At 44.7% G+C, this 1,153,433-nt stretch overlaps 1 protein-coding gene across 2 annotated transcripts; it reads right to left on the bottom strand.

The window, feature by feature from the left end:
• Positions 1-46,608: 46,608 nt before the first annotated feature.
• Positions 46,609-939,571, bottom strand: MMP16 (matrix metallopeptidase 16). 2 transcript variants are annotated; one of them, XM_069621309.1, is made up of 11 exons: positions 939,151-939,532; positions 584,107-584,255; positions 505,538-505,660; positions 458,391-458,695; positions 401,105-401,182; positions 332,982-333,143; positions 291,215-291,432; positions 179,698-179,836; positions 127,094-127,244; positions 60,121-60,236; positions 46,609-48,085 (listed from the first exon to the last, which is right to left on the bottom strand). In XM_069621309.1, exons 1-11 carry the CDS (start codon positions 939,274-939,276, stop codon positions 47,751-47,753), a joined length of 1,902 nt encoding a protein of 633 aa, XP_069477410.1. In that variant the 5' UTR covers positions 939,277-939,532; the 3' UTR covers positions 46,609-47,750. The 2 variants fall into 2 exon arrangements, with proteins under 2 accessions (XP_069477410.1, XP_069477411.1); XM_069621310.1 differs by lacking the exon at positions 401,105-401,182 and having other exon boundaries at positions 939,151-939,571.
• Between the last annotated feature and the right edge of the window lie 213,862 nt (positions 939,572-1,153,433).

Raw genomic sequence — 1,153,433 nt, forward strand, 5'->3', positions numbered from 1 at the left:
CACAGAACTATCAGGTCCATTCAAATTTTCAAATATAACTGGTCTAAATTGCTATGCAAATGTAGCAATAAATATTCTATTCCAATTGCCACCAATTATTGACAACATTTACTTACACATACGGACCAATTGTGTTTGCAAATGTTAGTCCTTCATAGAAATGCAATCAACAATCCTGACAACACCTACAGTGTTCATGGAATAAGATAAGAACTGGACTACTGTGCTGGAATGGTCAAATTCACTATAAACTCACAAGAAGATCCACAAGATTTTCTAAGGTCTTTAATACAATTACTGGAAAACAAAAGCATGCCTATAAATGAAATCTTTCATATTTCATACATGTGGAAACATACATGCACTCTCTGCAACCATATAGCACAGGAACAAATCTGAATGAACGCTTTGTGAATGTATCAGTACCTAACTGTGAATCCATTCCATTTCAGCAACTTGTACAAAATGCAATCCATGGCAGATTATGTACTACCTACAATTCAGATAATAGCTCCACCTTACAAATACAGACACATAGTAAATACGTAATACTAATGCTTTTACGTTACAATGCAGATGGTACCAAAAACAATTGCAAGCTGACTGGATTCACACATGGTCAAGTATCACTTGGTAAGAAAACCTTCACAACAATAGGTATAATCTACCACGCAGGAGCCATAACCAATGCAGGTCACTACACTGCATACATAAAAAAGAATTGCGGATGGTTTCAATGTAATGATAGTACCATTACTTTAAAGCAGAGATTACCAGAAAATCTTATAAACGCTGATTTAATATTCTTAAAACCAAAATGTAATAAATAATTTGTGCATAAACATTAACAAAACTTCAATTAGAAAACTATAAACAGTCAGAATATGCCAACTGGTATCTAACTGTCCCAAAATTCTGCAACAACCAAACAGATAAATCAATACCACTAAAATATAACAATAAATAAACAGGTAGAATACACCAACAGATATCTAACTGCCTCAAAAATCTGCACCAAACTAACAAATAGATGAATAACTTCAAAGTATGAATAAAAAACTATAACCAGTTAGAATACACTAACAGGTATCTAACTGCCCCCAATAAAATCGGCAACAAGCCAACAGATAAAAGATTAGCCAGAAACAACAAATAAGGAGTGAAAACAAAGAAAGAAATATATTGTACCATAACAAACAAAGATTTTTCTTTAAATCCAGCATGGAGTTTTTTTTACACAGACCCAATGATTTAGAAAACAAACACAGAAACTAGGCAAATTGCACAGTACAAAAATATATCTAATCACAAAAAGTCAAACAGTAAGTATATAATAATTAAAGTCACAAATACTGCTGCATAACACCATTCGAGAAAACATCTAACCATACACCAAAATCCAAATATGTTTACTTTCATGGATATGTTATGCTGCTGTGCTTGTTACCAAACTCTACAATCTTAATTGCATGACTTAGCCAGAAAAAATCACATACAAATTCTACAAATCAAACAGCACCCAAACTTTTGATTTGTGGATATTTGAATGATGTTCGATTGTATGGGTGTGTTATGCTGCAGTGGTTGTGGCCAGGGCCTAGAGTCTTGGGTGCATGGCCAAAGGCTACAGCCTGTACTCCTGTAAGCACCATGCCCGTCCCTCCAACATGCACATGGCAATGCACAGGACCCAAAATGTACAGACATCAATTATGTAGGATGTACCTTCCCCCATGACTCATGCCCTGTCTCTCCATCTCCCACAGGCACAGGATCAGACAGCGATTCGGGCCCACCACAAAAACCAAGGCAACAACAGCACGTAGGAGCAGAGGGGATGACGATGACACCAGGCCATCCACATCAAGGGCTGGCCCGAGGTGAACCACCACTCCCAAGCCGCAGCAGCCCGGCAAACAGGTCCAACAGGCCGCAGGACCTGAGGAGCAGCCAGCTCCAACACCTGGCAATGTGCCCCAGACAGGGAAAACTGGTGCCATCATGGCACACATGCCACAAGGCACAATGGCCCAAAAGGTCACAGACAGCACAACCCCTGCCCCACTGCTGCCACCTCATGTGGACGATGAGGGTTCAACAGCAGGCAGCGATGCCGAGCGGCCACAGTCATTGGCCACAAGTGACCTAGTGGAGGTGGCACAATCCGCCCTACATAGCGCAGAGGAGGATGGCCAACATGACAAGGCTGACACAGCAGGCCAATGCATGTCAGAGGACATTGAGCAAACACCATTCCTGCCGCCCACACCACAGCAATCCCTGAGACATGGGTCTGGTGGTTACAGCTCCGGTCAGGAGATGCCTGGAGAAGTATTCAACCCTCAAAGTAGTCCGACTCCACCACCTGTGCAACCACCAGCTGGTAACAACATACGAGACCTAAAGGGCTGCATGACCCGCATGTAGGAGCGGCAGCAGGCCATTCAGGATATGGTGCGACAATACCTGGCAGAAGGGGAGGCCACACACCAGGCCCACCGTGACAACAACCAGGCACTCACCCATGCTATGTACCGCGTGGCCGGTAGGGTGCACAAGGACATGGAATCTGTGACGCAGGTGCTAACACAGTTGGCAGCCACCATGGACCAACGTCATGCTGCACTGGCTAGCCACAACCCCCACCATCGGCGAGCACAATCCTGGCAAGCTCGACTCAGATTAGCCCAGTGCATAGGTCGCTATGCAGCACCCGCCCGCCAGAGGAGAAACAGCCTCCATCCAAAAGGGGCTGTCAGTTGCCGGACATACATGCAGGAGGGAGTCTGGCCTGATGTTCCTGTGTCCTTTCAGGTGCATTGTATGGCATGGTGGTGTGCAGTGTACTTGTCGGGCAGGGGCAGTGACAGGGGATTCCCTGAAAGGCACTTGGATTAGGCTTAGTCATGTCTATATGACCTGCACTGTAGTTTGCTGCACTCATGTGAAAAATGCATTGTGACTGCAGGTTGGTCCATTGTGATAGCTGTGGTTGAGGTCTGGTGGTCTACCTTAGGCATGTGTAGGGGTGGATGCTGTGTTCGTAGCTCCCATTTAGACATGGCTGTGCAGTCATGGCATGTCTGCATCCATTGTCAGTCTCACGCATCCCGTCATATTCATTGGGGTCACAGTGGTTGGCACCCAGGATGGCGCCCCACCCCCCAACAACAACCCTCATGGCCCAGCCAGCAGACAGGTTACGTATGCTTGTGGTTCCCCCCAACAACAACCCCCATCGCCATGTGGTTGGATTTACCCAGAAGCCAGGCACCTCATGCAGCGTGACGTTCCATGTAGCGGGAAGCGTGGAGTTGCGCAGAACCATTGCAAGGAAGTGGAGCACAGACACTACCTTCAGAAGAGGGGGAATGGCGGCATGGATGTTGATCAGACTGACCTGGTCATCGTGAATGAGATCCACAATTGAGCGCATTGTGTCCTTGTCCAGGCGGTACAGGGTGTGGTTCGGTGCAGGGTTTAAGTCAAATGGACTGGCAATTATGCAAGGGATTGGTGGCTGCCTGCGGGGTACCACTGCCTGCACTGGTGACATGTGCTAGCCCAGTCTCACCATTCTTCTCCTCCTGCGCTTCCCCTGCATCCCCTAGTTTAGTGCCTACTGGAGTAGTGGCAGTGTAGACATGTCCTCCAGCCCCTGTATGGCAACTGCTAGTGGTATCATTTTGGACTTGGAAGGGGTATGGTGCGTGGGTGTGCTCCATGTGTGCTGTGTCTGACTCTGTTGCCTCCACCTGTGCTGATTGTGTGCACCTGTGGCAGTTGGTAACACAGCAGTTTGCTGTTAACTGGTGATCCGCGATGCCAATGTTGCCGGCATCATGGTGGCCCTTCTTACCGGCATCTGGATGCCGGTATGTGCATGTCCGTGGGACTCGTAATGTCCCCTTCCTTGTGGCATGCCGGTGTAACTGGTACGGTGCCCGCGCTCACGCCGGTTTGGTGGTGCATGGCCACAGAGAGTCCCTGTAAATGCCGGTGGCACCGGCATCTAGGGTCGTAATACAATGGTCCAGTAATGGATGCCGGTATTGCCTTACCGGTATCGTTATTACCAGAGCGCCAACCTTGTAATGAGGCTCATTGTGTCTGCACTCAGCGGTGTGACGGAAATTATCAAGTGGTCGCCTGCCAGTTGAACATTTGAAGAAAACATGTAAGTGCAGATGGGACAGTTTGTACTTAGTGTGCAAAATGGCAAAGCTGCTGCACCTTCCTCACGCACATACTAGTGCATGTAAAAGCAAGTAAGTAAACAGAAAAATATGCAGAGCGCAAACAACTATAGTGCCCGATATAAAAGCGCTGTAGCTGCATGGGTCGCACAAAATAAATGGCTTCCTGCTGCATGTAATGAAGCTGTGTTTCCCGTCCTTGTAAACATTCTTGTATTCCAAAATGTATGTATATCCCTGAATACTACCCCCACCAGTAATGGTGTAGCATAAACTGTTTATACTGCATATGATGACAACTGAAAACAAAGCAAAAGGGGCCATTGGGCAAGATACCCTTCCAGCAATTACGTAGGGTACTTTCATGTACAGCATTTTGCTGGCGGCAACAAGAGTGGCACTCCTATAGGGCAGCAGAGCTGTAAATCAACCTTTGCAGACCATATGCCATGCTACAGACACTTACCTGACAAAGGGCATTGCATTGTGCATGTATTCCAACACGCTACTGTACAAAGGGAAGGTACTTGGAAGGGCGTGGTAATGATCCTTAAAGAAGCATTACAATTTCTGGCGCCTATGTAGTTAAGGAACACCCAATAATTTTGTCTCCCGGCACATCCCCTATAGTATCCAGACAGGTGCTGCCCCTTCTGTATCGGGCCTTTCCTGCCGTTCCTTCTGTGGCACGCGTAACAACACCATAATGAATACAAATGAACTGTGAAAGGGAAAAGGTAAATGAAGAAAGCATCTTTTACAGATCAACAACAGAATTGCCAATGCAGGCATGCAGGGCGGGAGGCGTGGCAGTGTGGTAAACACTGTAGTTCAATTGGTTACAAAGGGTATCGCTGTACAAAGAGGTTTTTGTAGGTGTTCCAGAGAGTTTTCAAGAGTGCCACAATGCAATACAAAGTACAAAAGAAATGTCACTACTTTCAAGAATGGCACCAAGTCAATTTAGTCAATTTAGATGTGTTGTGCAAAAATACAGATGGCTGGCATAGTAAGAAAAACGTTATAGCTGGGGAAAAGTATTCGTGCTGTGAAAGGTCATAGTCCCATGGGTGAAGGATGCCATTGGCACATGTCGACAAAGCCACAAATACTCTTCTTTGCAATGTACCGCGCTTTCTCCAATCACAGACTAAATAGGAAATGATGCTGCCATATCAGTGGCTGCATAATGCGCTACAAACGTCTGCAAGAGATCTGAAACAAATACATGAACTGGACCAGTGCCTCCTTCATCGCAAATGGCACTTAAGGTTGTGTAACGTGCTGTGCCATTTTCCCTGCGCAATGAACACCAATAATATCGGCATGATTGCGTGTCACCAACGTTTTACACAGAAAAACAAAAATCTGGCACTTCCTTGTAGCTACTCCATTGCACTACACATGCACATGATAAATTGCAAAATCAGTAGCCACTGCACATTGTTTTCTATTCACTTTCACTCAATGTATGTCGGAATCCCCTAAAATCTGCACGCTGTGCCTCATGAAACACTCAACAATAACTGCACTCTCTGCATTTATGCCGACAAATACACTGTGTACCACAGTCTGTCTGTACACACCACACCCACACACTTTATTGCCTAATCTCGTAGCCTCTGCAGGCCCATTTCTATGGCCATCATCTGCAAAAGGGGCGTATGTAACGTGTGCCACCCTGCAATTATTGCAATATTTGCAGACTTTTTCTGCTGGGTGAGCACGGGAGTGGGGCTGTAACTGTCAGCCAGGGGAGCGGGCATCGTTAGGTGTGGTGGCTCTTAAAAGAACCCTTTTTTTGTGTAAAGGTGCTTACGTGGAAACCCTTTTGTTGCGGTCTTCATACGTAAATGTGTGTTGTGAATATCAGCTGACATTCTTATAATAGGGTCTTCACTGCAGTGTGTAGACTGGGAAACATTTAATTGCCACTGTACGACAAAGACATGCCATTTGCCTTGAAAAGGTGTATGTATGACAAACCAATGTTCTCATTCTGACAGTGGAACATCCCAGCAGCACTCACCAAGTCACACATGCTTCTCTTGATGAGACCTCTTCTGACCCCTGGCTGGTGACAGGAATCCTTGGAATACTATTCTCGGGGGTATACGTGAGAAAAGCACCTTGGCTGTAGGAAAAATGCGCTGCACTGCTTTCATCATAATCTTCAGTTGACTAAACACACAGGAACAAGGCATGCAACCCAAAAAGAAGGCTCAAAAGTGCACGATCACAAAATGTACAGTTGCCGAAAGGGCCACGCATCAACATTCTAGAAGCATTCCGCCGAAACAGCACCATTCGACACTACACCACAAAGCACCCACTCCCTCCAAACCGAATTTGCCAGACAAGTCTTCTTGGAGGGCATACACAAAATGTACAGTTGCCGAAAGGGCCACGCATCAACATTCTAGAAGGAATCCGCCGAAACAGCACCATTCGACACTACACCAAAAAGCACCCACCCCCTCCAAACCAAATTTGCCAGACAAGTCTTCTTGGAGGGCATACACACACAAATCTTCCACAAAGCCATTGTTAGGGAGAATTCTCTGTTTAGGCTGAATTTCCTAACCTAGTGAGTCCCCCAGCAGCTTTGCTGGAATTCTGGAGTTTGTTTTTTTCATCCTGCCAAGAGTGAGACTCTTTTCCTCCCACTCTTGGACATGATTGTGGTTGATTTATTTGAATGTTGATGTGTTCTATGGGGTCTTTTACTCCATAGGGTCTCATGTGTTTTGCTATGTGCGTTACACAGCACCCTCTGTGCCATAACACTGGGGTGTCCTAGGTGACCCCCACCATAGACTCCATACCCTGGGACTGACTACTGTCTCCCAGGGCATGTAAAGTCACCAGTGGCTTTACTAGACCTAAATTTACTAACAGAACCAGTACAAACCATCCTATTGTGGATGTACTGGTAGGGGTAATTCGATTACCCCTGGGTCTGTTGTTCGAGGGGGCACTGTCCCGTCCCCCCTCGTCGAGTTTTGGCTGGTGGCAGTGGATACTAATTTTTATATTCGACCGCGAATATATTCCTATGGGATTCTTTCCATTGTTCGAGGCTAATCCTTTTTCACATTAATCTCTAACATACCGCTGGTTTGTTTGTTTTAAATAAATTCACCAGTTGGTATTTTCTGCCAGAACTTGGATTTTAAAATGGCGTATGTGTTCACCTCTGTAACTCCGAACCAAAGGTTGAGCCCTTTGTTTCACTTTTGGCGGGCTTCTGCACAGAAGCCCTCCAGAGTGGTGCCATTCTGACTGGGTACCACAGGGGGTGTGGGAGGGGGTTTAGGCACCCTGGACTGAGTTGCCTTGCCAACTCAAGTCACAGTCTGGTGTGATTGGCCCAAGTGGTGAGCCGCCCCTCTCACCACTTAGCATGTTTGATTGACAGCTAGGCTGAATGAATGGGGGTTTTCTGCATAAAAGCAGGGCTTTTGGGACTGGAACTTGAGAAGTCGCCACAGGACCTAAGAATCCGACGAGGGTAAAGCTGAGCTGACCTGCAACGACGACACCTCCGGTGGAGTCCTGCTGAACCGACTCACCACTTCCCAACGACAGAGGAGATCTCCCTGCTGGACAGTCTTCTTTCCCTGACTGGTGGGAACAACCCGTCCCTTGCTTTTTCTTCGCTTCCAGGACATCTAGTGGTTGAATTGCCTGTGCTGTGCACCCCGGCAACCGGATAGCCACTAACCACTGTACCGCGACCAAAAGGTGGTGCCTTGTGACTGAGCACTCCACGGCTGGTATCTTCCCTGGTGGTGCAACGATCTTCAACTTTCCTCTACGACGAGATCATCTCTTCTTTTGCCAAAGCCCCGACTTGCATCCACCACCAGGAACAACTGCCCCCGCCGGAGCTGTCTCTTCACTTATAAGGTACTGTGTCCGCCTGGCTTCCCTTGTGACGGTTAGCGTGAGGTGTCTTAAATCCTTACCTTTCCACTGGGTTGCCTCCAGACCTCCTTAACTTTTGTTCTAAAACTGGTCCAACCTTTCTATGACATTTTGCTACAAAGACTTGAAGTGCATTTCCACTGTGGTATTTTTGGGACATACCGTCTTGCCTCTCTCTGAGTGGGCCTGGCCTCTGAACTTTGTGATCTACAGTAGACCCTGCCTTGCTTGCCTTGCATTTGTTTCGTAAAAGTGTTGGTACTGAGTTGGTTTCATACCCTGCCTTTTTCTCTTCCTTTCTAAACGAATACTAGAGTGCCATCTAGGTTCAAGCATTCACCTCTGTCTGCAAATAAGTGGTATCTTTGAACCTAGACTTGTCGAAACATTGTTATGGGATTGATAAATACTTATAGTAACTGGGATTGAAGTTGTTTGCCATATTAGTGCCAGTGTGTTTTTCATAGATGTGTTTTTAAATAAATAATTATATATCTTTACACCCAAGCTCTGATCCGTATCTGCTTGTTCTACTGTGTAAATTGCCCTATCTTGTATACTCCAAATACTGCCTAACTCGTCTTGAGAGAAGTCTGACTGCTCAGCCACAGCTACCAGGTAAATCTGGGTGGTGCAGACTGCTACGAATTGGGTTTACTGCTAACTCCTGTAGTCTTAAACTTTTTGCAGTGGTCCCAGAGGGATCTGCACAGGTTTCTGCCTAACACTGGTGGCAGCGGTGGGATTTGTATCGAGTATACAGTTTAGAGTGCTTTTCAACACTTTAGGATAACTAACCACAAAGATTAGGACTAAAAAGCAACTTTCAAAAAACATGTCTACTATGGAAGTTTACAGTCAAGAGTCCTTGTCAGGTAAAAATACTGAGAGTTTGAGAGCTCTCTGTAGACAAGAGAATCTTTCTGTAAGAGACAAGAAAATAGAAGTGATAGCGAGATTGCTGGAAAACCAAAGTCTGGGTACTGGTTCATAGGAACTGAATTCTCCAGCAAACATAGATAACAGTAATGGTGTTGATCAAAATCAAAGTTCTGATGATAGTGATGAAGAGGCTGAAGAGGAAAGAGAGGCTAATGAAACTGTCTCCCCTACCCTTCTGTCTGCCTTACCAGCTGTACCTACTGGGCCTATAGCAGGTCCCACACTAAGTCCTCAAGTCCTTGAACTAGAAAAAATGAAAATAGACTTGTAATTCAGAAGGATTACTGCTCAAACTGAACAGAAACACCAAGAAATGCAACAAATTCTTAGGCTCAGATAAATGGAGCTCAAGCATGAGTTAGAAATGAAAAAGTTGTCTGTTGAAACTGCTTCTGTCTCTCGCTCCTCTAGAAGTTCCAGTCCCAAAAGACCCTGGATGTCTAAGGAATTAATTGGTATGTATGAACCAAAGTTGGATGTGTTGGAATTGCTGAGTTTGTTTGAGTACAATCATGGGCTCCAGAACATCACAGGTAATGAGCTACTTAACTGGTTGTTCTCTAGGCTCCCCCCTGTTGCGACTGATGTGGTAATGGAGTTGGGGGAGGAGTATAGGAAAGAGTATGAAAGTGTGAAACTAGCTCTGATAGCTAGATTTGGGAAGACCCCTTCCCAGTATCTTAAGAGGTTTAGATCCCTCAAAAAGCATGGTGGTACCCCTTGGGCTACCTGGGTGAGTGAAGGGTTGAAAAACTTAGAGGGATGGATTAAGGGTTACAAGGTGAACACTTATGAGGGTATGAAGAATCTTTTTATGTTGGAGTCTATTTATGATGCCTGTTCTCCTGAGCTCAGACAGCACTTGGCTGATTCAAAGGAATTGGATTCCAGGACGCTAGCTAAGGCTGCTGACTTGTGGGTTGCCAACAGGGCTACTCATAAGGATTCTGGGGAAACTCAGAAAAAGGATGAGGGAAAACAGCCTAAAAAAGACTCAAAAGAGAATTCTAATAACTCAAATTCCAAAGAGGGCCCCAAACAAAACCATAAGGGTAAGCCACAAGGAAAACCACAGCAGAATAGTGTACCTTCTGGTGCCACACCAGAGGGAGGCCAGAACAAGCCACCATTCCAGAAAGCATTTGGTAAATGCTTTGTTTGTGGCTCTACTGACCATGTGAAAGGAGATCCCAAATGCAAGGGTAAATCTTCAGGGGTCCAGCTTGTCTCCTTAGCCTTCGCTCCAGAGGAGGAAGTCCAAATGGCAAGTGGAAACTTTCTACTGCTGGCTGATGAACCCATTGGAGTCTCAGCCAGTGTTTCTTTAGTGTCTCTGGGTTTGTGGGAACAACAGAATTTAGATGTCTATAATTCTATCCCAGATAATACTAAAGAGTATTATAAGGACAGTGTCCAGGTGAATGGTCAGGAGACTCCTGCCATTAGGGACACTGGGGCCAGCATAACTGTGGTGGATAAATCTTGTTTTCAGGCTGAGGATGTTGCTAAGGCACCCAAACACCTCACCAAGTTAGCTGGAGGGCCTGTGCAGATGCTTCCCCAATTACCAGATCTCATCCAGTGTAATGACATGACTGTGAAGATACCTGTCAGCATACAGAGTGAGGTACCAGGACGAGTTCTGTTGGGTAACGATTTAAAAACTCTTGGAGTTGTGTCTCATACCCCCAGACCTCCTAGTAAACGGTTACAGGAGCTAACCAGACCTGCAAGGGAGAGAACTATGAGAGGTACTCCCGAGGAGATGATGAAGAAGGATATCACTCCTGCGCCACTGGATTTGTCAGCTGCTGTCTCAAATAAATCAGAAGCGAAAGGGAAACCTAAAACTTCTATACAGAAACCAGCAGCCAGCACTTCACTGCAGCCAACAAGGACTTCCCCTCGGTTGTCCAAAGTTACACCAGTAACTCCCCCTCCAGCTGAGGCTGAGAGGGTGGTACAACCCTGTGTGGTAGAATTAGACTCTGAGGAAGAGCTAATGGAAGGCCAGGAACTCATTGGAGATCTGGATCCTGTTGACCATCCTGAGCTGCAGTCGTTACTGGCAGAAGGTGGACCCAACAGGGCAGACTTCAGTAAGGGACAGAGAGAATGTCCAACTCTGGAAAGTCTTCGCCACCAGGCAGAAGCTCAGGCTGAAGGGCAAGAGCATGGGAAATACAGGTTACACTGGGAAGATGGCCTCTTCTACAGTGAACCGACCGAGTCTGAACCTGGAGACTACAAACGACTTGTAGTACCCCAAGAGAACAGACAACAGTTCTTGCAGTTAGCCCACGAGATTCCTTTGGCTGGTCACTTGAGTTTCAAGAATACTAAGGAAAGGCTCTCTCTCTACTTTTATTGGCCAAAGATGGGGGCTGAAATAGAAAAACACTGCAGGAGCTGCCACACCTGCCAGACCTCTGGTAAGGTTGGTTCCAAGAATGTGGCACCTTTAGTGCCTCTCCCCATTGTGTGAGTCCCATTTGAGAGAGTAGGGATTGACATTGTTGGTCCCCTTGATCCTCCAACCTCCTCAGGCAACAGGTTTATACTTGTTGTAGTAGACCATGCTACTAGGTATCCTGAGGCAATTCCTATGAGGACTGTTACAGCTCCGGCTGTGGCTAAGGCCCTCCTTGGTATTTTTACCAGGGTCGGGTTTCCTAAGGAAGTAATCTCTGACAGGGGGTCAAACTTTATGTCCCACTACATGAAAGCCATGTGGAAAACCTGTGGAGTTACTTACATGTTCTCAACATCTAACCACCCACAAACCAATGGGTTGGTAGAAAGGTTCAACCGAACCATGAAGAGCATGATAGGTGCTTTAGAGGACCCTCTTAAACGAAAGTGGGATCTTCTACTGCCATGCCTTCTATTTGCTTATAGAGAAGTCCCTCAGGAGGGAGTAGGTTATTCTCCCTTTGAGCTTCTCTATGGTCATCCCGTCAGAGGTCCATTGGCCCTGATTAAGGAGGGTTTGGAGACTGCTCCTTCCCCCAAGCTAGTCAGAGTGACTGACTACGTGAAAGGTCTCCAGAGGAGAATGTCACACATGATGGCAGAAGCAAGTGATAACATGAAAGCTGGACAAGCATTGGTCAAGCACTGGCATGATCAAAAGGCTAACATGGTTGAGTTCACTCAAGACCAGCTAGTTCTCGTTATGATCCCAACAATGCAGAGGGCCTTGCAAGACAAATGAATGGGACGCTTCAGAGTTGTGGGTAAACTTGGAGAGGTCAACTATCTGGTGGACTTGGGCAATTCCAAGGAGGCTCCAACAGTCTTCCATACCAACAGACTCAAAGAGTATGTCTCGAGACCTGATGTAGGAACGTTGCTTCTAGCATCATCAGTGGAAGAAGAAGAGAGTGAAGCTCTTCCGGATCTCCTCAGAGGCTTACTTTTAGACGAAAAGATTGAAGGAGTAAATCTCTCTTCAAATCTGACACCTGGGCAACAAGAAAAGTGCAAATCTATGTTGAATCAGTTTGCCTCTCTGTTCTCACTTTCACCAGGCTTGACCCCTTGGGGCCGGCATGACATACTCACTGGTGACTGTCTGCCAGTCAAAAGCAGAGGATACAGAATGGAATGTCAGAAAATGTAAGAACCCACATCAAAGGTGAGGTCAGCAAGATGCTTGATCTCGGGGTAATAGAGCCCTCTACTAGTCCATGGTCTAGCCCATTTGTGTTAGTACCCAAGGCAGGATCTAAAGAACTTAGATTCTGTGTGGACTATAGAGCTCCTAATGCAGTCACCAAGACTGATGCCCACCCTTTGCCAAGAAAAGATGAGTTGGTGGATAGACTTGGTTCAGCCAAGTTCCTCAGCACATTTGACTTGACGTCAGGCTATTGGCAAATTGCCCTGACAGACCATGCCAAGGAGAAAACTGCATTTTCTACCCCAGCTGGCTTATACGAGTTTAAGGTAATGCCTTTTGGATTGAAAAATGCACCTGCTAAATTTCAACGGATGGTAAACGAGGTTCTGAATGGGATGGAGGACTTCTGCATGGCATACTTGGATGACATAGCAGTGTTAAGCAATTCCTGGGAAGAACATGTAACCACCTAAGAGATGTTTTGCAGGCTCTTGGATGAGCCAATCTGACCATAAAGGCGAGTAAATGCCAATTTGGACAGAGTAAGGTAGTCTATCTTGGACATGAGGTAAGAGGTGGAGAAATAAGGACTTTGCTCAGTAAGATTGAAGCTGTGCAAAATTGGACACCTACTACTCAGACCCAGGTGAGAGCCTTCTTAGGTCTCACTGGGTATTATAGGAATTCCATTGAGAACTATGGGACCATAGCTTCTCATCTGAATGTCATCTCCTCTCCAAAATTCCCTAAGAAGGTTAGATGGATTGAGGAGTGCAATCAGGCCTTTGAAAACCTGAAAAAGGCTCTTTGCCAAGCCCCAGTACTCAGAGCTCCTGATTACCACCAAACTTTCATTGTGCAGACAGATGCTTCAAATGTAGGAATAGGTGCAGTACTCAGTCAACTGGATGGGAAAGGTAGGGAGCACCCCGTTTGCTTCATCAGCCGCAAGCTAAAGGATCCTGAAACAAGGTGGGCAACAATCGAAAGAGAGTGCTTTGCTATCGTGTGGGCTCTGAAGAAGTTTAGGCCATACTTGTATGGTTCTACTTTTGTCATTCAGACTGACCACCAATCCTTGAGATGGTTAATGCAAATGAAAGGGGAAAACCCAAAACTACTGAGATCGTCAATCTGCCTGCAAGGGTTTGATTTCACCATTGAGCACAGGTCAGGGTGTCACCACCAAAATGCTGATGGTCTCTATAGGATGTATGTCATCGACTAGAGGTATGAGATCCATCCAGGAGTGGATTAAATCCTCCTGCCCCTTAGTTTGGGGAGGGGGGAGTGTTAGGGAGAATTCTCTGTTTAGGCTGAATTTCCTAACCTAGTGAGTCCCCCAGCAGCTTTGCGGGATTTCTGGATTTTTTTTTTTCATCCTGCCAAGAGTGAGACTCTTTTCCTCCCACTCTTGGACATGATTGTGGTTGATTTCTTTGAATGTTGATGTGTTCTATGGGCTATGGGGTCTTTTACTCCATAGGGTCTCATGTGTTTTGCTATGTGTGTTACACAGCACCCTCTGTGCCGTAACACTGGGGTGTCCTAGGTGACCCCCACCATAGACTCCGTACCCTGGGACTGACTACTGTCTCCCAGGGCATGTAAAGTCACCATTGGCTTTACTAGACCGAAATTTACTAACAGACCAGTACAAACCATCCTCTTGTGGACGTACTGGTAAGGGTAATTCGATTACCCCTGGGTCTGTTGTTCGAGGGGGCACTGTCCCGTCCCCCTCGTCGAGTTTTGGCTGGTGGCAGTGGATACTAATTTTTATATTCGACCGCGGATATATTCCTATGGCATTCTTCCCATTGTTCGAGGCTAATACTTTTTCACATTAGTCTCTAACATATCGCCGGTTTGTTTGTTTTAAATAAAGTCACCGGTTGGTATTTTCTGCCAGAACTCGGTTTTTAAAATGGCGTATGTGTTCGCCTCTGTAACTCCGAACCAAAGGTTGCGCCCTTTGTTCCACTTTTGGCGGGCTTCCGCACAGAAGCCCTCCAGAGTGGTGCCATTCTGTCTGGGTACCACAGGGGGTGTGGGAGGGGGTTTAGGCACCCTGGACTGAGTTGCCTTGCCAACTCAAGTCGCACTCTGGTGTGATTGGCCCAAGTGGTGAGCCGCCCCGCTCACCACTTAGCATGTTTGATTGACAGCTAGGCTGAATGAATGGGGGTTTTCTGCATAAAGCAGGGGTTTTGGGACTGGAACTTGAGAAGTCGCCACAGGACCTAAGAATCCGACGAGGGTAAAGCTGAGCCGACCTGCAATGACGACACCTCCGGTGGAGCCCTGCTGAACCGACTCACCACTTCCCAACGACAGAGGAGATCTCCCTGCTGGAGAGTCTTCTTCCCCTGACTGGTGGGAACAACCAGTCAACCAGTCCCTTGCTTTTTCTTCACTTCCAGGACGTCTAGTGGTCGAATTGCCCGTGCTGTGCACCCCGGCAACCGGATAGCCACTAACCACTGTACCGCAACCAAAAGGTGGTGCCTTGTGACTGAGCACTCCGCGGCTGGTCTCTTCCCTGATGGTGCAACGATCTTCAACTTTCCTCTACGACGAAATCATCTCTTCTTCTGGCAAAGCCCCGACTTGCATCCACCACCAGGAACAACTGCCCCCGCCGAAGCTGTCTCTTCACTTACAAGGTACTGCGTCCGCCTGGCTTCCCTTGTGATGGTTAGCGTGAGGTGTCTTAAATCCTTACCTTTCCACTGGGTCGCCTCCAGACCTTCTTAACTTTTGTTCTAAAACTGGTCCAACCTTTCTGTGACATTTTGCTACAAAGACTTGAAGTGCAATTCCAATGTGGTATTTTTGGGACATACCGCCTTGCCTCTCTCCGAGTGGGCCTGGCCTCTGAACTTTGTGATCTACAGTAGACCCTGCCTTGCTTGCCTTGCATTTGTTTCGTAAAAGTGTTGGTACTGAGTTGGTTTCATACCCTGCCCTTTTCTCTCCCTTTCTAAACCAATACTAGAGTGCCATCTAGGTTAAAGCACTCACCTCTGTCTGCAAATAAGTGGTGTCTTTGAACCTAGACTTGTCGAAACACTGTTATAGAATTGATATATACTTATAGTAACTGTGATTGAAGTTGTTTGCCATATTAGTGCCAGTGTGTTTTTCATAGATGTGTTTTTAAATAAAGAATTATATATATTTACACCCAAGCTCTGATCCATGTCTGCTTGTTCTACTGTGTAAATTTCCCTATCTTGTATACTCCAAATACTGCCTAACTCGTCTTGAGAGGGGTCTGACTGCTCAGCCACAGCTACCAGGTAAATCTGGGTGGTGCAGACTGCTACCAATTGGGTTTACTGCTAACTCCTGTAGTCTTAAACTTTTTGCAGTGGTCCCAGAGGGAACTGCACAGGTTTTTGCCTAACAGCCATCACTCATGATGGAAACCGTATGTATTTCCGTGTTTGCCAGCCCCAGTACACAAAGTAATTGTGAAAGTGAATGCCGCCCTTTCCTGTGACGCAGAAACCAGAGCACCTGATTGACCAAAATCCATAGTGTCATTTCCATTGGCCACCATGGTGAGATGCGCAAAATGTGCCATGTGACGTTCCCCAATGAGCCCAAGGCCTGCGCCATGGTGAGGCAGGAGGATTCCTTCTCTCTATTGGTGCTCTTTCCTGCACGTACACCCTGAGCACCTTATTGGCCAAAGGCCTTAGTCCCATTTCCATTGGCCAGCATACTAAGAAGTGCAGAATTTGGCACGTGCCGTTTTGCAAGGACCGTGCGGGCCATGCCCCAGTACAGCAGGAGGAGTCCTTCTTCGTATTGGTGCACTTTCCTGTGATGCACACCCTGAGCACCACCTGATAGGACAATCGCTGCAGTCCCCTTTCCATAGGCCAGCATGGTGAGAAGTGCCGAATGTGGCACGTGCAGGTCCCCAAGTATGTCGAGGGCCGGGCCCGAGTGAAGCAGGAGTCCCTCTTCCTATTGGCTCATACCCTAATCATGTGATTTGACAATCCCATCAGTTCCATTTCCGTGGCCGCCACTCACAAAATCTCCAGATGTAGCTTTCGCACTGTGTGCGGGGCGTGTGGAATAACTGGCAACCATGGTAGGGGTAGTTAGTGGTAAGGGGCCGATTGTTTTTTTTTTGTTTAGATGCTTCTACGGAAACACCTTTTTTTTGGTGTTCATTGGCTTTTGTGACTTCTTCTGCTCACAGTAGTGCAGTAAACTCTTCACGCAACCTGTAGACCAGCAAACAAAACTGCATTGCCAATGGGTAACAAGAAAATACCCTTTTCTTGGAAACACTCCGCATTTCCACAACTAATGCGGTCATTGTTGCAGAAAAACATTCCACGAGTGGACAAAAAAGTATACATGCTTCTGTTGATAAGACACCTCCCTCCTTCTGGCTTAGAACAACAACCATGAGCAGTAGGCCATACTCTCCGTGGTATTATGGATGAGAAAAGCAACTTGGCGGTGGGAAAAAGCGTCCTCAAGACATTCATCAATCTCCTCAGTCTATGGAAGAAATCTAAGCAAGGCAGGTAACCCATATGCATGCCACCGTAATGGATGACGATGACATCTACTACTGGAAAAGTGACAAGGTCTTTGCAAAGTGCATGGATATTGGCAACATTGCTCTCATACACAGCATTCCACAATGCGTCCACTCCTTCCAAAGGAAAATTGCTGTCAAAGTGTCTTTGCAGGGCATAGTTGTTCAGATCTATGACAAAGGGATCACCTACAGTCAACGCAAAGCATTTCGCTATGTCAGCCACCCTCAGTATGCAGAATGTAATGTATGTTCTCTTGATATGCGTTTTTGTTTACCTCTCGTCACATTTTTACCACATTCTGGTCAATGCTTCTTGCACAGTGTAAAAGAAAACAGCATTGCCAATGGCGCTCAAATAAATGCCATTTCTACGGAACCACTGCGTATTTGGTGACCTTATGATCTCATACTGGGTGGAGAACATGCCAGCAGTCTGCATAAACTCACACATAATTCTGTTCATAGCATACCTTCCGACCTCTGGCTGTGGACAAATTACTCCTTCATGGACCCAAATTCTTCTTGGTGTTATTCTTGAATAAATAACCTTCGCAGAAGGAAAAATACACATCACTACGGTCAGCAACCTCTTCAGGTGACAGATTAATCGTCCACATGACATGTAACCCAAATGTAGACTTCCATAGTCCAGCATGACAAAGTCAACATTTGTGACAGACACCACATATCTGCAATGGCGACCCATCCCGCCAAAACTGCAGTTACCCTGACAGCCCCATAGAGAGTCCACTCCTTCCAGCCCAAAATTACCAGCAACGCCACTTTGCACACAACACCTGTGCAAGTGGTGCACAAAGGTATCACTGACGATAAGCACTATGCGTCTCTCCATCTTGACTACCTTCACGACACAGTATTGGGAGGAAATAGTACCGCCCCTTCCTGTGAACCACACCCTAAACTCCTACTTGCCTATTTCCCACAATTCTAATTCCCTTTCCACCCTGTTCATAATGGCGCTTTCCCATATACAGTGAGCCCATGACCCAGTGAGACAATACTTCTTCCCTATACACGGGCGCTTTTTGAAGCACTCCCCTATTGGGCGCCTTTCAAATGTTCAAACAAGCATGCAGCAATGACATACAAAGGCTCTGCATTGCACACTGTTGTTTCTCTACAGCACTCATTATTTACTGGTCACCATTTTCAGTACATGTTCCGTTTCATTGCAAAGCCCCTCCACCAGAAACGTCTGCTAAATAATGCACAATTGCATATCCCACAAAGATCCTCAGACGCACCCAGCACACCTTTGGCCATGCACACAACATTGCAGCCCTTCCACACCTACCAGCACACTATACATCCAAGCAAGCGACCAAGTGGGCACCTACTATTATGCACAAATGTAACATACATAGCAGCACTTCCACCCAACTCCCCGACACCATAAAACACCTTAGAAGAATCCACAAACATACCACAGGCTGCATCACCCCTACACACTGCCATTCACAAAGTATTGTGTCACTGGCAACCTATGCACAACAGCTGCACAATATTGGGCCTACTTCTATAATTCTGCACACAGCACAGTAACCAACCACATATAACCTTCACTTCAACCACACCCACTTCCATACTCACATTACGTACAAACAGCACCCTGTGGCCACACTGCACAACTTCTTACTGCACCATCTCCTGCTGCACACCAAATACTGTAGCACGTTGCAACTATCACCACAACCATGGAATGAACAATACACGCTTCGCAACTCACTTGTAGTGTTATAGTACGTCCACAATGTGTTCCACACCCATTCTCCAAAGATCACCACCCTGTGCCTTATGCACTGTCAAACCTACATTGATCCAGCGTGTGTGCTCCTTGCACACATTCCCTACACCGTAATGCAATCACGCATGTCAGCATGTCACCAACTACCACTGTGCACATTCACACCACTGGCACCAGCACTCCTAACCAACATCCACACCGCAATGCACATGCACAACGTTACATGCAACAGTTACCATACTTTATGCACATTGCACTGTTTCCGGCACCCCTACAACCTTCCTTTAATTCACATACTATTGTCTTACCGAACTCCATTCAGAAGGTATTGTGTCACTGCCAACGTAACCACTAAATGTTTACAACATTGCCCATACTCCAGGCATTGTGCACACAGCAACCTATGCAGGCACATATAAGCTTCACCCATACCCTCTACCATACCGTATGCAAACACTTTGCCCAGAGCCCACATTGCGTGACTTTTCACTGCAGCATCTCGAAGCACAGCGCACCGCCATGGAGCTATGCAGCAACAAAATGCAACAGTTACCATAATGTACAAACAAAACAATCTCTCCTGCATCCCTGTGCACTTTCAATCACATACTATGGGCGTACCCATTTCCGTTCACAAAGTATTGTGCCACTTCCAACCTACCCACAATCTGTTTGCAACACTGGGCTATAACAGCTGAAATGGCTCCACAACCAATTCTTACATGTCACCACCCTGTAACTGATGCACATTCAAAAATGCGTTACTGCCATGGGTGTCCTCAAGGCCTAGGCTCTTGAGTGCATGGCCTATGACATACAGCATTCGGCCATGCACGTAATAGTCTAAGCCTTGAACACACCCACAGCAATGTTATACCACCATGCATGTCACCATGTCAGCAAATACGACAATCCACATACACACCACTGTCACCAGCACTCCTACCCAATCTGTACAGCACCATGGCGCTAAGCAACACCAAATTGCACCACTTCACAGAATGTGGGCAGCTAACATTAAGCACAAACGAAACACCTATGCATGAAAACAGGTTGCAATTACCAGAATCCACAAACACACCACAGCCTCTGCCACCACTACCACAGCCATTCACAAAGTGTTGTGTCACTTACCACAACATTTTCACAACATTGGGCCTACTTGAAGAAATCTGCACACAGCATAGGCCATGAACACACCCACAGCAAGGTAATGCCACCATACATGTCACCATGACACCCACTACCACCATCCACATACACACCACTGCCACCAGCACTCCTACCCAACCTGTGTACCGCCACGCAGCTATGCAGCAACAAATTGCAACAGTGGAAATAATGTCCAAAGAAAACACTCTCTCCTGCATGCGTGCACTTTTATTCACTTACTACGCTCACCCCCACTTCCATTGTCAAAGTACTGTCACTGCCAACCCACCCACATTCGGGTCGCAACACTAGCCCTATTGCAACCAATCTGCACATACCACACTATACAAGCAGCTCCCTGTACCAAAGGCAGAGAGAAAACTTGTGTTCCTGTGGTGGGTATGTTGCTGCCCTACGCTCTTGAGTGCATGCCCTACACCCTATGGCCTATGGCCTTTGCCCATGCACCCATTAGTCCAATCCTTCCACAGACCCACCACACCTTCATTCACCCATGCATGCCACCAAGTCGCCAACTAACACATTCCATCCGCAGCGCACAGGCACCCACGCTCCCACCCGCCCTATGTCATGTGGAAATCACTCCCCTTCTGCAATTCACCTGCCACCATGAAAAGAGGTCACTGCAAACTGGTTGTGGCAGAAGCTATTGGGCTGTTACGACAGCTGCCTCCAATCACCACACACAGTACTCGCCTATATATGTCACATTAGCACTTCTCACTCCCCCACCTGTCCCCTCCCTTATTGCAGCCAACGCATTCCGCACGCTACATTTTCCAGAGCCTTCCGCCGCTGCACTGTCCTCCAATACACCATGGCGTCTTTCCGAAAAAATGTTCACGTACACCACCCTTCCCTCCAGCCAACCACTGGCCGCATCCAAACTTCTCCGACAGCACACCATAACGCGAGCCAATGACACTTCTGTCCACGGAGCGAACAGGGAAATGGGTCTGCGGAGCGGACCCAGATATCACACATTTTTTGGGATGTACATTTTCATTATTTTCAATAAAACTACTGGTCTGATTTCCACCAAACACACAAAAGCAAATTTTCGGACCCAAGCCCCCGCTCATGCTGCAAATTTGGTAACAATCTGTCCAGCCGTTCGGCCTGTAGCCAAGCGCTAAGCTTTTCCCCATTCAGTCTATGGGGAAAAAACATATTTAGGACCCCCTATAACTTTTACCCCCACACGAAACCTCCCCCAACTTGGCAAAAAAATTCAGACCCGACCATATACTTTTTTTGCAAAGTTTGGTGAGGATTTGTCAAGGGGCAGCAAAGTATAAACTGTCGAAAAAGTGCTCTTCCTATGAGTTTAGCAACTTAACCATAACTACTCGGCCGCTACCATGGGCCGTGCATAATATATATATATATATATATATATATATATATATATATATATATATATATATATATATATATATATATATACTCTGAATGTTAATTGATGTAATGTACTGGAGTAAAATGAGTATTCTGAAAAGTGGTTTGAAATCATTGGAATCAATGAATGCATATAGTTGCCTTATGTTGACATGTTATCAGTTAAGTAATGTGATTTAGACTGAAGCCAATGGAGAATAAAAATATTTAGAATGCTTAGTATCTTTTAGAATACAATATATTTATGAAAACACTGTTTGACTCAAGAATAGATACTAGTATGGACTGAAAATGATGGTATTCATACAGACATGTAATTTAGTTAATTTTGTTTATTATTGGCTTGGTTTTCCTATAGCTTGGTGCTAATCTTGAAGATGTAAAGCTGGAGACCATGTTGGTTGAAGTTGCATTTATTCTTTTAAATAAGTGTCAATATATGGCCACCTCACTGTCTGTTCTTTGCCCTGAATTGTGGGGTGGGATTGTATAAATGGGAATGCTAGATTGGCTTGACACATCTGCATGACCCAATATTAAATCCCACAAATATTTCTACTGCATCAATTTCAACTCTATTGGCCAACCTTAGAACAAATAAATATCTACTCAGGTATTTCTGATACGTTACTGACTCTACCACAGCTTTTCCAGCTTTTCACAGGTGCTGACTTTCTATGAAGACTCCAAAAGTTCAATAATATCCAACATATCCCCTTAACTAGGTTCAGCCATCTTCCATCCTCCGTTTCTCTGCACTGTGCTACACCTATTTATTTCAGTGGCATTGTACACTCCAGCTGCAGTATAAACATCAGCTAGTGCTTAATTAAAATGTGCGTTATTAAAGAATCCCTTTGACATAACAAGATATATGTACGCAAACAGATTTATGAGTGGAGGCACTGATAGATTACACAAGGGGCAACATTAAAGATTACACTCATGCATGTACTACCTTGCATGTTAATATTACTCAATCAAAGTTGCCTCTCTGGAATATGTATTATTTTAATAAATGTTTGCATAAGAGCCATGTTTGCTCTAGTGCAAATATAACATGGCGTCTTTGCATTAGGGCAACCATTACTTGTATCAAAAATGTATTGACATTTCTTTTTCTTTATACATGAAGGTAATGCTTGCCTTGGTCAGTGTGACTTCCATTCACAATTGCAATTTTACACAATACAATATGGATAAGATGACCACCATGAAAATGCAGGATGGGAACTGTGTGGAGCACCTCCTACATTTCCATAGCAAACAAGGGAGGAGGCAAGATGGAGCTGGGCTATGAAGCTGGGCCAGGTAGAAGAAGCGGGAATCAGGAGCTGTATGGCAGTGGGAGTAGAGGGTGGAGGGGGCTGGAGGCATGGGAGGAGAGTGATAAATGAAGTGGCAGGCAATGAGTGAGGCAGGAGAAAGAATGTAGGCATGAGCAGTGTGCAGCTTGCTCAGAACACTATTGGCCATTTACCTCAGATACATTTCCTCACCAGGCAGCCTTCACATATGTGGCGAGTGGACCAGGAAGTGGTGACCAACTGTATGAGGTAAGGAACAAGTTACTTACCTGTAACTGTTGTTCTCCAGCATGTCTCTGGCATGGATTTACATGCTCATGAATATTCCCTGCCATCAGGCCTGGAATCCTCAGTAAGAAAAAGAAAGCAGCCTTGCTTTAAAAGCTTGAAAACTGCCTTTCTCCCATTATCCAATCACTGGAGACTGGTTCATACTGCACCCATCCAATCATGACCATCTCCCTGAGCCTCGCCCCTGGTGGCCATCTTTAGATTCAAAGCATGTGAGGTGCCAGAATGAACCCAAAAGAGCACAGCAGGGAAGTATGGATGGTGTGCATGCGAATCCATGACAGACCTGTGCTGGAGAACAACAATAACAGGTAAGCAACTTGTTCCTTCTCCACCATGGGGTCTGGCATGTATTCACATAATACATATGAATATGATTATACAGCAATACACATATACACAACCATGGGAGTTGGCAAGACTAAACAGAAGTACAAACACTTAGCCCTGGAACAGACTCACCTCAAGCAAACACGTTGCGTAGAAACGCTTGGCCGACTCTGGACTCCTCGCTGGAATCTTGGTTGACACACAAGAAACTCGTGAAGGTGTGCACAGACCTCGACGTAGCAGCCCTGTAAATGTCCAGAAGAAATGCTGTCATTGCAGCAATGGCTCTAGGCCGGCCCAGGAGTGATCTGTTGGCCAGACAATGACAGTGCATGATGCAGGTGGAGAGCCACCTCGATATAAAAGCCTTTGACAGCGCATTTCCCTGATTCACAGGACCAAAGTTCACAAAAAGTTAAGAAGTCTTCTGAAAATCATTTGTGCGGGCCACATAGAACTTCAAGGCCCGAGCAACATCCAGCATATCCAGTGACCATCAGCAGCTGAAACAGGATTCGGAAGAAGACTGGAAGCACAAAGGTTTATTAAGGTGGAAGGCAGATGGAATCTTAGGCATGAAGGAAGGGTGGGTCCAAAGCACCACACTCGCAGCATGAAATGACAGGGATGGGCATTTGCAGGAGAGAGCTTGAATATCCCCGACCCACCTAGCCAAAGTGACAGCCACCAGGAACACCGTTTTCCAAGAAACAATCTTCAGGGGGGCCTGATGCAATGGCTCAAATGTTGGCCCCATGAGCCTGGTGAGGATGACATTGCACTCCCATGCTGTAGCAGAGGTCTTCACTGGAGGGAAGGATCTGAAGAGGCCCTTCATGAATTATTTTACAAGTCTGTGGGAACACAAGAATGGTATGCCTGGTGAGCAGGTGTATTGTGCAATAGCTGCCAGATGCACCCTGATGGAGGTATGGGCCAATTCAGCCTTGGCTAGTGACAGTTGGTACAGCAGGAGCTGTGGGGCTGTGATAAACTGGGACCTGAACCACACTTGAAGAATTTCACTTGTGCCTGTAGCATGATAGTGTAGATGACAGTATCCAGTGATATTATCAAATAAATATGATGAAAATCTTTTGAAATTAAAACAAACCAGTGAAAAAACACAGATTTAAAAACATATATATGTATGGGGTGTGGGGTAAGGCATTAAAACAGGTGGGGGGATTGGGATGGGGTTATGGCGTGCTTGGGGGGACTGGGGTGCTTGGGGGACCCCCAAAATAATTGTATTTTTAAAAATCTATATTTTTTGCTGTTTTGTTTTCATTAAAAATTATTTCGTTAAAACATATTTTCGATAAAATCACAGATCAGTAGATGACGGCCTGGCCTCGGCAAGAACCATTTTACATTCCATAGGAAGATCATGGTGGCCAAACTCTAGGGCGGCAAGAACAAAACCGTGAGGTTCAATGACGCTGGGTCGTGATGTAGAATGGTACCCTTTTTTCTGGAGAGTAGGTCAGGAAGAGGCGGCAGATAGATTGCTGGAGCCACCGACAGGCAGAGCAGGTCCGGGTACCAGATCTTGTGGGGTCCACGGTGGGGCGATGAGTATCATCTTGCAGTGACAGAGTTTGAGTGTGTTGATGACACACAGTAGATGTGGATTTGGGCAGAAAGCATACAGAAACCGCCCTTCCCATCTGAGCGAGAAGGTGTCCCCTAGGCTCCGTAGCTGGGGAACCGTACTGGCAAACTCCTTGCATCTGGAATTTGCTGCTGTGGCAAAGAGGTCAATCTGGAGTTGGCCCCATTTGCTGGAGAGGAACGACACCTCATGTTGAACATCCCGTTCGTGTCAGGACTGCAGCTACCTGCTGAGGGTATCCACTATGGTGCTCTTGATGCCATCCAGGTAAAACGGGATGAGGAACATGCCTTGAAGAAGTGCCCAGTGCCACAGGCCCTGAGCCTCTAGCGAAAGAGCAGGGGATCGGGTCCCACACTGTTTCCTGATGTAAAACATCTACCTACCCCATCAGAAGAGGCAGGAATGATTTGAGAGCCCATAATTCTGCCCAGAATTCCAGCACATTGATGTGCAGATTCTTCTCTTCCATCATCGATAGACCCCTGGCATGGGACTGTCCAGTGTGAGCCCACCATCCATCCAGTGATGCATATGTGGTGACCATAGCCCGGAAAGGTGGGACTTGAAATGGGGAACCCTGAGTGAGGTGTGCACACGCTCCCCACCATTGTATGGACTGTCTGAATTCCAGGTTGAGGGTCATCTAGTCTGTCTATCTCCCTGTGACTTGGTGCCACCTGGCGTCCATGAACTCTTGCAGAGGCCTCATCTGCAGCCCGCAGAATGGGACCAGATGGATGCAAGAGGTCATCATGCCTAGTAGTGACTTGATTGTCAGGATAGTTGTAGATTGCATGTTGGACAGCTGATGTACCTTTCCCAGGATGGCAACCCACCTCTCCTCTGAGGGGTACACCAAGGATGCCACTGTGTTGAGGTGGGAACCTAGAAACAGAGCAGCCAGTGATGGCTCCATGCATGCAGGATTTTGCATAATTGATGGAGAACCCCAGTTCTCTCAGCAGGCTTTTGATCTCTGTGTGCTGCATTGCCAAGTCCTGAGAACATGACCGGATGAGCCAGTCATCCAGGTAAGGGTATACATTTATGCCTTTGAGGCATATATGAGCTGCCATTGGGCCAAGCATTTTGTGAAAACCTTTGGCGCTGACTGGAGGCTGAAGGGCAGAGCATTGAACAGATAGTGCCATGGCATAACTAGGAAGAGCAAGAACCTTCGATGCTTCAGATGTATGGGGACGTGAAAATAGGAATCCTCCAGGTCCAGTGCCATCATGTCACCCTTCCTCCAATTGACCAAGCACTTGCTGCAAAGTCACCTTCCTGAACTTTTGGGATTTTAGGTATTTGTTGAGGGGTCACAAATCCAAGATCGGACGACACCCTCCCCATTTCCTTCAGACCAAAAGGTATCTAGAGTACACTCTGGAGTCCCAGAGGTGTGGAGGGACAGGTTCTATTGCCTCTTTTGCCAGCATGGCTTGCACTTCTTGGAGCAGCTGGGCCATGTGTAGCTCCTTCCTTGCTACAGGGGGAATATGAGGGCACCTGTGTTCGAACTCCAGGGTGTATCCCTGAAGAAGTATGTCCAACACCCATTCATCAGTGATGATGTCCTTCCACACAGGGGTGCAAAATGATAGACAACCTCTCCACCGGGGTGCAAAATTGGGTGACCCGGTCTGGGGCTGATTCAGGCATGCTTGGGTGTTTGCCTTGCCTTGTGTTCGTCAGCGACACTGTGACACTCCTCTGAAGGCATGTGACTGGCCGCTGTATGCTTCCTGTGCCATGGAGTGGTAAGACTGACAGTAGGGGGTAGAGGCATATCCTCTGGAAGATCTGCTTAACTTTCCCCTTGAAGCTCGAAAGACAGAGGACCAATGCTGATGCAGAGATCTTGCCGTCTCTGTGTCCATTTTAATTGCCTGCAGCGAATAATCCACTACCTTTCTGAAGAGGTTTCCCAGTCAAAGGGCATATCAACCACCTTGGCCTGGATGTCAGTTCTAAAGTTGGTGGCTTTCAGCCAGTCTTGGCACCTGAGCGCCACACCATTAACCATGTGGTGAAAACCTGAATCTGCAACATCAATGGCAACTGTGATGGCATAGTCGGAGGCCACCTCTCCTTTCTGAAAAAGGACGAGAGCTTCTGTCTTCTTTTTGTCATCCAGCAAGAAATCTAGGAGTGGTCCCAGCTTCAACCATAACTCCCTATCATACTGGGCTAAAATGGCCAGAGCATTAGCACCGTTGACGGTTGATGCTGCAGTGTACATGACCCGCTTCCCCATTGCATCCAGCTTCTTTCCTTCTGGTGGAACCATAGACTTGGAGGACGGGTTTGTAGACCGTTTGCTTGCTGAGACTGACACCATGGATTCTGGTGATGGCTGTGATCTAAGGCACTTGGAGGCTGAGTTTGGCACCCTGTATTTCTTCTCAAGCCTGTCCTGTTTTGCTGGTGCAGAGCTTGGTGTCTTCATTAGCACAAGGCCTTCCTCCCACACCTCGTCAAGTAAAGGGACTGACAATATCGTCTTCCTGGCTGATGTGCTCCTCTGGTAGAGGAAACCCTCCCTCTTCTTTTCCTCCGGGTGGTCGCCTCAGGGTAGCCGACAAGGCTAGTGCAGAGGTCTTTGAGGGCAGTACCTGGGGTTGCCCCCCAACGGGGCTTCTATTGGGGGCAATCGCTCTTGTATCTCCAAGACCAGAGAACTCAGCACAGTGAAAATATCCGGAGACATGTCTCTAGAGGCCTGTGGAGGGGTCACAGGAGAGGGCACTGATGGAGTGCTAATGCTAGTATGCCTTGGTGACCCTATACCTATTGGGCTGTTGCCACTCGTGTCCAGGCATTCCTGTAATGTTTCCTCCTCAAAACCTGTGTAGACTGTTATCACTGGGCCTCTTGCAAACTCCTTCCAACCCCCCTCAGTCTGGGAAGAAAATCTGTTGGTGGTAAAAGATCCTTTCGTCTTGCAACCTCCTTCAAAGAAGAAGATACCATTGGTGCCTTTACTGACTGAGTAGTGGTAGTTGAGGAGGCAGTAGTTCTGGTCGTGGGCCTTGGAGGCAGTGATACCTTGCATTTTCCCAGGTCGTCGAAGGGGTCGTAGGCATAGTTGTTGATGGAGATCCATTGCCCACAATCATCGACGGGGCAACCATGGACGGGGGCCTGGTCATTGAAACCATGTCCGAGGGCATCATCGATGGGGACCTCTGCTTGTGCGGCATCGCCGCCAATGAAATCGTGGATGTAGACGTACATGAGGATCTTGACATGGCCTCCTTACTAGAATGCTTTTTTGGTTTATCCTTTCACAAAGGGCTATGTTTTGAAGGTCTCACAGACGATACCCCACCCACCGGCAAGCTAACCGTGGACGGGCAAGGTGATGGAGAACACGAGTCAGAATTTGTTCATCAAAAAACGAGGATTATGAAAAATAGCTTGACTCACAAGGACTCCCTGCACCGAAGCGTGCAGTAAAAATCTGAAGATGGCCGCAGGGGGCGGGACTTAGGGATATGGTCGTCATTGGATGGCTGCACTATGGCCCAGTCTGCAGTGATTCGATAAGAGAAAGGCAGTTTTCAAGTTTTTAAAGCAAGGCTGCTTTCTTTTTCTTACAGAGGATTCCCGGCCTGATGGTGGGGAATATTGTTGAGCATGTGACTCCATGCCAGACCACATGCTGGAGAAGAAAGGCAAGTGAGGGATGAGAGGGTGCGTGTATATGTATGTGTGTGTGCGTGTGCGTGTGAATGTGTTACATGTGGAAAATAGAAGGGAACAGGGCAGGCAGTATTGTGGGGTTTGTGGGGGGGTCCACCACAGAACACAGGGCAGGGCATGGGGAGGAGAGCAGGGGAGACCATGGAGGTTGCAGATGGTGCCCCATACATTGTGAGAAGGCAGGAAAGGGGCGCTCAGAGAAAATTATGTTTCCCAGCAGTGCTGAAACTGGGCTTGGGTAACTGGGCTTTGGGGAAAATGGCCAGAGGGGGTAACATCTTAGACCCCTCTGAACACAGGCTTTTTTATTGATAGATTAAGCCCTGGATGTGAGGAACATGATGGCTGCCCCACTACCAGGGTGTTAATATGTATGCCACATAATTTATTTTCATTAGTACTCTCACATTGATCACCTTTAATTTGTTTTCCCAATAAATTCTGCACATATGAGTCTCACATGCATATATGTACTATTTCTCTGGGCATTCACTTCAGTGTTTCAATATTTGCATGGACTGCAATGCGTGATGTTAATCGTGCGTGTTGCAACTTGATGGTCAGCCACGCATATGATATTAAATCACAGAACAACTAGCTAAGCTCGACAAAATAAGAGTGACTGTGGTCATTTTTTTGGTTTATTTATTGACATTTTTTTAAATAATTACAACAATAATAAAACAATGGTAACAACATAAGATTCTCATGTATAAAAAATGTTAATTAACCCTGCCCATACTTAAGACACTTACAGCAGACAATAGCTGCCCCACCCAATCCCTTCTAATCAAAATAAATATAAATTAACACATATAAAATAAATCACCAGACAGCTTTTAACTGTTTGACAGATAGAACAGAAGTAATGGATTTGATTCTACGTGGGGACATCCGAGTCATGTAAGATTTTTTTTTTGGAGCAGTCGAAGGGTTATTGTGGTGTAAACATACCTCTGTACCAGGACATGTTTAACAATGGGCACCTTGATCTTTAAAAATGCAACATTCTCCTCAAATATAGAGATACAAATAAAACAATGTGGTGAGCAGTTATAGCAACTTCCTACCCATTCCTCTTAACCACTGTATTGACTTAGTGAAGAGACTTAACACCAAATCAGGGGAACAGAGAATCAATGTGTCCCAAGCACAGATATACATGTCCTGAATAAAACAAATGATAATATAGAGTAGCACCATGTATTCAATCTTGCACACAAACGAGATTTGTGTTTGTCCAAAGGAAGCATAACATACATTTTCATACAAATAAAATACAGTATACAACTTTGCAAAGCCAGAAGGCATTGCAAAAACAGGCAAATGTTAAGAACAACTAAATATCAGTGATACCAACATTGTATACAAAGGAATTAATATATATTCCCATTGGCTTTAAACAGCAAATAACCTCATGGTGACATTGTACTTACTTTAGACAGTATTGCCCTTATATCAATTTGCTAGTACATAAGATGTCATCATTTGTGAAAGAATTTGGTTTGCCTGATGCCACTTGTACTACAGTAAATGCTGTCAAAACCAATATTAGGACGTCATTGGCAAGGCATGTGTTTAATACAGTCAGAAATGGATGCTCATATTACACAGCATCTAATAAACACACATCAAATAAAATCAGTGATAAGCAAATTCTTACTAGAGTCACTCACAAATTGAACATCATATCATTTCACACACTCAAAAGAGTTCATTTGCATTCATGAGTCATTTAGAATACAGGTCTTAAAAATACAAGGATGGGGTTCTTGCTAGGTGAAGATAACAATTTTATTGGTTTGGGATCAGTTAAAAGGTGAAACTAGGAACGATCTAACATTTGGTTTTAGAATTCAATTGATGCAAAATCAAGCTATCTAAAGTGTAAAATTAGCTTTATTATGGAAAAGAAAATAACCATCTTTTATATTTGAATCACATATGTTAATAGTCAAGATTTTGGAAACAAGATATTAACTATTGTTGATAGTGATTATATCAGAAACCCACAGCTCGGACGAGCCACATTATACCAATTGCATGTGGCTATATGAGTCAGTAAAAAATAACAGAATAATGTAATAATTGAACAGGCAGGGAGGGGTATTCTGGACCATGCAACTATGCCCAGTTTGAGTTTTTAAACATCCAAACAAGAAATGTTAAACAGGTATTACAAAATGTGCAGGATAAAGAAACGTTCACATAAGCAAGAGACGGGTGGGTAGCTGTTTGTGATATTTGATACAGAGAGTTTAATTTTGGTCAGTGAGTAGTGAGTTCAGTGATGGTACACAAGGCTGAGCGATGCCTGCTGTTAAGGTGTGCTTTGTGCAGTATTGGAAGATGGGTTATTGCATAACACATGGGAGGCTTAAAAAGGTTTATAAAAAAAAGAATGGTGAGGTAAATGAAAGGGATTACGGGTAAAATGAGATTTAAAATACGTATTAGTGTGCCATATTTCGAGATAAAGGGACTTCCAGTGAACATCGAATGTAATTTCACTTTTTTTTTAGACATTTACAAGGATTTGGGTATTATGCTTCCATCTGGAGGTATAATAATAACTACAAAAATTCCATCCACATGTGCCATAGTTGAAATCAGGAATGCCTAAACAAAATTCTGGTCTCCAGAAATGCATTATATTTTAGCATTCTCAACAAAACTTCATACTATAAAAGCAGTGCCTTGACAGGGGATTTTTGTCAAAATTTCAATACAAAACATGTATGATTTATATGTGTCTCCTGGTTGAAAGTTGAAGTTACTCAGGCTTGGGGATGCCAAATCTGCCTCTGCTATCCACCAGCGACGGATCTTTTGCCCCATATTATTTAAACTGTAAGATGAGCCATAAGGAAAGCTACTTGTTTGGTGTAGCATTTACAGTTACATCCATCAGTATGCAGACAAAACTCAGCAACTTCATCAGGTAATGTGGGGCCTGGCCCAGCTTGTGCTTAAAGACGCAGCAGATAATTTTAAATTGAACACTCTGCTGGACTGGGAGCCAGTGAATTATTTGCTGGTGGATGTGGGTGGCTTTATCAATTTTAAAGATGAAGCACACTGTTGCATTTGGAATCTTTTGGAGTCTTGCAAATTCATAATTTGGGAGACCAGCATGTAAAGTGTAACCGTAATCAATATTCAAATTGAAAAGGGAACCAGTAAACAATTGTCAATATTCGTTGGGAATAAAAGACATAGGGCCTCATTACACGGTAGGCGGTAAGGGTTTACCGGTACTGGTAAGGGCACTGGTACCGGTAAACCCTTACCGCCTTACTACGAGTTCCCTTTGCGGGACCCGACCTTAACGGCTGTTTTTACCAGCCGTTAAAGTAGGGTGCCTGCAAAGGCACCTCAGTGCTAATTACGGTACCGCAAATTGCAGTACCGTAATTTCCACCTTCCCATTCCCATTATGCCCTATAGGGGCTTAAATGGGAATGGGGAAGGGCCCTGGTGAATGGGGAATTACCGGCCCGCTCACCTTAGAGTAGGCCGGTAATTCCGCCATCCGCCAAGGCGGACACGTTAAAATACCGGCGCCATGGTTACCGCACAACGTGTAATGAGGCCCATAGATTTTTCAAAAGCTGAAGGCGAAACAGGGTGGCTCTAGAGACTTCATTGATCTGTTTTGAAAAAGATAGGCCCAATCCCATATGATCCCTACATTCCTCATTGTAGATGCATATAAAGGTGAGAGCCCAAATATCAAAATAAGGATGAGGAGACTTCTAAAAACACTTTTTGAGCCCAACTAGAGCTCAGTTCTGCTCGGGTTGAGTTGCAAGCTGTTAGTCAATGATGCTGAGCCTTAGCTAGACTGTCATTTAAGGCTTAAAAGTGTCAGAGAGGCCAGAAACCATGACAGAGATTTGTGTATAATCTGCATAAGAGTGATACGTTTAACTGAAACCTTTGTAAAATCTTCATCAAGGGTTGCAAAGACAAGTGAAACAATAAAGGTGAAAGAAGGCAGCCATGGGGCACATCACATCCTAATTTAATGGGTTCCAACATATAGGGACAATTAACAATTGTTCTCGATCAGCGAGAAAACTCTATACCAATTAAGGGTCAGGTTATGGAGACGGATAAGATAATATTGTGATTCACGGTATTGAAGGCCACACTAAGTTCCATCATAATCAACAGAGACATATGACCACCATCGGCTTGGACCAGAATGTCATCCCAAACCACCAAGAGGGCCTACTCAGTGCCATACTTGGGACGAAAGCCTGATTGATAAAGATCAAGAATTTCACTTTTCTCTATGTAGTCCTGTAATTGCACTGCCTTCTCCATGCCATTGCTATCCACAAAGAAAAACCGAGGCACAAAAGATATTGTTAAGCAGCGCTTACCGACTACAACGCACAGTGAGACTCACCAAACGCCCAACTTGGCAAATAGTTTTGCGTCAGCATTTGCTAATAATAATCCCTTAATGTTTTAAGGGAAAGTCATTGCAATATCTTGTCAATAGTTTTCATTGTGACAAATATTATACAAATTAACCAAGGACCAATCTTTAAGCGACAGAGCTGTGTTTCTCAGATGTTCCAGGCTCAAGCACAGCAATGAAATGTTTAGAGATAGTGGGCCTCATTACGACCCTGGCGGTAGAGTGATAACAGCGCCAGTAGTGCTGCCGGCGCCGTTATCACTCTACTGACACATTACGAGTTCTGCTCGCGGGGCCGCTCTGTACGCCTGGTCAGACCAGATGTGCAGAGCGGCACCCGCTAGCAGAACAGGATGGTAGCAATGGTCCAGTTATTAAAGGGACCTTTGTTACCATTCTCCCGATTTCCATTGAGCCCTATGGGGGCTCAAATGGGAATGGGGACGTACCGCGTCCGGGTCCCGCGAATGGGAATTACTGGGCCTGCAAGGGTCGGAATGGCCCGGTAATTCCCATTTTTCAGGACCCGGACCCGAGTTTGGGGGTAGCCATGCCAGTAAAAACAGCATGGCTACCTCCAAAATCATAATGAGGCCCAATGTATCATGTAGTCTGGCTTGATTCTTGGATTGGATTCTTGCAAGAGTTTTACGACATCAAATCGATTGCCTCACAAGGATTTAGTGGCTCGTTCATGGGCCTAATGTGTTTCAATCAAGATATCACAAACTGTGAAAGTTTAGACTTACAAGATTACAACATATCTGATCTGTGCACAGTGACTAACGTTTAAGGTTACAGCAGTTCCCCATGACAATAATATGTGATACTCATTTGCCTGTTCAACAGCAACTGGTTAAAGGGAACCTCTGACTCAAACCTATTTTGAATTGGGTCTGTCCGGTCCATCACTGCCCAACTGGACTTTCTTTGGACCCAGGCGGATTAAAACAAGCAGGAAAGTTCTAAACTTGAAAGTGGAACCTTCTGGCATTGTAATCCACATCCCATAAGGTAGGCAGTAGAATGACGTTGGCACCAACCCAGACCAATCAATCTAAGGAAGGAGGTGGGCTTATTCACTATACACTCATAAAGAGAATAGAGGGCCTCATCACGAGTTGGGCGGTAACGCCAGCGCTAATAGTGCTGGCGTTATCTGCCCTACCGCCAAACCCACGGCGCTATAAGCGCTGGATAACGGGTTAGGCGGAATGGGAAATCCCCATTCCCCAATTGGCTCAATGGGGAAATTTCGCACTCAGCAGATTTCACCCGAGCTAAGAGCTGGGGGGAAATCAGCCGAAGCCATGATTTGGCGGACCCTTAAATCCGGCGGTAACAGCGCTACCGCCGGATTTAAGGGTTACCGCCAAACTCATAATGATGCCCTAAGTTGTGTATTCCTGTTGTGTATTTCTGTTAGCCCATAGATCTCTAGTTAGATTTCTTTTTAATTGCATTTTTTCAAAGAGGTCACAAGAAAAGCACCAATGAGTGGTGGAACGGAGGAGACAAAGGGCCTCATTAGGACCCAGGCGGTAAGGGGTTTACGCCGGCGTAAACCATGGCGCCCCTTACCGCCTGAGTACGAGTTCCCGTAGCGCCATGGTGATTTTTACGCCTGCTTTTTGCAGGCGGAAAAATCCATGGCGCTAAGGGACTTGTTGTTAATTACGCCACCGTAATTTACGGTGGCGTAATTAACGCCTTCCCCACTCCCATTATGCCCTATGGGGCAAAAATGGGAATGGGGAAGGGTAAATGGGGATTGGGGACTTACCGCCCCGCCAAGGTCGGAATGGGGCGGTAAGTGCGCCAACCCCCATGGCGGAGTTGGCAGCTTAGCGCCATGGACCATGGTGCTAATAGCGCCATGGTCCTCCGCCAAGGTCCTAATGAGGGCCAAAGTCATCTATGCTTTAGTTTCACTTACATTTTGCAACAAGTAGGTTGAAATATGTTGCCATCTACCCTACAACTTAGATCTTTACAATGTGAACTTTTGTGTATGAAGACTTGCCAAGGTTCCTAGCGCCAATTCTTTTTTCAGAGAGAGATAATATTATCAAATGTTTTAATACAATTCCACAGCTAACTTGTATCTTCTAATCCAGTGCAAGAGATCATGCAACAGATGAAAGTATACTTTTTTTCTAGAGTAGAAAACTGAAACAAAGTAATGGCATCATGTGCATGCAATGGATATATTCAAAGTTTGGGGTTAGTCTTGCATGCAGACTTCTTAATACTTTCCAAAGCTCAAAGTCATATTGGTACACATTGATGGGCTATAAATAAACAAGAAACTCATTTCATATATAGAGGAAAATGATATGCCAAGCACACACTTCTCTATCTCCTCTTCCTCTTCCCTGCCGAAATGTATATCTGTATCCTCCAGCCCTATTCATTGTACTGTGCTCCAAATGCTTGCCAACTAGGCAATATGTAAATAACACTTAGGCTATGCCTCCTTTGAACTGTATGATAGCCTTGCTAGTGGACATTTTGTAGGAATAGGTCTGCTTTCAGTACATTCACATGTTTGCTGTAGTTAACCATGTGTTCAACTATGGATGGGTTAACCTCTCACAATATAATTTGGGAGTGTTTTGGTATATGTATCCATGGAGGTACAAATGTGTAGGTTTGTATCTCACAACATAAAGCTAGGGAATGCAAAATCTATCTATGCTTGCCAGTAATTGGTACGCAGAGAACAACCTCACACTTCAAGTGCTTTGTTCAGCATTTGGGTTACACAGTTTTAAACTTATAGGTTTCCAGATTTACTATACATAGTCACAGTTGATGACATTCTCACTCCATCTCGTCCTCCAAGCCCCATTCAAGGACTCTTGAGTTAAGTTCAGAAATGTGAAGCACGGAACACACTTGTCCCTAGGGTGGATTCACTTTTTGAGAAGGAAGTGGCTCTTTAATGTTCACTGGGCCGGCCCAGTTCTGGGCACCAAATAAACGGAACCTAAGGCAAAAAGTAATCATGTTATTCTCGACATGGGATCCTTACATACCAAAGGCTTGTCGCTAGGCCCTTGCAGGCTGCTGGACCTTGTAAGGAAGCAAAGGCAGCTAAACAATACAATAAATAAATCTGTGATCTGGGGCGCTGCATTTAAGGATCTGTTTTTTGCTGTATCAACTGCATACACATATTAGGAGCCATTAAAGGAAAGTGACGGTATATCTCAGGCCAGTGCCCGCCCTAACTGAGTCTCTTCCACTAATCACTTTAAGAGGACAAGAGCAATGTCTGCCTACTTGCACTTCCTGGGCCATGTGCAGTGGTCCTACATGTGCATTTTGGGTTCTGTGCAGGATCTGGAGACTGCCTATGTGACAGAGACAAGCCAGACTCTTGGTCAAATTGCCATTTAACTTCATTAAAACACTAAGTTTGAATGTGGGATAGTATGTAAGACAACTAAGCGGGTTAACACCTTGCTTTGAGATCTTCCTTTAATCCGTTGCTCCAATTTTGAATTCTTCCAGAGGTGCCGCAGTCCTTCATTCATCTTACATTGATAAACTGAGTATCAATACACAAGGTAGTGATACCTACCATTAAGGCTGTGCCATCAAAACAGGAAGAATACTGCCCTTCAGTGAGGTAAGCCCTGAGAGCTTTCCAAACAAGAATCAATCTGAGGTGGTGGCTAGCCTGGTATCTGACATCTACTTGAAAATGCCGTCTTATTTCTGAACATATGAATGTGTTCCTATGTAGTTTTGATGAACATGATCATTTCTTATCCAAATAATAATCATTTAATATTGTGCAGGCTAAATTATAACATTTTCTAACTGTGGGAACTTTAAGCGTAAAAGAAATATAACTAACTGAACTTTCCATAAATGCATTTAAATGCCATTGTCAATTGTATGTTTAACCCTACTACACTTTTCTCCAAGGGGATAGAAGCCTTTGCTTGGTATATTGCTAGAACTGTGTGCATTGGAATAAACATGGTTCTTCAGATACAGATCTTGATAGGATCAAATGTAGTAAGTGGAGTGGAGTTGGGTCACAGAGGGAAGCTTGCAATAGCAAAGTAGTAGACTAAAGTGGAGTGGGTGGGCACACGTTCAGTAAACATTGATAGATGGACAATGAACCTCCATCCTTCTCAACGTGTTTGCCTTCCAAAACCTAAACAACTCCAGAACTGAACCCCCAGCCTTCATTGAATGTAAGAAGCCAATAATTGAGGAAAACATGCATCCATGAGAAGGTGATAGATCTTCAAACCTGGATACCCTGGAATTGTGTAACGTGTGCACCCAGAAAGAATGAGGTGAGAGGAACCAGCTACCATATTCCCTAATTCCTAGGTGTGCATGTGCTCAAGCAAATTACCTATGTGTGCATATTCTGTAAGGAGTGATCACTTTTGAGTTAACTTTTACACTTCACTTGACTCCTTTTGCCCATTTGGGGCTGGCTCCTGGTCCAAAACATGTTGCCCTGAAGATCAGAAAGAAGGTATTTTCTAACTGGACAAGGAGGGAGATGTGTAAGCTTGTAGGATATCTGCTCTGCTCTGCTATTTTGTGACATCCCCAGCCAATGTTAAGATATGTGCAATTAAGGGTTAATGATAGATGATCAAACTGTATAGCTGAAGATGTTAGCAATCTAAAAGAAATAGCCAAATGCATATTTTAGTGAAAAAGGGAAGATTTCTTTGGAGATGGCTTTTGTAAATGGCTGCTTGGCTGGCTTTTTTAACACCCGAACAAGCAATTGTCATAGTCTATGATCGCAAATCTAGTAAAGTCAATTGAAAGGGTGACTCATATAAATGCCCCATCAAAATGAGAGAGGTTGCAATCGTGAATAATGAGGACATGAGTTATGGGAGCGGGTGTGTGCTTCAGAAAAGAAGCATTGGTAGTCTAATCCCCGAGGTGGGAACCAGAGGTTATTTTGTCAGAAGGGGATATCTACCTCTTTCAGTTAGAACAGATCGAGAACCCTCTATTGAATCTAACAGGCAGGTTGCACACAGCAGGCAATTTTCAACCTATTGCAGTAAACCTACTTTTGACATAACTATACTGGGTTTACATTTTACAACTGTCACAAGGGGAAAATGATGAAGTGGTGAATGCCTGGATTTTGGTGAGAAGTGGCCTTGTGAAATAGCTAATGAGCACACGAACAGCATCATATTTCTGCAGGTCATTGTACTGAATGGGACTTAGGTAAATGCCATAAGAGAAACTGGGACTAGCAGTACTATACTGAACCCCATGCTAGTTAAGTCTGAATTGCAAAGAGAATAAACAAGGCTTGATTCCAGGGATCCTGTGGATCATTTGACAGTTGAGTTACATGTGGAATTGAAGATAGTTGCCACATTTATTATGATAATAATTGTATGCGGGCAATTCAAAGAATATTGAGGAATAACATTATCAATGCAGAAATGGCAACAAACTTGAAAAGGGTACAGGATACTAATCATGTTAGATCGCAGAAAGCAAAGCTCAAATCTGTGGACAAGAATTTTCAAAAGTAGGAAGTGTTAGAAGGCAAGTTGAAGAACCCTGACTTCAAAATGGATTAGCCTTGAAGTGCCCTAATGGGCTGGGGTGTTGGCTTAATCAATAGACATTATGTTTGGGCTTCAAGCAGAGGGGCATGGGACATATCTGTGTCATGAAAATATATTATTGACTTCCAACACCATGTCCCCATTGGTAAAGTCTAATCAGGAAATAAAAATAAAAAAACGGTGTTTTTAACACTATAATGGAGCATGGAATGCTGTACAGTTAGTACAAGGGTCCCATTTGTGATGCCGCCTTGGAGGTGAGGGTGCCACAATGACACTTAATGTTTTCATAATTGTCATCATCCATAGGTCATTGATATGGCTGATATAGTTATTGCAATATTGAAACAAACAATTGCAGGGCTTGATGGACCAGCAAGAAGAAGAATACTGACAAGTGGTTGACTTTAGATGATTCAGTTCATGTGGGTCACAGAAGCGTTGTCTTTTTTCTAATGAGTGAGGGCAGGGAAGGTAACACTGCAATCTCTACTCATGGGAATGAGGACACAGAATTGGACCTGAGGATAAATTAGTAAATTAAATGAAAATGTATTAGAAACATTTTCAAGATATCAAGGAGTTGGTGAAGTTACAATATGACTGAAAAGCGACATAAACTGATAAAATCTTGTGCTGGAATGTATCACTCAAGTAAAACCTATCTACTATAGGAACTTTAAATGTAAAGAAAAAAAGTCGATGATCATGAAGGGAACAACCTGAAGATATCCAGGGAAGGCCACAATCATTTCCATGTGAAGTCACTTACAATCCACTACAACCAGGCTGAGGTGGAATGGATCATCTTAGTTTCTAAAAGATGAGTATTGTCAGCTATTTATTTCAGTTGCTAAGAGGGGAATCGAAATAATAACTTGTTCTTAACTTTGTTAAGTATGTAGGGAGATATTGGGCAACAATGGAGTGCTGTAAAAGAGAAAGAGAAGTAGCAGGATACACAACTGGCTTGCAATTAGGGGATTAGGAGTGGGAAGTGTAAAAGGAGGGTAGATTGACCATCAGCTAGCGATCATCTATTGATGAGTTGTTCCTCATGGAGAAGTTTCTTTAATTAATTCCTATGTAACATGAAAGAAGGAAACTTACAGATGTGTGTTGGCATGATCTTCCATATTAGTGGTGTGTACCATGAACATGGATTAGCCTTGTAAGACGGGTAGTTTCTCTACCAGTTAGAAGGGTGTCTTTGTTGTCACTGTCTTGAACCATGCTGTGCTGAAGACCACTGAATACCTTAGGCCAGGACCCCCATATTTGCTATATAAAATATATGCAGATTAGGTGAAGGACAAAAATAAATGTGAAATGTCAAATAGCTCAATTTAAATATCGCTGTGGAATCCCCAATCCACTGTAGTAGAAAGTCTTTAGATGTTTGAGAATCATGAGTAGTATAACTTTGATGTTGATTGGATCATAGCATAAATGTATCCATTAGAAAGCAACTGACCTAATCAGTCAAGTTTTCTGTGATGCCCTTTCATCTAAAGAATTCCCTGAAACATTTTCATATGTGTGAAATGTACAGGTGTTTAAAAGGCAATACGTAATAATTGTATCTGTACAACATTGATGTGTTTACTGCAAATTGGGAAAGACCACACCCTGAATGTTTTACTTCGCTGGACTTTGAAGCCAAGAAGACCCATCAAGAGTAATGTTGTAAATTGACAAAGAAAGCTAGAAATATCATTTCTATCGGGTGGGCTGTGGAATGAACCATTCATTGCTTAATCGGCAAGACACAGGCCATCACAGAAAGTGCTGCTCTAAATGTCCAATGCCTGGACAGGGCTGTTGGAGACGTTAATGGGTATTCCATTGTAAATGTTTGTGTCACTGTTTCACTTATGAAGGCACCCATCATTGTGTATGTCACTAATGCTGGATCACTCTTCCAATTGACTTTAAAAACATACAGTGATCCATTGTGCTGATAGGAATGTAAGCCTGCCAAAAGTGTTTTGAATATTATACTAAGACTGCAGATTCTGCTAATAACATCACGTCACCTGTCACCTGACTCTGGTAACGAATTACTGATTCAAAATGATTTATCCAGGAGTTTGATTTGAACTGTATTTTTCAGCAGAATGTAAAATGGCATGAATCACAATTGGCCTTTGTCAGCAAAAGGGTGCTAGGCAGAGCAGACGTTGTGCTTCTAGTGAGTGAACATGTTATTGCATGTGAGTTCTGAAGAAGCTTAGGCTATAGCTATGTAGCACCCCCTTCACTGTCCAGAGGCAAAGCATCATCTCCTTAATGTTTAATCAACATTAAGATGAAAAAGCAAAAAGTCTAACATTATAATATTACTTGTGTGAATTCCTTCGTTGCAGAAAGTGTTGGGTTTTAAGTGATGCAATAGCGGGTGTTAATATTACGAAACGTTCTTGTTCTCAATGCATTCTCCTGGAAAGGGTGATGGGCAATGTCAGCCTTTCTAGGTTTCCGGCATGTATATAGATAGCCCAGGGCATGCAATGGAGTAGCTCCTTTTCTTAGAACATTGTATGTGCTTGTCGTGTGTCAACGATCAGTTTGTAATCTGAGAAATGTTCACGTTCAAGTTCCAGTGTTTCCAATGGCAAACCTCATTATGAAGAGAGATATGTTTTACTGTTACACTGTCAGAATTTGAGCAGGCATGCTGGATATCTCATCAATTCAATAAAAATGTCATACAGACGACGACACCCGTTTAAAGAGGTCTATCTATTACAAAACACACTAGCTTGCATTTTAGAAAGAAGAAATTAATCAGAGCACTGGAGTAACGCTCGGCTTCTCCTGGACTTATTTTAGCCAAGCTCATGGCTTAACTCTGTTAGAGCTGGTGAGCTACTGAAAACAGCACCATGTAAAAGAGTCATGAAATAGAAAATGTAAGGTAGACATAGAAATAGTAACACATTATCAACTAAATATCAATAATTCTTTGGGATTGGAAATAGGAGATATTATTTATAGTAAGAGTCCAATTAGAGTCCAATTAGAATTAAATATAGGGCCTTGCATATAATTCTTATTATAAGGTTCCATTGAAGTCGATGCTAGTCGTAATTAGTTTGAATATTCCCCTAAATGTCTTTATATGTCTCTTTTTGGCCGGTATGGCATTAACAGGCTGGGCAGTGAATCAACCTGGCTAGCCTGTGGTGATGTAGAGTCTGAAGAATCTGTTGGGCAGAGCTGGATGCTAGCTGACAGCTAGAGTCTGAAGAGAGAACTAGCACCTGCACAGCACATTGATGGTATCTCACTTTGGAGTCAACTAGAAGTGATGCAGCACATTAGATAATAGCAGGTGCTGCTGAACAAAGGACCACGGCAGGAGGTGATGTCCTGAGACTAGATTTCTAATCATATTTTTAATCATAGTTGCTCAGTTCTTTCTATGGAGAACTTTCAAATCAAAGTTTTAATGAAGGGCAACTGGATGCAGTTGGCTTTGATTCAGGCTCCAAGTTTCTGAATTGACTTAATTAGAAACTTCGTTGAAAAACTTGGAAGAACCAAACAAAACATTTTAACAAAACTTGCCACTACGGTGAAACCTCTACTTAATGCTTAAAGTAAGCTCACATTTGTTCATTAGCTTGAAGGATCTGAATATTCATGGTCAGTTCTTGGGTTTGTGACAAGCAACTTGGAGATATCTTACGGCACTCCTCTGTTCAAAGCACAAGGAACTGAGTCTGTTCTTTATGTTATTTTAGAGATAATCTGTGCTCTAAGGAATTGAAAGGTTAGAAGCTGAAGTGAACAATTACTGCTCCTTTCAAGACTAAAGAGGTTTGCACACCAGAGCTACCAAGGAATGCTTGTTAGGAGTTCAAATTACTTGGCTTTCATACAAGAAAGAATCTAAACAAAAACAGTGAAGCATCAACATTCATCAGGCTCTTGGGATTAGTCAGGGAACAGGCTATACAACGGAGCCACTGTTCCACTTTTACTAGTCTCTGCTGTAGTAAAATTTCAAAAGAATTGCGGTACTGCATTCCAGAGTGAAATTGCATACATGTCCAGCTAGCTGATCTTCACATTTTGCTGTTTGTAAACAAATGTGTGGCAACATTATTGAACAGCTGGAACTTGCTGGTGGTGGCCCTTGAGTCAGTGGACATCTGTGTGGCAAAGTCTGAGTTAAGCGCACTGTAAGGCAGGCTCCGAGACTTACGAGGATCAGTGAGGGATGTGTCCATATACAAAGACAACCCCATTTCCTATGAAAATGTTGCCGTTACCTCTGCTCTGGGCAAGACCTAGGAAGGGTCCTTTGGAAATGTAATCATGATTTAGAAATACTATGAAGACATGTATGGGTTCCGTTTTCACACTGCTCCATGAGTTGTCTCTTAAAACAGGAATTACTTAAAACTGTGTAATTAAGGTTTTGCAATCTGATTTAATATAACAGACTATGCGACTCGTGCATACATTATCTCTCATACCTTGCACCTCTTATTAAAATAAAAAGAGATTACAAGTGCCTCGTCTTGAAGCTTTTGAGGTTCACCCTGAAATATCTTAAGAGTCAGGTAAAAAGGCACAGGGCCTGCATTCTTGCTGAGTATCATCAGTGAGGTAAATGCAAGCACGAAGGGGGCCTCAGCAGATGACAGATGAGAATCCTGCAACCATAAATGGACATTGTTTCAGAGTGCACTGTGTTTCTGTCCTTGCTGGGATCCGAATGCTTTCAGTTTAGGCTGCAGATCTAAAAACGTACTTCACTCTAATGAATTCAGCTATCACCATGTCATCTTCTGCCTACCATGTTGTTTCCCAGGTCCTGATCCAGCCACAGGGACCAATTGTATTAACCTGAAGGACTTCAGGTATATCCTACCCTGTCATACTTTTCTTTCGAATAACAAAATGTAGGCATCCAGTTGGAAATCTTGGGGATGCTTGGAGAACTTCATTCAAAGCATTGCATGTGTTAAGCTCTCAGTGGAGAAAAATCTGCCTCAAAACCTTAAAGTCACAGTCCTGTTGGTGTATTCGCCAAACTCTTCTAGAAAAACGAGAGAATTGCGTGTAGCCAAGATGGCACAACGCTAAGAACAGTGTGGGCATATTTCCAAAGGGTAACCATCTTGATTTTAACACTGTTGATCAGTATAAGGAAATGTGAACATTGTCAGAATATTGTTGTTTGGAGGTGCACCTTGATAATCAACTCCATACCGCTGCTGGATGCAACATAGGGCAATTTCTGAGACTCACCCGATTGTAGGTTAATGTGCCTGGCTTGTGATTCGGAAATCCATCCTGAACAATATGTGACAAAATGCGGCTTAGCCACACAGGATGGATGCTCACCTTCCAAGATGGTTCTGGGAGCAGGAGACACCTTGTAGATGCCAAGTGCTAGATGCCCTTGCTGAGGAGTCTTTGCAAAAATTCTGGAAGCTGAGTGTTTGACTTCTGTGAGTGAACCCAATTTGGCAGGCCAATGAAGTTAGGATATGACATTGGAAAATTCCACTTTTGATCTCATCCATATTTGTATGGCCTCTGCAATGTGGTAACAGACAACTTAATTCTAATCGGTACTTTGAAATCCATTCTTGCATCCTGAAAATCATGCTGAGCATCCATTTTCTGGGTGATATTATTTGAATGCTGGGTAAAGTAATTACATTTTTTGATTTTATGAATGTTTAGCTGGATACATCCCTAATAAGAACAATCTATCATTGTCTTGAAATACAACGTCCAATAGTAATGTCTAAGCATCTGGCACACATCTCTTCGTAAGAAGACCAAAGCCATGGTTCTTGTTATTGTAAAGAGGCAATTGTACTTTTTGTCTGGGTTTCCAGAATGTTCTGATGAAGCATTTAAGGGGAGGACATAATGGCCAGTAATGACTCAGCAGGTGGTTATGGCCTGATTGCAATGACTGCCATTATTGAGGGCTGTGGGCCATTATTGGTTGGCCAGCTCATCCACAATGTGTTAATGACCATAAGCACCCAGGAAAAACATCCAGAAAGCGAATGTTGATTTAAAAAGTTTTTATTTGAAATAACAATGTGCACAGGTGAGCCCCATTGTCTTCTTATACGGCAGCCACTAGGTACGAAAGAGGGGACAGGGCAAAAGATAAGTATGAAAAATATAGATGAGAGGGTGGAGCCCTGCAGAAGGCTCAGCGCATTTTACCTGGTGCTTGCAGGTGTGGGTACCCTAGTTGTGCAAGTGAGGAAACACACTTCATGGTTCAAGGTGCATCAGCTTTTTTGCATGGGAACGTTAGCTGGTATAAATGCAAATGTTAGCACTGATGGATATTTGACTTGCATGTGTTGTCCGTTTTGATCCAATAGCACCATTTTACAAAAAGTTTTTGAAATTTCCAAACAGGGAATCCTTAATGTGAATTTGAAACGCATACTAGAATTAAGTTTTTTAAAAAAAAGGAGGGGGTGATATTTTTCATGTATAGGCATTGTTTGTCTTCGTTTGATGTGTACCACTCACTTAAACTAGAGTGCAATTATCGGAACAGGAAAGTATTTTACTCAATACAGTCATTACAGTATTACGACTATATTCTCCAAAGCCTTAATATTCCAGAATGTATTCCAGGCGTGCACATGCGCCTTTGTGCACACACACACACACACACCCACACACACTCGAGCGCGCACACACACCTATGCATGCACAGCCAACTAAAACCTGCCTAGCAATAAAGGGGGAAACAAAAGAATGAGCATCTGAGAATTTAGTTGAATACTCAACATATATGTAGTAATAAAACCATTATTTAAAAAAAAAGTTACTTTTGTATATTTCCCAATGTGAAAGCTATCCTTACATTTCAGGTATTTTGCTGAGCTGTGACTACAACATCAATCCATGGGATATACGTCAGGTATGTGGTACAGGTATGCTTTATAGCTTTCACAGCATGTCCATTGGAAGAAGCAGCTGATGTTCATGTGAGATTATTTTGTTTCCTGTTCTCGCCACCAACAGTGACAGCGGTTTCGGGATATTTTCCTTAATAGAGTCCCAGCTCCTTGGATGTCCCAGTTGGGCATTATAGCTTGGTGAAGGTCGAAGGCAGAGGACAGCACTCAGACGGCATGGGCCATGTTTAACCTAATAATGACAGTCAACAGATCAATGAGTTCAAGGCAATCTCTTCATTTGTTTCAAAAGCTACACAGTACATTCCCAAGACCTGGTCTCATAAAGGCTCGGCTCACAGAGCGCGATTCACCTGCCCATCTTTAATAGGTTTGCAGCTCGGTGACTCCGAGTCTATTGCTCCATGAAGCAGTTGCTAAAATCAATAGGAAGGTCGGCATGTATCTGGCTCTCATCCTGGAAAAAAAGACATGATAGAAACCTGCTCTGCAGGTCTTTGCAAAATACAAATACTGCTGTCAGCAGACATGATGCACACAACTGAACTGCTTAGGGGGTTGCCTTTGCACTTACACGTGTCAGTGGTTTGACAGACACTTTTAGAAGTATTGTAAACATGCAGCATGGTACAAATGCACTGGAGAATTTCCATGCAACCCTCAAACTTGCTTTATGCGTCGCTGGCAGTGCAGTTCTGTCTCTGGGTACTCTTGCAATTTACCAAGGCAACTCATGTTTCGATGCAAGTTGCAACAGAAATGCACCTGCCTGCAACCCGAGTCACTTATTAAAACACAGCCAACCATAACACACAACGCCACATCCTTAGCCCGAATTTGTGAAAATAATACACTCTTTATTTAACAGGAGAGTAACTGACACAGTGCAAACCTCATAAATGCTTGCTGTGAATACCTTTAAGCGATGTTACTCGTATAAAATAAAATAAAAATTAAAAAAACATCTTTTTGCTAGCATATAGTTGAGTGGCTAGTTGTTTACCTGTATCTTCCAATTCAGCCCACTCGCCCTCCATTTTGTGGCTTTGAAAACGCATACCACAGTTCTCAAAGATTTTCTCCAAATGAACACTATTGCCAGTCGAGCTCCTGTCGAGGCTGCTATCCTCTCTGCAGGCGCTCTAGTTCCAGGGAAGTGGTCTCGTGACTTTTTGATGCAACAGGACAAGGTGCCTGGCACAAGACCGAGTAGAGCAAGCTAAGAAATGGCGTTTGCAAGGAAACAAACAAAAGGGTCTGTTTAAGTACAATAAGGGTATACATGTTTTAAACATAAAGAACGTAGCTCGGAAACAGCTGTATAAAACACACCGATGAATGTCTCTTTAAGGCTGTTACTATATTGCAGATATTTTGGCCCCTTGTTTCTGAAAAACGGCTGTCCGAACAGTCCGAGGTCCCGCCTGTCACTCAGGACTCCCACGTGACCAAACCGAAGGTAGGAGTTCAAACATAGCAGACAGGAAGCAATTCTCTTTGGAGACGGAGCTGTTTTGGGGTCTTCACACTTGCTTGAAAGTTCAACTGTGTTTCCCATCGGAATGTCCGTGTCGGTGTATTTTCTTTTCTTTTTTAGCTTTTATTAAAGCAACATATTTGATTTCAAATAGGAAACGTCCATGTTTTAAACAGACAAATTATGATTTTCATTGAACACGATTTCTGTGCTCCTCTTCTGTTTTAAATCCTGATAGTTAATTGGGCATTGAGCGTGCAGAGTAAAGGCTTGGAACCAAATGACAAAGAAATACATACTGCAGGACTGAAGAGACGGCAGATACCATGTATCATGGAAGCGTCCCAGTGGAGTGGGTTCCCACTCATGCGTAGGATAGACAACCCCCTTGGGTTTAAATATCAGCCTGATCCAGACTGACAGATTCCCGTTCCCAGCTAGGGAATGGCCTCACAGCTCTCAAGTTACCCCAAACTGCCGGGCAAACCAAATAACCCTACATCACACCCACTCTTGCATAGAGCGCTTGCAGTACAGTATGTGGCGGGGTGTGCCTTTCCGCTTGAATTGAAACACAGTGTAAACCAAGACAAGGAGGCACAGGGCCAAAATGCAAGGAATAACTATGGCTATGGCTTTCACAGTGCCGGCTGTGTTGTCCAGTTTGATGACAATGTCTACGTCATCCTCGGGGTTGTGTCGCTCTTTGTCCCTATCTGTCGTTCCATCGCATCCCATGAAATCGATCAAGATGGACCTGGGATATCCAGCTTCTACTTTCAACTTCTGGTTGTTGAATTTCCAGTACTCCTTCCCCTTGTAGAAATAAGTAAAACCTGCATAAAAATACAAAATGTCTCTATTATTTTCAAATAAGTAAATATGAGGGATGTGGTAAAAAAAATGTATTCTACATGCAAGACTATTACAATAATCAAGTATTTGATGGCTTTTAATTCATAATGCTGGGAAATGAAGATTTCCAATAACTTATGCAGAGATCTCACAATATTGTAAACATGTTTCCTCAAGATGAATGCATATTATCTGTTGCTGTAAAAGACCTACATATTGATAGAATTAAAAAGATTGGTTAGATGTGAAAACAAGTTCTAAATGTTATTTTTTAATCAATAATGCACCTCAATTCAAAACTCCTTCCCACACCGGCCTAATGTGCTTCTGCTTCTGAATATTTGCAGCCAGAGGGTCAGCGATGTGATCCTGGAGGGTCTACAAACTGTTTTATCCTTTTGATTTCTTTAAAGGGACTCCCACTGGGTTGTAGAGCAGCAATATATGATACTTTTGGTGCCCGCCTGTAAATAATTATATTAAAGATTTTATTTAGTGATGATGGTAACATGTGTTAGCTGAATGGCAGTGGGAAGGCTCATGCTATTTGTTAATGAACTGTATACTATGTGCTATTGTATGCAATTTTACTATGGCCCACTTAAAGAGGAATGATTTAAGTCCTCTGTGTATACCATGGAAGGTAAAGTAGCAATTAAATCTGCCTGGGTAAAATAGAGATTGGGCAACCAAGGAGAAGAATCTAAATCGATACAGCCAACTTTGCCCAATGAGCCTTGGACGCCTTTCGTATTGACCTCTGTCCTATCCTGGAACACAAGGGTATTCAGGTCATTTACCACAAAACCAATTGGCTATGCTGCTCGGGCCACGACTGACATATTTATGCTACAAGAACCCTGCTTGATGTCAACTTTTTCAACGGATGGTTTTTAAATATGTGTACAATCAGTTATCAGAGCTTGGATGGGAAGATCTAAGGAGGGTTTATGCATAGCCCTCAGACAAGATTACAATATAGTGGGGCATAATATTGGTGCAGCTTGTGACAAAGCTGTGGCAGGTGAAATTAAGAATGTTCTTGATTGGATTGGCCGCACCTTAATACTTAATTTATGCAATCACAAAGATGGAACTCACACTGATTCATTGTTCAAATGAGTGGCAGAGCTCTTTTTAACATGGAAGTTAAAGAACCCCAGGGGAAGTAAAATGATAGCTAGTGACTTTAACGCGCAATGTATTCATTTGGTAAGTGGCGTAATTTTGGATGATCAATGAGGCAGCTCTCGGAACATTCCCGAGCACTAATAAAGAAGGGCTGGAAGTGGTCTGAAGTACTTTTGGAATTTAATCTCCTATCATTGCTGCCAAGCATGAACAAAACTCTGTTGGAGGTTGTTACATGGACTAACCAGCACAGTACTTCATGTTTGGACAGTATATTTGTCACAGATGTGTTACACTGTTAGACACTGAAGTATGAAGTCGTATTAACTCCAGTCAGTGACAACGCAATGATGAAAGTTACTTTTAAAGTATATTTCCAGAATAATAGGAAGGTAGAATTGGTCAAGGCATCAGTCATCACCGAAGGTAATATGGTCTGAGGCCAATTTAAAAAGGGCTAATGAGTATATAGTGCAGATCTGCATTTTAATTGTCCTGCTACAAAGGCAGAGGAGCAATTTGTTGAGGTAAGGAGGGATGTGGGTTTGAGCCAGTTTGTGTCTGCCAGAACCATGTAGCCGGTAATACTTTGGATCTTATCTTTACCAGAGATACTTTAGCGACTGTGTTCTCTCCTTTTTCTTTTCTGTGGTCTGACAATTTAGTTGTGCCGTTTGTGATTCAGGCGCAGATTGCTCACACCGCGGTGGTTGGCAAGTACCAACTTTGCCATAATTAAGAAGAAGAAGAAGGGAGGGCGGAGGCTGATGGGAGTTCATGTATACGTTTCATCCAAAGGACATTGGTGGCAACTGGCAAGGCAGCATTTCTGTTCCTTCCTCTCTTTTATAAATAGCAGTTAATTGGTGAGCCCAACGTTCCTTGCTGCAGGAGCAGCTCACACCATGATCTTGTTGAGCCTGAGCGGGATTGAGCAGTCGCCCGTAGCTGTGTGGCCTGCTGTGAGGCTGCCCTCCAGGCCCCGTTGGGCCTTCAGTAAGTGAATTCAGGCACTTTTGTTTGTTGTAGGCGCTCTGAGCGTGTTGTGCTGCCCCCTTCCCCCTCCCTCCACCGCACTTCCTGGTCCTCCTCTCCCCGCTCCCTTCCCGCCTCCCTGCCCGCCCACACCCTCCCTCCCCTTCCTCTCCTCCTGCCTTAAATTCCCACCCCCCTGGGCAGCCCCCCTGTCCGTCAGCCCTCTCGGCTAAGGGCCCCCCCTTAGGCAAAGGGCGGCTCCTAAGGCTGCGGCTCCCTGTGTCTGCAGGTGTTCGCAGGGGACGCCAGGCGCCGGTCCCGCATTCTTTCTGGTTAGCTCCACCTACTACCCAGCCCAACATCCTACACCTTCCTTTCCTTTTCACTCACATGGTTTCTACACTTCAGTGTGTACCGCTAATTGTGGTTAACTAGGGCTTTTTCTTCCCTCGCAGGACTCTCAAACTTAAGTGGCCTCTACACTGGGTACCTACTTCGTATTTACTGTGCTACTGTTGCTCTGTAATTGTGGTAAAGTAGGGCTTTTTCTCCCCTCGCAGGACTCTCAAACTTAGGTGGCCTCTACACTGGGTACCTAATTCGTATTTACTGTGTTACTGTTGCTCTGTAATTGGGGTAAACTAGGGCTTGCCGCTTTCACTCCTGTCTGCTTGCTCTCGTCTGTCTCCCCTCCCCCACTCCCTCCTTATTCCATGGTGCGCTCTATCTCTCCTATCTTCTCGAACTGCTTCTCCATTGACTATCCTGCTTTCCTCACTAAATCTGGTAGGAAAAAGTTTAAAAAGGATATCCTGGTCTCCAACCCAGGCCTCCCTATCGCTGACACCTATACCAGTGCCTCCTCCAAGGAAACTCTTACTGACATCCTCTTTTTCATCCCTTCCCCTGACCAATGGACCCTTCATATGGTCTATGTGCTCTCTCCCTTCTCCTCTTCTTCCATTAATGGTGGCACCCATTGGGATGTCCTCTTGGCCCCCTTCCGCTCCTCTAAGGCCATCATTAATGTCTGGGACCATCTTGGCCCAAGGCCCTCAGGCCAACCTCCACCTCTTTGATAGACACTTCCCGCGCCTCATCAACTTCCTTTCCTCTCCTGCTGTCCCCTCTTCTCTGTCTTCGGCTACCTTGCCTCCACCCTCTCACCCTGCCCTCTCTCTTGCTCCTTCCTCTTCACCTCGACAGGGCATACCTCTGATCTGTACCCCTCCCCGGAAGTCTTTTAAGGATGGCAACCTTCTCCTCATTGCCACTCTCAACTCTCGCTCTGCCGTCAAACATTCCCCTGATATCTGTCACCTTCTTGAGGAACTGGACCTTGATATCCTCGGTCTCACCGAGACATGGTTCACAGCCAGCTCTGTCACCAGCTTTGACACACTCCTACCTGATGGTTACAAGATCCTCTCCGTGCCCAGGCCCAACCGTGCTGGGGGGGGGTGTGGCCCTTATCTTCCCTGAGTGGATTCCTGCCACTGTCACCCCTAGGCAGACCTACTCCTCCTTTGAATGCCTTGTCTGCCGACTCTCTCTCTCTCTCCTAGCCATTCCCTTACCGTGGCTACTATCTATCGGCCACCTGGTCAAATTTCCTCCTTCCTCTCTGAGTGGGCTGACCTCGCCTCCTCACTCCTGTCCTCAACCACTCAACTCCTCTTTCTTGGAGACTTCAATATCCACCTTGATGCCTCCTGCCTCTCCTCTGGACTCTTTCGCAACCTCTGCGACTCTCTCTCACTCTCTATTCTCCCGTCTGGGCCGACCCATTCTGCAGGGCACACTCTTGATGCTCTGATCTCTTCTGACCTTCCCCTCTCTGTCCCTCTCTCCACTCCTCTCTCCTGGAGTGATCACTTTCTCCTATCCTCCCACCTCACCTTCCCTACCCCACAGGCAAAGCCACCCTCATCACTTCCACCCACCTTCGCGGTCATCCGACCCATGAAGCGTGTGTCAGTTGAGGCTTTCGCTTTCGCCTTCTTGCCCCCCCTCCCTCTTCGGCTGACTCCCACCCTGACACAGCCCTCTCCACTCTCCACTCTGCTATATCTGATACCCTTGATATCCTTGCCCCTGTCATGAGAATCCGCCTGAAGCCCAAAGCCAAATGTAACTCCTGGTACGACTCGGATCTCGTCACCCTTAAACGCAAGTGCAGGTAGGCAGAGAGGAAATGGCGTGCTTCTTGTTCATCCTCTGACAAACTGGCCTGCCGCCTGCTCCAAAGGCAATACCGGCTCTCTGTTCTCACTAAGAAGAGAGCCCTTATCCAAGCCCGCATCTCTGCGGCATCTAACAATTCGGCCGAACTCTTTGAAATCTGCAAGGAGCTGGCCAACCCTGCTGCAGTCTCCACCTCTCCTGTTCCCTCCCAGGCCCTCTGCACAGCACTGGCCTCTCACTTCATTTAAAAAACTCAGGACATCCTGTCCTCACTCTCCTCCTATCACCTCCCCTCCTCTATTCCCTGCTCTCCCTGTGGCCCCTCTGCAGCCACCCCTCCTCCCTCCTTCTCTGTCTTTCCCCTTTTTTCTGCTGGCGAGGTTTCGAGACAAGTCCGATCTAAGAAAGTCTTGTCAAAACAGGTCCACCCCTGTTCCTCCAAAACTATCAAGTACCACATCGACTCGCTGGCGCCTGCCCTGGCTGACTTCTGCAATCACTCCTTCGCCTCTGGAGTCTTCCCATCCCCCCTCAAGCACTCCCTTGTGCACTCCCTTCTTAAGAAACCCTCCTCCGACCCCTCCTTCCTAGCTAACTATCGCCCAATCTCTATCACTCCCTTCCTGGGCAAGCTCCTGGATAAACTGGCCATCTCCCAGCTTAATCTCCATGCTGAATCTGTTGGTAATCTTCATGACCATCAGTCTGGCTTCAGAGCTGCCAGAAGCACGGAAACTGTTCTCCTGAACATCTGTGAGGACCTGCTCTCAAACCTTGACTCTAACACCCCTTGTGTTCTCATTTTGCTCGACCTCTCTTCTGCCTTTGACACTGTCAACCACACCATCCTGCTCAACCGTCTCCGTGATAAGCTGGGTATCACTGGTCAGGCTCTGGTGTGGCTGACCTCCTTCCTCTCCAATCGACCCTCCCAGGTCCAACTGGGTTCCTTCCTCTCTGACATCTTTTTCTCTACCTGTGGTGTCTCCCAGGGATCTAACCTCTCCCCCTGGCTGTTCAACCAGTACCTGGCACTTCTTGGCCACCGCATCGCTGCTCTCTGTCCCAACTTTCAGTGCTATGCGGATGATACCCAGCTCATTTTCAGGCTACCCTCGGCCTCCTCTTCCCCTTCCCTCATCTCCAACTGTCTTTCTGCTATCTAGGAATGGTGTGCCGCCAACGACCTCTGCCTTAATGCCAGTAAGACTGAGATTCTACTTATCGGCACACCCACTCCCTCCTTCCCTGCAGCTCTCTGGCCGGCCTCCCTTGGCCCTCTTCCTGCTCCTACATGCAAGGCAAAAAACCTCGGGGTCATCTTCAACTCCACACTCTCTTTCTCTCCTCACATATCTGACGTCTCTAAGAAGTCACACTACCAGTTACACCTCCTCAGAGGTATTCTTCCTTTCCTCTCCTTCCCCCAGAAGCTGACTGTCTCCAGAGCCCTGGTTCTCCCGAAGCTGGGCTACTGTAACAGCCTCTATCTAAATTTTCCTGCCTCTACTCTCCGCCCTTTGCAACTCATCCAGAACAGGACTGCGAGACTTGTCCTTGGCCTCAAGCTCAGGGACCGTATCTCTCCAGGACTGAAATCGCTACACTGGCTCCCAGTGGCTGCGAGGATTAAGTTCAAAACGCTCTGCATTGTCCACAAGGCCTTCTGGGGCCTTGGGCCAAAATACCTTCAACTCTCTCTTCCTAAATATCTTCCTTCTCGAGCTCTTCGCTCATCCACCTCCAACCACCTCCGGGTCAGCCGCTTCTCCAAGCAACAAGCTGGGGGTAGATCTCTCTCCGCAGCAGGGGCGTCCATCTGGAACAGCCTTTCTGCCTCCCTGAAACTTGAGGAGAACCATCTCCGGTTCCGGAAGCACCTCAAAACCTTCCTCTTTGCCTCCGCTTTTTCTCCCTCTCTCCCCTGCTAAAATCACTGAACATGCACTGAATCTGCAAATGGTCACTCATCGATCTCGGTACTTGGGCCAGCCACTCTTGCCTGCACTGCCTACCTGCACTACGGGACTGTCTCTGTATCCTACAGCCCCTTCTCCCGGCATTTACCTTGCACTTGCCACCAGCTGGCCCTATTATTTATCTTGTATTCTACTAACCATGTACTGCACTCTCCTTGCACTTGCCACCAGCTGGCCCTATTACTTATCTTGTATTCTACTAAACATGTACTGCACTTCACCTCTCCCCTTGCCCTTGCACTTTTCCCAGTCCCCCTACCCTTGCACTTGTGCGATCTGAATGACACCTGGCCTAGTAGGATCGTTGTCTGTTCTCCCCTTGTTCCCCCCCTGCCTCGTCGCGCCTTGAAACACTTGTGTATATGCGTGTTACAAATGCCATATCATATCATATCATATCATAGTTGGTTAAAAACTACCAATAAGGATTGTTGTTTCCAATGTTCAGGTGCAATTAACTTCTCCACACTAACAAACATTTTTGTTAAGGTGGCTGAGGATCTCGCCCCGCTTTTCCATTGTAAGCTTAGGGGGCGCCCCTCTCAGCCCTGGTTCACGGATGAGCTAAAGGCTTTGCAAGCACAAACGTGACATGCTGAACAGCAGTGGCGGAGAACCTATTCGGCCTGTGCCGACTTTGATTTTTCTCTGGCCTCTACTACTTACTATCTTGCTATCCAGACGGCAAAAAGTGTCTTTATTACTAGCAAGATCGAAAATGCCCAAAATCAACCTCAAGAACTATTTTCTGTTGTTCGAGCTCTCTCTACTCCCTTGGATTCCACCACTTAGATGCCCACTCACTAGCTCTTTGTGATGATTTGGCAGTTTTTTTCTATAATAAAGTCAATATGATAAGGGAAGAGATTTGTCTCGCTGAGTTTCCTATTGCGGAATCACAGCTTTCTCACAGCTCATCTGAGCAGTGTTGGTCTGTGTTTCCACTTTTTTCAACTTAGGCGGTGGAGGCTATTAGCAAATTAAAATCGGCATCAACCTCTGATGCCATTCCTTTAAGAATTTTGAAGGTGATCACCCTGGAGATTTCTATGTGGCGTATAGAGGTGGTAAACAACTCTTGTCAAAATGGCTCTATTCCAGTTAAGCTTAAACGGAAGGTTGTTATTCTGCTTCTGAAGAAGCCTTCCTTGAACCCAGGGATTCCACCTAGTTTCTGACCTATTTCTTTGCTTCCTTGCTTCATGAAATTGTTGGAATCTCTGGTTTCTCATTTACCCACTTCTTTCTTGGGTGCTTTTAGTCGGGGTTCCATCCGGGTCGAGAATCTCGATACCGTTGACCATCTGGTACTATTGGATCACCTGGCTGCAGCTGGCGTGTCTGGTCAGGTTTTGGCCTGGTTTGCTTCCTTTTTGGCCAATCGTAGCCAAACATTGACACTGGCCACTTTTTTCTCTGTCGTCTCAGCCCTGTTGTGTGGGGTGCCCCAGGGATTGGCCTTGTCCCGGCTCTTCCCAGCCAGGACTCTCATCTAATTTTAGGAGTTGCCTGTTGGCCGTGAGTGAGTGGATAGGCAGCAATTGGCTGAAATTGAATGGGGGCAAGACCGACATCCTGGTGGTGTCCCCCTGTGCGGCCCTTGGGCAGCTATTTCTGTACCTGCTGCTTTGTGGTCTCCGATCTTTTGGTGTATGTAACTTGGCCCATGCCCCTCTGCAGTTTCGAAGGTTAAAAATCTGAGAGTAATCTTTTCTTCCTCCTTATCAATGGAGAGACAAGTCGGAGCCATTTGCAAGACAGGTTTTTTTCAGTTTGGTGTTCTTCAGAAGGTTTTGTCATTTCTCCCTGCCCCTGCTCAACCTCTGTACCTCCTCTATCGCTTACACCTTCTTCAGAACTTTGCTGCTTGTATTTGCACTGGCACCCCTTATGGTGCTCATATTTATCCTGTCCTCCATTCTCTACATTGGCTCCCCGTTCTTCAGTGGGTCCAATTCAAATCCATGGTGATAGTACATAGGGATTTCTATGGTTCCGGTGCAGAGTATCTCGAGGAGAACCTTTGTTCTTATGTGCCAGCCTGCGACCTGCGATCTTCTGGTGCTTGCTTGCTGGTGATTCCTCGCTATCAGCGTGAACGAGTGGGTGGTCGTGCTTTTTCTGTGGCGACAGCAAAGTTCTTGAACTCCCAGCCTGCTCCTCTCAGAGCTACAGAGAATCTTCTTTAATTCCGATGGTTGCTAAAAACCCATCTGTTCTGAATTTCCGATTCACTTTTGTGCTGGTATAATTTGCCTGCCTCTGGTTCCTCCCAGCACCAGGATGCTTCAGCGTATGTGCGCTTTACAAAATTCATTAACATAGCTTGCCCTGCTGAAGAAGTATTAAACTGCTGTAAAGGTGATTAGGTAATTTGGGTAAACTATGTGCATTAATTAAGCCTTGGTGTTATATTGCGGGGATGATGTCGGTCCAAGGCAGAGATAACACTATAATCTGTTATTACAAGAATCACTTTGAAAAGTGGTTGCTATGTAAGAAAGTGAGAGCTGTTAAGAAAAATAAGAACTTGAACTTCCAAGAACAAAAAATTAAGATTGGGTCTTTATTGTATAAATATAAGAGTTGGTTAAATAGCCAGAATTCCAGTCTTGAATGGTGAAGTTAAGCGCGACACAGATTTAGCGGTACCGTGGTCCACTTATACTGACGATACAGTCTTACTTGACCGCACCCCACTTGGCCTACAAAGAGCAAAGATTGGGGGTTTATTATATAAATATAACAGTTGGTTACGTAGCCAGAAGTCCAGTGTTGAAGGGTGAAGTTAAGCACGACACAGACTTAGCAGTAGCGTAGACTACTTATACTGACGATACAGTCTTACTTGACCGCACGTCACCTGGCCTACAAAGAGCTATTGCTATCCTTGCCTAATTTGCGTACGCTAACCGCTTGAAGAGTAACTATGCAAAGACTAAGGTTAATCACATTCGGCTTAAAGGTCGTCATGCTACTAGGTTTAGCTGGCATATCAGCCGTACTAAAATGGAGCTGGTTAAAACTTATGTTTATCTTGAGTTACTGTTTTACTATCTCTGTTCGTTTCTTACTGGGCTCAAAAGTAAAGTTCCTGCAATGTAGCCGCATTTGAAGTAGGTGCAGCACTAGCACTGACCCTGCTACTGTTAAGGAATTAAAAGAAAAGTACTGTTAGTTCCAACGAGCAACCAGCTCGTACCCAAAACGGACTGGAACAGACCGGCCTATGTCACGCATCGGCGCTCACACGCCTGGTTGCAGTATAAATGAGGGAAATAACTACATGGAAGATGGGAAATGTAGTTCGGTTGACAAACGATCAACACGACATTTTGAAAAAGTTAAACACAGAAACTCCCTAAATAACAAACCTAGATGCAATAAGAACATAAGCTAAAAGGTTTCTAAGCAGCTACAAAAGTAAAAAGCTAAAATTACTCTTTATAGAAAACATTTAAAATAGTTTAAACCACCAGAGTAACATTTCTGGACTTTGAAGCCACAAGAAGCCTTTTCCTGGAATCCTGCTTGCTGTTGCTTAACTGAAACCTGGCTCATCTTGCTCTTTTACCTGTATGCTGTTACCAGAGTTGAGGAAGACAATTCCCCAATTTAGGGCACTGTCAGACGTTGTCTCTGTGCCTTGTAGTGTTAGCGCAGGAGTGGTGAAAGTTTGGAAAAATGTGGAAGAACATGCCACCCATTGTTATAAAGCACCAAATGGAGACTGGCACAATCTGCCCACTCCTGCAATTGAAGACATGACCTCAGTGGCTTTACCAAACACCTTGAACCATCTGGGCCTTTCTTTGGTAGAAAGGTTGCAGAGGACCGGTACTTATCAGAAGAGGTATTGTAACCTTGTGGAGCCTAGACCAGCAATAACAGCAGTGGTGTTCTGCTGTGTTCTCGTATCAGACTTTGTTGAAGTTGAGGGAGACTGGAACCAACCAGGATAGGTATCTGAATTGTCTTAGTCCGGTCACAACAACCAAAAGGTTCTGCTGGCATGCCTGGGATTTCTTTCATTTTTCAATTTGCAGAAGTCTGCAACCTACCAGAAGAGGTATCCAACATCGTTGCGCCCTCAGCCAGCGAATCTGTACGTTGCTGATGAGCACTGACACTTGTAGGGTATTTTTAAAAAAATGTGTTTGCACAAGGGGATCCACCAACATAACCATTTACTTTTTTTAGGTCCCCTGCATGCAATTTTAAAGCTTCCCAAGGCAGATGGGAAAAGGAAAGAGTAAAGCTAGGCAAACTCACTTTTAATCTTTTTTCCGTCTTGTGAAAAGGTAATTGACACCTGAACATTTCAAATTACATATGGTGCTTTCTAATGGATTCATATGTATTCCAACTGCCCTTAAGCAGGAACACATTTCATATGGATTCAAAAGGAATCAATTTCGTTTACACCTGCATGGAAAAGTCATGCAGGAGTAAAACCCAATTTACTGACAAGACGTGGGAGGTGAGAACAGCGGAGATCGCTCTGTGCCTAAGAAAAATGGGTCACAGCAGGAAATGTATGCATGAAAACATTACGCCATGCATTTACATCTCCTTTTCATGATCGCTTATTTAAAATGTGGGTGATTGACTTAATTTTTTTCACTTAGCCATTTTTTCAACTCTATTTTACTCCTTGGCAGGTGGAACAGCAAGAGCTATCTGAATATCCAGGGCCCATTTCTGCAGTAGCCTCTCGGTCTGCCATGCTGTTGATGGTGGGCTTCATATTATTTTAGGTGTGAAATTAACATTTTTGGCGGTCTACTTTGTGGCTCTTGATAGGACTGTGTGTGCTTGAGGCTTTGACACTTTTTGGCATAGCTCCCATTGAAGACATCCAGAGCTTCAGTAGGTGTTGTTTCCTATGTTGTCCTGATTTTTATTTTCCTCATTGATTAACTTTGCTTCCGCATTATGCTTCCTCGGCCCACTCTGAATCTTTTCTTTTGGACGAGGCACTGAAGTGCACATTTGATTTTGCTTGGGTTTTTCAAAGATCAACTATGTTTATGCACCTGCGTCTATGCTAGCATTTGCAGGACTAAGTACATTTAACCTCACTCTACTGACACACCAATTCAAAATGTTAATGGAAAATCTTAAGGCACCTACTGCACCACTTAGTTTATACATTTCCTAAAGGTTTGCAATAAAGTGCAAGTTTACAAAACTACAATGAAATACACATAACATGTAATAACAAAAACCCAATGGGAATACCAATTTGATGATTGTTAATGCATTTGCTACTGTCACTACCTGGCATAGTATACGTTTTATTTTAATTAACATAATTCATCCTTTATTCATCATATTCATCCTGTAAATAGACTGCATGTATTTTGTGAACATGTTATTGCTAGACTGAAAAGTTAATTTTGCTCATTAGTGTGTGGATAAAAAAGGCTGTTGTCTATTATCTGCCTGACAATGCAATTAGGCTCATGCTTGCCTCTATAATAATTGCTAGAGGAAGAGGACTATGTGGTCTTCAAATCTAGCAGTCACAACTAACAGTAGATTAATAAGAGTATACTCTCTGGAAGATCTCCTGCTGCTTTGTTTTTATTTGTTTTTAGGACAACAACCTGTAAATACAATACGGGCAAGTTGAGGCTATAGCTTCTTTTGTAATTTGTGATGCATACTCGATGATATACCCCTCACTTAAAACATGCACACAGTTGCACAGATGCATCGCCTAGATACTGTAAACTCAAACATACCATTCTCTTTGTCCACAAAGGCTCCCTGAGGTGATTCTGGAATTCCTTTCCATATGGTGATATGTTTAGGATAACCTGGATCCATTGATCTCATTTCTTCGCTGTACCTCCAATACCTAAATGCACAATAAAGAAGGAATAAGAAAAGGAAGCTGGAGTACACATGCAATTGTCATTGGCACACTGATTTTTAGGAGTTGCCATTAAATATCTGTGCACATTTCCCTCATGAGTTCATATATTGTGATTAACTAGTTTCATGTATAGGCCTCGGAGATTGGAAAATAAATTGCATATACAAATGTTGGGTGCATGGCCACACAAATAAGCATCAACTGGTCTTTACATTCCATGTTCCTATACAAGATATTATAGACATAGATGTTTCCATTGCTGATAGCATTGGATACCATGATTGCAAATAGGAGTTGTTTTTTAATGAGACATGTATTGACAACATGGTTTTAAAGAGTGTTGGTTAATTGCACCATTCCTGAACGTTTTTACATATTAATTGATCTGGAGAAGGACTATCATGTATATAAGGGCAAAAAGCACAGTGTTCGCAATCCCAACGATTACCTGTGTTGAAAAGTCTTCCCTAGATAACAGATTTAATCACATCATATATTTTAGAAACAATAGCTTGACTTTGAGTATTGAGACCTGTTCTACTTTTACTTTGAGCAATAAGATTCAATGTATTATTCATTCTTCACACATACATTGGCCCGCAGGGTAGTATACATTCCATTTCTAATCTTTTAAATTAACATGTTCTATGTGTGTGATTCGTTAAATGCAGGCATAACTTAAAGCACACATGTCAGAGAGAAAGAAAATGGGTCACTAGAAAGCCAACACATTGCCAGGAGTTTCCACATGGATCCTTAATGGCTCAAACCTATCATCAAGACAACACCATCTAGGAGGGTTGAGCTATTATAGGATGATTTCATCAATAAAGATATTCAATAATATCACCTCAGTGGGAGTGCAACCACTAAAATATGTAGTATTTGAGGACCAATTCCTGCTCAATTCATCATAAACCGGAATCAGATAATTATATGTTTCCCTTCATCAGGTCAGCAATTGTTCAGACAATGCTAGCCTAACAGTCTAAATAGGAGTACATGGAACCTTGGACTGTGTTAGCAAATATACTGTCACTATAAGAGTTGAGAAATGTCTGATAACACCTCTCTTTGCTCCAACTCATGTATGCCTTCAACCTCAATGACTTATTTGCTCCTTTAATAAATGGAGCTTTCCTTAACATGGTCTTCCTTCCTTCCATAGTTATGCAGAGTTTGATAATATCCAGACTTAATCTGAATGTTGCAGTGTTAATGGATGTGAATACAGTTTTTCAGATTGTTGGGCATGACTTTCAAATTGAATCTAATATGTGTCTTGTGAAAATTATCAATGCCAAAATATTTTTTTCTCACAAAATGCAGTCCAATTGTACCTGGAACAGTTCTATAAAGGAATACATCTGAGCCCAGGATCTTTAATCAACCGAGCAGTAGTAAAATCATCTTTCACTCCAATCAGGCATATGCATGGCAGGAAGAAATATTGTGGAATTTCTCTAGGGAACTGGGATATTACACCTAAATATATGTCATGTTCTTCTAATACTACTTAAGGTATGATCTAACCATAGAATATGGCCTTATTTCCCCCTGGGGAACACAGTATCTTTCTTGAATATATGCCCCTCTTGCGAATGGCTCATTTGGTTTGTGCATAGGTTCCAGTTAATTCTGGTGTGAAGTTCAGAACCTGTAGTAGTCTTTTTGTTGTCTCAGTGCTGGGTACAGTGTAAACTATGCTTCCAAGCCCTTAACTTTAGAGCGGGTTCAAAGAGGATATGAGCAGTGCCCAAATTTGATAGTGCATGTTCTAGCACTTGATCGGATGCAAAAGCTGAATGGATGAGCCATGGTGTAATGCCTGCATAACAACCATCTTCTCCCATGTACCAGCCCATTGAAATTGCAATGGTAAATTCACCACTCGTCGAGCATGCATGGTAAAAGGTGACATGTGTTGAGCCACACACTATTGCGCTTTAGGTACATCTGCACATACACAGGCCTCAAGAAACGGTGGAGTTGTTCTGTCGATTGTGGAAAAAAAAGGTTCTGAATTATCATTACCAGGCTTTTGCCACCAAATATTGTGATGTCATAATCATGCTTCACAATGCCGAAAGACATGACTTATTTTTACTTGGATCATTTGGGCATTGATGTCAATATGCTAATTTGGGGATTGATGTCAATATGCTATCTTGGAGGTGATTTTTTGTTATATTGGCAATTGCACCTCTAAGAACAGAGGCACGGACCCTCTGTGGCAAAGCCCTTGCAGGACAAGGCCAAAGTGTTGAGTGATGCAGGTGTTTGGTGGCAAAGGGTATGCAGTGTAGACAGTGAGTGCGGACAACTCACCCTCCTGTCTGTGGCCACCAGGTAAAACGTTGCAGGGAGAATTTTAGCTTGCTTATTCCACCTAACCCCTCTGACCTGGTGCCCCTTCTCACTCTTGCACTCACGTTTTTGTGGCTCCTTGATGGGTACTTGCCCTTCTAGCTCCCTGCCCCCTGCCCGCTTCACACCCTCGCAATCCCTGATCATGTGTACTCACTCGCACCCTAGACCGCACTTGTTGCCCCTCATCTTAGGCCGCGTGTGCTCCCTTGCAATCATAGCCTGCATTGCCCTCTCACGACCACAGGCCGTGTGCGTGCCCTCACATTCCTTGATCATGTGCGCTCCCTAGCATCCTGGGCCACATGCATTTCCTCGCAATCTTGATTACGTGCACTCCCGCGCAATTCCTAGGCTATTCTCCACTCGGCCGTGCACCCTCTGCATCCCATGCGGGCCCTCTCATTTCCCCTTTCTTTCCACTCCCTCTCCTTCCTCCTTCCTTACCCCTTCTCCTGACCTACTGCATACTTCTGTGATTTTGTTCTCCATGGTTGCTGCATTCCTTTAATCTAGGTTCCGTTGGTAGTTTGTCCAGTCTTGTGTTGTTTAACATCCATGGTTGCTTGCTTACACTGTACTGCCTGCATCCCTGATTTTCATTCTTTTCCTATGTACCCTGGTTGATTACTCTCTCGTTGGCGTTTTTGTCTCGCCCGGTTGTTTGCGTCACTGTATTGCCTTCATCCCTTCTGTTCATTCCTTCTTCTAGGTTCCCTGGTTGATAATTCTGTTATTCTATTGGCATTTTGTTTCTCCTGTTTGTTTTTAATACATTGGGCCTCATTACATGGAAGGCGGTAATCCAGGGTGCTATTAGCACCCTGGACCATGCCGGTAAATTACCGGCACCGCCGTGGTGGAAAGGGGAATTACCGCCCTATTCCAAGGTTGGCGGGGCGCTAATTCCCCCTTCCACCATTGCCCTTCCCCATTCCCATTTTTGCCCCATAGGGCATAATGGGAATGGGGAAGGAGCTAATTACGGCACCGCAATTTTGCGTTGGCGTAATTAGCACCAAGGTCCCTTAGCGGGTTGGTTTTTAACGCCTGCAAAAAGCAGGCGTTAAAGCACCAACCCGCTAAGGGGCCTCGTAGTAAGGCGGTAATGGTTAACGGTCACCGTTACCATTAACGGTGGCCGTTAACCATTACCGCCTTCCGTGTAATGAGGCCCATTGTATTGCCGGCCTCCATGCTGTGTCCTTTCCTTACCCCGAGGTTCCTTTGGCAACTGACTTGTCTATATTCTGCATCTGAGTTTTGTTCATTGTTCTGTCTGCTGTGTTGCCCTCCTCCTTCTGTGTCCCCCCGTCCTGGTGTTTCTCCTCACCTCCTGCCTGCCCACTAGCTCACCCCCCTCCACTTTCCACTCCCCCTTTCCCCCACTCTGCACTCCACCGCCCTATATGGCGCTCTCTGTCTCTCATATCTTCTCTAACTGTTTCTCTATCGACAATCCTATCCTTCTCACTATGTCGGGTAGGAAGAAGTTTAAAAGGGATATCCTGGTCACCAACCCAGGACTCCCTATCACTGATACGTACACCAGTGCTTCCTCCAGACAGACCCTTACTGACATCTTCTTTGTCGTTCCCTCTCCATGCCAATGGACCCTGCATATGATCTCTGTTCTTTCTCCTTTTTCCTCTTCACCCATTAATGGTGGCACCCGATGGGAGGCTCTCCTGGCCTCCTTCCACTCCTCCAAGACCATCATTAATGTTTACCTACACAGCGCCATTTTGGTCCAAGGCCCTCAGGCCAACTTCCTCCTTTTTGATAGACACTTCATTTCTTCTTCTGCTGTCCCTTCTCTTCCCTCTCTGGATCCTCTGCCCCTTCTTCCTCTGCCACCTATACGGCTGTCTCTGCCCCTTCTCTGGCCACCCTGTTGCCTCTATCCTCTGCAACACCTCTGCCCTCTCCTCCTTCTTCCTCTGCCCTTCCTCGAGTGCCTTCAACACTTCCTCAGGCCATGCCTCTGACCTGTACCCCTCCACGGAAGTCTTTCAAAGGTGACAACCTGCCTCATATTGCCACTCTCAACACTCGCTCAGCTGTCAAACTGTCCTCTAACATCTGCCATCTCCTGAAAGAACTCAATCAAAGTCTTCAGTCAGACAGAGACGTGGTTCATGGCCAGCTCTGTCACAAGTTTTGACACTCTCCTTCCTGATGGCTACAAGATCCTCTCTGTGCCTAGGACCAACCGTCATGGTGGGGGTGTAGCCTTGAGCTTCCTGGGGTGGATCCCTGCTTCTATCATTCCTATGCAGGACTACTCCTCCTTTCAATGCCTGGTCTTCAGGCTTTCTCTCTCTCCTGGCCTCTCTCTCACTGTGGCCACTATCTACCGGCCGGCCAGCCAGGTAGCCTCCTTCCTCTGAGTGGTCACATCTCTCCTCCTCCCTCATCAGCTCTACCTCTCAACCACTCATCGTTGGAGACCTTAACATCCACTTGGATTCTTCTTGTCCTTCTGCAGGACTCTTCTGAAACCTCTGTGACTCCCTCTGTCTCACTATTCTTCCCTCTGGCCCAAATTACTCTGCATGGCACACCTTGGATGTTCTGATCCCCACAGACCTCCCCCCTCCAACCCTCTCACCACTCCTCTCTCCTGGAGTGACCACTTTCTCCTTTCCTCCCATCTCTCTCTCTCTCTCTCTCTCTCTCTCTCTCTCTCTCTCTCTCTCTCTCTCTCTCACTCTCTTTCTTGCTCTCTCTCTCTCTCTCTACCCCTCAGACCAAGCCTACTCCAGCACTGCCACCTACCTTCTCGGTCATCCGACCCATGAGCGTGTGTCAGTGCAGGATTTCGCTGATACTTTCTCTCCTCCTTCTGCTCCTTCTGCACCTCTGGCTGACTCACATCCTGATACAGGCCTTTCTAACCTTCATATTTCTATCTCTGATACTCTTGACGTACTTGCTCCTGTCATGAGGATCCGCTTGAAGCCCAAATCCAAGTGCAGCTCTTGTTACGACTTTGACTTCGTCACCCTCAAACACAGTGCAGGGTGGCTGAGAGGAAGTGGAGGGCTACAGGTGCACCCTTGGACAAACTGGTCTGCCACCAGCTCCAAAGGCAGTACAGACTCTCTGCCCTCGCAAAGAACAGAGCACACATCAAAGCCCACAACTCTGCGGTATATAACAACATGGCCAAAATCTTCAAAATCTGCAAGGAGCTGGCAACCCCTGCTGCAGTCTCTATCTCTCCTGTTCCCTTCAGGCCCACTGCATGGACTTGGCCTCTCATTTCATCACTAAAACTCAGGACATTCTATCCACCTGTGGGATGTATTGACCCATTCAACTATGCTATGCGGCATCACGCTGATAGTATGGTGCAAGGAACTGCTGCAACAATGGCAGCAAAACTCTTGTGCGGGCCAAAATTCTACCAAAAAACCTACAAAAACAGTGTTCTGCAACACACAAAAAGATGGATGCACAACCAGCCACCTGTGGTGCATGCGTGGTGGAATAGAGCACACCCTGTGGAAAATGTTCCAGTGGGCTACATGACCAGCAAACAGAGTGCAGAGAGAGAAGCAGCGCTTTGTAACTAAAACTCCAAAATGTTCCTACAAATTACATTTGCTTTGGTGCTAAACACTCCAAATTGCCTATAACCCAACACTTCTCAACATCCAGAATCTTGCTTGGCGCTAAAATTCATGCAATCTTATGAAGCATTGCGAACATACAAAGTCCTAAATGTGAAGAGCAAAACATCTCTTCAGAAAAACCAGATTGTTTGTAAACTGACAGCCCCTGTCAGAATCTGGGTGCAGTACCCTGGGCTACCTGAATGACAGCTGTCAGATGAGTTACTGATGGAACTTTAAAGTGATCTAAACTAAAAAGTCTGCCGGATCAGCAAACATAAAAAGGATTGTGGCAAACAAATATAGATCTCAGTTGCTTGTTATCCCACAGAGTTAAAGCTAAGAAAAAATGTATTTATGTTTGATGCAACAAGTTTGGTTTTTCCTGGATTTTTAATTAAGAATACATTAGCTTGGCTGAACTGCAACCCTTTGAAAGTTGACAAACAGGTTTCTCCCAGGGGGAGGGATATCCTCTTAGCAGAAACTCACGGGGAGGTGCTAATGGTGGGGTAACCCAGACTCTTGTCTACAGAAAGGGAGTGAACAATAGCAGGCCCTTCAGCCCAGGAAACGGAGGTGTGAGAGGGTCATAAAAGGCTCCTGGAAGGAACAAACAGGGAGGGGGATGCTCCTGGACTCCAAGGAGAGAAAAAGGGGCATACCATTTGCTGTTAAGCATGAACAAAGAACAATTTTTAAAGACTCATAACTTGTGATTCAAAATGGTGAAAAATATACCAACGTCATATCTGTTAGTCTAATTTTTGGCTGCACGTTTTAAGAGGCGGCAGAACCGTGTAACATGTTCTGGACAGGAATGGCAATATATGTGGTTTTATGTGAAATGTATTAATCCTGGAATTGTGAAAATGTACACACACATTACTATGTTAAATACACACATTTGGAGAAATTTGCATAAAGTTTGGAAATTGTGCTCATACCAAAAGGGACAGAATTCTGTAGAAAGTTGAGACAAGACCGCACAGCTACGGGATTTTGAGGAACCGATGCTTCATAAAATATGGCATCTTTGTGTGTGATTTGTGTAAAAGTGACCAATGTAGAAATGTGTCTTTAGTATAAAATCCGATTTTGAGACCAGTAGCTAAAGGGAGGTTTCTAAGAACTGTAAAGCAAGCCATGTGACATCATCCGACCTTGATCCAATCACTCAAATGCAAGGCGGAGATGAAGTTTTGATCCAATCCCAGCTCACAGGGGCAAGCTTAGTTAAGCCGGCCCATACACACATTTTGTGATGTCATTTTAAAGGATAAATAGAGACAGCTGACAACACATAGGGACTCACTGATTCATTCACTTTCCTTATTCAGGTGAAGCACTCTGATCCAGCATTCTACATCCAGCTTTAAAATCCTTCAAGATCCAGATGCCAAGACTCTTGCAATCAGTAGAGAACCATTGACTTTCTACAAGGCCTAATGTTCAAAATTATTCTTGCAACCCAGTGAAGCGCTGTGGTGTAAGAAGGCCTTTTGAACTAGTATCTTGAAATTCTCTGGCTTGCTACCACTAGGCTTGCCTGAGGAACCCGCTATCCAGCTGATTGAACTACCCACTACCCAGGAGGGCTGACCCTGTGCAAATCTGGTGACCGGCCCAGCTGATCCGATCCCATGCCTGATGTGCTCTTCTTCCTAGACCAGATCCAATCCATGACCAGAACTGACGGTCCAATTTAATATTTTATCCTATGAGTATTAATAGGACAAACTGTGACCCATAGTATATTTGCATTGTCTTATCCCTATCTCAAACCCATCCCATCTGAATTCAGAAACATAGTGTTGCTAGAACTATCTTTGCGCTGACTCTTTTCTCATCTGAAGAAGTAGAGTATCCACAACAGACGGGTTACACTGATCACATGACTGTAAGATCCATCTGTGGCACTCGCTTTTTCATAGTCATAATCTATTGCAATCAACCCATCTGTCATTTTCAAAGTGCATTTCTGTTTTTCATTCTCGTGCCTATTTTACAAAAACGACCTTTACTAAAACCTTGATAACTTAGTTTTTGTGATAGAAACGATATTTCAACTCCTACTTGTACTTAACATCCTTAGCTATTCAACTCAAAACCGCATTGCAAAACAGTGTGATTCTCTAGTTATAGCAAATATCACGTAAGGAAAAGTTTGCCGCAATTTTACATTCTGAGAAATTTTACACGTGTGAAATAGCTTTCAATTGATTCCGACTTGGACTTTGATATTTCCATTGTTTTCTTCTGACTAAATCATTGCTTGTGATTGTTTGCAACTGTTCAGAGCAGCTCCCATAAGAATGTATAATAATTTAAGTATTTTTTACCACATTTGGTGTTTTTGCTCAGTCAATTCCAAAGACAATCTCAAAGCCATGCTGACAGTTGAAAAGTCATTTCGTTTTTCTCTTGTGTTTGAAGGGGGAAGGTGGGACTGATATTCTGCTTGCTTTGTGCTGTTCCTGAATACCTGCTCTCTCCTCACATCTATTTAATTGCCTATTGGGGGGTTGAGGGGTGTTGCAGGGGGAACTTTTAACCATAGTGCCATCTGTTCTGCACCCATTCAAAAGTATTATTTTCTGTGCTGCATGTGTTTTTGTGCTCATTCCTTGATTCATAGTATATTAAAGATACTATTCAGTGTTCCGTCACCCCATTGGTGATTGTTGTTTACCTATTAAAATATATACATTTTAAATACATAAATAAATATTTACCTTTGCACCTGATTCCTGGTTCATTGTGACCGGGGGTTTTCAGGAGAAGGGTGTGATATGAGTGCTATATCGTTCAGAACATTGAATTTATAGATAAAAATAAATAAGGGTTTCAATTGCGCACTACACACTGGGCTTGACTTGGGTGTATGCCGGATTGAAATCACTTACACACCCTCTCTTCCTCCTCCTCCACCTGCACCTACACTACTGGCTTGCCTGTGGCCTCTTCTCCTCCTCCCTTCTCTTCCTTGCCCTTGTTCACCCCTGACAGTGTTTCTAGACAAGTCCAATCTATGAAAGTCTCGTCAAATCCATCAAGGACCAGATCGACACCCTTGCTCCAGCCCTGGCCAATATCTGCAACCACTCTTTTGCCACTGGAACTTCCCCCTCCCTTGTGCACCCCTCCTTAAAAAGCCCTCTGCTGATCCTTACTCTCTAACTATCGCCCAATCTCTATTACTCCTTTTCTGGGCACACTCTTGGAAAAACTGGCCATCTTCCAGCGTATCCTTCATGCTGAATCTGTTGACTGTCTCCGTGACCATCAGTCTAGTTTCAGAGCAGCCAGAAGCACAGAAAACTGCTCTTCTGAACATCCGTGAAGAGCTGCTCTCCAATCTTTACTCTAACCTTCCTTCTGTCCTCATTCTCCTCGATCTTTCTTCTGCTTTCGACACGGTCAACCATGCCATCTTTCTCAAGGGCCTCTGTGATAACCTGGGTATCACTGATCAAGCCCTGGCCTGGCTGAGCTCCTTTCTCACTGACCAACCCTGTCAGGTCCAATTGGGGTCCGTCCTTGCTTCTATTCCTCTCTCTCTCTACCTGTGGTGTTCCCCTGGGTCTAACCTCTCTATCTAGTTGTTCAAACAAGATCTGGCACCTTTCGCCCACTGCTTCCCTGCTCTCTGCTCCAAATTTCAGTGTTATGCGGATGACATAGAGCTCTCTTTCAGGCTTCCCTCGGCCTCCTCTACTCCTTCTCTCATTCCTGACTGTCGGTCTGCAATCCAGGAATGGTGTGCCGCTAATGATCTCTGCCTTAATGCCAGTAAGATGGAGATCTTCCTCATTGGAACATCAGCTCCCTCCTTTCCTCTCTCTCTCTCTGACCATCCACTCTGGGTCCACTTCCTTCTCCTACCTGTGAGACTAAGAACCTTGGGGTCATCTTCGATTTCACTCTCTCCTTCATTCCTCACATTTCCAATGTCACTAAGAGGTCAAACTATCAGCTGCACCTCCTCAAAGGTATTTTTCCTTTCCTCATTTCCCCCAGAAGCTCACTGTCTCCAGGCCTCTGGTCCTCTCAAGGCTGTCCGACTTCAACAGCCTCATTCTAAATCTTCCTGCCTCTACTCTATGCCCTCTACTACTCATCCAGAACAGGACCACAAGACTTTGGCTCGGACATTCGTCTGGAACAGCCTCCCTGCCTCTTTCAAACTTGAGCCGAACCTTCCTCTTTGCTTCCGCTTTCTCACCTCCTCTCCCGTGCTGAGACCCTTCTGTTCCACACACTGGCCATCTGGCCACCCTCTATATTGGGGCCCAGGTCCCTGCCTGTCCAGTTGCACCTCAGACTGCCTCTTGGATCTCCCAGCACTTGTGGTCTGTATCTGTGTGTCGGAGTGATGGGTTGGTTAGGGCCCCCCTCATACATTCTGCACAATATGGACCACTTGCTCACGCATTAACGGGGGACGCCTCCATTGCCCTTATGCTAACATTAGTATGACCCTGCTGTACAGCCCACCCCAGAGTGCCCCCACTAAATCCAGACCTCTGCAGGTCTATTTATATTATATATATATGTATATAATATATTCAGTGAAAAAACTTTGTTAAAGGGACGTTATGGTTCAAAGTAAAACCGAAAAACCCCTGAAATTCGGCAGTTATGGTAAGATAAGCAACCATAACTCGTGCCGCCACCGTGCACTGCTAACACTAACACCCAGGACATCAAAGATGACATCACAATTGTCATTGATGACATCACTGATGACATCACGTGGCTGGCTCTCCCTTTTTTTACTTTCCTGACATATCTAGGCCACATGATTTTCTTCAGTAACAGTCAGGAACTAAAAATTGTAAATTACTACATGTCCACGAACAGCCGCGGTGTCCGCGGACGGCGTCCACTTTACTCTCTGTGCCATTCCCTCATTGCATACAGCTAAGCAATCACACAATACGAATAACGTCCTCAGAACACCCCCATTCAGGACAATTATCATTTCATTATTCAACATATTAACATTACAAATATTATACTTTCATCTTGTACTCTGCACACAATGCTGTTTCTCCATTAGTAGCTCAGTATACTAGATAGAATCCCATAATACAATGCTATTTATATCAATGCATCGTTCAAAGCACTAATAACGGTATGATATTTATTGCAATATCCTTGACACTTTTTTCGCAACATTATAATAAAAATCCCTAGTAGACAAATTCCTTGAAAAGTACATACACATGTGATGTCATCAGTGATTTCATCAATGACATTTGCGATGTCATCTTTGATGTCCTGGGTGTTAGTCTTAGCAGTGCACGGTGGTGGCGCGAGTTATTTTTCATAGCTTACCATAACTTGCGATTTTCAGGTGTCTTTCGGCTGTACTTAAAACCATAACGTACTTTAAACAAACTTTTTTTAATATCACGCAAACAATATACAAACATGGCGTGCAAAAACCAACTTCTACAGATGGCTTTACACAGAATGTTGCAAAGTAAGAATTTATGCTCGTTCACAGTGAAGGTCAGCTGCTTCCATTTTTTTCTCAGGCCCCGGAGAGGCTCACGAAGCGGACTATAAGGTTGTATTGTGTTTTGACCTTGACAGACAGAGATTGTGATGAAAGACTTCTCTTGAAGGAGTGTTGCTAAAACGTAAGAGAAGATAAGGATGAAATTTATGAAACGAAACCACTTTTATATATTATATCACTATGCGAAAGAGTCGTATTTTGGGACTGCACCACTCGTAGACAATGGAAATTGCAATTGTACTGTAAGTAACCCTTTAGATTATTTTATACCAAATATAATTACAATAGCGTAGCATTAAAGACCGCTCAAGTTGAACTTGTTCGTTGAAAGTGGCATAATGTTTTCTACCGCACACTATCACTGCCGAATTGATCCCCTGTTGTTTAGACGGCTCTGAAAAAGGCAGACGACACAGGGTGGATTAATATAAATAATTTAACCAGTCTATAGGCGGTCAAGCGCTCTACTCGCTGTGCCACTTCACTGTAGCGTGTCAAGTGGCACAACGAGTACAACGCTCGCTTTGACATTCGTGCACAGCTTGCTAACGCAAGATCGAATCCCGGCAAGGCCAAACTCAGCCTTTCATCCTTCCGTGGTCGATAAATGAGCACCACACACGTGGTTAATAATAAGCGCTGCTTAGATACCTCACGGTTCTTAGCGCTATATGAATGGGAAAATATTATTATTTTATTATTAACATACTTCGTTGCACTATCTTCGATAGCAAATAGTTTCACGCTCTAATAAATAAAATGATGATTTTTAATAAAGATCGGCTGGTAAGACTAATTTATGTTTTTTAAAACAGGTATGTGGCCCCATTTTGCCTATGTCACGATTTACAGACTCCAGCGGATGGGGTCTTCAACTGCCAGGTGCAGGTCCAAATATGCAACTTCATGACCCTCACCATTTTATGGGACAATCGCCAAGGACCAGTATGCCCTTACACAGTACTAGCGGCTACAAACAACATACCAACCAATAGGGAGGTCTAATGGCTCGTTTTTGGAGCAAACTTCCAATTATCAGAGCGACCATTTACTGCTTTTATCATAAACCAACAGCCTATCTACCGCAAAGGAACAACGCGTGGCTCCGAATAAACTTTTGCTGATCGACATCAGAGACAATAGCAAATCGCTGAATATTCACTAAACATTTCATGTGAAATAAATGTACTTTACCAAATGTAAAATCCTGCTGTTTACTTTTAAACCACAGTTTCATATTCCGAATTGTGGCGCACTGAGTTGTAAGCTGATCTAACACCCTCTGTACCGCAAAGGAACATCGCGTGCCTCAACATGAACTTTTGCGGATCGACAACAAAGACAAATGCAAATTGCTGAATATTCTCTAAACATTTGATGTCAAATAAATGTACTTTACAAAATTTACAATCTTGCTGTTTGCTTTTAAATCACTGTTTCATATTCCGAATTGTGGCGCGCTGTGTTGTGACATAATATGTGTTGTCTTCCGGGTTCTGTGTAAAGTCACTTAGGACTGAAGAGGACTGGCCGCGTTTGATGACGCACCCTGTAACATCACGGAGAGAGGCGGGGAATATGAATGCTTTGATAATATCAGGTTTAGGGGCGGGAGATATGATGTAGTGTCGCAAAAGCAAGTCAGCCAGGTCAATAGCGCCAGTCACAGGATTATCGCATAATGTCGGGACACACCAGCCGGATTTATCGTTTCTTTAGTGGACAAAAAGTCGGTTGTCGCCCATAGGAAATTGTTCTATTAGCGGACAAAAGAAGTGGTCTTAAAACACTTTCACCCTGACAATGAACAATACAAACAACGTTCTCAGAACACCCCCATTTTGTGTAATTGCAACCATTTCGGGACACCGCTAGTGTTCTTAGAACACATTCAACTAGACAGATTACAATACGGACAGCGCCCTGAGGACACCCCCAGTTTGTGTATTTACGAACAATTAAGTACACCGCGAGTGTTCATAGCTCATTTTTACCTTCCTTGCGAACAAAAATGACACATGCTCCGTCCTCTAAACACCCCACCATTTAGTTTATTTACAAAATGTCAGAACAGCCGTGTTCTCCGCGGACAAATCGAACGCAACAAAAACGTCTAGCACATAAAAAAAAAAAAAACATTGAACCTATCTCATACTCCCCCACCCTCCCCAAACACTCTCACACACCAACACAGGGCACTAAATACAATTTTTTATCCACATTTCACCGCGCTGTACGCGGTCGACAGCGAATACAAGAAGGCGGGCACCACAGAAAATCTGGCGCGCTCCACGTCCCTCGCTGTCCAATCAGCAAACACATCACATGTCCGCGGACATGACGCAAGGCCATGGGCCAATCGGGGTGCTGTCCACGGAGTGAACAGGGAAGTCTGTCCGCGAAGCGAACACAGATATCACTAATTCTTTTGCCTTACATTTTGGTCATTTTTTAAAAAACTACTGGACGGATTTACACCAAATTTACAAAATCACACTTTCGGGACCAGGCCGCCGCTCCTGCCGCAAATTTGGTGTAAATCCGTCCAGCGGTTCGGGCTGTAGCCGTGCGCAAAGTTTTTTCCCATTCAGTCTATGGGAAAAAAAAAGTTTTGGGACCCCCCTATAACTTTTCCCCCCCTGGACGAATCCTCACCAAACTTTGCAAAATAATTCATAGTGGGCCATATACTTTGTTTCCTAAGTTTGGTGAGGATTCGTCCAGGGAGAGCGAAGTTATAAGCCACCCAAAAAGTGCTCTTCCTATGGAAACACCAACTTAACCATAACTACATGGCCACTACAGTGGCCATGTAATATAGTATAGTGTGTCCTAAAACTACCATATGTCATCATACTCCCCACTCGCCTTAATGTGCTAAGAACCGCCCAGTCGCCCAGGTTATCACGGAGGACAAGCCTCCTAAGCCCTGTACCCCATAGAGGATGTAATCACGTGTATGCAATTTATAGGTTTTAAGATTTACTCAAAGGTACACTAATGATTGTTGTTTATTACATGTCTAGTGGTAGTTTCTCATGCCAGTTTAGTTAGTGTCTACTCTACCTCGCCGTGATCTAACCTTCACCCCTCCCGTACACAGGCTGCTGGACCTCGTGCTGCTCACCCTCCTGCCAACTGGGAAGCCCATCCAGAGAAAGCAGCACCTAAAGCTACATATGTAACATCTCTCCCCAACCAATCCCGTACTATTGTAATACCTTATGTTAATGACGTTATCGATGATGCTGTTTTGCTTTATATTTCCATGTAAGTGTTTGCCAGAGTTCTCTGGATGCCAACTTTATATAAAGACTTATTTAATCTTGCAACTGGTTCTCCCAGTCTCATTCCCTACCGGGATGTGTTATATTTTATAAGTTTGCATTGGTAAGATGGGGAGTGAGCCTTTACATCTGTAACCCCACAGTCCCCTCTCTCTGAACCTATGAGCCATTTGTTGGCTGCACTTTCTGATTACCTGCGCTGAGCCACACGCTGGCTGCACTTTTGACTACCTGCACCCCCCTCCTTTTTTGCACTTCCCCTTCCCTGCGTTTGCACGATCTGAATAACACAAGACTTATAAGATCATTGTTTTGTCCTCGTTCTGTTTCCTCCCTCTTTGTCTTGGCACACCTAGAAACACTTGTATAAAGGCGCGTTATAAATGGTTCATTACATCATATCAATTTGTGCAAGGAATGCAGTTTAGGTTTTACTTGTGTTAACCTTTTAAGGCTTGTGACTAATTTCACTACACAGTTTTATACCAGTTGAAGTAGTTTCATGTGCTCTGTCTAGGTGCTGATGCACATATCATTACAGTACACCATAGAAAGATAAATTAGAGCAGACGCTGAGCATGAGTGTTACTTTACTGACGCCTGCTATTTTTAATTTGTGGGTTGAAGTGTGCTTAAGTATCAAACTTTGGTGGAATTGCAGACCAAACTTCACTAAAGGAATGGGCTAGCTCTGCCAAAAGTCCTTTGAGGGACAAGCTTTTATCTCTCCTCATTCCTGTACCTGGTGGTGAAACAGGAAGGTTTGCCCTGTGACCCTGCAGAGCTTTATTTGAGTAACATACATGCATATCCGAATATATCGGAATAGACATGTTTTATCAGTTGATGTTGCTGGCCCAGAGGGACATGGTCAGAGTGATGCCTACCCACAGGGGCTTTCACAGGGCTTTGCAAAGCAGTAAGGTGGTCATTCTAGGGCTTTATTCATTGTGTACGAAATGTATAGCGTGTCTCTGATTAAGTACACTTTTGGATTTTGGATTTGGTTTGCTCCTGTTTTGGATGCTATTCGGGGATACTAAATTAAAGTAGTACTGAACAAAGGTGTTCAACCGTGCCACTATTTAAACAAAAATAGGGATGTAGCGGGACATAAAGCTGCAGCCTCCTGTGAAATACGAACGGTAATCCCCCGAAAATAACGGGGCAACAATGCTGAATGTGTGTTTATTGCCCATCCGGCATGGACGAAAATCCTGAATCACACAATGCCAAACAAGGGGAGCAGGAGTTGGGGAAGGGTCCCCTGCTGCCCTTGTTCAGCATTATGGGTTCAGGGTGTTGCGTGGGTGCACCCCACTGCCATTACATTGAAAGCAGGGGACAATTGTCAGTTCAGTGCAGTCGATATTTTTAAAATACAAAGATTTCAGCTTCGGCATATACGGATGCGTTGTTCTAGGCTACAAAAAACCGGTTTGAACAATAATACATCTGCAACTTAGAGGCAGTGGTCTCCGGGACCGGACCCCAAATCCTGATAGGCTGGACATACTGTGGTGTGTCAGAACAGGCAGTCTGAAACAGTCATGAACGGCCTGCCCTAAGGTGGTACAGGAACTATTCACACTAGAAGAATGATGCGAAACAATATATACTTTCAATGTAGATCAAACGTAATGAACAGCCATGTCTTTGAATGGACTGTACCATTTTTAGATGGACCTTTCTGGAACTTTCCCCAGCTCAGACCTCTGGAAAACTTTGGAGCCACCAAACCTCCTTGGGCCCTGCCTTTGATATGTGTTTTCTTGTTTTTCTGCTCAGATGAAACGCTCATTTTGCAGAATAGTATTCCTCCCATCTGTTGTTCTACAATACTTTACACTGAGTTGTTTTTCAGAATTCCTGGCTCTTATTTCTGCACTCAGTTGTGTGCTGAGCTAGACGCCTCTGCGATGACTTGTCGCTGGGTGTTGTGTCCCTGTGTGCTTTTCTATTCTGCATGCAGGTTTGATTGCTGTTGGAGGTACTCATCTGTGATAGCTGTGTCCCCGGGTCATCAGCAGACCACCTTAGACTGTGAGAGAGTTGATCCAACTCCATCTCCTTGACACTGCTGAAACCACGGTGTCCAAAGGCCAGAGGAGAAAAGGGGTCTCAAAAAAGTTGGAGTCATGATAAGTTCACTCCCACCTCTGCACGAAGGACCTGAAGCACAGTTCAGCTCCCGTCTCCCCGACACACCTTAAGTTAACCCCTAGCTAAACTTGCTCCAAGCACCTTTGCCCGAGATCCAACAAGTATTCCCGCTTCCGTACTGTTGAGATAATTCCAATATGTCTGTAAATGTAAATATGTGAAAATATTGTCTCCTTATTGGCGTTAAAATGTATAATACATCATGAGAACGTTTTGAGTCGCCTCTTTAAACAGAATATCCTCTATGTATTTTGAACTGTCTGCATGTACTCTGCCTGTGTAATATTAAACCCGATTTAATGTTTTCCCCATTAAACTGTGTAAATACTACTTTCATATCATACTACCATTGTCTGAGTTAGCTCCTGTTATTCTTCCTTGGTGTCATTTGCACCTACCTTGAACCTTGTTATTCAGCCATGCTGTATATTACTTGCATTTTAATCTGCCAATCCATTTTCACTAAAATGTATTGTGCCCATGCCCAACATCCCTGGTTTCAGTAATCATTTCCTTTGGTCTGCAGGTATTCTTGTGCATAAGTCTCTCATTACCTTGTTTCGTGGTGAACATGTTTAATCGACTACAGTTATTTCACATTGTTTCTTCATTGCCCACTGTATTATTGATTGTACACCATGGTCTATAGCCCTCTGACCTCCAGTCCAATTATTTACTTCCCCCTGGCATTCCTATAGGTGAGGGTTGAACAGTATTAATCCACTCTGCACTATTGATTTGAACTCAGGAGTATGTATAAGGTTATCCCTTTTTCATTCAGCATTTATTTCTGGAAGGCACCCCCAAGAAAAAACAGTCTCTGTTGATATATTTTATCATTGTTTTACAGACTTTCTGAAATCTAGAAATGTAAAAAAAAAACTAGTAAAAACTAGTAAGAACAAGACCTCTGATTAGTCCAGGCTCTTACCCATTAAGGAACCTTCAGGTTACATGTACCATTTGCATAAATATATAAGAATCCAGCAGAAGAGGGAAAGAAAAAACTTGATAGACATAGGGATGAAAACAAAGAGAGTCAGCATTGCAAATGAAATATTTGTGCAGCAAGACAATACAAGGAAAGTGAAAGTGAGCTATAGAGACAGTATACTAATATAGACAAAATAGAGCCAGTGAGAGATGTTGCAAAAGAAAATTGAAATACTTAGAGAATGGAATGACTGAGTGACCGAATGTGCGTGTTTGAGTGTGCATCTTTTTGTATGCATGCTTTGTGTGTATGGTTGTGTGCATGCACTCTGTTTCTTTTAGATAAAAATGAGAGTGTCACTGAAATTGGCATGTATTCCATATTTTCTGTACAACACATCAAGGGAGCCCAAACAAGGTAGCTGGTACATAAAGAACTGCTTAGGAAGCATCACTGACCCAGTGTATGAACATTATAATTAACTGGATGTAAGGGAAAGTGATTAATGCTGAGATGTGTAAAGCGTGTGTGTAACTATGCATACCTGAACTTGATCGAGTGTCTCTAGTACAGACGGGAGGCTGTTTAAAGTAAAGACCATTTGACCATTGTCAGTATGGCTTTCAGGTATGATTCTAGTTAAAAATTCAAATGGAGACATGGAGGGAACAGGTTGTTAGATTGGGGAAAATACAGTGGCATGAAATGATAGTGTTCCACTCTTGGGAAATGATTCTTCTTTTCTGTTTGTATTTGATTTCACTGTCTTCAACTCATTTTTGAGGGAGGCGGCGGGCCGGATCTTATATGAGGCCTTTAGGATATATGCTGCCCTTAGGCAGCTGTGTGAAAAATGAATTGGAGTCAGCTCCTTTCATTTAGCCAAATTTTGTATTGGGTATAGAGATGGACTTTATAGTCCTCTCCCCGAGTTTGGACTTTTGTTATTCAAAGAGAGCAACTGAGTGAATGAAGGTAATTAGGTATTTTTAACCATATTTTAATTGTACAATTTATTTACCAAGAAGCCTGTTTGATAAAGAAGATTTATTTGCATGGGCACTAATAGTCGATAATATTTTTTGTCTGGAGTGAACTACTATCATCAAAATATTGGAAGTGTATCTGCATTTACTGTACATAGGAATTGTACTTGCATTCATTCATCGTTTACAGAAAAAATCTAAATTGAATGCTTTGATAATAATAATTGTCTTTTGGAATGAACAACTTTTATTTAAACAATGGAATTGTTGTTGCACTTTCTTACATTTCCACTAAAAAAACTTAAATGAACTGTTTTAGGAATTGTATTAGCTGAATGAATGTATGAATGCCAGCTATATAGGATTTGTGTGTTTTTTATAAAAATGAATTAATTAAAGACGTTCATGATGATTTTTTATCATTTTTTAATCACAATTTAAATACAATAAATGGATGATTTGATCTAATACCTCTTGCCTTGTCCTTCAGTTGCTCTCCTCATCTTGGCACCACCACATGTTTCTTATATATTGCTTTACCTCGAGGTGTCAGATTTTTGAGGTTCCCACCATTTTTGTTGGTTTTTTTGCCCAAATACTGAATCGCCTGAAAAAGCCCTGGCAGGAGAGTGAACCAGGCATTGAAGAAAAAGGGGAAAAGGCCCCTGCATGTGCATTATTGAACTGAATGTAAAAAGCCCTGGCCGGAGAGTGAACTAGGCATTTAAGGAAAAGGGGAAGAGTCCCGCGCATGTGAACTGAAGGTAAACATCTCAACAGAAAGATCCATACCCCTTTGGAGAGTAAATCCTTGCCTTGAATTGTGGAAATAGAGCAAATCTCAAAGGCAAGAATCATATCCCTTTGGAGTATGAACATTATTGAACTGTGAAACTGAAGGAAACTCAGGGGAAGGGTCGTCCCCCATGAGTGTGTGGAGTTTATTATAGTGACATTAAAATGCCAGGTAAACCTTGTGGAAAGGAAGGACCCTTTCTGGTGGAACTTTATTGGTTTTCTTTTCGGCACTTTGAGAATTTATATTGTGTTTAGTGTGTGAGGGTCAGCTTACGATTTTGGACACAGGACAGAGAACTCTTTTGATTTGGACATCCTGACACAGACGTTCCTTAGTTTTGTTGAGGCAGGGAAACCCCTCCTAGAGTTAAGCATAGGCAGGATTTCCCCAAACCCCTCTTTTTATTTTAGTAATATAAGTCTTTAACCTACACCGGAAATGCCACTGTGTTCAAATCGTATTCTATTATTATTATTACTATTATAAGTATTTCATTATTATTATTATTATTATTATTATTATTATCATTAGTATTGTTATTATTTTTATTGTATGTATTGAGCACAGACATAGCTTCGAAAAGCAAAGGAATGCTTTACAGAGGTATACAACATTACAGATGCATAACAGAGTGCTTTTCACAAGTAACAGAAAGATATACAGCGGGGTTTAGGATACAGAGGGGAACAGAGTAGGGGTAATGCTGTACCAGATGGCGGAGAGGAGATGGTCGGGTGGTGTCTTGTGAGTCAGGTGGTGTGAGGGGCGACGTGATGGCCTAGGTGTTGAGGAGGAGAGACTCCTTGAAGAGGTGGGTCTTGAGTTATTTTCTGAATTGTTGGATCGTGGGGTGAGTCTGATGTCAACGGGGAGGAGGTTCCATAGTCTTAGCGTGTAGGCACAGACAGCTTGTTTTCTGGTAATTTCCTTTTTGCATATGTATCAGGATTGGGATCCAGCTCAGCTGATACACACTGGGGGACCCTCAAATTTGGAAAACTTAGTGAGTGAGCTACTAGTCCATCTATAGCCACTAAGGAGTCCATTGGCTTTAACTTAGCTGGCAGGTGAGAGGAAATATTACAGCCACGATAACAGTTGTTGCTCCCCACAGATCTGGTCCTAATACCTCCAAAGCAAATCTATATGAGGCTAACATTAAGTCTAGATTAGCTTGGAGGCATGGCTTAGATGTCAGGGGAGGGGTAGTGGACCCCCACTATAGGGGTGACCTTAAACATCTGCTTCAGAACAACAGTTAGAATCCCCCTATACTATCAAAGTGGCAGAAAAAATAGCATAGGTAATTTTGGAGCAGGCCCTGTTCGCTAAAATTGTGGAAAGTTCCCGAGCTAATGAAACTGAAAGAGGTGAGAAAGGATTTGGGGAGGCAGATGAAGACCCTAAGAACATCCTGTGATGTGTTAAAACCCAACCCCTAGGGTGATGAGCTAGAGATTATCCCGGACATAGCGTTTGTCCAATGCAACAACCCTACATTAGCTAAGGCCTTCCTACAATACCATCTCAGAGGCAGAGGGGAGCCATTCTTCTTCATTAGGCAGGGCCTACTTTATAGAGGTGATACTAGTCCAGAAAGCTCACCCAAGTCTCAAATTGTAGTTCCCAAAACTCATCAAAGAATGCTACTAGAGATCGCCCATTCACTCCTGACAGGCAGACATTTGGGAACAGCCAAGACTCAAGGACAGCAACAGGCTCTTTTGGCCTGGTCTGCATGATATTCTGAAGACCTTTGTTCTTATCTGTGCCTTGTGTCAGAAAACCAGTGCTCACACCCAGCCCCAGCTCCACTTCAACCTTTATCCCTTATCAACCTCCCCTTTTCCCGTATTGATATGTATATTGTGGGACTGCTAGAACCCTGCTGGCTAAGAAATCAATTTATTCTAGTAATTTTAGATTATGTTACAAGATATCCTGAGGCATTCCCAACACAACACAACAGATATTAAAACATCAGAAACCTTTTTTTTCTCAAGTTGGTTTCCCTAAGGAGATCCTCAAGAATCAAGGGACCACCTTCATGAGAAGGTTAATGGGCAAAAAAAAACAGATCCTTCAAATTAAAATGCTCCAAACCTCAGAATGCCACCCACAGACAAAAAGACTGGTTGAGCATTTTAACAAGATGTTAAAAAGTGTCCTTAAAAATTGGTAGAAGCAGATGGGAGGAATGTGGGATGCAATGATACCTTGGGCCCTCTTTACCATCCAGAAGACCTCCCCAATCCTCTCTAGGTTTCACACCCTTTGAGCTCTTATATGGTTGAGAGCTCCGAGACCTGTTAGACATGTTGAGGGAGACATGGGGAGAGAGGGAAAAAGCTTTGTTATCCCATCTCCGACCGCCCAACGTCTGAAAGAGCACATGACCACAGCCTGAGCTATAGTTCATTCCCATGTAACGAAAGCTCAAGAACAACAAAATTCCCTCAATGATAAGAAATCTATCCTTACATCATTCTCCATTGGGAAAAAGGTTCTTGTTTTGATATGTTTTGATACCCACCTCTGAAAATAAATAAATATGATATATTAGAGCAAACAGGTCTCTATAATTATCGGGTTTCTCAGCCAGACAGATGCTTGAAAACTCAAATATATCAAATGAACCTTCTGAAAGGTTGGAGAGAAGACCCAGTCCATTCTAAGTTTGTAGTCATGGCTAATCATTTAATAGAAGATCCAAGTGAGAACAACTTGATTCCCTCAGATCATTCTCCTAGCCAAAAACAGGATCAAGACCGGCTGCAACAATTTCCAGATGTCTTTTGTAACGAGCCAGGAAGGGTAAAGGTTTTTTTCATTATATTTGCTTTTCCCCAGGGAAGGTGGTCAATCTGAAACCGTAGTGAATCCCTGAGGCTAAAAGATATGTGATCATACAAGAGTCTGAGGAAATTATAGCCTCAGGCATAATAGAACCTTCCCAAAGCCCATGGCCCTAAACAGAGGTTCTTGTTGCAAGCATGACAACACCTAGAGGTTTTCTATAGATCTCTGAAAGGTTAACACCATTTCAAAATTCAACATTAATCCCATGTCACAGACTGTCAATTTGATCAATCGATTGGGTGCTGATTTTTACGTTTCCACCATCGACTTAACAAAAGGCTATTGGCAAGTGGCAGTAAATCCTAAAGATAAGGAAGAAACTGTTTTTTTTTACACTCTTGTAGGATTGTACAAATTGAAGTACCTTTCTCTCTCCCTGGGGCCCCTGCCACATTCCAGAAACTTATGGATCATATACTTCATCCATTACCAGCATTTTTTATTTATTTTTTATTTTTTATTTATTGTCTATTAGTCATGTTCACAAACAGAAAAAAAATGTATGACTTTTAACACATATAAAACATGAAAATCTCTATACTTGAAAGAGAGATACAAAAAGAGAGAAAGGAAAACCAAAACACTCTTTAAAAGCAATGCAAACGGTACAAATCAAAATTAAACTACATCGGCTGTCAGGAAGGTTTCATTTCCTGAGGATAGTCTATCCCAAAAGAAGTGGGAGTTGAACCACCTAACATCATGGACACATCTTTGGAATCTCACCACTCTCAAGACCCAGGTACCTAGGCAATGCGATGGTAGATGATAAAGCGACTGCCTTTCTTTGTCATCGCATTTATCACAAATGGCAGTGGGATAGTCCTCCTTGTTTCTGATAGGATTTCCAAGGTTGGGAACAGATTTAGTCTGAATCTTAGAAATTCTGCTCTGACAGATGGATCAGGCTATTTGTTTAAGTAAGGGGGCAATAATGAGCTTGGTTTGTCAGTGCATCTATGTGATGGTGATATTTTAGCCAACCTCATTTTGTCAATGGTTCATATCCAATCCATTTGCTTCATTGCCAGGTGTATCGACCCACGTTCAAGTTATTATGCTGCAACATTTGGTGCTGTGGGCTTAGAAAATCCAAGATGGTCGTAAAGCCCACATTTGTGCCAGAATCCAGGAAAACCGCACAGTTTTTGCGCACACCAAAATGGTCGCCAGACCTGCCACCCACCAGTGCGAGCGTGATGGGCCAGAAGCGCCATGAGTGAAACGTGGTACCAAAGGAAAAACAGCAGTGCCTGTTAGCTCAAAAGCGCTTTGAAATCACCTTTGTTTCTCTGAAATGCAAGCTCAAAATGCCTATTTCAAACATTGCAAGATATTCAAAAATCTTACTGAACACCAGCAGACGTCTGGTAGAATGAAGTCTTGTGTGCATACCAAATCTGGAAAGACGAAGAGCCTAAAATAATGTTCATAACAAAACTGGGTGAGCTGCGGATGTCAGCAGCTTAAGGGAAATTGGAATTAAAGCCACTAAAATCGAAACGTTTAAAATAAATGAGTGATTTACTTTGAGTGTCACATCTGTTGCAACTGTTTAAATGTCATAGTTTTGAACTTAGAATCAGTGTTCTAGCTGCATGTGTCAAAATTGTAAGTTTGATTTGAATGAAGAAAAATGGGAACAAAAGTGACATTTGGCTGAAGCCTGGCTTGAAGAGATTGAATTCTGCCCGGCAACTACCCCGACAGGAGTTGAAACTTGCCCAGCAACTGCATTCCCAGGCCTGGCCTGTCTTCTCCTGCCCCCACCAAAAGGAGATGACACCTTTCTGATTGAATTAGGGGAGGGGTATCTGGGGCTGCAGGAAAACAGAACAATGAACTTTCCTTGTCTCAGGCAAATGCTAATCATAAATGGCTTCCTTTTGGAAGGAAATGGGAGGGGCACTGTCTCTGGGAGCCACCTGAGCTGGAGGCGAGGACAGACAGAAATTCCCCCATGTGCTTTGGACCCTAAACCACACCCATCTGGGCCAGAGCATAATTTTAAAAAGATGGATAATTCATAGTACAGAAGTGTCAAACTTATGTAAATAATATCTTTATTCCTGTGACTTTTCTGTGCACATTTTAAGAGGTGTTAGGACTCTGTGGTATGTTCTGGGGAGTAGTAGCGGATAATAGGGTGTTACTCCAAGTGTCTGTATGTTAAAAATCTGACACTTCATCATCTGATGCCCATATTCCTTGCACAAATTTGTGTAAATTCTGGAAAAGTTTAGAGGTTGTGTTCTGGATGAAAAGGGCAGCATTCTGTCAGAAGTGGACACAACATCTTACAAAGACAGGGATCGGATGGTTTGCTGCTACAGAAAATAGCTTAACTAGACATATAATATTAGAAAAATTGTACATAGATAAATACGCATTTGGATCAAAAATAGATTTGTGTGCAAAGTGACAAGGGGAGTGATCTTTCTGTATGCCATAAAAATGACACCGGATGACTCACAACTTTGTTCTCCAGTGAGAGCACAGAAATCCGCTAACCTATCAGGATCTTCAGAGGGTTGGGCATAGAAAGTCAGCCTCCCACCCACTTTCGAAAGACATAAAAAGGACCACTGAAACCCAGGTAGGGACATTCACTTTCCACATTCAAACTGATTTCTTGCGAAGCGCTTTGCCAGAAGACTCCAGAACCAGAACTTAGAATCCAGACTTCAGAACTTGCAGCAGAGAGGCCTAGTCCAAAAGCTGAATCCTTCTCCACAGGCCTCAGAATCCAGCAACCTAACCAAACCATTCAACATCTGGGCGAGCTGTTTGATTCTGGCTAGAACCCTGTGCCAGTACCCAGAAAGCAGAGCTGTATCCAGACCGCCGTGCAGTGCCGAGACCAGAATCAGAGATCCAGAACCGCCAACCAGACTGCTGTGCAGTGCCAGAACTTTTGCCAAAACCAGAGACCCAGACCAGATCGCTGTGAGCAGAACCGGTACCAGAGACCGTCCGTGGCGAGTGAAGCCCAAACATGACCAGATCTTGACGGCCTATTTCAAATGTATGGTGTGAGTACCCACAGAACTGTGCATAGTCATCTCTTAGTTTAAAATAATCTAATTCAAACCATTTCCACCTATTTAAAACTGCATCATAGAAATCGTGTGTCCATTCTATGATTTCAAACCTGTGAAAGTGTCATTTGTCCTTCTGAGCTTTACTTTATTTTTGAGAATCTACCTCCACTATATTGTCCATATCTGTTGAACCGAGGGTGCTAGGAACAAGATTTAACTTTCATTTTAAAGCTAAGATCCTCAGCTTATAGTACTCGGCGTACAGGGAAAAAGTGCTGCGAATTGCAATTTGAATCAAATCTCTCCACCTGTCAAAAATCGCTGTCTTTTGCTTGCAACTGCTGAAATCCGTTTTCAACCTGATAGTCCCTCATGAATCACTGATAGTGTTGACCTGAACCAATCTTAAGTAGCTATCACCTACCCTGAATCTCCTATAGGGAATTAAAATCATTTTTTGCATATTTTCACTTCATTGTAAATCACATTAAAAGTATTTCGGCATGTTTTAAAAGCATACCGGTTGCTCCAAGCTTGCTAGGGGGGAACTGAATTGGTATTGCATTTGATTGAATACCTGAAAATTGTGTGCTCTCCTTCCATCTCCTTATATTGCATAGGGGGAGTGAATTGTCAAATTTAAAAGTGATCATATCATCTCTTGTGGAAACCATCTCAGTTATTTCTGTTCTGCATTCTTTTCCATCATTGCATCATTGCATTTCCTTGAAACCATAAAAGCATTCTCAGCTACTTTATCCTCTCTATACCAACTCCTAAGTAATTAAAAAAGTGTGCTAGTGTAATATTATCCATTGTTGATCACTGTCATATTCATAAGTGTGCTATAAAATATTAATTTATTTATAAAAGTGTGATATATATCTTGTTTAATTTTTCAAATAAATATTTTAATTTGCAAAACCAACCTACTTCTTGGCTCAGTGAGGTCAGGGGGATTCAAAGGGAGGGGTGTTATACAAGGGTTTATCATCCAGATCTATGAACTTGTCATAAAAATATATAAATATGGGCTTCATTGGGCATCCCAGACTAGACACTGGGCCTCATTACGACCCTGGCGGAAGACCATGGTGCTATTAGCACCATGGTCCATGCCGGCAAGTTACTGACTCCGCTGTGGAGAAATGGGGAATTACCACCCCATTACAAGGTTGGCAGGGCATTAATTCCCCCTTCCTCCATGGCCCTTCCCCATTCCCATTTTTGCCCCATAGGGCTCAATGGGAATGGGGAAGGCGCTAAGTACGGTGCCGCAAATTGCAGTACCGTAATTAGCACCAAGGTCCCTTTGCGGGTCCCTACTTTAACGGCTGGTCTACACCAGCCATTAAGGTCGGGTCCCGCAAAGGGACCTCGTAATTAGGCGCTAATAGGTTAACGGCGCTGCAGCCTTTTACGGCGCCGTTAACCCATTAGCGCCTGGGTCGTAATGAGGCCCACTGACTTAGTTGGAGTACTGAATTGAAGTCTCTTAACATCATACATGCTTTAACTTTCTCAGGATTTTGGATAAGGAACTCCTTTGAGCAGTAAGAGTTGACCAAGATGTCATGACACTTTGAACCAAGATTATTCAGAAAAACATTGTCAGATTTTCACAAATGACAGTGCCACATCCTCATACAAGGAATCTTTTGGCAGATCAAGAATTGACCTAAATATGGATATCCATGTCCACTCTATCATGGCAGTAAGGGAGCTCAAACTCAATTTGTACCTTAAACATACAATGGATACGCAATTTGGCTGGTTCAAGGACCTCTTCCAAAGCTTAGCCTCGATTTTATCCCAATCTATGTTGGTAGAAAGCGGGTTTGAGTCTAGGCCGAAGAAGATGACAGGGACCACTTTTCTTATATAAAACCTCACCAGGGGTAGCATGGAAAATTTGACGAATTGTAGACAAATTCTTTTTATCTGTGCCCCCAGATTGATGACCTTGAGGCCAATGTTTGCAAGAAGATGGCACATAGTTGGAAAGGCTTTAATAACTGCCCCCAGATAAATTATCTCAGTGAGTGTATCAACTACGCCCAAATGTAAGGCTTAAGTACCTTGTTGGGGTGTTTGAAAATCATCACCTTAGATTTCTCTGGGTTAATAGTTAGGTAATTGTTTTGGGCATAGACCACCAATGCAACAATAGACGTTGTAGCCCAACTTGAGAGTGGTCTAAAACCACTACATCATCGGCATAGGTCAACCAGTTTGTTTTAGCATCACAGATTTTTGGGGTGATTAATCCTATCCCCTGCAAACAATGACACAGGTCAGACACAAAAAGAACAAAGAGAAAAGGGGAAATCAGGCAACCCTGACACACTCCTCTTTCAATCTTAATTGGGCCCAACAGTGCACCAGATCTTGATATCCTTACTCGCATTATTGAGTTCTGGTGCATTTCAATCAGGATAGCCAACAGATTAGGGGGATCCCCCAGGCGTTCAATTTCTTCCATAGAAGATTTCTATTAATAGTGTTGAACGCCTGGAACAGGCTCCAAAAATGGGGGTACCAACCTTTATTAGGGAATGGGCACTGAGGCAGCTTAAGGATAGCCCATTGAGAGATGTTGATAAACCCCTTCTAAAGCCTGTTTGCTGTTTCTGTATAATACCTTTAGATTTGGCCCAGGTCTCCATCTCACCCAATATCAAACCCACAAAGATTTTACTGTCGGCATCTAAAAGGTAGATGTGATAGTCTGTCCTCCCTTTTATAGATGGGAATAACAACTGACGATCTTCAGGACTCAGGTATTTTCTTTGAGAGCATGATGTTATCGGAAAGGGATTTTAACACCCTTGCCCATAGAACCGGGTTCATTTTTAGGATTAAATTACTCAAACCATTAGGTCCAACCGCCCTGGGTGTATATCAGCATTTTGAAGAGCTTATATTGATGACATAGTCATCCACAGTAAGACCTGGAACAAACACAGTTATCAGCAGTGAAATACCTGGGAGGCTTTGTGGGAAATGGTGTTGTGTAACCCCAAACAGAAAAAGTAAAATCTGTTCAGGAAACACCAACACCAAAAACAAAGAGGGATCCATGTGTTAGTAGGGTATTATATAAGATGTATGCCCAACTATTCTTCTATAACAGTATGCTTTACCGACAAACTTAAAAAATGCAGAGCCCCAAAAATTCAAATGGACTGAAGAAGACCAAAGGTTGTTTTACTGCCCTCAAGCAATTTATTTGGAATGAACCAATCTTGAAGGTAGCTTTATCCTGCAAACTGATGCACCAGAGGGTTGGGTTGGGTTTGGGGGCAGTTTTCTCCCAGGAATACGATGGCAATGAACACCCAATTCTGTACAACAGTCAGAAATGTTTTCCTAGGGTGAGAAATTATGCCAGAATTGAACTTGAAGCATTAGCTAAGAAATGGGCTGTATCTTATGTATGGTATTATCTCATGGGAGAAAGTTCTGACTGGTCACTGATCATTCTCGTCTAACCTGGATCAGTCTCTGGAAGGATACTAATGCCTGAGCAATGTGCTGGTTTCTAGATTAATAACCCCATTGATTCGCTATAGAACACAGGAAAGGAAAAGACCAAGGGAACGTAGACTCTTTCTCGTTTTCCAATAAACGTAGAAGAAACCAGCAACACTAGGGCAATGGCATGTGACAATCTAGCAAAGCTGTCAATACCTCATCCAAGGAAATGGTCCCTCAAATGGCCAGGGAAAGGCAGAAGCTACCTAACTCTGACCATGGGGTTGGCTATGTGTGGGACGACCACATGAGGGAGGTCATCCCTTGGGGAGGTCAGGTGAATTTGCTGGTCCAAAGTAGACCTGTCCCTGTTTTTCTGGGGAACCCCCACTTGCCTTTTCTGCATATTTATATGGCATATTGTAATGTGGGAAGAGAATCTCCAACTATCCCTATTCACCAACCTTACTTGCATCCCCCTCTACTTAATAATACTGACATGAGGAAGAGGGTTGGAGGAATGAATATCATTAGAAGTAAGAAGCCAACACTGTGCTCTAGTGGTTGGAGAAGATTAGCAGTTGCCGGGACATTCAAATATGGCTCACCTGAACAGAACAAGAGACTCGCCTATCCCGACACTGGTTGGAACACCAGAGGAAAGCAAGCTGCAGACTGGCGTGGATAAACTGTCCAGATAGTGTTGTCCAGGGAAGTCAGGCAAAGGAGGGTTTACCGCACTGGTGCCACAGGCAGTAGGATCTGACAAATGAGGATGCAGATTAGACGGGAACCAAGGAGATGAGGGGACATGCTCCCAGACAGTGAGCAGGCTGCAGTGAGAATGGTGAGGCACAAGTGATGCCGAAGCCACCAACAGAGACCGGTAAGCCCAGAGAAGGAGATTTGAGACACTGGGTGCTTCAGGACGAATGCTGCGTAACATTAACACATCAAGGGAGACCAAACAAGTGAGCTGGGACATTAAGAGCTGCTGAGAAAGGTTAATTGACCCAGTAGATGAAAATTATAATTAACTGGAGCAAATTATGTGGTTGGGTAAAGTGCGCTAAACACCAATAGTATGTCAATCAATATGTCAGCCGCAAGCCTAGTATGATGGTATTACGCAATACTATGCAGAATCAACTAACACATACTAGTAACAAGAGTAATGCAAAATAATAATTTAGTTGTTTGATCTGAATTATTGGAATGTCTTAGAACAGTCAGTTAGACATGGCAATCTTGAAACAGCCATTGGATTTTATTAGAACAGTCAGTTTGACATGACTATCTTGAAACAGCCTACATGTGTTTTGACATATCGTCTTTATCAAGGCCACAAAGAAAGCCAATAAGAGTCCCATGCTCTGAATGGTTCCAATAAAGGGGAATGGGTGGTCGCAGACTATTTAGTAATAGTCTTGTAACCAAATATATATCGCAATCTGTATAACAGAATGTCCTTTCAAAATGTATTCTGATGCTGAGTCCGCCCACATCAATGAGTATCAAAAAATTCAGAGTAAATCTCCTGTTAGAACTACAAAAATGCAGATGTCCGGACAGGAATCATCTGAAATGTAATTCTAACAGGAGCTTTACTCAGAATGTTTTGATACATTTTGAAAGGACATTCTGTTATACAGATTGCGAGATATACTTGGTTACAAGACTACCCGTTCTCCATTATTGGAACCATTCAGAGAATGGGACTCTTATTGGCTTTGTTTGTGGACTTGATAGAGACGATGTGTCGAAACACGTGTAGGCTGTTTCAAGATTGTCATTTTTTTTGTTTACAATTAACTAGGTGCAAGAGAAAGTGATTAATGATGAAAAGTGTACATGTGGGATATGTAGCCCAAATACTGAATTGCCTGAAAAAACACTGGCAGGAGAGTAAACCAGGCATTGGAGAAAAAGGGGAAAAGTGCCCCACCTGTGCATTATTGAATTGAATGTAAAATCCCTGGCAGGAGAGTAACCCAGGCATTGGAGAAAAGGGGAAGAGTTCTTAGTGCATAATGCAGTATAATTATTGCATGTGTTCCTTTCTATGGGTGAAATTTAGCTGGAATGAATTGTATAACATTTATTTGTGTCATGTTTTTATTGTATGATATCGCCCGACATAAGTACATTTCTGATCGGATCTGTAAGCTATTTGCACAACATTACACTCTTCTGTGGTAACTGATACTTAGAGGAAACATTCAGGAACACACATTCAGTAAAAAGAAATGGAATCAAAGAACAAACTGAGCATGCAATATAATGACTAATGTAACAGTTTGCATCAGTTCAGCAGGCACAGCAGTGAACTTTCGACAGCAGCACATCAAGAGAGGCAGAGATGGATAGTGGCACTCCTTGTGGCTCACAATTTATGTTAAATCCTGCTCTAAATCCCATCAGAAATCTGTGGGGCCTCTTCCACCAACTGTTCTGTTCAAGAAAAGCTCTGTGGTAAATCGAAGTTGTCCTCGATTCAAACGAAATGCAGCAGGTAGGCAAGGGTTTCTTCACTTGTCTCAAGCTTAGGTGACAATTGTTAAGTGAAAAGCATGTTAATGTTAAGAAGACAGTTGCACATTGTGCATGCTTAATATTCAAGTTTAGTAGAGAGCCTTTGTTCTACCGTCACAGTTATAAGAGAGCTATTTTCATTAATTTTAAAAATCACTTTTCAATGTTGTGCCAACAATAACACAACAACCTCAACTTCGATAAAAAATATACATTGTGACATGCTGCATTGCAGAAATGATAACGTGAACCACATATTGCTTCATTATTACTATTTTTGTTATATTTATAAACAGTGAACCTTCCAGCTCGAAAAGCAGTGGTGTGCTGTACAGCAGGATTAGGGTAAACCTGTTAAGTGCATACAGTAAAGCATACTGGGTGTACAAAAAAATGATTAACATGGTAGCACTGTGTTGAGTTGCAAATAATAGCTCACAAACCGCTGGAGGTGTTCACCTCAGTCTCCAGGTAAAATGGTGTGCTGGGCGAGCTAGCTTTGTCAGTGATACAGGTATTTAACAGGATCTTAGCTTGCAAGGGTAACACGTGCAGTTTGTTTAGAATGGGGATACATGGTTGAACTTGGGTGCCCTGGTGTTAAGTGTGACACTGCTTGAAATGTCATCTTTAATGAATTATTAATCACTTATAGCGTGCTTAATACCGAGACCAGTCTCTAAGAACAGGACCAGGATTAAAACCTGTGTTGCTGGGCGTTGTCTTGTTTGCAAGACAAACTCGCTGCCCCGGCTAGCTAGCCTCATGGCTCGGCCATAAGGTCGGCCAACAGTGTAGCTGGGAGCACTGTTTCTACAGTGTTTTCCGAATGTAAATTATTTGAGGATGTTATTTGAGGATGTTCACTGGGATAATGACATCTGAGTAGGCAGCGGGCTTTAGGGAAGGAAGAGTTTTTGAAAGGTCCTCATGTGAAGAGAGAGAGGTCAGTACATGGTTGTATGGATTGTGGGGGATTGTGAATGGTAGGGTCTATTTGCCTAGATGGCTTAATGTATGACCAGTTGATGTTGATTTGATAGCCTCCCATTTTTCCCTCATCGAACCGCATGTTCAATGCTATAATCTGGTTCTACGAGGAAATCAAAGGTGGGAGGAGGTTGACATGAGCCAGGTTTCAGTTTGTTAGAACATGTCAGGTTCGAGGTAGGTGATGAGGTTTGAAATGCCAGGTGTGTGTGCAACAGCTGATTGGATGTTGATCAGCATGAGGGCGTGTGAGCACAGACTGGGTGCAGCCTGTGGGGTGAGAAGAGGTATTTTGAGGAGGCTAACCAGGCTGGGTAACCATGGGGGGCACGAGAGTTTGACTGAGTGGTACATGAAGAGCCTAGGGATGGGCTGGGGTGTTAGGAGACACATGGTCATGACTTCCAAAGTAGAACAACAAGGTGCCTGGACTTTGTCCCTCCCAGGTCTCATTTGGAACAAACATGTGGCATACTTGTCTTCTTACATCTTTGTTGAGGACCCTAGGAGAGATTGTAGTTTAAACCGAGCTGGTGATGGCCAAGGAGGCTCAGGGACTGGTGACGGTAGGCAAAAGGAGGCGGGGCACAAGGTCAAGTGACCTGCACCTTACTCCTGCTGTGATGGGTAGAAGTTGTGACAAGGGGAGTCTGATGGTGAAGAGCAGAAGCCGATGGAAGACATTGAGGCAGATAAGGGAAAAGACAAGGAGGAGATTTAGGTGCTGGAGCTGGCACACAAGTTGGCAGAGATTAAACATCTTCAACTAATTCTGTTATTGTGTCCTCCCTACAATTAGCTGACAAGAAATGTCAGGTACATGCATGCCATAGAGGTGGCCACTGGGATTCTCTCCTGCCAGGTATTTGTAGACAGTTGCAGCCACTGAATGTTATCTCCTGTCTCAAACCAAGCCTATCATTTGTTCTCCATACTAGTCACTGGCAAATAGGAACACATGAAAATATGTCATGAGGGATGGCCAATAGTATTTTCTCCTTCCTAGTACTAGTAACCACAAGATGATGGTGCAAGTAGTACACACCCAGTAAAAGCATATTACTGAAATCGCCTGACTCTGTCCAATTCAGCACATTTCCATTTGCTCGCATTCATTCTAGTCAAAAAACGATAGCACACTCCATTGCAGTCAAAGAATGTAATTCCCTCCTCCTTCAACCCTTTCTAATATTTTCTTCTACTTATTTCCCAGATAAGCAATATCACATGTCTGCATGACATTCAAGGAGGCCAATGGGATTCATTCCCCTCTAATAGAAAAACATTATGGCATGTCTTCTTTTAGTTTTGTATCACTCTGTTAACTAAATGTTGTTTTAACACATTCCTATTTCAGTTTTTCGATTTCCCTCTAGGTTAAATTCAACTTCATTTTGCAAGCTCTCCCTCACATATTCCAGCAACCTCCTGCCTTTGCGTACCCAAGTGTTAATTAACTGAAACTATGTTTGTGTCATTTAATGCTTGAGGCCAAACTCACCCAAACCACCTTTTCCACCCAAATGAAGTTTGAAAAAGTCTAGTTCAGTGGTTCAGAATGTGCACAAATAATTTTAACCAAACCTTTTAGTGACCATAAAACTAAATATACAGGAAGAACATCATACCAGACTAGTTATGAACAAAACAATTCATATATAGGATGTTTATGACCAGGTAACAAACATGGGACGTCAGCAACCTTTAAACTAAGTGGCTAGGTTACTGCCAAACAATTAATACACATGTGAACCAATATTCTTGTAGTAACCAACCCCATAATACTATAGATCGGTAGCAACCTTCATATTGGTATATAAGTCTGTACCTCTCCAGGTTAGTGATATGAGGGATGGATCATTATGTTTTTTGATAATTAATTAAAATTCAGAGTAACTACATGGTGTGACAGACATTTTGAGGAGGTGGAAGGAGGTTGACATAGGGCAAAAAAAAAGAAAAAAATGTCCCCAACCTTCAAGCATGAACATCACAAACCCTTGATATGCTGGCTCCATAGTCTCCAAATGGGTTACACCCACACTCCGTGAGCTCAAGAAAGTAAACAGGAGGCTTGAGCAAGCATGCAATGAAATCTAATCACCAACAGAAAAAAGTATGTGTCACTGTCAACTCTCGATAAACAGAGCAGAAACATTAAAGGCAACACAAATGAAATCAATATGCTCACCTCAGAGTTTGCTTACCACAGCCAGAAGGAAATGTCTAGCCTGCAACACATCACTGACCCCTTCATAGCAACTCTGTGACTCCATCTCAGCAAACTTCAGGTACCAAATTCAACTGTTCATAGACCACTGACACAAGAAAGTCCTGACTAAACTTAACACAGCTTTGGAAGCAGCATCAATAAAAACCTAATACTGCCACTGGGATTCCTCTGCCCCTTCCTGATGCTAGGATTCTTACACAGTCAACAACATCAACCCAGCATGATTGCCCAAAGGCACCACACCTCATCTTCCCTCTCCCCATGCTTGTCTCCTCCAGACTTACTCCAATGCCTGACTAGTTAAACCTGCAGGGTCACATGGTCTAGAAGCTCTGACAGGGCTTGACCAAAACCATTACTTTTCACATAGTGTGCACTCTAGGTGGACTGCTAGTAAAGCAAGTGTAAGTGAATCCACCGCACTGCAGCATTACTTCAGAGTGATACTAGTCAATACATTGTACACCTACATGAATTAATTGTCCTACTAGTGAATTGATTGCAAAGCTAGATTCATTATTTGTTTATTTGTTCTATTCATTGTGCTACCAGTGAGTCTGTTTCATATCTGGATACATTATTTGTGCCAGATTAATCCATTCCCGATTCATTGTGCTTCTAGTGAATCCATTGCACAGCTAAGTAACTCATTGTGTCAGATTAATGAATTGTCCCATTTGTTGGGCTACCGGTGATTCTTTGCATAGATAGATTAACCCAGAAAATAATCTAACTATTTAGATATGTACAATTTCTTATTAAGGAACCTCTATAACTACCTCACAACTCAACTTCAAGGAGAGTGTTCTAGTATGCTGATCATAGGCAAGACAATCTAACCAAACATGAAGGCTAGCATCATCACTCCTACCACTCTCATTTTCCCTGCACCTCCTACCCCCACTCCTTTGAATTTATCATCAAATACTGTGGTCCACAAATATGTGCAAGAAACAAGTGGCGGTGCCAAGATGAGGAGAGCAACTGAAGGACAAGGCAAGATGTATTAGATCAAATCATCCATTTATTTTAATTAAATTGTGATAAAAAATGATAAAAAATCATCATGAACGTCTTTAATTAATTCATTTTTATAAAAAACACACAAATCCTATATAGCTGGCATTCATACATTCATTCAGCTAATACAATTCCTAAAACAGTTAATTTAAGTTTTTTTAGTGGAAATGTAAGAAAGTGCAACAACAATTCCATTGTTTAAATAAAAGTTGTTCATTCCAAAAGACAATTATTATTATCAAAGCATTCAATTTAGATTTTTTCTGTAAACGATGAATGAATGCAAGTACAATTCCTATGTAGAGAAAATGCAAATACACATCTAATATTTTGATGATAGTAGTTCACTCCAGACAAAAAATATTATCGACTATTAGTGCCCATGCAAATAAATCTTCTTTATCAAACAGGCTTCTTGGTAAATAGTTTCGACTTGGTTGGTTATCTATGTCTTCATCAGGATTGGCTTGAACCTAAAAACATTTCTGAAAGCCATACTGACAATGGTCAAATGGTCTTTACTTTAAACAGCCTCCCGTCTGTACTAGAGACACTGGATCAAGTTCAGCAAAGATGTGCAGCAATATGCTAGAAACTCCAAAGACAGTAGACTCATAATGGAAGAAAGGAGAAGGAACGTGACAGAAAAACCGCTAAGAAGGTCTTCACATTGATCGATCACAGATGCTAGTGGAATCCCACTTCCAAAGCTCTGATAGCATTCATATCCCAAAACCTCCTGAAGTGCCCACTGCTCACTCCCAAACTAAACAACATGAAAAAAGAAAATCTGAGATTGGAGAACATCTGGATGAAATCAACTTTGGATAAAGTTAGCCTACTTTTATTAGCTTCATTCCTACAGGACTGAAATCAGCAAAGTTAAGAAAGTGCTTTTCCCCCTGTGCATAGTATCAACACATCCAAAAGGAATTGTTTAAGATCAGCTAAGAATTCAACAAACTGGCACCTTACAACATAATCCCAACACAAATTCAAGAACTCTACGATCAGATTGATGTACACATAGGCAAACAGATCTAACACATCCTAGTTCACATGATACTAAAGGACCAGCACTTTCCAACCTCACTAAGCAGACATCACTTCAACACTCCCCACTCCCACACCCACCACACCCACTCCTACTCCTCTATGAAAAGGACCTATTCACAACCATGAACACCTGCAAACTAACAAGATCTCCAGGAGATCCATGCCCCCCAATGTACAGAAAATAAATCAGAAATATCCAGAAATTACAAACAATATCATCTTTTCCTTCATTGATAAGGGGGTCAATGCAAGCACTGAGGCCATTCTTCAAAAAGCCCAATGCTGACACTAATGATCCTCCATGCTACCACTTGATCCCAAACATTCCTTTAATTGGAAAAATACTGGGAAAATATACACATATTTAACTCCAAGAATTCATTTAGGTAGATAACCTTCTTCATGAGGCACATCATAGACCAATAAGGGATACAGAATCAGCTCTTTGCGGAATTCGTGATCCTGAGAAAATACAGACAAAAAGAGTGTGTGTTCATCCTATTTGGCATCTGGGCAGCTTAATATATCATCAGCCTTGAGAGTCCTCTAAGGCAACTGGGATGCATTGGAATAAAACAAGATACTTTAAGCTGAAACATCTCCTTCTTCACCAATGCAAACAACACTGCCATCATGATCCCATTCAGATCCCAGCCATACCCTGTGACCTTTGGTGTACTGCTAGGATGCACACTAACACCTCTTCTTTTCAACATTCAACTGACACCCCCACTGGACCTCATCAGTGTGTTGGTCCTCGCCTGCTACAACTAGATGACACACAATTAATATTCAATAAACTCAACATAGTTAACAACATACCTTAAAATGTGGACTCTTGGATGAAAGCAAACAGACTAAAACCTAACCCTACCAAACCAGAACTCATGCTCTGCAGTAGGGTTTCTTCAAACACCAACTCAAACCCTTGACCCGATGATACAGGGCCTTTGCAAGTACAATTGTCCAAGGAAAGGGACCTCAGGAGAACTATGAAAAGTAGACTCAGCCTCGAACTGCACGTGAGAACCATTATCAGAAGGAGGTTTTCCAAGCTTTGTGTGAAAGGACCATGGTCATGATATCAGTAGTCCTAAGAAGAACGGACTACACAAACAGCCCTCCTTTTTTTGTACCTAGGAATACCTCAGGTCATTGGTGATTAGACTGCTCCTCAGGATTGAACATTTGAAACACATATCTCCAGCATTATTCATGATTCTGTGGCTCTCTGCAGGAGAAACAAATGTTTTAAGATCCTCTGCATCTCCTACCGCATTCACCATGGAAAGTGTCCACCTTCTTTCACAAGGAAATTGCAGCATTACACACTGTTGTGGATCTTAGTCTCAGCACTACTACTCTATTTCTAATTCCTAACCTAAATTGGACATGACATTCTCCCTACGGACTACTAAACTTGGGATCTCCCTACCAAAGCATCTCTACATGGAAAAGAATCACCTGACATTCAGAAAACAGCACACTTCATCACTCTTTAACTAACTGAAACTGGATATACTCCATTGAACCAAGACCAACCAAATAAAATCACCCTATCCTTGTGCCTCGCCTCCTACTAGGATCAGTCCCTGAGTCAAAACCACAATCCCATGTACCCATGCAACTACAATATCTCCCCTTCCCTTCACAGCAACAGGGTTAACAGGCACCAAAACCAACAAATCAAAACCTTAAAAAGAAATATTTTTTGCTACATTTCTCATGAAAGGCTGCAGGACAACATTTGTCCAATGCTCATCTCCCCACTTGTGACACTCCAAAATGGATCACAATCTCTCAAACCAAGAAAGGACTCTACCACTAGTCATTGATCCCTCAACCCAACTTCTCCTCCCCTCTATGCTCCTCCTAGCTAACTCCTCATTAGTTAATATCTTGCAATGTTGTAACACACTCATTCTCATTTCATGACCCACACGTTCAAGCACACTAAAACACAAACTCCTTCCCTGTCCACTTTCAATTAACAACACCCTCACGGCACCCATCACTGCTTTGATTTTTAAACTGTGGGCCACTCTTATGGTTATCCTGCCCGAGCATAACCCTCCCCTAAACACAGAGAATTACTACATGCACACATACATGCACACACGTAATGGGTGCTTCCAACCTGCACTCATCAACAACATTGGTTATTCCACAAGTGCATTTCCTTCTATATCACTTACCCATGCCAAGTCTCTTATTTTACACAACTATATAAGAAGTCCAAAAGTATTGGCAGAATTAATTTGCACCCATAACCCAGTGCCTCCTCGATTCATCTTTAAAACAAGGCATCGACAGCAGGCCTTCAAACTTACCTTCTTTTGGTGTCTGCTCAAAATTATTGCAGCTAGCCTCAGTGACCCAGAAAGCTATCACCCCGCCCCTAGCACACCCTTCACCACAATAATTAAATAGATTGATCAACATATTGGAGGTTACATGGTACCCTAAAACCATTACGCAAATCACAAAATCGATTCAAACTAATGGGGAATGTAATCTAATCTAATCTCTCTTCCATGTGGGGTTGTGCAAAATGCAACACAAATGCAAAACATGAACTTGTGTGCTGGTTACCGCTGCAGCATTCATAACCTTTAGTCACAGAATCTTGCTACAAAGACTTGGTGACATCTGATTATAAAGAACTGTACTATGTTGGGTGATTGTTGGATGATCTAATTCTTACCAAACAGGAGAAAGACCACACACATCCCCTTTTAAGTCATGTCGATGAAACATCACCTGTGAAGCACTCATAGGATCCAGTTGCTTACCACTTTCTTTATCATCTGTAGTCTCTCCACTCCCCCACTTAGAACTCATTAACAACTTCAACTACCCAGAATATGTAGAAACCTACAAATGCTTCTAATTCAAATAAATAGGATCTGAGTAGCACGCTCACACAGGTGAACACATGGATGGCAAGAAATCGGCACAATCACAACCTAACCAAAATGGAAATAATGGAACTTGGGGGAGACAACTCGGCAAATTAAAATATTAAATCGAGTTTATTGGTGTCCTGTCAAATACAGATGAATGTTGGTGCTGTGTGCAAGAGGTTGGCTCGTTGGAACACATGTTGTGGAGTTGTGGGCGAGTTTCCGGATTCTGGGCAGAAATATGTGAAGCATGTATAAACATATTGGGCCTCATTACGAGTCCGGCGGTAACCGAGGCGGTAAAACCACCTGGTTACCGCCAGACTCGTATTACCATCCCGCCTCCGTGATTCCCAGAATTACCAGGGCATTACAACCCCGGTTTCCCGGGAATCACGGAGGCGGAATGGTGTTAATCCCCATTCCCATTGAGTCCTATGGGACTCAATGGGAATGGGGATCATGGAAACACCGCCAGCATCTCATAATGCTGCCAGTGTTTCCTCGTCCGCCTGCAGGCAGGCGGTGTTAAACCCGCCAGGTCAGACCTGGCGGGAACATCACCTCCCGCCTGCAGGAGTCGGGATCAGGCGGTCCGCAAACAACGGTGGTGGCGGATTTACCGCCACCGTTATTTCCAGACCGCCTGATTTGTAATGAGGCCCATTGAGTGTGAATCTGGACCTAGATTTCAAAACATTGATATTAGGAGCTGATATTGAGTTAAATGAACTGTTTTCGGCTGAAAAGAAATGGCTGTTCAGGGGGCCTATAGTGGGCAAGCGTCTGGTTCTACGAGGATGGAAAAGTAAAACAGCGCCTTCAATATACGATTGGATTGAGGAGATGTTCAAACTTGCTAAGGTTGAAAGGGTGATCTATATGCGGAAAAACAAACTGACCTCTTTTGACAAGATCTGGGGAAAATGTAAATATTTTTACTGACTTCACCATCTTATCTTTGGTTTGGGTTTTGTTTTTTTATTATTTTGGTTTGTATGGTTTGTGCTTTGTATATATTTGCTGTTTCTTGTGTTAATGCACATTATTTCTGTGATCTAATTTATTGCAGAATGTTTTTGGAAATGTTTTGCTTTTGTATATAAACTGTAAATAAAGAATTAAAAAAACTAAATGGAAATAATGATTTGTGAGACAACAGCAACTGACCACATATCAATCCCCCGGCCTGAAGAAACTGTGAACCTGCCCACAGCCGACCACAATTATTATAACCCTCACACTCTTCGTGGAAGGGGTCCTCATGTTAGACCTGCAGGTAAAAGCCATCGCAAGAAGTTATTTCTCTCAACTCCAAACTAACCGACCCATCATGCCATACCTGAACGTCCTACATAGAACCCTGGCAGTTATTACAAGGTGGGAGCACAACATGACACCCTTTGAATGCTACACTGGCTTCTTGTCAAACGTAGGGTGCACATCAAAACTGCCTTTCATCTCTTCCGAAAGGACCAGCTCCCCCTACACACCAGGGAAATGGGGAGTCAATACATACAACACAGAGAGGGTATGGTAACATGTTTTAACATTGATCGTTTGATTTAAATAATGGAATAACCTATATTTAAGTATTATACAATGGGAACAAACCATCTCTGTGTTATATATAAAATGCCTTCCATGGCAGGGACCTAAAATTCATCAAGAAGAAATGTGTACACTACAGACCGACCACAATGCTTGATCCAGTAACATATCCTTAGTCGCAGTGCCAAGCTGCAGCCAGAAATATTTTAGGGGATCTTCCTTCTCAGTGTTGTGGGCCAAGTTTTTGAATTGAGTTCCAAGATTTTTTTGCACGTAGGAACACTGCCCTATTCTTCAGAAAAACCTGAAAACCTAGCTATTTGTAAGAGCCTAAGTGATATACTAACATAGCACTGTTAAAGCTAGGTCCCTTTAATTGGTTCATGCTGTGGCGGGTACTGCCGCGAGTGTGCATGTGGATTTCATGCGCTGTTTCCAGGGCTTTAGTCGACCCATGGGGCTATTCGAGTTCTTGGCCCTCATTACAACACCGGCGCTAAACCATGGCGCTATTAGCACCATGGTTGGTGCCGGTGTTGTAACGGGTCCGCCATGGTTCAATGGGGAATTACCACCCCAGGTTGGCGGGGCGGTAATTCTCCATCGAACCATGGCCCTTCCCCATTCCCATTTTCGCCCCATAGGGCTCTATGGGAATGGGGAAGGCGCTAATTACGGCACCGCAAATTGCGGTACCGTACTTAGCACCAAGGTCCCTTTGCAGGTCCCTACTTTAACGCCTGGTGTAGACCAGCTGTTAAGGTCGGGTCCCGCAAAGGGACCTCGTAGTAAAGCGCTAAGTGTTTAACGGCGCCGCAGCCTTTTACGGCGCTGTTAAACACTTAGCGCCAGGGTCCTAATGATGCCCCTTGTGTTTTGCGACTTCCATGGGACCTGGAAATGTATGCCCCCCCTCCCACGTCTCTAGGAATTAGTTAAGCCAGCGGGTCATGGGGGTTGGCGAGTTAATCCTGGGAATTTTTCTGCATAGTCCATGAAGGGGCCCCATTTGTTGTGGAATTTATTGATGTTCTCCAGGCGGATGGCCATGTTTTTTTCAGCCACTACTTAGTCCCAATATGTTACCCACCACATGGGGAGAGCAAGGCCATCAGGGTGTTTCCACAAGTGGGCCAAGGTGATTTTGGCCATGGTGATTTTGACCATGGTAAGTAGTTGGGTGCATAAGTTTGCCATATACCTCGTGAGTGGAATGGCCCTTCCTCCGGTGTCCCCTAATAGTATTATGCCCTGGTCCCATGGAATGCACAGGCATGTGATCAGACAGATTTGCTCCAGCACTTCTCGCCAGAATTGAGCAGATTCTAGACAAGACCATAGCAAATGGAACAAGGAACAAGTAGCTGAACATCCTCTCCAGCAACTTGGACATTTTTTTACATCGTTTACATCGAAGATAACCACCATGGAACTGACTCAAAGGGACATACCCGATGAAATACTGACCAGAATACCAACTTCGTAAACCATGATGAAACAGAGTGGTTACAGTCTAGCATTCAACTCAGATTCTAGGGCCTCATTACGAGGTGGGCAGTAAGGGGTTAACAGTGCCGGTAAAGGTACCGGAGCCGTTAATCCCTTATCGCCCTATTAGGAGGTCCACTCGCGGGACCCGCTCTGGATGCCTGGTTTTACCAGGCGTCCTTTGCGGGTCCCGCGAGCGGCCCAGCATGCTAACAACAGTCCCATCATTAATCGGCCCATTGTTAGCATGCTCCCCATTCCCATTGAGCTCTATGGGGGCTCAAATGGGAATGGGGATGGTCCGAATCCGGGTTCCCCGAATGGGGAAATACTGGGCCCTCCAAGGTCGGAATGGCCCGGTATTTCCCCATTCAGGGAACCCGAACCCGAGTTTGGAGGTAGCCATGCCCTTGTTAAGTGCATGGCTACCTCCAAACTCGTAATGAGGCACATACCCAAGTATTACCACCATATAGAACTATACCAGCACTCTGGACTTAGGGACTTCTGACCTGCACTCTTTAACAGCTAAAGTTTTGCATCAACCGTTCCCTCCGCTCAATTAATACTCAAACCACGCCTCTGTTAAGTATGTACGTTTATTGTACATTCCATGAGGGTAGCCAGTCTTTTTGCCACAGAAAGGTTGTAGCAGAATTAACGTATCGCTCCGTATTAACAGAAATAATGCCACAAAAAGCTCTGGGCGGCTTGGGATGGGGAGAGGTCACAGAATGTGTGGGGAATAGAGGCTGGGGTGAAACCCCACATTTTGAAGCAGGAACAATCAGGAAAAATATGTGGTAACACAATGCAGCAAAGATGTGTGGTAAAAACACATGAAACCATCATTAAATTACATTACATTGCACAGTGTTGCCATTGCTACTTTGTGCCATTTCTATAAGCACTTATGTAAGCCAGATTACAAAAAGCATAGCATTCTTGCTGTACACAGCGCAATGGGAAAAGTACGATGGGCCTCATTATAAGTCTGGTGTTACAGTGACAACGGTGCCGGTAATGCACTGGCGCCATTGTCACCGTAACACCAAACTACGTGTTTTGCTCACGGGTGCCTGACAGCCCGCCAGGTTTGACTTGGCAGGCTGTGTGGCACCTGCAAGCACAACTCGCGGATGCACCAGCACCATTATGAACGGTGCCGGTTTATCCATGCTCCCCATACCCATTCAACCCTATGGGGCAGAATGGGGATGGGGAGTGCGGCATTACCGGAACCCGCGAATGGGCAATTACCGGGCTGCAACACTCGTAATGGGCCGGTAATTGCCCATTCGCCGGTGCCGGTCCCGGAGGCGCGTTTGGCGGTAGCCGTGCCTGTAATACAGGCACGGCTACCGCCAAACTCATAATGAGGCCCAATGAATGATATGTTAATAGTGATAGCATGCATTGTGTTGTGGGATGATTGATAGCTTAACAATTAAAGAAATAAAGTCTGTGAGTGTCATTTGGGTTTAATTTGCAAAGGTGATTGATATTCTGTTACAGCCCAATCATCTTGTAAGCGGTGTGTTGTTCGATTCACGTTTCAATTCTGTATTTCTTTCATAGCTTGTTGTTAATCCTTACGCTATCTTCCCTATCAGCATGTTACCCTTAACAGTTCCCTCTGTTTGTTGTTACAAATGATTGTATTTTCCAGGAAGGCATTGCTCTGAAGAACTGCTCAGCGTTGGGATGCCTCATTACCCTCTTCCAGGGCTGAAATGTATCCCCAACACACATTTTCTTTCTGAATACCGGTAACCATTAACTGAAAAGGCATTCTTCAAAAACAATAAACCTTTACGACCACACAAGGCTACATTATGGGTCTGGATGTGTTCCCAGTAGATGCAGATCTTTAAAAACCCATTCAGCCACAAACATGTACTAAGCACCCAGATGGACTATTCTGTTTTGCTAATTATTGTGCTTTATGATGTGCAATGGCATATCTTTTAGTTCAGCTACACACCACTGTATGAGAACTGCACTGAGAAACGGGGAGCTTTCCTATACTCCCTTTTCTGCAAGAAGATACCTTTCATAATAAACAAAAGAGGTATCTGACGTGTTTCTGATTTTCACTTAAGCAGTAAAAGGATTTGTTCTTGGGCATCCCGTACTAAAAAAGTGTTCCATGACTCCCAGTGCAATGCAGCAACACTACTTTTCACCCACCCCAGGTCAGTAAGTAGACCCCTCAAACCTTTAACTACGCATTAGGAAATGTTTACTTTTTAAAGTCCATTTGATGCATATTCTTTGTGTATTTTATAGCGACAGATAGTGGGGTTTCTATACCAGAATACACAAGACAATTTTTTATTTGTCACTGACAAAAAGAAACAAAAACAAATTCAATTTATGGTATTGTGATATTCTTCATGTAATTACTCCAAATGGTAGCAAAAAATTAGTATGTGGGGCATGGCCCAGAGTGCATTCAGTTGACACCTGGGTGGATAGTAGGTGTCTATTTTAAATAAGCACTCTTTGCAGATTGTTTTAATTGGCACGCCCAGTCAGGAACAATAATTCTGTGCACATTACAAGTGCTTTACCAGACGTCCTTAGCGGGACCCGCGAGCAGACCTCGTAATGAGGCGGTAGAGGGTTAACGGCATCGGCATCTCTACCGGCGCCATTAACCCTCTGCCACCTGGGTCGTAATGAGGCCCAATGTGTTGTGTGCTCCTCCTGTTGTTTTTTTAGTTAGATGGCTGCAGATAAATACAAACTACAGTTTGCAGCAAAGTAGTGATGACTCTGCCTCGCAAACGTCTATAGTGTATTAATGAAGCACACTTGAGGAACATAGCATTAAAGCAGTTGTATGTTATGCTACATGACCAAGGTGAGCCTTTGTACCAGTTCCCAATTTTGTTGGCATTCAGATGGACTTTGAAATTTGGGGGCCTTGCCAAGGGCCACAATCTTCAGAGCACACCTGAGCTGATCCTATTTGCAGCCATTTTGCACTGCCAAATTTCTTTATACCTATTTTTTAAAAGTACCCCGGATATGAATCTTGAATGCCAAATTTGACCAAGCCTAAAGGAAGAAATACAGTTTGGAAAAGTGCTACTGGTGCATTTAGAATGTGGTCAGATGTGTTAGGCTTATATTGAAGTCATCGTGGGGAAATAATAAAAGGAAGATGGGTGTTTAAGTGAAATTTAGGGACAATGTAAAAAAAAAAATAAGCATTTGTTTTCTTTTTTAGGTACATTGTCTTTGCCAAAATGTAATTGTCCAGAAAGGAATCCATCAATTTCTGATATGCATTGCCAGTGAGACTAAAATGGAGTAGGTGAATTGGATGGTACAACTTGCACTTTGGAGTCTTTAGGATTCATAAAATCATGACTACAACAGGCCAACAAGAGCATTATGAACAGTGTCTGCAAGAACAGTATGGTTACAAATGATTTGACTATAGTGGAACATTTTCACAAACTATCAAAATCTGACATGATGGGTTTCGACACGCACAAACAAACATAATTTGCTACAGATGTGAACAACTGTTAAAGTAATGGCCCTTCCACCTCATGAGACTTTTTGCAACAGCGGTATTACCAGCAACAGCTGGCATTTAAAACATAGCATTCTCAAAGGAATGTAGTTAGTATATGCATTTTGAATGAAGACAAAAGGAAACGTGTTGGTTTGTGTCAACCTAGACGCAAACCAATCCCAGATTGCGCAATCCATTGGTGAAAACCGGTGTGCAGTAAACATAGAACACCATGACCTTGAGTGATGGTGGGAAGGGCAGAGCATGTTCTGGCAGCGTGTCTGACACCGTGGAATATTGTACGAAATTGCTCTGCATAATCACTCAACTGATCCCTGGGCTCTCTAAATCTTTCCGTACTCTGACTTGATTTAAATAAGCAGTGCACTGATGTCTTGGAACTGAGATTCTGCCTGCAGAATGCCATCATGAGAACACAAATGCATAGACGTGATTGAATATGCCTGCAGCAAAACAAGAGTGCAAGTTGGTAAAGTAATGCAGTGACAGAATATGACTCAAATTCATATGGCACATGCACAGCTGAGAAAGGATGTAGGGCAGCCAGGTGAAATATAACAAGCCGATATTAGAAATCGCATTAGAATGTCCAGGTGGTGTGGACATGTGCACAATTCCTTACATTTGGATTCCTCATTAAATTGTTATGAGATGGGACTATCGTAAGATGCTAAACGATTGTTGTGACGTATGTATGGATCTGGAAGGCTTCAAGAAATTACAAACCAAATAAAACTGAAAGCCATCCATACTGGGAACAATCACGAAAAAGACAAATCAAACACCGTCTTGGAACTCCATACAGCTGGCTCTGTCCTTATCCCAAGCACAGGTAACAAGAAGCTACATTTGGAGACATGTGAAATGTTCCTTGTGATACTGCTCACATAAGTTTCCTTGCTTTCTTTATAATGGTGCGTTTCTATGACTTCCCCAGCATTGTTGCCGTAGTCCAATTGCAGCATTTCTGTTGCTACACTTCAGGAGCTGCTGCAAATTCACACACCCGATGTACTCGCACCTTGGGTAAAATCATGCCTGGCCCTTGTTCAGAAGAGGTCCCTCCCCTTTCTACTAATGTTCTCGCACTTCTTAACATCTTCCCATTGACAAAAACTATGCAGCCCACAGGGACATCATTTGACCAAAATGCCAGGGGACGCGGAAGTGACATCACGCCACCCTTGACCTCTGATATTTGACCACACCCCAAAGTGATAACGCGGGAAGCAATGGAACACAACATTTCACCCCTTGACAAAAGACAGGAAGTAGCATCACGTAGGATTGTTCACTACGAAACATTTGGTTACAATATCACTATAATGTGATGTACATTTCATACAAGAATGGATCACCATATGTATCGTTAAGATCAGTGTGTATAGGCCCATATTACCAAACTGCTGTAAATGCAAGCAGACGTCCATGGCCATATGATAATAATGTTTTTTTATATAGCATGTATGCTTAAGCGCTTTATATAGAAAACATATACATACAATATCAGCCAACCTGTGTTGGTACTCATTTATCGACCTCAGAAGGATGAAAGGCTGAGTTGAGGTGTTTAAGAACAGTCTAAATCAGTGACTGAAAACTACCGGCAAATTACAAGTTCTACTAGCGAGTGCCATTGTGGCCGCTAGGTCTGACTTGACGGCCGTACTGGCACCCGCGAGCAGAGCTTGTCGGATGCACCGGCTCTGTTGTTAACGGTGCTGGTGCATCCGGCTTCCCCATTCCCATTGAACCCTACAGGGCTCAAATGGGAATGGGGAAGAATATTTTCTGGCACCCAGAAATGGGCAATTACCGGGTCCGGCAAGGCTGTAATGACCTGGCAATTGCCCAATCCTGGGTGCCGGAAAAAAAAATACTGCGGCAGCCGTGCCTGTCTTACAGGCACCGCCAGCCTCGTAATGAGGCCCATGGTCATGTAGAACCGATGTATGAGAAAGTATGTATTTTCATATAGATTATCCGGCCGATTCATGGAATTAATGTGCACCGAAAATGGCAGCGCAAGCCTGAAAAATCGCAGCGCAAGCGTGCCAAAGCCACGCACATCGATTCATGGAAGTCAGTGTGCGTGTAAATCCTGGGATGTGCGCTAAAATCGTGGGTGGCGCACGCAGGTACACACGTCATTAAATGGCATGCGCTACATGCACAGCGAAAGCGCACATAGCGCAGTGCACACAACAAAAGTGGGCTGAACACGGGGCGTAACACGCGGAATGGGGAACAACGCGTGAAAATGTGGGCATTGTGGAGGAAGTACATGACGTAAATGCAAGCAATGCCCACACACGCACCTACAACATATATTCATGAAATTGAACAGGGGAAAGGCGTGCGCCAAAAAAGACGCACTAATCCGGAAACATGTACGCCAGCAGGAAGCAGGCGTACACGGCACCGCGCAGCATAAGAGTGTGCACAAACAACAAACAAGCTCAGACGCTACGATGAATATACCGTTCCTCGCAGCAGTGGTCGTGGGACACCTCAGGAAGAGGAGGATAGCCAGGCCCCGCATTATTTCACCCAGGACCAGCCTTTTTGGGATGCCCGATGACCAGGTGTATGGGAGGTACAGGTTTCCAACACACATAATACTCGACCTGGTGAGTGAGTGGGAGGATGACCTCACATCACCCACCCTGTGCTCCCAAGCACTGAGCCCCTTTGAAAAGGTGCTCAATGTACTGCACGTCTTGGCTACTGGTTAATTTCAGCAGACAAGTGCCATAGTGGTGGGGGGGTGTCACAGGCCACGCAGTCACGCTGCCTACACCAGGTGTTGGCCATCATGACTGCATGCCCCTCAGTTCGCAGGCACATATACATGCCCAGAACACCTGCAGAAAGGCAGGCTGCTGTCCAGGACTTTTACGGGGTGGCACACTTCCCCAAAGTGCTAGGTGCCATTGATTGCAACCATGTGGGTCTACGTCCTCCCAGGGCAAATGAGCACATCTATAGAAACCGCAAGCACTGGCATTCCATCAACGTGCAGGTAGTATGTGATGCCAAGGGAATCATCACCTCAGTATATGCCAACTATCCAGGGTCCACCCATGATCGTTCCATTTTCAGAATGTCACCCCTAAACCGGGACCTAGAAGCTGGGCGGCATGGCGATACATGGCTGATTGGGAGTATAAATGCCTCTGCACATGCATGCATGTCAGATACTGAGTAATGTGATAACCCCACTAATGATACCCATCATCACCTCCCCAGGGGACAGTGCCTACCCTCTGAGCACCCACATGATGACGCCTATTCGGAACCCCACCACACCACCTGAGGTAAGATACAACACAGCCCATATTGCAACCCGGGGCAAAGTGGATCGCACATTCGGAGTGCTCAAGTCACGCTTTCGCTCCCTTGACTGTTCTGGTGGGCAGCTGCTATATGCGCCACAAGTAGTGTGCAGGATCATAGTGGCAGCATGTGTCCTGCACAATGTTGCAACCCGCCGGGGCCTACGGGTGGATATGGTGGTGCCCCCACATCCCAAACTACATGCACGGCCACTGCGCATGGAGGTGAAAGGGCACGTGGTGGGGCAGCCCGTACCTAGCTGGTGGCTAATTACTTCACCTAAAATCCTACCCCTGTGGAGTGCACACAGCCCTGGCACATACCAGCTGACAATCAATGATAATGACAATAAGGGACAGTCAACTGTCACAACCATACCAGCCTGAGATAGGTCACCTGGAAGTGTTACATTGTGTGCATCCCTACCTACCTAAAGACAACCAATGCTGTGTCACAAAACGACACACATTCATGCAGCATGAATTACTACCCGCTTGCAAAATACCACATGAAAATAGTGCCATGTCACCCAACCCCTCCCCATCTCCGCTACCCAACACACCATAGCATGTCATGCAATGTGAAAGAAACCAAATGAATGCACAACACATGACACAAGTGTCAGAAAGTGCACTGTCCCAAATGTAAACGGGCCACAGACAATATGTTCCCAGTAATCAATAAGAAACAGCACACATGAACAAATACTTACCAGCAACACAAAACAGCAACACAGGATGAAACACTGGCAATATATGACAGTCCAAAATCAAAGTAGTGCAAGTCTCACAAACTGACTAAGCCAGCACATTCACCCCCTCTCCCCCAACTGCAGAGTGTTGCTGTCAGGCAAATGTGTCAGTGTACTGCATACAACATGAACTGTATCTGCAAAGAAGATGGCCTTGTGAAGACATGAAGAAGGTACATGTGAATAAGTAGAAAGACATGGATGCACAAGCACATATCAATACACCATGCAGTGTTCAATCCAACAACAATCCCCACTAGGGATGTACACACAGTTTTGACTACAGACTGCCCACACAGCTCATGGAAGCCCAATGTCACTGTGTAAGTTATTGTCACTTGGTCACACCCTTTGCAAGCCCATGGAAAGAGGAAGCAGGAGGGGTGTGTGTGTCAGGAACCCAAGCATCTAACACAAAGACAGGACAAGCCTTCATGTGCCCAGCTGGAATACACAGTGGATGCCCACGGGAGCCACACAAGGCAACACATGTAATTTTTTTTTAATAATAATCAAAAATGGACATGTGTGGACCGGGGGGGGCTACCCAGGAGGTTCGAGGACAGGGTGCACCCCAACACCCACATTTGTGGATGTTGAGAAAAAAATACCTCCATGGGCTCATGGCCTGCACAGTTACGCTACTGTGGGAGAACTACTGTCACTCTCGTCACTCTCTGCTGCTACATCAGGAGGTGGCCGTGCTATGGGAGGCAGCCCACGCAAAGCCCTGGTATGGTCCTCCATGGCAGCAAGCATGCGGGTGTGGAAGGTTTCGTTCTGGAGGATGATGGTACGGAGATCCCCATGCATCACCTCACAGGCAGCCCTCATTTCTACCTGAATGGCCTGGCGTGATGCCCGGATATCCGCACGGGTTGCCCGGAGCTCTGCTGAGAGTGAACGTGTGAGCTGCTCCAGCTGCTGTTCTGTCCTAAAATTTCAGGAAGCCTCAAGTTCACCCAGAGTATCCCTGAGGAACTGGTGTTCTAACCTCAGAGCTTCCCTGTGGGCCTGTGGCTTTACAGATATGGCTTCGCGCAGAGTCTCCAGTGCCGCCCGTCAGTCCCTGTTGGACGCACACATGTCCTCCCTGTGTGAGTGGCAAATGGAGTCTGTTGCCTGCTGCTGGAGCTCCATCTGCCTTTCAGGGGGGAGAATGGAAGTGGCTAACCTATCCATTGCCTGAGCCATCATTTCACACGATGCTCCCTGTTGTGCTGCTATACCGTACATGGAGGTTTCCCATACGGTATTGCCTGGTGGCGCTCGGCCACCGCATCGGCGGGCACCACACCTGTTTGGGGCAAATCGATCTGCACCTTGCTGTGCTGGCACTGCCTAAGGCTGTAGGACTGCATTCCCCCTTTGATCTGCTGGCCCAGGAGCAAATGTTGTGGAGTGTGACCCTGCATCCGTAACCGCCAAAGGTGGAGTTACCAACACTGACATCCCCATAGAGGGGTCTACCCCCGGTGCAGGTGGGTTGGACACAACAGCATCCCTGCCAGAAACACTCACCTGCGACGGCACATATGTCTCACTGTCCGATTCAGCACCTGAATCATAGAGGTCTGCGGAGGTGTACTCAGAGACACCCATGGACAGTATGGTCTGCAGGAGGATTGGGTTTTCAGCCACCACCACACCACGTCCTCCACAGGTGCCCGGTTGTGGCTGAGATTCACCCTGGGTCTGCATCATCTCCTCCACCTCAACAGCATCAAGTGCCTCATCACCTGCAAAAACATGAAAGACAACAAATGGAAACAGGCATGAGCACCATAGCACACACACAGGCCTGACAAGCCAGAGATCCAGTACATGAATTACACATGTCCCACATGACTATAACCCTGGCATGCATGCACTGTCAATGAGTTGGAAGGGGAGGCAAAAAGCAGACACTGAGGACACTAAGATGAGAAAGCAACACATTTGCTGCATGCTGGATAGCACTGGCATCACACATTAGCCTGTGAGTGGCATGGCCAATACACATACATGACAAATGCCAGCACACAGATGGCACGTAGCATAGCCATGGTACATTTGACAACTACAGCCACATGTTAGTGAATGAGTACTGTCACCCATTCATGTGAGATGGACATGATGAGATGAAAAATGCAAAATAGTGTGAAAAAATATGCATGTGCCACACACTGCAAAACATCCAGTGTTCAATTATCTAATGATGGCAGGCAGATGGATACATCAATGGTTGGTCTCTTCAACATGACAGGAGACAACAGTCATGTCCCGCATTCATACAGGGCCCAGAAATGTATGTGAGAAGGCCATTACTCAATCAGCCTGAATGGTGAAATCATTCCCATAACAAGGTAATAAATGTGGGCCATTGTGGGGTGTAATCTATGACAGAAGCATGTCACATATGTGGCATTAGGGCAGAAAAATGTGTCGTAAAAATGCGAGGATTGAAACAATCAGGCTGAATGAACACTGAACATTTTTAACAATGCTGTTGCAAGATGACAGTTCAAGGGCAACTGTAGTAATGTGGTGCTAATTGGCTACTGTGGTTAGAAGGGATACTGTCATACCCAAATCCAAGGCCGGTGAATGGTTGGAGGAAGCACAAGGGTGACCCATGCCACTCATGAGTACACACCCTTATCAGAACACATCACCCTAGCAACATACACATGGATTACACACATGCATGGGCACTCACCGGACAATGCTTCATAATCTGGTAGGTCTCCCACACCTTGGATCTGTTCCTCTGTGACAAAGGTTCCAGCACAGACTCATGTTCAGTGAGTTGGTCGTCCTCTGGTGGAGACCCACCGCCAGTCACCAGAGTAGAGACATGATTGGAAGCCAGCTTGTTCTTTGCTCTGCGTTTCAGGTCATTCCACCGCTCGTAGCAATCATCAGATGTGCGCCTCACAAATCCAAGGCCACGAATGTGGTCCGTGATGGTCTGCCAGTGGGCCCTACGCTGAGCAGGTGTAGTCTTGCACCCTGCAGTCACCAACATTTCGCGGCTATGTGCCAACACATAGGCCACAAGTGCATCAAGTTCGGCATCATTGAAGCTAGGCTTCCTTGATGTGCCGGAGTGTGTAGCCGTGTCTGGGGTTCCAGCCTGTAGTGCAAGAGCTTACGCCACTCTGGTCAGTAGGGGCAGAAGCGCAGGTGGACTGGGTACTTGAAGCCTGTAAAGGCACAATGACCAAAGGTCTTGGTGCAGGCCTTGGCTGCAGGGTGATGTTGGCAGGGCCAACGTCGGTGTGATGGACCTGGACCGACACTGTCCTGGCTGGGAGACTCGGAGCTGGGGTGATTGAGCTGCAGCTGCCCCTGCAGCCTCCTCACCCTGGCTACTTGGGGCAGCAGATGACATTGCCACCCCAGATCCACGTGGCCTGGTGACAGCAACTTTCACCGCCACACGTGGCTTAGACTTGGTGACCTGGAAGTCAGCCTGGAGTCATCCTGTGCCAGTTCAGTTCACAAAATGGGCTGGTTCAACAAGGGTTGAGCTGGGATGTTCTCAGCTACATTTCCCACAACCATTGGGGGGGCATAGGTGGCCCCGATTGGTCCTCCGCACACTGGCTCTAGGGGCACCCTGCAAATCCTGGCCACGTCCCCTACCGCGCCCACCACGCCCACCTCTTTGAGCTCGGCCACCTTTGCCTCCCTTACTGCTTGGTCACCTCCCAACCATGGCACTGATGTTGTTGTGCATATGGGAGTTGCAGTAAACAATTGTCCTGGGCAATCGGGTGAAAGGGGTAGGGTACTAGATGGAATTCGTACCTTAGTGCTCTATCAAGGCTGTCTGTGACACCTGGGGGAAGATGACGGGTCACGCAATGCACAGGCACCCCAAAAACAAAAGTACACATGCACGCAACCCTTGGTAGAATCAGTGCGCAGAAAAATGAACCCGCACTATGCTGTGGCACCCAGAAACACAAAAATAAGAGTACGCGTGTTGCACGCAGCCTACAATGACCTCTGAAGGGGTACGCGACACACAGGGGCAACCACAGTTGGAAAATACGTGCGCGATTCCCCGTCTGCCTTGAAAAAGAACGTGAAAAAGACACGCATGTGCGCATTGGCAACACCCCCGCCAAAAAAAGAAAAGAACGCAGTCGGAGGAAACAGGGATTAAGAACTGGAAACGTTGTGAAGTAATCGCGTGTGAATCGACAAGAAGTACAAGAATCACCCGCTCGCTCTCCACAAAAAGCACATACAAGAAAATAGCGTCATACTCGTACCTTTTAAGCCAGCCCGCACGCGTAACGTCACACACGCGCTTACGCGCTAAGGGCCTTTCCTCGAATTTCATGCTGACGTGCACTTTTTTCACGTGCCAAATCACTCCGTATCAAGCTGGCCACGCAACAACACACGGAAGACCACGCTCCTGCCCAGAAGGCCATATTCCTGCCCCCCAGAGCCCCGAGCACGCTCCCACCTGCCATCTGCTGCTGCCTGCCTGCTGCCCACGTGCCCTGCTATTTGGTGCCTGCACGTCAGCCAGGGGTGCAGTTGCTGTGACCACCCCTGCTGGAACTGAAGACTCCCGACTGGGATACCATCGCTCCACAGCCCAGCCCCAGGACCCAGATGCCCACCCACACCTGCCTCTGGGGTTGCCATGTTGGACACTACACCATCTGGCACCACTGGCAACCCCCAGGCAGAGAAGCAGAGGGCCACCAGCTTCAGTGCCAGTGAAGTTGGTATCCTGGTGGATCACATCCTGGGGCAGTATGATGCCCTCTTTGGAAGTTCACGTGCCAACAATGAAGGACGGAAGAGGATCTGGATGGACATCGTGACTGCCATCAACGAGGAGGGTGTAGCAGTCCGCGACATTCCACACATCCAGAAGCGCTGGGAGGACTTCAGGTCCAGGACTCTCAACAAGGCCTAGCGCCTCGTGAAGCAGCGGATGCCAAGGGGTGCCGGGTCTGCCTATCCACCTTCCAAATGAGGGTCCTGGAACGTATAAGCCCAGTGCTCCACGTCCAGGTCCTTGAGAGGCAGACCTGTCTGGAGTCGAGCAGTAAGTGTACATGCCTACTGATTGGACACTGTGCGTGTTATGGTGTGCAAGGAGTGTGCAGGTTGAACATGTGTCTATGTAGGGCCATGTAGGGATGCATATGTACAGGGACGTGAACCAGCCACATGTGATTCCTCTCATGTGTGAGGCACATCGATGGTGTATGTGTTGGCAAGCAAGCAGGGCAAATGCATGTGTGGGTGCACACATGTGAATATTATATGCATGTACTGTGACATGGTCGTGGTGTCACACATGGATGCTGGTTCCTGCTGCATGTATCTGCACTATGTACATGTGCATGTGTGTGTATTTGACAAGTGTGCAACTGTGATGCAACATGGATGCGTGCGACACTGACATGTAGGTGGCTGATTGCCAGTTGTGACATGGATGGTGACATTGTCACTGCAGTGGTGCAGATGTACAGATGCATGCTAGTCTGGTAGCGTGTGTGCATGTGTTATGCACTCCCCGTGTTGCATGTGACGTCAGGCTCACCTTCGGCTGCTCATGCTGTTGTTTGTGTATGGTGCTGCCTGGTGCAACATTCCTGTTGATTTGCTCATGTGTGTGAGTTAAAATGACATGTGTGTTGGGGAGTGCGATGCCGTGTCTGAAGTTTGACACTGTCACTCATGTACAACTGTCATGTGTGTATCAGTCCATTGTATAGTGCCCTGATGCCTGTGTTCTATCTCTCCCTGTCTGCAGCGTCAACTGATGAAGAGAGCCGAGAGGGTGCTGTGGAGCAAAGCGGCAGGGATCGCACCACCAGCCGGAGACGCAAGGCCTGGCTCCCCTCCCAGGTTGTCATCTTGTCGGGGAGTGAGGAGTCTGGTGCTGCGTCCCAGGCCGCAGCTGCCAAGGGTAGGTCCAAGAGGCGGAGGTCGGAGGTGGACTCCTCGGCAGCAGAAGGGGCAGCTGAGACCCCAGAGGGTCCAATGGAGGAAGATGGCATGGAGTCATCCAGGTTGTTGGGGGGTTTGGTGGAGGAGGAGGCCGTGGAAGGGACACACACGGGGTCTGGAGGTGGGGATTCCACTGGTGCTAGTGGTGCAGTGCAGGGGCAGGGACAGACAGAGGTGCCTGTGTGTAATCCTGTCCCCGATCCTGTGACTGCATCATCCTGCACCAGCAGGGATGCCTATGTCCAGACCCGTTTTCAGGGAGGGGATGAGCACACAACAACTGGCGTTCCTCTCCCTGCGGACGTGGCAATCTGGGACCTTGTTGAGCCTGTCCTGGTTGGGATAGCGTTGCGTCAACGGGGCATGCAAGCTGACCTGCAGTGTTTTCGTGAAGACACTGCACGTCATCTCGGATGCCTCTTTGACTGCGTTGACCTGCTGGAATGGGTCACCAGTGCTGGACTCCTCCATGTGCTGGACCTTCTTCCAACCCCCTCCTCGCCCCCTATGTGCCAGTCGTCCTCCATGACATCTTCCCACCCATGTATCACCTGGGTACCCTGTGGAGCTGCCTCTGACCCAGCGGCCAGGCTGGTGGAGGACACATCCCTGCCACAGTCGGGAGTCGGATGTCCAGCAGGGGTGGCCACCACAAGAACTGCACCCCAGCCAGAGGAGGAAGTGCAGGCAGCAGAAGGCAGGGCACAGGCACAGCGGCAGCAGCATCAAGGTGGGAGCGACGATGGCTCAGAGCCATCAACATCCGAGGGGCAGGCATCGGCCAGAGAGCAGGAGGACCCAGGATTGGGAGTGTCTTCCATGTGGCAGCGGTTGGGCCAGGCCATAGGTGCGGAGCGGCAGCGGGCGGAAGAGGCACGGCTCACAATGGTCAGGGCGGAGAACTCCATGCGGAGGGCACTGAGGGGGGCCGGGTGCATCGAGGCTATTCGCAGGGAGTTGGAGTCCAACATGGCGTTGTCCCTGCGAACCCTCTGGGCCATGGAAGAGGACTGCCTCCAGGACATTGAGCAGGAGTTTGATGATGCCCTGGCCGAGGACATCGGAAAGTGAGCCGTCGGACTAGCCCGCCGCCATTGTAAATAGTTTTTAGTGTTAGGTTTCATTTTCGTTTTCCTTTATTTTGTGCTGATTGGACTATGCCCCACACTTTTGTATATAGTTATTCCTTAGGTAGTTTCTTTGATAGGTTTCATTTCTTTTGTTGGGCTCATGGACCCTTTGAAAATTACTTGTACATAGTTGGACATTGGATTCATGTGTACATTTTCTTTGGATTTCACCATGGAGCAATGGATTTTAATTTTACATTTCCTTTGGATTTGTTGGACCATTTTTCTTTAGATTTCATATTTTTGGACATGATTTCATTTCATGTTTGTAATTTCTTTTTATGCGTTCATTTCATTACATTGATTTTGTTCATAATACATTTTAATATTTTACTTTCATGTGTGGGATTCGTTCATTGGGTTCATGCATGTCAAAATGTGGGTTTACACAATCTATGGCAACCGGTGTGTGTGTGTGACGGACATGTGTTGATGTACATGGTTGACTTTTGATTTGTGTCATGACATAGTCATGTCAGTGTGTGGTGGATTGGGAAAATCATTGCATGTCAAGGCTGGGGTGGCGTGCTGTGGTATTTTGGTGCACATGAGGCCCATGATTGTGCATCTTCATGTCGTGTTGCAGGGGGTCATGAGTGGGGGCCTGCTGGCAGGTGCCCCTCACTGCTGGGGGGGTGGGGGTACAGGGGGCATGAGTCAGGGTCTGCTGGCAGGTGCCCGTCACTGCTGGGGGGGTGGGGGTGCAGGGGGACATGAGTCGGGGCCTGCTGGCAGGTGCTCGTCAATGCTGGGTGGATGGGGGTGCTGGGAGACATGAGTCGGGCCTGACTCTCAATGCTGGGTGGATGGGGGTGCTGGGGGACATGAGTCGGGGCCTGACCCTCAATTCTGGGTGGATGGGGGTGCTGGGGAACATGAGTCGGGGCCTGCTGGCAGGTGCCCGTCAATGCTGAGTGGATGGGGATGCTGGAGGACATGAGTCAGGCCTGACCCTCAATGCTGGGTGGATGCGGGTGCTGGGGGACATGAGTCGGGGCCTGACCCTCAATGCTGGGTGGATGGGGGTGCTGGGGGACATGTGTCGGTGGTCACTTGTGCGTGGTGACATGTGGGCTGGCTAGGGGGCTTCGCCAGGGTGGAAGGGCTGCCTGTGGGGCATGGCCAGGGGTTCAGTGTGTTCCCGTGTTGTGGTCTGCATGCAGGCCCTGGGGAGGGGGGAGAGGGCACACCTGGGAGGACACACATTAACAATTTGTTGGGGCACCCCCCGAAATACACGTACCCTGCTCGCACAGGGCCAATTGCGTGTGATTCTCCCTGCGCACCCTCGAAATACACGTACCCCGCTCGCACAGGGGCAAACGCGTGTGATTCTCCCCGCGCACCCCCAAAATACACGTACCCTGCTCGTACAAGGCCAATCGCGGGTAAAAGTTCCCGCGCACCGCCGAAATACATGTACCACGCTCGCACAGGGCCAATCGCGGATGAAACTTCCCGCGCACCCCCGAAATACACGTACCCTGCTCCCACAGGGCCAATTGCGTGTGATACTTCCAGCGCACCCCTGAAATACACGTACCCCGCTCGCACAGGGCCAATTGCGTGTAAAACTTCCTGCGCACCCCCGAAATACCCGGGCCCCACTCGCACAGGGCCAACCGCATGTGATTCTCACTGTGCACCCCCGTAATACACGTACCCCGCTCGCACAAGGCCAATCGCGGGTAAAACTTCCCGCGCACCCCCGAAATACACATACCCCGCTCGCACAGGACCAATCGCGTGCGATTCTCCCTGCGCACCTCCATGATACACGTACCCCGCTCGCACAAGGCCAATCGCGGGTAAAACTTCCTGCGCACCACCGAAATACACGTACCCCACTCGCACAAGGCCAATCGCGGGTAAAACTTCGCGCGCACCCCCGAAATACACGTACCCCGCTCGCACAGGGCCAATCGCGTGTGATTCTCCCCGTGCACCCCCGAAATACACGTACCCCGCTCGCACAGGGCCAATCGCATGTGATTCTCCCCGCGCAGCCGGGTATGTGTATTCGGAGGGGTGCGCAGGGAGTTTTACAGGCGTATTCGTGGTTGGGGGGCTGTATGCTGGTCCACTGGCCTGTGCGCCATGTATGGGATTTGTGCGCTGTTCATGGCAAACGGGGAGGGGTTGGGGGCCGTAACTGGCGCTGCTGCTGGGTCGCTGCGTCACTCTGCACCACGGCTGGTTATCGATGTTTAAATCCATGAATACGCTGTGCACGGAAATGTATTTTGGCGCACGCTGAATTCTATGACTTACCCCATATATTGTTTGCTATAAAATAACAGGGAAAGGGTAAGAATGAAATAAGCGCATTGCCCTATTATTTTACAGGGTTATATAATCATGTTTATGGTGGAATGCTTTAGTGAATGAGGACGTACATGTTTTCTTTGCTTATAGTGACTATTTGCAGTGATTGATTTACAAATATGGTAGCATTCTCAATATTTCCCAGAACCACATGATTTAAACCTTGCACTTTTAATCTCAGAGTTTATTTCATATACGCATTGTCCAATCCCTGTGACATCAGATTTAATTTAACAAGCACAATGTGAGAGCTATTTAGTTCTCTGCAGGATTTTACATGTACTTTATCAATCATATATTTCAACACATACGGCTGAATGCAGGTATTTTCGGACAGGATTGTATCCCAGAGAAGAAACTTATCGACAAAATGAAGCTGCAATGTTGCTGTCAACCTCATTCGTTTCAGGTGTGTTGTATTCGTTATGAACAAAGAAGAAATCTGAAAAACCTCCTTGCAAGTTCAATTGATTCTTAATTAAACTCGTCACCCTATATAACACATGTAACATTAAAAGATTTACATGAAACAATAATGTGTAAAATGAATACAGATACAAACAGCCGACAGGAATGTAATAATTATTTGAAACAAATAACAGACATATATTTACAAATGTACATCGACAAGTAATAGGAAAACACATACATGAATTTCATGTTCATAGCACTTATTCGCTTAAGGACATTCAGTATTGTCATTAACCTGATTACTGAATGAAGGTACACAGCTCCCAAGCCTTACTTTTTGAAGATGTCATACTAATAATCGATCACTATGTTGCCACTTTGGTATTTAAAGCTACTTTGATTATATCTCATGATCCCAGTTTCTGTCATGGATCGCCTGGTCGCGGCAGGATAGCTCAGGGGTAACGTGCTTACCTTGAAAGCAGAACCATACGGAGCAACACAGGTTCGATCCACGGGTCCGCGCTTAGAAACCTCAGGTTATTTATAATGCCCTTAATACCCAATCATATCATATCATTTGATCTCTCCCTTCTCTCCTAACATCTGGTGTTATGCGGACGACACGTAGCTCTCCGGCAAGCGTGCCTCCTCTTTCATTCCTGACTGTCTGTCTGCTATTATGGCATGGTGCACTGCCAACGATCTCGGCCTTAATGCCAGTAAGACTGAGTTCCTTCTCATTGGGACCCTAGATCACTCTTTTCCACCTACTCTCTGGCTGCCCTCCATGGGCCCTCTCCAATCACCCTCCTGTGGGGCAAAAAACCTTGGTATCCTCTTCGACTCCTCCTCTCCTTCTCTCTTCACACCACTGACCTCGCCAAGAAGGCCCACTTTCAGATACACCCCCTCAGAGGCATTCTCCCTTTCATCACCTTCCCCCAGAAACTCAATGGGCCTCATTAGGAGTGTTGCGGTAAGGCAACAATGGCGCTGGTAGTGCTCCTGGCGCCATTGTTACCTTGCCGCAACATTCACAGTATGCTCGCGGGTGCCGCTCTGGATGCCTGGTCAGACCAGGCATGCAGAATGGCACCCGTGAGCAGTACTGGACGGTGGCAACGGCCTCGTTATTAACAGGGCCGTTGTTACCATCCTCCCCATTCCCATTGAGTCCTATGGGGGCTCAAATGGGAATGGGGACATACCGTGTCCGGGTCCCACAAATGGGAATTACAGGGCCCGCAAAGGTCAGAATGGCCCGGTAATTCCTATTTTGCGGGACCCGGACCGGAGTTTGGGGGTAGCCATGCCGGTAAAACAGCATGGCTACCTCCAAACTCGTTATGAGGCCCATGTCTCCAGAGATCTGGTCCTCTCCAAGCTAAACTAATGCAACAGCCTCTTCATCCATCTACCTGATTTGTCCCTTCGCCACCTTCAACTAATCCAGAATAGGACTGAAAGACATCCTTGTCCTCAAGCCCAGGGACTGCATCTCTCCAGTCCTAAAATCTCTTCACTTGCTCTCGGTGGCTGCGAGGATCGAGTTCAAAACCCTGTGCATAATCCACAAGGCCTGGGATCCTACTACATCCAACTCCCTCTCCCTAAATACCTCCCTGCTAGAGTCCTTTGGTCTTCTAGCTCCAACTCTCTGCAGATCAGATGTTTTTCCAAGCAGAGAGTGGGGGGCAGAACTCTCTCCTCCGCAGGTGCCTCCCTCTGGAATGGCCTCCCTGCTCCTCTCAGACTTGAGCCGGACCTCATTAAGTTCCAGAAACTTCTCAGGACCCTACTTTTCTCTTCATCCTTCCCTCTCCCCTCCCCTGATAATGTCCCCTATGGTATCTTTTTGACTGGCTGTCTGTATAACGGTCAATTTAACATGTGCAATTCCTTGATCTGATAAAGGGAAAGATATGTATACCGACTGGTTCCTAGGAAGTGAGGAGGAATACACACATGCGTTGTGAACACATGTATGATATGATATGATATGGGATTTATAACGCGCCTATACACAAGTGTTTCAAGACACGACGCAGCAAGGGAGGGGAAAGAGAGGGAGGACAAAGACAACGATCTTACTAGGCCTAGTGACATTGAGATCGTGCAAGTGCAGGGGAGAGGGGAGGGGTAAAAGTGCTGGGGTGGAGGGGAGTGTGGGCATGTGCCAGTCATGGGATTGAAACATAAGTCACGCGGCCAACAGGTGGCAAGTGCAAGCGTTAAAAGTGCAGACAACATGTGTCTGAAAAGTGCAGGTAAGGGGACTGTAGGGTTGCAGATATAGACCCCAAGTGCAGGGGTTGCCAGGAGGCAGTGCAGAAGTGCAAATGGATGGGCAGGGACCTGGGCCTGAATTCAGAGGGTAACCAGTTGACCAGTGCAGTATCAGACTGGAGATCAGCAGGGGAGTGGAAGAGAGAAGGCAAAAACAAATTGGAAGGTCTTGAGGTGCTTCCGGAAATGGAGATGGTTCTGCTCAAGTTTCAGAGAAGCAGGGAGCCTGTTCCAGAGGGAGGCACCAATCAAATAAAGATCTGCCCCCAATTTGATGCTTGGAGAAGTGATTGACCGCCAAGGAGTTGGAGGTAGAGGAGCAAAGAGCTAGAGTAGGAAGATATTTCCGAAGAGAGAGTTGGAGGTATTTCGGTCCCAGGCCCCAGAAGGCTTTGTGGACAATGCAGAGGGTATAGAACTTGGTCCTTGCAGCCACTGGGAGCCAATGGAGAGATGTCAGGGCTGGAGAGATACGATCCCTGGGCTTAGGCCAAGTACAAGTCTTGAAGTACTGTTCTGGATGAGCTGTAAAGGACAGAGAGTAGAGGCAGGCACATTTAAAAAGAGACTGTTGCAGTAGTCCAGCCTAGAGAGAACCAAAGTTCCGGAGACAGTGAGCTTCTGGCGGAAAAGAAGAATACCTCTCAGGAGGTGCAGCTGGTAGTTTGACTTCCTAGAGATGTCAGAGATGTGAGGAGAGAAGGAACATGTAGATTTGAAGATGACCCAGAGGTTCTTAGCCTCACAGGTGGGAGCAGGAAGAGGGCCAAGAGTGGCCGGCCAGAGAGTGACAAGAAAGGAAGGTGCAGGCATGCCGATGAGGAGGATCTCCGTCTTACTGGCCTTAAGGCAGAGATCATTGGCGGCACAGCACTCCTGGATTGCAGACAGGCAATTCCGGATGAGAGAGGGAGGAGAGGTGGCAGAGGGGAGCCTGAAAGCTAGCTGAGTGTCATCCACATAGCAGTGAAAGTTGGAGCAGAGAGCAGCAATGCAGTGGGCGAGAGGTGCCAGGTATTGGTTGAACAGCCAGGGAGAGAAGTTAGAACCCTGGGGAACACCACGGGTAGAGAGTGAGATTGAGGAGAGGAAGGACCCAAGTTGCATCTGGGAGGGTCGGTCTGAGCGGAAAGAGGTCAGTCAGGCCAGGGCCTGATCAGTGATACCCAAGTTATCACGGAGCCAGTTGAGCAGGATGGTATGGTTGAATGTGTCAAAAGCAGAAGAGAGATCGAGTAGGATGAGGACAGAGGGTTGATTAGCATCAAGGTAAGAGAGTAGGTCTTTGTGGATGTTCAGGAGAGAAGTTTAGATTAAGCTGAAAGATGGACAGCTTTTCCAAGAGTTTGCCCAGGAAAGGAGGAATGGAGATCGGGCGATAGCCGGACAGGAGGGGTCGTCTGAGGGTTTCTTGAGAAGGGGGTGCACCAGAGAGTGCTTCAGAGGGGAAGGGAAGGTTCCAGTGGCAAAAGAGTGATTGCAGAAGTAGGCCAAGGCAGGAGTGAAGTTGTCAATGTGGTCCTTGATGGTTTTGGAAGAACAGGGAAGAACCTGTTTTAACAAGACTTTCATAGATCGGACATGTCTAGAAACCTTGTCTGGGGTGAACAGAGGAAAGTCAGAGAAAGGAGGAGGAGTGGTATGTCACACATCACCACAGAGTGATACTAGATGATTCTAGATGTGTGCTTGACATCCTTATTTAACACATTATAGCTGGAATTTAGGAAATAATCAATATAAAACCACATCAGCGGGTGGAAAATGTACATGCGCATTTGGTACAGTTATAATTTCAAAGGTTTAAAGAATGAAATAAATAATCCTTGTACATCATTATCTTTAAACACAAATTTGTATTGTTCTGCACAAACTCAGAATTTGTCAGGTCATACAGAAAGAAGCAGCAAGACTCATCTTGAATCTACTCAAACACTCACACATCAACCCCCCATTTTCTTGTAGCTCTACTAGTTCCATGTTCCTCAGACAATTGCTGTCAATTGTATAGAAAGCCATCCATCTAAAAGCCCCATCCTCCCTTCACAACACACTGAAACCCATTACACACACAAACACACGACAAGCCAAACAATATATCCTACATATTCCACTCTGCAAACTAACCTGCTCACAAAAACCAGCATTCACTCAGTGGCACCCACAATTTGTAACCTCCTAACACTCCACCTATGCACCGCACCCTCATCACCACTTTCTGAAAAAGCCTCAAAACATACATCTTTCCCCACATCATATCCAAGCAGACCACTTCCTTTTCCTATCCTGTCCTGATAATGTTCACCTCCCCTATTTTGAAATGTGTAAGGCACTGCAAGACCTTCCGGGTTGGACCAATAAGGGATACCAATTCAAATAAAATAAACAATTAAGTTAAAAGGTTTGCTTTTAATTAATTGATATTATAAAATCCCAACACACAAATGTGCATATGTATCTGCATTCATTATGGTATGTTATGGTCACCGGAGGATAGCTCAGCGGCAACATGCTTGCCTTGGAAGCAAGACGATGCGGAGCAACACGGGTTTGATCCCTGTGTCTTCACTTAGAAACCTCTGGGTATTAAGCGTGTAATAAATAACCTTTCATATCATATGTACAATAAATCTTAAACTGAAACAGATTTAAACTTGTGACATAAATTAACAACTGAATTACTTTTCAGTAACTTTCGTGGCTTGATACACTTGTGTATAGGCCCGTTATAAATGCCATATCATATCATAACCTAATGCTAAAATATACCTATGTTTTCCAATCAAAACATTCAGAATGTGTCATTATAATGTATAAGTATGGCAGCCCTGTGTAAATATGGAATATATTTGCTGTGGTTGCTATAATGACCATGTACAAAAGTGTGAGAGCAGTTTTCATTCATTATTAGCATCTGGCAGGTGGGAGCAAGCCAATCAGGAGGCTGGAAACACGGGCTGATACTCTTGATCTAACCCGTGTTCCAAGCCACCTCATGGCCAGCTGCAAGCCTGCCATATTCCCCCCACTCTCCTTTGCCTTTTTTTCCTTCTTTCAAATCCCAACCCACCCTCCCCCCGCACAACCACACTAACCTGATTTTAGTGGTGGCGCCAACTGCCGCATGAGCTTTGCTTTTCCGGATGCCATGGTGATTCTACAACCATGGCAGCCATCTTGAAAAATTATTTTCATTCAATGAATGGGATACACGGTTTACTGCTTTGGTAACCAGGGTTGCCAATAGCATTACTAACGCATTCCATTGGCTATACCAGGAGTAAACGTTGCGGTGCCCTCTTGGGTTGCTAGGACATTTACCCCTGGTATAGCCCTTGGAATGCATTACTAACATATTATTAGAATCTCCAAATGTGTCACATCAAGGTTGTCTGCTGTCTCCCCCATTGTTTGATATTGTAACAGGGTCAGTGGCTCAACTTGTAAGGAAACACTCTGCCTTCCAAAGGCTCAGACAGAAGGAAACGGTGTTGAAAGTAAAACTTTACACAGATTAGATCATACTATATTCTTCACAAGGATATTTTGTGAGTCTAAGATATCCACTTTTACAAAACATTGGTAGTTTGTCAGGCTAAAATGATAACAGAAGCAAATCTAAGCTCATGACATTGGATAGTGAAAGCTTTACATGACACCAAACGGAATTATGCATGCACTTAAAGTATTAGGCAGGTTGTATCAATACTATAGATTAAGTCACTGTTAAGGTTGAATTTGTAGTTGTATGGAATGAGTGTTAATACTTTCAATTTCATAGTTGAATTTGCAGTGGTATAGACTGAGTGTTTGCACCTTAACAATGTTACTCCCACTCTTTGAAGACTTAACTTTGTGTTAGATTATCCTGAACTCTTTATAAATATAACAATTTCTTTATAGTCAAATGAGTAACTTGCTATTCTCTGCATGGATCTGAAAACAAAATTTTAATCAGTTCAAATATACCTCATATGCTGACATATGCTAAAAAAAAAATCTGTGATTCGCTTCCCACAAATTCGTGGAGCCCATCTAAAGTGACAGAACTAGCATGCTTGAACAGGTTATCAGCAGGTGTTGAGCTGTCTCTGAGAAGCAAGCTGTGCTTCTGACTGATATAAACATTAGCAAATACTTTTAAAATTGATTTTGAGGAATGTGTTCGGTAGATGGCTACATAATTGAATCCTACATTACGGGGGGTATATATTGCTGCAAATCTTACTTTTATTCATGGAACCAATACTAACCTCTCCCCCTTGAAGAAATAGGTTTTTCCAACATCTTCCCACCATACAGCTGTATCGATCCCATGGGGGGGAATTCCACTTCCAAGGGTGATCAAGTCATGAGGGTAACCTGGCTGGAGTGTAGTGTCCTTAAAGACCCAGAACTTGTTTCCTGAAAAGAAAGAAACATTAGTTATCACCATAAGATAATATCCAGAGTGCAGTATTAAAAACAAGGTCAAATTCAATAATGGCTTGAAATGACATGGCTGGTGCAAAATAGCTGAATAATATAGCCTCGAAATTAATTCATGAGCAATACTTTTCTGAATTTGCAAGAGCATTCATCACTCAACCCTTGGTGCTGTCTCCTCAGGATTTGTGCTCTGCATCCCGGAATAGCTCTTTCTTTTGTAAAAGGATTAAGAAGGCAAGCAGTTGAAAAGATGCCCGCATGCCACTCTCCAGCATTTGCGTTTCTCTCAACAATGTGTCATGTGAATTAGATATTTGCGCAAGCATTGATGGGACTGTAACCGGACTTCTCTCTGATAATTCCTGTCACTTTACTAGAACTGAAAGTGTGTACATATTTTTTATACAAGCAACATTTAATAGGATGTACTCAGGTCCACCAATGAATAAGGGTTTGTAGAGTGTAGACCCACTTCATTATTTACCCCCCCTTTATGTGCAGCTCATGCCGCATAATATCACATTTGGAATCCTTGAATAATGCTTAGTTCGCAATCCTTATGTCATACAATAATAGTAACATTCCTTATAAGGCAAGGCTGGTGGTGACAGTCAGATGAGTTAAAGGGACCGATCATAGTGAACACCCTTAACAAGGCCGGCTGACCTTTACAATCCCAGAAAGGCAGGCCGCTGAAGGAATCATTGTCATTAGCACCCAGGGATAAAGTCCAGGGTGCAAATGCTTTATGGTGTATAGGGGAAAAAAGTATGGCATTAAGAGCATAAACCGCTTTTTATGCACACAAAAAAAGAAATACTACAGAAAAGACTGCTGCCTTGAAAAAGGCAAATTAAGGTTTCTGAGGTGTTCCCTTTCAATATCCACAATCTGCCTCAGACAGGAAACTAGGAGCAGGTCCTTCAGAGGTGGCAAGTATGTGAACAATACACTTTTGGGGTAAAGAAGGTGGAACGTTGAAGGGGAGGGAAAAGTGGGGCAAGGGAAAACTGCAACGGGAAGTGGGGCAGGCGCCAGATAGGCTGTAGAGTGCTCAGAAGGCAACTCTGTATCAGAGGATTCACCCTGCCTTCTAAAGAACGTGAGTGCCAGCTCCTGGGCACTGTGTGTGAATATTCGGAGTATTGTGTTTTATTATATTTGGCTTAGTATAACTTAATGCCCTGCCTGGCACAATGCTCGACAACCCAGCAAAGGGAACATCAAACCGTTTTAAGAATAAACAATAAAAAATATGAACGTATTATTAGAATACATCGCCAATAAATCATTTCCTTAAAGAGTTTAATCATCAGTTAGACTCTTTAATTCACATTATGAATGTACGTTATGGAAAGCTATGGAATAACGTATAACGCTTTTAATATTCTCAGTTTGTATTCACCTAACAGAAAGTGTTGTATAATTATACTATTTCATTTAATTGCGGTTTCAATCACGTGATACAGTCCATCAGAAATGTTCTGCACAGGATGCGTGCTGGGGAAGGGGAGCTGGTAGAGAAGCGCATGATGAGAGATAGGGAGCACAGAATGAGTGGCAACCCAGAATGTGTTTTGTCTCGCGAGATGACCCAGGCTGATCAGAACAAGAGTGCTACTCAGGATGGACTGCACCTTAAAGGAACGGTGACTTGGCAGAGTGATATCGCACGTCTTGAGAAAATTGTTTTACTCCAGATATAAGCAGACTAGATTGTGTTGTAATGACACACAAAGATCCATGGTCTACACTGGTAAGTCCCTGTGAATTTGTGTTTACTGTACTTTAGTGGCTCTCGATATGAAATGGTTCACTGCTAGGGGACATGAATCAGGTGTATCAACTCTCTGCAATGCAGTGTGCAGTACAGAGTGACTAGCTATTCCTCTGCTCGACAGTTGGGTTGCAAAGGATGTCCACTGTCCTTCAAACTGCTCATATAAAAAACAGAATTAAGTGGAAAAATAATCCTCCAGATGGGAATTTTTACTGGTGGGGGCTGAGTTTAGATCACTTCAGATACATTCTCTTCATGACATTTTCTCATCCTCCACTTAAAACATTTTCAGCATGTCCATGTTTAAGTGTATGGAACCATTTTGTCCCCAACTAATCTTCCTAAGAACGAAGGTTAAAAAAATGATTGCAAAACAGTCTCATATTAAAGAACTGATAAACATAATCAGACCCTTGTTGCTACAACACCAACCCTACATCCTTTTTCAATGAAATCCAAGAGGGACTAATTGACCTCCGAAAAATATCAGTGCAAGCAACATAATGCTACTTCATCCTGACACATGGTGAAAAAAGAGTACTTAGGAATTAATTGCAGGGCCAAGTATCAAGCTACTAAACCAAACGATTTAGTAAAACATGGATCAGATTATCTCATACTTGCAACAGTGCTACACATTGATCACATGCACTTATCTTGAGATATCCCTATTGCCTACTGATATTTGATTGAGGAAGAGGATATAGCTACAAATATGGAGCATGTTATGGCGTTACTAGAGGAGTATGTGCAGAGGTAGATCAGTACTTTGAAATTGGAGTTTGTAGATAGGAAAATATGCTCTAGGATAAGAGAAAAGTAGCAGGGGTGCAGCAGGATAAAGGGCAGATGGGTGCTGTTGGTGACCGAAGAACACCAGGCAAAGCAGTTAGCGATGGTCCCCTCAGATAACTCAGGAGGAGTGTAGATTGGGGCCAATGCATCATTGCATGTCCATGTGGGTGGCTTATGACTTTCCTCAAGAGGGTGAAGTCAGGCCAGCAGATATCGCCGCCCATGACACTTCAGTTTGCCAGAAAAAGTGACTGGGGAGAGGCAAGCATTGGAATATGCAAACACTTCCATTCAATAATATTATTAGGGTAGGATATTTACTGAGCACAGGATTAGCTTTGGGAAGCAACATAGTGCCTTACAATCATATGGGAAGAATAAGGTTAGGGAGCATAGAAACAAGGGAGTGGGGATCTAACAGCATGGGAGTGAAGGAGGGCAATAGTCAGCAACGGATCGACAAGTAACCAGAGGATGAAACAGTGGGGATCAGATACACTCAGTCTCAGGTCGGGTGGGGAGTGGATGGTGGATGGACATGGGTGTTAGAGTGGAGCCATTCCTTGAAGAGGAGGTTCTTGAGCTCCTTCCTGAACTGTAAACGCGAGGGGCACGTTGGATGCTGACAGGGAGGAGGTTACAGACTCATGGGGCAAATACAGAGAAAGCCTGTCTTCTGTTTTTTTTCCTTCCTCCACCGGCAGAGTTCAAGTCTTTACATGTCTTTACTTCTGGTGGAGTGTAGGTCTCTGCAGAGGATGGGTTTCTCAGTGGGACTTTAGGATGGCTGCCTTGTAGATGATGTAGCAGGATTTGAAAATGATACAGGCTTGCATTGGATGCCAGTGCAGTTTGAGGAGGGCTGAAGTGATGTGGTTGAATTTGCAGAGTCCTTTGATGAACCATGCTGAGGCATGCATGACACATCTCAGGGGAGCTAGGGAAGTTGCCGGAAGGCATTCCAAAAGGGCATTTCTACCATCCAAGTGTCTGAATTTGTTTAGTGCGAAGAAGGGCTGTATTGTTCACAAGAGAGAAAGTTGGAACCATGTTGTTTGTGTCTTCCTTGCTATACGCTTGTTGAAGGAGAGGTGTCAGTCGATGTCGAACCCAAGGCACTTGGCGCAGGTGGCCAGCTGGGGTGTGAAGCTCTCGACTTGCATAGTAGAGAGCCAGGTCTGAATGTCAGGGTGTTCAGTGTTGTTGGCCAGCAGTATGAATTCAGTCTTGCTGGGGTGAGCTTCATGTAAGCACTGGACATCCACAACTGGATCAATGAGAGTCAGGCATTGAGCCTGTGGATGTGTTTGATGGAGGATACCTTGAGGTAGAGCTGCGTGTCATCTGCATATTGGTGGATGTGGATGTTGTATAGAGCATGTAGTTCCATGTAAAGATGAAAGATCACAGGGGAGAGGATGGATCCTTGTGGGACTCAACAGGAGATGGGTAAAATTCCCCCTCTGACTCTGGGCCAGGAAACCATCTTCCTTGCACCCCCATTTCTGGCCAAGCATGGCCCGTCCCAGTAGCAACCTCAACTTGCAGGGTCACTTTATCTCCTCTAGCAGAAGTGGTAGAATTCAGGGTGTGGAGTCGTGTGGTCAGAACTAGCAAGACAAAGGAATACAGGTGCATACCTTGTGCATTTCTTGAACCCTGTCAGTTACTGTGAACTGAATGACGACCTAGTGTAGAATGCCATGAAGACGCAGCATATGTTCCTGCATCACCCTACATTCGTCTATTTGCCTGGGCAAGAGGTTAGTAACAGTGCATGGGAAAGTGCAGAAAAAAGGATGTATATAGTCTAATGAATAGTAGAGCTAAATACATTGGGGCAGATAGAACAATGTGTGAGCACATTACTAGGACTCAGAGAGTGCCTCTGGTGGTGGTAATGCCAAATACATTGTTGATAAAGAAACAATCTAAAGATTAACGTTTGCAATGCTCTCAACCACTACTGTCAGTGTGAAGATATGCACACATTTCACCATGCCATGTTATCTGCTTTGCTGCAGCCGGCTGGTATCTTCATCACTTGCAGAATTTCTGGTATGTTCTTCCACGAGATGGACCTGCTGCTTCCTCCCTCCAAACAAAATATTCTGACAAGGTGTATGAAAATCTATGCATCAGGAATAATCTATGGTGTAATGGTTCAGGATGGTGTTGAACATGTGCCCATTGCCTGCATTTGAAGGGTATGAGGATAACATTTACCCCTTTCCTTTTTCCAGACAGGTTTATGATGTCATCACGTGTGTGTCAGCTCAACTGGCCCCTGGTGCAAGAAACATGTTTGCATAAGTGGCAGGTGGCAAAATGTCTGTGTTGCTTTTCTGATGATTTTTGGGGAGGGTTCTAACCTCTCCTGTATCTTGAAGTCTTCTCGGGATACAGTGGAGTGGATGCTGTGTGGGAACTGTTCACTGCTGACCCAGTGTTGTTGACATGAAACACTGCATAGTTGTATTACCACTAGCGTGTGCTTTTTCATACTGTTTTTGGAAAAGACCGTACACTAGTGCATGGGGAACATCTGAAGACTGCTTCCTGTGTACAGTGCTTGTGCTTGACAATGCAATGCATTCTCCATTGCCTGCACCTCTTCATCTGTATCTTAGTCTCCCTCCCTATCTGTAGTATTATGAAAGTATAGGTGTTTGTTTGTTTGTTTGTTTATTTATTTATATAGCGCTCTTGACCCGGGGGTATATATGCGCTTTGAACATCAGGTTACAGGTAAAAGACAATAGTACAGTATTGATAGGGCATAGATAATAGTATTCAAACAGTATACATAAAATTGGACATTCGGAGTGCATACATAAGTGGTAGGACAGTTATTTGTTGGTTAACCAGGAAATGACCTTGGTTCTGAAGGGTTGGAAAGTAGGTGTGGATTTAATATCCAGTGGGATGGAATTCCAGAGTTGTGATGCCAAGGTTGGGAAGCTGGATCCTCCAGCTCTTTTGAGGGAGTATTTGGGAACTGTTAGTTGTAATGAGTTGGACGATCTGGTGGTTCTAGTGTTCTGTCTTAGTGTAAATTTGTTCGAGAGGTAGGGTGGGGCAAGATGATTGAGGGCTTTGTAAGTAAGGCATATGGTTTTCAAATCAATTTTCTGTTGGATGGACAACCATTTGCAGGCAGTTCTGGTGGCGGAGATGTGTTCCCTTCTAGGAATATTGAGGGCGGCACGGAGTGCGTTATTTTGTAAAACTTGCAATTTATTGATTACTGTTTTGTTGGCACCTACATAGAGGCTATTACAGTAATCCAGTTTAGATTGAATGAGTGCTCTGGCTAGGATGAGACAGTTGCTAGGGGAGATCAGTGGTCTGCAGGCCCTGATAAGTTTACCGGTGTAGGCAGTGGCTGAGGCGGTCATGTTGATTTGTTTAGCTAGGTTGATGTTCGTGTCTAGGTAGAAACCGAGGGTTTTTACGCTCTTGGCAATGGGTATGGTATTACCGTCAATAGTGAAGCTAGTGTAGCCGGGACAGAGTTTACTGATAGTGTTCGGTGAGCCGACAAGAAGCAATTCAGTCTTGTCATCATTCAGGCATAGGCCATGTGTGGCCATCCATGCCTGAATGATGGAAAAGACTTCATTGATCCATTTGGCGTCCTTGTTGTAGTTGCCTGATAAGGTGAGGAGTATCTGGGTGTCATCTGCGTAGTTAGTATAGGTGACACCCAGATTGTCCAGCTTGTCGAATAAGGGCTTAGTGAAAATATTGTAAAGGGTAGGTGAGACACAGGATCCTTGTGGGACACCGCAGGTGATGGGGATGGGGTCAGCCGCTGCTAGGGGGGAGAAGACCCGCATGGTTCTGTTGTCCAGGAAAGATTGGATCCATGTGACTGCAGAGTGGGAGAAGTGTGCTGCCAGAGATAAATGGTTGCACAGGATTTTATGGTCGACCAGGTCAAAGGCAGCGGAGAGGTCAAGGAGTAGAAGGACGGCAGCCTTGTTTTTGTCTTTGAGTTCGTCTATCTGGCATTTGAGATCAACAAGGGCCGTTTCTGTCCCGTGTTGAGGTCGAAAGCCAGATTGGCGAGTTCCTAGTAGGTGATTGGCCTCAAGGTAGTCCTGGATTTGTAAATAAGCCACTCTATCCAAGATTTTTAGTAGGAATGGGACGGTGGTAATGGGTCTGTAATTCGTGGGGATGTCAGGGTTGAGAGTAGTTTTTTTTAGTAGCGGTAGGACCCAGGACTGTTTCAGATTGCTGGGGACCATGTTGTTGGCGAAGGACAGGTTTATTAATTTGGTGATAAATGGGGAGAGATCCCTAGCTGCATCTTTTATGATCTGTGCGGGGCAGCTGTCCCCCTTGCAATTCGATGGTTTAAGGGATGCTATAATTTTCTGAACCTCCAATATGGATACCTTTTTGAAGGTGAAGCCTGAATTAGTGGCAGTAGGTGGAGGGGGCGTGGGGAAGGAGGTGGGATCGAGAGTGAGTTGTTGTCGTTTGTTGTTGATTTTAGTTTGGAGCCCTGAGATTTTGTTAGCTAGGGCATTCTGGATCCCTGTGCACCAGGGTTTATCCTTAGTGCAAGAGTCAGTGGGGGTAATGGGGTTTTCTAATTCCTTTAGTATGTTAAAGAGCTCCTTAGTACTGGAGCTTGCCTGGGAGATCCTAGTGTTGAGAGATTCTTTCTTGGCCCGTATAATCTCATTTTTGTAGAGGGTGGAGATGTTGGTGAGATTGGTTCTGTTATTTATAGAAGGCACTAATTTCCAGAGTGCTTCAAGTTTGTTTTTTTGTTGACGCAGGGTTTTGAGCTCCGGGGTGAACCATGTGTGAGCTTTAATCAGGCTGGAGCATAATCCTGGTTATGTTCTTCAGTTCAGTTCAGAAAAGCTTTTTTTTCGACAAATGAAGTTATAAAAACCCACATTCCATAAAAACATCACACAATACATAAAAATAGCCTCACATAACATTAAAATTGCAAGAACAGTGGCTTTAAAAACGTGTTCTCAGTGGCAATGTAACAGGACACAGCATAACAACAGATTCAAATCCTCGTCCATGTTATTACACAAAGGGCACACAGGAGAGACACCATTATGCCACTCAGGTTTCAAGACTGGCACAGGCAAGATCCCAAAACAAAACGTTATATACATTGACCTTTCAAATTTGGGACTGACATAATCAAGATACTCCTCATAAACTTCCTGTATTTTGATAGTAGCCTAACATGCCAGGGACAGGGAACCAGCATATTTTACAGAAATATCACGCTGTACCTTAGCAAGAGCGGCAGTTTTACCCACAGCTTTAGGGGTGAGTTGAAATTATACTCAAATTCCACCAGTAATCGCCAAGATCCATGTCCCCTAAGCATCTCTTAACGTGGGCAGCCCACTTCAAAGAGATGCTCCCTGACTTTGATAAAACATCCACCAGTGCTTCTCTATATTTAGCAAGGTTCTCGTTGGTCCATATCCGAATCCAGAAAAACCCTGGGCAAAGCTGGCAGAATCCCCTTCATACAGGTCTCTAATAATACTGGAAGATTTGGCGTGCAGGAAGGTAATCCCAGTATATTTTTTAAATTCTTATTCTCAGCAATCACCAGTGGAGAAATGGTCATCTGCCCCCACAGCTCCGCCACGTAAATTGCAGTTTGTCTGCCTGAGCCTTATATGCTTCAAGTGAGACAGGCATTGCCCCATTTCCATGCTCTAGAGTGAACCTAGCGAGGGTGCCAACTTATTTGGCCAAAGTAGTCCTTGCTTTCTCCAACTGCATAGACCAGCCACAGGATGCCATCAATCTGACCAACAAATAATCATAAAACATTACTTTTTCTGTTTCACCTTCTTCCAGGGCTAACTTAAACCCTTTGCATTTCCTCCTAGTGTTGGTGCTAAAAATCGTGTATTTTGTCTTGCTTACATTGAGTGCCAGATCTTTTCTCTTACAAAAAGCAACACGTATGTCAAACTGCTTGCGTGCGCCAGTGGGTGTTAATGATAGTAAAACTGTGTCATCCACAAACAGTTGGACTGGTATCCAGCTAGCATTGATGCGTCAGTCTGGGAGGACAACAGCTCCTCAATAACACCATTAACGAAAATACAAAATATTTTGGGAACCAATACGCACACCCGGCGAATGCCCTTTTCAATTGTAATACTACTGAGGGTCCTGCAAACAATTCCCCACTGAACCACTACTGTAATAACCGTGTACAAGCTCTGAATGGTGGTCAAGCCGGCAGCCGGAATGGTATGCCCCCTGAGATTCTCCCAGAGGCGATGCCTGGGTACAGTGTCAAATGCAGTACGCTTATGTACATGGACTGCGTAAACGCTGACCTTCCTAAGAACTGCATATGTATCACACACCAACCGCAGCTGCAAGCTTTGATTGACTGTACTTAAGCTCTTGCAGAAGCCTGCTTGGCAGTAGTTTATGACGTGACTACTGTTCCCCAGGCCTCAAGATGGGATAATAAAACCCTGCATGGGTTTTCCCCCCTACATCTAATAGCAAGATTGATCTGTAGTTAGAAGGCTGATTTCTGGGGCCTTTTTTGTGGATCAGGACCAACTCTGCACTTGTCCAGGACACAGGTACCATGTTATGACTCCGGATTGCATTATATAATTTTGTTAAATACGGGACCAAAACAACAGGCTCATTCGCATACAAATCTATTGGTACCCTGTCTGGTCCTGGTGCCTTTCCCAACTTTTAGCACAATAACACTCTTCCAACCTCTTCACAGCTCAATACCAATGAGCAATAGTTAAGCCCATCTCCATTCGTAGCACAAACCCCTTCAGAGGGAGTCGTACAGCTTTCGTCCCCATCGTCACCGTAGAGTGCACTATAATATTCTACCCAGGGTTGTTCTGTGATGCAGCCCTGCAACGTGTTTGATCCCACTCTGTGCCCAGTGCCAATCACACCCCAAAAGACCCTCGAATCCCCTTTGCTGCTAACATTCAACAGGGCCCTCCAGGTATTCTCATACCATGCCCTCTTTTACTGCCTTAATGACCTTCGGTATTCAGCTTTAGCCATCCTTAACCCATGGCCATTTGACAATGTTTGAATCCTAGCTTCACTAATCAATCTTCCTTTTGCCTGTCTAAACTCATTATCATACCATGTGGTGGAAACCTCGGTCGATTTGCGTTTTAGTTGTGAGGATTTACAAAACCGAGACCGCACGTTCACAATCACACTCTCAAGCCTTCTTCTACACCTACAAAATGCATGTGGTACGCAATTCCTTTAGCTTCATCTTCCATTTACTAAATGCATGTGCGATTTTCACTGCTTTACCTTCTCCACCACCTACAAAATGCACATGGGGATTCTAAATGTTGGCCTTCACCACCGGCCAGCTAATGCATTTGGGGTTCTTGCTGCTCCGGCCTTCAGTTCCTCCTAGTGAATGAACATACAATTCTCATTCATTTGACCTTCAACATTCATGTGTGTGGTACTGCCCCTCCTCCACATTTCACACCCCCACCTACCCACAATCTGTGTTCTCCAGCTTCCCAAAATAACCCCACCATAACCCCACCATTAGCACACATTGTAACTACGTGTGTCCACTTGTACTCCTGTATATACTGTATATATTGCCGGTTCTCCTTATTTGCTTGTATATATCCCCATTGTCTACTTGTGTTATTTGTATCTGTAACTAAGCTTCGTATATTCTTGGAAATGCTGCGCCCTGATACCCTTGGGTGCATCTGCGCATTATAAATAATAAAACAAACAAACAAACAAACAAACAAACTACCTAGGCCCTACTATCAATTTAAGTTTACTCTATACAGTGAATCCTATCACTCCCTTACCTAACACTCCTAAACATTCTTGCCTCTCCAAATGCCAAGAATCGACTGTCCTATTACTATTACTCTAAAATTGCTGTGAGGTACAAATCAGTAGAACCTCATATCTGGAACCTAGGGCAACATCTGGAAAGTATGACCCTGGTGAACCCATGGACATTTTATGGGTTTGAGTTGTGCCCAAACTGTCCTGCTCATGCTTATCTTACATATAAAAAAAAGTCAAATGTTGTGTGTGGGTTTGTACAAAAGTATTGTTTCTTATACAATTCCACACTGGTTCACCAATCTGCACCAAAGTTTGCATAGTTACCTGTTAAGACAGTTCCGGACATTACAACCTACATGACATTTGGACACCCCACCCATTTCCCTGGATTTTAGCACCTTCAGACATGAGACGTTCGCTTAAAATCGGCAAAACATCAATGTGGTCGTAGAAGGACTGGTCCCTACATAAGAAACAAAACTCGAGGTCCAAGCCATAGGATGCACGGTTTTCAAGTTATTTGCACCGAAATGCACCTCAACAATGTGCACCAGGCCAGGGCGAGGTGACAGGTGGTCAGAGAGCACAGAAGGTCCCAATATGCAGCAGCACACCAATTCTCGCCTCCCCCCGTCTGTCAGCGAGACACACGCGCCCTTTCTCAGTGCAGTTTACTTCAGGGTGCAAAGCACATCAAGTGATAAGTGAATCAGAACGGTGACCTACAGCATCTGTGTTGTAATGTTTGTCTACCGAACCCGTTCAGAGAACGGGTACTTCTGCTAATTATCTATAAAATAAGCATTTCATCTATTGCAGCAATTCTTGGGAATTGCTGATTGTGCAAAACCGTGTTACTCAATTCTGTATTGCAAAAGCATCAAACCGTGTGCTAAGGGCATTTGCAAAATGTTTGAACTGGTGCAAACATTATATAATCAGGCCCTTTATTTCTTAAATCGCAGGAGCTGTAAAGGAGTCCACAGAGGGAACACACAGTAACAGATTAGCCATGACAACAGTTCCTAGCAACTACCAAATGACACTCCTGCAAAAACAGCTGTACTGAAAGAACTATATTTTTGCAACTGACTTTAAGTGTTTAGCATTTCCAATTGTGATATTTCATCCATGCAGCAGGTTAAACACTCAACGGCAATGTGTGTTAAAGTGATTACAAGACGAGAACCTATTTTTCTTTTTTACTGGATTTCCTCCGCTTCAAATGTGTTGTTTTATTTAAATTGCGTTGTGTTATTCACAAATCATTTTGTCAAATAAAACCAACGTATCTCGGTGAAACACATTTTAAAGCTATTATTAAAGATACACCTCCATCTAAATTAATACCACGTTCAGGGAGACATGTCTCCACTCTATGCAAATTATATATGTTGCCTCAATATTACAGCCTTTCTCAACACCTCTCCTCGTAACTCACACTCACAAGAAAATATACAAAATTGGAAGGAATTAAATAATGTGTTTAAGGATATAATCATAGCATGGTAGGATTAGATGAGTTGTCATATGATCTTTGGGAAAGGGGAATGATGGAATCCTGCACATTGAAGGAAATCTATAATATCTCAACTTCCCCAGCATTGTTCTAATTGACCTGTTCTTCAGCTTGCTGTATGATTACTTGCTATTGTCAAATATGTCCTTCAGGTTCTTTCAATTAAGAATGTAAACACAGCACATGTTAATGTTAATGTTAAAGGTATTTGAACCATGCACCACCACTACCAGCTTCGTCCCCAGTCTCTCTGGTGGATCTGAAAGGGGGCAGGGATTAGTAGGGTGTAGTGGGAATAGGAGCGTCAGAGTTGTGATGTCTTGTTGGCAGCTTCAGCTCGGTTTGCTCCGTCCGCTAAGCTTGAGTGCAGTTATTGGGTCGGTGCGAGGTCCCATGTGCTGTTGACATGGTTATGTGTTTTTTGTCTGTTGTTGCAGTGCGGTGAAGTACGTGCGGATTGCTGTGGGGAGAAGTGGTTGTGTGGTTTCTGTATGAGCAGTGTAGGGCAAAGTCGAGGTTTTATAGTTGGGTTAGTGGATTTATTCTTATCTCTTAGTCTTTGCATTTCTTTGCTCTACATCTATGGTTATCCTGTGAGTTTGGTACTGTAGTTTGTCCACCTAGTTGGCAGGTATGATGGGGGTGGCAGTTGTCTTCTGTGCTACATTAGTGGTGTGTGTACCGGGCTGAAACAAGTGTGTTCCCCAACCCTGGTGTTGGTGATGTTTAGTTTAGAGGATTCTGGTCCCTTTCCGCCCATTCCCTTGTGGGTGGTCCTTATCTGCCTATGTTTCCTCTGTGGACTAGTGGTATGTGGATATAGCATCCCCCCCTGTCCTCCTGGTCCCTCCTTGCCCATTCCCAAGCGAGGTCCTAACCTACCTATGTTTCCTCTGTGGGCTAGCGGTATGTAGTAATGGTCTTCTCACCTCACAGTCCAGTTAGGGAAGATTAAGCTAGGGATAATGGGTTCCCTCTCTGGGATTCTTTTTTCCCACATGCAGATGCTTCTGAGTCATTTCCTTCTGTTTCTGGAGCAATGAGCCAAGGGTTGGATAGTTTTCTGAGTTAAAGATGATCCCTTGTGTTACAATGTTTTTGGTAGCTCATTCCAGGTTATTGGTGCCAGGTGAGAGAAAGGTCATCATCGAAATGTTCTTTTGTTGTATAGTTTTGCTTTTAGGCAGATGTTGTTGCTTGTTCTGAGTGGTCTTGTTGGGTAGTAGACGTTTATTTTCTCTTTTACAGGCTCTGTTCCCTGTGCGTTATGAACATTGATTTGAACTTTATTTGCTGTTTTATTGGTAGCCAGAGTAACATTTTCAGTGCTGGGCTAATGAACAGTGATTTGAACTTTATTCACAGTTTTATTGGTAGCCAGAGTAGCATTTTCAGTTCTGGGGTAATGTGTTCTCTTCGTGGTAGTTTGAGCAGGAGTCTGGCCTCAGCGTTTTGGATGCGCTGGAGTTTCTTTAACAGTCGTTCTGACATTCCTAGGTATAGGCGTAGTATACTCTGGACACGAGTGTGATGATGGTGACTGTTTTGTGGGTGAAAGAAAGGAATGGTAGGTTCCTTTTTACTGCATGTAGGAAGAAGAAACAATTCTTGATTATAGTGAGGTGGATTTGAAAGGTTTGCTTGATATGGTTTCTGTTCTGTTTGTTAGGAAAGACTTAACCCATACTAAGGCTAGGTCAGTGATTCCTATTTCTTCCAATCTCCCGGTGAGGATGTCGTGGTTGACAGTGTCAAATGAGGCAGAGAGATCCAGAAATATTAGAGCTGTGATTTTGTCTGAGTCTGCATTCGACTTTAGATCGTCCCAGATTGAAAGCAGTGTCATTTCTGTTCCTCTCATCGGTCTGAAGCCTACTTGTGCCTGATCCAGCAGTAGATGTTCTTCTATGAATTCTTGTGTTATTCTACAGATGTATGTTTAGAGTAGTTTTTGCTGTGTATGGGATGTTGGAGATGGGTTATCCATGTTGCCTGATGTGTCCTTGGGGAGCGGCTTGATGTATGCTGATTTGAAAGATTGTGATACTTTCCATATAGAAATTGATTGGTTGAATAGGTTTCTGTGGTATTCCATGGGTGTTCCTTGTGTGAGGACTGATTTGTTGCTATTGTTTACCAGTTTGACAAATGTCTCGGCTGATATTTGGGGTAAGTTTTGGAGTTCGTTTTGGTGATCCCCGGATGGGTGGGGGGTTATTGCATGAGGAGGTTGCATGGTCTGCTTTGTATGATCTGTTGGATGGTGCTGATTTTGTTTTTGAAGTGGTCTGCAAGGTTGTTGCATAGTTTCAGAAAAGGTATTGGTGTGTTGTTGCAGCTAGGGGTGTTTCTTATTTTGTTTATGATTTTAAACACTGTTTTGGGTATTGGAAGCTTTGGTGATTCTGTTGTCAAAGTATTTCTTTTTGTCCTTTTGGATTTCCTTTTTGTATGAGTAGATTTGTTGTTTTTATTCCTCCATTCTAGTTCAAAGCTTTGTTTTTTTTTCATGAGGCTGAGTAGCGGGGTAAACCATTTTGCTGTCGCTCTTTTGTCAATGGGGTAAAATGTTTTTCCTTAGAGATCTTGTGTATTGTTGTGGTGGTGATCCACTTGTGAAGTAGTTCTGTTTTTCTGTCAAGGTCAGGTTCATCCGTTGTTGCCGGTGGTTTGTTGATTTCCAGTAGTTCAATCAGGTTGCTATGTTTGATGGTCCTTCCATTTCTTTTCATGATAGTTGGCAGTTTGTAGGGTTGTTTGGTTGTTGGTGTAGTCAGCTTGATGATGAAGGGGATGATGAGGTGGTCTCTCCAGAGGATTTATATTGGTGGTGCCGTGGTAATCAGGTTTTTGATGGTAAAGATTGTGTCTAGTGCATGTCCTGCATGAGTTGCCCCTTTGACTAGATGATGTAGTTTCATTGTCTTGAGTTATTTGGCTAGTGATTTTTGTGTCTTTGTGGTTTCCAACCAGATGTTGAAGTCATCAAGGATTATCAGGTGTTCCTGTTTGATGGCTAGGTTGGTGATTGCTTCCGTGAAGGCATCCACAAATATTGCATTGTATGTCAGTGGTCTGTATGACAGAATTAATTTAAGTTTGTTTTGGGGTTTGTTGATGGGTGAAGGATTAGGTGTTAGCAGTTTTCGATGCTTCCATTTTAATTTTCAGGTGTTCCTTATATGCTATTGCCAGTCCTCCTCCTCTTTTGTTTTCCGTTTTGCTTGTGTGCACTTGAAGTTGGCAGGGAGGCAGTTATACATAGCTGTTGCTTCTCCCCAATTGTGTATTTCCTTTTTGTTGCACATATGCACATTTGGAAAATGACTGCTGCCTACATCTAAGGACAATTTGTGTACTTGGGTGTACTATATTACAATTAGTTATTAATTGACAACAGTGCCTATTGCTGCTTTTAGAATGTGTTATGTATGAATGTGTGGAGAGACAGAGAGAGGGGAAAGAAAGAGCCAGGTAATCAAAGGGGGGAGGAAAAGAGGAAGTCCAATTAGGGGGCCAATGGGTAACATAAAGTATAAATTGAAGAGCAAAGTCTTTTTTATCCCTGGGTAGATCTGATTTTGGTGTATGTGTTGGCACTATAGCTCCACCTTGTGGACAAACCTTTTCTACAGACAGGGGAGATGAGAAAGGGTGTTAAGCAGACTTTTGGTTGGAATTAAACTGTCAATCTGATTGGTATGCATTGGCTGCATCACATATATTTTGTGTCCTTCCATTCACCATACTTTTTTCTAGTTTATTTTAATAGTCTTGCACATTTGCCAGGGCCTTTTCATCCCTAATCTTCCACCTTTTTCTAAGGTAATGACATGTGTCCTCCTTCCTCACAGTCCTTCTCTTTGCCTTTCATAAACGTTCACTTTTATCAGAATCATTTGTCATAGTCCTTCTCCTTAGTCAAAGTCTTTCTCACATGTAATGGTCTTTCCTTGAAGTCCTACTCATTCTTCATGGTCCTTTGTCCTATTCTTTCTCCTTTGTCATAGCCCCACATCTTTTTTCTCATCCTTCATCAAGGTTATTTTTTGTTGATCTTCTTCTTCATCATAGTTCTTCATTAAAGAACTCCATTACAGTATTTTTCGACAGTAATTTACCTTCATCATGGTCATTCATAAGTGTCCCATCTATGATTCAGTTATCCCTCATTATAGTACTTCATAATATCACTTCTCTGTCCTTATTTTCCTCTATCATAGTCATTCTACTTTGTTTTAGTCCTTTAACATAGTCCTTCTCCTTCGTCAGTGGCCTTCATCATAGTGCTATTCCTTCATCATAGCCCTTCATCCTAGTCTGTCTCCTTCATCATAGACATACATGATAGTCCTTTCCTGTGGTCCTTCACGTTCATCTCATTCCAGCATATTCTGTCTTCTTTGAGATAGACTTTCATCATTGTCCATCAGCATAATCCATTCTCCTTGTCCAAATCATTCTTCTTCATCCTAGTCCTGCTCCTCTGTTGTTTTATTCCTAATTTTTCATACAATCTCCTCCAAGTCCTTACCCTTCATCCTAGTCCTTCCCATTTGTCCTCAACCATTGTCCTCATTCTTCATCCAATCACTGTGTCCTTCATTCTAGTCCTTCTTTCTTCATCCTAGCCCTTAGTCCAGGTTAGACACCACCCTAGTCTCTATTTTATTTATTCTCCTTCATCCTAATCCTTAGTCCCTGGAACCCATGCTGGTTGTTCATCTTCATCCTCATACTTAGTCCTAATGCTTAGTCCTAGTGCTTCATGCTAGTTCTTTGCCACTGTCGTTGTCCTTAGACTCAGTCTTTCTTCTTCCTTCTAGTCCTTCTCCTTCATTCAAGTTCTTAGTCCTAGTCCTTCTCTTTCCTCCCAGTGCTTCAACCTAGTTCTTCTCCTTAGTCATAGTCCTTCTCCTTTATCCCATTACATGACTGTACTGTTTCTCCTTTATCCTAGTTCAAATTTTTTACAGCGAACAACAGTCACAGTCTCCCTCTCTCTTGCTCTCCTTTGTATGGTTTTCTCTGTCCTTTCCGACTATGTGTGTCTGCCTTTCTCACTCTTTCACGCTGTCTCTCATTCTCACTTCATTTATCTTTCTTTCTTTTCCTTTCTCTCCCTGGAAAAATGTGCTGGCAGCCAGGGTGGAAATGGTGCAATAGAAGGTGAGGAAAGATTTAAAGTATCTGCTGAAACAACAATCCTCTAAACTCAACTATCGATGTGTGTATGGTATTTCAAAATTTCACAACTGCCTTGGTTGGAGGGTTTGAGGCATGCACGGAACTTAAGCTTTGTCATTAAGTAGGTACATGGTAAGGTGTGAATTCTGCTCAAATTGTTCTCAGCCATAAATGCTCATATGGCCTGCACGTTATTAGGTCTGTTTTACCTGGTTCATAACTAGCAAGTAGAATGTTGGTGTCCTCTGTGTGGGCCTGGGTGGCAAAAGGATGCTAGTTCTTAGGTACTGCACAATAGTCTCCTGTTGTATTTTTTGTTGTATAAGCATTTTTACAGTGTTGCCATCACCCCCAAAGGGGAATCTTGCCACTAGGACTGATAGTCAGAGTTGGGGGGGTTTCTAAACACTAGACCGTGCAGGTACTATCTAGGAAAAGGCTTTTTTTGAAGGAAAAAAAAACTCTACGTAGATGCTGATCATCTGCAATAGTTTTCAGCTTTGCCTGCAAGAAGTTCTATAATGTTCATGTTCATGTCAGTGTGGAAACGAATCTGCCACCCATGTGACATATTGAAATGTAGAGGAACTTCAACTTTACACGCGTAGAGACACTTCATTGATCGCCTGTGTGTATAAAATGCAAACTGTCCTAAAGAGATGTTGCTCCCTGCTTATAAAAATATTTATGGACCAAGCCTCATTACGAGACCCGCTGAATTACCTGTAAACTTGTTTACCATTAGCGCCACTTGGTCACGTTGAGTTACCACAGGATTACAAATTGCGGCAGGGTAGGGTAATTCCCCATTAGGACTCAATTCTTGGTGGATTTACTGACAGCTGAGCTACTGCGCTCTAAATTCGCAGAGTTTTGGAGGTAAAGTGGAAGATTTAATACCAGCAAAACGCTGGAGGCGAATCTGCCATTTTTCTTCGAGAAAGCGCCTGTTGTATTGCACATAATACCGCCCTATAATTTAGCGATGTAGGAAAAACTGTGGTAATTCATTTACAGCTCAAAAAAGTGGCGCTAACCGAATTACTGGCACTTTTTTTCTGCACCACCAAACTTGTAATGAGGCCAAAATCCCTTAAATTTGACTCTCTCACTAACTGGCAACCAATGTAAGGAAATCAGGTCTGGGGAAATATGTCTAGTGGGTCCTACTCTTGAAAGGAGTCCAGCAGCCAGATTCTGTGTGATCTGCCACAGAAACATAGCTGAAAGGCCTAGATAAAAAGAATTGCAGAAATTAAGGTGACTTAATATAAACCCAATAATCAGCTGCAGCCTACGAGTAAATGTGAAGAAATCTAGGAGGCACTGAACGGTTCACAGTGAGAAAAAACAAGAACAAGAGATCTTTTTAGCACACTGGTCTAAGGTCAGTCCAGAGTCAATAATCCCCCCCTCCTGATTTCGCACTGAGGCTACATCTGATGGACAAACGCCAAGTGTCAAGGCAGACCTTACAGTTGTTCATCAGCTGAGCGTTAGGTTTTGAATTGCCACAAATAGCATTTGACTTTTGTGGCATTCCATTTTAGATCATTCTGATTCATCCAAAGGTTCTCCTTGTCTGTACATGTGAAACAATGGCCCAAGTCAAACCCAGGCTGTCATACAGCAAAGGATGATCTGATTATCATCCATGTACATGTAAAAACTGAAACCAACTGAATGTGTCAGATTGTCTAGGAGCCTCAAATATAGGTTGACAATCAACAAACTAAGCGAAGAACCCTTTGGCACGCCGTAATTTACAGGTAGTGGGGTTGATTCAAAGGGGTGAATAGGCACAGCTTAAACATCGTCCAGATAAAAAAGACGGGAGACATGACCATTCTTAATCCCTAAGGTCCTTTCTGAATAAACATCCCAACCGAGTCAGATGATCGATGGTGCAGAATGCTGCAGACAGATCTAATAGCATTAAAACCCTGACAACACCACCATCTTGATGCGAACAATAGATACCAAGCATAATATGCTCTCCTACAAGTGAAAATATATATCATTTATATATGTGTTTTATTTAAACAGTCCACTTTTTGGCCCAATAAAAAGTGAGTTGGGAGCTACATCTTCCTGTTGGAAATCATTTACAGCTCTGGGTAAATGAGGCTTCAATGTATGCTTTAACATTATTGATGGGGCCAACAGAGAATTAAAGCATTTCATTACACTAGACAGCCGGCTATATAAGATGCAGGCTTTTTGGCGCATCTGCTGATTTATTAAAATGTCATCATTATGTCATCAGTAAACAGTGGGCAAAATAATATTCACATGGTGAGTGGCCCTTTTGTTTCCATATTCTTTGAGCTGGGCCCATTCTCTCTGGAGCCAACACAAAGATATGCCTGTACACTTAAAATGCAATAAACAATTATAAATGCCTAAACTATTGGCTTTTAGAATAATTGTTTTCATTCTTCTGAACTTTTTGATTTCACTATGTTCAAATGTGTACAAATGTGCCTCTTGTAACAATTTTGAATAAATAACTACATATTGTGGAGGTATTTATGTTTCACATAGCACTGAATCCATCACCATGCATTTGTTCTGTCTTTATTTGATCCTTTATATCACACTTATCAGACTCCTCCAGCTTCTAAGTACAGTCACCAGGTCTCAAACCACTGTTGCATGCATTGGCCCACATTACAAGTCTGCCCGTAATCCGACGGTAGGAGACTCACCATACCGTTACTGGTGCCGATATTCTGGTGTTACTGGGATATTATGGGTACCGGCAACGGCGGTAAGTTCCCATTCCATGGAGTCCTGTTCGACTCCATGGAATGGGCTTGTCCCTACCAGTAGTAGCAGTGCCGGTGATAGGGGCAACTCTTTGCTGGTAGGGGCCTGAACTGCCGGCAGGTCAGGCCTGCTGGTAGTTCACTGCCCCGACCGGCAAAGTTGGAGTGTGCCAGACTGGCACAAATGCTGGATCCGGTATTACTGGCCATTTTACCAGCACGGCACACTCGTAATGAGGGCCATTGCCTCGTTCCCAAGGTGAGCACATTTTTCCTCTGACGTATCCTCCAAGGTCATGAACCTACTTACACAACATTTGTCCCTTCCTGTAGCCTACTTTTGCATGTTTTCCAGCTTCTGAATCATTTGTAAAAGACGAGAATCAGCAGAAGCATAATTTGTAATGTAAATCACGAGTATAGAGAATCACAAAGCATGCTGTGTCAACCTAATGTAGGCAAGGCCATTTCATGCAAACCATTACGTATGCAATGTATGAATGGCTTCTGAATGCACAAGATGTTGCTAGTCATTGTCCTTTAGGTCAGCCAGTAAACCTTTTCAGAAGAGAAGATTGTTCTACTTCAGACTATGGCCTTCCAATACCAGCCTAGCCCTAGCATGACGATTGAGTGATGCCGTCCAGTATGACAGATGGTAATCAATTTCAGGTGATTTGCTATCTGCAGCAAATTACTCAAATAGCTATTGTTTCCGCTAGCCCTCTGACACTGCCAGGTTCCACGACCAGTTTGCAGGTACCAGTAAATGCACCTGCTTTATAAATATTCATATTAATTGCATCAAAGTGCAGTAGAGTGCTACTAGTAAATCTGTTTCCGTAATCTGTCTTGAGGTATTCAAGTGCTTATAAAGTATGTATAGAAACAGTTTTTGTAAATTCATCATCATATTCATTTGCTATGATACCTCCAGCAAAACTGCAAGTACTATGCCTTTGGTTGTAAGATAAAACTTTATTAGGAATGCTTGCATTTTAAACAATTCTACGAACTGACTGTTGAGGCTCCACACATCAGTCTGTTGACGAGGTGACAGAAACCATTGGTGGCTGGTGTTTATTTTTCAATAGAGCTTCCGATTATTTTAAATAATGGATTCAAATGGTGAATTTTACATCACAATTGTTTCCTAACATTGGGTAAAAAGCTACATAATTTACAATTAGTGTTGTAGAGAAACACATTAAATAAATTCAACATACATTTTCTGTATGCCTTTATAAACAGTAAATATGCCAATATTCTGTGATTGTAAGAAGACAACCTGTTGGCTCTGACCATAATGCTAGCAATATGTCCATGTTGGCTGAACCAATATAGGCCATTTTCTCAAGTAAGAACACCTAAATTGGCTTTATCCATAATGCCAGTGAAATTGCAATGCCAGTGTATGAATTTGTTTCCATGCTGGCTGTACCACTAAAGACAAATATCCCAGTGTCACTTAACTGTATACAAATGTGCATGTGCTACTATTGTCCATTTTCCCAATTAGAACACTTATGTTGGCTTTGCCTGTAATGGCAGTATTAATGGTCAGCCATTTTATACAAATATGCTTATTGTGACTAAATGATTACTTGAAGAATTCTATACCAACAGGAGGGTTGTAAACTGATAACAGAAGCAACCCAAACAGCTTTACAACAATGGATCCAAAATAAGAGACTGGCCAATCAAGATTCTAGAAAAAAGAGGAATTAAATAAAACAAGCAATGCAAAAAAAGATTCAAAAACTGTAAAAATACACCGCTGTAGAAGAAGAGAATGCAGAACTTTGATTAGAAAGAGTAGTCTGGGTTGATAAGCAGGGGTGAGCAGGCTAAAAACTTAGCAACAACATCAATCGTTCAAGGATATGTCTTTGGAAGGTATAGAAAGGGATTTAAAAGTCGTTATTGTCCTTTGGGATGGACCAGGCACACAGTGCTTCTTCAAAATACCTCATACCATTGCTAGAATATGTTGGGAAGGCAAAAGAGCGAGATTTCTAAATTGACACCTTTACCTTTCAGTGGTATTAAGTAGGTGCGTGATTTCACATGGATTAGCTTGTTTTAGATTCGAGTTAGTTCTCTGTAGTTTTAGGGGGATTGTTTGAACAAGCAAAAAAGAATAACAGGTTTGACCTCTCCAGGTGTCCTCCCTCCTGACCTACTCCACCGCGATTTGTGGAATGCTTTTTTCTATGACATTTTAATTAGGAAAAGGGGACAGCGTTTCAATCCCTCCCATGCTGGCTTTGGAGACTAAATCTTTTATCAGCTTCTGTCAGCTGCCTGCCGACCGTTTTCAGCAGAGACACTTCACTGCACAATACTGCTATTTCCTCTCTCAGGACAAGGTCCGGATCTTAAACTACTTCCCTTTGTGTTGAGCTTATTCCGTATATATACAGATCCCCAGGCTTTCTGAATTGCATGCTACTCCACCCGCTGTTCTCAAAAGCTTAGCACAGCAGAATTTTCCATAATGTCAGCAGGAAGGTGAATGTATTAACAACTTAGTTCTAAATTTCCTTTAGGAAACAGTACAGCCCACAAATCACCGTGCAGTCTTTATCTACACCGCCAGCATCACCTTCTAAACGCCTGGTTTGTTTCTCTGTTCATTAGGGTGGGATTCTCGAGTGGAAAACCACAACTCCCTTCCTTTCCTCTAATGGCCGCAGCTATCGCGCAGTTCACGTCTGGAGGCAATTCTTCTTGCTTGTCTTTTTTATGCTGAATGTCTGTCTATGTGCACTTCAAAGGTTTAGCTAACACGCAGTTTTATTTCCATGCTAGAGGCGTTACCGCGCACTTACTTCGATGACTGCTGCGCTGTGACTGAATCAGAAGTCACTCCTGCTGAATTGTGCATGAAAACCTAGGAATATGTTCTGGAATGTTATTTTGAAGTTCCAGTTGGCAATATTCACACAAATGGTGAAAAACAATAAAAACAGTACACAGCTTCATCATCAAAGAGGCTTTCAGAAGAATACATGAACGCACGATCTACAAGTATAGAGTTTTCATTGGCAGGAAATGGGAGACCGGGCACTGAGCCGGATGTCTGCAGATTCTACAATTGCCATGCTGCTGAAGCAGCCTTTGTCTGCTGCAGCATGGGTAATACGTGAGTGAGGGTGATATGTTGACTTGAAGTTAAGCAATGAGACATGAGTGATTGTAAGATGAGCGTCCTTCCACCAGGAGGGTTTATGGCTGAGCACCAGCTCTCAAAATATGGCTCTGCTAAATTAATCTTTGTCACTATGTGTCCACGCTCAACCACCGTAGGATAGCACAACCGCCCATCTGAAGCCCAACGGCAACCTGCTGGATCCATTGAGGCTCACAGCGTATGCAATACCATACACGAAAATCAATCCCACCCTGATGTATGCCCCCACCCCCACACTCACATATTCAGGTGTCCAGGAGCAGCATGGTTAACGGCATATGAACACAGTGAAACATGTTAGGCTGTTTGCCAGCTTCACCCTCTGCCCACACATCCCAACTTCACAAAGAGGGTTTTGTAAGCGATATTCAATCAACACTACAGCCAAGTCAATGCCTAGTCTGGGATGCTGAGGAAAACCCTTATTGATGTATTTTTATGTCCAGTTCAGTACTCTGGATGACAACCCTTGTATAACACTCCCCTCTTAGAATCCCCCTGACCGCACTGAGCCAAGAAGTAGGTTTGTTTTGCAAATTAAAAGGTTTATTTGAAAATTTAAACAATATATATATATATATATATATATATATCACACTTCTATAAATAAATTAATATCTGATAGTACACTTAGACATATGATGTTGATCAACAATGGGTAATCTGGCACTAGCACACTTCTTTACAATCAATGAGGAGTTAGTATAGGATGGGTAAAGTAGCAAAAATACTTTTATGGTTTCAAGGGAAAAGCAATGAGGAATAAAATGCAGTACAGAAATACTTGATATGATTTTAGCAAAAGATAAGATAATCACTTTTTCTCTGGCAATTCACCCCCTCCCCTATGCAATGTAAGAAATGGAAGGAGATGGAAAGAGGAGCACACAGTTCTCAGGAATGCAATCAAATACAATACGAAATTCAGTTCCCCCCCAGCAAACTTAGAGGAAACAGGTAGGAGTTTGAAACACAGGCCCAAAATGCTTTTTAAATGTGATGGCAATGGACGGGAAAATGTGCCAACTGATTTTAATTCCCTCTAGAGATTCAGGGTGAGGGAGAGATACTTTATATTAGTTCAAGCTCACTTTAGCAATGCTCTATGAGTTATTACCAGGTTGCAAATGGATTTTAACAAAGGAAAGAATGGAGCTGCTATTTTGGCAAGTGGAGAAATTGAGCCAAATCGCAAATCGCGGTAAATTTCGTGAGTGCGTGAATCGCGATTGCGGAAAAAGTATAAGGAGTAGGAAGTTGGTTCTAGGTTCGTTGGAAAGCCTAGAATCACAGCTTTAAACGGTTTCAAGAGATACGGACGATTTAATAAAGGTAGATTTTCGGATTTAAAGTAAAACTCAAAATGACAGGTGACAGTTGGCAGCGTTAGGATGACAGATGACAGCTCGCAGCTTTAGAATGACAGATGACAGGATTACTAGGAGGCAGTTCTACTTAGGTTAAAATAGTTTGGATTAGATTATTTTAACTAAGAGATTGGGTTCTGCACAGTTCTGGCGGATACTCACTCCTAATTTTGAAATGAATGGGCCTCGTCACGGATCTGGTCAACCGGACTGGACTTCGGTTCTCTCTGCTCGGCGGGTCAATCAGGCACCGGTTCTGCTCACAACGGTATGGTTTGTGGTTCTCTCGGGTTCTGGATACAGCACTGCTTTAGGTTCTTGCAAACATTCTTGGCAAAAATTCAAACAGCTCGCCCGGCTGTTGAATAGTTTGGTTGGTTTTGAGGCCTGCTGAAGAGGATTCAGCTGGTGGATTCAGGCCTCTCTGCTACAAATTCTGGAGTTAATTTCTGCTACAGGTTCTGGAGATTGATGGATTTGAAGTCTGGATCTCTGGATGTGAAGTCGTCGGTCAGCATGCTCCGCAGGAAATGGAATTAAATGTCTCTACCTGTCCCAGCAGTCTCTTTTTATGTGTTTTGAAAATGGGTGTGTGCCTGGGCCTAGCTAAGCCTGCCCCTCTCTACTTGTCATTGGCCCAATTCTCCCCTCTCCCATGATTGGGGGAAGGAAATGGATTGTCATCATGATGAGGTCTGTTTATGGGTCAGAGGATCCTCCCCTGGTCAATTTGCACACAAATCTATTTCTGACCCAAATACATATTTATCTATGTACCCTTTTTCTAATATTATGGGTCCAGTTAACATATTTTCTGTAGCACCAAACCATCCGATCCCTGTCTTTGTACGATGTTGTGTCCACTGATGACAGAATTCTCCCCTTTTCATCCAGATAACGACCTCTAAACATTTCCAGATTTTACACAAATGTGCACCAGGGATATGGGTTACAGATGATAAAGTGTCAGATTTTTAACATGCATACATTTGGAGTAACAAACTTTTTTCCGCTACTATCCCCAGGAACATACCACAGGGTCCTAACACCTCTTAAAATGTGCACAGAAAAATCACAAGAATAATGATATTATTTATATAATTTTGACAGGTCCGTACTATGAATTATCCATCTTTTTAAAAGTATGCCCTTGTCAAAAAGGGGTGTGGCTTCCTACATCACATGTTAGAATAACTGGTTTATCCACTTCCCCCAAGCTCAGCTGGCTTGCAGAGGCACTGCCCCTCCCAGTTTCCCCTAAGAGGAAGCCACTTTACGGCCCCCCAATATAACATTTGCCTGAGTCCAGGACAGGCCTTTGTTCAACTTTCTGCAGTCCCCAGGTCCCCTACCTTAATTCAATCAGAGAGGTGTCAACTCCTTTTGGCAAGGGGCAGCAGGATGCAGCTAGGCCTGGGAAGAGTGGCTGAGCAGGTTTCAACTCCTGTCGGGGGTAGTTGTCAGGCAGAATCCAGTTTCATTAAGCCAGGTTTCAGCTAAATGTCACTTTTTGTTCCCAGTTTAAATCAAACTTACAATTTTTACATATACATTAAATAATTACTTCCTTCAAGTCATTTCAGAATATAGTTTTACATTGTATCCACCTCTTAGCAAGTCTTTCCTTGGCCTGGTTTTGTTTCATTTGTTCAGTTTTACTCAAAAGTCTGGTGGTTTTAAAACGCTGGCTTTCGGATAGTGGTGAGTACCGATATTGCAACCATTTTTGGGATTACGAAAATGAATTCCCCACAGTTCTGAGTTGCTTTTTGGCAATCACCATTGCCATTCCCAATGGTTTCAGGCTACTGTGTGTGTAGCCCAATGGTGGTTTTAGGCAGTGCCCTCCTGTGCTCACAACATAGGCAAAAATGGGTGACAGCCTATTCTTCATGTTTTCCCTGTGCACTCTCTGGGGAGTTCTGGCCATCATGATGTTTTCCATGCCAGTACTGCACAGTTTTATGGTAGGGCTTGGATGCATGGGTAAAAACATCCCACAAGCCCCCCCTCTTGCGATGGCCATTCTGTCCTTTCACTGATGGAACTCGCAAGATCTGGGATGTTCGCCTCCTCTTCTTCCAATTCCATAGATGGCACAGTTCAGCATCTTTTCCTCCCTCCAGTCGATCAATCAGTTCTCCTTGCTGGTCCTGATGGGAGGATTGGGTGGTACCCTGCGGCAATACACATTCCTAGACATTTCGTCCCCACCATTGATATGGTGGGGTGGCATATACATTTTATAGTCAAAACATTTGCGTTCTTATTTTAACCAAAACAAGATACAATTATAAGACATTTTTTTTCCAAATCATAATATTTTAGAGACTGTGGGCCTCATTACACGTTGTGCGGTAATGGAATACCTTTACCGGTAATGATTTACCGGTACCGTTAATTCCCTAAGCAAATCACGACCCGGACCCATCGCTATCTGCGCACCCGTTAATTACGGTGCCACTAATAGCGGCAAGGCCGCGGGCGTGCGACCCACATGCCAGAATTAGCGCCATGGCGCTAATACCAGGCCATCACAAGCCATGCGGACATGGTATTAGCGGCATGTAAAACACCCAAAAACCCCTTACCGGCATGGCGCTAATAACGGCATCGAAAAGCACCCGTTAAGAGACCTGAGCAGTGTACCCATCAACTACAGGTGGACACAATCAGCACAGGTGCATGCTATGGGGACAGGCAGCACAAAAGAGCACACCACACCCCTACCCACACCCCTTCCCACACCAAGATGGTCCCAATAGCAGCAGCATGACATGACAGCCTTGACTACATGATAGCAGTGCAGCACCTACAACAACAGCCAGCACCACAGGTGAGCCGTAACAGGCACCCATTACCCACACCATACAGGCGAAGACAGCCATCCACTGAGGAGGTGGCTCCTAACCCCTGTACGGAACCCACAGAACCATCAGGAAGAGGACAACAATATAGTACATCCTTCCAATGACAGTGCTCCGCTGCATAAGCGGCCTGGGTGTGGCACTCCTGTACGGCCGTGTCAAAGTGGCAAAGACAACCATGGCATGTGTAGAGCATCACAAAATGTGCATATGATGGAATGTGCCTATGCCACTTGAAATCGACATGCAACCACCAGAAGAGTATGATGTGGCTGGGGATGAGTGCGGGTGGAATGCCCCAGCAGGACATGAAACAGGCAGTGCCAAGGAGGCACACGATGTGCATCAGCATCTGATTCTGTAATCTCATCATGCACCAAGGTGAAATAGCATGGACGTAGATGGGAATTGTTGCCCTGGTGCATGTTTCGAGGCCCACAAAGGACCCTGTCCACAATGAATGACACATACACAATAATGGAGACCACGCTTGGGTTTCAATCTCTGAACAGTGTATAATGAACATATCGTGGTACTAAAGTGCATAACCCAAACTCCCAAAATACACCCTTACCCCCCCTCAACACACCCAAACACCCCCTTACCCCCCTCCCCCCTCAACACACCCAAATACACCCTTACCCCCCCTCAACACACCCAAACACACCCTTACCCCCCTCCCCCCTCAACACTCCCATGTGAGTCTCATGACGTGAATGTGTCCATTGCCACATGTGGCACACGAATCCTGGTGGCCCTATTTGCCAGTGCCTGCATCGTCATCTGGTGGCTGTGAAGCCGTGCGCCGCAGGTTCCGCATAGACCGGCGCAGGGGACTAGTCTGGCAAGAACTCCCAGACGAGGAGGGGCCTGGTTCTTCCTGGGCCGGGAGTGGGCACCGACGCTCAATAGCGTCTGCTATGCGGTTCATGGCCTGCCGCAGTTGGGCCATTTCACTGCAGATTCGGCTGGTGCATGCCTCCATGCCCTCCCTTATCTGCTGTGCAAGTGTAGCAATGTCCTCCCTCAGGCGGGCTGTCTCTGCCACATGTTGACCTACTAGGCCACTCATCTCGGTCTGCCTCTGGTAGATGGACGAGAGGTCATGTTGCATGTTGGGTGCTGGTGGGATGGCTGATGCACCTGGTCCCATTGCACTTGCATCAGGAGAGGATATCTGGGGGCTCCATATCCCTTCAGGGGTGGGTGAATCTCCATGACTACCCGAACCTGAGGAGTACCTCGGGCTTGCCAGTAAGGGGCTTGTTGGTCTGGGGCTCTGGCTATCAGCATCAATGGCAGGTGTGTCCTCCTCATCTGAAGGTGGGGCCGTGGCTGCTGCTTCACCCGTTGAGCTGGTGGCAGCAGAGTGCATCCCCTCGATGCTGCCCTCACCTACTGGGAGACACACTTCCGTGGGTGCCACGACGGGAGCAGCCATGGCCTGTGGATGCGTGCAACTGGTGTTCCGGCTGCTTTTGTCCCTGTGGTCATGGACACTCGTCCTGGCTGCCTTTGTGGATGTGGCGGTGTCCCCTGTGGCATCCCTCCTTGCTTTTTTGCTGGATGTGAGAGCAGGTGTGGAAGTGCGTGCCTCCTCAGTGTCAGTGTGTGAACCTGCAAGGGTGAGAAATGTTGACAACCATCAGTAATAGGTCGACCTGCCTTGAGCAAAATGAATACCTCATGCCGTTCTATGCATTCCGGGCTCTTTAGTGTGGATGCAGGTAATGGGGATGTTGGGTGGGTCATGCATGAATGGGTCTGTGTTGTACGGGCATGTGGTGATGCATGCATGTCTGTTTGTGGCTGGAGCCACGGCATTCATATGGACACATGATTGGGGGGAACATCACACTTCACTGTGCATTGTTTGATGCATACACTCACCTCCATCGGACGAAACGGCCACGCCATGCTCCATTTGTCCAACTCCCTCAATGCATTCCACTCCGATGGTTGATGCACATGTCTCCTCCCACTCAGTGAGCTTGATTGGCGATTCACTGCCTCCTCCTGTGCCCGTAGCCATGTTGCGGTTCACGGATAGAATGTTCCGCACACAGAGCCGGAGGTCATCCCACCTCTTTCGGCAGTCTTTGACTGTGCGGGTTGTGGTGCCTACCGCGCTGACCCTGTGGGCTACCTCTTCCCAGATGGCCTTCTTCTTCACAATGGTCTCCCGACGCATGTCGTTGTTGAAGACAACATGAGCATTGTCTGCTAGTGTCTGCGTTAGCATGAGGAGCTCCTCCTTGCAAAATTTCTCCTTGCGTTGCCGCTCAGACGATTTCTTAACGGCCTTGGGCATCTTCACGGTGTCCTTGGTGTTTTTCCCAACGTGGTTCCTGGTAAGGTGTCCTGGATAAGGAGGATGGCAATGGATTGTGTTTTTAAAGATGGCCGCCGTGCTCTTTCCCGTTCCGGTGCGATGATGCTATTTCCGGTTCCGCAATATTACGGAAACCGCTATTAGCGGTCACCGCTAATGGCGGTCACCGCTATTTGCGGAAACCGCTATTTGCATGTGGCGGCAGGTCGGAAGTGCTAACAGCGCTTTCGAGGTTGCCGTTAAGGGACTTTTTGGGGAGTTTAGCGGCATGGCGGTAGACTCATTACCGGCATGGCGGTAGGCTCGTGCTCGCGATCTCGTAATGGCATGCAATTTGCGGCCTCTTGTGAGGGCGGACACGCTAATTACGCCATGCCGGTAATTGCCGATTTTTACCGCCTACCGTGTAATGAGGCCCTATATGTGGGATATTTTAGGGTTGGAATTGAATTACTCTGGAGCGGTCCCCTCTGGTATTGCAGAGGACTCCTCCAGTTGTTGCAGAGTGTGTCTGGGAGGGCAACACTTTAGCTGATTTATATGGACCCACTTGTCTTCCCCCTCTGCAAACCGCCTTTGGGGATGCAGATCTTGTAGGCCACAGGGGAGATTTTGTCTATAATTTCAAACGGTCCCTTCCATGTAGGCAAAACTTTTCGCTGTTTGGCCTGGTTCCTTTGGAAATTGTATAGATAGACCCGGTCCCCCACAGTATATTCCTTCCTGGTGGTCTTCAGGTCGTAGTGGGTTTTCATGCTATCAGCTGATCTTTATAGATTTCGCTGAGCATAGGCAAAAGCATGCTGAAGGTGTTTCCTTAAATTCTCCACATACTCATGAGTTGTGGAGGCATTTATCAGTGTCTGCTCTTGAGTCCTGTAGAGCAAATGCTGGGGAAGCACCATTTTGCGTCCAGTCATCAACTCAAATGGTGACATTCTAGTTGCAGATGAAGGGGTAGATCTGATGGCCATTAGGACCAGAGGTAATCAGATATCCCAACTTGGCCCAGAATCTGCCACAAACTTTTTTAATATGCTCACAATGGTTCGGTTGTATCTCTCCACTGCTCCAGAAGAAGCTGGCCTGTAAGCAATGTGTAGCTTCCTTTTAACCCCCAGTATCTCCCACATCTTTGTCATTACTTCACTGGTGAAGTGGCTACCTCTGTCTGACTCAATCCTTTGAGGTAGACCAAAACGGGAAAAGATGTGGTTAATCATCAGGGCAGCTGCTGTTTCTGCCTTGCAGTTTGGGGCTGGGAGACATTCCACCCACTTGGTAAGCAAGCATGTAACGGTCAACATGTACTTTTTTCCTCTAGACGAGCGAATTACAGGGCCTACAAAGTCGATTTGCAAATCTGACCATGGCAGTGTCATCCCCCTCTTTTGGAGAGGTGCACGGTGCGTGAGGGATAATGGCTGAAATTGTGCACACACAAGACACCCCTTTAAGTATTGGTCGAGGTCCTGCCCCATGTGTGGCCAGTAGGCAACCTCTCTTAAGATTTCCAGTGTTGTGTGAAACCTCCTATGACCGGCGGTGGCCGCATCATGGGCGTGACTTAACATCAGGCTTCGGAATGAGGTAGGAACCACCCACTGATCGTGGCCAGCTTTGGATTTCCTTACCAGCAAACCGTCTTGGATTCGGAACATTTTTGGACATTTCATCAACACTCTTAGGTCCTCTTTCCCAATGTAATCGGTATCCGTCAGGGGAAAGTTCTCAGGGTCCTCAAGGTGTTGGTAAAACTTACCAATAATTGGATCCCCCTTCTGAGCTGTAATTAAATCAGCATCAGGGGTCTCCTTACTCCACTGGGCAGTTGAAAGATCATTGTGAACATTTGTCTGGGACCTAGTGATAGCAGTGACCTGGATTTCCCCCAACAGGGACTTTTATTTCGATTAGATCCCCTTGGATGGCCCCGGTTTTGGCCAGCTGATCAGCTAAGTCATTTCCAGTTTTGTCTGGCCCTCTACTTTGGAATGACCCTTGATCTTCTTCCAGTAGATGGTCATCCCATTCGAGGTGACCAGATCATCAATGTTTTGGATTAACTTCCCATGTTTCAGGGGTTTGTTATTTGCACATAACATGCCTCTGGTTTTCCAATTAACCAGGTGCTCCACGAACCCGTTCCGTACATAATCCGAACCGGTGATTATGACCAGTTCGTGGAGTTGATGTCGGACAGCAGTGAGGATGGCCTGATGCACAGCCATCAACTCTGCCACCTGACTACTTCGGGGACCAATTTTGTATCCAGCGGAGGGTTCTGGAAACTCCTTCACCCAGGCATTCCCTACGCCGGCCACCAGTTCTTTCTCCCCGTTGTTGTCAACATGGTACGAGCATCCATCCACATAGACAGTGGGCATTCCCTCACACTTGTCTTCTTCAAAGACTTTGTGTGGGGAATTAAGGTATGCCTCCATGTTGTCCTTGCTTTTTAGACTTTCGTCCTTGAGACAGTTTTCTCTGGCACAATCATGCAAGTCAGCCAGACCTTGCGCGAGGGGACTCTCCTTGTTTTGGCCATATCCGACCTCCACAGGAAAGCCTTGCATTGACAGAATCCAGGAAGTAATTCGGGAATTACTCACATTTCCGGCCCGGATTCTGTCACTTTGGAGATATTGCAGAGGCTGGTGTGGAGTCTCCACTATGATGTGTTCCCCCTGGATAAACGGGCGGTAATTCTTCAATGCCCACACCGTTGCCAAGACTGCCTTCTCACAATCGTTGAATTTTTCCTCCACAGAGGATAAAGTTTTGCTCGCATAGGAGATTACTTTATTGACCTTATCATGCTTTTGGTATAATACTGCCGTCAAACACGTATTAGAGAACCCTGTCTCCAGGAAGAACTCCTTGTTTCTGACAGGGTAAGCTAGGCAAGGCGCTTGTGAGAGGCTTCTTTTGAGTTGTCTTACTGCCTCGGATTGTTCTGGACCCCATTCCCACTTGACCCCCCCACCTTCAAGAGATGAATCAGGGGTCTAGTGATCTCTGCGTAGCCTTCAATTAACTTTCTGCTGTAATTAGTCAGTCCAAGGAGGCTCCTTAGTTCCCACAGAGTTGTGGGGTCTTTCAGTTTCTGAAGTGCTTCCACTTTCTTTTCCTGGGGACAGAGACCCTGAGGAGTAATCTCATGCCCCAAGAAATTAACACGGGTTCTACACCACTGTGCTTTCTGGAAGGAAAGTTTTGCTCCGGCGGCCCTCAACTGCGTCAGAACATAACGGATCTCAGCTATGTGTTCTTCCACAGATGAACTTTTGATGAGGACATCATCTACATAAGCCAGGTTACCCCTCGCAATCAGGTCGGGCATGGCCTTATGTAGGAAAATGTTGAATTCATTGCCGGAGTTGAGGTATCCGAAGGGAGTCCGGGTCCATGTGTACTGCTGGCCCCCAAAGGTAAAAGCCAGTTTGTATTGGTCCTCCCTACTGACAGGCACGGTCCAGTATCCATTGGTCAGGTCTATTGCTGTGAATACCTGTGACCCCTGGATCTGGGCCAGCCCTTGGTCAATGTAGGGCAGAGGCCATCGGGAAGTATGGACCCATTTGTTGAGCTCCCTAAGGTCGGCGCAGAGTCTCCACTGGCCGTTTGGCTTCAATATTCCCAGCACCGGATTATTGAAAGTGCTGTGGACTGGATGGATTATTCCCCGGGACTCAAGCTTCTTAATTATTTCAGTAAGGGATTCCATGGATGCCAGAGGCAAGCGATATTGCTTCACAAACACTGGAGTCATTCCAGGGTCAGTGGGAATTGTTGTGGTGTGGATGTCGGTGCGACCACAGTCATATGAGTCTACCGCAAAGAGATCTTGGAAATCCAAGAAAACTTGTTTCAACTTTTGCTTCTGTTCCAGAGTCACGCAGGCGTCAGCTAGGTTGACCCTCTCTTCCACCATCTGCCTGAAGCCGGGAAAGACTTCTGGTTTGGCTATCTCAGCGGCCTCCTCCAGCTGGGTGGAGAAGTCCCTGGTCAGAGTGCTGATTTGGACTGGAGGCTTCAGGTGGGGAAAGGCAGCCCTCATGGACCTGGAAAATCACCTCATCCCTCCTGAAGTCACAAGTCACATCTTCCTTACCATAAGGGCAAGAAGTGTACACCAGGAAGTTCGCCCATGCCGGGTGAAAATCCTGTCTGGTGTTGTATTGTCATCACTGTCACTGTCAAAACAGTCCTTGGGGATTGGTCCTAACAGTTCATTTCCTAGATCAATGGAAAAATGTCGCTCATCAACCGCCATCTCAATGATGGTGCCTGCGGCTAGAGTAATAGTCTGTAAGTCGCTGTTATCCACCTCTATTGGAATGGTGTCATGTTCTATGTTGACTAATGGTGTTGGGTTTACCCCTAACCCTTGCTGTTGGAGAGAAGCATTTAGATGAATATAAGCATCAGGGTTTTTCAATTTTTGTCCTCTTTTAACTTTCACTTCCAGGGAGAATTGTCGGGTCCTTTCTGGGATGGTGACTTCCTCTTTAATCTGAATTCCAACTGCATAAGGTAGCAATTGAGCTGACCTAAATGCTTTTTCCGGATCATCAAAGCCCATGGGATTATCCGCTAATCGGGACCAAGCTTTGAAGTTTATTAGGTCCAAACTAATGGCAAAGCGATTGAGAATGTAAAAGGCAGCAGTGACGTCTCGCACGACCCAACAATTATGGACTATGCTCTTGTTGCCAATGGAGATTTTGAGCATACACCTGCTTGGCAGGAAATGTTTTGAATTGGGTGCTTCCAAGTCCATTTCCCATTTGTCTAACAGTTTGAATGTGGGAATGGCTGGATCTTTTGGGAGTTGGCGGATCATGGCTTCGCTGATGAAGCTCTTACCGTTGTTCACACATACTCGGGTGAGAACAGAGTCCTTCCCATCATTTAACTGAACAGGGATGAACAACTGCTCTCCAATTTGCTGAATATCAGCCAGGCTCTGAGCTGATTTCACATCTTTCTGAACTATAGGATGGGAGTTTCTGATTGTGGATTAGTAAAGAATTTCAGGGTGTTTCCTTCCAGTGTGGAATACCACCTTAAACTGGAAGGAAGGTTGATTTTCAGAAATAGAGAGGACCCCCCATCACCAGTCTGTTGTCCTACTGCTATTACTGTCACGTCTGGAATTTGGTTGTTCTGGAAGTGAAATTCTATTTGGTCAGATTTTTGTTCAACCATGTGGCAGGTGCCATTTAAACTAACATGGATGACACTCTGTTTTAATTTTATTGATCGACTAGTCTGGGTCCAGAGGACCTTGTTTACGCAATCTATTAGGGGTGACAATCTTCTCAGGAGGTCATTCCCTAGTAAACAAGGGGTGCCCTCTGGAGTCACTACTATGACCGGGTGTTTCACCTTGTGTCGCCCAATTTTGATGTCCAAATCTGCAGTAGCCTCGACAGGACTTTCCTTCCCGTCAAAGTTCTGCAGTTGTCCAGGAAGAGAGGTGAGAGGAATATGGTAATTCTCCCCCTTTCCTGCATTTAGTTCATCAAAGGCCCTTTTGGACAGAAGGGTAGCTTGGGATCCAGTGTCCACCAGTGCCGAAATTGTACCCTGCCCCTGTACTTCTACCGGGGCATAATATCTTCCCTCCTTCTCCTCAAGGGGGCACAGATAATGCACATTTTTGGACAACAGGTGGGCTAACTTTCTGGTTTTGGACATTGCTAGCGCAGAGATTTGGGCAGAATTCTGTGAAGAGCCTGGGGAATCTGAAAGAAAAAGTTGGCAACTGGAGATCAGAGCCATTGTGGGTTGCCCTGGTTCCGGTCCTGGGCCGCCCCCCCCTTTTTGGAGGCAGTCACCAGGATGGGTTTGAACCATTCTTGGTATTGTTGGTTCTGGGATGAGATGGTGGGCGGCGGTAGCTCAGTCTCCACATCTGTCATGATGCCTGCTCCCGAGGAGCCAGGTCAGGCCCAGCGTCCCCGGAAGCAGACTTCATACTCACCAAGCAAGACCCAGCAAACCCCTATAGGGGCTCTTTGGACTTTGTCCTGGCGCCTTTGGCGCCAGGCTCATAAAAGGCATCTGTCCTGGCGCCATAGGCGCCAGGCTCATCATGGCGGAACATATGGTAATGCTTGGGTGAACTCACCTGAGGCAGACCATGCTGCATACTCACCCGAGGCAGACCAGGCTGTCTGAAGCTCCAAGCCAACTAAGGCTGGGGAGGAACTATTTTCTTTCAGGAACTCTTTTCTTACTCGGGTGGGGCCAGTGGAAGAACACTCACCTGAAGCTCTTCCAAGGCTATTTAAACCACTCCGGAATGGCCACACGTGCTTCGCGTTATTCTGCATCTGCTGCAGGACGCTCACCGAGTCGGCTCCTGCATCCTGGCTCCTGCCACGCCCGCCAGCACCTGGAACACCTGCAAGGAGAGAAAGGCAAGCATTAGGACATTACCTACCTTCATCTAGCATCCGGATTCTTCACTCCGTCGATCCTGCAAAAGAAAGTCAAGGGTTAGAAACGCATCTCATCGCTCGCTGCAGCGCCGCTTCCACTTACCTTCACGTGGCGCTGTCTAGCTCTTCAGCGGTCATAGGCAACATCGGCCGCATCCCAGCACCTACGGAAAAGAAAGACAATAGTTAGAAGCGCTCCGCTTCTCACGCTGCCGCGCCGCTTCCACTTACCTTCACGTGCCGCCAGCAACCTTTTCAGCGCCCATAGGCGACATCGGTCGCATTCAAGACCTACGGAGAAAAAGGACAAAACAAGGTGAGCAACGAACTAATTGCAAAAGGACAGATTACTCACCTTAAGTCTTACCTGAATTTTGTTGGGACCTCAGTTCCCTTTTCGGGTCGGAGCGGCTTTTCTGGCTTTTCCGTACCCCGGCCCCTATGGGGAAATAAGACACACTCATTAAGGTGTCGGAGCAAACCACTACGGCACACCTTCATTAAAAGTACTCACCTGAGCTTACCTCGGCGAATCCATTCCTCCACACGGATTCCTCACCTAGTCCCTGAAAATTAAACAAAGGCCCAGGGACAAATAAGACTTGATCTTTTGAACTATATACTTACGGCAGCATTTTGGTAAAGGCAAGCAGACATCGAACCCTCGCCAAATCCGAGGTCCAGTGAAGTAACTGGAAATCTACGCACCCCTGTGTCAGAAGCAGGATGGAGAGATCGTCCATACAGAAATTAAGGTGAGAGTCTGCGGAAGGCACAGCTAGGGTTCGAGGAGGGTGAGAAGGGAAAAAAGGGGGGAATCTCACACACAATCTAGCAGACAGTTAACTCCCTTTTCCCATCTACAGAAGGATTATTCTACGGGCCAGACAGACGAGGTATGGGGGTCCAGTCCAGTCCATCTTCCAAGCACTACGCTTTACCGTGGAAGAAGTTGTAGCAGTCCAGAACGGGTCGGCGCCTCCGTGGGAATCAGGTGAGCGTTACACATCTCCCCAGTCTGAATCGGCATCCCTTGGGACCCATTTTTCCTTGGGAGGAGTTCCCCCATCCCTGAAGGAGAAGATCCTTTTCCCAGGATCTTCTGAGGATCCCTCTCCCTCAAATTGGAAGACCTGTACCTCCTCCACAAAGTGGGTCTGTTTGGGTCCTTTGTTTCTCCTACCCCCCCTCTGCTCCTTGGGAGGCAGGCTTTCAGGGGCAGGAGATTTTGTTTCCGGTTCCTGGTTTTCCAGGGGCTGTTTACAAGTTGGGAAGGAAGCTTCCTCCAAGGCTTTACACCCCCCTTCCCCTTGTGCCTCCTCCCTGGGAACCGGTGGGTTATCGGGGTGCTGCCTCCGTCATTGTTCTGGAGCACCAGGTCCAGAGTTTCTGCGGTGGCATGCTCATCTGAGGGTTCTGTTGAGCCCTCAGTATGGAACCCAGATCCCGTGCCATATTTTGGACTTGGCGCTCAAGTTGTGAAACCCGCTCAGGCTGATACGGGGCTCTATTTTCTCCCCTGGGTTGATCCCAGGAAGGGTAGCTATCCCTTCTCTGGTAATACCCCGGATTGGGAAGATTTGGGTACCCCTCCACCCTTGGCCTCCCCTCTACCGGATTAGGTTGTCTGGGCTCAGGGAATTGGGGAAAGAAGGATGGATGGTTTTGGGGTTGGAAATTGGGTGGATACCTGGGGAAAAAGTTCTGCCCAGGATTTGGAGAATTTCTGCCCTCCTGTGGGAAGTTGGGAGGGAAGTTCCCTGGGTTAGGTGCTTGGCTGGATCCCCCCCCCCCTTGGGCTGGAGGAGTCCACACATAACCCAGGATGGGTCGGTTTCCCTTGTAGCGGGGAGTGACATAATCAGGGGAGCGAGGGACCACATTTGTGGGACTACCTCCTCGACTCCCTCTCTGTGACTGGCCCGAGGGCCTTCTGGGCTGTGAATTATTTTGTGCAGGCAGGTTTTTAGGCCCCCCCATCTCTAAAGCTAAAACAGGGGCAACCTTTACCTCGGCCACCTTGGCAGCAGCAGGGGTGCTATTGGTTTTGGGGTTTTTCGGCACATTATTTTTATTTTCGATGGGCTTCTGCACCTCATAGATCCGGGTAGCCTGTTCAACGACCCAGTCTAAAGATCTTTTCTCATGAAAATCTATCACAAGCTGGGTCATTATGTATTTGGGTAAGGCATGGAAAAATGTATTGATAAATTCTCTGCTATCCGTGCGCACCCTTCTGGTGGTCTGCGCAAAAGCACGCTTTAATTCTTGCACAAACTATTGTGGGGCCTGATCCTCCCCACATTGCAAATTGTAGGCTGCCTTGCGAGCCTCTTGAGGATTTCTGTGCACAGAAAAATGTTTCAAGATGGCTGCCCTGTATGTGGACCACCTTGAATGGTTTTGATCCTCCAGCCCTGCAAAGAAACTGGAGTATTCTGGTGAGAAGGTCCATTTTACGTACTGGATGCAGCTACTGCTGTCCTTCAAATGGAAAGTCTCCATCATTTGTTCATAGAGCTCCAAGTGTTCCCAAACAGAATACTTGGCGTTCTTATGATAAGGCGTGATGACACTCCTTATTATCTTTATTTTTTTCAATGGGTCCTTAAGCAAGGCCCTTTTTGCCTTATTGGCCTTTTTGGTTCGGGTAACCCTGGTCCATTCATCCTCTGACTCAGAAGCACTGCTCCCAGAGGTGCCCGTCTGATCTTCCAGGTTTTCCCAGATTCTGCGAGCCTGGGAATGGCTGGCAGAATATGGGGACCTGGTCTCCTGTGTCCTGTAATGCTCAGAGGAGTCTTCGGATCCCTCCTTGCTGCCAGGATTGGATGGGTACCCCCCCCCACTGACCTAACTGGGCAGAGGTTTTCAGGATGCCCTTAATGGGCCTACTCTCCTGGGGTTCCCCACTAAATTGCACTGTGCTTGGATGCCCATACCCGGATGCCCGCCCATCCATTCCTGGGAGGTACTGGGCTATGAGCCCCATACTTCTAGCTGGATAGTAATCTGCCATCCCCGTGGCCCTGGGCTCATGTGCGCGAGGGGACATGGGGGTGGCAGGGTCCAGGGGCTGGGAGAGATGAAGGCCTCTGGTACTAGAGCTCCTGAGGTTATGCTCAGCAGTTTCTCTTTCCCAGCGAACCTCATCTCTATCCGCCCCTGTTCCCTGTTGCAATGCAAGAGCCTGCGCTTTCAGTTCCTCAGTTAAGGCCTTACTAGACCCTATCAGTCTCTCCTGCATGGCTACCTGTTGCTGGAGCCTATCATTGTGCTGACAGAGAGCCTCATTTTCTCTCTGTGCCTCCTGATTGGTCCTGGAGTACTGGGCCAGTCTCTGCTGCAGGAGGGTTACCTCCTCAGTCCCATCCCTACTGGCCTGCTCCTTTCTTGCCAGAGCCTCCTCCACCCTCCTGGCGTGGTCTAGCAAGCCCTGATGCTCTTTTTGGAGGTCACCCAGGCCCTGGAGGGCCAAGTGATTTTCTTCAATTTTTCTTTTTAAATGGCAGACTTCCTGGCCTAAGGTATCCCTTTCCTGACCAAGAGCCTGCATTTGTGACGCCAGGTCGTCCCTCTGCCTTTGAAAGGCACCAGCTTTCTGGCGTTCTTCATCAAACTCTGCCTGGGTATCCAGGTCCTTCAAAATCAATTTATTGCTTTCCTCTTTCTCTCTGTCTAGTTGGATTTGCAGGGTGGCTACCTGCTCTGTACATGTACTGTTGAAATTGATCTGTTGCTCCAGCTTTTTCTGGCTCTGCAGTAAGGAGTCCAAACTGTCTTGGTGCTCCTTCTGCAAAGCCAGAATTCTGGTATCCTGGTCTGTCTTTTCCTGTTGCAGTATATCCATGTCCTCTTTTATTTTAATGATATACTGCCTACTATCATTTTCTGACTCCTGGTTCCTCTGCAGCCTCTGCTCAGAAGAGACCAGGTCGGATTGGGCCTTTTCTAACGCCATCTGTTGCCTACTTGCCAGATCTTGGCCTTCAGCACATTTGTCCTGCATGGCTCCCATATATAGATACAAATATGCCGCTATCCTAACCATCTTGTCGTGTTGATCTTTAGCTTTAGGAGCCATGTATAATTCACTCAGGGCCACATGTAATGGACCCTGATCTCTCCATGTATCTGACCCTGTTTCAGTGACCTGTTGCATGATTGCCTGCAACCAGACCGTATGGTCCTGATGAGTCCACTCACCTCTCACAAATAGCTTATGTAAGAAGTGCTCTCTGGCTATTTTCATATCTACCAAGGTCGTCATTCTGGAATTTGAGTTCCTTCCTGACTTACAGAAGTTTGTATTTTATTTTGCAAAACAGACCGTTTCGTTAGAGCGTTCCTTTGAGGGATGCTTTCACAGTGTAAAACAGCGTGGTGATCTAACCGGATATGTGTATCTGGTCAGTTGGCACACTGTATTAATCTGCACAAGTGGTAAATCTAACCCAGAATTCCCGGCTCCGAGCCCCCACTTCTGTAAGCGATATTCAATCAACACTACAGCCAAGTCAATGCCTAGTCTGGGATGCTGAGGGAAACCCTTATTGATGCATTTTTATGTCCAGTTCAGTAATCTGGATGACAACCCTTGTATAACACCCCCCTCTTAGAATCCCCCTGACCCCACTGAGCCAAGAAGTAGGTTTGTTTTGCAAATTAAAAGGTTTATTTGAAAATGTAAACAATATATATATATATATATATCACACTTCTATAAATAAATTAATATCTGATAGTACACTTAGACATATGATGTTGATCAACAATGGGTAATCTGGCACTAGCACACTTCTTTACAATCAATGAGGAGTTAGTATGGGATGGATAAAGTAGCAAAAATACTTTTATGGTTTCAAGGGAAAAGCAATGAGGAATAAAATGCAGTACAGAAATAGTTGATATGATTTTAGCAAAAGATAAGATAATCACTTTTTCTCTGGCAATTCACCCCCTCCCTCCCTATGCAATGTAAGAAATGGAAGGAGATGGAAAGAGGAGCACACAGTTCTCAGGAATGCAATCAAATACAATACAAAATTCAGTTCCCCCCCAGCAAGCTTAGAGGAAACAGGTAGGAGTTTGAAACACAGGCCCAAAATGCTTTTTAAATGTGATGGCAATGGACGGGAAAATGTGCCAACTGATTTTAATTCCCTCTAGAGATTCAGGGTGAGGGAGAGATACTTTATATTAGTTCAGGCTCCCTTTAGCAATGCTCTATGAGTTATTACCAGGTTGCAAATGGATTTTAACAAAGGAAAGAATGGAGCTGCTATTTTGACAAGTGGTAAATTTCGCGAGTACGTGAATCACGATTGTGGTTCTAGGTTCCTTGGAAAGCCTAGAATCACAGCTTTAAAATGAAAGTTAAATTTCGTTCCTAGCCCAAACGGTTCAAGAGATACGGACGATTTAATAAAGGTAGATTTTCGGATTTAAAGTAAAACTCAAAGTGACAGGTGACAGTTGGCAGCATTAGGATGACAGATGACAGCTCACAGCTTTAGAATGACAGATGACAGGATTACTAGGAGGCAGTTCTACTTAGGTTAAAATAGTTTGGATTAGATTATTTTAACTAAGAGATTGGGTTCTGCACAGTTCTGGCGGATACTCACTCCTAATTTTGAAATGAATGGGCCTCGTCACGGATCTGGTCAACTGGACTGGACTTCGGTTCTCTCTGCTCGGCGGGTCAATCAGGCACCGGTTCTGCTCACAACGGTCTGGTTTGTGGTTCTCTCGGGTTCCGGATACAGCACTGCTTTCTGGATACTGCTACAGGTTCTTGCAAAAATTCTTGGCAAAAATTCAAACAGCTCGCCCGGCTGTTGAATAGTTTGGTTGGTTTTGAGGCCTGCTGAAGAGGATTCAGCTGGTGGATTCAGGCCTCTCTGCTACAAATTCTGGAGTTAATTTCTGCTACAGGTTCTGGAGATTGATGGATTTGAAGTCTGGATCTCTGGATGTGAAGTCGTCGGTCAGCATGCTCCGCAGCAAATGGAATTGAATGTCTCTACCTGTCCCAGCAGTCTCTTTTTATGTGTTTTGAAAATGGGTGTGTGCCTGGGCCTAGCTAAGCCTGCCCCTCTCTACTTGTCATTGGCCCAATTCTCCCCTCTCCCATGATTGGGGGAAGGAAATGGATTGTCATCATGATGAGGTCTGTTTATGGGTCAGAGGATCGTCCCCTGCTCAATTTGCACACAAATCTATTTCTGACCCAAATACATATTTATCTATGTACCATTTTTCTCATATTATAGGTCCAGTTAACATATTTTCTGTAGCACCAAACCATCCGATCCCTGTCTTTGTACGATGTTGTGTCCACTGATGACAGAATTCTCCCCTTTTCATCCAGATAACAACCTCTAAACCTTTCCAGATTTTACACAAATGTGCACCAGGGATATGGGTTACAGATGATAAAGTGCCAGATTTTTAACATGTATACATTTAGAGTAACAACCTTTTTTCCGCTACTATCCCCCGGAACATACCACAGGGTCCTAACACCTCTTAAAATGTGCCCAGAAAAATCACAAGAATAATGATATTATTTATATAATTTTGACAGGTCCGTACTATGAATTATCCATCTTTTTAAAAGTATGCCCTGGTCAAAAAGGGGTGTGGCTTCCCACATCACATGGTGGAATAACTGGTTTATCCACTCCCCCCAAGCGCAGCTGGCTTGCAGAGGCACTGCCCCTCCCAGTTTCCCCTAAGAGGAAGCCACTTTACGGCCCCCCCAATATAACATTTGCTTGAGTCCAGGACAGGCCTTTGTTCAACTTTCTGCAGTCCCCAGGTCCCCTCCCTTAATTCAATCAGAGAAGTGTCAACTCCTTTTGGCAAGGGGCAGCAGGATGCAGCTAGGCCTGGGAAGAGTGGCTGAGCAGGTTTCAACTCCTGTCGGGGGTAGTTGTCAGGCAGAATCCAGTTTCATTAAGCCAGGTTTCAGCTAAATGTCACTTTTTGTTCCCAGTTTAAATCAAACTTAAATTTTTACATATACATTAAACAATTACTTCCTTCAAGTCATTTCAGAATATAGTTTTACATTGTATCCACCTCTTAGCAAGTCTTTCCTCGGCCTGGTTTTGTTTCATTTGTTCAGTTTTACACAAAAGTCTGGTGGTTTTAAAACGCCGGCTTTCTGATAGTGGTGAGTACCGGTATTGCAACCATTTTTGGGATTACGAAAATGAATTCCCCACAGTTCTGAGTTGCTTTTTGGCAATCAGCATTGCCATTCCCAATGGTTTCAGGCTACTGTGTGTGTAGGCCAATGGTGGTTTTAGGCAGTGCCCTCCTGTGCTCACAACATAGGCAAAAATGGGTGGCAGTCTATTCTTCATGTTTTCCCTGTGCACTCTCTGGGGAGTTCTGGCCATCATGATGTTTTCCATGCCAGTACTGCACAGTTTTATGGTAGGGCTTGGATGCATGGGTAAAAACATCCCACAGTTTCCACCAAAAACATGCAGGCCCTGGCACTCCCTTACTATTCAAATGGGTGTTCATTTATAGAGCTCTACTGATTCACCGTTCACCTGGAGGTAAGCAAACTTTATGCCACCCCGGCCCATCAAAATCCCACAGCAGATACTTGATACAAATGACCCAACACCATGACTAAAACATTCCCTCTAATGCTCAACAGGAACACATCTCTCATCCATCCTCATTCTGCTTGATCTCTCTCATACCTTTGACACGTTTCATCGCCCTGCCCTTTTATTACACTTCCTGAGCTTTGTTTCACAGGGACCACCCTTCAATGGCTTGCCCCTTACTTTGGCACCAACTCTATCACCCACATGCAGTGGATGTCTCTTGTGGATCTGTCCCGTGCCTTCCCTTTACATTCTATGCCACTTTGCTCCACATAATCATATCTGCTTTTGGCTTATCATATCACCTTTATGATGACAGCATATCAATCCTTTTCTCATCCTACAACCGTGAAATTGCACTATCCATTTGTAACACCATCTGACACAGTGTTATCTGATACTTAACCTTTTGTAAGATCATACTGATCCCAGCATCTAACTACATACACACCCCAACTGTCTCCACCCTCTTTTACCCCGATCTCCTCACTCCATCCCCCAAGAGTGATCTATGACCTTTGGAGATCCTATTTAGCAATGGCCTCCAACCTTACCTCTACTGTTTTGGATTCTAGAGTCAATACCCTTAATCCCCATCACTGCATTACCTGCTATTCAACTAGCCTCAAGTCCTTTGCCGATCTTATCAAACTATACAATGTTGTCCCTTGCACACTCAACAAACTTCCATGATACTCCTTCACCTGCTCACTCATCCTCTATGCATGCATTTGGTACCCAGTCAGTTTACCGAAGCAAATTTCACAGTGGTACATTTCAGTGCAAACATAATAGCAAAAAATACTGAAAATATTAAATAAATATGTATAGGGTAGTGGGGTAAGGGGTTAAAATGGGTCGGGATGGGGTTGGGGTGGGGTTATAAGGATAGAAAAACAGGGAGTTGGGGGACGCACACCCAAATAAAAAAAAAAGAAAATTCAGTATTTTTTCGGTATTTTGGTTGCAGTGAAATGCACCACTCTGAAATTTGCTTCAGTCATATCACATATAAGCATGCATTTCTATGCAAAATTGCTCCCTCTTTAAATTATGTTTGATGTTGTTTTTAAAAGAAATCTTCCTATTTACATCTCCTATCTCCTTCTCCCATCTGGTTTACTCCCTCTCTTACTACTATCCTGAAAGCCACATTTGATCCACACCTCCCAATCCATCCTGTGCCACCTCCCACAAAGGCCAATTTGCCCTCCTGGACCCGTACTCTGGAATAGCTAAATCTCTGAATACTAGATTGAGCCCATATTGGTGCGGTTCAAATAAGCCCTAGAATGACACCTCTGTATCATTAGGAGGATGCCTGAGCTATATACAATGGCATGACCCATCCTCTCCAGTTCCCTACCAAGTATTTTCTTGTATCATCTATTATGTTATCATGTACCTATTGTAAAGCATCCATCAAATGAAATGTACCAAACAACCGAAGACGTATTGGAGCACAATGTTCTCTCACAAAAACGTACCTACAAATAACACATGCAATCAATGATTACATCAAGCTGTTGGGGAAACAAGTGTAATGAAGATGCAACATGCCTGGCTTAAGGCTGTCCATTTTTTTGATGTGTTCCACAGCACGTTGGCACAGAAAGGGATTTAATGCTGAATTATATGTTATTGTATGAGCCATTTGCTCGAATTTCTCTAGGTTTTCTGGGATTACATCAGAATATAGTGTGAACATACTTGAAAAACAGTCCGTTAAGTACAGAAGGATACTACATAATACTGTACATTTATGATTGCAGGCAAAATGGCAATTATTGGCAGAGGTGACAACCACTGCAATGCTCTATTTTATCAGTTGTGTGCAGTTGTGCTGGAACAATTTTCAGAGTGTGGGTGCTAGCGAATAGCATCCCTTCACCAAAATCGTGGGGGTTGGGAACAAGCTTGGGGTTACCAAACTGGCAAGTATAGAGGACATCTTTGAGCCGTTTTTAGAATTATGGGGGCAATTGGTACATCATATGCTAGCAATAATTGGAGAGTGTCTTTCATAAAGGAAGATACCATTCTCAGGGGGTTATTATGAGTACGGCGGTAGGGGGTTAACGGCACCGGTAAGGATGCCGGGGCCATTAACCCCCTACTGCCGCATTCCGAGGTCCCTTAGCGGGAGCCGCTAAGGGACCAGGGAGCTAATAACGGGCCTGTAATTTACGGGCCCATTATTAGCTCCCTCCCCATTCCCATTCGAGCCCTATGGGGGCTCGAATGGGAATGGGGAATGGTTTTCTGAATGGGGACTTAGAGGGTCCTCCAAGGTTGGAATGACCCGGTAAGTCCCCATTCTGAGAACCCGGACACGACTTTGGAGGCAGCCATGGTGCTAATAGCACCATGGCTACCTCCAAACTCATAATGATCCTCTCAGTCTCTTAACACCTTGCAACTGTCTGAATAAAACAATGATCGTATAGGGACTTTGTTAAACCTTATAATTCTCCCACTGTTATTCAAATGGTTTAGCCCACTGAGGCACAAAAATGTTAGCATTCGTCATGTCATCGGGCCTCATTACAACCCTGGCGTTGGCCCATGGTGCTATTAGCACCATGGTCCATGCCGGATTCTGCCATGGTGGATGGCGGATTTACCGTCCCATTCCAAGGTTGGCGGGGCGGTAAATCCCCATTCACCATGGCCCCTTCCCCATTCCCATTTTTGGCCCATAGGGCTCAATGGGAATGGGGAAGGCGCTAATTACGGCACCGTAAATTACGGTGCCGTAATTAGCACCAAGGTCCCTTAGCGGGTTGGACTTTAACGCCTGCAAAAAGCAGGCGTTAAAGTGTGAATCGGGCGTTAAGGGTTTAACGGCGCCGCAGCCTTTTACGGCGCCATTAACCCCTTAACGCCAGGGTTGTAATGAGGCCCATCATGTGTTTTTGGTACCGGTGACCGTTAACCCTTACCGCCTTACTACGAGGTCCCTTTGCGGGTTGGTACTTTAACGCCTGCTTTTTAGCAGGCGTTAAAAACCAACCCGCAAAGGGACCAGGTTGCTAATTCTGGTACCGCAATTTGCGGTACCATAATTAGCACCTTCCCCATTCCCATTATGCCCTATGGGGCAAAAATGGGAATGGGGAAGGGCAATGGGGGAAGGGGGAATTACCGCTCCGCAAAACCTTGGAATAGGGCAGTAATTCCCCTTTCCTCCAAGGCGGTGCTGGTATTTTACCGGCATGGACCAAGGTGCTAATAGCACCTTGGTCCACCGCCTACCGTGTAATGAGGTCCATAGTGTACAGATGATTGAGAGTGTTTTAAATGTGTGTGTATGTGTGTCAATGCCCATGGGCGGATGTGTTAGTATATTTGGGTGTGTTAATGCGCATGATTATGAGGGGATGAAGTGTTAGGACTTGTTGCGGGGGGGGGGGGGACTAGCCCAATTGCTCACAGGCCCATTGTTCAAGGCCCATTTACTCGAGTTTTCATTTGCACATTTCACTGCAAACGTAGATGGGGGTTAGGTTTAGGTATATACTAAGGTGGGGGAGATGAGCAGGGTTTGAAGCAGGTCACCCCTCGCTTTTTTTCTGTAGTAAAATGTGCAAAAGAAAAATTTGAGCAAAAGTGTGTCAAACTGATTTTCTCGAGCAAACATCATAGACCCTTCCAGTGATGGCAAAATCTAGGAAACAGTTGCAATTCCTTACCTATTACGAGAATACAAGAACATATTTTTCCAATAACTTTATTGGTAATCCCATAGTCTATGATGGCGCTAGTAAGCATAGACTAAGAGAAAATAGGCATTGAATGCCAATTCTTAACATGCTGTGTTGGTACTTTGCCATTTGAGGAACGCATCAGTTGGCAGTACTTGGGCCTTGTGGCAACACCAGGGCTAAAATGGCAATAAGTCAGCATATAACAACACTACATGGCACGTTGTGTGAGTTACCTGGCACACTTTGTGAGTAACTGGACATATACCAATAACTGGCATGCTATGACAGGGCCTGGGCATTTGATGGCTCCTGCTGGGCATTTGGGGACATTACCTGGGTCCATGTTGACTATTCATGGCCATATGAGAATCGATCTAGGCCTATGATGCTCGAAGCTCGACTTTGTGTGATGTTGTGTTATGTTATGTTACTGGGACCTGGTAAAGCACAGCTTTCACCATTTCACTGCTCTCCTGACACCACGTAAAAAGCTGTACATCGACTGAGTTTGACCAGAAGATATGTTTTGTTTCATGGAGAAGCATGCGCTTTGTGTTCAGTGTGTGTTTGAGATTTTATGTCATGCTGGTATTCAGCAGAACAGAACCCATCACTTCTGTGAGGGTTAGTGTAGAGCTATAGAAATGTAGAATGCATCAGTGATGCCTGGAGAAGTAGTGAGTGCTTGATGTTTATGATGCAAGCCAGGTGGGGACATAAGGACATGTGGAGGGTGCTAGTGCTGTGTAGATGTCACAGTTGGAGGTTGAGGGTTAGATGTCATGCACATTTAAGTTGAATTGTGTCTCATCTAGTTATGTAATGCCAGTATGTGGCCATATGAAGCCGCTCTTAGTTGTCTGAATCCATCCTTCGACAAGATGTCCTCTCCTGTGTAGTTGAATGAAGATGTTCTCACTGCAACTGCTCACGTGTGCCTTTCAAGCCGGGACTTCATGCTCCTTTCCCTTGTTCATTCAGTGTGCTTCTTCACCCTATGCTCCTTACCTCATCAACTCTTACTCCTGTACCCCTGTGTAACAGAGGACAATGCACCACAAAAAAATGGGCAACTCTTTTTCATGCGCAGTACTTTTTGCAAGCAAGGAAAACACTGCAGAGCTTCAAGCATAGCTAGGTAACATGGAGACTGCATAAGTTAAACCTTAGAGCAGATTTCTGTAGTGCCAAATTGTATAACAGCCAGGTAGCCTTAGCTGAGCTGATGCAATGGAATCACTAAGGGCCTCATTACACGGAAGGCGGTAAGGGTTAACGGTCACCGGTAAGGGTACCGGTGACTGCTAACCCTTACCGCCTTACTACGAGGTCCCTTTGCGGGACCCGACCTTAACGGCTGGTGTAGACCAGCCGTTAAAGTTGGGACCCGCAAAGGGACCATGGTGCTAATTACGGTATTGCAATTTGCGGTACCGTATTTACCGCCTTCCCCATTCCCATTATGCCCTATGGGGCAAACATGGGAATGGAGAAGGGCCATGGAGAAAGGGGAATTACCGCCCCGCCAACCTTGGAATGGGGTGGTAATTCCCCTTTCCTCCATGGTGGTACTGGTATGCTACCGGCGGCAACCATGGTGCTAATAGCACCATGGTTTACCACCTTCCGTGTAATGAGGCCCTAAAACTCCCTGCTGCTATATGGAGGATGCAACACACTTTTTTAGACTGTGATTAAATTACAAACTAACCCATTTCCCAATTATAAGTCAATGAAAAGTTTTTTTTTTCGTTTTGAGAATGTCCTGTGCTGTGGCTTTCCTTTACAAATAATATTACTATGCAACATCTGATGTAGAGGTATGTGGGACTTCGTTTTGTTCCATTTCTGCAGAGAATTTTCAGTTAATCCAATAAAAGTTATCAAAATCTGCAACTTTTGTTATTTAAAAACTGGACAGAGTCTAACTTTTCTTTGCACAAAGAAAAGTATAAACATGCCATATGTTGTACAATAGTGAACACACAAACTGTGCATACTACAGTGAACACACAATGCATTACAGAATTAATGGCAGAATCACTTGATCAATTGAGACCTTAGTTATCGACAATAGCCAGACAGCACACTCAGTGGTTCAGCAGGGCACCTCACAATATCAAATAGTGTATTTATAATTGTTAATACATGTCCACTGACTTCTTTGTATAAGGCAACCAGTTGAGATTCCCTCCAAGGGTTTTAAGTGTGTTCACTTTGCGCAGTGGTCAGAATTCCAGTTAACTCAAGAGCAGCTGCAGTTTCCCACTCCATACTCGTCTCTTCCTTGTTTTGAATGCGACTAGCTGGGCTAAGGCAGTGGTCCAGATAAGATTTAGAAGTGGGAGTAGTTTAGTCCCTATGTTTTAAAGTTGAGAGTAAAATGTTTTTTTAGGAAGTACAAAAGTAATTGCAATTCCAAGTGGGAGTATTATCTAAGTGAGTAAAAATATGTTTTAACTAGAAAAACAAAAATGTTTTTGTAATAATATTGTTTGCACCTATGTATTGATGCAGATTAAAAGAAACAAATTTGCTTCTTCCGATCAGGCAGTACTAATAGCAATGTATTCCTGTGCTAGTTTGTGCACTACTGATCCATACATATCCATGGAGCTGTGTTGGTGAACTCAGGGGCACAAGGTTCTACAGGTCAATTTCCCATTTTTTGTTAGGAGTATTTTTTTTCCCTATTTTTATTTTTGAGTATTTGCCTATTTCTAGGGAGTAAAAGTGGCCAATACAGCCCTTATCTGTATGGCTAGGCCCAGGGGAACTCAGGGTGGGCCTTGCCCCACCTGTCACAGCGTGGCTACACCACAGAAAACCAACAGGTGTGATTGTGATGACTTTCGACTAATAAGAGCAGCAAATCCTAATTTTTCGAAGGAAGATCCAGTGTGTGTAAGCAGAAAACACAACTAGTCAGACTGCACAAAAATATCAATATTAGACCGGAAAGAAGTTGAGACCATGTAAGCCACACAATCCCTGCTGTGAGCCAGAAAAGACCATTGGCAAATGTGTTATATTAATGACATATGATGCTGGGAACCGCCTCCAGTCCCACTCACGAATAATGAGGCACAGTCAATTTGTGAAGGGATTGCATAAATAACTCAAGATCTGGCACTAGTTTAAGGTAAAGCTGAGACTGTAGACCACTTCATCAGCTAAATCTGCCTTTCATTAAGAATTTAAACATACATGGGTCGTTGTTTCATTTGTAAATGAGACATGCAATGGGCCATTCAGAGATAGGCATGCCCATGGAGTGGCATGGGGTGGCACGTGCTACCCCAGGAATCTGAATGGCTATCCCAGGAACCCCATTATCTTTAAAATTAAACTTCAAACACAGGAACGTAAGACACTGTAATGTTAATGATAACACTTTAAACACGGGAATGTAACGGCACTAATGTTAGTAATTAAAGTAGATATGGGTAGTGGAGACAAATAGTACATTAATGCTATTCAGACCTGCTTGTGTGTGTGCGCTTGTACTTCATGCCACCTCTGCATAAGTCGGTGTCCCACTTGGGCCACCTCAGTCAAAAGAGTCTGGACATGCCACTGCCTGCAGAGAACCATGTGCCCCATTAGAAAGAGACTTTTATTTAAGAGGTCTGTGACAGGAGGGGCTATCCCACTCTGATTGGAACGGGTTATGTTCATGTTCTGAGGTTTATGTTTTTCTTTGCCAGCTGGGGGTTCTGACTGAAACGGTCGATGAATAGGGAACTGGAGAATGTTAGATAAGGTGATCTGGATCAAACATGTTGCATTAAAAATCAGGCTCTAAAAGTCTTTAATAAATGTAACTTTGACAAATTGACTCTTAATTTAAATGTCAGTGTTGAATAATGTTCAATCTATGGACCTCATTTTGAGTCTAGTGGTAATGGTAAGCAGGCCTTATCTCAAATATTTATAGTGACTACCTAATGACTGGTCATAAGTAGGGAGCTGTTCCAAAAGCTACAGAAGATTGGAATTGACTCCCTGAATTCCTTTTTAACCACAATCATATTCAAGTTGTCAATCCAAAGGGCTGTTGAAGCGCTGATTGAATCCCAACTATGACCATTCTTCAAAACAAGAATCAGCCCTATTGCTTGCTTCAAGGAACTTTAGAGGCTACATCAAGTTGTTTTCTGACACTTCGATCACCTCTAAACTCAGTTTAAATGACATAATATTATTACAAGAAACATGTGCCTTGAAACCTTTGGCCTGGGATGGATACCAGACATGTTCTCAGCAGGCAACAAACCTCTGGGGAGATAAGCCTTTGGAAAGTCTTCTGACTGTGACCCCGCTAGTTATACATGAGAAGTTTGGACTACATATATTACTTACAGGAATTGAGAATCCAATTTGCCATAGATTATGTGTATCAGGAGCGTTTTGGCAACACACCTGCTTTCTGTGAACATATTTGGTTACCTATCTAATTAAGTTGAAACTGATACATTTTAGGATTCTTTTTCTTTCAGTGGAAGGAATGAATATTGTTATTGATCTCTGTATTAATTGATATGTTTTCTTTTCTTTTGATTAGACTATGAAATGTGGATTTTAAATGTGATGCTGTTAACGTTTACGAGTTTGAAATAGGTGCGTTGAATTATTTATGTATCATGTATAAGGTTTGAAAAAAACAATACAATAAACCATGTGATATTATTATTAATAATTCAATGGTATATGTACAATAATTGTTCAAAATATAAGAGTGCATTGCTCAATCAGCACTTGAATAGACACACATATAAATGGGTGGGAGGTTTCTCTTAAAAAGAGCCAACTTGTTCCCCTTCTAATTAGCGAGATACCGCAAATGTACCTTAAAAACTATTTTTAAAGCACTTCCAATGCACTGATGAGCAATCAATATATGATTCATGCTCCGTTTCTTCGTTATACCAATGATAATGAGCAGGATGATATATAGAAGGTCTAAACAACAAGTGCGTTATGCCCGTCTCTTACCTTTGAAGAACACAAAGTTCCCCTCGCTGTTTTCATACACTGCATCAATGCTTGGAAGCAAGCCCCTCCAGAAATAGGTGATCTGCATGGGGTATCCATCCATTACTCGGTTATTTCGGACCCGCCAAAACCATTGATCCTAAAATCCAAAGAAAGCATCTTTTAGAAGATATTGAGACCTCGGGAAGAACTTATGGGAAGAGGACAGTCAGGATCTGCTAAATAGCAACCAATGCATCTAAATGTTCTTATAGTAAAAATGGGGGGTTTAGCTAACATGCACTATATTACAGAGCTGATGAAATGACCAAAATAGCTGGTTTGTATTTGTAGTATATATTTATTGAACATTAGGTATGGTATTTCAAACCGAGATATGTACATAGGCGACAGTACAGATCAGGGCCAATCGCTGTGTCAGGTGCCTTTACAATGGGGAATGGGGGTAGGAATCCGTTTGGGACATAATTCAAGTTTCATAATTGTATACACTGAACACTAAAAGGTATACATTACATACTGAGATGTATATGTCATGTATTCAGATGCATACATTAGATACTGAAATATACACACTGCACACTAAAATACATTATTTATTCAGGGGTATGTACTGTATATTGAGATGCATGCATTATCTATTGAAGTATATTCACTGTATACTGAGATGTGATCATTATATACTATGTGGGACAAGACATCTCTTAGCCAGGTTTCATGTGCTCATCCAATGTATCCTTCTGAGCCAGTTATGGCAGCTGGTCCCCCATGGGTACTTGAATGGTCCATTCATCTACACTATCGTATGAAGGGCATCATACAGGGTCTAGAACCGATTAGGAATAAAGGCATCATTGCATGAAGGGTTGTATTTCTGATAGACACAGTTTGCCCCAGGAAAGCTTTAGTGGCTCCCATAAGACTCCTGTAGGATAGTGAATTCTAAATATTGTATAGGGCATGGGACTTGGAACCCATGCAATTGGTGGTATAGGAACACCACTGAGCTCATACACCACTGAGCTCTGATCCATGGCAGTATCAACCGCCATACATTGATGGGCCCGTGCCAGTACTACCACATATGCAAATGAGGATAATGTACACACAATAGAAACAGACTGTCACCAATAGTAGCACTGCTGCAGATATTGCACAGTGAATGAAGGAATACATTAATGTTGTGCGCATTTGCCAAATATAGACCTCTTTGAGTTGAGAAGATTTGATCAAGAAAGACATCGTAAAAATGATAAAAATCAAGGTAACACACATAACAAATAAGAAATAATAAGGACAGAGCCAGCGTGAAAGGTCCAAGCTGGCAAAACACCTTGTGCCTGGTAGGAGTCTATTACATGAATGTGTGGCATGGTGGGGTGCAAAAGAAGGACTTCCATGGAACAAAACGTGCCACTCGGATGAGTCTGGGATATTGAGAGAATGAGTAATGGATTTGGCACAAACGGAGCACTAACGGTGCCACTGAAGGAGAGGAGGGGCTGTCAGCAATGCCAGGATGTTCACTGCTGCCCTTTACCTGATGGATAGGAGAGCCTGCCAGAGATATCAGAATCTTCACTGTCACCCTTTACCTGAGAGATAGGAGGGACGACTAGAAATGTCTAGCTATTCACTGCTGCCCTATACATAGATCAGACATCCCTGAAGTCAGAGGGTCCAAGGTCCATGGTGTGTAGATGGCACATAGACAAGAGTTGCCACCCTATCAGGCCCGGCTCAGGAATTTTCATCTGGGTGGGCCAGGTTTGTGACCAGGGGGGCCCACATTTCATTGGGTGTGGGTGTAGGAGTACCCTAATCAAAGTGCTGACGCTGATCCAGATTTCCCAGATCTGTGATCAAGCACATTTCTTTCCGTGATCTGCAAAAATACATTTGCACCCCTCCATAAAAAACAGTACATAGCAAAAGAGAAGCAAGGAAAATGGTGTTGCAACATCAATCTACCTATTTTCCCTTCCCATCTGCTCTCCCCTTTCTGTTATATCTGATCCTCCTTCACCTTTCACCATCCATACACCTTCCTTAATCTGCCCTAACCACTGTTCCCATGTACCTCCCCTCCCACCTATTCACACCAGCACCCAGCATGCCTTTCCTGGCCTGGCTTGGGAGAATTGAGGGTGATGCCTCCTCCCCTTCCTCTGAGAGGGCTGAGCAGTGAGGCCCCCAGTCTTTGTACCATCTCAGATGGTGTCTGCCCAACAATACCTCCCTGAGCACTGTGGCTACTCCCAGCAGGCCGCGGAGGAGATTCTTGTGCTACCTCCATCTTGTTGTGAAAGATAGACCCCCACCCAGAATACTGAAGCAAGGAATAGGAGATTTTGTTTCCTACTAAATTACATTTTTTTTCAAACTTCTTTTTATTTCAAGAACAGAACATTCTATGCCCAATCAATACTGGTAGTCTTGTTGATCTTAACAATATTTAGAGCACAACAACATATCCTCCAATGACATACACATGTATACAATCCTCCCTTCACCCTACATTCCACAACCTCCCCCTTTTCCAACTGAACCCCTACAGTAGTCCCGTTCTGAATGTCTCCCATCAATGGTTCATGTCCAAAATTACATTTTAAACACATGTTATTTTTTGTTGCATTTTTGCTGCACAATTTAAGTGAGTTGAGAGTGCAAGGCGGTACTAGGGCTGTAAGGGCTGCATCAGGAGGCAGACAGTGCTGGTTGAGGGCTTTCCGGCCTCCTGGTATCGCTCCTGGTGGGGCATAGCATGAAGGAGAGGGCTATGGTCCCCTACCATGCCCCTGTACATCATTGTCTGGTACATACTGTTTACATACTTGTTTTAATATGCAATTGTCCACAATGACTTTTTGTCTGATGTGTTTACTTTGATTTGGTATTGAATGACACAATTTTGTTCAATAAATGTGACCCGGAAATGTTCGAAGTTAGATGTGTGTGTGTGTGTCCTAATGCCTGTGCTGCCCATCTATTAAACCATGAGTGAGGCTTTTTAGTATAGCTTATAATGCTTACTGAATCACTTATAGTGGCACCTAATTTTAACAGGAAAGGCATAGTGAAATTCAAAAATATGCTCAGGATCACACACTTTATTTAAGAGGAAAACCCATAATTCAAACCTACCCTGAAATGTAGATACTTGACCACACATCTGAGCTCAAGTTGGTACAAATATGTGTTGAAGTTTGTCTTTGAATACCTAAACTAATACTCAATTTTATACAGATGACTTTAAGAAATGCACAAGTCACATGATAAACCAACCTGACAATGTATTTTGTTTTGAATCCTAAACTGCATAGAACAGAATTCTCCTGTTTGCACCTTTTGCAAAAGGAGCCATTCATTAATTTTCATTGCTTCCACCAAGCACTGTAAAAGTAAGGAGTAAAACACAGGCGAAAATTGCCTTTGCTCTTTACTTTACCACGTGTCTGGAAAAGTGTAAATCACTTCCACCATTAACGATTGTGGGAGCCATCCACAATGGATTTCTTTTGACTCTGCCCACTTTTACCAGGTTTAAAAGTCAGGCAGATCCCATAGGAATCCATTGGTTTTCCACCAATGTAAAAACACTTGCTGGTGGAATACCAACCGGATTTGGCAGGGGGACCTTGTTAAGTCTGATCTGATCTGCTCTCCAACTTCTCCTGTGTAATCATACAAAATCCTGCAGCTCACAAAAAGCAGAGCTAAATGAATTTAGCACCACTTCTTCCACTCCGCTTGACCTGGAAAATAATCCCCTATGACTGTAGCTTTATTTTCCCCATCCTGAATGGAACTCTAGAAGCTCGAGCATAGCAATTAATGAGAATTTACAAAAAATCCCATACAGCCACAAAGTGAAATGAAATGATTGACATGGTCATTGTTTCACACAGCTTGTTCTGTATCCCCTTAATTACTAATCACCAAACAAGCACACTTAAACAGCTTCTTAAAACTCTCTGTATTGTTTTTTAAAGTGCCACAGCAATGATCGCTGCCTTGTTACCTTTTCTCATCTCTAATGTATTTATTTATTTAATTTATTTCTAAAGCACTAGGACAGTGGCCCGGAGGCATAAGAGCACTGACATGACATACAATATAAAACATAAAGCCCAGAGAGGCCTAAGAAGAACTAGTGGAGGCCAAGGATCCATTTACTCAAAAAGAAAGGTTTTCAGGACTTGTTTGAACCTGGGAAAACTGGCACACCGCCTCAAATCAGGTGGACGAGTATTCCGTAAGTGAGAACTTGTGGCTGCGAAGTATTCATTTTGCATCTGTACCAGTTTGGCCTTTGGGGTGAAAAGCAACCCTGTGTTATCAGATCTTAGATTACATCTGTGCTGCCATATAAGAAGGGTGTATTCCATACATGCAAGCATGTACAATGCAAAGGGTACGAAACTTGATTCTCTTTGTAATGGGGATCCAATGTAATGCTCTGCGTGCTGTTGAGATGATCTGTTTTACACATACCCATAACGACCCTCACTGCGTTGTTCTGGAAAACTTGCAGACGATTGAGTTCTCCTTTGCCAACCCCAAGCAGACTGCTGGCACGGTAGTCCAGGAGGCTCCCAATGATCGCCCTAGCTAGGGTGCCACAACTGGAGGCCTCAGGGAATGGTCTGATTTGTGCCAAAGGTTGAATGTAGTATGTTGAGTTAGACAATAGGCAACTGATAGGGGACCTCATAGAGAGCTCTTGGTCAATAGGGAGTCACAAGGTTTTTACTTTTTTCGAAGTGGGGAGTAGACATTCTGCGATTTAAAAGAATTAATAGGACTGATCAAGCTGGCGCAACTTGGGGCTCGTGCCCAGTATAATAATCTTAGTTTTTGTGTTATTCGGGCTAGGCCATTATACCGAATCCAGAGCTGGATTTGGTTGCATGTGGCATTAATGACATCGGTGTCTTTGGAGGGGTCACCAATAAAGGGGAAAGACACTGAGTATCATCAGCATAGTTGGCATAGCACTTCCTGTTGTAAATAATCTGTCTATGAAACACGTTAAAAAGATACAGTCTCAATGGTAGGGCCTGTTTAGCCCTGCTCTATGTATTTGAAGGGAGAGGGAAGAGCAGGGGGGCATTGGCATTTGTCCCTTTTCCAAATGTTAAATCCACCTCTGATTGCACTCTTTATAACATATTTAAATGCTGTGTTTTTTTAGTTATGAAAGATGTACACCTTTTATAATTTGCCCGCAACATTATAGAAAACGCTCTTCTTTTTTGTGATTTTACGGCTGTTCATGTTTAATTTCCAGCACTGCCTAAACACCCAACACCCAGGATTTACATCATACTTTCCAAACAAATCCCACAACACGCATGACATATTCTGTTTGCATACAAACTCTGTAAAGCTACTCAAACAGAATGAGGTTATGAAGTCAGTACTTATCAGTTGGAATCATGAAACGTTCTGGCGGAGTAGACTAGGCTTCCAAACAAAGATACATTCTATTTCGGTCGGAGCCCCAATAGTAAGTATGCATGAGAAGATCTGAAACTGGTCAATACTTGCAAACCTAGCCTTATCATTTTCAGGTAGGGCTTTGTTGGACCTGCTCAGTGAGGTGCAGCTTGATTCCCTGGGTGTAGCAAACAAGACACCCACATCTGGGCATATACACATTCACTTAGGGAGACAAATGGAAGCCAACATGCATTGGCAAAGCCAACAGCTCAGGCTTTTGATTAGGCATGGATATGCATTTGCCAGGCACTGCCATAAGGGTACCAAATAAGGGTACCACCTGGCCATAAAATGGGAACAGCTGGAAAATGGTGCCAGTAACAGGGCATATGATGGAATTGCCTGGCAAATGTCTGGTAACACCTATTTGCAAGCCAAAACTGATGGCGTTGTGATTGCTTGTTTAAGACAGGACTTCAGTGCAAGTCACAGAGGCATTGACAAATATATAGCTTATAAAATCAACTGGCTGAAGACACACATTAAGAGAATTTTATTTTTAATTTTATTTATTTATATTTTATTTATATCGCGCTCATACACAGGTGAATCAGAGCGCGACCAGGCAAAGAGAGGGGAACAGTGGAGAGGAACAAACACAACGATATTACTAGGCCCAGTGACATTGAGAACGAATTAAACCAGGAGCTCATTTACAGAGGTAATTAAGTAATTAAACACTCAAAATAATGCTTAGATACAACACTGGCAGGCCCTATACAGCAACAGGTTTGGTGTTACTTTGTGACAGAGCTTGCTCAAAGAGTTTGAGAAAGCTTAGGTTTTGGTGGTGAGGCATTAACATAGCCATGGCTAGTCATTAGGTGGGTAGATGACCAGACACACCCATAGGATGTGTGTTTCTCCTCACATTCTATCACCATCCTATCTGTGTTCCACTGTGTGCATTCTGGTTGTACCTAATACGTAAAAAGTCTCTGAATCAATTAGAACCACTGTCATTGCTCTGGCCAGCCTTCCCTGCCATTGTTTGCATATCCGCCTTGGCCCTGTCACTAATATCAAAGCCCGTCCCAAACTGCTAGACCACAGGGCCTAAAAATCCATGCGGTTACTTGTGTTACAGTGAAGATGGAACACAGCCTTGCAATTGAGATTGAACTGCACCTTACACCAAAAGTCATTTGCTAATGGCTTGTCCCTTTCTCTAATGGCACAGATATACTACAGAATTATGGCATGGAATGTGGCACGGAGCAATGGTAGTGGTAATGTTTAATTCAAAGCCTTGCATCTATCACTTTTTGATTTTTCTACACTCTCCTCTCCAGAATTACATTTTTGTTAATACCAACCTTGTGTTTTCACTTATACTCAAGTAGTTAATGTAGCAGAATATATACTTAGAATGTAATTTGTAAGGGCCCCCAGTCAGTTGACACACCTTCTGCAGAAACTAGTGTTCAATCAACTTTACCTGTCATTTATATTGTTTGATATAGTTAACCATTGTATTAAGCATGATGTGAAAAACCACTATGTTCCTACACAAAATAAACATACTTTAAATTACCGAAACCAAATTGTGATTTAGGTTTGAGAAAATAGTAGTAGGCAGCCTGCTTGTATACGTGTGCTACCTCACTTAGAGGTGTGAATGGCCCTCCATCTCCCTGGTCATTTGAACTTTCATGGATCTGGGGGGGATACATCATTGTCTAGAGCAAGAAAACAAATCCTGGCAAGGCCTCCTGCAGTTCAGCCTCTCAGAGTGATGTCTCTGATGTTGCTGATGAATGTTTAGAGTGACATCCACCCCCTCACTCCCTTGGTTACCACTGACATGGCCTCCTGTCTAGGGGGGGGCAGGGGCTGTCTCTGGGGGTGCCTGGCCCCCCAGCCCCCCTGCTGGAGCCGGGCCTGCACCCTATGGAGTTCACACAGCTGCCACTGCACGCCCACCTCCCAAGTAGCATTCAGGAATGGGAAAGAGCATGCCTCCTATGCCAACAGATCCTCAAAGACTTCAGAGCAGGTCTACAAACACCCAGCAATGCCAGCCTATTGCCAGTGGCTTAGGAGGCAAATGTGTGCAATGTCAAATAGGGGTTTGGTTTAAGGAGCGGGAGGACATAGCAAACCTTACAACCACATGACTGTAACCGCAATTCCATAACGACTCTCCCTCTCCATCCTACTAATGCATATACATATTTTAATAACTCATTTTTTAAAGAAGTTAAGCATGTATGTAGAAAAAAATGAATGACTAGAAAACAGCCATTTACTATCCAGCACAAATAGCCTAACTGCAATGAACACAAACCACAATTTATATCAGTATTATGCTACAAATACGCTACACTACCCCTAGGCAATGCAATGCTCTTAAACAGAAATGCTGTAGGGCCATCAGTTAGTCAGATATTTTAATATCCCTGCCTGCAGTACAGTATTAATGAAATACTAACTGGGACTAAAGTTACTTATTCAGACCATGGACTAAAGCAGAAACTCTTGATAGCACAAGGCATTACATGTTTCAAACGAGAGAGCCAAAGCCGTAGGGTGAGACCAGCTGGCCATGTCATCTATGCAGCCAGAAATCTAACTTCATTTGCTCAAGCAAAAATCAGATACAACTGGCATGTCCACCACATGATGAGACCGGTGCACGTGGAAGATAAGGCTAGGGAAGGAGCCAGCGGGCACTGTGCCATTAAACAATTTCTCCTTAAAGCTAAATCCTAACAAGGATAGATTTATTAGGCAGGGGAATTAACCAAAACACACTGGCGGGCGGGCGATTGGCAGCCACAGTAAATGGCACCATATATATATCCATAATCCCCAGTGCATAACAAGAATGCATTGCTGTATTGTGTCACATCTCGTGAGAAAAACAGCACCCCTGGAAAAGTAAATAAAGACATGTTCAGAATGCATACACTACAGAAATGTAATATATATAGTAAGCTACAAATCTTTAAACAATACCTGCCAAGATGGTGTCACAGGCAAAATAGGTTTGAGTACCTTCATCTCATAATTTCGCATTGTATGTAATGTGTGGACTACCTGGATTGAGATTAGTATTATATATGTATGTATTGATTTAAAAGCGATCCGGTGGATTGGGCTTCTTTTTTATTGAAATGTCTTACTGAGATCAATGCATGTAATTCAACAGCACGAGGTTGGAAAGGGGCTATTATCGTGCCTAGGTACAAAAAAGGCAATTGAGGCGAACGTCAGTGGCCAAAATTATACTGCAAGAATATCCTTTCAAGGCTAGAAACATGGTGTTTGACGGGTCCCAAGTGAAAGACCACTCCGTGACTGCACCGATTGGTCTTTCTAAATCCAACTGTCATGCCCCTGCCGCACATGAGTGCGTGCAGGGGCTGACAGGCAGGTCGGGATCCAGAAGCGCAGGACTAGGGAATGGGTAAGTGTGTGGGTGCGTGTGTGTTGGTGTGTGTGATGTGTCTATGTATGTGTTTTGTGTATGTATGTAGGTGTTTTGGTTTGGGGACCTAGAGGGGCGCAGGGAGGAACAATGGGTGGCTCAAGGGGTGGAACCCACCAAATATTTAAAAAGAATGTTTAAAAAAGAAAAACGCATTTTAAAGGTCTCAAGAGAAAATCGCTCAATGTAAATCGGTCTTTTTCTCTTGCGACCTTTAAAAAAGGTCTTTTCACAAAGAACCGTTTGATGAACCATATAATATCTGATCCCTAAGCGGCCTTTAGAAATACAATGTCAACCATTGACCAATCATTTAGAGTATACTTAATCTACAAAAAATGTATATGCCTAAAGAAGCAGTCAATTTATGTTTTTTTTTTTTAACTTGCAAACCACTTTTGATCTGGTCCCATGACACTACCTTTGGCAGACCCTCCTGGGTGCATTGGTTCCACTTTGCTTAATCAAAACAATGGCCCTCATTCCGAGTAGGGCGGTAAGGGATTAAAGCATTCCTTGGACACATTTTCCACCAAATTCTGTGAGAAAGGCTTAAACATTAATATTGGAAAAACAAAAACAATGGTATCCTCATTGCCTAGAACCTATCTGGCCCGTCGTGTGACTTTGAGTGAATGATACCACCTTGCAGCAAGTGGAATCCTTTCATTATTTAGGTATAAGATTTCATAGTTCATAGTTCATCTAACTGGTCTGCCAGAAATGAGAAAAGTGATGCCAGTTCAGCAAGCCGGGGAGCGGTTAATAACTTCTAAAAATGTTTTGGGGGGAAGACCCTTTCTCACGTCATAGAAGTGTACAGAGAGCAAGTTTTCTTTGCCTATGGCCACATATGGAGCAGAGATATGGGGCTTTACCTTTCCAAAAACACTAAGGCCAAGAGAAAATAAGATCTTGAAGTGGTTATTGGGATTACCATGTAGGGATTAGCATGTAAGGTGCCCTCGACAACCTCCAGCTTGATTTGATGTTCATCAGTATTACAATTATATTAAAATACCACTGGCATTGGTGGAAGTTGTTGAACACACCCAAACTTAAAATATTTTTCAATGTATTACGCGATGTCTGAGAGTCTCAAGGCACCATAAGATTGAATTGTCCCAACACAATAAATGCACACTAAAAATGGTGGGTTTATTTAAACATGAACTGATCTTGACTTCTGCATTTAATGAATGGTTCTGGAGTATGGGCAATCCACCAGCATCCTTAGTGCCACAATTGGGTTGAGGATGTACCCCATTTTGTGTTCTTCTTCCCTTTCTGTGATGACCAAGGAATAAATCGACAAACCAAATTCGAAAGAGATTGGAATAATTAGCATGGGAGATGTATTGAAGCTATTTTTAATGAAACATTCGGATTATATATTACATGCTATCTTATTTTTTTTAATCGTAATCGTGGATATTTAGACCGAGTTTTTATCTAATATGTAAGCATTGATCAATTATGCTAGTTTTTAATTCATGATGTATATCTTCATTGATGTTTTGACACAATTGTAGGTTCTTTTTCTTACTATGGATGTGATTTCACAAAATATATGGCTTTTATGGCATAGGTCGAAATAGAGTTACAACTGATTGATATTGACCTGTGCCCCAAACTGGTCATTTTAGAGGTGATAGGTTTTCCTTTTTTTCTTTCTTCTCCTTCCACCCACAGTGCATAATTACGTTGTCGGTCACCTGTCACGCTAATTAAGTGTTCCTGGGGACATCCCGGTCTTTGTGAATGAACATAAGGTCACACAGGATGGAGTTGAGTCAGAAATTTGCTACACTTTGTGGGAGCCGCCAGTCCAAGTCCTGGAGCAGATTGACACAGTGCACAACATGTAGAGCGGCAGTTGCGTAGCTGTATGTCCTTCACCAGTATTTGCTCTCCACCCTTGTGGGTGTGCAGTTTGTGATGGCATTTCCTTGAAGAGAACATGGGGGGATAGTTCTAAGCCCATGGAATGAACTGACAGAACGAGTCCAGAGGGGGGGCAGTGGCACATTTAGTGAGCAATCAAGTAAGCACAAATGGAAGATTAAATTTGCATGTGTTTCAAACACATCGAGGCCATCTTGCGTGGTTCTGCGCTACTGAAATGAGACTAATACAGCATACAATACTATACCACACTCCACTCTACCATATCACATTTTATCGATTATTATTAAAGCAGTACCTACTGTGTCACTTTTGTGGCAATGCACTTTTTTGAACTGCGGTCATGTTACACATTATGCCAAATAATGCAAGACAAACTCGTGAAATCTATTCAGGCAGATATTCACAAAATGCTGTAAACACATATTTACAATGATGTTGTAGGGAGATATATTAGGTCAATGTAATGGGCTTGTTCCCCGTGCTCAGCGGGTCAATGCTTTTCATTTCAGAGGCAGAGACTGTCTTTGTGACTTGCATAGAAAAACATAATTCTCTTGAGAAAATCAACACCACTTATTTTCAAGAGACTAGACGCAACTCAGATTTCGCCGGAGATCTACACACATATGTATAATGCTCTTAACAGGGGAATGTCCGGGGAGTGGCCTGTGGTGGCACGTGATTCCCCTGGAATCTGATTGGCGTGTACTGGCTCCAAAGAGTCGGACACGCCGCTGGATTATAAAATGTTTTAATAAAGAATAAGCACGTAGGTGCAACAATATGGAATTAAACATATTGATTTTAATAATATTACCGCTAATAAAATATGCAAAATAGTATTGAATATATTATCTGTGTGCGCCTTTTTTGAAGTAGTTTCTGTGTAAATTTAATTTCTATTCTTTTGAAAAACAACTGCCTTTGTTCTGCAGTTTTCAGTTTAAACAAGGCATTCGCAAAGCAAGCAAATAATTGCTGTACTGACTGAAAACAATAGTTCAAGCCACAACAACTCTGGTGGGCCTAAAATAAAAGGGTTGCCGTCTTCCTTATAATACTGTCAAAAGAAAGGATGAAACATTGCTGTAGTGATTGACTGTTGTATTTCAGTTCACAACTGAACGGAGGGTAGCACATAATTGAGACAAATCAGCTGCACCGATTGAAAGGCTCTTTGAATCTACCCAGGGTCGGCTCCTCCATAATGGGCAATGGGGTGCCCACCCACACGTGGCCCCTATGGACAAGCCAAAGCCAGCCCAGGTAAAGTGCTACCAAGTGCTTCTAGCTCCACTTGAACTTTCAAAAGGTACACATGGTTTCCCTTCGACAGTTAAAATTCGTCAGCGCACATGACCAATGACCCGTGCAAGGCAATGGTGCTTTGCTTCCATAGCCTTGCATGGAGCACTGGGGATTCAGGTAGGGGAACTGCAGACCTCAATGTGCCCACAGGATTCCCATGTGCCCGCTTCACATTTAGGCCTTCTTTGGTGGTGTTTAGGAGGCGCTTCAGCTCCACTCCGCATGCCCTTAGGAACCAGAAAGCACTCCCAGTTTCCTTATTCTTGTTAATGCTGCACAGGCGCCATTGGGCCTCCATGGAAGACAGCTTCTGGAGCAGGGCTGCAGGTAAGGAATATGTTATTTTAAAAAAAAATGTATTGTATGCATGTGTGCATGAGTGTATGCGAGTGTTTGCATGCACAAATTAATGCGTGTCTTTTGAATGTGTGCACAGGTGAATGGAGAAATAAATAGATGCAGGTGAATGAGAAAATGTAATTAGTGAATGATGGTGAACGAATGCGTGCATGTGTGCCAGGGACTGGGCCTACTTCTAATTGTGCGCATAGAAGGGATGCGGGGGTGGGGGCTGCAAGGGTGTTGGGGTGTATGCCATTAATGTTTGCATTGCCCTCTTTATACCCTATACCAATATGTTTGGCTCACTTGGTGATGATGCATCATGAACTATGAGCAAAACTAAAAACAATAAATCAGTTCAATTCATGTGACAGCATTGAAGGCTGTTATTTTAATTGTGCTTGGTATATAGCATTGAGAACTACGTTGAATGCTGCTGTTCATCAGCTGCCCTTTATCTGACATGTATAAATGGGATTTATAGAACTCATATCTAGCTGTAAGGTAGCAGAGCACTGTGCATAGGGGGCTCAACTAAGGGAGTTCCAGGTAGGGTTCTGGATTAAGCACTCTAAATGTATATTGGCGGTTGTCAAAGATTTCTAATAATGCCTCTCCTTTTCACATGCTAGAACATTCCCTAAATGCCGCCTTGTGCTACCTGCTATTAATGCAAGTCTCAAAAACTCTTTTATGGAGAAGACCTGATTTAAGTTTTAAAAAAGAGCACAATAAAGGGATTGTGAACAGGGGCGAAGCTAAAGTGTAAAGCCTTCCATGTTCATAATATACGATAAGACTTTGGGGCTGCTCTTTTTTTCAAGCTGCCTTTCACTGGAAGGTTCAGCTAAGAAGCTCTGAGGCTGCTTACATTATCCGCTGCACATCCTAACGACCTTAGCTTTTGACACCAAGTTCCCCTGCAGCATTTTTATCATTAGCCGATAATGGTCTCATCGAGTCTCGTTCAGTGGTTCTTTGGTGCTGGAGCAAGCATGAAATTCCAATATTATACAGAACCAATACATAATATGGGACTATAAATTCCATTATCTCAAATATGTTGGTTGTAAGTAACAAGGACTGTAAGGTGCTTCTTACAGATATAATTTTCAGCATTACATATTGCCTTTCATATCTTTCATCATTTGTTAGTCATAAAGGAGGAAAGATAGCTCAGGGGCAACACGTGTGTCTTAGAAGCAAAACAACGCAGTGTGCAGCACAGGTTCGAATCCACTTGCTGGTATTAAGCACATTATAAATTATCAATACAATAAACAAAAATAGTGTGTTGTGGTCGAGACAAGCCTTTTGTTCAGTTAGGTAGGAATAGAATTCATGTTTCATTCTTTGTCATACTCTAAAATGAAAGATGACCAGCCACATTTTAGGCACTAATCACAGTGAGGAATCCCTTCAGCCCTGTCTACAATTTACTTCAGAACTATGCCTCCACTGGGATCACTTGAAAAGCGTGGGACGGTTTCTAACAAATGTCAAGCCTTTTGATCAATAGTCTGTTCTGTATCCTTGGTGGCCTCCTTTCCCTGGGTTAAATACATGAAGCATATGAATTAATAGGCCTATTCCTCGCTTTTATGCTCCTGGCCTATTCCTCGCTTTTATGCTCCCGGCTCCAACGTATTTTTGAATAATCTAAAATGTGCATTCATGGGAGGAATTGACTTCTGTTTAACATAAGAGCATATAATGAAATATTCTGTAATACAGTTAATGCTAAGGCCCACCTTAGAATAGAATTCTTATATTAATATTGCAGAGAGATAGTTATAAAAAGCTGAACACAGTTTTAAGAAAGCACGATGACAGTGAAATCAAATGAAAGTATATAAAACCAAAAAGGTAATTTATATGGGAGTACAACAAGTAAAACGTTTATATGACATTATGGCATCAAGCTATTTTAAAAATCAGCAATCATGCAAAAAAATTCCTTTATGCGTAAAATTAGAGGAAAATAAAAAAAATAATAATAAACTATATTGCATGCAAGTTGGCCAAGGCGAAACAGCTGCCTTGTATGCCATTGTCTTTCGTATTTGAGCATTTACTCCATGCTGAATTGATATAAATGACCTTGGGTAAAGTAAGCCTAGCGGAATCTCCCCTAACCCGTCCCCAAATTCATGTGGGTTTAATTGCCAGATCCGGGTGAGTCCGCAGGAGTCCACTGAAGAATTGCAAGATCCAAAACCATCTTGGGAATTCAGAAGAGGTTGGGAAGCACGCACATGGATTCAGGCATTGCACAGATTGATTTGAACGCGACCATCATAGTGATGTCCGATTCTGGTATTGCTGAGTAGATTTGGGCGAGTTCTTAGGTAGAAAACGACTACAGCAGCCTACATAAAGAACCAGCCAGCAATGTCGTGTTTCCTTTGTGGGTTTTGGTTGGCTGCAGAAAGGCAAGGCGGGGTTGATTCACACTAGGAGTCAGGGAAAGAAAGGGATCTTTAAGGGGTTAGCTGTGATTTATTTTGTGGACTTTATGTGTTATTGGTAAAGTGAAAATATGTTGGTTTTAGCTGGGAACCCTTATTATTTAAATTTGTTTGCTTTGTTTGCCAAGCACTCAGTCAGATTATTTGGGAAGCCATTACTTTTGTTCAGTAGGTCATCATTTTCTTTAGTATTGTGATTTGCATTTGAAAACATTGTTACCTACATTGGGGAAACCTTTTTTTTTCTTACTTTGGAAGCCAGCTTAATTGAGAAGCCAGTTTTTCTTTGTTAGGCAAGTTTTTATATCGTAATTGAGAAACCTCCACTGTTATCTTTTCCTACAGAGGAATCTGATGTGGTACAGTCTGTGCAGGAGAAGTACAGTGATCTGGATCCAGAGGATGCCAATCTCTAATTGTCCTGCTTGGACTTGATCTCTAATTCGCCTACTTGATATCAGAAGAGGGGGAGGTACAATTTGTGAGAGTTCTCTGGGTACTACTCCAGCAGATATTAATGGTGCAGAAGTAGTTAGTTTGATCAGTGGTGATGAGAATGCTATTTAGTGTTATTTTGGGAATGGTGGTGACACTGACACAGAAGTGGGGTAGAAGACTGAGTGAGTAGCACAGACAATACCACAGTGATCAGAAGGAAATGCAGTACTGCGAGGGTTAGGAGGAGAGCTAGTACCGCAGGTTTTAGGAGGAGGCACAAAAACTAGGGCGGTTTCCAAGAAGGCCCATAAGTTACTCCAAGAGTATAGGGAGGGCAGGAAGACCGACATCTGCGTAATACAAAATGTGTGCCCCCCACTGAAAACCATGCTGAGCCCACCTCCCCCACTCCAAACTCCTCAACAAAGCCCTGATCATGCCACACTCCGGGTCACCCTAGATCACCATGCATGCTCAATGCCTATGCTGATCCTGTTGCTGCAGGGGCACGCTGCACATTGCACTAGGTGAAAAATGTCAGTTTTTTAATCAAATCTTTAATCTTTAACCTTGCATAGAAACAAAGATCTGGTCCCTGGAACCCATATTTTGGAGCCGCCTCAGTGCATGACCAGTAGCTCCAAAAATAATCCCAACAAAAAATTAGAAACAGACACGTAGAACCATATGCCCTTGCTCCTACCCACACAGCTCCATAGATATGTTTGGCTAGTAGTGCACGTAGTAGCACCAGAGGAAACTACTATTATGACTGCCAGCTCGGAAGACGTAAACACATATCTTTTAATGTGCATGTATATCTAGCTGGAAAGAAATAATGATTACAAAAATATTTCTGTTTTTCCAGTTAAAACATATTTTTACTCCCTTATAAAATACTCCCATTGGAAATTGTACTTACTCATTTTACTCTGTAAAAAAATGATTTTACTCCAAAATATGGATTAAAATACTCTCACTTCCAAATCTTATGATGTGGAGCACTGATGACCAGTAATATTATATGCAGTAATGGTACCATAAGTAAACAGGTTCATGCTAGCTTTCTGAAAATTTTCTAGAGTCCCCATTTGAAAACATACTTCTGTTGGCCGTATAAATATCAGTAAACATATCATGCCACAGGAAGATCACATGTAATTTCTAACTGAACACATGCTTCCCAACCCACCATGTAGGAACACTCTTCATGTTCACTTTTCCGCCAACACCAGTAAAACATGCAATGTCACAGTATGGATGCATCTCCTTACTGCCTGCTCAACTGCCCCTTACCCATGTAACAATACTCATGTTGACTTTGCCCTCAACACCAAAAAAAGCACCATATAAGAAAAGGCATCATGTTGTCTTTGCCCTGAACACCAGCAAAAAAGTCATGCCTCAGTGATACAATATAATCGCTGTGCTGGATAGATAAAATATTTCTCAACACCAACTACAATATAGTTGAGCAAAAAATGCAATGCCACAATAAGTAAACATTGTCTGGCTGTACAAATGCCTGCGCCTCATGTAAGAACACACATCATATCAGCCTTGCCTTGGCCTTAATGCAAGTGCCACTGTATCAACATCTCCAGTCTGTTTGCACCATTGAAACCCTCACTGAACCCCAACATATTGGTGCTCATAAATTTGACTTTGCCCAAAAATTCCAGCAAATATACATGCTGTGTCACTGTAGGAAAATGTCAATCCCCCAGTGCCCCTGTGCCCAGCCTCACACACACACATTCATAAACATTCACCCACCAGTGACCCACCCATACAGGTTCTCTCTCTTCTACATGCTCACAGAATATTCACACTGCATACTCCACATGTACACCCAGAACATGTATACAGTATGCTCATGAACATGCCCACTCACACACCTATACATGCACAACATTCACATTGAACTCATACATGCACTTAGACACACCCTCACACCTTGGCATGCATTTGCTAATGCATGCATACATACATACATACCTACATACATACATACATACATATATACATACACACATAAACATTCAACCCTCTGACATGCAAACACATACTACACATTAGGAAAGATCTCTCTTTTTGCAACTGTCCCATCCACAGTCCCCAGGGACCCCTAATCTTTGTGCTCTATTTTTGAACCTTTGAGGAGAAGTAAAGAATTCAGCTTCACTTCCCCTGCCTTTTGCTCATTTGTTATGGGGAAACTGATCAGTCCTTTAGACTATCACTACTGTGAAACTATGTTTCCCTTTTACTTTTTGAGAGTTTTTAACATTGCACACAGCATCTTAAAATGGGATTTTTGTCTACTTGTATATATGCCTTAAGACAAACTGGTGCAAGCAGATACATTTTTGCCATTTTAGCATTGCTTTTAGTGTTCACATTTGCAATTACCATATATATAGCTGTTAAACGTGGCTAGTGCCCTAGTGTTTGAATGTTCTTTGGGCATTTTGTATTTTGGCCTTCCTCCTGACAGGTCAGGAAATCTCTTGTACGGTCATGCACTTGTCTGGGAAAGCTGCTACTTTTGCCGGATAATGATGTCTGTGTGTGTTTATTTGTGTGTGTATGTGTGTGGTCCAGGAAGAGGGTGAGACTGCCTAGTGCCATTACACATTCATGGAGCTAGAGAGTCTATGTGTGGGGCATGAGCGAAACCAATAATTGTCCCTAATTGAACAACTACTGGCTGCTTGAATGGTGCAGATCATTACCATTGGTGGGCTTGGTCTTGTTTCCAGCCTGGATTTTGGAAGAACCCCTGCAGCCATTTCTTCAGATCAGTGTTGGAACCAAGAATCCCTTGTAGAAGAACAGCCAACTGAAGATCTGAAGAACAGTGCTGAAGAGGCCTGGAATCCCCTCCTGCGTCTGGCCCGGTGAAGCTGTGTTGAACTGCCTGACCTCTGAAGACCCTGAGCAGTGATTCAGCCTTTGGACTAGTGGGACCAACTTGTCTTCATGCCGTCTCGAGGATCCAGCTGTCCTGAGCCTTTGAAAGTGTGCCTTGACCACCCGCTCTCTCTCATGGGCTTCCTTGCCAGAAGCGTTGCTGTTCAGTGGTTGCAGCCAGAACTTGGGTTGTCAACAGAGTTTTTGGTACACGTCGCCTTACCTCTAAATTTCAGTGAAGAAGACCCAAACCAATGATTGACTGTGACCTTAACTATAGTTACTCCCAGCATCGCTTTGTTAATACAGCAGGACAAACATAGTCAATGTTTAATTCCAGCGGGTTGGAACTGGCATTTTGATATGGTTATGAGGGGTGTGTGCTGCATCTGCAACACTCTACCCATTTCTGCAAGCATATCATTGACAGTGCAGCAATCCCTAATAAAGCAAGTCACTGGAAGGTGGAGAACATGTGCAAAGCATGGTACATGAATTGAGTTCTCGAGCCTTAGTGCAGTAATGTCATTAGAACCATTATGTGCTGACACAAATCCCAATGCAACTTTCCATGTAGTTAGCCCTTTGGCTGTCACCTGTTCCACGTTAGCCCAGAAGTCTTCTTCTCCTGTGTGGCTTGGACCATCAAAATATTTCATACACAAAGTGTCTTGTTGGTGGACAGCATGCATCTGCTCAGATGGCTTCTTTGCCCCCCACTAGAGCAAACACTAAACTGTTACAGCCATGTAATCAGTGCTTTGCCCACTTGTCCGTGTATCCATAGTGAAGTGGCCTTACCCACCCACCTTCTGACCTGTCCTATGGTTTTCTCACTGCAATAAATACTGCATCATACAATGAATCCACAGCCTTCTGTGAAAAGTAAGCCTAGCTGCGAATTTGCCACTAGGATTCAGCTCTTTGAAAGATTTGTTTTCAACAAAGTTGTATGGCAGAAGGTCTATTGCCCGTATTATCAACAATTTAGAAATTAGCAGCTGTACACATGGATGGATAGAATGATGTCCCTTACTGTGCTCAAATGACTTGCTGAAGCAGGCTTGGCACACAGGCCTTGCTACAATACCACTACTTTGTGGGTTGAGTGGTGATGGTAGACCAGGCAGATACACTACTTAGCTGCAGTTCTGGGTTCAACATGCAGTGGGTGTTGGCTCCTGGAGTTATGCTTTCTAATATGCTGCTCCCACCCTTGTGCATGATGTCATTCAATACACCACAGTCCTGATGACATACCCAGATTTGTCCCTGCATCCTAATAGGGAACATCGTTTCTGCACAGTGTGCAGGTGGCAAGACACTGCTCTTGACAGTGTACAATGACATTTAATATCATAGATATGTGCTGTGGATTTATGCCAGGCGTCACTGGCTGTTGAGGTGCGGCAGATGAAAAGGGAACATGGTGCTCCACAGGACACTCGATACAAGAGGGGGTACTGATTGCTGAAATGGTCGACTAGGTGCAGTAGTTGATTGGTGTGCACCACTTCTAACTTGTATGTTCTGAGGCATCACAAGAAGGGTGTAGAAACCTACAACTAGCCATTCATTTTACACCTTACTGGGTCCGCCGCCCCGGCGATGTTCCTCCCAAAAGAGTATTCACAGACTTGATCCCAAAGTAGACAAATTCTGAATGAATTAGCAAGTGCCTGAGAACTTTTCATACTTACCCAGATATTACTCTTTGATTGTGTTCCTAATTCTGGGCAAATGTAAATGAAATCACTGGACAGATTTGCACCCAATTTGCAAAAACATGCTTTCGGGACCAGGTGATTTTGATTATTTGACACGAATCCACCTAGCGGAATAGGCTGTAGTAAGTATCCTTGAAAGCTCTGTCCTAGGTTGATAACGCTATGGATACAATAGTGCTACACTCTAACACAATGGCAATTCTCGGAAACAGAAATACAAGCTTTTCAGAAGGCATACTTGCAATGCGTTGCTAAGTGGTCCGAACTGGAGGTGAATTTCCAGAGAAGGCTCCTGGATGGCAGTGTGGCATGTGTAGCTGAAATTGCCTATTCAACTCTCACATTTCAGCTAGGTGTTTTTCATGCATTATTTAAACCCAATATAATTTTGATGTTATGTATCAGCTTGCAATATTATTATAAAATCATGTAAATAGTTCCCTGATTAGAGTTAGTAGTGGCACTGTTATTTAACTGTAATAAGAAAATAACATCACTATTCCAACTGTATTAACTTATTTCCGTAGAGTTGTGCCATCATAATGAGTCCTTCTTGCGCCAGCACAGAAGAGACGTACAGCAGGCACTGGAGCACTACATTAAAGTCATTAAAGCTATGAGTATCTTCCAGATTCCTGTCTTCAGAAATACCTTGCTATGACACTTTACAGCCATTAGTTGATAAGTATCTGTTTATTGAAGAAGGTTTGTGTGTTGCACTGCTGCCATTCAAGAGTTCATAGGACTCCATGGGGGGAATGCCGGTAATACTGGTGCCGGTAATACCGGCTGCTTTTTTCCAGAGTAGTGTGTGAGTTACCTCAAGCTCTTGGCTGTAGGTAAATCAGGCCACTCCACCAGCAAACTTGGAGTAGGCCATTCCAGAAGCATGACGGTAAACGGAATTACTGGCACATTAATTCCGGACCAGCATCCTCCTAATGAGGCCCAATGGCTTTTGCAATTGTGCATGATTACAAGTCTCAAAATCTGAATTAATGCGTTTTTGTGGTTCCCGAGAGGCACTCATCAAGCAAATAAAAAGAGAGGGCATAAACTGACTTGGAAATTCATGTTGTGCATCGTACATCAAGCTCTGTCAGTAGCTACTCTTGCTCTACACATTGTTGCAAACTCCAAACTTCACTCAGGACACTCACCAACCAGATCTGGGAAAATAAAGCCCTCTCTGGACATTGATGACACCTGCTCTCGCTAGAGGGTCATGCTCTGGATACCAATCAAAGTAGTTGAACAAAGAAACACATTTTGTGGAGATGACATTTGTGTAATCGATTTCACAATCGGGCATGTTTTTAAATGCTGTGAGTTTGTGTTTCACTTTAAGACGGCCTCATTAAGAGCTCCTTCCGTTGAGCATATTTGAGAGAGAGAACCCAGCAGCTGAAGTTGCTGTTTAAAAACGCCCATTCTCTGGTAATGAACTGAGCTCCACACATGCTTGAATATCTGATACTTCCTTTGCCTATGGATGAGGCACGGGATGTCACTTTGTAAATGTGAAACAATAAATATATTTGTAATACATACACATGGTTGCTGTCGTTTGTATTATGTTTGTTCCTATTTTCATCTGCAACCATTTCTTGAAATTAATGTATGACATTTTTACAGTGATCATATTAACTTTTGATTGTTTTGCAAAGTGCTTGTTTTCTGGCATAACCATCAGTCTTCGACGGGATAAGCCTCATGTTCAAACACAAAACTTTAAGAAGGAGAGTCAAGGGTACCCCAAGAACACTTATTGTACCTCTTTATTTGCATGTAGATAGCTAGGGAACACTGTTGGAGGCGTGCATGGTGTATGTTACACTTCTATCTTTTCTTCAACTTCCCTCCCTTGGTAGCATCCTCCTAATAGTTTCCCATTGTGTAGAACCAGTGCCTCCAGTCTCTACCTATAGACCCTTGCAGTTTAATACGTCAAAGGTACGAGTCATAACATGTAAGAAACGTACAAGAAATGACACCTTCATTACCCAATCAATTCAAGAGACTATCGAGCGAAATGCAGTTACCTATCTGTCCTACATGACTTGTTCCACTTTTTTAGGTGATTCAGGACACTGTGGATGCATGTATTCTGCACATCCGCTAAAGCAAGTCCATTACCGCCGACAGAAAGTCCTTTCACTGCCTTTGACACTAGACTTTGTGCTTCGTCAATACATTGTCATATAACGTAGACCCTAGTACCTTGCCAACCTGCAAATAGCAGTGAACTCGTAGATATACCTAAGATTGTAGGATCGTGACAGACTCCACCAACTCAAGCCTGAATAAACTCAACCAGTGATACAGCACTCAAAGGAGGGTTTTAACGTTTTCATGAGGTCCATAAAGAAAATTTAAAAGCAACTTGCACAAGCAAGTTCATGTTACTTTTTTCATGTCTCTGTGGCAGTAGTTCTTTATTTCTCTAAAAAGAACCCATTTTAAAGTTGGTTGAAGGTAGCAGTAACCTTTCAAAGAGGGCGACAAGAATCTAAACAGATTGGGGTAAACGTGTATTAATAGCCACGAATTTAGGGCTCCCATGAACCAACGGACAATCTAAAGAGAACATGTAGCTTGAATAGCGAGCGTCTGCGTGCCTGCTGAAACACAGTGTGCCCTAGCTGAGTACGAAATAGTTGTCAGTTTCATTTTACACCAAATTAAAGGAAGGCTGTGCCATAGACAGCCAATGGTAGGTTGGCAACAGAATACCAAGGATAATCACTTGAGTGGGGGGCACGCGCAATAACGCATGCATGGTTTGTTTGCATGGCACATATAAGGAAATGTCTTGGAGTTGACCTTAACGAGTCAATTTAAAAAGAATACTCAAAAGAAGATGGACAGGTATGAAAAACGGTCTGAAAACTGCATCTGCCACATAGGTGTCAAGAGTTTTTTGAATAATTATAAAGTGTCAGGTACAGCGAAAACAGTAGCACTCGTGGCCACACAAAATAAAAAATGTTGGAACCTGCCCGTGTCCAATATTGTTCAGTCGGAGGATTTACTTTAAATTGTATCAGCAATTACAAATGCACAGAAAAGGCGACATTGGCAGGTATAAACATGTTGCCCTCCTGTACATTTTCCAATCACATAATACAGAAGTTTTTGACTGGCTGAAATAAAAAAAAATGCTATAAAATATGAAGTTATAAAACTGCATATTATTCGTGCAAAAGACCTGCAGTGTTAAGGGACGTTGTCAAGTGATAGAGATTGAAAGTGTTAAATGAACTTTGAAACTGATTATATTCCATATTCAAGAGAAGTAAATCATTACCACTGAGATTGGGTAAAATATGTATATTATTAAAAGACTTAGGGCCTCATTACGTGTTGGCTGTGAACACAGTGGTAATTCCGCTGGGTGGAATTACAGTTACCACGGCGGAGTTTGGTGGAATTACCGTCATATCGCATCGCAAATAGAACAGAGCGCATACATACCATTGACAGTAAAGAGTAATTCTGTCTGGCAATTCCGATGGCTCATGGAGAAATTACTGTTGCCGACGGGCAAATCATCACTAATTCTACCGGCAGAATAATTCCACTGATGCAAATAACGTCATTGCATGAACGAGAAGCTTGCTGGCGGCCATCTTTAGAGATCCAATCCGCCCTGATTCCTCCATTTCCTATTGCCATCCAAACACAGGAGTACCTGAAAGAATGTCAGACAAGAAAGGCAAAGTCAAGGTGCCGACATGAGGCTGCGCAAGCAGAACATTAGTGAGGGTGAGCTGCAGGTCCTCACAGATGAGTTTGTGGCTCATATCGATGAGTTATATGGGTCAAGGCACAGAAGTACATCTGGGCAGAGGAAGACTGCCATCTGGGACAGCAGTAGGGACAAGTTTGCAGCAGTGGGCACAGTCCCACGGGACAGTGAGAACTGACACAAGTGCTGTAACAACCTCAAGGTCAGGGTTTGCAACCTCCTGCCAAAAGACCAATGTGAGGCATCTGCCACAGGAGTTGGCAGAGTGAAGCCCCTTGTCCTGACCCCATTGGAGGAGACAGCAAGAAGCATCCTCCATAAGAAAGACATTGAAGGTGGTGGGAGTGCCAATGTCAGAGCCAGCAGCCAAGGCGAAGATGATGAGTCTGAATGCTTTCTACCCCATGATAATGCACCGGCCAATAATTGGCATGTCTTCACATGCAGGAGCTGTGGTGACAGTTGCAACTGGCATCACTGGTACCCAGACATGTATAGCTGAGGTCCTTCATAAGACTAATAAACTAGGAAGAACCCAACTATGTAAGGTTAAAGGCTCATTATTTCTGACATTTATTTGGTGATGAGTGCAGAGTGAAGTACCTCAGCATAATCCTGGCTGAGTTATATACTGGGCAGAGAGCCGTCATCTGAGAAAGGCACACACAAGGAAGTAGAGGTGGCATTGGACAATTGCAGCTCGACCGTAGAGTGTGGCAGAATACAGTTGCTGGTTGGGTAGTGGCCGAGGTGCTGACAGGCAGCACAGTTTATGGCTGACAGGCAGCTTGATGACTTGAAACCATTAAAGTTTGAGCTCAGCAAAATAAGTGTGCTAGTAGCACCGGGAACACTCATGTACAGCACCTAACATTATCAGCCGTGGAGTACTGTAGACATGGTTGCTTGCTGTGTGATGCCTGCAGCGATTACTGGTGGCACAACTAAATGCTAATAGGCTGCATAGCTGCACAGAGCCATGGGAGCTCTGGGCGTATGCAGCGAAGTATTTAGCTAAGGGTGCCCAGAACAGTTAGCCATACATTGAGGTCTAACGATCATATGGGTGTGATTGGAGGAGGCGGCCAACTGTTTTGGTAGTGTTCCCATACAGGAGCATGCACACCTTCATCTGAGGATCTGGCTACAGTCAGATGCAGCGGCCATCTTGAAATCAGATATTATTCAATGAACTTGGAGGCTATCTTTTAAGAGCATTGGCATATAAGTATACAGTCATTTAAAAGATCCCCTTTAAAACAAAGGTACTCATTGGATAACAGCATTTATCATTGGGCACATATTTCATGCAGCAGGATCTTCTATACGCACAGACCCGAGCATCTCCTGCACTGGATTATTGAGTGGCATAATAACAGAAATCAATTGTAGTGGGGGAGTAGTGGTCACAGAAGTGATAATCACTCCCTTAACTATATCTTTTTGGGAATTGCTGTGCAAGAACAATACTTGAGGTGGCTAGAAGGAATGGCAGAATGCACAATTTGGATCCGCTCCAAAGATTTTGGCCACTCCAGGAGAGCCTACTATTCCATGGGAGTACTGGAAATACTTGTTTAAGTTTTATTTCCTAGTGTCTGGTGGTGATTCTCTGATGAAAAGAAACATTCAACATTTGTGTTGTTTGGGGGCAGAAGCAGTCAGAATCATAAAGCAATTGCAAGGTGTGGAGGAAGGGGTTTGAAGGGGGATTGTGATGCTGGAAATGCATTGGAGGGACATGGCCTCCATATCCTTGTCCGTTATTGCTTTATCATGTTTGTTCTGACTTGTTTTCCATGCAGGAGTTCATGTGGGACCCCTGGCGGCGCAGCTCTTCTCTTTTTGGTTTGGTGAACAGACCCTTGGGATACCCTTATGTCACCCATGGAAGGGAGTAAAACCCTGTCCCCCTAGTGTATGTTTTTGGGCACCTGTGTGTGGCCCACAGAGCAGGTTAGGGGCTCTTGGCAGCTCCATGCTGAATTTGACAAGGGCTCTGAGTGGAATCAGTTGATTCGTGATAGGAAACAAGATGGCCCCTGTGGCCTCCTGCTTTCTATTGCCTGTTACCTTACTTTTCCCGAAGTCCCGGGAAGCCTTGACTCTGTCCCTTCCCCCTGACTGGCTGCTGGTTGGAACCATATATGGTAGTGTGGAGAAGTCCAGGCCAGACTGGCTGGAGCCTTCCCAATGACTGTATGTTGTGGGTACGCCCGTAGGGTGGGACCTGGGTGAATGGAGTGTGTGACGAATACGCATTTCATGTTGTGGGTGTCTAGTATCTGGTGGTTAACACAATGACTGAGACAGCCCTGTTCGAAACTGGTATGAAAGCATTGTGGAGTGTTGAATGGCGCAAAACTTGTCTGAATCCAACTCCCCTGTTGTGAGTGTCTGGATGGAGAAGAATGGCCTGAATGTACTGTGATTCTGATTGGCTGCCTGACTGCCTGAATGCCCTTCTGAATGATTGGTTGCCTGAGTGTGACCCAAAAGAGTGAATGGGAGATCAACCGTATATCTGGGGGCCTCTCACTGCTAGAAATCATTGAGAAGCTGAAGTTGATACTTGATGCTTACCCTGAAGCCCACTGGAAGAAGAAGAATTTCTGCTGCTATCGTTCGCTAATCTGAAGGCTGCATGACTGTCAAGGAACTGATCCAAGAGAGGACCTGGCTAGGAGACCTCTTCCTGAGCTACGAGGGACCACTTGATCTCTTCCATTACGAAACGAAGCACCCGGACATTGAAGTCCATCACCTTCGACGACCGCCGTCACCAACCAGAGCAGCAGTGCTCCTTTGCCTAAGACATTTGATCCAAGGACTCCCTTGCTCATCACCGTCAACAGCTATCGTCCTGCCGGAGAAAGTCAAGGCCCCCGACGGCCGAGGAGAATCCGCTGTTGGGTTTCCCACCACCCGAAGACCGCAGAGAGGCTGACGACTCAACGCCCATGCTGGGCCAAAGTTCTTCATTGACTCCTTGCAGCAATGACCACTCATTGCCACGGTGCACCGCGCGCCTCAGCTTGCAGGACGTTTTGACCGATCGTCAATGAGCACTGCAAGAACCGAAGCTGCTGCTGCCGCAACAACAGTGTTCACCTGTTTTCTTCACCGACTCTCGAACCCGTGGCTCCTGCCTTAAAGGGAGTGCACTCAAGAAGGGCCCATCGACGACTCACCGAAGAACTCTACTAAACCAGGTACTTTGGGGTCGTGGAACCTTTTAGAAGGACTCGGGACTATATTGAGCATAATTGGACTGGGCTTGTCAATACACTTTATTTACAGGTTGCCCAGGTGGGGGGAACCTCGCACAGAACTGTCTCTAGGTAGACGGGGGACTGTTCTGCAATTGCTTGATTTAACTTGCTTCCTTTCTGTGTCTATCATTGATTCATCTTACAAACCGATTTGTATGCTATTGTGGGGCTGTTAGCCGTGGACGCATTTTAAAGGAATCGCTAGAAAGAGTGGTACCACGTAGATTTGTAGATATTTGACATTATAGTATTGCCAGAGTACAAAGTGTGTTATTGTGATTGTGTATATAATGTGAACCTTATTTATATAAAGACTGTGTTTTCACTAACATAGTGTGTGGACATTCCTTTGTGGGTGCTTGGGGACTACACTGTACTTAAGAACCAGCCCGCATCACCTCCTGAGAGCTTAATCCTTGATTGCTCAACCATAGCTACTGCATAGAGAATCTTGGCTGGGTTGCTCTGTGCCCCTCCTCTGCCATATAGAGGGCAGGAGTACAGACGCCCCCCTCCGGTGCTTTACAGGGATGATGGAAGAGGCGAGGTGGTAGGATCATATAGAAAGGTGATGAGAACGTTAGATGCTCAGTATGGTAAACAGATAAATGTGGCCTTAGAAAGATATCAAATCTTCTCAAGAAAACGGAATGGGGGTCATTATGACTCTGGCAGGAGCCGTGCCAATAAATACGGGCATTGGGGACTTAGCGGGGCGGGGGATGTCCCGGTAAATCCCCATTGCCGGGTGCCGGTAATTATTATTCCCTATTCCCATTTGAGTCCGACTGGACTCAATGGGAATGGGGAGGACAGATGCACCGGCCCAATTCATGAATGGTGCCGGGGAATCCGTCAAGTTCTGCGAGCGGGCTGAAGGGCACCCGCTCGCAGAACTCGTACTTTGATGGTCAGGAAACAACAGTACCAGCAAGCTTACCAGTACCGTTGTTTCCAGAACGGCAAACTAGTAATGAGGCCCAATGTGTGTGAATCCGTGGATGCATTCATAGCTGATTTAGGAGGGTTGCAGGCTTTGTGTGAATTCACAGCGAGGGAGGATGAATACATGTGTTAGCAATTGATGATGCACACATCAAACCCTAAAATACAAGAGAGATTGTGGCAAGCTAAAATTCTGCCATTACAAGAGGCATTAGTGATTGTCAAATGTATGGAATTAACAAGCACATGCTTGAAGGAAGTTGAGGCTAAGGGCAGTAAGACAAATGTGCAAGTTGTGAAGCATGTGGAGTGTGATAAAGAGTTTGAAGAAGTGTTTTAAATAAAAACAAATAAAACAAGACAGCAGATAATGGTGGCCAGGCGCCGTACCAAGAGGTGCACAAAGGGCAGTGCATGAAATGTGGATTCGATAAGCACACCATGAATACTAAAGAATGTTCTGCCATGAGGATCAAGTGTAGGAAATGTGGAATAATAAGCCATTTGCTAGGTTGTGCAAAACCAATAAAAGAATGGAAAATGTCAAAGGAATAAAATATGTGGGAGAGGAGAAAGTGGTATGGTCAAACAAAGTAGTTCACACCATTGGGGAAGTGGGGGTGGATGAGGATGGTGAATATGTACCCTGAGAGGTGGAGATAATTGTTTGAGGGTGTACTATGAAAGCTCTGGCTGATTCAGGTTCACCTTATAATATTGTACCAAAGGAGAAATATAAAGTGATCTGGAGAGAGAAGAAACATACATTGCACAATAGTGACATAAAACCAAAGGTTTATGGCAGTGGTAAGATTGATGTGATTGGTTTTGTGTGGGCCACAATAACGTATGGGATGACGCAGATTCATGCAATGGTGTATGTGACATCCAAGGGTGATGTTTCCTGCTTTGGTGGAAACATCAGGGCAAGTTATGGTAGGAGCTACATCCAGGAAAGGAGTTGCAAGTGATAACTGTGGGTGTGATAGAAGAGAATCGCTTGTGCAAGAAATAGCTGTAAGATTCTGTGGTGTTTTTCAGAAGGGAATTGGGAAGTTGAGAGCTTATTGTCATAAAATCCAATTGTCAGAGAAAGCTGTTCAGTGTGTGCATAAGGTTAGGAATCTACATTTAGGAGTGAGAGAGAAAGTGAAACAAGAATTGAGAGGATTATATATAGAGGGGATAAATGAACCAAAAGAGATCAGTGAGTGGTTATTGCCTATTGTGGTGACACAGTGACCTGATTGTATGTGTGGACTTGAAACACAATATTTGGGTAAACAGGTACCCATTACCCAAGGAGAATGAAATGCTATCTACAATGGAGGAGGGAGGGTACTACAGCATTTTAGATGTCTCATCAGCTTACCATCAGGTGGAGCTACATTCCTTGTCCCGGCCTTTGGCGGAACTTATCACGCCTATGGGGACATACCAATTCAAGAGTATGGGGTTTGGTTTGGTATCAGCATCTGCCATGTTCTATTGGGTAACATTCCTGGAGTAAAATGCTTCGAGGAGGACATTTTAGTGGGCGCAAATACTGAATCTGAGGATGATGCTAGAGTGTATGATCGTGTAAATGGCATAATTAAGGAAACGATTCAACTAGCTCATGCAAATGGGATGGAATGGAGGGAGTGTGTGCGAGAGATGATAATGGCATAATGAGTAATGCCTCATGTGGTGACAGGTGTGTCGCCTTTTGTGAAGATGAGGGGACGGTAGATGCAATATGGGGTTTATCCATATTGGCTGGAAAAAGGCACATCGAGGAAGGTTTCAAGAAGTGAGGCTAATGAGTCTGCAGTTAAAGTGGTGATATCATAAGAATGATGAAACCTTTTGGTATGTACAAGTGGTGCTCAAGGTACTATGAGCCCATCTGAATAGTAAGAGTAGGTAAGAGACAGGTGGTGACAAGTGATGGCAGGAAGTGGAGAATGGATCAGGTGGCTAGTTTGAGGAACCTGGACGTTATCAAACAAACCCCAGCAGATGGTGCAAACAATATGTCAGAGGGTGGAGATGATTGGTATAAGAAGGTCTGTGTGGTAGGTAGAAATATGTGTAATAGCAAAAGGGCTAGTACCAGCAAACAAGTAAATCAAGAGGTTGGTGGAAGTCAGTCCACGGGGTCTGAGATGAGGCATGAGAAAGAAAGCAGTTGTAAGGAAGGGTTTTTAGATGAGGAGTGATGTTGATGATCGGTGCAGAGAGGAAATTCTGTCTCGGGTAGAAGAAGACCTGTGAAGTATGATGACTATGAAGACATATGACTATGACACATTTTCCTGCAGAAGTTACATTGTACCATACCTTTATGTTTAGAGGTTTTAGATATGTATTAGAGCTTCATTTTATTTATTCTTCAGTTACAAGAGCACCTGGAGAAATCTCAAGTTTTTCATCCCAGACAATCTGGGTTCAGGTATCACCATGGTACGGAAAGTGCCTTGTTGGACCTACAGAGTGAAATGCTCAAGATTATGGACAACAGCAAGGTCAGACTATTACACACTTTTCTACCTACCACACAGCCCTTCTTGTACCAATCATCATCTCCACCCACAGACATATTGTTCGCACCATATGCTGAGGTTTGTTTCATAATGCCCTGGTTCCTCAAAATAGCTAATAGCTAATTATTCTTAGGAAAAAACATCGAATTGTAATCTGAAAGAGACGTGAGTCCCACATTAAAATGTGATGTATTTCCTAAGGAAAATAGTGCTTTAGAAAATATGCAATAATATGAAATGATTCTATATTTGCTTGCTTTTGCTTTCACTGTGAAAACTATATTTTCTTTACCTATATCAAAAACTGAAAAACTATCCTTTGAAACCCAAAGAGAAAAAATACAGATAAACGCAATGTGACTTTCAAGAAATTACACAATTTGGTAATGACAGGCTCTCCTTAATTGCAGTGGGATGACCTACTTAAACCAAATAAATACAATATATTACATTCAAATACTTGCTAAAAGGAAATGAAGAGAATAAAAGAAGGTTAGCCACCAGCTTGAATCATGGTCACTGGAGAGTGTTTGAACTTGGAAAGGATTTTACTCTTTTTAACAATGTGAAACGTTCTGTCAGCAGTAAAAGAGAAAAGTGCACCATTGACATAAAATAAATACAGAGCAACACAACAAGGAATAGTGTAATATTAGATTGCATGTTTTATAACTCCTCCAACTGCAATGTGGTAATATTATTAACTGTGCATTTTAATTGGGCCGCACCTAATGGGACCAAAGGGAAGCGTCTTTGAAGCATTGCGAGCACATGGTTCATTAAGAATGCCTGACACACAAATTGGAAGGCTTTTATCTACTTTTGGTAACCATTTTTCAACAACATGCTATTAGTTAATTCAAAAAGAAAAGAAAAAATGTACTGCATCTGGATGATAATACATTTGAGGTAGGATGTGTATTTAAGTGATAAGCTAGTAGAGTTCGGACTTTTTGTTTTGTTTGTTGGCTCTATTACTCCTCATTTTAAGCTGTATGATTTCTTAAAGTGACTTATTGTAATTCTAATTATGGAATTGCTATGTATATTGTATAATTGTGTGAGTTATTTTATATATATTTATATTTTTATAATATGTGTAAAGTTTGAGTTTTCTCTGACTAAATCACATTAAATAAATAAATAAAAATAAATGTATACTCTTCATTGTTTGAAAGATGATGATGATTTTTGTTCATGGTGTATTGCTGTGAACCCATGTTATGTGCAGCTCTGAATGGGTAGCGCTTGCAGAGACAGAGGAAATCATTGCATGGGTGTTCTGTAGCTCCATCGCACACAGGCGGAACAGCAACTCTTCCATCTAGTGCCACTGCAGATGAACTTATGTCTGTGGCCTAGAATCAGTCATCATGACAGCAGGACCATCAAGACAATGGGAGGGGAAGGCGCAATGAGTCACGACTGTTTCGTACAGAATCATGGCATAACTGGCACATTTAATAGGCGTCAAAATATAGAGGATTGCAAGTCAGTCAGGGTCCATGTTGGTTCAAGCCAATGGGATGGCTCTAGATCATCAGATGTTTGAAGCACTGCATTCTCACGCTGCAAATCATTAAGATGCACATAAATCTTCTTTGGCAAGGAGCGCAGTTCATCTTCCTTACCTCTGGTTTTGTCCCCATCGCACATTGTCATAAATAAGGAGCCCTCGGCCATACATAGTTGGGTTCTTCCTAGTTTATTAGTATTATAAAGGACCTCAGCTATGCACGTCTAGGTACCAGTGACGCCGGTCCCAGCTGTCACCGGAGCTCCTGCACGTGTTGACATTCCATAATGGAATGTTAAGAAAGCCATCAGGCGCTCTGCTGGAATGCAACATATGTTTTTCCTTATGCTGTGAATAATACATTAAATAATGAAACATAAATAGTGTGAAGTATATACATAGGTTAGTTTTTTGAGTTTTTGATATCGGTAAAGAAAATATAGCTTTCACAGTGAAAGCAAAAGCAAACAAATAAGGAATAATTTCACATTATTGCATGTTTTCTAAAGCACCATTTTTCTTAGGCAATAAAGCACATTTTAATCTGAAAAGAGAAGTGAGTCTTCCTTTAGATACAGCCCAAGTTACCCTATTTATGAAAACTGTTATGTACCACGCATTATCCGGGTGTTCAAATATTAAGGAGTGTATTTGGGTTACAGTAAGAGCCCTATGGAGGCTGCCGAACATTTAAGTCGTGGGGTGTATTTGGTGTCCCGGAGTTGGTGAGAAAGAAGAGATCCAACTCACTCCCGAAGAGATTGGGGCTGTTCTCTCACATCAACAATATCTTTTCAAATTATGGGTAGAAATGGAGCAATCTGAAGCATAATTTCTGTAAAATGATATCAATGAAAAATTCCAGTACTTTAGTTGGCAGCACACACGCAGCACCCAAGAGCATTTTGGAGCTAAGTAACATCTATATGCAGATTTGCATTTATCTAATTGTGCATTTAGATATATGATAACATTTGATTTACTTTTTGTAGTTACTTCATGATTGTGTGTCTTCCATATTTTCTCACAGAAAAGAGGATTTGCACACAGTAAAACACATTTCAACAAACGTAAGTTAACACAGATTTCATTTTTCCACTTGGTGCCAGGGCAGACACAACAAAAGTTGTCCCAATACTTCTTCACTAGGTATGTGTGGTGTGCATTTAGTGTGTGCTGCTGTCTGCAACATTGTTCTGCAGGCCAGAATAACCAGAATGGCAAGAGCGAGAGGCAAAGGTTTGGAAAAGTACAGTTGTTTATGGGCATCTTGGCACCAATGTGTTATGTTAAAGATCTTTTTATACTGTGCCAAATCACTATAGTGGTCTCAAGGTTGTGAGGCTTCTCTGGGTCGGATTTGTATGCCTGCACCCAGAGTAGCCAGACTTTGGTCTGCAGAGGAACACAAACGGGAAGGACCTAGACAAAGGCGAAACCCAGTACAGATTTAGACAAACATTAGGTGTTGGGAAACAGAAAAGGCAGGATGTAAGCGAGGGGTGGTGTTTTTTTGGATGCATGTTGATCTGGAACAGATGTAGGAGAGAGTAATGCAAGATTTTGGGGTGTAATTCTTTGAGTGTGGAGCAGAGGACAATGGGTTTCATTACAAGTATAGCAGAATGGGAACAAATTGACGGTAACAAAATTACTGCCAATGTTCCCGCTCCACCATACTATGTGTATGGCCCTGGAGTGGAGGATTTACCTCCAGCATCATGGTATAGGTTTTCTTCAGATGAATGGGGCATGGGTCAGAATCCCTGAACATGTCTCTAATAAGTCTAGCCTGATGTACCCAAAATATTTCAAACCCCTCTTACTCCAAAAGTTGATAATATTAACAGACATTGGATTGGTATTCAGTCATCGAACCATGTAAGTAGAAAGACCCCACACTTGCCCACCAATGTTACGTGTTACAATTTTTTTACGCACATGAACACCATTGGCTGACTTTGGCCTAAATACTCCTTCATTATTTAAATATACATAAGTCAGTATCAACATAATTGGGCCAATATGATGGGCAAGCAAAGGCCTTGCAACAAGGACCACGACTGCTGCTCCCTATTTACCTGCCAGGATTGCTGAAGACAGCCAAAATCTTCAGCAAGCATACCACTTCAGCAGAAAGCACATTTAAGAAGGCTAACCATTCTATAACAGACATAGCTTGTTAAAATGGTAATGCAATTCAGTATGTGAGCCTTTATATACAACATTGTAATACGATGGCCACCAACTTAGGCAAGCCAAGGAGCTGTACGATTGGTTCTTCTTTTTCTAACACCGCCAGGAAATATCACTTTATTCTCCACTAAACGGCTAGGTTATATCGCTTATGCACAGAGAGAAGCTGAATACCCCACAGAAGGTAGATATATTGTTTCTCACGTGATGTGATCAAACCTTCTTCCTGTACCTCCCGCCCCTTACCCCTGTCCTTGTTTACAGCAGATATCAACACAGAATGGGTACTACTGACCGCTGTGGGACATAAAATGCAATCAGCATGGTTATTTAATCTGAGCCTTGGTACGAGCAGCAAATTAAGATGCATAACAAGTTAGCTTTTCTCTCTACTTCCTAAAAGCTCTTATTGCTACATTATATTTTCTTGCAGTTTTCAATAATAGCAGAGACTTCATACTGAAACCTGTGGCCAACACGCCAAGACTAATGGAGTACCTTCCAATGAGTAGCAGCACCAATAAGTAGTAATTCATGTACCTATATTACCGATATTAATGTTTTTATTTAAATGCTATTTTCTACTCAATGTTTTTCTTTGGTTTGGTAGTAACTGGCAAAACATAATTTTGAGGGTTCCTAAATATTAGTGATTTCCATATAATCCTGTGGGGGTGAAATAGCCCCGGATTGCCATAATGAAGGGTCAGAGTCAGTTGTGAGGGCTCCCCAAAAATGAAAGGCCTGCCCTGAAATAATGTGGAAATGAGGTCCTGCACTTTCAAAGCAATAAGGTGGGAATTTGAACCTCAGAACATGGAGATGCAGAAAAATGCCAATTGCCTGGCATAAGGGAAAGACACATTGCAAGGTTTGCCAAATTATTGGAAAGCTGAAGTAACATCCTCAGAAACTACAGACCACAGAACCCTCAAAGGGATGTCCCCATTGTGTTCAGAAATTGCAGTGAAGCAGATTGCTGTCTGTCCTGAACCTTAAATAAAATGAATAATTCTGTTTTTCCCTTTAAACTCAATTAAAGGGCATCAAAATATGTGCAAGACTGTACGATATGAACTTGGTTTCTGTCCATCATGAGCCCATCACAGTGGAGACAACAGTGTACAGAATCTATAATGGGATGTTGAACTGCAGTAAAATGAAGGCCATTACACGGATGAAAGCAACACAATGGGCCTCATTATGAGTACGGAGGTAGCCATGCCGCTAAAAGCAGCATGGCTACCTCCATACCGGGTTCCAGGTGCGGGTCCCACGAAAGGGGATTTACCGGGCCATTCTGACCTTGGAGGGCCCTGTAAATCCCTTTCGCTGGACCCGGACCCGGTAAATCCCCATTCCCATGTGAGCCCCCAGAGGGCTCAATGGGAATGGGGACGGTGCTAACAACGGGCCGTTAATTACATGCCCTTTGTTAGCATCCTGGACTGCTAGCGGGTCACGCTAAGGACGCCTGATCTGACCAGGCGTTCCTTAGCGGGACCCATAGCAGTCCTCGTAATAGGGCGGCCTGTAATGAACGTGCCGGTCCCTTACCGGCACCGTTCATTACGTGGCCGCCTGGCTCGTAATGAGGCCCAATGCAATTTCTATTTTGGCTCTAAAGTGACACTCTGCACAGCTAGATGTGCATCAAAGCCTCTAAAAGTGTAATTATGTTGCGCTCCTTTAACTACTGTATTCAGGGAACAACTTTGCAGTGATTTTTCAACATATTAAGTGTGTGCCTTTCAAGAGTTCATGTCAATTTCAAATGCGAGTTAAAAAGTCAAATTCAACTGAGGGGGAAAGGCTTTGGTTTTGTTTCTCTCTGTTTGTGGGTTCCTCAGATGTGAAACTAAATTCTTTCCATGGTTATCATGGGGATTTATGCCTGGCCCTTCATCCCTTCAGTGCCTTCTCTTAAATATACAACCTTAAATTCCAGTAGAGATCTCATTTGCGGTGTGTCGAGATAAGGAGAGTTCTGCTATCCAATTTTATGACCCTAGGCCCCACAAGCTGCCATAAAAGCTTGCATCAGCTGGCAATTAGTGCTTGGAATGTGTAATCTAATCTCAACACAGGACCCCTCTTGATGTTACAGCCAGAAACAGGGAAGGCAAGGGAGGGGGCCTGAAGTTAAGGAGGGAGACTGCCAATTGTGTCAAATGGGAGACATGGCTTTTATCATATAAAATTAAGAATATTCATCCCACAATGGTCATTTTGAGGTTTCTGGAAAGGTGTCAGCTAGCCGCTTCTGGTCACCCCAAAACGATTTTTGTGGGACGTACACAACTCAAGTTATTTATGAAAATATCATGGGGCCCTCTGTGTGTAGTTTAGATTTGAGAAAGCCTGCAAAATGTGACTCAAATTCTGCCCATCGAGCATCATATTTTTCACGGATATAGTTCAGGAGTAAATTAGGAAGAACTGTAGCTCTGCATCGGAATAACATATAAGCTTCTAAGTAGTGTCATTTGACTGGCAATAAAATATAGTATTGGAAAAATGCCTTCATATGTGTCAAAGTATGAAAATTAAGGGCACTTGTCAGGCAGTGAGATTTCTATGTCCCCGAACCAGACCAAGCCCCCCTGTCTAAGGAAGATGATGGATAGGTCTCCTGCCCTGATTCCCCAAAACACTCCTACATTTTCTGGACCTATCAGCTCACAGATGGGAGTGACTAGTGACACACAACCAATCCCTTCTGCAAGAACCATGTAATTTGCCCTATAACTAGGTAACCTCTCCTCAAATTAGGCCTTTTCTGCCCTCTAAAATCTGAGATGAGCTCCTGCCGAACTCTGATCAACCCGAGCACTAGCAGTGGGGCCTAAATCTTGCAGAGGAGGCAGGACACAAAGTAGCTGACTTGGGACCCCTTGGAGGAGAGAGGAAATCCTTGGCTGACCCCATTGGCTGTTCCAGCAGTGGTGCTCTGATGCTCCCTGACGTTCAGTCCAGACCTCTCCTGTAAGTAAACTAAACCCCAGAAACCATACATTGCGTAAGCCCTGTATTGTTGTAGCATTGCATTCAATATTTCCCCCATTGAAAATTCCCTATTGAAAAACCTCAATTGCCTGTGAATTTTAGTCATCTCCCCATTGAAGAAACCCCCCTGTTTGCCTGTGTGTGTTAGCAAATCCTCATTCAAAAAAATAAAACATTTGTCTGTGTAAATCCTTAGTGTATTTTGTAAGCAAATTAATTAATTTCCCCATTTATTTCATGGGATTTGTATGGTTGGAATTTGAAAACCAACCATCTTTACCCAGTGTTTGGTAACTGGTATAGTCATAAAGTGTGGCCCAAATATTTAATCCCATTGTGATCTGAGAATTAAGTGTGTTTAAATTGTGCTCTGCTAAACGAATTTCCATCTGCGGCTGTATTTTCCCATTGCATCTGCAATATCCAAAAAACGGTTTACCTTTTGTGATCTACCCCCTGTTTGCCTATGTGCGGAAATATTCAAAAAACGATTTTCCCCTTGTGTGCTGACTAGTATTCACTAAAAGCTTTGCCTGTCATTCTAAGTATATGCAAGTGAATTCCTGTCTTTCTATTTCTTTTTCCACAGCAGTTGTGGTAAAATATTAAAAACCCCATTCTTCCATTTTGCTCTAAAAACTAATTTTCCCCTTCTTTGCTGGCTCCCCATATTGTTTCTGTGGGCACCACCTCAAAACCGATTTTCACCCTGTGTTCCTACTCCCTGCCTCTGCCTTCAATTCAAAGGAATCAAATCTAGTTGATGTTTGGGGGTTGCGTGTTGCAGGGGGAATGCTTACCTATTGTGCCATTATTGTGTTGAATTGTTCTTCTTCTGTTTCGTCACTAAAAAATAAATATTTTTGATGGTATATCTTAACCTGGTCACTTATAGAAGTCATTGAATTCTTGTGTTGCCACAACATTGGTGGCTGTTGTAATTGGTTGATTCTAATTTAACATTAAATAATAAATTCATACATATGTTATTGATACACACCGGCCTGGTTCCTAGTACATTGTGACACAGGATGTTTGTGGAGGGTGCGTGCGAGACGGGTTGGATGCCTTCTCCAACAAATCCAAGACATCAAAAAATGTAAGCGTTTTATTGTGCGCCACATTCATTGTAGTGGAAGGAAATTGTGACAATCCAACATTGGTCACCTGGACACAATACATTTCTGTTTTTGTGCAATAAACCACAGATTTCTAGTCCTGAAGAAAGCATCCATTTTAATCAGTTTTATGAATGTCAAAACAACTGCTGTATGAGTCATTCTTTATTTGTTTTACATGATGAAATGAAGCCGTTAGATATGGGGCTATTTGTTTATACCATCTAATGCTTGATACCTTTGGAATTGAGTCATTGATCAAGACACATCATTTTATCAGACGCATTGTTTCTATATTGCCTTTTATATACATTGTCATTATGCTGTCACACACAGTAATGATGTTTTGTAGCTTGTACATTGTTTCTAGTATGACATATACACAGTATTGTTGTCTTATAACCGTTGATGAGTTATATTGCGTGCATGCTGCCATGCTGCAATTCATATTTTGTTGAGTCCTTTTTACCTTATTGACTAATCATCTCCTTGAGTGTATGTGTTTGCTTTAGGCTTCAATGGACTACCAAATACCCTATATAAAAATATATTACAGGGCCTTCGGTAGCGGCCATGTAGTTATGGTTAAGATGCCAAATCATAGGAAGAACACTTTTTGGGTGGCTTATAACTTTGCCCACAGCAGGCCAAACTCTCACAAAACTTTGCAAAAAAAGTATATGGCCCCGTCAGATCAATTCAGCAAAGTTTAGTGAGGTTTGCGGGAGGGGGGTCAAAGTTATAGGGTGGGTTCCAAAATGGGTATTTTTTCCCATAGACGCAATGGAACAAGATTTTTGCTCACGCCTACAGCCCAAACCACTGTAGGGATTTTCACCAAATTTGTGGCAGGAGCTGCGGCTTGGTCCCGAAAGCATGCCTTTATAAATTTGGTGTAAATCCATCGAGTAGTTTTTTTAAACCATGAAAAAGTAGGTAAAAAACATATGTGATATCTATTCGGTTCGCGGACGGGCCTCCAACTGGCCCAGCGGGTGGTCTGATGTCCACGGGCTTCGGACGCGCCTGCTGTTTGGATGGTGAAATGCGTGATGTGCGTCCGATATTTTTGGAAACAACTACCATGTTGGATTTGCAGACGGCGCCCGTTGTCCGCGAACATTGCAGTAAAAACATTAAAAATGCAACATTGCACTTGACAAACTTATCAAACAATCTCTGGAGAGATGAGGGGCGATGAGGATGGGATGGGATATTACCCCAATGTCTGAGAACAGTCCATGACATTCCTGTGATGTCGCCGAACATCTTAGATGTTCGGTGGCATCTATGCTTATTTGTGCATTATACGGTTGGTGAAAAACTGTTTTTGGATGGCTTATAACTTTGGCACCACTCAATGAAACTACATAAGATTTGGAATTATATTCTAGACCTGATTCTGAATGTTTTTGGAAAGTTTGGTGGGATTCTGCCAAGACGAGGCAAAATTAGAGGGGGGGGGCAAAATATTCTAAAGGCTTATAAATATGGTACCATTTTATGAATCTGCACAAAAGTTTGGAAAATGTTTTTAGATCTAGATATAAATGTTTTTGCAAAGTTTGGTGGGATTTTGACAAGAGGGGGCTAAATTAGAGGGGGTCTGAACATGTTTAGATGGCTTATAACTTTGTAGCCATTTGACAAAGGTGGTTTCAGAAAGATTATAGACCAATCCTTGAATGTTTGTGTAAAGTCTGAATGGATTTTGTCAAGTGGGGGCTAAGTTATATGACTATTGTATGTAAATACATGTTGACACTTTTGAAAAAATAAAACATGGGTGGATTTCCAGCAAACTTGTGTAAGGGGCATTAGCATGGACCTTAAAGCATGGTTTTGCCAATGTGCCTGTGTTTTATTTTTTACAAGTGTAATCATGTAGGTACAAAAATAGTGATATACCTTTAGTGACTGAGGTATTGCCTGTGGCCATGGGCAGTGGCCAGATTGTCCGGGCCATGGCATAAGGTCATGACCCAGACAATCTGCCTACTGGCCATGACCACGAAGGACAACAAATGTTGTTAAACCGGCCATGTCCATCTGGGACTGGCTATGTGGTAAAGTTATTAGAAAGTGGTATAAGTTTGAAAGGGAAAAAAATGTGCTAGTGGTAATATAGTCATAGGGTTCTCTCTTCAACTTCTGCAGGCTGCCATGGAAAGGAAAGAGGAATTATTAAAAACATATACATTATGAAACATTTTCATTTATAAAAACCTATTCAATGTAATAGAAAAAACGTTGTTAAAGGGACTCCTGTGCCCCAGCAGTTAGCTAGTGGCATCCCACCTTGGCATCCCTTGGCACTTTCCTCCTGTGCTCCCATGAGCACTTGTCCATCTGTAGTGCCCCTTTTATTTATGGAGTTCTCTCACTGCACAATGCATATGTGCATTTATAGGAGCACTATGTATAACGTGTTGGTATAAGTATGGGAAATGCCGATGCAAAGGATTTGTAGAATATTTTAAGTGGCAGTTGGTGGGTGGAAGTTTAATATGTTGATAGGCTATATGTAGAGTTTTTTTAAGTGATTGGTGGATATTCGTGTGGATGGTTTACAGCATGTGTGGGATACATTTACCCACTCAGCAGAATGCTCCTCCATCTCCAAGCTGCATTTCAGCAGTTACCAGCAGAATGGCTGCGCTGGCTCCTTTGAGCACCATGGCCTTGCATCAAAACTGTGTTTTGCAGCTACACAATGATGGCTGCACTGTCCTGCCAAACACCTATTGGGAAAGGTGGAACAGGGAGCACATTGAGAAAGGCTGCCAGAATGCTGTATTACATGCACCAAGGAAGAAAATGGAAAAGCAGCACTGCTTTGCTGCTTGCTCAAAATTTCCCATTGGAAAAGGAAATATTTTACATTTAAAATGATGCCAGTTCATATGCTCTTTTCATTTGTTCCACATTGCACTGCTTTTATCAGTGAGACCCTTCTATGCCCATCCATATTCAGATTGTGCTCCAGCAAAAGAGAGCATTATCACTGAATGACAGGCTGTGGTAGGCAAGATCTGGGAAATTACCAGAAACTTTACTATCAGCCGTACAGAAAAACACTTGACTTTTGCTGTACAGTGTCAAAAATAAACCCTTCAAAAGAAACCCTAGCTCTCTGTGCACATGTCAATTTCAGTGGACATTTGTCTTGAACATACTGCTGTGTAAGAGAAACTGACTAGGGCTGCAAACAATGTTTGGAATCCAGATGGGAGAGAAAACCGAATTTGAAGGGGACATCCCAGCAGAATTCACCACTTGACAAAATGTGCTTTTGCAAAAGACAAAAATGCCTGTTTTAAAAGTACAATGTGGTTAAGGCCCTGTCCTTGCTTAGAAGTGTAAGGGGGGTTTGGGGTAAAAGCTAGATAATGTTTTATTTTAACAGACTTGCTTCTGATTCAGAACAAAATAAAATAAAATAAATAATTAAATGCATTGGCTGTACTGGGGAACCAGTCAATACAGGTTTCCTGCTCAGTTTACTTGGGCATGTGTGTGCAGACAACAGGAGTGACCTCCCCCCAAAAGGAGCCACAAAGAGATTCTGGGACACATATGTGTTAATTGCTGCCCTTGAAAACTTTGAATGGCCAAGAGGAAGAATATCACACCCCCATCAGACTTCTGTCTGGGCTTCAGCTTGAGACAATAGATTCTGGGACACATACATAATACTTTGGAAGTGACACCTACCAGTCACTCAAACTGAGAAACTCCATGGCATCCCTGGACTAAACTAACGTTTGGTGGTAGCCTGGAAATAAAATTGTTCCAGTTGGAGGACAAAGGCCATCCCATTTTGGCTCAAAGACTATTTAATGAATTCACTTTGAAACTGTTAATTCTATAACCGGAAAAATCAGTAATGTAAAAGTTTTACAGTTTAAAGGTCATTTTCATGTCTTTCAAACAAGATATTGTGGCTGTCCATAGCATGTATGGGACATACATGCCAGGCGTATGTTAATCATGGGAAAAGTACATATAATGGAACATTAAACATTTATGGAAATATGCTCTGTGGTGATATGTACACATACCTAAAACAAAAACAAAAAAAACTATTAGAAGGGCGAAATAATGTTGAACAGACCTAGGAGTGGGAACAGCATGCTCTGTAGGAAATATGTAATCTGCCTATATACTTTGCAACTGTGCCACAACTGTATAAATGTGGGAGTTATGTCATAATTGATTTTGTACAAAGATGACTGTGGGATGGCTTGCACCTCATAAAACACAACCCCATAAACTGAGTCTCCTCCTGTAGGAGGCGACCAACATAGGCTGACCTATTCCATTCTTCGGGGTAGGTCTAGCTTAGTCCTGCCCAACAATAAATCCTGTGAGTAACCCGCCTTATAAAAAGGTGAAGCTCACAGAGACAGGGGCAACTTTCTTCTGAATTTTCCAGTGCCTGCGTATCCAGACATTCTATATCACCCTGCAGATTCCAGACTCCGCTGGCAGAAAAGGGATAGTTGGTTCAGGCCCTCCTATCCAGGCAGAACCACCCTTCATAACTAAACCCCATAACAAAATCCCACTAACTTAGAGAGAAGGGAGAAAAGCTGTGGCAACCTTTTGGGAGTATCCTGTGACCAGACCGGCTTTTTGCCCACTGCCTGAATGCCAGCTGTACCGTTGTGATCCAGTGACCAGACAGGCCCAGCTGTTGTTCTGCTAGGAGAGTCCGCCGTCTTGCTGTGACCAGAGCCTTTGACTCCAGAACCCCGTTGACTGTCCCAAATCCCAAACTCAAGTGTGGATTGTGAGTATTTCCCCATCCCCTAGCACAACATAGCCTATCCCATCTTGATGCTTCGTCTTTGTTCCACACTCTGAGTAATCCTATCCATACCCTGATAACTTGTTTAAAAATGTCAGAATTCTTTGTGCATCCTGTCCTTGATTTCTAAGCGTTAGCGCCATTCATCCATTCACTCCTGTTTTGTAGGTCCTTAGCAATATTTTGATTAAATAAATTAATTCTCCCTAAAGAAAAGGGGCACACTGCATGAAGTGTTACAACTGCAGCATAACTTTTCTATTCACCAGTGGCATTCCTCTTTTCTAGCCGTTAAATTTAGTGTAAGTGAATTTTGTCTTTTTCTTTCCAAGCCAATTTTCTTTCCTAACTGCTTTATTTTAACAACACCGAATCTCTTTCCATTTTGAAAATCTCATCCAGGTAATCAGCTATAGTCACTCTTTCACTTCCCTATTGTCCCTGTGATGTGCATCTATCACCCACCCTAAAAACCACATTCCGATTCTGTCTATTGCACCTGTTTAAAAAAAAAAAACCTTTTGACATTTAAAACTGAAAAAGTGTAAAATGCAACTTTTCAACATGTGATTTGGCTGCACTGTGGTTTTACTTTCCAGTTGCTTCCTGAACTGTATGCCCTTTTTTATACATTGCCTTGTAATTGCTAGTGCTATTATATCCTTGATACTGTGATAAATTATATTTACCTTATTTATTCAACTGCACTTTAATTTAAATATTACCAATTCTGAGTTTCATTTTATGCCATTGCAAAGGGTTTTTGCCTCTTATTTTGTGAGGGAAAGTTGGGTTTTAATTCTGTTTCCTGCATAGTATCCCTGACTCCTTGCTGCTCCTTTCTATCCACTCAAAATTCAGTTAATTGGGGTTTGAGGGAACATTGCAGGGGGAAATCTTAACTCGGGTGCTATCAAACTGAATAGAAAAAGTGCTCCTATTCATTTGTGCTTTGGATATGTTCTTGAAGGAGGTCAACCAAGTGTATTGCATTAGTTGACACTGTAATTATCACCCCATTGGTCATTGCTGCCCAATATTCAAACTGTGTGATTTTCTTTGAACTTAAAATAAATAAATATTGTATTCCCACCAACCGGCCTGGTTCATGGTCGATTGTGACCCGGGGTATTTGTAAAAGGGAGTGTGATACGGGTTGAGTGCCAGCTCAATTCGAATTTGTTGAAAATAAAGAAAAAGTAATCTAATTGACCTCTACATCTTAGGCTAAGGGCAAGAGTCCTGGTCCGGTGTGACGCCCGATTGACTCCTTTACACAGACAATGAGGGAGTGTTACAAACATAATAGTAATAAGAGTAGAGGGGATGTTTTGTGTAATGCTGTGCATGTTAAATCTGGGTTTTCTAATAAGTCATGGGCTAGACAGAGGAATGATGATGATGGTATTTATTGTGTACTAGAGAGAAGAACATTGTTTCTGTGCTTTTTTTCTCTAGTATACAATTGTCCATTATGTTAATGTTAATGTTAATGTTAATGTTAATGTTAAAGGAGATTTGTACCGTGCACTATTACCACCGGAATGGTCCCCTGGCGCTCTGGAGGCTCTGAAAGAGGAAGGGGGGTGAGTTAGTGGGAGGAAGCTCTTAAAGTTCAAGAGCGCAGTGATGTGCTGTTGGCAGCCTCAGCCCGGTGGATCCGTTGGCTGGGCCTGGGGTGTTTGCGGCCGGTAGTCATTGTGTGCTGTTGTGCAAGTCTATGTGTGTTTTTTGTTTTGTTGTTGCAATGTAGTGAAGTTTGTGCGGTTTGTTGTGCTGTAGGTCTGTGGTTGTGTTTGGTTTGGAGTTCGAGGGGTGTATGCAGAAGGGGGAAATTGTTAGTGTAATCGTTTAGTTGACCTCTCTATCCTCAATTGAGGCGCTGGGCTTGTGTAGTCTCCCCAGGTGATGTGTGGGGGCAACTCTGCACCTCTGTCCTGATCTGTGCCCATTTGGCATTCAAGGTCCCTTTCACATCTGGCCACAACCTCCACCAGCCTCCCTCACAACCCCATCTGTCCTCCCTTCCCACTCATAAGGCCAGTGGACCTGCCCATGTCCACTACTCCGCTAGTGTGGTCAATGCCGATATCCCAACAATTCCACAACACTGTGGTACCTACTATCACCTAGGGGCGAGTGAGGATGTTGGGTGGGATTGGCAGAGTTTATTGGCTCTGTTTCTATGGATGCTGCCTGTGTTCCACTCTACCTGGCGTCACCGGTCCAGATGCCGTGAGGGCTTTCCTGTTGGTACTGGGGATGTCAGTGTCCTCTCCAGTTTAGTCATTTTTGTTTCGGTTTGTTTGTTTCGGTTTTCAGTTTGAGTCTGTGGTGTTGAAGAGCCAGGTTTTTAGTAATTTACTGAAGATTACTAGGTGATCTTTGTTGTTTCTTATTTCTTTTGGGATGTTGTTCCAGGTTTTTGCTGCTAAGTAGTAGAACGAGGTGCCTCGAGGTTTTTTCTTATGGTATGGTTTTAGTTCCAGGCGGATTTCCTTGCTTGACCTGAGGAGTCTTGTTGGCTTGTAGATTGTTATTTTCTTTTGTAGGAATTCTGCTCCTTGTCCACTGATTGCCCTGTACGTTATGCACATTGTTTTGAAGGTGATGCAATGTTTTACTGGTAGCCAGTGTAGTGTTTTTAGGGCAGGAGTGATAGGGTCTCTTCTGGATAGTAGAACATGCTAATGGGAATGTTGCCGAAACGTATTGAATCTAAATACTTCACTGAAAAATGTAAAGTAGATGGAGAAGGAACCTTTTTATGTTTTATTTTTATTTTTATGTTTTATTTTCTTTGCAGCAGATGCCAGAAAGTAAGGTGGGGAGGGAAATGAGGGAAGGGGCACCAACCACAAATATGGAGGGACAGATGGACAGGGGAAGATGTTCTGTGTGTGTTACATCTAAGGTAGGGGTAGTGCTTCCCATGCTCCTTGATTACAGCTTCAAAATCACTTCAAAATGGTTTCCTCCTGCAGAGTGGTGTGTTGCAGTATATACACAGGACTGTTGGCTTCAAAAGATATGGATCAACAGTCTGTTTTATTTCTTGCAAGGTAGCTGGTGGGATTTTGTGCCCCACAGAAGTAGGCTGTGAGGTTACAGTATTGATTGAGGAAGTTGAGGTGGAGAGCCAGCCTACTACTTGCTAAGAAAGGAACACCTTTTCTGAGAGCATTGCAGTGGTTGGATTTGGTGTGGTGGCGGATGGAGGTGGTCCCGTAGGAGTACTATCCAGGTAGTCCACGAGTGAGTACAAAGCTGCATCAGTGCTTTTCACTTTGGTAGCTTTTGCCTTTGGTACATTCCCGACAGTGGTAAATAACTGACACACCCATGTATCTCTCTGGGTGCTAGAGGTAGGCACTTCCTCTACCTCATCTTCTTGGTCCTCTTCATTGTCTTTGGAAGTACTGAGCTTTTTATGTTGTGTAGGTCCTCCAGCTGTTAGTGATGGTGGCTTTTTCGAGATAAATAGCCGTTTTGCTAGTATTCTTCCAAGTAGGCGCTTTGTACTAGATTGTTAATGTATACTGAGTAAGAATAGGTGTGGGAGCTGTGCAAGGGTACATTTTGAGCTTCAAAGTTCCTCAATCAGTAGAAAATGCAGTTCTGAACTGTCCTCAAAGCACGGACCCGATTGAGAAGTGCGGACGCGTTCGCGGACGCGTCATCATGCCGGGCTCAAGCGCATGTTCACGTGGCACTGTCCGGAAAGGTCCGCGAGCACGACAGATGTTTGCGGATGTTGACAGACGCAAAAACAGTGGAAAAAGTTGCAAAAAGTGTATAGAATTGTAAAAAATCATGCTAGAAGTTGGGAAATCTTCATGTCTACAAATGAACATATGATAAGGTTAACGTCTGGATATATAGCACCTTTTGAATTTTAATATTTTGACTGTCAGTGAACAAAATCACGTGGCCCAGCTATGTCAGTGAACAAAAACAAGTGACCCAGATAGGTGATGTCATCAGTGATGTCATCAATGACAATAGTGAAGTTATCTTTGATGTCCTGGGTGTTAGTATTAGCAGTGCACAGTGTTGGCGTGAGTTATGGTTGCTTAGCTTACCACAGCTGGTGAATTTCTGAGGTTTTTTGGTTTTACTTGTAACCATTAACAGGGTAATTCATAGAAATTCGCACAAAAGTGGCGCACGCGACTGGCGCACAGCATGCCCGTGCGAATGTCTGCGCCAGCCGCGTGCACTAAAATCGATTTCCGCGCACAGCGTATTCATGGATTTTCGCATCCAAAACCAGCCGTGGCGCAGCGTGGCACAGCGACCCTGCAGCAGCGCCAGTTACGCCCCCAAAAACGCCCTCGCGCAAGGAAAAGCCTTCAAAATCCCCAAATAATCGCAAAGGGCTGCGCTATCCCTGGACCAGTTCACAGGGCTGGCAAACAGCAAACGCCAAGCGGGGAACGTGTATTTCAGTGGTTCGCGGGAAGTTCCACACGCGATTGTCCTGTGTACGTGTGCATCAGGGGTGTGCGGGAATTTCCACACGCAAAATCAGCAGGGTACGTGTATTTCAGGGGTGCGCGGGAAGTTCCACACGCGATTTCAGCAGGGTAAGTGTATTTCAGGGGTGCACGGGAAGTTCCACATGCGATTGGGCCCGTGCGAGCAGGGTACGTGTAATTCAGGGGTGCGCGGGAAGTTCCACACGCGATTTCAGCAGGGTACATGTATTTCAGGGGGGCGTGTGAAGTTCCACACGCGATTCCATCAGGGTACGTGTATTTCAGGGGTGCGCGGGAAGTTCCACACGCGATTCCATCAGGGTACGTGTATTTCAGGGGTGCACGGGAAGTTCCACATGCGATTGGCCCCGTGCGAGCAGGGTACGTGTATTCCAGGGGTGCGCGGGAAGTTCCACACGCGATTTCAGCAGGGTATGTGTATTTCAGGGGTGCGCGTGAAGTTCCACACGCGATTTCAGCAGGGTACGTGTATTTCAGGGGTGCGCGGGAAGTTCCACACGCGATTCCATCAGGGTACGTGTATTTCAGGGGTGCGTGGGAAGTTTCACATGCGATTGGCCCCTGCGAGCAGGGTACGTGTATTCCAGGGGTGCGCGGGAAGTTCCACACGCGATTTCAGCAGGGTACGTGTATTGCAGGGGTGCACGGGAAGTTCCACACGTGAATGGGCCCGTGCGAGCAGGGTACGTGTAATTCAGGGGTGCGCGGGAAGTTCCACACGCGATTTCAGCAGGGTACGTGTATTTCAGGGGTGCGTGTGAAGTTCCACACGCGATTTCAGCAGGGTACGTGTATTTCAGGGGTGCGCGGGAAGTTCCACATGGGATTGGCCCCGTGCGAGCAGGGTACGTGTATTCCAGGGGTGCGTGGGAAGTTCCACACGCGATTTCAGCAGGGTACGTGTATTGCAGGGGTGCACGGAAAGTTCCACACCCGATTCCATCAGGGTACGTGTATTTCAGGGGTGCGCGGGAAGTTCCACATGCGATTGGCCCCGTGCGAGCAGGGTACGTGTATTCCAGGGGTGCGCGGGAAGTTCCAAACGCGATTTCAGCAGGGTACGTGTATTGCAGGGGTGCACGGGAAGTTCCACACGCAATTCCATCAGGGTACGTGTATTTCAGGGGTGCGCGGGAAGTTCCACACGCGATTGACCCCGTGTGAGCAGGGTACGTGTATTCCAGGGGTGCGCGGGAAGTTCCATATGCGATTTCAGCAGGGTACGTGTATTGCAGGGGTGCGTGGGAAGTTCCACACGCGATTTCAGCAGGGTACGTGTATTTCAGGGGTTCTGGGGAGTACTACACGTGAATTGGCCGTGTGGGTCCTCCCAGGTGTTCACTCTACAACCTCCACGGCCCCTGCAGGCAGCCCACATCACGGGGGACTACCCTGCACCCCTGCTCATGTCCCGCAGGCAACCCATCCACCATGTGCATGCCCCCCAGCCAACCCTCATGTCACCTTGCACTACTGATCAACAATGCATGTCTGCCACCACCCCCACCCCCCAGCAGTGCAGGGGCAGCCTCCACCAGGCCCCCACCCATGTCTACCACCACCCCCACCCCCCAGCCACCAGGGGCAGCCTCCACCAGGACCCCACCCATGTCTACCACCAACCCCACCCCCCAGCCGCCAGGGGCAGCCTCCACCAGGCCCCCACTCATGTCTCCCACCACCCCCACCCCCCAGCAGTGCAGGGGCAGCCTCCACCAGGCCCCCACTCATGTCCCCCTGCACCCCCACGCCCAGCAGTGCAGGGGCAGCCTCCACCAGGCCCCCACTCATGTCTACCACCACCCCCACCCCCCAGCACTGTGGGGCACCTGCCAGCAGGCCCCCACTCATGTCCAACTCATGTCTCCCTGCACCCCCACCCCCCAGCAGTGCAGGGGCAGCCTCCACCAGGCCCCCACTCATGTCTACCACCATACGGAGGAATCCGGCCTGGGTGACCTGTCCCTGCAGGCTGACGTGGTCAACGAGCCATTCGAGATGACGTGCAGTCTCCTCATGAAAAGACTGCAGGTCACCTCGCATGGCCCGTTGACGCAACGCCACACCACTCAGAACAGGCTCAACCCGGACCCGGATAGCCACGTTCGCAGGCAGAGGAAAGCCAGTTGTCGTGAGCTCATCCCCTGCCTGAAAACGGGTCTGGACGTAGGCATCCCTGCTGGTGCAAGATGATGCAGGGACAGGATCAGGGACAGGATTGCACACAGGCACCTCCGCGGCGGCCTGTGCTGCCTCCTGTCCCTGGTCCTGCACTGCACCACTAGCACCAGTGGGATCCCCACCTCCAGACCCCGTCTCTGTTGCTTGCACGGCCTCCTCCTCCACCAAACCCCCCACCAACCTGGATGACTCCGTGCCATCTTCCCCCGTTGGGCCCTGTGGGGTCCCAGCTGCCCCTTCTGCTGCCGAGGAGTCCAACTCCAACCTCCGCCTCTTGGACCTCCAGCTGCGGCCTGGGACGCGGCACCAGACTCCTCACCCCCCGACGAGATGACAACACGGGAGGGGAGCCGGGCCTTGCGTCTCCGGCTGGCGGTGGGATCCCCGCCGCTGTGCTCCACAGCACCTTCTCCGCCCTCTTCATCAGTTGACGCTGCAGACAGGGAGAAATAAAACACAGGCATCAGGGCACTGTACAATGGACACATACACACATGGCAGTTGTACATGAGTGGCATTGGCAAACCTCAGACATGTCATCACAATCCCCAACACACATGTCATTTCAACTCGCACACATGAGCCATACCACAGCCATATCGCAACTGCCAGCACCATCCATACACATACAACAGCATGAGCAGGCAAAGGTGAGCCAGACATCACATGCAACACAGGAAGTGCACCACACATGTACACACACCACCACACTTGCATGCATGAGTACACCTCTGCCAAGTGTCGCAGTGTTCAGATGGGCATCCATGTCACATCTGCCCATCAGCCTTCCATATACCGCTGTCACATGCATCCATGTTGCATCACTGTTGCACCCTTGTCAAATACACACACATGCACATGTACACAGTGCTGATACATGCAGCTGAAAACAACATTCATGCGTGACATCACGGACATGTCTACTTACATACACATTCATCCAAACATGTGTGCCCACACAACTGCATTTGGCATGCAAGCCTACACACACAAGCACCATCCATGTCTCACACATTCCAGCCCTCGCATGTGTTAGCCCCACGGCCCTGTACACCCCCACCCATACTCAACCCCATACAAACAGATGTGCAACCTGCACACTACTGAAAAATCACCACACGCACAGCTCACAATCAGGATGCATGTACACTTACCGCTCGACTCCAGACGGGTCTGCCTCTCAAGGACCTGGACGTGGAGCGCTGGGGATATGCATTCCAGGACCCTCATCTGTTCTTCCGACAAGTGGCCCCGGCGCCCCCTGGCATCCGCTGCCTTCAAGAGGTGCCAGGCCTTGTTCAGGGTCCTGGACCTGAAGTCCTCCCAGCGCTTCTTGACATGTTGGAAGTCGCGGACTGCCACCCCCTCCGCGTTGATGGTAGTCACGATGTCAGTCCAGATCCGAGTCTGTCCTTCCTTGTCGGCGCGGGAACTTCCGAAGAGGGCATCATACTGCCCCAGGACTTGCACCACCAGGACACCAACTTCGGTGGCACTGAAGCTGGTGCCCCTCTGCCTCTCTGGCCGGGGGTTGTCAGTGGTCTCAGATGGTGTTTGCCCCGACATGACAACCCCAGAGGCAGGAGTGGGTGGGCAACTGGGTCCTGGGGCTGGGCTGTGGAGCGATGGAATCCCAGTTGGGAGTCTTCGGTTCCAGCAGGGGTGGTCACAGCAACAGCACCCCTGGCTGATGTGCAGGCAGCAAATGGCAGGGCACGTGGGCAGCAGGTAGTCAGGCAGCAGCAGATGGCAGGTGGGAGCGTGCTCGGGGCTCTGGGGGGCAGTAGTTCGGCCTTCTGGGCAGGAGCGTGGTCTTCCGTGTGCTTACGCGTGGCCAGCTTGATACGGAGTGATTTGGCACGTGAAAATCCTGCACGTCTGCGTGTAAATCGAGGAAAGGCCCTTAGCGCATATGCACGTCAGCACGCATATGCGATTCCATTGGACCAAAGGCCCTTAGCGCGTGAGCGCGTCTGTGACGTGAGGCGCGCGGGTGTTTCCCTCATTACACGTGATGACAGAGCACACGTGGATTTCCACCAATCGCGTGTGGAACTTCCTGCGCACTGTGAAAGGGGTTGTAGATGCACACACCTGTATAAAGAATATTATGAAAAGAGACTATAAATAGTTTTAAGTAACCTTTTAAGGTGCGGGGGAGGAAACGTAATCCTGGCACAGGATCACAAGTACCTATCCGTACTGAGAAGAAAAAGAGGATCCATAGGTAGGAGCCCTCCCGTCCCCTGCACACTATTAGTATCCCGTGTATTAACGGTTAATATTAAATCTAAAGTCAAGCATAGGTATACAGTAATGTAAATAATTAGTAATATAATTCCAAAGCTACAAGGCGTTTCAAATTGAAGAATTTAATGGTGAAAAACCGTTTTCTTGAAAAAATAATATACATCAATAAATCTTCTGATGCTGAGACCAAAAATAAATGTCAAATGGTATACAATATATTGATTTGTTTAGAACAATGTAAATCAAGTATATATACAATTACAACTAAAGAATGGCTGACGCGTTTCGGGATCCTGTCCCTTCTTCTAGAGCCAAGTGAATTGCAAACTGTAAGAGAAATAAAATGAACAAAACGTATGTCAGGTATTTTGACTAGTAAATACTCATAGATTAAAACGTTCACAAAGCATGTACTAGGGTAACGGCACGATCCATTCATTATATTAAAATACATGAAATCCTTTGGTTTATAAAGAACCACAATATACATTGTATGTACTGGGTCGATTACATATTTACCAAGAAGCACCTCTCCCAAAGAGGGAGTTGACAGTGTGACCAATAAACAATCTTTGCAGTCAATTTAACTAGATTCTAGCAAAGCTGAGGTAATCTGACACCTTAATTGTATATGTGAGTACTTCACAGGGGGTACCCCAGTGTAGTTGCAAAAAATAAAAAGAAGAGGTAGATACTAACCTACTTCACGAAGTGTACTTGAAAAGGCAAAGTAACTGTTTCACGAACGTGATGTGTGGGGAACAGACTTCGAGCTTCAAACTGAATAAACAACTTCCCTGTCAAGACGGTAATCTAAATGTATACAAAGCAAACTTATGCTGTATTAATAACATATGAACTAATGGAAACAGAACGTCATTTACAGAGTGTAATCAATAAGTAAAGGCTCTAAAATATATTGATAACGCACTGTAAAGTTGAAACGAAGGAAAAAAAGGTGTAATCGAACTCGGAAAGTTAAACTCAGGTAGAAGGCATACCTCTCCTTACACGTGTTGTAAGGTACAAGATCGTTACAAGATCGTTACAATGCTCTTGAATATGTTGTGGGCTGAAGGTGGTGCCCTGTGGTACCAAAGTCCTCCAGACACATGGGAATATCCAGTGCTATAGTGAGCACAGCCTAAAATGAGATAAATTATCACGTTCATTATAGTGAACTGTGCTAATGAGTGTGGTATTAAGGGAAACTTCCTGCGCACCCCAGAAATACACGTACCCAGGCCAATCGCGTGTACGCTCACTTCCCTCCGATTACACGCGATGACACTCGGATGTGCAGTTTTACCACGTGTGCTCGCATATGCGATTTCATTGGCCCAAAGGCCACCATGCGCAGCTGTGACGTCACGTGCATGGCCGTAGAGAATGGCGCGTGTAAAAATGAAGAGTTACACGTCCGAGTGTCAAAGCGTGCAATTGGTGGAAATGGCCTCATTGCGTATGCGCGTCTGTGACGTGTGTATAAAAGGTACGTGTAGAACGCCATTTCCTTGTACGTGCTTTTCGTGGAGAGCGAGTGGGTGAAATCTGTACTTCTTGTCGGTTCACACGCGATTTACTTCACAGCGTTTCCAGTTCGTACTCCCTGTTACCTCTGATAGCTTTTTCTCTTTTTCTCTTTTTCCTGGGCCTGTTTCCTCAAACAGCTTCCCTACTACTGTTGTCCTGTCTCCTCAGACAGCGTACAATTCTTCTTTTGGCGGGGGGTTGCCAACGCGCACACGCGCATATTTTTCACGCTTTTGTTCCTGGCGGATGGTGAGTCGCGCACGTATCTAACATCTGTGCTTGCCCCGTGTGTCGCGTACCCCTTCAGAGGTCATTCTAGGCTGCGTGTGACACGCATACGGTCATTCTTGTGTTCCTGGGTGCCACACCGTAGTGCAGGTTTATTTTTCCACGCACGTGGTCTAGGAGGGGTTGCGTGGACCTTACTTCGCTTTTTTGGGGTGCCTGTGCATTGCGTGACCCGTCATCTTTCCCCAGGGGTGACATATAGCCTTGCTAGAGCACTAGGGTATGATTACCATCTGGTACCCAACCCCTTTGACCCCCAATTGCCCAGGACAATATTTCACATCGACTCCCAACGCACAATAACATCAGTGCCATGGCTGGGAGGCGAACAAGCCGTAAGGGTGGCAAAGGTGGCCGAGCCCCAAGTGGTGGCCATGGTGGATCCGGTAGGGGACGTGGCCGTGACTTGCACAGGGTGACTCCATGGCTGACTTCCAGGACAGCAGGTCTAGGCCACGTGCGCCGGTGAACGTTGGTGTCATCAGGCCACGTGGATCAGGGGCAGCTAGGTCATCTGCTGCCCCGCGTAGGAAGGCTGGGGAGGCTGCAGGGGCAGCTGCGGCTCCATCCACCCCACCGCTCACACACCCTTCCAGGACAGTGTCGGTCCAAGTCCATCATGCTGACATTCCCCCTGACACCATCACACTTGAGATAATGCCTGCACCAACTCCCATGCTGAGTGTGCAATCCCACGCTCCTGCCCCTAGTGTCCAGAGCGGCGCAGGACACTCCGGATCCCCACCACCTTCCAAGCGGAAGAGGAAGAGTGCTCGTCCAGTAGAGGCTGATGCCCCAGACACGGCTACACAGTCCGGCCCGTCAAGGAAGCCCAGCTTCAATGAGGCCGAACTGAATGCACTTGTAGAGTTTGTGTCCGCACATGACCGCAAAATGGTAATTGTTGCAGGATCCAAGACCACACCTGCACAACGTCAGGCACACTGGCAGACCATTGCGGACATCATAAGTGCCCTTGGAATCATGAGGCGCACAGCTAATGAATGCTACAAGCGCTGGAATGACCTGAAGCGCAGGGCAAAGAATAAGCTGGCCTCAAGTCATGCCGCAACTCTAGTGACTGGAGGTGGGTCTCCAGCAGACGACATAGACTCACTCCACATGAGCAGGTTGCTGGGACCTACGTCACGGAGGAACAGATCCAAGACGTGGGAGAAGTGGCAGATTACAAGGCATTGTCCGGTGAGTGCACATGCATGTGTGTGTCATCCATGTGCATGGTGTGTGTGGGAGGGCTTCTGTTTGGGTGCCAGGGGAGGGTGTGTGTGCCTGAGTGGTTCGGCTCACCCATGTGCCTCTTCCTAAACATTCTTGGCAACAGCATTTGGGTATAGCAGCATCCCTTAGGCCAACATTAGACATCCAGCCCAACACCACGCCAGTTGCCCTTGGAGTGTCATCTTGCCACTATACTGTTGCTTATTTACCTCTGTTTATTCAGGCAGATTGTTTGCATACCACCACTTTTACTCAGGATTTCTCAGTCCTATTGTCACATGTCTGACATGGCTATGGTACAGTGGACTGGCTCAGTTTCGTGGACATGATTAGTTTGGACATGTCCCTGTGCTATAGGACCATTTTTGACTGGCAGCTGCATGTTAAACATTTGAACCATTACAATGAAAATAATCAATCATATGAACAAACTGGACTGAATGAGCAATTGGTGACCTCCTCACCCTCTTCACTTCATGGCTAGGGTACATGCCATCTGTGTGATGGCATGTGTATTTGACCTGCCAATCACTGGCCAATGTGTGATGCCACTGCTAGGCAGCATGCAGCAAATGTGTTCATCTTCCATCTTGGTGTCATCAATGTGTGCCATCTGCCTCCCCATCACACGCAGTGACGGTGCATGCATGGGAGTGTTTTAGTCATGTGGGACAAGTCAATCAAGTACTGTTTCTGTAGCCTCTCAGCCCTCATTGTGTGCCATAGTGCTAATGCCTGTTTCCATTTGTTTTCTTTTATGTCTTTGCAGGGGAAGATGCACCTGATACTGCTGGGGTTGTGGAGATGGTGCAGACCCAGGAGGGGTCTGAGGGCCGACCGACCACCAGTGAGGGACGTGGTGTGGTGGTGGGTGGGAACCCACAACTGCTGCAGGTCGTGCTCTCAAGGAGTGTCTCTGGCTGCACCTCCCCCGAGCTGTACTCAGATGTTGATTCGGATGATGAGACCTATGTGCCGTCGCAGGTGAGTGTTCCTGGGAGGGATTCTGTTCTGTCCGACCCACCTGCACCAGGGTTAGAACCCTCAATGGGGATGTCAGTGTTGGCAGGTACGCCTTTGGTGGTTACGGATGCAGGGTCACACTCCGCGACATCTGATCCTGTTCCTGGGCCAGCAGATCAGAGGGGGAATGCAGTCCTGCAGCCTCAGGCAGTGCCGGCACAGCAAGGCGCAGTTCGCCTTGCCCCAGACAGGTGTGGTGCCCGCCGACGTGGTGGCCGTACGCCACCTGGCAATACCGCATGGGAGCAATCCATTTACGGTATGGCAACCCAACAGGCAGCATCATCAGAGATGATGGCTCAGGCCATGGATAGGGTGGCCACTTCCATTGTCCCCCCCGAAAGGCTGATGGAGCGATTACAGCAGGCAACCGACTCCATCTGCCAGTCACACAGGGAGGACATGTTGGCGTCCGACAGGGACAGGCGGGCGGCACTGGCGACTCTGCAGGAAGCCATCTCCATAGAGTCCCAGGGCCACAGGGAAGCCCTGAGACTGGAACTCCTTCACCTCAGGACAACTCTTGTTGAGCTTGAGGCTTCAACAAACCGAAGGACAGAACAGCAGCTGGAGCGTCTCACCCGTACGCTCTCAGCTGAGATGCAGGCAACTAGGGCGGAGGTCCGGGCATCCCGTGAGTTGTTGCATGGGGACCTCCGCACACTCATCCTCCAGAACGAGACCTACCACACCCGCATGCTTGCAGCCATGGAGGAACATACTAGGGCTTTGCGTGGGCTGCCTCCCATAGTGCCACCACCTCCGGCTGCAGAGGGTGAGGATAGCGACAGCAGTGATACTCCAACAATAGGGTAGCCGTGTAGGCCATGAGCCCATGGAGGTGTTTTTTTTTTCTGAGTGGATCTTTTTTTTTTCGCAAGATCCACACAGGTGGGTTTTGGTGTGCACCCTGTCCTCGGACCTCCTTTTTTTTTCTTTTTTTTTTGGGACAGTGTGTTGCTTTGTGTGGCTTCCGTGGGCATACGCTGCATTGTGGCTGGGCACATGCAGGCTTGTCATGGATTTGGTTCAGATGCTTGGGTTTTTGTCACACACACCCCTCCTGCTTCCCGTTTCCATGGGCTTGCAAAGGTGTGCCCAAGTGACATTGACGAACATGGTGACGTTGGACTCCCATGAGCTGTGTGGGCAGTCTGTAGTCAATACTGTGTATACATTCATAGTGCATATTGTTGTTGTATTGTACACTGCGTGGTGTATTAATATGTGCCTCTGCATCCATCTCATCCTCCATATTTGCAGGTCCATTCCTCATGTCTTCACAATGCGGTCCACCTTGGAACTGGAGTCCATGTTGTAAGCAGTGCACCTACACTCTTGCGTGGCGCTAACACTGTATACTTGCAAGTGTTCGGAGGGCTGTCATCATCAGGTGGTGAGGCTAGCTAATATTTAAGTCTGTAATGTCATGTTTAAGGTAGGTTGGAGGTTGTGTAGGTGATTGGTATTCTTGGTAAGTATTTGGTAATGTGGGTTGTAGGTCCTGCATTACTGTGAGCATTTCATGTGTGGACATGTTTCCATTAGGGACACTGTAGCTGCTGACACTTGGGGCATGTTGTGGGGATTCATTTCTTTCCTCTCACATTGCATGACATGACATGGTGTGTTGTGTGGCCGTGCCGGGGAGGGGGTGGGTGACATGGCACTGTTTTCATGTAGTATTTTGCAAGTGGGTATTCATTTCTGCAGCGTGGAAGTGTCTTTTCATGACACTGCATTGGTGGTGTTTGTGTAGGTAGGGATGCACACATTGTGACACTTCCACATGAACAATCTCAGGCTGCTATGGTTCTGACAGTTGACAGTCCCTTTGTTCGTCTTAATTGTCAGGTCGAGTCATCATTGCTTATCAGATGGTATGTGCCAGGCCTGTGTGCACTCCACTGGGGTGTGATTTCTATGTGAAGTAATTAGCCACCAGCCGCGTACGGGCTGCCTCACCCCGTGCCCTCTCCCCTCCCATGCGCAGCGGGCGTGCATGTGGTTGGAGATGTGGCGGCACCACCATGTCCACGGCCAGGCCCCGGCGTGTTGCAACATTGTGCAGGACACATGCTGCCACTATGATCCTGCACACTACTGGGGGCGCATATAACAGCTGCCCGCCAGAACGGTCAAGGGAGCGAAAGCGTGACTTGAGCACTCCGAATGTGCGCTCCACTATGCCCCGGGTTGCAATATGGGCTGTGTTGTATCTTACCTCTGGAGGCGTGATGGGGTTCCGAATTGGCGTCATCATGTGGGTGCTCAGAGGGTAGGCACTGTCCCCTGGTGAGGAGGTGATGGGTATCATTAGTGGTGTAGTGACATAACTCTGCATCTGACATGCATGCATGTGCAGTGGCATTCATACTCACCAAGCAGCCATGTATCGCCATGCCGCCCAGCTTCTAGGTCCCGGCTTAGGGTAGACATTCGGTAAATGAAGCTGTCATGGGTGGACCCTGGATAGTTGGCATATACTGAGGTGATGATTCCCTTAGCATTACATACTACCTGCACGTTGATGGAATGCCAGTGCTTGCGGTTCCTATAGATGTGCTCAGATGCCCTGGGGGGACGTAGTGCCACATGGGTGCAGTCAATGGCACCTAGCACTTTTGGAAATTGTGCCACACCGTAGAAATCGAGGGTGGCAGCCTGCCTTTCTGCAGGTGTCCTGGGCAGGTATATGTGCCTACGGACTGATGGGTTGCAGTGATGATGTTCAAGACCTGGTGTAGGCAGCGTGACTGTGTGGCCTGTGACACCCCACCCACTATGGCACTTGTCCGCTGAAATGATCCTGTGGCCAAGAAGTGCAGTACATTGAGGACCTTCTCCAGGGGGCTGAGTGCTTGGGAGCACAGGGTGGGTGATGTGAGGTCATCCTCCCACTCACTGACCAGGTCCAGTATTATGTGTGGGGGAAACCTGTACCTCCCATACACCTGGTCATCAGGCATCCCAAAAAGGCTGGTTCTGGGAGTGAAAATTCGGGCCCTCACTATCCTCCTCCTCCTTTGGTAACCCACGCCACTGCTGCTAGGAATGGTATATTCATCCTGGCGTTTGAGCTTGTTTGTTGTTTGCGCGCACTTTTATGCTGCGCGAGTCGACGTACGCCTGCTTCATGCTGGCGTACGTGTCTCAGGATTGGACCATTTTTCTGCACGTCGTAGGCGAACGTGTGAATCTTCCCGCCCACCCCAGGAATACACGTAGCACGCTCTCACAGGCACAGTCGTATTCCCGCCCATCCCTGGAATACATGTAACCCACTCTCACAGGCCCAATCGCGTGTGGGACTTCCCGCGCACCCCGAAGTACACGTACAATCGCGTGTGGAACTTCCCGCGCACCCCGTAGTACACGTACCCAGGCAAATCGTGTGTGGAAGTTCACGCGCACCCCGAAGTACACGTACCCAGGCTAATCGCGTGTGGAACTTCCCGCGCACCCCGAGGTACACATACCCAGGCCAATCGTGTGTGGAACTTCCCGCGCACCCCGAAGTACACATACCCTGGCAAATCGCACGGCTGGGGAGTGGGGGTGGTGGGAGACATGAGTGGGGGCCTGGTGGAGGCTGCCCCTGGTGGCTGTGGGATGGGGGTAGTGGGATACATGAGTGGGGGCCTGGTGGAGGCTGCCCCTGCACTGCTGGGGGGTGGGGGTGGTGGGAGACATGAGTGGGGGCCTGGTGGAGGCTGCCCCTGGTGGCTGGGGGGTGGGGGTGTTGGGAGACATGAGTTAGGGCCTGGTGGAGGCTGCCCCTGCACTGCTGGGGGGTGGGGGTGGTGGGAGACATGAGTGGGGGCCTGGTGGAGGCTGCCCCTGCACTGCGGGGGGGGTGGGGGTAATAGGGGACATGAGTGGGGGCCTGGTGGAGGCTGCCCCTGCACTGCTGGGGGGTGGGGGTGGTGGGAGACATGAGTGGGGGCCTGGTGGAGGCTGCCCCTGGTGGCTGTGGGATGGGGGTGGTGGGAGACATGAGTGGGGCCTGGAGGAGGCTGCCCCTGCACTGCTGGGGGGTGGGGGTGGTGGGAGACATGAGTGGGGGCCTGGTGGAGGCTGCCCCTGGTGGCTGGGGGGTGGGGGTGGTGGGAGACATGAGTGGGGGCCTGGAGGAGGCTGCCCCTGGTGGCTGGGGGGTGGGGGTGGTGGGAGACATGAGTGGGGGCCTGGTGGAGGCTGCCCCTGCACTGCTGGGGGGTGGGGGTGGTGGGAGACATGAGTGGGGGCCTGGTGGAGGCTGCCCCTGGTGGCTGGGGGGTGGGGGTGGTGGTAGACATGAGTGGGGGCCTGGTGGAGGCTGCCCCTGCACTGCTGGGGGGTGGGGGTGGTGGGAGACATGAGTGGGGGCCTGGTAGAGGCTGCACCTGGTGGCTGTGGGATGGGGGTGGTGGGAGACATGAGTGGGGGCCTGGTGGAGGCTGCCCCTGCACTGCTGGGGGGTGGGGGTATTAGGGGACATGAGTGGGGGCCTGGTGGAGGCTGCCCCTGGTGGATGGGGTGTGGGGGTGGTGGTAGACATGAGTGGGGGCCTGGTGGAGGCTGCCCCTGCACTGCTGGGGGGTGGGGGTGGTGGGAGACATGAGTGGGGGCCTGGTGGAGGCTGCCCCTGGTGGCTGTGGGATGGGGTGGTGGGAGACATGAGTGGGGGCCTGGTGGAGGCTGCCCCTGCACTGCTGGGGGGTGGGGGGGGTGGGAGACATGAGTGGGGGCCTGGTGGAGGCTGCCCCTGGTGGCTGTGGGATGGGGGTGGTGGGAGACATGAGTGGGGGCCTGGTGGAGGCTGCCCCTGGTGGCTGGAGGGTGGGGGTGGTGGTTGACATGTGTTGGTGATCACTAGTGCAAGGTGACATGTGGGTTGGCTGGTGGGCATGGCCATGGTGGATGGGTTGCCTGTGAGACATGAGCAGGGGTGCAGGGTAGTACCCTGTGGTGTGGGCTGCCTGCAGGGGCCGTGGAGGGTGTAGAGGGAACACCTGGGGGGACCCACATGGCCAAATCACGTGTAGCATTCCCCGGCACCACCGAAATACACGTACCCTGCAGAAATCGCGTGTGAATCTTCCGCGCACATCGGAATACACGTACCCAGGCCAATCGCGTTTGGAACTTCCCGCGCACCCCACCTAGCCAGGCCAATCGCGTGTGGAACTTCCCGCGCACCCCGTAGTACACGTACCCAGGCCAATCGCATGTGGAACTTCCCACGCACCCCCACCTACCCAGGCCAATCGTGTGTGGAACTTCCCGCGCACCCCGAAGTACACGTACCCAGGCTAATCGCGTGTGGAACTTCCCGCGCACCCAGGAACACGCGCACACGCTATTTTTCACACAGCGGGTGTCCGTGTTTGTCGGGGCCCCTTTGCACCTCATTTGTCCTAGAGGGCCACTGTATGGGCCATTCATCATGGCTGTATATGGGTGCTTTTTGTTAGCGCACATTTTGGCGCACATTTTTTTCAGTCGCAGGGGCGCTACCGCCTGCTTTCTTGTGGCGTACTTGTTTGGCCCTGTGCGCGTCTTTGACCGAGCGCTGGTTTGCCCTATTCGATTCCATGAATACGGGTTGTAGGCGAGCGTGTGGCCGTTCCGCGCACTTGCCTCCTGTACTTCCCTCGTGACGCCCATATTTTCACGCGTTGTTCCCCATTCCGTGTGTTACGCCCCGTGTTCCGCCTACTTTTGTGATGTGCTCCGTGCTATGTGTGATTTCGCAGTGGCCGTGGCGCACGCTGTTGGATGACCTGTGCGCCGGCGTGCGCGGCGCACATTTTTAGCGCACATCCAATGTTTTTCTCGCGCACAGACTTCCATGAATCGCTGTGCGCTGGTTTTCCTGCGATTTTCGCACTTGCACTGCGATTCGCACGTTTTGGCACCTCTGCGTGGGAATTTTCTGCGCACATTAATTCCATGAATCGACCCCTATGTCTCTTTAATAAAGTTATTTCATTGAATTTCATAGGTTTTATTAGTGCAACTTAACCATAATGTCCCTTTTTTCAGTGAATATTATATATATATATAATATATATATATATATGTTTATATATATATATATATATATATACACTACAAAAAAACCTGGTTAAGGGGACGTTATGGTCAAGTTGCCTTACCAAAAACCTGTGCACTTCACTACAAAAAAACGTTCAACCTCCCCATTATGCTTCAAGGTAAAACCGAAAACCCCCTGAAATTAGCCAGTTATGGTAGAGTAAGCCACCATACCTGCCATCACCACTATGCACTGCTAACACTAACACCCAGAACATGAAAGATGGTATCTCAAGTGTCATTGCTGACATCACTGACGACATCACATGTTTAGGCCCTTTGTTTACGTTCACTGCCATTTTGATATAAGTACATTCAGTAAAAAAACTTTGTTAAAGGGATGTTACAAATCACAGTGAAATCAAAAACACTGCACATTCTCTAATTATGGTAAGCTAAGCAACCATAACTCACACCACCTACGTGCATTGCTAACAATAACACCCAGGACATCAAAGATGACATCACAAATGTCATTGATGCACAGAGGCCTACATCGGTCACTTGATAGTTCTATTGTTAAACTGAGAAAGGCGGCTCTGAAAAGAGCCATATTTTTTTATTTTTGTTGTTTTCCACTTTCCTGCTTTTGGCCACACAACACACTAGGAGAGGAGGACAAAGGAGGGTAAGGAAGGGACACCAACCACAGGGATAAGAAATTGCAAGTGCACAGAGAAAGATATAGGGTGAGCTTCACGTAGGTAAGAAGCAGATCTTCTGGTGCTCCGTGACCGTAGCCTCAAAAGCACTTCGAAAACTCTCCCCCCTGCAGAGTACTGTGTCACAATACATACACACTATTGTCACCTTTGAAAGGTCAACAGCATTGTGAATGGCTTGTGAAGCAGCTGGAGGGAGCCGCTCGCCCACAGGAGTGTCTCTTCTGTTGAGAGGATCGAACACGAAGGATGCTGTGGAGGAACTCAATTGACTACGCTCTTCACATGGTACCACCTTGCGAATGCCCGCACTGTGGAACGAAGTGAGGTGACGCTTCATGCTTGTCGTACCAAAGCTGTACGCACCAGGTCTCCCACGACTCAGCACCACCTGGCACTGGTTACAGCTCACCAGGTTCGCACGTGCTTTTGGTACATTCCCATAAACGGAAAACAACCGACACACCCATGACTCCCGGCGAGTGCTTGTAGTGCGGAGTTCCTCCACTTCATTCTCTTCCTCCTCTTCTTCCTTGATCTCTACATCGTCACTCATATATCTCTCTGCAGGCGCTTGGGGAGGTGGTGGTGGTGGTAGTGGTGGTGGTTTTGGGGGTGGTGCAGAGGCTAATGAAGCAACAGCAGCCATGAATGCCATACCGATTACTTTCCTTTTGGTCCCTACAGCAGTAAAGGCAGTACACCTCAATCTGCTATAGCTAGAAGGACAATAAAGATGCGCTAGGGGGTGTGGTCACTTATAGGGGTGGAGGGGTGCGCCTCGTGACCTTTTTCATAATTGAAAAGTGTTCCGAAAACTTTACACAACATGTCCACAGGTAAACCTTTGTCTCAGATATGTGAAATGATATTTTTAGACTGTACAATAATTTGCCTTGTGTGCATAAGTTCCTTTTGTACTGTTGCAGAAGCAAACAAACTGCGCAAATTAGTTCTCACGCTCAGTGTGGGTGCGGTCACATGATGACGTCCTGAACACATCCACGCCAGAAATGGGTGTCCCCTGGACAGCAAATGCAGACTAACAAACATGCGCATGCGCGCAAGTGTCCTAAGGACAGTGTTTGGGTTCTCAAACGAATTCAAAGTGCGACACAAGTGAGACGGACAGTTAAGGTCAGGCGCGATGTTCACTGTACTTATGGTTGCACGTGCTCACTGTACAGACAGGTCCATTGTCCTTAGGACACCTCCATTTTGTTTGACTACGAACTTGTCGGCCACCGCGCCTGTCCTACGGACGCCACCATCTTGCCTGCAGAGCATACGGGCAGGTATACTGTCATTAACACACTCCGATTTTGCTCATTCACTTCCATCCCGGACACTTGGTGTGTTCTACGAACATGTTTTATCTCGTTTGTCAGCAGTACGGCGAGGTATAACGTCCTTAGGACGCCCCTTTCTGTTTATGTACGCACAACTTGCACAGATGGTGCCGTCAAACATCAACTCCATCGCACTTGACATTAGTAAGGGTAGGTGTACTGCCTTGACAACATCCACATTCCATTCCTTACGGATAGGTCGAACAGGCGCGCTGTTCGCGAACATTTTAAGTCTTTTTAAAAATAAAATATTCCTCACCTTTTTTCACTACAACTACTATACAAAAACATTCCAAACACACAGACACCTTTCATTCCAAAGAAATACCGGGGGAAGCAGATACTGACCCAAATATAGGGGAATTAGGATTCAACACGGGCAGGTTATGAGGGGGAGATTTGTGTGGAGAAGAAGGGATGGAATTTTCGTTGAAACGTGTATTTTCTTCTTGAAGGTTTGTGAATGGTTCATTAGGGAATGGAGAAGGGGGGCAGGTACAGGTGGGACAGTGGTAACGTGCTTTTCCTCTCACACATCCTCCACAAACTCCCTTAAACTTTTAAAATTCTCATTCAACGTGTCCATTTTCCGCTCAATCCTTTTCATCCTGTCTTCTTCTGTCTCGTTTGTTGGCCTTTCTTCTTTTCTTTCCTGGTCTGTAAAAAATAAATATATATCTATTAAATGCCCATAAAATACTGCCCATTATTTTGCATACACAGTTTGCTGTGTACCATTGCTATCGCTCTCTTCTGACATTTCCCCATGTGGAAAGTACTGTTCCAACCACTCCAAAGTACTCGCATCTGCGCGGAGCGAACCCAGTGAAGTGGACACTGGGAGTAAGTGGTGGCTCTGAAAAGGGCCTTTCGTTGGTGTGTTGTGTGGGTCAAAAACTGTGGATTGGAGAAAACGGATTGTCACATAGGTTATTGTGAATGCAAAAGAGGTCGCAATGCATTTTGTGCACCGCGAAGAAAAATCTGATTGCCAGCATATGTTAGATGGACTCCATCTCTGCGGAAAATGAAAGAGCTGCGAAACAAAATGTTTTCATTGTGGAATGAGGACATGCCAACATCTCTTAGAAAGGCACAAACAGCCTTATTCACATTGCATCTCGCTATCTCTATTTGTGGACCAAATGCAGAAGAACGCAGCCATATTTTTCTTTGTGCAAACAGGAAAAAAGTATTTGACGATTTGGAAACATGTCCATGACCTTCGCAAGTCCTTCCTTCATTGCAAATTGCAAAGAAATTCCAGAGACATGGCCTAAACTGTTGCCTCTGCAATGAATGCTAAGTATATCTGGAGAACGCTCTGTCAGTAAAGTAACACAGAGAGGTACCAAGTCCAGCCACCTCATTCCACACACGCCATGCCAGTGCACTTCCACATGAGGAAATCCGAGATCTGCAGATAGACGTCAGCTTTCTGCATGCACCTTCAACCAATGTATCCATGAGTCTCCCAAAATACAGATTATCTGTTTTTGAGTACGCGGAGCCATGGCTGTGTGATTTCCTGTCAGGGAGAAGACGGTTTTACTGAATCTCGCCGTTCAGAACACACCATCTGAACTTTATTGACCAATCCCTAGCTCCGCTCATTCTCATTTGCATGCGTCTCCACCCCAGAATCCCCGTTGGTGAAAACTACCACCATATCCACGGACATGTATGGGATCAGAGCGTGACGACGGTACATTAAAGTATTATTCCCCTTTTTCCCCTTTAAGGCGGGCTCTGAAAAGATCTGTTTTTTTGTTTGTTTTTGGGCAGATGCCTTACAGACATCTGTTATTTTGTTTATTTTTTTGTATTTTTTGTGCTTACTGTACTCCGACAACCATTACAGAACCTTCTCTAAAGCAAGCCTTACATTCCAAAAGAACATGGCATTTCCCAATGAAGATAGCGCAACACCATACATTACATTACATTACATTGTCCACATTACTTGGAACAATGTTATTGTGACTGCAGAAAAACATACCAGCTCGTACCATGAAAGCACGCATGCCGCGATTGATGATACACCTCCCAATACTTTGATCTGGACAGAAAACAGAATTGTTGTCCCATTTTACTCTAGGGAGTACACCAGAAAAAATTACTTTCATTGTTGGGAAGATGTTCATGAGTGCTTCAACCAACTGTCCCAAATCTGCCAACAAAGTACCTGAATTCACGTAGCCCAAATGGCAAGCACCGTAGTGCAAAATTACCACATGAGGAGTGGTCATCGTACACATGTCTCTGCAAACTTGCAGAATTGCCGCAGCATTGGCATCAGTGTCAGCGCTCCACACCACCTCCACTCCTCTCACATCGAAATGGTGTGCCACATGCCTACTCTCGGCATAGTGTTATAAGCCATGGACAAAAATGTCTCCAAGCATCAAAACCCTGACCCTCTCCACCTCTGCCATCTTCAGTATAACCCGTATATGATACGCCCTACCCGCAGACAAGCGTTGCCTACGTGCGGCACGTAGCTCTTACCCAGTCATTCTACCCTTTCCACATCGGTAGCAAATTGAGTCGCTCCTTGGGCACAACTAAGCAGTCACACAACCATCCACCAATCACATTCAACATTGCTAAATCTAACTCCGTCATCAACATTGCGCACTTCAAATGTACTGTCGATGACTCTGACTGGAAATCGGATATCATTGCAAAGCACCTACTTCACAAACTACTGTACAAGTGTTGCGGATTTCTATGTGCAGCTCCATGCATGCCCACATGCATGAGTATAGAGTACAGGTACGCATATTTTAATCAGAGAACATGTGCAACCCTTATTATGTGCAAGATGTCCTATTTATCATTGACAAACCGCACAACTTCTTACTGTCTTCCGCATAACCTATACATACGTTACAAGCATGCCTATTAAGGGCGAAACTGAATTTTGCATTCGAAAATGTCGGAGTTGTGTACTGTGTACGGCCTACAGTAATGGTACTTGCAATGCGATGGTATGCGAAAAATAAGTGCTCCCGATTGCTGTGGTGACATCTCCCTCTGAGGGTCTTCAGATGTGTCAGCATCGTGCTTATAATTTGGAAGTAGAACATTTTTTCACATCTACTATTATGCCCTATCGCAAACAAACCTCTCTCCTATAGATAGTATACCTTTTAAAAAACAAAGCATTACCATAACCTTAAAATTGTTCTCAATTCAGAAGGACTTGCAAGTAACATATTGCAAGTAACATACAAAAGCTGCACAGAGTGAAGTGAAGTGCACACGTGCACTGGGTTGAAATATGAAAGGAGAATGCTCTGACGAAATATGCACAATTAATGTGTGCAGTATCATCACTGCTGTAAACACACAAAGTAATTAATGGGTTTTTTTTCAATCAAAGTGAAGACTACTCTCCTGAGAATCAACAGCATCTACACTGCAAACGACATATCCGAATAACCTGGTCATTTAGCAAAAAAAAGTAAGCACAGTACTAACTTTATATTGTAACTATTCCTCAAAGAGGCTGTGTGAGTTATTTATTTAATTTGTAAACCAAAGCAAACATTGATTTCTGAACCATTCTACCTACAAATACCCATTTATTAAACCGAGAATAACAGGTAGAATGGCTCACAAATCCCTGTGTGTTTGGAACTCAAATAACATACAGAATCATTAGAATGTTAGTTCTAGAAAAGAAGTTGCTGTTTCAAGTTTATGGCATTTTGTTTACTAATAATGCTTCTCATCATCACTGGGCCACTTTGTACTTTCATCTGAAGCACATTGTAATAGTATACAAATAGTAAAATAGCCTTCCCAAATCATTGTAAGAGGCCAATGCACATTCACACACCATGACAAAGAGCTTCCCCGTGAGACTCATTCACGCACACACACAGCACACATACATTGAACAACAGACCAAAGCATGCCTTCTTTTTTCAATAGACACCAAAGAATGCCTACCAAAAAGCAACTTCATAGAAAGGAACGCAGAACTAGAGCAAATAAAAATAAAAGTGTTCAATGTAAGCGTCCATCTGTAGCAGAGCTTGTAGAGAACGTTAGAACAAACCAGCTAATGCAGTTGTTTAACAAAACAAAGGAAGCTTCAACTACCTCAATCAAAAGGGAAAGACAAAAGTAAAATGAAAGTGCTGCAAAATATGGATATTTGTCCAGTGCGCAAATATACAGGACTACATGGACATTCATTAGCCTGCATTTCTGGGCCTATTTGCAAAAGCACCTTCCATGATATCAAAAGGATATCAGTACATCATTCAAATGTTAGAAATCTAGTGTATAAAATATACTATGCAAAAAGTCCAGCTTCAGAATTTGGCAATTTAAATAACACTCTTCTGCATGGTACACCCAAATACTTACAAGAAGAAATTGACTGTATTCAGAGAAAGTATTTTGGAGGTGAAAGCCACTTACAAAATGCAATAGTTTTACAGCATAGTAGCAACAAATCTGCACATAGCAACCTTCTATTACATACATACAGAAAAGAAATACTAAAATGTAAAAGGGCATCGGCTGAAGTACCAAACCATGTGTGTGTTTGTTGCCGCAGAACGTTTTACAAAAGGAACACAAAAAATGTGGACATAGCATACAAAATAGAAGACAATGAAGATTCCAAACGGTTTTAGAAGAAAACAAATATGAACTAACTGAACACCTAATATGTTGCAGTTACTGTACTACAAAATTAGACAACAACCACACTCCTTCACGTGCTATTACCAATAATTTTGAATTGTTCCCACTACCAAAAATCCTGCAACAACTCAATTTGTATGAGAGCATCATAATTCAAACAGTTCACCCATTTCAAGCAATTATACGCCTTCATCCAAAAACAGCAAAATTACCACCCTCTGAATTTGTGAAAGGCATTCGTGGCAAAGTAGTTTATTTGCCATTAGATCTAACTGAAAATGTACACACTCTAGGAGTGCAAAGTTCAATAGAGCATTCTTTAATAGTCTTGGTAAATGGTGTACCAACAAAAGACAAAAAAAATTGACAGCAACTGGTGGACTTACATAAAGTTAGACAAGCATTGCAATATCTAAAAGACAATAACGAGTACTACAAGGAAATACATATTGAAGAAAGCTTAAGGGAAACAATGGAAATAATTCAAGAGCCATCAGAAACTGGACAATTCGAACTTCTGGATCCAGCTACAGTATCCACTCGTTTGGACCAGTGCACAATTCATCCATTGCATTCCAATGAAAGCATGGATGATGCACTAGAAACTTACCAAATGCGGCAAACCAAAGGTTCACCAATGAGTATATGGGAAAAAAGTATAGAAGCACATGCTTTTCCACTGCTATTTCCTACTGGCAAAGGTGGACGATATGATGATAGACCCACTCAGATTGGGGCATCAGAGTACCGCTCATTACGAATGTATTCACAATATCCCAGATTAAGATAAAATGTGGAATACATATTCCACCTTCTCTATGAAAGTGAATTAGCAACACTATGTTACGGAGTTGCACACATTTTGAAATCTGGAACCCACTTTCAAAATATGTCAGCTACGCAGTTAATACAAAAAGTACAGGAAAAAGATGAGGTTTTACAATCAAGTATAACAAATTTGTTTGCAAACATGCGTGGTACAAAGGAATACTGGTTCCGATGGCACGCAGAAGTGCCTTGTATGATCAGAAACCTTGGACCACCGACTTGGTTTGTTACACTAAATTGTGCAGAATATGCATGGGAAGATTTACATGAGTTCCTACGCATAGCAAACAGCAACAAAAGCAACATAGATATATTAACACCTGGAGAACTTTGCTCTCTAGATCCAGTTAATGTGTCAATATATTTCCATCATCGTTTCATTGCCATGCTACACTTTATTTGCAATAAAACTGTTCCTCCCCTTGGAGAAGTGCAACACTTCTTTTGGAGAAAAGAATATCAAGCGAAAGGAGCACCACATATTCACATGCTGTTATGGATCAAAGGTGCACCTAAATTTGGTCACGACAGTGATAGCACTGTTTTGCAGTTAACCCAAAAATATGTCACTTGTGAAATCCCTTCACAAGAGACACATAGGGCCTCATCACGACTTTGGTGGTAACCCTTAAATCCGGCAGTCGCACTATTACCGCCGGATTTAATGGTCCACCAAATCAGGACTTCAGCGGATTTCACCCCAGCTCTTGGCTGGGGGGAAATCCGCCGAAAATTCGCACTATTACCGCCGGCGGGAAATCCGCTGGCGGTAAGAGTGCGAATTTTCCCCATTGAGCCCAATGGGGAATGGGGCATTCCCAAATGGGCTCAATGGGGAATTACATTACCGCTGAACTCGTGATCCGGCACTATTAGCGCCGGGGAGTTCGGCAGTAGGGCTAATACTGCCGGCGGTAATACCACCGCGTTACCGCCAAAGTCGTGATCAGGCCCATAGTGAGCTGCATGGGCAGATTTTTCAATTTCAAAGACACAAATGTGGCAAATATTGTCGCCGCAAATACAAAAACAAAGGTAAATACTACACCAAATGCTGCTTTTGTTTCCCTAGACCAATTACAGAAAAACAACTTCATGTCTTTAGTTCAACATAGTGTTAAAGGTAAATCACCTAAGAACACATATTACATAAAAAGAACAGAAGAATCAAAATATATCAATGATTACAATGCAAACATTGCCCTCTATGGAATGCAAACATAGATGTGTAGTACATTGCAGACAATTCTACTGCTGTTGCACGATATGTTACAGCCTACTTAACAAAAGCAGAAAAAACAGAGCTTCAAGACCTCTGGGATGACCTGGCATCAGACAAAACACAATCACAGAAATTGTACAGCCTAGGCATAAAAATGCACTCTCATAGAGAATGTAGCGCCTATGAAGCAGCAGATTGTTTAACCGGTACTGCTTTGTATGGAAAATCAGACAACATAGTATAGCTAAGTCTTGGTTCTGCTAAATCTAGAAAAAGAGTTCTGAAATCATATGAGGACATATAAACAATTGGCAGAAATGATCCCAACAGCCAAGACATTCTAAAAAACAATTTACTGGACACATACTATCCGAAGAGGAGAAGCACTTTGGAAAGCATGTGCCTATACGACATAGCTCAAAACTTTGCATACAAAAATAATATAAAACCCGATGAAAGCAAAGGTAGATATAGAGTGACTGATTGTGAAGGGAGCTTGGTGAAACTTGCCAAACAAAGCTTAATTAATCATGTAAAATTATCATTAAAAACTCCTCAACAGAGAAAACTATATTACATGTCTCTGCTACAACTTTTTAAACCATGGAGAAAAGAGGAAGACATACTAGATAACTATGACTGCTATGAAGATGCGTTTAAAGCAAATGAACGCTATCACCGATCTGAACTTTACGCAGTACAAAACAATGTTACACAATGAGCAGCAACAGGAAGACGAACTTCAGGCCCAACTAGATAAGGACTCCTCCGACAGTAGTCAACCTTCTGTAACAGGAAGTCAAGAACCACTATGACAACCACTAATAGCAAATGAGGCAGAAGTAGCTATGGCAGAAGTAGAAAACACCATGTATCAGTATCAAGAAGATACAGAAGACTTAACTGTACAACAAGCAAAACTTAACAAAGATCAGCGCACCATTTTTGAAGATGTAACAAAAGAAATTGTACATGGTGTTCAACACGGAAATAAAGAACGTACCTGCCAAAATTACAAACCTATACTTCTGTATGTGAGTGGTGAAGCTGGATCAGGAAAAACATTCTTAATCAAAATCATCAGCAAGTTCCTTCAACAATTGACAAACAACAAACTGTCAGCTGTTGTAACGGCCCCCACAGGTTTAGCTGCCTACAACATAGGCGGTGTCACTTTACACCGATTACTACTGCTTCCAGTAGAGCATCAAAATAAATTAGACTATTACAAACTTCCTGCAAAAGCTGCAATGGAAGCACGCAAAGTATTAAAACAAATGAAAATGCTACTAATAGATGAAGTGAGCATGGTCTCCAACCTAATGTTGGCTTTAATTCACCTCAGATTGCAAGAAGTACTTAAAAGTAACAACGAAGAACTCTTTGCAGGTAAAAACACATTATCATTTTTGGAGATCTTCTACAATTGACACCAGTGAAAGGTGAACCTATTTTTAAAACCTTAGGCCACAAACTCTGCCGTAAAACTGTTGGCAGCATAGGAAATGTCAACCTTTGGCAACATTTCCAATACAGGGAATTAATAGAGAACATGCGGCAATCTGCAGATCTCACTTATGCCAACATCTTAAAAAGTGGTAGAGTTGGTTTACTATCGCAAGAAGCACAAGCAGTATTGAACATCCGGCACATTCATGAACTTTATGGTGATAATGCATGTGCAACTGATGTTATGGAACATACTGCGCACAAAATTGTCAATTGTATGGCCTTAATGCCAACTCTTGCAAGCTGTTTCAAATTTAATGAAACAATGTTAAATAAGGAAATGCAACCAAGAATTTAAATTAGCACCACAGACAAACTAGACGTACATGGTATGACAGTACCCATGTGTGAGCAAGCCACAACAAGACTAACAGGGTAATTCATAGAATTTCGCAGAAAAGTGTCGCAAGCGGCTGGCGCAGAGTGTCCGCGTGCGATTGACTGCGCCAGGCACGTGCGCTAAAACCGATTTCCGCGCACAGCGTATTCATGGATTTCAGGCTCCCAAACCAGCCGTGGCGCAGAGTATCGCAGCGACCCAGCAGCAGCGCCAGTAACGCCCCCAAGAACGCCCTCGCGCAAGGAAAAGCCATCAAAATCGCAAAATCATCGCAAAGGGCTGCGCTAACCCTGGACCAGTTTACAGGGCTGCCAAACAAGGAACGCAAAGCGGGTAACGTGCATATCAGGGGTACGCGTGAAGTTATACACGCGATTAGCCAGGGTACGTGTATTACAGGGGTACGCGGGAAGTTTAACACGCGATTGGCCAGGGTAGTGTATTACAGGGGTATGCGGGAAGTTTTACATGCGATTAGCCAGGGTACGTGTATTACAGGGGTACGCGGGAAGTTTAACACGCGATTGGCCAGGGTACGTGTATCACAGGGGTATGCGATTTGGCTGTGTACGTGTATTACAGGGGTACACGGGAAGTTTTACACGCGATTCGGCTGGGTACGTGTATTACAGGGATGAGATTTGGCCAGGTACGTGTATTACAGGGGTGCGCAGGAATTATCACACGCGATTTGGCTGGGTACGTGTATTACAGGGGTGCGTGGGAATCATCACACGCGATTTGGCTGGGTACGTGTATTACAGGGGTGCGTGGGAAGTCACACGCGATTAGGCTGGGTGGGTCCTCACAGGTGTTCCCTGTACACCCTCCACGGCCCCTGCAGGCAGCCTACAAAACAGGGGACTACCCTGCACACCTGCTCATGTCCCCCTGCACCCCCACCCCCCAGCAGTGCAGGGGCAGCCTCCACCAGGCCCCCACCCATGTCTCCCAACACCCCCACCCCCCCGCCACCAGGGGCAGCCTCCACCAGGCCCCCACCCATGCCTCCCACCACCCCCAACCCCCAGCAGTGCAGGGGCAGCCTCCACCAGGCCCCCACCCATGCCTCCCACCACCCCCAACCCCCAGCAGTGCAGGGGCAGCCTCCACCAGGCCCCCACCCATGCCTCCCACCACCCCCAACCGCCAGCAGTGCAGGGGCAGCCTCCACCAGGCCCCCACCCATGTCTCCCACCACCCCCACCCTCCCGCCACCAGGGGCAGCCTCCACCAGGCCCCCACCCATGTCTCCCACCACCCCCACCCCCCCGCCACCAGGGGCAGCCTCCACCAGGCCCCCACCCATGCCTCCCACCACCCCCAACCCCCAGCAGTGCAGGGGCAGCCTCCACCAGGCCCCCACCCATGCCTCCCACCACCCCCAACCCCCAGCAGTGCAGGGGCAGCCTCCACCAGGCCCCCACCCATGCCTCCCACCACCCCCAACCCCCAGCAGTGCAGGGGCAGCCTCCACCAGGCCCCCACCCATGTCTCCCACCACCCCCACCCCCCCGCCACCAGGGGCAGCCTCCACCAGGCCCCCACCCATGCCTCCCACCACCCCCAACCCCCAGCAGTGCAGGGGCAGCCTCCACCAGGCCCCCACCCATGTCTCCCACCACCCCCACCCCCCCGCCACCAGGGGCACCCTCCACCAGGCCCCCACCCATGTCTCCCACCACCCCCACCCCCCCGCCACCAGGGGCAGCCTCCACCAGGCCCCCACCCATGTCTCCCACCACCCCCACCCCCCCGCCACCAGGGGCAGCCTCCACCAGGCCCCCACCCATGCCTCCCACCACCCCCAACCCCCAGCAGTGCAGGGGCAGCCTCCACCAGGCCCCCACCCATGTCTCCCACCACCCCCACCCCCCCGCCACCAGGGGCACCCTCCACCAGGCCCCCACCCATGTCTCCCACCACCCCCACCCCCCCGCCACCAGGGGCAGCCTCCACCAGGCCCCCACCCATGTCTCCCACCACCCCACCCCGCCGCCACCAGGGGCAGCCTCCACCAGGCCCCCACCCATGCCTCCCACCACCCCCAACCCCCAGCAGTGCAGGGGCAGCCTCCACCAGGCCCCCACCCATGCCTCCCACCACCCCCAACCCCCAGCAGTGCAGGGGCAGCCTCCACCAGGGCCCCACCCATGTCTCCCACCACCCCCACCCTCCCGCCACCAGGGGCAGCCTCCACCAGGCCCCCACCCATGTCTCCCACCACCCCCACCCCCCGCCACCAGGGGCAGCCTCCACCAGGCCCCCACCCATGCCTCCCACCACCCCCAACCCCCAGCAGTGCAGGGGCAGCCTCCACCAGGCCCCCACCCATGCCTCCCACCACCCCCAACCCCCAGCAGTGCAGGGGCAGCCTCCACCAGGCCCCCACCCATGCCTCCCACCACCCCCAACCCCCAGCAGTGCAGGGGCAGCCTCCACCAGGCCTCCACCCATGTCTCCCACCACCCCCACCCCCCCGCCACCAGGGGCAGCCTCCACCAGGCCCCCACCCATGCCTCCCACCACCCCCAACCCCCAGCAGTGCAGGGGCAGCCTCCACCAGGCCCCCACCCATGTCTCCCACCACCCCCTCCCCCCCGCCACCAGGGGCACCCTCCACCAGGCCCCCACCCATGTCTCCCACCACCCCCACCCCCCCCGCCACCAGGGGCAGCCTCCACCAGGCCACCACCCATGTCTACCACCACCCCCACCCCCCCGCCACCAGGGGCAGCCTCCACCAGGCCCCCACCCATGCCTCCCACCACCCCCAACCCCCAGCAGTGCAGGGGCAGCCTCCACCAGGCCCCCACCCATGTCTCCCACCACCCCCACCCCCCTGCCACCAGGGGCACCCTCCACCAGGCCCCCACCCATGTCTCCCACCACCCCCACCCCCCCGCCACCAGGGGCAGCCTCCACCAGGCCCCCACCCATGTCTCCCACCACCCCCACCCCCCCGCCACCAGGGGCAGCCTCCACCAGGCCCCCACCCATGCCTCCCACCACCCCCAACCCCCAGCAGTGCAGGGGCAGCCTCCACCAGGCCCCCACCCATGCCTCCCACCACCCCCAACCCCCAGCAGTGCAGGGGCAGCCTCCACCAGGCCCCCACCCATGTCTCCCACCACCCCCACCCTCCCGCCACCAGGGGCAGCCTCCACCAGGCCCCCACCCATGTCTCCCACCACCCCCACCCCCCCGCCACCAGAGGCAGCCTCCACAAGGCCCCCACCCATGCCTCCCACCACCCCCAACCCCCAGCAGTGCAGGGGCAGCCTCCACCAGGCCCCCACCCATGCCTCCCACCACCCCCAACCCCCAGCAGTGCAGGGGCAGCCTCCACCAGGCCCCCACCCATGCCTCCCACCACCCCCAACCCCCAGCAGTGCAGGGGCAGCCTCCACCAGGCCCCCACCCATGTCTCCCACCACCCCCACCCCCCCGCCACCAGGGGCAGCCTCCACCAGGCCCCCACCCATGCCCCCCACCACCCCCACCCCCCCGCCACCAGGGGCAGCCTCCACCAGGCCCCCACCCATGTCTCCCAACACCCCCACCCACCAGCACTGTGGGGCACGTGGCCAGCAGGCAGTCAGGCAGCAGCAGATGGCAGGTGGGAGCGTGCTCAGGGCTCTGGGGGGCAGTAATTTGGCCTCCTGGCCAGGAGCGTGGTCTCTCGTGTGTGAACCCGTGGACAGCCTGATAGGGAGTGAAATCCCACACGTCAGCGTGTGAATCGAGGAAAGGCCCTTAGCGCGTAAACCCGTCAACAGCATATGCGCGCCTATAATCACCTGCACGTGCAGGAAATTGTTGCGTGACACGTCCCAGTGTCAAAGCGTGTGACTGGTGAAAATGGATCTACACGCAGAAGAGACAAAGCGTGTGATTGGTGAAAATGGATCTACACGCAGAAGTGACAAAGCGTGTGATTGGTGAAAATGGATCTACACGCAGAAGTGACAAAGCGTGTGATTGGTGAAAATGGATCTACACGCAGGAGTGACAAAGCGTGTGATTGGTGAACGTACACGCCGCGTAAGTGACGCTGTACGTGTGGGCCTGTATATAAGGTACATGTAGAACACCATTTCCTTGTAAGTGCTTTTCGTGGAGAGCGAGTGGGTGAATTCTGTACTTCTTGTCGTTTCACACGCGATTTACTTCACGGCGTTTCCAGTTCGTACTCCCTGTTACCTCTGACAGCTTTTTCTCTATTTTTCCTCTTGTACTGGTTTACCTGGGCCTGTTCCCTCAAACAGTGTCCCCTTCTACTGTTGTCCTGTATTCTCAGACAGCGTACACATCTTCTTTTGGCGGGGGTTTAGCCAGCCAAACGCGCTCATTTTTCACGCTCTTTTACCTGGCAGACGGTGAGTCACGCACGTATCCAACTTCTGTGCTTGCCCCGTGTGTAGCCTACCCCTTCAGAGGTCATTCTAGGCTGTGTGTGACACGCATACGTTCATTCTTGTGTTACTGGGTGCCACAGCGTAGTGCAGGTTTTTCTTTCTGCACACGTGGTCTAGGAGGGGTTGCGTGCACGTCATCTCCCTTTTTTGGGCCTCCTGTGCGTTGCGTGACCCGTCATCTTTCCCCAGGGGTTACAATCAGCCGTGCTAGAGCACTAGGGTACAATTACCATCTGGTACCCAACCCCTTTGACCCCCAATTGCCCAGGACAATTGTCTACAGCCACTCCCATACGCACATTAATATCAGTGCCATGGCTGGGAGGCGAGGATTCCGTAAGGGTGGCAAAGGTGGAAGAGCCACAAGTGGTGGCCGTGGTGGATCCGGTAGGGGACGTGGTCGTAACTTGCAGGGTGAGCCTGTCCCCCCATGTGTGGAGGACCAGTCAAGGGCACCCATCATCCCCCCCCTCCCCCCCTCCCCCCCTCCCGTTGAGGCTGAAGTGGCTGACACCATCCATGCTCAGCCCTTGTTGGACCAGCCCATTGTGGCACCAGACCTGGCTGACTCCATGGCTGACTTCCAGGTCAGCAGGGCTACGACACGTGCGCTGGTGCACGTTGATGCTATCATGCCACGTGGATCTGGGGCAGCAAGGTCATCTGCTGCCCCAAGTAGGCAGGGCGGAGAGGCTGCAGGGGCAGCTGCAGCTCCATCCACCCCAGCTCTCACACACCCAGCCAGGACAGTGTCCGTCCTAGTCCATTCTGCTGACATTCCCCATGACACCATTACACTTGAGCCAATGCCTGCACCAACTCCCATGCTGAGTGTGCAATCCCACACACCTGATACAGAGCCCACCAGGGCTCCTGCCCCTAGTGTCCAGAGCGGCGCAGGACACTCAGGATCACCACCACCTTCCAAGCGGAAGAGGAAGAGTGCTCGTCCGGCACAGGCTGATGCCCCCGACACGGCTACACAGTCCGGTCCGTCGAGGAAGCCCAACTTCACGGATGTGGAACTGAATGCACTTGTCGAGTATGTGTCCGGACATGATAACGAGATGTCATTGTTGCAGGATCCAAGACCACACCTGCACAACGCCAGGCACACTGGCAGACCATTGCGGACATCGTAAGTGCCCTTGGAATCGTGAGGCGCACAGCCAATGATTGCTACAAGCGCTGGAATGACCTAAAGCGCAGGGCAAAGAAGAAGCTGGCCTCAAGTCATGCCGCAACTCTAGTGACTGGAGGTGGGTCTCCAGTAGAAGACATGGAACTCACTCCACATGAGTCAGTCGCTGGGACCTACGTCACGGAGGAACAGATCCAAGGCGTGGGAGATCTGCCTGATTACGAGGCATTGTCCGGTGAGTGCACATGCATGTGTGTGTCATCCATGTGCATGGTGTGTGTGTGAGGGCATCTGTTTGTGTGCCAGGTGAGAGTGTGTGCGCCTGAGTCGAATGGGTCAGCCATGTGCTTCATGCAAGACATCCTGGGCAGCTGCATTTCGCCATTGCAGTATCCCTTCTGCCAATAGTAGACATCTAGCCCAACAGCACCCAAGTTGGCCTTGAAGTGTCACCTTGCCACTACATTGTTGATTATTTTCCTATGTTCAATCAGACAGATTGTATGCATTCCACCACTCATACTAGGCATTCCTCAGTCCTCTAGTCACATGTATGGCATGGCCATGGTAAAGTGGAGTTACTTTGTTACCTGGATATCATATGTTCACACATGTCCCTGTGCAATTGGACCATATTGGACTGGCAGCTCCAGGTGATAAAGCAGACCTGTCAGAATTAGAAAAGCTATTGCATGTGGGAACTGGACAGAATGAATAAGTGCTGCCCTCCTCTCCATCTACACTCAATAGCAATGGCACATGCCATCTGTGTGATGGCATGTGTGTGTCACCTGGCAATCACAGGGCAATGTGTGATGCCACTGCCAGGCAGCATGCATGAAATGTGTTCATCTTCCATCTTTGTGTAATGAGTGTGTGCCATTTGCCTGCCCTTCATACGCAGTGAGGGTGCATGCATGGGAGGGTCTTAGTCATGTGGGACATGTGTCAATCAAGTACTGGTTCTCTTGTTTCACAGCCCTCATTGTGTGCCATGGTGCTAATGCGGGTTTCCATTTCTTTGTCATTATGTCATTGCAGGGGAAGATGCACCTGATACTGCTGGGGTTGTGGAGATGGTGCAGAGCCAGGAGGGGTCCGAGGGCCGACCAACCACCAGTGAGGGACGTGGTGTGCTGGTGGGTGAAAACCCACAAGTGCTGCAGGTCGTGCTCTCAAGGGGTGTCTCTTGCTGCACCTCCCCCGAGCTGTACTCAGCTGTTGACTCGGATGATGAGACCTACGTGCCGTCGCAGGTGAGTGTTCCAGGGAGGGAATCTGTTCTGTTCCACCCACCTGCACCAGGGTCAGAACCCTCAATGGGGATGTCAGTGTTGGCAGCTAGGCCTTTGGTGGTTACGGATGCAGGGTCACACTCCGCGACATCTGATCCTGTTCCTGGGCCAGCAGATCAGAGGGGGAATGCAGTCCTGCAGCCTCAGGCAGTGCCGGCACAGCAAGGCGCAGTCCGCCTTGCCCCAGACAGGTGTGGTGCCCGCCGACGTGGTGGCCGTACGCCACCTGGCAATACCATATGGGAGCAATCCATTTACGGTATGGCTACCCAACAGGCAGCATCATCCGAGATGATGGCTCAGGCCATGGATAGGGTGGCCACTTCCATTGTCCCCCCTGAAAGGCTGATGGAGCGACTAGAGCAGGCAACCGACTCCATCTGCCAGTCACACAGGGAGGACATGTTGGCGTCCAACAGGGACAGGCGGGCGGCACTGGCGACTCTGCAGGAGGCCATCTCCATAGAGTCCCAGGGCCACAGGGAAGCCCTGAGGCAGGAGCTACATCAACTCAGGACGACTCTTGTTGAGCTAGAGGCTTCAACACACCAAAGGACAGAACAGCAGCTGGAGCGTCTCACCCGTACGCTCTCAGCTGAGATGCAAGCAACGAGGGCGGAGGTCCGGGCATCCCGTGAGTTGTTGCATGGGGACCTCCGCACCCTCATCCTCCAGAACGAGACCTACCACACCCGCATGCTTGCAGCCATGGAGGAACAGAGTAGGGCCTTGCGTGGGCTGCCTCCCATAGTGCAACCACCTCCGGATGCAGCTGCACAGGGTGATAATAGCGACAGCAGTGATACTCCCACAATAGGGTAGCCGTGTGGGCCATGAGCCCATGAAGGTGTTTTTTTTTCCCAGGATCCACACAGGTGGTTTCTGGTGTGCACCCTGACCTCGGACCTCCTGGGTGGCCTCCCCAACCCCCCCGGGCCCTTTAATGGCCATTTTTGATTTTCTTTTGATTTTTATATTTTTTAAATTTTAATTTTTAATTTTATATTTTACCCAATTTTTTGGGGACACATTGTAGGCTTCCGTGGTTCCTGTGGGCATACGCTGCATTGTGGCTGGGCACATGCAGGCTTGTCATGTATTAGGTTCAGATGCCTGGGTTTGAGTCACACACACCCCTCCAGCTTCCCGTTTCCATGGGCTTGCAAAGGGTGTGCCCAAGTGACATTGAAGTACATGGTGACATTGGACTCCCACTACATGTGTGGGAAGTCTAGTCAATACTGTGTATACATTCCTAGTGCATATTGCTGTTGTGTTGTACACTGCATGTTGCATTGATGTGTAACTCATCATCTGTGTCTGCCTCCCAATTTGCAGGTCCCTTCCTCATGTCTACACAAGGCCCTCTAGTCTGGAGATGGGGTCCTTGTTGGCAGCAGTGCACCTACAACTCTACATGGCACCAACACTGTTCAGTTGGAAGTGGTGGGAGTGCAGGCATATCCAGGTGGTGAGACAACTGATTTATTACATTACTGAAGTCATGTTTATGGTAGTACATGCTCAAGTATGTTGTTTGTCCTGCATTACAGTGAGCATTTCAGGTGTAGGAAGTTTCAATTGGGGACACTGTACATCGCAACACTTGTCACGTTGTGGGGATTACTTTGTTTACCTGCACATAGCATGACATGGCACGGTGTGTTGTGTGGCGGTGCTGGGGATGGGTTGGGTGACATGGCACTGTCCTCTTGTTGCATTTAGCAAGTGGGTATTAATTTTGGCTGCTTGAATGTGTTCCTTCACAAAACTGCATTGGTGTTGTGTGTGGGTAGGGATGCACACATTGTAACACTTCCAGGTGAACAATCTCAGGCTGATATGCTTTTCACGGTTGAATCTCCAGACATTCAGGATCAGTGTCAGGTTGAGTCATCATTGATTGTCAGATGGAATGTGCCAGGCCAGTGTGCACTCCACAGGGGAGTGAATACTATGTGAAGTAATTAGCCACTAGCTGTGTACGGGCTGCCTCCCCTCGTGCCCTTTCCCCTCCCATGCGCAGCGGCTGTGCATGTGGTTGGGGATGTGGGGCCACCACCATGTCCACGGGCAGGCCCCGGCGTGTTGCAACGTTGTGCAGGACACATGCTGCCACTATGATCCTGCACACTACTGGGGGAGCGTATAACAGCTGCCCGCCAGAACGGTCAAGGGAGCGAAAGCGTGACTTTAGCACTCCGAATGTGCGCTCCACTATGCCCCGGGTTGTAATGTGGGCTGTGTTATATCTTACCTCGGGTGGCGTGGTGGGGTTCCGAATTGGCGTCATCATGTGGGGGCTGAGAGGGTAGGCACTGTCCCCTGTGGAGGTGGTGATTGGTATCATTGGTGGGGTTGTGACCTTGCTCAGTATCCAACATGCATGCATGTGCAGTGGCATACATACTCACCGAGAAGCCATGTATCGCCATGCCGCCCAGCATCTATGTCCCGGCATAGGGTGGACATTCGGTAAATGAAGCTGTCGTGGGTGGACCCGGGATAGTTGGCATATACTGAGGTGATGATTCCCTTGGCATTACATACTACCTGCACGTTGATGGAATGTCAGTGCTTGCGGTTCCTATAGATGTGCTCTGATGCCCTGGGGGGACGTAGAGCCACATGGGTGCAATCGATGGCACCTAGCACTTTGGGGAATCGTGCCACTCCGTAAAAATCCAGGGCGGCAGCATGCCTTTCAGCAGGTGTTCTGGGCAGGTATATGTGCCTGCGGACTGATGGGCGTGCAGTGATGATGTCCAAGACCTGGTGTAGGCAGCGTGACTGGGTGGCCTGTGACACCCCACCCACTATGGCACTTGTCCGCTGAAATGATCCAGTGGCTAAGAAGTGCAGTACATTGAGGACCTTCTCCAGGGGGCTGAGTGCTTGAGAGCACAGGGTGGGTGATGTGAGGTCATCCTCCCACTCACTCACCAGGTCCAGTATTATGTGTGGTGGAAACCTGTACCTTCCATACACCTGGTCATCAGGCATCCCGAAAAGGCTGGTTCTGGGTGTGAATATTCTGGCCCTGACTCTCCTCCTCCTCCTCCTTTGGTAGCCCACTGCCACTGCTGCTAGGAACAGTATGTTCATCCTGGCATCTGGCTTGTTATTTGAAAAGTGCGCAAATTAATGCTTTGCGAGTGTTCTAGGCGAGCGTGTGACCCGCGCACCCCTGGAATCTAGTTCCCACTCCAATAGCGTGTGGAAATTCCCACGCAGAAGCCATACAGGTGCGCTGACGTACTTGCGTGTGTAAGTGCCCGCGCACCCCTGAAATACACGTACATAGGCCAATCGCGTGTACGCGCACTTTTGTCCAATTACACGCAATGAAATACACGTACATAGGCCAATCACGCGATGACACTCTGACGTGCAGTATTTCCACGTGTGTTCCGTCATCACGTGCTGAGTGGGGAACGCCCGTGCGGGTCACGTCAGACGCGCTTACGCGCTGAGGGACTCTGGTCCAATAGAATCGCGTATGTGTGCTGACGCGCTTACGCGCTAAGGGCCTTTCCTCGGATTTCACGCTGACGTGCAGGATTTTCACGTGCCAAATCACTCCGTATCAAGCTGGCCACCCGAAAACACACGGAACACCACGCTCCTGCCCAGAAGGCCGAGTTACTGCCCCCCAGTGCCCCGAGCAGCCTCCCACGTGCTATCTGCTGCTGCCTGCCTGCCTGCCTGCCTGCTGCCACCGTGCCCTGCCATTTGGTGCCTGCACATCAGCCATCTGCAGGGGTCCAGTTGCTGTGTCCACCCCTGCTGGAACTGAAGACTCCCAACTGGGATTACATCGCTCCACAGCCCAGCCCCAGGACCCAGTTGCCCACCCACACCTGCCTCTGGGGTTGCCATGTCGGGCACTTCCACATCTGGCACCAGTGGCAACCCCAGACCAGAGGGGCAGAGGGGCACCAGCTTCACTGCCACCGAAGTTGGTGTCCTGGTGGAGCATTTCCTGGGGCAGTATGATGCCCTCTTTGGATCGTCCCGCGCCAGCAAGGAAGGACGGGAGAGGATCTGGGCCGACTGTGTGGTTGCCATCAACGCGGAGGGGGTGGCAACCCGCAACGTCCAGAAGATCAAGAAGCGCTGGGAGGACTTGAGGTCCAGGACCCTTGTGAAGGCCCGGCGCCTCGTGGAGGGGGGCCGGGGCCGCATGAGTTCCATCCAGAAGAGGGTCCTGGAACGCGTACGCCCAGCGCTCCACGCCCAGGTCCTTGAGAGGGAGGCCCGTCTGGAGTTGAGCGGTATGTGTCCAAGCATTACTGTGTGAGACAGGGCATGTTGCGGTGTGCTGGTTCTATGATACTTGCCTGTATGTGTGCCATGGGCCATGTATGCATGTATGTGTGCAGGGACATCATGGTAATGCATGTGCGACCAGTGATGTGTGACCCACATGGTTGTTGCATGTGTTGAAATGCGGCATGGGGAGCCCTATGCAGATTTTGGACATGAGAGCATGCCAGTCTCTGTACCTGGACATGGATGGGGGTGAAGGATGGGTGCTGATGCCAGGTACATATATGGTAGCCATGTCTGTGTGCCTGACCTGCGTGTCTGTGACTTGTGCATGCCATGGATGCATGACACATGTGTGTGACAATGCACAGATTCAGTGACGCACCCAACTTACCCTTGTTTCGCCTGTGTTCGGTGTGTTTGGGGCCAGATGGATGTGACTGAGGTGAAGTGTGTGCATGTGATATGCATGAGCCATGATGCATGTGAGTTACATATCATTGAATGTTTCTAGAGTCCATTGGACATGCATGGAAATGTCCATGGCATGCACCATGCCTGTTACTGTGTGTGTTTTGCCTGGACTGACCCATGTGTTGTGGAGGGACATGATGGAAGTGTACTTTGACAGTGGTGCTCATCTGCTATTGCTTCCTGTCTAGGGGACCATTGTACAGTTGCCTGATGCTTGTGTCCTTTGTCTCCCTCTACGCAGCGGCTAGTGAAGAAGAGGGCGGAGACGGCGCTGTGGAGCAAGGTGGCGGGGATGCCCCCACGGCTGCAGCGGAAGGGGTGGGTGAGCCCCCACAGGGGCCTGCTACGGCGGGAGACGGTGAGGAGCCATCCAGGTTGGTGGTTTGCACAGAGGAGGAGGAGGCCGACACTGGTGCACACATGGGGCCTGGTGGGAGCATCCCTGCTGGTGCAAGTGGTGCAGTCCAGGGCCAGGGGCAGGAGGCAGCACAGGTCACCGTGGTGGGGCCTGTGCATGTCACTGTCCCTGACCCTGTGAGTGCACCACCATGCACCAGCAGGGATGCCCCGTCCCAGGCCCGTCCGCAGGTAGAGGGGATGTCCATGTCACCTGACTCCCCTCCACCTGCGGACGTGGTAACCCCTGGCCGCGTGGAGAAGGTCCTGATTGGGGTCGCGATGCGCACGGCTGTGATTCGTGATGACGTGCGTGCTTCCCGGGAGGAGCACGCACGTCATCACGAAGTGCACCGTGCCGACGTGGCCCAATTGGGATCGGCCATGTTCGGGGGTTTCCTGCATGTGTTGGCCAATCTGACGGCCCTCTCCTCCTCTGTGCAGGCTATCCACCGGTCGTTCTCCTTGCCGTCTTCCAGCCCAGATGCCACCAGGGCCCCCTGTGGACCTGCCCCGACCAATGCAGCCAGCTCGGTGGGGATCCCATCCCTGCCACAGTTGGGAGTCGGAGGTCCAGCAGGGGTGGACAACACAGCAAGTGGACCCCAGCAGATGGAAGATGTGACGGCATCATCGGGCAGGGCACGTGCACGACGGCGTCGGTGGTTTCCATCAGCCTGGATGCCGTCGTGCTGGCAGAGGCAGTGGCGTCGGAGGCAGCAGCGGGCTCGACGTGGGAGGCATCATGGCTCGGGGCCATCAAGATCAGAGGGGCAGGCATCGGCCGGAGGGCAGGGCAACCCTGGGATGGTGGTGTGTTCCGTGTGGGAGGAGTTTGGCCAGCGGATAGGTGCGGAGCGGCAGCGGGCGGAAGAGGAGCGGCTTGCTATGGTCAGGGCGGAGTTCTCCATGCGTCGGGCATTGAGGCGGGCTGAGTGCCTCGAGGAAGCTCGCAGGGAGTTTGAGGTGGACATGGGGTTGTCCCTGCGAGACCTCGGGGCCAGGACGGAGTCCCGCCTCCAGGACATCGACATGGAGTTCGATGATGCCCTGGCCAGCAACATCACCAAGTGAGCCGCAGGACTTGCCCGCTGCCTTTGTATATAGTTATTTAGTTAGTTAGTGCTAGGTTTCCTTTATTTATTTTTATTATTTTGGACCGCTCGGACAATGGCCACTTTTTTGTACATATATTTTACATTAGTTAGTGGTAGGTTTCATTTTTGGTGTTGGGCTCATGGACCCTGGAACATTCCTGTATATAGTTTGTTTTTTTGGGAGATACATTTTTTTAATTTCTTATTGTTTTCACCATGACGTAATGGTTTTTCATTAATTTCCTATGACATGATATTGCTTTGGACAAATTCATTTTAATTTTTTATTCCTTTGTTTTTTTGTTTATCACTTTTGTTCTCGGACATGGACCATTTATTTACTTAGCCACATCGTTGTATGTTTGAAAAGTTCACTTATTTTTGGTATTTAATACATTTTTTATATTTTCTTACACTTGTGTTATTTTCTCATTGGTTTGTTACATGTCATGATATGGGTTTTGACATTCACTTGCACCCATTGTGTATGTGTGTGTGACGGACATGTGTTCTTTTGCATACTTGGCATTGGGGTTGTGTCATGTGATTGCATTCACTATGTGGGTGGATGCAATCCTTGCCTGGGTGTTTGTGCTGGGTATGCTGGCCATTACTGCCATGATTGTGTATCGTCAGGACCTGGGGCCAGGGGGACATGTGTGGGGGCCTGCTGGCAGGTTCCCCACAGTGCTGGGGGGTGGGGGTGGTGGGAGACATGAGTGGGGGCCTGGTGGAGGGTGCCCCTGGTGACTGGGGGGGTGGGGGTGGTGGGTGACATGAGTGGGGGCCTGGTGGAGGGTGCCCCTGCACTGCTGGGGGGTGGGGGTGATAGGGGACATGGGTGGGGGCCTGGTGGAGGCTGCCCCTGCACTGCTGGGGGGTGGGGGTGGTGGGAGACATGAGTGGGGGCCTGGTGGAGGGTGCCCCTGGTGGCGGGAGGGTGGGGGTGGTGGGAGACATGGGTGGGGGCCTGGTGGAGGCTGCCCCTGCACTGCTGGGGGGTGGGGGTGATAGGGGACATGAGTGGGGGCCTGGTGGAGGGTGCCCCTGGTGACTGGGGGGGTGGGGGTGGTGGGTGACATGAGTGGGGGCCTGGTGGAGGGTGCCCCTGCACTGCTGGGGGGTGGGGGTGGTGGGAGACATGGGTGGGGGCCTGGTGGAGGCTGCCCCTGGTGACTGGGGGGGTGGGGGTGGTGGGTGACATGAGTGGGGGCCTGGTGGAGGGTGCCCCTGGTGACTGGGGGGGTGGGGGTGGTGGGTGACATGAGTGGGGGCCTGGTGGAGGGTGCCCCTGGTGACTGGGGGGGTGGGGGTGGTGGGTGACATGAGTGGGGGCCTGGTGGAGGGTGCCCCTGCACTGCTGGGGGGTGGGGGTGATAGGGGACATGAGTGGGGGCCTGGTGGAGGGTGCCCCTGGTGGCGGGAGGGTGGGGGTGGTGGGAGACATGGGTGGGGGCCTGGTGGAGGCTGCCCCTGCACTGCTGGGGGGTGGGGGTGATAGGGGACATGAGTGGGGGCCTGGTGGAGGGTGCCCCTGGTGACTGGGGGGGTGGGGGTGGTGGGTGACATGAGTGGGGGCCTGGTGGAGGGTGCCCCTGCACTGCTGGGGGGTGGGGGTGATAGGGGACATGGGTGGGGGCCTGGTGGAGGCTGCCCCTGCACTGCTGGGGGGTGGGGGTGGTGGGAGACATGAGTGGGGGCCTGGTGGAGGGTGCCCCTGGTGGCGGGAGGGTGGGGGTGGTGGGAGACATGGGTGGGGGCCTGGTGGAGGCTGCCCCTGCACTGCTGGGGGGTGGGGGTGATAGGGGACATGAGTGGGGGCCTGGTGGAGGGTGCCCCTGGTGACTGGGGGGGTGGGGGTGGTGGGTGACATGAGTGGGGGCCTGGTGGAGGGTGCCCCTGCACTGCTGGGGGGTGGGGGTGATAGGGGACATGGGTGGGGGCCTGGTGGAGGCTGCCCCTGCACTGCTGGGGGGTGGGGGTGGTGGGAGACATGAGTGGGGGCCTGATGGAGGGTGCCCCTGGTGGCGGGAGGGTGGGGGTGGTGGGAGACATGGGTGGGGGCCTGGTGGAGGCTGCCCCTGCACTGCTGGGGGGTGGGGGTGATAGGGGACATGAGTGGGGGCCTGGTGGAGGGTGCCCCTGGTGATTGGGGGGGTGGGGGTGGTGGGTGACATGAGTGGGGGCCTGGTGGAGGGTGCCCCTGCACTGCCTGGGGGTGGGGGTGGTGGGAGACATGGGTGGGGGCCTGGTGGAGGCTGCCCCTGGTGACTGGGGGGGTGGGGGTGGTGGGTGACATGAGTGGGGGCCTGGTGGAGGGTGCCCCTGGTGACTGGGGGGGTGGGGGTGGTGGGTGACATGAGTGGGGGCCTGGTGGAGGGTGCCCCTGGTGGCGGGGGGGTGGGGGTGGTGGGTGACATGAGTGGGGGCCTGGTGGAGGGTGCCCCTGGTGGCGGGGGGGTGGGGGTGGTGGGAGGCATGGGTGGGGGCCTGGTGGAGGGTGCCCCTGGTGACTGGGGGGGTGGGGGTGGTGGGAGACATGGGTGGGGGCCTGGTGGAGGCTGCCCCTGCACTGCTGGGGGGTGGGGGTGATAGGGGACATGAGTGGGGGCCTGGTGGAGGGTGCCCCTGGTGTCTGGGGTGTGGGGGTGGTGGGTGACATGAGTGGGGGCCTGGTGGAGGGTGCCCCTGGATGGTGGGGGGTGGGGGTGGTGGGAGACATGAGTGGGGGCCTGGTGGAGGCTGCCCCTGCACTGCTGGGGGGTGGGGGTGGTGGGAGACATGGGTGGGGGCCTGGTGGAGGCTGCCCCTGGTGACTGGGGGGGTGGGGGTGGTGGGAGACATGAGTGGGGGGGCCTGGTGGAGGGTACCCCTGGTGACTGGGGGGGTGGGGGTGGTGGGAGACATGAGCAGGTTTGCAGGGTAGTCCCCTGTTTTGTGGGCTGCCTGCAGGGGCCGTCGAGGGTGACAGGACCCACCCAGCCTAATCGCGTGTGTAACTTTGCACGCACCCCTGTAATACACGTACCAAGCCAAATCGCGTGTGGAACTTCCCGCGCACCCCTGAAATACACGTACCCTGCTGTAATCGCGCGTGGGACTTCCCGCGCACCCCTGTAATACACGTGCCCAGCCTATTCGCGTGTGAAAATTCCCGCGCACCCCTGAAATACACGCGCCCAGGCTATTCGCGTGTGGAACTTCCCGCGCACCCCTGAAATACACGCGGCCAGGCTATTGGCGTGTGGAACTTCCCGCGCACCCCTGAAATACACGTACCCTGCTGTAATCGCGTGTGGGACTTCCCGCGCACCCCTGTAATACACGCGCCCAGCCTATTCGCGTGTGGAAATTCCCGCGCACCCCTGAAATACACGCGCCCAGGCTATTCGCGTGTGGAACTTCCCGCGCACCCCTGAAATACACGCGGCCAGGCTATTCGCGTGTGGAACTTCCCGCGCACCCCTGAAATACACGTACCCTGCTGTAATCGCGTGTGGGACTTCCCGCGCACCCCTGTAATACACGCGCCCAGCCTATTCGCGTGTGGAAATTCCAGCGCACCCCTGAAATACACGCGCCCAGGCTATTCGCGTGTGGAACTTCCCGCGCACCCCTGAAATACACGCGGCCAGGCTATTCGCGTGTGGAACTTCCCGCGCACCCCTGAAATACACGTACCCTGCTGTAATCGCGTGTGGGACTTCCCGCGCACCCCTGAAATACACGCGGCCAGGCTATTCGCGTGTGGAACTTCCCGCGCACCCCTGAAATACACGTACCCTGCTGTAATCGCGTGTGGGACTTCCCGCGCACCCCTGAAATACACGCGGCCAGGCTATTCGCGTGTGGAAATTCCCGCGCACCCCTGAAATACACGTACCCTGCTGTAATCGCGTGTGGAACTTCCCGCGCACCCCTGAAATACACGCGGCCAGGCTATTCGCGTGTGGAAATTCCCGCGCACCCCTGAAATGCACGTACCCTGCTGTAATCGCGTGTGGACCTTCCCGCGCACCCCTGAAATACACGCGGCCAGGCTATTCGCGTGTGGAAATTCCCGCGCACCCCTGAAATACACGTACCCTGCTGTAATCGCGTGTGGAACTTCCCGCGCACCCCTGAAATACACGCGGCCAGGCTATTCGCGTGTGGAAATTCCCGCGCACCCCTGAAATGCACGTACCCTGCTGTAATCGCGTGTGGACCTTCCCGCGCAACCCTGAAATCCACGTACCCGGCCAAATCACGTGTGAGACTTCCCGCGCACACGTATTTTTTGTCAGCGTGTCCGTGTTTGTGGGTACCCCTTTGCACCTCATTTGTCCTGGAGGGCCACAGTATAGGACATTCATCATGGCAGTATATGGGTGCTATTTGTTGGCGCACCTTTTGGCGCACATTTCTTACAGCCGCTGAGACGCTACCGCCTGCTTTCTTGTGGCGGTCGTGTTTGTGCCTGTGCGCTGGTTTGAGCGTGCGCTTTTTTGACCTATTCTATACCATGAATACGTGTTGTAGGCGAGCGTGTGGGCGTTCTGCACACTTTTACCCTGTGCTTCCCCCGTGACGCCCACATTTTGGCAAGTTGTTCCCCATTCCGAGTGTTACGCCCCGTGTTCCGCCTACTTTTGTTGCGTGCGCCGCGCTATGTGCGATTTTCGCTGTGGACTGTGCGATTTTCGCTGTGACCTGGCGCATGCCGTTAGATGGCCTGTGCGTCAACGTGCGCCGCGCACTTTCTTATCGCACGTCCGATGGTTTTCTCGCGCACGGCCTTCCATGAATCGATGTGCGCTGCTTTTCGTGCGATTTTCGCTATTCCACTGCGATTTTCGCTATTCCACTGCGAATCGCACGTTTTTGGCCACTTGCACCGCGCTAATTATTCCATGAATCGGCCTGTAAATAGTTTAGAAAATTCAATCTCCAACACAGCTGGGTTGGAAAAAATATTAAAATTATCCTTAAATTGTAGAGTAATGCTTAAACGTAACCTTGACGTCGAGCAAGGACTAGTTAATGGAGTACTGAGTACAGTTGTTGGGTTTAAATCATACCCACGTGACAGCAACATTCAGTTTGGCTATATTAGCTTTGATAAACTTTCAGAAGTGAAAAGGATAGGACACTCAATTGCTCGATTCCTTCTCTTCAAAGACATGTATGTATGTAGAGAGCAATTTTCTCTAACTCTTGCATATGCAGTTACCATTCCTAAATCCCAAGGTCTTACCCTAGACAAAGCATTGATAGATATAGGAAACACAGTCTTTGAAGAAGGCATGAGCTATGTAGCATTATCACGCTTACGTACACTTGACAGTCTATTGCTAATTAACTTTGATGCAATTAAAGTCAAAGCTGATATTCCTTGCATTCTAGAGTACAATAGACTGTGGTCATTGTACACACCCCATCTGAAACAATATCCTGTTCCAGATAAAGTGAAACGTGGTAAAAGAAAACTAAATTAAACAGAAATGCAACAGAATCCAACATCAAATCCCTCAAAGAAAACGAAAGAAGCTAAAGCTTCATCAATTACCACAAACAAAGAAGAACCTATTAGGGAATGTAAACCAGGTACGTCTTCAAAGAAGGAACACAAACTCCGAAAAATGCACTCACATACAGAACTAGCTGGTCCATTCAAATTTGCAAATGAAACTGGGGTAAGTTGCTATGCAAATGTAGCAATGAATATTCTATTTCAATTGCCACCAATTGTTATCAATATTTACTTACACAGTACAGACCAATTGTGTTTGCAAATGTTAGTGCTTCATAGAAATGCAACAAACAATCCTGACAACACATAGTGTTCATGGAATAAGGCAAGAATTGGACTACTGTGCTGGAATGGTGAGATTCACTATGAATTCACAAGAAGATCCACAAGAATGTCTAATGTACTTATTACTAGTAATGGGAAACAAAAGCATACCTGTCAATGAAATCTTCCAGATATCATATATGTGGAAACATACATGCACTCTCTGTAAAAACGTGATACAGGAACAAATCCCAAATGAGGGATTTGTGTATGTTTCCATACCTAATTGTGAATCAATTCCATTTCAGCAACTTGTACAGAATGCAAACCATGGCAGATTGTGTACTATTTGCAATTCAGACACTCGCTCCACCTTACTGATACAATTGCATAGTGCCTACATAATACTTATGCTTCTACGTTATAATGCAGATGGTACCAAAAACAACTGCAAACTGACTGGATTCACACACGGTCTAGTGTCACTTGGAAAGAAAACCTTTACAACAGTAGGTATAATCTACCATGCAGGAGCTACAACCAATGCAGGTCACTACACTGCATACATTAAAAAGAAATGTGGATGGTTTGAATGTAATGATAGCACCATTACTCTAAAGCAGAGATTGCCAGCTAATCTTACAAATGCGTATTTGATCTTCTTAAAGCCAAAATGTAATAAATAATGTGTACTTCAAGACTACCAAAAAATTATGGAAAAGACTACAAACAGTTATAATACGCCAACCGGTATCTAACTACCCAAGAGGATATAACAACAACACAAATACATGAATATCACAAAACTGTAAGAACAAATGCACAGTTAGAATACGCCTACAGGTATCTAACTGTTGTTACAAATCGCCAGCAAGGCAACAAACATAACATTATTCAGAAAGATGAAGGAAACACTCAAAGGAAACAAGGAAGTAGTTAGTATCATAGCAAATGAAGGTTTGTTTTTAATCCGACATGGATCCGACATGGATCCCAGACCCAAGGATTAGAAAAGCAAACACAGAAACTGAGCAGAATGCACAGTACACTGGTTTGTAAACTAAATATGAGGGTAAAAAAAAGGTAAACTGTCTATTATGCAATATAGTAAGTTTTCATAAAATGCAAAGACTAACATACGTTTTCCTTTTATCACAGAAATTAAAAAAGGATACTTCCGCCAAGTACTAAAGTCATTTAACACATATATGGATTCTGAACAAAGTAAGGAGTAAGTATTTTGGCAGTCATTTTGTGCACATGTGAACCTACACGTCTAATCTATGGTACTAATATGCTGCAGTGGCTGTAGACTGGCCCTTGCATCTTGGTTGTGTACCCTACCACCTACGCCTTATGACCAAGGTACAAAGAGTATAGTTCCTACCCACAACCATCGCTGCATATCAAAACCATGGTCCTTGTAAATTAACTACTTATTAGTTCACTTTTGGGACTATCGTCTGCAGCCATGCAGCCAAGATGCTAGGACGTGCACACAACTACCGCATTACACCACACCCATATTCACTTTTAACCCCACTGCTTATGACGCAAGACTCTGGGTCCTGGGCAGAAACACCACAGCATATTGGAACCATTCTGCGTTGTAATTTCACTACATACAAACTCCCACAACCATCTTAATGATGTTGCATAGTACAAGTGTACCTATAGCTGTGCTATGCTGCAGGTGTTTGTAGCCACAGGCTACAGACGTGAGTGTGAGGCCACAGATTTAGCAATGTATGGGTATACAGCATATAAAATCCATAGTTGCTTAAAACTTCAGTGCTTATTGTTTTGTTCAAATACCTGCCCACTACTACCACACCATATGACATCCATTTGGGGCATATAACTACAAATGTGCTTTTGGGGGCATGGCCTTCGACCATGCACCCAAGACTGCACACACTCCCCACAACCAGGCAATCGATATGCATTACTACGGGTGTATCAAGGGGTTTGACATGCTGCGGTGGTTGTGGCCAGGGCCTACAGTCTTGGAAGTAAGGCCTTCGGCCGACGGCCATGCATCCAAAACTCTAGGGCCTGGCCACAATCACTGTAGCATGTCACACCCATGGCGGCATACTAATGAATACAATAATGAATACAATACCCGTAGGAAAAAGTAATGCAATTATGGCATGTTGTCAATTTGTCCTTACAACAGTTACAAGTTCCCTGTGCACTGCACGGACTGAAATGCTACCCTTATGACACCCCTCATTTTCTGTGTGTACAAGGTGGCCATAGAAAATACATCATGAAGAGGTTATAACTTTGTTGTTGGGTGCATGGTATCCCCACAACCACCTCAGTTATGTGTGGTAGTTGGGGTTTTTCTATAGGTGAGGTATCCGTCAGTGCTTCTGGCCAGAGGCTGCACTCCGAGCTGTATGTCCATAGATATTACATTTGATGGGTGTGCAGTTGCTTGGATGTCCAGTGCTCATAACTTATAACCAAGACGGTACACACTCCCCACAACCAGCCAATCAATATGCAATAGTACAGGTGTATCCATGGGTGTGACATGCTGCGGTGGTTGTGGCCAGGGCCTACAGTCTTGGAAGTAAGGCCTTCGCCCAATGGCCATGCATCCACGACTCTAGGCCCTGGCCACAACCACCGTAGCATGTCACACCCATGGCGGCCTACTAATGAATTCAATATCCGTAGGAAAAAGTAATGCAATTACGGAATGTTGTCAATTTCAATGTTCGCAAACACCACGCGTGTCCGTACAACATTTACAACTTCCCTGTGCACTGCATGGACTGAAATACTACCGTCATTAGACCCCTCATTCTGTGCGTACAAGGTGGCCATGGAAAATACATCATGGCGTACTAATGAATGCAATATCTGTAGGAAAAAGTAATGCAATTGCAGCATGTTGTCAATTTCAATGTTCGCTAACACCACACGTGTCCATACAACTGTTACAAGTTCTCTGTGCACTGCATGGACTGAAATACTACCGTTATTAGAACCCTCACTTTCTGTGCGTACAAGGTGGCCATAGAAAATACATCATGAAGACTGACCGCCAGAACAAATGCATTCATCACCCAAGTCTTACTGTCTGAACGCTCTATGACACAGCAAAAGAGTTTTTATAAATATAGCATGTTTCCGCTGGTTGCCTCTATCGGCGGATCCAAGATGTCGGGCGCATCCAAACAATCTGACGCAGAACACGTCTCGCTGCAGCCAATCGGCAGAGACGTTGCGTGCCCGCGGTCATGATGCCAGCCCCTTAGCCAATCAGTGTCTTGTCCATGGACTGAACAGGGAAGTGTGACCGCGAAGCGGACATAGATATCACTAATTCTTTCACACCTACTTTTTGGTAATTTTAATGAAAAGTACTGCACGGAAGGACACCAAATTTACAAAAGCACGCTTTTTAGATGAAGCCCCTGCACCTGCCGCAAATTTGGTGAAAATCTGTCCAGCGGTTTGACCTGTAGCCGTGCACAAAGGTTTCCCCCATTCAGTCTATGGGAAAAAAGACGTTTTGAGACCCCCCTATAACTTTTCCCCCCTTGGACCAAACCTCACCATTCTTTTTTTGCAAAGTTTGGTGAGGATTCGTCCAGGCGCAGCAGAGTTATTAGCCGCTCAAAAAGTGCTCTTGCTATGGAAACAGTAACTTAACCATAACTACACGGCCACTTCCGTGGCTGTGTAATATATGTATATATATATATATATATATATATATATATATATATATATATATATATATATATATATATTTTGCATTTGGTATTAACTGGTTTTACCAGAAGTGTTCTTGAAATGTCTATTTCTTCTTTACACTGTATTGTATGTCCTTGTTTTAAAGTTTATGAATTGCACAAATTGCCTGAAACAAAACATTGATTAAAATCAGACAAGGTGTATAAGAGGAAGTTATTCCATACTTTTTATTATAAATTGGGCTGCCTTTAAACTATGACTAACGAATTGTACTATGACATGTTTTAAAGACATGTGAATCATGTTTTCTCCAGAGCAAACACCTCTTTTGGTTTGGATATATCTTTATATAACCGGGCCGACCTAGAAGCATTAGAGTGTTGGAGCTAGACTGTAGACATTATTTGATCAAAGGTAATGTGTTTCATTAAACAAGCTACATTTTGAATGACTTTACATCATGTTTTCTTTATTTAAAAAACAAAATTAGCTAAAGTAAAACAGTTTCTCTATGTATGCAGCCATGTTGCAGCGCAAACATGTAGACGTATACAAATTAGATTTTAGTATTGTACAATGGAAAGATAGGCATAATGTGTATTACAAGTTGTTGGATAGATTAACTTACATTTGTTCATAGCCCTACACTTTATTAGACTGGCAATACAAGTAAACACTACATCGTATTTTGCTTTTACGTATAGCCTAAAAATTGACAACTTAGTTTGAACTCTGGTTAAAAAAAATAAAATTGTATATTTATGTAGCACTGTCTTCAGACCAGTAATGCAAGTGTAAGTTTTCTTGAAAACAGGGCCTATTATTAATCACTGTGACTATGCCATTATAAGATTGTGTGTACCAAGCAAAAAATGCTTCCAAATTCAAGGCTTCCATGGGCCTATATGTTTAGGTTTAACTGGGTGGCCTCCGTAAAATGGCTTTCATGGATGAAAGGCCAGCAAGCAATGGTAACTTTAGAGGAACAGACGTATTAAGTAATATGTGTATCTGTCCATCCCAGGGCCTATTAAAAGGATATTTTGTTTTGGAGGAAGTGTAGGTATTTTTTGATACAGGAACCCTAGCAACACACACAATTCAAAATGAATTGCACATTAACGTGCATTTAAAGTGACAAAAATGAAATACAGCATGAGCTCTAGTTTTTGAACCTCAGGTTATATTTGAAAACACAACATATATTCAAATTCAGCTTAGCAGCCCCAGTCACATGCATGTAAAAAGAATATACACAGGTCTATACATTATTGAAAAATTCACATATCTTAATAACTCTGTTTTGCATGAAGCAGCACAAACTAGAAGGATGTCTTGCGATTCTGAATATATAATTCTTATTTAAGTCACAGATCTATAATGAAAATTATAGGAAAATAAATATTTCAGTCCAATTTGATCATAACTCTAGAAGGGAGGGCTTTCACACAGCTAAATGCATCCCGTTATGACATGTTAAAATATATTGGGCCAAGTGAAGCAAATAGGAGGATTCTTGTTGGTTAAGTGAAAGGAACCTATCACTCTGGCCAAAAGAAAATTGACACATTTAAAGATGCTGCATGGGTGGAGTTTGCTGGGAATTTAAATTCAAACACATAGGAACAGGGGAAAACATTTCTGAGAAAGCAGCTGAGGAAGAGGGATGACAAATATGAGTAACATGATTAGGGTTCCAACTGGAAAGAGCTGATAGAAAATACTCCAACAATGTGCCTTTTACAGAATGAGCAGAATGTAGAAGCATTCCAAGACTAACCCATATTACCCGAGGGGGACTTGAGAACAGGCTACACTGAAAGGAATAGTCTATTATGTGGTGTCCCTTGCAGCTAATGTCTCTAACTGTCCCTATCTGTTCCAGGCCTCTAAGCGTTTAACCAAAAGTTGTTACAAAACCCCTGTCACATTTAGATAAACTCATGACATCTTAGGTAGCACATTACAGTATTTTAGGACCCATATTTACAAGCTATGTCACTAAAACCTGACTGGGCATATAAATGAAACTTTATGGAATCATATTTAAAATAGATTGTCATAGAATCCAAAATTGTGCAGGGCACATTTGCCTGTGGCAGTAATTAATTATTCATTACTTCCCAGGGTTTTCACAGGAGCACATTAGATATGTGGTTGACACAGTCAAGTAATATCAGTCCATGCAACCATAAAGCTCTGAGGTGCTTTATTTCCAACAGGTGCATTAAAGCAGAGACACCCACAACCCCAATCCCATACTAGTAACAACTATCCTGCACAGATGCAAAACACTCCCAGTGAGTAAAGCATAGAGGGAGGGATTATAGCTCATTGAAAGCAATGGTAACTTTAGCTGTTTTGTAGGTGTTAGGAGATGATGAGAGAGACGTGACGATTACGAAGGAACAAAAGCAGAAGAGGTGAGGTGAAGAGAGTTGGTTGTGGTGGAGTGGAATGGGAAAATGAGAAGATTGTGGAAGGAGAAGATTGGGGAGAAACATTGAGAGGAAAAGGCAGTATTTGAAAAAAGGGTTGGAAGGAGTTTCAGAAGGTGGTTGGAAGTGGTTTGAAGGAAGGATATGGAAAGACATCAGAAAAGGAGGTTGAAGGACACTTCAGGATGGAACTAGAAAGAAGCATTAATGAGGAGGCTGGAGGAAATCACAAGGAGAGAGTTGGAGTGCTTACCATGGAAGAGGTTTAGAGAATTACCAGAGGAGAGGTTGGAGATGGTACTGAGGAAGAAAGGGCAGAACAGAGTTAAACGAAATTGGAGGCAGGAGAATCAAGCGTGTGATAGACAGCAGTGAGGTGCGGAATCAGAAGAAGGCTAGATCAGGTGGGGCGGAGTTTTGAGCATGTGGTGTCACATTGAGAAGGCACAGGAGTTTGGACAGGAGGGTGAAAAGGACAGGAGAGGAGGAGTAGAAGAGTCCCAATGTCATTACAAGACAATTGCAAATCATCAAGAAGGAAGACAAGAACAGGGGCGGGGGTGGGACAGAGCCAGGCCCACCAGAAAGGGAGGTTGCAAGGAAAATAAAGTAGAGGAGGACAGGTGACAGATTTCCTGGTGAAACCTCTGGGGTTTTACTAATCTTTACCAAGCCCCATCTTCTTTCTATTACAATAGCTTACGTGCAGATTAATGAGGGACCCAAAGAGATGCTTCCCTCTTTTGCTTAGGGAAAGAAACATAGGACCAGAGCCTTTAGGAACAGGCAACACAAAAGGAGTGTGCAAGTCAAAACCAAAACTCTGAGTTACTTTGAAGTGATCACCTTCTGTGGAAGGACACAGAGATTGAGCCATGCAAAACTAAAAATGGGTTAACTCAAGGAGGAGCCATCCGGATGTTATTGAATCTTTTATACTGTTGTATTAATTTGTTTATTTTGGCTCAGACCTCTAAATATACCCAATAAATATGTATTTTACTACACTTCTCTATATCTGCCTGGTGTTGATTCTACGTGGCTATGTTCTGTATAATTCTTGCATTCAAATAGCCTGGAGTATGCAGGTGAGAATTTAACAGTGATTTGTGTTTGTACTGGAAGCATTTGTATTTCATGTAGTACTGGTATTATGCGGGAGAATGGTGGTCGATTAACTGCTCTTCTAGCAACTTGATTTTACAAGACTTACAGCTTTATAATTCACTGTTTGGTTCCACCCACACATGGATCCTTACCGTCAGCAAGTTGCACTCCTGTGATTTGTAACATGCATGTTCACCTGTTTTATAGGGTGCTTGTTGCTGCCCTATAGGCTGAAGCATGTTTAGAAAGACTTTCCACAAAATTCGGTTGCTAACAAGTGCTGGATTTGGATGACCTTTTTAATAAAAACAAATTGTCCTGGACCCTTCCAAATTGGACATCTTGAGAAAAATATATTTAAAAGTGAAAAAGTTAAAGTGTTGCAAATGTTCCTTTTGCTGGTTTATGGTAAATCCATCCAGAGGTTTTGAATGTATTAGATGTAGAAGGGGAACTGCTTGTTCCCAAAAAATCGTTTATAGATCTCCCATGGTGCTTTGTAGCAGAGAGGCCTATCAGAAATAAAAGGCTACCATTTTTTGTTGCTTCATGAGAGTGATTCGTGTGGTAATACTGAGGGAAGCAGAACATAAAAAGTGGTAACAATGCCATTTGGAGAAGGGAGAAGGGTGCATTCTAGAGGTGGGGAAGTGGAATGAGGACAATATGCGAAGTGGGGGATTTGTGGGTGGGGAGCACAATTAGCGGTAGAAGAATTTCAGCTTATTGGGGGAATCCTGGAGGAAGTTTGCAGGATTAATGTGTTCAGAAAAGAAATTGCGTCACACAAACCAAAGAGTGAAAGGGTGTAATGGGAGAGGGCCAGGAAGGGATAACACAATGGAGGGGAGTGGGGGATCAAGACAGATGGAGGGAGACACATGGTGAGTGCCAGTGAGGACAGGGAAGACGTTTACATTTTAGAGCGTTTTTCGGTTACTGCAGGAATCAACAAATGCTACGTCACAGCAGGAACGATAACCATGACATTATCACAGAGATATAAAGAGGGGAAGGGGGACGCCACTAGGGCAGCCTTTTAAGCTTGCCCAGACTATATTTACCAGGCTTGGGTCTTTGGGAATCAATTGTGCAACTTGTAGATTGGAATCAGCCCAGGCTGCTGGGTCATTGGAAAGGGCTGAAGGGCAGCAGATTCTGAAGTTGCTAGAGGGTTATGTGCCTTGGTCATGGCCATGGTTAGTGGACCCCAAGTAAAAAAGAGTATAACAAAAGCCTTGAATTCAGTTACACATTTTTAGTAAAGAGAGAGTGTTAAAGTGATCGGATTCATCACAACAAAACTCTTGAAATTCAGCTGATTTTGGAAGTGATGCCCATCTTAACTCAGCTCTCCCCGTACCCTCATCCCACACCATTGCAAAGCACATGAGCACTTACATAATATCACAGAAGTACATCCTGGGGGGCATCAACACTTAAGATGGCCATCACTTCCCACATCAGCTGAATTTCAAGACTTTTGTTGCAATACATCTGATCACCTTGACTCTCTCTTAACTAAAGTGTATTCTCACTATCAATATTTCAATATTCCTCTGTATACCCACTATCCATCTATCTATCGATCTCAAACATCATTATTGTGCGCTTAGTTCACTAAGCTACCTTACCAGCAGAATAAAAGCTGTTGCTTGGCATACTATGTTGTTCTTATTTAAATACTGTGAAATGCTTAAATACTGTGAAAAGCTGTAAAGTGTAGTTACTAGTACTGTACAGGAGTCAACCCTATTTTCTTGATACACTGAAGGCCAGTTTAATAGATTAGTTACTGCCCACACTCCCCAGGAGGAAAGTCCAGTCTGAGAGGGATGTCATGTAAAAATGGATCTTCTCCCAGGTGACTGCTAAACCGGCCTTCTAACTTGTTTCCCACTTGATGCTACCATTGTTTGTTGCTACTTCACAGAGGCCCCCGGCCGACAAGTAACAATACCCGGGATTTCGTCCCCAGGCAAGCACTATGCCCCCAGGGCTCAACCACACTTTGAGAGATGTCGACACTGCAAAGCCAACATGATTTACAGCACAAGCGATAACATGAGGTGCACTATGTGTGCATGGGGATACCATGCAAATGCAGCCTCCTCTTTGCGACTGACCGTAGTGTCATGCTCTAATAGCATAGGATTCCCTCTTGAAAAGCACACCACTGCCATACAATCTGTAACTGGTGGTGCATTTCAATGCACAGAAACTATGGCTAGCACAGGGTTGGCGTGCTATGTAATGGGGGCCTATGAGTTGAATAGTTCAATTTATGGGATTAAACCTCAGAACTGGCCATTAAATTCTAATTGAAGATATTGCTCATTGAAATCAGTTTTGCAGGATCGTACCTTTCACACTTTCAGCTATGAGGCATTTTCAGAACGGCCCTCTTTGAAGATAATGCATTCAATGATTGCAAGTCGTGACTGCTTTACATGTTTACATATATAAGGTTTTTCATGCGTGCTATAGCAAAGTACAAGTGCAGTACCACTCAAAAGCTTCCTTAAAACTATAATATTCATATTGGGAACAAATACTTGTTTTAAATTGGCCAAAGTGAGACTCGTGTTATTTTCAAGACTGCCACTCAAACACACCAGTGTGAATGCACCCATTGATCGGATTCTCCTGGAATTTCTGCAGTTGATCAGGCCATGTACACAGGCCCATTAATTCAGATGCAAGGAAGCTCTGTTTCAGGAAATGAAAACATGTCGTTTGTAACCGTCTGTGGTAAAGGGCTACGACTGTGCGCAAAGGCAAGCCTGTTTCTGGTGTCACTGTTAACTCTGTCCTTTACCCAAGCAAATGTAGTGTAAACAGTGTTTCTTCCGGTGGGAAATGCAGCAGTAAGTCATGTTGCTGCTTCTCGCTCTCCAATGCTCGAAAGGTTGCCAGGGAAAAGCGGTGCAAGCTCAGGCCGAAAATGACTGGATAATGCATGACAATATTAGTATTTGGCAAGAGACACCCCCATTGACTATAGAGAGGGCCCATAATAGGAGAGCCTTGTTTAAACCTAGTCGGTATCTTTGTCTGAAAGGCAATGCTGGCCAGAAAGGAAATGTAGAAATGTTTAAACAAAAATAAAGCTAATTTAGGACCTGTGATTCATTTTTTACAAGTTTAGGTGATTGCTTAAAGAATCATGATGAAGGACAAAAGCCAATATATGAAATGGGAAACATATAAGAATGCTTTTCAAGAAGATTCTTGTCAGACAAGGCAACCTTAGCATAATTCGTCAGCGCTTTCTCACATTAGGTAGCCCAACCAGTTGAATATTTGAAATGTAGAGGATTTACAATAGGGAACAAAGAAATTCCTGGGTGATAGCAATGTCTGATAAATGTTATGTTGTGGTATATTGTCTCGATTGCCAATTTTCATAATTAACTGCAGAGTCTGCCCCTTGAGTTCAGAATTTGGTTCAGATTGGCTTGTCTTGTACAGGGGTGGTTCCTCCATAAAGGGCAACAACAGTTGCCCATTATGGAGGAGCCAAAGCCAGTGCAGTTTGATGAGGGATGGGGTGATGTGGGAGCATTTGCGGAGTCCTTTGGTGAGTCGTGCTGCAGCATTCAGGACACATCTCCCGGTGGGGTATTCATTTTGTGGTCATTTCAGCAGATTCAGTGGACCTGGCTGGTAGTGATAAGTAGGCAGGGTCGCTGTTCTCCGAGCAAGTCATCGGCCTTGAAAATGTTATGTTATTGGGCATCTGTGAGGTTGGCATACACTACTCACAGAGTTTCTGGGGCAGGGAAGCATACATCCAAAATCAGCACTATCTTGGAATTTACCATATTCTGGGAAAGCGCCAATCGGGATTCTGTCCAGGCCATGGAACAGAATCTGCATTACTTGACCTAAAAGAATCAGGTTGACGACATCAGGGATGAGGGAAAGCTGGCACTTCTCCTTCTCCTAGATGTGCCTGCTGCCTTTGATTTTGTTGACCATAAGAGCCTCTGCCGCCACCTCTCTTTGGCAGCCAACTTTTCTTCTGAGGCCAATGCCTGGATTCCCTCTTTTCTGGATGAAAGATCTGTCAAAGTCTTCGCTGACAATACCTGTGTTCCACCGGCACCTATGTTCTGTGGTGTGTCCAGAGGTCCCTGTGTCTCCCACACCCTCTATAGCATTTTCACCACACCTCTGTTTCTCCTTCTAGACTCTATCGGCATATTGTACACCCATTATGCTGATGATACTCAAATCCCCCTCCCATTCACAGGTAACTACCAAGAAGACTATAACACTCTAAACACTGTCTATCCGACTATCCACACCTGGATGGCTACTGACTGCTTGTGTTTCAATGACGAAAGAACTCAGCTCCTTCTCATAGGACTTGCAGCGGTACTCAGAAAGCTCAACCCATGCTTCACCTCCTTCAACATTGATGGCATCTCAATCCGTGTTTCCCACTCTTTGAACACACTGGGAGTCCACCTAGATGCCACCCTATCCCTTACCCGACAAGTTAACTCCATTGCCTCCTCCGCTGCCTACTCAACTACGCTGATTAATGCCTCCAGACCCTTTCTCTCGGCGGGTAGCTGTCTGACTATTGCGCAAGCAGTCATTGGATTTGACTATTGCAATGCACTGAATGCAGGCACCTCAACCGCCAACATTCACAAAATGCAAATCATACAGAATAACGCTCTCCCTGCAGCACTCAACATTCCCAGAAGGGATCACATTTCCACGGCTAGAAGAAATGCACACTGGCTCCCGATAAAGAACAGATTATTCAAAGCTTTATCTATTGTGCACCGATGCCTGTCAAACACTGATCCTTCCTACCTCTCTCAGAGAATCAGGAAAGCCCACTTGACCAGACCTACTAGAGTATCCCATGCACACCGTCTTACCCTGCCCAAATTCAAACCAGCCAAAGCTGGCAGCTTGTTTCCTTTCCATGGTAGCTAAACACTGGAACTCTTTGGTGCCAGCTCTATGACTGAGCCCTCCTATTGGGTTTTACAGAAAGCCCTTAAAACCTGGTTGTTTGGATAAATCTGCTTCTGATGTCCACCTTCCACCACTTCATGTCCATGGTTCAATGAACGTATTGCAAGTAACATGTATGTTTCAGCACCTTGATGCCTTTGGGTTTAGTCCGCTCAATAAATGTGAAAATAAATAAATAATAAATAAAATACCTGAGAGTTAGGGCCTTCTACATATGCCACAGCAACATTGGACCTCAGTGGGTCATGATTGGATCAGCTCATTGGCCATATAAGTGGATTGTTTTATGGAATGCTTAATGTGTAGTTGCAAACAAGCTTTCTAAGAGGTGATCTGTGTGTCCATGATATATGTAGAGGTGGCCCGTCTGCTTCAGACAGGTCCTTGAGTCATCTTGATTGATAGATTGAGCGGGTATAAATTGGCTGTTCATTTTAGGTCCAGTAAAGTTTTGGGTGTATGTTGGCAGCAGCAGGTTGTGCCCTCGGTAATGTGTAGCCTCTGTTGTGATCTAGCACATTAATAGGTGAGGAAGATGCTCTGAGTTCTAATGAGCCTCATCCTCCCCAATGGTGAGGACAAAGGGAACTGCTGACCCTCGTTGAGTACCTATCTTCTGCCTGCTGAAGAAATGTGGCCTGTTCTCTGTACTGTTGTAGTGTGTCTCGTTTGGACGATTGGAATATGGTTGAGAGGGATCTTCCTGTCGGAAGTGGCATGTCCAAGGAGTGGCAACCCCTGGAATATTATTGCCACCTCATTATCCTAAACTATGATCATTATGTGTGTGCGCGCTCGCACTTCATTTCACGCTGACATAAGTCAGTGCCCCACTTGGTCCATCCCAGTCAAAGGAGTGTGGACACGCCCCTGCCTGTCAATCCTCTGACACTATTTTATTAGTTGTGGAGGGAGGCCAATCCCACACTTTGTGTGGTGATTGCCTTGTCCTGTCTGCCGATTTGTCCAGCATTGGATTCTGGTTTCAATCATTATGCTGGCATGCTTTTTTGATTTGTACTAAGCCTACTGCATCGGTCCTTGTTTTATACAATTCTAGATGCAATTGTGTGCTTGCTACTGACCAGTTTCAGCTGCCCATCTCGATTGCAGGGAGAGCTGGTTGAAGAGATCATGGGTTCCTGTTCTGAATTAGCCTACATCCTCCTTTTCCTCCAAACCACGGATCATATGGGTTCTGTGATAACGAACAACATCTACTTGGGCGACATTTTAGAAGTTGTGGGTCTGAATCTGGGCACGTTAGAGACCTGGATCCTTCTGTTTTAGGAATGTTCTTCAGCCCACTTGGAATGTGGCTCTAGGGGCTGTGGCTTTCAGGCAAGATTGCATGCTGTTAATTTTTAATGCACAAATGCCTCAATAGGAGGTCTTAGATACAGGCCCATCACCGGGGAGGCTCCCTCTGCCCATGAACATTGTTCCCTTTGTGAGGGTCAGGGTCTTAGAAGCCCCATCCTTATTTTCCAGCCTCTTAGAGGGGTGTCTGCCCTGTTGCTCATTTGACACCTAAGGTCCATGGCATCATTTTGTAAGCTCTTTGGTTCCCCTTTTCCAAAGGGTGTATGTACCCATGCAAGGATTATTGTGGGCCAGTAGTTAGTGGGGGGATCTCAGATGAGGGGCCTTCTCAGCAGTGCTTCCTGATCATCTGGACTTCAGAAAAGAGTTGTGGCTGTTGACCTTTTCTGATGAAGGGGTTATTGGGCTCACACCTTGCTCTGTTATGCTCATTGGGGATTCTTGGATTTATAAATTATCTTCTCAGTTATTTTTGTCTGGGATTTCTGAGATTACTTTCCACAGAAGAGGTACTTGGGTTTGGACTGTCCAGTGCAGGGGCCCTAGGCTCACCTGAAGTAGGCCTGTTGAGCGGGCTGGATATGTGTCTGTCCAGAATGGCTGGGTTGTGTACCCCTCTACAGATGGTCTGTGGGAGCGATGTCCTACACACACTGCTTTTTCTCCTTAGGGGGTGCTCGTGAATCTCCATGTGATGGCTGCTGCTCTGCAGGGGGGAGTTTATTCCATGTGGGTCCATGTATGTGCAAAGCCGATCTTGGGATCTTTAGTATACTTCATGACACGGGTCATGTCTATTACTGTTGTGGAAGCTGGCAATGCTCACCTTCAAACATATTTAGTTGCACTGATAGATCGAAAGGGGCCAATTGGCTCATCCTCAATAAGTACAAAGCTATAAGTCATCTGAACCATACATGCTGCACCTAACAACAATAAGCTATCCCCGCATTTCTCTGCACCTGTAATTCCCATATGCACAGAGAATAAGATTGAGCTCCCTGAATGAACATATGGACACTCCTTTGTATATTGATGAGCAGATAATTTTTTATCTTGAACTCTACATATTAATGTATTACAGCGATTAGGAAATCGGACTGGTAACTATAATGCTCTCTCAAATGGTGCCTCACAGCAACCTAAACAGTGGCTTCAGGTACTGAGGGATGCTGCTGCTAAAAATGTAATGTTTCTGTTTTAACTGGGTAGGTCTCCTCTCCTCTCCGGTGTTTTTTTTCCCAGCGCCTTGATGCCTTTTTGGTCTATGCCACGCTTTATAAATCCTTATACAATACAATACCTCCAAGCAAGAACATACATTTGCTGCCTATAAATGCCAGGGTCTCATTTACAATCCTAACTATTGATTACAATTACAAGAGTCTTTAAATAACTACTCAACGGTACCTCAGGAAGAACCTTTCTGGGTACTCCCCTGGGACTCAGAGTATTGGCAAGTGTAAAATGGTAAGTCTTTCAACGGGCTTGCAGATAATGATTCATTTATTTTATTTATTGTGCATTTGTAAGGCACTTATACATCAAGTAAATTGTGTTTCAAAGTGCCTACATGGCAACAGTGAGGGAACATGGGAAAGAAAAGCGAATATGACAACGAAAGATAGAGTCAGCCATACTAGGCCTTGTGAGCATTCAGAACGTGCAAGTGCAGAGAAAGAGAATGGGTGCGGAATTGAGGGGTAAGTGATAGGTGTACCAAAGAGGGAAGTACTAGGGAGTAAGCAGCTGTTAAGTGAATTGTTAACAATGGACAGCTAGCTAGTAAGCAGCTGTTAAGTGACTTGGTGAGAGTGGGCAGCTGCCAATAAATAAGTGCAGGTCTATGGTGGCATATGCCAGTCGGTGCCAAGGCAAGTGTCAGAAGTGGGCTGAGGCTTAAGGCGACTGGGGGTCGGAGGCTAAGACCCAGCAGGACACATAAGACCCCTGGTCACCAATCTCAGCAACTGTGGGGTTTAGCAGAGGAGGGAGGGAGGAAGGGAAGGAGGAGGATAAAAGGAAGGTCTTGAGGAGCTTCCAGAATTTGAGGAGATCTGACTTAAGACAAAGAGGAAGGGGGAGGCTGTTCCACAGGAGGGAGCCTGCCAAGGAAAGAGATCGGTCACCAGCTCGCTGTTTGGCAAAGTGCTTGACACACAGAGAGTTGGTTCCAGAGCAAAGTACAGATCTGGAGCATTTAGTGAGAACCGGTTGTAGTTAGCATGGTCCCTGGCCTCAGACATCTTTATGGAAGATGCAGAGGGATTTGAATTTGATCCTTGCAGCAACCGGGAGGCAGTGGAGAGATTTTAGGGCTGGAGAGATGCGGTCCATGCGCTTGAGGCCAAGTGGATGAAATATATTGGATCAATGTCCTGAGGACTCTTAATCTCCCTGGACATCCCATGTTAGATATATTGCTTTACTTTGATACCTTTCGGGTCGCTAGTCCATCACCAAAAGACAGAAATCAAACTCATGTTTTATCTGCAGCTTCTGCAAACAAGTCCTTATGCATGTATGCAAGCAATTGTTACCCCCGACGTAAGAAGTGTGGGATGTTTTTACCCATGCATCCAAGCCCTACCATAAAACTGTGCGTTACTGGCATTGAAAACATCATGATGGCCAGAACTCCCCAGAGAGTGCACAGGGAAAACATGAAGAATAGGCTGCCACCCATTTTTGCCTATGTTGTGAACACAGGAGGGCACCGCCTAAAACCACCATTGGGCTACACACACAGTAGCCTGAAACCATTGGGAATGGCAATGCTGATTGCCAAAAGCAACCCAGAACTGTGGGGAATTCATTTTCTTAATGTCAAAAATGGATGCAGTACCGGTGCTCACCACTATCAGAAAGGCGGCGTTTTAAAACCACCAGACTTTTGTGTAAAACTGAACAAATGAACCGAAACCAGGCCAAGGAAAGACTTGCTAAGAGGTGGATACAATGTAAAACTATATTCTGAAATGACTTGAAGGAAGTATTTATTTAATGTATATATAAAAAATAGCTGCATGTAAGTTGGATTTGAATGTAGAAAACTGGGAAATAAAGTGACATTTAGCTGAATTCTGCCTGACAACTACCCCCGACAGGAGAAACCTGCTCAGCCACTCTTCCCAGGCCTAGCTGCATCCTGCTTCCCCACCAAAAGGAGATGACACCTCTCTGATTAGATTAGGGGAGGGGCACCTACGGAACTTTGGGCAGGGACACAGAACAATGCACTGTCCTGGGCTCAGGCAAATGTTATATTGGGGGGGTCGTAAAATAGCTTTCTCTTGGGAGAAACTGGGAGGGGCAGTGCCTCTGCTAGCAGATGAGCTTGGGGGAAGTGGATAAACCAGTTATTCCACCCTGTGATGTGGGAAGCCACACCCCTTTTTGACCAGGGCATAATTTTAAAAAGATAGATAACTCATAGTGCGGACTGGTCAAAATTATATAATTAATACCATTATTCTTGTGATTTTTCCGTGCACATTTTAAGAGGTGTTAGGACCCTGTGGTGTATTCCAGGGGTTGCTAGCGGAAAATAGGGTCTTACTCCAAATGTCTGCATGTTAGAAATCTGACACTTCATCAATTAATGTCCATACTCCTTGCGCACATTTGTGTAATTTTTGGTAAATGTCCGATATTGGTATACCGACCGAAAAGCACAAAATGTTGTGGACCATAAGGAATATATAATGTGTACATGTAATTTCAACAAATTGTGTTTCGGGGAAATATGTATTTGAATCAAATATAGATTTGTGGGCAAATTGACCAGGGGAGGATCCTCTGACCCATAAACAGACCTCATCATGACGACAATCCATTTCCTTCCCCCAATCATGGGAGAGGGGAGAATTGGGCCAATGACAAGTAGAGAGGTGCAGGCTTAGCTAGGCCCAGGCACACACCCATTTTCAAAACACATAAAAAGGGCCACTGAAACCCAGGTAGGACATTCACTTTCCACTTTCTTGCGGGACGCTTTGCCGGGAGACTCCAGACTTCAAATCCATCAACCTCCAGAGACCAGAGATCCAGAGAGACCAGAGATCCAGAGAGACCAGAGATCCAGAGAGACCAGAGATCCAGAGAAACCAGAACTGTGCAGTGCTGAGAGCAGAACCAGAGACCAGACCGCTGTTCAGAACCACCCGCCGGAAGTCCCGTCCAACCTGACCAGACCTTGACGGCTTATTTCAAAAATATAGTGTGAGTACTCATTGTGCCAAAACCAATCTCTTAGTTTAAAATAATCTAATCCAAACTATTTTACCCTATTAGAACTGCCTCCTAGAATCGTGTCATTCTGTCATCTTTAAAACTGAAAACTGTCATCTGTCATTCTGAGCTTTAAAATTTCAAATCTGCTAGGAACGAGATTTAACTTTCATTTTAAAGCTAAGATTCTAGGCTTTCCAACGAACCTAGAACCGACTTCCAACTCCTTATAGTGCCTCTGTAATTACGCTCGACGCGTGCAAGTAAATTTGCCGCGATTTGACATTTTGCACAATTTCAGCCACGTGTAAAAATCAACAGCTTCTTGCTTTCCTTTGCTAAAATTCGTTTTAACCTGCTGGTTACACATAGAGCATTGCTAAAGTGAGCCTGAACTAATATAAACTAGATATCACCCACCCTGAACCTCTAGAGGGAATTAAAAGCATTTTAATCACATTTCTCACTTCATTGTCATCACATTCAAAGCATTTTGGGCCTGTGTTTCAAACCTCTACCTGTTTTCCTCTAAGCTTGCTGGGGGGAACTGCATTTCGTATTGCATTTTGTTGGGATTCTTGAAGACTGTGTGCTCACCTTCCATTTCTTACATTGCATAGGGGAGGGGGGGTGAATTGTCAAGGAAAAGTGATTACATTGTCTTTTGTTGAAGCCATATCAAGTTATTTTCTGTACTGCATTTCATTCATCATTGCGTTTCCTTGAACCATATAAAGCATTCTTTCCCACCTTATTCTTCTGTTCCTATTCATAAGTTACCTCTTGCTGATTACTCATATTCAAAAGTGTAATATCCATTATCAATTTATTTATAGAAGTGTGATATATATATATATATATATATATATATATATATTTTGTTTACATTTTCAAACAAGCCTTTTAATTTGCAAAACAAACCTACTTCTTGGCTCAGTGGGGTCAGGGGGATTCTAAGAGGGGGGTGTTATACAAGGGTTGCCATCCAGAGTACTGAACTGGACATAAAAACACATCAATAAGGGTTTTCCTCAGCATCCCAGACTAGGCATTGACTTAGCTGTAGTGTTGATTGAATATCGCTTACAGAAGTACTAACCGACAGGTCAGGCATGCATTTTCTGTGCAAAGGCAACTGCTGTTCAAAATAAAATGCACAACACTGGGAAATGCACATGCTTATCACACAGACACACAAAAACAAGGTCTTGTTTAGCTGTGGGCCTGCAAAACATCCCTCCACACTACCGCCCATGTGATCTGTTAGGCTTGTTAAGTAACAAATGATTATATTACATTCTGTTTGTCACTTGAAAGAAGGGGAAGATTTAGGTTCCCGAATCAATGCCCCAACCTCCATTCTGTATGTATAGGATTGCAAAAGCATAATGTAAAACTTCAAGATGATGGATTTGCTGGGTGCATCGCAGCCAGCCAGTCTAGGAGATTCCATTATATGTCTTGCTGCATAAGATGACATATCGGGAAACAATTCTTACAAAATTACAAACTTCTCATGGAGAACTTCACCCTCCCTCTTAAGGTTCAGCAAATGCCATAGATCTCACAAAACGAACTGGGTCAACAATAATAAGGTTCCCCCACCCCCTTTACCCGCTTACTCTGTGTCTACATTTCACGACTCAGAATGTCATTTGTTAAACTCTAGGTGCCGTAAAGTAGCTGCCCCCACCCCTTTAAAAAATGCACTGTGTCTGCATTTCAGGACTCAGAATGACAATTGCTACATTCTGGGTGCCTTAATGAGGTTTTACAGAATATGTGACATAAATGTATACCCAAAGTAGAAAATTGCACAGACACTCATCCAGACATGCAATCAAGCCACTGCTTTGTGGTCACTGTGATGCCTTTCTGGATTTTTCTTTTTTTTTTTTAACTTGGATTCTGCTGGGAAAGCAGAGCTACAATGAACGTGAGTACTTCTTGTGCTCAGTATTAAGACAGACACTTGAGATCATATCATGACATCCACAACCTCCTACCTTGAAAACAAACATCTCCCGTCGGAGAATAGCCAGCGTGTTAAAGTTCCCATCACAGATGTTGGGTTTGACTCCAGGGTAGGATGGCTTGTCTCCAGTGGGCGGTCGTGGTGGCTTGGGCTGTCGGTCGGTCTTCCGTGGATCTACCGGAGGGAGGGAGCGGTGTGGGGGAACCGTGGGCAGTGGCTTTGTAGGGGGTGGAATCTTGTCTGGTGGACCTGTAAAAGGAAAGCAGGATATTTACGTAAGTGCTACATGGGAACAATTTACAATATCTGCTGATACGAAACCTGCCGAAGCGATGTACAAATGCATCAAATACGATCTGCCCCATTGTTTGATATGTGCACTGCTTCCAAGATCCTGCACATCTGCAATGCCTGTCCTTGTCGGTTTCAGTCTACTTGCTGGTTCCCCTGTACTTACCTTGCATGGCCCTCCCTCCCCTTGACCTCTATGTCTTTCTTCCACGTGTAGCGACTTTCTCTCTGTGTGGTCTGGAGTATTTTCTATATATATATATATGATGCCTTATAACAAACCCAATACATAGATATATGTGAAACTGGTGGGACTACATAGAACAAGTTGCCTGTAACTATAAAAACAATTCCATTCAGAATGCCCTGAAAAGATGTGTTCTCATTTCAGTTAGCCTTCTGATAGGTGGCCAACACTAAACTGGATGGCTTTGTGTTTCTAATATATAAACACACACAAGCACTCACGCACACACTCTGAAACGCCCCATGCCCACCCAGACCTGCTGTGATACAACTCCAATAACCAATGAGATAGAAGTACTCATTTGAATACAGTGGTGTATATTTTCACAGTAGTTACAATACTGTGGGTTGGTCCATATGCTGGAAACGCTTTCACTACTTGTATGTTGTAAAAAAATATAGGGGGGCGCCAGGCGGAGTCCTGATTTACCCAGGTGGGTACATGTACAAGAAGAAAATAATCAGGATGAAAAGATCCTACACGCCATAAAGTTGTTCTGTGTGTGTATGTTTATTTCACAATGACACAGAGCATTTTGTGTTGATTTTACAATTTACTTTACAGTACTTTCGATAAGCACAAAGTTTTGAGAAAACAAACGGACAAGAGTGATTGTGAATGATGGTAACACGGGTAAGTGTCGACCTCAGAGGTATTGAGGTCAAAACTCCACAGGGAGGCACATTCCAAAGACAGATGAGGTAGAAAAAACCTACTATGCAAGGGAAGTGCGCCTGAGACTTAAAATGGTCCCAGGATTGGTTCACACAAGGTGTACACAACAGTCTTTACAAAACATACACGAGAGGGGGATGGTACAGTTGTGTCACGGGGATTGACACAGGTGTGTTTCGGACAAAATAGGGCTTGATTGAAGCCTGTCTATATGCTGGCCTTCGTCAGGAGGGACACCAATTGTGGTGCTGTCCGTAGAATCTGTAGGTTTAAAAGAAGCTGTCAGGATCTCAGAGAATAATTGACTGGTTCATAATAGTATTCAATACTGGCCGAGTGGTGCCGTGGTGATACTTCACCTGCAATAGCAGTAGGATGCTTTGGACAATCCTCATATAATTGCTGGATTGCTAGTGCGAAGTTGCACTTTAAGAGTAGGCCGAAGTGTCCTGAAGGCCGACGTCTCTCAGGGTCCCGCAGACTGGAATGGCCCAGGGTGGGTCCCAAATCTGAGAGGAAAACAAGTGAGGATCATGACCAAATGATCCTCAAAGAGGTCCACTAGTGGTGGATACGGTAGTGGTGAGGGAATCCTGCAGGGGTCTGTACCCCCTATTTGCCATGGTAGTAGTCCATACGTGCCCATAGAGTGAAGAATTATTCTATGTGGAACTCAGCGAATAGTTCCGGTTGGTCGTGGAGTATCCATGGAGGTAAGTGGAGTGATGTGGTTCCACAATTGGGTATGGCTCCAGGTGTAGTGTATCCTCTCTGGTGCGTAGATCGTGACTTGAGATGTGCAACAGTGATGCAGGCCTGTGCAGAATGCCTGGTAGTCCACCAGGTGTGAAATGGTGACGCATGAGTGAAACAGTGTGGTCCATGTTAAAATATCTGGTTCTGAAAGCGTCCGGTCATATGCTTGGTGCAACGTGAAAACTGTGCGTACTGGTCTATGGAACAAAATAAATGCACGCTGCATGTGCACAATTTTGGTGCTGGAGGCGGGGTCTACAAACAACTTTAGAGGTGCCTTGGAGTAGGAGTGGAGTAGGAGTGCCATAAAATGCTAATTCTTCTTGTACTACTTGTATGTTGACAGTAAATTGCCAACAGATCAGGTCCCCGATGTGGTAATGAAGGACTCGAAAACAAAATGTCAGTAACAAACGAATGCGTGTCCCTGTGTAGCCTTTCCCCTGAGGAAAGGCAGCCATGGTTTCCTGTTTTGTGATTAATTATTCTTTTCGCCATCTGCATGAAGTAGGCTGGTGCTCAGCATCTACCAGAGTGTGAAGGTGTCATATTCACTCTTAAAATGACCAGCTGAACTAAGGTTCAGCCGGAGTCACCTGCGTACAGGTGCGTTATAAATGCCACATCATATCAAATCAGTTCCGTTTGACACTCATCAACACCTCAACCCTTTCTCCCTCCGAACAAAGGGTCAAGGCGACCCCTGAAGCCCAGTCATTCAGCGAGTCTCAGTGTAGGTGATTAGTACTCGGGTCTATTTATACATCAGAGATGTCAGCAGATTTGTGCACCATTTTCCAATGTTTTATATCAGCCTTTTTATATTAATTTTAAACATTTCTAGTCTGCATCATGTTGCTTTGAAATACAAACCACTGTCAGGTTTATGAGTCTGTATCTATGTACCAAATGTATGCCAGTTAGATAGCTCAGCGGGTGGAGTGCTCGCTGCTGATCTACAGGTTGCAGGTTCGAATCCCAGCAAGGCCAACTCAGCCTTTCATCTTTCCGATGTCGATAAATGAATACCAATTTCGGTTGGGTGATATTGTATGTAAATATGTGCTCTGTAAAGCGCTTTGGATTAAGGCGCTATATAAATAACATTATGTTGCTGTTAGGAAAGATTTAATAATTGTAGGTAATGTTCCTTCCATGTGGCAACCCCCAAACCTTTTGCTGTTGTTTTACACCCTGATCTAGACTTTGCCAGAAAAGCCGGGCTTCCGCCGCACTCCTCTGGGCTTTCATTCATTCTTACGGGGAAACTGACATGCCCTTAAGACAGTCAGTACCGGAAGACTTAATTTCCCATAGTCCTTCCCTCATATTGCAGCTTTTGAGCAACATGAAACAAGAGTGCACTGTAACTTACATTACTGCGCTCTTGGGTCTCTAGTCATTCCAATGGCCCTAGAAACTCTCACTGGACTTATCATGAAATGTGCAAGTGTGACCAGTCCCGTCACGGACGGGACTGGTGGCAGCTATCGTTTCTTTGTGTTTTGAACCCCTTTTTGCCATGTTAACCGCGCTTCCCGCGTTTGGCCCAAAAGGGTGGCCTGGCCTCCAAAATGGCCATGCCACGAGGTTCTTTGTCCTGTCCGCTGACCGTCTTGCCCCTTCACCTTCCCCCAGGTCGAGCCGACCCGGGGCAGTCCTTATTTGGTCATGCACTTTCCCGCGAAACACAACGCTTTCACAGGCTTCTGCATGCCTTGTGTGTGCCTTCAGGATGTGGGCTGGGATGTCTGTTCCCAATACACATCCTGGGTGCCAGAGAGTCTAGAGTGTCCTGAATGCCTAGGACCACCGTGGTCCATCATAGGTCCACGTATGGTGTGAGTGTTTGTGAGCGGATCTCCCATTGGGCCCTCTCCGTTTTGGCGCGAAGGTAACTCTGGATAAGAAGAGGCTGAAAACCCTACTACCAGGTTGATCTCCTGAGTTCTCACGAACAAAGGATAAGGAGCCAAGTATCCTGCAACTAAGAAGCTGAGTCGAGGAATCGCTGCTGACTCGCTGAAGGTTTGGCACCCTGCACTGCTGTCGTCCTGCGAGACCACTCGGCCTCTGATCGAACGAGAAGGTCTGCAAAGGTGCTTCGACCCTTTAGAATAGTGGGAACAACTATTCTTGGTATCTTCACCAAATCCTGTATGTAAGCCTTCAGAAGCATCCTTGGGCCATCCAGTGGTCTGACCAGCCTACACAGGAACCTTGCTCTGTCACCACCGTCTGGCTTACTGCTAATCCTGTGTCCTCGGCACTCTCACACGATTCGTACACTTGCCGTTCCCAGGTCTGAAGTGAGACGTGTGCTTTGGGACCGGAATACACACGGTTGCCGAGTTGCCCTGCTGTGGTAACAAACCTGTGCGTGTTCGCTGCATTTGGGACACCCTCGACCCTGACTCCTGCTGTCGCGGAATCTACACAGCGTCGAGACATCCTGCTGATCGCATCTGAACCTGCCAGTACCGAAATGGAACCGGAGAAGCCTGGGTCTGCCTGCATCGGGGACCGGTGACTAGTCAATACCCAAACTGGTCGCCCTCCAGCAGGAGCCTGTGGCTTTCCATCGCTGTCATAAACAGCAACCCTTTTCCGCACTCGCGCCCTGCTTCTGCCCACAAGTGGAGGCCGTGCTTGAGTAGCAGGGATCTGTTCATCATAGTTTTGTTCACCTCACAGAACTGCCTGATTTCCCTGAAGAGACTCCCCTTTGCCTGTTGGCACCCGTGTGTGCAGGTACTTTTGAGCACAAGGCTCCACTCTTCGTAGGGCTCAGACTTCCTTCTAGTTAGGTGGCCTCTGATGTCGAACTGGGTCTAACGATTACTTGCACTGCCTGTTTTCCTCCCCATCTAGGTGGTCTGCATATTTTTTTCGTGCTTCTCATTCCTTAGACCCCTTTGTCTTGTATATATATATTGTATTGCTTGTGATGTTTTGGTTTATTTGAGTTTTACCGTGATTCTTTACTATGGTCAATGTTACAAAGGCCTTGTAATAAATGTGTCTATTTTTTAATATAACACCTGTCTGGTGTAATTTTTAAGCGTCATTGCTTTATGTGCTCATTGCAGGCTTTCAGTCACCCTCACCCCTCTTGAGACCTAGTCTTGACCGCCGCCATCGCTACCCTGATTGGTCTGGCTTGTCCAAAGGTTACCCTGTTCCAAGAAACTAGGCTGGCCTTCTGAACCTCTGCCCCTCCAGGACAGAGTTCAGAAATCCATCTTAAGAGTTGCTTCTATAGGAAGACAAACAGTGATCCAACGAGATCTTTTTTCTTTACTCAAATATGCAAATATATTCCCATTTAGAGCACTGCTGGGGGTGATTTAAATAATTAATCAAATGTTCTAATGCAGGGATGTAAAACCTCTGACTATACTGACACAACAGGTCCCTATGCTCCACACAGCCCAACCACCTGATAACTCCAAACAATATACCATATCATATATCATATCAGAAGTATTGGCAATGCCAATCGGTTTGGCGTTTTCTGTTATTTTTTGCATTTTGCATTTATAGACACCAGGGTGCAAGGAGGAGAGTGCAAAGTTTAAAAGGAGGATGTGATAAGGGGTGCAAGTCTGCAATGGAATGAGAAGGGAACAGAACAACGGAGGAAGCCATTAATAGAGGGTGCCGATGATGAAGGTGAGAGAGTAAGTGAAAACGTGAGTGTGAGAGGAAGGATGAGAGAAAAAGTAAGGGCTGAGAGCAAAAGGTGAGAGTTGGAGAAGAGGGAATAAGGGGATATCTTCAAGAGTAAGCTTCTTCTCAAGATGTCAAAAGCCTCTACACGAGGCTGATTAAAAGCATCAAAGAAATCACTCCGCAACTGTACTGAAAGTCTGAAGAAGTCATTAAAGCAGGAATGGCAGAAGCACATGGTTAAAAAACCAGGCCAAGCAAATGGAGAAAAAAAAACCAAGGCCCAGCTGGTGCTTCGGCCTTTTCATCATCAAGAATTGGCAAGTTGCCATGCCAATCCCATACACTGCTCCCAAACTCCCTTTTCTCTTTTCTCTTCTACAGTACCAATGTTTTGGCGATGTTGTGGCTTGTGCGACAAAGTGCCAAAACCAAAAACAGCAAGCAAGATACCAGTGGGAAAATGATTCAATATAAACATGCCCACCTCTGGAATAGTTTACCAGAAGACAAAAGATCCCCCAACCAATGAGAAGACACAATATGTGGGATGTATTGACCCACTCTGCTATATGATGCAGCATCACTCTGCTATTTATGGTGCCAGAAACAGCAAAAATGGCGGCAAAACTCTTGTGCATGCTAAAACCTCCAAAACTGCATTCTTCAACACACAAAAAGGCAGATGCACAACCTGGCACCCATGGTGCATGTGTGGTGGAATAGAGCACCCACTGCAGAAAATGTGCCAGTGGGCTCCATGACAAGCAAACAGAGTGCAGAGGGAAAAGCAGCACTTTGCAAGTGAAACTCCAAAAAATGTGCCTGTAAATGACATTTACTTTGTTGTTAAAAACTGCAAAATGCCTGTACACAACACTTCTCAACACTCAAAATCAGTTAAATTCATTTAACCTAATGAAGCACTGTGAATGTACTAAGTCCTGAAATGTGAAGAGCAAAACATGCTCTCAGAAAAACTGGATTGCCTGTGAAATGACAGCCGCCGTCAAAATCTGTGTGCAGCACACTGGGCTACCTGTGAACGACAGCCCTGTTAGATGGGCTTTCCTGATGAAACTTCAAAGTTATCTAAACTAAAAGTCTGCCGGATTAGCAAACATAATAGGATTGGTGCTAAAAGGAATACAGATCTCAGTTGTTTTTGATTCCATAGGTTTAAAGCTAAGAATGTAATTTATTTATGTCATTTGATCCAACAAGTTTGGTTTCTGATGGATTTTAAGTAAAGCAATTAAGAATAAATTAGCCTGGCTGGGCCTGCAAGGAGTGGAAAAACAGGTTTCTCCCAAGGGGAGGGAAATCCTCTCAGCAGAAACTCACTGACATATGATAATCGTGGGTTAGGCCAGACTTTTTTCCACTGCCAGGGACTGAACAATGGCAGATCCCCAGGCCAGGAAATGGACGTGTGAAAAGGTCGTAAACTGGTCCTTTAAGGAATTCCCCAAAGGAGCGGGCTACTCCTTGAGCTCCAGGGAGAGACAAAAGGCGGGCCATTTGCTGCTAAGAATAAATAATGAAAAATTTTTAGAGACTCATAACTGGTTATCCAAAGTGGTGAGAAATATAAAAAGGACAGATTTGTTAGTCTAATTTGTGGCTTTAAGTTTCAAGAGGCGGTCGAACTGTGTAACATATTCTGGACAGGAATGGCAATATATACGTGGTTTTATGTGAACTGTATTAATGCTCGAATTGTGAAACTTTACACACACATCCCTATGGTAAACACACACATTTGTGGAAATATGCAGAAAGTTTGGAAAATGTGTTCATGGCGAAATTGATAAAACTCTGCAGAAAGGTGAAACAAGGTCTCACAACGGTGGGATTTTGATGAACAGATAATACATAAAATATGGAATCTGTGTGTGTGATTTTTGTAGAGGTTACCAATGTATAAATCTGTATTTAGGACAAAATTCGATTTTGTTACCAGTGGCTAGGGGAGGTTTCGAAGGACTGTAAAAGCCAAACCATAAATGTGGCATCATCCGTCCTTGATCCAATCACTCAGATGCAAGGCGGAGATGAGGTCCTGATCCATTTCCAGTTCACAGCGGCAAGCTTAGTTAAGCCGGCCCATACACCTATTTTGTGATGTCATTTGAAAGGATAAATAGAGACAGCTGACAACACATAGGGACTGACTGACTCTTCTGATTCCAGCGGAGCACTTTGTTCCAGCATTCAACATCCAGCCTTTAACATCCTGCCAGATCCAGATGCCAAGAATCTTGCCAAGCAGTAGCTGAACCATTTTCAGCAAGGCCTCAATCCTCAAACTTATTCTCACAACCCTGTGGAGCGCTGTGGTGTGGGAAAGCATCCTGAAACTAGCATCTTGAAACTATCTGGCTTGCTACCATAAGGCTTTCCTGATGAACTCGCTATCCCGCTGATTTGAAATACCCAGAAACAAGAAGGGCAGATCCTGTGCAGTCCGGTGACCGGCCTAGACGATCCAATCCCGCGCCAGATGTGCTGTCCTTCCTTGATAGACCCAATCCATTGACCAGAACCGTGAGTGTCCAAAAATCTTAGATCCCTTTGGATTGAGAGTATTAATAGGATGCTAGATAACTATTGTATACCTTGCTTATCTTGTTATACACTAATCTCTGAATTATCCCTACTTTCATAACCTGTAACAGTGTCAAAATCTTTAGTGCTATCTTCTTCTGCCTAGTTGCTAAAGCACCATTTCATAGTCATCTTTATTGTGTAACTGTGATCCATAAGTCCCACTTTGAGTCTTTAGACTGGTGCCGCTGAGGAAGGTGATGGGGATCTGTAAATGAAGTCATGAATCAGTCTCAGAGCTTACTGTGTCCCGATTTGGTTGCCTACCTAAATGCTCTAGCCTTGAGTAAAAGCATAAGCCATATTTTCCGATTCTAAACTGAAGTCCTTGTCCAAATTTGTGTCTTTATTTTCGAAAAACACCTCTCACTAAAACCTGTATAACTCCCTCAGTTTTTAAGATAGAAGCGAAATGTCAACTCCCACTTGTACCTAACATCCTTAGCTATCTCTAGAACTCAAAACCCATTATATCAGAAATCGCATAAGGAAAAGTGTGCTGCGAATTGACATTTTTCAAAGTTTTACACGTGTGAATTAGCTTTAATTTATTTCCCACTTTGACTTTGAGATTTCAAATGTTTTGTTTTGATTAAATCATTGCTTTTGTTTGCTTGCATCTGTTCAAAGCGGCCCCCATAGAAATTGATAACAATAATTAAAGCATTTTTGACCACATTTGGTGTTTTTGCTCTGCCAATTTCAAAGCCACCTGACAGTTGAAAAGTCAATTTCGTTTTTCTCTTGTGTTTAAAGGGGGAAGGGGGGAGATATTCTGTTTGATCTGTGTTATTCCTGAGTACCTGCTCTCTCCTCTTATCTATTTAAATTGTCTATTGGTGGGTTGAGGGGTGTTGCAGGGGCAACCCCTAACCATAGTGCTATCTGTTTCAAACCAACCCAACCGTATCCTTTTCTGTGCTGCATTTGTTTTTGTGCTCATTACTTGATTCCTTGTGCATTAAAGAAATTATTCAGTGTTCTGTTACCCCATTGGTGATTTTTGTTACCTATTAAAATATATTCTGATTTAAATTCTAAATACATGAATAAATATTTACCTTTATAAACTAGCCTGATTCCTTGTTCAGTGTGACGGGGGGGGGGGGTCTCAGGAGAAGGGTGTGATATGAGTGGTATATCATTCGGAATATTGAACTCATAGATACAAATAAATAAGGGTTTCATTTGCGCACTACATGCTGGGCGAGACTTGGGTGTGTGCAAGATTGAAATCGCTTACAAATATCCCCACCCACCACGAGACACCAGGGGAGGCACATCTATGGAATCTGCAGAAAGCATCAAGTAGCATTTACGTCATGAAGTGAAGACTTTACAAATAGATAGACATAATCTAATAAGCATCAAAACCATTGGCTGACATTGGCAGGTAAAGCATAGTGTAACCCCAGGTGAGCCTAAGGTGTGATACAATAGAATCAGGTTTTGCTTAACAGGGCAATGTCTGGAGAGGGGGTGTTCTAATGTGAGAAAAACTCCATCTTCCATATTGGTTTTCTGGATTTCCATCACCTAGAGATGACAAAGGAGGTAATTATCCTCCAAAGAGTAAATTGCATGAAGGGAACATGCAGCTTTTGCACTTAGGAGTAAACTGTTCCCCTGTGCGCAATTTTGGTCATTCACATTACGAAGTGCAAAATGTTGGCGTACACCTTCTTTTTGCACTTTGCAGTGCAAATTGTGTAAATGCCACCTGATGTTTTTACATGGCGGGCATCATTTACAATGGATTCTTCTGGGACCATCCGTCTTTTTCATGCTGTAAAAAGCAATTTGCACCAGCATGAAAATATAATGCTTACGTAAACGCTTGTTTATTTGTATGGCAGAAAGTATGAGAGTATCACAAATGTAATATCGTTCCATGTCCCCTCTCCACCGTACAAATGAATGAAAACGTGAAGTAGAATCAATATCTAAAACCCATCTTGAACAAAATCATCTCAGTATATCTTACCTGAGCTCATGGAATCTGAGTGAAACAGCCCGACCGCTGCTGCATCTACAGAATGGGTGATTTCATCTATGTTCTGACGATTGACTCCTTGAAGTGGTGAAAGGCATGGGATCCAGCGTGGATCCTGCATTACCATACCTTTCACTATGGCACAGTCAGCGATTTGACTGGGCACGCATATGCATAGTGGAGAGCTAAATATTGCTGATTGATTTATGAGGATTACTCTTCCCTCCTACAGGAAAACAGGCAATGTCACAGAAGAATTTGCTCGGCGGGATCAGAATGCTCAACCCTGCAGACCAGCCTTAGGATTCTCCACACTTCGCTTGAATCCTGTGGATAGACACAAACATCAGAGTTTCCACTTGGATCCCCACACTGTGCAGAGAATATCAGAATGGGAGGACATGGCAAACTGTATGGAATGCTTTCTTTTGTGCTTTTCTTCCACCTGCACTGCATTGGGAATGAGCTTGTATGTATCTGGTTTGTGACGGGCTGATGTTGGATTTGGTGGTGGTTGATCTTGGATGTTAATGGCATACGGCGAAATCCACGTTCAATATTGCCTAGCAACAGTTTCCTTGTGAACAATGAATTGCCTAACCTATTAATGCCATATCTTTAACAAGAGATCATTCCACCTAAAACATTACCATCTAAAGCAAGGGGTTGAATACGGCATCTAGGTGTCATAAGGTGACAGAGGGGGGGATTCAAAGTATCATGTCCATAGCTTCAATAGGAGATGGAGCTAGCTATGAGTGTGGTTGCATAAAGGAGCATGCAGAGTTTGGTGAGGGTTAGGGGATAACACGGCTATGGTGAGCACAGATTGAGAATAGGATGGGGAGAACATTTAATGATGTTGGGAATCTACCTCCCACTACCTTTCCAGTGTTTGAATATGAAATAACTTACATTGATTTTAAATGTACATGATCTAACATGTAATGACATTAATATTTAAACATATTTTACAAAGAACAGACACACAGGAATGTCTACTTTGATTTACCGAAGACAATATTCAGATGAAAGCACTTAAACACTATTACGGTGGCCTCACCCACCAACAGGAACCATCATAAATATTAGGCATTGATAGGCACACATTCAGTGGCAAGCTTCACCAAAGTGCCATGTTAAGCGAACAAGTTTAGAAAACCCTGCATATTAATGGCTTAAGTCACACTACACAGACCTACAGGGGAGGGCATCACATTGCTGGCCCTGATGTACAAGTATGTACTTTTATGTGCATTTATGCGCCACATTTATGTTATGCAATTGCCAAGTTATGGGGGACCTTGGATTTGGATTCAAATCTCATGTCTCATAAAATTCTTAAAATTACAGAGATAAATAAACAAAAACAACAACAAAGTAAACTAAAGGAAATTATATTATTTATTACATGTATATTTAATTTCGGAGCCATCCAAAAGCCTCCACCAGCATTCAAATGGATTCTGTATACATATTGTTGAGATGTGCTGATGTAATCCCTGGGACACATAAGAGCCTGTAGCTGCTTGCTTTGGAATCTTAAGCAGAGTGCAGCCTTCTTACTTGCCTCTTGACAGCTGGGCTATCAGAGGCTGAGGTTCACATGTGCGGCATTACTCTGGAAGAAGATACGGACGCTGAGCTAAATAGTGCACATCCTGTGGACGCCAGATGAAAGCTTAATAGGCCTCAGCTCTGCGCTTGGATAAGCTTGAATCCCAGTCAAGTTTCACACGATCGCAGTTTGGTAATGATGTCAAGAATGCACTTCCTGAGGGACCCGGGGACTTGAAGTGAAGCGCACATCTGCTAGCACTTGCTGTGCGCGATGGGAGCAAGCTCCCCACATCCCACTCTCTAGTTTAGACGGCACACTTATGAGTTCATGAGAAACAACCTTCTAACGTATACAAAAAAAAACAAGCTGCATTGTTGCCCCTGAGGAGCTTCCGTGAATAATAAGGCTTGCTGCCAATTAACATATTCTAAAGTAGATGGTCTGTGTCTGGGTTGCAGTCAGCAGTCATTTGCCATGTCATTTCATCACAGTGCATTTCACTGAATGTTCAGTTCGGTGCCATGCTTGCAGTGAAACCATTTCCAATGCAAAATGCAGATTTGGCTTTGTAGCCCTTCACGTTCAAATGTTACATTCTTTGGTTGAACTTGTTTTCACTGAACATGGCATTGATTTTCCGGGAATACACTCCCTTTCTTCTTCCATGATAATTTAATAATTGCCTTCTAAACATATTTTAATAAAAGTATACATACTTTAAATTAACACACCATATGTTGTAACAACTAAACAGAAAAACACTACAAAAACCCACCCCTGTGGAATGAACACAGAGCCTGCAAGGATAGAAAGATGCAGTGCTCTGGGTAGTGAAACAGGAGTGGAAGGCAATCAAAACCCACAATGTTTGTAAAAGGTATGGAAAAAAAAAGGATCAGAGGTGACCTAACAAGTCTCTATGGCCCAAGGTTGGCCATGGGGAGAAGTTAGGTGTCAATTACACTGTCTTGCTGGTTCAACACTATTGAATCAGGCTCCTGTTTCCCTCGACAGCTCCTGCTAAGAGCTTGCAGGGCTGGGGAGAGGAGTTACCCGACCTCACAAAGGATCAAAAGAGAGGCAGAGTCTTTCAGTCCCTTGTCCTGCTGGGTGGACTTGCAGTTTTGAAGAATGTATGATGCCGATCTGGTGCACTCTTAATAATTATATAAAGCCTCAATCACCAGAACACGCAGGGCAAGGCATATTTTTTCAGATTACCCTGCAACCAGGTGGGAGAGTTTATCATCACCTAGGAATTTGGAAAAAGAGGTGCAAACTTAAATGCAATCTCTACACTCCAACAATATTTTAAAGGGGAAGACCCAGGAGCCTTTTTTAGGAGGTTTGTGCTGGTGGACAAGAGAGCAGACGTTAGATACGGAAATATTTTGTGGCCCTCCTGATAATAAGGGAGCTTCAAAATGCCTATCATGTCCTGACCTTGATGATACCTCCCCCTATGAAAAAATATAAAGGCAATTCAGAATGGATGGTTTGGGAGCCTGAATATTTTCAACATAAACTAAATGTATTTCAAACTGATATAAGGGGTTAATAATTTTACTAATAAGTGGTGGAGGAAAGGTTCTTGGAGGAAGTGAACGCTTCTAATGTAGAGTAATCAGCAAGCAGTGTTCCCTCAATCATCAGATAGCAGTATCACATTTGTACATTCCAACCCTTGCAGAAGACATCAAGAGCACCAATGGCCATTGGAGGCCCAACCTTCCTAGATCTCTACCATGAGACCACTCACTCCTAAATTCGACCTGAGTGGGTCAAAGAAGGAACATACCCCATATCCTGTTTCAGAACCACAACCATGTTCCGCCCTGGAGTTTGGGTGAGTCCCTTCTGTAGAAACCAACAATTCATTGCATCCCAAGCAGTAGAAAAACAAATAAATCAGGGAATTATATCCCATACATCACTAAAATAGTAGCTCCTAAATGGTATTCTTGTAGAGTATTTGGGTATATTGCTTGAAACAACTTTCCAACTAAGATGCAATAAATGCAAGCAAAATGTGTACCATTGAACAGCCTAAAGATGATCATGATTATTGGCAGGAATAGCCACGGGACGAAGAAGGACCAGTGGGGGAAACTAAGGTAGAGATGTTGACTCAGGTGCTCAATGTGATTACAAGATCCCAGTGAAATATAGGACCAACCAACCAAAACCAAATCTTTAGTAGGCTCTGAGAGGTAACCAAACACCATATGGGTGGACTCAGTCTTCTGGCACAACATGATCCCGGGAGAAAAAGTGCAGATCACCAATCTGCCCTAAAGTCTCCTTTTACCTATCCCTTTAGAATAAGCTGTAATGACATGTCTCCTGAAACCATAAACCTGGGCACGGACCGTGCTAGTGGGAAAGACCCAGAGTTTTTGGAAAATATATTTTGGAAGTTCTAGTAAATGGATTTTGCCATGAAAGTCAGATGTGCTCAACACTCTCACTTTCAGACAATGCTCGATGTTTAGAAAATTGGGGGTAATGGGTTTGTTTATAGATGTGCGGTTTGTTTATAGATGTGCCTGCTAGTCATAGGGTTTCTAATTAAAGTTTCCAACAACCATATATAAGGCACTCCATATATATTTACTTTTGGGCATCTGTACTTGGCATTCCAGCAGCATGTTAGAAGCAATGGGGCTACATTTTTAGAAAGTACAGCAGCTGAACTACCATGCGGAAGTGTGAAGGGTTTTGACCCATGCTGAATCAATAGACTGGGTAGATGTGGGGATGAGCTGTCGCCGCCCATCATTCCATCCCAGTGTCCAGGAGAACCGCGCAGTTGTGCGCATACCAAAAGCGCCAGGTGTGAAAGGTGGTGCCAAAGGAAAAATAGCAGCACCTGTCAGAGCAAAAGCGCTTTTAAATCACCTCTGTTTCTTTGAGGGCAAGCTCCAAATGTCAAGTTCAAACATTGCAAGATAGCTAATACCGGAGACCTTTGTTCAAAAATCCGTTTTACTGATGTCAAAAAGTTGCTGAAATCATGGGCACAAGACCACTCTAAAGATTCAACCTTCTTGTGGGGGGGTTCCACATAACCACTCTAATGTCAGGATGCCTATCAGAACAATAGCAAAAATCTCCTGTCAAATTCAAGACAACTCCTAAATGGATGCAGTACCGACAAATTCCACAAGGCGGTGCTAGCGGTCTAAACTCTGACAGGGAAACTGTATTTAGGAGTTGCAAGAGGGGCAGGGACTTCAAAGCCTGTTGGTTAATTGAAAATTTTAGCCACCTGCTGTTCCCAGAGGCCAAGAGGCTGAGAACTCTTAACACCTCAGAGACTCACAACAGGAGGCAGGATATCACATGGCCCTTCTGAGTGAGAGGGAGGGGGTTTCCCCTTCAGCCTGGAGGAGAGAGACAATAGCCCCTTTCAGTTGAATGGGGTATGTTAATTTTGAGTGTTTCCTGTCAACAGCCCTCTGCCAGCAAGGAGAGACATGTGATCACTGACCCACCCAGCCTTCTGGAGGTGGACCCAAACACTTTGGGGAGTTGAATTGCAACAAATATATATTTTATAGAAACATTTATAACTTATTGTAACCAAATGACAGGAATGTACAACCTTGAGATTCTTAGTATGAAAAATGCCCTCACGATTTGAGTCCAAACTCCAATTTGTACCATGTTCTGGGGCAAAACCCTGCTAATTATGAATATTGTAGACACTGTATTTAAGCTAGAGACCTGGACATTTACTGGGATATTTGGAGAAGGGGGGTGTACCTTTGTATAATTTTTGATGAAAAGCCAATGTTGCAAAACCCACTAAAATCGAAAATAAGTTGCCATTTTTTAATGCAAGCTCCTAGAAACGCCAGAGTCGGAACAGAGACTACCTGAAGCAATGTGTAATATGTACATGTAATGTCAACCACTTGTGTACCTGGGAAATATGTATTTGGATCAGAAATAGATTTGTGTGCACATTGACCAGGGCAGTGTCATTTCGGTAGGTCATAAAAATGACATCACTCTGACACACCATCCCTTCCCAAATCAGGGACCAAAGAATCTATTGACCTATCAAATCAAGAGAGGGGCAGGCTTAGTGATGCTACGCACACAACCACTTTCAAAACACATAAAAGGAACATTGAAATCCAGGTAGAGACATCATTTTCCATTTCTGCGGAGCATTTTGACGGCCGACATCCCATCCAGACAGAGACCAGAACCAGGGACCCATAGACTACAGAACTTTGAACCTAGAAGGCCCACTGCAAGCAAAAGTATTCTCAGCAGGCCTTCAGAATCCAGCAAACCTAACCAAACTATTCAGCAGCCGGGCGAGCTGTTTGAATTCTTTGCCAAGAACTTTTGCCAGAACCGGTAGCAGTATCCAGGAGCCGTGCTGTGTCCAGAGAAAGCAGAACCCGATCCAGAGAACTTTGGTGAGTACCAGAGGCCAGACCAGAGATCCAGAGAACCACAAGCAGCTGTATCCAGAGAGCTGATCCAGATCGCTGTGAAGTGCCGAGACCAGAACCGGAGTCCAGTCCAAAACCTGACCAGATCCGTGGCGAGGCCCATTCCTGTCCAAAATATATTGTGAGTACCGCCAGAACTGTGCAAAACCCAATCTATTAGTTTAAAATAATCTAATTCAAACTATTTTAACTTAATTAGAACTGCCTCCTAGAAAACTGTCACCTGTCATTTTAAAGCTGAAAGCTGTCAACTGTCATTCTGAAACTGTGATTCATTTCTGAAAAACTACCTTCACAAAATCGTCTGTATCTCCGGAACCGTTGGTCCTAGGAACGTGGTTTAACTTTCATTTTAAAGCTGTGATTCTAGGCTTTCCAACGCAATCCCCTATACTTTACGCACTCGCGGAATTTACCGCGATTTGGCTCAATTTCTCCACTTGTCAAAATAGCAGCTCCATTCTTTCCTTTGTTAAAATCCGTTTGCAACCTGGTAATAACTCATAGAGCATTGCTAAAGTGAGCCTGAACTAATACCAACAAGCATCTCTCACTCACCCTGAATCTCTAGAGGGAATTAAAATCAGTTAGCACATTTTCCCATCCATTGCCATCACATTTAAAAGCATTTTGGGCCTGTGTTTCAAACGTCTACCTGTTTCCTCTAAGCTTGCTGGGGGGGAACTGAATTTCGTATTGTATTTGACTGCATTCCTGAGAACTGTGTGCTCTTCCTTTCCATCTCCTTATATTGCATAAAGGGGGGGAGTGAATTGCCAGAGAAAAAGTGATTATCTTATCTTTTCCTAAAATCATATCAAGTTATTTCTGTACTGCATTTTACTCCTCATTGCTTTTCCCTTGAAACCATAAAAGTATTTTCGCTGCCTTATCCATCCCATACCAACTCCTCATTGATTGTAAAGAGGTGTGCTAGTGTCAGATTACCCATTGTTGATCAACATCACATTCATAAGTGTGATATCAATTATTAATTTATTATAAAAGTGTGCTATATATCTTGTTCATTTTTGAAATAAACCTTTTAATTTGCAAAACAAACCTACTTCTTGGCTCAGTGGGGTCAGGGGGATTCTAAGAGGGGGGTGTTATACAAGGGTTGTCATCCAGAGTACTGAACTGGACATAAAATACATCAAAAAGGGTTTTCCTCAGCATCCCAGACTAGGCATTGACTTAGCTGTAGTGTTGATTGAAAATCGCTTACAAAGGTCACACAGGGGGTCAAGTGTTTGATTTTGCCAAGTGTGGTGATCAGTAGCCAGGTCATTTGGGCTTACTTGGCTATGTGTTTTTGGGAGGAAAGGCTGCTGTTGATAATAACGTCTAGGGATTTGGCTGATTCTGACAGCTGTTGGGTCAATCCTTGCACTTGCACATCATCTAGCCACCTTTGGGTGTGCAGTTGAGGAAGATGAATTAATTCTTGGTGGGGTTAAGCTTTAGATAGGCTTTCAACATCTCTGTGTGAATGATACCACAAACTCCCAAAGGTGGGTGATGTCCTCAGGCTATTGGCATTGAGGTTCAGCCAGGGTTCATTGGCATATATATTAATGGCCTTATTGGGGTGTTTTAGGAACAAATAGACATTAAAATGATTAGGCAGAGGTTAGGGCATTGGGGGACGCCACATGATATGATATTTTATTTAAATTGCGCTTGTACACAAGTGTTTCAGAGCATGACCAGGCAAAGGGAGAGGAACAAGGGAGAACAAAAAACAACAATTTTACTAGGCCCAGTGACATTGAGAATGCGCAAGTGCATGGGGAAGATAAAAGGGGAAAGTGCATGGAAGGGGGAGAATTGGAAAGTGCGGAACAGAGGAGAGAGCAGAATAAATAATAATAAGTGAAATAAATAAATAAATAAAGGTGATAAACAGTGGGAGTGCAGCCGGCAAGTGGCAGAGTGCTAGGTTAGTCAGATAGGGTGTATCTGATAAGTGCAGAAGAAGGGTTGGTGGGGGACTGTATGGGTACAGATACATGCCCCAGTGCAAAGGATGACCCGAAGGCAGTGCAGGAAGGTGGCAGGGTGAGCAGGTACCTGGGCCCGAAGGACAGAGGGTGGCCAGGTGCCCATTGACGAGAGAGAAAGAAGATCAGCAGGGGAGAAGAGGGGCAAATGCCCCTCATAGAACCGAGAGTTATTTGGAGCTGAATGGATTTATATCTACCACTTGGTGTCTGCTGGATAAGAAGGAAGTGAGCAATTTTAGCAAAGTTGCAGCAGAGACCATCCTGTCAGCAAAGAGGGTGAGGAGTGCCAGATGGTCAACGGTGTTGGATTCAACTGTGAGATATAAGAGGACTAGGATGCATGAATCACCCATGCCAATGAGTTGCAATACATGGTCTACCACTTGAATTGTGGCCGTCTCTGTACTGCATTTTGGGCCAATAGTTTTTCACCCAATACTATTAGGTTGCATATTCTTAGGTGTGACACCAGGCATGGAATCATTAGTCACCTGTTTTAAATTCCAAAACATGAACACCCCTATTTTGGATCTGTTGTAAGACCAATGTTTTCACCCTGGACTGTAATTGTTTATATTTTTGCGCAGTTTCCCAACACTGTTTAAGTGTCAACCAGAAAACTCCAACAGATAAAAAACAGTAAGGATATGAGCTATGATAATGGATCAATGGAAAACGGAATTGGATGGTTTTGCAAATAAGAGTGGGGATATTGTGGAACAAAACGGTACATTGTTTGACATGTATGCTTAATTACAATAGCGATGGGCAATCTCACATGGATGTCAATGAGGGGTAGTCATGGCTATCAGCTGTACCCCTGGCACCGCCTCTGTCACCCTGGCCTACTTGTCCTTGCACCTAAAAGTCACCATTGATTGATTGCTAAATGATAAATAAAGGCGGTTAGCCTGAAATACATTGTTTTGGTTCTGACACTGTAAGTATGCGTGTTCCCATTAAGTGTAGTCCCATGGGGTTTTCGAATTTACAACAACTGTTACAGTGGGGGCCAACACCACAAGCAATTCCTGCAAGAGTGCAAACTGAATCCATTGCCATAACGAAACTAAAAATGAAACTTTCCATAATAGCACTTTCCAAAGAATCTTCAGAAATATTATACTCTAGGTACCTGCGTGCGTTGTGTAATTGTGTGTTTTTGTCTTATGTGGATCTCAATGTACTTTTGTTCATTTTGTTCATTTCAAAATGACACTACTTTTATGCAGTAATTTTATGCAGTGTGTTGAAAGGGTTGGAGAACATTCAGTGAGTTGAGTGCTTGCCACTTGTAACCCTGTAAATATTGGGGCTAACTTCAACTTGCATACGTCCAACATTGATAAATTGAATACAATACCTACAGAGTATGGCAGATGTTAAGATATGTTATGTACAGCATTACAAAATGGAAAACATGCTGTATAGAAAACATGAGAATACATTGTAGTCGTTTCACACAACACAATTACTTTTATATATTCATTGTAATCCACATTTGGTGCTTAACAAATATAACATCTGGTTCTGTTCATGAAAGAAAACAATCCAGAAATGTTACTAAGATGCTCTAGAACCAAACATGGGATGGACAGAGGTTTACTTGGTAAGTACCAGAACACCGGGACAAAAATCCCTGCTTCCCTTCTGTGCGATCCAGGTAAAATCCCTTTACCTCATAAGGAATACCCTGAAGTGATTCGCTTTAGTGTGCTCTATAAAACCAATAACAAAGTGTACTCATTTGCATAGTATCTGCAGGAAAGCACACATGGGTGCCTGGCCTTTTAGCGATTCAGCACCAAGGACATGAAACGCAATTCCTCTAGATGTAAAGAAAAAACATCTCATTTTCTGACCTGCAAAAAGAAGCTGAAAACGTGTTTTCTCTTATTATGAAACCTAGAGCTTTACTCTACCGATGCTAATTGTGACTAGAAACAATGCCAAAAGGTCACTTGTGGTGGTACCATGATTAACAAAACCTAGCACATAAAAGCTGCATACACATAGCATGCCTGACTTTATATGGTGTAAGGTGGAGGTACTTGTAGAGTGTCTTTTATGCATTTATTTCAGTTGTTGACAGTGCCCAGACCAGGAGGTAACACAGCGCTGGTACATAATTATTAAACACAGGCAAATCCAGAAACAGGAAAGTCGAACAGCAGAGTTTTCTGTTTTTTTCTGAAGGTAAGGTATGAGGGTTCATCTTGGATGCAGGGTGGTAAGGCATTCCACAAGATGGGTGCAATGACAGGGAAGCTAGCTCCTCCAGCTCTCTTCCTTGTGAATCCAGATGTAGCTACGGCCAGAGCGGCAGAGGATCTACGGCCAGAGAGGCAGAGGATCGCATGCAGCGTGGTATCGATTTTTCAGAGATGTGCTGTTTGAGGAAGGCTGGTGCAGCATTCTAGATGCATCTGTAGGTTATTGATAAGATCTTGAACTCAAAGCAAGCTTTGTTGGGCAACCAGTGGGCCTCCCTCTTCGCTTGAGAGATATAGTCATGGTCCATTCACTTGATGCACCAGGCCACCCAAAGGGCCTTGTTTTGAATCAAGTGGAGCTTGGTTATGTTTTTGGATGAGGTGCCAGCGAGGATGGCATTACAGTAATCCGGTTTGCTACCAATGATTGCCCTAGCTAAAGTAAAGCAGTTGATAGGGGACAGACATTTTCTGCTGAGGTTCGATGAGCTTAGTAGAGCCTTAACATGTTTGCGTATAAAGAGTACAGCATCTAGTTGGACACCCAAGTGAAGTGGGAGAATGGAAAACCAGACTCCCGTCCTTCACCTCTCGCGCTTGGCCTAGAGGGTCGCGGCCCAGACACCCGCCACGAGAAGAGTTTGCCCATTTACCAGATGACCAAATACCCTGGTACAGAAACATACGGATGTGTCCATCTGCCTGCCCAACAGCCCGCACTGGCCATGCCGACACCTGCGGCACGGACCAACTAGACTGAAATCTACACATCGTTAGAGATGCCATGACGACCTAGATAACGGGAAGCACCGCTGAACTATTATACACGCTGAACATTTCCACACCAATCTACACGAAGAACATACTCAGTGCTCTGACGTAGGCGACAGGCTTATTCACGGACGTGCATCTTTATTATTTTTACATAGGCTTTCAGAATGCAGAAACGCAAGACGCACCATGAGCTCATTTATAACGCTTGCTCACGCTTCTCTTGAAACCCGTTACCATCATGAGAGATATAATGGAAACACGATACTGGCCATGAAACTGTATGCCACTATAACCTAAAGCATCCATGCACTAAATGGATTACTCGTGCACCAGGCCCAAGTAGGCCTCAAGCAAGAGTTCCCGTGGACATTAACAAAGCAAAAGTCAGGTTGCTGAGCCTGCAGAAAGAACCCAGTGGAGCAACCAGCCAAGGTCGTAATGTTGCAAACCCACAGTCAAGAAACAAATCTTCAAAGGCACGATGTTGCAACCTCGCACTCCACGTACCAATGTTAAAATCATATCTGCAAATTAAACCAGACATACAGTGGAAAAACAATATTAATTGTGCAGAATTATGCCTCAAACACGGTCCCTCCCCACGTGACCAAGCCGAACCTGACGAGATGCCAAAACCCAGGAGAGAAAAGGCGTCTGGGTACCTCGCTACGAGACGCAGGCCGACACACTTGAAAGGCTCAATGGACACCTGCTACAGTGGGAACGGTCAGTCTCCCACCTATGAATAAATCCTCACATTGCCTGCACGTACCCATATTGAAACACTGTTGCAACCACAGGTGCACCGTGTGCTGGGAACAACGGTGGTCCCAGGCTGGGGAGCTCACGGATGCACCAATCAGAACATGAGGTTCTTATCTCAGACGTCAGTAACGTTAGCCAATCCTCAGGGGTCTTCATGTAACAATTCTTATGTATCTAATTGTAGGGACAACCCAGATATACCACCTGACTACATCTTAACCACTAATATCATTCTCTATATGCGTACTATACTAACCCCACCACTCGAGCAACCAATCAAGAGTGGCGATAGGTTCTTTTGGTAACTTTTTGGAATGACGCAAGTAGCGCGTCATAATGTAGTAAAAAGGGCCTGCGAGCCCCACTATTGTGTGTGTGTCAGGACGAACGCGTACGCTCCTTGACCCATCCCTGCCGTTTGCATAATAAACGACAGAAGTTGCCTTGCTCCTTGTGTGTGCCTCATACTCTGTCTCGATCCGAGATATACACGGGAGGAGTTGGGGCCTCCCTGCCCGGAGGTCTGCGGACGGCCCGGCCGACCCCGGCAGAATCCCCCCCGACAAGTTGGAGGCACTGCTGAGATCTGTTTAAGATCGACTTTTATTTTTTATTTTTCCAGGCACTCCCGTTGCGGGGAGGCCCGGCGGCGCGGCCCCCTCTGCCGTTGCCCCCTTCTGAGGACTACAGGACCATCGCGGAGCTGCGAGAGGACCGGACAGCGCAATCCGGATATTGGCCCTCGGGAGCCGGTTGAGAAGTATCCCGCCCGCGGTCGGCGAGTGTCCAGACGTGGTCCAGACGAGGGGAGGTGGCGAGCCGCTTGGAGGGGTGCACGCAGTCGAGCGGCCCTGCATCGAGGGAACTTGGTGAGCATGACACGCACAACAAGCAATGCGAAATTGTGAGGGAGGGGGCGGAAGTAAATAAGGGAGGAGGGAGGTATTGTAAAAAGGTGGGGTGAAGGTTTAATTGAGTGATGATAATGGAATGAATGGTAGTGAATTGAGTGCGAGAGAAGGCGGCTAACGTTACGCGAAAGAGGGGGGCAGGGCACGAGAACAACACGTGCAGACGCTCGCAACAAAAAGCTAACGTTACGCGAAAGAGGGGGGCGGGGCACGAAAACATCACGTGCAGCCGCTCGAAAGACACTGATTGGCCTAAATCGCGACTACGTGTGAGGGTGGGTGTGTGTGGTTTCCTACGATTTGACATTTATCATTCAATGAGTAGATGAGGTTCCCTATTGTTCGAGCAAGAAACTCGATAGGTAGATGAGGTTCCCTATTGTTCGAGCAAGAAACTCGATAGGTAGATGACGTTTCCCTGTGGGCGGTGGCTAGTTACGTAGTTGCCCAAAACGGAAGATAATTGGCTGGTTAAGCCCTCCTGTTGAGGGGCGTATCACACGCGAGGCGACGCAGCGTGCGCAGTCCGGTTATAGTATTGATGAGATTACCTTGTTCCAGGAGAGACAGGAAGACAGCTGTAGGGTTAGCGGGGTAGATTGCAAGTGTATTTTGAATTTAAAGAACATAACACGAATATACCAGTAGTTCGAAGAAATAGGTGACGTCACCAGTAGGGATTTAGTAAGATATCGTGAACACAAGAAGCTTTGGGTTTGACATTGGTGGGGAAGAGAAACATGATAAAGGAGCGGACACGGAGATAAACGATAAACGAGTGGATCAAAGAGGAGAAGGGGAAGGGGGCGTGGCTGCGCACGGAGAACGCCGGCCACGGCAAGTGTAAAGGTGGGAGGAGAACGGGGAAAAAGGACGACTGTGTAAGATCGTCGTAAGGGGTACGCAGCTGCAGGGGGCTGCGTGCGCTTCGGCCGCAGGGGGCCGTAGGGGAAGGAATGTAATATAACATCATAAATATATTTGTTTTATATTTTTTTTTTTTTTTTTTTTTTTTGTGATTATTATCATTGCATAATTTGTCAAAGGATTGTCGTAAGTCCCCACACTTGCGGGGCAAGGTAAGCAATAAAAGGTTGTATGTTGCAAACTGGTAGCAAGGGGAAGGGTAAGAAAGGGTGCGCTAGTATGTCATACGGGAGAGGGTTGGGAGGATGGGGGAATACCCTCACTACCCCACTACAACATATATGCACCACACTGCCACCACATAGGGAGAAGTTAATTAAGTACAGCATAGAGTGGACCCAGGGGACGGACAACAAAATGTTGACACCATGGCCGCCTAATGGTAGCTTTGACCCATATGCCCAACATTCACTATTAAACCATCTGCACAATACATACAAGGGGAAGAAGTTGGCAAACCATGTGGAGGTGTTTAACTTATGGAGGATGTTCCAGGGGTCTAGACCAGGACCAAATGGAATGTTCACTATGGGGGAAACACCGGAAGAAAAGGAGATTAAGAAAGAAGGAACGGATGGGGAAAAGGAGAGTGAAGGAACAAAGAATATGGGGAATGAAAAACTGGGTGGAGGAAAGGTTGATAAATTAGCTGACATAAAACAGGAACCGAGCAATGAGATACCCTTAACACCGGGAGTGAAAACAGAGGGAGGAGGGTTGTACCCTTTAAGAGAATTAGGAGAAATAAAAGGACAGTTAAGGGCGGCTGAAGGATACTCAAACCCGGCATACAGCCCTCCACCATATGTGGCTCATGGAAAGATACCAATGGGGGACGGGAGGAGAGAAGAGCAGACTGTAGAGATAGGAAACGATGAGTGGGTAGCTGCACAGATATTGTTGAAATTACGAGGATCACTAACTGGAGAGGAAAGGGAGGCGGTAAAGAGAACAAACGAGGATAGTGAAAGAGAGAGTGAAATGAGGGGAGAGGAGCTGCTACGGCAGAAGGAAGAGATTTTGGAGGAAAGATTAGCTAAACTAAGGGATGAGCAGAATGAACTGATAAAACAACTTGAGGGGGAGGAAAGAGAGAGAGTGAGGAAAAGGAAAGAAGGTAAGGACGAATTGGAAAAAGTAAGGGAGCAAAGTGAGGAGAGAAAGAGGGAAGCTGTAAGGGTAAAAGCAGCAGCAGAAAGGGTATCAAGAGTAGTGATGAGGGAGAAGAAGAAGGAAGAAGAAGAAAATGAAAAAGAAATGGAAATATGGAGCGACGATTTTTTATATTTTCACATTGCGACTCAGCAGTAATGAAAGCAGTATTGGCCCAAAAGACTAGCATGGGCTATAAACCAGTAGCATTTTACAGCGGTCACTTAGATCCAATAATGTTAGGACAATTCTCTTGCGAACAAGGTCTTGCTGCAGCTGCATTTGCAGTAGAAAAAGCATCATCAATAACTATGGGGTGTCCAACTACACTATTTGTAGAACATGCACTATTTGCGATATTGAATAAACCTAAGTCCACACTGACGACACAGAGGGCAACAGGTTATGAGATTATTTTGTCCAAAGCTGAACTGGCAATTGTTAGATGTAGCACGGTTAACCCTGCAAGGTTCCTAGCAGAAGTAATTGAAGAGGGAGATTACGCCCACGACTGCACCCAAGTAACTGAGATGTACTCATGTACTAGGAAAGTTGAAGAAAACGCACTAGAGGGAGGTGAGCTTTTGTTTATTGATGGGTCATCAACTATTGATCAAGGAGACGGGATAAGGAGGACTGGGGCAGCAGTAGTACAAATGATGGAAGCGCCAGTGTGTGTGGCTATTAAGTGTGTACAATTACCACAGCATTACTCTGCTCAAGCGGCGGAACTGGTTGCACTCATATTGGCACTAAAGGAAAGTTTTGATAAAAAAGTTACTATATATTCCGACAGTGCATATGTTACATCCACTGTCCACTCAGGGCTATCAAAGTGGAGAAGAAGAGGGTTTAGGAGAGCTGACGGCACTCCAGTACAACATGCCCTCTTGTTGGCTGAACTAATTGAAGTAATAAACGATCCCCAAGAACTAGCCCTAGTAAAATGCACAGCACACACCAATGGAGAAGACTATATATCAAAAGGAAATGCAGCAGCAGACGCACATGCAAAATATGCTGCATATTTTGGTGAGATATGGAACCCCACAGACTCACAGAGAGGGAGAGGGAGGGGAATAGCGAGGGAGATGTTAATAAAAGAAGGGTACACCCATCTCCCAGCCACCCAGATTATGGAGTTACAAGCGGCTGCACCAATGGCCGAAAAAGAAGTATGGGTGAAAAGAGGATGCACAATGTCACCAACCGACGCACTATGGCGCCAGGGTGGCACTGGGAAAGTTGTAATACCATTGGCATTGTTAAATACCGCCTTGAACCAATTACATCACCCTGCCCATACAGGCAAAGAAATAATAGCAGCACGAATTAGAGAAGATTGGTTCTGTCCCGAGTTAACATCCCATGTGTCAAATTTTATCAGCAATTGCCTTACATGTCAACAGTTTACGGCCGGTCATACTTTAAAGGTGATAAGAGGTACCATACCCCGACCAGAAGGACCTTTTCGGCACCTCCACATTGACTATGTTGATATGATCAACATTTGTCAAGGCAATAGATACATGATAGTAGTAGTATGCCCATTTTCTAGGTGGATCGAAGCAGGGCCCTGTTCACACCCTGATGCGTTTAGAGCAGCCAAATTTATAGTAAGGGAGGTATTCCCCAGGTGGGGAGTGTGCGAGGTGTTAAGATCAGACAACGGACCCCATTTCGCAAATGAAATGTTCCAGCATATCACATCCCTACTGAACATTAAACACAAATTTGCATGTGCGTACCACCCACAGGCCAATGGTGTATGTGAACGCCTGAATGGCCTATTGAAGGAGGCAATTGCTAAAATACAGCAAACAACAAAGAAAAGTTGGTTGTATTGCCTTCCGTTAGCACTGTTCGAACTTAGAAACAGGCCAGGGTCCGACCACCACCTCACCCCACACGAGGTGGTTACTGGACGCCAAATGCGCCTTCCCCTAACACCAACGTCAAGGGCATTCACCGACCAAGAAAGTTCTGCGAATGTGTTAGGTGATGAAATGTATCAATATGTGTCTTCTTTGATTACTAGCGTTGTGTTTGTGTCTCAACAGCTCGAGCGCACACGGGGCGGGTCCACCAGCAACCAAGAAATAGACGAAAATACAGAATTGGGAAAGGAGAACTTGTGCCAACTTGCCAAAGGTGACCACGTACTACTTCGAAATTTTAATAGAAGGTGGAACCAGCAGAGGTTCACTGGCCCCCATTTAGTAGAGGACGTATCAACAAGAGCAGTAAAACTAAAGGATAAGCGTGCGTGGAACCACCTGCATGATGTAAAAATCTACAAACTGCAGACCCGCCCCAGCGCCAACGACAGGTCCATTGGAAAAACGCCAACAACATCCCCGGCAGCGGAAGAAAACACAACCACAGACAACGACCCAATTGTCCCCTCGGAGAGAATAACGGACGAAGAAGGGGGTGATCCCCACACTGCCCACCCCATGGTCACACGTTCAAAGAGTAAAACTGCTCCCACCATCTGAGCAAACCCCCCCCCATTGACTACTAAATACAATTGTAATAAAAACTAAGGACTTCGCTTGCACCAATACACATGTAAACACGTGAATGTTCTCTTTTTCTCTCGCACATACAGGAGCTGCGTAATATTGTATTGTTAAGAAAAGTTATCTAACAAATTCAGTGTGCAGGCGTAGATGGTGCTGCCAGACGATAGTTACCCAGAAGAATTGTCACACCAATTTGTATACGAAATAAAAAGGCCAACATACTTAAAAAAGAAAAGGGTACGTGTATACTACACGGCCTTCCTCCTGGCCATAGAAAATTACATGCCCCACCTCCGCCCATACTTGCCGGTCTTGAGAGACCGATCACTTAGAGTAGCATGGGAGCAACTCTTCACCTGGGCACTGAATGACTATTTGATAGGGAGAGCTTAATGAAACAAAACTAACATTTAATAACAAGCACTTTTTGAGAATTTTTAGGCGGGCAACTTTAACGTCGCAAGAATACGCTGCCAGGACTGCAGCAAGGTAAGAGCAAAAATGTCGGTGAGGTTAGCATATGTAATAAAAATAATAGGGATTTTTATGATCACCGGAGTTTTGGCTGCCTCTGTATGGCAGTACAGCTATGCTATGAGTTTTTTTGCTGCACCCAAACCTAATGTACCCCACCTCCCTGCTGCAACAGGTGTTACGTCAGGTGGTAACAGTAACAATGAACAAAAGCGAAATAAAGTTAAACGCAGCACATACTCAGACAATAAAGGTATTGATAATTATGTACAAGATTCAGCACACGTCACAAACAACATATGGTACCAGCACATGACCCGCATTGGTAAGCAGACAACTGAGGATAGCTGTTACGTTTGCTCATTAATACCATACGCCATGAGCGCTTCACGAACATTTGTTGCCACAGAAATAGATGAAAAAACAGCACAGTGCATAATATATTTGGCCCTGTTCCAAACGAAAGGAAGATTCCAAGGAACAGTAGTGCACATGACATGGAAAACACGAGACTCATACCCATATGAAAACAACTTCCTCAAGACCTATCTGAGTTATCACAAGACCAGTTTACATGCTGAAGCATTCAGATACATAACAAGTGGCCCTGAAAAAGGAGAAACAAAGAAGGTAACACTGCAGTATCTACCATGTGATTGGTACGCCACGGAAGTTCCGGGTAAACAAGGATGCTGGGAGAGGCCATTACTGACGATAACAGGAAAGGTGTTCCTGGGTACCAGCTGGGAGATAGGAGTGGTTGGCAGCAACATGGTAACAAAAGAAACTATCTCAACCATCGAGACACACAATCATCGATGTTGGACGACATGGATCAAGTATGTACCAATGCTCACGTGGGTAGAAGAAGATGAAGACCCGATAACTATATTACCATTGACTGCGCCCAAAGTATGTTACCAGCATAAAGGAGAGGTGGACGTGGGATATAACACCAATTGTGCAAGTGTGATGGAGTTACCTGAGGGGGGAGCGGGAACAGCAGTAATAATGGACCATTATTGGGCCTGTGGAGAAAAGGCATATCATACACTGCCTCCCCTGTGGAGTGGTGTGTGCACAATGGTACACGTCAATGTACCATCACTAGTGGTACCTAAGAAGCATGTCGATGTGGCGAAATTTCCGAAAATGGATGAAGGAGACAGGAGAAGAAAGAGATCTGCACCACTCCAGAAGGAGCAAGAAAACAGGACCAACAGCAATGATACTGTCCTAAACAGGAGAAAAAGACAAGGAGAGCCATTAACAGGAAATTATCTGTGGGGAAGGTCGGAAACGGAATTAACCTCAATACCGCCAGAACACAGACTATTCAGCAGAGCAGCAATGTTCTTCTCCTCAATAATACATCCGGGACTGCAGGCATACGCAAACGCAAAATGGCTGCAAATAACCAGATGGGAACTAATGATGACCATAAATTCGACAGTAAATGGGTTTAACGCAATTAAAGAGGAGCTGCGAGCTGTAAGGATGGTAGCACTACAGAACAGATATGTATTGGACCTTCTCACAGCAATGGAAGGAGGAGTTTGTGCAAAGATAGGACAATCATGCTGCACGTTCATACCTGCCAACGATGCCGACAATGGTACACTAACAGAAGCAGTTTCACAATTGGCCCAGATGCACTCCAAAATGATGGACGAAAGTAACGGCGTAAACAAGGATAAAAGCTGGTTTTCACTATTATGGTCATGGATGCCATCTTGGCTGTCAGATGGACTGAAAATAATAGTGGGATGTGCTATTTTGGCTGGAGCTGCACTGATAATAATTAGATTTTGGAAAGCCCGGAAGGCGCGCTCAACTGATGAGTTGCTGGAAATGGTGGGAATGCACCCCTTGATGCCAGCGGATGACGGCCAGCACACAGGTGTGATAATACACGAAAGGGAGAAGTTGCGCACCCAAATCATCGCCAATCATCTAGACCCACCATCAGTGAAGATCGAGAACCCAAGGAACCCTAGGAGCTACATAGGAAGATGGGTGTACTGTACTCCTGGAGGAACATGCGAATACATGTATTGGTCATTTGAAGATCACGTAAACCATTATGGACATCTCGGAGGGATAACCAAGATATGGAGAGTAAGAGGAGATAACGAGAAGGATATGTTTGTGGTCGACAAGTCGACCAGAGGGGGGACTGAAGTGGGAGAATGGAAAACCAGACTCCCGTCCTTCACCTCTCGCGCTTGGCCTAGAGGGTCGCGGCCCAGACACCCGCCACGAGAAGAGTTTGCCCATTTACCAGATGACCAAATACCCTGGTACAGAAACATACGGATGTGTCCATCTGCCTGCCCAACAGCCCGCACTGGCCATGCCGACACCTGCGGCACGGACCAACTAGACTGAAATCTACACATCGTTAGAGATGCCATGACGACCTAGATAACGGGAAGCACCGCTGAACTATTATACACGCTGAACATTTCCACACCAATCTACACGAAGAACATACTCAGTGCTCTGACGTAGGCGACAGGCTTATTCACGGACGTGCATCTTTATTATTTTTACATAGGCTTTCAGAATGCAGAAACGCAAGACGCACCATGAGCTCATTTATAACGCTTGCTCACGCTTCTCTTGAAACCCGTTACCATCATGAGAGATATAATGGAAACACGATACTGGCCATGAAACTGTATGCCACTATAACCTAAAGCATCCATGCACTAAATGGATTACTCGTGCACCAGGCCCAAGTAGGCCTCAAGCAAGAGTTCCCGTGGACATTAACAAAGCAAAAGTCAGGTTGCTGAGCCTGCAGAAAGAACCCAGTGGAGCAACCAGCCAAGGTCGTAATGTTGCAAACCCACAGTCAAGAAACAAATCTTCAAAGGCACGATGTTGCAACCTCGCACTCCACGTACCAATGTTAAAATCATATCTGCAAATTAAACCAGACATACAGTGGAAAAACAATATTAATTGTGCAGAATTATGCCTCAAACACGGTCCCTCCCCACGTGACCAAGCCGAACCTGACGAGATGCCAAAACCCAGGAGAGAAAAGGCGTCTGGGTACCTCGCTACGAGACGCAGGCCGACACACTTGAAAGGCTCAATGGACACCTGCTACAGTGGGAACGGTCAGTCTCCCACCTATGAATAAATCCTCACATTGCCTGCACGTACCCATATTGAAACACTGTTGCAACCACAGGTGCACCGTGTGCTGGGAACAACGGTGGTCCCAGGCTGGGGAGCTCACGGATGCACCAATCAGAACATGAGGTTCTTATCTCAGACGTCAGTAACGTTAGCCAATCCTCAGGGGTCTTCATGTAACAATTCTTATGTATCTAATTGTAGGGACAACCCAGATATACCACCTGACTACATCTTAACCACTAATATCATTCTCTATATGCGTACTATACTAACCCCACCACTCGAGCAACCAATCAAGAGTGGCGATAGGTTCTTTTGGTAACTTTTTGGAATGACGCAAGTAGCGCGTCATAATGTAGTAAAAAGGGCCTGCGAGCCCCACTATTGTGTGTGTGTCAGGACGAACGCGTACGCTCCTTGACCCATCCCTGCCGTTTGCATAATAAACGACAGAAGTTGCCTTGCTCCTTGTGTGTGCCTCATACTCTGTCTCGATCCGAGATATACACGGGAGGAGTTGGGGCCTCCCTGCCCGGAGGTCTGCGGACGGCCCGGCCGACCCCGGCAGAATCCCCCCCGACACAAGGTGTTCACATGGTTGGAGACAGTAATAGTGTTGCAGTCGATGGAGAAGGATACGCATGCAGGATCCAGATGTTTGTGCCGAGAGGGGAAACCCACAGTCAGAAGCTCTGTTTTATCATCATTCAGAGACATCCTCTCGATTAAAGGGGAAGCAGTGCCTCTATTATGGCAGGTCCCATATACCAAATTCTTACTAACCTGGCTCTCTGACATTGGCCTTACTCGGGTTCTCCATTTCGTGAGCCAGCCCCACAGGATGGAGTTTTCTGATTTTACTCCTCCATTTCTCTCACCCCCATTTCCATTCCATGCTTGCATCATTATAGAATCCCATTGCACAACACCCTCCTGAAAAACGTTTACACTGAATCATTTTCCACACACCATGATGCAGACAAATTGATCAATAGTCATAATTCCACACTCCTTTTCAAATGTGTAAAACTTGGGGTTTCATCTCACTGAGAAGGCCCAAAAAGCCTGAAATACATGTCTGGGGTGGTGGTGGTACTTTTGTTCAGTGGAGATTTGCCTAGCATTTCGGTGCTGGACTTCCCTTGTGGGTGGGACAAAGACCGATATGCAAATGGACATTTCTTATCTGTGATGGGTGCAGTGAGCTAAAATGTGGTTGTAGACCCTGCTAAGGGAAGAAACGCCATAGAACAGGGTATTTGACCCATGTTGATTCTCAGTAGAGGGACTCCCAGACTCCTTTTCAACAGTTATAATTGGGTTTAATCAGCCAGCACTTCACTCAAACCAAAATTCAGATGAGACCTGTTACTGACTCATCACTAGTCATATGCAGCTTCAAAGGTTATGCCACCTTGGCCATGAATGCTGTGGCCCCAATCAAGCCCTTAAAAATCAACACCAAACACCCCAAAATGGAATGCTTGAAACCCAAAAAGGCTATGAATTATGGAACAAAAATGGCAAAGCATCAACTGTCGCCAAGCCAAAATTGCCTGAAGCTATTCAACACCAAAAAATAATTTGGAATAAACAGAAAGACTTCCGTTGAACCAGCATCTTGAACCATCAGAGCAAGTATGCAACAGTCTAGCCATCTTTTCTGCCAAGAAATGATCCCTCAGTGAGACCATGAAGAAGCCAGCTTCTTTCCCAGGTAGAAGAACAGAATCTGATCTGCTAGTGGTAACAGATGACATCAGAAGATTATCTGACATCGCTCTGGACCACTAAGCCGCTTTTGAGATGGTCAATGATGCAATACTTCTGGGTAATTTAAGCAATGCTACCCTGGGTGAATTTCTTCCTGTCAAATAGCATTCAATCAATTGCATTGCCACCTGTCAAATCTGACGGTAGAGCTTGACTGTGGCGTACCAAAAGGCTCTATTTTATCCTCAGTTTTCTTCAAAATCTATCTCACCCCTCTCTGGAGCAAATATGTTGCACACTTTCTTGCCGTCATTCCAGCTGTGGTGAGCTTGGGGTTCACCCAACGACATCACTTTCACAACACCCCCCCTGCTCTGACCAGACTTTTTCCACATAGTTTATCCCCTCTGTTTATTTATGTTTGCTGAGGGAGCGGTGGAGTAGTGTTGCGGGTTTGGGGATCTGGAGATGGCACCAGCAAAACAAACCAAATTCCCCCCAGCATGCCAGTCATCTTGGATGATGATTTTAGGTGTTTTTTTATTGGGGGGATATAAGTGATTTGAGCGTTGTATGTACCCACCCAATCCTCTTTACCTAGCTCCGCAGCAGAGTTCTTCAGCATATAGTGTGTGTCTTCTTCCTACCTCCTGATCTCTTGACCTCAGACCTACGTTTCCTACTGGACAGCATTCAGGATTTGGTTCTCAACTCTCAAAGTGTGTTTGGACATTTCAAGGTATCGCCTTAGGATTTTTGGTGGGAGGTTGTTGTTTTTTTTTATTCACTCACTGCATTGGGTTTATACCAGTACCTCTCTCTCTCCCTTCTTGTCATCCATCAGCACCACTCAGCCAGGCCCATCTCAAGGTGACTCAGCCAGGCTACCTGATAGTTCTTTGAGGCTTCTGGGAAAGAGTGGGGAGTTTACCTTCTGCCCAGGATCTAACTTCTGTTTGTTCTTCCTTATAGTCAAAGGTGAGCAGCAATCCTATCCGGTTTACCTCCCCACCTTCAGCTTAGACCCCCCCATTGGTAAGCCCCATTGTTGTGAAGTGCCTTCTTCATGCCTTCCTTTTATGGATGTGATGTCATGAGTGTTCTGACAATAGACTGTGGTTTGAGTGTTGCCTGCTGAGTGTTCCTTGGATGACAGTTGGAAAGAGGTTTGCTGAGAGGGAGGTGGCCAGTAGATGTTCCCCATTGTATATGTGGCCAGTGTTCTGCAAATGTATGGGCTTATTTTTCTTGCATATGTAACTACCAAAGAAGTCAACCTTCTCTACCTGTGATTCCTGGTCTCCTGTGGACAAAGCCAACCCGCAACCCCATCTTGACAGCCTCTGTGTAAATGGGAAGGGCTGTGTACATGGGTCTTGAACAGTGACACATCAAGACCACTGATAGACCTCATTAGCTCCTACAACCTTCACTATTTCACCAAAGGAAATGGCACCTAGATAATCCTCAAATGCAGAGGGATACCAAAGGCCACTAGCATCACAACCTGCATGATCACCAACCTACACCATTACCAGAGCTACTCATTCCCATATTCTGATGGTACCAAGATTCAATCTAAAAACAGCTGGAAACCCATTCCCATCCCCCTCAGACAAGAACCTTCCTTCCTCACCTTTAAAGCCATTATAAAGAATGGCTGAGCAACAAGTCTCCTCACTAAGATGGCCATCCCTCTAAACATTCTGTTGCCTATTTTTGATTTTGGTAACCCTGTATCTGTCTTACTATTCTATACCTGTATGTTTGTCGTCCTGGCCCACATGTAACAAGGGTCCAGTATTGTTTATATTGCACTGGATTGTAACGTGCCGGTACTTACTGTATGTATGGAATTACTACGTTTCTCAAGTGCCCAGCTACCTCAGGATTTGGCGCGTGATATAAATATTAAACAATTACAATTACAATTACAAGAGTCTCTAAATGGATGAAAGTTATCAGACTTAAGTTGAACCCCACAAATTAGTTACAAGTTAATCTCTTTCAATTTGGATCCACTCTTGTGCGGTTTCCTAAAAATTGCCCTAATTTGGCCAGACCTTAATCCACTCCCATACAAAATGTCAGACATTTTCGAAATATCCTTAACTCAGAGCTCAATTTCAACCCACAAATCAGACCAGTTGTTACAAATACAGCTGAATTGAATAATGGGATCCTAAGCAATTTCAAGATGGGGTTTTGCAAAGGACTGTCAATTGTTTACTTCCGATCACTTTTGCACATCAATGATCTCTTCTCAGGAAACCACAAAATTACCATCCTCAACATCTTAATCTCATCTCATCTTGATTACTGTAACATCTACCTTGGCATTCCCAAAACCCAAATTCACAGACTACAACTAGCCCAAAACAAGATATCCAGTCTCATTTCTGGCCATGTCTCAATAACCGTCAGATCAGCCCATTGGCAACCTATTAAAAAAAAGCTAATTTAAGGGCCATACACTGTACCCTCTGCCTCAGAGGGTATTGGCACCAAAGTTATTTGGGGAAATTCCATACACCTACCATTTTACTATTCAAACTTTCCGAATCAGAAAAGGTGGCTATGTCTTATCGGCCCAAGCCTGCATTATCTGAAATGCTATTACAATGTATGTCCTCATCTTAGATGACCAGCTATCCTTCAGGAAGCCTCTGAAAACATGGCTATACCCACCCTAATTCTCAACCTAGCACACCTTCCCTTTCTAAATGACATCTTTAGGTTCTACCAGTGCCGGCAGCTAATTATCTCTTCAAACCTAATAATACCAGTTCATAAAACATCAAGAAGCCCATCAAAAATGTACAATTTAAGGAGCAGTGCTGTCGTAGATGATGTACTTGCTCCCGAATTCGATGATGGAGTCGGTGGCGGTGCGGATCAGCTATGCTAAACCGAGACCCGCAATCAAGCAAATTGCTGTTCTCGGTCTTCCATTGATAACACTATTTCCCTAGTCAGCGTACATCAGGAATCACATGCTCTCACTGACCTGCCGATTCAAGCAGGTTCTCCGCAAGCATTCAGGGCTAAAGGACTGGAGTACACTGTCAGAGCGAAAAATATTAAGTGGACGTTTAATGAATGCTTCTGAAACAAACTTTGGAGCAACAGAGGCGACTTTGTTGAAATCCAGGAAGCAACTATATCTCTGATCGCCAGACAATTGAGGCTAGAAATGGAAGCCGTCCAAGAAACAAGGTGCGACACGGCCCAACAAAACAAGCCGTCCTCTCAGGAGGAGAGAACAATCAATCCGCCTTTGTCGGATTCCCACCAAACAATGTATGCAACACCCACAGACAATCGTTTTGCTGCCCCTGATGAAGATCATATCAATTAAATAAACAAACAGATGCCACTCCCACAGCCCTAAACTTTTTTTGACCTCATTCATCAAATGTTTTTGAAAATCTGAAAACAGAAGTTCAATCCCACTTCAGCACCTTATCAGAACTCACAAAAGAAATGAGTGTTAAGGAGGACATTAACACTCGGCTCATGACAGAAATGGGAGCCACAAAAGATCTGATTTTGAATCAAGATCTAAAAATCAACAAACTACAAGAAATGATGACTCGTTTTTGAGAGTGGAATATCTAATATCAGGCAAACACAGTCAGAATACTATCAGCAATAAGGAGAAGTGCCAAAATACGACATCCAAAAATGCACTGTCTTTAGAGGTAAGAGAGACATCCCTAGATGACTCCCCCCCCCCTCTCTGAGTATGTACTGGAAGAATTCATTAGACTCACTAACATCATTGAGATCCTAGATGACAAGGAAGACGATAGGATGCTACCAATGGATATAACAGCAACTGGTGAAGTCCCTGTGTCGTCTCCGATCACATGCTAATGGGAACATGAAGAGAGACTCTCCCTGCCCCATCTGCAACATGGCCGAGAGGTAAGAGTGCCTCCATCTTAGATTATCTAATCCTGTCAGATGCTCTGTTTGACTGCTGTGAGTCTCTCTGTCTTCTAAATGGAGGCATGAGCAACCACGAAAGACTGTCGGGCGGTCAAAAAGATAAATAATGGTAAAAATAGAGCCCGAAAATCCAAATAAGTCTTTGAATAACAAATTGCATAAAATTGTTATACCGAATGATGTCGAGATAATATGTGAAATGTGTAAACCTGAAAACTTCACAAGTTTTCTCTGGGAAAATGAAATTCCAACTTCCTCTCAGAAGAATCCTGGGTTAGTAAAAGAGAGCTGAGAAAAAAACATTAACAAATTAAGATACTCTATTCGTCCACTGGTAGAACATCTAGAAGGTATCAAAGACCTCAAAAATAGCCATACAAACTGGTCAATGGTTCACAGATACTTGCTTGTGCAGAGACATGGGGAATTGATGTTAAATACTCTGCTACTAAACAATTCTTGTATCTTCTGGAGAATATTGAACAAAATGAGTTGCCACCAAAACGACTTACAAAGTAATGTCATCTCGGAAGAAAGATGGTTTGCCTATTTCAAGGGATCTTCCAGAACCAAAAGGCCAGTGCAGATTCTGAGTGCTCAATAGATGCATGGGATTTTAACCTAAATCAACAACTAGTGAAAGACCTAAACAAAAAATCTTCAGCATCAAGAGCAGCCAGCCCCAATGGGCTTACTAATGCTATTCTAAAATCTGATGTTGACTTATGGGCCTGTATCTTGATGTCTGTCTTCAGGGAATGTCTCAGATGCCAGAAAATTCCATCTCCGTGGAAGAGTGCGATAATACTACCCATACATAACCGTGCAGATCGGGAGGTTCCTTCAAATTACTGCCCGATTGCCCTGCTAGATGAACATGGGAAAATATTTGCCTCAGTGGTATTAAGAGATTTTGAGGAGTGGAAAATGAATAATGGGATCCTTAGCAATTTCCAGATGGGGTTTTGCAAAGGACTGTGAACTTCCCTAAATGTGCTGGTCATGGCTGTAATTCCCCACCAATCCTATGGAAAAAGGGGTTGCCCCTTAAATGGAGCTTGGTAGTCTTGTCTCAACCATTCGATACTATCCTCAGAGAAAGGCTCTGGACTAAACTCGACTCCTGGGGTATCCACAAGGGCATCCTAGCTATTGTAAAGATCCTTTATGAAAGTTCTTCTTTTCGGGTGCGCCTGGATGTCCAGGGCAACTTAACAGAGGGGATACTAACTGAGATGGGAGGGAGACAAGGGTGAATTTTGGCCACCTGCCTTTTTAACCTCTATTCAGCAAACCTCACTGCTGCCCAAGCTCGACATTCATTAGAAAGCCCCAATCAATAGAGGGCTGGCATATGCAGACAACCTTGTCCTCTTGGACTTCACACCAAAAGGTCTGCAGCACTTTATGAATGCTTTTGGGTCGTATGTGGAATTAAATAACCTGCAAGTGAATCCCGAAAAATCCCAAATTCTGATATTTAAGAACCATGGTGTCGGAAAAGCAAACTACAAATGGTTACTACACAATCAGACAATCCGATAGTAAAATATCCTATCTATCTGGGTATCAAGGTACAGTCCACACAGTCAAAAGGTGCTCTAGAATTAGACCTTAATGTTAAAGCCATTAACTTTGGCGTGCAAATGAACACAATATACTATAGGTTTTCCATATGTCCACTGTTAAAGTTCTACAAGGCTAAAGTAGTCCCCTCTCTCCTTTATGGGTACAATGCCATTCCTAAATCACAGTCAATCAATTGGGAACACATAGAAGGAAAATTGTAGAAAAGTGTTTTACATCTTCCTACAAGTTACCCGATTGGGAGCCTAAAATACGTGTTCGGGCTAGCATCTCAAAAAATGTTCCTGTACTGGAAAACGTTGAATCTAGCTCAGAACATAATAACTTCCACCAAAGAAATGTTATATGGTGATGTTTTACAATAATCAAATAATGAACGAAATGGGCTACTGAATGAATTAAAAACGCATGTATTATGGCTGTTGGAAAAATGCAATTGTACCCTAATGGACCTACGCGATAATCCCACAGGTGTAAAACATGCATTATCACGTATATATTGGATAACAACTATAGCCCAGATGAGAAACTATAACATTTTCAAATAACTTTCAACATTTGATAAACCAAAACACTTTTTACCCAAATATTTCTCATGGTTTCCAGATCCTAAAATAAGGATGTATTTTTTGAGGTTTCGACTCAATCTTGAAAAAGTAGCAGAAGTTATGTCTGTATGTATGCAACCTCAAGTCTTAAAATGAATGTGATGTGTGTGAGTGATGTGCTTAGGCAATCTTCACACCACGTCCTTATGTCATGTAAAGCCACAGGAAGACGTGTAACACGTCTAAGATGCTTTGTGGATTGCAGTCATTGGTTGGATACAGAGTCATTCTGGGAACGTCATGAAAGGGCGTTATCAACTGAAGTAGTACACATTCTAAAAGAAATGGGTTTTCTTGAATAGAAACAGAAAAAATATCTTGCCTAATGCATCCAGCAAATCCATTCCATGGCTATATTTTGATTATACTCTTCCAACTGCCTGTTTTGAGGTTTATTTTAAATGATGCTGATCTCATGACATATTACAGGTATCATTTTTTAACTGACAATTTTCCTCCTTCTCTTTCTTCTATGTTTACATTTCAAATATTCTTACTACTTTGTTTCATTGCATCAATATTATGCAAATAAGTGATTGTTTTATTTTGTTCTTTTTTCCTTTTTCTCTTGTGTTTAAAGTCGCAATGTTGGCAAAAATACACAATAACACATAAAATAATAACTTCGTAAACATGTCGGCAGGCCCACCAATCAAACTCTTATTGTTTGTTTGTTTTATTCATTTGTTCTCTGTCCTGCAACCTGCTCACTCAGAAGTGGTGGCAAATAACATACCCAAGCCAACAGACAACCTACTTGCCAGCCTGGCTCCTTAAGTCATTTTGTTCATCAATTTGCAATTGCCCACACAAAGCATGGACATTATGTGATAGGCAAGAAAACTCAATACTGGGCACTGATACTTTAACAAGTGGAAGTACTTTGTTGACTTGTGTACAAAAAGAATATCAGCCCCATAACTGCTCACCATCTGATATTGTTACCTACCTGCTTTTTTAACTTGATACTGGGTTAGCTCACAATTCCCTTTGAAGTGTGCTTGGCTGCACTAGCGGCATACACTACATCACGACACAAAGTGTCATGTGGAATGCTCAACCACTGTGGTTGAGGCATTCATCATACAAAAGCGTAAAATGCGTTTACCCACCAGTCACATCAGTCCTCTCGCCCAGGTTGGGATCTAAGTACAGTCCTTCATAAATGAATGGGACCTCCTTTTGAGCCAATGTATTAAGCTTACATAAAATGCTGCCTTCATCATTGTAGTTACTTAATCGGGAGTCTAAGTGAAAAGAAGGATTTGTGAGTTAAAAACTCTTCGTCTCAATGCACAAACATTAGGTGGTTTAAAGAACACACACCCATTTTTCACCTAGGTACAGTTCAAAAAGTCCCTGTCAGTTAATCATTTGAGTTGCCAGCCTTCTTTCAAAATCAACAAAATAGGGGAGTACACTTGACATTCAAAGGGCAGGCTTGTACTATCTTAACAGATCTTATGAAAAGATACCAGTTCATTGTTTCAATGGCAACAGGAACAGACAGTAACCAAAGCAAGATGGATCAGTAGGAGCATATAGCGTTTTTAAACTGGTACTGTGTCATAATATCTAAGTAGATGCACAAGCCCAAGAAGATGAACATTATTTACCCTTTAATTATCTTTCTGTGGCTTGTATCTGCTTCAAATCACATGTGCCTGCCCACTCTCGCCAAATATGAATGAGGCGATACCGAGGTGGCGGGCTGACCCTTGAGGCAACTGCCTGCCCTCCAAGTTAAGGATGATAACGAGGGCAGCAGTGCCATTACCCAAAGGGTCGGCCCACTGCCGAGGTGCATATCGCCATTAGTGCCCATGTAGTTATCTACATGGGTGCAAATGGTGGGTATAAACAAATAAACAGAACCTTTGAGGCGCGGCCCGACGCTGTGCAGTGCTGTTGGACAGGAAGTCTGTTTTCAATGTTGGACATCACCAACATTGAAAAAGGGCTTCCTAGATGACAGTGCAGCATGGCGCCAAGCCGCGCTTCAAAGGTATGTTTTATTAAAAATAAAATAAAACACATTTTTTTGCACCCGCATAGGAAATTATACGGGTGCTAAGAGATGAGGTGGGAGGGGGGGCAGGGAAGGGGCGCTGGCTGCTCTGGCAGCTCGGAACACAGTCTTGTGCAATACAATACAGCCCGCATCCCGAGCCTCCTGATTGGCTGGCGCCCCTTTGCAGGGTGCTAATGAAGACGGAGTACAAAGAATAGCTATATTCAGGCAATACATATGCGTGTCATGCCTGAAAATTCAACAATGTGATAATATGAAGGATCATGAAGGATCGTGGTTCACTGTACACATAGAATTGGGATAGTGTGATCAGAACACCCCTGTCCACTCATGTAACTCTCTAAACCAACCACTAGTTGACAGTTTATGTAAGCAGGTGAATGTAAGCAGATTCACAAGTCCCATAACTGTTGTTAACTTTTGGTTGGAGTAAAAATATAAGGTATATTTGGGACAGTTGTATTCCACCTCACGACCATGATCCTGCATGTCATATTCCTGGAATACTGCGTAAGGTACTCATCACTCGTAATGAGAGTGGGCGTCGCACAAGGTGAATTCCTCCTCACTCACAATTTGTATAGTCGGTTAAAAGATGCATGATTGCAAAGTCAACTGTTTTTAACACTAACTCCATACTCAAAATAACGCCTTATGAGTCGTTTCCTTTACTCATAATGACCCCCTAACAGCAATGTCATCAGGAGGAAACTTGAAGAAGCAGGTACAATGGCTTACATACCATATATTTTCTGGATGCCCTGCAAGTCATCGTTGGGAAGCTTAAAGTTGTCAGTTTCCATGTACTGATAAAATGGAGCCATTATTGCTGTCGGGTCATTTGAATGTTCAAGTCCTAATGCATGACCAAGTTCATGAACTGCTACGAGAAACAGGTCATTTCCTGTGAAAAGAAGAAAACATCCAGGGTTAGAAACAGGTCGTAAAGGAACAATTCAAAACACGTCAAAGGAACTTGGTGCAATGTCAATTGGACCACAATTGCAAATGAAATGGGCAAAATGCATGCTATGCTAATGTTGGTATATGGACATGAAGCATTACCATTATAACGCACGGGATCGGGATTCGGGCTTGTTTTGCGCTTCGTTGCCTTGCTAGCAAGACAAACGCGTTGCCCTTGAGCTATGCTTCCCCCCCATCATAATTTTCATGACAAATACAAACATTTAACATATGAAGAGCTGAAACATATTGAGGGCCTCATTTATACTTTATTCACTATACATGGATGTCTTCATTCATCAAAAATGTAATATTGCAGGGTGTGGAATCTGCAAGCTTCAGTTAGAGTCTCCCACATAAGGAAACCTCTCAGCTGACATGCATTTATCTAGACCTCCAATCTACCAATGTGGTACCACCCCTTGAGCTAGAGCTGGCTGCTAACAGAAATGGTGATAGCTTTCCTTTCTGGGAGTGACAAGAAATATGTGAGGGGGCTCTTAAGTTTCCTTTGTGATTACCATTCTACTAATGAGGCTACTCAATAATGGGTCTAAGAAATGTCATCATCAACATACTGAACTTTTTCTACTCTTATATTTCTTCAATGCCAGATCTAGAAATGTCAATCACACTACCACTGCCAAGATATCAAACGAATTTCTTAATTTGTATATGGCAATACAGCATAATTAGCAGAACTGGCATTATGTTTAACCTCCTGTTAATGGTGTTTGAAGAAAGGTGTCTTGAAATATAGTCTGATGTGATATGATGGCTATTCATTTTATTGAATGTCAATGTGTTGACATCTGACATGGGAATACACCTCCTGATGTCACACAGGAAAACCCCTGCAGCACGTAAGACTCTTTTGGATTGACCCTAGCAAGGGGAAGGTTAGGATGTAATGGCCACTTGCACAAGTGTTTTTGTCCAAATTGAGTTGAAACCAAAAGCATGTTATAATGTGTCATCATCCCTTTCCAACTGGCATGCCACAAGCTGCTATACATGTATGCAGTGTAAGGCCTAATGTATGTTACAGACCTTGGCATATTGAGGAAACATAACAGGGAGCAGTATGTCCCAGCTGGCACTTCTGCTTACTCGAGGTGTGTCTAATAGCAAAGTTCCTTGAAAATGAATCAGATGCATGCAAGAGGACATTGTTGCTGCCTGATAATGTTCTTAGCAGCTGGGGTAGCGTGTGCTTCATGGCCATTCTGACTGTGTATATTTTGACTGCGGACATTATGTATGTGTCTTCAAAGCACCTGAGCAAATAATCCTAGTACATTGTATACCTTTTTCTCTGAGTCTTGTCCTTCAAGTCCTCATCGACATACTGCTGAATGGTGGACACTTTCACCATGAGGCAGGATGTAAGAAAAGGTGCCAGGCAGTATTTGATATCAGTATTAGTTGACTCTATGCACTGAAGGGCAATGTTAACAGTAGTTCTATTAAACTTTCTAATGATCATGCCACACCAGCCAAACCACGTTCCCACAGCATATTGCATATTCTCTGTTCCAAGTGAAATACTGGCAGTATGTCAATGGTAAAAGAGGTGGTAATAATGGTGGCAAACCTTTCATGATAACAGAGTTGGCAGCATCCTCAAATGGCTGCAGTGTACAACACACATTAAGCAATTGGTGCAGCTGACTTGCTATGAAGTATCCTACATTCACTGTTGAAGAAGGCAATCACTGCGTTGTTTGCTCATGCAGGTGGTCTAGTCTGTGCAATGTGGAATTCTAATTGGACTGCAATGCTGTATTGAGCTGCTAATGGCATGCCTGCAATTAGCAGACATCTGAGTCTGAGCGGTGTAATGCAAGCACATCACATGGGCAACCACAATAATTCACCTAGTCTGTGAGAATTTCTGATACAATGTGTCACCTCAAGATGAATATGGAAGATACAAGGCATATGCTTATTCCGGCCAGTCATGGCGGGGAGTACATAGCATCCATCACCAGCTGCCTACAAGGCATCGTTATAACTGTTGAGAGCTAATATACTATGCCAGTACTTCCTCAACTCTCACCTAACCGTTCTGATCTGTCTCCAATCTTTTCATTTGACTAACCTGATGAAATGCTATGCTATTTGTGGAATTTTTAAAGGATAATGTTCATAACCGTTGATGGGGACTATCATTGGTAAAATTGCAAAGGCTCAATGTGAACCATGATGAGTGGGAGAGGCTCTTGTGATTAGGTGTAGAGTTCCGTACAGACACATTTAATTACACTTGTAATATGTTGTTATGGTCTGTTTCAACCAAGTGTTCTTATTCCTGCAAGCCGCAAGGGTTCCAACATGGATGCTGATTTCTTTTATTGACACTTAAGCAACAAGGGAGGCACAGCCACAACTTCCACAGTCATCATCTACTTTTGGTGTTCTGCAACAATAGTCCTGACACTCCAATTCAAATCATTCCACTCATTTTTATCCAATCGACAGTTCTGGGCAGAGTGGATACCATGCTGACCATGTAGTGGATGCAGGTACACAGAGCAGTCTGCTTTGGTGGGGCAGTTTTGGACATCATTTTTCCCAAACGTGTAGTGTAATCTTGGGCCAATTCCTCTTTCAGTAAATTATGGGCCTAATTCACAGACACGGTTTATAGTGGCAAAACCCCATTGGAAAATGGGCTGTGAAATAGGCTCCATGTTTCTGTTCGGAGAACTTCACTTTTCTCTGCTTTCCATCACCTTGTGCGTGCATGGTTGCTAATTAGCTGTTAACTCTAGAGATTCAAGATTTATTTGTATTGTTTAAAGTGCAAACCTAGCTGAAGAGCAGCAGAGCGCTTTAAAACAGAAGGGTGACACAATTGGGCTTGGAATTTTATACAGGTGATGGAGGGAGAGAGTGATTTTTACTCATCCTGCAGTTATTGTTGAAAGATTTGTGTTTTTAGTATTTTGCAGTACTGGATGATGGTGAGGGAAATTTGAGTATCGACCGGGATTGAGCTCCGGATGGGTGGGGCGTAGCAGGAGAAGGACTGTTTGGGAGTCTTCTTTTTGAGGGCTAGCTTTGACTCCAATCTTTTGATAGTTTTGCTACATGAGGTGCGAGAGCCTCTTGGTATTCCATTTGAGACTGATTTGTAGGTGATACATGCAGTTTTTAATATGATTCTGGCAGGAAGGGGGAGCCAGAGAAGTGTGCACAGTGTTGGAGCGATACTGTCAGATTTGCGGGTTCCTGTAATCAGATGGGCTGCAGCATAGTGGGCTGCTTTCAGGGGGTCCAGGTGTGTGACGGGAAGCCCAGTAAGGAGGGGATTTCCCCCACTGATGATGGTAAGAGAATGAGGGCTTGGACCACTGTGTAGAATTAATTTGGGAGAATGAAGGGTTTGATTTTGTGGAGTGTGTGGATCTGTAGTCTTGAGGTTTGTGCCCCTTTGGCTATGTGCCTTTGGAAGGAAAGGCTACTGTCAACAATGAGGCCCAGGGATTTGGCTGCGTTTGACAGCTGTGGGGTGAAGCATTCTAGGCACATGTCAACCAGCCATTGTTGCACGAACTGTAGTTTGGTGGGGGACAGATGAGGACACATTTGGTCTTGGTCGAGTTCATTTGAGGTAGGAATTTGACATCTATGTTTGGATAGTAGCCAGGCATTTGCAGAGGGGAGTGATGTCTTGGGGTCCACTAACCTTAAAGTACAGCTGGTGTCCCAAGAGTTCCATGTTTACAATGAAGATGATTGGGGAGAGAATGACACGTTGGGGAACCCCACACGTGATTGGCAGTAGGTTTTAATCTGAATGATTCCATCTGTATGACCGGATGCCTACCAGATATGTAGGATGCAACACATTTTAGTATGCTCCAGAGAAGCCTATCCGGTCAGCAAAGATGGAAAGCAGCATTTGGTGTTCGACTATGTTGAAGGAAGCTAAGCGGTTATAGAGGCATTGGCATTGCATGGGCCCCTGTGGTGCAGGGGTCCCCACAGCCATGTGTTCTAGGGGAGGCCCCCTTAGACTGATAAAAGAAATACTGTCTTTTTAAAGCCAGTCTGATAGAGAGCTACCCCTTACACACATGACATGGTAGCCTCTGGCTCCTCTGCACATGACAGGAAGTGTTTTTGCTGCAGAGGAGGGAGTTGGAGGACTTCCCGCAGAGGAGTTCCTTGGAGCAACCCCATATTTCAAAAGGTAATAAAAAGTATTTTGTGTAAATCTGTGTTTGTGCATGTAAGTGTGTGTCTATATGGACAATATGTAATGTGTTTGAATGAGTGAGTGCATGATGTATGGTGCGTGTGTGAGTGATAAGTGTTGTCACTCTCCTACATTCAATGTAGGCCAGTTTATCCAGGCAGCAACACTTATCATGCATGCTTTACCCTTGACACACAATAACTGTGCATCAAGGGTAAAGCATGCATGATATGTGTTGCTACTTGGCTACATTGTCCTACATTGAATGTAGGTGGGTCTAGCCAGGTAATAACACTTATGTCATATATATCATATCAGATCATATCATATATCATATCATATCATGTTTGATGTACCCTTGATGTACAGATACTGTGCATCAAGGGTAAAGCAAATATTATAAGTGGTATTACTTGGCTAGATTGCCCTACATTTAATATAGGCTAGTCTAGCAAGGTAATAACACTTATGTTTGTTTTACCCTAGATGCACATTATCACCTGACTAGACTGTCCTACATTAGTGGTGCCTTTCTGCACATACCTTCTTATTGGGGCATGTCATGTCTTACTTTCCATCAAGGGTAATGCAAACATGATAAGTGTTGTTACCTGTTATTACATTAAGTGTAGGCCAGTATAGCCAGGTAATAATGCTTATCATGTTTGCATTACTTGTGATGCCAGGTAACAAACGCCATGCTACTTTCAGAAAGTAGTCTGCATATTCTTTTTTTGGATCTTAATTTTTATTGAATGTTCATACAAAACAGGACAGAACAATATTCATAATAACACTTGCAACCATGTTTGCTACAGGTCTTTCTTCAAAGATCACATGACATAAAAGAATGTGTTTACCACTTATGAAAGCATTCCTACCCTCTGCACATTCACTGATATCTAAGCCAGTCCTCACATCCTTCCTGAAAGTTCTATTGTTTTATTCATGTTTATTAGCCATTATGTTCCTTTGCACTGCATGTCATCCACTGCATACCTTTAATCACAACTGATCCAATTATCTGCCCATACCTTCTTGTAACCTGCATTGAGTTGCCAGTACGTACCCCATATACCCAGGAACTCCTCCTCTCTTTCTTGCATCTGGTACATTAGCCTCTCGTAAACTGCTGTCTTCAGCATTTCCCCTCCCACGCTGTGCTGTTGCTAGAGGTTTTCTTTGTGTAGCCCTGAGCCTCAGGATGCCTTACTTAGCAACCAGTAATGCTGTGTTGAGCCAATTCGCTGCCTGAGCCATGAGACTGTACTCCTGCGAAGGATCATGTCAAATATATAGCTTTGGTGTCCAAGTTACCTGTTTACCCAAGGCGTTTTGCATTTGATCATGCACACTCTCCTAATATTCTTTAAGTGGTACAGAGGACCACAAGATGTGAAACATATCTGCCTCCTGCGAGCTGCACCTCCAGCATCTATCATCCTGCCTGAGGCCAGCCTTCTTTAACTTCTGGGGAGTCCAGTACCATCCCTGCATAATTTTGAATTGCGTTAGCTTGAGCCTTACCTGCCTGCATCCCCTGGCATAGTTCTCTAGGATGCTGCTGAGTGCATTATCACTAAGCCGTACATTCAGTGTCTCTTACCATCTTTTCCCCCACCCTTCTTTTGTGCTCTCTGCATACAACGCGTCTCTTAGTGTGGAGTATAGGATTCCTGCCTGTCCTTTCCCACTTTTCAAGTTTGTAAGCATTCTGGCTACCAGTGAGCTCTCCGGTCCAGTCCCCATGCCTGTGAACACATATGTGATACAGTGCGTGAGTTGAAATGACCTTAATTTTTCTGCCAATGGTTGAAATTAATATTAGATGAGCAGGAGTTAAAAGCAGCTCCTGGGTATCCAGCATTAACCAGTGAGCAGGAGCTACCACTAAGGAACCAGGAGCTACTACATAGCTTTCCGCAAACCTAACTTCAACATAAGATACAAACTTAACATTTTTCTTATTTTGTATGACCCCTTAGGCTTTAAATGCCATATAGATGTGCCCTAATGCTATTTACATATTGTCCCAAATGCAAAGAGTTAAATTCACATTGGCATGTTTGTTTGACATCAGTTGGCCTGGGGAGCCAAAGTAGCTCCTGGTTGATGTTGGTGCTAAGCTAATCAGGCTCTTCTTGGCTACAAGAAGGAGCTAAATAGATCCCAGCTCCCCTGAATTTCCGAACCCTGTGGCCTCAAGCAAAACTCAGTGGATAGAGTTTCAAAGCTAAACATCTTTACTCCCTACCATATGGCCTTAAATTGGCATATCCCTCTAGCATCAAATTCCACCCATGCTATGCTTTTCCCCCCGATATTAATGGCAGCATTATTCCATGGGGTGCTTCTTTCTACCAATGAAAATCCACTTTAAGTAAGCGGTGCACCCTCCTCCACACCCCAGCTGTGGTCTTTAGGATTGGGTGTTTTTGTGCCCATCATGCTCTGTGTAAATCATTGCCTCTCCGTTTGCATGTCCTACAGGCTGTTCTAATCTCGCCCATGCTGGCCACGTGTGTAGTTCTCTGTAAAATGCTGCTATCTGCGATAGCTGCTGTGCTATGTAATGGAGCTCAATATTGGATAAGTTAACACATCCTGCTGTTATGGAGGCATACAACTTTTCTTTTTTTAGTCGTGGTCTCACGTTTCCCCACACAAAATCCTTTATCCCTCTCATGATCCAGTGGTAGCATAGTGAAGGTGTAATTTAGCCTTGTTACAATCATCATCTTCCCCATATAGACATGAGTGCTTTGCAACAGTCAATTTCTACACATGCCTTTTTCCAGGTTTATTCTGTGTTGTCCTTGACCATGTCCACCAGGCCCTGATTCAGGTGGACCCCTAGGTACTTTATGCCTCTGTCAACCCGTCTGAAGTTGTACTTTGTGATACTGCATTTAATAGTGCATTTGTTCAATGGCATCACTTCACAAAAAATTGTGAGAAGTTTGTAACTACGTTCTCGAGTTCTGCTATGGAGGAACCAGGTTTAGCTGGGGTTAACATGATATCATCAGCATAAAGTAGGGCTTTCACTTGTCTTATCAGTGTCTGGATTCCCTGTATGTTCCTATTCTCCCTCATTGCCATGGAAAGGGGTTCTAGTGCCAAGGTGAACAGCAGTGGTGATAATGGGCAGCCTTGCATGGTTCCCCTCTTGATTTCAAATAGCTCTGAGATGCATCCTCCTGTATTCACCCTGACACTAGTGTGTGAGTACAGCAACCCAACTTTTTGTACATAGTCTTTATCCAGAGCAAATCTCTCTAAAACTCGGAACAGATACCTACACCCTAACCTGTCGAAACGCTTTCTCTGCGTCTAGAGAAAGTGCTAAACCTGGTTTACCTCTCTCTCATCCCACAAAACATACAGCAGTACTCTCATATTGTCTCTCGCAGTATGCCCAGGTATATACCCCACTTGGGTACTGTGCACTAACAGTGATATTACCGTCTGCAATCTCATCACCAGTATCTTAGCCAAGATCTTTACATCAAAATTAATTAACAAAATAGGTCTATAGCTCCCACAGCTTATTGGGTCCCTCCTAGTCTTAGGTCTTAGGTCTTCTCTTGGTGACTTATTTGTCTTCATGTTTTTGATGATCTCCCTAACCTCCTCCACTATAAAAGGTCCTCCTATCTGAAGCCTTTCTTCAACAGTTAAGGTGGGTAAGTGTGTTATTTAGAAACTCATCTTTCTCACTTTAGTCTGTGGTCGCTTCCGCTCTGTATATGTTACCATAAAACCTGCAGAAGGTTGAGCCTATATCCTTTGGATTGGCAATATTTTCCCCTATTTCTACATTCCCCAGCACTGTGATTCCTGCATGCTCTTCTCTCTGCTTCAGTTGTACAGCTAACAGGTGACATGGCTTCTCGCCCTGTTCATAGGTAGTTGTTTTTATCCTAAAGAGTGCATACTAGGCTTTCTCAGTAAAGAGTCAATTTAATTCATATTTCGCTCTCCTAAACCTCATGAGGTGTTCTTGCATGGGCTGTTTGTCATAGAGGTGCTTTAGATTAATGACATCCTCTTCGAGCGGCTTTAGCCTTTGCTTATCTTCCCTCTTCCTTCTCACCCCTCTTTGCATCATGATCCCCCTGATGTGTGCCTTTTCTGCTGCCCATAAGCTGCTTACTGTGCTAACTGAATCATCATTGAGAGATAAGTATTCCTCTATTGTGTTTTTAAGGACCTGTTTGTCTTGCGGATGTTTGACCATAGTTGTGTTCAATCTCCACTGTGTTGCCCTTAGCCTTCCAAATGATGTATCTAGCGAGATCCTCACCAACTGGTGGTCAAACACCCCCCCTGGCAGTATGTCACATTGTATCATGTTAAATAGTAATTGATTGGGGAGTAGGAAACAGTCAATACGCAGTCTTGTGCCATATACACACAATGTGAATGTATATCCCCTGCCTGAGGGATTCAACAATCTCCAAGGATCAAATAAACTATGAGTTTCTAATAAGTGTGTCAGATGCTCTCTGTCTTTGGAATTACCATTTCTGGGGTTGTCTGACTTATCAAGATTGGGATCTAGCAGCAGCTTCCAATCTCCCCATCAGTATTAGACTATTGCCCACCCCACCAGAGAATCATGAAGATCTGAGAAGTATTGTTGTTTGTCTGCCGTAAGTGCATATATCGAGCCTATGATTAACATGATGGTGCCTATGTGCACTTCAATTGCCACAAATCTACCTCCCTCATCTGCCCGAATCTTTGTGATGCGAATCAGAAGTTATTTTCGTATGAGAATGGCCACCCCACATTTCTTTCCTCTGTCCAGGCTACTGTGATACACTTTACCCACCCAATCTCTACGCAGCTTCTCCACCTCCCGCTTGTCAAGTTGTGTCTCTTGCAAAAATGCTATTTCAGCCTTTTTGGATGCCAGGTATTGCAAAATCTTTTTCCTTTTTATATAACGCCACAGCTCCTTGACGTTCAGCGATATCGCCCTTATGTTTTCACCCCCATCCAGAATATGGATTTCCTGAACTATAAGAGATGTTCTTCTTGTGTGCAGACCCCCCACTCGCTCCCCTTCAATCATTGTTTGTCTGGTATTAGCTCTGTATTAAAACTTTGAACCATGTAACTGAGCATCTCACAAGTCCCAAATAGCAGCAATAACCAACTAGCATAATCTCTCGCTTTACTCCTCCTCATATATCCAGTTGAACTATCCTCCTTATGCAAGCTGACCCGCAATCCCAATACTACTACTACTTTTCCCAGCATGTCAACCACCCCCGTACTCCAGGACCTCCCCAACCCCGGACCCTCCCTCTCCTTTTGTCCATTATTCAACATTGTGAATTTCATGTGAGCAGGGATCTGCCTGGTAACCACCCATTCCTTCTTTCCACGATCATTTGCTCATTAGAATCCGACCAGAGTAACATATATGCTCCTTCCTTTCTGGTAATCCCTCTCCCTCTTTACCAAACCTCAAATGATATAGACGTCTCTTTCATTTGGTCCATTGTTGTTGTCAGTTCTTCAGTGGCAATCTCAATGTTTCTCGCATTCTTTCAATACTCGAGCTGTCCCTTAGCATTTGCTCATCACCTATGAGCTTGCGTCGGGCTCCCTGGCTTCTCTCTTCCATTCCATCTCGTCTTCCTGTTGGTGTCCTACGCTATCATGGCTTTCCGCACTTCTCGGTTGTGACGTGTCCATGGCGTGTGCCTCGAGATCTTGCAGGTAGTCCCACAATTTGGCATGCTTCGAAAAAATGATGGTCTCTCGTGACAAGCATTCTTGTTGGTTCCAACAAACCATAGCACAGGTACCATTTCCTCATCATTGGTCTCATGTCCAAGAATCTTTTCCTCTTGGCTGACGTCTCCTTGGAGAAGTCTGGGGCCATTTATATATCATGGCCTTCCTACTTTATCAGACTTTGCCTGTGACAGCAGCCAGTACCTTGCCAACATATGGCTATTGCAAGAAACAGGTGATAATTAGTCCCGGTGTCTGCATGTTTCTCCCATTTCTTCTTCGTACTCTATGTGCTCGTTGTATCTCCAGCCCCTCTTCGCAAACTCCACTTTACTTTACTTTATTAGATGTGTACGGCGCACCACTGACCCGGATGCTTAAGGGCACCAGCAAGACAAAAGACATGACATGACAAACACAGAACGGATCAGAGCAGACGGAGACCGGTGGAGTCTATTATAGCAGTCAAAAGTTATATTGCAGGGTTGAAGTGAAAAACCTATGTGAACAAAAACGTCTTAAGTCTCTTTCTGAACGAAGCTGTTGAGCTTTCTTCTCTGAGACCCAAGGGGATTGTATTCCAGGCAGTGGAGGCTGCTGCAAAGAACGCCCCTTTTTTTACTTGTGACATTCTACAAGCTGGAGTTCTTAATTGAATAGTATTATTCGATCTGAGGTTATGTGTATTCGATTTTAATTGTAGGACTTCTCTAAAATACAGTGGCGCCGGGTCTCTCAGACACTTATGAATAATCAAAAGGAGTCAAAAAGTATTTCTGGCTTCCAGACTCCTTCTGGCCTCGGAGACGTGGTCTCTTCTATTGAGGTCCATGAAGATTCTGATGAGATTATTCTGTACAACTTGAAGCCGGCCCATATTGGATTTGGACAAGCCAATTAGCAAACTGCTACAATAGTCAAGCCAAGAACTCATCATGGTTCTGGCTAATATCTGTCGGTTGGCTCTTGAAATAAAAGGCTGCACATGCGCCATCAGTTTTATATAGTATGAGGCAGAGAAGAGCACACTACTAACCTGTGCATTCATGTTGAGATTATGATCAAAATAGGTCCCTAGGGTCTTCACTTTGTTTTTTGTTTTTATGATGCAGCCGTCAATTTGAAACTGGGCAGATTCAGTTCCCATCCTACGGGTTTTTGCCTCTTTACCAATGAGCATCAACTCAGTTTTGTCGGCGTTTAGGGCAAGACCATTATTACACATCCACCTCTGGATCAGTCCATATATCCTATTGATAGTAATTTCATTCTCAGAAAAATTGTCAGAGAGAGGCATGACACATTGTGTGTGATCTGTGTAATTTGTGAAACCTATCTTATTTTCTTCTAAGAAATTAAGAAAAGGAACAGTGAAGATATTGTAAAATACAGGAGACAGGCAGGTCCCCTCTAGTACTCCTTGTGTGAGCTCAACCGGTTTTGCATCCGCCGCTGTGCTACTAACTGGACATTGTCGATTGCTGAGAAATGATTTGACCCATCAGGTCGCTGACCTTGAGTACCACGCCAGCTCCTTTAGCCTGGAGATCAGTAGTACATGATCTACCATTCCAAAGGCAGCGGACAGGTCAAGCAGCACAAGCATGGCCATCTGCCCATTGTCCTTAAACCAAATAAGTCTTGACTTTATGTTCAAAAGGGCGGTCACCGTACCATGGTTCTCCCTAAATCTGACTGCCACTTGTTTGATGTATTGTTAAGTTTAAGGTGAGCCATAACTTGAGTGTATGCTACACAATCAAGAATTTTGAGCAGGCATGGGGAGTTAGAGATGGGCTGATAGTTTCCGTGGATTCAATGGGCATAGACCGATCTTTTTCAAGGGAAGTGTGATCCATGTAGTGTGATCCATGTATTCTTAATACCAGTTGGAACACGACTTTCACTGAACGAGCCATTCACAAATTTGCAGAGGGTGCTAATCAGTTACAGGGGAGCAAGTTGTTACAATCATGGCAGGGCATGCATCCCCCTTACAATTGGTCAGCTTCATATGTTCTGTTATCAGTGCTAGTTCAGGTTCAGTCACTGATTTGAAGACAAACCGTTCTTCTGGTTTCCACAGCTTTTCGTAATGTCCATGATTTTCTCATCACTGTGTACCATCGCTTTCTTTGCCTGTACAATGTTATCTTTAATGGTGTTTAGTTTAGCAAACATGGCATCCTGAATCGAGGCACACCATTCAGCCTCCCTGATAATACCCTCTGCTGTAGCCTGACTCGGGTGTTCCAGTTCCTTCAGAATGTTAAACAATTGCCTTGGTTGGGATTGTGCCTTATTAATTCTGTAAAGGAGCAGCCGAATGCCTCTGCAAGAAGTCCCGCCCCCCTACCACCTGTATGTTGGAGGCCTGAGATTGTGCTTTGCTTGACACCAGCTGTTAAGACCATACCCCGCAGAACATTCAAAAGAAGGTACCCACTGGGAAAGCCCTATCAAATGTATTCCTGAAGAGATGACAATCTTATGGAGGAAATTCCCAAATATGAAAAAGAGCAATAAAAGAGATGGTGACGTCACAAGAAGCGAGCGTCACTCACCGAGAAGACAGGCTGAAGAAGATGCATGACACTTAAAGAAACTGATGACGAAATAAAGAATGGAGTAAACTGTCATATGCGAAGAAAAGAGTGCACATGTGAAGAGCACTGCAGAAAAGACATGCTGTTCAATAATTGTATAGATGCAGCAACGCAAGTAGACTAAGTGATCAAAGAAGCTGGCGATACATAGTAAATAGACTGCAAGCGGAGCCGCCATTATATAGAAGCTGGACATCAGTGTCATAATTTTAGTAAGCTCAGACCCATGCAGAAGGAAAGTCGAGAGCTGTGTAGCAGAAGAATTAGCTGAGATCGTGAAAATGAATGGCATAGCTGTTTGGTCTGGTGTCAAGGCTGAAGCAGCCAAGACTGGTAATCTATTCTTGAAATCGGCAAACGTGCGAAGCTGAATCATTCCTTGTTAAGGTGCAAAGAAAAAACACCATGAGTGCCAAGTTTTATTCATTTAAGATAATTAAATGCAGCAAAATGGTTGAAATCGTACTCTCTTGTCATGTGTGCCAAGGATGGAAATATAATTGGGCGAGGAGTTCTAGACCGATGATAGTGCATTCTTGGACTCCCTTTAATTCCCAGAGAAAAGAATACACTCCAAGGCCAAGTTCAAAGACAATCTTCATGGCAGAAGGAATGGTGATGAGCGACATTGGGCTAATTGGGTGGGGAGGTAAAGTCGAGTCCACCTCCTGGCACCTGGGTATGAGCTTACGTGCTACTAAGTGAACCCAATGTTCCAGAGATGGCACGAGCGTGCAAACCAATTGTAGAAGGCCATATAATGAGGGGCCTTATAGTTTGAGAGCCAATGATATACCATGTACTTAATAAAGTTGAAGATGAGTTGCACTAGAGGTAGGCACAAGATGTCCACCTGACAGTAGAGACCCAATCACAGCCCAAGCTCTTATAGAAAGTATACTTAGATGTTCCCCTTAAGCGTATCACAATCCCTCGTAGGTTTCTCGTATTGACCACATAGTATGACATCACATATGACACATTTTTACTATGTAAATGTGATTTTCTAATAAATGTACGAGAGCCCAAGCCAACATCCGTTGATGTCCGTTGTAAATTCCTATTTTAGACAATTGATTTTAAAACAGACAATTTTGCTGTCTTCCTGAGTTGGTTTGATTATTTGGTTTCAGTGTTATTCTGCATCCCATTCATTGCATGTGTGTTGCCAAAAGGGCTCTAAGCTCAATTTCATCATCAAGATAAGATTTTTTTGCGAGGACAACGGCTACCTTGAATCTTTTTGCCGCTGTTCTTTATGCCTCTTTGTCCCACTCCGTAAGAGAGTTTTTCCATCTGTAGAGGCTTTTGATCTTCGCACTCTTGAGAATTTGTAGATCTGGAGTGAACCATAAATTGGCCTGCCTCTGAATAACTTTTTTTGTTTTCCAAGCTGCTAAAGCATTTACGGCCTTCTGGAGGGTGCACTGGTATTTCGCTGCAATGTCATATGATATGATATGATATGGCATTTGTAACGCGCCTATACACAAGTGTTTCAAGGCGCGACAAGGCAGGGAGGGGGGAACAAGGGGAGGACAGACAACGATCCTACTAGGCCAGGTGTCATTCAGACCGCGCAAGTGCAGGGGTAGGGGGAAGGGAAAAAGTGCAAGGGGAAGGGGAGGGGGGAAGTGCAGTACAAAGTAAGTAGAATAAAAATAAATAAATAGGGCCAGCTGGTGGCAAGTGCAAGGTAAGTGCAAACAAGTGCTGGGAAGGGGGGGTCACCCACTGAAAGGGAGCCATTCACTTCCTGAGAAGAGGATATTAACCATGGAGACACATGGCATTAGGGGTGAGATTCTTGATATTTCTACACACTACAGTGGCTTTAAGTTCTTTCCTGTGCGTGATCACCCTATCGCATACAACCACAAAATGAATTAAGTAATGTTCTGACCATGGGCCAGGGGATATCTCTTCACTGGCCAACGATATATTATGAGCCGGTATCCAGACCAGTATATTACCTTTGTCGTGGGTAGGCGTTTTTACATATTGTTCAACACGAGGTCCACTGAGGCATCCTCGAGAGCCTTGGCTTGTGTGTCACTCCTATCTGTCATCCAGTAATAAAAGTCCCTTAAAAGGAGAACTTTGGTGTTGGGTTTTAGAAAGGAAAGCAGTGAATTACATAATTAGTTGGTGAAATCACGCATGATAGACGGAGGTCTATACACGAGAACCACAATAAAAGTGGTTTCTGCGTCTGTCCTTATATTTATATGTAATATGTTGCATCCATCATGATTTAAGGAGTCAGTTCTCCATATGTCTAAAGATAAAAGCTACTCCACCCCCTTTGCCATCTAGTCTATCCTTGAAAAGGATGTCATATCCCTGGGGCATAGCCAGCGTGAGTGAGGGGCTGGCTGCCGCATGGCTCCAGGTCTCAGTAAGTGCACATATATCAATGTCATGAAGGACTATGTATGTTGCAACATCTACTTGCAGGTAGGCTGCGATCCATCACTCTAGGAAGCTCTTTGGGTCCTTCCCTGCCACCTTTTCTGGAAATCCAAAGAAGCGTAGATTGCTTCACCTGCTCCTGTCCTCCAGCTCGCAATTGGCCCCACGCAGCTCCTCCACCTGTGCCTGTAGAGCAAAGATTTTGTCTGATGCTTCTTGAAATCTCCCTACTCTTTCCTCCACTTCTTCTAATATGTCTGTGAACTTTGTCATTTCGGCCTTCACACTCAGGGCATTGCTGTGTTTTTTTTTTCTTGCTCTGGTATCCATTGTTGCTACCACTTCATTAAGCTTCGCAAACTTGTAGAATAAGGTCTAGTTTCAGTGCCTCCTGTGAGGGACCCTGTCCTTCTAGCTCTTGGAGCGTCACATTGCTTGGGCGGGCCCTTCGTCATCCTGTTTGGTCTTTGCATCTTTGTAGTTCCGCCTTGCTGGTTTTTAATACGCCTCTCTGCTGTTATGTGCTGTGCTTTGCTTCCTTTCTTTTCTGCTCCCTCTCCACTTCTGACCCCTCCTCTCTGTCCTATTACTTTACACTGTCTTGCCACCTCCACGTGCACACTCATGCCCGTATCTGTCCTGGCTGGGGTCATACATATTCTGCAGTTACTTGATCTTGGCTTCCTTTCTACTTACTCATTCTCCTTGCACTAGCATTCTTTTCCCCATTTTTTGTCCTTTTCTGCCCTTCACCTTGGTGTCCATTCACTCCTTAGTTTTGTTCTTCAATATTTGTGTATATAAACCTTTAGAAAAGGATCTTCCTTTGCTCCACTTTCACTTACACAGCTAGCACGATTTACTTAGGTCAGCATTCCTGCATATGCCATTGCAGGCAGTCTTTCTCCACAACATGCCCCTTGCCTCTTCGATCTGCTTCTCGCTTTTTGTTAATAGTGCTTCATTTATGGCTACGCCCCTCACCAGCTCAGGTCTCGCCTGCTCCAGCTTTGGCATCGGCCCTACAGGGCATTTACTGCATTTGCCCTCCTCCATCGTTGCAGCTCCGGCAGCCTCAGGGGAGTGCTGCACCTTCTGACATCCATTTCCACTGCACACACTGTCCACCATCTGTGTCATGACCTTTTCCGAAGTGCGGCTTACTCCTCACTGTCCTGCATCAGTCGTCCATTGTGGTACCAGTGCCGGTCCTGCAGTGGCTGCCCCATTCTCTCATCATCATTTCACCGCCAGGTAAACACCACGATGCGGTCTGCCGCCATCTTCTTGGATTCTGTGTCTGCTTACTCACAGCGCTCCTTATGTTCTTGCTTTCCTTATTCTGCCGACCCCTTCTCATGCCATAAAGCACCTCCTGTTGTGCCCTAGCATCTCTGCTACCGATCCTGCCTGCTCACATTTAGCTAAGGGTGGTGAGGGAAGTGCGAGGGTAAGATCGAAGAGGACAGTTTTCAGGGCAGTTGGCCACGCCCCCGCATATGCTTTCTTAATGTGGCATGGCATTGTTAATTTCCATCAAGGGAAAAGCAAACAAAAGTGTTATTACGTGGCTAGACTGACCTATATTAGTAGTGCCAGTATACATTTACTTTTTTAATGTGACATGACATTGTATACTTGGCATCAAGGGAAAAGCAAAAATTATGAGTTTATTATATGGCTAGCTAGGCCTATCATGTCAGTGTGCATTTATTTTCTTACAGTGGCATGGCATGTTTTACTTTTTACTTAACTTCAAGGGCAAAACAAGCATGAGGAGTGTTATTACGTAGCGAGACTGGCTTACATTGGTGGCCCTGGTCTAGCCATATATTCTTTGTGTGGCTTTAATGTACTTTACATCAAGAGTAAAAGCGAACATAAGTGTAATTACTTGGCGATACACACTGGCCGATCATTGTATAGCCAGTCTGGATATACTTTCTTCCTGTGGCATGGCTTTTTTTACTGGCATGGGATCATTATATAGTAATTATGGCATATATTGGGTAGCATGCATGGACATGTATGGCCAGAGCCATCATAATATGGTGGCATATCTTGTGGACAAAGGCATTGTGAAATTGCGCTGAAAATGGTCCTGCTCACTGTTGGGTCAATTTTTTTTCATATGCTACTATACAGAACTGATTACAAAGTGTGTGGCTTTTTTGCCCGGTTTTTCACAGAAAGTGCTGTAAAATAAGCCTTTTTAACACATTTGAAAACTTTTTTCAGTGGGATAGCCCTCCCTGAAACTCTCATTTGATTCATGCTCCCTCATTGAGCATGGTCGGGCCCGCTCATTAGAGACACACATATACTGCCACCAAACACTGTGCTATCGCCAGCTACCGCCAGCTCACTACTCGTCTTTTTCAATATCTTTGGCTCGCAATCCACATCATAAGATCATTTCAAACTCAACGCAGTGTATTAAGTCATTGAGGGAATGAGCCAAACCTGCGTCATGGTTCAGTGCATACATTGTGTGACATGGTAACTCATTAAAATTCCATAAGGGAACATGTCTTGGAATAATACCGTTAATTTTAAAGTTCCAGCATTAACTAAATACAATAGAATATAGTAATATAAATGGCAGATTCAACAATACAATCTCTAGTGCTACATTGGAAGAAATAAAACATTATTAGGAGCAACACATTTTTTCAGAGCACTGGCACTTAATGACCATACAATAGAAAGTGTATTATGTTAATGCAGAAATTAAATCTTGTAGTTGAGGTTAAGTGTGTACAGTATACACAAACGCAAAATGCTTCAATGAACCTTGTTTGCTTTCCACTCAGTTTCCTTTCATATTTCCTTACAGACTTCTATGTTTTTTATTTATACTTGCACAGAGCCTCCCCACTGATTTGCTGAACATAGGCGATTTAATAACGTTGTATTGATTGTTGCAATTCAGCCATGCAGATGTGTTGTACAACAGTACGATATAACTGGATCCATGGCAGAATGTAGTTTCTATGGTATATTTTACAATAAATATAGACCAGACAGGGGAATTCGAGAAATCCATGCGCCACATATGATTTAATTAAAACACAAACTGAGAATAAATGCATCAAAATCATGTTCTGTTCCTCAGTAATTGCTGAATGAATTGTTTAAGTGGAGGAGATTCCCTGCCGCAGACTTTCTTCTATGTGCTCTATATGCCTCCACTCTGTCAGACTCCTCTTCCTCTGCACACTTGCGGGGAGCTCATTGCTTTCCACCGGAAACGGAGCCTTTGGGTGCTATGTTTCTCCAAAGCCCCCCTTATTTAGGAATGAAATGTATGTTTTCCAGTGCCTGGCTTTCTTCTTTCTGTTGTTTTCTGTGCCTCGGTTGCACTCTCCTGTCCCCCACCCAAAGTCTCTAATGATCTTACCATGGCATTTTCCTATGCAAGACCATGCCTCGAGACTATACCCATATCATAACCAAAGTCCCACTGTTGGATCTAGGCCACTATGCCCTTTGCTTTGTCTTCCATTCTCATAGCTTTGCACCCCTCTCCCTTAGAGAAGGGTAAACTAGTGCAAACCATCCGAATTGTGTGTGTTTGAAGTCATCTGAACTTCTCCTTTTCTGGGGATTGTTCAGGCTTCTTGTCAGCCAGGGGTGTTTCTAGGTCTGGAAAAGATCTGGGGCTACAATAATGTCAGGTCTGTCCGGACTCAGGGGTAGCTAGCCTTTTGACTGTAGTCCCTGAGCTTCTATCCAGGGCTACAACAAAAAGACCCGGGTCTATAGCCCCCGTAAACCTCCTCCCGTAGCAACACCTCTGGTGTCAGCGTATTAAGGCCATGTGAGGAAAGACTAGCTACTGTCATTCCTAACAGGACTCAATGTCATGCCCAATGGCCCTACTGGGGCCTGGCAGCCCCCGTATCACTGCAAGGCATGTAACCTCTTTCTGGAATAGGAAAAAGTGAAAAGAAATTCTATCGTGGTGGCAGAGGGAGGCCATGGGAAGCAGTGTGGGGTGAGATAGGCTGGTACACATCCCAAAAGGTGATCCATAAAATGTCAATGGTTACCAAACATTTAGATCAGTGATCCAAAAAATGTTGCATGCCATTTTTCGGGCAGTTTGGCCACTACTTCTCTGTAGCTCTCTTTTCATCCCTTCCCCATGTGAGTGTCCCTACTCTTCGTTCGCCTGTATTCTCATATTCCTCTCTGTAGTCTCGTCTGCCCAATTATTATTTTACTGCTTTGAACCATATAAAGTTATGTCTCGACTGCAACTTATTTTCAGTGTAATATTTATTTATTTTTTCAAATTTAATTAGGATGTTTTTCAGCCTAATAGTCTTGCACATTTTCATGGCTATATATGCTTTTTATGACAACTAATTGCAGTGTGTTCCTGTAGGATCTGTGGAGTGAAGAGCAAAATCTGTGAAATCATTCACACAAGCAATGCTATTGCAATTAATGTATCTTATGGAAACACTTGTGTATAAGTGCCATACAAATGTCCTATAAGTAAATAAATAAATAAATAAATAAAACGGCCTCTATCATAAACTATCACAATAAATTACATTTCAAAGAACAATTCATATACCTGTATGTAACATGTGCAAATTGTTTATGAATTACTAAGTACATGGTTATATTCTTTTCAAGGTCATTAACGTGTAATTGTTTGAGTGATTGATTACAACAAGAACATGATGTATTGGTACTGATGCGTATACTCATTTCAACATTTCTTCCTATCAGGGTTTAACATGTTTGCAGATATTGTGCAATAATAATCTAGTCACAATATTAAATGATGAAGGTGTGACGAATCTGGCAATATCATCACTGGTTCTCTGGAGAGAAGCTTCTCCTGCATGGCCAGGGAAAGGCAGAGGCTACCTTACTCTGACCCTGAGACTGGCTATCTGTGGGAATATCACATAGGGGAAGACAAGCTCCAAAGGGAGAAGAAAATACTAGGTCGAAATAATCTTGCAGACATCATTTCTAATGACATCCATGTGCCCACACAACACACCTATATGGCTTACTCTGATGTAGATGGAGAAGATCCAAATATTCCCAGTTAATCATCTTATCTGCCCTGCCCCCCTTTTTAGTATTCAGAAGAGGAAGAAGGATGTGGCAATGAAGATGACCAGATGAGGTAAGCCACCGCTGTGGTCTAGTCTATGGAAATTGCTAAACCATGCCGGGAAGTTCAAAACTGCCACAGCGTGCAGACCTATCGGACAGGGGCAAAGACAGAGTGTGATGGTCACTTGTTCTGATGCCGGTGAGACTGCTGGAGGCGAACAAGCTTTTTGAAGCAGCATGAAGGCTGACCCGGACAACACACAGAGAAACCCGGAATTAAGGAAGTTCACTGCTCAAGAGCCTGAGGCAGCGGAAGCTGTATGCAGCAGAAGAAAGCAAAACAAGAGCCTTCTGACTAATGGGACGCACACTGTGTCAGCAAACTGAAGCAGACGGAGAAGGAGGGATGCGAGGGAAAGTCGCCCAGTAAGCCCAGACAAAGCAAATGGGTTACCAGAGCATCTGCCAGTGAATGCAGTGTCACAGAAACAGCACGAGGGAGACAGAGTGAAACATTTGAAGGAATTGGAATATTTGCAAACAATATAGAAAACGGGTCAGCAAACCGATACCTCAAAGGAGGAGTTAATATACATACGAACAGTGTTGGAAAGGGGGCAGAAGCCTAATGTTTGAAAGGAAGAGTGGAAACTGAGATAAACTTTGCTAAACAAGGGTCAATGGCCCAATATTTGTCAAATATAACAGCGTGGATTAAAAGAAAGAGTGATTGGAGAAAGGGGAAGCCCCGTAAAAGTTAGTGAACCAGGTACACAGTGAGTCTGGGACTGACACCCATGAGAGATAGACAAAGCAACTTATTAATTTTAAATACTGGTAGGAGAGTAAACCACGGTTAAGAAGAGACGTAAACTTGAATGATATGAAAGTGTAATTAAACTTCCAGGCAGGAGAGTAAATCAAGAGTAAGACGAGAAGTGAATATGAAAGATAAGAAAGTGCAATTTAACATCCTGGCAGGAGAGTAAACCAAGAGTAAGAAGAGAAGTGAACTTGAAAGATATGAAAGTGTAATTTGACATCCTGGCAGGAGAGTAAACCAGGTGTAGGAAGCAAAAGCAAAGTGAATGTGTAATTGTGACACTGTGAGGAACAAGAATAAAAGGGAGCAACCATACCCTTTATTGGAAGACTGATGAGAAAGTTACAAATACCCAGGGATATGCAAAAACAGAACCGCTAAAGGAAATGGGAAGAATAGTAGCCAGTTAAAACTAATGGAAACACTGAATATAAGAAGATGAACAATAAGAGGAAATGAAGGAAAATCATGGGAAGATTCATACCGCTTAAAAGTTGGGAATACTAACAGTAAAGTATTGAACAGTGAGGAGAAGAGGAGCTAGGGGAAAGAGGAACATTTCCTTAGAGAAAGTGTAAAAACATAAACATGTGGAGAAGCTCAAGGGAGAAGCTGTTCCAGCTGAACTTATAAAGCAAAGTCTTGGAAGGCAACAGTCATCCCTCTTGAAAAAGTGTGAACTGTGACCAAGTGACTTGTTAATTACCAGAAGAACCCTAAGGGGAAGTGAGACCCATTTTTGTGGTGTAACTTTATTTCTTTTATATGCTTTAAATCTTTATGTTTTTGGAACTCTGAAGGAAAGCTACAAATACACAGCTTATAGAAACCCCTGTGTGCACATTGCATTGAGTTTAACATGTAAGGGTTAGTTTAGGGTCTGCACACAGGTTGGAGGATGATCATTCTGTTAACATCCTGAAACAGACGTTCCTTAGTTTTGTTGAGGGAGGGGATCCTCTCTTAGAGTTAGGGATAGAAAGGATTCCCCCAATCTGCTTATTATTTTGAAAATAAAAGTCTATAACCAACACTGAACATACCACTGTGTCTGAGTCTTACTCTTGATCCCTTACAAAGGACATTCAGATATACCCACAAAAAGCAATGAGAGTACAAGTTCATTTAACACATATCAAGGCTGCCATTCATAGATTAAAGCAACTATGTGCACCATTCTAACTAGGATCATAAAATAAATGCAACCCTATCACCCAACCCATACACGCACACTTGATAGCATTCAGAAAAGAAATCAGAACTCAGCACGCAAGGAATAAACATTCCATAACACATCCCTAAACATCAATCAGACTTGATGTAGTGTCTTCAAACAATGGTGCTTTGGAAGGTTCATTGACCTCAAAAGGGTAGAATGGTGAGTATTCCTAGCTTGCATTGAATCCTACAATCTACCGGTTTCAAACGGATGTCTGCTGTGGGTCTGTTGGCTCACTCATCTGTCTAATTAAAGAGTAATGCAAAGGAAAAACATGTTGAGTTGTGTGATAAGAATATAGATTTATTTTCCTATTACTCTTTGGTAAGAGAGCTCTTTGGATTAGCAGACCAGGTGCAGACATATATGTGCAACACATAGATCAAAGACATGAATGCAGGATGGAAGAACTCCACTTGTTTCACTCTAAGGTTGATGAAGTGAGCCTAAATGAGCTGGGGAAATGTTAGTATCATGCATAAAACAATTCCATTTGTGCTCAACGCTTTATCAATATAGGCATCATATTACACTTTGAATATATAACACTGGTTATTATGACTATAAGAAGACAATTGACAACTGAACTATTTACCTATACCCACTATTAAGATAAGACTACAGGCAGCTAGTTGGTCACTGGCTGTGCCCATCATATTTAAGGATATAACTCAATAACTGTTATAAATAAGATTTTGGTGGCCATATTGTGCTGTGTTCTGCTTCTGTAGAGCTTCTTTGGAATATGTGCTAGAACCGGAATAGAAGAAAAAACTGTTTAGGCCATATTTTCACCAGCACCAGTGTCATCTCATGTGCTACTGAATCTGTGTGCTGTTGTCATGATGTTCATCATACTATGTTTTTAGAGCCCAACCTCCAAGCCAGAGAAGGTCATAATGCCATCCTGGGGTTGTGGTAGGCTTTGTGGCTTAGAAAAGGACTATTCCTAGTGCAAGGCTGTGGAGAGATTTAGAGTTAGATGTCTGTGCTTTGAACAAGACAAATGTCTACACCTGAGCACTAGAGAAGTTTACTATTGGACAGCAGAATTGTTCGGAATCTACCCTCAGAACATGCACAAACTATTTTGTATTACCCTTGTGTAAAAGATTAACATCACATGGCATCAACAACTTCCCTATTCAATTGTATCACTAAAGCGACAAGCATTTACACATGCATTGAATACTTATAAATAGAAACGTAACCTTTACTTTGCATTTATCTATATATATAAAAGAAGTAGTCCTGACTGACTCACTCATCAATGCCTAGCTCAAACCGTTTGACTTTTGAACATGAAATTTGGAAGGCACATTGCTTTCATGACATAGATACCCAGTAAGGAATGATTTTTTAGAAATTCCGTCTATAAGGGAAGGAAAAGGGGGATGAATTTTTTACCGACTCATCAATGCCCAGCTCAAACCATTTTACCTAGGAATGTGACATTTTGAACATTCATTCTTTTCATGACGTAGGCACACACTAAGTAAGGATTCCTGGAAATTCTGTCCCTAATGGGGTAAAAAGGGGAGGTGAATTTTTGACTGACTCATCAAAGCCTAGCTCAAACCATTCAACCTAGGAACGTGAAATGTGGAAGGTACATTGTTTCCATGATCTAGGCACCCACTAAGGAAGTGATTTTAGGAAATTTCATTCCGGAGGGGGTGAAAACGGGGTGTGTATTTTTTTTTTGAAGGATACCCATATCTCACAAATTCGAAGATGTTAGAAAAGTAAAAATACAAATTTTAAAACTTCATTATGAAGTAGGTTTCCGAACTGCTGCTTAAAATTTGTGAGAAAATCCTGAATTTGAGAGAAAAATTGTCATCCCTTCCAACCTAGGAACTGTCATCAATTCCCTAGCAGACCTAACATCTAAAATGTACCCTGACATAAACAACTGAATGGAGAAATCTACAGAATGGTTATTTGAGCATGAGAATGCCAAAGAAAAGCATGGCTGCCGTAATCAATAAGATACTTATTCATTCTTTCGTAGGAGTACAGATCTGTAAAGTGAGTTGTTCAAAGTGATGATGCAGTCCACAACCCTGTTGAGTTCATGAACACTTTAAATCCACCTGGTCTCCCCAAACAGAAACTTCTTCTCAAAGTGGGAGCACCTGTGATATTATTGCAGAAACCCAACTAAACTCTGTAATGACACCAGATTGCGAGTGAAAGCTGCCACAGAAATGTGATTGAGGCTACAGTGCTAACCGCTTCTGACCAGGGGGAGTCTTTGTTCATACCATGAATTCCTCTTATACCTTCAGAATATCCGTTTGAATTCAAAAGACTTCAGTTACGCTTAAAGGTTTGTTTATCCATGACCATCAACAAATCTCAAGGGCAGACTTTAAATGTAGCAGGGATTGACCTAAGGGAAGACTGCTTCTCGTATGGGCACTTTTACGCGGCCTGTTCGAGAGTGAGCACACCTAACTCTCTGGTAATCCTAGCACCTGAAGGGAGAACCACTAATGTAGTTTACAAAGAAGTACTCAAATAGTTTTTTTATTTACATTGCAGATACCAATCAAGTCATTTTTTTTTTCTGTCTCATTGTCTGTTTGTAATGACACCACAAAACAAATTCTGGACGCACATCAATGGAACAACTATTTTTGTTTTGTAGCCAAAATGCCCTGACTAACACCCGCAATGAACATTGCTTAGTATGTTAAAACACAAACCTGTAAATTATCTTTCTAAAGTTTGAACACAAAATACATGTGTCTTTTGAAAACAATTGCACCAAATCCCAAAATCCATTTGAGCAAAGCCGAACGCAACAGCTAGTGTATATATTACAGGGAATGCCGTAGCAGTCCTGTAGTTATAGTTAAGTTGCTCAACTCATGGAAAGAGCACTTTTTTGGTTGCTTATAACTTTGCCCACCCCCCGAATCCTCACCAAACTTTGCAAACTATGGCCCCCTTGGAATAATAAGAATATTAATAATAATAATTCACATTTATATAGCGATACAAACCCTCAGGCATCTGAGCGCCACTTATTATTACCCACAGTGTGAGGTGCGAATTATTCTGTGAAGTTTGGTGCGGTTTCGTCAAGGGGAGGCAAAGTTATAGGCAGGGGGTCCCAAAATGTGTGGAAATCTGCACAGACAATGGAAAAATATTTTTGCTCATACCTACAGCCCAAACCGCTGGATGGATTTTCACCAATTTTGCGCCAGGAGTGGTGGCTTGGTCCTGAAAGCGTGCTTTTGTAAATTTGGTGTAAATCCATGCAGTTGTTTTTTAAAAATGGCCAAAAAGTAGGTACAAAACAATTCGTGATATATGGGTCCGGTCTACAGACTGACTTCGCTATTTGGTCCAATCAGGGTCTGGCATGATGTTCTCAGACAGCAGACGCAACCTGCTGATTGGATGGTGAAAAGCATGAGGTGCGTCATATTTTTTTTTAGATGGTCGCCATGTTGGATCCGCGGAAAGCAGCCAGTGTTCGCGGATAGCACAGTGGGGGACAAAGTCTGGAAAACTCATTTGGGGTTATTTGGTGGTCAAAAGAGGGGCTGTAAAGGGTGTGGGGGTGAATAAAGATAATATGGGGCTGTTTTTAGAGGTGAAAAAAAGTTGCGCAGGTGCTGCGATAGTCCACGGACACTGCAGTAGTCTGCAGACAGTGCAGTGAATGAACAGACTGGAAAACACATTTGGGGTTATTTCATGGCTGAAAGAGGGCATTGAAAGGGTAGGGGAATGGAATAGAGATGATATGGACCTGTTTTTAGAGTAAAAAAAGGGTTTGAAGATGGCACTGAGTCCATGGTCAATTCACGGACATCATTTAAATTCCAGGGGGTTCAAAGCGAGTTTTGTTATTTGAAGGTGTATTGTACGTACTTGTTACATGGTTTATTTATATTGTGGTGGTTGTAGCCAGTGGCCAGACTCTTGGGTGCCAGTGGCCAGATTCTTGGGTGCATGGATGTAAGCCATGCCCTCATGAATCTGGCCATTGGCCACACACTATAGTAATATTTGTATAGTAATTATAGGTAATGCAGGGGGAGTATACAGTATTTGTAATATGATGCAATGATCTTATTAAAGTTTATAGAGTAGTTATAAATGTACTACAATTGAGGATAGTACTCCTTGATGTCCCATCCAGCTTTCATACAGTTAATCATTGAAACTTTATTAAACGGTTACATGATACCTTTAGCATCATGGACCAGGCACTGGACTGGCTGATCTGTTTTCCTCACTAACTGCCCTTCCCAGCTGTAACTGGGCTGTTTGTACTCCACCACCTCAATGTGAACGGAGAGTACCTCCAGGGTTTTATCCTATCATTGTGGCAATTAAATATCTATTTCCTCGCTCTGGCTCACCTGATGTGTTTCTTCGTTTTTTCATTTCCAGTGTTATGTTAATGACACACAGTTTTCCTTAAACTTTCCTGAACTAATTTGTTCTCTTCATGCATTATCCCTGATTGTCTGACAGCCATTGTGGCATTGTAATGTCTGTCTCAATAGGGTATATGGTATATATGATTGCAGTACAATTGAGGGTAGTGCTCCTTGATTTGCCGTCCACCTTTCACACAGTGAACCATTGTATCCTTATTAAACGGTTATAATATATATGACACCTTTAGCATCATGTACCGGGCACCACACTGGCGCATGTGTTTTCCTCACTAACCACCCTTCCCAGCTGCAACTGGGTTGTTTGTACATCACCACCTCACTGTGTAACTGCAGAGTACCCCAGGGCTTTATCCTATCATTGTGGCAATTACATATATATTTCCTCCCTCTGGCTAACCTGATGTCTTTCTTCTTTTCTCATTTGCAGTGTGTTAATAACACACAGCTTTCCTTAAACTTCCCAGAACTATTTTATTTCTCCTTGTTTTTTATCCATGGCATTGTGTGCGGCTAACAATTTCTGTCTCAATATTTTATATGATATTTATGATTGCAGCACAATTGAGGATAGTGCTCCTCGAATACATGTCCACCTTTCACACAGTGAACCATTGTATCCTTCTTAAACAGTTACATGATCCCTATAGCATCATGGACCTGGCACTGGACTCGCAGATATGTTTTCCTCACTAACTGCCCTTCCCAACTGCAACTGGGCTGTTCATACTCAACCACCACACTGTGTACCTGCAGAGTATACCATGGTTATATCCTATCATTGTGGCTATTGCATATCTATTTCCTTGTTCTGGCTCACCGGATGTCTTTCTTCTTTTCGCATTTCCAGTGTTATGTTAATGACACACAGCTTTACTCAAACTTCCCTGAACTAATTTGTTTTCCTTGTTTTTTATCCCTGATTGTCTGACCGCCATTGAGGCATTTTGTGTGGCTAACAATATCTGTCTGAATGCCAGTAAAATGGAGATCTTTCTTAATATGACACCTGCGACCTGTTTTTCTCCTACCATGTGGCTCCTGTCTTTGGGCCGTCTACTCTTACCAGTCTGTGAGGCCAAAAACCTTGGGGTTATCTTTAAATCTTTTCTCTCTTTGACTCATTACCTTTTGGAGCTTGTAAAGAAAGCCCATGGTTTGAGCTTGACCTCCTTACAGGCATTGTAGTGTTCCTTACATTCCCCCAGAAGCTCAACGTCTGTAGAGCCCTGGTACTGTGTAGGCTGCACTACTGCAAAAGCCTCTTCCTTAACCTCCCCATTGTTGTCTATGCCCCCTTTGGCTAATCCACAATAGGACTGCAAGACTTATCCTTGGCCTGAAGCCTAAGGATGGTATCGCTGCAGCCCGAAAATGTGTACATTGGGTTCTGCTAATTGCAAGGTTTATAATATGTCCAACTTTGTTTCCCTAAAAACTGCACTGATTTTCCAATAATCTGCTTGTGAAATGCTTTTTGAAACAGAGAGCGGCAGGCATGTCTCTGTCTTTGGCCGGTGCCTCTCTTTGGAACAGCCTTCCTGCTCCTTTTATACTTGAACTGGACTTCCTTAAGCTCTGAAAACTTCTAAAAACTGTGCTTTTGTGTTCCTGTTTTACTCCCTTCCTTGCAAACTCATCCCACTGCCACTGACACTGGTGGCCTGGCCCCTCATCAACCTCACACGTTCCAGGTCCTATATCTGGTTGACACCAGTACACCCCTTACGCCCTTTGCACTGCCTTTGTGGGTATACCGCCTGGTGGCTGTGTACCACACCCTTGGGACTGTTTTGCCCCAGCAGGTAGTTAGTGGGCTCCCACTTTGGCATGTCTTGGTACTTTCCTTCTTGGTTTCTATGAGCATGTGGTCAACCCTACTCCTCTTTCCATTCATGCACTTATTTTACTGCAGAACGTGTATATGCATTTATAGCAGCAGTGTGTACAATCTTCTTGGATAAGCAAGGGAAATGCATATGGAAAAGATTTGTACAACATTTTTAAGTGTCAGTTGGAATTAGGACAGAACATTGTTTCTGTGATTTGTTCTTTGTTGATAATGGGAATGTTGGAGAATCTTATTGAGTCCAACTACTTTACTGAACAATGTAAAGTAGATGGAGTGTATAAAGTTATATTTTTTACTTCTATTTTTAACTGTGAATGATGGTTCCTAAAGGAACCTTTCTTTGTCAGTGTTTTTCTATTTCTATTTTATTTTATTTTATTTTTTCATTTTATTTTTGCAGGAGAGGCCATGAAGTAAGGTGGGGAGGGAAGTAAGGGAAGGGGCAGCAAGCACAGCTATGGAGGGGCAGATAGACAGGGGAAGATGTTGGGTGTGCATTAAATTTAAGGTAGAGGGCATTGATTCCTTGATTGCAGCGTCAAAGGCACTTTGAATCTGCTCCTGCCTGTGAAGAGTGGTGTTTTGCAGTATATAGAGTACAGTTGTCTTCGAAAGATATGGATCAACAGCCTCTTTTATAGCTTGCAAGATGGCTGGTGGGATCTTGTGCCCCAGAGGAGTAGCCTGTGTGGTCGCAGTATTGGTTGAGGAAGATGAGGTACAGAAAGACAGCCTTTCTCAGAGCCTCGCATTGATTGGATTTGCTGTGACGGCACATGAAGGTGGTCTTGTAGGAGTACTGACCAGGTTGTCCGCGACTGAGTACACGCAGTGCATTTTACCTTGGTAGCTTTAGCCTTTGGTACACCCCCCAGTGGCGGTAAATAACTACCACACCCATGATTGTCTCTGGGTGCTAGCGGTAAGCATTTCCTCTGCCTCATCTTCCTCGTCCTCTTGATTGTTTTGTGAACTATTGCACTTCTACTGTTGTCTAGGCCCTCCAGCTGGTGGTAGTGGTGGCTGCTGGGGAGGAGGGTTGGCAATAGCTGATGCCATTTTTGAAGGTAATAGTCTTCCAAGCGTGTGCTGTGTCCTATCCTAGGTTGCAAATGTATAATCAGTAAAAAAGGTTGTAGGAGCTGTGCAAAGGTAAATTTTCAGATTAAAACCTCTGAGATCAGATGGAAATGCAGTTTCAAACTTTCACGGAGCAGGGACCCATTTGCGAAGTGCGATGCCTTTCCGAACACATCATCATGGTGCGCGTGTGTGCCTAGTCACGTGAAACTATCGGGAAAATCTGCGGTGATGTCAGATGTTCGCGAACATCTGCGAACATGAAAACTGTGGAAAAGTTGCGAAAAGTGGATAGGAGTGTTAAAAATGTTGCTAGGAGGTGGGGAATGCCACAGTTTTAAGTTAATACTTTGTACATCGGTCGAAAATGCGGCTATAGTGGGGGTATTATATTAGGAGGTTGTAGCAAATTAGGTTGCGCTGTTAAAAACCCATGAAATTCCTTGAAAAAACATTGTTAAATGGACTTTCTGGTTAAGTTGCACTAATAAAAACCTATGAACTTCAAGGTAAAATATGTTGTTAAAGGGACGTTATGGTTAAAAATCCCAGAAATGTGCCAGTTATGGTAAGCTAAGCAACCATAACTCGCGCCACCGCCATGCACTCCTAACACTTACATCAAGGACATCAAAGATGACATCACAAATGTCAAAATTGATTAGGGATTTGGGCACAAAGCATTCAAAAGTGTTCCGTTTGTGGTTTGGGGTTATCCCGTGCAGTAGTTATTTAAATATTTGATGGAGAAGGGGGTGCCCCCTTCTCAAAAATAGACAGCTGCCTTCTTGTTTTTCTCTCGATGTGAGAGATATCCGTGGATATAGACGATGATATGGGAAAAGGAAACGTAGGAAAAAAGGATACAAATGCCATCAGGCTTGAGGTGGGGAGGGGGGTGGCTAGAGGGCACCAAAAGAAATTTGGGAGTTGGAGGGGGTCTAGGGACTGAGTTTGCAACACAAAGCTGTCTGTAGCCTCGAATAGCTGACATCTCAAAGCAAACTTTGTCACAGAAAAAGCATGTGTTGTGGGGGAAGGGAGAGGGTAAAGGAGGTCTGGCACATATGAAGTGGGCACTTGGTGAGGGCCAGGAAAGTTTATTCAGCCGTTTTTCTGATATTCGAGACTATAAAGAACTACAGATAGCTGAGGGTATGTGTAGTTCTGCAACTGCTTTTAGAGATTTTTTTCATGTAGTTTTGTAAAGATATTTTTACAGATACAGTGACATCGGGGGTGAAAAATCACTGGCCATGCTCTTCAATAGCAATCCAGGTCTCCCATTCATGCATTAACCAGGACAGGACAGACCCTGCTTAGCTTCAAAGTGATAAAGAAGCCAGCCCCCTCAGGGCATATTGCCTAATAAATAAGGTTATGTCAGAAGACCACTTAGAGAAATGGTTCAGCCCTTTCGTTGCTTTGAAGCTAAGCATCATCAGTCCCGGTTACTGCATGGATGGGTGACTGAATGGGCATACAAGCTACCGTCAGTCATTGAAGGTTTTGCACTCAGAGACTATTTGTTGGCCTTTTGCTTTATTGCATTTTGGTATTTGTAGTCTCACAATATGGGGGGGAATAATGCCACACTTTGAAATTTTATTGCCTAACTTAATTCTATAAGGATTTATAAATTTGAGTGACACTATGGTATGTGTACTTTTCAAGTTATCTGTATAAAGCAGAGTATTGTTGAAAGCCAGATTTGTGGGTGAGGAGGGGAAATTATGAGAGAGCAAGTAAGTCATGACTCTTTGCCCCCAATGTAGCAAGAGAGTTTGCAATCCTAGACACTGGTACAGTTACTTTACCCTGATTGTGGCTGGTTTTCAGGGCACAAGTAAAGGACACATGTGGGTAGACAGTGTAATTTTCTTTTCTGAGGGCGGATGCAACCCATTGTGTATTTTTAGGTTGGCAAGCTTGTTCAAGTTTTTGGCTACTATGATTTTACTCAGGTTGACAATTTCCCAGTGCAGACGTTTACACACAAGACCATAAGCACTTGTTTCATATTGGGATGTTGTTTTCCAGGGAATATTTCATGACAGATTGCTAGATTTAAAAGATGAGTATCTTTTATACTTTGCCGGCATATTTATTGGAAGATTTCCTCTCTCAGGTTATTTTTCTGGTGTTCATTTCTTTTTTTTTAGAGGTGCAATGCTATTTTGTCTTGCCCACTTTCTTCTAAGGAGAAGGTCAATTGAACTACATTTGCATATTTCACTTTAGAGTATATGTTCACTTACTGTGCATATATTCAAGGGGGCCGGTGTTTGATTTTCGCTATGTGGGCAAAAGTACCTGGGCATATGTTATTCTTGCAGCTGGTCATTTTTTTCCCTTTTCCATGCTGCTTAAATGCAGTCAGTTGGGGTATTGTGATGTATCACAACATTAACCAAGAGACCAGCCATAAAACAAGGGTAGCCCGCTGCTTAACCAAAGTGTGTGATCCTTGGCAAATCGTTTAATCTCACTGCCCATTGACTAAAAACCTTGCGAGTTCTCATAGCCTGCAATCTTTTATATATAATAAAAAAGAAAACAGACATTTGAACAGCTACAGTGGGTTTCCCATTCATGCAGTACTCAGTACTGTCCCTGCTCAGCTTCAAAGCAAAGAAGGGGCCATGCCTGTCAGGCCTTGTTGCCTATTAAATAAACCTACCTTATAAGACCACTTAGAGCAACATGGACTGAGGGGGCTGGATCCTTCCTCCCTTTGAAGCTAAGTAGGATCGTTCCTGTTTATAGTATGGATGGGAGACAGTCCACAGTCCTGAATGCTTTTGGTTTTTCTAATTTTAAATATCTCATAACAAACAGCATCCACATTATTTTTTTAAACCGAGCAGTCAGTGCTTGAAAGTTTTGCACTTACTAGAATATAATAATAATATGTGCATTTTCTTAGTCCTAAACAAATCCCTTTTTGCGTTCAAAACTCTGTTTTCTTGCAATGTTTAAAAGTGTTGCATTTGTCAATTTCACCAAATGTATCAAAATAGAAAGGTATGTGTGGCCTTTTCCATCAGTCATTGCAAGAACGTGATATTACAAGAACAGACTGGTTCCATGTAGAATGTATGCTTTAGTCTCTTGGCCTTCGCTGATAAACTTTGGTTAAATAAGATTGAAGGCAGGTCCTACCATTTAGCAGAGGAAGAAAGCTTGTTTCAATATGGTTTCAGTCTCTGGGTTAAATGCTATGTAAAGGCTGACCACACTAAGTAGAGGTTCATTACACATTGAATCATAGTGTTCAGCCTTTCCATTCTTATCAAAAATATAAAAGGTATTTTTGGAAGGTTGCTCAAATAGGAAGGATTACCATTGTTGGAACGAGGGGCAGGTGTCTTTATGTTTAAGCACCTCAAACATAAGTCACTGACCGTGAACTGGTGGATGAAGTAGATCATTGAGCTATAAGCAAAGATGTTTAACATAGCAAGAACATCTGCTAAATACACAGTTTGTTTTATGCACTTGAGATTAGATGAAGGATGGGTGAATTGTTGTATGTGTATGGTTTAAACATATGTGTGCTATTATCTTCTACAAATGAATAACAAATGAACTATGGTAATGCAGGCTCAGTTTGTATAGAAAGTGACACAGTGAACAAGTCAGGTACTTCACTTCTCCACTCTCCATGAAATACTGGTCATGGTTGAACCTGAAGTCTGCTCCAATGTATTATATGTGTATATTAAAATGTGCCTTGCAAACTTTCAAACTCTGTCTCAGATGCTCTATTTTGTTTAAATTATAGCACTTAGAAGTCTCACTCTGAGAGACCATTGTTTTGCCTTTTGCTGAGTAGCATACCCATCCCCAGACAGCCTTATGGATGATGCAGAGGAATTTGAATTTGATCCTTGCAGCACCTGGGTGTCAGTGGGGAGATTGTAGTTCTGGAGAGATGCAGTCCAAGGGCTTGCGGCCAAGGATACATTTTGCAGCCCTATTCTGGATTAGCTGGAGGGGTCGAAGAGAAGAAGAGGGTAGATTAAGGAAGATGCTATTGCAGTAGTCAAGCCTAGAGACAACCAGAGCTCTAGAAACATTGAGCATCTGCGGTAAAGTGAGGAAAGGAAGAATTCCTTTGAGGAGGTGGAGTTGAAAGTGGGCCTTATTGGCAAGGTCCTGAATGGGAGGGAGGAAAGAAAGAGAGGAGTCTAAGATGACAAAGGTTTCTGACTTCTGATGAAGGAGAACGCGTGAGAGCCCATAAAAGATGGCAGAGTGAGGGGAAGAACGAGGGAGCAGGAGTCCCATTAGGAAGCATCTCAGCCTTGCTGGCATTGATGCAGAGATCATTGGAAGTACACCAATACTGGATGGCAGATAAGCAATCAGGAATGATGGAGGAAGTATGAAGAGGAACAGAGGGAAGTTTGAAGAAGAGGTGTGTGTCACCTGCATGACACTGGAAGTTGGGGGAGAAGGTGGAAATGAGATGTGCCAGTGGAGCAAAAAAGGTGTTAAAGAGCCAGGAAGAAAGGTTGAAGCCCTGGGGGATGTCACAGCTGGAGTTAGAGGTGGGGGAGGAGAAAGAGCCCAGAATGACCTGGGATGGACAGTCATTGTGGTAGGAGGTCAGCCAGTCCAGTGCCCGCTCCAAGATACCTAGGGTATTATGGAGCTGTTTTATGAGGATGGAGTGGTTGACCGTATTAGATGCAGAGGAGAGATCAAATTGAATAAAAACAGCTGGAGAGTTGGAGTCAAGAGATGCAAGGAATTCCTCACCAGTGTTCAGAAGAACAGTTTCCGTGCCTCTGGATGCTCGGAATCCAGATTGATGGCCATGTTGGTAACCAACAAGTTCAGCGTGCTGGGTCATTTGGGGCAAAACTAGCTTCTCCAAGAGTTTCCAAAGGAAGGGGGTGATAGATATGTGATGGACAAAATGGGACTGCATATGTTGTTTTCAGGAGGGGGCACACAAGAGAGTTCTTGAGGGAGGAGGGGAAAGATCCAGGAGCAAAAGAGTGATTGCATAAATCAGCAAGTGCAGGGGCAAGAGAGAAAATATTGTCCTTAATGGTTCAAGAGGAACAGGGGGGGGGTCTGTTTGGAGAAGACCTTCATGGAGTGGACAATTCTGGTTACCTCATCAGGTGTGATAGGAGAGAAGGAAGAGAGAAAGGCAGAGGGGGTTGGATGGCCATAGGAGGCAGGGCGTGAGGGCTGTGGGAAAGGGACGCAAGGATGCTTAGGAGGCCCTGAGATTTTGCAGTGCAGTGTGGCCAGTGCATTGTAGAGGGAGGTGAGGGAAGAGGTGGTGAGGAGACTGCAGAACTGTTGGCTAATTCCTTGCATATTTTAAAGAGTTCAGCCGTGTACTTGGATGCACCAGAGTTGTGAGCCTGGATGTGGGTCCTTTTCTTGGTGCAAATGGAGAATCGGTTTTGCCTTTCAAACAGGTGACAGGCTAGTTTGTCAAAGGGCGAACCTGAGGTCTGCCACTTCAGTCCCGCAGCTCTGCACTTGCATTTCAGGGCTGCAAGTTCAAAGTTGTACCAGGTGTTTACGCTTGCAGGCATGTTTCAGGTGGAGTCTCATGACTGGGCAAGCATGTCAAGGGTAGTAATGATGCAAGATGAAGGTTGCTAAGAGCAGAAACAGAGGTGGAATCTGTGGAGGGGAGAGAGGGGGTGATGAAGGTGGCTGCAAGAGCAGCAGATGACACTCGGCTCATCAGACAGATCTATATTAATGAGGTTGGGAGGGCCGGGGGAGGAGCGGTCAAAGGGCAAAGAGGACCCGGGTGAGAGGAGAGGAGAGAATGGTCTGACCAGGAGAGTGGGATGATCAGTGGGGGGGTGAAAGACCAGTGTGGATGAAGGCATCAAGAGTGTTTCCAGCCGAGTGGGTAGGAGCAGAAGGGAGAATGGAGAGGGAAAGCGAGGTGCAGATGTCACAGAAGAGCGTGGATGCCATGATTGAGGAGTCAAGGTGGATGTTAAAGTCATCCAGGAGAAGGAGTTTATAGATGGTTGTAAGGAGAGAGGAAGAGAAATCAGTGAATTCAGAGAGGAGATGGGTGGTAGAGCCAGGTGGCATGTAGATAGTGGCAATGGTCAGAGAGGAGGTGGGAGAGATTACCAGCTTGCAAACCAGGTTCTCGAAGGAGGGGTAAGGGTGGTGGGTATGAGGAAGAAGAGACCGACTCAGGAAAGATCAGAGCAACCCCACCGACAGCACGGTTAGGGCGAGGCTTGGAGATGATCTTATAGTCATCAGGGAGAAGGTAGTCAAAAGCAGTGACTGAGCTGGCATTGAACCACATCTTGGAGGGAGCAAGCATATCAAGGGTCTTGAAGAGTGGACTTTGGCAATTCTTTTGGAGAGGTATGGTAGTGCTTTGTTGGAAAGGCACTTGTGGGTAATGGAAAGTGTTTTGAAAATAATCCACTCCTGGATGGGGAGCCAGTGTGCTTCTCTTCTATCTCTAGAGATGTGCTCTCTTTTAGGGATGTTCAGGGCTGCTCTGAGGACGTTATTGTGGATGACTTGGAGTTTAAGAATGTTTCTGGATGAGGTGCCATTGAACAAGACATTGGCCCTCATCAGGAGGTTGGAGGTAACCATGCCGCTTTTAGAGGCATGGTTGCCTCCTTACCACATTCCGGGCCTGGGTTCCTCAAATGAGGACTTACTGGGCCATCGCAACCTTGGCGGACCCGGTAATTCCCCGTCCGAGGTACCCGGACTCGGTCCATCCCCATTCCCATTCGAGCCCCCATAGGGCTCAATGGGAATGGGGATGGAGCTAACAACGGCCCGTTAATGACAGGCCCGTTATTAGCTCCTTGGTGTCCTCGCGGGACCCGGTATGGACGCCTGGTTTTTCCAGGCACCCATTGCAGGTCCCGAGAGGAGACCTCGTGGTAGGGCAGAATGGGTTTACCGGCACCAGCACCTTTACCGGTGCCGGTAAACCCGTTCAGCCAACCTCCTGATGAGGGCCATTGTAATAATCGATCTTGGAGCCAATGAATGCACGGGCAATGGTTAGGCAGTTGTTTTTAGAGAGGAAGGTTCTGGCTGCATTAAGGACCTTGGTAGCGTCGTCTGCTGAGGAGGAAATGACGCTTACTTGTCTGGTCATGGTGAGTGATGTATCTACGTAGACCCCTAGAGTCTTTACAGTCTTTGAGACAGGAATTGAGCAATTGTCGATTTGGAAGGTAGAGTATTGATCGTTGAGGGTCTTTTGGGCACTCGGTGGGCCAACAATTAGGATGTCTGTTTTGTTGCAGTTGAGACAAAGATGATTGGCTGCAAACCAGGTCTGAATTGTGGAGTAGATCTTGTTAAGGGTCATCCATGTAATTGCCTGATAGGGCTATCAAAATTTGAGTGTCATCGGCATAGTTAGTATATGCTTTGACGAGTGAATCTAATATGTGGAATAGGGGCCTGGTAAAGATATTGTATAGCGTTGGGGCGATGCAGGATCCTTGTGGCACACCGCAGGTGATAGGAGAAGGGGAGACATTTGCGATCTCAGAGAAAACCCTCATGACACTTCCATTCAAGAAAGATGCTATCCAGGCAGTGGCTGAGGGTGAGAAATGAGTGTGAGTGGTGAGGTGGTGACAGAGGATGTGCTGGTTAACCAGGTCAAATCCCGCAGATGTGTCTAGGAGGAGGAGCAGGATAGACTTGCCTTCATCCCTAATCTATTCTAGTTGATTTTTTAGGTCAAACAGGGCAAATTCCATACTGTGTCTTGGGCAGAACCTGGATTGACGCATCCCTAGGATTTCATTGTCCTCCAGGAACTGTTGAACTTGAAAGTAGGTAGCTCGGTCCAAAGGTTTTAAGAGGAAGGGGACAGTGGTGATTGGCCTGTAGTATGAGGGGATGGCTGGGTCTAGGGATGTTTTTTTCAGGAGAGGGAGGGCCCCATGCTTCTTTGAGGCTGGCTGGAACAGTACTTTGCGCAAAGGAGGTGTTTAATGATGGCTGTGATGATGGGGGTTAGTATGTCGACACAGTCTTTGACGAGGGATGCATGGCATATGTCACCTTTGCATTTTGATGGTTTTAGGCTTTTAATCAGTTTGGTGACTTCTGTTTCAAGAGGTCTCTGAAGAAGAACTGAGTGGTGGAGGAAATAGGAGTGAGAGGTGAGCAACGGTTGCTAGTGGTCATGGGGACTATATTGAATGTTATTTGTTGAGAGAAGATTTTCCTATTCAAGGTATAATTTTGCCTATGAGCGCTTCTTGGATGCTTGAGCACCAAATCTTGTATTTAATAATGGTTGTGGGGGGTACTGCAGGGGATTCAAGTTCTCTGTAAATTGGAAAAATCTCGTTTGCGTCTGACTTGGCATTGCTGATTCTCGTGTTGAAGGAGTTGGACTTTGCAGTGATTATGGCTGATTTATTGTGTTTGGAAATTTTGGTGAAGTCTTGCTTTGCAGAGATAGTGGGATCCTTTAGCCAAGTTAACTGGGCTTGTCATTTCAAAGTGTGTAGATCTAAGAGGTCAGAGGTAAACCATGAATTGGAATGTCTGACTATCTTTGCTTTGTGTGGAACTAGGCGGGCTAAGGTATTCACTGCCTCAGAGAGAATTGTAGTGTAGGTATCCACTAGTGAATTAGGATTGGAGGTGAAGGGAGCCAAAAGGCAGGGAGTGTTGATCAGGGGTAGGATATTGTCTCTAGAGAGCTTCTGTGAGCTCCGTGTGGCAGCAGGAGGGAGTGGGTTGGGTATTACTATTGGCTTTTTGGGCTGTGTGATAGAGAAATGGATAATATGGTGGTCTGACCATGGACCGAGTGTGTTGGCGCTGGTGGAGATTTTGCAGTTGTGGTCTACGATCCAGTCCAGTGTGCAGCCTTTGTTGTGTGTGGGATCAGTGATGCGTTGAGTGAAGCCTAGTATGTTTAGGGCATCAGATAAGGATTTTGAGGGTGGGTCATTAGGGCCATGGAGGCCCAGGTTGAGGTCTCCTAACAAGATTATTTTTGGAGGAAGCTTGGAGGTTATCTTGGAGAATATGAAATATGTTTTGCTCAAAGTTTAGAGACGGGCCAGTAGGGTGGTAGATGAGATGAATGGTGATAGTATATGTGGGGGGTGGTGAGCGACAGAAGGTCTGTATTCCCATCAATGGATGTATGAACTTGTCTAAGGCGGATGGATTCTCTCGCAATCACGGCGACTCCACCTCCCCTGGATGTGGGTTTGTCATTCCATTGCATAGTGTATCCCATGGGCATGGCTGGGGCTAGAGCCGGGCCAGATGATTCATGAAGCCAGCTTTCAGTGATGGCTAGTGTGTCAAGGTTGTATGTAGTGATAAGGTCATGGATATCGAGTACATGGGCAGGAAGGGAACGAGCGTTGATCATGGTGCAGGTCAATAGGGCTGAGTGTCCGTGGGCAAGGTGACAGACTCGATCAGGGGCTTTGCATTGATTCGGAGAGGGTAGGTGGGGGAGGTGTCTGTTGTTTAGGTGAGGGTTGGTTGGGTTGGATGCTGGGGATTTTGGTTGGCTCCTTACCAGTGATGGGAGGAAGGGGGGAGTTGCGAGCAGTTTGGTATTGGTGGGGATGATGGTTTATAGGGAGACTTAAAACTGGGGGAGGATGCAGGGCTAGCCTTCTGTTTGCTATGGGAGGTGAGGTGGTGATGCATTGCATAATGTGTGGGATTTATTTTTCTGCTGGGTGCAGAGTTGAAAGCAGCATCTGGGTGATGAATGTTAGTTTGCACATAACACTCATGTACGAGATTGGATGTGATGTGTGGGGGTAGAATAGTGATTGCCTTACTGTTTGAGGGAGTCGGTGCTAGGCAGAGGGCAGCAGCATGATACCCATGTGAATTAGAGCTGGTACGCAACCTGAGTCGTGAATTCCTAGTGTAGGCTTCTAGGGGAGTAGTTTGGGCTTGTTTACTGCAGAGACGTGATCTTAGTCTGAGGTTTCTGCGAGGTAGCGTGCTGCATGATGGGTTCGGAAGCACACGAGTCTGAGAGGGGAGGAGGCGTGCTGGAGCTGTGGGCAGGCTGTGGTTAACTGTGTGTGTCGGTTGCAGCATGTCCGTAATGCAAGGATAGTTTAGGTGTGCTTGCTGAGGGTGGGGTAGGCCTCCAAGTGTATTGGTTGCACGAGTGTGGGAGACCACTGTGTTGTGAGGGAGGCAGGTCACTTTGAAGGTGTGAGATAGAATATGTATCACATGGCTCACAGAGCCAGAGTAAGAGCGAATCTGAGCAGTAGTAATGGGCGGCGCTATTGACTGCGCATGCACACTCGCATTGGTTTGTGAGGTTTGTGGTTTTATGCGCGGGATTGGTGCACTGCAGTCCTTTCCTCAGAAAGGTGCTACTGCAGGGCGAGTACGTGGTCTTTGTGATCCGGGCATTGGCGGGGCACAGCTGGTGGGTGGATGCAGGTTACTGTTGGGCTAGATGTCCCGCTTAGGAAGGGTCTAGTGTTATTCATGGCATCTCGTCAGCATTTTGTGATCACAACCTCATGTGTGACCGTCAAGTTGTCTTTCATGCTGGAGATTGATGAAGTGGCTAAGTGAAACTTCTCAGACTTGAGCGCGGATCTGAAGAAGCTTGTGGGGGGCAGACGGATCACAGATGGCAGTAAAGCCATACACACAGTGTAATACAACATTATCTGGCTTGCATGAAAGTCCAACATTAAAGTCTTTGTTTGTGTTAGTTGACTGTACGATAGGTGGACATTCTGCTCTCCCTGATACATTTTGGAGTACAAAGCTAGGATGGGCCAATGCAGGAACAAGTTGAGATACAGACACATCATTGTTACTTAGCATATATTTCTGTTCCTTAAAATAGACTGGGGTGGGCATGGCCCTGAGTCCAGTAACAAATTGGGAGTCCAATACCTTTTGCACATCATGTGTAGCTTGGCGCTCGACGCAGCAGAGACCGGTGGAGGATGCTGGTAGAGGCCTTGTGTGTTGGCTATCTGTGGGGGCCGGCTTTGCCTGTTGGTGCAGGGGGTTGGCTGCTTCTAGCTGGTTCACCAGCCAATCAGGGTGCTGCAGGCCCAGGGCACCCTGGTGTGCACCAAGGCACAGTGGCGGCCATTTTGGATGTTTCTGGAAGGCCTCCGAGCCCAGTGCTTCATCCAGGGCAGATGGGGTTGCAGGTCTCCCTGTAAGGAAGGGGGACCTGTGTCACAAAGAGAGCGGTGGAGACTGCTGGTAGAGGCCTTGTTTATTGGCCTTCTGTGGTGGCCAGCTTCACCTGCCAGCACAGGGGTTGGATGCGTCTAGCTGGTTCACCAGCCAATCAGGGTGCTGCAGGCCCAGGGCAGCCTGATTGTTCTGTGGTCTAGCACTTTGAGGTGTCCTCTAAGCCCTAGATGGAATTATCAGTAAATATATTAGACCAAATAATCAGACAGACCCAAGGAAGATGGTAATATACTGCTTAATCTCAATGCAAGAAAGCAAGGAGTTGTACCGTTATCAAAATAGATGCATGCATAATCACACCTCCTCTTGTTTGTACAGAGTTTACACACTTTTTCATGTCATTAATGACATCATCCTACGTGGCATTTTGCAAAGCCTACTACTGGGAGGGACTGGGTTAGGGGAACATGTCTAATTATTGAATCATATAGGTGTTAATATCTCATTGGTTGCCCCTTGCCTGTAGGACACACTCTGAGCTACTTCTACATACGCAGTATACTGATTATAGCAGAGAATATAACAGCAGGTTGATAACTGCAACATTGTATGTAAAAGTGCATGACAGGCTTTATGATTGGTTTGCAACCCCATCCAGCCTTGGACTTTCAGCTTGTTTAGCAGCACGTGAGTAAAAACAAAACCTAGGTGCTTGAGGTGGGCCAATTCATTCATTCTTTCCCCCAATTAGTCCATTGTATGTCATCGACCTGATCCTTAGCCAAGAGCTTCTGTTTGTAGTTGACCTCGTAGTCTGCTCAATGTTCTGGAAGAGGGAGAATGAGCAGACTACTATCTCCATCTGGGTTTTCAATGAATAGCCCTTGTTTTCAACTTCTGAGTCTCTTATTAGGAGACCACGATTTTTTCCATTTCAGCCTTTTATTTAGCACTATTTGATTTTATTATACCGGGTGTCATTACCCTTTATGGCCTTTGGAGACTTGCTCACTCCACCTCACATAGGCTTTTGCCCTTGTGATTGTTCAACACTTTGCATTTGCAAATTTCCTTCTCCCTCCTAATCTTAGCAGAAATATGTCTTATGAACATGGTCTGTTCTTTCGACTCCCTTTGTGCCTTGCACCCATCTCTCGAAATAGCCTTCTTGATCTCAGTCCAAGGTACTCCCTTATTCTGCACATGAAAACAGCTTGTTCACCAGTTCTTCAATTTGCAATCCTAGGCTCATCTTTTGAGGTAACAGAGTTGATTCTTAACACAGACCATTGTCCATGTTCTTCCATTGGCTGCCCTAAACATTGTATGTATACATCTTTTCAGCAAGTGTCTATGTACCTTTTCTACCTTGCATTACAGCATATTTACAGTTATTGGTCAGCATGTTATTTCTTTTCATATGCACGTTTACTTCGTTTTTAGGCACATGTTTCTCTTAGTGCTTCAGTTACATTTGCAGTTTTAAGTATTTTTATATAACTTCAGCATAGGTTCATACATCTCCTTTATGACATCATTCTTTCGTCTTCAGACTTTACTTAGAGTTCATCCCTATTACTTACAACCGCATTCTGGCCTCTTGGTAGTGGGCACGCTTCCTGGTAGCATCCTTCTTCTGTTTTTACATGCGGATATAATCTGAATGGCCACCTAAGTGCATATTGTCTTTCTTACACTCAACTCAGTATAGATATTATGTAAAATGGATTCATGCATGGGTTCCCAATTATAGCTCTTCGACTGCTACTCGAATAGGACGTGGTGAGTGGGCGGGTACCAGAGGAGAGGCATCCACCTGCTCCTCTACAGTTCCTTTGCTACAGGGATGATGATCTTGAAAGCAGCAAAGGTGTCGTTTCTTGGAGTGTCCCCACTCCACCGAGAGAGGGTTGCAGTACCTAGAAACCAAGTGGCCCACAATCCTGAATCCCAATCATTTGTAACTTTTTGCAACAAACTATTTGGGAATATATATGGAGCACTACTGTAGGCCAAAAACCATGCCAGGGACTTTTAATGGCATTTTATGAACAAAATCACTTTGATGGACTGTTTCTATCTGATGGTAATACACAATGAGGAAACATGAGTTGCCCAGAATCACCCACTTTGTTTAAATGGTGAAGCCAGTGCTGGACCCTTTGTGCAATTAAGGAACATGAGCACATTGTTTATCAGTTGGTGTTGTACAGCAAGGTACGATTATTTGTGAATGTTTCTCTTGCAAGAATTACAATAATACCGTTTCAAAGCACTAAGCTGCAAAGTATACACATTAGGATAAACCAATGTAACAAGTTATATAGAAGAAATCTTTATATGCATAGCTTTGCGTTCTCCATCCTGAATTGAAGATGGCACGTACCAGAATGCAATGTTATCCGACCCTAAAACAGTTGCTCTGAGATGCTGTTCATGCTGTGAAACAAATTTGAAGAACTTCATAAAAGCAATTATTCTCCATGTTGTCTTGCAAGTATTCACAGATGTGTTAGGTGAATGGAGTGTTATACATGCATGTGCACTCTGATGTAATCACCCATACCTTCACAATCACTGCTTTACATTTCCCAGACAATTAGTAGATAGAAATGCCATTTATACAGATCTTTCACTCAAGCACTTTACATGGATCATATTTACATACAATATCAGCCAAACAAGGTTGGTACTCATTAATCGAGCTCGGAAAGTTGAAAGGCTGTGTTAGACTCGGCGGAATTTGAACCTGCAGCCGGGAGATCACACACAGATGGCAGTAGCGAGTGCTCAACCCTATGTACGATCTTACTGGCTTACCTTGTAGCTCTCACCCAATGCCTGATCAACACACAAAAGAAGTATTAAAGAGGTATGTACCATGCAAGCTCTAGGTATTAGGGAGAGGAGTCAGGAAGATGTTTTCACCAGCTGTGGTGATAATGTGGAGTTGCGCCGAGGGACAGATCGAGTAATTTCAAGGCTTATTTTATATCACAGCAGGAACACCACTATTCATCTTGCTCAAGTGCATTACAGCAGTGGCACTGATTTGGGCCATATCAACGTATGTGAGTGTCTGTATTCCGCTGTAGGCAATTATATAAAATGTGTTCTTCTAACATTTGGAAGCCACTACCACGGATTACAGGATGATCGTGTTTGACGTTTGCAGGCTGCCTCTGTTCTCCTCCAGTCCAGCATTGTCAAGGCAGCACAGGCCACACCCGAGTGCACTTCTGAAATGGACAGGTCCTAAGAGAGCCCAGACTCTTGAGTCTAAATGCAAATATTTAACAACCTACCTTGCAGCCAGTAGGCATAGTGCATGCTTTTGCATGTATTACACACTGGGCAGTTTTGAGCTGGCGACACAGCCCACTGGTGTTTAGACAGGAAGTCTACCGAATTAAACTAAAACGGCTGAGAAGGTGGATGCAAGGTAGACTGGCCCAAGGCCACCATTCCCTCAGGCACACAGATCTCACTGCCAGCCGCATCCAGACCATCCTCTGCTGAGTCATTAACAAATCTGCAAGCCACTTGACCCAATGATAATGAAGGGGAGAGCTACGTAGCCAGTGCACCCGTAACCCAGCTGCATCAATGATCCGTCTGCCTGAGCAGTAGGGGGTTTCAATTGTGCTGCATGCTTGTGTGCATGCTCCTAGACCCCCACCGAAAATGAACATGGTGAAAAGGTTTTTTTCGTGTGAGTTTTTACACATGACTGCAAAAGTGGCCCACGCTGACAGGGATCTGCCCCCCTCCCAGCATGACCCTATGCCCCTTCACTTATCATCTGTTTAGATAAGGCAGACAATAGCGCTGTAGCCATACAAATACATTTGACAGGCTCTACTTTGATCTGCCCTTACTTACCTGCACAATGACATGGAAGCTGCGTGAGTATATCTGCTGGCCCTCTGCACATGGGCTCGTCTGCCCATGCATTTTAGATGATGGCAGCACGTGTGTCGGTGCATGGCTGAGCAGATGGATTGAAACTATGTTTCAGCTCAACCCGAGAGTCTCTGCCTCGCCTGCATGCTGTGCACATATGGGAGTAGGGAGGTTAGTCCATCCACTACGCAATACCTTCCCTAGGGGAAAGAGGAAGCAGGAACCCATTGGGGTGAACCCCCTAAGGGGGCAAGGAATGCCCATGTAGGCATTCCGTTTCACTTTCCCTCATTGCAAAATGCCAACCATTCATGCGTTATATGTGAAGTGATCACAGTTATCAGGTACAGGGCACCATTAAGGTGGATGACTTGGTTTCTGACCAATACATGTTGCCGCCACCTTGGGGAAACTCAGGATTACTGGAATCGTCCTAAAAACAGCACCACACCAATGAGGAGAGAATACGCCAGAGGTGAGGAGCACTGGCTTGCTTGATTCCCGAACAGAAGGAGATGCTCCCACACTGGAGGAGCTGACAGCCATACAGTCGGTGTAGAAGGAGGATCCTGATTGCAGTGCTGCCATTACGGAGAGAGTAAGAGTCCTGAGTAGACAGAAACCTCAAAAGACAATGGAACAACACCAGATGCAATGGTGTGCTATTCTGTCAATGCCAAGAGATGGGAGAGGCACAGCAGAAGAGTAGACCGAGTGCATCAGTCAGAGGCAGAAACATAAGTGCAACAGAAGATACAGGGCTGAACAAGCCAAAGCCCACACGGGGCAAACAACCCAAGTTCCTCAAGGAAGGGGCGAGAGTATCAATCGATGAAGCTGGGCTGAGCAAGCATGAAGCACAGACCGGGCTACCAACCCGAGTACCCCAGGAGGGGCAGAGAGAAGCAATTGATGATACAGGGCTGCGCAGAGCCAAAAACCACACAGGGCTTACAACCCAAGTACCTCAGGAGGGGGCGACAGAAGCAACCAACAATACAGGGTTGAGCAGGCCTGTAGCCCACACAGAGCTAACAAGCTGAATATCCCAGGAGGGGGTGAGAGAAAAGTTGCAATCGCAGGAGGGCTGAACAGGCACGTAGTCCATCCAGCGGCTGAGAAAGTGGCTATCCCATGAAGGGGCAAGAGAATGAATATTGCATACAGGACTGTACAGACCTGAAGTCTACCCAAGGCTGAAACTATGAATATCCAAGAAGGAACAAAGAGGGAACTTTGGTGTGATAGTGAACAGCGACTTGCACAGTCAGAAGAACACATCCCAGTAGAAGGGAAACACTTGAAACTGTACAGACTACCTTATGAGGACACTGTTTTAACCCTAATGACAAGCTGAGAGACATTCGTTTTTTTGGAACTATTCCGTGGAGCTAAAACCTAGAAGAAACCATGAGAACTCTTTGGTGTGGGTTTGAAAACCAGCTACCACTAGACTAACCAAGGGGGAGTAACCCTAGCCTAAGTTAAAGCTCAGATTCACTTTCTTTCTTTCTTTATTTCTTTCTTTACATAGTGGTGAGGCAGATATTAGTTTAGCGTAGGTTTTTAGAGAGGACAGAATTAATTTGTGAGACGTCCTGGCAAGCATCCGTTTGTTGTTTTCTTGAGTAGGGACTTCATAGAAGTAGGGCTTAGAGGAGTTTTTGTTAATTTCTTTAATACATCACACTGTTCTTATATTTCCCTTTGTCTGTTTCCTGTCTCTGAATTACCCCACTTGGCTTGTAGTGAGAGATGTGGTGGTATGTGTCTAGTAGATTGTGTTTCCAGTTTCCAACTGTTAAGGTGACAAATTCACATAGAGAAATAGAAAACCTGAAGTGTATCCTCTCCATGAGTGAGACTGATTGAGAAAGCTAGAAATTATTGCTTAGTAGAGATAAGTTGTGAGTGACCCATGCATGGAAGATACTAACTATTTGCCCCCTCTACCATCATCGATGCACTGCAGGTATGCAAATTGGTAGATGAATGGGAGAACACGTATTTGTCAAGTCTCTGCCGGCCAGTAAGCCAGAAAATTCAAAGGGACAATGATCCTAACATGTTGAAAACGAATATCCCTTTCTTCCAAAAAAGAAATTATAATATGCATTGGTTGCAAGCTGAGCATAAGCAATGCACTGCAAAGTTGTCTTATATGGCTCGGTAAGAGAGGTGGGCAGGGTGTGTTAGAAGAATAGCAGAAAGGCAGATGTCAAACCTGTTGTGTTGATGGATTCAGGTCTGAAGTACTTGTTACCTGTGTGCTGATATGAACATTTTTATGTTGTTAGTGGTTGGTGGGGTCCTAGCAGATTCACTGTATGGGCAGCTCCCGGGTTGTGGAGTGCACACATTGACAGGCTAGTTGTTGAAAGTAGATGGATAGGGTTTACATCCTTTATGTTCACTAGGCCTGGTCTGGTGAAGGTGCAGGCCAATGTCGTGCAGCAGAGTATCCATCAATCAAAGTGTATTCGGACAAATGCAGTGCGAACGGTTTCACAAATGCTCAATGAAATGTAGTTCAACTTTCTGTTGCACAGTTTTTAGTCAGTTGCTATCATCTTTTATTTATCTCATAGTGATAGCTCAAAATGCCAAGCCTTAAACTTTTTCCTGAGGTCAGGTGATTCGCTTCCACAAGGTTTTGAAATGACCCTTTTTTGATGGGTAGCCAGTTGAGAATACACAAAGCCGGCGTAATATGTTAAAACCGATTCATTCGGAGAAGTAGACTTGTTGCTGCATATTGAATTCTTTGATGTTTTCTCGTTAGGTAATCTAGGAGTCCAAGAAAAAGACTGTTTGAATAGTCTAGTTTGAATATTATTCAAGAAATATTGGATATAGCCCTATGAGCGAATATTAAATAAGGTAAGATGTGGTGTGGCATGCTCAGCTGGGAGAAACAGTTTCTATGACTTTGATTTGCAGATAAAGAGTGGGTGTGTTGTCCTTTATGGTTTGAGGATTCCTTATTGTGGTTGACAGGATTTCACAAGCTCCCATCTTGTCATGCAAAGGGATTATGGTGGAGTTAGAACCTGTAGGAATGCAGAGCATCAATTATGTTTAGCTAGGGTTGAGTTTGAGACGTTTTGCTGTCATACATACGCCCAGCTGCCCAAGGTAGTTTTAATGTCCGCAGTGTTTGCTGATGGGTAGTTCACAAATGTGTGTATTATTAGCGTGTCATCTGTTTAGTTGTAGCATGGGAGACCAATCTTTTAATGTCATTTAGTAGGGGTGCATTACAGATGTTGCAAAGTAAAGTTGAGAGTGTTGATCCTTGACAATCTCCAAAAGGTAACTGGGGGAGGCTGGGATTTACAGGGGCACAAAATAAAGGTTTATGCTTTACCAATGAGGAGGCAGTCCAGTGTAGAGCTTTTTCTTTAATAGTAATTGCTTCCAGTCTTTTTAGGAGGATCATGTGACTAATGGTGTCAAATGTGGAAAAAGAAGACCTTGGCCGTGAGGCCAGCAGTGTGGGCTGCACACCCGTTGACCACTAAAAAGTGGTTAAGTTCAATTTGTAAAAATAATTCACTTTACTCGATGAATTTTTTGGAGTTTACATATAGTTTAATTCGTAGCTTATTATCTTCTTAAGCTTGACACCTTCCTAGGGTGTTTGCAAATTCTGAGGCTGAAACAATGTCACATTAAGGGCCTATGCATTTCGGGTAATAAACCCTTCATCAGGGCCTGTAAACATCTGATTTTCAATTGCCTTATGGTCTAATCTATTTATATAGTCAATGTATAAGCAAGTGCATAATACAACAATAATACAATCCCGGCAAAAAGGAAGAACATCAATCCATAGATATAGTGTAAAACAACATTCAAGTGTACGTGTATCACAAGGTAAAAGGTACGTTACCATTGGGCATCAAAAAGTGGTCATACGTGATCAAGCCATTTCCATCACGGTATTGAACAGATTATGGAAATTCATAAAAAACAAACAAAAATAAAGACAAAAGAAAAATAAGCTGACGTCAGACTGTGTCTATGGATAGTTTCAAGTTAGTTGAGTCAGAAAGCTCATTGCTTTTAAGGTTACTCAAAAAGTACAATAAAATGAAAGCAGGTAACTGACCTGCTATTCGCGTGCTTGCTATTATGCAAATGGCTAGTTGTAACGAGGTAGATTGCTCCGTGGTTGTCTATGCCTGAGAGTGAATCTGTACAACGGTAGATACACTATTAGGGAAAGAAAGGATATAAATAGAAGCAATGGCAGAAGCCGAGTCTTAAGCGTGTCATTACCTGATGTGTAGACATGCAGCGCAAAGCAGCAGCAGAACGCTGTCTGCTCGCGAGTGAGAAAAAGAAACTGACTTAGTCAGGGAGGTAACTATAGAAACCAGAATGCCGGCTGGGTGAGGAAAACGAGCCTAATGTTCTAAGCAAATGTGGCCGCCATATTGAGATGATGTGATGGAGGTGCTATGGCGAAGGATCGCCAAACAGCAGTAAACGGGGGGAAATGTAACAGTTGTAAGAATACGAAAAAGAGAAAATGGTAAACTAATGCAAGTGAAATAGAGGTTGCTTATTGGGAAAATTAGAACCATCAGAATAGTGAATGTAATTTCTGAAAATGAGAGAATAGATGTTTAATCGGAAGTATGTTCATTAAAGAATTATATGTGAATGAACCAGTATGTTGAAGAAAATGTATAGCAAATTGGAAAAAATGCAATGCGTAACAACTCATTCGTTATCACTTTCGAAATGGAATCAGAGGGAAAACACACTAAAAAATTGTGTACATGTTGTTCAACATAAACCCAAATCATATCAATAGTTTATAGAAAGCAACTCAAATCCAGTTCTTCATTCATCCCATCGGGATTCAGTGACCCCAATCTTTCAATCCATAATGCTTCTTTTTGGGCTCTCAATTTATTCATGTTAGCACTCTGTCCTTTGGTAGGAATCACCTCCAGCACTACATATCTTAGTTGTGCTATTGTGTGGCCATTCTGAGTGAAATGCCTTGCCACTGCTGATGCTTGATTTTTGAGTCGAATGCAGGATTTATGTTCGTTGATACGTATGCGTACCTTGCGTGCTGTTTCACCGACATAATACTTGGCACATGGGCATTTTATTGCATAAACAACGTTTTCAGACAGACAAGTCGCATGGTTTTTTAGTTGAATTTTCTCTCCTGTTCTGGGATGTGATATGAAAGACCCTTTGATGGTATTATTGCAATTTCCACAACTCATGCATGGATATGTCTCCGGGTGTTTATCAATGGTCCGCTGTTTAGATTTTTTGCCATGTGTATCAACCAATAGGTTACGGAGATTATTGCTTTTTTGATAGGCAAACACCGGCGGCTGTGCGAACAGTTCTTTAGTCCTCTGGTCATTTTGCAGTATATTCTATCTTTTGAGCACGCTTTCTTTGATTTGTCGACTCTGGATGCAGTACTTTGTGACGAAAACTAAGTCTGGGCTTTTGCGTTCTGGTTTTTTAAGAGCAATTGTGCATGATCCTGTGCATCTGTTTTAACCCTAGCGCTCGAAGATCGTCCTCTGGGTACCCTCTTTCTTTCAATTTCATGTGCAATTTGTTGAGTTCAAAATCACATTCCGCTGGATCGCTCACAATCCTTTTGATACGTAGCATTTGGCCAAATGGTAGATTACGAAGAATGGTAGGTGGATGAAAACTCATTCTATGTAATAAGTTGTTCCTGTTGGTGGGTTTGGAATACAACTTGGTTAAGATCCTGGTACCATTAATAGCTGTTTGTACATCCAAGTAGTGGATATCCGGGTCACCTATTTCCATGGTAAACTGTATTCTTTTATCAATGTTGTTCAAATACAGTAAAAAATGACTAAGTTCTTCTCTGCCACCTGTCCAGATCCCAAATATATCATCGATGTATCGATACCACTTTTTCAAATGTATACACCATTGTGGATGGTTGATGATGTATCTGCTTTCAAAGTCATACATGAACGTGTTTGCATAGGTTGGTGCCATGATTGCTCCCATTGCTGTTCCGGTAAGTTGTTTATAGATGAATTTAAGCAAAATCAAGAGAAATTCTTTGTTGGCTCCTATGTTACCTGTATCTAGTAACAGTTGTTCAACCGCTTTCTGTCCTAAATCATGTGGTATACTCGTGTAAAGACTAGCAACGTCTATAGTAAAAAGAATATCTTCTGTTGTTAATTCGATTTCTTCTAGAATTTGTAAGAAATGTGTGGTGTCTTTGACATACGTCGAAGTTTGCTGAATTAAGGGCTGAAGGAAGTAGTCAATGTATGTGCCCAAGGGTTGTAATATGCTTTCAGTAGCCGCCACTATTGGTCTCCCAGGAGGGTTCATGAGTTGCTTGTGGATCTTAGGGAGGATATAGAGATGTGGCATTTTGTGATATTGAGTCCATAGGTAGGTCTTGGTTTTGTTGCTGATCCAATCGTTTTCTAATGCAGTATCCAATATTTCATTCAGTTTACTTTTGATATCGTTGTTGGATCTTGCGTTAAGATTGAATATGTTTCGGCATCCGATAGTTGTCTCAAACACTCTAAATCATATTGTATGGTATCTTGTATAACTATGGCACCTCCTTTGTCTGCCGATCTGATCGTTATAGAATCATCTGTAAAAATATTTTTGATAATCGATAATTCGCCTCGATTTAAATTTCTTCTTTTGGGTTGATGAAATTGTACCTTCTTAATATCATTCAATACCAAATTATGGAAAATATCAATAGCTGGTATGTGTGCTGGTCGGTTGAATGTACTTTTGGGTTTGAACTCAATATATTCGTTGTCATCATGGTTGTCCATTGTGTTGGTGGTTTCGGCAAAATATGTTTTCAGTTTGAGTCTGCGAACTAATTTGTACAACTCTACTTTTGTGCTGAATATGTTGTTGCTGTAAGTAGGTACACATTTGAGACCTTTTTCTAATGTTCTGATTTCTTTAGTTGTTAAATTCCTGGTCGATAAATTAACCACTAATTCCGATTGGTTTGAAGCCGTGTTTTCATTCCTTGTCCTCTTCTTCCTTCCTCTCCTTGCCCTCTTCCTCGTCCTCTTAAAAAATCTTTCCTTGGTAGATTCGTCGGTTGTCTCGGTCGTAGATTAATTCCTGATCCACTTGCTGTGGGATTCTCTGTTGTCGATTCTTCTGTGGCTTCTACGTTATCTGATTCTGAGCTACTTTCGTCACTCGTAGGTTTATTCGATCTTTGAGGGTGAATCTGATATTTATCAGCCCACATGTACACCTCGTTATTTAAATAGTCGTAGGTGTCTCTTTTAAATGTACGCATTTTACGGGCTTCCAAATCTTGTTTATATCCGTCCAATTTGGTATTAATATCGACCAGAATTTCAGCAAATGATTCTGCGTCTGTCAGATTAGTTATATCTGTGGATAAAGTTTCTATTTCTTTTTCTAACAATTCAATATTGCCTGAAAGTTCTTTGATGGTAAGTAGGATCAAATCAAGGAGGCATTTGTTTAATATTTGCTCCCATTTTTCAACGAACTCTCTGTTTTCTTTACATAGAGTAGGACGTAATGGTATTCTAAGTCCTCTGGGAATGCATTGTGCTTTGTAATATCGGCTGAGGGTGACAGCATGCAATTTACGATTGATTAACTTCCTGATTGAGTATTCAAGTTGTTTAATCTTGCTTTGGGGATTCTTATTAGCTGTAGTGTGTACTGTTTCTTTGATTAGACTTAATATGGCATCTGCCTCTTCGGCTGAAAAGCCAAGTGTAGTCGCTCTATTGTCCGTTAAGAACTCAATGTCTTCGTACGACATAGTATTGTGCAAAAAATAGCTCAAAAAAGTATCACGGATGCAAAGAAGGGTTGACCGGAGTGGTGGTGAGCTATGCACTACTTTAAATACTTGAAGTCTGTTCAAACTTTGCGTGTAACAAGTAAATAGTAAAACTTGGGGTGCAAACCCACTGTAAATGGTGCCTCCGTGATTGGCACTTCAAAAACGTGGAAAAAGAAGACCTTGGTCATGGCCAGCGGTGTGGGCTGCACTCCCGTTGACCACTAAAAAGTGGTTAAGTTCAATTTGTAAAAATAATTCACTTTACTAGATGAATGGTGTCAAATGTGTCTGAGATGTCTAGCAGGATTAGCACACTCTCTGAGTTTTTATCTGCGTTGTTCTGAAGGGGCACAGAGATGATTCTGCACTCATAGAAGGACTAAATCCCTGCTGTTCCGTTCAAAAGGTGGTTGTTTGGATGAAATCCTAGAGTTGAACATACACACTTTTTTCCAAGAAGCTTCCTGATGAAAGGGGTGTTTTGATGTAGGGTGATAACTGGCTGGGTTATATGGGTGAGCTCTGGGCTTTTAATGCAGATGTCTGACGTATGCAGATTTCAACTGAGCTGGGACTCTTCCAGTGCTGATGGTGTCACTGAGGAAGGATAGGGAGATGGGGGTTTAGTCTGGAGCTCCCATGATGGATTTGTAAAGGTTGGTGGTGCATGGACATGTTAAAAACAGTCAGCTAAATTTTGAGTCATAAATACAGAGTCTAGATAAAATACAACCCACAAAGGTGTGATGAACCAACTGCAAATCTATATATATATAAAATGCTTAGGCTCCCGTTGTATGGCACAGGATAAACATAATGAGAGCCTGATCGAGATTTTTGCTACAGTGAAAGTTGCATCGCTAATGTAAATATTGATTGTAGTTTTCTTTGATGGCTCTGAAAAACAGAGGGAGAATGCTTATAATGCACAAGGTCCTATAATAAGGTCAGGTTGTGCCATTAGGAAAGGGACTAGATACATGTATTGACCATGTGCAGGATATTGCTCATGTTTAGGTTAAATATGTTATGACACCACAAAAGTCACAATTTGAAGTCCCTGAGTATTAGTACTGGATTAGCTAGATTTGGTTTTAAGGATGTTTATGGATAGTAGATCATTGAGACGCACAGATTTAGAGTGTAGACATATTATGTTATAATAAGGAAAGCTTGATTTAAGTAAGAAGACGTTTGTGCATTAAATGCATCCACGTTCATCCATGCCTTTCATTGTACAAGTTCATAAGTAATTCGGACCTATTTTAGGGGACGTGAGATGTTTTATAACGTGCAGATTTGTTGTGTTATGCAAACTAGTTATAATGTCACAACATATAAAATGAATGAAAATCCAAAATGGCGGTTCTTTAGAAATGCGGATTGCAGCAAGAAGATCTTTGGATCGGGAAACTTATCTAAAAGTAAGTAGCTAGTTGAAGGACAGATTAGGGAAATCTGGAATAGCATTATTTAAGATTAGTTTGGACCATGCTTATGGATTTCCTAAAATATTTGTGTTATGTTATAGATATTTGACCAAGCACATTTTGAATGATGCGCTATTGAGAACAGATTAGAATTTATCAATATCTGCATTTGAAAATAAGGTAAGGCGTCCCAACATAAAAAAGGGGTGTCTTATTTGGTGAAGGGAACCGCCATAATTTTGGTAATAGGGTGTTGATCATCAGCAAATGTTGGTTTCTTTGATCTTTAGGACATTTTGAAGTGGGATTGATTCCTGGTCACCAAATGTACTAGAAAGAGTATCTATTAATATATAGGAGGAGAGTTCATTGTTTCCTAACCCATAAAGGTAATATATTGGTTCCCTTGATACATTACTCACCGTAATCGTATTTCTGATGCTTGTATCTGCTTAGATTCACATGCTGTGCATAGGCTGATAGGCCGACATCTAGTGGAAACTGCAGAGTATTACAGTTTGTTTTTCGAATCTCAAAAATGGGTGTCGACACAGGGCGTGCCAGTAATACTATCCCTAGTGTGATCTACTGAACCCGTGATCCCTCACACATGTAGGACCCTCAGATTGTGTTTTTTCTGACATGAGGTAGCATGAGGAGTAGCGTGAGTACAGAATATCCAAGCAGATAGATAGGAAGATAAGACTACAAGCATCCATGTGCCTTCTCTCAGAGGGGAGGAAGGGAGGGTCGCATGTGAATCTAGCAGATACAAGCATCAGAAATATGATTACGTGAGTAATGTATCCCTTCTGAGGCTTGTGGAATCTGCTTAGATCACATGCTGTGCATAGATTAGCGAGCAGTGTCAGAAGAAGGAGGTGGGATGTCAGAAGGGTCCTGAGCAAACAGATGTCTTGGAACCGCTTGTCCCACTTGAGTATCTGTCTTGGAATGAGTGTCAATGGAGTAGTGCTGAGTACAAGTGTGAATAGAGCTCCATGTAGTTGCTTTGCAAATGGTGTCAAGGGGTACATTTGCAATGAAAGCCAGAGAGGCCCCAATGCCTCTTGTAGAGTGGGCTCTTGGCCTAAAAGGCAGAGTCTTTTCAGAAAGGGAGTAACATAGTTAGATACAATTGATTTGGAGATGGCACCTTTAGAGACGCGATCTCCTTCTCTGCCTGTAGCTACGGAGACAAACAGTTGGTCTGTTTTCCTTAGCAGTCTGGTCTTGTCTACATAGTAGAGGACCGCTCTTCGCACATCTAGAGTGTGTAGTTTCACCTCAGCAGAGCTTTTGGGTTCTTGGAAGAAGGCCGGAAGCTCGATGGACTGGTTAATGTGGGATTTAGAAATAAACTTAGGTGAGAACCTAGGGTGTGTTCGTAAAACCAGTTTATCCTTATGAACAGTAAAGGATCCTGCACTGACAGAGCCTGAATTTCACTGACCCTTCTTATGGATGTAATGGCTATTAAGAAGGCAGTTTTTTAGGTCAGGTGTTTGAGACTGGCTTTATGCATGGGTTCAAATGGTGGGCCCATGAGCTTAGCAAGCATCACATTAAGGTCCCAACCAGGCGGTGGGTTTGAAATTGGAGGGTGGAGTCTCTTCACCCCTTCCATGAAGGCTTTAACCCATGGTACTTTCCACCACAAAACCTTGTTGTAGGAATGGGTGTAGGCTGACAGCGCTGCCAGATGTACCTTTAGTGAGTTAAATACCAGGCCTGCATCAAGCAGTTGGAGCATGTAAGTGACAACATTGGAAGGAGTGCAATCAACTGGGTTGATTTGCTTATTCTGGCACCAGATAACAAATCTTTTCCATTTATCAAAGTAACAGTGCCTCGTGTTAGGTTTCCTGGATTCCTTTAGGATGTCCATACATCTCTGTGGTAAGTTGAGATGTCCAAACTCTATGACTTCAGGAGCCATGCTGCCAGGTTCATTGAGCTGGGTTGAGGATGCACTGTTTGACCTTGGTGCTGGGACAGTAGGTTGTACCAGCGCGGGAGTCTGATGGTTTCCACACTGCTAGTCTGCGTAGGTGTGGGAAGCACGGTTGCCTAGCCCACATGGGAGCAACTAGGATGAGCGTCATCGATTCCCTGTGAATCTTGTTGACCACCTTCCTCATGAGAGGGGCTGGTGGAAAAGTGTAGGCAAACATCCCTGACCAGTTCATCCACAGGGCGTTCCCCTTGGAGTCTGGCTGGGGGAACCTGGATGCGAATCCTGGGCATTGCCTGTTTTCGCTTGTGGCGAATAGGTCTGTAGTGGGGAAACCCCACTGTGAGAAGATGTCTTCTGCGACTTCTTTGAGTAGACACCATTCGTGTTCTCTTGGGAGGGGATCTCTACTCAGAGTGTCCGCTAGCGAATTGAGATCCCCTGGAACATGTTGAGATGACAGGTAAATGTTCCATCTGAGAGCCCATTTCCAAATTTTCTGGGCAATCTTGGACAGATTTGGCGAACAAGTCCCTCCCTGTTTGTTTAGTTAAAACATCGCTGTTGTGCTGTACATCAGGATCTGCACTGACAGGTTCAACAGGTGGGGCTCGAACGCCTGAAGCGCTCTGAATACTGCCAAAAGCTCTAGCAGATTGATATGATTCTTGGCTACTGTGTGAGACCAGAGACCCTGAGCTGTGTGGTGGAGCAGGTGTGCTCCCCACCCTGAGAGGGATGCGTCTGTAGTGACTACAGCCTGTACTTCTGGATCGTAAAAGGGTTTCCCCTTTGACAGGTTCTCTCTCTTGTCCACCAGTGAAGACTTTGTACAAGTGTTGGCGAAATGACCACTAGATCGTCCCACTGACCACTTGCCTGAGACCACTGTTTCACCAACCATTCTTGCATGGGTTGCATGTGCAGGCGCGCGTGGGGGACCAGGTAAATACATGACGCCATCATGCCTAGCAAACGCATCACTTTGCGCACCCTTATCTGGTGACTGGGCTGGTATAGAGGAATTTGCAGTAGTAGATTCCGAATTCTTTCCTCTGAAGGGAAGGCCAACCCCTCTTGGCACCAGGCTTTATTTTTTCTCATTTATGGAGAAACCCAATTCGAAGAGGAGGTCGATCGTTCTCTGAATGTTTGATCTGCAAATTACCGGGGTCTCCCCCGTGATGAGCCAGTCGTCCAGGTAAGGGTACACTGGGATTGCCTCCCTGCGAAGGTGCGCCACCGCCAGTACCTTGGTGAATACCCTTGGAGCCGAGGCTATACCGAAGGGCAGCACCTTGAACCGGTAGTGCTGACTGTCCACATTGAAACGCCAGAATCTTCTGTGCGGTGGGAACATGGAAATATGAAAATAGGCAGCTTTCATGTCCAATGTCACCATGTAATCCCCCTTTTTTAGGAGGGGGATTACCTCTTGGATAGTAGTCATGTGAAACTTCTGGGGCTTGACATACTTGTGTGCGTAAATCTAATACTGGGCGCATTTTCAGATCTTTTTTTGGCACAAGGAAGTAACTTGAATAAATACCCTTGTTAACCTGGTTGCTTGGGACAAGTTATATTGCGTCCTTTGCTAGCAGATTGACGATCTCCTCGAGGAGGATCTTCTGGTGGTCTGAGGAATGTATTTTTTGACGTGGAGGGTGGTTTCGGGGAAGCTCGAGTAGTTCTATGCAGTATCCTGCAGACACTGTGGACAGCACCCATCTGTCTGATGTGATCCCTTCCCAAGCTTCGGTAAAGTTGGTAATGCGTCCCCCTACTGCGGATGCATGAGAAGGGACCCTGAACGCGGCGTCACTGTTTTGCAGGAGGCGTGCCGCCTCTACTGGGGCTGCCTCTACCCTTACCACGGCCCCTCTTGTTTCCCCTGGTGTAACTCTGGGTAAACTGCTGGTTGGTAACCCATGATGTACCCTGCCCCTGTGAATAGTTGGAGTCTCTCTGTGAATTTTGGCCGCGTGGGTGACGCAAATTACTATTGCCTCTTTGATTAGGGGGCTTGTTGGTCAACTGCCCCAGGGATTTCAGAGTCTCATACTCATCTTTGGCATTCTTTAATGCGTCCTCTACCGCTTTACCAAACAGTAGATTAGGCTCCACCAGCATGTCGATTAGGGATGCTTGTGTCTCGGGTTTAAACCCTGACTGTCTTAACCAAACATGCCTCTTAATGACAGTGCTCTCTGCTATTAGCCTGCCGGCATTATCTGTGGCATCAAAGGTTGACTTAAGGATGCAACCGGACATGGGTCTCCCCTCCGACGCAACCTGGACCAACTGGCCCTTTAAGGGTTCCGGTGCAGAGTTGATGAGGGCAGCTACTTGCTCCCACTGGTGGCAGTTGTAACTCGCCAGCAGAGTGGTGGAGTTGGCAATCCTTGCCTGGTAAGCGGAAGTGGAGGCTACCTTCCTTCCCAAACCGTAGATCTTCTTGCTCTCTTTGTCGGGGGAAGCCTCAGATGATGATCGAGGCGTTCCCGCACTCTTCCGGGTATTAGTTACTACCAGGGAGTCCGGTTTTGTTGCCCCCTTATGTAAAGCGGGTCTGATTGGGCTGCCCTGAACAGTTTTTTGACTCTAGGGTTTACTGCCCTGGTGAGGTTAGGATTGAGAAGGGAAGGATCAATTCTCATTTGAATGGACTTGAGAATTGGAATGGCCTGGGCAATGGGTTTCTTCTCCCCTACTAGTTCCTCAGCAAAGTCCCTCTCCTCCTGTGCCCCTTGAGTGTCTATGCAGAAGTGTTGTGCCGCTTTATTCAAGACCTCATTTAGGAGGGGTTGGTTGTCGATTGGAGAGTCGGTGACTTGAGGATCTTTGTCTACTGGGGAGTCTATTCTGTAGACTTCTGGGTTATCTTTCTCCTCCTCTTGGTCCTTGTCATCCCCATAATAGTCCACCCCAGTTTGGTCGTCCAACGTTCCCAAGTCTGGATCCTCATCCTGTAGTGGATCCTCACTATACTGGGTGTAAGGCTGAATGTAAAAAGGGCCCGAAGACCGACCTTGCGTTGGGGTCTCGAACTGAGGTTTCTTACCAGGGGGCTGCGGGTCCCTAGACCCTGAGGGAGTAGCCCCATCAGGGGTATAGGAGAGGAAGTGTTCTGGGTTTTTGGAGTAGAAGTCTGTTAGGGAGGACATTCTAGACATAACCCTGTCTATATCATCAATGGTCCATTTTTTGGAGCTGGGAATGACCCTTTCTTGAGAGGGTTCCTCTCAATGGACCTATGGGCTTGTGCAGGGATCTTGGCTAGCTGTTTCTCAGAAGACCTTAGCACTGTCTTTATGTACCTCTGGTGCAGAAGAATGATGGGATGGTTTCTTCTGCTGTTTCCCTCATTCCCTCTGAGTGGAAGAGTATTTTCCTGGTGTTTTCACCATCTCAGAGCTTTTCGACGCCTGGTGTCGAGATTCGCGGGTAGTGTCCCTTTCCTTAGAGTGAGGGCGTTGGGATTCGGAAGCAGCCGCCGAACGGTCTGCTGATGCCGACTCTTGGTGAGCGGCCTTGGCTGGCGGTCGGCTTCATCCTCTGACGAGCCTACCTCCATAACTTTGGTGAGTGAGGCACTCTTGGCACCTGTGGATGGTTGCCTGGTGTCGTGAGGCGATCTTGAGCGAGAATGCCCAGAGAACACTGATTCAGTGGACCGCTCTTTGTGTGCCTCTTTCCGAGAACCAGACACACGTGTCGAGTCTCGGTTGGACTTCAAGTGCTTAGGTGTGGAAGTGGTGTGGGTAGCGCTCGTGTCGCCGGGTGTGTTCACCATAACTGCCCTGCCGAGGTCGGGGACTTGCGCTTGGGTGTTTTTCGACGCCTGGTTGCCCTCGCCGTCCGACAGTACGGCATCGCTGCCATCACTGAAGGTGCCCTACACTTCCATAGCTTCGCGTTGCCTGGCGTGGTGGGCCCAACGTTTGGTCGCGCGGTCCTTAAGTGCCCTTAAGTGTCTTAGCGTTGAACCGGCTACACGCTCTGCAGTTCACCTCGGGGTGGTACCTTGGCAAGCAGAGGTTACAGGTGGCGTGTTTGTCAACCCAAGGATACTTGCGGTTGCACTTGGGGTATAATTTGAAAGGGGTACCCTCCATACGCACCCTGTGGCAGCGGGCTAGTGTGTGTAGGAAAATATACATGAGTATAGAGTATGTTACCACCCCCCACTCTCCCTACTTGCAGGGCCGAGGCCAGAGGCCTTCCAAGGCCCGGACCAAGGCCAGCAGCCTTCCGAGGCCCAAAGTCTGTCGTGCAGCTCTCGACGGTTTTTTCTTCTCCGGGCTGGTGTCTAACTTTGAAGCTCAATGATTCGACGGAAGAAACGGGGAAATATTATCTAAATATGGCTGAAAGCCAGGGAACTCCGCGGAATGCTAGGGATAGTATTACTGGCATGCCCTGTGTCGACACCCATTTTGGAGTTTCGAAAAACAAACTGTAATACTCTGCAGCTTCCACTAGATGTCGGCCTATGCACAGCATGTGATCTAAGCAGATTCCACAAGCCTCAGAAATATATATATTTTTATAGGGTTGTTGTAACCCTAATGGAATGGACTTATGAGTCAAGCACTTTTGTGGAAGTACGCCAATCGAATTGAGTGAGGAAAAGAGCTACATTCAGTACTTAATGATCTATGGTAATTATGAGACATGACTTTCTCATTGGGTCTGTTTTAAGTAAATTATACAATTGAGCTTTTGTGGTGAGGTTCAATAAGTGTGCAGCACAACTAACATTGGTATACCATGGGATTTCTCTGGGCCTAATTACACACAGCTATGCCAAGGTTGGTTTGTTGGCGATAGCATGTTTGTAATGGTGAAGGTATGATTTAATACACGTTAGTAATAGGGTTGAGCACTGTAAGTCAAGGTGCTGAATAACCTGATAACCATGATATTGTCTTAGTAGTAATTATTCTGCGTATATTTTTCTTTTTACACTTACCTCAAACCAGTTGACATCTGGCATTTGGTTTGTATTGTTTTATTACTTGCTGCAAATTTTGTTTGAATGTGGAAATTTGTTGTGTAGTTTTTCTTTGACAATTGATCATTTTTTCATGGTCATGTAATAATATAACACAATAATATGTACTTATATGATGGTAATGTAAACATATACATTTTTTATTTTTCATATATAACGTTTTGTCACACTATGGATATGTTTGTTGGCACTGTAGACCTAAGGAAGACCTTAATGAAGAGGCCAAAACACTTGTCACACCATTAAACAACATATGCACAAAAACTGAAGTTGTCAGCTTTTGTAAACTAGCATTCGAAATACCTATGTTCTACTGATAGGGTGAGGCACAAGTAGTCTAGTGTATTGTTTTATCATTTGAACAAACAGCTGATGCAATTTATCAGTGTTAGGCTGTCCTCTGCTGTCCAAATGGCAAAATGAACCTCTATGTGCCCTTCCACTTCAACAACAGCTATCATTTCAAGAAACAGAATGAGCACGGTTCTATGCGGTCATCTTCACCTTTCACTATCGCAGACATTGAGAGTAATTTTAAGTTACTTCTTTCCAACCCCACTTATCTTCACTCATGGCACAGCGGTTCCAGTGTCAATGGACAGGTAATTAACGGCTCAACATTTCAGTCTCTTAAGAGCGAAACACTGTAGGATGAATGCCTCCTCTGGAGCTAAAACTGATAGTAGGTGCTGTAATTATGCTGCTACACAATCTTATGCCATCAAGGGGACTCTTCAACGGAGCAAAGTTGACAATTACACATCTTCAAAAATTACACATCATAGTGGCCCGTGTAATCGATGGATTAAATGAAGATACTGTTCTTATACCTCTCATTCCATCTGATACAAATATGCCTTTCAAATAAAAAAAAGACTGTTTCCTATACGTTTAGCCTTTTCAATGGGCATTAATAAGTCACAGGGACCTACGCCCTTTTCCTGGAAGTGATCAGTGGTAATTCCAATATTTAAGAAGGGGGACAGAAGTGACTGTATGAATTACCGACCGATATTGAAGTCTAAGAGATGCTGGAATGGAGTATATTTTACCGGGAACAGCTTGTATGTAGATAAAGTCTCCATGTAAATATGAGAAAGCTTCTGAACACGTGTGGGTTATTGGAGCTCCTAAAGCCTTACTTACAAAAAGCAAATGTCAACTAGCAAAATTTAAAGTCAAACTGTCCTTACCATAAATATATACCCTGTAACAGCTTTTGGAGCTATAAACACAGAACATTTACGTCCTCATTACATCCTTATTAAAGCTTGGGATTTTGTTTTTTAGCAGGATTACCACCAGTAATAGTTAAAACAATCACCAATGTTAATGTTGAAAATAAACCCAATCACAGATTAGACAAATTCAGGTAGAGGTAACATTTGGCAGATTTTCAAGCTGAAGTACAACCTTTTAACATAGTGGCATTTTACATCATATATGCTTAACTGCAGCTACTTTCTGTTTAACAATTTAAAAACCAAGGTTATGACACAAATAGGACTAAGCAGGCCATGTCTGCCATGCAGACCACCAACCACCGTGGGTGAACCCTTAACCTCAGTTGCTAAAAAAAAACGATATGTGAAAATCCTGTTTTTCTTTTGATCTCTGGGGCACCGACATACAATGTCCAGACTCCAGAATATTCTAAAAGAAATCGTTTCTTTAAGAAGTCGGAACCCGACTTCTGAAATAAATTATTTCTTTCAGAAATAAACGCTCCGGTTGCACCACAGGATGAAGGACCATTCGCTGTGCAACCGGAGCATTTCATTGTAATGGAGGGGCCCACTCTGCGCATGTCAGGAACAAGGAATCAGGGGTGATAAAAGAAATGTGTTTACAACTTGAGAACCTTAACAACCTGCAGAGCCATGGATGCTGTGTGTTGGTCTGCAAAGCTTTGACTTGGGAAACTGGCAGTACTTGAATTTCTGGCATGAGCTGATTCTAGATTTGGCTCAGGAGAAAGAAAAAGAGTCAAGGACGCATTTCTTGAGCCACTGAACTAAAGGTATACTCTGTAAAAATGGAAAGAGCTAGTGGTACGGCGTACCAATGATTTATATTACACTTCAAACTCTGAACTGAACATGTTGGTTTTTAGAGAGAGGGAGCACACATACACCTCATCAGAACAAGGCTTACTAGCATTGCACCCACGCCTACATCCATTGAAAAAGCAAGCATTGCTAACAAGGATCACATCCCATGTCGGTCTGCACATCAAAAGGCACGTAAGAATGGAGGCCGGGCTCCTAATTGGCTTCTGATGGGCTATTTAGAGGTGCGAGCAGGAGAAGGAGTTTGTAAATGGCCAGCTAACGGGTGCAGGGTTTGTGCAAACACGTCCAATGACTCCCCTCCTAATACCTAATACATGCATGTTGACAGGGACTGTTTATGGGGACAAACCATACTTTGAGTTCAATATCATTTTTGGAAGCCTGCATGTCAATGGACGGTTGGGTGGGGCATGGCATTAACATTGACTTGTATGGAGCACATCCCCGAGATCAAAGCACATGCGAAAATCCGAGACAGTGGAATAAATACGGAATTAATTGCACTTCTCCCAAAGTACCCTAAAACAAATATGGTGCGATAAGCAGCTTGCGATATGGAGGGGACTCGGGCCTCTGATGCTCTGAACGCTAGTTGAAGGGGTCTTATTTAAGGCTATCAGTCATTGATGGTGTATTGTTTCACTGTGTAAAAAGTCTGACCTGACCCCAGAGTTCAAAGGAGCTGCTATTGCTGCAGCCGGTAGCCTTTGGACATATGAGGTGCAGCCTAGTGGGCGAGGACAGCTGCCTGCTTGGAGCTGTTGGGCCCCCGCAAGGCTGCTTTGAAAGACTGGGCCTCGGAGCTCAGAGACAGGTTCTGCCTCAGTTGGCCTACAAAGCCTTTCCATCATGTCTGCTCTCACTTAAATTACAATGTCTGTGGTAACAATAGCTTCCCGGAGGGACACTTGACGCTTCCTCTCTGCCCTGTGAATAGCTTCCACCTGCCGGGAAGGGTTAGGGGGATAAATGAAAGACCTCTGTAAGTGGGTATCTCCAGAGACAGGAATCTTGCAGGCATTAGTCCTCATAATGTATGATGTCTGTCAGCAGCGCAGGGAAGCAGACAGGGCTAAACAAGCAGCCTGTCCAGCATAGCGAATAAGGTGGAACTACCTCTGCACGTAAAACTGCGGACACTTTAGTGGGGCGTAATCACAGGGAAGGTACAATACCAGGGGGAGGGGTCTAGTTGAAACTTGTGTTAGGGTTCCAACAAATGTGCCTTTTCCTTAGGATTAAAATGCAAACAAGCCCATTTGCAAAATCTTTCGGAGGCCAGTATATAACTCAGATGTCTGCTCACTATATGAGGTGGACCAAGGACGACCATTGTCTGATTTTTTATTGCTGGCAGTTCATCTGCAGAACTAGGGTCTGATAAACCATATTTTTATAATACCGTCTGGTTATGAACATTGGCCTAAGCACATTCGCATTGTACAGAAAACTGCGTCTAAAATGCCCTGAATAGAATTGACTAAAGCCGCCATTTTAGAAACGTTCGCCATTTTGATTAGTTTCTGTTTCTGTCTCAAACTGGACTATGTGTTTTTCTGGCCTCAGCTGAGCTGAATGAACTTTGGACTATGTCAACATGCTGAGGCTGCCTAAAGCAGAATGTTTGTTCTGTGCAAAGAAACCTTGCAGCCAAAATGAACTGCAATGTAAGTGTTGTCGGCACCCACAGCTTCATCCTCATTCAAACAACGGAACAGAATGCTAAGTAACTAAAACCGTGTGCTTTGGCAGAAACCCTTTGTGTTCATCTCTTGAAACTGGACTTACATTAAGCTCAAGACATAAGTGAAGATCAACATGGCCGAGTTAAACAAAGTTGTTACTATTGTATTCTGCCTGTAGGAAAAACATGTCTTAAGCCTGAAAACAATATTGTTGTATTTGTCATGTGAACTGGGCATGAACCCCTTTTTGTAACTTATTAGTTTGGAGAAGGACTGGACTAAGGGACCGGGACTGTATAAATAAAGCATGCTTTGTGATGTCCAGCACTCACTCTCCTCATGGTGTCTGCTGGTACACACTGCGAGCTGTTGGGAGCCCAGATAGCTATCTGATTTTGCCTTTGAATCTGTACAGAAATAAAGATACTTGTATCTTTGAACCCGTTATTGGCATACTTCATTTTGTGGTACTAAGCCTCAATAGTTCTTTGGTCTTTCAGCTCTACACTGAATGGAGCTCCGGCAAGACCATTTTTTATCGAGGCGTAGCTCCATTGTGTTCTGGCCTAATACATTCCCTGCATCTTTGAGTGAGTTTTTGCAGGTATGGCCGTTGAGCTGGTTTTGGCAGGTGTGGGTTGAGGGGCAGAATTTAGTGGCAGGGTGGGGAGGGGTTGGTAGGTTTGTGGGTGGGGTTTGTGCATTTTTATCACATCCATCCATGATAAAGTAACCTTCAAGCATGATATGTTTATTACCTGACTAGACTGGCATTTGGGTGCAGGCAGTCTAGTCATTTATTACTGTGGCAAGACCTTTTTATTGGAGCGCCATCCATCATTAAGCAAACATGCTATGTTATTACATGATAAGTCTCATTACATGAGTAGACTGGCATTTTAATGCAGCCAGTGTGGATATGTTTTCTTATTGTGGCATGGCATCAATGGTTTCTCAGAGCAACTCCAAAGGTTAAGATTGATTCAAAACCTCCCAGCTATCACTAGTTTTGTTATTCCTCACTCTCACAGAGGGGATGGGTTTGCCCTTTTGTGGGTCCTGAACCTGCTCAGCGTAAATATCCATGCTACACCTCAATGATGACGCCCAATGAGTTCACAATATGTCTGGGCCTGCTTGTGGACATGTGCAGAAGTGATGTGACCAAGCCGTTTGGGCAGGACTACTCCTTTAGGGTTGGGGCTAAACATGATTTGTATATGGTGTTTGCCCTTTATATAATGGCTTGGTAGGATGAAGAACAATGATTTGGAGGCTTGGCCAGAGCAATGCCAGAGGTTAAGATTGATTCAAAACCGTCCACCCATGACTTCATTTGTTTTGCTTGAGTAACTTTGGGAAGAATGCTATCCCTTCCTGTTCCCCTCTTCTGCCACATTGCTCTCCTCTCCCAGTTTCTATTTTTCTATGTAGAATACTCCATTGCTTCCTAGGTAGGTTTCAAGGGTGTGAATCTGTACTCACGCACATGCATAAATACACATATATAAAGTTATTGTAATATTCTCTCAATCAAACAGACAGATGAATGAATTCAGAATAATTCTAAACAATTTGGAAGCAAGAAAACACATCTTGTGTGTCATGCTGCAAAGCAGTGTATGATGCCTCATAATGGTTGACAGGGTGGCAACCGACCCATCATCATGGAAAAGTCAAAGCCAGCCATGGGAACCTCTGAGTGGTTCCTTGGGGTTCGTGTCCTGGTTGGATTGTGGGGCAAACAAGGTTTCCCCTGACTTTCAGTAGCCCATTTGCACAAAGCCAATCGGCCATGCCAGTCTGGAGGCATTTTGTTTCCTCAGCCTTGTATGTCCCAATGGTGAGGCTGGCAGTTGTAGTGCAGGCACAAATGTGTGTAGGGATACTCCTACATATCTCTGTGGTAAATACTGTCTTGGTACAGTGAATTCTCTTGCATTGTACATGCCAAGAACCAGGACTCAGGGAGCGGTGTGTGATTGGTACATCTCCTGCTTTTTGGTTTCTGCCTGCAGTGTGCACAGGACACAGGGCTGGTCATACAGAGCAGCAGTGGAAGTACAAAGTTCTGGAAAGGTTAGGTGATGGTGGACAGGCAGGTAAACAGAGAAATACAGCTATGTGAACTACGTGAAATCATATGTTGTGAAATTCACCTGTGTACTGTTTGCAACTTTCCATCTATTGGCCCCTATATGTGTTAGCCTACAAATTCAATAGTAGATCGCACAACATTGTAACTCACTTTTCACAATAAAGTGTTTGTAAAATGTATCATTTTAACCAAAATGTAAGAACAATTCTCTGGGGAGGAGGCCCCACGCCCCGTTGGTTGGCTGGGCTCCCTCACTTCACTTTTTCGTTTACGCATATTTGTGGGAAACATGTAAAACCCTGCCATAAAGAAGATCTGCGGCCAACACATGTATAGATCATGTTAATGTGAATAGATCATTAAAAGTAAGGCTTCTTTTTTCTGGAACAGGAAGTGTTTTTCACAGCAGCCTATCGAATATGTATTGTTGAAAGAGTAGAGTTGTCAACCCTTAATGGAATTTATTATTATGACGTGCATTTCCTAACACAACAGGCAATGTTTTAGTTGTTTTTTGATAGTGTTTGTTTATCCTCTCCCTTCCAATTTGCAATTAATAAAAAAAAATTGAAAACAAACGAGGTGTGATAGCCAGTATATTATCTCTAGCCTCAAAGTAAAGTGGCCAAGCCAGGCAGGATCCATGGCCCGGCCCAAGTTATGTTCATTGAGACTGGGGCGTGGGACGTCGGATGATTTCAATAGCCAGAGCCAGATTTTCGTTGATATTTTGGGTTACCTTGCAAATATACAGTTGGAAGGCAAGTAAAGTCCACACGTAGCTGACACATAACTGCAAAAACCTATAAACAAAACATATACTATGAAGACTGTTCAGCCACTGCTTTCCACAAGCCAGCATGTTTGTGTTACCATGCATCAATTTCAGGTGAACTCGTTGTAATATCTAGAAATATTCTACATGTACTGCTATAAAAAGAACTGCAAACTCTGATAATAATAATAATAATAATAATAATAATAATAATAATAATAATAATAATAATAATAATATCAGGTAATACTATAGTGCTTCATGTTTGATTTCTCTGGATAATTGTCTTTTGTGTCTCCCTCATAGATGCTTCCACTATTCATAATTGCTATCAAAAATGTATTTAAAACATCACAGATACAATATCACTTATTACATTTTCTAGAAGGTGGATTTGTCGTTTCCCTGGTATCGACAGTGTCATCGTTCTGCATGTGAATAATATATAAATGCATAAAGTGACAGCAGAGAGGCCAGGCACTAGACATGTTAAATTGCCCTCTTACCTCCTGTAGCAGGGTTGAACCTCACTGGTGGGGCTGTGAGGGGATGATTGCTCAGCCACTGCCCATGCTGTACATGGCCTGTGGATAAATGGAGGACGTGACTTCAGTTTCCAGTGCTGCTGAACCAGTGCCTTTCACAAGCACTACATTCTCATGAAATGTGAGCAAGGGAGCAATGGAGGGCAATGCAATATCTACAGTGGGGCACACACTCGAGGATACACAGGATAACAAGGTTGAACTCTGTGAGGACAAAGGGAATATGAATGAAGAGGGGACACATGGTCAACAAATATATTTATACACAGTGGGAACTTTCTGCAAAGCCTCATTGCCTAGTTTCCTTTCTCCGTTTCCAAAAATGTTCTCCACAAGGTTTATTTTGTTATCCAAATGCAGTGTTTTCATCTGAAGCATCGCACATAACATATCCGAAGTGTTAAAGTGAACACATTGAAGGATAACCCAAAAGATACAAATTCCTCTTGATATAACTGATTACCTACCCCTTAAAATGAACTCATCAGATGAGCTGTGCTCTTCAGTGGTCCTTGATCTTCAATAGTCTGCTCTAACATTGTGGATCCTACGACTGATCTGAATGTCATGTCATTCGGGCTCTCTCATGTCCCTCCGCGCATACCATTGCGTCACAGTTCACAATTCATGGAGAACACATTATTCCAGCTGCAGATGGTGGTGGGTTGTTTAGTAACATAAATAATTCTTTGAATCCTTGCATCCAATCTCTAAATTAACATTTCCTCCCACCCACAGGTTCACAGCCCCAGAGAGGGAGGAACTAACTTCAAATCAATGGATAAATACACCTTGCAACTTGAATTGTCTACATTTGAGACTCGGCCATGCATCAGATCTGCGGATCTGTAGAGAAGGCAAATCTTCATGTAGCCAAGTCGCTGAACCTGAGCAATGGAAATATTGTCCATTGTCATTACACATGGCAGCCTGCGATCAACAGCCACATATATAATAAAAGAATATAACATTGTGAGCTTATCATCTACAGTTTTGACACAGGATTTAGTAGTCACATCTTGACCTCCATAGTTAAATAAATGCCGGATTCTTCTTGGCGCTTTCATTCAACACAAAAAGTATTCTAGATGCCTCAGTCCTACACAGCAGAGGCGTAGCCAGGATTGTCTAGCAAATGCGGCCTGAAGCTAATTTAATTGGGCCCACTGCACTGACAAAAATATCTGTAAATGACCACACAGCGCTGCTGAGTGGGCATTTACAGATTTTGGGTTTGCCATGCCTGCTCACACCCTACCTTGCCTACGCCTCTGCTACACAGTGCTCGTTTCAAAGGTGGCATGTCCTCCTTTATTGCAAAATAAGTATCCTTCATCTCTCCAATGAAAATCACATTCCTCTATCACGCTGGATTTTTGTCAACGGTACTGAACGAACTCTATTTTCACCATAGCACTCTTGTCATGTGGAGCACACAAATGCAGCTCTGGCATTGAGGGCTTGTCAGATGAGTACATTGTTGTTGCTGTTCACTTTTTGCAAATTGCTTATGTACTCTCTGAAAAGGCAGGCACTTCCCAAGTCACTCGGTCTGAATGTTTAATAACTAACTCCTTTTAGATGCAGATCAGAAACATATGTTTTTTTTTCCCAAATGTAAGTGGAAATATGGCCGTCACATTTTTTGAGAATATCCTGCTTCGCCTCCGGAAGAGCATGCTCCACCAAACTTCCTGTGCAACCTCTGATGCAGCACCTCCGATGCAGCAACACAGCGGCAACGGCCAGACTAAATTGAAGTGTAAGAAGGATGGAGAGAACAAATACTGGTTTCAACCAGCAACACCGTGTAGAGCACAGTCCCATTCATACAATCCTGAAGAAATCCTTTTCAAGGCAAACCGTCTGCAAACTTCCAGATTCTAAAAGTACTATTCCATCATCCACGTATGCGAGGAATACCATCACTAAAACCAACCAGATAGACTCATGTTATTTAGCCTTAATTGTAAGCTGACTAGCCGAACACTGAAATATACTCTGAGTGAACGGAGCAGAAAAGTGGAGGCATGTTGGCACTTTACACAAATGAACTAGTGGTCTTCGCGAGGCAATACAAGAATACCCTGGGAGATTGAGCATACATCGAATTCAACAATACAATCACGTCTCATTGAGAAGGCTGTGACCTGATGGAGTAGTCACAGTATTGCTGTTGTCACCTACATTTCAGTAGCAATTCAACACCTCCAGTGCTTCTGACTTTCAATACTTGAAATTACAGTTAGACATTTGTGTTGTCATGGGGCAGTGTTGTGGTGAGGTTACCATAGCAAGGTCACTTGCGGAAGTGGTGTACAAGTGGTGTTATCGGTGGAGGACCCTGGCTAGCTGCTGCTGGACCTTTAAAACGCTACTTTTTGGGAGTTTTTTTGGTGTTGCAGAAACTGACTTCTTGCCTGCATGCTGTTTAGCCGGTGTGCTAACAGCATTTTGTACCTTTAAGGAGGAAAAAAGGAGGAGCCACCTGTAGCCAGCACAATGCCCAAAAGCCCCCACACCCGCGTAAGTGGAGCGGAAGTGGTGCGCAAGTGGTGTTATCGGTGTTGCCGGTGGGGACGCGAACAAGGAGCAAGGTGGCAATTGTAATAAGACACGGTGGAGAGGAGGTGCACTACGCGAGCAAGTATGCGCGCGACCAGCGTCTCAACTGACCCGGAGGAGGACTCCCAACGAAAAACGTGCCAACAGGTAAGACAGCGCCTAACCTCCTGCCCAGCTGTGCAATCCCTGAAGCCATCACCAGCGCGACATAAAGCCCCCCCAAGCCTCACACAAACCCGACTCCCGTTTACGAGTTTGATCTCCGGGGTTGAGGAACTTGACTCTTTAGAAGTAGGCATTGGGAGAGACAGGGATGAGGACCCCATGCGGGTGCCGGAAACTGAAGTTTCACTAAAAAATGTACCTGTTGAGAATATGCAGCAGGCTGAATCTCAGCAGGGAGGCAGGGATGAGGACCCCAGACGGGCGCCGGAAAGTGAAGCTTTGCTAAAGATTGTACCCGCTGAGAATACGCAGCAGACTGAATCTCAGCAGAAAGAATCTTCAGTGTTGATTCAGCCCTCTAATAACATAGAGGAAGACAAACTGGATGACAAGAGTAACCATAAATCTGGAATGATCGATACTGCACCTGCTCTCTCTCAGGAAAGGATAATAAACAAGAAAGACAAAAGTCCATTAAAAAGAGATATTACTGAACGTCTAGGGGAGATGCCAGAACAAACACAACAGCCAACCTTAAATATACTAGCTCAGCTGTCTGTTGAGTCTGATATAATAAAAGAAATGACCATAACTACAACTGAAGAGCCCGATGCGGAAAGACACACCTCTGCACCTGGAATCAATGGGAGCCCTATTAAGGGAAAAGATATCACCCCACAACAAATAAGAGAAAAAAATCTGACCGAAATCCAGAAGGGAAAAAACAATGATAAAGAGGAGGTGGACCTGCGAGAAGAGACGGTCGACCCTGAGGCAGAGTCAGCACAGACCGAAGGTGACCAGACAACGCAGAAAAATGAACAAAATGGAGAAATACAGCCTCAATTAGATGAGCACTTGAATAAGCGTTCTTTATCTAACACAATCGTCTATGAAGAAGACAGGGAGATAATTCCAAGCCCCTTAAATGGACCAGACTGGCAGGAGGATCTATGGCAGGACTCAATACAGCAACCCATAACTCCGCCATGTACAGAGTTGACAAAAGCTTGCTCTAAGAGCCCCAGGAAACTAGGTATGGAGAAGGAAAGAAGGGGGAGAATTGAGCCCTTGGGGTGGAAGAGGAATATATCCGAAACCAGGCTAGTAGAAGCTATGTAGTTACAAACTATGGATGCAATAGTCCGGAATCACCGACTCGGAAAAACTCAACCTTGGCCAACAAATTAATCCAAGACATCTCAAACCTAACAGGAAAAATCGTGAGAGAAAAAAGGAGGAATTTCTCTTTTATTATGGAGAAGATCGCTGCGCTGGACGCAAAGGAGCAGCTCAGTCTGGCCAGCCCGTGGGGCCTATTTCAGAAGGAAACAATTAACCAAATTAAAGGGGTCATGACTAATAGCTCACTGGATGTGACAACTACAAGATTGGAACATACCAGTCAGCCTCTGTTGGTTGACGATGTGAGCTTGAGGAAACTTAGCGAACATTGCAACAAAGGGAGGATGGAGGATCTTGCGCACATCCAAAATATAATAATGGCAGCGCTAAATACAACGTTGGCCCCCTATTTGAAACTTTATGAAACGCTAAATGACAATGTAACTTCGACCTATGCAATGAATTTGGAAATGAAGGAGCAAATCAAGGGACTGGTGGGTTTCACTGAAAGATTGGACGTAAGGCTCGCAAAAGAGTCAGACGCCTCGTGCCAGGGGCAGAATCGCCTTTGTGATCTGGCTCGCCAAGACTCGAATGACAAACATCTGCTAATGGAAGCTATCTTAGAAGATCATAAATGGATACGGAAGTCCTGCGAGCTCAGGGCAACAGTAAATGAAATACCTAAAGATATGCAGAAGAACAACCTACCAACTAATGATACAAAACTAGATCAGGGACCTGAACTAAAAGAAACAAGGAAACGAAAAGGGGGGGCCAATGATCTTGGGAAAGGAGCAACCGGGCACAAAGCAAAAGAAAACAGTCGTGGGCAATACTTCAGGTGATAAGAACCCAGTATCAACATACTCTATATTCCAAGAGGCAAATGTACTTCCCCAGGCGATGATCAAAGAGAAAGAGGACACTTTACCTGCATCCCAACGCGACATTGCCAATAAGAAAATGCAAAGCAATAAAAAGAAAAGCAAATGGATCCCGAGCATTCTTAAGAAATATAAGAACTCCATCACGGGAAGATACAAGACCTCCCTCTAAGAAACCAAGGCGCGAAATGACATTAAATAATCTCCAGCATCAAGATTTTCGACACGAACAAGCCACTAAAACAGAGGATGAGATAGATTCAAGATCAAAAGTCAATCTGGACGCCTCTGAATGCCTGAGTGATCTTATCGAAGTTATCAAAGATAACGACGAGTATGAGACATGGGCGAATATCAGCATGTCGGATTGGCAAGTGATTGACAAATATTCAAATCTAGAGGAATTAAAAGAAAGAAATATAAAAGATAAGTCTACTGTTAATAAAAAGGAGACGAGGAGGAAAGGGACGAAGGTAAGCACCAAAGCACAGAGAATTTACAGTAAGGACACAAGGATGGCAAGTTGGCTGAGGGATCTAGAAGATCAAAGGACCTCACACCGAAAACTTCATCCATCTAAGCAGGAGGAATCTGAAAATCGAAGTTATACAAAGAACCAGGAGCCCCGAAAAACAGAAATCATAGACTTGACGAGGGGAAGCAATAAGAAATCGCAAATAAAACAGGACACAAGAAAAACGGGGAGAGAGGGTTTAAAGGAGAAGATATCCAAATCCTTTAAATTAAAACTAGAAAGGCTCACCAAAGATCAGGAAAAATACAATGACCCTGATAAACAGGCTGTTAGTGAAAGAGAAACTACGGCCGGAAGATATTGTAATCATTGAATTTCTAGATGACAGAAGGATGGATTTGATTATGATGCATCTCAGATCTGAGAGAGTAAGAGATATGGTGTGGCGAACAAAAAATACTTTACGGGAACTAGGCTTGAAGTTGAGCTTAGTGGACAATAAGGAGATTAAAGGGAAAAATAAAGAGAATTCGCAATATGGTCAAAATTTACATAACCAAAATAAAAGGCAGATGGAGAAAAACTTAACTAAGGATGGACAAAAAAAATTCTCAAACAACAAACAAGAGAATATTACTCAAAGGAAGGTAAAGTGGACCGAGAAACTCCCCGAAACTGACCGGAAGAGGACTAGTCAGAAAATAATGGAGAATTATCTGACAAAAATGAAATACACTGTGGACAACTCAAGAAATCAACGGCTACAAAGCAAAGCAGAACCCACTAAAGAAACTCAAGGGGAGAGGAGTGCCAGGGCATCAAAACCCACATTGGAAAAAAAGAAACAATAGGAATCACAGCCCAAGCGAGGACCCCTACTAGCCTCATGGAACACCAGAGGGTTTGGCCATTTGTACTCTGGTGAATGTGAATTTTTGGAAAAGTATGAAATCATATGCATACAGGAATCCTGGGTAAGATCTAGTCCTGCATGTGAAAGATATCAAATATGCATGAATCCAGCCTTAAAAGGTCCATTGGGACGGCCAAGAGCGGGCCTCTTGACATTAATTAAAAAGGACGTAGACCTAGAGATTGTCGAAAATATAAATCCAAATCCATACACTCAAATGGTCAAATTTGTTAAAAACAGAGGAAAAGGGAAATAAGAATGCTGATAATAAATACATATTGGAGTCCCACAGACTGTCAAATAGAACAGTACTTAACAAGTATCATGGAAATGATTGACACATCAATGTATGAAGAGCCAAGTCAACTGATTCTAATATGCGGAGACCTGAATCTAAAGCTCTTGGACTCCTTGGGAAGGTTGAGACAAAAAGAATATCTAGAAACATCGGAATTGAGATGGATTTGGGAAATGAATATACGAGACATGATGATGCTAAATGGGCAGATTATAGGAGACATCCCAGGTGCAAATACGTGGTTCTGTGGCAAAAAGAATGCCTGCCTAGACTATTGTTTCGTGGCTGAAAATACAATTAAATGGATAAAATCAATGCATGTAAAGAAACAGACTACGAGTGACCACGCACTCCTAGAAGTACAACTTTTATGGCCCTCCAAGGAACTGACAAACCCCACGTAGCAACAAACTCAACTGACATGGGGCAGGAATAGAATACGCCTTAAAACCACCGATATTCCTCAGATGGTGGCCAAACTGGATAACAACATAAGGAAGAATCAAAATGGCAACACAGTGGAATATAGATGGCTCCTGAAAGATTTTGAGGTGAAGAGAGACATAAATAAGTCTACAAGCTTAACAAGGAAAAATGCATATAATAGTGAGGTGGCAAAAAAGAAAAGGGAATATCGAGCTGAAATACGTAGAATAAACCGAAGTAAACCATCGGATAAAACAGAATTGCTGAGGCTGCCAAAGCAAAGATATAAGAACTGGTTTAAAGCGACCAAAATTTGGAGAGCGCAGTGTGACGCAGAAAAGATGCTGGCTGCGATTACAACTGCCAATGCTCGTTCCCTTTGGGAAATAATAAACAAAGGAGATGACCTACAACCTGCATTAACCAACAACCAAGCATCTAAAGAAAACTGGGTGAATCACTACACTGCACTCTTTAAGGAGGAGATGATTATAACATAACCTAGCAAGAAGCCTAACTCGAAACCCTGGCCCATTGATATAGAAAAAGTGGATATATCATTAAGACTTACTCAGTTGAGCTCTTCAAGAGCAGCTGGCCCAGATGGAATATGGAATAAGATGTTAAAAGAAAATAAGGAGGAGTGGGCGGATTTCATACTGATCCTTTTTTAACAGATCTTGGGAGAGAGAGTAATACCTGCATCTTGGAAAGAGGCACTGATAGTTCCAATTTTCAAAAAGGGGGACCGTACTAACCCCAGGAACTACAGACCAATATCTCTGCTGGACTCTATTGGCAAAATCTTTTCATAATCCTGTTAAGAGATCTAAAGAAGTGGGCATTGGGATAAACGCCAGATGGCCTTCATGAAGGTGGTGGGCACCTCCCTTAATCTATTCATATTAAATCTGCTGAAAGCCCGGGCCTTGGAATCAAAGGGGAACATTTACCTAGGCTTTATAGACCTCGAGCAAGCTTTCGACGCAGTGATCAGAGAGCAGCTGCAGACAAAATTTAAAAAATTGAATTGCCCGGAAGACCTATTAGAAGCAATCCAAGAGTTGTACACGAATACAACAATTCAGATAATTGTCTTGAAAGGGGTGACACCACAGAAAAGATCTCAACAACAAAGGGCATTAAACAGGGCTGTGCCTTAGCCCCCTTTTTATTTGTCCTGTGTATGGCAGACATGCAAACCTCACAGGAAAATATAAGAGCTTTTCCACAGAAATTAGAAGGAGCAGAACTTCCATGGGTCTTGTATTCGGACGATATTGTCTTTATCGATCAGACGGCAATAGGGCTTCAGAGGAGAATCAAGGAATTTAAAAACTACCTGGACGAAAATAAAATGAACATCAACATCGTAAAATCCATGATTCTTATAATGCAAAAAACAATAGGCAGAAGGAAGAAAATCTCTTTTACCTGGTCAATTGAAAATCAGGCCCTAAAAATTGTGGATACCACCATCTATCTGGAGTCAAGTTAAACAAAAACAGCAATGAACAAGCTCAACTGAATTTCATTAAGGAAAGACTTGTTAAACTAACAAATCAGGGGAGAGAACTGCACCAGAGATATGGCGTATATTCTATGATACCGATTATAACATTCTGGGAACAAAAAGTTACACCTATCCTTACACACGGAGCTGAGACCCTCTTAAATTTACCATGGGAATCATGGGGAAAATTTGAGGGGTATTTCTGGAGAAAGATTTTAAGACTACCGAACTGTCTGAAAATGGCAACAATCGGGCACAAATTGAGGTTGCAATCCATGGCCTCAATAGTACTCTGGAAAACAATCTCCCTATTCCGGAATTGTATCCTGGAAAAACCATCAATCCCATTTGAAATACTGGTAGATCACCTGAAGACCAACGAGGACAAACTCCTCGGAGCATGGAAGCAAAAATGTCTTGACCGACTCCAGCATAATAACATCAACTTAGAAATGCTTAAAACAAATCCTGAAAAGGCGAAGAGATGCCTAAAAGAAAAAGAATGGCTAGAAACAGACACACTAAAGGCAGAGAATGGATACTGTCTCAACATTGTATGGGAAAGGAAAGCTCTGAATCATCTCCCTTCATATATTATAAAATGTCCATCTCCCCACTACAGAGATCTGTTGATGCGATGTTGACTGAACCTATTACCATCAAAGGAAGTGAAATTTCTAAGGAAACAGATAAGTGAACAAGAGACTCTCTGCCGCATTTGTAAAAATGGGGAAAGGGTGGAATCAGCAAGGCACTTGGCATTATCATGTCCGAAACTTCAAAATTTAAGGAGAAAATATTTGAAGATGGTACCCACACGAACGGAGCACAGTACAGAAGAGGAGTGGTGGGAACGCTTAATGACGGTTGATAAAATCGGCCAGTCTCTAGATGTACTGATGCTAGTAGAACGGATATACACAGAAATAAGAAAAAATGACAAAGATGATGACCTGACCTTTAAAGTGGAGGAAGAAGGAGGAACTTGAAGGTCACTGAGAAAGACTTTCTCCTGTACTGTACTGTACTGTTCTCCACCTTGGAGATGGAAAGGATTATTACATGTAACATTTGTTAAAGGTTGACAATTTGATTAACCAATAAAACAATAAAAAAAATAAAAAATAGGCAAGGTCACTGTGGAACAATGAACATCAAAATCATATCCCAGTGGTTGTGATATTGAGGTTTTCCAACAGAATCCCAAGAAGCTCTGGATGACCTATTGTGTATCACTCCACCAAAGGAAGTATTGTTAGTTAAATAAGCCTAGCTAGATAATCTAATTCCAACACATCATGTATTGATTAAAAAGATGCTCACCTTCCTGTTCCTAATCCTTGAAGGACATTTAGTGCCTGATTCACGGAAGTGTTTCTAATGGTGCAATCCCATAGGAAAACGTTCCATGAATCAGGCCCTAAGTTGTGATGAGGTACTGTGGGATTACGTCAAGAGATAGCAACGCTCCTATAAAGGGTGTGTCATTAAAGTCTCTGGAATTTTCCAGGCTCAGAGTTCGGAGGGTAAATGGCAGGGTGGGTGTGCACACGCATTGCCACCACCTTGCAACAGAAGCAGGTCTCTATGGTGACAATCTCACTTAGCACAGGTCATCAAAAGAATCCCCTGCTGGGCTCAAAAAAGTCTCCCCTTTCACACTGTACAAAGACTTCAAAGAGTTGGTTGTGTTTGTTAAGCTGTGGTTCAGAGGCTGTTTCTCCCCACAGGGTTTGAAATTAAGATTTGCGGAGCAGGAGCTAAAACAATATCTTTGGTGTCAGGTATTACCCAGTGGTCAGGATCTACAGCTGGGGAACCTGACATGGGTGAACAACACACTGCAAATCTAACTTCCACATGAGATGCACACATTAACGTTTTACCCATTATGTATGATCGATTATATTTAAAATCGGTCTTAGCAGTGTCCTAATTCTTCTTTATTTACATTCTCAAACACTCAAAGTTAATATCACATATGCATGTTTGTGAGGCACCAGTTGGCCTGGAGAGCCAAAAGTAACGCCTGCTAACTATTGGTTTTAAACTAAACAGGCCCTCCTGCGGTAGAAGCATGAGTTAAATAGCTATGAGCTCCCTGTAATATCGAACCTTGCCCCCATACAATACTGTGAATTCCCATTAAATAGCAAAAGAAAGTCGTGATATATTTTAAAAGGGCACTTTTGTCCACAACCCCTAAAACAATCTCTTAATCTGACATGTTAACATTATTCAGGTAATTACGTTTTCTGTAGCGTTAAAACTGTCCAGGGTGACCATTCAGAAGGGCAAACTCTGATCTATTGTTTTAAAAAAGTTGATTAACTGATCAGGCTTGCACTCAAGACAAATAGCATATAGCTCTGCTCCCATTGATATTCTTCACCCAGCTCTGTAGTACAAAGCAGACGAAGGTGGGACACTGCTCGCTTGGACACAGCCTCCCATTGGTTGTCCCAGGCAATGCAGGGATCCAAATAAAGATACAATGAGCAGTAGATAAATGCAGTCCCTGGGTGTCAGCACAGCCACATGGCACAGCCACACCAAGCAGAGGCTACCCGTGTAGAACCAGGAGTAAGTACATAGCATAACTGAAAAGTACCTTTCACTTGAGATGGAATCGATATCTCAGTGGCCATAGTGTATGACCCACTATGCTTTAAATGTCTTCCAAATGTGTCCTAATGCCTCTTAAAAACCATTCACAAATAATTGTATGTGACATAGATAATTTGTATGTCATTGGTTGGCTTTGGAGAGTCCCAAGCAGCTCACGTTAGCTGTTGTTAAAACTCTGACATGGTTCTTCTAGGGTGCAAGCAGCATCTAAGTAGCTCTTAGTAATGTTGAGCTGTGACCATTTTGAAACTGCAATATGCCCACCAGTTGGGCACAAAGAAACACGAGTAGAACCCTATACCAGACAAAGACGCGGAGTAAGCAGGCATCAAGGTGGAAAAAAAGTAGAGAGATGAAACCTATGTGGCAACCTCATGTTAGGAAGTTATATATGACAGACGTGTTGGGGAATGTATTAATACTATTTTGGGATGCATGATGCCCTTGAGATGTTCCAGATAGTTTGGGTGGCTATGATTCTTGCATATGTACAATGCCTGCACGTATTTCTTTTGAACACACAGTAAAGAAACATCTGACAGGTGTTTCGCTGATAACATTTTTTTCAATGTTCTTGTTGACGTCACACCTATTCACGAAGGGCTATGGACACTGGTTAGCATGCAGTTTTTTTTTTTTTTTTAATAGAGGACATCGCTATAGTCTTTATATAAAAACTTGCAAAGAGGACTTAATCAAGGCGTGGAACAACATTTTTATAAGGTCAATTGTGCAATGTTCCTGGAAGCGTAGATTAAAACCTTCAGGTGGTCTAGGTGGCCACTGCATTGTGAGTAGTATAATTTATGTATTGTTGAGTCACCAAGAGCTGAGTACAAGTGATCGAATTTGGATGCAAGAGAGGTCCTAAAATTAATGGTTGAGGATAGTAATTGGGATGGTAATTGTAAGAGAGCCTCCCACTAATCCATTACCTTCAGCATAACTTTAGATTAGCATATGTAAACTATGTTATTGTTTGTACTTATCGCCGGATAGGTAGCATAGAATTGTACCCAGGTTCCAAAATGTTTTTTGGAGCAGTTAAGAGGTAATGGATTCAATGTCTACTTAAATAGCTACATCACAAACCTAATGTTGCCAGCATCCTCACATGTATTGTTATTAGGATGCCCAGATGAAGAGGATTTCTACACATCTAGCTCAAATTATATTAAGCTAATCGCTGATCGTTTAACTGCAGTTTATTTGCTGTTGGCTCATATGTCAAAACAAACCCCTAAATATTGATCTTTCGTACTAAAATATTTGCAAAAATACTCCAGAGCTTCCAACCTCGCCCTCAGGGAATTCTGTGCTACACGCAGATTACTGATCATCACTGCCAAGGCCACATACCACAAAAACACTGTAGCCAATGCAAACAATGAAATCAGATCCATCTTAAAAGCCATCAAGCATTGCATCTACCGTCTGCCCGACCCACCTGTACCGCACCCCATCTAAACATCCACAGCCATCAACTCTTTCTTCACCAACAAGATCTGCCTGATCCACCAACACACAAACAACAGTGCCACAACACACTACACATCCCATCTCACAAAACCACAACTACCCGGATAACTTTCAAGACACTAACTATGGAAAACCTAACTTCCACCATAACATCGTTTATGGCCACATTGTATGCAGAAGACATCCTACCTTCCTCTGTACTCATCATCTGTCTGACTGAAGGAGTCCTCCCTTAGCTGACAAAACTCAACACCTCTCTAACTAAAGGCACCATCCCCTTGACAGTCAAGTCCAGGCAAATCCTCCCACTTCTCGAGAAACCAACACTGGACCCTGTCAACCTCAGCAAATACTGCCCCATAAACCATCTTCCCGTCAATGGTAAGATCCGTGAGAAAGCTGTAGCCATTCAACTGCTTCAAACTCATTGAAGCCAATAACCTCCTTCAGCCCTACCAATCTGGCTGCAGACCCAGCTGCACCACAGAAACAGCTACCATCAAGGTGATAGAGGCAGCCCTTAAAATCCTTGATGATGGCCATCCTTGCCTCTTGGTTCTCTTTGAACTCTAAGCAGCATTTGACTCAGTAGACTACCAGACACTCACCGATAATCTACATTGTCGCATGGTAATCATCGAGATTGTCCTCAGCTGGTTCATATTCTTCCTTGCTAACAACAAATGGTTTGTACAAATGGATTCATCCAGATCACCCATCACCTGTGGAGTCCCACAAGTATCCACCCTGTCCCCTGTGATCTTGAATATTTACATTGAACCTGTCTGAACCCTCCTTGCTCCACACATCCACCAATATGCAGATGACAAACAGTCCTGGATGTCCAGTGCTTACCTTATACTCAACACCTCGAAGACTGAATTCTTACTGCTGACCAACAACACTCACTGAACACCCTGATGTCCAGACCTGGCTCTCTGCTTTGAACCTTGAAGATTTCACACATGACATGGCCTCCTCGCCAAGTCCCTTATGTTCGACATCGACAGACACCTCAACTTCAAACAGCACATAGCATGGAAGACACAAACAGCTTGTTACTAACTTTCTCTCCTGCCCTTCATCCCAGAAAACAACTTCAGATCCACTGTCCCAGCCTTTGTCCTATCCCACCCTGATGGTGGCAATGCCCTTTTGGAAGGCCTTTCGGTGACTACCCTGGCACCCCTGAGATGTGTCCTATTGCCTCATCTATAAGGTTGTCTCCCAGAAGTCCCAAAGCTACCTTAATGATACTCAGCATCCCCAGAGGCCTCTGATCCAGCAGACATAAGTTCAGATGCAGACTTGAACTCTGCTGGTGCAGGAAGGAAACCACCAGAAGACAGGCCTTTTCTTTCTACACCCTAATACTCTGGAACTTCTTCTGCGTGAACATCAGACTCAACCCATTACTTCTACAGTACAGGAAAGAGCTCAAGACATTCCTCCTCAAGGAATGGCTCCTCCTTAACACCTTGGTCCACTGCCCACACTAGCTGAGATGTGGTGATCTGCTCCTCAGTGTCTCCTTCCCTGTTTGCATGTAGATCCCTTGCTGCCAATTGCCCGCCCTCCCCTGTTCTTAGATCCCCGCTCTCTTTGTCTCTGCTTTGCTCACTGTGTACTTCCCCCTAAGATTTTGAAGTACTCCATTGCTTCCCAAAGCTATGCGTGCACTCTAAAAACACCACAATAAAAATAATAATAATAATAATAATTTGATGTACAGAGCATTAGAGAACACGTGACCATGTTAAGCTGTTACATATCCACATATTGAGAAGGCACCTTGTCATGTCTGGGTCTTCAGCATAGTCTTAGCTCTAAGCCCAATGTATCGCATCATTAGATTTTTGTAATCATTTCCACACGTGTATCATGCATTTCTTAAACCCTAACTCTGTCTGTCTGAAGTTAATAATGTACTTACTATTCATTTTCATGTTGTTCTACGTTGCTTATTCTTTTGTAGTGTATTCTAATATGATTACATGTACTCATTCAGAACTCATATAAAAGATGTTTTGTAAACCTTTTTTTTCAATCGTACATCATACATCATCTAGCAATGTTGCGCTATCTTTCATTCAATTTTGACAATTGAATAGTGCCTGTGCGTTATCATGAGTCTGACAACGACTATCTGCTGACCTGAGTTCTCAAGTGTACATTTTTCATTTTGCACCACACTTGCTTGCGTGTATGCAGAGCCGCCAGGTGTATTTAGGTTGACTAGAATGCAGACACTTAATGATATGGCTGCATCGTTCTAGTAGCACTTTTCTCTGCCCATTGAAAGATGTCTGCCGCTCCAACTAATATTCTTTTGAGAGCTCAGCACAATGAGAGTCACATTCACAGATTTATTAAGAAGATAAGACCTGATCACAAGCCGTCTCCATGTACTAGGCAGGCACCGCCATCGCGATCTTCAGCGCCCCACTGTACTCCTCAAGTGACACAGGCCCTCATTACAACTCAGGCGTTAAGGGTTAACGCCGTCGTTAACCCTTAACGCCTGATTCCAATTTTAACGGCTGCTTTTAGCAGGCGTTAAAATCCATGGCGCTAAACCGCCTTGGTGCTAATTACGGCACCGTAATTTACGGTGCCGTAATTAGCGCCTTCCCCACTCCCATTATGCCCTATGGGGCAAAAATGGGAATGGGGAAGGGTAAATGGGAAATGGGGATTTACCGCCCCACTCACCTTGGAATGGGGCGGTAAATCCGCCATCCACCATGGTGTAAACGTAGTTTACACCATGGTGGTAAAGTTGGTGTACTTACCGCCTGGGTCGTAATGACCTCCACAGTGCAGATATGTTTTATTCACCTTAGGTGGATCCTTTGATCATTAGCCCTCTGGTGGTGGCCGGATGTATTGTAGTGTGCATGAACAGGAATGGACAGGCATTGAATAAGGATTAGACAAGAAGTTTGTTTTGTTTTAGTTGGCCATTATTTTATCTGGTCTTCGCCATCTAACAAACCTGGCAGTCTGGAATCATATATCTGGGCTGTCCGCATAACAAGATTTAGAATGCCAACTTCAATGATGTTCTTTCTTAGTATATAGTTCCCATCATTTGTATCAGATGAATGGTAGCTGAAAGTGCCCACTGAAGTCGCTATACCGGTCTGAACATTATTTGATATGTTTCTATGAATAATTAAGTTTTTTAAATAAAGTTTTTTTAAGAAGCACTTCTTTTTATTTTAATTGATGCTTTTAATTTGTATTTTAAACTGGTAATAGGAATTTTGTGAAATTTGAAGAAAATCTTTTTTTAAATTATGTATTACTTTTGTATTGAAAGGTTGAGTTGTTCAACTAAAGAAAAAATAATAATAATAATTTATATAACATATGTTTTCATTTTTGACATAGTTTAAGTGAGATTGGGTTGATTCGCAATTCAGCATCTCATCAATTTGTCTGACAAAAATCAACCCAATTAGATTTCAGGAAAACTGCCAAACCTAATGTCATCTTAGAGATGAAAACATTAAGGAACCGCTAGTAAGAAGAGTAAGTGCTTATGGCATGAGAGTGATAGTGACATAGGCGCTTAATAACATCTGGGAGCGTGAATTAATTAAGTACATGATGCACTGCAACACTTACACACATAAACCTTGTCCATGGGTCTTTAGGTGACTCGTGTGGGTGTTTGCAAATATATACATTATAATAATTGAGCCTTTCATGCTGTTTCACGTCAATATACAATGTCCCACTTGTTAAGCAAAGCTGCTTTTTTTCTAGAGTATTAATTCAACTGCAAAAAAAAACCTGCCATCGCAGCATGAGTGTCAATTCAAAGGCAGCCGACCATTACAGAAGGAAGGAATGACAGGATGTTTGCAGCATGCAATAATGGAAATGCATTATTTTAATATGTACAATGCACACTTAAATATGGCTTTCTCCACTATACAGGCAACCAGCAGTTCCACTTCTCGATTTGTTTGATACTCTGGGCCCTGGGCCTCATTACAAGGGTGGCACTCCCGTAATGAAGGGTGCCAGTACGGGACCGGCACCCTTCATTACGGGAGCGCCTATCACGAGGTTCACGAGGTTCCCCATTGCAGGAACCCGGTATTGGAGCCCAGTATGGAGGCAGCCATGGCGCTAATAGCACCATGGCTACCTCCATACTCGTAACGAGGCCCTCTCTCTCCTCTATAGTCTCACAAACTGAGGGAGAGTCGTTATGCCGCAAATTGGGAAAGGGTCATTATCCCAAGGGATAGTGTCCCCTCCCGAGGTCTAATGTTGGTAGTAGCAATACATGTTTGAAAAGTGTGCTTCAAGAGTAAGTAAAGTAAATAGAAAAGCTTGTAAATGAATGTGGTTTTACTTTGTAGTATTTAAATAACATGGTTGTCTGCATAAGTGACACATTTTAATTGCACTTGGTTGAACTGGAACGTGAGCATGCATAAGGTAAATGGTGTCTCTTTAAGAAAGTGACACAATTTTCAAAAGCTGTATCTTTCTCTTCTGTGTGTTAAATAGAATGCTGCAGCAAAGAAACAAAAAAAAAGTCCTCCCAGAGAGAAAATGTCTGGTTGAACCTGGAAATGGTTTGTTGTTTCCCTTTCAGTTTCTGAAGACAGACGGTTCAGAATGGAGCGAAAACCAATAATTATTGACTGCCCTGTAAACTTTCTGATTGGCTGAGAAGAGGTCAGTATTGATTTCCATGTGCTAATAGATGGAAAGCAAAAGATTCTTGTTATCTAAGCTGAGTTTGGTGATGTCTACGATCAAATGTGATTTACAATTTCTGGAGACATAACGACATTCCCTAAACCCCGCTTTGGGGAGAAAAGGAGTAAAGGCAGGTGAAGGAAGGCTGATCAATTGGTTGTAATTTTATTTTAAATCCTAAATTGCACATAAATGACCACTTCCATTTACACTGAAGTGCAAAAGGTCCACTCCGTGTTTTTTTGTTCACCTTGTCGGCTACATAATGGAAAACTAAAGTGTAAAGCACAGGCGAAATCGCCATTACAGATTACTTTTACACAACATTTGTGGAAAAATATAAATGCCTCACACAAATAATCAGTGCCGGAAACATTCACAATAGAATGCCATGGAATATGCCTGATTTTACCAGGCATAAAATGCAGGCAGACTCGGCGGAAATGCATTCTGCCATTAAAAAATGCGTTATTTTGAGACAGAATAGGGAAGCACGATGGGCACAGTTTTTCTGTTCAGTGCCCACACTCCACCTCAAAACAAAATGAGTATCCCCTGGATCTTTAAGAAAGGCATTAAGACGTGTGTCACCTGTCTTTACACCTTCTTTAAGGGTTAATTGCAGGAGGAATTTACATTTTTTTCTGAAAGGGAGGGGAAAAAGAGCGCGCAAAACCGTTACCTACCAGATTCTCGCATATGCTTTCCACTGCATTTTAGAAATAATGGCTACTGTACAGATTTTAGAAATAATGGCTACTGTACAGAGGGGGCCTGTTTACATGGGTAGTATCAACTTCGTGTAAAATGGCCTCCATGGTAGGCTCTGTGAGAAGCCGGTCCTGAGGCCTGTCACCACCTGCTCAGAATACATCAGAAAAGTATTACGGAGCAACCCGCACAGTTAAGACCAGCCTTTTGAGTGTGAGTTGTGTTTCAGCGAAGGGTGTGAAACGCCTCCTGCTGCGTGTGAGGGCTCCCAGTGCAGGCAGGCACACAGGGGTGCTTAGAAACATTGCATATGGTGTATAATCAGACTCTGCTCAGGCACTGATGGTTAGTGGAGTTTTTTCCGGTCCGCAGAGGCAGACGGCACTATCGGTAACCTGGGCTTGATTTTCTGTTGGTCTGTTGTGGATTTCCCATTGAGAACATATTTTTGTCATGATATATGTTTGCGTTTGAGCTTTGTCTGCAGCCAGAGAAACATGCTTGCGATTTCCCGGTAGCTCATGATTTGGCTTAGCAGATGACACACGACAACGTGGATCATAACGTGGAAAAAAAGATTACATTTGGGGTGCTACGCTTAAGGAGGAATATAAAATGGTGGTGCTACCATATTGAGGAACAAGGATGTCCCTGGATGGCAAAACAAATCAATTTTTCTCATGGTTCTGCGTATTATTGGATTTCTAGAAGACCTGGGCTAATATGGAAATTCTACATATAAAGAGAATCATGAATTAAAAATGATATTTACTCCAAGTATTGTTCAAACTTGAAACCAGAGGAGAGTTTACTGCTGCATTGTCTCAGAGCTCACATGAAGTTAACAGGGCATAGCAGGATACCTTTTGCTTAACCTTCCTGTTTTTCATGTTTTGGGACCATATCATTTCCAGGAACTGCACCCCATTGGCTTTGAGCCAGAGTACGCTACGTATGGGCGGATGTATACATTGACGTTCACTCATGGGCTCATTGCTTGGAAGGAGAGTTGTTTCTTTCATTTTATTTGAGAAATCCCAAAGTATATTTAGTAAATTCATAAACAATTGCAAATGTTTCATCATTGCACTCACATGGGCTAGTGCACACAATAATGCAGGCAGTAAAAAAGTGAGGGACAAAGTCTTCCTCCTTGCAAGCCCCAGATTCATAGAGATGGAGGGGGCTTGCATGCAGAAGGAACTGCCTGCGGGTGTCATGGGTAGCACCCTGTTCCTGCATGATATGATATATGTCATTCATAACGAGCCTGTACACAAGTGTTTCTAGGCAAGACAAGAGCGGCAAGACAGAGAGAGGACAAGACAAACGATCTTACTAGGCCACGTTTCATTCAGATCATGTAAGTGCAACAAAATAAAGTTCTGGGGGAAGGGAGGATGCGGATGCGAGAAGGAAGGGGGAAGTGCAATCAGCTCAGCAATGCTCTGAAGTGCAGCCAGGGCAGCGCAGCTCTGGGTAAGTGCAAATAGGCAGGGGACTATAGGGGTTACAGTTACATCCCCTGAGTGCGTGGTAGGCCCGGAGGCAGTGCAGGGGGGGACTTATCATGGAGGAGCTTGGTATCCAGTGAGACTCTGGGGGTAGCCAAGAAATCAGTTGGTGCAGCAGATAGGTAGGACAGCAGGGGAGGGAGAGAGAGAAAGCAGAGGAGAAAAGGAAGGTCTTGAGCTGCTTCCGGAACTTCAGGTGGTCAGGCTCAAGTGTGAGAGGAGCAGGGAAGCCATTTCAGAGGGAGGCGCCTGCAGAGGAGAGAGATCTACCCTCACTCTCTTCCTGTAGAAGCATTTGACCGTCAGAGAGTTTGAGGTAGCTGAGCGAAGGGCTCGAGGAGGAAGGTGTTTTGGAAGAAAGTGTTGGATGCAGTGCGGGCCCCGACCCCAGAAAGCCTTGTAGACAACTATGTTAGTGTTAGCTTCAAATTCCCAAAAACCAATTAGGCAATGAAAAGTAGAACCCATGTAGAAGGGGAGCTGTAACCACTTGGGCACATGGTGTGCATTTCCAGTGATGAGCCTGAAAGTGACCATCACAGGAAATACATTTTTGACATGTAGAGCTCTTTTTCAGGGATGTAGAAAAGTAAAATACATATTGTCTGCATGGTGTTTGAATCAGGGGCTGTGACATGCAGGCAGTGGTTTGAAACTCTGCTCACTGTGTCTAGAGAAGCAAGTGAACCTCATTGATGAGGCCCCAAAAGGTCGCACTATTCTGGGAGTTAATTGTATCCTGTGTAGACAGTATGTTGCTTAGCAGTTCTGCTGGACTTGTCTCTTTGGTGGCAGGACTCAAACAACATGTAGGTGCTGAAAATTATGGAAATGAAAATGCACAGGGAAAGTTCGGTGGTGATGATTAATTCAAAACTTTCATCCATCACTTTCCGGTTGTATTTGGGATATGCGAAGACTTGTGAATTCATCACATTTTTCCCTGGCACCATTCTTGTACCAGGAGGGACTAGGTAAAGATGAAACAGATAAAGTGACAGTAATATCCCAGATCACATGGCTTCATTAATCAATGATACATTCTGGGATGCAGAAGACAATCACACAGCATGCCCTGTGCTGCAAATTCTGTTGGAGAGGGGCAGCCTGTAGAAAAACTTAGGCCACACCACCTTGACCGTGTCAGGTATGCTAGACTTAAACCTGTTTATTTCCTTTTACTAAGTACCCAGCCCAAAAAGTAATAAAGATTGGTGGTAGGAAGGTTGGGAGCCCGGTCTGGGGGCCTCAACCTGAGCTCTGCCTGCTTCCAATGCTCTTACTAGCCTTAGCCAAAACGCCCTGGATTTTTGTGATTTTTATTACACAGTAAAATGATGCAGGTAATTCCATCTTTGAAAAGGGAATCTGCTGATCAGATTTCCTTTTCATAAGCTCCATGTCAAAAGGAAAGTGTATACGGGTACCCTGCTGCATCAGTATCCTGATTCGCAGCATCTGCATTACCAGTGGCACAGAGCAGGTTCAGAGGACGCAGGTGGTCTCTGAACAGCGGCAGAAATAGCCAAGTCTCTGCCGTGCAGGGGCTGCATTTAGGTTATGCACCCCTATTCCAAAAAACAACATAACTCTGGGGATCCTGGCCGGTGGCATGGTAAACTGTAACTATAAGCCATACCCGAGTTAGGGTATGGTGGCCAGCATCTCTCATATTTATCCCTGCCACATTAAATTGATATCATAGATGTGTCACGCATGTGGGCCTAGTTCAGCTGTGGAAGGATTATGTACATTAATTCCAGAAAAGGCTTCCCCTGCCCACTGGCAGGACTATAGACTTGGGGAAGGGGGGCTGCCTCTCTGTGTTGCTTTGTAAGGCCAGGTAATGCTCTTTCCCCAGAGACAGCCACTCAACAGGAAGCTGGCCTGGGAACAGGAATCAAAGGGCACACCAATTCCCTGAGGGCTAGGCCTCACACCAGAGTGCTGCATATCTAAAAAAAAACTTTGATTCCATTAAGAATAGAAGGAGTGGGGTGAGTGTAGCCAGCGAGTGATCTGTGCAGTTTCGGGGGGTTCTTGCATCTTGATTCTCTCTGCCTCTTTCTCTTCCCTCTCCCCTCTGCTTCCTGTAGCACAACGCACTTTGGGTGTGGTTTCAGAAGGGCAAAGTCCACTAATTTCAAGAGCAGTGATTAGACCCCCTAAATCAGGGTAACTTTTGTCCAATCACCTGTGGACATTTTCCTTTAAAAGAAGGGGTCTCACACCACTTCTTTGAATCATCCTTTGGACTACAATCCTGAAAGAAGATTTTGTTGGATCCTTCGGCGAGAGCAGTCCTTTCCAGAGTCTTCCAGTTGTGACGTAAATGCAGGTGTTTCAAGGCAGCGGCAAGCTCTATCCCATAAATAGTCCCAGGAACCATTGGGGGTGACTTTTGCTGCTGTACCAAGACCACATTGCTGCCAGCCACCCCTTTGACTGAAACCTCACTGTGTTAATGGACCCTTGAATGTGTGTGCTACCTGCCTCCATTTTTGGCAGCCAGACAAAAGGACTAACCGTGGGCCTCAAGACCCTGGAATTGGAGCCCAGAAGGTGTGTGCCAGCATCCCCATGATTGGGAGCCCAAGAAAAGGACTAATCTTGGCCTTGAGACCCTGTAGGGGGATTTACAGCACCTAAAATCCAGAATGGATGATATTCCTGTAGTTGAGGTCGACCCTCTGCGAGACATGACTCAAGTGTGTTCGAAACCAAGCCAACTACCAGAACCCTTCTATGCTGCCTTTGGCGCTACTTGTTGTTTGATCCGCCACTTGTATTGCTTTCCCTCGGCCCATGTTATCAAAAAAGGTGAAGGAGGTATATCTCTTAACTGTGCCAGTTTCACCTTTATGATTGTGTTGGCTTTTGGGTTGTAGAAATGTGAGGGCTCAGTGGGTGTATTAGCCTCGAATCATCTTTATACTCCTGCGGGGAAGATGTTAGTTTGTCACACTGACCCAGAGAAAAGCTTAGCAAAACTTGCTGTTGACTTCGCCGTTGACGTGTTGTTCATCTTCTTGAATCATCATCCATCACTGCTGGGATAGTTTTCCCACCGTAAATTTGAAAAAGGACGGTCTCATAGGCTTTTGCTTTTATCCAGGAACCAACATCCTGCCTCCTGATGCTGATCTTGTGTGGTGTTGCCCATCCCCACAGACATTGTAAACTCTCTTGCATGTGAGATCACCTCTCTGTTAGCATTCTGTCCCCGCTGTAACACTGCACACTGGTCTTGAACCTGTGCACTGTCCCCTACTGAATTTGTGCTGTGCCCCCCTGAGCTTGCTAGCAAGCCGCCCAATGGCTCAATAGATTTGTCTTAATAACATTGATAAAACAATGGGGGACTGGGCTACAGAGAAATCTATAGATTTCCGTTTGGGCTTCTGCCCCATAGGCCTCTTATGTGTGGGTTTGCTTGTTTTCTTCTCCTCTTACCCTCTCCCCATGCACCAACCCCTTCCTTCCACTTCCTCATCCCACGCATCCTGTTGAAGTAACTCATTTGTTATAAAGTTTTCTGCATGTTACTCGCCACACTTAGCAAATATTATGATTAACTACTATTACACTTGTTGTGGATGAACCCCCAAAACCCTACTTCGCGGAGTTGGACTCGCTGCATCATGTAATATAGGGCCTCTCAGTCCACGCCTGGTAAGAATTCCATTCAGAATGATGTAGTTCCTAAAAAATGCTGCTCCCAACCACACTATCTGTGTGGGTGGGAGCAGACTGACTTGCAAATGGGCATGTCTCCTCTGGTAAATGGCACAGTAAGCTAAACAGTGATTGTAGATCCTCCTGCGTAAGCAGCATTATCAAAGATCAGGTTGCTTGGCATTGTTCATTCACAATTTAAAGTATCTCACATTTATGGAAGATAGGGTACAATATGTTTCTTGTTGGCCTCTTCTTTTAGTGGCTAAATACCATTGTGTACACTGGTAAAAATGGGATGTCTACCCATATGTCCTTGTGTCGTAGCAAAGCATTACATCTGGTACAGAGTAGAGGGACTTGGTTTCTGTGACTCCAGTTTCACAATCTGTCTGGGAAACGTACATATTTAATGTAAATATGATTAAAACATTGAAATATGGTTATATAAACAACTCTTTTTTTGTATTCCTTCATGTTCCTAACCAGTTCAATGCAGATGTTTTAACATATGCTCTACATTTGTAGAAAGACCGCATTATCGGTGAAAACCATCACCCCACCTGACTCCTGCAAGAAAGATACCCTCTGGTGTTCTAACATTCAAAAAGCTCTACTTAATAAAATCACACTACTCCAATCGAAAACTGAAGAGAAAAGAGCTAGCTTGTCGACCACCGGCAAAAATACCATTCAAAACACCATGCAAACTAACCCAAGTTCCCAATCCGCCTCTCCCACTACTCAAAACATAGCTTTTAAATTCACCCCTGTCACCACACTAGAGGTGGAATCCATCATTAGAAGCCTTAAACCGTCCAGGTGTCAAGGTGACATATGCCCAGCCTCCATCATAAAAGAAGATGCTAAAGAATTAACCCCTTTTATCACCTCCTTTATAAACGCGTCCTTTGCCTCCTGTACCGTTCTGAAAAATCTTAAAGACTCTTGGGTCATGCCCCTCATCAATAAGCCAAACCTTGATCCCAATATCCCAACCAATTTCAGACCACTCACTGCTGTGCCTTTCCTCCTAAAAATCTTAGACAAGGCAGCATATATCCAGATTTAGAACCACCTCTAAACTAAGAAACTCCTAGGCCTCAAACAATCAGGCTTTAGACCAGGACATGGGACAGAAACAGCCATCTTGGATCTGAAAATCCAAATGGATGAGGCAAGGGACAATGTAAACCTGCTCTACTCCTCCTACTGAACTTATTGCAGCGTTCAATTTAGTCAACCATAACATCCTAACTAACCATCTAACTACAGCTCCCTCCTTCTCCAGCCAAGCTGCAGCTTGGGTCAACTCCTTCCTAGCGGACAGATCCATGAGGGTCTTCTCCCCCATCGCCTCAGCCAATCCATCCCCCATCACATGCAGAGTTCCTCAAGGCTCGTGTGTATCACCCACCCTCTACAATATATTCACAAAGCTACTGTTTGACCATCTAGATGACCTAGGCGTATCATACACAAACTATGGAGATGATACGCAAATACTCATCACTCTATCAGGCGACTACCAATCTGACTCCACACTCCAAAATGAAATCTACAGCAAAATACAATCATGGATGGCCAATCATAGCCTTTGTCTCAATGATGATAAAACTGAGATCCTCCTCATTGGCTCTAATTTAAGACTTAACAAGGTAGACCCTAAATATTCCTCCTTCAATATTGATTGGCAACCACATCAAAGTTGACAAGGTAGCAAAAACCCTAGGTTTCTATCTAGACTCAGCCTTAAGACTTCAAAGACAAATTAATGCCACCGCTTCCTCAACGGCATACACATCAAAATTGATAAATGCCTGCTGACCATTCCTGATCACTAACAGTTGTCTCAACCTTGCAAGAGCCCACATACTGTCGAAACTGGACTATTGCAATACTCTCTACTTGGGCACCAGTCAAAGGAATCTGCACAAGTTACAAGTATTGCAAAACAATGCTCTCAGAGCTGCCCTTAACATTCCTCGCTCGAACCACATTACACAAATTAGACAAAACACTAACTGGCTCCCGATCCAAGACAGGATCACATTCAGAACGCTCATGATCACCCAGAAGTGCTTCAATAATTCAGCTCCTAAGTATTTGATGAACAAATATTCCAGGAAAGAGTCCACCAGGCCTACTAGAACTAGCCCCATTGTCTAAACATTCCGACATTCAAACTCAACAAAGCAGGAGGTTCCAGCTTCCCAGTGTTAGCGGCCAAGACTTTGAACAAGTTTCCACTTTCACTAAGAACTGACCCTGTGTTCCTCTCATTTCGGAATAAAACAAAATGCTGGCTACTCTCCTAATCTAACTAAATAACCACAATGCTCTATCGTGACTTCTAGACTTCAGCAACCCTCATGACCACGCCGAGAGCCTAGGTATGATACATTTTCCAGCCACTTCTGGCCTGCTGTATTCCTACCCTAAACTCTATTGTAAACCTGTTTTTGTAAATTTTGTAAATCTCATTATCACGTATATACTTGTTTTTGTACATTTTGTAAATCTCACTATCATGTATATACTTGTAAATGTTATTATTTTGATCACCACCGTATATTTTACTGTATCTTGCATTGTATTGTATATAATTCTGTAACCATGTACCTTAAGAAAAGCGCCCAGATACCTTCGGGTTTGGTGCGCTATACAAGCAAATAAAACAAACAAACAAGAAATCAGAAGAATTCCACTTTATTTCTGTGAGTAATTTTATTCAACATACATTTTAGGTGTATACAAGTATTATATTAGCTGACTTGTGTTTCACATACTCTACACTTTCTCAAGGCATACGTATGGGTGCACAATCACTGCTTGCATGTTTTGAGGAGCTTAATTGCCCCATAGAAGCAGTGACTGCTCACTTAGATATGTCCTGATGACATCATGTAGGCTTGCAGACTATCGCTGGGAGTGCTTTTGTTCCCATTGTGATGTGGAATTGAAATATACAAGAGACAGGGGAAAGAATATCTGGAGATGTAATGTCATTGCAATTATCCCAGGCATGGTTGCAAGATGGCTAAGTAAGAGTGATGTAAAAATGAATTCTAGAGTCTTGGTCTAGTGTATAACAAGACTCCAGAGCTGAAGGTGAACTGATTCAGCAGCCATTTTAAATTCCCCAAGCTATTTCATTAAGGCGGGTCATGGTGTGGAGTGCCAGCTCCAGCAGTGCAGTAGGCAACTGTTTTCACAACTTAATAACACTATTTCTATGTCTAGCTCAAGTCGGCTGATGTTATATTCTTAATGACCACTCCTTGATATGTATAAACAAGTATCTTTATTGTAAGACCCCACAGCCTCCTCTTCAGCTCCGACCTCCAACCGCCACTGTGGAATGTTGATCGCCAAGCCATCAACATTCCATCAGTGTGCCTATGCACGAGCCCGTGCCTATTACAACATATCCTCTTCCCTTGTATAACAATGTTAATACAACTTTGAACAATGAAACAATGAACAATGGAACAATGAATAACATGTAACGTGACTTGTTATAATACAACCTGCATCCAGATATAAACCAAGATTTAGTGCAATTTAATATGCTTGTACTTTTAACAGATATAGTCTCTCAATCTTATGGGAGGACCACAGCTTCTACCCACACGAACCCGGTCTTGTCTCTCATCATGTTGCTGATCCATAACATCCTGACATTCCACATCTACCTCTAGACCAACAGGATTTGGCATTGGAACAATCTCTTCTTGTTCAATTCTTATTCTTTGTGAATCCACAGGATCATAATCTAGTACTGTTTCTTGCAATTCCAAATTTGATCCCACACCTGGCCTAACCTTATTTTTACAGCCACTCACCACCACTCTTCTCTTACTCCAAATAGATCCATCCTCCAAGTGCACATGTCCCTTTCCCACCTTGATAACTCTCCTTAAGGGCATGAAAGAACTGTGACCTTTGTAAACCATCCTAGGATTCTTAATGTACACTTCATCCCCGGGCTTAACATTCAACTCCTTCCTAGTTTTTTGTGAAGACATTATACCCTGCTGTCGCTCCAAAACACTGCGATGCACAGCTCGCAAGTCCATATCGCATGGCCCACCACCCCCCATGGCCAAGGTTCTCAATGTTGTACCTGCTTTCCTACCCCTCATGAGTTCAAATGGAGATCTTCCCGTCAGTATGGCAGGTGTTCTCCGATATGCAGCCAGGTATTGTGTTAACACATCCTTCCAATTCAACCCATTGGCCAAAGCCAATTGTATGGCTGCCTTAATAGTACCATTTGCTCTTTCAACCAATCCATTCGCAGAAGGATTATATAAAGCTGTCCTACAATGCGAAATGGCATGCTGCTCCAAAAATTCCCTCATTGCTCTAGAAGTGAACTGCACCCCATTGTCAGTCACCACAGTCGCAGGTAATCCTTCACGATCAAAAACTTTCCTTAAAAAATCAATAACAGAATTCGTTGTAACACTAGAACATGCCGCCACCTCAATCCACCTCGACGTATAGTCCACCAATACCAACATATATCTGGCTCTAAACAATCAAATGGACCCATGATATCCAAAGCCAATTTCGACCATACCTGCTCTGGCACCTCTACAGGGTGTATAGGTTGTGGATGCAGGACCTTGCTCTTATCACTTACAGAACATGCCACACAATCTTTCACTACTTGCTCAACCTCCTTGTCCATAGATGGCCACCAGTACTCTTCTCTCAATCTCCTTTTAGTTAAAGATCGTCCCAAATGGCCGACATGTGCCAATTCCACTATTCTTCCCCTCAAACTTACAGGAGGTATCAATTTGTAACCCCTAGACACACCCCAGGGACCCTCGGCCAATTCATCAATAACTTGAACATAAGCTTTCCCTTCCAACCTGTCCTTAACAGTGTGCCACCCCTTAAGCAAACCTTCCCTAATCCACCTCAACTCAAGATCCGTCTCACACTCCCGATCCCACACCGACTTCTCCACAGCTGAAGTCACCAAAGCAACCTGACAATCCTGTAAATCATCCTCTTGTACTATTCCTGCCTCACCCTCACCCTGTCCCACTGGCAAACGGGACAAACAGTCTGCAACAACATTCAACCTTCCTGGAAAATACTGCAAGGAAAAATTATAATCCTGCAATTGTACTGACCACTTTGCAATCCTTGGAGACACCGCCATGACCCCTTTGGTAGAAAATACCTGCACCAATGGTTTGTGGTCCGTTCTGACAATTTATGGTATACCCCACAAAAATGTCCTGAAGTGTTTTGAAGCCCATAACACTGCCAAGGTCTCTCTCTCAATTACAGAGTACCTCATTTCCACTTCTCTCAAGGTCCTTGAAGCAAAAGCCACTGGTACCCATTCATCTTTTATCCATTGCTCTAGCACTGCCCCCAGACCCACCTCACTTGCATCCACTGTCAAAACAGTTTTATTTTTCAAGTCAAATGACTTCAATGAGGGAGCATTCTCTACTTCCTTCTTGACCAACTCAAATTCTGCCGCACACTCCGCGGACCATACAAACCTTGCACACTTCTTCATGAGATCTCTCATGGCCACCGTTTTTTCAGCATAATTAGGAACAAATTTAACATAATACTCCACTAGACCAAGAAAAGCCCTTAGCTGATCCTTATTACCCGGAGCTGGCGTATCTCTCAACACTTGTACCAACTCCTTTTTTGGACTCACACCTCGTGAACTCAAAGTGTGTCCCAAATATGTGACCTCCTGCACACCCACCTGACACTTGGTCAACTTTACCGTCAAACCTCTCTCTTTAAGAATGTGCATGACCTTCTTTACTCTGACATCATGTTGTTCCTTGCTGCTGCCCCAAACTAAAATGTCATCTTGAAAATAGCTGACACCCTTCACACCACCAAACAATTGCTGCATCAACCGCTGAAACACAGCCGAAGCCGAAGCCAATCCAAAAGGCATGCGACAAAACCTGAAAGCCCCAAACGGAGTCACAAATGATGTAAGAGGTCTGGAATCCACATGCAGGTCAATTTGATGATAAGCGGTAGACAAATCAAACGTTGAAAAGTATTTCGCCTCCCCCAACGTCAACAACAACTCATTTATATTTGGCAAAGGATGCCGATCCACCCATATGTTGGAATTTAATTCTCGGAGGTCTACACACATTCTTATGTTACCATCACTCTTCTTAACTAAAACTACCGGAAACAACCACTCCGAACACTCAATAGGCTCAATTATTCCTGCTGACTGTAACTTAGTCAGTTCCGCTTTAAATGCCTCCCTAGCTGCAACAGGCACTCCCCTCACTTTATGTACTCTCGGAATCGCCCCCTTCTTCAACACAATGCGATGTGTAAAACCTTTAAGTTTGCCAAAGGTGTCTGAAAATACTTCAGGAAACTCACTCATGAGGAGTGTGGAAGTAACCGTTATGTCATTCTCTTCCCCTCTCTCCATGACACTTAAAACTGGTTCCTTTTCGCCTGGATGAATTTGTATTTTTAGTGCAGCCTGCTCATCCCAACCCAGTACACTTGTGCCCTTTGAAGCCACATACAATTTACCCATAGTTTGCCTCCCCTTAAAAGAGAAATTTGACCAATTATAACCAAGCAGGTCAATGGATTGCTGTCCATAAGCATATGGTTTTATATCCGGAGGCAACAAAGTAGACATTTCCTTACCCAGCACTTCATGATATATTTCCGGAGACACTAGGGTATAAGGTGACCCCGAATCCACCAACATATCCACAGGATGCTGGTCCACTAATACCGACACCCATGGACCCTTCCGCCCACAACCCTCAACATGTAAAATGACACTCTGATCAGAGACACTCTGATTAGAGCCCCCACCCGATGCCCCGTCTAGCCCCATGGTAGCATCCTCTGTAATTACACTAGCAACCACCTGCCCCTTACACATGCGTGCAAAATGACCCATACGTTTGCATTTCCTGCACTCAACATTGTTAGCAGGACATAACTTCGAACCAACATTGTGACTCAACCAGCCACAATTTTTGCATCCCTCCTTGACCTTTAGATGCTCTATTGCCTTGTGTCACCATTTTATCTCCAGCTTTTCTACCCCTTGGCACCACAGCATGTACCATATCCCATCCTCGTCGCCAATGTTATATTCTTAATGACCACTCCTTGATATGTATAAACAAGTATCTTTATTGTAAGACCCCACAGCCTCCTCTTCAGCTCCGACCTCCAACCGCCACTGTGGAATGTTGATCGCCAAGCCATCAACATTCCATCAGTGTGCCTATGCACGAGCCCGTGCCTATTACAACAGCTGACTTTAAGCATACGTTTGGAGAGTGTAACCTGGCAGGTTATCTCCAGACCATGGAGTTTTATTTCACATGCTAGACTATGAGATAATGGGCCTCATTAGGACCCAGGCGGTAAGGGGTTTACGGCGGCGTAAACAGCGCCGACCCTTACCGCCTGATTCCGAGGTCCCTTAGCGCCATGGAGGATTTAACACCTGCTTTTAGCAGGTGTTAAAATCCATGGCGCTAAGGGACCTTGTTGTTAATTACGCCACCGTAATTTACGGTGGCGTAATTAACGCCTTCCCCACTCCCATTATGCCCTATGGGGCAAAAATGGGAATGGGGAAGGGTAAATGGGGATTGGGGACTTACCGCCCCGCCAACCTCGGAATGGGACGGTAAGTACGCCAACCACCATGGCGTAAACGTAGTTTACGCCATGGTGGTAAAGGTAAGACCCAGGCGGTAACTTACCGCCTGGGTCGTAATGAGGCCCAATATAATTTGTAGCACGGCAGGATTTGGGGATGGAATCCAACATTGTATCAAGAGTTTGTGACTCCTGAGTGACTTGTGAATAATCATGGTTCAATCCACATTCTATATGGGTGACAAACAGATATATGCTGGTCAAGTAAAGGGATGTTTGCCCAAGAATATTCTACAATTTTAATGTTAATGTTTAAACATTTTCTTAGTACCAAACTATTTCCAAAGCATGGGCATGCCAATACCAGCAAGGGAAGTTACAGATGTGTTTCTATTTTAGACATTGGTGAGAAAATATTTGCAAAAGTCTTATTTTTTTTAGTTGTATATATGATGTATAAAAACCTTTATACATTTATCAAAAGACCAGAATTGCATACAATTCAATAAATAGTAAGGCCACCTTTCTGAGTGACATCATCAGTGCAGCTTTTGCAGAGCAATTTATTGCGTGGTGGAGGTACATCTATGATGTGTTTGTGATATGGAAAGGTACTGAGGCAAAGTGGCTCAATTTTGTTAAATTCATTAATGACAATATAGTGACTCTGGTGTTCACTAAAAGTCACAGTTGCAGTGAGATAGTTTATCTCGATGTGACTGTGATTTTAGATATTCTTGGCATACACACATCTGTGTTAAAAAAACAGCAGTTCGGGTCTCCCTCGCCATGCTACCGGTGGCCATCCAGTGAGCTGTAAAATAAGTATACCGTATGGCGAATGTATACACTATTGCAGGAATTGTTCTGAAATTGAAAAATTTGACTAATGTTGTACAAGAGCTTTGTACAATTTTCAGCAACAAGACTACTCCAAGGGTGTTATTGAGAATGCTTATGTTAAGACAAGATCACTGCATTGATGAAGACTTACTGTCCACCAATAGAGTGAAGGCGCAGATTGAGAGTCAGGATCCTTGCCTCATTATGACATTTTGGATTGTCTCTCTCAGTGAGAGGAAAATTGTGCAACCTCACTGGCATGTCCTTAAGATGGACAAGGATGTGTCCTCTCTATTGGCTTCTCGCCGGTCTTACCGTTCAGGAGATCACCCTCTTTAAAAGACAAATTAGTTAAGAGTTGTTTGCAGCCTCAGCGTAGGATTGCCACCTGTCCTGGTTGTTTGACCTCCTTACCTACGGGCTTTAATAGATGCCATATGTGAAAGGTGTGCACTCATGCTACTGTACAGAAATCCTATGTGTACCTTGTGGCTGCAGTATCATGCGCTATCAAGCAGCTCATTACATGCAATACCACATTTGTGGTTTATGTATTGTGTTTCCCTTATGGCAAGTGGTACGTTGGTAGCACTACTTGCAAATTAAAGATCAGAATTCTCCAACACCTGAGGGCCATAAAGACATATGCTCCATCTTACCCCATGGCTAAGCATTTTAAAGAACTGCATGACAACAATGCTCAGCTGTTCACTTTTTTGGGGGTTGGTCATGTTGCCATCAGTTCAAGTGGCAGTGACTGAGTACTTCGGTTACAATAGTTAGAGAGCAAGTTTATTTTGGATTTTGAAACAATGGTTCCCTTGGGCCACAACACAGACGAAGAACTATACACCTTCATATGGGGTGTAATTTAGTTATTCTTTTGTGTTTTCTGCATTCTTGATTCTTTGTGCTCCATGATGTTTGAATTTTCTTGTGTTTTTCTTGTGTTTTCCCTATGTTTCTGTCTTTAGATGTCTGTTTCCCATCCCACACCTTCTTTATCACTACAAAGACCACTGTCAAGCAAGCAAATATGCTACCATGCAAAGGATTTAATGTCTTTCTAATAGCAGATCAGGCATGATATTGGGGTTCACTATGAGGATGCAAAATACCCTAGATGGCCCTAATGTTGTATCTGTGTGCAAATATCTGGGAAGTACAGCGTTTGGTAGTGAGGGGAAGATGACAGTTCAAGGCGAGTGGTGATATTTACTGGAGTTGCTGTTAGTGATTACGCAAGACACCTATCCAACAGCAGCATGCCATGAAAGAAAGGCACCTAGCCAACAGCAGAATGCCATGAGAGCAAGACACCTATGCAACAGCAGTATGCTATGAGAGAAAGGCACCTAGCCAACAGCAGAATGCCATGAGAGCAAGACACCTATCCAACAGCAGTATGCTATGAGAGAAAGGCACCTAGCCAACAGCAGAATTCCATGAGAGCAAGACACCTATCCAACAGCAGTATGCTATGAGAAAAAGGCATCTAGCCAACAGCAGAATGCCATGAGAGCAAGACACCTATCCAACAGCAGTATGCTATGAGAGAAAGGCACGTAGCCAACAGCAGAATGCAATGAAAGCAAGACACCTAGCCAGAAGCAGAATTCCATGAGAGCAAGGCACCTTTCCAACAGCAATATGCTATGAGAGCAAGACACCTAACCAACAGCAGCATGCCATGAGAGCAAGACACCTAACCAACAGCAGTATGCCATGAGAGCAAGACACCTAACCAACAGCAGCATGCCATGAGAGCAAGACACCTAGCCAGCAGAAGTATGCCATGAGAGCAAGACACCTAACCAACAGCAGCATGCCATGAGAGCAAGACACCTAACCAACAGCAGCATGCCATGAGAGCAAGACACCTAGCCAGCAGAAGTATGCCATGAGAGCAAGACACCTAACCAACAGCAGCATGCCATGAGAGCAAGACACCTAACCAACAACAGTATGCCATGAGAGTATTAATACAGGATGAATACATGCTAGAGGAGCCAGTTCCATCAATTTGGGCAAACGTTCTTGATGTAAAATGACACACAATTGCCTATAAATGGCCTAACGGTAAATCAAACCGTTTGTAAGGTTGAAACACTTTAACTGTAAGCCATTTGTTGTCTATTGGGATGCAATGCAATCAAATGTGTTGCATCCCAAAAGCAATAGCGCCCCTTTATGTTTGCTGTTGGGAAGTTATGTACAGTCACATACAGCCACATGCATGCCAACGTGACCACACTATTTTAGGAATACTGAAACATATAACAGCTGTTTGCATTCCACAAACAATGATTATAATGAATAAAGGGGGTGGAAAGTTACACATATGTGATGGCTGCTGCAGGGGATCATGCGGCTGCCCATAGCTCTAGCACCTACTGCCTTCCAGCCAAATGCTTTACCCTGTGGTCAACAAACACCTCCAACAACACGTGCCTGTGTGCTTATGAAGCTGCTTTCAACCTACGACACCTGCACACTGTAGACACAGCATAAATGTGCAGGACATTTGGAAGGGCAAAGAGATACTGAGCGGTGGCCGGATAGACAAAGCATCCTGAAGCAGTATCAGCCTCATCCAGCGGATAGTTTGGGGATGAAGTAATGAAGATGGATTTCTTTGAAATGCCAGTATAGGCAATACCATAGACAATATGACCACACCTATCTTACACATTCAGTAACTACACTTTTTCCTAAATGTTGATGTGGGGACTTGCAGAAAACAATGTAAACAAATTGCATATATATATATAATTTCAAGGCAAGGCACAATTTTAGTTCTAGCTAGGAGTTTCTTTTTTCTAGAGTTGAGGTTATAGAGGGATAGCACACAGCCTGTTGAAACATGCGAGTGGGATCATGAAGACCCGCATTATTGCCGTGCTGAATCATTCTGCATAAAGGGCACAACGACAGCACAAAGGAAATCAGATAGAGAACACATTAAAATGCAAAGTACATAAATAGGGGACCTGCAAAGCGCATCTCCTGTCACTGCCTTCTGAAATTATAAACTTCACCTTAGAATACTTTACCATAATCACATGAATGCAAATTGGTAAAGCAGAAAGGGTTGAGAAGTCTTCCACGACTTAAAGGCACATTTGTTCAGGCATAGCCCCTGGCTAGCACTGCTGGAAGTATTCACATGATATAAAAGAAAAGGCATGCAATTGGATTTGTGGCCAAATGTCAGTGTTCAGAGGCGCTGCTTTGGGCGACATTATATAATGGAAAGTTCTGTGTGTTGTGCAGGGTGGATTTTAAAAGTTGCAGAGCAGAGGAGACAGTGAGCTTCCCCGTGGCTTTTCTGCTTTAGTTTGTATCCTACAATGTTGCTGACCCTAGCGAAATTGCAGCTGCCTTGAAAAGGAGAACTCCAACTGGTTCAGCTAATGCAAAGCCCACGGTAGGCCTTCTGTTCTAGGAGAGCAGCCAGAAAACGTTGTGTTTCTGTCTGGGAGCATGTTGCTAGCGGTATTTTTCGGGCTTGTATCTGATGACTTTTATTTCAGAAATAAAAGAAGCAAAGCTGTGTTTGCATTCTTCTTTGCTGTTTTCCAAAACCTCGTTGGTTAAAGCAAACACATTATCTGTCCCTTAACAAATGGGTCATAAGAGCATGTGGGCCTTTTTCATGTTATATTCAGAAAGAGAGAAAACCTGAATGCAAACACAGCAAGCGTAAAACCATGCCGCCATTTTTCGGCTTCACCAACATCGCCACAGCCAAACCTCTCCGCTGGAAATTACACCTTTCCACTGCCCCATTGTCTTGATACTTTGGTACGGTATTTCCACTCTACCAACAATCCATACAACTCAGGTTGAAATCCAGCAATGGCGGTAGACACTGCGATTTACAAAGTCTGTGGCCAGGCTCACCTCCTCCATTTCCATAGCTAGATGGGTCCGACTTTCTGACCACCTGATATGTTATTCTACTCTTTCCAAATGAACCCCACCTCAGCACCCGGAAGCAGCCTTTTCATTATGTGAACACTACATCTCTCTCAGATGAGGCAGACAACCAAGCAACTATTTCAGCAAGATTTAGAAAACATGAACATATCAGACTAAATTAGGAAATTATGATAATCGGGCAACCTCCCATTGTTCCCATCACACATACAGACACACATGCATGCACATGCATGCACACACATATACACACACCGGCACTCACACATTGGCACTCGCGCAGAGGCTCAAAATGTATAGCTGCAGCAATGCAAACATCCATAGCCTACACAAAAGACACAGAACTAGCTGCAGTGATTCATTTGTATACACGACATAGGCACCCGAGGTACACCAATACACAGGTTGCACACAAACGAGAATGGTAAGCTGCGTGCAGCTGCAGTGCAGGCTTCCCTCTCAAAATAACAGGGATACTACAATCTTAGTTCAAACAGTAGGTGTGCATGCATCCCTTGACGTAGAATAGGTACAGCATGGGAAGTATCAGTAATTCCCCAACTGTACCAAAGAGTTTTGTACAGGCAGGTAGGACCTCCTATGTTACACACAGAATAGGCACAGAACGAGAAGCAGAACTGCATCCCCTCCCCCACAAAAACAGTCCAGGCATAGGCGGTAGCAGAACGTGCAACCAATGATCCGTTCGCAAAGGTCACTTTGACAAGTAGCAATATACACTCCCCTCCCACAAGGACAACAGACGTAGAATGGGATTTAACCCTGAAAGCTTCCTTTACATGGAGCATATTCTGGCTTTCCGTCTAAACTGGCTCATCATATCTATGGATTTAATGGGCAGGATTGGTTTGGCGGCTTGTCCCATTTCCATTTCTTGTAGAGATTCTGTGTAATCTCTGTGGTCTTTTTTTAAAGTTTATTGTGTGGTGTACATTTACAAGTATATTTTATATAAAAATGTATATGCATTAACCATTTGTAGTTTTATTCTTTCACATTCATGTTTATATATGAAGGTTGATTAATACACATTTAATTCATGCTTATTTCTTTTTTAATTGAATATAGCACACCTTAGCACAACAAAGTCCTCAGGTATTTTGCAAATGGGGCATCGCAATTTTAACATTATTACGCTTTGGCAAATAGCCATAACTTCTAGTTGCATCAAAAGTGGAAGCGGTCAGTGATGTTTTGTAGATGTTGTGCCAGAGTGCTCCAGAAGAGGGGAGCACCCACTGGAAGTCTTCTGCATCCTGTGATTGAGGATTTGTAGGGTGGATGGTCCATGAGGTTCTTGTTCGCAGACTTCAGAGGCCTCTTGGATATGTGGGGCGATATCAATTTGGACAGATATTCTGGAGCACTTTTCTCTAGGGCTTTGTACCCGCGAATTAAGGATTTGCATTTGCACCTTCCTGCCACTGAGAGCCATTGTAGCATGTGCAGAGTTGTTTGTATTTGATCGAAACATTTAGAGTTTAATATCAGTCTGGCTGCTGACTTTTTCAATACTGTGCATTTCCTAGCAGTGGGCCCCATTAGGAGTGTGGCGGTCACTTTGCACCATTGTTACCGGACCGGCACACTCTGAGTTCTGTATGCGGGTGTCGTCCCACCTGCCAGGTCTGTCCTGGTGGGGGAACGGCACCGGTCTGCACACTTTGACGAATGCACCGGCACTGTTGGACACAGTGCTGGTGCATCCATCCTCCCCATTCCCATTGAGTCCTATGGGACTCGAATTGGAATGGGGAATTTTTTTATCCACCGGTGGGAAAAAAACTTGACTCCGGCGGCAGCCTGCCGTTTTTACTGGCACGGCTACCGCCGTAGTCGTAAAGATGCCCAGAGTCTTTGTTAGTTGTTTCTAAGATGAAATTGCAGTCATCCAAGTTTTGAGTAATGAGAGTCCGTGTTACCAGCCGTAAATGATTGGGGGAGAGGAAATGTTTAATATTGTGGAGTAGTTCTGTTGAAGCAGTCAGAAGAAAGAGTGTCACTGTCATGTGGCTCTAAGAAAAGGAAAGAGTTCAGTGTTAGGACAATGCTTCTTGTTGTGAAGAGCAGTTAGGGTTCTAGGTGAGCCAATCGTAAGAAATTCCATTTTGGTATTTGTTCATGAGCAGCATGTTAGCGTTCATTAAAGAATGGATCTGGTTTCGAGTAGATGTCAAGTTCTTTAAATGCAGGGAACACACACATGCTAGACCAATGTAGATTTGAGTATTGTCTGCATTAATATCATATCCTACCCCACTTGATTTGAGAATGTCTATTAGCTAACACATGCATATATTGAAGAGAGTTGGGGGAAAAATCGTGCCCTCTGGATGCCACATTTGGAATTAATTGCTGGTGCAGGAAAAGGGCCCTGAAAAACTTGGGATGCTCGATTGTAGGATTTGGAATAGTGTGGTAGAATAGAGACAGGGACAAAGTTGGCATGACAGTTAGGATCTAGACCAGGTTTCTTAAAGAGAGGGATGCCAGAAGCTGACTTACAGGATGAGGTAAAAGTGGCATTGTCAAGAGAGGAGTTGAAGAGAGAAGCAACATGTGGAACAACACTGAAGCTGTTTGCTTCACAATGAGTGGGTACAGTGGGTCAGTGGGGGCACATGAAGGGTTAGCCTTGAGGAGTAGGGCAATAATCTCACCACGATTGGTGGGGGCTAAGAAAGACATAGAAATGGAAGATGAGGGTAGAAGTTGGGAGAAAGGTGAGCAGGAGGAGGGGATGCAAGGTAAGTTGTGAGGGTAACAAATTAGTCGGCAGAGAGTGGACAGAAGACAGTGAGTGATCAAGAAGAAGAAAGTAAAAGTAGCAGAGAGAGGGAGGTTGAAATCACCAATGACAATGAGGTGGTGATTGGGAAAGAGTCAATTAGTTTGATGAGGTGATAGAGAGAGAACATCTGTGTATCATATGGGGCAGTGATTGTGGAGGAAGTGTATTCAAATGAGGGAGAATTTTCAGGAGAGAGGGGAGTAAGAGAGATAGGAAGATAAGGAGAGATATGTCCAGAGGTGTATGCCAACATCCTCCCACCATCTCAGTGTGAGGGTACATTTGATATGGTTTTCTGAGTACATAAGGACTCTAATACACTCAGTGTGGTATTGGGACAATACCTGGTGACACACAAATGGCTCTTCTACTGTTGTTCCAATATGACAGAGGTGAGTGACATACTCATCTGTTCCACTACATCCCTCCCTCTGGACGAGTGCTTGACCATCTTGTCTTTTTCGATCTTCTTCATTTCTTCTCCACACCTTGATTTCTTTCGGATCCACACATTTGTCACCCCCCTCAGGCCGTCTGCATTCTTTATATGTTCATCCACACTCCAGTTCATGAGACAACATTCTCCAGTCAGTCAACAGAATTTCCAACGTCCAATATAATTCTTACAATTCTTTGGGCAATAGAACTTCATTCCTGGGTGTGCCAACAAACTCTTCTTTATGATCTCATGAGTGGTGTCTAATCACCATTCACATCAATCATTTTCTTCACCCCAATAGCTTTCTTTGCTGTCTTCTTGCATTGTCCTATGATCATCCTTATAAAAACAGAAACCTAGCAATACCAACACTAGTATTGCTCCAAGTAATTTGAAGGCATTTGCCAGCCAAGTTAGAATCCATGAAGACAGCGGTAAGAACCAGTCATCTTCCTCTATCTTATTAACGTCATCCACCATCTTCGTATGCAGTATTGTAAGCATAGTTACTGCTTCTGTGAGGGTTCCATTTTCTCCATCATGGGCAGGTATAAAGTACAGCAAGAAGGCCTGATCTTTGCGCACATGCCTCCTTCCATTGCTTCAATCGACGGAGGTTGAGTAACCTCTTATTTCTCTGGTCTGCAGCCATCTTTGGAACTTCTTCAATCTTGAGGTCACTTTGGGGAATCACCAATACAATAACATGTAAGACCACCATGGAACATATTCCTTACCAATGTTTAGGCAGCTGCATATAAGCTCTGAATCCACAGGCACAGAAGCGATTGAATCAGCACAGCAGTTCCACCACTCATTCCTGCTACTTCGAGTACCTGTTTGCATCCTTTATTTTCTACAACTAGGACCTGGCCTTTGCTCCTGAAGCATGTTGTTGCATTATGTATAGGTATTATGGACACTGGTCCTGCTTCATTGTCAACTGATGTTAGTAGCTTAGACTACTTAGCCCATGACTTTAGGCATTTGTCGTTTATTATTTGCACTATGCGTACTGATTCCTTCTTCAATAAGTGTACTGTGCTAGATAACATTCCATCTTCCCATCCTGTTCTCATGGTGATTCGTCCATATACCTATAGCTGAGGTCTCTCCCAGCATCCTGGTACTCCTGATGTTTTCTTTATGTCTGAATATCCCAGCCTCTTCATTTCAGCAACCTTTACTTGTTCTACTCATCCAGCCAATCTCCTTTTCCATCTTTTCTGTTTTCACATAAACATTTTCATATGGAAATTATCTCTTTGATCACCATTGTAGGGTTGCCCATCATCCTTCGAATTGTTGTGCGTGCTGTTAAATGGCTCCTTTATGAGCTGACAACACATGATATTCTTTAAATGGACCGAATTATCAAGATATGTATTTTTTTTTATTGTTTCAACTGAATTAATCAACGTTTCAATTCACTTTCATTCATATAACAATTTATTTAGCTTGTTACATTACAGCCTTAACAACATTTTTTTTTGTTACCATTTGATTAGAAATGTTTACAATATTATCATAAACCCAGTAATATTTTCTAATAAAACTTTTAAAAGGTCATTTATTTATACAAATTAACTCATGTGAACATTAGACGCTTATTGGTTACCTACGCCATACAATTTGTCATTAAAATGTTGATAATTCTGAGACAGTTACTACAAAAATAAGACGGCAATCCAATCCAAAATCATATAGTAAAGATGCACAAAAATTCCAACCCGAAGTAATACATTCATACCCAGTCAAAATTAAGCTAGAAGACATTGTACTAACATGCACTAACTGAGTAAGAGCCATACTCATGTTCACTTTGTATCAGGGAGCATGGGTCATCACATTAGTAATAATACTTATCGTTAGGTTAGTGCACTTAGGTTCACAGAAAAAAAGGAAGCTCTTAAACTATGCTAATGCCCAATAAGTAGGCTCAAATATCATTTAAAAATTATTTTAGACACAGTACAAATACCGGTCACAAAAGCTGGGAACCAAATATCAACCGTTAGGAAATGGCTCTCACTCAGTTTGTACTTACATCTAATCATATAGTGCTAAAGCAGTTAAGAATTTGATCGTAGATATTCTAATAATAATTGATGTAGTACATAGTAACATTTGCCAATGCATGTCTGGAACAACTAATCCTAAATGGGAATAATGCTGAGCAAAGTATTTCTGTCCTATGTGTATTAATGCTGGACAGCTCATGATTAAATGCTTCAATTTTCCTTTATAAATGAAATGCTTGCAAAGCCGACAGATATGTATTTATATTTTCATTATCCTCCCCAACATCTCTTTTCGCTCGAGCGATTTGTTCAGAAATATCAGTACAAATGTCACTCGTACCTTTGTCAGGGATAGAAAGAGATGTCACATTCTCAGATAATTCACTTGAATTATAAAATAATATATCTCACGAAATGTAAAAAGCATAAGAACATCCAAACAACACATGAGGCAAAATGTAGTCATAAGAAGTATTTCCATAGTATTTAAATGCCACACGATCTCTTATGGAATAGCTGGCCTCCTTGTTAGTGTGTGTTTTATATACTGGAAAATGATCATTTTGTTTTAATTCAATATGCAATTTTGTTATTTCTTGCAAATCACAATTTTATATCAAAAACTGTAGGATAATAGCAACAATGTATCTGACATTTTTAGGATTGCCAAGAAATGTCACAATGTCCACGTTCCGTCTTACTAGAGCTGGATAAGACTGCAATATGTAGGTGAAAACAGCATCCAAGAATGTGTGCAATGTTATTATGATTGGCAGCATACAAGATGCATTGTGCTCTTTTTCTTTAGATCCGGTACTTCAATACATTTTCTCTTCTCTGTCCTTTTCTGCTCACATCTCTTCTATTTCCTGTTACTGCCACTATCAACTGTTCAACATCCGTAAAGCTTGCCAGTTTCTTACATTCTCCTCTACTCAACTCCTCATTTCCACTCAAGTTTTCTCTAGACTATTTTACTGCATCTCTCTTCTTGTTGGCCTTCCGGTATCTCACCTAGTGCCTCTTCGTTCAACCTATCATTCATCTATCCGAGTACCCTGCACTCTTTAACCCACAACTCTTAATTCTGCTCTCAGGGACGTCACTAAGGGGGCACCAGAGGTCGCAACTGCGACCTCTGAGGTCTCCCTTGCAACCTCTGTGGTCTCCCTTGTGACCTCTAAAATAAAATTTTTAAAAAAAACTTTTTCTTTTCTTTTTTCTCCCTCGATATCACTTCAGGGTGGGGTCAAATGACATCACTTCCTGTGATGTCATCAGGGGGTCAAGGGTCATGTGATGTCACTTCCGCTACCCCAGGCATTTTGGTGAAATGATGTCCCTGTCTGCTCTACACTCTCTACCAGGGCTTTCCTTCGAAACTTGTTTACTTTTTATTTTGCTTTGTATTGTCTTCAAATGTCTCTATCGCCTTGCCTATCCTTATCTCACTTCCTTAATCACTTTCTCTTCCCCTGCCTGTTTGCGCCATTCCCAATCCCTTTTTCTCTTTACTAATAATAATAATAATAATAATAATAATAATAATAATGATAAATGTCCCTGTTCCCCCTGTGCACCATCCCATTTCTGCTCCTTTGCTCTGCTTGCCCCCAAAAATTGGCACTCTTTCCCTCTCTCTCTCGCTACGTTCCATATCTTATTTTAAGTCCCACCTTAAAGCTCATCTTCTCTCTCACCAATTTGTTGGTTCAGGATTCTGGCTCTTAATGGAGTGAACCCACAGTGCTTAAGGGTGAGGGTGTTGTGGTCCGTTCCCTGCACTCCAGCTCACCCGGAAGGTCCACCGTAGCTCTCGGGGGTAGGCCACACCCCTTCAACATAAGACTGCTTGCATCTACCCGCGGGGGCCTGAAGCCCGCAGGGGTTAAGAGCGCAGGTGTTGCGTGCACCTAGGGTGTTCCACGACAGAGGGGCAACGTGGTGAAGACCCCAGAGATCCTCCCCCTTTTGAGGTCATGTGCTGGCCTCCGCTTGAGGACCTTGCAAAGACCCCCCCAGGCAGGATAAGCAAAAGAGATAAGTGCACCTTGAGGTGAGAGCAGGGACTGGGGCCCCATAGGGATGTTCTTTTACTAACTTCTGTGACTGGGAAATACTGGAAATTCGACACAGAGGCTTCAGCGCTTTTATTTGCCCCACCCCTTCGGACCCTCTCTGTTCCTAGCTGTGCCCTGCTGGGGGAGCCATCATTAAGCCCAGGCCCAAGTGCAAGATACCTGCTGTTAGGCAGAAATTCATTAATTCCACCATGATGGGGAGTCTGAATCAGCTACCAACATCAATGCCGATCCGGCTGTGAAAGCCCATAGCCCCACCAAGCTTACGGGGAGGCCTATTTTCTGATTAAAGAAATCAGCCTATTTATGGGCTCTAATGAAGGTGCATGGGAGGGAGAGACTTCTAAACCAGGAGCACACTTTTGAACAGGGACAAAAGGATTGATCTATGTCCTGAAGAGAACCCGGTACTTAGAACTGAAGCTGAACCAGTCACTAATGAAGGTTTGCTGATTTCCCTAGGATCCTTAGTGTGCTTTGACAACAACATGAGAAACGCTACTGTCACTGACAGTGACTGTGGTACTCCTCCCTAACTCCCCTTTGCTTCCTGTTCAGCTCCCAAGAAACATACTGTTCATCCCTCTGCAGATCTGACTAGTGATGAGTTGGGACTATAATTAGATCCAGGTGCGGAAGTGGATAGATCTGTCCCTAGACAATCTTCTGAACATATGTGCACGTCTCGGCCAGGTTTAGCTCAGGGGGGCTCGCTGGTTTCTTTTTATTTTTTTTATTTCATACAGTTTAAACAAAGAATTTTGAAATTACTACATCACTTACTACAAAAATTAATATTACATAAAATTTTCACATTAACATTAATAAAACACAAAGGACAGCAGGAAATAAGACGTAAATGCTGTGTATGCATACTCTGGGCTTATTCACAGAAATAACTCCTCTCTGATTTCAACTTAGTCTCTAGCGCTTCTAGATACCTCATAAGTGCAAGGGTTAATGTTTTGCAATCACTATTGTGCATTTGGCGCCACCAATCTTCACTACTATAGGTCGCGCACTTGTCGATCTCTTTCCCCAAGTAGACTGTTCTTTTATTTCTTAGGTTCGAGCAGAAAAGAACTAGATGTTTTAGATTTTCATCATTTTGCTGGCAAAATCTGCAATTCGTATTTTCAGGCCGAATCCTTCTTCTTTGAATCAAAAGTTCCTTTGTTTCAAATAAATTCTCTCTCATTTTCAACTGGAAAGAGATGTCTACCCCCAGCTTGTTGCTTGGAAGTGCGCCTGACCCTCAAGGAGTTGGAGGTAGAGGAGTGAAAGGCTCGAGTAGGAAGATACTTCAGAAGAGAAAGCTGGAGATATGTTGGCCCCAGGCACCAGAAGGCCTTGTGGACAATGCAAAGGGTCTTGAATTTGATCCTTGCATCCACTGGCAGCGAATGGAGGGATTTCAGTGCTGGAGAGATACGATCCCTGGGATTGAGGCCAAGGACAAGTCTCGTAGTCCTGTTCTGGATGTGTTGCAGAGCACGGAGAGTAGAGGCAGGTAGATTTAAAAAGAGGCTGTTACAGTAGTCAATTCTAGTGAGAACCAGAGCTCTAGAAACAGTGGGCTTCTGGGGGAAGGAGAGAAAAGTAAGAATACCTCTGAGGAGGTGCAGTAGGTATTTTGACTTCTTGAAACGTCCGAAGTATGAGGAACGAAAGAGAGTGTGGAGTCGAAGATAACCCTGAAGTTCGAGCCTCACAAGGGCAGCAGGAGGAGGGCCAAGGGAGGCTGGCCAGAGAGTGAGGGGAAAGAGGGGTGCAGGTGTGCCAATGAGGAGCATCTCTATCTTGCTGGCATTCAGGCAGAGATCATTGTCAGCACACCACTCCTGAATTGCAGAGAGACAATTCGGGATGAGAAAAGGAGAAGACGCGGCAGCGGGGAGCCTGTCATATGCATAGCACTGGAAGTTGGAGCAGAAAGCAGCAATGTGGTGGGTGAGAGGTGCCAGGTATTGGTTGAACAACCAGGGAGAAAGGTTAGACCCCTGGGGACCACCACAGGTGGAGAGAGAGATGGAGAAGAGGAAGGATCCAAGTTTGATCTGGGAAGGTCGGGCATAGATGAAAGAAGTTAACCAGACCAGAGCCTGATCAGTGATACTCAGATTATCACAGAGCCGGTTGGGCAGGATGGCGTAGATAACAGTGTCAAAGGCAGAGGCGAGATTAAGTAGAATGAGGACAGAGGGGAGATTAGAATCAAGGTTAGAGAGCAGGTTTTCACTGTTGTTCAGGAGAGCAGTTTCCGATGGTCATGGAAACAGCCAACAGATTCAGTGTGAAGATTAAGCTGGGAGATGTCCAGCTTTTCCAGGAGTTTGCCCAGGAAAGGAGTGATAGAGTTTGGGCAATAATTAGCCGGAAGGTAGGGGTCCGCTGAGGGCTTTTTGAGAAGGGGTGCACAAGAGAGTGCTTGCAGGGGAAGGGGAATGTATCTCAGGTTAAGGAGTGGTTGCGGAAGATGCCCAAGGCTGGGGCGAGGGTGTCAATGTGTTCCTTGGAGGTTTTGGAGGAACAGGGGCGAACTTGTTTAGATGAGGTTTTCATAGATCGGACTTGTCTAGAAACTTCATCAGGGGAAAAGAGAGGAAAGGAAGAGAAGGGAGGTAGACTGGATGTCCTGAGTTTTAGAAATGAAGTGAAAAGTCCATGGTTTTACTAACTGTTGGTTACTTTGGTTAAAATTGTCATTTTCTTAATTGATGTTCTGTTTAGTGTGTGGTAGGATTGCATGTCACTGGGAGACAATATCATGATAGTGTTTCTAACATCTTTCCAGACTTGTTCATGAGGATGCCTAACTGTATGGCTTAGTCATTTTCTCCTAGGGCTGGCATCTGCAACCTTTGGCTCTGTAGATGTTTTGGACTATCACCCCCATCAGTCATAGACAGCATAGTCAATGGTGAAGGAACATGAGTCATAGTACAAAACATCTGGAGAGCTACAGTTTGCAGTGCCCTGATCTAGTACCTTGAAGAAGTATTCATAATCTTCCAACCATTCTGTTTACCGTGATCCTCAATATTGTGATGAAGCCGTATCAATGGGTGGAGGCTTGCGCAGGAAGAACGCAATGTGAAATGATGGATAAATTGCTAAATTGCTCTCCAACATGGTTATCCCTTCTTCTCAGACATGGCAGCCAAGAGTAACGTTGAAATTGTGTGTATTGTGAAATGGGTAGGTTGTGACCCTTATTTTGTCACTTTTACTTTTAGCTTTGCATGGAGAATGACTTTGGAGTGATGTTGATTGAGATGTGATAGTGGATGTTATTGCTTTGTATTTTGAATTTTGGTGCTCAACCACTTGAGTTGTTTATTTCAACAGAATCCTTTCCCAGCAAAACAGAGTGTGCACCGATGTGATTACCTGTGAGAGGTAACAACCAGGTGATGTAAATCAAAGTTAGGAGCTTGAAGCATGGAAGAATCATGTGCTACCAGGAACCACAGCAGCACAGGCATGGAAGAAACTATGGGCTTCAATGGCACCATGTTGTGAGCAGGCCCATTCATTTAGAGAAATGTAGCATGGGCAGGTGTGGAGTGGGACAACCCCACTCGAAGGAGATGTAACACAGTAAGATTACAGGAACAGGAGTAAGGGTGTCAATTGCTCCTCTCTCCTTAAAACACATTCCAGGAGCCATTGGAGAACATCAGCAGGACACAGGCACAGCAACACAAGGGCATGGAGGTCAAATGCGTAGTGGTGGCACCGACTGGTGAGGCCGGCCTAAGTTCAGACTCTTTTGCTTTTAGGAGCAGCAACAAGAGCAGGCAGGAAGCACTGGACGTGGGCAATGGGTACAGCTACTTACCTGATTGCCAACAGTTGGCAGGGTTCCTAATGAGACACTTAATGATTTGAGCACGTGCAGCAGCATATCCTTCATTATCCTTTAATTTTATTTATATTTCATTGTTTAAAGAGTAGATCTTGCTCGAGAGCAGCGTAGCACCGAACAAGGTTTGGGTAGCCAGCGATAAGGCTTACATCTTTCATCAGGAGCGCAGTATTGGGAGTCGAGTTCTCTGCATCCATTAGGATTAGGACATGGTCAGGTGCTGTTATAAAAGGCATGTTTTGAGAGATTTCCGAATTTGGAGAATTGTGAGGGCATTCCGAGCCGATACTGGGATCAAGTTCCAGAGCGTGGGTGTATGGCAAGATTAGGTTTGTTTGCAGGTCCTCTCTTTTTGGGCTAGTTGTGATTCGAGCCGGTATTTTTACCACATACCGTGGAGGCTCTTTCTTTCACACTGTCTTCTAGAGAGGTTAGAGGGCATTGCCTCGCCTTCTATGTACATGTTCTGCCCCGTGTGCTTGCTATAGGTCCTCTGCAGGGACAATTTTGTCTCTTCACTAGAGGTCCATATAGAAGACACTTCAACTACCTCATCACATCACATGTTCTAATTAGCATAGGATACACGCACACATTGTTTCACGTTGAGCATTACAAGTGTGAGTTTCTTGGTTTGAAACGTGTAAGGAAACTTGAAAGCTGCCTTGATTTTGAGATAATATGGTGAAAAGTAGCACATCTATGGGATCTGAAATACAAGCGCTTTGTTGCACTATCTTGTTAAGAAATCATCGTGACATGAATACATACGAATTCCCAGGACTCCAAATACACCTGTGTACTGCTGCTCGCATAATTAAAATAGCTGATAAGAAAGAAAATGATTTCCTTTGACTTTCGGACAAACATTAAAGCTCACAATGACAAACGGTTTAATTCCATTTTTCAATTGCCTTTCTATAAAATGTATTGAGTGTTTTCACCTGGTTGTTGTACTTTATTACATTTAATGAGAGTCACACTTAATTGTGTGAAGCCCTTGAACGTATTACATTGCCCTGATTGCAACGATCGAGATGTTTCCAAATATCCGAGTGCAAAGAGGAACCCTGCATATTCAGTGCTTAATTTATAAAAAAAAAAAAAGTGCCAGGGGCCAAATTCTTTCTAGCATGGTTGTGGCACATCGGGGTGGCAGCTCCCCGCCAACTACAAGCTGTTCTTCAGTGTCAACATATGTGGAGGTAAAGGTATGACTCACACAGCCTCATTGAGGTTGATGGATGCACTGACTATGGCAGAAATGCGATTTACAAATACCAATTAACATAATTATAATGTTTTTTTTATAACACGCTTAATACCGTAGAGGTTTCTAAGCACAGACCCAGGATTCGAAACTGCTTTGCTCTGCATTGTCTTGCTTCTAAGACGAGCATGTTGCCAGTGAACTATACTACCATCAACACAAAATAACATAACATACTAGTTGTGTCTTCAAATTAGACACATGTTTAAGTGCTTCTTTAAACACATCATCATCATTAAGATTTTGATGGGGTTCTTTAGTTGGCAAGTGGAACATATTGACTGTCTAAGCACAGAAAACGGAGCCAACATGCTTTCCTCCTATGGTGAATTTACCCTGGCATTACTGTGGTGTTGTTGCTCCTTGCTGTACTCTTGTTTCCAACCCACTCTGCTGTGGCAGTGCTTCCCGTTATTGCAGTAGCAGAGCTGCACCAATGTTATGCAGACTGACTGAAGCAGTGTGTGGGAATGGCCAGCATGGTTACCCAGCATTGTCACCTTCCAACTAATTGTTATTCATTAAAATGGATAACTAGCACTGCCAAGTTAGTGTAGGTCTGCAGGTACATGAGTTACAACGAACCAGCCCCGGATGCAGAGATGTGCGGCCAGTGCACACTTGTGTTGCTTGTTATGTGGCTACTTCTGACTGACAGACAGATCAAATAATAAAGTTGCCAAAACACAACATCATAAACTAATCCGAAATAATAAGTGCCAGGGATGAGCCTTGGCAAACACCCCCACACATTAAGCAAGGTGTATAATGCATATTTTAGGTGGACACAAGCTACAGTGGAAATGCAACATTAAGACAAGATTTCATTGGTCTAACATCGTTGACGTATAAATAGTAAAAGCACATGTTATTTTTACAGAACCTCATTCCGGACCCGGCCAGTTTCTAATTGCTGGATGAATGGTTCCTTTTATTAGCCAATTTCATTTCATGCAACCTTGCGAGAATTCGCACCTGTGTCATGCAGGTCGACTACAGATATCTGCAGCAGGCGCTTGACTCACTGATCTATCTCATCATCTTGGTAACAGACAAGCCAAGAGCAAACAAAAGGAACGCCTTTAGTCTTTGCATGCTATAATACGGCAACACAGTTGCTTTCACTAGAACTGACCACTTAGGGAGAGCAAAACGTTGATGAGTTGCTACTCCAAGAAATATTAGGGTTTCCTAGGTTTAATTGTGCAAGTAGGTACACCAGTTCGGCAGAGGTATGTTTCCAGGAAAAATGTGCTTTAACCAGCACTGACCCAATATGTTTACACTCATTTTAATGAGGGTACACATTAAGGATGTTGTGGTAAACCTACGAAAACACAGTTATACCGTTTTTTTGTCTTACATCCTTACAAATCAGGAACATGTTTTCATGGAGCAGCAACTCTGTGGGCCTCATTACTAGTTCGCGTCTGTGTCCGGGTCCTCGGAATGAGGACTTACCGGGCCATTCTGAGTTCGGAAGGCCCGGTAATTCCTCCCTCAAAGGACCCGGACACGGTCCTTCCCCATTCCCATTTCAGCCCCCATAGGGCTGAATGGGAATGGGAGAGGGAACAAACAACGGGCCATTACGAGATGGCCCGGTGTTTGCTCCCTCTTCCCCTCGCGGGACCTGCTCTGCACGTCTGGTAAAACTATAAAACCAGACTGCAGAACGGGTCCCGCGAGGGGAACTCGTAATCGGGTGGTACGGGGTTGACGGCACCGGCACCTTTACCGGTGCTGTTAACCCCGTACTGCCCGACTCGTAATGAGGGCCAGTGTATATCCCGTGTATTGCAGGGAACACAAATGAGGCATCGAATTCTGATGCTGGTGGAGAGGCAGGGGTTCCTGAAGACAGTTTATTGATGCTTTCTAATGGTGGCGAGCACGTTTTCGCTTGTGGCTAATATTACTGATGTCCCATGGGGTCACAGTGGGGATTGGAGCAAATCCACTGCATGATGCAGTGTTAGTCAGGGGATACCGGGATATGCCTGGGTTTATCTGACGAACACAACACCATATGGTGACTCATCGGAATCCCTGAGGAAGACACAGCATCACAGAAATGGTAGTGGTCAAGTGCTTCCTGACAGATTCCCCAGAGTGTGGAAAATGAGGCACTGAGCGTCCTGTGCTGGTGCCTCGCGACAGACTGGGGAATATGAAGGTGCTAGAGTGCTAGTAATACGACATTGACTGCATACTGATTCTTACACTGACAATCTTTACACAACCTTGCAGCTATGCAACAGTGTGGGTTATTGGCTTGAGAGGGTGATCACCCCAGAGTCAATATGATGTCCTCTCCCCAGCGGCAACTTAATCGAAGATATGAACATATTACCTTTCTCATGAACAGGCCCAGTGGTCACAATATGTGTCTTTTGATCATGATGACAATGGGCATCGTTAAGAGTTTTGTGTCTTACCATCAAACTTGTTTACCATTGGTGCCACTTGACTATACTGGTTTCTTATATCACGCTTTAAGCGCAGGACTGGGTATCAAACCCATGTTGCTCAGCATAGTCTTCTTTCCAAGAAGAGCACTTTGCCCCTGCAGGAAAATCCTGCACTTTAAAGTGAAACTTGAGTTCGACAGTGCAGTAAAAACATCATTAATTACCACCAAAAAATGTGTCGGCAACGAAATGACCACCACTTTTTACCATCACCACCGAATTTATAATGAGACCTTTTTATGTTTGTGTTTATGTGATTGTATATTACTGTGTGTGTTTCAATGACAAAAGGTTCTTCGAGTTGAACGTGTTAATTACGATTTCACATTTTTCATGAACAAAACCTTCACAAAGGGGCACAACGTGCCTCTGAAATATTATTTAGTGCTTACTGAGCACACCACCATTGAAATGCCTCATATAATAGCCTGAACAGCAGTTGAATTCGACTTAGGTGTACAAAACCTTTACATACCCTCTCTAAGTCGTTGAGTGAAAGTACAAAATTAAGATTGCAATGAGCTATGACCGAAAATCCAAACTGGTAGTCATAATTGGCATTGCATGGAGTGAAATATGTCTTGTAACAGATAAAAAGATATTGCAACCTCATATAGCTAAATCATGACACATTGTATGTAGGTGTACACACAAGATGGCAAATGAAAAGTTATTTAAAACAGCTTTCAGCAAAATTCTTATATATCTCTATGAGTATTCATCAACTAAGGTTTGCAGTTCTAGCAACTGTTCCAAGTCATGCCATTATGCCAAATTAGTACAGTACATTTTGAAACATCCCACTGCTCCACCTCAGATTCTTTTTTGGTCCACTGAAAACAGATCTATAGACTGGTCCAGAGCATAGACTCTTGGGTCCTTCCTCTCTGCTATCTTTTTCTCTACTTGTGGTGTTCCCCAGGGATCTAACCTCTCTCCCTGGCTGTTCAACCAATACTTGGCACTACTTGCCCAACGCATCGCCGCTCTCTGCCCCAACTTCCAGTGCTCTGTGGATGACACACAGCTCATTTTCAGGCTACCCTCGGCCTCCTCCACTCCTTGCCTCATCTCTGACTGTCTTTCTGCTATCCAATGTGGTGTGAGGCCAATGACCTCTGCCTTAATGCCAGTAAGACTGAGATTCTCCTCATCAGCACTCCCGCTCCCTCCTTTCCTGTAGCTCTCTGGCCAGCCTACCTTGGCCCTCTTCCTGCCTCAACCTGCAAGGCTAAAAACCTCAGGGCCATCTTCGACTTCACACTCTCCTTCTCCCTCACATCTCTGACATCTCTAAGAAGTCTCTCTATCAGATGCACTTCCTCAGAGGTATTCTTCCTTTCCTCTCCTTCCCCCAGAAGCTCACTGTCTCCAGAGCTCTGGTTCTCTCTGGGCTGGACTATTGCAACAGCCTCTTTCTTAATCTGTCTGCTCCTACTCTCTGCCCTCTGCAACTTATCCAGAACAGGACTGTGAGACTTGTCCTTGGCCTGAAGCCCAGGGATCGTATCTCTCCAGGACTGAAATCTCTGCACTGGCTCCCAGTGCTGCGAGGATTAAGTTCAAAACCCTCTGCATTGTCCACAAGGCCTTTGGGGCCTGGGGCCTCAATACCATCAACTCTCTTTCTCTAAATATCTTCCTTCTCAAGCTGTACGTTCATCCGCCTCCAACTCCCTCAGATTCAGTTGCTTCTCTAAGCAACGAGTCAGTGGTAGATCTCTATCTTTGGCTGGGACCTCCCTCTTGAACAGCCTCCCTGCCTCCCTTAAACTTGAGGAGAACCATCTTCGGTTCTGGAAACACCTCAAAACCTTTCTCTTCACCTCCGCTTTTTTTCCTACTCTCCTCTACTGACCTCCTGGGTGTTACTGATACTGCACCGGCTACCTGGACACCATCTGATCCTAGACCCAGGACCCTCCCCCAACAGCATCACACACTTGCACTGGCCACCTGGCAACCGCCGCACTTGGGGTCTGTTTCTGTATCCCTTCAGTCCCCACGCAGCTCCTTACACCTGATGTCTGCACTTACCCATGCACTTCCCACATGATGGCCATTACTTACTTATTGTTTATCTATTCACATGTACTGCACTGTCCCTCCCCCTTCCCACGCACTTGCGTGATCTGAATGACACCTGGCCTAGTAGGATCGCTGTCTGTCCTCCCCTTGTTCCCCTCCCTTGCCTCGTCGCGCCTTGAAACACTTGTGTATAGGCTTTATAAATGCCTTATCATATCATATCATATCATATCACAGCACATATTTCAATTCCTGTCAGGAGGTTTCAGAATGTAGGCCACTCAAAGTAGGTCTTCAGTTTGTGCTTCCTGGGGCTACATTTGTAAGGACAGCTCCTGCTTGGGTCCACACCCTGTGCACTTATATGTTGTGTGGATTCCTGATGCAGATTAATGCAGTTAGGCTGGGGTGGTGCACAGACTTACAACCAGACATTGCCTGAGGGGTTGTTAACCCCTTTGAGGGGGTTCACTGTCTCTGACTGCACATCGTTTTGAGGGGTTCTCATCCACCCCATCTCTGCTTTGGATAATCCATCATTCACAGAAAGAGAATACAATATTTTAGTAGCCAGTGTGAGTTATATCCTACTTATTCTTTGAATATGAAGCCGAGAAAGATGACATGAAAATAAATAGCAAAATGCTTTTTCTGTGTTTGTGCTGTATAAAATAGAGAACCCTTCCAGTTTTACGATGTAGGATTTTGTAGGTGAAAAGAAATAGTACCCGAAATGTTTTCACAGATATAGTTAAATTCAGCTGTGATTTGAAGATGTCTGTACCATGGCCTAATGCATACATTTTTGAAAGTGTGTCTTCTGTGAAACCCGTAGATATAAATAAATCAGCCTCTAGGTAAAGGTAGTTAGCCATCCTAATCCTATTTCCATGGCAAATAATCCCAATATAAAAATATCCTCTCCTCACGCTTGACAGTGCGCAGTGATCCAGTTTATGAAGTTAACTAGGAGTTGTACTCATCCTCACATTAGGAAATCATGAAACTATTTCATCTGTTTTTTCAGGTCCCAACTGCAGAATTCTAGTGCAATTTTCATTTCATGCTGCCTATTAATGGAGATATATTTATATAAACGTAATTTCACAGTGCAATATTTCTCTGATAGCATTACTTGTTTTTGGTACCAGTGAAAACATGTGCTGAAATTGTCATCTATTGATTGAATCTGAATTTGTAAATGAGAACTGAAAAGATCTTTAATAAACTGTCTGAAAAGCAGCATTGTGGTCACAGGCTTAAGCACTGTTTGGAGGTGGCCTTATATTATTTAGGATCAGTATTGTTCGAAACATTATGAATAGTGTTGCTGTGTGACTGAATGCTTACAATCTATTTAGCAAGATTTTTACAGGAAGGCCAGATTTGTATGGGTATTAAAGCCTGTATAACGCATATCAGATGTCCTGTGTTGATTTCCAATGCATAACATAAGGGGACCACTTTTGCTTTAGTTTTACTTTAAGAAAACAAAATATGTATTCCTAAATGAGCTTGTTTATTTTGTACCCAGAATTGTGTGATGGGGTTGTATGTCAGGGGCATTATATCTGGGTGGGTAATAAATGAACAGCCAATATAGCAACTTATCAATCAAGAGATTACATGCTCCAACTACCATTCTTCTGAAGGACTATGTATTTTTCAAATGAAAATGCAAAGCTGTCTTGGTGGAGCATGCACTCTTCACTCTGAGCCATCACTTATATATGGAAATTCCTATGATGCAGACAGAGCAAGGCAACCAGGTAAAGTGTGGTTGGTTTACTTCAGCCCTGTTTCCTACTGCTATCTCTAAATCATGTCAAGAGGGGGAAAATGGTTGATGGAGCTAAGCAATGCCACACCAGTGCTGCAGGAAAAGCCACAAGCATGGCTATGCTTGGTTGAGAGTAATCATCAATGTTTCGGTTTGGCCAAAGGAAGGACCCAACCTTTAATGAATGCTCTTTGGAACTCTCAATATCTTAGTAATAAAGGCCACTCTGTCTGGGATAGTCTCTCCTCTCCGCATCTGATCTTGCTAATCACTTTATTTCCAAAATCTCTCTACTTTAGACGATATAGAAGAGCATCTTCTTGCTTCTTCTCTTCTACCTTTCCTCCCTGTTATTGGATTGGAGCTATTCTAATTCTTCCTCCTCTGTGATGTCTATATATTGCCCTCTCTCAGATGGTGATATTTCCTCTGCTCTAGCTACAGTGCATCCTACTTCTTCACCTAATGACTCTCTTCCATCTCCTCTAATCCTCCCAGTTTATTCAACACTTCTGCCATATCTCATCACCCACTTCAATGCCTCACTCTTCCTCTACTGTTCCCTTGTGTTTTAAACATGCTTCAATCCTTCCTATTCTGAAAAAAAACACGCTTGATTCTTCTTCACCTTCTAACTTTTGTCATATAGCTCTTCTTTCTTCCCTTTCTAAGCTTCAAGAGTACATTGATTACACCCATGTTTCTGCCTTTATCAACGTCTCAACACTCTCTACTACATCCCGTCCAGTCTGGCTTTTGGCCACATCACTTGATAGAAGTTGCTCTTCTATCTGTCACCAGCACACTTATTTCTTCCAATCACTCATAACGTTTTTCACTTCTCGTTCTTCTTGATCTTTCGGCCGCATTTGATATGGTCGACCACACTATCCTTCTGTCTTCGCTTGCCAATTTGGCTTTCTGTGATTCTGTTCTTAACTGGTTTTGTTCTTACCTCTCAGGGTGTTCCTTCTCTGTTTCCTGGGTTGTTCACTTCTCCCCCATTGTTCCACTCTTACAAGGTGTTCCTCAATGCTCAGTCCTTGGTCCTTTTTTTTCTCTACATTTCTCCTCTTGGCTCTGTTATTTCGTGCTTTGGCTTCTCGTTGCACCTCAATGCAGACAATTCACAACTCTTCCTATCTTTCCACTCTTCTACTTATTCTATCCACTCTTCCTTGTCTAACTACCTCCTTGCAATTCAATCCTGGATGTCCGCTCACTATCTTCACCTCAATTCCTCAAAAATAGAGGTTCTTGTCTTGCCAGCAACTATCCCCCTTCTTCTCCCCACACAAGCCTTCCCTTGCCCCTCTTCTATTGCTATTTCTCCCTGTGCCCGTAATCTTGACGTCATACTCGTTTCTTCACTACCCTTTTCTGCTCATATCTCTTCTCTCTCCTGCTCTTGTCAATATCAACTATTTAAAATTTTAAAAGCTTGTTAGTTCCTTACCTTTCCCTCTGCTAAACATCCTATTTCCTCACCTGTTTTACTGCTCCTCTCTTCTTCTTGGACTCCCTGCATCTCATCTTGTCCCTCTCCACTCTACATACAATTCTTCAATTCACGTACTTTGCTCACTTTCTCCCCATGACTCTATCACATCTGCTCTGCACTCTTTGAATTGGCTTTGCTTTGAAAAGCATCTACTTTTTTAACTTCCTCTGTATTGTTTCGAAATGCCTCTATGGCCTTGCTCCTCCATATCACTCTTGTGTAATCCCTTTTTACTTACCTACTCTTCCACTTCCTTCCCAATCTCTCCTATTCTTATCTGTCCCTCAGGCTCCCTGTGCCTCATTCCATTTCTGTTCTTTTGCTCTCTTGGCCCCTAAGAATAGGAACTCTCTTGCCCTCTCTTTGCGTTCATTGTCATCGGTTCCATCTTAAAGTTTCGTCTAGAAACCAATTTTATATCCCATTGATCTGTTGGTTTTCTTGCATTTTTCCAAGTTTTGTACTGTCATTGCGATGTTCAGCACATAGGTGTCAAGCCCTATAAAATTCATTAAATTACAAATACAAAACGTAGGACCTTTGTGCTGGTATTGGGAAGCAAAATTCGAAATGCATGTTTTATACAATTTCTGGCCTGGAAGATGGGCTGAAGTCTAGTGGAAGCATAGGTTCTAACAGCTACTCAAAATCTGTGCATCAGATAATTATTCAATCTTTGATTATGGATGACAACTCTTTAATATTACAATGTAGTGCAGCCTAAAATATGCATTGCATTGCACATCATAATGTGCAAACATATGTCTTACCCTCCACACATACCAATTCACTGTGCGCCTAGAAGCCAAGTAGAGGAAGGAATGTAAATTTAACAGTTCATTGAGCAGTTTTCAAATTCCATGGTTCTAAGAACATGCATAATTTAATGTGACACAATGAAGTGTGATTGGCATCTCTAAAGGAAATTCAAAAATCACATAATTGGCAAGCGAGACAAAGTAAAGGACTTGGCGAGTGAAATACACATATGGTGAGCACGGAAGAGATCCCATTCTGCATTGCACTCCTCAGGTAGCTCCTACAATTATGACCACTGCTTCCAGGTGGGTGTGTGGATTATATTCATATTTGCATTCTATTCATTTCAAATGCAAAAGAGTCAAAAGCCCTTTTGGAGGATATATCACTGTATAGGTTTTTGAGGACTCAGCTACACATTCACTCATTCGCTTACACGTGTATTCATGGGCTAGAGGATGGGCACAAGCGTAGTTTTACTAGTAAGGCTGGTTTTAAAGTACATTATATTTGAGAAAAAACAGTATAAACAGTATATATAACTAAACATTGAGATCATTTATCTTGCAAACATCCACACAAGCGTGGTAATACAAACAAGGTGAATGTTTCCATTAGACTAAATGATTGTTGAGTATCCAGCCCACATGCTATCAGTTCATGTTGGAACATTCTCTTACCATCGTGATTAGGGTTTCCCAATGTCCATGGCTCATCAGAGTCAAAATGAGTATCTCCACCAATTCCTGGTCCAGGAAAATAAGCATGTGCTAAAAATCCACCTTCTCCATCAAAAGGGGAACTGTCGCCATGAAAGCCTGAAGCAAAAATGATGGTTATATCCACTTCTCTTTTGCCATGCTCTAATTCACTGTATGGTATTTCTTCAAAGGTCAAAGGTGTTACATTCTGCCACACATCGAAGGCACGGCGAATGGCTTTACGGGTTTCCGCATCACCAACTTTGGGAGTAACGTTCTTTATGCTGAAATGAAAAGAACGGAGCGATTGGTGATAAAAACACAAAACTCTGTTGCGATTGCTCAAATAACAGTAACAACAATCTCAGACAAGAAAGAGGCCAACCCCTCCCACCGTCTATCCCACATATAGTTCTTCTGGTCTGGGGAGGAGGTCATTGATTGCAAACTTGTTGGTTGCATTGGAGGTTACACAACTCCCAGTACTGGGTGATATTGGATGATCTTGTGACCATGTTCATCAGTACGATCATTGCTTGTTCCAATTAAAATGACTGCACGTTAGTCTATTATCTTGCAGAGATGATACCTTTGTTAGGCTAATTCTAGTGGTGTGTATGCTATCTTTCAAGATCACATGGTTCTCTTCCTCAAGCAGAAAATTATGTGAGCGATGCAGAGGAGGTGGTGGGAGGCAAGGCGAATAATGTCCAAGATTGGTAACATGACTGACCCCTTTGTTATTTTATGCTTTTGTATAGCACCTGTGGCCATAGTTTATGGTGTTGAAGAGCTTTGCAGTCTGTGAGGCAAAGGAGGTGTAGGATAGAACATTCAATGGTGGTAGGGAGAAGCAAAAAGAGGTACATAGTTTGGGTGAGGGATAGATAAGGTGCACTCCTGGTCATGAGAAGGACAAGGTAGAGGAAGAGGAGCAATGTGTACAACTGGACCCAATTCCTCATGGGACTCCACTGTATTCTATGGGGCACAGTGCCGAGAGGAGAAACAGCTAGAGAGGAGATGTTCTCTGCACAAAAGGGGTATGTATGGAAATTACTCACTGCATGGTGATTCTGGTCATGTTGAAGCCATGCCAAAGAAAACAAAGATGGCAAAACCCTTATGCTTGCTTTCCTAGGCCCCCAACAATATCTGGGAAGGGTTGTATGTCAGAAATGCTAACAAACCCACAGTGCGATCCATACAAACACAGCTTACCTTTTTCTTAAAATTTCTGGCACAACTGGGTTTAAAATGTATACTGGGGACTTAGTTTTTATATATGTATCATGACAGAGTTTACAAGAGACACCTCCTGGGGGTCTTTGCATACCTTCTAATGGAATGGATATGGTTGCCGCTGGCGCTGCTTGGTGCAGTGTGGTCTCATCCTCATCCCATAGGAGATGGAATACTGTGGATGGGCCTAATAGTAGTGTCCAAGTAGTGGTTCGTCATCACTAAGTACGAAGTTAAATATTTCCTCATTGTATTGGGAATGGTTGCAATGGGAGTGGGGGCAACTTGACTATCATGGAAGATGTGAATGGTTTGGATTACATGACATGAATATTCGTCATTCATATGAAAAAATATGGTTTCTGGCATATGGAAGACATGGCATTAACAATATAAATATCCTAAACAACCTATTATGAGAAATATTATTAAAATGTAGCTTGTGGATTGTCAAAAGAATTGGCAGATAATTAAAACTTGTTTTTTAACTGATAGGCCAGTGAAAACAATGGTCATTTGAAATTTTCAACAAACATAGACTTGATGGAAGTCATATGGTAGTGTATTGTAGTGTGTACAATTCACATAATAAGCAAACAGAGACAGCAATACACGCAAAACAATGACAGGTTATAAACCACAATCAAAAATGGTTCCATAGTAAGGGCCACCTCCCCCCGGACAATGTTGACTCATATGACATCGATATGGGCAGAGGCGCACAGATATATTGGCTGGGACAAAAAAAAAAATCACCCCTGCACAACCATTATGGGAAAACAGAAATCTCCCAGAGGTCAACAAACTCCCTAGATGGCCAAGCTGGGTATCGCCGGGGATAGCAAAAGTTGGCAATGTAATTACAGGAGGTAAACTTGTGTCGTTTGAGAGTTTATCCTCGTCCTACACCATGTCGACAATCAGATTACCTTTGTAATGTATAGTGCTATAACCTCCTTTGCTACACCTGAATTAACAAGCTTAAAGTCTAAGTGGGAAAGGGACGTGAGTGACATCCTGCCAGAGGACTGGATTACAATCCTGATGTACCCCTGTGAAAACGGGCATATCATCCAGACTCCGGCTTGTACAGCTAAAGATATTACACAGAATATACTACACAAGAGTGGCACTCTATCGCTGGGGCAGAACTATAGACCCAAACTGCCTGCGATGTAAACACGAGGAAGGTACCTTCTTTCACATATTGTGGGTTTTCCCCCTAATTCAACAATATTTGCAGCAATGCTGTGATACACAGAGTCCTGGGGCATGTGGTTCCTAGGAACCATAAACTGCTGTTACTGGGTGTGGAGGATGAAGAAACAATGACCTGTTTTGATAAACTGCTTTTCTCAACCACTACTGCATTGATCAAAAGGAACATAGCAAAACTGTGGGGCTCTGAAATAGTCCCGCAACACGCGCAATGGTTCACTGACGTAGATGCAAGTATAGCAATGGAACAGAGGGTATACACGGCCAGAGGATGCCTGGGGAAATGGCCCAGAAAATTTGGCAGAAATGGGAAGATGCTCAATAATTTGCTACATAATGACTGATGTGCAGCCTGTATAAACAATGTGACGCTGATGTTAAGAATATATTGTGATCATGGTAAATATTGTCTGTGGATCCAAAACACGGTTGTAAGTTGTAGTTGGCTGACTCCCTAAGAGTCTAATGTGTTGTGTTGTAACATGTAATGTGAAAAACAATAAAATGTGTTATAAAAAGAAAATAAAAAAATGGTTCCACGTGTTTTCAGAATGGTATGATGGGTCAGAATAAGGATCCAGTGCCGTCATTTCACAGGTTTCTTTATTAAAGAAAAGGGTAAAGGCCAAGCTATCCCTATACTATAATGTGTCCCTACCTAACAAAACTAAATATGGGGCTCATCAGTCATCAGTGAGTCTCAAAAAGTTATCTATACACCTTCCAAACTAACCCTATCTGATCCTATCGCTAACCTAATAACTAAGGACAGGAGAATTATTCCCTTCTCCTGGTATATTATCTTCTTGCGAACTTCAGTTCAATCTGTTATCCGCAAATAGTCTCTGGAGACTGCTTTAATTTATTTATTGAACGTTTGTAAGGCGGCTATACAGCAGAAATTGTTTCCAGGTGTCACAAGACAAAGGTGTAGAGGGTAACAGAGGGGGTTAAACAACAATATATGGTCCTACCGGGCCTTGTAACATTCGGGAAGCAAAAAAAAGCAAGCAGGAAGTGCAGGGGGGAGAGGCAGATCAGGGCACAGGAGAATTATGGGGGAGGGTGGGGTAGTAGGTAGGAGTCCCCAGGGGCTGGGGAAGTGCTAGGGGGAACCAGGAGGGCAAGTGCGAAGTGCGGTGGGGACAGGATAAGGGTCAAGTGCTATGAGGTGGGTGGGCCGGAATCAGTAGTCTAGCAAGTGCGGAGGGCGACAGGATGAGGGTTGACAAGTGCAAGGAGAGGGGGTAAACCGACTCAGTAGTCTAGTCAGGGTAGGGTGCCTGAGGTGAAGTGCTGGTGAGTGGGTGCTGAGGCAGACTGGTCAAGGGAGGGCTAGACCCCTGTATCACTTAGAAGGGACCAGGAAGCCAACCACATCAGCATGGGGGCATTGTCAAGGAAGGGGTTGAAGGAAGGAGGAGGGGGAGAAGAGGAAGATCTTGAGAAGCTTCCAGAACTTCAGCAGGGGCAGGGAGGCTATTCCAGAGGGAGGCCTTGGCCGAAGAAAGAGATCTAGCCCCCACTCTCTGCTTGGAGAAACAACTGACCTGCAGAGAGTTAGAGCTAGAGGACCGAAGGACTTTAGTAGGGAGGTATTTAGGGAGAAAAGGTTGGGTGTAGCGGGCCCGGAAAGTCTTGTGGATGATGCAGAAGGTCTTACATTGAATTCTTGCAGTGACAGGGAGCCAGTGGAGAGAGTTTGGGGCCGGAGAGATGCAGTCCCTGGGCTTGAGGCCAAGGTTAAGTCTTGCAGTGCTATTCTGGATTAAATGGAGTGGGTGGAGGAGAAAGGCAGATTGTGGAAGAGGATGTTACAGTAGTCCAGCCCAGCCTGGAAAGAACCAGAGCTCTAGAAACATTGAGGAAAGGGAGAATGCCTCTGAGGAGGTGAAGCTGAAAGTGAGCCTTCTTGGCAAGATCAGCGATATGAGGTGAGAAGGAGAGAGATGAGTCGAAGATGACAGCCAGGTTTTTTGCCTCACAAGAGGGTGAGGGGAGGGGGCCGAAGGAGGGTGGCCAGAGAGTAGGCGGAAGCAACAGGGGGGTTCCAATGAGAAGGATCTCAGTATACTGGCATTAAGACAGAGATTGTTAGCAGCACACCATGCCTAAAGATTAGTCACACAATCAGGAACAAGAGAAGATGGAGAGGAGGTAGAGGAGGAAAGCTTAAAGGAGAGCTTAGTGCCATTCACATAACACTGGAAATGAGTAGAGAAGGTAGAGATCAGGTAAGCAAGAGGGGCAAGGTAAATGTTGAAGAGTCAAGGAGAGAGGATAGAGTGGATAGAGCCCTGAGGGATGCCGCAAGTAGCGAGTGAGGAATAGGAGAGAAGAGGGCCCAGTTCCACCTGGGAAGGCCGATTTGAAAGGAAAGAGGTCAGCCAAGCCAGTGCCTGGTCCGTGATCCCCAGAGTATCACAGAGTCGATTTACAAGGTTGGCATGATTGACAGTGGTGAAGGCAGAGGACAGATCAAGGAGAATGAGAACCGAGGGAGAGTTATAGTTGACGTTTGAGAACAAGTCACTCTGAAGCCAGACTGGTGGTCGTGGAGGCAGCCAACAGATTCAGTGTGATGGATTGGTTGAGGGATGACCAACTTCTCGAAAGGTTTGCCAAGGAAGAGGGTAGTGGAAATAGGGTGGTAGCTGGTCGGGCAGGAAGGGTTAGAAGGGGGTGCACAATGGAGTGCTTGAGAGGTAATTGGAAGGAGCTAGTGGTAAATGTGAATTGCCAAAGGGTGAGCAAAAGCGGCAATAATATCCTTGAACGCTCTGGAGGAACAGGGACGCACCTGTTTAGAGGAGATTTGCATACAGCAAACATTCTTGGTGACCACATCAGGTGCTATGGGTGAGAAGGAGGAGAGTAGGAGGGATGGAGAGAGAGGGGCCAGAGAAACCTAAGTGAAGGTGACAGGGCGAGGGAAGTGTGAGGCCAAGGACATTCAGAGGGCCTGGGAAGGAAGAGGAGAAGTAGAGACTACAGTTTTTTTTTTTTATTTGTTTATTGTATTTGGTTTATACAACCTTTACGATTTAAGCATTAAGATTATTCACAACAATTCATAGTTTTAAAAAAAATATATATATATATCACAAACAGAACTTACAAAACTTACAATAATGTATATACCACCTGAATTTGCAATATCAAGTAAGCAAGGTATATGAGTAGTAAAGATCAGTCTAACAGAAGATATAACTCCTATTGTGCAAACATACAATTGTCATTCCCTACACACTCAAAAAATGTGAGTATGATCTCTAAGATTTGTTGGTTGTCACCTAATATCAAAATACCAATGGAACAAGTATAAAAACAACTAATGTGTAAAACAACAAATAGTACAAATCTTATTGTGCAAATATGCAGTTTTCATAACATATGACTTTAACATTTGGAGAAGGCCTCAATCTAAAAACGTGTAATACTAAAATATATACATTAGTCTTTTTTATAACATTACAAATACAATATTAGAACCTAAGAAGGTAAAAAAACAGATACAAAAAAGTCATAAATACAAACAAATACACTCTAAATATTATTATCAGTATTTCATCGTAGGTCAAAAAGCTACAATCAGGCTTATAAGGGGTCAGAAATGGTCCAATTCCTGTACCACAGTGTCAATCTTTGCTGAAAGTTCCTCATTGATTTTGAACAAAAGCTGCGTGCGTGCAATAGTTAGGGATTGACAATCACCACACATCATTCTAGACCATAATAAATCCATGGACAATTCAGAGTCATTGACAATAAACTTGGACAAAGTAGATGATCTAGTGTTTCTAAAGTAAGAACATTCCAAAACTAAATGTTTCAACGTTTCCTTAGAACAGTCACATAACGGAAAACAGCATGTAAGTGGTAAATGAGTATCAGCATCAGATGTCCAAGATTAAGTTCTTTCTCTAGTGGAAAATTGGTTTAATTTAAAGCGAGGCTAGAGTATTCGAACCATGGGACATGGAAACAAAGTCAAATAATGACTATGCACTTTTCTTTTCCTTATCATTTTCACATATTCAGTGTACAATTGATATTTACTTAGTTTTCCAATGGTATAGGTCCAATCCATGTCAAACAACTTTTTTTTTACATATGCTGGACAGCTCACTAGATCCTCAACAGAAACATCAATTTCAGCCAGAAGGGCTTGTTTTCTCTGACAATATGACGTAAAAGAACTAAGTCCATTAGAGCCCATCATATCTTGTAGATCTTGTTAAAATGAATTGCTAGGTGGTTTTAGGATTTTTGCAAAGTTGTTCAAAATTTGCCATTCATATCTAAGAGCAAGCAAAGTCAATCCCAATTTGTGTCATATAATAGAGATGGAAACAGAGAAAGCTAAATGTGACATCATTTTCCAAATCGGTCCTTGTAGCATGTCTAAAAACACACTAAGATCAATCAAACAAAGGTCTAATTCATATAATTGGACAGGCTATATTTTTAAAGACTAGGACTCAATCAAGTGAAGAAGTGAAAATGTGCAATACTTAGAATAGGGAAATAAGAGATCTTGCATTCTGATTGAGAATTTCTTTCCATTTGGCTACATACATAGCTACAGACATAGAATTGGACATCATATAACTCAAGTATTTAAAACTAGATGGATGACTGATATCGGTACCCTCAATGGACCACTTAAATGGCTTAGGTTTCCTTCCTCCCGAAAAAATCATAATTTGGAATTTTAAGGGGGTTGGAGTCAGATTATGTTCAATTGCAAAGGTGGAAAAGGCATTTAGTTTATTTTGAAGACCTAAGGGGTCGGATCAAGCAGTCAGATGTCATCAGCAAACACTATGATGTGGAGGCGTTTCTTTCCCATTCTAAAAGGGAAACAATTAGATGGATCCCATATTGTCGCCACATCACTTAAATATAAATTAAAGTGCGTGGCTGCCAGGGTACACCGTTGTTTAACCCCAACATGAGTAATAATATTTTCAGTTAAAGCACCCTCGTTATTCAATCTTACCCTGTAAGTTGTTTTTTCGTGCAGCATAGCAATTAGGCTAATAGATGATGAAGGAATGCCCATCTCTGCCATCTTAACCCACAAAAGTTCTCGAATAACACTGTCAAATGCAGCTGACATGTCTAAGGCTGCAATAAAAATTGGTTGGGACCCCTTTCATTTGGGTTCTGCAAGCACATGAGATATAATGGTCGCATTTAGGGTGGTCCCCATGTAAAACCTCGGGGGCATTTTTGACTCCACACTCTCCTTCTCTCCACACGTATCTGACGTCTCTAAGAAGTCACATTACCAGTTGCACCTCCTCAGAGGTATTCTTCCTTTCCTCTCCTTCCCCCAGAAGCTAACTGTCTCCAGAGCAATAGTTCTCTCTAAACTGGACTACTGTAACAGCCTCTATCTAAATCTGCCTGTCTCTACTCTCCGCCCTCTGCAACTCATCCAGAACAGGACTGCGAGACTTGTCCTTGGCCTCAAGCCCAGGGACCGTATCTCTCCAAGACTAAAATCTCTACACTGGCTCCCAGTGGCTGTGAGGATTAAGTTTAAAACCCTCTGCATTGTCCACAAGGCCTTCTGGGGCCTGGGGCCAAAATACCTTCAACTCTCTCTTCCTAAATATCTTCCCTCTCGAGCTCTTCGCTCATCCGCTTCCAACTCCCTTAGGGTCAGCCGCTTCTCCAAGCAACGAGTTGGGGGTAGATCTCTCTCTGCGGCAGGGACCTCCCTCTGGAACAGCCTTCCTGCCTCCCTGAAACTTGAGGAGAACCATCTCGGTTCCGGAAGCACCTCAAAACCTTCCTCTTTGCTTCATCTTTCTCTCCCCCTCTCCCATGCTAAATTCCTGACTGAAATTGCACTGATTCTGCAACTGGGCCACTCTCACTTATCTCGGTCCTTGGCCCTGCCACTCTTCCCTTGCACTGCCTCCCTGGCAACCCCTGCACTGCAGGACTGTCTCTGTATCCCTACAGCCCCCCCTTCCCAGCACTTGTCTGCACTTACCTTGCACTTGCCACCAGCTGGCCCTTATTATTTATCTTGTTATTCTACTATCCCTGCACTGCACATTCCCCTCCCCTTTTCCCCTTGCACTTTTCCCTTCTCCTCTACCCATGCACTTGCGCGATCTGAATGACACCTGGCCTAGTAGGATCGATGTCTGTCTTCCCTTTGTCCCCCCCTCCCAGCCTTGTCGCGCCTTGAAACACTTGTGTATAGGCGCGTTACAAATGCCATATCATATCATATCATATCATATCATATCATATCATTTATGGAAACCAATTTGGCATTTCGATAAGATGTTATGAGTCGAAATAAAATTATGCAGTTGTAGAGAAGGAGAATAGAAAAAAATCTTGGCAGCAGCATCGTTTAGGGCAATAAGTCTATAATTATACGGAAGGAGAGGATCACCCTTTTTCAGAATGGGCATGATTAAAGATGTAAGCCAAGATTTAGGAAGAACCTGTGATAAAGATGTTTTGGAATTTAACCATAAGGATCTGGGCCCAGAAGCTATGATTAGCTTTGTAAACACAGGCAGGAATGCTGTCTGGGCCGGCAGCCTTCGATGAATTTAATTTGGCCATTGCCCGTTCAATGTCACATAAGCTCCAATTACAGATTCCAAATCGAGATGCGTTGTGAACATTGATAATGAAGATTAAAAAAGCGGGAGGGAAGTTGAAAGGCCTCAGAAATATAGAGGATCCAATTTGGAGCCGAGATTTCAGAATATAAACCATCACCAAAATTACCTTTGTCTCTTTTAAACATTGTACAAATAGATCTAGTATCATGTTTACAAATAAATATGATCATTTTCTGGCTTGCGGCAGGACAAATATTCATTTTAATCTGTTTGACCATCATTTTATATTGATGGGATATACTTTTCTTATGATAGTAATGAGAATTACGATCATAGTTCATTTTCATAAGCAACCTGAGTTCTTTGTTGTTTTGTCATTTCAACAAATTCAATTCAAGATTAAAGCCTTATTTATGTTTAGATTGAACATCTTGTGGTTTATTTGTCAATTTATCCAGAATCGACTTGCCAGTATAATTGAGTTGCTCTTCGATTATTTCCCAATTCAAGATAGACCTAAGAATATTACTCATCTTTTAGGTCTCATTAAGTGTTAAATATGTAATACGCTGGCAAAGATAGTTATTCCAGCGAAGTGAAGTTAGTCTTCGATCTACTTCAATTAGATTGAGCCCTGATTTAATATTATATTTGGAATAGGGAAAACCATCCTTAAAGGAATAGTGAGATGATCACTAAAATTCCTGTCATTTACAGTAACAGATTCACAGAGTTTAAGAAGAGAGCTTGATACACAAAAATAATCAATTACTAAACTAAGCACCCCACTTGTCCAAGTATAACGGGGGTTGGGGATTCTGCAAAGCTAACAAAATACAAGTCGCATTCCTCAAAGTATTGGACCCATTTTCTCCCTCGAATTTTGTATATATAATGTTCCTGTCCCCGTGCCTTGACCGGTAAAGAGGCAAGACTTGTATCACAATGTGAGTTAAAGTCCCCAGCTACTATGAATTCATAGTTTGAGTTGCAAATAATAGCTTTTTTAAAAATGTGATCTAATTTGTCAAAGAGATCCTCCTGTGCTAACTTAGCTGGATTCCAGTAAATACACACCAAAAGGATACATTTTTCCACCAGATGTTTCACATTGATTTCAACATGTATTCAGAACTGCATATAAGTTTAGAAGCTAGATTAAGACCATTATTGATGGCAATGACCAGCCCCCCCAATCAGTCGACCTGTATGAACGAGGGAAGCTGCAGAGTCGTAGACAGTATAGCCATCTAATAAAAATTGACTGGTCTTCATAGTCTCTTGTAAAGAAAAACATGTTTTTTTAGCATAGGGGAGGCCAGCGAACCACCTTTCAAAATTATTGAAGCTACACGGATTCCATGAACATAAGTTACGCTTCTGAGCTACATTCTGGCGATGCCGAATTGGCGATAGGTTTTACTGAACAGATGGATTTGATGAGAGGCTCAATCCAAGTCCAGCCTTTAATAGACCCAGCAAGAGACAGAAACTGGGTAATAATATCTGTATTAATATTTTGTACAGTTTCACCAGAGATTGCTTGGATTGCCACCGTCACCACTTGCACAATTTGAACATTCAAGAAATGTTTGGCTTCGTCCAGGGTTTTGAACAATTGGATAGTTAACCCAAAAAACTCAAAGTCAACTCTGTAATCCCAGATTAATTTTGAAACAATCCGGGATAGTGTTTTACAAATCATTCGGTGGTTATTGTGCAATGCAAAAGTGATCCACTCTATGTCATCAGATTTGAGTATTCTTAAAGATGGAATACGATTAATAATACTCAATAAGAATGAATGGTTGATACGGGCATTCCCTAAGATGTTCGGATCACTTTCCCAACCAATAAAGTCGGATAGTTGGTCAACAGTAATACACTCAATTACTTCTTTTTCAGGAAAAATAGAGGACAGATTAGGAGCCATCAAAGAAGCTTCAGTGGTAAATTGTGGATTTGTCGTTAAAAGATTGATAAGGCTACTAATATTAAGATTAGGGAGATTATGGTGTACATTTGCAACACAAGCAACTGAAGGCAACTCAGGAAGGATTGTTTCCTCACCACTAGTTGGCTTTGATTTCGAGTTAGCAATAGAAGGTAAATTATTAACATTAAGATGAGTTTCAAATTGAGGAATGTTTGTGTTAAGAGTGTGCAACAGGCATTGCCACCAAGTTTGTAATCACAGGGTCAAAGGCAGCACTTACCAAGCTTGAGGGATCACAAGTCTGGAGAGCAGGTATTGTCATAATAACAGGTGAGATGTTAGTCTCACAGGTAAAGGAATAGATTTATCAGTAGGGATATGATGCGCCTGACAACAGACCACGTCAGCATAGGATGTACAGGAATCCCCTTGAGTGATAGCATTCATAGCGAAGAGACTACAGTATGATTGGCAAGCTCCTTGCAGATTTTGAAAGGTTTAGTCATATTATTGGTGGCCCCAGAGATGCAGGCTTGAATATAGGCCCACTTCTTGGACCGGATGGAAAGTCTGCAATGCCGTTGCAGAAGGTTACAGGCCAGTTTGTCAGAGGATGTGCGAGAAGACAACCACTTCCGTTTCCGCAACTCTACACTTGCTTTTCAGTGAGGGTAGGTCAGAATCGTGCCAACTGTTGCACTTGGAGGCAAGCTTCATGCGGATCCTCATGGCAGGGACAAGGAAGTCAAGGGTGTTGAAGATGGAGAGCTGAATGTTAGAAAGCACTGAGTCAGAGTGAGAGTGGAGAGCAGAGGTGCTGGAGGAATAAGAGGCGGCAAACGCAGCTACTGACACTCACTTTATTGGTCGAATGACAGAAAAGGGGGCTGGCAATGCGGACAGAGGCTTAGCCGGGGAGCCAAGGAGCTCCAGGTGAGAGGAGAGGACAGAATGATCGGACCGAGAGAGAGGTGTACTGAGAGATAGGTCAGCTGAGATGAGCACATACAGAGTGTGCCCGCCTGAGTGAGTTTGACTGGAAGGAAGAATGGTGAGGGTGAAAGAGTAACAGGGGTTGAGGAAGGATATGGCTGTATTAGGGAAATCAAGATGAATATTAAAGTCTCAGAGGAGCAGAAGCTTAGAGGTAGAGGTCAGGAGAGAAGAGGTGAGGTTGTCCCACTCTGATAGGAAGAGGGAGACCAGTACATGGGTCCTACAGATGGCAGCAAGACTGATCACTATGGTAGGAGAGATGCAAAGCTTGCATATCAGACATTCAAAGGAGGAGTAGGATTGAATGGGTATGATAGAAGCAGGGATCCATTCAGGGAAGACAAGTGCAGCTCCACCTCCAGGCTGGTTAGGCCTGGACTTGAAGAGGATCTTGTAGCCATTGGGAAGAAGAGTGTCAAAAGCAGTGATAGATCTGGCATTAAACCACATCTTGGTGAGCGCGAGGACGTTAAGGTCAAAGTCTTCAAAGAGGTGAACGATGTCAGAGGAGTGTTTGACAGCAGAGCGGGAATTGAGGGTAGCTAAGTGAAGCTGGTTGCCACATTTAAAGGTTTTCCGAGGAGGGCTAGAGGGAAGAGGTACCACCGCCACATGGGGGCAGGGGTCTGGAGGAAGGACGAGTGGTAGGAGAAGGGAGGAAGTTAATGAGAGACAGAAGATGTCTGTCAAGCAGGAGGATGTTGGGCTGAGATCCCTGGGCCATGATAGTGCCATTTAAGTAGACATTGATGATGCACCTGGTGATGGGAAGTGTGCCAAGAGCACTTCCCATCTTGTTCCACCATTAATGGGTGAGGAAGATAACAGGGAGAGGACAGAAACATATGGGCAGTCCATAGGTCAGGAGAAGGAACGACAAAGAGAATGTTGGTAATAGTATGCCTGGAAAGAGCATTGACGTATGCTTTGGTAAAGGGCAGACGTGGGTTAGAAACCAGGAGACCCTTCTTAAAACATTTTCTTCCAGGCTTTGAAAGAGAGGGAGGATAGGTAATAGAGAAGCAGTTAGAATAGATAGGGGAGATGGAGCGTACCATGGGGGGGCAGCAACGAGGATGCCCAGGGGATGGAGAGAGAGGCAGAGCTGCACAGTGCACAAAGGAACTCACCAGGCAACCTAGCAGCCAGGCAGGAACAGATAAGCAGGTACTTTAAACAAGATTCAAACAAGGGCAGCAGAGTTTAAAAATACTCAGATTTGAAAGTTCAAAACACACACGACGAGTGCCAGAATAGGGCAACAAGTTTTACATAGACCCAGATATGAAATTTCAAGAAAGCAGGGAAAATCCAGCACTTCAGTGCCGGCAACAGATTTAGAGGCACCTAGATTTGAAATTCAGTCATGAAAATGCGAGCAAATTTAGAAAATTAAGCAGGGCAAAAAACTTAAAAACATCTAGGTTTAAAATTCAAACAGTCATGAAAATGTGAGCACATTTAGCAGGGCAACAGACTTAAAAACGCCTAGATTCCTAATATTTAAGAGTTTGAGGTGAGCTGCTGTTCCAGTTTTGGAACAGAGAAGGTGTGAGAAGGGTCATAAATGACACAAACGTTGCTAGCTGAAGTAAAGCAGTGGAGAGTGTCAGGTGGAAGCTGGATAGGCAGATAAAGCGATGAGAGAGAGCTTTTGGCATGGAAGAAAAGCACCTATGTTTTGGTAGAATTTAACATCAGATAAAGCCATCCAATTTTTTATGGCAGAGAGACAGTTTGCAATTTTGATAGAGAGATCAGGAGTGAGTTCAGAAAAAGAAGAAGATTTGGGTGTTGTCCCTGAAGAGTTGATATGAGAACCAAAGGAGGAGATTGGTGCCCCAAGAGCAGAGGTGTAGAAAGTAAAGAGGAGCGGACTGAAGACAGACCCTTCTGGAAGACCAACAGTTAGAGCAGGTAGTTGAGTGGTGTTGTTGCTGCAGGAGACAGAGAATTGGCCAGCTGCAAGGTAGAATTCTATCCAGTCAAGGGCTTGATCGTGAATCCCAAGAAGCAAGAGTATTAAGCAGATCAGAGGGATAGACAGTGTCAAAGGCATCAGCCAGGTCAATGAGAATTAGGAAATAGGTTGGAGTGCTTAACTGAGGTGATGAAGTTGGACGCATTCATGAGATCAGTTTCCGTACAGTGACAGGATCGGAAACCTGGTTGTAGAGAGGCTCAATTGTTGTGGATTTCTATGAAATTGGTAAGATGCTTAAGACGGTTGAACACCTCTTTCAAGCAATTTAGAGTAGTGCAGAAGGACAGACACAAGGCAAAGGTTAGCTGGTAGGTTCAGGTCAGCCCCTTGCTTTTTTGGGAGAGGGATGACCTTGGCTGTGTTGAAAACATTGGGAAAGCAATTAGAGTCGAAGGACAGGTTGAAGAGTTCAGCTAGGTGGGTAGTGTGATGAATCCGGTGGAGTCATCACTGATTTCCCAGTGGTGACCTCCTCCCATGTGGCCAGGGGACAGCAGCTGCTACCTGATTGTGACCGTGGGGATGGCTATATGCAGGAGGATCACATAGGGGGAGACAACCTCTGAGGAGATGTCATGGCTTCATTTGGTGAGCCATGGTATCCCCCAATATCCCTTGAAGACAACCCTTCGATACCTAAAACCATCATAGCCTATTGGCACATTTCTACTCAACCTCCTATGAAGAATAGGGAACACCTTTTCCCAAGACCTATAGGCCAACCTTACAACTCTGGTCTGCCTTCTAAAGCTTGTAAAACACCTTTCCCCGTTGCATCTATCAATTACCCAGGAATGGCCTGCCATTGAAAACTGTTAAAGATGTTTATTCAAGTTCTTCAAACCAAATGTCAAGAATGGACTTCCTTTCCCAGAATAACCAAAATACTGGGACGAGGAAGAAGTATCAAGCAATGCAGAGTGAAGGAGGCCACAAGCCCAGTGAGCATTCTAGTTGTTGCTCACATACACCTGTGCCTGGGAAATTTAAAGAGCCAAAGCAGAGAGTTGAGGTCTGCTGCTGACAGAAGAGAGCTGCACCTCTCTGCAAGGTTAAAAAGAAAACAGAAGGGCTGGAAGCTCACCAACAAAGGAGAAAGAGGCTGCTGCATGAGAAGGACACACTGTGGGAAAACCAGGAGCCAGTGCGAGACTCCTGGGGGGTTTGCAGGTGACAGAGCAGCACTTCACTTACCAGAGCCAGGAACTAAGCAGACATGTCAAGTGGAAGCTGCAAAAGATGGGAAAACCACGAGGAAGCTGCCCCGAGAAGGAAGCAGAAGGAAACACATTACTGGCTGACTGCGGGAGAATCCAACAAGAGCCGGTAAGTCCACCCAAAGACAGTGGGAATTAAACTATGAGCAAAACCCTTACAAACATGTGAATGTATACACTACAACTATACGGGAACTATACGGGAAACCCAGACAGGATAATATATCAAGAAGATGCATTATCAACACAAAATGTATGTGCAGTTCTGCGAGAGGGCACTCCATATGAACAGAAGTCCTGGCAGGAGAGTATACCAGGCAATTATAAAAAAAGGACTGTGTTAATCAGGAGTTTATTTATTTATTTATTTGTATTTATAAAGCGCTGACACAGCCCAGGGGCATTGTGGCACTGTTACATGATTATGACTTAGTTGCAGAACATAGGTGGGTGGTTAGGTTACATTAGCCCACAACATACATGTCTTATTTAAATTCGTTCGGTAAGTGACTTGGTTACATTTGCCCTTGCCTAGGTTACAGTATACATGATTGGTTACAGTATGCAGGCTTGGTTACATTGGTTACAAAAGTGTGAGAGACAGCAGGGTTCCATGTTGAGCTGCAATCATACACAAGATACAGTTGCTTTTTAAGGGAAGCTCAAAGTCAACAAGATACAGTTGTTATCCATTGACAAATATCAGTGGGGGGGTAAAGCCTTAGCAGTTGTGTGTGCAGTTTTAGGCAAAAAATCTAGTTTTGATTGCCTTGCGGAAGGCGAGATGAGAGGGTTCATCTCTGATGGCATGAGGCAGGGAGTTCTAGTACCTGGAGGCAATGAAGCAGAAGCTCACACCACCGCCTCTAGCACATTTAATTCTTGGGACAGTCATTAGATTGGCATATGGTGTTCTTATGGGTCTTGCGGCAGGAGGCAGGATGTGAAGTCCTGAGAAGAAACATCAGGACTAGGAAACAATTGTGTTAACCAGAAGACGAGGAGGAACACCCTGGCAGAAAAAATATAGCAGCTATCCTCAAAGGAACAAAAGTACAAAACCAGAGAGTTTTGTGTGCCATTGTTGTTGCTGGTCAAGAGCAGCGCGAGAAACTGTTGTTGGTGAAAACACTGGAGTGTAAAGAGAGATCCAGGAAAAGGGAGACACCCTTTTGAGCAAGGACCTGTATTCTTGAAAAACGTTTGTGTGTGAGCTATTTATTCTTCCTTTGTGAACACTTTTCCAAACCACCCATGGTTAAAGACATTGGGGGTCATTCCGAAGTTGGAGGTAAGGGATTACCGGCGCCTGTAAGGGCACCGATGGCGGTAATCCCTTACCTCCGTATTCCGAGTTCCCTTTGCGGGTCCCTCTTTACCTCCTGCTTTTAGCAGGAGTAAATTACGGGACCCGCAATGTGACCTTGGAGTAAATTACGGCACCGAAATTTACGGTGCCGTAATTACCTCCTTCCCCATTCCCATTGAGCCCCATGGGGGCAGAAATGGGGATGGGGAAGGGCTATGGTGAATGGGGAATTACCGGTCCATCCAACCTTGGAATGGACCAGAAATTACTCCATTCACCATGCCGGTATTCCATGGATTAAATAGCTCCATGGTTGCCAACCATGGAGCTATTTACTCCATGGTGTAGTCCTAACTCGGAATGAGGGCCATTGCCATTTTCACCTTAGTTTTAGTTTATAGGGCGAGGGTCAGAATAGAATTTTCAACACAGGACAGTTTTTTTTGTTTTGGACATTCTGACACAGACAGATCCTTAGTTGTTGGTTTAGGTAGGGTGAAAGTCATTTTCCCAACCCCTTTTATTTTTAATAAAAGTCTCTAACCAATATCATGGCTAACCTGTGTCTGAATTTCATTCCTGACTCCTCACAGATGCCACTAAAGGGGCAACAGACTTGACTAGCTGAGGGGCAAAAGGGTCTGATGATGCACAAGAGGATTTAGCATTCATCAGTAGAGCTAGTAGTTTGTCAGTATTAGTGTGATTCAAGTGTGGGATAGAGGCAGTGGGTGATGGTAGAGTAGGCCAAGTGTAAAATGTAGGAGGAGAGAGTGTGAGGAAGGTCAGGAGGAAGTTGGGAAGTGTTCGCATCGAGGTTTTCAGCAACATCATTAGCTGTGAGAGTGGAGTTGATAGTCATAGATCTAGGAGGACTAAGGAATGAATTTAGGGTGCCCTATAGCAGGCATGGATGGTTGGAGTGAGAGTCCATGTGGGTTAGGTAGGATTCCCTTTTTACTCTATCAAGAGAGGACTTGAGAGAGTTTGGCGGAGAGAGGTAGAGATGCAGGTCCTCGTGCCAGTGGGTTTGCCTCCATTTGTGCTGCAGCCAGCGCTTGTATGTGCAGAGGGTGCATATGAATGGAGTGACCCATGGCTGAGGATGCTGAGACTTAAGGCTGAAAGTAAGCAGTGGGAAGTGAAAGGAGAATGAGTCATATAGTAGAGAGTGGAAGCTGCAGAAGGCAGTGTTGGTGGAAGAGGCATCAGGTGTGAAGAAGGAGAGTGAGAACTGTAGGTCAGAGAGAAAGGGGCAGAATGGTAGAAGGTTTAACTTTCCTTTTAGTAATAGGTGAAGCAAGTGGTCAGGAATGTTCAGAAGGTGGAAAGGAGACAGTGGTGGAAAAAATGAGAGTTCAGATATGGATGGTCTGACAGTAGGATTAGTGGCTGAGAGAGAGGTGGAGATGAAAAGGAGATCCAAAGAGTTACCGCCTGTGTGGGCAGGTAGGTTATGGATAGAGTGGAGCATGTAGTCACTAAGAAAAGATTGAAGTTCAGATTTCTGAGAAGTGGTTGGAGAGGGAAGGTTAAAGTCACCCCAGAGAATGAGGTGATGTTTAGTGGAAAGAGAATCAAGGAGTTGCCCAAGATCATCAAAGAATGGTCAAGTGGGACCAGGAGGATCAGGAGGTCTATAGATGGAGATGATGTGAACCGAGTAAAGCAACGCAACAGTGGATATGGTGAATCCAAAAGAGGTAGTAGAGAACATGGCAGTGAAGATTTGTAAGGCATTGAGGAGGTAAGAGAGTAGGTGTCTGATGCCCCCACCTCTGCCATTCAGTCGAGGAGAGTGAATGAAGGATAGTTTGGAGTCATGTAGAGCCGCCAAAGTGGCACTGTCTGATGGAGAAATCCAGGTTTCAGTGATAGCAAGAAGGTCTAGGGGAAGACAAATGGATTGAAAGTAGTCAGTGATAAAGGAAGTTTTGTTGCATGCACACTGAGCATTCCAGAGTGCAATGTTCAGTTGATGAGGTAAGGAAGAGCATAAACATTGAGTCTCAGAGGAAGAGAGGTTAGGTGGATACGCTAATGATGCCATCAATCTGAATTCCATCTATAACCTGTTTGAACAGTGGATGCAAAAGCATAAGCTTGCACTTAACCATGCAAAAACAGAACTGATGGTGATGGGTACCTCGGCACAACTTCGGAAGTTGAGCCCAGAGTATAGCTCCTTTAGGGTGGCAGGTTGTACTATTGTCACTCAATACAAGGCTAAGACTCTTGGGGTCTACTTTGATAAAGAGCTCACTATGAAGGCCCAAGTAAACAGTCGGGTCTCGAGAATGGCCTACCATCTTAAACTACTGTCCGAGCTCTGCCCCTTTTTGAATGTTACTAGGTGTGAAACTATCGCAATGGCTATTATAAGGGCCAAATTTGACTATTTTTCGAGCCTCCTATTAGGTATTGCTAAAGGGGCAATTTTTCTTGGCTCCAGGTGATACAAAACAATGCCGTCCGGGCAGTTGAGGGGTTACACAGATCTGAGCTTGTGACTGCAGTGAGGAAAGCTCTACACTGGCTTCCTGCTTCGAGCAGGATTATTTTCTGAGTGCAATGAATCACCCAGTGGTGTTTGTATGGTCAAGGCCCGAGATACCTCTCGAGCTGTGTTTCTTGGCTACCTTCTTAAAGAACCCTGAGGTCTAATAATACCTGCCTTGTGCATACCCCTCAGACTGGACTCGTGAGTGTAGCCCAGGGTTCGCTCATGCATGCCTCCCCCAAAATTTGAAATGCACTGCGTCCGGATCTGAAAGCCTGTGTGGCTCTCTCCACATTTAAATGAGGAATGAAAAAAATTCTGTTTTCTTAATGTCTGCCTCTCGTCCTGCTTCGTGTCCCTATGATGTACTCTATGTGTTGCTGTTAGTTCTGTTATAAGCACTATTATTCCTGAGGGCTTCATTATGCACTATTTATATTAAAATAAATAAATAGGTATTGTAAGAGGCATGGTTAGCTTGCCGGTTTTGTTTGTTGGAAGGAGGCGGAAGAGCGACGGAGTAGTAGGAGTTTCGAGTTGTGAGTTTTATAATAAGGATAGGAAAAGTGGAAGTTGTAACATGATTGGAGAAAGCGCAGGGAGAGGTGAGTAGGAGGAGCAGCAGGAGGAGCAGAAGTGAATGCATTATAGGTGATTTGCACACCGTGGAGAGACAGTACAGTAGCTATGAAGATATGGGTACTCACAGGTACAGGTGCATGCAAATAGTTGTTTTAGTGGAGTGTTGGAGTTAGATTTGAATGTTCGTTGTGGCAACCTGTGGCAAACAGGGGCTGACAGAGAACACAGAATGAAATAGAGAAGGCTATAGTAGCAACCCTTAGCTCTGTCTTTCTTTTGCTCTGGATTTCCAGTCAAATGGGCATCCAAAGGACAGCGCTTATATACCCAAAGTAACCCGGCAGTAACTTTGTCAGAGGTCCCAGGGACCATCCCCAGATCAATCCTGGATGCTTCTTTTGGGTCTACTGACCTCTGCAGGCAGCCTCAGGCAGATGGAAAGAGGTATATTGTTGTATCTCATGTTCTTATTATTATACTGCAATACCATATGTACCAAGATAGTGGCCCAACAATATTTTAACATACATAATGAGTGATCTCATGTCTGATGTCATCAGTGATGTAGTCTCTGATGGCATCATTGTGGTCATATTCTGCGGAACAGGTGGTAGCAGTTAAGGTGGCTTTGCCTGAATTGTATGCCGAATTTCAAGTGTTTTCTTGCATTACATTTTCACCTTAATGCTCTTTAACTAAGGTTGTTTCACTGAATTTGAAAGGTTATTTTGCAATGCATTGTTCAACTTAACTGTTTTCAAACTAACGTTTTTTTCAATGAATATCAAAGGTTTTGTTTCTATGCATTTTTAACATTAAATCTGATCACATGTTGCACCGATAGTTTCTTTTGGGGCCAAATCGCCATAGCCTTCGGCCTTGTCCACTGTACATGTTTAATCAATAGGTTTCATTGGGGCCCAGTAGCCATGGTTTTCAGTCATGACAAGTGGGCATGGCCTTAAGTCATGGTCACTTTACACGTTGCATCACATGTTTATTTCCTTTACTTTGGGGCCCACTAGCCATAGCCTTCGGCTCTGGCCACTGTACATGTTGCACAAATACGTTGCTTTGGGGCCCACTAGCATTGATCTTCAGCCATACCCAGTGACCACGGCCTTTGGCTTGGCCACTGTACATATTGCACCAATAGGTTTCTTTGGTAGCCATGGCCACTAATTACATCACACACTACATCACTGATGACATCTCTGATGGCATCTCTGATGGCATCAATGATGGCATCACGGATGACTTCACTAATGACATCACCGATATTTGTAGTTTGATTAATTACATTTTGAAATATGACAAACTGTTTTGTAACATAACATTATGCACATATTTCATACGTACATTGTATTCTGCCCTTGTTCTTTAAACGTAGTGTATAGTGCACAAGTGTAGTTGTATATGGAGATTATTACAATGGAGAGGAGAATATAAGCATTACATATATAATTTCTTATAGAGGAATTAAAAATACATAATTTATTTTCAAAAGAAATGACTGCAAATATTAGTAATAAAATTGCCATGGCTATAATTAAATATGTACTTTTTAATCTTCATTTTTTTCATAAATGTAATGATGTAGTAGAAGTAACTAATTTGTCTCTGCATATTAATAACACTTTTAATTCTTAGAGTCTATACTATGACAATGCACACAGGCACACTTTACATTATATGTGATTATTTGTGTATGAAACTTGTCATTAAGAACATAATGTGTTCATGTAATGTGAATATAGTATGCAGAATTATACATTTAAATTAAACTTTTAAACATGTTTCTACTTCTATTCATTCTTATTTTTTTCTTACTACTTCATATACTTATATTACGTTTGAAATACCTGAAATAGATTTACCTGAATCAGGTACTTTTCGTGCAATTAAGTGTTGTATTTGCTTACTAATACATGAAATTCAAACCCTTTTTTATAAGGCTACATATTTTTATTTTACATTTTATAATTTGGTCAGTGCTATACATGAACAGTCCACATGTAATCATATGATACTTCTGTCTCAGTTTGTTTTTCCATGTTATGTTGTTATTATTAGGAGTGATCAATGTCATACATGATGTAATAATTGATCTCATCATAGATGTCTTGTATGAAGTCATTAGTAACACCATCAGTGATGTCATCAGTGAAGCCATGTGTGATGTAATTAGTGATGTCCCCAGTGATGTCATTTGTGTGGGTATAGACTGTGCAACAGGGGCTGCATAGTTAAAGTGCACTTGCTTGAAATGCAAGTGCTGAATTTTAGGGATAATTAGTGTGTTAAATCTGATCACCTTAACTCTCTCATGTGTTTTCACTGAATTTCAAAGGTTTTGTTATACTGTAGTTTCCTCAGGGCCCACTAGCCATGGCTTTTGGACTTGGCCACTGTACATGCTGCACCAATAGTTTTCTGTTGGGCCTACTAGCCACAGTGTTCAGCAATGACCAGTGGGCACAGTTGAACATATTGCATAGTTTATTGAGGTCTCTGTAAGTCTTGAACAAATAGATTTCCTTTGGACCTACTATTCATGTCAAACCATTAAACTTCACCAAGGACTCATTGCCCCGTTCCCAGTAGCTGTAGGCACTTCAGATGTTAAACTTTTTTTCTAACTCCTTATTCCTGCAATAGTTGCACAGTAATAATTTCGAATAACAGAAATTCTTGCAGTAGAGTGGCAGTAACAGGAAAAATAACCCAGAATTAATAAGTCTTCCACATCCTCACAAGCACTCAACATGTGTCCCCCTTCTTTTTTCCATGTCCCCTCACTCCACTCAATTGCTTTTTCCCTCCCAAATCCTCTCCCTTTACTCCCATTATTAATTGCTTCGTGTGACACACATTATTTTCTGAGCGTGTCTTACAGCACTGCCGTTTGTAATCTTGTGAGATTATCGCGGTCTTCCCCAGATAATCCAAACATTTTCTACCCGTAACTGTTTCCCCCACCGACCCCCAAATCCCTAACTTCACATGGTGTCTTCTTCGCCACTCCTGACCTCTAGCCTGATGTAATTGCTATTGCTTTTGTTATTTGGTACTGATATTTATATAATGCATATGGCCAGGCCATCCAAGCACTGTCGTTCAAAACAATCAGTGTTCCCCTAGAAGTGACTACATAAACAAGAGAGTTGTGAGTGTCTTCCTCAAGTTGAGAACGTTATTAGACGGTCATTTGGGGATCACTGCAAAGTTTAATAGCATTGTTTTCCTCCTACAAAATAGCATTTTGAGTTCTTTCATTTGCGGATTCTAATGGTAATATTGCAGGAATCACTTGCATCGAGCAAAAAAGAAATTGAGGCATTTCACTTTTGAAAAGCCTCTCTGGCTCTCTGCTGCAAAGCAACAAGGCCGACACAGGCACACCCATATTGAATATTGAATATTTTAGAAACTACTGGATGAGTTTACCCTAAATCAGTCAAGGAAATGAAGTCAATGCTTTGCACCCAAATTGTTTATTATTTGGTCCAAATCAGGTAAGCTGTTTTCACACTACGTCTGTTCAAAAACTGCACTTCTTCTCTATGGGAAAATGAATGGAAGTAGGCTGAAAACTGTGTTTTTATGTTTTCTTAATAACTTGTATACCCTCATGTGCAGTATTCTAGTGTGTATAGATGTCCTTGCATGTCTGGAACTAACACTTATTAGATTAGAAATACAATCTAATTAATACATTCTGAATTTAAAACCACAGGCATGTTCAAAATAATACAACCAAGTAAAACAGAGTTGTTAGAGTACTTTATATCTACATCTGCCACATTCATCACAGGAAACTGGTAAAGGTAAAAAGGTATTATTGTTTATTACTTACTACCTGCCCCATGTGAGAATAAAAGACACAAGCTAACACATGTGCAAGGGTGGCTACTTCTTCCACAATTACAATACTACTCTACATCAATAACAAATAGGGGGGTAGATAACTAATCACAAGTCCACCAGAAACTACAGGGGGCAGTTCTTGGTAACTAAACCATGTGGGGTATTTATGTATCTGTGAGTATTAGTTTACTATGTTTAATTATTGTCTTTCTACTGCTCTCGCATTGCCATACAGCTGCTTCAGAGTGCTTTGGGAATCTCTTACATGATGGCATTGGTGTGCCCTCCTGCAGTCCAATCCATGTCATCTTGCAACATCTGGCACACTTTACTCATGGTCTAAATGTCATTTATTTGTTATTCTTTACATTTCAATAGCCAACGCCCTTCTATTTTACCGAGATTCTAGCTGAAGGAACATCTTTTGCATAGCAGACTCTAATATGGTCATATATATGTTAGAATCAGATGTCAACAACTCAGCAGCCAGGACAATTTAAAGACGGTGGCTTCTGATTTAATGGGACATATATGGATGGAAAGTTCCCATTGACGTTTGTTGTAAACTGGCTGTATGGTTTGTAATACTATCTGAGCCGTAACCCCAATTAGGTTTCACACAAAGGGGACATTTGTCTGAAATATGGTGAAATAAGAAGGAAGTGCTGTGCTAAAAACAAGAAGGCATTTTTTTAACATTAGTCTGGTCCCATTACTTGGCTCAACTGAACAGAAGCATGAAGGGGTATTGTGAAAATAAAGCATGTGTAATTGCCCTATTAGTGCACATGGCACTCTAAAACATACAGTGCATAACAGCCCTCTTTAAAACACTACTTAAATGTTGCCTTGATTCTCGGACACTATTAATGTGTCACATCAGAGTGAGATCCTGATGACTTCAGCTGTGTCACCGGTGCATATTGTGCAGCCTCTCCCAGTATGCACACACTGTCAGTTGAATGCAATGACAAAACTGGCCTATTGTGTTTACAGTCCCCATAAACTGCTTTTTTCACAGATAGCATGCAAATGTCTTTTCTCTTTTACATTAACAATGATTGAATTTATTGGCAACAGGATTCATTCAAATTGTGTTTACAGTGGCATACTGGTATATATTCTGACCAGCAAGCATGAGCATGTTTTTTAAGTTGGCACAATTGCCATTTATTTCACAAAAAGGTGATAACAATAGGTTTTATGTGGCATGTTGGCATATATTGGCCAGCAGCACAGTGGAAAGTGATACATATAAGGTGTAGTATATAGTGTAGAGGCAGCATAAAATATATGTTTTTTATTCTGGGAAAGATGCAGGGATATTTTAGCCACAGCCAGCAGGAAAGGTAGCATGATGGCAGAATTTGGGCACTCGCATCATGAATATGTCTTTTTACTGTGAGGATACTAATATATACTGGGCACAGCCAGCAAAGTAATTTGTTTACAGTGACCTGTGGGCATACGTTGGACACAGGCCTCATCATTAAGCGATTTTTTACAGTGACATCATTGGCATATATTATGCACAGGATGCATGAACCTTTGTCCTACAGTTTCCTGATGGCATAAATTCACATACAGAATGAAAATATTTTTTGAAGTGGCATGCAAACATACATTGAGCTCAGGTAACATGAAAATAATATTACAGAGGCAATACTGCTGTGCATTGGGGTTATGCAGAGTCAGCATGAAAATGTTTTTAGCGGGTATGCTAGAATATATTGTTGTGTTCAATCAGCCTGTAACTGTATTATACAGGGCAATTCTGGCATAAAATGTTAAGATGGGTCTTGTGTTTTCTCTTTGGACGAAACCATTTCACAATGTCCTACAAAAGGCCCTTGTATATTGCTGGTGAACTAGCATTTTGTTATGTTCCCTTACATAAATGATTGATAATTGTTTGTATTATTAGCCAATTTATCTGCGATTTTTGCTGCAAGATTTGCGTTTTCAATATATTATTTAAAAAGATAATTTGGCGGCAAACCAGCCTCAATTCCTTTATGTAGTTTGGGTTGACTCACAGTTCTTGCTCGCATGGGATAATTTCTTGAACATATTTATGGCCCTCCACTTACCACCACATACTACTACTGTATAGACCATTGGAATAAGGAAACTAGAGTATAATAAAAGTGTTTGCAGTGTTAGCTTATTTTATTTTATTTTATTGGACATTTGTAAGGCGCCTGTACTTCAAATGGTGTTTCAAGGCGCCACAAGACATAAAGGGAGGGGGGGAGGGGCAAGGGAGAAAGATAACAATAATGGTCCTACTAGGCCATGTGACATTCGGATCGTGCAAGTGCAGTAAAAGATGTGCGATGGGAAGGGTGCCGGTCTGCGTGAAATACAAAGTAGTAGGTTGGGAAGGGAAGTGCAGGCTAAAGAGGAGAGAGTGCAAGTGTGAAAGGGGGAGGTCTAGGAGGGGAGGAAGAGGGCCACAAGGGCTAGGCAAATGCTAAGGAGAGGCTATGAGGGGAAGTGCCAGGGATTGCATGGGGTGACGGTTAACATGCTAAGTGCGAGGAGGGGGGTGGACGGGGCGGGGGGGTGGACGATGGTGCCCTGTAGAGTGAACCAGGGAGCCAGTCACTAGGCAGATGGGGGTGTTAGCAGGGAAGGTGGAGAGGGAAGGAAGAAGAGAAAAGGAGGGTCTTGAGGAGCTTCCTGAACTTAAGGAGATTCGGCTCAAGGCTGAGAGGGGCAAGGAGAGGCTCCTGCGGAGAAGAGAGATCTAACCCCCACTCTCTGCTTAGAGAACCGCCTGATCTTAGTTAATTGCTGATGCTTGAAAACTACTTGTACAATTCTTTCTGGGCTTCTCAAGCATGTCCGCTCAAATCTTAATTTGTTTTATCCAAGCCAATTGTAAGATTTGCTACTTTTACATACATTTGGGGTCATCACAAGTTGGGCAGTAACCCTTAAATGTAGCGGGAATGCTATTACCCCGCGCATTTAAGGGTCTGCCAAATCACGGGTTTGGGAGTATTTACCCCCAGCCCTTATCTGGGGGAAATCTGGTGAGAATTTGTTGATTTTCTGCGCTATTATGGCGCAGTAATACCGCCGACGGTAATCGTGCCGATAATTCCCCATTGGGTCCAATGGGGAATGGGAAATTCCTGAATGGGCCCAATGGGGACCGTTTGGCCAAACCTGTGATCCGGCGCTAATAGTGCCAGACCGGGTGGTGGTAGTGCAATTAGCGCGGGTGATATCCCGGTGGGAATACCACCGGGATACCGCCCAACTCGTGATGAGGCCCATTGTGTCAGACATAATTCTGATAATTCTGGTATTTATCTTGAACAGTTGTTCTAAACATTCATCTCGGTTGGAGGTGCGCACACTAGCTTGTTCTTAAGATGTTTGACTTTACAACTCTCTTAACTGGGTGGCTGTATTAAAATTGACCTCGTAAAAGGGTCAACCCAAGCTCAAGAGTGTATTGGCTTCATAACTGAATTCAAACCCATGCTTTTAGTTCTTAGCTCAAACGTGTTTTATATCCAGTTCCCTCTATATGTCAAGCAGATGCCACTCATAATAATAATACTAATTTGGCATTTATATAGCGCTACGAACCCTCAGGTATCTGAGCGCTGCTTATTATTACCCATGGTGTGTGGTGCTCATTTATCGAGCTTGGAAAGATGAAAGGCTGAGTTTGGCCCTGCCGGCATTCGAACCTGCACTAGCAGGCTCGGCACAGATGTCAAAGCGAGCGCTCTACTCGCTGTGCCACTTGACTGGCATTTATTTGTTGACATTGGGGAACACCAAATACATCAATAATAGCAATCTTCGTTGTTTATTAAAATGATGTGAACATCTCCTCTAACTTTGCTTGTCTACGCAGCACCCACCTTTGCATCTGGCTGTATGGAGCAAACAAGATCCCTTAACAGGTTTTCGACTATTTCCCAAGTCTCTAAAAAGTTGTATTCAAACAGCTGCATCACTTTCATGAGTTTGGTCACATTCTTAATATATGTCAGGCTGCTTTCCACTCTGGCCGTCGAACTGACAAGGCATCAATTCACACTTTGCATCTAAGCACATTAGGGTTAATATTCTAGCTCAGATTTAACGATTGGCATGGATGGTAAGTCGTTGGGCACGTTTGTGGCCACACAACAGGGAGCGTTGTATAGGTAGACTGAACCTATGTACTGGCACTCATAGTGCAACGCATATGGTTACATGTTTTCTTTGCACTGCGTTAGAGGTTAACAGAATGTATGCGTTCTTTCTCCCAGGTCTGGTCACATAAAACATAAGGAACACAGGGAACAAAAGGATGATATCACGCACGCACGCACGCACGCACACACATAGGGCCTCATTACGACCCTGGCGGAACGGGTCAAACGGCGCCGTAAAAGGTGACGGCGCCGTTCAACCCGTTCCGCCACATTATGAGGTCCCCTCGCGGGACACGTTAAGCCTGGGAAAACCAGGCGTGCTTACCGGTTCCCGCGAGGGGAAGAGGGAGCAAACAACGGGCCATCTCGTTATGGCCCGTTGTTTGCTCCCTCTCCCATTCCCATTCAGCCCTATTGGGGCTGAATGGGAATGGACTGTGTCCGGGTCCTTGAGGGAGAAATTACCGGACCATCCGAACTCGGAATGGCCCGGTAAGTCCTCATTCCGAGGACCCGGACACGGATGCAATTTCGGCGGCAGCTCGTAATGAGGGCCTCTCTCTCTCTCTCTCTCTCTCTCCCTCTCTCTCTCTCTCTCTCTCTCTCTCTCCCTGTCTCTCACTCTCTCTCTCTCCCTCTCTCTCTCTCTCTCTCTCTTTAGATAAACCATCTTTATGTTCTTCGTACCCAAAATGTCCTAAGGGACAGAAGCCCCCAACACTCTAAGAATTAGTATTGTGATTAGCTATTATTAGAACTTGTAAAGAACATTTTAGGCATTTTTGGGACATTTACCAGCCTCAACCAAGGTGTCAGCATGCGTCGTCTGTGGCTCATATATAATTTCCTTCTGCCCATGAGTAACTTGTGAAATCACCTATCTTCGTTTCCAATTAAGCAGTGGTTGAAGTGTATGAAAAGTAAGTAGTGGAATTATGCTCCCTACTGGCCTGTCCCCTGCTCCCCACACACCCCATTGCCACGCCCCATCCCACGCACAATACAAACCGCCAAACACGTGTGCCTGCTGTTTAAGGGAACGTGCACTGCAAGTGCAAGTTTCAACTTGTTCCTCCACTATTATTTTTAAAACGGAACTATTTCAGAACGGTTTCAGTTTCATATAAAAGTATAGGAACAGTAAAACGTAATACAAAAAGAAGAGCGGCACCGCTCCCAACTGCTCCCGCCCACTTCGACCACTGCAATTAAGTTATAACAACAAGATTAGCGGCAGGGGCAAGAAGGTAATGTCCTACCACCTCCGTCAGTAGGCCTCGTTACAGCAAGGGACCTTAACCAAGGGCGTATGCCGTTACCAGTTATACAGCCCCACCAAATTCACCTGAGTTTGTGGTGAGCAGGAAAGGGATTTTTAGAAAGTGGCGGTCCATGAAAAAGGTAATGGTACTGAGAACGGTGAGAAGGCTTCACCTGGTAAATTTGTTTAAAAAAAGGCCTGCATCTGAGTGTCCAAATTGGCTGCCGGCTCTCCCAGGAGTGTTATGATATGATATGATATGGCATTTGTAACCCTCCTATACACAAGTGTTTCAAGGCGTGACGAGGCAGGGAGGGGGGAACAAAGGGAAGACAGACAACGATCCTACTAGGCGAGGTGTCATTCAGATTGCGCATGTGCATGGCTAGAGGGGAAGGGAAAAGTGCAAGGGGAACGGGAGAGGGGAAAGTGCAGTACAGGGTTAGTAGAATACAAGATGAATAATAAGGGCCAGCTGGTGGCAAGTGCAAGGTAAGTGCAGACAACTGCTGGGAAGGGGGGCTGTAGGGATACAGAGACAGTCCCGCAGTGCAGGGGTTGCCAGGGAGGCAGTGCAAGGGGAGAGTGGCTGGGCCAAGGACTGAGATCGATGAGAGTGGCCCAGTTGCAGATTCAGTGCAGTTTCAGTAAGTTAGCAGGGGAGAGGGGGAGAGAAAGTAGAAGCAAAGAGGAAGGTTTTGAGGTGCTTCCGGAGGCAGTGCAAGGGGAGAGTGGCTGGGCCAAGGACCGAGATCGGTGAGTGGCCCAGTTGCAGATTCAGTGCCGTTTCAGTAATTTAGCAGGGGAGAGGGGGAGAGAAAGCAGAAGCAAAGAGGAAGGTTTTGAGGTGCTTCCGGTTGTGGCAAACCTCTATTTCTAGTGCTATGTGGTACACTGATACATTTACCAACAAATCAAACTTCACTGGAAAAAAGAAATAAATGTGCACCAAAGTGAGGAATGCAGTGATTTTGAACAATGCACGACTCTTCAACAGTTATTATACTGTTTGTCTCTTTCTGTGCCCAGTGACCCAATACCTGATGCTGGATAGCTGTGTCCTAAACAATCGAAACCTGCAGCATAGGGACTCCTACAATGTCCTAGTTAGTTCATGTGTAATGTAGCATCCATGTAGAAATAGCCAAATAAACATGTTAAAGCCATTTCTAAGTGTAGCGCATCAGTTGAGAAAAGATTCAAATGGAACGGGGTACATATGGTGATCGCTTCAATAGTTAAGCACGGTGTGCTCTGATTTGTCTTTAAGCTGGAATAAAATGCTTAACACCCAGCGAGGCTGACTCAGCATTTCAGCATGTTAAGTTTGATAAATTGAGAGGCAATAAACGTGTCACATATTATATGCAGAACTGAAAGACTACAGTATTGAGCACTATCCACTTTACCCTTATTGTGTTGTATCAATATATAGACCACATTTTTAATGCCCAAGTAAGAATAATGGCAATACGTATGCAGATAGAGCATTATCTCTTTAACACACAGATTCTTTGGAGTTGCTCATTTTAGAAGGATTACACCATAAATACTTGAAAAGATAAAATAAAATTCTGGACATCAACAAATATTCATGTCTTAATTAAAACCCACGCCATTCACAATCACAACGTCCCTGCTCCTTCAATGAGTTGTTTCAAGGGTATAAATGTCTAGTTATAAAGGGACTAATCAGATATTCACTCATAAAATGGGTTAGATATTCAGTCGCTGAGCTACTTTTCTCTAAGGCAGTGTGGAAAGTGCATGGTTGCAGCGGGTCATAGTGTGAACGCATAACTCACATCTGTAGATGCTATAACGATTCAACCGAAATGCAGGCAGAGTAGGGAAGGCAATTAATGGCGGATACAGCCTGTCAGTGCTGGAGCACTGGAGCGCTCGGATGCCATATACTGTAGGATACAGAACACATTGAAACAAATGATCCGTAGCGCTTGCTTGTAATCAATTTGCTCAAGCAAAAACAACCATGTAGAGGACTGATATGGAAATTATAATCCTGAGTAGGAACACAATGTTACAGACATCAATCATTGATAGCTAATCAATTCCTGGCTCATAATAAATATGAGAAAGCATGCTGCAATAAAATTGAGGCTTATCTTTATGTGACTGTTCATCAACACGAAAAGATATGAGGCACCGGGCCTCGTCCCAGGTTTTGTGGAATAACCTGCGATAATACTGTCAAACTAATTTATAGCAGGTTATTGAGAGTTCTATCTGGAAACATATTGGACTCCATTGGGGACACGTGGTACTATTGCTTGCAGTAATACCACATGGTTAATACCAACTCATTTGTGTGGCCGAAATGACCTCCATCTAAAAGCACACAGTTTTGCAAGCTTTCAGTAATGAAGCCTTCCATGGTATGGAGCTGTAAAGAATGCAGAACCTTTGCATGATTTAGTATTACTCCACTTGATTAATTAATTCATCTCTTATTGCACCCTAATAGCGGAGTCCAGTCTCTAAGCCCGGGCTGGAATTGGAACCTGTGTTGCTCTGTGTTGTCTTGCTTCCACGACAAACGCGTTGCCCTTGAGCTATCTTCTCAGTCCATGTCTCGTTATGATGCAAATAATGTGTCTTCTATCTTCTTATCACATACATTATTTTGCTTGAAAGTTACCCAAGTTCAAAAACATCCAGACACGAAAGAGAGAAAGAAAGGTGTGCATGTAAGAGTAAGAGGTCTACAGGTATACGATAAGGGCCCACTTTGTAGCGTAGGTGAAGCCAGTGGGATCAAATACAACAAGGTACTCTTGACAACAGGCGTACAGTAGAATCAAGCTTACAGCAGCTTGGACCTTCTGACAATACTGTTATACTCAGTCTAAGGTAGGGCACATGTGACAAGTAAATAGATACGGTTAAGTCTTTACCAGAATACGCATGCAAAACAGACGCCTGCCCCATATGGTATCGGCAGTAGACACCAACTCAGAGACCACACTTTTTAAGGGCATAGAAAAGATGTAAAACAAAACGGAGATTGAAGACTGGAGTGGAAACACAAGTATACATAAACAGAGATCAAGAAAAGACAAGGACAAACCAAACAGGAGATACATTGAGACTAATACCGAACCATACTCATAGGACAAGGCAAATACACCAATAAACAGTGATGTCATGTGCAGAAAGCACAGAGCCTGACTCAACAGACATCAGAGAGCAAGGATATGAGTACATTTTAGAAGGCAAATCAGAAAAAATTTGAGTCTATCTATGGAAAATATTTATTTTTCTAAGGATTTCTTTTTTTACTAAGGAATTACTCTAATGTAATACACCTACCACTACTAAAATCCCCCTACCCCTACAACCATGCTGTTTTAATCTGAATGTTTTGGTTTATTTAAAAAGAGAAATCAAGGGGGCGCTGTTGCGCATGACGAAGATGGCCGCCTGAATCCTGAGCTCCTGCTCCAGTACAAGATCCGTCCAGAAAACATCCGTTTTGGAGCCACCTAAGCACCCACAAATGGCTGCGTAGACGAGCCGAGGTCTGGTCCCCAAAGTCTCCAAATCCTGGTGGAAATCGGTCTCTGGCGCCGAAGTTACGCCGCTCTGAATTTGGCCCGACTGGTGTTGGGAGCACGATCCGGCTCGGAGTTCCAGGGAGAGGCAACGTGGAGCCGTGGACTCTGGCGAGGAGGAGGCCGAGTGGGGGCGGGGCCATTGTCAGCGGCCCGCGCCTGACTCGCGCCCACGCTGAGCAGCTGCGGACTGAGAGCTGTTTGGCCGTGAAGACGAGGAGACGTTGTGCCCCCCTCAGGTACAATACCCGCTACTCTTCTGTGGCCCCACACCCCGGAATTTGCGGCGGAGACGCCACTAGACACGGCGGTGACATCCTGTTACGCGGCTGCCCGTGGCAGGGAGCCGGCATGTGCGGCGCGGAGGAATTGGCCCCGAGTGATCCGACACTCCCGGTGGACGGGAAGCCGGTCTCTGTGTTAGGTGCGGGCCCACGCCCGCTAAGACATTACATAAATTTACGGAGGCCAAAGCCCACGGCTTCGTGAAGCAGCGGGAGGTGAGGGGCTCCTGTGCCAGTGAGGGGGGACTGACGGAAACGCCCTACTAGCGGGCAACATTGCTCCTGATATTACATTGCACGCCCTACATCCATGTAGTCTGCTGCGGAGTCCTTGCCTCCCGGTCCCCATCCAGAACTATCTGTTTGTCGTGGGTGCACATACGCAGGAGATTACACTACCTATTGCGACTTCAGGCACGGTCGCCCTAGCGCATGAAGCCCTGTGCTGGCGGCCTGGCCGATCCCACGCGCTGGTGGACACCCAGTCATCTATATAGGCCCTCTTTGGCGTAAACTGTGGCGCGCCCTGAGTTTTGACACCTAACTACGTGGGAGAAAATATCCATCGCTGGTGCCTAACATTGGGCCTTGGTGCCCTGTTACTGGGGTCCCTGCCAGAAAATCTACAGACGTCTTGGGAGCAAGGGGGGTGAGGCGGAGGGCCCCTGTTGCCCCAGCTGCAAACTCTGTTGTCCTGATCCAGGTGGCTTCGCTGAATATCCACAAACAACGGGCCGGGGCTGGCACCATGGGCGAGCCGCACAGGGCTGGGAAGGGAGGCAAGACACCCAGTAACAAGAGGAAGGGTCCTATGGATGCATTTACCGGCAGCCAGGCGCCGGAAGCCATAACTGAGTTGCACGCTGACGCTAATGAAACCCCACCTGCAGACATTGAAGGATGGGAGGACAAGCTCACCATGCTTGTGGAAAATGGATTCCGAGCAGTGAACATGAAACTGGACGATATAGTGTCTACCATTGGCTCCCTGAAGGCAAGAGTTGAAAAAGAGAGCATACGTGTCACTGATGCAGAAAATAGAATTAGTAGTAACGAAGACGCTATCTCACAACATGGTCGTGACATCGCTCAGCTTAAGGAAGCCATGACTAAAATGAAACATAAATGCGAGGATCTTGAATCTAGATCAAGACGTAATAACATCCGTGTGGTCGGCGTGGCGGAGTCATTTGGGAAAGGCCAAATGGAGAAACTACTTGAACAACTGCTTAAAACACTATTCGGTCCTGAGTCATTCTCTGAAAATTTCTTGGTGGAGAGAGCCCACCGTACTCTTGCCCCGGCCCCCAAACCAGGTGCTCCCCCTCGCACAATAATTGCACAGCTGCTTAACTATAGAGATAGGGACACAATCCTGCGGCTGGCCAGGGAGGCTGGTACGCTTCAACACGAGGAATGCCGAATACATATATATCCAGACTTTTCTGCCGGGGTCCAGGCGAGCAGGCGATCATATGAACCAGTCAAGAGACTCCTTAGAGACCGCCAGATTCCATATGCTCTGATGTTCCCGGCAAAGATGAGGATCCAACATGCGGGTAGGGCGCATTTTTTCGAATCCCCGACTGAGGCCACACAGTATATAGAGACTTCCATACCTCTACCCCCGAGGGGGGGGCAGGCCAGCACAGAACAATAGACCAAGACCCGAGGACTAGGGATCTCCGGCGACCGGATTGGTCTGTATCCTTATGTAGTATCCACTGCAGCCTTATGGGTCCTACAAGCAGGGCGGCTCCATTCCATGTGACTATTGGAGATTGGAGCCAATCAGGCGGCCATGTGAGGCAACATGGCTACCCCGGGAATGTTCCACGATTGTTTTTGGGTACATCGTCAAGTTGGGGGTGATGATGAGGGTGGGGGGGAGGTAAGAGGGGTTGGAAATGGGTGTTCTTGTTGTGGAAATTTGGACCACCTGAAGGGGTTTCATTCGAATACAAGGTTGGCTGCGGCCGGAAGTTTGGTCAATGCCAAAACAAGCTCGACCACGGTTATTGAGTGGGTCAATATTCCCCAGTTGATGTGGGCGGTGGGTGGGACAAAGTTGGGACAGATGTTGTGGGTTCCTGGTGTCAGATCAGGATGGTTTTGGGAGTTTCTGTTTAAAGGAGTTCGATTGTTAAAATCAGAGAGCGGTTGCATGGCAGAATGGCCGCATCACTTGCGACAGGGGCGAGGCTACGGACAGATGATTTTTACAACATGCGGGTATGGCACAGGCTGATAGGGGCTTAGAAGTCAAGCTACTCTCCTGGAATATTTGCGGGCTTAACAACCCGGTGAAGGCGAGGAGGGTGGCAGCATATGGTACACGCCACAATCCTCATATTCTTTTCATTCAAGAGACGCACGCACTGGGTAATGTCAATTCTGCATTCCTGCCAAGATGGGGCCCCCAGAGATACTACACGGAATACTCAACACAGTCTAGGGGAGTGTTAACCCTCATACACCCCAAGCTGTGCTTTAAATACCACTCCAGTAAAATAGATCCGCTTGGCAGATATGCACTAGTCTGGGGGGAGTTGGCGGGATACCAATTAATACTTGTTAATACATATGGGCCAAATGTGGACGATCCACAGTTCTATTGTACGATACTTGATATGCTAACTACGTCAGGGGAGGCACTGATAATCTGGGGCGGCGATCTCAATACTATTTTGGACCAGTCCCTTGATCGGTCCTCTACTGCCCCCAGGACCCCCTCCAGAGCCGCATTGGTTGTGCGGCAGTTGATGGAACAGATGGATGTGGTAGATGCTTGGCGCACAGTGCACCCTACTGAGAGGAAATTCACCTTTTACTCTTCTGTCCATGATTCCCATTCACGTATCGATTACTTGTTCATTAGCTCACCCCTGGCCGGCATGGTCACCAGTTGTGAAATACACCCCCGCACCCTCTCTGACCACTCACCAGTAACACTTGGCATTCAGCTGGGTGATGCCCCTCCTCCAGTTAGACGGTGGAGAATGCCCCCCGCCATACTCAGGGACACTAATATTTGCGAAGCCCTCCATACTGAGATCACGGAATTTATTGAAATAAAGGAGGGATCGGTAACCACTTATGCTACTCTCTGGGAGGCATTCAAGGTCTGGATCCGGGATACTATCCTGGGCAAGTCCACGGGTATGCTTAAAGCTGTAAGACGGAAGCTTGGCGCAGTCGAAACTAAAAAAGGCCTGTTACAAACTGAATATAGCGCCACACAGGACAAGGCAACACTATCGCAAATGCATGTCACGTTGAAGGAATTCAACGCGTTAGCCAGCAGGGAAGTCTTATACATGGCTGCGCCTGCCAAGGCCTGTAGATATGGGGAGAGTAATAAGGCCGGGAAATTTTTAGCCACCATGCTTAAAATAGATAGACATCGGAGCCCAATCCCTGGTATTTTGACACCCACTGGGGCTTTGGTTAATAAGGAGCAGGACATTAATTCCACCTTCGCTGAGTTTTATTCCTCCCTTTATTCCAATCATGACATCAAAAGTAAAGAAGACACGTTGCGGTATTTGGATAGCCTAGACCTCCCTACACTGACCACTGAGACCCGTAACAAACTGGATCAGCCCATCACTATTGAAGAAATCGTAGAGGCCATTAAATCTCTGTCAGGGAGCCGAGCCCCCGGCTCGGATGGACTTAGCGCAGAACTATATAAGGAATTTAGGACTGAACTAGCCCCCCTACTGTTAAAGGTGTGGGAGGAGGCGATGGATCAAGGGAACCTTCCAGAATCGATGCGCGAAGCTATTATTACTGTCCTCCTGAAACCCTGTAGACCTGCACATGACATGGGTTCGTATAGACCGCGCTCCTTGATTAATACCAATTCGAAAATTTTCGCCAAGGTGTTAGCCACCAGGCTCCTGCCGTACATGTCGTTCCTTGCTCACCCAGACCAGGCGGGCTTTATACCAACTAGATCTACAGCTCTAAACCTGAGGCGCTTGTTTAATGTTATGGCACACATTGATCCCACAACAAAGGCTGCCATGGTGGCCCTTGATGCCGAGAAGGCCTTCGATTCCGTGTCCTAGTCTTATCTCTTCCTGGTGCTTGAACGATTTGGCTTTGGCCGTTACTTCATCAAATACGTACAGCTACTATATACTCACCCGACTGCTAAGGTTCTGACCAACGCCACTTTGTCCACCTCGTTTAGGCTCTACAGAGGTACCAGGCAGGGCTGTCCCTTTTCACCTATACTTTTCGCACTTACTATCGAGCCGATGACGGAACATATACGCCAGAACCACTCACATAGAGGGCTTAGGATGACCGCCCCCCCCAGATCATTTCACTATATGCTGACGATACCCTGCTATATGTCCGCGACCCAGTAGAGAACGTACAGCACATAATGTCGGACATACATGAGTTCTCGGAATATTCAGGGTACAGAATCAATGTTCCCAAGTCCGAAATATTTCCCCTTACGGATTGTACGGGTAACATCGCTGCAATTGCTGGGTTTAGGCCCACCCCGACTCAAGTACGTTACTTGGGTATTATGGTGGCCAGGGACAAACAATTGTTATATACACAGAACCATGGTGAACTGTTACTGAGTTTGACGACCAAGTTCCAAACGTGGGCTAGCCTTCCCTTGTCCTTGTATGGTAGAGTGGCTATTCTCAAAATGGTAGTCTTACCCAAACTCTTATATTATTTTAACAACATTCCGATATGACCCGGCAAGTCCTTTTTCATGAAACTCAAGTCGCTCGACTCTAATTTCGTTTGGAATGGGAAGACGACCAGATTGGGGTGGGATAAGATGGTGGAACCATCTCACGGGGTGGCATTGCTGCGCCAGATTTTGAACTATATTATCTGGCTGCACAGGCTCAATTTGTTAAACACTGGTTTGACCCTGATGACACATCTCCCCACATCCCCATGGAGAAACATGGTGATCGCCCCAATGACATCAGATCACTTCTTCTTAACCCTGTCTATGGAGACACATGCCCGTTTGACCCGGTATATACAACCATACGCGCCTGGGCCAAGATATATAACAGATTAGGCCTTGAGACCCCCTATGACCTGGAGGTCCCCCTGTGGAACTTCTCGAGTATATCCCCAACATTTGATAAAGCCATTCAACAATCCTGGGATCCTAACAAGTTATTCACACTAAGGGACATGTTCCCAAATGGCACATTAAGTGAACTCACTGACTTCATGGGGATGGTGGGAGGAGGCCCACTTAAACGCTTTCAATATCATCGTATGAAAACTGCTTTTGCGGCTAGATGGCCATCTTTCCCGTTGGAACCCCAGGTACATGAATGTATTAGGGCAATAGTATCCCCTAATAGTCACAATAAAGGGGTCTCGTTGGTATACTCACTAGTACAAACCCACTCCCCGTCCCATAATACGATAAGAGAGACCTGGGAGCGGGATACGGGCACTCAGATTGATGAAATACGGTGGTCACGCTTCTGTCAACTCACCAGATCCGTCTCTATGAACGGGGGGCTACGGCTGATCCAGTTTAAAGTTCTGAATCAGCTCCACTATGCCCCCGCCAGACTGGCCAAATTTGTTGAGAGTTGCACGGGAGCCTGCCCCAAGTGCAATGCACCAAACGCTAGCCCCTACCACATGTACTGGTCATGCCCTTTGATTATGGAATTCTGGCGGGAGGTGGCAGAACTCCTCGAAGACATAACGTCGATTCCGGCGACCCTGTCCCCCTTAAAGTACTTGCTTGGTGACATTGGTAAGGTGAAAGAAACTACGAGGCGTTTATTTAATATTTCATGTGTTGTCGCCAAGCGCTGTATCCTTAAATCATGGAAGTCTACAACTGCACCATCCAGAGCCAATTTCTTAAAAGACTTATGTTTGGTAAACGACGATGAAGAACTTTTTTGTTTTATCGGTCCCGACACAGTGTCGGCCCAAAGACATTTGGTCGCTGTTGCCTATTTATTTGTGTTCCCAGATACCGGACGAGGATGCTACGCCTCTCCCTTCGCCATGATGTGGGATGTTTGATGTGTTTTTCTTGCTACTCTGTATATATGTGCCAATACTGTACATGCCTCAATACCTTGTCAAATTCTTTCTTTAGTGGACGGTCTGAATGCTAACCTGCTCTCTTAATAAAATAAATGTTTAAAAAAAAAAAAGAAAAATCAAGGAAATAAAGGCAGCCCCTAACTTTCAATGCTAATCAAACTAACCACAATACATCACGTAAATGCAGGCAGCCTGTCTACAGAAAGAAAAACACAGCCTGCCTGCTATAATCTCACGGATGATTTCAAATTCAAACAAACATCCATCCATAGAAAAAACTATATGAAGGACTATTCTAGGCAATAGATTAAAATGCTCAGCAATATAAACATACATATTGACATTGGTAGATTGATTCAAGAAGGTACGAGAACCTGCATTTGGAGTGGATAGGGTGGGAAATAAAATACTGAGCATGAACCGGTCGAAATGTACATCCAAAGAATGATTGCCAGGAAAATAAAGTCTAGATATTTGCACCTAGCTTAGCAAAGCAATTCCCCGGGATCCAAAAACACAGTAGAAATGTAGTATTGTGAGGGTGGGAGACCATAATACATATCAACCACTTAGCATTGTGGACTTGCACGCAGAAGGACACAAACTGAGTCCATCTTCAACTACCTGAACTATGACCTTGAAACCTGTGTGAGATCGGACCAGGGAATACCAGGCTACACCTCGATGACACTGCTGACATTGAGCCTAACGATACTAGGAATGGTTGTAACATCATCTGCAAACTTCACCATTGAGAGTGGTCAAAGAGCTGACTGCATGTCTTAATAAAGGGACGCTAAGGTAGTGTCATCAGTTTTCACAGCTAGACTCCCTCACTTGTCATCGCCTCTATTCAATTCTGCCTCCACCAGGGGAATTGTAGCAGAAACCGTCCACCTGTAGCTATTGCTTCACTTTCTCTATCCCCTATATCCTGTTCAGTACAAATACTATGTGGGCGTGAGGTTGAATCTGATCTTCAAAACGAGCTGAAGTGCACTTACAGGTGAGAAGGAAGCATGGCGCTGCAGCAAATTAAAACTGAAACAACTGGTGCAAAAGACACATTAAGATATTCAGACATGAAAAGCAACCTCTGTAATTAGTGATGTTCAAATTAAAAGATGTGCTGATTCACAAAAGCTGAGACAATATCATATGTGTGTTCTGCTTAGTATTTAGTGCAGATACATATTCGTGACATTTACACTAATGCCACCATTAGACTACCTGTTGTATCCCCAAAAGAGCGACAAATAACTAGACTAGAGATGTTATAGACGGATCTTCACAATTGTAAGTAATTTCAACCCAGTACTCCACCTAAGTCAATGCCTAGCGTGTGATGCACAGCTGGAACCCTTAATTATATATTTATGTCTATAAATTCTTTTATTTCTGAATGATGTACCCTTATATCACGCCCCTCTCTTTGAATCCCCCCCCCCTCCGGTCTCACTGAACCAAGAAGTAGGTTGTTTTGCAAAGTTAAAATATTTATTTTATGAATTTGAACAATATATATATATCACACTATTTAATGTTTATACAAGGATCACCAATGGGTGATGTTACAATTAACAATCTCTTTAATCAGAAGGAGTATGGATAAGAAAACTCATCCAGAACAGAATAAAACGTTATGTGGGTTCAGTCAAATGCAATGTCAATCTTTCCCCCTGCACACTACTCAATTCCCCCCAATATGCAATATAGAGATTGAAGGAGAGAACACAGGGTTCAGGAAATACACACTCAACAAATACAGTTTCAATCCCAATTCCCCCCAGCAAGCATAGAGAGAAAAAGGAATGATTTCAAAACAGGTCAAATGCTTTTGAATGTGGTTTTGAATGAATGGGAAAAACACTGAAAAATGGATTTAATTCTCTAAATTGGATTCGAAACTAGTGGGAGCTGCTTTGTATAGTTTCAGGTAAACACCAGCAATGATCATTGAATAACTAGCAGATTGAAAGCTGTTTTACAAGTGATGAAATTGAGCCAAATGAAGATCCGCGGCAAACTTTTCCGTGCGCGAGAAACGCGATTGTGGGAAAACTAGAAGGAGTTGGAATGCGGTTTTTTTTTCATTTCTAGCATGCACGGTTCAGAAGTTATGAAGGTATTAGTAGAGGTCGGTTTTTTCCCAGAAAAGAGTCAAGATTTCAAATGAAAGATGCGCTTTTGAAATTACAAACAGGATTTTCTTTACACTAGGGAGTCTATGAAGCCACAAGCTACACAACAGCACATCCACCGACCCAGTGATGCCTTCGGGTGGTTTCTATCTGCCGAGACGCTTGTCTTTCTTCGGCAAATATATTAGCGCAAAGATGATATTATCACTACAATTATCAAAGAACTATATGGATAAGGGAAAGATTCAGGAAAACAAAAGATGTTCTACAATGCAGTTCTGGATATTACAGAATGGGTTGGATAGGATTACTTAAGGATAAGATACTGGCTATGGATAATTCTATGCTATAGATATTCACAACTATGGTTTGGAATAGGCCCGTCAAAGATCTGGTCAAAAAGATTTCTGGACTGGAATTCTGCTAGCTCACCGGACAGGATTCAGGCGCTCGGTTCTGTACTCAGCATGGCACTCTGGACACTGCACAGCCTATGGACTGGATCTGACAGGTTGGTTCTGGGTGGCAGCAATCAGGTTACATCTCTGCTCTACTGGTTTGGATCTCTGGGTTCTAGCAAGAGTTCTTGGCAAGAAAGCAGAAACAGCAGGGCCAGGCTGTTCTTTTTGTTGTGCCACTTGGTGGAAGTCTGGGGTAAAATCAGGTTGCAAGATTTTAAAGGCCAGCTGAGAAGGGTTCAGCTTTGGAATTGGGCCTCTCTACTTTCAAAGTTCTGGAGTCTTGGATCTGGGTTTTTCCTGCAGAGCACTTTGCCAGTAAATCAGTTGATGGGTGAATCTGTGTGTCTAGGTCCTAAACTGTCCCTATTTATGTATTTCCCAAAGGAGTGGGTAGGCTGAATTATACTAAGCAAACCCTCTAGAAATCCTATTGGTTACAGTCTTTCCCCTCTCCTGATTTGAGACGGAACACATGGTTTCATGATGATGCAGCATTTTACAATCCAGGCAGTACCTCCCCTTTGTTTCTGTACAATAAATCTATTTTTCACATAAATCATATTTACAATATAACCAACTTGCTAACAATACATATTTACATCACAGATTTAGTAGAGCAAGTATCCGTCCGAGTCCCAGCTCAGTGAGAGCTTTGGTTCAAATTTTACAGTTTTTCACGCTTTTGGTTGGTTACCCAGTGTCTGATCTGTACACATTTTTCTACATATATGCGCATAACATTTGGGCATAATCCTGTGCAGTTTCATATTTCTAGCCTCATCACAATTGCTACAAAATCAAATTATCTGTAGTCCTGTCTCTGAACATAGCACAGAGTTCAGAGTAGTTTCAAACTGTGGTCAGAATGTTCCTGTTAACAACCTATAATTTATAGATTTTTACAAATTTTGCACAGTTCTCTATGAGTCGTTTTCAAAAAGATATTTGCTTGAGTTTAAGATACACAAACCTGTTTGGTCCCGCCCTCAAGGTTTTAAACACTTTGTTTAAAATTGTCTTTTCTAAATAAGCTTTATATTTTCAACAAATATACACACAGATCTCTCATTCCAGTCTTTTTTTAAAATAGAAATTGAATAGTAGCAACCTATATTGCATTTGATGGCAAGTCTCTTCTTTTCGACAATTTGATCTTAATGTACAAATTTAAACTCACAGTATAAGTAATGACAGCTTAGACACAGGTGGCTAGCGGTGCTGCACCCATATCTGCCATATTTTTCCCAGGCAAGCACCTTTTTGAATGTGGATTTTCTTGTGATGAAATGTGCTTCTCCTGACATTGTGCTTATGGGGATTCCTTAGATAAGGTGATGGTGAACACCCAACAAGGATGTTGGATCTTTTCTGATGTTTGGGGAACCATTATTTTGCAATTTCAATGGCCAAAGAAAAACGGATTTTAGAGCACTTCTAGGTTTTCCTGGCAATGCAGCACTGCCTTTTAAGGTAGTTCCATTTCACTCTGTGGGCAGCCCACTGACAGGTTTTGGCAGTGTGGTCTCCTGTTCTACCACTGACACAGGCAAAGTAGATTTGGCAGCCTATTTTTCTGGTTTCCCTGCGCACTTCCCAGAGATTTTTAGTGCACATAGGGCTTTTCGGCGGCCATTTTGTTGTTTTTGATGAAAGCAGCACACAGTGATGTTGCAGGGCAGAGCCTAGTGGGTCAGAACATCCCACACAATCTGAACCATTCCTCTGAATCTGAGCCCATGATCTGCCATAACCCTATCATGAGTGAACATAATACTTGTGCAATCAGTGGTAATTTTACTTTTTCAGAAAGTGTGAGTGATTCGCTGGCTGTAAGGTGCAGAATACAGAAATCCCATAGCCAAACCTACAAAGATGGAACACAATATTGTACAAGTGTGCAATCTCCTCTAGTCATGATTAACATCATGCAAGAAACCAAAACCAAGTGAATGAAAATTCCTAGTACGGTAATAGCCGATGCAGCTCATGACTACTGACCCTCAACGATCAGTCCAATAATGGCATCTAGCCCGATAACCAATAGAAAATACACAAGAACCAGACATTCTAGTGGGCTGACATCCTAAGAGCCAGCTAGGGATGATACAAACGTGGCGAAACCCAAAACAGTTAAGCAATCTGACCAACTTACTACATCATCAATATCACGTCTCATAATGGACTCCCGGGCAGGAATGAAAAACGGAGTACAAGCTGTAGAGGAATCTGACAGCCACTCCCAAGTACACCTGTCAGATATACAGCAGATGCCTAGGAAGATAGAGGACACACACACAGGCGTGTTTGCCCAGCTGGAGGAGGTGGACGAGAGGATCTCAGCCATAGAAATTCGAGCCGATAAAGAAAGTGGTCAAGTTGAGACCATAATCTTAGTCAGCTTCCTACATAAAATGACGTTGGACAACTTTGTATCAATGTTTCAACCTTGACATGTATGTCTTAAGGAAGGCCAAAGGGAGAGAAAAAAATGCATTTAAGAATGAATCACAAAACGAATTCAAGCTGCAATGAATGGAACGTTAAGATTGAAATACTGTACTTGGGAGTGACATTTGCACATCATGTTTTTGTTTTTATTAGATGAAGTGAACATCTCACAACAACATGTTCCCCCCTATGTTAGCTCCAATTCTCCCTATGTCAGCTCCAATGTATCTTTGGTTCATTTAGGATACTGCTATTGAGATGCTGTTTATCATTTCACCACTAAGTGACTCTGTTTTTCAGTGGGGGGTCAAATCACCAGCACGTGCATTATACGTGCACAACATACATAGGTGCACTGTGAAAAGGAGAGTGTTATATATACATCCTATCAAGAACATAGGCTTTCAGGCACCCATCATTCCCATTACGGCAGTATGCTCATGGATTGAATGGGTGCCTGACAATCCCTCAGTTGCAGTGGCTAGCCAATCACTGTTTGATTCCTCCGGCTGCAAAGAAGCTAATATTTCATTTTTTGCTGGTCCTGTATTAAATTATATTGAACAGTTGGGAAAGTGGTCAGTAGTTGAGATGAACTGGCTGAGGCTGAAGTTTATGGAGGCCCTGTTCTAAAGACACAGAGTAATAGGCAGCTTTGATTTGCACTTACATGCAAACAAGTCCCTTCTGGGCAATTTCTGAAAATTGCACTGCACAATGGAAAAGGAAGGTGTAAAAGGGTGGAGGAAGCATCTTTACACCTCTATTTTGCACTCCATAGTGCAAAATGTGTAAATATCAATTGCCATTTACGCATGGCAGGCACCATGTACAATGGATTCCTGTGGAATCCACTTACTTTTTGCTGTGTAAAAATCAGGCAGATTCCATAGGAATCCATTGGTGTTATGCACACAAGCAAATGTCACACCAGCATAAAACCAAGTGCTTGTTGAAGTGTAGAGGAAAAGGCAGAGACAGAAGAAATGTAAATCTTTCTGCCTTCCCCTCCACCTTAAAAAAAGTACATAAATGGCACGGAGCATGTAGTAAGGGTTTAAGATAGGCATAACTCCTTCATGCCTGTCTTTGGCACCTTCGTTCATGCTCCAGGGACTTGGGAAATGAGCCCCACAGAGTTCAAAGTAATATTCTCAATTTCCATGTTCACTCTAAATACTGAATTTTGGGTTCAGCCCCTGAAAATTGAAGGATGTACAGTAAGCTACCTGACACCCTCAGAGGCTGACCTTCTCTGTAAACCTCCTCTCCCACAGCTGGCAGCAAACCTTAAGCTCTGTTAAGCCCCCCCCCACCCCACTGCTGACATCTATATTGTTAAGGCCATCCATGAAGGGTATTTCTTGCTGCTCCTGCACCCATGACCCAGATTGATCTTCAATAGACTGTGCATCCGGAAGCGGTGTTTACACCTGCTAAGAAACAATGTGTGCCGTTTAATTGGGACTGTCTGTGTGTCTATTTAGTCTAGTGCGGATCCACCTCCAGCAACTTGGGTAGCAATCACTCCCTGTCCCACCAGATGGTTCATTTTATCAATAGTGCAGTGTTCTGTACAGCTGTGCTGCGCATTGTGTCTCACTCTTTCCCTATTAAAGTGCAGTACTTACTAGTACAATCTGGACCCTTTTATTCAATCTGCGCCCTGGAAAGGTTTGATATGGGGGTTACAGTGTTGTGTCTTCTGTTCTTTCCATTTCGAGGGTGCCATTATTTTCAAATTGAACATAACAAAAGCTTGTTCCCACAAGGAATTATTGCAAAGATTATTAAACAAATACTTTCCAACAAACATGCTAATAGATAATTTAGTGGCAATCATGGTTTTGGATGAGTCTCAAGTGTGGACGATATTTCAAATACTGCTTTCGTCAGTAGACATCACATTTAATAATTCCGTTTAGTGGCAATCCCAAAAATACAATAACTCGGGCCAGCGTTACTTTTTTATGGCAATAGTCTGTCTAGAGAAGCCATCCTATAGGTTATCCAGCCAAGCAAGCCTACAGGTTACTCATGTTTTCTCACCAGATCTAGGTAAGGAGGAACACGTCCCATGGGCAATGGTTGTCAAGTATTCCACCAGTTAAATCAAAGTAAATATTAATGGGAAGACTATTTGTTGTAATTCGATCGATGAGGATGAGGACTGTGATGGGCTTATACAATTGACCTGACTCGTATGCCCTCCTGAACATGCTCAGAATTCAGAGTCAGATGAATTTCAAATGTTAAGGCCTCCAGAAAACATTTGGAATTTATTCCAGCTTTTTTTATGGGTAGATATGAGTAACCCATGGTTACTCTCCTCCCCCACAGGAACTATAACTTGCCTGCAATATCCTACTGGGAATTGTTTGGCCCTAGTGGGGCAGTGCGTCATTTTAAAATATGTTTCTATTTCTATATGTATTTCTAGAATTCTTGCGTTCGAAATATACAAAAGGTTGATGCAATTCTTGGGTGCCTTGATAAAGGAAAGCCATGTGGAGCAGTCAAGTGGGAAATAGGGATGCCTTGGAGCAATATAGTGGGCTGGTTTCTACCCCAAAAAGTGATCCACGTATACTCACGGGTCACAGAACACAAACATGTGGGGGAAATTAACATTGGCGTCATCAAAAAATATCAAGAGAAAACGAACAGCTGCTATTTTGCTCAAGTGGTGTTATAACACATACGGCACTAATGCACGTGGCTGTAAACTACATTGGTCAACATTTTCCAATTTGCTAGGTCTGGTTTTGTTTTGATCTATGTAGTCAATGTGAACCCAAATCAAGTGCACTCTGCAATGCAAGAAAAAAAGGAACAACGTCACTTGGTTAGGTTCGCCAAACCTATTGTCGCTGCTTTTTGGAAATAGGTATACACTTCTTCAAATCTACAGTTAACTCTACTGGTGTAGTCAAAGGTAAATATAAAAGGTTATTGACAGTTTGGCAAGTGTCATTTAGCCATATTTCTGTTATAATAAGGATATTACATTTCTGGACTAACTTTGAACTAGCATTTAATGATGATTTTGTGAACATAAAAGTCAAGGAAATGTGTTCGAACTCTATGTGCTATACTCCTTTTTTGTATACTACTAAATATTAAAGTATTCATTAAAAAAATGCCATAAACTGTACTACACATGTCAAGTAACTATTTCAAAATGAGAAAATCATAGTGTTTCTGAATGTGTAATACATATTGAGTATCCCTCAGCTCGTATTATTGAATTGATACAGAAAAAGAATGCCAGTTGTACCTGTAGGTGATATGTTTATGATGCCACTTCTGTCCAGTTAATGCATATCGTTTCCGTCGAACATTAAATCTGGAGCCACCGCTGGACTGATCGGGCACGCCACATCGAGGTTTCTTCATCCAGCTGTAAATAGGAAGGATTTCAAAGTTACACAAGATCACAACTCGCTACATAGCACATTAGACAATACTTAACACAGGAGCAGCCAGCCAGATCCACGTTTACGGAAATCACCAATGTACAGGACATTCACCTGAGCAAACATCAGTTGGCAGGTTGGGTCTTCCATGCCCATACATAGAAAGTACGTACGGCTATTTTCCCCATGAAGCACTTTCTATGTTCCACATGTCGTAAATAATCCGTGTGATCTCAACCTGCAGTTAGTTGGTAACTTAAATATGGTAGATATTTAAAGTACCACTTGTTTTAATCCTTAATGCCATCCCTTTAATAAGGTTCTAGGGGCCTCATTACGACCCTGGCGGTATGGGGTAAACGGCGCCGTAAAAGGTGCCGGCGCCGTTTACCCTGTACCGCCTCATTACGAGGTTCCCTCGCGGGACCCAGGAAGCAACGCCTGGTCAAACCAGGCGGGCTTACCGGGTCCCGCGAGGGGAAGAGGGAGCAAACAACGGGCCAACTCGTAATGGCCCGTTGTTTGCTCCCTCTCTCATTCCCATTCAGCCCTATGGGGGCTGAAATGGGAATGGGGAAGGACCGGGTCCGGGTCCTTGGAGGGAGGAATTACCGGGCCTTCCGAACTCGGAATGGCCCGGTAATTCCTCATTCTGAAGACCCGGATGTGATTTCGGCGGCAGCCATGCCGCCTATAGCGGCATGGCTACCGCCAAGGTCGTAATGAGGCCCTAGGTGTTCAAAAGGATGAAAAACCAGCAACATTGTTGTTGAGCCTTGTGGAAAATAACCTTCAGGAGACAGGTAGGTGCTGAAAATTATATTTATTCCACTGGATAAAGGGTCCTTAATAAAACAAAATATAATGTCCTCTGGTTCACTTCACCAGTGTTTGATCCCTTCAGAGTACGGTGAGGCAGTCCTCAAGATTACTCTAGATCGTGGTGTCTGGATAGGCCCACCACTCTGGTCTTCGTTCCTCCTCTTCTTCCCTTCCCTGTAAAATGAGAGAACCTCGTCAGTTTCTTCTGGCAGGCTTTTATGGACTATCTTAGAATCAAGCCCCCACCAATCGCCATCAGCCCTGACCAGCCAACATCCTATTGGCTGCTGCCGTGTTGACCCGCCTCCCATAAAGGCTGCTGTGCCTGCATGATCCCATCCAATCCGCGGGGAGCTGCTGAGGCGATCACGTGACCAAAAACGTGGTCGCGTTGGGTATGGGTGGGCCCTGGCTCCGGGCGTCTTCCAGCCACGATCCGCTGCACGCTGAAGGGCTGGTTGCCCCCCCTCCTTGTCATGGAGGGTCTTCGCTCCCCTCCCGTCCCTGGGTCTGGGACCTCCAACGGGCAAGTGCGGCAGCGACGTGCCGCGTCCCCGAGCAACGGCCCGCCCTCCAGCAGGTAAGTGCAGCGGTGACACGCCGCGTCTCTGAGCATCGGCTCGGGCTTCCCCGCTGCCGGCGCAGGCGACCGCCGCGAGAGGAGCGGCCGGTCCGCTGCCTCGGCTCTTGGTGCCCCTAATCCCAGGTGCACCCATCACCCCCTGTGCATCCCCACAAGCCTTAAGATCAAAAGAGATTTTTTTGTAGATTCCTTTGGAAGGCAGGAGTGAAGATTGTCTGGCTGTGGTTTACATTACAGAAGTATCTTCCCATATTGAGAAATCATTAATGATTCTGAATACTTGTACGCTTATTTTTACTCCGAGAGGCAGCAAATTGTGTAACCTGAGAATTATGTGTTCTCTCCTTGGAGCTTTTGATACAATTAAAGATACATAGCTTTATTTTAATACTATTGTATTAACTGCAGGTATTGGATAAGGGAGTTAACAATTCACAGAGCAGAGTTGCCATCATTTGACTTAGATGCACTCTTGGGCCAGGCCACGATAGCACAATGGGATTCTTGACAGAGATGGTCTGATATTTTTGATAAGCCTGGGACAATAAGCCACTACACATTTTGTTTTATTGGAGAAGAGATGAGATGAATGGACACGCATATTACAACTGGGATTTGCAAAGCTCTTTGGTTGTCAATTTATGTGTAAACTGTACTAAGATGAAGTGTGTATAAGATGTGAATTTTATTGTTTTCCGCATCTGTAAGTAGAAACTGATTTTAGCAACATTAAGACGAAACCTGTTACAGTGCATTTAAATCCAAAATACATCCACCTTCTGACACCCAGATAGTTTGAATCCTGCTGGGATGTCCTTGTCGTCCTTGTCATAGAAGTTGAACAACACTTTCTCAACTACCAACACATGATGGAATGCTTTGGCTTATATGGAACAAGTTACTTACCTGTAACTGTTGTTCTCCAGCATGGGTCTGGCATGGATTCACATGCTCATGAATATTCCCCGTCGTCAGGCTGGGAATCCTCGGTAAAGAAAAATCAGTATCAGTTTCGTTTCTGATCTGTCTTTCGTAGTAGTAACCAATCACTGATCTCTGCGTCATACTGACCACAGCCAATGACTGCCATCTCCCTAAGCCCCGCCTCTGGCAGCCATCTTCAGATTTGGTAGCACGTGACGTGGCAGTATGACCAAGTGAAGAGCTGCAGAGGGGTAGGCGGGAGGGTTTCGCATGTGAATCCATGCCAGACCCATGCTGGAGAACAACAGTTACAGGTAAGTAACTTGTTCCTTCTCCAGCATGGGGTCTGGCATGGATTCACATGCTCATGAATAAAAGAATACATAGCAGTACACACATGCACAACCACGGGAGGTGGCAAAGGCTCAACATTAAAGGATAGTTCCGGGACTTTTTTTTATTGTCCCTACGGTTCGGCCATGTGTTTTTAAGCATAACTCGGTAGATCGTAGAAAACTTTCCTATGGACCTTACCCGACTTTTCGTCCATTAACGCACTCGAAATCAGCCGCCATTTTCTGATAATCCTATCATTTCCCCCCATCGCCCTGGCTCACCTGCTTTTGCGGCGCTAAATCAAATCCCCCGCCCCTGAGCCTGACATCAGCAGACGCGTACCGCCCATTTCCCAACGCCAAAGCACGTTTCGTGTCAACAATCGCTGCGCCTCAGCTAATGAAGTGTCGCCATGGAAATGGCAGGACGCCTCTTTCCTCAATAAGTATAAACACACCGTTTCACAACACACAGCAGCAGATTTTCGATTCCATTACTCTCTCTGTGTTACTTTGAGTATTCTGTGACTCGTTTCTGTGCTCTGGTCAGCTACCTTCGCCGCTTCTAGGCCTTGTGAACACCTGTACCATCTCTGTAAATTATTTTACTTTCTTTACCACACAATGGCTACAATAATGCCGTATATGTACGAGCCCGAGTACACCGAGCAAGAACTACTGGAAAGGCAAGCACGCGAAAACGATGGGGATTCGGACGGCAGTTGGGAGGACCAGTCAACGGATGAAGAGCCTGGACCATGTCGCATGGACGGCGTCTCCACCTGGTGCACGTGCAATCGGTGCGAGCTAATGCCAACTGAGGAGGAGAACTGCTGCTGCCGTGAAAATTCCGGGTGCTTGGCCTACATTTCGGAAGGCGAGCCAAGTCCGCAATGCATCACCGAGCTGCCAGAGTTCAGGGAAGCCTGCCTCTCACGGACCGTGTTGAGGATGATGATGGTGCTTATGCACGAACTTCGCGGCACTGTTCGTCCGCGTAATCCGAGTAACGAGTAAGTATACTCTGGTTTTGATGTCAGTGATGCCACTACTATGTCATGGTCGTCTCCCACATATAAAATGACATCTACATATCATTCGAATGCATGTAAATTGGTTCCATATTGTGCATTTTCTAGATAGATTTTTTTTCAAAGCAGAATGACATTTTTTACCTGAATCGACAGTGATAAGAAAGTTTTGTCATTTTAATACAGTTTGCATCTTTCGTTTTCACAGGTGGTACAGGCTGGTGCCCTATCGTTGCTTCACTTGGTGGCTTCACGGGAGGCTCGGACACCGCGTTCGGAGAGTAATACCTGCCTGTGCGGTACTTGCCATTAGACAACATTTCCCCAGCGACAGTGGACAATACCGCGGATTTTCCCTGGATGTGCTGCAACCGGAACTTTACAATGTGTAATGTTTATTATTTATGTTCAATTGAAATTAAGATCTAAAATAAAACCCAACATATATTTTAACAATGGTTGTTTTGATTTTTTAAATGAATCTAGTGTGTCTCCATTGAATAGTCTTCCTGTGCCTTGTCTTGTCACACCACATGTCTCCGGCCAGCATCCTCCCTCACGCTGGCCGCCCACCTTCAATCCACATAACCGTTGAACCCATATGCAGCAGACATACATATGTTATTTTGCGGGTTGGCATCAAGCCTCCCGGCCTTGCCTCCTCCCCCAAAAATACTTACCACACCACTTTGTTCAAGCGTTGGCAATAAAAGGAAGGCCGTTGGATTTTATTGATACAAAACATGGTTATAGGTAAATAATCAATATGGTTGATCATAATAAATCATCCTTTTGGGCACCGGGTACAGAGATGACCCCCTCTGGCCCGTGCTGCCTTGCCACCACAGGCCAGCCTGCTGCTGACTAACTGCCTAGGCATCCAGGGTCTCCAGGGTGAACTGCACCCATATATTCTCCTGGGAGGGTGAGGTATTTATAAACTCACCCCCCTGCCTTCCATGTACTAGATCCTGCAGCCTGCCTCTTACATGCAGTTAGATGGCCTCTCCTTGGTGAGGCCCTGCGGCAAACGAGTCTTGTCTGCACGACCACCGCCCTAATCCACACCCCCCCCACCCTATCAAAGGCAGTTCGCACCGGGGTACTTGTGCTGCCAAGTGGAGCTGTCAGGGAGCGATAAAGGCCAAGAGGTGCCAAAGACCATGTACACTTCAAAGTGGTCTATAGTGCATGGGTTGTTGTTCCCATGTCTACCTCCAGACCCCGTGTCTCCTGCCAAGCATCCCCCCTCACGCTGGACGGCCCCCTGCAGTCCACATAAGTGTGTCTCCATTCACGAGTCTTCCTGTGTCTTGTCTGCACGACCACCGCCCCAATCCACCCCCCGCCCTATCAAAGGCAGTTCGCACCGGGGTACTTGTGCTGCCAAGTGGAGCTGTCAGGGAGCGATAAAGGCCAAGAGGTGCCAAAGACCATGTACACTTCAAAGTGGTCTATAGAGCATGGGTTGTTGTTCCCATGTCTACCTCCAGACCCCGTGTCTCCTGCCAAGCATCCCCCTTCACGCTGGACGGCCCCCTGCAAACCGCATAATGCCACGACATATACACGTCATTCATTCACAAACACACCCCTGTTTCGAATTCTTTATAACCCACTTCATATTTCTAATGAGAACTTCTTTGCGCTTTGCTAGTCAACCCGTGAAGGTGCTGGTTATCTGCTCTTCGTCTCTGTGAACTTCCTTGACCACTTCGAGGAAACTCGTCAGTTTGCAACCTGTGAACTGCTCCCTGTTCTACGACAAGAAACTACTCTGATCCCTGCAACTAACTGTTTGTTCGTCAAGGTAAGGCCATGTACCATAATCATTTTGCGTCCAATTTCTTTTCGTTCAAGACAATACATGCAAGGAACTAGTCACATGTTCTGAGTTTAGTCAAATTATCTTTCTATTTTTTTAAAGTTATTCAAATAATTATCCGCATGTGAATAACGTGTATAGTTCCAAGAACCAAAACAAACCTTGCATTGAACCTTTTATGTGTCATTTAATTTTTTAACACATTGGTATTCATAGAGAATTGTTGATCTTTACTTTTCAGAACTTTCCACAATGCCTGCCTGTTCCATTGGCGGTTGCCCTTCGAAGACCCATAATAAATCTGAAGGTACTATAATGCATGTTTTCCCTAAGACAATAGATCAGATAAGAGAATGGGTCCGATATTGCGGATATCCACCGTCTGAGCTTGAAAGTAGAGTCCTAGAAGTCTTTGCGGACAAGAGGGGTGATCGATACCGCATCTGCAGCAGGCACTTTAGCTCAGACATGTACTCCACATCATTGCTAATAAAGAAGAACACACCGCGAGCGAGGCGAAAATTGCTCTCAACCGCTATTCCCACTCTATTCGTCCACATCCCTCCACTGGTGAGTCAAGTTTACGTATTTATCTCTCGGCCTTGCGGTAGTGTGTAGCATTAGCTAACAATAATTTCCCCATTTATGTATCCACTCAATATGAAGGCGGAAGATTCTCCATCCGTGTCGTTATTGCAGTCATCAGCCACTTCAAGCGCCTATCGGGTAATCTTACTTAGCTATTCTGCCACTGACTTGTTTTAGGCATGTAAATCAATAGTTTTAATTTATTGTGTAATTATTTTACCTAATGGTACACCCTTGTACTCGTCCTCTAGTCTTTGTTTTCAGTTATAATTATTGTTATCCAAAATAATGCAAGTACTGTCTCTCAGGGAGATGCTGAGGAGTCCAACGCATTGACGACAACCGTTGATGTCACTCAGATGCTCGAGGTACGTTTCCGAACAGTTCCATCGATGGAGATCATCAGATCTTGCATTCTTGTAGCGTGATTGTTACACACAATGTTTCTTTCGTTTTTAGCCATTGATATGTCCTTCTGTCATCGCCCTCCTATGTGTCTTCTTTTTTCAATATTGTGTTCATTACTAATGAAAGTCCTATGTTTCAGGGAGTCGATGGAGCATTAGTCCAAGAAGAAGGGGGAGCATGCAGTTACGGGTCGGCGCAACAGCTTGCAGAAGTGTGCACCGCAGTTACATCGTCCCTTGATGTTCTTATGCATTTTGAGGTATGGATACTGACAGTTCGATCAAGCGAAATCATATGACGTGATTACATCCGCTATACTTCCTTCTTTATTAACGCAAGTACTATGTTTCAGGGAGATGACAGAGCTTCTTCTACAAGAACATCACCCCTAGTAGTTGATGCAGAACTCTGGGTGGTGACACTTCCAACGATCGAGCAAATCGAATCATATTTACATATCCATTATTTATTTTAGACAACTGATCATTTGTGCAGGTCTATTTAGATGAGCCGTTGACGCCTGCACAAAGTTTATGTTCTTTTTAACAAAATAGAAAACCATACTAATGCAATTACTCTGTTTCAGGGAGTTACTGAAGCATCATCTTCAATAATATCATCAATGGAAGTCTATGAGGAGCCCGAGGTATGGATCTTGACAGTTCCATGTAACTAGATCAACAATGCGTGAATAATTGTCGTTTGAATGTTCTACACAAAGCGTTCTTTCTTGTTTTGCTATTGAGATGTACGTGGGTATTGGTCCCCAAGTACATTTTGTGTTTTCGATATTATTATACATACTAATGAAAGTTCTACGGTTCAGGGAGTCGATGGAGCGTCAGTGCGTGATGGATGTGCTTATCATGAAAATATAGTCGTTGCAGCGCAAGAGGAAGTGGAGACATGCACACACGAGTTGGAGCAACAGCGTCCTGATGTTGAAGTTCGAGGCAAGAAAGTTTCAAAGAAAAGAAAGCAAAAGAAGGTTAGTGTCCTGGTCACTATATTATGTTGTTTTTCACTGTTAATAGTTCAATACTGTAAGTTGTGTTTAAACTGAACATCCCTTTTCCAATCTGTCCTCTAGTTGCGAGTGGGTGTACGAACTAGATCTACACAGACAGTGAAGCGAACGAGAGATGTTGCTTGTCAAACCTTTTGGCAGGGACTTGAGACTGGAGATGCATCGTGCCAATGGGAAGAATATGAAGTGATTGACAACGGAGCTATACCACATCCAGCCATTGATAGTGAATGTCCTCCTGGTAGTTCGGATGCAGTCGGAGATCAATTCACAGAATCCACACCCGCAAAAACTAAGACCGCGAGAAAGTTGAAGAAATTGTTTTATTCACCCATCGCCGGAGAAGGAACAGATGTTGCAATGGAAGAGAATGAAGTGGACGACAATGAAACACCATCAATATCACTGAACATAGCGGAAGACGATATCAGAGATTCTACCTTTCATGTGAGTGACATGTCCTCAACGTTACAGGCCGAACCAGCTGGGATGCAGAGTGACAGTATAAGGAAAGAGGCCAAATTCATTGTATTCGATAGTTGTTTGATTGATATTATTATTCGGATGAAATGTGGGCATTCGGTTGGTGGGGAAGTATGTGGGGAGCCATTGATTAATGTGACTCGTGCAATTCGAGGCACTAACCTTAAAATACATGCCACCTGTACAAAATATCATCCTTTCTCATGGTCTGCACAACCCATGCTGGGGCAACTGCCAGCAGGCAATCTACTTTGTGCAGCGGCTGCACTTTTTAGTGGTTCAAGTTTTAAAAAGTTAGAGTCTTTCTTTCAGTTTGTGGGAATCCATTTCATTGCGAAAACTCAGTTCTACAAATACCAAACCGATTATCTATTTCCAGCCATTAGCGAAGCTTGGAGAATGGAAAAAATGTCTATTGATAGTACATTCGCGGGCAAACGGTTCAGGCTAGCCGGTGATGGACAGTGCGACAGCCCAGGATTTTCAGCCAAGTACTGCACCTACCACTTTCAGGACATGGAAAGTAAGAAAATTGTGAGTTCGGTGGTCGTGCAGGTATCACAAAGTACATCCTCAGTGGCCATGGAGAAAGTTGGCTTTGTAGCATTATTGCAAGAACTACAATCGCGGGGAATGGTGATCGACCTGATAGCCACGGACAGACACGTTTCAATTGCCAAGACAATGAGAGAAGAGTACAAAAATATAAATCACCAATTTGACGTTTGGCATCTTGCAAAAACAATCAATAAAAAAATGTCGGCTGCAGGTAAAAAAAAAGAAATGCAAGGTATTTCACAGTGGTCCAAGTCAATCAGCAACCATCTTTGGTGGAGCTCAAAAACATGTGGAGGGTCGTTGGAAATTCTACTGGAAAAATGGCGGTCAGTAATGCTACACTGTAGCAACGTTCACCGCTGGAACACAAACCAACATTTCCACAATTGTGAACATGGCCATTTGTCCACAGAGGAGGCACGGAAGAAGAAGTGGTTGATTCCTTCAACACCCACTCACAAACCCATTGAAAAGATTGTATTTGATAAAACTATAACAAGAGATTTGAGGAGACTCACGGAATTCTGCCACACAGGAGATTTGGAGGTGTTCCACAATATGTGCCTAAAGTACAGGCCAAAACGATTGCATTTTGGCATGGAGGGCATGATAAATCGGACTCTTCTAGCGGTCTTGGCACATAACCATAATGTTGGCCGTCAACAAAGTAGGACGACCGGAACTTTAGGGACGCTTCGCTACAATAAGGCCTTCACTAAAAGAAGTAAACAATGGGTTATCAAACCAGTGTTTGAGGATATGCAATATGACTTTATTGAGAGACTTATTGTTGATGTCCTAGATAGGCACATACATGGAGTTGTGAACAAACCTGTGCAGGGGACAACTGCATTGCCACCCAACATTGACTCTGTTCCATGTCCACCTAAAGAAGAGCTCATTGAGAAATACACATCACGGTTTAAATTATTCTAATTTGATTGTCTGTTCTCTCGAGTCTCCTCATGTTGCAGGCCCATTGAATATGTGTAACTATGTATTGTGTAAATAAAAGTGATTGCTCAATGTACATGCAATGTGTCTATCCAACCTTGTTCATTTGCGCATTAAATTAAACCAAACAGTAATATAAATCATTTTTCAAAAAATATAGAATGTCTCCGTATTTATGGTTCTCTGGGGCTGCAAATGCACGCAGACAAAATGCAAAGATGGAGTGTAAATTTCAAGTCCTGTGAGATGGCCTTACACTGAATGTAGCTAACTAGGAATGTGTGCTCGTTCAAAGTGAAGGTCAGCTGCTTTGATTTTTTGCTCGGGTGCCGGAATGGCCCACGACTCAGTATAAGGTTCTATTGTTATTTGACCTTGACAGGCCGGGACCATCCCGAAAGACTTCTTTTTGGGGGTGTGGGGCAATAACGTAAGAAACGATAATGAATATAATTTCAGAAACGAAAGCCATTTAATGTTCGTTCATTAGAAGAAATAACGTCGGCATAGAAGGAGTGGTATTTCGGGGCTGCCCTACGCACAGACACAATGGAAAATGCAAATATAATGTAAGTAACTCTTTAGATGAGTTTATACCGCAATTTAATTACTATACAGTAGCTTTAAAGACGGGTTAAGTTGTACTTGTTCGTTCTACGTGGCATATTGTTTTGTACCGCGCACTATCTTGAGGAGAACCATCTCCTTTTACGGAAGCACCTCAAAACCTTCCTCTTTGCTTCTGCTTTCTCTCTCCCTCTCCCCTGCTACATCTGGTCCACTGTCTGCGACCTCGGTCCTGGGCCCTTCCACTCTCCACCTGCACTGCCTCCCTGTCAACCCCTGCACTGGGGGACTGTCTCAGTATCCTACAGCCCCCCCCTTGACGTATAATACCCAGTTGCACTGTCCTAGCTATGAAATAATTTCCCGACCTAATATATAAAATGAATAATTTTAATAAAGATCTGATGGTGAGACTAATTTCATTTTTTATGTTTTTAAAACAGGTACATCCTTCATTATTGTATGTGTCACGAGTACCAGACACCGGCGGATGGCTTTTTCAACCGCCAGTTGCTTCTCCGCGTGAACAACGTTACCACCCTGACCATTTTATGGGACGATCGCCAAGTACAAGTATGCCCTTACGCGGTACTAACGGCTAGATGCAACATACAGACCGTTGTGCTGGCCTAGTGCCTCGTTGTTGGAACAGCCATGCGATTATCAGTGCGACCGAAGAGCTTATTTTATCGTAAACCAACACCCTGTGTACTGCACACGAACATCGCTTGCCTCAAGACGAACTATTTTGGATCGAGAGCAAAGAAAAATGCAAATCGCTGAATATTCTCAAAACATTTGATGTCAAATAAATGTACTTTGCCAAATGTACAATCTTGCCGTTTGCTTTTAAACCACAGTTTCATATTCCGAATTGTGGCGCTGTATTGTGAGATGATCTAAGACCCTGTGTACAGCAAAGGAACATTGCGTGCCTCAAAACGAACTTTTTGGAACGTGAGCAAATAAAAATGAAAATCGCTGAATATTCTCAAAACATTTGATGTCAAATAAATGTACTTTACCAAATTTACAATCTTGCGGTTTAATTTAAAAGTACAGTTTCATATTCCCAATTGTGGCGCGCTGTGTTGTGTGAGCTCATCTGTGTTGATTTCCGGGTTCTGTGTGGAGTCGCGTAGAAGACGCCTGGGCGCGTTTGCCTACGCAGCTCAGTCACGTCACGGATAGAGGCGGGGAATATGAATGTTTTGATAAAGTCTGTTTCAGGGGCGGGGGATTTGATTTAGTGCCGCAAAAGCAGGTGAGCCAGGGCGATGAGGGGAAATGATAGGATTATCAGAAAATGGCGGCTGATTTCGAGTGCATTAATGGACGAAAAGTCGGGTAAGGTCCATAGGAAAGTTTTCTACGATCTACCGAGTTATGCTTAAAAACACATGGCCGAACCGTAGGGACAATAAAAAAAAAGTCCCGGAACTATCCTTTAAGCATTACATCCAAAACTCAACATTAAGCAATTCTTACCTCCTCACCAGGCTCACCTTAGGCGAACAGGTTGCGCAGCACTGCTTGGCCGACCCTGGACTCCTCCCTGGAATCCCGATCGACGCAGTAGATTTTCGTGAAGGTGTGCGTCGACCTCCACGTAGCAGCCCTGCAGATGTCCAGCAAGGGCACACCAGATAGGAAAGCCGTGGTAGCTGTGATCGCTCTGGTGGAATGGGCTCTCGGACGGCCAGGCAGCGGTCGGTTTGCCAACCGATGACAGTACATGATACAGCCGGAGAGCCATCTGGAAATGGAAGCCTTCGAGAGAGCCTTCCCCTGATTGACAGGTCCAAAGTTCACAAAAAGTTGTGACGTCTTCCGAAAACTCTTTGTGCGGTCCACGTAGAACTTCAGCACTCTATCCACATCCAGCGAGTGCAAAGTCCCTTCAGCCGGCGACGAAGGTGACGGGAAGAAAACAGGCAACACCAAGGGTTTGTTGAGGTGGAAGTCCGACGGCACCTTGGGCATGAAGGAGGGGTGCGTCTTGAGCACTACCCTTGTGTCGTGAAAAGTCAAGTACGGGGGCTTGCAGGAAAGGGCCTGGATCTCTCCCACCCATCGTGCGGAGGTGATGGCCACAAGAAACACTGTTTTCCACAACAAGAACTTCAACGGAGCTGAGTGCAGAGGCTCGAACGAAGGTCCCATGAGCTTGGTCAGCACCACGTTGAGCTCCCACGCCGGTGCCGGGGCCTTCACCGGCGGGAACGATCTGAACAGTCCCTTCATGAATTCTTTCACCAGACGATGAGACCACAAAGACGTCCATCCCGTGGTTCTGGTGTATCGGGAGATCGCAGCAAGATGAATCTTGATGGAAGCGTGCGCCAGTCCAGCCTTGGCCAGCGTCAGCAGGTACGGCAGTACTTGAGGAGCCGTAATCCGTAGAGGGTTAATCTTTTGTGCGTGGCACCAGACAGAGAACCTCTTCCATTTGTGTCCGTAGCATTTGAGGACGCCCTGGCCTTTGCAAGAACCTCTCTGCAGTCGGCCGGTATGTCGTAACCTCCAAACTCTAATGCTGCAGGAGCCAGGCCTGCAAGTTCAGTGACTTCGGGTCGTGATGGAGGATGGCGCCTCCTTCCCTGGAGAGAAGATCCGCGTCCACTGGCAGCTTGATTGACGGGGACGCTGACAAGTCCAGCAGGTCCGGGAACCATATCTGCCTCGGTCACGCAGGTGCAACGAGGATCATCCTGCACCGTGACCTCTTGAGCTGGTTGATGAGCCGGATCAGCAGCGGCAATGGAGGGAACGCATATAGGAACAGGCCCTCCCAGGGGAACGAGAAAGCATCTCCCATGCTCCTCGGCTGGGGAAACCTGCTGGCGAACCTCCGGCACTTGGAATTCGTCGCCACCGCGAACAGATCAATCTGGGGTGTGCCCCACCGTCGGAAGAGGCAGTCCACTAGATCCTGTCGTAGTTCTCACTCGTGGCACAAGCGCAGCTCTCTGCTGAGCTAGTCGGCGATGGTGTTTTTTATTCCTGCCAGATGAAACGGCACCAGAAACATCCCTTGGGCGACGGCCCAATGCCACAGATCCTGCGCCTCCTTGGACAGGGCTGGGGATCTGGTACCGCCCTGCTTCCTGATGTAGAACATGGTGGTGGTGTTGTCGGTGAAGATCCTCACCACCTTGCCCTTGAGGGACGGAAGAAAGGACCTGAGGGCCCAAAACACTGCACTGAGCTCCAGGACGTTGATATGGAGGGACTTCTCCGTCGGCAGCCAAAGGCCCCTCGCGTGCAGATTTTCAGTGTGCGCTCCCCACCCTTCCAGGGAGGCATCCGTGGTCACTGTCTTCTGGTGGCCCAGGGTCTGGAAGTCCATGCCCGCCGTCAGATGCGCGCGGGTGCCCCACCACCGGATCGCTCGTCGGAAGCTCTCGTCGAGTGTGATCCTGTCCTCGAAGCTGCCCGTCGTCTGGATCCAGCAAGCATCCAGGAACTCCTGTAACAGGCGCATCCGAAGCCTGCACAGGCGGATGAGATAAATGCAAGAAGACATAATTCCGAGGAGGGACTTGATGGACCTCACCCTGGCCGCGTCCGCAACCAGCATCCGCTGCACCTTGCTCAAGAAGGCCCTCGTCCTTTCCTCCGACGGAGAGGCCAAAAGCGCCACTGTGTCGAGCTTCGCGGGCACCAGGTGGGACTTGGCGTAGTTTATGGAGAATCCCAGGTCTGTGAGTAGTTGGACGGTCCTCGCCGTGTGCTCCGCGGCGAGCTCCTTTGACTTTGCTCAGATGAGCCAGTCGTCCAGGTAGGGGTAGATGTGGATCCCCTCCAGGTGCAGCCGCGCCGCCACTGGTGCGAGGCACTTGGTGAACACCCTGGGTGCCGACCTCAATCCGAAGGGAAGGGCTCTGAACTGGTAGTGACGCCCTTGGACCACGAATCTGAGAAACTTTCGGTGTCCCTTTAGGATGGGGATATGGAAGTAGGCATCTTCCAAATCCAACGACGACAGGAAATCGCCCTCCTCCAGCTGACCCAGGACGTGCTGGAGGATGACCATCCGGAACTTCTGTGCCTTGATGAATTTGTTCAGTCGTCGTAGGTCCAGGATGGGACGCCATCCTCCTGTCTTCTTCTTCACGAGGAAGTATCTTGAGTAAACTCCGGAGCCCCGAAGCCTCTTTGGGACGAGCTCGATGGTGCCTTTCTTGAGCATCGCCTTTACCTCCAAGAGAAGTTGAGAGACGTGATGTTCCTTCCTGGCCACGGGGGGGACGCGCGGGCACTTCTTTAGAAACTCGAGCGCGTGACCCTGGCCCAGGGCGTCCAGCACCCAACGGTCGGTGGAGATGGACTCCCACACGCTGACGAAGTTCACCAGCCGGCCTCCCACCGGGATGCTTCGGTGGGGGCCCGACCCCATGGCCGGTTCAGTCCTGCTTCAACGAGGCTTTGACGCCTTGTCCTCCCTGGCGACGACGGCGGGGTCCGCCCGACTTACCACGTCCCCTGTAGGCTTCCTGTGACGACGAACGGCCTGCTTGACGGTAGGTGGAATATCCGCCGCTGGAACCTTTGGAGGCACCCTGCTTGCCTCCGGCGCTCCGAAAGGGCGGCCGTCGTTGCTGGAGAACACCAAGAGCCCGGGCCGTCTCTGTGTCCGTCTTGATGGCTTGTAGGGAATCGTCCACTGTTTTCCCAAACAGGTTGGTCCCGTCGAATGGCATGTCCAAACTCTGGTCTGCACGTCCTGCCGGAAGTCCGTTGCCTTGAGCCATCCACGCCGTCTAAGGCACACGCCGTTGCCCAACTGGCGAAAACCAGTGTCAGCGATGTCCGTCGCTATCGTAATGGCGTGGTCCGACGCCACTTCTCCTTCCTGCAAGATCTCTAGGGCCTCCGCCCTCTTGTCATCCGGTAGGAAGTCCAGCAGGGGGGCGATCTTGTACCACAACTCCCTGTCATAGCGGGCTACAATGGCTAAGGCGTTTGCAGCCTTAATCGTCGTCGCTGCCGATGAGATGACTCTGCGTCCCATCGTGTCCAATTTCTTTCCCTCGCCGTCCGGTGGGGAGGTCGACGTAGAGGCCGAAGCCCCCCCTTTCTTCCTGGCCGCCGCGGAGACGACCGAGTCCGGGGTCGGCTGTGCCCGAAGGCACAAGGGGGCCGCGTCCGGGACCCGGTACTTCTTCTCGTACCGATCCCTTCTCGCGGGCGTTGTGGATGGGTTCTTGAGGAGGGCGAGACCCTTATCGCAGATATCGTCCAGTATAGGTACAGCGAGGACCGTCTTCCTCTTGGTCTCGCGCCGTTGATAAAGGAAACCTTCCTTCTTCTTCTCTTCCGGGCAGAGCTGGAAAAGCTTGGATGCCCTGGCGATCATGGCATGAAACGATCCAATCTCGTCGGGCGGGGAGGCCCGGGGAGGAGGTAACGACGGAAGATCCTCATCGTAAACCTTGTCTTCTGTACCCGTCGCGGCCGTGTCCGTCCCCGTATCATCCCCACGGGTTGTGGATGGGGAGGAGGGCTGAGCAGGGCGCGATGATTGAAAAGGAGGTGGAGAATGAATCCTTCTTCTCTTAGGAGTAAGGCTCCCAGAAGGGCCTGGCTCCGGGTCCCCCATCGGGAGCGGTTCCTCCGTTGGTGGTAACGGCAATCTCGTCCTTATCTCTGAGCATAAGGACTGTATAGCCAACAAAATGGCTGCCGAGTTGTCTTGCGGCACTGGTTGAGGGGATTCCGACGGGCGGTCAGGAGCCTCGTCGGCACCCTCGACGTTCTCGTCGTCTCCTACGTCGGGATCCCTCCCCACGGGCTGGTCTTCTTCCACGCCAATGCCGTGGTTTAAGACTTCGATCAGCTCCTCTTCAGAGGTTGAGGCCGAATCCACGACGACCTCTTGCCCCCCCTTTTTCTTCTCCGTCGGAGGTTTCACGGGGGTCCTGTCGATGGGCTTGAAAGAGGACTCCCTCCGCGGTGGCAGGGAGACTCTGAGCCCCTGGTGTAGCCTCCACAGGCTGAGCCAGGGCCGCCGCGACTGTCTCGATAGAGGCCTTGGCAGGGTGGATCAAGGCTTTCACCACCTTAGATGCGCTCACTGCCTTCTCCTTGGGGGGAGGATTACCGCCTCGCTCCGCCTCCGATGGGGCCTTTGAGCTCGACCGGGGTCTCTCCAGGAGCTTCACTGGGTGCTCGGCCTTCCTCTTACCCGAGCCAGAGCGTTGGCTCGTGGTTGATGGCGCCGGGGAGGGTGCGCCCTGCCTGGCAGCCGTAGAGCCCGACCGTTCGACGCTCCCGGTGCCAGCGGACTCGCGGTGCTTGGCCTTCTGTTGGACCCCCGTCGCCGGGGCGCCCTCAAAGGTCTTAAAAGACAGCTCGGACTTCTTCTTCTTCTTCTTGCCTGACGGGCTTTTGTCTCCAGCCAGTTGGCGAGACGCAGATGGCGGTCCTTTGTGGTCCGCTCCGACATATTGCCGCAAAACGCACAGTCCTTCTCCACGTGCGTCTTGTCCTCATGCAGGCAGTAGAGGCAAAGGGAGTGTTCGTCCTCCTTAAAGACATTCTGAAGCTGCTATCCAGGGCAGACCCTTAACAGCTTTCCGGGCGTCGAGCTTCCCTTCTCCTGGGCCATGACCAAGATGGGCCTGAGAAACGTCTGGAGTCCTCCAAAAGCGTGGTTCGACGAAATCTTCACCCTTGAGGGGCGTAGAGGAATCCGACACGGGTCCCCGTTGATCGGATAAAGAAACGGTGGAGCTTGAGGCTCTTTTGACCGAAAAAAAGAGAGAATTTTCCTATGAAAAAGCGCGAAACACACTACAGCTCGAGAGCAATAGCACGAGGATCCCAACACATGAACGTGCGGTAAAAATCTGAAGATGGCTGCCAGAGGCGGGGCTTAGGGAGATGGCAGTCATTGGCTGTGGTCAGTATGACGCAGAGATCAGTGATTGGTTACTACTACGAAAGACAGATCAGAAACGAAACTGATACTGATTTTTCTTTACCGAGGATTCCCAGCCTGACGACGGAGAATATTCATGAGCACGTGAATCCATGCCAGACCCCATGCTGGAGAAGTTAAATGTTAGTGCAGACAAAAATGTAACATGTGGGATTGCACAAGACAGGGCCCAGGTGGGTATCATGTTCATCAAGGTGTACCTGGTTGAGTGGCTTAGACCCAAAGTGTCATATCCAGTACTTTATCAGCCCAACACCTTGGTTATGACTGTTACCTTGTCAATCAGGGTGGAGCTAGAAAGGCTGTCGAAGACAGGAGGATGATCCAACAAACTGAGAAGCCCTGTGTAAGGAGGGTCCACACATTGTTATCAATTGGGTCTACATCCAGACTGAACATAGAGAGTGACTGTTGTTATACAAAGGCTTACATTTGTAAGGAAACTGCCGTAGCACATGTTTCCATAAAGTGCACGTTTGTGATAAGTTGATACCTTGAATGAGACCCAAGTCCCAAGGAATTTTTTTTAAATGTTTTGGATGGAACAGATGACATCATAAATGTGGTATTAAGAACATGTTACTTACCTGTAACTGTTGTTCGCAAGCACGGGTCTGGCATGTATTTGCATGCTCATGAATATTCCCCGTTGTCAGCACGGGAATCCTCAGTAAGAAAAGAAGGCAGTATAGCTATAAAAGCTTGAACACTGCCTTTCGTCTTGTTATCCAATCACTGTAGACCGGCTAATACTGCACCCATCCAATGATGATTGTCTCCCTGAGTCCCACCCCCAAGGGCCATCTTCAGATTTGAATCATGTGAGGTGCCGGTATGAACCCAGAAGAGCCACAGCGGGGACGGGGGAGGGTTCGCATGTGAATCCATGCTAGACTCATGATGGAGAACAACAGTTACAGGTAAGTAACTTATTCCTTCTCCAGCATGGAGCCTGGTATGGATTCACATGATCATGAATACCATTTTATAGCAGTAACACATACACAACAATGGGAGGTGGCAAGGCTCAACAGAAGTATAACACTTACCCCTGGAACAGACTCACCTCAAAAAGACAGGTTTGACAGCACCGCTTGGCCGACCCTGGCCTCCTCCCTGGTCTCTCTGTCGACACAGTAGAAACTTGTGAAGGTGTCCGTCGACCACCACGTAGCAGTCATACAAATGTCCGGCAGGGGAACACCAGAGAGAAACGTTGTCGTAGCAGCGATGGCTCTGGTGGAGTGGGCTCTCGGCTGGCCTGGAAGGTGTCTGTTGGCCAGATGATGACAGTGCATGATGCATCCGGAGAGCCATCTGGATAAGGATGCCTTGGACAGGGCCTTCCTCTGATTAACAGGCCCAAAGTTCACAAAGAGCCTGAGAAGTCTTCCAAAAATCCTTCGAGGGGGCCACATAGATCTTCAAGGCATGAGCAACATCCAGCGTATGAAGTAAGCGCTCAGCAGTCAAAACAGGATTCGGGAAGAAGACTGGAAGTACCAAAATTTCAAGGTGAAACTCAGATAGAACTTTAGGCATGAAGGAGGGGTGAGTGTGGAGCACCACCCTTGTAGCTGGCAATGACAGTTAAGGGGGTTTGCAGGAAAGAGCTTGAATCTCTCTGATCTGCCGGACCGAAGTGATAGTTACCAGACATGTAGCTTTCCAAGAAAGAAACTTGAGAGGAACATGATGTAACAGCTCAAATGGAGGTCCCATGAGCTTTGTGAGGACAACGTTGAGTTCCCATGCCAGGAAGGGTGCCTTTATGGGAGGAAAAGACCTAAAGAGACCTTTCATGAATTCCTTGACAAGCCTGTGTGACCATAAGGATGGCCATCGAGGTGAACGGATGTATCACAAATAGCTGCCAGATGCACCTTGATGGAGGTGTGGGCTAAACCAGGCTTGGGCATTGAGAATAGGTATGGCAAGAGCTGAGGAGAAGTGACACGCAGAGGCGTGATGCCCTGAGCCCTGCACCACACTGTGAAGCATTTTCATTTGTGACTGTAGCACTAAAGACTAGAGGACGCTCTGTCCTTGGCAAGAACAGCGTTACATTTCACCAAAGGGTTGTAGTGGCAAAACTCTAAAGCCGAAGGAGCCAAGCCGTGGGGTTCATTGATGCAGCATCATGGTGCAGGATGGTCCTGCCTTCTCTGGAGAGTAGGTCGGGAAGAAGAGGCAGTTTGGTGTCCGGTGCCACTGATAGGTGGAGCAGGTCCAGGTACGATATCTGGCGGGGTCACGCTGGGACGATGAGTTTCATCTTTCTGTGGCATCGCTTCATTGTGTTGATGACGTGTAACAGGAGAGGAATTGGAGGAAAGGCGTACAGGAATAAACCCTTCCAATCAGAAGGAGTCCACTAAGAACCCAGGCAGAGAAAAACGGCTGGTGAACGGCTTGCGCTTAGAGTTTGCTGCCGTGGCAAACAGATCAATTGGGGTACAAGCCCACAGGCATACCAGGAGGGATACTTGGTCCTGCTGCCTCTCCCATTTGTGATCAGACCACAGTTCCCTGCTGATGCCATCTGCTATGGTGTTCTTTATGCATGCTAGGTTACAGGGCATGAGGAACATATTTTGAAGGATCGCCGAGTGTCATAGGGTCTGTGCTTATAAAGACAGAGCAGGGGATTGGGTCTTGCCCTGCTTCCTGATGTAAAACATTATGGAGGTGTTGTCTGTGAAGATCTTCACCACTAGACCCTTCATCAGTAGAGGCAAGAATGACTTGAGGGCCCAGAACATGACCTGAAGTTCCAGCATGTCGATGTGCATATTCTTCTTCTTCGGCAGCCAAAGACCTCTGGCATGGGGTGGTCCGGTGTGGCCCCCCACCCGTCCAGTGAGGCATCAGTGGTAACTGCTACCTGTTGTCTAGAAACTCCTGGAGAGGCCTCCTTTGCAGCCCGCAGAATGGGATCAGGTGTATGCAGGATGACATCATGCTCAGCAGCAATTTCATTGCTAGGACAGTTGCTGATTTGATGGTGGATAGACGAATCACCTTCCCCAGGACGGCTAGCACTCAATCCTCTGAGGGAAAAGCTAATGATGCCACCATGTTGAGATGGGACCCTAGAAACAGAATGTCCTGTGATTGCGTTAGGGAGGTTTTCAGATAATTGATAGAGAATCTGAGCTCTGTTAGCCAGTCATCCAGGTAAGGATAAACAGGTATGCCCTTTAGACGTAGATGCGCTGCTACTGAGGCCAAGTACTTCGTGAATATACTTGATGCTGACTTCAGGCCAAAGGGTAGCACTTTGAACTTATAGTGATGACCCAGAACTACAAAGCAAAGGAATTTCCAATGTTTTGGGTGAATGGGGACGTAAAAGTAGACATCTTTCAGATCGAGAGTTGTCATGAAATCCCCTTCCTCCAGTTGGTTGAGCACTCGGTGCAACATGACCATCCTGAACTTTTGGGATTCTAGGTATTTGTTGAGGAGTCGTCAGTCTAGGATTGGGCAGAACCCCTGACTTTTTCTGGACCAGAAATTATCTGAAGTATAATCCAGAGCCCCGGAGGTGCAGTGGGACTTTTTCTACTGTGCCCTTTGCTAGCATGGCTTGCACTTCCTGGAGCAGCTGGGTAGTATGTTGTTCCTTCCTCGTTACGGGTGGAATATGAGGGCAACTGCGTTTGAACGCCAGCATATGACCTTGTTGTAGAACGTCCAGCACCCATTTGTCTGTGGTGATGTTTTTGCAGGCATTGCTGAAATCTGACAGACAGCCTCCCACTGGGGTGCGGATGTGGGGGCCTGGGCCGAGTCAGGTCTGTTTGTGCATCTGTGTTTTTCCCTGTGGTCACCTACATGTTTCCTCTGCCATCGAGTGGGAAGGCTGACGTTAGAAACTCGAGGCGTACTCTCTGGAAGATCTTCAGAATTTAGTCCTTGAGGATCAAAAGAAAAAATAGCGACGCTGCTGGAGGGTCCCTAGGGACCTTGCCATCTGTGCGTCTGTTTTGATGGCCTGTAGTGTATCATCCACTGCCTTGCCAAAGAGGTTATTCCTGTCGAAGGGCATTTCCACCATCTTGGCTTGAATGTCAGGTCTAAAATTGGTCATTTTTAGACAGCCTTGGCACCTGGTCATTAAGCCATTCCCCATTTGGTGGAAGCCTGAATCTGTGACATACATCGCCATTGTGATGACATAAGCAGAGGCCACTTCTCCCTCCTGAAAAAGGCTGAGAGCTTCTGTCATCTTGTCATCCAGCAAGAAATCTATGAGCGGGCCCAGCTTGAAACATAACTCCCTATTATACCGGGCAAGGATGGCTAGGGTATTGGCGGCCTTGACGGTAGACACTATGGTGTATAAGATGCATTTCCCAAATGCATCCAGCTTTTCCTTCTCTTGGTCTTGTGGGAGCATAGACCTCGCGGATGGGTTCACAGAGTGTTTGCTTACTGCGGCTGAGACCACTGAATACGGAGATGGCAGTGAACTGAGACATTTGGGGGCTGAATCAGGTACCCTGCACTTTTTCTCAAGCCTGTCTCGCTTTGCCGGTGTAGAGTTTGGGGTCTTCATCAAGGCTAGGCTCTCTTCCCACACCTCGTTCAGTAACGTGACAAACAACATTGTCTTCCTGGCTGATACTCGTCTTTGGTAGGAGAAGCCTTCCTTCTCCTTTTCCTCAGGCACTAAATTATAGATGGTAGATGCCATTGTCATCATTTAGAGCAATGACCCAACTTCATCTGGTGGTATCATCGGCACTTATTGGGTCCCCATCAGAAGGGATAAAGTGATCAAACTTATCTGTGTCCGCTGTGCCGGTATATCTGTGCTTGTTGCACTATAAGTCTGTGGTGTGTCTCGTGGTGGTGTTGGACAGGCGGTGGTGATGGTGGTCATCTCAGGGTGGCCGAATGATGCTTGTGCGAAGGTCTTGGATGGCCCACTGGAGGAAAACCAGCACAACTCACTGGGCTTGAGTGCCTTGGTGCCCCTATGCCTACAGAGCTGTTACCACCTGTGACTAGGCATTCTTGTAAAGCCTCTTCTTCAGAGTTAGTGTAGATGGCCAAAGGACCACTGGAGCACTCTCTGTGACCAACCACCTGTGTTGTCTTGTGGTATATTGTAGGTTAATATCCAGAACATCCTGCCTGCTGTTTTTAGAGATACCAATGTTGGGGTGGTCAGGAAAGGGCCTCGCAATCAAGAGGGGTTTTTGTTGCGGATGCCATATTTGTAACTGGTGGTGTGGCAATCAGGAGTTTTTATATTGTGCATGCGAGAAAGGGGGCCTGTCCTGTCCTGTCCTGAAGAATCCACTGTAAACGGAAGATAGTATTTATTAAGCATGCACCGAGAAAACATATAAAAGGGATTTATGAATCTACATGTAGTGGGCTCTTTTATAAACAGATTAAAACATCATCTTCTAAAGATTTTGAGGAGAAGGTATTTAATACCATTGTTTAATTGTTTTATTTTTTGTGTGATTTAGTTTGCAGATGAAACTTTACGTACATACAAAAAATCATTCAGTGCAATAAGACAAGATTTACAGAATACCAAGTCATTCAATATCTAGTTGCTTAATAAAACCATTTAAAAAAAAAAGACATTTCATGCAAAGACACCAGCCATTTTAGTAAATTCATCCCATTACTTAACAGTTTGTCTTGGGACTAAATAGTAGCTTCCATCAGAATGTTTCCCAATTTAGCAAAGGGTGATTAGTAAAATAGGATTTAAAAATATCCTCTTGTTGAATTATTAGGGCCGGACATTCCACAATTAGATGTTTCAAAGTTTCACAATTAATTATACAGCAATGGCATAGGTGTTCAGTAGGTGGAACCAATGCCCGACCATCTAGGACATCGTTGGTTGGAAATAAATTTAGTTTTATGTGCAGCCAGAAGCTTCTCAGTGATCTTGAAGCATCTTTTGTCATGTATTTCTGGGGAGAATTGACATTTTTAATGTCCAAAGAAAAATGCTCAAACAACTTTTAAAAGAGCAGTGTTTTCCTGTTTTCAATCCAGTGATTTTCAAATAATAACTTCTTAACCTTGTCTGGGTTACGCTCCAATTCATCCAACAGTAATGCTCTTTCATTAACGATGGTCAGAACAATTCCCCCAGACCTTAAGCGCTGCACAATTGCGTGGATTGTAAAGGGCATTCAATTGAATAAACAGAGTCACCGCTGGCGAAAACATAATAGATTGTAAGAGAAGAATTCTTCTCCAGTGGACCTTAGTGTTGAAAGATGTAATACCCAGAATATGCTTAACCGGCGAGATCATTTCCAAATAAAAGACTCCATCTTAGCCCACTCCAAGCCCACCTCCCGGACCTCGTCTGTGTAAGTTAGTTTTGGAACTAGAACCTGGTTGTACTTTTTGAGCGCTGGCAGTAATGAAAAGCGTCCATATTTTCTTTCCACCACTTGAGGTTGCACAACCACTGAGATAGCATCCAACTTCAAGGCTTGATTAGCAAGAGACACTGATCGATTTGATTTGATCACCACACCAAGATACCTAAAGTCAATGACCACCTCCAACCTTTTACCATCAATGTACAAACCAAAATGTGATCTACTTGACAAGATATTTATGCAGTTAATAACCAACATTTTAGATTTGGTCAAACTGATATCTAGCCCAAGGTCCCTAAAGAAGCCCTGTGTCTGCGTCAGGGATTTCTGTAAGCCTATCGCAGTGTGGTCGAGTAACATGATATCATCAGCATATAGAAGATACTGAATTTTCACGTGTCCCAACCTTGAGGGATTAACACCTGTACCTTCCAAAGCTGCCCTAATTTCAGAAATGTATAAATTAAACCAAAAGGGAGCTAGAACACAGCCCTGACGCAAGCCATGATCCACATAGATCCATCCTGAGTACATGCCCTTTTTGTTCAGCCTGACCTTCATTCTGATATCTTTATGCAGGAGTTCCAGCAACCGAACCAAGGCCTCTGGACAGCCCCATATCCTAAGCATTCCCCAAAGCCTATTTTGATCCACACAATCAAATGTCTTAGAGACATCAAGGAAAGAAAATATGGTGTATGCTGAGAAAGCCGGATTCTTCAAAAGTTGTAATACAAGGCAAGTCAGAGCTGTACTGGTTCCTTCTTGAAACCCGGATTGATTAGGATCCAACTTGTTGGCATGACTTGCCCATCTTTCAAATGCACGAAGCAGGAAGGTAGAACACATCTTATAAGAAGAATCCAAACGGGAGATGGGGCAATAATTACCAGATTTCACCCTATCACCCCTTTGGAAAATGGAAAATGACTATCACAATGGCCTCTCTCCAAGTTGCAGGGCCTGCCCAACCACATTACAACATTTTTGAAACAATACCTCAGCCCATAGAGAAGGTTCTGATATTAATGTTAAGTTGGAGTAGCCATTGGGTCCAGGGGCGTTCGAAGACTTTGCACTCTCTATAGCCACCTGAATTCCTTCTGGATCAATGTCTAATTGGACCCAAGCGTCCTTTGCCATGCAAGGCCCCAAGGTCACACACACACAAACCTCTGTAATACTCACAGCAGCATAATGCTCAGTGAAGTAATTCTCCCATGCCTTGCCTGGAATCGGCGGATGATGAAAAGGGAACTGAACCCCCCCTTATATTAGTCTCCAAAAATTAGCTGTATCTCGAGATTCTAGGGCTGTTAGCATATTTTCTGCATCTCTCTGCAATAACAGGACACAATGAACCTTTACCCAATTTCTGTATGTTTGCATAAGCTTAGCTATGAGTGTATGGACATTTAGGCCCAATTTTCTTATTTCCTTAATATCCCCCTTCAGCTTCTTCTTCTTAGAATGTATTGCTGCACTAAACTTGTGAGAAGGGGTTGTGCAGTTACTATCCATTCTAATGGCCAAGAACAGAATCAGGGCTGCAAGTGTGTCCTTCAAGTGGGGGTGAAAAAGACAGAGGACACATATCTACAAAAGGCCCCTGAGTAAATCCTCTTCAATCCTAGCATTGAACCTGGATGCATATATAGGGTCCCAAATTACAGCCTGGTTTAATCTCTAGGGAGTCTGAGATCTGGTCAGAGTTATCCATTGTAGGAATACCTCCAAAGGATGCCCTAAGAAGTGAATGGTCACTGCAAGTATAAGGAGAAGTATAAGGATCAATTCTAAAGTTGTTAATAGTGGGCAGAAACAAATATAAAATCCAAGGTGGATTTGTAAGGGCCATCTGGACAAGTATAATTGAGTGTATTATCAGCCAAAATATTCCCATTTAAGCGAACCAGATCCAAACTATCCAGACAAGCAAGAAAAACTATCCCTCGAGCGCTAGCAGACTGAGAGAAACGCCTGGACACCTCAAGTTGAAACCACTGGGAGTCTAAGCATTCAGAATTAAAATCGTCCATCCATAACCAGAAAACAAATATTAAGTAATAAACAATGGGAATCAAATACATTAATAATGGATGACATAAAATCTATCAAAGAAGTTGATAGAGGATTAAAATAAATGTTTAAGACAATTAAGACTTTTAAAAGTTCATCAAAAGGGCAAACCATGTTATTTTGCAGACTAAAATATCAGGATGGCCCATAAACACATGTTCAATGTTAGAACCATGGGAAACATGGCAGTCACAAATTAAGCTGCCATACGGCCTGCCCTTTAAACCCTTCCTGGCAGGCTCAAATCTACAAGGGCAGTGTCAAGCATAAAGGATTGTTGAATATATATCAAGTCATCCTCTTTCCATAGTTCCCTATTTGAGCAAAGATGGCCAAACCCACACGTATTCCGGGAAACAATCCTTATCGGGCCCTTTACAAAGGGTTATGTTGATGTAAGGAATTTATGATATGAGACCAGTCGTATGTCACGTGACGGCTCTACATCCGAGGGGAGACATCATTAGACGCATTTTGTGCATCCAATTGCATGTTAATTTTTAAGGGTTCTCGAGGGTTAGCTCTGGTCCGCCATTTACCCCCTGAATACCTCCTGAATAGGTCCCTTTGGAATATCTTTCGGCCAGTCTTCAGAAAAAGGGTACCCCATATTTAGCAAACATTCAGCCTCTGCAACAACTAGGTTACAAATGAGTTTAGACTAAAATCCAATTGTAACCGAATCCACATGCCTAAAATAAAAAATAAACATTCTGGCAATGTCCTTTGAGGAAAGTGATTGTAGGCTAGATATTTGACCAAATAAGGCTAGAATATATTGATGATTTAGCGGGTAAAGCTCTTTAACCCTGAAGGTGCGACTCAAACAGATAGCTCAACTGTTCTCACTCTGTCAGGGCCAGATGACAATATGGGCACTTGAGTGTCATCAAAAACCGCCCCCTTTACCAGTAGTCTAAAGGTAGAGCCCCCATGTGGACCATTGGCGAACCTAATGTGCCCTGTAGGCAAGCCTCCAGACACATTTGGTGGCAGCAGGGACCTCTTCTTCTCCTCCATTGTTATGAAACCAGGAGGTCCAAGGGCCATTGGCTGCACAAGCATGCCTGCTGGCTCAAAGGATTTAGCAGTAGGCTGCAATTTCAGCAAAAGTGAATTAATAGATATGTGGGTATGAGGCACTCTAAGACTATCACCACCATAAATTGCGACAGGGGACCACCTTCCTCCGGCAAGGAGGCCAGAAGGGCCTCCTCGTCAGATTCAATTGAATAAGTGGAGAGAGAGGGAACATTTTAACCCTCGTCGATTGCTCCTGCCATTTTAGGTTTAAGGTATGTCTGGATCAATTGTTTAAGTTATTCAGAATTTCGACTATTGGTGAAGATATGCGTTTTGATAAGTCTATGGCAAATTTGAATGTAGTGCATTTTGTTTTTATGTATATCCACCAGGCTTGGCATAAGAGGAACAAGTCCCTAATTGATAGGGGCTGAACTTTTAACTGTTTTTCCTGCAATGGTACTTTATGAAACGATTTTAATTATTTATGATTCATGTAATCAGTTTTTATTGATGGAGTGATAATGTTTTGATGGATTATGTTTAATAGCTTTATCTGTTATTTCTGGTATTTTCACACAGTGTGATGATGTATGTTTTGTATGTTTTGTACCTGACGGCTCATGCTGATTAAAGGGCAATAAAAAAATAAAAAACCTTACTGGCAAATCTTACATCAAGATGATCAAAACTTTCTTCTTGGTGATTAAACCCTCATTGAATCTAAAGGATACCTTAATAGTTCTCTATGGTTGTCAAGAGTGTACACACGTTCTTGAGGTTTTGACCACCAATCCTTGATCCCTGCAGAATATTTGTAGAATGTCTAGTTGTTTCCTTATCCCCATCAGGGATTTTGGTATTAAGGTAGTGTTGTTCACACATATTAAGATACCAATATACCTTCTGCCGAATGCTTGGTGCATCACAAGCTATCCCTTCTATCAGTTCAGCTAAACTGTTCATATATAATAATAAAGAATAGGTGTGGGTATGCATTCTTGCCTTACCTGTAAATAGGTCAGGAATGGCGTCACTGCATTTGCCACCCTGGCCATGTATAACCTTGCTTGCTTTGCGTTTCTACGGTGACTGTACTGCTGACAAAATGTCGGATGGCCCACCTAATTACTTTAACACAGCCAGAAACCTGACCCTATTAGCCATGTTTACACTTTGAAAGGCCACGCTAAATTTATAAAAATGTATAGCGGGAAATGTTTTTTCTACGACACACCTCTGGACAAAGCACTCAAAACAAGCTTGTTGAATCATAGAGAGATAATATCCATATCTTCTACCCCTTCTTCAAGGTGTGCCAATACTCCATACATATTACATCAAGGAAATGAGCCAATAATTCTCAGGCTGTGGTCTTCCAACGTGCTTAAATATTGTCACAATTTCGCCTTCTGATCAGCTTAATTGAATAGTTACAGTAGAGTCAATCAAAGTTAAAAAGGGAGTGGAAAAAGCAATCCAAATCTGCGGTTCATTAAGTAGAATGTTGACTGCTATCTTAATGTTATCAGGCGCTTTCCCTGCCTTTTGAGGCATTGAAGCAAGAACCACTACTGCTTCTGTAAAACGTATAATCAACATCAGGTCAACAATAAATAATTTTGGTAAGTGTGCACCATTAATTTTGTATTGCCATTAAAGGTGGCTGAAATGATTACACCAAAACCTCTGCAGCTACGTCAGTGATTAAGTCAAGGTTCTCTGTAGATAAGGGGCTTTAGCAATTTAAAGAAGTATAACAAAAATGAAAATAAACAATTGACAGCTTCAGTCTGAAAATGGCAACACAACACAATGTTTAGTTTCTGGTATTTGCTCAGTTCAAATCTTCTGTTGTCAATTCATTAAGTCCCTGTGACATGGGATGCGAGGGAAAGTGTGCTTCCTATCATGTACCTCCTTTTTTTTCACCATATTCTTTATTGATAGAAGGAATATATTTGCATTATTATTATTACTATTATGATTAGCATCATTATTATTATTGTATTTATTGAGAGCTGACCTAGCTTCAAGAAGCAACAGAGCGTTTTACAGAGGAAAACAACAGTATAGATGCATAACTGAGTGCTTTTCAGAGGTAACAACAGAACAGATATACAGCGGGAGATAGCATACAGAGGGGCACATTGGAAGGGTACAACTGTACCGGGTGGCGGGTAGGAGAGGGTGGGCAGTTCTAGCGAGACAGGGTGTGCGAGTGGTGACGTGATGCCCTAAGTTTGCATGTGGGGGATGTACTGACTGAAGGCCCAGAAGACCTGCAGCTAGTCTCTTCATGCATACCATAGCAAAGTGTAGGTGAGTTATAGGTAGATATGCATTGTTTAACAAAACTGAAAATTACATGTTTTCATTCCTTCCACAAGTGGAGTGCATTCAAAGCCCAAACTGAAGTACCTTTCACATGAAAAGCAGGATTTTTCAAAACTGACACAAAAACGGCTTTGCATGCATGATTACAAATGAAAACTGAAGGGCCTTCTGAAAAAGCAATAAAAATGGAGGGAAAAGACATGGTGCGTGTTGACAAAAAGTAATGTATATTTTGTTTTGCATACACAATACCAGTGACATTTTAAGAGCCATTTTGTTTTCAATGGACAAATGTGAACCCAAGACAAACCTTTTTGGCTTGTGGGTGGGCAAACCCCACAAAGAAATCCCACACTGCCAGTCTGGGTGTAACATCCCCCATCTAATTACAACTGCAATAAAGTGAGTCCTGCTAAAGGTGTGGACACCCCAGTTTTCCCCAGACTTGCTGGCTCTGAATGCAGTGGAAGCAGGACAGTTCCCCTTGGCTGGAGCATGACTAAAAGGTGTGAAGACTGGGGTTACAACTTCCCGCAGGCACCCAACTTCAAAGAGCAAGCTGCAAACACAGAGAGAATTTTTTTTAAAAACTCTGTTTACCGGTGAGCCCAGTGAGACCACATGGCCTGGAGGCAGGAGGATAGCCATGTGTCCCACATGAAGATCTACTATTAATTTATAAGGACTATTATCATGTAGGCCTTTTTCCAAGCAACCATAAGGCATATTTTCTTCATTTATGTAACATGTTTTCGACATTTCCAGGTGATTTTGGAGATATAAAATTCATGCACCTATGAGTTAGGGAACTGTAATGCCCAGTTAAGCTAAATTTCTGGCTGATCTGAAAATATTCTAAATGTGAGAGTTAGTGAACAGGTGGAGGATAAAATTGGGGATATGGGTAATTCATTACTGTTTTGATTTTTATGGAAAGTGCAGAAAATTGCAACATGGCCATGCAAAATGATGCAGACCTGGCTGTCATCTTATTTAATTCACATGATTAACTGAAAAGGAACATATATATGTTATGGCAGTTGCTAGAAAACTATGAAGTTTTGGCACATAACTAGTTTTTGACAACAATGTGACATGAGAACAAATGGGACTTGTAAATTAAGCTGCCATATGCCTTCTCCAGACTCTTAAATGAATCCATAGAAAGGGGCTGGAGTGGGGAGGAGAGAGAAGGGTAACTGTCAAATCTTAATTGTGAGAACTCTGGCAGGGCACGTCCCCAAGATTGTAAAATTGGTTGTTTCATCCCTGCCATATAAGGGGCACTGCACTAGGCGGAAGAGAGAGAGCTTCTGAAATTTACCATCAAAAGAGTGCTGCTGCAATTTACCATCTAACAGCTACAAGGGAACACAAGGGGAGGTTTCTGAGAACACATTTGGGTGGAGCTGTATATTGCTAGGAAGCCCTAAAGTTGACTTGGTCCAATGGTGGAGAGTGGGAGGACATCCTTAAGAGTGGAGTGACCTGACCCATGCCCTATCTTTCTAGGGGGCCCTGATATGCTGCTGGCTGTCCTGAACTTTAAACAGAGGTTTTCAATGTAAGTAGACTTGAGCCCTTTGTACCCAAAATGTGGGGAAATCTGCACACTTTCCCTTTCAAGTTGGTGGGGCGGGGGGGCAAAGCTGTGTAGATCCATAGCCTATTTAACTAAAATGATTAATGTATTAATTACCCATTTTGTGGAACAGTACGGGGTGATTATAGTTAAAATTTGAAATTAACAAAGCTCACTTCCCAATGTGCGCTGAAAAACTATAGCCTATAATTTTATTGGGTAATCCTTTTTTGTGTCTCACCCGACTTCTTTGAGGAAGAGGGGTGTCTTTGTTCTTAAATCAGTCCAATCTTTTAGTCCAGCTTCCCCTAACATAAGCCTTTCAGTGGAGGGTCGTCTGAAATCCCACATTGCCCAAATCATTTAAATGTTTCTGTCTGACTTCCCCAACACAGACCAAAGTAGGGGGGTCTGGAAAAAACGCGAAATCACTCTGTGTTTATTTTAAACCAAAAGTGTGGGTGAAATCCAAATTGCCGTATGTATTTGTACCAATCTTGAAACCCTAATGCTAGCATTTTAAGCCCACAGGAAAATCAAAATTGCACAGCTCATACATGTATAATTGTTTTGGTTATTGATCAGTTTAATTATGTCTTGAAATGAAATTTGTAGAAAGCAAAGGATTGTGATTTGTGTTTTTTTCTTAACTAATATGTATAATTGATTTGTGTAACAAGAAGTTAATGGTGAGTCGCACTTTTCATTTAAATAAATAGAAATATATTTCCTGTAAACCGACCTGGTTCTTGACTCCTTGGTAGCTCAGGGCGAGGGATCCAAGGGGCATGATATGAGTCTGATGTAGGGCTAAATAAAAGAATCTATTAAACAGTTTGTTGCGTAACACCTTGAGTGGGGAGGGAAGGAACTCCCCGTGCTGAGGGTGGCTTCTCAATAAACCGTTACAAACCCAAGATGCAATTAATAAAAGAAATAGAATTTCTCAGGCTAAGCATGAACATTTCTATTTTTGATGAACAAAGGATGCCACTGGTTTGATAAACCTCTTCCAGCCCCTTGCAGGAATGCACATCCCTCTGCATTTCCAAATTCAGTTACCCATCCCTAAACGCACCCTTTACCTGCATTTTGTGGGTGTGCTGTTTAACAGCAATCGAGCTGCCTACAAAAAGCCTAGAGCATGTGCAGGTTTATTGTGGGAATGAATACGCATGCAGAATGCTAGAGTTGTGTAGACTTGCGGGTGTCTACTTTAGCTATGTCTTCTCTAGCTAATTAGCTACTCTACTTGGCATTCATCTAATCCTAGTCCACAAGCATATGTTCTCTGTTTCAGTAACACCTCAGAAGAATATGAGTACACTCTGAGCTAAATCCCAGGTTTCCTTTATTGTGCACACACCTTATACATATATATATACATACATTTTAAGTTAAGATGCTGTGATCCTCAAAAACAAGCAGATTTCAATGCATTGTATGTACTATATAACATTCACAGTACAAAAGGAAAACATTCTCACCTCAGAGTGATCGCACTACATCAATCGAAGGAAGCAAGGGATAAAACAAGAACACAGATGTATTATGTGGTATTACAAAAATCCCAAGTTTATCATGCCATTGAAAATGAATGGATGTTCAGGAATTACGCCGTTGTATTAGTCAAGTGTATTCCAGACACAACATTCCAATTATTTTGTTGTATATGTAAATTAAGTATCTCACATTAAGAACATTATAACTAGCATGTGCGTTTTATGTACCTCATTTGAGTTCTAAGAAGTATTGACGATGAATAGAACACAATACATTTGAACGCTCAGTACTCAAATCCTTGTTTTAGATTTGTGTTTAACACATTTTTAATTAAGATATACATGCAAAAAGGTTTAAATTTGCAAAGACAACTGTTTCTTGCCCTGAAACATCATCAAGCGAAGTGCCACATCTGAGTCACGTTCTGTTTTTCATCCTCATAAAAGTTAACAGTTCGGGTTAGATGAGGTGTATCATTAAAACTCTACCCATTTTTCCGCATGGTATTACCCTTCACCCTACGATAATGAAGGCAAATGTAAATGCTCTATTGAGCCACCTCTTCGTGTTGTCAGGCCTTTTAAGCACCATTAACAACAAAAGTATAGACCAGTACTTAAACTTCTGTCCACAACATAGACAAATGGCATGCATGCGGGAAGGATGTGTGAGAGTCAAGGGGCATCAAGTATATTCATTTTGGCTGTGTCCATAGAATATGGCAATGTTCTGTCTAAACAATGTATGCCAGCAGTGCCAATGTAAACCATATTATCAAGATATCTGTGATGAAGTAAAATCATGTGGGCTTTGTCAACAATATATGCCAGCATTGCCTCTGAAAACATATTTTCATGATGTGTCTGCCCAAAGAAAACCATGAAGTCTGTTTTAATAATATATGCCAGCACCGTGGAATGAAAACATATTCATGCTACAACAAGTCATCAGGCCGTTCACATGTATACATGCCATGGATGCTCCTCTTTAATGCTGGTTGTGTCCAAGGAACATCACGAAATTCATGAGCTATGACTAAACAATAAATGCCATCCCTTATTACTTTCATGTTGGATCTGCCAATTTAAAATATATCAGCATACTGCTTGTGCATAAAGAACATCTTAAAGCAGTCTCAAAGTATGCCAGTTATAATAATGGGAAGCACCTTTTAATTAAGCTAGTGCTGAAGGAAATCCACGAGGCCTGCCTTAATGATACATTCCATCATTGTAACTGTAAAGCATATGTTTGTGCTGGATGCTACCCGCATGCTGTATAATTGCTCTCTCTCTCTCTCTCTCTCTCTCTCTCTTCCTCTCTCTCTCTTTCTCTCTCTCTCTCGCTTTCTCTCTCTTTCGATCTGCTCAAGATTTGCCAATGTGTCTCTCAATGCCCTAGTTCTAGACCACGTGGTTCTTCTCACTGCCACAGTTCTACCGAGTGCCTCTCAGTGCCCACTTCTATCCCAAATGTAAATTACAGTGCCCGGTTTTACTCCAATGCCACACTTAGTCCCAATGTTCTGCCCCACGTGACTCTCACAACCAGAGGTATGCCCCATGTTTGCTCTCAGAGACCTCCTCTCCCCCCATGTTCTCTCAGCCCCTATGTTCTGCCCTATGTGGTCCTAACTGCAGCTTTTCTGCCCCAATGTCACTCTCCAAGTGGCTCAATTCTGCATCACGGTGGTTACATTGCCCAATTGTTTACCAATGCCACACTATCGCTGGGCACTTCTACCCCAATATGCATTAAAATGCCGACGAAATGATACCTTTTCTCACACCCATAAACACAAATGTGTGCACAAACACACACACATATTCCCTTACACATTTTTTAAACACGTACTTCTACCCAGTGCCTCAGCTCTGGTCCTCTATAGCTCCAGGGCCAGTGTGTGGAAAGAGTAAGCATGGAGACAATTGACTAAGAAAGACTTCCACGGAGTCCCACCTCAATGCTGCCTCCAGGGGACAATGAGAGCATCAAAATAGATGTCCCATGGCCTAATCTGAACTAGATTTCTTATCTATGCGTTTGTTTATTTATTTATTTATTTATTTATGCATTGGGTTTTATAATATGATGAATGCAAGACCGCTTTGTGAGTGCTACCAAGTGATAGCAGAACACATATTGTGATGTCCCCCATCTGGGATGGCAACATGATTCACTTGAATGCCTGAAAGTCCACTGCTTCTGCAGGAGACAATGGTGCTGTCCCTGTTGGGTTACTGACAAGGCCTGATCCAGGGGCAGCCTCTCCATAATGGGAGAGCACCCTCACAATTATCCAATAAGGATTGACCACCACTATTCTACTCCTAAGAGCAGAAGTATTCTTCCATCTTGTAAATGTAAAAGGTATACTTTTTATAATGTGTAACTTCAAGGGAAATATCAGAGAATAACATATGACGTGTATTCGTGGAAAAGCAATCACTTTTTTGGAAACTATGCATTATTCACTCACATAACAAGCAATCTGGCTGGTTACGGTCCATTGCCCGGTTGAATAGTAACAAGAACAAACAGTGGCATTACAACTTAGTAAAGGCCTGCAAGCAAGTCATTAATGCCGCTAGTATCCAGAAGAAAGGTTCATGTAGTACACGTTTGTAGGGCATATTGTCCCAGTTGGCGGCAAGCAAACATGGACATGGTCAGCCAAAGAAGCGGTTTCAGAGTCAGAAATTCAGTGTCCTAAGTTTGTTTTTTAAGAGAGGCATAGTACGGGGGAGGCCTGTGGCAAACTAGGACAACATTGACAGGTTCCCTTAAGGATGATGGAGGGGAGAGGCAAAGAATGAAAGGTGTTGTAGATTCAGGAGAAAGTGGCGGTGGTGAATGCTGTGACGCAGGCAACAAGCCACAGGGCTCGTGCCTAGTCACATGCTGAGGGTCACATGCTTATGCATGTGACCCGCACCAATAAAGGTGCCGAGCGGGCTTCCACTCGGCAGTTACAAGCTGAAGCGCGTATCTGTGTGGTTGCTACCGCTCCGAGTTGCACACAGGCACTACCAAGCCGCCCTGCATGACAGGGCATCCTCACCACTTGGGGGCCAGAGTCCCCAGCCACCTAACAGTGGACTAGTCATGCTGCAAAGTAGAAGCCAGGTGAGTGTATAGTCTCCAGTGGGAGTTGGCTTTGTGTGAGCATGGGGTGGTAACGTGTTGAGTTGTGCCTACCAACAGAGAGCATCTTTGCGGGTACAGTGGGTAAAGACATCAACGAGAGAGAGGCTTAGTGAAATGTGCTGAGCTTGGGCAGTCAGTCAGCTGCTGTGGCAGAGTCAGTTCAGATGGTAACAACACAGTCCTTTACTGTTAAATGGGCCCACATTCTTAGCTTCCTGATTGGCTGCTGGAGTACAGCAGGGTTCCAGTATATAATACTGAGCACAAAGCATGTGTGGGTTCTGAATGGAAATGGCAATTAAAGAACAATTGTGTGTGTCTTTCTAATAAATACACCGTCGTAATTATGTTGGTGATGCAAAAGGACACAACTGTTGAAATGCACACACTAGGTTTTCAACACATATTTGACCGATTCAGCAAAAAACAAAAAATAGACATGCACATGCAGGGATAATCAGGGAGGTCATTTGGGGTGGTGGGACACCTCAGGTCTCCCTTACTACCTTTTCTACCCCTTAAAAGAACTATTTTGTTTTATTTTTTTTTAATTGAAGCTTCTGGGCTGTGGCCAGCACCATGTGGCTCTTTGTTTATCCCTCTTAAAAACAGGGGTTCCACAAGTGTAACACTTTGAGCAGTGACCCTAAATAAGAAAGTATAGGAATAACAAATAATTTGTCTTTCTGGAATTCTATAAAATAATTGCTAGACTCGTTAAAGGTTTATTTCAGGCAAATTTCAGGGGCAGAGTCACTGATTTAGTGTGTTCTTAAACACCTCAAATTAATAATGCAGACAAAACCTCCAAAAAGCATCTAGAGTAGAATAAGCATCTATTTCGGACTATGTACTTTGATTTTCTCAATTTGCAGTTATAGCATTTTTTTTCTGGCGTTATCTCTTACGATCATCACAAGACATTCCATCCCGGTGTCCTCAGTCACTTGACAAAATCTGTATGCCTAAAAGCTTGTGTACAGTGTAGAAATGCTTGACCATAGCACATAAAGTGGCCTTGGATGTCATTGTGCCACAATTAATGCTTTGTTGTAATGTGATCTTTCCTATCTCCACGGCATGCAATTCAGGATGTTTGTTTGCATGTATGAGGTAACGAGTGCCCATAGTATGGGATGCCGTGGGTGTGCGCGCTGCTTTCCCTGCACTACTCTAAATTCTTTAATACACAGTTATGAACCCTCCCAATGGTATGTATTTTACCAACCTATGAAGCCTGAAAAGTAGATCCACGCAGGCTTGACATGTGGCCAATTTTGCATCAGACCTGCAGATGAACTGGACTGCTGTTAAATCTCAGTTAACAGTTTAATCCACTACAGAGTGTAATTCACTTTCTGATTTTCAGAAGAGTCAGACATGTAACTGCTCAATTTACAATAGCCCGTAATATAGCTATAGCCAGTAAGATAGCTCAGCGGGTTGAGCGCCCACTGGTGCGGGGGAGGGGGGTTGGGTGTGTGTGTGTGTGTGTGTGAGAGAAAGAGAGAGAGATCTGCAGGATGATAAAAGAGTACCAACACAGACTGGGTGATATTATATATATATATTTGTTCTATATAATGTGCTTAAGCGTAAGTGCTGTATAACACATCATTATCATTTGGTCTTGGACGTCTGCTGGCATTCACAGTAATTTTGTAATATGAGCCAATACACACTGCTATGAACGATACATATGGTGATCCATTCTTCTATGAAATGTATACCACATTACAGTGATATTGTAACCATATTTTTCATAGTGTACTTAAGAACCATGTGATGCCACTTCCTGTTTTGTCAAGGGGTGAAAGGTCGTGTTCCATCGCTTCCCGTGATGTCACTTCGGGGTGGGGTCAAATGGCATTACGTCCAGTGAAGTCATCAGAGGACAAGGGTTATGTGAATTCACTTCCGCTACCCCTGGCATTTTGGTAAAAGTGACGTTTTCAGGGATAATTGGCTTGAACAATTTCGAACCACATACTTTAAAACACGTTTGCATTTTATGGGATTTTCTGAAACATGTTGGTCCTTGGAAAGTTCTGTAATGCCACTGGAGAGAGTTTTGACAACAATTACTTTTTAAGTTCCAGGACAAGGGACGTGGAAGGACATTCACTCATCTGGCCAACTGCATTCCGGTCTAAACAGGTGACTTCACATTTTCCCGAACCTTCTCATTCATGGCCGTTTTACTCAGGAAAGAAACATCTATACATATGCAGAATTCAAAAGTGGACAATGTTAATGTGCCCTATCTGAATACCAATCTAGGACTGCCGCATTCACATATGAATCGAGCATTGAGTTCTGCATTGACAACCAATGGACAACTGGGCAGTAGATTCATATGAATGCAGCTGTATATTAGACAGTCTTCATACTTCATATTGTGAGCACTGCTTGTATTCCTTAAATCTTGACAGTAATCAGGCATTGCCCCTGCAATAAAGCCCCCCAAGGTGCTGATCTGCAGGCTCTAGGGCAAATAATGATGGACACGGGGGGGGGGGGCACACTGAAAGTGGCATTCTGCAGTAGTCACAAGAGTGAGAATGTCTTTGTGGTGGCATATCTTGGAGAGAAAAAAAAAACCTGAAGACATGTTTTTGCCTAAAAGGACCTCCCAGTGCTTTCTCTCCCCTGCTGTTTTGTATGTCTTTATGTGGTATTTGTGTGTTTGTCTTGCTGCCTTGTTGTGTTTTGTGTTGCGCACATATGCCTACGGGCCTTCTCGGTGCGTTATAAATAATAAATGAAATATAAAATAAATATTCAGCCAAGATACAGTGCTCTAACAGCTATCCATCCATGTATTTACACATCTGCATTTTATCATGCATGTCAACAAATACTCACTGGATCAGATGCCTTTTATAAATGTGTCAAGTACACCGATTTCCTTTTCGGGAATTATGCTATGTTGTCTTTCAATATAACGTTAAGTTGTTTACCTTTCACAGGTGGGTTGACATAAATATCTTGCCAGTTTAGGGCCAACCTGTTCTTAAAAATAAAGGGAAAAAGCAGCTGAATGTTTTCTCAATTAATTAATACAGTTCTACCACTCCAGCCGCGGCGCAAGGGTGGGTAGGGGTATATCCAGCAAACTTGGGCAAGCAAATGTAACATGAGGGGGTGGAGTGATGTTAGAATATTAAGCAGCTGATGTGTTGCTATAAGATTTCTGGGTGAACAGCCGAACAACATTTTATCATCCAGCACCAGAAAACAAATAATGGCCCACATTGCGAGTTTGGCGGAGTGGCAAAAAAAGTGGTGGTAACGGAATTAGCACCACGTTTACCACTGTGCCAAATCCTGAGTTTGGCTTTGAAGTGGAGGATTTACCACCAGCACCATGCTGGTGGTAAATCCTCCACCGTACCGCTGAAAAATCAACAAAATCGGCTGAATTACTGCTGGCGGTATTACCAACAGTGGTAATTTCACAGTAATCCCCATGGAGTCCATAGAATGGGGATTTACACTGCCTACCACTGCTTCTAATCATGCAGTGAATCTGCAGACCAAAGTGGCGGTAAGAGTGATTTGGTTTGGCAATAGTTTGGCGGAATTACCGCTGAACTACCATCTAACTTGAAATGAGGCCCATCCTAATTTCCTTTCCTAGCCACCAGACGACTCAAGAGTTAGTAAAACACCTTATAGCAAAGAAGGCAAAGGCACGAGAGTCAAGTCAATCCAAAATGACTCCGGTGCAGGTTTTGATCGCGAGCAATAAATGAACTGGTGGTATTCACGTTTTTATTTGTATCTCTTCACTAGAAATGATGAAATAGTTGTTAACCACGTGGCACACAAGACATCCATGTTGGTGGTGGGTAACGTGTGGCCTTCTGGATGCTTAAGTTTGCGTCTGGCATCAGTCCTATCCAAGATGGTCAACGGTGGGGATCATGGCAGTTGTGGGATGTGACTAATCTCTGCCCTCGTCAGAGACCACCTAGAAACAGACCATACCTCAGTTCCTGGGTACCTCTGAACTGCATGCCGGCAACAACACAGCAACAACGCTATCTTGAATTTTCGCTCTCTCCCAAAATAACTCAACACCCCCTTCAGATCTGCCACAGCACCAGGACACAATACAAACGGCCGTGGTTTGTGGTTCAAGTCCCAGCAACATTGCACAAGAAAAAGGATTAACATCTGGAGAAAAAAACAGCATAACTGATAACCGTGAAGCAGATGTCAGATTCCATTGTGGCCATACCTTCTTCTCTAAAGACTAATGCAGAGTTTGGACGTTCTACTTATAGAGTTAAAATACCCCCAAGTGCTTATTGCTTGTGTGTGATTGCCATATATTTCCCTAATAGTTCTGTGTTGTGTTCATATTTTCCAATATCAGCCCTCGGGTTCTTCTTACTTTGATGACCCCCAATAAATTATCATTCATTGTGCATTCAAGCTATTTTCAATTTAGGGCCAGTAGTGCAACAGTACAGTAAAATATTGTGTGTTCACTCTTAAGCATATAGGAAACAGACAGGGAAAGGCTGCTGAGAATCTGGGCAATGCCATTTACCTTGTTTGAAAAGTCAGATCGTGGGTGCTAATCTGAAAATGCATCTCTTTCTAGTGCAATTATTCCCTGAAAATGAGATAGCCAATAAAGAAAGCAGCGGAAAAAATTGTAGCTGCCCTCTGATAACACAGGTGCAGCGGACAAAAAAAAACAAAATCGCCGGATCTAAGGAATGCGGTCCTGCTTCTACCATTCATCACACCCACCTCATGCCGCTGTGCAGAACAGCTGGGTCCATTGATCAGGAACTGACGCATGCAGTGTTTCCTCGCTTCAATATCAACATCAGCACAGCTACAATTGTGAAAAGCAGAAGGTGTGCTTAAAACAGGTACACAGAGAATCCCCCGTGGTGCTCCATCTCACTGGCACTGGTCTTTGATCTTCTTCCTCTTCTTCTTCTTCTTCTTCTTCTTCTTCTTCTTCTTCTTCTTCTTCTCTTCTTCTTCTCATGGTGACTGCAGAAACCCAGAGACGGCAATTTCCATCTAACTAGATGATGTTCAGGGGTACGGTGGTGGAGTTGTCTTGGGTCCCCAGTCATTGTGGGGTCTTGGGTAATGAGTTGGTGGATTGGGCTGTGTATAGAGCCATAGAGCCACGTTGAGGAGGGAGCTGGATGTGAAAATTCCATTGAGTGTGGCTGAGGTACATGTGATGGTGCATGGAAAGATTAAGGACATGTGGCAGGATCAGGGGGATAGGAGTTTGAAGGGGCAACAGCTGTATGCAGTGTGCAGGGAGGTGCAGGTTCAGGCATTTGAGGGGGGTGTAGAGTTGACACGAAGGGAGGAAACTATTTTGAATCGCCTTAGGATGGGTCATGAAGGGTTGGCAGGATGGAAGTGTATGATGGGTAGAGTTGTATCGGCGGCGTGTGAGGCTTGCGGGTACCCGGAGATGGTGTCTCATTATATGTTGGACTGTGTGAGGTTGCATGTGCAGCAGGAAGTGCTCAGAGTTAGGATGAGTGGCATTGGGGTGGTTGTGACTTATCTGTTCAGTTGGAAAGGAGGGGTGGTGGATGAACAGTGTAGTTTCCTGCTTTGGTTTGTGTGGGAGACAGGGAAGTGTGACGAGATCCAGTGGGTATGGTTGGCTGATTTGTGCTTAAACCAGCACTTGGAGAGGTATATGCTGCTGTTGCATTTGTTGCAATAAATGTCAGAAATGGGGGACACAATGATATGTTCTTACCAATGCAGTTATTTGCCATAATAGTTGTACATCTGCCGAGTATTATGCATCGTATTCATACTGACTGGAAAAGGCCATCTCCAACTTTGGGCATTATGGCATTAACCAGTGCCTTCTCCATATTGTTCAGAGAGGAGGGGTTCACACAGCACTAAGAAGGATATGATAATGTGAAGCAGATATTGTTGCTCAAGTCTGTACTTGCCTGTCAACTTGAGGAGTACATTTAACCATTCACCATGACCAGGCTTCTGTTGCTCACTGCAGAGTCACTGATCCGGCCTAAAACAACCATCTTCTCTAGTTGCTGCTCATAGTGGGCTCCTTCACATGCCCTGAGCTCTGGGCTCTACCCTTTGGAAGGATCCAAAAGCAGCTAGACTGACTGGACCGTTGCCTAGGCACCTGCTGGCTTTCTACTCTGTCAGCATGTTTTTCTGCTACATACATTGCTTCAGTGAGGGCAATGGATCTGGAAGGTTGGGCAACCATAGTGTCTTTTGAGTTTATCATAGCAGATGTGCTACTGACAGCTGAACTACTATGACTGATGCAGCCTGCAAGAGGAAGAAGTCAACCCGCTTCGAATATGACATTATTATTATTATTATTATTATTATTATTATTATTATTATTATTATTATTATTATTATTATTATTAATATTAATAATATTATTAATAATAATAACTCATTTAAAACTATTATGTCTTCACTGGGCAGGTTAAGGCATAATAGCTGAGTGGAGAACAGTTCAAATATGCGAACACATTTAAATAACTACAAATATGTGTTAAATATGCGTTATATATGTGTTTTTAGGACATTTTTGAGGTATGCACACCACATACACAGAAACTTACTGCACACACATCTGAGGATATCGTACCAATTTACGAACACATTATTAGAATGTTTACTCATCTTTAACTTATTGGGTTTTATATAGTGCAAATGTCCCTGCGAAAAGAAGGGGTCCTGCAACTCATTGAGCTATAATTGTTTTTCTTTCAGAGAAGTAGACCAACCAGAGGCGTTGCTGAGGGGGGGGGGGGGCAAGGTTACTATAGCCCGGGTCATTTGGTTGTAGCCCCGGATAGAAGCTCAAGGGTTACAACCAAAAAGCTAGATAGCCCCGAGTCCTGACAACCCTGACATTAGCGTAGCCCCAGATCTTTTCCAGACCTAGCAACACCCCTGAGACCAACAATGTTTTGTGCTGCCATTATAGATGGAGGAAATGTTATATGCAAACATCCCCACCCACCTAAAAGGCACAGGATGACCCAACCGAGGCAACCGACTCTACTGTGCAAACGACAACCCAACTATTCCAGATGTGTTTCAGCATGTTTGTGATTCATCTGTCACGTGAAGCTTTAGCCTGTACACTTCTTAAGGAAAAGCATTAGATGTGATGATCCCCCCTACACCTAACACTTAGGCAGATTGAACAAAACGCCTAGCACTATATGATATAGCCAATAATTAGCCTCTAATAATTGCTAATCATTTCCATCATAGACGAACAAAAACTCAAATGTGACGTTGCAATCTTCTCTGAGAATTCTCATGGTGACTGCATAGTGAGCTTAGAGTCGAGTGATGGACACGAGATGGCAGTTAAGTCTTACATACCGTGCACAATGGCACGGATACGTTTAGTTTCCTGAATAAAATCATACAGTCGTCCTCCATCCGGACCGTGGTTCCTTGTATCAATTTCGTGACCATCACTCGACCCTAAGCTGACAAAACAGAATTCAAAAAGAAGAACCCAATGTCGCATTGGAGGTGCTTAATTCCATGCAATGGATTTTCTTTTGCGCAACAACGCTTACCCATTCATTTGAATCTTTATTGCACAATCAAGTATATAAGAACCCTTAAGAAGAGCTAAGCTCGAAACACATGTAAGGTCATTAGGTTTTTTGGAAACCCTTGAACTAGAGGCACAATTAATCATGCTGCATAACACTTGCAATGGCACTGAGTTTGAATCAATTGGTGACATTATTTGATCACTACTTTCAAAGGTTTCTACAGCAATTTTCAGTAAAATATGTACTGTAGTAGGGTAGGAGCTTTTAGAAACCAAGTAACCTATGTGTGTTTACTAATATTTGAGAGACGTTATGGAAGCGTCTTTCTGTGCCTGGATTCTCTGTGACACCCAACCACAACTAACCACTACTACCAAAAATATATGGTGCTAAACCTTCCCTCAATCCCACTTTTCCTACTACTCTGTAAATGTCTTGCATCCCCTAAAGAACTTTTTACTTAGGCATCCTTGCCAAACATTTTACCCCAATAATACTGAAAAATTATAACAACTATGGCATTGGTGACATAATCATTGCAGAAGCTATTGATAAATGTAAAGACATGGCAACTGTTCATTGCGAATAAGATATCTCTATCACCTGGCATTAGTGGCATATTGTCAACATGAAGGAGTAGAAAGAAGACCATAGACTGCTCACTGAGGACAAAATCTTCCCTCATTGTACCACCAACTGTGGTATGATTACCAAAATGAGGGCAACACCTTCCATCATTGTATCATCAAGTGTCATATGACATCAACCTTTAATGCAAATACAGAATTGGGCTGGTCTATTCGTGCTCAATGTAAGAAACTGCAGACTAATCAATGGCAGAAGAGGGATGTGTTAATAAACCAGAAGAAAATTATTATTACTCAGTTGAAGACTTGCACGTGCTATTAAATACATGTGCAAACGAAATTCAAACAACAAATTAAGATTGAGATGAACATATTATTAGAGTTCAACCAGTATAGCATGACGTTTGTTGACCTTCGAAGAGCGTTTGATATGTCAATATAGACCTTTGAGAAAAAAATCAGATTGGTGTGATCCAGCTTGTTTACTACACATGACATACTGGTCTGTATTAGCCTTGACAGCAAAGATACTCTTTTGAAGTGGTTTCCCATATGGAAGTCCTAAACAACGCTACATTCTGGATCCTGTTGTTTTTAAATTGAACAGGATAGTCTTCCCGGTATTACTAAATTCAAAGCTTATTGAATGCCGAAATGGCTACTCACTGAACATAGTTAATTGGTTGATACCCTTTCAAGCTGGTTTATCAGTTCACCCCAAAATAAGAATGATAGAATTCTCTGAAAAATGCTGTTATTTAAAGCAAGGCAAAAGGGTGCAGTTAAAGATTGTGGGGTTGTTGTGATTCGGCCCCTCTTTGTAGGCCTTCTTGTTTCATCCTGATATGCCTGGTATCTCCAGGGCCTTGGATTAGCTGGCTCATGGAATAGGAAGGGCTTGTAAAACTTCACCCAGTGCTGGGAGTTCGCGAAGCCTCTGTGTGGAACAGTTCATTGCGTTCAGTGTAAATCAGTCTCGTGTATAGATACGAATCTTCTTCGTCTCTCAGCTGCCAGCTTTTCCTTCTTTTGTTCTTTTTCTTCTTTCTCCTTTTTGACTTTTAGTTGGGACTATAGAGGATTCCATTGTTCAGAAGTATTTTAAAAGTGATACTCTTGAAAGTCTAACTGCAATTGCTTACTTTACTTTACTATACAAAGCCCCATGCAAATCAACATATTAGAATTACAATTGGTAAACATATTGTGTTTCCCTATTCGCTCTAATCCTTTTCCTATGTCTGTGGTGGGATGGTTAAATCTATAACTTATGAAACTACCACAGAGATAATGTCTAGTGTGTCCTGGCAAGCCCCACAACTCTGAAAAAGTGAAATTCTGTGTGTGGCCCTTGTTTCTTTGTCTTTCTTCACCGATACACTTCTGATACTTCTACAGTTTATATGAACAAATAAAGAAAGTATGTTGTGATGGGGAGCCTTCACCAATATTTAACAACTCCGCTTACTGGGCTTTCTTATTTTAGAGCATAAGAGTGAGTATGTATCGATAAAACCAACCTTTCTTCTGGTTGGAACTTTAGTTAATTACTTATAGGTCAATTGCAGGATATTTTTAAACAAATTCTGGAGTACCCTTTCTGTCTCAGTTAGATGGCCACTATGTCATCCTTCATCACAATATCCACTCTGTTTGTGCTGTTCCTTTTTAGCACTACGAATTAACCAACGAGATGTTTTTTTCCCTAAATGACTTTTGATGGTTTGAGTAAAGAGCTGCTATCTGTGTTTGTTGCAGGCATTCTTCAGCAGCCGCAACCATTTTTTATGAGTTGACACTGTGATGAGTCTGATTGGTTGGCAATGATATCATCGCCCACAGGGCTGTGCAGCCATGGTGCGCTGGGAGCACAGGTATGCCCATTATCATGGGCAAAGTCACTAGCAAATTTGTGCTTTTCGGTCTGAGAACTTAAAGAGAAAGATCCATTGAAGACAGTGATCGGTATCATGTGGGTAGGATGAACAGAAGTGTATAGGCCTAACATTGTACTGTAAACCACTGCCCGTGCAGGACGAAGGATGTTTCATCAGGAAGCTCATTATTAATGTAACTGACTAAATGCATCCTACTGACTTTTTGCGTGAGGTACATTGTGTAAAACACTATATTAACTCAGAGCGTTGTGAGCTTGGAAGCCACGATTATGGGATGGTTTTGGGAGCACTGACAAGCACTGACCAAATAAGTAAATACATTAAACAAAAACCCATCTAACCCCTTTGCGCATACAACAAATAGGTAAGAGGCCTAATTAAAACCTCTAAAAGAGTTTCAAAGGAGTTTGTTCGTTCTGCAGCTGCAACCAACCAGTATTGTTTAATAAAGAGGGCCAGAACAGTTAGACCTAGGAGGTTTGAGGATGGTGTGAACAATTAAATCATTGGCCAAGTATTGTGGGGTGAGACAAGGTAATGGTATATTCTCAATGCAAGAATAATTCGATTGGTCCCGTTCAATAAAATTAGATAGGCAAGGAATAAGTTGGAAGGAGCTGAGGGAGGAATCAGAGGGGGAACACGTGAACAGTGATTTGGTTCTGTTTGGTTCTATCTACTAAAAATGATGAGAAAATAACATTATTTGCGGTGAGTCAAAATGAATTTGGCTTAAGGGGATCAGAGTAAAAATATGGGAGAAAAAAATCTAAATGATAAATATGGTCAAGAGCCAGTCAAATGTGCCCAGCATTCTACACAGGGACACAGTAGCTAGGGATAGGAGAACTGGCAAAAAACAGTCCTATATACACAGTGGAGTTCAAATCAGCTTGAAAGATTCAGACTGCTCGGAGCTGATTCTGGATATACTTTGAAACTTTTGAACTAGAATATGAACTGCTCATGTATTTTATGGCTCGACTTGGTTTGAACAATGTTCTTTGGTAGTGCTGAATTCTATGATGCTGCACCAGTACCCTACGGTGTTCCTGATGTAAGAACAAGGTACAATATGGATATTAAATGAATGCAAATTTTTTAAAAAAAGTGCAGAGGATGTGCTTTTTCATTTGCATTCACCTTAGGAATGCGCACATCACATTATGCAGCATGGTGACCTCTTCATTTCAGGGGACTGTTCAGCAGAGCAAATGATGCTCTGTCCAGACCAGTTGCATACATGAGTGTCGGAAGCAGGCTACAAACATTAATGAATGAAAGGCTTCCAGCAGCAACGAGTGTGCTGGGAGAAGATTTCACAATAACTGTCCCTGAAAGGTCTACCATTGTGCAATGTTTGAAAAACAATTATATCCCTGTTTGCAGGATAGAAATGCAAGTGTTATTAAAGCGGTTCATTCTGGTGCTGGTCCAATTAAAGGATAATGCATGACAGGGTTGGCAATGAACCAACCATGCATTGAGCATCCTTTCATGCATATTCCAAAAAGGCACGGTGGAATGTGACTATTTTCTTTGCATTTCAAAAAGCATTTCATTATTGGGTTCAGGATTTTCTTTGAAATGTTCAGAGGATGTAAAAAAGTCATTTTAATGCGTGCACCTGTGAAGCATGAACTCAGGTCCCCTTTCAAAATGGAGTGCAGTTTTTATAGTTATCACTTGTGTCAACAAAAAGATCACTTCATCCACAAAGGTGACTTCCACACTTCACTGAGACTGTGGGGTCAAGACTAGCACTGCATGCGTTTCTCCCTCCTACCTACCAGAGATCCTGGTAACATACAGTCAGCTGTCACAAAGTCCGTTCATGGCACTCTCATACACACTCCCTTCACATGCATGCTTGCCATCATTAAGGACTGGTTTGTTGAAGGTACTGAAGATGAGATTTTAATTCCCCATGATATCCATCCTTTGAGTTACAAAATCCTCTACAATAAAAACAAAAACGTTCCCACTTCCCTTATGATTGCAGTAGCTTATCATTGCCCAAACTGACTCTTTTCCAGCCGGTTCTTTCTAGTGGGATTTCAACATCTGGGCTGATGACCCTTCTAAAACTTAAACACAAAGGTTGATTGTGCTGATTGTCAACTTTGCTTTTCATATCTCTTTAATCGACTTTAACATATGTGACTTCTTTCCACCCATGGGTGAGCCATTCCATGGTTCCCGACCTGCTACTGAATGAAATGTGCCACACTGCTTGGTTGAACTGATAAGCTGAAGAGGTTACCCAATCTAGAGATCTCAGAATCTTTATACCAGAGGTTTTGACCCGAGCGATCCCCATCACTATCACACCCCTTCATTTGAGAATGGTTTCATCATGCACTGGACCATGCAGTCACCTCAAATGTCACACGCCCAGATCAAACACACCAGTCACAGATGCCTAGTTTAAAGATGATCTTCTGCCTCTCTAGAATTATGATAGAGCACTAGAAAGATTTTTGAGGTCTTTGACAGCCTAGTTTGCCAAATTATGTTCAGAACAGGATAAACAGAGCAAACACATTTCATAAGGAATTGACTCTTGCTCTTGTGACAGCATCACTGAGGTGATTTCTAAACAGATGTGCAATGATCTGAAGATATTCTTCAACAAGAATGGTGACTTAAGATTCAAGGTGCCTTCTGTGAACTTGTCAGTTTCTTTAATGGCACATCACTCCTACGCTCATAGCTTCCTTAGGTTTCAAAGTGGGGTCATGAAAATCAAAGCATTTAAACTCATAACACATGGCCATGATATTTAATGTGCAAAGTGGTAATCTTGGACCCTCCCGCATTCCTCAAAAATGTTTAAATTCCCTCAAAAAACGTCTGGTGCATTAAACATTCAAGTCCTGCACTCTTCCGTCTATCATCTATCTACCAGATATCCATCTTCCATCATCCACATTCTATCATCTATAGAAGCGTTATATACTAACACTTTGATCAGAATTAGACTTTCTACTAAGGCAAACCTCTCCGATAAGATCCCTACTTGTCGGGGGGTGAAACACGGGTGCGCTCTAGCTCCCTGTTATTTTGTCTGTACATAGCAGATTTGGTCTCATCCCAGAGGGGGTTTCAAACATTTCCGCCAAAAATAAATGGACTAGAGGTTCCCTGGATCCTCTTTGCGGATGACTTGTTTTTTTTTTTTGACCAAACTTTGATAGGTCTGCAGAGACGCATAGAAGCCTTTGAACGGTATCTGAATGTTAGCGGCATAAAGATTAATATTAAAAAATCTAAAATCCTCCCCATGAGGAGTGCGGGTAAAACTAAGAGGGAGAAGTATACATGGAGGGTTGAGGGTGTGCTGCATGAACTGGTGGAATCAATGGTCTATTTGGGAGATACGCTGAAAAAGAACAGTAATGAGCCAGCTCAATTAGAGTACCTATGGTCAAGACTGATTCCACTGATTGATCAGGGTAGAGTTTTCCAGCGTAGATTTGGCAAAAATATGCTGGGGCCTATTATATCCTTCTATAAGCAGAAGGTGGCACACATTTTAACTCATGGAGCAGAGTATACGCTCCGTCTATCCTGGCAGTAATGGGAGAAATTGGAAGCTCATTTTTGGCAGTCAATCTTAAAATTGCCTAACTCTCTGCCCTTGTGTGCGATTAGGTTTGAACTTAGGCTTCAATCACTTGAGTCAATGGTGGCCTCGAAATTTGTCTCTCTTTATAGAAAATTTGCTTTGAAGGGAGTGAAAAAGCCATTTGAAATCTTGGATTTTGATAAAAGATCTTTAGACGTACCCTTTGAACTCTGGAAGGTGAGGATTGAGGCCTTCTTATGGGAAAAAGGTGTCCTAGTGGAAATGCTGATTCATAATCCCCGGCTGGTTAAAAAGAAATTAATGATGTGGGATTGGATCACTACTGTGGATCAATGCTCCAATCTAAATCCAGGCAATCTCTAACCGTGGAAAGTGTAAGGATGAATGTCTTATCCACATTTTTACTAAAGTTTCCATCCTCTAAATATAGAGACCTTTTACTTAGGTGCAAGTTAAATTTCTTGAACACAAGAGAAGTCTTGTTTATGAGGAAAATACCAGGGCTCGAAAATGCAGTATGTTGTTATTGTAAGAAGAGGCTCTCTGTGGAAACCCCAGAGCATTTAGTAATGCTGTGTGAAGGCCTACAAGAATCAAGAAGATTTTTCTTGGAAGAATTTAAAGATATGGGAACTACTCTAACCTTTGCGAAAGTGGTGGAACTGGGTATTGGTAGGGGATCAAACCAAGCTTATAGTCGCTACTATGAAAATGCTAGAAGCAGTCTTATCAACTACCTCGTAAGGACGGGTGGCTCTGGAATAGATCTGAAGTGTGAGCGAAAATGGCTTTTAAAAGAATGTTAAAGGTTTATTTTGTAAATGCTGATGGTGAGAAAGAATGAATTAAGGAAATTATTGAAATGATAAGTTGTTTTATTGTTGTCATTTGTGATTTTCTTTTTCTTCTGTTCTTCCTTCGCTATCTGATTTATAAAACCAATAAAACATTTAAATTAAAAGAAAACATTCTATCATCTATGTTCAATTAATCATCTATTCTCTGTCATCTACCTTCTATATTTAAAATCCATATTCTTTCATCTATTCTTTCATCTATCTTCAATGTACCATCTATCATCTATTATCTAACATGTATCTACAATTTCCTATCTATCATGTGTCATCTACCACCGTATCATCACCTCACTTCTTCAAAACATGTCAAGCAGATACTGATGACTTGTCAAGCTTCCATGTGCATTAAATATTCTTCAATATGTTGTCTCACTGAGACACATGCATTATTTAATGACTTTTAATCAGACTAGTACCCCCCAATTAATGGATATCAGAGAGTTGCTACCACAGACCAGTGACAATATTCTCTTCAGTGCCTTAATCCTGCATGACCTCTCAGTGGTCTTTGATACAGTGACTGGATCATTTTTTCATATCTGAAAGGGTCATGTGTATGATCCTTTCAACCTATCATAAGTGGCCTACTTGGGCAGAGCCAAAGACAGGCCTACCAATAAAGTGGGATTCTAAGTTCAGGTGTACTCTCATCTCTGGCTCCATAGGATAGGTGGAGCCATGCATGTGCATTGGTGCCTCTTTCTCTGACCCAATGCCAATCACTGTCTCTCATAGCCAGATCTTCCTCTTTAATCTTTCAGGTAGTTGCCCAGAGGCACAGCATAGGTTGCCCAGAATCACTACATGTGAGCAGGGAGCAGTGGCAGTGGAACTGAAGCCACTGGGGAAATGTACAGTATTAGGGGAGACACAGGAACACTGCTAAAAACTAATTTGGAGAGTGACTTACTTGATACAGGAGGGGAACGGGGCACAAACAATGCCAGATACTGCATTACAGGCTGGACCAAAATGAAGGGCGGAAAGAGGGTGGGGCAAAAGGCCCTAATGGAGACTTTCTGGAAAAATGTCATGCCGCAAGGGGAGCAGATGGGAGGAGTTGGGATTAGCTTAGCAATAGATTGGCAGAGGGAAGCTTCTGACTTGAATAACCAATGGCTGCTGAGAAAGAAAGGATTAGGAGGGTGTAGAAGAATGGAGACAGGCATAGTGAGGTAAGAGTGAGGTTAAGGTTTGGAAAATGGTCATCCTGCTGGAAGGCAGACCATGGTGATCAAAGTGCCCTGCAAAGGAAGTACCAGAGGGTGTTAAAGAGATTAGGTTTTGTCCTTTAAGTCCTTCCTAAGAAAGGACAGACTAGACATCAGGGGTCTCCTGGCTACAGATAGTCTGTTCTTTGTCAAGACCGTTTGAGAGTAGGGAAGCCTCTGCTAGGGAGGTGGTAGCCCCCACCCCCAATGTTTGAGGCAAATCCTATAGTGCTACACCTAGATTTGGATCCCCAATTGGCATTCCCTTGTAGGGTTCCATTGTTATTTAACAAAATGAAAAGTATTGGATTTGTCTTGTGACTCAATGGAAACCTTATTACACATATTACACCCAGTGGAAAATATGACAGGCGTTGAATCCCCTGGCAGCAATGTGGTGCCTACTACTTTGCTGATCACACTCACAGGATTCAGATGGCTCCTGTTATGACCCATTCTAACGTGATCTTTTGAAAGGCCATTCAGATATCACTCCTGATAGATACACTGTTAACCTCCTATATGACTCCACTGGAACAAATTAATGCCTGCCATGGGATTGGCTTTCAGATGTATACTGAAGATACACAAATAAAGCTCAGAATTCAAGAGAGGGCAGGAAGTTGTAAAATGTTGACAGATTTCATGCTTACTGTGACAAAGTCCCCTGCCTGGTTCGGAGAATTAACTGTCAGTTACATAGGGAGCTGGTTGTCACCCTGAGCCAGTTGATGTTAGGCCCGGGGTGATTATGGAGCGGATCCTATGGTCACTTAGCCCCTATCCGTTGCACATTACAGGGTACAGTCATTTTGCTACATCAGAGGTCAGCATTAGGGGCCCAGTACTTTCTCACCTCACTGGCCTGCTAGAGCAGAACACTCCTCAAAACTTGAACCTTGACCAAAACCTCTGTTGGATTATGACAACACTGCACGTCTGAGAGAGCCTAATGCTCTGCCTAACAAGCTCATGTCCTGGAAAGAATGTCATTCCCATCTAAGTAATCCATTCTTATGCCATCGATGAAAGTAATGTTTACAATGGTACTGTTGCTGGTTCATTCAGTGTTTCAAAGAAACAAATTCACAAATTTAAGGAACCTGCATTGAGCACTGCGGTTCCATGCATCCCTTCTTTATACTCTGTGAATGTCCTAGCACAGAGAAAAGAATGCAGGATGCAGCCTTCCAACACCCTTGTTTCCCAGTGACAGGACTGTGCCCCCTGGGAAATAAAGTGTCATATGCCCTGCTAAAACAATACTGGCAATGGATTTGAAAAGCAAACATTCTTAACCTACATAATCCTAATCTGTTATTGTCACACTGGAGACACCGACACAGGCAGTCTCAGATTGGGTGAGAGAAACAAATCTGAAAAACAAAATGGCCGACTTGTGGTAGGAGGGACACAAGGAAGAACAAGATTTGAAGGAGCGAGTGAGGAAAGCCAAGACTGAGACAGCAAGGCCAGGAAGATTGCATTGGGCCCGGTCAGCCTTGGGCAGGACCAGATGAATGAGACATGAACAGTGTGGTTATAGTATCTTCAGAGAGGTGAGGAAAAAGAGATCTCACGTCGGTTCAGTGTTGTCCAAGGATCCATCTCTAGTTCTCTGTGCTGATCATGACTGCACAACCATCTACTCTCAGGACTTGGTTTCAGAGTCATTTGAGGGGTACAATACCTTAGAAAGTCTGCACCCAGCCAGCTGAAACAGGTTTTGAGATAATCATAAAACTGAAAAATCAGCACAGGGTAGGTGAAGGAAACCCACTGCATGGAACTGTTATCACTCACACATTAACCCTGGGGCTCAAAGGCAATTTATTTGGGAAGAAGACCATTCTAAATGTTATTCTTCGGTTTTTGTATTTCAGTTGGTCTCTAAGCATACATAGACCCCATAAAAACAACAAAAACTGGCAGTACATGTTCTTGGTATCCCTCCTGATCCTAAGTGTCCTTCATGGGGCTATCATTAAAGTGGCTCTGCCTCAACGCATGTAAAACTGAAATTGTGCTAATGTGATCTTTAGATTCTAGTATCCTAGTATCTCACTATTGTTTTGTTCTCCAACTCTGGGCCTACTACTGACAAATCACCACACCTGCACGTTTCAAATGCTTTGTACATTTCTATTTTGTTAGCTTTGAGAATGAACTTTCCTGTGGGTATTCCTTTACCAATCATTTAACTCTGCACCATCTGGTGAAGACGTATACAGGACTAAAGCATTATGTATGCCATCTCTGCATCACATTTTTGGTTGGCACAATAAAAGGTAAGGCAACCGGCATCTTGTCTGATGTTAAACTTAAGAAATACACAGAATCCGAGAGTCACACTCAGATAAAGGGGAAAAGGGAATGGTGACACACGTGTGTGCTGTGTCTCCTCTTTCCTCTTTCATAGTGTCTCCATTGCTTGACTTCTTTCTGCTACTATTAGGTGCAAAACCTTTTTTAAATGTGTGAAAATGGGCTCTAAAATGTGGCTATTTTATCCTTTTAACCACTGTGGCAAGCATATAAAGCACAGTCTCGGGAGGATAGCTCAGAGGCAACATGCTCGCCTAGGAAGCAAGAAGACACGGAGCACCACAGGTTAAATCCCGGGGTCTTAGAAACCTCTCAGTATTAAGCGCGTTATAATAACCCATCATATCATATCAGTAATATGCTCAGGATCACACAGTGTGGAGAAGTTGGGACTAGAATTCGGTTCTCATACTTTCAAAAGTGGAAATGTATCCAGACAATGTTGCACCCCACCTCTATCCATGGAAAATAATGTTTTACTGTTCAGATGTGCTAGGCTAACAATCTGGGGAAGTGTTACAGAGTTGTAATTCGCCTGGCACAAGGGTCACTTTAAGGTTACTTTTTTTCCAATCCAGACTTTTTAGCCATTAATGATTTCCATTTGTTCACCCTATACCAATATTGTTAATGGAATAAAAAAGTACAAGTTCCAGCATGTAAAGTGATGTTGGCTAAACAGCCAGCGCTAGAAAACGGTAGCCCTTGTCAGATTGGGCCACTTGGCAACGATGCCTGTTAGCTATTCGCCTTGGTCCGTGTAGACGTAACCATTCTGCTTTGTGGTAAAGTGTTTAAATGTGAGAGGAAAAAAAAAAATCTCCCAAAGACGCAGTGAAGTTTATTACTGGAAGTAATAGCCTCTGCCGTAATTAAAGTCCCATCAAATACACATTAAGTGAAACCGGCCACAATAATGGCACTTTGTTCTAACATGTTTCAACAACAGATGAGTCTCATAAGAAAAGAATGGCCTCAGGGTCAAAAAATTGACAAAAATAAAAGCAAGTTAGGGACACAGGTGCCTCAGGAAGGGGGTGGGGTTCGGATCCGACCACAGAGACCCTGGAGTGGAGGCGTGCAAAAACATCCATATGCATGTACACCACATGTAAAGTTCAGCAGATCCCTCAACTGTAGACAGTTGTCAGGGGTGTTCAGACACTGATTCAGTTTCGGCTACATTCATTGCGCTGTTTCTGTCGCTTGTCTTTTCAGACAACGGTCTGCTAAAGGGCCCTGCATCCAATCATATTTAAACACTTTAAAAAAATACCAAAATCCCAAACTATTGGCATTGTGGTCAGCAGGGGAGAGGAGGAGAAAAAGCAGAAGCAAAGAGAAAGGTTTTGAGGTGCTTCCGGAACTGGAGATGGTTCTCCTCAAGTTTCAGGGAGGCAGGCAGGCTGTTCCAGAGGGAGGCACCAGCCGAAGAAAAGGGTCTACCATGTGGCATTGTGTTTTTGCCTCTGGGTTGTAGCCGTATTATCCCCCCTCAACCTTTCAACTCCATGCATTACCCACGTCATAGATCCAACATCTGACCTCGAACACTGAACCTCTAGTTCCAGCTGTTAAAGGCACCCCTCGCCTGTGATCTTAACTTTCCTAAATCGACGCACTCTCGTGTTTCTGTTCCCTCTTGTGTCCTCCCTAGTCGTCGGACATCATCTTTCGACCTATCCATGACATGTATCAACTGCCGCTACTCCCTATCGTTTTCCCTCGCAGTCTGGTTGTGGACTAGGGATTGGCTGTGAGTGTCCCCCGACTTCCCGCCATCTTTCCTCGGCTTTGAATGGAGAGATGCATGACAATGTAACAAATTATAAAATATCAAATAGAATACAATAAAAACAATATATACATTTAAAAATAAATGTGACAGACTTTGCTCCATCAGTGTTCGACAGAGATGCTAAAGTACTGAAATACCAGCTGTTAGTGACTCTATTTTAAGAATCTTAAAGATCACTCCACTATGTATGTTTTTTTTTGTTTTTGGTGCTTCTCTTCACTTGGCTATTTCTCAACAGTATTTTCTAATAATGTCCTCCCTCATCGTCCGCGTACTGTTGTTCCATGTTTTGAAGGAACCAGTCACATGACCTGCCTGTCTAGCACGGATGTTTTCGCCTTAATGAATATGCCCAGGTATCTATGCCCAGGTACTTTCAGTAACAAAGCAGGAAACACAATTCTAAATAGCATGGCTAGTATAATAGATCAATGCCATATCACAGCTTTTGTATAAGAGGTAAAAGTTAAAAAGAGCTGAATTGCTGCAGCGTGGACTGGTGCTTCATCCTGTACATTACAGGACTCTCCTGCTCTTTGGGCCTACAGCTATTCAATACAATAATTTATGTTCTGGAACAAACCGATGTTTTCAGTCCCATTTGGCATCTGTATTCGAGCAGGCGCTTTCAGAAACTTCTACCGTAAGTGATTAAAAAATCATTCCTGTCAGCTGTTTTGTCAGGAGACTGTAATGGAGGATCTCGCATTGTTAGTTTTCCAATAGTATTCCTTGATACTAATGGAATGGTTTTAATTAAATGGGAAAATGTGTGTCCTTTCATAGCTAAGGTATTCGAGACACAGGAACACATCTCTCCAATTAAGAAACCTTCACTTCACATGCGTTCTTTTACCTCTGTTTTTCATTTTTAACGTTGAGGCAGACATGCAGTAGGCGACAGTACAGCATTAATACACACGCTTCTTTGTCTTTCCCTCCCAGCACGAGGCAAGCATAACAGCGGGCACCGGCAAAGCCAGTAGGTCTGACTTTGCAAATGTACATGTTAAGACGTGTTATCCTTTACAAGCGTAAACAAATTAAATCGTACACTCTAGATTTGACAGGTGAGTCCTAGGGCTGGGCGAAATAGTAAAATTCTGTTCCGGCCGCAGCAGTAGCAAAATCAGAAAGATTTGGATCTGTTTTCCCAAGATCTGCCGTTCCGCTACCCCGGCGTATGAAAAAGCACATCGCAAAGTTTCTTGTACTGTCTCGCTACCCGAAACGAGCCGCACAAACTTCCTTGTGCTGTTGCGTGAACCAAGCACAAATCGGAAAGAGTGGCACAAAGTTTCTCGTGCCGCTGGGCGAACCGAACATGAATCGAACAATAAAGCTATGCAAAGTTTCTTGTACTGCTGCTAGCACGGTTATAAAAACTTGAAAAGTTTCTAGTGCCGCTGCACGGCCCTAGCGTGACTCAACATGAGCCGCACAAAGTTTCTTGTGCTTCAACGCAAAACAAGTATAGCCCTAAAAATAAGCCCACGCAAAGTTTCTTGTGCCGCTTAAAGTGGCAATGTGCTTCATGCTGCATAGTGCTTTTAAAAGGTAATATATAATAGAAATGCACCTAATTATCTATGTTCTAAAGTCAACAATGCTCTATATATGAAACAGAGGTATGACTGAAACTCCAAGTAAATTCTTAGTGAACAGATGTAAATTAAAACAGAAGTTCCTTAACGGGGATAACTGCTTATCCCAAAATGATAAATGAACTACAATGTTACGGCTATTATGACTAGCAACCTACAGTAGATATATCTTATGGACACAACAAGGTGGGCAGAGCTAGGATGCAGCTGCATACAACAAGCAGGTACCTGTACTAATTTCTTTAATTTGCCATGCGCTGTGAGCTGTATCGCACTAAAGTACACGCAGGCATTGAGTGAAACAAGCGTAGAAGAGTAGATCTGCAAAAAAGGTGCACATGTGCCATGGCCTCCTCAGCTCATTTGCCTCCAACAAGAGCAAGCCGACATTTGGGATTTTCCGTGTAATCCTGCATAACCCGCTTTGAATTGTGGGAATGGTGGTTCTTCCTGGGAGACTCCCCGTGTGCTCGATATAGGGCACTCGGTCGATCTTAATCCTAGTACTGCACTACATTTGCCAATTCACCTGGATCCAGATAACATGTGCACGAGGAGGAAATGTCATGTATACATATGTGCTGTGCACTTCTTTAACCCAGAAGCTGGTAAGGGGAGCAGTCGACTCTGTTTAATGTTAACTTATAGTCAGTTTAGACATTGGATTGTTTCACAAGCTTTCACTTGCCCAGCCTTCATCTCTCTGCTCCTTGTTGTTGAGTTGTGCACTGCCCTCTGAGGTTTCTCTTAACTACTTACACTGGGTTTCCATCCAAAGTGCCTCACTCTCTTTCTCCAACTCCTATTCCTCCAGTTCACCCTTCCCCTACACTGGTTTCCTTTGGTCGTCATCTTTGGCCTGGCAACTTGCATCACATGCTCCGCTGATAAACAACCTGAATTCCGATTGCATTTGGACTGGTACCCTCCTTCTGTTGTGGGACCGCCTGGTGTCATCATGCCAACGGATGACCTTCTGGCATCCTCATGCTATTAAGGGACATTCTGGAATCATGTCTAAGAACATCATGACTTATCCAAACCTCGGCAAGATCCTACTTCTGTGAAGCAATTCAACTTTCTTAAAACGTCTTCATTTGTCCTTCATGCTCTTCTTAAGTCCACTGCTTCCTGCTGTTCTCATTCAGGTAGGAACTATTAAACTTCCTGATAATACCCTAGAGGGTGCTTGTGTTCCTTCTCTGAAGATTACTGTCATTGTTTCCCTGCATTTTAGTGTTGTAAGCGATATTCAATCAACACTACAGCTAAGTCAATGCCTAGTCTGGGATGCTGAGGAAAACCCTTATTGATGTATTTTTATGTCCAGTTCAGTACTCTGGATGACAACCCTTGTATAACACCCCCCTCTTAGAATCCCCCTGACCCCACTGATCCAAGAAGTAGGTTTGTTTTGCAAATTAAAAGGTTTATTTGGACAATTCAACAATATATATCTATCACACGTTTATAATATATTAATATCTGATAGTACACTGAGACATATGATGTGGATCCACAATGGGTAATGTTACAGTGGTACACTTGATTACTTAGGAGTAGTATAGAGGGTGAGGTAGCTGAAAATGCTTTATGGTTTCAAGAAAATGCAATGAGGAATAAAATGCAGTACAGAAGTACTTGATATGATTTTAGCAAAAGATAAGATAATCACTTTTTCTCTGGCAATTCACGCCCCTCCCTATGCAATGTAAGAAATGGAAGGAGATGGAAAGAGGAGCACACAGTTCTCAGGAATGCAATCAAATACAATATGAAATTCAGTTGCCCCCCAACAAGCTTAGAGGAAATAGGTAGGAGTTTGAAACACAGGCCCAAAATGCTTTTTAAATGTGATGGCAATGGATGGGAAAATGTGCCAACTGATTTTAATTCCCTCTAGAGATTCAGGGTGAGTGGGAGATGCGTGTTGGTATTAGTTCAGGCTTACTTTAGCAATGCTCTATGAGTTATTACCAGGTTGCAAACGGATTTTAACAAAAGAAAGAATGGAGCTGCTATTTTGACAAGTGGAGAAATTGAGCCAAAATCGCAAATCGCTGTAAATTTCGAGAGTGCGTGTCTCGCGATTGCGGAAAAAGTATGGGGAGTAAGTAGGAAGTCAGTTTGTTGGAAAGCCTAGATTCTAAGCTTTCAGATGAAAGTTAAATCTCGTTCCTAGCACAAACGGTTCCAGAGATACGGACGATTTAATAAAGGTAGTTTTTCAGATTTAAAGTAAACTCAAAATGACAGGTGACAGCTTGCAGCTGCAGAATTGACAGAATTGACAGGTGACAGTTTGCAGCTGCAGAATTGGCAGGTGACAGTTGTGCAGCTTTAAAAATGACAGATGACACGATTTCTAGGAGGCTGTTCTACTTAGGTTAAAATAGTTTCGATTAGATTATTTTAACTAAGAGATTGGTTCTGCACAATTCTGCTAGGTACTCACAATATCAATTTGAAATAGGCCTCGTCACGGTCTGGTCAGGTTGGACGGGACTTCCGGCGGGTGGTTCTGAAGTCCCGGCTATCTGGGTCAGCTCTGCTCTCTGGGTCTGTCAAGCACCGGATCTGCTCACAACGGTCTGGTTTGTGGTTCACTCGGGTTCCGGATACAGCACTGCTTTCTGGATACTGCTACAGGTTCTTGCAAAAATTCTTGGCAAAAATTCAAACAGCTCGCCCGGCTGTTGAATAGTTTGGTTGATTTTGAGGCCTGCTGAAGAGGATTCAGATGGTGGATTCAGGCCTCTCTGCTACAACTTCTGGAGTTAATTTCTGCTACAGGTTCTGGAGATTGATGGATTTGAAGTCTGGATCTCTGGATGTGAAGTCGTCGGTCGGCATGCTCCGCAGCAAATGGAATTGAATATCCCTACCTGTCCCAGCAGTCTCTTTTTATGTGTTTTTAAAAGTGGGTGGAGAGGCTAGCATCCCTAAGCCTGCCCCTCTCTTGATTTGATAGGTCAATAGATTCTTTGGTCCCTGATTTGGGAAGGGATAGTGTGTCAGAGTGATGTCATTTTTATGACCTGCAGAAAGGACACTCCCCTGGTCAATGTAAACACAAACCTATTCCTGATCCAAATACATATTTCCCAGGTACACAGTTGTTTGACATCACATACACACATCATATATTACTAAAGATAGTCCCTGTCCCGACTCTGGCGTTTCTAGGAGCTTGCATTCAAAAATGGCAACTTATTTTCGATTTTAGTGGGTTTTGCCACATTGGTTTTTCATCAAAAATTATACAAAGGTACATTTCCCTTCCACATATATCCCAGTAACTTTCCATGTCTCTAGCTTAAACACGTTGTCTACAATAATCATAATTAGCGGGGTTTTGCCCCAGAACATGGTACAAATTGGAGTTTGGACTCAAATCGTGAGGGCATTTTTCAAACTAAGACTCTCAAAGTTGTACATTCCTGTCATTTGGTTACAATAAATTATCACTGTTTCTATAAAAATATATATTTGTTGCAATTTAACTCCCCCAAAGTGTTTGGGTCCGCCTCCAGGAGTCTGGGTGGGTCAGTGATCACATGTCTCTCCTTGCTGGCAGAGGGCTGTTGACAGGAAACACTCAAAATTAACATACCCCATTCAACAGAAAGAGCCTTTTGTGTGGGCTCCAGCAGGCTGCCTAGAAGTCTCTCCTCAATCAATCAACAGGGTCATGTGATATCCTGCCTCCTAGTGTGGGAATCTCTGAGGTGTTAAGGTTTCCCAGCCTCTTGGCCTCTGGGAACAGCAGGTGGCTAAGATTTCCAATTAACTAACAAGCTTTGAAGTCCCTGCCCCTCTTGCAACTCCTAAATACAGTTTCCCTGTCAGAGTTTAGACCGCTAGCGCCACCTTGGGAAATGTGTTGGTACTGCATCCATTTTTGAGTTGTCTTGAATTACTGCATTTCAATAGAGGGGTCTTTTGCTTGATAGTATAGGACCCTTTCTTAACATTGTTTTGATGGCATCCTTACAGTAGAGTGGTGATGTGGAACCCCCCACAAGAAGGTTGTATCTTTGGAGTGGTCTCGTGCCAACTGCGCAGTTCTCCTATTCTGGCGTGAATGTGGGCGGCGATAGCTCATCCCCACATCCACCCAGTCTATTGATTTAGTTTGTTCTGTGATAGAATAATGGGCATCAACAGCTCATCCCCACATCTACCCAGTCTATTGATTCAACATGGGTCAAAACCCTTGACAGTGTCTTGCATTTTTCCGGGATTTCTGCCCTACTGTTTACTTGTAAACCCCTGCGTAGAGGCTGCACACACACTCAGCTGGACGGGTGCTGGGGAAGGTCTGTGGTGATTGACATTATAAATCCTGGAAGCGGCCCAAGAAAGGTAATCGAAAAAGTAAAATAAAAATATACTGGCATAGACATGAATATGTCAAATGTAAAACAGAAGTATGTTTGAAACACCAAAGAAAGCTCTTGGTGGGAAAAAGCCAACATAAGAAAAAATCTGGAGGGAAATATAAAATAAAACTGAAGATTTATAGTGGAAGTAACTTCCACCCAAAATGCAAAATGAGCCAGAATGGTTACAGTCACTGTGACTAGCAACCTAAACATATATATATCTCAGACATAATGGCTACACTGTAATCATGAGTTCAATTGGTGACTTCTATAATGAAAGGATCCAAATAGGCAAAATACAAAAGAGAGCAGAGGAACCAAAAATGCATCAAGTGCAGAACTCGGCTAATGAAAATGTCAACTGAAAAAATGTCTTGTCGTTCAGGCAATGTAGGTAAAAAATACATCTGCAGATCTGTTTTCAGGCCAGATTCTACATTGCAGGCTGACAAAATCCATTTCGTGAAGCCGTTGTAGAGACTTTTCAAGTCGTGCGCTCCCACTGGGGAGTCAGTGTCAAGCCAGTTCGATGTGAGGGCTCCCCTTTGGGTCAAGCTGTGACAGTTGAGTCAATGGCTTCCAATGGTTAGGGATGGTGGTCAGGTCAGCATCAAGACAATGCTTCTGCAGGTTCTTGGGCGTGTTTGAGATGGGTGAGTCGATGGCTTCCAGCAGGTCGAGTTGGTGTGTGAATCTGTTGACTCCACAGAGTGAAACCAGAGATCTGGTTGACCAATGTGATCCACATTAAGGAGTCAAACCACCATCTGAAAGACTGAAAGTGCAGCAAGTGGTTTGAAGCTTGCGGCAACTCAAAGTGCATCAAGAGTGGTAGAGACATCTTCCAGACATTTTAATGTGAGGAAACAGGGTCTAAGCTGCTTCTAGACTTCTGGGTTGCGTGTATACCCAATCCAGGGGCTCCAGGACCAGAGGAGTCCTTTGGTTTTGTGCTTTCACTACAGGAAGTTGGCTGGCACCCAGAGGGGATTCTTCACCTACCCTGCAGGATCCTAGTCCCAGTGCAACAGCCAACAGGGGGGCATTCGTTCACAGTAGTTCACCACCACTGTTCCCTGGAGATGGTAAGAGAGCAGAGCTTGTCTCTGACTTGAATGACTTTGAAATAGGGTGTATTCCCAACAGAGGTCCAGTGAATCCTTCTTCTTGTCTTGAGAGTCCAATGGTAAGTCAAAGAAGGAGTGGGCTCCTCCTTTTTTATAAAGGCAAACTGTGAAATGGGACTTGCCCAAATCCTGCCTGATTTAAGGGCTCCAAACAAGGATGTTGTAACAAGCACACGTTTCCTTCTGACACATTCCTAGAGTGCTTCGCCAAGCAGGAAATTGGGGGACCATATGTTGTAGAGAGCCCTCAGACACCAAGATGGTGAAACCCCAGCCTCCCTGTCTTCTCTGTCAGCTACATTTTAGGCATGGAGCATTAGTGAAAGTAAATCTGATTAGCAGTCCTCCCTTCCAGAAATAGAATTACCTGCATCATTTTAATATAGTACAAATAGAAAAAGCGTTGGCTATCCATTCCTCAGGACACGGCCATTCTCTCACCAAAAACTACTTTTCAAAGAACATCTCACCAATTACTGATTGCTTTACTAAGCCCAAACTTTTCAACTCTGGAGTTCACCATCTCCCTTGCTCCTTTCTTGCTCCCTTTTGCCCCGCTTATTCATCCTACCTCCTCTGCTTTCCCTACACACTTACTTGTAACCCCCATGTTGCATCCATCCCTGTTGAACAGCCCATATGTACAGCTCTCTGTACCCTTTGTTCAGTACTCTGCTGATCTCCAGCAAGGTTTGCACTTTATAAATCCCATTCATATATTGATAATACTGGCATGTTGACTAATGTGTTCTTTCAAATATTTAATTATTGTTAACATTGGGCAATGTTTTAGAATAATTGAAAATATTTGTTTACCTTGACCAGAATATATGACTTTTTGATCGCCCACACTCCCACAATCATGATGGCACCACCCTTGGGGAATGGCCTCTGATGGCTAGTAAACGTGGGCGGTCCCTTGTGTGTTCTCGCTCGCATTTCCAGCCACTTGATTTGCTGAGTGCCCTTCCCTGCGTGTGAATAAGCTGTTCCTCCTCAAGTATTCTGTGAAAAACATCATCTGTGCTACACTGGAAGAACAAGCATTAAAAATTGATCTGTCGCTGGAATATTTTGAGTTCCAATATTTTCTCCATGGGAAGGATATCATTGGCCTAGGAGTCATTAACAATGTGTGATTCTTTAAGGTTATCAAAAAGGTGTACGTTCTGTAAATATCTAATAGCGATGTGATCACTAAACAGACTGATTATGTCCTGGAGGTTTTGGTTGATTGAGTGAAACATATTGTTGGGCACAAAGCTTTTCTGTAAAGCAGAGCAGATCTATTCTAAAATCTGGGATGACTAGTGATGCTGTGGGTCAAAAGGAAACACACTTGTAGAGGAGGCCCATCTTGGCAGTAGACACGTTTTTCACTGAAAATTGAAAATCAGTAACAATTAGGTGCCCATTTCTAATTCTTTTCCTGTAATTGTGGCTTCATTCATCCTCCTCTGTTCCTTGATCTATCCTTCTCTGTTTCCCTCTAGTTTTGAATTTTCCTTTCAAGGTACTCTTTGCTCCAGATGACTGTTCTTGTGAAACCAGCCTGACTCCAAGAATTGGACTGTAGATTGGATGTTAGTCGGCTTGGATGAGACGCTGGAGATAGAGTATATATCAGACAAGGAGGCTGAAGAACTGAAGAGCTGGATGTTATATTTACAGGTACTGGTGTACTGGCATTTTTTTAGAACAAGTTTAGATCTGCCCGTGCTTGTAGTAGTGTTCATCGCTTTAAAATGTTCTGGTTTTCTGGACACTCAGCTCCCGCTGGTGCTAGTTTAGTAAATTATCAAGTTTGTTTGTAATTGTTTCGTGCATTTACCACCCAAGTGTTGCTTCATCTTTTTCTTTTCTTCAGGTAATACCATCATCCGGATATTTCCTGGGGCTAATTTCCACTTGCTTTATCAGGATCTTAAACATTCCATCGAGAGCCTGTGTTAAGTTATTTTACCATTCTTCCATAAAATGGGGTTCCTCATCATGAGAATGGCAGAACTAATAACATCTACATCCTTTGGGTATTCTAGATATCTCCAAGTATTGTGTTTAATGAAATCCCAACATTTGGAGATCTCCTTTGAAGTTCTCTCAAACTTAATATAGTTCCCTTACTTGATTTTCACTCTTACAGATGAAGAAGTTCCCACAATACTGACTGCCACTTCCCTCCCCCAAGGTCTAGACCAAATGTAGTATCTGCCAATTGCTATCATTGATTAAGGTAATTGACGGTTCACTCTCTTGATCAACTACATTGTAGCACAAACATATGTCCAGCAAAACACTAATGTTAACATTTCAATGTGTATCTTGTAACAGTGAAAAGACCATGAGATATATGCTACAGCTGCTTATTGTTGAAAAATAAGTTTTTGCAAGGGTGTGGCTTCCCACATTAGGGATACACAGTAAATAGCGGGTCAGGAATGTGTGGCCATGTGTGCATAGGGCCATGTTGCATCTTTGCTTCCTTCACTCTCCTTTACTTTTTCTGTTTCTTCTTTACGCACCCATTCTCAACATCGCTCTCCTTTACACCTTTGGTCTGTTTCGTTATTGGAGTGACCTTTTTTAACCATGCTCACAGTGCAGCTATTATGTCAAAGAGGTATTTTTAGTTGTTGGTGCCTAGTCACTATGCCCGTACCATTCTTACTCATTTTTCGTTCTGAGATGAGTAGATAGATTTAGAACTTCTTACTTGGGGTGCCAAGCATGTTTCTTTATGACAAATGGCATATTAGTTTGTAATTTTATTTTAATTTCCCTATTTTATTTGCATTTATTTTCCCCTTTTTTCGATGACTTCTATTCTGGTTTTGTTTGCCACAACAAGCTATAGGTCCTTTATTCTTTTTTCTCTTTACACTTGTTCCTGTGCCTTTTTTTCTCATGATGTATGTATTCAGGTGCGCTGATATTATGCATTTACTTGAATAAGTGCTCTGCAGCGCAACCCACATTGACAATTAAAGCAATTGATACCAGCTTGCTCTTTGTGGCTGCATCCTTACTGACAAAGCTTTCTTTTGGTTTTGGAGGTGGTGTCTACAGAGCCCTAATGTGTGTCGGTCAGCCAAAGTGTGGTGTCAACCCTTATAAAGCGCAGTGCATGAGCACAGTTTGGTAGTAGAAGTGATGCCCCATGCATTTAAAGGTGGTTAAGGGCAAGTAGCAAAGGAGCTGTTGGTCCATAATTGCCGTTGCACATATGGTTCTGACAATTCCCTCTTAACACAATGTTATTTTTCATAACCATCAACAAATGATCCTTTAAAATATGAAAAATCTGAGGGTATGTATATCTGTGTGAATGCATGTATGTATGCCGTTCTCAGTTCGCAGGCCGTGCAGACGGAGGCCTGATGACCAAAAGGTTCTTTACTGAAGCATGACATGGAGTATGTGGGGCTTCAAGGTACATAGCTTGCAGAAAGCAAAAGAAGAAGACAGAGGCTGCAGCAGATAAGTGAAACAGGTAGCGAGGGGGCAGCAGTGCTGCATAGTGGACCAGGGTAGTGGAGAGATAACCCTGAAAAGAATTGGGCGGCATTCATGGGCTCTATTCTGCAAACTCAGTCTTTTGTTTCCATCATTTGTAACCCAATCTATGTATGAATGAATCTATCCTTGTAGGTATTTATGTATGTGTGCATGTCTGGTATGTATGAAACACAAAACTAGTTGGGAAGCAATGAAGAGGATGCACCCAGGGTGTAAAGTAGTTTGTGGGGGTAGCAGAGGTTGATGGACTGGGTGGGTGGTGCAGGCCGGCTTCAGAGGAGGACATGTAGGGGTAGTTGGAGCAATTAGGTATTGATAGCATGTTCTTTGAAGTGCAAGGCCAGCCTGGTCATTATTGGTAAATTGATTCAGAGGTAGGGTGATGGAATTAAAAAGAGTGCCCCTGGTAGTTTTGCCTCTTGAAGTTCTGTGTTTCCAATCTGGTCATATAATGCCTTCTGCGTGTGTGTTGGCCTTTGATAATGATATTGGTATTTTATTTCTATTGCGCTCGTACACAAGTGTTTCAGAGCGCGACAAGGCAAGGGAGGGGAACAGGTGAGAACAAAACAGCGATCTTACTAGGTGCAGTGACATTGAGAATGCACAAGTGCATGGGACAGGGGGGGAAAGTGCATGGAAAGGGGGAGAAGTGGAAAGTGTGAAGCAGAGAAACAGAAAAATAAAAATAAATAAATAATAAAGGCAACAAACAGTGTTAGTGCAGCCAGCAATTTGCAAGTGCTAGGTTTAAGGCCTGCAGACAGGGTAGGTCTGATAAGTGCCAGAAGAAAGGGGGGGCTGTATGGGTAAAGATACAGACCCCAGTGCAAGGGGTTGCCCGTAGGCAGTGCGGTAGGGTGGCAGGGTGAGCAGGTACCTGGGACCGGAGTACAGAGCGTGGCCAGGTGCACGGTGCAATTGAGAACAGATCAGCAGGGGAGAGGGGGAATGAAGGCAGAAGAAAAGAGGAAGGATTGAGGTGCTTCCGGAACTGGAGATGGTTCTCCTCAAGTTTTAGAGTGGCAGGGAGGCTGTTCCAGAGGGAGGCCCCAGCCGAAGACAGAGATCTACCCCTAGCTCATTTCTTTGAAAAACGATGGTGAGTTTCTCTGCTTGGCAGAGTGGTGTTTTGGCCGTGGCATATTTGCTTATGATGCAGGCTGTCTTACACTTGATGCATACTTGAACATATAGCCAATGCATCGTCCATGAGAATGGGAGTATTTTGGGAGAGAAATTGAAAGACTCTACTACTGCGAGAACTAAGAAACCTTCTTGGACTGATTAATGATAGTAGACATTTCATTGGAGACTATGCAGAGGTCCCTCGACACTTGGTCCATTTATAGGCCGGGGTCAAGTGGGAGTGGGGACTGGAACAATCTGAGGAAGTAAAACAACTACAGAGAAGCCTTTCCCAAGCCCCTTCTTTGGTTTGCCCCCTAAAGAACAAGGAGTTATTCTGGGAGACGTGGTTCTCAGATAATTGCTTAACAGCAGTATTATACCAAAAGCACGACAAGGACAACAAAGTAATCTCATACACAAGCAAAACTTTGGCCTCTATGGAGGAAAAATTCAACTATTGCGAAAAGGCACTCCTGGCTGTTAAGGATTTCAATAGGCGACACACATCTTAGTCTCGGCCCAGTATGCATTGCGCGATTGAAATGCTTATGTTAGATTAGATTCAATATTGAGATAATACACCACTCATATCACACACCCTTTTCAAATACCCTTTGGACCATGAACCAGGCTGGTTGATAAAAGGTAGTATTTATTTATTTATTTTAAAATTCAAAAGAAATCATACACTTTTTAATATGGGGTAGCAATCACCAATGGGGTGATAAGAACAATAAACAATGCACTTAGTTTAACCTTCTGTTGACACAACTACAAAACACCAGGGAATAGGAGCACTTTTTGATTTTAAGTAAGATAGCACTTGAGTTAGAATTTCCCCCTGCAAGGTTCCCTCAACCCACAAATAATCAATTCTACGTGGATAAACAGAAGCAGCAGGTAATAAGGAATGACAAATGGAAAACAGAATTAAGATCCAACTTTCCCTCCCCAAACAAGAGAGAAAAACGGATTTTAAGCCCTGGCAATGCTAATAATGACACTAGAAAATGGATGAATAAATGAATGAATGTGTATAAAACTCTTAAAACAAAAACAATTCTTTACTGGAGCAACACTGGAAAGCTACTAGTAATGACAAGCAATGGATTGAGCAAAAGCATAAAATTCGAAATTGAATGGAAGATTTAAAACAGTTTACACTCAAATGACACGTTGTAAATTTAGCAAACTTTTGCAATTCCCGCCTGAATTTACCAAAACGGTTTTTAATAAACGCGGGTGAAATATTGTAAAATGCGGTTCTTATGCGGTTAAAGTAGCTATGGATCCTAGGTCCAATATGGAAGTGAAATGAGGTCTCTAGCTGTTAAATTGAGGGAGCTTTGCAAGATCTAGTGAGGTGCGTTTTTGAGAAAATGAAGGCGCTAAAAAGGAATAGAAATCACAAGACAGTTTTACTCTACACTAGAGCATTCAGGCTAGGCTACCAGATTGAGACACAGTAAGCTCTGGGGTTGACTCGCGAGTTCAACCCTAACACCTCCGCGCCTGCCCTTGCCGAACCAGTCCATCACTCGAAAGAGGATTAAGGGCTTATGATTTCACAAGACAAAATTATAAAAGATGTTGGTGCTAGCACAAGGAATCAAAGTCAGGGTTTCAAGACTGATTTTGACAATATTACAATTATCAGGATAGTGAAAGGAGGACTTAGAGAGTGGAACTAAGGACAAGGCAAGGCAAGGTATTCTATGGTTCTATGGTTCCTATTGATACTCAAAGTCCACTTTTGGATTTTGGACAGTGAGCGGTTCTGGTCACCACACAACAAGGTGCCTGGCAAGACAACTGGGCACTTCGGTCACCGGAGGGCACTGGACTGGCACCTCTGGTCACTGGATACTAAGAATCAGCTGGATGGCAGGTTTACAGCAAGCATGCAATTATTGAGCAGCAAGCCAGGTTAATGCAGGATGCTTCCCAACACACCACAGCTCCCCTTGGTTATTGGGATTTTTAGAATTTGAGGCCTAGCTGAAGCAGGATCAGCAACGTTTGGCCTTGTGGTTGAGATCTAGAGTCTAGATGAATGCATGTAAGATGAAGTCAAGAACAGGACAGGATGCCAGGCAGGAAATCAGGAATCGGTCAGGAATCAGAGTCCTTGTGTGTTGTCAGGGGCTCTTATTTATAATGCAAAATGACATCATCAAGGTAGAGGCTAGGCAGGGTTAACTACGCCTGCCCCTAAACTCCTTGGATTGTGCAGGGGAGCTAGTCTCAGCCTCGCTCTCAGTTGGTTGGATTTCTAAGAGGATGATGTCAGGTTTATGAGGCAAGGTTTACAATGTCCCAACACTCCCACATTTACTTTACTTACAATATGTTTTTGCCAAAAACATACATTTCTTCACTTGCAATCTCTTGGAAAATTATACACACAGTTCACATATTCTGTGCATCACATTTCAGCCCAAATCCTCAGATGTGTGCGACCATGTTTCACCTTTCTGATACATTAGGGTGGTTTTACACATTAAAGATTTAGCCTAGAATTCCACAATTTTATACACAAATGTGAATTGTCCCCAGGGAAGTATGTACATAATGTTATGCTTGCCACTGTAATACTTTCCTTAGGATCTGTCATATTTCATAACTTCAGTTCCCCACGCGGCAATGGGTTTTACTAAGTTTTAAAAGATAGCCCACAAAATTAGATTTAACACTGCAAACTTTTAAAATGTTTGCTAATACTGGCTATAAAAATAAAAGCCTTTAAAGTTTCTTTATAACATAGTCTCTGTAACCAAAAGGCAGTCCCTTTGTTATGTGATCCTGTTTTTTTTTTCTTCCTCTAACTGCAAGCATCTGTCATTTCCTCCCAGGCAAGGGAGTTTCCAGTCTTAATTGAAGGTTTTATTGCCCCTTCACACTTGACGGGTGAGTGTCCCAGGACTGCTATTGTTCCAGCCTGGAGCATAGACGAATGTCTGATGAGCATGTGAACTTTTATTGTCCTATCCCATTCAAAGTTTTTCAAGCTGGCACTTTGCACCTATGTGTCCTAGATTTAGGATATATCTCCTTTCCTTGGAGGAGTTTCCTGGCTGGCAACTGGAATAACAGGTTTGCAACCCCAGCCTATGTGTTTCAAACTGTTTAATTTCTTACTTTGGGTCTTGAATTAAACAAACCTATGACAGAAGATATCCTATGTGTATATTATCACCACTAACATAATTCCTTTACATTGATAAGTAAGCAGGCTTTCATCAACAATTGAGTTTTAAACAGGCCATTTTTTTCCCTTCAGTCAGCACAGCCCATTTTCCCACATGTGTTAAAAACTGCTACCATTTCTTTCTGTAATTTTCCTTGCAGCAGGACTCTTATCTGAAGTATAGATGTATTTATCCTTGACCTGGCTCAGAGAGTAAAAAGTCTCTTTCAACTGCTGCGCCTGGATACATTTTGGCAAGAAATAAACACGTGTTCCTGTGCGGGTGAAAAGAAAGTTGCTTGTTGATTTCTATAAAAATTTACTTTGGCAGGACCTGTCATTCAGGAACTATGCCCAGTTTTTCAGAGGCACAATGACTTATCCTGGGCCTGGCAAGGCCGTTCCCATCATGTGGTTTCAGAAGGCACAGATGGAAATAGCATAACACAGTATTTTGAAAGGGTGAAGAGGGGTTTCATTTTGAAGAGGAGTTTTTGGCTTTTGCAGCAATGCAGTGCTGCCGGTTCGCTTGATTCCATATATATGTCTCGGAACACACTGTGTCCCCTTGTTTTATCTTGCCTGAAGTGTACTAGGCAGGATGGTGAATCCATCTTGTGTTGCTGCCAAAATGCAGTTTTGAGGTCCTGGTGCGCACAGGAGCCAGCACAGCCAGGTTGCTGTTTCTTGCGCAAATGCAGCTTGGTAAGGTGAGGCAATGCTATTGTGTGGGTCAATATATCCCACATGGCAATGGTGTGGGCATAGAGGAATTGCCGCCCATTCATCCAGAGAGGGACATCATCGTGGAGACTACTCACCAACCCTTGCAATATCTCCAAAGTGACCAAATCTGAACAAGGAATGTGAGTAATTCCAGAATTACTTCCTGGATCCTGTCCATGCATGGCTTTCCTTTGGGGGTCAGATAGTGCAAGGATTGGCTGACTTGCATGACTGTGCTCAAGAAAACTATCTTGAGGATGAAAGTCTAAGGGCCAATGACAATATGGAGGCGTACCTTACTTCCGCGCACAAATTCTACGAGGAAGACATGTGTCATGGAATACCCACAGTTTATGTGGATGGGTGTTCCTACCATGTTGACAATCACAGGGAAAAATAATTAGTGGCTGGCATTGGGAATGCCTGGGTGAATGATGCCCCAGACTCTGTTGGGTACAAAACAGGTCCCCGAAGTAGTCAGGTGGCAGAATTCATGGCGGTACATCAAGCCATCCTCAATGCAGCACACCACCAACTCAAACAACGGGCCATAATTACTGACTCCCATTATGTCAGGAATGGGTTTGTGGAAAACCTGATTAACTGGGAAAATCGAGGCATGCTGTGTGCAAACCATAAACCGCTAAAGCATGGGAAATGTATTAAATCCATTGATGATCTGGTAACCTCTAATTAGATGACCATCTATTAGAAAAGATCAGAGGTCACTCCAAAATAGAGGGATAAAAAAAAACGGAAATTACTTGGCTGACCAGTTGGCCAAAACTGGAGTAATTTACAGGGATCTCAAAGAAATGTAAGGTGTAGACAGCTGCCGCACTAATGACAAATCACATCTTCTTTCGTTTCGGCTGTCCCCAAAGGATTGAGTCAGACATAGGAAGTCATTTTACCAGCGAGGTGATGACCAAGATGTGGGAGATACTAAGGGTCAAAAGAAAACTCCACATTGCCTGCCCCGCAGACTCGAGCGGGGAAGTAGAGTGGTACATTAAAACAAGTGTGGGCATCTTGAAGAAGTTTGTGGCAGACTCTGGAACAAGTTGGGACATCCGATTACCACTTGTCCTGTTGGCCATCAGGTCCAAGCTATCTTCTGCAGCCAAAATGTCTCCAGTTGAGCTTGTGACTGGATGTAAAATGGTGCTACCTCAGCACCTGCTCTACAGAACTAGAGAGCAGGCCCTGATCAATGCGTCCAACAGCCATGAGTAAATTTAAGGAAACAACTTCAGCACACTTTTGCTTACACTCAACGCAATTTAGAAAAGTCGGCCAAAGGAAGGAAAGCCTACTATGACTTAAAAACTTCCAAGAAGGAGTACGAAGTAGGAGACAGCATCTACCTGTACAATTTCCAAAGAAAACAGACCAAGGAGCGGAAGTTCATCCCCTCTTGGTGTGGTGCCTTTGAAATTGTTAATAACATCTCATCTGTCGCCTATAAGATTTGCATCCCTAAAGGAGAACATTCAGAAGAGACATGGGTCCATATCAATCAGTTGAAGAGCTGTCATCCCAGACAGACTTTAGGACTGATTGACAAGCCCAGTGAGGTTAGAGCCCAGGAACCATCTGAAGAATGAACGGAAAGGATGGACATTTGGATGGAGAATATAGCACATTAAGAGGGAGTAAAATAATTTATACTCACAAATAATGTATACAAATCAGAACAAGATAAATAAATAATCTGTGTAGAAATGTTCATGTAAGGGAAATAAATGTCAATGTGTTATGTGATGTTGTTTTGTTGTTCAAATTGTATGCCTAATTATCTGGAAAAAAGTACTGTATAAAATACTTAACCTCTCTTTTGCTCTCTGGAGACTCAATAACTCCTTACCTTCACAGCCTGGGGGTAGGAGGTTCCAGAAAAGGGAGGGGTTCATGGACCAAGCCCCAAAATCCAAAAAGAGTGGATTGCAGACCAGAGCGCCACTCCCTCAGGACAGGAAAAGAGCAGAAATGCTCCAACGAGGCATTTCATAGAATGACCCAAAGGAAAAAGAAAACAAAAACCCCACTCTCCCTTGATCTTTTCTATGGGTCAACCAAGTAAAAGACCCAGGGGGAGACTTGTGGGGTAAAAAGACAGTTCCAGAGTGACAGAGATGGAGAGGCCATGCTATGCCCCTATTTTTGCGAATTAAGATGACTAATGTGGAGTTCCATTGAAATATAAAAGCCAGGAAAATACATTGTTTTTCTGATACAAGGCTTAGTGGAATGAACATAATGGGTCTATTGCAACTTTAGTAAAATACAAAGACACTAAGTTGAAGGAGAGTGTGCCTTTGAACGGTATTATTGTAACTGTGTCCAATGGTGGCAAACAAAAAGACTCATGTGGTGCAGATGTTGACTTCATTTAAACTGGGAAAAGGCACCTTTTGGCAGATACAAAACTGCAGCAGTACATATGTGAAAATATGCTTTGAAAGGATAGGCAATGGAAAAATACCAAGGAGGAATCTGGCCTGACATTTAAGAAATAAAGTCAATTGACAGATTGAGTTTATCAGGAAAAAAGAGACCTAATTTTTATCATATAAAATGACAGCCTGTAAAGAGAAAGGCTTACTTCATTTTTTTTGTAGTAGTGAACACTGGTTTTCTATGTTAACTAGGGCCTATTTGTGCGCATTAGATTAATAATGAACCTATCTCTGTTCTAACAGAGTGGAAAAGAAAGATTGTATTTTAAACCACATGCCCAGATATAATGCTAAAATGTTACATGTAAGCACAACTTGTCGATTTAAAGCTGTATTTTCTGAAGTATGGATGCAGCTGGTGTTTTCACCACTGAACTGAAAGGTATGTGCCTTTGACAATTTGAAATCAAGATCTGTGGCTGGCCCACCCAGTAGAAGCGGGCCTGTTTTTCATTTATAAATTCAAAGAATATACAGAGAAGTAGATCAAAATTGTGGGATTTTCATATAGCACATCAATCAGACATGAACTTTAAGGTCATGTCCCCCCATTATCTGTGCATTAGCTTTGCACAAAAACCTTTGAAGCCCAGGGCATGATCATATGGGCCAGCCAGATGTCTTGTTCAGGTCATGCGAGGGAAATGACATTTAAGATTTGGCGGGAGCTATGTGAAACTGAGGGACCCATGTGATGCCTCTGCATTCATTAACTTTGACTCACTGTTTCTTTAATTAAAAGAGAATCGTATGTCCCAGTGAGCTCACCCCAGACTCAGATTAAAGGGGATAAAACACCCATCGGGACCATGTAAAACAGGATTTTGTGTGATGGATACAACTTGAGTTATGAGAAAGAATATGATTCCGGCCTTCTCATAATTCTGAGGGAATAGAAAGTTGTGGTTATGGAAGTAAGGTATGAATCAGGAAGGGGCAAATATGTGACTATTATGGTTCAGGAGCAATTTGTGAAGAAAATGGTTGTTCCATCCAGGAAGGCTGTGCCAAAATAAAATTAATATTTTCTGACTTAAAATAAAATATAGACTATCTGTCATTTTAAAATGATGTATTTTTCCTCCTCCCTCAGCTTCCATAACACATACCTTCCAACTTCTGGTCCTATTAGCAGGTAGTGGGTGCATTGGGAGGAGGAAGAGGGAGAGCTGGACAATCCATTGTGTGGGAAATATGATAATAATGGAGTGCACCAGCCTATAAGAGCTCAGTTTTCTATCTGAGATGGACTTACTTGATGCTCTTTCTTTGACTTTTCGACTCTTGAGACCTTTCTTTGGTCTTTTGGTTGAGCCCTGCTGTTTCTCTGGATGCCCCAGAATCAAGGCCTCTCATGTAAGTAGATTAATCTGAATGTCAACAAAAGTGTAGGGGGGAATCTGCCAGCCATAATCTCCATCTCACATAGCATCTCACATAGCAGATATGGGGTGAAACAGGGGAGACCCTTGGCACATTTTACTAAATCCAACTCAAATGAATTCCAATATAGAAAATCACCCTATCCATTTAAATTGAATTGTGTTGGAAACTGACGACCTTAATCCTTTCCATTAAATTGTGGAGAGGGGCGAAGCTATGTAGATCCTTAGCACAGTGTACTGAAGTTAAATCAATTAATTCCCATAAAGAAAATCACAGAATGAGTGTTGTTAGATCTCAAAACTAACAAAGTTCATGTGCAGTATAGACAAAGCACTTGGGTGACTCTCCTTTTCTGAAACCCCTGCCTTCTGTACAGAAGGGGGGTGTCCATATTCCCTTGCACCAGAAAACAATGTTCCCAAAGCCCTGCATTTTGTGCAAATAAAAAGCCCAAACTGATGTCCCAGTGAATTCCTTTCTAAACTCTGCCTTTCAAATAAAATAACCCCTTTTCATTGTGTCTAATTGCCAAACCCTGCCTTTTATTAAAAAGCCATAACAATTTTGGTACTGTATTCCTAATCCCTCTACCTTGCTTTCAGTTTAAGGAGTCATATATAACTGATGCCTGGGGGTGGGGGCTGCTGGGAGAAAAGAGCTTGATAACAGATTAAGCAATCTCTGGGGGAATTATATTGTTTGTGGGTGAAATTCCAAGAAATTTGATGTAAAGTGACAACTGTCCATCTCCAAGTTGTTAACCTATGTGTTGCAGTATCTGTAAGTTAATTAGAAATATAAGTCCATCAATTGGTGCAAGTCATTTGAAATTATTACATTGTGTTGTGCCACAGCGTTGGTGGCTGATGTTTTGGTTGCTATTCAATTTTGTCAAACCTTAAATAAATATATATTCTTACTACACACCGGCCTGGTTCTTTGCTCATTGGTGGTACAGAGGGTATTTGTTGGGGTGGTGCGAGACAGGTTGGAGACCTCACTAAAGTTGAATCTGCATAACCACTTTGGGTGCGCGGCACCTTGCTTGGGGGGAAAGGAACTCCCTGAGTTGAGAGTGACTGCCTAATATATGGTGACATTTTCTTTGACGTGCCAAGCTCACACTTTGATATGCCCCTTTTATCAACTTCTTTCCCCTTTATGCTCCTCCTTTGTCATTGCTGTATCGCTACTTTTCCCTGTGTTCTTGGGGAATCTTGCCATTGTTTGCAGCTTCTCAGAGATCTCTGTTTCTAATTTTTTGTGTGCACATCGTATCACGTCAGTCTCTATGCAAAACGTACTTTTAATAGTCCCGCAGATCATGGAAAAGATTTCACAATCCAGACACCCTTTCTCATGCCAGTTGATATAACGCTGCTTCTCAGTGCAGCGCTCCACGGCTGCAGGCCCGAACGGATGTGGAACGATGTTCATGTGCAGTGACATCACACATCCCAGGTCACGCCTGCAATATGTAGGAGTATGCGGTTCCCGAGCCGGCTAGACATTATTTCCCTTCAATATTACAATAAAACAGTTCAGTTGCAATATCTCCACGTGGTGCTGAATAAACCTCTATGCCTTTTGTGGATGTATTTATTATGCTGAACAAATTGTGAAAAGGGAGTTGATAAACAACTGGGGTTTGAGCAGTACATCAGTTTAGTACCTTAGTTTAGCCCTCTCCGTTCTCCACTCTGCAATTATCTTTTGTATGCCGTTCGTGCGTGCACTCTTCCTGCAAACCTTGTGTTTATGCTGTTGCGTCATCGTTACCAGACGCAGAGGTCTGACTGTTGCCAGCCACCATGTGAGGGGAACACACAATGTCTGGGAGTAAATTGGTTAAATTAACCACCCATTGACTCCTGGCGTCCATGTTAATTCCTGAGAATTAAATTGTCACATGTGTGACTGAACAACGTTGCAGTCAATCAATGGGATAGAACATGAATTCATATTCAGACGGTCTCTGGAAATGTCTTTTCATTTTTCTGAAAGTCCTGGACATTTTTTTTTTAAATTCATTGTAACGTTTAACTAACATTTCTCTACATTTCATCAAACACTAGTTTGAAGAAAAAAAACGATTACAGATTCGATTTCATACCAGTTGACTCAAACCATCATAAATAGACAAGCAGACAATATGTATTGATGAGCAGCTCTTGGAGGGTAATCTGATCACTACTTAGTAACATCAACTGTCAGTGTTTTGTGTTCTGATGGACTCTTTTTCAGGAAGAGAGTTGCTCTCGTTTCTGCAAGTGATAAACATGTTTTTATAACAGTTATCAACTTGAACTAGAGAGTAATCCTATGTATGTTTAGAGCTGGGTCAGGAAAGTATGCTAATCTCAATATTATCACTTTAGGCAAGTTTGCAGAAATCAGTTTAGATAGGAACAAGCATTGGCAAAGCCAACAGCTTTGGCTTTAATAGTACTCAACACTTTCCGGGCACTGCTTACATGCCCAGGTGCTCGCTCCATTTTGCACCTGCAACTATCAATGGGCAGTTAATACCAAAACAAATGTGTCCAGCAAGGCCCTTTCCCATGCCTACACAAAAGCCTAAACTGTTGGCATGGCTAATGCTTGTTAGTTTGGGCTATTACCCCTATATGCCGAAACTATTTCATTAGAGTACAGATAGGGAGAAAGGGAATATGAGAAGGGATACACAGCTTGCAGGTGTTTAGTTATTTGCCCAGCCATTGAGTGCCCATGGCCATGCTAAATCCCTACAGCCATTTCAACCGAGTTCCTGCCCCTCCCTGCCCAAAATACCTCCTCATGGGAACTCTTGAGCTCACTTTAATCAAGCCTTACCATCAAACTTGGTTCCATGTCATTTCATTGTGGGATGTTTTGTGCTGGGTTTTTTAATGCTGATCTTTTAACGAAAAAACTCATCAAATTTTATTTTTATTTTTGGGGGGTACTCATACCACCCATATCCTTTAATTTTTTTAATATTCCCGAACACCCCACACCCCATAAGTATATTTTTCTAACCCACCCAACAAATGTCAATGGGTTTTTCCATTAAAAAATCTATGGTAGAAACCCCTGTGAAAAAAACATCCCGCGATGAAAGGACGTCATACCTCAAACTTTGCACTGGCAGTGCCTGCCTGTGTTTTTTTTTTTAAAGCAGTCTTCTGAGAGTTGATGACTTAATTGGAGTTGTAAACTCGCTATGGGTACAATAAAAATGTCTTGTCCAGGTTTGCCTTCAGCCACTTGATTTATAAGTACTATGTGTGTCCTTTACTGAAATGCTTTTAAAAACAAGCATTGACAAAGCCAACCGTTTTGTCTTGTGTATAATTAGGCATTTGCCAGGCTCTTCTATTATATGCCAAAGTACTCGTACAATTTTGTAGATGCGACCATCAATGGTCAGTTAATACCACTACACCACCACTGCTGTCCCTGGCGAGTGCCTTTCCCATGCCTACATGAAAGCCCAAACTGTTGCCATTGCCAATGCTTGTTTTAATTGTGGTGTCATCCGAAATGCATTTCTTTCCACCTGCTTCTCATGTGGACATTTTGCACTTGTTCATAATTTGTAAGCAAAGAAATGTTGTGCCATTATTTCCCGACTTTGATTCAGGGCAAATTAGTCGTTTCGCCCAACCCTAGAACTAAGGAGTGATGAGAAACCTATTTCAAATCAAGGTTATTTGGACTTGCAGATTTAATTTCTTTACTGATATCTAAGGTGATGCAGAAAACATCAGTAATGTTAGGTTTATAGACAGCATCACCTCGTATATAGGTCCTACAGAGCAAGCAAACTGGAAATGAATTATAACTTGTGTTTTACTAAGTAACATATTCAGGCTTAAACCTAGAAACTATCTAGAATGGGGCTTATATGTATATGGGCTGTACATTTTCAATGATGTCAAATAATCATATATTCCCTGGATTGCAAAACACTTGCCAATTTTAAGAGGGATACTTACTCTACTGTGTCCTTGTCCACTTTCCCTGTAATATTAATGCCATAAAAATGCTGCATAGCAGCAACAGCCGATTGCATGGTCTCTGCGGTGCGCAGCACGGACATTCGAGGATCAGTTGGAGGAAGGTAGCCGTATTTCTGTAACCATACCTGTAGCAAAAGAAGAAGTTATGTTAGAAATGGGGTATAGTCGGAATAGCACATGTATTTGTCCTCTGTTGACACTCTTTCATATAAACAAGCTATATATCTTTCCTGTGATACAAATCTTTGCTTTAAGTGATGCAGTAGAGGTCTTTTTTGTGTTCTTTATTTGATTGTGACCAATCGGCCATTAAAAAACTTCACATACAAATTAGACAAATAAACATAATACAATCCATATAGCAGGGTAATAAAAATCGAGTATGTTTGATTAAAAAGATAATTCCATTCCGGCTAAACACAGTTCCACTTATTAGACCCGGCGCAGGGTCATGTATTTTCTAAAAAATTATTTAATTGGCCGTGGTGCGGGCATTACCTGACCAGGAATCCCTCAGCACCACAACATTCCTTGCCTTCTGTCCCCAGCAGGGGGGTGTGGCAGCCACACAGACAATGAGGAGGCTCGGAATGGGGTAATCACCCGCTCTGAGCCAGCACACTACTGGAGGCTGCCATTTTCCCCCGCCGGGGATTGGGGTAAGTGTTGTTACCCATCCACCCCCACTCCGCTTTTCCACAGAATTCACTCCCCACCCTCCCAACCCCACTGACCTTCTTTGCTGTCCATTTCGGGAGCGGATGCGCTGGGAACACTTCTGATCCAAGCACGTCCGCTCCTGATCCACGACAAGCTGTCATGGAAACAAAAAAGGGACAACACGTAGTCCCTTCTCTCCTTTCCATGGTGGCCATTTTGTTTGTTTACTTTTTCACACTTATTTTTCAAAGGCCGTCATGGAAAGGGAAAACAGACTTTTTTCCCCTTCCCCACCAGCCATTTTTTTACTTTTTTTTTTTCTGTGAACAGAACAAAAATGCTTTTAGTACCCCGGTTTTATGGGCCGGGGTACTAATAGCAATAGGCCCCTCACAGGGGGGGAATTACCTGAAGTGGTAATGCCCACCCCTGATCAGGCCCTATTGCTTCAATAAATGCAATTCCCCAGTGGAGGGCTAAATGCTTAGTTAGCTGTTTTCCAATCGACAAAAGGGACTTTTGGTAACTACACAAGATATCCCTGCATCAGCTTTCTTTGGGTGCCATCCAGTTGCCAGCCCATTGCATACTGCATTTAGAACCTTTCATCAGATCTTTAAGGCTAACACATATACCTTGCAATAGTACATTCAGACTTTCATATATCACCCTCGCTGGTTCTTTCTTCCACTCCACCCTCAATGTAATCACAAAAGGGTCTTCGTCGCTTTGCCAATACGGCTCCTCACGAAAACAAGCTTTGCAGTCTTTCTCAAATGAAGACATTTGTGACAGATTAACAACATGGATGCCAAGGTTTTACCACATTTCATTTAGGTAAAGGAACAAAAAGTAAATATAAACTGATAGCCCGAAAAGTGTTTAGTTTTAGTAGGAGATTTCTATACACAGAAAATGTATTTCAGATCTACTGCAAATAGCAAAATAACCTTTAATCCCCTGCAAGAAATGAAGCAATAGCAGCATGCATGTGTGCAGTCTTCCAGGGGTAAATCTGCCAGTGCCAAAGATCATTTGATCTTTTTGAGCTGTACAGTCTGTGCAAATGTGGATACTGTAACGCCTGCTACCATTACAATGGACCGGCACACAGTCAAAACTCTCATGCACTGAAACAGTTTTTGTAATGTAGACCGTTATGCAACATCATTGAAATGTTCATACACGTGTGAAACCAGTGATAGAAGTGAACCAAAAAAGAAGTGGAACTGTGACCTCTGGCGGGAGACGAGGTAAACAGGGTCATAGGGCAACATATGGCAAAGCATTGCAGCCAGAGCATGGTGACAACCAAGTAGTTGGAACGGGCGAAAGAATGAAGTACCCTTCTATCGTTGTGCTTTTATTCTCAGCAACGCCACTGGATTTCATACCTAAAGCCTACTTGAACAGATCCCATTGCAACGGGGGACTGGAAATAGAAAGGTGTACGTTGTCATAAACAGAATTGGGTAATTTACTCCAAATCCAGGGACCTAAGAGTGAAAGTCTTTTCTCCTCTAACCTGACAAAAATTTTTAAGTATGAATAGTCTGTGATCCTCCATAGACCAAAGGTTCCATCCAGGGATATATCCTGTGTGATGCTATCCTGAAGGTAGTCAGGAGCATCTCCATGGATGTATTTGAAAGGGATTTTAAGCTGAATTCTCTACTCTAATGCAAGCCAGGCCGGTTCCTGTGAACAGCTTGGACACAATTACTTTTCCTACATCCAGAAACCAATCCGTTTGAGCCACTGGGAGTCTGATAATAATCTTCATTTAAGGAACCCTACTAGTGCATTGAAATAGTCCAAACGGCTAGCCTTAAGTGTCCTCCTACAATTTTACACTTGGCCAGGATCATGAACTGACAAATCATATATAGACACCTGATATTAAAAAATCCCTTGTGAATGTCATGTACCTTTCAAAACTTTATTCTCTTACCATTTTACTTGAGATAACAACTTAGCTAGTTTTCCAAACATCATGGGGACATGGGGTGTGAGCAGAAAGGATCCATGTGTTAATATCCCCGCAAAAATATCGCCATATAAAAATATCGACATATTTTTGTGCCGATATTAAGGCATGGAACCTGCGGGGACACCCCACAATCCCCACATTATATTTAAAGGAGCAGGGGATACCCCCGCAACCCGCGCTCCCAAAAAACCCCAAAAATTATCCCCCCCAAAAATATTGCCTATGGCCGTTCCAGACAACCATATACACAGTGATATTTGTGTTGGGGATAATATGTAGTGATACCAGCCGAGATGTCTTTATAGTATTAGCATGACCTTCTCTATCTTCCCTTGGCTTAGATGAAGCCAACTAGAATCCATCCCAGCTACATCACTTCGGCTTCATAAATGTACGGTCCGATTTCAGTTTAGCTGCAACTGCTATAAGATGGCAAAGTGAAGAAGCATGGCTCAACTTTAAAAAAGTAAAGAACCAGAACGGTGAATATGGTTGTAGAAAGTCGTGGAACTAGAAACAGAAACAAATAAAAGTAGTGGAACTCTGCACCCGATCACTGTTCACCACTTCCATCTCTATGTAAAACCAAAGGATTCATTTGGAATACACCCTGCATTTACACGTGGTGAATTACAAGCAGATTCCATAGGGATCCATTACAAAATTATTCCTGTAAAGCATAATTTACAGGCAGCATTTCATTTCTGACAGAGAGAGAACAATTCAAGAGTATAGGCAATGGTGCCTTATTTTACTCTACACAATAACAGTCTGCTTAATGGGTGTTGGAAATTGCATGCAGTCTACTAGCAAAACTTAAGTGCAAGCATGTGTGGTCTCCTGCATGCAATTAGTAATCGTTTAAAATGTTCTCCAAAATACCTTTAGTTTTAGCCATAATATAGACAGCAGCTAACAGGCTCCAAAAATAGGCGGTGGAAAAAAATGTGTCAATACACCTGGCTTTAACACCACACATTGCAAGCATTTATTTCCTTATATTTCATAAAAAGCTTCAGACAGTCTATACATTTCACACATTCCTAATCTGCCAGTCCAACACTGCATATAAGCAAATGTTTGCTAAATTTGAGTTCATAGCTTCAATACAACTATTTTAGGTCATCAGCCCACTTAAATCATGTACCCAGATGTTCTTCTTAATACAAGATCATGTTCAATTTCAGGAGATATTGCTGGACTACTTTGTTCCTTGAAAACATGTGTGAGGCAGTTCTAACCAAAGAGGATATAGAATGTTGTAGAATGTTCTGCAGGATTAGAAACATGGAGGAATATATATATACTAGGCCATGTGCATTACAAGATAGCCCTCATCTGCAGCCGTTACCTACATCTGGCGTCGTGAAAAAGTAAACAACATCCTACAAGAGAGGCTCCTGGAACTTTTTGCAACAGCACTGAAACATAAAAGTGACGTGCAAAACATGCCACGTGAACTGTGAAACATTAAAAACACCAAAGATCATTAAACCAACAATGTACAATTCTCCTACACATAATAGGTTCAGAGTTCCAACCTTTCTCCCCATTTGTAGGGAGAAAAGGCAAACTACTGTTCATGCGCCTATCGTCTTGGATCTGGGTGTAGGGCATGTTTGCATCTAGTGATCAGCTTAAATTTTCCATCTCCCCCTCTTGCTGACCTTGTTGGTTCCCATCCTATGCAGGCTTACAGATGTTTGATAAGAAGTGACATTATTAGCCAGCTCTCTCGTAGCCGTCAAGTGGCTCATCGAGTAGAACGCTCGCTTTGACATCCATGCAGAACTTGCTAACTCAGGTTCGAATTCTGTCCAAGGTCGATAAATGAGCACCACACACGTGGGTAATAATAAGCAGCGCTCAGATACCTGAGGGTTCGTAGTGCTATATAAATGCCAAATTATTATTATTACCTACCATTCTAATGATTTCCTCATCAGTCACCCAACAGAAATATCATTAGGGTTGGAAAGATTCTATATTCAGGGACAATGCCTCTTTTCCATTGATGACTGGAGTGGGAGAAGATTACCAGAACATGCTTCAGAGTTTCAGGAAGCGCAGAACAGTAATAATTACCTGTATCATCTTTTCTCAAGTGCCACTTCAAGCCTCTGGCCAATAGTGATGTCTCACTTCCGGCCAGCATGAACAGTCTACGCCCTTGCAGCTTGAGTGAAAGACCAATGTTATGTTGCTAGACACCTGGCCCTTAACACATCATGCCAGGGAAGATGGTGTCAGAGTGGAATGCGGAGGATGGAAAAGCAGATTCTGCAATTGTAGATTGAGGGGCCAGCACATGAAAGCCTCTCTTTCATAGGCACTGCACATCACATTAAGGACCAGTCACCAATTTGTGTCACAAGAACTACGTCACCTGTGCAGGTGTTGTACCTGTGTGTCACTACTGCAAGACCTTTCAAGATGAAGTATGACATGAACATATGCTATTTCCGTACTTTTAAGGTTACCCTTGTAACTAACTACGCCACAGCTGTTTACCATGTCAAGCCGTAGTGTAAAGCAAACGTGGCTCACGTCCATCAGTCGTTCTCTTTTATGCTCCAAAAATAGATTTGAGGTATAAAAGTGGCAGTGTACAGATGTGTCACTTCCATATCAACGAAGAGTCATAGCCTAAGTTCCATTCCTTAGGCTGCCTACCAGGAAGCGGAAGATAACATTGTAACCCCCTCTTTCTGAATTTTAAATAGGGAGTTTGGCCTTCACTAGCGGTTATCAAGCAAAGGCTGTCGAAAGACAGCAGGAACGTTTAGGTTCAGCCTGTATAGACTTAAATGTCCCTCTGCTGATTAACAATTTTGAATTCTGGTGATGAATGTGCACAAGCTCCTTCGCAAGATTACATACCTGGTGCTTTTAGACATGTTGTAGTTGTCATAATCACACCTGCAAGTGATATGTAATGGATTTGCTTGAGTGACATATGCTACACAGTATTGCCCCTCTATCTTGAGGGAGCATAACTGATTCTCAAGTATAGTGTCAATCAGTGGCCTGGCATTGGGGCAATGCATAATAATTTAGTGCAAGGAGATGGCAATGGAGCAAGTGGAAACAAATGATGCAGGACAGACACAACATCTAGGTGCAAATTGTGAAAAGCTGACAGTGTCTGAATCATGAGGAACCTAAAAGGCAGGTTGTTCCAAGTCGCTGGTCCAGCAACTGAACATGTCCTCTCTCCTCTAGATCAGAATCTTGGATGAGGGATAACGAGGAGGTTCTGTCCAGATGATCTTAAGGACTAAGTAGGAAAGTATCAGTGGGTTTTATTATTCAGGTAAGTGTCATGAATCACTATTCCACATGGTCTTGTGGCAGAAATGGAAGCACAAGTGAATAAGATCCCTTCTTCCCCTTTCCAACACGGCTCCCAAATGCTTCTCAGAAGAAAACCTAATGCAACGGTCTAGTTGTTTTCAAGATGGTCCACAACACAGTTTGGCATTGGATCAGTGTGACTAAGACTCTCTACATAAAGGATCCTCCCTACCTGCTCTGTGCATTGCTTCTGCCTTTACCCCCGCCTTGTGAATCATATCCTTATTGCTCCCCTCTCTTGCTTAAATGCATGCTAACTTTCCTTGCTTCTCCTTGCCCAACTCTCTTGCATCTACCCTCTCTTTCCTTCTCTTTGCCCTCTCCTGAGCTCCTCTGTTTTCTTCTAGTCTTCAGCATCTCCCCAGAAGCTAAATATTGTCTCCCTGTGCAACTCATTCACCATTGACTCTACAACTGGAATCTTGACTTTTATTTTTAGTTTGCTCAGTTCAGCATTTTTCCCAAACAAATGTTTATTGTTGTTCATTGCTGCTACTCACCGCATTGTGCCGCTGCATTGTTTCAGATCTGTCCGCTCTGTGCTACCTTTCAGCACCGGAGCGGGTCTCCATATCATTCTTCCCGGCTCCAATCTGCACGTTAGAGTCTTTCCAACACTGCGCGCCTCTGATCACAGCTTTCTCTGCGATTACATTTACAAGCCCTGTCTGCACTGCGCATTCGCGCATTACAGCTGTCTCAGTTTACTGCCTCAGCCCCTGCATGAGATGGTGCTTAAACTACCTTGTTACACATTTCCTGTGTACTTTGCCTGACACCTCCCTCGTTTGCATGCAAATGTTTCTAGGTTACACCACTGTGGCTTAAACGGTTTGCTGGGAATATGGTCTGTATTGTTTAAATCATACTTTGGCCTCATTCATAGAGGATATTTCTGACTTCCATTACCAGCACTGGAGGTGTCTAAGACCGGGAAGTTGTGGTTGCTGTACAGTCTACTCTACTCTGCTAAGCAGACCCGGCTTCGAGTTTGGGTTTTCTTCCCCAGGAGGGTTTCCCACACCTTACTTGCACACTGTTCATCTATATTCAGGGACCGGTGTGGAGTGTTGAAGGCTTTCCAGATTCTTTATTTCCGAGGCAGAAGACAAGTAAGAGTGCATTGTGGTTTCTTGGTGTGTACAAAGCCTTTGAGGTCATGACAGAAAGAAGGAGACAGACCATGTAGGCACTTAAATAAGGTGCACAAAATCTTAAATGGGATACGTGTATACACTGGAAGCCAATTACAAAGAATAGTGATCATTGGAAACCTAACTAAATTCAGACAGTTTAAAAATAAGTCTGATGGTTGCATTTTGAGCAGTGTGTAGACGATGGATATGGTTTAGAGTAAGGCATAATAGGGTCCCAACTATTCCTGCATGTTCATTTGCAGGGGTAAATGGTAAGATCATTTTCAAAAGGAGTAATCTGTGCGAGACTGATTTAAGAAATCTGTTGATATGTGAGTTAAATCCCAAATCCACTTACCAGATGACATCAGGATGCTTGACCTTGTCAATATAGGACAAGGATGAATACAAAAAGCAGTGCAGATTCTGGGAGGTTAGATAGATCTGTAAGCATTATTTCCATTTTTAAGGGATTACAGTTAAGTCTGTTTTGCATCATTCCGTTTTTTACTGTTAACATGCATACAACTAAGTTGTCCCAGCTCTCAAGATTCAAAATTGACTTGAATATCATCTGCATAGAAGTGGTAACATAGCTGATAGTTCTTACATTAAGCCATAAGAAGTGGAATGTATATATTGAGCAACAAAGTGTGTAGGGCACATACCCTGGCAGACCTCAAAAGCTAGATGGTGCATATTTGAGTAGAACTTCCCCATCTGTGCTTTTTGAGACCTTTTAGACAGAAACTATTTCAACCAGGCCAGGGAATGATTTCACCGGAGGGCCAAAGACTTAAGGCGAGTTAGTAGTATGTTATGATTGAGCGTTTCGAAAGCCACAGAAAGGTCTAACTTAACTAACACAGACATCAAGCCATTACCCGCATCAGATATATGCAAAAGGACAAGAATGACTACCTCTCTCTACGTCCCACCTTTGTGATAAAGGTCAGTACACAGTAGAACTGCATATATTACTTTAAGCGGACAACCACATCCACAAGATAGATACTAGATTTATACAAAAAACATATTTATTTATTAGATCATGACAACACATAAAAAACTTGTTTTACTAAAAACATAATAATAACATTAAAAAAATCACGGACCATATATATAGTCATAAACAAACCAAGGGCAGGTCACTCACAATCATTGAGCAAATCAAAATGTCTCGAGGGTAGTTGATTCGACCCAGATTTCAATTGGATCCACATTTCAACATTTTAACACAGCATAACTAATTGTTATCTCCAATAATCCTAGAATGAGTCACACTACAAATGACTCTAGGCAAAACACTATTGGGTTTTACACAATATCAGATTAATGGAGCATACTTTAAAACTCCATGTATAGTTTTTGGCCTATATCATCCGTACTGCGCTACCCAGAGTGCTGTTGGTTCACGTACTTCCCAAGGCCTTCTTCAGGACAGGTGAATTGCTTCTATGCAGGAAATTAACCCTAACCTCGAAATGGTCAAACACTTGGTGTTTCACTGTAGAACAAGCACTGAGGGACATGAGCTTCTACTAGACAAGACTTCAAATTACTGTCTAGACTTGCTGCAGATGCTTACCAAACTGCCTGCAGTTTTGGATACCCAACAACTGCGGTACTCTTATGGCTTGGAAGTAGTCCACATTTTGATAGAAGTTCTAGTTGTTTTTCAGGGAAGACATCATCTTTTGGTTAACCACAGATTATTTGGCCATTTCCTCTTCTTTGCTCATAATCATCTGGCTAGAACACCGGGTAGACACTGACAATGTGTACACCCCATACATTCCATGTGTTCACCGCTTTTATTCAATGGGGAGATGACACCGGTGCATCTGCTCAGAACCCTTCACGCTCCAGGACGACCAACATCAGCTGAATATTGTCACAAACTGTCAAGAGTGCTGTCTCCTTCCCAGGCCGTTGGTAAAACCCTGACTGATTTAAATCTAACACACCAGAGGTTTCCACAAAATTAGATAGTTGTATTGATACAATTGTTTTCAACAATTTAGAAATCTATGGCAGACCAGCAATTGCCCAGTAGTTAGACATGATGTGAGGATCCACTGATTCTTTTTTCAATAAAGGAGATACAATTGCTTGCTTGAACTAGTCAGGAACTATACCTTGAGAGACAAAGAGACATTGATCACAGTAGTAACCGGTGCAGGGAAGAGTTTCAGCATGTTGACAAACAATAAAGGCTGACAATGCATCCTCCTCCTTACAAGTGGGTTTGAGAGGCAGAAGGATGGAATGGATTAGATCCTCTGATAAAGGGCACTGCTGAAACAAGGGGTTGTTGCTGTGGTAACGATTCTGACAAGAACAAAAGAATCTGATGGCTAGGAATAATGAGATTTCATATTTCTTCATTTATTTTCCACAAAACGAGTTGTTAAAATTGTTAGCTGTCTGACTGTAAGGATCAAAAGTATTTATTATACATTCAGGATTGGACAGAGAGGTAATCATCTTGTACATTTCATTCGATTTATTCAGGGCCAGATTCATTTTACTAGCAACAAGTCCAATTTCACGCCACTAATACCGTTGTATATACAAAGAACTGATTTGACAGAGAGAAGTGTGTCATTGGCCTTCTGTTTTCTTAATTGTTTTCCTTTTTCACAAAAATCTTTTTTAATTGTTTAAGTTCGTCAGAGTACTAAGGGCTGAAACATTTACAATTATTATTAATAACCACTGTTAGCTACAAAGCTATTGCAAATTGTAAATGAGAGGGACAAACGTTAAGGGGAACTGAGTCATGCAATGATGATAATTCATGTAGTCTGGATGAATCAACATTGGAGTTACATTCAAAGCAGGTATTAAAGTCACAGATAAGAAAGAACGTATTAGAATCCAATGCTATGCTGGCAAGAAAAGTTTACATATTCACCAAAAGTTTTGTTGACGAGCCTTGCGGTCTGTAACAAATTAAAAACGTAACAGAAGAAGAAGGAAACATGAAGACTTCCACTGTGAGCATTATCATCTAAGATCAAGGTATGGAAGTACAAAAGACAGTCTAGCCTTGGCTGCAACACACTTAGCCTTCCAAGCTTTGATTTCCCAGAACTACTATTCTGGAGGACACCATCTGGTAACATTTAAATATAAACGCAGGCAAATAAGCCACTTTACGTCAAGGGCAGCTTGAGCACATCTTGAGACCATCATGCAACCAAGCACTTATGGATAACTAATTTCCTATTGTTTTTCAAATTTGTCTCACAAATATAATCCAAATATATACTAAGCATATTACAACATGCGTGTATGTTAAATTATTAGTGTGTGACCCATCTAACAGGAATCACAGTCACTGCAGTTACCCCAAAATATTCATTACCCTCTAGATTCCCTATTCCTCCAGGAACATGTTCCTTCTTTCCTACCCTCTTATCTTCCCCCTGTTCCTTTATCCTCCACAGACTAATGACTGACAACCCAGGGCGAGGGCACAGTGTGCCACTACCTGAACAAGGCTATGCACCCTGTGGCTGCAATGGTGTTGATTGTGTGCAGTATAAACGATTCACAATATGACATCATATAATATTCACATATCTGAGATAACTTAACTAAGTAAACGTCCAAAGTGTGCCGAAATCTGGATAACCTGACACCTGGCTTTTATACAGACATCAATTCAATGAATTGACACTTAACATGGTGTGCTCAAGTTCTGGACAATCCATGATATCTACAAAGCCGGAAGAATACACAGGCCGCACCTAGCACTGCTAATCTGTGGCATAACCTGGCAAAAGCACAATAGGTATTAATCCTTGAAGATGCACGGGATGTAAAACGTGCAGACAATTGAAGCTTTTGGATAATTATTGATTAGGTACAGGTATCGACTTATTCACGGTGGTCACAGTTATCGACTTTGCACATGTATTGCCGTATTTGCTTATTGATGATCCGTATTAAGGGTTGTCCTTGGTATTATATGCATGGATGGGTGGACGTGTCTACCTTTATCTGGTGAAGAAGCCTCCATAATTTAAGCACATGTTTGAGTACATCTAACTTTCATCACACAGCCATGCACTGACTAACTCTAGCACCACTCAGCAACGTACTAAAATCTGCCGTCACAGAAAATGCTTGGGTTTCATCGCCTCTCTTCTGACTTGACTACATTCCAGCTTCCTCAAACACATGCCTTCCCCCAACCACTTTCTCTATTTCTAATTGTATGTCCACTAGTATCCCACCCCTTCTTCCTTTCTCTCGTCTCTGCTCCTCCTTTCTTCTCATTCTCCTCCTTTCTTCCACAGCCCACTGTCTGGTTAAGCTGGGGTGGGGACAGCACATACCACTTGATTGCACAAGCTTGAGTGCCTTAACACCACCACTGATGGATGTAGTGTAATGTCTTTTGAAAATACGCAACATAATACGCAGTCCTGCCATGCAGAAATCCTACACAATACATGTAGTTGGTGAAGTCTATAAGCCAGGCTTTCTTTTCTGACTTCAACAGAGCCTCTACTAACTGAACCTATACAGATATTGTCATAGGAAATGTTATGTTTCTGTGTACATTTCACAAACAATAACTACTCAAAACAAAATATTTAATATATTTCTAGAATTTTTAGAATGAGTGCATATCCCTATTAAAATGAAAAGCTAATACCGTAAATGTCATGTGTCATGCAGATTTAAATACATTTACACTAATGTGGAAAGCAAATATGAGCCCCAGCCGAGAGCGCTTTGTAAAGGGGATCTTTTGCGCGATGCGTAGTATGCGCTTCCAAAGGATTTTGTAAAGGGGATCTTTTGCGCGATGCGTAGTATGCGCTACCAAAGGATTTTGCAAAGGGGATCTTTTGCGCGATGCGCAGTATGCGCTACCAAAGGATTTTCGCAATGAGCTTGTTTGGCAAACAGCATGATCTGAAGGTTGGGACATGCCCTGAGGCGTCGTGTGATAAATGCTATTATAGTTCCCTTCTTTGTTAATATCCGTTCTTTTCCCAGGATAACAATCTCTGCCCCCAAAATCAATCTCAGCCTTATGCATAGCTGTAGAAAAACTGCAGAGCCGAATGTTTTGTTGTTGCTGAAACGCATGATTGATAATATGGCACATGGGTTACTTCATTAATTCTACAGTATTTTCCCTGGCAGCTCTGCTCAGCACTCTCTATACAATATAGTCCGCTGCATTTTCTGAAATAGTAAAATAATCACTGCTTGCATTCTGAGGTGTTTGTGGACAAAATACATATTCAAACCTGCTTTCCTTTTAGGACGAAAGAACAGCATAGTTCCTTTCATTCACAAAATGACCCATCTGCTCTTGCCCAGCATTATTGCTTCCTCATGTAATATACAAAATGGCGTCATTCTACTATACAGTTCTATGAAGTACAGTGCGGCACATACAGAGAGTGGCATTCAAGACATACCTGTTAGAACCATTTATTTTGGCCATTATGGAATGGAATTGCTCTACAAGTGTTCAGCAAATGTTTCATTTCTGCAAGACAATTGTGATGAGGCATCCTCCTCACTGATGGATATCGAGTGCCCTGCGTCTGTTCGTTATCATGTAGGTGCCACAGTGGGCAATAAATAAAGGAGGACAGTTCCTTTTTTGAGCAAGCCCGCAAGCTTATTCTTTACAGGGTGCTGGCACCCCTGGAAAACCGAAGAATGGATGAGAAACAGTGCAATTAGACAGTCGGTATGACACCACTGGAGGCGAGTTGTCCTGCTAACAAGAATCAGCAGCCAGAAAGCCAAGAGATTCTTCAGGAGTGAATACTGCCAGAGAAAGTGAAAAGAGGAAGAGGTGGGCCAGATGCTAGCTCCCACAGGAAAGATCACAGATCAGAATCCAGTGGAAAGAACAACTAGCTGTGTATTGTTGAATGTCTGAAACGGAAGCGGTAAGCACGAGTAATGAGAGAGGACTAGAGAAAGTGGGGGAAGGAGGTGAACTATGAACACCTTGAAGAAAGACGTGTTTCGGTCAGCATTTCCAAACTGTTGAGGGCAAAAAGACCACTTGCGAGCAATTGCCCTGCGAGAAAGTACAACCCAATCATCCTGCCAGCAGTGAGGAGAAAATAACCATTGCACTGAATTATGAAAACTACAATCAGTGACCAAAATAGTGAGCGTTCTGAGAGGAAAAACACTGTACTGCCTCAAGCAATCTCTAGTGAAGTTCCCGAGTACATGAACAGAAACCATGATCATTGTGGGAGAAGAAACATTACTCTATATCATGCAATCTCTGGTGAAGTTCTCGAGCACATGAACAGAAACAGTGAGCATCGTGAGAGGAGAACCATTGCTCTACATCATGGAATGTCGCACGATGTTCCCAAGAACATGGACAGAAACCATGAGCATTCTGAGAAGAAAACCATTGCTCTACACATCATGGAATCTCTAGAGAAGTTCTCAAGCACACGGACAGAAACAGTGAGCATTGTGAGAGGAGATCCATTGCTCTACATCATGGAATGTCTCATGATGTTCCCAAGAACATGAACAGAAACCATGAGCATTCTGAGAAGAAAACCATTGCTCTTCATCATGGAATGTCTGATAATGTTCACAAGCACATGAACAGAAACAGTGAACATTGTGAGAGGAGAACCATTGCTCTACATCATGGAATGTCTAATAATGTTCAAAAGCACATGAACAGAAACAGTGAGCATTGTGAGAGGAGAACCATTGCTCTACATCATGGAATGTCTAATAATGATCACAAGCACATGAACAGAAACAGTGAGCATTGTGTGAGGAGAACCATTGCTCCACATCATGGAATGTCTAATAATGTTCACAAGCACATGAACAGAAACAGTGAACATTGTGAGAGGAGAACCATTGCTCCACATCATGGAATGTCTAATAATGTTCAAAAGCACATGAACAGAAACAGTGAGCATTGTGAGAGGAGAACCATTGCTCTACATCATGGAATGTCTAATAATGATCACAAGCACATGAACAGAAACAGTGAGCATTGTGTGAGGAGAACCATTGCTCCACATCATGGAATGTTTAATAATGTTCAAAAGCACATGAACAGAAACAGTGAGCATTGTGAGAGGAGAACCATTGCTCCACATCATGGAATGTCTAATAATGATCACAAGCACATGAACAGAAAAAGTGAGCATTGTGTGAGGAGAACCATTGCGCCACATCATGGAATGTCTAATAATGTTCACAAGCACATGAACAGAAACAGTGAGCATTGTGAGAGGAGAACCATTGCTCCACATCATGGAATGTCTAATAATGTTCACAAGCACATGAACAGAAACAGTGAGCATTGTGAGAGAAGACCATTGATCTACATCATGGAATCTCTAGAGAAGCTCCCAAGCACATGGACAGAAACAGTGAGGTTTGTGAGAGGAGATCCATTGCTCTACATCATGGAATGTCTCATGATGTTCCGAAGAACATGAACAGAAACAGTGAGCATTCTGAGAAGAAAACCATTGCTCTACATCATGGAGTGTCTCATGATGTTCCCAAGAACATGAACAGAAACCGTGAGCATCGTGAGAGGAGAACCATTGCTCTACATCATGGAATGTCTCATGATGTTCCCAAGAACATGAACAGAAACAGTGAGCATTCTGAGAAGAAAACCATTGCTCTACATCATGGAGTGTCTCATGATGTTCCCAAGAACATGAACAGAAACCGTGAGCATCGTGAGAGGAGAACCATTGCTCTACATCATGGAATGTCTCATGATGTTCCCAAGGACATGAACAGAAACCGTGAGCATTGTGAGAGGAGAACCATTGCTCTACATCATGGAATGTCTAATAATGTTCACAAGCACATGAACAGAAACAGTAAGCATTGTGAGAGGAGAACCATTGCTCTACTTCATGGAATGTCTCATGATGTTCCCAAGAAATGAACAGAAACTGTGAGCATTGTGAGAGGAGAACCATTGCTCTGCATCATGGAATCTCTAGAGAAGTTCCCAAGCACATGGACAGAAACAGTGAGCGAGGACCTTTGTGTTACTTCATGGAATTACATTATGAATCACATGAACAAAAAATGTGAGCATTTAATTCGGCTGCCTGGATTTTCTCTTTCTTTCTTCAACAGATTGTCACATATTATCAATACTCACACCCGTGAATAAGGGCCAGTTGATTTTAGTGTACCACAGGGATCCTGTATTTCCCCTGTTCGTTTTAATGCCTTTCTATCTGAACCACTTAATGATATACGCCTGGATCATGGGATTCTGTTTCAGAATGATACAGATGATATTCAGCTAGTGTTACCCAGTGGCTAATATGCACCACATTCAAAATATGTATGCCCTTATTGTATGCTTGATGTATCAGATTGTAACCATAAACGTCATTTACTTAGGATCTCTTGAAAAACCAGAATGTTTTCTGATGACGCCCATGAATTCATAATATAATTTAAGAAAATGTTATGTTGCATCCCTCTTCCTCATATTTCTCAGTATACTTTTTTTGCTTTGGAGACTAAGAGATTTGCTTTTTTAATAACCAAAGCTGGCAACTGAAGAATAGCAGTTCTATTGAGTACATAGACAAGTCTGAACCCTTTAGCAGTGTTTCAGTTGTGCCCAGAAGCAGGTGTATAAGAAACACAATTGAGCAGATGTTCAATTTGCATACTCAAAGGGTGCCCTAAATAAAAGGTGCAATGAAAGATTTTAAACACTTTAAATTGTGAAATCAGTTGAAACAATGACTCTTACTTGTTTCTCAGCAACATCCTCTCCAACCCTCTTTTCATCACATGCTTCCCTGATTCTTCACGTCAAATTTACAAAGACTCCCAATTTACTAACCCCTATGATTAAATGAGAAAAGTCAAGCCACCCACTAAAGTCTTAATTTTGGATAAATCATGATTTCACAGCATTACAAAAGACTAACAAAGCCTGTCAATTCTGCTGGGGAAAAAACACAGACACAGAAGACAAGAGGGCTTCCCTGTGGCACCAGAAGGATCAAAATGTGAATATACCTCAGAAGAAAAAAGCTGTCTTGCTTGACCAGATTTCATCAGCTATGAATCCATCAACAGAGCTGTTACGGATTTGCAAAGAACTTAGATCTCCCACAGAATGTGTATCTGATTTAATAGCCATCAAAGCTTTTGCAGGCTCCCTCAGTTCATTCTTCATGGGGAAAATCGAAGACATCAATTGAACAATCGTTAGTTTGCCTAGAACTTCATCAACCCCTGTCATAGATTATATTTCAAATGCCCACTGCTCCAATTCTCTCCAATCACACAATCTGACTTTGTATCAATGTTAATGAAGATGAAAGCCTCAACACCCTTCCTTGCATAGCACAATATGCTTAGCGTCTCGCCAGTCCTAAAACATCCGGTGAACAGTGAATCTGGCATCTCCCCACATATGATGAAGAACACTTGCATATTGCCTCCTCTTAGTAATACTGCTGGTGATCCAAGTATCTCATCAAATAACTGCCCTATTAACAATACACTGTTTATAGATAACATCTTTGAAAACGTGCTTACTACACAGATGCATGCTTCTTTCAGAGTTGGGGCTTTTATGCATGCCCACCAATCGTGCCTTAGACCAGCTAGATGCACAGAAACAGTACTTTCATAAGAGATGAGCTCCTGCTGTCTTTTAACGCTAAACAACCCATCTCTTCTCCTTCTCTTTGACTTCTCTGCAGCATTTCATATAGTCAACCATGCAACTCTCCTTCACCGCTTGACAACAACTGTTTGAATTTCTGGCTTTGCTGTTCACCTGATCTTTTCTCTGGTCCTCAAAAAGGTTATTCGGGTCAGGTCATCCCCTTTCTTCTCAAAGTCTATCATCCAACAGTGTAGAGTTGTGGGATGTTTTTACCCATGCATCCAAGCCCTACCACAGAACTGTACATTACTGGCATTGAAAACATCATGATGGCCAGAACTCCCCAGAAAATGCACAGGGAAAACATGAAAAATAGGTTGCCATCCTTTTTTGACTCTGTTAATGTTAATACAAGAGACCATTGCCAGGCCCTATCCTTTGGCTACACACAGAGCAAAAACCAGTGCAAAGAAATATGGTGATGTTCAAAATCTGAAATGTATTAATTCAAGACAGCTCCCAAAAAGAGGTGCAGTACCGGCGCTCGACACTAACCGGCGCTAGCGGTCTAAACTCTGACAGGAGGCATGTCTTTCAGGAGCTGACAAGGAACCGGAGTTAGCTGGAAACTTCAAAGCCTTGCTGGTTAATGAGAATTCTTAACACCTACTGTTCCCAGGCCCCACATCAGAAGGCAGTCTGATCTAATTAAAGTTCAAGAGGCCTCTGTCCATGGGAAGCATTCCCACCTGCCCTTACCAGCAACAGCACAAGGAGATCACAGGTTTCTGTTAACCATATGCAGAGTGGCATCCTGCTCTGCTGACCTCAGTCAACACAATATACTCTTCAGCTGAATAGGATATGCTGATTTGAGGTGTAATTGTCAACAGTTGCTCTGGGGGAAGGAAGACATTTGATCTCTGAGTCAAACCAAGCTCCTGGGGGCGGACCCAGACTCAGATGTGAATTCCATTAAGGGCAAATGTTTGTTTATTCATTTGCTTATAAAATATTGTATTAAGCTTACAAAAATGTACAATTTGGAGATTCTTAATATGAAAAATGTACCTACAAATTGAGACTAAGTTCAACTCTGTGTGATGTTCTGAGACCGAACCCCGGGATTTATGAATATTGTGGGTACAGTGTTTATGCTAGAGACATGATAACTTATATTAATATGCTCAGGGAGAGGGTGCAGGTCTGTGTACATTTTCAGGAAAAACCAATATGGCAAAAGTCACTAAAAAGCGCAAAATGTTGTCGTTTCTAAACCCAAGCTCGTAGAAACATGTGCCTTGAACCAAACTGTACCTTAAGCAATCTGTGATGTGTACATGTAATTTCAATGACATGTGTATCTGGGAAACCTGTTAGTTATGAAAAATTAATTTTCTAAGTAAAAGCAAAGGGGCGTTTCTTCAATAGATTGTAAATTGGTAGCCCTGGATGACTCACAACTCTGTTCCCCAGTCAGGTGACAGAGAATCCTATAGCCTATCATGATCCTCAGAGGGTTGGGCATAGAAAAGAAAAAAAAGTCAGCCTTCCCACCCACTTTCACAAGACATAAAAAGACCCACTGAAACCCAGGTAGACAGTCACTTTCCACTTTCTTGCGAAGCACTTTGCCGGACCAGACAATATCCAGAAGGACCATAGACTCCAGATAGACTCCAGAACTTGAAGCAGAGAGGCCTGAACCAAAACGGAACCAAAAGCTGAATACTTCACAGCAGGCCTCAGCATCCAGACACCTAACCAAACTATTCAACAGCCGGGCTGTGCTGTTCGCTTCTGGCTAGAACTTTTACCAGAACCAGAGACCCAGACCAGACCGTGGTGCCAGTGCCAGAACCCAGAAAGCAGAGCTGTATCCAGACCGCCGTGCAGTGCCGATAGAAGACCAGACCCAGACCAGACCGCTGTGCAGTGCCAGAACTTTTGCCAGAACCAGGGATCCAGACCAGCAGAGCAGAGAGAACCGCAGCTAAACCTGTTGACCAGATCTGTGACGAGGACCATTGTTTCCAAAATTAGGAGTGAGTATCCAGTCAGAGCTGTGCAAAACCAATCTCTTAGTTTAAAATAATCTAATTCAAACCATTTCCACCTATTTAGAACTGCATAGAAATTGTGTGTCCATTCTATGATTTCGAACCTGTGAAAGTGTCATTTGTCATTCTGAGCTTTACTTTAATTTGAGAATCTACCTCCACTAAATTGTCCGTATCTTTTGAACCGCACGTGCTAGGAACGAGATTTAACTTTCATTTTAAAGCTACGATCCTCAGCTTTACTCTTTATAGTTTTTCCGTAATAGCGCTTTACGCACTCGGAAAAAGTGCTGCAGATTGAAAACTAGCTCAATCTCACTACACGTTAAAAAATAGCTGTCTCTTGCTTGCATTGCTGAAATTTGTTTTCAACCTGATAATCCCTCCTGAATCATTGCTAGTGTTGACCTGGACTAATTCAAAGTAGCTGTCACCTACCTGAATCTCCCAAAGGGAATTAAAATCATTTTTAGCATATTTTCACTTCATTGTAATTCACATTAAAAGTATTTCTGCATGTTTTAAAAGCATACTGGTTGCTCTAGGTTTGTTAGGGGGGAACTGAATTGGTATTGCATTCGATTGTATTCCTGAAAACTGTGGGCTCTCCTTCCATCTCCTTATATTGCATAGGGGGGGAGTGAATTGTCAAAAGAAAAAGTGATCATATTATCTCTTGTGGAAACCATCTCAGTTTATTTCTGTGCTGCATTCTTTTCCATCATTGCATTTCCTTGAAACCATAAAAGCATTCTCAGCTACTTTATCCTCTCTATACCAGCTCCTAAGTAATTAAAAAAGTGTGCTAGTGTAATATTATCCATTGTTGATCACTGTCATATTCATAAGTGTGCTATCATATATTAATTTTTTTTATTATTTTTTTTTTAATTTGGTTTAATTGTATAATACAATTTTTACAAAATAGAGATACAATCCTCTCATTAACTATTCAATTTCCCCCAAACAAAACGGCACGGAGTCTTTCTTTGACCTATGTTGCAATCCAAGCGTAGTTCCATCTCAGATTCTGCACCGGGATCAAGATCAAGGTCCACTACCCTCACAGAAGTGGCAAGGAAATAACACCCAGCTGGCTATCCTGCCCATCCGTATCTGCGGTCAGGTAAGCAGGCCGATCTCTCGAAAAATATATTAATTTATTTATAAAAGTGTGATATATATCTTGTTTAATTTTTCAAATAAATCTTTTAATTTGCAAAACAAACCTACTTCTTGGCTCAGTGAAGTCAGGGGGATTCAAAGAGAGGGGCGTTATACAAGGGTTTATCATCCAGATCTATGAACCTGTAATAAAAATATATAATTAAGGGCTTCCCTTGGGCATCCCAGACTCGACATTGACTTAGTTGGAGTGCTGAATTGAGGTCACTTAACTGAGTCCCTCAGAACTCTATTTTGTCCTTGTAGCGCTTTACTGCCTAACCGAGACCTCTGGTAGACCATATCTCCCCGTATTCCAGAGGCGAAAATTCAAATTGCAATCTACTAGGCAGCCATAAAAAGTCACTTGCCACCTGAATTGTACACATATAGACAGCACTTCTTACTCACCAACAACTTCAACCATCAAGAATCGGAATCCGCTCACTATCATATCTTGGTATATCTACTGAAGTTACAGGACTGGATGATTGACAAAAACCTTTCCCTATATGCCTTAATCATGGAGACCATCTGTTTTGGCATTTCCATTCCCTCTGACATTCCTTTTAGCTCGGTTTCCTGTTCTCTTGGCTAATGCCCCCCTCATTGCCTCAGCCAAAAATCCTGGAGTCTAATTTTTACAATCTGCTGTCTTTTGCTCTTCAGATTCATGAACTTACAAAGGAAATGCATTCCATCTTCATGTTTTAAGCTGCATCCTCCCACTTTTCAACATGCCTCAAAAATGTCAGGTAACACCTTCCATGGTACTTTCATGCCTTAATGGTCTTAGCAGTCACCTCTCCAGACTCCCTTTTAACATCATTCTTTTTCCATTTTTATTTTATTTAGTATCATACAGTTAAATTAATAACTTGTAATACATTGATCATCATCACACATTAGCATCATGTCAGATTCAGAGATGAGCCCTGATGGAGTTACATTTAAAAATACCCTATGGCCAGTATCCAAGGCAGCCTCCATTTTAGTCGAGGTTCACACTACACGAGTGAATGCATTAATGATCGAGATGCACTCCGTGGTCTGTTCTCCAAAATTAGGCTTCTCAATGTCAAGGCAAAGAACACTTGACAAATGGCCACTTTCAGTATGATAGATTATGCCCATATCAATGATCAAAGAGGGGTCATTAGCCACACAGACATAATCAAGGATGCTGGAGCTTGTGGTTGTAGACCTTGTGTACTGCGGAGGGCAGTCCGAAGGACGAGCACCATTCATCATGACGAACCCTCTACAATAGAGCAAAGTAGCCCAATTAATACAATGTGGACAGGAGCAGTCAAGCCTAGATTCAACAGCTACTCCTGATTGTTAACCTCGACCTCTGGATTAAAGTTACTAGGAATAGGAGAGTTGAAGTCTCTGCTCAGAATAATGGGTGAGGCAGAAGTCAGAGAATCAAACCATCCCTCAAGTTCCTTGAAAACTGCTGCATAAGACATGGCATAGGGGGGTGTCATACATATTAACAAGGATGTTTTCTTTAGTTCCAGTGGCTGCAGTAAAAATCATCCTTCCAGCTAGAATGTTAGGAGAATTGCAGTAAACCTCAGTGAGTATGAGAGGCTTCTTTCCACCCAAGAGTAAGCCACCCTTCGGTCTACCTATGTTCCCCTTAGTTGCGTGTTTTTGGATGATGGCCCACCCATCCAGGACCAATGGTTGCACAAGCCAAGTCTCCTGTAATGCAATTATACTGAAGTAGTCAATATGGTCTAGCAAGTCATCTTGTTTGTAGAAATGCTGATGCCCCCTAGTATTCCAACTTAGAAATGGAAAAGTGCTGTAACCTTATTCTTCAAGTACACTTGACCAACAAGAAATCAGCAAGACTCATACAGCGCCTCAAATCAGGTATCACATTACCTGATCTGCAATCCTTGCACTGGCTCCCTGTTGGAGTATGCAATGACTTCAACACCATGGGCCTCATTCCGAGTATGGCGGTAAGGGATAGCGGCCACCGGTAACGAGACCGGTAGCGGTAATCCCTTACCGCCATACTCCGAGTTCCCTTTGCGCCCTCGCCCTTAACGCCTGCTTTGAGCAGGTGTTAAAGTCGAGGGCGCAAAGGGGCCTCCAAGCCAATAACGGTGACCGTAATGAACGGTCACCGTTATTTGCATCTTCCCCATTCCCATTGAGCCCTATGGGGGCTCATTTGGGAATGGGGAAGAGCCTTGGTGAATGGGGAATTACCGCCCCGCCAACCTTGGAATGGGGCGGTAATTCCGCCATCCACCAAGGCGCCGCCGGTCCGGGTACGGCGTCAACCAAGGCGTTAATAGCGCCATTGGTTAGCGCCGTACTCGGAATGAGGCCCCATCTGCCTTATTCACACAGCTTACTGGAACAAAGAATCACAGAATCTGAGGCAGAAAGTAAAAGAAATACCTCCTGCAAGGGCCCCATGATTGCCAGACTCTAAATCTCTAGTTGTAACAGCATTTAGGCAAAATAAACTTGGAGCGGAAGTCTAGGTGACAAAATATACTGCCTTTGGAACAGTTCTCTGAACACCATCGGAAAAACAGACAGCCACCTCCAATTCTGTAAAAAATAAAAGACTTTTCTCTTCAGGAAATCAATTTGAATTGACTACTGATCATATGAAGCTGTGAAGTCACCCTTGCCTGCATGTTTTCTGCATGTTTGCTTTTGTAATGTGTGCCTAGCATACTATATTATTAATTTGCCCTTACTAATATGATCCCTATTTGCTTGTTGCACTTGAAATACACTAATCTCTTCTCCCCACCTTTTCCTACACACTTCACTGATCTGAATATTTCTCCAGCCTGTGAAAGATCAGATCCCTGCCCTTCTCCCTTGCTATGGGGCACCATGAAAGAGTTCTGCCTACAGTTGGTGCTGAAAACCAATACAATGATAGGTCGGCAGTCACTGCCCTATAGTTAAGGTGAGTTGGACTCCCATAGGAACCCAAAAAAATGAATTGCTCATAACTTTTGACTCATGCTATAGATTTACCAAAATTCTAAATTAGGGAGGCCCACAACACCCTCACCGACCCACAGACCCGAAGAAGCCCCCTGCCCAACTGCTAAATTTAAGAAAGTGTTCACAAATAAAAAAGTTATGAAGAAAACAAAAAAACAAAGTTGCGTCCTAATCCCCATTCATTTTCCCATACACAAAAAAGTTCAATTTTTGCTACACCGCACAGCCCAAACTGCTGGTCGGATTTGGACCAGGTCCGAAACAACTTGGGCACAAAGCGTTGACTCATGATACATGTGTGGTTTGGGCTTATACCGCTCAGACGTTATTTCAATATTTGATGGAAAATGGGGTGCCCCTTCTCCAAAATAGATAGCTATACCTCGGGTAAATTTCCAACATTTCCTATTTTCTTTCTCCATGCAAGAGAAAGCCGCGGCTATAGCCGAGGATATAGGAAAATGAAACGCAGGAAAAAAGTCACTGTCAGGTCAAAAAATCATGCAAATGCCATCAAGTGAGAGGTGGGGTGGTGGGGCAAGAGGACACCAAGTGAAATTTGGGAGTTGGAGGGTGTAAAGGGACTTAGTTTGCAACACAAGGTTACCTTAAACCATGGCTATAGCCACAAATAGCTGACATCTCAAAGCAAACTATGTCACAGAAGCACTGTGTGTTGTGGGGTAAAGGGAGAGGACAGGGGAGGTGATGAGGACATCTAGGGAGTGGGAGGGAGGAGCTGGCACAGGTTAGGGGGGCACTTGGTGAGGGCTTGGGGGGCAAAAAAGAATTTTGACTGATATAAAATTACAGTTACCGTGAATATCTGTAGTGCATACACCGGAAATAGGCATCCGGGACTTCCACCCTTGCAGTAACTTGGACCAACCCTGCTTAACTTCAAAGCGAGGAATGTGCCAGCCCCCTCAGTCAATGGTGCCTCATGAATGAGCACAAGTCACAAGACCACTTGACCATTTATTTCGACATGGCCTGAGGGGACGGGTCCCGGTTACAGAAACGAATGTGGGACCTGAATGCCTAGTTTCATATGGTGTACAGATAGCAGGGGGTATAATAATAACCAAGGGTATGGCTGTGGTTATAGGAAAAAGTGGAGACAAAAAAGATGTATATATTTTTTCCAGTCACAGTGATGTCAGGGGTGAAAAATCACTGGCCAATTGGCATTCGGGACTCCCATCCATGCAGAAACTGGGACAGACCATGCTCAGCTTCAAAGCAATGAAGGGGCTGACCCCCTCATGCCATGTTGCCTAATACATGAACACACATTACAAGACAACTTAGAGCAACATGGCCTGAGGGGGCTGGTCCCTGCCTTGTTTTGAAGCTAAGTAGGGGCTGGGAAACAGTCGACAGTCCTCGATACCATCTGTTTTCTTAGTTTTAAATATCTCATAGCACACTTAAAAACACACGGCATCCACATTATTTTATTTTAAACCATGCTACTGTCAGTGCTTGAAAGTAATGCATTCTAAAGGTCAGGCTAAGCTGTCATGAGGCCCACATGAACATAACTTCTATCTGAATAAATAAAGTTTTGGAAAAAAAAAAGGCTAATAACTTCTTTCCCTAGGCAAGGAGCTGCAAATACATGGGGAATAGCAAATCATTGCATTCTGGTATTTGTAGTCTCCCACTCAAGATAGGGGTAATATAATGCCACAATTGTACACTTTTTGAATAACATAGATCTATAATGATTTATATAGTTGAATGACTCTATGCTATGTGTACTTTTCAACTTATGTTTATAAAGCAGAGTATTGTTGAAAGTCAGACATGGGGGTGAGGAAGGGAAATGATAAGAGGTCAAGTAAGCAATGAGTATTTGCCCAGGATGTGGCGAGAGATTGCAGTCCTTGGCACTGGTGCAGTTATTTTCCCCTGTTTGTGGCTGCTTTTCAGGGCACAGATATAAGACGCATGTGGGTGGACGAAACCCCATGTTTTTTTTTTTTAGGTTGGCAAGCTCGCTCGAGTATTTGGCTTCCAGGATTTTACTCAGGTTGTCATGTTCCCAGTGCAGATGCTTACCTACAAGACCACAAGCACTTGTTTCGTATTGGGATTTTGTTTTCCAGGGAATATACAGATTTCTAGGTTTAAAAGGTGAGCGCCTTTTATACTTTGCCAGAATATTTATTGGAACATTTCCTCTCTCAGGTTATTTTTCTGGTGTACATTACTTTTTAAAAACTCCAATGCAATTTTCTCTTGCACAAGGGGAAGGTCAATTGAAATACAATTGGATTTTTCACTTTAAGATACATATTGACTCACTTTGCATATATTCATTGGTGCCAGATTTTGATTTTCACTATGAAGACAAAAGTACTTGGTCATATGTTATTCTTGCAGTCCGCCACTTATAACCATTTTCTGTGTTACTTAAATGCGGTTAGTCACCAAGAGACCGGCCATAAAACAATGGGTTTATAGCATGCTGCTTAACCAAAGTGTGTAATCCTTGGCAAATAATGTAATCTCACTGCGCATTGCCTAAACTAAATTTGAGTTAAAAAAAAAAAGCCTGGAATCTTTTATACCTAACAATACCACTGTCAAGACAGGTCAAAATTACACCTACTGGCCATCGGTCTGGTAGTGTTTTAAAATAGACAGTGGACCGTGGCCCCTGCCAAAATAATCCATGGAATAACCAAATCCTTGAAATTCAAGGAAAACACTTTAGTTACAGGGATGTTACATTGATAATTTAAAGCAACAAAACTCCTGTTATTCAGCTAAACCCACCTTAACTTCATGGCCCCTATTGTGCACCCTACGATGAAAGTTATGACATCACAGATGACAACCCTTACAACATCAGTGATGGCATCATCTATTGCATTACTGATGACATCACTGATGGAATCACTGGATACATCACTGTTGACATCACTGTTTACATGATATATAACACCATTGATTACATCTCTGATGGTATCAGACATAATTTAATGTAATAATGTACATATATTAATATAATGTATCACTTAGCTAATAAAAGCTTTGATTAACTAAATAACAATTTAGGCCATGCCCTTTGCCATGGCCAAGGCTGTGGACACAGTGTATGGCTGAAGGCCATGGCTAGTGGCTGGTTAGTGTAGTGTAATATACAATGGGCCCAGGCGAAGGCCGTAGCCACTGGCCATGGTTGAAGACCATATATACTGGCCTCTTAATGTATTACAATGTACAGTGGGCAATGCAGAAGGCTGGGACCATTGTCTATTGTCGAAGGCCATTGCTAGTGGCTGATGAGTGTTGTAAAATATACAGCAGGCAGGGCCAAAGGCCATGGCCACTGGCAATGGCCAAAGTTAGTGTTTGAAAATATACAGTCAGCATGGCCAAAGGCCGTGCACACAAGCAATGGCTGAAGGCCATGGCTACTGCCCCTTAATTGTATTGTATTGTATTGTATTGTTTATTTAATAATGCGCACAAAACCCAGGGGTAGCCGGGCGCAGCAGTCATAAGAATACTTAAGCTTAGGTTACATACATGGAATACATACAGGGAGTACAGTTGAAGAAATTACAGAGCAAAGTACAAGGTGCATACGGTGAAGGTTAAGTGTAGTACAAGTTCCTGGTATGGTGGAAGTTTGGTTGGGTCCTGGTATGATGCTATTGTCAGTCGTTGTTGGTCCAGAGCCAACTTTTCAATTTGTGTCTAAATCTGGTGTAGGGAAGGTTGGCTCTCAGTGCGGTGGGCAGTGCATTCCAGGCACGCGCAGCTCTAACCGGGAAGCTTGCCCCACCTGCTTTGGATAGTCTGAATCTGGGGGTTTCGAGCAGGAATTGGTTAGCTGCTCTAGTGTGTTGGGTGGAGGATTTTCTTACCAGTCTGGCCGCGATGTATGTGGGCGCATTGTTATTCAGGCCTTTGTGGGTGAGGGAAAGTGTCTTCAGAAGAACTCTGTCACTGATTTTAAGCCAATGCTGGTCTTTTCTGATGTTAGAGATGTGGACTCTATAGGGTATGTCGAGAGCTGCTCTAAGAGCATTGTTTTGTAGTATTTGCATTTTGTTTATGGCAGTTTTGCTAGCTCCTGCGTAGAGGGCGTTACAATAGTCCAGTTTTGACATTACTAAGGCATTGGCTAGGGTAATGCAATTAGATTTCGAGAGGTAGGGTCTACAGGCCTTGATTAATTTGCAAGTGTAGGCTGTGGAGGACGCTAGGGAATTGACTTGTTTTTTGAGAGATAGTGTGGAGTCGAGGTAGAAACCTAGTGTTTTTACCTCTGTTGCCACTTTGATTATGTTGCCATCAATGTTAAAGGCACGGTAGTTAGGGCTAAGTTTTCTAAGATTAGAGTCGGAGCCCAGGATCAGTATCTCAGTTTTGTCGTCATTCAGGCAGAGGCCGTGGGAGGCCATCCATGCCTGAATGATGAGGTAGATCTTATTTACTAGCGCTGTGTCTTCGGCAAAGTTGCCAGATAGAGGTAAGAGGATTTGCGTATCGTCCGCATAGTTGGTATAGGTAACCCCTAGTCTGTCCAATTTGTCGAAGAGTGGCTTAGTGAAGATGTTGTACATAGTGGGTGAGACACATGAACCTTGTGGGACGCCACAGGTGATATGTGTTGGGTCCGCTGAAGCTAAAGGGGAGAACACTCTCATCGTACGGTTGGCAAGGAAGGATTGTACCCAAGCTATAGCTTCGCTTGAGAAATGGGCAGCAGACGCTAGATGGTTGCATAACACTGCGTGATCCACTAGGTCAAAGGCCGCTGATAGATCAAGGAGGAGGAGCATAGCTGTTTTACCTTTATCCTTCAGCTCGTCGATTTGTGTTTTGAGATCTATAAGGGCTGTTTCAGTGCCATGTAGTGGTCTGAAACCAGATTGGCGAGTACCTAGTAATTGGTTTGTCTCCAGATGGTTTTGGATCTGGAGATAGGCTACTCTATCAATGATTTTGAGGAGGAATGGGACTGTGGTGATAGGCCTATAGTTGGTGGGGATGGCTGGATCGAGCGTCTGTTTTTTAAGGAGGGGTAGAACCCAAGATTCTTTGAGGTTAGATGGAACAATGCTAGTTTTAAATGAAGCATTAATTAGTTTCGAGATGAAGGGTGCTAGATCTCGTGCTGCGTCCTTAATGACTTGTGCAGGGCAGCTGTCGCCTTGGCAGTTAGAGGGCTTTAGTGATAGGATCACCTTTTCGGTTTCTAGGATGGATATGTTGGTGAAGGTGAAAGGTTGGCAGTTGTATTGGGTGGCTGTTTGGTGTGAGTTAGTCGAGTGAGTAATGTGTGCCTTAGTGGGGCTCAAGGATGCTTTCTTCTTTGTGATTTTGGTTTGCAAGGTTGCAATTTTGTTGGCTAAGGCATTTTGGATACTAGTACACCACTGTTTATCTTTGGGAACGTTGGCTACGGGAGCAATAGGGTTTTCCATTTCCCGGAGGATGGAGAAAAGTTCTTTAGAGTTGGAATTAGCCTTGCTAATTCTTTCATTGAATGTGTCTTTTTTGGTTTGGATTATTTCCTTCTTATATTTGTTGGCAAAGTTGTTGAGGATGGTTTTGTTCTCGGCTGAGGGTGTATGTCTCCAAATGGCTTGGAGTTTGCGTTTTTGGATTCGTAGTTCTTTGAGGTGAGGGGTGAACCATGAGTTGAGATGGGATTCACGTTTGCTTTTACGAAGTTTGATGGGGGCTATTGTGTCCAGCGCATTGGACATGGCGTTGTTGAATGTTTCAACTAGTGTGTTAGGGTCCTGGTTAGTATCGCTGGCAGCAAGGGCTGGTAAGAGGAGAGGGAGCAATTTTTCAGAGGTAATGTCTTTTTTACTTCTGGTTGGCAAGGCTGGTGCTAAATCTTGGTTAATTGGTTTAGGCAGTTCTATAGTTAATGAGAAACTGATGAGGTGGTGATCCGTCCATGTTTGTGGCAGGATTTTAGAGATAGTGGTGTTACAGTTTCGATTGGCTATCCAATCTAGGGTCCGTCCTTTTATGTGCGTGGGGGCAAAAATGTTCTGAGTCAGGCCATGGTCGACTATAATGGTTTGGATGGAGTGGGCTTGTTTGTCCTCATTGTCGTTGAAACCTAAGTTGAAGTCACCTAGTAGTAAAAGCTGGGTAGTGTCTTTAATGTTATTAGTAAGGAGGCTAGATAGATCTTCTTCGAAGTTGCCTAGTGGGCCTGGTGGTCTATATAGTAAGAGAACAGTTAAAGTGCTATTGTTAGAGAAAGGTATTTTGGCTGATAGGAGTTCGCATGACGTTATTTCCGGGTGAGGGGTGAGTCTTGCAGCAAGCTTAGTTTTGGCGATGATGGCTAGGCCACCTCCTCGAGAGTTGGGTCGATCAACTCTTAGAATGTTGTAGTTATCAGGTACGGCAATCATGAGTGCAGGACCTGCAGCGTCATGGAGCCAGGTCTCGGTGATTGCGAGTAAATCTAAATTGTCCAAGGCAAGTATGTCGGCAATTTCAGTACTGTGAGCTATGAGGGATCTCGCATTGATAAGGGCTCCTGATAGGCTGGGCGATGTAGTTTTATCTTGGATCAGTCTAGGATTAGGTGTGTTGGGCCTCCTCTGATTATAGAGGTCAGTTTGAAGTTTATGGCTTCTTACTGCCACTGGGACAGGACGGTTGGGGCCATGTGTGGTAGGGGTTGGGGTGGGACCTGGTGGTCTAGTTCTTTTATTTTTGAGGTCATAGAGGCGAGGCAGCCTTGCTCTAAGTCGAGTGTTTCTCTCTTGCAGGTTGCAAGGAGTGGAGTTAGTGTGAGCCATTGTTATGATGATGGTTAGCAGGGTCCAGAGTAGTGTGCAGAAAGTGAATGTTAGGTGTATGTTGGTGATGTGCATGTTGGGAGGCAGGTAGTCGAAGGGCGTCTAAATTTGACAACTCAAGGTAATTGAGGTGCAAACAGCGAGGTATATCTACCTTGACAGTCCTGTCAGTGGCTAGAATGCATGTGTCAGCGGCAGCTAGATTAGACAGTGATAGCGATAGGTTTGCATATATCAGAGGCAGCTAGATATGGTAGTCCTATCAGTGGCTGAGTTGCATATATCAGTAGGCATCTAGAGTGTGCCAAGCCCAGCAGCAATAGGGCTGCGGGCCGCAGAGTGAGCGGTCTGACGGCACAGCATAATTTGAAGTGGTCTGTAAGCGACCTTAGGGCACAACACAATGTCAAATGGTCTGTAAGCGACCTTAAGGCACAACACAATGACAAATGGTCTGTAAGCGACCTTAAGGCACAACGCAATTTAAAGTGGTCTGTAAGCGACCTTGAGGCACAACACAATGTCAAATGGTCTGTAAGCGACCTTAAGGCACAACACAGTTTAAAGTGGTCTGTAAGCGACCTTAAGGCACAACACAGTTTAAAGTGGTCTGTAAGCGACCTTAAGGCACAACACAATTTAAAGTGGTCTGTAAGCGACCTTGAGGCACAACACAATGTCAAATGGTCTGTAAGCGACCTTAAGGCACAACACAATGACAAATGGTCTGTAAGCGACCTTAAGGCACAACGCAATTTAAAGTGGTCTGTAAGCGACCTTGAGGCACAACACAATGTCAAATGGTCTGTAAGCGACCTTAAGGCACAACACAGTTTAAAGTGGTCTGTAAGCGACCTTAAGGCACAACACAGTTTAAAGTGGTCTGTAAGCGACCTTAAGGCACAACACAATTTAAAGTGGTCTGTAAGCGACCTTGAGGCACAACACAATGTCAAATGGTCTGTAAGCGACCTTAAGGCACAACACAATTTAAAGTGGTCTGTAAGCGACCTTAAGGCACAACACAATTTAAAGTGGTCTGTAAGCGACCTTGAGGCACAACACAGTGAGCCCTATAAAGGTGGCGAAAGCAAGGTGGCTAGCGGGTGGCCGTGGCTGCATGTCGTGATCCGTGCCCTGACCGTCTGTGACTCAGAGGCAGAGGGTAGGTACATGTGTAGAGTACAATCAAGGACTCAAAGGCAGTGGTTCAGCTAGTCTACTGGGTGATTGCAGCAAGTAGTGTGTGATTGGGATAGCGACATGCGCTATGCGATTACTGCACAGGGAGACTGTTGGGTGTGCATGGGAGCCTTTAGAGGCGGCGTGGAGCCGTAGTGATAATAGACGATGACAAGTGAAACTAGAGTGGGTGAGTGCGCAAGAATCGACGAGAGGTAAGTGACCTTAGTAGCCAGTCAGGGTGACTACTACCCTGTTCGGTACAGGTGCGTTGGTGTGGCGAGGTGTCTTACCGTCTTACTGTTATGTGATCAAGTTCCATCCGTATTTTGTGCAGCAATGGTGAGGAGGGCGTGACGCTATGGTGCTGTTGCGGAGCAGTGTCCAGCGCCGTAGCGGGCCCGTGCGGACAGGGGCAGACAGGAGGGGCCTTTGGCTCACGGGCCTTAGGCTGCTAGGGCCGGCTTCCGCCTCCGGTTTTCCGGGGCGATGGATATGTTGATGTGGTTGCTAGGCAACCGAGATGAGCGTCGTGAAGACAATCCTCGTGGCGGCCATCTTGTGGCCGAGATCCTCGGCGGATTCGGGCTGTTGCGGCCGATATTTCCTGCAGAAAGGTGCAGAGGTGCACAATGCAGGTAGGTGCAGGCACTCAGTAATGCCAGAAGCAATTCAGGCAAGTCGGGGAGATAGGAGTCCGTGTCCCAGCTGCTCCGGCAGCGTGGGAGCGATGTCGGCCCTTGGCGCGAGGTGAAGGTGCAGGGCACCTGCAGGGCTCCTGCCCGGATAAAGAGTGGGCTGAGGGGCAGACAGGAGGGGCCTTTGGCTCACGGGCCTTAGGCTGCTAGGGCCGGCTTCCGCCTCCGGTTTTCCGGGGCGATGGATATGTTGATGTGGTTGCTAGGCAACCGAGATGAGCGTCGTGAAGACAATCCTCGTGGCGGCCATCTTGTGGCCGAGATCCTCGGCGGATTCGGGCTGTTGCGGCCGATATTTCCTGCAGAAAGGTGCAGAGGTGCACAATGCAGGTAGGTGCAGGCACTCAGTAATGCCAGAAGCAATTCAGGCAAGTCGGGGAGATAGGAGTCCGTGTCCCAGCTGCTCCGGCAGCGTGGGAGCGATGTCGGCCCTTGGCGCGAGGTGAAGGTGCAGGGCACCTGCAGGGCTCCTGCCCGGATAAAGAGTGGGCTGAGGGGCAGACAGGAGGGGCCTTTGGCTTACGGGCCTTAGGCTGCTAGGGCCGGCTTCCGCCTCCGGTTTTCCGGGGCGATGGATATGTTGATGTGGTTGCTAGGCAACCGAGATGAGCGTCGTGAAGACAATCCTCGTGGCGGCCATCTTGTGGCCGAGATCCTCGGCGGATTCGGGCTGTTGCGGCCGATATTTCCTGCAGAAAGGTGCAGAGGTGCACAATGCAGGTAGGTGCAGGCACTCAGTAATGCCAGAAGCAATTCAGGCAAGTCGGGGAGATAGGAGTCCGTGTCCCAGCTGCTCCGGCAGCGTGGGAGCGATGTCGGCCCTTGGCGCGAGGTGAAGGTGCAGGGCACCTGCAGGGCTCCTGCCCGGATAAAGAGTGGGCTGAGGGGCAGACAGGAGGGGCCTTTGGCTTACGGGCCTTAGGCTGCTAGGGCCGGCTTCCGCCTCCGGTTTTCCGGGGCGATGGATATGTTGATGTGGTTGCTAGGCAACCGAGATGAGCGTCGTGAAGACAATCCTCGTGGCGGCCATCTTGTGGCCGAGATCCTCGGCGGATTCGGGCTGTTGCGGCCGATATTTCCTGCAGAAAGGTGCAGAGGTGCACAATGCAGGTAGGTGCAGGCACTCAGTAATGCCAGAAGCAATTCAGGCAAGTCGGGGAGATAGGAGTCCGTGTCCCAGCTGCTCCGGCAGCGTGGGAGCGATGTCGGCCCTTGGCGCGAGGTGAAGGTGCAGGGCACCTGCAGGGCTCCTGCCCGGATAAAGAGTGGGCTGAGGGGCAGACAGGAGGGGCCTTTGGCTCACGGGCCTTAGGCTGCTAGGGCCGGCTTCCGCCTCTGGTTTTCCGGGGCGATGGATATGTTGATGTGGTTGCTAGGCAACCGAGATGAGCGTCGTGAAGACAATCCTCGTGGCGGCCATCTTGTGGCCGAGATCCTCGGCGGATTCGGGCTGTTGCGGCCGATATTTCCTGCAGAAAGGTGCAGAGGTGCACAATGCAGGTAGGTGCAGGCACTCAGTAATGCCAGAAGCAATTCAGGCAAGTCGGGGAGATAGGAGTCCGTGTCCCAGCTGCTCCGGCAGCGTGGGAGCGATGTCGGCCCTTGGCGCGAGGTGAAGGTGCAGGGCACCTGCAGGGCTCCTGCCCGGATAAAGAGTGGGCTGAGGGGCAGACAGGAGGGGCCTTTGGCTCACGGGCCTTAGGCTGCTAGGGCCGGCTTCCGCCTCCGGTTTTCCGGGGCGATGGATATGTTGATGTGGTTGCTAGGCAACCGAGATGAGCGTCGTGAAGACAATCCTCGTGGCAGCCATCTTGTGGCCGAGATCCTCGGCGGATTCGGGCTGTTGCGGCCGATATTTCCTGCAGAAAGGTGCAGAGGTGCACAATGCAGGTAGGTGCAGGCACTCAGTAATGCCAGAAGCAATTCAGGCAAGTCGGGGAGATAGGAGGGGCAATTTGTTATAATACACAGGGGGATGGCCAAAGGGTGTTGCCACTGGCCATGGATGAAGGCCATGGCTAGTGGACCCTTAATTTGTTCAACTATACAGTTGGCTGTGTGCATTGGCAATAACCGGTTTGTGTTGCAATGTAATCAGATTCCACCAGTGATGTCATAGTTGATGTTATTAGTGATGTCACCATTGAAGTAATCAGAGATGTCATCATAGATGACATCTGTGATGTCACCATTCTGGTCATAGTCTGCACAACAGGGGGCGTGAATTTAAGGTGGCTTTATCCGAATTTAAGTGGTTTTGTTGCATTCTCACCTTAACGCCCCTGCAACTAAAGTTTTTTCCTTGATATATAAATGCCTCAGGCATTTGGGATGGCCAAATAAATACGCCTGAGAAAAGAATGCCATGGTAAGGTGGTTCAGCACGATGCAAGGTTGTCCTTTATAGAATATCAGTAAAATGTCCTCCAAGTGTAAAAAGTAAATCAATGATGCTCAAAAGATTCATCTCGAAAGGAAGAAGAGCTGAATTGTCTTTTAAATCTGGAGCAATGCACACTATGATTTGATTGCACATACTTACAGGCACATGCACACACACACAATCTCACACACACACACACACATGCACGCACACACACACACACACACACACTCTCTACAATAGCATATACTGATCGAGGCACAATATTTAGAGCAACAAAACATTCAACAAGATTCTAGCACATCTGCAACGTCCCTGGTATCATATGTGGAAACGTTCAAAGTTCAACTCAAGCTTTCAGTCTGCTAGACTAGCATGCAGACACTGGCCGTCGCCTGCTGGCGGGACATCTATCTCCAGTTCAGGATGAGGCCCAGAAAGAACCGGTCCCAGACACCCAAGCCTTACATCTTTTCATGCTTGGACCCATCAGGTCAGACAAGCTGCTTCCTGCAAAAGAACAGAGCCCGGGAGGACTATAATTGCTCCTGCAGACCCAATCTGGAAGAGTGGCCATATCGCCCAAATATTACATTCCACAATGCAACTGGATCCAATTAGAAGAGTGGCTGTGCAGCGGGAACCTGCCAGAGCAGTTTAAGCCTGAGCTCCTTCTGAGGCAAATCTGCAGACGGATGAGGTTCTGGCTGAGTTTAATCGCAGTCTCCAATTGATCAGCTGTTGTTTCCTGGGATAACAATTAAGTCCCTTTCAGATTTAAATGGTATTAAGGTCTGCAGTGCATGTGCCTGAAAGGAATTTAGATTTAACTTCGCCCTCAGATTTGTTTGCATTGAGCTGCTTTGCGTTGAGCCTTTAAACATGTGTTGTTTTATGAGTATTTCCAAGCATCAGCCGCTGAACGCTAGACCTCAAAAGGCAATGTCTTTCGCTGTGAGCATCTCAGTGCGCGCACTACACAAAAAAACAAACAACAGAATGAGTGTGGCAGATCCGGACTTTGTGGTCTGCGTCTTAGCAGCGGTAACGTGAAAACACAATGAATCACTTGGTAATTGTTAGAAAGCCGATTCTTTTTTTTCCAGACATATCTAAAATGGGAGTATGAAAAAGTTTTTCAGCCTTACACAACTAATGGCGAACCTGTCAATTTAACGTGAATTGGATTTCAATTGATTACTTTTGCTTAAATGAGTCGGGCTGCATCTCGGTTCCTTATTCTGAGGCTGATCAGAATGATTAGTAGACTGAAGTAAGTAGGAGAGAGTAGAAGCCGTTAGGTTGCACCCAGCTCTTTTGTGTCACATAGATTTTAGAAGCTTGTTAGTAAATCATTAACCTGTATTAAATAACGCTCGTGAAACTCTTGCCGGTTTGGAATGCCTTTTTTAATCAAAGAAAAATGTCAACATAGAATATGACCCTCTACACATGTTTCTCTGTCATTGGGCCTCATTAGGACCCTGGCGCTCCTGGAATGAAGGGGGCCGGTACGGGACCGGCCCCCTTCATTACGGGAGCGCCGATTACGAGCTTCCCATCGCAGGACCGGATCAGACGCCTGGTAAAACCAGGCGTCCTTTCCAGGTCCCGCGAGGGGAAGAGGGAGGTAATAACGGGCCAGATGCAATCTGGCACGTTATTACCTCCCTCCCCATTCCCATTGAGCCCTATGGGGGCTCAAATGGGAATGGGGAATGGTTCCTGCAAGGAGGACTTACTGGGTCCTCCTATGTCAGAGTAACACGGTAAATCCCCATTGCAGGAACCCGGTAATGGAGCCCGGTATGGAGGCAGCCATGGAACTAATAGCTCCATGGCTGCCTCCATACTCGTAATGAGGCCCATTGTATGCTGACAGTTCCTCAGTAGGGATAAGCCTTACATTCGTTTTTTTTCTTCTCCAAAACAACTACAAAATACAAAACAGAAAAAACGTTTCAGAATATCACTCTTGTCTTATTCTTTTGACGGCATTTCTATTCAATAAATAAAAAGAAAAATAATTTTTCATGCTCATTGGATTATGGACTTGCACATACAAAAAAAGGATGGTGTACTCACTATTATGCTTGGAACATGTGTTCCTCTACATTTATATGTATTTCTTTTAAATCACTGCTCACTTTAGCTTGCTTTGCTGTAGGCGTAGTTTGAGCATTATTTGTTAGTGAACCTGAACAAAAAATAATTGCTATACTTAGCATTAGGTACATTTTGCCTTATTGTTTGTGCCGAATACAGGTAGTGTTCTATAGCCAGATTAAGGCCTAAAGGGTATAGCAGCGGTTTCTGCTTACCTCTGAATTCTGTCTCTGTGTTCCTGTTTTGATTCCCTCGGTCGCGGCATGATAACCAGCAGTCTGGTGTTTGCAGTGCTGGGAGTTTGAAATTGTGTGGTCTCACGATCTCGTGTACCCTGTTGTCACGTGACCGCAGGTCCACCATTTTGGATTGGGAAGTTCAAAGCGAACCAAAATTCTTGTTGTAATTGAATGGATATGATTTGTTGGGCTTAGTTATACTGTAGCGGCTAGCTACACCTATTGTATGATCTGTTTTGGCTGTTTGGAAGTAAAATTGTGATCACTCGTGATATATCAACACGTGATCACAAGTCTTCCATCTTGGATCGGGTATTGTTCACTGGAGAACAATGCTTTATAGGGCTATGAGAGCCATCCTGCTGTGATTTATAGTCCACAATTCAATTAGCTACCCTCTGTGGTTGCTGTAATTGCTAGCTTTATAATAGGATTATGCAATTAATAAAATGTTTATACATTATCAAAATATATATCAATCTAGACTGTATCATCTGTACAAATACATTGGGTATACTATACCACATATTCTAGCATTACTTCCAAGGGCTGAACAGCCTTTTGTTAATTTGATAAATCTTTACAGAAGATGTATCATTTCAGCGCCCACATTTAGGCCGCTATGGCAAGTGTCCAAAGTAGAAATCCAAAAGCTTCTCGTGATTTTAGGATTTTTTCCAGATTGCCTTCTCTAGGTGGTTTCTTAATTTTTGGATTGCAGTAGAATTTCATATTATTTTTAGATTCTCCTTTGTGTATTGTTGAATCCAAGAGGGTTCCTAATATCTTCTTTAGCGATGGCTCTGAAGTGTTCTTGGATTCTTGTTTTGAGCATTCTTGTTGTGCTTCCAACATATAGTTTACCACATGTACATTCTATTGCGTACACTACCAATTTTGTGTTACAGTTGATGAAATCTTTCATTTTATGTACTTTACCATTTAGTAGCTTTATGTCTTGTTTGCCATTTGCTGAAAAGGTACAGCTCTTGCAATGTCCACACTTGTAATTGCCTTTTAGATGCTTTGAGTCCCATAGTTATCGTAGCCCAGTTATATGCTTTTTATTGATGAAATGTGAGTGAATCAGGATATCCTGTAAGCTTTTAGCTTTGTGAAAGATAATGTTCACCTCTTCATCGAGGTATCCTGAAATATGTGTCTAGTTTAAGGATATGCCAGTTTTTCTTCAGAATGTGTCTGATTACTTTAGCGTTAGAAGAGTAAGTAGTAATGAATCTTATCTTGTTGAAATTATCTTTTGTGGATATGGTGCTTTTGTTGACTAGGAGTTCCGCTCTTGTCCTTTTGGTTGTTTTGTCATATATTTTGTGGAGATGTCTGTGGTTGTATATTCTTGCTTCAAATGTTTCCATTGATACTTTGACATGTTTCTCATATCTAAAATCGGAACTATGTAATGAACATATAAGTCCTTGTTTCCTACAAATACATTTGGTTGAAAAGCAGGAAGTCTCAACCTTTCTTAGGACCCTTTTGAGAATGTTTCACTTGTCATAAGCAATCAAGAACAAGTACTAATACTTGGTAGCCACTCAGACTTTCTCCATCCTGCATGTCTGGGCCAAGCATGAGGTGTTTGCTGCCTGTGCCCATCCTCTCTCCTATCGCCTCAGTGCCTCACAGACCACTGTTATTCCTGCCAACTACCGGCAGATTTGGTAGTTCCTTCTTTCATGTCATAGTCAATCCTCCAAACCCTTACATCACCTCGGGTGCCGCATGCCACCCACTCCGTCTGCGCTGCCACTAGTCCTCTGCAGCTGCAGGGCCGCCTAGTACCCTTCTGTCCATAGTTCACCCCACAGACAGCCCCACTGTCTTCTTTTGGAGGCCCTTTGTACTTGCACCACATATTCCTTGACGTCCCACAGCATCATCTCTTCTGCCCGCCTCTCTCCCTTTCATGGCTGCAACATTGCCCTAGAAATACAGCACGCTGCCTGAGCCACAGCCTGTTACTCATACAGAGTGTTGCCCTTGTTTGTCAGATTCACACCCCACACAAGGTTTTAGCATCCCCGGGACAGGATTCCCAGACACTAGGCATCCTGCAACCCCCTTAATGGCCATTGCTTCTCTTGGGGACATTTAATCAGGCTTTCTGGGTACCTAATGTCCAGAAATCATTTGTGCTACATGCTATGCAGCTTACTTAGTATTCTTTTCAAAAATGTATATTTGGCTCATAGTGCTTTTTCCATCTCTGTGCAAAGGGTAGACATAAATATCACTGATCCAGACAATCCCTGAAGGAGCACTCTTTAAAATGTTGGTTTTTGGACTTAGGTCCACATCCCTGCCAGAATAAATAGTGAATACACAGGTGCCAGCTACACACCTGTATGGCTTCAGAAGTACCTGAAGTGGTGAATGTGGGTCTTCCACATTCTGTAGTGTTCAGTGGGCACTTGTTGAACACATTCTCTGCAAAGATGTTTGCATCTGCATAAATGTGCACTTTTTTTCATCATCCAACACAAAGTCTCAATCTAGCATCAACAGGCGGGCCCTTTTATGATGTTATATGCTTTGAATTCATGTACATACAGAACTCTCAGGCAGAATGACATCACAGGGGCTTAGGGATTTTCTGAAGCACAACTGGGACCATTTTGTCTGAGAAACATGATGATTTGTTTCACTTTATTAATATAGATATGTGTATTTGTATCACTGAAATATAAAAAACACTAGTACCCAACAGTCTCTACTTCCTCGCCATTGAACAGCCAGTGCAATTTTACTTCATGGTAACACTTAATGATGAATTTGTCCTTCTAAGCACAGTGATGTATGGCTGAAATGGCCCTGCCAAGGTCCAATACTGTGTCTGCATGTTCTCCACTCCGCTGCTCTCTGAGTGCTTTACTATCTCATTATCATTTAATACCCTTCATAGACCGTTCCATTTGGCTCATCCAATCCGGAATGTGTATTTCCCACAGACTCCAGGTGCCAATACCTCGTGGGCACTTGGAATTTCTCTTTCCTGACTAACCTAAGATGCTGCACCTGTCTTTGCTGACATGTCACCATGCCACACTGGCCTCTCTATTTCTCCCTGTATCTGTTGATGTTGTTGCACCTTCTCTATTGCCATTTCCTCGATGGACCATTCCCTTCCTCATCCTCCTCCTTGGTAGGCAGCTGCTTCCTGATTGCTTTGGCTACCTGTCATTCCAGCCAGTCTGTGGTCTGCCTCACCATAATCTCCTCTGTTACGCCTCTACCCATGCCAGTGTAGCCCTTAACACACACACACCACCTGCCATGGTAGTTGGTGTCCCCTAGCATGCCACATTGTATCCACATTCTGACCCACTGGTAGTTTCCTGCGTATAGGGCTGTATATATTTATGACGTATCACAAGGTCTCTCCTTTGAAAAAGAGACAAGCTGAACCTATCTGCAAATTACAGCACTGCCTCGTGTATGCTGAGTCGTGTTAGGACTCAATTCCCAGAATAGTGGCTGTTGCAGCCCAGTACCTTGGCCACTTACAGAAATGAGGAAGCAATGTAAAGTGTGGTTGAAAAATAATTAAATGTGTAATGCATTGTCCTATCTGCCTATGATACAATGTGGATGTCAAGGAAAGTATGGGTGAACTCATTCTGTTGTTGGAGTATAATGTGAGGTTTCCTAGCTTGCCACAAAACATGGGGCACACAGGTGTCTCACATACACCCCATCATATCACTTCTTCACAGTCTGAGTTGTGATTACTGGCCTAGTTGAAATTTGCACCATCTGAAAATTTGCACATCCTAAATCCCCTACACTGTCTACGAAACACAGAGATGATGTGTGTGTGGGCAGAGTTTGGGCCTCAATGAATATTACAATCTAAATAGTGTGTGCCCAGGGAACCTGAGCCCCACAGCAGTCTCTCATATAACCTATCGCACTCAATCAATAACACTGACAATCCATGACATGTTGAAAATCAAACTGCTGGCAAGCAGATACAGGCCCAGAAACTATACTGCCTTTAAAATGATAGAGTATGTTAATATAACTCTCCTTTGAGAAATCATAGAGAACAAGCATATGTGTCAGCCAATGGATGTCTATGAGTCAGTGATTGGCAGTAGCAGTGGTTGCCCGATACATTCCATTTCCAACGTTTCTGGCCACCTTGTTTACACCATTCCATGAAGTGTTCCATTACACAGGGTGACCATGATCAAGAAAACCATGGTTTTCTGAGAACGACTTTGAATGTAATACGTTCATAACCAAGTGGTAATACTCACTAATAAGGAAAACTCAGCCAGTGTAACATGAACTTTTAAAAGAAAGTTAATTGTGACATTTTTATTAGAAGAAGAATTTGAACGTAGCTTGATTATGCATATTTAACTGATAAACAGACGAAGATTAAAAGATTAAAAGAAAAAATGTGACAATCCTAGCAAGTGCAGTATCCCTCTTCTCCAAAGAATGGGCCGGAACAAGACGGAGCGGTGCTCTGGCAAAAAATGTCTTGCCAGAGAGTTGTTCCGACCCCCGTGTGCTGCTCTTTCCTCAGGCCCAGGAACTCGCACACAAATCTACCAAGCAGATCTCAAGTTGAAAAAAAGCAATGTATATTACATTTCACATACAAAACACCAATGACATTTGAAAAGCCACTTTGTTTTCATGGAAAAATGTCAGCCCACGACAAATCCTTTTGTTGGCTGTGGGAAACTTCACAAGGAAAGCTCCCACTGGCAGGCAGGATCCTACACCTCCCATCTACTTACCAACTGCAATAAAGTGTCCTGCTAAAGGTGTCAAAAACCAGTAGTGTTTGCCAGACTGGCTGGCTCTGAAGGCATTGACTGGAGGAGAATTTCCCCTTCGCTGGAGCATGACCAATATGTGTGAAAAAATGGGAGCAGCAACTTCAAAGAGCAAGCATCCAACACAAAGAGACCGATAAAAAAACATCTGGGTACAGGCTGACTTAGTGAAAACAAATGGCCATTTGTCCCATTTGAAGATTCACAATTAACTTTTAAAAAGTATTATCATTTAGGCCTTTTTCTTAGCAAAATAAGGCAAATCTTCTTCATGTGTGTACTATTTTTTTAGGTAATTTCCAGGCGTTTTTAGATATATAAAATTCCTCCACCTGCGACTCAGGGAACCGTAATAGCCAGTAAAACTAGGTTTCTGGCTGATCTGAATATTTCCAAATGTGAGAGTTGGTGAGCAGATGGAGAATAAAATTAGGGATATGGGTAATAACTTACATTTTCATAACTGTTATGCTTTTTATGGAAACAGCAGAAAGGTGCCACATGGCCGTGCTACATGGTATGCACCTGGTGGTTGGCATATCTAATTCCCGATGATTAGCTGAATCAGAAAATAGGTATATTATGGCAGTTGCTAGTAAACGTATGAAGTTATGCTATATAATTAGTTTTTGCCCAAAAATTTGAAAGGAGAGCAAATGGCGATTATGAATGGGAATTGCCATATGTGGCTCCAGACCTCTAAACCAATCCTGACTTGGGGACTGGGTTTGGGAGGAGATAGAAGGGTAACTGTCCAATCCTAGAAGCGGAAATTATTGCAGGGTACTTCCCCAAGATTGTACAATTGGTGGTGTTATCACTGCTATATAAGGGGAGTGCACTAGGAGAGGGGACACACACACAGACCCACAGGAACAGACAGGCAGAGAGACAGAGAGGGCTGCTGAAACTCACCATCTGACAGCTGTAAGGAAACACCAGAGGAGATTGATGAGAGTGCATCTGGGTGGAACGGTCTATTTCTAGGAAGGCCTCAAAGCTGACTGGGTCCTATGGTGGAGAGCAGGATGCCATCTTTGGGAGTGGAATGGAGTGACCAGACCCCTGCCCTATCTTTCATGAGTGTCCCGAGATGCAGATGGCTTTCCTGAACTTTAAACAGAGGCTTTCTATGTAAGTAGAACTGAGCCCTGGGAAACCAAAAGGTGGGGGAGTCTGCTTGCCTTGAAACCTTTCCCTTTATAGTGGGCTGGGACAAAACTGTGTTGATCCTTAGCCCACTTACCTAAATGTATACATGTAATTAATACCCCATTTTGCAGAACACTGCAGGGTAAATAATATTCAAAACTAACAAAGCTCACTTACCAGTGTGCGCTAAAACTATAGCCTATAATTTAATTGGGTAATCCGTTCTGTCCTGCTGACCGTGGCTCCTTTAAGGAAGAGGGGTGTCTTTGTTCTTAAATCAGCCCAATCTTTTTGTACAGTTTCCCCAATGCAGGCCTTTCAGTGGAGGGGTGTCCAAAATTCCAAATTCCCCAAATCATTCAAATTTTTCTGTCCAACTTCCCCAACATAGATCAAGTAGGGGGGTCTAAAAAAAAATCTAAATCACCCTGTGTTTATTTTAAACAAAACGTGTGGGCAAACATATTAATTGACATATGCATTTGTACTAGTCTTGACATCCTACTGCTAGCCTTTTAAGCCTGCAGGAAAATCAAAAATCACACAACACTACAGGATAATTGCTTTTGTTATTGGTCAATGTAATTGTTTCTTGAAGTGAAATGTGCAGAAAGTGCAGAATTGTGATTGTTTTCTTTTCAACTCACTTTTGTGATTTATACTGCGAGAAGTTGATTGTGTTGTGGCACAGATAAAGTGGTTTTGACATTTTTCTGCTAATTTCTATTACTTTTATTTAAATAAATATCAATATATTTCCCGTACACCGGCCTGGTTTTTGGCTCATTGTTAGCTCAGGAGAGAGGATCCAAGGGGCATGTTACGTCTGAATTAGGGCTGAAGAAAATAATCCATTAAATAGTTTGATGCGTGACACCTTGAGTGGGGATGGAAGGAACTCCCCATGTTGAGGGTGGTCTATCAATTAACTGTTACAAGCTCTCGAACAAGCATTCAGAAGTCTCTGCACTGGAAACTGCCAAAGCCTCACAAACCGTGCTGCCACTGTACAGACTGATATATTTGTCTTGCAATTTACAGACATCTGTTTATTAGTGTGAATTTTGTGAACAATCAAAACAGAGGAGTCCATTATGCACTTAAAATGGCTTCTTACTTAATCAATATAAGATATTTAACATTAAAAATTGTGGACATTATGATGTTCACATTATGCTCGTTGCTTTTATGCAAATCGCTAGGATTGGGTTCGATGAAGAGATACTGTGTTGCGTAACCTGGCTGGGGGCCACACCCATTGGCCCCGCCCCCACCTTTCCACAGCCCGCCCCTTCGTGACAGTTCCCCCAAACAATTGTTTTCATTTCCAGCAGTGCTCTGGGGAATTTCAAAAAGCTTACTCACAAAACAATCACTCATAGCAGCTGCACTACCGCTCTTTAACAAAGGACACCGTCCTACCAATCACACTTTACATATTTAACAACCCAGTACCATACTCACACCACAGGCATGTTGTCAAAACAAATCACCATCAGAGTAAATGCACTATACCCACTGCCAAACAAATACCCTAATTGGAGAAAATGGGCTTACAACATTGCTGCCTAGAGTGGTAGTACAATCCATGTATCAAATAAACAGTTTCGCTTAAACGCAACTCTGGATGAGAGCAAAGTGCTCCAAGTAAATTCCTCCAGGGCAAAGTGCTACTGTTTAGTTCTTCAGTACACCCACTTACAAAAATCTCATCTGTATACGTCAAGGGGACAAGATAAGAGTGGTGTGAGTCGGGGACATGTGGTGAATAGATAGCGGAAATGGCTTATGCTGGCCTACCAAGCAGAGGCATTGTTAGGGGGGGCTGAGGGAGCTATAGACCTGGGTCTTTTGGTTGTAGCCCCGGATAGAAGCTTAAGGGTTACAACCAAAAGGCTAGCTAGCCCCCAGTCCCAACAGTCCCAAAATTAGCATAGCCCCCGGATCTTTTCCAGACCTATCAACACCCCTTCTACCAAGTGAACAAGAAAGAGTGCCCATGTCTCAGACATTAGAAACAGGAATTTACTAGCTTCCAGTGCTTGCCATCGAGCAATTAAATATCATGTGTCTGGCAAACAAAGCTGTGTTTTTGAAAGTGCCAAGATTACCTGCAAGAAAGCCTCATTATGTACACCCCATGACCATGCTCACACACGAAAGTAGGGCACCTATTATAGCTACAAATATTTCGAGCATGGCCATGCCTCCCATTAGAAAGAAAAAAAAACTATTTGTAGCACAAGCTCCACCCGTGCTCGAAATGTTGAAGAAAAAAAGAAGATTCTAGCACGGATGGAATTCCAATTAGAAAAATACTAGTAAGAGCGCAGCCATATTGGAAATAGAAAAGCAATGTTTTCAGTGTGCGAGGACATTATCCTAGAAGTAGAACACAAATCTAGTTCTAGCATGACAAAGCCCAGCCTGGACAGAGAATAAGAACATCTCAAATCTCAGAAGCCTTGCACTGGAACTATCACATATATTATACAAGTGTCTAGTGGGAGGCAGGCTTTCCTCGAAATGATTTATTTCTATTTCTAGAGAGCTGCCCCTCATTCTAATAGTGTAATACATTCTAGTAATACCACAGGCTGGTGATAGACATAGGATACATAGATATAGAAAAAAGACTGTTTCTACTGAAGGTTATTATGACAGGCTCCTGAATCCCACATACACCAGGTTGGTAACGAAATCAGCAGCCAACAATAGTCGTGGCGTATACAAACCCTACTCAAGAAATTTTAGAGGAGTTTACGATTGACAACCTGCCTCTTAGCACAATTATCTAAAACCTGCTTAAAGAAATGAAATGCTGACGCTAATGTTGAAAGGGTCAATTAACCATTACCTGGAATAAATAGTGGGATTCGTGACTCCCCATAGATGCTGCATTTGCAAAGAGGAGGTGGATACTTAAGCGCTCACTGTGGGTGTGCCTGCATGCAGCCATGTCGAACCCAGCAAGAGGCTGCTTCTGTTCAAAGGAAACATGTCACAGCTGTTTAATTATTTCCTTTTGGATGCAGCTAATGATGAGACACATCATACCCTATCAGTCCTGTAGTAAATACTCAATTTCAAACTCTGGAGTAGGGTAAGAGAGAAATACCTACAAGGTGTATTAAATGTGGTGGTTTTCTTATAAAAATAAACCACATTGAGTAAACACACATACACATGAGATGCCTGCCCCCAGAAAAGACAAGAAAGTCGCAAATTATCAACGCAAACGCCTGTGCCATTAGTTCATATGCACAATGTACCAACGTAAAGATAAATTGAACCCAATTAGAAATAAATACATATGAGGAAATCACATGCAGGGTAACTACACTGACTCCTCACACTTAACATTGCACAGTAGGGGAAGGGCCGGGCACCCATGTGATCCGATCTGCGAAGTCAAGTGGGCGGAGTATGTATTACTTTATTTCCTAAAATCATAACATCTATCCCAATGTTGATTAGATGAACACCTACCACCCACTGTGCGCAGAGTGCCCCTAAAACAAAGTATACAGAGTGTGATGCAACTCACCAAAGTTGTCATTCAAATTCCATGCTTATGCTATTAACCCACAGTACTACATCTACACAGAGGTAGAGCGTTTTTAAGATGTGTTTTACATTAATGTACGTTTTGTATGCAACCATTCTCTGATACCTATACTTGCTAATGATAGTGGAGAGATAAGTCTTTTAATTTTCAATGTGAAGCAGTTGAATACACTGGCCGATAAGTGATTATGTATTTATGGACAGTGGATTATGTTATTTAGAAATTACATTGTCCTTTAAGAATTAAAGTCAGGAACTATTATAACACACAAAATATCTTGACAAGGATAAGCAAGGGTTTACAAACCAATCCTTATCACTGTACTCCTGCGCAGTAGATGTCATTTTGTCACACCAACTCATAGTCCTCGGGTTTCCCACAAGCAATAACTTGTGGGTAGATCATTATCCCACAAACTTGACCCCTCCCTCATTCTAACCGGCTTATTTATAAACACTAACAACTATGGCAGTAACACCCGATCTGGCTCGCCGGATCGTGTGTTATTGCCGTTATCAACCCAGGTTTCCAATTTGTGACCCGGGATGCTGATAGCAATGTATTTACTCTGAATGAAAATACTTAAGATTTCCACTGTGGTGATGGAAAGCGGGTCTCCATGCAGAGCCACTCTTCCATTTCTACACGGTCCTAGGACGGATGCTGGAGCGGCGGCGTCGATTACTGTCATCAAAAGAATGCAGTGAGTGGGGGAGGGGTGCAGGCAGGGGAGGAAAAGATGACTGGGGGAAGATGGTGGGGCGGGGAAGCGGCCATCAGGTTGCTCGCAACACAGGCTTGGATCATGGGATTCAGCTCATGATCTGAGCAACCTGATTGGTTATCTCCCGCGCCCCGGTGCAAATTGCTGTTCTGCTAGTTTTTTTTTCTCTTATCTGTATGCTTTGACATTTCTGCTGCTTCAACACAAAAAATAATTGCGATCACTGTGATATCATAGCTGCTGCTCCTTTCTTTCAGATACTGCCATGAATGAGGAAGAGGGCATACAGAGATGACACTTAACATGCAAATGCAGCAGCAGTAGGAACTCACATTTAAGTGCCTATTCACAGAATCTGTTATTAAATTGGATCACAATGTGACCTCAATGCGTGTAGTACATCCTCATGATGACTTCATCTAGTGTCAACTTTATGTCATTTTTGCTACATGTTTATTAGAGGAAAAGACAGTCGTGCTGATGTTGGCTGTTTGTTTCAGGAGTAAAATAATGCATAAATAGAACATTGTTTGCATAGCAATGCAGTTGTACTACTTTCCATGTACTGTAATACAACATGTGTATATTTTTCTCAAAAAGTTGGACACAACCAACATGTGCACCTCTGGGTTTTCGCATTAATTAGTTCTATGTGTGTATATGTGTGTCTTGAAATAAAATTCACTGCTAAGAGCGTGCAAACAGGCGCATAACGCTCTCTACAGTGTAATACAACCACCCGTCTTTACAATTACTTTACTGTCCTGGTGGTCACCGGACATATGTCTTACCCCGTATGCTGTGTCTCGAACTGTGGTTTCATATGACTTAAACAGGGATCACAGGGCGGTCACGGATCTCAGACTTAATGGTTCAGTTTTCACAGAGGTTTGCCATGTGCTCATTAAAACCAGATTCATAAACACTTCAAAGGAAACCATGCCTTTTCTGGCAGTGTTTTTCTTAAGAGGCGGCCCGAGTGAAAATGCTGCGCAATATTATTACCAAGATTGGTGGCCAATGCATATATATCAATAGAAAAACACGCTACAAATGTATAGATTTTGACACAAAGGGCGTTGTAATTTCTTCTATGTGTAGCAATGTAACTATGGAAACAGTAATGCCTGGCTCGGAGATCACCCGTTTAAGGTTGCAACTTCCTGTTTGAAAGGAAAGGCTTTGTTTACAGGGTGCATGGCTGTCTTTCATGCGGAGCAGATGGTACTAAACTTGGGAAACATCTGATTTCCACAAGGTGATTTCCAATGAGTGGTTTGATTCTGTATATGGCATCACATGCTTAAATAGATCTGGTTTCCTTTCTCTTCCTGGTTTCTTGTGCAGATGTTAACCCGTTAAGTGCTAAGGACGAGACTGCTCGTCCTACGTGAATGGGATGTCCCAACGGGCCCATTTTTTCTTACTTAGCAGTTTTGAACACCAATGCCACTTTCTGTCTACGGCAGCTACCAGCTACCTATTATAAGATGCACCATGACCTTTATAGGCCTTTAACATGGGGAGGCGGTTTTATAATGGGGCCAGAAGACGTCACTCATTCTATGGTGGCATAATAATCTTGCAATAACTCTCTCCCACACCACCTTGGGTAAAGGCTATTCTAATTGTGTATGCCATCGTAAGCGTTTAATTTATTACAAACATGTTATGCAATTACCCATTTTCGGACTGCTGTGTTGTGCATGGCGAGGTTTGTTTATCTGGAAGAATATATTCAGCATTTCTCAATTTTATTGTTTTGTATTTGTTTATTCAGTTTCTGTGGCATTTTTCCGAACAAAAGTGCCACTGCAAACCGGTCTAGTTCCCCCACGTACCTCTCAGCGTCAAGTGCAGTCCAAACGAATTATATTGAGAATGACTATCTAGAATGCCACATACGACTCTCTCCAGTGCCACTTGAATCACTAAAGTAATCACTGCCCTCAGAAGTTGTTTGTGAGCCATTTATCCACCTTCTAATTAACACACCTAATTAACACATATGAATGTTCTTTTCTCTATGTGCTACACACGACTACACACAATGAGAAGACATGTAATATGTGTTAACTGCTGCATTTTTGTCTAATGTTTCTTTGTACCAATTCGACCCTGGAAAGGACAGAGATGATCAAGCTAACCATCGCCCCATCATGCATTGCCCTTTCCTTGGCAAAATGATTGAGAAGAAAGTTGCGATCCAATTATATGAAAGGATCACTGAGTACAATCTCCTACAGGGCTACCAATCTGCATTCAGACCATGATGAACCACAGAGAAGACCCCAAACCCTCCACGTTATCGAAAAGTCCTCTGCACCTTGTACAAAGTGTGCCTCTGCTTACTCACCCTACCCAACCACACTGCGTCCTTTGATACTGTTGACCATGAAGCTCTGCTCAACCTCATCACTTTCATGGGTTTTGAAGTAACAGCCCTGCAGTGGTTTGCCTTTTACCTCTACAACATATGTAATTACATTCAGATGGGCCCCAACAGATGCCAGTACCACCCAGTAACTTTTGGAGTTCCATGGGGCTGAACTGTGAAACCTTCTCTCTTCACTGATTCATGGAACCTGGGGGAGACCTCTGCATGACCACCAACATCAAGATACACCAACACACAAATGGCAAGATCATTTCCTAAAGATTCATTACATCAATGACATTCATCAACTCGAACACTATGTTTCCCTCATTCAGGCCTGGATGCCAAGCACACATCTGAAGCTCAACCCGATAATATATCTAGGAAAAGCCGTCTGAAGTTGAGAACTGGCTGACCAAAATGAAGATCAATGGATAGACACCTCAACATTGACCCAGTGCAAAACTTCTCAGATTTATCATCAACTACGATCTTTCATTCAAACACACACATCAGCAAGAAGACCAAAACAACATGGCATCAGGTCTTGCTTGGCACTTCAGACATGCCCCAAGCTTCATAACATTCATTCAAGCCCTATTCATCCTCCTCCTGGACATGGAATGTTCTGCTCGCTGGAGTCCCAGGTGCCACCATGATACTCTGAAAGCTGTCCAGCACACCTCATCACAGGACAAAAAAAAAGTAACCACCTCACCCCCATCTTCAAGGAGCTGCACTGGCAACCCATCCAAGCAAGCATCATGTGGAAGACACCCTGCATCATCTACAAAATCGTCACCACATAAACATCAATCGACGTGGCAGAGGAACGTACCATCTCTGGAGGCAGGCACATCACCAAAAACTGCAGCATCGTCAGACTAGAAACAAGGAAATGCAAGAGGGAAATTAACTAGGAAATATGCCTTTTGTGGGGTACATTTAAGGCCCGCAACAAAAATCCCTGTACCTCAAAACCGCATGGAAATATTGCGAAAAAACGCCTGCACTTTTCTTTCCATGGCGCATATGTGCGCGAGCACTGAATGCAAGAAATGCCACCAAAAGTAGTGTTCTGCATTATTTTACCTCCATTTAAACCATCTGAAAATAACCTACATGCAGAACGGCACAACATTTGCTGTTCTGTTTTCTGAATACTTAAGCTGCACACATGACATCCAAGATGGCTTTCCAATTTGCTTGTGTTTCCATTTTTAAAACATCACAAAGTTGTGCTCTTCATGAAAACCAAACCCATCCTGGCATGCTTTACTTCTACTGAGTAACAAGAAGAAAGGCAATACATTGCCAGACAGCTGATGTACTGGGAAATCACGTTAAAGGCAAAGAATTCAAAATTCCAGCTAATCACGGCTTGTGTTTTCTTTTGCTATAAACCATCACACGCAAACTGCAGTGAATGAAAGATATAATGCAGTGTTTCTTTTTCTCAGGTCAATTTCAAAGAAATGCTTGGCAGTATATCTTTCTGTGTCCAGAAACTGACCATCAGGCTGATTCATGGAATTATTTGTGCCGAAAAACGGGGATTTGTGCGCCATTCTGCCTGCAAATCACTGTTTGACCAATGGGGATTTGCGGGCAGAATGGCGCACAAATCTCTGTTTTTCGGAACAAATAATTCCATGAATCACCGTGAAAATCTGTAAAAGCACTCCCGAAGGTTCATTAAAAAGAAACTGTGTGCTACAGAAACAGCATTGGGAAACTCAAAATGGACTGAAATAAACACATGTGTGAATTTGCCCTTCTGAAAATCAGGAAACATGTCATTCAAAGTTAAATGTCAAATATTTCACTGTTGCTCACACAAGAAATATTATTTTACTTGGGGCAAGGAGGCTGCAAAGCCATGCACATTATGCTTTTTCCCCCCACAAAGACTTCAATCAGCCTGGCTGAGGCCCAGGAATTTCTGTCAAACCATTTTGGCAGAAAGGCTAATGTCGCACCTACCCGTGAACTGATGCTGCAAGGGCATGTGCTCTGTTCTTATGGGTCTGACAGTGTGATAATTACAGGTTCCACCAGACTGCCAGGCAGAACTGCTCCCAAGGACAAAGGAAGGGGGAAGCCATGTGTGTTGCCTCGGCGGTGTTATTTCCTCTGCATTCATTCCCAGCATCCACTGGATGGCTTCAAAGGGGAGTCATGGAAACCCTTTGTTCAGGCTGGCATAGGGGAAGACAGTTTGGCTGGGGGAGTGGAAGGACACAAGGGACTAATCTGGCCCCTTAATTTTAAACACTGTTGTACATCAAGACATTTTACCCAGCACCCTAAATAAGCAAGAATTCAATATTATGCTAGTATTTTCTGTGATTTTTGGACAAGCACAATGGGGACATGTGTATTTTTCTGGCACCTGAGGAATGGGAATGGCAGGAAAAATGCATTTCTGGGTGAAGCATAAATGGCAGAAACATTAAACTTGGGGAAAATATGCCAAATACTAGTATGCACATGTATGGCCATTTGCCACATTTTAGATATTATGTTTCTCCCGAAAACAGTCAAATTGTGCCGAAGGGCAATGCAACATAACACAGAATTAGCGTTGGAACTAGCCAATTCCTTGTGAAATATGGGATCTGCTTTCTATGATGGTGACTAGTGTAAATATGAAGTTTTATTCCATAACTCGTTTTGTAAGATAAAATAGGCTTGTGAGACAAAGGGAGTCATAAAATGCACACACACAAAATGAGGTCACTTCCCCTGAACCAATCAGCCCAGAGGGAGGTAGGATGACTGATAGGCTAGCCTATCCTAGTAGAGGACTAATTCTTGGGTTCTTCCCCCCCCCCCAGATTGTAAAATTTGATGATGTTACTCTGGCAATTTAAGGGGGAGACAGGGAGACACAAGGGACATTCAATATTCAATATTCAAGATTCCAAGTCTCCAAAACCATATCCAGAGACAGCTGAGTCCATCCGGGCAGGAACAACTAGATCCAGGCAGAACCACCCATCCAGACCCAGGCATACCCAATAATCCAGGGAGAAAAGAGGAGATGTCACTGATCCCCTTTAGGAGAATCCAGTGGCCAGAACATTTGCCCAGCTGACCCATCCGCTGTCCACAGTGACCAGACCTTGGCCAGCTGTTCACATCCAGGAGAGACTAGCTGTCCCAGTGACCAGATCTCTTGACCCCGCTGCCCAGTGAGCAGATCATTGGCCCCAATGTCCATAGATCTTTCTGGCTGTCCAAATTACTAAACCCAAGTGTACCTTGTACATTTCATATCACCCAGTACCCAACAACTGCATATCCCGCTCTTTTTACATTGTATCCTGTTCAAATCCTATTATCCCAAATTGTCAGTATCCTCTGTTTATCCTTTCCCTAGAAGAACCTGTCAGTCCATACCTGTTAGCGTATTCCTTTTATAATAATTTCAGTTATCTTTGTAAGTCCTTATTACCATTTTGAATTCAATGAATTAATTCCCCTATAAGGAGGTGCATAGTGTGAGCTGGTTAACATTCAAAATTAACCCCCTTGCGCGAAGTGTCTTTCCTTAAGAATATAGTAATTAAAATATAGTCTCAGTGAAATTATTCATTGTGCAACCAGAACCGAATTTGCACATGTATTTTGCTTTTCCTTAAAATCCGATTTCCATTTCCTATAGAAAAACCCATACCATCATCCTATAGTCATCCCTTCCCTTCAGAATCCTATATGTTCTGTGCTTTGTTTCCCATCTCAAAAACCTATTTTGACTGCTAAGCCCATTTTCTTAGCTGTTTGCCTGTTTAAAACCCATGTAAAATAAGGAATTGCAATTCTGCCTGTGGGATGTACTGACCCACTAGGCTCTGCCTGTGACATCACTGTGTGCTGGTGGCACCAGAACCAGCAAAATGGCCGCAAAAAGCCCTATGCGCGCTAAACCTATGACAATTGCGCTGTGAAACTAGAAAGTTGGCTGCCAATCTACTTTGCCTGTGTCAGTGGTGGAACAGGAGACCACACTGCTGAAACCTGTCATTGAGCTGCCCACAGAGTGAAATGGAAACTACATGAAAGGCAGTGCTTCATTGCAAGGAAACACAGAGTGCTCTGAAATCCCTTTTCCTTGGTTGCTGAAATTACAAAATAATGGTTCCAAACAAACATCAGAAAATATCCAACATCCTTGCTGGGTGTTACCCGTCAACTTATTAAAGGAATCCACATAAGCACACAATGTCAGGAAAAGCAGAATCCATCATAGGAATATCCACATTCAAAAGTGTGCTTGTCTGTGAAAATCAGTCAAAATATGGGCACAGTACCACCGGCTTGACAGCTGTCATTTAAGTGCATTAGAAGCTTAAACTTGTGCAGTTAAAATCAACTTGTTGGAATTAAGTGATTTGCTATCAAAATCAACATAGGTTGCAACTATTTAATCTTTATGTTTTAAAAAGACTGGAATTAGAAATCTGTTTGCCTGTTTGCCTGTTTTGAAAATGTAAGTTTATTTCATCAAGTTTAAAGTAACCTCTAAGCCAAAGAACTACAAAGCAAATTCCACAGCTTGCCTCAACAAAAGGCACCTCCCTTCTGCTCTCTGGCCCAGGAACTCACATTCAGGTGTTAATGAAGTGGGCTGCTCCGGGGAGAGACAAAGGACTTCCTTGTTTGAAAAGATATGCAGATGCAAGTGTCAACAGAGGCCCCGGCCGAGGAAAGAGGTAGGGATTACTCTGAGCCACTAGGAACTTTGGGGGCGGGAATAGACAGTTTTGAGTATTCTTAAAGCACAGAAAAGTATATTTTTGAAAAGGACTGACAAAGGACTGTGCGAATTTGTAAAAATTGTAAAATTACAGTATTGTTAATGTGAAATTTTCGGTCATGTTTTTAAAAGTACCCAGAACTCTGTGCTATGTTCAGGGAAATAACTGCAGAATTTGTGGTTTTGTAGCAATTGTGTTGATGCCAGAAACATGAAACTTCATATGATTATGCCCAGATATCATGCGCACATACACATGTGTGTACCATTGGGGATAAATCCAACATTGGGTTCCAGGCCAAAAGTGTGAAAAATTGTCAAATCTAGACCCAAGCTCTCACCGCAACGGGGCTTGGATGAATACTTGCTCCACAAAATCTGGGATATAAATATGCTATTTCTATCAAGTTTGTAAAATTGTAAACATGTCTTGTATGAAAAATAGGTTTCATGTGTAGAAACAAAGGGGAGGTTTTTCCCTGGATCATAAAACACATTGTCATGATGACACTCTGTTTTCTTCTCAAATCAAGAGAGAGGAAAGACCCTAACCAATAGAATACCTAGGGGTGTTCCTAGTATAATTCAGCATACCCACCCCTTTAGGAAATACATAAATAGAGACAGCTTAGGACCTAAAAGGACACACAGGCATTCACCCACCAACCGATTGCTGGCAGAGCACTTTGCAAGAGAAATCCATATTCCAGACTCCAGAACTTTGAAAGCAGAAAGGCCCATTTCCAAAGCTGAAACATTCTCAGCTTGGGCTTTAAAACCCAGAAACCAGATTTTACCCCAGACTGTGCTGTGCGGCTTTCTTGCTCAAAATTATTACCAGAATCCCAAAGATCCAACCCAGTAGAGCTGAGCTGTGACCAGATAGCTGCGAACCAGAACCGGAACCCATCAGATCCAGTCCAGTCTCACCGTTCGGTGTCCAGAGTGCCTTTCTGATTGCAGAACCAGAGCGCCTTGAGTCCAGTCTGGTGTGCTAGCAGAATTCCTGTCCAGAAAGATCCCTGACCAGATCCCTGACGGGTCCATTCCAAACATGGGTAGTGAGTATCCATAGTATAGGATTGTCACTAGCAAATGTATTATCCATAAGTCATCCTATCCAAACCCATTCTCTTATATGCAGAACTGTATTGCTAGAATATTTTGTCTTGCCTGAACTCTTTCTCTTACCCTATAGTCCTTTGTAATAGTAGTGTTAAAACCATCTTTGCGCTAATATATTTTCTGAAGAAAGGCGAGCGTCTCGGCAGGGCAAACCTCCATAAATATCCTGGGCTGGTGGCTGCGCTGTCATATAGTTGGCATCTTCATAGTCTCCCCTAGTGTAAAGAAATCTTGTTTGTAATTTTAAAAAGCGCATCTTTATTTTGCTATTTTGACTCTTTCTGAAAAAACTACCTCCACAAAATCCTTCATAACTTCTTCATAACCTTCATAACTTCTTCATAACTTCTTCATCGTGTATGCTAGAAACGGAATTTAAGTGTCTAATTGAAGCTAACCTCCTCAGTTTACCTACAAACCTACTTTCGTTTGGCTCAAATCTATCACGTGTGAAATAGCTGTTCTTTGCATCCGACCTCAGAATTAAGTTTTCAACTGGCTAGTTACTCAATAATCATTGCTAGTGTTGGTCTGATATCATGCAAAGCAGCTCCCACTAGTATGGAAACCATTTTAGTGAATTAAATCCCTTTTCAGTGTTTTTACCATTCCATTCAAAGCCACATTTAAACCAATTTTGACAAGTTTGTAATCATTCCTGTTTTTCTCTGTGTTTGCCGGGGGAAATTGGGATTGGTATTATTTTGTTGAAGTCTGTATTCCTGAAACCTGTTTTCTCTTCTTCCATCTCTTTATATTGCATATTAGGGGGATTGAGTAGTGTGCAGGGGGAAAGAGTGATCACATTGCATTTTTGTTTCAACCCACACAAAAGTATTATTCTATGCTGCATTATTCTCCCTATCATTACGCCGTGTGATTAAAGAGATTTATTGTGACATCCCCCCATTGGTGATCATTGTATAACCATTAAAATAGTGTGATATATATATATATATTGTGAAATACATAAAATAAATATTTTAACTTTGCAAAACAGCCTGCTTCCTGGTTCAGTGTGACCGGGGGGGATTCAAAGAGAGGGGTGTGATATAAGGGTGTATCATTCAGAAATAAAAGAACTTATAGACATCAATAAATAATTAAGGGTTTCAATTGTGCATCCCACGCTAGGCATTGATTTAGGTGAAGTGCCGGGTGGAAATCACTTACATGCCGCGTCTGATTTCTGATGCATTGTTGTCCTTCCCAAAATCAATTTTCTCACCTGTGTTCACATTGCTTTAGTGCCCTGCTCAGTAGCCTGTAAGCTTCCTTGTCTCTTTAGTGCCGCAACGCGCATATCTTTCCTAGCTATCCTACCGCAACTGTGTCTGACTTGTAAGTAACCAGTAAAATCTGAGTATGCCATTTTGCTCATTCTGAGGGTTTTCATTTTTCGTTTTTGGCCTCCCATTCTAGGGTGGTGGGTTAAATTTAAAAATCAATTTCTCTTCTTCTTTCTGACTCCTTGCCACTGCTTTCCATCCACACAGAATTCAGTCAGCAGGTGTTTGGGGGAAGTGTTGCAGGGGGAGTGCATGACTGTGATTGTGAAGAAAATGATTTTGTTTCCATTTCTATTAAAGGTGATTGTATCCAATGTTAGAGTTTGAATTAACTGTGTTATAAGGTTTTGCATTTGTATTGCCACACCATGGTGGCAGCTGCCCTAAATTTTGTTTTGCTCTAATTTGTCATTTGAATTTAAAAATAAATAAATATTTCCTTGTTACACACCGTCCTGGTTCATGGTCCATTGCGACACAGGCTATTTGTTAAGGTGGATGTGAGACAGGTTGGGTGCCTTCTCAAGGAAGAACCCAGGGTTCAACTAAAAATAAAAAGGTGTTTTTTCATGGCGCGCCACCTACAGTGTACGTGGAAGAAGTCCCTGGCTGGAGTGTGCCGTGTTATAAAATCTGTTACACTTTCTTGCTATGCCTCTTCCCTCTGAAAGAAGATACCAGTGCAGATCAGACTGGTCCACCCATCCTTCACTTCAAGTAGGACCCAAAGATCCTACACTTGCTCACCAATCACTAATGAAACAACTCAGCACTGCTTCTCCCTCCCTGGATCAACTCCCATTCTACCTGCTAGCTTCCTCTGCTATCCCACCTGTTCCCTGTAACACCATGGTATGTCCACTCTGTACTGCAATCTGTTGCTTTCCAACTAGACTTGTGTTTTATAAATCCCGTAAGTAAATACATGCATACATGCTATGGGCAATGGTACCACTACTAAGGCGATAACAGATGTTGTGGTGGCAGGTTTTCGCTAGTGGTCATGCCCCTCCCATTTAAAAGGCCTTAGCGAAGCAAGGGCTCTTAACAGGGGCTGGCAGATATGTTACTGGCATGTACAGACCACCAATGTGGCCAATAATTCCAATAGCATCCGGCATAGCATGTTCCGTACACCAAGCCATTTTACACAAGGAGCACGAACCAGTTTATTAAAAAATACTACAAAAAAGATGGATACCCTGCAAAAGGTAAACAGGGTTCCATTAAGAGACCCTTCTCTATGTGTATAGTGGTTCAAGAAGCCAAGATAGGCATGTGACCAGGAATTATTTATTTGATTGTTTTCAAAAATAAACTAACAGAGTAAGTTATTACTAATTTATTTCAAAAAGCAAGGGAGGGAATGGAGTGGGGGGTAGTGGCCATCAGAAAGCTCACATAAGGGCCTTTACCAGCTCGTAAACCGTACATTATGAACTACTAATACTACTACTATGTCTAGTAATAACACTAATAATAGTGATAATAAATACAATTATATTATTAATGGTGATATTTCTTCCTTGCAGAAAACTCCTATCAAATGTTCACAATTGACAGGAGCAGTGTGTCTGCTCACCTTAAAGAGAAGAAGAGAGGGTCTGTGCACCACTGCAGAAAAACATGAATGGTCCCTCTGATTTTGACAGTTCTACAAGAGAAGAAATGACCACAGAATCACATGACTAAGCAGTAACTACCACTTCATCAGATTACCAGGAGCCGACATGTGCAATATGATTTATTTGCCAGACTCTCCAACAGCTGCCCCAGAACCCTTTCTATCACAGGTTGATAAAGACTTCTATAGCTAGGAGTCTCACCTAGTTGATGCACCTGTCGTAAGACAAAGACTGTGGGGCGAGTGGTCTTATGGAGCCATGGAGTAAGGCACAGGGGCTGTATGGGTCCTGTGATAGATGAAGAACCAGCGCCAAAGTATGCAACAACGTTTGCTTACGGGAGTTACACATTTATCTATATAGGGTGGCAGGTGAACAAGGTACCACATGTATTAGTTGTGCACCACACTCTTTTGTGCACGTTGGCAACCAGCACCTAAACCGAGAAAAAATGAAGGACTAGCACATGCAAGTGGAATTCCCCAAAATTACCCCTAAGAAGCGATTAAAGTGATAATTGCACATTCTTGCAGTTTCATTTTGCCTTTCTCACCCTCTGCACTGGTGATGCCTGGTGTAGATTTGGCTCCAAAATGAAAGTTTGGCATATGCAATTGCAGATCAATTGAAAGCACTCTGAGGCATAGGGGGAAGGTCTCGTTTCTGGGGGAGGAGGATGAAGTGAGAGCAGAGTAACTATATAGAGGGTCTTGAGAGCACAGGGAGCCCGCAGGTCGAAGACCGGGCGAGTGAGGGAGATGAAGCGCATCAAAGAGACAAATGGCGATGGGGGTTGAGATTGGCAAAGAACGAGAGTGAGGTAGGAAGAGAAAGGCAAAGTTAGAGGATAGGGATGGGATACGCATTCCTAAGAGGGGAAAACAGAGATTGGGAACGGAAAAAACTAATATTGGATAGAGAGAGACACCGAAAAGGAGAATCACGAAAAGTGCCTGAGAGAACCAAAGGAGCAGGGTATAAGTAAACAGAAAGAGGACATAAGGACATTAGGAATGAGCAAAAAACGTAGGAAATGAGGAGGACATTATGGAAACAGAATCACTGTAAAAAGGACAAAGGTTAAGAGAGAAAGGGAGGTTGAAAGAAGAGCGATGCTAGAGAGAAGATGAGAAAGACAGGAAGGAAGGGAAGTGAATGGGATGTTGCTGAATGCCTTGCTCTGCCGAAAATGGTACAATGTAGAGGAAGAAATATCTAACTGAGCATGTTGTGCAAACCATGCTGCTAGATAAGTGATGAAACAATCGTGCCGTGAGAAGGGATGTCAATTTGCAACCCCAAAGAAAAAAAGATGACATGGGCTGATCTTCAAAATCCATACCAGTAAAGCAGCAGAACAGCAGAAGACCGGGAGTTAGGAGGTGACAAGAGTGAGTTATGAAATGATAGGTTATTAATAACGTGCTTAATATCCAGGAGTTTCTAAGCGTGGACCCGGGGATCGAACCTGTGTTGCTCTGTGTTTTCTTGCTTCCAAGGCGAGCATGTTGCTGCTGAACTATCCTCCCAAGACAGCTGGAAGGAGGGCCTAGAAGGAGGGCCCTCTCCACGACTCACAATCAAAGCAGTGTGTGGAAAAATAAAATAAAGCAAAGAAAAAGGCTCATTAATCTTTCTGTAGCGCCATTTTCAAAGAGAGCCACTCTGGACACGAGGTGAACATTCTAATCTTGTTCTGCATCAGTGATCCTCTACACTCGTGCTCACGTGAGATATTGGCCCTCATTACAACACTGGCGCTAAACCATGGCGCTATTAGCACCATGGTTGGTGCCGGTTTTGTAATGGGTCCGCCATGGTTCAATGGGGAATTACCACCCCATTCCAAGGTTGGCGGGGCGCTAAGTACGGTACCGCAAATTGCAGTACCGTACTTAGCACCAAGGTCCCTTTGCGGGCCCCTACTTTAACCAGCCGTTAAGGTCGGGTCCCGCAAAGGGACCTCCTAATCAGGCATTAAGGGTTTAGCGGCGCCGACACCTTTTATGGCGCCGTTAAACCCTTAACGCCAGGGTCGTAATGACCCCCATTGTCCAAACTTCCTGCATTTGCTATAAACTACAGGCCTTACGTTTTCAGTATGAAAGGGGGCGTGGCTACCAAGCAGAGCAGTATTTAACATCGTATTCAACAATAGGCTCAATTACATGAGAATAAGCATATTCACATAGGTGTGATACTGTCAGGTGAGGCAGACGCGTCATGATAGGTAGCGTCATAACGCCTGTACCTCCAGGCAATAAATACAGGCAAAAGCCAGGGAAAGGTGTGCCGTGTCTTGCAGACACCTACGTTGAGTGTGTCTCTTTTCTGTTATCGGTGTGTTCAGTGCGGTCTGCTAGACGCACACCACAATAGCGTTATCAGGCCATTTGCTGCTAATGTCTAATAGCCTTCGAGTCAATAGCAATCATCATCAAATTCCGGTTCGTTTAAGGCCGAGGCCCATAAAGCAGTAGATATAATATTATCATCATGAAACAATTGCATCAAACTACAGAGTTGATAAGATAGCTTTGCAATACATCATATAACACAATAATCCTAAACACAGTTCTATGACACACAAATATTCTATTTAAAACAGTCCCTATAATACTGATTATTTCAAACTTTAAAATCCATTGGTTAATCCTGTTTAACTATATACATTATAAATGCAAGAATCCATCATCCAACAGCAATATTCTAACAAAACCTTCCGAGTGTTGAATGAAACGTTTCCCCACACCTCTATAGTATGGGAAAGGGAGTACACCAAGGTGAAAGGCAGAACTATCAGTCTTCCTGACACAACGTCTGCGCCCAGTTTATAATAAGCATACTTTTCACGAAAGTCGCAAGAAAGGTAAGCAGCAGCGTGCAAGATGAATGCCAGTAATGACGCTAGGGTGGGGAGGGCCATCTCCTCTTTGACGAGATGCTGTAAACATTACTTGAGGTTTCTTAAGAGGGCGAACGTTCTGGCTGCTTTAGTCAATTACACCAATGCAGGTCAAGTCAAAATGCTTTCTTACTCCTCTCACCACAAGCATCCATTCAAATTGCGGGTTCTCACTTGATTTTTGAATTATTCATCTCGCCTCCACTAATGGTCCATTAGCGTTTTGTTTTGTTCATTACAGAAGGTAATCGTTAGATTAATGGCACACTGGATAGGGTCAGGCAGCCAATGTGTTTGTTTCCTTAGTGCCATGCAAACATCTTCATTCTGAGCTGTGACATGAAAAAGAGTTTTAGGTTTAGAGCACTCAGGTTGAATTAAATGAACTGTGCAAAATATTAGAAGAGCATCCCCCAGCGTTAACGACATGCAGGGATATGTTATTATTATTTATTTTTTTAATGAGGGCTCATTAAATTAAGCATATGTGTCATGGATCTGCTGATCTGTCACTGTCCTACAGCACATATCACACAGATGCCTCTCACACTTGATGCTTAGCTTTCCTATTCCTCTGATGCCTCCTTACAAGAGCAACATTTCTCATGTATGGATGGAACCCGTCACTCATAGTAGCAATGCCATTGTGTTAAACGTGTTAGATATCGCATCCATGAGCAGGCCAACTGCAGGAGGCAAACTGATATGAAATTGCTGGTACCATCAAAACTTAGATTGGGAAACTAATTTCCAACCTTGAATTCAATTTATTTTTAAATCACATACGTTTTTACGCTATCTAACCTCTTCATTCGGACCTGAATGTTAATGCCACAGGCGACCTCATAGCAGATGTGCCTCTTCTCTTGGCCCTTCATGATGATGATATGTAAAATGTTACATGATGTTCTCCAGTAACGTGTTCGGACTGTATGAAGTTAGCATTATCAATAGAGCATAAGAATGAATCTCATCTGGGAAGAAAAGAGATTACACCATGTAAAATAATGTAAAGAAGTCTTGTATGCCACTACTGCCATTTTGGCAGCCTCTTCAGGTCCTGCGACAAAAGAGGGGGATAGGGTTTGTTGGTGGGAAAGAGTAGGATGCGGATGAGAAACGGGAGGTGTTGACGAGTGCAGGCTGGAAGTACCTACTCCTATACAAATTCCCTAAACAATTCTTATAAGAAGATTTTAAGAACTTGTGAGAAACCCGTGGGATTCTGGGAACAGAAATAATAACTTTATAAGAACATATTTGACACTAAATTCTTATCATATCAGATAAGCTTGAAATACGATTTATGTAGGATTTATGTACGATCTTATGAGATTCTGATAAGATCATTATAAGAAAATCATTAAGAAATTATTGTAAGGGCAAGTCTTGAGTGCCAATGGTGGTGACACTTTAGCATGTGTTTTATCGAGACGGGATGGCAGATGTAATAAATGACAGTGCTCCAAGACTCTGTGAGAGGTGAGCTTGCAGGAGGGCTGTGATAGAGCTAAACATGTGTGATTTGACATATTTCCTTGAAGCTTAATGTGATATTGGCAGGCATCAAGTTGCCAAGTGTTAGGTGGTCTGTTTGTGTGTGTGTGTGTCTGCGTGCGTGCGTGTGTGTGCGTGTGGTGGAAGGAGAATTCAAAGTTAAACAATTATATGGGGGGATGGGGCATGTGGGATTGTGAGAATTCATATTATGGAGCCTGAGCACTAGTTTTAATCGTCAGATTTCTTGTCTGTTGTTGATCTGTGAGTGGATTTTTGTTTAATAAATAGAAATTGGTTGCAACTGATTTGGGGTAGTTGGAAAATGCACCCAAATTAGATCTTGCCTGATTAAACATTCTACATGGGTCAGTAATGTTCAAGTGTGCCATGTTTTTGTGAGATGAGAAAGAGGGAGAGTAATACTTATCGAGTAAAACAAGTAAGGCTAGACTGGAAATCACTGTGTGAAACATTGCACCAGGACTTTCACACATAACAATGAAAACAGGTAAAAGGGAAGGCAGGTAAAACAATCTCACATCATTGAGCCATGCGACCATGTGCATATTATGTGAGAGTGCGTGTGTGTGTGTGCGCGTGTGTGTGTGTGCGTGTGTGTGTGTGTGTGTGTATGTTTGTGTATGAATGTGCGTTTGTTTGCATGTTAGCGTGTACCCTTCTGAAAAGGTACATAATCTACTAATCAGGATGAATCTGCACTTTCTCTTTAATTGAGTTTTTCATGCCCGCATTTGCTGGACTAATGGGAGGAACATTAATGGATCAGTGCTCCATCTGTGTAGCCAGAACTTTCAATTATGAAAGCTACAATCATTGGATGACTGATGTGAAAAAGACTATATCTCACAACAAGAGCAATAATTATATTGGTTCCAGAACAAAATTACTCTGCAATTAAACCCTGTGCCTGGTCCACCCAGCGGAGGCGTTTTTAAATATAAACGACATACGAAGCAGGCTGTCATTGTGTGATACATGTAGCAATCAGTTCACTGGCTATGTCAAGGTTACCATTTCCCGATGAGTCACAATTCTGAGTATGTCAATGTCTCCCCTCTACGCCCCCATCTAAGTGCTGTTCCTTGCGTTTGATAATGGAAAAATCAACACGTTGCCTACAGCAAACGTGCTTTGCTACCAATCTGCCCGAGTTCCATTCCAACACATCACATTTTCTCCTAGACCGCAGCAGCAACCATTAGATAAGGGTATATATCAGTGGAGTAGCTTTGCTAAGGATATCACACAGCCCTTTTAAAATATGGTTCTAAATGCACCTGGGGTCAGGCTATCTAGCATGTGCACCAGTATTAAAAATTGGGGAAATGCACTTAGCACTTGAAAGTGCAGTGTGGAAAAGAGCAAAGAAAGTGTGCTATAAGCCATATTACCGGATGTTTGCAGTTAAGCAAAAATGAAGCAATCTAATTTCTGTACTATGTTTGCTGCAGGATATAAATAGAAACATATGTTGCCTCAAATAACTTTGGAAAAGTGAGCAACGTTTTTTTTTTTAATTCCCTATTACTATAAAAAAAAAAAAAAACTTGTCTGGTGTATATGTTCCAAATTCTGCAGTGGTGCACATTTTAACAAGACCCCAGGAGGAGGTCTAACACATCTTCATGAAGGGAGATAGTTGTGAATAAAAAAATAATTTGTTTCGTGCCTGTTAAAATCCTTTCATTTACATGTACATATCCGCATAGGAGATCCATAGAGAACTAAATTAGCAGGAGCAGCTTAAAAAACACACTCCAAAAGAAGCAGACTCCATGATGCATAATAATAGATGTGACTGCTTGCATTGCAGTGTCTGTTGCAGCAACCCTGTAGTTATGGTCAAGTTTCTCGTCCCATAGTAAGAGCTGTTTTTGGGTTGCTTTTATAGCTTTTCTACTGTTCATCAAGTGGGGGCAATGTTATAGGGGGGAGTCACAAAATGTTTGAAATCCTGATAGACATGGATGGAAAAAATGTGCTTACAGCTACAGCCCAAACCGCAGGAAGGATTTACATCAAACTTGTGCAAGGAGCAGCGGCCTGGTTCCAATAGCGTGCTTTTGCTAATTTGCTGTTAATACGTCCAGTAGAGTTTTTAAAAATGCCCAATTTGTAGGTCCCAAAAAATTAGTGATATCTCAGTCCGGTCCTCTCACTTTCTGAATCGGTGTCTGCAGACACCTCTAGCTCAATCAGGGAGCCGTGTGACGTATGCAGCATCATGCGTGGGCATTGATTGGTCAATTAAAAATATGAACGCCTTGATGAATTCGCAAACTGCGCCCATAGTTTGCAAACATTGCAGTAAAAACATATTAACACAACATTACACTTGTCGAACCAATGAAACAATCTCTGGGGAATTGAGGGGTGATGAGGATGGGATGGGATATGTCCAGAAAAAGCCAAAAAATAAGTGCCCATACCCCAGACAAGCTGTCCATAGCTGCCAGAGACTGGCAATGGGGTTAAAGTCGGCATGGCCACCAGGGATCGACTACAAGGTAAAATGTACGAAATCGGGATAGGCTTGAATGGGGAAAAAAAATCTGCTCGCGGCTACAGCCGAAAGTGCTCTAGCAAACTTGTGCGAAGAGCATCAGCAAGGACCTGAAGCATGCTTTTGAAAATCTGTCCTGTGTTTTATTTTTTCCAAAGTGTAAAAATGTATGTACACAAAATGCTGGTATAAATTTGGTGCCTGGCCATCAGCAAGAACAAATGTCTATTCTGAGCTGGTTATTGGGGCCTGCGGCATGACCAAAGACCATGTCCCATGGATTGTGGAGACTGTCCATTGGTCACATTATGGGGGTATAGTGGACACTTGACCAAGATGCAGACTAGGTACAGTGGATAATGGGGGTTGGTTTTGTGGGTCTGGGGCCATGGTTTTGCTTCATGCCCTAGGCAATTCAACCATGACTTGCATCCCCTGCTGAAAACGACACACATCAGTATCAATTATTTTCTTCTGAGGGTGTTTTCCAAGTGTTTAAAGAAATGTCAGAATCTGTGTTTATCTGTGGTTTCCTGTGTGCCCCCTTCAAAGAATCATGCATCACTGTTTTTCCAGTGTCAACACTAAAATATTCTTTTATTGTTTCATTGCATGCATAAGTAGGGTAATATCACTCATGACTGGCTGCAAGAATAACATATGGCCTACCCTAATGCAACCATCGCTCGAAGACATTCATCAATCACAGACTGATTTTTACCTGTTTTGACAGTGATATTGTTATGCATAAAAGAAGGCAGGCTTAGAGAACCCACAATTATGTTAGGCAGTGTGCAGTGAGATTAACTTATTTGCCAAGGTTCACACACTAGGCCTTTCTTTGCCTGAATTTCCAACAGTCAAACGAAGGAGAAATATCAAGGACATACTTGTGCAATCATACCAACCTGGTAGCCCACTTACAGAGCAACCAACACTGTGAAATACTGCCCACCATGTGAGCCACGCACCATCTGGACTATGTTCAGTCTGTTCCACAAACCTCTAGGTCTACCCCAATAGACCTTGGGTTAAGAACACTATGGAGGCAAACAGGTTTTACAAATTCCAATTTCAGTGATGTTATATATCTGATCACAAGCCTCTGTCACCTGAAATATATTGCCATGGCCAGCAGACCAATAAAAAACGTATTCAGGAACACAAATCCTGTATACAGACCAAACGAGCTGATGCTCCATTGGCATGACATTTTTTTGAGTTACAATGTATGGAATCTGATTTAAAATGGAAGATAATAGAAAAAGTGACACACCCACAAAGGGGTGGAGACATACAGGCCTTATTACTAAAGAGAGAACAAAGATGGATTTTTTGACTACGAACTGAAAGACAAGGCCTCAATGAAAATATGGTGTGGCAAACATTAGCCACCCTATGCTGAGAATTCTTTAAGTCATCTCTAATTCATACTTGTGGCACCATAACATTTTGACCACACAACACTTCCCATCACATGACATACAGCATGGAAGAGATATTTCCAGACAAGGAGATATGTTGACTCTCACTCTCTGATAACTCACTGACAATTTATTTTAAATAACTTTTCAACCTCCCGAGGCTATCTCCATGATAGGAATAGGGCATTATGTTTATTATACAAATGGTTGCCCTGTACCACAAAAAACCAACTGAATGAAATCAGCCAGTTTATTTTACCTTAAAATCTCAGCCTAAAATACTAACTTACCCAAACCATACCCTTAGTTATTGCACGTTCTTATTGGCATACACGAAACCCATATTTGGCTAGTTACCATTAAACACACGGTCCACGAAAAAGGTGGCATTCCCTATTTCTAAGCAATCAAGCTCTCATACACGGCCATACATGGCACTGTCACGTGACAGCACACAGAGAAAAAGAATATCTAGATCCTGCTGATGCAGGCAATGCGAACGCAAGAGACTCCTGCTCTGCACCGATCGAGATCGGGACTGACAACACGCCAGCCTGGGTCACAGTAAGTTAGGGATAATGCTGCTGACCGCCGTGAGTACTCACATTGGGAGTTTCTTTTAAAGCAATCAATGAAACCAGGATGCTACATGAGCAGAGCAGGGCCCTTCAGCCCCATGGTCTCGAATCCTGCATCCCCCAATGCCTTGGGCTATTTTAGCAACACATAGCGAGACAATAGAATTGCCGAACAATACCGATTTCTTCAGCTAGGGGTTTGGTCTCCATTTAGTTTAAGTTAAGTTTGAGTTAAATCCCACACCCTTTTCGGAATTATTTGATCAAGAGTGCAAATACTGAGAGCACAAAAAAATGTGCTTGCACGAGTGCCCATACACATTGTCAACGTATTGAATTCTCTTCATATTCTATCCCCTGGTGAAGAGATGACTCATTAGCGCAAACTAAGACCAGCCCATACTATAGCAAACTTCACTGTCCTTTCTTCTCGTAACACTGCTGTTTCAAGACCAATAACTGAAAAAGAGCAATCAGAAGTACACACAATACACCATATTTCTCCTCACACTAACGATACCTGCCTCTCCTTAAGATTGTTGCCTTTTTACACAGCTAGATAAGTGAGTGCAATAGTCACCCTCAGCCAGCACTTGGGTTTGCCTGCCCTGATTTCGTGTTACAATATACTAACTCAGGCATAACCTGTTTAGTACAAATCTGAACAACTGTCCCCCCCAAGGTTTGTGGATGTATCACATAACCCCAGCTAACTGTATTTAAGCAGCATGGAAAAGAGAACAAAAATGACCAGCTCCAAGAATAACATATTCCCAGGTACTTTTGCCCCCATATCAAAAATGAACAGCTAGCACCCATGAATATATGCAAAGTAAGTGAACATATATTGTGAAGTGAAATATACAAATGCGGTTCAATTGACCTCCCACTTAGAAGAATGTGTGCAAGACAAAATAGCATTGGACATTTAAAAACACCAGAAAAATAACCTGAGAGGAAATATTCCAGTAAATATGCCAGCAAAGTAAAACAGGTGCTCCCCTAGTAATTTGTAGTGACATTTCCCATGGAAAACAAAATCCCAATACAAGACAAGTGCTTGTGGACTTGTGGGTAACTCTCTGCACTAGGAACATGACAACCTGAGAAAAATCCTGGTAGCCAAATACTTGAGCAAGCTTGACAACCTCAAACAAAAAAAGAAGGGGCTGTGTCTGCCCTGTGAAAAAAAGTTATGATCCCCACCCATTTGTGTCCTTTACTTGTGCCCTCAAAAGCAGCCACAATCAGGGGAGAATAACTGTCCAGGATTGCAACCTCTCCAGTCACATCCAGGGCTAATACACAAGACTTACTTCCCCTCCTCACCCCAATGTCTGGCTTTCATCAATGCTCTGTTTTATAACAATAACTTTAAATGTACACATACCATAGTGTCACTCAAATACATAAATCCTTATAGAACTATGTTAGTCAACTGTGAGACTACAAACATCAGAATCCAATTCAGCAAAAGGCAAAACAAAATCTCTGAGAGAGCACAGGGAACATAGAAGATCTTTAACCATTTTGGGGCATATATATGTGATGTCCTTGATGTTAATTTGGATAAGTGTAAAGGATAAATGTGCCCACTCAAGGAGCCAGGGTCTCCTTTTTTAAAACTACAAAGGAGTGAGTGCTGCCGTCTTTTTTGCTGAGGAGGAATCCTTTCGCTACATTCTTATATATATACATATTCAGTGAAAAAAAAAACTTTGTTAAAGGGACGTTATGGTGAAGTTGCGCTACTAAAAACCTATGAAATTCAGAGAAAAAAACTTTGTTAAAGGGACATTATGGTTCCAAGTAAAACCGAAAAACCCCTGAAATTCGCCAGTTATGGTAAGCTAAGCAACCATAACTCGTGCCACCACCGTGCACTGCTAAGACTAACACCCACAACATCAAAGATGACATCACAAATGTCATTGATGACATCACTGGTGCTTAGCTTTTACAAAGTATTTTTCTCTGCATTTCATAGGTTTTTAGTAGCACAACTTAACCATAACGTCCCTTTAACAAAGTGTTTTCACTGAATTTCATAAGTTTTAGGTAGCGCAATTTAACAATAATAATTCTGACTTTATGTACATGTAATATGGAACATACTGAACCCCCTCTACTGAATTTGATGTCCACAAACTCTTTTAATGTCTGCGGACATGTGCGGACAACAACACCACTACCCAAAAACTCTGGGGGGGGGGGGGTATGTTTAATTGTTATATCATAACATATGAACATTTCACAAATTCACAAACCAGCACACATACACATTATATGTAGTAATACATAAGAAGTGTAACCCATATATGTAACACACTAACCATTCATTTAAATACAATATTTTCTAAAATGGAATATACCAAAAGAAGAAAGATAGGCTTCCAACATAATTACCTCACAGAAACTCCACAACCAAGAACAACAGCAGATCTACAGACCACTCAGAACACACCTTACCTGAAATAGTAAGATTACTACATTTTACTCATATATTTGTAAACTTTCTGTATTAGATACAAAAAACATTGATATTATGTTTTTTTTTTCTCACAGAAATGTCTAGTACTCTGGAGTGGCTACAGGAGCATTTCCCACATGAGGAAATGTGAGAAGATAGTGAATCTAAAGGTAGACACTTTAAAATATAAACCAATTAATTATTATTATTTTATATACATTTAACATATATTTTGTACAGAGCATACCAAATTTGAAAGTACTACAGAAAAAGCTGTAGTGGATAAGACTCTTCACAACATAGAAGAAAAAATGGGCCTACTGTTGGCAAACTTTAATAATTTAAAAAACTTTGTGGAGGATCCTTTTAAACAAAAAACTACGTACCATTGTCCCACATGTACTTGTCCCCCTTCACCATATCCCAGTCAAATATCCCCAAACCCTCTCCATGAACTAAAATGTTTTGATGAGACTTCCATCCCTTGTTCACCTCTTACAAATCCTGTTGAAACCCTGATTCTCCAGGTTTTGTTTCAGTTTCTGCCTCACCTTTTCTTTCATAAATGTATTATACATGTAAAATAAAGTACATTTTTTATATTGTGTTCTAATTCATTTCTTGTTGTTTTTAAAAAAAATAATTTAGGTGTCTGCGGACAGGGCGGGTGTCCGGAATGTCCGTAAAGAAATGAAAATGTAGGTGTCCGAAGAACACTATACCTGTCCCTACTGTTCTCTAGCAAGTTGAAACTGTTCTAAGAACACACGCGGTGTCCTGAAATGTTCGTAAATAAACAAAATGGGGGTGTCCTGAGGACGCTATGCCTGTCCGTATTGTTCACAGGCAAGTTGAAACTGTTGTAAGAACACAAGCTGTCTCCTGAAATGTTCGTCAATGGACGAAATGTGGGTGTCCTGAGGACGTTGTCCGCATTGTTCGTAAGCAAGTTGAAATTGTTCTAAGAACACAAACTGTGTCCTAAAATGTTTGTAAAGAAACAAAATGGAAGTGTCCTGAGGACGCTCTACCTGTCCGTAATGTTCGCAGGCAAGTTGAAACTGTTTTAAGAACATATTATGTGTCCTATAATGTTTGTAAATAAATGAAATAGAGCTGTCCTTAGAACACTATACATCTCTGTAATGTTTCCGTAATGTTTGCATGCAAGTTGAAACTGTTCTAAGAACACACGCGGTGACCTGAAATGTTCGTAAATAAACAAAATGGAGGTGTCCTGAGGACGCTATGCCTGTCTGTATTGTTCGCAACCAAGTTGAAACTGTTCTAAGAACACAGGTGGTGTCCTGAAATGTTCGTAAATAAACAAAATGGGGGTGTCCTGAGAACGCTATGTCTGTCCGTATTGTTCGCAAGCAAGTTGAAACTGTTCTAAGAACACAGCCGGTGTCCTGAAATGTTCATTAATAAACGAAATGTGGGTGTCCTTAGAACGCTATGTCTTTCCGTACTGTTCATAGGCAGGTTGAAACTGTTCTAAGAACACATCAAGTGTCCTGGGATGTTCGTAAATAAACAAAATGGGGGTGTCCTGAGGACGATATACCTGTCCGTATTGTTCTCATGCAACTTCAAACTGTTCTAAGAACAAACGCCTGTCTGTAACTGTTCGTTTGACGTGTGACGCACTTTAATTACTTCAGGACCCGAACAGTGTCCGTAGAACACCAACGCGCATGCGCAAAACACTGTCAGTGCATTTGGTGTCCTGCTACAGCCGCTCCCTTTGCGGACATGTTCGCATCATCATAGATCAGCACTGCAAATGTACTGTTAATCTCACTGAGTACAAGTGTCATTTCATTGGAAAGCATCTTCTACAAGAAATACTGTACAAGTCTCCAAGAATTCTATTTCAGCTCCATGCATATCCATATGCATGAACACAAACTACAGGTATGCATATTTTCTGTAAAGTACATGTACAATTCTTCTTGTTTCATATAAACAGATTAACTGACTTTTAGCTTCTATAATCTATAAAATGAACTTACTGTCTTTTTTTCCATCTCCTAAAATCAACTGTCACTTACAAACCTTTATACTATTTAATTTCTATTTATACACACATATTCAAAGCATGTTGAACAAACATATGTTAAATAAAATATATAGAGTGCATATAGTCAAACAAAATTGCATGCACACACTATGTTCAAATCTCAAACAACAATACTTGTTAAATAACAAACATTTATTTATTTATTTATTTACTTACTTATATTTATATAGAGCAAGCAGCTCATGATATTGAGGCACTGTTACTTGCAAGAGCTTAGTTACACGAATCGTGGTATTCATTGGTACATTATGAAGTCCACAAGGCATAGTAAAGATATTTTGTTTGCTACATTTAGTCATTACAATACATTTTATTCATTAAGAACATATGATATGTATTCAACTGGTGCGACACATCTTATTTGAATAAGATAGTTTTCATGGTTTGAGAAAGGCGCTGAGGATGTCAATTAAAAAAAATCAATGTCTAAATTAAAAACAGTGCTATATACAAACAAAATTACTAATTTGTTTCTTTTACAATTGCAGTGAAGACCATTCTCCTGAAAACAAGCAGCCGAATTTGAAGTACAAAGAACAAATATTTTAGAAAAAAAGGAAGTTGAATACCACCATAATATTTGTATTATTACTCAAACCCACTGTAAGGTTAATTCATGCTATTTCTGTGCCTAAAAATTGAGATTGTGCACCATTCTGTCCAAAAATCCCCATTTCTTAAACAGCGATTTAGATCCAGAATGGCCCACAAATTCCTATTTTCTGACACACAAATGACCCAACACAGTCGCTAGAATTGTGATATTATAGAACAAACAATTGTTTTAATTGTATAGCATTAGATTTACTATTTGTACTTCTCCACACCACTAGCATACTTTTTTCTGTCATCTGAACCCCAGTTTAGTAGCACATAAATTCAAGAATACCCATCCCTACTAGTTGTAGTTGCCCAATGCCCCAATGCACAATCACACACCATTACCAACATCTTTATCATCTTACTCAAACACTCATGCACACAGGACACATACATTGCAGAACACCCCAACCCATACCTTCTTTATTTTTTTCAACAGACCCTAAAGAATGCCTACCAAAAATCAAGTCCGTAGAAAGCAACGCAGAAGTAGAGCAAATGAAAATCAAAGTATCCAACATAAGCATCCATCTCTAGCAGAATTTGTACAAAAAGTTCAAACAAAACATCTAATACAGTCATTTAGTGAAACAAAAGTAGTTTCAAGTACAGAAACATTGCCTCCTCTATCAAAATGTAAAACAAACCCGAAAACAATTAACAAAAAATCAGCTATCACTACAGATAAAACTCTTCTATAAATCTTGATATAGTGCAAAGTAAGCATACCAAAAAAAGTATTTTAGCCAAAATGTTCCATCACAGAGTCCTTCAAAATCTTATAAAAACAGGAGAGAAACCAGGCTCAACCCTTAAAACCTATCGTAGGAAATTAATCTTAGAATCTTTGATAGACAGTGCAATTCTTCTGAAAAGAAAGTTATTTATTTTAGTGCTAAACAAAATGAAACCACTAACAAAACTAATGACTACATTAAAAAAAGACTTCTCAATAAACGAAAATGTCAACAGAAAGAACTTCTTAAATATCTGCAGAGGTGAATGGAGTCACACTACAAGCACCGACCCATACTTTAATGAAGAAGCATACAAACAAAATCAGTGTATAAGGTTTTAATTAACCAAAAGCACTTTAATAAAAAAAAAAAAACAAACAAACAAAATCAAACAAAATACAATTGCCATACATAGCAGTGGTCGAGGTTATGAAAAAGTTAATAATACCATAATGGAACAAGAAATACTGCTTACAAAAATATGCCCTGAAAACTTAGAATTACCTATCCATTCAAATGAATCAGAACGTCTAGTATACAAATGGCCACGCAAGTCAATTCCTCAATCAATATGTGAAAGGTAAAGACAAAATTAAAATTAAACTACTGCAAAATATGGATACCTGTCCAGTGCGCAATACACAGGACTACAAGGACATTCATTGGCTTGCATTACGAGACCTACTTGCAAAACCACCTTCCATGATATCAAAAGGATATCAACACATCATTCAACTATAAGAAAGCTAGTCTATAAACTGTACTATGCTAAAAGTCCTGCTTTAGCACTAGCCAATTTAAATAACATTCTTCTACATGGCACAGCAAAAGACCTACTTGAAGAAATCGACTATATCCAGAAAAAATATTTTGGAAGTGAAAGCCACTTTAGCTTTAAAGCAAATTAGCAACAATTCTATGCATGCCAACCTTTTACTACACACATACCAAAAAGAAATACTAAAATTTAAAAGTACATCAGCTGAAGTACCAAACCATGTGTGTTTATGTTGCCGCAGAACTTTTTATAAAAGTAACACAAAAACTATAGACCTATCATACAAAATAGAAGACAATGAAGATTCTAAATGGTTTGAATTAGCTCTCTACCTTATAGCAGAAAACAAATACGAAATAACTGACCCCTTAATACTTTGCAGTTACTGCACTACAAAACCTGACAACAACCAAACTCCTTCACGTGCTATCACAAATAATTTGGAATTATATCTACTACCAAAACCCCTACAACAACTTAATTTATATGAGAGCATCATAATTCAAACAGTGCACCCATTTCAAGCAATAATACGCCTTAAACCAAAAACAGCAAATTACCTCCCTCTGAATTAGTGAAAGGCATTCGTGGAAAAGTAGTGTATTTACCATTAGATCTAAAAGAAAATGAGCACACTCTAGGAGTGCAACGTCCAATGGAGCAATCTTTAATTATCTTAGTAAATGGAGTATCTACAAAAGACAAAAAAATATGGCAACAGCTGGTAGATTTACATAAAGTTAGACAAGTCTTGCAATCTCTAAAAGAGAATAATGAATACTACAAAGAAATTAATATTGAAGAAAACTTGAAGGATACAACTGAAATAATTCAAGAGACACAAGAAGCTGGTCAATTTGAGCTGTTAGATCCTGCTACAATATCAAATACTTTAGATCATTATACAATTCATCAATTGCACTCTGATGACACCATAGAAGATGCACTAGAAACGTACCAAATGCATCAAACAAAAGGATCACCAATCAACATATGGGAAAAAAGTATAGAAGCATGTGCTTTTCCTCTAATCTTTCCTACTGGCAAAGGAGGAAGGTACGATGATAGACCTATTCATATATCAGCATCAGAATACCACTCATTACGGATGTATTCTGAAGATCCCAGATTTAGACAAAATGTGGAATACATATTCCACCTACTCTCTGAAAGTGAACTAGCAACTTTATGCACACACATTAAAATCAGGATCCCACTTTCAAAATATGTCAGCTACACAATTATTACAAAAAGTGCAACAAAAAGATGAGGTTTTACAATCAAATATGCGTGGTACTAAAGAGTACTGGTTTCAACGTCATGGAGATGTACGTTGTATGATCAGAAACCTTGGCCCACCCACTTGGTTTGTTACATTAAGTTGTGCTGAATATGCATGGGAAGATTCACATGATTTCCTACGCATATCTAAAAAAAAAAACAAACATAGATATACTAACACCTGGAGAACTTTGTTCTCTGGATCCTGTTAATGTTTCAAGATATTTTCACCATCGCTTCATAGCTATGCTACACTTTATTTGTAATAAAACTGTTCCTCCCCTTGGAGAAGTGCAACACTTCTTTTGGAGAAAAGAATACCAAGCCAGAGAAGCACCACATATCCACATGCTTTTATGTATTAAAGATGCTCCTAAATTTGGTCAAGACAGTGATGCCACTGTTTTAAAGTTTATTGAAAAATATGTCACTTATGAAATTCCATCAGAAGCCACAAATAGTGATCTTCATGCACAAATTTTACAATTTCAAAGACACAAATGTGGCAAATATTGTCATCGCAAATACAAAAACAAAGGGAAATACTACACCAAATGCTGCTTTGGTTTCCCTAGACCGGTTACAAATATAGGTCAAGTGAACAACCTGATGTCTTCAGTTAGACATAGTGTTAAAGGTAAATCACCTAAAAATATATATTACATAAAAAGAACAGAAGAAGAAAAATATATCAATGATTACAATGCAATCATTGCTCACTTATGGAATGCAAATATAGATGTGCAGTACATTGCAGACAATTCCACTGCAGTGTCACGATATGTTACAACATAAAGAGTTCTAAAATCGTACGAAGATATAGAAACAATAGCCAAACAAGATCCCAACAGCCAAGACATTTTAAAAAACAATTTATTGAACACATACTACCCAAACAGTAGTAATACTTTGGAAACCATGTGTCTATACCACATAGCCCAAAACTTCACATACAAAAATAATATAAAACCCGATGAAAAAAAAGGTAAATACAGAGTGACAAACTGTGAAGGCAGCTTAGTAAAACTCACGAAACCAAATTTAATTTATCATATCAAATTGTCATTAAAGAATCCTCAACATAAAGAACTATATTACATATCCCTGCTACACCTCTTTAAACCATGGAGAAAAGAAGAAGAAATACTAGATAACTATGACTCATATGAAGACGCCTTCAAAGCAAATGAAAGCACTATAACTGATGTAAACTTTACACAGTACAAAACAATGTTGCACAATGAACAGCAACACGAAGAAGAACTCCAGGCCCAACTAGATAAGGACACTCCTGACAGTAGTCAACCTTCTGTAACAGGAAGTCAAGAACCACTGGGAGAACCACTAATAACAAATGAGGCAGAATTAGCTATGACAGAAGTAGAAAACACTATGTGTCAGTATGAAGATAAAGAAGACTTAACTATACTACAAAAAAAACTAAAGACTGAGCAACATAGCATTTTTCAAGAAGTAACAAAAGAAATTGCACATGGTGTACAACATGAAAACCAAGAATGCACCTGCAAAAATTACAAACCTATAATACTCTACGTCAGTGTTATTGCTGGTTCTGGCAAAACATTCCTAATCAAAATCATCAGGAAGTTCCTTCAACAATTGACAAACAACAAACTGTCAGCTGTTGTCACTGCCCCCACAGGTTTAGCTGCCTACAACATAGGCGGTGTCACTTTACACCGATTACTACTCCTGCCAGTAGAACACCAAAACAAATTAGACTATTACAAACTTTCTACAGAAGCTGCAATGGAACTATGCAGAGTATTAAAACAAATGAAAATGCTACTAATAGATGAAGTGAGCATGGTGTCCAACCTAATGTTGGCTTTGATTCACCTCAGATTACAAGAAGTACTCAAAACCAACTACGAAGAGCTCTTTGCAGGAAAACACATTATTGTTTTCGGAGATCTTCTTGACCAGTAAAAGGTGAGCCTATTTTTAAAACATTAGGACACAAACTCTGCCGTAAAATGGTTGGCAGCATTGGAAATGTCAACCTTTGGCAACATTTCCAATACAGAGAATGAACAGAAAACATGCAGCAATCTGCAGATCTCACTTATGCCAACATCTTGGTATACTATCTAAAGAAGCACAAGCAATATTGAAAACCCGACACATTCATGCACTTTATGGCAATAATGCATGTGCTACAGATGTTATGGAACAATTAGCCCACAAAAATGTCAAAAAATGTCAACTGTATGGCCTTAATGCCAACTCTTGCAAGCTGTTTCAAATTCAATGAAATAATGTTAAATAAAGAAATGCAACCAATAATGGAAATTAGCGCCACACACAAACTAGATGTACATGGTTATGAAACTACCCATGTGTGAGCAAGCCACAACAAGACTAAACAGTTAAGAAAATTCAATCTCCAACACTGCTGGGTTGGAAAAGATATTAAAATTATCCTTAAATTGCAGAGTAACACTTAAATGTAACCTTGACGTGGACCAAGGACTAATTAATGGAGCACTGGGTACACTTGTTGGCTTTCAAACATACCCATGTGACAACAAAATTCAGTTTGTCAATATTCTCTTTGACAAACTTTCAGAAGTAAAAAGGATAGGATGCTCAACAGTTCGATTCCTTCTCTTCAAAGACATGTATGTACGCAGAGAACAATTTTCTCTAACTCTTGCATACGTAGTTACCATTCATAAATCACAAGGTCTTACCCTAGACAAAGCAATGATAGACATTGGTAACACATTCTTTAAAGAAGGCATGAGCTACGTAGCCCTATCATGCTTACGTACACTTGACGTCTATTTCTAATCAACTTTGATGCAAGCAAAGTAAATGCTGATATTCCTTGCATTTTAGAATACAATAGACTTCGTTCACTATACGCCCCCCATCTAAAGACATATTCTGTTCCGCAAAAAGTAAAACGTTGTAAAAGAAAACGAAATCAAACAGAAATGCAACAGGATGTCACTGAAAATCCTCCAAAGAGAGTAAAAGAAAATAAAACTTCATCAAGTACCACAAGCATAAAAGAACCAATTAGGGAAAGTAAACCAGGTACTTCATCAAAGAAGGAAGACGCACTAAAAAAAAAATCACTCAGATACAGAACTACCTGGTCCATTTAAACTCTGAAATATAGTTGGTGTAAGTTGATACGCAAATGTAGCAATGAATATTCTATTTCAATTACCACCAATTGTTGACAACATTTACTTACACAGCACAGACCAATTGTGTTTGCAAATGTTAGTACTTCATAGCAACGCAACAAACAATCCTGACAACACATATACAGCCCGATTCATGGAATGATTAGCGCGGCGCAAGTGGCCAAAAACGTGCGATTCGCAGTGCAAGTGCGAAAATCGCACGAAAAGCAGCGCACATCGATTCATGGAAGGCTGTGCGCAAGAAAACCATTGGATGTGCGCTAAAAAAGTGTGCGGCGCACGTTGGCGCACAGGCCATCTAACGGCGCACAGGCCACAGCGAAAATCGCACATAGCGCAGCGCACACAACAAAAGTAGGCAAAACACGGGGCGTAACACTCGGAATGGGGAACAACTTGCCAAAATGTGGGCGTCACGGGGGAAGTACAGGGTGCAAGTGCGCGGAATGCCCACATGCTCGCCTACAACCCGTATTCATGGAATCGAATAGGGCAAAAAAGCGCACGGTCAAACCAGCGCACAGGCACAAACACGAGCGCCACAAGAAAGCAGGCGGTAGTGTCTCTGCGCCTGTAATAAATGTGCGCCAAAAGGTGCGCCAACAAATAGCACCTATATACAGCCATGATGAATGTCCTATACTGTGGCCCTCCCGGACAAATGACGTGCAAAGGGGTACCCACAAACACGGACACCCGCTGACTGAAAAATAACGTGTGCGTGTATTCCGGGGTGCGCGGGAAGTCTCACACGCGATTTGTCAGGGTACGTGGATTTCAGGGTGCGCGGGAAGTTCCACACGCGATTTGGCCGGGTACGTGCGCGGGAATTTCCACACACGATTTGTCCGGGTACGTGGATCTAAGGGGTGCGCGGGAAGTCACACACGCGATTTGGCAGGGTACGTGGATTTCAGGGGTGCGCGGGAAGTTCCCCACGCGATTTGGCCGGGTACGTGCGCGGGAATTTCCACACGCGATTTGTCTGGGTACGTGGATCTCAGGGGTACGCGGGAAGTCTCACACGCGATTTGGCAGGGTACGTGGATTTCAGGGGTGCGCAGGAAGTTCCACACGCAATTTGGCCGGGTACGTGCGTGGGAATTTCCACACGCGATTTGTCTGGGTACGTGGATCTCAGGGGTGCGCGGGAAGTCTCACACGCGATTTGGCAGGGTACGTGGATTTCAGGGGTGCGCGGGAAGTTCCACACGCGATTTGGCCGGGTACGTGCACGGGAATTTCCACACGCGATTTGTCTGGGTACGTGGATCTCAGGGGTGCGCGGGAAGTCTGACACGCGATTTGGCAGGGTACGTGGATTTCAGGGGTGCACGGGAAGTTCCACACGCGATTTGGCCGGGTACGTGCGCGGGAATTTCCACACGCGATTTGTCTGGGTACGTGGATCTCAGGGGTGCGCGGGAAGTCTCACACGCGATTTGGCAGGGTACGTGGATTTCAGGGGTGCACAGGAAGTTCCACACGCGATTTGGCCTGGTACGTGCGCGGGAATTTCCACACGCGATTTGTCTGGGTACGTGGATCTCAGGGTGCGCGGGAAGTCTCACACGCGATTTGGCAGGGTACGTGGATTTCAGGGGTGCGCGGGAAGTACCACACGCGATTTGGCGGGTACGTGCGCGGGAATTTCCACACGCAACTTGGCTGGGTACGTGGATCTCAGGGGTGCGCGGGAAGTCCTACACGCGATTTGGCAGGGTACGTGCGCGTGAATTTCCACACGCGATTTGGCTGGGTACGTGTATGACAGGGGTACGCAGGAAATTCTACACGCGATTTGGCTGTGTGCTCCCAGGTATTCCCTGTACACCCTCCATGGCCCCTGCAGGCAGCCGACACCACAGGGGACTACCCTGCACACCTGCTCATGTCACCCAGCACCCCCACCCCCCAGCAGTGCAGGGGCAGCCTCCACCAGGCCCCCACTCATGTCTCCCACCACCCCCACGCCCCAGCATCCAGGGGCAGCCTCCACCAGGCCCCCACTCATGTCTCCCACCACCCCCACGCCCCAGCATCCAGGGGCAGCCTCCACCAGGCCCCCACTCATGTCTCCCACCACCCCCACCCCCCAGCATCCAGGGCAACCCTCCACCAGGCCCCCACTCATGTCCCCCTGCACCCGCACCCCCCAGCAGTGCAGGGGCAGCCTCCACCAGGCCCCCACTCATGTCTCCCACCACCCCCACCCTCCAGCCACCAGGGGCAGCCTCCGCCAGGCCCCCACTCATGTCTCCCACCACCCCCACCCCCCACCCACCATGGGCAGCCTCCGCCAGGCCCCCACTCATGTCTCCCACCCACTCCCAACCCCCCAGCAGTGTGGGGCACCCTCCACCAGGCTCCCACTCATGTCTCCCACCACCCCCACCCCCAGCCACCAGGGGCAGCCTCCAACAGGCCCCCACTCATGTCCCCTTGCACCCCCACCCCCCAGCAGTCATGGGGCACCCTCCACCAGGCCCCCACTCATGTCTACCACCACCCCCACCCCCCAGCCACCATGGGCAGCCCCCACCAGGCCCCCACTCATGTCCAACTCATGTCTCCCACCACCCCCACCCCTCAGCAGTGCAGGGGCACCCTCCACCAGGCCCCCACTCATGTCCCCCTGCACCCCCACCCCCCAGCATCCAGGGGCAGCCTCCACCAGGCCCCCACTCATGTCCCCCTGCACCCCCCCTCCAGCAGTGCAGGGGCACCCTCCACCAGGCCCCCACTCATGTCTCCCACCACCCCCACCCCCCAGCCACCAGGGGCAGCCTCCACCAGGCCCCCACTCATGTCTCCCACCACCCCCACACCCCAGCAGTGCAGGGGCAGCCTCCACCAGGCCCCCACTCATGTCTCCCACCACCCCCACCCCCCAGCATCCAGGGGCACCCTCCACCAGGCCCCCACTCATGTCCCCCTGCACCCCCAACCCCCAGCAGTGCAGGGGCACACTCCACCAGGCCCCCACCCATGTCTCCCACCACCCCCACCCCCTAGCCACCATGGGCAGCCCCCACCAGGCCCCCACTCATGTCCAACTCATGTCTCCCACCACCCCCACCCCCCATCAGTGCAGGGGCACCCTCCACCAGGCCCCCACTCATGTCTCCCACCACCCCCACACCCCAGCCACCATGGGCATCCCCCACCAGGCCCCCACTCATGTCCCCCTGCACCCAGGTCCTCACAATCCCCAATCATGTGCGTTATGGTCAGCCTCCACAGCCAAAAGGCCCTACCAAGTTACCCATTCACCCACATGGAAATGGAAATTACATGTTACACCCCCAATGTTCATAAAGCAAATGAACCCATGTCCGTCACACACAATGGTTGCAAATGAATGGGAAAACACCCAACATGACATGCATGAAACCAATGAGATGATACCACACAGTGAAGTATGAAAACAAAATTGTATTAAAAAAAATTGAATGCAAATGAAATGAAACAAACTACAATGGCAATGAAAAAAAGATAAGCTGCGTGTCCGTCCAAAAAAATCAAAACTACAAATCCAAATCCAAAGTCACATTAAAAATAAAATCAATCCGAGAGATAAAAATAAATGCAAAGACCATTGCTATATGGAGAATAAATCAAAAAAAAAAAATTAAAACAATCCAATGAAGAACTATGTACAAAACATCCAAGGGTCCATGAGCCCAACTGAACAAAGGAAACCTACAAAAAACCCTAACTGAAATGCAACTATATACAAAAAGTGGAGCAGTGTCCGTCGACTCCAAATCATAAGAAGAAACAAATGAAACCTAAAACTAAAGAACTATATACAAAGGCGGCGGGCAAGTCCAGCGGCTCACTCCGTGGTGTTCCGGGCCAGGGCATCATCAAACTCCTCGTCTATGTCCCGGAGGCGGTCCTGTTCCATGGCCCCGAGGGTCCACAGGGACGACGCCATCTGCTCCTCCAACCCCCTGCGGATTGCCTCGAGGCACTCGGCCCGCCTCAGGGCCCTCCGCATGGAGTTCTCCGCCCTGACCATCGTGAGCCACGCCTCGTCCGCCTGCCGCCGCTCCGCACCTATCTGCTGGCCCAACCGCAGCCACACGGAAGACACTTCCTCTCCTGGGTCCTCCTGCCCTCTGGCCGATGCCTGCCCCTCCGATGTTGACGGCCCCGAGCCATGATGCCTCCCACGTTGACTCTGCTGCTGCCTCCGACGCAACTGCCTCTGCCAGCACGACGGCATCCAGGCTGATGGAATCCACCGACGCCGTCGTGCACGTGCCCTGCCTGATGATGCCGGCACATCCTCCATCTGCTGGGGTACAGTTGCTGTGGTGTCCACCCCTGCTGGACCTCCGACTCCCGACTGTGGCAGGGATGGGATCCCCACCGAGCTGGCTGCATTGGTCAGGGCAGGTCCACAGGGGGCCCTGGTGGCATCTGGGCCGGAAGACGGCAAGGAGAACGACCGGTGTATAGCCTCCACAGAGGAGGAGAGGGCCGCCAGATTGGCCGACACATGCAGAAAACCCCCGAACATGGAAGATCCCAATTGGGCCACGTCGGCACGGTGCTCTTCGTGATGATGTGCGTGCTCCTCCCGGGAAGCACGCACGTCATCACGAATTGCACCCGCGCGCATCGCGACCCCAATCAGGACCTTCTCCATACGGACACGGGTCCCCTCGTCCGCAGGTGGAGGGGAGTCAGGTGACATGGACATCCCCTCTACCTGCGGACGGGCCTGGGACGGGGCATCCCTGCTGGTGCATGGTGGTGCACTCACAGGGTCAGGGACAGCGACATGCACAGGCCCCTCCACGGTGACCTGTGCTGCCTCCTGCCCCTGCCCCTGGACTGCACCACTTGCACCAGCAGGGATGCCCCCACCAGGCCCCATGTGTGCCTCAGTGGCAGCCTCCTCCTCCTCTGTGGAAACCACCAACCTGGATGGCTCCTCACCGTCTTCCGCCGTAGCAGGCCCCTGTGGGGGCTCACCCACCCCTTCCGCTGCAACCGTGGGGGCATCCCCGCCGCCTTGCTCCACAGCGCCGTCTCCGCCCTCTTCTTCACTAGCCGCTGCATAGAGGGAGACATAGAACACAAGCATCAGGGTACTGTTCAATGGTCCCCTAGACACGAAGCAATAGCAGATGAGTCCACTGTCAAAGTACACTTCCATCATGTCCCTCCACAACACATGGGTCAGTCCAGGCAAAACACACACAGTAACAGGCATGGTGCATGCCATGGACATTTCCATACATGTCCAATGGACTCTTGAAACATACAATGATATGGAACTCACATGCATCATGGGTCATGCCTATCACATGCACACACTTCACCTCAGTCACATCCATCTGGCCTCATATACCCCAAACACAGCGGATACAAGGGTAACTAGGCTGCATCAGTGAATCTGTGCATTGTCACACACATGTGTCATGCATCCATGGCATTCACAAGTCACAGACACGCAGGTCAGGCACACAGACATGGCTACCATATATGTACCTGGCATCAGCACCCATCCCTCACCCCCACCCATGTCCAGGAACAGAGACTGGCATGCTCTCATGTGTAAAATCTGCATAGGGCTCCCCATTTCACATTTAAACACATGCAACAACCATGTGGTTCACACATCACTGGTCGCACATGCATTACCATGATGTCCCTGCACACATACATGCATACATGGCCTATGTCACACATACAGGCAAGTATCAGACAACCAGCACACCGCAACATGCCCTGTCTCACACAGCAATGCTTGGACACTTACCGCTCAACTCCAGACGGGTCTCCCTCTCAAGGATCTGGGCGTGGAGGCGCTGGGCGTACGCGTTCCAGGACACTCATCTGGATGGAACTCATGCGGCCCCGGCCCACTCCACGAGGCGCCTGGCTTTCACGAGGGTCCTGGACCTCAAGTCCTCCCAGCGCTTCTTGATCTTATGGATGTCACGGGTTGCCACCCCCTCCGCGTTGATGGCAACCACACAATCGGCCCATATCCTCTCCCGTCCTTCCTTGCTGGCGCGGGACGATCCAAAGAGGGCATCATACTGCCCCAGGACATGCTCCACCAGGACACCAACTTCGGTGGCAGTGAAGCTGGTGCCCCTCTGCCCCTCTGGCCTGGGGTTGCCACTGGTGCCAGATGTGGAAGTGCCCGACATGGCAACCCCAGAGGCAGGAGTGGGTGGGCAACTGGGTCCTGGGGCTGGGCTGTGGAGCGATGTTATCCCAGTCGGGAGTCTTCAGTTCCAGCAGGGGTGGACACAGCAACTGGACCCCTGCAGATGGCTGATGTGCAGGCACCAAATGGCAGGGCACGGTGGCAGCAGGCAGGCAGGCAGGCAGCAGCAGCAGCAGATGGCACGTGGGAGGCTGCTCGGGGCACAGTAATTCAGCCTTCTGGGCAGGAGCGTGGTCTTCCGTGTGTTTTCGCGTGGCCAGCTTGATACGGAGTGATATGGCATGTGAAAATCCTGCACGTCAGTGTGAAATTCGAGGAAAGGCCCTTAGCGCGTAAGCGCGTCAGCACGCATACGCAATTCTATTGGACCAAAGGCCCTCAGCGCGTAAGCGTGTCTGTGACGTGACCCGCACGGGTGTTTCCCTCATAGCATGTGATGACAGAGCACACGTGGAAAGACTGCACGTCAGAGTGTCATCGCGTGTAATTGGACAAAAGTGCGCGTACACGCGATTGGCCTGTGTACGTGTATTTCAGGGGTGCGCGGGCACTTACACACGCGAGTACATCAGCGCACGTGTATACCGGGGTGCGCGGGAATTTCCACACGCTATTGGCCTGGGTACTGGATTTCAGGGGTGCGCGGGAAGTTTCACACGCTCGCCTACAACACGCGCAAAGAAACACGTACGCCAGTAGGAAGCAGGCATACGTCGACCCGCGACGCATACATTTGCGCGCAAACAAAATAACAAGCTCAGACGCCAGGATGAATATACCGTTCCTAGCAGCAGTGGCCGTGGGCTACAAAAGGAGGAGGAGGAGGATAGTCAGGGCCAGAATATTCACACCCAGAACCAGCCTTTTCGGGATGCCTGATGACCAGGTATATGGGAGGTACAGGTTTCCACCACACATAATACTGGACCTAGTGAGTGAGTGGGAGGATGACCTCACATCACCCACCCTGTGCTCCCAAGTACTCAACCCCCTGGAGAAGGTCCTCAATGTACTGCACTTCTTAGCCACTGGATCATTTCAGTGGACAAGTGCCATAGTGGGTGGGGTGTCACAGGCCATGCAGTCACGCTGCCTACACCAGGTCTTGAACATCATCACTGCACGCCCATCAGTCCGCAGGCACATATACCTGCCCAGAACACCTGCAGAAAGGCATGCTGCCGCCCTGGATTTTTACTGTGTGGCACGATTCCCCAAAGTGCTAGGTGCCATCGACTGCACCCATGTGGCTCTACGTCCCCCCAGGGCATCTGAGCACATCTATAGGAACCGCAACCACTGGCATTCAATCAACGTGCAGGTAGTATGTAATGCCAAGGGAATCATCACCTCAGTATATGCCAACTATCCCGGGTCCACCCACGACTGCCTCATTTACCGAATGTCCACCCTAAGCCGGGACCTAGAAGCTGGGCGGCATGGCGATACATGGCTGATTGGTGAGTATGAATGCCACTGCACATGCATGCATATCAGATACTGAGCAAGGTCACAACCCCACCAATGATACCAATCACCACCTCCACAGGGGACAGTGCCTATCCTCTCAGCCCCCACATGATGACGCCAATTCGGAACCCCACCACGCCACCCGAGGTAAGATATAACACAGCCCATATTGCAACCCGGGGCATAGTGGAGCGCACATTCGGAGTGCTTAAGTCACGCTTTCGCTCCCTTGACCGTTCTGGCGGGCAGCTGTTATACGCTCCCCCAGTAGTGTGCAGGATCACAGTGGCAGCATGTGTCCTGCACAATGTTGCAACACGCCGGGGCCTGGCCGTGGACATGGTGGTGGCCCCACATCCCCAACCACATGCACGGCCGCTGCGCATGGGAGGGGAAAGAGCACGGGGGGAGGCAGCCCGTACACAGCTAGTGGCTAATTACTTCACCTAGAAATCACACCCCTGTGGAGTGCACACTGCCCTGGCACATACCATCTGACTCAACCTGACACTGATCCTGAATGTCTGGAGAATCAACCGTCAAAACCATATCAGCCTGAGATTGTTCACCTGGAAGTGTTACAATGTGTTACAATGTGTGCATCCCTACCTACACAGACACCACCAATGCAGTTTTGTGAAAAAACACATTCAAGCAGCTAAAATGAATACCTACTTGCAAAATGCAACATGAGGACAGTGCCATGTCACCCAGCACCGCCACACAACACACCGTGCCATGTCATGCTATGTGCAGGTAAACAAAGTAATCCCCACAACATGACACAAGTGTCACAATGTACAGTGTCCCTAATTGAAACTCGCGACACCTGAAATGCTCACAGTAATGCAGGACCAACAACACACTTGAGCAGGTATTTAGCAATAACACTTATCAGCCACTGACCCTCAAAACTACCATTAACATGACATTACGAATGTAAGGAATTAGTAGTCTCACCACCTGGAAATGCCTGCACTCCCACCACTTCCAACTGTACAGTGTTGCCGCCATGTAGAGTTGTAGGTGCACTGCTGGCAACATGGACCCCATCTCCAAAGTAGAGGGCCTTGTGTAGACATGAGGAAAGGACCTGCAAATTAGGAGGTAGACACGGATGATGGAGTTACACATCAATGCAACATGCAGTGTACAACACAACAGCAATATGCACTAGGAATGTATACACAGTATTGACTAGACTACCCACACATGTAGTGGGAGTCCAATGTCACCATGTACGTCAATGTCACTTGGGCACACCCTTTGCAAGCCCGTGGAAACGGGAAGCGGGAGGGGTGTGTGTGACAAAAACCCAAGCATTTGAACAAATACATGACAAACCTGCATGTGCCCAGCCACAATGCAGCGTATGCCCACAGGAGCCACGGAAGGCAACACATTGTCCCAAAAAAAAAAGAAAAGAAAGAAAAAAGAAAAATAAAAAATCAAAAATGGCCATTAATGGGCCCGGGGGGGTTGGGGAGGCCACCCAGGAGGTCCGAGGACAGGGTGCACACCAAAACCCACCTGTGTGGATCTTGGGAAAAAAAACACCTCCATGGGCTCATGGTCCACACGGCTACCCTATTGTGGGAGTATCACTGCTGTCGCTATTATCACCCTGTGCAGCTGCATCCGGAGGTGGTTGCACTATGGGAGGCAGCCCACGCAAGGCCCTAGTCTGTTCCTCCATGGCTGCAAGCATGCGGGTGTGGTAGGTCTCGTTCTGGAGGATAAGTGTGCGGAGGTCCCCATGCAACAACTCATGGGATGCCCGGACCTCCGCCCTAGTTGCCTGCATCTCAGCTGAGAGCGTACGGGTGAGACGCTCCAGCTGCTGTTCTGTCCTTCGGTTTGTTGAAGCCTCAAGCTCAACAAGAGTCGTCCTGAGGTGAAGGAGCTCCTGCCTCAGGGCTTCCCTGTGGCCCTGGGACTCTATGGAGATGGCTTCCTGCAGAGTCGCCAGTGCCGCCCGCCTGTCCCTGTTGGATGCCAACATGTCCTCCCTGTGTGACTGGCAGATGGAGTCGGTTGCCTGCTGTAGTCGCTCCATCAGCCTTTCGGGGGGGACAATGGAAGTGGCCACCCTATCCATGGCCTGAGCCATCATCTCTGATGATGCTGCCTGTTGGGTTGCCATACCGTAAATGGATTGCTCCCATGCGGTATTGCCAGGTGGCGTACGGCCACCATGTCGGCGGGCACCACACCTGTCCGGGGCAAGGCGAACTGCACCTTGCTGTGCCGGCAATGTCTGAGTCTGCAGGACTGCATTCCCCCTCTGATCTGCAAGCCCAGGAACAGGATCAGATGTCGCAGAGTGTGACCCTGCATCCGTAACCACCAAAGGCGTAGCTGCCAACATTGAGGGTTCTGACCCTGGTGCAGGTGGGTGGGACAGAACAGAATCCCTCCCAGGAACACTCACCTGCGACGGCACGTAGGTCTCATCATCCGAATCAACACCTGAGTACAGCTCGGGGGAGGTGCAGCCAGAGACATCCCTTGAGAGCACGACCTGCAGCAGTTGTGGGTTCTCACCCACCACCACACCACGTCCCTCACTGGTGGTCGGTCGGCTCTCGGACCCCTCCTGGGTCTGCACCATCTCCACAACCCCAGCAGTATCAGGTGCGTCTTCCCCTGCAAAGACATAAAAGAAAACAAATGGAAACAGGCATTAGCACCATGGCACACAATGAGGGCTGAGAAGCAAGAGAACCAGTACTTGATTGACACATGTCCCACATGACTAAAACCCTCCCATGCATGCACCCTCACTGCGTATGAAGGGCAGGCAAATGGCACACACTGATGACACCAAGATGGAAGATGAACACATTTTCTGCATGCTGCCTGGCAGTGGCATCACACATTGGCCTGTGATTGCAGGGTGAAATACACATGCCATCACACAGATGGCATGTACCATTGCTATTGAGTGAAGATGGAGAGGAGGGCAGCACTTATTCATTCAGTCCAGTTCCCGCATGTAATAGCTTTTCTAATTCAAACAGGTCTGATTTTTCACCTGGAGCTGCCAGTCCAAAATGGTCCGATTGCGCAGGGACATGTGTGAACAAATGATATCCAGGTAACAAAGTCACTCCACTTTACCATAGCCATGTCAGACATGTGACTACAGGACTGAGAAATGCCTAGTAAAAGTGGTGGAATGCAAACAATCTGCCTGAATGAACAGAGAAAAATAAGCAACAATGTTGTGGCAAGGTGACACTTCAAGGGCAACTGGCGTGCTGTTGGCCTAGATGTCTACTGTTGGCAGAAGGGATACTGCTATGGCCAAATGCTGCTGCGCAGAATGTATTGCATGAAGCACATGGGTGACCCAAACGACTCAGGTGCACACACCCTCACCTGGCACACAAACAGAAGCCCTCACACACACACCATGCACATGGATGACACACACATGCATGTGCACTCACCGGACAATGCTTCATAATCAGGCAGATCTCCCACGCCTTGGATCTGTTCCTCCGTGACGTAGGTCCCAGCGACTGACTCATGTGGAGTGAGTTCCATGTCTTCTACTGGAGACCCACCTCCAGTCACTAGAGTTGCGGCATGACTTGAGGCCAGCTTATTCTTTGCCCTGCGCTTTAGGTCATTCCAGCGCTTATAGCAATCATTGGCTGTGCGCCTCACGATTACAAGGGCACTTACGATGTCCGCAACGGTCTGCCAGTGTGCCTGGCGTTGTGCAGGTGTGGTCTTGGATCCTGCAACAATGACCATCTCGTTATCATGTGCGGACACATACTCGACAAGTGCATTCAGTTCGGCATCCGTGAAGCTGGGCTTCCTCGATGGGCCGGACTGTGTAGCCGTGTCTGGGGCATCAGCCTGTGCCGGACGAGCACTCTTCCTCTTCCGCTTGGAAGGTGGTGGTGATCCTGAGTGTCCTGCGCCGCTCTGGACACTAGGGGCAGGTGCCCTGGTGGACTCTGTATCAGGAGTGTGGGATTGCACACTCAGCATGGGAGTTGGTGCAGGCATTGGCTCAAGTGTAATGGTGTCAGGGGGAATGTCAGCAGGATGGACTAGGACCGACACTGTCCTGGCTGGGTGTGTGAGCGCTGGGGTGGATGGAGCCGCAGCTGCCCCTGCAGCCTCTCCACCCTGCCTACTTGGGGCAGCAGATGACCTTGCTGCCCCTGATCCACGTGGCCTGATGACATCAACGTGCACCAGCGCACGTGTCATAGGCCTGCTGACCTGGAAGTCAGCCATGGAGTCAGCCAGGTCTGGTGCCACAATGGGCTGGTCCAACAAGGGCTGAGCATGGATGGTGTCAGCCACATCAGCCTCAACCAGGGGGGGGATTATGGGTGCCCTTGACTGGTCCTCCACACATGGGGGACAGGGACACCCTGCAAGTAACAACCACGTCCCCTACCGGATCCACCACGGCCACCACTTGTGGCTCGTCCACCTTTGCCACCCTTACGGAATCCTCGCCTCCCAACCATGGCACTGATGTTAATGTGCGTATGGGAGTGGCTGTAAACTATTGTCCTGGGCAATTGGGGGTCAAAGGGGTTGGGTACCAGATGGTAATTGTACCCTAGTGCTTTAGCAAGGCTGAATGTGACCCCTGGGGAAAGATGACGGGTCACGCAACGCACAGGAAGCCCAAAAAAGGGAGATGACGTGCACGCAACCCCTCCTAGACCACGTGTGCGGAAAAAAAAACCTGCACTACGCTGTGGCACCCAGTAACACAAGAATGAACGTATGCGTGTCACACGCAGCCTAAAATGACCTCTGAAGGGGTAGGCTACACACGGGGCAAGCACAGATGTTAGATACGTGCGTGACTCACCGTCTGCCAGGAAAAAGAGCGTGAAAAAGAAGCGCGTTTGGTTGGCAACACCCCCGCCAAAAGAAGATTTGTATGCTGCCTGGACAACAGTAGAAGGGAACACTGTTTGAGGGAACAGGCCCAGGAAAACCAGAAAAAGAGAAAAAAGAGAAAAAGCTGTCAGAGGTAACAGGGAGTACGAACTTGAAACGCCGTGAAGTAAATCGCATGTGAAACGACAAGACGTACAGAATTCACCCACTCGCTCTCCACGAAAAGCACGTACAAGGAAATGGTGTTCTACACATACCTTTTATGCAGGCCCAAACGTCCAGCGTCACTTACGCGGCGTGTACGCGCTAGGGCCATTTCCACCAATTACAAGCTTTGTCACTTCTGCGTGTATGGCCATTTCCACCAATTACACGCTTTGTCACTTCCGCGTGTACGCGCTAAGGCCATTTCCACCAATTACACGCTTTGTCACTTCTGCGTGTAGGGCCATTTCCACCAATTACACGCTTTGTCACTTCCGCGTGTACGCGCTAAGGCCATTTCCACCAATTTCACGCTTTGACACTCGGACGTGTCTTTCATTTTTTTAACACGCAACATTTCCAACGTGTGCCCTATTCAACGTGCATGTGACTTCATAGACGTGCATACGCTGGTGGCCTTTGGGCCAATGAATGTACAGTGTGCTGACGCCTTTACGCGCTAAGGGCCTTTCCTCGAATTACACGCAGACGTGTTGGATTTTCACGTACAAAATCACTCCGTATCAAGCTGGCCACGCGTTCACACACGGAAGACCACGCTCCTGCCCAGAAGTCCGAATTACTGCCCCCCAGAGCCCTGAGCACGCTCCCACCTGCCATCTGCTGCTGCCTGACTGCCTGCTGCCCACGTGCCCTGCCATTTGCTGCCTGCACATCAGCCAGGGGTGCTGTTGCTGTGACCAGCCCTGCTGGAACCGAAGACTCCCGACTGCTTTTCCATCACCCCACAGCCCAGCCCCAGGACCCAGTTGCCCACCCACTCCTGCCTCTGGGGTTGCCATGTCGGGCACTGCAACATCTGGCACCAGTGGCAACCCCCGGCCAAGGAGGCAGAGGGGCACCAGCTTCACTGCCACCGAAGTTGGTGTCCTGGTGGAGCATGTCCTGGGGCAGTATGATGCCCTCTTCGGAAGGATGCGCTCCGACAAGGAAGGACGGACTCGGATCTGGATGGACATCGTGACTGCCATCAACGCGGAGGAGGTGGCAGTCTGCGACTACGAACGTGTCAGGAAGCGCTGGGAGGACTTCAGGTCCAGGACCCTCAACAAGGCCCGGCGCCTCCTGAAGGCAGCGGATGCTAAGGGGCGCCGGGGCCACTTGTCAGAAGATCAGATGAGGGTCCTGGAACGCATATCCCCAGCACTCCACATCCAGGTCCTTGAGAAGCAGACCCGTCTGGAGTCGAGCGGTAAGTGTACATGCATACTGATTGTAAGCTGTGCGTGTGGTGGTGTGCCAGGAGTGTGCAGGTTGAACATGTATTTTTATGTGGCCAAGTAGGGGGGGTGTACAGGGCCGTGAGGGTGACACATGCGAGGGGTCTCATGTGTGACACATGGATGGTGCTTGTGTGTGTGGGCTTGCATGGCACAGGATGTGGAGGAATGATTGTCAGGTGTGACATGGATGTCGATCAAAACACTGCGACAGTTGGCGGAGGTGTACACATGCATGCAAGTTTGGTGTTGTGTGTGCATGTGTAGTGTACTCCCTATGTTGCATGTGATGTGTGGATGACCTTTGGCTGCTCATGCTGTTGTATGTGAATGGATGGTGCTGGCTGTTGCAATATGGCTGTGGTATGGCTCATGTGTGCAAGTTGAAATGACATGTGTGTTGGGGATTGTGATGCCATGTCTGAGGTTTACCAATGCCACTCATGTATAACTGTCATGTGTGTATGAGTCCATTTTACAGTGCCCTGATGCCTGTGTTTTCTTTCTCCCTGTCTGCAGCGTCAACTGATGAAGAGAGCGGAGAAGGTGCTGTGGAGCACAGCGGCAGGGGTCGCACCACCAGCCGGAGATGCAAGGCCCGGATCCCCTCCCAGGTTGTGATATCGTCGGGGAGTGAGGAGTCCGGTGCCGCGCCCCAGGCCGCAGCTGCCGAGGGGAGGTCCAAGAGGCGGAGGTTGGAGTTGGACTCCTCGGCAGCAGAAGGGGCAGCTGGGACCCCACAGGGCCCAACGGAGGAAGATGGAACGGAATCATCCAGGTTGGTGGGGGGTTTGGTGGAGGAGGAGGCCGTGCAAGCGACAGTGGCGGGGTCTGGAGGTGGGGATTCCACTGGTGCTAGTGGTGCAGTGCAGGATCAGGGACAGGAGGCAGCACAGGCCGCCGCGGAGGTGCCTGTGTGCAATCCTGTCCCTGCTCCTGTCACTGCATCATCTTGCACCAGCGGGAATGCCTACCTGCTGACCCGTTCTCAGGGAGAGGATTGGCTTACAACACCTGGCCTTCATCTCCCTGCGGATGTGGCTATCCTGCACCAGGTTGAGCCTGTCCAGGGTGGGGTGGCGTTGCATCAACGGGCCATGCGAGCTGACCTGCAGTCTTTTCATGATGAGTCTACACGTCTTATCGCATGGCTCGTTGACCGCGTTGACCCACTGGGACAGCTCACCAGGGCTGGATTCCTCCGTTTCCTGGACCTTGTTCCGACCCCCTTCTCCACAGAACCCCCTATGCCCCAGTCGTCCTCCATGCCATCTTTCCACCCATGTGTCACCTGGGTGCCCTGTGGAGCTGCCTCCGACCTTGCGGCCAGGCTGGTGGACAACAGATCCCTGCCGCAGTCGGGAGTTGGACGTCCAGCAGGGGTGGCCACATCAACGACTGCACCCCAGCTGGAGGAGGATGTGCAGGCACCATCGGACAGGGCACATGGAGAGTAGCAGCTGCAGCAGCAGGAGGCTGTAGGTGGGAGCCACGATAGCTCGGGGCCTTCAACATCGGAGGGACAGGCATCGGCCGGAGGGCAGGAGGACCCTGGACGGGAAGTGTCTTCCGTGTGGCAGCGGTTGGGCCACGCCATAGATGCGGAGCGGCGGCGGGCGGAAGAGGCGCGGCTCACGATGGACAGGGCGGAGAACTCCATGCGGAGGGCCCTGAGGCGGGCCGAGTGCCTCGAGGCAATCCGCAGGGAGTTGGAGGTGAACATGTCGACGTCCCTGCGGACCCTCGGGGCCATGGAACAGAACCGCCTCCGGGACATAGACGAGGAGTTCGATGATGCCCTGGCCCGGAACACCACTAAGTGAGCCGCTGGACTGGCCCGCCGCCATTGTATATAGTTATTTAGTGATAGGTTTCCTTTATAGTTTATTTTTATTTGGAGTCGACGGACACTGCTCCACCTTTTGCATATAGTTCCATTTTAGATAGGTTTTTTGGTAGGTTTCATTTCTTCTCTTGGGATGATGGACCCTGAATACTTTGTACATAGTTGGACTTTGGATTTGGATATTTTTTTTACTATGAATATTTTTTCCCATGGAGCAATCGTTTTCAATTTTTTTTTTTCCCTTCATTTCCTTTTCATGGACTTGAACTTTGGAAGATATTTTTTTGGATTATCATTTATTGATTTTAATTTGAAAAGGGACAGCCAGCTTAATTTTGTTATTTTTTTACTTGTGTATTTTGGTTAATTTTGATTGCCATTGCTGTTGTTTTTAATACATTATTTGGATTTTTTCATTCTTCAATGTGTGGTTTCATCTCATTGTTTTCATGCATGTCATGATATGGGTTTTCAGGTTCACTTGCAACCATTGTGTGTGTGTGAGACACATGTGTTGATTTACATTGTTTCCATTGGAGTAGTATCATGGGACATGTAATACTTGGTTGTGTCTTTGGGCTGTGGTGGCTGGCCATTAGGCACATGCTTGAGGATTGTCAAGGCCTGTGGGCAGGGGGACATGAGTGGGGGCCTGGTGGAGGGTGCCCATGGTGGTTGGGAGACATGGGTGGGGGCCTGGTGGAGGGTGCCCCTGCACTGCTGGGGGGTGGGGGTGGTGGGAGACATGAGTGGGGGCCTGGCGGGGGCTGCCCATGGTGGCTGGGGGGTGGGGGGGTGGTAGACACGGGTGGGAGCCTCGTGCAGGGTGCCCCTGCACTGCTGGGGGGTGGGGGTGGGTGGGAGACATGAGTGGGGGACTGGCGGAGGCTGCCCATGGTGGGTGGTGGGTGGGGGTGGTGGGAGACATGGGTGGGGGCCTGGTGGAGGGTGCCCCAGACTGCTGGGGGGGTGGGGGTGGTGGGAGACATGAGTGGGGGCCTGGCGGAGGCTGCCCATGGTGGGTGGGGGTGGGGGGAGACATGAGTGGGGGCCTGGCGGGGGCTGCCCATGGTGGCTGGGGGTGGGGGGGTGGTAGACACGGGTGGGAGCCTGGTGGAGGGTGCCCCTGCACTGCTGGGGGGTGGGGGTGGGTGGGAGACATGAGTGGGGGCCTGGTGGAGGGTGCCCCACACTGCTGGGGGGGTGGGGTGGTGGGAGACATGAGTGGGGGCCTGGCGGAGGCTGCCCATGGTGGGTGGGGGGTGGGGGTGGTGGGAGACATGGGTGGGGGCCTGGTGGAGGGTGCTCCACACTGCTGGTGGGGTGGGGGTGATGGGAGACATGAGTGGGGGCCTGGCGGAGGCTGCCCAGGGTGGGTGGGGGGTGGGGGTGGGGGAGAAGTGAGTGGGGGCCTGGTGGGGGCTGCCCATGGTGGCTGGGGGGTGGGGGAGGGGGGAGACATGAGTGGGGGCCTGGTGGAGGCTGCCCCACAGTGCTGGGGGGTGGGGGTGGTGGTAGACATGGGTGGGAGCCTGGTGGAGGTTGCCCCTGCACTGCTGGGGGGTGGGGGTGGGTGGGAGACATGAGTGGGGGCCTGGTGGAGGGTGCCCCACACTGCTGGGGGGGTGGGGGTGGTGGGAGACATGGGTGGGGGCCTGGTGGAGGCTGCCCATGGTGGGTGGGGGGTGGGGGTGGTGGGAGACATGAGTGGGGGCCTGGTGGAGGGTGCCCCACTCTGCTGGGGGGGTGGGGGTGATGGGAGACATGAGTGGGGGCCTGGCGGAGGCTCCCCATGGTGGGTGGGCGTTGGGGGTGGGGAGAGACATGAGTGGGGGCCTGGTGGGGGCTGCCCATGGTGGCTGGGGGGTGGGGGTGGGGGGCAACATGTGTGGGGGCCTGGTGGAGGCTGCCCCACAGTGCTGGGGGGTGGGGGTGGTGGTAGACATGGGTGGGAGCCTGGTGGAGGGTGCCCCACACTGCTGGGGGGGTAGGGGTGGGTGGGAGACATGAGTGGGGGCCTGGCGGAGGCTGCCCATGGTGGGTTGGGGGTGAGGGTGGTGGGAGACATGGGTGGGGGCCTGGTGGAGGGTGCCCCACACTGCTGGGGGGTGGGGGTGGTGGGAGACATGAGTGGGGGCCTGGCGGAGGCTGCCCATGGTGGCTCTGGGGTGGGGTTGGTGGGGGACATGGGTGGGGGCCTGGTGGAGATTGCCCCACAGTGCTGGGGGGTAGTGGTGGTGGGAGACATGGGTGGGGGCCTGGTGGAGGGTGCCCCTGCACAGCTGGGGGGGTGGGGGGTCGTGGGAGATATGAGTGGGGGGCCTGGCGGAGGGTGCCCCTGCACTGCTGGGGGGTGGGGGTGGGTGGGAGACATGAGTGGGGGCCTGGTGGGGACTGCCCATGGTGGCTGGGGGGTGGGGGTGGGTGGGAGACATGAGTGGGGGCCTGGTGGGGGCTGCCCATGGTGGCTGGGGGGTGGGGGTGGTGGGAGACATGGGTGGGGGCCTGGAGGAGGGTGCCCCAGCACTGCTGGGGGGTGGGGGTGGTGGGAGACATGAGTGGGGGCCTGGTGGAGGGTGCCCCTGCACTGCTGGGGGGGGTGGGGGTGGAGGGAGACATGAGTGGGGGCCTGGTGGAGGGTGCCCCATACTGCTGGGGGGGTGGGGTTGGTGGGAGACATGAGTGGGGGCCTGGCGCAGGCTGCCCATGGTGGCTGGGGGGTGGGGGTGGTGGGAGACATGGGTGGGGGCCTGGTGGAGGGTGCCCCACACTGCTGTGGGGGTGGGGGTGGTGGGAGACATGAGTGGGGGCCTGGCGGGGGCTGCCCATGGTGGCTGAGGGGTGGGGGGGTAGACACGGGTGGGAGCCTGGTGGAGGGTGCCCCTGCACTGCTGGGGGGTGGGGGTGGGTGGGAGACATGAGTGGGGGCCTGGTGGAGGGTGCCCCACACTGCTGGGGGTGGGGGTGGTGGGAGACATGAGTGGGGGCCTGGTGGAGGGTGCCCCTGGATGCTGGGGGGTGCGGGTGGTGGGAGACATGAGTGGGGCCTGGTGGAGGGTGCCCCTGCACGGCTGGGGGGGTGGGGGTGGTGGGAGACATGAGTGGGGGCCTGGCGGGGGCTGCCCATGGTGGCTGGGGGGTGGGGGGGTGGTAGACACGGGTGGGAGCCTGGTGGAGGGTGCCCCTGCACTGCTGCGGGGTGGGGGTGGGTGGGAGACATGAGTGGGGGCCTGGTGGAGGGTGCCCCACACTGCTGGGGGGATGGGGGTGGTGGGAGACATGAGTGGGGGCCTGGCGGAGGCTGCCCATGGTGGATGGCGGGTGGGGGTGGTGTTAGACATGGGTGGGGGCCTGGTGGAGGGTGCCCCACACTGCTGGGGGGGTGGGGGTGGTGGGAGACATGAGTGGGGGCCTGGCGGAGGCTGCCCATGGTGGGTGGGGGGAGACATGAGTGGGGGCCTGGTGGGGGCTGCTGCCCATGGTGGCTGGGGGTGGGGGTGGTGGGAGACATGAGTGGGGGCCTGGTGGAGGCTGCCCCACAGTGCTGGGGGGTGGGGGTGGTGGTAGACATGGGTGGGAGCCTGGTTTAGGGTGCCCCACACTGCTGGGGGGGTGGGGGTGGGTGGGAGACATGAGTGGGGGCCTGGCGGAGGCTGCCTATGGTGGGTGGGGGGTGGGGGTGGTGGGAGACATGGGTGGGGGCCTGGTGGAGACTGCCCCACAGTGCTGGGGGGTAGTGGTGGTGGGAGACATGGGTGGGGGCCTGGTGGAGGGTGCCCCTGCACAGCTGGGGGGGTGGGGGGTCGTGGGAGATATGAGTGGGGGGCCTGGCGGAGGGTGCCCCTGCACTGCTGGGGGGTGGGGGTGGGTGGGAGACATGAGTGGGGGCCTGGTGGGGGCTGCCCATGGTGGCTGGGGGGTGGGGGTGGGTGGGAGACATGAGTGGGGGCCTGGTGGGGGCTGCCCATGGTGGCTGGGGGGTGGGGGTGGTGGGAGACATGGGTGGGGGCCTGGAGGAGGGTGCCCCAGCACTGCTGGGGGGTGGGGGTGGTGGGAGACATGAGTGGGGCCTGGTGGAGGGTGCCCCTGCACTGCTGGAGGGGGTGGGGGTGGAGGGAGACATGAGTGGGGGCCTGGTGGAGGGTGCCCCATACTGCTGGGGGGGTGGGGTTGGTGGGAGACATGAGTGGGGGCCTGGCGGAGGCTGCCCATGGTGGCTGGGGGGTGGGGGTGGTGGGAGACATGGGTGGGGGTCTGGTGGAGGGTGCCCCACACTGCTGTGGGGGTGGGGGTGGTGGGAGACATGAGTGGGGGCCTGGTGGGGGCTGCCCATGGTGGCTGGGGGGTGGGGGGGTAGACACGGGTGGGAGCCTGGTGGAGGGTGCCCCTGCACTGCTGGGGGGTGGGGGTGGGTGGGAGACATGAGTGGGGGCCTGGTGGAGGAAGCCCCACACTGCTGGGGGTGGGGGTGGTGGGAGACATGAGTGGGGGCCTGGTGGAGGGTGCCCCTGGATGCTGGGGGGTGCGGGTGGTGGGAGACATGAGTGGGGGCCTGGTGGAGGGTGCCCCTGCACTGCTGGGGGGGTGGGGGTGGTGGGAGACATGAGTGGGGGCCTGGCGTTGGCTGCCCATGGTGGCTGGGGGGTGGGGGGTGGTAGACACGGGTGGGAGCCTGGTGGAGGGTGCCCCTGCACTGCTGGGGGGTGGGGGTGGTGGGAGACATGAGTGGGGGCCTGGCGGAGGCTGCCCATGGTGGGTGGGGGGTGGGGGTGGGGGGAGACATGAGTGGGGGCCTGGTGGGGGCTGCTGCCCATGGTGGTTGGGGGTGGTGGGAGACATGAGTGGGGGCCTGGTGGAGGCTGCCCCACAGTGCTGGGGGGTGGGGGTGGTGTAGACATGGGTGGGAGCCTGGTTTAGGGTGCCCCACACTGCTGGGGGGGTGGGGGTGGGTGGGAGACATGAGTGGGGGCCTGGCGGAGGCTGCCTATGGTGGGTGGGGGGTGGGGGTGGTGGGAGACATGGGTGGGGGCCTGGTGGAGGGTGCGCCACACTGCTGGGGGGGTGGGGGTGGTAGGAGACATGAGTGGGGGCCTGGCGGAGGCTGCCCATGGTGGGTGGGGGTGGGGTTGGTGGTAGACATGGGTGGGAGCCTGGTTGGGGCTGCCCATGGTGGCTGGGGGGTGGGGGTGATAGGGGTCATGAGTGGGGGCCTGGTGGAGGGTGCCCCACACTGCTGAGGGGGGGTGGGGGGTGGGAGACATGAGCAGGTGTGCAGGGTAGTCCCCTGTTTTGTGGGCTGCCTGCAGGGTCCGTGGAGGGTGTACAATAAACACCTGTGAGGACCCACCCAGCCTAATCGCGTGTGTAACTTCCCGCGCACCCCTGTAATACACGTACCCAGCCAAATCGCGTGTGATAATTCCTGCGCACCCCTGTAATACACGTACCCAGCCAAATCGCGTGTGATTATTCCCGCGCACCCCTGTAATACACGTACCCAGCCAAATCACGTGTGACAATTCCCGCGTACCCCTGTAATACACGTACCCTGGCTAATCGCGTGTAAAACTTCACGCGTACCGCTGTCATACACGTACCCAGCCAAATTGCGTGTGATAATTCCCGCGTACCCCTGTAATACACGTACCCTGGCTAATCGGGTGTAAAACTTCACGCGTACCCCTGTCATACACGTACCCTGGCTAATCGCATGTAATACTTCCCGCGTACCACTAATATGAACGTTACCGGCTTTGCGTTCCTTGTTTGGCAGCCCTGTAAACTGGTCCAGGGTTGGCGCAGCCCTTTGCGATGATTTAGCGATTTTGATGGCTTTTCCTTGCGCGAGGGCGTTCTTGGGGGCGTTACTGGCGCTGCTGCAGGGTCGCTGCGATACTCTGCGCCACGGCTGGTTTGGGAGCCTGAAATCCATGAATACGCTGTGCGCAGAAATCGGTTTTGGCGCACGCGCCTGGCGCAGACAATCGCACTCGGACACTCTGGGCCAGCCGCTTGCGACACTTTTCTCCGAAATTCTATGAATTACCCTGATAATGTTTATGGAATAAGACAACAATTGGACTACTGTGCTGGAATGGTGAATTCACTATAAACTCACAGGAAGATCCACAAGAATTTCTAATGTACTTACTACATGTACTGGAAAACAAAAGCATACCTATAAGATTTCATACATGTGGAAACATACATGCACTCTCTGCAACAATGTGACACAAGAACAAATCCCCAATGAACGCTTTGTATATATATCAATACCTAATTGTGAATCCATTCCATTTCAGCAACTTGTACAAAATGCAAACCATGGTAGATTATGTTCTACCTGCAATTCGGATAATCGCTCCACCTTACTAATACAAACACATAGTAAATATGTAATACTAATGCTTCTACGTTACAATGCAGATGGTACCAAAAACAACTGCAAGCTTACTGGATTCACACATGGTCAAGTATCACTTGGTAAGAAAACCTTCACAACAATAGGTATAATCTATCACGCAGGAGCCACAACCAATTCAGGTCACTACACTGCATATATAAAAAAGAAATGTGGATGGTTTCAATGTAATGATAATACCATTACTCTAAAGCAGAGATTACCAGCAAATCTTTCAAACGATTATTTAATGTTCTTAAAACCAAAATGTATTAACTAAACTGTACTTAAACCTTAACTAAACTTGTAGTGAAAAAAATAAACTGTTAGAATATTCCAACAGGTATCTAACTGCCCGAAGATTCTTGTAAGATGATTCAATTCAACACTACAGCTAAGTCAATGCCTAGTCTGGGATACTGAATGGAAACCCTTATTGATATATTTTACGTCCAGTTCATGAGTTCTGGATGACTACCCCTATATAACACCCCTCTCTTGGAAACCCCCTGACCCCACTGAGCCAAGAAGTAGTTCTGTTTTGCAAGTTTAAAAGGTTTATTGATAATTTAAACAATATATATATATATATATATATATATCACACTTTATAATAAATTAATAATTGAATATCACACTTAATCTGAGCAGTAATCAATAATGGATAGTCCGGCACTAGCACACTTCTTTATAATCAATGATGAGTGGTTATAGGATGGATAAGATAGCGACAATACTTTAATGGTTTCAAATGGATGCAATGTGGAATGAAATGCAGTACAGAAAATAACTTGATATGATTTCAACAAAACAATGTAATCACTTTTCTCTGGCAATCCACTGCCCCCCTTATGCAATTTAAGTTAATGAAGAGGAGAGCACACAGTTCTTAGAAATGCAATCAAATGTAATTCAGTTCACCCCAGCAAGCTTAGAATACAGAAGTTTGAAACACAGGCCCAAGTGCTTTGAATATGGTGACGATGCAGTGAGAAATATGCTGAAAATGCTTTTAATTCCCTTCAGGAGGTTCAGGGTGAGTGGTATCTAGTTAATATTAGTCCAGGCTCACTCTAGCAATGATTCAGGGATGGTTCTTAAGAGGCAAACGAAATTTAGTAGTTCAGGCAAAAGCAGCTTATTTTTTACAAGTAAAGAAATCGGGCCAAATGGTAAATCGCGGCAAAATTCCCGGGTGCGAGAATCGTGATTACGGAGAAAGTATAAGAATAGGAAGTCAGTTCTAAGCTTGTTGAAAAGATGAGAATCTAAGCTTTCAGAGGAAAGTTAAACCAAGTTCCTAGCCCAAACGGTTCCAGAGATACGGACAATTAATTAAAGGTAGTTTTTCGGATTTTAAATTTTAAAAGTTTTAAGCGACAGGTTACAGCTTGCAGCTGGAAAATGACAGGTGACAGCTTTGCAAATGACAGGTGACAGTTAGGAGGCAGTTCTGTTAGATTAAAATAGTTTGGATTAGATTATTTTAACTAAGAGATTGGTTCTGCACAGTTCTGCTAGGTACTCACAATATATTTTTGAATTAGGCCTCCCCACGGATCTGGTCAGGTTTTGGACTGGACTCCGGTTCTGGTCTCGGCACTTCACAGTGATCTGGGTCAGCTCTCTGGTTCTGCTAACAGCGGTCTGGGTCACTCTGGATCTCTGGCCTCTGGTTCTGGATACTGCTCTGCTTTCTTTGGGTACAGCACTGCTTCTGGATCTTTCTGCACAGCTTTCTCTGGATCCAGCGCTGATCTGCACGGCTCCTGGATGCTGCTACCGCTGTTAGGTTTGCTGGATGCTGAGGCCTACTGAGAAGAGTTCTCAGTTTGTGGGTTTAGGCCCTTGCCTTGAGTTCTGAATCAAGTTCTTTGGAGTTTTAAAGTCTAGGTGTTAAATCTGGTATCTTCTGGATGTTGTATGGTCCGGCAGCATGCTCCGCAGCAAATGGAATTGAATGTCCTCTCTAGCTTCCAGTGGCTCTTTTTATGTCTTTTGAAAGTGGGTGTGTGTGCAGCATCACTAGCCAGCCCCTCTTTTAACTTGTCATTGGCCCAATTCTCCCCTCTCCCATGATTGGGGAAGGAACTGTGAGTCAGAGTTATGCCGTAGGTTTTATGGGTCAGAGGATCCTCCCCTGGTCTGTTTGCCCACAAATCTATATTTGGTCAAAATACACATTTCTCAAATACATAGTGTTTTGTCATTGCATGTACATATTACCTATCACACGAGGTAGTCTCTGTCCCACATCTGCTCTTCCTGAGGGCTTGCATTCAGAAACGGCAACATTTTCGATTTTAGTGGGTTATGCAACCTTGGTTCTTCATTAAAAAGTATACACATATACACAGCCTGTCCTTGCATACTTCAGTAAATTCCCATGTCTCTAGCTTAAACACAGAGTCTGTAGTATCTATAAATAGCAGGGTTTTGCCCCAGAACATCACACAAATTCCCAACGCATCTTAACACGTGTACAGAAAATTCACAAGAATTATGGTATCATTTAAATAATGTTGACAAGTCCGCACTGTGAGTTATACATCTTTCTTAGAATCATATTCTGGCCAACAGGGGTGTGTCTTTTCAGGTCACATGGTGTAGAAACCAGTTTATCCAGTTTCTGCCAAGAGGAAGCTATTTTACGACCACCCTAATAAACCATCTGCCTGGGCCCAGGACAGGCCTTTGTTCAACTCCCTGTAGCTTCTCCACCCCGAATCTAATCAGAGAGGTGACAACTCCTTTTGGCAAGGGGAAGAGTGGCTGAGCAGGTTTTAACTCCTGTGGGGGTAGATGTCAGGCAAAATTCAGTTTCATTAAGCCAGGTTTCAGATAAAATGTCACTTTTTGTTCCCCAGTTTAAGTCAAGACAATGTTTACATATGCAGCTAGAATGCTGATTCTAAGTTCAAAACTATGACATTTCAACAGTGACAAACTATGTGACACTCAAAGTAGGTCACTCAGTTAATTTAAACATTTTTGATTTTTGGTAGTTTTAAATCCAGTTTCAGTTAGGCTGCTGCATACCTGCAGAGCTCAGCCAGTCTTGTTATGAACATTGTTTTGGGGCTCTTCAACTTCCCAGATTTAGCATGCACACATACTTCATTCTGCCAGATGTCCGCTGGTGTTCAGTGAGATTTTTGGATGTGTTGCAATGTTTGAAAATAGGCATTTTGAGCTGGCATTCAGAGAAACAAAAGGTGATTTTAAAGTGCGGTTTTTCCTTTGGCACACATTTCACTCATGGCACCCCGGCCCATCCTGCTCGCACTGGTGGGTGGCAAGTTAGGCAACCATTTTAGTGTGCACAAACTGCGTGGCTCTCCTAGATTCTGGCGCACATGTGGGCTTTTTGGCCATCTTGGATTTTCTAAGCCCACAGCACAAAATGTTGCAGCATGACAGCTCAAACGTGGGTCAGGACACCCAACAAAGCCCCCCCACGTGACTGCCCTTTGAATTTGAGTCGATGGGGAGTCGGGTGCATAAGGGTTTTGACCCACGCACTGGTCTGTCCGCATAATCTTCTTCCAATTCTGCAAATGGCACAGTTCAGCATCTTTTCCTCCATCCGGTACTGATCGATCGGTTCTCCTCGCCGGTCCTGATGGGAATATTGGGCGGTACCCTGGGCCCCTCGGATCGTCCTCCCAGTCTCCGGATCGTCCTCCTTGGCCAGTCTCCAGGTTTTCTTTCTCCTAGGACGACAAAGGAAGAGCGGCAATACCTATTCATAGACATTTTTCCCCCACCATTGATATAGTGGGGTGGCATATACATTTATAGTCAAAACATATGAACATGCACATTTCTTTTTGCATTCAAAAACGAAAACACCCACATTGAGAAACTCAGAATTTGATAGGCGATATGTAGGATATTTTAAGTTAGAACTGAATTAATCTGAGACAGTACCCTCTAGGATTCCAGAGGATTCCTCCAGTTGTTGCAGAGTGTGCCTGGGATGGCAACACTTCAACTGGTTAATGTGGACCCACTTGTCTTCCCCTTCTGTTTCGCTGTTTTGCCTGGTTTCTTTGGAAATTGTATAGATAGACCCGGTCCCCCACCTGATATTCCTTCCTTGAAGTTTTCAGGTCATAGAGGGTCTTCATGCTATCAGCTGATCTTTCTAGATTCCGCTGAGCATAAGCAAAAGCATGTTGAAGGTGTTTCCTTATATTCTCCACATACTCGTGAGTTGTGGAGGCATTTATTAGTGTCTGCTCTTGGGTCCTGTAGAGAAAATGCTGCGGAAGCACCATCTTGTGTCCAGTCATCAACTCGAATGGTGACATTTTGGTTGCAGATGAAGGGGTAGATCTGATGGCCATTAGGACCAGAGGTAATCGGATATCCCAACTTGGCCCAGAATCTGCCACAAACTTCTTTAATATGCTTACAATTGTCCGGTTGTAGCGTTCCACTGCTCCAGAAGAAGCTGGCCTGTAAGCAATGTGTAGCTTTCTCTTGACCCCCAGTATCTCCCACATCTTTGTCATCACTTCACTGGTGAAGTGGCTACCTCTGTCTGACTCAAACCTTTGAGGTAGACCAACACGGGAAAAGATGTGGTTAATCATCAAGGCAGCTGCCGTTTCTGCCTTGTAGTTTGGGGCTGGGAGACATTCCACCCACTTGGTAAACAAGCATGTCACAGTCAACATGTACTTATTCCCTCTAGACGAGCGGATTACAGGGCCTACAAAGTCGATTTGCAAATCTGACCATGGCAGTGTCATCCCCCTCTTTTGGAGGGGTGCACGGTGCGTGAGGGATGATGGCTGAAATTGTGCACACACAAGACACCCCTTCAAGTATTGGTTGAGGTCCTGCCCCATGTGTGGCCAGTATGCAACCTCTCTTAAGATTTCCAGTGTTGTGTGAAACCCCCTATGACCGGCGGTGGCCGCATCATGGGCGTGACTTAACATTAGGCTTCGGAATGAGGTAGGAACCACCCACTGATCGTGGCCAGCTTTGGATTTCCTTACCAACAAACCGTCTTGGATTCGGAACATTTTTGAACATTTCATCAACACTCTTAGGTCCTCTTTCCCAATGTAATCGGTATCCGTCAGGGGAAAGTTCTCAGGGTCCTCAATGTGCTGGTAAAACTTACCAATTATTGGATCCCCCTTCTGAGCTGTAATTAAATCAGCATCCGGGGTCTCCTTACTCCATTGTGCAGTGGAAAGATCATTGTGAGCATTTGTCTGGGACCTAGTGATAGCAGTGACCTGGGGTTCCCCCAACAGGGACTCTGTTTCTATTAGATCCCCTTGGATGGCCACGGTTTTGGCCAGCTGATCAGCTAAGTCATTTCCAGTTTTGTCTGGTCCCTCTACTTTAGAATGACCCTTGATCTTTTTCCAGTAGATGGTCATCCCATTCGATGTGACCAGATCATCAATGTTTTGGATCAACTTCCCATGTTTCAAGGGTTTGTTGTTAGCACATAACATGCCTCTGGTTTTCCCATTAACCAGGTGCTCCACGAACCCGTTCCGTACATAATCAGAATCTGTGATTATGACCAGTTCGTGGAGTTGATGCTGGACAGCAGTGAGGATGGCCTGATGCACAGCCATCAATTCTGCCACCTGACTACTTCGGGGACCAATTTTGTATCCAGCGGAGGGTTCTGGGAACTCCTTCACCCATGCATTCCCTACGCCAGCCACCAGTTCCTTCTCCCCGTTGTTGTCAACATGGTAAGAGCATCCATCCACATAGACAGTGGGCATTCCCTCACACTTGTCCTCTTCAAAGACTTTGTGTGGGGAATTAAGGTATGCCTCCGTGTTGTCCTTGATTTTTAGACTTTCGTCCTCGAGACAGTTTTCTCTGGCACAATCATGCAAGTCAGCCAGACCTTGCGCGAGGGGACTCTTCTTGTTTTGGCCATATCTGACCTCCACAGGAACGCCTTGCATTGACAGAATCCAGGAAGTAATTCGGGAATTACTCACATTTCCGGCCCGGATTCTGTCACTTTGGAGATAATGCAGAGGCTGGTGTGGAGTCTCCACATATGATGTGTTCCCCCTGGATAAACAGGCGGTAATTCTTCAATGCCCACACCGTTGCCAGGAGTGCCTTCTCACAATCGTTGAATTTTTCCTCCAGAGAGGATAAAGTTTTGCTCGCATAGGAGATTACTTTATTGACTTTGTCATGCTTTTGGTATAATACTGGCGTCAAGCACGTATTAGAGAACCATGTCTCCAGGAAGAACTCCTTGTTTCTGACAGGGTAAGCTAGGCAGGGCGCTTGTGAGAGGCTTCTTTTGAGTTGTCTTACTGCCTCGGCTTGTTCTGGACCTCATTCCCACTTGACCCCCCCTTCAAGAGATGAATCAGGGGTCTGGTGATCTGTGCGTAGCCCTCAATGAACTTTCTGCTGTAATTAGTCAGTCCAAGGAGGCTCCTTAGTTCCCGCAGAGTTGTGGGGTCTTTCAGTTTCTGAAGTGCTTCCACTTTCTTTTTATGGGGACAGAGACCCTGAGGAGTAATCTCATGCCCCAAGAAATTAACACGGGTTCTACACCACTGTGCTTTCTGAAAGGAAAGTTTTGCTCCGGCGGCCCTCAACTGGGTCAGAACATAACGGATCTCTGCTATGTGTTCCTCCACAGATGAACTTTTGATGAGGACATCATCTACATAAGCCAGGTTACCCCTTGCACTCAGGTCGGACATGGCCTTGTGTAGGAAAATGTTGAATTCATTGCCGGAGTTAAGGTATCCGAAGGGAGTCCGGGTCCATGTGTACTGCTGGCCCCCAAAGGTAAAAGCCAGCTTGTATTGGTCCTCCCTACTGACAGGCACAGTCCAGTATCCATTGGTCAGGTCTATTGCAGTGAATATCTGTGACCCCTGGATCTAGGCCAGCCCTTGGTCAATGTAGGGCAGAGGCCATCGGGAAGTATGGACCCGTTTGTTGAGCTCCCTGTGGTCGGCGCAGAGTCTCCACTGGCCGTTTGGCCACTAATCAGATAAATGAATACCACTAAATTATATAAAAAAATAGAGTTAGAATGTGCCAACTGGTATCTAACTGTCCCAAAATTGTACAATATCAAAACTGATAAAGCAATACCACTAAATTACATAAAAAATTAGACAGTTAGAATACACCAACTGATATCTAACTGATCCAAAATTTTACAATATCCAAACAGATAAATCAATACCACTAAATTACATCAAAAATTAAACAGTTAGAATACGCCAAATGGTATCTAATTGCGTGAAAGTTTTACAACATGCAAACAACTGAAAACAAACAAACAAATAGACTGTAGCATAACAAAAAAAGGTTTTTTTTAAATCAAACATGGATTTTTTTTTCTCCTACAGACCCAATAATTTTAGCAACAAACACAGAAACTGAGCAAATTGCACAGGTTTGAAATCTACTAAATATGAGGGTAAAAATGTGTTCCTTATAAATTTGTTCTTGGATCCCAAATGTATAAGCCACTATGAGTGTGATATGCTGCGGTGGTTGTGGCCAGGGCATAGAGTCATGGCCATGCTCCCAAGACTGTATGCCCTGGCCACAACCACTATAGCACATCACACCCATAGAGTCAAACATTTTAACCATGCCTTATGGGAACTTTTAATGTCCTCAGACATGATGAGTGTTCTTAGAACACTTTCAACTTGCCAGCAAACAATACGGACAGCGTCCTCAGGACACCCCCATTTTGTTTATTTACGAACATTTCAGGACACCGCGAGTGTTCTTAGAACACTTTCAACTTGCCAGTGAACAATACGGACAGAGTCCTCAGGACACCCCCATTTTGTTTATTTATGAACATTTCGGGACACTGCGAGTGTTCTTAGAACACTTTCAACTTTCCAGCGAACAATAAGGACAGCGTCCTCAGGACACCCCCATTTTATTTATTTAACAACATTTCAGGACACCGCGAGTGTTCTTAGAACACTTTCAACTTACCAGCGAACAATATGGACAGCGTCCTCAGGACACCCCCATCTTGTTTATTTAAGGACATTTCAGGACACCGTGAGTGTTTTTAGAACAGTTTCAGCTTGTTTGCGAACAACACGGACACATATTGCGTCCTCAGAATACCCCCATTTAGTTTATTTAGAACATTTCAGAACAGCTGTGTTGTCCGCAGACAAATCAAACACAACAAGAGGGTCTACCACATAAAGAAATACAACATTTACTCCCACCCTCCCCAAACATTCTTACACACCAACACACTCTACTAAATACAATTTTTCAACAAAGTTTCACTGCTCTGTCCAAGATGGCGGGCGCTACCGAAAATCTGACGTGCTCCACGCAGTGCGCCGTCCAATCAGCGAACATGTTGCATGTCCGCGGACATGACGCAGGCTGGTTGGCCAATCAGGACACTGTCCACGGAGCGAACAGGGAAGTGTGTCCACGAACCGAACACAGATATCACTAATTTTTTGTGACCTACTTTTTGGTCATTTTAAAAAAAAAATACTAGATGGATTTTCACCAAATTGGCAAAAGCACGCTTTCGGGAAGAAGCCGCTACTCCTGGTACAAATTTGGTGAAAATCCATCCAGCGGTTTGGGCTGTAGGCTTGAGCAATGTTTTTTCGCCATTCAGTCTATGGGAAAAAAAAGTTTTTTTATAACTTTGCCCCCCCTGGACGAATCCTCACCAAACTTTGCAGAGTGAGCCATATACTTTTTTTGCAAAGTTTGGTGAGGATTTGTCCAGGGAGAGCAAAGTTATAAGCCGCCAAAAAGTGCTCTTCCTATGGAAACAGCAACTTAACCATGCCTACATGGCCACTTCCGTGTAATATATATATATATATATATATATATATATATATATATATATATATATATATAAAAACAAAAGGTTATTTTAGTTTGCCTGACATGTACAAGCTGGATTTGCAATTCTTCATGTATTATTAGCAGCTCTTTACCCAGAGATAGCTGTCCTTTTCATGTGGGCCTCATGGCAGCTTGCCCTTTAAAGTGTAATACTTTCAAGGACTGAAAGTAGCACAGTTAAACAGAAATAACACATTTGTGATGTCATCTTTCATTTCCTGGGTGTTAACTTAGCAGTGCACAGTGGTGGCGTGGGTTATGGTTGCTTAGCTTACCATAACTGGTGAATTTCTGGGGGGTCCCATAAATCCCATAAATGCCATAGATCCCTTTAACAACGTTTTTTCACTGAATTGTATGTTTTTTTACCATTGTACCCTAATTTTTTACAACTTACTAATATCATACTTACTCCAATATAGCAACAGGTTTGTCCTATTTAGAAAGTTTCACCTTAAAGCTCTGCCATTCCCCACCTTCTAGCACAATTTCTAACACTTCTATACACTTTTTGCATCTTGTCCCACTGTTTTTGTGTTCATCGACGTTCGTGAACATCTGACGTAATTGAGGACTTTCTGTACAGTGTCACGCGACCACACGTGCTCAGCATGATGACATGGTCGCAAAAGCATATGCACTTCGTGAACGGGTCCATGTTTCACGAACAGTTCAGAACTGCATTTTTCAGCCCATCTAGGAACTTTGAAGCTCAAAATGTACCCTTGCACAACTCCTACACCTATTCTTACTATTTATCCATTAACAATCTGGCATACAGCACATACTTGGACGAATATTATAAAGGCTGCTATTTATCTTGTATCAGCTATTGCCATCCCTCCTCCCCAAGAGCCACCAACTCCACCACCACCAGCTGGAGGACCTAAACAATGAAAGAAGTGCAATACTTCAAAAGACAATGATGAGGACCAAGAAGATGAGACAGAGCCAGTGTCTACCTTTAGCACCCAGACAGAATCATGGATGTGGCAGTTCTTTACCACTGTCGGGAATGTACCAAAGGCTAAAGCTACCAATTTGAAATGCACTGAGTGCAATGTTTTGTACTCAGTCGCGGACTGCCTGGGCAGTACTCCTATGGGGCCACTGCCATGCTCTGCCGCACTAAATCCAACCACCACAATGCTTTCAGAAAGGCTGTCCTTTCTTAGGAAGTAGTAGGCTGTCTTCCTTTACCTCATGTTCCACAACCAATACTGTAATCACACAGCCTACTTCATCAAAGAATCCCACTAGCTAACTTGCAAGTGATAAAAGAGGCTGTTGATCCATATCTTTTGAAGACAACAGTACTCTGTATGTACTGCAACACTCCACTCTGCACGGGGGAGCGATTTTGAAGGGTTTTTGAAGCTCTAATCAAGAAGCATGAGAAACACTGCCCTCTACCTTAGATGTAACACACGCACATCTTCCCCTGTCCACCTGTCCTTCCATATTTGTGGTTGGTGCCCCTTCCCTCATTTCCCACCCCACCTTACTTTCTGGCCTCTCCAGCAAAAAACAAAAAACCAAAAAAGTTGCTTCTCCATCTCCAGTATTTAGATTCAATAAGATGCTCCAATATTCCCATTAGTATGTTCTACTATGCTAATGGAAATAACTGATAATTGTATGTAAGAGAGAAAAAAAAGCACAGAAACAATTTTCTGTCTGAAATTCTTCTCTCTAGTATAAAATAAACACCATAATCCATTGCCCTTTATGACTATCCACAATCTATGCATTCCCCTGTCTAGCCCATGCCTTATTAGAAAACCCGGATTGAACATACACAACATTACACAAGAAATCCCTTCTATTCTTTTTACTATTATGTTTGTAATGCTCCCTTATTGCCTGCTGTAAACCATTCACACATATATCCAACAATCACTTAACAAATCTCTACATATAGCCTATCAATATATTGAACTTCCACCCACCAACTGCCACTAAACAATGTTCTACAAATGTTTTCCCTACATTACTAAAAAATGATACATAGTGCTCCTATAAATGCACATTTGCATTGTGCAGTGAGAGAACTAAAAGGGGCAGTACGGATGGACAATTGCTCATGGGAGCCCAGGAGGAAAGTGCCAAGGGATGCCAAGGTGGGAGGCCACTAACTAACTGCTGAGGGCACAGGAGTCCGAAGGGTGGGGTACATCTTAACTGTATCATCCCTTTAGTTTTTCTATAAATTGAATAGGTTTTTATAAGTGAAAATATTTCATTTCGTTTATTAATAATTCCTCTTTTAACATATATTAAACAACTATAAACCTCCTTTAACAAATATATTTTTTGCAACACGTACTCTAATTTTGTGTATCGTAATAAGCAGTGCATGCTGGTGATGCAAGTCATTGTTCAAATGCTTAGGGCATGAGGCTCAACCATGACCCCAGCCCGACCAAACCACCCTCGTTATCCACTGCACCTACCCAGCATCCTAGATCAGTCTCCACTATAACCTCATAATGTAACCAATGGCCAGTGCTCATGGGTTGGATGGCCAGTCTCCACAATCCATGGGGCATGGGCTTTGGTCTTTGCTGAGTGCCAGGCCCACTGCCCACAGCAGAAAAGTTATATCACTATTTTTTGTACTTACATTTCAACACTTTCAAAAAAGTAAAACACAGGACCTATTTGCAAAAGCATCTTTTCAGGTTCTTGCTGATGCCCCTTGTGCAGGTTTGCTGCAATCCCCTCCAGCTCTCTGGGCTACCGCCACGAGCAGAATTTATTTTCCCATTTAAACCTAGAGCTTCGGCCATGCCGCATACACCAATAAGTAAATACAGTAGGCATTAGTCATTGTCGAGTTATAGGCTCATTGTCCATGCACCAAACTTATATCACCAATTTATATGCTTACATTTCAACACTTGGCAAAAGCATGCTTTGAGGTCCTTACTGATGCTGCATGAGCATGTTTGTTGTAATTCAGTACAGCACTTCAGGCTGTAGCCGCAAGCAAAATATTTGTTCCCATTCAAACCTAGGGCTTCCGACATGCTGCATGCCCCAATAATCAAATCTGAGTACACCATTATCAGGTAATTAGAGGGTGGTAGAATGGGTAGATCACTGTGCTTCTTCTAGTACTTTAAATGGATTAACCTCCTCCTAGTGATGGGGTTCTTTTGTGAAGGTGCCCTTCCTTCTTCAAGTGTTAAGTTTTGAATAGGAGAGTGAGCCCTGTTCACCTTAGCGCTGGGTTATTCAATAAGTAAGTAGTCTTGTAATAAATCAGTCTTCAAAACCATTGTTGGTGTTATATTTATTGTTAGAAGTCACCTGACACATGTTTCGACTCTCTGGGGTCTTTCTCAATGGATGTGGATTGTGGGCCAGTCATTGCTGCCAGGTTGTGGGAATGAGTCCGGCATGCAATCCCAATATCTTGTCCCATTATGGTCGCAAATAAAGGTGGTTAATGATTTGAAGGGGATGCGTGGTGACCACATGGGCACCTGGTTCAGCGTCCTCAGTAATGATCTGCTAATTACCATTGTCTCAGTGTGTGTGCAGCGTTAGTCACAGCAATATGTAGATGCAATGCTCTGCAGCACTTCGAGCTGTAGCCACATGCAGAATTTTAGCCACAGGCACAAAAGAGCCAATCCCTGGTGGCCATGGCCACTTTAACCCCATTGCCAGTCCCTTCTGGTCATGGCCAGTAGCCAGATTGCCCCTTTGGTCTTGACTTATACAATCTGGTCAATGCCCATGGCCACAGTCCATGTCTCGTACAATCTGGCCACTGCCCATGGCCACAGGTTAGACCTAGCTCTGTCACCAAAAGTATATCACTAGTTTTTGTACCTACATTATGACACTTATCAAAAAAGAAATCACAGACACTTTTGGAAAACCATGCTTTCAGGTCCTTCTCAATGCTGCTTGTATGACTTTGCTGAAAATCCATACATTTTTTTTTGTTTTTTTTTTAAGTGTCAAAATGTATGTACATAAAATAGTCATATGACTTAGCTTCCACTTGACAAAATCCATTTAGACTTTGCAAAAACATTCAAGGTTGGGTCTATAATCGTTCTAAAATCTTTTGTACACATTTGTCAAACGGCAACAAAGATCTAAGACATCTAAACATGTTCAACCCTGCCTTCTAATGTTGCCCTCTCTTCACAAATCCCACCAAACGTTGCAGAAACATTCAAATCCGGGTCTTAAATGTTTTTGCTAACCTTTGTGCAGATTCGTAAAGAGTCACCAAATTGATAAGGCTTTTAAATAATTTTGGGGCCCCCATCTAATTTTGTTCCCTCTTAGCAAAACAGAACCGAACTTTATAGAAGCATTTAAAGTCACATCTAAAATGATATCTCAAAATATCTTGCAGTTTCATTCAGTGGTGCCAAACTTATAAGCCATCCAAAACTGCTTTTCACCAACCCTGTAATGCAAAAATGTGTATGGATGCCTCCGAACATCTGAAATGTTTGCACACATTACAGGATATGCTGAACTGTTTTCAAACGTTGATGGTGCAAAGATACCCATTTTTTAGCTTTTTATGGCCATCTCCCATCTCATCCTCATCACCCCCCACCTCCCCAGAGATTGTTTCATTAGTTTGACAAGTGCAATTTTGTATTTTGTAATATGTTTTTACAGCGATGTTCGCAGACAATGGCTGCTGTCTGCGAATCCAACATGGCGGCCATTTCAAAATATCTGACGCAGCTCATGTTTTTCGCCATCCGATCAGCGAGCGTGTCCAATGTCACCCATCCACGGACATCACGCCAGATCCTGATTGGTCCAGAGGGCTGTCTGCGGACCAAATAGGGAAGTGAGTCCGCAGACCGGTCCCAGATATCACAATTTTTTTTAACCTACTTTTAGGCTGTTTTAAAAAAAAATACTGGACATATTTACAGCAAAATTTCAAGCGCACGCTTTCAGAACTGAGTTGCCGCTCTTGCTGCAAATTTCAGGAAAATCCACACAGCGGTTTGGGTCGCAGGCGTGAGATTTCTTTTCCATTGCGTCTATGAGGAAAACCACACATTTTGCGACACCCCCCTATAACTTTGCCCCCCTGGACAAAACCTCACCAAACTTTACAAATGAAATCTGAGGGGGGCATTTACTTTTTCTGCAAAGTCTGGTGAAGATTCGTCCAGGGAGGGTAAAGTTAAAATCCGCCCAAAAAGTGATTTTCCTATTGGTTGAGCAACTTAACCTTAACTACAGGGCCGCTACCGCAAGCCCTGTAATATATACTTTTATATATACTGTGTAAGTATGAAATATGCACATATATGTTGTCACATTTCAAAATGTGATTAATGAAACCAGTGACAACAGTGATCTCATGCATGTAAGTAGTGATGTCACCAGTTTTGCAATCTGTGATGTCATCATGCTGGCCATACGCTGTGCAAAAGTGGGCGCGTATTAAGGTGGACTTGCTCTAAATGCTATTACTTAATTTCAGGGGTTTTGTTGCGCTAAACCTCATCACCTTAACTCTATTAACCATGTTGTTTTCCCTGGATTTCAAAGGTGTTGTTGATTTGTGTTTTTCACGTTCAATCTGATCACTTGAACTCTCTTCTAACTAAAGTCTTTTCATTGAATTTCAAGGGTTTTGTTATACGATAGTTTCTTCAGGGCCCACTAACCATGGCATTCTGTCGTGGCCACTGAACATGTTGCACCATTAGGTTTCTTTGGGGCCCACCAGCCATGGCTTTTGGCCATGGCCAGTGGCCTCAGCTTTCAGCATTGTCCAATGTACATGTTGCATCAATAGGTTTCTTTGGACCCATTAACCATGTCCTTCGGCTGTGGACACTGCACATGTTGCACCAATAGGTTTCCTTGGGGCCCATTAGCCAAGGCTGTCGGCACATAGACCCATTGCCCCCTGCCTAGGAGATGTGATCACTGCAGGTGGAAAATTACTTTTTTTCCCACTCTCTCCACATTCCCTCAGTATTCCTCCGACAATGTTCAAAAATCAAAAACTCTTCCGTGTCCTCACAGGCACTCACCAAGTACCTCCTCCTCTTTAAATAGTCCCCCCCCCCAAATCACCTTAATTACTTTTTCCTCCCTGGCCCTCCCTTCGCCATTACCCCCTAACAATGTTTGCTTTGTGTGACTCAATTTCTTCTCTGAGGTGGACTTGGCTGAAATGCGAGTGCTGAATTTCAGGGGTTTTGTTTTGTTAAATCTGATCACAAATGTGTTTTCATTGGATTTCAAGGGTTTTGCTATAACTTAGTTTCCTTAGGGCCCACAAGCTATGGTGTTCGGCAGGGGCCACTGTACATGTTGTGCCAATAGTTTTTTGTAGGTCCACTAGCCATGACCTTCAGCCATGGCCAGTGGCCAAGGCTGAACATGTTTCATATTTTCTTGAGGACTCACGTATTATGGCCTTGGGCAATGGCCTCTGTATGTGTTGCACCAAAATCATTTTTTTGGGCCAACTAGCTGTGGCCACTTGCCATGTCAAAGCATTAATGTGTTACCAGTCATCCATTTCCCCCTGCCCAGTAGATGTAGGCACTGTAGATGTTAAACCATTTTTTGTTTACTCCTTATTCCCGCTATAATTTATCAGTACTCATTTCCAATAGCAGAAATTCATGCGGTAGCATGGCGTTTCGCTGATTCCTGCAATAATGTGAAAAATTGCTCAGTATTAAAAAGTTTTCATGTACTCACAGGGACTTAATGGGCCTCATTACAACTCAGGCGTTAAGGGTTAACGCCGTCTTTAACCCTTAACGCCTGATTCCAATTTTAACGGCTGCTTTTAGCAGGCGTTAAAATCCATGGCGCTAAACCGCCTTGGTGCTAATTACGGCACCGTAATTTACGGATTAAACATAGTTTGCACCATGGTGGTAAAGTTGGTGTACTTACCGCCTGGGTCGTAATGACCCCAAATATGTGTCTGACATCTTATTTCCAGGTCCCCTCACTGCACTCAGTTACTTTTCCCCCCTAAACCTCTTCCATTACCGCCATCACTCATTGCTTCTTGTGACGCAGATTTCTTTCTCTGTGCGTCTTGTGGCATTACTGCTGTAATCTCGTGAGATTCACTCGATCCTCCCCAAGTAAACCAAAACTGTTCTACCCGTAACTGGCTCTGCAACCCACCACCAAATCCCCAACTCCACTCATATCTTCCTTCCCACTTCCGACTTCTAGCCTGATGGGATTACTATTTGTATTGCTATTGCTATTAGTATTTATATAGCGGCTATGGTCAGGACATCTAAGCACTGTCATTCAAAGCATTCAGTGTTCCCATAGGAGTGACCCTTAAGATAAAGGAGGAACCCTGGGTGTGCACTTGTTAAACAAATATCTGTGTGCTACTGCTGCCTCTATTTAGTCCTGGGTGAGGGTTAATTGTGAAGCAAAAAAGGAGATAGGGGCAAGTCTGATTGGTTAGGAAAACTGAAAGGGGGACTGCTTTCAGTGGTTAAAAAACAATTTAATTGTTACAAATTTAAACATTAAACATAAAACATCATACATTGAATTTTCTAAAATAACATAAATAACCAAAGCCTGGATTGATTGCTCATTGGTTAAACATATTTCCAAAATGCCACATCTCAGGGTATCATAGCAACCATAGATTGTATACTTTGTTATCTCCTAGTTTTCAACCACTATAAGAAAACAGAGTGTTTGCATAAAACCCTGTGATCATTTGCATCAATTCTTCACTGCATTCTCATTATACAGTATATTCTCTCAACATGTTTGAGTTCACAAATGCAACCTTTTGTTTTCACAAATGCAATATATCTGGAAAATTCATCAGGAGTAAAACCATGGTTTTTGTACAAGCGTTTAGACTACGCTAGTGTGCTAGTAGAGGGATCAACATGGAATTTCTTTTCTTCCTTCCCCTATCAGACAAAACAAAAACAAAGGACTAGAGTGAGCATAGGAGTGACTACATAAACAGAAGGGTTCTGAGTCTCTTTCTGAAGTTGAGAAATGTATTAGACTCTGTAAGGTCGTGGGTGTGGTCATTACAAAGTTTGATGGCATCCTTTTTCCTCCTCCAAATAGCATTTTGGAGTTCTTTCATTTGTGTGCTCTCCTGGTGATATCACGGATATCACTTACATCCAGCAAATGAAAACAAAAGGTGAATTTTCATTTCTGAACATCTTCTCTGCTCCAAAGCACCAAGGCTGATATATATCTAAATATATGAACAAGTGCCATGTTTCCTTTTTATTGAGTGATGTAAAAATAAACTGGAATAGGTCCTGACAATCCTTTTGGCTGTCAATTCGGGCAATATTTCTGGGATCCACACGAGTGCAAACTCAAAGCGTGATTTAATGCATCGTTATTTCTAATATATATATATATATATATATATATATATATATATATATATATATATATATATATATATATATATAGGTTTTATTGAACAGGGGGCACCCCCATGTCGCTGTCAAATATTTTAAAAAGTACTGGATGGATTTACCCCCAACCAGTCAAGGAAATTCAATGGTTTCTTATTTGGCTGAAAACTGTGTTTTTATGTTTTTATAATAACATTAACATGATTTTTCTCATTGTTACCAACATTTCCAGTTTGGGTGGGAGTGGGCCTTGACTTTTTGTGTGGAATATGTCTTTCAAATCCTTCCAGCAAGTCAAAAGTTGTTATCTTCGTGCAACCACTCTGCTGCAAAGCACCAAGGCTGATATGAACATTTTAAGGAGCAGGGGGCACCCCATTCTCTGTCGAATATTTTAAAAACTCCTGGACTGATTTACCCCAAGCCAACATGGAAATTAAGTCAATTGCTGTGTCCAAGTTGTTTCTTAATTGGTCCAAATCTGCCCAGCCATTTTCTTATTACACCTGTTCAAAAATTGCACCTTTTCTCTAAGGGAAAATGAATGGGATGAAAACTGTGGTGTTTTGCTTTCTTAATAAGTTCTTAATTTTTATAAAGGACTAGCAAAAAGTAAAGTAACCCTTATGCAATTACGTTAGCAGCCATAGCAAAAAAACACATTGGCAGATTTGGACCAAATAAGAAACAACTTGGGCACAAGGCATTGACTTAATTTCCATGACTTGCTCAGGGTAAATCCATTGTGGAGTTTTTAAAATATTCAACAAAGAAGGGGGTGTCCCCTGATCCTTAAAACCATTATATCGGCAATGATGTTTTGCAGCAGAGAGGCTGGACGAGGCTAATAACTTTTTGACTTATTGGAAGGATTCAGATGGAACATTTCAAAGTAAAATGTTGTGAAAGGCCTCCCCCAAACTGGACATTTTAAGAAAAATTTGTGAAATGATGAAAATGTTGAAAACATAAAAACACAATTTTCAACCTGTTTCCATTCCTTTTTCCATAAAGAAAAAGTACATCTTTTGAACACCCATAACATGAACATCGCTTGTCAGATTTGTTCAAAATAAGAAACAATTTGGGCATCGAGTTAATTTCCTTGACTGGTTTGTGGTAAATCCATGCAGTAGTTTTTATATTTGATAGAGACACAGGCGAGACCCCTGTTCCTATATACCAGCCTTGGTACTGTGCAGCAGAGAGGCCTAGAGGCTGTTCAGACATTAAAAGTCATCATGTTTTTTTTTTCTACATGCAAATGACTCCTACGATATTACCGGGAGAAGCCGGAAATGAAAGAACTTAAAATGATATTCAGAGGAGGGAAAAGGATGCCATAAAACTTTGAAAAAAACTCCCCGATGACCTTCCAGAGTCTAATTATGTTCTTGACATCAGAAAGAGACTCAAAACTCTTCTGCTTATGTAGTCACTCCTAGGGGAATGCAGATTGTTTTGAACAGCGCTTAAATGACCTGACCATAGTTGTTATATCAATTCCACTAGCAATAGAAATCACATTAGGCTAGAGGTCGGGAGTGGGAAAGAAGACACCTTGTGAAGTTGGGCATTTTGGGTGGGTTGGTGAGCCATTTACAGGTAGAACATTTTCAGTTTATCAGAGGAAGACCACAGGAATCTCACAAGATTAATGTGACAATGCTGCAAGATACACTCAGAAACAAATGTCCATCACACAAAGCAATGAGTGATAGGGGGTAATGATAGGGGGTTAGGGAGGGAAAAGCTATTGAGTGGAATGAGGGGATATAGAAAAAGGAAGGGGAACACACGTTGAGGGCAAGTGAGGACGTGGAAGACTTTTTTCATTCTGAGCAATGTTTCCCATTATCGTGAGAATAAGTGATCCGCCACTCTAGCACTGGAATTTCGGTTATTGGAAATGATTACTGTGAAATTATCGTGGGAATGAGGAGTTTGAAAAAAACATTGAACATCTGCAGTGCCTAGATCTACTGGGCAGGGTGCTGTGGGTTCAGAGCTCGAAATTCAATCAAGTCCATGTGCCCCCTTTTGCGCCGTGTATGACCACAATGATGACATCACAGAAGACAACAGTGATGACATCTCTAATTACATCATCCATGACATCACTGATTGAGTCACTAATGACATCAAACATTACATCACTGATGAGATCAATAATTACATCATATTTGTCATGAATGATTATATAAGTTAAAATACCTTTGTTCACCTCTTTTGATCCATATTTAATTTCATCACACTTAAAAATAATAGCAACATAACATGGACCAATATAGTGATACAAAAGTATCATATGATTGTGTAGAGCATTCATTTGGTAGTACTTCTCAACTTATACAATTTGAATAAAAAATATGCAGCACTATACAAATGGTTTGAATTTCATGTATTAGTAAACTATTATTCAGTGAACATACTTTAGTGGAGGTGGCCTTAAGGTGTCACTTTAATGGCACAAAACCTCTGAAATTCGACAGATGCTGCAAGCTACACCAAGCTATCCCCCATTGTTACATCACTATATTTTGTACGTATATTTTGGCAGTACATTTTGAAAAAATAACACCAAATAAGCAAAAGCACTCATTCAAGACCTGACCAAAGATCCTCACACAATTTTGGTGCAAATCCATCTGCAGTTCGGGCTGTAGCGGCAAACAAAATGTTGCCCCTATTCAAGTCTATCAAGATTTCGAAAATCTTGGGATCCTCCTACAACTTTTCCCACCCTTGACCTAACCGCACCAAACTTTGCAAGAATAATCAAACTCATAATGCTGGATAAGAACATGATTCTGAATCTTGCACAGATAGATAAGAGAATCCTATGTAAACGTGTGCATTTCCACTCTAGAAATCAGTGTTTATTTCTAATTACTTTGTTATTACTAAAACATTGATAAGCATTTAGAAATAGCTTGATGCAAAGAATCTGCCTCGTATATTAAGGTGGGGGTGTACGGGTGCCAATGGCTTTGATATGTTCAGTGACAAAACAGTGACAACAATCTGATCACAGAGGCAGCATCAAAGATTGGACTAAAAAATCCATTTGCCTGCTCTGGGTTTGGGTTTCCAAGAAGTGATCAACCACAAATCAAATTCACATTAATACAAAATAATGAACACACACATTTGATACAGATGATTAAAAAAACAATTGGGGAGAGTTGTGAAAAAATGAAACAAGTTCTAAATAAAAAAAAGATCAACAATAGTCCATGTATGATAAACGACCAAAGAATGCTTTAAAGGATGGGTTTGGGTTTCCAAGAAAGGAACAGCCACAAATCAAACGCACATTAATACAAAATAATGAACACAAACGTTTGATGCAGATGATAAAAGAAAAACTGGGGAGAGTTGTGAACAAATGAAACAAGTTCTAAATTCAAAACAGATCAAAAATAGTCCACGTGTGATAGATGATATCCCAAAGAAATGTATTCAGCCAGTAGAATCCAAAAACAAAGCGGAAAACTGTTAATAAAGCAAGAGTGTCTGCTAACCGATGTGTGTATTCACTAGAGTGGCTCTGTCTGATGGGTCCCTCTATACAGTCGAGATGGTCTGAAAGAGAGAACCGGCTAAATTGCTTTTGAAACGCCATACAGTCAAGACGGGCTCGGAGAGATGAGAACAGTCTAAAGTCTGCACACTTCACTTCTGCTTTTCAGATCAGATGATGTATGAGGAAATACCTTGTAGCCTTCTAAGCATGAACACACTTGTGGAATGGAAAGGTCTTTCAGTCTTTGATCCAAACGGGGTCACCCATATGGTCCTTGTTCCTCCACCTGCCCAGGCCAGCACAGAACTCAGGATAAACATGTTTTAACAGGCAGGTGTTGCTGCTGGTATACAGACAACACTGCTTGCTTGTTATTCAACCAGTCTCACAGGGTCTCCACATACTCCTAGGTGGCTCTTATGGCAGAGTGGAACAACCATTAAAGTCCATAAGGCACAGAGCTCAGAGCCCAAACTCCTCAGTTCACATGGTGCTTCCCATTGCTCCATGGGACTCATTACCAAAATACAGCAGCAACGCAAATGTATTTTGAGCATATGCAAATGGTGTTTGCATTTGTACATTTACATACTATAGAAAATGCAGTGCACACTAATTTGCACTGGCTTTAATGCAATTAAACATACACAAACATTATTTGAAAATGCATTTACAAAATGGAAACATGTAATTAATAGTGCATTGGGTACCCTTTTCCATGCAGGCGCACAGTTAATCATGATGCAATATCAAAACAGTTCCTTTCTTTGATCCTAGATAGACATTTGAGGGAGCGGATAGTCCAGGTCTGTTTTACAACAAAGACGAGTGCACAGTTGTCGCTGGCACTGTGGCAGTGGCGGCAAAACACAGCTTTTATATAGAATTTCAGCACAAGGACTGGTTGGTTCTAAGCCTCGCTTGCATTACCAACCTTAAATATTCCCTGTTCATACCTAAACCCACTTTTAACACATCATGGCACCACCTTTTCCCAAGCGATTCTGATTATGCAAGTCAAAGACGCTGTCTCCATACGACCTCACAATTTCAATACTTCAGAAGTCTTTCATTGCTGTTAAGACTCCGGCCTCCTTATCTGCTCTGGATGCAAATGATCAATGCTGTGTCTTGTGAGCCATGATGGTTTTTTTTGTTTAGTTTTTACGGATTAGTAGTGATGCACCTTAGTTCCAGGATTGACATGGCTCCCTATGCTCATGATATAAACTATCTCATCTGCCTTATACCATGGGTCCTTCAAACTGCTTCCACTTGCCGTGTATTGCTTCTGGTCAATACATCAAAAGATGTTCATATATTCCACTTAATTCACTGTACTCTTTCAAAGCAAAGGAGTTTATCTTTTTTTGAATTGATGTCCTTTATTTTTTCTTACATCACATAATTCCATCTACAAGTGTTTCACGTTAAAAACTCTCCTTCAGGGGGTATTGCAGACACTACAATAACATGTTAGTAGATCATACATTGACATTAATTGAAGATAATTGTATAGAATATAATAGCAGTTTCACAAAATAATAAAAATGAAATCATAATGAAATTATCATAGTGGCTAAAGAATATAAAAGAGAATACAAATAAAAATAAATTAAAGGTTGTTATTCAATGAAACTAGAGACATAAGCATATACTTTACATATTCATAAATGTACATGTACACACCATTTGGTACTATAATTAAACAATAAGTCCCAAGCAGGGGAGGCATTACCAGTTCAGGTAATGCCCTGGGTGTCATGCCTGTGCCACTGGCGCACACATTGGCAACCATCATGGACTATTTGGACATTTATCTTCATAATACTCTTTGAACAATCCCTATACACACTTTGGTCCTTAATTTCCATTTGCACAACGTTGGTACTTTCTTATTTAATTCAGCTAACTACATGTACCATAATGCACCTTGCTACAGTTATAAATGCCTGGCTATTCCCATTCATCAGTACTGGAACCACAATCCCCAGAAGCCAGAGCGATCAGTGCTGCTTCCACCTTCTCAGGACCAGAGAGGGAGGAGGCAGATTGCCTTCAGGTGTGCTGCTCCAGGTGCTGCCAATTAGCCTGCCTCAGTACAGGGCAGGGCTGTATTTAAGCAGCTGCCTGCAGGAGCTCAGTCTCTTGTATCAAGAGTTCTCCCAGCCCATTTTTGCCTTGTGCCTCGAGTTGTTTGCTGTTCCTGTAGCTGCATTATCCTGCTTCTGATCCAGCGCCCTTTGCCGGCTCCTCTGGGCTCTCTGCCTTCCAGCCTGCTACACTCTGCTGCCTTGAGCCCTGGTCCCCTGGGCTCCCTGCCTTGCAGCCTGCTACACTCCGCTGCCTTCAGCCCTGGTCCTCTGGGCTCCATGCCTCACTGCCCTGCTCCTCTGGGCTTACTCCTTGCTGCCCTGCTCCTCTGGGCTTACTCCTTGATGCCCTGCTCCTCTGGGCTTACTCCTTGCTGCCCTGCTCCTCTGGGCTTACTCCTTGTTGCCCTGCTCCACTGGGCTCACTCCTTGTTGCCCTGCTCCTCTGGGCTTACTCCTTGTTGCCCTGCTCCTCTGGGCTTACTCCTTGCTGCCCTGCTCCTCTGGGCTCACTCCTTGCTGCCCTGCTCCTCTGGGCTGCCTGCCTCTCTGCCCTGTTCCTCGGGGCTCACTCCTTGTTGCCCTGCTCCTCTGGGCTCCCTGCCTTGCCGCCTACTACAGTCCTCTGCAGTCCAGTGCCATTTGCCTTAACCTACTACAGCTCTCTGTCCTGCTCCTCTGAATTCCCTGCCCTGCAGCCTACTACAGTCCCCTGCAGTCCACTACAGTTTTCCTGCACCTTGTGCCATCCGTTTCTGCAGCCTGCTTCCTTGTCTGCAGCCCCCCTGTGTCCTGGCTACTTCCCCCTTGCTCTCTTCCTTTTCCCTGGATATTTCTGTTCTTGTCTTCTCTTGTGTCTTATGTAAATCCTTTGTACAGAGCTTGACTGTTGGTTTCCGGCAAGCAACCTCTGCCCCTTCCCATGTCGCGTTTTCAGTGTTACAGACACCCACAGCTGTTTTTCCCAGCCATGAGCATACAAAGTGGGCCCCTGTAATAGCAACATGTGCAGAAGGCTGGAGTTTCCAAAGGTCCGTGGAACACTCTTTCCCATTTCTGCATACACCCTAAGAGGGAATCCAGTTTGTTTGTACCTTTGTATTTCTGCTACAGTTGCCTACTCTTCTTTCTTGTTGAACTTCCCGCTGTGTGTGTACTTATCTGTCACCTTACATCAGCACAACCACCCAAAACCTACCTGGGTGCCCTGTGCCACTCTTGACAGAGTGCCATCCCTGACACTGGGGCCCATAGTTAATGAAGGCCCTTATGCATTATCTGATGTGGTAATGCCCCCTGCTCGGGGATTATTGTATTAGTACCCCGGCCCGTAAAACCGGGGTACTAAAAGCATTTTTGAGTCTGTTCCGAAATGCTCCGGCGTTTCGGAAACAGAGAAATAACATTTTAAAAAATGGCCACTGGGGAAGGGAAACAAAGTCTGTTTTTCCTTTCCATGGCGTCCTTTGTAAAAAGTAAACAAAAAATGGCCACCGAGGAAATGGGACAAGGGACTACATGTAGTCCCTTCTCTCTTTCTATTGTGCCCATTTAAAAAAGTAAACAAAATATGGCCACCATGGAAAGGAGAGAAGGGACTATGTCTAGTCCCTTCTTCCTTTCCGTGATGACCTGTCGCAGATCAGGAGTGAACGTGCTGGGGACAGAAGTGTTCCCAAAGCGACTGCTCCCGGAATGGACCGGAATGAAGATAAGTGGGGGTGGGGAGGGAATTTTGTGGATGGGGGAGGAGGGAGGGGACAAGGGAGGACCACACTTACCTTGTTCCCCCACAGGGGAACATGGCGCCCTCTAGCCGTGAGGTGGCTCGGAGCAGGGGGATTACCACTGGTGCCTTTTTACTTGCTTTCTCTGTATTCGAAAAATGCACCTTACTTTGATTTCACTCATGCAGTGCTTTCAGGTACTTTGCATAATTTTTGCTTAGTTCGGTATTCAATAATGCATAAAAAACTTTGTAGCCTGTCTGGCATTAATAAAACTTTCCTTCATTCTTCTGACCCTCTTATCATGAGTTTTCGTCTGATCGGTATCTCCTTGTGCCCAAGCCCCTGGAGCGCCCCAGTGTGACTATTCCCTTTCCATCACTAATTGGTCTCCATCAGCTCCTCTGGGTGCCTTTGGCATTCTCCTCTGTTGTTTATCGCTCCCCTTTCACTCATTGGGAGCGCCAACGAGCAGTACTCATTGCTTCTGAACATTCCTGCTGCTTTAGATGGCACAGTGTTCCCCAGCTACAGCGGGGGACACATGGTGTTGGTTTCTATATGGCTACCGACCTCCACACAGCCCACTCGGGCTATGGCATCTCTCGTGCTCTCCTGCAGTACCCAGGATCCTTCATCCGGAACCTCTACAGCCTGATCCATACTGGGTTACTGTATCCTGCTCTCTCTCCCCAGGCAACTCCCTCGACCCAGGAAGATCTCTTGCCCCAGGCAGATCTCTCTTTGCCATTTGTTGGCCTCCCCTTACATATACCTGTAGCCTTTCAACTGGCTGCAGATATAAGTCCCTTGCCTGATCTCAATTAGTGGGAGATGCCGACCAGGGTAGTAATGTTTCACAGTCCTCTTCTTCATCTCAGTACCAGAGTGTTGGACACCATTGTGCATTACTCCTAGTTGCCTCTTCCTAGTCCCAATCCCAAAGGCATATGAATGTGGGGCAGTGTGTGTGTGAAAGAGGGACAGATTGATGACAACTTACAAAGGAAGGGGGGAGGGTAGGGTGTACTCTGCCATTTTCCTGTATTACCAAGGAAAGGTGGCTGTAGGTCTAATCTGCTCCCATTAGAGAGTGTCCTCCTGACTGATTTCTTTCTTGTTCCATTATATTGTTGACATAACCATGGGTCATTGTTAATGGAAGAAAAAGATGGGGTTTGGCAGTATTTTACAAAGATTTCTTGGATGGAAGGTTCATCGGAAAAAGGAAATGGGAAATACTGTGTCATGCTGAAGATTTCCTCTCCCCACTCCCCAAGGACCCTCCACCCAGGGGGAGGAAGGATAGCTCAAGGGCAATGCATTTGTCTTGGAAGCAAGACAACACAGCGCAACACAGGTTTAAATCCCAATCCTGCGCTTAGAAAACACTTGTTGTTATTAGGTGCGCCATAAAAGAACAATTATAATTATATCATCCCTCGTACATTCACCCCCAAGGTAAGTATGCAAAAGCAATGGCTGAAAAGAGGATCCAAGGGGAGTGGTCTTCTCCGGATAAACAACGTACTACTGTAAATGGCTCCCAAATCCCCAACTTAAAATAGAGTCTTCTTTCCCACTCCCAACCTCTAGCCTGACGTTATTGCTATTGCCTATAACCCAGCCAACTAAGCTCTGTGGTTCAAAACAATCAGTGTTCCGATAGGAGTGACTACATAAACAGACGAGATTTGAGTTTCTTTCTGAAGACAAGAATGCTATTAGACTTTGTAAGGTCATGGGGGAAGTGCATCCCAAAGCTTGATGGCACTCTAAATAGAGTTGTGAGTTCTTTCATTTGCTGCTTCTCCCAGTAATATTGTGAGAATCTCTTTCAGTAGGCAAAACAAAAAAGCAACTTCCCATTTCTTAAAAGCCTATGAGCTTCCCTGCTGCAAAGCACTAACGCCAATATATATAAAGGTTTTAAGGAACAGGCGCCCCCATGTCTCTGTTGAATATTGTAAAAACTACTGTATGATTTACCCCATACCAGTCAAAGAACTTAACTCAATGCTTTATGCCCAAATAGTTTCTTATTTGGTCCAAATCTGCCCAGTGGTTTTCGTAAAATATGTACTTTTTTCTCTAATGGTAAATTATTTGGTAAATGAATACAAGCAGGGTGAAAACAGTGTTTTTATATTTTCTTAATATTTTTTACATTTTTTTTAATTTTGCGGGGGGGGCTAGACAAACCTTGGGTTTAGAAAATGTAATGCAAATACATCCAGTAAGTCAATAGTTATTAGCCTCTCTCAACTTATCTGCTGCAAAGCACCAAGACCGATATGAAGGTTTTGATGTCATCTGTGATGTTATCACTGTAGTCATATGATGTATTAAGTTCCCTGCAACTAATGTTTTTTCCTTGAATTTCAAAGGTGTTGTTACCATGTATTGCTCACCTTAACGTCCCAGCAACTAAAGGTTTTCCTTGAATTTCAAGGGTTTTGTTATTCCATAGATGTTTTCCACCCATGGCCAGTTACCAAGGCCTACGGCCATGCCCACTGTATATTTCAGAACACTTCCAGACCACTAGCCATGGCCTTCAGCCATGGCTGGTGGGCATGGCCACTCTATATTTTAAAACGCTTGCAACCTATTGCTTCAAGACGTTCATCAATCACAAACTGATTTTGACCAGTTTTGACATTGGTATTGTTATGTATAAAAGATTTCAGGCTTTGAGAACTCTCATTGTTTCTAGACAATACGCAGGGAAATAAATTATTTTCCAAGGATCACACACTTTGGTTAAAGAGCGTGTTACAAGCCCTTTGTTTTATGGCAGTTCTCTTGGTGACTCCTGTGATACATCACACGGCCCCCAACTAACCGCATTTTAGCAGAACGGAAAAAGGAATAAAATGACTGGCTGCAAAAATAACATATACCGAGGTACTTTTTCCCCAGAGCAAAAATCAAAGGCTGGCACCCATGATTATATGTACTGTAAGTGAACATATATCTTAAAGTGAAATATACAAATGTAGTGCAATTGACCTTCCCCTTACAAGAAAGTGCGCAACACAAAATAGCATTGCACTTTAAAAAAAAGTCATGAACACCAGAAAAATAACCTGAGAGAGAAATTGTTCTAAGAAATATGCCAGCAAAGTATAAAAGGTGCTCAGCTTTTAAAGCCAGCAATCTGTAGTGAAATATTCCCTGGAAAACAAAATCCCAGTACGAAACAGATGCTTGTGGTCTATTGGGGAAGGGTCTGCACTGGGAATATGACAACCTGTGCAAAATCATGGTAGCGAAAAACTTGAGCAAGCTTGCATCTGCCCTCTGAAAAAAGGTTACGCTTTCCACCCACATGTGTCCTTTACTTGTGCCTGCAAAAGCAACCACAATCGGGGGCAATTAACTGCCCAATGTCCAGGATTACAAACTCTCTTGCCACATAGTGGGCAGAAACTCATGACTTACTTGCCCTCTCATCATTTGCCTTCCTAACCCCAATGTTTGGCTTTCAACAATCATCTGCTTTCTGACAAAATAACTTTAAAAGTACACATTCCAAAGTGTCACTCAAATATATAAATCCTAATAGAACTAAGTTTGGCAAAAAGTGTACAATTGTGGCATTATTCCCCCCATCTTGACTGGGAGACTACAAATGTCAGAATGTAATTCAGCAAAAGGCAAACAAAAATGGTCTCTGAGAGCATTACTTTCAAGGACTGACAGTAGTACGGTTTTAAAAAAAATTATGTGGATGCTGTGTGTTATGAGATATTTAAATCTAAGAAAAGGCATGACATCTGGACTGTGGAATGTCTCCCCTCCATGCAGTAACTGGGACTAACCCTGCTTAGCATCAAAGTGAGGAAGGGGCTGGCCCCTTCAGGCTTAGCTCCAACTCTCTGCTGATCAGACGTTTTTCCAAGCAGACAATGCAAGGTAGAACTCTCTCTTCGGCAGGAGCTTCCCTCTGGAATAGCCTCCCTGCCCCTCTGAGACTTGAATCGAACCTCCTTAAGTTCCGGAATCTTCTCAAAACCCTGCTTTTCCCCACCTCTTTCCCTCTCTCCCGTCCCTATTGAATCCCCATCTGCTGCTGCGACTGGCAGACTGGTCCCTTATGAGTCTTAAAGGATACCAGGCTCTCTGGACCAGTCCATACCAGCATTCCTCCTTTCAGCACTGCCTTCTGCCCCCCCGACTAGCACTTCCCCTGAGTCTGGTCAACCCTGTCCTCGCACTTAGTTGGAGTTCCCCACCCATGATACCCCCCTGTCATTTACCCCCACTTGGCTACCCCCAGCACTTGCCCATCACCCGGGGCCCCCTACTCCCTTTCTGCATAGTATGTAGTTCCCCCCTTAGCATTGTATCTAGTCCCCCCCCATTGTATGCACGTCTTGATAATGCACTTGCACAATCTGAATGTCACAAGGCCTAGTCGGAACGCTATTGTTGTTTTGTCCCCCTGTTCCCGCCCCCCTTTTGCCTTGTGGCAACTGGAAACACCATTTGTTGTATAGGCGCCTTACAAATTCTCAATACATCAAAAAATAAACAAATGTTGCTCTAAGTAGCCTTGTAACTCCAGCTCACTTATTAGGAAACATAGCCTGAGGAGGCTGGCCCCTTCCTCACGTTGAAGCCAAGCACGGTCAGTCCTGGTTACCGCATGGATGGGAGACCTGTATGCCTATCACTTCATTGGCCATGGCTTGGTCAGTTATTGTTCACCCCATCACTTTAGCTGCACAGATATCTATTTATTTTTTAACCTTTTTTTCAAAAGCCGCGGGCACAGAACTACAGATACCCTCAGCTATCTGTAGTCATGTTATAGCTGTGAATATCGGAAAAACATCTGTAAAGAAAAATACTTTCCTGCCCTCCCCAGGCCCTGACCACATGTCCCTCTCCTCTGTGCCTGCTCCCCACATACCCATGATGGCCTCCTCACTTCTCCTGCTCTCTCCCATTCCCCCCACAACACACTCTGTTTCTGTGATGAAGTTTGCTTTCAAATGTCGGCTATTCTGGGCTATACTGTCCATAGCCGAGGCTACAGAAAAGCTCTGTGTTGCAATGCATTCCTTAGACCCCCTCCAACTCACAAGTTTCACTTGGTGTCCTATTACCTTCCCTCAGAGTGTTGGCATTTCCATGTTTTTTACCTGCGAATGGCTTTTTGCCCGCGTTTCATTTTCCGATACCCTCGGCTATAGCTGCGGCTATAGCTCAGATCGAGCAAAAACAAAGATGGTGACTGTTTTATTTCTAAAAACACCCAGTTTTGGCAATTTACCCGAGATATAGCTATCTATATTTGGAGAAGGGGCACCTAATTCTCTGTCAAATATTACAAAATCTACTGCACGGAATAACACCAAACCACAAAAAAGACTCAAGTCAATGCTTTGTGCTCAAGTTCCAAATAGGTCCAGCGGTTTGGGGTGTGCTTTTCAGCAAAAACTGACCTTCTTTGTCTATGGGAAAATGAATGATTTGATTTATCTTTGTTTTTTTGTTTTCTTAATAACTTTTAAATTTCATAATAAATCTTGACCAAACTTTGCAGTCTGGGGAAGGATGACACGCATCCCTAATTGACGTCAACATTTAGCCCAAATCCGTTGCACGAGTCAAAAGCTATTAGCAATTAATTTTTTCAAGTGCCCTATGTGACTCACCTTACCCATACTATAATATATATTTTAACTAGAGATTATAATTTAAGAAACATAGCAAAGACAAACTATAGTCGGGGTTGGTGACAATGAATGAGATAGGAGTTTATCAAGAGGTCCTCATTCGGGGCTTAAGTGACAGCCATTTTAAAAGAACATTTTCAATTCTAGTTTTAATTTTGTATTGGGCATAACTTCTAACATAAGGTGTATTTCAACTCTTTTTCTCCATATTAAATTACTGCTAGTTCGATACTGGTTGGTCATCGTGCGTCTTTCCTGACGATATTTTCTCACGTTATTCGAAACTTAGAAAAAATAACTGAGAGGCTTTTTAAATGTGCTGATGTCACCATGTTTCTAGAACACCGCAGAGAGCTGGGGTGAGCTGCAGGAGGTTTACTGTGTGCATATGTATTCCCTGTACCTCAGGCAAAGAACCAGAGCCGCGCTGCGTGCAAAGCAAGGCGACGTAGACGAGTAAGAATAGATTTTGCAAGTAAAAGCGGAAAACAGTTTGCTGAAGCACTGGAGAAAGAAAATCATATGCTGACAGGCACGGTTGATTATGTACAGAGATTTGACAGTGTTTAATTGCATTGTGCTGCATACTAAGACATTTCCACCTGTATCCCTGACTCACACCGGGTTCACTCATCTTTCTTGGCATTTCTTTATTTTTCAATTAAAATCTGAAGTTTTCGCCTATTCACAAAAAAGGTGGAAAAAAAGAAAAAATGAATACTGCATCCTAGGCATTCTGGGCTCTAATAAATATTATTCGCAGGCGCAAACCCTGCAGAAACATGTATTAATATGGTGTGTCAGCCCAGCATATTTGGTAGAGGGTATTGGATGCAGTGATTGGGAAAATCACTTTTAGGAAACTCCTCTCAGAACAGAATAGTCAGTATCCCAAACCCTGCATTCTGCACTAAAAAGAACGCAGTCTACACATCACAGTAGGGGTTAACTACAATCTGCACTCCTGTAGTAGAGGCCTTTGGAAGGGGAGCCAATGGGTCCAAACAGTATCCTGGGCAGGCCCCAGGCCACAATCCGTTGTCATCATATCCACCATATCAGTTCCAGGGGCCTTGTTACAAAGTATCTGCGACAGTGCAAGTGACATTTCCCATTAAGCAAAACATGTATTCTCTCAATGCATTGCTGTACCAGTGCACGACTTGCACCATTTCTAGGACTAGGGCAACATTACTCTGGTGAGAAAAAGCATTGAAAGAATATATTTTTCACACTAAAGCAATTTCTGCTCCCATGCTAATTGCACTCGCATTGGTGCAAAGTGTCTGTAATACCACCCCAAGTGTGGCGCCTTAGTACACTGATTAATAAGACAATATGCAAGCTGCAGCCAGCTGCATAGTACCTACAGACATTAAGAACAAGTGCTGCTAGCCTCAACTAGCCTGCAAAAGGAGAACCAGCGCCATACTAACATAGGCATGCAAAAGTTCAACAGGTTTTCTTCCCATGTTCGTGCTTTACACAAAGGCTCAAGCTCGTATCGCTTTACTTTTAGTACTTGGCAATGTGCGGGTGGCAACACAGCTCCTGTGCATTGGCAATAGCTGCTCCCTCATTGCATGGGATATTGTCACATGCACATAAGAAACTTTCCTTGTTGCTTCCACTATATGGAGGTAGGGGGACTTTTCAGGGAACATACAAGGTTCAAAAGAATCCTTATGTTCCACTCCCACCTGATGCAGTCAGTGCAACCTGAGTCTGTGTGACAACATTGCCAAGAGAACACCTAACACTGACCATTCTGGAGGAGAGGGTCAGCAGCCCCAACAGGTCTTTGCATTCTGCGATTGAGTCTACCCATACACAAGGTATTCCTAGTAACTTCTCCAATCCAAATCTTCACTGAAGGCCAGACTACTTCCTGACCACCAATCAGTGTGAGGATGTTGGAGTGTTTGGCCATCTAAGCCTATGAGAGGGTTCACCTTAATGGAAGTAATCACGGAGTAATAGATGTTCTTTATAGGAAACTCTATTTTGGATTGAGGGGATATTGTAGGGGTGTTATATGTTCCTTTTTCACTCAGCATATATGCAAAAGTCATTTTGCTTGGCAGAAGGATTGTCCCAGAGCAGGGATAGTTTGGTGCATGTGGTCATTACACAGAAACTTAACCTTTTAGTAGTTCATGTCTAAGACCTATATAAATGGGGAGAATTAGGGAAAGCTTTGCCTCGTAAAGTAGATACTGCAATAACAGAGCTTGTCCTCTATCTGTCCTGGTAGAGCCCTGGTCAATGATGCACTTCTACTGAGGAACTGGGATTCCAAACGATAACATCCCATTGGGCGGTGACTTTAGTGAGGTCCTTGATTCTCTGTTAGACAGAAATGGGGAGGGTAACCAGTGAATGGGGGACAGTCAGGTTCAAAGTCCTCTTAAAAACATCCATAGAGAAATCAATTTGACAGGAGGTTGGAGCACCCCATGGCAAGAGATTATACATTTCACTCGGGGTTCATGATGTATATTCAAGAACAGATATTATACTAACTTCAGAGGGTCCTACAGAAGACTGCCTGACTAATGAAATTGGAAACATCCATGTTTGCCGTTGCTCCTAGGCATTACGTTGAGAAAGTCACTTTCATGGAAGAGGACTACTAGATTGATGGAGAATGATGAAATCAAAAAGAGAATAGTTGAGAGGCTGAATTGTTTGTGGATTTGAATAAGAACATGTATGTGACAAGTTAGTTGAAACATGAAAACAACTGGTGGCAAAGAAATATGACCTTCATAACAGGCTGATTGCAAAGGCTGAGTTTGCATTATTTAGGAGCAGGTGTGCATATTACCAGGATGGACACAAATGTAGCAATTTCCTAGCTCACTGATTAAAGGTGTTGACCAGTGAAAGAACTGGCAATGAAATCAAGATGGAGAAAGGGGGAAATAACTTACAATCCTCGATGTGTCAACACAGAATTGTGCATTTCTGTGAAAAAGCTATTTATACAGCTGATGCAACAGTGAATGAGGCAGTGCTAGGTCACTTTTCCAACGTGATGCACTTACAGAAGTTGACTAAAGAGAAGGAGACGCATTTGAACAAAGGGTTAACCATAGAGGGACTTCCTAAAGCAGCAAACAGCTTCAATGTAGGGACAACTCCTGGCCCAGAGGACTTCCCGGCAGAATGTTATAAGATTATGCCAGAAGTGGTTTATGAAGCTCTCAAAAGGAATGTAAGATGCATCGATTAAAAGTCATCAGCAGCCAGCAACATTGAGGCATGCCACTATAACTCAGATTCTTAAAAAGATACAAATGCTGCAATGCTGATTGAATGTAAACCAAAAAGTGTAATCAATGCAGACTGTGAAATCTTGTCAACATTGCTGGCAAGGAGACTGGAGAATGTCAATCAAACAGGCTTCGTGAAGCCCTGAGGTGGAAAGGGCTGAGGATTCAGAGCTGTTTAGCTGTGGCGAGTGAAAAGGAGTGAGAGCTGAGACTTTCCAACCATCTTTAGAAGACTTTCTTTTCAACTTTACAAAGCCCATAGCAGTGGGTAGAGGTGCGTGTGCCTTTAAATCATCCTGTCGGTCAGCTGACCACCCAGCTGACTACATAAGGCCGCCTCTGTGACCCTTGTGGCGTGAAGCCCTGAGGTGGAAAGGGCTGAGGATTCAGAGCTGTTTAGCTGTGGCGAGTGAAAAGGAGTGAGAGCTGAGACTTTCCAACCATCTTTAGAAGACTTTCTTTTCAACTTTACAAAGCCCATAGCAGTGGGTAGAGGTGCGTGTGCCTTTAAATCATCCTGTCGGTCAGCTGACCACCCAGCTGACTACATAAGGCCGCCTCTGTGACCCTTGTGGCGTGAAGCCCTGAGGTGGAAAGGGCTGAGGATTCAGAGCTGTTTAGCTGTTTGGCGAGTGGCGGGCAGTGGAAATGGCATCTGCCCTGTCTCCTGTAGCGAGGACACGGGCACAGAGGCGTCGGGAAGGTGCGACCTTACCAGTTGATTCTAATGTGCTACGGCCAGTCTGCACCCAGAAAGTAAGTCGCTATAACACGTGTTCATCAGAGATAACTGACGATAACGCCATTGTACTTCATGAACATGCTACTGAAACCCCTTGGGGGAATACCACACACACCCACACTCTCTGCGATACTGTATTTGAACCTATGAGCGATATGTATGAAGCCGTGTCTGTGCAAGAAGTGCATAATTATACTCACTCAATGGAGAGTGCCGCGGGAGGCGGCGCTGTGTCTGACGGCTGTGGTCCCTTGCGTTTGTTTGCTGTGGCCGCCGGGACCGGTGCCTCGCCGGAGTTACAGTGTCCCTGCGCTGGGAGTGTTGGCGTTGATGGGGCCCCGCCGAGCAGAGGCGGAACTCATGTCTCGGCTGCGGACGCCGTTGAGAGACGTCCGTCCAGAGCTTCCGACGCGATCGACTCGGAGGGGGCGGGAGGAGGAGTGAGTCCGTGCCCGAATCGGCGCCGCCAGAGCGTCATTGAACGCGAGGCGGCCTCCGTTTGCCGGAAAGAGAGTGGAGCTCCCCCTGGTGGCGACCATTCTCCAGGACACGAACCGGCTTTGCCTAATGAGTCGAACTCTGTTGGGCTCATAAATGCAGCAGTATGCTTGAACAAGTGTTCTTTTTCAAGCCTCCCATGTGAGGATGCAGCACTCATGGGTAATGACTCAGATGCAGTGTTCTCTGCAAGCTCTCCAACGAGTGTGACAAGTAACTTGGAATTCATACCAATCTCGCATGACCTAAGTTTCCAACGAATTATTCTAAAGTCAGGCATGCAGGGGGATGACTGTTGCTTGAATAATGGCAACCCGAGTGAGTCGGAGCTGAATCCTAGTAACTCTAGCAATATCACAAGAAGAGATTCTTTGGGGATGGTGAATAAAGTGCTGCAAAATTTAGTGCTCTTGAATAAAGTGTGCGCATCTAAGATAGCCAAAGATCCGAGGTCGCCTTCTGACAAAAAAGCCAAATCAGCGGCAAAACGAAATAACAGTCAGTTGTCAGGGGCATCGTGTGACATATGGCCAGAAGTTTGCTATAAACGTCAAAAGTCTTTTGACTATCCGCCAAATGGGGTCTCGAGGCTCGAGATATCTGACATTCACCTGACCTCTCAAAAAAGACATGCCAATCTTATTAGGAAAGAGAATGGGGTCATTGAAGAGCCAGAGTGTAACGAGCATTCCTTTCATAACGCCTCTATGGATTCCTCATTAATGGAACGACCTTTTCCGAAAATACGTCGCGATAATGAGCCCCACTCCGACAATTTATTGGAGTTCCAGGATAAAACAACAATGGCAGATATACCAGTAGCGTCATCTTCGACTGATCTGCAAGCCCTTTTTATGGCTTCCTCGTCAATCTCATTGGCGCCTTTCATGAAACTTTATGAAAATATACATGAGGCCACGAAGGACCTAACCACCGTTGTGGCAATGATGAACTCCAAACTAATTCAAATAGAAAAAACCTGCGATCGCTCCTATGTAGAACAACGTGAGAGCCTAAAAAGACTGGATGCAGCCTTCAATCTATTGAGCGAGAGCAGAAAAAGCGACTCTTCAGACAAAAGGTTGTTTGCTGAAGTCGCCCGGGAGACACTTGCCCTATTTAAACATGATTCAATCAACACAACGCGACAAAGGTACGCTGAGCGTGCCCTCGCTGACGAAAAGCAATCGAGTGTTCAAGTTGAGCAAGAACTTGATAGGTCTAACAAACAGCGTCATCCTTTTTCTGAGGCTGCAACCATTCACGATTCTCAATGTACCCAGGCTTTAAAGCAAACGCAGATTACTCTACCCGTGAGGGAGCCAGTATTGGCGACCTCAAAGGAATCTGTAGCTCCCATCGATGCAGGAAACATAGCCGTTGAGCTTTCGTCAATGATTGGTCCTTGCTCTTCCGTAATTTCTTTTGTACCGAATGAGGGTGATTTGTCCTTCAACTCTGCATTTGAACAGGCAAGATGTGCTGCTAATAAAATTTGTAATGATCCTCAAACCGCTTCATCTTCAGGTATTGACAATCAAATGGAATTGGCTTCAGAAGCTCAACCAACATCCGCCACTGTGGGGTTACCAAATGTTTTCCCTATTTTTACAGGCGGTTCCAACGTTACGGGGAAACCGGAGTCTTTACCACCAAAATTAAAACTTGCTGTATTCAGCAAGAAAACAAAGAATCAAAAGGCAAAAAAAAACAATAAAGTTGCAACTGGAGCACGGAAATTCCTGCGAAACATCAAAATGGGCCAGGCGTTCATTACTGACTTGGTAAAGTCTACAACTGCTCCAGTGTCAATTACAAATCAAGTAAATACTCAACAAAAAAGTGTTCAATCAAGTCCGGTCACCGAGCCACAATCAACGACTTCTACGTCATCTGCGGTTGACGTGGCAGAATTATTGGATCTATCTACTTATGACGATCCTGAATATGTAGAGCTGGAAGCTGAAATACCTACAAACGCTGACTTGCCTCATAAGGTAGGATCTCTACAAAATGTGCAATCCAGCCAATGTAAGGAGAAACCTGCACAGCAGAGGGCCACTGTTGATCCGGATAACTCTGCAAAAGCACTGCCAGATGTCGGAGAAGTTGTTTGCAGAAATCCCACCAAAAGAAACGGGCCGCATGAAAGATCCTGCGAATTGATAGAGGTATGTGTTAACAATACCTTACCACCTCTGCTGTCATTAAGCCCACGGTTTTTGACAATGGACGAGAAGAGAAAATTATGCTTAGCCAAAACTCAAGTTGTTCAATCAGGGAGGCCATTGTCTATCGCAGGGCCACGCAATAACCTCACCAATGAACTCGATCCCCTTAGGCCGTCAAATGGAAATTCCATGGAAGAGGCACGGGAACGCAACCAAAGAAAGGAGAAAGAATGGGGGTCTGGCCGAAGTATTCAAACCGCAAAGGAAGGCGTTTCTAAGCCAATGCCGACCAATGGCCTAAATTACAAATTGACAATTGAGAGTCTAGAACCAACTGAAAACTTGATTCTGAATCGAGGAACTGTCCTCAGGTTACTTCACCTTGTTCCAAGCTTACGTGCGATATCTTCAAACGATATCAAAATTGTGGAGTTTCCGGTTGAAGGTACGAACGACAAGGCGGTGCTCCATCTATCCTCGAATTTCCTAATTACATCAATCTTGGAGGAAAACGTCGCTTTGTTTTCACTGGGTTTTGACGTCTACAAAACCATTGAGCTTGACGTGTCTCGATCAATCCCCAATGGAACCACTGGCTACTCAGAGGAAGCACCTACGATTGCACCTTTGACATCTATACCATTAAAAGAGACAGCGATTATGACCTTCCAAGGGCCGTCTCCTTTGACGCACCCCGATGATCAAAAACACATCCATTCACGGGGCCCGTTAAGGATAACTCATACGTCATCAAGCGATGCTAGAGCACAACCTGCTGATCATCAGGAGAAAATAAGAATCACAATTAAAAGAAAAGAGACCTCTGACGAGTTGATTCAAGTGACTCATCAACCTATAACATCTGAAACTGAAAACCACCAATGGCATTGGTTGGCAGGGGCCCTAAACACAAAAAATATCCAATAATGCCAGGATTCGGCAACCCCAATGGCCTGCTGCGTAGCATCCTGGAACACACGAGGGTTTACACATTTGTTCAATACAATTTGGAGTGACAATATACAAATCGTGTGTTTACAGGAAACATGGCTAAGTGAGTTGCCAGTTACTTCAGGCTTTGAGAGCGTAATAAATCCTGCCATCAAAGCTATGCATGGCCGCCCTATGTCAGGGCTATTAACGATGGTGAGAAGGGACTCAGGTTGGCGCATAAAAAACTCCATCAATCATTCCCCCTATATTCAGGAGACTATAATTGTGAGATCTGGTGAACAAGAGCGTTTGCAAGAGAGGATCACAATTTTGAACTTGTATTGGCATCATTCACGGGCAGGAAAAATGGACTTCATTGACCAGATAACTGATCTAATTGATTTCCTTATGGAATCATCAGATTCATCCAAGATCCTTATTTGTGGAGACTTAAATATTGACCTATTTAAAGAATTAAACTCAGTGCAAGGCCCTGTGGCTCAAGCGTGGCTGACCGAAATGGGTCTACGTAACTTTCAAATGTTGAACGGGAGCACCTGTGGGGATATACCAGCTCGCCCCACATGGCATCGTAGGGAGTCTTCATCTACCATAGATTACATGTTTGTGTCCGAAGCCTTGCATCCAAGGATTCAATCACTAAGGATCTGCGTCAAAGCAAACAGTGATCACGACATGTTAATTATGAAATTGGCATTAGACGGTCCTGCCCAAAGACCAAAATGGGCTCATAAACTCCGAGTCGAGTCAAATAGAGTTCGCCTACGACTGGAAGAGAGAGAAGTCAAGGGCGTGTTGACCCAGTACTGCCATCTAAGTCCAGATCTAGAATACGACCATTTATTGACACAATTTAAAAGTGTAAAGGTTGGCTTAAAAAATTCTAACATGGTGCGAGCCCATCACTTCGATCTCGAAATCTTAATTCAAAAACGAAGGATGCGTGCTGCCCTTAGGAGAGCTAAGTCTCTCAATATCGTCTCTCGTAAATTGGAAATCAAGACGGTGAAGCAAAAATACAAGAACTGGCTAAAAATGCACAAAAACATTCTAGTGCAAAACGACGCCGAGCAGATGCTTGCCATATTAAAGAACAAAAATTCGAGTGACTTTTGGAGACTTATTAATAACTTTCAAGCACCCCAAATGGCACTACAGGCATGTATGGTCTCGGAAGTAATGTGGATTGATCACTTTGAAACCCTCTATAAAGCTGAAGACCATGGTATCACTTCATTTGTGTCAACTGCGAAACCGTGGTCTTTAACGTTCGAAAGAGAAGAGATTGTGTCCATAATTCATAAGGCAAAAAACTCTCGTGCCCCTGGTCCGGATGGCCTTTCTAACTACACTATTAAACATCATCCCGAGCTTTGGGCTTCCATATGCGCAACTTTATTTGACAGAATATGCAAGAATCAAATGTCTCCTAAATCTTGGAAAACCGCTGTCATTGTCCCAATATTTAAGAAGGGGGACAGATCTTGCCCAAAAAATTATCGGCCAGTGGCTTTACTGGATACTTTGGGGAAAATTTATGCCACAATGTTGCAACAAAAACTTGTGGCTTGGGCGATTGCATCTAATCACGTTGACAAACGACAGGCTGGTTTTGTAAAGCATGTGGGCTGTTCACTGAACTTGTTACTTTTGAATCTGATGAAGATGGAGGCGATAAAATCGAAGTCAAAGGTCTATTTGGCATTTATCGACTTCTCATGTGCATTCGATACCATCGACAGGCCTCTCTTGTGGTTAAAACTACAAAGTTGGGGGTGTCCAGCTGACTTAATAGCAGCTATTCGAGAATTGCACTCCGATACCTCCATAAAAATCCGGTTGGATCAGTCTGGAAATCTAACAGCCCCAATCAAAACATATAAAGGGGTGAAACAAGGCTGTCCTCTAGCTGCTGCGATATTTAGCCTATTCATCTCTGATATAGGGATAGCAATTGATTCGGTAAGATCCTTTCCACCAAAGGTTGCTAAGTCCCACTTAAGCTGGCTACTATATGCCGACGATCTCGTTCTTATGGACCTAACTCCTGTTGGTCTCCAGAGGAAATTAAATGCGGTGGCCCACTATGTTGAATCTAATCACTTGGTGATAAACACAAAAAAATGTGAAATTCTGGTGTTACAAAACCTTAAGAATGAAAACCAAAAGAAATCAAGGAAACCAAGTTGGTACATAGGGCAGGAGGCCATTCAGACAGCCCAGAGCGTAAAATATTTAGGCATGTTAATAAACTCATCTATAAACGATGGACCATGGATTACTGAAAAGAAAAGAAAATGCAAACAACTGGCCAGTCAAGCTTCCATCATTCAGACAAAATTTGGGAAATTCTCCCTAAAACCAGTGTTAGCATTTTATCAGCAAAAGGTAGTCCCAGTTCTATTATATGGTGCTGAAAACGCTCTGGGTTGTAGTCACGACGTATGGTCTTCCCTGGAGCATTGTTTCTGGTCTAAGGTCCTGTCTCTCCCAAGGGGAATTTCGACATCCTGTGTGAGATATGAATTGTCTCTAATCTCGTTACACGCTAGGGTCTGTTGGGCTCTGGTGAGCTTGTATCGGAAATCTCGCCTACGCGAACATATACCACAATTTGACATCTTTCACGATACAACGCCAGCCAACAATAGTATGGTGTCATTATGGTCTTCAAGATGTGAAGAGATACTGAGTGATCATGGAATTAGTTTGGACTTGTTACATAATGACCCGAAGACTGCCAAATTGAAAATCTGGCGTGCGGATTGGGATCAAACTTGCTCACAACGCGTTACAGCGTCAATGATGAAGGATGTACCACTGGAAATATGGCCAGTTAACGCTCCCCAACGCTATACTGTGTTGTTTCCGGATCCACAGGCTCGAAGAGTGTTTATGATGTTGCGTCTTAACGCATTCAAAACTAAAGAGCGGTTGGCGTTATGGAAAGCTAATAATATTTCAAACTTAAGATGTAGGCTATGTATAAAAGCCAAGGAAACCCTCAAACATTTGGTGTTATTCTGCACGGCTCTGCGTTCTGAAAGGACAATTCATTTGGGGCCATGGAGCCTGAATTACCCCTCCCGTTGTGCTGACGATTGGTGGGCTCATATGTTCCAAGGATGGGACATGAAACTGATACTACCACTGATTCGCCTTCTAATGATAATTGAAACTCGCCTGAATGCATTGTCGACTGATGAGGATGGAGGACAGTGCTCTGCCTGATTGATAGTGAACTTGAGAGGGGTTTCTTGAAGGGAGGATGTCGGGATACTGTTTGGTTTATGTTTGTTTGTCTATTTTAAAGGTTTGTAATAAACCGAAAAAAATAAAAAAAAAAAAAAAAAAAAAAAGAAGAACATTCCTCAATAAACGCTAGAAGACTACTACTGGCATTCCCAGAAGGCAGGACGTTGAACACAGCAGTGATGGCACTCTCTCTTGATGCCAACAAAGGCCTTTGGCCATATACAATGGAGGTTTATCTTCAGGACATTGGAAGAGAGGGAATTTGAGCAACATTTTCAAAAGTGAATTAAATTATTATATACAAACCCATGGCATCAATTGTCACAAATGTAGTCAGCTCAAAAACACTTGCTCTGAGCTGTGGGACCAGACAAGGTTGCCCGTTCTCCCCACTACTTTGCGTATTAGCTCTTGCACCTTTGACAGCTTGGTTTAGGGGAGAAAGCGGAATCCAAAGTATTAATTATGGTGGAATTGAGAAAAAGCTTTGATTATACGCAAATTATTTATTGCTAGTGCTCGAACAATTGGAAGTTTCATTGCCGGCATTAATGGAGAAAGTAGAGAGCTTTGAGCAGGTTTCTGGATATAAAATGAACAGGTCATAAACTGAGCCTTTGTCAGTTAGGAAAACATTGTTACAGAGGAGATGTAGTACAATTTGTATTGTGCTGGTGTCCAGAAAAAATATAATATCTTGGGCTATGGCTTACCCAGGACTTTAAAAAAAAGGAAGAAGGTTTATATGACCTGTGCAGTAGCCAGATTGAAGAGAGAATTGGGGTGATGGTCTGCCCTAAAGTTCTCTCTCTGGGGCAAGGTGAATGTTGTTAAAATGACAGCAGCCCCCAAAACGAATCCTTACTAGTGATGGCTCTTCTCTTCTGCAATAGAGGGATGTAGAGGGAACTACAATCCTCTATATGGGAGGGGAGGCCCCCAGGATTGGCATTGTGGAAACTGCAGCTACCATTTCAAAAAGGAGGTTTAAGTTTGCATAATTCTGAGCTATATCATTTGACCTTTTCAGTGCTTCATGTGCTACCATTTTCCAAAGATGGTCCCAATGAGTGGGTTACAGCTGAATCGAATAAGATGGAGCCAGAAGGACCAAGAGCTCTGTTTGCCATAATGACGAAAAAAGGAGAAAAAAAGAGAACCTATGAAATGTATAAAATGGTGCTGGGAGGAGATGTCACGAAGATTGGGGTTGGATCCATATATTTTGGGGAAGGTGTCATTATGGTTAAATTCTAATTTGTCTATTAACCAAAACACTTTCTACTGGCCTTCTTGGCACCTAGCGGGAATTAGCAGGCTAGAGAATTTGATTATGGATGGAAAACAGATTCCTTTTGAAACATTATGAAAGAAGAAAAGAATGTATTGTTGCTCTGTGGTAAAAATAAAACACTAAAGAGTATCATTATGAAGATTTGTAAAACACAGTATATTAGCAAAGTGGTCTCAAGTTTTGGGACAGGGGATTTTTGAACTGAAATGTTCCAGGTTTTGTTAGAATATGATCTTTGATTTGAGCCCATCATATTAAGATACTTAACATATTTCTTTGGACACCAGCTGAAATGGCAGAAAGAGGAGTGTGTGAATCAGAGACATGCTGGGGCTGCAAACACGTGAGAGGGAGAGGCATGTTGGAGAACATGCTCTGGGATACATCTGCGTTAGCAATGTTTGGGTAGATGTAACAAGAGTTATGAATACATTTCTAATGACAGATTTAAATTTTACATGTGAAAGCCCTCTAGAGGTTACATCAATTTCCCATCTTACAAACATGTTTACATCTGGCATAGTGTAAGGCTCACTCCAGTGGTTCATATTACTACAATGGTTATGTTTGCACAGAGATTCACATTTATGAATTACCCTGTGAATTAGAAGTCATGTGCAGCTTTTTTGCTTGATGGGTGAGTCCACTAGTGGGCCTGATTTACAAACTTGTTTTTCAATGGTGCAATCACATTGAACAATGACTTGTAGATCAGGCACCATTTTCTTAATTGAATGTACTGAAATGTTTCCTGCTGGTTCCAAAATCAATAGTGGTGTTTTCCTTATATCACTGGATGATCAACAGACATTCTCTGCTCTCACATACCACAAATCTCAGCTCGGCAAACAATGGAGTTATTTTAGGTGCCCAAATAATGGTCACAATAGAGAAATATATGCAGCTACACCATGTGTTTGCATTGCTTTCCTCCAATGTGAAAGCGTAATCTTTGTTAAAAGCAGGAAAAGAACCAGAGAAGGCCAATATTTATGATGATCTCAGGCCGCCAAATGTGTAGCATTGTCAATTGATTTCTTGTTTTTGGAGTATTTTCCTAATTTTTCCTTATTTTCCAATACATTTTAAAAATGGGCTGTTATATGTTAAAATCTTCCTGGCCTCTACCCTTCTCTAGCCTATTTTATGTTAGTGCTTAATATTCTGTTTGTCTTGTTGGTCAATATACATATGAATAGTTCAAACTGAATTGACAGTATTGAGCGCCTCCTGATCCAATTTATTAGTTTCAGATATGTACATAAACCTGGGAAGGAATATGTTTTAGTAGGTTCATCCTTCCCAAACATGGGATGTCAAATGTCTCCATATAGGTATGTCACTGTGTAACTCATTCAACAAAGCAGGGCCGTTATATCAGTGGAAGGACTCATGTTTACTAAGAGTTTTCTCCAATCCAAATTGAAATGTCATTTTAAAAAATCAGATTTTGTTTTAATAGTAAGCACGCCCAACTTAGTGCAGTAAATATAATAATAGTCGCCTCGTTTAAACTGTCTGAGTTCTACTACTCTTCTTTGTAATGTGCAGTTGGAGCCACTCAAAAAACATTTACGGTCAGTCATGAATATGTCTGACATGTGGATGTTTCAGTCCCAGGACTCTCGTTGTACTAGGTCTTTATGGTAGAGAAGACGTTATCAAACAAATCTTGAAGGCGAGAGTGGACACACCTGGCACATCCACTGGTATATATGAGCCTTAGATAATTGGTTTAATACCTTTTAGTCAGCTTTATGGGTTTGGAATCTTGCTAATATGTACCTTATTATGTTTAGCCCAAATCCAAATGTCTGCTCTCTCAAGTAAAAAGCATTCTCTGAATTAAATGTACAAATGGAAAATGGAAATGGCTTCCTTTGTGCCAATTCATTAGCATTCCCTGCCTTTTTATCGTTTTTTCTGCTTTGCCTGCTGTTGATAAAGATTGTTTTACCTGAATCCATTATTTTAACCTCAAATGTTGCAAGACATTTGCAAAGGCTTAGTGCAAGTTGCATCAGTTAAGAGGTGTGATTGAGGTGTAGGAAAAAAACTCTTTGCCCTTCCCTGGATTATCAAAAAAAAAATGTTGCACGATCTCTATTACATTCCAAGATACTAGAAATTAAATTAATAAAGAAATTAGTGGAATAACTAAAATATCCCTAAATGTTTTTTAGAAAGCTGGGTGCAAATCATCTGGGCCCTGTGCTGTATTATTGAATAGTGATATAAGAGCCTGCCTACTATTGTCATTAATGTTTATCTTTTTCCACGCTATCAAACTGTTAATTGTTTACATATCACACATTTATTTATTATCTAAACAGAGTTAAGATGTCTTTTTTCATAAGATTTCTTATCATATGTAATAAGGACCACATTTGCTTAGTTTTTTCAGGGCCTACAATACATTTGATGTTTGTTGTTTATCTCGCATCGAACAAAAAAAAATTAAGTATATCCACCATTCTCCTTCAAATATTTTAACAAATACTGGACGGAATAACCCCAGACCCCTCCCGGAAATCGAGTCAATGCTTCATGCCCAAGTTGTTACGTACTTGATCCAATTCCATCAAGTGGTTTTTGCTGTGTGCTAGGCAGAAATGCTGACTTATTCTCTATGAGGGAACGAATGGGAATAGGCCGAAAACAGCTTTAACAACCTTTTAATTTTTTAACAAATCTTTCCAACTCTTTGTTTGCAAATTATCAGCCAAATCCTTCATGGGAGTCAAAATGTATTATTAATTCAATTTTCGTATTTCCTATGGAACTAGATACGCAACTTAACTATAGTGCGGCAACTGCTGCAATATTTTATATATCATCCTATAGGATGAAATCGGGGGGTTGGCGGGGTCGGGCCAGTGTAATTAAATGGGCACCTTGAGTCGTACTCCAATTTAGCAAAAAACGTTTCACAAAATATCATCTCCGGCGTCCAGATTAAATAAGCAAGAATGTCTTTATTATTAAAAACCTCATGCGTAGTCTGCAGGGTAAAGCAGCATTATGACACGTTTCGTGACAGTCTCGTTGCTTGTTCCCATAAATTACCCAGATGACCAGATGCACAATTTAAAAGGGGGTCTGTTCTTTAATATGTATATTAAAATGAATACATTTAAACAAATGTATATATTTCGGTCATCTTAATGTATATTAAGGATGCCATCGCACTCTTTATGTTCAAATCAGATTCTATAAAAATGAGTCTGTCAATGACCCTGAAGTTCATCATTACTGTACCTGTTGTGGTACATTAATTTGTCATCACCTATTCATAATTTGGTTATGCTAGATTGCCAAATGTAAGTAACATCTTGGCATTATGCTAGAGAGAATTTGTTTTCAGCCTGATGCAGACACTTACTATTTAGAATTCGACTTGCACTTTCCTCCTCATTTCGCTTAAATGTCCTCCATTCCATTGATTGCATGCATCTGCTTCTGCTGCATTTATCCTACTGGTCCTTATATATTCCCCATACTGTTTGTCCCACATCTGTATATCCTACTTAAGATCTTCTCTTATATTACCAATCTTTGTGGCAAACACAGTGGTCTTATAAATGATTGTGCTGCTTGCATGTCCTTGTAGCACCTCAGTTTTCCTCCCTCAGCTCTCCCTCTCTTCTCCCATGTCACACTTACAACAGCCATGCAAACGCTATCCTGGACTGATTTGAAGCGTGACCCCCCTCCATGCCTTGCCTGAAACACATGTCTTAACTTGAAATAAGCATATCAAATAACTCAAGCAACAGTCATGAAATGACAATCCTTAGTATCGTGTGAATACAACTTTACCTGGTTCGAAGTCTATCTATCCAACGCCTGACAGGAGTAATATTATGATGTATATTAGAAAAATAAACACCCATGGAACTTATAAATGCATCATCGTTATGAACATCTGGTGAAACAGATCAACTTGATATACTTGGCTGTTTCATGTGTTTTTATTTTGCTTCATCATGTTTTAATCAGTCTTTAGATCAGATTTAATTTTCTCTGTTACTTTGGTGCTACCTTGTCTTTTGTCTCTTCCCTATCGTTACTCTACTTCAGGGTGCATTGCCCAAAACACCTGGGTGTGAACTACTTTGCTTTGTGTCTTGATGTAGGCCAAACATCAGCACTTTCTCCTTCTTTGTTTGAGTAAAAAGAGATTGCTCCTTTATACATACATTGTATTTGCAAAGTAAATCTGCACTAGACTGCGATTTAAGCTTGTAGGATGTATGCGAGATTATATGTCATTTCACTCCACTATGTCAAAAGCTTTGTTAAAATGAGTGAAATGTAATATTCTTATCCCCCCTGAACCATTTGCCAGGATGCTTTTTCGCATGTGAATGGTGGGCCATTTTGCTCTCACAATGTAGGTACTATTATTATTATTATTATTATTATTATTATTATTATTATTATTATTATTATTACTTTCCACTTTGCTGTTATGAAAAGACCCGACAAGCTCTATTTAATGAAATCTCTGATTTACCAGAATCATGAAGATATTGAATTGAAAGTCTTGGCCAGACGTGTTATGGATCTTTGTTCTGAAAATCAATTGGAATTACCTAATGTTCAAGTTGTTCTTTCTTAATTTATTTTCCGTGGCTTGCAGTTTGTCAACAGGAGGTTTCTGTTGGATTCCAAATCTTGCCCTTTCACAATCATTGTCACCTGTCATTTGCCATAATTACAGATCATTCCTCAAGACTGTCACTGCTAGTGCATTATTGTTCAGAGCAGAATTTGATTGACAAGGTGTGGGATGTATTTACCCATGCATCCGAGCCCTACCTCAAAACTGTGCAGTACTGACATGGAAAACCTCATGATGGCCAGAGCTTCCCAGAAAATGCACAGGGAAATGCATGAAGAATAGGCTGCCACTCATTTTTGCCGATGTTATGGGCACAGAAGGACACTGCCTAAAACCACCATTGGACTACCCACACAGTAGTCTGAAACCATTGGGAATGGCAATGCTGATTGCCAAAAGCAAACCCATAACTGTTGGGAATTCATTTTCTTAAATCCCAAAAATGGGTGCAGTACCAGTACTCACCACTATCCAAAAGCCGGCAGTTTAAAACCACCCTGTGTTTCTCTGAAGGCAAGCCAAAGTGCCTATTTCAAACATTGCAATATGTGCAAAATATTCACTGAACACCAGCAGACATTTGGTAGAATGGAGTTTTGTGTGCCTACAAAATCTGGAAAAGGAAGAGCCCAGAACAATGCTTATAACAAAACTGGCTGAGCTATGGAGTCAGCAGTTTAAGTTGCACTGGATTTAAAGACACTAAAATCGAAAATGTTTAGATTAAATAAGTGACCTATGTTTGGTGTCACATGCCTTTGTAACTGTTGAAATGTCATAGTTTTGCACTTAGAATTAGCCTTCTAGCTGCATCTGTGAAAATGTTTAGTTTTATTTGAATGCAGAAACTGGGGAACAAAAAGTGACATTTTATCTGAAACCTGGCTTAAGGAACTGAATTCTGCCTGGCAACTACCCCCATCAGGAGTGAAACTTGAGTCACAGCTGTGTTCCCAGGCCTAGCTGCCCTTTTGCTGCTCACACTAAGGATATGCCATCTATCTGATAATTGAATTACCTGTGCTCTGCAGGAAAGTGAACAAAGCCCTGTCCTGGCTCAGGCAAAGGTTTTATTGGCAGGAGTCGTAAATGGTCGTAAAAAGTGGCTTCCTCCTGAGGAAAGGGGAGGGGCACTGCCTGTGAGAGCAAGCTGGCTTGGCAGAACTGGAACAACCAGAAATTCAACCTTGTGCTGGAGGAAAACCACACCCCTTTGGGGCCAGAACATAACTCTAAAAAGATGAATAACTCATAGAGCGGACATGTGAAAATTTTATAAATGATACCATAATTCTTGTGATTTTTCTGCCCACATTTTAAGACGTGCTAGGACCCGGTGGCATGTTCAGGGGGGTGTTAGCGGAAAAGTGGATATTACTCTAAATGTATGCATGTTAAAAATCTGAAACTTCATCAGTTAATGTCCCTACTCCCTGCACACATGTATGTAAAGTTGGGTCAATGTCAGAAATTGCAAAATCAGTTAAAAAGTGAAATATGTGCCATTTCTGAATGCAAGCTCCCAGGAAGAGCAGAGTTTGAACAGGGGATACCTCCTGTAATGCATGATGGGTGCATATGATTTTAAAACAATATGTACCTCTGCAAACATGTATTTGTTTCAAATCTAGATTTGTGTGTAAGTTGACAGGAGGAGTGGACTTTCTGCAGGCTGTAAAATGACATCACTCTGACTCACAGTTCATTCCCCAATCAAATGATAAATGGAAGTTTGACCAATTAGAAGCTGAGAGAGCGGTAGGGTCAGTGATGCTAGAACACACCCACATTCTAAACACATAAAAGCAGACAGACAGGACAGATAGGGACCTTCAATTCCATTTGCTGCAACGCACTCTGCCGGAAAAATCCATACTTACCTCCATCAATCTTCAAAGAGCCAACCCTTAGACTCCAAGATAAACAGAGACTTCAGAACCTTAACCAAAAAGGCCACTGCCAGCAAGAGTATTTGTCAGCAGGCCTCAAAATATTTTTGCAACTGAACTCTTCAGACAGCCGGGCGAGCCGTCTGAATTTTGCCAAGAACTTTTGCAAGAACCCAGTGACAGAGATATCCAAAGAGAAGGCAGGACCCGACCCAGAGAACCGGTGCCTAGCAGAGAGAAAGCAGTGCTGTACCCAGAGAGACCCAGACCAGACCGCTGTGAGCAGTTCCAGAGGCCAGGCGCTGTGAGCAGAACCCGGGAAGACCTGACCAGACTGTTGACCAGATCGTGACAAAGCCGCTTTCCGGTTCAAAATCTCTTGTGAGTACTCAGCAAAACTCAGAACACTTCTCTTAGTTAAAATAATATAATTCAATCCATTTTTAACCTAAGTAGAACTGCAGCTTAGCAATTGTGTTATCCTGCCATCATTTTTAAAGCTGAAAAAGTGTGCGTTTAAAATTTCAAATCTGAAAAACGACCTTCACAAAATCGCTCATATCTCCGCAATAGAGACTTGCAATAACTTTTATTTGAAAGCTTAGAATCTTAGCTTTGAATCGCACCTAGAACCGCATTCCTACCCCCGATAGTTTTACCGCAATCGCGGAACACGCATCCGCGAATTTTGCCGCGATTTGCAAATTTCTTCACATGTAAAACTGCTGCTGCTTGCCTTCCATTTGCCAGAAATTCGTTTAACCTGTTAACTATCCCGGCCTCATTGCTAGTGTGAGCCTGGACTAATATTAACTAGATACCACTCACCCTGAACCTCTGAAAGGGAATTAAAAAGCATTTCCAGCATATTTCTCATCCATTGCTAGCACATATCAAAGCATTTGGGCCTGTGTTTTCAAAACTCCTATCTGTTTTCTGTAAGCTTGCTGGGATTGAACTGATTACATTGATTGCATTTCTGAGAACTGCGTGCTTTCCTTCCATTTCCTTGCATTGCATCAAGGGGGGGAGGGGATTGCCAGAGAAAAGTGATTACATTGTTTTGTTGAAATCATATTGAGTATTTTCTGTACTGCATTTCATTCCACCTTGCATCCATTGGAAACCATAAAAGTATTGTGCTACCTTATCCATTTCATGTCAACTCCTTATTGATTATAGAGAAGCGTGTTAGTGCCAGATTCTCCGTTGTTAATCTTTATCATATCAGATTAAGTGTGCTATTCAATTATTAATTTATTATAAAGCGTGATATATATATCTATTTTAATTTATCAAATAAACCTTTTAACTTGCAAAACAGAACTACTTCTTGGCTCAGTGGGGTCAGAGGGATTCCAAGAGAGGGGTGTTATATAGGGGTAGTCATCCAGAACGCATGAACTGGACCTAAAGATATATCCATAAGGGTTTTCATTCAGTATTCTAGACTAGGCGTTGACTTAGCTGTAGTGCTGAATTGAATCCTCTTACAAATTGGGGGCTCGAGCCGAGACGTTGGGTTAGATTTACCACTTGTGCAGCTTAATACAGTGTGCTAACTGACGGGATACATACATCCGGTCGGATCACCACGCTGCATTACGCTGTGAAGCATTCCTCAAAAGGGACACTCCAAGAAAAGTTCTGTTCTGCAAAAATAAAACTTCTGTAAGTCAGGACAGAGACCAATCTCTAGAATGACGACCTTAGTAGACATGAAAATAGCCAGAGAGCACCTCTTGCATAAGCTATTTGTGAGAGGTGAATGGACCGAACAGGGCCAGGATGTGTGGTTGCAGGCCATCACACAACAGGTCACTGAAACAGGGTCAGATATATATAGAGATCAGGGTCCCTTACATGTGGCCCTGAGTGAACTATATATGGCTCCTAAAGCCAAAGAGGAACACAATAAGATTGCCAGGATAGCAGCATACCTGTACCTATATATGGGAGACATGCAGGATAGATGTGCTGAAAGCCAAAATCTGGCAAATAGGCAACAGATGGCGTTAGAGAAGGTCCAATCTGACCTGGTCTCTTCTGAGCAGAGGCTGCAGAGGAGCCAGGAGTCAGAAGATGATAGTAGGCAGCACATCATTAAAATAAAGAAGGATATGGATGTGCTGCAACAGGAAAAGGTAGAACAGGATACCAGATTTCTGGCCTTGCAGAAGGAATACCAAGAAGGTTTGGACTCCCTACTGCAAAACCAGAAAAAGCTGGAGCAACAACTGGACTTCAACAGGGTATGTGCTGAGCAGGTAGTCACCCTGCAAGGCCACCTAGATAGAGTGAAGGCAGAGAGCAACAAACTAATTCTGAAAGACCTGGATACCCAGGCAGAGTTTGATCAGGAGCGCCAGAATGCTGGTGCCTTCCAAAGGCAAAGGGACGACCTGGCGGCACAGATGCAGGCTCTTAGTCAGGAAAGGGATACCTTAGGCCAGGAAGTCTGCCATTTAAAAAGAAAAATGGAAGAAAATCACCTGACCCACCAGGGACTGGGTGACCTCCAAAAAGAACACCAGAACTTGCTAGAGCACACCAGGAGGGTGGAGGATGCTCTAGCAAGAAAGGAGCAGGCCAATAGGGACACAGCTCAGGAGGTAACCCTCCTGCAGCAAAGACTGGCCCAGTTCTCCAGGACCAACCAGGAAGCACAGAGGGAAAATGAGGCCCTCTGTCAACACAATGATAGGCTCCAACAACAGGTAGCGATGCAGGAGAGACTGATAGAGTCGAGTAAGGCCTTAACAGAGGAACTGAAAGCACAAATGCAGGCTCTTGCATCGCAACAGGGAGCAGGGGCGGATAGAGATGAGGTCCGCTGGGAAAGAGAGACTCCTGACCATAACCGCAGGAGCCCTAACACCAGGGGCCTTCATCTCCCCCAGTCCCTGGACTCTACCACCCCCATGTCCCCTGGCGCACATGAGCACAGGGCCGCAGGGATGGCAGATTACTATCCAGCTAAGAGTATGGGGCTCATAGGCCAGTACCACTCAGGAATGGAGGGGTGGGCATCCGGGTATGGGCACCCAAGTACAGTACAGTTCAATGGGGAACCCAGGAGAGTAGGCCCATTAAGGGCATCCTGAAAACCTCTGCCCAGTTAGGTCAGTGGAGGGGGTACCCATCAAATCCTGGCAGCAAGGAGGAATCTGAAGACTCCTCTGAACTGCGCAGGACACAGGAGACCAGGTCCCCACATTCTGCCAGCCATTCCCAGGCTCGCAGAATCCGGGAAAACCTGGAAGAACAGACGGGAACCTCTGGGAGCAGTGCCTCTGAGTCCGAGGAAGAATGGACAAGGGTTACCCGAACCAAAAAGGCCAATAAGGCAAAAAGGGCCTTGCTTAAGGACCCCTTAAAGCAGATTAAGGCGATCAGGAGCGTCATCACGCCTTACCATAAGAACGCTAAGTATTCTGTTTGGGAGCACTTAGAGTTGTTTGAACAAATGATGGAGACTTTCCATTTGAAGGACAGCCAAAGCTGTATTCAATATGTAAAGTGGACCTTCTCCCCGGAATACTCCAGTTTCTTTGCGGGGCTGGAGGACCAAAATCATTTAAGATGGTCCACCTATAAGGCGGCCATCTTGAAACATTTTTCTGTTCACAGAAATCCTCAAGAGGCTCGCAAGGCAGCCTACAATTTGCAATGTGGGGAGGATCAGGCCCCACAAGAATTTGTGCAGGAGTTAAAGCGTGCTTTTGCACAGACCACAAGAAGGGTGCGCACGGATAGCAGGGAATTTATTAATACGTTTTTCCATGCCTTGCCCAAATATATCATGACCCAGCTCGTGAGGGATTTTCACGAGAAAAGATCTTTAGACTGGGTCATTGAACAGGCTACCCGGATCTATGAGGTGCAGAAACCGGTAGATAGCAAAAGTAATGCCCAGAAAAACCCCAAAGCCAACAGCACCCCTGCTGCTGCCAAGGTGGCAGAGGTAAAGGTCACCCCCGTTTTGGATTTGGAGATGGGGGGGCCTAAAAACCTACCTGCACCTAATAATGCTAGGCCCAGGAGGTCCTCGGGTCAGTCACAGACAGGGAGCCAAGGAGGCAGCCCCACAAATGGGGTCCCTCGCTCTCCTGATTATGTAAGTCCCCGTTACAAGGAAAATCGACCCATCCTGGGTTACGTGTGGACTCCCCCAGCCCAAGGGGGGGGATCCAACCGAGCACCGAACCCAGGGAACTTCCCTCCAAACTTCCCACAGGAGGGCAGAAATTTACCAAACCCTGGGCAGAACTTTTTCCCCAGATATCCACCCGACTTTCAGCCCCAAAACCATCCATCCTTCTTTCCCCAATTCCCTGAGCCCAGACCACTGAATCCGGGAGAGGGGAGGCCAAGGGTGGAGGGGTACCCAAATCTTCCCAACCAGGGGTACTACCAGAGGAGGGACAGCTACCCTTCCCGGGATCAGCCCAGGGGAGAAAACAGGGCCCCGTATCAGCCTGAGCGGGTTTCCCAGGTAGAGCGCCAAGTTCAAAACATGGCGCGGGATATGGGTCACATACTGAGGGCTCAGCAGAACCCTCAGATCGGCATGCCGGCGCAGAACGTACCCAACTCTGGACCTGGTGCTCCAGAACAATGACGGGGGCAGCACCCCGATAACACACCGGTTCCCAGGGAGGAGGCACAAAGGGAAGGGGGGTGTAAAGCCTTGGAGGAAGCTTCCTTCCTCACTTGTAAACAGCCCCTGGAAACCCAGGAACCGGAAACAAAATCTCCTGCCCTTGAAAGTCTGCCTCCTAAGGAGCAGAGGGGGATAAGAGAAACAAAAGACCCAAACAGACTCAGTTTGAGGAGGAGGTACAGATCTTCCAATTTGAGGGAGAGGGATCCTCAGAGGATCCTGAGAAAAGGATCTTCTTCTTCAGAGAGGGGGGGACTCCTCCCAAAGAAAAATGGGTCCCTAGGGATGCAAATCCAGACTGGGGAGATGTGGAGACTGAGCTACCGCCGCCCACCATCTCATCCCAGAACCAACCGCAAGAAAATCCCCTGGTTCAAACCCATCCTGGTGACTGCCTCCAAAAAGGGGGGGGCGGCCCAGAACCGGAGCCACGGGAACCCACAATGGCTCTGATCTCCAGTTGCCAACTTTTTCTTTCAGATTCCCAAGGCTCTCCACAGAATTCTGCCCAAATCTCTTCGCTAGCGATGTCCAAAACCAGAAAATTAGCCCACCAGTTGTCCAAAAATGTACATTATCTGAGCCCCCTTGAGGAAAAGGAGGGAAGATATTATGCCCCGGTCCGAGTACAGGGGCAGGGTACAATTTTGGCACTGGTGGACACGGGATCTCAAGCTACCCTTCTGTCCAGAAGGGCCTTTGATGAACTGAATGCAGGAAGGGGAGAGAATTACCAAATTCCTCTCACCTCTCTTCCTGGACAATTGCAGAACTTTGACGGGAAGGAAATTCCCGTCGAGGGGACGGCAGATTTGGACATTAAAATTGGGCGACACAAGTTGAAACACCCGGTCATAGTAGTGACCCCAGAGGGCACCCCTTGTTTATTAGGGAATGACCTCCTGAGAAGGTTGGCACCCCTAATAGATTGTGTAAACAAGGTCCTCTGGGCCCAGACTAGCCGACCAATAAAATTAAAACAGAGTGTCAACCATGTTAGTTTAAACGGCACATGCCACATGGTTGAACAAAACTCTGACCAAGTAGAATTTCACTTCCACAACAACCAGATTCCAGACGTGACAGTAATAGCAGTAGGACAACAGACTAGTGATGGGGGGTCCTCTCCATTTCTGAAAATCAACCTTCCTTCCAGTCTAAAGTGGTATTCCACGCTGGAAGGAAACACTCTGAAATTCTATACCAATCCACAATCTGAAACTCCCACTCCTATAGTCCAGAAAGACGTGAAATCAGCTCAGAGCCTGGCTGAGATTCAGCAAATTGGAGAGCAGTTGTTCATCCCTGTTCAGTTAAATGATGGGAAGGACTCTGTTCTCGCTCGAGTGTGTGTGAACAACGGTAAGAGCTTCATCAGCGAAGCCATGTTCCGCCATCTCCCAAAAGATCCAGCCATTCCCACCTTCAAACTGATAGACAAATGGGAAATGGACCTGGAAGCACCTAATTCCAAACATCTCCTGCCAAGCAGGTGTATGCTCAAAATCTCCATTGGCAACAAGAGCATTGTCCATAATTGTTGGGTCGTGCGAGACGTCCCTGCCGCCTTTTACTTAGGCAGTGACATTCTCAATCGCTTTGCCATTAGTTTGGACCTGATAAACTTCAAAGCTTGGTCCCGATTAGCGGATAATCCCATGGGCTTTGATGATCCAGAAAAAGCATTTAGGTCAGCTCAATTGCTACCTTATGCAGTTGAAATTCAGACTAAAGAGGAAGTCACCATCCCAGAAAGGACCCGACAATTCTCCCTGGAAGTGAAAGTTAAAAGGGGACAAGAGTTGAAAAACCCTGATGCTTACATACATCTAAATGCTTCTCTCCAACAGCAAGGGTTGGGGTTAAACCCAACACCATTAGTCAACATAGAACATGACACCATTCTAATAGAGGTGGATAACAGCGACTTAAAGAGTATTACTCTAGCCGCAGGCACCATTATTGGAATGGCGGTTGATGATCGACATTTTTCCATTGATTTAGGTAATGAACTGTTAGGACCAATCCCCAAGGACTGTTTTGACAGTGACAGTGATGACAATACAACACCAGACAGGATTTTTACCCGGCATGGGGGGAACTTCCTGGTGTACACTTCTTGCCCCTATGGTAAGGAAGATGTGACTTGTGACTTCAGGAGGGATGAGGTGATTTTCCAGGTCCATGAGGGCTGCCTTTCCCACCTGAAGCCTCCGGTCCAAATCAGCACTCTGACCAGGGACTTCTCCACCCAGCTGGAGGAGGCCGCGGAGATAGCCAAACCAGAAGTCTTTCCAGGCTTCAGGCAGATGGTGGAAGAGAGAGTCAACCTAGCTGATGCCTGTGTGACTCTGGAACAAAAGCAAAAGTTGAAACAAGTTTTCTTGGATTTCCAAGATCTCTTTGCGGTAGACTCATATGACTGTGGTCGCACCGACATCCACACCACAACAATCCCCACGGACCCTGGCATGACTCCAGTGTTTGTGAAGCAATATCGCTTGCCTCTCGCATCCATGGAGTCCCTTACTGAAATAATTAAGAACCTTGAGTCCCGGGGAATAATCCGTCCAGTCCACAGCACCTTCAATAATCCGGTGCTGGGAATATTGAAGCCAAACGGCCAGTGGAGACTCTGCGCCGACCTTAGGGAGCTCAACAAACGGGTCCATACTTCCCGATGGCCTCTGCCCTACATTGACCAAGGGCTGGCCCAGATTCAGGGGTCACAGGTATTCACTGCAATAGACCTGACCAATGGATACTGGACCGTGCCTGTCAGCAGGGAGGACCAATACAAACTGGCTTTTACCTTTGGGGGCCAGCAGTACACATGGACCCGGACTCCCTTCGGATACCTCAACTCCGGCAATGAGTTCAATATTTTCCTACATAAGGCCATGCCCGACCTGGGCGCGAGGGGTAACCTGGCTTATGTAGATGATGTCCTCATCAAAAGTTCATCTGTGGAGGAACACATAGCGGAGATCCGTTATGTTCTGACACAGTTGAGGGCCGCCGGAGCAAAACTTTCCTTTCAGAAAGCACAGTGGTGTAGAACCCGTGTTAATTTCTTGGGGCATGAGATTACTCCTCAAGGTCTCTGTCCCCAGGAAAAGAAAGTGGAAGCACTTCAGAAACTGAAAGACCCCACAACTCTGCGGGAACTAAGGAGCCTCCTTGGACTGACTAATTACAGCAGAAAGTTCATTGAGGGCTACGCAGAGATCACCAGACCCCTGATTCATCTCCTGAAGGGGGGGGTCAAGTGGGAATGGGGTCCAGAACAAGCCGAGGCAGTAAGACAACTCAAGAGAAGCCTCTCACAAGCGCCTTGCCTAGCTTACCCTGTCAGAAACAAGGAGTTCTTCCTGGAGACGGGGTTCTCTAATACGTGCTTGACGGCAGTATTATACCAAAAGCATGACAAGGTCAATAAAGTAATCTCCTATGCGAGCAAAACTTTATCCTCTGTGGAGGAAAAATTCAACGATTGTGAGAAGGCACTCCTGGCAACGGTGTGGGCATTGAAGAATTACCGCCCGTTTATCCAGGGGGAACACATCATAGTGGAGACTCCACACCAGCCTCTGCAATATCTCCAAAGTGACAGAATCCGGGCCGGAAATGTGAGTAATTCCCGAATTACTTCCTGGATTCTGTCAATGCAAGGCTTTCCTGTGGAGGTCCGATATGGCCAAAACAAGAAGAGTCCCCTCGCGCAAGGTCTGGCTGACTTGCATCATTGTGCCAGAGAAAACTGTCTCGAGGACGAAAGTCTAAAAATAAAGGACAACATGGAGGCATACCTTAATTCCCCCCACAAAGTCTTTGAAGAAGACAAGTGTGAGGGAATGCCCACTGTGTATGTGGATGGATGCTCTTACCATGTTGACAACAACGGGGAGAAAGAACTGGTGGCTGGCGTAGGGAATGCATGGGTGAATGAGTCCCCAGAACCCTCCGCTGGATACAAAATTGGTCCCCGAAGTAGTCAGGTGGCAGAATTGATGGCTGTGCATCAGGCCATCCTCACTGCTGTCCAGCATCAACTCCACGAACTGGTCATAATCACAGATTCGGATTATGTACGGAACGGGTTCGTGGAGCACCTGGTTAATTGGAAAACCAGAGGCATGTTATGTGCTAACAACAAACCCTTGAAACATGGGAGGTTGATCCAAAACATTGATGATCTGGTCACCTCGAATGAGATGACCATCTATTGGAAGAAGATCAAGGGTCATTCCAAAGTAGAGGGACCAGACAAAACTGGAAATGACTTAGCTGATCAGCTGGCCAAAACCGGGGCCATCCAAGGGGATCTAATTGAGATTGAGTCCCTGTTGGGGGAAATCCAGGTCACTGCCATCACTAGGTCCCAGACAAATGCTCACAACGACCTTTCAATTGCACAATGGAGTAAGGAGACCCCTGATGCTGATTTGATTACTGCTCAGAAGGGGGATCCAATTATTGGTAAATTTTACCAGCACCTTGAAGACCCTGAGAACTTTCCCCTGACGGATACCGATTACATTGGGAAAGAGGACCTAAGAGTGTTGATGAAATGTCCAAAAATGTTCCGAATCCAAGACGGTTTGTTGGTAAGGAAATCCAAGGCTGGCCACGATCAGTGGGTGGTTCCTACCTCATTCCGAAGCCTGATGTTAAGTCACGCCCATGATGCGGCCACCGCCGGTCATAGGGGGTTTCACACAACATTGGAAATCTTAAGAGAGGTTGCATACTGGCCACACATGGGGCAGGACCTCGACCAATACTTGAAGGGGTGTCTTGTGTGTGCACAATTTCAGCCATCATCCCTTACGCACCGGGCGCCTTTACAAAAGAGGGGGATGACACTGCCATGGTCAGATTTACAAATCGACTTTGTAGGCCCTGTGATTCGCTCGGCTAGGGGGAATAAGTACATGTTGACCGTGACATGCTTGTTTACCAAGTGGGTGGAATGTCTCCCAGCCCCAAATTGCAAGGCAGAAACTGCAGCTGCCTTGATGATTAACCACGTCTTTTCCCGTTTTGGTCTACCTGAAAGGATTGAGTCAGACAGAGGTAGCCACTTCACCAGTGAAGTAATGACAAAGATGTGGGAGATACTGGGGGTCAAGAGAAAGCTGCATATTGCTTATAGACCAGCTTCTTCTGGGGCAGTAGAGAGATATAACCGGACAATTGTGAGCATATTAAAGAAGTTTGTGGCAGATTCTGGGCCAAGTTGGGATATCCGATTACCTCTGGTCCTAATGGCTATCAGATCTACCCCTTCATCTGCAACCAAAATGTCACCATTTGAGTTGATGACTGGGCGCAAGATGGTGCTTCCTCAGCATTTGCTCTACAGGACCCAAGAGCAGACACTGATAAATGCCTCCACTACTCATGAGTATGTAGAGAATTTAAGGAAACACCTCCAACATGCTTTTGCTTATGCTCAGCGGAATCTAGAAAGATCAGCTGATAGCATGAAGACCCATTATGACCTGAAAACTTCCAGGAAGGAATATCAGGTGGGAGACCGGGTCTATCTATACAACTTCCAAAGGAACCAGGCCAAGCAGCGCAAATTTTTGCCTACATGGAAGGGACCCTTTGAGATCATCGACAAGATCTCCCCTGTGGCCTACAAAATCCACATCCCCAAAGGTCCTTTGGCAGCGGGGGAAGACAAGTGGGTACACATAAACCAGTTGAAGTGTTGCCATCCCAGGCACGCTCTGCAACAACTGGAGGAATCCTCTGGAATCCTAGCGGGTACTGTCTCAGATTAATTCAGTTCCAACCATAAAACATACCACATCTAGTCTCTAAAATATTGTGATTTGCATGAAACTGTCTCTTAGTTATACTGTTTTTTTTTTCAAAATAAGAATGTAATGTTTCGTTATGATGAAATGCATATGCTGCCCCACTATCTCAACAGTGGTGGAAAAACGTCTATGAGTAGGTATTGCCGCTCTTCCTTTGTCGTCCTAGGAGAAAGAAAACCTGAAGACGGGCCAAGGAGGACGATCCAGAGACCGGGAACGAAGATCCAATGGGCCCAGTGGACCGCCCAATATTCCCATCAGGACCGGCGAGGAGAACCGATCGATCAGTACCGGATGGAGAAGAAGATGCTGAACTGTGCCATCTATTGGAAGAAGATGAGGAAACATCCCAGGTCTTGCGAGTCCCATTAGTGAAATAGAATGGCCATCGCAAGAGGGGGGCTTGTGGGATGTATTTACCCATGCATCCGAGCCCTACCTCAAAACTGTGCAGTACTGACATGGAAAACCTCATGATGGCCAGAGCTTCCCAGAAAATGCACAGGGAAATGCATGAAGAATAGGCTGCCACTCATTTTTGCCGATGTTATGGGCACAGAAGGACACTGCCTAAAACCACCATTGGACTACCCACACAGTAGTCTGAAACCATTTGGAATGGCAATGCTGATTGCCAAAAGCAAACCCATAACTGTTGGGAATTCATTTTCTTAAATCCCAAAAATGGGTGCAGTACCAGTACTCACCACTATCCAAAAGCCGGCAGTTTAAAACCACCCTGTGTTTCTCTGAAGGCAAGCCAAAGTGCCTATTTCAAACATTGCAATATGTGCAAAATATTCACTGAACACCAGCAGACATTTGGTAGAATGGAGTTTTGTGTGCCTACAAAATCTGGGAAAGGAAGAGCCCAGAACAATGCTTATAACAAAACTGGCTGAGCTATGGAGTCAGCAGTTTAAGTTGCACTGGATTTAAAGACACTAAAATCGAAAATGTTTAGATTAAATAAGTGACCTATGTTTGGTGTCACATGCCTTTGTAACTGTTGAAATGTCATAGTTTTGCACTTAGAATCAGCCTTCTAGCTGCATCTGTGAAAATGTTTAGTTTTATTTGAATGCAGAAACTGGGGAACAAAAAGTGACATTTTATCTGAAACCTGGCTTAAGGAACTGAATTCTGCCTGGCAACTACCCCCATCAGGAGTGAAACTTGAGTCACAGCTGTGTTCCCAGGCCTAGCTGCCCTTTTGCTGCTCACACTAAGGATATGCCATCTATCTGATAATTGAATTACCTGTGCTCTGCAGGAAAGTGAACAAAGCCCTGTCCTGGCTCAGGCAAAGGTTTTATTGGCAGGAGTCGTAAATGGTCGTAAAAAGTGGCTTCCTCCTGAGGAAAGGGGAGGGGCACTGCCTGTGAGAGCAAGCTGGCTTGGCAGAACTGGAACAACCAGAAATTCAACCTTGTGCTGGAGGAAAACCACACCCCTTTGGGGCCAGAACATAACTCTAAAAAGATGAATAACTCATAGAGCGGACATGTGAAAATTTTATAAATGATACCATAATTCTTGTGATTTTTCTGCCCACATTTTAAGACGTGCTAGGACCCGGTGGCATGTTCAGGGGGGTGTTAGCGGAAAAGTGGATATTACTCTAAATGTATGCATGTTAAAAATCTGAAACTTCATCAGTTAATGTCCCTACTCCCTGCACACATGTATGTAAAGTTGGGTCAATGTCAGAAATTGCAAAATCAGTTAAAAAGTGAAATATGTGCCATTTCTGAATGCAAGCTCCCAGGAAGAGCAGAGTTTGAACAGGGGATACCTCCTGTAATGCATGATGGGTGCATATGATTTTAAAACAATATGTACCTCTGCAAACATGTATTTGTTTCAAATCTAGATTTGTGTGTAAGTTGACAGGAGGAGTGGACTTTCTGCAGGCTGTAAAATGACATCACTCTGACTCACAGTTCATTCCCCAATCAAATGATAAATGGAAGTTTGACCAATTAGAAGCTGAGAGAGCGGTAGGGTCAGTGATGCTAGAACACACCCACATTCTAAACACATAAAAGCAGACAGACAGGACAGATAGGGACCTTCAATTCCATTTGCTGCAACGCACTCTGCCGGAAAAATCCATACTTACCTCCATCAATCTTCAAAGAGCCAACCCTTAGACTCCAAGATAAACAGAGACTTCAGAACCTTAACCAAAAAGGCCACTGCCAGCAAGAGTATTTGTCAGCAGGCCTCAAAATATTTTTGCAACTGAACTCTTCAGACAGCCGGGCGAGCCGTCTGAATTTTGCCAAGAACTTTTGCAAGAACCCAGTGACAGAGATATCCAAAGAGAAGGCAGGACCCGACCCAGAGAACCGGTGCCTAGCAGAGAGAAAGCAGTGCTGTACCCAGAGAGACCCAGACCAGACCGCTGTGAGCAGTTCCAGAGGCCAGGCGCTGTGAGCAGAACCCGGGAAGACCTGACCAGACTGTTGACCAGATCGTGACAAAGCCGCTTTCCGGTTCAAAATCTCTTGTGAGTACTCAGCAAAACTCAGAACACTTCTCTTAGTTAAAATAATATAATTCAATCCATTTTTAACCTAAGTAGAACTGCAGCTTAGCAATTGTGTTATCCTGCCATCATTTTTAAAGCTGAAAAAGTGTGCGTTTAAAATTTCAAATCTGAAAAACGACCTTCACAAAATCGCTCATATCTCCGCAACCGTTTGTGCTGGAGACTTGCAATAACTTTTATTTGAAAGCTTAGAATCTTAGCTTTGAATCGCACCTAGAACCGCATTCCTACCCCTTATAGTTTTACCGCAATCGCGGAACACGCAATTCGTTTAACCTGTTAACTATCCCGGCCTCATTGCTAGTGTGAGCCTGGACTAATATTAATATTAACTAGATACCACTCACCCTGAACCTCTGAAAGGGAATTAAAAAGCATTTCCAGCATATTTCTCATCCATTGCTAGCACATATCAAAGCATTTGGGCCTGTGTTTTCAAAACTCCTATCTGTTTTCTGTAAGCTTGCTGGGATTGAACTGATTACATTGATTGCATTTCTGAGAACTGCGTGCTTTCCTTCCATTTCCTTGCATTGCATCAAGGGGGGGAGGGGATTGCCAGAGAAAAGTGATTACATTGTTTTGTTGAAATCATATTGAGTATTTTCTGTACTGCATTTCATTCCACCTTGCATCCATTGGAAACCATAAAAGTATTGTGCTACCTTATCCATTTCATGTCAACTCCTTATTGATTATAGAGAAGCGTGTTAGTGCCAGATTCTCCGTTGTTAATCTTTATCATATCAGATTAAGTGTGCTATTCAATTATTAATTTATTATAAAGCGTGATATATATATCTATTTTAATTTATCAAATAAACCTTTTAACTTGCAAAACAGAACTACTTCTTGGCTCAGTGGGGTCAGAGGGATTCCAAGAGAGGGGTGTTATATAGGGGTAGTCATCCAGAACGCATGAACTGGACCTAAAGATATATCCATAAGGGTTTTCATTCAGTATTCTAGACTAGGCGTTGACTTAGCTGTAGTGCTGAATTGAATCCTCTTACAAAGGGCAGATGCTAAAAATGTCACTTTTAATTTCTCGAGCAGAATCTGCAGATCCCCTTTAGTAGCTTTGACTGGGGCTTTCGAACTGTGATGGCCCTTGGCATGCTTGGCCAAACTTACATCAGTCTGTCTGACAACTGGTTCTGAGCTCCGCCAGTCCGTAATGCAGGTGCTCATCTTTGCATTGTTGTGCAAGTGGGTACTATCACTGTGACCCATCGTATCAAGCATTTGACCCAGGTAGAAGCACTATAGATTCAGATAGTGTAATAGGTTTGGTTACACTGAAGCATGATCCCAAACCATGCAAACCTAAGCAGGAAATCATGTTAAGGTATTGGCTACTTGTTGCTAAGTCTTTTGGGCTCATGATGACTATTTTAACAATGACCTAGATAATATTAAATGAGACAGTAATAGGGCTAGCTGAATAAACACAGGTTGATCAATTCCCAGTAGGCTACACAATCCCAGATGTAAACCCAGAAAACATAAATTCACTGAGTTGTGAACATTCATGGGACTTATTTGTGGGCGTTAAAATAAGCCAAAACCCTCCCCAGGAAAGGTGAGAAAGTTTGATGGACCATGAACTACCACAAAATCAGGTGGCTGGAGATATTTCCAATGTAGTTCACCCAGGCCTGTACGTTATAACAGTTTAAATTGACCTCACAAAATGTCTTGCTTGTTACTGGCAATTAACACGTTTGGTATGGATTGTGCCATACAAATTGATGAAGACATCCTATGAACCCAAGATAGTGTATAACTGTCATCATAAAAATAGAATAGTAATCATTTGAATGGGTCCTGCATTGAAGCTGTGAAGGGATAGAAGGATCTCTCTGCAATACGAATCTGCAAAATTGTATTAAACATTCAATCACTTATTATTATTGCTAATAATATATCCCAGGGGAGTGACACAGAACTCCCGCATTGCTCAATTGGTGGGCTTTATGAGCCGCTATAGCTCAGAAAACCAGGATAGCTTGGAACTTGGCAAATGGGAAGGCACGCTATTATAATTATAATTGTTCATTTATAACGCACTAAATACCAGGAGTGGTTTCTAAGCGCATGATTGGGATTAGAACCTGTCTTGCGCTGCAATGTATTGCTTCCAAGACAAACGCGTTGCCCCTGAGCTATCCTTCCTCCCCTATTCCCACGGGTTCACTGGCAGCATAGTTGTCAGCATGGCGCTCACTCTCATCACAGAATCGCAGAGCTGACAGACATGCTGCCCGCGCCGCCTGGCTCTCATAATGGCACTCACATGATGAGAGGGAGCACTACGCTGACAGCCATACCTCGAGCGCTGCATGGCTCTCTGCACAGCTCTCCCTCTCTTCATGGGAGTGCGGCACTGAGAACCATGAAACCAAGGCTGTCAGCATGGCGTTTCCTTTCTTCATAGGAGTATCGTTCTGGCAGCTCTGTTCTCCACTTTGCCTGGTACGTGGTTCTATGAACAATTACCAGCTTTTTTTGGCAACCTACGCTTTCGCCAAATTCTTTTTTAACGGATTTTTCCACTTTTTTTCACACAAAATGCAGGGGGAGACCCACGCTCCCCTCCTTACTAGCCCCATCCACATATATACATTACTCACCATCTGCCTTTTGCAGCAAAAACAAGTGGAAACAAATCGGTAAAAAAGAATTTGGTGAAAGTGTAGGTCTGCAAAAGTGAGGTATACCCTGGCCTGCACCTGACAGACGTGGCCCAGGTATGAAAAATGACCGGCTTCCTCCCGCCAGTCCTTACCTTCTTATGGTAGGGGTTGGAGGCCTCTTATCCAGCGCAACTTTCCTCCTGCCCGGAGCACACCTCACAGGCCTGGGCAAGGGAAATTACCTGCCCCTCTCACACTCCTTAACTTTCTGCCTGTAAACTTTGCCAGGTCACACCTGGCAGACTCGGCCCAGCTGCCGATTAAGCCATGCCCCATCCATCTAATCATGTTTGGACGTGGTTGCTGAGAACTCCAGGCAGGGTGCCTTTTTCTTACAAATATATATATATATATTTTTTAAGGGGCATAATAGCTTTACAGACCGTGCCCTCAGGCGTTACAGGGAGTTATGGACCCTGAAGCCCTGGTTAAAGTCCCTCGCGTTTAGCTTGGTCTTCAGGGCCCATAACTCCTGGCACACCCTCTGGCTATGTCTATAAAGCTTAATAATGAAGAACTCGACAAGGTGGGTGGTCTAGTGCATGAGGAGCCATGCAAGGTTGAGAGATGGGAGGTCAATGCATGATGAAAAGCAGTAGAAAGAGCCAGTATACATGAGTAAATAAATGACTAAATAATAATGTGCCTTTTAGGGCAGCATTTGTTTATTTGCTTGCATTCTATCACGGCCCTCATTGATATGATGGACTGGAGAAAGTAGAAGCTAACTTCTGCGATCGTTCGCTTTTATTCGCATTCCTCTTAATTACATAACTGCGGGATTGTAGTACTGGTTCCATGTCATATCGCCAACCCCCTTTTTTCGGACGGGTGTTTTGACGTGGGAGTTGTGCCAAAAAAGTTCATTGAATTATTTTTAAATTATTTCTGGCGGGGGGGTTGTTTCCCCCGAAACCCCCCTTAATTTAATTATTTTTATTCAGCTTCCCCCAACCCTTTATTTAGCCTTTCCCATCCCCCCAAACATTTCGATGGACATTTTTGCCAAAACTCCTGCGGCAAAACACCCGTCGGGAAAACGGGTGTCGGCAAAAGGACAGAACACCGTAGTATTAAATCCCAGGTAATTTCTCTCTATGTGAAAATGTAACCGACAACTCCACCAGTAGTAATTATGATGTTATTACCTGTCTAAATTAGCAATTACTTATTAGCTACTCTTTATCTTTGTTGTCCAAAAATGTATCTGTTGATGGCCTGAATAATAATAATATTAATACTACTAACAATAAATGGGAAATACGGTTTGCATTGCAGGAGTACATCAGTATGCAAACACAATAACAGGCCATATATTATTCTAAAAATGAACAGCCTTTATAGGGTTCTGTTTCTTATTTGGTCTGCCTGTTAGTAATCTTAACTTGTCGCCTTTCCTCACCTCTGGGCTGCTGGTGCTTCTTCTCCTTCGCGCAGCAGCAGAATGCCAAGTTCCCAGTCCTCGCGATAAGGTGCAAGTTATTAAGTGCACACCTGTCAATCATGCCCCTTGACCCGCGTGTGACAAGAATCTTAACGCGGTGCTCCAGCGCAGTGAATGTGGTGGATTGCAAAGGTTAATACGAAAAGAACCATGATTCATTGCTCACTAAGCTAATTCTGATTGGTGGCAGTAAAAAGGTGGCGGTGCCATAAAAAAAGGGAAAACGCCGTAGGGTGCGCGCGGCAGTGAACACTTGAAATCAAAGTATTTAAGAAAATCTAAATGGAAATCCATTCCCTATTTTTATGACCTTTACAGGTAAAACGAATGTTTACTGAAGCCTGGAGGAGTCTGCAAAGTTTCGATTAATGTTCTGCACTAAAGGGCTTCACCAGCAAGAGCGTAATGACGCTCGCCTAAGTTATACTTTACGAGGCATGTGTGTCCTGGGATGTATTCTCGGATCTAAAACAGTAGCACAACGAAAGCATCATCAAATAGCATGATACAAGCCATGCACCCGCATGTCATATTGATGTCATGTTGTGTTTTGCACCGCACACCACTGCCATTGATTATGGGGCAAGATAGTGGTGAAACAAAACCCCTGCCTCTCTCCTGGCCCCTCTGAGTTCACTGATCGGAGTCTCAAAGGCCAGATAGGCCTATTGTTCACTGAGCAGAGTAGTTATCACAACCTCAACCCTTGATGAGCCGAACACGATGCCTGGGGCAGTGAAGGCTGCCGAGCTCCAAACGTCCATATGCCGCATTACAACCAGTCATACCTCTGCCTCAATGTCACTCCTCAGCCCCACAATTGATCTCTGAAATGGGTGCACTTTATTTGTTAATTGATAAACAAACAAAAAGCAATGCAGTGGCAATACTATCCCAAAATGTTAGCACCCAACCCAGCACCCTCAGCTATCCGCTAGGGTGTCTGCAGATCATTCGAATACCAGTGCCGCCCAGTATAAATCCCAGCACATAACCTAACAAAATCATCTGTCAGTTCTGGGCCAAATCTTGCAAAAACATATCGTAGGATGATGAAAGGACAACTTGTCAACTATATTTATTTATTTATGTATTTAGTCATTTGTATAGTGCACATAAACCGGAGGCATCTAGGCACATCTAGGAGCCCTATTGATCCCACACAACATTCCGTTTGACCTGGTTCGGATCCAGATGAGCCATATTGATAATTCCAGAATGTATGGAATTGCAAATGTATTCATTAGCTTTGAATAAGCAATATAACCCAAGTGGGGGGTGGGATGAGCATTACCGGGCCAGGTAATACCACAGGCCAGTCAGAAGCCAGAGCCCTGTAATGCCCCCCAATCCACTGTGAGGGTCATATTGTTAAAGGGATACTAATAGGTTTTTTGTTTTAAAGTTGACGAACAATGTGTTTGCTGTTTCTCTACTTTAAAAAAAAAACTACAAAACACGATGGCTGCCATGGATCGGGGACAAGGAAACTACACATAGTCCCTTCTCCCTGTTCATGGTGGCCATTGCCACGTCAGGGATGCACCCGGGACACTACTGTTTCTGGCGCTGGCTAGGGACTAAGCAGCGCAAGGTAAGTGGGGCAGGGGTGGGTTGCATTGGAAATTAGGAATAGGGGATTGGGGAAAGGGGAAGGATACATGGGGGAGAGCGCCCTAACCCGATTCCTGAAGAGGGAAGATGGTGGCCTCCTGCTCTGAGGAGACTCAGAGCAATGGTTTTACTGTGTGGTGAAGCCCCAGTTCTGGGCCTCCTGATTGGCTGGGAGGTCGGCAGCCCCTCCTCCACACCCGTAGGGGGTACTAATATCTGTTAATTCTAGTTTAGCATGGGTGCGGGCATAGAAAGAAATGTTCAGACAAATGAACTGTCAATACACACGGCAGGTCTTAAATTACAGACAAACCCTTACCAAATATGTTGGAAAACGTGTCGGGAATATCACACTTAAATGGAGGCGCACTATATAGATTTCTAAAGACATACACACATATTATATTGTATGGCATTTTATAGTAGATGCACATTGTGCCTAAACTATGCCGTTTCAATGAATGATTTATTTGATGCATTTGCGATTTGCATTTGGCACTACTTTCATATCGACATGGTCAGCTACAGTTTTGAGGACGTTTGCAAGACTAGTGTTCCTCTAGGCCAGGCTTGGAAACGCTACATTCAGCCGAATGATGTGAAAAGCCGGGTGGAATGCTCGAGACAGGATCAATTCTCATCTTCTAAATGGAAAGGGAGAGTGCCGTGACAACAGGGCCACCAGTACTAAGAGCCGTGAGCTGTTCTAGAATAAGCACACAACATATTGCTTTGTAAACAAAAAAGCAAACGCAAACGACCACTCTTCCCTTTTGACATAGTCAGAGTTGACATTCTATAAAATCAGTTTCAAATGCTAGGGCCAGCCTTGCCATCAACAAAGGTCGGCCAGTCATTAGTCATTCATGTCAAGGCAATCAATGGCTTAAAAATTCCTCTCGGTGTCTCACGCAACGACAAATTCTGCCAGACCCAAATGTGAGAATATTTGCGCCCCAGGAGAATGAAAAGAAAAGGCTTCCGTGGGGGGGGGGGGGGGGGGGGGGAGCTGTCTCCCTACAAAAGAAAATATTGTGCAACTCAGAAAATAGAAACATCTCTGATCAGCAACAGGGTGTGCAGGGCTCCATGAACAGGGACTAACACTGCCTTACTGGCACTCGCAATCTGGCGGGTTTGTTGTTGATGCAAGTGGCGGTAACGCGGATTGAGTATGGCCGATTGAATACCGGCAAAACCATCAAACTCATGATGAGACCCAAGAGACTTCACATAGGTCAGGGAGTGTGCATAGTTCATGATCATTTATAGTGGCACAATAAAGGGTTACTTAATGGTGGTGGTGAGAAGGGCGCATCATGGACAAAGATGGAGAGAGGTTCAGAGAAGGAGTGCTTTAAGTTTTGAACAGAAGTTCTGGAGCAGTGGTGTGACTGTGTTGCACTAAGAGAAGAAGGAACATACCTGCCTAGTTCCTCTTTCATGCTTGAATCTGACATCTCAAGGGATGGAGCTATTTTCAACTAGATATTCCAGTTTTCTGGTGTGGATGTGGTTGATAATAACATACAGGAAATTGCACACAATTATTTTCTTTGACGGTGTATGTCAAAAGAAAAAAAAAAAAAAGAAAAAGAAATGTCTGTAGTAAATAGTAAGCTTTTTCTGCCATCTTCCATCCCCAGGTTTTTAAACGTGCACATTACATCGAATGGGCTCATCGAATTTGTTAGGTGGGGTGGGAAAGGGCAAGTAAGGGTATGGGCGGGTGGGCAATAGTAAAAAATAAGTGTGGGTGGGGAGTTTGGGGGTGGACCCACCCCCCCAAAAAAAAAAAATGATGAGCACATTCGATGGAATGTGCACGTTTAAAAGCCTGGGGATGTAAAAGCAGGCGATGAAATGACATGGAACAGAAATACAAATACATTATAATGGTTAATCCCTTTGTGAAGCCCGCTGGCCTGTTGTGAAGGGGAGATGATAGACATAGGAACCCTACTATTACATGATTAGCTTATCCACTGTTTCACAAGAGCTAACAACCAATGCACTAAGCACCTGGTTTGCAGCCTGTAAAATATGGAATGGAGAGCACAGGATTTGCCCTCAAATTTGAGTCAACTTCTGTTTCTTTCACATTTTCCCAGTGGTACCCAAATAACTAATTGAAATCTGGATAAAGTACAACTACCACAATGTAGTTTAAGAGATCATTTCTTGCTTTCACAGGGCTATTTCGTAACATGTGTCTGGAGAGTCCCAGTGACAACTTAAAATGAACATCACATGACCCAAAAGGGAGATAATTCCCATTAAATCTCAGAGGTCCATCGCGGGATGATTCATGCAAAACTCACACCTATAGAATTTCAAGTGATTCAGCCATGTCAAACTTCATAGGTTCTACCTGGTCCAACCCCATGTCTACATAAAGGCAGGCGAGTAGAAACTTGGTACAGCAGATAGTTGGCATTTGAAAAGTGTCTTGAGTTTACTAGTGAAGGGAAATGTCGCTAGGTTAGTGTAGGTTAGAGTAGAAAAACAATGACAATTGTGCCTTTAGCTTAGATTGTTTTTCAGGTGCGCTGCAGTCACGTGGATGAATGTGTGTGTGATTTGTTGTTCAACATACAGTTCAACCCACATGCATTTTGTAGATGTACAAGCCAACAACTGAGAACCCAATTTGCCTTTAGCAGGCATAGGAGAAGACCAAAGCGTTCAGAACCCCATGTCTGTTTACTAGTCGGAGGGGAAGGACAAAAGCACTAAGAAGCCCAAGGGCATCTGGTGGGTGATAGAAATGGCCAAAACTCTAAGAACCCCAGGTGCATCTGGTGGGTTAAGAATATGGCCAAAGCACTAAGAACACTGGGTGCATTTAGCAAGAAGAGGAGAAGGCCAAAAGCACTGAGAACACCATGTTAATTTGGTGGGACTATGAGAACACCATTGCACTGAGAAGTCCTGGTGTATTTAGTAGTTGGAGGAGAAGGCTGAAGCACCAAGATCCCCAAATGCATTTGGAAGGCGTAGGAGAAAGCCAAAGGACTAACAACCCCAGGTACATTTTATGGGCAGAGGAGAAGTCAAAGCACTGAAACCTTCATATGCATTTTGTGGGCATAGGAGATGGCCAATGCATTGAGAACTACGTATGTATTTGGTATGCAGAGAAGAATATGAAAGCACTGGATTTGGTAGTTGGAAGATATTTCCAATGCACCGAGAACCTCATGTTCATATGCTAAGCAGAGAAGGACAAAGCATTGAGATCCCTTTGTGCATTTATTGAAGAGAATCAGTAATTTAAATTAGTTTATCCAAATCTTCTTAAATACCTAAGTGTGTTAGGGGAGGTGTAAGGTGGGGAAGAGATGTATTTGTTAGGTGTTTTTGAATTGCTGCAGTGGCTGTTGCTTGCGATGGAGAAGTTCAGATATTAAGTGTGTCTTTGCTCTGGCTACGCCGGCCAATCAGCAGATGCAAATCTCTTCCTCCTCAAAGACGAGGGACACCTCTCAAAAAAGAATCTGTAGTGTTGGGAAGAAATGTAATTAGAAATGCAGCACCTTTGCACAAGCATTAGGTGCCAAAGGATGGAGTTCAGGAGCAGGAAAATGAAGTTGTGCCCCCCATGAACCAAGGCACAAGAGTTTAAGGAAGGGACATCAGCACAGCAACAGATGCAGCAATCCACAGATGAAAAAGAAGAAATTATTCCTGAAAATTCCCAATCTCTTACTTCCTTGAAAACAAATAACAATGAAGAACATGACAAAGATTATGTTACATCCCCTGATTCAAGATTGAGACTCAGATACTGCTACGTTGGCGAGATCACCATTATCACATAGAAAAAGAGATAAAGACAGGAGGGTGTGGGCATTGAGGAACTGGTGCAATTGTCAAGTGCTGTCCAAAGGAAGCATATTTCAGAAACCTTCTGTGTTTATGTGCACAGTGCTTTCCATAAATGGTCCAAAACAAGTACTAGTGGTAGTACAACTTTACAGTCAATCACCTAAACAGCACCAGCTCCTCAGTAAAGAGCAACCAAACAGAATTCTGAACACCAAGCATACCCCAAGAAGGAGGAGAGGATGAGGCCCATCTCGGCTTTCCAAAAAGTGAGGAGTATGGGCTCATTTTACAGTGGAAATTCAACTTGCACACCTTGCTGCCTGCCAAATATGCAACACAAGTGTCTTGCAAGGGAAGCTGGGTACGCATTAAGGCTTCTCTTCCTGTGGGCCCACACAGACTGGCATCATTAGCATTCTTTGCAAATGGAAAGGGGGCAGTGAAGCCTCCCACTGTTCAGCTGCAGGTAATGAGCACATTCTCACCGTCATCACTCACCACTGTAATAGTGAATCTTGGTGATTCTAAGATTGAAAAAAGCCCTGTTTGAACACCAACTTTGCCTGAAACTCAAACAGCAGGCACACACCTTATTTCCCCCTGAATGTGCTGGGCCCCCATTTATGATTATTTTGAGCATGTCACCAAATATCACAAAAGAAACCAACAGATCTTTCTAATCAAAGCCATCCTTGGTTTATTGTGGGAAATAGATATGCAAGATATTTCCTTCTATGAATCTATGGTTTCAGCCTGCTCCTTGTTTTGTTATGATGATTTATACTGTGCACCAGTGCCATTTGCATGGTATTCAGGTGCTCACATGGCCCTGTAAGAAAAGTGGGTGGTGTTGGTTAGTGAGGGAAGAGGGATAGGATAGTGGTTGCGCTCTTGTGTTGATGCTTGTAGAAGCAGGAGTAACTGGAGTCTGTGTGAATGAGCTGTCTGGATGTGCTTTGTTGTGCGAACTGGGATTGCTGTATACAGAGGGGTAGCATCCTGTGTCTGGGTTTGTTGTTGTTTGCGATAGGTGTGGCTTTGCTTTTTTTTGCATGTAGTTTTGCTGGCCCTTTTGGGATTGGGTAGCACATGGGGGGGAATGTGGGTGTGGGAAAATTGAAGCAGTTAGTTGGTTTCTGGTTAGCTCTGGGTGTGTGCTTGTTTTATTGTTGGTGCTTGTGCAGCACTCTGATATTGTTGGTTTCTGTTGGTTTTTAACTGACAAGGTGAGTCTGTTTGTTAAATGGTTTTTGTCTGGGTAGATTGATGTGGGTTTAAATGCTATGGCACATGCCTCCCTGTTGTTCTAGGTTTGCAGTGACTTACTTTGTCCTCGGTTGTTGCAGATGTGTCCTTTGTTCTGGGTGTGAGACCCTCCTGGGATGACTTCTTCTTTGTCTCAGTGGTAGGCCTATGTGCTGGTCTCAGTGATAGATCAGTGTGCTGCAACACACAATGGCATCTGTCTCTCTGTGGTTGTAGGATTGTGGTGGCTTGCTTTTTCTTCTCAGTCTTGGGTTCGGGTATGTCATATATTCCAGGAGCAGGTGCCCTCCTTGATTGATTGCTTTCCTCATCTCAGGGGTAAGTCGGCGTGCTGCAACACACAGTGGCATCTGTCTCGCTGTGGCTGTAGGATTGTGGTGGCTTGTTTCTCTCCATGATCTTGTCTCGTGGTTGTATTTTTTTTATTCGTTTTTGATTTATTGGCTTCAGAGATGTGCAGGGTTTTCCAGGGGTGGAAGCCTCCCTGTGGAACTTGTCTCATGATGGTGTGGGTTGGTGGCTTGGATTTAGGTGTGGGTAGGCTTTGGTTTGGGGTCAGAGTTCCCAGTGCACCGATTCCATATGGGTTCAGGACTAGGTATAACCCCCTGGATATGTTGATCTTACTGGGAAGATGGTGTGAGCACTATTGCACATGAGCACAAGTGCCTTGCCTCTATGACCACTTTGTGGATATAGTGGTAATGCCACTAGATCGCTGAGTGGGTAAGAAAGTCTACCTAACAATGGTTCTTGGGGTCAGTACTCAAGCCATAGATTTCATGACCACTACTGGACACTGGGTCATATTTGCCCATTCTTCCCATTAGAAAAGCCCAGGAGAGATTCAACAAATATAATTTGCTAACAGGCCACAATGTGTATGCAATATGCAAGGGTTTGACATTGGTTCCCAAATCCCTCTGGGAGAAAGGAAATGAAATTGTGGCCCAATATCCCACTCCTTGTGGTTTGCAAGTGGACATTGTGGTAGCTGGGGACTGATCTTGTGTTGCATCTGTCCGGTGGATAGAAAAAAAACAGCACATGTCTTCCATCTTGTAGTGATCTACTTCATGAGGACAAAATGACAAACCATTCAGAATAACACCCTCCGCGCAGCATTAGGCATCTCCAAAAGGGTGCATATCTCTGCAGCCAGACAACAAGCACACTGGCTGCCTGTCCGCCAGCGCATCCTGTTCAAGACACTTGTCATCACGCACAGATGTATCCACCACACCGCACCTCCATACCTCACTCACAGAGTCCTCCTGCATCCGGCTGCAAGACCCACTAGAACCCCATATGCCAACCTACCGCCGGTCCCTAGAATCAAGCGCGCAAGAGGAGGTGGCACTAGCTTCCCATTCAGTGCCTCTAGACACTGGAACTCAGAGCCTCATTCCATCAGAAGTGAACCCTCTCATCTCGCCTTACGCAAGCCCATCAAAACCAGACTGTTTGTATAAAAGTGGATTCTGCATAAGTGCAAGGGTAATGTAACCCTGCTGCCTCATATTCGGGTCTGAACAATGTAACCTAGCCTGCATACTGCAATGAGAGAACCACTCAAGCTTACCATTTATCCAACCAATGAAGGGCGTTTGTAACCAATCCACTCACCTAAAGCTTGTGAAGAATACTTTTATGTGGGCTTATGTAACCGATCGCCCACCTGTGTGCTGCAACTAAGACAAATTCCTGTAACAGCACCTCAATGCCACTGGGCTGTGTTAGTGCTTTATGAATGCAAATAAATAAATAAATAAATAAGGCAGCAGTTCCCATGATTAGGTGACATGATAAGTGTAAAAAAGATCATCACTCACTCGATCCACTCCACAAATGCCCAGAATATGGTAGGATAGCTGCATCCATTCTTCCAGCTACCTTACAATCATTTAAAAACACAATGTCCACATAGTGGAATTCAATTCTCCATTGTGATGGAGTAGTTGTGAGAGCAGTGCAATGCAGTGACTAACTTCTGCTATCACCCAAGGCAATAACTGAAGGATGCCTAATTAACAACTACTCAGTAGCAAATGTTGGACAATGTTTGTTCTTTGCTGCTAATACTTGAAGATGGATTATCCGGTGATGCAGAAGCAAGGAAATTGCCTATGAATCTGCTCCGAATCTTCAGACATTGTTGGGATGTTGAGAAATATGGAGTACTTCATGACATTTTTTACAAGTGGTCTAAAGTTAATGTGGCAACTTTTAAACTGTATGCACAAGAGGGCGGGGTGAATGGTGGGCTGTCGTTTGCCACAGGATGTGCTATCTGTTTGTAAGGGTGCAGTCAAGTAATATTTGACAGTCCACAACAAATAAGAAAAGAGAGGCAAAGTTCAGAGGTACTCGCACCATTTTGCACCTGCTCTCATCAAGGTCAGTTTATGCCACTATGGCAGTGCCTGGCAAGAACCTTTCTGATGCCTACACAAAAGCCCAAACTGCTGCATTGCCAATGCTTGGTAAGTTAGGTATGGAGAGCTTAAGATGCCCCCTGGATAAGTTGATGTGTGAACAGTTTATTAGTGTTGCTGGGCTGATTTTCGCAGGCCACAGGGAATTCCTCAATGATGCCCAGGTGAGAGAGCTTACTTTAATTACAATGGAAATGCATTGTACTGATAAATATTACAGTGGAAAGAAAACACCAGAAGCATTTCTTGCAATACTGCACAAAGTATTTCTCAGATTAGGAAGATTTGCGTGTATGGCTGCTTCAATCACTTGCATGGAGCCACCTAGGGAAAGGTGGTGGACAATGTGACACTGTCAGAAGTGCTGGAGTACAATGCTAAAGTAAATGTTTTTGACATTTCCTCAGCCTCAATTTATTTGGCTTTACCATCCACTGGAGACATTTTTTTATCCATCCTAGCACTACAACCACAATCAGGAGGTTTATTCTCATCTTCTTTACCTCTATCACCAAGTGGATCCACTCTCCCAGTTCTAGTACAGCACAAACGGGATGGCCTACCTCAATTTGTACAGCTGTATCAACCGGCAGAGCTGTTCTTTGTACCACATTCCCAAACTGGAGGTGCTAACGATTTAATTAATGCATTATTCTTTTATAACGTGCTTAATACCAGAGACCAGTCTCTAAGTGCGATCCGGGATTCGAACTTTGTTGCTCTATGTGGTCTTGCTTCCAAGACAATCGCATTGCCACTGAGCTATCCTCACGGCCCTCACCACCTCAATATATTTCGCTATATCAACCAGTGAGGCCACTCTCTGAATAAAGTACCACACACACAGCAATCTGGAGGTTCGGCCTGAATTTATTTGGCTCTACTGACTAGAAGAGCAATTCTGTGCATTATAATATGACGCTCATAATCTGGATGTTGTGCCTAATTTTATTTGGCTCTGCTAATGAGCTCAGCCACCCTCTGATTCCTGGTACCACGCACACAAACTGGATGGTTTGCCTCCAGGTGTCTGGCTCTATCACCCAGAGAAGCTACTCTTTGAGTCTCAATATTGCACTCACAATCTTGAGATTCTGTCTTAATTTTCCATCTCTACCAACCAGCGGAGCCACTCTGACTCCTAGTAATAAAATACTAAGTAAGCTTCTGGTTCAATCAATTTTGCTTTACCAAACTGTGGAGCTACTCTCAGAGTGCTTTACTAAGCACCCATACTAAAGGTCCTGCTTCAATGTATTTGAATCTACCTGAAAACAGAGCCATGAATGCCTTTCACTGCACCCATCCAGTGCATAAACCCTTTTACAACCATCTTGTCCAGTCATCTAGAAGACGGTCTGGTGGTGCAGGAGAATGTGCCTCTCCTTGGAATATGCCGGTGACTCTGGGTCCAGTTCTCCCCGACTGACAGGGCAGAAAATGCATGCAGCATATGTCTGCATTTCTCATCACTCAGTATTGCCCCTCAGGCTCACATTGCACACCACTCTGAATGTTACCATCACCGGCAGGAGGCTGACTTGCTAGTGGAGCGCTCGGCCAGACATGGAGGATCAGAAAAGATAGGCTTTTCCAGATCTAGGGTCGGGTAGCAACACTTTCTAGACCGTGACCAGTGACAATCTGGAGTGTCATCAAACACTGCCTTTCAGGTCTCTCACACATGAGGGAGGGTGATACACTAACTGGGTTTGTGGCAGTAAAATGTTGTGCATCAAGTAGGTGCCCACGCACTTGTATTTGGGTTCCCCCACTTAAGTATCTTATTATTATTTCCGGCCTCCACCCAACAGCTTCGGTGAAGTGGTCCCACAACCATGAAGAGATGGGCATGATGTCATGGAAGGGGATGTCTCCTGACACAATGCCCCCCTCTTGAGGAAAACCCGAGCCCACCTTGCTAACCTGCAATGTGAGCCTATGAAAATGTATATACACAATATGCTTTCTAATGACTACCCTTCTGCTTTTTTGGAAGTAGTATTTCACCTTTAAAATTCAATTGTTGTGCAAAGTAACAGTTTGAAATAAATTAACAACAAATGCACTGTAAAATTAACTTTTAATCCATACGCAGTTTAGAAACCAATCAAACCTCACATCCAAAAACAGAAACAGCTCTTTCAGATTTATTTTAGGTGCTTGCTAACAACTCTTTGAAGTATGCGAGACTATTACCTTGAATTTATATTAAGTGAATTTCAAATCTTTCCAGGAAAATCGTTCAGGGTATTAGTTAAATGCCTGGCTGCAGTTTTTGTGTGTGCTTGTATTAGGTCTGCATACTGTACGTAGATGTGAGTGCACAGTGATGACTGAAGGATGGGGGCACGCAACACAGTAGTGCTGTGGAAATGCAGGCAGAATGTCACACCGGGGAGAGGACCTGCAGATGCAATGGGCTGTGTGGGCACTGTATTTACATACATGTGGGGAAGATTAGAAGGGCGAGAGCTTGGAGAGAGTGAGGCAAGGAGGTGTGGCAGGATAAGAGGAGGAGTGTGCGAAGGTCTGCCTAAAAAAGCAAAAGAATCAAAATACCACGGAACGTTACAGCACGTTGTGGACTGGCATTTTGATTTTGGTGGCAGCATGTTGGTAAGGGGCCAGTTATTTATGTATTTATTTATTTTATTGTGCAGATTAGCCAAAACAAATTTCGACTTTTTACACACAGTACAACATCTTAAAAACACATAAAACTAAATTACAACATTACAATTACAACATTACTAGTTAATTACTGCTGGTGTTAAAACACCAGCATAAGGGACAACAGGCAGGCACTAAGTCGAACTGACTTATATCTAATGTTTGTATTGTTTCAGAGGCAACATTCTGTGTATTAACTAACATTACAACTGAAAACAATCCACCAATCATATGTGGATACATGTGCAATAAATCTGAAATTCCTGATTTACCTCCTTAACACATGTGCTGTAAATGTCTGAAACATGTATTTAGCCTTTAACTCAATTTTAACTCTTATATGGATGTCTATATCCTGTACCCTACAAACACAAATAGACAATATGTCATTCAATGGCTTACAGATATTTTCCATGATGATGTTCGGCTCCACATCTTCTGAGCAAGCCCCAAGGGTGTTAACAAGCTGTTGTTTTTTCCAGTGGTAAGTCACAACACCTCTACTTGCCAAAAGAAGTTGATTTATGAGATGTCGAAAAAGCTCCCACTTGGCAATATTGGCCTATATCCCAGTGACATAATTCCCAGTTCAACAGGTACAGCAACATGTATAATTAATTGCCTTACAGCCAAATGAAAGCTTGCCTTTCTTCCCCCATCATGCAGGACAAATAGATCACTACAGAGTAACCAAAAACATCAACAGATCATGATCGCTTCTGTGAATGAGTGTGAAGGAAAAACGGCTGGATGTGATCTCTGGTAGTGAAGATATAAGACGAATGAGATGAGCACTACCCAAGATGAAGGATAAACCAAATGAAGCACCGTTTTATAACTGTAAAGATTTCATTGGCGTTTTTGATGTGTTACTGTTACATTTTTATAGAAGGGTTGTGATCTTACAAAATTGCAAATTCTCAAGTAAGATGGAGTTCTTGGTCTTGTGATGATGTTCACCTCTAAAGACACCGGATTTTAGAACAACAAAATTGGACATGTGACCCTATCATGAAGAACACCACCCACACCAAGGAGGATGTTTACCCCACAACTTATGCACTATGTCAAAGCCATAATTCAACCAATTGAAGACCATCCGAAATATCATGCCTTTTCGTCCTCAGCTACACATATCTACTTATTGTTTCTCACCCACATTTTTTCAATGGTCATTAATTGCACCTTCCCCAATACCTGCTACATGCAGATGTTGATGGGCTGGCTGGTCACAGATGCATGCATCTGACCCGCGTAATCCACTGACCATTGGATACCATTTGTCAGTAAAGTGCACAATAAGGGACTCTGAATCACACATAGTGCCTCCCTTAACACTGCCCAGTTTTTATCTGAGTGCGCTCATCACAACTAGCCCTCTTCTACTCTCAAAGTATCCACATATTATATTTTAGTGGACTCATGGATGATTCTGAGCTGACACAGTCAGCCCTTGCCAGTGCATGCACATCCATCGCCAGTCTGTGAAGGCCCAAAATACTGCAACAAATCTACAGCCCATGACAACGGTAGTGAATCTCTGAATCATACAAAGTCTACACGCCAAGCACACTGCAGTATTCACTACACTGTAATGTCTTTCCTTTCACATGGTTACTTAACATGTTTGCTGCCCACGCCAGTAACAACATATAGCAGATATCCATGGCACATTACCATCAGATTCAAGGGGTTGTCGAAAATCTGGTTGTGAATAGCCAGTAGCAGCCCTGCATGCCCCTGTCACATCATAACAGGGATCAGACCCTTTTCTGATATCCTGCAGGGTATTTGGGCCCGTCACTGTCACTCGCCACTGATGAGATGTTTGGCAGTGCCTCATCTTGGGACATTCTCCCAGGAGTGCATCAGTGATGTGGGCAAGTGAGGATCCTACCACCAATGTCCTGGGATGTTCCAGGTTCCTTCATATGATCTGCTATCCCAGTACTCCTGCGGCACAACAATAGTTATTAAAAGCATAATGTGTTGAAGTACTTACACCTGGCGGAATTTCAACAGTGCCAATGACTGTGAAGACAGCAAACTATGATGAAACTGTGAATCTAGATATGTGTTATGAATGGAATATAGCCTTGTTCATACATTTCCCACGCGTGTATGAATAATTCTCTACATGCTAAAACATTTTGGCAGTAAAGCCATAGGTACACAAGAAATTCGAGTAGCGTCAGAGCTGTGAAAAGACCTATTTCACTTATAAAAAGAGCTGGCAAATATGGTATTCTGTCATAAAATGTGAGGAAAATCAAAAGTGTTATGCATTTGTTTGCTCCTCTCCACACTGTTTTGACATAACTCCGCTCTTGGCTTCCAGCCACTTTCGGGGGCCACGAGCAGGTACCTCCAGTGCACACAGAACCTAATAAACTGTGAAAAAACTCAATAAATGCATGCATACATTGAGTCCCTGTGTTCCCATTCCATGGCAGGCTACCATAAATCATGAACGGAAGAAGGCCATTTACTGTGATTTTGCACGCACACAGAACAGTCATTCCCTTACAGAAAGAGGTACGTTGGGCTATACACGGTTATGTTGGTGGGTTTTGGTTGTAGGCGTTTTTAGGTTTACGTTTTAGGAGGGAACTTTAGAACACGCTCCAAAGATATCCAGCCTTAAAAAAAAAATGTTTTTAAAAAAGTTAGGCCGTTCCACCATCTAGGCACACCGTGCTCTACGAGCTTATAAACAACGGTGCAAATGAATACCAGCAGCCACCTACAGTAAAAACAACAGGAAAGGACTGGAGGGAGCCGGTCATTTCCACAGCAGAAAATAAATAACTGAAACGAGTTGAAGGAAAAATAGTTGAGAATCCTCAACAGCAAAACCGTCCATTACTTGAGAGTGGTCTGCCTTATCATTTGAAATTAGACTTCACTCGGATTTTCTACTACTCTTTAAAAACATGCCTCACTTTTTGTTTATGAACAGCAGCAGATTGTGTTCGTGTAAAGATGTTCACAAAACAATTCCTCTCGCAGCAGCAAATAATACAATGAGAGATACACCCTTAACTCGATGTTAAGTTGTGCACCTTTTATTACATTTAATAACCTACACAAAGAGTTTCGTGCACAACCCATTTTCTAAGCAATCAATCCTACACAAGGCAAAATATGAACTGTTCAACTTATGCTTAAACATGCAAAACTGAAGGCAAACATATATGTAACAAAATGTGATTGCTCAGTATTCCAAAGCAAAGCTTCTGCCAGGAAGAAAAATAAAATGTCTTGTCCGAGCATTAATCCTCTAAAGTCCTTGTAAAGTACATTTAACTGGTCCTCATCATCTTATACTCCGTTTTACTTTTTTTAAAAAGATTAAAAAAGAAAATAAAAACGGAAATCCAAATTGATAGAAAGAAAAACAACACATGTCACTTACAATAAGCCTACAAAACTGAATACCAATTAAAAAAGGGAAGTTCTGAAAATGTTTTAAAAAAACAATACCCAATAGCCTGTTCATTTCTTCTCAGTCTCACTCTCTCTCCCTCAAACACACACGAGGCTGGGGCACAACATTGCCTTGGGCATCAACGAAAAAGTGTCTCAAACCAATGTTGCAATTGATTCATTTTGTAGCAAACCGTTTGAATATCACCAAAAGGAGTTGTGTGACAGGGGGTGGAAAGATGTTTTTTTCAAATTTAGCCTTTTAAAGAATATGTGTTCAGTAACATTTGTAAAAACTACAAGGTGCACAGTGAAGTATTCCTGTCAAAGACAAACATTACAGTATGTTTGTTTCATCGAAGATTTGAATTCAATTTTTAATTATTTCATTGCCATCCCATGGCTGTTTCACAAATGTTGGCCAAAATTAAAGATTAATTTCAAAGAAAAAGATATTGTTTTTGGATTCCAAGATGGCCGCCAATAGGAGAGCACCGTAATCGATGGTCTCCCAAAACACAGGACCTAAAACTTTGTCTCATTGAGCAACTACGCCGTCACCAGGCTTTTGGCGTGGCTGAAGAAGAGGTCGAGAAAGTAGGGGCCAATACTTCTCTCTTCCCCCCGAAGAAAAGAGCGGCGTCCAAAGTCGAGGGACTGCGGCATGGCTCTCAGCTGGTGGGAATGTCCTGAACACGGCAGAGGCTAGAGAAGAGATCTGTGGACCTTGCAGCACAGTTACAGCTGGAGGTCCAGAAAAGCAAAGAAGAAAGACGTGAAGGGGGCACATCGGACACCAGAGGAGACTGAAGATCAGAGGAAGACTTCTACCGGGCTGCCTCCCTCTTACCGCCCATCCTGGAAAGGAACCTGTGGTAAGTAGAGGTGGCCAAGGAGTGGCAAAGAAGCCGCGGGGATTACGACGGAGGGAAAGACTCCCAGTAGGGTGGTAAGGACTATGCTGCCCCACCTAGGACTCCAATGTGGAGAGGGGTGACACCCTAGGAATGGACCAGAATGAAGCTGCAGCAAGGAAGTGAGAGGGGGAGAGAGCCAGAGAAAGGGCATTGAAGTCTGCGGCTAAGGAGCATTGGAGTGAGAGGGATCAGTGTCGGGCACATAGGGCATTATCTGGCCTATAGTGGACTCGACCCCCTGCCCCTCAAACTTGGCCACATCACTGGAAGGGTAATCTTAGGATTACACCAGGCCAACTGGCGAGAAAGCCGAATACATTTCCCCAGTTTGAAAAGAAACCCTCCTTTGGAAGGAACGCCCTAGAACACTCCTGCAATAACTTCCAACAAGTAGCTGCCACTCCAACCAAGCATTGGAAGAGCAGAGTGGTGCTCGCTATTCCCTCTGTGAAAGGAGTGCAAAGAAAATACTTCGGAACCAGCCCAATCAACAGTAGGGCAAGAGACTAGGGAGAGAAGGCCTACTAGAAAGCAATTCGACACCTGTGAGGAATGGTAGTGGCAAGAGGAAGGGCAGGGATTGAAAAATGTCTAATAGTAGGGGAAAGGAACCGCCACCACTTTTGAAGGGGACCCGGAAACCCCTGGAGAGCAATTATCAGAAGATGCAGAGTAAAAAGGTTAGCTCACCTCAGGGAGCGCAATAGATCCAGGACCAAACAGAGCAAGGGAGACCCCAATCAGAAGAAGGTCAAGATCAAACTGTGGTGCAGTCGCTAATCAAGCAATATTTTAATGACTTTTGGGGACTGAATTCCAGAGTCCAAAAGCAAATGGACGTAATGTGACAAGATTTGGCAGCAGCGCAGCAGGACATAAAACGGGAAATGAACAAAATGGAATAAAGGGTCGATATCAATGAGAAAGCTATTCAAGAATAGAAGGGGGACTCAAGGAAGACTGAAACATTGGTGTAACAATTGGCAAATGCGTCCCACAACCTTGAACTCCAGGCTGAAGACCTAGAAAATAGGTCGAAATTGAACATTCAAATTAAATGCCTGCCAGAGGAAGTCCCCGACAAAGACCTCAAAGCTATGGTCAAAGGTATCTTTGTGGACCTTCTGAATGTAGAGGAACAGCCAGAAGTGAGGATTGACAGATTTAAGTTACAGCCTTCAGGTTAGTGTATTATCAAAAGTCTTTCTTTGAAGCTGCACCAGCAATCACAGTACCTAAATTGTCCCTCGCTCAGTCGCGAGAGATCCAACCTGCACAGACCATGTGGTTTCCCACACAGCGTCCCAGAGTCATTTAAACTCCTTTGACTCAGCGGGTACGCTGTCTCCAGGTTACTGCTCTCTGGGTCGGCAGGCTCTCTGTGGCTGACGCTGCTCCAAGCTTGGAGCGCCTTGGTTACAGGATCTCCGTAACCTCCGTTGAATGGAGAAGGAGTTCCTCTGACTCCTGGAGGCTTGTAGCCCAGTTCTGCCACCGGAGACCTTTCCCACTTCCGCTGCAGTGACTCTGCAGCTCCTGGACACTTTGGGCATGTGTCTCCCTGGTGTCTCCTCCGGCTTCTCCTGCAAATGTTCCACAGGTGATATCCTTAGCCTCACCTGACTGTGCTATAAATGTGGCAGGCCCCGGCTTCGACATCCCGGCTTCGTAGGTCACGCACACGTGGTGGATGTGTGCTTACGGGATACTTGGAGTGGGAGGAGGAGTTGCTGTGTGCAAGTGCCCAACGGGGCGAGGTCCAGGGACATCCATTGCCTGGCAGAAAACGTCATCTCCTCAAAATCTGCACACAGTGTGGAACTACACCTCATACGGCAGGAGAGGAGGGAGGACATGCAACATCAGAGGCAGGTGAATCGGAGAAAAACATCTAAGTGCAAAACATTGGCTATCCTCAAAACACCTTTAAGTGCAATACAATGGGTATCTTCAATATACTTCTGAGAGTCATATATTGGATGTCTTTGCAGTTTGTCTAAGTGCAGTACATTGTTATCCTCAGAAAACATCTAAGTGCAATATATTGGCTATCCTCAAAAAACATCGAAGTGCAAAACATTGGCTATCCTCAGAAAACTGCACGTAGACAAACTGCAAATATAGCTAATATATGGCACTTAGAGGTTTATTGAGGATAGCCAGAGCAGTTCTTTGGCTATCCTCAAAAAATGTTTAAGTGTATATTGGTGATCTTTGCAATTCGTCTAAGTGCAATACATTGGCTATCGTTGCAATTTGTCTAAGTGCAATACATTGGCTACCCTCAGAACACTTCAAAGTGCAATAGATTGGCTATCTACATAATTAGTCTCAGGGCAGTACATTGACTATCTTCAGAATATGTCTAAGTGCGATACATTAGCTAGCCTCAGAAAACCTCTAAGTGAAATACATTGGCTATCTTTGCAGTTTGTCTAAGTGCATTGAAATGCTTTAATGTGCAACAAATTTACTCTGTGGCTATGGACTAGATGTGTACCTAAGTTCATATCCTCTAGATATGCACCTAACATTCGAGACAGTGGGTATGCTTTAAGCGTGCACCAAACATCAAGGCACCTAAAGTCTAAGATGTCATTAATATTATATAAAGGAGAAAAGGTTGTGCTCTCTTACCAGAAGGTTGCTGAAGACAGTTTTGGGCTTGGCTGGAGGGCCATGGGCAAACAGGGCAAACAGGGATGGGAGCTGCCCAATAGAGCTGCCCTTTGTCTCTGGCCTTTAGTCAGCTGCCATGGCAAGGCTGCCCTGGGAGGGCCTCTGAAATGCAGCTGTTCCGGTCACGTGGCCGGGTGGGTGGAATGGACCAATGAGACCCGAATGAGTGGGAAAGGGGGAGTGGCGAGGGATGGTGCTTTGCAATGGATGATGGTGGCAGTATGATCGTTCTCCTTTGGAGTCAAAGCGATAGTGCAATTATTTCTGAGAAAAGGGTTTGTTTTGCGTTTGATGGGGCATGTTTGTCGTTTTCCTGCTGCTTCCCTCCTCGCGCCTATGCTCTTCCTAAATTTCCTAATTTGTGAAGGATTTTTCATGTTCCGTCCCCTTTTTATTCTTTGTGATGGCCCTTCTCATGTGTTGTGTTCAGTCCCAGGTGAATTGGAGAAAAACATTTAGCATGGCACAAAAATTTACTTTTGCAGTGCAAAGTGACTTTGCGCCTTATAAACTTTTTGTAAATTAGGCTTGTTATCTAGTATAGGTTGTTAAGTCAAAAGAATAAGTGATAATCATAGAATCTTGAAACAGCACAGCATGAGATCTTGTTACAGTAGTCAATAAAAATATATGCCTTTCCATGGCCCCAAAAACCTAGTAATAATGAAAATCAAAGGAGGAAACCAGATTTTTTAAGAATGTGCTTTCATTTCTCTATCATGCACTTTTTGATAGATCCCAGCCAGGATTTCCAATTTTAATTAGCAATACAAGTCACATCTTACTGCAAATCAGCATACTACCATATTTGCTAAACCTGTCCGACTGGATCATGAGACATGACACAGTTACTGCAACCATTAGTCCAGCCTGTATCCAATAATCGTTAATCACTGCTCCGAAAAGAATTCACTGCAATTGGAAAGTTGTCCATAGGCTAGCGATAAATTACAGCATTGGAGGAAGCCATTCAAGTAAGAGTTGCGCATAGGTAGGAGAAATGACTTCCCAAAAGGATCCCAATGTGTTTGCATCTATTCTGACCGGCATGTGAGAATAGATCTGCTCCTCTGTTTCCTAAAGGTTGCATACAGAGAGGAACGTTCAAGTGAGCTGCAGTATAAAATATAATGCTTCAACTAACTCTCTATTGGCAGGGGAGTGACATTGCACTGAAGGCTTAAAAACAAGATATATCTGATTTTCTGCTGTGCCCCTGTGGATATCCCCATGAACAATACTAATGTGTCCTCAAAAACAAGCCCTGGGGCTTAACATCAAGAGTTCAACACATAGCAGGCACCCCAGAACCCTTTTTTTTCTCCAAATCCAGGTCCCTTGAAGCCATGAGCAACATAATCTCCTTTTTCCTTCCCTATGCTATCAGCGGGGAACATTTAATGAAAAGCATGCACATTCAAAATGTTATCTTTATCACTGGAAATAAAGAAACGTATATTTGTAGGAACACCGGGAGAAACAGGACAGCATAATATTTGGTTCCACGTCAATTCAAATAAGACATTTTACACTACTCAAGTTTAAGATGGCAGCTCACATGAAAATGCCTTGCAAGATTTCTATAAGTAGCTTATAAGAACTTGTGTGAAACTAGTGGGATTCTTGGGAGCAATGCTATAAACCTTATGACACCATAACACATATTGAAGTCGAAATAATTTGTACATGTTTTAAGCATGATTTATGCAAGCTCCCTTAAGATTCTGGCAAGATCCTTATAAGAGTGCCTGAATCTACCCTTTCAACACGGTGTGGAAGAGATTAGTGGATGCTTTTAAATTTATCCCCTGAAGAATGTTCGCCTGAACTGGGCAGTTAAGAACAGAAACATGTTGGGATGCTTGTTGTTTTAGTGACACATTGAGATTTTTTTTGTGTGTTATGTGATATCTTCTGTGTCGTATAAATAAGTTATCTGATGTTTTATATTTGTTTTATATTTGTTTTTTAATGTTTAGTACACTGTGTTAGGTGAGGGTAGTGTTTTTTGTTTAAATTCAGTTTGAATTATTTGAATAATAAACTTGTTATACATTTGTGGAAATCAGTTATAACAGACGGTCCATTTTTTCATGACTAGTGATGCTGGAAAACCTTATAGAGTTCCTGTGTGAAGAGGTTGGAGGCAAGTAAACAACACGTATCATCTTTCTCTTTATTGTATTACATATATATCTACATCCCCGTTGGTGGAGTAGGATGTTTTCATGTTAATAGGGATTCTTTATACCTATTTAAACATATTAAGATCCTTATAAGAAAATCAATGAGAAATTCTTTCTCTGGGAGGCGCTACTTTTCCATGAAAGTAGAGCTGGGTCCCCATGGATCTGGTTGTCCTGTGTCTATCTAGATATTCTGTATTTCAGTGATCACGGGCGCGCACAAGTCTAATTCCCTTATAGAATTCTATTCCCTTTCTGTGCCTATCCAGGCAATGACAGTGAAGAAAGATGTTCTTTGTAGAAATGGGTCCATTTATTTACTACCAGTAATCTGCCAAGGATTCCCTCGAGGGGAAAGACAGCGTCCATTGTCTTTCGATGAACAACTAATGCTCAGAAGTGCTATTCACACGGCCTGCCGTTTCTTGGAATACACACAATAACCTTGTTCCGCCGTGCATGTTTTTTTTTTAGAAGTCTACATTGTATAATAAAATCTAACTGTATGAAAGTTCCACATTCATTATAATTGTTTATTTATGTATCTTTCTTTTTTTAAGGCGTTCTTCAAAAGGACCCACATTCTTGCGGGATACACAATAAATACATGTGCAATGTGAGCTTGGAGCGAGCGAGGTCACTGGCTGAAACCAATCATTGTGGGTTTGTGTGCTGTCTGTCATTCCTTAAAGCATCCTTGAGCCATAAAGCATTTTTACAGTGGTCAGGAAAATCCAAGCGTCCTGCTGCCAACCCTCTTCCCACGTTGTAATTAGAAGATCACAGTTGACTCAGTCCTTTGCATGCGTGGGGTAGGATGACACAAAGCCAGTTAGACACAAGACTTAACTGGCTCGGTGGATGAAGCCAAGCCTTAAATATTGTCACAAATGTAATAGTTTTTATGCAAAGGTATCATTTTGGAGGGTGCGAATCATGCCACAAAACTGGATCAAATCACACACGCTGAACAGGGTCCTGAGAAATTACGATTTATTTTGATTTCTTTGTTAACTTTTGTTACTGATACTAAGTGCCCGATCCATGGAGTTATTTGCGTGGGAAATAGGAAATTACGAGTCAAACTGCGTGCAAAATCCTATATGTCGATTCATGGAATCAAATGTGTGAGACTTTTCCAGGACTTGCGTGGAGGTCGTGCAGGCTCGGTATCTCTCTGCGAGCCGTCGAGCACCTTGCGCGAACCACCACTCAGAATGTGGCCGTGGCTTATGCAGAGGGCTGGAAAGGGGCAAAATACAGGAAATGGGGACGAACATGCAAACAAGTAGGCGTTACGAGGGACGGTGTGCAGGAAGTCCCTTGCACACCCACAATCGCACCAAATGACACATATTCATGGAACCACCCAAGCAGCCTCTCAGCATAGAAATGGCCACGCAAATCCCTCAACCTCTATGCCACCCGAAGGCAGGCGTAAAGACAATTACGCATAGGAATTGCAACACAGAGGTGGGTTTGCATGTCGGACTTGGGGGACGTGTATGCAACTGGGGTTCCGATCTAACTTAGGGGTACACGTACACAGTGTACCGGGGTGTAGGAACATTTATGGGGTTTTGCACACAGATTTTCTGAGTTTAAACCGAGTTATGAAGTATCATGCACATGCCATTGGGATGTCCGCAACAGTTACATGGGACCCTACGCAGCGTCCCCGAGATGCATGCCTGCCTGCAGGAGACCCCACGCACTGTTTGAAGGGTGTGTGTATTTGCGCCCTGAGGAGCATGCAAAGGTAGCTGTTCTGACTGTTTATGCTTTACGTAGGGGCGTGTCCAGGGCATTCCGGGTGCGACTTGCAAATACGGTTACGTAGCAGATTAAATTCCATGAATATGCAGGGCACGCATTTTTTATTCTGCGTGCAGGCTCACGCAGTGTAGTTCTTGCTGTGCGGAACTGGCAGGAGAAAGCACACTTTTCCATGAATCAGGCCTTAAATCACACAGAGCAATATGGTGAATAACAGTTAATTGCAACATGTGCCATGGTACATGCTTCTGTGTCGAGAAGGTGTGCCCACAATGACAACACATTAAGAATAGAAAAACTGAAATGTGCACTGTCCATGTGGCAAAAGGTAAACATGGATGTTATGTAATGCCACTGTGCATTGCACACTTGTTACTAGATGCCCCGGGGAAAATATTCACAAAAATAATGCTTCGAGAATTCAACAGTTGGACTGCGGAAAATCATCTACGAGTCCCATGTCAATCGGGCTTTGTTGCGGGTATGGGGACCAATATTAATTTGGTCTGTCTAAACGCAATCAAAGCCAAATGTCAAGCCATGAAAGAACTGGTGTTTTTTGCTTTTGTAGATTTGCATTCAGCATTTGATTCGATCTGCAGGGTTTTACTGTTTAGAAAGTTAATCAGAGACCACTGTGCCAAGGTGCTTTATGATTTGATTTATGCGCTACATTCAGACACATCTATCCGAATGAGACTCTCGCTTGATGGAGTATTATCCACAGCAATAAAAACAGCCAGAGGACTCAAACAGGGATGTCTGTTAGCATTGTCCATCTTCAACTACTTCATACATGACCTTCAAGATGTTTTTATTGATATCTTGTCTGAGTCTCCAAAACTGGGTGTACATACCATCAAGGCACTCATGTATGCAGACGATTTGGTTTTGATTGCCAAAACCCAGATTGGCTTCTAAATCTTCTAACAGCCTTCCAACAATATATCCATCTGAACCAACTGAGAGTTAAGACTAAAAGAACGCAAATTATTACATATTGCCCGAAAAAAAACAGGTTCAAGGCGTTTTATATGGACAATTGATCAAGTAGAATTACAAACGGTCCCATATTACATATATTTGGGCATGTGCTTTGAGGGTGGAGATTATGTGCATTATTTAGGAAATGCCTTCTCTCGACCTCAGTAGAATCCACCTTGCAATCTCTCACTGTTTATATGTTTTCAACCAGGGATAAATTTGTCACAGATTGGATGAGTAAAATCAACTGCATTTTATGTAAAGCCGATTTTACACTTGAACTTTTAGTCACCTTTCCGACTAAAGCCAAAATAAAGTTGTACCAGGCAGACTGGATAAATACACTGGACAAATGCTTACAATACAAGGGAGGTGACTATGATAGATTTCCACCCAAAAAACTAAAAACCTTGCCTCCGTATCTACTAAGATCCCCAACTCCGACATATAGACACGCAATTATGCGTCTACGCTTTCATCTATGGCTGACTCAAGCGGTCTTAATGAATTACGGTGCAAGTACTTCAAGTACTGTTTGCTGGACGGCCACGACAAGCAGCTCTCTACATCATTTTTCTAGATTTGCATTGAATCTTGAGGCACGTCTGACTCACGGCCTGGAGGACGTCTTTGGAGGCAACACCGCCCCTTGCCTGTCCTTGAAAGAAGGAAAAAGAAAAAGGACAACTGTTTGTCAACCCCTCCCCCGTGCTGGCCACGCCCCAACCTGCCCTTTCATCTTCTTGTGAGCCGGAACACCCGCGCCGCGCACCTGTGCAAGTACTTCAAGTACTGTTTGCTGGACGGCCATGACTAGCATTTTTTGGATTTGCATCGAATCTTTAGGCACGTCTGACTCGCGGCCTAGAGGATGTCTTTGGAGGCAACACTGCCCCTTGCCTGTCCTTGAATGAAGGAAAAAGAAAAAGATGACTGTGTTGGCTCGTTGTGCCCGAATTGTTGTAGTCTGTGCTCCTGGATGTAGTGCTTGCATGCTTTGCGCCTCCTGGATGTAGTGCTCGCACACTTTGTGCCTCCTGGACGTAGTGCTTATGAGCACTGTGAAGTGATTAGAAAATACTCGTTCATTTCCTTTCTTTGTGTTTACTTTTTTCCTTCTCTGTTTTACTTCTCCAGGACAACTGTTTGTCAACCTCTCCCCCGTGCTGGCCACGCCCCAACCTGCCCTTTCATCTTCTTGTGAGCCTGCACACCTGCGCCGCGCACCTGTGCAAGTACTTCAAGTACTGTTTGCTGTTCGCGGTGCGCGGCGCGGGATGCGGGGGCCGTTAATCTCGATCTAACGCTGTAGTGCGGAAACACAGGGGTGGCATTATTGTTGGAGAAAGGGGATAGAATTGTGTAATCTATTCTGTGCTACATACTAGCTTTATTTAGAGTCCAAAGCGGTGCAAAGTATCGGATAAAGCGCCGCTCCTTTGCTTCCCCGCGATATTGCAGCTTGGACTCTGTCATTCCCAGTGTCTTCCTTACAAACACTTTGTGAGTATATTGCACTACTATCATAGTATAGATTCTGCTTCAATTGTCAAATCACTTTGTGGACAAATTGCAAAGTCTCGAATCAAATCTTAGCATTATTACTTGCACTGGTTGTCTCAAATGTATACTGTGAAAACTGATATGCCGCAGTCCATCAAGACACTAAGTGAAGCCCCACTAGTTGTTCAAAAACAGCCGTTCTGCTTAACCCAGGCTGTAACCATGCTCACACCTCATAACATTCGGAGAGCAGGCATCAGCTTGAATAATCCTTTTTTTGAGTGTTTCCCCTCTCGAAATACGGAAATAAATAATGGGTTATCTTTGACACCCCTTATCCGTGTCGAAGAGCAGAGATCCCCAGGTGACTGAGTAATCATACACAATCATGTATCGGACCAAACCATTCTGAATTCCGTTAAAGCCGTCCGAGCTGTCACTACTAATTCCACGCCAATAGCCTTAACTCCTATTCCTTTTTGTCTAGGCTCATGTGATGACTCTGCTATATCGATATATGCTTCACAATGTGAATCACCAATCGCCATCATGAATGAAACGGAAGCATGTAAAAGCATGATTGAATCTGTTTCCTCTTCAATATCTCCCTCACGTTCTGCATCTCGCTCCTTTGTTCATCCCACACCGCAAGCTTGCCATAAACCTCATTTTGCCAAAGAACAACTGGCGTCACCGGCAATTGATACTGCCATGTTGGAACTGGCGTTCGCAGCAATAAATTCATCAGTACAGAGTCTATTTAGACTCTTTGACACATTAGATCACAAATTTAATAAACAAACTGCGATTTTGGAGGATCTTGCTAATGGCCTGGTTGCCAACCGTAAGCTTCTCCAAGCACTAAGCACAAAGTGCTCTCAACTAGAGTTTGGTAATCATTGCCTAACTAACCTATCACATGGAAATGGTATGGCTATTGAGGGTTCAGAGAGTGATTGTGGCACCTGCAATGAAGTTCTTGTGACAACCCTACCGCTGATCAAAGAATTCATCCGCCCGGCACAAAGCCCTGTTGCAGGGGTACCACCACACATCATTGAAGACTTATCATATATTGACCTTTCATCAGATTTGGCTGACCCAGAGATAGATAGACCTAATTCTCAGGCAAGACCTCAAATGGGATCTAACCAGCAATCTAAAAAACTCTCTCGCATGAAGCCTAGCACTAGACAGCCTAAAACCAAAGGCCTGAGAGTTATGACAAAAAAAAACATAAAATATGCCCAATGTTAAAGGGCCTAAAAAACGTTGAATGCTTTTTTTCAGGCCATTGGTGGCACAATTCCACGGCCACTGCCCACAGTGCCTGCTACAAATACCAAGCTACATAACAAAGATTTGTGGCCGGTAACTGAGACAGTGGGTCTGGTAACTAACATTAATGCACCTAATTCTGAAAGAAGCAAATCTACAGTGACATTGCCTCTTCCACATTCCCCTCTGAACCAACTGGTAGATGTCTTGACATCAGAAAAAACACCTCTGCTGTCATCTCCAAGTGCCCCGTTATTGAATACCACATCGTTGGCTCCCACTGACTCTAACATAATTCCATCCAAAGGAGAACATACGCAGAACATGGCTGCATCTATTAAACAAATGGTTGATGCATATCTGTTTGAACATGGGGTTTTAACTAATGTGGCTGGCTTGCATACAGAGCCTCTGAATTATGAGAGAGGGGTGGAGGGAGAACACCATATGCGCCCACCCGCACGGGAAAACGAGGGTGACATAATCTCTGAAAACTCTTATAATACAGGTTTACTCCCCGAGCCGTTACCACATACACACAAAATCCTATGCAATGGGGGTAAAGAGCGCCCTCCACAATTGGATGTCCAACAGAAAGACTCAGTGCACTCTTTCATTTTGAAGTGTAGAGATGGTAACTTCCCTTCGTGTGTACTCAATCGTAGAAGTGTGTTGAACATCTTTAGCGATATTAGAAATCTGTGCGATGTATCTTCTAAAGACATTGCGCAAGTTGAATACATCTCAGAATTTACCAACTCTACCATTAGATTATGGTTGAACTCAGGAGTGGTTGCTAATGTAATGTGGAGAGAGAAAATGTGCCTTTTTAAAATGGGTTTTCTATTGGCCGTGGAACATGAGCAAGCGCCTCCAAAAAGTTACAATGTGTCTTTAAAACCTAATATCTATGTTAGTGCGTGTAACTCTGCTACTAGAGATGATGCCCAGGTAGGGAAAGAGCCATGTTAACCAACAATATTCTCCACCTCTTCCATTTTAAATCTTGCGAGTTGGAATACTAGAGGACATTCTCACTTACACTCATCCTTTAAAGAGTTTGGTATCAAATTCCATATCATCGCACTTCAGGAAACATGGCTTTTATCTATACCAATTTGGGATGGCTATGATGTGGCTCTGTTACCAGCTTTATCAACAGGTGGTCGCCCGTCGTCGGGCCTATTGGTGGCTGTGAATCTAAAGATGGGTCTGCAAATTAATTAATGGTTTGCGGAAAATGCTTACTTGCAATTGGTGAAAATCAAAATGGGGACATGGCGCTTGGCTTTGGTTAACTTATATCGCAACCCCATTGGTCTTTCTGATGAAGCATTCTATGGTACTCTAAGTAAGATGTTGCCCCTAATTAATATCACTAGCAACATAACACACACAGTGATTTTAGGCAACTTAAATCTAGATTGTTGGGCATCTAATCGTCATTTGAGAGAAGTGCATAGATGGACTGCATACATGGAAGAAAGGCATTTCGTGATGATTAATGGGGCTACCCCTGGTGACATACCAGCAAATACAACCTGGTTTAGAAAGAACCGTTGCAGCACACTTGCTTACATCTATGTGGACTCTGAGCTTTTTCATTCGGTGACGAGATTATCCATGCTTGTTTCCTCAAACAGCGACCATAAACTGATATCGCTAAGCATTAGAGGTGAATTTGCTGCACAAAAAAGACCCAGTAGATTGCAACCAGTGCTAACTAACACTGCCAAAACACGTGTTATCTGGTCCCCTAGAACTGTGTCAGCTTATGGTATGTCTGTATTGGAAAACGCTGGATCGCCATCGCCACTCCAATACACTGAGCTACTACTCCCTTTTACAAACACTTTTCCTTTTCCTGCTGATTGGAAGGAGCGTTTCATTTCTCCTACGAACGCTCGTGCTTGCAAGGTCCATCCCTCACAGCTGCACTGCGAGCAGAGCTCTTGCAGCCCATTCTGCTTCCTGGAGGGGGCGGACCCCTTCCTGAACACGTGACACAGCACGTGACTGCCAGCCTGCACAAGTTGCCGGCACAGCCGCCCTTGCGGCGTATTTCCTGCTGATTGGAAGGAGCGTTTCATTTCTCCTACGAACGCTCGTGCTTGCAAGGTCCATCCCTCACAGCTGCACTGCGAGCAGAGCTCTTGCAGCCCATTCTGCTTCCTGGAGGGGGCGGACCCCTTCCTGAACACGTGACACAGCACGTGACTGCCAGCCTGCACAAGTTGCCGGCACAGCCGCCCTTGCGGCGTATTTCCTGCTGATTGGAAGGAGCGTTTCATTTCTCCTACGAACGCTCGTGCTTGCAAGGTCCATCCCTCACAGCTGCACTGCGAGCAGAGCTCTTGCAGCCCATTCTGCTTCCTGGAGGGGGCGGACCCCTTCCTGAACACGTGACACAGCACGTGACTGCCAGCCTGCACAAGTTGCCGGCACAGCCGCCCTTGCGGCGTATTTCCTGCTGATTGGAAGGAGCGTTTCATTTCTCCTACGAACGCTCGTGCTTGCAAGGTCCATCCCTCACAGCTGCACTGCGAGCAGAGCTCTTGCAGCCCATTCTGCTTCCTGGAGGGGGCGGACCCCTTCCTGAACACGTGACACAGCACGTGACTGCCAGCCTGCACAAGTTGCCGGCACAGCCGCCCTTGCGGCGTATTTCCTGCTGATTGGAAGGAGCGTTTCATTTCTCCTACGAACGCTCGTGCTTGCAAGGTCCATCCCTCACAGCTGCACTGCGAGCAGAGCTCTTGCAGCCCATTCTGCTTCCTGGAGGGGGCGGACCCCTTCCTGAACACGTGACACAGCACGTGACTGCCAGCCTGCACAAGTTGCCGGCACAGCCGCCCTTGCGGCGTATTTCCTGCTGATTGGAAGGAGCGTTTCATTTCTCCTACGAACGCTCGTGCTTGCAAGGTCCATCCCTCACAGCTGCACTGCGAGCAGAGCTCTTGCAGCCCATTCTGCTTCCTGGAGGGGGCGGACCCCTTCCTGAACACGTGACACAGCACGTGACTGCCAGCCTGCACAAGTTGCCGGCACAGCCGCCCTTGCGGCGTATTTCCTGCTGATTGGAAGGAGCGTTTCATTTCTCCTACGAACGCTCGTGCTTGCAAGGTCCATCCCTCACAGCTGCACTGCGAGCAGAGCTCTTGCAGCCCATTCTGCTTCCTGGAGGGGGCGGACCCCTTCCTGAACACGTGACACAGCACGTGACTGCCAGCCTGCACAAGTTGCCGGCACAGCCACCCTTGCGGCGTTAAGCCCTGGAGACTGTAAGGGCTGGAGATACTGTTTTGCTGTTTGGCTGTGATCTGTGAGTACACTGTTCTGGGCCTTCCCAAGCCAACCCAATTGAAGTTGTATTCTTACTACGAGGGTTTGGGGTGGAGAGTCGGACTCTGGCAGCTCCACAAGCCGTCGGGCGTTCCCTTCCCAGAAAATGACTATTACGCTGACATAACTCATTTACTAAAACTTTTATTTAATTGAGTGTGTAACATTGCTTTTTATTTTAATTCGCTCTTAATGCTAGGTTACATATATACTTCATAGGGTTTTTAGACAATGTACTGGTCTTTCAGAGTTTGATTTTCGCTATTTGTGCCATACTCTAACACTTGCATTTTTAAAATTTAAAATTGCCTAGTATTTTTTTGCTGTGTGTCTCTATGTCTAACTTCCCCTGATATCTAGGCTTATTTCCAGTGTATTTCTGGGTACCTTCCCTGACATAACTTTTATTTTTTTTCTCATTCTGCCTACTGTCAGGTTGAGGTTTTATCTGAATGACACGTAAGGGACTTAGAAGTCAGACTGCTATGGAGGTCTCACCTCCTTTGTCCCCTCCACCCATTGTCAGTATACCCTCCATGCCATCTACAGTTATTGTGCCAGAAACCCCCATTCCTATTGCTATGGGGAGTTCTGATGATGCTCCACTTCAGGCCCATTATAACCCTCTCCTTTTAAGGGACATAGCCCAGGCCCAAATTCATGTGAGAGAGAGGCCTGAGGTTTGCAATGCTATGGGTATCACTTTACGTAACACAGCTCATAATAACTGTATTTTCAATGGAATACATGACATTTCTATAGATACTCAGGAAGAACGTCTAGCTGCTACTCTTGCCTCCAATCTTTTGGTCGGGGTCAGTTTCTCAAAGACAAAAAGCAATATGGCATATGACAACAACCCTTTGCCTAATATCCCTCTTCCAATGACTGCCTCACTGAATTCTAGTATGCCCATACTCCCAGTCTTGGTGGATGAATCAGAAGTTACTGTATCACAACTATTAGAGAAGAAGGACAGTGGGAGCGTTGTTATCTCTCACATTCAACCCTCTTTAGGATCCAAAGTATTACTTAGTGATATTAAGCACACATCCTCTTCTCACGTTAACCTTTCTACTAGTGTGGTGGGAATTCCCTTCTCCCCTAATGGGATCCCTTTGCCGTTCAAAACCCCTCTCAACAAGCCCCGTAACTCAATATCAAAAATAAAAATTAATCTAGGTACCCAGGGGAATCCAATCCAGGGGAAAAACATCACACATTTTTTTGGTAAGAAATCTGTTTCTAGCACTCTGGCTAAATCTCCTTACCCTCTTCCTCCAGTACATACCCCGGCCCACACTAACTTAATTAACGTAGCTAAGAAACTGGATATTGAAGATCTCTCAGTCCAGGATATTGACGATATCAGTATCATAGAATGTGCAGATAAGGCTATTGCTGATAGCCACTTGGACTCCCATCTTAACAAAACAAATAATGTAACACAACAAATTTGTGATGAATCATGGGCAGGTTCCCCTTCAGATCTCACTAACTTTATTGACGAGTATACTGAAAAACAAAACTGGTTAAAAGAAAGAGGTCTTCTTCCGGACTTCAAAACTGATCCGCCCAGTGAGTCTATTCTACATCACACCCTTAAAGATGTTGATGATAGAATTAAACTCTCTCATCCAACTATCTCTGCGTTGAATATGGTTCTGAGTTCCTTTGTGAGTCTCTATGATAACATCTGGTCAGAGGTTACATCCCATTCACGTATACTTTCTGAAATATATTCTAGGCTGGAGGGCCTAGATAGATTTGAAGATTTAGTAAAAATTATAAAAGAAGAAAATCAATTTTTGAACACTCAAGGTCTTGACCCTACCTCCATCAATCCACCTTTGGCCCCTATACACGATTTACATCAGGGGCCTACGGGGACTACGGCAATTACTTTAGGGGTGGTCCCCAATGCGGCCCCGGGTCTTCTGGTTCTCCAACCACTAGATCCTGATTCCCGGGGCCCTTCCTCTATGACTCCTCGAGCTGCCTCTGATGGTTTGCGAGAGGATGACGACTCTACAGATATACTTCCCAGTGTCCCGACTGTATTCTCTACGGAAAGAGGAGAGGACAAAGTACAGGAGGATCTGCCAAGGGTATCCCTCAAACCCTCTATACAAGATCGTTCATGTGCAGGTGGGACTGCAGAGTCGGCCGTCCGTTCTAAAGGTGACCATATCGCATCCTTAGGAGAAAACATGATTAGCCTAACTCCAGAAATCGCAGCAATTTCCTCTGAGCCCCCAGAGGAAAATTCCTGTCCAAAAGTCCCCCCCTGTCTAGGAAAGAAAAGGAAAATGAGCCAACAAATGAAGAAAACTAAAAATCAGAAGAATGTCAAAAAGATTACTTCGTATACTAATCAATTTTTCAAAAACCTCTTTATGGCAAACTCTTTAGTCCCTTCAACCACTGTTGCAGTTCCACAGGGGACCGATAACTCTGTTGAACCAATCCCCTCTTCCATTCATGTGACCACTCCAGATACCACCAATGCTCCACCTATTTTACCACCTGCATCTGTTTTAACGGATGCGGTGGGTATGTTGATTAATACCTCTGCTTCTATAGATGCGGGGCCAAGGACTGTTGGTACTGGTGAAATTGCAGTTTCTAGCATTCGGATAACACCTCTTACCGTACCAGCATCCACTAGTACCACCCCTGTAGCACTGCCTACTGATATTGTTGCAGCGGAGGCTATGGACTCTGCCCCAGAAGCAATTCTCCCCTCTACTTCTCTGGAGTCTACTTCTGGGAAAAGCCTGAATCATCCGGACACTTCTCTAACTACGCCGACTGTTAATATGGTTAACATTGATATGGTTAAACATTTATTTCAGTCACTACTTGTTCCCAAGATCAGCAAGGTGACAGTGTCTAATTCCAACGTAAGCTTGTCACAGGACGAGGTTCCTACTACTCGGCTCTCTCCTTCTGACCCGGCACTCTTGTCTGCTCCTGAGGAGCCCCATGTTAATATGGACTGCATTAAGAGGGATGGAGATATGACAGATCGATCAGACAATGTCTTATCGACTCTCCCCCCTTTTAACCTTGCTTCTCTTAGCATCTCAAATATGCGTATGTCTGCGGCTCGAGAAGCGGTCCCCTCTGGGTTTGACTTTGCCCATAATAAAAACGTTTCCAAATCTTGGGAAAGATTTCCACTGGGGCCAAATGTCAACCACAATAGGACTATACTAAGAGGGGCAAGGGGTTGTGATCTGGCGGCTGACCCCCTTGGTCACTTTACCAAAAAAATTACTGAGTCCTTACCTGTCTCTGCTACAACAAAAGGTTCTGGGGATGTTATACAGCTTTCCAGTCTTTGGGGCGAAGATATGCCAATCTGTTTAAATCGTGGTAACATACTTAAAATCTTTCACCAACTTCCTTCGCTTTCGCTTATCTCTAGCTATGACATAGATTGCATTTTATTCCCTTTCCATGATCGGGTAGATGTTAGTAATATTATTCTTAGATCGAAGGTAGTTTTAAATTTGATCATGGGGCATATGGAAGGGTTGAAGCAACTAGGATTTGAAGCAAAAATAGTGGACTCTTCTCAATTTGCCAAAAATAACGGAGAGGGGGCTGAATATAGAGGTAATCTTACAATGGTCTACCATCCAGAAAGAACTCCCCCACCCCAACGGAGGCATTTTTTGCCCAAATCTAATGGAGACTCCGCGAGCTGGGCACATGTCACCGCAGGCTTATGGAAATGATTTAATTCCCGCTAAATCAGAATCCTCTTCGAAGGCCCGCCATCTAAATAGCTTCAGTTTCTTTTCTTGGAACTCTAGAGGTAATTCCCATCTGTTCACGAACCTAGAAACGGTTGCCGTGATTAAGGCTTCGCATTGTTTTTTTCTCCAAGAAACTTGGCTACTTTCAACTCCAGTTCTTGATGGATTCGATATTTTCTCTCAATGTGCCAAACCTAGCCTGGGAGGCCGCGCATCGGGGGGACTCATTATAGGGGTAAGAACCTCCTTCGGCTCTGTTGCTAAGGAGCTTTCGGATACACCTTTTGGCTTTATGGCCTTAGAGGTGTTTTTTCCGGATTCTAATTGTTACTTTCTCTTGGTCAATGTTTACTGGCATATAGGAATCTCTCCTCTCGAATTGTTTCTGGAGAAGTTAACTGATACAATCCTTGCCTGGAGATATCTGCACCCCATGGGCAAACTCATTTTGGCGGGCGATCTAAATTCAGACTGCACTCTTTGTCTGGAATCCAATTATGATGACCTGGGTTTGGTTATGGAAGACGACCCACGTATAGGACTAAAACTTACATGGGGCCGATCTTGGAATCTGGCTTTGGATTCAATTGGCCTAACTTGTCTTAACAGCCTTTATGATGCTACTAATCCTTCCTGCCCAACCTGGCGTAGATCGTCCTCATTTTCCACCTTAGACTACGTCTTTGTCGACCATTCCCTGATTCCATTTTCTTCTAATGTCGAGGTGTCCTTTAATTCATGGAGCGATCATGGTATTCTCCGGGTTCAATTTCTATGCCCCTTCTTCACCAAGCTTCTGCCGGAGGGTGGACCCACTCAGCTTTATACTGTTAGGCAAGGGACAGGGATAAGGTGGTCTCCTTTTAACATCAGTGTTCTTAATAATAAACTGATCTCTTCCCTTAACCACACCTCGCTCTGCTGGAAAATAGCAGTCTTTAACACCTCTTCTTTTGATAGTTTTCTCAATGTCTTACAGAGTAGTATTTGTGGCCAGCTAAGGAAAGGGGTCTTCAAAAAATCTCACAACCATAGTTTCGACCAACAATTGGCCAATGTTAAGGCCCTTACTAAGAAACTTATTAGGGATGTTCAAGCCCTAGATATGGATTGGGCAGATAAAACAACAAAAATTAAAACCATTCGTCAAAAATACAAAAACTACTGTAAGCATAGAAAAATTACTATGATTCAAAATGACGCACAGTATATGCTTGCAGTACTAATAAAACGAGATGTGAGGGCTTTTTGGGCTTCGGTTTCCAGCCTTGATAACACATTGATGGCTGATCAGCTTAATGCAATCCCAGAGGCCAAATGGTTTGACTATTACTCTAAACTTTTTGATATTGGGGAGGAAGACTTGGCTTCGGATGCATTGATGATTTACCCATCGAATGACGCATGGAAACCAGTTTTTGATCTGGAGACAGTGTTCTGTCTTATTTCTAAGGCTAAGAAATCTAGGGCGCCAGGCCCAAATGGCCTTACGAACAATACATTCAAAGCCGAGCCCGAGATTTGGGCCAATCTACTCTTCCTGCTTTTTCAGGACGTAGTAAATTCCGGGAAGGTCCCTATGAGTTGGCATACGGCCCATATTGTCCCAATCTTTAAGAGAGGCTTACGCTCTGAGGTAAAGAATTATAGACCGATCTCTCTTATAGACGCGGACTGTAAGCTTTTTGCTTCTCTGCTCCTCTCCCATCTTAACATATGGATTAGGGACAATCATATTCTCCCCAAATACCAAACTGGCTTCAGGGCCGGCCACTCTACCAATCTCAATGGTCTTATTATAACTGCCCTTCAGACCTCTTCCTGGGGAAAATCTGATGGTCCTCTGTATGTCGCCTCAATTGATTTATCCAATGCATTTGATCTGGTCATTAGATCCAGATTATGGGAAAAATTAACTAAATGGGGCATCCCGGCGGGCCTCCTTTCTCTCATTATGGCCCTCTATGAAAACTCGGGGGTACACATCAGGCTCGATTTGGCTGGTACTCTCTCTAGGAGGATTAGGACGCGTATCGGGGTGAGACAGGGTTGCTCGTTAGCTCCCTGTCTTTTTATCCTCTATTTGGCGGATGTGGATAACTTCCTGAAAAATGCAGGCATGGTGAGTGCTAAACTTGGGGACCTGAGATTCTCATGGTTGGCATATGCCGATGACTTTCTCTTGTTCGACCAGACCAAAGTGGGCCTGCAGAGGCTCCTGTGTAAATTTGAACAGTACGCACTGCTAAATGGGCTGAAGATCAATCCTGGTAAAACACGTATCATGGAATTCTCAAAGGGGAGAACCCGAAACAACAAAGTATGGAAAATGGGGGGAACAAACATTTCTCGAGTTAACAATATCGTCTATTTGGGCTTTTTGATCTTGGCCCAACCATCGGTGATAGAACTGAGACGATTTCTTAGACAGAAACTGCTCCCTCTCATCTCCCAATCACGTACTTTGGAGAATAAATATTGTACGTTTTCCCTTAAACCTGTGGTAGACTTTTTCAAGGGTAAGGTGACTCCAAAGTTATTGTATGGTATGGAACTCCATTACCTTACACTTCTGCCCTTCTGGGACTCTCTTGAAGGTATTTACTGGAGGAAAGTTTTAAAACTGCCCAATTCAATTCCTACTGTTGCCATTAGATATGAGTTGGGTCTGGTTTCTCTACGAGCTAGGATTCTTTGGAAGGTTCTCTCATTGTTCTCAGCCTTGCTTTCCCCCAGACCCGATACTTTATATGCTGATGTGGGCCACATGATTTTTTCCCAGACACACTCGGGCCACAACATATATCTCCATCTTTTCTCCACTCTCTGCGATAAGACCCTGATGGACATATCCTCCGACAGGGATACATTACTTACAAACCCTAATAAGGTAAAGGAATCTCTGTTCAGCCATGATTGGAGTAACACTATCGAAAAACTTCATGGTTATTCCTCACTGAGTGATCTTCAATTTGATCATAAGAAGAGAGGTGTGATGTCTTTTATTTTGTTTCAATTTCCTAATAGACACTACCGCTCTCTTCTTATAAAACTCAGATGGAACCTTCTTCCCACTCGGGAAGTCCTACGTAAAAGGAAGAAGTTTTCTGATTTGGATCCCACCTGTCGTTTTTGCAAACTTTTGGGGGTCACTGAAACTTCTCGGCATCTCATTCTTGATTGCAAGGCTTTGACCTCTTTAAGGGACAAATACCTAGGCATTTTTAATGTTATGGGGCGACTTGGGGTAGACAATTGGATTTGGTCACAATGTCTCTCAATCTCGAACATCAAGGTTGGTCTGGCTGTGGCGGGCTTTATCAGAGCCCTTGACCTATATGCCCCTTTGGTCTGATTTTTGCTCCTATTCTTGGAACTATGAATTTTTTACTATAGGAGCACAGTGTTTTTTAATATGAGCAATGTATTTCATATTTTATACCTTGTATTTATTCTATCTGTTATTCTCTGTAACTAGTACTTTATATTGACTTGACTAATCTTAGACAATCAAATTTCAAATCTGAAACCGGTTGATTATCTATTGTCTGTCCCTTTTCTGTAAAATTTGCTAACTCTTGCAACTTATGTAAATCTGTAATTTCGTATTTCTTTAGCGGGTATTTTCTTTTTCTTCTTTTTTCAAATGCAAATGCAAAGCAATGAATGTTTATCTTTTTCTTTTTTTTTACTATTTTGTTTTTAATTATAAAGTTTGTTCTATTTGTAAAGGTTTTTTGTAAACCATATACAATAAAAAAAAAAAAAAAAAAAAACAAACACTTTCAATAGACAGCTGAATCCTCGTGGTAAACATTGGCATGTCTTTGATCATGACATACAGGCTGCTCGTGTGGCCTATCGCAAACAAAGAAGAGCTATCATTGCGATAGGATCGACAACCTGTCAGAATGACCTAAGGCATGCCAAATGCACTTACAAAAACTGGATTAAATTGAGGAAACATCTTACATATCAACGTGATAGTGAACACATGGCCATTACCATGATCAATAAAAACTCAGCTCAAATGTGGACACTCTTGAACAATCACACTGGCTTCACACAAGCTGATGCCCAACTGTCTGCTGTCAAAGAAAACACTTGGGTCGAATACTTCTCTAGACTCTATGCCGATTCTGAATTTGTCGAATGTGAATATACTATCCCAGACTCTACAGGTTGGCATTTAGTCTTCTCTCCATCCTCCATTGAATCCATGATTCATCAAGCAAGCTCCTCGCGTGCTGCTGGTCCGGATGGTATTTCCAACTTGACGCTGAAAACAAATCCCCTTGAGTGGTCTGTGATACTAGATCAAATCTTTAAATTAGTACTACAATCGGGCAGGGTACCAGAATCGTGGAAAATCTCAATAATTATCCCGATCTTTAAGAAAGGTGATCGTACCCTGCCAGAAAATTACAGGCCCATTGCATTACTAGATGCCCCGGGGAAAATATTCACAAACATAATGCTTCGAGAATTCAACAGTTGGACTGCAGAAAATCATCTACGAGACCCATGTCAATCGGGCTTTGTTGCGGGTATGGGGACCAATATAAATTTGGTCTGTCTAAACGCAATCAAAGCCAAATGTCATGCCATGAAACAACCAGTGTGTTTTGCATTCGTAGATTTGCATTCAGCATTTGATTCGATCTCCAGGGTTTTACTGTTTATAAAGTTAATCAGAGACCACTGTCCCAAGGTGCTTTATGATTTGATTTATGTTCTACACTCAGACACATCTATCCGAATCAGACTCTCGCTTGATGGAGTATAATCCACAGCAATACAAACAGCCAGAGGACTCAAACAGGGATGTCTGTTAGCATCGTCCATCTTCAACTAATAAAGGTACAGGGAACGTTTTGCTAAAATCACTCTTTTACCTCCGTGACTTGAAATTCATAAGCCAATCATGGCAGTGTCGCAAAGGTGCGTGCAGGAAAATTGAGACAATGAGTTCCCCCACTCCGTTAGTAAAAAGTGAAAAGGAAACTGCACACATCCATGTTACTGAGCCACAGTTTGATTTCAATGACTAGAGTTTGTTCACATGTAAAAATCATCAATTTATTGATAGCCTTTTGCGATAACACGTGTTTCGGCACAAACCATGTGCCTTCCTCAGATCAGGGCAATGTCTCATTATCCATCGGCTGACTTCTCAGCTAAACATTAACGTGGTTGAAGATTGAGTCCCATCAGACTCTTCTGAAAGTTCCAAGATTCGTCTCAGGCGTCGGATTAACAAACGTTGTTAACCCGACACCTGAGACGAATCTTGGAACTTTCATAAGAGTCTGATGGGACTTAATCTTAAACCATGTTAATGTTTAGCTAACAAGCTTTGTTAATCCAACGCCTGAGATGAATCTTGGAACTTTCAGAAGAGTCTGATGGGACTCAATCTTCAACCACGTTAATGTTTAGCTGAGAAGTCAGCCGATGGATAAAGAGACATTGCCCTGATCTGAGGAAGGCACATGGTTTGTGCCGAAACACGTGTTATCGCAAAAGGCTATCAATAAATTGATGATTTTTACATATGAACAAACTCTAGTCATTGAAATCAAACTGTGGCGCAGTAACATGGATGTGTGCAGTTTCCTTTTCCATCTTCAACTACTTCATACGTGATCTTCAAGATGTTTTTATTGATATCTTGTCTGATTCTCCAAAACTGGGTGTACATACCATCAAGGCACTCATGTATGCAGACGATTTGGTTTTGATTGCCAAAACCCAGATTGGCTTACAAAATCTTCTAACAGCCTTCCAACAATATATCCATCTGAACCAACTGAGAGTTAACACTAAAAAAACGCAAATTGTTACCTATTGCCCGAGAAAAAACAGGGTCAAGCCGTTTTATATGGACAATTGATCAAGTAGAATTACAAACAGTCCCATACTACATCTATTTGGGAATGTGCTTTGAGGGTACTGCTAATGTCAATTCCCAGTTGGAGTGGCTTGAGAGAAAGCTTAACACAGCAATAGCACAAGCCAATATAATCATGGCAAAATTTGGGAAGTTTTCTATCAAGCCAGCCTGGATTTACTGGATTCAGAAGGCAATCCCAGCCCTATTATATGGGCTAGAAACACTACCAAGTATCACAGTCTTTGAATTTGACAAATGGGAAGCCAAATTTTGGAAACGAATTTTGCATCTACCAGGTTGTGTTCCAAATGTCTGGATTAGGTACGAGCTGGGACTGGTTTCCCTTCGTGCCACTTACAACTGGAGATTATGTGCATTATTTAGGAAATGCCTTCTCTCGACCTCAGTAGAATCCACCTTGCAATCTCTCACTACTTATATGTTTTCAACCAGGGATACATCTGTCACAGATTGGATGAGTAAAATCAACTGCATTTTATGTAATGCCGATTTTACACTTGAACTTTTAGTCACCTTTCCGACCACAGCCAAAATAAAGTTGTACCAGGCAGACTGGATAAATACACTTGACAAATACTTACAATACAAGGGAGGTGACTATGATAGATTTCCACAAAAAAACTAAAAACCTTGCCTCCGTATCTACTAAGATCCCCGACTCCAACATATAGACACGCAATTATGCGTCTACGCTTTAATCTATGGCTGACTCGAGAGGTCTTAATGAAACGGCGACTAATGTCTGTAGGCGATAATATTTGTCGGTTTTGTGCTATAAAAGGTGTCCCTGAGACTCTACAGCACCTCATAACTCAGTGTCCTGCCTGATCTCTCAGAGACAGACACCTTTTGGGAAACATTGCCAATATTTTTTAAATCTTAACGAAGATACATGTTGGACTATTATTCTCAGCTGCAATAAGCCAATGATACAATATGTTACAGTAACTTTTCTATTGAGTCTCAATTTAACACCAGAGCCCACTGCATAGCTCCTTTCTCAAGACTAATATACATATGTCTTGACTGACCTACTGCAAATAAGTGTATCATTATTGACTGTAAATGCAAGTGAAGAAACAATTACCAACAAGCCACGAACTATGAATGTACCAAGAATGAATTACAAGTATATATATGTAAAGATTATGAATGCAAATGTTGATATTAGTTTATTCCTTTCTTTTTTCTTCCTTTAACTGATCCTTCAAATGTATGAATAGAATTATGCAGTTGATTGACTGTTATGCTATTGATATTTTTATTGTGAAATTATTTATGACGTATACATTTTTACTATTGTAAGGTTGATTAAATTCAACTAATTCAATAAAAAAAAAATTCAAAAAAGTAATGTCACTGTGCAGTAATCCTAGTTCTACACTTCTCACTGTAAGACCAGTGGTCGAACTGGGCTGGAGCAGTTGGCAGTGGTACCCCTCTACTTTTTTTTAAATACTTTTTTTACCGTTGCTATACGTTTATTTTAAAAAGAAACCACACTTGAATGGTTTTGCTTTGAAATAAACGTTTACGATGAAACCTCACATCACGGGGAGCTATCGTAGAACTGCTGGGATGCTGTTCCTTTTCCAGTGGACTGCTTGCGTCAATGCCCATTCTCATGGCTCATCACAGCCCTGCTTCCGCAGCAATCAGAATTTTTCTCATGCATTTAGGCAACTTCACATGAAAATATTGCAGCCACAGCTGTACGTGCAGTTAATGGATAGGTGGGAGGCGTGGCTTCAATCTTTAGCATGCCCCTTCAGAGGTGCGAATGGTGAATGATTAGAAAGGGGATGGTGTGAAAATCTGCACGCTGTGGGGGGCAATTAATAAAGGTAATGGGGGTTGTGTAAAATACCGTTTGCATTTTCTTTCACTGTATTTCTTTCAGCCTTTACACAGGGGTGGGGCTGGAATGGAGGAAAGCCAGGACCCAGGTATGCGGTTTGTATTGCACAGGGGCATGGCGATGGGGTTTGTGGAGCGCGCTTGCGGGATAGAACATAGTTCCACTGCTTCTTTTCGTACACTTCGACCACTGTGCAAGACCATTTGCAGCGAGCGCAGCACTGGAGCATGTGTCCTTCTAACATTGGGCTGACAGCAAACCAGCCTAAAACGGAGCATTCAAACGAACCTGCATGTTTGAATGATACATTCTATTTACCCTCGGCCTTTAGGCGCACTTGTGACAACTTCGTAACATATCAATATATTACTGTACTCTGAATTACAGTGGCCACTTTACCCTTCATCAACTCTTTATCATATTTGTACTCACACTGAAATATAAGTGAAAATGAAAGATGGTTTGGAGAGTATACTATTCACGTGAGTGTGCTTTAGTGTGATGGGAGCATGTTGAGATGTCAAGGTCAATAGGTGGTGTGATTGGTTTGGAAAAACAATGAATTGACTAAATAATTGTAATTGCTATGTCTATAGCACACTGTTATGTGCCATGGCAACTATATACAAGCAGAGAATGGGACCTGGTGCAGGAAATAACAAAGAGCGTCTGATTCACAAAAAATAATGTGATCATAAAAACGCCGACACTTACTTCAGGTGTATAATTTCACATGAGATGAAGGCACCAATTAACACATGCATTCCAAGTAATGTAATCTAATCTTCAGGGAAAGTGTGTAAATTAGCCATGGGGGTGGGGGGCTCTTGTTTCCACAGTCTTCTTGAGCCCCCCCCAGAAAGAGTGACAGAGATGAGCACGCGCGCGCAGGCACTCAAGTACGCGCAGAGACGCAAGTACATCACTGCTAGAATAAATAAAGAGCCTGCCCTCTGCTTGAGCGGGAGCATCGCTACCAATCAGCAAGCTCATAACACGGCACTGTTTAACCGTCACACGCCCTTCGATACAGCACAGTCTGTATCAGAATTCATCAGTTTTCCTTGCATGGCCAAATATTGCAGCCGCTTCAATCCCGGACTCCCCACAATCCATGAGCCTCCCAGTGACCTGAGAAGGGGGATGCCAGGTGGGGTTACACTGCATGCCATCGGACGGCGTTTCATTAAAGTAAATACACTCTTCTGTGTAACAGCACAACCGACTGATTTGACATGAGCAAGTCAACTGAACCACTCGTGATTGCCAGGCTCCGGGGGCAGGAGTCACACAAGTGGACAAACACGGTTGCCATCATGCAGTAGCACAGGTGAGGAGAGCTCAAACCCTGACAGAACAATGCTATCCCCAAGCAGAAAAATGAGTCTTAATGGAAATCAAGCACTCTCACGTTAAGCCACGGATTCAGAGGAGGAGCAGACAACCCTGAAGATTTCCTGTCCCAACACCCATGAGACGCAACAACCTGTGGTGCCAGCAAAGCTCAGCGGACATCTGTGCATGGTCACTGAACTGGTTACACCCAAATACAAGCTGGTTAACGACAACCCATACAGTACTTGGCAAGAACGGGTACGCCTGAGAAAATCACGTCTGCTGGTTGTAGGTACTCCAGCACTGTCACCTACATAAAGTAGCGCTACTGACTGCAGGAAATGCTGATGGGAAAACAGCACGCTTCAAGTGGAGAGCAGGGCTTTTTGTGGGAAGAAAAGGTGCACATGGTGGCATCTTAGGAACATAATCAAACTCCTGAGGATTCTCACACCCTAGCAGAAGATTTTCATAGCTAGATAGCCAGAGAGATCCCTTGCCAGAACGAGCATCTGCAGGTCAAGAACCAGTCGCGGTAAACAGATTTCTGCACAGTAATCCCTCTCTGGCAATGACACGCCCAGGTACAACCTGTAAATCTGACCGGCGCGATGTAATATTCAAACCTCCATTTTTTGCACATCAATTATGTTTTGAGAGTGATGTTGCGCTCAAGGGGCCTCATTACGACCCTGGCGCTAAGAGATTAAGGGTACCCGTACCGGTAATCCCTTAGCGCCTGATTACGAGGTCCCTTTGCGGGTTCCCACCTTAACGGCTGGTTTTACCAGCCGTTAAGGAATGGACCCGCGAAGGGACCTTGGTGCTAATTACGGTACCGCAATTTGTGGTACCGTAATTACCGCCTTCCCCATTCCCATTATGCCCTATGGGGCAAAAATGGGAATGGGGAAGGGCCATGGAGGAAGGGGGAAGTACCGCCCCGCCAACCTTGTAATGGGGTGGTAATTCCCCCTTTCTCCATGGCGGAGTTGGTAAATTACCGGCATGGACCATCTTCCGCCAGGGTCGCAATGAGGCCCAAGGTCTTCTGGTGGCCCGGGACCGCTCCCATGGGAGTGATAGAAGTACACACACCAATGCACTTACCCAAGCACAGGTAGTGACTCAAGTGCATAACTGCATGGATCAAGAGTCCACCCCATGCTGGAGTGGGAGAATCACCAAGCTAATCATGCGCCTCCGTATAATAATAATATACACTCTGACACACAAACCAGTACTAACTATACCCGTTAGGGTCCTGTGTCTAAGCGACCCTTGTTAAATAACACATAAACCTTGCTAATTCAAATGGGAAAACATGTGCTGTTTCCTGGAGTAATACTGGATAAAATCCAGCAGTGTACCCCAGCCTCGATCTTTCAGTTTTTAGGACAGTCTTGCTTTGTCCCGATATACCAGTTTCAAAGGATTAGAAAAACAGTGGGGCGCCATTACATCAGTAGGAAAATAAGCCAGTGAGATTCAGGGTTGAATCCCAAAACAGGGAATATGAAGAGTCTTAAGTATGAATGGATATTACAGATGGAGCCTGATTGTGGCAATCAGAGCTGTAAGAAGTTAATGTGGGTTCCAACAATGAGGAAGAGAGGTCCATGAGAGGGCCAGTTGGAACAAAGAGTGAAGAAATCTCAAAGGTTGACAGGCCTGTCCTGTCCAGCCTCTCTAAAGTTCAACTAAACAACATGCCACAATTCTTACAAGAAATCTGCACAGGACTCCTGCCATGGCATTGCTGTAGCTAGAACCATTTTATGGATTAACGATCCCCAAAATGGTAAATCTTTAAATGGAGCATGATAATATTAGGAAACATTCACAAGTGCTATAGCTACCAAGAAATTGTTGTTGATAATCCACCAACATACTCTGTGCTCCCCAAGGCTATGTTACAGAAGGTTTAGCTAGAAAAGGGGTTTGTCATCTCAAAGTGACTAGTGATCGCTTGGCCCACTAGAGTAGATGAAGTAGCACCTTTGCCAGGTCCTTTCCTGCTGTGTTCCGGGAGATTGCGCCAGCCACCTTACAACCACCTCACCCTGCACTGCTCATGTTTCTTCTGTCACCAGCCAGGCTAGTCAATCGGCTGGAGAGCCTAGGAAGTGTTTCATGGTTGGCTGGATCAAGAAAAACAAGTAGGTTGATGATCCAGTTCCTTTGGTTATTCAGCAAAGTGTTTCCAATGCCCAAATCCTGGTGTGATAATACTGTAGGCTCAAGTCCCCTCTGGTCTGTCTGGATGCTTTCATCGCAGACCAAAATAGAAAATGTGGAGTTTTTGTTTAGCATAACTTGCAAGTTGTCACAAATAACAAAGAATGTCAGTATACTCTATATATAGTCTTCAAGTCCCTTGAATCCGCCAGTGACCATGAACATAGTATCATGCAGCTGTAATGTGTACAGCAGGATTCTGCTCCCAGAGCAGGACTATGAACTTGGGACTGCTTTCTCAGCCTCTGATGTTAGAAATGGGATTTATGAGTAAATCAAGCAACTTGGCCCATCATATTTGCTGGTGGAGTCACGATTCTCAAGGGTATCTAAATATAGTGTTAGTTTAACCCTGATATGTCTGCCGAGCCAACACCATCTGCCTTCCATGGATCACTTTGCTGAAAAGGGTGAGAGAGAGCAGGCACGGCTACAAGAGGATGTTCCCAAACTATATTGGTCTCGAAGGTAAGAGCAAGGAAACCTCCAGGATAAGGTCGGCTGCTGCTTGCAATAGTGTTCTTCCTGACATTAGAGTACCACTATTCCAGAAGGGAGTTATCATTGTTTTTGACATCATTGCAGTGGTTGCTGCATAATTTACATGCTTGGCTTTAGACATTTTCCATCGACCTTGAACGACCGATGTATGCGGTGACCTTAAGAAGACTCACTAGTTTCCTTACTATATTTAAGATTTTCAGTAAGTGGAGCAGACGGCAGAATGGAATTGGCTATGGCTAGTGCTTATTTTATTCAATGTGGCATTAAGCCCCCATTCCAGGGACTGGAACGGGGGTAACAGCCGGCAGCCCAGGTTAATGAATGGCCTGAGCGAAGCAAGGGCCATTAAAGAGGGCTCCGGGCCGTTGACCTACCCCTCTCATGGACCTACCTACCTACCTTCCTTCCTTCCTTCCTTCCTTCCTTCCTTCCTTCCTTCCTTCCTTCCTTCCTTCCTTCCTTCCTTCCTTCCTTCCTTCCTTCCTTCCTTCCTTCCTTCCTTCCTTCCTTCCTTCCTTCCTTCCTTCCTTCCTTCCTTCCTTCCTTCCCTCCGTTCCTTCCTCCCTTCCTTCCTTCCTCCCTTCCTTCCTTCCTCCCTTCCTTCCTTCCTCCCTCCTTACCTCCCTCCCTTTCTTACTTCATTCCTTCCCTATCCACCACACTCAGCTTGGAGGTCACTAATCATGGACAGCCTTGAACTGAGAAAATGCAATCCACATCACAATGGTGGAGAGTATGTTATCGTCTGAAGAAAATCTGTGACAGAAAAACCTCCATTAACACAAACTTCTGTTGTTTGATAACTTCTGGTATAATAAACCTGTCTCCGTTAGACCTTCAAATTACAAAGAGGCACAGTGGTGCACATTGCGCTAAAACCTAGAAAATATACATTATTCTGAAACCTATTCAAGCATGATCGCACTTTAGTGACGACTTCCCACGAACAATGACAATACGTGGAAGTCAGGGAAACGTAGACTTGCCGCATTTCTTTTGAAACAGGACAATAAACCAAACAAGCAGTGCTGCCTTCAGAAATATTATAATGATTCAGAAATAAGGACTAAAATGCAGTTTTGAAACCATTGAAATTTCATTAAAATTCTGTACTCCTGAGTTGTCCTTACATTTATCCAAATATTATGGTTTGGTGGGAGAGAAGACGGCCTTCTGTGGTGCTTTGCACATTCCACATTAGTTAAAGTATTTGTGTAGGCCATGTGTTTAGTTCAGGGGTTGGTGGCTGCATACATCTACTTCTCCAAATATTCTTAATGTATAAGCGCCTAACAAGCAAACAATAAATAAATAAATAAATAAATAAATAAATAAATAAACACGGCTCAGGCTTTTCTAATGCTGCATATTCTAGCCACCATTGCTATTTGTAGCTTCAGTTTGGTCAGTGCCTCTGCGTGCAGCCTGCGCTGCCGTCTCTGCCAAATAACATACTTTACACAGGCCTTTGCATTTATGACTGCCCCGCCTGCTGTCAAGGCCTCGCCATTTTCCTGAAATGGCATTATATTTTTCATTACCCTCAGCTTGAAAGAACTAAGGACGTTCTTTTAAGTGATAAAAAGTTCTTCCTTAATCAATATGATCCAGTGCACAGTTTAAAGCTTCCAACAATCTAGCTGCTAATGCGTGCCATTACCACTGATGAGTCCAGCAGAAGGCAAGATGTGCCAAGAGATGGCTGTGCAATGTCCCTGCAACTATCAATCTACCGCCGCCGACACAAAAGCTGCTTTGAAGAGCGTGCAAGGTGGCGAAAGAAAGATGCATTAGAGCACAGAACATCTGAACTTAGAAATGAGCGTAGCTCTCCAAGTCCCATCGAAACCCAGCTGATAGCCATTCGTTTGAGGGATTCGGTATGTCTAACCCCAGACAGATTCAATCTTACTCCAGCTCATGTGTGATCATAGTCAGTGGAGGCTGAACTGGGCACTATAAGAAGTTCAAGGAGGAGGCACGCGTATTGCAATGCAAGAGAGAGTTCGGCCTAAAAGCAGCTAAATGCATTTTAACACGCCCCACTGGTTTACACGCATGTGACTTTACTCCGCACCTATTTGTCCTTGTATTCTGCCGATAGCCCAGAACCTGGATCACGCCTCCAGCCGTCAAACTGGTTAGACTTTTAGTAACCGGCAGAAATGTTGCAAACCCCTCCTGGAATGTGCAGCTTCGCATTGGCCGGGTCCCCCGAGGCCGCACTTAGTCGAAGGGCAGAGTCACACTGTGCATTTGCCCAATAGCATGATCAGCAATGGAAGTACTGGCCCATGTGCATGTGGGCTTCGTCAATCCCTTACATGAGTTTGCACAAGTGCAAGTGTATTGTAATGGCATAGTGTGCTGGCATTTAGGCAGCCATATCTCCTGTGGCTGCCTTACTGGCTGTTTACAACCCAACAGGTCACCTGAGTGAATGGCTCTCTGTATATTGTTTGATGTTTGAAGCCTCCCCGCAAAAAGGCCTATTTTCTTTTGGCGGCGTGGGAGCGGCCTCAAATCAGCAACACATGTCTATAGAAACCTCACTTCATAGGGGGCGGGGATTCACCCACTGAACCCCCATTCAATGTGCACCGCTCCGCAACACCCACGACATGCCTATACTGCGCCAGTCTCATTCGGGCCTATGCACCTCCGGCCCCCGCCCAACTCGAATTATTTTTGTCAGTTCTCCCCAGATCTCGTTTGCTACCACGCACCTCCCCTTCACACTGCCCCCAGGCCACTTACCTATTCACTCGTCCCGGGGACGCCTCTTCTAGCGCTTCCAGCACCCTGTTCCATGCTGTCAGACTCCTACAGGTGGCATTTTTCGAGCAGTCCAGAAAATCCGGCCTTTAGACCTATGGTGGATTTAATACCATTGAGCAAAGAGAGGGATATAAAGAGGGGCGTGGCTCATTTTCACCCACTCTAGGCAGCCAAGTAGGTCATTAAGGCCACTGGCATCCTTGTGTGTTGCAGACATCTCTTATTGGCATGTGTGGTGAAACATGGCACAGGCGCTATGGGGATAATTGAACGTGGAAAATCCCACTCAAGCACATCTGTACGTACAATACTATGGGGCCACCAATCAAGGATAGTTGCAGAAACCCTGCACAGCACTGATCACATCAAAATCAGACCGCCTAATGCCCTCGGTACAAAAGCACTACATGACCAATAGAAATAGGCCTGCGTCCACTCGTCGCAACACAACGTCATCCATGGAACTAAATCTATCAAGATGGGTAGAATGCATGGCTGGCTGCAGAAGCTGCCATGGGAATCATGCTAGCAGGCAAAGTAATGGAAACATAATTTATTTATTTATTTATTTTTACACTTATAAAGTGCACTAAGCCCAGCGGCATCAAGGCGCTGGGCATAAATCCATAGAGCGGGAGCCCAAAATACGATTTATTCAAATTGAGCTCACAGACAAAGCGGGAGATCAAAGGTAAAAAAGAGACGAAAACTGTGCTGCCAGTATACAGGTAAGGGTAAGGTTATTAATTATGCGAGTGAAGGAAATACAGGTTTGCATAAAAAGATAAAAGAAAGCGCGTGCTGCTGAATGGGACACTTGCATTGAACGAAATGGAGCATCTGGAGAAACCAGGAAACAGAGGCATAGACAGGATGAGGCCTGGGCTGGCAAAGCACACAAAAAGGCTTGCAATCCCCACTCAGAGTGCGCCGCTGTGTTTGGGCATTTACAGATGCGCACATGCCAAGCTCTTCCTGGTTCCTGTCTGCAAGGAGTATGGGAGCGGGAGGCCTACGGAGAAGCTAAGGAGGCAGCGCCATGTCTTCAGGAAGGAAGGTAAGGAGGGAAAAGCATTTTTGTTTGTGTCTATGCATGGGTGCAAGTGTGAGTGTGAAGGAGAATTCAGTGTGAATGTTCTGTGTGCTCGTGTGAATGACAAAGATGCCTTTTGGGAATGTGACTAGTGGTTGAATGTGTAAGAATGTGTGTGTGTATTGGCGTGTGTGAAAGGGTTTGTGGGTGTGAGAGAGTATGTGCATGCATCTTCATGTCTGTATGTGCATTTGTGTGTTTGTGGGTGTGTGTGTTTGTGTGTGTGGGGGGGTGGTGGCCTGGGATCCAGGGAGGGGCATTGGAGCATACATTTCTTTTAACAGGGGCATAGCATGTTTTACTGGTGTTTTTGAGCAAAGCAAAGCCAAGTTGAGTGTTGTTATATGAAGGAGAGGTTGGAGTTGGGGAGGGTACTACAATAGGCGGGCTGAGCACTAAGGGCAAAACCAATATGTTGAGGGGATAGGGGAGGGCATGCTTCCTTATTGTGGCACTGCATTTTTTGTTTTGGCTACTAGGTGGCACCACCTATACGCTGAATCTATTGCATCGGAGTACAGCTAAGTGGGAAAAACAACTGAGGCGGGACACACAGCTTGTGGGTGTTTGGTTATTCTATGCTAATTATTATGGTCACTCTCACCTACTCCCTGCCCCTACCAGCCAAAAACAAATAGTCCTGGAATCTCTTTAACCTATCTTCATCAAGCCCAAAGATCAAACGCTTTGCTGTTACTGAATGCCAGAATTCTTTCAAAGCAGTCTTCACAGAGATAATTGCTTAACTGTAGCAATAAGCACACTGCTGGTATGATAAGTCTGCCTTTGGCCACTTGATTTACAAGCAAGGGCAATGCCAATAGTTTTGGCGTTTACTGCTTTTCTTTGCATTTTGCGTTTATAGGCACCAAGGTGCAAGAATGCAAGAAGGAGAGTGCAAAGTTTCAAAGGAGGATGTGATAAGGGGTGCAGCTGTGCAATAGAGTGAGAAGGGAAATAGAGAAAGGGGGAAAGCCAATGATAGAGGGTGCCATCGCTGATGAGCAAGAAGAAATGTGAGCGAGAAAGGGTAAGCGTGAGAGGGTAAGAAATCAAGTGAGTGTGTGAGAGGAAGGATGAAAGGGGGGTTGGGCAGGTGTAGGGTGTATGGTGAATGGTGAAGGTAAAGAGAGAGAGGGTATGGTTGATTAAATTAAGAGGGGGTAGAGTGGGTGGCGGTAGAGAGGGGGGTTGGATGGGGATAGAGAGAGAGGGGGTAGTGGGTGTATGGGGTAGAGAGAGGAGGTAGGGTGGATTGGGGTGGAAGTAGAGAATGCTGGGTTGGTGGGGGTAGAGAGAGTGGGTAAGGTGAGTGGGTCTTGGTAGAGAGAGTGTGGTTAGGGTGCACGAGTGGGGGTAGAGTGGGTGGGCTAGAAAGAGTTGAGGGTGGGTTGGTGAAGGTAAAGAGAGTGGGGGTTGTGTTGTTGTGGGTAGCACGAGTGGGGAGTAGGGTGGGTGAGTGGGGCTAGAGAGACTGGTGGTTGGGTGGGGTAGACAGAGCTGGGGTAGGGTGGGCACATGGATGTAGAAAGGTGTGGGGTAGGGTGCGTGGGGGTAGAACGAGATGGTGTTGGGTGGGGGTAGAGAGAATGGGGTAGAGGGAGTGAGTTTAGGGTGAGTGGGGTAGAAGAGTGGAGGTTGGGTGGGTGAAGGTAAAGAGAGTGAGGGTTCGGTGGTTGTGGGCAGCAAGAGTGGGGGTAGGGTGGGTGACTGGGGGTAGAGAGAGTGGGGGTTGGGTGGGGATAGATAGAGTTGGGGTAGGGTGGGTGGATGTAGATAGATTTGGTGTAGGGTAGGTGGAGGTAGAAAGAGTTGGGGTTGGGTGGGTGAGTGGGGCTAGGGTGGGGGGATGGGGTAGAGAGTGGGGTTAGGGTGGGTGGGGATAAAGAGCATGGTTGAGTGGGTTTGGGGATATGGTGGGTGATGGTACAGTGGGGGTAGGGTGTGTGAGAGGGGCTACGTGGGTGGATTGGGTAGAGAGAGTGGGGGTAGGATGGGTGGGAGTAGAGAGAGTGGGAGGTGGGGTGACAGTGGTGGTATTTGGTTAGGGGCAGGAAACATGAACAACAAAGCTGCCTTGGGAGGACTTGCAAAATGTAGCCCAAAACAGCCCAAGCATAACCCAACCAGCACATGTAATGGGGTTGAGGTTGTTGGGGGTATAGAGAGAGTGGGAGTGGGGTGGGTAAGGTTTGAGAGAGTGGTGGTGCGGGTAAAGCGAGTAGGCATGAGGTACATGGGAGTGGAGAGGAAGCCTCGGGAGAAATAAAAAAAGATTGCCACTGAACCTAGCCCAATATTAGCCCAATTGTATTTGAAATAGCAACAAAAAAAACAATAAGGCAAATCACTACACAGCTGGGAAACGGAAACCCCTGTGAATTTACTTCTTACAATGCTGCTGATAGGACCAAATCTTGTTAGTGAGCTCCTCATCGGGTAGTACAGCGGAGGGGTTTGGAAAAAGAGATGTTAGTGAGTTGGTGATTTCATGCCGTGGCATTGCTGATTGCTATGCCTAGCAAGTATTGTCAGTTCAGAACCCCATTTCCCCCCTCTCTCTCTTTTGTAACAATGGTTATGGCAAATGTGCAACTTGTGCCATAAACATTTGCCAAAACCAATAAGCAGTATGCGTGTCTTTGCACAGAAGTCACAAAGCCAACAGCTTTGGCTTTTGTATAGGTACTAGATAGGCATTTACCATCCACTGCTTTCATATGCCAAGGGGCATTTGTGCAGCCTGTAAGGCAATGTTTTCTTACTGTGGCATTGCATGTGTTACTGGTGTTTGGGTGCAAATACAAAATTATGAGTGTTTCTTTATTTTTAAGGGGGGGTTGTGTAGCCAGCAAGGGCGTGTTTTCGTAGTGTGGCATGGCTTTATTATACTGTCATTAAGTCAAAGTCATCATTAACATGTGCTGTTATAATTTCATTACTGGGATTATGGGCAAAGCCAACAAATATTTTCTTATGTGTGAATGTGGAATACTGGCATATATAGGTGCAGCAGAATGGACATGTGTGGGCACAATCAGTAGGAACATATTTTTTACTCTCGCAGAGTACTGGCATACAGTGGGCAAAGGCATTATGAAAATGCTCTTGTCAATGAAGTGAGTTGGCATCTAATGGATTTTTTTCATGTTTTATAAAAGCGATTGTGAACTGTGTGGCTTTTTACCCTAATTTATCACAGAAAGTGTACTGTAAAATGCACCATTTTACTCCATTATTATTTTTTATTTGTAATTTTTTAATTGTGTTACAATTTTTACAAAAAAAAGGTTTTTAACCATTTCCATACGTTCTTTATGTTATTTCCCTCTTTGAGCTCATTCAGTCATGTTTGTTCATTGTTCATCATATTAGTCTAACATCAGAGAGCGGAAAAAAAGGGCTACCCCCAATGCCCATCTTGTGTTCGACCCACTTGCGAATGCATTCCATCATGTCTCTGCGTTGTAAGAGTCTTTGTTTGCCAGAATTTTTGACAGGTGTTCTCTTTGTAAGTTGGTACCTGGGCAAGCCAGTAACAAATGGCGAGAAGTTTCAATTATGTCATTTCCTGCACAAAACCGGCAGTTATTTGAGTCTGCTTGATTCCTCATTACTTTTACTTCATTTGTCAGGATTTGATTTAGTCTGAACCTCAGGAATAGTCTGATTAGTTTTTTTATCTGGAAATTTAGCCAAAAAGTTTCTTACTGTGTTCACTTTTGCAGGGATAGTTGGAATGTCTCTTATTTGCCCTCATTACGACCCTGGCGGAAAGGGGTTTACGCCGGCGTAAACCATGGCGCCCCTTTCCGCCTGAGTACGAGTTCCCGTAGCGCCATGGTGATTTTTATGCCTGCTTTTTGCAGGCGGAAAAATCCATGGCGCTACGGGACTTGTTGTTAATTACGCCACCGTAATTTACGGTGGCGTAATTAACGCCTTCCCCACTCCCATTATACCCTATGGGGCAAAAATGGGAATGGGGAAGGGTAAATGGGGATTGGGGACTTACCGCCCCGCCAAGGTCGGAATGGGGCGGTAAGTCCGCCAACCACCATGGCGGAGTTGGCAGCTTAGCGCCATGGACCATGGTGCAAATTGCACCATGGTTCTCCGCCAGGGTCGTAATGAGGGCCCTTGTCTTGTTTTGCTCTGCCAGATCCAAGGTCGCAATCCAGTCAGTTTCCAGCAGTTTCTTGGTAGCTTTATTTGGATTTGTAGATAGTTCTTGGATTGAGATGTTTAAGTCTATCAGCAACTGCTTTTTTTTTGTTGCCCATTGTAGTATTGTAGTTATCTATCTGCAATGTGTGCATACAGTGCTGCTTGTAGAATACAGCTATGTCACATAGAATGTTATGGGACCTAAGAGTTCCAAAAGCTTCAGTTGGACACAGGATGGGAGTACCTTACTGAAAGGATGTCATCTATGTATCTCCCTGCCTTTCTAACTAACTAGCCTGTAACCAAGTAATAAACTTACCTTTTATATATATACTGGTCTCCTGGCTTTACCTATATTCAGATGTCTTCATCCCATCCCTGATATTACAAATGGCGACGGGGATGGGATTGACAGGTGTTTGCTGGTTCCAGTTGATGGATATATTTGCCTGTTAATCCCAAGATAAAAGGACCCACTGAAGAGATCATGTTGTATCCTGACATTATGGAAATGCCTGTGGGAGAGGTCTTTGATGAGCCCAGCAGTGATACAGCTCAGCGCCAGCTTCCATGTGAGATGACTTCATAAATCATCTGCTTCAGGGTATAAATACTGCAAATATGTTAGCTAAGCAGCCAGCACGCAGTGTCTACAGAGGAAAGGCTGATATCCAGTCAATAAGGTACTGTGTATGGTGGCTGTTTAAAGTGCGCTGCGCTAGCCAGTAATAAGCCTTTCAAATTACTGTGACCGAACTGGATCAACATATATATATATCAGGTCAAGGCAATGCAGCGTTTTTGTGCAGCTGGTTAATCTCCTTTATGCGCGCGCTGCCCATGGATTGTACATTTTGGCCGTTCGCTGCCTGTTTGCTGTGTGCAGCGTTGGCCTATCTGTACTGATGTATTTGTGCCGGTGTCCACACAGCGTCGTGGATTCAAGTAAAATGATGACGTGGTCGAATCTCAGGGCTAGTTGGCAGAGCCAGGAACGTTACTGCAAAAGTGTTCCAAGCGCAGCGTTGTTCGCGGCATCACTATAAAAAAAAAAATGAATACAATAGAGGAGAGGCCTTAGCTACGTGACCTGGCGTGATGACGTTTACAGGAAGCACCGTGTATGGCCACCGTTGTTTAAGCTTAAGAAACGTGAAGCTGGAGGTCTGTATTATGAGGAAGCATTGTGGTCTTATATTAAATAACTGCATCAGCGGCGGATGGATGAAATCAACGTTAGAGAATGCAGTTCATGGATGGGAAGTTTGAAGTTGGTTCCTACCGGCAGCAATATGAATCTTATGGATTAAAGCGCCCATCTGAGGAAATGGAATACTGTTCAAAACGTTCATCTATTATCCTGGCTAAGGAATGTTCGCTTACGTGCCTGACGATTGGATTTCGGGTACTGTTGTGTGTTTTCTGCAATGAGAACAGTGATTTGTCCGGATGAGGCGTGGAAAAAAAAAAAGGAAAATAAATGTTCATTCATCACTTGGTTGCGGTGAATGCTACCGACGAGTGAATATGAGGTACTGTATTTTTTTGGGCTGCCGGCAGAGTCAACGGGCAATTTATGGACTTCTACTGCGCAATTGTGTTTAAATGAACTTGCAAGTTAGTGACTTAAGTGCTGGGTCTGGTTCTGTTTGAATGTTTGATATAAAGTGATTGAAATGTCGTTGGGCTAAGGAAATATTGTTTACTGGTGAAGCATTGTGCATTCATGTTTATAAGCAACTGTTATTAAATTAATTACTACTGTTTGGTGTCAATGCAAGCTGGAGTTGAAGCACTGCCATTAGGAGATGTTTCCTGTGCTGATTGGTTGAGTGCTGTGCCTAGCTGGGAAGGTGCAGAAATATTGGAGTGAGACGGAGATTAGTGTGTGCAACAATTTTAGAATGCAATGTTAACATTTTCTGAGGATTTCCAGGATGGTGATGTTTGGCATCACCATGGACTTATAAGTACATATGAATTTTTAGGAAACTGCCATTGATGATTTTATGGAATTATATGTACCACTGATGGGAAATGATATTTGAAATGAGTTGCTATGATAGTATGAAATGAGTTCTTAGGTGTAGGAAATGTAATTAAATGTATTTATCATATTTTGTTTTAGTTTAAATGAAATGAGAGGTGTCATGAAGTGAAATGTCATGATATTGTATTGTGTAAAGGGCATATATATTAGGAGTTATGTAGTGGAGCCCGGATGTGGATTTTAGCATGCAATGGATGCTGGTTGGTGTCAGTTTATGAAATGGTGGCTGGACAGGGTAGTAGCGCACCCGTGTTTAGCTCTCGGTACGTTAAAAGTAAGTGTGGTTAAATGCATATATATATATATATATGAATATTAGCTGGTGCAGTGATTACTCATTGTATGATGGATGTATGAAGTACTTGGCCTAGTAACCTGCGCATATTTTCTGTTGTGGATGCATTCTTATGGTGAAATAGACGCATGTGTGTGTGATGTATGAAGTGGAAGTTTTTTCCCAGGAATATTATATGTCAAGAAATATTTGGTTGCACATTAGGTTTGTGTTTGCAGATTTATAGATGGAAATATATATGTGCTGGTTTAATGAAATGTGCGTTGCACTAATGAGTTCTGTAGGATGTACTTTACTAATGCAGACCTTTTTATGCTGCTACATATTACTACGGAAAATTTATGTTGGCACGATTTGTCAGAGGAAATGTGTTTGGCAATTTGCTAACTGATTGTGTATTTCTCAAATATGGGATTTTAATATAAACATACAAAAGTGTTGATAACAATTTTTGAGGATTTGCAGGGTAGCAGCTCTTAAGAAGCTTAAGCTGCTGGTAGGTTTGATCAAGGTGTGAAATGAAATGTTTGGAATAGTGAAACCGTTTTGATTTATTAAGCCATGATGTCTAGAGTATGGGCTAATATATATGTGTATATATATATATATATTTATTAATGACATAATGCAATATAATGCAATGTATTGTGACACTGTATGTTCATAGGAGAGGTAATGAAATGCGAGGTGTCATAATGGAATATAAAGATATGATAGTGTGCATGGGTTAATGCGTATATATACTTATTAATGATTTGAATGCAATGTAATATCACACTGTATGGTCATCAGGAGGTGTGCTGATATACGACGTGTAATATTATTATGGTTTGGGCACAGTATTAGCTATGAATTAGAGCACAATGTTGTAGAGCACAATGGGTGAAATGCCCTATGACATGAATTTACGAAATTAAACATATTCAGGTGAAAATACCTGTGTGATGCCCAGATGAATTGGTGACAGAGTGAAAGTACCTGTGTGATGTCCGGATAAATTTTATGATGACAGGGTGAATGTACCTGTGTGATGCCCGGATGAATTTTATGATGATAGGAATTTCAGGTTTTCAGATTCTGGATTATATATATATATTGTTATAACATATACCGATATTATTGTGAGTAATCCTAAAGGTATCACATGTATAAATTTAAATGCACAGTGGCACAGCATCGTTCTGGTGCCATAAAAAAAATGTAATGTATTAAATTAATGGCACAGTGGCACAGCATCGTTCTGATGCCATGTAAAAGTGCAACATTAGTGGCACAGCATCGTTCTGTACCATGGAATTCATGATATTGTAATGGCACAGTGGCACAGCATCGTTCTGGTGCCATGTAAAAGTGCAATAATAGTGGCACAGCATCGTTCTGTACCATGGAATACATGATATTATAAAGGCACAGTGGCACAGCATCGTTCTTATGCCATGTAATAGTGCAACATTAGTGGCACAGCATCGCTCTGTACCATGGAATACATGATATTGTAAAGGCACAGTGGCACAGCATCGTTCTGGTGCCATGTAAAAGTGCAATAATAGTGGCACAGTATCATTCTGTACCATGGAATTCATGATATTATAAAGGCACAGTGGCACAGCATCGTTCTTATGCCATGTAATAGTGTAACATTAGTGGCACAGCATCGTTCTGTACCATGGAATACATGATATTGTAAAGGCACAGTGGCACAGCATCTTTCTGGTGCCATGTAAAAGTGCAATAATACTGGCACAACTTCGTTCTGTTGCCATGGAATACATAATTTGTGTCCGGTTAGAATTTGGAAGGTGTTTAAATGGACATGAATGTTGCGTATACGCATGCAACTTTTTGAATATATACATTTGAAAGATCTATTTTCTCCTGGATTCAGATCTGACCGGGCTCTGTCAGTGTTCATTTTCTTCACGCGCTGTTCTTTCCCAGGTGCGTTGTGTTAATGTGATATTTGTTTTGTGAGTTTTCTTTTCTGTCCTTTCCTACTTTTCAGTGTTTCTATGGCAGGGTGTGTATGTGAAACAACACTGGATGGCGCAAATGACAGGTGTTTCTGAGATGGATGGTGGTGATTGGTGTACTTGTTTGGTTTGATTGTTAGTTACGTGAATGTGGATACGCTTCCTTGGTTGAGAATGTTGTATAGGTTTTACAGATGTGCAGGAGTGCGTAAATTTGATTGTCTCTGAATGCCTGGGTTGTGATATTTTGTTTGCATGTTCAATGGAAGAGAGGGAGATGTGTAGTATTGTAGTTATCTATCTGCAATGTGTGCATACAGTGCTGCTTGTAGAATACAGCTATGTCACATAGAATGTTATGGGACCTAAGAGTTCCAAAAGCTTCAGTTGGACACAGGATGGGAGTACCTTACTGAAAGGATGTCATCTATGTATCTCCCTGCCTTTCTAACTAATTAGCCCTGTAACCAAGTAATAAACTTACCTTTTATATATATACTGGTCTCCTGGCTTTACCTATATTCAGATGTCTTCATACCATCCCCGATATTACACCCATGTACTCATAACAACGTTCTTTCCACCTTCCATTTCTGCCTTGATAATTTGCATTATCTTGATTTTTGGTTCGGTGAGCGTTTTCCTGAAAAGCATCAGTCTGTTTCTCACCGCCATTGCCATTAGAGATGGTAAGCAAAGTTCTCTCCTGATTAGTGTTATAGATGTGGTTGTTGATAGGCCAAGAATCTTCCTCCAAAAAAAGCTCTCTATTTTGACCCAAATATGTTCTGGGAGTTGTGGCAAGGTGTTGGTTCCATATAATAAACTTGTTGTTACTTTCGATTTATAAAAATCAATCACTGCAATTAGAGAGAATCGGACATATTTGTTATCAATGGCCTTTGCCTGCGATGTTAACATTTGTACCTTTGAAAAAAGGACTTCCTGCATTGGTTGTTCCAGAGCTTTGGTGCTGAGCGTCACGCCTAGGTATTTAAACACCTCGACGTTTTCTAAAGTTGTACCATTCGCAGTTCATCTCTGCTTATTTCCTTGTTTTCTGTTTTCTCCAAAGCTAAGATTTTAGTTTTTTTTGTTTATTTCTAGATTGTTTATCTCCAAGTAGTTTGTCAAATTGTTTATTTGCCTTTGTAGGCCCACTGGTGTCATGTCAAGCAAAATAATATCATCGGCATAGATGATTCTAGAGACCTTTACGCCGCCTAGTGTTGGGGAAAGATTCTCAGCTCTTTTTCAGTATCTGCAAAGTCTGCAATATAGGCGTTATATAAAGCAGGGGCCAGCGGGCTGCCCCATTATTTAAAGTAGGAGCTCAATGAGGGGATATAAGTCATTGACGCACTTTTAGCTTGTTAGATCATTGTAAATTTAATTTGCAATTGGGGACAACAACTTAATTTCACAGGAAATATTGACTGTCCTTATTCCTGTTATGTTGTGTCTCCTACCTTTTTCTTTTTCTTTTTCCCTTATTTTCTTTTGGTTTTCTTTTTTCCTTTTCCTTTCTCTTGGTTGTATAATTCTGTTGGAATTTATAATAATTTCTATTACTTTTGAGATTGGAATTTGGTTTTGTGCAATATGTTCTTGATTTATAATTGTATTATGCACTTCAAGTTCACTTTATCTTCTAGTATGCTTACTAGATCAATATGCACTATAATTGGTTAATATCCAAGATTGATTGTCCGATTTTATGCTGTTTTATCACGATCTCAGAATTATGTTTAATGTTATTAGATATATGTATAATAAAGATTGACTGATTTTATATGATCCTTGGCCTGGCCTATCCCCTCATTGAGCTCCTAAATTGAGAGCAATGCATCCCGCTTGATCCTTCAGCGGTTGGATTCACGTGACCCCTTTTTCCTCTCTTGTTAATGGTTCTGTTACTCCCCTGGGTCTACGTGGTTGGGGACGCCTATTCTTGTTTACAAGCCCCATTATTTAAAACATTTCACGTTCGGAGGAACACCCCCCAACCCACCTTGATTGGTTTGCACTTCCTCTCAAGGTGTCGGCGGTCCTGCGCATTCGGCGGGAAGCAGAACAATCCCCCTTCTTCACTCTGCAGGCTCCACTTATGGTGTGCTCCACTACATTATCTTCAGGCCCCACTTTTACACAATCCTGGCCACGCCTCTGCCGGGAAAGGAGAGGAAGAGCATTGGAGAGTGGCGGTGAGGGAGGTAGAAGAATTAGAGGATAAAAAGCCAAGGCGAGAGCCGAAAGAAAAAGCGGGAGGAATGGGTGATGCCCATCATATGCCAGCACTGTATTGGAAAGAATGGTGGACATGGTTTTACACTCGTGGCCTAACTCACAGAAGTGTTTTATAATGGCCAAAAACCACATTGGAAAACGCTCTGTGAATCAGGGCCTCAGTGTGTTGGGAATTTCAGTAGCTATTGATTGAAGTGCCAGTCGAGGGCATCATTTGCCATATGGTCGTGTATTCACCTGGCCGCAAGTCCAGAGTTAGAGAGGAGTTGGGCGAATGCAATGGTTTGTGAAGATTTTCAATAAGTTTGCGTTCTGTTACTCTTCATCGCGCTTCCTAAAACAAAGGTTTCATTCAGAAGTATACATTGACACATCCGTTCAGTGTGTGGGGGGTAATTTGTGCAGAGCTCATCTAGGCCTGGTTTGGTTTCATTCGCTGATGGTGTTGTGATTGTTGGTGGGCTCGGGGAATGCCATGGTGGCATACAACCTTTCTGTGAATATTATACAGGCCCTCACGCCTCACAAACTTTGCTAGAAAGGTGAACCTCGAGTCTAGAGCAAATCCAATTTTATATTGTAAGGTAGTAGGATTGGGTACCCTGGACCAAACACGTATTTTAGAAGCACCAAATGTGTTTGTGAAGCACGTGGCTTTGAGGTTCAGGTGTTAAGGAATGTACACTGGCTGTGTTGGATGATGTCTGTGAAGACGTCAATGGCTGCTATAACAGCTTGGAAAGCAGGCTTTTGGGAGATATTCTTGCCGATCGGTATTTCATAGTTTGGTAAATAGTTTGTAAGAGCCAAGCTGATGAGGAAGCAACGTCCCAAAATGACTCTCATTCCTGTGCTTTTTTTGGTTCCATGCCATTTCGCCGACGCCCTTTTTTCCCGACGGGTATATTGTCGTGGGAGTTTAGCCAAAAAACTTCATTGACATTTTGTTTACAATATTTTAGGGGGGTTGCCCCATGAGCCCCCTTAATTTAATTATTGTTTATTTCCCTTCACCCCCAACCCTTTATATACCCTTGCACACCCCCCCCAAAAAATTTAATGGACATTTTTGGCAAAACTCGCGTGCCAAAAACACCCGTTGGTTGGTTTTGAAAAATTAATCAGCACGTTTTGCAGCAGCTTTTGTGGAACCTTAATTTTTCAAATGTTTCCAAAGAACAGCGTTCAAGGGAACAGTGTTTTTTTTAATTAGGTAGAGCGCATCAGTTGGAGAAATGGGAGGGCTACAGTAAATTGACTCAGATTCCAGCAATGCATGTACTAACTCGGACCCAGTCATTAAATGTCGGCCTCATTATGAGTTTGGTGATGGAGGACAATTTTGGTGGTAATTACATTAACAACACTTTATTAGGAGGTAAGGCAATTACTGTCAACTGTACTTCCCTGCCAAATTCAGAGCTTGGAGGGGAAGCGGAGGACTCACCTCCAGCATAGCTGAGGTATTACTGTGGCAGAATTACTAATCACAGTAAATCCATGGTGTACAAGTTTGGTGGTATTCCCATAGAAAAAGGGCAGAATGACCTCTAATCTACTCATGCTGCCCATCGCCTACCCAGGAGGAGGAGAGCGGTTTCTGGGAAAGGTCCATTGGAGAATGAAGTGTAAGAGGGGCCAAGGAATGCACAATGTGCAAATTAAAGCAGTGCTGCCGTCATCGATCTGTGGTGTGGTGTCTGCATGCAAATCATATTAGAGAATGAGAAGTCATGAGAAAGAAAGCAGATGGTCAAAATATAGGATCATGGGCCCCAGACTGAAACAGTGAGTGCTAGTTGCGTGCCAAAGAATGGGGGCACTGACGGGTAGAACAATCCTGCCAACCCTGAGTGGCTTCTGAAGGTTGGCAGGGTGCTAAATATATTGGTCGCTTTTGGAAAAAGTGGCACAGTATGACACGCTTACCAAAATAAATAAGAAAATAGAGACATTAATACAATCAGAAGTTTGTATATGCAGATGATTAAACTACAGAAAGATTCAGGTAATACTAGAGACTATTTTTTTGTTTGTTTAAGAAACGTGATTGTTCTGATAGTTTTGTGAATGAAGCGGCACCAGCACAGCTCTGTACCAATAAACTATTTTGAAGGACTTTGGATGAACAGTGTTGGCTAGAACGTGTGAATGAGAGAGAGCATTGCTAACAGATTTCTAGTTACTTAAAAAGAACATATGCCGTTGCACTATTGCACCGCGTGCATAACCATTTGGATGATGTGCTATATCACTAATTGTGAGTTTTATGTGACAAAATAGAATTGCTTCAAGGCACGATGAATTTAATATAGTCTGTTTTAAGTTATGTCAGCTAATGGCAACTATGTCAGGTATTTGTGAACTAAAATGCATTATTTTTTTAAACAAAGCATGTATCCAAATACAATGTTCATAGGTAGATGTTCACTGATGTTGTAGGCAGCAAATGCAGCACACCTGAGCACCGCGAGGAGCTCATTAAATGGAGGATGGCATAATTTAAGAGGCCCACATGCAACCGTTTCCCTTGAGCAGACGATGAAGAGGTGGGGGCGATGGCGAGGGGAGGCGGTAAACATGGCCCTCCACTTTCATAGGCGTGCGTATGTACATCCCAGCTCCGTCTAGTAATAGCTTCAAGCACTTTTGAAGTCCAGAACAAAGGCATGGTGTACCTAGCAAAGTGCCATATTAGGTCTCGGTAGGATAGTTCAAGGGCAACGTGCTGGCTCTGGAAGTAAGATGACATAGAGCACCACAGGTTCGATCCCCGGGTTCGCGCTTAGAAACCTCTGGGTATTAAGTGCGTTATAAATAACCTATCATCATCTAGTGCTCCTGATTAAATAAAGCATCACAGCCATAGGCCTGGGAAAGACATCACGGCGACATAGAAGCTTTGGGAATTCGCGACTTAATGGTAAGGTCAAAACAATGCAAACTGTAAAAGGTAGAAAGGGTCATGAATGTACATGATGAAACTCACTATACCCCCTAAGAGAGCCCCAGATAATGAGCCAAACTCATCGAGCTTTAACAAACACATTTCATTTGTTAATGAAGGGACAACTTACATTTGTGAATACTCCCATTAAAGTGTGTGCCAGGGCCACAAAATAGTGGCAATAGCCTAATATGTATTTAGTTTCATACACAAAGATTTAGGAATTTTTAAATGTATATTCTCTGAACAGTTTAAAATATGGTTACCATGCAATTAAGTTGGGGTGTAGCTAAAATGTACATTGTTAATGCTATTGAAGTTATAAAGTGACAGTTATTTCTTTTAATAAAACTTGTTTTGATCTGGTTGCTATCTTGTTAGCAGAATATTCTGTTGGTTTGTATTTATATATATATATATTTCTAGTTTTATGTATGCTTCCCTATAGTGGTAGCCCCACATAAGAAGGTTGGAATGTATTTGTGTGGGTGGGGTTCAGGTGCACTCATAGTGGGAGCATATGAAAAAGTCCTGAAGACATATCTTCCAGAAGATATATATGGCTGAAAGGCTGAAAGTGCCATCAAAGATAATTGTAGTTGAAATCAAGACTAAGGCACATGAGGAAAGAACCTCTGCAGAGAGAATCACCACGGTACAAGATGGCAGCAGTTGGGAATACATAGCAGCACCTGGGCATGTGTCATCTAGGTCATGTGAGGCTGAACCTACACATACAAGGCAAACCTCTAGGTTCCTGTGGCTCAATCTGATTGCATGAAGGTGTGTGACAGATGATGTCCCAAAAGGCGCATGGTGGTTTGGTAGTGTCTTGTCAAATTCACTGCATAGAACATTGTGATTTGGAGCCTTTATTTACTCTCTGCCAGTTTCAATGATTAACACAATTCACTGATTGAGCCATCAACCTGCTCCACTGCCCAACACAGCGGAGAACAACAACCTGCTGCGTGTGCCTTCGCCTAATGGACCTGTAACAGTCCATTATGAACACCAGAGTGTATACAATCCTGTGTCCCAAGAGGCAACCAAGAGACCTGCCTACTTAATCAATGCATTTTAATGCAGACCTTGAACAACGTGTTTTCTGCTTTTTTGGTAATCTCCTTCTTGTAGTGCTAAAAGCACCACTCGTAGGGAAGAAAAGCCCTTGGTGTATAGGGGTATGGTCGGTAGCATGCATTACACAGTGGACACATTGCTAAATCTATGCCTATCTGTAGGACAAACACTTGACTGCTAATAAGTCTTAGTGAGATATTGCAATGAGGCAGTCATCTAGTCTATCTTGCCTTCCAATGATCTCAAGTAATGTGAATATGACAGGAAGTCTCCCGACTAGCAAGGTCTTTTCTGTGCTGCTCAGTGTTTTCCTCTGCTCTCCAGATCATTTGATATGATATGATAAGTTATTTATAACACGCTTAATACCCAGAGGTTTGTAAGCACGGACCCGGGGATCAAACCTCTGTTGCTACGTGTTGTCTAGCTTCCAAGGCAAGCACATTGCCGAGACAATAGAACATTGTTTGTAGTGAAGCAAGAACCTTTGGATTTGATGGTGCTTGTTGGCAGTTGTGCAGGATCATGGGAACTGTAAGGCAGTCTTCAGCAGTGGGGCATTTTCCTCTGCAGTTGCTGGCTGCCCTTGGCAATAAGGGCAAGTTGCTGGCCAGTTCGTAACAATCCCTCGGAACAGCCAGAAGCATTGGAGGAAATGAAAGGATAGTGCAAATCTCTCCAGCGTCCATCTGCCATGTTGGCTGCTTCATCGCTCCCTCTGAAACCTTCAAAGCAGCTGCTTATACAAAAGGCAAACCTTTTTTGGGGTGCTAATGCTTCTTTACTTTATGTTAGAAAGCCCCGTATTTTATCCTTCATCACAAAAAAATCCAAAATCCCAATCAAAGGTGCTCTGAATTCAACTGAGTAACACAGATATCCGGAGTCAGGTTTGAGAGAAGACAACAGAACAAAAGGAAAAGAGGTACAACACAGGAAGGCAAGGACAAAGATACACACTTAGTCTTAGAAATCAAGCTGCCAAAATCAGTATCTCTGAACAAATGAACCTGCCATTATCTATCAAACACGAATGAAATAGTCAGGACTAATGATAGGCATGGGTTTGGCAAAAGACTGTCTAGCAGTATGAATGTATATACACTACATGTATGTGGTCCTCACTTTGCAAACAATTGCAGAATGCTGTATTACTCTGTGATTTGTTCCCAATTACTAACAACAATGATATTACGATTATTAACATTATAATTTCTTCTCTTATAATTAACAATACACTTTTATATTCTTCATGTAAATTCTTAACAAATGCATAGGGAACAATGGCACATCCTTAAATGCGTTGTCATGCTATATTAGGTTGGCTTCTGATAGGAACAACGCTATTCCCTAAAAGTCAGTATCACACAGCAAATTATTTTATGGGAAACAGTGTTTCATGTTTTATTCCACCTGAAAAGTTTAAGATTACAAACATGCACATAGAATATGGCAAAGACAAATGTGGCTTCTGTAGTCAGCAAAGGCGTTTCGCAGTGAATTGTATGTTCCCTCTGCTGGCCAGTTGGGGGTAAAGAGGGCAGGCGTATATGTGGGCGTCATTTGGGGATCCTTCCTGGGCAGAGTGTGTCAACCCAGTTCAACCAGACGTATGTGTTACTTTCCTACTGTGCACAGAATCTATGCAAACTGCAACACATGCAAGCGCAAGGGTTAACGGAGTACCCAGTGATTTCATCACTGAATATTCATGGCCATATTTTGAAGAGCAGAATATTCTTTGGAAAAAAATCACAGAGCAAGAAAAAATAAACACAATTTTAATGATGGTAGGTTGGGAGCAGGATATCCAGTTAACAGAGGCAGGGGCTGGAGAGTTACGGGGGCTACTGCGGATGCCCCCACATTTTGTGGTAAAAATGCAGTAAAAAAACGTGTTGTAAAAAATCTGCAGTAATAAATGAGCAGTAAAAGCAGATGGAACCGTTGGGAGTCCCACCCATGTCCCCTCCCTGTTGCTCCGTGGGCGCTTTGAAACATAGTTTACTTGATGTGTAAGTGCCTTACAAATGCCCAATAAATAAATAAATAAATCAGTGTAAATTTGCCCATCAGTGAAAATGACCAGCAAAATGTGCATAGCGCTGCAAGACACAGGGTGCAAGAAGTCACAGCTTTCGTGGGTTTGATGAATAGGGTTAATATTAGTCAAATATCGCCGGTTGCCTAAATACCATCTTTAAAATCCTAAACAGGACAAAAAAAGCACAATGAATAATGTACACAGAAGAAGTGAAACGTGCAACCCCCCCACGGAGAAGAATCCGTCTCAACCATTCAAATCAACGTATGCCTGTCTCCTTGTTTACAAGGAACTTGCATGCATAAACTATTGTCTGGCTGCAGTCAGAAAGCTCTGCTGTCATAGGCAGGCTGATCTCCAGGGCTTTCCTGTTTCCACTGGGGCAGGATGGATGGCTCGTGGAGCAAAAACAACAACGCTGCTATTTCGGCTTCATTTACGCGTATCACTCTTCAAAGGAACGACAGCAGATCTGATTCTCGCATTAATAAAAAAAAAAAGAATGTCAGCTTGTCTGTTTTAATCACCTCACAATGACATTAGCTCTGTATTCCAAAAAAGTGTTTTGCTAAAACATGTCCCAGGCAAAAATCAGGAACTTAATTGTTCAAAACAGAGACGCGACATCCCTGCTTCCTCTGGTCCCATCTTGCAACAGCGCCACCTACGTTCAATGTAACGAAAAGCTTAGTCCTTCTCTTCTGTCAGCAGCCCCGCTCTTGCTTAGGTTTAATTCATCTGCTGTTACCCTACATTACTAGCTTTTTCACGTGCGCTCTGCTGGCCCTTAATTACCTTATAATATTGCTGCGCTAATGACCGAAAAAGGCTTTCTTCGGTTGGTTTGGGCAGAGGGCAGGCTTTTTCAAAACGCATATTCTGTCCTTTTTAAGTGTGTTTAATGCTGTTGTGTGTTGCTTTATTTCATTTCAATAGAAAAAGAAATACAAATTTAACAGGAATATATGCGGGATAATTTTTTTTTTCAAAAAAAGGGCCCTTTAAAAAATGAAAGAATTGTTTCTGAAACATGAGGCAAATTGCTAGGGTTTCCCACGAAATGACATGCGATGCTGGGTATTCCTCAAGAAACTTGTTTGAGAGTGTGCGTGTCCACAAAGAAAAGTCACTTGTAGCATGTGCAATAAACATGGTGCTTCCTGTGTGACTGCTGCTAATTGACCCCTTTCAGCTCCGGCTTCTTTGCCAGTGAGAAATGGTTCCAACAGACACCAGCGCCTTTCTCTCTGCCCAGACAGATTAAACCGAAGTATCAATTAGTGACACTTGGAAACGTGCTTTATTTGTTTGAACAGATGTTCACTGGGAAATGCTGTGATGGCACATCACCCAAAAGGGCACGTGATAGCTTCGACGAGGGACTTCCGGTCCTGGGCTGTCCAGCACTTCCTGCACTTACACATCACGTAAACTGTGTTTCAAAGCGCCCACGGAGCAACAGGGAGGGGACATGGGAGGGACTCCCGACGGTTTCATGTGCTTTTACTGCTCATTTATTACTGCAGATTTTTTACACGTTTTTACTGCATTTTCACCACAACATGTGGGGGGCATCCGCAGTAGCCCCCGTAACTCTTCAGTCCCTGCCTCTCTTAACTGGATATCCTGCTCCCAACCTACCATCATTAAAATTGTTTATTTTTTCTTGCTCTATGATTTTTTTCCAAAGAATATTCTGCACTTAAAAATATGGCCGTGAATATTCAGCGATGAAATCACTGGGTACTCCGTGAACGCTTGCACTTGCATGCGTTGCAGTTTGCATAGATTCTGTGCACAGTAGGAAAGTAACACATACTTCTGGTTGAACTGGGTTGACACACTCTGCCCAGGAAGGATCCCCAAATGATGCCCACATATACGCCTGCCCTCTTTACCCCCAACTGGCCAGCAGAGGGAACATACAATTCACCGCAAAACGTCTTTGCTGACTACAGTAGCCACATTTGTCTTTGCCATATCCTATGTGCATGTTTGTAATCTTAAACTTTTCAGGTGGAATAAAACATGAAACACTGTTTCCCATAAAATAATTTGCTGTGTGATACTGACTTTTAGGTAATAGCGTTGTTCCTATCAGAAGCCAACTTAATAAAGCATGACAACGCATTTAAGGATGTGCCATTGTTCCCTATGCATTTGTTAAGAATTTACATGAAGAATATAAAAGTGTATTGTTAATTATAACAGAAGAAATTATAATGTTAATAATCGTAATATCATTGTTGTTAGTAATTGGGAACAAATCACAGAGTAATACAGCATTCTGCAATTGTTTGCAAAGTGAGGACAACATACATGTAGTGTACATAGATTCATACTGTGGCAATAAGTCCCGAGGCAGCGGGCCAATACCGCCCCAGGTAATGCCTGGGGCCGTAGTTATAGGCCCGCCGCCGAGGGTCTTATTGCCATTAGCACCCCGGACCGTTGGATCAGGGTGCTAATGGCATTTTTCTTCTGTTTCGGCGCGTTTCCAAACAGAAAAAAAATATATATTAAAAATGAAAAAAACGGCCGCCGGGAAAGGGAAAACTGAGTTCGTTTTCCCTTTCCATGGCAGCCATCGGGAGCCATGTGTTCCCATAAGTGTTCCCAGCACGTCCGCTCCCGAAAAAAAAAAAATTAAAAAAAAGAAGCAGAAGGTAAGTGGGGTTGGGAGGATGAAAGGGAGGGAGGGGAAGAAAAAAAAAACAATACCTGTGTCCCCGCTGGGGGACGATGGAAGCCTCCAGCTGTGTGGAGGCGCGGAGAGGGGATGGCCGGCTCCGAGTCTCCACACTGCTGGAGCCTGCTATCGTTGCCCAGCGGGGACGCAGGAGCAAAAAGGTAAGTGGGCTAGGGAGGAGGGAGGGAAGGAAAAAGAAAAAGCTTACCCGAGTCCCCGGCGGGGGGCGAAGACAGCTTCTCAGTCGTGGGGAGGCTCGGAGCGGGGATGGCCCCGCTTAGAGCCTCCTCATTGGCTGAGGGGCTGCCACGCCCCTGCCGAGGACAAGGCGGATGGAATCCCGGCCGAGAAGCGAAGGATTCTCGGAATGGTAATGACCCGGTGAGAGCCAATCAGAATGCTTGTTGCATTCTGATTTTCTCTCGCCGGGTGCTAATGCTAGATAGTCTTTTGCCAAACCCATTTCTATTATTAATCCTGACTATTTCATTTGTGTTTGATAGATAATGGCAGGTTCATTTGAAAAGTACATATCGGGAAAGGCAACGCATTAGTTCTTCATTAGTGCCCACTGCACTTGGCTCTTTTACAACGCTGCATGATGTACCCACATTTAGACCTTGAGAAATGACTTCTTCAAACCTTATACACAGCACACAGCAGAATCGCAAATAGTTTAATAACATGCATATAGTATAATAATCAGACCTTCTTTTCAATTGGTTACTTTCTTTATTGGTTGCATGAACAGTAACTATGTACAGGTGGCAGTTAATTCACTGCTATGAACGTTCCTTTGCCTTTGGTTGGATCCACTGGTTTCTGCTGGCTGGAGCAGTCCTGATTTCCACGTTCAGGAGATGCGCCGGGATCTGCTTACTGCTCCGACGATCAGCTGGCACCTAGTCTGTTGCGTGCTTCGCGTGAAGCACATCTCACGAGAACTCAGTACTGCCAAGACTCGCGAGCGCTCTCTACATACCTCCCTTTGGTGCACACACACAGTGTTTATTCCATTACATAATCATTATACGTCACCAGACTTCTCTCATCTCTCCTGGTCAGGGTCTTCTCATGTGCATGTCTCTGGTCTTGCTCTCCCTTGTAGCTGGTGTTTCTCAAACATTGCCACTCATTCCATGTTCCATTTGAGGCCATCTTGGGTGCATACCTGCTTGGTGCCTCTTTGCACTACCTTGATAGGTAGACTGAACTTGGACCCAATCACTTGGTCTTTGTGCATAACCAGATTTTGACCCAATCGCCTTCTCGGTCTCCTCGACTTTGGGTTGCCCTTCATTGGTCACACCATTTCTACACCTGTTTCTAGCTGTTTTTTTTTGCTCCATACTACATCCTCCATTTTCACCTCTTCGTCCTCCCTTATAGATGACAACCATGAAGGTATGAGTGTGGACGCCTCTCTTGTACCCTTTAGCATATGGAACGGCAACACTTGAGTGATGCTGTTGAGGGTCAAGCGATGCACTGCTATGGCTTCCTTAACTATCTTAAATGGTTCCAAGTTGGTTGCTGTGGCCAGTTGTATTGCCCCTTTTATAAAGATGTTTGTCCTTTCCACCGGTCCATTGGTCTGGGGGTGATACAGCGCTGCTTTGGTCTGCCTTATATTGTTCCTTGTCATTAAGGTCTCCATTTCCTGGAAGACCAGTTGAACTCAATTGACAGTGACAATGGTTGGACCCACTGGTTTCTTCTGGCGGGAGAAGTCCTTTTTTCCACATTCAGGAGGACCCCGGGAGCTGTTTACTGCTCCGTCGCTTTGCTGGCTCCTAGTCTGTTGCAAGCTTTGCGTGAAGCACATCTCATGAGAACTCAGCACTGCTGAGTCTCGCGAGTACTCTCTATAATGCAGTAACCTTCCAGAGGTACTGCTTATATACCCTTTCTCACTAGCACAAACGAGGACTAACATGCCATGATTTTACGGCTACATAACAGTGATAGATTTTTCACACAAATGGAAAGGGACCCATCGAGTCAATGCTAACTATGTTTAATGTAACGCCATAAGTGTTATCCTCTGGATAATAAGCAAGGATCTAGTTATTCACATGTCATTTATTCATAGTGATAATGCCCATTTCTACCACATATTATCACCATATGAGTTAATGTATAGAAATGGGATACTATTCCTTGCATGCAGCCCCTCTTACCAAATCACACCGCTGTGCGAGTAAGGAGAACACAAGACAGATAAGAAAAAGCTGTGTGCAGGGATACATTGGCTTGCAAGCAGCAAACGAGCAATCAGGGCAGGGTAATTAAATATCATAGAGTATGTGTGTGTGTGTGCATGCGTGAGAGAGAGATCCCACCCTATTCACTCTTTGAGCACTGCATGGCTTTGGTGCTACACACTGCGCTCATCTCCGCTTCCTGTACAGCTGTCAGCGCTATAAGGAACTAGGACCTCTCAGGTGTGTGAGAGGAATATGTAGGGACACAGAGCCCTTAAGGGGAGGAGAGGCAAACAGGGCACGGAGAATGCAAGCATAGAAAAGTCTTCTTCTCTGAATGGCTTTAGCATGGCTTCACTGACACACCTCTTTATCACACCTCCTCTGCTTCAGAACTGAGAGTGGGTTTTCTGAGAGCAGCATCATGCTGCAATACATGTCAGAGTACTTAGGAGGTGGTTAATACCAAGATTTATTGACCAGATTTGCATAATTCTGATTGGTTGAGCAGTTGTCAATAATGACAAACAGTTCACTGAGCATATTGGGCATATAGGAAGAGCGCTCAATCTTCAAGAGGTTTCATTTGCATGGCTGTTATCAAGATAATAAGACTTTAAAAAAGTAAGAAGGGCAAGACTCGTATCCCCAAGATTAAACACGCCAAGATGCCATCTGTGTTCACATTTCCAAAGTGAGAATGAGCATTGATTTGTGTCACATAAGGACAACGAACATAAAAAAAAGGTTGAGCATGCTGATCAAAGTAAAGAGGTTTTATGGTTACATTATTTGCCACCATATAAAGAAGCACAAGTTAATCATCAACTACAATGCTAGCCTTTGAGTCCCTTATGCAGTCTCTGGTGATCAGGACAAGATCAGAATCTCATTCGTATGAACTATGTGGTGCTAAAATAGGATATAGGGGCCTTTGTACTATAGTCTAAAACGTGTTTTGGGGCGCCATAACTTGCTCTCTATTAGGGCTGCAGCAATTATTCCTCAAAGAAATCCTGACTGTTAATTCATGCGATATTGAGAAATTGGCAGACTTCGGATTTCTCACACAATTCACCAGCTCAAATGTAAGTGTCAGTTTGTGGCAAGCAGTTGTGGGCTATTCACAAGTGCTGAACCTCTCAGAGCTGAACAGAGCCATACAATCTATAGGGATGCTCAAAGGCCATAAAAAGCTCAGTTTGCATCTTTTTCTTTGTGGGTTGTGCTTGGCTGTTTGAATGAGTAACATCGATTATCCACATTAAGAGCACAGGTGAACTTCCTTGAGCTGTAGCCACTTTTGACCGTTTCTGTGTCAGTTAGACATGCGAATCCATGTTTGAACCATTTTTATTTTTGTTAGGTGAGTTATTAGAAGTCCCATGAATGTGTATTCAAACCATGAGAAACCCTTGATGAAAATCTCTGTGGCACCCTATGTAATTGATGTTTTAATTCCTTCTGTTACCTTTCTTTCACCCCAAAAAAGAAACCCTTTGTGAAAAACGTACCCTTCCCCCTTCCACTGAAAATAAACCCTTTGCGAAAACATCGGAGATATCCTATATGATTTGTGTTAAAACTTCTCCCTCCTTCCACTGAAATAAGAAAATGAGAAAAATGTTTTTTTCTTTTTTAATGTAACATGTAATCTGTGTTATGTATCAATGCACCATTTAATTTTTTCTGCTTTCTTTTTGTAAAGGTTTTTTTTAAACCAATCACAAATAAAAAATAAAAAAATCATCTGCACCTCTAATCCAAAATATAATTGTGAGCACATCTGTTTGGTGACAGGGTAATCTCTAATAATAAGCCATAACTGGTTTTGATATAGTGACTGATAGTGTGCACAATTATTAAAGCCACTTCAAAGTGGTATCATAGTAATGTCAACCCTGTGCACTCAGTTCAGTGATGGAACAGCAATGAGGATTCATGGCAAGCATGGCTGTTTCTGATTCAGCAAGTGAGACAAAAACAGGAATGTTGTCTCTGTTGATCCTCTGGGGGGTGGGTAACACCTCCACTGCAACACAAGAACATTCAGCAGGACAGCTCCTAGGAGCCATGCTTCAAAGAGGCACACCCATTACAAAAGGCTAGTCTCACATCTTGTATTGCATGCCAAAGGGCCTTTCATGCTGCAGGCTACGGAAGGGACCAGAGTAGGAGTATTCTTCATCTTGCTGTTCGGTTAACTTCTCTTTTCTTCCTGACTCCTCCACTTCCTGCAGTGTAGAGTATTTTGGGTATGATGCAAGATGAAAAAGGTAAAATGAAAAGTGAAAAGAAAAATGTGTAATGACATACAAAAGAATAAGTTCCTGTTTCCATAGGAAGAGCACTTTTTGGGCGGCTTATAACTTCGCTCCCCCTGGACGAATCCTCACCAAACTTTCCAAAAAAAGTATATGGGCCACTCTGAATGTTGGTGAGGATTCGTCCAGGGGGGGAAAAGTTATAAGGGGGATCCCAAAACTTTTTTTTTCCCATAGACTGAATGGGAACATTTTTTGCTCGTGCCTTCAGCCCAAACCGCTGGACGGATTTTCACAAAATTTGGAGCAGGAGCAGCGGCTTGGTCCCGAAAGCGTGTTTTTGCAAAATTGGTGAAAATCCGTCCAGTAGTTTTTTTTAAAATGACCAAAAAGTAGGTAAAAAAAAATTAGTGATATCTGTGTTCGCTTCGCGGACACACTTCCCTGTTCGCTCCGTGGACAGGACAAGGATTGGGCATGCGGGTTGCGTGATGTCCGCGGACATCTGACGTGCGCTCTCATTGGATGTGGTGAAAGTGTGCAGTGCGTTGTGGCTTCAGAGAGGCCCGCCATCTTTCTGTCTCGCATGAGAGGCTTTAGGCTTTGTCAGGTCAGCAGGAGCGGGATCTGCCGCCTGCCCAGTAAGTCCCCCACCCCCGCTCATGCCGTGTCTGTCTCTCCTTCCCCCCACCCCGCTCATGCCCCGTGTGTCTCTCCCCTTCCCCCCGCTCATGCCCCTTGTGTCTCTCCCCTTCCCTCTCACCCCCCGCTCATGCCCCGTGTGTCTCCCCTTCCCCTCCCACCCCCTGCTCATGCCCCTTGTGTCTCTCCCCTTCCCCCCACCCCCGCTCATGACCTGTATGTCTCTCCCCTTCCCTCCACCCCCTGCTCATGCCCCGTGTGTCTCTCCCCTCCCCCCCACCCCCCGCTCATGCCCTGTGTGTCTCTCCCCTTCCTCCCACCCCCGCTCATGCCCCGTGTGTCTCTCCCCTTCCCCCCACCACCCGCTCATGCCCCGTGTGTCTCTCCCCTTACTCCACCCCCCGCTCATGCCCTGTGTATCTCTCCCCGACCCCCCACCCACCCGCTCATGCCCCGTGTCTCTCTCCCCTTCCCTCCACCCCCCGCTCATGCCCCGAGTGACTCTCCCCTCCCCCCCACCCCCCGCTCACGCCCCGTGTGTCTCTCCCCTCCCCCCACCCCCCGCTCATGCCCCGTGTGTCTCTCCCCTCCCCCCACACCCCTGCTCATGCCCTGTGTCTCCTCTGTTCCCCCCCACCCCCGCTCATGCCCTGTGTCTCCCTCCTTTCCCCCCCGCTCATGTCCCGTGTCTTCCTCCTTTCCCACCCCCCGTTCATGCCCCGTGTGTGCCCTGTTCCCCCCACTCCCCCTCATGCCCTGTGTGTGCCCTGTTCCCCACCCACCCCCCGCTCATGCCCCGTGCGTGCCCTGTTCCCCCTCCACCCCCCGCTCATGCCCCGTGTGTGCCCTATTTCCCCCCACCCCCCGCTCATGCCCCGTGTCTCCCTTCTTCCCCCCACCCCGCGCTCATGCCCCGTGTCTTCCTTCTTCCCCCCCCACCCCCGCTCATGCCCCGTGTCTCCCTTCCCCCCCCCACCCCACGCTCATACCCCGTGTCTCCCTTCTTCCCCCCACCCCTTGCTCATGCCCCGTGTCTCCCTCCTTCCCGCCACCCCCCCATGTGTCCCTTCTTCCTCCTCACCCCCCGCTCATGCCCCGTGTCTCCCATCTTCCCCCCACCCCCGCTCATGCCCCGTGTCTTCCTTCTCCCCCACCCCCCGCTCATGCCCCGTGTCTCACTTCTTCCCCCCACCCCCCGCTCATGCCCCGTGTCTCCCTTCTTCCCCCCACCCCCGTTCATGCCCCGTGTCTCCCTTCTTCCCCCACCCCCGCTCATGCCCCGTGTCTCCCTTCTTTCCCCCTCACCCCCCGCTCATGCCCCGTGTCTCCCTTCTTCCCCCCACCACTTGCTCATGCCCCGTGTCTCCCTTCTTCCCCCCCATCCCCCGTTCATGCCCCGTGTCTCCATTCTTCCCCCCACTCATGCCCCGTGTCTCCCATCTTTCCGCCCCACCCCCCGCTCATGCCCCGTGTCTCCCTTCTTTCCACCCCCACCCCCCACTCATGCCCCGTGTCTCCCTCCTGTATCCCCCACCCCCCGCTCATGCCCCGTGTCTCCCTTCTTTCCAGCCCCCACCCCCTGCTCATGCCCCGTGTCTCCCTTCTTCCCCCCCAACCCCGCTCATGCCCCTTGTCTCCCTCCTGTACCCCCCCACCCCACGCTCTTGCCCCGTGTCTCCCTCCTGCACCCCCCACCCCCCGCTCATGCCCCGTGTCTCCCTTCTTCCCCCCCACCCCCCCGCTCATGCCCCGTGTCTTCCTTCTTTCCCCCCACCCCCCGCTCATGCACCGTGTCTCCCTTCTTCCCCCCCACCCCCCGCTCATGTCCCGTGTCTCCATTCTCCGCCCTCACCCTCGCTCATGCCCTGTGTCTCCCTTCTTTCCACCCCCACCTCCCGCTCATGCCCTGTGTCTTCCTTCTCCCCCCCACCCCCCGCTCATGCCCTGTGTCTCCCTTCTTCCCCCCCACCCCCCGCTCATGCCCCATGTCTCCCTTCTTTCCCCCCACCCCCCGCTCATGCCCCGTGTCTCCCTTCTTCTCCCCCACCCCCGTTCATGCCCCGTGTCTCCCTTCTTACCCCCACCCCCCGCTCATGCCCCGTGTCTCCCTTCTTTCCCCCCACCCCCCACTCATGCCCCGTGTCTCCCTTCTTCCCCCCACCCCTTGCTCATGCCCCGTGTCTCCCTTCTTCCCCCCACCCCCGTTCATGCCGCGTGTCTCCCTTCTCCCCCCCACCCCCCGCTCATGCCCCGTGTCTCCCATCTTACCCCCCACCCCCGCTCATGCCCCGTGTCTCCCTTCTTTCCCTCCCACCCCCCGCTCATGCCCCGTGTCTCCCTTCTTTCCACCCCCACCCCCGCTCATGCCCTGTGTCTCCCCCCTGTACCCCTCACCACCCGCTCATGCCCCGTGACTTCCTTCTTTCCCCCTGCTCATCGCCTGTGTCTCCCTTCTTCCCCCCCACCCCCCATATCCCCCTTCTTCGCTCCCACCACCCGCTCATGCCCCGTGTCTCCCTTCTTCCCCCCCCACCCCCCGCTCATGCTGCGTGTCTACCTTCTTCCTACCCCACCCCCCGCTCATGCCCCGTGTCTGCCCTGTTCCCCCCCACCCCTCGCTCATGCCCTGTGTCTCCCTCCTGTACCCCCCACCCCCCGCTCTTGCCCCGTATCTCCCTCCTGTACCCCCCACCCCCCGCTCATGCCCCGTGTCTCCCTTCTTCCCCCCCACCCCTCCGCTCATGCCCAGTGTCTTCCTTCTTTCCTCCCCCACCCCCCGCTCATGCACCGTGTCTCACTTCTTCCCCCCCACCCCCCGCTCATGCCCCGTGTCTCCCTTCTCCCCCCCACCCCCCGCTCATGCTCCAAGTCTTCCTTTGCCCCCCACCCCCAGCTCATGCCTGTGTCTCCCTTCTCCCCCCCACCCCCCGCTCATGCCCCGTGTCTCGCTTCTTTCCCCCCACCCCCCACTCATGCCCCGTGTCTCCCTTCTCCCCCCCACCCCCCGCTCATGCCCCATGTCTTCCTTTTCCCCATCCCCCGCTCATGCCCCGTGTCTCCCTCGTGTTACCCCCCACCCCCGCTCATGCCCCGTGTCCCCCGCTCATGCCCCGTGTCTCCCTCGTGTTACCCCCCACCCCCGCTCATGCCCCGTGTCTCCCTCGTGTTACCCCCACTCATGCCCCGTGTCTCTCTCCTGGTCTTCCCGACCCCCGCCGATGCCCTGTTGTGTTCTCTTTATACACCCCGCCTTCCCTTTCGATGGTGTCCATCTTGGTAAAAGATTTTCCTTCCTACACCGGGACGCCTGCCTGCGGCGTCCTGGTTTGGGAAGAAAAATCTTTTTTTTACCACCCCAGGTTCCCACTTTGAGAACCTAGGATGCTAGTGGTCTTCCTCCATTGAAAAGGACGTTATGGTTACGTTGCACTAATAAAAAACTATGAAATTCAGTTAAAAAACTTTGTTAAAGGGATGTTATGGTTAAGTTGCGCTACTAAAAACCTATGAAATTCAGTAAAAAAACTTTGTTAAAGGGACGTTATGGTTAAGTTGCGCTACTAAAAACCTATAAATTCAGTAAAAAAACTTTGTTAAAGGGACGGACCTTATGGTTAAGTTGCGCTACTAAAAACCTATGAAATTCAGTGAAAACACTTTGTTAAAGGGACGTTATGGTTCCAAGTAAAACCAAAAAACCCTTGAAATTTGCCAGTTATGGTAAGCTAAGTAACCATAACTTGCGCCACCGCAGGATGACCCTTAGGCAATCACTTTATATCTGTATGAACTGTACTGTATTATTGACATAGGAATTGCTATTTGCACAAGGGAGTAACAGTTGGACATTTGAAATACAGGATGACCCTTAGGCAATCACTTTATATCTGTATAAACTGTACTGTATTATTGACATAGGAATTGCCATTTGCACATTGGGAGAAGTGAGAGTCAAACATCTCCACACTGCTATGTATTGAGCTGTTTGATTTATTTAATGAGGCTGCTATCCTTTTGCACTTTATCATTGACATAGGAACTGCTATTTGCACAATGGACATTTCAGTCTTGTAATGGATCCAATTTCTGTGTATTTATTGCATTGGGCTGCTATCCTTTTGGATTGTATTATTGATTTAGGAACTGATATTTGCACATTGGGAGGAGTTATATGATGAAACATTTTTATTCTTTTTCCTGACTCCGGGTCCACTCGTGCATCTATTAAGCAATAAGATACTTGCCTGTTTGAACAATGCCTATTATAGGTACACTCTCTAATAACAGGGCACTTGCCTATTGACGATTTGGCTGCGGCCGTTGTGCTTGTAGTCCTTGGCTTGCAAACACTGGCCCTATGTGGGGGCGTATGTCTGAGAGCGGCCATCTGAGCTGGTTTCAGTCATCTAATTATGAACAGGCACACTTGTGCTCATTTGTTACACATCAATTGTAATCTGACAATAATATTTTAAACAAGCAGTTTAGAGCGTCTCCATGGTGTAGTTCACATTGCGGCAGCTAACAAAGGTGTTAAGTGATTTCCTTGCGCGTAACTTTTACGCAATTTGCCATCATATATACCTTATTTATAGGACTTTGACCATTCCAATATGGAGGTCAACGCATGTGACAGATTTCACTATTGTTTTCCTGTAGCGGTCACATGACCATTTTTGCACGTGATGTGACACGAGTGGGGACGCTCTGTAACTGCTTTTCTTTTTAAATTCTATGATGTGACTGCCGCATTTGAATTTTATAGGTCTGAGGAAGCCTGAGCATTCAGGCGGAACGCGTGACCATCTTCCACCCGTGGGGTGAGTGTTTTGTTCAAATTTACGGCTGTCACAGGGGCGAATGATTTCACCTCCGTTTTTTGTAATGTGCTGTATTTGGCAACAATAAATATGATATTTTAAATAGCTATGTCTTGTGTGCTGGAGTATTTTATAAGCATGCCCACTGGGTGGCTTTTTGCAGTGTTACAACCGCGCAGGGGCTTGTGTGTTTTTCTCATATATATATATATATATATATATTTAAAACAATTAACCAATACAAATATGGAACAGATCTTGATATCTAAGAACCAAAAATAGAGAGGGGCCCCTTCCATTTAGCTAAGTGATGCAGCACCTTCTGTGTTGAGAGCAGCTCACAAAATAGTAAAACATATACTTTTCTGCTAAGCGGTGCACAAAGGATTGGACACATCTTCCCCTTCTAGGTAATGCACAGTTTTCACCAAGTTAAGATGGTGCCTCTCAAATACATGAAGAGGCCCCCTTTGGAACATTCATACTACTCCTAGATATTCATTGGCAGAAACAAACACTGTTAGATGATAACTTTCCTATGTGTATTTTGATCCCTTCCCCTTCAAAGGAGACGATTGTAGAGTTGCTTGCCTCACTCATGCGAATGGGTATTATGTGCAAAATATACATTAAATGAACAATGGCATGTTCATGTGATTAAAGCTTCTTCCACTCTCACGCTGTTACAAATGCATACGCACTGTGTAAATACAGCAAAATGTGTATGATGCCAATAACAGGGCTTTGACTTCTAGGAAAGATAATATTGAGTTGTGAAATTAGTGTTAGTTTAGGCATCAAGTTAAGGTTCATGTTTATATTTTCTGATTGGGTGTCTTTTGAAGTTTAACCTGTGTGTTATTTGTATCAACTTGTTCATTTAATTATATGTATATTCAAGCAAAAAAACTTTAGTTGCAGGAATGTGAGAACTTAATGCAAGAAAAACCCCTGAAATTCAGCTAAAGCCACCTTAACTCCGCACCCCCTGTTGCACAGCCAATGACCACAATGATGACATCACAAATCACATCACTGATGACCTCACTAAATACATTACAACAATAACTGCCATTCAGTATGGCCTTCAGCCTTGGTCAGTGTGCATGGCCAAATATATTTTAACACATTAACACATTAATGGGTACTAGTCATGGCCTTCAGTTATGGACAGTGGTCACAACCTTCACCCATGTGCACTGAATATTTAAAAAGACTAACAGGCTACCAACCATAGATTATGGCCTTTACCAGTGGATACAGCCAGGCGAGTTGCTAGGTGTGGAAAAGACCCGGGGCTAAGCTGATGTCGGAACTGTTGGGACTGGGGGCTAGCTAGTCTTTTGGCTATAGCTCCTGAGATTCTATCCGGGGCTACAACCAAAAGACCAGGGGCTACAGCCCCCTTAGCCCCCCTCTAGCAACGCCCCTGGATACAGCTTTCAACCGCGTCCACTGTATATTATATACACTGATCAGGCATAAGTCATGGACTTTAGCAAAATACTGGCCAGTGGCCACAAGCTTTGGCTGTGCCCACTATATTTTCAAATATATACATGAGCCACTGACCTTAAACAGCTTGTTCATCTTTTGGCCATGTCCCCTATATATTTTAAAATAATAAAATGCAATAAGTGATGGCCTTGGGCCGTGCCCACGGTGTATTATACAACACTAACCAGCCACTAGCTATGGCCTTTGGCCGTACCCACTGTATATTATATATACTAACTAGCCATGGTCTTTGGCTGTGCCGACTGTATATTGGAACATATTAATGGGCACTAGCTATGACCTTTAGCCATGGCCACTGACTACAGCTTTCAATGTTGCCCACTGTATATATACAGTGATGGCCTACTAGGCATGGCTTTTAACCATGCATATTGTTTTTTTTTAACACTAACCAACCACTAGCTATGGCTTTTGGTGCTGGTCAGTGACCACAGCGTTTGTCATGGCCAAGTCCACGGCCTAAATTGTTATTAAGGTAATCAAAATTTCATATGCTAACTTATAAATAATATTATGTCTAATTCCAACATTGATGTAATCAGTTATATACAATGTAATTAGTGTTGTCACCAGTGATGGCATCAGTGATGTGATCTGTAATGTCATCAGTGTTCTCATACAACATGTCATTCGTGATGTTATCTATGATGTCATCTTTTTGGTCATAGGCTGCCCAACAAGGGGCATGAACAGTGGCGTAACACAAAATGTGGGGGCCCCCCTGCGAGCTATGCTGAGGGGGCTCCCCAACTCAGCAACAAATCACGGGTCGCGCCACACTTTGGGCCAGCCTAGATTATCACGCTTGCTCAATACGCACAAATGTACTGTTGAAGGGGTATGCCACACACCACTGCACTAGGAGAAAGACATAAATATGTGTTTTAATGCAATATACAGCACACATTCTGAGAAAAATTGGCTATAAAGCCAGAGTGTTTGTAATGGTTTTGTAGGGTAACACCAATTCAGTACATGCAAGTCACCAACAGTGCACAGGAACATTAATGCTTTGCTATTAAAAATGCCATAACACAATGAAAACATGTCCAACTGGCTACACAATGTAGACCAGTGTAATAACATTACAGTAAAGCATGCGAGGCCACATTTAGACATCCTAGATTGGTAGCACCAAAATGCCAGTCAAAGCAATAACACTCATCAAGAAGAGAAAACACATGCAAGCCAGCGTCTCTGTGGCTTCTAACAACATGGCCAAACTCTTTCGAATCTGCAAGTAAATGGTCAATCCTGTTGCAGTCTTTACCTCTCCTGTTCCCTCCCAGGCCCTCTGTATGGCTATGTTCTTTCACTTCTCCGCTAAAACTCAGGACATCCAGTCCCCTATCTCCTCTTCCTCTCCCTCTCTTGGCCCCCCATTGGCCAGCTCTACTTCTCGTCCTCCTTTCTCCTCTTTCTCTCTGACAATACCTGATGAGGTTTCTAGACAAGTCCGATCTTTGAATGTGTTGTCCGAACAGGTGCTCCCCTGCTCCTCTAGGACCACATTGACACACTTGCTCCAGCCTTGGCTGATTTTTGTCATCACTCTTTCAGCACTGGAATGTTCCCCTCTCCCCTTAAGCACTCCCTTGTGCACCCACTTCTCAAGAAGCCGTCTGCCTTTCCTGCCTGCCTGGAAAACTATCGCCCAATATCCATCAACCCTTTCCTAGGCAAACTGTTGGAAAAAAAACTGCCCATATACAAGTAGTGGGACGAGGAAGAATAGGGTTAGGATTAATGAAGATTACCAATAAGTAATCAAGGTATTAAACACAAGTAGTGGTGCAACACCATTGAGTTGACTGGGATTCCGGACTCCTCCCCCCAAAATGTTGGGCTATGTTGACTCGACCTGGCTGACCTTCATAGCAGTTGCTGGACAGAACATGACAAAGATGTTAAAAGGCACCTGGGTTTTGCTGTTAACAAGAGCCCAGCAATTACTAACATAAAGCATTTCACTGTTTGTACCTGCATTCAAATGCCACATTTTTTAGCCAATTGAAATCGTGATGTGGGTTTAGTACTTGCATACCAGGGGAGTGATTGGAAGGGTAAAGAGAGAACAGGAGACCACTAAATTCTCGCAACAGTCCATAAGCGGGATCTTTAAACCTTAAAGGAGAGAGTTAACTGCTTATCACATATTTCTGAAATAAGACGGAAACACAAATGGCTATCTACCCAAGAAAAAAATCAACCTCAAATCTACCTCCCTCATCCACAAATGTTTAAACAACAAAGCCCCACGTTACCTAACAGAACGATTCACTAGAAAAAATTCCACTAGACCAACAAGAATAGTCAGCCCCAACTGCCTTCTAGTGCCTAGATTTAAACTGGCCACTATTGGAGGATCCAGCTTCCCAGTCAGGGCAGCTCAATTGTGGAACTCCCTACCTCATGCACTCAGATTTGACCACACGTTCAACAAATTCAGAAAGAATACTATAAAATGTCTCACTGAGAATGCTACATAACCCGCACTCTCCCCATGTATACCTAACTCATCTTTTGTACCTGACATAGATTTACTACTTTGGAAACGCTAGCGATATGATGACCTATTGTCCGTATACTGTCTATACTTGCTCCACCTGTGGAGTCAAGAAAACTGCTTGTTACCATGCTTTGTAAATTTGTAACTTCTGTACCTAAGCTGTAAGCCTTCTTGTCACGTGCGCCCTGCTACCCCAGGGTCCGGTGCGCACAATAACTAAACAAACAAACAAACAAACAAACAAACATTAAAATGCGTAAAGAAATTGGATTCTGACACACGAATAAGTTTGCCCCTCCCCCACCGCCTGTGAAGTTAGCGCCTCTCCCAACATTTGAAGGGTTAGCCCCCAAAATGTAGGTTTTGTTGCACCCCTGAACACAAGCACACACACCATTCACACACATGCAAATTCAGCCATCCATACTTTTAAGTGTGCACTCTTTCACCATACAGGCACACCCAAGCAACCACCCATAAATTTAAGTGTGCGCCTTTCACCATACACTCACACACGCACCCATCATGGGGTTAAGGGGAGCCCTATCACTTCAAAAAGAAATGGTTTCATTTTGAAGTCACGTTCACTTCATAAAGAAATGATTTCCTTTAAGGGCTAAACCTTAACAGAAATAATTTCTTTATGAATGTAGAGTGACTTCAAAAAGATACTGTGGGTCATTATGACCCTGGCAGTAGACGTGCCGGAGTTATGAATTTTCCGGTGCCCGGGAATGGGCAATTATGGTGCATTACAGCCCCGGCAGACCCGGGAATTGCTCATTCCCGGCTGCCGTAAGATTTTACTCCCCATTCCCATTTGAGTCCCATTTGATTCAATGGGAATGGGGAGGCCGGATGCACCGGCACCATTAAAGAATGGTGCCGGTGCATCTGTCGAGTTCTGCACGCCGGGGCCAGGGCCGTTCCGCCAGGTCAGACCTGTCGGGCTGAAAGGCACCCGCTCGGAGAACTCATAGTTTGCCTGTCCAGAAACAAGGGTACTGACAAGCTTACCAGTACTGTTGTTTCTGGACCGGCAAACTCATAATGAGGCCCACTGTTTCTTTTTGAAATCATAGGGCTTCCCCACACCATGACATGGAGGCCTCCAGCCTAGGGTCTTCCATTGCATGGGGTGGGAGGATCCCTCAGACTTCAAAAAGAAAGTTTCTTTTTGTAGTCACTCTTCCTTCATAAAGACATTATTTCTATTACAGAAATAATGTCTTTATGAATGGAAAGCGAAATGAAAAAGAATGTTTTTATTTTTATTTATTTTTTAATTTCTTTTTTTTTCTCAAAGTGGGGCTGGGCCCCCTCCCAGGATATGTGCTGGCGGGGCCCCCGCACCGCAGGGGCTGCGGGGGCCCCCGTTACGCCAGTGGGCATGAAGTTAAGGTGACATTAGCTGAATTTCAGGTGTTTTGTTGCGTTAAGTTCACACCTTAACGTCACTGCAACTAAAGTTATTTCCTTGAATTTCATGGTTTGTGTTAATCCATTGATTTTTTAGAACACTTCCAGACCACTTGCATGGTCTTTGGCCATGGTCAGTGGGCTACCAGACCACTAGCCGCGTGGGAACGACCAAACACTACCATACCATTAGCCATGGCCTTTAGCCATGGCCGATGGGCACGATCACTATATATTTTAAAACACTTAATAATAATAATAATAATAATAATTAGGCTTTTATATAGCGCTACAAACCCTCAGGTATCTGAGCGCTGCTTATTATTACCCACGGTGTGTGGTGCTCATTTATCGACCTCGGAAGGATGAAAGGCTGAGTTTGGCCACGCCAGGATTCGAACCTGCGTTAACAGGCTCTGCACGGGTGTCAAAGCGGGCGCTCTACTCGCTGTGCCACTTGACCGCCCATTGCAGCCCATAGCTCAAAGACGTTCATCAATCACAAACAAATGTTTTCCTGTTTTGACAGTGGTATTGTTATGTATAAAAGATTGCAGGCTTTGAGAACTCAGAATGTTTTTAGGCAATGTGCAGTGAGATTACATTATTTGTCATGGATGACTCACTTTGGTTAAGCAGCGTGCTCCAAGCTCCTTGTTTTATGGCTGGCCTTTTGGTGACTGTTGTGATACATTACACAGTCCCAACTAACCACATTTGATTAGCGTGGAAATGGGAAAACAATGACCGGCTGCAAGAATAACATATGCCCAGGTACTTTCTGCACCCATAGCAAAAATCAAAAGCTGGCACCCATGAATATATGCACAGTAAGGGAACATAGATCTTAAAATGACATATGCTAATGTAGTTCATTTGACATTCCCCTTAGAAGAAACAGCGCAAGACAAAATAGCACTGGAATTTTAAAAAAAAAGTAATGAACACCAGAAAAACAACATGAGAAAGGAAATGTTCCAATAAATATGCTGGCAAGGTATGAAAGGTGTTCACCAGTAATCTGTTGTGAAATATACCTTGGTAAACAAAATCCAAATACGAAACAAGTGCTTCTGGTCTTGTGGGTAAGCGTCTGCACTGGAAACATGACAGCCTGAGTAAAATCCTGGTAGCCAAATCCTCGAGCAAGCTTACTAACCTCAAAAAACGCCATGTGTCGCATCCGCCCTCTGAAAAAAAGTTACGATTTTCACCCACGTGTGTCCTTTACTTGTGCCCTTAAAAGCTGCCACAATCAGGGAAGAATAACTGCACCAGTGTCCAGGATTGCAAAAGGTTTTGCTATATCGTGGGCAAATACTCATAACTTACTTGCCCTCTCAACATTTCCCCTCCTCACCCCCATGTCTGGCTTTCAACAATACTCTGCAACTTGAAAAGTAGACATACCATATTGGCACTTAAATACATAAATCCTTACATAACTATGTTAGGTAAAAAGTGTACTATTGTGGCATTATTCCCCCCCCCATCTTGACTGTGGGCCTACAAATACCAGAATGCAATTCAGCAAAAGGCAAAATAATGCAGGGTTCGTCCCAGTTACTGCCGGGATGGCAAAGCCACTGTTGCTATAAACATATCTATTTTTGTTTTATTATTGACTAGTTGACTACAAATACCAGAATGCAATTCAGCAGAAGGCATCAAGGGTCTCTGAGTGCAAAACTTTCAAGGACTGACAGTAGCACAGGTTAAAAAAAATAAATAATTTAGATGCCCATTCGGCTGCCCATCCATGCAGTTACCGGCACTGACCATAGTTAGCTTCAAATCAAGGAAAGGGCAGGCCCATTTCTCAAAGTTGATCCTTAACTTTGGCTCATTTATTGGGCAACATGGCCTGAGGAGGCTGGCCCCTCCCTCACTTTGAAGCTATGCAGCGTCTGTCCTGGTTACTGCATGGATGGGAGATCTGGATGGCAATTGTGTCACTGGCCATGGCAAGTGTTTTTTCACTCCCAACATCACTATAGCTGTAAAAATATCTTTAAAAAATTATCAAAAAACTGTAACCACGAGTATTGATCTACTCATACCCGCTGCTATCTGTGGTCATTTATAGCCTTGAAAAATGCTTTTTCTCACCAGGTGTCCCCTCATCTGTACCAGATCCCCCCCACTCCCCATATGGCATCCTCACATCCAATGTCCTCTCCCTTTCCCCCACAACACATGCTGTTTCTGTGATGTAGTTTGCCTTGAGATGTTGGCTATTTGAGGCTATAACCGAGGCTACAGAAAGCTTTGTGTTGCAAACTCAGTCCCTAGACCCCCTCCAACTTCCAAATTTCACTTGGTGCCCACCAGCCAACCCTCCCCCCACCTCTAGCCAGATGGCATTTTCATGTTTTTTGACCTGCAAATAGCTTTTTTCCTGAGTTTCATTTTCCCATATCCTCGGCTATAGCTGCGGTTATCTCGTGCATCGACATAGTGATCGTTTCATTTCTTTAACTAAAAAAAACAGCTTCGGGTAAATCCAGAGATATAGCTATCTATTTTTGTGAAGGGGCACACCCTTCTACTTCAAATATTTAAATAACTACTGCACAGAATAACCCCAAACCAGGCATAGATCGTGAGTCAACGCTTCATACCCAGGTAGTTTCAGACCTGGTCCAAATCCATCCAGCAGTTTGGGCTGTGGGCTTTGACAAAAATTGACCTTGTTTGTCTATGGAAAAATGAAAGTAGACCGCTTTTTTTTGGAAATAAAATATTTGTTGTCTTCTTATTAACTTTTATATTTATTAAGAAATCTTTACAAAACTTTGCAGACTGGGGTGCCTGCGAGTCCTTAATCACTTCTGAAATTTCAATCAAATCCGTTACTCGAATCAAAGGTTATTAAAAATAGAATTTTGAGGGGTTCCTATGGGAGTCCTACTCACCTTAACTATAGGGCAGCTATCGCTGCACTATAATGTCAATGTTGAAAGCATCCCAATAGACTAAATAAAATTAATAATGCACAGTGAGGGCCCTTTCCTCTATAATAAGTGCTGAGAGGACGATGTATTCCATAGAGCAGATGTTAAAGGCATGGTCTAGTAAAAAATGTTATTTAAAAAATAGATAGGCAACATAAAATAAATACTAGCATTCTCTTTTTTAAAACTTCCTATGTAAAATTGTGAGCTATTCAAGCTCAAAATTCGCAAAAGCAAGCACATGGGCGCATCCATTTTGTGAAATGGAGGCCCTCCTGTTCTGGCTTTTGCGGCACTAATGAAGGAAAAGCCAGCCAGCTGTAGTAAACAAAAGCTACCGCTGGGTGGCTTTCCCTTCATTAGTGCTGGTCGCGGAGGACGGGGACCGGAGACCAGAGCAGGAAAGCTGCAGCTGAATCTCGGTAAGTGCTATTTTTTGGAGGAGGAGCCCGTAAAACTTAGAAATAAAACCGCAGCTTTAAAAACGTTGTATTTATGTTTGTGGTCGCTTTTGAAGTGACCGCAAACATAAATACAATGTTATTGTGTTGGAAAACGCTGTGGTTTTTCTTTCCAAGTTTCTCAGGCTGCTCCGGAGCCTGAGAAACTCGGAAAGAAAAACCGCAGCGTTTTCCAACGCACCGGAGACCCAAAGTGAAAGCCAAGGCAGGCAGAAACACAACACGGTTGTGTTTACATTCCGCTTAGTATTTCTGCCTACAGCTGATTTCCCATTTGGGGCTCTCGGGGTCCCCACGGGGGGCCCGAGAGCACCAAATGGGAAATGCTAAATGCTGCGTTGTGTCTGCTTTCCCATTTGGGGCTCTCGGGCTCCCCGGGGAGCCCGAGAGCCCCAAATGGGAAAGCAGATTCAGGCAGAAACAACGCGGTTGTTTTCCGCAATGCCGCGTTGTTTCTGCCTGAATCTGCTTTCCCATTTGGGGCTCTCGGGAGCCCGAGTCTCCGCTCTGCTCTGGTCTCCGCTCCCCGTCCTCCGCGTACAGCACTAATGAAGGGAAAGCCACCCAGCGGTAGCTTTTGTTTACTACAGCTGGCTGGCTTTTCCTTCATTAGTGCCGCAAAAGCAAAAGCCAGCACAGGAGGGCCTCCATTTCACAAAATGGATGCGCCCATGTGCTTGCTTTTGCGAATTTTGAGCTTGAATAGCTCAAAATTTTACATAGGAAGTTTTAAAAAAGAGAATGCTAGTATTTTTTTTTATGTTGCCTATCTATTTTTTAAATAAAATGTTTTACTAGACCATGCCTTTAAGCGTAAAGTTAAGTGTAAAGCCAAAACAGTAACAATTTCAATACAAATTAGGACACAACAATGTGCTTATGCTCAAACATGAGCGAGTTAAAACTAGAAAATACAATACAAACACATTTTAGAAGAGCAAAGTGATTTTTAAAAAATCTTACATGACTGACTAGAAAAATGAAAATGAAAATTCAGTTCTGATGTAACTGCAGTGATGTTTATTTCCAAATATTTCAATGTGAGCGTACCTCAATTGCAAGCATTTTCCCAAAGCATTTTATAATTGCTTGACAATTTCTAATAGAGGAAAGCATGCAAGAAACAAAGGTTTTTCTTCCATATATAGCGAAAACATGCTTGGCCTACAGGGAAGGATATACTCTAATGCCTGAGTATGTTTGCACTCAAATTAGGAGGACTTGCTATCAGGTGTGCAAAAATTGGTGTTGCTATGTGTGTGTCAGAAAGAGATCAGGTCACATAATCTTAAGTGGCATGTAAATCCAAATTAGGTATTTCCTTAATACAAGTTTATCACACTACGAAATAAATCTTACGGATAATAGCACATCTTCGAAAGACCAACTTTAACTGTGGGGCTGATGTAAGTTACCTTACATTTAAAGTCTGTGCTGTGAAATAGTGGTGCTTCATAGGAGAAAGATGTCATGTTGTCCCTCCCAGTCTATTGAAACTGATCAGTTTTTACAGCTAGACAAAGATGTGTAAAAGTGGACGATTTGAAGTAATAGGTCAAGAGACAGTAAATTTACCACCTATGGGTGGCAACAGAGGACTTTTACTGCACCAGAGGGAGGCAAAGCGGATCAGCATCATGGGCGCTTGTCAGACTGGATTAAACCAGGACAGTGAATTGTTTCACTTATCTTTAAATGTATGGCCATTTATCTGATATACTAGCATATAGAAGAAGACCTGCATTGGTCTAAATTGGCTACTAACTTGGTCTAACTGTTACTATCTGCAAACATTATAAGGTATGTAACTATTTCAACTAGTATTGTTAGCAACTTTATAAATAGGATGAGAATTGTAAATACATGCATGTGCCTATGTACAACCTATGAACACAACACAAGTAAGTGCTTGATCGAGTAGGGAAACCACTTAACCTGGACATTTTGTCTCACAATAATCCAATGAGTACTTAAATCCAATCACTATGTAATACCATAAAAGCATGTACGCAGTTTACATAAAAATTAAAAGAATGAAAAAGAGAATGTACATATACATTTCCAAAATTAGTAAATTCAAATTTAAATAAATCAAGTACTTTAATTTGTGTATAAGTGGCGGTCATGAGAACACATGATATTCAATAAGAGTCTAAAATCAGATCAATGTACCTCAATGTGATACATTTAATCTAAAATCAACTCAACTAGACCTCTTAATTATGGCTGCCATGAGATAACCAATATCAAAATAAACATGATAACAAAATGGCCACCACATTTCGGCAACGAGACACAATGATGTCACAACGCATAAACATCAACATGGTGACGTCATCCTAATCAACAGATATTGCCCAGCATCTTCCAAACACAGATCCCATGTGGCACAGTGTTTGGAGGAAACAGGAGGAACTGAACAAACATATCCAGTTGAAGGAATTGGGAGGTAAGAACAGAAACATTTAGGCCCTGATTCACAGATGTGGAGTACATTTATCAGCCCAGCAGAACTCCCCTACATCACCAAACTGCAGTTTCAGCAGTTACCAGCAGAATGGCTGCACTGGCTGTTTTGAGCACCATTCCCTTGCACCAAATCTGCGTTGTGCAGGCACCAAAATAATGGCTGTGCTGTCTTTGCCAAGCACATATGGGGCGAGATGAAACATGGAACACCCCAAGAATGGTTGCCAGTGGTTTCCTTATGTTCACCAAAGAAAAGAATTCAAAGGCAGCACTGCTATGCTGCCAGCTCAGAAATTCCCACTGAAAAAGAATATATTCTGCATTTAAAATGACTGCGCACTGATGCTCTTTTCATCTTTTCAACATTACCCAGTTTGGTTGCAGTAAGACACATTCATGTACAACCATATTCAGGGTGTACACCAGCATTCCTCACTAAATGGCATGTTGTGTCAGTCAAAATCTGTGAAAGAGCAGAGAACTTCACTAGACGCAGTACGGAAAATACTTTACCTTTTGCAACAAAATAACACTAACAAACCCTTCACAAGAAGCTCTCTCTCTTTGCTTATGTCAGTTTTAATGGACCCTTGCCTTGGTCAGTTTCCTGTGTAGTAGAAATTGACTAGGGCTATAAACTATTTTCAGAATCTAGATGCCAGAAAAATCACATTTCAAAGTGACATCCCAGCAGAATTAACCCACGTGTAAAATGGTGCTTTTGCCAAACAAGAAAATGCCTTTTAAAAAGTGAAATGTTAAACTAAGGCTTTGTGCTTTCATAGAAATGTGATGTGCTTTAAACATATACCTTATATTTATTTCTAAAAGACTTGCTTTTTGGTAAGGGAAAGAAAAATAAATAAATAAAATTACTGTGAGGCCAGGTTCGGTTTGACAAGCCCTGGCTTGACAGGGCCCTTCCTTTCCTGGGAACAGAATCATCTGCCCGCAAGTGGACCATCCGCCTGGAAACTATGAATGGGCAAGTGGGAGAATGTAACACCCTCGTCAGACGAAGCAGCATTCTGCAGCCAAAAGACAATGGACTTCAAGGACACATAGTTGAGAAGTCCTGGTGACACCTCCCCTCAACTCAAACTGAAGGGCTTCAAAGGCAAATCCATGGCAACACTGGACTAAGGCAGACTAGAGCCTGACATATGGCTACGGGTTAGAAGGAATGGCCATATTTGGAAGACAAAGCAAGGCCACATGGTCAAAAGACTTTTCTGATTTAATAAACTTTTCTGCAACCTGAAAATGCAGTAAAGTGACATTTTAACAGTTCAAATGTAATTTTTGCACCATTAAAATAAGACGTTGTAGCTTTTCCTAGCAGGTTGGAGAAGCAAACGCCAGAAGAATGTAATTCATGGGAAAAGTATACATGGGACAGCTTTGCAAATTAAAGAAAACATGCCCTGTCATAATCCGTATACCTATATAAAATTGTAGACGTTTAGGTGAAACGATTCCCACCAAAAAGTGCAAAAGGTTATTAGAAGGGCTCAACAACATCGTACAAACGTGGGAGTTGGAATGCCATGTTCTGTGTCAAATATGGAATCTGCCTATGTGATTTTCAAAAGCGTATCAATTGTAAAAAGGTGCATTTTTGCGTCATAACTGATTTTGGCAAAAGAAACTGTGGGATGGCTCTGTACCTCATAAAAACACACCCCATAAAACGGAGTCCCCTCTTTCAGTCCAATCTGCTTCCAGGGAGGAGGCGACATTACAGGCTAACCTATTCGAGTCTTAGAGGTAGGTCTAGCTTAGTTCTGCCCAATAGTAAAATCCTGTGATGTCATGCTTCTTATATAAAGGGAGGCATGGGGCGCTCTGGGCAGACACTTTCTTCTGGCTTTTCCAGATCCAGCGCATCCAGAGATTAAGACATTCCAGATGCACCCTGTAAAATTTCAGATTCCACTGTCAGGACAGGGGTAGCTGATCCAGACCCTCCTATCCAGACAGAACCACTCTGCAGAACTGAAGCCCTACAAATATCCCCATAATCCAGGGAGAAAGGGGGAAAGGTGGCTGAATCCTCATTGGGATTCTCCAGTGCTACCTGCTCTGCCCTGCTACCTGCTTGATCCAGCTAATGCACCTTGGTATCTGCTGAGCCCAGACCCCGGTTGCCAGTTTTCCCCTTCTAGGAGAACCCTCCACTGTGTACCATGACCAGATCCTTGTCCCACTGTCCAGATACCTGGTTGGCTGTCCAAAATCCCAATGCAAGTGATTATTGTAAGTATAACCTCTTCCCCATAGCAAAACATAGCATATCCCATTTTGATACCTTGCCATTTGTTCCACTCGATGAGTGATCCCATAATTATCCTAGTAACTTGTTAAAAGGTCAGAATTCTCTGTGCATTGTGTTTTGATCTCCATGTGTTAGCGCCATTCTTTCCTATCCTTTCAGTCCATTGCATAAGTCCTTAGTCATATTTGGAATAAACTAATTAATTCCCACATAAAGAGACACTGCGTGTGGGGGGATTAAGACTGTATCTTAACCTTTTTCCACGGACGGCATTCCTCTTTTCAAGCCACTAAAATATAGTTTCAGTAAAACGTATCATTTCCTTTTCGAACCGATTTTCCCTGTGCAACTGATGCCTGTTTAAAAAACTATTTTCTTTCCCCTTTAAGAATCTCATACTGTCCTCCCTTCAGAGTTACCCTTTCACTTTCATATTATACCTGTCATGTGCACGTGTCCCTTAGCATCAAACCGCATTCCAATTTTGTCTGTTTAACCAATTATTCAAGCTGCTTTGACATTTTGAACTTGTGAAAATAAGCAAATGCAATTTCTCCATGTGTGATTTGGCTGCACTGTGTTTTCGCTTCCAAAGTTGATTTTCTGTACTGCATGCCCATTGTTAGTACATTGCCGTGTAGTTTGCTAGTGTTTTTACATCTTTGATACTGCTACACTCATTTCTACCTCATTCATTCAACCGCACATGTAAAACAGGTATTTAGTTATTCTGAGTGCTACTTTGCTCAATTTTCAAAGGTTTTCAATCCGATTTGGCAGCCTATTAAGAGGTGGAAGGTTGGATTTCAATTCTGTTTGTTGCCTAGTATACCTGACTCCTTGCTACACCTTTCCACCCACACAAAATTTGGTTAACAGGGCTTTGAGGGAGCATTGCAAGGGGAAATACTAACTGTGGTGCTATCAGAAAACACCTCCCAAAAATAATCTTGCCTGTATTCACTTGCGCATTATAGATCTGATGCTGGAAGGTCAAACTAAGTGTGTTCTATCATTTTAAATGTAATTATCACCACACTGGTGATTGCTATCCCATATTAAATTTGTGTGTTTTTCATTGAAACTAAAAATAAATAAATATTGTGTTATTACACACCAGCCTTGTTCGTGGTCCAGCTACAAAGACTCTGTTAGGGTAAGCAGATATGCAAAAGTAATTAATGACACTATTCTGCCACCAAAGTAATTCGATATCCTGCTATAGTATTGAGCTGTGTGGTCAAATGTATCTCTTGCCTTATCTTTTATTTCTTTAGTTTATAACAACACAATAAATAATGAAGAACAGAACTTCCTGATGATCCAGAAAAATTGTCTACTAAGAGTTTAAACCAGGATACATTCTAACAATGACAGCACACTCGCACTATGATTTGATTTTTTTTGGTGCATATTTGAAAGCCTCCATAAGAAACACAATGACAAATATATAATTGAAAGAAATCTATACATGTTTACTTTACGAACTGTGAATCCCTGGAATAGGGGATGTATTGATGGAGTGCCTTATAATAGATTTGTGACCAAATAACAAATCATAAGGGTTTTTGGAACAAACCCAGGAAGGGATAGGAAGGAGAGAAAAAATAAAATGCAACTTTTCTTTTACCAACATGAGTAAGGAAATCGGTGTTTTGTTGTCTGGTGCAAAAACCGACCCTGAACCCCTTTCATACTAAAGAGGTTTTGTATGTACGCAGACATTAAACATTGTCACACATTGGACCAGGGCACTCACTGTTTTGTGACACAGTATTTACTCTGGTTCTACATGGTTAAATCATGATAATTTGGGTGATGGCAGGTTTACTCCACTGTCTTTGGTCAACCCTTTTATTCTGCGATGTGGAGTCACCCCATTTCACACCCCTACTCTGAACCCACCCTAGAACATTTACTCTCCTATGCAGTGACTCTTATTTTCCTTGATCAACTTGTGTTTATTATTTGGACACTCTATAGCAGGTGGTTCATTTATAACCTATAAACCGCTTTTTCTGATTAGTTAATTCACGACTTGATGCCACAAAATGCACATTCAGATTTCGGAGCTGCGCTACGTATTCTTTACAAAACTGTTGAACCAACAAACAGATAAATAAAGAAATAAAGAAATAAAACACACACATACACATTCAGTATAACTTGGTTGCTTCCGAATTGTTCCCTCCACTGCTATTCTCCATTCTAAATCAGATTTTTTTTTACAGAAAGATGTATTAATTTGTATTAACTAGAGTCCTTGCTACAGAAACTGCACTGGACCAAGTGCAATTCTACATGGTATTAAGCCTAAGCTAAATATTTTGGAACTGACCAATGGTTTGTTTAGTGCTAGTTCAGAATGTTACTGGCACCAGGGAAAACATTGCTCCAGTGCAAATATGCATTGACATAACATGTTTTTTGAAGTAGGGCCATTTTATGTCGAAGTGCTAATGACTTGCACATTTGCTTGTGCAATAGTAAACCGTTTCTGTAACAGGGGCCCCAAGTGTGGAAACCGAGTTTGTTACCAGACTGACAACATTATAGACTGACACAGCCCAGGCCAACATTGTAAAAGTGTGCTGAAGAAATAGTATTCTTGATTCAACACATAGTGCTGCAGTGTGCGACTGATAGGTGACAATACAAGGGAAAGGATGCTACACTGAAAGCACAACATGAGGGAGGGCGTTCAATTGGAAGTGGGCTTCATTAAGATACACTCCCATGCACCTTGAGCAGAAATGTTTTTATTGTGAGAGGAGCAGACCATTGTCAAATCTCTGTTTTAAATTCTCAGATTATTGATAAATATGTATCAGTTTATTATTCATTGGAATTGTTGTTACAGATCTGTTCGAATGGTTGCCTATACCATACCAAACGGTGACTAATCATTACAGTAAGATGGACTAATGCAATGCCGCAAGGCAACTCCTCAACCTTATGAAAACATTCACAGAAGTGTTTTATAAAGGCAAAACCCCTTTGGAAAATGCTCTGTGAATAAGGGCCCATATTTTGACTGCTGCAGTAAAAGGGAAACAAATCAACATTTCCAGCAGTAAAGAAAAGACCCTGCAGGCAAAAATAAAGGAAAACAGCAAACTGAAAAATTCCATTACTTGACACCAGGTGTGAAAAGAGTATCAGATGCCCTTCTCCCAACCGCATGTGAAAATATGCAAGCTCCTAATTATAAACTCCACACTGGGAGCACGAGGCGGTCTAGCTCCACTTACGGATATGTGGGTACTCCAATGAAAAAGAGCATAGCCGTAAACTCCAGTCTGCCTCCGCTGCTGGATGCTCCAGGCGAAGGAGAATCTCCTGATCCAGGTAAGATATAGGGGCAGTGAGAAAAGTAAATAGCATCCCAATAGACCCTATATAAGTGAAGGTTCTGTGCCCCTTCTCCAAACTGGCAGCACTTACATGCCTGGGCTAATCCCGGAATGTTTGCCAAAAACGGTACTGGATAAGATGCCAAAAATGAAGACACTACCAGGTGGAGGAGAGACTAATTAAGAGCAAAGAAGAAAAGATCCAACAAAGGCAGTGAAGTTTGTTTGTGACCCGCAGAGAGTGAATGAGACTTGGGAAGACCCAATGAACCTTCCCCACCGCAGAAGACACATTGTGGAAGAAAAGTGGAAGCACTATTCAGCGAGTTCCCTGGCTCCACGTACACTGCTGGACATTTATGACATGGGAAGGGACAAGTCCAAGGGCCTCATTACAACCTTGGTGCTAAGTGCACCAACTTTACCACCATGGTGTAAACTCCGTTTACACCATGGTGGATGGCGGATTTACCGCCCCATTACAAGGTGAGTGGGGCGGTAAATCCCCATTTCCCATTTTCCCTTCCCCATTCCCATTTTTGCCCCATAGGGCATAATGGGAGTGGGGAAGGCGCTAATTACGGCACCGTAAATTACGGTGCCGTAATTAGCACCAAGGTGCCTTAGCACCATGGAACTTAACGCCTGCAAAAAGCAGGCGTTAAGGTGGGAATCAGGCGTTAAATGTTAACGGTGGCGTTAACCCTTAACGCCTGAGTTGTAATGAGGCCCCAAGTGTCTCTTTGGCAAGGATTATAAATCCATAGCGCTAAAGACACGTTAGGCCATTGCTGGAAACAAGCCCTTTTAGGACAGCTGTATTTCAGCTATAACGCTTCTGAAAGCTACTGCATTTTTCATAGACTCCGAAGATGAACCTGTGGAGTGAAGGGCAGCAATGTGAAAGTCCATGCCGATTCTTACTTCCATGGATTGACACAGACCCGAAAGAATAAATGTGAAAATTCACAATTGAGGAGCGAGTAAGATTTCTGAATAATTTGCGTCTTTGTGTGCTCTCTCTTGCCACCTGTAAGGAGGTAGCTGTGATCATCAGGAAATCGCAGGTGGGGTGGCAAAATAACCCGTTCTCTGGTGAAGTCACACGTTTCCCAAACTGGAATGCGGCACCCTGCTCCCCCCTGGAATTTTGCCCAGGTAGACATGTTCATTTGAGGGGATACGCTATTGGGCCATACCCTGGAATCGAAAGAATGTGTGTACGGCATGGCTAGGTTTCTCCCCAGGGTCGGACTGGGAAAAGAAATAGGCCTGGTCACCCAAAAAAAAGTTGCCCACCCCTCGCCTCAAAAAAGTTGCCCACCCCTCGCCTCAAAAAAGTTGCCCACCCCTCGGCCCACAACCCTTGACCTCTGATGACATCACTGCAAGTGATGTCATTTCATCCCATCCCAAAGTAACATCCCCGGGAAGCAATGAAACACGACCTTTCACCCCTTGACAAAACAGGAAGTGGCATCAAATAGCATTGTTCCCAAGTACACTAAATTACTGTGAATCCAAGCAGATGTTCAAGGCCAAATGATAATATGTTATTGTATAGCACTTATGCTTAAGCTATTTTTTATAGAACAAATATGCATCCAATATCACCCAACCTGTGCTGGTACTCATTTATCGACCTAAGAAGGATGAACGGCTTTTTGGAGGAAAAAAAATGTGAAAAAATAGTTTTTTTTTTCTTCTCCAAACCGGCCCAAGCATGGCCTGAAACCGGCCCCCACACCCCAGCGACGATTTCGGCCCAGCCACGAGCCGAAAGGCAGAGGGGCCAATCCGACCCTGGCCCTCCCTCTTATCACAGACACAGGCCTGGAATGAGAAGCAGAAGAGGAACACACGGTCTTTCCTGGCATTGCCATAAACTCCTGGGCAATATGTGAAAGTGAAGAATCTTTTCAAGGTGGCTCAGTACTAGGGTTTACCCGCGAAAAAAGACACGTTTAGCATAATTGCCTTTTGGAGGATTAGGGCATCCTCGTTGAGTAATGAGGAGATAAGGAGAAAAGGTGCAGTGTTAATACACGATTTAGTGCATTTTCCAACACTGACTGCACATCAAATACCTAGACCAAGTTGGTGTAACATAGCTGTTGAAGTGTGGGAACTTCTGAGAAAAATGTTGGTGAACACCCATGCAAATTGCGACTGTGTGGATGTCCATTAACACTTCCACTGACTGCCATAACCCTTAAGGTTCTAGGTCATAAAGTTGCTAATGGAGACGGCTTCAGAATAAGACTCCCTTTTTTAGGGAGCCATGGAGTGACCTCCATGAGGGGGTTTTAACCCCCCACCCCGAATCCTTGTAAGTAACTTCCCCATGCCCCTGAGCCCAATCTCCCCCGATCGCTGCTAGCTCCTGCACACCCCTGGAACGCTCCCGTCCCCTGGCCCCTATACCATCTCTATTGCCTGCTCCTGCTGCAGCGATTTCCTGGTTGACGCTGCCGTTGCAGAAAGTTCTTCCAAATTGGTCTTTTGATGAACGTTCAAAGGTATATGGTCAAAAGACTGGATACCCTCCATTTGTGCAAATGTTGATGTAAATGATATGTTCATTTTTATACATAAATAGGCATGTTACATACTTGTAAGTCAAACTTAAGAAGATTGGATTTGCCTTCTGTCAATCCTTAATGCAATTGTCCCTTTTTACAGGTGTAAGTCACCCCTAAATCTGATAATAGCTTCATGAACTGGCCACACAGCATGCGCGCACTGTTGCTATGTTGAGAGCATTTGCAGATCCGCACTGCAATGTGATGAAAACTAAGAGCTCGATTCATGGATTTGTTGGCACAGGTCAAAGTGACTTTGCACTGCAGACACAAACCCTGATTCATGGAACTGTGCAAAGTGTATTTTTGCAGAGCAAAGTCAGTGCAAAGTCATTTTGCACTGTAAACATGTCTAGACTTTGCGCTGCAAAAATACACTTTGCACAGTTCCATGAATCAGGGTTTGTGTCGGTAGTGCAAAGTCGCTTTTCAGCAGTGCAAGGTCACTTTGAACCATGCAAAAATTCCATGAATCGGGCCCTCGGTATATAAACCTAGCATTGCAATGTGCAAAAACAGTGCATCTCCCAGACATTTCTAGCATACTTGGCTATTTAAAGAGCAGTACAAAGTACGTGCATGTAGATATGCGTAGCAGACAAGGATACAAATAGACCAAGTGTAGAAAGCTGTGCTAAAAAGGGATTGTTTTTCTGAATGGCTTCTTGTCTGCATCAGTTGTGAGAAATGTGGACTACGCCACGATCTGAGGCACTCTACAATTCTTCGTCAGCCAGTCCTGGGTCAGACCAGGTTATATTATACTTCATAGTTAAATATATGTTTAGTTGCATCTGAATTGTGGGTAGAAAAACTAATTACAATATAAGCTGCCCAAAAGACTTGCAATGTCAGCTGCGGTTTATTGCAAAAATACAAATCAATACTGGCAGAAAGAAATGTCAAAAGGCTGCATTGGCGGGCGAACTTGTCTCATGGCTGTGTTTTAAATTCATACGTTATTTCAAAAGAAGTCTGCGGATTTCCAAGAAAGCTTCCGTCTGGGATAGTAATTCTGCGCACTCCTCTAGCCAGGCATCAGTTCACAATGCCAGCTCTCATTTTTCTTGGTGTCGCTCTTGCCAGGCCACCGCAGGTGCAAAACAATTATGAAGAGACGTGTACTTATTTGATGGAAGGTATTCTACATGTCTAGTTTTCAAAACTGCGCCATTCTTTTGGAATTCTCACTTCCCAGTCACAAACGTTACATGATATTGCACGCCCACACTCTCTGTGTGCAGAGAGGCGTGATTTTTCAATTCCGGCTGGCTGGGTAATTTACTTTGCCCCACACGTGGGCATCCAGCCTGCATTTCAAAATGTCGACGTTCGGACAGGCAGGCGCGGCTTCTGTAATAGTAAGAGCATGGCAAGTGGTGCGCTTTTCTGCACATAGGTCCCTCCCTTGGGATGGGAACTTAAGCTCCATTCAGCTGTGAGGGAGGGAAAGGCTGCAGCGGAGGGACCAATTGTGGCAGCAGAAACAGCTGAGGCTCAGCATTACAGAGTTGCAATATCTGAAGAGCTTCATACAGGCCTATATTTGACAAGGCTTTGCCTGCTATTTTATGGTGTGTCAATTGAATGTGATTAAATGTGATTAAATGCCTTAGAAAGGTGATAAGCTTGAGGAAAGCAGGCTTTAAGTGGACACTATTATGCACATGCAGTGGTGTAGCACAAAATGTGAGGGTCCCCCTGTGAGGCATGCTGAGGGCCTCCTCCCCCACGCTCACAATATGCACAATGACCATGCTGCTGCAGGGGCACGCCATGCACTGCACTGGAAGAAAGACATGAGAATATGCTTTTTAGTGAAACTTTAAGTCTTTCACCTAGTGTAGAAACAGTTTTGCCTTCCTCTGGGCACACAAATGTTCCATTAAACACTGTACGGACAAATTCATGAAATTATCTGCGCAGAAAATAGGGTACTTGAGTGTGCAACTGCATGCAAATCCACTTTCGTCGATTCATCGAACCGAATGTGCAGTACTTTCCCTGGACTTGCGTGGATTTTGCGTTGGCTCGGCATGTCTGTGCAAGCCGTCGAGGGCCTTGCACGAGACTCCGAGCAGAGCGTGGGTGTGGCCTGTGCAGACAGCTGGGAAGGGGGCAGAACACCAAAAATGAGGAAGAACTTGCAAAAAAGTTGCCATTCCAAGGGACGGCCTGCAGGCAGTCCCTCACACACGCACCATTGCACAGCATGAGACATAATCATGGATTCGATCACGCAATGTCTCGGCTTGGAAATGGCCACGCAAGTCCCTCATATGATCCGCCACCCAAAGGCAGGCGTAAATACACTTGCGCATAGGATTTTCAGCATACAGGTGGGGTTGAATATTGGATTTTGGGTGCATGTACTCAATTGGGGTTCTGATGTAACTTAGGGGTGCACCTAAGCAGTGTTGCTCGGTGCAGGAACGTTTTACATGAGTTCACACGCAGATTTCATGATTTATTGCTGAGTTACGATTTTTGTTGATGCATGTTGTTGGGGGGGCCGGATACAGTTATGGGGGACCCCACGCAGGGTCCCTGAGTCACAGCCCTGCTTATGGTGGACCGCATGCACTGTTTGAAGGGTGAGCGAGCAAAGGTAGCTGATCTGGCAGTTTTTTGCTTTGCATTTGGGGTTGCCGTGGGCGTTCCAGCCGTGACTTGTGAATATGGTTACTTTGCACGTACAATTCCATGAATCCGCGGTACGTGCAGTTTTTCTTATGCGTGCAGTGTCCTTCTTGACGTGCAGCACTGGCGCAATTTCTGCACGCAATTCCATGAATCGGCCCCTGTGTGCGGCCAGTAATACAGAAAATAATGATACAATAAGAAAACATGTTCATGCTGGCTTTGCCAGTATCCCCATATACAAATATTCTCTTGTTGTTTTTGCCCGTAATGTCAGTGAAAATCTCCTGCGACAGGAAGAAAGCATGTTATTGGTGGCTGCACAAATGCCCGCCCAATTCCTGCAGCACCATGTAAGGATACTCTTTAAGTGGACTTTGCCTTCAAAACCAGTAAAACATGCAATGCTACAGTAAGCAAGCATGTTCTTGTTTGGCTGCACAAATGCTCCCACCCACCATTTAAGTACACACATCATAGTCGTATTATCACATACGTTTGTAAAAAATGGCACGCCACAGAAAATCTAAAGGCTGCCTGCCCCCTTGCACTATGAACCCCATACCCCAAAAACTCCTACATGAATAACATTGATTAAGTTGATTTTGCCCAGAAATGCCAGTAAAACTGTAGAAGAGCAGTTGAATGCCTCTGCAGGAAATCCCGTCCCGAACCTCCTATATGTTGTACGTCTGAGACTGTGCCATGTTTGACATCAGTTGTGCCAATACCGCAGCACATTTTTAAAAAAAGGTATCCACTGAGGAAACCCTATTGAATGTATCCCCGCAGAGAGGCCAATCTGAGGGAGGAACTCCCTGAAGGTATATGAAAAGGATTAAAATGGAGAAGCTAGTGATGTCACAAGAGACAAGCGTGTTGCCCTGAGAATACTGGCTGAAGAGAATGCATACATCTTACAGAACCTGATGATGAAGTTAAGAAACAAGTAAACCTTTATGTGCGAGAAGAAGATTGCACATGTGCGAAGTGTAATAGAATATCAACCTTTGAATAATTGTACTGAGCTGAAAAACAAGTAGACCAAGTCATCATAGAAGCTGGCTATATGTAGTGAATGTACTGCAGGCAAAGCCGCCACTGTATCGAAGCTGGACCTCTGTGTCATGAATTAAAGTAAGCCAGGACCTATGGAGAGGAAAGGACAAGAATTGTGTTGCAGCAAGAATCAGCTGAAATTGTGGAAGTGCCTGGCGAGGCTGTCTGTCCTGGCATCAAAAGAGAAGCAGCCACGGTCGGTTATCTATTCTTGAAAGCAATAAATGTTAGAAGGATGAATCATCCCCTATTAAGGGGCAAAGAAAGAACACCAAGAGGGCCAAATTTTATTAATTTAAGACATTTAAATGCTGCAGAATAGACCAATTTGTGGTCTCCTGTCACGTGAGCCAAGGATGGAAAAGAGTTGAGCTTGCAGTCGTCGAAAAACGATAGAGAGAGCCTGTACTCCCATACATTCTCACCAGACAAGGATACTTTGCAAGGCCAAGTTCAAAGACAATCTTCATGGCAGAAGGCATGGGTGATGAGAGAGGGTGTGCTAATTGGGTGGGGAGGTAAAGTCAAGTCCATCTCCTGGCACCTGGGTCTGAGCTTACGTGCTGCTAAGTGAACCGAATGTTCCAGACATGGCTCGAGCATGCCAACCAATTGTAGAGGGCCATATAATGAAGGGCCTTATAGTTTGAGAACCAATGATAAACCGTGTACTTAATAGTGTTGAAGATGGCATGTTTTAGGGGTAGGCATAAGTTGTCCACCTGACAGTGGGGCAGCCAATCACAATCCTAGTCCTTATGGAATGTATACTTAGATGTTCCCTTCAACCAATTATAATCGCTTTTATGTTTTTCTTATTTGCCACGTAGGATGACATCACCTCTGACACATTTTTTGTATAAAGTCAATGTTTAAAGAGAAAATTGACGAGAGCTGATTGAACGTCCGTTGATGTCCGTTGTAACCTCCCTGTTTTAGATAATTGTTAATAAAACAGCAACCTTTGACATCTTCCTGAGTTGGTTTGATTATTTGGACTGAAGTTATTCTGTGAACCCATCCATTGCATGCACGTTACTAAAGAACCATAAGTTCACCTGGTAGTAGTGCGGATGGTTGGAAAAGATCCAAACTAGTTTGTTCCCAGTCTTTCAGATGATCGGGCATCCTCTGCCATTAGCCGGAAGATCGCAGGATTTCCTGTGCATAGCGGCCGATAGAAATAAACTTGCAAGAAGAACCGAGATGGTGGGCAGGTCCCCCTTTGACGAAATCCCTGCCTGGTTTCCACGGTTGCTCTGTGGACGGAAGGCAAAGTGGTCGGATTGATGGAGGAGTGGATACCGAAGGCCTCGAGTCGATTAAGGAATGAATGGTGAGTAGACTAAGGGGAATGGCAAATTAAGGGGATGGGATTGTGATAATTTTTGAGTAACAGGACATATTGTGAAGAAAAGGTAACACCAGGAGTCCTGACTCAAAGGAGTTTCAGAAAGAGACGTTTCAAATCCCAATGGGGTACAGCAGAAACATAAAACGTGTAATTAGAATTACGTAAGGACACGTCTCAAACCCTGCAATGGGTATACTGAAAAGGTGAGTGAGAAAAAAGTGATCACAGTGTTTATAAATGTGTAATGTTGACTAGTTTGAATCTTGTTTGTCGAGTAAAAATATCGAAGAGCGATAGAGGTTGTGAAAAAATTGAAAAAGTTGAGGAGCTACAGTGATTGAGCATAGCGAAGTGATTGGTACCAATTGAAAGGTAGAGATAGCCAATTAAGAAATTAAAGGTTTGAGCAAGCGATTGATGGTGCATGCTCATTTTTGTTTTTTTTTAAAAAGCATTGAAAAGTGACATTCAATTGAGACTTGTCATTGTGGGAGACACTCCTTTGATGCACTTATGCAAAACATTACCAAAGCACATGCCCAAGCTCAAACAGTATAGTGCAGAATGGGTGAAAGACACAACAGATAAAATGTTCATGCCATGGCCAGAAAGGGGGTCATTGTCAAAAGTGGTATTGCAACAAATGACCACATACTTGCACGCTGCGTACATGGGGAAGAAATTAAAGAAAAGATTAGCAATTTTAGAGCTCTGAAGATGTACCAAGAAGAAAGGGAAGATCCATCACCTGAGGCGTGTATGCTTAGTCAGCGAAAGGAGGAAGGTGTTGATCTCTCAGCTCCCCTTACCTTGCCCAAAGTAAAAGGAGTTGAAGGTGGCAACGGGTTATAGTAATCCGATATACAACCCCAAGTTTACAATAGAGACGATAATCCAGAGCAGAATAAGAAAACATAAGAGATCTATAAGAGTATACAAGATAAAGAAGAAAGGAATGAGCGGTTGAAACTGTTAGCAGAAATAGATAGGGAGATTAAGAGATGAAAAGAAGAGAAGGATAGAACTGACGAGATTGCGCTTGTGAAGAGCAAATGGATGGCAGGACCGATATTATTTTAAATGGATGGGAAAGTATCTAGAAAGTTAGGCAAAGAGAAGACTAGGATGAACAAGAAAGAAAGGATAATGAACAAGAGAAGAGATTGAGAGAAGATGAGCAGAAAAGGAAGAGTAGAGAGCGATGAGAACGGATATATCAGGAGGAGCAAGAAAGGAAAGAAGAACAGGCAGAAGAACAAAGAAAGTAAGACAATAGACAGAGTGATAGAAGAGAGGGCTAGATAGGAAACGAAGAAAGAAGGGGAGGAAGCACAAATACTAAGGGATAAAAGATTAGAGACAAAGGGAAGAAGTGGAAAGAAGGGGAGGAATAAGGCGAGGGGAAGAATGAAGGCAAGAGGAAGAAAGAATTAGAAGGGATGCGAGAAAGTGAAGAGAAGTAGATGAAGAAATGGAATGAAAAATGAGACAACTAGGTCTTGATACTAGTCTCACTCATAAGGAATCAGTATGGCAAGTCCAGAAATACGATGAGATAGATTAGGAGAGTTCCTTCCAATAAAGGACGTAATGCAAACAACGCCTAGAGTTGCATTAGCCGAAGAAAGATTTGATGCAGAAAGCATTGGAGAAAGGATCGACAAGCTCTATCAGCAGTTAAGATGAAATAGTGAGTATGAGACTTGAGGGAATGATGATCAATCCCCAATGCCTCAATCACGAAGAGAGAATTTGCTCAGCTCTCTCCTGCCTTTTCTTCTGAAGATCTTGGAGTCTCTGGTTTCACCACTTTTATCTTCCTTTCTGGAGTCTTCTGACTGTCTCGACCCCTCCCAGTCAGGCTTTAGGCCAGACTGGGGGACAGAGTGTTCTGGTCTCGGTCCAGGATAATATGGCCATGTTTTTGACGCAGGGGGGGTTGGTACCCTGATTCTGCTTCACATGTTAGCGGCATTTGACACCGTTGACTGCGATAGAACTCAGATCCTTTCTCTCCCTCCTTTTGTCTCAGGTTATTGCTTGCTGGGTTGCAGGATGCCACAGGGCTCCGCCTTGTCTTCTATTCTTTTTAATATCTATATCTGGCCATTGTTGTGTCTCATCCGCTCCCTTGGCGTGAGGTGCTACTCGTATGCTGACAACACTCAGATCCTGGTCCATTTAGATACAGATAGGGCTGATATTTCGTCATGTCTTCATCGCTACCTGATGGCCGTGGGAGACTGGATGAGCCACAACTGGCTGAAGTTGAATGGAGACAAGACAGAGGTGTTGGTGGTCCACTCCACCCCCCCGATCCGTCACTCTGGGTGTCTTCTTTCTGGCCATCTTCTCTAGGCTCTCTTCCTGTTCCCGCGGCTAAAGTGAAGAATTTGGGAGTGGTCATGTCAGCTTCTCTTTCGATGGATGCCCAGGTGTCAGTGGTGTGTCAAACTGGCCACTTCCATCTTAATATATTGAAGAAGCTGCTTCCTTTGCTGCCGGTCGCCTTGTGGCACACTGCACGTGTATGTGGGAGCCAAGGGAATGTACAGAATGGCCAATTTTTAAGAGGTGGACAGCTTATCCTCTACCATAAAGCACACAGACTAGAGAAGGGTTCACCAAGTGGGCCTGATCACGACTTTGGCGGTAACGCCAGCAGTATTACCGCCAGCGGTATTAGCCCTACCGCCGAACTCCCCGGCGCTAATAGCGCCGGATCACGAGTTCAGCGGTAATGTAATTCCCCATTCCCCAATGAGCCCATTCGGGAATGCCCCATTCCCCATTGGGCTCAATGGGGAAAATTTGCGCTCTTACCGCCGGCGGATTTCCCGCCGGCTGTAATAGCGCAAATCTTCGGCGGATTTCCCCCCAGCTCAGAGCTGGGGCGAAATCCCCGAAGTCCTGATTTGGCGGACCCTTAAATGTGGCGGTAATAGCGCTACTGCCGGATTTAAGGGTTACCGCCAAAGTCGTGATCAGGCCCATTGTATCAGAAACAAGCGCTGCAAGTGCAGCAGGTGCAACAGCAAGAACAAGTGCAAATGAAACCACCACAATGGCAGTTGCAACAGGGCCCTATGCAGATACAGCAGTATGCAAATATAGGACAAGTACTGACACCCAGAATAGGAGGTGTCACTGTGGTAGGAGGGAATCCTTTCACAGGGACGGGGATGAGCATGTACCCACAATAGGACAGCTCACAGCGTGACTTGATGTGTTCAGTACTATCTGTGACACCAGATCCCCAAGAGGAACCAAGGGTTGATGTGACGATAGGAAGCAAATCTTTTTCTTTTCTTGTAGACACTCGAGCAACTCGTTCATGTATATGATTGGGAAAATATCCAATTTCGGGAATTGTCATGAATGCTCAAGGGTTCTCTGGAGCTACAAGTCGAGTTCCTTTTACTAATCAATTACCAGTCTCTATAGAAGAGTGTGACATGTCTGTTCCTTTGTCATACCGGTCAACATTTTGGGAAGAGATTTAATGACAAAACTAAACATGACAATTCCATTTACTAAACAAGGAATAGTGTGCTCCACTCCAGGAATCCATTATTTAAACGTGGGAGAATGTATACTGGCTTTGCAGTAGATACAGAGATTTTTCTACATGGAGTGAGCATTCTACTGACATGGTTACCTGGCTTAGTGAGAAAAATTGTAAGGATACCTGATGAATTTTTGTGTAGACCACGAATATCAATGTACGAAGAGGTGGGACAAACTATCCTTATAGAATTGGAAGCAGCCATAATATGAAGGGAAATGGCAATGCTCGAAGGAGTAGATGATGAGGTAGACCATGGAGAACAGTAATAGCCCTTGAGGAAGGGTACAGATTGACTGAAATAACTGATGACGATATGTTCAGGGAAGACCAAACAGATGATGAAGTGGTGTTCTTCATGAGCATCACATACTGGATGAGGATAGAAAAGAGGGAAGTCTCACAGTGAATGGCGATAATGCGGTAACATCCAGCATTTTTTCAGGATGGCTTGGAAATGGTGCCAACCGTCCTTTGGACCACAGGCTTTTATGACATAGGTTTATTGAAGGTAATAGGGGAAGTTAAAATAAAACTTAAGCCAGGAACGATTTTACCTCGAGCAAAACAGTACTCCATGTCTCGAGAAGCTGATGAGGGTATATTCCAGACCATTTCAGCACTGATGAAACAAGGGATTCTAGTACGATCAGAATCATTGTGTAATACTGTAGTGTAGCCGATGAAAACATTTAAATGAGGGTCATGGAGATTGTTACAAGATATGAGACTGATTAACCAGATTGTAGATGCAGAGTTTCTGTTAGTTCCTAATCGGGCGAAGATACTGTGCAGTATCTGGTGGAAGCTCAATATTTCATGGTGATCAATTTGAAAAATGTTTTTTCTCATTCCCGTTGCACAAGGACTCGCAGGACTTGACGTTATTTACGTTCTGCCAAACACGACTGAAACATACTAGTTTGCCCCAAGGGTACTGTGAGTCCCCATTGATCTTTAATAGAGTTCTACATATGGATTTAGGCAATATTGATCTTAGAAGTGCAGTGATACAATATGTAGATGATATTTGAATTTGTAGCACCACAGAAGATTAGTGCAGACACGATTCTGTTCTATTGATAACTATTTTAGCTGACAAATGATATAAAGTAGACAAGGAGAAGTTACAATACTGTCAAGAAGAGGTGTTATACATAGGTCAATTGATTTCGCATGGCGGAAAGAAAGTGACACCTGAAAGAGTCATGGTGATTATGAAAACGTCAAAACCAAACACAGTGAAAAAGATGAAACAATGTTTGAGGTTATGCAACTATGTCAGAGCCTTGGTGTTTGATTATAGTACGTACACAAGTCCACTTCTGCAAGCTTTAAAGAAAGCACAGGTGGAAAAAGTCAAAATAGAATGCACTGAAGAAATGGTGGAAGGGTTTGAGGAGCTGAAAAAAGCAATTTGCACAGCCCCCATTTTAGAAATTCCCAATTATGCTGAGGAATATTATTTGTTTTCACACACAAATGGGACAGTCATGACAGCAGTGCTTACGCAGAGAACTATATTGGGATATAAACCTTTAGCATATTACAGTGGGATTTTAGACCCAGTTATGAGAGGACACTTCCCTTGCAAACAATCATTGGCTGCTGCCGCGTTCGCGATTGAGAAATCTGCAAGTATTGTCATGGGCTGCTCTATGACCCACTTCATGGAGCATGCTCTGTTTGCAATTTTAGAAAAACCCAAAGGCACATTAAAATCCCAAAGAGCTTCAGTTTATGAGGTAATGATTTGTAATCCAACGATAAAGATTGTAAGATGTAAAATAGTGAATCCTGACACATTTATAGCTGAGCCAATAGAAGAAGGTGATCATGTCCATGACTGTGCTAATTTTGTTGAATTTTATGATGATATACCCTGTGTGAAGGAAAATTCTTTAGCAGGAGGGGAAATTCTCTTTATTGATGGTTATTCAAAAATGTATCACTCCAGTGGGGAAAGGCATTTAGGCGCTGCAGTAGTGAGACATATATTACATTGAGAATTTAATTTCAATTACTTACCCTTTGTCATCAGGGCACTATTACAGATGTTGTCTGTTGTGCATGAGGTTCTACCTGAAAAGCTGGAAAATGTCCACAATACAGCCATTGCTGGACCTGCAGCACAATAGCAAAGAGGCATCTAACACTTCATTGTACTTGGCCAGTAACCATTTCTGTGCAAGGCCATTTGCAATCTGAAATGCAGAGCTGAGGTGTTTTGATACCCCCTTTTCCCACTGTGCTGCAGGTATACGCACTTGCACAGTGGTAACTGCTGTGGTAACTGCAGGGAATGGATAGTATGTGCAGTAGAGGTGCTAGGGGGCGACAGGGAGTGGGCAAACATGTACTCCAGGACTGTGATAATAAAATAAATTACTAATCATTCAATCACACCCTTATGGTTGCTTTTCTTTTAAGTTCTCATTACTACTGTATAAATACATACGTGCAATAAACTAGCCGCGTGTAACAAAGAAACCGAATCAAAGTTTGCTTTAAAACCAGACCTATTGCCCTAACATGTATTTCCCGGTTGTAACCGTCTCTCCATGTCCTTCGAGTCTATCCATACTATGGACTGTCCTTGTAATCGCATACACATTTTTGGACCGTATTACCGTATCCCTTTCTTGTACAGCACACAGCTGCGTCCAAGCTACGAGAGCACTACTTCACATTACATGAAAAAGCAGCACACATACACACACACAAACTTACGTCTCACACACACGCGAATCCTGTGTATGTTTCTGCTGTCTCTCCCTGGATTATGCCATTGAAAATAAAATTCATTCCACTATCCCATCTAAATCAAATTTTAGGAGTGAAACCCATCTCTGAGAAACGAATAATGCTTAAACCGTGCTCAAACGCCCACCATAGAAAATTATAAGCCTGGCACCAGCTGAGACCACTGCACATAAAAACAGCTTCAGGTCTTTCTGTGCTGACATCATCTCACTGCTGCGCTCAGTTTCTCCCCTGGAGTCTGTTGCTAGATTTTTTTTCTCCAGCTTTGCTAAATAATTCATCAGGGCATGGTGCTGTTTGAGTAGGCCAAACGGCAGGCAACAGGCCAAGACTAATGTCGCTATGGAGACTTCCATAGCGCTCATGCCTCCCTCCTTCTAAAGGAGCAGATACACAAAGTTCAGGGCCAATCATATCATCCATCTTATTTTCAATATAAATGCAAATATTACGAGAATCATAAACAGTTACAATGTCCATATTTATTGGTACATTTGGCAAAGGCATAAGATTTCAAGCGGCTGCATAAATATGTGCCCTTTTTCTGGTACATATGTATTGAAAGATTGGGTTGGCAAATATAACGGCATAGTATTAATTAGGGGATGTAAGCATAACATCTCTTTAGTAAGTTAGAACATATCTGTTAGGGAAGTTACTCTCAAACATCTGCATGAAAGAAAAGAATATATACGTTTTGTAAATGTCATTCAGTAAAGTCTGCTTCCTTTATGGTGACCAATAGAATCCCCTCTTTGCTGAAACAGTATGGTTGACCTTGATTTGGAAAAGACTAGAGCATTCTGCACATGAAACTATATGTCAGATCCAATTAAATAAATAATGTGGGAAACGACAGGTTACCTGGAAACGGGTTCATGTAGTTCTCTATGAGGAAAGAGAATAAAGTAGACCACTGTGTAGCGAATGACCACCATTACTTGTTTTAGACTGTTGCCTGCTAGCTGGCCATCTTCTCCCGTAATGTCTGGTTTCTCCAAATGACGCTGACTGCAGATAATTGCGAGAAGAATTTAAAAAAAACTAGAGCCAGATTTCATATCATTTCTAGGATGCTCCCAATTTTCACTGGTGCAGAGACTTCTGGCAGGATTGAAGAGAGGTTTGGCACAGTCATTAGTACTGGCCGACCAGTGTAGAAATGGCACTTGCACCAAATGACAGACAGGCGCATGGTGATACTTTGCACCAGTCGGTCTGCACTAACGTTAAGTGCCAAAATGTTCGGCAGTGGTGAAAAATTGCCCAGCACTGGAGCAGTTTAAGTAATCTGGCACCAGAACCTGCGGATTGTTTTCAAGAAACTGTAAACAAGTAAGAAGAGCAGGGAGTACAGGAACCAATATGCAACAAAAACCTATCAACATTATCGATAGGAATGGATGGACTAGAGTGTGATAGGGAGGCCATTTTCGAACACCCCGTACATTTCATGGAAAGGAAATGTTACATTTGCAATTGCAATCCTCTGTACAGTTCTGATCATTTCCACTGCTCCATAGCACTTTGTATGGCAAATTGTGTAAACGCTGTTTTCCATTCATGCATGGCAGGTAGCATTTACAATGAGTTTCTATGGACTCTGCCTGCTTTTAGCAGGTGTTACAATCCATTGCTATACCACCAGCAAGAAAAACAAATGGTAGTTGTAATGCAAGCAGATTTGTATGGCAGAGCCGATTAGGGTGGAGAAAGCAGCAATTTCACTCTGTGCCCACACTCAGCAATACAAATCAAAGAAAACCTGTCTGCATTAATAAAGCATGTGAAAAAATGTTGCACATCTTTTTGATATGATATAAGTCATTTATAACATGCATCTACACAAGTGTTTCTAGTTGCGACAAAGCAAAGGAGGGAAGACAGAGAGGGGGCAAGGCAAGCAATGTTAGTAGTGCTTGTGTCATTCGGATTGTGCAAGTGCGAGAAGGAGAAGTGCAAAGGGAAAGGGGGAAGTGCAAGGGAGAAGGGAGGGGAAAACAGGGCAGTGATGCTCTCAGTAAGTGCAGCCAAGGCAGCACGGCTCTGGGTAGTGCAAGGAGGAAAAGGGACTGTAGGGTTACAGTTACAGCCCCTAGGTGTGTGGTAGGCCTGGAGGCAGTGCACAGGTAACTAATCAAGAAAGAGCCTGGCTCTCAGCTAGATTCCGGGGGTAGCCAAGCAACTAGTCGGTACAGCAGACAGGTAGGTGAGCAGGGAAGGGAGAGAGAGAAAGCAGAGGAGAAGAGGAACGTTTTGAACTGCTCCTTACATTATGGAGGAGGGAAATTACCTCCTAGGTGTTACAAGAAATGGTGCTGTGTTGCACTCCATGCAAAACTGAAATCTGGTAGCTGGAAGGTCATGAACTAATCATAACCAATGTTAAGCGCCCTGGGCTGGGAAACCCTCCAGACCATCAGGGCCAAACTGACCTATAGGGAACGCTGGAGAATTCCCACTGGGTCTCTGCAGCCTTAGCCTTTTTTGTGAGGTAACATTTTATTTTCAAATGTTCTCATAGGAAAAGGTTTGGGCTTGATGAAAATGTGTAATATTGGGCCACTTTGGAAGTTATTTCCAGGGCCTCTTTTGATTCCCATTCCACCTCTGCAGACTATATTTTTTCCAGCCTACCATGCCATTACAAAAGAAGGAAATACCATTTGCAAATAAGGATTAGCACCATACCAAAAGAGGCAGTCCAACAAAAACTATTACAGTAGGTTACATTAACTCAGTATGAGGTCACACACAAGCCCAAACACATTTCATCTTCATTTAGTGTCACCAGTGAGGTCTAACCTATGTCCCTAGGCACAGTAGACTCAGGGCCCACGCCTAGGCATGCCCATCGCAGTAACATGCCGCTTTATGCAATCCCTCCCATCAGGGGTGTTACTAGGTCTAGAAAAGATCTGGGGCTATGGTAATGTCAGGAGTGTCGGGACTCGGGGCAGCTAGCCTTTTGGATGTAGGCCCTGAGCTTCTATCCGGGACTACAACCAAAGGACCCGGGACTATAGCCCCTTTTTGCCCCCCTAACCCCTTTGGCAATGCCTCTGCCTCTCATTTCAAATTACCTACATTTGCACTTGTTAAAAAGGCAATAGCCACTCCCAATTATACACTCAACTTCGTGTCTGCAACCATCTACTTTCAATTGCACTTTCACGTGGGTAAATGCAAAATAAAACTACCAAAAAGAAACAAGACAGTGAAGTTCTTCTAAGTTCAGAATACCTCCAAGTACTGGCAACAGCTGATCACAGTATTGTAGGGTGGCATAGGTTTGATTTTTTCGGATTTGCGGAGACGACCGTGGCCAGATTATGGATGCGAGGAAATGTAGGCCATTACTGCAATGATAGCCAAGAGTATATTTGACCATAGGTTGCCAGCTAACTGCACCAAGCTGATCAGTGTGATTCTCAAGAGAAAGCTGAGAGACTAGGCATTTTAAAAACGAAAACGAGCTAAATGCAACTATCGGCAAGGCAAGATAATACTAATACAAACAAATGGAGGTTTAACATATTGTGGTGAATGAAACCTAAAATGTATTTTCTTGAAAAAATAAGTCTCTTATGTGCTGACGCATGTGTGAAATCAATTTGGATGTGGCTGTACTACTTATGAGAATACCATCTACCATACCCTAACTCAGGAATGGCTTATGATTAAAGATTATTGTGCCACAAGGAGATAGACCCACGATTATAGGGTTTTTGGAACAGGGGTGCTTGTTTTAAATGTGGCCCCAGTGCTGCAGACACTTGAATGTCACTGCAGCTGTCAAGAGGGTACATGTGACATCTGAACATAATGTGCCACTGGTAGAGCAGGTGCTACAAATCAGGATACTGATGCAGCAGGGTACAAGTACACACTATGCGTTTGGCATGCAGTTTATGACAGGGGAATCTAATTATCAGATTTCCCTTTCAGAGATGGAATTACTCGCATCATTGTATTACTTAATAATAAAATTAAAAAGTCAGGGCTTTCATGCCTTTGCCAGATGGAAATTCCTCACAATGAGATAGCCGGAATCTAGGTTACACCAAGAAGTTATTGAAAGAGCCTGATTTTCAGATCTCGCTTAAACAGAAGGAGACTTAGAGCAGTTTGGATTGCCACCGGTATGATGTTCCAGACGACCACAGTGTAGCATGAGAAGGACTGTGTCCAATTTTTCTACTAGGGGGCAAGTCCAGTTTGCATTCTGGCAATGGGTCTTACTAAGATGACTGTTTTTCTTCTCAAGTTTTTAGTTTGGTCATACGTTAGGCAAGTGTACCAGTAGTGGTTGCCTTGTAGGTGAGACACACTATTTAAAACCAGATTTTAGCCAGGATGCGGAGCCAGTGTAATACACAAAAGGTAGGGGTGATGTGGTCACATTTTCCAGAGCTGATGATGATGCACGCTTGAGCATAATGGGCAACTTTGAGGGAGGGCCAGGTTGGCAGTTGACCATTGGAAGCCCTGCAAGGGTAGTGTTACCCCCATTGTTACGGAAGATCACCAGGGTCTGCAACACTATTCGGATGTGCTGGGGTGGGAGCAAGTGATTGAGAAGGGCAATAACATGATGTTTTAGTCTTTTTCACAAGGTGCTTCTGTGAGTATAGTTTGCTATTCACAATGAAACCTAGGTATTTGTATGAGTGGGTGAGGTGAAGTTTGAACTCCTCTAAGGTAATTGCATCCAGTCACCTTTGAGTGGATTCCTACTTGGAGAGATGGCCCAAGAGTATGAATTTGGTCTTGGTGGGGTTAAACTTTAAATAGGCACTTGTCATCCATGTTTGAATGGTTGCAAGGCATGAGCGAAAACAAGCAATAGTTGTTGGGACCTTCACCTTCAAGTAGCAACTGCATACTGGTGTATTACAGCATTCGGGTTATCTAGGTGTAAGCCCAGTGGTTTCATATAGGGGTTAAATATGACTGGGGAGAGAATGGGTCCCTGAGGGACTCCACAGGTGAAGTGGCCTTCGACCTGAGGGACTTCATCTGGACAGCCTTGTGTCTGTCTAATAGGGAGGATGTGAACCATTTAAGACTGGACCAGAGAAGCCCATCCTATGTGAAAGGAGAGTGAGTAGTGTGTGATGGATGGCAATGTCAAGTGCAGCCAAGAGGTACAGGAGGACTTGCAGAAGAGTCAGCTTTATTGATAATCTGAAGGGTGTTGTTGACTACTGGATGGTGGCTGTTTCAGTCCTGCATTCGGGTCAGAACCCACCTTGGCAACCCCGGAGAAGATAGAGTTGGGCAGTTTCAGTAAGTAGTTGTCTATGAATTACCTACTCTATGACTTTGACAATAACCAGGAGGCTTGTGATTGATGGGTAGCTTGATATGATGAGAGTGGGCAGTTTTGGGAGTGGGCATAAACCCTGTTTTAGGACATCTGGGGATCTACCCTGGCTGAGTGAGGCATTGACTATCGAATAAAAACAGGACACTGATTTGAATGCAGCAAGGCCGGTGAACCATCAGCTTATTGTGCCCCTCCTTATTTAGTTTATGCACTCCCGCACCCCTCCCCCCCCCCACCCTTGTCCTTTTTGGGGAACCAAAAAGTAATACTGTAATATTGTTGGCTAGTAATCATCAATAAACATCATTCATCCTAAAATCTGACTACTCCAATCCAGAAGCTTTATGAGAATGTTTTGTTTTATTATACAAGATTATTTGCTGATGCATTCATCATCGACTATAAGTCTGTTAGAAAGGCTGATGTAGAATAAATTAAATCCAATCAATTAAGTATAAAGCTCAGCATTTCTGGCAGATTCTGCTTCACTTCCGGCTACCTATACTTTTAAACAATAAAATGTGTTTCAGAGACAGAGGTTCAAAAAATGATGAAGCTCTAAAGCCAAATTGCAGCCTACAAGTTATCCACTTGAGGCTGCTTCCCGGATTCCACAGATTTCATACTTTTGTCATAGATGTTCACACTTGGTCCTGCAGTTGCCTACTGAAAGAGTAACAATTGCAGACTGTCTGCAAATCAATGTTTCAATATATTCTGAACTGACCTCAAAAACTGCAATGGCTGCCAAGTAATTAGCAGTTTCAAGATCTTATTTCTGACCATTGTTCTCCATGGTTAGGCACCCCTCAACCAAAACAACGTGGTCCCACTCTAACAGCTGACTAGAGGCCTAGGTTTTGTGGGATTAAATATAGCCACAAGACCAATGAACTACCCTGGCCACGTTGGGCTTAAAAGTGCAGAAACACTTTCTTGTAATTGGAAAGCACACTGTGGACTGGCAGAGAAAAGGGCACCAGTTCATTTCAACTGCAAAACCATGACAATGCTGGTTCATTTGCTAAAATAGAGAGACAATGAAAAGGTGCAAAGAACACTTTAAACATTTTAAATATGAAACTACTTTCCATAACATATGACCAATACCTAAAGTGCAGCTTTGGAGCTGCCATGGGAATTAATGCATTCAGCAGTATGGTTTGAAAGGAACTGTTTACAGAGGAGACTCCTTGGCCTGACCCATTCAAATGAATATTATAATGTGAAGTTGGACATTGATGGCCTAATGCAATTACATTAAAAAAGGCATCAGGTGTAAAGAAATTGGGCCTCATTACCACACTGCCGGTCCGGAAAGAACGGTGGTGGTAAAAACGCAGCCACCGTTCTTTCCGGACCGGCTGATTAAGAGTCCTGCAGGCAAGAGGTGTCACTCCCGCCAGGTCTGACCTGGCGGGATTTACACCACCCTCCTTAGACGGAACCAGTGTTTCCATTGTCCCCATCCCCATGGAGTCCTATGGAATGCCATGGGAATGGGGATTTACACAATTCCGCCTCTGGAATTCCTGGGTCACCGGGGTCGTAATGCCCCAGTGATTCTGGGAATCACAGAGGCGGAATGGTAATAGGGGTCCGGTGGAACGGCAGGGTTACCGCCGGACTCGTAATGAGGCCCATTTTAAAATTTAAAGGTACACGTTTTCTGTGCATGAAGAAAGCTGTTTTCAGCCCAAAAAGACAATTTCTCATGAGATTCGAAGTTAAGAACTGCTCACCCCCCCCCTCCTAGGGCAGACCTTAATGGGTTGAATTTTGGAAAATAGTGGAATTACAACTCAAATTAGTTGTCCCTCTCGCTGAGCTGATGACATTCGACAGACAACAGAGGGGACACGTGAGTCAGGGGGAGGAGTTGCCTTTCTCTGCTCTCAAAGATAAGAAACAGATGGTCAATCATCCATGGGAGAAAGGAATGTTGATTGATTTGATTGCAGGCAGGGTCAACAAAGAAGCAGATGGCTGGACCTACATCTAAGTGGAAGAAAGAAAGTGTATGCTTATGGAACTCAAAATATGCATATGACTTGAGATTACCATAGGTGATGTTACAACTCCCCTACAAACTTGACCTTGGGAACAAGAGCTACCAGCTAAAACGTGATGATAGCTTCCTAGAAAATGTCACAAAGTGAAGCTTCAAGCAGATGGTAGCTTATTGAATTAGATGCCTGTATATAAAGTCTTGTGAAACTGACATTTGTCCTGTTTGGGTAAATTACAAAAAAATCTGCATTCAATCCGGCAACATTGTGACAAAATAAGACACATTTCATTAAGTCTGGTATGATTGGACCATTTCGGAAACATATAGTTTGCGATTCCTATTTGTAAATTAAATATTCTTTCCATGTTGTAGTTTTTAAGGTCATAACTGAAGTGGTCTAAAATGCAATTTTAAGGGGCGGAGTTCGCACCCACAGGGTTGATGCTTAATAACTAAAGGGACTAATAAGAGAAAAGGGGCGGACAGTAGATGTCCAATCCATATCAAGATCCAATAAGCTGGCACATGATAATGTATATCATTTGGGGAGTGATTAAAGAATTTTTAAGGAGACGTGCAGTGGAAAAAAGGGAGAGCTGTCTGAAATCATCTGAGAGGGCACTGCTGAAATAGATAGCTGGAGAACTGACATTGCCTCAGAGGTGGATTAGACCAGGAGGAAGACTAAGATCTGGAGAAAACCTGGAATGGAAAAAAAAGGGATGGATTCTAGAGGTATCCTTCACTGAATCCCATGCTGCCCATGAGATGATTCAGGAGCCCTGATGACTTTGCTTGAGCACAAAAATCCAGAGATATTCTATGTATGTAACCTGTCCAACCCAACCAAGTCGTGTGGAGATCTGTTTGATTTAATATCTTCCCTTATTGATTGGGTGGTCAGACCAAGTAGATCCCTAGTATTTTTGCCAAGTAATAATTTAATCAACTCCCCTATAGCTAACTGACATGGGGTGATGTTGTTGAAATTCAAAATCAACAACATCTCTTCCAGTGTGGATAGAAATATAGTCTGTAAATTGGGTGTAATTAGGTGCTCCTATTTCTTTTTGTACACCCAAAAATTCCCTCATGGGATGGGTGCATAAAAACAGAATTCATTAGCATTTCCTAAATAGGAACATCAACTAAATCACTTAAGACAAATTGCTAATTATTGTAAGTAAAGTTAAAAATGTTATACTTAAACATGTTTTTAAATGAATAAGAGAGCATAAGAAACATCAGTTCACTCCAGTTCCAGCAATGATAAAAAAACAGTAACCGCCAGAACCAATGAGGTAGTTCGTCCAGCTAAGCTTAAGTGTGAGAAGGAATCATTTGACATCATAGCCAGAGGATTTTAAAATCTCCTAAAATGTAGTTCTCGATTGCTTCTGAAATGAGAACAGTGGAATAATAAATGTTCCAGGGTTTCCAGTGCTGTTGACACATTTCAGAAGCCACATTCCTTTGACAAATAGTTATAATGAGAAATAACTTCCTTGGTATAAATCAAGTTCAACGGAACCGAATACAGAGCTGCCTGATGAGCCTATGTGGGTAAATAGAAAGTTAAGGAGCAATTACTCTGGCTGTTTTGAAATCGAGTCGCAGGTGTTTCATTGAATCATACAAATGGAAAGTATCAAGTGTGTGGGCCCAGTTTTGTCTGTAAAGAATTATTTTAACCCTCGTTGGGTTCTCCACAAGGTCACACTGTGTGAGCCTGTGATCACAGAGTAATTGCAAACAAAAATCAAAATCAACAAATTCATACACCAATGGGTCACCTCGCTCCTTCGGAAAAACATTAAGATCAATGTAAAGTGAAGGAGACATTTGACACAACATTTCATAAAAGAAAGTCAGGTATTTCCAATGGGCTCTACTTTTTAATGAATACAGGCCTAGCTCATATTGGATTGCTGCAAGTGGGTTGCCAGGTGATACCTGCAGTGCCTTCCTCCACAGCCTTCTCTCAATAATAGACAATACATCCCAGACCCCAAATGGCAGAAGCTCTATGCCATGCCATAGTTTGGGAATTGTTTTGCCCTTATAAAATTTCACGCTAGGAAGGATAGAGAATTTTCCATATCTGGAGTCAACCTGTGACAGTTGATTACCCTGTGCTGCCCTACAGTCCAACATCCAAACCCCAATGAGCACTTTAGGCTGTTTGACAAAGATGGGGAATCCCAGTTAAATAAAGCGATCGACTTTTTCCAATGGGCTCTGATCAATTCTCCGAATTATTTAGTTTTTCTCTTATTTGTACAATGTAATATTTTAGTTTTATTAGAGTTGATCTTGAGTTTGTGAGCCGAGGCAAAATCAGTAAATGCAGCAGGAGGTGCTGTAAACCAATTGGGGTAATATCAGATATTTAAAAATCATTGGCATGGGCAAGCCAGATAGGTTAAAGATTATGAATCCTGGGAATAGCCAATGCCGACGAGTTTAAATAATCCCTTACATCACTCAAATACAAATTAAACAGGCAGGGAGCGAGTACGCATCCCTACCTGATGCCTATGGAGGTTGGAATGCTATGAGACAATGATCCTTTTTGTTCAAGTAAGACCTGTATATTGACCGGGAATGGAAACCTACAAGTAGGCAAAGTAGACCATATGGGATTCCCCATCTCTGCAGTTTAGCCATCAATAGACCTGATCTATCACATCAAAAGCAGATGAGAGGTCTATTGTGGCCAAGCAGACTGATTTGTCTTTCTATTTCCCAACCTGACTAAGAGCGTCCTTCAGAATGAAACCATTCAAGGAGGTACAATGATGCCGTCGAAGGCCGGTTTGCCATTACATAATTCTTCCTGATGTCTTTTGCCATGATTCCAGATGCTGTAGTAGAAAAGAGGAACATATCTTGCTATCAGCATCGAGATTCACTTATGGTGATAATTTAAAGGTTCATTCCTTGGGCCTCTCTTATAAATTGGCAAGATATAGGCAGTAGACCAAGAGGGGGCGGGTGTACAAGTCGTAATCATATTCTTATACAGGAATGACAAGATGGAAACCCACGTATCCGGATCCCCCTTGAATAAAATATTGGATATATTGTTGGGGGCAGGGGCTCGTGAGGGACTGATTATTTCCAAGATTATAACTCTGTCCACCGTCAATGACTAGTTACTATCAACTGGTACAGTTGGAACAAACTAAGTATCAACCATATGCTCGGTGAATACAGAACCAAAGTGGGCTACCAGTTGGTCTTCCAAGACCGAAGATATTCTATTTTCGTGCGGAGACCGTTCCATGTCGTTCATCAGGTGCGAAGAAGAGCGAGAATCTTTATTTCCCAAAACAAATAACATACTCTCAGCATCCTGTTCATAACGATTTGCCCGACTACCCCGCACCCAATTTTTATATACTTGCTTCACATTCTTAGTTTTCCAAATTCTTAGATTCTAAGCTAATCATCTCATTATGTTTTGAAATGTCTTATTTCCGCCCTCAAAACCCGTTTTTTAATGGCCAAATTGGAGCAAAAACAATGAAAGTGATTCTTATGAGCCTCCCCCTCGTGCTGATATTGGGATAAACTATACTGTAGGAGATACCCCAGGAATTATGTTCCATATTTTTCCACGCTAAAAGTGTGATACTACCAATTCACTAAGGAAGCAATTAAGCAGGCTGATGCTGTCTCATTTACCTTTCGAACAGACCCACCGTTCCAATGTATCCGATTATATGTTGAACTAACTCTTAAGGAAGGGCTGAAACGGAGAGCCGAGACTTGCTTAGTTGAATGAAATAGAAACAGGGTTGACAAATAACAATGGTCACTATAAGCATTAGGAGTAATTAAGATGTCAGCACATTTATTAAACAGCCCATTGCTGGCAAAAATGTATTCCAATGTGGAGTAGGAAGACCCATTTGTCCATGTAAATTGGCTGGGAACAAATCCAGCAATCTAGCCATTCAGCATCATCAGCCCAAAACTTTCCAAACTTTGTAACCAAATATGGCCATGATGTTTTTTACCATGGACTAAATTAGGAAGGTCTGTGACAGCTTCAGTGGTTGAACAGGAGGAGTTTAGATCACTTGGCCACTTGGATTCTCTTCCAACCATTCATTAACACAAATCAAAAGTGTGTCAATGAAAGTTTCAAGATGCATGACAATGAATGTTATTGACCAATATGTGAATAGCTGTATGTAAGGTGAGCCTAACATGCGTTCCCAAGATACCAAACATTATCAATTGACTTGACATTACGTAGATGATGAGATACCTGGACCATTGTAAGAATGCACCCAAATGGGCACCCCAGGGCCCCCTTTCGGCAGCTTGAAAACTAGTCATAAAGCCATCAAGTGCCGGGCAATGAAGCCAAAATGTTTCCTGCAGGCAAATTAAGCGGTGTTATCCTAAACCAACTACTGTTTTCAATTTGTGTGAAAGAGAATTGCTAGGAACGAAAAGCATTTGGGCCACGGAGTGAGGTGGTGTGATTGGAGATTTTGTACAAATATTATTTTTCCTATTCATTGATAAATATATATTCTTTTTACACACCGGCCTGATTCTTGGCTTATCTATGGCACGGGGGTGAGGGATCTATGTGGTATGATATGGTAAATAGACAGGTCTAGATTGAATAATATAAATAGGTATATTGGTGTAGCGCGTTCGATTGTGGGCTGGGTGCAACTCCCTGCATCATCGTCTGTCCCATATATATATATCCAACAGTTTTGCATTCCAAAACCTGCTGGCAAACCACCAGTGAAGTGTCGGTATAGCTTATTCCTTCCACTAGAAGTTAGACTCTCTCTGAATCTTTAGGTGCTTAATCTCCACTTCCAACCTAACCATATGAAAAGCGTTGAAGTCAACTGTTTCCCAAAATATATAGGGCCTGATTTACAAAAGCATTTGACAATGCTGCAATCCCAATGAAAAACGCGGTGTAAATCAGGCCGATAGATTTCAGACCTTCAATCCTGCTTACACATTCCCTGGCATTCTCCTCTCCACACTCTATTTCTCACTGAACCCCTTGGTGCCAGCTGCAAAAGCACTAAATAAGAAATGCACAGAGCGTGTGGAGCCAGCAGAGAGCACGGTTATCATTATGGAATCTACCCTATGTAAATCCACAGATACTGCAACACTCTGAAAGACATGTTGAAAAGGATGCATGCGAACACCTGCAACTCCTAAAGTTACTGTAGAGGAATATCTATCAGTGTCCAATATTGTGACTTAAAATGCACTGTTCCTGAAATCATCCTTTCCGATATATCACATTGTCATGACCAGATGATAGATTTGTCCACCAGAATATAACATAGGGCCAAGTCCATAAAAATTGTTGTTTGTAAAAAAAAAAAGGAGGAGGTAAAGAGTAAATAAAGCCTGCAGAGTGAGGTATAATTGACAAACTGGGTGATGGCCCAATTTGGCGCGAAAAGGAGTGTGGAAGGGATGCTACAAGCCCAAAGAATAGTTGAAGCGATGAGGTTGTTAGCCTGGTGGGTAAATAGGCCTGCCGCAATATAATATTAAGATAATGAGACGTGTATAAAGCAATGCGATGATGGCCCTCCAATAATAGGAGAGTCACCCGCCAGAAAACATCACACGGAATAGAGTAGCCAAGAAAATAACATTACTGTGTTTATTGCACAAAGGCCATCTGTGAAAGATTTTCCTCCCAGTAAAGTAGCAAGCGGGATTTTAAAGCAAATGTGCACATTACAAAATAAACCTGAAGACAGTGATTCATAGAGCACAAAAAATAAAAAATAAAATAGAGAGGATACTCAGTGTATAGAAATATGCACGTTTTGCCTAGACAAAAAAAAAAAAGCAAAGATGTGACAGACAGTAAAGTGGCTTGCTGCATAGCTGCTGACTGCTTTTCCCATTTCTCTTACCTGACTGAATATTCAATGAAGCTTACTGTGGAAGCTAGAAAGAGCTCAAGCCGTGACAGGCGCATGCTCAGTGGGCTGGCTTATATTTATACATTCCACTTGCCAATGGCATGCATTTATGTCAGTGTGTAAAGAGGGCAATCACAGATATATAACAAATAACAACAAAACCCTAAACAAGTCATTCAGAGCCGATCAGGGAGCTTGAATGCTCTTCATTTGGTCGCTTCCTGCTGGACGGGGAGGCTCCGTGCAAATGTGACTGCCATGTTGTGTTCAGGGCAATCGCGCGTGGATGGAGTCCCCCCACTTTTTTCAGAAGTCTTCCCACTTGTTTTAGAGGGCAACTTGATATGGTCATTACTGGTGACACCACATTCAACTGGTATGTTAATGAGTCCCCCCACTTCAGGACTTGTCCCCTGCATGTGTTCTGTTGCGAGGGACAGAGAACAGGAGAAATGAGCTTGTTCTCTTTTTATTGCCTAAATGTATTATACATTTTGCTACAGAAATAATTAGTGAACAAAAAGCGAGGTTGCACTACATCATTGCAATAAAGAGACACATGATCTGTCATTTCACACGCCTTAAAATTCTGACTACAGTAGCATGTCTAGTGTTCTTTGCAGTGCTTCCAGAAGGAGGCCATATTGGCTGATCAAGTGGACCACAACCTGGCAAATCATTAACAGCTCATCAGCAGTGGTTTACAAGCACCCTAATCCTCCCCAGTGTCCTCTGCTTCCCGTGTAATCACTCATTCAAATTCAGCACCATCTACCGCTCTAGGCCTCTTTGTTTATATAATGTAGCAGAATAATTGATACGTTCTATGTCTGTCATCAGGCCCTCGATTTCACTGCTGTACAACAGAGGGTGCCCTTGATCACACACTCAAACTCTATGGGCCTGATTCACAGAACGTTTCCCTATGGGATTGTGCCATTATAAAACGCTTCTGTGAATCAGGCCCTATGTATTCCACTGACTAGGCTTCCGAGTGTGTGATTCAGGAAGCATAACAACATGTGCCTAGGAGATTAGTTCAACGTCCTAGCCTGTTTGTGAAGAGAACATGGTAAGGATTGATTGCTGACACACGTGCCTGACTTTGTATATTCATCAATGCAGGGGGATGGGTCACTTATTCATACCCAGGACCAAGGCAGTGTTGATATGTTCTGATTGATGAGTCTTCATATATTAATGGCATCCCTGCATTCATAGCAAGATGCATAGTAAGGCATTGCTCATAGTTGGCAGTAGACTTGATTATCATTGTACAGTATCACACAGTTTGTCTAGGGTGCACTTTCTCGGGGCATCATGTCTGTCGGTAAGATCAATCTTTTCCCCCCTCTGGCAGCTATAATTTAAGTCAGAATGAGTATTTGTTAGCTGAGTGTGGGTAGAGGTAATACATCACTTTATCTGATATTGCAATAGAGGCGATCCATTAGTATCTTCACACTGCATATCTTAGCTTGTGGACTTTCCTTCCCCTGCTCTGTCCACCTGGCCTCCCCTGGAACTCGCTTTCTCACGGGCCCTCCCGCCTGGCCTGACCGGCACGTCCCTCCCCTCTCTCCCCTGAGCGTCTCTCTACTGAACTTGCACGTTCTGAATGTGCCAAGTCCTAGTAGCATCGTTTTTGCTTTTGTCCTCCCTTGTTCCCCACCCTCTTGTCTTGCTGAGCCTTGAAACACTTGTGTATAAATAAATAAATAAATAAATAAATAAATACCCAATAAATAAATACTATAAAATAAACATCTGCCTTGCAGCACCCATAATTTGTATATTTCAATAATTTTTAGAATAATCAGAAGCTAAAGTATGTAAAAGGTCACCTTATAATGGATCTTAAATTATAGATGTTTTATTGACACACATCATCGACCTTTCAACTGCTTGAGAAAAGTGTTCATGTTTACCATTTAAAGTAAACAAAATACAAATTAGTCATGTGTCCGAAAAGCAGAGATAATGTTATGCTATGTAATGTTATGTTAAGTTATACCGCACAGCGCCACCACACAAGGGCAGTCACCAAGCGATGTGGAGTTACCATGGGATTACAAGTGGTGGTAATTCCCCACTTTTGGAGTCCATAGGACATCATGGGGATTTTTGGCAGATTTACCACCGGCAGAATTACCACGCAGTAAATCAGTCTATTTCGTTAGGTAAAGTGGAGGATTTACCTTCAGAAGCAAGCTGAAGGTGAATCTGCTGCTTTCCCTCTAAAATTCAGCAGATTTACAGCGCGATAATTCCGTCGGCAGTAAATCCGCAAAAAAAACTATTATTTGCCAGTGCAGGAAAAGCTGTGGTAACAGAATTACCGCCACTTTTTTCTGCACTGCCAAAGTAGTAATGCGGCCCATTGTATTTAGATGTGCCTTTTTCCTTGCATCCTTGGATAGATGTGCCTAATAAACACAGATGTGTTGCCTGTAGGTGAATGGGCCTACTTAGAGACATGTGCAATCCAAACATTGGGCAGCTTGTTATTTATATTTGGCTAAAAATACTTTGCTTATTATGTTTTTGTGTAGGACGTTTATAGAAATCTCGGTTACAAGTGGGCTTCTTGGCACAGATAGGGAAGGTAGCCTGGAAAGAGAAGATGGACTGAGCTGAGAAACGCCACGCTCTAATGGCTTTCTGAAAGCACAGGAGAAAGAGATGGATCTAATGTCTGGCAGAACAAACTTTAACCAGAGAGTGGCCAGGATGGGAAAAGAATAATCACTGTGTCTCTTCTAATGAAGGAGCAGAGTGTTCAGCAAGAGATCTGTGCTCGAGCAGAGGGAGCGGGTAGGGATATAATGATTCAAATACAGTGTGCCCATGCTATTGCAATGAGACATCAAGTGACTTGCATTCAAAACCGACGTCATCAAGTTCACAAACATAGTCCACAGCATTAAACAGGTAACATGTATGTTTAAAGAAATGCAAATTGCATGTTTGCAGAAGGAGGCCTTTGCCTTCATTAATCCCTAAAGATGTGTTTTCCCAAACACTGTGATGCTTGATAAATAGTGTAACCTACTTGTTAGTATCAAGTATGTGGTTATTTTGAGTTATGTACTATCTTACATTCACTCTTTGAGTTCATGAAAAGAGATGGTCAGTCAGTCAGAGTGAGTCTAACGTTTGTGGAGACAAACATCCCAGAGAGCAGTTATAGCTCATGCACATTGCTTTTAAATATGCAGAGCACCCTCATGTGGGATGCATTATTGAGCGATAATGGCCCATGACCCAAGGCCTGAGCGAAACTAGGGTCTTAACGAGGGCCCCCATGCACCGTTGCCTTCTGTTACTGCCCTTCTCTGTGGTTGATTATAGCTAGTAGCGCCACAGCATGATTTATGAGGTGCTAACAGCTTACCTTTTTAAATTCAGAACTAGCGCGGGTGACCCTTAACCAGATTACAAAAAAAAGAAAATGGCCACCATGGAAAGTGGAGAATGGAACTACTGCTAATCTCTTTGTTCATTTCCACAACAGTCTTCGCATGAAGACAGTCTTCGCATGAAGGAGGCTATCCATTAGCTGACTGCCATGTGCTAAATACCTGGAAACAGTTTTGCTTCCCAGCAAACATGAGCATTTATGTATTCATCAACCCATTCATACCTCTCGTACAGCTCAGCAGACATCTTTGTGGTTGCTTCAGCATAGTTTTTTTTTAATTTTAAATTTATAAAGCGCTCACACAGCCATCGAGGCGCTGTTACAAGAATTGTTTGTTTGTCTGTCTTAGTTGCGTGCTTAAACACCCAGAGGTTTCTAAGCGCGGACCCGGGGATCGAACCTGTGTTGCTTCGTGTCGACTTGCTTCCAAGACGTGCACGTTGCTGCTGAGCTATCCTTCCCGGGACACATAGTAAGTGTCAGCATAAAGCAACCGGTCTTTAGTAAATGCACTTACTACTCTAGCCATCGCTTATTGTAGAATGATGCAGAAAGAGACTTGTGAAAGTGGTGTGTAAAGGACAATCTTTAGAAACAGCAATGACTTTGGAAATACAGCTATTCAAAATCCAGGTGTGCATACCTTTCTCTGTCCTAACTGACACTATTATGCTGGGATGGCGCAATGCATTAGCTTTTAAAGTCCCAAAACCCTCTTCATCACAAAAGAAAATGAGCAACACAAACACTGTAAACATTTGGAGAAAATCTTTCCCTTTGTACTCCATTGGCTGCAGGAAAGTGTCTGCATATAACCTAGTTCTGAGATGCCCACTGTATCTACAGGCCAATACATGTGGCATAAGGACAAACAGGCACCCATTGGAAAACAGTTATCAGCTCAAGCACTGCTTGCACATTATATGTTCATCATCCACACAGTATTTATCCAACAAGCGTGCATGTAATAAGTCCAAATACCTAAATGAATGGAGTCCTAAAAGTGGAGCCCAGATAGTATGAAAAAATATTCCTGGGATTCTGGAACAATCCCAAAATGCAAGATTCAAAACACCATCTATTTGAAAGGAGGATGTGTTGTTTCACACCTTCCCAACTCAATATTTAAAGTTGTCCACAGGTACAGTATACTTAAAATTCCATTGTTCCATCCAGCCTCCAGGTTATCTAAATACAATGTTCCTCTGCATATCCCTGGCATCAACACCCAACAGGCCCCTACAGTGATTGCAAGGTCCCTCCCATCTAGCATAAGAATGGCACACAACACATTGTGGTGAAACATTAACAGCAAGTCAGCAGCAAGTGCATGTTTCTGCAGCCCGCCTCCATGCAGGGCCAGGGCCATACAGTAGGTAACCAGTTACCTATGCGTATGACAGAACCAATACAAACTTTTTCCAAAAATGTAAATGGTGCAATGTCGAATGTTATGTCAGTCAGTATGCCTCATGCTCAAAAGTGCCTTGTTGGCTTGCATATAAATTAGCAAATACAAAATAAGTTACTACAGTACAGAAATGTTCAATGTCCACAGTTAGCTGTGACTGCCAACCACTTGAGAGTAGATACCCAAGTGTGCTGTTTTGGGGTCTTTTGTCCTCATCCATTCAGAGTTCTGAGAACTGATGTCACACAGCTGTCAGTGGGAGGTAGCACTGCCAGGTTGTCTCTGGTACTGGGGATGAGAAAGCTTTGATAGCCCCACGCTAAAAGGTGGCCATGGTGTGTCATACATCCTATGGTTATATTCAGACCGTCATGTTCAAATGTATTATCTTTAAGTACTTGACCTTGCATGTTCTTCTTTGTGTGGTATTCAAGAGGCCACATTTCAATTTCATCAGCAAACGGTCCCTTAGTGTGCGCCTGTCTTTTATGAAGTGGTGACCCAATAGGACTTCACTTTTGCAATCCAAGTTGGTGCATCTATACAGGTACAATCTTTCATAAAGTTCCTGGTATTTCTCACTTACATAATTTCCTTGCAGGTATTTCTTGCATTGGATTGGGTAGACAACATTGAACAATGTGCAGTTGTATGGTCCTGGCATCTGTACTGTTTGGTTCTGTGGGATTTTGAAAGCAGATTTGGGGCCTATAGGTTGGCAAGGTTTTGCATCTCCTAACATTGCGTGGATATGTTTCCTGTTTTATTTGTTCTTCATAAAGTAGAAAAGCACTTCTGGCCCAGGACCGGGCCTGCTTTTTTGTATCCTTGCATGCATATAAGGCAGTGTCCTTGAAGATGTCCTCAGCTCGCCATTCCTGTTGAATATTGAATGTAGGCCCTTCACATATTGTGGTAGTAGTTACCAAAGTCAGCAAGAACCATGACTGGTTTCTTTATTAGTGGGGTCAGAACTGCAGTTCTAATGAAAGGAGTAAGCCATTTTCCATAGAGGCATTTCCATGAATGTAATCATTGAATATGAAGCAAGTCGCTTGAACAATGTGAGGGGACGTGGGTCAAGAGAAGACCTAAATGTTTTACTTTTCAGGTTAAGTACCACAGTATCATCAGAACTAGGGGGGTATCAGAGAATAATAGTGTGTGCTAGGTGGAGAAAACAGAGGGGTGGGCACAACATCTGCCAGGTAGAAAAACTGATGGATCAAAACACGCCTGAGAATGTAAAGTAGAATAGAAAGAAGATTTCATTTTTTTAAAATGTTGCATGAGTGTTAGGCTTCTCTCATGTTAATCGATGCTGTATGCTTTTAAAGTCCTTCATCATCTCAAACAGGGTTTCTGAATACAGGGGGCGCCTATGACTTGATCATTACATTTGCGTCCTTTGTCTGGTAATGTTTATGGGAACCAATTCATCGAAATACTGCAAAAGGAAGTTTCTTGCAAGGGCGTAGAATGTAATGAGTAGATGCAGCAGAGTCAACGGTAGTGGAGTGTGTAGATAGAGAACAAAATGATGAGCATCAAAGTCGCAAAGATCTCTTTCACTAGAGGAGTTGAAGGGAAGGTGTGTCCGAGTGTTGAAACAAGTCATAGAAAAGATCAAAAGGAATTCAATAGTGGTTGGAGCAATCCAAAGGAAGTTGGGCTCAAACCTCCACAAAGTGGATAGAAGAAAATTGAAACAAGAGTGTGCTCTAGGCTTTGAGTGGGCCATGGCCTTGCACGGAGGTCTCCACGGGGGCCGGGTGCCTCTCTAAGGAAGCACATAATGGGCCTGGTGCTTTGTGGGGAGGAGCCCTTGGTCACCACCGTTTAGTTCCTGTCTCAGTGCAGTAGAGAGTCACATGGTGCTAACAAAGGATGAGGTCGATTTAAAGGGCACAACAGCTGCACCTGGGATGTGGGCACCTTATGGCATAAGGGAAATTCATCTCTCCCCAAACCAACCCAAACCACAGTGCTCCAGTTTCCACTGAATATACTGTCACTTTAAGAAAGCAGAATCCATACCTACAAGAACAACGGCATTCACATAGCCGGGCCAACTGTCACAGCTTCACAACAAAACACACAACCACGGTTATTTTTGTGTAGCGGCCCATGGCAACAAAAAAAACACTTCAAAGACACAGAGAATGTTCCGCTAATACTTGTGTTTCCATGAGAGATAAAATGCTATTCTGGATTCTGCACTAGCAGTATTTTCACTTGCCAATGACATGAAGTTGCAATCTGAAGACACCAAAACATTCTTCCCACACATCGAAGTATTGGGCACACTTTAAATGATTTACCAATCTCTGTCCGACATTGAAAGCAGTCAGGGACGCTGTACTACTCTCAGACTGTGTTTACCAGTAAGTGGAACGGCTAGAAAAAAAAGCTTTGCTCCCACACCAAATCTACAAAATACACTCAGGTTAGTGGAGTAAGTGCCAGCAATCACAGCCTCTCACCAATTACAGAGAAGACACTCACAAGGAGCACAGCCTATGGGGAAGAAACACAGCTCTATAAAAACCAAAGGGATGTTTTATAATAGCTGGGAACTGGAGAGTGGAGATAAGAGTACATTTGGAGAAGGTTGAGGGAGAGAGCAAGAGATTGAGCAAGACCCAGGAGGAGAGGCGAAGGAGGATGGGCAATATGAGAAACTGGGAGCTGGAGGAGAGGCGCGGGACAGCATACCTGGGGTAGAATAGGTACCCAGAGGATTAAAGAACATTAGAGAGATCTAGAGACCATTGAGATGCAAAGTAGAGGGAAAGAGGTTGGTGCCCAAAGGGGTGAAGAAGGTTCCCAAAGGGGGTGAAGAAGCTGGGACAGACCTAGAAATATTTGAATTTTAAGGTACTATGCTGGAAGCTGGTGGCCAAAAGGATGAAGAAGGGTCGTTTGGGAGTGGTCAGGAGAAGGGTGATGCTAAAAGGGACAAAGATGTAGAAAGTGAAAGTGGAAATAAGGTGGGTGGGGCCCAAAGAAGTAAAGACGTTTTGGAGAGGGAAGAAAAACTTGAAGGATACTGTCAGACATACGCAAAGTGATGAAGGAGGTGGGCGATGGGAGAGAGATTTGGAGATTGAAGTCTTAGGAAGAAACATGGCCAGAGTGATGAATACGGTGGCATAAAGAGTGTGGAGTAGAAAGAAGAGTATACAGCTCAGAGATGGCTATGAAGGGAGCGAGAACTGGAAAACAGAGGCAGATTGTTTTAGAAAGATTAATTGAGGAAACTAGCACCTTAAACAGGGAGGTAAAAACAGGTGAGCCATAATGATCGAGGAATAAAGGGGGTGGATAAGGCAGCAGGAGCATAGAAGAAAGGAGGGAAGAGCTGCTGAGCCTAGAGGCTGAGGTCCGGCCTCTCATCCAGCCATCTCCACATCCAGGACTATTGCAGGTGCCATGCTTACTCCCCATGCCCCTTATTACTCGGCTACGGGAGACTGACGTTTCTACTAAGGGAACTCATCTTGAGGAACACAACGTGGGAATCCAGGAGTAACACAACCAGCCACAGAACAATAAGACTCGTTTACAGACGAGAAGGAGGAAGACATGAGAGAGGTGAAACCAGTACTCATCTGGAATCACCAAAGGACCCAGAAGAAGATAAAGCCCCAACCCAGAGACGTTCTCATGTTACAAATCCTTTTCCTGTGAAGGGAAACCTCTGAACCACCTAATGCTGGAGAGAAAGCACGTTTGAACTTTCAGTTCCCCTGTACTTTTGCTTAGTCAAAGCCATCTGACTAATCCTAAAATGTTAGTTGTGCTTTATTCCTACACTCTTTAATGTGTTGCCTCCACACTGTAAAGATTACCTAATAAAACGCTTTAAACTCAATGTTCTTAATTAGCATGGCCAGCTGATTCCTGTCACAGACAAATGTAGGCGTCGCTACTAAATTATGGGCTGCTGCGATAGCCTGCCTATACCCCAGATGTTGAAATGACTCAAGACAATTAATGAAGGGAATTATACTTTTAAAGCAGAAACTGAATTTCCAAGACAATCAGCAAGTTTACTGTCAGATATAGGTGGGTACCCCCTCCCTACGTAAATGTTATCTTCGTAAGTCACCTGGTTATTATAATCATATATATATAATTATATTATATATTATATTTTTTGTTTTGCTTCGTGCATGTTTTACGTCCCACTTTGTACACACCATTATAAACTGGTTTGGCACCTGTTTTTATCTCTATGCTATTTTACAGGCATCGTTCTGGGGGAATGCCCCCGCCATCTGTAAATGTTTCACTGTGAGACATTTCCGATCGAAATGTACATCCGTGTCATTCAAATACATACGCATATATACGCAAATATATTGCAAAGAAGAGATGAACAGCCTAAAATATGCTTGTGGGAAGGCTTTTGATAGTCAGTCTCTGTAACTGACTGCTTAGCCACATACCATATTTGCATGTCCAGTTGCAGGTAGGACTCTTATCATTTGGAGGGAAAAGATCATTCTAGACCAGAAGATCCGTATCGGGCATGCTGAAGTTAGAGACTCTACACTGTGTTACCAGAGTGTAACAGCCCTGCTGCTGGACTATATGTCTCTGAGTCCTACTGCTGGTGTGAGCATCTCGAGGCCTGCTGGTGAAGTCATAAGCTTGTGAGTCTGCTATTTCAAGGAGAGAGGGCATGCATGTAGGTGGAGTGGAGTGCAAATCTCTGGGGCCTGGTGCGGAAGTAGGATACGCTCATGCCTGCTCCTGGAGTGTACATCTGGATGACTGCCATGGGCGTAATTATAGGGGGGGACAGGGGCTTTTGTCCCCCCAACTATTGTGGCAAGGCTTTTTGTCCCCCCCGTCTTTTGGCGGGGGGCTGGGAGCGTTGCAATCATCAATTATGTAATTTGACTGCGCGAGCCTGGCTGGGTTGCCTAGACAGGCTCGCGTGGTCTCATTACATAATTGATGATTGCAGGTGGCCACAGTGAAGCATGTTCGGGGCCGGAGGACCTGCACGACTCAGTCCTTCATCCTGGCTGGCCCAGGGTGCTGGACTGGGTGGTGCAGGGCTTGCGCCGGCGCTGTCAGCACCGCAGCACTTCCGCATGGTAGAGCCTCTGAGCATCACTTTCTGGCTTCGCGCTTGTGCGACACAGACAGGAACTACAAAGCTCATTGAGCTTCCTGGTTTCTGTCTGTTGGTGAGAGTGTGCGAGGCTAGCTAGTTAGGTATTAACTTGAGATGCACCCCAGCAATGAAAAGCAGACCATAGGCAAGTTTTATTTTTCTTTTTTAAATTGTGTTTGTATGTGTGTTGGGGAGCTGCGGGCCCCGGATAACCCAAGTGAGGTGTCACATTTGGACAATGTGTGAACAGAGTTCAAACTTGGAGTCATTTGAACACAGGTCAGGTGGCAGTGCACATTGGATAGCAGGTTTGTCAAGAGCCAACACCTGTAGTGATTAGTACACTGCACCCATCTGGATAAACGGTGTACACTAGCTAACACCTGTTTTTTAAAATACCGCTCGACCATGACAGTTTGTACTGAGCTCATAGATGGAATCATATGTGCACAGTTCACACTTGGGGTAGATTGCACATAGTTCCCACTTGGAATAGTGTACACAGTGTGTAAACCACTTGCACCTACAATAGTCTGTACAGAGCTTGCAAGCGGGGTAGTATCAAGACTTTTCACAGCCGGGACCATATCCTTTTGCAAAGTATGTACACCACACTCCAGTGCTTTAAATGAGGGGAAAAGAAGAATGCAGGCAGGGGCGGGGCCAGCCGCAAACTTTTGAGGGTGCTGGATGGCAGTCTTAAAAGCTGGTAATGAGTGAACCTTTTGCGCTGTTGATCCCCACCCTGAGCTGTTGGCTGTTCTGACCCACGTTTGGACTATTATGCTACAACATTTGGTGCTGTGGGTTTAGGAAATCCAAGATGGCCGAAAAAGCCCACATGTGCGCCAGAATCTATGAAAACCGCGCAGTTGTGCACACTAAAATGGTTGCCTAACTTGCCACCCACCAGTGCGAGCAGGATGGGCCGGGGTGCCATGAGTGAAATGTGTGCCAAAGGAAAAACCGCACTTTAAAATCACCTTTTGTTTCTCTGAATGCCAGCTCAAAATGCCTATTTGCAACACATCCAAAAATCTCACTGAACACCAGCGGACATCTGGCAGAATAAAGTCTTGTGGGCATACAAAATCTGGAAAGAGGATGAGCCTAAAACAATGTTCATCACAAAACTGGCTGAGCTGTGGATTTCAGCAGTTTAAGTAAATTTGGACTGAAAGACACTAAAAATCTAAATGTTTAAAAGAAATGAGTGACCTACTTTTGAGTGTCACATAGGCTGCAATTGTTTAAATGTCATAGTTTTAAACTTAGATTCAGCATTCCAGCTGAATATGTAAAAAATTGTTAGTTATTTGAATGCAGAAAACTGGGGAACAGAAATGACATGTGGCTAAAAACTGGCTTAAAGAGATTCCAATTTTGCCTGGCAACTACCCCCATCAGGAGTGAAACTTGATTCACAAGTAACTTCCCAGGCCTGGCTGTTTCCTGCTGGCCACACTAAGGATATGCCATCTCTCTGATAATTGAATTAAGGGGAGCCCCCACAGAATACAGGAGCTCTGAACAATGCAACCCCCTTCACCCAGGCAGATGGTTTATTGCAGATGTCGTAAAACAGCTTCCTCTTGGCAGAAGCTGGGAGGGGCAGGGTCTCCGAGCTTGGCTGAAACTGGAAAGACTGGTTTCTGTACCATGTGACCTGAAAAGACACACCCCGTAGCCAGAATATGGTTTTAGAAAAAGATGGATCATTCATAGAGCGGACTTGTGAAAATTATTTAAATGATACCATAATTCTTGTGATTTTTCTGCCCACATTTTAAGACGTGTTAGGACCCGGTGGTATGTTCAGGGGGGTTTTAGCGGAAAAGAGGATATTACTCAAAATGTGTGCATGTGAAAAATCTGACACTTCATCAACTAATGTCCATACTCCTTGCGCACATGTGTGTAAATTTGGGTTAATGTCCGATATTGCGAAACCAGTTAAAAAGTGCAAATGTCGCCATTTCTGAATGCAAGCTCCCAGGAAGAGCAGATTTGGACAGGGTATACCTCCTGTGATGCATGATGGGTGCATGTAATTTCAAACCACTGTGTAGCTATGAAATATGTCTTTTGGGTCAAAATATAGATTGTGTGTAATTTGACAGGGGTGGGTTCTCTGTACCATAAACAGACCTCATCATGATGACACTTCATTTCATTCCCCCAATCAAGTGGAATAGGATGAAGTGGCCAATGACAAGTGGAGAGGGGTAGAGCCTAGTGATGCTGCACACACACCCATTTTCAAAACACATAAAAGCAGACAGACAGGACAGATAGGGACCTTCAATTCCATCTGCTGCGGGACGCTCTGCCGGGAAAATCCAGACTTCAAATCCATCAATCTCTAGAGAAAGCTGTGCAGAAAGATCCAGACTTCAAATCTATCAATATCCAGAACCAGAGAAAGAGAGAGCTGACCAAGATCACTGTGAAGTGCAGAGACCAGACCAGAGTCCAGTCTAAAACCTGACCAGATCCGTGGCGAGGCCCATTTAATTCAAGAATATAGTGTGAGTACCTAGCAGACTGTGCAGAACCAATCTCTTAGTTAAAATAATATAATCCAAGCTATTTTAATCTAAGTAGAACTGCCTCCTAACTGTCACCTGTCATTTTCTAGTTGCTAGCTGTCACTTGTCTTTTTGAACTTTAAAATTTCAAATCTGAAAAACGACCTTTATTTCATCGCTCATATCTCCGTAACCGTTTGTGCTAGAGACTTGCAGTAACTTTCCTCCGATACTTTTGCCGCAATCGTGAAAAACGCACTCGCGAATTTACCGCGATTTGCAAATTTCTCAACGTGTGAAAACAGCAGTTTTCTTGCTTTCAGTTGCCAAAAATTCGTTTAACCTGCTAGTTACACCCTAGATCCTTGCTAAAGTGAGCCTGGACTAATATTAACTTGATACCACTCACCCTGAACCTCAAGAGGGAATTAAAAGCATTTTAGCATATTTTTCACTTCATTGCCAGCACATATAAAAGCATTTTGGGCCTGTGTTTCTAAACTTCTGTAGTCTAAGCTTGCTGGGGTGAACTGAATTACAGTTGATTGCATTTCTGAGAACTGTGTGCTTTCCTTCCATTTCCTTGCATCGCATAAAGGTGGGAGGGGATTGCCAGAGAAAAGTGATTACATTGTTTTGTTGAACGCATATTGAGTATTTTCTGTACTGTACTTTCATTCCACCTTGCATCCATTTGAAACCATAAAGTATTGTTGCTATCTTATCCATCCTAGAACCACTCATCATTGATTATAAAGAAGTGTCCTAGTGCCAGACTATCCATTATTGATTACTACTCAGATTCAGTGTGATATTCAATTATTAATTTATTATAAAGTGTGATATATATATATCTATTGTTCAAATTCTCAAATAAACCTTTTAAATTGCAAAACAGAACCACTTCTTGGCTCAGTGGGGTCAGGGGGATTCAAAGAGAGGGGTGTTATATAGGGGTAGTCATCCAGAACGCATGAACTGGACATAAAGATATATTAATAAGGGTTTCCATTCAGTATCCCAGACTAGGCATTGACTTAGCTGTAGTGTTGAATTGAATCCTCTTACAGAGCCCAGGAGGCTGAATAGATATTACACCTTCCTTTGACCAATTAAATGCATCTTTCACCCACACTCACCAGGGGCATAGCCAGGATTGTGTAACAAGCGGGGCCTCGAGCTAATGTCGTAGGGCTCACGCTAAGGTGAATTTTACAGTACACTTTCTGTGATACATTAGGTACAAAGTAAGACAGTTTGTCGAAAGCGATATGAAAATAACAAATCATTATTATTAGTTGCATTTGCCCCCTGACGTCTGTAAAAAAATGTCATGCAACTTTTAGAGACTGCAGGAGTCGCCAGGAGTGGGGCGAACTTTGTGGGTGCATGCATCTAACTGTTAACATATTTTAATGACACTATTCTAGTCAGCTTAAATTAAATGTTAAAAGCTGTTGACTCTCTGTGTCAGAACACACACTAAGAACTGCTATGAGAATGAGCTGTCTTCTGTCTCTCATTCCCTGCTCACTCCATTGACGTGCAAGTACCAAGTCACCCATCATGATTTCAATTACCTAAATATGTATGCTACAAATTAATGTGCTAGCAATTGAATGTGTTAAATGATTACTAATTGCCAGGCCTGTGTTAAAAGTGTAACCACCCCAAGCACTGTTTATTGTCAGGTCCTGTCCTGCCATAGCTTTGTAATTCAACCAGGTCCTGTCAACATAGCCCAGAATTTCAGGGATGGGGGGATAAAGCCATAAAGCCTGGTATGCTCAATGGCAGTTGCAACACTGTTTGCATGTGTTATTGTCTATGTACATATTAACTGTGTGTGCATGTCAGTGGAGGTGCTTGGTGCATGTATGTGTGAGTGACTGTGTGCAAGCATATGTGTGTTTACTTTTGTGTCTGAATGATAAATAATGCATTGTTTGAATGTACTGAGTGGAATGATGTTTGTGGATGTAATGTGTCACTGGGTGAATGGCAGGTCCGGCTGAAGATGTGTGGGGGCCCATTTTCAACATGATGGTTGGGGGCCCCCTGATTAGAGTGAAAACAGTCTGAGGCACCTGTTGGGTGCACACATTACAATGGTGAAAAAGATAAGGTTAATAGCCGCCAGTTATCACGAGGTGGCAAGCCAGCAGGGAGCTTACAATCTAAATACCCCCTGAAGAGCTCTAAAACCTTCTTTGTCAGCAAGTGGTTGATGTAGAGGAACCAGTGTTAGAAGGCAGTGAGGTGATAACACTTCTTTGTATGCCGTGTGAGAGAAAACGCAGCTTGTAATGCGAGCACTGCAGTGTTACAAGACTACTGACTGGCAACATGGGGGCATGCGCTGAGGGGCACCTCTGAGGCTCGATGCCTTATTAATTTGAAAAGGTTGAAAGGCCCTGATGCCGTCCATGGTGAATGGGTATGAGTTTTGTGGGTGTATATATGTATATGTGTGCGCGATAGGCGCTTCGCAGGCATGGTATTTGTTTATGGGCATCAAGAAGGCAAATATGAAATATTACATGGCTGGATTGTCCTTTTTGGGGCAGCCATTCTAGCCCTTACTTTGACATTACTTTATTCAGGGCATCTTGCTAAAGCAAGCATGGTATGTGTTATTAATTGGCTAGACTGGGCATTTTGGGGCAGCCATTCTAGCCCTTTCTTACTGTGTCAGTGGCTGTCATGGGATTTTGTATTGGCATCATAATCATTCAGCAACTCTTGTGGGGGCATGCAGTTATCGGCCTTGATATGATATGATATGGCATTTGTAAGGCGCCTATACACAAGTGTTTCAAGGCGCGACGAGGCAGGGGGGGAACAAGGGGAGACAGACAACGATCCTACTAGGCCAGGTGTCATTCAGATCACGCAAGTGCAAGGGTAGAGGGGAAGGGAAAAGTGCAAGGGGGAAAGGGAGAGGGGAAAGTGCAGTACAGGGTTATTAGCATACAGGATAAATAACAAGGGCCAGCTGGTGGCAAGTGCGAGGTAAGTGCAGACAAGTGCTGGGAAGGGGGGCTGTAGGGATACAGACACAGTCCCGCAGTGCAGGGGTTGCCCGGGAGGCAGTGCAGGGGAGAATGGCTGGGCCAAGGACCGAGAACGGTGAGTGGCCCAGTTGCAGATTCTTGAAGGTCTGGGTTGGAGGTATCTCAATTCAGTGAATTCTAAAAACGAACTCTGGCGGTATACGTTTCAGAAGACTGGTGTGTCTTTAGAATTGAATTGTAAAGATACGCCACCAGTCTTATGAAAGTTATAACAGAGCATCAGAAAGGGACTCTTGTGGTGTAGTAGTTTAGTGTTATCTCTCGGAGCCACCATCCGCCGATCCTCCACCCCGCCCATTTCCTTCAGTTGTCATGCCCCTCCCCCAACATTTTCAGAAACGTTACTCCACTGATGACTGCTGCTGGAGTGAGTGACTACAGCAACCTCTGTTGCAAGACATTCATTATCACTGCAGCAGTGAGACAATAAAATATCTCAGTAGGTGAAAAACATGTTCAGGCCTTCAAATAAATGCGTGCGTGCAATGTAAGATTAAAAGCTGATGAAGTACTGATCATTTGATTCATCATACGTTTGATAATGATTAATAAAATGAGCACGTGCTTCGTATTTTAGCTATACAGTTTAGCTATATTCATTTTACGCATGCTTTAGACATCTTGCTTGTACTATGGCTTGTTTCCCAGATACGTTCATTTGCATTCTCCTCTAATGGCGTTCAAAAATCATAGAGCAGACAGATGGGCACTGAAAATGTCAGTATTTAATATTTATCTCTCTTGGAAACTCGTCATTTGACATTTCGTTTTTTGCTTTTTTGTAGTGGGAGTTTCAGAGGAGAGGTGGATTGAATGAATTGGAATTGCAAATGGTAGCTTCTCTCACAAAAGACAACATTGCTTTTACACATTTGCATGCACAATTGGAACCTCTGTTGGCCTGATTGAGTTTGATGTTTAAAAAGATCTCTTCACTTTGGTGTAGCCTCAGTATTAGTCAGACATCTAGCCGTAGTCATTGGAGTTGTAATCGACCCGCGGTGCATGTATATGTTCTCCCTGGGCTCCTTACTGTGTGATAATGACATGTTGTTGTTCATCTTCCACACTGTGTGAGATTATGCGCACATCCACCTAAATCATGTGTCATTGTTTCGTTTGTGATGTTCCTTGATTTTAATGTGTTCTCTTCCTTTGTTACTTCATGTATCCAAGATTCCCAAAGTCTACAACAAAAAGGGTCGATTCACTCAGAATGTACAATTACTCTTTGGAGCGTGCTGCACCGTACATGGAATTGCTGTACCGTAAACAAAATGTGTAGACGGCTTCAATAAGGCTTTGACACATTTTGTTTACAGTATGGCTCATTTTCCTTAATATGTATGGCCGAGCAGAAGGGTGGATTGTAACTTAGGTCTCTGACGCCTTCCTCCTCTCCACCATACAAATACTCCAGCTTTTGCGCCAGCATGCATTTTCATGCCGGTGCAAATGCTGGAGATTCCTAAGGAGTCTGCTGGCTGTGTACACCAGCAAAAAGCCGACAGATTTCATAGGAATCCATTGTAAATACTGCCTGCCATGCATACATGGCGTGCAGCATTTACTCCATTTGCACAACGGAGTGCAAATGATGAAATGTGGCAGCAGAGAACCGTGTACATGAAGGTACACAGGTAACGAGTGCCCTCTGCCAAATTATGGGAGACTCAAAAATGTGCTCCTCCATCTTTCCTTTGACATAAACCTTAAAGGAGTTATTTGATTCAAAATGAGTAACAATGAGCAACTCTACTCAAAAAGCCCTCCCTTGTCCCCCTCCTCCCAGCCAACTACAGCCCAATCTCAAACAACCACTTCATTGCACTACTCTTAGATCGCACTGCATATTCCCAACTCTCCCTTTACACAGAATCCCACAGCCTCCTCGACCCTGCCCAATCAGGCTTCAGACCGCTCCATGGAATGGAAACCTCCCTAGTCTCCATCTGGGATGACATGAAAAGATCAGCAGTCTCAGAAGGATGTGCTGCTCTCATCCTCCTTCACCTCTCAGCAGCATTCGACATAAACGCATGCCACCCTCATAGACAGACTCCACACCCTATGAATCAGGGACTCTGTTCTAAGATGGAGCTCTTCTTTCCTCTCTAACTGCTTGCAAATCAGCACCCTCCCTTCCTTCTCCTCGCCTTACCACCCTGTCTCTCAGGGGGTCCCTCAGGAAGCATCCCTCCGCCCCCACCCCTTCAACCTCTATCTAAGCCCCCTAACTGCGATCATCCTCTCCTTACCTGCTACAACTACGTTGATGACACTCAGATAATTTTCAATATTCCCAACTCCCTGGCCTCCATGCACCCAAACCTTGCCTCCTGCCTAAGGGATTTTGACTACTGGATGACGACCAACCACCTCCTCCTCCTCAATCTGGGCAAATCCGAAATTCTGATATGCGGCAAGACAGCACTCCTCCCCAACCCACACACTGGCCACCCTCCCTTGCCCACCCCCTGCAGCTTCTACTGCAGTAAAGAACCTGGGATGCACCCTCAGCTTGGACTTCACTCTCTCTCGCCACTTCTACCTGTCTCCAGTTCTTGCCACCATCACCATGGCATTCTTAGGCGAATCTTCCCCTATATCTCCTACCCCGACAGAATCTCTGCAATCCTAGCCATCATCCATTCTCAGCTGGATTACGCCAACTCCTTCTACCTAGGCGCCCCTACATCCCCGCTCAGAAAGCTCCAATGGATCCAAACTATGCAGCAAAGGTCTTCCTGGCCCTCTCCCTTAGATAACACACCTCCCCTGCACTTAGAGTGCTCCACTGGCTCCCAATCAGCTGAAGAGTCACTTTCAAAGCCATGTGATTCACCCACTGTGCCCTCGACAAGTTAGGCCCTGTATACCTGCAAAACAAACTCTCACACTACCACCCCAACAGAACCCTCAGATCTGGCTAAGCTCATCTCCTGGTGATTCCTCCATTCAATTCCACCAGACAAGGAGGATCATCTTTCTCAGTTCAAGCACCCACAATCTGGAACTCCCTCTCTCTCAACCTCCACCTCCAAGAGGATCACTGTGGCTTCAGAAAGGCCCTGAAAGCTTGGTTCTTCCGCCCAGCAACCATATTCCCCCGCCTCACTCCCTCAGTCCTTTATGAAATCTATGCTAACTGTACAATCAAGCACGGATGCTATACTTAGGTGAAATGTAGAATGTTAGCGAAGCTTGTAATCTTGAAGAACGTAGAACATAGCCAGATATTGAACCCAGAATAATACTGATGGCAACCATTGCACCGAACATAGGAGGAAATAGAATTTTGCCCTTCATTAGAGCTACTTGATTTAGAGATTAGCGACCATACTATTTCTGAGCCTCTGCTTAGAATGTAGATTATGCATTTAACCTGCTTTCTCTACATGCATAGAGATACCAGCTGAAGGCACGCCCACACACCTGCACGCATCTGCCATCATACACCATATGAAGACCCTTTGTGCAACAACTCTGCCATAAGAATGCAGCTACCATTCATGACACACATTTGATATAGTTGCACACATAACCTCTATACATCTTCTAGGCCACTTATCACCACCCATCCACATGCCAGCTTGGCATGGGTGGATTGCAGAGACTTGGCTACCCCTCATATTGTAAACACTGGCCAATATGCAGACACGCATACTAGAACCTCCTCGAATGTTCCCATACCCGGACTGCGGTCTCCCGATGGCGTTTAACCTACAGCACGTTGTGACCATACTAATGTTGAAAGGCATTGTGCAAATGACGTACTACTAATACTACTACTAATTTACTCTAAAAAGCCCTCTCAAGTTTTAGTCAGAAGTAAGTCTGAGTTACTCATAAATTGATTGTGAGTCAACCCTAAAACTTTTTTTTTTCTAGACATAAATGTGACTTGTGAATCAACAAATGCCTTATTCATGTGTAAGTTGCAATGGTTCACCAAATGTGGATTTACAATAGGGAAAGAAAACATGAGTGTGCATTTCATGTACAATTTTGTACACCATGCACATGTGACTTAGAAACAGATTTACAGAGGTGTGCATTCTAAGGGAGAGGCAATAGGGTGGAAATGTATGGGATTCACCTTTTCACATGAGAATTGCCATTCACATCTCTTTCCACCATGCTGTTTCTTTCGTTCCTTTATGCCCTTCCATCTCCCCTTCTCTGTTTGGTCCTGTGCTTAATAAAGAGAAACATGCTGTGGATTGAAGGCACCGATTCCCTGAGGTCCCTCCCTTCTCCTCGCCCTAACACCCTGTCTCTCAGGGGGTCCCTCAGGAAGCATCCCTCTGCCCTGCCCCTTCAACCTCTATCTAAACCCCCTAACTGCGACCATCCGCTCCTTACCTGATACAACTACGTCGAAGACACTCAGATCATTTTCAATATTCCCACCTTCCTGGCCTCCCCGTACCCAAACCTTGCCTCCTGCCTAAGGGATATCGACTGCTGGACGAGGACGTTGTGAGTCCACCATGTGGTGAACATTGCTTGGTCCTGAAACTGGTGATAGAGTATTTAGTAAATGTCTTGTGAATCAAGCATTGACTCTTGTCCTTTTTTGGAGTGCAAGCCAACACAATGCAAATGATGGTGAACACTTGCAAAGTCATCATTTACATGAGTATTCACAAAAATGTGCAAATGCATTTCTCACACATATCTGCAGGGAAGTATGATTAAGTATGGCAATAGGTCTGAACCAACTGATGTCAAAATACCAAAATATGAGATGAAAATGTCAACAGTTCAGTGCTTAATTTGTGGGGGTGTTTGCAGGGCTCAGCCGTGGCACTTATATTTGAGCCCTGGCACGTATTGTCGCAAACTCAGTTGGATTATGATGTGGTGTTGTGGAAACTTTATTCTTTTATTTGTCAGTCAGTAGTAGCCACACAGCAAGCAACAACAGTGTGCACTAGTCACGCGTCCCTGCCTGCTGGGCTGGCTCAATGTAATTCATGATCCTGAAGGCCCTCACTGATGTGGCAGTGCTAGTTATGCATTTTCATGCACACCAGTGAGTTGGAATGCAACAATACTGAGTGCCCCTGTTGGCCATGCCCTCACACTTCTTCATTCAATCTGCTGCGCTACGGAAATTACCAGTATCAGTGCCACAGAAGGGTGGGGCTGACAACAGGACAGCCGGCAGCACCAGAACAGGGGCAATGCCAGGTAAAAGGCCATTGTCGGGGAGGACTGCCTATCCAGAGTACCAACCACCAACGGACACGAGAAGATCTTACTGCAGTGTTTGACAGGAAAGTTCATCTGGCCAGTAAAATTTCACCTGCATTGGTCCATCATCCATTCACCATAGGAGGAAAGCATGCTTTGCTTGTTTTCGGTGGTTAGATGGTCAATTAGTGCCACTTGCCATCTAGAGAAACACAGCACAATGATAACAATGAGTATATGTTTAATGAAACACTTAAATATGTGTCGCATGTCATGTCATAACTAGTATGCTATGTTATTGTGTGTTATGTTGATTAGTATTTGTAAACCACATATCTGCCATAGTTAGGGCAGCCAGGAACCCCAATGAGTCTGTGCAAGTTGCGGCTTTAACCCCAAATATGTTGACACTGTGGAGGAAAAGCCATGATTGTTGGCAACAGTTGCGGGGAGATGCCCACACGACGTGTCACAAGCGTACTAGAACAAATGTGGGCACTGCCACTTATTTCTTTTTTTTTTTTTTTACAAATAAAGAGGGGCAAGGGTTATAGGAAACAAGCTCCAGGAGGGAACACACATGAAGGTGTCAACTTGTAACTCCTCTTCTCAACACGTGCAATGTGTCTTTTGGATGTTGTATGCACATGAAAGGGCAAATTGTCACCTGTGAGTGCATATTTTTTTCTGAAAACAGATGATCCGTGCAATTTATGACATGCAAAGGTTGCATGCATGTTGAGCATAGATTTGTGTTGACACCAAGTAGGTGCAAGACACAGACATTACGCATGAAATCAACTGTCTTTCTCCATCTTCCCTAACGCACCATATAATTTCCCTTCCTAAGTCACTGCTTTCCCTGTGGCTAAGATTTGACATCTCGATTTCTTCACACTGTGCAGGTGCCTAACAGGCTATTAGGCCATTCTTTCAATGCTTGCTTGCAGGTTTCAGATGCAGTCATTTAAAGGGCTACCGGGCCTAATGCTCGTTTCTTGCGTAAGATTTACAGAGCGTCTTGTGTGCTTTAACGAACATGTGCAGTTGTAATTTTATAGGCTCGAATGAGGCGCATTCTTTCAATTTGGGATCAAGGGTTTGACTATAGTCCTGATCTCGCATGCGTCCGTTCGTGGTGCTGCTTTCACAGTACACTTTCTCCTTCATCCACTTAGTTACAAGACGCCTGCCACTGCTCAAATGGCAGCTAAAACGCGGATTAGTGACCGCTTTCATAGTGCACTTTGAGATGTGCCAACGCTTCTGTGAGTCTCGTGCACCCGCACGATCCATACAATTCACACCGGTTGTCAGAAGCCAATGACTTTTGGTTGCAATCAATCTTGGCCGAGCTTAAGCTGCCAATCCAGCGAGGAAAACCACTCTTAACTGCCTACCATGCCATCCAGTCCCCACAGGACAGGCATCACAGCATTAACGGATGCAGGACGCATCTTGGTGGCCAGGACAAAAACAACCGCTCTGCATTTTTATGGAACAGGTCTGTCAATAATTAATAAAATGCAAATTCCCATGGACTGTGAGCTACAAAACAAGCTGTGCAGACTGGGGGGGGGTGGGGGTGGACTATCCTGATATAGTCACCTTCATTTGCCTTTCCAAAGACAAACACGCGCGCGAATTGCGATCAAACAGAAGCGCAAATGACTCCATGACTGAAATATGTGTTTATTTAAAAAAAAAGGCCTCCTCCATGGAAGAGAAGGCAGAGCACATCGAAAAGATATTTCTACAATTCCTTTTGCGTGAATCTGCTCATAGTTTCCCACTGGGGCGGTAACCGACCTATCTATCCATCATGAGTAGAGCATCCTTTAATCGCGGGATGTTTTTTCGCTGGGTTTTTTACCACACATTTTTCAACGAAAACACCCATCGAATTTTTTAAGGGGGGTTAGAAATTATATTTATGGGGTGTGGATGTAAGGCAATTCCTAAACATTTAAACGGAATGGACGGCTTTGGGGGGAACCCCCTAAAAATAAACCAAAGAAAAATGTCATGTTTTTTTTCATAAAAAAATTCACGGTAAAAAACCTGCAAAAAAACATCCTGTGATGAAATGACATGGAACCTAAATGCCTACTGGCAATACGGCTTCCTCACTGCAAGTGGTTGCGGGAAGAGCGGATGTAGAAGAAGTAGGAATTCAGCAAGTTTGCCCACTAGGGTGTTAAGTGCATAGAATGGAATGTTAACTCAATGGGATCCACCTTCGTCCTTCATGAGGTTGAGCATAAGAACATAGGAATCTAAGAACATTCAAAGTATCAGACATCCTCTCGACTCCAGCCATTCATTTACAGCCACATTCTGGGATCTACTCCCTCCTCTGTTTGGGCCAAACAGTTAATAATATAGCAAGTCCCCTTCATGCAGAGGCTACCTTGGAATACCACACGGGACTGTTCCACCTCCACTTCCACCAAAAGGACAGGAACCACTGTAGCCCAGTGCTCAGCGGGAGGGTGGTGCACTGAGAGGATCCAAGAATCTATACCCAGGCACAGAACCGCCGCTCGGATCTTCTGAAGAGACTCCTGGTGGCCAGCAAGGGATGGAAATTGATCTGAGCAAATGGAAGCGAGAGAGGGAGATAAGTGACTTAACTATGCGAGTATCGCATGTGCCCAACGGGGGGAGGTGCCATTAATGACAGAAAAGGGAGCCGAACTGATGATTAATTAACTAAGGAAACTGCACACACCAGACTAAAGACAGACATCTAGACCCAGTAGACTGCAGAATGTACCGGAGCATTGCGCCTTCCCATAGCACAGGTTGACCAATTCTACAGCATTACAGGTGTTACATCCCAGTTTGCTGCACAGACACACATTGCCAGCCTCATGTTCTATGGGTCCAAGAAGAAATGGGCACATTAAAGCAAGACATCAATCGTTCATGCCTCCATTTCCTGCTCTGCCCCCTTTTAAGAACGTACAAGGCAGGGGAGAGGAAGAGGGGCACAGAGCGAGATAAGAGCACCGCCATGCTGACCTCGGCTTCTTGTCAGTGCATTTCATTTTGCAACTTCATGAGATTTTCATGCAGACGTAAACAAACAGATTCTTATGTAATCTCTCTCAGTTTAGCACCTGCTAAAGTTTCAGGTGGATTCCAAACGAATCCAATAGTAACTGCTGCCTCCAGGGGTGTTGCTAGGTCTGGAGAAGACCCGGGGCTACTCGAATGTCAGACTGTCGGGACTGGCGGCTAGCTTAGCTTTTGGTTGTAGCTCCCGAGAATCTATCCGGGGCTACAACCAGAAGACCAGGGGCTATAGCCCCCTCAGCCCCCCCCCCCTAGCAACGCCTCTATCTGCCTACAAAGCATCATTTGCAGCCGTTCATTATTTTGATCTATTCTATTTGTATGTTGAATGCCTCAAACATTGAATGCTTTAAACATCAAATGATATTGGTCGGAGTTTTAAATAATAGATAGACTGAGCTGTATGTGGGACAGCCTGGTACTATTGGTATAATTCTGTTTACTTTAATTGACTTGTTTTTATTAGATGAAACATGTTGTTACAATTAGTTTGTATACATTTTATATGTGTATAGTTTATGATTAAAACACATTTTTTTATATATATATATATAGGATATACGATAAAATTTCGAAACGAGAAATGGCTGCATCTATTTTTTTATTTTAGGTTAAAATGTGGGGGAGACCAACACCACTTTCTACTCCCACCTTAACTATTCCACCCACCCCCACACCTATATTCCTTAGAAATGTCCCCAAATTTGGAGAAATAACTGCCAAAAAATGCAGTCATTTCTTCTTTCGAAATTCTTCTGGCGACTTTATCTGCGGATACCATATACATACATTAAAACATATGCTCCAGTATGTGTTTTTCTCTGGCACTGTTTTCCCTATGTCTGTCCTGCCCTGTGCAGGCCATGCACAGAGGAAAGCACAGGTACGATATGCATTGTATGTTTTGTTGAATCAAGAAGTGAAACTATGTGCGCAAGGGAGTTTCTATTCGTGTTGTGTATTTCCACCTACAGAATAGAGGTGGGCATTAAAACGTGCATAGCGGGTGTAGTTAAATGTGCATGTGGGAGTGGGCTGCATGAACTTAACTTGCACCTCGGCCTTCCTCCTGCATGCGTGTTCCTTATGGGATTAAGGTGGCCGGTGAGGAGGTAGAGGAGGCAACAGAAGAGGTAAGGTTGACGCATGTAGTACCCACCTATTTTAGTGAAACAAGCCCTTAGTGTTAAACATTAATGTGAAGAAATACACTCTTGTATATTACCAAATGTCAACACATATTTTGGCCCCCTCCTACAAATTATGCAGCTAAAATCACATATTGAGGGATGTTCATGAAAAGCATGTCCGCTAGACAAAAGCAGCAAACCACATATCTAAATCTGTGTAACACGTGGAACGATGAGCGATCTGTCTGCCATCTATGCCAAACACTCAGTCGATAGTCCTATTTAGTGGAGAATGTAAGCACGCAACACTCCTGCTATCACTCACATTATGAACCTTGGGCAAGTCCGACTTATTGCTAAAAACGCTAGTGAGATACTTTGTCTATGAACACAGTGGAAGGACTAACTTGAGCTATTTCTATGGCATATAGATAGCAGACAAGACAGGAATTACCACTTTCTGCTGCAGTTCAGAAGACAGGAGTTACTCTTCAAATGAATAATGCAGCATACGTTGTATGCCAAGATTTTGAGGGGATGGCACTGTACGCCCATGCGTGATGCCAAAGGAATTGTGTGATTATTCGAGCATGTGTGCATACCGTTAGGAAATATGTGCAAGAAGCCATGGCACCCACAGCCACGTCCCCTGACTATTCCAGCCCCCCTTTAAGCACTGAGTAGTTTAGGGTTCCCATGCTGCAGATTCCACCATGAACATGAGAACTGCAGATGTATCCATTCCCTCTGGGATGCTGCTGAGGTTATTTTCTGTGCCACTGTTGATGTGATGACATGACTAAAGATCATTGATTAGATGATTGACCAGGAGGCCATGTTTGAGATGACACGTCACCTCCTTGTCAACAATTTTAGCAAAAAGAAAGACTCAAGCGTTTACCCTATAACTGCCATGAACCAGGGGGCTGTATTTAGGATCTCTTGATTAGTGATGGGTGAAGTAGTTTGGGTATAACCACGCAAATTGTGGCTGGTTTTAGTTTCTGCAAACTTTCTTTTAACTATTCAGGAGATACTTGTGGAAATTTTTGAGAATGGCACAGGGGTCATCACCTTAAGACACTGCATGGGAAGATGCTGTCAACTCCAAAATGGCCATATAATATGCCTCATTACAATACTGGACCTGGCAGACCCCAAACACGTCAGTGGGGCATGTTACAATGTTTTCTTGTTACAGAACCTTTACTCCTGAAATAGAAAGAATGGGCCTCATTGCGAGAATGGAGGTAGCCATGGATCTATTAGCTGCATGGCTGCCTCTGTTCCAGGCTCCATTAGTGGGTTTCTGCAATGGGGACTTACCGGGTTACTCCAACATAGGAGGACCCGGTAATTCCTCCTTGCAGGAACCCATCCCCATTCCCATTTGAGCCCCCATAGCGCTCAATGGGAATGGGGAGGGAGGTAATAACGGGCAGATTACATCTGGCCCGTTATTGCCTCCCTCTTCCCCTCGCGGGATCCGGAAAGCACGCCTGGTTTTACGAGGCGTGCGATCCAGGTCCTGCGATGGGAAGCTCGTAATTGGCGCTCCCGGAATGAAGGGGGCCGGTCCCGTACCGGCCCCCTTCATTACGTGAGCACCAGCCTTATAATGAGGCCCAATGTGTTTCACTTTTCAGGTGCTGTGGGGAGCATGTGGATCAGTGGGGGGTGGGGGAATAGGCCTGCTCTGGGGGCGTGGCTTGGTCCACTCCACAAAATAAACAGTGACTATTTGCAATCAGCAAATCTTTCGATGAGTAACTCACAAATATTTGAGGGTCACATTTTGGGGGATTTTCACCAGGCTTACTTATGATGTCCATGTGATAGTTTGCTTCAACAAACCTGGGCCAAGGCCTGTGACAAAATATGCAGCCATGATCATGGTAATGCTGGTTGCCATTGAGGAAAAACATATCTTGTGAAGGTGCCCAGCCAGGATTAGATGGCATGGAGCTTTTTAGCAGCATGTTTTATTGTTTAAAGTTGTATCTTTCAGTCATAGCTGTAAAACTGATAGCTCTCACAGGGCTGTTCAGAGCAGCCATCCTGGGACTATGATCAAGGATGCTCCAGCCCCTTTCATCACTTCCCTTCCAGGCTAGGTTTGGCTTTGACTTCACAGGGAGACTGAAAATATGTTCCACATTTAAATGCAACGTGTCCTCATGTGTTATGTAGCATTTAGGAACTCCATGTTTGTGCCACAGTCATGTACCATGAATATGCTAAAACAGGTGCAAAGATGTTGCCTGTAATATTGTCCGAATTTGAGCGATTCGCTTTACAATGAAGACTTAACTCACTCCTGAAAAATAGTGATTACATCAGTTGGATTTGGTTGCAGAACATTCAGTAATCATGTGTCATCTGGTACTATATGACATTCAGAATTCATAAAAGAGGCTATGAATATTGCATCCTGGCATGCCATGTAACCTGGTTTATAAATATGTGAAAGAAACTTCAAAAGGGGAAGGGTCTGCTCGATGTGTCATGATGTTCACGACAGTACAAACCTAACCCTGTGGGAGACGCTTCTAAGGATAATGAATGCTTTCATCTGAACAATGCAAAGGGGATTGGCAGTCATTTAATTGGCACCGAGGCAGAATTCATGAGTACATTGGCAGATCGCCTTTCTACACCTCATATTTTACTGATTACAAACTTTCCAGTTTGAAAACAAAAAGATGTACTATTCAATGGCACCTTTAGTGCCTGAAAATGCAATATATTTATTTGGGACATATTCGATGATTCATTCTGCAAATATGCCGCTACAGAAAAACAACGAGAGAATTGGGGGGTTGGGTGCAGATAATAGATGGATCACAGCAAGCATGAAGAGGGATTTTCAAAATGCATTAATGCATATTACAGACGGTAAAGAACTGGTGGAGTGTCATCAAAGAAACTAAAAGGTAACAGTAAAAAGGGCCACCTGGCTTGTATTTCCACACATTATTCTGTACCCCACTCCTAGGGCTACCCAAATGTCTTATGATGCTCTGGAGATCTGCAAGTGTCCCAACGAGGAAAAAACTCCCATTATTACTATTGTTTTGGAATTTGGAGAAAGCAATTAGGTGTGGCCATCTTGGCATGTGGCATGCGTGATACAAATCTGTCAAACCACGGTCGTCTGGTGATGGTTGTCCATATCCCTACAGCACCTGCAAGTAGCTCTGCCTACCAGCAGGTCTATATGAACTGGCACGTTTCATAATATGGGTAAAACATTTTCTACATATGATGTCAAATCAATGTTTTGGTCTAGTGTCCTAAAGTAATTTAGTTTGTCCACATAGTGTTTAAGTGACTGCTTGTCAGGCTCTAAACATGTTCTAATAACACATTTTGGACAACTGTCGGTGTTGAATTGGCACTTGGATTTCCATGAGATTATATCAATAGAAATATTAAATTTAGGCATGAAAAATGTAGAAGTTTCAGAATTAAACTTTCAGCCGCATCTTGACTGAGTGAGTTAGTGAGTGAATTTGGGAGGGAGTTAGTGAATGAGTGAATATAGACTGCTATGGCACAGCAACTGTCACTGATAATTCAGAGATCTTGCTTCTGGGGCTATGAAGGAAAAGGAGAGGATGGTATCTATATGCATTCTTCACAAGGTAGTAATTATAGTAATTGGGTGGGTTCATTTTCTCCGAGGTGAATTCCCATATGTAGAGTATTCCATATATTATGGCCTATCAAAGAGCTTCTGCATTCAGGAAATAAGGATTCATGTTACTTAAGTAGACATATGCTCGAAGAATTAGTTATGATTTAGTTATGACTGCTTAACGCATCATTATACAGAGAAATCTGCTTCAGATGAATAGTTAATACTACTTTATCCCAACACTGACCCATATATATTGAGTTGTTAAATATTGTCTGTATTGTTGAAAAAGGTGGGATGGCATGTTATTTAAGGCACTATGATGGGCACAGTCAGTCAGTAGGAGGCCAAGTGACGCTGACCACATGCTTTGAAATTGCATCCATTGTGAAGTATGTCAAGTAGGACTCCAATCCCATCTCAACAAACAATAGAATTTAAGACGTTTGTTCTCCAGACTTCTCACTAAACTAACAAGATGACCTGATGCTGAGAGTCTGTTCCTCAGTTATGGCAACACAGACAAAGAAGCAAAAGCTGCAAGAATACATTCCGCTCACTTCATCACCCATGAGGGCAAAAAGGATGTGTTGTGAGCTCTCCTGCAGAGCCCAGGAAATTGGTCACACAGATGATCCCTGGTCAGAGTTGGTTACTGTCAAATTCATGGATACATAGCTTAAATTAAATGGTGATGGTCAGCCGTACAGATAGGGGGTGCATTGGCTAATTGTACTCACTACAAATAGGCAAATACACCCACAAAATAAAAATAGGGAGTAAAAAAACTCCCAACATGAAATTGGAAACAGATGTAGGACCTTGTGCCTTTGCTGTCACTAGCACAGCTATATGGATATGTTTGAACAAGTAGTGCATGTAGTAACACAGGAAAAAACTACTGTTATAATTGGAGTAAACATGTATCTTTTGCAGTGTATGAATGTGCAAAGAAATAATGATTACAAAAACATTTCCATTTTCCAGTTAAAACATATTTTTACTCACTTATAAAATACTCCCATTGGGAATTGAACTTACATTTGTACTCCCTAAAAATAATTTTTATCCTAACTTTAAAAAACAGGGAGTACAATAATCCCACTTCCACATCTTATGTGGAGCACTGAGGATGGTGAGAGGTGAAAGAGCACTAGTGACATGACACTTGATGACAGTGAAATTCATGGCTTGTTGGTGCTCATTGACAAGCAATCACTCTGATCACTGGAGATGAGGAACGCTTGGTTTCAGACAATGTACCAGTAACTGTGCTAACTGGGGCATCATTTATGGAAAATTATATTAAAGCCTATGAAGTGATAAACAAAAGAGCAAAGAAAACAACTCTAGCAAATCCCCTGGCCCAGAGAAACACTGGATTGTGCAGTCCCCCATGTTGGATTAAGTCAATTGAACCCCTGGGGCTGGGGAACACTGACCACGTCACTATATGTCAGCATACTGCTCCTGACCACAATCAAATAAGGACTTCCCCATGTGCGGCTCTTATAGACTACTCACCATTATCAACATAAACAGCAAAATATTGGATAGAGTCATGGCAATGAGGCTCACACAATGGATGGGGATGTCGTTGCTTTGTGGCCAAGCTGGATCCATCCTCAGCCGAGCCACAGGAATCAATGTTCACAGTGTATATAATGGTTGCATAGGCAATGCAGAATCAGAGGCAGCAGCTGTCACCAGGAATGGTGAAAAGGCTCTTGACTCATTATCCTTTGTGTAACTCGTTTAGATTCTACAACAGATATGATTCAGGCCGTCCATGATTAGCATAATTCGTCTGATCCACAATGATCCCTTTAACGTGGTTTGTTTGTTATGGTTTCACATCTCCATTATTCTCAGAGAAGATAGGTACTTGATAGGGATGACCTCCACTCTGCTGTTGTTTTGCTGCCAATGAAGTTCCTGACACACCAGGACAGGCCTGAGTCGGCCAGTGCAGAGGAGATGCTAGTGAGTGTGAATTTGCTTGCTTCTTGTTATGCAAGTATATCTTGTGATAGATGCACACGCACAGTGGGATTCCTACTAGAGTCTTACACAAAGTCAATTAATGGAGATGCCCAGTACACGCCCTGATTTGTCAGAACCTGAAGCCTTGCACCTGGGCCCACCAGGCATGGGGTGTACCACACTTACTCCATTTCACTGGGCATCCAGACCTAAAGAATCACCGGGGCCCCATGTGCATAGTACTGACCTGGAAAGCAGAACCCATAATTGCTTCAAGACCTTGTTTCAAGAGGGGTATGAATACTGTGATAGTCAAACCCATAGTTCTGGTTTATAAAAATAAATGTAAAAAACAGCATGGGATCATGCAAAGCAGATACCTATAACAGGTTTTCTTCTTGAAGACACGCGTGTGTCTCTGTTTATGTGTCTCCTTCCTTGGAGCATTGCAGTCTTTCACGAGAGCCTAAAGTGAGAGTGCTCACGTGTGAAGTTCAAGCAGAACAAGAAAGACATTTGCAATGTGGGATTCACAGCACCTGCTGTGGTCATGAAAGCAGATGCTAGATATGAAGGATATCCCTTACATTTTAAGCTGTAGGTTACATCAAAAGGGGATTGATCACTTCCAATTTCAAAGCCCATTGCAGCCATGTTTGTTATCTAGAGACCTCCACATATTTCGTCTTTCCTATTTGACTATATATGAAGAGAATCGGAGTGCCCGAGCGCCTGCACCTTTGGAACATTCTCCCGGTGGAACCTACCAGCTTGGTCATGACTTTACAGAGCTCAATCACTCATTAAAGGACGTTATGCTTCAACCCTGATTGCAGTATACATATACTTGGCACTGCGTTTCTTTTTACAGAAATCCTCTCCTTTGTGACTGATGAAATGTAAATGTTTTAATAGCTTGTTGTGCATTTTTAGTCTCATGTAAATCTCATTTGGCGCTGACATCGTAATCTACAGGTGCATATCAATGCTACGTGAGTTAATATACAAATAAACATTCTAATAGGCTACCGCTTTAACAGTGATTGGGCTCAACCATGTGCAGAGAGCGCCAGACTCCTTTAGAAGTGCCTTTCCCTCTTCAAGCGTTTCCCATCGTTCATGACATGCAGTGCTGGCAGCCAGTTTCTGAACATTGTTGCCAGTACGTTAAGTGGGGTAAGAAATTGAGGGGGGGGCCCTAGTTTGGGGGCGTGGCATCCACCGTGGGCGTGGCCTAAAAGTGCACAAATCATAGTAGGGTGCACAAACAAATATATAAATGTATGTGAGCATTTATATATTTGTATGCGTACTACTATGGTTTGTGTATTTTTCAAGCCTTCTTTTATAAACATAGCAATGTTACAAATGTTGCCTTGAATTGTGTACATTTCAAGCCGTCTGTTATAAACGTAGAAATAATTCTACGTTTATAAAAGATGGCTTGAAATGTACATAGTTCAAAGCATCTTTTATAAAGATTTGGCAAAGGAGACAGGCACCTCCGGCTCAGTGATCGCTGCTCTGAGCAGAGATCACAGAGCCCAAGGCGTCTTTCACCCTCTGGGAACCCGCAGGCTCCGTGATCTAATCTACATATTAGATCATGGAGCCTGCAGGTTCGCAGAGGGTCAGTGACTTGGCAAGGGCAAACAAAGGAACTGTAACTTCCTTGATGACCCCTCAGATGGGGGGGTCATCAGGGAAGTTACAGTGACTGACAGAAGTGCCAGCCAGCCTCAGCGACACTGTGGCTGGCTGGCACTTCTGTCCACTTGCCTAACGTTAAACTGGCGGGCGCAGCTCCCGTCGCGGCTGCGGCCGTGGTGGGATAATGCGTCCTGCCATGGCGTGGTGGGACCGGGGGGCCCCGGCAGGGCCCTGGCTCAGCCCCACTTTTTGGAGACTGGCGGGGCATGGCCCTGGCAGGCCCCGGGCCCACTTAAAGCACTGATTGTTGCCCATAGTTTAAGAGCAACCTTCCTTCACTGGTAGGCAAAGACTCCTGCGAGTGACAGACTGGTCCGCAGTCATTTTCAAACAATGAGTGGAAGGTACCTGTCTTGATAAAGAGATTCAAGGTCAGTACCCCTGTGGCAGGTGTGTTGCTTGTACATTCGGTCCGAATAGATTGAAGTATTTTCAAGATGTGAAAACCAAGAAAGTGTAGCATATTAAATCTGTTTTTGCACTGTAGCATCACATTTGGTGTGCGTAGTCTTGTTTCCACCTGCAGCAAGCTCTATGTTGGGAGCACTTTAAGAAGACTTAGGATTCGAATTCGAGAACATAGGTCGGAGCTATATCAAAAGAAGATACAAACTAACCATTAGCACACCAATACCCTAGTCACCTTCAATGCCAGCCGAGCACCAGGCGATATTTTTGGGACACACAAAAGCAGGGAAATGGCGACACGCCAACAGGGAGATAACACTATGACAAATTATAGCTAAAATGATATGATTACAGACCCTACAACCAGGTCATAATAACAGTGAACGGCAAAACGTTTTGGGGAATTGCAGGCTTCCATTAGAGCTACCTATTATAGGAAATTCCCCTGTGTATGCGTAATTTCACTTATTTAGTCTTAGGAAGTTGGATTGTAAACACATGAGTTGTTTAGATAAGTTATTTAGTTATAGCTATTGTTTTTCAGGGGCTCATTACAACTTTGCCAGTCCGGAAACAAATTCCAGTAATTCCGGCACCAGCATTTTTTCCAGACCGGCAAAGTACAAGCAGGGGTGGACTGGCCTATTGGGAACTCTGGGTATTTCCCAGTAGGCCTTTGTCCCCTGGGCCTCTTTTGTGTGGTAACCTATTTTGTTTTACCATTTTCTCATAGGAAAAGGCATTGGCTTGCTGAAAAATGTGTAATATGAGGCCACTTTGAACATTATTTCCAGGACCTTTTTTGGTTCCCAATCCACCCCTGAGCACAAGTCTGCCGGCAGGGGCACTGATCTACCGGCAGCCCTGACTTGCCGGTAGTTCAGGCCCCTACCGGCAGAAAAATGCCAGAATCACGGGTGATACGGCAATGACATCCCATTTAGTCCTATGGGGCTGCGTGGGTTTGGGAATTTACTGTCACTTCGCCACCGGTAATAGCCCAGTAATACTGGGATATCGGGCAGTGGAGACGGTAAGGCGGGTTTGGCGGTAACCTGAGGCCCATGTTTTGCATCATCTCTCATCAGGTGACCAAATGGTTGGAGTTAGATGCTAATTGAGGTCCTTAATAAATGTGTTCATGGATTTTAAGATGAATTCTCTGTACATGGAAATGTTCTGGGATTCATTGAATTGTCTAGTCACTGCATCTTTAATTTGAGTTGCTTTTTATGACTGAGGGAGAGAATTAATGGATTTATCCTGTCATATTTTATGCATTCGATACACACATTGAATGCTCCCTCTCATGGAAGGGAAAGTTCTTCATACCTACTTAGGGTTATATCCATTCTTGTGGTATATTTAATATGGGATGCTCCTAAGAGGTCCGCCATTATTGTGGATTTTTTGCAAAAGGCGAGCACCACAGATGTTCAGACACCTTTGGTAAAGCTCATATTGGGGAGAACTGCATCGGGTGTTCTTTCTCTCACTCCTTCCTGTCACATGACTGGCTATTTCTACAGCATGGATATTGTATTTTGACTTTATGAAATAAAGGAATATATTTCTTCTAGGCACTTTTGTACTGCAGTGCCTTCGCTTTTTGTTTGGCGCCTGCAGATGGTCGTCTTGTCCATCAATAATCATTCATGGCAGTGTGCTTCAACATGTCAGGTCTAGGTTGTGTGGTCTAGACAACACTCAGAATTTGAGTAGCCTTCCTACTGGATAGCAGATTCTACACCAATTCTCCCAAACTTCCAAAGAATATGCAAAGTTCACTTGTTCAACATGCCTCTTAATTTAGGTCATATTTCTTCTGTGTTACATGTTAAAACCACCAACTGTTTTTTGTCATAAACTCCTCGGATGTGCACTTTTGGCAGGTATGACAAAGTATCATACAAATAAAGATGATATAGAGACTATGAAACAAGATTGCATAAGAGCTGATGACCTGGGTGCCGGATTTCAAGATTCGATTGTTTATAGAATTATGGCTTGTGCTGATGTACTGGTTCCGACGGCTGTGCATTCTCAAGCACGGCGCATGGTCAGTTCTCTTTTATATGAAAAAATTCTACTGGGCTGAAAGAATGGGACTGGTGGTAGGACTGCAAAGTACTGAAGAGCGTAGGGACATTTTGAAGATGGCAAAACCTGAATTACTTTCTTTAAAAAGAAAGAGCACAGTAAAAAGAGGCAGAACATGTTTTTAATCTATTCTTAATCCACATGCAACCAATCATGAGCGTTAATGATATCTGTATCGAGTAAATTAGCCATTGTAACATGCAACTTTTGTCTGCACCGAGTCTTTAAGGTCCAACAAGTTTACGTTTCTGGGTGCCATCATGAATTCTCGTGAACCGACCACAAAATACATGGGGTTTGCATGTTTGATTCGGCAGATAATATACAGTCTGAGGTTCCAACTCTTGGTATATAGACGATATTAGGGGTACAAAATGCCAATTTTAAAAAGGACAATGAAACATGACTCTCTCTGCCCACGTAGGGATAACCTATCCAAGTGCAGGAAATTAAACTCAATGGAGAAACATGGTGAATGTCTTCTAATGGAGTGGGTAGGAATGGCTACATTACAGTGAAGAAAGAGTGGCACTGGCACTCCAACTTGCTGGGAAAACAAGTTTGCATACAAAAGGATTCACCTTGAGAATCTTCAATCCTATACAAAGAAAAAAAATAAGGCATGATTGAACATTTGATTGATGTCAAGAATGCTGCTGCTAGTGGAGTTCTCTAGTCTTCCATTCTCTATTATGGTTACATATATTACAGCACGTGCCCAAAACAATGTGTGTAATCTAACCTTCAAAGTTTCAAGTCCTGGAGGTTTCAATTAGACTTTGATCATGGTTTCCTGAAATGAGAACACCCATTAGTTATGCGATAGTGACACTTGAGCCGCAGAGACAAAGCAAGGGGTCACAACCAGGATATAATTGCCCATCCCTACAGTTCCCCTCAAGCCACAAGTTGGGGAAGGGCTGCCATGACCACTGCTGTTGAACAAGCAAGAGGCGGCTTATTTATGCACGATTCCCAGTTGTTTACCAAGATAAATATCGTTTTAGTAGCAGAGGCCTTTCCTCGGGAGCATAATGTAGGATCAATGACCTGCCTGCTCTGTTAAATCAATATATAGTAAAAGAAAACCGCATCTCTAGAGCAGTGCAAATATGCATCTTCATTTAGATATTCTTCGGAGGTTTAGGGAAGGTACAGGCGCAGCCTTCACACTGCTAACACAGGCGGGCGACCATGCACGACTGCATGAAGCAATGAGACACAGGCACAGCAACAAGCTGTCCAGCTGCAGAGTGATCAGGGGAATTCCTCATTTGTGAAAATGCTCAGGATTGCATCAGGAATGTCTTAGTTGGACATCAATTGACAGAGTTAACAGTTATAACCCCAACATGGCTTCCTTGATGTCATTTGTTTCGAGCTCCCCCAAACTCCGAAGGATGACATTTACACTAGGCAGACTGTGCTTGAAATCCAACATTCCCATGACAAAGTGTCCCCTTTCGTTCTTCCGCTCCTTTTCCTGTTCACCATTTCTCTCGCGAACCCACCTCCTCCACTCTGTGTCCCCAAGCTTAGTGCCCCATTGCACAACGAGCGTCCGGAAAGAGTCATCAGTAGTAGTAAGCTGTAATAATCCAGTGGCATCATATAGCGCTCAATTCTGGTTTCCTCACACTTCTGGCTGCGGTAATAGTACATGGGGCAAAGCACCCCCTACCATGTGGTATCCGGATATTGCAAGGTACTGAGGAGTTGTGTGACCAGATAGAGGATCAAGGCCAAAGGCCAATATCCTTCATAAGGTAACAGAACTGCAAGGTGACTTGCACAATTCCGTGTGCGAATGGTAAGCGGTCTTTTATTCATAATGCTACAAAGCCACACCTTCAACCAGTGCCTGTTTCTTGCTCTATAATGCAACACATTTTTAAGTTCTTGATACACATAAAGGAGACTATGCTCATATGAAAAATTTTAAAAAAAATAATAATATTCTGCTTAAAAAGTGCTGCAAGTATGTTTTTAATTAGTTGCGTGCATATGAATGCTGGTTTATCGTTCAAAATAAGTGATTATATGTAAATGGAGCGTTGTTCTCCTGAAGTAAACCCCAGCATTGCATAAAATAAACATACCATTATGAACAGCTCTTTATCAATGAATGAGCATAAAGTGCTGCCAAAGGGTATTTCAGAAAAAGCAATATGAAAATCTGAAAACATTGAAGTGCTTCAGTGCCAGCTGGAATGCTAGTATATGTTGATTCCAAAACAACTGTAATAATAATTTACAGTTGCGCAGTGATGCCATTTTATTACTGCAGATAAGTTGTGAAGTTACTACTGTACTGTAAGAAGGACATTAAGTTCAGGCTCTTATATGTATATGGCAGGCTGCCCGGCCCATTTTCCATGGCACTCAATCATTTGACCTTGTAGGATGAAGGGCCGAGCCGACGGTGATCATTTCAGACCTATGCCCTGCAGCCTATCCTCAGAGGTCCGAGGTAAATCCTTAACCAGCTGAGCTGCATACGGATGGAAGTCATCTCCCCCGAATTACAGTGGGGAGGCCTGGTTAGGATATAGGCTCACGCTTACCTCCCTGGCATGTATTGTGGAAGTGGCATCATCGGCAGTATGGCATTTGCATCAGGCATGTCGCTGTTCTACTAATGGCGCTTAACAATCTACTCGATGTTACAACTAGCAATGGCTTTATTGCACCACTATCAATAAAACAATCAATGCCGTGAAGTCTGCATGCCAATGACATTGCTGGACCTACTGTGCAGACACAAACTGGTCTATAGCGCAATGGCCAAAGGGCTGCTCCAACATTCTTCAGTGGGGGCCGTTTTCTTTTTTTGTTTTTTTTGTTCAAAATGGGCCAGTTTTCTTTTTACTAAACTACGCCAGTTGGAGTTACTGCCCTAGTCTTAACAAATAATACTAACTTAGTATGCTTTAAAATGGACCATTTGAAAGCAATTTTACCAAAAACTCCACCTTGGGTAGGTAGCACTCAAACAGACGGTCCTGGAATGTGACAAACTGCAATTTGCTGTTATGGCCTACTTTTTCATTGGTTCCTGAGACAATTGCATGTCTCCGTTCAACGCTGCTACTGGGTTACTCTGAAAAAGCAGACTGTCTCCGTTCAATGCTGCTACTGGGTTACTCTCAAAAAGAAGGATGCCTCCGTTCAACGTTGCTACTGGGTTACTCTGAAAAAGCAGACTGTCTCCGTTCAATGCTGCTACTGGGTTACTCTGAAAAAGAAGGATGCCTCCGTTCAACGCTGCTACTGGGTTACTCTGAAAAAGCAGACTGTCTCCGTTCAATGCTGCTACTGGGTTACTCTCAAAAAGAAGGATGCCTCTGTTCAATGCTGCTACTGGGTTACTCTGAAAAAGAAGGATTCCTCCGTTCAACGCTGCTACTGGGTTACTCTGAAAAAGCAGACTGTCTCCGTTCAATGCTGCTACTGGGTTACTCTCAAAAAGAAGGATGCCTCCGTTCAACGTTGCTACTGGGTTACTCTGAAAAAGAAGGATGCCTCCGTTCAATGCTGCTACTGGGTTACTCTGAAAAAGAAGGATTCCTCCGTTCAACGCTGCTACTGGGTTATTCTGAAAAAGAAGGATGCCTCCGTTCAACGCTGCTACTGGGTTATTCTGAAAAAGAAGACTCAAATCGGTGGTTGGTTTCTGGGGAGCGTTTACTGGTCTGCACTAATACATTGTAATGGCAAACCATGGCAGCAGAACTAGTAGCCGCATAGTTGCTGACTTCACAGTGTGGGCTTTAATTATCTAATTCAGTCTTGCCCTTGGATAAAAAATGATGTGATCAGCGATGTCCCTATTTGTCAATTGCTTCACTGTAAGGTATAATGCAGGGGATTAATACTGTTCAAGTGTAGTCATATTCTTGAATAGCCACACAGAAAGGATATAGTGCAATACACCTGCATTTTCTATACCAGTAAATATGTAATTGCTAGTGACTGTGCATCGTTGCAAAAGGCTTGCCGCAAATACGAGTTAGCAAAGTTGCTCTAACAAATATTCCCTTTATATTTGTTCAATAGTGTGAATACCGTTGTGACTAGTTCTTGTTCAAACGTGAAACATATTGATGCACGTCATTGTCGTGCACTTGTCATGCCATGATCATACCATAGCACAGACACATAACATTTGCCCCCACAAACGAAAGGGAACCGTATCAACCACTGTAGGCGCAACCTCTGAAGATGAGGGGGGGAGGGGTGCATCAGCACATTTTATGCACCTCCCTTATCCATCCAAGGTCATGGTCTCAGAGATGTGCTTTACAAGTACTCATTGTAGCCATGGTGATCCATACGACAAACCCAAATATTGCATGTAATAGCATCTTTGTCATCCGGCACGCCATTGACTGCAACTCTCTAGTAACCAGCACCTGCTGTTTCCAGTAATAATATCGCTCCAGTTAAGGGAAGGCTGCATAACGCATCTTGGAGGACGGATCTTGCAGAGAGTTGGAAAAAACAGATCGGAAGACCGGGAAGATTTTGTAGCTGGACCTTTTCTCTATTTACCTGCTCCCTGCCACCGGATAACTGACATGCAGTTATCCAGCCTAGTTGATTATCTCGCCCCATTGGTTTCAGATTGGATATTCTTCTTTAATGATTACTGTAACCATTTATTTTATAGCACATTTCAAAAGAAATTTCTAACAGCATTTAATCCAACACTATGGAAGAATGTAAGTGCCCCACAGATTACCAATTCCGTACTATGAACTTCAAAACGTGGCTTGAGCTGGGCTATCTTACTGGCTCTATTTTTGCCCGACCTCCCTAACAGTATGAGCTTCTTCCACTCCAAAACCTTTTAGATTGCACTATAAGTACACTGTCCGTTTCAAAGGACACAAGTTATGCCCTATCGGAGGTATAGGACCCTAGCAGTGTGAGTGCCCTCCACTGTCAGTACTCGGATAGTACTCCAGCAATGTGAGCTTTATCCAGAGGTACACTCTTGGTTCTGTAGATGTATGAGAATTATTATAGAAACATTCTTGCTTTGCTATAGTGTTGACAGACACCTCTCCTTCAAATAGCACAAAGCAAGTAAGACACAAATGGCTTGCTATAAACTTTCTCTCCTGTGGAAAATCAAGCCCTTTATCCCAGAAACTAACTTAAGATCTGCTGCCCAAGCCCTGGTACTCTCCTACCTGGATAGTGCCAATGCTCTACTGCCCTGCCTCCCCTGACATGTTTCCTGCATGCTGCAGCATGACTCATCAAAGGGCTCTATACATTTGATCAAATCACTCCGTCCTTCATCGTACTGCACTGGCTCCCGCAGCAAGCCGGTATCATCTTCAAATCCTGCTGCATCATCTACAAGGTTGTCTTCCTGAAGTCCCTAAGATACCTCACTGGGAACTGAGGATCTCCAAAGGCCTACAGTCCACCAGAAATAAGGACATACGCAGACTTGAAATCTGCCGGTGGAGGGAAAGAAACAGAAGACAGGCATACTCACTGAGACTCTGGAACGTCCTCCATTTCCACATCCAACTTGCCCCCTCCCTTCTACAGTTCAGGAAGGATTTCAAGACCCCTAACATGTAGGTCCATACACCGTCCAATCCTCACCATACCTGTGACTGTGTGACGTGGTCCCACTGTTTCCTCCCCTGGTTACTTGCAGATCCATTGCTGAGAATTGACCACCCTCCCCTGTTGTTATATCCCCACTCCCTTGTTTCTCTTCTCCCTACCTTTGGTCTTCCTCCTGTGGTCTTAAGCACCCCACTGCTTCCTGAAGCCAGGTCCCTGCTCAATAAAAACACTAATAATAATAATAATAATAATAATAATAATAATAATAATAATAATATTATATAATAATAATAATAATAATAATAATAGTGTCCGAGATGTTTCCTGTCAGTTCTCTTGGGCTGTATCTGTCTGAGTTTCCTCCATCGTGCCCTGACACTGCTTTAGGGCCTTTGCAGTATACATTGCTCGAGAAATAGACAGACAATGCTAAAAGACTCTGGCAGCGTGAACATTCCTAGAAAAGAGTAAGGTCAGTGATATAAAGCCCACGTATGTACCCTGGCAGTTTTTAGGCCGCTAGCTGTAAGAGCCTCCTATAGCAGTGAAAAGGGGCATGGTCGGATATAGGATAGCAGTGTGATAGAGAGTTCTCCAATAGTACGCAATCAATGTTTTAAATCTCCAGCATCATGCACATTCTTACAGAAACACAATATCAGTGCTATAGAGCCCTTTATGTACCTGGTCAGTTCTACATGGCTCTAGGTGTGTTCGCCTTCTTCTAGCAGAGCAGTGAAGTGTCAGGCACAAATGACATAGGCAGTGTGAGCTCCCTACAAAAGCAGAACCCCAGCAGCTTAACCAGTATGCAGAGGTCCACTCTCTGTTCAGAAATACACTAGCCTTTCCATAACAGAGTGAGGGGCTTCTTCTGTTAATGTGTCAAGCTTTAGCTATGTGCTCTTGCTTCAGCAGAGCCTTGCCAATACTATAGGCTGCTAGCAGTGTTTAAGTCATCCTCTACGGGACCATGTTCTGCACCATAGGGCCTCATCGGAACACTGCCAGGGACACGTGGTGCAAGTAGTTTAATCTTAATCTAGAAGTGCCACATCAGTCCACTGGCACTCAATGTATGTAAGCTCGAGGCAACAGAGCACATGCAGTGTGAGCTTTCTTCAGAAGTACACTGTCAGAACCAGTGCTATGTAATCATGGCAATGCCCTTACCGCCTTGTACATTCTCAGCTCCATGAGCTTTCTGCAGCAGTGCCCTTGCAAGGGCTATGCAGTAGTGCTGCAGCCATGGTAGTTCCCCCCCACAAGTGTGCTCAGTGCTGCAAGGTCCTAGAAGAGGTCTGCCAGTGCTATAGGACTCAACCCGGAGGATTTCCACACTTATGGGGCACTATGCCATTGACGGGGCGATATTAGTGGAAGATGGAAGCAGGATAGGGAAGATGGCCATTTCCAAAAGCTCTTTCTGACAAGCCTCTGGGTGTTATGTGGTTCCAACCCCCATATGAGTGTCACTTAAGAGCAATAATGGCCTGACCAAGAATAATGTTCCCAGAAAGAACATGGACAAATTGGAATGTTATTATTGTCTAGAGTGTCCAAACTGCCTCTTCTCACAAGTTTCTATGATGCTGACCAACAAGTGAAATATGGTAATTGTCAATGAGAATAATAGCCAATTTTCTGCAAAATGTCCAAGTAATCTTTTGTCTTAACCTGAATCCTACAATGGTCCCCCAGTGCCTGGCTGTCACCTGCGCTGCCTATCTCTCCTACCTCCTTCATTCTGAAAGAGTGAATTATCTTAGTAGTCAGCCAACAGCAGTAGAATTCTTGCTGGTCTAGGATGCTGCAACCCCTTGGCGGAGAATATTCTGGCATTGCTTTCATCAGATGCAGCAAGATTACATATGTGGCATTGTGACAGTGAAACAGTGTAAATGTCGGACTACAGCATCATTGTTTTATACCATTTCACTGCTATGAGGCATATCTATCTATATATATAAAAGTAAAAAATTGTCTGTGGGTTTGTGGCGGGATTTGTTGGTTTGTGGGTTTGTGTCTTGGCAAAGTGTTTTTCCTTATACAATTCCACACTGTTTCACCAATCTGTACCAAATGTTGCATAGTTACCTATTTGGGCCCCCCGGACTATAGTGGATACATGACATTTGAACACCCCACCCCGTTCCCTGGATTTCAGCACCAGTCAAAATGTGTTGGTGGGTTTGTGGCTTGGCGAAGCATTGTCCCTTAATCAATCCCCCACTGTTTCACAAATCTGTACCAAATTTTGCAGACTTACCTGTTAGGACCCTCCAGACATTACTGGCTACATGACATTTGGACACCCCACCTCTTTCCCCCGGATTTCAGAAAAAGTTAAAATGTGTTTGATGGTTTGTGGCCTGCTGACAAAGCTGTAAACCATGTTCAGCGGGAAGGGAAGCAAACAATGTATGAGAGGTGAAAGGACCGGAGAGGTGACGGTGAAGGCAGGTTGCATTCCACAAGTTTCCACATTTTTACAGCATCAGGTGAAATTACTTTACCAGAGGATTTTTGCGAGATGGTGCCTGCCGACAAAGCTGTAAACCATGTTCAACGTGAAGGGAAACAAAAAATGTTGTTTCTCAACCGATCCCGACACAAGGAACTAAGCTCGTTGTTTCAAGGCTCTAGGATGCAGGGTTTCTGAGATATTTTTACCGCAATGCACTGCAGCTAACTGCACCAGGGCAGGGTGAGGGAGAACAGCGACCTGTAGGATAATTTATTTTCAACAATAGAAGAGAGTGTTATCATGTCTGACTACAGAACCCGTTCGGAGAACGGGTACTTTCGCTAATATTATATAGATGTAAAAGGATTATTTTAAAAAAAAAATTCAATACATTTCCAGAGCAAATATACACTGCTGCTATGCAAACATGTTGGCCCATTAACAGTGGAGAGATTTCCTCAAGTGAGTGTATCTTATAAAGAAGATTAGGTATAATTGGAAAAGAACATTACAGAACATTCCAGGATCCAGGACCCTATTCAAACCACAACATGGCTTTCTGAATGGTCGTTGGTTCTGTCCTAGTTTGGATGAACATTTCCCCATTACACTATTGTGATACAGTTCACAGTCATCGCTTTTTCTGAAACTATCCATTAACCACCAAATGCTCTGTGAGGCAGTGTAAATATTGTACTGTTTGTGTAACAGGGCCACTAAACAACCCCTTGCCTACGCAAATGCACACCAAATGTACATCTGGCCCCGTTTGCCCCCACACACCTTTCAATGGTGGTTGCTCCATGAAGGCGCGCCTTAGTTTGAGCGCTTCCCCGCTGCCATTTCATTCCCCCTATGTAAGGTGTAGTCTGCCCACGCCAGCACGTTTTCCTTCCTAATAGCAAGTTCCTGCTTTGCTTTCGTAAGTATCACATTTAGAAAACAGGTAGATCTAAAACGTATGTTGTAATATCTTAAATTATATATGATTGACTGAATCATCTTTTTAGTGTTCGTATATGTTTTGAAATAGTATGTGTTTCTTTGTTTGGTCCTTCTGTCTGCATTAAAAGTTACATACAAAAAATGTGAACACATGTATCTCTGCTCATATGTTATCTCATCTGAACAATCTTTTTTAAAAAAATGTGTTTTTACTTTGAAAGTGAAAAAAAAGTGTGTTATTGCGCTTTGGCAATGTTAGGATGCCTGTATCAGACAGTAACCGTTTTACTGCTTGAATTATGCCAAGTGCTTACGTGGAGTTTAGCTGCCCAAGGCAAGCTGCGGCCTTTCGAATGATTCAAATAAAGCAGGCAGGCGGAGGCGTGCGTCTTAAACGGACAAAAGAAAAGAGTTTCCCCACTGTACGAAAACAAATAAAGGATCCAATATGGATTTTGCGGGTTTCAGGACAATATAAAGCGTGGAATGATGGGCAGGGTATGTTTCTCTTTCAATCAATGTAAAGCGGTTCTCCTCGCGTGCCTTCAATGAAACGAGGGAAGCGAGCCCGGCAGGTAGCGTGTGGCTGCCATCACCTACAGGCACCGTAGTGTGTTCAGGGTGGTGCTTCTGGCCAGGGAATGGCGTGCGGGAGCGGCAAAGATGTCTAAGCATGCCTAATGCATATCCAAGTACGGCACGTACAATATTAACATGTGTGGTTCCATCCCGCTGCCCGGCCACCTTCCCTCAGAGCCACAGAAGACTGAAATGGAAGTTATTTCTCAAAGCCAATTAGCAGCCTTGCACGTTCGTGCAGAGCAGCAAGAGAGCAGGTATCCCAAGGCCTGGCCTTGCTCACTGATTGCATTCTTAATGGCGCAGTCTTGCTGGGTGCTCTCTGAATGCAAGATTGAAATTAAAGGTGCAGTCCGCAGACGCCTCTAATTCAAAGCAGGCTGTTTCTCCTGCCGTTATGCACTAGTGTACAGGACCGCTGTTACAAAACGGACTCACTTGAGATATGACGTTCTCAAGGCAAGAGCACATATGTGACCGTGCGAGCAAAGATTCAAACGTATGACTTTTGGCACCGAATGTTGTTTGAAAACCAGCACAGATGCCCTTTCTGCGACTATCACTTACTTAATAAATTGATTTGACTTGCAGAGTTAGAAATGCTGTAACCTGTGGAACCAAATGGTTAGTGACTGTCCCCCATAATTCCCCCAGAGACCACCAAACAAGGTTGTGCAAGTGTTGGAAACAAAAGGCAGTGGCTTTCATTGCACATCACCTGATAGTACACAATCATCATAATAATACATAATGTACACTTTTGGGCATGGGGGTCCAGGGTTGTGTCCCCTTGCACGTGCCGCCTTCTTCTTCCCGCAATGACGTGGGCCCCGTTCATTGCCCTGTATCTCTTCTCTTCTTTCTCTTCCTTTTTTTTCTTGGGTGGAAGGGTTCTTGGGAAAGAAAAAAGTATTCTGCGTACGCAGACTACTTGTTTGGTGCTCCGTGTGGAGTCCCACACAGGATTGTACATGGGCAGCTCCTTATATTGTGGGTGACTAGCCCTAGGTTATGTCTGCTTGTCTCTGACAAGCCCCTGGCCGGCTGGCGCCAACAGCACTTCGCACCTTGAGGTGCTCTTTTGTTCCCTACCTGGGGATTTCATGCTTTCCTGGGGTTTGACACCATCTCTTGTTCTGCATTACCCCATTATGTCCCTCATCCTCCCTGGCAGCGTGTGTCTGTGGGAGGGGCTGGGTAGAGGTGTTGCCCTTCCCCTGAGTCACAGGTTGTTGCCTGTCAGCCTGTGATCTGCCCCTTTCCCCTCTTGTCCTATTTTGCCCCACAGGTTAATGGCCCCCGCTTGTTTAGCTGCGGGGTGTCCCCTCCGCAGAGCTGTCTAAAATCAGGCGAGAGGGAAGGTTGGCAGTGTTGCACATAGAAAGTAACATAACGAAGCCCACAATCAGAGCACTGAGCCATCAGTGTGCTTGCTCACTGGTAGTTCTCAATGCACAGTAATGCACTATCTTTGCATGCACATCTCCTGCGATGACGTGAAGAACTGGAGGACAAGGCGAGGAAACACAAGTTGCAGATGAATGCATGGACAAACTCAATAATGCAGTAAATAAGTATGACGCCAAAACATGTTTGGAAAACATTTTGGAAACTTGTCAAACAGGAAAAGAGATAGTGTGTTCATATGCCCCAAGCTCATGAGCCCTCCCAGCCGTGGAAAACCCCCTTTAAGACCTTGCATTCAAGTAACCCAGCCAGACTTAAATGTGGACTTCATAGACCAGCTGATGTATTGCTTGCGTGTGAGCATGATGACATCATGGGAATCGCCCGCACACTGTGACATGGAGACCTCCAGCTCCATGACTGGAACAAGCTTTCCTGCTGCAGGGAGCTGGACCCCTCATTCACTGTCCTGAATCAACAGATTCAAAAGAAAGTATTTTGTGCGTATGTTTATATAATGTAATGCGTGTGAATGAGTGAATGCATGATATATGGGGTGGCTGCCTGGCTGTGCTTGTGTGAGTGTATGGTGAAAGGATGCACATGTATATGTATGGGTGACTGGGTGTAAGTGTAAGGTGAATTCTCTGATAAGTTACTGGTAATCTTCATAACTACTCTTCCTCCTCTCAGTACTTGTGTATGAGGCATGTTGCCTCATACACAAGACGTGGAGGCAGTTCTGGGCCAAGGAGCTGATTTTGGAGCGCGGCCTGGTAATCTATGATAGCCCAGAGTGTGCCGCAGCATGTGATGTGTTGCCAAGCATCGGGAGGCCCCCAGTAAGGTTCTCAGGGGTTGGGGCACATTTTGTGCTTCGCCACTGCCCAACAAGTTTCGAGCTGATTTATTTAATCAGCTGCTGTGGGCACCGATTTTTGGTTTGGGCTATTAGGTTGCACTTGAGCGCCACCTATAAGCCGAAACTATTGCATTGGGATACAGGTAGGAGGGAGATGAAATGTGAGGGTGGGACACAGGGGTTGTGGTGTTGTTTGCTTATTACCTTGGAAAATCCTGCAATTATAGTGCGTTGTTGTTTTAGAACACTTTACTTTCTATGTTTAAAATTGACAGTTTAGTGTATTGTCATAATTGGGTGATTGATATTTAATTTACTATACTCTGCAAAAAGCAAAAAAGTATGAACAAGGTAACATCTATCTAGGATGTGTATGCGTGTATGTATACATTATGTGTGTTCATGTAAGTATGCTTTCAAAGAACTATTGAATAACATTTTTTTGATTAAATCATAAATGAATAAGGTGTAACAACATAACCCTAGATATCACTCCTGCGAAAAATAAGAGTTGACACATGCACCAAAAAAAATCCTAATTAATAAATAAGAAAATAGAAAATTAGTGGATTTGTGTTTTCCCACTGGTAGGATTCCCCCCTTTTGTTTGGTTTGGTTATTTATCCAGCCATTGACTGCCCAGGACCATGCTAATCCCTAAGGCCATTTCCACCAACCACTTTCCCCGCCCCCCACCCCGCACAAACACGTTATCCTGGGATCTCTTTGAGCTCCCTCAATTCGAGCAGTAACATCAAACTTAGTCTGTCAGCATTTTTTTCTAAGTAGTCTACTAAGAGTTAAAGGCTTAATTGCAGCTGTGAATGGGTACTTGTGTAATAAAAAGGTATTAACCAAGTGTGCCTTCAGCAACTTAATTTATATCACTTCCATGCATTGAAATCCTATTATAAACAAGCATGACAAAGCCAACAGTTTTGGCTTGAGGTATTAGATAAGCATTTACCAGGTAATGACATTATATGCACAGGAAATTGGTTTATGTTCCAGCTGTTGCGATCTTGTGCCTATCGCAAACCTATACAAAATACCAAACTGTTGGCTTTGCCAATGCGTGTTGTTAATATTTTCAACACAAGCATGGATTCCAAAAGATGCCCAAGCAGTTGGAAGATGGCAAAGATGCTCCCGTCCTCAAGTAGCAGGACAGGATGTCATCTCTGGCATATCGTTCAAACAGCCTATTGGACTTGTCTTCTAAATGTTGGGGAGGGGGCTCTACAACAGGCTTGAGGGGCAGCTGGAGACCAAGAACATCATGGCAGATGCCCAATTTGGGTTCCTGGAGGGACTGGTCACTGAGCTCCAGTGCTTCAATCTGCACCTCATGCTAAGCAAGTTTGTGATGGGGTGCAGAGAACAGGTCCATTTGGCATTGACAGGCCTGCCCTACGCTTATGACCATGAGAATTGTCAAAGTTTGCAGTCAACCTTTAAAGAAATGCAAATCAGAGCTAGTCTTTTAGGCTGACTAATTGAATTGCACACTGATGCCAGTGCGTCTTAAAGATGTGTTACACAGCAGGAAAGCACAAACAAGTTCCCCACAGAGAACGGAGTATGCCAAGGGTGAGCGCTTGCTCCATTCCTTATTAATATTTATATCAACAGTCTGAGTATTACTTTAGAACAATGCACAACCAATATCCCTAGCTGCGTTTGTCGGTATGTACCATTATTACTGTTTCAAAGGCCCTCGCTTCAGCAGTGCTTCAGAAGACACTGGAATGGTACACCCCATGTATGCACAACAGTGGTTTAAGTGTAAATACCACCACATCTAGTGTCCTTAACCTGGGAGTGAAAACACCAGTTAGGTGGGACGTACTATTCTGGGTTAAGCTCTCGCAATAATGTATATTGGACCTCACATATTCATAGAACAAAGATGGTTGACGAATTGGGCGACATAGTACGCTTTCCTTGTAAATTAAATCAATATCCTGGAAAATACTTGATGATGATCTACAAGGCAAAAGCTACATGCATGGCCATATATGCAGTGGGCCTCTAGGGTGGGATGACATCAGTCAGGGGATCTCAATACACACAAAATATGTCTCCCAATATCAACTCAAGGGTGCACTCAATCAGCCATTCTTCAAGAACACCAATGCTATAAAGCTCTTAGGAATAATGGTGCAGGTCTGGAGAACCTTCTCTTGTCATGCTACTTACAGAGGACATAAAACAGCCCACCTGTGCAAATAAAATCCCCTGGATCAAGTATGTTTGCCATTAACCTGCAAAGGTAGGCTTTCAGATTTGGCATACAGACCCAAGGGCAATTCCGGAAAATGCCAACTGCATTATAAACTAAAACATGCTAGAAAGAAGGAAGACTGATATTGAGGAGGGCAAAGTGTCTGTAAGAATGTATTGACCGTTCTCTGTGCCTATTATAGGGGAGGAAGGATAGCTCAGGGGCAACGTGTTCGTCTTGGAAGCAAAACAACACAGCGTAACAAAGGTTTGAATCCCGATCCTGCGCTTAGAAACCTTTCACTGGTATTAAGCATGTTATAAAAGAAGTATTATAATTATAATTATTATCCTACCACACCATAAATTACTTCTACAAAACTGGATCTACTTTACAGACCAATTCCGACACATGTCATGATGGAACAAAAATGGAGATCAACAAACAAAAGTGGGACAATTTTTATTTGGACCTTGAGGCCTCTTCAGCCATCTTCCTCAGGGTTTGCTCTGTATAGCGATGCCTGTATGTCTGCTGTTATGGTACAAGATAAAAATAGTAACTTTGATGTATATTGCACTGCAAATTGTGAAAGATGCTTCATAATGTTTTGGAAGACAAATTAGATATATTAAAAACCCAAATATGATTTCAAGATCAGACAGAGGAGCATATTATATGCATTGCCATGGTAATTACTTCGCCATCAACAGCAAATCATGACTAGTGATGTTAACACAATAAAGAGAATAGCAACCGTCTTGAAGTATGCACTGTATTTGCCCAATTAAACAGCTGCATTACTTTTCTTCTTTGCTCTCTTGATAATTGATTGTTTTAAATGACAGTTCACTTGTTGGGTTTTTCTGTCAAATGTTCTGCTATTTATGTAAATCTCTTTGGGTACTGATAACTGAAGAGGTCTTTTGCCATTGCCTTACTGTGTGAATAGTGAAGTAGGGAGTCAGTGTCTTCCATTCAATGGCGTGCTTCTCCTCTTCCCTCCTCTTAAGCTGTCCCAGTTAAATATGTTCCTTTTCTGCTTCAGTCAGGACATGCCCTATTTTCCTCTACTCTCCAGTCCTCCTTCCTAGGGAGAGGTAGTTTGGGCAAAGGATTGTTCTGTTGGCAGGCCTGCACCCACATTCTTCCTGGTCAGCAAGTGTTGGGACCCTTTGAGTGAGTCCCACTCAGTAAGTTGGTGACCAATCCCATCATGCCTGCCTCACAGGTCACACTCTTTCTGGTGGGCCTGATGGCCAAACATTTGGTGGCTGCATGATTTTTCAAGGGTGTCCTCATTTACTGCACACTGTTCCATGAAGTATGGCCCACACATTTCTTATAGCTTTGAAAAAACTACTGGTAACCCACAAGCAGGACACTGTGCAAAACCTATGCCACATCCAAGCATGGATTGCAGCAAATGGACTGTGCCTCAACAGGGACAAGACCGGAATTCTCATTGTAGGTCCCAAGGAAACGCTCAACAAACTTGACAAAAAGTACAACACCTTTAACATAGACAACACCCAAATCACTGTCTCATCAGCAGTAAAAACCTTTGGGGTATATATTAACTCCACCCTCACCATGACTCGCCAAGTCAGCGCCATTGCCTCCTTGGCAGGATTCACAATCAAACTGATCAATGAAGTAAAACGCTACTTATCCACGCAAAATTGCCTCTCCATAGCCAGAGCCACCATTGGGGCAAAACTGGACTATTGTAACATCCTCTTTGCTGGCACCTGTGCGAAAATCTGGGAAAGCTATAGATTAGTAAAATAATGCTCTCAGGGCAGCACTGAGCATTCCCAAAAGAGAGCACATTTCCCAAGCTAAACGTGATGCCCACTGGCTCCCCGTCAAAGAACGTATTCTGTTCAAGACCCTAGCCATAACCCATAAATACCACTCACTCACAGCCCCTTCATACCTCACAGAAAAAATAAGCAGGACCTCTTCATCCAGACCCAAATGCTTGCACCATTCCAATCAGCTCAATGTCCCCACCTTTAAGAGGGCCAAAGCCAGAGGTTCCAGCTTCCTTTTCTTAGCTCCCAAACATTGGAATGCCCTCCCTACAAACATAAAGGATGAGGCCTCTCAACTACCATTCCGAAAAGCACTAAAAAAAAGCTCTTCAGTTAGCTCACCCCACCTCACCTACATGGCCATATGCAATAGCAGGCAACATGATACTGAAGCTCTCTTGGTGCCCCTCCGTAACAAGGAACCCTCCAGACCTGTGTGCATTCATATTAATTGTAACTCTGCCCACTAATTCAATGTCAAAGTAACCACCAACTGTCTCTTTTCATTAGGCCATTGTCAAGGTAACCATCAACCGTCTCTTATCGGGTTCAATGTAACCAAGAGCCAATGAGATGTGATCCCGCCATTCTTATGTAACCAATGCTTTCTGTAAAAATGCCACGATGGCCCTGTGTCACTTTGCGTGCTTAATAAATGCAAAAAATAAATAAAATAAATAAACCCATGTAAGAACTGATGCAATGCCTTATGATAGTCATTGTAGTCAGGTGTTTGAGACTCAGAAGACTTAGGGTGGCATTTTGCATTGGCCCAAAACACATTTGTGGTTAATAAAGAAACAGTGGCCATCTATAATTTAGTTACAGTAGATGCTACAGTCTCTAAACAAAATTAAAGTATGTCTATGTATAAATGTTCTGTCCTTGGAGTTTTTGTACATAATTGGGTCTATAAAGATTCTATGTTGCCACAACTAAGGACCATGTGGTGTTAGGCGGAGTGTGTGCCTCCAAGAGGGAGTCAGTGGATGATTCAATTAAAATGCTAATGTGGAGAGAGATAAGCAAGATTGTGTAGTGTGCACATGACACAACAGATCACATCCTTCCATGGCCAAAAGGAGGGAGGAATTGGCTGACTTCTACAGTGGCTCGTGTGGCATGGCATAGCCTGTGATGGTGTGCTGCTGGCTTCATGGAAGCAGCATGTAGAAGCACACGACTGCCAGAGTGTGAGTGTGCAATGGTGGAGATGGTGGTGGCAGAGGACAGCTATGGCCTGATGACTGCACAAGATTAAGAACCATCTGAGGGGTCAGGACGGTTGGTAAGGGTGTTGGGGCGGTACATGAGCCAAGGTGGGACACAGTGCTGTGAAACTTTGCCAGAATGCAAAGACTCCTGTGGACTGCGTCAGAGATGAAAGAAGAGAGCAAGTATGCCTGTGAATGCACAGGCTGCCTGGTATATGGCATATATATGGCATATAACCACGGGAACGGCAGAAACCTGTGTATCTGGCCGACCTCTCTCTGTCCCGCTTCTTGCTCCACGTAACCTCTCCAAAGTCAGGCATTTGCCAGAATGTACCTTTTAATGTCACTAAACCCCTAACTTATTTTTCTGTGAACATTCTGCTATATAGCTTTCTCTCTTGTTAACAAGAATTGTGTTGAAAAATGCACTGCTGCTTGATCTGCAGTTTATCCGAAATCCTTCAGATTCTGGCCCATAAAACATTGAAAGGATAACTAATATTATAGCTTCAGTCGTTATACATTTGACTGAATTATCTTGGATGATTTCAATGTTTGGTTTGATGGCTCTTTAGATTCTAAATCATGTAACATGTAAGCAAACCTCAAACCTTATTTTGTTAACCTTTGATTGCTGTGCCAACTCACCCCAATGAGAACTGCGTGTGAGCATGATGAATCTATCTCAATAAATGGAATCTATCTCAATAAATGAGCTCAAAACCTATCCAATGGGCTGGACCAATCATCGTCTTACTAAAACTGCATTGGTAGTTTCGTATGAGCAATTGCCACGCTCACATGTAATTCCACTCATAGAAGCAGCAATGGTGGTGTAACCACGGATATCTCTTCCTTGTTGTAAAAGGCAAAGCAGAACAATTAAACAAAATAACGAGTTTACACCGGAAATGAGTAAAAGTAAACTGAACTCAGACAAAAAGAATGAAACAGTGAAAAAAGAACAATCTCAGGCGCTTTTAAAGAAAGTATACATGTGCAATTCATCAGACAAACATGTCTTTCTACACAAATTGAAACATATTGGCAGATAACCCATGTCGCCTCTTAAATTAAATGAAACTGGGACTCAGACATCTATCAATCTATGTGACTCATTTACCACGTTTTTGTTAACCAAGAAATAAGCTCATTAAGAACTGAAATGGTTATTTATGAATCTTCTCTTATCCATACGTTTCTGTTAATTAAAAAAAAACGGTTAGATTCCCTCCTTTGAATGAGTTTGGACCTTTAATTCTAATGCAATAAAAACGAATGAAATCAAACAAACATACTGGTTTTCCCTATGACCAATTCCCAGCCAGGCTGGTTAAATTACTCTCTGCCCTCTTTTTTTCTTAGATATGGGTCTTACATTAAACTCATCCATGATTTCAGGCTCCTCCCTAAGGAATTGAAAAAGGTTGTGGTTAAACCACTTTCAAACGAAACCCTCCTTTAAGCTGAGAGTTCCTTCAGACTGTAGACCCAGTTCCCAGCTGCTTTACATGGCTAACCAACCGGCAACAAATATAGCTACCCACACACGAAGCTTTGCAGAAAAGCATCCAAAGCCAGCAGTGTTAGTTGAGGATCTTGATAACTTGTGAAGCTTGGCATATGTAGAACTGAGATCTATGGTCTCAGATCCAAGGTCTAGGTCGTATTTAGCAACAGCTGTTTCAAGGCACTGATCACAACTCCTATTCTAATGATAGGGAGGGAACAATATTTGGTTCTGAGCCCATTTGAATCCGTTTGCTACCACTAGCAGGTGTAGTCCCTTAGGGCGCGGACCTCTCTCCCCTATTGGTAATTAATATGTCTCCTAGCTGGCAGAACTGGTGGAATCCTTTGACCTGTATGTATACACCTATGCTGACAGTATACACATTATCGTTCAGGAGGATGCTTTACTGACATGTACAGGGGGATGTGAAATAATAGCCTAAAATGAATATGCTTGGAAACGGACCTTTGGATAAATGTAATCTTTGGTCAGAATAGCATTGACCCTCTACTGTAGACACCTGCCTTGTACCAAATCAGGAGTTATCTGGTTGTAAAGATGGATGTTCCACTCTGCTTCTTTCAAAGAATCATTGGCCAGGTGTGGATTCTTCCAATATAAAATACTTCTCTCCATCCGTGCAAGTATCTATGGTCAATGCACTGCTATCTTTACAGTTGGCCTATGGAATGTGTTCAACTTTGGATTCCCAGGATTTTGGCGTGCTAAGCTGTAACAAGTTTAACACCTTGCAGACAGACTTTCCTGAGTTCGGGGCACAAGGAATAATTTGCCTCCTGCCTTTGCTTGACTCCACTGGTTACCTGTCAGCCTGAAAATAAAATACAGAGCATTGTACTTAACTCACATGGCTCTTTTTTCAAGCAAACCAGCCTTTCTAGCAGATACACTGAAATGGTTCACCCTCGAAGATGGGATGCGAGTCTCCACAATGATTCTTTTCTATAAACCTGAGTGTTGAAAGCTGTTGTGCTTTATAAAAGCAACAAATACAAAGGCCTAATCTGCCTTCCAAGGCAATGACTTAAATAACTATGGGTCTCAAAGAGGTTGATTCTGCTCCTGTGATGCTTGGCCCTAAAGCTTAGGGTCAGGCATCAGAGGAGAATCATCTGCCTTCATGAGACCAATAGTTGTTTATGTCATTGTCCATAGTTAGTTAGGGCCTAAGCTATAACACCCATGTCAGTTTGCAGTTCATCAGGCATCTTACTTTTATAGTATCCAATCGAGCATCACCTCCTCTTCTTCTTTGGGACTATGATCAGAACTGCAATTGTTCAATCGTGACCAGGTGGGTGCGCAAACTTCAATGGTCCTGAAACCTGACAGGCCACGATGGATTCAGACTTTCTTCCACTGACTTGGTTTCCTTAAGCTTCAGCAGTTTTGTCAAAGAGCTTTTTACTTTATTCTACTGCACATTATTCTAATGATCGGTCTTTCTTTATTTGCTATATCCCTTTTCTCTTCACTTTCCTTAAAGAGCCAAGAAACCTCTTTGAGTCTTAGGAGTGCTCTGTAAAACAATACATCGGTATCTCGGCCCATCCCAGTGAGAAAAGTGTCATTAAAATGAAGCGAAGTCATGGTTTTCATCAGAAAATGTCCACTTTGATGCAGAGAAGAAAGATGAGGTGCATGATATATACATTTAATTAGTGGTAAAAGACCCATACAAAGAGACTTGTTAGTGGCACTGTCACCACAGACAGTGAAAGCGAACACATCACATCTAAATTACGTACACAGAGGTCTGGACCCTGCAAGACATGACATCATGCCCTGAGGGTGGCCCAGAGCCATGAAGGCTATAAAGGAATATCCAATCCAACGTTTTCCAAACTCCAAAGCAAGGTACAAGGCACAGACACAAAGAGGAAGTAATTTCAAATATTGCACTAGAATATTATACTGAAAATTCACTTACAATTTAGCTGCCACAAAACGCAGTCACTGCTCCTACCTAGGTGGATTCCAGGAGCATGACTTGTATGTCAGTATGACATGGCATCGTAACCAGTGAGAGGGGGTGGTCGGCTTGATATGTAACTTCCAGGTGCTATGGGGTTTATTGATAGAGTTATAGGTTTACTGAAGGAAGCATCATCAGTCATCAGACATAAATCGTCTGTGGGGTTGGGCCCAGAGAACTCAGGGTACGATGACAATGCAACCTCAGCACTCATTGCAGAGTCAGGATGTCCTCTCCCTGGGTATGTGCCTGAAGTTAGCACAGTGTGCTTGATGATACCATTTCCTGGCCTTTAGGTGCTTTTAATTATTGGTGTGTTCATTAAGAGGCTGACATAAGCTCAGAAAGAGTGTAATGGCAGCATGTGTCATTGCACCAAAAGAGGGTAAGGCTGTTATTCCCGGTTAAGTGGTCCTTTCTGGAAATAATACCGTCATGCGATCTTCAAGGGCTTCAGGTCCCCCCACCCTTCCCAAGGTTTGTCAATAGACATGGGCATCCGCGAGCCTTATTCATGGGTGATTGCATTCTGAATGTGTCCTAAGGGCCGGGCTCTATATCCCCTTCATTTGCAATGGTCTTATCGGTTGTCAAATATTTAAAATAGTAGGGAACACTATTGTGGGAGTCTGCGACTTCTGGAGTAAGAAGCGAGAATAGGTCAGCCTGGACCTGCTGGTTCATTGGTGCTTGAGGTGAACTGGGAACCATGTTGAAGCAACCACACTGGCATTGATCAATCCCCCCTGTGCAATGAGTGCACGCCATACATGAAAATCCATATTTTTCGGTCTCCAAGCTAGAAGGGCACATTCTATTATGGAATGGCCCTTTTCGAAGATATCCTTATCTGTAAGCTACTGAAGAGCATTAGGTTAAAGGAATTGAATGAGATTCGCTTTCCCACCTTCAAGGTGTGAACAACGATTTGAATTTATTTTCCCATTGGTCAGATAATGGCGAGTTTCCTTGAAGCAGGTAGCAGCCACGCTGGCAATGCCGTTGTGCTTGATCTACTTTAAATCCAATTCCACGGCATTAGACATTTCTATTTGGTTGCTCATCCGGGAGGATAATGGCTTTTACAATCAATTCGAACACATGTCTCCTTGGATTCCCCAGCTGTATTTTCCAAATGTCGTCACTCTCTGTGTCATTTGGGTGTTTAAGGCGGTTTAAATGAATTAGGGAAGAGAATGGGGAAAGTGATTAACTCCCTCCCTCCCATACTTTTGCAAATGGACTGATGAGTAGAAGCTGAAAGTTAGAACAGGGGAGAGATATTGCAGATAACCTGCCCATGTTCACAAATTATTAAAATGCAAACTATCTCATATTTGGCTTAAACAGTCAAAAATATGGATCAAGGTAGGTTGTCTGGGATGAGAACATAAAATGCTTAAAAAGGGGGTCGGGTGCTCGGGTGAACCTTTAAAGCATTAAAACGTGGGTTGGCTCAGTATCAAGCTCTGTTGAGCTAGTTATCAATTAATCCCATTTAGCAAATGATTTGACCAGTTGTCTCCCTGTGTTTAGGAGCTTAGCAGAGTTGGTAGTGCAAGACACCTGTATAACATATTTTTATTACTGTCCACCCCGGTAGACGAGTATGGCAGTAAAGGCCCCCAGCAGTAAACTGGAGAACATGTTGAAAACAGCCGATTGATAGTGCCTTCACTAGGCCCTGAACTTCATGAAAATCTGAATGCATCATGATAATACAAGAATTGTAAGCTTCTTACTTAGCATACATCCCCTCCCTGGCATTCCAGCACTTTGTTCACAGTCACTTGACCCTTATGAGAGGGGACTAACATGTGCACATTAGTCTGACTCTTTTCCAAAAATAATAGTGCAGCCTTACCAGTTAGGCTCTACCTCAGGAGACATGTCATAACCATACCCAAGCACGTTTTACCCATTGTTCATGTCATCGCCGAGGTGTTGCTTAAGTCGCTAGACACAGCGAACATGGGGGTCTACACTTAGATACACCACCATACTCCAGGATTTACCACAATCTCTCAGCTGAGATGAACATTCTTGCATACGTCATTGGAAGCTACTGTGATATATTCCAATTGAGATGCCAACTCTCGTTTAACTTACACTGTATGTTGCCCTTCCAATAACGAATCTACTCCATGCAAATAAGGGTGAACGCAATGATTGTACCCCAAAAAGCAAAGGCTGTGAGGTCACATCCTCCCCAGTTTGGCAGAAAGCTCTCCCAGAGATGAGTGCCTCCTGGGACTGCATCAGTGAGCATGAGTCCATTGCAAAGTGAGAACGTAATCGCATTTAGGATTATAACGAAAGTAAAAGGTCGCAAGGAGATTGCGATTCTCACTTGCCCTTCAGTTCCTGTGCCATAGAACCCGTGTCCATTCGTTTTTGTAACACAAGATTCCACTTCCCACTGTCTTTCATCCCATCCCTTTCTCTGTAAGTCTCACTCTAGGACCACTCGCTTGGTTTTCCCTTACTCCCCACTCCACGACTCCCTTTCACGCCCTCTCATCCTCTCTCTGCATTTCCAACTCAATGATTCGCTCTGTCAGTCAGTTCTGTGTCTTGTCTCTCCAGTTTATTTTGCTGTGTTACTTCCATCTTCAACTCTCTATTTCCTGCCCCGCCCCTTTCTCTTTTTGGCTCACCGTTTGTCAGTGCACCATTTCTATCGTTGCCTTATTTCTCACTATGATCACTCTCTCTGCCAGATCTAACATAGTATACCACTCTCTTTCCCAGACTTGCTTCTGTGGAAATACCATTTTGAACTGGCTCCATTTGTGCTGCAGAGATGTTGGTATGTTGAAAGGTACCATATCGGTATTGCTAAACCTTCACGAACGAGATGGGAGAAACATTCTAGATAGATTATGGTAAGGGCCAAAACTGTGCAGTAGTATTGAATGAGTTTGTAAAGGGTGTGATGATGCTCAGTGAGCAGAGTTGCTGGAGATGCACTAATCATTAAGTGCCAGGTGGCTTGCTCGAGTGTTAAGGACTCTCCCTTGACGTGGGATAGGGGGCATCTCTGCTTTCCAACTTCAATTCCAATTAAGGCAAACTCAACCCGTCCTCTTTCCGAGATCAGTAACTTAAGTACCATTAAATAGGTAACCGGGACATCTATTACTGCATTTCTTAGAAGCGAGAGAAATTGCTATTTAAAAAAAAAAAAGGTATTATTTTACTGCCACTACGTTTGATAATGCATGTCTGGTATCTGCAACCTCACGGTGTGTGGCAAGAAGGAGCATACCACATGGACATGCATCTTAGAGGGAACTTAGGTGATAGCAGGATACGTGACATTTGGACCAATAGAGCACAGACTGGAGATATGTTGGTTTTCTCAAAAAGTGTAAATCATTCTGTCTGCTTCATGGATGCAGATATGCACACTCATACAATTAAGGTTTTCCAAATAAGTGTCTAGAGAATGTACTATCTTTGCAACCAGGACAGGTGAATAAGCAACGCAAGTAAAAAAAATCAAAGGCATTGCATCATTGAGAGTCATTAGCTATCATTAAAAAAATCTGTTTCAAACACCATCATCCTGCTAGTAGCAGAAGAAATTAGGCAAAACCAAAATAAATCCTTGTTAAGGTTTAATGACTGACTCAAGAAAAGGACACGTAACTATAGGCCCAGGAAGCTAGGTAGCTTAAACACAGTCTGGGCAAGTATGGCATTATTTACAAATCCAGACCATGCTGTAGCATAAAATTATTTATTCAACTAAGCATAACCTTTTCAGTGATTGAATTTGCAGAAAACTTACAAAGAGAGGCAACTATTTAGAGTATGTCAAGACCCATCATTAGCCAATGCAATGTCTTTTCTGGCGACACCTTTTTTTGATCTTTGTATTGTACTGTCCAGGCTTTAGAAAGTAAAATCCCTAAAGACGTAATGGCTTTCTCCATTGCAAAGGATAACTGAATGAAATACCCACAATCTTTGCTTTGCTGCTTTCTGTGACCCCAATTTCAATTTCTTCCAATCACAACTGTGATGAATCGCAGGAATCCGTCACTTCTCCCCAAGGGAGAGCCTCCCCCCCTGTGAAACTGGGGAAGTGAGTCCGCTCTGCAACATCCTCTCTAGGGCTAGAGGCAAGCGGGACCACACCAGGAGAGATTCCCCCTGTGGGGACAAGGACTCCTGTTCCGGTGAGGAACTCCCTAAAGATCTTCCAAACATTACCTCTTAAAGTATAACCTATAAAAACGTATATGAAGAATGAACAATTTTATGTTATTGTAGACCAGAAATTGTGAATGTACCTTTACAGGCCCAACTATATTTAACTGAGATGAGAACTATGAGTGATATATACGGGTGCCCGCAGGAAGCCGATAGAGAGCGAGACTCAGAGGTGTGCCGGAGAATGCTCACAGTGACGTAGCACCTAAGAGAGGATACAAGAGGATGGAACAAGCTGAGATGGAGGGACACAGAGATAGGCTGGAGAAGTCCTGCGGCTATGTCATGTCTGAGAGGGGTAGAGACTGAGAAGCATAAGCAGCCCGTGAGATACGAATCGGCTGCCAAACCGAAGCCGGACAGCTGGGCGCATTGCATCCTGAAAACTGGAAAAGTAGAGAAGTAGCAGTCCACAAGATATGAATCCGCTGCAACGCTGAAACTGGAGAACTGGACGCATGGGGTCCTCAAAGTTGGATTCAGAGAACAGCGGTAAGTGGCGCGTAACAATGAAAACCCAGTGGTGGACCAGAGATTCTCGCAACAACGCTGACACCACTAAAAAGTTGAAACCGTATTACATCCCGACACAAGGGATATCGGAAAGCAAATACGACGAAAGAGAAGCATGAGCCAGCGAACAAAGCAAGGTCGAACGACATAAGGAGAGAACCATGCAACAAATAAGAGAAATCCCAGTGACGATATCCCCAAGAGAGTCAGGTAATGGGGAAAATGGGAGACCCAGAATGGGGGGCAGTGAATTGTTATAGAACTGTTCATACTCGTCCTGGTCAAGCTAATGAGAAGATAACCTTGAAACCAAGAGAAGTGTATGATAATCATTATAAACCTATTCATACTCATCCCAGTCAAAATAACGTGAAAATAATCCTGAAAACAAGTGACGTGTATCAGAATCATTACAAACCTATTGTTACTTGTATCCGTTAAGATAACCAGAAAATAACAGTGGAAGCAAAAGGAGTGAATGGAAAGAGTGCTTTGAATATCCCCACTTATAACAGTCAAGATGCTGAAAGTATAGCAATAGAAGTGAGAGAAGCTATTAAGAATCATTATAACATTATTCCTACTCATCACAGTCAAAACACTAAAGGCATCATAAAGAATGAGAATGAAATTACAATAGAAGCACCTCGGAGTAGGAATGAACAGATCCAATTGTCAAAAGACAAATATAATACAGAGAGTAAAGGTTGTGAACCACATAGCAAGGAAATGAATACCAAGTGAGAAACACATCAAGGTTGGGCAACCTTACCCTGGGAAAAGGAAAGGAATGAAGGAAGTAATAAAAACCAAACTGACATTCCTGACAAAAAAACAAAGTATTAGTCACGAGGTCAAGAAACCCTGTGTTGAGAAGAAACAAAAGTACAACAAAGTACTGAAAGAACTATTTGAGCTACTTAAAGAGATCACACCAGACTATTTGAAGATAACTTACAGAAGAGAATTTGCAAGAAGCAAAAACTGAAGGGAGGAAAAGGAGCCATTCTCCTGCCCTTAGTTGTTAGATAGTGGTAGGGTCAGTTAGGGTAAGTTTGGACAGTGGACAGATTCTGTTAAGACATTCATTGATGACTGACGAGCAACTTAGCTAGCTTTTTAGGTAGGGAACAATCCATTACAAATAGGGAAAGATAGGCGTTACACCTTTTCTTTAACAAAGATAAGGTTGAAATGTGCTACAAGAGTCAGCGTCCTTCTTCTGACCTGCCACAAAACTCAGTTCAGCTTTTATTGAAATCAATCAATATGATTTCCTTGATTGACAACCCTATTTTATCTTCAGTAGCGTACATCTGCTCTTCTCCCATGCACTTTGCCAAAATGTTGGCACATCTTTTTCAGGCGGTGTATTCTATTCTTGTTGAAAATACTCAATGATGTATCCGTTGTGGAAAGTAAAACTCACATTGATCCCAAAAGCACTGCTAACTACTGACTAATCACCATTCCATGCTAAATAGTTAGAACTCAGTCCATGAAGGATTTTCCATTTGGAGCCATTAAATGCAAATATGTCTCATGAATATTCTTGTTAGATAGCCTAAAAACATGACCTGTCTGAGGCCCTAGATGACGGGATGTTGTGACACTGTTGTAAAGAGATTGGAATCTGTGGCTCTCATGTACTTGTGGAGTTTTCATTGTTTCTCGCCCCTGCTCTTGAAGAGAACCCAGCTTAAATGTCCACAGTTCCATAGATCTCCCCTTGTGTGTGTCTCGCATGAATCAAGCTGCTTCTCTCTTTCATTTAATCTTATCATTCATTCCTTATTTCACTCTGTTCAGCGTGTCAATGTGTGCATCATTCATATGCCAATTATTCAAAGTACATATCTTTAGCTCCAATCTATCAGAAGAATCGGCCATGTTCGGCCAGTGTTGGGATACTATCCAAGATTTTAAGATCAGACCCATGAGTGCTCCTGTATTCCCATGCCTTTCCTCTGTAGAAGCCCACAGTGTTTACAGTTCTCTCTTTTATCATGGAACAGATAAAGGGCCTCCTTGCGCAACCTACTGAGATATGGTATGTTTATCATGGAGATGTCTCCTGGGGGGGTCTGATCCTGAGATTAGAATGTTTGTGAGTGTGTAACCTAGTGGATGGTGATTAAATGGCATATGCTATCCTCCAAGAAGTGGGACTGCGGCCCTATTTCCCCCATGTTTCTCAGAGTGTGAAACCTATGATTAACAGTTGTTATGGCCTACTCAGGGACTGTAGAACAGCAACAAAGCTGATGGCCGGAAGGGTTAGACTCAATCTTCACATCTGAAATCACTCTGGGCAACCCTCAAGACCAATACTCTTCGCCTGCCAAGCCATTGCAGAAAGATGAAAGACCATACGGAAATCAGACTTGGTCCCACACCTAAAGGGGCAGTCCAGCCTGAACGGCTTGGTCACATCCCTTCTGCACAATACCACAAGCAACCACAGACATGTTTCGGCCTCATGTGGCATTATCAGGGAGGTGTAGCTTGGGTCTCTAAGCCCAACAGGCACAGCACTCCCAAGTGAACGGATGAGACGTCCTAAGAGGTAATAGAGCCAGTGCAATGCCTTGTATACAGGTTTGGATCTTCAACCTATGGTCCCCATGAGCCTCCGTATCAGCACGACTGTTGAACCCAAGGATTGTTCCCCTATCTTTGTGCGTCCTGCCATGTGTCCTGTGATCTGCTCACATCGCAACGGGTGCGCAATGTTTCTGTGGTCAGTAGGACACGTGCTTCTTTTGTCTGGTATTCACAGGCTTGCTTTCCTTGCATCTATACCGATGATATTGTTCTGATGGTGGAATAACGAGTGCTAGCCGCCAGTGCCCTCGAAGGAAACAATGCTAGAGTGGGGGTTTCGTGCTACATAACAAAAAAGGTTATACAATCCAATTGATAAGACCCTCTGGGTATCGCGATTCTTACAGCCAATGATCGTACACCAGACTTTGGGGCCATTTGATTTCCTTGGACGGTCTTGGGATGTAGAACCGACTACCTCTGACTGCCCACAATGCAACGGGACTTGAATATTTCCATGGTAGTGAGTAGGTCACTCACTCCTGATTTTCCTTCAGCAGTTTGGTATCTTTTCTAGGTTTGCTATTGCACTGGGATAGGGATGGGAAAGGCTCTGTATGCAAAGAATGATCCAGAAACCACGCCCTTGCCTGGTTCCCTTGAACATACAGGTTCCTTTCGAGGTTTTCTGCACACAGGAAGCACGCCAAGCCTGCCTCGAGTTAGCCCGCTGCGCCCCTCCCGGCTCACCTAAAGTGACACCATCCGGTGGCATGTTTCTTTAATGCCATGCGGCACGCTGGTTGGTGTGTTTCCCCTGCTGTCATGGAGACCCTCAGCCATTCCTTGAAGCAGCTTGTTCCTGCCTGCTCGGTAACACGTCCTCATTAAGATAATGCACTGCCCTTGTAACAGAAAGCCGGGGTATGTAAGACCGATCTGGGTGGAAAGCAGAGATTCGGTTTCGGGGCGAATTATTCGTTCGTCTCCTCGTCCCGTGTCACGGTGGTGGCCCAGGGGAGACGACGGCGCGGCTGTACTCGGGAGGAGAATTGTTCGCGAAATTGCCCCGCGTGGCCTTAAGGTACACACACACACACACTCACAAGTGAGACCAGATGGCAGAGCGCGAGGGTAGACTGCAAAGTATTCTATTTTAGAACAAAGCCATCAGCTGCACATGTGTTGCATTTACAACTTCCCACCGCTATCATGCGGTCATTGAAAGGTTTGGGGGCAGGGATTTCCTGAACAATGCACATCCTGTATCCTGTCGGAGCAACTGCGGAATATTATGATTGCGCCCTTCCGAAACGGTGTGCAGGACGCTCTTGCGGAACAGAATTCGCAAAGCAGTCGGGGAGGCGGGCACGAGAAGAGAACTGTAAAGACGTGTAAACACCAGTGCCTCTTAGTGGGATGTTACTATAGTGATATCTAGACCGGAGCGCAAGAAAACGGAAAGGCTGTTATATTTTCTTCTGTACAATGTCACAATCAAGTGGAAATGCAAGCTCCTAAACCATCGGCACGTATTCTCAAACATTAACAAATACATCTTTTGCAGAGCTGTGCTAACCTATAATTTTGGTTGTCAACCTTCAGGACTCCACGTGTCTCTTCCTAAGTTAATTTGTGTATTTATTAACCGCTCTTGAGGGCAAGCCATACCGATATTAGCACTTGTAAGAAAAAGTAACACCTTCTCGCTTAACCGAATCCACTTAGGTGTAAAATGAGCCGGCGTGCGGTGCTCTCGAGGAATGCCAACCCATTTCAGATGAAAGGAGTGGCTTTCTAACCCTGCCAACACACAGCGAGGCGGCTGCAGACTGGACTCTATGAGCAACGAGTTCACGCATTGACACAGCCACGGTTCATGCGAGTCAGCATTGTGTGGGAAGCAGGAAACAACCACATAAACACGCGTGTCACACTCTACTGTCAGCAAACTGGAGCTACACGTATCCTTCCCACCCCGGGAAGTTGTTAGCCGTGGTTCGGTTGCTGTGTATAAAATACATGTATACTTCAAATTCGTAAATCCAACCTTCACTTCATGGTTGACTGTTTACAGATTCTCTGTATCGTCATGGCCGGGAGATAACACGCGTGGCGTGCGTTAGAGCAGCCCCTTCCGTGCTATCCCTGGGGAACGCGTGTGGAAACCGCAAACGGCCAGTCACCCGCCCGCCCTCCTCCTCCTCCTTCCCTGTGAGGTAACGCGAGGTCCCCCCCACATGCAGCCCCGGTGCAGACATTTCCCGGGGGGGGGGGGGGGGGCTGCGCTCCTACACACCAGAGGCACAGAGCATCGCACTGTGTGTGCTGGGCGCGCGCTGTCATGTGGCCGACTTTGTACCAAGTCTGGCTCCTCGTGTTTCCAGTGTGTTGTGGCCCGAGCTGAACCACAGACCAAGAGTGAACTGGACGGGAAGCGACAAGAAATCCGCCGCCATCCCTGGGGATCTAGGAGACCCAGTCTAAAATGCTAGACACATTATTGACAATTTTTCAGCAAAATGAAGCGTGTGATGGATACAGCCGTTACAACGTGAAATACATTTAGAAACAACACGACCCCTCCCGCCCCCGTTCTAAAATGAACATATTCAGCTGAAATGATGCCCCAATGACGGCTCCTTTCTTGGCAGGAATGAAGAAGGGGATGCAGAGCAGCCAGCGGTTGGGGCGTGCGTGCGTGCATCCTTCCTGCGGGCTCGTGATTAGCACGCCTGGGTGATCAGCAGCAGAGCTCTTCCCAGAGGTGTCAGCATCTGCCCAGGAGAGGCGCGTGCAGCCTTCGCCGCGACACCGCGCGCTCGCTCCCTGCCGCTGCTGCCTCCGAGATAACGGTCCATCTCAGTAGGGGCATTCCTCCCACATGGCAGGGGCCAGGATGGCCCTGGGCTGGATGCACCAAGGATCCAAGGGCACAATAGAAAACATGAACAGCAGCCCCTACAGGAGAAGGAACCATGGCTCTTACCTCCACGTTGAAATGCTGCTCCTCGGCGCACACTGCCCATACAATCCACAGCAAGCCCTGCAAACACAGCACTCCCTGATGCACGAAATCCAAAGGTCCCCTTGTGCTAAATGCGAGTAAGATCATAGTGGACCGGAGACCCTTCTTCCTGCCCGCTGCCCCCCGTGTCCGCGCCTCCAGCCGTCGCCGGGCTCACCCGCAGCAGGGCAAAGTCTTGCGGGAGGTGGGGGAGATGCTCGGGTCCAGGTGCGGACAGCAGGACGAGGTCCTATTCATTACCAGCCGCCGGGGTGCCTGCCCTGCAAGTTTGAAGTGTGGCTGGTGCTGGCTGCCTACCCCTCTAGCCTGGCTCTGGCTTCCGGAGGGGCCTGCTCACGGCTCTGCCTCTCTTCTTTTTCCAGCTCGGCTTCCCTACAAGAATGTTTCATCTGCGATCTACATAACTCCTCCTCTGGAGTCAGCCTGGAGAGTTTAAAGGAGCCGGCTCTCAAACATCGCGCAGATCTGCGGCCTCTGCACAAAGTCACATCTGATGACCACGGGCACAGAGCTCTCAGAAAGCTCGACTTTCATACCAATATAGCTTAAGTAGTCTACCTTGGGCTCCTATCTAATTGCGTGACATGTACATTCATAGTTGTGTTGGCATGCCCCATTTTCTGTTTTAGAATATGTTTTTTTTCTGATGTCCACATTATGTTAAATGTGTGTTGGCCTATGGGATATGATTACTTTATAATCAAGCGACTTGCATTCTAATCCCAGCTTCTCCACTTGAACTGTTCTGTGATCTTGGGCGAAACCCTTTGGGCCTAATTCATAGAAAAAGTGCTAAGTCTGCGCAAACTACTTTGCGGCATAAAGAACATTGCGCCTATTTGCGTGTGCAAAATGTTTAGCGCTTTTCACTGATTTATGTATTCTAAAGCACAAGTAAGCCGAAGCGCAAACAACCACGATTTACACTGGAACGCCCACAACAAGCCGGCCACTCAAGCAACCACCAGCTCCAACAAGCAACCCTTGCGCCTGCTTTTGTATCACTCACCATCCAGCACCTTAGCAAAACTGCGAACTGTCCCCCTTAACTCAAGTCAGCACCCCAGAAAAACTGATGACCGTCACCCCTAAGTTCAAGACACCTAAACTGAGGGTGTACACACCTAAGTCATAGCAGCCCACTCAAGTCCTCACACCTCACACCACCCCCACTCACGTCCACCCACTCCCACAGGCAACCCCCTCAAGTCTTCATACTTCCTACTACCCCACTCACCTCCTCCCACTACCCCAGAGAGCCCCCTTAAGTCCTCACACCACCCACCACCCCCACTGACCTTGGGCCACTACGCCAGGCAGCTCCTGCTAGTTTGCCCTCCTCCCACTACCCCCACTGACCTGGGCCCACTACCCCAGGCAGCCCCTTCAAATAGCCACACCACCCACTCACCTCTTCCCACTACCCCAGGCAGCCCCCACATGTCCTCACACCATCCACCACCCTCACTCAACTCCTCCCCTAACCCAGACAGCCCCCTGAAGTCCGCACACCTCCCACCAGCCCCACTTACCTCCGCCCACTACCTCGTGCAGCCCCTGCTAGTTTGCCCTCCTCCCACTACCCCAGGCAGGCCACTCGAATCCTAACACCTCCCAACACCCCCACTGACCTCAGCCCAATACCCCAGGCAGCCCCTACTAGTTGCTCTTCATCCAGCACCCCCACTGACCTTGTCCCACTGCCCCAGGCAGACCCCTCAAGTCCTCACACCTTCCACTCACCTCTGCCCACTGACACAGGCAGCCCCTGCTAGTTTGCCTTCCTCCCACTACCCTCATTAACCTCGGTTCACTACACCAGGCAACCCCCTCAAGTCATTACACCACCCACCACCCCCACTCAACTCCGCTCACTACACCAGGCAGCCCCCTTAAATGCTCACGCTTGCCACCACTCACACTCATCTCTGACCACTACCCCATGCAGCTCCCTCAAGTCCTCATTCCTCCCACCACCCCCCTCACCTCCTCCCACTACCCCAGACAACCCTCTCAAGTCCTCACACTACCCACCACCCCCACTGACCTCAGACCACTACCTCAGGAATCCCCTCCTAGTTTGTCCACCTCCCACCACCCCCACTGACCTCTGCCCACTACCCCGGCTGCCCCTTCAGTCCTCACACCCCCCGACCCACCCACCTCCTCCCACTACTTCATGCAGGCCTCTCAAATCCTTACACTTCCAAATCCCACACTAACCTCGTCCCAATACCCCAGGAAGCCCCCTCAAGTCCTCACCCCTTGCACCAGCCGTGTTGACCTCAGCCCACTACCACAGGCAGCCCCTGCTAGATTACCCTCCAGCCAGCACCCCCACTGACCATGTTCCACTGCCCCAGGCAGACCCCTCATATCCTTACACCTCCCACTCACCTCTGCCCACTACCCCAGGCAGCTGCCTCAAGTCTTCACACCGCTCACCACCCTACTCACCTCGACCCACTATCTCAGGCAGCCCCTGCTAGTATGCCCTCCTCCCACTGCCCCCACTAACCTTGGTCCACTACACCAGGCAATGCCCTCAAGTCATCACATCACCCAACACCCCAACTCACCTCCGCTCACTACACCAGGCAGCCCCGTAAAATGCTGACCTCAGCCAACCACCCCAGGCAGCCTCTACTAGATTACCCTCCTTCCACCACCGGCACTGACCATGGCCCACTACCCCAGGCAGCCCCCTCAAGTCCTCATACCTCCCACTCACCTCTGCCCTGTACCACAGCCAGCCACCTCAAGTCCTCAAACCTCCCACCACCCTACTCACCTCTGCCCACTACCCCAGGCAGCTCCTGCTAGTATGCCCTCCTTTCACTACCCCCACTGACCTCGGTCTACTACCCCAGGCAGCCCCCTCAAGTCCTCACACTGCTCACTACCCCCACTCACCTACGTCCACTTCCCCAGGCAGCCACCTTAAGTCCTCACACTACCCACCACCCCCACTGACCTCCGACCACTACCTCAGGCAGCCCCTCCTAGTTTGTCCACCTCCCACCACCCCCACTGACCTCCGCCCACTACCCCAGGCTGCCCCCAAAGTCCTCACCCCCACGACCCCACCCACCTCCTCCCAATACCCCAGGCAGGTCCCTCAAATCCTTACACCTCCCAAATCCCGCACTGACCTCAGCCCAATCAATACCCCAGGAAGCCCCCTCAAGTCCTCACCCCTTCCACCAGCCCCGTTGACCTCAGCCCACTACCCCAGGCAACCACTGCTAGTTTGTCCACCTCCCACCACCCTCATTGACCTCGGCCCACCACCACAGGCAGCCCCCACAAGGCCCCACACCACCCACCATCACCACTCACTTCGGCCCACCTACCCATGCAGCCCTCTGAAGTCCTCAATCCTCTCATCACCCCGACTCACCACAACCCACTACCCCAGGCAGCCCACTCAAGTCCTCACACCACCCACCACGCACCACCGCCCAATAACCCAGGCAGCCCCCTGAAGTCATCAAACATCTCACCACCACCACTCACCGCTGCCCACTATGCCAGTCAGCTCCCTCAAGTCTTCACATCACCCACCACCCGTATTGACCTAAGACCACGACCACAGGCAGCTGTTGCTAGTTTGACCTCCTCCCACCACCCGCATTGAGCTCAGCCCACTACCCCAGGCAGCCCCCTCAATTACTTAGACTTCCCACCATCCCGCTCATCTTGCCCCACTAGCCCAGGCACCCTCCTCAAGTCCTCATGCCTCCCACCACCCCCACTCACCTCCGCCCACTACCCCTGGCAGCCCCCTCTAATCCTAACACCTCCCACAGAGTCCACTCACCTTCACCCACTACCCCAGGCAGCCCCCTGAATTCCTCACACCTCCCACAACCCACACTCACCTTGGCCCACTACCCCAGGCTGCCCCTCCTAATTTTCTCTCCTCATCCCACTCCCCACTGACCTTGGCCTACTACCTCCGGCAGCCTCCTTATGGCCTCTCAACTCCCACCAACCCCACTGAACTTGGCACACTACCTGAGAGAGCCCCCTCAAGTTCGCACACCACATGCAACCCCCAATGACCTCAGGCCACTACCCCATGCAGCTCCTGCTGGTTTGCCATCCTCCCACCCCCCTACTGACCTCGGCCTACTACACCAGGCAACCCCCTCAAGTCCTCACACCACCCCCACTCACCTCCTCCCACTAACCGAGGCAGCCCCCTGAAGTCATCACAGCTCCCACCATCCCCACTCACCTCTGCCCACAACCCCAGGCAGCCCTTGCTAGTTCGCCCTCCTCCCACAACCCCACCTACCTCATCTCACTATCCCAGGCAGCCACCTCAAGTCCTCAAAGCTCCCACCACCCCCACTCACCTATGTCCACTAACCCAGGCAGCCGCTCAAGTTCTCACACCACCCACACCCCCACTCACCCCCGCCCACTACCAAAGGCAGCCTCTGCTAGTGTGCCCTCCTCCCACCACCCCGTCTCACCTTTGCCCACTACATCAGGCAGCCCTCTCTGTCCTCACACCTCCCCACCCCCACTCACCTCCGTCCACTAACCCAGACAGGCCCCTAAATTCCTACCACCTCCCACCATCCCCACTGACCTCAGCCCAATACCCCAGGCATCCCCCACAAGACCTCCCTGTTACGCTCACCTGGCTCCCACAGAGGCGTCGATCAGGACTGGACTGCTGCGACCTCCACCAATGTGACGCGTAGGGCCGAGATGACGGACTGGACTGGCCCACCTAGCTTCGTTTGCTTGGCCCGTAGGAATATTCTTCTGCAAATGGAGAAAGGGAATTAACCACCCGTGGAGTTGAGCATAAATCCCCCCACCCCACTGTTCTCCCCACTGATCACCTTGGATGTCCCCTCTTATAGTCTCACCTGATGATTTGAAAATATGAGCTCTTCGTCCTGCATTGAGCGCAGGGGCGCGTAGATAACCAGTTGCTTCACTGGCTCGAAGGAATTGGTGAGTTCCAGGACAATATTGACTCCGATATTCCCGGCAAGACGCCGTAAGTATGTAGTTCGTAAGAGTTCAAATGCCTGACATTCACTCTTGTCCGATTCCTTGCAGGTTGCAGCTTGACCCTACTGAAGAGTTCCTTGTGGCAACTGGTAATGTTCTGGTAAGGATTTGTATTATCCAACACAGTTCAAAAAAATAATGTCCATATGTAACCTGTTGCTTTCTCCCTTATTCAGGCGCTGAGAGAAAGTATGAAGTCTCGGGGAATAATGCCTCCAGCGGTACAATTATGTAAGTCTTTTGTGGTGAGGAGGGTTTCCCTTGTTAGTCCCTTGTTTCACCTTGCTGTCCTTTTGTTTCCCCTTAGGGGCAGGGGTTCGGCTAGGATGCAGTGGAAGCTGCGCCGACCCGTGAAGAAGAATAGTACCCCCGGTGGTAAAATCAGGTAAGTCTACGGGGGGTATTCCTCTGTGCATTCCCTGGGCTCACCTTGATGTTCTTGTCTTCTCCTTAGGTGCCGGAGTGCGGCGGGAACATGCAGGAGGATGCAGTGAAATGTGAAGATGCAGCGAAGGTCGGTGAGTTCAGCGCGGCGCTGCAGCAGGCGAGGCGAGGCGCATAAAATAACTTCTTTCTTCCAGCTCGAAGGCGCAATGGATCGGGAATTCAGGTAAGGATCAAAGGTATTGCTCGTGTTCTTACCTTTTCTCCTTCTTTCTCCCTTTTTCTAGGAGCTCCAAACTCGAGGCGGGCGTGGCAGAAGACTGGATGCAGACATGCAGGCACGGTGAGCGTTACGCTGCTGAATGCAGAATAAGCGAAGCGTGTGCTGCTCTTCGGGCGTGGTTTAAATAGCCTCCAAAGTAGTCCCAGGTAAGTATTCCTCCCCAGCCCCACCCGAGTAAAAAAAAAGTCCCTAGGTTAAATAGTCCCTTCCAAGCCTTGTTTGGCTTGGAGCTCTTGCAGCATGGTCTGCATCAGGTAAATTTGCAGCATGGTCTGCATCAGGTAAGTTTTAATCTATGAGCCTGGCGCTATGGTGCCAGGACTGACTCTCCATATGTACCTGGCATCATAGGCACCAGGACTGCACCCAAATAGCCCCTAGCGGGGGTTGTTGGGCTTGCTTGGGGTAACTTGATGCCTGCTTCCGGGGTTGCAGGACTTGGTCTGGGTCCCCGGGGGTAGGCATCATGACACTCACCCCTTCCACCACCCCACTGACATCGGCCCACTGCCCAGGCAGCCCCTGCTAGATTGCCCTCCTTCCACCACCCTAATGACCTTGGTTCACTACCCCAGGCAGCCCCCCCAAGACCAGACACCTCATATTCACCTACGCCCAGTACCCCAGGCAGTTGCCTCAAGTCCTCACAACTTCCACCGCTCTATTCACCTCCGCACACTACCCCAGTCAGCCCCTGCTAGTTTGCCCTCCTCCCACTACCACCACTGACCTCAGGCCACTACAGCAGGCAGCCTTGTTAAGTCCTCACTCCACCCATCACCCCCACTCACCTCTGCCCACTTCCCCAGGCAGCCCCTAAAATGTTCACACTTGCCACCCCACGCACTCCCCTCTACCCACTACCCCAGGCATCCCACTCAATTCCTCATACCTCCCACCACCGCACCCACCTCCTCCCACTACCCTCAACAGCCCCATGAAGTCCTCACACTACCCCCACTGACCTCAGCCCACTACCTCAGGCAGCCCCTGCTAGATTGCCCTCCTTCCACCATTTCCACTGAAATTGGCTCACTACCCAAGGCAGCCCCCTCAAGTCCTCACATCTCCCACTCACCTCCGCCCAGTACCCCAGGCAGCAACCTCAAGTCTTCACACCTCCGCCACCCTACTCACCTCCACCCACTACCTCAGGTAGATCCTGCTAGCTTGCCCTCCTTCCACTACCCCCACTCACCTCCGTCCACTACCACAGGCAGCCCCCTAAAATGCGGCCAAGTGCCACCACCCACACTCCCCTCCATCCACTACCCCAGGCAGCCCCCGCAAGTCCTCACACTTCTTACCACCCCCACCCAACTCCTCCCACTACCCCAGACAACCCTCCCAAGTCCTCACACTTCCCACCACCCCACTCACCTCAGCCCACTAACCCATGCAGCCCCCTGAAGACCTCACACCTCCGATCACCCCCAATCATTTTGGCCCACTACCCCAGGCAATCCACTCAAGTCCTCACACCACCACCACCCACCTCCGCCCAATAACCCAGACAGCCCCCTGAAGTCCTCTCACCTTCTACTACAGCCATTCACCTCTGCCCACTATGCCAAGCAGCTGCCTCAAGTCCTCACACCACCCACCACCAATACTGACCTAAGGCCACAAACTCAGGAAGTCCTTGCTAGTTTGCCCTTCCCCACAACTCCCATTGAGCTCAGCCCACTACCCCAGTTAGCCCCCTCAGGTCTGTGCTCCTCCAACCATCCCCACTCACCTTGGTCCAATACCCCAGGCATCCCCCTCAAGTCCTCACCCCTTCCACCACCCCCACTGACCTCGGCCCACTGCCGCAGGCAGCCCCTGGTAGATTGCCCTCCTTCCACCACCCCTACTGACCATGGCCCACTACCCCAGGCAACCCATTCAAGTCCACACACCTCCCACTCACCGCCGCCCACTACCCCAGGCAGCCGCCTCAAGTCCTCACAACTTCCACAGCCCTACTTACCTCCACCAACTACCCCAGGCAGCCCCTGCTATTTTGCCCTCTTCCCACTACCCCACTGACCTCAGGCCACTACTCCAGGTAGCCCCCTCAAGTCCTCACACCACCCACCACCCCACTCACCTCCACCCACTACCCGATGCAGCACCCTAAAATGCTTACATTTGCCACTGCCCGCACTCCCCTCTGCCCACTACACCAGGCACCCTGCTCAAGTCCTCACACCACCTACCATCCCCACTGACTTCGTGCCACTACCCAGGCAGTCCGTGCTACTTTTCCCACCTCCCAACACCCCCCTGAACTCAGCCGACCACCCCAGGCAGCCTCTACTAGATTGCCCTCCTTCCACCACCCCCACTGACCTTGGCCCACTACCCCAGGCAGCCCTCTCAAGTCCTCACACCTCCCACTTACCTCTGCCCTGTACCACAGCCAGTCACCTCAAGTCCTTAAACCTCCCACCACCCTACTCACCTCCGCCCACTACCCTAGGCAACTCCTGCTAGTTTGCACTCCTTTTACTACCCCCACTGACCTCGGTCCACTACCCGAGGCAGCCCCCTCAAGTCCTCACACCCCCCACCACCCTCACCCACCTAGTCCACCACCCCAGGCAGCCACCTCAAGTTCTCACACCTCCTACCACCCCACACAACTCCTCCAACTACCTCAGAGAGGCCTCTCAAGTCCTCAAACTTCCCACCACCCTGCTAATTTGTCACCCTCGCACCACCCCCACCAACCTTGACCCACCACCCCAGGAAGCTCCCATAAGTCCCCACAAAACACACCATCCCCATTCACCTCAGCCCACTAACCCAGGCAGTCTCTTGAAGTCCTCATACCTCTCACCAACACCACTCACCTCTGCCCACTATGGCAAGCAGCCCCTCAAGTTCTCACACCACCCACCACCCCTACTGACCAAAGGCCACTACCACAGGCAGCCCTTGCTAGTTTGCTCTCCCCCACCACCCCAATTGAGCTCAGCCCCCTACCCCAGGCAGCCCCCTCAAGTCCTCATACCTCCCACCATCCACACTCAACTCAGCCCACTACCCCAGGCAGCCCCCTCAAGTCCTCACACCTCCCACCACCCACACTCACCTTGTCCCACTGCTCCAGGCTGCCCTGCTAATTTTCCCTCCTCCCACTACCCTCACTGATCTTGGCCCACTACCCCAGGCAGTCCCACAATGCTCACAACACCCACTCATCTTGGCCCACTACCCCAGCCAGCCCCTGCTAGATTGGCCTCCTCCCACCCACTGACCATGGCCCACTACCTCAGGCAGGCCTCTCAAGTCCTCACACACCACATCCACTTACCTCAGCCAACTACCACAGGCAGCCCCCTCATGGCCTCCCAACTCCCACCAACCCCACTGACCTCCGCCGACTCCCCAAGATAGCCCCTCAAGTTCTCATACCACCCACAACCCCCACTTACCCCAGGCCAGCTCCTGCTAGTTTGCCATCCTCCCACCATCCCCACTGACCTGGGCCCGCAATGCCAGGCAGCCCCCTCAAGTCTTACACCCCCCACTCACCACCTCCCACTAACCCAGGCAGCCCTCTGAAGTCAGCACACCACCCACTACCCCCACTCACCTCCGCCCACTACCGCAGGCAGCCCCTGCTAGTTTGCCATCCTCCCACAACCCCACCTACCCTGGCTCACTATCTCAGGCAGCCCTTCAAGTCCTCAATAAGGTGGTAATACCCTCATATCTGGTAGTCTCGGACCCCCACACCATTCTCTCCTGTACCTCGCCCTCGCCCTTCCTGACTACTCTAAATAATTCTTCCTGTTCAGTGATGAGAGAGAGGGTTATGCCTTAGGCGCACTCACACAGAAGCACCAGGACCGACAACGCCTGGTAGCCTTCTTTAGCTCACAGTTAGACCATGTTGCTTCCACCTTTACAAAATATCTCAGAGAGGTAGCTGCAGCTTCCCTTCTCCTTACAAAAGCAGACAATGCCCTAGCACACCACATAAACAAACCAGTGCCACACTCTGTATTAGCACTCCTCCTCAGGGGGAAAACCCAATACCTATCTGCTGCACATCTCACCAAATATGAAAAACGGCTCCTCTCTTCCACTAACATCACTCTCAGATGTGCCCCAATCAACCCTTCCTCCCTCCTACCCACACCTGATAACGGTCACCCGCATGACTGCCTTGCTGTGGTTGATGTTGTATCATCACCAAGTACAGACGTCAAGAATATGCCCCTCCAAGATGCAGACCTCATTCTCTTTGCTGACGGGTATTGTCTTAGAGATTTGACAGGTAGTATACAGGCAGGATTTGCTGTTTGCATCTCATTTGAAGTATTGGAAGCATTTCAGCTCCAATCAGTATGATCAGCACAAGTCGCTGAAGTCATTGACCTCACACATGCTTGCACGATTGCCACACAACGCACAGTCACTATATACACTGATTCATGTTACGCTTTTAGTATCTTAAATGACTACGGGACTTTCGGGAAACAGAGAGGTTACCTAACTACACAAGGTATTCACCTTCTCATTGCACCCTATGTTGAAGCCCTGCTTAATGCGATTCTACGACCTACCTAGTTGGCCATTGTGAAGTCTGAGGCTCACCATCGACTTTCTGACAGAACCAACAATGACCCTCAGGCTCCTGTTCATGTGCTGCTGTTTCTCCTATCATTTGAGGACCCCTAGCATTGCTTTCCGTCCTGGCCTTCCAGTTTCCATAAACTCTGACAGAAGCCTCTCTGCCCACGAGATACTCATGAGGAGGCACAGTTACTGTGCCAGCTTCCTCTTAACTCTGTCACTTACAACTGAATGATGATCTGGTTGTGTCACATTGCAAAAGGCTAATGCTCATTGTCAGTTCTCACTTCGATCAAATCCAAGAGGATCTGCCTCGACCACCTGAAACACTGTGCCACAGCCTCCTGCTGGGGGACTGGGTGGCCCTGAAAGTGCATCAGCATAAACCATCCCTACATCCTCACTGGAAAGGTCCTTTCCAGATACGGCATACAACCCACACCACTGTCCACCGCAGCCAGTGTTTGAAAACAGCACCCCCACTCGATGATAAAAAACAGCAAGAGGTCCAGGACATCGACAACCCACCGTCTGCCAGCACCAAAGACACTGCAAAGTGGTAGTCTGCAGGGGGAGACCCCTCTTCAGCTGCCCATTGGGTTTCCAGAAGATAAAACCCTGTTGACTCTGCTTCCAGCACTACTCAACGATGAAGTTCTGCTACTTGTCCCAAGGTACAACTTGCAGAGTGTGGCCACCACCACACCTGACATCAGCAGATGAACCATCGCTCTCAAAGGTTTGCTACCCATGTCTCACATGGGTGGCCCTTCACTCTCAAAAGTCTGCGACCCATGTGTCATATGAGTGGCCCATCGCTCTCAAAGGTTTATGCCACCCTTGTCTCCTGTTGGCGGCCCATCGCTCTCAAAAGCTTTTGTCACCAAGCAGCCACGATAACGCTGCACACCTGGAGTGTAGGTCCATAAATCCTCCAGCCCCAGGGGGGTTTGGAGGCCAGCTGAGTGTGCTCAGTGCTGCAGCTGATTTCTTCCAGCTCTACGCATCTGACATCATCACCCTGGCAGGGATCCTGAACTTTTGCATCATCGTCACTCCTGCCTGCCGGGTCCTGTAAAAACAGACACTCTTTGGAACTTTTGGGCATAAGGCCCCAATCTCCGCAGGGTTGGACTGCTAAAGCTAGGAATAGCGCTGCTATTGCATTAGTAAATCTGAAGAGTTTGCACCATGTTGCTGTTCCTTTCCATGGCATTTGCTCTGCCTCACCCTGCCTCCACCATCCTACACCCAGAAACCAACAGCATCCTCAACTTCTCTTGGGCCTACGTTGACAAATGAATGACTGATTGCTATATATGCTCCCTCACTCTTATGTATGCGAGTGGGGGGATTCCCTTCATCCCCGGCCCATTCAATCTTGCTGAATGGTGTTATTACCTCCTGATCAATGACTCTTCTTGTCCCAATATGATCCACCCCCCCAGGATTCCTCTACCCCAGCTATGCCAAAACGTTACCTCCCAAAATAACCACCGCATTTGTTCCACACGTTTTTATCTCTTTCACCGCTTTCAAACACTTTGGTTCACGGGGCTCTTCCATTCTACGTGGTATTTTAATGATTGTTGTTATAATTGCTGCCTTTGCAATGAAAGTGTTTCTTATTCACTGCCTTCTATCATGCTGTATGAAACAGGTGTCTCACTTGCCCGTTGAGGCCAGGCTGCTGCCACTCGGAATAGAGACAGCCCTAGTTAAGCAGATGTTAGGCAGAATTATATGCAGTACCCTTTGGTAACACCACACACAGTTCAGACTACTAGGGTAAGTACAATTTCACCTTTGATACAAGCCTGTACTACACAGTAAAGTGATAGCGATGGCTAAGCAGCCAGACTTATCTCAAGAGTAAAGTGAGTAGTACACGAGGTGACACAAGGGACAATTACTATGATTCAAGCAAATACTGACTCAAGGTTTCTGAGTAAAAGAATATACGTTTATTTACACCATCATTTATAAAACAGTTCACTATCGTAAAGCAGCAGAGAATCACAGTCTTAATACACTACACAACACCCAATCAATTCTGGTCAAGTTAAGCTCAAAATGAAGTATGAGCAAAATGGCACTCCAGTAATGTAAAAGGGAGAAAAAGACAAGGTTTTCCAAAATCAACAACACCAGCAAGTGATAGGCAGGGCAATCTATAAAAGGCTACTACAACGAGGATTCAAGTCAAGAGGCCTGGGCCAATGTTAATGGTTCAGAGTCTTTGCAGAGGATCACACCGTTCAGATTAGTTTGCGGTTAAGTCCTTGCCAAGAGTTCAAAATGAAGTTGGTTGGAAGAAAAGTTATTCAAAGGAGAAGGGAAGGATAAGCCATCGGAGAGGCGAAAGATTTCAAGCACTTTCACCGTGGTCGGATGGAACGAACAACCGGATTTGCACAGTACCTTAAATGGAGAAGAATGCTGTAGCTGAGGCAGTTGTTCCTGGCACTTCCTGCAAGCTCACGGTTCCAGAAGTGACTGTTGTAGAGACAAGAAGGAGGACATCTGGAGGGTCCTGCACTGCCCAGGGAAGAAGCCAGCAGCGGAGCAAAACGTTGAATAAAAGGTGTGCTCCTTAAAACCCAAACAGGTTCCATTCCTCCCGGCTATCCGGTTCACTGCAGCGATGTACAGCAAATTCGACCAGGAGAGGGAGGCTGGCATTTGGTGTTTGGCGAGCTGGTTGGTCCCACCAAGCTCAAGGCAAGAAGATTCCTTGCTGATCTTCTCTGTCATCGAAGTTTCGGGCGATTTGGATCTGCAGCAGGGCTTCGCCGGGATATCCAGTAGTTGTAGCAGTTGTCTTCCTTCAGCTTCTCTTCGGTTATCTTGATCCAGTGGCGACTCTGCCTTCCAGTCCCAGTGACTGGCGTTTTATGCACCAAATCCCCCATTCACACAGCCTGGCTGTCAATCACACAGCAGGGTAGTTGTCCTGTCAGGCAGTCTCCTAGCCAATCAAACTAGAGTGTGACTGGGGTCTCCAAGGAGACCCTCTGCAGGGGGCATCAAACCCCTCCCTCACAACCTGCCCACTCAGACACTCAGGCACCTAAGGAGGGCTTCTGTGCAGAAGCCCGCCTAAGAGAGGCGAACAAAGGAACCAAACCTGGTTTGGTGCGCAGAGTAAAACAAGAGAAAGACCTTTACAAAAAGAAATGGCGAATAAACCTGACCAGAACCAAAGAAAAATAAAAGCGGTCCAGCGGGTCAGAGCTTGAGGCTACCACCATAGTCTCTAACGGTACCGAGGCTATTTTCATAGCTCGCGGTAGAATAAAAATGGTAAATACCACTGCCACCAGCCAAATCTTAGAGAAAGGGGAACGAAATAATGTTCCATGAGAATCAGACAAAAAGGCATAACTATTAACCCTTCCAGTACTCTATGGGAAGATAGGGTGTACTGGGTCTGTAGATTTAAAAAGACTAGTAATGTCAATGGCAACTATACATGTTCTGGGAGACAGTAGTCATTCCCAGTAAATGGAGTTGAAAGTGGGAAGGCTAAAAAGACAACCCTGTGTCACTGCACTAAAGGTGCTGTGTGACACACAGTAAAAGGATGATGCCTATGGAGTGGGTGAGACTCCATAGCCCATGAGCATAAAATGTACAACACACAGCAAAACACATGTAAGAGTGGGAAAAAAGGCTCAAAATCTTACCAGGTCAAAAGATTAAACCCCAGAAATCCAACAAAACTGCTGAGGGACTCAACAGGTAAGGAAAATTAGCTATTCTGGAGAATTCTCCCTAACAGGAGAACGCCTCATCTGACGCCTGTAATTACCATGAAGTGATAGATGTGTTAGGACATATATCTGACACCGATTTGTATGAACTCCTGAATTAGGAGGTTAGAACGAACTATGTCTCTGAAACAGCATCATTTCTGGGATAATCCCTGTGCCTCTCCACCCTATCCACCCTATCCTTATGTCACCCATGTTCCTGAGCATCTTTGATTGATGCTTTACCCCAATCCTGCTCCCTGTGGTCTACGCCCTGTCTCAGGGATGACCAAACGGGGGATTGAGGTGGCAGGTTTATTATGCAATGCTATGTTATGCTAGAATTGTTATGCTATGCTATGTTATGCAGGATTGGTATGCTATAACTATGCAATAAAATGAGTTCCATTACCAGATGAATTACCCATAAAGGTAGGTAAAAGAGAAGTACAAGCCCTGTGGTTGTTTTCAACTGCTTCCCCTGTGAATTTGTTAGGGAGGGCTGTACTAAGCAAACTCAACATTACAATATCATTCACAGATGAAGGTGTAGTTTGTTCGACCTCAGGAATATGTTGTGTGGGGGCCATGGTCATTGTGCCTGCTGATGTGGCAGGATTGTTATGTGATGCTATGTAATAGTAGGATTGTTATGCTATTGCGATGTTATGCAGGACTGTTATGCTATTGCTATGCTGTGGTATACTACATTAGGCTTTCTCTCATACATTTAGGCCTCAGATCTTCCCTCTGCCTCCCTCTGCATGCAGCACCCTGGACATGCCCAAGCCCATCCTGGGGCAGATGACACAGCAGACCTTGTTCCTTTCAGTGTATTCTCTACAAGTATTGCATTAGCACCATAGATGTGAGATAACAATAGGGCTTCTATGAATGCCACTTATCCATAATACAACACAATGTCACCCAAGGCTGCGTCACAAAGCTACAAGTGAGATTTTGACAGTTTTTGCCAAATGTCTGTGTAAGAGGATTCAATTCAACACTACAGCTAAGTCAATGCCTAGTCTGGGATACTGAATGGAAACCCTTATTGATATATCTTTATGTCCAGTTCATGAGTTCTGGATGACTACCCCTATATAACACCCCTCTCTTAGAATCCCCCTGACCCCACTGAACCAAGAAGTAGTTCTGTTTTGCAAGTTTAAAAGGTTTATTTGAGAAATGAAACAAAATATAGATACCACGCTTTTATAATAAATTAATAATCAATATCACCCTTGTAAATATAATGTTGATCAACAATGGGTAATCTGACACTAGCACACTTCTTTATAATCAATGAGGAGTTAGTATAGGATGGATAAAGTAGCAAAAATACTTTTATGATTTCAACAAAACAAGCAATCACTTTTCTTTGACAATTTACCCCCCCCCCTTTATGCAATGTAAGGAGATGAAGAGGAGAGCACACAGTTCTTAGAAATGCAATCAAATACAATTCAGTTCAATTCCCCCCCCCAGCAACTTAGAGAAATCAGGTATGAGTTTTAAAACACCGGCCCAAGTGCTTTGAATGTGGGGGCAAGGAAGTGAAAAATATGCCGAAAATGGTTTTAATCCCTTTTAGGAGGTTCAGGGTGAGTGAGAGATACTTGGGATGAGTTCAGGCTCACTTTAGCAATGATTCAGAGATGGTGATTAAGAGGCAAACAAATTTTTAGCAAGGAAAGAAATGACTGCTAATGGTTAAACGTGGCTGGATTTTTAACCAAATCGCAAATCGTGGTAAAAGTCGCGAGTGCGTGAATTGTGCTTACGGCAAAAGTATCGCCAAGTCGATTTTGGGTCCGTTGGAAAGCTGAGATCCTAAACTTTCAGAGGAAAGTTAAACCAAGTTCCTAGGACGAACGGTTCCAGAGATATGAACGATTTTGTAAGGGTCGTTTTTCGGATTTAAAGTAACTCAAATTGATAAGTGACAGCTATGCAGCTGAAGAATTGACAAGTGACAGTGGTGCAGCTTTACAAAATGACAAGTGACAACTTCTAGGAGGCAGTTCTGGTTAGATTAAAATAGTTTGGATTAGATTATTTTAAACTAAGAGCTTATTTCTGTCACAATCTGACCTAAGTACTCACAATATATTTTGGAAGGACTGGACTTCGTCACGGATCTGATCAATCAGGCTAGCGGCACTTCACAGCGATCTGGTCTCTGGGTCTGTGGTTCTGCATGGTCTGGTCTGGTCTGGCACTGGTTTGGTCTGTCCGGATACAGCGGTCTCTGCACGGCTCCTGGATCTCTGCACTGGTCCTGGCAAAAGTTCTTGGCAAGGGATTCAAGCAGCTCGCCCGGCTGTGAGTAGCTTGCAATGATTTGAGGCCTGCTGCAGAGAACTCAGCTTGTGGTTTTAGGCCTCTGATTTAGGTTCTAAAGTATAAGTTCTAGGTTTTGGAGTATGTAGCTGGAGTCAGTCTGGAACTGGTATCTTCTGGATGTTGTGTGGTCCGGCAAAACGCTCCGCAGCAACTGGATTTGAATGTCCTCTCTAGCTTCCAGTGGCTCTTTTTATGTCTTTTGAAAGTGGGTGTGTGTGCAGCATCACTAAGCCAGCCCCTCTCTCAACTGATCATTGGTCAAGCTTTTCTCTCTTCCTTGATAGGTGAAAGGAAATGTGAGTCATTGTGATGCTGTTTTATGGCCTGCAGAAAGGACACTCCCCTGTCAAATTGCACACAAATCTATATTTGACCCAAATACATATTCCACAGATACACAGTTGTTTGTCATTGCATACACACATCATGCATTACTGATGGGAGGCACTGTTCCAACCCTGGCGTTTCTAGGAGCTTGGGTAAAGAAATGGCAACTTTTTGCGCTTTTTAGTAGCTTTCCCCATATCGGATTTTTCTCCAAATTTATACAATTGTGTGCAAGGCATGTGGGCATTTAGATAAGGAAGTGTCAGATTTTTAACATGCATACATTTAGAGTAACAGCCTCTTTTCCGCTCGCAAACCCCCAGATCATACCACCGGGTCCTAAAACCTCTTAAAATGTGGGCAGAAAAATCACAAGAATTATGGTATCATTTAGATAATTTTGACAAGTCCGCACCATGAGTTATACATCTTTCTTAAAATCACATTCTGGCCAACAGGGGTGTGTCTTCCCAGGTCACATGGTGGAGAAACCAGTCTATCCACTTTCTTTAAGCTCAGCCTGTCCTTAGAGGGGGCTGCCCCTCCCTGTTTCTGCCAAAAGGAAGCCACTTTACGACCCCCCCAATAAACCATCTGCCTGAGTCAAGGAAGGGCTTTGTTCAAAAGGAAGCCATTTACGACCCCCCCAATAAACCATCTGCCTGGGCCCTTTGTTTAGTTTCCTGCAGTCCCCAGGTAATTCAATCCGAGAGTGTGTGACCTCCTTTTGGCAGGGGCAACAGAATGCAGCCAGGCCTGGGAACCTGCTGATCAGTTTCAACTCCTGTGGGGGTAGATGTGAGGCAGAATTGGAATCTCTTTAAGCCAGTTTTTAGCTACATGTCATTTTGGGTTCCCAGTTTAAATCAAACTTACAATTTCTACACATGCAGCTAGAATGCTGATTCTAAGTTCAAAACTATGACATTTCAACAGTGACAAACTATATGGCACTCAAAAGTAGGTCACTCATTTATTCTAAACATTTCGATTTTAGTGTCTTTCAGTTCAGTTTAGCACTCAGCCAGTCTTGTTATCAACATTATTTTGGGCTCTTCATCTTCCCAGATTTTGTAGGCACACAAAACTACATTCTGCCAGATGTCTGCTGGTGTTCAGTGAGATTTTTGGATGTGTTGCAATGTTTGAAAATAGGCATTTTGAGCTGGCATTCAGAGAAACCAAAGGTAATTTTAAAGCGTTTGTTTTTGCTAACAGGCGCTGCTGTTTTACCTTTGGCACCCATTCCACTCATGGCACCCTGGCCCATCATGCTCGCACTGGTGGGTGGCAAGTTAGGCAACCATTTTGGTGTGCGCACAAACTGCGTGGTTCTCCTGGATTCTGGCGCACATGTGGGCTTTTTGGCCATCTTGGATTTTCTAAGCCCACAGCACCAAATGTTGCAGCATGATAGCTCAAACGTGGGTCAGGACACCCAACAAGGCCCCCCCATGTGACTGCACTTTGAATTTGAGTCGATGGGGAGTCGAGTGCACAGAAGGTTTTGACCCACGCACTGGTATGTCCGCATAATCTTCTTCCAATTGTGCAAATGGCACAGTTCAGCATCTTTTCCTCCCTCCAGTCGATAAATCAGTTCTCCTTGCTGGTCCTGATGGGAGGATTGGGCTGTACCCTGGGCCCCTCGGGTCTCTGCTCCCGGTCTCCGGATCGTCCTCCTTGGCCAGTCCCCAGGTTTTCTTTCTCCTAGGACGACAAAGGAAGAGCGGCAATACCTATTCATGGACATTTCTCCCCCACCATTGATATAGTGGGGTGTCATATATATTTTAGAACTCAACAGATATGAACATGCACATTTTTTTAAATTAAGAGACAGGAACACATAAAATTGAGAAACACAGAATTTGATAGGCTATATGTAGGATATTTTAGGGTTGGAATTGAATTGCTCTGGAGCGGTACCCTCTGGGATTGCAGAGGCCTCCTCCAGTTGCTGCAAAGTTTGCCTGGGATGGCAACACTTCAACTGGTTTATGTGGACCCACTTGTCTTCCCCCTCTGCCAAACCGCCTTTGGGGATGCGGATCTTGTAGGCCACAGGGGAGATCTTGTCTATAATCTCAAAGGGTCCCTTCCATGTAGACAAACATTTGTGCTGTCTTGCCTGGTTTCTTTGGAAGTTGTATAAATAGACCCGGTCCCCCACCTGATATTCCTTCCTGGAAGTTTTCAGGTCATAGTGGGTCTTCATACTCTCGGCTGATCTTTCTAGTTCCGCTGAGCATAGGCAAAAGCATGTTGAAGGTGTTTCCTTAAATTCTCCACATACTCATGAGTTGTGGAGGCATTTATCAGTGTCTGCTCTTGGGTCCTGTAGAGCGAATGCTGGGGAAGCACCATCTTGCGCCTGATCATCAACTCAAATGGTGACATTTTGGTTGCAGATGAAGGGGTAGATCTGATAGCCATTAGGACCAGAGGTAATTGGATATCCCAACTTGGCCCAGAATCTGCCACAAACTTTTTTAAGATGCTCACAATTGTCCGTTTGTAACGTTCCACTGCTCCAGAAGAAGCTGGCCTATAAGGAATATGTAGCTTTCTTTTGACCCCCAGTATTTCCCACATCTTTGTCATTACTTCACCGGTGAAGTGGTTACCTCTGTCTGACTCAATCCTTTGAGGTAGACCAAAACGGGAAACGATGTGGTTAATCATCAGGGCAGCTGCAGTTTCTGCCTTGCAATTTGGGGCTGGGAGACATTCCACCCACTTGGTAAACAAGCATGTCACCGTCAACATGTACTTATTCCCCCTAGCAGAGCGAATCACGGGGCCTACAAAGTCAATTTGCAAATCTGACCATGGGAGTGTCATTCCCCTCTTTTGGTGAGGTGCCCGGTGTGTGAGGGATGTTGGCTGAAATTGTGCACACACAAGACAACCCTTCAAATATTGGTTGAGGTCCTGGCCCATGTGTGGCCAGTATGCAACCTCTCTTAAGATTTCCAGTGTTGTGTGAAACCCCCTATGACCGGCGGTGGCCGCATCATGGGCGTGACTTAACATCAGGCTTCGGAATGAGGTAGGAACCACCCACTGATCATGGCCAGCTTGGGATTTCCTTACCAACGAACCGTCTTGGATTCGGAACATTTTTGGACTTTTCATCAACACTCTTAGGTCCTCTTTCCCAATGTAATCGGTATCCGTCAGGGGAAAGTTCTCAGGGTCCTCAATGTGTTGGTAAAACTTACCAATAATTGGATCCCCCTTCTGAGCTATAATCAAATCAGCATCAGGGGTCTCCTTGCTCCATTGGGCAGTTGAAAGACCATTGTGAGCCTTTGTCTGGGACCTAGTGATAGCAGTGACCTGGATTTCCCCCAACAGGGACTCTATTTCGATTAGATCCCCTTGGATGGCCCCGGTTTTGGCCAGCTGATCAGCTAAGTCATTTCCAGTTTTGTCTGGTCCCTCTACTTTGGAATGACCCTTGATTTTTTCCAGTAGATGGTCATCCCATTCGATGTGACCAGCTCATCAATGTTTTGGATTAACTTCCCATGTTTCAAGGGTTTGTTATTAGCACATAACATGCCTCTGGTTTTCCAATTAACCAGGTGCTCCACGAACCCATTCCGTACATAATCCGAATCAGTGATTATGACCAGTTCGTAGAGTTGATGTTGGACAGCAGTGAGGATGGCCTGATGCACAGCCATCAACTCTGCCACCTGACTACTTCGGGGACCAATTTTGTATCCAGCAGAGGGTTCTGGAAACTCCTTCACCCAGGCATTCCCTACGCCGGCCACCAGTTCTTTCTCCCCGTTGTTGTCAACATGGTACGAGCATCCATCCACATAGACAGTGGGCATTCCCTCACACTTGTCTTCTTCAAAGACTTTGTGTGGGGAATTAAGGTATGCCTACGTGTTGTCCTTGATTTTTAGACTTTCGTCCTCGAGACAGTTTTCTCTGGCACAATCATGCAAGTCAGCCAGACCTTGCGCGAGGGGACTCTTCATGTTTTGGCCATATCTGACCTCCACAGGAAAGCCTTGCATTGACAGAATCCAGGAAGTAATTCAGGAATTACTCACACTTCCAGCCCGGATTCAGTCACTTTGGAGATATTGCAGAGGCTGGTGTGGAGTCTCCACTATGATGTGTTCCCCATGGATAAACAGGCGGTAATTCTTCAATGCCCACACCGTTGCCAGGAGTGCCTTCTCACAATCGTTGAATTTTTCCTCCACAGAGGATAAAGTTTTGCTCGCATAGGAGATTACTTTATTGACCTTGTCATGCTTTTGGTATAATACTGCCGTCAAGCATGTATTAGAGAACCCTGTCTCCAGGAAGAACTCCTTGTTTCTGACAGGGTAAGCTAGGCAGGGCGCTTGTGAGAGGCTTCTTTTGAGTTGTCTTACTGCCTCGGCTTGTTCTGGACCCCATTCCCACTTGACCCCCCCCTTCAGGAGATGAATCAGGGGTCTAGTGATCTCTGCGTAGCCCCCAATGAACTTTCTGCTGTAATTAGGCAATCCAAGGAGGCTCCTTAGTTCCTGCAGGGTTGTGGGGTCTTTCAGTTTCTGAAGTGCTTCCACTTTCTTTTCCTGGGGACAGAGACCCTGAGGAGTAATCTCATGCCCCAAGAAATTAACACGGGTTCTACACCACTGTGCTTTCTGAAAGGAATGTTTTGCTCCGGCGGCCCTCAACTGGGTCAGAACATAACGGATCTCCGCTATGTGTTCCTCCACAGATGAACTTTTGATGAGGACATCATCTACATAAGCCAGGTTACCCCTTGCACCCAGGTCGGGCATGGCCTTGTGTAGGAAAATGTTGAATTCATTGCCGGAGTTGAGGTATCCAAAGGGAGTCCAGGTCCATGTGTACTGCTGGCCCACAAAGGTAAAAGCCAGCTTGTATTGGTCCTCCCTACTGGCAGGCACAGTCCAGTATCCATTGGTCAGGTCTATTGCAGTGAATACCTGTGACCCCTGGATCTGGGCCAGCCCTTGGTCAATGTAGGGCAGAGGCCATCGGGAAGTATGGACCCGTTTGTTCAGCTCCCTGAGGTCGGCGCAGAGTCTCCACTGGCCGTTTGGCTTCAATATTCCCAGCACCGGATTATTGAAAGTGCTGTGGACTGGACGGATTATTCCCCGGGACTCTAGGTTCTTAATTATTTCAGTAAGGGACTCCATGGATGCGAGAGGCAAGCGATATTGCTTCACAAACACTGGAGTCATTCCAGGGTCCGTGGGAATTGTTGTGGTGTGGATGTCGGTGCGACCACAGTCATATGAGTCTACCGCAAAGAGATCTTGGAAATCCAAGAAAACTTGTTTCAACTTTTGCTTCTGTTCCAGAGTCACACAGGCATCAGCTAGGTTGACTCTCTCTTCCACCATCTGCCTGAAGCCTGGAAAGACTTCTGGTTTGGCTATCTCAGCGGCCTCCTCCAGCTGGGTGGAGAAGTCCCTGGTCAGAGTGCTGATTTGGACTGGAGGCTTCAGGTGGGAAAGGCAGCCCTCATGGACCTGGAAAATCACCTCATCACTCCTGAAGTCACAAGTCACATCATCCTTACCATAAGGGCAAGAAGTGTACACCAGGAAGTTCCCCCCATGCCGGGTGAAAATCCTGTCTGGTGTTGTATTGTCCTCACTGTCACTGTCAAAACAGTCCTTGGGGATTGGTCCTAACAGTTAATTTCCTAAATCAATGGAGAAATGTCGGTCATCAATCGCCATTCCAATAATGGTGCCTGCGGCTAGAGTAATACTCTTTAAGTCGCTGTTATCCACCTCTATTGGAATGGTGTCATGTTCTATGTTGACTAAAGGTGTTGAGTTTACCCCTAACCCCTGCTGTTGGAGAGAAGCATTTAGATGGATATAAGCATCAGGGTTTTTCAATTTGTGTCCTCTTTTAACTTTCACTCCCAGGGAGAATTGTTGGGTCCTTTCTGGGATGGTGACTTCCTCTTTAATCTGAATTTCAACTGCATAAGGTAGCAATTGAGCTGACCTAAATGCTTTTTCTGGATCATCAAAGCCCATGGGATTATCCGCTAATCGGGACCAAGCTTTGAAGTTTATTAGGTCCAAACTAATGGCAAAGCGATTGAGAATGTCACTGCCTAAGTAAAAGGCGGCAGTGACGTCTCGCACGACCCAACAATTATGGACTATGCTCTTGTTGCCAATGGAAATTTTGAGCATACACCTGCTTGGCAGGAGATGTTTGGAATTAGGTGCTTCCAGGTCCATTTCCCATTTGTCTATCAGTTTGAATGTGGGAATGGGTGGATCTTTTGGGAGTTGGCGGAACATGGCTTCGCTGATGAAGCTCTTACCATTGTTCACACACACTCGAGCGAGAACAGAGTCCTTCCCGTCATTTAACTGAACAGGGATGAACAACTGCTCTCCAATTTGCTGAATTTCAGCCAGGCTCGGAGCTGATTTCACATCTTTCTGGACTATAGGAGTGGGAGTTTCTGATTGTGGATTAGTAAAGAATTTCAGGGTATTTCCTTCCAGTGTGGAATACCACCTTAAACTGGAAGGAAGGTTGATTTTCAGAAATAGAGAGGACCCCCCATCACCAGTCTGTTGTCCTACTGCTATTACTGTCACGTCTGGAGTTTGGTTGTTCTGGAAGTGAAATTCTACGTGGTCAGATTTTTGTTCAACCATGTGGCAGGTGCTGTTTAAACTAACATGGTTGACACTCTGTTTTAATTTCATTGGTCGGCTAGTCTGGGTCCAGGGGACCTTGTTTACACAATCTATTAGGGGTGACAACCTTCTCAGGAGGTCATTCTCTAGTAAACAAGGGGTGCCCTCTGGAGTCACTACTATGACCGGGTGTTTCACCTTGTGTCGCCCAATTTTGATGTCCAAATCCGCAGTCCCCTCGACAGGAATTTCCTTCCCGTCAAAGTTCTGCAGTTGTCCAGGAAGAGAGGTGAGAGGAATACGGTAATTCTCCCCCCTTCCGGCATTTAGTTCCTCAAAGGCCATTTTGGACAGAAGGGTAACTTGGGATCCAGTGTCCACCAGTGCCAAAATTGTACCCTGCCCCTGTACTTGTACCGGGGCATAGTATCTTCCCTCCTTCTCCTCAAGGGGGCACAGATAATGCACATTTTTGGACAACTGGTGGGCTAACTTTCTGGTTTTGGACTTTGCTAGTGAAGAGATTTGGGCAGAATTCTGTGGAGAGCCTGGGGAATCTGAAAGAAAAAGTTGGCAACTGGAGATCAGAGCCATTGTGGGTTCCCCTGGTTCCGGTTCTGGGCCGCCCCCCCTTTTTGGAGGCAGTCACCAGGATGGGTTTGAACCAGGGGATTTTGGTATTGTCGGTTCTGGGATGAGATGATGGGCGGCGGTAGCTCAGTCTCCACATCTCCCCAGTCTGAATTGGCATCCCTTGTGACCCAATTTTCCTTGGGAGGAGTTCCCCCATCTCTGAAGGAGAAGATCCTTTTCCCAGGATCTTCTGAGGATCCCTCTCCCTCAAATTGGAAGACCTGTACCTCCTCCACAAAGTTGGTTTGTTTGGGTCCTTTGTTTCTCCTACCTCCTCTCTGCTCCTTGGGTGGCAGACTTTCAGGGGTAGGAGATTTTGTTTCCGGTTCCTGGTTTTCCAGGGGCTGTTTACAAGTTGGGAAGGAAGCTTCCTCCAAGGCTTTACACCCCCCTTCCCCTTGTGCCTCCTCCCTGGGAACCGGTGGGTTATCGGGGTGCTGCCCCCGTCATTGTTCTGGAGCACCAGGTCCAGAGTTTGGGGCATTCTGCAGTGGCATGCTCATCTGAGGGTTCTGTTGAGCCCTCAATATGTGACCCAGATCTCGTGCCATATTTTGGACCTGGCGCTCAAGTTGTGAAACCCGCTCAGGCTGATACGGGGCTCTATTTTCTCCCCTGGGCTGATCCCGGGAAGGGTAGCTATCCCTTCTCTGGTAGTACCCCTGGTTGGGAAGATTTTGGTACCCCTCCACCCTTGGCCTCCCCTCTCCCGGATTAGGTTGTCTGGGCTCAGGGAATTGGGGAAAGAAGGATGGATGATTTTGGGGCTGGAAATTGGGTGGATACCTGGGGAAAAAGTTCTGCCCAGGATTTGGAGAATTTCTGCCCTCCTGTGGGAAGTTGGGAGGGAAGATCCCTGGGTTAGGTGCTTGGCCGGATCCCCCCCCTTGGGCTGGAGGAGTCCACACATAACCCAGGACTGGTCGGTTTCCCTTGTAGCGGGAACTTACATAGTCAGGGGAGCGGGGGACCCCATTTGTGGGACTACCTCCTCGACTCCCTGTCTGTGACTGGCCCGAGGGCCTTCTGGGCTGTGAATTATTTGGTGCAGGCAGGTTTTTAGGCCCCCCCCATCTCCAAATCTAAAACGGAGGCAACCTTTACCTCTGCCACCTTGGCAGCAGCAGGGGTGCTGTTGGTTTTGGGGTTTTTCGGCGTGTTATTTTTATTTTCGATAGGCTTCTGCACCTCAAAGATCCGGATAGCCTGTTCAATGACCCAGTCCAAAGATCTTTTCTCATGAAAATCTCCCACGAGCTGAGTCATTATATATTTAGGGAGAGCATGGAAAAATGTATTGACAAACTCTTTGCTGTCTGTGCGCACCCTTCTGGTGGTCTGCGCAAAAGCATGCTTTAATTCTTGCACAAACTCTTGTGGGGCCTGATCCTCCCCACATTGCAAATTATAGGCTGCCTTGCGAGCCAATTGTGGATTTCTGTCCACAGAAAAATGTTTCAAGATGGCCGCCCTGTATGTGGACCACCTTGAATGATTTTGGTCCTCCAGCCCTGCAAAGAAACTGGAGTACTCTGGTGAGAAGGTCAACTTTACATATTGAATACAGCTTTGGCTGTCCTTCAAATGAAAAGTCTCCATCATTTGCTTAAACAGCTCTAAGTGCTCCCAAACAGAATACTTGGCGTTCTTATGATAAGGCGTGATAACACTCCTTATTGCCTTTATTTGCTTCAATGGGTCCTTAAGCAAGGCCCTTGGCCTTATTGGCCTTTTTAGTCCGGGTAACCCTGGTCCATTCATCCTCTGACTCAGAGGCACTGCTCCCAGAGGTTCCTGTCTGATCTTCCAGGTTTTCCCGGATTCTGCGAGCCTGGGAATGGCTGGCAGAATGTGGGGACCTGGTCTCCTGTGTCCTGCGCCGTTCAGAGGAGTCTTCAGATTCCTCCTTGCTGCCAGGATTTGATGGGTACCCCCCCACTGACCTAACTGGGCAGAAGTTTTCAGGATGCCCTTAAAGGGCCTACTCTCCTGGGGTTCCCCACTAAGTTGCACTGTGCTTGGGTGCCCATACCCGGATGCCAGCCCCTCCATTCCTGGGAGGTACTAGCCTATGAGCCTCATACTTCTGGTTGGATAGTAATCTGCCATCCCTGTGGCCCGGTGCTCATGTGTGCCAGGGGACATGGGGTTGGCAGAGTCCAGGGACTGAGAGATATGAAGCCCTCTGGTACTAGGGCTCCTGAGGTTATGCTCAGGAGTCTCCCTCTCCCAGCGAACCTGGTCTCTATCCGCCCCTGCTCCCTGTTGCAATGCAAGAGCCTGCGCTTTCAGTTCCTCAGTTAAGGCCTTACTAGACTCTATCAGTCTCTTCTGCATCGCTACCTGTTGCTGGAGCCTATCATTGTGCTGACAGAGAGCCTCATTTTCTCTCTGTGCCTCCTGATTGGTCCTGGAGTACTGGGCCAGTCTCTGCTGCAGGAGGGTTACCTCCTGAGCTGTGTCCCTATTGGCCTGCTCCTTTCTTGCCAGAGCATCCTCCACCCTCCTGGTGTGCTCTAACAAGTTCTGGTGTTCTTTTTGGAGGTCACCCAGTCCCTGGAGGGCCAGGTGATTTTCTTCCATTTTCCTTTTTAAGTGGCAGACTTCCTGGCCTAAGGTATCCCTTTCCTGACTAAGGGTCTGCATCTGTGCCGCCAGGTCGTCCCTTTGCCTTTGGAAGACACCAGCTTTCTGGTGCTCTTCATCAAACTCTGCCTGGGTATCCAGGTCTTTCAAAATCAATTTATTGCTTTCCTCTTTCTCTCTGTCTAGCTGGATTTGCAGGGTGGCTACCTGCTCTGTGCATGCCCTGTTGAAATTGTTCTGTTGCTCCAGCTTTTTCTGGCTCTGCAGTAAGGAATCCAGACTGTCTTGGTGCTCCTTCTGCAAAGCCAGAATTCTGGTATCCTGGTCCATCTTTTCCTGTTGCAGTCTATCCATGTCCTCTTTTATTTTAATTATATACTGTCTACTCTCATTTTTGGACTCCTGGCTTCTGTGCAGCCTCTGCTCAGAAGAGTCCAGATCAGATTGGGCCTTCTGTAATGCCAGCAGTTGCCTACTCGCCAGATCTTGGCCTTCAGCACATTTGTCCTGCATGGCTCCCATATGTAAATATAAATATGCCGCTACCCTGGCAATCTTGTTGTGCTCATCCTTGGCCTTAGGGCCATATATAGTTCACTCAGGGCCACATGTAAGGGACCCTGGTCTCTCCATTTATCTGACCCTGTTTCAGTGATCTGGGGTGCGATTGCCTGCAACCAGACCGTCTGGTCCTGATGAGTCCATTCGCCTCTCACAAATAGCTTATGTAAGAAGTGCTCTCTGGCTATTTTCTTATCTACCAAGGTCGTCATTCTGGAATTTGAGTTCCTTCCTGACTTACAGAAGTTTGTATTTTATTTTGCAAAACAGACCGTTTCCTTAGAGCGTTCCTTTGAGGGGTGCTTTCACAGTGTAAAACAGCGTGGTGATCTAACCGGATATCTGTATCTGGTCAGCTGGCACACTGTATTAATCTGCACAAATGGTAAATCTAACCCAGAATATCCCGGCTCGAGCCCCCACTTTGTAAGAGGATTCAATTCAACACTACAGCTAAGTCAATGCCTAGTCTGGGATACTGAATGGAAACCCTTATTGATATATCTTTATGTCCATTTCATGAGTTCTGGATGACTACCCCTATATAACACCCCTCTCTTAGAATCCCCCTGGCCCCACTGAGCCAAGAAGTAGTTCTGTTTTGCAAGTTTAAAAGGTTTATTTGAGAAATGAAACAAAATATAGATACCACGATTTTATAATAAATTAATAATCAATATCGCCCTTATAAATATAATGTTGATCAACAATGGGTAATCTGACACTAGCACACTTCTTTATAATCAATGAGGAGTTAGTATAGGATGGATAAAGTAGCAAAAATACTTTTATGATTTCAATAAAACAAGCAATCACTTTTCTTTGACAATGCACCCCCCCTTTATGCAATGTAAGGAGATGAAGAGGAGAGCACACAGTTCTTAGAAATGCAATCAAATATAATTCAGTTCAATTCCCCCCCCAGCAACTTAGAGAAATCAGGTATGAGTTTTAAAACACCGGCCCAAGTGCTTTGAATGTGGTGGCAAGGAAGTGAAAAATATGCCGAAAATGGTTTTAATTCCCTTTAGGAGGTTCAGGGAGAGTGAGAGATACTTGGGATGAGTTCAGGCTCACTTTAGCAATGATTCAGAGATGGTGATTAAGAGGCAAACAAATTTTTAGCAAGGAAAGAAATGACTGCTGATGGTTACACGTGGCTGGATTTTTAACCAAATCGCAAATCGCGGTAAAAGTCGCGAGTGCGTGAATCGTGATTACGGCAAAAGTATAAAGAGTGTCAAGTCGGGTCTGTTGGAAAGCTGAGATCGTAAGCTTTCAGAGGAAAGTTAAACCAAGTTCCTAGGACGAATGGTTCCAGAGATATGAACGATTTTGTAAGGGTCGTTTTTCGGATTTAAAGTAACTCAAATTGACAAGTGACAGCTATGCAGCTGCAGAATTGACAAGTGACAGTGGTGCAGCTTTACAAAATGACAAGTGACAACTACTAGGAGGCAGTTCTGGTTAGATTAAAATAGTTTGCATTAGATTATTTTAAAATAAGAGCTTATTTCTGTCACAATCTGACCTAAGTACTCACAATATATTTTGGAAGGACTGGACCTCGTCACGGATCTGATCAATCAGGCTAGCGGCACTTCACAGCAATCTGGTCTCTGGGTCTGCGGTTCTGCATGGTCTGGTCTGGTCTGGCACTGGTTTGGTCTGTCCGGATACAGCGGTCTCTGCACGGCTCCTGGATCTCTGCACTGGTCCTGGCAAAAGTTCTTGGCAAGGGATTCAAGCTGCTCGCCCGGCTGTGAGTAGCTTGCAATGATTTGAAGCCTGCTGCAGAGAACTCAGCTTATGGTTTTAGGCCTCTGATTTAGGTTCTAAAGTATAAGTTCTAGGTTCTGGAGTATGTAGCTGGAGTCAGTCTGGAACTGGTATCTTCTGGATGTTGTGTGGTCCGGCAAAACGCTCCGCAGCAACTGGATTTGAATGTCCTCTATAGCTTCCAGTGGCTCTTTTTATGTCTTTTGAAAGTGGGTGTGTGCGCAGCATCACTAAGCCAGCCCCTCTCTCAACTGATCATTGGTCAAGCTTTTCTCTCTTCCTTGATAGGGGTAAGGAAATGTGAGTCATAGTGATGCTGTTTTATGGCCTGCAGAAAGGACACTCCCCTGTCAAATTGCACACAAATCTATATTTGACTCAAATACATATTCCACAGATACAGTAACAGCCTCTTTTCCGCTCGTAAACCCCCAGATCATACCACCGGGTCCTAAAACCTCTTAAAATGTGGGCAGAAAAATCACAAGAATTATGGTATCATTTAGATAATTTTGACAAGTCCGAACCATGAGTTATACATCTTTCTTAAAATCATATTCTGGCCAACAGTTGTGTGTCTTCCCAGGTCACATGGTGGAGAAACCAGTCTATCCACTTTCTTTAAGCTCAGCCTGTCCTTAGAGGGGGCTGCCCCTCCCCGTTTCTGCCAAGAGGAAGCCACTTTACGACCCCCCCAATAAACCACCTGCCTGAGTCAAGGAAGGGCTTTGTTCAAAAGGAAGCCATTTACGACCCCCCCAATAAACCATCTGCCTGGGCCCTTTGTTTAGTTTCCTGCAGTCCCCAGGTAATTCAATCCGAGAGTGTGTGACCTCCTTTTGGCAGGGGCAACAGAATGCAGCCAGGCCTGGGAACCTGCTGATCAGTTTCAACTCCTGTGGGGGTAGATGTCAGGCAGAATTGGAATCTCTTTAAGCCAGTTTTTAGCTACATGTCATTTTGGGTTCCCAGTTTAAATCAGACTTACAATTTTTACACATGCAGCTAGAATGCTGATTCTAAGTTCAAAACTATGACATTTCAACAGTGACAAACTATGTGACACTCAAAAGTAGGTCACTCATTTATTCTAAACATTTCGATTTTAGCGCCTTTCAGTTCAGTTTAGCACTCAGCCAGTCTTGTTATCAACATTATTTTGGGCTCTTCATCTTCCCAGATTTTGTAGGCACACAAAACTTCATTCTGCCAGATGTCTGCTGGTGTTCAGTGAGATTTTTGGATGTGTTGCAATGTTTGAAAATAGGCATTTTGAGCTGGCATTCAGAGAAACCAAAGGTAATTTTAAAGCGTTTTTTTTTTTTTTTGCTAACAGGAACTGCTGTTTTACCTTTGGCACCCATTCCACTCATGGCACCCTGGCCCATCATGCTCGCACTGGTGGGTGGCAAGTTAGGCAACCATTTTGGTGTGTGCACAAACTGCGTGGTTCTCCTGGATTCTGGCGCACATGTGGGCTTTTTGGCCATCTTGGATTTTCTAAGCCCACAGCACCAAATGTTGCAGCATGATAGCTCAAACGTGGGTCAGGACACCCAACATCTGCAATATCCTGCCAAGTAACACACCCTACCCCCATTGTGAAAGTGCTATAATATATTAGTGGTTGCCTATGATATGCTATATAACCTACAATCTAGGGGTGGGACCTAGAGAGCTCTGTGTGCTGACTGCCTGGACACTTGTCCTGCTGTGTGTCCTGCTGATCAGCTGATCACTCTGTATTCTGTGTAATTGCTATCTAATACAAAGAAGCTTGATTTACCACGAGTCTGTGTCTGATGTCTTTATTTGCTGCAAATTGAGGCTGAGGCCGAGAGGATCCGTTGGGAAGGGGCCTGCCGCTGGCCACCACAACATGTTAGGAAGTGTAGGAGAAACCAGAGAAGTGCCTGTACACACAGATTTGGGGTTACAGTTTTGCTTAATGCACTGCCAGGTGTGGCTGTAGACTGTGCAGGGTACCATCTGAATTCTTATTTTCACCAGCTATGCCCCAAGACTATAAAGCAGGGACGATCATTACACTAGATCTGGAAGGGGTGGTGGTCACAGGAGACAAAACTGTGTTGATAAGGACTAATGCAGAGTGAGCAGAGTGGCTCACAGTTCTATGCATTGACCCAAACCAACCATTGAGGGGGGTGTCTGATTGACAACTGTTTGAGAACTCTGACAAAGACAGGGCAGTAATATTGGAAATATGTGTCCCATGTGAAATAATGATCCAATATCAAAATGTCTCCTGTCCCATCATGGTAGCCGGAAACATGCCATAATTTGCTCAGGACGACTTAGCACAAGTACCATATGGTTTGTGGACAAGTAATCCCCATGACGCAGTGCTGTTAAAGAGTGTGGCAGCAGTGCACTTTACCCTCAAATTAGGAGCAATATTACCCAGAGTAAAGGAGTACCTGTTGTCAAAGGAGGTAGATGAGGGACTATATGAAACCATCACAGCACCAGGGCATTATAGTTCCCTCAGAGTCTCCCTGTAACATGGCTATATACCCTGTTAAGAAGTCAAAGTGGTCAAGTTGGAGGATGATCCTGGACTTACGCCCCTTAAACAGTGTGGTTCAAGATGAATTCCCGGTTGTACTGAACCCAGCAAATACTCTTTGAAAATACCTACCACAGCGACTCCCTTCACTGTCATTGACTTAAAGAATGCATTTTTCTCCATCCCATTGCATCCCAATACCTCACTGCATTTACCTATTGCGTTTACCTTTTGTGGGATGAGATTCCAGCATACTCAGCACCCACATGGGTACTGTGAGTCCCCCAGTATTTTCAACAGGGTACTGTCATAATCCAATGAGTTGACAATTTGTTGGTATACAGTGCAAGCAAACAGCAGTACAGAGAGGGCTCCATTGTACTTCTGAAATTGTTAGCAGACAAAGGGTACAGGGTGGACAGGGCCAAAATGCAATACTGTCAACAGGAAGAGTTATATTTAGGACAGTATATTTCTCTTGACGCTAAGAGATTCACACCTGAGCACACAGATGAAGTGCGCAGCACCCCACAGTCAGTTACAGTTAAAGACATGCAGAGGTTGCTGGGGTTGTGCAATTACTGCCGTGCATGGATCTTTGACTACACCACATAGGCAAGGCCATTATTACAAGGACTGAAAGAGGCCCAAACGACAAAAAGTCCCATCACATGGACAGAAGAGATGGTTGCATGCTTCCAAGAACTCAAAGACGTTATCAGTCATGTCCCTGTTTCAGCAACCCCTGACTACACACAGGGGTTTTATTTGTTTTCCCATCCAAATGGACAGATGATGACAGTAGTTTTGATAGAGAAAAGTGTTATTGGTCACACGCCGTTGGCTTATTATTGTGGGAGGTTGGATTCAGTGATGCAAGCTTTGGTGGTGGCAGCTTTCGCCATTGAAAGATCTGCCACGATTACAATGCGGTGTTCAGTAACTCTATATGTGGAACACACAGTATTCGCAATTCTTGAGAGGTGCAAATCCACACTGACTACACAGAGAGCTTCAGCATATGAAATGATTTTATCAAGGCCATCCCTCCGCAACGTTAGGTGCAGAACTGTCAATCCAGCTTCTTTTCTTACTGAACCAACTAAGGAGGGGGACAAAGTGCATGACCGTGTTACCTATGAGGGCCTGGAGGATGACATACCTAAGGCGAGGGACTGCGTTCTTGAGGAGGGGGAAGTGTTTTTCATGGATGGTTCAGCGACCACAGAGCCAGAGATGGGGAAAAGGCACACAGGTGCGACAGTGGTCCTCCTTTAGATGGAGAGTAGATTAGCCATGCACTACTCTGCCCAAGCTGCGGAGCTCATTGCCCTAATTGAAGCACTGGAAGCATCCCAAGGTTGCTGAGTGTCAATATACTCTGATTCAGCATATGTTACTACTGCTGTACATTCATGGTTATCTCTATGGAAGAGGAGAGGGTTTTGCAGGCCTGACGGATCCCTAATGCAACATGCAGCACTGCTAAACAGACTGATTTATGCCCTTTCACAGGCCACACTTGTCACAGTGGTCAAGTGTGCCGCCCATACTAATACCACAAACCCAATTTCCCTCAGTAACAAGGCGGCAGATTAGGCAGCCAAAGCAGCAGCATATATCCTAGTGCCGATATTGCGGCTTATCCAGAAGTAGCAAGTCTGCAAGTGCAATTAGAGGTTAATATACTGCTCTACTAGTCGCTCAAATTATTGAACTTCAGGGACAGGCATGACAAGAGGAGAAAGAGTTTTGGTGAAAAACGGGATGTGCGCAATTGCCTACTGATCTTATCTAGAGACAGGTCATCGCAGGTAAAGTAGTGAAGGCCCAAGAGTAGGATATGGTCGCCTTTTAGCAGCTGGATCACCCAGTGCATTTGTCTAAGCAGCATATCGCTGCATACATTGCGGGATTGTTTAATGTTTTGGTCACCTGTATTGATGGGGAAAAAAACATTGAGGGCACATTAGCCCACCCCAGTGGACCGTTCCATTAGCTCCATATATATTTTGCTGATATGGGGGAAAGATGTAACATCTACAGATAACTCATTGTCATTGTGTGCCCGTTCTCCCGGTGGGTTGTGGTACGGCCATGTATACATCCAGATTCTAAATCAACAGCCACATTTCTAGTTCAAGAAGTGTCCCCTCGCTGGGGAGTGTGCGAAGTACTTAAATCTGACAAAGGCACTCACTTCTTCAACAAGCTAGTTAAGGAAATAGCTTCATTTTTAGACATTCGGCAAAGATGTACTCCATTTTTACTTCCTCAAGCTAACAGGCTGTGTGACAGTCTACCAATGCCTGGCCTTTTGGGCACTGGATGCCTGCATGATGTGTGACCGTGCAATAATGGCAGATTTTTGCCTTTGGCTGAAATAAAATTTGTTAAAGGGCAATGCTGGCATATATTGGCACAGTCAGCATAAAACAATTTCTTCCTTCTGTGTCAATACTGATATTCCTTGGCAGAAGCAACATGAGGGTTTTCTTACAGTGACAATACTGGTATATATTGGTATACCAAAAAGAAAATGTCTTCATACAGTAGCACAAAACTGGCATATATGGTGGGCACATGCATTATGAAAGTGCTTAGAGTGGAAATGCTGTCCTATATAATTAAAGTGTGCTATTCAATATTGGTGTATATTGCAGCCACAGGCATCATGAAAATGTTTTCAAAAATACTCCTGTGCACTGTTGGCAACCTGGAATCTGCTGTTTTTCTTTGCTTCCCCACATAACTGATTGTAGATTTTATGGCATTTTAACCAATTATTTACTACAAGTATTCAGCAAGATTTGCCATTTTCAACCTTTATTTAAAAAGCAAAACTCTCTGAGGAAGAACTTCTTTGACTCCCTATTTGTTACTTGAGGATCTTTGAAATGCTTGTTCGCTCATGATCATTACTGTCACATATTGACACCCCTCAGTGAGATAATTCACCGGCCGGTGCTGCAAATCTTATAGTTTGCCCTTTCGGTCCCCCAAAAGTCTCTCATTGCTCAAAAAATTTAAATTCAGATCTTGGGCATTTTGAATGTACAAAACATTTATGTCCTCATGATAGTCTGGGCACATTGCATGGCAGAAATACAGCTGGTGGTAATTTCTACCACTGTCTGGATAATTCCCCAAAATCCACCCAATTACCCTATACCACTGCCCAGTGATAACAGTATATTCCTCAGTATTTGAGAAATTATATGCTTGCTTTTTTTTCTTTTTAAAAAAATCCTTTCCCACCATGATCTCCATGGCAAACATGAACATCATAACACTACTGTACATTATTTAATACATAAAGAGATACCTCCTGACACTTTCATGCATTACTCCAGCAAGGTTGGGAGAGAATAGGCATCAGGCATGTCCACTTTCTACCCCGCTTTCATTGTTCCCATTGGCAACCCTTATTTTTAATTGTACATAGGCTTATTACAAATCTTATACATAGAACAATACAATAGAGAACAATTAATTATCACATACATCCACTAAAACCACTATGAAAGAAAAAAAGAACATTATTAATACAATCCACAACATCAAACATGTTTAACATACATCACTCAATTCGATTAACTTGAAAAAGGCAATCACTCTAATTAATCCGGATATGGGCTGACTTCTCAAAATGATCAATGGAGTTGGGAGTCAACTTGCATTCTTTGTTGTGGGTGTGTAGTTCCTGTGTGTGACACACTACCTGAGGCAGCCCTGACAGAAACTGGTATGAATGCAGTGTAGTGTGCTTACCACAGTCCACATTATTTATTATCGGTGTCTGAGGGGAGTGAATGGCCTGTGAGCCTGATTGCCTGCCTGCCTGCATGAATGCCCTTCTCTGTGAACGGTTGATTGAGCCTGGGACAGACAGAGTAAATTGGGAACAAATGTGTATAACTAGGGTACCTGCACTCACCAACTTGTTCAGAAGCTGAAGTCGAAACCAAAGCTGATCCCTGGAGTGCAGCTGGGGGAAGAAGATCGCAGCAGCTACTCTTCACTGAAATCCAAAGGCTTCTGTGCTGCTCCAAGGACTGATAAAAGAGAGGGCCTGGATAGGAGACTTCTCCCCAAGCTATGAGGACCATCATGCAACCTGCTGCTCTTCATCAGAAGTACCCTGGAAGCCAGTCCAGTGTGCCTGCCATCTAGAGGAGGGGTCTTTTTGAATCCAGAAGAGCAGTGCTCAGACATCTCGAGTCAAAGCAGTCTGTTGGTGTCACCCAGGGACTGGAGGAGCATTTGTGACTGCTGGAAGCCCATTGCAGTGTAGCATCCAGAAGAGGGGGGTGCCCTGGCATAGTGTTGCTTGACACCCAGAAAAGCGAAAGTTCCATAATGCTGAAGAATACTTCAAGGGACATCCTTGTCATCATGACCAACCACATATTTTCACTTTAGAAGGTCCAGGGTCACTCAGTGCAGAGGAAGGTCCGCGGGTGGGTTTCTTGTCACCAGAATCCAACAAAGACGTACCGAGGGTCCAGACTTGGTGAGGGTCTGTGGTGCACTCCAGTGGTTGAGTCCAGGTCACCAGGAGCCATCCTGAGGCCTGTGCTGCGGCTACAGCACCAAAGAACGAAAGGTGGAAAACCATGATTGACCTCTGCTCCCGTCGCCACTAGAAGTCCTCAAAGGTCCCCTCGGGTCTTACTCTCATCTGCCTTTGAGGAGTCCAAAGCAAATTTCATCTTTCTAGGACTCCTAAAGTCAAAGAAATCGCTAAACAACGGAGAGCACTTCAAAGTACAAAACTGCTGCACTTCAGAAAGACTTTGGTTCCATTTTTCTTTATAGACTCAGCATCCCAGTGGAACCTTCTTCCAAGGGGGCTCCATCCTCAAAGGGAATCGTTGAGTGAAACTGAGAAACTCTGACACTTTGCCAGCCAAGGCACCAAAGGTACTATGATGAGGAAGAGCATCTTCCAGTCGCAGGAGTCGTCCAGGGGTCCCAGATTCGTCTTGGATGCTGTTCTCCTGTGGCCTCCCAAGTACTTTGTGGTGGTAGAACCTTTAAAAAGAAAGTATAGCGTTATTGAACATGTTGGGTTGGGCTGTAAAAGACAAGGGGCCTCATTACGACCCTGGCGGAAATCGAAAAACGATGGCGGAAATGCAATACCGCCATCGAATAGCGCTCGGTGCGATCATGACCCGTCACCGCAAAGTACGATGCCATTAGCGACACCGTAGTGAACGCCAATGCTAACTGCACCAAGTACGCGCGCGCGCGCCATGCCAAACCGTAATTACCACCATGGCGCAACGGTACGCGAATTCTGACCCTAGCGGACATGCACCTAAGGCCATCAAGCACGGCGGAAAGTACCATTCCGCCATGGTGAGAAGTACGGCATCGCGAACCAACCGTAAACGGCCCTACTGAGTGCCTGTACACCGCTCCCTGGCCACATTGTACTACTCCCCGTAGGTGCAATGAAGTCACACAATGCAACCAGTGAAATGTACTAGTCATCCATGCCTGCCAACGAACAAATGAATCTCAAGAGGGGCCAATGGGAGCTGCAGGGCACAGATGGCACGAATACAGAAGCTATACAAATGGACATGACCTCAGTCTCCCACCAAGAAACGCACGCAAACACAGGCACCTGTGACCAGCCATATTCCGATAATCACATCATTCCACCAATCCAACTGGCTGACCGGCATCTGTTACACAAAAGCTAATCCCCCGCCCCTGAGCATGACATCATCAAAACAGTCATATTGGCAGCCCTTATCCCTGACCTCACTGGGCTTCGTAGGCAAACGCGCCCAGCACAGTACCACGCAACTATACTCCGAAGCTGGAACCCAATGCAGAACTCCTCACAATACATCGCTCCCCAAATAGGAATATGCCACATCACTTGCAAAGAAGAACGCTACACGGTTCATATCAGAATAGAAATTTAATGCACAACAAATTCACCAAGCCCATACAGCCATTAGGCCATGAACTCCAAAATACATTTCACCATTGTGGGCTGCATCCGCAATAAATGACCAGCTACTTCTTGTGTGACGCCCTGTTCCTTCATGGTACACAGGGGCTACATTCTCGTACGAAAAGGCAACATGGACCGCCTAGAACCGCAGGGCCGTCCCAATAGGGAGGCATTAGTCCAGCTGAAAGGCCGAAATGTTGCTCCTAGCCACTAGTACTGCGTAAGGGCATGTGGCCCATTGGCGATCGTCCCATAAGATCGTAATGCTGCTCCACTGATTAACACGAAGCAGCAGGTGTCGGGAGTAAAATCCATCTGCAGGAGTGGCATACAGATGGCAGTGGCAAAAGGGGAGGAGATACCTGTCACCCAAATGAAATGAAAAAGAATAGTATGACCATCAGAACTACATTTGAATTACTCACTTCAATGATCACACCAAATCCACAGCCATATGCATGCTAGCCCACTCCAAAGGATCATCACCACCCAAAAACCACTTGCGAATCATAACTATCTATATCGAGGTGAAAACACTATCACAAACGAGTGTACCTGTGCATGCGTCTGTTAAAACAGAATCCATCAGATGGGATTGGTAACGTGCATAGACACAAGTGTCTGAAGGCGCGTCGAGACAGGGAGGGCTCAACAAGGCCAGATAGACGATGGTCCCACTATGGCAGCCCAGCATCACATAGCGCAGTGGAGGCGGATAGATTCCAAGAAGCCCTGTACATGGCAAACTCTGTATCAAATCATCTGTCCATGCATCCATACATCATTCCCTCATCCCGTAATGAAAACGCCTGTTTCCATACTCACATAACATGTGAAATTTCCATTGAGTCTGTGCGTTATGCAGCCTGCAAAATCCACTGTGCCCCAGCCCGTAATTCCAGTGTTGTGAAGTAACATGTATTTGGGAACGTCCGGCCTTATCGCCCACTTCGCTACTGCGCATCCCAAACTATTCATATCAATCATTGCATCCTCGCCATGGCCCCTGTCCCAAGGACATTGAACAATAGAACGTTATATTTGCAGTCAGACCTGTGGGCATCTCCTCGCCGCCAGCTGAAAACCGAAAGCGCCGCCCTTCGAATTCCTCATTTGCAACATCACGTCGAAAAGGCATCTGTGGCCGCTTGAAATCACAAATTAATCCATCTAGTGCGGCTGTGTGTGAAAATGGCAACTGCCTTCACTCACAAATGGGACGCCCCGCCCGTCGGTGAACCTCGGTACAGTGTTGCATGAGGGTCCACCGTTACTCGAGTACTACGTTCCACTGACCCTTCACAAGTCTGTTCGCGACTGCAACGATAGTATGTGAAACAATGGGACCATAGCCGAATGAACATATCAACCAATGTTACACTGCCATCGGGTACAAATACATGATTGTAATAGCAAGATGCCATTCGTCGAATTGCAGCGTTGTGTGCGGGACGTGCTCGCCCAAAGGGGAGAGCAGCTTGCACAGGTGGAATGAATCACCACAGGTGGAGGCCATACAGCCTGAAAACACATAAATTGCACACCCAGTCTCCTCCCACAACCACACCCACTCCGAAATGCTACCGGCAGGACTAGCTATGTTGGCCCTGGGGGACCTGATAGCACTGCAAGTACTCCAACTTCAAGAAGAAGACGAACACCAACTACAACCGGCCGCACGGAGGAGACGCAGGAGGAGGAGGAGGAGGGCAAGGCAGGGCCAGCAAGGGCCGCCAGCACAGCCACTACCACCACGCAGGCAGCCCGCAATCCCACGCCTCCGAGCACATCCGTTCAACCTCACTGATGAGCAGATCCACACCCTCTACCGTTTGGACCGGGACACCATAACCGCCATTGTGGACATGACACAGGCTGACCTTGTCAGCATGATAGATAGCCCAACCGCCATCCCACCCCTACTGAAGGTGGTGTCTGTACTCCACTTCCTGGCCACAGGCACCTACCAGCACACAGTCGGACAGTTGCATGGCATATCACAGCAACTGTTCTCACGGACACTATTGCAAGTGCTCGATGCCCTCCTGCAGCACGCAGACGACTACATCTCTCTACCACGCTCGGAGCAGGAAATTACCAACACAAAAGTGGGATTCCATGCACTTGCCGGCATACCGGGTTGCATTGGTGTCATCGACTGCACCCATGTGGAATTGGTCGTCCCACATGCCATGGAGGCCCAGTACCGCAACCGAAAACAATTTCATTCTCTGAATGTACAAATGGTGTGTGACTCCAACAGGATCATTACACATTGTTGTGCCCGATTCCCTGGATCAACCCATGATTCTATGGTCTTGAGGAACTCTACAATACCACGCTACATGGAGCGACACGCAGGGAACAGATCCTGGCTACTTGGTGAGTCTCATTTCATGCATGATGATGTGGGGTATGTGATGCGGCAATGACCTGGCAGGAAGTGAGGGGGGGGGGTGCGTACGTAGCAATGCCATCCCTCAAAATTCCTTTATTGTCCACATACAGGTGATGCCGGGTATCCACTGAAGAGATGGCTCCTCACACCAGTCCGGAACCCACGGGACCAGCATGAGGAGGACTACAACCATGCCCACTCACGTACCCGTGTAGTCATAGAACAGGCATTCGGCCTACTGAAGGCTCGTTTCCGCTGCCTCAGCAGGTCTGGCGGGGCACTCCTGTACCGCCATGTGAAGGTTGCAAAGATGGTCATGGCATGTGTCATGCTCCACAACATGTGCGTACGTAGAAATGTGCCCATGCCCCCTGACGCAGAACTGCAAGCACCTGAAGATGGTCATGATGAGGGTGGGGATGTGGCAGCACCTCAAGGAGTCTGCGAGGCACAGGAGGGCCGTGAAATTCGTCAGCATCTCATAGATGCATGCTTCTAGCACTCACGCCTGGTGGCTGATACATGGACACGGGACTCGTGGCACTGTGTGTGTCTGGAACATGCACAATATGGACTGTACGCCTATAAAGGCCTCGTACACAAAGATCAATGTCCACACATCTCATTGGATGATCGTGCATTGTTTATGGCATATGTGATATCATGTTAAACACCCTATCGACCCGCCACCCAAGTGAGCCCAACACACCCCCTCCACCCTCCTACCTCCCCCCCGAACACCAGTGTCCAAAGATGCTCATTGTCAGTGGGCAGTCGCTATTGCAAGCCCCCTCTCCGGGTATCAGGGGCACCCCTGCCTGTGGAGCGCAGGTTCCTCCCAGATCTACGTTGGGGGCTGCCCTGGACGGAACTTGCAACGGATGATGTCTCTGCCTGCTCACGTCCATGCATGTCCCTAAGGGTTTGTGAGAGCTCAGTGAGCACACGGCGCACTGCGGCAAGTTCGGCACATACGTCTTTGGACGTCGCATGCAGTTCCCCCCTCAGGCTCTCGGTGCTTCTCTCCATTTGTACTCTCAGGCTCTCGGTGCTTCTCTCCATTTCTACTCTCAGGCTCTCGGTGCTACTCTCCATTTGTGCCCTTAGTGTCTCTGTACTTCTCTCCATTTCTGGCCTAAGTGTCTCAGTTGATGTTTCTATGTCTGCCTTAGTGCCCCCACATTCATCGGCATGGTCCTTGAGGAGCGTGGCCAGTTGCTGCTGTTGCACGATTACCTGGTCGAGGGACTGTTGCCTCTGCTGGGCCATGGCCATTTGCAGTGGTGTCACAGAGTGGCTGATCACCTCATGTTGCCTTGCCACAGGGCTTGTGGGGGATGGCCAGTCGTCGTCTTGTGGATGCCCCTGCGTGGTATCCTCATGGTGTACGGGATGGAACAGACAGGGGGATTGAGACAGGTCATGGATGGATCTAACTTCGACATCCCCGTTTTCTGTGTCGGAGCATGCTGCCATTAATGCAGTGTCACCTATGGTGCTGCTGCCACCAGAAGCAGTGCCTACTGTGGCATCCATTGGGGGGACCTGTGGTGGTGCTGTTGTGGGCATGCTGGCTGCTGGGGTGCCTGTTGGAGTTCCCTCCTCTGTGCTGCCACTTGATTTGTGCTGCTTCCGTGTCTTGATGCGTGCAGCTGAGGTGGAGGGTCTTTGGCCGTTGGTCTTGGCCCTCTTTGCAGGTGTGCTGGTAGGAGTGTCCTGGAGCTCGTCGTTTGGATCGGACCCTGTGGTGGAGTAAAGGAGGGCGAGCGTTATTAATGGGTCTGTGGGAATTGGAATGGCAATGTATCACATGCATTGGGGTGGTACCTGAGGGTGATTTGGGTCGGGGCCTTGGAGGTGGTTTCATTTGTGTGTGGAGTGAGGGTGCAGTTGTTTTGCAGCCTGCAGTTAGGGTGTGCCTGCTGCACGTGTAGAGGGTGTTTTTAGGATTTTTAATTATTTATGTATTTGATGTGAGTTTTAAAGTGTGCTATCAGGCCTATGTATGTGGACGTTCTCCTGGACATGTGTTACTGTTGCACTATGTGGACACGTGGTACTTCACATGATTGGACATTGTGGTTTTGGCATTGTTTTATTTGGGACACCTACCTGATTCTTCGGATGTCTGCACTCCTTTCTCCATCCCTCCGACTCCCTCTATGCTCTCCATTCCAATGGTGGAGGCACAGATTTCTTCCCAGGGGGTCAACTTGATGGGTGATTCCGATCCTCCCCCGGTAGCTGTGGCAATGTTGCGGTTGGCAGAAAGTATGCTACGGACGCGTATCCGCAAGTCGTCCCATCGCTTCCTGCATTGCTGTGGGTTGCGGGGTGCGGTCCCCACCGCACTTACCCGCTGTGCCACCAGGGCCCATATGGCCTTCTTGTTCGCAAGTGCCGTCCTGGTCATTTGCGTCGAGAAGACGGCGGCAGCATTCTCCTGGAGGGTCTCTGTGAGCACGGTGAGTTCCTCACGGGAGAAGTGGACCTGCCGCTTGCGGTCGCACGCTTTCTTCGCTACTTTTCCCATTTTTCTTGGTTTCACTAGGGTGGATGACGGGTTGGGATGTGTTTTAGGGTATTATTTTTAATGGTTGTGTGGAATTTGTGGTTTTATAGGTCTACGGCGTGATGTTTCCCGTTCCGGGACCATGCTTTTACTTCCGTTTCCGTATATTTCCGGTCACCGTACTTTCCGGTTGGCGCTCACTGCGGTGTCCGCTAAGATGGGTGGCGGTATTGCACCTAGGGCGCCGTACGGCGGCGGTGTGGGCCGTTTTGGGGTCATTTCCGCCATCGCGGACTTTGCACTTCCGCCATGGCGTGGTGCTCGTGCCCGATGGGTCGGAATGAGCCGCACTTTGCTCCGTCGTGCAATGGCGGAAACGCTATTTACGCTATGGCGGTCCGGTCGGTTGATTTCCGCCAGGGTCGTAATGAGGGCCAAGGTATGTTGCTCCCTATCTTTACCATTACAGGTTGCCCAGGCGGGGGGTCCTCATACAGAATTGTTCACCTAGTCTAAAGAAAGCATTCTGCCACTGTTCATAACTAACCTGCCTTTCTCCCCTAATCTATGCTCTTACACCTCACTCAAGAATTCACATGCCTATTTAAAACTGTCTGCAGTTGTTGCTTTTATTACTGAATTTAAGTATTGTGTGGTACCACATAGAGTGTATGCCATTCTTTGAATAGAACTACCTGAGTACAAAGTGTTATTATTTATACGTATATATTTTACTGAACCTTATTTTATATAAATAAGTTGTGTTATCATCTAACGTAGTATGTGGGCATTTCTTTGTGGGTGCTTCAGGACTCGCTGTACTTAACAATCAGCCTGCATCACCTCCAGAGTGCTTAAGCCTCAATTGCTGGTCCAAGCTACCATATAGAGAACCTTCAGTGGGGTGATCTGGGCCTTTTTCCCAATAACATAGAGGTCACAAGTACAGATACCCCACTCCAGTCTTTATACCCGTTTAGCCTTCCGATTGCAGCATTAAGGCTGGTGCTTGGCCTGATGTCTTTAGTGGGATTGGCTAATTGTGAGCGTGGGGTTATAAACCTGAAAATGAGTCAGAGTGTCCACTATTGGCCCTTTTAGGAACTGCGTTGAAGAACAAATGTGAATCCCTAGTAAGGGACTTTCAAGCTGCCAATGAGAAAGTGTTTGCGTTGATTGGCTGGAACCCAGAATGGTCTGAAGATTTTCATATTTTGAAACAGCAATGCGTGAAAAATTTAAGGGAATATGATTGTACTGGAATTATGCTCATTTGGCTTCCTTGAAAAGTTATAAAGAGTACTTTGAAGCATAACATGACACAACCCCAACACTATTTATCGTTATGTCCTTCAAAAGAACTAATATGATTTATATTGCTATACAAGAAAAAAGTCTGCAGGATTTGTGATTGTGACGAGGCCCTAGAAACTAATAGGCACGTGCTAACGGTTGTTAAAGAGCTGGGAAATCTATACATGAACAAACTGGGATCTCTTGTGCATGAGTATGAATCTATAAAGTCAGAAGGATTCTGCGAGTACTGTATGAATATCAGTAGTATGTCTGTGCGCATCCAGTTTATTTATTTATTTATTTATTTATATTTATATAGCGCGCAAATAACCCATGGGCATTGAGGCGCTGTTACTTGCAAGAGCTTAGTTACAGGCATAGAGTCATTCAGTGGTACATTATGAATTCGACAAAGCATAGAGCTGACATTTTGGTTGATACAGTTGGTCATTACAATACAGTTTATGCATTAGGAACATATGAGATGTATTCGACTGGTGCGAGGCATCTTATGTGAATAAGATGGTTTTCATGGTTTTGCGGAAGGTGCTGAGGGAGGCCTCACCTCGGATTGTGGGAGGTAGGGCGTTCCAGTGATTGGGTGTGAGATATGGGAAGCTGGATCCGCCTGCTCTGACTTTTTTTACTAATGGCACAGAGAGCATGTTAGTATATGGTGATCTGGTTGGCCTCGTAGAGGAGACGGGATGGATCCTTTGGGAGAGGTAGTCAGGGGCAGTAAGGTGAATGCACTTGTGGGTCAGTGTCAGAGTCTTGAAGATGATCCTTTCTTTTATTGGGAGCCAGTGTGCTAGTTTTCTGGCCTCCGAGATGTGTTCTCTTTTGGCAATGCCTTGGGCTGCCCGGAGAGCACTATTCTGAATGATTTGTAACCTCTCTAGGTTTTTGTTAGAGGTGCCTAGAAAGAGTACATTACAATAGTCAATCCTAGATCCAGTGATGGCTCTGGCTATGTTAGTGCAGTTCTCTTTGGAGAGAAAGGGCCTGACTGCGTTGATAAGTTTGGCATGGTATGCAGCTGCAGAGGCTATAGCGTTGACTTGTTTATCCATGGATAGGTTGGAATCCAAGTAGACTCCAAGAGTTTTGACTGATTCTGAGACAGGTATTTTGATGGAGTCTATGGTGAAATGACTGAATTGGGAGTCTAGATTTTTCAGCGTGTCGGGTGAGCCTACCAAAAGGAGTTCAGTCTTGTTTGAGTTGAAGCATAGTCCATTGTCTGCCATCCAGGCTTGGATGGTGTTGTAGAGGTTGTTGAGGGTCATGGAGTCAGTGTCATAGTTGCCAGTGAGGGTGAGGAGGATCTGTGTGTCATCGGCGTAGTTAGTGTATGAATGCCCATGGCATCGAGGAAGAGAAAAAGTGGTCGTGTGAAGATGTTGTAGAGGGTGGGTGAAAGGCAGGAGCCTTGGGGCACACCGCCGAGAATGATAGTTGGTGATGCGGATGCTAAGTCCGAGAATACTTGCATGGTTCTGTCTTGTAGGAAGGAAGTGATCCATGCTGTGGCTTCAGGGGAGAATTTGGCAGTAGAGGAGAGGTGGTGGCGTAGGACGTCATGATCCACGAGGTCAAAAGCCGCGGATAGGTCAAGAAGTAAGAGAAGTGCAGGTTTGCCCATGTCTCTGGCATCGTCCATTTGGTTTTTCAGGTCAAGTAGGGCAGTTTCAGTCCCGTGTCTGGGGCGGAAGCCTGATTGGCGGAGTCCTAGGAGATTGTTCTCTTCAATAAAGTGTTGAACCTGCAGGTAGGCTACTTTGTCCAGTATTTTGAGGCGGAAAGGGACAGTGGTGATAAGTCTATAGTTGTTGGGGGATGTGGGGTCGAGAGGGCGGACCCAGGCTTCCTTGGCGGTGGAGTATCCTTGAGGTCAACATCTCCTCATGTAGAGAGTGACTCAAGGAATCCATGTTTGCAGGCCGGAATTCCCTTCAAGCCAACATCTCCTCATGCAGAGTTTGTCTCCAGGAATCCGTGTCTTGCTGGTGGTTTGCCCTTCAGGCAAACAGCTCTGTATGCAGGGTTTGCCTCAAGGTGGCCATCTCTTGCCGCAGGCATCCTGGGTGAACAGGTCTTGGCCCATTATGATGCCCTCTTCGATCAGCAGAAGCATCTTGTGGCGTATGACCGACAGAAGATCTGGATGAGCATAATGACTGCCATCAATTCACAGGAGGTGGTACTCCAAACAGTGGGAAACAAGTTCTGGGACAACCTGAGGTTCTAGTGCCAGGTGAAGGTGAAGTCGGCTCTTGAGGCAAGTGCTTCTATGGAGGTGCACTATGCAGGCCTCCATTGGCTGACACAGCGTCACCTCTAGATCCTGGAGGGGATCAAACCAGTGGTTCATGTCCAGGTCCTTGAGCTTCAAATCCATATCCAATCAGCTGGTGGGTACTTACAGGGTAAACATTTCCACAGATTTAGAATGTCCTGGATGAGTATGCATAAATTGAGCAAGTTAGTGCTTTTCAAAGCATGTGTGTTGCACAATTCTTAATGGGCATGTAGCCTCATGCAGACACTGAAAGTATGACATGGCACACACCTGTGAGGTGGACAGGTGTAGGAATGAGCTCTGGCACATTTTGGGTGGCAAAGGATCCTTGTGTGCATGCAATGTGAGATGTTGGGTGCAAGGCCTCAGACAGGAACACAACCCAAATTGAGATTTTGATGCCATATAAGGCACATTTGTACTCTGAGACCCCCGGCCGGCACATAGGGCCGAGGTTTGCTCAGAAGTACTTTAAGACGAGATAGCTGCACCCTTGAGATGGATGGGGGTGCAGATTCATTACTCCAACAACAATCAATAAGGACAACACAATGGTTTGGCAAACGTCTGTTTAAAAAACGGGGAGTCATGGATATCAGCAGTGATGCTATCGTCCTTCTCGCTTCAACTCCAACGAACTTCATACAAGTTGTAATATTTATACTCAAAACTCCTCATAATAAACGTGTAACACTCAAAAGTTAACATGCAATTCTATTGGTTAGGAAAAGTTAACTTAACTATATGTACTATATCTGTATATGGTAACAGAGTGAGGGGATTGGGTAAATACTGTCAGTTGGGCGTCTAAGCCCTTCCTTAAAAAACGACTACTGTGGACTTCACTAAAAGTACAATGTTTCATTGGTTCTACTAACTATAGGACCCTAGATTATTTGGTCCATTGTGATTGGGTTGGCACCAACCTGTTGCATAATTTTCTACTTTGCTTAGCAGCACGCAGAATGGTCAGCCAGGCTCAGGGAGCCCCTTCGTTACCCGGCCTTCCTCCGATTACGGTTACAAACAATCATTACTTTAATAGCCATGTGTCAATTAGTTCACTGTGGCTGGCCTCGAAACTGCATCTTCAGTCTGGAAAGGTCCTGATTTCTTCATCTGGCCTGGTGCCATGCGTAGGTGTGAACCCGTGATTCTTCTTGCTCGCTGGTCACGTGATTCCCACACCGTGAATTTGTCTTGTTTCTCTCAATTTGTGTATTTGATTTTCGTTTCACCCGCCACCTGCCTTTGCCTTCCCGTCTTGATCCTTCAGAGGCAGGATATTCTGTTCTTAGTTTCAAATAAAAGTAGCTACTGTTCATAGCTTCTATTGGTATGACCTTGGCTTCCCTGTCACGAGTTGCCTCTGCCGAGTTTCGAATCAGCCTTCTCTTCTCGTTTTGCTAAATATGAATCTCTGCTCATTTGGTCTTTAGTAACCTGGTTTTGTTCTGCTTCGTTTGCAAAGTGGAAATATACTTATAATAAGGTACTTCGTTTGAGGCAGATTATGTATTATGCACTTGCCGCACACCTTTTCTACTTAGCATAGCAAGCCGCACTGTTTCCTTAGCTTTCCTGCTGTTCCAAGCATATTTACCGGTGTAAACTGGTCAACTGTCTTCGTATTGCTTACAGCTTAATTTTCTTACATTTGGACATCATTCCTTTGTTTTAGGTTCACGATATCCTTACTCATGGAGTTTCGTCTCTTTGTGTCATTCTCGAGTCGTCATTGCTTCTATCTGTAAGTCTGTCCGGGTCCTCGTGACATCACCATTTGTCTTCCATTAAGACCTTTTTGGTTTCTTCCGGGACAGTACTTTGGCAATCTTCATTTGGTTTCATTTGCTGGTAGGGTTTCCTCAATGGATACCTTACTGTCCATGGCTTCCTGCTGTCCTTACATGTTCGTCCTTATTCCATGTCATCAGTTGACATTGTCCATTTGGGCTGCAGTAAACCCATCCTCCCACATAATTTCTGTGCTTGCTGGGATAGAGAAACTTTGTTCCTTCTGGTGCGTGAATGCTGGTCTTCACAAAGTCTCTTATTTCTTCATTAGTCATATCTTTGGGCTTCCATCCTGGCTTGACATCAATCATGATCTCTATCCCTATGGCTTTCTTAGCAGTCTTCTGGCATCGAGAGATTATTATCTTGATAACACAAAATCCTAGTAATATCATCACTAGCAGGGTTCCCAGGAATTTGAATGCATCTGCCATCCATTGCGGGACCCATGAAAACAGTGATCCAAACCAGCTGTTATCATCAACTTTGTCAGTTTCATCGATCATCTGGTTCTGCAGATTTTTCAGCATACTTATAGCTTCTGTTAAAGTTCCATTTTCCTCATCGTGAGAAGGTATGAATGTGCAACATGATTCTCCGATTTTTGCACAAACTCCCCCATCCATAGCTGTGATCATGTCAAGAACATATCTGTTCTGGAGAGTCATCAGTCGGATGGCTCTTAGCTCTTCCTTGATTGCATTGAATCCTTTTATGGTGGTGTTGATGTGTTGCAGTAACTCCCATCTGGTTATCTGTAACCATTTAGTATTTACTACAACTTAGATTCTCGGAACGAACATCGTTATGAACACTGATGAGGTGAGGCTAAACAGCCTGTGTTTATATGGGATTGCATGAAATGCTTCTTCTGATTTAGCAGAGAAGTAATTCTCTCTCTTCATTCGAGTTAGCAGTTCCACAGATCTCTTCTTCCTCAGGTGAGCATCTGCTTTTGGGAAACTGTCAATATTCAGGTCGCTCTTCGGGATCACTAATGCTGGAACGTGACAGAGACTATTGTACATATACCTCCCCAGTCTCTTGGCAGTCTGATGTATGCTTTAGATCCCCATGCCCAATAATGATCCATAATTAATTACGGCAGTGCCATGAACCATTCCTGGGGCATTGAAAACTCGTCCACATCATTAGATGGATGCACTGGAATTGGAACGCTTTGTGCACCAATAAAAAATGCAGTTCTGATCGTTAATGACAGTAAAACAATGATGAATATCATACACAAATACATTATGCCCCTGTAGGTCAGGCAGCAGCATTTACTTCCAGGGAAACATGGACATATCTCCTCCTGTGGGGGGACAAGATTACTGCTCTGAATCCCCATCTCGATCATTCGCAAAATGTCTACCTTTTACTATACTTCTTTAACCAACTTTGTCTGTCGGGTTCTGTGTACACGAGGTTCAGGTGTTCTACAAGTGACCCCTCTCTTGCGGGCGTGAATTGTCTCTTATTTCAGGATACAGTTCCTTTGCTAAACTATGGGAAACATCAAATTAAATAACACTTCAGCAAGTCCTTTTACTGTGCATGTTCAAAGTAGGTCAGCTCCCAGTCCACGCCTCGGATTTGCTTCAGTCCCGAAGACATGTTGTATCCTGGTCAGGATGAAGAATAGAGACAAAATAACAACATATGGGAGAATGTGAACCCTTGACACTGCTTCCTCGATCTGTCCCTCAGCGGAAAGCTTTTAGAATCTCCTCAGATAGTTCTGTTGATGGTTAGAGAGTTCTATTTGTAGTACGATTCCATGCAAGAGCATGCCCATCTGTGCAACATTAGCTTGATCTCTGATAAATGTGAGGACGTCAATATTGATCGGTCTCCCCAGTAGCTCTGGAAAGTCAGTGACTAGATGAAAGAGGACGTTGTGAGCCATCCTGCTGTCTTCTAGTGACAGGGACATCCGTCCTGCCTTGCTGTTTCAGGAGTGTATGCTTTTTCTTCAATGTAAACAATGTCTGCACTGTCTGTTCGCGTGGAGTGCAACTAAGATCACAATTTTATTTAAGAGTTGGCTTAGATGTTCTGTATTCACTGGATCTCGAAGAAACATGAGTGTGTCTGTCGTTCTTCTGACAAGATTTGGACAGTCTTCGATTATGCAAAAGAACAATGTATTGACAAGCTCATTTATTTCCTTCTCTGCTTGAGACATTTGGTTTCTCCTCACTGTATTCAGGAAGTAGGAGGAATTGTTCGGCAATTACAGTAAGCAATCTTCTTATTGCCTTTTCGTTTTCAGGATCTTGAAGAAAGTCAGTAACACTGGTGAGTCTCCCCACCAATGACGGGTATGATCTTAGCACTAGATTAAAGTATATCACCACATCTTTGGTGATGTCGCTACTGCGGGACACCATAAGTGATTCTGAATAGGTTCTCAGTGTGGAATTAGTCGGGATACTGTATTTTCTTCTAATTAATTTGGCATTTTATTTTATATCAAGGCCGTAAGTGTGCCTCAGTCCAAAGTTCAAAGTCAACAGACTATGTTGTGGCTTATATGCACAATTTTCTTCTTCACCATGCAACTAAGATGCACAGAGTGTCTGTTTTTATGTCCTTATCTCCTTTTTTACTTAGAGGAAGTGTCCAATTTAAGCCACACTTTACAAAAAGTTCTTTATCTTTGTCTGGCTGGTCATGCGCCCTTTTTCTTTGTCATGGATCTCGTCTGCACATGCTGTGGTTCTTCCCTGTCGCTCGTAGACTCCTCTCATTGGGGTACAGGCAAGGGGCCTTCTCAAATGTAGGGTTTGATATCGCCCAGAAAAATCCAAGCTCTCCTCTGTAGTTTTACTGTGGATGGAGTGCAGTCCTCCACTGTAAAGGGACCGTTAAATCTTGGCTCATCCCACTTTTTCCTCATATGTTTCCTTACAAGGGCGATGTCTCCAGGGAAAACAGATGGTACACAAAGTCCCCTTTCGTTGTCGCTGCAGCTGGTCTGAAATTATAGTAAGGCAAGATGTCATGCAATTCAAGTAATTTTGCATTTCAGACACTAAAATTTTTCCTGTTGACTTGGCATCACATCTAGCTCTATCTCGGGGTGTCAGGGAAGTACTCGTTCTTCTTCCTGTGGCTATCTCATGTGGCATAAAATGATGATCGGAACCGGGTTGGTTCAAAGTGCATACAATGACAAAGGAAGGCAGTGCAACCATCCCTTAATTAGAGTAAGCTTCAACTTGGCTATCCTCTCCTTTAATAAGCCGTTGAGCTTCTCACAGATTCCATTACCTTGGGTATGATACGCCGATGAGAACTTGTGCTTTATACCAAGCAACAAGCTAATCTGTTCGATTGTCTCGTTTACAAAGTGAGCTCCATTATCTGATCTCATGACCTCACACCCCCCTACCTGGGGAACACTTCTCTCACTAATAATTTGGCCGCACAGGTAGAGTCTGGGTGTGTACAGGGACCTGCCTCAATCCATCTAGAGAATGGACACACCACAACAATTAAGGATCTGTACCCATTACATACTTGAATCATGTCGACGTAATCGACATGCAAGTGCTGAAAAGGCACATTTGGCCTTGGGATGACTCCTCTCATTACCTTTAATATGTGCCCAGCTCTGAATCGTTGGCAGATTATACAGTTCACTATAAAGAATGCAACATGCTCAGTTAAATTCGGTATAAACCTGTCTTTTGCGAGTGTTGCTGCTAAATTCTCTTTTGTCATGTGTGCCGGATAATGCAGCTGCTTCAGCGCTATTTTTAATAGGGCTACAGGCATCACAGGTTTACCAGTGCTGGCTTGTTGCCACAAGCTGTCAGAGGGGTTTAAAGAACACCCTCGTTGTTTCCAAAGATTCTTCTCTTCCTGTAGTGCTTCAGCTTGGAGTTCAATTAGCTGTGTTTGCCCCAAATTACTGTAACTTTCAGGTGCAATCCGTGCAACCATCATTCTCTCATTGGTGTGGGTGATTTCCACTTCCATGATCGTCTCACTTTTAGATGCCATAGGCTTGGCTTCAGTGTCTGCTGCTTGATTTCCGCGTGAGATAAAATCTGTCCCCTTCGTGTGGGAGGCGCATTTCATGACCGCTATGCCCACTGGGAGCTGTATTGCCTTAATCAGCCTGTCCAATAAGGCTGCATGCTGCACTGGCGTGCCATCTGCTCGGAGGTGGCCCCTCCTTTTCCAGCACACTAAGCCCGCGTGTACTGTCGATGTCACATAGGCAGAGTCACTGTACACTGGTACTTCATGGTCTGTGTGATTCTAAATGGCGAGTATAATTCCAATAATTCTGCAGCTGGCGCTGAATAATGATATGGTATTTGTGCATTAATAAGTACTCAGAATTCTCCATTTGCTGTGTACTTCATCACAGCAATGCCTGTGTCATGGGTACGAGACTAAGTAGCACTACCAAGTCACCTCCATATTTAATTCATGATGGCAAGGGGGGAAAACGGGCAGGAGCAATGTGGGTGAGAGCATGCTGAGCAAGGATAGGGTTAACACCCATTTCACCAATAGGTACTCCCTGCACCCATAGGATAACATGAGACTTCCTGTTTCCACTAAAATGGATCATTTAATGCCAACCCGGAACTAGGTTTAACCCTCTAGTCTTTGGGCGTGGCTGTCTATAAAAGCCACGCCCAATGACCAAACCATGCTGTGTGTGCATTCTGTAGCTTTGAGCATGCGCTTACCTGATTCCTGACTCCAGAGGCTTCTACAGCATTTTGCAGCATTTTGCAAGTTCAATCCTCTTCACTGCGGACACTCGCGCCTGAAAAAGAGAAGGATAAAAACGTTAGCTCAAAAGGCCCCGTGGTTTTTCACTCACCTTTCGAGCGGCCGTCCGGAGAATTCTGCGGCTCCCTCTTCAACTCGCGGACCGGCAAGTCACTCCTGCTTCGTCTTCTCAGCAGCCGCTTCCGGATTTCCAACTCCAAGCAACATTTGACAACCTGCAAAAGAGAAAAGCAGAGGAAAAACAGGTTAGAACTTGAAGAGCATTGTTAAGTAACTATCTTCATAGACAATACGAACCTGAACTTTCACACACCATAACCCAGTGGAGCAACTGGGAAAACACAGGCATACCGTACTTACCTGATCCGATTCAATCGATCCAATTGTGCACATCTGCCATTCTGGCAGTGCGAAGGGTTCGGTGAGGTAACTGGTCCCGGGGACTATCTTCAGGAGAATCACAGAACTCGGCTAACCAAATAAACGGCATTGTTTAACACTGCAGTGCCAGCGCATCAGTCAGCAAAACCAGTATCAGGCCAGCGCATCAGGAAGCAAGACAAGTACCAGGCCAGAGCATCAGCCAACTGGTCCCGCACCATAGTGCCCCTGCAGATGCAGGACAGAGAGCCCACCATCCCAAGTTAAGAGGTGAGCCCCCCCTTTAAACACTGTTCCAGCACACAGAGGATTGGGGAAAATGGTTCCCTGGGTTTAGGTAACGGCACTCACTAGCCCGTCGTTTTCATTACAGGCAGAATTCCCAACATCTCGAGTGAGGGAAAGCAGGGCAGAGGTCAGCGGACTCCATCGCTTCTGCGAAGATTCAGGTGAGCGTGATAGAACACAAAGCCAACCTTAAAACACCTCCGCCTGAGTAATGGAGACCTCGGAGGTAGATCAGCTGTCACAGCTATTGGGGGAGCTGTTGGCTGAGGTACATGCAGCTCGTGCTGAGACAAACGCCTTGAGGCGTGAACTGGTAGTGAACAGGGACAAAACAGACGAGATTGTCTGCCAATTACTACAGACTTAAGCAGGATTCGCTCAGTTGCTAGGTGGAGCCACGGCAGCACCAACATCATCACCCCAACCCATAGCAGCACCAGTACAAGTAGTCTTTCCAGCCAACATACCATTCGCACCACCAGAGAGGTTCTTAGGAGAGCCCAAACGGTTCAGGACTTTCATGAACCAGTGTCATTTACATTTTATGTGCAAGCCGGGGTTATTCCCCACAGACCAATCTAAAGCGGCCTTTGTGTTGTCATACTTGGGGGGACATGCCGCCGACTGGTCCGTGCTGTTAGTCAATAGGGATGACCCTTTACGCCGGAATTATGCCGGTTTCCAGCGTGAGTTGGAAAAGCTCTTTGCCCACAGCACACAAGGACAAGCCTTGGATGATGAGTTGCTATCCCTTCAGCAAGGAAATCAGGATCTTTTGGCATATGTAGAAACCTTTAATCATTTGGTAGCTGAAACCAACTGGCCTGAAGAAAAATGAACAACTCTATTTTACCGAGGTTTATGGGGAGAGCTCAAGGACGTCCTGGCACTAGTCGTAAATGTCCCTGATGGGTGCACCGAATACATTGACCTGGCAATTCAGCTTGACCACCGATTACAAACCTGAAGGGCCAACCGCACACGCTCTGAGGGCAGATCGTTCCACATACAGTCCAAGGACAGGCTGGGGGACAGGCTGGCCTGTCCGCCAGCCCGTGGAAGCACATCCTAAACCCATGCAATTGGGTGGAGTTTGAGGTCCACTCACCAAGGCAGAACGTGACCGAAGGCAGCAAGAGCAGTTATGCTTCTACTGTGGACAATCCGGTCATTTCCTCCATAATTGCCTGGCTAAGCCACCTCGAAAACCTGTTGGAGCTATAGATGGAGCAAAGGAAGCAACCGAGGTGAAAAACTCCAATACCGACAGACATAGAGGTCAGTCTGTCGAGCGCAACCAAGATTCCCTTGACCTCCCATTTTACCATCCCGGTGACCATCGTAGACCAGCACCAGCCCTCCAGGTTACACGCACTTGAAGCATTCGTGGATAGTGGAGCCATTGGAAATTATTTGGACTTGGAGACGGCAGACAGGATTGGGTTACCAGTCTGTACAAAGAAAACCATAGACAATGTAATCGCAGTCGATGGAACTCAGCTACTTTCGGGCCCAGTAACCCATTGTACTGCAAAGGTCACTATGCTCTGTCAAGATTGACCTAAGGAAGAAATCTCATTTGATCTGATTTCAGCTCCACAATTCCAGATGATTCTTGGCATACCTTGGCTCGAGAAAGATAACCCACTCATAGATTGGCCTAGCAGGTCGTTAACCTTTCCCAGGGACTGCAAAAATTGTTATGAGATGGGTCAGGCACTGGAATATCCAATTTCTGCATCCATGAAGCCACTCCCAGTGTTGGGGATACTAGGAGTTTTACCCACTGAATACCAGGATTTTCAGGACCTATTCGCCAAAGAACAAGCCAACACACTACCTCCGCATCGTTGATACGACTGCCAAATAGACCTGGTACCGGGGCAAAAGTCCTGTGCAGCAGTATATAAGCCCTGATGGAAGGGGAAAATGCCCATCTAAAAACCTACTTGGACCAATATCTCGCGAATGGTTTCATCCGCCCTTCCAAATCTCCCGCGGCCTCTCCCTTCCTCTTCGTCACCAAGAAAGAGGGGGACCTAAGAATGTGCATCGATTATAGTGTGTTAAACCAGGTCACGGTAAAGAACCGGTACCCGTTACCTCTAATCCCTGTGTTGCTTGATCAAGTAAAACAAGTGCAAGTGTTTACGAAACTGGATCTTCGAGGGGCCTAACACTTGGTGATAAAAGGGAAGACTGCGTTCCGCACCAGGTACAGCCTCTAAGAATATCAGATAATGCCGTTCGGGCTATGTAACGCACCAGAGGCATTCCAACACTTTATGAATGATGTCCTACGAGAACTGCTAGACTTATGTGCCATAGTATACATAGATGACATCCTCATTTACTCGGTCACTGTACAAGAACATGTGCCACATGTGCGGGCAGTTCTCCACAAGTTACGCGAAAACCACTTGTATGCCAAGCTTGCAAAATGCTCCTTCCATGTCACCGAAGTTGAGTTTCTAGGATTCGTGTTGTCACCACGAGGAATCCGAATGGACAACAGGAAAGTAGAGGCGATTCTCACCTGGCCATCACCTTCATCCCTAAAGGGAGTGCAGAGCTTCCTTGGTTTTGCAAACTTCTACCAACGCTTTATACCTGGTTTTTCACACATCGTGCATCCCATTACTACCCTCCTACGTAAGCACCGAAAGTTTGAATGGACCACCACAGCAGAAGAGGCCTTTCTTGCTCTAAAGAGTACATTTACATCAGCCCCTGTATTACAACATCCACAACCAGATCTCCCTTATATCATTGAGACTGATGTTTCAAGTGTAGCCATGGGGGCGGTCCTATCCCAACGGAATCCTGACACTGGTCACCTACACCCAGTTTCCTTCTGGTCGAAGAAGTTTTCTCCGGCAGAACTGAATTATGCAGTTACGGATAAGGAACTGCTCGCGATTAAAGAGGCCCTCAAGGAATGGAGGCATTATTTACTCGGAGCCAAGCATACAATTACGATAATAACAGACCATTGAAACCTCCAGTACCTGCGCTCGGCTAAAGCGCAATCATCCTGACAGCTTCGCTGGGCTCTATTCCTATCAGAATACGATTTTGTAATTACTTACCGGCCCAGAGTTAAAAATGGAAAGGCAGACGCTCTATCAAGCATCGGCAAAGAGGAACAAGCTTACAGCATTTCTGATCCGGTGGACATCATTCCTGGTGATAAAATCCTGGGTCTATGTGGAGATGATTCTTCATGGGAGACATTCAATCAAAAGATAAAGGAAAGGCTGCCCGTAAGGGAACTACGAACATGGAGAGACAAGGGAGTCAACTTTTCCATCAAAAACGGCCCACCATACTACGAGACCGTCTTTATCTCCCAACACATGCTCTGCAGGAAGAAATACTCGCCAACTACCACAATTCGCCAATGGAAGGTCACCCAGGAGTGGCAAAGACTGCTGAAAAGGTTGAAAGATCCTACTGGTGGCCAACTTGGCGACAAGACACCCACGAATTTGTCAGCTCATGTGGAATATGTGCTCAAAACAAGTCCTCAAGACAAAAACCAGCTGGCTTACTGCAACCACTGCCGATACCGCCCACTCCCTGGCACACCGTCTCAATGGACTTTATCACAGACATACCTCCCAGTTCCGGATTTAACACCATCCTTGTGGTGGTGGATCTATTCACCAAGATGGCCCATTTCAAAGCCTAAAAAGGCATTCCATCTGCCCAGGCCTTGGATCGAGTATTTCTCAATATCATTGTGAAGTTACATGGGCTTCCATCCATATTGGTTTCTGACAGGGGAAGCCAATTCGTGTCGTGATTCTGGAAACATTGTTGCGCTTTGGCCGGGATAGAAATCCGGTTATCCACCAGTCATCATCCACAAACAGACGGCCAAAAAGAGCACACAAATCAAACTCTGGAGCAATACCTCTGTTGCCTTTTACATCAGACAGAACGCTCTTGGGAGGAGATCACGTGGATGGACAAATACGCATACAATAGTTCAATAAACACCTCCACACGCATGACTCCTTTTTACACTCTGTATGGATGCAACCCAAGAACATCATCATATGATCCACCAAATGCCAGCCATCAAGACCTTACACAAAAGAATCTCTCAAGCAACCAAAGATGCAGTAGAACATCTTGAGACAGCTAAAGCTACACAAAAGAGGTATGCCGACCGTCACCGACAAAAGGCTCCAAACTACCAGGCAGGGGATTTGGTATGGTTAGAATCTAAATATATAGCACTAAAAGGGGCCAGGAAATTCCAACCCAGGTTCTTAGGTCTGTTCACAATTGAAAGCCTAATCACTCCCGTTGCCATGAGATTGACCCTACCTCCACAAATGCGCATACACCCGGTTTTCCATGTTTCCTTGTTGAAACCCATACACCCTGGGACTAGAACACTAACACCACCAGCCCCCATAGTAAGCAAAGGGGAGGAACCAGAGTACAAGGTCAAGCAAATACTAGATTCCAAAGTACTACGAAACACCCTGTATTACTTAGTGGATTGGAAAGGATATGGACCCCAGGACAGGTCATGGGAACCAAGCGAGAACAACCATGCCCCTCGGTTACTACTCAAGTTCCATCGGAAAAATCCCACCAAGCGCGGTCCAGGAAGCACACCATTGGGAGGAGCCTTGAGGGGGAAGACTGTCATTGGTACGAGCCTAAGTAGCACTACCAAGTCACCTCCGTATTTAATTCATGATGGCAAGGGGGGAAAACAGGCAGGAGCAATGTGGGTGAGAGCATGGCGAGCAAGGATAGGGTTAACACCCATTTCACCCATAGGTACTCCCTGCACCCATAGGATAACATGAGACTTCCTATTTCCACCAAAATGGATCCTTTAATGCCAACCCGGAACTAGGTTTAATGCTCTAGTCTTTGGGCGTGGCTGTCTATAAAAGCCACGCCCAATGAACAAACCATGCTTCGTGTGCATTCTGTAGCTTCAAGCACACACTTACCTGATTCCAGACTCCAAAGCCTTCTACAGCATTTCGCAGAACGTGCGCCCGGCAAGTTCAATCCTCTTCACTGCGGACACTCGTGCCTGAAAAAGAGAAGAATAAAGATGTTCGCTCAAAAGGCCCCGTGGTTTTCCACTCACCTTTCCAGCGGCCGTCCGGAGAGTTACGCGGATCCCTCTTCAACTCCCAGACCAGAAAGTCACTCCTGCTTCGTCTTCTCAGCAGCTGCTTCCGGATTTCTGACTCCGAGCAACATTTGGCAACCTGCAAAAGAGAAAAGCAGAGGAAAAACAGGTTAGAACTTGAAGAGCATTGTTAAGTAACTATCTTCATAGACAATACGAACCTGAACTTTCACAAGCCTTAACCCAGTGGAGCAACTGGGAAACGGCAGACACACCGAACTTATCTGATCTGATTCTATCGATCCAATTGTGCGCATCTGCCATTCTGGCAGTGCAAAGGGTCCATTGAGGTAAATGGTCCTGAGGACTATCTCCAGGAGAATTACAGAACTCTGCTAACCAAATAAACGGCAGTGTTTAACACCGCAGTGCCAGCGCATCAGTCAACAAAACCAGTATCAGGCCAGCGCATTAGGCAGCAAGACCAGTACCAGGCCAGAGCATCAGCCAACTGGTCCCGCACCATAGCGCCCCTGCAGATGCAGGACGGAGAGCCCACCATCCCAAGCTAAGAGGTGAGCCCCCCTTAAACAGTGTTCCAGCACACAGAGAAGTGGGAAAAAGGGTTCCCTGGGTTTAGGTAACGTCACTCACTAACCCGTCATTTTCATTACAGGAAGAATTCCTAATATCTCGAGTGAAGGGAAAGCAGGGCAGAGGTCAGCGGACTCCATCGCTCCTGCAGAGATTCAGGTGAGCCTGTATATCTTTGTCCGTCACTTTGATCGATCCTCGAAGAACTGTCAATAAAGAAACTCTCTCCTTCTGCCAAAGCATTTTCTTTCACTTTGGGAATTTCGTCATAAAATTCTTCATAGTTTGCACAGTCATATATTGGCTCTCCTTCAGTGACATAGCTGGTTTCACTATCTTAATCGATGGATTTGATATGATCACTTCATAAGCAGAAGCTCTCTGTGCCCTTTGGTTTCTCTAGAATGGTAAAAAGCATATAATGTAATTGAGCAACCCATTACGATGGTTGTAGCTTTCTCTATGGCGAACACTGCAGAAGCTAAACTCGTGAAATGACCTCTCATTACTGGGTCTAAATTTCCACTATAGTATGCCAGGGGCTTGTACCCCAATGTGGTTCTCTGAGTGAGCACCGCCGTTATGACGCTGCCATTGGTGTGTGAAAACAGGTAAAATTCCTCTGCATAATTGGGAATCCCTAGAACTGGTGCTGTGCAAATAGCTTTCTTGAGTTCAGCAAATCCTTCCTCCTCGGTCTCAGACCATTCAATCTTTTCTTTCGTCACTTGGGCCTTCTTTAGGCCTGAAGTAAAGGCTTAGTGTAAGAGCTATAGTCGAAGACCCATACCCTGACATGGTTGCATAGGCCTAAAAAGCTCTGTATCTGTTTTATCGTGTGTGGCTTGGCCATGTTCAGTATGGCTTCAGCCGTTTCTGGGGTCACCCTCTTCCCCTCATGTGAGATCAGCTGGCCTATGTACAGCTCTTCCTGTTGACAATATTGTAGCTTCTCCTTGCCAACCTTATATCCTTTCTCAGCCAGTATAGTCAATAGCTGAACAGAATCATGCCTGCATTGCTCTTCTGTTATGCTACAAATTAAGGTGTCATCCACGTATTGCAGGACAACACTTTCCAAGGCAACATTGCTCAGGTCCATCTGTAGAACTCTGCTAAAAGTAGACAGAGACTCACAATACCCCTGGGGTAGCCTCGTGAATGTGAATGACATCAGATGTTGTGAGTCACGGTGCAACGGGATTGAGAAAAATGCATTTTTCAAATCAATCACTGTGAAGTATTTGGCCTCAACAGGTATATTACATAGGATTGCAGCCGCGTTAGGGACTAAAGGGAACTCGGCCTCAACAATATCATTTATTGGGTGTAAATCCTGGATTAGCCTCCAAGAGCCTCCCTTTGATTTTTTGATCAGATAAACCACAGTATTGCATGGCGACTCTGATGTCACTAAAATGCCTTGCTCCATCATAGCCGAAATTGTCTTAAAAATCCCCTCATCTGCCTCTCTGGACATGGGATATTGTCGTGCTTCGGGTAAAATTGCTCCTGGTTTCAGTTTAATTTTCACTTCTCCAACCCCTTTCAGCAGGCCTATGTCATAGCGTCCTGCAGTCCATACTGAGACAGGCACCTAGGCCATGTCATCATCAAAATATTCAGGACGGTTTCATGCCAACATCATTCACTGAGGCACTTCTCTTTGATCATTCTCACCCAAAAAGTGAGACTCACTTCCACCATTGTCTCTCCAATATCTGCTTGCTCTTCAAACAGATTGTCATCTGTGACGTCAGTCAATTGATATCCTTCTGCAATGGCAATTACTGCACACCATTGTTGGCCTTCATCGTCATAACCATCTATCAAGGCCATTCTCCCTCGTACTGCAACTGTGTTTATCATCAAGGGAAATACTTGTCCCTTCTCCTCGTGCATCTGTAGTGTTGGTCTCAATAGAAACTCATCTGGGGTTCTCATGATTCGCTCTGCAAGGCTTGGCAGCCCTGCCATTAGTATGCGCATACCATGCACAAACATTTCGGGCTCTAATGGTACAGCCCTCATGACTTTGTGTCCTGCATATGCTCTGATCATTTCACATACATTTGAATAGTGCATTCCTGGAGTTGAACATACTATGCCTTCCTCCATGAACGAGATTGTCATGTTTAACTTCATCATTAAATCTCGACCCAAAATGTTTACTGGGGTCTGACGTGAATATAATAACGGCACAATCATTTCACAGTCTCCTATAGAGACTGGAAGTGTGTTTGTGAAGGGAACATGACTTGTAGCTCCTGTGAAACTCTGAGTATCTGTGGCCTCGCCGGACAAGAAAAACTTGCCTTCACGTATGCACGAGCGTGTTGCCCCCATGTCAACTAAGAAGGAATATTCTTTATCCTCTATAACGACATCCACCTTAGGTTCACGGTGAGGGTCTGGTGTCACTGATAGGATAGAACACATCAGGGTTCCCAGTGAGCTGTCCTAGTCCATATATAATGTTGTCCCACCTTGTGCGAATGGACTTCCCCCATCACAAGTGTTACTCCTAATTCCAGGGTTCATTGTCTGCCCTGAGTTCGCTGTTTGTGACAATTGCAGCGGTAACTGTTGGGACTGCCCTTGTGGAAAACTCACCATATGTTGGGGCTGTGGGTTTTGCTGAGCTCCTGGTGTTTGCTGTTGTACCGTGTGATTCTGTGCAACTCCCTGCTGTAAAACTGTGGGTGGATTCACCATGCCCGCTCCCATACCTTGGCATTTTGCATCATGCCTTGGTTTCTGCATGTGTGCGCTAAATGCCCAGTCATCCCACACAACCAACATACTGGCGGTGGTCGGATCATTTGCCCATTTGACATATCTTGATTGCCATTCTGCACATTTTGGAAACCTCCTTGATTATTCTGAAAACCTCCCTGATTACTCTGCCATCCCCTTCCTCTAAATCCTCTTCCCCTGGTGTAGAACCCAGTACTGCCCTGATTAGTCTGTTGTGGATTATTGACCTGCTGCATGCTCGATTCAGCTGTGCTAGTTATCATTGCTCCCTCAAGAGGATATTTTGACAATTTCTTCTGCACCAATTTAGCTTCCTCACCCTTTCGTGCAGCTTCCTTTTTGCGATTCTTCTCTTGCAGTAGCCTGCAATAGTGTGAAATGGTCAGCTGTATTTCGGCCTAAGGTTTATCCTCAAATCCTACCAATTCCTTGAGCTGCTTCTGTACTGGCTCTGGTAGCCCTTGGAACAATATATGGTAGAACACAGGTATAGATTTCATCCAAGATTCATGAGTCTCGAGTACCCATGTGTCTTGCAAATTCTGTATGTAAATCAAAGGATCCTCAGACTCCTTCATTTTACGCGTCATTATAGCGCCCATATCAGAAGTATTTGGGTAAAGCACTCGTAGTGCCTTCCATACTGCGGCTCTGCAATTGTTAAATGGAGCTCCATCATGTGCAGTGTTAATTGTGGTAACACCTGGGTAGCCTGCCCGTGTCCACACGTCGTCTGCTCTCTCACCAAGTATGACGATTAGGAGACACTTGATATCCCCTATAGCTAGCGTGTTCCCTCCTGTCATTTTTTCTAACTCGTGCATCCACTTTCCAGCTCCCGATGTCAGCAATGGAAGCTTGTTTTTCGAGTTTTCTCGATCCATGTGTGGCCATGAAATATATTGTGGTATTGCCCTCCCCTTCTCGAGGAACCGGAATTGGGATGAATAGGTCTCTCTCTCCTCTCTCACTGTTCTCCTGTCTATTGCAGGGGTAATATTCCAGCATCGCCGCCTGCCTGGCAATGTCCTTAGCCTGTTCACATAGGGCAGTGATGACACCCCCCTCTGACCGTGATATACCTCTTCATGTTGGTCTGACTGTGTGGCTGACTCTGATGTCCTCGGTGCAGACTCACTAGTGTGTGACCACATTATCCCTTTCTCCCTTGGGAGTAATCTTTCGTGTCTTCTCCCTTCCTCTTTTCCCTCGCGCTCTTCCCTTTCTGAGTCGGACATTGTCTGTGCCCAACTCGTACCACTTCTTGTGTTGTCTTTTTTCCTATTTATTTCTAGTCTATCCAGGGATAGTTCTCTATTCCCACTACTTCAGGAGACATCCTCAGTGTCGTACAGCTGAGTGCTCTCCAGGCACTCGTCTTCCCCCTCCCCTTGGGGTGTTTGTTCTAACCCCATTTCATCATATATTCTATCAATCATTTCTCAGATGCTTCTGGTGTCGAAGTCATCCTCGATATTCGCCCTAGATGCTCCTGGTACTGAATCGTACGCAGGGAAGAATTCTTCGATGTCTTCCCAATCTACCACTGGATCAGCTTTTTTAACCTCGCTCTCCAGATATTCAAGATCGCATGTTCTCTGTCTTCGCTTGCGTTCTACATCATCATCGAATTCTCTGCGCTTCCTCGCCTCTTCTCTAACTCGATCTTCTTCCTTTTTCTTTTAATTTCTACGTTCATCTGCCCTTTGGATTTCTTCATCCCTCCGTCTCTAGATTCTCTTCTCTCGGATTCTTTGCTCTTCCTCTGGCCTTTGCTGTTTCTGTCTGTCTTGATGATTGGCTGCTCTCTGTCTGCGATCGAGCTGTCTTTCTTGCTCTTTCCGATATAACTTTTCTCGCCTTTGTCTATCTTTTTTCCTTATTCTTTCATCTGTCAATTCCTTCTTAATCCCCTTTCTCTGTACATTATCTAGTCTCTCCTTTTGTTACGCATCATCAGTGCCTTTGCCATTGAGTTTCATTAAAATTTGCCCTCCCATCCATTTTTGTTTTTTGCGAATGCTATCTCATCAGTTCTGTCTTCGTTTCCCTTCCATGTTTTCTCTTCTCTCTCTTTATCAAGAGATGTACTTGTCTGTGTCTGGTACCTTCTCTCATCATCGCATCTCTCCTTGTCCCTTGGGACCGTGGAGGCGATATCTTTATCCTTTTCTCTCCCTTGATTTTCGTCACTACTTTGCATAGGTTTCTCATATGCCGGATTACTGTACCCTGAGGCTGATTTAAGTTCTCTCAGCGGGTATAACTCCTCGTCTTTGTTTTCTTCAACCTTTGTTTCGGGTGGGGCGGGTGGTGCAGTAGGCGTCTCACCAGAGGCGTTGCTAGGCGGGGGCTGTGGCGGCTATAGCCCCTGGTCTTTTGGTTGTAGCCCCGGATAGAATCTCAGGAGCTTGTGACGTCACAACAAACAACATGTAAGACAGACGTTTAATAGACTAGATGAACACCAGCTGGTCACAGGTATCTCTGCCTCTAATCATTACCCCTTCATGGAGTTTAAATGTATCCCTTTCACAATGTGTTTAATCGTTGTGGTACTCTATTTGTTCCCCATTAGTTGGTTCTACAAATACACTTTTCTTCTAGCCGCTTGTATTAAAAGCGTAGGAATAAGGTGAATCCTCTCACTTCTCAGTTGTCCTCCCGAGTAACCTCTTTCTTCTCGGGTGTCCTCCCCGGTAGCTTATCTTTATTTAGTTAAATATTCTCGAGTCATTATTCCCTTCCCCTTAGATATATGCTGTCATGACCCACAGAACGCGCCCCTTCTGGACTTCCTGGTCCTTGTCACGGCGGGGCTTGCATTCATTGTTTCTCCCAACATGGCCGTACCACGTGACACGCCTCGCACCAGCCTTCACGGCGGACATAGTACGTTCCATAAATATGCCACGCCCCCCCAGCCCTGCACGTCTCAATGCTATTGCGAAGTAGCAACCAGACGTGTGCTTCGTAGCTCGCGGCATTGTTTCCCTTGCTTCTTCCACTCTAACCCAATTCCAGTCCCTTTCCTTCCTTTCTTGTTTCCTGGACTTGTGTGCTAGTTGCGCACCCTGTTATTTCCTGGATTCCTGGATCCCTGTATCCCGGTACTTGAACGCATGCTGGAGTCGGATGAGACTCGTGCAGCCTTATTCAAGACTCGATTAGTACGCAAGAAGGCATCGATCAAGAAATCCAGCAAAGATCGAACTCAGGTGAGAAGGGGGGAACTCCTTGACATATACACTCTTCTCTACTTCTGACTGTATTTTGTTGTTTCCCCTCTCCCTCCGTTACGTTTTCCCTTTACTTGTTCTAAAGCATGCACTTTTGCCAAAACACTCAGTCTTTTCACTCACTGTTCAAATTTTTTTCCTCTCTGGACCCTCGGGATCACCGCCTTTGTTACCGCCTTCTTCAGTTTTTCGCCCGCTGAGCTTCCCGTAAGAATGGGAAGAGGTTAGTTGGGTAATACGGGTACCTTCAGACCCTGGTCTGCAGACTTCTTTTACACTACCAGTGTCTACGGGGAGCTTCACGGTCTACTCAGCCGAATGGCAAAGGACTTGTGATATTGTCAAAGACCGAGAGTTACTTTATGTCAATGGTCAACAGATGTCTTATTCATTCAATAATCGATAACCATCCTCTGCTACCAAGTGTACTCCGAGACCCCCGGTCGGCCCATAATGCTGAGGTTTGCTCAGAAGTACTTTAAGACGAGATAGCTGCACCCTTGAGATGGATGGGGTGCAGATTCATTACTCCAACACCAATCAATAAGGACAAATCAATGGTTTGGCAAAGGGAGTCTGTTTAATGGCAAGTACAAAAACGGGGAGTCATGGATATCAGCAGTGATGCGATCGTCCTTCTCGCTTCAACTCCAACAAACTTGATACAAGTTGTAACATTTATACTCAAAACTCGTCATAATTGGCGTGTAACATTCAAAAGTTAACATGCAATTCTATTGGTTAGGAAAAGGTAACTTTACTATAGGTACTATATCTGTATATGGTAACAGAGTGAGGGGATTGGGTAAACACTGTCAGGTGGGCGTCTAAGCCCTTCCTTTAAAAACGACTACTGTGGAGGTCACTAAAAATACGACGTTTCATTGGTTCTACTAACTATAGGACCCACGATTATTTGGTCCATTGTAATTGGGTTGGCACCAACCCCATGCATAATTTTCGACTTTGCTTAGCAGCAGGCAGAATGGTCAGCCAGGTGCAGGGTGCCCCTTGGTTAACCGGCCTTCCTCCGATTACGGTTACAATCAATCATTACTTTAATAGCCATGTGCCAATTATTTAACTGTGGTTGGCCTCGAAACTTCATCTTCAGTCTGGAAAGTTCCTGATATCTTCATCTGGCCTGGTGCCATGCGTAGGTGTGAACCCGTGATTCTTCTTGCTCAGCTGGTCACGTGATTCCCACACCATGAATCTGTCTTGTTTCTCTCAATTTGTGTATTTGACTTTTGTTTCACCCGCCACCTGCCTTCGCCTTCTTAACTCGATCCTTCAGAGGCAGGATAATCTGTTCCTAGTTTCAATTAAAAGTAGCTACTGTTCATAACTTCTATTGGTATGGCCTTGGCTTCCATGGCACGAGTTGCCTCTGCCGAGTTTCGACTCAGCCGTCTCTTCTTGTTTTGCTAAATATGAATCTCTGCTCATTTGGCCTTTAGTAACCTGGGTTGGTTCTGCTTTGTTTACAAAGTGGAAATATACTTATAATAAGGTACTTTGTTTGAGGTAGATTATGTATAATGGCGCTTTCCACACTACTTTTCTACTTAGCATAGCAAGCCGCACAGTTTCCTTAGCTTTCTTGCGGATCCAAGCATATTTACAGGTGTAAACTGGTTGACTGTCTTCGTATTGCTTACAGCTTAATTTTCTTACATTTGGACATCATTCCTTTGTTTTAGGTTCACGATATCCTTACTCATGGCGTTTCGTCTATTTGTGTCATTCTCGGGTAGTCATTTCTTCTATCTGTGAGTCTGTCCTGGTCCTTGTGATGTCACCATTCGTCTTCCATTAAGACCTTTTTGGTTTCTTCCGGGACAGTACTTAGGAAATCTTCATTTCATTTCATTTGCTGGTAGGGTTACCTCAATGGATTCCTTATTGTCCATGGTTTTGTGGGTATTGGTACTTCAATAGGTGCTGCTCTTCTAATAGGCACTGGGTAGACCCCCACTGCGGCTCTCTGCTGGTTTATTTGCTCATCATACGTCACATATTTTGGTGTGAACGTTCCTGGAACTTCAAAATGGGCGACTGGAGTGCAGGTTTTATTTGGGACCTCCTCTACACATTCATGCACACCTCCCCTGTGGGTTGCTCAATTGGGAATGATGATTGAATCATATCCACTCAGCAGCTGAGACGGACATATGTTTTTGGATGTCTGGTCAAGGCAATTTAGTGGATTTGACTGACTCAACATTGGGGCCTGTCAGGTCACTGAATGAGGGGGCATACATGATATGTCATCATAACTGGGTTTTTTTTGTTGGGAATGACAGCATTGCTGCTTGACCTTCAGCAACTTCTGCATGTTTGTGTTGCATGCTTTCATGTTGGACTGTCAGAGGTGCATGTTGCAAGATGTGGTTGGATGAAGATGTGACTATGGTGCTACAGACACGTGTGGCCAGGTGCCCTTTCCATGGCACTGCCTGCAGGACACACTGGGGTCACTGCTTTGTTGCTATTGTGATGTGAAATTAGTTGTCATGTGTTTGTGGCCAAACGTCAATGTGATATGTTTACATGTGCATGTCTCTTAATTGTGACTCGTCATTTTCTTTCACTTGTGAGACTGGATTTATTCAGATTTCCATGCATGAGCATAGGTGTGTGAGGCAGTTGCTTGTTGACTAATGATGACTGCATGATACTGATACAATTGAGCGGGGTACACATGCATTGGCACTTATGACTGAATCCTAGCTTGTATCTTTCCTTTTCCACAGTAGCATCGGCCGAAGGAGAGGGTACAACCTGTGCTGTGGAGCTGCATCCCAAGGACAAGTCTTCCAGATTTAGGTGGAGACCCCAGGCATGCACAGTTATATCCACCTTTGGGATGGCACTGCTACTGAGAAGGAGTCCCAGAATCCCATTGTGACGGTAGAAACCTCAGAAGCAGAAGGACGGGATGATAGTGATGCTACCACCCAGGGTCCCCAAGGCCTGGAGACCTCATTGAAGGTGTCAGGGTTGATGAAGGAGGAGAAGGAAAATGAGGCCATTGCAGGTCTGCCCATGGTGTCAAGTGGGTGTGTCTAGGGGGAGATGCCCAGGCTGCATACCTAGCCCTGAGACAGGAGGCTAAGCAGCCCACTGTGGAGGGTTCAGTATATCCTCCTATCCCAGGGACATCTGCTCCAGATAGAGCCTGCACTTCAAGACGATGAGGCCATCCATGATTCAGTGCTGCCACTGCTGGTGGGTGGCTTGAGGTGGCATCTATCTGTGATGCTGGTCATGCAACTCACGAGCTGCTTGTACAGCATCAAGATCAGATTGGCTACCTCTTGTCCCAACTGGTAACAGCACTGCTTGGTGGTGGCCTCTCTAGACAAGCCACTGAACTGGCCCCTTCCTCCACTCATCTGTGCCCCAGTCAACCTGAACTGAGGTTTCCATGTGTTCTGCTTGACAGCTACCACCATGGGCTCCTGTGCACCCTGTCCTACCACTGGGGAGTCTGGATGTGCCTGAGTCCCTGGTGGAGGTAGAAGTCAGTATCATGGCAGATGAGATGGTCACAGAGCCTGCCCAGGAACCTAAACGGGAACAAGCTGTGTTGGAGTGCCAACCGATTGATGGCAGTGCAGGTGCTCTACTCCCCAGATGCAGATTAATGTCCAGTCAGAGGCAGTACCTGCACCAGAGACACATTGCCAGGCAGGATGAGATGTTGTCGGTGAAGAGGCAAATACTAGATGGCATAGCTGGCCGGAGGAGGCAAGAAGGTTCACTCATGGTGCAAGTGAGGCAGGAGGCACAGCAGTGCCTGCAGGCCTGGTGTCTTCCCAGGTGGCATTTGTTAGTGTGATGAATCCTGCAAAGTCATGACGGAAAACCTGATAGTGGTTTCCTCCCATATGGCCAGGGTAAGGCAGCCACTACCTGATCCTGACCCTGACCCTGGGGTGGTATCAGGAGGGAGGAACATGTGGAGGGAGACATATATCAAGGGAAAAGTGGTAACCCCACTAATGGAAACACACAATTCCACCAGTTTTCTTGAAACCCAAAATATTAAAACCCTGATGGCTAATTGTAAAGTAGTGGTTTAATCACTAACATACATAGTGTTCACCTAACCTCTCCTGATTCTGACACACTCTGTTCCAACAAGTGTTTAAAACAATCTCGCCTTGAGAAGTCTAGAAAGTATATGAAGTGCAAGTCTCATAAAACCTGGAGCACTAAGACGAAGAAGATGACCAAGGAGTCACTGGGAAGGAAATGTGACCTTAAGCGTGAAGTGCAGTCTAGTTGTTTGAAACCTAATCAGCTGTGCGGGACATTTAAACACAAATGTTTTCTACCACTGAAGGTTCGAGGAAGAGGTACGGAAAAAGGCTGAAGAGTATGCGGAGTGGGGAGCAAGACCGGCAGCAGAGGCAGCTCAGAAGAGAGGAGCTACAGGAGAAGCAGAGAACGTCTTCCAGCAGCAGGATGCAGTGTTTCAGATTGGAGAAGAGAGACTCTGGAATTGAGGATGTGACTTAAGCACGGGAGAGAGGAGGCTCCATAAGGTTGTGCAGGTCCCGGCGGCAAACAAAGAGAACTCTGACGCAGGAATCAAATGAACTGCTGCTCAAGCAGGGAAGCCAACCCCACAAAAGACGCTCACAGCCACAGCATGGTATACCAGTGAGTCAACCTGAGAGTGGAAGGGGCCCTGGGATGTGCAAAACTGTGATAAAGTGTTTAAAGAATACTTATGAATGCTGATCGAATTGAAGTATGATAAAAAGGCAAACATGGTACAATTTTCCTAACACAAGATGTCAGATGGAAGAAACCTCCGACCCACATTGCCATAAGCCAAAATACATTGGGAAAGAAGTAAAGAGACACACTTGGCTCAATTCTCCTGACATAAGATGTCAGTTGCGGGAAACCTGGAACCAGTATTGCTATAAGTCAAGAGGCATTGAGAGAGAGATAAAGGGGCAAAGGTTTGTCAGCTCTCCTGACATGAGATGTCAGTTGGGGGAGACCTGGATCAAGCATTATCAAGAGCCAAGAGAAATTAAACAAACTCTCATATATGAAAGGTCTGAATGGGGGAAATTGCTACTAGTAATCACTGGAGTCAACAAGTTGTGTTACTGAAGAAGTATGTTTGCATAATATCTAAAGTAGAAGAAAAACCTTATAAGAGTATCAGGCAGTGAGACTTTTTGGAAGAAGCCACCTGGCAGGAGAGTACACTAGGTGGTCTGTGTGATTCAAGAAGAATATATTCCTGGCAGGAGAGTGAACCAGGATATCAAGAGTTTTCTTTGTAATTAAATAGAGATTCCTGGCAGGAGAGTGAACCAGGATATTGAAGGATTGGGTTGAGAAATTCCTGGCAGGGGAGTATACCAAGTGATGAATATTTGTGTAAGAGAGAAACCTTATCACACAAGGATTGCTTTACTGGAATCATCTATTTGAACTGTAATACTCTTTCTTTTGTTGGGTTTGAACTAAAGACATTTACCTTGCACAGTTTTGTATATGTTAGTGTGAGGGTCAGATACCATTTGAAGACAAGGCCAAACTGCTTTAGTTTTAGTGTCGTAGGTAGGGACATTCTGATAGGATAGAGACAGATAGGCATTTTCCCACCTTTTTTGTTTTAATAAACATGGAAAAGTTTGAGAACCCTTCAACTTTGTGTCAATCTCTCATTTCTGACCCTCACATATGGTGACAGGAGCAGGATTGGATTCAGTTGATGCAAACTGGGGGACTTTTACATTTCAGAAACGTAGAAAAAAAGCTTCCGATCCTACCATTTCAACTGAACAACCTAAATGATTTTACATATACAATAGTAGGGGCACATTATTTCAACCAGGAGACAGAATGTTGATATCTACTGACCTGGTTCTTGTTCCTCCTCCTGGTACTTACATCTGATTAGCATCTAAGTTAGGACTGGCCTAGCACTGTGGCTTAGATGTAATGGCTGGAGTAGTTGACCCTGATTATAGAGGAGATATAAAGGTAATGATGCAAAATAATCGAAAAAAACCCCTACCAAATTAAAGCTCAGAAAGGAACAGCCCAAGGAATATTGGAGAATATCCTGTTTCTAAAACCCCAGGAAATTGAGAACAGTTATATGACTGAGAGGGGAACTACGGGTTTAGAAGACGCAGATATACAGTCTCCTCCTGAACCAGTAACAAAATGTATCCCCATAGTAGAAGACGAATCTGAGGTTATTCTAGATCTAGCTTTGGCCCAAAGAAATGATCCCTTGCTAGCAAAGTATTATCTGAAGTGGAAGGAAGGGAAAAGGGTGGACCATTTTGTTTTCTTTAAGCCTAGACTGTTATATAGAGGAGATGTTGGACCTGATGGTACTCCCAAGTCGCAAATCATAATGCCCAAAAGACACAAAAAGATTGTTTTAGAGATTGCTCATTCTCATTTTACAGGGGGACATCTGGGCACAGCAAAAACTCAGGTCCAAATTGTAAACCAGTTTTACTGGGCAGGAATATATGCTGAAATAAAGCACTATGTCAGTACTTGTGCCCTATGCCAAAAAAACGTTACTCAAATTCCTACTCCCGTTCCCTTGCAGGTGTTGCCCCTTAATGACATACCTTTCTCTTGCATAGGTATGGATATAGTGGGTCCTTTAGACCCATCAAATCTAGGGAATCGATATATATAGGTGATACTGGATTATGCAACACCCTGAAGCTTTTCCTTTACGGAATAATACTTAACAACAAATCTTAAAACATCTAATTCCCTTATTTTCTAGAGATGGGTTTCCAAAAGAGATTTTGACCAATCAGGGATCTACATTCATGAGTACGCTTTTGGCAGAGGTCAAAGAGATCCTTCAGATTAAGACCTTACGTACCTCAATTTACCATTCTGAAACTGATGGTTTGGTTGAAAGATTTAATAAGACTTTGAAACACATCTTAAAGAAGTTAGTGGCAGTAGATGAAAAGAATTGGATGTTATAATACCATGGGCCCTATTTGCCATCAGGAAAACACCCATTCTTCTTCTCGATTCTTCCCATTTGAGTTATTATACGGGAGAGAAACCAGAGATGTGCTAGATATGTTGCTAGAAACATGCGCAGAGAGAGAAAAAGCTACACTACCCTTATCTGAAACCGCTCAGCGAATGAAAGAGCATATAGCACCTGTCTGAGCTATAGTACAGGGTAATATGGCTAAAACCCAAGAACACCAGAAGGAGTACCCTCATAAGAAAGCAGTAGTAAGATAGTTTTCTGTGGTTCAGAAGGTACTGGTTGTCCTTCCCTCCTCTGAAAACAAACAGGCCGATTCATGGAATAATTAGCGCGACGCAAGTGGGCAAAAACGTGCGAATCGCAGTGGAATAGCGAAAATCGCAGTGCAATTGCGAAAATCGCACGAAAAGCAGCGCACGTCGATTCATGGAAGGCCGTGCGCGAGAAAACCAGCGGATGTGCGATAAAAAAGTGCGCGGCGCACAGGCCATCTAACAGCGTGCGCCAGGTCACAGCGAAAATCGCACAGGCCACAGCGAAATTCGCACATAGCGCGGCGCACGCAACAAAAGTAGGCGGAACACGGGCGTAACACTCGGAATGGGGAACAACTTGCCAAAACGTGGGCGTCACGGGGGAAGTACAGGGCACAAGTGCGCGGAACGCCCACACGGTCGCCTACAACACATATTCATGGAATAGAAAAAAGCGCACGCTCAAACCAGCGCACAGGCACAAACACGACCGCCACAAGAAAGCAGGCGGTAGCGTCTCTGCGGCTGTAAGAAATGTGCGCCAAAAGGTGCGCCAACAAATAGCACCTATATACTGCCATGATGAATGTCCCATACTGTGGCCCTCCAGGAAAAATGACGTGCAAAGGGGTACCCACAAACACGGACACCCGCTGACAAAAAATACGTGTGCGTGTATACCGGGGTGCGCGGGAAGTCTAACACGCGATTTCAGCAGGGTACGTGCATCACAGGGGTTCGCGTGAAGTTATTCACGCGATCGGGCCTGGGGGAGCGGGCTACGTGTATTTCAGGGGTTCGCGTGAAGTTTCTCACGCGATCGGGCACGGGGGAGCGTGCTACGTGTATTTCAGGGGTTCGTGTGAAGTTTCACACGCAATCGGGTCTGGGGGAGCGGGCTACGTGTATTACAGGGGTTCGCGTGAAGTTCCTCACGCGATCGGGCCTGGGGGAGCGGGCTACGTATATTTCAGGGGTTCGCGTGAAGTTTCACACGCGATCGGGCCTGGGGGAGCGGGCTACGTGTATTACAGGGGTTCGCGCGCGTGAAGTTCCTCACGCGATCGGGCCTGGGGTAGCGGGCTACGTGTATTACAGGGGTTCGCGTGAAGTTCCTCACGCGATCGGGCCTGGGGGAGCGGGCTACGTGTATTCCAGGGGTGCGCGGGAAGTTCGACACGCGAATAGCCTGGGCGCGTGTATTTGAGGGGTGCGCGGGAAGTTCCACACGCGAATAGCCTGGGCGCGTGTATTTCAGGGGTGCGCGGGAAGTTCCACACGCGAATAGCCTGGGCGCGTGTATTTCAGGGGTGCTTGGGAAGTTCCACACGCGAATAGCCTGGGCGCGTGTATTTCAGGGGTGCGCGGGAAGTTCCACACGCGAATAGCCTGGGGGCGCGTGTATTTCAGGGGTGCGCGGGGAGTTCCACACGCGAATAGCCTGGGTGCGTGTATTTCAGGGGTGCGCGGGAAGTTCCACACGCGAATAGCCTGGGCGCGTGTATTACAGGGGTGCGCGGGAAGTTCCACACGCGAATAGTCTGGGCGCGTGTATTTCAGGGGTGCGTGGGAAGTTCCACACGCGAATAGCCTGGGCGCGTGTATTTGAGGGGTGCGCGGGAAGTTCCACACGCGAATAGCCTGGGCGCGTGTATTTGAGGGGTGCGCGGGAAGTTCCACACGCGAATAGCCTGGGCGTGTGTATTTCAGGGGTGCTTGGGAAGTTCCACACGCGAATAGCCTGGGCGCGTGTATTTCAGGGGTGCGCGGGAAGTTCCACACGCGAATAGCCTGGGCGCGTGTATTTGAGGGGTGCGCGGGAAGTTCCACACGCGAATAGCCTGGGCGCGTGTATTTGAGGGGTGCGCGGGAAGTTCCACACGCGAATAGCCTGGGCGCGTGTATTTCAGGGGTGCTTGGGAAGTTCCACACGGCAATAGCCTGGGCGCGTGTATTTCAGGGGTGCGCGGGAAGTTCCACACGCGAATAGCCTGGGGGCGCGTGTATTTCAGGGGTGCGCGGGGAGTTCCACACGCGAATAGCCTGGGTGCGTGTATTTCAGGGGTGCGCGGGAAGTTCCACACGCGAATAGCCTGGGTGCGTGTATTTCAGGGGTGCGCGGGAAGTTCCACACGCGAATAGCCTGTGCGCGTGTATTTCAGGGGTGCGCGGGGAGTTCCACACGCGAATAGCCTGGGTGCGTGTATTTCAGGGGTGCGCGGGAAGTTCCACACGCGAATAGCCTGGGCGCGTGTATTTCAGGGGTGCGCGGGAAGTTCCACATGTGATTTGACAGTGTGGGTCCTCCCAGGTGTACCCTGTACACCCTCTACGGCCCCTGCAGGCAGCCCACACCACAGGGGACTACCCTGCATCCCTGGTCATGTCCCGCAGGCAGCCCACCCACCATGGGCATGCCCCCCAGCAATGGCACATGTCTCCTTGAACTAATGAACACCAACTCATGTCCCCTTGCACCCCCACCCCCCAGCACTGTGGGGCAACTGCCAGCAGGCCCCCACCCATGTCCAACTCATGTCCCCCACCCCCCACCCGCGTGTATTTCAGGGGTGCGCGGGAAGTTCCACACGCGAATAGCCTGGGGGTGCGTGTATTTCAGGGGTGCGCGGGGAGTTCCACACGCGAATAGCCTGGGTGCGTGTATTTCAGGGGTGCGCGGGAAGTTCCACACGCGAATAGCCTGGGCGCGTGTATTACAGGGGTGCGCGGGAAGTTCCACACGCGAATAGCCTGGGCGCGTGTATTTCAGGGGTGCGCGGGAAGTTCCACACGCGAATAGCCTGGAGGCGCGTGTATTTCAGGGGTGCGTGGGGAGTTCCACACGCGAATAGCCTGGGTGCGTGTATTTCAGGGGTGCGCGGGAAGTTCCACACGTGAATAGCCTGGGCGCGTGTATTACAGGGGTGCGCGGGAAGTTCCACACGCGAATAGCCTGGGCGTGTGTATTTCAGGGGTGCGCGGGAAGTTCCACACGCGAATAGCCTGGGCGCGTGTATTTCAGGGGTGCGCGGGAAGTTCCACACGCGAATAGCCTGGGTGCATGTATTTCAGGGGTGCGCGGGAAGTTCCACACGCGAATAGCCTGTGCGCGTGTATTTCAGGGGTGCGCGGGGAGTTCCACACGCGAATAGCCTGGGTGCGTGTATTTCAGGGGTGCGCGGGAAGTTCCACACGCGAATAGCCTGGGCGCGTGTATTTCAGGGGTGCGCGGGAAGTTCCACATGTGATTTGACAGTGTGGGTCCTCCCAGGTGTACCCTGTACACCCTCCACGGCCCCTGCAGGCAGCCCACACCACAGGGGACTACCCTGCATCCCTGGTCATGTCCCGCAGGCAGCCCACCCACCATGGGCATGCCCCCCAGCAAAGGCACATGTCTCCTTGAACTAATGAACACCAACTCATGTCCCCTTGCACCCCCACCCCCCAGCACTGTGGGGCAACTGCCAGCAGGCCCCCACCCATGTCCAACTCATGTCCCCCACCCCCCCACCACCCAGCACTGTGGGGCACCTGCCAGCAGGCCCCCACCCATGTCCAACTCATGTCTCCCACCACCCCCACCCCCCAGCCACCAGGGTCACCCTCCACCAGGCCCCCACTCATGTCTCCCACCACCCCCACACCCCAGCCACCAGGGGCACCCTCCACCAGGCCCCCACTCATGTCTCCCACCACCCCCACACCCCAGCAGTGCAGGGGCAGCCTCCACCAGGCCCCCACTCATGTCACCCACCCCCCCCACCCCCCAGCAGTGCAGGGGCAGCCTCCACCAGGCCCCCACTCATGTCTCCCACCACCCCCACATCCCAGCAGTGCAGGGGCAGCCTCCACCAGGCCCCCACTCATGTCACCCACCACCCCAACCCCCCAGCCACCAGGGGCACCCTCCACCAGGCCCCCACTCATGTCTCCCACCACCCCCAAACCCCAGCAGTGCAGGGTCACCCTCCACCAGGCCCCCACTCATGTCACCCACCACCCCCACACCCCAGCAGTGCAGGGGCACCCTCCACCAGGCCCCCACCCATGTCCCCCTGCCCCCAGGTCCTGACGATACACAATCATGGCAGTAATGGGCAGCATACCCAGCACAAACACCCAGGCAAGGATTGCATCCACCCACATAGTGAATGCAATTACATGACACAACCCCAATGGCAAGTATGTAAATGAACACATGTCCGTCACATACACAATGGCTGCAAGTGAATGTCAAAACCCATATCATGACATGTATGAAACCAAAGACAAAATAAGACAAGTGGAAGTAAAAATAAAAAATGTATTAAAGATTAAAAATAAGTAAACAAATCAAACATACAACTATGTGGATAATAAAATAAATGGTCCATGTTGGAGAACGAAAGTAAAAATCAAAAAACGAAAAAGGAATACAAAAACAAATGTTGACCAAAGCAATATCAAGTAGAAGCAAAAGAATGAAAAACCATTTCCACATGGTGAACACAATAATGAAAAAAATAAAATGTTCCTTCAAAAAACAAACTAAATACAGGAATGTACCAGGGTCCATGAGCCCAACACCATAAAGGAAACCTACTACTACCTAATGAAAAAAATATATACAAAAAAGTGGTCATTGTCCGAGCGGTCCAAAATAATAAAAACAAATAAAGGAAACCTAACACTAACTAACCATATAACTATATACAAAGGCAGCGGGCAAGTCCTGCGGCTCACTTGTTGATGTTGCTGGCCAGGGCATCATCGAACTCCATGTCGATGTCCTGGAGGCGGGACTCTGTCCTGGCCCCGAGGTCTCGCAGGGATAACCCCATGTTCAGCTCAAACTCCCTGCGAGCTTCCTCGAGGCACTCAGCCCGCCTCAACGCCCGACGCGTGGAGAACTCCGCCCTGACCATGGCGAGCCGCTCCTCTTCCGCCCGCTGCCGCTCCGCACCTATCCGCTGGACCAACCGCTCCCACACGGAAGACACCACCATCCCAGGGTTGCCCTGCCCTCCGGCCGATGCCTGCCCCTCTGATCTTGATGGCCCCGAGCCATGATGCCTCCCACGTCGAGCCCGCTGCTGCCTCCGACGCCACTGCCTCTGCCAGCACGACGGCATCCAGGCTGATGGAAACCACCGACGCCGTCGTGCACGTGCCCTGCCTGATGATGCTGTCACATCTTCCATCTGCTGGGGTCCAGTTGCTGTGTTGTCCACCCCGGCTGGACCTCCGACTCCCAACTGTGGCAGGGATGGGATCCCCACCGAGCTGGCTGCATTGGTCGGGGCAGGTCCACAGGGGGCCCTGGTGGCATCTGGGCTGGAAGACGGCAAGGAGAACGACTGGTGGATAGCCTGCACAGAGGAGGAGAGGGCCGCCACATTGCCCAACACATGCAGGAAACCCCCGAACATGGCCGATCCCAATTGGGCCACGTCGGCACGGTGCACTTCGTGATGACGTGCGTGCTCCTCCCGGGAAGCACGCACGGCATCACGAATCACAGCCGTGCGCATCGCGACCCCAATCAGGGCCTTCTCCGCACGGCCAGGGGTTCCCACGTCCGCAGGTGGAGGGGAGTCAGGTGACATGGACATCCCCTCTACCTGCGGACAGGCCTGGGACGGGGCATCCCTGCTGGTGCATGGTGGTGCACTCACAGGGTCAGGGACAGCGACATGCACAGGCCCCTCCACGGTGACCTGTGCTGCCTCCTGCCCCTGGCCCTGGACTGCACCACTTGCACCAGCAGGGATGCCCCCACCAGGCCCCATGTGTGCCCCAGTGGCGGCCTCCTCCTCCTCTGTGCAAACCACCAACCTGGATGGCTCCTCACCGTCTCCCACCGTAGCAGGCCCCTGTGGGGGCTCACCCACCCCTTCCGCTGCAGCCGTGGGGGCATCCCCGCCGCCTTGCTCCACAGCGCCGTCTCCGCCCTCTTATTCACTAGCCGCTGCGTAGAGGGAGACAAAGAACACAAGCATCAGGGCACTGTACAATGGTCCCCTAGACAGGAAGCAATAGCAGATGAGCACCACTGTCAAAGTACACTTCCATCATGTCCCTCCACAACACATGGGTCAGTCCAGGCAAAACACACACAGTAACAGGCATGGTGCATGCCATGGACATTTCCATGCATGTCCAATGGACTCTTGAAACATTCAATGATATGTAACTCACATGCATCATGGCTCATGCCTATCACATGCACACACTTCACCTCAGTCACATCCATCTGGCCCCAAACACACCAAACACAGCGGATACAAGGGTAATTTGGCTGCTTTACTGAATCTGTGCATTGTCACACACATGTGTCATGCATCCATGGCATGCACAAGTCACAGACACGCAGGTCAGGCACACAGACATGGCTACCATATATGTACCTGGCATCAGCACCCATCCCTCACCCCCACCCATGTCCAGGTACAGAGACTGGCATGCTCTCATGTTCAAAATCTGCATAGGGCTCCCCATGCGGCATTTCAACACATGCAACAACCATGTGGATCACACATCACTGGTCGCACATGCATTACCATGATGTCCCTGCACACATACATGCATACATGGCCTATGGCACACATACAGGCAAGTATCATAGAACCAGCACACCGCAACATGCCCTGTCTCACACAGTAATGCTTGGACACTTACCGCTCAACTCCAGACGGGCCTCCCTCTCAAGGATCTGGGCGTGGAGCGCTGGGCGTACGCGTTCCAGGACCCTCATCTGGATGGAACTCATGCGGCCCCGGCCCCCCTCCACGAGGCGCCGGGCCTTCACAAGGGTCCTGGACCTCAAGTCCTCCCAGCGCTTCTTGATCTTCAGGACGTCGCGGGTTGCCACCCCCTCCGCGTTGATGGCAACCACACAGTCGGCCCAGATCCTCTGCCGTCCTTCCTTGCTGGCGCGGGACGATCCAAAGAGGGCATCATACTGCCCCAGGACATGCTCCACCAGGACACCAACTTCGGTGACAGTGAAGCTGGTGCACCTCTGCCCCTCTGGCCTGGGGTTGCCACTGGTGCCAGATGTGGAAGTGCCCGACATGGCAACCCCAGAGGCAGGTGTGGGTGGGCAACTGGGTCCTGGGGCTGGGCTGTGGAGCGATGTAATCCCAGTCGGGAGTCTTCAGTTCCAGCAGGGGTGGACACAGCAACTGGACCCCTGCAGATGGCTGATGTGCAGGCACCAAATGGCAGGGCACGGTGGCAGCAGGCAGGCAGGCAGCAGCAGATGGCACGTGGGAGGCTGCTCGGGGCACTGGGGGGCAGTAACTCGGCCTTCTGGGCAGGAGCGTGGTCTTCCGTGTGTTTTCGCGTGGCCAGCTTGATACGGAGTGATTTGGCACGTGAAAATCCTGCACGTCAGCGTGAAATCCGAGGAAAGGCCCTTAGCGCGTAAGCGCGTCAGCACGCATACGCGATACTATTGGACCAGAGTCCCTCAGCGCGTAAGCACGTCAGAGTGTCATCGCGTGTAATTGGACAAAAGTGCGCGTACACGCGATTGGCCTATGTACGTGTATTTAATGGGTGCGCGGCCACTTACACACGCAAGTACGTCAGCGAACCTGTATCCCGTGGTGCGTGTGAATTTCCACACGCTATTGGACTGGGAACTGGATTCCAGGGGTGCGCGGGTCACACGCTGTATCCGTGGTGCGTGTGAATTTCCACACGCTATTGGACTGGGAACTGGATTCCAGGGGTGCGCGGGTCACACGCTGTATCCGTGGTGCGTGTGAATTTCCACACGCTATTGGACTGGGAACTGGATTCCAGGGGTGCGCGGGTCACACGCTCGCCTAGAACACGCGCAAAGCATAAATTTGCAGACTTTAACAATAACAAGCTCAGACGCCAGGATGAACATACCGTTCCTAGCAGCAGTGGCAGTGGGCTACCAAAGGAGGAGGAGGAGGATAGTCAGGGCCAGAATATTCACACCCAGAACCAGCCTTTTCGGGATGCCTGATGACCAGGTGTATGGGAGGTACAGGTTTCCACCACACATTATACTGGACCTGGTGAGTGAGTGGGAGGATGACCTCACATCACCCACCCTGTGCTCCCAAGCACTCAGCCCCCTGGAGAAGGTCCTCAATGTACTGCACTTCTTAGCCACTGGATCATTTCAGCGGACAAGTGCCATAGTGGGTGGGGTGTCACAGCCCACCCAGTCACGCTGCCTACACCAGGTCTTGAACATCATCACTGCACGCCCATCAGTCCGCAGGCACATATACCTGCCCAGAACACCTGCAGAAAGGCATGCTGCCGCCCTGGATTTTTACGCTGTGGCACGATTCCCCAAAGTGCTAGGTGCCATCGCCTGCACCCATGTGGCTCTACGTCCCCCCAGGGCATCTGAGCACATCTATAGGAACCGCAAGCACTGGCATTCCATCAACGTGCAGGTAGCATGTAATGCCAATGGAATCATCACCTCAGTATATGCCAACTATCCCGGCTCCACCCACGACAGCTTCATTTACCGAATGTCCACCCTAAGCCGGGACCTAGAAGCTGGGCGGCATGGCGATACATGGCTGCTTGGTGAGTATGTATGCCACTGCACATGCATGCATGTTGGATACTGAGCAAGGTCACAACCCCACCAATGATACCAATCACCACCTCCACAGGGGACAGTGCCTACCCTCTCAGCCCCCACATGATGACGCCAATTCGGAACCCCACCACGCCACCCCAGGTAAGATATAACACAGCCCACATTACAACCAGGGGCATAGTGGAGCGCACATTCGGAGTGCTAAAGTCACGCTTTCGCTCCCTTGACCGTTCTGGCGGGCAGCTGTTATACGCTCCCCCAGTAGTGTGCAGGATCATAGTGGCAGCATGTGTCCTGCACAACGTTGCAACACGCTGGGGCCTGGTGGTGGCCCCACATCCCCAACCACATGCACAGCCGCTGCGCATGGGAGGGGAAAGGGCACGGGGGGAGGCAGCCCGTACACAGCTAGTGGCTAATTACTTCACATAGAAATCACACCCCTGTGGAGTGCACACTGCCCTGGCACATTCCATCTGACAATCAATGATGACTCAACCTGACACTGATCCTGAATTTCTGGAGAATGAACTGGGAATACCATGTCAGCCTGAGATTGTTCACCTGGAAGTGTCACAATGTGTGTATCCCTACCCACACAGACACCACCAATGCAGTTTTGTGAAGTTACACATTGAAGCAGCTAATATGAATACCCACTTGCAAAATGCAACAAGAGGACAGTGCCATGTCAGCCAACCCAACCCCAGCACCGCCACACGACACACCGTGCCATGTCATGCTAATTGCAGGTAAACAAAGCAATCCCCACAACATGACATCAGTCTCACTATGTACAGTGTCCCTATTAGAAACCTGCAACACCTGAAATGCTCACAGCAATGCCGGACCAACAACATACTTGAGCACGTACTACGATTAACATGACATCACAAATGTTACATATTAGTAGTCTCACCACCTGGAAATGCCTGCACTCCCACCACTACCAACTGTGCAGTGTTGTCGCCATGTAGAGTTGTAGGTGCACTGCTGCCAACATGGACCCCATCTCCAGACTAGAGGTCCTTGTGTGGACATGAGGAAGGGACCTGCAAATTGGGAGGTAGACACAGAAGAAGAGTTACACATCAATGCAACATGCAGTGTACAACACAACAGCAATATGCACTAGGAATGTATACACAGTATTGACTACAGACTGCCCACACAGCTCATGGGAGTCCAACGTCACTGTGTAATTCACTGTCACTTGGGCACACCCTTTGCAAGCCCATGGAAACGGGAAGCAGGAGGGGTGTGTGTGACTCAAACCCAAGCATCTGAACCAAATACATTACAAGCCTGCATGTGCCCAGCCACAATGCAGCGTATGCCCACAGGAACCACGGAAGCCAACAGATCGTCCCAAAAAAATTGGGAATAAAAGAAATAAAAATAAAAATAAAAATAAGAAACAATCAAAATTGGCCATTGATGGGCCCGGGGGGGTTGGGGAGGCCACCCAGGAGGTCCGAGGACAGGATGCACACCAGAACCCACCTGCGTGGATCCTGGGAAGATAAAACACCTCCATGGGCTCATGGCCCACACAGCTACCCTATTGTGGGAGTATCACTGCTGTCGCTATTATCACCCTGTGCAGCTGCATCCGGAGGTGGTTGCACTATGGGAGGCAGCCCACGCAAGGCCCTAGTCTGCTCCTCCATGGCTGCAAGCATGCGGGTGTGGTAGGTCTGGTTCTGGAGGATGAGTGTGCGGAGGTCCCCATGCAACAACTCACGGGATGCCCGGACCTCCGCCCTCGTTGCCTGCATCTCAGCTGAGAGCGTACGGGTGAGACGCTCCAGCTGCTGTTCTGTCCTTTGGTGTGTTGAAGCCTCAAGCTCAACAAGAGTCGTCCTGAGGTGAAGGAGCTCCTGCCTCAGGGCTTCCCTGTGGCCCTGGGACTCAATGGAGATGGCCTCCTGCAGAGTCGCCAGTGCCGCCCGCCTGTCCCTGTTGGACCCCAACATGTCCTCCCTGTGTGACTGGCAGATGGAGTCGGTTGCCTGCTCTAGTCGCTCCATCAGCCTTTCTGGGGGGACAATGGAAGTGGCCACCCTATCCATGGCCTGAGCCATCATCTCGGATGATGCAGCCTGTTGGGTTGCCATACCGTAAATGGATTGCTCCCATGCGGTATTGCCGGGTGGCGTACGGCCACCACGTCGGCGGGCACCATACCTGTCTGGGGCAAGGCGAACTGCGCCTTGCTGTGCCGGCACTGCCTGAGGCTGCAGGACTGCATTCCCCCTCTGATCTGCTGGCCCAGGAACAGGATCAGATGTCGCGGAGTGTGACCCTGCATCCGTAACCACCGAAGGCGTAGCTGCCAACACTGACATCCCCATGGAGGGTTCTGACCCTGGTGCAGGTGGGTGAGACAGAACAGAATCCCTCCCTGGAACACTCACCTGCGACGGCACGTAGGTCTCATCCGAATCAACACCTGAGTACAGCTCGGGGGAGGTGCAGCCAGAGACACCCCTTGAGAGCACGACCTGCAGCACTTGTGGGTTCTCCCCCACCACCACACCACGTCCCTCACTGGTGGTTGGTCGGCCCTCGGACCCCTCCTGGGTCTGCACCATCTCCACAACCCCAGCAGTATCAGGTGCGTCTTCCCCTGCAAAGACATGAAAACAAAGAAATGGAAACAGGCATTAGCACCATGGCACACAATGAGGGCTGAGAAGCAAGAGAACCAGTACTTGATTGACACATGTCCCACATGACTAAAACCCTCCCATGCATGCACCCTCACTGCGTATGAAGTGCAGGCAAATGCCACACACTGATGACACCAAGATGGAAGATGAACACATTTTCTGCATGCTGCCTGGCAGTGGCATCACACATTGGCCTGTGATTGCCAGGTGAAACACACATGCCATCACACAGATGGCATGTACCATTGCTATTGAGTGAAGATGGAGAGGAGGGCAGCACCTATTCATTCAGTCCAGTTCCCGCATGTAATTGCTTTTCTAATTCTAACAGGTCAGATTTTTCACCTGGAGCTGCCAGTCTGAAATGGTCCAATTGCACAGGGACATGTGTGTACAAATGATATCCAGGTAACAAAGTCACTCCACTTTACCATACCCATGTCAGACATGTGACTAGTGGACAGCGACATGCCTAGTGAAAGTGGTGGAATGCAAACAAACTGACTGAATGAACAGTGAAAAATAAGCAAATATGTTGTGGCAAGGTGACACTTCAAGGGCAACTGGCGTGCAGTTGGGCTAGATGTCTACTGTTGGCAGAAGGGATACTGCTATGGCCAAATGCAGCTGCGCAGGAAGGATTGCATGAAGCACATGGCTGACCCTTACGACTCAGGCGCACACACTCTCACCAGGCACACAAACAGAAGCCCTCACACACACACCATGCACATGGATGACACACACATGCATGTGCACTCACCGGACAATGCCTCGTAATCAGCCAGATCTCCCACGCCTTGGATCTGTTCCTCCGTGACGTAGGTCCCAGCGACTGACTCATGTGGAGTGAGTTCCATGTCTACTACTGGAGACCCACCTCCAGTCACTAGAGTTGCGGCATGACTTGAGGCCAGCTTACTCTTTGCCCTGCGCTTTAGGTCATTCCAGCGCTTATAGCAATCATTGGCTGTGCGCCTCACGATTCCAAGGGCACTTACGATGTCCGCAACGGTCTGCCAGTGTGCCTGGCGTTGTGCAGGTGTGGTCTTGGATCCTGCAACAATGACCATCTCGTTGTCGTGTCCGGACACATACTCGACAAGTGCATTCAGTTCGTCATCCTTGAAGCTGGGCTTCCTGGACGGGCCGGACTGTGTAGCCGTGTCTGGGGCATCAGCCTGTGCCGGACGAGCACTCTTCCTCTTCCGCTTGGAAGGTGGTGGTGATCCTGAGTGTCCTGCGCCGCTCTGGACACTAGGGGCAGGAGCCCTGGTGGACTCTGTATCAGGAGTGTGGGATTGCACACTCAGCATGGGAGTTGGTGCAGGCATTGGCTCTAGTGTGATGGTGTCAGGGGGAATGTCAGCAGCATGGATTAGGACCGACACTGTCCTGGCTGGGTGTGTGAGGGCTGGGGTGGATGGAGCCGCAGCTGCCCCTGCAGCCTCTCCGCCCTGCCTCCTTGGTGCAGCAGATGACCTTGCTGCCCCAGATCCACGTGGCATGATGGCATCAACGTGCACCAGCGCACGTGTCGTAGCCCTGCTGACCTGGAAGTCAGCCATGGAGTCAGCCAGGTCTGGTGCCACAATGGGCTGGTCCAACAAGGGCTGAGCATGGATGGTGTCAGCCACATCAGCCTCAATGGGAGGGGGGAGGGGGCGGGGATTATGGGTGCCCGTGACTGGTCCTCCACACATGGGGGGACAGGCTCACCCTGCAAGTTACGACCACGTCCCCTACCGGATCCACCACGGCCACCACTTGTGGCTCTTCCACCTTTGCCACGCTTACGGAATCCTCGCCTCCCAGCCATGGCACTGATGTTAATGTGCGTATGGGAGTGGATGTAGACTATTGTCCTGGGCAATTGGGGGTCAAAGGGGTTGGGTACCAGATGGTAATTGTACCCTAGTGCTCTAGCAAGGCTGAATGTAACCCCTGGGGAAAGATGACGGGTCACGCAACGCACAGGAGGCCCAAAAAAGGGAGATGACGTGCACGCAACCCCTCCTAGACCACGTGTGCAGAAAGAAAAACCTGCACTACGCTGTGGCACCCAGTAACACAAGAATGAACGTATGCGTGTCACACGTAGCCTAGAATGACCTCTGAAGGGGTAGGCTACACACGGGGCAAGCACAGATGTTAGATACGTGCGTGACTCACCGTCTGCCTGGTAAACGAGCGTGTAAAAGGAGCACGTTTGGTTGGCAACACCCCCGCCAAAAGAAGATTTGTACGCTGTCTGAGGAGACAGGACAACAGTAGAAGGGAACACTGTTTAAGGGAACAGGCCCAGGTAAACCAGTAGAAGAGAAAAAAGAGAAAAAGCTGTCAGAGGTAACAGAGAATACGAACTTGAAACGCCGTGAAGTAAATCGCGTGTGAAACGACAAGAAGTACAGAATTCACCCACTCGCTCTCCACGAAAAGCACGTACAAGGAAAACGTGTTCTACACGTACCTTTTATACAGGCCCACACGTCCAGCGTCACTTACGAGGCGTGTACGCGCTAGGGCCATTTCCACCTATTACATGCTTTGTCACTTCTGCGTGTAGGGCCATTTCCACCAATTACACGCTTTGTCACTTCTGCGTGTAGGGCCATTTCCACCAATCACACGCTTTGTCACTTCTGCGTGTAGGGCCATTTCCACCAATCACACGCTTTGTCACTTCTGCGTGTAGGGCCATTTCCACCAATCACACGCGATTACACTCTGACGTGCAGTCTTTCCACGTGTGCTCTGTCATCACATGCCTTGTGGGAAACACCTGTGCGGGTCACGTCACAGACGCGCTTACGCGCTGAGGGCCTTTCCTCAGTTTTCACGCTGACGTGCAGGATTTTCACGTGCAAAATCACTCCGTACCAAGCTGGCCACGGGTACGCACACGGAATACCACGCTCCTGCCTGGAAGGCCGAACTACTGCCCCCCAGAGCCCGAGCACGCTCCCACCTGCTGCTGCCTGACTGCCTGCTGCCCCTGCACTGCTGGGGGGTGGGGGTGGTGGGGAACATGAGTTTGACATGGGTGGGGGCCTGCTGGCAAGTGCCCCACAGTGTTGGGGGGTGGAGGTGGTGGGAGACATGGGTGGGGGCCTGGTGGAGGCTGCCCCTGCACTGCTGGGGGGTGGGGGTGCTGGGAGACATGGGTGGGGGCCTGGTGGTGGGTGCCCCTGGTGGCTGGGGGGGTGGGGGTGATAGGGGACATGAGTGGGGGCCTGGTGGGGGCTGCCCCTGGTGACTGGGGGGGTGGGGGTGATAGGGGACATGAGTGGGGGCTGCCCCTGGTGACTGGGGGGGTGGGGTTGATAGGGGACATGAGTGGGGGCCTGGTGGGGGCTGCCCCTGGTGACTGGGGGGGTGGGGGTGATAGGGGACATGAGTGGGGGCCTGGTGGGGGCTGCCCCTGGTGACTGGGGGGGTGGGGGTGATAGGGGACATGAGTGGGGGCCTGGTGGGGGCTGCCCCTGGTGACTGGGGGGGTGGGGGTGGTGGGAGAAATGAGTGGGGGCCTGGTGGGGGCTGCCCCTGGTGACTGGGGGGGTGGGGGTGATAGGGGACATGAGTGGGGGCCTGGTAGGGGCTGCCCCTGGTGACTGGGGGGGTGGGGGTGCGAGGGGACATGAGTGGGGGCCTGGTGGGGGCTGCCCCTGGTGACTGGGGGGGTGGGGGTGATAGGGGACATGAGTGGGGGCCTGGTGGGGGCTGCCCCTGCACTGCTGGGGGGTGGGGGTGGTGGGAGACATGGGTGGGGGCCTGGTGGAGGCTGCCCCTGCACTGCTGGGGGGTGGGGGTGGTGGGAGACATGGGTGGGGGCCTGGTGGAGGCTGTCCCTGCACTGCTGGGGGGTGGGGGTGGTGGGAGACATGAGTGGGGGCCTGGTGGAGGGTGCCCCTGGATGGTGGGGGGTGGGGGTGGTGGGTGACATGAGCAGGTGTGCAGGGTAGTCCCCTGTTTTGTGGGCTGCCTGCAGGGGCTGTGGAGGGTGTACAGGGAACACCTGTGAGGACCCACCCAGCCTAATCGCGTGTGTAACTTCCCACGCACCCCTGTAATACACGTACCAAGCCAAATCGCGTGTGAGAATTCCCGCGCATACCTGAAATACACGTACCCTGCTGAAGTCGCGTGTAAAACTTCCCGCGCACCCCTGAAATGCATGCGCCCAGGCTATTCGCGTGTGGAACTTCCCGCGCACCCCTGAAATACACGCGCCCAGGCTATTCGCGAGTGGGACTTCCCGCGCACCCCTGAAATACACATAGCACGCTGGGAGACATGAGTGGGGGCCTGGTGGAGGGTGCCCCTGGTGGCGGGGGGGGGGTGGGGGTGATAGGGGACATGAGTGTGGGCCTGGTGGAGGATGCCCCTGCACTGCTGGGGGGAGGGGGTGGTGGGTGACATGGGTTGGGGCCTGCTGGCAGGTGCCCCACAGTGCTGGGGGGTGGGGGTGGTGGGAGACATGAGTGGGGGCCTGGTGGAGGCTGCCCCTGCACTGCTGGGGGGTGGGGGTGGTAGGAGACATGGGTGGGGGCCTGGTGGTGGGTGCCCCTGGTGGCTGGGGGGTGGGGGTGCAGGGGGACATGAGCAGGTGTGCAGGGTAGTCCCCTGTTTTGTGCGCTGCCTGCAGGGGCTGTGGAGGGTGTACAGGGAACACCTGTGAGGACCCACCCAGCCTAATCGCGTGTGATAATTCCCACACACCCCTGTAATACACGTACCCAGCAAAATGGCGTGTGATAATTCCCACGCACCCCTGTAATTCACGTACCCTGCCAAATCGCGTGTGATAATTCCCGCGTACCCCTGTATTACACGTGCCCTGGCTAATCGCATGTAAGACTTCCCGCGTACCCCTGTAATACACGTTCCCTGGACAATCGCGTGTTGAACTTCCCGCGTACCCCTGTAATACACGTTCCCTGGACAATCGCGTGTTGAACTTCCCGCGCACCCCTGAAATACACGTACCCTGGCACCCTGGCTAATCGCGTGTATAACTTCACACGTACCCCTAATATGCACGTTACCCGCTTTGCGTTCCTTGTTTGGCAGCCCTGTAAACTGGTCCAGGGTTAGCGCAGCCCTTTGCGATGAATTAGCGATTTTGATGGCTTTTCCTTGCGCGAGGGCGTTCTTGGGGGCGTTACTGGCGCTGCTGCAGGGTCGCTGCGATACCCTGCGCCACGGTTGGTTTGGGAGCCTAAAATGCATGAATACGCTGTGCGCGGAAATCGGTTTTAGCGCACGTGCCTGGCGCAGACAATCGCACACGGACACTCTGCGCCAGCCGCTTGCGACACTTTTCTGCGAAATTCTATGAATTACCCTGAAAATGTTCTCTAGATGGTGCAGATCCTATGAGATTATAAAACAAACATGACCGTCTAATTATCGGGTTTCACAGCCAGATAGAAACATCAAAACACACATTTATCATGTTAACCTTCTAAAAGAATGGAGAGAAAATCCCATCCAAGACACCTGAGTAATGTTAACTAGTCTGCTGTCTGAGGACAATTATACCAACAGGTTAATTTCTCTGGACTTGGCATTAAATCAAAAACAAGACCTAATGGATCTTTTAAAGTAAATCCCTGAGGTGTTTAGAGCTGAACCAGGGAGACTAAAAGGGATGTTTCATTATATTTGTACTCCACCAGGAAAGGTTGTCCATCTAAAACCTTATTAGATATCTGAGAGTAGGAAGGTGAGTATTCAAGAGCAGTTAGAAACCATGTTAAAGGCTGATATAGTTGAACCCTCTCAAAGCTCATGGCAGTCTTCTATTGTATTGGTTACTAAACCAGATCAGTTGTGGAGATTTTGTATTGATTTCAGAAAGGTCAGTGAAATATCCCAATTTGATAGTTATCCCATGCCTAGCATTGACAATCTTATTGACAGGTTAGGAATGCGGTATATCTCTCACGATTGATCTTAGCAAAGGATATTGGTAAGTTCCTGTCAATCCCCCAAATAAACTAAAAACTACTTTTTCCACTCCCCTCGGTCTTTTCCAATTTAAACTCTTACCTTTTGGTTTACATGGGGCACCAGCCACCTTATTAAGGTTGATGTATCAAATTCTTTAACCGTATACTTCCCTTTGCGGAGCTTATGCAGAAGAGCAGATGTGTTTGTCACTGATAGACTCCACCCACTCACCTCCATCATAATGGATGAATAAGAGGAAGACACTGAAATAATATAAGAATAATTAAAGAAACAAGATGTAACTGAAGAAACAAAAGCAAACATATATACGAGTGTGAAGAAACCATATATACGAAGAAGATAACTAACCAGATGAGTAGTGAATGTATATACACAGAAAGGCAAGGCAGATGAGCCATATAGAAGCTTACTGCAGTAGAAAACATAACACAAGTGAAGCGGCCGTGTTGAAAAGATAGACGTCGGCTCTCAACGATAGTAAGCAAAGAGCTTGAAAGGAGCAAGACCATTGCTGCAGAAGTGAGAGAGGCTGGAAATATAAATGTGTTCATGAACAAGGAATAGCTGCTGGCCAGAGATCAAGGATCACAAGAAGAAGCTACTGAAGGGTACAAGGTGAGGTAACAAGGATAAGCAATGTAAGCAGGACATATTTCTCTTTGATTAAGTAAAGTAAAGATGTCATAGCTGACGCACATCTTGGTATAAAGCCTTTGTGTAACCAATATGTACTGCGAGTGTGTGGACTACAATTAATTGTTCGTCAGATTGCCCTATTTTATTGAACTGATAATAAAGTAGTATTTTGACATATTCTTTGAATCTGTCTGGTCATTTGGGTCTAAGACTTTTTATTATGGTAATCCCATTCTGGGCAAAGATACACCCAAAAAAGTGCTACTGCACATTTGGTAGTAGTGTGGATGGTTCTGAACCAGACACTCAATGTCTTCCACTATTAGCAGGAAGACCACAGAGTTTCCTATGAGGAGCGGCACTACAAACACATGTGATCTGAGGCGGTTGGCAGGCGCCCCTTGGAACAAATTCCTGTCCGATCCCCAAAGGTGCCCAAAGGCGAAATGGTTGCTTGGGGAAGAGTCAATACCGAAGGCCTCGAGCAGATTAACGGGTGTAAATAGAAACATCAAAAGTGGCAAATAAAAGGGGAGGGCCATATTGCATGTATATAGTGGCAGAACGCAACAGGGTTTATTAGGGAAACAGAGATACGTCAATACCTGTCATCAAGGAGGGAGAATGGACTGCACCACACTCCGGAACAGAGTATTATTTAAGGGATTCCTGCAGTTACAGACAAGGAAGGGTTCACGACACACTCCAAAATGGAGTAAAATAGAGATGAAATGAGATACGTCTATCAGGAGAATGAGACAAGACGATCGTAGAAAAAGTGTGTACACGTGTTTTGGGGGATTTTGAAAAATTAGTGGTGATAAAATAGGTTGAAGTCTTAAAAAAAAGAAAAAAAATATATGTGGCTTATAACTTCGCTCTCCCTGGACGGATCCTCACCAAACTTTGCAAAAAAAAGTTTTTGGGTCACTGAATTCTTTTGCAAAGTTTGGTGAGGATTCGTCCAGGGGGGGCAAAGTTATAGGGGGGGTCCCAAAACTTTTTTTTTCCCATAGACTGAATGGGAAAAAAAATTTGCTCGTGTCTACAGCCCAAACCGCTGGACGGATTTCCACCAAATTTGGACCAGGAGCAGCAGCTTGGTCCCGAAAGCGTGCTTTTGCAAATTTGTTGAAAATCCGTCCAGTAGTTTTTTTTTAAAATGACCAAAAAGTAGGTAAAAAAAAATTAGTGATATCTGTGTTCGGTTCGCGGACACACTTCCCTGTTCGCTCCGCGGACAGTGTCCTGTTTGGCCAACCGTCTTGCGTGATGTTTGCGGACATGCAACGTGTTCGCTGATTGGACGGCGTGGAGCGTGAAGCGCGTCAGATTTTTCGGTAGCGCCCGCCATCTTGGATTCGCGGACATCCGCGGACAGCGCAGTGAAACTTTGTTCAAAATGTGTATTTAGTAGAGTGTGCTGGTGTGTAGGAGTGTTTGGGGAGGGTGGGAGTGTATGAGATAGGATGAAAGTTGTGTTTTTTATGTGTTAGACGTTCTTTTTGTGTTCGATTTGTTTGCGGACATCACGGGTGCTCTGAAATGTTCTAAATAAACTGACTGGGGGTGTTCTAAGGACTCAATATGTGTCCGTTTTGTTCACAAGCAAAGTGAAACTTTTCTAAGAACACTCGCGGGGAGTGTTCGTAGGGGGTGTCCTAAGGACGCTGTCCGTATTGTTCTCTGTCAAGTTGAATGTGTTCTAAGAACACCCGCGGTGTCCTGAAATGTTCGCAAATAAACAAAATGGGGGTGTTCTGAAGACGTTTTTGAGAACACTCCCGGTGTCCTGAAATGTTCGTAGGGGGTGTCCTGAGGACGCTGTCCGTATTGTTCTCTGGCAAGTTCAATGTGTTCTAAGAACACCCGCGGTGTCCTGAAATGTTCGCAAATAAACAAAATGGGGGTGTTCTGAAGACGCTTCTAAGAACACTCGCGGTGTCCGGGGAGTGTTCGTAGGAGGTGTCCTGAGGACGCTGTCCGTATTGTTCTCTGTCAAGTTGAATGTGTCCTAAGAACACTCGCGGTGTCCTGAAATGTTCGCAAATAAACAAAATGGGGGTGTTCTGAAGACACTTCTAAGAACACTTGCGGTGTCCGGGAGTGTTCGTAGGGGGTGTCCTGAGGACGCTGTCCGTATTGTTCTCTGTCAAGTTGAATGTGTCCTAAAAACACTTGCGGTGTCCTGAAATGTTCGCAAATAAACAAGATGGTGGTGTTCTGAAGACGCTTCTAAGAACACTCCCGGTGTCCTGGAATGTTCGTAGGGGGTGTCCTGAGGACGCTGTCTGTATTGTTCTCTGTCAAGTTGAATGTGTTCTAAGAACACCCGCGGTGTCCTGAAATGTTTGCAAATAAACAAAATGGGGGTGTTCTGAAGATGCTTCTAAGAACACTCGCGGTGTCCGGGGAGTGTTCGTAGGGGGTGTCCTGAGGACGCTGTCCGTATTGTTCTCTGTCAAGTTGAGTGTGTCCTAAGAACACTCGCGGTGTCCTAAAATGTTCGCAAGTAATCAAGATGGTGGTGTTCTGAAGACGCTTCTAAGAACACTCGCGGTGTCCGGGGAGTGTTCGTAGGGGGTGTCCTGAGGACGCTGTCCGTATTGTTCTCTGTCAAGTTGAATGTGTCCTAAGAACACTCGCGGTGTCCTGAAATGTTCGCAAATAAACAAGATGGTGGTGTTCTGAAGACGCTTCTAAGAACATTCGCGGTGTCCGGGGAGTGTTTGTAGGGGGTGTCCTGAGGACGCTGTCCGTATTGTTCTCTGTCAAGTTGAATGTGTTCTAAGAACACCCGCGGTGTCCTGAAATGTTCGCAAATAAACAAAATGGGGGTGTTCTGAAGACATTTTTGAGAACACTCCCGGTGTCCTGGAATGTTCGTAGGGGGTGTACTTAGGACGCTGTCCATATTGTTCATTGTTAAGTTGAAAGTGTTCTAAGAACTATCGCGTTGTTCTGAAATGTTCGTAGGGGGTGTCCTGAAAACGGTGTCCGTATTGTTCGCTGGCAAGTTCAAAGTGTTCTAAGAACACTCACATTGTTCGCGGACATTAAAAGTTTCCCATAGATCATAGTTGAAATGTTTGACTCTATGGATGTGATATGCTGCGGTGGTTGTTGCCAGGGCATAGAGTCTTGGGTGCATGGCCATTTGGCCATGTACCCAAGACTGTATGCCCTGGCAACAACCACTGCAGCATATCACATTCATATTTCCTTATAACTTTGGGTGAAAAACAAATGTATAAGGAACAAAGGTATTAGATACTATGGATGTGATATGCTGCCATGGTTGTCCTTATTGTATACTTACTGTTTGGTCTAGTAATGGGAGTCCATGTTTTTCTTCTTCATTTCTGTGATAAAAGAAAATAGCATGTTAGTATTAGTATTTTGTAATGACTTATTACATTGTATAAGCAATATACTTTTATTTTTTTTCGACCCTCATATTTAGTATATGCAATTTGCTCAGTTTCTGTATTTGTTGCTAAAATCATTGGGTCTGTGGGAGAATAAAAATCCATGTTGGATTAAAAAAAAAACCTTTTTCTGTTATGCTACAGTTTATTTGTTTGTTTGTTTTCAGTGTTCCCTTGTTGTTTCTGGCTAATGCTTTATACTTTGCTTTGTTGTATTTTTTTTTTGGGCAGTAACAGATTCTTCATTTGTTTTGATATTATAACATTTTGGAGCAGTTAGATACCAATTGGCGTATTCTAACTGTCTATTTTTTGAATATATTTTAGTGGTTTTGATTTATCTATTTGGATATTGTTAAATTTTGGGACAGTTAGATACCAATTGGCGTATTCTAACTGTGTATTTTTTGGCCTAATTTAGCGGTATTCATTTATCTGATTAGTTGTAGAATCTTTGAGCTGTTAGATAGCTTTTGGAGTATTCTAACAGTTTATATTATTTTAACACAAATTTATAATTTTGGGACAGTTAGATACCAAGTGGCGTATTCTAAATGAGTATTTTTTGGTCTAATTTAGTGGTATTCATTTATCTGATTAGTTGTTGTAGAATCTTTGAGCAGTTAGATAGCTTTTGGAGTATTCTAACAGTTTATATTTTTTTAACACAAATTTACTTAAAGGTTTAAATACAGTTTATTTATCAAATTTTGGTTTTAAGAACATCAAATAAGCGTTTGTAAGATTTGCTGGTAATCTCTGCTTTAGAGTAATGGTACTATCATTACATTCAAACCATCCACATTTCTTTTTTATATATGCCGTGTAGTGCCCTGAATTGGTTGTGGCTCCTGTGTGGTAGATTATACCTATTGTTGTGAAGGTTTTCTTACCAAGTGATATTTGACTATGTGTGAATCCAGTCAGCTTGCAGTTGTTTTTGGTACCATCTGCATTGTAACGTAGAAGCATTAGTATTATGTATTTACTATGTGTTTGTATTACTAACGTGGAGCGATTATCTGAATTGCAGGTAGAGCATAATCTACCATGGTTTGCATTTTGTACAAGTTGCTGAAATGGAATGGATTCACAATTTGGTATTGATATATATATGAAGCGTTCATTGGGAATTTCTTCTTGTGTCACATTGTTGCACAGAGTGCATGTATGTTTCCACATGTATGAAATCTGGAAGATTTCCTTTATAGGTATGTTTTTGTTTTCCAGTACTTGTAGTAAGTACATTAGACATTCTTGAGAATCTTCTTGTGAGTTTATAGTGAACCTCACCATTCCAGCACAGTAGTCCAAATCTTGTCTTATTCCATAAACACTATATGTGTTGTCAGGATTGTTTTTTGCGCTTCTATGAAGTACTAACATTTGCATACACAATGGGTCTCTAAAGTGTAAGTAAATGTTGTCAACAATTGGTGGTAATTGAAATAGAATATTCATTGCTACATTTGCATAGCAACTTACACCAACTATATTTGAGAATTTAAATGGTCCAGGTAGTTCTGCATCTAACTGCTTTTTTTGGAGTTTGTCTTCCTTCTTTAAAGAAGTACCTGGTTTACTTTCTCTAATTGATTCTTTTTGGTTTGTGGTACTTGATGAAGTATTAGTTTCTTTTACTCTCTTTGGAGGATTTGCAGTGAAGTCCTGTTGCATTTCTGTTTGATTTAGTTTTCTTTTACAACGTTTTAGTTTTTGTGGAACAGAATATGCGTTTAGATGGGGAGTGTATAGTGAGCGAAGTCTATTATATTCTAAAATGCAAGGAATATCAGCGCTTACTTTACTTGCATCAAAGTTGATTAGAAATAGACCGTCAAGTTTACGCAAGCGTGATAGTGCTACGTAGCTCATGCCTTCTTTAAAGACTGTGTTACCAATATCTATCATTGCTTTGTCTAGGGTAAGACCTTGTGATTTATGAATCGTGACTGCGTATGCAAGAGTTAGAGAAAATTGTTCTCTGCGTACATACATATCTTTGAAGAGAAGGAATCTAGCTATTGAGCGTCCTATCCGTTTTACTTCTGAAAGTTTGTCAAAGAGTATATTGACAAACTGAATTTTGTTGTCACGTGGGTATGTTTGAAAGCCAACGACTGTATCCAGTGCTCCATTAACTAGTCCTTGGTCCACGTCAAGGTTACGTTTAAGCATTACTCTGCAATTTAAGGATAATTTTAACATCTTTTCTAAGCCTGCTGTGTTTGAGATTGATTTTTCTAAATTATTTAGTCTTGTGGCTTGGTCACACATGGGTAGTGTCATACCATGTACATCTAGTTTGTCTGTGGCGCTAATTTCCATTATTGTTTGCATTTCTTTACTTAACATTATTTAATTGAATTTGAGACAGCTTGCAAGAGTTGGCATTAAGGCCATACAATTGACATTTTTGTGGGCTAATTGTTCCATAACATCTGTAGCACATGCATTATCGCCATAAAGTGCATTAATGTGCCGGGTTTTCAATGTTGCTTCTGCTTCTTTAGAAAGTATACCAACTCTCAAACTTTTTAAAATGTTGGCATACGTTAGATCTGCAGATTGGCGCATGTTTTCTGTTAATTCTCTGTATTGGAAATGTTGCCAAAGGTTGACATTTCCAATGCTGCCAACAGTTTTACGGCAGAGTTTGTGCCCTAATGTTTTAAAAATAGGTTCACCTTTTACTGGTGTTAATTGAAGCAGATCTCCAAAAACAATAATGTGCTTTCCTGCAAAGAGCTCTTCATAGTCTGTTTTGAGTACTTCTTGTAATCTGAGGTGAATCAAAGCTAACATCAGGTTGGAGACCATGCTCACTTCATCTATTTGTTTCAATACTCTGCGTAATTCCATTGCAGCTTCTGCAGAAAGTTTGTAATAGTCTAATTTGTTCTGGTGTTCTACTGGTAATAGTAGTAATCGGTGTAATGTAACACCACCTATGTTGTAGGCAGCTAAACCTGTGGGGGCAGTGACAACAGCTGACAGTTTGTTGTTTGTCAATTGTTGAAGGAACTTACTAATGATTTTGATTAGGAATGTTTTGCCAGAACCAGCTTCACCACTGACGTACAGTAGTATAGGTTTATAATTATGGCAGGAACATTCTTTATTTTCATGTTTTACACCATGTGCAATTTGTTTTGTTACTTCTTGAAAAATGCTACTTTGCTCATTGTTTAGTTTTGATTGTAGTATAGTTAAGTCTTCCTTATCTTCATAATGACACATGGTGTTTTCTACTTCTATCATAGCTAATTCTGCCTCATTTGTTATTAGTGGTTCTCCCAGTGGTTCTTGGCTTCCTGTTACAGAAGGTTGACTACTGTCAGGAGTATCCTTATCTAGTTGGGCTTGGAGTTCTTCTTCATGCTGCTGTTCATTTTGCAACATTGTTTTGTACTGTGTAAAGTTTACATCAGTTATAGTGCTTTCATTTGCTTTGAAAGCATCCTCATATGAGTCATAGTTATCTAGTAATTGTTCTTCTTTTCTCCATGGTTTGAAGAGTTGTAGCAGGGACATGTAATATACTTCTTTATGTTGAGGAGTCTTCAATGACAATTTGATATGATTAATTAAATGTGGTTTAGTGAGTTTAGCTAAGCTGCCTTCACAGTCTGTCACTCTATATTTACCTTTTTCTTCATCAGGTTTCATATTATTTTTGTATGTGTAGTTTTGGGCTATTTGGTAAAGACACATGTTTTCCAAAGTATTACTTCTGTTTGGGTAGTATGTGTCCAATAATTGTTTTTTTAGAATGTCTTGGCTGTTGGGATCATGTTTGGCTATTGTTTCTATATCTTCATATGATTTTAGAACTCTTTTTCTAGATTTAGCTGGACCAAGACTTAGCAATACTATATTTTCAGATTTACCATACAATGAAGTACCAGTTAAACGATCAGAAGCTTCATAAGATCCACATTCTATATGGGTGAGCATTTTTATGCCCAAGCTGTATAATTTCTGAGATACTGTTTTATCTGATGACAGGTCATTCCAGAGGTCTTGTAGCTCTGTCTTTTCTGCTTTAGTTAAGTATGCTGTGACATATCGTGCAACTGCAGTAGAATTGTCTGCAATGTACTGCACATCTATGTTTGCATTCCATAAGTGGGCAATGATTGCATTATAATCATTGTTATATTTTTCTTCTTCTTTTCTTTTTATGTAATATGTATTTTTAGGTGACTTACCTTTAACACTATGTCTAACTGAAGACATGAGGTTGTTTACTTGGCCTGTATTTGTAACCAAATCAGCATTTGGTGTAGTATTTGCCTTTGTTTTTGTATTTGCAACGACAATATTTTCCACATTTGTGTCTTTGAAATTGTAAAATGTGTGCATGAAGATCACTATTTGTGGTTTCTGATGGAATTTCACAAGTGACATATTTTTCAATAAACTGTAAAACAGTGGCATCACTGTCTTGACCAAATTTAGGAGCATCTTTAATCCATAAAAGCATGTGGATATGTAGTGCTCCTCTGGCTTGGGGTATTCTTTTCTCCAAAAGAAGTGTTGCACTTCTCCAAGGGGAGGAACAGTTTTATTACAAAGAAAATGTAGCATAGCAATGAAGCGATGGTGAAAATATCTTGAAACATTAACAGGATCCAAAGAACAAAGTTCTCCAGGTGTTAGAATATCTATGTTTGTTTTGTTTTTATTTGATATGCGTAGGAAATCATGTAAATCTTCCCATGCATATTCTGCACAACTTAATGTAACAAACCAAGTGGGTGGGCCAGGGTTTCTGATCATACAACGTACATCTCCATGACGTCGAAACCAGTGCTCTTTAGTACCACGCATATTTGCTAATAGATTTGTAATATTTGATTGTAAAACCTCATCCTTTTGTTGCACTTTCTCTAATAATTGTGTAGCTGTCATATTTTGAAAGTGTGATCCTGATTTTAATATGTTTGCAACTCCGTAACATAAAGTTGCTAGTTCACTTTCAAAGAGTAGGTGGAATATGTATTCCACATTTTGTCTAAATCTGGGATCTTCAGAATACATCCGTAATGAGTGGTATTTTGAAGCTGATATTTGAATAGGTCTATCATCATACCTTGCTCCTTTGCCAGTAGGAATGAGTAGAGGAAAAGCACATGCTTCTATACTTTTTTCCCATATACTGATTGGTGATCCTTTTGTTTGACGCATTTGCTAAGTTTCCAGTACATCTTGTACGGTGTCATTACAGTGCAAAGGAAGAATTGTATAATGGTCTAAAGTATTTGATATTGTAACAGGATCGAGTAGCTCAAATTGACCAGCTTCTTGTGTTTCTTGAATTATTTCAGTTGTATCTTTCAAGTTTTCTTCAATATTAATTTCTTTGTAATATTCATTATTCTCTTTAAGATATTGCAAGGCTTGTCTAAATTTATATAAATCTACCAGCCGTTGCCATATTTTTTTGTCTTTTGTAGGTACTACATTTACTAATATAATTAAAGATTGCTGCATTGGACGTTGCACTCCTAGACTATGCACATTTTCTTTTAGATTTTATGGTAAATAAACTACTTTTCCACGAATGCCTTTTACCAATTCAGAGGGAGGTAATTTTGCTGTTTTTGGTTGAAGGCGTATTATTGCTTGAAATGGGTGTACTGTTTGAATTATGATGCTCTCATATAAATTAAGTTGTTGTAGTGGTTTTGGTACTGGGTATAATTCCAAATTATTTGTGATAGAACGTGAAGGAGTTTGGTTGTTGTCAAGTTTTGTAGTGCAATAACTGCAAAGTATTAAGGGCTCAGTTATTTCATATTTGTTTTCTGCTACAAGGTAGAGAGCTAATTCAAACCATTTAGAATCTTCATTGTCTTCTATTTTGTCTGATAGGTCCACAGTTTTTGTGTTACTTTTATAAAAAATTCTACGGCAACATACACATACATGGTTTGGTACTTCAGCTGATGTACTTTTAAATTTTAGTATTTCTTTTTTGTATGTGTTTAGCAAAAGGTTGCCATGTGTAGAATTGTTGCTTAATTGGTTTAAAGCTATTTCATTCTGTAAATGGCTTTCACTTCCAAAATATTTTTTCTGGATATAGTGAATTTCTTCAAGTAGGTCTTTTGCTGTACCATGTAGAAGGATGTTATTTAACTTTGCTAGTGCTAAAGCAGGACTTTTAGCATAGTACAGTTTATAGACTAGATTTCTTATAGTTGAATGATGTGTTGATATCCTTTTGATATCATGGAAAGTGGTTTTACAAGTAGGTCCTGTAATGCAGGCCAATGAATGTCCTTGTAGTCCTGTGTACTTGCGCACTGGACAGGTATCTATATTTTGCAGTAATTTAATTTTGATTTTGTCTTTGCTTTTTACATATTTATTTAGGAATTGGCGTAAAGATTTGAAACATTGTTTGGGAATGTTACACATTGACGTGCATGGCCATTTGTATACTAGACGTTCTCATTCAGTTGAATGGAGGGGTAATTCTAAGTTTTCAGGGCATATTTTTGTAAGAAGTACTTCTTGTTCCATTATGGTATTATTCACTTTTTCATAACCTCGACCACTGCTATGTATGGCAATTGTATTCGTTTGCTTTTGTTTGTACGCTTCTTCATTAAAATATGGTTCTTTGCTTGTAGTGTGATTCCATTCACCTCCGCTGATACTTAAGAAGTTCTTTCTGTTGATATTTCGCTTATTGAGAAGTCTTTTTTGTAATTTAGTTATTAGTTTTGTTAGTGGTTTCATTTTGTTTAACAGTAAAATAAATACATTTCTTTTGAGAAGAATTGCACTGTCCATCAATGCTTCTAAGATTAATTTCCTACGATAGGTTTTAAGCTTTGAACCTGATTTCTCTCCTGTTTTTATAAGATTTTGAAGGACTTTGTGACGGTATATTTTGGCTAAAATACTTTTCTTGATATGCTTACTTTGCACTATATTAAAATTTGAAGAAGTAGTTTTATCTGTACTGATAGCTGATTTTCTGTTAATTGTTTTTTGGTTTGTTTTACATTTTGATAGAGGAAGCGAAGTTGTTGTACTTGAAACTTCTTGTGTTTCACTAAATGATTGTATTAGCTGTTTTGTTTCAGCTTTTTTTACAAATTCTGCTAGAGATGGATGCTTATGTTGGACACCTTTATTTTCATTTGCTCTACTTTTGCGTTGCTTTCTACAGACTTGACTTTTGGTAGGCATCTTTAGGGTCTGTTGAAAAAAATAAAGAAGATATGCGTTGGGGTGTTCTAGAATGTATGTGTGCTGTGTGCATGTGTGTTTGAGTAAGATGATAAAGATGTATGTAATGGTGTGTGATTGTGCATTGGGAACTAAAACTAGTAGGGTTAGGTATTCTTGAATTTATGTGTTACTAAACTGGGGTTCAGATGACAAAAAAAGTAAGCTAGTGGTGTGGAAAAGTACAAATAGTAAATCTAATTTATACAATTAAAACAGTTGTTTGTTCTATAATATGAAAATTGTAGTGGTAAAGTTGGGTAATTTGTGTGTCCAAAAATAGAAATTTGTGGGCCATTCTGGCTGTAAATCGCTGTTTAAGACATGGAAATTTTTGGACAAAATGGTACAAAATCTCTATTTTTAGAAACCGAAATAGCTCGTATTAACGTTATAGTATATTTGATTAATAATACAATTATTATGGTGATATTTTACTTACTTTTTTTTTTAATTAACAGGTAACTTCTTAGTTTTTCTTTCATCTTCGAATTCGGCTGCTACTTTTCAGGAAACTGGTCTTCACTGCAATTGTAAAAGCTTCAAATTAGTAACTTTGTTTGTATATAGCACTGTTTTTAATTTAGATATTGATTTTTTAATTGAAATCCTCAGTGCCTTCTTTAAAACCATTAAACTAATTTATTTACATAAGATACATTGCATCAGTTCAGTACATATGATATGTTCTTAATGAACAAATTGTATTGAATGACTAACTGTAGCAAAAAAAATATCTTTACTATGTCTTGTGAAATTTATAATATATTAGTGAATACCACTATTTCTGTAAGTAAACTGTTCTAGGTAATAGTGCCTCAATGTCATGTCTAATTTAAAGTAATTAAGTAAATAAAAACAAAAAATATGAAATTGTATAAGTATTTTTTATAAAGGTTTAAATATAGATTGTGTTTGCATGCAATTTTGTTTGAATATATGTAGTCTATATATTTCATTTAAAAAATGTTAGTTTAACATGATTTGAGTGTGTGTGTATAAAGAAAGTAAATAGTATAAAGGTTTATAAGTGATAGTTGATTTTAGGAAATTGAAAAAAGTACAGTAAATTCATTTTACAGATTTTACAAGGTAAAAGTCTGTTTGAAAATGTGTTCATCTACTATACAGAAAATATGCATACCTGAGGTTTGTGTTCATGCATATGGATATGCATGGAGCTTCAAGTAGAAATCTTGAAGACTTGTACAGTATTTCTGGTAGATGCTGCTTGCCAATGATATGACACTTGTACTCAAAGAGATTCAGAGTACATTTGCAGTGCTGATCTATGATGATGCAGTTAGATGTAGAGGTCTTGAATGTGATTGGTGCATGGTCATGTGATTTTTGATTTGAGGTACATCCAATGAGGGAATGGCAGAGAGAGTGTAGTGGAAATGGTAGAAGGGCTGTTCATGTTACGATATGTCCGCGGACATGGCGGTAGTTCGCGGACATCAGGAGTTACATCCGGGGATTTTTGGGTTCAGAAGTCATGCAAATGAGAATAAGCACTGAAAGGGATTGGTCAGGAAAGTTTGGTGGGTGTGTTGTGCCAGGAGAGATTTTCTCAGATACTCTTTTTGCTGAGAGAACAAAAGATAGCTATGGCTGTGTGTTTCAGAAAACAGATTGTTTGGATTTTAGGAGATCCGTGGATACATTGGTTGAAGGTGCATGCAGAAAACTGTGGAGTAGCTGTAGATCTTGGATTCCCACATGTGGAAGTACACTGGCATGGCGTACGTGGAATGAAGTGGTTGGACTTGCTACCTCTCTGTGCTACTTTGGAGACAGAGCAACATCCAGACATAATTGTAATTCATTGTGGAGGGAACAGTTTAGGACATGTGACTGGAATTTTTTTGCAATTTGCTATGAAAGAAGGACTTAGGAAGGTTATGGACATGTTTCCTAATTCTCAAGTGATATTTTCACGGATTGCGCAGAGACAAATGTGGCTTCGTTCTTCTTCATTTGGTCCACAAATGGAAAAAGCAAGGCGCAATGTTAATAAGGCTGTTTGTGCCTTTCTATTTTCGATTTTGGCATGTCTTCTTTTCACAATGAAAATATTATGTTTTGTAGTACATACATTTTTCGCAGAGATGGAGTCCATCTTACTTATGCTGGCAATCAGATTTTTCTGAGAAATGTACAAAATGCATTGCGACCTTTGTTGGAATTACAACAACGATTTTGAAGTAGATGTTAAGTATTTACAATTTTTGACTTACAAACACCACCCAAAGGCTCTTTTCAGAGCCACCACTTCTTTCCAGAGAAAATTACAATGTTTGTGATGGAGTAGCAACCCAATTTTTTTAATGTTCGCGAACTGTCCGCGGACTTCTAAAAAATACAAAGAGCCCTGCTTCATTTATTTTCACTTCTATTTTTTAACTGGGAAAGGCGGCTCTGAAAAGAGCCTTATTTTTTTTTGATTTTTGTAATTTTGTATTTTTTTTGGTTTTTCAGACACGACACACTAGGAAAGGGGGGTAAAGGAGGGTAAAGGGGGGGACAGCAACCACAGGGATAAGAAAGGGCGAGCTGAGAGAGGAAGATGTAGAGTGGGTTTTATTTGGGTAGTGAGCAGGTCTTCTCGTGCTCTGAGACGATAGTCTCAAAAGCACTCCGAAGTCGCTCCCCCCTGCAGAGTACTGTGTGACAGTACATACATACAACTGTGACCCTCGAAAGGTAAGGGTCATCAGCATTCTGTATGGCCTGTGAGGCAGCTTGAGGAAGACGCTGTCCCACAGAGGTGGTCCTTGTGGTGACAGGATCAGAAACAGAGGATGAAGTAGAGGAAATCAACCTGCTACGTTCTTCGCAAGGTACAACCCTGCGAACAGCCCCAGAGTGAAATGACCTCAGGTGTCGCTTCATAGTAGTGGTCCCAAAGCTGTACTTACCGTGCTTCCCGCGACTGAGTATCATTTTGCACTCATTGCAGGTAACACGGTTTGCACGAGCCTTAGGAACATTACCATGAATGGTAAATAACCGCCACACCCAAGACTCACGCCTAGTGCGGGTAGTAGGGTTTTCCTCTACCTCATTCTCATCATCCTCTTCGTCCTCCTCCGCATCCTCACTCCTCTTCCCCTCTTCTGGCCCTTGGGGAGGTGGTGGTGGTGGAGGGGGTGGGGTGGTGCTGAAGCAGGTGCAGCACCAAGTGGCAGTTCAGCAGCCAAGGATGCCATCTCGATGATGATGTAGTCTGCAGGTGGCAGCAAAAATCACTGTGTTCTGAAGAATAGCCAGAAACACAATGGGAATAAGCTCTTGGGCGTGGTCTTTTATAGGGGTGCTTGTGCGCGGTTTGCGGACATGCGCACTGTCCGCGGACAGATCGAACACAAAAAAAGGATCGGAAAGTTTCAAAAGGTATATAGAAACTCAAGATTGCTATGTGGGACTTGTGCCATGGTGAGATTTTATTGAAAAATATTATGGATTAACTGAAAATGTACTTTTAAATTGTTCGGGGACACGAACAGTGTCCGCATTTCAGGACACACGATGAGCGTGGGCGCGGTCATATGATCCGTTCGCGAACTAGTCCGCGAAGGAAGCGCCTGTCCGCAGGACACCAAGTGCACGGAGATTGGTTAGCGCATGCGCATTGATGTCCTACGAACACTGTTCGGGTTCTGAAGTAATCCAAAGTGCGTCACACGTGAAACGAACATTTCAGGACACCGCGTGTGTTCTTAGAACAGTTTAAACTTGGTAGCGAACAGTAAGGACAGATATAGTGTTCTTCAGGACACGTGTAATTTCGTTTATGTACGAACATTTCAGGACACCAATTGTGTTCTTAGAACAGTTTCAATTGGGTAGCGAACACTACGAACAGGTATAGTGTTCTTCAGGACACCTCCATTTTCGTTTACGTATGAACATTTCAGGACACCAATAGCATTCTTAGAACAGTTTGAACTTGCTAGCGAACAGTACCGGACAGGTATAGTGTTCTTTAGGACACTTTAATTTTTGTTTGTTTACGAACAATTCAGGACACTGCGTGTGTTCTTAGTACAGTTTCATGTTGCTAGCGAACGCTACGAACAGTTGTACTGTTGTTCAGGACACATCATTTTCGTTTATTTACGAACATTTCAGGACACCAATTGTGTTCTTAGGACAGTTTTAAGTTGATAGCGAACATTACGGGCAGATATAGTGTTCTTTAGAACACTTTAATTTTTGTTTCTTTACGAACATTTCAGGACACCACGTGTGTTCTTAGAACAGTTTCAACTTGCTAGCGAACAGTACGAACAGGTGTGGTGTTCTTTAGGACACCTCCATTTTCGTTTATGTACGAACATTTCAGAACACTCGCACTGTCCGCGGACACTTTTATTGTTTTTTAAAAAAAAAAAAAACGGAAACTATTCACTATACAATATAAAAATGTAACTTTATTTAACATATATTAATAATTTATGACAGAGAAGGTGAGGCAGAAACAGAAACAAAAACAGGAGAATTTGGGGTTTCAACATGATTGGTATTAGGTGAAGAAGGGATGGAATTCTCATCAAAACGTTTTGGATTATGGAGAGGGTTTGGGGATAATTGACTGGGATATGGTGAGGAGGGACAGGTACATGTGGGGCAATGGTACGAGGTTTTTGGTTTGAAATGATTTTCTACAAAAGTTTTTAAATTATTAAAATTAGCCAACAATACATCAATTTTTTCTTCTATATTGTGAAGACTGTTATCCATAACAGGGTTTTCTGAAGTTTTTTTCTATTTTGGTATGCTCTGTACAAAAAAATAATATATATGTTAAATGTATATAAAAAAAATAATAAATGGTTTATATTATAAAGTGTTTACCATTAGTTTCACTATCTTGTGCCATTTCTTCATGTGGGAAATTGTCCTCTAGCCATTCCAGAGTACTAGACATTTCTGTGAGAAAAAAAAAAAAAAGATAATATATTTTTTAATCTAATACAGAAAGTTTATAAATATATGAGTAAAATGAAGTACACTTACTATTTCTGGTAAGATAAGTCCTATGTATTCAGTGGGTCTGGTCTTGTTCTCAGTTCTGTTGTGTCTGTGAGGTAATTATGTTGGAAGCCAATTTATCTTCTTGTGGTATATTCCATTTCAGAACATATTGTATTTAAATGAATGGTTAGTGTGTTACATATATGGGTTACATTTCTTATGTATTACTATATATAATGTGTTTGTGTGCTGCTTTTTGAATTTGTTAAATGTTCCTATATTATGATATAACAATCAAACATACCCCACCCCCCCCCCACACACAGTTTTTAGGTAGTGGTACTGTTCTCCGACCATGTCCGTGAACATTAAATCAGTTTGCGGACATCAAGTTCATAAGAAGAGATCTAGTCAGTTCCATATGACATGTATGTAAAGTCAAAGTCATTATTGTTAAGTTGTGCTACTAAAAAACTATGAAATTCAGTGAAAAACTTTGTTAAAGGGACGTTATGGTTAAGTTGCGCTACTAAAAACCTATGAAATTCAGTGAAAAAACTTTGTTAAAGGGACGTTATGGTTCCAAGTAAAACCGAAAAACCCTTGAAATTCGCCAGTTATGGTAAGCTTAGCAACCATAACTCGCGCCACCATCGTGCACTGCTAAGACTAACACCCAGGACATCACAAATGTCATTGATGACATCACTGATGACATCACATGTCTGGCTCACTATTTTTTCTTTTGCTGACATATCTAGGCCACATGGTTTTCTTCAGTAACAGTCAGAAACTAAGAATTTTATTTTATTTGTAGACATATCCTTCTAGTAGGTTCTTACAGTAATTCCCTGAGAGTACAGTCACATCATATGAAACATATAAATATGGGAAAACACAAGCTTGAAAGACAGCAATCCTTTTTGTGCATAAAGATAATCACTAGACTTATGAGCACTTTCTGATAGTTCTGTTGTTTTTTTTTATGGCTGTACTTTCCCTGTATATGGTCACATTTGTATACATTGTACTCACACTACTTTCTTTAGGGTCCAATCACATCAAGTGATACATATACATAGGGTAAATAGCAGCTTTGAAACTGAGCAATCATTTATTTGCATGAAACTAATCAGTTAAGTTATGAATTGTTTCTGCTACTACTTGTGCTTTTTTGCTAACTTCACTTTCCCTGTATATACCCATATTGGTATGTGTTCTTGTGTCTTTCTGTTTTGTCTATAGTAATGCAATTATGTAATACATGGGTTTTATTAGCTACTTATTACATATTTCACAGTACACAAAAATCTATTAAGAAAACAATTATCCTTTCATTATTCAACATATTAACATTACGAATATCATACCTTCATTTTGTACGCTGCACACAATGTTATGTTTCTGTACGAGTAGCTTAGTATACTAGATAGAACCCCATAATAGGATGCTATTTATATCAATGCATCGTTCAATGCACTTATTAGGGTATATATATTTCTTGCAATGATTCTTGACACTTTTTTCGCAACATAATAAGAATCCCTTCTACACATATTTCATGAGAAGTACATACACATGTGATGTCATCAGTGATGTCATCAATGACATTTGTGATGTCATCTTTGATGTCCTGGGTGTTAGTCTTAGCAGTGCAAGGTGGTGGCGCGAGTTATGGTTGCTTAGCTTACCATAACTGGCGAATTTCAAGGGTTTTTTGGTTTTACTTGGAACCATAACGTCCCTTTAACAAAGTTTTTTCACTGAATTTCATAGGTTTTTAGTAGCGCAACTTAACCATAACGTCCCTTTAACAAAGTTTTTTTCACTGAATTTCATAGGTTTTTAGTAGCACAACTTAACCATAACGTCCCTTTAACAAAGTTATTTCACTAAATATATATATACATATAAAAATAATAGCAATACAATTTGACAAATTATTACACCCTTGAAAAGAAGGCGATTGGCACCAATCAAACCCAGGAGCAGAATTTAATGAAACCTAGGTGAGTAGTCTTTGCAGAAAATAAGATAAAGTAAGCTCCTTAAAACAATCAATAACAATAGCAGGATAGTATGAATTGATACAAGTTATAAATGAAAAGATAAACATTTATATTGTTGTATAGGTTTGGAAATTGTTTGGAGAAAGTGGATTTTTGATATACAGGCAGCGATTGATGGTGCTGACCCAAAGTGATTGTTGAAGTGTGATTAATTAATTAATGAAGCCTGCGAGGGTTAAGGGCAAGGGTGGTTTGGCGTCACGCAGGCCCTGGAACACTGTTAGCAGCCCCATTGTAAGCCCTGCCCCCCTTCTGAGGACTCAAATACATCCATCACTCTCAGCAGGGGTTAAGGGCGAGGGTGTTGATGTCCCATAGGCTGTTTGCAGGCCCAAAGGGAGTGTGCGTCTCTGCTCACAGCATTTAGTTATTTCACTCACCATTTGGAGCCGTCTCAAAAGGCTGTGACCATTTGTTGGTGCTGTGCTGTGCCGTCTACTCTGCTCACAACGCAGGTCTAATGGGAACCTCCAAGGAAGTTAACAAGTGGTGCTGGGAAACCCCAGAACACCTGGCCTAAACCCAGCACACCTGGTGCCTTCTTGGTTGACACTCCTTTTCCCCACTTAGCAAGCACCATTCACCTGGTGCCTTCCTGGTTGCCACTCTTTTCCCCACTTAGCAAGCCTATTTAAGGAGCCATCCAGCCTCTTTTACTTTGTAGATGGGGAGCAGGTGCAAGTGGATCTAAGCCCCGCCCACCTTTTTAGCCCTGTCTCTTCCTTCCTGCTCTTGACTCTTAGATTAAGGGCGTCTCTCGAAGCAAAGGCCAGTCCAAGAAAAGGGCAATTTCTGGTTGGACCTGTTCGGACCAGGAGGATCCAGGGCCCGAACCCCTGCTCAGACAGCAGGTAAGCATGCACCAACCTGTGTTTACTCCCTCTGTCCCCACAGGCCATCCCCACCCCTCTGGTCCCCCGTCATGTTCCCTTGTGCCCCCCCTTCACACACACAGGTGTTGCCTGTTTTGCTTGATTCTTCTACCCTGCTCCCCCTGCCCCCTCCAGCCTACTTCTGCAGGCAGGAGTCTGTCCTGATACATCCTGGTTTCACCATCACCGTCATGTGGCCAATTCTGGATTTGACTTTTATGGACTTCATTGATTCACGGTGCGTCACCCTTTCTCATGGTGGCCCTGAATCATGCTGTTCCCATCTTCATCTTGTATTCAGGCTTGCAACATTATGTGTTACTACTGACTTCCGCAATTGTATTCGCTCTCCCGTCTTGATTCTCCACTCTTTTTGACAGCTTACTCCCTGTTCCGTTCTCCTCTCCCTTTCTCCCCTTTCCTATCTCCTCCCCTTACTTTATTCTATGCACTTACTCTATCAAAACGGTCCGTGGACCTAGTATGATAGCAACCTTGTCGTTCTCCTCCCCCCTCCCCTTACTTGTCCCTCCCACCCAGCACTATCTGAAATGCCACCAGGGCTAGTACAATAGTTGCTTGTTTTGTTCCTCCTCTCCCTTTCTGCACCCCTCTCCCTCATCTTTTGTTTTCTCCGGCTCTACCAGAAATATCTTCAGGCCTAGTATGGTAGTCGCCTTCCTTCCCACTCTCCCCCTCCCTTCCTTACCTATGTCTTCTATGTCTTAGCTCTTGCACTATATGAAATGTCGTCAGGCTGAGTACGTTAGTTAATTTCACATCCTTACTGTTCGTGGCCTGTAGAATGTCATTGTATTTTCCTTTGTTCCCTTCCTTGCCTTGAAATGCTTTGAAACACATTGTGTGTAGGTGCTATATAAATAAACTATCATATAATATCATATAATATCATACACACTGATACTGTGTTATCACTCTGCTGCCATGATGCACGCTGGCTCATATTTGCCTTCGGTGAAAACTATCAGCACACTTTTACTGTCTCATTGTTTAATCAAGGGCAGCTTTTCAAATGGATGCATGTTTTCTGTCTGAGTGCTCCAGCTTAATCATCATGTCAGCCCCTTCTGACAGGAACCTGATGATGCACATCTGCTAATCACAGAAATCCAAAGGTTCCTCTGTGCACCTGGTGGCCCCATCAGTTTGACCCCTGGGGAGGAGACAACTACTGATACTCTAAACATCATCATGGCCGTTACAACACATGTCATTCCAACCTGTGTAACTGGTACTAACCTGGATTTTGAGTGCCGGGGGTGGGGATTTTGATAGCCAACCTGTCTCCCAATTCTAACGGGCTCAACAATTGTGCCTTGGGGGGCCTTTCAGAGGTCCAGTTGCCCCTAGTTCCCCCACCAGTCTGACTCTCGAGGAGGGGACAATCACTACATCCCACTGTAGAAAATAAAACCAATCTAATAAGTATTTCAACGCAATACAAAAAGGATATCATCATGGCCAAACAAGAAACGTATAATAACAGGATTACACAAGCTAACTCTAGTATGAAGGAGCTCTTCTCTATTCTAAAAGAACTGGAAACCCCAATTGCAGTACAGGATGACTCTATTAAAGATAAAACCTGGTGTACTGGCATTCAGTTTGCACTAACTAACAAAGTGGGCAATCTCCAAAATAAAATAGCTCTAAAGAAATCTTTACTATCAGCTCAAAGTCAAACTCTCCCGAACAAAACACCGAAGTCTAAACCCAAAGAACATACTCAATATAACTTCTCTATGGTCTCAGTGATCGAGGTAAAGAAAACGATTCTTGCGCTTAAACCATCCAATTGCAAAGGTGACCAATGCCCAGCACAACTGATCAAGGACGCTGCTAGAGATCTAGCCCCATTCATCACCAAATCTATATCAAAAGTACATTACATGCAGGCAGGGCTAAGTTAGTGCAGTAGGCGAGTGTGGGTTACACTCTTTCTCAATGAGCCATTTATTTGTATTGTTTCTGAATTTGGTAAACGTTTGGTCAGATCTAAGTGTGTGAGGTAAGGAGTTCCACAATTGGCACCAACCCGCGCAATGTAAAGGAATCCTGGGTACTCCCTCTTCTGAAAAAACAAACACTGGACTCCAACATACCCACAAACTACAGGCCCATCACCACGGTGCCTACTAAAAATCCTAGATAAGGTAGCATACACCCACATTTAAAACTTCCTTGAGGTGAACCTACTCTTAGGCGCTCACCAATCTGGTTTCCGACCTCAGCATGGCACAGAGACAGCCCTTATCGATTTGAAGGCCCAAATAGATTAATTAAGAGATGAGGGAAAATTAGCCCTTCTCCTCCTACTAGACCTCTCAGCTGCCTTTGACTTGGTGGACCATAAAGTCCTGTGTAGTCACTTGGACTCAGCGGCCCACTTCTCAGAGGAAGCTATAGTCTGGATACAGTCTTTCCTTAGTGACAGGACTATGAGGGTCTTCTTCCCATCGGCTGCAGCAGACCCGATACCTATTACTTGTGGTGTGCCCCAGGGATCATGGTCTCACCAACACTCTACAATATCTTCACCAAGCCACTCTTTGACGATCTTGACAATCTGGGTATCACGTATACCAACTACGCAGACGATACCCAGATTCTCCTACAACATACTGGGGATTATGGGGGAGATCTGGCTATGGTGAACAGACTCTATAGCATTGTTCAGGCATGGATGGCCAACCATGGCCTGTGTCTGAATGATGACAAAACAGAGCTCATCATCCTGGGTACCGCAGCTCGCATTTCAAAACTCAACCTTAATTACTCGGCATTCATTATTGATGGGAATACTATCAAGGTCACCAGAGAAGTAAAAACCCTAGGTTTTTATCTCGACTCAACCTTACCCTTACCAAACAGGTAAATTCATTGGCCTCCTCTGCGGCCTACACATGTAAATTAATACGAGCCGGATAACAATTCCTGTCAGTTGACAGTTGCTTAATCCTATCCAGAGCCCTCATCCTATCAACATTTGATTGTTGTAATGCTCTCTACATAGGGGCAAACAAACAAACCATCAACAGAATACAAGTGCTCCAAAAAATGCGCTTAGTGCTGCCTTAAGCATTCCTAGGAGAGTACACATCTCTGAAATAAGAAGGAAACACAAATGGCTCCCGACCCAAGAAAAATGTATCTCAAATCGGCCTCCATCATCCACAAATGCTTAAATAACAAAGCCCCTCCCTACCTAACAGAACAATTCATCAGAAAAAACTCCATCAGACCGCCAAGACTAGCCAGCCCCAACTGTCTTCAAGTACCCAGATTTAAACTGACCACTATTGGAGGGTCCAGCTTCCCAGTTAGGGCAGCACAATTGTGGAACTCCTTACCTCACACACTTAGATCTGACCAAACGTTTACCAAATTCAGAAACAATACAAATAAATGGCTCATTGAGAAAGATATGTAACCCACACTCGCCTACTGCACTAACTTAGCCCTGCCTGCATGTAATGTACTTTTGATATAGATTTGCTAATATGTAAACGTATGCTAATAATGACATGTTGTCTGCTTATGCACGCTGCTATTCATGTACTATACTGTTTTACCTTCATCCTGTTACGCTGAGGAAATTTTGTTTTAACCTTTTGCTCTGTAACATCTGTAACTAAGCTGTAAGCTATCTTTTTACTTGTGCCCTGATACCTTTGGGTCCGGCGCGCACAATAAATAAACAAACAAACAAACAAACTGATACTCTTGATACCATCATGGCTGTCAAAACATCTGCCATTCATCTGCCATTCCAACTTGTTCAACTGTTGTCAACCTGGGCCTTGACTGTCGGTAGGGGGGAACATTCGATGGGCAATTTGTCTCCCAAATTCAATATGCTCAACAATCAATCCTAGGGGGACTTCTCATCAACCCTGGCCCAGCCGGTCCCATTTTTATTCCTGCCCCTATTACACCTGGCCTTAGGCAAAGTGAAATTCTTGTTGTTCCCCCTCCCATGCCAGGTTGTCAAGGATGTCACAGCACTCTGGCATGTAGCAAAACCTGGCCACCCACTGGGTGGGGTCAGTCTCCACTCAACATGTGCTCCTGGTGCATTTATAGCCGCTTCATTGGGCAGCACACTCAGTCCTGTAACAAATTTGAAGGAAGCGGCCATTACCACCCCAGAGCAGAAAGGGCGGGGGGGTCCTGGACCGAAGGAATGCTGCAGTAGTCGTAGCGCAGTTCCGTCTGAACTGTTGCTAATAAAGAATCTCCTTTTTTCCTTAATTGAAGCTGCTGAAAAGTGAGCAGATGCAGGGAAACCCCCAATTAACCAGGTGGGAGAGAAAGGGGCCTCAAATAACCTAAATGACCAGAGGATAGTTGGACCCCCTACACACAATTTTTGTATGAACCACCCTAAGATAACCCAGGGAGACAGCAGGTTTTGTGACAGGAACAGAGCAGGGTCCAATAATGCCAGTGCCCAAAGAGGCAATGTGACATCATTCAAATTAGATCTAGCTGATCCTGATCCTAAAGGGACCCTGACCTTTGCTTCACTGGTTTTAATGAGGCAGTTTCGTAGCATGCAGGTAGACAGATCCCTCACAGCGAATGTGATACCTGAGTAGACATGTAGTGTGTTGGCCTAGGTTTTGCCTAATCTCCCTGATAAACCTAACAGGACTTTTGCGCCCGGATAAAAATTCATGCCTGGAGTTCCTAAACTAACCTAAAAAGTGGCAGGACCTGAGGGAAGCCCTTCAAAATAAGTGCTTACACTGGTTGTTAACTGTGAGGGGTTGTCATTTTATCGCTGACTGTACTAGGATCTCAAAACTGGGGGAGTGTGCCCCCGACTCAGTTGAGAAATGTGGAGATGAGAAGGGTATGTGAGTGTAACTGCACAGAACACAAAACATGATGGAGTGCCATTTAATAATTGCAGGGCAGATATATTGAGGACGCTTAGAGTACAGTATTGCAATAGTGAATAGGAAAATGGGAGAGGACGAAGATACTGTTGCCTTTTTTCAAGAGATTCAAGAGTGATGGCGTCTCGAGATGATAGAACTGTGGGATAAAACAGTGGCATTATTTTATCATATTTTATGTCAGAGACTGCCCAACCACTGCAATGGCAGATGAAGAAACAGGTAGGGATAGAAGCGAAGTCATGGGCAGAAATACAGTTGACTATTAGACACCATTGTCGATTGTTTCAAGAGAAAAATAAGATGAAATCTGAAAAATGAAAGGAAGGAGAGGAGGCAAAGTAAGTTCAGAAGAAATGGTCAAAGTTCACCATAGAAGGAGCCGTATTGACGAGTGGTGAAGGTGTAGCCACACACAAAGTGCAGTCAGTACAGCAAATTAATGTAGTACACCTTATAGATCAGACTGGGTACAACCTTAGTCTAAGAGGTAGAGGGTATGCACCTAAAGGACAAGAGTGAGGATGATTTAATGGGGACAGCCACAACGTCATACTTGTGGGAGTATGGATCATGTAGCCCAAACATGTAGGAACAGAGAGGAGGTATGCAATAGAACTGGTAAGCTCCAAGAGGGGGATGGGCTATTCCCTGCAGTGCAACGCAGAACCACAGGAATAGTATGCCCAAGATCAGACACAGTATCAGACAAGTGGGATAAAAATATAGAAAACACAGCAGGTCGCACAGCAAATGAAAGCATCACAAGAGTAACCACAGCAAGCACCCATGCAGACACAGTAAGCACAGCAGCCACAGTACACACCAGTGCAACAAGCAACAGTGCCACCATGGAAAACAAACACAGGAGCCCCACAGGCTTCCACGCCTAGGATAGGGAGTGTGACAGTACTGAGAGGGAATCCTTTTACAGTACAGGGATGAATTCATATCCACAATAGGAAGGCCCACTTAGCGTCCTGATACGTTCAGTACTATCTGTGACACCAGACCAACAAGAGAAACCAGAAGCCAGGGTGACAATAGGAGGCAAGACATTTTTGTTCCTTGTGGACACGGTAGAAACCTGTTACTGTTCAAGAGGGAAAGATAGCTGTCAGGGATTGCCATGAATGCACAGGGATTCTCTGGGGCCACAGGTTTACATCCTTTTACTGACAAATTACCACTTTCTATAGGTGAACATGAAGTGCCAATGACACTACTATAGTCTTGCCAGATACCGGTTAACATATTAGGACGTGCCTTGATAGCAAAACTTAACATGACGAAATCCTTTACTGACAAAGGAATAGTGCCTTCAACTCCAGGGAAACATTATATGAAACACACGCTCAGAAACACCTGTGTATTAGCGCGATATAAATAAAATATCATATCATAAAATATCATATCATAACATGAGAGAATTTATGTTAGCCTTCACAGGCCAACAAGCATTACAAGGGGTTCTTTTAGAACCAGAAATATTTGTGTACGGAGTGAATATCTTGTTGACATGGCTTCCTGGACTGACAGGGAAAATATTGAAAATACCTGATTAATTTTTGTTTAGACCAGAAATACCAATGGATGATGAGGAAGGTGTCATGGCCACAGGCCCAAGAACACAAAATCAGGCTCATATAGAGATGTGAGCAGGAACACTTTAGTGTTGTTGCTTTATTTCAGTGCAAGAGTGCTTTTATTTTACAAGAACTTTCCAGGAGCCGAAAGCCTTTATTCCAGAGAACATCCTCATGTGCTGACTCATCGGTGTGGCTCCCTAGGCCTGGTCTTCATGTGCTGACTCATCGGGTGTGGCAGGGTGTGGCATGCAGGCTGGACCTGGTGGGCATTGCTTCAGAAGCTCAGCTATATGCTATATAAGCTGCTCCATCCTTAAGGCCACTTCTTTGCGTTACTGTGCATTTGCGTGCAATGTGACTCTCACCGCCGCTTGGACCAGTTTACTTACCTTTGAAACCAGCCATTCTCCTGCATACTCACCTCCAGGAAACCGGTGCTTCATCGCTTCATCTGCAGACTCATCTCCTGACATTCAGTGATGTTGATCCCGATGCCGCAGCACCGCACCGTTCATCCACAAACTCAGACCCTGTAAAGAAGAAGAAAGACAAGGTTAGAACATCCGTACTAGGGCCATATTTGAACCCCGTGCGCCCCATAATTAAGAATTTACCAGCTACTGTACCGCTGCAGCTTCGCTCCTCACTCCCTTCCAGCTATCGCCTCGAGCTCCGCAGCATTTGCCGGGCCCACAACATCACCTAAAAGGGAAGAAAGCAAAAGAGCAAACATCAAAAGTGGAATGGACAGCAATACAAGACAGCAAACTTTATAATACAACAAAAACAGACGAGCAAAGACAAAGGCAAACAGGAGCACCTACCTGAAGTATAGTGGCTTAGTCACAGGAGGACTGGACTACCACGTGCCAGGGACCAGTGAAGGAACTCGGTCCAGATCATACAAGCATCCCTGCCAGAAGCAGCAGGACTGAGTGCTCGCCAAAATTAATCAACAGGAGCAGTCCCGAGCAGCATCACCTATTACCACCAGTCACCACATAAGCGCAGAGAGCAAACTCGGACCCGAGCAACCTCACCCCCGGGAGGGCTGCAACCATGCCCCAATGCCTCTGCAAAGACCAGGTGAGCATAACAGAAGGACAGGTCATTCTCATATAGCTAGAGGTAGCAGCAGTAAATCAAGAAAGGGTGGTTGTTCATTTGACAGATGATGAGGGTAGGGTATGGAGAACACTACTAGCCCTTAAGGAAGGATATAGACTGACAGACTTGACAGACAAAGATTTGTTCAGAGATGAATATTCAGATGACAAATTTGTATTTTTCATAAGTCTTACTTATTGGATGAGAATTGAAAATAGAGAAATACCACAGAGAATGGCATTGTTAAAAAAAGAAACCATAATTTTTCCAGGAAGACTTAGAAAAGGTGCCAAGCTTCTTGTGGCCTAATAGTCCATATGACGTGAATGTATCAAGTGGAGCAGGTGCATTGAAGATCAAGCTTAAACCAGGAGCAATTCTGCCACGTGCAAAACAGTATCCTATGCCTCAAGAAGCAAATGAAGGATAATTTGAGACCATTTCCACTTTATTAAAGCAGGCAATATTAGTGCCATCAGAATTCCCATGTAACACGGCTGTGTACCCAGTGAAGAAATTAACTTGGGGGTTGTGGAGATTTATTCAGGAACTCTGCTCCCTGAGCAATATTGTTGTAGCAGAGTTACATTTGGTTCCAAACCCAGCTACAATATTATGTAACATCCCAGCTAAAGCCAAATATTTTACAGTCATAGGTCTAAAGAATGAGTTCTTTTCAATTCCTCTTCTTCAAGACTCACAGGATTTAACATTGTTTTTGTATAGAACCAGTGACTGAAACATACGAGGCTGCCTCAGGGGTACTGTGAGTCCCCATCACTCTTTAATAGGGTCCCTCAGATGGACTTGGCCAATGTACAACTCGAGAGCACAATAATCCAGTATGTGAATGACATTTTGTGTGCAGTGAGACAGAGGAAAGGTGCAGAGAGGACTCAGTTCGACTAATGATAATACCTGCAGGAAAAGGATACACGGCAGACAAAGAAAAACTACAATATCGCCAGGAAGAGGTCCTGTATATAGGACAGCTTAGCTCTCAATAGGGAAGAAAAGTGACACCCGAAAGAGCCGAAGCAATCATGAGAACTCCGAAACCTGAGATAGTAAGGTAAATGCAGCAGTTTCTAGGCCTCTGTAATTATTGTAGGACTTGGGTTTTTTACTGCAGTACATATATTCAACCACTCTTAAAAAGACTCTAGGAAGCACAGATAAGCAAATGTAAAATAGTAAGGGAAGATGGCATGACTGAAGGATTGAAAGACTTAAAAAGGAAGAAGTGAATCCAGCAACATTTATATCAAACCAGTAGGAAAGGATGACTATGTACATGACTGCACACTTTATTGATTTTGTATTTATTTAATCGTTTTTTTATAATGTGGTTTATTCCTGAGTTTGGTTTGTAAACACAGATACGGAATTCAAGCCTCTGTTGCTCTGCGTGGTCTTGCTTCCAAGACCAGCACATTGCCCCTGTGCTATCCTCCATTAATTATGGATTCTGTATTTTATGATGATATTCCCCATGTTAGCAGAAATGCTCTAGGAGAGGGGGGGAGATTCTCTTTATTGATGCGTCTTCACAAATTGACCAAACAACTGGTGAAAGGCATACTGGGACGGAAGTAGTGAAATTAAAAAATAATGGTGAATTCAAAGTAGTGATGAGTACGAGACTGCCTTCACATTTTGAGCGCATGCTGCAGAATTAGTGGCGCTCAGCACTGTGCTTCAAAGATTTGAAAATTAGGAAGTGTTGGTGTATTCTGACTCTGCCTATGTGACAACAACCGTACACGCAGGATTGTTACGTTGGACAAGGACGGGTTTCCTCCATGTAGAGGGCCCTCCAGTGCAACATCTGTTTCTATTGGGCAAGATTATTAAATTACTAAAGCTCCCATTGGCTATCATCATGGTGAAATGTGTCGCCCATACTAAAGGGGCGGACCTAATTTCTCGCCGAAACGAAGCCGCAGATGTAGTGGCAAAAAGTGCAGCATACTTTCCAAATATTGAAGATTTTGAATTAGAAGATGTTAATCAAGGATCATAGCGATGCATGTTGATGCAGGAATGATTTAATATGTTATGTATTGTACACTTGATTGAGTTGCAAGATTGAACCCCAAAGAAAGAGCAGGACCTATGGAAAAGATAGGGGTGTTCATTATCCCCCACTGAGGCTTTATGGAGACAGGACAGCACTGGAAAGCCAGTTATGCCTCTAAGATTATTGAAGGTGGCTCTGAAGCAGCTTCACTACCATGCGCACACCAGCAGAGCGAGTCTTTCTGCAACAACCGCAGAAGACTGGTTCACACCAAACGTATTAGAACATGTGGCATAGTTTATTGCACATTGCATTGTGTGACCCTGTTAACAGTGAGAAGAGCAATTCCTAGGCCCCATGGTCCATTTCAGTATCTACATATAGATTATTTGGATATGCTACAAGTATGCAACGAATATAGGTATATGTTGGTAGTTGGTATGTTGGTAGTAGTATGTCCCTTTTCCAGATAGATCGAGGCAGGTCCATGCACGCACCCCACTCCACATGCACTGCCAAGTTCCTTGTGCGTGAGCTGTTTCCTAGATGGGGTGTGTGCGAAGTCCTCCGGTCTGATAATGGCCCACTGTTTGGTAAATGAGGTGTTTAAGCAGATAGTTTGTCTATTAGTAATAAAACATATGTTTTCCTCAGCCTATTACCCACAGGCAAATGATATCTGTGAGAGGTTAAATGGGCTACTAAAAGAAAGGATAGCTAAGATTAAATTGTCCTGGAAGCAGGGATTTCTACATTTCATACCCCTTGATCTATTTGCTCTGAGAAACCAGCCTTGCTCAGATCACCACCTAACTCCTCACGAGTTGGTGATTGGATGCCACATGAGAGTACCTCTTGCTCCGTTATCAAGTAAAAATCGATGCCCAGAGTGTAGCAAAAACATTAGGTGATGAGATGCATGATTATTTAACAAGTATCAACTCAAGTGTTTCTTTTATTTCTCACAGATCAACAACCAGAGGGAAGGGTCAAAGAAGATAGAGGAAGATAACTAACCAACTGATTTAATTCACTCTCTTAAGCAGCCTAGTTGGTACCAAGGAGGCCAGGTACTTATTAAGAGTGTTGTTAGAACCTGGAACAAGCACCATTTGCAAGGACCATATTTAGTTGAGGTGGTCACCCCCACCACTGTTAAAATCCAAGGGAGAAGTGCCCAGCTGCACCTGAATGATATAAGGTCCTACAAAGGAGAGACCCCAACCCCTCCAGCACCCAGGGACAATGGAGCAAGAGAAGAAGTTGCATGCATGCTGACCAGATCACCTAGCAAGGGCAAGGATAATGAATTAATGGATTTTAAAAAACAATCTGGAACATAAATTGACATTTCCTAAGTCTAATAGGGAATGAATGGACTTGCAGTTGTTCCAGAATGTTCTCAGTTGAATTAAAAGTAGATTGAACATTGAAAAAAAACACAAACATTGCATAACATATTCTATGTTGCCTGATACATAGCACTCATATTTGCATACTGTTTTTGTTTACATATTACAAAGCAATACAGCCCTAGTGCAATGACACCTAGATGTAGTATTTTGGGCAAATCCTAAAAATAGTCCTATTATTCACAGAATTATTACAGCCATCATAATCCAGTTTCTGTTATAAAAGGTACAAATTTGAAAAATAACTAAAGGTGAATGCAGTAAATAAAAAATGGGATTTTTCCAGTATATAAAATGCACACTAACAAGAAGACCAGCTACTCCAAGAGAGATCACGTGGCATTTGCATACTATGGCAATACTTCTTACAACTACATTTTGCCTTATGTGTTGTTTGTATATTGGTGTGCTCTTTAAATTTCATGAGATATTGTTGTATAATTCAAGTGAAATACCTGAGAATGAGACATTTCTTTCTATTCCTGATGAAGGCACAAGTGGTCTTTTTTCTGATACCTCTGAACAAATTGCCCAATCTAAAAGGGATGTTGGGGAGGAAAATGAAGGTATAAATTCATATCTTGACAATTCAGCACATTTAAAAAATGGTTTGCCGAAAAGAAGAGGTTGGGATGTGCAGATGTACAGGAAACCTCAGGATTGCCTGGATGCTGGGAGAGACCTCAACCATTGGTATACACATGAGTTCCCTTATTGACAGTTTCCCGAAAATGGATGCACACTTAAGGAAGAATAGATTGCTTAGTCTCACTTGACAGAAGAGGGAGAACGATTTCTCAGCAAAATCAATAGATGTCTATTATGACATTCCAGATGAACATAAACTGTTCAGCAAAACGGCAGTGATATTTACAGCTATATTCATGCCTGGAATCCAGACTGGAGTAAACATCAAGTTGTTACAGATCACTAGGTGGGAGCTGCTGCAAACGATCAACATGACAATAAAAAGGTTTCATGCGATCAAAGAAGAACTGATGGCATCAGGCTCATGACTCTCCAGAACAGGTATGCCCTGGACGTAATTACAGCAATGGAAGGAGGCGTGTACGCTTTTGCTGTACATTCCCACCTGCCTATGATGGAGAAAATTGAACCCTGACCGAAGCAATAACTATGCTGTCAACCCTGCACACGAAGATGGTGGACGAAGTAGACGAGAACGAGGATGAAGACTGGTTTTAATCCCTGTTCACATGGGTTCCAACTTGGCTGGCAAATACCTTTAAACTACTGGGAGCAATACTAGTGTTAGTATTGCTGGAATTCTGTCTTATAAGAATATTCATTGGCCAATGCAAGAAGACAGCAAAGAAAGCAATTGGGATGAAGATAATGACTGAGGTGATTGCTGCAACTGATGAGCACAAGCACACCAAAAACACTACCCATGAACACTTGAAAGGAAGTCCCCTGGCACCACCAGGAATGAAGTTCCATTACCATAAGTATCAGAAGAACTATGTAGGGTATTGGGTGTTCTGTCAACCAACTGGGTAGTGTTGCCATATGATCTGGAGTGAGTGTGGATGAAAGGATGAAAACATTAAGAATGCGGGTAACCTGAGGGGTGTGATTAAGATATGGATCCGAAGAAGTCATTTTGTAGAAAAATGAAGAACATTGAGGAAGAGGCGGTGGTTTTAGACTCAACCAGAGGGAGTACTGTAAAGGAGCAGATGTGTATGTCACTGATAGATCCCGCCCCCTCAAATCCATCATACTGGATGAATAACAGGAAGACATAGTGCATGACACCAGGTATCATCACAATACTGCATCTCACTGTATGAGAGGCGTTATGCACTCAGACAACCGTATCAAAAGTACCCTTGTACTGAAGTGGTAGCAGGAGACTGGCAGTTACCACTGAATATCGAGGAGTTGTAAAGAAGATCTGACTGGTGTAAAGTGATGTCAAAAGGAGAAGATATAATGATGCACTGAAATGATATAAGAATACTTAAAGAAAGAAGATGTAACTGAAGAAACAAAAGTATACATACATACGAGTAAGCAGAAATCATATATATGAAGAAGAAAAGTAACCAGATGAGTAGTGAATGGATATATGCAGAAATGCAAGGTAGATGAGCCATATAGAAGCTTGATGCAGAAGAAAACATAACACAGGTGAAGTGGCCATGTTGAAGCAAAGAGCTCAAAGGAGAGAGGCCAGATTTGCAGAGCTGACAGAGGCTGGAAATACAAATTTGTGCATGAACAAAGAATAGCTGCTGGCCGCAGATCAAGGATGCCATAGCAAGAGGTACTGAAGGGACATGGGGAGGTAAAAAGGATAAGCAAAGCACACTGGACTTATTTCTCTAAGATTAGGCAAATTAGCAAACATTTACAAGTGCCAAATATTGGCAATACAAGATTCCGAAGACCCTATTTGAGGTAGCTCAACCAAGTCTCCTGAGTCTAAGAGGAGTAATGACACCCAGCTCAATTGAATTTAATAGCACTTAATAAAAGGTCAAAATAGACAAGATTGTGGTCTCCTCACATGTGATTCAGAACTCAAAAACAAGGCCTATACATTAAGCTCCAGTCAAAGATAGTGGTGTACCTACACTCCCTTAAAAGTCCTGGGGAAGAGAACAGTCCGCAAATTCAACTACAAAGAATGAGAGATGGTAGACTAATTTGGCAAGTGCGTAATACTCTGACGTTGTTCTCTGCACCTGAGTTTTGTTTTGCTTATGTGCTGCTAGTGATCCGAGTGTCCAAGGTTGGGAGAGGATGCCAACATATCATGAGGGCATATGCAACAATGAGCATACAATGTTTCATGTGCCAAACCACTACTGTTATAATGTTATAATCTGTATTATGCATAGTTATAAGTAATTTTGCGGCTTACCTACAAGAGAGGAGCAGCCAATAATGTTACTAACACATATAGACTATATAGGTAGATATGTTCCCCTAACCAATCTCAAACCCGATCGGTTTTATTATTTGCCACATAGGATGACATCATAGCTGACACACATCTAGGTATAAAACCTTTGTGTAACCAATCTGCATTGTGAGTGTGTGGACTATAATTCGCTGTTCGCCAGATTGCCCTACTTTATTGAACTGATAATAAAGTTGTATTATGCCATATTCTTTCAGTCTGTCCGGTCATTTGGGTCCAAGACTATTTATTGGTAATCCCAGTCTGCACATAGATACGCCCAAAAAAGTGTTACTGCACACTTATATTAATTACATTATCATACACAGTAAGTCCTGGAATGAACATATGTACCATCTGTACTTGGTTACCATAGCCCTGAGGAAAGTAGGACTTACTACAAACCCATAAAAGTGTCACATAGCCATATCTGCAATTAAATATCTTGGTTTCTTTGAGGGAAATGGATTTGTCGAATCCCAGGCTGAAAATATTAAGTCAGTTAAAGAGACTCCAGCTCCTAATACTAAGAAATAATTATGGGCCTTTCTGGGCTTAGTTGAATATGATAGGTGATTCATTGCTAACATTTCATCTATTACATCTGCCTTAACAGACAAGCTTAGGAATATAGAACCCCAGAAGATTAAATGGCACCCAGAAGATCAAGCAAGTTCTGATAAATACAATAAAATCCTGTGTAGTGAGCCTGTGTTGAGTGTGGCAGACTGCAATAGGGAATTTGTCCTACAGACTTACATAATGGTCTAGGGGCAGTTCTTTCACAATGTCATGATGGTATAGAACCTCCTATCCTCACTATACGTAGGAAATGATTTCCTCGTGAGCAAAACTATCCAAATCTTTAACTTGAAGCCCTAGCTATTAAGTCAGTTGTAACCTACTTAAAATACGATGTAACGGGTAGAAAGTTCTGGATTGTTACAGACAATGCCCATCTTAAATGGCTAAGCCTTTGCAAGGACACTAGCGCAAGAGTCATGCTCTAGTTTCCTTATTTACAGCTGTATTATTATTCTGTAGAACATAGGAACGGAAAAGAGCAGGGCAACGTAGCTTTCTTTTCTTGGTTCCCAATAGAGGCTAGGAAAACCAGCAACAGTAGGGGAAAGATATGTGATGAAACCTGCAAAGTCATGACAGAAACATTTGGCCAGGGAAAGGCAGCTGCTACCTGATTCTGACCATGGGGGTGTTATTATGAGGGAGGTCCATGTGGCGGAAGACATATATCAGGGGAAAGTGGTAACCCTACTAATGGAGACAGATGGTTCTGCCAGTTTCCTTGAAACCCAACATGTTAAAACCCTGATGGCGTATTGTAAAGTAAAGCCAAGTGTTATGATCACCACAACACATAATGTTCACCTAACCTCTCCTGATTCTGACAAACTCTGTTCCTACAAGTGTCTAAACAGATTTTGCCTTGAGAAGTCTAAAATGTATATGAACTCCAAGGCCCACTGGAACACTGAGAGGAAGAAGATGACCATGGAGTAAATGGGGAGGAAATGTGACCTTACGCATTAGGTGCAGTCTACTTGTTTGAAACCTAATCAGCTGTGTGGGACATTAAAACCAAAATATTTTCTAGAGGTAAGGTTCAAGGAAGAGGCAAGGGAAGAGGCTGTAGAGTATGTGGAGCGGGAAGCGAGACCGGCAGCAGAGGCAGCTCAGAAGAGAGGAGCCGCTGGAGAAGCAGAACATTTCTGCCTGCAATGGGATGGCAGCATTTCAGACTGGAGAAGAGAGACTCTGGCATCAAGGACGGAACTGAAGTGCAGCGGTGTCAGTAAAGAGGAGGCATCTCAAGGCTGTGCAGTTCCTGGCGGCAAAGAAAGAGAATGATGACGCAGGAACCAAACAAACCACTGATCAAGCGGGGAAGCCAACTCTGCAGAAGATGCTTGCAGCCACAGCACGGTATACAAGTGAGTCAGCCCGAGAGAGGAAGGGCCCCAGGGACACATGTTAAACCATGAAAAAGTGTTCAAAGAATACTTTTGAATGCTGATCGAATCAGAGTAAGATAAAAAGGCAAACATGGTACAATTCTCCTAACACAAGATGTCTGTTGGGGGAAACGTGATGTAAGTGACTTCAATCCAGCAATTCAACTAAGTCAATGCCTAGTCTGGGATGCCCAATGGAAGCCATTATTAATATATTTTTTATGTCAAATTTTTGAATCGGGATGATAAACCCTTATATAATGGCCCTCTCTTTGAATCCCCCTGACCTCACTGAGCCAAGAAGTAAGTTTGTTTGCAAATTAAAAGATTTATTTGAGGAATAAAACAATATATATATCACACTTTTATGAATAAATTAATATTTGATAGCACATTTATGAATATAATAGTGATCAACAATGGATAATATTACAATAGCACAATTCTTTAATCACTTAGGAGTTGGTATAGAAAGAATAAGGTAACAGAGAATACTTTGTATGGTTTCAAGGAATTGCAAGATGGGAAAGAATGCAACACAGAAATGAACTCAATATGGTTTCAACAAGAGATAATATGATCACTTTTTCCACTGTGACTACTCACTTCCCCCTTATGCAATATGAAGAGATGGAAAGGAGAGCACACAGGTTTCCAGAATACAATCAAATGCAGTTCAGTTCCAGTTCCCCCCAGCAAGCTTAGAGAAACAGGGATGATTTTAAAATACAGGCCAAATGCTTTGAAATGTGGTTGCAATGGATGAGAAAATATGCTAAAAGCTTTTTAATTCACAAAAGTAGATTCAGGGTAAGGGATAGTTACTTTAGATTGGTACAGGTCAACACTAGCAATGATTCATGAATAATTATCAGATTGAAAATGAAATTCAGCAGCAAGCAAAAGACAGCAATTTTGACAGGTGGTGAAATGGAGCTAACTTTTCAATTCGCAGCACTTTTTCCGAGAGCGTATATCGTGATTACGGAAAAACTATAAGGAGTTTTTAATGTTTCGGGTTTGTTGGACAGCTTAGGGTCATAGCTTTAAAATGACAGTTAAATCTCGCTTCTAGGACGTGCGGTTCAAAAGATACAGACGTATTTATGGAGGTAGATTTTCAAAAATAAAACCAAGATTTCAGAATGACAGATGACGCTTTTACAGATTTGAAATCACAGAATGGACACACGATTTCTATGCAGTTCTGGACAGGTTGAAATGGTTTAAATAAGATTATTTTAAACTAAGAGATTGGTTCTGTACAGTTCTAGGCTAGATACTCACTCCTAGTTTTGGACTGGAAGGAAAATGGACTGCACTCTCACCACCGGACGGTCTCTGGCACTGGTTCTGCTCACAGCGTGCTCTCTGGTCTCCTATCGGCACTGCACAGCGGTCTGATCTGGTTCTGATGGGTTCTGGATACAGCTCTGCTTTCTGGGTCTGGATCTGGTTCTGGCACAGGGTTCATGCCAGAAGCTAAACAGCTCGTCCGGCTGTTGAATAGTTTAGTTAGGTTGCTGGATTCTGAAGCCTGCTACGAAGAGTTCATCTTTTGGGTTAGGCCCCTGCTTCTCCAAGGTTCTAGAGTTTGGGTTCTAGAGTTTTGGTTCTGGAGTCTGTCTGGAATCTGGAGCCTCAGGAGTCTGGAGTCCTTGTCTGGATATGGTCGGGCAGCGTGCTGCGCAGGAATCGATGAGTAGTGGAAAAATGAGTGTCCCTATCTGGGTCTCAGTGGTTCTTTTTATGTGTTTCCAAAGGGGGTGTGGAGGATGACTTTCTATGCCCAACCCTCGATAGGATCCTGATAGGTTAAAGGATTTACTGTCCTCTGGAGAAAGGAGTAGTGAGTCAGAATGAGTCAGAGTGATGCTATGTTAATGGCTTGGCTGAAGTCCTTCCCCTTTGCATTTACTTAGAAAAACAATTTTCCATAACAAAACATGTTTCCCAGATACACAAATTGTTGAGAATATATGTACATATCACAGATTAATTAAGACAGGTCTCTGTTCAACCCTGCTCTTTCTAAGAGCTTGGGTTCAGAAATGACAACTTATTTGCGATTTTAGTGGTTTTTGCAATATTGGATTTTGCACCAAATCTTACATGGAGGTACACACCCTCTCTGCGCATTTTACTGTAAGTTTTCAATTTTCTAGCCTAAACACAGTGTCTATAATATTAATAAAAAAGGGGCTTGGCCTCAGAACATCCCACAGCGTCCAACTTAGTCTCAAACTGTGGGTGCATTTTTCATATTAAGAATCTCAAAATTGTACATTTCTATCAGCAGGTTACAATTAGTTATCAGTATTCTTATAAAACATATATTTGCCTTCACTTCAGTACACCCATTGATTTGTCCCCGCCCCCTAGAAGCTTGGCTTGACTCAGAGGTCACATGTCTTATCTCTCCCAGAGCAGTTGTTGTTGTCACACCCCAAATCAGCATATTCTATTCAATTGAAAGAGTCTGTTGTCTTGTGTTCCTCCCAGCATACCAGGGTGCCACTCTCCATCTAATTAACATGACCATGCAATCTCCTGTGCTGTTGCTGAGTAGACTAGGTGTGAAGGCTTCCCAGGGACAGCAAGCCTTTTGAAGTCTTAGCTACATCAGGTTACAGTTCTGATCAATTGCAACAGAGTTCCTTTTGGAAAAAAATACATTTATCAATTTAAAATAAACAACATGTCTTTAAATCAAGTCTATTTCAACATGAAATCACTGTGTGGCACTCTATATGGCATTTTGATAGACTTCTCTGCTTCAGCTTATTTAGAGTCTGCAAGAGAGCTCCCCTGTCAGGATTAGGAATCGCCAGCACCTGTCAGTGACGAGCACCGGTATTGCACCCATTTTTGACAGCTGTCTTTAAATTAAATGTCTTTAACATGGGATTTTGTCCTAATAACATATGATTCTCACTGATGTGGTACTGATATGGATTCTTGTAGTAGAGTAATGTACAACACCCAACAAGAAGTTGTATCCTTTTGGTGGTTTTGTGAGCCATGATTTTAGCAATTTTGACGATCAAGAAAATTAATTCCCAAACAGCTCTGGGTTGCTTTTGGCAATCAGTATTGCTATTTCCAAGTGGTTTCAGGCTACTGTGTGGGTATCCCAATTGTGGTTTTAGGCAGTGAACTCTTGTGTTCACTGACATGGCAAAAGTGAGTGGCAGCCTATTTTTCCGATTTTTACTGTGCATTTTTGGATGAACTCTGGCAAGCAGCATGCTTTCTGGCAGCCATTATGATGTTTCTGCTTCGAGTAATGCACAGTTCGGTTGTATGGCTTGGGTGAGTGGGTTAAAATATCCCACAAGCCTCCCTATTGCGATGGCCCTTCTGAACTTTCATTGATGGACTTTCGCAAGACTGGGATGTCCACATCATCTCTCCGGATTCCATAGATGGCAATTTCAGCATCTTTTCCTCCATCAGGGATGGATCGATCGGTTCTCCTCGCCAGTCCTGATGGGAGTATTGAGCGATACACCGGGCCCCTTGGATCTTTTGCTGCTGGTCCCCGGGTGGTCCTCCTCGGTCATTCTCCATGGTTTATCTCTCCTAGGATGACAAAGCAAAGCGGCAGAAATATATTCGTAGACATTTCCCCACCACTATTAATGTAGTGGGGTGAACATATACATTCTATAAATCAGGAGGCATTTGCATTCTTATCATTGTATTTTATGGACTATGTGTGGGATATTTTAGGGTTGGAAATGTTATTGTTCTGGAGCGGCCCCCTCTGGGGTTCCAGAGGACTGCTCCAGTTGCTGCAGAGTGTGCCTGGGATGGCAACACTTTAGCTGATTAATATGGACCCACTTGTCTTCCCCCTCCGCCAAACTGCCTTTGGGGATGAGGATCTTGTAGGCGACTGGTGAGATCTTTTCTACCATTTCAAAAGGTCCCTTCCAGGTAGGCAGAAACTTCCGCTGTTTGGCCTGGTTCCTTTGGAAATTGTACAGATAAACCCGATCTCCTACATTGTATTCCTTCTGGTGGTCTTCAGGTCATAGTGGGTCTTCATGCTATCGGCTAATCCTTCTAGATTTCGCTGAGCATAGGCAAAAGCATGTTGAAGGTGTTTCTTTAAATTCTCAACATACTCATGAGTTGTGGAGGCATTGATCAATGTCTGCTCTTGGGTCCTGTATAACAGATGCTGGGGAAGCAACATCCTGCGTCCAGTCATCAACTGAAATGGTGACATTTTAGTTGCAGATGAAGGGGTGGATCTGATGGCCATTAGGACAAGAGGTAATCGGATATCCCAACTTGGCCCAGAATCTGCCACAAACTTTTTTAAGATGCTCACAATGGTTTTGTTGTAACGTTCTACTGCACCCGAAGAGGCTGGCTGGTAAGCAATGTGTAGCTTCCTTTTAACCCGCAGTATCTCCCACATCTTTGTCATTACTTCGCTGGTGAAATGGCTACCTCTGTCTGACTCAATCCTTTGGGGTAGTCTAAACGCGAAAAGATGTGATTGATCATCAGGGCAGCTGCTGTTTCTGCCTTGCAGTTTGAGGCTGGGAGACATTGCACCAATTTAGTAAATAAGCATGTCACTGTCAACATGTACTTATTCCCGCTGGAGGAGCGAATCACGTGCCCTGTGTAGTCGACTTGCAAATCTGACCATGGCAGTGTCATCCCCCTCTTTTGGAGAGGCGCACAGTGTGTGAGGGATGTTGGCTGAAATTGTGCACACACAAGACACCCCTTCAAGTATTGGTCGAGGTCCTGCCCCATGTGTGGCCAGTATGCAACCTCTCTTAAGATTTCAAGTGTTGTCTGAAACCCCCTATGACCGGCTGTGGCCACATCATGGGCGTGACTTGACATCAGGCTTCGGAATGAGGTAAGAACCACCCACTGATCATGACCAGCTTGGGATTTCCTTACCAACAAACCGTCTTGGATTCGGAACATTTTTGGACATTTCATCAACACTCTGAGGTCCTCTTTCCCAATGTAATCGGTATCCGTCAGGGTAAAGTTCTCAGGGTCCTCAATGTAAAACTTACCAATTATTGGATCCCCCTTCTGAGCCGTAATCAAATCAGCATCTGTGGTCTCCTTACTCCATTGTGCAGTTGAAAGATCATTGTGAGCATGTGCCTGGGACCTAGTGATAGCGGTGACCTGGATTTCCCCCAGCAGGGACTCAATTTCTATTAGATCACCTTGGATGGCCCCGGTTTTGGCCAGCTGATCAGCTAAGTCATTTCCAGTCTTGTCTGGTCCCTCTACTTTGGAATGACCCTTGATCTTTTTTTAGTAGATGGTCATCCCATTCGAGGTGACCAAATCATCAATATTTTCGATTAACTTCCATTGTTTCAAGGGTTTGTTATTAGCACATAGCATGCCTCTGGTTTTCCAATTAACCAGGTGCTCAACAAACCCGTTCCGTACATAATCCGAATCTGTGATTAATACCAGTTCATGGAGTTGATGTTGGACAGCAGTTAGGACGGCTTGATGCACAGCCATCAACTCTGCACCCTGACTACTTCGGGGACCAATCTTGTACCCAGCGGAGGGTTCTGGGGACTTATTCACCCATGAATTCCCTACGCCGGCCACAAGTTCTTTCTCCCCATTTTTGTCAACATGGTAAGAGCATCCATCCACATAGACAGTGGGCATTCCCTCACACTTGTTTTCTTCAAAGACTTTGTGTGGGGAATTAAGGTATGCCTCCATGTTGTCCTTGATTTTTAGACTTTCATCCTCGAGACAGTTTTCTCTGGCACAATCATGCAAGTCAGCCAGACCTTGCGCGAGGGGACTCTTCTTGTTTTGGCCATATCTGACCTCCACAGGAAAGCCTTGCATTGACAGAATCCAGGAAGTATTTTGGGAATTACTCACATTTCCGGCCAGGATTCTGTCACTTTGGAGATATTGCAGAGGCTGGTGTGGAGTCTCCACTATGATGTGTTCCCCTTGGATAAACGGGTGGTAGTTCTTCAATGCCCACACCTTTACCAGGAGTGCCTTCTCACAATCGTTGAATTTTTCCTCCACAGAGGATAACGTTTTGCTCACATAGGAGATTACTTTATTGACCTTGTCATGCTTTTGACATAATACTGCAGTCAAGCATGAATTAGAGAACCAGGTCTCCAAGAAAAACTCCTTGTTTCTGACAGGGGAAGCTAGGCAGGGCGCTTGTGAGAGGCTTCTTTTGAGATGTCTTACTGCCTCGGATTGTTCTGGACCCCATTCCCACTAGCCCCCCCCTTCAAAAGATGAATCAGGGGTCTAGTGATCTCTGCATAGCCTTCAATGAACTGTCTGCTGTAATTAGTCAGTCCAAGGAGGCTCCTTAGTTCCCACAGAGTTGTGGGGTCTTTCAGTTTCTGAAGTGATTCCACTTTCTTTTCCTGGGGACAGAGACCCTGAGGAGTAATATCATGCCCCAAGAAATTAACACAGGTTCTACACCACTGTGCTTTCTGAAAGGAAAGGTTTGCTCTGGCGGCCCTCAACTGTGTCAGAACATAACGGATCTCCGCTATGTGAACACCTCCACAGTTGAACTTTTGATGAGGACATCATCTACATAAGCCACGTTACCCCTCGCACCCAGGTCGGTCATGGCCTTGTGTAGGAAAATGTTGAATTCATTGCCTGAGTTGAGGTATCCGAAGGGAGTCTGGGTCCACGTGTACTGCTGGCCCCCAAAGGTAAAAGCCAGCTTGTATTGGTCCTCTCTACTGACAGGCACAGTCCAGTATCCATTGGTCAGGTCTATTGCAGTGAATACCTGTGACCCCTGGATCTGGGCCAGCCCTTGGTCAATGTAGGGAAGAGGCCATCGGGAAGTATGGACACGTTTGTTCAGCTCCCTAAGGTCGGCGCAGAGTGTCCACTGGCCATTTGGCTTCAATATTCCCAGCACCGGATTATTGAAGGTGCTGTGTACTGGACGGATTATCCCCCGGGACTCAAGGTTCTTAATTATTTCAGTAAGGGACTCCATGGATGCGAGAGGTAAGCGATATTGCTTCACAAACACTGGAGTCATGCCAGGGTCCGTGGGAAATGTTGTTGTGTGGATGTCAGTGTGACCACAGTCATACGAGTCAACCGCAAAGAGATCTTGAAAATCCAAGAAAACTTGTTTCAACTTTTGCTTCTGCTCCAGAGTCACACAGGCATCAGCTAGGTTGACTCTCTCTTCAACCATCTGCCTGAAGCCTGGAAAGACTTCTGGTTTCGCTATCTCAGCGGCCTCCTCCAGCTGGGTGGAGAAGTCCCTGGTCAGAGTGCTGATTTGGACTGGTGACTTCAGGTGGGGAAGGCTGCCCTCATGGACCTGGAAAATCACCTCATCCCTTCTGAAGTCACAAGTCACATCTTCCATACCATAAGGGCAGGAAGTGTACACCAGGAAGTTCCCCCCATGCCGGGTGATGATCCGGTCTGGTGTTGTGTTGTCATCACTGTCACTGTCAAAATAGTCCTTGGGGATTGGTCCTAACAGTTAATTTCCTAAATCAATGGAAAAATGTTGGTCATCAACTGCCATTCCAATAATGGTGCCTGTGGCTAGAGTGATACTCTTTAAGTCGCTGTTATCCACCTCTATTGGAATGGTGTCATGTTCTATATTGACTAATGGTGTTGGGTTTACCCCCAACCCTTGCTGTTGGAGAGAAGCATTTAGATGAATATAAGCATCAGGGTTTTTCAATTTTTGTCCTCTTTTAACTTTCATTTCAAGGGAGAATTGTTGGGTCCTTTCTGGGATGTGACTTCCTCTCCAATCTGAATTTCACTGCATAAGGCATCAGTTGAGCTGACCTAAATGCTTTCTCTTGGTCATCAAAGCGCATGGGATTATCTGCTAATCGGGACCTAGCTTTGAAGTTTATTAGGTCCAAACTAATGGCAAAGCGATTGAGAATATCACTGCCTAAGTAAAAGGCGGCAGTGACTTCTCGCACGACCCAACAATTATGGACTATGCTCTTGTTGCCAATGGAGATTTTGAGCAAACACCTGCTTTGCAGGAGATGTTTGGAATTGGGTGTTTCCAGATCTATTTCCCATTTGTCTATAAGTTTGAATGTGGGAATGGCTAGATCTTTTGGGAGTTGGCGGAACATGGCTTTGCTGATGAAGCTCTTACCGTTGTTCACACACGCTCGGGCAAGTACAGAGTCCTTCCCTTCATTTAATTGAACTGGGATGAACAACTGCTCTCCAATTTGCTGAACATCAGCCAGGCTCTGAGCTGATTTCACATCTCTCTGGACTATAGGAGTAGGAATGTCTGATTGTGGATTGGTAAAGAATTTCAGAGTGTTTCCTTCCAGTGTGGAATGACACCTGAAACTGGAAGGATGGTTGATTTTCAGAAATAGAGAGGTCACCCCATCACCAGTCTGTTGTCCTACTGCTATTACTGTCACGTCTGGAATTTGTTTTTTCTGGAAGTGAAATTCTACTTGGTCAGATTTTTGTTCAACCATGTGGCATGTGCCGTTTAAACTAACATGGTTGACACTCTGTTTCAATTTTATTGGTCGGCTAGTCTGGGTCCAGAGGACCTTGTTTACACAATCTATTAGGGGTGACAACCTTCTCAGGAGGTCATTCCCTAGTAAACAGGGGGTGCCCGCTGGAGTCACTACTATGACCGGGTGTTTCACCCTGTGTCGCCCAATTTTAATGTCCAAATCCGCAGTCCCCCCAATGGGAATGTCCTTCCTGTCAAAGTTCTGAAGTTGTCCAGGAAGAGAGGTGAGAGGAATTTGATAATTCTCCCCCCTTCCTGAATTTAGTTCATCAAAGGCCTTTCTGGACAGAAGGGTAGCTTGGGATCCAGTGACCACCAGTGCCAAAATTGTACCCAGCCCCTGTACTTGTACCGGGGCATAGTATCTTCCCTCCTTCTCCACAAGGGAGCACAGATAATGCACATTTTTGGACAACTGGTGGGCTAATTTTCTGGTTTTGGACATTTAGAGAGAAGAGATGTGGGCAGAATTCTGTGGAGAGTCTGGGGAATCTGGAGATAGGAGAAGTTATGAGTTCCCCTGGTTCCAATTCTGGGCCGCCCCCCCCCTTTTTGGAGGCAGTCACCAGAATGGGTTTGAACCAGGGGATTTTGATGCTGTTGGTTCTGGGATGAGATTGTGGGCGCCGCTAGCTCAGTCCCCACATCTACCCAGTCTGGATGTGAATCCCATGGGACCCATTTTTCTTTGGGAAGAGTTCCCCCATCTCTGAAGGAGAAGATCCTTTTCCCAGGATCCTCTGAGGATCCCTCTCCCTCAAATTGAAAGATCTGTACCTCCTCCTCAAAGTGGGTCTGTTTGGGTCCCTTGTTTCTCCTACCTCATCTCTGCTCCTTGGGTGGCAGACTTTCAGGGGTACGAGATTTTGTTTCTGGTTCCTGGTTTTCCAGGGGCTGTTTACAAGTGGGGAAGGAAGCTTCCTCCAAGGCTTTACACCCCCCCTTCCCCTTGTGCCTCCTCCCTGGGAACCAGTGGGTTATCGGGGTGCTGCCCCCTTCATTGTTCTGGAGCACCAGGCCCAGAGTTTGGGGCATTCTGCACCGGCATGTCCATCTGATGGTTCTGCTGAGCCCTCAGCACGTGACCCAGATCCTGTGCCATATTTTGGACCTGGCGCTCTAACTGCGAAACCTGCTCAGGCTGATTCGGGGCTCTGTTATCTCCCCTGGGCTGATCCCGGAAAGGGTAGCTATCCCTTCTTTGTTAGAACTCTGGGTTGGGAAGATTTGGGTACCCCTCTACCCTTGGCCTCCCCTCTCCCGGATTAGGTGGTCTGGGCTCAGGGAAGTGAGGAAAGAAGGATAGATGATTTTGGGGTTGGAAATTGGGTGGAGACCTGGACAAAAAAGTTCTGCCCAGGATTTGGTGAATTTCTGCCCTCCTGTGGGAAGTTAGGAGGGAAGTTCCCTGGGTTAGGTGCTTGGCCGGATTCCCCCCCTTGGGCTGGAGGAGACCACACAAACCCAGGATGGGTCGGTTTCCCTTGTAGCGGGGACTTACACAGTCAGGGGAGTGAGTGACCCCATTTGTGGGACTACCTCCTTGACTCCCTGTGTCTGTGACTAGCCCGAGGGCCTTCTGGGCTTGGAATTATTCTGTGCAGGCAAGTTCTTAGGCCCCCCCATCTCCAAATCCAAAATGGGGGCAACCTTTACCTCTGCCACCTTAGCAGCAGCAGGGGTGCTGGTCGGTTTGGGGTTTTTCAGTGCATTACTTTTATTTTCTATGGGCTTCTGCACCTCATAGATTCGGGTGGCCTGTTCAATGACCCAGTCTAGTGACCTTTTCTCATGAAAATCTCTCACTAGCTGTTTCATGATGTATTTGGGTAAGGCATGGAAAAAAGTGTTAACAAATTCTTTGCTATCAGTGCGCACCCTTTTGGTAGTCTGCGCAAAGGCACGCTTCAACTCCTGCACAAATTCTTGTGGGGCCTGATCCTCTCCACATTGCAAATTGTAGGCTGCCTTGCGAGCCTCCTGGGGATTCGGGTGAACAGAAAAATGTTTCAAGATGGCTGCCCTATATGTGGACCATCTGAAATGATTTTGGTCTCCAGCCCCGCAAAGAAACTGGAGTATTCTGGGGAGAATGTCCATTAATGAATGCAGCTACTGCAGTCTTTCAAATGGAAAGTCTCCATCATTTGCTCAAAGAGCTCCCAGTGTTCCCAAACAGAATACTTGGAGTTCTTATGGTAAGGAGTGATGACACTCCTTATTGCTTTGATCTGTTTTACGGGGTCCTTAAGCAAGGCCCTTTTTGCCTTATTGGCCTTCTTGGTTCGGGTAACCCTGGTCCATTCATCCTCTGACTCAGAGGCACTGCTCCCAGAGGTGCCCGTCTGCTCTTCCAGGTTTTCCTGGATTCTCCGAGCCTGGGAATGGCTGGCAGAATGTGGGGACTTGGTCTCCTGTGCCCTGTGACACTCAGGGGAGTCTTCAGATTCCTCCTTGCTGCCCGGATTAGATGGGTACCCCCCACTGACCTAACTGGGCAGAGGTTTTCAGAATGCCCTTAGAGGGCCTACTCTCTCGGGATTCCCCATTAAATTGCACTGTGCTTGGGTGCCCATACCCAGATGCCCGCCCATCCATTCCTGCGAGGTACTGGTCTATGAGCCCCATACTTCTGACTGGATAGTAATCTGCCATCCCCGTGGCCCTGGGCTCATGTGCGCCAGTGAACATGGGGGTGGCAGAGTCCACGGAGTGGGAGAGATGGAGGCCTCTGGTACTAGGGATCCTGAGGTTATGCTCAGGTGTTCCCTTTCCCAGCGAACCTCATCTCCATCAGCCCCTGCTCCCCGTTACCCTGCAAGAGCCTGTGCTTTCAGATCCTCAATCAAGGCCTTACTAGACTCTATCAGTCTCTCCTGCATGGCTACGTGTTGCTGGAGCCTATCATTGTGCTGGCAGAGAGCCTCATCTTCCCTCTGTGCTTCCTGGTTGGTCTTGGAGTACTGGGCCAGTCTTTGCTGTAGGAGGGTTACACCCTGAATCCCATCCCTAATGGCCTGCTCCTTTCTTGCCAGAGCATCTTCCACCCTCCTGGTGTGCTCTAACAAGTTCTGATGCTCTTTTTGGAGGTCACCCAGTCCCTGGAGGGCCAGGTGATTTTCTTCCATTTTCTTTTTTAAGTGGCAGACTTCCTGGCCTAAGGTATCCCTTTCCTGAGTAAGAGCCTGCATCTGTGCCTCCAGGTCGTCCCTCTGCCTTTGAAGGGCACCAGCTTTCTGGTGCTCTTCATCAAACTCTGCCTGGGTATCCAGGTCTTTCAAAATCAATTTGTTGCTCTCTGCCTTCTCCCTATCTAGGTGACTTTGCAGGGTGACTACCTGCTCTGTGCATGCCCTTTTGAAGTCCAGTTGTTGCTCAAGCTTTTTCTGTCTGTGCAGTAGGGAGTCCAAACCTTCTTGGTACTCCTTCTGCAAGGCCAGAAATCTGGTATCCTGGTCTGCCTTTTCCTGTTGCAGGATATCCATATCCTCTTTTATTTTAATGATATACTGTCCACTATCATTTTCTTACTCCTGGCTCCTGTGCAGCCTCTGCTCAGAAGAGTCCAGGTCAGATTGGGCCTTCTCTAATGCCATCAGTTGCCTATTTGCCAGATCTTGGCCTTCAGCACATTTGTCCTGTATGGCTCCCATATATAAGTATAAATATGCCGCTATCCTGACAATCCTGTGCTCATCTTTGGCCTTAGGGGCCATGTATAGTTCACTCAGGGACACGTGTAAAGGGCCCTGATCTCTCCAGATATCTAACCCAGTTGCAGTGACATGTTGTGTGATTGCCTGCAACCACACATTATGGTCCTGTTCAGCCCACTCACCTCTCACAAATAGCTTATGTTAGAGGTGCTCTCTCGCTATCTTCATGTCTACCAGTGTCGTCATTCTGGAAATTGATTTCCTTCCTGATTTACAGAATGTTTTTTGTGTGTTTTTTTTTTTTTTGCAAAACAGACCGTTTCCTGAGAGCGTTCCCTTTTGAGGGGTGCTTTTACAGCGTAACACAGCGTGGTGATCCAACAGGATTTATGTATCCTATCAGTTAACACACTGTATTAAGCTGCACAGAATCCCTGGCTATGAGCCCCCACTCCGTAAGTGACTTCAATCCAGCAATTCAACTAAGTCAATGCCTAGTCTGGGATGCCCAATGGAAGCCCTTATTGATATATTTTAATGTCAAATTCTTTTAATCGGGATGATAAACCCTTATATAACGCCCCTCTCTTTGATTCCCCCTGACCTCACTGAGCCAAGAAGTAAGTTTGTTTTGCAAATTAAAAGATTTATTTGAGGAATAAAACAATATATATATCACACTTTTATGAATAAATTAATATTTGATAGCACACTTATGAATATAATAGTGATCAACAATGGATAATATTACAATAGCACAATTCTTTCATCACTTAGGAGTTGGTATAGAAAGAATAAGGTAGCAGAGAATACTTTGTATGGTTTCAAGGAATTACAAGATGGGAAAGAATGCAACACAGAAATAAACTCGATATGGTTTCAACAAGAGATAATATGATCACTTTTTTCCCCTGTGACTACTCACTCAACCCTTATGCAATATGAAGAGATGGAAAGGAGAGCACTCAGGTTTCCAGAATACAATCAAATGCAGTTAATTTCCAATTCCCCCCAGCAAGCTTAGAGAAACAGGGATGATTTTAAAACACAGGCCAAATGCTTTGAAATGTGGTTGCAATGGATGAGAAAATATGCTAAATGCTTTTTAATTTACTAAAGGAGATTCAGGGTAGGTGATAGTTACTTTAGATTGGTACAGGTCAACACTAGCAATGATTCATGAATGATTATCAGATTGAAAACGAAATTCAGCAGTTGCAAGCAAAAGACAGCTATTTTGACAGGTGGTGAAATGGAGCTAATTTTTCAATTCGTGGCACTTTTTCCAAGTGCGTATATCCTGATTACGGAGAAACTATAAGGAGTTGGAATGACGTTTTGGGTTTGTTGGACAGCTTAGGATTTTAGCTTTAACATGACAAAATCTCGCTTCTAGGATGTGCGGTTCAAAAGATACAGACGTTTTTGTGGAGGTAGATTTTCAAAAATAAAGCCAAGATTTCAGAATGACAGATGATGCTTTTACAGATTTGAAATCACATAATGGACACACGATTTCTGTGCAGTTCTGCACAGGTTGAAATGGTTTAAATAAGATTATTTTAAACTAAGAGATTGGTTCTGTACAGTTCTAGGCTGGATACTCAGTCCTAGTTTTGGACTGGAAGGGAAATGGACTGCACTCTCGCCACCGGACCGTCTCTGGCACTGGTTCTGCTCACAGCGTGCTCTCTGGTCTGCTATCGGTGCTGCACAGTGGTCTGGTCTGGGTCTGATGGGTTCTGGATACAGCTCGGCTTTCTGGGTCTGGATCTGGTTCTGGCACAGGGTTCAAGCCAGAAGCAAAACAGCTCGCCCAGCTGTTGAATAGTTTAGTTAGGTTGCTGGATTCTGAGGCCTGCTGCAAAGAGTTCAGCTTTTGGGTTAGGCCCCTGCTTCTCCAGGGTTCTAGAGTTTGGGTTCTAGAGTTTTGGTTCTGGAGTCCTTCTGGAATCTGGAGCCTCAGGAGTCTGAAGTCTTTGTCTGGATATGGGCGGGTAGCGTGCTGCGCAGGAATTGATGAGTAGTGGAAAAATGAGTGTCCCTATCTGGGTCTCAGTGGTTCGTTTTATGTGTTTCCAAAGGGGGTGTGGAGGCTGACTTTCTATGCCCAACCCTCTATAGGCTCCTGATAGGTTAAAGGATTTACTGTCCTCTGACTGGAGAAAGGAGTAGTGAGTCAGAATGACTCAGAGTGATGCTATGTTTATGGCTAGGCTGAAGTCCCTCCCCTTTGCATTTACTTAGAAAAACAATTTTTCATAACCAAACATGTTTCCCAGATACACGAGTTGTTGAGAATACATGTACATATCACAGATTAATTACGACAGGTCTCTGTTCAACCCTGCTCTTTCTAAGAGCTTGCGTTCAGAAATGACAACTTAATCGCGATTTTAGTGGGTTTTGCAATATTGGTTTTACACCAAATATTACACGGAGGTACACACCCTCTGTGCGCATATTACTGTAAGTTTTCAATTTTATAGTATAAACACATTGTCTACAATATTAATAAATACGAGGCTTGGCCTCAGAACATCCCACGGCATCCAACTTAGTCTGAAACTGTGGGTGCATTTTTCATATTAAGAATCTCAAAATTGTACTTTTCTATCAGCAGGTTACAATTAGTTATCAATATTCTTATAAAACATATATTTGCCTTCACTTCAGTACATCCATTGGTTTGTCCCCGCCCCTAGAAGCTTGGCTTGACTCAGAGGTCACATGTCTTATTTCTCCCAGAGCAGCTGTTGTTGTCACACCCCAAATCAGCATATTCTATTCAATTGAAAGAGTCTATTTTCTTGTGTTCCTGCCAGCATACCAGGGTGCCACTCTCCATCTAATTAACATGACCATGCAATATCCTGTGCTGCTGCTGAGAAGACTAGGTGCGAAGGCTTCCCAGGGACAGCAAGCCTTTTGAAGTCTTAGCTACATCAGGTTACTGTTCTGATCAATTGCAATAGAGTTCCTTATGGAAAAAAATACATTTATCACTTTAAAATAAGCAACATGTCTTTAAATCAAGTCTCTTTCAACATGAAATCACTGTGTGGCACTCTATATGGCATTTTGATAGACTTCTCTGTTTTGGCTTATTTAGCTTCTGCAAGAAAAATCTGCTGTCAGGATTAGGAATCGCCAGCACCTGTCAGTGGCAAGCACCGGTATTGCACCCATTTTTCACAGCTGCCTTTAAATTAAATGTCTTTAACATGGGATTTTGTCCTAATAACATTTGATTCTTGCTGACGTGGTACTGATGTGGATTCCTGCAGTAGAGTAATGTAGAACACCCAACAAGAAGTTGAATCCTTTTGGTGGTTTTGTGAGCCATGATTTTAGCAATTTTGACGATCAAGAAAATGAATTCCCAAACAGCTCTGGGTTGCTTTTGGCAATCAGTATTGCGATTTCCAAGTGGTTTCAGGCTACTGTGTGGGTATTCCAATGGTGGTTTTAGGCAGTGATCTCCTGTGTTCACTGACATGGCAAAAGTGAGCAGCAGCCTATTTTTCAGATTTACTGCGCATTTTTGGATGATCTTTGGTGAGCAGTATGCTTTCCGGCCGCCATTATGATGTTTCCGCTGCCAGTAATGCACAGTTCTGTTGTAGGGCTTGGATGAGTGAGTTAAAACATCCCACAGTGAGACCAGCATTGCCCTTAGCCAAAAGACATTTGAAGAGAAGTAAAGACACAAACCTGGTACAATTCTACTGACAAGAGATGTCATTTGGGGGAAACCTTGAACCAGTATTGCTATAAGTTAAGAGACATTTAGAGAGAGATAAGAGGCAAAGGTTTGACATCTCTCCTGACATGAGATGTCAGTTGGGGGAGATCTGCAACAGCATTGTCAAGAGCCAAGAGAAATTGGAAGAAAGGATGACAAGCTTGAACAAACCCTCATATATGAAAGGTCTGCATGGGGGAATTTAGTACAAGTAATCACTGGAGTCAACAAGTTGTGTTACTGAAGAAGTATGTTTGATAAGAGTATCAGGCAGTGAAACTCTTGAAGAAGACACCTTGCAGGAGAGTACATCAGGAGGTTTGTGTGATTCAAGAAGATGATATTCCTGGCAGTGGAGGGAACCAGGATATTGAAGGATTAAGTTGAGCATTCCTGGCAGGGCAATATACCAGGAGATGAACAGTTGTGTAAGAAACAAACCTTATCATTCTGAAAACAGAGTTCTATGAAAGAGACATTTGGTTGTGTCCTCCTCAGAAACATGTTCAGTGGAAAAGACATATGTTTGGCTATTTTGACAACAATATATTATGGATGAGACATTTTTGCTTAGTTAAAATCCAAAGAAACATTTCTCATTTGGACAGGACATTATGGGAACAGCCTATTTCCAATTGGCTTCCTGATTTTTTTCAGAGGAAGGAAGCCAACTTCTGAAAACAAGGATTGCTTTACTGGAATCACCTATTTGAACTGTCATACTTTTTCGTTTGTTAGATTGGAACCAAAGACATTTACCTTGCTCAGTTGTGTATGTGTTAGTTTGAGGGTCATATAACATGTGGACACAAAGGCAAATTGCTTTAGTTTTAGTTTCATAGGTAGGGACATTCTCATAATGATAGGGACAAATAGGCATGTATCCCATCCTTTTTGTTTTAATAAACATGGCAAAGGTTGAGAACCATACAACTTTGAGCCTGTCTCTCGTTTCTGACCCCTGACATTAGACAGCAGGATGAGGAGAGGGAGCGGGAACATGAGGCAGCAATTTTGAGGGCCAGGACCGAGGCTGTGGATTAGTTGGTGCCGACGCAGGCTACCATCTTGGAAGAGTCTTGCAGGGCAGCAGAGGAGATCGAGTGAAGGATGAGTCAGGCCCTGCAATACCTTGAGGAAACAACAGAGGCACGCCTGCAAGAGGGAGCTATAGAAGTGGAATCTGCCTTGACGGAGGCACTGTCCAAGATTTCTATGCAGTAGCCCGCTGACTATTGTACATAGTTCTGTAGTTGTAGGTTTCCTTTTGTTCATTTTATTTTTTCCATGACAATTATTTTGTCTCCATTTTTGTGCAAAGTGCTTCATTAATATATAGATATTTTAATATTCAATATCACCATTTTCTTTCTCTTTGTGCCATGTGCACCTTTTCTTTGAACATCATCTTCAACTTTGACTCCTCCCTCTCCTTTTCCGATCATATTTCTCTTACCTCTCGCGCCTGTCGCTACCACCTCTTTAAAATTTGCAAAGTCCACTAATCTCTCACTTTCCATGCTACTAAACTTTTAATCTCCTCCATTATCTTCTCTTGCCTCTTCTATTGCTCCTCCTTAATCTTTGGACTACCTACTTCTCACCTCGCCCCCCTCAAATCTATCTACCATTCTGCCGTCCATACCTTCTGTCTCCTTGCCTCCCGAGACTCCAGTTCTACTTCCCTTTCTTCCTTGGCTGGCTTACCTTTCACTCCCAACTTAAATTTCATTTCCTCTGTTTAGTCTTTAAATCTCTCCATGACCTTGCTGCCCCTTATCTCTCCTCTCTCCTCTCTTTCTATATTCCTTCCCGCTCCCTTAGTTCAGCTGAACACTTCCTTCTCACTGTTCCTCCTTCCCTGTGTGCCCCCTCTCGTTTCCGCTCCTTCCAGCTCCTAGCCCCCCTGCATTGGGTCACCTTACCTCTCTCAATACGCTCTATACCTACCTTCTCCTCCTTCCCTGAAATCTCTCCTTCTCCATTCCCCGCCATGAAACCCTCCCTGCCTCTCATTCCCTCTTCTTCCCTTGACTCTTCCCTCTGATCCTCTACCTCCCCTCACCTCCACCCTCCCCCATTCTCGCCCTTATACCCCTTCTGTTTCCCTCCTCTGTCCCCTCCTCACCCTTCCCTCTTCCCTCACAGTTTAATTGCTCTACTTACTGTTTTGTTGGTTTGATTCATAATTGTAAATTGCTTCTATTGTTTTAATGTTATATGTATCTAGTTGTTAAAATTTAAAGCATTTTGGATTAAAGCGCTATATAAACACAATAAATACAATACAATACAACTGAGTATGTCCTATGGCTTTCAAGCGGGTTTATGGCACACTCTGTGACTCATAATGGTACGGGCCTATTTGCTGGGGGACATGTGTGTATGATTCAAGTGACTGTGATGTTTAGTATGATGCCTTCATGGCCAATGTACTTATGTGGACTATGATAGATGTAGAGAGATGTCATGTTCCATGTTTTTATTATGCATAGTTGTTGCTTAGCTACTTCCATGCTTTGTAGTACAGGCAAGATGTTCATTAATGTACATGGTATGCATGGGTGTGTCAACCATGTATGCTGTGTTTGGCATGGCACTTCCTTTGAATATATTTTCATGGATGTTGAGTCATGTTGGGGGTTGTTTGAGTTAAGCATGGTGGCATTCTTTGATTGACTTGTCCGTATGGCAATGTGGACATGTGTATTACAAGTACAAGTAGAGAAGGGAGCATCACAACAGTGGGGGTAGCAACGTATGGTTGCCTGATGCCATTTATGGTGCAGGGGAATTTCATGTGTCCTTTGGTGTACCAATGTTGGTTAAGTATATTTTAGATTGTGTGTCTACTGGTGAGGATGCGGGGCGACATTTGGAGATAAAAGGGATTTTTTATAACTATTTTTTGAGTCTCTTATTGAGGATGGGTACTCATTTGATTAGGTGTCTCGCCAGATGTTCTCCAGTTCAGGGATATTCAAGGTATCTGGCGACAGCTCATTCACCTCTCCCTATTCACTTCTCCAGTTTTATTATTCTACTATGCAGTGTTCCTTTATGCTGACACAGCAGTTTAGGTGTCCCTTTGGCATGTGTTTGTCCATGTGGAAATGCTCACACTTGCATGTCAGGCATAGCTTATTGGCATTAGGGATGATGAGAAGGGATGTGGTATCTCTTTTATTGACAGGGCTACCCACCTCACATGAGGACTATGTGACCTGAACGTCAAGGGACCAACGTGTAGCTGCACACACAATTTGGTTGGATGTTGTTGTAGAGGTGAATGTGACTCAAGAGGAAGCCATGCAAGAGGTGACTGTCCTGGATTCACCAGTACTGCTTCAAAGTGATCATGTTGGAGGAGGATGTCTGCCAGGAGTAATTCATGGGAGACACATGCCAGAGGAGTTGAGGAAGGTAAGTGCTCCACAGTGAACAGGGTGATGGGTGCTCACGATGCATAGCTGGCAAGTGTTTGTTGCACTTACAGAAATTGTAAGGCTAACACACCATTGACTGAACAGGGCCTGCAATGCTATTCAGCATCTTGTTGAGACAGTGAGTGGGTGTGGGCATCCATTACTGTTGGGTGTGTGACTGTACATGTTTCACAAAAGGTCATGAGTGTGAGCCAGCATACAGTTCTGTTTGTTCAGGAGTTAACAAGGATAGTATATATTTGGGAGTCTGATTGTTGCATTCCTAAGTGCAGGGAGTATGAGGTGATATCCAGTGAGCTTTTGTCAAGTGTGAGTTGTTGCCAAATTGAAATGGAGTGAATGTGGTCTACTAAGGTGGACTGGGGATTCATCATGGACCTCTGCAATCAAAATGATTCAATGGCAATGAACTCAGACATTTGACATGTCATCCATCTCAGCACTCTACACTGAAAGGATAAACGTGGGTGTTGGGGTGATATGCATTTGTGGTGCATTATTTTGATGTTGCACCTTACTGGGGCAAGTGATGTGTGGAAGAGGAGTGGGCCTAGAGTGATGCAGATTTGGGAGCGAAGATTAGTGGAGGTACTGAGATGATGGCCGATTTGTGGGTGCTGCAGATTTGTGGGGTGCAGATTAGTGGAGGTACTGGGATGAGGGATGACTTGTGGCTGCTGCCTAGAAGTAGGGTGTTGGGGTGCAGATTAGTGGAGGTACTGGGAAAAGGGTGGACTTGTGAAGGCTGCCTCAATGTAGGGTGTTGGAGTGCAGATTAGTGGAGGTACTGGGATGAGGGAGGACCTGTGGGTGCTGCCTTTATGCAGAGTGTTGGGGCCAGTGCTTAATTTGTAAAAAAATAAGTGCCAGTGCCCAAAAAAATATTGGCCCCATAATGCTGGCCGCGGCACCCAGTGTGGGTGCGGTGCCGCCCTCAGCGCGGGCACGGCGCCGCCCTCAGCACGGGCACACCTGCCGCGCCAGTTCAGTGCTAGACCTACCTAGATTGGCCCACCACCAGCCCATCACACTGCTGCTGCTCCATGTCACATGTTTGGTGCTGCAGCAACTGCTGGCACAGGCTAATAGTAAATATGCAACTAAGGCATGCTCCTCCTGTAACTTTGCCTTCGATGCCCCCGAGCTGTGTGAGTGCTTTAAAAATGCAAATAAATAAAAAAGCATTATGTTTCAGTCACTGTTACATTGTATTTGTCTCTACCCCTTCTGCCCCATCTGGCAGTCAGTTAAATACACCAAGTATTGTTAATCGGTTACCTCCAGGAAGAGCACCCTCCCCTCAGCCCGTTCTTCAGTTACCTCACCCAGGTGTTTTGTGTAATCAATTTACTCTCAAGCCCTTATCAGTCATTACATCTCATAAATGCATCCCCCTTCACCCTTGTTACTTGGAAAAAGTCATTTCTGCAAGACATTGTTGTGAAATCAACGGCCTCTGCTACTTCTGCTTTAGGGCCTCTTTCCACCTTAACACATTAAAAAACTAAATATGTTTTGTCATCCAAATTCAGGAGCCAGAGGAGAGTGCATATTCGGCTATCTCCTTCCCACTGACATGTTCTTGACATACTTCACAAAACTGCGAGGTGTAACAGACACCCACCTCCCTATCTGATGATTCCTATCTGATGATTGCATGTGCTCTCATTTGGAGCACATGCTCGGAGTGTATTGTACCCAGGTTAAGGGGCCACATCTGGTGTATAAACCACACATCAGGATAGAAAACATGCGCTGGAATTATGTAAAACAATGACAGCAAAAGACGGTTGAGAATTATACACAAATACTTAACTAGTGCTTTTATTTATAACGACAGATTAGTGGGCATGTGCACCATGTTTATCCCCGTCTAGTTTACATGTGTGTATCTTTAAGCCTGAAATGGCATTTCTGAAGTTCGTCTTTGCATGGGATTTTCTCGCGAAGTGCAGCCGGTTCGGTTTCGGCTCACTACGTGTACCGTTCCGGGTCCCCTCGCTGAAGCTCATTTGTGAACTAATGAGGCCGATAACATTAAAAGGAAGAACGGAAACACCCAGGCAAAAATTCACAGTTCATGTTTTGCTTAGATGAATGCTATCTAGGGTCGGACTGGGGCATACAATTGTCTCGAGTCGGGCTCGGCACCAATGAAAAAGTGGCCAAAGTTGCAAACGACAATTCATTCCTTTTGTGACAGACACTTGTGGGACCACGCTGCCGCCCATGCTCCCTGGTCCTGGGTTTTGCCCTGCCTTGCCTCAATCACTTAGGCTACCTTCCGTGGGGCCACCACCTCCACAGCCATGCTGAGCCTGATGATGACAAAAATAGGTGTGCGGCACAGCGGCCCCACGTAAGGTAAGATTTTAAAAGAAAAAACATATATTTGGGCGGCTGAGGCCCATCACTTTCGAAGTGATGGGCCACAGCCGCCACTCAAAATAAGTTATTTCTTTTAAAACCTACCTTCCGTGGGGCGGGGCCCTGGCCATCGGTCCCACGGAAGGTCAGGTTTTCAAAGAAAAAAGTAAAAATACATACTTTTGGGCACAATCCACGGGCCCGGCCTACTGCGGCAGAGTCATCGACTCAGTCTGCGGCAGCCAGCAGCCCCTGGTCACAGAAATTGACCTGGGCCTGGCACTGACTGCAGTCAGCAGCACACTGCACACAGGTCACACAGACAGAAGCCCAGTCAGGACACCTCAAGGGACCACGCTGCCGCCCGGGCCCCGATCTGGGCCTTCCTTGCCTGATCACTTGACTGTGACAGGCTCAGGCTGCACCGCATGCAACAAGTGACTTACCTGCTTTGCCGGCTGGTTCTTGGTCTCCTGTCGGGGCCTCAGAGTTGGGTGGGGTGGGTGCACACACTGGCACCCGCACAAATGAAAAAGCGAGCAGAAGGGGCCCCAGGAATCAACTAGGCCACACCACGCAGTGCAGCAGGGCAGGGTCTCTCTCTCACAAGTCAAGACCGCCTCCTGTGGCAACAACAACACGTCACCATGTAATTTCACTGGATTAGAAGAACAGCCAATGACAACTGCACATTCTGTGTTACTATACAGAAAGTATCAAATACTGCATAGTAACAACAGAATGGTAGTTTTCACTGGCTGTTGTTTGTAACAGTTTGTTGTTCATTGCTATTGCTGGTTCCTCCCAGGCCCAGCCAGCCATGGCCTGCAACCTGTAAGCAAGAGAGGGATCGAGATCAGAATGACAAATCCCAATGATTTATAATCGAAGCAAAGCAAAGTGAAAGAACAAACAAAGCAATTGCACGTGCGCTGGCCCCGCATGAGTTCCGGTGCCCAAAAAAGAGTGCAGGTGTTGGGCACTGGCAACCACCCCCACAAATTAAGCACTGGTTAGGGCACATATTGGTGGATGTACTGGGACTAGGGAGAACCTGTGAGTGCTGTTTTAATGTAGGGTGTTGGGTGCAGATTAGTGGATGTACTGGATGGTGGGGAACTATGGGTACTGGCTTAAAGTAGGGTGTTGGGGCAGAGATTGGTGGTGGTACTGGGACGATGGTAGCCTTCAGGATACTTCCTGAATGTGAGATAGTGGGGCAAAGATTGGTGGAGGTACTGAGACGAGGGAGTACTTGTGGGTGCTGACTTAAAGTAGATGTTTGGGTGCAGATTAGTGGAGGTACTGACACGAGGACATGTCAGCCACAGAAGATGAGTGAGGTGGCGCCTGGTAAATAATCCTTGATTGCCTCTTTCTCATGAGTATGTCACTAAAGTTATTTGACAGCACTCTGGTCAATTTGCCCTGGGGGGCGGGGTTGTGGGCATGGTGGGCACTACTCATTTTACTTTGCGCTGCATGTTTCTGTGTGCATTTATTTCAATGCAGCAGCTCACAGCACTGTACATTTGGGGCACACAATGTTTGTGTTTGCGTTAACTACTTTGCACAGATGTAGCACTTTTTTGTAAATTAGGCCTAAGTGATTGAGTATGAAATGTAAAGCTTGACTTAAGTCTGTACCTGTTTTTGTGAAGGCAGCAGTGTAGCAGGGATTTACTCCCCATCCCCTTAATCTCACTCTGTTGGCACATTACATGAGATAACTTTACGTTAATGTGCTGCAGTAGAACAATTTACTTTGATGGGGCAGCGTTTGTATAGGTTTCCTGATTGTCAAATAAAAACCATAATCCAGTTGCTGACCTATATCTTCTATACATCTTCTGAATTAAAATATAGTCAGGTCCAGTGGTGATTTTTATTTGTTTACAGTGAATTGTCCTACTATTTTCATTCTTTATTTGGGGCAAGTAGCACAATGGCCTTGCAATAAGCAAACAACAAGCTCCCCAAAATGTCCATCTCTTTTTATAGGAAGCCTCTGCTGTCTCATATTGTTCACTTGGCAGCACGGTGCCCTTCTACAAATTCCAATTTATGGTTTCCAAATAATTTCTACTGGACCCATCAGCTCACTTTGCACTTTTATTTGCACAATTCTATTTAGACGTGATTTTATTTTATCAAGTGAATTTAAATATCCCATGCTAGTGGGAATGCAGTTTGTATTTGACAAATGGTTTCTACTGGATCCAGTTGTAGAACATAGGGTTTGAGACATTGGACACGAGTGGCATGGTGGGGGAAGGAGGAAGTCACTGTAATCATTGCCAACAGCTAAAGGTGAAGGGGTGAACATGTGAATATTGAACTGTTCCACTACTTGCAGAATCACAAGGAGGGGGAGGATGAAGATTTTTAAAACAGATTGAGGCAAATAAAGAATCTGTCTCTTGTAGATGTTGCTGCTGGGGCTATTGGTTGCACTGGGGGCCGAGTGCTGCTAATCAAGGTGGAGGGAATGCAGCAGACATGATGGCACAATCATAGGGAACATAAATGAATGCACATATATTTGGATAACTCAATTGAAACGAACCAGGTGCAGTTTTAATTAAAACGCAAATTGCATGCACAGGACCATCCATGAGTCACTGACATCTAGCAAGAATGTAGGAGCCCTGGATTATTTTTGTTTTTATTAAGTTTTAACATGATGTGGGTAATTCCATCTCTGAAAGGGTAATCTGCTGATCAGATTCTACTACTGTAGACTTGGGGGTTGCCTCAATTTGTTCCTTTCATGAGGGCAGGTAACAAACAATTTCCAGTAAAACAGTCGCTCCACAAGGTGTTGGCCTTGAACCGGAAGGAGAGGTAGACAGGGGCAGCTCTTTACAGTTGGAGGAAGGTTCTACCATCTTGTTTCTCTCTACCACTATCTTTCCTTCCTGTCCCTTCTACCTATTGTGGCTCAAAGCACTTTAGGTGTGATCATGATGAGGCAAAGTCCACTGATTCCAGGAGCAGTGATTGGAGACCTAAAGCATGCTAGCTTTTGACCGGTCATCTGTGGGCTTTTACCTTTTTCCACCACTTCTTAAATTCGCTTTGCAACAAACACCTGAAAAGGATTCATTTGGACCTCTTTTGAAACAGTTGTACTTTCTAAACCCCTCAACCACTGAGGTGAAGAAGGAGCAGTCCAAGGCAGAGGAAAGAGTTGCCCCTACCCACTCCCAGGGAACATTGGGGATGATTCCTACCGTGGACCAGTACCTGCCTTTGGCACAGCTCCGAACAGTTGAACTACAGTGCCTGCATCTCAAACCCGCTCGACCCTGCATTTTGCCCTCATCAGGCCCATCACCTGCTAGGCTTGAATCTACTGCTCATCACTATAACTCTGACTCAAACCACTGAAGAGTCCCTTGAAGACTCCCCCTCGAACTGCCACTTTGCCGAACTGCACACTGGAGCAACAGGATCACCACTTTGAACCATCACCATCCACTGACTCGAAATTCAGGAACATCAGTCAATGACCCTTTCTGGCGGTTACAACTCGACCCAACCTGGACTGACCTTCAACAGATCCTGGTGGGAGTCCTGGAGTGCTTTGCCGAATGCTCCCTTCGAACCACAAGGAGCTACAACATTTGACACCTGCTTGCTGTAAGGGCCAACATGATTCAATGTACCTGGAACACCACTCGAAGAGAGCTTTGTCACCATCAAATCACTGAAGAACCAAAACAGAGTGCTACTGAGCAATAACTGCCCCAGGTCAATTTCGGTCCATAGAAACTGGTTAGGTCACTTGTGCACCTTTTTCATCCAAAGAAATCTAATTTTGCAGTTACTTAATTTGCATACCTTCCCTATATTCGTACGCAGAGTGCAACATTCTTCTATTTGTTGCATCTTCTCTGTTCTTTCCACATGGGTGGGTTTTGTACAGTGTTTTCGATTTTGTTTTCTTGCAGATGGTATGTTTCGTTAAAGCATATTAATTTGTATAGAACATTGATTGGACATTCCCTGTATGTTGAACTGTAGGTGAAGGAGGTATATCTCTTAACTCTGCCTGTTTAACCTTTAAGATTGTGTTGGCTCTTAGCTTGTAGAAATGTGAGAGCTGAGTAGGTGCTTTAACTACTATTCATCCTTGTACTCCTGCAGAGCAGAGGTCAATTCATCACACGCCCACCGGAGGCAGGAGAGTAGAGGTGGGCCACAGGAGAGTAGAGGTGGGCCACAAGGTCTCCTCCAAAGGAGACATGCTTGCACGTAAAGCACCTTTTCACATTCCCACCCTCCATCTCCTTCACCCAGCCTTCAACCTTGCTTTTAATGGAGTAGCAGGAACTATATACTCATAGATCTGCCCATTCTATTATTTATGAGTAACAACTGGTGCATTAATCATGTAAATATAATATACAAAGAAGAACCAGGTTTGTATATAATTATCACTAAACACATTGTTCACATGGGCTGCAATAATACACATAGATCCTGAATATAATGAGAATGCAAAGAATTCCACATTAATGGATATAAAAGGAGAGTCGTGAATTGATGACATTACATCAGACTTATGCATTTCCAACGTTTAAAACTCCTTCTGACCACCTTCTTATGTCACTGTATTTCGTTGGAATTTCTCGTATTACACTCATTTCTTGGATATGTGACTCACAGGTGAGAGGTGCGTGCATGTGTTCAATGTCCGTATTTACTTTCCCTGTCCTATTTCTGAGCTCATTTTCACTGTGATCGTATTATCTCTGCCAAGAAGCGATGACATCATCATCCTCTACATTCCACCCTGCATCACTCTGCTTTCCAGGCAGTGCAGCCTTTCTACTGGGCTTACTTCTGATCACGTGAACACTCTTTCCTCACCTCACAGTAATTCTGTCACTCTCTCCAGAAACACACAGTTTCTTTTCAAGGTGGATCTTGTTTCCTGGTTTTCATTTCTTGATGTTCAAATTATTTGCAGTTTTTATATCGGTCCACAATCAATGTAACTCTGCTCTTACTGGATCTTGCCTTGTTTTTGCCAACAGACCATGGAGCGTGGTTTCTGAACCTAATTCTTTACGAACAAATGAATCACGCAGATGAATCCTAGTACCCGATTCACAGTAATTCGTTTTTGTAATGCTTATATTTTTCCAGTAGAAAGAAAATATGTTTGTATTTATATTTTTAATTATTGCGTTAAAGTTCAACATATGGACTTTTGACAAGATAAGAAGAAATAGAAAAAAAGATAAAAACAGATAAATGCAATATAACTAATAATAAAAATCCTACAAAACAACTCACTTCAATTCATCATCCATATTCAACTGAATAGCATTTACAAAGTTGTAAAGTGCCAACATCGCTTGGTTTCTATGTCCACTCAATACATAATTCCACAATGTGTCATCATCCACAAAATCCATTCTAAATATCAAATGTCTAAAATATTTCATTTCTTTAAAATGGAGTGAAGGACAGCTGATCACAATATGTTTTAAGGTTTCAACATTATCAACAATCTTACAGTACCTACATGATAACAGCCCACTATTCATTTGTCCCCACCTTTAATTTCTCTCGTGGGCAAGATGTTTAGGGAACATCTCCTGAGCATATCTCGAAGCTTCCCACTAGGGAATAGCCTACGGTATGTTGCAAAGTGACCTATACTTTTGTGCACATTTTTAAGATGGTCTAAGGATTCATAGCCATGCATAGTGTCAAAAGTCTTGCACCAAACAGACATAAATAACGCTTTTTAATTTGAGAGTGCTGTGAAGGTATCATTTCTAATGTAAAACCTAATTTCTCAATTATATTGGAGCAGGTTGATGATAAAACTTGCAGAGTGAAATTGGTATTGCATCCTAATAGCTCTCTCATGTCTTCATATAGTGATTGTTCTGGCGGGTCCATGAATTTCCATATGAGGCAAATAACTTTCCAACATATTCTTGAATATAGTGAATTCAGTCCCAGCTCATACCGAATGAAAGAGACCAGGACACAATTCGGGAGATTCAATGATTTCCTCAACATCAATGCCTCTAATGTTTCCACTTTCTCCACAATCCATGCCGGCATTACCTCCAGACCATACAGCAGTAGGGGAATCACTTTGCCAATATAAAATAGGTGTTATGGAAAATCTGCAATATTTTCTTTTAATGACACACATTTGAGTGCCTAAAACCTTTTCCTTAGCCATAAGGAAGTCTAACATTTTCCCTTTATCTGTTTTTTTAAAAATGGGGATACCCAAATACATAATACTTTCTGCCATTTTCAGTTTTTCAGAGTCTAAACACCAAGAGCATTTCTAAGAGGATATATTAACAGATACAAACACATTTTGGGCATATTCAGAATAAGCAGATATCAATCGCTGAAGACCCAACGGAGTGGAGTCAAACAACATGATGTCATCAGCATAAATTGTACAAAAACATAATTTGCATTAATCTAGGTGGGGCAGAACCAGCTGAAGCGAGTTTCTCCTCCAGGTCAGATAAGTATAAATTAAATAAACAAGGGGCCAATATACAACCCTGGTGTAAACCCGTATTGGTTGCTATCTTTTGGAAAGGGCCCCTTCAGTACTTTATCTGACCTGGATAATAGTGTCACTATGCAAGAGTATCAAAAATGTCAATAAACTGTCTGGGATCCCTCAGCCAGCCAATTTTTGCCAAAGAAGTTCTCTATTCACAGAGTCATAGGCGGCAGAGAGATCTATTGATGGCACAAATATATGCTTATACCTCTCATTTGTTTGCGCCTCTTGAAGTTAATTAGGAAGCCATTCATTGATGTACAATGTCTTTTTCGAAACCCAATTTGTAATTTCTTAATTCTGCCTGCATCCATATCCCAATCCTTCAAATGCTGCAAAATAATAGTCGCAAATAACTTCTGAGCTGCATCCATTATCATAAACAGTTTATAGTTACTAGGATTCCAACAGTCCCCTTTGTTATGGATTGGTCGGACATAGGAGGTGTGCCAAGAATCCGACAGAATGGACCACCTCTAACACCTGTTTATAAAACAGATACAGAATTGGGGCCCAAACAGCATCCACAGCCTTAAACATTTGGTTATTTAGTCGATTGGGGCCAGAAGCTCTAGGAGTGCTAGCACTTCCAATAGCATCACATACATATTCAAAGTAACTATAACATCCTTGGGAGAACCATCATAAAAAAGGGGCATCTTAGAAAATATAGACTCAAAATGCTTAATCCAATTCTCCCTTGAGATAGTATTAAGCTGAAGAGTGGACTGTGCATTTCCTGCACCATTAATCACCTGACAAAACACTGCTGTGTTAGTATGGTTCAATGACCTCACCATTGCCTCCCCATCATTTTGCCACATGATGTGTCTATGGCTTTTTAGGCAGTTCTTATATTTATTGTTGGCAGTTTTTATCCCACTTATCTTGATCACCACTGGGGCCTTACATCTTTGAATTTGGTGTATAAATTGCCTAAGAGCCTTTTTGTGTTGATTAATTCTATAATTGTATTTGTGTGTATGATACATCATTTGTCACTTATTTTCCTCACGAACACCCGTACCTACAGCCACATCACCTAACATTTCTCTTAAGAAATTGTGAAAAGAGTCCATGTTAAAAGTACTCAAATTCCAATCGCAGGTACTCACATTCCAGCAATGTTCCAAGTTCTCATTAAATACATTTACAGCATAGTTAATTAAGTAAATCTTATTTTTCCCCAGGCTGACCCTCAAAGGGCACTCAAGCATTCATGCTCTTTTCTCTATAGGTGCATCTAGCTCCATAATCAAAGTGTGATGATCACTCAATTCAGATGCCGTTACATACACGTTTTTACAAAAGGAATACAGTGCCAGGTCCACAAACACATAATCGATGATGGACGGCCTGCTACCATTTTCCCAAGTGGCTTTCGGGAAGCAATATCCCGCTTTATTACCATTAAGCCATCTGAACCCAAGAGAGGCTAACATTAAGCACCATATTTTACCATAAATCACTTTCACAGAGTACCTCCCAAACACACCCAATTGTTTCCTCATCCTGATAATCCATCATGCAATCAGCATTCAAATTACCTGCCAAAATAAGGGATTTGTTATCTTTCTGATCTAACCAATCCTGAATCTGAGTTTCTAATTGACTAAAAATCCATTCAACAAGCAAACACCTTACTTCCAGAACACATTCAAGATGAGGCAGTTCTAAAAATGACATCTACGCAAAGGGGGAGAGAGACAGCTAACACCCCCCAGCCAGCTGGATCAGAATGCTTCCCTTAGGTTTTGGGATTTGTTTCAAAATTTTGAGGCTTAGCTTCTACCTTGCTTTTCGCTGATTGAATGACAGAAAAGGATGTCATGTTTCTGGTGTTACTTTTACAATGTCTAAAAACCTCCCCGAGCTATTGGGACCAAAATCTAACTTTCCCACAAATACATATTTATGTAGTTATGACCTCTAAGAAAATCAGATGCACATGTTACATATCTTGTGAGTCACATTTCAATCCAAAAGTCTAAGAGACCTGGCTTTGCCTTGCTGCTACATTTTGGCAATTTTAACCATGTAAGATTTGGCCTAAAATTTCCCAACTTTGTACATAGATGTGCATTTACCCCTAGGATATGTGTACAAAATGTTATATTTGCAACATTAATACTTTCTGCGCAGTAGGTAATTCATTATAACTTTTGTTCCTTATGCAGTAAGAAGCTCTACCACGTTTTCAAATGAATAGCATACAATTTGATTTAGAATTATGCACTTTTCACATTTTTTCTCATTCTTGTGGCAAAGTTACATGTCTTTAAAGTTCAGTTACAAATAGGGTTTTTAAACACCAAATTTCCTTGTCAGTTTTTTTTTTCTTTTTCCCAAGTGTAAGCAAATGCCACCCCTTTGAAGCAGGGTGAGGCCTCTCTCTGTTAATTGAAGTTTCCTGCCCCCCCCCCACCTGAGGCAAAGACAAATGTCTAATGTGGCTTGAAAAGCCCCATTGTCCGGGGAAATGCAAGATTCCAAGTCAGCAATTAGCCTTTCCTGTGTCAGCATTTTGAAGTGTCACCCTTTCTCATGGTTAGCACTAACAGAACAGGTTTTTTTTTCTTGTAAATATAGTTTACCAACTCAGACAGGGTTGAGCTTTGATTTATACTTTTAAATTTTAACTTTAAACATATAGAATTACAATAGTTTATAAGTGTGTCTTTACCATTACAAATCCTTTTACATTTCTTATGTAATTAAGCCTTGACACAACAATGTACTTTTAAAATAGGCGATTTTCCCCCTTCGGTCAGGAAAAAGCCCATTTTACTATTCCTTTAAATTTGGTTTTCATCTCAGTAAATATATACTCTGTGCAGCTTATATTTCCTGTCTTGAGTGCTAGAATTGTTTTGCCATATGGATAAATGTATCAAGCATGTGTTCTGAGTCTCTCTCTGGACAGCTGATCCTTGAAACTGTTGCAAAGAAATTGCTGCGTTTCCGGGTTGATTTTTCAAAGATACATTGGACTAGAGCTGTCACTCAAATGAGGCCCGGTTCCTCTGAGCCACAATGAATGATCCTAGGCATTGCAGTTCCTTTATAATCATAGTGGTTTATGAGAATATGATGCATTTAGCACCAAGTAGGTTGGGAAAGTATCATTTTTAAAAGGCATTTTTGGGTTTTGAGCCCAATGAGGCTACTTCATTCATTTTGCTCCATGTAAAATGTTGCAGACACACTGGCATACTTCTGCAGTGAGGACTCTGTTTCACCCCCTCTGAAATGTGTGTGGCAGGGTGTGCAGCAATTTTCTGGTTGTGACACAAACGCAGTTTTAAAGATATTGGCACACACAGGTGTCAGCGTAGTCTTTTTGGGCTGTTTCTTTCACCATTGCAGTAAAGTGATGTAGTGAAGCACATCTGAGTGAGTCAAAATATCCCACAAACCTTTTCAGAATTTTCTGAGACCATTATCTCAATGACCTCCGGCAATATGGGAGAAATGATTTTATTAAGATTCCCACCAGTGCCACTCGAACTCCCTATTTCCACACAGTTCACCTGATTCTGCACCCCCTCCTCTCTTGCCAATAAGCCATTGGTGGTAGGGGGATCTTGCGTTACATTTGACAAATCAGTAAGAGTAGGACTTGCAATGACTTCCTCGAAAAAAAGGAGAAGAGAATCAGGGATTGTGAAAGACTGTCAACATTCACTTCATTTGCCACATTCAGCTTTTCACTCACCCCCTCCTCCTGAAGACATACCCCCTCCAATAATGAACTGGTCCATAAGAGACTCCAGTCTTTGTAAGAGAATAGAATTAGTAGACACTTTTTCAAAAATGTTCTGATAAAGAATAACAAATTCCTCAAGTACCACATTCAGGGCCACAATTGGTGAAGCATTCTGCTCCTGACTCTGCATTGGGTGTAGTAATGAAGAGAGACCCTGCCACTCTTCCTACACCAAGGAATCTGAGAAGTAGCTCTCTGAGTCACTGTCTTCTGTCACCAGTTACCTAAATATGGACGGGTGTCAATGTATCTGTCATCCGTATTGCCCTCAATCAAGCTGGTATTAATAGCCAATAAATCCTCATTCGTGACCATCACATCCACAGTTTCTCTGGTTGGGCCCAGGTCTTTGGGAATGGTTTTCTTCACAGGCCCATAAAAAGTAGTGATGTTGTACCCACCTGTTTTTTTTTCTGAGAGCTAAGGGAAATATCAGTTGCCCTGCTCATTAATGATACCATATCCTCGACTGGTGAAGCCGGCAGGGGTAGAGCCCTGGCCCAGTCCAAATGCTGCTTCAAATCATGATCCTTTCCTGATTTCATAATGGCACATTTTGCTTTGCTGCTTCCCAAATCATACATAGGCACCTCCCAAAAAGTGTCATAAACGTATATCCCAGTAGAATTCTATCACAACACCATTGGATAATTATGCCAAGGAAAGGTATAACCACCACAAAAGTAACTCAGGCAATGTGAGTTTGAGCGAGTGCCTTAGCGGGTTACATCAACTGCAAGAGCAGAATAATAAATCAAGGGTTGGGGGTGATAAAGCATGGACCAAAGGGTTACAAACCCCCCCTAGACAGGGAAGATCTCACTGGCCATATGTTGTTCTATATGCCCCTCTGCCAAACACCAAAACACTCAACTCAACCCGCTTGCACCGCTCCAGTAGCATTGATGAGTGATAAGCGCCCCCTCCAAGCAAAGGAAAGTGCATAAATACCTCCAAACTGCATTGTAGCAATGTGATACTGTTTCCTGCTTCCAACAAAACACTCCACTCACTTCGCTCTGGATAGCATTGATGAGTGATACGCCCCTTCTCCAGGCAAAGGAAACTACAGAAAACCTCCAAACAGTGTTGTATAGCATAGCATCGAAAATATATGCATTTTTTCGATAACAAATAAATACACCTTCAAATCAACCTTTGACAAGTAGCTTTAAGGACTCAATATCATTTCCCTTTTCTGATAACAGTGATTAAAGAAAGTACATTGTAAAAATAGGCATTACTTAAAATACTTTAATCTATATGTAAGGTTTGCGTTTGGGAATGCTGACTAGCTCAGGCACTACTATTACACAGGTCAGTAATCTAAACTGCTGAACTGTCAATCTTTCACTGTCTGAGTGTGAGCAGAGAATGGGAATGGGCTGAATAGGGCTAAGGTGTTCAAGTAATTTCTTCTGCTGGATTTCCATTCCCAATAGAAGAGGATGAACTGTGTGGGAGTGTGTGAGGTCCCACAACACCCAACTCTCTGCCTAGAAGGTAAAGGACCATCAAGAAGATGAGCCAGAGGATTTGGGTCAGCTGAGCATTACGAAAACATTAAGACTAGTATGAGGAGGCAAGGCTGAAGCCCAGGTAGCCTACCAAAAATGAAAGTCATTAAAACCAGAAACTTTTGAGGAAAATCAAATTCCCTACTAAAGAAGCAAAATGGTACAACAATAGCTAGGGCCACTATACTCTCTCGGTTAGATTATGGAAATGCTTTTCTGCAGAGCGCCAGTAATAAATGCCTTAAACAGTGCTAGGTGATTCAGAACAACATGGTAAGAACTATAACTGGCAAAACAAAGAGAGAACATCACAGGAGAAAGGAGAGACCTACACTGGCTAGCCATAGATGAATGCATCACATTCAAATCTTTGACCTTGGTTCATCGCTGCCTATATGGAAATGCCCCAATATACATCAAGAAACAATTCAAGAGAACAGTACCTAGTCGAAATCTCAGATCTAGGAACAAAGGCCTATTACAGGCCACGCTAACTAAAAAAACAAATGGCTGAGGCTGGGCCTTCTCAACCAAAGCAATCGCAAAATGGAACAAACTAGCTGAGACCTTAAGAACAGAAACAAATCTGCTATGCTTTAAGAAAAAACTGAAAACCCTGTTATTCAAATAAAGCACAACTAAATCCAACACCTGAACCACACACACATAATTGTTGTCTCGTCACTATGTCCCTGTCTATATGGAATGTGCTCTGATGCCTGTGGGCTAAAATAAATAAAATAAACAAGGTAGTGAGTTTAGAGGACCCTGCAACACGTCTCTGTGATGGGCATGCCTGGTATATTTAATGGTCAAAGAGGCAGATGGGATGAGCATCATGATTCTGTGGAAGTGGGATAAGCACCAAGGACCTAACCATGCCTGTGTGCAGTACATGTTTTCTTTTTCTTTTGAGAATATGTGCAGCTGCAAATCATTTAGAAAAACTTGCTTTTAACAACAAAGCAAGCAAACCGATCTAATGCCTTGGTTACATATGGAAATATTCATTACACTCATCGTGGTTGCCATTGTCACAGTACTTACTAATGAGGTTATTTGACCGGCTCCAATATACCTCAAAACTTTTTCTATTGATCCTGTAGCCCTCCCCTTGGAGCTCCTCAACACCTTTCACCAGTGGGTCAGGGGGAGGAGAGTACCCTGGCGAGGACTGCCAGCCACTCTGTAATGAAGACTGCCATTGTAATCAAGGCAAGGCCCCGTTGTCTGGAGACCCTAGACACAGACCTCACTTATGCAATATCTAAGCAAAGCAACCGCGATGCATTAGCGATCCAGACTAAGAAAAACAGCAACTTGTGTAAATATAGACCCTCTATTTAATATCAATGTGTACAAACCAATTATATCATGGTCTACAGAAGCCCCCATAATGGCCACACCCAGGGATGGACACCTTCTGTCATTTGCAACCTGCACTAAGTATTGTGGGGTAAACATGTTTGCAGACATCCATGTTGATGCATGGCAAATGTTGATCATTGACACACTTAGGCTTATGCAGCAACTTACTTGGTTGATCCATTCTGTACCACTTGGGGAAAGGGGATTTCAGCAATTTTGTTTGCCTTTTTTATAATGACCCTAATCAATTTACCTCGATTAGCAAAAACCAGAGTCCGACTGGGCCATAAAATTGTCTCGGGAACCAATAAAAAAGTGTCCCACAGTTGCAAATGACTATTCATTCCTTTTGTGACACTGTTTGAATAGTACCCAAGGAGGAGTTTTTTGTGGAAAATGTGATGTAAATTGTGCATTTTAAAGAATATGTATTCAGCAACATTGGTCAAAGCAACAAGCCGCATAGTGAAGTAACTCACAAACTGCCCCACATTGGCCAAAAAAAGTGGTCCCCTTTGACCCATAAAAGTGGCCTACACCAGTATTTTGCATGTGTGGCTATTGCCCTACAGGCCAGTCCGAGCCTTGCAACAACTAGTTTTCTTTACCTGTAACATCATATCCAAGAATGAAACTGGCACTCTGTTTACAACTCATTCACTGATCAGAGGCCTAGCCATGATTGTGTAACAGGTGGGGCCTGAAAATAATGTAGTTGGGCCCACTACAGTGGCATTGACATCTGAAAATACCCACACACCTCTGCTAAGTGGGATCTACCGATTCTGGGCGGGCCTTGCCCTCTCAGAGTCTACCCTGTCCATGCCTCTGATGCTGATCCATGTGTAAGGGGCCCCTGAACCCTCGGCAAAATTCTGAATAATAATTTCCTGGTCACGGTGGAAAGACAAGCATATCTTGGGCAAGAAGCAGGAGCCAAGGCAAAGGACCACAGCATCAGTGACAAACCTAAGGAGTGGTTCCCTGCAAAACATTGCAATCACGCTCTGAAACACTTGTGTACGAGCGATAGAAATAAAATATCAATATCAATATCAATCAAAGAACACATTCTTAAGAAAGACGTGATAGCCAACAAAAAGAGTATTTCATAGGAAAGCTGTGCAATGCCATTGGAAAGGAGTCTGCAGGGTCAAGAGCAAACCTGGTAGGCCCCAGCATAGTGAACATGATGTTCTGGGGAGGTTTAGTAATGCACACAAATTTGTTTGTGCCTTGCAGCTTTGATGCAAGAGGCATGAAATTAGGGGGATCTTCCTATTTCTGAGTTTAAGCTCTAACAGGAGCCCACTTGATTTCAATAATGGAGCCACCCATTTAGGAAACGCCTCCAGCAAAACATCTAATTAGAAGACAAGGGGTGCATGTCTAATCTCTGACACAATTTCAGAAATGAACATCACTATTAAGTCGAAGTACATCTGGCCGAAGGACATCTGGACTGCTTTATGACACACTATCAGAGACCAATCTTGTGAAGACATTTCTGGCCAAATTCCAGACCGCTAGTCTCAATCAGTACAGGGTGAGGTGTTCCCCCTTAGGGTAGATGGTTTTAGGTTAGGGTCAAGGGTTCTTTTGTTGACATGTTGAGCGTTAGTGGAAATGATGAGCAGCGAGACCAATGCAGCAGTACTAGCACAAGTTCACACTTAACTTCTCTTGTCTTTGAAAGAAACCCATTAATCAATTCAATTGGAGGGAAGGCACACAGGAGACCTGCGTAACTGTGGTTCAGTGACACATAAGCTTATCTGATCTGAGCCGGTACTGACCATGCAAACAGAAGCAAGCCTAAGTGGCAGTTAGATCTCATGGCAGACAGATCTAAATGGGATTCCATGGAAATTAGGTATCACAGGAGGTGTAGTCGCTCACGTGGCAGGCAATATTCTGGGGATGGTGGGAATGTCCTGCTCAGTTCATCACACCCTACATTTTATATCCCCAGAATGTGGGTTTTGAGTGGTGAGAGGGGACACTTAAGACCCCCCCTTATTTCCATGCTTCCTGAGTGGGCCCAGTCATGGCTGCTACAGATCCAGGGCCCCAGCCCTGGGGCACTCATGCGGGAACGCCTCTGGGAACCATCACCCCTTTCGTTCAAGTACATCCATGGGTGCTGTCATTTTCCCGTGTGTACCCTGGTACAGCAAAACCAGGACTCCATTTTGTAACATACAGACTCCATTTGTAAAAAGCAAAAGGCCATCCAGATTTCACCCCAGTTTGCAGCCATCTCTGTCAAGCGCACAGCCAGCCCGACTCTCCCCCCACCACCTTCTCTCTGCCGTCCACATAGCTGCCTGGTTCCCATGAGAAGGCTGGCAGCAGGAATGCAACAAAATCCACACTGTATTACTTTCCGTCCAACTCCCTCCATTGATTCAGCTGCAGCTCAGGGGGAGAATGCAAGAGCCAGGGCTATCTGTCTCTGTAAACCTGCCCTGCACCCCACAGACCCTGGCCATAAAAACCTAATCCCTGTGTACCCCAGAGCAAAATCAACAACCCAAAGAGACCCTTAAATCAGTGAATGTATTTTCCTTCCTGACCTACACGAGCGAAAGGATGTTTTCTCAGTATGTGTAAGTTCATATAAATTTACCGGTAGCTTAAAAAGGCTAATGAGTAAACAATGTAAATACATATACATGTGCTGCTGGAAGTTCCCATGCTAACCTGTTATATTGAAGGTAGAATATATGTTGACTTATAATGTTGAAATGCGTATACGACTAATTGCAAGCTCATAACAAATAATGAACTTTAGACCTGTGCAAGCTCACAAAACTCTACATCATTGTTGATAGTGCAGAGTGAAATTATAGGCATGCCATTAGAAAACCTCATATAAACTTTAGTCGCTCTCGACTGCCCTTGTTCTGTGATTAGTTGACAGCAAGTTCTCTCTTACCATCCCCTGCTTTAGTGTTATGACATTGCCCAAATTGTATGGAGTTAGAAGATGTCATAAGTGTACTTCACTTAAATAATAAACCAGCTAAATGTGTATGAGACAGTAGCCCGTTATGTGCAGATATAAACATACATGCCAACATTCAGATGCACCTGAGAGGGAGATTTCCACAGGGAAACCGGGAGACGCATATTTTCCCATAGGAATGCATTGGGGCACAGTTATTTTAGGCGCCTAAATCGGGAGGGTTGGCATGTATGTATAAAGGCCTCCAGCCATTATGTTGTGTGAGATCAAAAACCATAAAAGGGGGGCCAAACCCCACCTCAAATCACCTTGGCCTCATAAAGAGTTATGCTGTTTGGATGCCTAGTCACTGAAGCCCATCTAAAGAGGTGCACGTCTAAAATGAAAAGTATTTCTTGTTATCTAGTTACAGCAACCTTATACCCTAACCCTCCCCTTGTCAATATTGAATGAATACCTCCGACCATACATTGACCCTACAACCCCCAACCCCAACTCAGTGTCCGAATATGCTTGAACCAAAGAGTGATATCCTTGATAGAAACATATAATTTATGTTCAGTAATGAATAAGCTTGCCTTGTTTTTTCACGTGCAACCTGCTGGCCTTGCCGCCAGACGAACCGGTCAGACGTATTAATGGATAGGAATGTGTGGCCACAAGGGCAAATGTTGCAGGAGTAGAATATCACTGTGTCAACCTATCGGATGTTGGACGGATGAGCCCAGCTGAACGTTTGACTCCACGTATCACATCAGCTTGTCACGTGCCCATGGACCAATCAGTCATCACCAACCATATAGCACCCATAGGTGCCTCCTCTTAGTGACCAATCCTGATCAAACATGTGCGCCTTAGGCCTTCACCTTTCTGATGTCTTAATATGTGTATAAAAATGAAATGTAACATGTTTGCTGCAGAGCGCTCTCGGCGTGAGCAGAGTAGATTCTGTTTGCCCTAACTTTAGATAAAAAGCCTTTGATCGCACTTTCACTTGGTCTTGGTCTTATTCCCTCCTGGGATGTACCTTTATTGACTCTGTTGGGCCATTTACTGACAGGCCTGGGGGCCTCTCACTATCATTGGTGACGGTGGGGAGTGTTATGTTTGTATCTATGTTTTCTTTTGTCTATGTGAAACATTAAACGTCTATCTTGTATGTGAAATGATTATTTTTGGTGCATAATGCGAAAAAGCAGATTTGGTGATTCTTGAGGAGGGACGCCCACCCCACGGGCAGATCGAGACAATACTCCCCTGCTGAGTGTGGGAACAGGGGAAGAGGGATGGAAGAAGGGAGAGATCTTGCTCAGAATAAACAACACCCCTACACGAATAATAGAAATAAATACTGCAGACAGCGAACGGGAGGCAGAGGAAGAAGGGGCAACGTCAGACAGAGAGGAAGAGTGCTGGAGTGACATAGAAGAACAGTAGGAAGAGAACAGAAGGTTATTAATTGCCGTAGGTGGTGCCTCATTTGGAGAAAGGTTTTCTGCTGTAGAAGAATGGACAAGGAGGCTGAGAAACAGGGCAGGGTGTATGGCAGTGGTCGGAAAGAAAGCAAAGAAGGTGAGTACTAAAAAGGGGGGGGAATCTACAGCTACCTCTAATACACCGGGGGGCTGGAAGGCCACACTACATACCATGGGCTCAAATGGACAAGGCCAACTTGCTTAAACAACTACCCCCACTCTCTGGAGGCACCAGCAAGTGGATATATGCGTTTGTAAAATACACGGCCGGAGTGCCCTTGGCAATGGGGGATGTTAAAAGTTTGCATGTGTCGGCAGTGGGAGACCAGGCTAACAGGGTCTGGGCAAAGGCAGGGTGCCCAGGAATAACATTAGACTGTGACCGCCATGATGGGGCCTCGTTCAACACAGTGTGCGAGCGTGCGTGAAGGATGCGTTGATAGAAACATTTCAAGACACTCCCGATTTGCAGTCAGTGATGCAATGTACCATGAATGATGAGGAAGATGCGATGTCTTTCATTCTCCAGGTGCAGGACGTGTGGAGAGCGGAAACGGGTACGGTCTGGGACCAATCAACGTCCCTGTTTTACTTTATTATAAAAAGGGGACTCCCGAAGGAAGTGCAGAAGACCCTTGATAAAATAGCTGGGATAGAAGCCAAGGGGTGACCTGAAATTCAAAGCATCATAGTGCACCACTGCAAGAGGATCAAAGAGAAGGAGAAGTAGATAGTGCAAAGGCGGTTGGCAGACAAAGCTAAATTATTACAGAGCAAATTGCTGAAGGTCAGTGAAGTGGTAGCTTCCAGCGTGGCAGGGAAGGAGCGGGAAGAGGAAGACGGACAGATGGGAATACCAATGCAGATGGTGGCAAACTGGACAGGTAACGGACAGGAGCAGTGGGCAGGAGAAAACCAATATGAGGGACATCAGTGGCCATCAAGAGGGGGGCGAGGCAACAGAGGAGGATTTTGGGGGTCGAGAGGTGGAGGCGCAGGGTCTGGAGGGCCACGAGGGGGAATGCAAGGACAATGTATCCAGTGTGGGAGGTGGGGTCATTTTATGCGAGAATGTAGAAGCATGCCAAACAATTCATACCCAAATGGACACCCGCACCCAGGAAGCCCTTACTGGCTGCCGATGGGCGGCGGTAGGAGAGATAGCCAACCCGACCCCAGGTACATAAATGAGCGTCCCATGCCCCCTCAGTACACATCCTCACATCCCCAGTGTCATAATCATGCCGCCCATGTGCGTAACCAGACTTATGCCACTAGCGCCAATGGGGGCTCAGCAGCATCATGCAGGGGAACCGCAGTCGTGACGGGAAATGTTTTCGACGTAGCTGAACTCCCGTGGCATTCAGCATAGGACAGCCCACAGAGAGCACTTGTGTGTCCAGTACTATCGATAACCCACGATGCAGCAGAGGAACCACTCGTAGGGGCAGCGATAGGAAACAAACAATTTATTTTCATGGTGGATTCGGGAGTGGAAAAATCGTGCCTCAATGATGGCAGATTCCTGCTTTCTAATCAGACTTTGGAAACGCAGGGGTTCTCTGGTGCGGTGGTCGAGGTTCCATACACAGAAGAACTAGACATAACAGTGGGATGAAAGACTGTACGTGCCCCCCTTCTATATTACAAGGAATCACCCATCAGCCTGCTGGGAAGGGACCTTCTCAGCAAACTCAATATGTCCATCTCGTTTACAGAGAGAGGGATAGTGTGCTCCACGCCAGGCATATGTTCAATTTGTGCAATGTTAGTGATACACGCACAGACAGACTTCTCGCAAACACGAGGCATACCCGTGAATCCTGATATGTTTATAAAGGGGCTGAGAATAATAACACGAGTGGTGGCAGAACTAAAGAACAACAAATGGAGGGTGCCTTCACAGTTTATCTTCCGCCCAGTAGCAGACCCAGAAATAGTGCCCGGATCGATCGTGTCCCTATACATACACGCCGTGCAGGTGTCAGCCCAGAGGATAGCAGTGATAGCAATGGACATGCAAGGATTCCAGTGGAGAACAGTACTGTGCATCGACGCCAAAAAGGCCCTGCGGGAGTTAAATGATGAAGAACTTTTTTGTGAAACAGAAGACGCTGGGGAAATAGTAATTGGAAATTGCAATCCCTTGTGACGTCATGATCCAAAGAAGAGAGGTTCAGTTGCCTCTTGTTGCAATGATCAAAGCCCCACCAGCTTACTTTGAAGCAGACATGTCCTTAGTACTGCAAGAATTGTGGACGACAGGCCCACACATTGTAGGCCTGCTACATGAAGTGACACCAGTAAAGATTAAACTCAAACCTGGGGTTATTCTACCCCGGGTTAAACAATACCCTATATCGAAGGAAGCTGAGGAGGGAATAAAAGACACAATTTAGGCACTAATGGTACAAGGCATAATAGTTCCCTCAAGCTCTCCTTGTAACACCTGCATTTACCCGATTAAGAAAGCAAAGGGAGGGGCATGGAGGATGATTTGAGATTTACACCCCCTCAATGACGTAGTACAAAAAGAGTTCCCTCGTGTTCCCAATCCTGCCTCGATGCCGTGCAGAATTCCAACGGAAGCCACCCACTTCACAGTGGTGGACCTAAAGAATGCATTATTTTCAATTCCCCTCGATCAAGGGTCATGGTACTTAACAGCATTCACGTTGGGGGGAAAAAGGTTTGAACATTGCAGGCTCCTCCAAGGATATTGTGAAAGCCTTAGTATCTTTAACAGAATATTGCATGAAGACCTCGGAAACATACACACAGCGAGCCCCATGATTCAATACGTAGACGATCTGTTGGTCTGCGGGAAAAATGAGAATGAATGCAGAGAAGATTTATTCATCCAACTGACACATCTTGCACAGAAGGGGTACAAGGTAGACAGACAGAAGCTGCAGTACTGTCTAACAGAAGTACTGTATCTAGGACAACCGATTTCCAAAGATGGAAAAAGAATCATCCCAGACAGAGCAGCAGCAACAAAAGCAGTAAAAGAGCCTAGTATAGTAAAGGAAATGCAGAAGTTCCTCGGCATGTGTAATTACTGCCGTGCATGGATACTAGACTACGCATCATACACCAGGCCCCTGCTACAGGCACTCAAAGAAGCACAGAGGGAGAACAATAAGCTACAATGGACACAAGAAATGCATACAGCTTTTAACACACTCAAAGAACTGATATCCACTGCACCAGTTCTCGCAACCCCAAATTATGAACAGGAATTTTATCTTTTCTTGCACTGCAATGGCACACTCATGACAGCCGTACTGACACAAAAGACATCCCTGGGCCACAAGCCTTTGGCATTCTATAGTACAACACTTGATGCAGTGATGCAAGGACACTTTGCTTGCGAACAGGCTCTCGCAGCCACCGCATTCACAATAGAAACGAGCTCTACCATCGGGATGGGATGCTCTGTCACATTGTATGTAGAGCATGGTTGCACAACATATGGCCCGCAGGCCAGTTGCGGCCCGCCATGCCATTTTGTCCGGCCCGCCAGCAACAAAGACTTTCCTAATGGAGGGCGGCCCACAAGCAGCATCGGCTGCCCTCCATTAGGAAAGTCTTTGTTGTTTTCCGGGCCGGACAAAACACTGGCCCTCATTGGTTCAGTGCACACGAACCACGCAGCTCCTATGTCTGCAGTATATGTTGAGATGCGGGGGTGGGGGGTATGTCGGGTCTGCTTGAATGTGTTTGTGTGCAAGTGCAGTGTGTGTTGAGATGAGGAGGTGGGGTGTGTGTCAGGTCTGCCTGAATGTGTTTGTGTGCAAGTGGATTGTGTATTGAGATGCGGAGGGGGTGTGTGTGTCGGGTCTGCCTGAATGTGTTTGTGTGCAAGTGGAGTGTGTGTTGAGATGCGGAGGGGGTGTGTGTGTCGGGTCTGCCTGAATGTGTTTGTGTGCAAGTGCAGTGTGTGTTGAGATGCGGAGGGGGTGTGTGTGTCCGGTCTGCCTGAATGTGTTTGTGTGCAAGTGCAGTGTGTGTTGAGATGCAGAGGGGGTGTGTGTCGGGTCTGCCTGAATGTGTTTGTGTGCAAGTTCAGTGTATGTTGAGATGCGGGGGTGTGGTGTGTGTTGGGTCTGCCTGAATGTGTTTGTGTGCAAGTGCAGTGTATGTTGAGATGATGGGGTGGGTGGGGTCGGGTCTGCCTGAATGTGTGTTGTTGTTGTGTGCACGATCAGTGTATGTTGAAATGTGGGGGTAGGGGGGTCCGGGTCTGTATGCGTGTATGCTTGTGAGTTTGTTTGGTGAGTTGGGGCATGGGGGTTCAGGTCTGTATGGGTGCATGGTGTATGCTTGTGAGTTTGCATGGTGAGTTGGGGGTGGGGTCTGTATGGGTGCATGGTGTATGCTTGTGGGTTTGTGTGCTGAGTTGGGGTTGGGGGGTGCGGGTCTGTATGGGTGCATGGTGTATGCTTTTGAGTTTGTGTGCTGAGGTGGTGTGGGGGATTCGGGTCTGTATGGGTGCATGGTGTATGCTTGTGGGTTTGTGTGCTGATTTGGGGTTGGGGGGTGCAGGTCTGTATGGGTGCATGGTGTATGCTTGTGAGTTTGTGTGCTGAGTTGGGGGTGGGGGTTCGGGTCTGTATGGGTACATGGTGTATGTCTTGGGGCATAGTGTTTGCATGAGGGGTGGGTGCCATGGGGCATAGTGTTTGCTTGAGGGGCGGGTGTCTTGGGGCATAGTGTTTGCTTGAGGGGTGGGTGTCTTGGGGCATAGTGTTTGCTTGAGGGGTGGGTGTCTTGGGGCATAGTGTTTGCTTCAGGGGTGGGTGTCTTGGGGCATAGTGTTTGCATGAGGGGTGGGTGTCTTGGGGCATAGTGTTTGCATGAGGGGTGGGTGTCTTGGGGCATAGTGTTTGCATTAGGGGTGGGTGTCATGGGGCATAGTGTTTGCATGAGGGGTGGGTGTCATGGGGCATAGTGTTTGCTTGAGAGGTGGGGTCCATGGGGCATAGTGTTTGCTTGAGGGGTGGGTGTCATGGGGCATAGTGTTTGGTTGGGGAGTGGGGGCCATGGGGCATAGTGTTTGCTTGATGGGTGGGTGTTTTGGGGCATAGTGTTCGCTTGAGGTGTGGGTGTCTTGGGGCATAGTGTTTGCTTGATGGGTGAGGTCCATGGGGCATAGTGTTTTCTTGAGGGGTGGGTGTCATGGGGCATAGTGTTTGGTCAGGGAGTGGGGGCCATGGGGCATAGTGTTTGCTTGAGGAGTGGGTGTCTTGGGGCATAGTGTTTGCTTGAGGTGTGGGTGTCTTGGGGCATAGTGTTTGCTTGAGGGGTGGCTGTCTTGGGGCATAGTGTTTGCTTGAGGGGTGGGTGTCGAAGGGCATAGTGTTTGCATGAGGGGTGGGTGTCTTGGGGTATAGTATTTGCATGAGGGGTGGGTGTCTTGGGGCATAGTGTTTGCATTAGGGGTGGGTGTCATGGGGCATAGTGTTTGCATGAGGGGTGGGTGTCATGGGGCATAGTGTTTGGTTGAGGGGTGGGGGCCATGGGGCATAGTGTTTGCTTGAGGGGTGGGTGCCTTGGGGCACATTGTTTGCATTAGGGGTGTGTGTCATGGGGCATAGTGTTTGGTTAAGGGGTGGGAGCCATGGGGCATAGTGTTTTCTTGAGGGGTGGGGGCTATGGGGCATAGTGTTTAATCAAAATTGGGGGTTGAAAAAGCCTGCTGCCACGCCATGCCCCACCGCGCCTACCGCCCCACCCACATTTACTTTTCAGCCCACTATAGCTATCATGTAAGGTACTTTTGGCCCTCTGTAAAAACCAGTTGTGCACCCCTGATGTAGAGCATTCCCTGTTCGCCATACTTGAGAGATCAAAAAGCCACCCAAAGAGCCACAGCATATGAATTGATCATTTCGAGTGCCAATATTCACATAGTGAATAGTCGCGCCTTGAAACACTTGTGTATAGGCGCGTTACAAATGCCATATCATATCATAGTGCGGTGTAAAAGTGTATATCCTGCCACATTCATTACAGAGGCATGCATGGTAGAAGACATGCAATAGCATGATTGCGCCACATACACTGGGGATGACGGGGACACACAAAAGGCACATGAAACTGCATTATCAGAAGGAGAAGTTTACTTCGTGGACGGGTCTGCCTGCATAGACTGTGATACAGGAGAAAAGCATGTAGGAGCAGCTCTAGTGCGGGTAGAAGATGGGGAGTTTGAGGTAATAGTGCAAAAAAGGTTGCCCCCACATTTTTCTGCCCAAGCAGCCGAATTAGTAGCACTGATAGAAGCACTCCATGCAGCAAAAGGATGTATGGTCACCATTTACACAGATTCCGCATACATGGCAACCACGGTACATGGAGGGTTGGCATGGTGGGGGAGGAGAGGATTCCGGAGAACTGATGGGTCCCCAGTACAACATGCAGCATTACTAGGAGATTTGAGTGACGCTCTGAAGGAACCCACGATCGTCACGGTCGTGAAATGTCAGGCCCATACTCGAGGTGATGACGTCATCTCATTAGGGAATGCAGCAGCGGGCGCTGCTGCCAAAGAAGCCTCCTACCTACGTAAGAGCCCGACAGGTGAGTACATACTGCAAAAGGCAGTAGAAGAGACACAGCCTGAGGGCTTTAACTCATTGCCAGTTTCCCAAATAATTGGGCTCCAACATGATGCATCTGGCAAGGAAAAGGAAATGTGGGTAAAAAGGGGATGCAGTCAGTCACCCACTGACTTACTATGGAGACAAAACATCACAGGCAAGGTAGTGATGCTAACAAAATTGCTAGAAGTAGCATTTAAGCAACTGCATTTTCCAGCCCACAATGCAAAACAGCACATCATTGCAGACATCCAGGAAAATTGGTTCGCCCCGGGGCTACAGGAACATGTCACAAAGCTGATAGTAGAATGTATTACCTGTCAAACATACAATTCTGGTATGACATTACGGACACTCAGAGGGACATTACCAAAGCCTGAAGGGCCCTTTAGAGAGCTGCACCTAGATTACGCTGACATGTGAGAACGGTGTAATGGGGCCAGATACTTGATCATTGTCATGTGCCCATTCTCTCGGTGGGTGGAGGCAGGGCCCTGTGCCCACCCCGACGCACGATGTGCAGCCAGGTTCCTACTTAAAGAGGTGTTTCCTCGCTGGGGTATTTGTGACATCATACGTTCCGACAACGGAACGCATTTTGTAAATGACATGTTCAAACATATTACCGCAATGCTGGGCATAACCCACAAGCTCTGCATGATTTATCATCCGCAATTGAATGGCGTTGTAGAAAAAATGAACGGATTGCTCAAGAGTAAATTGTCTAAACTGTGCCACACACTCAAGAAGAACTGGGTGTATTGCTTACCCCTACCGATTTTTGAAATGAGGAACCAACTGTCAAGAAGTTCCCCCCTTCTCACCTGGGTCCAGTTTTTGCCGGTGTCTTCGATCGCTGCCTTCTTGTGAACGCTCCTGGTCTTGAACAGCGGTGCTCGAGTCTCATCTGGTTCCAGGTTGCGTTTTGTTCCGGGAGCGCGGAGTCCAGGAATCTGGGAGTCTAGGAAAGGCTGGCAATGCTCGGAATCAGGAAGGGGGAAAGGGTCAGGAGCGGGTAATAGCACTGGGACAAAGGAAACAATACCGCGAGCAACGAACACCCGTCTGAGGCTACTCTGCAATAGCATTGAGACGCGCGGAGCTGCGGAAGGCGTGGTCTATAAATAGTTCACACCGCGTTCAGCGCATGGAGCAAGAAAGGGCTTCAGCTCTGGATGGCCATGTTGGAAGTAGTATGGAATGTAAGCACTGTTGAGACAAGGACCAGGAGGTCCAAAAGGGGCGTGATCTGAAGTTCATGACAGCATGCCTCCTCCGAAGGCCTTTTCCTCCAGGTTTGCCTGGGTGTATTGGGTGAAATCTTCTGAGCAACCGAGGAGCCTTGATATTTGAAACAGGTTCCCAGGTCCTTTCGCTAGGAGGATATCCTTTCCACTCCACTAGGTATTGAAGATGGCCCCACTTACACCTGGAGTCACAAATCTGGGACACCTCGTATTCCAGTTGGTTGTCAACCAGTAGAGGAGGAGGTCTACTGGATTTTCGAGAGGATTGGATATAGGGCTTCAATAGGGATGTGTGAAAAACTGGATGAATTATTTTCCAGGAGTCAGGTAGCTTGATTCGATATGAGACAGGATTGATAATCTCCTTGATGGGAAATGGACCATAGTAGCGGGGAGCCAGCTTGTTTGGTAGCAAGTGTCGGGGGAGTAGTTTTGATGACAACCACACTCAATCACCGACCGTATAGGAAGGACCTGGTCTTCTCTTGGAATCCGCATACCTCTTGGTCTGTAATCTGGCTTTCTCTAAGTGTTCTTTAGCCTCCCGGTGAATGTTGATAAGAGTTTCGATCCAGGAGTCAACAGTAGGTACTGGTGTAGGGTAAGGAAGAACCGAGGGTAAAACTGATGGATGGAACCCCTGTCTACAATAAAAAGGGCTGGTCTGTAGCGAGGAGTGTTCGAAATTGTTGTAAGCGAATTCCGCAACAGGTATCAGGAGAGACCAGTCATCCTGGACCTTGGTAGCGAAACATCGGAGATATTGTTCCAGGGTCTGATTTGCACGTTCTGTGACTCTGTTGGTTTGGGGGTGATATCCTGAAGAGAGAGCACATTGGATTCCTAGTACCTGACAGAGGTGTTTCCAGAATTGTGAAATGTATTGGGGACCCCGGTCAGATATGATCTTGGAAGGAAGCCCATGTAGTCGGAATATGTGTTCCAGAAATATTCCAGCTAGCTCTGAAGAGGAGGGTAGTTTAATCAGTGGCGTAAAATGGGCCATATAGGTAAACAAATCTATGGTGACCCTGATGGTAGTATATCCTCGGGAAGGTGGTAACTCCACTATGAAGTCTGTAGCGATGATTTCCCATGGTTTAGAGGGTAGAGTGGGCTGCAGAAGAAGACCCGCCGGTCTTTTGTTATCATGTTTATTTTGGCCACAGGTTATACAAGCCTGGATGTATTGCTGTACGTCAGACTTCATTTTAGGCCACCAGAACTGTCTCTGTATAAGACGGAGGGTGTTGGTGATACCTCGATGCCCGGAATGGAGTGTGTCATGACAAAGGTTTATTATTTTTTGCTGTACCTTCTGTGTAGAAATGAGTAGTGCATTGTCCTTGAATAAGTAGCCTTCCATGGCTCTTAATTTAAAGTGATTTCTTGTTGAAATGTCCTTCCATATTTCCGAGGATTGGGTTTGCGATCGGACTTCTTCCAGGAGATCAACTGCTTGGGCTACGAAGATCGTGGGAGAAAACATTTTAGGAAATGCCTTATCTTCAGTGGTCATGTAGTCAGGACGGCGAGACAAGGCGTCAGCGATCAGGTTCTGTGATCCAGGGACATGAGTAATCTGGAACTGATACTGGGCAAAAAAGTAGGCCCAACGTGCCTGACGACTGTTCCTGCACTCCAGTGACTGTAGAATCTGAAGGTTTCGATGATCAGTACGGACTTGGACAGGATGTCTGGCTCCCAGAAGTAGGTGTTGCCATTCAGTGAAGGCTTGGCGAATGGCTAAGAGTTCCTTTTTCAGGACGGAGTAGTGTGTTTCACTCGGAGTTAAGGTTCTTGAAAGATAAGCAACGGGGTGTTCCAAATCGTCCTCCATTTTCTGCTTCAACACTGCTCCTATAGCATAATTAGAGGCATCCGTTTCCACTAAAAAGGGTCGACTTGTATCGGGTTGAGCCAAAATGGGAGCTTGTGTGAACTCGGTCTTCAAACGCTGGAATGCAGTTTCTTGTAATGTTGACCAGACAAATGGGGTATCCTTCTTTAGCAGAGCCACTATAGGTTGTACAATCTCGGAAAAGGTGGCTATGAACTTTCGGTAGAAATTGACTAGTCCTAGGAAGGATTGGATTTGTTTCACGGATGTGGGAGTAGGCCAGGCGAGAATGGCCTTTACTTTTGAAGGGTCCATGCCAATCCCCTCTGGACTAAGGATAAATGCCAGATAGTGCACAGAGATAACGTGAAACAAATATTTTTCAAGCTTGGCTAAGAGGTGATGTTCCCGGAGTCTTTGTAGAACTGCCTTAACATGTCCTTCATGCTTCAGAGGGTCCTTGGAAAAAATCAATATGTTGTCCAGATAGACAATGAAGAAGAGAAACAACATATCAGAGAACACCCTATCCATAAAATGTTGGAATACTGCTGGGGCATTGGCTAGTCCAAAGGGAATGACCAGGTACTCGTAGTGGCCATAGGGTGTTCTAAAGGCGGTCTTCCACTCGTCTCCTTCCCGGATACGGATCAAATGGTAGACACCCCTGAGATCCAATTTGGTGAATATTACGGCTCCTCTCACAGCTTCCAGGATATCCGAGATCAGGGGCAGTGGGTACCGATCTTTGAGAGTGCATTGATTTAAGCCTCGATAGACGAGGCAAGGTCTAAGTTCCTTGGTATCCTTCTTGGGAACGAAGAACAACGAAGCACCTGCTGGAGATTTCGAGGGTCTTATGGTGGCGTTTTCAAGATTAGTGTCTAGGTATTCCCGAAGGGCCTTTTTCTCAGGTTCGGGAAGAATGAACATTCTGCCGAAGGGAATTACAGCTGAGGGATCCGTATCTATGGCACAGTCTTCGGGCCTCTGAGGGGGTAAGGCTTGGACTATGGCAGTAAAAAATACATCAGCATATCCCTGATACACCTCTGGAACTTGTATGATATTGGAAACCATGAGTGGTGTTTCCTGGCCTCTTGGTGGTTCTTTAGAAGTTATCGAGGAGGGGTCCAGGGATAGACAGTGGGACATACAGAACTCTGAGCCCAGGAATAATGATCCTGCTGTCCAATTGATATACGGATTGTGCTTTTGTAACCAGGGCATTCCCAAAACCATGGGGTAATGGGCTGACTTAATGATGTTGAATGTAATCCGCTCTTGATGATGGTTTATGGAAAGTTGGATCTCTTTAGTCTGCAGACTTATGGGTCCTGAAGAGAGGGGTCTTCCGTCAATTGCTTCCACCGGCTGCATGGTGTTTCGTGTCTCGTATGGAATATGATGACTAACAACCCAGTCTTGATCACTGAAAATTCCCATAGCTCCGCCATCCACCAAGGCCAGAATGGGATAGGTCTTGTCTTTGGAGGGCGACAGGAAGGCCTGTAGTATCACCAAACTGTTTTGTCCAGGAGAGTTCAAGGATGGAATTGATGTGGAGAAAACATCTCTCTCCCGAATCTCTGCTCCATTTAAGATCGAGAGCTGGCGTTTCCCGAACGCCGAGGAGGTGCCAGAGGACATTCCCTGACCAAATGTTTGTCTGAAGCACAATACATAGACAAACCCGTATGGATCCTTCTCAATCTTTCTTGAGGTGATATGGGTCCACGAAAGGCTCCAAATTGCATGAGTTCAGGTTCTGGGGCTGAACTTGGGTTTGCGTCCGTTCTGGCTGTGCTCTCAAAGGACGTCTTGGGTGGGTTTCCCTTGGATTTCTTCCTTTCAGCCTTCCTTTCCTGGATGCGAAAGTCTATTTGCAAGGCCAGGTCCATTAGTGCTTGGAATGAATTTGGTCTGGCCACCCTGGCCAGTTCATCCTTGATCTCATCGTTCAGGCCTCTCCTGAACAGGGTAAAACTAGCCTCAGAGGACCAGTCTGCTTCCTTAGCCAATTGTTTAAATCTGGTCACATAAGTGAGCATATCTTGGGAGCCCTGTTGAAAGTCCAGCAAGCGTTCTTGGGCAGTATAGACCTGCTCTGGACGGTCAAACATGCCTTTAAGGGCCTGTATGAACTCATCATAGTCGTCTAGGAGGGCATCACCGGAGTTAACAAGGGGTGTTGCCCAAGTTAAGGCGTTGCCGGAAAGGTGGGATATGATGAAACCCACCTTAGCCCTAGGAGTCGAGAAATAATAGGGCTTAAAGGTAAAGTGGACCAGGCATGAATCCAGGAATCCGCTAAGTGTTTTTGCCGAACCATCATACTTGTCAACAATACCGCCCAACAGGGCACCCTCCTTTGTAGCAGAATCCTGGGATAAGACCAATTGTTTGAGCGCACCGTTTTCCGCCTTAAGATTTTGAACCTCAGTTGATAATTCTTGCATGCGTCGCATTAAGTCCTGCATCGCGGCTTCCATCTCGTTTTTAGGTTCGATCGGGTGGCGTCGCAAACTGTCAAGGAGCTCCCCCCTTCTCACCTGGGTCCGGTGTTTGCCGGTGTCTTCGATCGCTGCCTTCTTGCGAACGCTCCTGGTCTTGAACAGCGCTGCTCGAGTCTCGTCTGGTTCCAAGTTGCATTTAGTTCCGGGAGCGCGGAGTCCTGGAATCTGGGAGTCTAGGAAAGGCTAGTAATGCTCGGAATCAGGAAGGGGGAAAGAGTCAGGAGCGGGTAATAGCACTGGGACAAAGGAAACAATACCGCGAGCTACAAACACACGTCCGAGGCTACTCTGCAATAGCATTGAGACGCGCGGAACCGCGGAAGGCGTGGTCTAAAAATAGATCACACCGCGTTCAGCGCATGGAGTGGGCAAGGGCTTCAGCTCTGGATGGCCATGTTGGAAGTAGTACGGAATGTAAGCCCCGTTGGGACATGGACCAGGAGGTCCAAAAGGGGCGTGATCTGAAGTTCATGACACCAACCCAGCAAGGACCACCACCTGTCACTGCATGAAATTGTGACAGGTAGGAGAATCCATACAGCCCATTCAACCCTGCGTAGACAGTCAGACGCCCATCAGAGTGCCACTGTTCTAGGTGAAGAATTCCATGAATACCTCAGAAATTTGACAAAAGCAGCATGCGCAATAGCAAAACAAATAGCACCCCCCTTCACACAAGATACTCCAACAAACACAGCAACACCTACCACAGAGAACATAAAGTGCCAGCTGATGACAGGTGACATGGTATACATCAGAAGTTTCATGAGGAGATAGAACGGGCCAAGATTCCATGGTCCATATAAAGTGATCTTTTGTACACCCACAGCTGTTAAGGTGGAGGGACTGCGGTACAGGGTGCATTTGACAGATGTGCGCAGGGCCCGTGGAAACATAAACGATCAGGACACCCAAGAAGGTGTAGGTGAGGGTAGCACTCAAACATAATATTTGGATCCGGTGAGAAACTGGTATCACGTTGAATATTACAGGAAACTCAGGGATGACAAGATATGTAAATATTTGTGTAAGTGTGTTAACAATTTTTTGATGATGAGACATCGAGAGAAGGTTAATGAAAGTGGCCACATTGCACATCTCATGGCCTTGGTTATGGTGTAAAGTAATGATGTACGAATAACACTTTCTTTTCTTTAAATAATAAAATGGCACAACTACCCCATGCGCGTCCCTCACTTTCCCCTCCCCAGACGTACGCTGTGGGGAGGAGAGACGGACGAACATGACATGGACAATGAATGTATAAAATGCAATCGTAATAACGAGAAAAATTATGCGTAAAGCTATGATGTAGAGAGTATAGTAAAAGTGGCCAATTTATGGTTGTGAATAACGTATAAAAATGCTATGCATGATTAACAAATGCTTGTGGCTTTATGTTAGATTTCTGGTTGATTATCAGGAGATTTCAAAAAAGGTAGCAGGTGCTCCTCTCCAGAAAGAACACGGCATGATAACCTATTCCGAGATTAGAGTTTGCAGCACACGCTTTTCGCTCACTGTACCTTTCACAGATGGGAAATATCCATTTGATTATCAGGAGACCCAGAAAGTTAAGTAACTTGATACTAATATTTGGGTGTTCCACCAACCTTGCTTCAGATGCTACACAAAGGAACCACACATATAAGTAGGAAGTCAGCAAAATTAACTTTGTCATGCTGCAGTACCAGTGCAGGTGCCACCAATTTAGTATAAACCCATGGTGCTGTATGAGCAGAACGGAAGAACTTGGCATTGATAATGTACATCTGGAATGACTAACAAGAGAAGTCTCACATAGCTCTAGTGAATTATGAAATGGTGATAGACTTCTTAGAGGTGTATTGATGCAGATATGTGTAATTTGGTCGCAACGCAATTGCCCTTTAGTTTTTTCCTGATTGCAATGCTATGGAAGCGGGGCACCACTGCACCCCCAAAACCCCCAAATTGACCTTTCATGGGTAGCGGGGCACACCCCTGCAGCACCTGCGCCTCATGTTCGGTTAATTTGATCTCAATTAAATTGGTAACACCCAATTTGATCAAAACGTCCATACAGACAGTTTTTTTCAATCAAATTAGGTGTTACCTTTCATGCCACTACCTCACCCGACTTCATCAGAGGTATTACAGATTTTATTTGTTAATTTATAAATGAAGGGTAGTTAATGAGTGAGTCAGTCATCTGAGATCCAGGATAACCGGTATCCAGTAATAAAATTGCGGCAAAAATGTTGCAGGTAAAAAAAATGCTGTGGCTTGACCCGGTAAAGGTGTACCCCATTATACCATTTAAGTGGAGCAGGGGTTGCGGGGGTGTCCCCTGCTCCCCGTAAATGGTATAATGGGTCCAGAGGTTGCAGGGGTGTCCCACGCATCCTTTACATGATTGTGGTGGCAAAACCACTGCATTTTTGCTGTGATATTTTGTATAAACGGCCATTTTTGCCACGGTTTTAAGACATGGAACCGGATAATCCTAAATGTTTTAGAGGTGTTCTACATATGAAACATAATTACTATTCCAGAGTTAGTTAGGAAGGAACTTAATCTTGTGCCCCTACATAACTAGATCACAGACCAATTGTTATTTTGGTACCTCCCATAGATAAGGCTACAGTGTTTCGGCCCTCACCATAGTCAGTTATTAGATAGCAGGATTTGCCTATCACTATTTATCACTTTTTGGTTAGGGACAAGTGGGCTAAGGAGGTTGGAGGCCAGGTAAGGAGAGAGAGGGACGCCCATTAGTCTGCCCCAATGCATGCAGCATCAAAGGTCAGTCTGAACGCCTTATTTTGCTTTACAACAAAGGACTCTTTGAACCACACTTTGGGTCTGGGAATGTGTAAGGCCATCTGTGACACATGGTATCATGGTGTGATTCTTCAGACCCCAATGCAGAGGTCACCCAAATCCCAGAAAGATTTAAAGGGTAGTTTGAATCACCAAAATAGCCCAATCCTTACTAGGGTTACCCCAAGAGCCTCTGAATGTAGATGAAGAGGTTGCAGAACTACGAAAGGGAAATGCCTTGCTCAAGACTGGTGTGTAGATGCCTAATAGCTCAAATGGATGGATTGCTCCAAAGTCCAGGCTAGCTGTAACGCTCACCTGATTCTCGCAGAGGCGCCGGTCTTGACTGGGCGACTACCGTATCTTCAAAGGTGATGTGCAGCACCCGGTTGGCTCTTTGGGCTGGACCTCTGTGCACTGTATGCCTGACGTGTAGAGTAAGATGTCTGCAGATAGAAAATAAGGGGTTAATGAACTGGGGGTATTGGGGTGTCCCTATCTCTTTCCTCTTCTCCTCTCCTGTAGACCCCCAAAGGTTAACGCTCTCACCTTAGGTAAGTGAATGCCGAGCTCTCCATCTGCCTCGGGGCAGGGTGCTGTAACCAGTTTCTTCACTGGATAGGTAGCGCAGGCCTCTTGACTTCAGAGGACTGCTGTCCGTCGTTTACTGCACGAACGATAAGTTTCGAGTAACTCAAATGTCTTTAAAGTCTTTAATAATGATGTCTCTTGTTTTGCAGGGTTCCGGCGATGGCGGATGACGGGCTGAAGTGAGTTGAAGATGGAGCCCGTGTGAGGAATAGAAGCGCCTGGAAGCACGTAAGTAAGCGCTTGTTGCCAGCTTCACGATGCGCTCTAACTGTCTTTTTATTTTGCAGGTACACGTTCGGAGCGGCTGCAGGGTGCCGGAATACCCAATGGGTTAGATGTGGAAAGGAGTATTGGCACGTGAGTATTAAAGTTCCCCAATGTCTTTAAACGCACCTTGTTTTGTCTTTCAGATGCGGGATGCAGCGCCGACGGCCTCCAGAGCGTGCGAAGAGTTGGTAAGCTTTTGTCTTTCAGATGCCGGAATGCAGTGTGAAGACCTCCGGAGCGCACGAAGAGTAGGTAAGCCTTTGCCTTTCAGATGCCGGAATGCTAACCTGTTCTTTCTTGTCTTTATAGGTGTTGCTGAAGACTGGATTAAGGATGGTAAGCCTTTTTCCTTAGGCCCAGGACCGGATGCAGAAGACACGATGAGCGTTCTGCTGCAGAGGGTGCAGAATAACGCAAAGCAAGATTCATCCACCGGGTGTGGTTTAAATAGCCTCCTGTAGTGCTTAGGTATCTCCTTCCACAGCCACGCCTAGGTAAGAAAAGAGTTCCTGGTAAGAAAAGAGTTCCTGCCTTCCAGAAGAGTTCCAGTGTTCTGAATCTAGGGAGTGGCTCCAGCCCCACCCAACAGGAAAAGTAGTTCCAAACAGAAGAGGATCAGAGGCTCAACTGGCAGGCAAGTAAGCAGCATGGTCTGCTGCAGGTAAGTCCACCCAAGCATTATGAGCCCGGCGCTTCCAGCGCTGGGACTGGGCATATTTATGAGCCTGGTGCCACTGGCGCCAGGACTGGGTCCAAAAGGTCCCAATTGGGACTGGTTGGCACTCGGAACCTGGGTTATGGATCTGCTTCCAAGGGAGTTGGGAAAACCCTGACCTTTTGGAAGCAGAGATCATGACTGTACCCCCCCTCAAGGCCCCTCCCAAACCGGGCTTCTCCGGGGGTTTTGGCTTGTCAGGAAATGTTCGGTGAAATCTTTTGATTAGGCGAGGAGCGTGGACATATTCAGCAGGTTCCCAGGATCTCTCTTGGGGGCCGTAGCCTTTCCAGTCAATTAGGTAGAATAGTTTAGATTTGGAGATCTTGGAGTCCAGAATGCTTTTGACTTCAAACTCGAGTTCTCCATCAACTAGGATAGGTTTTGGAGATTTGGTTAGTCGGGTTTGAGGTTGCACGGGTTTTAATAGAGAGACGTGGAAGACCGGATGTATCTTCATGTGCGGGGGCAAGTCCAACTTGACCGCTACTGGATTTACTATGGTAGTGATGGAATAGGGACCAAGGTATCTTGGGTTGAATGTGCGTGGCCCTTTTAGAGATAAATATTTGGTGGATAACCACACTTGATCCCCTACTTGATAGTGAGGGGCTTCCTTCCGATGTTGATCTGCTCCTTTCTTGTATTGTTTTTTAGCCCTTTGAAGGTGAGAAACAGCTTCCTTAAAGGCTTGGGTGATTGTAGAATGCAGGTAGTCTACTGCTGGTGTTTCAAGATCTTGGAGGGGATCCAACTCCGAGGTTCGAGGGTGACTGCCGTACAAAAGAAAAAACGGGGTTTTCCCAGTTCCCGAATGGACAGAGTTATTGTAGGCATATTCGGCTATCCAAAGGATATCTTTCCAAGTTTTTTCAGTTTGTTGCAGCATGCAGCGTAAATACTGTTCCAGAGTTTGATTGGTCCTCTCGGTTTGTCCATCGGTCTGAGGGTGGTGACTGGTCGATAGTCTCACATCAATTTGAGCCGACCGACAGCAACTTCGCCAAAAATGAGAAATAAATTGACTACCTCGATCCGAAATTAGAACCGAAGGAAAACCGTGCAGTCGGACGATGTTTTCGAGAAATTCTCGGGCCAGAGTTGCTGCTGTTGGCAAGCCTTTGAGCGGAATGAAATGCGCCATCTTGGAGAATAAGTCCACGATTACTAGAATCGTATTGTATCCGGAGCATGGAGGTAGATCGGTGATGAAGTCCATAGAAAGCGTATGCCAAGGGCGAGGTGGGATGTCAATAGGGCGTAAGAGGCCTGCTGGTCTTTCCTTTTGACTCTTGTTTTGGGCGCATACTCCACAGGACATTATAAAGTCTCTGATATCTTTTTTCCAAGACGGCCACCAGAAGTAGCGCTTGATCTTTTCTGAGGTCTTGGCTATACCGGGATGACCTTCCATTAAAGAGTCGTGATAACAAGAGATTACTTTTTTCTGTAAATCTGTGCTGGGTAGGTATAATCGTTCTTGGAAATACAATAAGTTGTCCTTCACTGCAAAGTCCTTTCCCTGCAGATGCCAATTCTGTATGTCTGCTGGAGTTACAAGTTGCCTGGCTTTATCCTTAACTTCCTCTATGGATTCTGTGGCGATTACACCCAGAATTCTTTGTTCGGGAATGATTGGTACAGGTTTTGGGTTGATCAAGTGTTCTTCCACTCCCATCCGAGAAAGGGCATCAGCTTTACCGTTCTTTGTACCAGGTCGATAGGTAATTATGAAGTCAAACTCGGCAAAGAATAATGCCCAACGGAGTTGTCTAGAGGATTGGGCTTTTGCGGTTTTCAAATATTGCAGGTTTCCGTGATCCGTAATCACAGTAACGGTGTGTCGGGCCCCCAGCAGATAATGCCGCCAAGCCTTAAAGGCAGTCTTGATAGCCAGAAGTTCCTTGTCAGTAATCGTGTAATTGATTTCAGGAGGCGAGAATTTGCGGGACCAAAATGCCACGGGATGCAACTGATTGGTTACCGGGTCCTTTTGTGATAGAACTGCCCCCATGGCAAGGCTTGAAGCATCAGTTTCCACGATGTAGGGGAGTTCGGGGCGAGGGTGTTTTAAGATTGGTGCATAGATAAATTTAGTCTTCAAATCCTGGAAAGCTTGTTCCGCCTCGGTAGACCATTCAAAACGTTTGTTTTTCTTTAACAAGGCAGTGATGGGCTGGACTATTCGAGAGAACTCGGGGATAAACCTGCGGTAAAAGTTAGCGAAGCCTAACATGCTTTGCACACCTTTTACGGAGGATGGTGATGGCCATTTGAGAACTGCATCGACCTTCTTTGAATCCATACGCACTCCGCCAGGTGATAATATGAATCCCAAGAATTCAACTTCAGTCACGTTGAAAACACATTTTTCCAACTTAGCGAAAAGTTTGTGTTGACGCAATCTTTCGAGGACCATTTTCACGTGTTTCCGATGTTCAGATTCCGATGAAGAATAAACGAGAATGTTGTCAATGTAAACAACAACACACACATCTATGAGTTCTCTGAGGACATCGTTCATAAAATATTGAAAGGCGGCCGGGGCATTGCAAAGTCCGAAGGGCATGACCTGATATTCAAATAGCCCATACTTGGTGCGGAAGGCCGTCTTCCATTCATCGCCCTCTTTTACTCGTACCAAGTGGTAAGCTCCTCTAAGATCCAGCTTTGTATATATGCATGCTTTTCTGACTTGGTCCAGGAGTTCAGGGATCAAAGGTAACGGATATCTATTCTTAACGGTGATCTGGTTCAGGGAGCGATAATCGATACAAGTTCTAAGGTCTCCTTCCTTTTTTGGAACGAAGAACAAAGCTGAAGAAGCAGGGGACTTGGAAGGACGAATAAACCCATTTGCCAGGTATTGATCCAGGTATTGTCGAAGGTGAAGGTTCTCAGGCTCGGTGAGGGCATAAATTCTACTACAAGGAGGAGTAGATCCAGGTATCAGGTCTATCTGGCAGTCATAAGACCTATGAGGAGGTAGAGAGTTAGCCTGCTCCTTCCGGAAAACATCTTGGTATTCTAGGTATTCGGGAGGTAACTGGGGAGTCTCTGAAGAAATTGCTGCCAGTGCAACACCAGGTGGAGGGTGACAAGTAGAGACACATTCTGGAAACTGGACCGTTCTTGCTCGCCAATCGATCAGAGGATTGTGTTTCTCTAACCAAGGTATTCCTAGAATAATCTGGAACTGAGGGGCCTTGATCACATCGAACACGATCTTCTCATGGTGTCCATCTTGACTTACTAGCGTCACCTCTTGAGTGGTATGTGTTACTGGCCCGGAGGCTATCTCCGTACCATCCACCGTAGTAATGACGTCCTTTACATCCTTGGGACAAAGAGTTAGATTCATCCTCAAAACCATTTCATGATCCACATAATTGCCGATGGCACCGCTGTCGACGTAAGCTTCAATTGCATGTAATCGATCCGGATTATCAGGGCTAATGAGGACCATAGGTATCACGAAATGCGAGGTCACGGAACTGGTTTTCACGCTCGGCAAGAGGACCTCTATTCTTGTCGTTTCCCTGCTCAGAGTTTGTAACTGTGGTAACTGCAGCTCCTACTGCCTTCTTGGCAGGTTTCACCGGACAGTCTCGAAGAAAGTGCCCTGAGTTTCCGCAATATAGGCATAATTGCAACTGTTTTCTCCTTTCCCGCTCCCTTTGTGTTAGAGGGCCTTTCTGACCCCCTATTTGCATGGGTTCCCCGGAGTCTACTCCTTTGGAAGGAGTTGGCGGTTTGGAAAATACTCGAGCCTCAAACTTGGAACGATCGGCCTTCCTGTTCTGCAGTCTGTGATCTATTTGAACGACCAAGTCTATATAATCCGAACAGTTTTTTTGGGGGATTCACTACTTGGGCTAAAACGTCTTTGAGCTCTCCACGTAGACCTCTATAAAACAGCGTAATCCTTTTGTCCTCAGGCCATTGAGTTTCCACTATTAGTCTGTTGAAAGACGCAATATAAGCCAAAAGGTCTTGATTACCTTGTCGCAGCGAAAGAAGCTCATTGTCCAAGGCCTGCCCCTGTGCATGTCTTGCGAACAGTTTTTCTATACTAAGCTGAAAGGCTTGAAAATCATGGAGAACCGGATCATCTTGATTAACTAGAGGGATCGACCAGTCTGCCGCATTGCCACTAAGGTACGAAAGTACAAAAGCTACTTTAGCTTGATCAGTTGGAAAGGCTGCTGGCCGGCATAAGAAGTGCAACCGGCACTGATTGATAAATACCGCAAACCTTTTTGGGTCACCAGAAAATCGTTCGGGCGGAGCCAGAGGTACATTCCCAGGTAGGTTGATCTGCACTGGATTCATAGAGGATGTTGAAGGAAGATTTGCCCCTGATGCGGGTAGCGGGGTCTGTCTGGCTTGTGACTGTAGCAATTGTCTAGCAAGATCATCTGTTCTCTCCTTGGAAATAATTAGTTCCCTTCTTAGAGCATTCGTTTCCTGATGAGCTGCATGCACTTCTGCCCTTAGTTCCCCAAGTAAGGCTAGGTGGTCAGTATCCGAGGTTTCCATAGCGCCTGGGCGAGAGTTTTGCGGTAGGCTTTGCGTTCTGTAACGCTCACCTGATTCTCGCAGAGGCGCCGGTCTTGACTGGGCGACTACCGTATCTTCAAAGGTGATGTGCAGCACCCGGTTGGCTCTTTGGGCTGGACCTCTGTGCACTGTATGCCTGACGTGTAGAGTAAGATGTCTGCAGATAGAAAATATGGGGTTAATGAACTGGGGGTATTGGGGTGTCCCTATCTCTTTCCTCTTCTCCTCTCCTGTAGACCCCCAAAGGTTAACGCTCTCACCTTAGGTAAGTGAATGCCGAGCTCTCCATCTGCCTCGGGGCAGGGTGCTGTAACCAGTTTCTTCACTGGATAGGTAGCGCAGGCCTCTTGACTTCAGAGGACTGCTGTCCGTCGTTTACTGCACGAACGGTAAGTTTCGAGTAACTCAAATGTCTTTAAAGTCTTTAATAATGATGTCTCTTGTTTTGCAGGGTTCCGGCGATGGCAGATGACGGGCTGAAGTGAGTTGAAGATGGAGCCCGTGTGAGGAATAGAAGCGCCTGGAAGCACGTAAGTAAGCGCTTGTTGCCAGCTTCACGATGCGCTCTAACTGACTTTTTATTTTGCAGGTACAAGTTCGGAGCGGCTGCAGGGTGCCGGAATACCCACTGGGTTAGATGTGGAAAGGAGTATTGGCACGTGAGTATTAAAGTTCCCCAATGTCTTTAAACGCACCTTGTTTTGTCTTTCAGATGCGGGATGCAGCGCCGACGGCCTCCGGAGCGTGCAAAGAGTTGGTAAGCTTTTGTCTTTCAGATGCCGGAATGCAGTGTGAAGACCTCCGGAGCGCATGAAGAGTAGGTAAGCCTTTGCCTTTCAGATGCCGGAATGCTAACCTGTTCTTTCTTGTCTTTATAGGTGTTGCTGAAGACTGGATTCAGGATGGTAAGCCTTTTTCCTTAGGCCCAGGACCGGATGCAGAAGACACGATGAGCGTTCTGCTGCAGAGGGTGCAGAATAACGCAAAGCAAGATTCATCCACCGGGTGTGGTTTAAATAGCCTCCTGTAGTGCTTAGGTGTCTCCTTCCACAGCCACGCCTAGGTAAGAAAAGAGTTCCTGGTAAGAAAAGAGTTCCTGCCTTCCAGAAGAGTTCCAGTGTTCTGAATCTAGGGAGTGGCTCCAGCCCCACCCAACAGGTAAAGTAGTTCCAAACAGAAGAGGATCAGAGGCTCAACTGGCAGGCAAGTAAGCAGCATGGTCTGCTGCATGTAAGTCCACCCAAGCATTATGAGCCCGGCGCTTCCAGCGCTGGGACTGGGCATATTTATGAGCCTGGTGCCACTGGCGCCAGGACTGGGTCCAAAAGGTCCCAATTGGGACTGGTTGGCACTCGGAACCTGGGTTATGGATCTGCTTCCAAGGGAGTTGGGAAAACCCTGACCTTTTGGAAGCAGAGATCATGACACTAGCCCACAAACACTCACTAGATTTGGGAGCAGGAGTCAGAGAAGGAGTTATTAAGGGATGCGGAAATGGTCCTTTTCAATCTTGTTAAACAGGTCTACGTCATCAAAACCAGCCAACCCATCACCCAACTGGTGTTCAGAAAAATAGTCTGGTCCCAAAGATTGAGTGAGAAATGGATCTAGATGAAATAGAGACAGCCATATCATGGTTTGGATTACTGACAGACGTCCAGTGAGAAAGCCAAAATAGACCATGGGCTTTGGGACCAACATCAGTGAAGTTCACAGAAGCCCAACAAACAAACCCTTTGCTTGAACAGACCCAGAAAAACATGCTTTTCCGAAGAAGGGAGACAAACTCTAAAGCCACCCACTCCATAGAATGGAGGGGACTTCTGTTCAGGGACAATGTCAACCCAGAGGGAAAGGGAGACAAAGTATCATCAACTGCTGGTTCCAAAACCTTTCGAAAAAAAATCTGTAATGAATTTAGCCCACTCCAATCTTACCTCCAGACACTTGGGGCTAGAGACCACTCAAAGTAATTTGCTCAGATGCTTCTCTTGTCAAAGAGTCCATGTTCATATCAAGCAATCCTGAGACAACCATCTAATTTCTCAGAAAATATGCCCCAACAATGTACCAAAAGTCCAGCTGCAGTCTCTATCCGTCATAGATATACATTTCTGTCACTTTCGATGCATGCTAACCCTCAAGGGTCTGGAACATGTACATATTAATTATCATGGACTATGCAACCAGGTATCCTGAGGGTTCCTCCTTATGAAGCAACTCAACAAATGCCTTCATAAAGGTATTAATCCCATTCTTCACCTAAGTGGGATTTCTTACAGAAATACTAATGGACACGGGCAGCAACTTCATGTTCTGATTGATGGACGAAATGAAGGAACTCTCGAAGATCAAGACCCTATGAAGAGTGAAATAACTCCCTCAGGTTGATCAGCTTGTCGAAGAATCTTAAGGAGACTGATGGATGAGGAAGAAAGACACTCAGATAACTTGATTCCCCAGGTCCATTTTGTCATACAGAAGAACACACAGTCCTCAATAGGTTTATCCCCCTTTTGACCCGATATACGGGCGGGGTACCAGAGACATACTTGACATCATGCGGGAAAAGTAGGATGAGCAAGGCAACAGACAAAGCAGTGACCTCCCATCATCCAATATTCCAAAATATGAAGGAAGTCTGAATCTTAGTAAGTTCTCATCTACAAGCTGCCCAGGCCAAGCAAACAAAAGCCTACATCCAAAAGGGACAATTGTGCACCTTTCAAGTAGGTGACAAGTTGATGATCCTCTTACCAAATACTCAAAAAAGCTTCTGGCCTGATGGCATGGTTCCTACACTCTTGCAGAGGTTGTTTAAAACTGATCTATAATGTCCACCAGGCAGAATGGAAAAAGCCATCTCGGTTGTATCATATCAACAAATTGAAGGCCTGCTGAGAGAATTGTAACTCTCTACAAGTGGCTCTGTATAAAAACAACAGCCAGGAATCCTTTAGCGATTTCTCTGTACATTGGGTGGCTATACCAAAAGACTTAATAACATACAGTCACAAAGAACTGGTGAAACGTTCTCCAAGAATATCCGGACATGTTCTTTACCAAACCAGCGAGAGTACAAGGGAATTTTCATAAAATACAGCCCACACCTGGGGAGATGATGCGCCTGTAGCCCTAGAGACTACAAGAGGCCAGAATTAAGATTAATTGAAGGAAATGTTAGGTCTCTCGGTCATCGAGAGATCCTACAGTGAATGTCCATCCCTGACAGTGCTTGTGCTCAAACTCTAGCACACCTGGCACTTCTGTATTGTATGAAAAGATTAAATGAAATATCCCAATTCATTGCATAGCCACTGCCATATGTTGATGAATTAGTAGAAACGCTACAGAAGGCCAGATGTATATCCACCTTTGACCTTAAAGATACTGGAAAGTCCCCTTAGATCCCAGTGCCAAAAAGAAGCAAGGCCTTCTCCACTCTGGAAGAACTTTTTCAGTTTACGGTATTACCCCTTCTACACCCAGTTGTCCATATCCCCACAGTGGTAATTAGTGATAGGTAAACCCTGCTATCTAATAACTGACTGTGGTGAGGGCCTAATTGCTGTAGCCATATGTATCTGTCTCCTGATAACAGTGCATGCCTTAGCCTATGTTCGGTACCATAATGACAACTGGGTCTGTGATCTAGTTATGGAGCGGTGCAAGATTAGATTTGTTCAGGCCCTCCTAACTTAGGGATTTTAAGCAACCCATCTAATTGGAAATAGGCCTTTTTTGTGGAAGTTATGGAATTATTGAAGGCATTATTCAGCTGATTGTACAACACAGAGTTGCACTCATGTAGTCTGGAAAGTCTTGACAAGATAATCACTATTCACTAAATGCTTCTTAAAATGTGCGGATAGCTTTGATATTTAAGAACAAATATCCACCATGGAACTCCACAACAAATGAATGTCACAACAATGTGTGTTGCAACATTACAACTACAAATATCACTTTAATTTCTTTATTGATACAAGAATGTGTGATGCAAAATGATGCATTTCCCTAAAAAGACCATAACATTCTGCCCAGAACTGCTACCATAACCGAACACATTATGCCTCCACATCCCCACCTTAACTCAACACTCTATTTGCCTTCAACCTAACACAAAACCTCACGAGTAGTTTGACCCAGCCCACTGAAACCCCTTTTGTTCTCCAACCCAGTTTTTCACAGCCTGATGGAGAAGCTCGAGGAAGTGTCTTGGCCCTGTTTGTGAGTGACAGAGGTGGATGTCCTTTACTTGCAATGCCATACAGGGCACCCTTCACCCTCTCCATTATCCATGAGGCTAGAAAAAACAAATCCAATGCTATCTGTGGCCACCCTTTTGCTCTGGCTGTGGTATGCTATGACAGGCCCATTTCTTTAACATCCCTGCCACGGTGTTGGTATTGCCACCAATCAGCTCCACCTGAAATTAAGCCAGCAGCTCCTGGACATACCGGTGCAGCTTCATGGTATGTTGCTTGTCCATCCATGTCTGATGAGCTAGGAGAAAGGCCATCTGTCCTATGGGTACTTTCCCTATTCCCATTTGGTGGTGATGTATTGATCTCAGTGTGCCACCCACAACTTCATCACCAACATCAGAATCATCTTCATCATCATCAGGACTAGCAGACATGACACACTAATCATGGTGATGAAAATTATCTTGTGAGTCCTGCCCCAATACATTATCCTGTCCATAATGCACCTGTGATCTGTATCTTCTCCACCACCATCACCATTGGCACAGGTTCACCAAGCATTAAGAGGATGAGGACATCATTGCCCATGGCCAGTGAATATGGGCATCCAAGTGCAGTTAATGTGGTGAGTGTGGGCCACCCATGACAGATGGCTTGCTCAAGTGTATCCAGCTATAAAGGATGCTTTGACCATCTGCAATGACTGGGGCAGAAGAGAGGGGGTCAGGGGCTGAGGTTCAGACATTGCAGTGGTAGTTCCTTTGGTAAAGGTGGCAATGCAGGAGCTGTCAGAACTGGCAATGATGGTAGTAAAGTTGCCATTGTAGGCAGTGTGGCAGCAGCAATTAGGGTGGTGGTGGCACTGCTGGTGGCTGTGGTCATGGTGGCAATGTATATATCTTATTGTTTAAATTGGGGATCAAGAGCATTGGAGAGATGTAGAGGTTGTGAGTTGCCAGCTTTTTGACTGGCGTCTTTTAACAGTGTGCCAGCCTTTGCATCCATAAGTATTAGTCCTTTGTCAGGTACTGTTGAAAAAGACACAGTTTTAGCGCTTTTCACAGCTGGAGAATAGTAGGGGCATTCCACGCTGGTGCCAGGATCAAGTTCCACAGGGTGGTTGCGTGACAAGTAAAAGATCATTTGTGGGTCCCTATTTGGCATGAGAGTGTTATGGTGCCTTGGCAGTGTGGTTCTAGCACTGTTCCTGTATGTGCTACTGTTTCTGAAATGGTCACCAGTTTGCAATGCAATGGCATTGAGCTATTAGCTATGTAGTTTGTTTTTTTGTTTGTTTTATTATTTCCAATGCGCACCAGACCCAAAGGTATCAGGGCGCAAAGGCATCAAGAGGGTTGTTAAGGTTAGGTTACATTACTGTGCAAAGTTGTAGTACAGCTTCGAGTTACAATGCTGTGCACATCATCATTATTGAACAAAACAGCAATAGATATATACAAAAAGTGGGTGTACACTATATACAAAGAACAAGCAACAGAGGGGTAAATTATGCACTACGGAATAAATAAACACTATAAAACAGAAAATATACAATATCACTCCAAAAAAAAACTTTGTTAAGGGGACGTTGTGGTTAAGTTGCCCTACCAAAAACCTGTACAGTTCAATAAAAAAACATTTCACACATGCCATTATGGTTCAAAGTAAAACCGAAAAACCCCTGAAATTCGCCAGTTATGGTCGGCTAAGCACCCATACCTGCCATCACCACTCTGCACTGCTAACACTAACACCCAGGACATTGAAGACGGCATCACAAATGTCATTGATGACATCACTGATGACATCACATGTTTAGGCCCTTTGTTTTTGTTCTCTGCCATATATATATATGTATATTCAGTAACAAACCTTTCTTAATGGAATGCTATACTTCACAGTAAAACCAAAAAACACTTGAGATTCGCTAATTATGGTAAGCTATGCAACCATAACTCGCTCCACCTACGTGCATTGTTAAGACTAACACCCAGGACATCAAAGATGACATGACAAATGTCATTGATGACATCACTGATGACATCACCTGTCTAGCTCCCTCTTTTTTTCATCACTGACATATGTAAGCCAGGTGGCTTTCTTCACTGTTACTTAGGAATTAACAAAAGTAAAAAGTACCATGTTTGTGGTCCTAACCCTTCTCATATGTTCTTACAATACTGTCCTTACGCTACATTTATGTTATGTTATGTTATGTTATTTTGCATTTATATAGCGCCTTATATACCATTGGTATGGTCTGAAGGCTCTGGTAGGTTGAACGCCCTTGGGAACCGAAGTTCATATCAGTAGAGAGAATAGAGAGAGTTAAAAGGTGCGTGTGAGCGCCGGGTATGTGTACAGCTTGTGCGGTATCAGTGTAATAGCTGCTTTCTAGCGGTAGGTGTGGTGGTTGAGAGGTCAGGAGTATGTGTTAGTTCTGGCAGGATTTATCCAGATCGGATGTGGCTGCGTTAGGTCTGAGGAGAACGCCACGCTGGGGGGTGCGCAACCAGCAGTGATTACTTAGAATGATGTGGCGAATGTTGAGATGAGAACAGTTATACCGAATGGTGTCATAATATCTCTGTGTTCTAGTTGAGTGGTGATGTAAGGAGAGAGTAAGCGTGTTGGTGAGATATGATGGGTTACATGCCCTTTCAGAGACTTCTAAATTCACAGGGAGGTCATTCGCAGGGAGGCTATTGGGCATATTTCTTAATTCACAGAGAGGCTATAGCGCACACTTCTAGATTCACAGAGCGGCTACTGGGCACACTTATAGATTCACAGAGCTGTTGGGTACATTTCTAGAATCACAGAGAGGCTATTGTGCACATTTCTAAATTCAGCTTCTAAATGCACACTTCTAGAATCACAGAGAGGCTATAGGGCGCACTTCTAAATTCAACTTTCTAAATATACTTCTAAATTCAACTTTCCACAGAGAGGATATTGGGCACACTTCTAAATGCAACTTCTAAATTCAACTTTTTACATGTACTTCAAAATTCTACTTTTTCACAGAGTGGGTACACTTCTAAATTCAACTTTCCACAGAGAGGCTATTGTGCACACTTAATTCAAATTTTCACAGATAGGCTATGGAGCACACTTCTAATTGCAACTTCTAAATGCACTTCTAAATTCAACTTTCCACAGAGAGGCTATTGAGCACACTTCTAAATTCAAATTTTCACAGAGAGGCTATTGAGCGCACTTCTAATTGCAACTTCTAAATGCACTTCTAAATTCAACTTTCACAGAGAGGCTATTGGGCATACTTCTTAATTCACAGAGAGGCTATTGGGCACACTTCTAAATTCACTTTCACAGAGAGGCTATTGGGTACACTTCTAAATTCACTTTTCACAGAGGTTATTTGGTACACTTCTAAATTCACTTTTCACAGAGAGGTTATTGGGTACATTTACATCATATCTCATACATATACATAGGCGTGGAAGGAATCCTGAAACACAAGAATCTTTTTTGTGCATGAAGATAATTAGGTCGGTTATGAACACTTTCTGGTAGTGCTGCAGGTTTTTTTGCTTACTTTACGTTCCCTGTATATGCTTCTATTTGTATGCATTGTGGTGTCTTTGTGTTTTGAGTGTAATAGAGGTGTCCCCTGGACTGCCCGACGGCTGCTTTACCCGCTCGACTCTTTTGGAATGGAGCGGTGTGAGAGCAGCTCGCTGGCAGTCCAGCTGCTGATTTTTAGGACCCCAGCCGGTCCGTGGGGCCTCTTGTGAGTTGACTGTGTTTTTTTTTCAGTTGTTCTTGTTTTAAATTTTTTGCGCTCCGAGCGCGTTGTTCTTTCCCTCCCTCCCCCCTCCCCTTGCAGCCTCTTCCTGGTTCCCTTCCTCCCTCCCGCCTCCCGGCCCGCCCACCACCCCCCCTTCCTCTCCCCCTGGGTGCACTCGTGTCTTATACTGACCCTCCTGGGCAGCTGACTGCCCGGCAGGCCCCCAAGGCTAAGGGCCCCTTTGGCAAAGGGCAGCTCCTATGGTTGCGGCTCATGTTTGTGTCTGCAGGTGTCCGCAGGGGATGCCTGCTGCCTGCCAGTACCCGTTGATTCGTCCCACTCGCCTCCCTGCCCACCCCTCCTCAGACCCATTAACCTGGCTGTGCCTTTCCCCCATTTTGGTCTAATACGCACTGTACCTGTATTTAAAACTGCGCTGTGAAACTAGGCCGTTTGTCCCCTTCTAGGATTCTCATACTTAGGTGGTCTCTCTAAAGTTGATTAATATGCACTGTACCTGTATTTAAAACTGCGCTGTGAAACTAGGCCTTTTGTCCCCTTCTAGGATTCTCATACTTAGGTGGTCTCTCTAAAGTTGTTTAATACGCACTGTACCTGTATTAAAGCTCTGCTGTGAAACTAGGTCTTTTGTCCCCTTTTAGGATTCTCATACTTAGATGGCCTCCCCCCGGTTATTTTGAGCATTGGAGCTCTTTAACCCTGAGGGTCGGTCTTCCTGCGCTACTCGATTGCTACCCGCTATCTTGTCCGCCTGCTCTCTCTTGTGTCTTCTCCCTCTCCCCCCCATGCCTCTCCTCTCCCTACTCTATGGTGCTCTCTATCTCACCTACCTTCTCTAATTGCTTCTCTATTGACTATCCTGCTCTCCTCACTAAATCTGGTAGAAGAAAGTTCAAAAAGGACATCCTGGTCGCCAATCCAGGCCTCCCTATCGCTGACACCAGCGCCGCCTCCAAGGAAACTCTCACCGACATCCTCTTTGCCGTGCCTTCACCTGACCTATGGACCCTTCATATGGTCTCTGTGCTCGCTCCTTTCTCCTCTTCTCCCATTAATGGTGGCACCCGTTGGATTGTCCTCTTGGCCTCCTTCCACTCCTCCAAGGTCATCATTAATGTTTACTCTAATGGGACCGTCCTGGTCCAAGGCCCTCAGGCCAACCTTCACCTCTTTGATAGATGCTTCCCACACCTCATCAACTTCCTTTCTTCTCCTGCTTTCCCCCCCTCCCCTTTCCTCGGCTACCTTGCCTTCTCCCTCCCTCTCTGCCCCCTCTCGGGCTCCTTCTACACCTCCGCAGGGCGTACCCCTGATCTGTACCCCTCCCCGGAAGTCCTTCAAGGATGGCAATCTTCTCCACATTGCCACTCTCAACTCTCGTTCTGCTGTCAAACATTCCTCTGAGATCTGCCGCCTTCTCGAAGAACTTGACCTCGATGTCCTTGGTCTCACTGAGACCTGGTTCACGACAAGCTCTGTCACCAGCTTTGACATGCTTCTACCTGACAGCTACAAGATCCTCTCTGTGCCCAGGCCCAACCGCTCTGGTGGGGGTGTTGCTCTTATCTTCCCTGAGTGGATTCCTGCCTCTGTCACTCCTACGCAGACCTACTCTTCTTTTGAATGCATTGTCTGCCGGCTCTCTCTCTCTCCGAGCCATTACCTTACAGTGGCTATTATCTATCGACCAGCTGGTCAGATTTCCTCCTTCCTCTCCGAGTGGGCAGACCTCTCCTCCTCTCTCCTGGCCTCAACCACTCAACTCCTCCTTCTTGGAGACTTCAAAATCCACTTGGATGCCCCCTGTCCCCCCTCTGGACACTTTCGTGACCTCTGCGACTCTCTTTCACTAACCATTCTCCCCTCCAGCCCGACTCATTTTGCAGGGCACACTCTTGATGCTCTGATCTCCTCTGACCTTCCCCTCTCTGTCCCCCTCTCCACTCCTCTCTCCTGGAGTGACCACTTTTTCCTATCCTCCCACCTCACCCTCCCTACCTCTCAGGCTAAGCCACCTGCATCACTGCCACCCACCTTCGCGGTCATCCGACCCATGAAGCACGTGTCTGTTAAGGCTTTCGCCACCACCTTCTCACCCCCTCCGCCCCTTTGGCTGACTCCCACCCTGACACAGCCCTCTCCATGCTCCACTCTGCTATATCTGATACTCTTGATATCCTTGCCCATGTAATGAGAATCCGCCTGAAGCCCAACGCCAAGTGTAACTCCTAGTATGACTCCGATCTCGTCACCCATAAACGCAAGTGAGGGTGGCCGAGAGGAAATGGCGTGCTTCATGTTCATCCTCTGACAAAGTGGCCTACCGCCTGCTGCAACGGCAATACTGGCTCTCTGCCCTCACCAAGAAGAGAGCCCATATCCAAGGCCGGATCTCTGTGGCATCTAACAATTCGGCTGAACTCTTTAAAATTTGCAAGGAACTGGCCAACCCTGCTGCAGACTCTACCTCTCCTGTCTCCTCCCAGGCCCTCTGCACGGCATTGGCTTCTCACTTCACTTCCAAAACTCAGGACATCCAGTCCTCATTCTCCTCCTGTCAACTCCCTCCCTCTATCCCCTTCTCTTCCTCTGGCCCCTCTGCTGCCACCCCCTCTCCCTCCCTCTCTTCCTTTCCACTTTTTCTGCTGACAAGGTTTCTCGACAAGTCCGATCTATGAAAGTCTTGTCAAAACAGGTTCACCCCTGTTCTTCCAAAACTATCAAGGACCACATCGACTCCCTGGCCCCTGCCCTGGCTGATTTCTGCAATCACTCTTTCGCCACTGGAGACTTCCCATCCCCTCTGAAGCACTTCCTTGTGCACCCTCTTCTCAAGAAACCCTCTGCTGACCCCTCCTGCCCGTCTAACTATCACCCAATCTCCATCACTCCCTTCCTGGGCAAGCTCCTGGATAAACTGGCCATCTCCCATCTTAATCTCCACACCGAATCTGTTGGCTGTATTCACAACCATCAGTCTGGCTTCAGGGCTGCCAGAAGCATGGAAACAGCTCTCCTGAACATCCGTGAAGACCTTTTCTCCAACCTTGACTTCAACACCCCGTGCATCCTTATCTTGCTTGATCTCTCTTCTGCCTTTGACACTGTCAACCACGCCATCCTGCTCAACCGTCTCCGTGATAACCTGGGTATCACTGGACAGGCTCTGGCGTGGCTGACTGCTTTCCTCTCCGACCGACACTCCCAGTTCCAACTTGGGTCCTTCCTCTCTGATATCTTTTTCTCTACCTGTGGTGTCCCCCAGGGTTCTAACCTCTCTCCTTGGCTGTTCAACCAATACCTGGCACTCCTTGCCCACCGCATCGCTGTTCTGTGCCCCAATTTTCAGTGCTAGGCGGATGATACCCAGCTCATTTTCAGGCTACCCTCGGCCTCCTCCTCTCCTTCCCTCATCTCTGACTGTCTGTCTGCTATCCAGGAGTGGTGTGCCGCCAACGACCTCTGCCTTAATGCCAGCAAGACCGAGATTCTACTCATCGGCATCCCCTCTCCCTCCTTCCCTTCAGCCCTCTGGCCGGCTTCCCTTGGCCCTCTTCCTGCTCCCACCTGCATGGCTAAAAACCTTGGGGTCATCTTTGACTCTACACTCTCCTTCTTTCCTCACATCTCCGACGTCTCTAAGAAGTCACACTACCAGCTGCACCTCCTCAGAGGTATTCTTCCTCTCCTCTCCTTCCCCCAGAAGCTCACCGTCTCCAGAGCGCTGGTTCTCTCTAAGCTGGACTATTGCAACAGCTTCTGTCTAAATCTGCCTGCCTCTACTCTCCGCCCTCTGCAACTTATCCAAAACAAGACTGCAAGACTTGTCCTTGGCCTCAAGCCCAGGGATCGTATCTCTCCAGGACTGAAATCTCTGCACTGGCTCCCAATGGCTGCAAGGATTAAGTTCAAAACCCTCTGCATTATCCACAAGGCCTTCTGGGGCCTGGGACTGCATTACCTTCAACTCTCTCTTCCTAAATACCTTCCTTCTCGGGCTCTTCGCTCATCTGCCTCCAACTCCCTCAGGGTCAGCCACTTCTCCAAGCAATGAGTTGGTGGTCGATCTCTCTCCTCGGCAGGGGACTCCCTCTGGAACAGCCTTCCTGCCTCCCTGAAACTTGAGGAGAACCATCTCCGGTTCCGGACGAACCTCAAAACTTTCCTCTTTGCCTCTGCTTTCTCTGCCTCTCTCCCCTGCTGATATTCCCTGCTGATTCGGCACTGGTTACTTGGCCACCCTTTCTGATCTTGGGGCCAGGTCCTGCCGTTTGCTCACCTGCCCTGACTCTGTGGCAACCCCCTGCCCTTGGGGACTGGTTCTGTATCCCATCAGTCCCTTACCAGCAGTTATGTCTGCTCTTACCTTGCACTTGCCATCTTCAGGCCATTATTTATTGTATTATTCTTCTTTCCCATGTACTGCACTTTTCCCCTTTGCCTTCCCCTGGCACTTCTTCCCTTTCTCCCTACCCTCGCACTTGCCCGATCTGAATGACACCTGGCCTAGTAGGATCGTTGTCTGTCTTCCACTGTCTTCCCCTCCCTTGCCTCGTCGCGCCTTGAAACACTTGTGTATGGGCGCGTTATAAATGCCATATCATATCATACCATATCATATCATATCATAGTACAAATATGCAGTAAGCGAAGCATTCGTAGATGCTTATGTTTCATAGTATGCAAAAATCTGTAGTGGAAGCATATATTCATTTAATAGTTATAATGGGAAGATTTAGAATATCGCAGCTATATAGCGCATGCTGAAGACAATGCATATGTTTCTGCATGAGGTTGCTCATGTACTGAAAGAACTCAGTAGTGCAATGGAATTTTTTATAAATGCATTGCTTAATAAGCTATTTGGTATGTGATACTTCTGCAATGATCGCCAACACTTTTCTGGCAATATTATAATGATAATCCCTTGTGGAGGCTCTGCATGAAACGTAAATGCACAAGTGATGTCATCAGTGATGTCATCAATGACATTAGTCATGTCATCTTTGATGTCCTGGGTGTTAGTCTTAGCAATGCACGTAGGTGGAGCGAGTTATGGTTGCATAGCTTACCATAATTAGCGAATGTAAAGTGTTTTTCGGTTTTACTGTGAAGTATAGCGTTCCATTAAGAAAGATTTGTTACTGAATATACATATATATATGTATATATATATGGCACAGAACAAAAACAAAGGGCCTAAACATGTGATGTCATCAGTGATGTCATCAATGACATTTGTGATGCCATCTTCAATGTCCTGGGTGTTAGTGTTAGCAGTGCAGAGTGGTGATGGCAGGTATGGGTGCTTAGCCGACCATAACTGGCGAATTTCAGGGGTTTTTCGGTTTTACTTTGAACCATAATGGCATGTGTGAAAAGTTTTTTTATTGAACTATACAGGTTTTTGGTAGGGCAACTTACCATAACGTCCCCTTAACAAAGTTTCTATTGGAATGAATTTTACTGGTTTTTAGTAGGTCAATTTAAGTAGAACGTCTGGGTAATAGAAACATTTTGTAGTGAGTGTCACAGATATTCAGTAGGGCAACGTAACCGTAACGTTCCTTTAGCAAGGGTCTTTTGCTAAACAGTATAGGCCTTGCGAAGAAGCCACATGACAATATGCGGGCGTACAGCACGGTAACATGTCCCAGAAGCAGTACACACTTACCAGTAACATCTATGCCTCGTGCACAGTGTGGAAATAGATTTAGTATGGGTGTAGGAACGTCCACCTTCAACATTTTCCTTACGCAACGGAAACATGTATTGGTATGCAGCGATGTTCCAGATACAGTACACACTTAAGAGTAAAATCTATGCCGCGTCGACAGTGTGGAAATAGATTTTATATTGATGTAGGTATGTCCACCTTCAACATTTCCTTTACACAATGCCAACACGTATTGGTATGTGGCAATTAGCAATGCACTACACATTATATATGTTTCGCAAAAGTTGTACTTATCTGCAAATGACATCAGTTAAAGACATCTTTCCTTCCTAAGAAACAGTAGCATTTCTGTGATGATGAAGCATGAGAAACAGTGGCGCTACCGTACAAATGACAAAGGCACAAAGGTTGGCGCCGTACATCTACCTACCCATATTACCGTTTGTTGCCTCTTTGCTCATTGGCGTTAGCAAATTGCCTTATGACCTGCCGTACCCAAAAATAAAGCCACCCGTAAACAAACATAATAATAGGGTAATTACGACAATACACAGTGTAAGAAACTTTTTTTTTTTAAAATGCATACACTCCAAGTACTGCATATTTCTCAGCAGAATACATAGACGTAATAATTCTTGCCAGTAATAGTCTAAATTTGCAAAGCAGTAACGTGTGCTACTAAAAAGGAAGATTGCTTGTAATCCGGGGCGGTTTTGGTGGTTCAGATTACAAAAGAAAAATCTTTTTCAAGATGGCCACCATAGAAAGGGTAGGCGGTTATTTTGTGTGTAGTCCCTCTTCCCTTCCCATGGTAGGCTGCAAAAAGCACAAGTACGTGACGTGATGCAGGACCTGTAAATAAGCATACAGTGAGGTACAAACTAAAAACTTACATATCAAAATAGTAGACTGCACTGTAAAAGAAAATGTGAACATTGTAGAGTTTGTAAAGTAGGTTTATTTAACAGCAAACTGACCATCGGAGTAATGCCATTTTCAAAGCAATGATAACAATGGTGGTAAGGGCGACATTGCAAATGTTCATGTAGAGGAGGAACACGTGGGTTGTTTCGCATACAAAAATGTTTGGTTCTTGGTTAAAGTAGCCGCTTTGTTTACACAGTGATTTCCAAGAAGGCGTCATGAACGTCAGCCTACAGCACTATAAACAATGTTATGTTGCTTCGAATACAGAGTTCAGCGTACGGACAAAGCGAAAATAGGGTGTCATCCCACATAATTGTTATGGACAGGCAACCACCCATGAGCAGTTGTATTTGCCACCCGAAAAAGCCCACACTTGGCATCTGGAAGCCATGGCACGGACAGTACGGTAATATTTACCTAGGGGGGGAAATGTTACAGGAAAATCCGTATCAATAAGCAACCTGAACCAAAAAATTTCAAAAAAGACACAAAAAATGTGCAAAGTCATACACAAATGTAAGTGGCCAAACATAACATTGTACTCAAAAGGTCTTAATGACCATCATGGGCCTCATTACGACCCAGGCGGTAAGTTACCGCCTGGGCCGTGACTTTACCACCATGGCGTAAACTACGTTTACGCCATGGTGGTTGGCGGACTTACCACCCCATTCCGAGGTCGGCGGGGCGGTAAGTCCCCAATCCCCATTTACCCTTCCCCATTCCCATTTTTGCCCCATAGGGCATAATGGGAGTGGGGAAGGCGTTAATTACGCCACCGTAAATTACGGTGGCGTAATTAACTCCATGGTCCCTTAGCGCCATGGATTTTAACACCTGCTAAAAGCAGGTGTTAAAAGCGCCATGGCGCTAAGGGACCTCGTAGTTGGCGGTAAGGGGTCGGCGCAGCTAACGCTGGCGTTAACCCCTTACCGCCAGGGTCGTAATGAGGCCCCATGTGTAAATGTCGTAACAGGCTACAAAGGCTGAGAATCTGCATGCACCGTAACAGAGAAAAGAAATTGCCAACTACACAGGAAGGCGATAATGTAGTTATGGAAGCAAAATGAAGGACAATTAAAATATTATTAAGTCTTGTGATTTCAAAGAAAACCAAAATAGCGTGCACATTAATACACAAAGCTATGTGGGAAAACATAACAGTTGAAACAAAAGTATTAGGGGTAAGAAAGGATGACAGTAGTCATATTGTACAAATGTGGAACATGTGTAATCTGCAATATTGGAGGAAAAATGTAATAGGGCAGAAAGGTAATACATGAGTTATATGGGCAAAATTAGATTTTTGGTAAAGTAAAAATTAAGGGGTGGGTTGCTTAGAGTGGGCAAAAGTAAACTTACATAATATTTACTGCCTCCAATCTGTTTTGGCAAGTCAGACACCAATGTGTTCGCAGCAAAGAATATTTGTCGACTGTTATTGCATGTCCCTTACAAACTTTTTACAACATAACCTTATCAATTGCTATTTTTTTCGACCCATTCATTCCGTGAATTTTTTCAAAGCTTTCCTTTTCGCTCAAGGTCAAAAAACAATTGTCCCTTATACGTTCACTGGGATGCGCGGGTGTATTGTGCGTCCAACCAAAAAAAGCAACTCATGTGACCTTCACTCAGAAGCCAAATACAGTCTTACGTTGCATCAACATATTGAAATTGAATTATGAGAACCGCTACTCCCATACCCCAGAATCACTGTTTGTAGCAAAGAGTGCAGATGGTGGCCTTAGTTTTGAAAACTTAGGACGCCAGTCTGACGGCAATAGTATTCCAAAAACATTTTAACCCACACGCACTAATTGGTAATGGTACTGTGAGGACGAACTTCCATTTAACGTATGACTTGGTGACAAGAAAACTCCACTTTTTCAGTTTGTGCTTCCATTAGTAGGCACAAACATTTTCCCCATACAGTCTAAGGTGAAAAGAGACGTTTTGAGAAACGCCCCCTTATAACTTTCCACCCCATGCACTGAACATCACCAAAATGTGCAAAAAAAAGCAGAGTGTTTGATATATTTATTTTTCACAAACGTTGGTGAGGAATCCTCCAAGGGGAGCAGAGTTGTAAGGCACCCAAAAAGTGCTCCTCCTAAGCAAACAGGAACTGCACCATAAGAACACAGCCACTAATGTACCTGTCTAATATGCAGTAGTGATTGCCGGCCTAAGTATGAGAATGTATGGGGGAACATTGGCTTATGAGATCACTGCTTATAATGTCATTCCTGGGTGCATGGCCTTCGGCCATGCTCCCAAGACTGTACACACTCCCCACAACCATGTAATCGACAATCAATAGTGCAGGTGTATGCATTGCTCTGGCATGCTGCGGTAGTTGTGGCCAGTGCCTACAGTCTTGGAAGTATGGCCTACAGCCTACGGCCATTCGTCCAAGACTCTAGGCCCTGGCCACAACCACCACAGCATGTCACACCCATGGTGGCGTAGTAATCAATAGCACACCCATAGGAAAATGGAAATGTAGTAACGATATGTACTCAATTCTAGTGGTGGCTAACACCACACGTGTTCTTACATCCGTTTAAAGGTACCTGCCCACTGCATGGACTGATTCACTACCCTTACTAGAGCCCTCATGTTCTGCATGTACAAACATCCCAAACAAGGTGCGCAGAGAGAATACATCATTAACGACTGCAGCCCAAAGAAGTACAGTATTTCACCCATTTCTAACTATCTGACTCTCCTCAAGCACTGTAGGAGATCAGAATAGGTTCCTAAACAGCAATTCTCATGGACAACTGTCGGCCAAACAAGTGCATTATGTAACCCATCTCTTACTATGTAAACCTCCCCACGCACTGTAAGAGAGTAAAACAGTTTCGGAAACCACATTTCGGCACTGGTGACGACTGCTCTGTCCTGGGATCCAAGATGTCGGGTGCATCCACACAATCTGATGCACATTACGGCTCTCTGCAGCCAATACGTGAAGACGCTGTGTGTCCGCGGGCATGACGCCACCCCCTGGCCAATCGGTATCTTGTCCGCGGAGCGAACAGGGAAGTGTGACCGCGGAGTGGACATAGATATCACTAATTTTTTTAGACACATGTTTTGGTTGTTTTAAAGGAAACTACTGGACGGATTGTCACCAAATTTACAAAAGCACACTTTCCAGACCAAGCCCCTGCCCCTGCTGCAAATTTGGTGAAAATCCGTCCAACGGTTTGACCTGTAGGCGTGCGCAAAGTTTGTCCCCATTCAGTCTATGGGGAAAAAAGACATGTTGGTACCCCCCCCATAACTTTTGCCCCCCTGCACCAAACAACACCAAACTTTGCAAAAATTCAGAGTGCCACATACACTTTTTTTGCAAAGTTTGGCGAGGATTCGTCCAGGGGGAGCGGAGTTATAGGCCGCCCAAAAAGTGCTCTTCCTATGGAAACAGCAACTTAACCATAACTACACAGCGTCTACCGTTGCTGTGTAATGTCGTGCTGTAGTGCAATAAGAACGGTATGTGTATAGGGAAGGTCAAGTAATTAGTGTGTAGTACGATGTCAGATGTTGTGTTCCTTCATCCAGTGGATGAGGTTGGATCTGAATTGTAGGTATGGTAGGTCTTCCCTTAGGGTGGAGGGAGGGAGTTCCAGTATTGTGCTGCTTTGACAGGAAAGCTGCTTTCACCAGTCTTAGTGCGTTTAAATCTGGGCACTAGTAGGAGGTTGGAATTGACCTTTCTTGAAGGACGGTTTGATGCTTGTCTGTAAGGTAGTGTGGGGCAGACTGGTGAAGACATTTATGAGTCAAGGAAGCTGTTTTGAGGAGAATCTTATCTTTCGTAGATAGCCAATTGACGGATCTTCTGAGGTCTGAAATGTGGGCTTTCTTTGGAAGACGTAAGGCTGCTCTTAAGGCTTTATTTTGTAGGATCTGTATCTTGTTTGTAATGTATTTGTTGCTACCTACATATAGGGCATTACAATAGTCCAGCTTGGACAGGATCAAGGCTCTCGCTAATGTAATACAATTGTTAGATGAGAGAAAGGGCTTGGCTGCTCTGATTAATTTGCAAGTTTAGGAAGTAGCAGAAGCCATAGCATTTACTTGTTTTTCGAAAGTTAATGTGGAGTCTAGATAGAAACCAAGGTTTCTGACCGCCTTGGCCACAGTGATGTTATTATTGTCAGTTTTGTAGATGGAATAGTTCTGGCCTAGTTTGTTAAGGTTAGAGGTAGTGCCAAGAATGAGGAGTTCTGTTTTGTCATCATTCAGGTATAGACCGTGTGAGGCCATCCATGCCTGGATGATGAGGTACACTCTATTCACAAAGGCCAAATCCTTACTGTAATCTCCAGTCAACGGGATGAGGATTTGTGTATCATTGGCCTAATTAGTGTAGGTAATACCCAGGCCGTCTAGATCATCATAAAGGGGCTTTGTAAAAATGTTGTACAGAGTGGTAGATACACAGGAGCCCTGGGGCACACCACAAGAAATAGGCATGGGGTCGGCGGCTACTAGAGGAGAGAAGACACACATTGTTCTGTTGTCGAGGAAGGAATGGATCCAGCCTACTGCCTCTTGAGAGAGATGGGCTGCGGAGTCCAAGTGGTTGCAGAGAATCTTATGGTCCACCAAATCGAATGCTGCTGAGAGATCAAGGAGCAGCAATAGTCTTACCCTCATCTCTCAGCGCATCTATTTGTGCCTTAAGGTCTGTGAGTGCAGTCTCAGTCCTGTGTTGGGGTCTGAAGCCTGACTGTCGTACTCCTAAAAGGTGGTTATGTTCCAGATAATGTTGGATTTTAAGATATGCTATTTTATCTAAAACTTTGAGTAGAAGTGGCACTGTGGTGATGGGACTGTAGTTGGTGGGTATGGATGGGTCTTGTGTTTGTTTTTTGAGAGGTGGGAGGACCCAGGATTGTTTCTGGTTGTTGGGGATGGTACCTGATGTGAAGGACGCGTTTATAAGTTTGGTGATGAAAGGGGAGAGTTTGCTAGCTGCATCTTTTATGATTTGTGCTGGGCATATGTCGCCATGGCAGTTGGAAGGTTTGAGGGTAAGGATAACTTTTTCAACTTCTTTGATAGATACTTTATGAAAGTTGAAGCAGGGTGTGAGTGATAATGGTGGAGGCGAGATGGTCTGAGGCACTGACACAACGGTTTTGCTAAGATTCGGGGCACGGAGGAGAGTGTCTTTTTTGTTGTTAATCTTGGCCTGAAAGGTTGTTATCTTGTTGGCCAGGGTGCTATGTATGCTTGTGCACCAGTTACTATCCTTGAGACAGAAGTCTGGGGCTTAAATGGGTGATTCTATCGCTTTGAGAATTGCGAACAACTCTTTGGTGTTTGACTTCTCTTGAGAAATACAAAGGTTGTAAGAAATTGGTTTGGCTAAGATAATTTCTTTTTTGTAGAGGGAGGCTAATTTGCTCAAGTTGTTCTTATTGGAGTCGGAGGGATCTAGTCTCCAGATTTTTTCACTTTGACGTTTCTCTTGTCTAATCTCTTTCAGATGGGGAGAGAACCATGTGTTTACATGTTTTTGGGGTTTGCTCTTTCTAATTTTCAGTGGTGCTCTGGTATCAAGAGATGATAGCATCACTTTGTTGTACATGTCTACCATAGTAAATGGGTCTGTATGGACAGAAATGTAATTCAGAGTAGGTAGTATTAAGGGTATAAGTCTTTCAGAAGTAATATTTCTTTTATTTCTGGTGGGAACAGCTGGAGCTATGCTATCGACATGCAAGGGAGGTGTTGTCTCTAAGGATAAAGAGATCAAGTGATGGTCGGACCATGGCTGTGGCATTATAGAGGTGACAGTGGTTGGGCAATTGTGCTCAGCAATCCAATCAAGTGTCCTGCCTTTGATATGGGTAGCACCTGTGATCTTTTTGGTGAATCCTAGTTCCTCTAAGGAGTTGTTAATCTGTGTGGCATTAGAGTCTAAAGGGTTGCTAAAGGTGAGGTTAAAGTCTCCTAAAATGAGGCATTGTGAAGAATTTTTGAGGTTGTCAGACAGGATGTTCAGTAGGTCTTCCTCAAAGGAGCCCAGAGGGCCTGGAGGTCGGTATATGAGGTGAATGGAAACGGTCTGGGTGTTAGAGATTGTTAGCTTGGCAGTAAGGGATTCAAATGAGTCTGTGTTATGTGGTGTGGAAAGTCTCAGTGTTAAGTTAGTTTTAACAATTATAGCAAGACCTCCACCTCGAGAAGTGGTGCAATCTAATCTTAGGAGGGTGTAGTCATCCGGGATAGCTAGCATAATTGCTGGGCCTGCTGCAGGGTGGAGACAAGATTCAGTGATGGCAAGGAAGTCTATATTTTCTATTTGGAGTAGGTCAGCTATTTCTGTGGCGTTGGCCACCGTAGAGCGGGCGTTTATTAGTGCTCCTTGTATGCCAGTCTGAATAGGTTGAGCCGATAAAGGCTGGGCCTTGTGGTGGCATTTCAGGGGGGTGATAGGATCTCAGAAGAGTCAGCTGTTGAGCTGGAGTGGAAGCTGGGAGTTGGTAATTTTGCGAGAGGGTGTATTGGCATTGGGCTGAAGGCCCCTTGAGGATTTGGTAGTATAGTTGGCGGGAGGATATATTCTAGTTAAAGGATCACATATTCTTGGAAGTCTAGCACAGAGTTTAAGGTTTCTCTGTTGGAGACTGTAAGGTCTGGTATTCATATCAGACTGCCTTGGCAGTTCATGTGCATGGACTGGTAGGAGTGGGGAATGAGACATAGTAACGTCTTGTAGAGTAATTATGTAGAGTAGGGTCCTAAATAGAACAGTGTAAAACAGCGGCAGTTGCATAGTGTGCACGTGGTTCTGGTACGTGGTAATTGTCTTAGTGGTCAATTGGATGGTATTAATGTGTGGGCAAATGGCTACAGTAGCAAAAGGCTCATGAGGGGGTGTGGCACAGCTTAAGGGAAGACGTGCATAATATGCTAGGGTGCCTCAGTAGGCTATGTGGGTAACATAGTCTCCTAGCAACTATAGCATGTATGCAGAGGCTATAATATAGGTAGGTGTGGATAGGTTTGCAGGTGGACTAATGTAAAGTTAGGCATATAATACCAAGAGTCCGAGTGTGTACATTGTGGAGTCTAAGCACCTTGCATGGGTGTAAGTAGTATAAAATAGTATGGCAAAGTACAATCTATAATGGCTTACATAGCGTACCAGAAATCTATCTGAATACAAATTTGAATATGGACATGTGGCTAATGCGGAATGAGATAGACTAGGCGTAAGTAGTGATGTACTATGACACATGTGAAGGTAACCAAACAAGTCATGGATAAGTTGTAGTACGTGGCATACTATATAAATGGTGTTCTCAAGACACAAGTAGTTCGCTAATATCTAAGGAGATTGGAGTACACCTTATAGTGATACTATAGCCAGTTTGCGATGTTAAAAGGCGCGAACAGGAACAGAAGAAAAGGTGTAGCGGAAACCTTAGGTTGATGAACGTATATGCGTGAGCGGCATATGGGATTCGAAAAGATTTATGACAGCATTCAATTTGCAAGCTGTCGGTAGGCGTTAATCAAGGTAAGTACAAGTATAGTCATCTCCTGCTCGGACGTAACTTCAACCAGTGAGGCGGGATAGAGTTACCTTTGGTGTGAGTCCATGGTGAACTGCATTGCAGCTCGCAAGCAGAAGGGGCAGGTCAGCTTACAGCGTTACACGCCGGCATGCCGGGTAACACTCGGTCAGCTCAGACAGAGGTTGGCCTTCTCTCTAGGCCTTACCTCGTTGGCTGGCTCTTGCCTGCCGGCGATTTGTGGAAAGGTAGATAGGGTGCCAGAGCCAATCCGAGGGCTCCTGCAGACAACATGCAGTCAGGCACATGATGAGGACGAGGTCAGACGCAGAGTGCTCTTACTGCAGCGGCCATCTTAAGATAATGCACTTCGATAGAATTTCAAACGTGATATTTACTCACGGCCGGTATGATACGGCTATCAGCAGCTTATGTAGTTAGGCTGCTCTCAGGGGTAATGCAGACGGGGTGCTTCAATTAAAATTTGAAATTAGGAGGCTAAAAACCGCGATGCTCAGAGGGGCTCTAGGCAGCTGGTAATATGCCTAGGACTTACCTCGGCATCTCGGCACAAGAAGGGGGTACTGCTCCTGCAGCACACGACGAAGCTGTGGAGCTCCTGCTCCTGTTGTGGGGATTCTGTAGTGATGGCTCAGAGCCATTTAGTGGTTCTCAATATGTCCTGCCGATTTGAAGGCAGGCCTTCCATATGTGGTCTGAATGTCCCATATCTGAGCAGCATGTTACTGTACCAAACTGAGATTTTAAAAGGGCCTGCATATTGCATTCCCTGTCACTGTCCATTACAGTGACTAAACATTGTCCAGGCCTGTGTAAAATGACACATTGGCTATGCTGAGGCTATCAGGCTTATTTATTTTGACTACATCTCAACTAACTACCACAAAAGAAGAGGGATACCCAATCAACATTCTAAAATACACCAAAGGCTGTACTTTATATTCAAACCTAAAATAATGGTAGATGCATTAATGACACGTTTATGAATCACCATACCCCCCATATAACCCTGTCCTCTCTGAAGTGATCCCTTGCACTGAGCATAACATAATTCAATTAAAAATAAATCATGGTCAGCTTTGACCACTACAACCCTTGCTGCTAGTGTGTCCATGCGAGAGAGAAAGGGAGAGCGAGAGAGAGAGAGAGAGAGAGAGAGAGAGATAGAGAGAGCATGAGTATATGTCTGTCTCTGTGCTTGAGTGTTTCTGTATGAGTCTGAGTGATTGTGTGTAACTTTGTGTGTGAACTGTGCATTTCATTCTGGGATTTATTCTTCTTTTCATAATTATTTCTAAAAAGCAAATACCCCATTATGCAATGGGTATACATGTACCACAGGGTTAGGGAAGATATGTTGATTGGCTAGGACTTCTAGATGGCTCACCAAATGGCACACAGTCACATGCCTCGATTTGAAGAATACACTTCAATTATGAGAATGGAAAAATCACAAGTTGTTCATGTGTTCACCAGTAAATGAAGAGAATCCAGCTTGCACCTACTGGCTCCCAATGCCTGGTGGCATAACAGGATTTTGGGCAGTGGTGGCCTTCACTTCCTTGGGGGTTGGGGCCAGCAGCACAACACTGACCCTTGCAGTGGCATTGGACTTCAAACAATGGTCTATTACGAGAGTCTGCACATGTTGTTTCTTTTCATTCCACCACTTCTGGACCTTATTAATGCTCCCTGGGTGTGCTGAAAGAGCACAATAATGTCAAGATCTACTTCTACTGCTTGGTCTTGTTAGGGTATTTTGTGGTATTTTGGTGAGCCTCAAATATATATGACTACCTAGTATTATTCTTATATCGGGATCATAAACAGTAAGCCAACAACCTGACCTGGTGCACACAAGAGCACAATTTCATTATCATGTGGTATTTTATCTACAATATCACATTGGCGGTATCTCAGAATACACTTACCAGCTCACCTGAACACTGTCATTAATATAACAAGGCCCTTAGGCTATGAGTTCATTACCAGTACCAGTTTGGTTTTGCGTTTTACCACATGCAGTAAAATGAAAATACCACCCACGCTAAGATGCTATTACTACCTGCTTCACATGTCTCTGTATGATATCACATGTAATTAGGACACATAATAAACAGACAGAGGCTGACTAACTTCCTTTTTTTGTGCTTTATAAGGATTTAGAATGTATGTAAAAACATGTTCAATGCACTGGGATATCACTTGACATTCCTTGTGATTCAAAAATAAAATTGAAATAGCCACAAATGCATTTCATTTGCAAATGCTTCCCCCGCGATAAATGGCTTTTTTTGTACAATAGACTACAGACACCCTTCTTTGCAATAGATGGTCAGAACACTGTTATGACCGACCATGACATTTGTCATAATTCTGACAGCTTATAAACCTTCTGTTACACCTGAATCTTATTACATGAACGTTGAAAAACACATGAAGAATAGCTGTCTATGCTTCAGAAAGTGAACACAATTTTCAAGGCTGCAACTTTTCTGCAAAATGTACTTATCAAATGCCCTTGAAATATAGCAATTGCTCTGCGTAGCACCTGAAAATGAGCTACACACTTTTGTTAATTTAGCCTAATTTCCTCAGACTGTAATTGCCTGTAAAATATTCTAGTAAAAGAAAAACATGAATTCACCTTGCACCTCACTTTACTGCAATCTTACCAATATAATGCTTGGTTCTGTGTGCCCTCCTTACCGCAATGCCAGGACTCCACTCAGCATAGCTGTTAAGTGCTTTGCACAGAACATTTCTTTATTTGCTTCTTTCCCCATTCACATGGATGAACTTTGCGGATCCAGCATGCGCAGACACTCTCACAAATGCAGCACACACCGACCCGGAGCCAGAGAGCCTGAGAGAAAGCGTGACCCATCCCTTTGATAGACAGCTCTTTTTAAACTCTTTCTGTGACCTGGCCATGAATATATGTTTGCCTACAGAAAGTATAAGGAATAACCGCCTCTGAAAGTGATGTCATGTGCCAATCAAAACCACCTCCCTTTGTTCAGTAACCAACCCACTAGAAAGTTCCAGAAAGAAAATGATCCGCCTGCATCTTTGACCGGGATTCAGGCAGCAGCTAACAGATGCAAGACAAAGTTACATATCTGCGCTGGCCTCCCACACATGAGCTTGCTTTGAGCATAACGGGCTACATATTCCTTGCAAAAAAGCAGCTTTCATTCTGCATATTTATTCTCTCTTAAAATGAGCCAGCCTGTCATCAATATTTTGCACCACAGGGCTATGGACTGAGATGCCTTGAATATTAGTAATGGGATAGGTTAGAGTTTAGGGGTATTAGTTGGATTAGTAGATGGTTAGTTTTATACTTCACTGCAACACAGTTCATATTCCCATGGTGTGGTGCTACTGAAAATACCAGCTTTTATGTAATGCCAAATTCAAACCCCCTTTTTACCTTCTATGTTTCTATGCACTCACAATACTGACACACACACCAGAGTCAGTCCAGAGTCTCACACCCAAGCCTCACACTCTGTTGGCAAAGGGGACCAGTTTTCATTTTTGTTGAAGTTCTGATCCGGGTAAAATTCGGAGGCTCCTTTTTCCCTACAGTTTTCATGCTGGGATTAGTTTTGGCCATAAGGTTTGCCAAACAGTTGGGACATCTCCTTTGTATACTGTTGTTGAGGCCTGTGCAAGCCTGGATATCACACCTCAATTTGAGCTGCAACCTGGGGCGGCATGCACTATGTCTCTTGCCCTCCACAACAGTGTGTACTGCCTGCATGACACCTGGAAGTGGTTGATTTGAGGAGTATAGCATTTTCGAAAATGCCAGCCACAAACCTTCTTGTTTTGCACACACCTGTTAACTGAATGGTCAATGTCAAAACAGTTCTTTTAACTTTACTGCATGGGGTATTTTGCATTTCTAGAAGGAGAAGATTTGTCATTCCTGCACATTTGGCAGTAATGTCTTAATTGTTCAGGGCTCTGTATTATGCAATCATTCTAATGATTGCATTTCGTAAATGGGGTAGACAACCTGCCCAATGTGTAATGTGTTCAAATATAGCATTGTTCTATCCTACTTTGAGCTCCTCTCAATTCATATTCTCTGCAATGTTTGTATCTCCCTTTACGAAGAATCTATTACTTTCTGTTTCAGGGTTAAATCATCCTACAGCTTCTCTCTCTACTGCTTTGCAGTGACTGCAATCAAGGTATTAGCCTGAGATATGATCAATCACATTAAGATGCTTTATCAAATACAATTGTTTTGCCACTACTTGTATTCCTCTTTTTTCATTTATGTCTGATTCCCTTTCACAGCAACATGGATTTCCTCGATTTCCAGTTCACATTTCTATTGTTTTCAGTACAAAATCCATATTTCAATAAATGTAAATTGATGTTTACTGGACTTTGCAGCTTATTCCTCCAACACATGGTTTACTGCACCTAACTGCAAGCAATTTAAGTCTGTTATTGCGTGAGAGCATTTAGTTGTTATGATCCTTTCTTTTCTGCAGTGAGTGAAATTGTATGCATCTTTTAGTTAGTGAAAAATTATGCCTTCAAATATTGATAAGTTTGCATTCAACACAATGTAAAATTGAGCTATAAGCATGTACTTTTGGACTGGATCTGAATTGACATTGGGTTTTTTGTGATTAGTGATTGAACAATGTTGACTATAAAGTATGTGGGTTAATTAGAAATCTGTAGTGTGTGTAGGGCAGTCGACTTTTCTAAAGTCCTAATGCTAATAAATATTGGCTCAGTGGAAAGACTTGGATGACATTTTCTAAGTTTGTCCCTGGCCCCACCGAACTGGGAATTTGGGGGACAATTCATTAAACAAAGAAATGTTATCAAGAAAACAAAGTAATTGTGTTTTTCAGCCTAGTCCCATTATTTTTCCCACAGAGAAAAAGTGTTGTGGTTGAACACCAGTAGCAGGAAAATTACTGAACAGATTTGCACCAAATAAGAAACAACGTATATGCAAAATGTCACGGATGTGTCTTTTGGTGGTTTGGGCTAAACCTGTTGAGTAGTAATGACATATTTGATGGAGAAGGGGTTGCCCCTTGCTCTTGGAAAACATGTACCACCGTAGTTAATATATCTCCCATGAAGCTTTGCAATAGACAGGCTTTTCCACAGTAATACCAAGGGAAGCTGAAAATGAAAGTTACTCCAAATTATGTTTGGAAGAGTATCATGCTACAGGTGGGGGCAGGGGGAAGAGGACAATATTTGCAGTTGGGGTAGGTTTTCGTTATCTGGGGAGCCCATTTGGGGGAGAGCCTTTTTGGCTTATTGTGGTGATCCCAGAAGAATCGCACGCAATTACCACGTCGACTTTGCAAGACACTTTGGGAAAAGAAAATGTATCACATGCACCAAGGAGTGAAGGGGTAATGGGGGATGGTCAGGAAGGGTACAAACAAAGGAGCAGAGTGGGGGGCAGGGGAGCAAGAAAAAGTTTGGTGGTCACATGGTAAGTGCCAGTGAGGACAGGGAAGGCTTTTTGATCGTTTTCTTGTTACGGCAGGAATTGGAAATTGTTAGGTTACTGTGGAACTCAGCGGATTTTACGTTACCGCGGAATGATTACCAAGAGTGGCATCCGTGGGAACACAGAACAATAGTCAAAGAGTTAGCATGTGAAATGTTCACAAAAATTAAGAATGGAAAAAATGATATAATGGCAATGGTCTTTTAAAACTGCAAAGGTGTTGGTTTACATTTGCTAGACAGAGGGATATTTGTCTTTTGGAATAATTGGTGCAACATGTATAGTGGACACAGTTGAAGTGGACTATGAGGCCACTGGCTAAGTTTTTAATGCGTGATAGAACATGAACAGTGGGCATGGACAGTGGACTCTGCCACCACTGCCAATGACATTAGACAATGGCTGCCTGGATCTGGTACTAGGGAGTGGTAATGGTAATGGGCCTCAGCCGGTACGATGTAGCCACTAGCCTTCCTTCTTTTTAAATCATTGGAACATGTGCAATGGACTTGACAGAAAGCCATGACCAGTGGACCCTGAGGCCACCAGCTAAGCCTCTGTGTTTTATTACTATTTGCAGGAACATGGCCAGTGGCCACAGTTGACGGCCAATTTCTGGTGTGCAGTTAATTCCAAACTAAGGCTTGAAGATTCTAATATCGTATGAACTAATTTGAGTTCACCACTTTAATTGTAGGGACTCTTTGAAGACATCTCTTGTTATTCACTTATCCTGAACTCAGCCACCAAACATTGGTGCTGATATCTAATTGATTATACAATCAGAAAATCTCATTTTGAAAGAGTAGTTTCTCAGTCAATGTTGACGAGATGCTGGACAAGATGCTGTCTTCTTAATAATAAGAGATGTACTCAACAGGATCCTACAATCAATTTGAATGGCTCAAAAATCGTTTATATGATATTAGACAATCATTTGGTTCAAATTAACTGCACAGCAGCAATAAGTATGTATTTGCACATTAGATATGCTTTCTCCCTGAAGAGTCAACCTGAACTTAGGCCTCCATGACAGCTACCACCATGGCCTCCTGCACCCCTGTCCTGCCATTGGGGAGTCTGGATGTGCCTGTGTTCCTGGTGGAGAATAAAAGTCAGTATCGCGGCAGATGGGATGGTCACAGAGCCTGCCCAGGAACCTACAGGGGAACAGGCTGTGGAGGGATGCCAGGCAATTGATGGTAGTGCAAGCGCTGTACTCCCCCAATGCAGATTGTCATCCAGTCAGAGGGAGAACCTGCACCAGAGACACATTGCCAGACAGCCGTAGATGTTGTTGGTGAGGAGGCAAATACTTGATAGCATAACTGGCAGGTGTAGGCAAGAAGGTGCACGCATGGTGCAAGTGAGGCTGGAAGCACAACAGTGCCAGCAGGTGTGGTGTCTTGCCAGGTGGCATTTGCTAGGCAGCAGGACAGGGAGAGGCAGCAGGCACATGAGGTGTCAATTACCAGGGCCGGGGCAGCGGAGAG

This window comes from Ambystoma mexicanum, chromosome 5q (genome assembly GCF_040938575.1).
Source record: "Ambystoma mexicanum isolate Mex_15411 chromosome 5q, UKY_AmexF1_1, whole genome shotgun sequence".
Lineage (NCBI taxonomy): Eukaryota > Metazoa > Chordata > Amphibia > Caudata > Ambystomatidae > Ambystoma > Ambystoma mexicanum.

Coding starts and splice junctions, on each gene's coding strand:
- MMP16 (XM_069621309.1), bottom strand. CDS start 939,276: ATGATCTTACTCGCATTTAGCACAAGGGGACCTTTGGATTTCGTGCAT. Junction 401,183..458,390: donor GGGAAACCCTAATCACGATG/GTAAGAGAATGT, acceptor ATTTATCCACAG/GCCATGTACAGCATGGGCAG. Junction 333,144..401,104: donor GTTCAACCCTGCTACAGGAG/GTAAGAGGGCAA, acceptor TTCTTTTCACAG/GAAATGACCTGTTTCTCGTA.